The sequence below is a fragment of the Gorilla gorilla genome, chromosome 22 (genome assembly GCF_029281585.2).
Source record: "Gorilla gorilla gorilla isolate KB3781 chromosome 22, NHGRI_mGorGor1-v2.1_pri, whole genome shotgun sequence".
Classification (NCBI taxonomy): domain Eukaryota; kingdom Metazoa; phylum Chordata; class Mammalia; order Primates; family Hominidae; genus Gorilla; species Gorilla gorilla.
In genome coordinates this window covers 27,424,169-28,577,601 of record NC_073246.2, presented here as the reverse complement: position 1 = coordinate 28,577,601, position 1,153,433 = coordinate 27,424,169, and the positions used below count along the sequence as shown (strand labels likewise).

Here is a 1,153,433-nt window from a genome sequence, read left to right as displayed (position 1 = left end):
ATGGGGCACTGGCTCCTTAAAACAAAACCTATCTACTACCTTCCTATCCTAAAGTGGCATTGGAAGCTTTGGGGTAAGAATTTATAGATGGGAGCATATTTTAGATAATGGCACCTGCTGGCATCTGTACATTTCTTAGTCTTGAAATTTCAAATTCTATAAAAAGGAGAAGACAACACCAAATATTAAGAAAACTCTAAATATAAAAATTTACATTAAAATAAGCATTTGTATCTTAAAGATGGATTGCTTCTATTATAGAAGAACAACCAAACTTTCCTTAAAAAATAATCTTTGGGAATAATTTGATACTTTTAAGGTTTTTCCTATCATTTCTGTTGGATATCATCCCTGACCTATGACCAACCTCCTCCTACCTGGGGTGACTTAAAATGGAATTCACCTCCACCCTTCGTGTCATAACTTCAACCAGACAATTCAGACTAATGTCCTAGAGTTTCACAACAAGGCAATCTCATTACTCATCTGGTAACTCCATCCTCTGACTTAAAATGGAACTCACCTCCACCCTTGGTGCCATAACTTCAACAAGACAATTCAGACTAATGTCCTAGAGTTCCACAACAAGGCAATCTCATTACTCATCTGGAAACTCCATCCTCTGACTTAAGATGGAACTCACCTCCACCCTTGGTGCCATAACTTCAACAAGACAATTCAGACTAATGTCCTAGAGTTCCACAACAAGGCAATCTCATTACTCATCTGGTAACTCCATGCTCTGCTTAAGAAAACTGCTTAGCCAGGTGTGGTGGTTCATGACTATTATCCCAGCACTTTGGGAGGCCAAGGCAGGAGGATTGCTTGGACCTAGGAGTTTGAGACCAGCCTGAGCAACATAAGGAGACCCTGTCTCTACAGAAAATTTAAAAATGTAGCTGGGCATGATGGCGCATGCCTATAGTCCCAGCTACTTGGGAGGCTGAGGTGAGAGCCCAAGATGTCAAGGCTATAGTGAACCATGAACGTGCCACTGCACTCCAAGCAAGGTGACAGAGTGAGATCCAGTCTCAAAAATAAATTAATACGATAAAATTAAACTAAATTTAAAAATAAGGCCAGGTGTAGTCATGCACTCCTGTAGTCCCAGCATACTGGGAGGCCAAGGTGGGCAGATCACTTGAGTTCAGGAGTTTGAGGCCAGCCTGGCCAACTTAGTGACACCCTGTTTCTGTAAATAATAATGATAATAATTAATTAAAAATAAAATAAAACTTTAAATAAAGTAACAAACCTTATTTGCAATAAGAAAGTAGCAGTAATTTTTACGTGGCAGTGATTATTAATGGCATGCTTCTGCATAGAAACTCTCTACAAGCTTTCACTGGTGAAATTTTTCATCCCCAAATGTTATTAAAGTTGGAATGGATTTCAAATGTCATTCAATCACTCCCGCATTGACAAATATGAACATTGAAGCCAAGAGAAATATAATGACTTTTCCAAAATTTCGAGACCAATTAAGAGGGGAATAGGAATCAAGCATCAGTTCTGCTGTTACGTACAGAAGGGAGATGGGAATGGCCTTTCAAAGAACTGCACCACAGTTCTTTTTAGTTGTGCTGTTCAATATAGACTAGATTCTAAATTACCTAATTATGATCCATCTATTCAACTACCTATTTTTTATCTGTATCATTTATTTATACCCCAGTCTGCTTCAAAAAGGATTTCAGCTGCCTTACAAAAATAGACACAACACAAAGAGATTATAAACATTTAATACATAAAGTGAAAGAAAAAATAAATTTGGGGGAGAAAAGTGAAGCCATGGTTGAGGTTAATGGACAGAACACTTGGTATGGGACTTTTCCACTGATTAAAGATGAGACTTTCATTAAGATCTGAGATTTCTACTCAAGAAAGTAAGAAACGTGGTCATATCAGTGTGGATCAAGTAACTTGGTCATTAGTTATATGGATCACAGTAACAATAAAATAAAGATAAGCCAATTGCTCACAAAAGCAATCAATACTTTCTGACAAAATTAATAAACTGTTTTCTTAAAGAAATGGCACCTCTCCAAAGACATTAATTATAAATAAAATCAGCTGGATGCCATTGCTCTTTTCTGAACATATGTCTGTCAGAACCTAAAAGAAACTAATTAAGTAGATTTTTTTATTGTTTTGCAAAATTATAAATAGGTCGTTTGTAATGTTATAACTTAAAACACAAATATAAATAAATTTCTGTTTTACTATAATTATACCAGTACATTTCAGATAAAGTCACAGCAGGTAGTAAAATTGCTGTCCCACAATATCATTTTTCTGCTGAAACTTGAAATCTCATTATTTTAAGGGGAGAAGTCTGAGGTATATGGGAGTGTCTGAAGTTGTAAAGGACATCAACAGTCTGAAAAGTTAGTGAATAAGTCTGGTGGCAGATAATGATCATCTAAAAAATATAGCACTTTAGAAATAAGCCCAATTTACTCCTTTAAACTCTGTTTCTTTAGTTATTTTTGAATATAATCTATTGTGCCTTCAAAAAATGACTAAGCAATTTATAGAAAGGGAGATACAGCTTTAATTAGATCCTTACCATTTGAGGTCAAACTCACTAATGTGACATAGATGGAGAGAAGGTTGTCCAGTTATTGATTGTGAAAACATCACAGGTTAATGAACACAAAAAGCCTTTAGCTTTGATCTCTGAGAAGCTTAACATTATCATTCCACTAAGAGATTGATTCAAATCAGCAGCAGTGTTACTTTATTTATTTTAAGAGATGAGGTCTCTATGTTGCCCAGGCTGGAGTGCAGTGGCTATTTACAGACATGATCATAGTGTATTGCAGACTCGAATTCCTGGACTCAAGCAATCCTCCTACTGAATCTGGTTCAATTGTTCCATAAAACTGACGTTTACAGTTTATTTGAATAAACATGGAAATTGACCTTTCTAGTCTTAAAACTTGAGAAACTTACATTTGCTTTACCTGAGTTTCTCTCTCAGGAAATTAACCATCAGAACTCCTAGGTAGTATCAAAAAACTAAAACTTACCAGATCACCGCATCTGAGTAAAACACCAGACCCCTCACCTGTCATGACTGCCTAACTGACCACCTGATTCCTGTTGACCAACTCCTTTTCTTTATCCCTCCGTAATTCCTGCTGTTCCATACACAATTACATTTCTTCATTGCTGTATAAACCCCTGTTTTTAATCAGTCAGGAAGATGGATTTGAGACTAATCTCACATCTCCTCAGCTGCAGCACCCCATTAAAGCCTTCTTCCCTGGCAATACTCATTGTCTCAGTGATTGGCTTTCTGTGCAATGAGCAGTATAACCTAGACAAAACCTCTGGTGTTTTGGTAACGGATTTTGGCTCCCTGACCAGGAACGTGTTGCTCCTGGCTCAGCTGAAATGGACTGGGAGTTTCAAAAGCCCTCCTAAGCAGCTGCCTGCTCCATTTTTTGGCCAGAGGTGGGTTTTGATCTCTCTCTGGTCCTGCCGCTCCCGGCCCCAACTGTGTTCCTGATTGCTTAGGAAAAACAGCCTTTGAAATTTGTCGTCTGTGTACAGATGGGTGAGTATCTTCTGTGGGCACCAGACAATGGTATCTTCTCTTCTCAATTTGGGGAATTCTGAAACAATTTCCATTTGCAGGTTGAACAAGCCTAACTAATGAAGGGAGCAAAGCACCCTGACTGTTTCTGCTTGGACACCCTTGGGATTTGTTTGCGGCTGCAGCAGTGGGATTGTGTTTTGGTGATTGTTCAGGTATGTGTTTTAGTATAGTCATGGAAAACCGAATTTGATAAACTGGTATTCTTTTGAAATACTGTTTGGCCTCATTATTTTTGGAATCTGGAGAAGTTTGGCCTCTCCATAGGTCTCATTTTGCTGTTGAATGAGAAAGTGGGACGGAATGTCATGTATCCAGTCTTTTATGTAAACAGGAGTAGGCCTGGCCAATACATGATGTTCTTCTGTGGTGCTGTTTGGCCCTGCTGTCCTTTGGAATCTGAAGAGGTTTTGCCTTTAAAAATCAAACTTTCATGGAGAATACTTTACCCAAAATTTTGGTTCATGCCCTTCACTGGATGACCTACTTGGGCAAACAAAGTTTAGCCATGTGAACATGTTTGTAGACTGGTGAGTTTGTATTGCTATCTTATAGCTAGAGTTCCAAGGTAAAAGCCAGTGGATCTTTGTGTGTGCATATATGTTTAAATGTGTTTATGTGTATGTGTATTTATTATGTTATATGATGTGTCTCACAAATTAAGTAAATAAGTCCAAAGTATTCTTCAAGTTCACATGACTTAAGTAAATCTTTAATAATCAAGCTGGCTTTAAAATTATTGGTGAGATAAAAATAGAAATGTTGGGGCAGGGCCAAGATGGCCACCTAGAAGCGGCGGCATTCAGAGGCTCCCATGGAAGAAAACCATAATAAGTGTGTGAATCCTTCACTGGCAACCAAGGTATCCAGGTTCTCTCATCAAAATTGACTAGAAGGCTGGCTTGAACCGTGGAGAGAAGGGAGAATAGTGTGGTGCAGTGGCCCACCTGAGAGCCACATGGGGCAGGGGAACCCCCTTACCCCAGCCAAGGGAAGTGGTGAGTGAGCATGCTACCCAGCCAAGAAATCTGTGCTTTTTCCAGGGAAGTGTGCAACCCATGGATTGGAAGCCCTAGCGTCTGAACCCCGGAATGTGCAGATTTTTACAGCCTCTCAGCTGGACTCTGCTTAAGCCTACCGAACTCCTGGGGGAGAGCTGACCAGCACTGGCTGTGGCTGCCTGCTGTCTAAGGCATTTGAGCTCCTTAGGGAAGGGGCAGCAGCCAGCACTGGGACTCACAACTGCCTAACATGCTAAGCTCCCTGGGTGGGGTAAGGGTGGCACCCATCTCTATAGCTTCAGGCTGCACTTTTCTCCTGCTGGAGCCAGGGAGGCTGGATGGCTTGGTCCCAAGACTTGTCCCCACACCCCAACACACCAGCTGTGGTAGTCTGTGGCCAGAGTCCCTCTCCAGGCCTGGATCCTGACCCATCCTTCCTCATTGAGTGGGGCTTCCCTGCAGGAACTCCTATAATTCCAGCCAGAGGCTCAGGGACAGAACCTGGATATCCCTGGGCCTGAGCCCCTAGTGGGAGGGGTAGCAGCAGTGTCTGTGGACCAGCAGGCTTAGCCTCTCCTCCTGGTAGCCTCTCCTCCTGGGAAGCCCAGACAAATGAGTTTCACCCAATGAAGCACACCTCCTCCACCAAGGGACAAAGTGCTTCGTAAATGGGTCCTGCTCCGTGTGCCACCCAAACTGAGTGAGACCCTCCAACAGGAGTTGTCAGACACCCTATACAGGAGCGATCCTACTGGCATCAGGTTGGTGCCCCTTGAGGTCAGAGGTCCCAGAAGAAGGAGCAGGAACATCTTTGCTGTTCTCCAGCCTCCTTAAGTGACATCTCCAGGCATGGGAGTGAATCAGATGAATAGTGCCTGAAGTGAACCCCTAGCAAACTACAACAGCCCTACAGAAGAGGGACCTGATCATTGAAAGAAAACCAAACAAACAGTAACAACAATAGCATCAACAGCAAAAAAGAAGTCCCCACAAAATGTCTATCAAAGGGTAAGCGGCCTCAAAGATCCAAACTAGACAAACTCATAAAGATGAGAAAGAATCAATGAAAAGACACTGAAAACCCAAAATGCCAGAATGCCTCTTCTCCTCCAAATTATCGAATGCCTCTCCAGCAATGGCGCAGAAGTGTAGGGAAAATTAGATGGATGAATTGACAGAAGAAGGCTTCAGAAGATGGGTAATTAAAAAAAACTCCACTGAACTAAAAAACATGTTCCAACCAAATGCAAAGAAGCTAAGAACCTTGATAAAAGGTTAGAGGAGCTGCTAACTAGAGAAACCAGTTTAGAGAGTAACATAAATGACCTGATGGAGCTGAAAAACACAGCATAAGAACTTCATGAAACATACACAAGCATACCCAAGTATGAATAGCCAAATCAACCAAGTGGAAGAAAGAATATCAGAGTTGGAAGACCACCTTGTTGAAATAAGGCATGCAGACAAGATTAGAGAAAAAATAATAAAAAGGAATGAACAAAGCCTCCAAGAAACATGGGACTACATAAAAAGATCAAACGACTATTGATTGGAGTACCTGAAGGAGATGGGGAGTAGGGAAACAAGCTGGAAAACACACTTCAGGATATTATCCAGAATTTCCCCAACCTAGCAAGACAGGCCAACATGAAAATTCAGGAAATTCAGAGAACACCATTAAGATACTCCATGAGAAGATCAACCCCAAGACATATAATCATCAGATCCTACAAGATCGAAACGAAGGAAAAACTGTCAAGGGCAGCCAGAGAGAAACGCTGGGTCACCTATAAAAGGAATCCAACAGACTAACAGTGGACCTGTCAGCAGAAACCTGAAACCAGAAGAGATTGGGAGCCAATATTCAACATTCTTCAAGAAAAGAATTTTCAACCCTCAATTTCATATCCAGCCAAACTAAGCTTTATAAGCAAAGGAGAAATGAAATCCTTTCCAGACAAGCAGATGCTGAGGGATTTCATTACCACCAGGCCTGCCCTGCAAGAGCTCCTAAAAGAAGCACTAAAAATGGAAAGGAAAAACTCGTACCAGTCACTGCAAAAACACACCAAAATATAAAGAACAATGACACCATGAAGAAACTGCATCAACTAGTGTGCAAAATAACCAAATAGCATCATGATGACAGGATCGAATTCATACATAACAATACTAACTTTAAATGTAAACTGGCTAAATACCCCAATGAAAAGACAGAGACTGGCAAATTGGATAAGAAGTCAAGACCCATCAGTGTGCTGTATTCAGGAGACCCATCTTACATGCAAAGACACACATAGGCTCAAAATAAAGGAATGGAGCAACATTTACTGAGGAAATGAAAAGAAAACAAACAAACAAAAAAGCAGAGGTTGCAATTCTAGTCTCTGACAAAACAGACTTTAAACCAACAAAGATCAAAAAAGACAAAGAAAGGTATTATGTAATGGTAAAGAGAACAATTCAACAAGAAGAGCTAACTATTCTAAATACATATGCACCCAATACAGGGGCACCAAGATTCATAAAAGAAGTGCTTAGAGACCTATAAAGAGACTTAGACTCCCACACAATAATAGTGGGAGTCTTTAAGACCCCACTGTCAGTATTTGACAGATCAATGAGAAAGAAAATTAACAAGGATATTCAGGACTTGAACTCAGCTGTGGATGAAGTGGACCTAGTAGACATCCACAGTACTCTCTGCCCCAAGTCAACAGAATATACATTCTTCTCAGTGCTACATGGCCCTTATTTTAAAATTGACCACATAATTGGAAGTAAAACACTCCTCAGCAAATGCAAAAGAACTGAAATTATAACAAACAGTCTTTCAGACCACAGTGCAATCAAATTAGAATTCGGTATTAAGAAACTCACTCAAAACCACACAATTACATGGAAATTGAACAACCTGCTCCTGAATGGCTCCTGGGGAAACAATAAAATTAAGGCAGAAATCAAGAAGTTCTTTGAAACAAATGAGAACAAAGAGACAATGTACCAGAATCTCTGGGACACAGCTAAAGCAGTGTAAAGAGGGAAATTTGTAGCACTAAATGCCCACATCAGAAAGCTAGAAAGATCTCAAATTGACACTGTAACATAAATAAAAAAGCTTGAGAAGCAGGTGCAAACTAATCCAAAAGCTAGCAGACAATAAGAAATAACTAAGATCAGACAAGAATTGAGGGAGATAGAGACATGAAAAACCCTCCAAAATAATCAGTGAATTCAGGGGCTGCTTTTTAAAAAAAAAAAAATTTTCAGAAAATAGATAGGCCACTAGCTAGACTAATAAAGAAGAAGAGAGAGAAGAATCAAATAGACACAATAAAAATGATAAAGGGGATATCACTACTGACACCACAGAAATACAAACTACCATCAGATAATACTATAAACACCTGTACCCAAATAAACTAGAAAATCTAGAAGAAACGAATAAATTCCTGGACACATACACCCTCCCAAGACTAAAGCAGGAAGAAGTCGAATCCCTGAATAGACCAATAACAAGCTCTGAAATTGCACTAATTAATAGCCTACCAAGCAAAAAAAGCCCAGGACCAGACAGATCCACAGCCGAAGTCTACCAGAAATATGAAAAGGAGCTGTTACCGTTCCTTCTTAAACTATATCAAACAATTGGAAAGGAGGGACTCCTCCCTAACTCATTAAGAAGCCAGCATCATCCTGATACCGAAACCAGGAAGAGACACAATAAATAAAATCTTCAGGCCAATATCCCTGATGAACATCAATGTGAAAATTCTTAATAAAATACAGGAAAACTGAATCCAGCAGGAGATCAAAAACTTATCCACCACAATCAAGTCAGCTTCATCCCTGAGATGCAAAGCTGTTTCAACATATGCAAATAAATAACTGTAATCCATCACATAAACAGAACCAATGACAAAAACCATATACAGAAAAGGCCTTTGACAAAATTCAGCAGCCCTTCATGCTAAAAACTCTCAATAAACTTGGTATCGATGGAACATATCTCAAAATAATAAGAGCTATTTATGACAAACCCACAGCCAATATCATATTAAATGAGCAAAAGCTGGAAGCATTCCCTCTGAAAACCAGTACAAGACAAGGATGCCCTCTCTCACCACTCCTATTCAACATAGTATCGGAAGTTCAGGCCAGGGTAATCAGGCAAAAGAAAGAAAGAAAGGTACTCAAATAGGAAGAGAGAAAGTCAAATTGTCTCTGTTTGCAGAAGATATGATTTTATATTTAGAAAACCGCATCATCTCAGCCCAAAAATTCCTTGAACTGATAAGCAACTTCAGCAAAGTCTCAGGATATGAAATCAATGTGCAAAAATCACAAGCATTCCTTTACACTAACCAAAGGCAAGCAGAGAGCCAAATCACGGATGAACTCCCATTCACAATCTCTTCAAAGAGAATAAAATACCTAGGAACACAGCCAACAAGGGATGTGAAGGACCTCTTCAAGGGGAACTACAAACCACTGCTCAAAGAAATAACAGAGGACACAAACAAATGGAAAAACATTCCATGCCCATGGATAGGAAAAATCAATAACGTGGAAATGGTCATACTACCCAAAGTAATTTGTAGATTCAATGCTATTCCCATTAAGCTACCATTGACTTTCTTTGCAGAATTAGAAAAAACTACTTTAAACTTCATATGAAACCAAAAAATGGCCCATATGGCCAAGACAATGCTAAGCCAAAAGAACAAAGCTGGAGGCATCACGCTCCTGACTTCAAACTATATGACAAGGCTACAGTAACCAAAACAGCATGGTACTGGTACCAAAATAGATATATGGACCAATGGAACAGAACAGAGAACTCAAAAATAACACCACACATCTACAAAATGGGATGAATGTTGCAGGTAAACTTTTTATATAATTTAAAATCTTAAAATCATTTTGGTGCTTATTGGATGTCTGAGTCATTTTCAATTAAGAAATTGTTATGATATGGGGAAATATGCTTCTAAAAGTTGTGGAATATTCTCATCTATAAAATGCAAATACTTGATAATTCAGGATTTCTTGCTTTGTAGGTTTTCACTAAAATTTAAGATTAGTAAGAATAAGAACATTAGTTAATAAGTAATTCTCTATATAAAATGTGCCAAAGAAGATGTGTTCTTTATGAGAAAAAGAATAATTTTGTATAATTCACAAGTTATCTAAAGTTTAATTTAAATTATGGACTTGAAAAGGTTATTCATGAAACAAGGGAGAAAGGAACCAGTAAGTTGGGGAATGAGATGTGAAGAAAGTTATGGATGTGAAGATATATTTTTGGTAAAACAGGTTATAAAGAAAAGGATAATTTTATAAGAGAAAGCATCTTATATAGTGAACTTTTGTCCTAAAATAAAAAGAAAATTTAGAACAACCAGAAAGGCCAAGCACATCATCAATGGCCTGTGTAAGTCATGTTGTTTTTTCTGGTTTCTCTATATGTCTCTCTTCCTGCACATACAGAGAGAACAGAAAGCTGAAAAAGTTTGGATAGTAAAATATTCTTTAAAACATGACAAATTTGGAAAAATTGGACTCATTAACATTGCTCATAGTTAAAACTCTAAGTCTTGATAAAGGAAAATTAAGAAACATTGTAAAGAAATACACTGGCAGTTTGGCAATCGTTCTCAATATAGTTAAGCATGAAGCCAGATTTAACATGGAGCCAAATTTTACATAAATGCTTGCATTGCTTTGTTTCACATTGTAATTACTATTCTGCATAGCTAGTAGTAGCACTAAAGTACTTACTGGTCACATGCTTTAAGTGAATTTCTTAACTGCATAAAATGTATATAGTGGTGAGGTGTACTTAAATGCATTAATTTGCATTATCATTCCTGTCATTTTTTTAAGGGCCTGGGTAACACTGTAGCCTCCAAGGTAAACTGAGTAGGAAAAAGACTGGGGGTTGATTTCCTGTTTATTTGTTTTTACATTTAATTTTCATTTATTTGCTGTTTGTTATCCTTTGAGTTTTACTTACATATACATATACACAAACCATGGTTGTTTTGTAGTTTGTAATGGAGGGCTTATATTTGGTTCTGTGCATAGTCATTTTGTTTCCTGTGCATTTCCTACAGTTCATTATTTGCTCTATTTACCTAAAGTTTCTGAGCTACCTTTGTCAAGCCTGCAAACATTGAGAGAGTACACCAGTCATTTAAAATTAAATTGTTTTTGCTTATCTTCGATGACCTAGAGAGCTACAAGAGCTCTAAGCTTCCTGGAAAAATAACAAAACACTTACATTTATAAGTTCTGAGCAGAAACAGTACATTATTTATTGTGTTATTTGGAAAAGAACAGAAATGTTTAAATGGTGCTTATATCCAAGGTAATTCAATTAATAAATCAATAATTTGAGTCAGTTTCAGATCTTTTCTTTTGGGTAATAAGGAAAAATGATGATATGGGTACAAAGTTTTAAGGTTCAGGAAAGACTAGCCTTCTCCTTATGATAATTATATTGACTTTGATTTCTCTCAAATTACTTTAGTTGTGTTTACCATTATTATAATTAAGTGACATTCGCTTGGATTAAGTAGTAATAAAAGGAGTGAAATTTTCTAGTTATTTTTGATCCCAAGCTATTTATCACTGCTTCATGTGTGTAGTTGAAAACAAAATATGTACAAGTGTTGCACTGGTTTGAAGATTCCAGTGGCGAAACTTACCAATCAGTTATCAGTACTGCATCTAAAAACCAGTCTTGGAAATGTGTAATAATACTCTTTTAAAATAGCTGAAAAGAAATTATTGTGTGCTTCTTCTTACTTTGTCCTTGCTTTGTTTTATAATATTTAGGTGAAAGGAGATTATTTGCCCTCATACTGAATTTCCAAAACTGATATTTGCATTTACTATTTTTTAAATGATAGAAAGTTAATTTTTTTATGAAGGCAAATTAACAAACATTGTAAAGAAATACACTGGCAGTTTGATATGATAAGTTTAATGTAGAAACTATCACATTTTTGATGCCTTTGATCACAGTTCTGTCAATAGAATGCTAGTAATTAGATACACGCAAGGAGTCACTTAACCACTTTAATACAATGGTTTGGAACTTGTGTTAAATTGAGAAATTAAAACTTCAATTTCTATAGGCCCAGAGATTATTGCAGAAGAGATGGGCATGTGAGATGGTAAGGAACAATTAGTTAAGGGATAAGATTAGTTTCGAGTTTTTCTAGAACTTAAAAATTAATACCAAAAGCACACTGATGCAAAGCCAGCCTCTGGGCCCCTGTGTCAGAATAATAGGATTCTCTTCCAGCAATGACCTAATCTTTAATTTAAAAAAACTGTAAAAGCTTATAAAAGGTTCGTAAAAACCTTACTTTATGGTCAAACTAATTTCAAATGTGAGATAGTGTTTAACTTTATTTGGGTTATGTTTATATAGCTGTGTTGTAAATATGTGTTCCAGGATTGTATAAGATTCTTAAAATTCTGATATGTCAATATATGCTGCCAGAAATAATCATTATTATTATGATTTTTTCGTTTTTGAGACAGGGTCTCACTCAGTCAACCGGGCTGGAGTGCTGTGGTGAAATTTTGGCTCACTGCAACCTCCACCTCCCAGGCTCAGGCAGTCCTCCCACCTCCGCTTCCTGAGTGTCTGGGACTACAGGTGTGTGCCCACCACTCTCTGCTAATTTATCATTATTTTTTATAGAGACTGAGTTTTACCATATTGCCCAGGCTGGTTTTGAATGAGCTCAAGCGATCTGCCTTCCTTGGTCTCCTGAAGTGCTAGGATTACAGGTATGAGCACTGCACTTGGTCGATTATATTAAATTTTGGTATGCCACAAAAATAACCATTTTCTTGATAAGTGTGTCTGTCCTTAGACTTGTCACCCACAATTGTTTTTGCTTTTTTTTTTTTCCCAAAAAGTAGCTTATAATCAGCTACAATCTAGGGCTTGCTCTTTGGGGGGAGTTCATGAAAAGGACTCTTAATTGTAGGTTTCTGATAACTTTGGAGATGGTACCATTGAACTAGAGAAAAACCTCCATGACTCTAATAAAAAGGCTGATGTGTTCATGAAAATTACTAACCCAATATGAAGCAAAGTAGGTATTAATTGCATGAACAAGTGATGGAGGACTGGAATAATTTATGGGCTTTTTGTTTGAACATTTGTGATTCTTTTTGTTTTGTTTTTCAGGAATCCAGAGAACTTTTTTTTATCTTTGAGCTACTTATATCCTTTAACAATTGAATAAAGTATACAGAATTTGAGAAATATTTCACTCTCTCTGCTTAATTTCTCTGGAATTCACAAACTGAATATTCTTTATTCAGAGCAATGTGGTTGTTTGCATAAATTCAATAAGAATCTGTTTTCTTTTATAACAGAGCACAGTTGGATAAACTCCTTATTTTCCCAGAGCTTTGACTGAAATAGTTTTGTTAGAGGTTCCAACAAAGCCAATATGGAGAGCCGATATGGACAATGATTCTTGCTGCAGTTTGTGTGAGCAATCTGGCCAAGTATCGTGGGACTGAAGCTTACTCTGCAGGTAGATTGGTCTTGCTGTGATTTGTCTTTGATCAAAGTGGGGAACTGGAGAGAAAATGATTGTGTTTCAAGAAAAAAAAATAAAATTAGGTTAACCTTTGATTCCTGGGTGGCCACATGGTCACCCATGGTATGGAGCTGCCTGCAACACCACTCCTCAGCATGCAGCAACCAGAAAGACAGACAACCAGATTCACAATGACTGAGGAACTGATAAATATTGATTTATTAGAAAGGGTTGGGGGTTACTGAAACTGGGTCAGTTGTCTCATAGAACTGATGTTTACGGTTTCTTTTGAATAAACATAGAAATTGACTCTCCCAATCTTGAAACTTGAGAAAGTTACATTTGTCTTATCTGAGTTCTTATCTCAGGAAATCAACCGTTAAGCCTCAAGTTCCCTGATAGTATCAAAGAACTGAAATTTACCAAATAACTGAATCTGAACAATGAGACACCAGACCCCTCACCCATCATGACTGCCTTACTGACCACCTGCTTCCTGTTGACCAACTCTTCTTTCTTACCCCTACTTCATATTTACGTGCATGTAGTTACATTTCTTCCCTGCTGCATAACTCCCTAATATTTGTGGGTCAAGGAGATGGATTTGAGGCTGATTTCCCAGTTCTTCAGCCATAGCCTCCAAATAAAGCTTTCTTCCCTGGCAATACTCATTGTCTCAGTGATTGGCTTTCTGTGCACTAAACAGCAGGACCTAGACCAAATCACTTATGTTTCAGTAACACGACCTCAGCTTCCTGAGTATCTGGGATGACAGGCATACAACACCATAGCCAAATCATACAGTTGTTTTTTATGTCTTAGCTGTTGCTTTTGAAAGGCTCTATATTCATGTTTGGGTGTATTTTTGTTTATTTTTTATGACATTTATTTTCTGTCATATTTTATTTCAAAAGTTCTTTTGATCAGGGAAGTACATTTCCTATGAAAAACATTCTTCCCAGAACCCATGAGAGGGGCCACCCCATGCAAAAGACACTCAGGTTAGAATCATCAATCATAGACCAGAAAATCAAATTACATTCCTTATGTAAACCTGATAGAATTTCTTTTTTTCCATGAGAGATCAAATAAAGTTTAAAGATTCTAATGCAGAATTTTTTACTCCTTAGCTCAGCTAGGTCCAAGTTCTTGTCTCACGACCAGGAAGATTTAGGCATGCAGACAGTTGAAGAGTGAGTGGAGTATAATTTATTAAGCAAAAGGAAAGTTATCAGCAAAGAGAGGGGTTCTGCAAGCAGGTCGTCAGTTGCCCCCTCCCAGTTGAATACAAAGCCTCTTGATATGGTTTGGCTCCACGTTCCCACCCAAATCTCATCTTGAATTGTAGCTCCCATAATTCCCACACGTTATGAGAAGAATCCAGTGGGAGATAATTGAATCATGGGGCTGTTCCCTCCTTACTGTTCTCGTGGTAGTGAATAAGTCTCACAAGATCTGATGGTTTTATAAGGACTTTCCACTTTCACTTCACTGTCATTCTCTCTTGCTGCTGCCATGTAAAAAGTGTCTTTCACCTTCTGCCATGATTGTGAGGCCTCCCCAGCCACGTGGAACTGTGAGTCCATTAAACCTATTTTGCTTCCCAGTCTTGGGTATGTCTTTATCAGCAGCATGAATATATATCCTAATGGGGCTAGATTCCCTATTTGTATAAGGTGTGAATTTCTTGAGGCTCCACCCCATTCCCCTAGTGCACATGTGAGCCCTTAGTCAGCTGTGGGCATGTTTAGGCAAGCCCTCTGTGCAAGTTTCCTTATCTGCATAAAACGTCTGGTGTAAGCATTTGTGGGGCGGGTCAGAGGTTCTCCAGGGACCCTTCCCTTGCTGTCTGCCTAAAGCAAGCTGGCTAACTCCTTTCAATTCCTTGTGGCCCGAGTCTTCAGTTGTTTGCACAAGATTTCAGTTTCCTTAATATTTCACATTATTCTCATCATAGTACTTGCTTCCACATCAATAAGTAGACGTGGAGATTGTCATGAGTTTGTCAGATCTCGAAAGTTTCTTGTGATATATCAGATACTTACAGTGAGAATATGGGTCATCTATTAAGAATGTTTAGCCCATTTTCCACCATTCTTCAGAAAATCATCAATAACTATAGTCCTTTCTTTCTTGAGAGATCAGAATTAGCCTTTTCCCACCTATCAAATTGCCCTTATTTTCCATGTATCACGTAGTACTACTGCTTAACCAGTTATGGAATCACCCCTTCTTAAAAAAAAAAAGTTTTACCTGTTGCCTTACTTACAGTAGTATAGAACTTACCATTTTTCTTTTGAGCATCATATTTTTCCACTTACTGACATCTTGATAACGCTCTTGGTAGTACTTTGCTTTCTTGAAAACATTCTTTTTAACGTGTTTTGTGAATTTTGTATTTTTTCTTTTTGTCTAACAAGTTACCATGTTTGCTAATGAGTTAGGAAGAAGTAAGCCTTACACCTTTTCACTTTGTGCTCAGATGATCTAATCTGTTCTCATAGCATCAGGAACTGAAAAATATTTTGGTCAAGATGTCAAACACAAGCAAAGCATGTATCTGCATGTTACTATAATTGTTTATGTTTTCATACCAATAACTGGCTTTTAAACTATAACCTTGTCTTCCATGCCTACACACACACACACACACACACACACACACACACACACATGCACCCTTCTCATCTTCCATCTTTAAAACTTGTAAAATTGTTACATATTTATGTGGTAAATCATCTTTTTAAACACTTATTCTACTATGATTGCATAACTCCAGGAAGCAGTTGCAGAAATGGAACCACAAAGTAAGCCTATCATCCCAATCTTTTTGAGATATATCTCTGCTAATTAGGGAAAATGTGAACAATATCAGCTCAGCTCCTTTCTGCAATAATCAAGTGTTCAAAGATCCATGAAGTATCTCCACATCAAACAGTCACATTTCCACATATTTAAAAATCATGGAATCCTTGTATTTATACTAATACAATACACAACTACTTGTAAGTATGTGCTTTACAGACACATATCCAAAACATAGGTTTAGTTTGTATATCAGCCAGGGTCCTGGCAGGAAAAGATGACATGCACAAACTGAATAATTTGAAGAAAGTGTAATAAAAGGGTAACTTACAAAGGTGTAGACAGGGTTTAGGTAAACTAACAAGGATGTTGTTGAAACTGGGACTAGCAACTGCAGTGAGTTGTTACCCCTAAGCCGGGTAAGGAAAAGTAGGAAGCCAGTGACTGGAACTTGAAAAAGGTATCTGTCTGAAGAGAGCTTTTTGAGAGAAACTGGCCTCATGTAAAGGAAGGCAGCCAACACTCAGGGAGAGAGCCTGAGCAATATGTACACTTGACCCTTGAACAACACAAAAGTTGGAAGGCTGACCCTCTGTGTAGTCAAAAATCCAGTTATAACTTTTGACTCCCCAAAAATGTAACTACTCACAGGCTACTGTTGAGCAGAAGCCACACCAATAGCATAAACAGTCCATAACACATACTTTGTATGTTGTGTGTATTATATACCGCATTCTTACAATAAAGCAAGCTAGAGAAAAGAAAATGTTATTAAGAAAATCATAACATTTCCCAATTATTAAGTGGCAGTGATCATCATAAAGGTCTTCATCTTCATAGTCTTCACACTAAGGAGGCTGAGGAGAAAGAAGAGAAGGTGTTGATCTTGCTGTCTCAAGAGTAGCAGAGGTGGAGGAGGTAGAAGGGAAGGCAGGAGAGGCAGGCACAGTCAGCGTGACTTTACGGAAGTATGTTGTGATTTCTCTCTGACGTTTTGAGTTTTCATTTCTTTAAAAATGATTCTACACAGTTCCAATCCTTCTATCATTTGCTTTAGCTCCAATGCCTGTAGCATAGAAGGGTTCATGCTATTGAAGAAGTCAGAAGTAGTCTTAAATAATCAGAATCCAATTGCCATCTTTTCTAATGTCAATTTGTTTTCTGGCATTGCATCTTCTATGTCTTCTTCCTCGTCATCTGGCACTGATTTGGAAACACTTATCTCCATCAAATCATCTTCTGTTAATTCCTCTGGTGTGGTGTCTATTAGCTCTTGAATATCTTCAATATCTATATCTGAAAACCTTTCACTCTCACCTTATTTGCCATATCTACAATATCTGTCATAATTTCTTTGACTGGCTCCTGTGAATTCACATACAACATCTGGACACAGTTTTCTTCAGAAGGAATGTATTGTTTTAAGCTTCATGGCTTTCACAGCTTTTTCTATAACAACAGCGACATCTTCAATGGTGTGGTTCCTCCAGACTTCCATGATGTTCTATCAGAGTTCTCTTTGATAGTATTGATGATTGTTTCCATACAGTACCATGTGTGATGAGCCTTCACAGGTTCTTATGACCCCCTGATATAGAAGCTGAGTTGGAATGTTGTGTTTGGGGGCAAGCAGACTGCTTCAAAGCCTTCAGCATTGAACTCACTGGGTTTGGGCCATTGTCCAGGGCATTGTCCCATATCAAAAGAACTTTAAAAGGCAGTCTCTTACTGGCAAAGGTAGTTCCTGACTTCAGGGACAAAGCAACAATGGGACAAATCCAGAAAAAAGTGTTCTTGTTGTCCAAACCTTCTTGTTGTACAACCAAAAGAACTGACATCTGCTGTTTATCTTTTCTCTTTAAGCCTCAGGGGTTAGAAGCTTTATAGAAAGAGGGGCCCTCAGTATAAAACTGACTGTATTTGTGCAAAACAGTAGAGTTAGCCCATCACTTCCTACCTTAAAACCTGGTGCTCACTTCTCTTCCTTACTAATAAATGTCTTTTGTGTCATTTTATTTTTGGAATAGGGCACTTTCATCTGCAATAGAAATCTGTTCAGAAAAATAGCCTTTCTCTTCAATGATTTTCTTAATGTCATCTAGGAACTTGTTTGCTGCCCCTTGGTCAGCAAAAGATACTTTTCCTGTTTTCTGGAAATTTGAAAACCCAAGCCTTTTTCTGATTTTATCAAGCCATCTTTTGCTGGCATTAAACTCTTAAGCTTTAGACTCTCCACCTTCCATTTGCTTTAAGATGTCATATAATATTTTTTGCTTTTTCTTGAATCATGTTAGGATCTATAGATATGCCTTTCTTATAGCAATCCTGCTCCCATGTGAAAGCTGCATTCTCAATATGAGATAAAAAGGTATTTCCCCAAAAATGTAAGGTTTTCTTGCTGCTGGCATAGCTGCAGCAACAGCTTCACAAATTTCTTTTTCTTTTTCTTTTTACAATGGTCCTTACATTGAACTGATTTATCTTGAAAGGGTGGCAACCACAGATGCAGACCTCAATCTGTGGTACCTATCAAGAAATTCAACTTTTTCTTGTAATGTCATGACTTTTGTCTGCTTCTTGAGAGCACTTTTGGCATCACTCGTGGCACTTCATATGGATCCCATGGTGTTATTCATGATGAAAAATACGTGAGAATTGCAAGTCACTTTACTGTGATACACAATTTACTGGAGAGATGAACTGCTCACGCAGAGATGATTAGCGTCACATGGCATTTTAAGCAATTACTTTCAACACATGAGCTCACTGCAATAACAACAGGAGGTGGCTACAAAATTATTACAATAGTACAGTATGTACTACAGTTAATGTTATGCAGTTTTAATACTGCATTTTTAGAATTGTTTGTATTTCTTTCCACTGCAAATGGCATCATGTATGGTCTGTGTTTGTGAGCATATGTTTTAATAAATTTCAACTTTTTATAATAGATTTGTGTATATTTTATTGTAGTAAATAAATAAAACAGACTAATATCTAAAATATTTTATGTCATTTTATGTAGCTATGACAAAATTATCTTATTTTTTTCCATATTTGCAGGCCATGCAGTTCATCTGTTTTTTCAAATTGTCATAAATCTCCAAAAAATTTCCAATGTATTTATTGAAAAATATCCACATGTCTTCTTTTGAGAAGTGTCTGTTCATATCCTTCACCCACCTGTTGATGGGGTTGTTTGTTTTTTTCTTGTAAATTTGTTTGAAACAGATACTTCTCAAAAGAAGACATTTATGCAGCCAACAGACACATGAAAAAATGCTCATCATCACTAGCCATCAGAGAAATGCAAATCAAAACCACAATGAGATACCATCTCACACCAGTTAGAGTGGCGATCATTAAAATGTCAGGAAACAACAGGTGCTGGAGAGGATGTAGAGAAATAGGAACACTTTTACACTGTTGGTGGGACTGTAAACTAGTTCAATCAATGTGGAAGACAGTGTGGCGATTCCTCAGGGATCTAGAACTAGAAATACCATTTGACCCAGCAATCCCATTACTGGGTATGTACCCAAAGGATTATAAATCATGCTGCTATAAAGACACATGCACACGTATGTTTATTGCGGCACTATTCACAATAGCAAAGACTTGGAACCAACCCAATGTCCAACAACGATAGACTGGATTAAGAAAATGTGGCACATATACACCATGGAATACTATGCAGCCATAAAAAATGAGTTCATGTCCTTTGTAGGGATATGGATGAAGCTGGAAACCATCATTCTCAGCAAACTATCACAAGGACAAAAAACCAAACACTGCACGTTCTCACTCATAGGTGAGAATTGAACAATGAGAACACTTGGTCACAGGAAGGGGAACATCACACACCGGGGCCTGTTGTGGGGTGGGGGGAGGGGGGAGGGATAGCATTAGGAGATATACCTAATATAAATGACGAGTTAATGGGTGCAGCAAACCAACATGGCACATGTATACATATGTAACAAAACTGCACGTTGTGCACGTGTACCCTAAAACTTAAGGTATAATAAAAAATATATACAAAAAGAAAAATATCCACATATAAGTGGACAGAGACCTGCACCATTCAAATCTGTGTTGTTCAAGGGTCAACTGTCAATCCTAATCTCACTCTTCCATCTTCTGCTCCAGAATCCAGAGGATAAGGAATCCATGATGTAGCAGCATGCTGGCACATAAAGCAGGATGGAAATGGGTAAAAAGTGGGTCTAGAAGGATTAAATAGAAAATAATCCACACAATCACTACACCTGAAAATCGTAACCATGTGAAACAACAGGGCAGGCACACCAGGACAGATCTTTCAGTCCAATTTGAGCTCTAGAATATGGCATTCCAAAAGTGGGATGCTACAAATAGTCTCATTGAGAGTCAACTTGCACAATGTATCATCATACCCTTACATCAATTTCTGAAACAACTTCTCTTTGTGCTTCCCCTATAGTTACATGCGTAATAAATTCTGACAACTCTTATGAAGTCATGGAATAACTTTCTTCTTATGTTTCCTATCATTGTCATTAGCCCTTTATCTTGTTTGAGTTTCCATCAGCAATGTTTTCAAGTCCCAAGATCATTCATGTATCCACAAGCAATGATACGCCAGATTTGGACAAATAATACTGAATACTATCTTATTTTCACTGCCATGATCAAGGCAGTGTGGATTGCTGCCAAGTCCAAGAGAAGTGAGGTCAGCAGCTGCAAGCCACCTCCGTCATTTAGAAAAGCTTCATGATGTAGTGTGTCGTTTTGATGTGACACTGTCTTACAGAGTTAAAAAGATGTGAAAGGAACTGCTCAATGGAAATTTAGAAACTTCTCTTTTTCTCAATTTTAGTGTAAGGAAAATGTCTGCTCAGTTAAAAAAAAAAAAAAAGTAGTAGTGCCACCCAGTTTCAGGCAGAAATAGCTGCAGTAACACCCTTTTCTGACCAGAAAGATGAATTGCCTGTAACAATTACCACTTGAAAATTTTGGCCTAAATTTTCAGCTTTAATGTAGTATTTTTAAAAGCAGGAAAATCTTGTTCTACTGGAAATGTTCGTGCTTCTTCACTCTTCGGCAGAATATACTGCATCCAAGAAAAGAATTTATTTTTCTCCTTTAAAATTTCAAATCTCAGTGATTATGGGGAAAGAAATCTGTGTTGGGTGGTGCAATAAAGGCTGCACATAAGTATGCAGCTGTAATATGTTTTAGGCACAGAAGCAAACTCTTCATGTTCTAGCAGCTAATTAAGATAAAGATTTGCTTGGCATGCAATTTTGCTTCCCTAACATCTTTTATATTGAAGTCACTCTGACTTAGACAGCATCCTACATTTTAGTCACTGACCCATAAAGTACAAATGAAAGCTGGTAAAAGGATAACAACCAGCATTATGAATAACTCACTGGGAAATGCCTCAAACTTGAAGGATGTTTTAATAATAATTCACCAATCAATTCCATTAGTCTTAAAGATGAGACAAGTACAAAGAGAAAATTTGAATTACACAGCTCCTCTTGCTACAATTTAAAGCTATTTTGAGCTAAGTTTAAACCTTTTGAAATGTAGTATCTTGCTGTCTTTGAGCCAGAAAAATGCAAGATACTAATAGTAAAACCCAATTAATAATAAACTATATTTCTGTGCTTCACATTTTTGCTCAAGTGATGCCCTTTATATCTCAATGCCATATTTTAACAGCTCTCTTTATTCAAAAAACCATGCCAAGCAAAGGTAATTTAAACTGCTTTTATCATGCAACCTTAACACCTAGTTTTTAAAAATAAGGATTTTTTAAAAAGTTTTTCATCCACTGTAGCCTTTTTTTAGTCACTATCTCTCTTAACATACATATTTGTTCCACTCGTGCTTTACCTAATCCTACTATGCTCTGCTAATGAATTTGTTTGTTTCTGATCACTTTTTCAAATGACAGTTTTGTTTTTTTGTTTGGGGGATTTTGTTTGGGGTTTTTTGCATATATATTAATTTCCTGAGGCTGCCATATTAAACTGTCATATCAAACATATTCTATACCACAAACTTGGAGGCTTAAACAACGGAAATTTATGGCCTAACAGCTCTGGAGGTCAGAAGTCCAAGATGAAGGGTCAGCCAGGTTGGTTCTTCTGAGGACTGTGAGGGGAAATCTGTTCCTTGCCTCTGCCTTAGCTTTTGGTGGTTTGCGGGCAACCTGACATTCCTTGGTTTGTAGCTGTATCATCTCCATCTCTGCCTTCATCTTCCCATGGCATTCTTCCTGTGTGTATGTCTTTGTCCAAATTTCTCCTTTTTGTAAAGGCAACAGTCATCTTGGATTAGGGGCCCACCCTACTCCAGTATGACTTTATCTTAACTAACTACATCTGCAATGAACCTATTTCCAAATAAGGTTACATTCTGAGGTCCTAGAGGTTACTCCAACATATGAATTTCAGAGTGAAGGAGGAACATGATTCAACGCATAACAGCTTGTAACATTGTGTACAGAAGGTGCAACTTTTAAATGCTATGTTTGAATGGTTTCCTACTTCTTGACAGACCAATCATGTATACGAATTAAGGTTTAGGATCTTGTAACCAAGCCTTCTTGAGATTCTACTTGCCATTACATTCAACAGAGATATCTCCTTAGGAACTTAATTGTGTTTTGTGAAACACTGTGTACTTAACAAAGAGTAGAATCACACTAACGTGGGGCCCCCTAAAGCAAAAGCATATCAAGCAAACTTTCTCATTGTTATTTTTCATTTTGTGGTAGCTCTTTGATCATGATTGTCTTTTTAAAGACTAAAATGAAAACCTGTAACGGCACACTCACCTTCTCATCAAGGATTCAAGTTAGAATTAAAGTTATTCTAATAGGTAAGAAAAAAAACTGTGGGTCCATTCCTACTTTCATCTAACCGATGGCCTATATTCTGATTGCAGAAATGGCTGTTTACCATAAAAGATTCTGATTTAATCAACGTGATCCCAGTTTGCCTGTGATAACATAAACGACTGTTTTTCTCCTGGAAATTTACTAAGAAAAAATATTAACAAAAGCCATGTGAAAGAAATGGTAAATCAAGTAGTCAAAGAAATGCAAATTAAACCAGGATAGTATTATTCGTTAGTAAATTGGTACAGGGTTTTATATATGACATATGATATTGTGATATAAGCTCTTGATTTAATTTTCATTGTAGCCTTTTTCTTTTCTTTTTGGGCCTACATTTCTATAGTTTCAATTACTATACTTTCAAGTTAATTGATAAACTTCTTCAATGTCTATTCTGCTTTTAAGCTTATCCAATGAGTTGTTCTTTCTTCTTTATCTTTTATTCCCATTTTCATTATGTTCATTTTCCCTTAATACTGGAACATATTGAGCATGTTTATGTAAGCTCTTTTAAGGTCCTCGTCCGCTAATTTCATTATTTTTGTCATGTATGTGTCTTTTCCCTTTTTTTTTTTGTTTATTTTTTGCTTGTATTGACCCTGTCAGGAGAAGCATGTCTTTCTCCATTGCCTAATTTTTCTCCTGTTAATGAGTTACATTTTTCTTCATTGTATATTTTGCATGTTCAGTAATTCTGGACACGGTGGATTTGTGTTGAGTGCCTGGTTTTGTAGTCTTCCTTTTGAGAGAGTTACACTTTGTTCTGTCATGTATTTAAGTTAATTGCAGAGCAGCTTAAAGTTTTCATAGCTTGCTTTAAAGCTTTCTTAGCGTAAGTCTGGAGTCGCCTTCGGTTTTTAGCCACCTTACTGAAGGACAGCCTCTCCGTTGTCCTCACTGGATGCCCCAGGTGTTCCATGAGGACACTTCCTCTTTCTGAAACATAAAATGCCCTGCAGCCCTTTGTGAGGTCTGGGACCTGGTCAGAATATATCTACCTGGATGCTCTTTTCCCAACCTCATGACATTTTACCTTACACATATGTAACATGATATTCAGCAACAGAATTGAAGTTATCCCTATGTGGGTTTGTTTTTTTGTTTGTTTGTTTGTTTTAAGACAGAATCTCACTCTGTTGCCCAGGCTGGAGTGCAGTGGCACAATCTTGGCTCACTGCAACCTCTGCCACCCGGGTTCAAGCAATTCTCCTGCCTCAGTGTACTGAGTAGCTGGGATTACAGGCGCCCGCCACCAGGCCTAGCTAATTTTTGTATTTTTAGTAGAGATGGAGTTTCAACTTGTTGGCCAGGCTGGTCTTGAACTCCTGACCTCAGGTGATCCACCCGCCTCAGCCTCCCAAAGTGCTGGGATTACAGGCGTGAGCCACCACGCCCAGCCCCCTATGTGGGTTTCTAGAGCTCTTTCTCTGCAATTCTCTCCTCCCCAGTACTCTTCCTTGAATATTGTAACTGCCTCATTTTTCCAAAACGAGAGTCAGTCTCCTCAAGTCAGGAGGACAACCATGTTCTCCTTGTGATTCCATTCCCTGCCATAGTCCAGAAAGGGGTTTTCCTACTGATAGCCAAGGTATTCTTTCACCTCTCCTCTTTTGTTTCTCTTGTTTCGTGAATCAAAGTTCTATGTGATCTGCATTCTAAAATCTGAAAACCATTGTGACTTTGTCCAGTATTCTAACTGGAGGAAACCTCTTTAGTTATTCTACCATAATTATAACAGAAGACTTGATATGTATTTTGAAAAACAATTTCTTTTGTGGTTAGTGCTTTTTGTCTTATTTACATCAAAATCATGACGATAATCACATTTTCCTCTAATATCTTTATTATTTTACTTTTAACAATTAGATTGCAAATGAAATGGAAACTGTTTGTGTGTGTGTGTGGCAGGGGGGTGTGAGGAGTTAGGGATCAAGATAATTTTTTTCCATGTGAATATCCAAATGGCCTAGGACTATTTATTAACAACACCCTTTTTCTATTATTGAATTGCTATGTTTCCTATTACAAATAATGTGGCAATATATATGCTGGTTTATTTTGGTACACTATATTCTATTTCATTAATCTATTTGTTTATTTTTGTACCAATATCACACTGTCTTGATTACTCTAGCTCTATAATAATCTGTGAAGAGAGTAAATGTCTTTCAGATTTTTTTCTTTTCAAGATTGTCTTGCCTATCCTTGGACCTTTGCATTTCCTAATGGACTTTAAATTCAGCTTGGTGACTTTTGAAATAAATAAATGCCTAAATCCTAACGGTATTTTTATTGCAATCTCATTGGATCTCGGATTAGTGTGAAACGTCAGACACAGCGGCTCACACCTGTAATCCCAGCACTTTGGGAGGCTGAGGCAGGTGGATCACTTGAGGTCAGGAGTTTGAGACCAGCCTGGCCAATATGGTGAAACCCCATCTCTACTTAAAATACAAAAATTAGCTGGGTGTGGTGGCAGGTGCCTGTAGTCGCAGCTACTCTGGAGCCTGAGGCAGGAGAATCACTTGAATCCAGGAGGCAAGGTCACAGTGAGCTGAGATCGCGCCACCGTACTTCAGTCTGTGCAACAGAGCTAAACTCCATCTCAAAAAAAAAAAATTAGTGTGACAATAAATAAAATCTTTACAATAATGAGGCTTCCAAAACCTCATGAAATATCTTTTCATTTATATAGCTCTTTAATTTTGATAAAGAGATTTTGTACATTATTATTTAGATTTATTCCCAGGTATCTGATTTTTTTATATTATAAATGATATTTTTGCAACTTTTAAAAATTCATTGTGCCTTATATGTTTTGTTTATGACCTTTATAGTGATATTGTCAATTCACTATTAATTTACATGTGTGGATTATTTTGGAATTTCTACATACATGATCATCTTGTTCTACAAATAGTGACACCTTTATTTCTCTTTTAACTGTTGTTAGACTTTTTCTTATCTTAGTTTATTGGTTAGGTACTGAATTAAAATATTGTATTAAACAGCTGGACAAAATCATTCTGTTCTTAATGTTGGGTGGATAGTTTTAATATTTCACTATAGTGTATGATTTTTCCTGTAGGTTATTTACTGATATTTTTTTGTCAGAGTAAGGAACTTGCTGTTTCTAATTTGCAAAAAACTTTTTGTTTGTTTTAATCATAAATTAACACAAATTTATGAAATTCTTTTTTGTATCAATCAACATGATTTTATGACCATTATTTTTTATTTGATAATGTAGTGAATAATGTTAATTGTTTATTTAACTACACTTATCTACCTGGAATAAACCCCACTTAGTCTTGTAGATAGAACTTTCTAATGTCTGGTAAAGCAACTTCACAGACACATTGATTATGAACACATCGAAGTGTTTCTTAAAATTTGTCACAAAGGAAGGAGCTTATGAACATGACAATTCAAACAATTCCTCTGGAAGACACATTTCATGGAGGGAAATAGCTGTAAAATAATTGTTAGATTGGATAAACTATAATGCAATAGCTGGTTAAAAATTACACACTCTTCATGAGGTTTGTTAAATGGCATTAGATTTTTCCTAAGATTGAACACTGTTAGGATTTTAAAAGTTTAGGTTTTTCAGTTCATTAATGTCTATCAGAAAATTGCTGGAGAATTTTATCAGGAATAGTAATTATTTCCAAAAGGAGCACCTAGCAAACCATGTTAGACCGTGAAATTCTTCCAGATTTTGGACAATTCATAAAATACTAAATAAATTATCCATTTATTATTTAGGAGTGTCATGGAAAACCATGAAACCTGCCTGAATTTTTTTTTTTTTTTTTGCTGTAGGAACAAAAGAACTATAGTTCAAAACAAAAATTTAAAAGAATAAAGATGCTTTCTGCTGGTATTTTATTGAATTCAGCTGATCTCTATACCATGGCACATACCCTTTGATTCATCACTTACATTTCTAGCTATCTAACATAAGGAGACAGTTATGTATGCTTACATATGTAGCTATTAAGATTTTTATGTTAACATGGCTTATACCAAAAAGAAGCAAGAAAAGAAAGAATGAAAGAGAGTAAGAGGGAAAGGAAGGAAGGAAGGAAGGAAGGAAGGAAGGAAGGAAGGAAGGAAGGAAGGAAGGAAGGAAGGAGGGAGGGAGGGAGGGAGGGAGGGAGAGAGGGAGGGAAGGAAGGAAGGAAAAGACTTCAATGTCTATCACCAAGTGATATGGTTTGATCGTGGCCCCACCCAAATCTAATTTTGAATTGCAGCTCCCACAATTCCCACGTGTTGTGGGAGAGGCCTGGTGGGAGGTAATTAAATCATAGGGGCGGGCCTTTCCAATGCTGTTGCCGTGATAGTGATAAATCTCACGAGATCTGATGGCTTTATGAATGGGACTTCCCTTGCACAAGCTCTTTCAGCTTGCTGCCATATAAGAGGACCCTCTGTTCTTCATTTGTCTTCCGCCATGATTTTAAGGCCTCCCCAGCCATGTGAAGCGGTAATTCCATCAAACCTCTTTCCTTTATAAATTACCCAGCCTCGCGTATGTCTTTATTAGCAGCATGAGAACAGACTAATACGCCAAGGGAATAATTATATAATTAGGATACATCAGTAAAATTAATTAATTCTCAGCAAACATTCAAATGACTAGTATAGGATACTTTTATTAACATGGGAAAATATTCGCCATACATTGTTAAATGAACAACCAAAAAAAAAAACAGAGTCCAATACAGTATATTCTTATTTTAAAATAATCTATATACAAAAATGTATATAAAAATTACATATATAATAACGTGGAAAAATTATGTTAAATTATTTCTGGAATGGTAAGCTATTTTTATTTTCTTTTTTGTTTTTATATCTTTCTTAAATATGTTTTTCTTATATAATAAGGGAAAAATAAACCTCGTAATACATTTTGTTGTAGTTAGACACAAATACAGTGTCCCCATATTGTCTTATAAATACCTCCAAAATCCTCTTAAAAGGAAGCTTCCTCTACATGAAGCAATTCTTTACATGCGTTACTGAATATATGTTAAAAGGCCAAGAGGCTAGGTACGGTGGCTTATGCCTGTAATCCCAGCACTTTTGGAGGCCAAGGCAGGTGGATCACTTGAGGTCAGGAGTTCGAGACCAGGCTGACCAACATGGTGAAACCCTGTCTCTACTAACAATACTAAATTCAGCTGGGCATGGTGGCCAGTGCTGGTAATCCCAGCTACTCGGGAGGCTGAGGCAGGAGAATCACTTGAACCTGGGAGGAGGAGGTTGCAGTGAGCTGAGATCATACCACTCCATTCCAGCCTGAGTGACAAAGCTAGATTCCATCTCAAAAAATGAAAAAGGCTAAGAGAGTTATTCCATTTACCTTCTGTCTTATTTCCTACTCTGCCTTATTGAGAATACAGCATTAGTGTGTTTTTATTCTAAGCATACTTGCCACAAGTAGAACACATTATTTCACCATAGCCCGTGGCATCCCATGTGCAAATCGGCTGTCAAGTAACCCACCAAATGCAATTTATGCAGTCCTCCTTACAACTGCTGCAGGTTCTGGAACTAAAGAGTAACTGACCAGTTACTGCATTTTCTCCACAGCAGTACTCTGTTACTCCATCAAGCATTACAATTTACCTGCACAAGAGTCTGGTATGAGAGTGCAGTGGGCTTAAATGTCATCTAATCAACGGCAGCAACAACTCTAAAAACAGAGTAATAATAAGTAGGCAAGGGTTTTCCTGAACCAACCAGATTCCCATTATACGTTTAAAGAATGAGGTACCAAATCACAGTACCCAGCTGCCCTTTTGCAAGCCACAGTTCCTACAGAAGCCAAGCATGAGTACAGGGTGCCGGATACTGTCAAATTCTTTCATTTTGGCAGAACTCTGATTGAAAAAATTATTGCTGATGTGTTCCAAATCTGCTTGTTCTTACTATCACTGCACATATCTCAAAAATAATGGACAGCTGAGAAAAATGAGGTATTTTTCCCATATGCAATGTAGAAATCAGTTTTCAAGTATCTGTGTATATCTCTTGATCACAAATAACACGGAATTTGGTGGTAGTACATATCTTGACTGTTGGCAATTACTATTTGCAGTAAAATAAGGTAATATGTATTTTTTCAGATACTTCATAAAACCTCAACACAAATGCTCTTCATCAAATAACAAAATATCAAACGCATGAATAAAATCCCATCTATCCAGTTATCCAGGGAAGTGCATTATTTTAGATAACTAAATTATCCAAATGATTGGAATATCACTTCTTTTTAACTTTTATTTTACATTCGGGGGTACATGTACAGGTTTTTTATATAAGTAAGCTTGTGTCACAGGGGTTTGCTGTGCAGATTATTTAATCACCTAAGTACTAAGCTTAGTATCCAATAATTATTTTTTCTGATCCCCTCTCTCCTTCTGCCCTGCACCATCAGGTAGGCCCTAGGGTCTGTTGTTCCCCTCTATTAATCCATGTGTTCTCATCATTTAGCTCCTACTTATAAGTGAGAACAGCTGGTATCTGATTTTCTCTTCCTGCGTTAGTTTTCTAAGGATAATAGCCTCCAGCTCCATTCGTGTTCCTGCAAAGGACATGATCTTGTAATTTTTATGGCTGCATAGTATTCCTTGGTGTATATGTACCACATTTTCTTTATTCAGTCGACCACTGATGGGCACTGAGGCTGATTCCATGTCTTTGCTATTGTGAATAGTACTGCAATGAATATACATGTGCATGTGTCTTTATAATAGAATGATTTATATTTCTTTGGGTATATACCCAGTAATCCCATTACTGAATGGTAGTTCTGTTTTTAGCTTTTTGAGGACTTTCCACACTGCTTTCCATGATTATTAAACTAATATACACTCCCAACAACAGTGTATAAGCATTCCCCTTTCTCCACAACCTCTCCAGCATCTGTTAGTTTTGACTTTTTAATAATAAGCATTCTGACTGGTGTAAGATGATATCTCATTGTGGTTTTGATTTGCATTCCTCTAATGATCAGTGATATTGATCTTCTTTCCATGTGCCTGTAGGCTGCATGTATGTCTTCTTTTTAAACATGACTGTTCATGTTCTTTGCCTAATGTTTAATGAGGTTGTTTGTTTGTTCATTGCATATTTGTTTAAGTTCCTTATAGATGCTGGGTATTAGACCCTCATCAGATGCATAGTTTGCAAGTCCTTTCTCCCATTCTGTAGGTTTTCTATTTACTATGGATCTGAAAGAAGAGAAGGTGTAGCAAAGAAGTCACTTAAGAAATGGCCAGTGGACCAATATCCTTGAGGAACACAGATACAAAAATCCTCAACAAAATACTAGCAAACTGAATCCCACAACACATCAAGAACCTAATCCACCATGATCAAGTAGCCTTTATCCCTGGGATGCAAGGTTGATTCCACATATGCAAATCAATAAATGTGATTCATCACATAAACAGAGCTAAACACAAAAAACACGATTATCTCAATAGATGCAGAAAAGGCCTTTGATAAAACACAACATCCCTTTATGTTAAAAACGCTCATTAATGACATTGAAGGTATTGAAGGAACATACTTCAAAATAATAAGTGCCATCTGTGACAAATCCACAACCAACATCATACTAAATAGGCAAAAGCTGGAAGCACTACCCTTGAAAACTGGCACAAGACAAGGATGCCTTCTCTCACCACTCCTATTCAACATAGTGTTAGAAGTTCTGGCTAGGGCAATCAGGCAAGAGGAAGAAATTAAGAGCATTCAGATAGGAAGAGAGTAAGTCAAACTTTCCCTGTTTGCAGACAACATGATTCTATGTTTAGAAAACCTCACAGTCCCAGCCCAAATCATTCAGCTGATAACAACTTCTGCGAAGTCTCAGGATACAAAATTAAAGTGCAAAAATCACTAGCATTCCTATACACAAATATCCAAGCTGAGAGCCAATTCAGAAATGCAGTCCCATTCACAACTGCCACACACACACACACATACACACACACACACACACACAAATAGGAATACAGCTAATCAAGGAGTTGAAAGATGTCTACATGGAGATCTACAAAACATGGCTCAAAAAATGACACAAACAAATGGAAAAACACTCCATGCTCATGAATAGAAAGACTCAATGTCATTAAACTGACTATACTGCCCAAAGCAATTTACAGATTCAGGAATTTGCTCTATCAGACTACCAATGACATTATTCACAGAACTAGAAAAAAAGTATTTTAGAATTCATATGAAACCCAAAGGGAGCCTGAATAGCCAATTGAATCCTAAGCAAAAGGAACAAAGCTGGAGGCATCACATTACCCACCTTCAAACTGTATCACAGGAATACAGTAACCAAAATAGTATGATACTGATACAAAAACAGACAGACACATAGACCAACAGAACAGAATAGAGAATTCGGAAATAATGCTATACACCTACAATCATCTGATCTTCAACAAAATTGACAAAAACAATCAATGGGAAAAGGACTCCCTATTTAATAAATGATGTTGGGATGACTGGTTAGCTATATACAGATGTTGGAAACTGGTTAACCCTTTTTTCAACTTAATTTTTGTTTGATAACTTTTAAAAGTGATTGTGTATTTTCCCTTATGAAATATAATGTAAATATTACTGATATGTAGCCTCAATTTTTATGATGTTCTATAGATATAGAAGTTCAAGTCAATGAACAGAATGCATGTTGACCTTAGACACCTGCTTCCTTAGGGAAAATGTTATGATTTTATTGTTTCGTTTTATTATTTGCAATTTTCTTTTAAGTGCACAGAACTACATCTGGATAATCTCCATAGCACAGTTTTCTGCACATATACACACAAAGTTAGAAAATTATCAACCTGACATTACCATTAATAATATTTGTAGTACCATAGTCTTCATAATATTACTTACAAAACAATGTGTTGTAGCCTCTTCCTTATTAGTCTGATCTCATCTGCTTTCTCATCATACCGCATTGTGCATAGTATAGATGAAGGAGACTTAATTGTTAATATTTGTGGAATGTTATTTGCTGCCTTGCATGTATTTTTCACCTGAGACATAGCATATTGCTACTCATTTTTGCCAATTCAATACTATTAATGTTTAATTTTTAAAAAGCGTCTAGGTGCTAGCAAGGATCTTGAATGTAACAACAGAATAAAAATTTCATGTTTTCTTCAATCAACAGTAGACTTGCTTGTTTCAGGTCAATACTTCCACTGAGAACAATGAGAAAAACTGAAGATGATTTAGATAGAAATATATACTTGAAGACATTAGAGAGCAACCAAACCACCAAAGACTTGTGGAGCTGGGAGAATATGCAGAGGGGTGAGCCTGATATTTAGTGCTCCTTTGCTCCACAGGCATTTACCTTTTTGAAAATAGCAGTTGAGGGAATAAGCAGGTGAGCAGGGAGTATTGCAGCATCACAGGAATGAGGGGTGCTAAAGTTAGAATCCTAGACTTGTTAAGGAAAAGAGACCCAAGTGAATACCCAAAGCTTTTAGTTTGAATACCAAAAGGCTACATACAGCCTGAGAGTAAGTATATGCCAGAAATCGACCACCACTTGAAGGCCTTCAGGTTACAGATTCCAACTTGCTCAATCTCTAATTAGATTAAGTAGATTACAGTAATCAACCAATAGCTCAACAGCCTGGCAGTAACAAATTTAAATCCTCTAGAGAGGGAAATAAAAATTCAGAAACTCAAATTATGTTGACTTTTTTATGCACAAAATTTATCATCAATCTAAAACAACTAGGACTGTAAAATATTTCAAAGAACCAGGAAAAAATAGAATTAGAATTATAAGAGATTCTGATGTTGCAGTTACCAGGTATGGATTTTTAAGTAAGTATTATCATATATTATTTAAAATAACTTCATATAAAACCAAAATTCTATATGCAACAAAATTATTACTAAATTAAAAGACACAATGTAGACTTTCAGAAAACTGTAAATTAATAAAAAAAGGAAATCATAGAAATGAAAGATAAAGTGACTAAAATTAGGAATTCAATAGAAAAATTTAATATCTGTACTGAAGCACAAAGAGAAAAGGAATGGAAAACACACACACAAAGAGCATAAATTATTTATGAAACACAAAGAAAAAGTCAACTGTATGTGAAGGTTAGAGTCTTAGTAAAAAGGAAAGGAGATAATAATAGGAAGAAGAGGTAATGGCCAAGAACATTTCAAAACTCACAAAATACATCAAGTCACAGATTCAACAAGTTTTAGGAACCTCAAATACATCTAAACAAAATGAAACCTAGGTACCTTATCATAATAGTGCAGAAAATGAAAGTAATTAATTTTAAAAGCAGCCAGACAAAAAACTAGGCATCTTGATATCAAAAGAGCAAAGAAGAATGACAGATGACTTCTTAAAATTAACAATGGAAACTAGAAAAAAAGGAATGACATCTTCAAATTGCACAAAATGATTTCAAACCAAAATCGTATAGCCAAACAAAAAAAATTGCCAAAAATGAAAGCAAGGGACTTTTGCTGGCACTGTAAATATTGCATATGTAGAAAATTCAATATAATCTACAGATAAACTATTTGAGTTGTTATAATAAAGGGATTTATAAGAACACTGTCTACAAGGTCAATATAGATAAAATATTTACATTTTTGTATAAGTGCAACAAACAAGTTAAAAAAGTCAAAATATACTATTAAGGATAGCATCCAAACCACAAAATGCTAGAAATAAATACTTTTAAAGTGTGTAAGAACTCTGTAAAAAACAAACAAACAAACAAAACTATGAAACATTACTGACAAAATTAAAAGTTACCTAAACAAACAGAGGGACATACTCTGTTCATGGAATTGAAGGACTAAATATTTTAAAATACAATTAGCAATTATCTGCCAAATGGTGATAAAGTAATTTCACTCAGTAAAATTCCAATCAAAATCCCAGCAGATAATTTTTGGAAAATAGAAACCTGTTTCTAAAATTTATATAGAACTGTAAAAATAACCAAGAAGGTCTTGAAGGAAAAAAAGAACAGAGCTGGGTGACTTGCATTCTCAATTACCAAACTTTTTGAGTTTGTAGTAGTTAAGACATGAGTATAGACACAATAACATAGAAATAAACAAGTAACACAGAAAAGATAATCTAGAAACAGACACACACACACACACATATATATACACACACACACACACACACACACACACATATACACACACACACTGGAATATGAGAAAAACAACATTAAAGAGCATGGGGAAAAATACTGTCTTTTCAACAAATTGTGTTGGATCAATTGAATATCTACACAGAAAGAAATAATCCCTGCCCTTTACCACATTGCATACAAAAATATCAATACCAGGTAGATGGTAAATCTAAGTATAAAAGAGAAAACAACAAAGTTTCCGATTAAAATTCTTTTTGGCCTTTGGGATGACAGAGATTTCTTCCCAAGGTAGCATGAACCATTAAAGTTTAATAAAAATGGAGTACAATAAAATGAGAAATGCATGTTACCCAAAAGACAGCATTAATAGAGTGAAAATACAAATCACCAAATGGCAAAAAGACATTTCTAATATCTACAACCACAGATATAACCAGGGCTTATATCTGGAATATTTTTCAACTTTAAAAATAAAAATAGACACATAGACCAATGGGACAGAATAAAGAACCCAGAAATAAAGCCAAATACTTACAGCCAACTGATCTTCAACAAAGCAAACGAAAACATAAAGTGGGGAAAAGACACCCTATTCAACAAATGGTGCTGGGATAATTGGCAAGCCACATGTAGAAGAATAAAACTGGATCCTCATCTCTCACCTTATATGAAAATCAACTCAAAATGGATCAAAGACTTAAATCTAAGACCTGAAACCATAAAGATTCTAGAAGATAACATTGAAAAAACCCTTCTAGACATTGGCTTAGACCAAGACTTCGTGACCAAGAATCCAAAAGCAAATGCAACAAAAACAAAGATTAAATACATGGGACCTAAATATGATAAAAAGCTTCTGCACTGCAGAAGAAATAATCAGTAGAGTTAATAGACAATCCACAGAGTGGGAGAAAATCTTCACAATCTGTCCATCTGACAAAAGACTAATATCCAGAATCTACGAAGAACTCAAACAAATCAGCAAGAAAAAAACAAATAATCCCATCAAAAAGTGAGCTCAGGATATGAATAGACAATTCTCAAAAGAAGATATACAAATGGCCAACAAACATATGGAAAAATGCTCAACATTACTAATTATCAGGGAAATGCAAATCAAAAGCACAATGCAATACCACCTCACTCCTGCAAGCATGGCCATAATCAAAAAATCAAAAAATAATAGATGTTGGCATAGATGCGGTGAAAAGGGAACATTTTTACACTGTTGATAGGAAAGTAAACTAGTATAACCATTATGAAAAAGTGTGGAGATTTCTTAAATAACTAAAAGTAGATCTACCGTTTGATCCAACAATCCCACTACTAGGTATCTACTCAGAGGAAAAGAAGTCATTATACAAAAAGCATACTTGCAGATATATATATATACACACACACACACATATATATACACACACACACATATATATATATACACACACACATATATATGCAAATTGGAGATGCATGTTTATAGCAGTACAATTTGCAAATCAAAAATATGGAACCAGGCTAAATGCCCATCAATCAATGAGTGGATAAAGAAAATGTGATATATATACATATATATATATATATAAATACCATGGGCTACTACTCAGCCGTAAAAAGGAACAAAATAATGGCACTCACAGCAACCTGGATGGAATTGGAGACTATTATTCTAAGTGAAGTAACTCAGGAATGGAAAAACCAAACATCGTATGTTCTCACTCATTTGTGCAAGCTAAGCTAAGAGGACTCAAAGGCATAAGAATGATGTATTGGACTTTGGAGCCTCAGGGGAAAGGGTGTGGGGTGGCTTGGAATAAAAGACTACACATCAGGTACAGTGTCCACTGCTCGGGTGATGGGTGCACCAAAATCTCAGAAATCACCGCTAAAGAACTTATTTATGTAACCAACACCACCTGTTCCCCAAAGACTTATTGAAATAAAAAAAAATAAATAAAAATGAAAGTTGAGAATAAAATAAAAAATAAATGAGCAAAAGACTTGAACAGAGACTTCCGAAATGACCAATAAACATACAAAGAGTTTCTTGGCCTCAAAATACCAAGGAAATGCACATGAAGTACACATTATGCTCACCAAAAGTAAACAAACTAGCAATACCAAGTGTTGGCTAGGATAGGATGTGGAGCAACAGAAATCATCATATCCTGTTGATGGAGATGTAACTTGGTATAAACACTTTGGAAAACTGGCAGTAGCTACTAAAGCTCAACAAATGCAGGCTTTGTGACCCAGCAATTAAGCAACTCATTATATAACCAACAGAATTCTGTACTTATGCACACCTAAAGACCTGTAAAGGAATGTTTACCACAACACCGTTGAAGTGTCTATTCTCATCCTTAAATATTCATTGCAGTCCTATTTGCAAGAATCCAAACTGAAAATAGTGCAAATATTCATCAATGCAAATAGCTATGGATTATGGAATATTCACAGAATGAAGTACCATTAAGCAATGAAAAACAAATGAATAACTGCACATTCACCAAGAATGAATCTCACAAACATAATATTGAGGAAAAAAGCCAAACACAAAAGATAACATAGAGTGTGATTCCACTTTTGTGGTATTCAAAAAAGTCAACATTGAATTATGGTGTAAGAAGTAACTATAGCAGTTTTCCTCAGGTTGGGGGAAAAGTTGCTGGAATGAGGCATAAGAATACCTCTAGGATGCCATTTCCATAGATTTGGTCACTTTGTGAAAGTTCACAATTCGTGCCCCTTCTGGACGTGTATCTTAAGTCAATAAATGTTTATTTAAAACATTTTTAAATGTGCAAAATTCATTATGGTGTTATAAATTAGAATAGCAGTTACCTTTGAAGAGTGTCCTGGGCAGTGCTGGGGAGCAAGTCTGAAGGGGGCATTAATGATGCTGGTAATGTTGTTACAGGGCCTGAATCATGTTTGCATTAGTTCTTTCACTATGATTTGTGAGATTTTTTTACATATATTTCAATAGACATATTTATTAATAATTGTTTTAAAATATATGAATTTTTGAATACATATTAATTTTTTGAATTGTATTGTGTGTGGGTGTGTTATATTTCACTTTTTTAAAGTATTTTAAAAATATCATCTTAGTTCAGTTTTTTGAACTGATAGGCAAAAACCTGTCAACTATATAAACTATATTAAAAACTTTATTCTAGGCTAGCTCTAAATGTGTGTAGGACAGAGTATATCATAAAATATACGTGCCTTTATGCAAATAATATTGCAGATGTGATCTTATCTAGCAATCCCTGGCAGCGAGAATAAGAGCTGAAGTTCAGGCCCAAGAAACAAAACTATTTAAATTTCAATGGCTTGAAAACAAGATTTGAAGTCAGCAACTCTGGAAAAAGAAAGAGAATTTTAATTTTAAAAGCAATATGCTTGGAGTGGGATGGGGTTATTAACAGCTTGACTCTAAATTGTGGCTACTACCTGCATTTAAATATATGTTGGTCTTCCTGGAATAATGGTTGAGTGAGGCCATTACAGAGCCAGAGGATCTTCCTAAGAATCACAGTCTAACTAAAGAGACCATTAACGCAAAAGTCTCACACAATTACATTTTCTTCTGGCTCTGTGTACCCCACTCCTAAGATGGCTGGACAAGCCCCAAGAAAAATGGGACAAAAGCAAAAACTGAATAAACGCTCAAACACAAACACACAATGTAATGAAGGTACAAAGTTGCCCTGTTTCTGGAGCAACATGACTCCATGATGTCAGTGGGGAGAAATTTCTCCTGCTTTAAAACAGAGGCAGTGGCATGCTGTAAACATGTGAAATAAGGAAAGAAGGAAAGAGCATCACCATAAGCATAGCTGGTGGCCTATTATTAGCACTCCCCAGAACACCAGCCAATGCTAGACATTGCTGCAGTTTGACATCTCTTGACCTTGGAGGGTGACCACAGCTTCAGCTGCCATAGGAAATTTCAGCCACTGGAAGTGACTCAATAATGGACCCTTGGGCCATAGGTAAAGTCCTTGATGCATTTTGACAGACCATAAGAGACACAGTTTTTGTAAAGGCTGTGAGGACTTGAGTTTCTCATAAGTAGGTGGAAGATATAGGAGAGACAGAGAGGATTTTGGTGTTTTTTTTGTGGAAATTTCAAAGCAGGTAAAAATTATTAATGTTAATTTACCTTTTGAACTGCAAAATTATTAGAAAACACAGATTACATTACTAATGAGAATGAGCAACTTGATTGTATAGATGTTTTCTCTTATCTAAATCTTGCCTATTTTCTAATTATCTAACTGTAAGTTGTGATTCTTCATTTTCTGATACATTACTTCTAGCAAAGTAGAATTCTTAAGCTGAAGCTTTTTAAAATCTTTCCTTGACAAAATTCTTGTGAACTTTCTAAAGCCTAACAGCATAATACAACATCAAATGTCGCATGCAAAGCATGTCATTTGAAAGGAAGGGACTCTATGTAATCCCTTCTAAAATGTATTTCTCAGATTCAACTACAGTCAGGAATCCATAACAGAGCAACATTTCAGAACAAGACCGCTACCCAGAATTTGAAATCACACAAAATCTATCTAGTCTCTTTTGCCTTCATTCTTTGTTAACTTGAAAATATTGATGCCTAAATTCTAAACTTCCAAAGAAATATTAAAGATAAAAACTCTGAGTAAAGAACACATCTGAGTATAACCATGACTAGAATACTGACATTCAACTGCTTCCTTCTAGAACCTAAATTATAAGGCTTAAAACAAAGAGAAAAAACTACATCAGCATCAGAGATGGCAGAAGTGTACCAATGATATGCTATGAAATTAGTGGAATTTCTAGCAAAAATAATCCAGTTGAAGCTAGAATAAATAATTTGCCCAAGAGCCAACTCATAACCCTCTTTCCCAAGACAACAAGGTAGTAAGAAAATACCTACAGGAAATTATAGCAGAACTACAGCAACTTCCTAAAACATTGAGGAGAAAAGGCTGGCGATTAGGGTAGCTGACAGTTTAGTGGAAGAGAACGCCTGTGGGGTCTCCTTCCCACTGGGAATCAAAGCAGTAGGAAAGAGAAGCCCTGAGAGGGCATGTGTTGCCATGGCAATGAGAGTCAGTGGCAGCAGGGCTCTTCCCTGATGTAGCAAGACCTCAGCTGAGAAAGCAAGTGTCACCATTTTTATACATGTATCTAGTTATTCATTTATATTTATTTAACAGCTTTATTGAGGTATAATGTATACCATTTGATGAGTTTGTACACATGCAAATACCCATGATAGTATCAACATAATCAAGGTAATTAACATATCCAACACCTCCCAATATTTTCATCATTCTTCTGTTTTTTGCCATCTTTGCTCCAAGAAGGGAGAAGACAGATCCTCCAGGGTAGCTTGAATGGAAGATAATGATGTTCCCTGATGTAGTGCTAGATGCTCAAACTGCTCACATTTCCAGTTCCTCTCCACTTTCCTCGGGTTATAGACGCATAGGACTGGTCATATAAACTTATATTAATATATGTCCATAAAAAAGCTTATGCCAGTCCCAAGCAGGGAATAACCTAAAATGTCCATCAAAACAGAATGGATAAATAAATGGTGTAATAGTTATCCAATAAAATTATACCCACTGATTTAAAAACATTAATGATGATACCTGCAACAATGTAAATGAGTGTCAAAAAATTTACTTTCAAAAACATATACAATCAAAGAATACATTTTTGTGAGAATGCCCATCTTTATACAATTTAAAAGAGGCACAACCAACCTATGGTTATGGAAATCAGAACAGTGGCTATCTATGGGGAATTATCTAAATGGAGGCATAAGATAATTGCTAGGGTAATAATAATGTTTTATGTCCTAATGTTTGTATCCATTTATCAAAATCCATTGAATTTAATCCCTAATATCTACGCATTTCAAAATATGTGATTTTTATTTCAATTTTACAAAAACAGCGTGACATCTGCAAGATGGTGGAATAGAACTTTTCTGCACTTGTCTTCTCTCAGGAAACTTAATTAGAACTATCCATGCACAAAATTATACAAGAGCTAAGGAGTCCAGGTAAGAGATTATAATATCTCAGTGTAGCATAGAAATAAAGAAAGACACATTGAAGAGAGCAAGAAAGACAGTCTTACATTACTGGCATCATCCCTCCCCCAAGCCTGCATAGCACAGCAAAGAGAGAGACACCTTCTGCCTGAGAAAAAGAATAAGTACTTGACTTTGCTATAGACCTTAGCACCAGGCCTGCCCCAGTAAAATCCAGTATCAGGCTATTCCTCATGGCTCAGGCTTCAGGCTAGCCTCTATGACCCAAGGCATCAGGCCCATCCTGGTGCCAGGATGATTCCCATCACCACAGGGTCCAGGCCTGCCTTAGTAGGCCCCAGTGCCAGGCTGGAACCCATGGACCAAGGCTCTAGGACCACTCTGGTGGATGCAGGCTCCAGGACTGCCTCAGCACCAGACTGGTGCCTGCAGTCCCAGGTTTCACTGAACCCAGGGTCCAGGCTGCCCCAGAAAATCTAGGGATCCAGCTTACCTGGGTAAACTCCAGTCCTAGGCTGGCCTCCATGGGCAGACTCAAGGCATATCCCTGAATAGCCAGTTGACAAGCCTACCTTAGTGGGCCCTGACACCCAGATGGCCCATGTGAACTCAGGCTGCAGGCCTGCCCCCAGCAAACCCAAAGTCCAGGCCATCCCACGTGGAGCCAATTCCAGGCCTACTCACTTGTTGACCTAGGTATCAGGTTACTCTGCCCAAGGACTCCAGCAGCAAGCCTGCACATGGAATCTAAGTCAGGCTGCCTAGAATTTCTAGACAGGCTAATTTATGAAGAGCTCTTCCTGCCAAAGCCATTCTGTAAAGACCGGAAAGATGCTTACTTCCTAAAATGTATAGATATCAGCACAAGGACACAAAAATCATGAATAATTAGAGAAACATGACACCACCAAAGGAGCAAAATAAGACACCAGTAACCAACCCTAAAGAAATGAAGATCTACGAACTGCTTGACAAAGAATTCAAAATAACCATCTTAAGCTCATTGAGGCTGGGCACAGTGGCTCACACCTGTTATCCCAGCACTTTAGGAGGCCAAGGCAGGTTGATCACTTGAGGTCAGGAGTTTGAGACCAGCCTGGCCTAATAGTGAAACCTCATCCCTACTAAAAATAGAAAAATCAGCCAGGCATGGTGATGGGCACCTGTAATCCCAGCTAATTGGCAGGCTGAGGCAGCAGAATCACTTGAACCCAGGAGGCAGAGGTTGCAGTGAGCCGAGATCATGCCATTGCACTTCATCCTGGACAATAGAGTGAGACTCTGTCTCAAAAAAAAAAAAAGCAGCTCATTGAGCTATAAGAAATAACTAAATTATATTAGATATTAAGACAACTAAATTTATTAGAAAAACAATAAATGAACAAAGTGAGAAGTTCAAAGAAGAGATAGAAACCACAAAAAAAGAACCAAACAGAAATTCTGGAGCTAAAGAACACAATGAGTCTACTGAAAAATTTCATAGAGAGCTGTTCAACAGCAGACCCAATCAAGCATAAGAAAGAATCTGTGAGCTTGAAGCCAGATCACTTTAATTATTCAGTCAGAGGAACAAAAGGAAAAAGAATTTTAACAAGTTAAGGAATATTATAGGATTTATGGGACATCATAAAGTAAACCAATATACACATTTCAGGGTACCAGAAGGAGGAGAAAAAGAGAAAGGGACAGACTGCTTACTTTAAGTAAAAAAATGACAGAAGACTTCTCAAATCTAGAATGGGAAATGCACCCCTAGATCAATGAAGCCCAAAGATACTCAAATATATTAAATACCAGATCTTCACCAAGATCCATTATTACCAAATTCTCAAAAGTCATTGACAAACAGAATTTTGTAAGCAACAAGAAAAAATCAGTTCTTCACATTCAAGGAACCCCCATAAGACTGTTAGTGTATTTCTCAGCAGAAATTTTGTAGGCCAGGAGAAAATTGGATAATGTATTCAAAATAGTAAACGAAAACAACTTCTAATCAAAAATATTATACCCAACAAGGCTGTCCTTCAAAAATAATTGTTAAAAAAAGATAAATTTTTTCAAACAAACAAAAGCTGAGGGAGTTCATCACACTAGATTTACCTTACAAGAAATGTAAAATAAAGTTTTTCAGGTTGAAACAAACATATGCTAACAACATGAGGACATACAAAAATGTAAAACTCACTGTAAAGTTTTGATACTCTACTGTCAAGTTTAGATACTCTACTAAACTGTAATACAACCAGAATACTGTCATCATGGTTTATAAATCACTTTTAACTCATATAAGTTAAAATACAAAGTATAAAAGTAACTATAGCTATAAAAATTTGTTAATTTGATACAAAATATATTAAAAAATGTAAATTGTTATATCAGTAACATAAAATGTAAGGAAGTGAAAAGTTAAACGGAGTTTTTGTATTCAATAGAAGTTATCAGCTTAAAATAGACTGCTATAACAATTAGATGTTTATGTAAGCCCCATGGCAACCACAAGGAAAAAAACCTGTAAATGATACACAAAATATAAGAAAAAAACGATGAAATCATGCCACTACAAAAATTATCAAATCATGAAGAAAGACAGCAAGAGGGAGAATGGAATAGAGGAACTACAAAAGAGTTAGAAAACATTTTTAAAACAGCAGTGGTAAATCCTTACCTATCAACAATTACCTTAAATGTAAGTGGATTAAATTCTCCAATAAAAAAATACAGCTCAGGAAAAGCAAGGAAAAAAGAAAATAATGTTACAAACAATAAGACAAAAAAAATTTAAAATAAAAATATATATATTATATATACACATACACACACATTGGCTGAGTTGATTTTTTAAAAACAGAAATTCAACTAAATACTGCCTACAAGAAACTGATTTTAGTTGATGCTATGATTTAAGTGTTTGTGTGTTCTTCAAAATTCATTTTGAAACTTGATCCCCAGTGCAACAGTATGAAGAGGTGAGGCTTTAAGAGTGATTTGACTATGAGGGCAAAGCTCTCCTAGAAGGGACTAGTGCCTTATGAAAGGGCTTGAGGGAGTGAGATTGCCCCTTCCATCCCTTTTTCCCTTCCACGTTTCACCATGTGAGAACACAGCCACAAGGTGCCATCATGGAAGAAGAGGGAAAGCCTTCGTCAGAAGCCAAATCTACTAAGGCTTTGATCTTTAGACTTCTAGTCTCTACAACTGTTAGAAATAAATTTACATTATTTATAAATTACCGACTCTGTGGTATTTTTGCTACAGCAGCAGAAACAGACAGATGAACAAAGGTATGCCATGAAAACAGTAACCAAAAGAGAGCTGGAGTGGCTATATATACTTATATCAGAAAAAAATGATTTTAAGTCAAAAACTGTAAAGAAAGATAAAAACAATCATTGAATTATGATAAAGGGGTCAATTCATCTAGAAGATATGACAATTATAAATATATATGCACTCAAATTGGAGCTCCTAAATATATAAATATTAACACAACTGAAGAGAAAAATAGAAATACACTAATAATAGTGGACTCCAATATTCCTTTTTCAGGAAAAGTATTATGTTTGGTGGAAAACAATTTAGATATTCCTCAAAAAATTAAAAATAGAACTGTCATGTGACCCAACAGTCCCTCTTATGTATATACCCAAAAGAATGGAAATCAGTACCATATAACAAAAATACAGCTGCACTCCCATGTTCATTGCAGCGTTATTGACAATAGCCAAGATATGGAATGAACCTAATGATGATCCATTTATCCGTGGATGAATGGACAAAGAAAATATGGCATATATACATATATATTATAATGAATTATTTTTATATACAATACCTATATATAATGCAATACTATTTAACCTTAAGAAAAAGAGGTAACACTGTCATTTGTGACAACATTGATGACACTGGAAACCATTATGCAAATGAAATAAGCCAAGTACAGAAAAACAAATAACTCATGATCTCACTTATATGTGTAATCTAAAAATAAAGTTGAACTCATGCAAGCAGAGAGTAGAATGATGGTTATGGGGAGGGGCAGGAGATGGGGACATGTTGACTAAAGGGTACAAAAATTCAAGTATATAGGAAGAGTAATTTCTGGAGATCTATTAGCATGGTGACTATAGTTGATAATATTATATATTTGAATATTGCTAAAAGAGTGGATCTTAAATGTTCTCAGCACAAATAATAACTATGAGAGTTGATGCCTATGTTAGCTAGCTTAATCAATTTTTAATTTATACAAGTATTACAACATTATGGTATACACCATAAATATATATATTATGATGTTTGTGAAAATACCTTAATAAAGCTGGCAAAAAAAAAAGGCAAAAAAAAATTCTGCACGCTCTCAGTTGTATGTCCCCCTTTGCTTTACAAATCTATGGCATCCCTCTAATATGTAAAATAAGTATGTGTAGCAAGCATTTTCTTATGTTCTTATGTTAAACATGACTCAATTTCCATATTTATGATTTTATTGATTACTTGTTATTAATTTTATTCTGAGGGGGCTGTATGTGTTTGTGTGTGTGTGTGTGTGTGTGTGTGTGTGTGTGTAGAATGAAAGGGATGATTCAGTATCTATTGTATAATGGGAGACTTTCTTTTCCCTTTGTTTTTCCAAAAGGCAACTCTTTTTATCCCTCAACCTCAGATAAAACACACTGCAGGGAAATTACCAAACACAAAAGTCTAGCTTTTCTGTTGACTGCACCCATGCAAAATAAAGCTGCTTCCTTTGGGCTAGACTAAAATCACAAGATAAGAATTGTTAATTTAACTGGTCCAGTAACTTTCTATGAACTGAATGCTTAATAAACTTAGATGGAAAAAGAACCATTTTATCTTGTTATTATCTTATACTTGTTCTAAGAAACCCATTTATATGGCGGCTTTTTGTACCAAAGAAAAGTAATCATTTCAACCCTCTCAACTTCAAGATAAATGGAAAAAAATCTTATCCCCTGTTCACATTTTATGATATTAAATGTACTTATCCCGATATTGCTCTGGTAACAAGCCCTGTAGAATATACATCTCCTGAAAGTAGTTGTCAAAAAAAAAAAAAGGCTCATGAAAAGAAGAAATATATGTCATCCTTACTGAGTTATTATGTTTAAGGAAAAATATGCAAATGAAAACTTCTTAAAATAGAAGTAGACAGCAAAATAAATTCCATGAAAGTTATCCTTCCTTCGTTCAGCTCTGGGAAGTCCTCCTTCGAGAGACTGTGTATGGCATAAGTTTCATTCAATCCATGGTTATTTCTTGTAATCATTCTTTCAAACACCTTCCAATATACATTTTCTGTCTATTTCCAGCGTTTTCACCTAGCTCAGGTAACTTTTCATTTCCTCTGGATGATACTAAAGACCTCCTAGATCTAATGCTCCCAGGACTGCAGCATTAATCTTGCTAAACAATACCACCACAAAACTGAGCACACTCTTTTCTTGCTCAAAAACCTCTAGACACTCCCCTAGTGTTCAACAAACTAGCCTAGCCTTCTAAAACTAATGCATGACTAGCCCAGACTTACCCAATCACCTTTGTCTCCCCCAAATCCTCCACACGTCTATACTTTGAAAATTGTCATTAGAAGGAATTTGCTCTAGCCATAGAAAATCAAACTGTAGAGTTGCATTAAAAAGTGTGATAAAGTTACTGTTTTCCCAAGTCCCTCATCCAGTTTTTAACTAATAACTACTGTTCATATGCCGATGTGTATTCTTCCTACCACAAAGAAAAGACACTTGCATATTGTATATGTAAAGAGAGATAAAAGTAGATTTACAATTTGAGGCTTGACTTTTTCCTGTTTAATTTTTTGACAGAACTATTTTTCCAAGTCACTTGTAATTTATCTCATTCTGTATTATCATTGCCTTTATTCTATTAATATGCTATACCATAATGTATTTAATTGGTACCTATTAAGGGATAGTTGGTTTCCTTTTTTTTTTACACTTTTATATAATGCTTATCTTTGTATCCATATCTTAGATGCACATTTGCAAAAGAATCTATAGGGTAATTTTATAAACATGAAATAATTTAATCGAATATCATGGTCATATTTATTTTGAAAAATATTGCCAAATTGTGTTACAAGAAGCCTGACCCTATTTATGTCTATTCCCTGCTCTCTCATGTGACAACGCTAGGTAATATAAATTACTTTAATCTCTCCACTCTAATAGGTAAAGAATCGTGGCCGGGCACGTTGGCTCTAGCCTGTAATCCCAGCACTTCAGGAGGCTGTGGCGGGCGGATCACGAGGTCAGGAGATGGAGACCATCCTGTCTAACATGGTGAAACCCTGTCTCTACTAAGAATACAAAAATTAGGCGGGCATGGTGGTGGGCGCCTGTAGTCCCAGCTACTCGGGAGGCTGAGGCAGGAGGACGGCGTGAACCTGGGAGGCGGAGCTTGCAGTGAGCCGAGATCATGCCACTGCACTCCAGCCTGGGTGACACAGCGGGACTCCGTCTCAAAAAAAAAAAAAAAAGAAAAAAAAAGAATGGCATGCCAGTTTTACATTTCCATTTTTAAAATCATGAGTTGGAATGTTTTTTGCTAATGTGAATGGATCACAATAAATCTCTTTCTTGGACTGCTTGTTTATACTCTGCTAGAATTTCTATCTTCCTATTGCTAGAAACTTCCCACTTAATACTATTATAACTTTACTGCACCCTGTAAGTTTCGGTAAGTTGTGTTTTCATAATTGTTTGTTGAGATATTCTTTAAATTCCCTTTTGATTTTTTCTTTGACTCAGTGATTGTTCAAGAGTGTGTTAGTTTCCACATATTTCTAATTTTTTCATTTTCTTATTGTTATTTAAGTTTTATTCCATATTGGTTGTGATGGCGTCAGGGGCCCATCTGGAGTGGCTACTGCAAAGATGCTGGCTGCAGCAGGGGAGGTGCGGTCGGGGCTGCACACTCCTCGGAGACTGTGGGAGACAGGAACAGGCAGGAGCCTTGTCCCCTTCTGAGTTGCTGGGGTGGGAGGCCCACACTCCCGGGTGCAGCTGCAATTGCCCAGCCGTGGCTGCGGACCCAGGCGTCCCTGTGCTCTCCGGGCCCAGGAAGCCCCCTCCACCCACAGTCTCGGAAGCGCCTACTCCTGCTGCCTGGCCTCTCCCTGCCCCTGGCAGCCACTCCGATTTTGGAGCAAAGCTGTGGCAGAGCGCAGGTGCTGTCATGACCTGGCTGGGTGTGCACACGCTTGGGATGATGCTGACACGCCAGCCTCCTGCCACCTCAGCCCCCTCTAGACTTTGGGTGCCAAAGAGCATGGGAGGGAGGCCAAGGGGGAGCTAAGAGCAGCTTGGCATGGGCCTGCAGGTAGGTGCCCCTCGGTACAAATAGCCTAAGTGCCAAGAATGACATATAGATGGTGGCAGGAGGCAGACAGGCTCCTGGGTGGAAAGGGACAGGTCCCCAGTGAAGCATGACTTTCAAGCCAGGGATGGTCTGAAGCCTGGGGGCCGGGCTGTCAGTTCTGCAGACTGGAATGAGAATTTATGGTGCTTCTTCTGCCCGCCCATGGCTGCCCATGGACCAAGGACCAATCAGCACGCACTTAATCCCCTCTGAGGACCATTAAAACCCCACACTCAGCCAGACTCGAGCAAATGACAGGACAACTTGCCTGTGGATAGGAGATGCCCATTCCAGGTCTTCTCTCCACTGAGGGCTGCACAGACATTGGGACAGCCTGCCTGTGGATAGAAGCTACCCACTCTGGGTCCACTCTCTGCTAAGAGCTGCCCACTCATTGGAACTACCTGCCTGTGGACAGGAGCTACCCACTCTAGGTCTCCTTAGAGCTGTACTGTCACTCAATAAAGCACTCTTCACCTTGCTCACCCTCCAGTTGGCCGTATACCTCATTCTTCCTGGACAGGGGACAAGAACTCAGACCCACCAAGTGGTGGGAGTAAAAGAGCTGTAACACAACCAGGGCTGAAATGTGCCTCCTACTCACTGAATTGCAGGTGATGAGAAGAAAAGAAGAGAGAGGAGAGAAGAGCTGCAGCCCTTCGGGGAGCCCAGACCTAGGAGCTCCTGGAGCAAGGGCGGTGACATGCTCTTTGGAGCTCTGCAGTTCTTGGTATCTGCAAGCTTCCAGCTGCTACCATGTTCCTGTTGCCTTCAGTAGAAGCTGCTTGTGGTATGCCTGGTCTAGCCACAGCCTCACAGGGAACCAGTGTCTGTGACGGCACCTGGAGCTGCCCACCCCTCAGCAGCTAACATGCCTGGCTGTGCTCAGTGGCTGGACCTGGTGCTCACTTGCTCACGCACCCCTCACCACTCTGCGCCTGGCTAACCCTTGGCAGGCGTGGGGTCTGAGCTGGTAGCATGAACCTAGCACAGCCTGCCAGGCCAAGTGGAAATGAGCCCAGTGGGCCTGAGCAAAACTCAAGCAAAGGCTCCACTGGCCACAGAGGCTTCCAGCTAGAAAAGCAACACCCCAAACATCCTGTGACCACTGGAAAAGATACTTGGTATGAGTTTGATCTTCTTAAGTTGGTTAAGATTTGTTTTGTGACCTAAAATGTGATCTATAGTGGAGAGTGTTCTGTATGTGGTCAAAAAAACCAAAATGTATTTTGCTGCTGTTGGATAGAATGTTTTATATATGTCTGTTTGGTTCATTTGGTCTGTAGTGTTATTCAAGTCCACTGTTTTCTTATTAACTTTGTCTGGAAGTTCTGTCTATTATTGAAAGTGGGATATTGAAGTCTCCTGCTATTATTGTATTATTATAAATTTCTTCTTTCAGGTTCATTTTATACACTTGGGTGCCCTAGTGTTAGATACAGATATATTAAGTATTTTTTTATTAAGGAGTTTAGTTTATTTCAATTTTAAGTAGTTATCAGTAAGGAAGGATTAACTATTGTCATTTTTTGTTTATCTTCTAGTCCTTTTGTCCTTCATTTTTCCCTTTGCTGTCTTCTTTTGCATTTCTTTTTTGTATCAACAGTTTTTTTATTTCTATTTTTCTTTTGTGTAACTTCCATAGGTATTTTCTTTGAGGTCACCAAGGGGTAAAGCAGGTCTAGTGGTGATAAATTTCTTCAGCTTTTGTTTGTCTGAGAATGTCTTTATCTCCCTTTCATTTTTGCAGGACGGGTTTGCTGGGTATACTACTCTTGTTGGCAAGCATTTCTCTTTCAGCACCTTGAATATATCATCTCTTTCCCTTCTGACATCACAGGTTTCTGCTGAAAATCCCCTGGTAGTGGGATTACCTTCTTGGTCAGCTCTTAGATGCAAGCTAGTTAAAAGCCTGACCCATGGGTGGTAACTGGGAAAGTTGAGATATTACATATCAGTCAAACCCCTTCCATTGAGAAACTGGGAGCTGAATGTTTTAGCCTACTTATAAAACCACTTATTTGTTCTTGTGGTCCTGGGGAACTCACAAATGCCATGCCCTGCCAGCTCATAGGGGTAGGGGATTTAGTAGCTAGTCTTTTGGTTGGGATTTAAAAGTTGAGGTGCTATATGGGTGGTTCAACTCTTCACTCCTCAGAGAAAAGTGTGGAATTGAGGGTTTCCTTTCAATTGTAAGGTTCTGTGCCTGGAGTGAGGTTTGTAGTATAGGTGTATCTCAGCTTTCCTACCCATTTCAGTGTGGATATTTTCTGAGTTGCATGGTGTGTATGAGATTGTCAACCAGTTCTCTCAAAGGGAATCGGTCTAGAAAAACCCACCATCCTGCTGACATCCTCTATTCCATACATTTGAAAACTTAAATGAATTGCAATATTCTAAAAAAAAAAAAACCTGCTAAATCTGACTGAATACAGAATATTTTACTGTTTACAAATAATAATTCTACCATTGTCAGCTTCTGCACTAAAACAAGATGAAATAAATATTAGACATGAAGAAATCAATTGCACAAATGATATGACTAGGTACATTGAAAATTGAAGAAAAATAGAAAAGTATTAGAAGTAATAAGAATCAGTCAGTTTGCTAAAAATACAATTCTAACAAAATTACTTATTTCTCAATTAATAATCAATAGAAAACTTTGTTTTAAAAAGATAATTTTAAATAATTGCAGCAAATAGTATAAGGTTTCTAGGAATAAGTATTCCCAAATATCTAGTAAAACTGCATGGAAAATGCTGTAAAACTTTATTAGAAACATTTTTGAAACATTACAAATTAAATGTAAAAATACAGTCCTGGATAAACTATAAAATCATAAAGATGTTAATTTATTGAATATAATTAAAATAAAATTTCTAATAGTTTTTCAGATGAGGGTAACAAACTGATTTTAAAAAATATTTCAGAGCAAAGGATCAAATATATCCAAGACTATTTGGAAGACATACTAATTTTGATTGGTGCAGGAGGTGTTTTCCTACTGCCTACCAAGGGTCATGATGAAACTATGGCAAAAAGAGACAGCATAGTGTTGACACAGGAATAAACAGAGATCAACTGCACAAAACGGAGATTCCAGGAAAAAAAAGTATCACATAAATACTGTAACTTCATATAAACCAGAGGCAGTGTCAAGATTACAAATAAGAAAGAAATGATGGGACCATTCGACTATGGTACAGGAAAAATTATTCAAATGGTATAAAGTAAATTTCCGTAATACTTTACAGAAATGAGAGTGTTCACATGTGTGCATGCAAACATGTGCACATGCACACACACACACACATACAAATACACCCCTCCAGATGGGTTAAGATGTAAATTGGAAAAGCAGGCCATAAAAAATGTTAAAAGAAAATATAAAAATGTATATTTGAAATCAAGGTCTGGATGCATTTTTGTTATGAAAGATGATAAGTTATGAACCATGACAGGGAGAATTAGACTACATCAAAGCTAAAAACTTTGATATATGAAAAGATGTCATTTAAAAAGTCAAATTGCAAGCCAGTGGCTGGAGATGATATTTGCAGGGCATATAATTGATAAAGGCATTTGAATATAGAATATGTCAAAAAATTAGGTAGATAAGAAATGTACAAACAACCCAATAGAAAAATAGACCCATGTGAAAAAGCAATTTCAAATTGTGTAATCACAAAACATGCATATAAAAATATACTCAGTCTTACAAAATTGAGAAATTCATATTTGAACAAGAAGATAATATTTAACCTGTTCAGATAAGCAAAATTTAAAAGACAAATAATCTGACCATCAGAGTTGTTGGCAAGACTGTAGAGAAACTAGAATGCGTATACACTGTTGATGATAGTGCAAATAGCCTCAACCAACTTGGAATATAACTTGGCAATATCTTGTAATATTGAACGTGCAAATAGGCTGCCCTATTATCCAGCAATTCCACTTCAATATTACCTGAGGGACTGTGACACCTATGCATAAGGAAACACACATACCATATTACAAGATTGCTCATTGCATTATTGTTTTTAGCAGGCAAAAAAAGAAAGCCCAAAATATTTCACTGGCAAGTGAGTAAATAAATTGTGTTGTGCTTACACAATAAAATAATGTAAAACAACTGTTAAAAACACATGTACTAGTTGTGTACTAACTAGATGTACACATATCGTGGATAATTGTCAAAATGTAACCACACTTTCCTAAAATTAACAATGATCATTGCAATGTTAGTATTTTGTAAGATAAAGCATCTTGATTCTATTTTACTCCTTCAGAACAGCATGACCAAATGGGCAGCCACTAACCAAATTTATTGGGTGGCAACTTACCTCTAAGACTGAGGAAGAGAGAAAATTTGTACATGCATACGTTTTACTTTTCCACTTTATTTTGAAGTCTTGAAAATCAAAGTTCCCAAACCTAAGAGCATGACCAAAATTTGGTATTCAATTGAGTGTCTACCACTCACATTTTAACAAGAGCTGACCTGAATTACTTCCATGTCATTAGCATTCTGTTTGCTTCCATAATGATCTCTGTGTGATTTTATATTCAGAAGCACAATTGCATAGATTATAAACACAAAATTGATTAGAAAAATGCACTACAGAAAAAGTCTATTATCTTCAATAGATAAGACTATGATTACTTTTCAAAATGCTTTTTAAAAGCATAGCATATAAACTAATGATATTCTTTTTCAGTATACATTTTCCTACATATATAATAAAAAATTAAAATGTTTATATAAGGTGGAAAGAGCAGGATAATTTGCACAGTGTCTTCTTTCCTGAGGTTTTTAAGCTCCAAAACTGCCAGACACATCTTTAGCTTGGGGCTTTAACAAGCATAAAAGGTCATTTATCCAAGGTCATTATAGCCAACTTCCACGGGAGGATAAGCAGTCATGTAGAAATTATTTAAATGACCACAGAAGCACATGCCAATTTAGCTTGCTATTTTGCATGATCCCAATTGACCACTTTCCTACATATTATAGCAATACTTCAGAAAGCTGATCTTTGGAGAAAAGGTGATATATTTTTATTTTCAAACTCTGTTAGGTAAACAAAGAAATAAGCACTATTATCACCACAAGCATATGTGTACATGCATGTGCACACACACACACACGCGTGCACACACACCTCCTGGAAGATGCTCAGCTTAGTTTAAAGCTTGAACGCAAGATTCTCTGATCCTATTTAAGGCAATATTGGAAAAATTATCTCTGTATGTAGTTCAAAGCTTTACTTTATTAGGTGTGTGACATTAGACAATTTTTTTCTCTTAATTCAGAAATGAGAGCAAAAGTCACTACCTCTTCTAGGCTTCTGGTGAGGATAAAAATTTAACATTCTATGTATTTCATCTAGCACAGAGGCGAGCAGTATTACATGCTTGAAAAGATGAGAGCATTTTTGATAGGGCTTGCACAAAACACTAACTTGCAATCATAAATATTAACCAAACATTTCTTCTGTCTCTTAATCCCAGTTTAGTTTAATAACATTACTTAACTCTGACTATATATTAGGCATTATGATAAGTGAATAAGAAATAGTTTGTGGCAAAAATTAGCCAGGTTTGTTGGTGCATGCCTGTAGTCCCAGGAGTTCAAGACCAGCCTGGGCAACATGGCAAAACCCCATCTCTACAAAATTATGCAAAAATTAGCCACATTTGTTGGTGCATGCCTGTAGTCTGGGAGGTCAAGGCTGCAGTGAGCTGAGATCGAGCCACTACACTCCAGCCTGGGAAACAGTGAAAGCCTATGAAAGGAAGGAAGGAACGAAGGAAGGAAGGAAGGAAGGGAGGGAGGGAGGGAGGGTAGGAAGGGAGGGAGGAAGGAGGGAAGGGAGGGAGGAAGGGAGGGAGGAAGGGAGGGAGGAAGGGAGGGAGGGAGGGAGGAAGGGAGGGAGGAAGGAAGGAAGAAAGGAAGGAAGGAAGGAAGTAGAAAAATAGTTTGAGCCATCAAGAAATACAACGTCTAATAGGCAGGAAACAAATAGACATAATTGTAATATAATATGATTAATGATAAGATATAGGAATTTCCAAGCGCAGAGAAACTTAATCCAACAAAATGATAGATGGAAAATTTTAAAAAGAAGATTAACACTCAACAAGTTGAGTATCAAAGGATGAATAAGAATGAGTCAATTTTTTTTTTTAACTGAGAAGGACCTACCAGGCAGAGAGAACAAGCTTACACTTATGTTTGAGAAACATAAATTCTTTAATTGAGTAACAAGTGCAAGGTGTAAAATGTCAGGCACAGATTGTGGAGATGAAACTCTTGAGATGGGCAAGGGCCAGGACATAGGGACGTCATATGATATGGCCAGAAAACGAGCAGTGTTAGATGGATTTTTCTAGGTCAGATTTATTTTGGAAAGTTTTTTCTGGTTGGTGAATGGATTTCAAAATGATCAAGCCTGGAAAATGAGATACCAGTTAGGGAGCTATTATATTATACAACTTCCAGTGAGAAACAATGAGAGTCTCAAGGAGGAGGGATGGTGAGTAACACTGAGATATCAAGAATATTTAGTAAGTTAAATTGTAAGGACTAGGATGTGTAGGTTAAGGGAGAAGGCTAAGGCGACTGAGGTTTCATGTCGGGTGGCTGGGCAGATGAAGATCACCTAAGCACAGACCTGGATTGCAGATGAAAGAGGGAGGCAGAGATAGAGAAAGATTTGGGCAAAGAAGATGGTGAGTTAATTTTAGGAGCGCTGGGAAAATCAGGGTGGCAGATTTTGAGGTCATCAGCACGTGCTCAGCTTTAAAAAAAAAACAAAGAAAAATGGATGTTGTACTTAGAGAATTCAGAGTAAGAAGGAGTTCAAAGGGAAAATGGTTTGAGCAGAACTCTGGAGAAAGTATGCGCTGTGAAAAAAATAGCACATAAAAGTGGGTCAAGAAAAAACAGAGAAGAGAAGCAGAGTCCTCTTATAAATCCTAGAAAAGGGAAATTTTAAGCAATCAACAGTCATATTTAATGACGCTTCACTCTAAAACAATATACAGTCTCTCCACTTTTTCATAGATTTTCTAATGTCATTTTAATTTATCTGAAGATGAACAGTATTTATCTATCTTTTCATGCCTATCTCCAAGAGCATGAATAGCACCATACTGAGAATATAAAGGACACTTTCTTTATCCCCAAAATATTTTTTAAACTTTTTTTTTTTTTTTTTTGAGACTAGTCTCACTCTGTCGCCCAGGCTGGAGTGCAGTGGAACGATCTCGGCTCACTGCAACCTCTGCCTCCTGGGTTCAAGCGATTCTCCTGCCTCAGCCTCCTGAGTAGCTGGGACTACAGATGCCCACCACCACGCCCGGCTAATTTTTTGTATTTTTAGTAGAGACGGGGTTTCACCGTATTAGCCAAGATGGCCTCGATCTCCTGAGCTCGGGTGATCCTCCCGCCTCGGCCTCCCAAAGTGCTGGGATTACAGGCGTGAGCCACCGAGCCTGGCTATACTACTTTTAACTTTCTTATAGAAGTAAAACTTCAGTGAAATGTTCTCCTAATACCTATCCAATCTCTGAAATCTTGTAGAAAATGATATATGTAGTCTCACATGGAATGTAAATTCATTCTGTGCATAAGGAAAGAATCTTAAAGTATACATTCAACTGAAGACCAGAAATGAACATTTTTAAAGGACTCTTTATAAAAGGAATGGGAAGAATTTACCAAATCTTTAGCAGGTCATGATGTCTGCTGAATAGAGACTGAGTGCCTTCCTTTTGCCAGGGACTATGCTGATGTCTGCTGGGAGCAGAGGATGGGGACAACACAGGTTCAGCATTCCAATGTCTCCCAGACTGGGGAGGCCATAGAGAAGGAAGCAAATTGTTACCACTCACAGAAGCATGTACAAAGTGCTATGGGTGCTCAGGGGAAAAAATGCCGAAGTCATATTTTGATATTAATCCAATTACCAGCTTTAAACAGGACAATGTATCAGCAATTTATGCTTCATAAATTAAAGTAACACACCATACAAAAATTACTAATCAATAAAATATATTTTACTCATTCTCAGCTTGGTCATTAGTGTCTTTCCATTTAATAAACAGGTTTTCATTTTGGTTTGGTTTGAGTAGATTTGAGCAGGTTTGAGCTTGGCTCTCATCTTCCTAAATAGTGCAACCAGGATTGTAGTAACATTTAGAAAGAGAAGTTCGTGTTTGTTTATGAAAGGAAATAACAGAACATCAGTAATTGTTGTAAAATTGAAAAGGAAAAATGTTGCTGAGAAAATGTAATTCAGTGTATGCTTTATCTCTTATAAATCAATGGAGATGAAATTAACACATTTAAAAAATATGGAGTATTCCTACATGAAAAGTTGTAAAAACACACAGAAAAATTACTTTCAAACTTCTTACGCATTTTCTCCTTTGCTCCATGTACAGAGCAAGTACAAAAAGCTATTTTTATGAATATTCTCCATACTGTGAGTAAATGCTTCTTTTTCTTGAAATGTCAGTATCTTATCTCCATATTTTCTACTTTGTTATGAAAAAAGATGACTGTCCTACAGATTTTCATGTCTTGCTCTGCTGCCCTAGAAGTGCATATTCAACAAAGAATAAAAAGGTTTGGAGAACAAGAAGCAGTCTTAACTCATAGGCAGTCAAAATCAGAAGAATGTTGCTAACATCAATTTCATTGGGATTCATAAAGGCAGTCTCCATAGCAACATCATTTTCACAAGGCACAGAAATGCTGCATTTTATTTTTTTTAATGGAAAAGCTGAGGGTCAGATTATCACTTTTTCTCCATGTACCATTTATCCTCTGTCCTCACACAGGTCTGATTGCATTCAAAAGGAGCTTTATGGACATAAAAGATGGCTCAGTATTTAAGTGGAATAATACTCTTAACTGAATTTCTTAAAGAAATATACAACATTAGAGGATTTGGGATAAATCTGAGAGAAACTGCTCCTGAAATTAAAAACATATTACTTGACCCTCACTCTGAGAACTTGGAAGCTAGCTATTTAAACATGACTGTGTAAATCCAACAAAGGCACTCCTTTAAGAGTCAACTAAAATCCAGTTTGTATGATTAAACAGCTTAGGGAAACATTTGGCCTCTTTCTTCTTTCCCACTTGCTTTAAGGATGAAGTTTAGAAAGAGAGTGGTTATAGTTTTAATAATTTTTTAATGTATTTATATTATCCCTCCAGATACTGTTGCTTCGAAAACACTTTTTTTCTTCATGAAAGAGAATGGTGGAAGAAGAAATGGATGAGATGATTGGAAACAATTTTTTACTTACAAGATTATTTAAAGGATTATTCCTAGAACAAGTAAAATGTTCATTATTTTTACATTGTCTCTTCTCAGTATTCAGATATTGACTATCTAATATCTATGTGGTTTTCACATTAAACTGCATTTTCAAGATTATAGTTTTATTGTAATTATGTAAGTGCATTTTGGTGGGAGGAAATTCTAAAATAACTTTTTACTCAAGAGACTGATAAAACTCTATTATGAATAAATAACTACTCAATAAACTAGAATGAGTCTCTTTAAAGCTTTCATGGTCCATTGACTAAATGCATAATTAGGTGAGACATTTTCTGAAGTTGTTTTTAAACCAATCACATCATGCATCAGGCAAACCAGAGTGAAGCTAATGAAAAAATTTTATGGTATCAGTTAAACAAATAATTCTTTTGTAATTTTCCATTCTATATAAAAAGATTTCTAAAATTAATTTGTATCAATTACAATTACAGAAATGCAGAAGAAGCTATGAAACTCAAGTATATAGGTAGCATAGATCTTAATAAACCCTCCAATACAACATGTTTTTCCTTCTGTTATTTGCTTGATAATAATGGAACTAAAGCCGTTAAAAAGAAACTATGCAATAGCTATAGAAATGAACTTTTATACATTTTAAGATGTATAATATCAACTGTATAGCTTCTGAACATAAAATACAGCTTTGTAGGTTAAAGTTTACACTTTCTAAGAAGAGTTGAATATACTTGTCCACAAAGAACTTTGGTTGCTGGGGAAGAATTTGGGATGGAGGAATAGCCAACTTGAATGAAATACAGGAAAACTGGCAAATGACTAAAAATTCTAAATGGATCCAAATGCATTTGTGTAAATTGAGTCCCTAAAGATAAACCAGTCTTAAAGATTATGAAATATGTTAAACAAACATATAAATATCTAATTTTGACATTATCCTCATTTGAATATAAATTATTTTTCCATTATATTAAAGGATCAAAAGTAATCAAATATTATTTATCTTAATATATACATTAAATGAATATAGTCTGTCTATTGCACATATCATTGTAGTATAATTTTATGGTTACCATATATGGTTCAAGAATACTCTTAATAATTCTTATTTTTCTTTTACTTTATGTTTGCTATTTAAAACCCTTTAAGCATTTCCTTCCTTCTTTCCTTCATTCCTTCCTTCTTTCCTTCATTCCTTCCTTCCTTCCTTCCTTCTTTCCTTCTTCCTCCTTTCTCCCTTCCTTTCTTTCTTTTTGAGACAGGGTCTTACTCTATTGCCCAGGCTGGAGTGCAGTGCTGCAATTTTGGCTCAGTGCAACCTCGACCTTCCAGGCTCAGGTGATCCTCCCACCTCAGCCTCCCAAGTAGCTGAGACTACAGGCACACACCACCACTAGTTTTTGTATCTTTTGTAGAGGGGGTGTGTCACCATGTTACCTAGGTGGTCTTGAACTCCTGAGCTCAAGCAATCTGCCCGCCTCAACCTCCCAAATTGTTGAGATTACAGGCATGAACCACTGCAACTGGCCTCTAAGCACTTTCTTAACTTTTATATCATTGAAAAGGTAGAAACTTTAATTGTATCACACAGAAACTAGATTATTGGATTTATTCTCTATACTGATATTTTCCATTTTACTCATTTTTTTCAATATCTAACATTTTTCTAATGCACAAATCACAAGTACCAGCTTAACTCCTTATGAATCTCCTGCACTCCTTTCTCACTCTTCCACCTACCATGTTAGTGTGCCTCTGAACCCTGTATCACAGGAAACAGCTTTCTTCATCCTGTTCCCAGGCTTCAGCTCTCTCTTCTTTCACACCACAGTACAAATCTTAAATCTGCCAATAAACTTTTTGCATATGACCTCACTCTTTCTTTAACCTACCAGCAGATTAGCTCTCTATGGATTTCTATAATGATTGAACTTCTACGTTTCTTTAGACTTCATGCAAGCATTTACTTTTCCTTCATATCATTAATTGTAGAGGACTGGGATAATAAATATATCTTATATATGATATGATTTCTGACAAATGTAATGTCTGTGAGTCACTGTGAAACCTTAGATTTATAAAGTATTTTCAAATTTTCCAAAAAATGGCTGAAGACTGAAATGAATATACTATGTAATTTAATAAATGGATTTACAAATGAAGTTACGGCCAATGAACAATGAGATTACACAGAAATGATCACTGGTAAAAGTTCACATCTTACCAGGTTCTGTTTGACTGCCACATGAATTATGGACCAAAATCTTTGTTGAATATACAATCTGTAGATCAACTTTCTCTTTCACTGTTAGAAGAGAAAGAAAAAAATACTCTTCCTTAGATAGACTCGAGATGATGAAATAAGGAGGAAAGAAGAGGGAACTTGAGAACCCTGCTGATGACATATGTAACTGAGAAAGGAACTTCAGGAAGAGAAAAATCTTAGGAGAATCCAAAAAAGTAAGGATTTTGATGAAACAGTGTATATAAGTGGGTAAGAAACATACCCATAAAATAAATGTAAAAATGTATCTTTTTTTTATTATACTTTAAGTTCTAGGGAACATGTGCACAAAGTGCACGTTTGTTATATATGTATACATGTGCCATGTTGGTGTGCTGCACCCATTAACTTGTCATTTACATTAGGTACATCTCCTAATGCTATCCCTCCCCCTCCCCCCACCCCACAACTTAAAAATGTAATATTTGTTATACTGGTACCCTTCTTATGAAGAACTGTCTATAGATACCTGTCAAAATCTTCAGAATTTATGTAGCGTCCCTTAAACAAGGGATTTGTGTATAAAATTCAGAGATATTTGAACTTGAATGGAAAAAATATAATTGTTTTTTCATTAACCACTAACTTTATAGATTAGCATTTTTTCCAGTTAAAAATATAGGTAACAAGCCAGAGAAGTGTTAGCAATATCTGTGCTTTCAAGAAATTACTGCCAATTTCATATCATATTACAGTTGTTACAGACTATCATTAATGTTCAAAACTAGCTTGAAATTAAAGCAGATTTCAGCCCACTGCTAGAGCTTATTATTTTGTATATTCCTTAAAAAGCACGTATATTACTATTTTTAAAAACATGATTATTTTGATAATTGTATTTCAATATTATCGATGCTCTTTGTGATTCTATGTATTTTTATTTTGTAAATTTAGGAATAATATACTGAGCAGGACTCCACAGGCTTCAGCCGACAACCAAAGCAGTTCATGGTTTAGTAAAGGATGGGAACTCCTGAACTAAAGCTAACATGCAGAAATCTTATATTCAATGACATTAGCATGAAATAGTTCTCACAGTATCATACACTCAGGAGAATTCGCTTTCACATATTCTTTCAGAAGTCCACTCAATCTAGTTCATGTGAAATATTTTCATGTAGAAGTGTATCCCTCTCAGATCTCGTTGTCCAGGAGACATCAGTAGTTATATAGTTGTAAGAGGACACATGTGAGGTGCCTGGTCATTATAATACAACTTGTAACAATGGAGTAGGTGATGTTGAGAGGCATACTTAGAAATTGTACCTGGAACCTGGATGCTAGAGCCACATGAAGTGATACAGTAAATGCAAGTTTGCTTCCACATGAAGTAATTATTTAAATGTGACTTGGCAGAGGGATGAACCACTAGGTAAGCCCCAACCAGGGCTTCTTGCAACTTGGTAGAACCTTCCTGTGGTCAGACAGAACTCTATGACAGGATCTTCTCCAATGAAGACCTAAACAGATTAAAGGGGCCACAATCACTGAACATCCCCCAGCTTAATATCTTATGCTTTGCTGCAAATTTGTCCTTTGAACTTATCAACCAAAATGTAACTTCAATAAAATGTATCAGAGTGATTGTTTTTCTCCAAACCGAACCATCTGCAGAATCGCTGGGGTGCTGCAGTCTTTCTCTAGTTCTGTCGCTGTTCAATTTTGGCATTCCTCAATGTATAGTTTAACTTGCATTTTAACCACAAAGATGGGGGAGGTTGTGCATAAAATATATAGAAATATACATTATACCACAAGTAAAGCAATATTGATGAATATTGCAATCTTATTTCTCATTTCTCTTTAATAGGAATATTCTTCTCACTCTCTCTTCTTTTTTCTCCTTTGGTGAATTTTTATCTAGCAGCTGAAAAGCCCGTGATGGCCAGTATAAATTTTGTCTGCTTATTCCTTGGTCCCTAAAATTTCTAAGCCCAAACATCCCAGAGTTGGGAGACTGAACCCACATTTCACGTAATATGAGAATTGCCACACACATTGACTTCTGGTTCATACTACACCCTGCAAAAATAGTCTCCTAGATGAGTTATAACTAGGTGATGATAAGGTTTTTCTTTATTCTGGAAGACGAGAAGCTTCTAACTTGCAGGGGACATGATAATACTAATGAATCCTGTGAGTGTCAGCTCCCACAATGTTGCACATGCTGAAAGCTTTTAGACATGCAATAAATTCAAGGATGAAGGTACGTATGGCATGGTAGGAAGCAACAGAAAATACAAATCCGGGATGAGATAAGTTAGGGAAGATCAATTACTTCCTTTTGTGATGGAAGGAGTCCAGAGGAATCAACCTAGAGCCTTGGAAAATTGCTGGTAGTCCCCCACACCCCAGGCATACTGCCATATTGGAGGGACTATTAGTAAGAAAGCTTTTACCTCCAAGTGATGATAGAATATCCAATACGGTTGGCTTCCTAATGGCCCCCAAAGATATCCAGGTTCTAATCTGTAGAAGCTGTGAGTGCTAATTTATATGATTTTGCAGATGTGATTAAGTTTAGGATTTTAACATGGGGTATTATTTGAATTATTCGGGTTATCCCATACTATAATTTTCAAAGGGGATAAAGTTACAGACACAGAAGGCAATGTGATGAAGGAGAGAAAATATTGAAAGTGCCACACATCTGGCTTTGAAGATGGGGGAAAAGGGCCACAAGCCAAGGAATGCAAGAAATGCAGCTCTAGAAGCTGGAAAAGACAAGGAAACAGATTTTTCCCTAGAGTATCTGGAGGAAGCACAGCGTTGCTGACACCTTGATTTCAGCCCAGTGAAACTGATTTTGGAATTTCGATCTCCAGAATAGTAAGAGAATAAATGTGTGCTATTTTAAGCCGCCAAGTTTGCAGTAATTTGTTACAGCAGCCACATAAAGCTAATACACCAAATAAGACGTGGTTTAAACAATTAAGGTTTATCTTCTCACATCACAATAATTTTAGATTGGTAAGTTCAGGACCTCTGAGAAGTCTGGAACTCTAAGCCAATTTTTTTAAGACTCTCTTGGATCTTCTCTCTAGGTGGCAAAATGACTGCCCAGCCCCGAGCTTCATGCTGTGGTGTAACAACATCCAAAGGCAGCAAGAAAGGGCAGGTCTTCATTTCCATGTATATCTCTCTTCTCTTAGGGTACACCTACTGAGTGGGACAATCAACACAATCTCCTACAGAGTCTCAGGTTTGGTTTCTGCTGATGGCATATAGGGCCTCCAATGTTCAGATAAGCCTTGGTAAAAAGAAGTGCTAAACTCATGTGTTTTTACTGCCTTTGCCACTTTAACCACTGCACAAGTGCTGGATTTTGGAAGATGTGGCTGACTGATAGTCACAGAGATGGTCATCTTGTCCACCTGATTATTAATTAAAAGCTGTCTCTTCAGAAGTAAGTTTCACGAGAAACACAAATAACCCCATACTCTAGCCTCACCCACATACCTCTTCCCCAAACATTGTCACTACTCCTCAAATCCCAGACCAACGAACCAACCAAGGAAATCATGTTAACATTTATTTAGATTATCTCTTTCTCCAGGAAAGTGGGCAACCCAGTGGTAAACTCTGTCCACTGTCCTTCAGAATTACCCTGATGGAGACGTAACACTGCACACCTACTCACAGCTGATTTTAGAACTCTGAAAGGAAGGATTTGTTCCTGGAATCCATTCATTTTTCCCCTCAGTCAACACATCAGATGGAACTCCACATGTGACTCTAGTTGTGGGTCATGGGGCAGGTGACACTTTATGCATCAGGATGTATACTGGCAGTGAGAACAACTTATTTCTATTATTTGTATGTTCTGGGCTGGTTATTGTCTAATACCATATATGCCATTTTCGTGTGATGATTAAGTGATGCTGGTCAGGCCCTACTTTATTGATTAGGAGGTCAGATAACACCCAGATCATGAAGAGCAATATGGTCTTCTAGTGTCAGACCCAGTCTCCATCTTCCAGATCCAAGTACTAGGGAAAGAGCTGTTCCTTCAAAGGAAACAAGTTATTTGATCAGGCAGGCATGACTTTGCTCATATATCTTAGAGAAGCAGTTTTTGAAATTTATGGCCTGAGGACCCTGTAAGAAATGTATTTTAATTTCTAAGCCAGTACAAGACACTTAGAAGATCTTGAACAAAATAAACAAGTTTCAATAAACGTTGCCCTCACTACAGGCTATGGAAGCTGATATTTTCCTTCCTATTCTATCCTCTTTCACATTTTTTTAAAACACTGCTCCAGACCTGTTAAATGGATTTCACAATCAGTAATGGGTCACAACACACAGTTTGAAACATGCTGCCCTAGAGGGCTCACAGTAATTCTCATACTGAGATTTGCTAGAGGAACCACAGAGCAATGCAGTCAGCTACAGAAAGTTCAAGCAAAATTGATTCTGCTGCTTCAAAAGGTCCAAATGCTTGCCCTGCAGGACCTGCTGAGGAAGTTTCTCTAGGTCACACTTAGGCCTAGCAGCCCACAGAGTCACCTGGCAAGTGGGTCTGAGCAGTAACCCCTAATATCCTCCCCATTCCCATCAGATTTAAAGGGGCCCGCCAAGCACATTTCCTTCTCCATCACACAAGATGCAGCCAGGCAGATTTCACTTTTGAGATTACATGCTTTAGGAGTGGGAAAGTTGTGATTTCAATAACTCAAGGCACCTTGATTTTGAGAATCAACATGCCTCCAGGTGGCTAACACGGTGAAACCCCGTCTCTACTAAAAATACTAAAAAATTAGCCGGGCGTGGTGGTGGGCGCCTGTAGTCCCAGCTACTCGGGAGGCTGAGGCAGGAGAATGGCGTGAACCCAGGAGGCGGAGCTTGCAGTGAGCCGAGATCGCGCCACTGCACTCCAGCCTGGGCGACAGAGCGAGACTCCGTCTCAAAAAAAAAAAAAAAAAAAAAAAAAAAAAAAAAAAAAAAAAAAAAAACATGCCTCCAGGAAAGATGAAAGTTGCATCCCACTTTGGAAAGTTGGAGGATGGAGTTGACACAGGAGAAGTCCCTCAGATGGAAAGAGGAGTGAGAGAGACCTCACTCACTTCTCCGAGCGGCGAGGGGGCTGGGAGGAGACTATACAGGAGATGTTCATATGTTTGTGTTCAGGTTTATGCAATGGGTATTTAAAAAAAAAACAGAAAGATAAGTTGGAACTCCAAAGCAATGGGATTTTGTCCCCAGAAGATCCCAGGTAGAAGTAGCCATCAAGATTCCACTGGATCCCAAACGCCAAGAAGCTGTGGAAGAGATGCCTAGCTAGTGCCTGAAGACCATCAATTATGCCTCACAAGGAAACAGCAGCCAGAAGTTATCGCTCCATGGACAAGAACAGAGTCTGTACCTATAAAGTAGAACCCACAGAAAAGATTCACCAGCCCCAGACTTCAGCAGGGGAGAAAACATAAACCACAACATATCCAGAGGAGCCAGTTGTACCACAGTAGGCACTGGTGCCCGTAGCCAGCGAGAAGAGAGATGGTAGGAGTCCTGATGACACACAGTTCACACATAGGTCTGGATCCCTCGCCTTGTGAGCTGTCCTTCCATTTGGGACTTAGGATGGGAAACAAAGAAACAGGCCTGAAAGGGAATTTGAATTTTCCTTTCTTTCAGTGGCAATGGAAGGTTCCTAGGAGTTTTTGAACAATTATGAAAAATAATTAAACTATTAGATTTTATAGCATATGAGTTTAGAGGTATATGTAAGTGATCCTACTACAGTTTTGAACTAGATTTAAATTTATGAAACCAAGTGCAAGTGTAATATTTAATGTGAAATTTAGTTGCATACTAAATTACCTATGTTGAGCGACAGTGCATAAAGAAAGAAAAATGTCTCTGAAAAAAAACTATTGTGAACAATTAGAAAATGTAAGATGTAGTCAACAGTCAAAGAATGCAGGATCCCACAGAGTCTTAGCCCAGCTTCAATTTCACAGAAAAATATCATTACAAAGCACACAATGCAAAACGGAACTTTACAAATAATAACTGAGACTAGAGATATAAAACTGCTTGGTCAAGGTTCTACACAAAGTTCACAGCAGAGCACGGAGTGGAATACAGATCTAGCTAGAACTGGAATATAGGTCTAGTACACTATTTATTCCCCAAATTAACAAACTTCTTTAAACTCTCTTTCATGTATATGCAACCTAAATTTACAATTAGGGCTTAAAAGTGGAAGAGAACATCTGTATATTAAATTTCTCCTCAGTACACATCAGATGAAAAGGTGATACAGGAGATAAGTGAAATACTTCAATAACCTACTTCTGTAGTATTCATGTATTATGTATGAGCACGAAGGATATGTAATTGTCATTATGACCTCCAAGAGGAGAGCAGAGGGGAAAGAAAATTTTTCATTAAGAACCTGCAATACACAAGTAAAACATACATAAGGAAGATAGATAATGATAACAACAATAGGAAATTTTTAACAGGCTTAAATGCAGAAAGTTGCACTGAAGTAATAGATTTTATGTAAAATGGCATTTGTTTCAAAAATAATAATAAATTATATTGCTGACATATATTGGACCATATTCAGGTTCAATATTGGATCATATTCAAGGTTCATAGACAATCATATTTTAGATTAACATCACAACATTAAATAAGGACTTGAGTATAAAATCTCATTTGAGCAAACTTCTTTTCAGTCTCATAAATAATAGTCCTAGGTTCTAACCCACACTTTTCCTTCTTCCTAAAGGTAACATTATTACCTACCTCCAATTCATTCATCTCCTTCGTTCTTATCACACTTTGCATCTTTCTTCAACCTCTAAATAGTGTGCCTCCCCTCTATAGTAGATGCTCTGGTTTAGCCCAGGGATTCTCCTTCTAGACTGAGGAGTTTCTTCCTCAATGCTGAATGCTCCCTCTTACTCCCAGTTTTCCCATTCACACCTCCCTCCCTGTGATAACCCTCCACTGAAGAGAGCCATCTTGATCCTTGATGGAAGTCATCTCCCTTCCCAGGGCCTGCTGGCATCCAGAGAAAGGTGGATGTAAGGCCGTGAGGGCCTGGACACCTTCGCTGTATTTGGCCTACCTCCGAAGATCCATCCAGCTCCAACTACAGATTGCTAGAGGCTGGTTGTGGCCACAGTAGAGCCCGGCTCCAAAGCTTTGACCACATTTTCACTGTGAGCCATCACAGGAGGGCAGGTGTGGAATTTTCCACTTGCGTCATCTTTTCAGTGCTCAAAATGTTTCAGAATTTGAAGCATTTTGAATTTTGGATTTTCACATTAGGGATGTTCAACCTGTATACCCATACTGGACCCTTCATTAAAAGCAGGTAGCATAAGGAACAATGATTTCGGACTGCAGGTAATGAGAAGCACACAAAAACCTGAAATTTCGTTTCAGAGTAATTGTTATTATATCCAGCTGATCAAAACTCATAACTAGCATTTAAATGATACTTCAACTTTGAAGATCAGTGTGAAAAAGACAAAATACAGCAATGGAATACCTCTAATTTAACATTTGCCTCTTTGAAAATGATTGCCTAAACTCCTGAAGCTAATTTACAAAGCATAATTGAAATAACAACTTTATATGCCTATTTGTCTAATCTAGAAACAAAACATGAAATCATGAAAAAATACAAATTGCAACATTTTCCATACCAGATAATGAAAGTTACTTTTGCATGTTTTATTACAACACATTACTTAATATTCCAAAATAAAATATTTCATTGTTACTGATTTATTTATTTTTAAATCACTTTTCTTGTATAATTCATTTAAAATAAATTCACCAAAGACTGTCACTTATTAAAATAAATTAACCAAAGGATGTCACACATTAGACAAAATGCTAAAATTTGTCTGATGTGTCTTAAGAGTGATAATAAAAATATATTAGGATTGAACATATGATGCTAGTGTGCCTCAGGAAACACTGTTTCCTGGTCTACCTCAGCAAAGAGAATACATTTAAGTGAAACACTGGTGCAATGTCCAAGAGAAATTGGGAGGCAATTTAAATCTTTACTGCTGCTTCTGGAAAGCATTAAAGAGGAACTGTATTTTTAACAATGAGCAAAATGTGTTAAAATCTCTTTATCCGAGACTCTCTTTTAATCTTACACAGTGTAGCAAGATAGTGGCTATCAATGTTCCTTCTCTCTCTGTCCAGCTCCCTCAACTTCTTTCTCTCTATATTGTTGCAGTTGCTTCCATTGTGGTGGGAAACACATAATTTAAAAATAATAATAGAAGACAAAGAAAGTCATTATATAATGTTAAAGGGGCTAATTCAGCAAGAGGCTATAACAATTTGAAATATATATGCACCCAACACTGGAGCACCCAGATATATAAAGCAAATATTATTAGAGTTAAGAGAGAGATAGACCTCAATACAATAATAACTGGAGACTTCAGCACCTCACTTTCAGCATTGGACAGACCTTCCAAACAGAAAATAAATAAAGGAACATTGGACTTAATCTACGCTATAGACCAAATAGACCTCATAGTTATTTACTGAACATTTTATGCAATAGCCACAGAATATGCATTCTTCTCAGCACATGGATCATTCTCAAGAATAAACCATATGTTAGGCCACAAAATAAATGTTAAAAAAAATTCAAAAATGTTGAAATCATATCAAATATCCTCTTTGACCGCAATGGAATAAAACTAGAAGTCAAAAAAAAAAAAGAGGATTTTTGGAGACTATACAAACACATGGAAATTTAAATAATATGCTCCTGAAAGACCAGTGGGTCAATGAAGAAATTAAGAAGTAATTTTAAAAATTTGTAAACAAATGACGATGGGAACACAGCATACCAAAAGCTATGGGATACAGTGAAAGCAGTACTAAGAGGGTTTATAGCAATAAGCACCTACATCAAAAAAGTAGAAAAACTTCAAACAGCTTAACAATGCATCTTAAAGAACTAGAAAAGCAAGAGCAAATCAAACCCAAAATTAGTAGGAGAAAAGAAAAATAAAGATCAGAGCAGAAGTTAATGAAATTGAAATAAAGAAAGCAATACAAAAGATTAATCAAATGAAAAGTTAGTTCTTTGAAAAGATAAAGAAAATTGACAGACCTTTAGTCAGACTAAGAAAAAGAGAGAAAACTCAAATAAATAAAATCAAATATGAAAAAGGAGACATTACAGCCAATGTCACAGACATTCAAAGGATATTAGAGGCTACTACAAGCAACTATATTCCAATAAATTGGAAAAATCTATAAGAGATGGATTTTCTTATACAACTTACCAAGATTGAACCATTAAATCCCAAACCTGAACAGACCAATAACAAGTGACTAGATTGAAGACGTAATAAAAATTTTCTGAGCAAAGAAAAGCCCAGGACTTAATGACTTCAACGCTGAATTTTACCAATTTAAAGAAGAACTAATACCACTCCTACTTATACTATTCCAAAAAGTAAAGGAGGCAGGAATACTTCCAAACATATTCTATGAGTCCAGTGTTATCCTGATACCAAAACTAGACAGTGACATATCAAAAAGAGAAAACTACAGGTCAATATCCCTAATAAATATTGATACAAAATCGTCAACAAAATACTAGCAAATCAAATTCAACAACACTTTTAAGAGATCATTCATCATGGCCAAGTGGTATTTATCCCAGGGACACAAGGATAATTCAACATATGTAAATCAATTAATATGATAGATCATATCAATAGAATGAAAGATAAAAACCATATGATCATTTCAATTGATGCTGAAAAAGCATTGGACAAAATTCAACACCCCTTCATGACAAAAAAAAACCCTCAAAAAACTGGGTATAGAAGAAACATACCCCAACACATTAAAATCCATAAATGACAGACCTGTTGCTAGTATCATACTGAATGGGGAAAAATTCAAAGCCTTTCCTCTAAGATCTAGAAAAAGACTAAGATGCCTACTTTCACCACTATGATTCAACATAGTTCTAGCTAGAGCAATCAGACAAATGAAAGAAATAAAGGGCTTCCAAACTGGAAAGGAAGAGGTCAAATTATTGTCTGTAGGACTCCACCAAAAAACAAATAGAATTGATAAATAAATTCAGTAAAAATGAGGAATAGAAAATCAACATACAAAAATCCGTAGCTCAGGTAATGGCTTCACTAAACTCTCAGACTTCACCACTACACAATTTATTCATGTAACCAAAAAGTACTTGTACCTTAAAAGTGTTGAAATAAAAAGTAATTTTTAAAATCAATAGCATTTCTATATGCCAACAATAAACAATTTGAAAAATAATCAAGAAAGTAATCTTACTTATAATAGCTACACATAAAATTAAATACTTAAGAATTAACCTAACCAAAGAAGTAAAAGATATCTGCAATGAAAACTTTAAAATACTGATCAAAGAAATAAAAAAGACAACAAAATATGAAAAAATTGATATTCATGGATTGGAAGAATCAATATTGTTAAAATGTTCACACTACCCAAAACATTCAACGGATTCAATGCAATTCCTATCAAAATACCAATGGCATTCTTCACAGAAATAGAAAAAAATTCTGAAATTTATATGAGACTGCAAAATACTCAGAATATCCAAAGCTATCCTGAGCAAAAAGACCAAAACTGGAGAAACCACGTTGCCTGACTTCAAATTATACTACAGAGCTATAGTAACCAAAACAGCATGGTACTGGCATAAAAGCAGACACATAGACCAAAGAAACAGAATAGAGAACCCAGAGACAAATCCATACATCTAAAGTGAACTCATTTTCAACAAAGTTGCCAGGAACATACGTTGAGCAAGGGACAGTCTCTTCAATAAATGGGGCTGGGAAAACTGAATACCTATATACAGAAGAAAGAAAATAGATCTCTATCTCTCACCATATACAAAAATCAAATCAGAATGGATTAAAGACTTAAATTTAAGATCTTAAACTATGAAACTACTAAAATAAAACATTGGAGACACTCCAGGACACTGGTCTGGGCAAAGGTTTCTTGAATGACACCCCAGAAGCACAGACAACCAAAGCAAAAATTGACAAATGGGATCATATCAAGTTAAAAAGCTTCTGTACAGCAAAGAAAACAATCAACAAAATGAAGAGACAACCCACAGAATGGGAGAAAATACTTGCACACTGTCCATCTGACAAGGGATTAATAACCAGAATATATACGAAGTTAAAAATCTAATAAACCAATTTAAAAAGTGGCGAAGGATCTGAGTAGACATTTCTCAAAAGAAGACATAGAACTGGCAAACAAATATATGAAAAAAGTTTTCAACATCACTGATCATCAGAGAAATGTAAATCAAAACTTACTATAAGATATCATCTCACCCCAGTTAAAACGGTTTTTATCCAAAAGACAGGCAATAACAAATGCTGGCAAAGATGTGGGGAAAAAGGAACCCTCATACACTGTTGATGGGAAAGTAAATTAGTACAATCACTATGGAGGACAATTTGGAGGTTCCTCAGAAGACTAAAAATAGAGCTACTATAAGATCCAGCAATCACACTGCTGGTATATACCCAAAATAAATGAGTATATTGAAGAGATATCTGCATTCCATGTTTATTGCAGCATTATTTACAATAGCCAAGGTTTGGGAGCAAGTGTCCCTCAACAGATAAATGGATCAAGAAAATGTGGTACATATATGCAATGGAGTACTATTCAGCCATATAAAAAATGAGATCCAATCATTTGCAACGATATAGATGGAACTGGAAGTCATTATGTTAAGTGAAATAAGCCAGGCACAGAAAGAGAAACTTCACATATTCTCACTTATTTGTGGGAGCTAAAAATTAAAACAACTGAATTCATGGAGATAGAGAGTAGAATGATGGTTACCATAGGCTGGGAAGGGTAGTTAGAGAGGGAACGGATGGTGGAAGTGAGGATCGTTAATGAATACAAAAACATAGATAGAATGAACAAAATCTAGTATTTGATAGCACAACAGGATGACTACAGTTAACAATAATTTATTGTAATTCTTAAAATAGCAAAAAATACTGTAATTGAATTGTTTGTATAACAAATAAAGAATAAATGCTTGGGCTGATGGATATTCCATTTACCCTGATGTGATTATTATGCATTGCATGCCTGTATCAAAATATCTCATGTACCCCATAAATATACACACCTACTATATACCTACAAAAATTACAAATTAAAAATGTATTTATTAAAAATTAACAAATAGGCTGGGCGTGGTGGCTCACGCCTGTAATCCCAGCACTTTGGAAGGCCGAGGCGGGTGGATCAGAAAGTCAGGAGTTCAAGACCAGCCTGGCCAAGATGGTGAAACCCCATCTTTACTAAAAACACAAAAAAATTAGCCAAGTGTGGTGGCGGGCACCTGTAATCCCAGCTACTCAGGAGGCTGAGGCATAGAATCACTTGAACCTGGGAGGCGGAGGTTGCAGTGAGCCGAGATCGCGCCACTGCACTTCAGCCTGAGTGACAGAGCAAGACTCCGTCTCAAAAAAAAAAAAAAAAAAAGAAAAAAGAAAAAAAGAAAAAATAATAACAAATAGAAAAAAGTCCTGAAAGCTATTAAACAGTAAAGGAGTTTTTCTTTTAATGTGGGAGTGGGAAGAAAAATTGTGGATGTTCATATTCAATGCTTTTTCTTTGATCTCACAATTTCACTTTCTTCCTGTACTCTTTTGTTAAAAAATTGATGTGTAATTTACATTCTGTAAAATGTACATACCTTCAAATGTACTGTTTAATGAATTTTGACAAACACATACACCTGTTAACAATCCCCAACTTTCAAGCTACACAGAACATTTACATTAACCCAGAAATTTCATTTGCACCCTTGTCAGGCAGTTCCCCACAATAATAGAGCTGATCAGTATAATGATTTCTATCACCATTTTATGATTTATCCACATTTCTCATGTATCAGTATTTCATTCATTTTATTGCCCAGTGATATTCTATTGTATGCATACATTATTGCCTGTTTATACATTCTATTGTTGAAGTACATTTGAGTTTTTCCATTTTTTATTCTCCTACTACTTTGTGTTTAATAATATATTAAGTGTTTTTACTTAAAACCACTTTGTTAATTTCACATCCATCATACCAGCTCAAATTTAAGTCTAACAGTACTACATTTTAGGAATATTATAAAGCAACTATAACTCTTATATTCTACTAGATGTAAGGTAAATTATTATCACTTTAGAGAACATGTGGCAATATCTAAGAAAGCTAGAGAGGCACTCTTCACTCTCTAGTAATTCTACCCCTAATTATATGTTTTAAGAAACTCTCAGATACATGCATAACAACACATATACAAAAATGTTCATAAGTAGCATGTTTATGAAATAGTCAAAATAGCATAAATGACTTGTAAACAGAAGAATTAATACATTGTGATATAACCTTAAAATGAACACGATATGGCACTGGAATAGCTAAACATGGGCTCCTTGTATCTACTTGGATAATTCTCACAAATATTGAGCAAAGGAAAAAAGCAAATTTAAAAGAATGTTATACTATTTATTCAAACACTTAAAGTAATAAAAATAACAGCACAGATGTAGAAAATGTATCAAGAACGATATAAGAATGAAAATATCAAATAGAGGATAATAGTTACCTCTGCACAAATGGAAGTGGGCTAAGAGATGGGAATTTTCCATTAATTTTCTTTAAATTGGGCTGTGAATACATGAGAGGTATTGTAACAGCCTTTGTGTCTTGTATTATGACTGAAATATTTTACAATAATAACAAATTTTCTTTTATAGTACTAACTAACCCACTCAGAAGTGAACACATGATTCAACAAATTCCTAAGAGGACCCTTTAGAAAGTATAGTAAGTAAGAAGAGTTTAAGCTAGAATGCTTGGGAGACACAGAAGTAGCTTGTATTAATCAATTCTCATTCTGCTATAAAGAACTCTCCGAGACTGGATAATTTATAAAAGAAAGAGGTTTAACTGACTCACAGTTCAGCATGGCTGGGGAAGCCTCAGGAAACTCACAATCGTGGTGGAAGGCGAAGGGGAAGCAAGGCATCTTCCTCACAAGGTAGCAGGAAGGAGAAGTGCTGAGTGAAGGGGGGAAAGGCCTTTATAAAACCATCAAATCTTGTGAGAACACCCTCACTATCACGAGAACAGCATGGGGGAACCGCTCTCGTGATTCAATTACCTCCACCTGGTCTCTCCCTTGACAGGTGGGGATTATGGAGATTATGGGGTTTACAATTCAAGATGAGATCTGGGTGGGGACACAAAGCCTAACCATATCATAGCTGAACTTCCAGGCCCTTCATTATGTGAATCAACATTACCAACAGCTAAATACAATGTGTAAGGGACTGGATAACTATTTACTATTTATATTGGGTAACTATTTTTATGTAGTGGGTATACTAAGAGCATGTGGTATTTTTTTAAGACTGGTGCAGTTGCTTTGAAAAGATGTTTTGATTTTTTATTATCATTTATGCTATAACATAACACATTTAAATATATCAGAATGTATATTAATGTGTAGATAATTGGGAACAGTGGTATGCTGGTAAATGTTTAACAACCTGCTTAGCGGAGACGAGGACGATAAAAGCCCTGATTGGTAGCGACGGAAAATTCCAATGGTGTAATTACTCCCACCATGCTTGATCTATGTTACCAACTTCTCTTTGACAAATGCAAAGTTGGGAGGAGATAAACACAGTCAGCTGGCATGAGCCAGCACTTCACTGCAGCGAGCTGAGGTGTCACAGAAGACCTCCCCAAGACAGTAGAGCTGTCTGGCACTGTGGAAGTCACCCACTGCCCAAGATGATACTGGGATATTCCCAAAGCTCAAACGAATGCAAAATGACTCAAAAAAATACAATGAAGAAAGTATAAAAGGGCAGAATCTTAACAGAGAAGTTTACTACTTCCCGTGTTAACCTAACAGTACAGGTTTGTAACTTTTCTTGGATTTTGTACGCTAAGCCTTTACGTTTTTGGAAAGCAGATCTATTCCCAGTGAGATGTTCCAAATGCCGTGAAAACTCTAAATTGGTGGTGGTGGTGGTGGTGTATTGTTAGCACAATAAAATGGTAATGTTCTTGATGGAAAGAGGTCAACAAACACAGTTAAAATAGCTCAGCTGACAGCAAAAAATATAGGAATGTATGGATTTAGTCACATAAGGAGAAGATTACACAGAGGTACAGTTTTTCAGTTCCCAGAAATATCATGGAAAGAGCTAGGGAAACACAGCTGTTCATGCTTCCATCTGTGAAGAGAGAGAATACAACCAGATGCGAGAAGTTTCCCATGCATTTATTTAGAGGTTTTAGGTCACACACACACACACTCACACACACACCACCCCTTCTTCCCATCACTGAATTTTTGGAAAAATTCAGACTTTTGGAAAGAGTCTACAAGCCCAACTAGTGCATAAATCAAGTGTAAAGCAACCACATAATGTTTCTAATGTTTCCTGACAGGCAGGGGTCAATATTCTGGGCTCTTTCCTAAACCCATCCAAGTTTAAGGCCTGCTTGAGTTTTACTCCTGAAGACAGATTCACGCTTTGTGGTAAGATTAAAATTTTAAATAACATGGAAAATACTGTGATTAAACCAGAGTTTTTGTCTTGTGTCTCATTACCTTTAACTCAGCACACCAGCAACCTATAGTCATTAAATGATGGTGTTTAATACGCAAACTTTTTCTTTAACCTCAGCTGAGACCTAGAAAGAGGATCCCAACTTTCTTTTTTTTTTAAAGTAAAACAGGATGAAAGCCTGTACCATGTGGTTTTACAAGATCCTTTTCCAACCCAATGCCCCAGCACTGAGGACATCCTTGGGAAGAGGAGCGAATGTTGGACTGAGAACTTCAGGGACCATATTCTTACCAAGAACATTACTATGTCTGCTTCTTTGTTAAAGAATTAATATCAGATAAGTTTCTAAAATTTTCATTGGGAGTGTTCTGTAGCTGGCTAATGGTAAATATTGTTACATGTATGGCTTTTTGAAAAACTTCCATTATTGCCACAGTGCCATAAAAATAAATTTTGCTGTTCTCACTGTTTAATAATAGATTTTTAATTACTGCTTACTTTTTCCTTGGGATTTGGGGTTTGTTTCATTTTCTGCCTACTTTATGAAGAAATAATATACTTGTGAATTATTTTTTCAAGGATTTATAAACACATTCAAGAATTTATTTCTTAAGTTGGTTCTAGGATCTCCCCAGCTATCAAGGCTATAAGGCATGTTTAATGCAAATAGTAATGCAAAAGAGAGCTGTTTTAGTATTTTTTCTCATTTTTATGCCCTCAACTAAAATGCCTTTTAAAATGTATTGTTTCAAAAATCTAAACTCTAATTCAAAATACTGTCTTAGGGACATCTGTTTAAGAACGGCAGATTGCACAGATATATTTTGCCATGCTGCCTTCAGAAATCTAACCACAATGACATCAAAGAAATTTTTAAAAAAGTAAAAGTCAGAATCTCACACAGATAAAGAGAGCAGTAAAGAGACAAGTGCAGACAGGTCAACACAATTTTAGAAGCTGGAGAACAGACAGATGGGTAATAATGGATTTAGCTGGCCAAAGAAAGATGAAAGCTACCTGACTGCCCAGAAAGCAAACCTGCTGGCCCTGCTGAACTGCTAAAAAAGTTAAGGAATTGAACGTGATGGGCAGATTGAGCTCCAAACGTGAAGGATGCTTGAGATTCCCTATAAGAAGCAATTTAATAATCAATCTCTCCCCAACCCAATGCCCCAGTATTGAGCACATCCTTGAGAAGATGAATGAATGTTGGGTTGGGAATAGTGAGAACCATATTCTTACCATACTCTCTCCCAAACCCAGACAAGAAGGAGGGAGGGGGTGGAGGGAGAAAAATTTTACTTCCTTTTATACCACCCCATGGTGTAATAATGAAGCACTGAGGTCAGTACTTGGATTTAAACAGGCATCTCTCTTGGGAGGCTGTGGCACATAACTCAAATGAGCATATAATTAAAAAATCATTTTCTATTTAGCTTTGAACTGCATTATGAGAATTTCAGCTTTTTAATTTTTTACACATTTTCTTAATTATGTTTTGCCTTGCATAATATTAAAATTAGTTTTAATTTCCTGTTCACTTTCTGATGGAGAGAATGAGGAGACGCAGTCTAAAAGTGGAATGGGTGCTTAAAAACATATCTACAAGGATGGACGTTGGCAAACACATACTTGCCTACAATGTCAATTAACTTAAATTTATACATGGCCACTAAAATGAGCTAATAAAATCTCAGCCATCTTAAGAACCAATAACAGTCAGTTATGATTCTTGGAATCAAGATGACCATTAAGGGTAATGTTTATTCTAAGTGCATTTACTGAACAAAAGACACATAACTTGAATCCAGAGCAAAACAGTCACAGAAAAACATAAAGGCAAGGAATGACTCATCTAAGCCAGCTTTGTTTCCTAGAATGGTGGCAGAAAGCACGAATGTAGTCAGCAATGTATGCAAAATGTGTTATCCCCCGTCCTATTATTTAACAGATTAAAATATGCATATCCCTACACATTAATTTTGCACCATTGGTTTGATGTGAATATTTCTTATTAAAAAAAAAATGCAGGTCACAGACTTTTACTGAATTTGCAGTAACAATCACATGCCCCAGGTGGATCTGCAGCACACTTTTGTGAATCGCCAGAGTGATTGGCAGTCTGAATTTTCCATAAGCTATTCTCATATTCTGTTTGCTGATTTATAAAACGTACCCTTTCACAAAATGCTTTATCCCAAACCAGCTTATGCCCAGAGAAAAACCACCTCTCTCTTTCTCCCTGCCTCACTTTATTTTATTATTTATTTATTTATTTATTTATTTATTTATTTATTTATTTATTTATTTATTTATTTATTTGAGGGAGTGGTGGGTTACTTCCGTTGGTGAGATGTCAACTACCATGAAAATAATTAAAACTACCACGGAAATAGATTGAGTTCCCCATCACACAGGGTTGCAGTGATATTTGACTTCTGTCGAATATCTTCCTTTCAAACCTAATTCTTCATGTTTAATGTAAATTAATGGAGGAATAGAGTGTTTATAGAGAAAAATGTTATAAAGTTTATTCAGATAAAGTAAATATGTTTTTCTTGACATTTTGATGATCAACCTATCAATGATTTAGAGATCATCTTTCTTGTTATACTCATAGGTGTTAAGACTTTCAGTTAGGGTTGCTATTTACTTATTTGATGACTGTATTTATGTCAGAAACTCTAATGAAGGTATTACCGATAAACTAGGCCAGGTCATTTCATAAATCTCAAACTTGAATCTTACCACTGACCACATAGAAGAAAAAGAGACCCAAAAGACAACAGTGCCAGGGTTCCAGAGGGATGGCCAGTCCAGTCTCAGTGGAGAACAAACACGACTAATTTTACCAAAAGATCTCAAGGAGAAAAGAAAATCAGTTGAGCTGGGTGAAGGAGCTCCTCCTGTAGGCATGAATCGATCGTAGTGCATCTCTTTTCGCCACTGCGGATAAGTGACAGAAGACAGAGCCATGACCATCTGTGCACCCATCTGTGCACAAGGTCACCTGCCCACTTGCAGAAGTGCTCCCAAGTAAGGTCTCATATTAATAGTCCATCTTCCTTGAGTGAGGAAGAAGCTTCCTCTCCATCCCCACCACTCTCAACTCAAAAAAAACCTCTTAACCTCACTCAGGGCTGACACCCAGCAGAGAACAGTTTATGCTTTTGAGATGAACAGAAATTTGGTCTTTACTAAAAAACTTCTTCCTTTTGCCATTGAGGATACTGACTGTCAAAGAGACTAAGCAACATCCCCAAAGGTACGGCTCTTTTCTACCAGTATAATCTCGTATTAACACACAGGTAGTCATTTCTATGGTACTTTATATCACAACCTAAATATTCCTAAATTGTCCTCTCTTTATGTGGGTTCAAATAAAATCTTGGACTTTGATTATAATAAATGAATCAATGTTTTTAATATTTCATATTTTAATGTCATGAATTACTCCTTTATAAGAGAGAATCAATCACAGCCAACATGTTCACACCTGGATTGAAGCTAAGTATTTTTTACGAATCAATAATTTTCTTTAATTATACCACACCCAGAAAGAAAATGAATGAATGGGCTAATTATTCTTTTAGTTGCCATTAGCTGGCATTAGGTTTTAGATTTGTCACTATACATTATTAATGTACTTTAGGTTTTACTAATTTGTTCAGCCTTAGAACATTGTCTTATGATGTTGTTGTGGACCAAATCGTGTCCCCTCCAAAATTTATGTGTTGAAGGCCTAAACCCTCAATGTGATTGTATTTGGAGATAGGGCCTTTAAAGAGCAGTTAAAATTAAATCAGGTCATAGCATGGGATCTTAAATCAATATGACTTGTGTCCTTCTAAGAAGAGAAAAAGATGCTGGAGATGTGCACATGGTGGAAAGGCCATGAGAGGACATAGTGAGAGGGCAGTCATCTGAAAGCCAAGGAGAGAGGCCTCAGGAGAGCCCAACCCTGCCAACATCTAAATCGTGGACTTCCAGCATCCAGAACTGTGAAAGTAAACACATTTGTGTTATTTAAGCTACCCAGTCTATGGCATTTGTTACAGCAGCCCTAGCAGGCTAATACAGATGGCTATTTTCATATACTTGCTACTACCTTCCAAAAAAAATTCTTTGCTCTGAAATTTTACCTTTTGGCAGACAGATGATTCCGTATACACTTTATTATAGTGTGGCTAAGAAAATCCAATAAAGGAATATGGATCTGCAGCAATTGATGAACTGAAAATGCTTCTTTCTATAGATGACAATGCTTATTATTATTTTGTCTAAATTCCCCAGGATAATAATATTGATTGCATAAAGTTTTAACTCTGGATTATAAAAACCAAATGTACAATTGAAAATATTTTTATTCTAGTGTCTCAATATAATACGGAAAATGGCACATTAATTACTATTAATAGTTTTAAATATTTCTATATATGTCTAGCTTTCACAGAGTCAGGGAATCATGATTTAAAGGGATGTAAGAGGCCATTGACTAGTAGAAATAATAACATAGGTGTGTATATCTTTTGCATATATCATTTAGTTATTCTTACTATGATACCAGCAGAGAAGATAGAAGTGTTCTCCTTGCACTATCAAAGAAATGAAAACTCAGAATGGTAAAATAATATAAGAATCCACTGTTAGTAAGCATTAATCAGGACTATAATCCTAACTTTCTGATGTCTACTGTACTGTTTCCCATTATTGTAACCTGACTCACTATTTTTTCCACTTTCATTCTAACTAAAACTTACCTAAAAATTGCTTTCTCAAATGTGGTCAAAAATCAACATCCAACTTACCACTTATAATTCCTGGGTTTATTTTTAATTGATCACTCTTTCCCTGCCATTCCTCTGGCAATTTCATTATCCCTCAGAGGTTACAAAGAGTACAATAATTATTTTTTCACTGCATATTTTCAGGGTTAGAGGCCAGAGGTATTTTTTATTGTGAGGCAGGAGGGGAAATGAAGGGCTATTGAAGATACTGTTGTGTTCTCTAATCTAAAAGGTAACGTGCCTGTGAATGCCATGACTCTGAGTCCGTTGAATAATCTTCCAATTATATCTCTAAGTTTCCCAGGAGCCTTTTTCACATGTGCTGGCCTTCTCATGGAGTTGGTCACTGATGCTCTGGCATAAGATTTACACTCTGCCAGGCCCAGCCTACCTGGACTGGTGCCCATCACTGCTATCATCATCCTAGGCACATCTGCCTATATTTTCAGTCATAGAGCCAAGAAAAGACTGAATATTTTAGGCCTTACTGGAGATTCAATGAAATTACAACACAGAGATTAACTATCAACTTCTGCTGTATATAGATGATCTCACAGTCCCCAGGTTCAGGCCCATTCTCAGGGTCATACTAGCCATATGGGATACACGGACTTATAGCCTCTTGATCATAAAATCCATGTCTCATATCATATATGTAAAGACTAGCCTATTTCAATAAGAAACATGACAATACCAGGTCATACCTCTACAGAGTGCTAGCTCATACCTCTACAGAGTGCCCTGACTATATCATACCCTTGAGTTTAATCTTCACTGCCCCAAGACCTTAAATGGGAAAAAAAGTCTTCCTTTCACTATACCATAAGCTTTGACTTCTTGTTACAGGATGTTCATTTTTCCTAGTTGATTAGCTGAAGAACTATCTTCTCCCTTAAGGACAGACCTCACCTTCACAGAGACGTGGCTCTTCCTCTGGCCCCACCAGGACAATCATATCTGAACACAACAGTTCTCAACAAAGTCATTTTCCAGCATCTAGGTCATTTCGTCTTAGACAATGCCACTGGTAAGAAATCAAGAATTCCCTAAAATGTTCATACATACATAAAAATGTCCTTTCTTTTATGAGTTCTTTTCAGTATCAATTTAAAACTGTACCTATATCTCTTTATTAAAGCCCTCTTCATTTGAGATCCTCATTCCAGAAAACAGCTGCTCAAGCAAGAATACATGCAATCTCAAAGAATAAATTACAGTATACAAGCAGACTACATTATAAGTATATTCATAAAACAGAAACATATCTCTCAAAGAAGCAATGAAATCTGTGGAGATATAGCTTTGCCAAAAACTTATGCACAACAGTTAAAATTACCAAAGATACTACATAGCTTCTCAGTTTATAACATCTGCAATCATGTTTACATACTGAAGAGAAGAGCCAAAGAAGAAAAAAAAGTCTAAAATATGGAATAAGAGATACCTAAAGGGAAAAATATCTTAAGGGGATAATAATTAAGAGATAGAAGGAGGTAGAAGTCAAAACACAAGTGTATGGACCAACCTTGGATCAGAAGAAAAGCTGATCTTGGCTTGGGAGTAGAAACCTGGGAGAAGATTCTACACTAAAATTGAAATATCTAGTAAGATGTGGGAAATAGGCAGGATAATACATTATTTTTTTTTAAGACAGAGTTTTGCTCTTGTTGCCCAGGCTGGAGTGCAATGGCATGATCTCGGCTCACTGCAACCTCTGCCTCCTGGCTTCAAGCTGTTCTCCTGCCTCAGCTTCCCGTGTAGCTGGGATTACAGGCACATGCCACTATGCTCAGATAATTTTTTTTTATTTTTAGTAGAGATGGGGTTTCACCACATTGGCCAGGCTGGCCTCGAACTCCTGAACCCCTGTGATCCACCCTCCCCGGCCTCCCAAAGTGCTGGGATTATAGGTGTGAGCCACCTCACCAGGCCTAATATATTAAATTTATTTCAGTTTCACAGTTAACTTCTAAGTGGTTAGTAAACAAGCCACTTTACATCTGTAGGTTTGAATTTACTTTATAAGAGAGAAGTATTGCATCCCTGCTTACTTCTCACTTTAGGATACAGAAATATAAAATGTGTGATCATAGATAAATAGAAAATGGCAAATTCACATTAAGTTACATAATATCTTGTTCATAATCAAGATGAAATATATAAGAGAAGATTTATATGTTTACTTGATAACTATGGAGCAGAGGCATTAATATCAGTAGATAAGAGGTGAGTTCTTCCTTATCAGCTTGAACATCTTGTATTGAAGGTAGGTTGATCATTAGTCCTATGATACAAAACATCGATTGTATCAAATGTTATGAATGAGAGGCTATTCATCCACTAAAGCAGAATATCGCACATCTGGAACGTTCATTTATAAAGGCTGCCATATCTCAGAATTGGCACGATGGGTTGCAGTGGAAAGAGAGTAAGTTTTGAAGTCCTCCAATCTTGCTTAACATTCTGGCTCTACTGTTTATTAGCTATGAGTAGACAAGTCTATAATCCCATTTAGTAAGATAGTAATACAAGCAGTGCCTCACAAGTCTGCTGTCCTTTCTATCTCTTCTCTTAGTAAGGCAGCAATGGTATGAGTCATTGTAAAGGACATAAGCACAAGGACAATACCAGGTGTGTTAGACCATTTGTGCATTGCTAGAAAGGAATACCTGAGACTGGGTAAGTTATAAAGAAAATAGGTTTAGTTCACTCACGGTTTTGCAGGCTGTACAAACATGGCACCAACATCTGCTCAGCTTCTGGGGTGGCCTCAGGGAGCTTTTACTTATGGCCGAAGGTAAAGGGGAAACCAGGGTCCTGGTGAGGATGGAAGCAATAGAGAGAGTGGAGGTTGCGGGGAGGTGCCACACACTTTTAAGCAACCAGATCTTATGAGAATTCACTGACTATGGCAACGACGGCACCAATGCAATAGTGCTAAACCATTCATTATTTATGATCATGAAATTCTTCTTGAAGCTCTTTGTATCTTCCTGCCATATTTGGAATGAATTTTTAGCTTCTCATCATGGTCTACCAGGACTAACAAGGCTTTAGTGCGATACCACCATCTCATACCACAACTGCCCCTGCTTACATTAGTGCAGTCATGCTTCCAGTCACTGATTCCAGAAAGTCTCTTGTTCAAATTATCCAGAGTCTGAACATGAGGTACTCGTGGTGGTCAGGGAGAATTAGGAGTGGAGAAGGAGGGAGAGGAAAAGGGAAGCAATGCAAGTGGCATTTCATGGCAGAGGAGATCTGGAATCTACCCACTTTTATATACCCATTTTAAATCAGTCCTTCTCTTCTCAGCCCCAATTCTTATTGCTGCCTTCCATTTTACCTGGTACCTTCAAGCTCTGAGCATTGCAATGGAAATACCTTTCACAAGTACTCAGGTTAAATTGTCCATTCTTTTTTCTAGGTCAGGTACTATACCTTGACCGACTTTCTAGCTTCCAAAATTCACAGCAATCTCTTGTCAATAGTTTTCTTTTTCTCTCCTATTTCTTTGACCTTATGAACTGATACATTTTTAATTCTTCATTCTTCTTCAGTGAAGTTCGGGAGAGTAGATATATGTATATGGTCAATCAGCCCACTTAATAGGAAGTATCCTGTCTTAGATCATTCATGCTGTGATAACAAAATACCTAAGACTATGTAATTTATAAAGAGAAGACATTTATTTTTCGCAGTTCTCAAGGCTGAGAAATCTGACATCAATTTGCCAGGAGGTTCTGTTGTCTGGCCAGGGCACTCTGTCCCTTCTTCTAAGATGGCATTTTATTGCTGTATCCCCTGGATAAGACAAACATTGTGTCTTCACATGGTGGAAGGAATGAAAGAGCAAATAAGCCCAGCTAGCTCCCTCTAACTCTTTTTTTTTTTTTTTCGACAGGGTCTCACTGTGTCACCCAGACTAGAGTACAGTGGCAGGATCATGGCTCACTGCAATCTCAAACTCCCGGTCTCAAGTGATCCTCACCTCTCAGCCTCCCAGGTAGTTAGGATTACAGGTGCATGCCATCACTAATTTTTTAGCTCAGCTATTTTTTTATTTTTTTATTTTTTGCAGAGACAAGGTCTCACTATGTTGCCCATGTTGACCTAGAATTCCTGGCCTCAAGCAATCATCCTGCCTTAGCCTCCCAAAGTGCTGGGATTACAGGTGGAAACCACCATGCTTGGCCTGCCCTAGCTCTTTTAAAAGGCACTAATCCCAACCCTGAGAGCAGAGCCCTCATGTCCTAATCAACTTCTGAAGACCCTACCTCTTAATACTGTTGCCCTTGGGATGCAGCTTTAACATGAATTTTAGAAGGGACCCAAACATTCAACCCATAGCACATCCCTAGGATTAACTTGATTTCTCCCAACTCTTCTATTATAAGTTACAGAAAACCCTGGGACTTGAGGGCAAATCCTATATGAAATCCTATATCTGATACTATATCATCTGCTTAAGAACAATGATAGTTTAGTCAGTTTAGACAGCATGCCACTTTAAAACAGGGTTTCTCAACCTCAGCGCTATTGATGTTTGGGACTGCAAAACTCTTTATTGTGGGGAGCTTTGCTGTGCATTGTAGAATACTCAGCAGCATCCTTGGTCCCTATCTCCTCTTCCCTGCCCAAGTTGTAATAACCAAAACATCCCCAGACATAGTCAAACGTGTCCTGGGGAGAAAGTGCCCCTGGTTGAGAACCAATGATTTAGAGTTTGAGAGTATCGTTACCAGAGTGAGGAGGGGGGCAGGTGGCAAATGCAAGAACCATCTCTATTTTGTCTGATCAACAGAAATATAACTTGCAAAACCTTGCGGCAAGACATAGCCTAACACTTTTGACCCTGAATTACTACATAATCCCAGGAAGAAGATATCATACTCCCAGGACAAGTGGAAAATGGAGTGAGCCAAGGTAGTGCTAAGGAACTCAGTAGTAGAATTCTGTGATCCTCACACAATCTTCATTTCCATTTCCATAACTGTTTACAGGCTCACCGGCTTTGCAGCTCTTGGTATTTTTTTTTTTCAGTCTACCAATTTTGTTTCCTATGTCATCTGCAAATTTATATTTATTACATATTCTTTTAACAGATATTTCCCACTGAAAGAACATCAGGTACCACTGGAGACACTGCACATAGAGTACTGTATGTGAGATATACTCTCCTAATTTCATGCTGTTTATATTCATGTGGGAGCAATTGACAGTAAATCGTAAACCAATCAATACAAAAGTTAACTCAGATAGTGATAAGTGTTATATGGACAATAAGAATATATTGTGTTAGAAATGAAGGATGGGGCCAGGTGCAGTGACTGATGCCTATAATCCCAGCACTTTGGGAGGCCAAGGTGTGTGGGAGTTCGAGACCAGCCTGGTCAACATGGTGAAACCCCGCCTCTACTAAAAGTACAAAAATTAGCTACACATGGTTGCGGGCATCTGTAGTCCCAGCTACTCGGGGAGGCTAAGGTAGGAGAATTGCTTGAACCCGGGAGGCGGGGGTTGCAGTGAGCTGAGATCACACCACTGCACTCCAGCCAAAGAAATAAAGGTTGGAGGGGAAGAGGCAGAGAAGGCAAGATTAGACTAGGAAGTTAGAGAAGACTCACTAAAAAGGAGACATCTGACTCAAAGCCAAAAACACAAGTAGAAGACGTAATTAAAAGTTTCCCATATGAAAATTTAGAAATACAACTCCAGGAAAAGGGAACATTCAGTGCTGTGTGTGTGTATACACATATGTGTGCGCATGTGTATGGATACATATGTACATTTAAATTGACATTTTTCTCTACTTCCTTGTTTCTGTTTACCCATCGCCGCTCCTCCCTCATAATTTAGGCCAAAAATGGCTCGGTACAGCTGCATGCTCTCCCCTCTCTCACACGCTGCATTTTCAGCTCCCACTGTCACCTGCCTCATTATTTTGTTGTTTCCTAATTTTAATTCTCAACTATTCTAATCTGATGGGCCAAGCTTATCGTTTTATTCCAAGTAATGCTGTAAACTGCTTGCTAGTCTAAGGATTGACTACTCTGGGATCAGATGCCCTTTCCTAACCTAATCAACAAGGCTACAAGAGAAAAAGGTCATTTGGTACCAAAACATCTGCCTGAAGTTTCCCTTCGGTATGACTGCAGTCAAGTCAATTTTCCTTTAAAGAGCGAGGGTAAGCAAGCTTCCTGATTGACATATCTTGTGAAATCACCAGCTGAATCATCCTTTGCTATGTACTCAAGGTCATCCTGCCCTTCAGCTCCGCTGTGATTCATGTTTCATTTTTAATTTATCGTCCAGAGAAATCCCTGGAAGATATCAGAAAAATAGTCTTGGCAGTAGCAGAGGTTAAAAGCAAATAGATAAGTATATGTCTTCTCCACAACAGTGTAAGATTGAAACTAATTTTCCCCAGACACTGAAACGAACATATGTTTTATATTACTTAGTTCACTTTCCCTGGTGTAAATCATACATTCATTTATTAAAGCAAAAATCATTGCACACTCATAGAAGCCAAACCATGTTTAAAGCTCTCGATAAAACAGCCATGAACAGAATGGATCCAGTCCCTGCCTTTGAAGGCTTACAAAATAATAGGCACATACAGTGGATATAGGAAATATGTCTTTGAGCACCCAGCACTTTTTGAGTTTTTTTTTCCCGTGTCTTGCAAATTTTCCAGGTAAGGAGGACTGCCACCCCCGTGAAGATTCCAGAAGCTCCACATCTCAGAGTTCCAACTAGAGCTCAGGCATGATTTTGGCTCTTCCTATCCAATGCATTGTTACAATATTAAGTGCAAATGAAACGGCATGGAGATGAAAGCATAAAGAGTCTACTTTTTGTAAGTGTGGACTAGCATGGCAAAGTCATCCAGGCCCAAGAGGGAGCAGCAATAGCTATTCCCATGATGATCTTTGGTACCTAAGATGTGGAGTCCTCACTTGAGCAGCCTCATGGCATAATCTTAGTATTACCTAGATTTGTACTGTCCAATATGGTCACTACTAGCCACATGCATCTTAAAATATGGCTTAAATCATGGCTACTGAAAATATGAATAGCGCAACTAATAAACTAAATTTTTCATTTTATTTCTTTTTAATTAATTTAAATTTTAATTTAAAAATACTTCAGTTACTGGAAAACTGAAGTAGAATTGAAGCAATTTTGATATGTGAATCTACTTTTTCAAATGTACATTTTTTGAAATGTAAATATAGGTCAGGTATCTTTGATAAACATTTAGTGCCCAAGTTGAGATGGGTCGTAAGCGTAAAAAGCACACAGGAGGGCCGGGAGTGGTGGTTCATGCCTGTAATCCCAGCACTTTGGGAGGCCGAGGTGGGCAGATCATGAGGTCAGGAGATTGAGGCCATCCTGGCTAACATGGTGAAATTCCATCTCTACTAAAAATACAAAAAATTAGCCGGGCATGGGGGTGGGCACCTGTAGTCCCAGCTACTAGGGAGGCTGAGGCAGGAGAATGGTGTGAACCTGAGAGGCGGAGCTTGCAGTGAGCCAAGATTGCCCCACTGCACTCCAGCCTGGGCGGCAGAGCAAGACTCCGTCTCAAAAAAAAAAAACCAAACAAACAAAAAACAAACAACCCCACAGGATTTTGACTACCTTGTGTTAAAAACCATGTAATATATTTCATCAATAATTATTTATATTAACTACATGTTGAAACTTGTTCCTCTTTGGATCAGTAAAAAAAGAAAGAAAAAAATTAATTACATGTTGAAATATTTCAGATTAATCAAGGTAAATACAAGACATTGTTAAATTAACTTCACTTCTTTTATTTTACCCTTTTAACGTGGCTATGAAAAATTTTAAATTACCTATGCAGCCCACATATTTTTCTTAGACAGCAATTTTCTAGACTAGTGGTTCTCAAATTCTCATCAGAATTACCTAGAAGGCACGTTAAACCAATATAATGTTTTGATTGAGAATGAGAGAGTGTGAGCCAGGAAGTGATCTCTGACAAAAAGTGATAATTAAGGTGAAATCTAAAGGTGAAGATTTGTGGGGAGGATTGCTACAGAGAAATGAAACAGCATGTGGCAAGGAAACGATCAGTACTTCTGAAAGGCTCTTGTGGTCAGATTTAGGGGGAAAAGAACTCAAAAAGGCAGAAGGGAACCAAATCATGTGTGACTCTTTAGGCCTTGGTAAAAAGTTTGAATTTTATTCAAAGTCTAATGAGAATGTCTGAAAAAGTTTCAGTCAGTGGAGGATTGGAATACATTTTCATTTTTAAGAGATTACACAAGTAATGTCTGGAAAACTATTTGGATATGAGCGAGAATGGAAATTGAGAGATAAGTAAGAAGGCTATTCCAACAGTGAAGGGAGAGCTGAGTAAAATAGCTAAAACAACCTGGTGGAATACTAAGCAGCTATGGAAAATAGCAACTATGGAGGCTTCACAGATATGGGAAATGCTTAGGATACAATATTAGCTTTAAAAAGAAGATAAAATTATACAAACATTATGTAAGCTTCAATTACGTGAAGTTATGTATGCATATAAAGTCTAAATAAGAAAGTAACCCACCTCCCTCAAAAAAGAAAAGAAAAATAGTGGTAAGATGGATGATACTTTTCCTTTTGCAAAATTCAAATTAACATAGTGTTATTTTACAAACATATAGAGTGGGAGACTTGCTTTAATTAAACAAAGAATGTTTCCCATTTTTTTCTCTTTGTATGGTGAAATATTTGTATGATCCAAAAAGACAAAATTGTCATAATATGAATGACATTTATATTTGTTTATTACTACAGAATAAATTTCCATGTTTTAAGCAAACAGGCATTCCGTTAGTTTTTCCATATCATTCTCTGTACTGCAAGCATAAATAAGATATCATCCACTAGAAGAATTTCCAGTTGTATTAAAATCAATGCATCAGACCTTCAATTGGAAAACAATGATAGTCATCAGATTTCAAATCTCCACACAGAACCTCTCACCAACAAAAGAAACATATCTTTACCTAGTTATAATTCATCTATTTAAACGGTATTTGTTGTTACGTGCTAATGTATATCCTGCTACCCTACTGACTTATGCATCTAACAACACAGAAATCGAAATGTATAATATGAAACTGCGTAAGTATTATTATTGAGGGTAAGTTCCTCTACAATCTGAGAGTAGAAAAAGACTTTCTGCCCAAAACTTCACAACCCAGACACCACAAAAAGAAAATTATTACATTTGACCTCTTTAAAATTAAATCCTTTGTATGGCATGAACACCATAGGCGAAAGAAATTGCAACATATACCACTTTAAAAAATCTAATCTAAAATCCCTAATATACAAAGAAATTTTTAAAATTGAGGGAAAAACACCAAAATCCTAAAGAAAAGTGGGCAAAAATTTGAATAAGTAACTTACAAAAAGATTATAACTAACAGTCCTCTGATGTTCAGTTTCACTCATAAGAGAAATGCAAGAAAAATCAACTTTTCCATCAAATTGGCAATAAAGAAAAAAACCAAAAGCTCAGCAATATATTATGTAGGCAAAGTTGTAAGGAATACATTACTGCTGGGAATGCAAAATGTCACAGTCCCTCTAGAGCAGGATTTGGCAATATTTAGCAAAATGCGTTACCACTTCTGCAAATTTACCCTGAGATATAGCTCCAACAACAAGAAAATACATATTTTCAAGGTTTTTAAGGTTATTCATTGCAGCATTATTTGCTATTGCAAATACCGATAAGTAAATATTCAAACATATGAGAAAACAATGGTACACATTTCGTGTAATACTATGGAGCAATAATAGATGAATGAGGACAGTCTCTAGGAACTGATATGGAATGATCTCCTGGATATATCATTCAGTACAAACAAAAAACAAAAATAGTGCAAAAGAACATATACAGTATGCTATCTTCCGTGTAAGAAGGAAAGGGAAATAATGAAATCTATACCAATAACTCTAATTTCAATCCATCATCACGAGGTTCTTCCTTGCTGTTACCCATTCCACAATCCTATAATACATCTAAAATAATTTCAGAATTGCTTTGCATATATCACCACAAAAAGCTACTAAAAATCTGCTTATCTTTATTAAAAAAGAAACACATTAGAGAGAAACTAGAAAATCATGACCACTGGTTATGTTAGAGGAACAGGGAGACTGGAATGGAGGCATACAGGAAGGATTAACACTTCCCTGAATATAGCCTTTGGTATTTTTTTTTTTTTTTTACTTTTAGAAGCTCTCTAATGTTCTACATATTCAAAAAACAAATCAACAATGATGGGAGAGAAAACAAAGCAAACAATAGCAGCACCAATAGCAGCAACCTAAGAAAAACCGAAAGCAAATGGAAATAAATGAACCCAAATGCATTTCAAGTGAATTAAAGTTGGCAGGGGTAGAGGAGCACTAACTCAAGTAAGTGATGAACACAGTAATTGACTATATACCCTCAGTCTTGGGTGGAGTTGGGGGGAGAATTAATTGAAAGCACAACCTAAATTCTTTTTAGTGTTTTTTTTTTTGTATTGTTATTTTATGTTGTGGTATGGACAGAGCAATTCAATTCTGAAACTGTTTTAGATGTATTACAGGAGTGAGTGAAGAAATAGCAAGTGTAAAAAGAGTTACAAAAATGGAGTGAGAGAAGTCAAGGAACAGCCCTATGGTGATGATATATATATATACACATTATATATATATACACAGCTACATATATACATATATATCCACATATATACATATATATATCTGAGTGCCCTTGTGTGTGTGTGTGTGTGTAAAACATGCATATATTTCCTAGCTCCTATACTGAAAGAGACAAGATACAAAGGCACTCCAGCAGTAACATGCACTTTGATTTCTTTCTTTTCCCCATTCTTTTTTTTATTATTATTATACTTTAAGTTCCAGGGTACTTTGATTTCTAAGACCATTATCCACTAAAAGGAGCCAGAACTCCTCAGAGAAATGACTGATTTCAGGGCTGGAGCAGAGAAGATTCAAAATGAACCTGGCATATCTTTTATGTCAAAAAGTTAAGAAATTCCCAAAACACTTGTGGGGTTGTGTCACAAGGACACAATAGCTAGCCTGAACATGCTCCACTGGCCCAAAATGGGACATTTTAAGATTAATGAATTATAAACTCTTGAAAAAGTAGGAATTCTTAAGTCCATACTCATAATCAATCAATCAATGAGGGAGAGGCATTCTTATTTTGAATGACGAGCAACAACTGGTGAATAGACAGAGGGAATGCTGGAGTTCAAAACATGATAATTTGCATCCATAACAGTAAAGATTGCTTCAAGCAAAAATTACTAATGTGTGTTAAACCTAAAGGAGGAAAATTTGCTGAAGAGTAGGATATTTGCGTGGCTTAATGTCTCCCTGTAGATTGCATATTGGTAGGAAAGGAAAAATTAGCAAATATAGGTTGGAAGTTTCCAACAGATTAACACACATACTGAAATATTTAGGGGGAAAGAGCTACAATGTGTGCAACTTACTCTTGAATGATTCAGAAAAACAGTAATATGTGCACAGATAGAGAAAAAGAACAAATGGCAAAAGAGATAGAACGCTAATAGGTGAAACGGAGTAAAAAATATGTGAGTGCTTTATACCACTCTTTCAAATTTTGTATTTGAGATTTCCAAATAAAAAGTAACAAACAAAATTTAAAAACAGGCTTATACAAATGCCATTGTTTCATTGTCCTCGGAGTGAATGCAAATGTCACAATTAATAGGATACATAGAAAAATATTCTAACAGTGAAGCTTCCATCTTGTCCTTTTTCTTTGAATTAGGGACAGATTTTGGAGTGTTTTTCCAGAAGCAAACAAACAAACAAAAAATGATGAAGCAGCTGATTAAAATAATTAAATAAAATAGGACACATCACGTACTTAGTAGTAATTGTAGTATATTTCCTGAAAAAATATGAAGTTCTTAAGCTAAAATCTTTAAGAGCATTTATGCCACCAAGATTGATAATGAAAACAAAATTATTTCCCTATAGATAGACTTTTTCAACAAAATTAATATATCAAAGCACATGGTTTGAATATAAACTGTCTCCCAAATTTCCTTTGAAAAGCTAATACGGCCATATTTAAAAGAAAAAATAGCCACAAACTCAAAGCCAACTTTTGATTTTAAGATCATCAACATAAATCCTTGTTAGGCTGAGGACATTGAGAGGATAATTTTAAGAACAATTTTGAGGCCTTAAGAACAAAACCTTGGTGAAAAGGCAAAGGTGAGAAACAGTGGTATGCTAAAGTGGACATGAGATCTAAATAAATAAATAAATAAATAAGTAAAACCTGGATTTAAAAGTTGCTTTTTCCTCTTAGCAGTAGCTAGAGACAAGGGATAATATTCCTAAAGTCAGAATTTTCTAAATCAGTGGTTCTCATTACGGTACTTGGCCAGCAGCATCTGCATCAACTGATAACTTATTAGAAATGCAAATTATTTGGTGCCAACTGAATCAGGGACAGGGTCTGGTGATCTCTATTTTAACACACCCTGCAGGTGATTCTGATGCACACTAAACTTTCAGACTGATACTTCCAACCATAGTGTAACAACGATGGTAATATAGCACATTTTAGGATTGTTAGAATGATTAAGTATATTACACATGTGAAGATGATTTTTCTAAACTGTATTTAAAAAATCATTGTTAATGGTTGATTATTGTTGTGTGACACAGAGTTGTGGGAGAAAAAATGCTAAATCAATAGTTACTTTGTGATTTCATCAAAACCATCTTCAAAGAAACTTTAAAGAAGTTTATTTCAAATGAAAAAAGAGACACTACATACCAAAATCTCCTGGATGCAGCAAAAGCAGCATTAAGAGGAACATTTATAGCACCAAATACCTACCTCAAAAAGTTAGAGCGATCTCAAATTAACAATCTAACATCACACCTAGAGGAACTAGAAAAACAAGAACAAACCAACCCAAAGCTAGCAGAAGAAAAAGAAATAACTAAAATTAGATCAGGACTAAATGAAATTGAGACCAAAAAATCCATACAAAGAATCAATGAAACCAAAAGTTGGTTTTTTGAAAGGATAAATAAGATCAATAGACCACTAGCTAAGTTAAAGAAAAAGAGAAGATCCAAATAAGCACAATCAGAAATGACAAAGGTAACATTACAACTGATCTCACAGAAATACAAAAGATTCTCGGAGACTATTATGAACAAAAATGGATAAACTTCTGGAAACACACAACCATCCAAGATTGAATTAGGAAGAAATCAAAACCCTGAGCACACCTATATCAAGTTCTGAAGTTGAATCAGTAATAAAAAATTTGCCAAACAAACAAAAAACCCCTGGTGTATTAGTCTATTCTCACGCTGCTAATAAAGACATACCCAAGACTCGGTAACTTATAAAAGAAAGAGGTTTAATGGACTCACAGTTCCACATGGCTGGCGGGTGGGGTCTCACAATCATGGTGGAAGGCAAAGGAGAAGCAAAAGCATGTCTTATGTGGTAGCTGGCAAGAGAGCTTGTGCACGGGAACTCCCATTTCTAAAACCATCAGATCTCACGAGACTTATTCACTACCATGAGAATGGTATGAGGAAAACTGGCCCCGTGATTCAATTATCTCCATTAGGCCCCACCCGCCCTTGACACATCAGGATTATTACAACTCAAAGTGAGATTTGAGTGGGGAAACAGCCAAACCATATCACCTGGACCAGATGAATTCACAGCCAAATTCTACCAGATGTGCAAAGAAGAGCTGGTACCAATCGTATTGAAACAATTCAAAAAAATCCAGGAGGAGAGACTCCTCCCTAACTCATTCTATGAAGCCAACATCACCCTGATACTAAAACCAGGCAAAGACACAATGAAAAAAGAAAACTATAGATCACACTATCTCTGATGAACATAGACACAAGAATCCACAACAAAATACTAGCAAACCACATGGAGCAGCATATCAAAAAGTTAATTCACCACAATCAAGTAGGCTTCATTCCTGGGAAGCAAGGATGGGTCTATGTATGCAAATCAATAAATATGATTCACTGCATAAACAGAATTAAAAACAAAAACCAAATGATCAGCTCAACAGGGGTGGAAAAAGCCTTCATTGAAATCCAACATCCCTTTGTGATAAAAACCCTCAACAAACTAGGGATCAAGGGACTATATCTCAAAATAAGAGCCATCTATAACAAATCCATGGCCAATATCACTGAATTGGCAAAAGTTGGAAGCATACCCCTTGAGAACTGGAACAAGGCAAGGATGCCCATTCTCACCAATCTTATCCAACATAGTACTGGAAGTCCTTGCCAGAGCAATCAAGCAAGAGAAAGAAATAAAAGGCATCCAAAGAGAAGAAGAAGTCAAATTATCTCTTTTCACTGATGATATGATTCTATACTTTAAAAAGCCTAAATACTCCATCAAAAGGTTCCTAGAACTAACTGACAAATGACTTCAGTAAAGTTTCAGGATACAAAATCAAGGTACGAAAATCAGTAGCATTTCTGTACACCAATTAAGTTCGAGCTGAGAGCCAAATCAAGAACATAATCCAAATTACCATAGTGACAAAAGGAATAAAATACCTAGGAATACATCTAACCAAGGAGGTGAAGAATCTCTACAAGGAGAACTACAAAACATTGCTGAAAGAAATCATAGATGACATGAGCAAATGGGAACACATTCTGTGTTCATGGATTGGAAGACTCAATACCGTTAAAATGACCATTCTGCCGAAAACAATCTGCAGATTCAATCCTATTTCTATCAAACTACCAATGTCATTTTTCGCAAAATTAGAAAGAAACTATTGTCAAATTCATTTGGAACCAAAAAAGAACCCAAACAGCCAAAATAATTCTAAGCAAAAAGAACAAAGCCAGAGGCCTCACATTACTGAACTTCAAACTATACTATAAGGCTACCAGTAGCCAAAACAGCATGGTACTGGTACAAAGACAGACACATAGACTAATGAAACAGAATAGAGAACCCAGAAATAAAGCTGCATAGCTACAGCCATCTGATCGTTGACAAAGTCAACACAAATAGGCAATGGGGAAATGACTCCCTATTCAATACATGGGGCTGGGATAACTGGCTAGCCATATGCAGAAGACATGAACAGACACTTCTCAAAAGATGACATACAAGCAGCAAACAAGCATATAAAAAATGCTCAACGTCACTAACCATCACAGGAACGCAAGTCAACACCATAATGAGATATCATCTTACACCAGTCAGAAGGGCTATTACTGAAAAATCAAAAAACAACAGATGCTGATGAGACTGCAGAGAAAAAGGAACACTTATACACTGTTGATGGTAATGAAATTAGTTCAGTCCCTGTGGAAAGCAATTTGGAGATTTCTCAAAGGAATTAAAAAATAAGCCAGGCACGGTGGCTCACGCCTGTAATCCCAGCACTTTGGGAGGCCGAGGTGGGCAGATCACCTGAGGTCAGCCTGGCCAACATGGTGAAACCTTGTCTCTACTAAAAATACAAAAATTAGCCAGGTGTGGTGATGGGCATCTGTAGTCCCAGCTACTCTGGAGGCTGAGGCAGGAGAATCGCATGAACCTGGGAGGCAGAGGTTGCAGTGAGCCGAGATTGTGCCACCGTACTCCAGCCTGGGCAACAAGAGCAAGACTCCATCTCAAAAGAAAAAAAAAAAAGACTTAAAACATAACTACCATTAACCCAGCAATCCCATTACTGGGAATATATCCAAGCCAGAAGAAAATAAACCATTTTACCAAAAGACACATGCATTCGTATGTTCATTGCAGCATTATTCACCATAGCACAGACATGAAATAAACGTAGGTGCCCTTCAATGGAGGATTGGAAAAAGAAAATGTGGAACTTATACACCACGGAATACTGCACAGCCATAAAAAATTAAAAAACAACAAAATCATGTCCTTTGCAGCAACATGGATGTCTCTGGAGGCCATAACTTAAAGTGAATTAATGCAGGAATAGAAAACCAAATAGCACATAGTCTCACTTATAAGTGGGAGCTAAATATTGGGTACTCATGAACATAAAGACGGCAACAATGGACTCTGGGGACTTATAGAAGGTGGAGGCAAGGGATGAAAAATATGGGTACTATGTTCACTACAATCTGGGTGATGGGATCTCCCATATCCCAAACCTCAGCACCATACAATATACCCATTTAACAAACCTGCAGATGTACCCACTGAATCTAAAATAAAAGTTGAAATCATTTTTTAAAAAGAAAGTTATTTCTTCAAACCATCCCACACTTGATGCTAGGTCTTGCACAGAGGAGGTGCCTCAGTAAAGCATTTTTGATGCTAATAAAAACATTGCTGTTGAGAAAGGTCATAGGAACGTACTATCTTCTGTTTTTTACACAGTCAAAACCAAGTAAAGCTATTTTGAAAAACGGTTTACATTTGATGGGTGCGGGCAGAAGCTCTGCTCTGGAGACACACTCTCATGGCACTTAGATGTGTGACCTTGGGCAGAGTTGCTTAACCACTCTCAGTCTCAATACCTGTATTCATTCAAATAGAGGTGATAATAATAGTATCTACCTCACTGAGATTTTGAGAGTATTCATGAATAAACTTAAAGAACTTAGAAATGGACTTGGTACATAATAAACATTTGATATGCCTTCCACACCTTAAATGCGACACTTAAATCATCTCCCCTTTTCTTCATGGTTTTTCTTCTTGTTTTCTTCTGGGGTTTTTGCACGTTTCTGTATAAGTACTTTTTTTTCCTTGGCATTCACACGTCGTCAAATGAAGATGAAGAACAGATACAAGTAGAGCCCTTGCGTGTACATAAAATGTTTTTGTTGTATTTATTAAAAGGTAATTAATTGTAAGACATTATACTAATCCGTTTGATTCTATGGTGAAATAAATTATTGGAAGAGAGAAATGTGGGTCAGGGAACTCAAAAGGGGATTATCATCAAACTTGAACACACTCTATCACATCGTGGCAAAATCTGCTATGTGGCCTCTTGCCATGGGATCTAGCCTGCCTCTAACTGACTTGGTAATTTGGCCTTAGTCTTCTTACGTAAGAAACTGGGAAACTGACCTAGACAATCTGTGGAGTCCTGTCCTATTCTAACTTTTTGGTCCTAAATAAAACTATAAGTTAAACTACTTACTTGTCATATTTCACCTATAGCTTTTTAATCATCTTCAAGCATTTAAAATTTCAGCATATACCTCATTCAGAGGTACTTTTTTTTTTTTTTAAAAAAAAGAGATACCCAGGAAGAAAGTGGGGAAAAAGAAAGTTCAATAAAAGATGAAAACATTAGCTGCATTTTTCCACTGTTGAGATCATTTTGTATTCCATTTCTTATTTAACTATATATCTTAAAGATCTTTTCAACAATTTTAAACATTAGATATGAGTTCATAATGTGCATATACCCTAATTTACTTAACTGTTTTACCTCTGTTGTACATGTAAACTATTTTTTAAAATTGTAATAAACATTGTTCTAGATGTCATAGTGGATCAGAAATATTAATAAAATCTGATTTAGAAGAGGATTCTTGGATTGCATTCTTTATCTTTCAGTGGGTTAAAAATAGTTTCACCCTCTTCAATTCCAGGGTTGCAAATGAGAAATCTGATGCCTGTCAGATTCTCTTTTTCAAGGAAACATAAAAATTATATATGAAAATGTATATGATTTTAAATTTATACTTGTTGAAACTGGTCTCTAAGATATGTACATAGTTGTGCTTCTTTTCAAAAAAAATTTCTCGGAACTAACTCACCATTTTAAATATGAAAATTCAAATTTTATTACAGCTCAGAATTTTAAAACATTATTTCTTTGATGTTTGCTTTTTCACTTTGTGTTTCTCTGGAAACTATTAGCCTGCACATTATTCCCATTCTTTGGGTTTTTATATTTTTATTCGTGGTTTCTATTTCTTTGTGTTTTTTTTTTCTCTGTTATATGAAAAATACTCCTTATTTGATCTAACAATTGTTTTTTCTTTTTTTGAGACAGAGTCTCACTCTGGAGTGCAGTGGCATGATCTTACCTCACTGTAACCTCTACCTCCTGATTCTCCTGCCTCAGCTACCCGAATAGCTGAGAGCTGAGACTACTGGTGCACACCACCACGCCCAGTTAATTTTTTGTATTTTTAGTACAGATGAAGTTTCACCATGTTGGCTAGGCTGCTCTTGAACTCTTAGCCTCAAGTGATACCCACCTCAGTCTTCCAAAGTGCTGGGATTACAGGCGTGATCCACCACACCTGGCCTGATCTAACAATCTAAGTTTTTTTTTTTATGTGACTATTTTATAATTTTTTTCTGTAAATTTTAAAACCTCAAATCACATTTATTTTAATTTCCAGAAACTCTTTTAATTCCACTGATGTTGTATTCTTAAGGTTTCTCATTCCTTACATATTTGTATATACATCTTTTTTTCCTTCAAATCCTTTCTTTTAACTACCACAATTTCTTAAATGGCTTGCCATCTTTCTTTGCCTTTCCATGTCAATTGAGTTTGGTTTCCTGAGCAACAGCATACTTCAAGGTAGCAGCTCTGGAAGGTACACTTGCAGGCAAGCTTGCTCGACCAATCTGTTGAACTGTATGAGAAGTCTTTCTGTTCTCAAAAGTAAGCTGAAAGAGACTATCCTGACCAACACTGCAACTTCCTATGGGCCTCAATGGCAACAGCCAGCCTCTTCCTGATCTGTGTCAACAAGTGGGCGGGAGAAGCCCCTTCTTCTATCACAGCTACCAGCCCATCAAGGATCTGTATTCAGTCTCATCTGCAAAGACAATCATTTTTCTATTCCAAGCAGGCTGGATACCATTCTTCAGCTCTGCAAACACTGACTTCCATCTGTATCTTTTTCCTTCAAGACTCAAAGGGCTTGTATGCCTGAGATTTTCTCTAGGTTCCAACCATTGTCCCAGTTATTTAGAAATTGTGCTTCCCAGTGGAATGTTTTGATCAGGCTACAAGAATGACAGGACCTAGTGAACAAGTTCTTGAACACCCTGGATTAAATGTTTGAATTTTAACCTAAGGGCAACAGGATGCTACTGAGTGAGTGAACATGATTAAATCTGTAGTTTAAGAAGAAATATTCCAGCTTCAGTCTGGCAAACATCTCTGAAGGCAGGGAGGCTGAATATAATCAAGACTATAAAAGTCTAGATTAGGACAGAAATAGATGATAATTTAAAATGCGTTTGGGTGGTGTTCAGGTGGACAGATTAGGTGAACTTGGTGATAGATTGGCCAGCGAGGATGAGAAAAAAGGTGGAACTGATCAGCCTTCTTTAGAACATGGTGGATGGTTGGGCCTTCACCAACGTGTAAAACACAGTAAAGAGCTTAGCTTATGTTTATTTGGGGGGTGATGTTTCCTCCCACTCTCTTATGCCCTTGCAGCACTGCATTTACAGGAAAAAATTCCTGGAAGAGAACTGACTAAATTAAGTACATGTGTATTTGAATTTTCGTACATATAACCACACTGTTTCCCTTAAGAGTTCATTTGGTTTTGTATTTGGTTGGTTTGATACATGAAAAGTGATGTCTCACTGTCAATTTGATTTCTATATTTATATTTATATTTATTTGTTTTGTATGAAGTGTCTATTAATATCCTTCCTCAGTTATCTCTTGGTTGTTTTTCCTATTGATTTTTTTAAGCTCAGTATAATAATGAGATTAGGACTTTGCATTGCAAATATTTTTGCCAGTTAAATGTTTGCCAACTGGAAGTATTAATTCTTATTTAGTCAAGTTGGTCAATATTTTCTTTTATGGTTTCTGAGTTTTTTATAATGCTTAGAAAAGGCTTCCCTATTCCACAATTATTTGAATGTTATCCTCTTATTCTTTAATCTAATATTTTCATAGTTGTATCTTAAATATGTAATTCATGTAGAACTGATTTTGATGTAAAAAGATAAGGCTCCACAGATGGCTATTTACGGCCTCAACACTTTTCACTGAGTAACTCATCATTTCCCCTACTACTTTACATTGATATTTCTTTAAACCATAAATTAAATTACTGTACATACTCATGTCTACTTCTGGGTTACCTTTTCTCTTTCACTGAGCCTATCTATTCCAATGTTAATCTAAACTGTTTTCATTATTGTGATATTATATGTAATATCCCATTCATTATTCCCATTCATTACTCTTGTTTTAAATAGATATTCTTACATATTTATTTTCCACATAAACTTTAGAATCAGATTGGTTTGAAAAAAATCATGTTATTTTAAAAATTGGGATCAATTTTATTTCCAAATGTATATAATAATTTGGGGAGTCTTGTTGTCTTTATCCTACTAAATTTTCTTAGTGAAAAAAAGTATCTCTTTACTTATTCGTATCTTTTTTTTTCCTTCATGCATAACATTGAGAACTTTCTGATTTTTGTTTGCAGGAAAGAAAACTATTGGTTTGCTAAACAAGAGCTTTATAGTTGATTAACTTTGATTTTCCATGTATACACGTGTTTCATTTGCTAATGACAATTTAGCTTTCATTTTTTATAAATCTTTTTCTTTCTCTTGTTCAATTGCATAGGCCAGTAACTCCAAAACGTCAAAATCATAACGACAGTGTGCACTGTTGTTTTTTTGAATTTACAGGAAAAAATAATAAACATTTTATCAGCTTTCAGCAGAGATGCCATACACTTTCTGTACTTCGCAATCCTGAGTTTTCTTCACTGTCACTCTTTGTCCAATACCTTCAACCCTGAAAATTCCTTCCTTTTGTTTAAAGATAAAAAGCAAAGTTGTTCATCCATTGCTTAGAAAGGAAAAATTGTAGTGGAGGCAAGGCTAAAAAGGAGCAGGCTGAACTCCATAGCAATCGCCAAAGCAAGGGGTTAGGAAAAGTTTCTTGGTCCCCTAGTCACTCTTTAGAAGGAAGAACCCGGGCTTGGGGAGGAGTCGGGCCCACCCCCGCCCCCTGCCCGCAGTCGTTGCCACCCGCGGAGATGAAATGTGAGCCTGGGTGGCCAAGGACGCCGGAGTGGCCGCCTTCCCCGCGCCTGAGCGCAGTGGGGCGAGACAAAGAGACCTGGGCCCCCAGCGCAGCCCGTCTTGGGCCACGGGCGCCCCAGCTCCGCGGAGTCCCGCAGTCGCTGGCCCGGGACGCGCCCGGCCCGGGCTCCCTTGGAAGGCTCCCTAGGCAATGGCCGGGTCTCTGCTCCACCCGGCTCTCAGGAGCGCTGCTCTCTCCATCTGATCGCCCTCCATCCTCCCCATTCCCTCCGGTTCCGGGCTCTCCCTTCGCTCCAAGCCTCAGGCCACCGGCTTGGATGGACGCTCCGAGGCTACCCGTGCGTCCAGGGGTCTTGCTTCCGAAGTTGGTCCTGCTCTTTGTCTACGCAGGTCAGTGACGGAGGGCGGCGGAGAGGGTCAGAGGTTCGGGGCTGCTCTTGGGTCACGGTCCGGGCTAACGTGGGTTGAGCTGGACGGACCGGGACCTTTGCAGAAGGACCTTTGCAGACGCTTCTGCCTTTTCCGCGAGGCGACGGCAGAAACCCGCGCACTTCCACCCGCACGCGGTTTGGTTTTGTTCCTTTTCCTTTAACTTTTACTTTTTGCATTTCTTTTGTTTCCCTTTCCACCTTGGAAATAGCAGTCTCGTGTTTAGGGGATTTGACTCTCTGGATAGAGTAAACTATATCCAAATAAACTTATCTGGATAGGCTAGGCAGTGGCCTCTCCATCTTCTGCTTTCTGAATAGTCCTGGTTTTCCCTCTTATGAATAAAAAAAAAAAACTTAGAGCTTTGTTTTCGTTCTTTGGGAGATTCACAAGTGTGGTAGACTGAGCTATTGGACTGAAGTCAAACACAAGGTTTTTGAGAAGCATGAATTCACCCAGGGTCTAATTTGTACAGGTTCATTGATTTAGATAGACACTTGTTTATAAGAGAAGGGCATCTCGTTTCCCTTCTAATTATTCGTAGTAAGAACTGCTAATAATTAACGAAGCAAAGTGGGTTTTCTTGTTCTGTGGTTAATATGGAGCCCCAAATGGCCTTTCATTGGTTATTCAGGTATAAAGTGTCTTACATATGTGGTCTTTGCATCAGTTCATATTCACAAAACAATGCAAGCTAAAAGCAAAGTTCTTTGTAAAATGTTTTTGTGTCTCTAACGTCCTATGACAAAAATCGCAGGCTCACCCATGAGCCTCCAATACTAAATGTATATATAGCACTGAAATTTACCTTTGATACTCAAAAAGATATTGCAACTCAAATGATGTTCTTCAGTGTTGCACCTGAGTATTAAAAGAATTGAATTTCTCATTCAACCTTGCTAGAAAAGAGTCACCATAACTTCTGTAGACATTTTTAGCCTGTTTATTGAAATGCAAATTAGTGGCTGTCTAGGAGTTACCATTTTAAAGATGTTTTATGGCAGGAAAAATGCTGACTTCCTAATATGAAAATTCATAAAAGTAGGATAAGTTCTTCGTATTTAATGAAGAGAATTACATTTAATCTGTTTACAACATTTATTTCTTTTATTAAATTTGTATAAGGTTTTCAGAATTTGAGGGATTAACAGAGTCAACTGCATTAATATTCATTTTCTATTGAAAAAATCTCTATTAGTTCTTTCGAAGTAATTGTGCTTTTCACTTCCTCTGCTCGACAATATTTAATACTTTCACTCACACTTATTCAACCACTCCATTGAACCACAATTTTGTTTGTTTGTTTGTTTATTATATTCCCTGTGGTAAACTGAAAGCTTCTGCTTTACACATCTGCCCCCTCCTCCTGTTTCCCCAGTGCTAGGTGCCCAGCTCCTCAGGGCTCAGGAAATCAGCGAAGCTGGCCAGCAACAAGGGTGGTTAGTTTAGAAAGTTTTCAGTCCATTCATTTCTCTTCTTTGGAATCCCTCTATCATAAGCTACAAAGTAGTTGTAAGCCAGTGCTAAGTTGACTTACTATCTTTGCTAAGAAGTGTTTAGCTAATAAGCTCTTTGGTGTCAATTCCTGGACTTGTTATTCAGAGGCCTTTTTATGCTTTTCATATTCATTCAACTATTACTTACTGAGTGAGATATGTTGAGCCGTAAGAGGTCATGTTCTTATCAGTCTTCTCTGGGAACTACGGTATGATCATAAGTTACTTTAAGGTATAAAAGGTTGTGTCATAGGAGAGGTAAAATCATGCGCTATAGATGTTCAAAGAAGAAAGTCTTACTGCTGGCTTAAAAGAGTAAGCTTCATGAGGACAATGTCTATTTTGTTCAGCAAAAAGATCAATCAGTATTTGCTCAGGAAAACTGAATTGAAGAAGACTTGAAGGAACTAGACCTTTGAAAAATATAGACGCCCTGAACCCAACGAGACGGAGTGGGATATAGTAGGATATCGTGTGATCAAAGGCAAAAATCAAGATCTGTACATGCAACAAAGGATATTTCAGTTTGGTTGGAACTAAGAGGTATGGCTAGAAGTAAGGGTTGAGGTTAGATGCTGGAACACCACAGAAGTCAAAATTGTTCATACTTTTAAATGAATTGCGAGCTTTGTGGGACAAAAATCTAAGTAGATGCACTGCTCATAATCTAAATTATTTTCCCCAAAGCAAATGCATTAGATTCACATTTCATTTGGCTAAACAAATAAGAGCAAGGTTTCTATATCTGAAGCATCATGTTGTACTATAGAGTTACTTTTGGAAGGAGACCCAGTGAAGTGTTGATATTATTGTCTGACTCCCACTGCAGGCTACAAAGACAGGATTCGGTCAAGGTTTTACCTTCCGGGCCTCAGCCAGTAACTTCTGTCCCCTCCCTTTCCTTCCTCTCTTATCTTAGCTATAGCTTGCAAGGGCCGTTTCTAAGCAAGTGCTTCAAGCCAGATACTGCTTTTCCTGTTCTGCACATTCCTTAAGGTGGGAGGCAGGGTGAGTTGGGAGTCAGGGTTGAGTTGGGGAACCTTCTTCCAGACCACACCTTTCAGCAAAAAGTCATTGAAGAAAGTTTAAGTTGGCTGATTTTCAGGGATACTAACTTGGACATTAGAAGTAATATTATTTATCTTCTGCAGACAAATTGGAATGATCTGTTCTTTCTCCAGTGAGAAAAAGCTCCTGTATGGCGCAAACACTGATCTTTGTCAAATTATTCTCAAATATCCCAGAGAAAGCAACCCACATAAAAAAGGCTTTGAAGTGTGGTTGAAATTTCATTTTGGAGAGGTTGTGATTGTAAATGTATTTGCCATTCTGTTAAATCTCCCCTTTTGGGTAGTTTAATTCTGGGAAGTAGACAAGAGCACTGGAAAAATGCCATAAAAACAATGACCAATGTGTAACATGATCCAGATGTTTGCTGCAGGTATAATCCAGCTTCTTGGCTACAAGATTTTGGGCTTGGTTTCCTGTAACGTTGGCTCAAAATATTTTGATAACACCGTGTCTTTATAAGAGTAGTCACCGGAATGCAATGGTAGCAATTGAATCTTTGATATTGATGGAGAGTTTAATAAGATATCACTGTCCTGGACATGGTTCAAAAGGCACCCATGAAGTTACTTACACATTGGTTGTCCTACTCTGACAGAATAGTGGGGACATTAGCTCTCTCACAATCAGAATGGCTTTTATTTATTTATTTTTTTAATAATTTCAACTTCTTTAATTTTAGACTCAGGGAGTACATGTGCAGATTTGTTACCTGGGTATATTTTGTGATGCTGAGGTTTGAGGTACAATGGATCCCGTCACCCAGGTATTGAATATAGTACCCAATAGTTAGTTTTTCAACCCCTCCCCACTCCCTTTCCTCCCTGCTCTAGAAGTCCCCAGTGTCTGTTGTTGCCATCTTTATGTCCGTGAGCACCCAGTGTTTAGCTCCCACTTGTAAGTGAGAACATGCGGTATTTGGTTTTCTGTTCCTGAATTAATTTGCATAGGATGATGGCCTCCAGTTTCATCCATGTTGCTGCAAAGGACATGATTTTATTCTTTTTTCCTGGCTGCATAGTATTCCATGGTGTATATGTACCACATTTTCTTTACTGAGTCCACTATTAATGAACACTTAGGATGAATCAGTCTCTTTACTATTTTGAATAGTGCTGTGACGAATGTACAACTGCATTTGTCTTTTTGATAGAATGATTTATTTCCCTTTAGATAGATACCCCAGCAATGGGATCACTGAGTCAAATGGTAGTTTTGATTTAAGTTCTTTGAGAAATCTCCAACTGCTTTCCACAGTGGTTGAACTAATTTACATTTCCAATAGCAGTGTATAAGTATTCCCTTTTCTCCACAGGCTCACCAGCATCTGTTGCTTTTTTGACTTTTCAATAATAGCCCTCTGTTTTGATTTGCATTTCTCTGATGATTGGTGACTTGTTGAACATTTTTTTTATTGTTTGTTGGCTGCTTGTATGTCTTCTTTTGAGAAGTGTCTGGCTGATGTCCTTTGCCCATTTTTTAATGAGATTATTTGGTTTTTATTTGTTCAATTATTTAAGCTCCTTATAGATTCTGGATATTAGGCTTTTGTCAAATGCATAGCTTACACATATTTTCTCCCATTCTGTAGATTGTTTACTCTGTTGATAGTTTATTTTGCTGTGCAGAAGCTCTTTAGTTTAATTAAATCCCGCTTGTCAATTGCTTTTGTTGCAATTGCTATTGAGGACTTAGTTATAAATTCCTTCCCAAGGCTGATGTCAGGAATGGTGCTTCCTAGCTTTTCTTCTAGGAATCTTATAGTTTGAGGTCTTTCATTTAAATCTTTAATCCATTTTTAGTTAATTTTTGTATGTGGTAAAAGATAGGAGTCCAGTTTCATTCTTCTGTGTATGGCCAACTGGTTATCCAACACCATTTATTGAGTAGGGAGTCCTTTCCCCATTGCTTATTTTTGCTGACTTTGTCAAAGATCAGATGGCTGTAGGTGTACATTGAACGGCTTTTAAGAACATGAAGCAAAACATCCCCACTAAGCCCTTCGGATAACTGACCAGTCTAAATATTTGAATAAATTAAACAGCACTAAAAATGAGAGCTATGGAAATTCACCAAGAAAACTGTAAAATAAATAGCCTTTAAAAGTCTGTTGTACTCTGCAAAAAGCATCTATTATCAATATATTGGCTTCTCCCTTGTGTCTAAATCATTAGATTTTGTTTCTGTTTTCAAATTTTAAAAGTGGACTTAAGTACTTACTGAATCTCACAAAGGTAATTATTTTTTGCTTTCATTCCTTTGTACCACAATCCAGAGGTAAGCCTCAAGGGTCATGTTTGACAATCTGTAATGTAAAAATAAAATTGAGGAGAAGAAAATACGAACTTTTCCATTTGTTCCACAAAAGCCACGCATAATTGTTAATGGTGACTGAACTTTGCTGCCTTTTAATCACATCTCTTTGTAAAGTATCATCTTAGCAGGGAAGTGATTTAAAAGCAATGGAAAATTTCCTTTCTGGATAAATCAGTTACATGGACGTGCAGACATAAATATAATATTTTGTATTTTTAATGTTATAGCTTTGATAGGGAAACAAAAGTTTTAGATAATTTATATAATAATTAATATTACCTTCAGGAATTGAGCTGGAAATGGATTATTTTGTGACTCTTAAATGTACAACATAAATTATCAGACTGTACTTAATGTTTTCCTAATCATGTATCTGAAACTTATATATCCATCATAACTTATACGACTAAGTCAGTGACAACCTTTGCTTGTTAAACATAAATCATTTAGGTGGAATAAAGAATACTTAAAAGCTAGAGTAATTTTTATCCAACATTTTTAGTATAATTTTTCTTGCAGCAAAATATATGGAAAAAATAGTAATTTCTGATCCTTTATTCAGAAAATAACTCATCCCTCTTCACATAGTACTGTTTTATATCTTACTGATTCCTCAATCTGACATTAAGTAAACTCTTCATTATTTACAAAATAATTGTCTATGGGGATTTCTTCCTATAACCAATCATCTTTTCATCCAGATGAATTTACAGGATGCAGACTCATTGTGTTACCACACATATGCAAACCGTAATTATACAGGTAAAAAAAGTCACAAAATGAAAAGCATACAATGTACTATCATGGAAAATATACATCATTTTGAAATTATTCCTTTTTGGTATTATCCATGCCACTAAACCTTCTATTGATTGAGCTCAGTTGGGAATACAAGACCCTAAAGTAAGAAGACTCTTTTTTTTTTTTTTTTGAGACAGAGCCTCACTGTGTCGCCCAGGCTGGAGTGCAGTGGCATGATCTCGGCTCATTGCAACCTCCATCTCCTGGGTTCAAGTAATTCTCCTGCCTCAGCCTCCTGAGTAGCTGAGATTACAGGTGTGCACCACCACACCCAGCTACTTTTTGTATTTTTAGTAGACACGGGATTTTATCATGTTGGCCAGGCTGGTCTCGGACTCCTGACCTCAAGTGATCACCCGCCTCAGCCTCCTAAAGTGCTGGGATTACATGCGTGAGCCATTTTGCCTGGCCAAGAAGGCTTTATCATTTAAAAATTATTATAAAAACTCTATGGACAAATCCAGTGACTGAGTAGTTTAATTGTTCTTTCATTCCTTCCTTATCTCATTCCACTAACCCTGACTAGTAATTATGGTGCTTGGTGTAGAAGATTCAAGAATTGTCTTTGTCTTTACAGCTTAGAGTCTAATGGGGAAGAGAGGCTAATTTAGATCCTTACAAATGTTTTTGAATTCTGAGGACGAAAATGAAGATTTAAAACCACTAAAGGGTGGTCATTGGCTGATTAAGATGTGAAATAGAATAATTTTTCCTGAAACTGTGATTTTACAACTATAACTGCTCACAAGTGGTTTTTGTTTTGTAGATGATTGCCTTGCTCAGTGTGGCAAAGATTGCAAATCTTACTGCTGTGATGGAACCACGCCCTACTGTTGCTCCTACTACGCTTATATTGGGAATATCCTCTCGTGAGTATTAGTCAAATTTGGCAATACTGATGCTCTTCCTCTTGTCCAGTTGTCCAGTTATGTCTTTTAAAAGTACTAAGTGATAGTTGTGGGCAAGAGATTTCAAGATTGGTTATTGACATGAAATCTTTACTGGAGATATTAACACATCGCTATCAATGGATTATATTGTTTGACAAAATATGTAAAATAATATACAAAATAAATTGCCTTCATTATAAAGGAACTAAAAAGAGTTATTCTTTTATTGTTTTACTCTGTGTACTATAATAATGTTTTAAGTAGATGTCATTTTATTGATAATTTTATAACATCATCAGTGATATGGTTTCGTCTGTTTTGTGCAAGTTAAGATTTGTTATTTAACTATAGCCAGTTTATTTTGTCATCATGTATTAATTTAATACATCCAGTAGATGTCAGGAAAAAGAGAGGTTATGAATAAAAAACAGTTGAGACATGAAATGTCAGTTCTCATATAATACACATACAGCAACTTCAGGAAACAAGTTTAGAGCCTAAGACAAGCTAGGTATGAGTAATGCAAAGTGATAAACAACAAGGCACAAAAACACAAATGAAATATGTACATGTAGACTCTGTGAAGCATTTCTTTGTAACAAATTAGAAATTTATTTTAGAGCCAATTCTGGACAAAGGGAAATATAGAAGCTGGACCTGCCTCCAGGGCTGTCTGGCTGGAAAAGTGTGTACTTGTCAGTTCCTCAAGAGAGGAACCCACAACTGAGAAACAAGGTTGAGAATTGGGAACATAAGAATTTCTTGAGTCAAAATCCACATGGCTTTCAGAGAGCAGCAACGGTTGTGCCTCTGTCTTCTGTTCTTTTTCAAGTCAGTATCATGATGATTTGGGAAATGTTCTGTTTAACTCATGCCCTACAAAGACTCAAGCGGAACCGGGAAACATTAGGCGCTAAGTCATATGTGCCTGGCTGTTTTAGGGAAGTGTCCATTGAGACGGCTTGTTACACATCCTCCATTTCCCAAGAATAGAAAACCTGGCACCACATAAACTTTCTAGAATCAGTGTTGAGGCTCCTATTAGAGATCATGACTCTGAGAATACAAAATAAAAAATCATACTTTGGGATATTCTTGAACACTATAATAGATGTGAAAGAAATGTCAAGCTATAATAAAAAAACCATGTATGGAATTTAAGCCTTCTTTGAAATGCAAATAAGCTCCAATAAAATGTTTGAATTTTTCTTCATGGATGGTTTGGTAGAAAAGAAATTAAGCCCACTTTTTACATTAGAAAACTGTCAGGATGATTTTTTACAGTAACTTATCAGCTCAAATTTAAATATATAATGATGTTTACAGTGGCATATTACTTCGCAGTATTTAAAGTAACAAAATATATTATTAATAAATTTAAAATTTTTTTTTCTCAAACGGTCTCCACATGCCAGATGCTGCTGTCCCAGGTAGAGGTGCGAGTGTAACTTGGAGAATGTGAAGTCAAACTGATTCTGTGATTCTTTGGTCATCCGGCTCCTAGCTTAGTTCTTGATTCACTAACTATATCATGGAGTGTGCTGTGCCCTCTTTCTCACTCCGTAGCTACCTCCACCCTGGTAAATACGTATAACTCATAACTACTTATTAATCAGAATATTTTTAAATATTTGAATTTATAGATGTACTTGATATGATTTACATTTGCAGTGAAGTTCACATTTTTATGGTACATGTTCTATATCTTTAATTTCACCGCTGGTTAAGTGAAGAATTGGTTGAGCTGATACATGTATCTAGGTTATTAGGACCAGGTACTTGCTATGTTTGGGGGAAAAAATCGTGTTTCAGAAGGGAAAATAAACACAGATGGCATCATATTTCAGGCAGTTATAACTGAACTTTCTGTTCAAAATAGAAACCACTGAGTAAATATCATGCAAACAATTCTTAGCAAAAAGAAAGGTAGCAGTGGTGGGGGGGATACTTTAAAGCGTTTTCCCACTTGATAAAAGAGAATACATTTTCAGGATTTCCAGTTATTGTTTAACATTTGAAAAGAATTCTTAACTCCACCCAAAGCGTTTTTTTTTTTTTTTTTTAATTGGTGGTCGGGGATGCAGGAGGTAGGAAAAAAAATAATTCCAGAATGCTTACAAGGGTTCCTTCATACACAGGTTGTCAAATATTTCTGTTTTGAAATTCATAAATGATGTTTCTTCTTTTTCAAGCATCCAGGCACATTCTTAGTGAAATCATTTTACTTGTTGTAACAGAAAGGTAAACCCTTGTGGTTATTAGAAAAGTAATAAGGAACAAAGCAGTAACACCATGAAATATTAGGTAACTTAAATGAATATTTTTATAATTTGGTTTATATTTTTGTTTGTTTTTAAAATAAAAATGTTTGCTCAGTTTAAAATGAGCTAAAAAGAGAGCAAAATATAATTTGGGCATTTTAGAGTGTTTGTAAATTGGTTGGTTTAGGGCCACTTGACTGTCCTTGCTGAGGTCTTCCCCTAGTCACCTGCTGAAATAATCAGTTGCTGTTTAGCCCTTAATTCTGCTAACTTCAATTGCCTTTGCTGTTTTGCAAACTAGCCATTAAGATTTGTTTATAAAGCAGTCACAGGAGCTAATTTAGTTGAAAAGTCTTATTTTATTCAGTTTGCTCTCCTTTTTTATTTATTGTATTTATTTATTTATTTTTGAGACAGAGTCTCATTCTGTCACCCAGGCTGGAGTGCTGTGGCACAATCTCAGCCCACTGCGGCCTCCGCTTCCTGAGTTCAAGCAATTCTCATGTCTCAACCTCCCAAGTAGCTGGGATTACAGGCAGGCACCACCATGCTTGGCTAATTTTTGTATTTTTAGTAGAGAGTGGTTTTCACCATGTTGTCCAGGCTGGTGTTGGACTCCTGGCCTCAAGTGATCTGCCCACCTCGGCTTCCCAAAGTGCTGACAGGCAAGAGCCACTGTGCTCTGCCCTCTCATTTTTTTTTTTTTAGATTCTTTCTATTCTAAATATGAGTTAATTTTGGCAAATAAATTCAGGTGCCCTTTTTCTTTCTTGCTTCTGCTAGGAATTTTAAGATTTACTTCTGTCTTATGAAACACTTTAAAATTGAACTTAAAAGATAGCCTATCTACTTCTGGTCATTATAGTCACAGATACTGGCTTTAGTATAGGAGAATCAGTATTATCCAGAATTTAATAATAATTTTTACAGTATTCAGCAAGTTTAATTCAATCGATTATTTATAAATGCACACTGAGTGCCTGCTACCATGGCAGTGGTGGCCTAGGTCCTGGGATCCAAAGATGAAAAAATGATGGACTCTGACTTCCAAGACCTCAAAATCTGATAAGAAAAGAGAGCATAGACAAATAATTCTAATTCAAAGAGCTAATCTATGAAGTATTATTGGAGGACTGGAAAGCTAAGTCTGTCCGTGTGTGTGTGTGTGTGTGTGTGTGTGTGTGTTTGTGTATGTCTCTGTGTGTGTGTGTTTGTGTATGTCTCTGTGTGTGTGTGTGTGTTTAGGAGGAGATGTTTAGGGAACACATCATCAACATGGAATCTGATCAGAGTTTTGAAGGAAAAGTAGATATTTACATAAATAGTGAAGAAAGGGACATGGTTTTTAGACAGACTCTTGCATACAAAGTCAAAGATACAAGAAAGGAAATGATCCAGTTGAGAAAGTCCTTACTGTTCAGTGTGGCTAGGGGGGAACGAGTAACCTTTGAATATATGTAGGAATATGTAGGTCAGACAAAATATAGATCCTTTAATGATGTGCTTTTGTTGGTCATGCCTAGCAAAACTGAAACAAAATAATTCAGTACTTTTCTGGAAATCAGATATCTGATTTTATATAGAACCGACACATTCTTAGGCATCATTAAGACAATAGACAAAGATAAGAAGGCTCCAAATGAAGTTTCTTTTTATTTATTCCATAAATGAAATATTTGGAATGCAAACTTTGAGATGTTACACTATTTGAAACCATTTATGACAAACTATGTGACCTTATAATTATTTCTCCATTTAAGAGATTTTTGACCATGAGGGCAACTACCCGAAGATAGAAGCCTCAGAATATTTAAAAATGAGAATTGGGCCAATTCATGAAATAAACAATTTCCCACCAGATTGATTCTCAAACATTTGATTCAGCAACTCTGCTTCAAGGAAGATAGATCTGTGATGAATATGGAAAGGGATGTTTAACTTTTCGCTGCTAATGAAATTTAATTGGCATTCCCCAGAAAGTAGATCCAGTGTGAAAAATGTGGTTTATAGAGTCCTCTTCGGAGTTGGTAGAATTTAAGGGAATAGAGGGTGCAATTGAGTGGCTAATTACTGTTATCCAGTAGAACAAGCTAAACGCGGAACTGACGTAAAGTTGAGGAAAATGCAGGTATTCTCTTTTGTAGGAGAATAATTGTACAATACTGAATATGAACAAAATATTGACTAGTTTGGACATGGTGAGCTAGATGACAATATATCGCATTTAATTTCCTAACTCAAAAATAGATTTTGCTTTTCCACTTTGCCATTGTAAAGCACTCATCGGTCTGTGGATTCTTCAGAGCCCCATCTGGCCAACATAAAATCCCCACAGGAAAAAAAACCAAGAGGGAGAACTAATAATGGAGATCCTGGTGAGATTAAATTTCTTTTCTTCTCAATGAAATGTGAAAGATGTATTACCCGCAGTTTGGCAAAGACAGCTAATAAATATCACAACTGTGATTTGAGAGCCATGCTATGCATGAAAGCAAAACTGAGTTAAAAGATAAAGGTTTCATATTTTCGAATGGCATTTGAGGTCCTATGATCATTAAGTATCTTAGTGTTCTGGATTAATCAGGTAAGGCTATTCAAACACTGACAAACGTAACACATTTAAAAAGGCCTTTGGCATTAGTAAAAAAAAAAAACCATTTAAATTAATTAAGTTAAAATAATCTTAGTAATTAGATATGAAAAGACCTCTAGGAGGTACATACTGAACAAATCAAAGGTTGTGGGAGTCTTATTTTTGTTTTAATAATGACACAGATAAGTAACTAATATGATGTTAAAATAAATATGAACTTGATTTAGAATGTAGCAACAACTTATGTTTGCTATAAGAAGGAAGTCAGTGATTTTCAAATGTATACTTGCATTCTATGAGTTATTGTATTAAAAGAAAATATAAATGTGTAGATAACTAAAACTTTTCTCAGTCCAATTTCTATGCTGTTATAATTGTCTTTGTAAATTAAGCCTAATTGTCAGAAACAGAATTGGTTTTGAGGAAGGAAAAATAAAGTTTCTAGAACATGTTTTCCACAATTTATCTTACAGCTATGTACAGTTTTTAGTGATCTACATCAGGTGCCGGAGGATATAGTCATGAATCAAACATCACGTTCCTGCCCTTGAGTTGCTTAGAAGCTACTGAGGAGCATAGACACATCAGCAGATGAACTTGCCACTGGAAGCACAAAATGCAGTGGAATCAGAGACGAGGAGCTTTTATTCCAACTTTAGATTGCTGGAAAGGCCTCTTAAAGCAGGGTAATTCTAAGATCAGTTTTAAAAGGAAAAGCAATTAAAGTCATCACTCAGAGTTAAAATGCTTAGCAAACTAGGGATATAGTAGAAAAATGTTTAACCTAATAAATATATATTTCAAAAACCACCACCCTATCTCAGGCACCATAATCAATGGTATGTTGTTATAACCCTTGCCTTTAAAGGCAAAAATATGACAAACTAGTGCCTTCTACCACTTCTAGCCAGCATTGTACTGGAAGTCCTGGCCAGTGCAATCAGCAAGACACATTTTTACAAAGGTAATAAAGATTGGAAAGGAAGAAAGTAAATTGCTCTCATTTACAAATGAGATGATTGTCAGTATTTCTCAGACTATGAAAAATAACGGAATTCACCAAAATTGCAGGATATAAGATCAGTATCCAAAGTGGTTTATTCCTACATACCATCAACAATCAATAAGAAAATGTAATAGATATGTGCATAAATAAATCTAAAATACAATATTTAAAACTATAATGTATCCAGTAAGGAATCCAGTAATAATATATGCATTTAGTGAGTATTATAACCATGTAAAAATTACAAGGGATAAAGAGAGACCTAATGAAATTAAGAGACATACCAAATTGTGGATGCAAGTATTGTAAAGATGTCAATATTTGAATATGGCAGTTCTTCCTGAACTATCTGTACATTCAGTGCAATTCCAATCAAAATCCACAAGAACATTTTATGTTGAATTTGAAAGAATGGGCCTAAAATTTATGTGGGACAGTAAAGATCGTGGGAAGAGAAGAGAGTTATGAAAAAGAATAAGGTCAGAAGATATGCCTTACAGACATCAAGATTTATTATAAAGTTATAAAAAAGAAATTGTGTGATATTGGTTAATGGATAAACCAAAAGAATATGGAGCTTAGAAACTGACTGATGTATATATATGGAAACTTGATGGATAACAGAAATGGCATTACAAACTAGTGGAGGTGGATAGATTATGTAACAAATGTTGCTAAAATAACTAGCTATCCATATGCATAAACATTAAATGAGATCAATTCATCACTCCACAATAAAAAATCCACTCTTATCAGACTAAATATGTAAAAACAAAAAGCAAACAATTACATTTTTTAATGGGAGGAGAATAGCATTTATGGTATCAGGATAGAAAAAATGTCTAAAATAAAAGATTAAAAAACACACAAAAAAAGATTACTAAAAAACACCGAACTGTACACTTTAAAATGGTGAGTTTTGTGGGACGTGAATTATATCTTGATTTTAAAAATTTTTAATATAGAGAGCAACAGAATTCCTAGATAAAAATGTAAGTCAAACCCTCACTTGGAGAAGATATTTGCAATTCATATGATTCACAGGAGATTAGTATCCACAATGCCTGAATAGGATAATGGGCAATGTGTGTGCACAAAAAAAGGCATAGAGCAGAAAACTGGATGGTCCATAAACAAGTGAAAGATGATCCACCTGGCTAACTAAAGCAGGACAAACCAACTTAAAACATTGAAATACCGTCTCATACCCATTGGGCTCAAATACTCTGTAAGTCTGATAGTGCCAAGCAATGTGGGCAAAGATAAAAGGGCTCTCACATTGTTGATGGGAGAACAAGAACTGTTCCACATAGAGAGCAATCAGACCCCATATAGTAAAGCTGAAGATAGACATACTTTAGGATTTAGCAGTAACACCTCTTCAAGATATATTCCCTAGGAAATTTCCAAATATGCCCAAGGAGACATTTATACTGTTGGTTGACGTATTATTTAAAAAATAACAAAACATTGGAAGCAACCCACACCTCCATCAGAAGACCAAGTGGATAGAGTATATTCGTGCAAAGGATACAGCAATTAAAATAACTCAGTTCATGTTAACATAACATTAGAGTAAATCTCAAAACGAATAATGGTGTATGAAGAGCTAACTGAAGAGCAATGTGTACTACATGATGCTATTTGCATAAACACATAAAATAATTCTGTGTATTATTTATGAAAACAAACACATGTCATGAATGTGTAAATATCTGAGGGAAAGAAGAGTACCAATGAATTTCAGGATTGCCCAGGACTGAGAAGTTTCCAGGGATTCAATACTTTGAGTGCAGCAATCTGGATGGTCCCGGGCAAACTGAGACACATTGGTCACCCTAGGGAGGAGTGTTGGGAAGTAGCCTTCAACTCTGACATTTCATTGCTTAATCATGGTGGAGTGCATCTGCATTCACAGCTACGCAGGAGGCTGAGGTGGGAGGATTGCCTGAGCCAAGGAATTTGAGACCAGCCTGGACAACATAGCAAGACCCTGTCTCAAAAAATTGTTTTAAATTAAGTATCTCAAGAAAGTATAATTATTAACATGTAATAAATCCAGGTAGTGGCATATGGGTGTTTTATATTATCTATGATTCTTATATGTTTGAAAATTCTTGTAATTAAAAAAAGGCAATGGAAAAGTTTGATCATAGTTGTAATGGTGTCGCCCAGACACCTTTTTAACATGCCAATTCAGATTTGGTAGGTCTGGATGGGGCCTGAAATTCTGCGCTTGTAACCAACTCCCAGGCATTACTGCCACTACCTATCTGCCCAGTACACCTGGAAAGCAAAGGTTGGTGCTATTTGACAGTGTCTTGTGCTACAGGATGAAAGGACAGAAGAGATTAGTACTTGAGGACTGATGGGATGTGGACCTAAGGATTGGGGCTAAATGAGAGGAACATGTCTGAATTAATTCTGAAGTTTCTGCTTTGGATAAGAGGCTGGATGGTGTGCTAGGAACTAATGGGGAATATTCAGGAAGGTTCAGAAACGGGAATGAATTCTACTTTTAGTACATTAAACAAGGAAAAGCCTGTAGGGTATGAACCAAACTCAGTGAGCTTCAGATGGTGGAATGTTCCATTCTGAAGCCCAGTGGAGAGCATGAAGCATCACATATACGTCTGGGAGTAAAAAGCCTGGAGATGCTGGGGTTGAAAGGTGTGTGGGAATGAATGAGATATTCTGAAGAGAGGTATAAGAAATAGAACAGCAAGCCAACAATGGAGCCTTAGGGAAATTCAGGAATACACTGAGATTTCTCCCCTCTTTACATTCGGATGCTATTTTAGCCCTCTTTACCTCTATCAAAACTGATCTGTCCTTCACTAATCAACCTGAATACACTCCTTGTGGTGGTGGGGACAATCAATGCCTTTATTTTCTTCTATTTGCTTGTTGCGTTTTATGTTACATAAAATGTAGGATTTGTGATATTTCAGTTCATTCTGAATTGAATATGTTACCATAACAAAGCAGTCTATGTGAGCGCCCATTTTTATTGACTTGGATTGTTTCCAAATCAGATTACCTCATATCTGTTCATATAATCTAGGTTTAGGAGCTGCCTTAATTAGATAGACATCGCAGTTGGATATTATAAAAGAAAGTGTGTTTGGTGGCAGCAGGAATTGTTGGAAGAAAGAGAACTACCATTTATTTAATGCGTTCTCTGTCACCGATGTTTAAAACATATAAGTTAATTAACCTTCAGAATAGTCCTTGTGACCTATGTATTATTCCTGTCTGTTCAGATGAGGAGGACGAGGCTCAGAATAAGTCATTTCTTATAGCTGCTATGTAAAGGGCTGGCATTTAAAATGAGACATACTTGGCCTGTTTCTGCTACTCCTCACTGGCTCTTGAAGATCTGAAGAAGGTTTCAAGATGCCATGAGTGAAAATGATTCATTGCTATCCTTATGAAGACCTAAACACTATATTTTGGAGGGAACCTTTTCTTACCCACTATATCTGGATTTGATTCCCTGCTGTTTGCTGCTGTAGCATTATCCCTTCTCTATTTGATAGGTTTGGATTTGTGTCTCTACCCAAATTTCATGTCGAATTGCAATCCTCAGTGTTGTGGGAGGGGCCTGGTGGAAGGTGAATGGATCATGGGCGTGGATTTCTCCCTTGCTGTTCTTGTGATAGTGAGTGAGTCCTCATGAGATCTGGTTGTTTAAAAGTGTGTAGCCCTTCCCCTTTCACTGTCTTTCCTGCTCTGGCCATGTGAGGACGTGCCTGATTCCCCTTCACCGTCTGCCATGATTGAAAGTTTTCTGACGTCTCCTGAGTCATGCTATCTGTACAGCCTATGGAACCATGAGTCAATTAAGCCTCTTTTCTTTATAAATTACCCAGTCTCAGGTATTTCTTCCTAGCAGTGTGAAGACAGACTAATACACTATCCTGTTACTATTTATCAGTTTATTTATGTTCCTTAATTATCTGTCTGCCCTTCCACATTCCAGACCTAAGAGGACGAGAAGCTAGTCTGCCAACTCACTATCAAAGCCACAGGGCCTAATAGATTGAAGGATCCAGAATAGATTATTTAAACACAGATCAATTCTTCATTTAAACATGAAAAATCTGACATTTTGTGGGTTCTAAACTAATGCTCATCATCTGGAAAAATATTTGCTTAGCAAAATCAAACCATCATTTGAATGTGTTATTGGTTTCAAATAATATCTTTTCATGGAATACAGATTAGGTGTCATTACAGAGTAAAAGGAATGATAGAATCAATTGTCACTTTCTAATCACACTGTTTGTGATAAATTATAATCAGATGATAGACACTAGAATTGAAAAGCCAATTTGATTATAATAATTTAACCTCCTGTCATGTTTCTGGGTTGAATGTGCTCCATCAATGAGGCAATATGATCTGCCAGCCTATGACTGTTAAGACAACAGGCTCCTGTGCAACTCACCTTCATGATTTTTGGAGATAAAATGTTTTGTTGATAAAATTGAGGAGGGAAGAATTACACACACCCAGTGATTTTTATTCCATTATGTTGGAAGAATTCTGATGGGCAGCTGCAACCCAGAACACAGTGTCTCCCAGCTGTCTCCCGACTGCAAAATGTTAGGATGTACACACCCATAACTAATGAAAATTTCAGAGGGTGATGATAACCTCATAAGGTATAATAGGATTCCATCTGAAAGTGCTATGGGTGAAAGCCTCAGCTATTTAGCCGATGGTAACTCTGTGACTCAGAAACAAAGAGAATTTTTAATTTCAATATTCATGGTTACAGAAAGGAGAGGAAGAAAAAGACCCTACAGTAATAAAAAACAATTTATGCCTTTGCACAAATCTGGCAAAAATAGAGAAAAACATGACAAATTACTTTAAACATATTTCTGTATAAATTCACACTGTCAAAAACATAAGCAAAACTATATCTCTCTATGCTGCATTTTGCAAAAAATAAGAGCTACCTGTGGTTGCAAATAGCCAACTCTACCGTGTGGATACAACATTTTTTTTTTTAACAAACATCAGGCATAATGTAGGATCAGCCTCTGAAGTATTACACATAGAAATATATTAGAATTTAAGTTTATCAAATGAATGCTGAAAACTCTACTTTGAGGTTGCAGTCTCAAGTAATATTCATCCTTATATTAAGTAAATAGACCCTCTTGGCCTTTGCCAAGTAGAATTAAACAGGAAACAATGCTTTGTAATTCTATTCTTGATTAACAGTAGTTTTGTGATAGGAAGTTGTAGGAGAAAGACCACAGAAAAATCGGGCTTGGGTTCCTGATGCTGTGTGAACTTAGATCTCCTAATATCACCGAGCCTCAGTTTGTTCATGTGTAAACAGGGAATAGTAACTTGCCCCCCTGACATATATATTTATACAAAGAAGCACTTAGAAGGGATTTACAAATTTTTCCTGTCATTAATGAAAACATTGGGCTTTGAAAACATCTGGGTTTTAAGCTGGGCATGGAAATGCATGCCTGTCATCCCAGCTACTTGGAAGGTTGAGGCGGGAAGGGTGCTTGAGTCCAGGAGTTCGAGTCCAGCCTGAGCAACAGAGTGATCAAAAAGACTCATCATAATAATTTTAAAAATAAAATAAATAAAACATGATGGGGAGAAAAATGACTTCTGCAAGGTCATTTGGAAAGTCTGTGACTGAGCTGCAGAGTGTCACTTCTGGTGACAGGCTGTCTCTCTGGCTCTCTGGACTTCATCAACAGGAGAGTACCACCTGCCTCTCCCCGGGAGAGCTCTCTCAGCCTTGAGTGAAATAAATGGTGCCCTTAATCAAATGTGATTGCAGTCTGATAACTGCAAAAACAGCTAATTAAGTACGGTGTCCTGCTGCCCAGTGGTTGCTGAAGGCATAATACTGCCTGAAAAGTCAGGTACATTAGATACACAAGTCTGCCATGTTACCCTAGGCTGGCTTGTGAATTAGAGGGAGAAACCCACTCAGAAACTAGGAAAGCAAATCTAAATAAAAATATATAAACCTGATTTATAGAAAAAAAATACATATATAATATCAAAAATCAGTGGGTAATGATTTGCTTTAAAAATGATTCATTAAAGAATTCCAATGGCTCATCTCCATTGACAATATGTCAATAAATAATGCACACAGTGGTGTTCTAACTGCCGGCTCTTTTGGCAGAGTGATCCTAGTGCTGTATAGATTGAGTGTTCCTTTGTATGTAACAGTTGAGAATTTCCCTGATTAAGCTCTTTAAAAAATTGTGTTAATCAGCAGTTCTCTCCATTTAAGTCAAGACTTGTAAGACTTAAAAGAACAAGAAGCGCAACAACTTGCCTCCGATGATATTGTGCATAACCTACATTTGGAACAATCTCCAGAAAGAATGTATTTTCAGTGGAAGCAAATAAATGCCAGATGGCATGCCAAATAAAAAGTCATTGATCATAGTGAGGATCAGCTGAGGTCTATCAATTCTAAAATGAGTTTCTTTTTATTCAGCCTGTTGGCTTTACACCACCAGCTTAATATACATGTTATATATTTTGTTTAGTGTTTGTGGTAAAATAGCTTTTGTCTCATTATATTTAGTTGGGAGGGTTGGTTCCAGTTCTGAGTAAGATGAAGAAAACAAGCTCCATGCTCTGCCTCCCACTGAGCATAACTATGGAGTGTGGACAGAATGCATGAAGCAGCTACTTCAGGACTGTGGAAAGTAAATACTAGCAGGTGGATTGGGGAACCAGACAAAATTTGAAATACTGCCCAACTAGCCATAAATTTACCACTTGCTTCCCTCTGTTACTCGACTCTGGACTAAACGCAGCCCAAAACATAGAAATAGCCTTCAGAACATGGACAGAGAGCTGCAGGAGAAGCCCTCTAGTTCTGTCTAAGTAAGCAAGCATAATGTGGACAGCGTTTAGCATCTGTGCCATCAGAATCCCAGAAGAAAGGAGAAAGAGTACGGGGCTAAAAAATCCCAAGTTTGGTGAAAGAAATAAATTACAGATCTAAGAAGCTGAGAAAATTCCAAACTGGATAAACCCAATTAAATTCACACCCAGATACATCATAATCAAATTGGTTAAAAGCTAAAGAAAAAAAGTTTGGAAGCAGCCAGAGAAAAACAAAACATTACCTATAGGGGAGCTGTGATTTGAATGACTTCATTTTCGCATCAGAAACCTTAGAGGCCAGGAAAGTGGCATATTTTTTAAGTGCCAAAAGAATAGAATTGTCAACCTCTATATCAAGTAAAAAATATTCTCCAAGAATAGACATAAAATAAAGACATTCTTAAATTAAGAAAAAGTAAGAAAATATTAATCCAGCAGACCTGATGTAAAAGTTCTTCAGAAAGAAAGCAAATGATACCAGAGAAAACGTGGAATATCATAAAGGAAAAAGAAGAGTAAAAAATCAAAGTCCTGCCCCACTAGCAGTACTAGTTAGTAAATATGGTAGGCTGTTTTTCTCCTCTTGAGTTTGTTAAAATGCAATCGACTATTTAATGTGAAAACATATGATATGTATGATAGCACATTCAATGGTTTAGATGTAATATTTAACATGACTAGCATAGGAGGGGAAAGGTTAATGGATCAATAAGATGATAAGGTTTCTATATTCCAACTAAAATGATACAAAATTGATTCTAGGTGATGATGAAGAGTTAAGTATATATCCTGTAATCCCTAGAGCACCCACTAAAAAGAACAATAAATAACTACAGAGTAATATAGTCAAAATCATAGTAGATAAATTAAAATTGATACTAATAAATATTCTTATAACTGAAAAGAAGGCAGAAAAGGGGAGTCAAAGGAATGAAAAACAGAGGGAACAAACAGAAAGCAAATCACAAAATGATATATCTAAATTCAAACATATCAATAATTACATTAATGATCTAAACATACCAGTAAAAACAGCAAATGGATTTTGTTCTGAACCTACTCAAATATATGTTATTCATTTCAACTCTACTGAAATAGGTAACTTAAGTAAAAGGATGGAAAAAGATATACCATGCAAATATTAACCAAAAGAAAGCTGGAGTGGCTGAAAAAGTATAATTATACCTTGCAGACATTGCAGGTTCCATTCTGGACTACCAAAATAAGGCACATATGGCAACAAAGTGAGTCACATGAATTTTTTGGTTTCTTGGTACATATAAAGTTGTTTACACTATAGTCTATTAAGGGTGCAGTAGCATTACACCCAAAAAACAATGTACATACCTTAATTTTAAAATAGTTTGTTGCTAAAAATCATCCGAGCCTTCAGCAAGTTGTTGTAATTTTTTTTGCTGGAAGAGGGTCTTGCTTTGATGCCGATGGCTGCTGACTGATCAAGGTGGTGGTTGCTGAAAATTGGGGTGGCTGTGGACATTTTTAAAAATAAGACAACAGTGAAGTCTGCTACATCAGTTGACTCCTCCTTTCATGAAAGATTTCTCTACAGCGTGCAACGCTCTTTGGTAGCATTTGACCCACCGTAGAACTTCTTTCAAAATTGGAGTCAATCCTTCTAAACCCTACTGCTGCTTTATCAACTAAGTTTATGTAATATTCTAAATCCTTTGTTGTCATTTACACAGTGTTCACAGCATTTTCACCAGGAATAGATTCCATCTCACAAAACCACTTTTTTGCTAATCCGTAAGAATTAACTGCTGTTATGTTCAAGTTTTATCATGAGACTGAAACAATTCAGTCACATCTTCAGGCTCCACTTTTAGTTCTAATTTCCTTGATATTATCACTATACCTGCAGTTACTTCCTCTACCAAAGTCTTGAACCCATCAAAGTCATCCATGAGGGCTGGAATAAATTTCTTTCAAACTTCTATTAATGTTGATAATTTAACCTCCTCCCATGAATCACAAATGTTCTTAGTGACATCTAGAATGGTGACTCTTTTCTAGGTTTTCAATTTACTTTGCCCAGATCCATCACAGGAATAACTATGTGTGGCAGCTATAGCCTTTCAAAATTTATTTCTCAAATAATAAGACTTGAAAGTCAAAATTACTCTATGATCCATGGAGTACAGAACGGGTGTTGTGTTAGCAGGCATGAACACAGCGTTCATCTCCTTGCACACCTCCATCAGAGCTCTTGGGTGACCAGGTCCATTGTCAAAGAGCAGTACTATTTTGAAAAGTATCTTTTTTCCTGAGCAGTAGTTCTCAGTGGTAGGCTTCAAATATTCAGTAAATGATATTATAAACAGACGTGCTGCCATAAGGGCTTTGTTGCACATAGGCAGAGTAGATTTAGCACAGTTCTTAAGGATCCTTAAGTTTTCAGAGTGTGCAGTGAGCACTGGCTTCAACTTCAAGTCAGCAGCTCTATTAGTGTCTGACAAGAGAGTCACCCTGTTCTTTGAAGCTTTGAAGCCAGACATTGACTTTTCCCTGTAGCTATGAAAGTCCTAGATGGTGTCTTCTTCCAATAGGACTCCATTTCATCCACACTGGAAATATGTTGTTCAATGTAGCCACGTTTATCAATGATCTGAGCTAGCTCTTCTGGAAAACTTGCCACAGCTTCTACATCAGCATTTGCTGCTTCGCGTTGTATGTTTATTTGTGGATATGGCTTTTTCCTGAAACCTCCTGAACCGACTCTTCTAGCGTTTAACTTTCCTTCTACACTTTCCTTACCTCTCTCAGTCTTCACAAACTTGAAGAGAGTTAAAGCCTTGCTCTGGATTAGGCTTTGGCTTAAGGGCGTGTTGTGGCTGGTTTGATCTTCTACCCAGATCACTTTTGCTTTCTTATCATTCATGTGTTCACTGGAGCAGCACTTTTTATTTCCTTCAAGAACTTTTCCTTTGCTTGCACAACTTGGCTCCCTGGTGCGGGAGTCAGCTTTTGGCTGTCTCAGCTTTCAACTTGCCTTCCTCACGAAGCTTAATCATTTCTAGCTTTTGATTTCAAGTGAGAAACCATTTTACACTTCCTTTCATTTTAACTCTTAGAGGCCATTGTAGAGTTATTAATTGGCCTAATTTCAATATTTTTGTGTTTCAGGGAAGAGGGAGGCCTGAGGGGAGAGAGAAAGATTGGGAACAGCTGGTCAATGGAGCAGTGAGAACACACACAACATTTATCAATTAAGTTCACCATCTTATACAGGTGCAGTTTGTGGTGGCCGAAAATAATTACAATAGTAACATCATCAAAGATCACTGATCACAATTACCAACCGTAACAGATGTAATGAAAAAGATATAGTGAAAAACAGATATAATGAAAAAGTTTGACATATTGTGAAAATTACCAAAATGTGACACAGAAACACAAAGTGAGCATATGCTGTTGGAAAAATTGTGCCAATAGACTTGCTCAATGAAGGGTTGCCGCAGATCTTCAATTTATAAATAACATAATATCTGTGAGACTCAATAAAGAAAATACAATAAAATGAGGTATGCCTGTAGTTTCTTGAAACTCACCTGACAAGGGAAAATTAACAATCTGTTTATACTGACTTACACAGAGGGTAAAATGAAGTTATTTGCATTTTTTCTTATTCTTTTTAAATTTTGTTTATGGGGCGTGTCAGTGGATTACAAATAATACCGTGGAAGCTTAGATTTACTTTACCGTAATTCTAAATCATTTAAAAGCTTGACAGTCCCTGGCATTTCGTACATGTATAAACACCTCAATTCGGATTTGAGATCTTTGAGGATCTGGCCCACACTCTACACTTTTCTGTAGTGCATCAAATACCCATTGCAGCCATGGTAGAAATATTAATTTAACGTGCAGCATACAGAATGAGCCCTGTAAGTGACATGACATGAAAACAAAGACACAGAAATAGAAAATTAAGAAGGTTGATCATTAAATTTTGTGATGAAAATGACTAAAATAATTCATTTTAAATTAGGTTTATTAAGAGAAATGTACAGTCCGATGAGGTGTGGGAAAGAATTTGGGAAGGGAAAAGAGTGCAATATTAAAATGAACACTCTTTAATCACTGGCAGGCTTCCCAACCATGTTCATACATTTTTAAAAATTCATTAAACTTTTTAAAAGAATGATCCTGGCTCTTTTCTTGTAGTCTAAATATTTATGAGATGGGAGTGCTCACATAGAACTGTAGAACCCCAAAATTTATTGTTTTCTGGGTACACGAAAAAAGTAGCACATGAGAGAAAAGAGCTTATCCTGGAACGATGTATCCTAAGCCAGTAAAACCTGCTCTATTTTTCAGATCATGCCTCTAGGAAGACTAACCCCTATGTGTTTCAATTAGTCAACGGTCTGATTTAAAGGTCTGTAAAACTTGTAGTTTCTTTTTTTTTCTTTTACTGCATCATTTGTTTCAAACAACACTTTTAAGCCTATATTTGCACACAAGGAACAAAAACATATTTATCATGTATTCCTGTCTTAAATCACATTCAAGCTTATAAATGTCTTGCAGTTGTAAACGCTAGACCTTAATTATGTCTATTCAGTGAAAAGTAGAGATTTCACAGAATTTAAATTTGTTTAAATTAGAGATTCTCAGACTTTATTATGCACTAAAATCACCTAGGAGTACTTTCTAAAAATAACACTTTCCCAGAATCTAATCTAGAAATTCAGATCCAGTGGGTAGAAAATTAGGGTAGAAAATCTATATTATTATTAATTATCCCTCACTAGGAGATTCTGGTGAGAATGGCCCTTAGACCACACTGGTCTAAATAACCCATACTGGCTGGGCTTGGTGGCTCATGCCTGTAATCCCAGCACTTTGGGATGCTGAGGTGGGAGGATAGTTTGATGCTAGAAGTTTTTAAGACCAACCTGGACAACATAGCAAGACTTCATCTCTATAAAAAATGAGAAAATTAGCCAGATGTGATGACACACGCCTGTAATCTCAACTACTCAGGAGGCTGAGACAGGAGAATTGCTTGAGCCCAGGAGTTCGAGGCTGTAATGAGCCATACTCATGGCACTGCACTGCATCCTGGGCACAGAGCACAACCCTGTCTCTTAAAAATAATAATCATTAGACAAATAAACCTTACCAAAAAACATTTCATTGTCTACTCCTATTATCCTATGTAATTATCAATTAAGGGATGTAATCAAACCATCATTTCATAAACTAATTTCTTCACACTTATATAGACTTACATAAAGGGTTACTTTAAATTACCATGGTAAATATATTCAGAAGTATTGAAAATAAAATGCTATAAAATTCATTTGTGTTTGATCAAAGTGATTGAATAGCTAACAGAGACCCATGGGTTCTCAGTAAGACCCCAAACAAATTTACAAAGCTTTGCCTGTGCCAAAAATAAGTGATAAAATAGTGTAATGTAATAGATGTAAAATAGTGATAACAGTAGAATCTGCCCCATAGGTTGCTACAAGGTTTAAATGAATTAATACTTATGAACCACTTAGAACATCAGCTGGTACTCAGTAATGTTTAGCTACTTTCTATTCTCTAATGTATGCTTCCATTATTCATACATGATGGGTAAACCAGGGAATGGTATTAGTATAACAGGAAAGTTGTATTGGTTGAAATCGAGTTTTCCTTGGCAATGGGAGCCAAAAAAATAAAAAAAAAAAGTAGAAATAGAATTACAACTTTCAGCAGGAAGGAACAAAACCCGTAACCTGAATGCTGCTCTAGGTGCCAAGGAAAAGCTTTTCCTTTGCCCTCTGAAGGTTCGTTGAAAATTATCTGACAAAAGTCACATTACTAGATGGCATATAAAATTATTAATGCGAATGGAAGAGAATCATAGAGTGGTTGCCCCACCACACATTGAGGTACAGGTGGTAATATACCCTTATCTTCAGAGGAAAGGGAGATGGGGAAGTGTGGATGATCTTAGGGGGATAGCAAATTGTTTTTAGGCAAATTAAATGGGCTTGAAGAACATACAGTGGCCTGGGACAAAGTCTCTTGGGCCCACAAAACAGACAATGGTTCGTGACAAGTCTGTCCAGGTGTGTTGACAGACTTCAGTCTTTGTTCCTCCCATATGACTTCAGTTAGTGAAAAATCAGGGAGGGGATCATAGGTAATTGTTTTTTTCTTTGGCGAGTCTGGACTTTAGCCAGATGAGGGAACTTCAGGGAACAACTTCATCCTGTGCTTGAAGAGAGACAGGGAATTGAGAGACATGAGTGGGGAGAAGGTCAAAGTGACCTTGAAGATCCTTCAGTTGAGTATGTCAAAACACCGTAATTTCAGGCGATCAGTTTCTGAGCCTGAACATTGCACAACCTGGACCCCTCTGTGCTTGATTTTAAGAAAAATAAAAATGAGTCCTTGCACCCTGGGTCCCTAACCAGAAAAATGCACCTTCAACCTTGCTCAGCTCTTGACTCCTGGCAAGTTGCACTTCCTCCTGTGCTCAGGGGCCACTTCCGCCTTCATTGTCTAGATGCTGGGAAGCTGGCATTTCCACTGGGTTGTTTTTGTGCCTTTTAAATGTCCTCTGAAGCAGCGTCGAGCCACAATGAACTTCCTCCCTGAGCTGGGCAAGTTATTTCTTGACGTATCCACTATTGTTGCTGTAGGGCTGTAAGCAGAGTAGAATCTATCCCGACGTTAATAAAGCTTTCTCTCTCGGGTTGCTGTATTGCATGGGCTTCTTCCTTACACCTAAGACGGTGCATTCCCATGGTCATGCATTTTGCAGCAGTCGCAAAAGTAAGATATTTAAATGATCTTTTTCAAGACTATGATCTCTTTCTACTTCAATTTCCTCTCCCTAGAGGCTTTAAAATGACTTCACCATTTGGGGGTTCCAGTTGGGGGAAGTGGAATTGTGAGTAAATTTAGTCTGCATTTAGTACATAGGTCATAATGACTTCCATGTATAGTTAAATTATTGCTAGCCATTCCGATATAGGAATAGCTCCCAAGCATGATCAACAGCCCACCACACCAACTCATTCAGTATTCTGATGCCTAGGGGCAAAGCAAGATCAGATGCCAACATGAATGTGTGATCAAAGTGACTCCTACAACTAAGCAAAATGGAAGTGATTGGGTGGTGATGAAGAAACAAAGTTTCAAAATAGGAGTCAGAAGAGAATCTGTGGCACAATTCTTCCAAATACAATATTACTACTTGTATTTGAAAGAAATCTAACAGAAGTTTTCTCAAATTTGCTAACAATTCTAAATATTTACACATTACCACTAACATGCTGTGAGACTAAAATAGTTTTTTAAACCAAGAATAGCCAAAAGCCAATTACAATCCATCATGTTAGAGGACATACTATGTTATCTTTCTCTTCTCTGTTTGGAAAAAAGATACCACAAAGTTGTAGTCACATGAAAAGGAGCTCAAAAAATAAAGTTATTTTATTCTTCATTTATTTTGCTTCAGAAATCTCTGATATTCAACCTGGACAGCCAGGTCCATGTCTCACCTAAGAAAACACCAGATTTACGTGCTTAATTATCTGTTTAATCTCTCAATTATTGAGAAGTGGGTAATGTAAACTATCTTATTTAATTAAGAATAAACTGTAATCTCAGCACTTTGGGAAGCCGAGGCGGGCGGATCACGAGGTCAGGAGATCGAGACCATCCTGGCTAACACGATGAAACCCCATCTCTACTAAAAAAATACAAAAAAATTAGCCGGGCATGGTGGCAGGCGCCTGTAGTCCCAGCTACTGGGGAGGCTGAGGTGGGCTTTCTTACAGGAGACTGGCGTGAACCCGGCAGGCGGAGCTTGCAGTGAGCCGAGATCGCACCACTGAACTCCAGCCTGGGCGAGACTCCGTCTCAAAAAAAAAAAAAAAAAAAAAAAGAATAAGCATCTTATTAACCAGAAGGTAGAAACCATTACACAGTGCAACCGTAAGCCTGTACTATCACTCATTAACCTTGCCACCTTGGAATTAAACTTTCAGGTTGCTTATTATTATCTTTCTATGAGAAAAGAAGACGAAGAAGACTGAAGGATAGGGTGATGTGGATGCTGCTTCCCACTGGATGGTCAGGGATGAACACAGAAGAGGCCCTGAGGAGGTGACATCTGAGTACAGAACAGAACAAAATGACTACGTCAGCCACGTGAATATTTAGAACAATTCCATTCTACCAAGTGGGAGGCAAACCCAGAGACTCTAAACAGGCCATGATACATGAGAAAATTGAACCTTAAAAATAAGACAGTTCAAATTAACACAAATACTTTTTATTTGTAATAAAATATATTATATAATTTTAATAAAAAAGTAATATGTTTGTCAAATTAGGAATTAAAAAGGGACTGGTATATCTAGTAGAGAAATTTTGTCATTTAATGTGTTCTGAAACATTTAATCTACTCTGAAATGATTTGGGAGTTGAGGTAAATTATCCTTTACATGTCATTTTATACTCAAATCATAATTTATCTTTTTCTTTTTTGTTTTTGTTTTTGTTTTTGTTGAGATAGGGTCTCACTCTGTTGCCCAGGCTGGAGGGCAGTGGGGTAATCACAGTTTCTTTGCCCAGGCTGCTCTGGAACTCCTAGGATCCACCTCAACCTCCCAAAGTGCTGGGATTACAGGCATGAGCCACCTCTCTCGGCCTTTCTTATTATTTAAATATTTAAACCCATGTATTCACAATCCAAAAATATAGAGATAGATGTTGTTTTTACTTACAAGATCATCCTTTAGAATTTATTTAAATAATGTTTAATAATTTTAATACAATTCTCTTTCCTCTGACATTATCATTGATCCATGTTTCTTCAGGGTCACCAGGATGTATACCCTTCAAAAGCATCATTAGAGATGGGCCCTGACTGTAGAGTTTGTGAAATTTAGTTCTGTAAGTCAAAAGAGATTTATAAACACGGCATTCTTATGGTAGACATTTAGCTAATAAATCCTAAATCAGTTTTGATTTATAAATCCTTTTATTGCCCTTGGGATTCAGGTGACTGATTTATGAGTCAGTATGCTAAAATCTGTAATTTGACCAGGCATAAATCTTATTCTACGATTTCTGTTTTAACATATGATTCATAAATCCTGGTCAGGTTCTGTGTTTGGTTTTCTAAGTGCTTTGCATTTAACAGTGAGTCTCGTAAGTTCATATTTTAGGATTTTGACGACTAAAAGTGATTATTCGTACAGAATTCAAGTAAATAAAAACAGCAGCTGAACAGTTTTCCTGTATTCTGGTTGGTGGATTAGTAGAAGTGAGCTTTAAATTCATGAATGATCTCAAAATGTTTTAGCCTTCAGAACAGTAAAATATCGCCATTAAAATTCTTCTTCACTGTATCTGTCAGACAGTTAGAAATGGTATGTTAGTGACAACAAGTTGTCTTCTAATGTCCAATCTTCCTTATCTAATATTGATATAAATTTAATAGAGCACAATAGCTTTCCAGGGTACGCACTACAATCCCAGCCCTCCTTGAAGCTATGTGTGACCATTTATTTTATTTTATTTATTTATTATTATTATTATTTTTTGAGATGGAGTCTCACTCTGTAGCCCAGGCTGGAGTGCAGTGCCGTGATTTCGGTTCACTGCAAACTCCGCCTCCCGGGTTCAAGCAATTCTTCTGCCTCAGCCTCCTGAGTAGCTGGGATTACAGACGTCCACAACCACATGCCCTAAGTTTTGTATTTTTTAATAGAGACGGGGTTTTACCTTGTTGGTCAGGCTGGTCTCGAACTCCGGACCTCAGGTGATCCACCCGCCTCGGCCTCCCAAAGTGCTGGGATTACAGGCGTGAGCCACCACGCCCAGCTATATGTGACCATTTAACTAACTTCAGCCAATGGTGCGTGAGCAGAGATGATTGTGTGCAACTTCAGTACATGCTTTGCTGGGGTGCCAAAGTAGCACAGGTCCCAGTGCGGAAGGAAAGGAGCACAGGCCCCTGACATGTGGGTGCCATTCTTTGAGCCCTGCTGCACTTAAACCTGGACAGAGAGATGAAGGAAAAAACAACCTATAATTTTTTTTTAAAAAAAGATTATTTTACTGTCTCTTTCTACATTGAATTGAATATCATAACTTTTTAAAATTTTATTTTTATTTTCAGTTCTGCGGTACATGTGCAGGTTTGTTACACAGGTAAACATGTGCCATGGTGGTTTGCTGCGCCTGTCAACCCACCACTTAGGTATTAAGCCCAGCGTGCATTAGCTGTTTTTCCTACTGCTCTTCCTCCCCGCATCCGCCACGCAACAGACTCCAGTGTGTGCCGTTCCCCTCCCTGTGTCCCTGTGTTCTCCTTGTTCAGCTCCTACTTCTAAGTGAGAACATGCAGACATGCAGTGTTTGGTTTTCTGTTCCTGTGTTAGTTTGCTAAGGAGTTTTTAAAGACTTTAACTTGAATCTTTTTATAGCAGACAAACATTCTTTAGCTTTTCAAAACATTGTGTTGAATATATCATTTAGGCATTGTGCTAAACATTGTGAAAATGAAGGTAAATGTGAGTCAGTCCTTGCCTTTGTTAAATTTCCTAAATAGTAATTTGCTTCTTAACACCCTAATACATGGAATTGTTATTAATTTTGTTTTCTAGTTGTTTGTTGCTGCAGAGTATGAAAATACAATTGGTGTTAGTGTATTGATCATATATATAACAACATTGCTAAATTCACTTTGTACTTCTAGTAATTACTTTATACATTGATTAGGATTTTCTATGTAAAAAAAACTTATCTGCAAATAGAGTTTTACTTCTTTCTGATCTGTATGCCTTTTAATTCTTTTTGGTTTTTACTTTATGTCCCTGGAAGTATTGACTAGAAGTTGTTGGAGTAGGTATCTTTGCCTTGTTCTGGAACATAGGAAAAAAACAATTAAGCATGATGCTAATTGTAATGTTTTTCATTGATTCTTTTTATCAGATTGAGGAAATTTCTTTCTGTTCCTAATTCGCTGAGAGTTCTGTAATGAATGGAGGTTGAATTTCATCAAACACTTTTTGCATCTGTTGAAATGATCGCATGTTTAGGTCTCTTGTAAGGTGAAATATATTGATAAATTTTCAAAATTTAAATGATGTTTGCATTCCTGGGAAAATATGTCTCTGTCACACACACACACACACACACACACACACACACACACACACACACACACACACACACACATATTCTCTCTCTCTTTCTCTCTCCCGCCCCGCCCCTGTCCCCCACCTTCTTATGCTGTTTATGTTGCATGGTATAATAGAATATCTTTCCAGCCCTTAAGGGAGTTTCTGTATTCAGAGGGCATCTACTTGATTTTTTTTGTATTCAAAGTACCTTTCATGTAGACAACAAATAGTTCATGCTTTTTAAGTAATTCTGACAATCTCTGCCTTTTAAAATACTTCATTTCCTATTGATGTGGTGGGATTTAGTCTTTCGGTTTACTGTTATCTTTTCTGTCTGTCCCACTTGCTTTGTGTTTCCTTCATGCTCCTCTCCTGCTACTTTGAGTTAATTGAAATTGCTTTTAGAATTCCATTTTAATTTATCTTGGCTTTTTAGCTTACCTCTTTATTTTATTATTTCAGTGGTGCTCTAAAGATTGCAATATGCACCCTTAATTTTTCTATTGAAAGTTAAGCACCCCTTCTCATAAAATGTAATAACTTTGCAATCCTATAGGTCTTTTACCTCCTATAATTCATTCTGTATTTTCATGTTTATTACATAAGATGCTATGCAAACTGTTATTTTTATTTTAAACAATCATCAGTAATTTAAGGAAATTAAAATCTGAATTTTTATCTGATCTCATTTCACTTTTGCTTGAAGAACTTCTGTTAGCTTTTCTTGTAGGGCAAGTCTACTTGAGAAGAGTTACCACTGTTTCTGTTCATCTGAAATGCCTTTATGTCATCTTTATTTCTGAAAGCTATTTTTGCTTCACATTGAATTTTAGGTTTTCAGTGTGTTGCTTTCATTTGGCACTTTTAAAGATGTCGTTACACTGTATTCCAGCCTCATTGTTTCTGCTGAGATGTCAGTGGTGATTTGTATTTTTGTTCTTATACATGTAATCTGTCTTTTTTCTATGGATGCTTTCAAGATTCTCTTTATCTTTTGTTTTTATCTATCGAATTGTGATATTTTCAAGGTGTCTTTTCTCTATTTATACTACATAGGATACGTGAGGTTTTTGAGTCTGTAAAATGGGGGAAATTTTTAAACATTCTTTCTTCAGATGTTGGGTTTTACCTGTTCCTGCCTCTTATCTCCTTCTAAAACTCCACATGTATTAGATTTTGATATAGTCCCACAATCACTGAGATTCTAATTTTTTAAATATTTTTTCTCTCTGCACTCTAGATTATATAGTTTTGATTGAGATACCTTCATGTCACTGACTCTTCTTTCATCCTTAACATCTTGTTAAGCCCATACAATTAATTTCCTTTTGTTTCAGATATTTTATTCCTCATTTCTAGAATTTCCATTTGGTTCTTTTTTAAAGTTGCAATCTCTCTGCTGAGATTTTCTGTATATCCATTCATCACAAACATACTTTACCTTCTACCCTTGAGCATAGTTATAGTATCTATGTTAAAATCCTTGCTAGCCTGTTCTAACATCTGGTTCATTTCAGGATCAGTTTATTTAATTGCCTTTCCTCTTGACTATGTATGGAATAATTTGGAATTATACCCTGGATATTTTTTTTAAAAGAATACACTGTAGAGACTGGATTCTGCTATTTCTCTGAATGTTGATTTTTATTTGTCTGTTTTATTTGTAGTTAATTTAGAATAACTCAAATCCATTTTTTGTCACTCCTGCAGTGGGTAACTTCTAAAATCTTTGTTCGGTTCTTTTTAGCCTTAGATGGGCTGCTGGGAGTATGCCCCATGCGTGCATAGTGTAGAGGTCATCCTAAGATTTTCCGCAGAGTTTATGTGCCAAATGTGATGCTCTACCCTATATAGTTTCTCCTTTGCATGATTTCCCCTTTCACTTTTCGTCTGTTTTCATAGTTCTAAACTCTGTCCTCTGGTTTTTAAAAGCAGTACACCCCAAGGATTTCGGTTCAGGATTTAGCTAACTAGCTTATTCTGATTGGGGCGTGCCATTAGCCAAAAAGCCTTATCAATGGAACACTACTCAGTTCCATTTTCTTCTTCCCAGTTTTGATTCACTTCCAATTTATGGTGGCTTTGGGTTTCTCTCCAGGGATTTCAGGGAGTCTTTATACTTTCTTAAGAGCTTGCAGTTGTGATCTGTGGTAGGGTTATACCAATAAGAGCTATTCCACTTCTACCACTCTACCAAAAAAGAAACTACATACATCGTTTTGAAGAACTCATAGTCTAATGTCTTAAACGAAAATGCTGAAAGCATCTAGAGAGAGTCTGAGAAAAGTTCTTTTAAGAAATGGTTTCCTTAAAACACAAAGAGGCCTTCCTTAAAGTGACATTGCACGTCAACCTTGTTTCTCCTCTTACTTTTATATTAAATCAGAGAAAAGGAGATATGCTGTTATGAGAGGGAAAAAGATGTGAACCCAAACATATTAAAATGCTACTTATGAATGCATCAAAGCTTCTGGTTAAATAACATAGGTTGAATGCAAATGTCTATCTGTACTTCCTCCTGAGTCTTCACAAAGCAATGACAGTAAAGGAACTTGGTGGGGGGGGGGGGGAACCTCAAAAAGAAGATACCAGACAAAAGAAGCAACATTTTGAAATCTGGGAAATAGTTTAACCACTGGGAACTGTTTTAGACTAGAGAACATAGAGATCTAAGTATGTTGAGGCAGAATATCAAAAAGCTAATCATTTCAACACAAAGCTACAGAAATCCTCAGGTATTGGAGACAATTGCTGCTTTAAAGGCAGGTGTGCAAAAATGGGAATGAAAACTACAGTATGCATTAAATATCTTTAAAATAGGAGTTAGACTTCTCATATTCTCTCTCCAACCCTGATGCATCAAGAGAAAACCTAGGGTGTATTTTTGGATTGGTTTTATCAGACAGTATTTGAATTTGGAAGACAGCAAATAAATACATTTTTGGTTGGAGTGTGAGTTACTGTGTTGAAATCAGAGGGATTATAGGAAAAGTCTCCCCACTGAAGAGAGATTTGTCCCCTGCTTGGCTCGTGAAAGGCTCACAGCCACACTTACTTGCTTAAGGTTGGAGATGGGTGAACTGATTTCTAGAAAAATCCATTCACCCAGAAGTAAAGACCTACAGCAGGAATTTTTAACCAGCGGGTCTGTGAACTTGAATGAGAACAATAATTCATTTTTATTTTAAACTAACTTCTGAAAGTTAGCATTTCTGGCATCTTTGAATATAGGCAACAAACCATCGTAGTATAATTGGTACCTGTGACTTTGTGACCAATAAAAATCACAATTGTTTTCGTATCACATTATTCATTGCCTGTATCTCCAAATTGCATTTTCACTCATCATTGTTTCAAAATTATAGTAGTTATTAGAAACAACTCTAAAGCCTATTAGGTGGTGCATTAATTAAAAGCACATATGACTATATCACAAATTTAATGGTTTAATAGTTTGAGAACCAGATTGTGATATAATTGGTTTCATGCATAGGACATAATTCTAAAACAGGATCCTAGACTTTACCAGGCTGCCATGACACCAAAAAGTTTAAGAACTTCTGAACTAGACACAGGTATTTGGATATTTCCCCAATTAAAAATATGATATCACAGTAGCAAACCTACAGTGAGATTCACAAATTAATAAGCCACACTCTTGCTCCCAAATGGGGTTTTTCTGAGTCTCACTTTTATATATGACAGCTAAAGACCTGATATTTGATGAAAGCCTCTATTATGGAAGATAGAGATAGAGGGCAAAACAAAATAGAATCAAATAAAGAAAAAAGAGTGGCAAAAACAAAGTGGTGGAAAAATAAGCACATGAAAGAAACACCATAATTAAAATATTGAGAGAAATAAAAGACTATATTGCATTCATAAAACAAAACCAGTACACTACATACAGAAGAACAAAGAATAAGGAGCTCTTGGAAATTAAATTAAGATAAATTCAATGAAAAAATCAACAGATAATTGGAAAATATTATTAAGGGCCCATTACCCTTTTCCTTCTTCCAGAAAGTAGACAAAAAACTCAAAGATTGGAAGTGGAATTTTATCCACTATACCACCTCTTAGTAAATACTTTCCAACTTCCACTTCTGCACACTATGACTTCACTGCAATGTCATCACCCACACACATTTACCTGTGCGGTGACAAGTTGTTGGAATTAAGAGAAGGTTAGAAACAAGTTAGTTGCAATCAGAGCGCCAGTAATGTGCTCTTGCCATAGACTGCAATACCTGATGAAGGCTCATCTCCGTGGTGATCGCTACTCTTGCTCACTGTCTTAGTCCATTCAGGCTGCTATCATAACACAACATAGACTGATTGCTTACGAATGATAGAAATTTTCTTCTTGCAGTTCCCTAAGCTGAGAAGTCCAAGATCAAGGCATGGGCATATTTGCTATCTGGGGAGATTCCTTTTTCTTATAGATGGTGTCTTCTCCTCACATGGTGGAAGAGGGATAAGGCAGTTTTTTGATAAGGGTGCTAATCCCATTCTAATCATCTCCCAACAGACCCCACCTCCTGATACCATCAAATGGGTGATTAGGGGTCAACATATGAATTTTAAGGGGACCCAAATATTCGGACCATAGCACTCACCAAATATTTCTAGCTTTCTACTTACCAGCCTGAAACATCAGGCTGGCTCCACCCTGCTGTAGTTGGAGGTTAAGCATTGCCCTCGATTTGCTTTGCCCAGTGAAAGGTGCAACACTTCTAGAGAGAAGTTCTCAGAGCTGGTTAATTATTTGGCATGTGCTCTTCTCTGTAACAGTAAAGCCTCTGCCAGCCAGAATCACTGAGTACCAATAAAGAATGAAAGCTCCCTTTCTGCCTAGCCAAGGTGGACATAAAACTTGAGCAATAGGTAAACCTTGATTGGCCCAAGCACTGAGAGCTTTTTAGTATTGCAATAAAAGCCAGACTCTCCACCATCTACCTCCCTCCATCATCCCTTTATGTGTTCTGAGTTGTGAAGCAAAAAAAGGATTGTTACATGAAAGAACAGGATAGGTAAAGCAGACTTGGATCCCTTAAGGTCTGAGCTTTTACCTTATGCATGAGTTCACTGGAGTACAGTGGTTTAAGTCAAATCCATACCTGATTTCAGCACCACATAGTCTCTGAGTCCCTGCATATGCCATGCTTTCTATCTAACCCCTTTCCTATACCTACTCCCATGCTCCTCAGTTAATTAACCTAGGCTCATCAATCACAACTCTCCTCCAACATCATAACCTAGGAAAACTCTGAACCCGCACACCAGATAAGATTCCTTACCTTATGCCCCTGCACTTAATGCTTTTCCATCACAGAACATACCAGTATTTACAATTGCACATTCTTGGCCCTTTTGTTTGACTGGAATTTCCATGAGTGCAGGATCTCTATCTGGGCCTGGCACACAGTAGGTGCTCAGTAAATGTTTATTGAATCAGTGAACAGGCAAATTTAGCATCCAGAAAGCTGAGAATAAGTCTAAAGAGTATAGAAATGATGTCGCTTGGTGGGGGAGAATGCAGAAGATCAAGGAACAGATGAAAACAGACCCGGTTAAAGGACTGTGATGCAGTGGTGCCCAGGTAACATCAAGAGGCATAGATATTTCCAATCCGGTGTCTCAGGGCTGCTAGTGTTATAAAAATAGTGAATAAAAATCAAAGGGAAAAAGTTATCATTTTCTTTCTACCTAAGTATGGAATTTTAAAAGCAAAGCTTCGGGCCCTTTATAATCACATTAGAATGACTCTTGTTATGCTTTCCTGAAACGAAAACCTCTGAAGAATGGAGGAAATGGTGTTTAAAATGTACTCAGGTAACTTTCTTAGACCTTCCAAAAAAAGTCTGAAGTTCCTGCCTTACCTGATTTTGAAATGTTATAATTTGACATCACCTCCCTTTGGTATACCATTTCTTAAATCACACAGACTATAAACATACCCATTTATTAAAAGCATAATAAAGCATCTCGTGGAAAAGCAGGGCTTAATGCCTGTGTAGCTTTCAACAGTAAGTTATGTCTACTCTCTTGATATGATTTTGCTCTGTGTCTCCACCAAATATCATGTCAAACTGTAATCCGCATGTGTCAGGGAAGGGGCCTGGTGGGAGATGATTGAATCACGGGGGTGGACTTTGCCCTTGCTTTTCTCATGATAGAGTTCTCATGAGATCCGGTTGTTTGCAAGTGCGTAGCAACTCCCCCATCACTCTCTCTCTCCTGCCGCCATGTGAAGACATGCTTGCTTCCCCTTCACCTTTCACCATGGTTGTAAGCGTCTCGAAGCCTCCCAGCCATGCTTCTTGTACAGCCTGCCGAACTGTGAGTCAATTAAACTTCTTTTCTTTATAAACTACCCAGTCTTAGGTTGTTCTGTATATCAACTTGAAAACAGACTAATACACCTCTTTCTCATGCTTCTCTGGCAACTTAGAGCATAAGTGGCAAAGGGAACATACAAACTCACTGAGTTTCACTGCATAAGTAAGTTAACAAACATCTTCCCATGGAGGTGGCTCAGAATTCACTCCACTCTTGAGCCTGATAGAAAAACTGGAGTAGATCTTAGAGGATGGAGATCTGAGAGTGGCCACCGACTCACTGTGGCAGCACAGGTGTGGAAAAGAGCTCTCAGAATGCAGAGATTGCATACGAAACAAGTAAAATTGGAGAGAGCCCCTAGTTTTTAGAGGGTGCTGTAATAATATCTGGTTTAGAATTCATTGACTTAACCCCATAGCTATTAGGCTAGGTATTAATAAAAATATCACAAGCCTTCCTTGCTCTATTCAAATGAATAGAAGGAGCAAAACTTTATTAGTACTGTTGTTTATAATAGCAAAATTATTCTGAGCTGAGCCTCTTCCATTCATTCCTTCTTTTATAACTTTCCCTCTCCCCCTTTTTGCCCACATTCAACAATGAGCCCTCTTAAAGCGGCCTACTCTTTTATCCAGTGGAGACACTTCCTTTGTACCAGGTTGTCTCTGTACCACCCTGCTCTAGCAGTTGTATCAAGAGATAAATTTCCTCTTATTTAATTTTTTAAAATAATTTCAACTTTCATTTTAGATTCAGGGGTACAAATGCAGGTTTGTTACATGGGTATGTTGTATGATGCTGATGTTTGGGATACAATTGATCCTACCACCTGGGTGGTGAGCATAGTACCTAATAGTTAGTTTTTCAACATTTGCTCCCTTCCCCCAAACACCCCCACAGTAGTCCCCAGTGTATATTCTTGCCAAGAGATGAATTTCCAATGAACTGTGGCAAATAAAAATGAATGAATAAGTTAAGTAAATAAATAAATAATAAAATAAGAATTCCGGTAGAATACATTTGTATCATAGGTATTCTGTAAAATGGGAATAGTTATATTTACTTTGCAAACTCAAGGAGTAAAATTAATTACATAAGATCGTACATACAACTATTACAGTACCTGTCTATATCTGTCAGTCCCAGCAGGAAACAAATAGCATACTCAGACAGGAAATTGAAGAGAGTTTAACAAATGCATCTTTTATAACAGTGCAGGCAGGATTAAGGAAATCAAGAAAATACGGTGCAATATTCTGGGTTATTAACAACAGAGATCCCTTGCCATTTCTAAGCCTGAAAGGGAGGGAACAGTTACCAAAATGCAGAGACAGTAGGTATATGAAAAGGATGTCCATGAGAGTCATGGCAGTCTATAGTGCAAGGTGGTTAAGTGGCAACGATACTGAGAGGGAGCCAAAGGATCAAAGGTTTTATTCTCCCTTTCCTCTCAATCTCCAGTCTCCTGCACCAGGCTTTCATTGGGCAAATCCAAACAGAAGACAAAGGAGAAGTTGGTCTCTTGATAGAGTCACCATGCATCAGCCTCCCTGATGACTGAGCGAGATGGAGCAAGGTAGAGAGTAGATCAGGAGGGGCAAGAAAAGATTCAGCACATTAACACATAATAGAGATGCAATAGAGAGGCCACTGCCTCTGAAGCTGAGTCTGGAGAAGTTGAGAAAGCAGTAATTGATTCATTAACTTACTCATTTAACAGTAATCCTTTATTAAGCCCTTATTATGCAAATAAAATGCAAGTTTCTGAAGATATAACAAAATAAGACATCATTTCTGTCCTCAAAGTGTTGTAATTGAGAAACTGGACAGGTAAACAAACAAATGCAAATATATCATAGCAGTATTAGTGAAATATTGACAAATATTTTTGCGAGGCCATTATGAGATTCTGGTTGACAAATGGCTTAAAATGATTTGAATTAACTGCTAACATAGTACCAGAAATAATGGTGAGTGGCATGCTATGTGTGCTTGGTGCTCTGTTTCTGTGGCGCAGTTACACTGGAATCCTGAATTTTATGTCATTTGAATTAATCTTAGGTACACCTGTGTCCTCAATTCCTAACAAAAGCTTCTAGGTCTTCTGCCATGATAGAATAAGTGACTTTGGTGGGTTTTTATGTAAATTTGTGTTTGCTAACATTCACTTTTATAATCTTTTCACTCTAAGACAAACATCAAGCATTGCACAGAAAATACATACACACGCACACCAACAACAGCAGCAATAACAACAGCAATAGCAACAACCTAATTGTGATGGTGAATTTTATGTGTCAACTTGACTGGGCTAAGGGATACTCACATAGCTGGTAAACATTATTTCTGGGTGTGACTGTGATGGTGTTTCTGGAAGAGATTAGCATTTGAATTCGTGGACTGGGGGAAGAAGATCACCCTCACCAATGTGAGTGGACATCATCCAATCAACTGACAGCACAGCTAGAACAAAAAGGCAGAGGAGGGGTGAATTTGCTCTATCTGAGCTGGGACATTCATCTTCTTCTGCCCTTGGACTTCAGTGTTCTTTGTTCTCAGATCTTTGAGCTCCAGAACTTATACCACAGACCCCTGGTTCTCAGGCCTTCAGACTTAGACCATATTAAGTCACCAGCTTTCCTGGTTCTGCAGCTTGCAATGACATATTGTGAGCCCTCATAATTATCAGTCCTCATAATTCTGTAAGCCAATTCCTATAATAGTAAATATATATAAATATTTATAAGTATTTATAAATATACTATGAATATCATATATATGTATAAACTAGTAAACAGTAAAAATATGTATTTACTATAGTAAATAGTAAATAATATTTACTACAATAAATAGTTCTTATAATAAATAAATATATTTGCCATTATGGGAACTGGCTCATGAGATTCCAGGTTGAGTATCCCTTATCCAAAATGCATGGGACCAGAAGTATTTCAGACTTAAGAATTTTTTGGATTTTGGAATATTTGCATATACATAATAAGATACCTTGGGTATAGAACCCAAGTCTAAACACAAAATTTGTTTATGTTTTATACATACCTTATACACATAACATAAAGATAATTTTATACGACATTTTTTAATAATTTTGTGCATGAAACAGTTTGTGTACATTGAACCATCAGAAAGCAAAGGTGTCACTATCTTAGCCACCCATATGGAAAATCTGTGGTTGTTTGGCATCACCATCATTTCTGACTCTGAATTTATGTGCCACCAATAAACAAGCATTTTCTTATACTTATTCGTACATAAGTACTTAGTTGAAAATATGGAAAACCATTAATACAGTGAAAAATTAACATGTTCAGAGTAGCTAAACAGCACAGTAATAGAATACCTGTATCAGCTGTTAAACAACAGCAGGAACAAACAACGGCAGCCTTTCCATTTCCACCTACTATGCTGTGTTTTAATTAAAAGGTTTCTATACACTGTATTTTATTTTTTTAGGTGAGAAGAAATGTCAGAAGCAGTGGAGGGACCAGGAAATGGGTCCTCTAGGGATGAGAGCATTCTGCTGGATGGCTTTTTAATATGTTTCCTCCAGAGTCATCTGCCTCCTTAACAATAGCTTTTGTCTTAGAAGCCTCTCACTGACTTTATAAACTGACATGATTTCCTGTCCTGTTACAAATGCATGCTGCTTTAGTCCTTCAGTAAGCCCATCACACATTTTCACCATGTTGTCTATAGGCACCTTTTCTGCAGTGTTGACATCATCTTCATTGTTACTATTTTCATGATCACCTTGATTCAGGACCATTTCAGCTATTTCATCATCAGTGAATGAACTAGAGCCTCATTATTGATATTAAAAATGTCTTCGATATTCGCTTCTTTCAGCTTACTAATGAACTCTGAAGATATATTTTTTGCGTATGTAAAGAAATCAGACATTCTTCTTTTCTCGCTTTACATAATCCTTCAAATTACAGAATCCTTCAAAGTCACCACCTTGTTCATCATCATCACTGAACTTAGTTGCAGGCCAGAGGTTGTGTCAGGCACGCACAACTGTGTCTTTAATCACTATGTTTCAAGCATTGGCAACAGTATGTATGGCATTCTTCATGCTAAACTTTTTTCAAACCTTAAAGGTTTGAAAACTTTCCACATTCACACCTCTGTTCACTGCTGGCTAGCATGCTGTTCAAGAAAATGTTTTTATATTTACTCTTTATCGATCTAAGGATACCCTGGTCACATGACTGAGTAAATAAAGTCATTGTCATAGCCCGTTCTCACACTGCTATAAAGAACTACCTGAGACTGGGTAATTTATGAAGAAAAGAGGTTTCATTGACTCAAGAGTTCCACAGGCTGTACAGGAAGAGTTAGTTCCACAGCTGGGGAGGCCTCAGGAAACTTCCAGTCATAGTGGAAAGTGAAGGAGAAGCAAGCATGACTCCCCATGTTGGAGCAGGAGAGAGAAAGTGAAGGGAAAAATGCTGCACACTTTTAAACAACCAGATCTCGTGAGAACTCTATCATGATAACAGCAAGGAGGAAGTCCAGTGATTCAATCCCCTCCCACCAGGATTCTCCTTCAACACGTGGGGATTATAGTTTGAGATGAGATTTGGGTGGGGACACAGAGCCAAACCATATAAGTCATATTTAGGCGAAAGTACATGACATAGACATTATTTTTATGGGAATTTCAGCCGCAGGATGAGAAGAACGGTTGTCAAGGAATAACACAATCTTGCAATAGTCATCCAATCCAGCTTCCCTGTGGTGAGCATGAGCCACTGATGCAAAATATTTGTGAAACCAATCAGACGAGGTGTCCCTGGTGATCCATGTCTTTTTATTAGCGTAATAATGGACTGGTTAAAAAAATTACTCATTGAAAACAAGGAGGATGCAAGCTTTTGACTATTACAGCAAGTTTACACTTATGCATGCCTGCTGCATTAGCACCTCTCAGCACAGTTATTCTCTCTTTGGCATTCTTAATTCCTGTAGGAGCTGTCTGATTGGCTGTAGTCAGTGTCTTTCTGGGCCACTAACACTAAAACAGTCACGTTGCATCATCATTATAGACTTGTCCTAGTGTCACATTTTTATCAGTGATGACCTTGGCAAACTTGTCAATGAATTTCTCTGATAGACTGGATAAAGAAAATGTGGCACATATACACCATGGAATACTATGTGGCCATAAAAAAGGATGAGTTCATGTCCTTTGCAGGCACATGGATGAAGCTGGAAGCCATCATTCTCAGCAAAATAACACAAGAACAGAAAACCAAACACTGCCTGTTCTCACTCATAAGTGGGAGTTGAACAATGAGAACACATGGGCACAGGGAGGGGAACATCACACACCAGGGCCTGTCGAGGGGTTGGGGGATAGGGGAGGGATAGCATTAAGAGAAATACCTAATTTAGATGACAGGTTGATGGGTGCAGCAAACCACCATGGCACGTGTATACATATGTAACAAACCTGCACGTTCTGCACATGTATCCCAGAACTTAAAGTATAATTTTAAAAAAAATTAATATTAAAAAATGCCCAATAAACTCACATTTTAAGGCTAAATTTAAAACAAAATCCTAACAATTAAAAGAAAAACTATAACTGGAGGCAACATTTGCAGAAAATGCTGCAGACAAAAATGATTTTTATAGTTATTTATATTATACTTACAACTTTAAGTTTAGGATTACTTCAAAATTAAAAAGTATATATTTGTGAATAAAAAATAATTTTATTATGGGCAAAACAATCATTCAGGCTGCTGGAGCAGATTGAATTCTGTAAGTAGTTTCTCAACTCAGTTGGTTTTCAGAACATACAAATACAAGCAAAATTGGCTGGCAAAACTAAGCTTCACAGTAATATCCAAAGTCGTATAGCTTAGGTTTGCCCTAGTCTCTGATAGAAGAATGGTTTATTTATTTACTATAGTTGTAGAGTTGTTTACCAACACTTATGTATGTCAACATATGTCAGTATTTCCGTTGATATATATTAATGTTTCAACACATTTCATCATTGTCGCTAGAAAAGATGGGATGGGTAGCCATAACATAAAGTTTTCAAGAAAGGAGCTTTTGAGGATAAACTATTCAATGTTACCAAGGGTCTAAGGGCTAACTCTGTAACCTCTCTGAATACACAGCTCTGCCCCTCCATCATTACAGCAAACAGCTAAATGCTTAATAAGATAAAATCCAATAGCATTGAACCACAGTGACCTGTGTCAAAAATAGCACTTTGTACAGCTGATAATTTTTAATTAAATGAAATAGAGACTGATGATATCATTCTTGGCTGTTGCAAACCGCGCTCACCTATGTTTTCAGGATCTGCATTTATATGCACTATGCTACTGGTTCAGCTAGCCTGCAAGTCTGCAGGAGGGCACCTATTCCCAAACCATGCTAATGAGTGCTGCTGGATCCAGCAAAAGCCCACTTTGTACAGATTTAATCCATTTTAGGCAAAGCTAAGAGTTATCATTTGTAGTTGAAATTTATATAAAATTGTGGTTACCTGTTTTCTTCATGAATTACTTTATAAATGCATTGCATGGCATTTGTTGAATGAGTGAGTGCTTCCAATATATATTAATATGTGACTCTGTTTATAAAAGGTAATTTATAGCCAGTTTATCAGAAATACAATTATTTCATAAAACTCTGTATATCATTCTAAAAAAGATGCAAAAGAAACATATGTAAGATTATGTAATGTGATAAACATAGAATGGACTTTGAGCTAGACATGCTTCTATTCAAATTGCCACCTCTAAATGCCACTTACTGAGTGACCTTAGGCAAGTTACTAACCTCCTCTGACCGTCACTTTCATTATATGTTAGGAAACAGTGGTAATACACATCTACTGAATGCTTGTGACTAATAAGTACTATATATAAAGTATCAGTGTAAGAGTCATCACAAGGAAAAACTGAGTAATTATTTTAATCTCACCTGTGGCCCTTTGTTTGCTTCTAATAATGGACTGTGTTTGCATGAAACATACTAAACCAACAAAATTTTGTAGTGTTAGCCCACCTGTTCCAGAGAAATCTCTGTTGAAAAGGCTTATAAGAGATCTTTTTGAATGTTCCTCCATCTCTTACATGTTTTCTTCTCTGATGGCCACATATAGTCTGTAATTAAGCTCCCGTAACCGTAGGTCAAATTGATTTCTGATCAAGAAGTTGCTCCTCTTTAAATATATAAATAATTGTACCATCCAATAGATTGAACTGAGTCTCAGACTTTCCCTTTTCCCCTCATTTTAAGTGCTTTACAAAGTTGCTGTGTTAGTTCATTCCTTCATTTCTGTAAAGACTTGAGGAAGGGTAATTTATGAAGGAAAGAAATTTATTTTGGCTCATGGTTCTACAGGCTGTACAGGAAGCATAGCACTGGCACCCGGTTCTGACGAGGGCCTCAGGAAGCTTCCACTCATGGCAAAAGGCAATTGAGGAGCAGGCACATCATACGGTGAGAGAAGGGGCAAAAGAGGGAGAGCAGGAAGGAGCCAGTCTCCTTTAAACAACCAGCTCTTGCTTGAACTACCAGAGCAAGAACTCCCTCCTTACCCTGAGAGTGGCACCAAGCCATTCCTGAGGGACCTGCTCCATGACCTAAACACCTCTCACTAGGCCCACTTTCAACACTAAGGATCACATTTCAACACGAGATTTGGAGGGGACACATATCCAAATCATATCAGTTGCATTAACAAATTTCTGGAAAATAGTATTTAATAGGAATTTCTAAAAGAAATCAAAGCTTTAAAAGGTAAACCTTTTGAACTAAAAAAAGATATTTAGCTATTAACAAAAATGATGTTATTTTTTGGAATACAACGAATATTTTTATTTCTATTCTGTCAAAATCATTTTTCTGTAGTGATATTTGCTTCTTTTTGATTGACTGTGGACTAAGATTTCTACCAGGATGTCTCTGGATTTTTACTCGTTTTAAGTGTTGCTGAATTTTTTTCCTTTACTCTTTATTTATAGAATTTCTGTAGTTTATTTTTGAAATTTCTATATGACACTTTTATGAAACAGTTCATTCCTTTGTCATTTTTAAAAAGGTAATGATGGCTTAGCCTTCATTATCCCTGACTTTGCAGAATATTATATTTCTAGAAAATCAACAGGTGCACACACCCTTAAATCACTGGACTATTATTTGAACAAAATATTCTCCCGGGACCTATAAAAGATTCTGATACCTCAAACCTGAATTTAGCTTTGAATTTGGCAGCAGTACTCTTTATACAATAGCAATGTTCTGGAGGAGCTGAGCTTTCTTTATATATGATTCATCTGGCCATATTCAGGCGAAATAAAAGAAATGTACAAAAGTAGCAATGAAATGGAGTATATTCATGCCAACATAAGCCATTTTTACTGGATGATAAAAACACATATTTTCAATAATAATTGTCCATATAATGAAAAATTTCTAAATTCAGGAAAAATATAAAAAGCTGCCTATTCTGCATTTTTTTGTTGGCTTTCTAACCTTTGAGGTTTGTACAGCATTCAATAAGTAAAATTAAAAGTGATTTGACTTTATTTGGTTATGTAAGTTGGGTTATATTTTACATAATTAAAAGGTATCAATTTTACCCAACTTCAAGCCTTTAAAAAAGAGGCCATAATACTTGAGAAGTTATGCCTGGTTAATTCCAAATTCCAAACCCTAGTTTATTGATGAGACTACTTATTTTGGTAATATTTTGGCCTGGGGAGAAAGCAAGAGGGAAACTGGCAGTGTTTCTGGCCTTTACTGTAGCTCTAATTTGTTCCAAATGTCCAAATGCCTTTATATGTGTTTCTCGTGCAGAATAGAGTTACATGGGATAGCCCAGCATCCCCTGACTTCTGATCACTCATGTTGTGAACACACTTGCATATTGGGAAGAAAAAAAGGCCCAGATCCTTTTCACCTTTGGGGTCAACTTTATTTTCTAATTCATTATAAGTGCTTAACATGGCTTGTGCCTGCTGTGAGTCAGGTGTTGAGAATTAACAAGACCATAGTGTTTGGAGAACACATCACGTGCTCCCAAGTAGGGTTCTCAAATGTTTAAATGCTTTCACCTTCCTTATTTCCTTTGACACCTAAAACCCTGAAGTAACAGCAGAAATTATTATACAACTTAAAAAAGCTTTTACCCAAAAGTTAAAGAGGTAAAGAGGCTTACACAGTGTTCACAAAGTCACTTAGCTAATACCTGGTTGACCTAAGATTGGAACTTGAATTTTCTGAATATTATAGCAGGATACCAAGGTGGAAGAAAGATGTGTTCCTGAAATCCTTATTCGGCATTAGAATTCATTCATTATTTCTTTTGAAACAGTTAATTATTTTAAATACTTTTGAAATTATCATATTTATAAAATAATTCAAATGGTTGTCATAATCTTAACATGGAATAGCTTCTATTTTACAAGTAAGAGGTTTAAAATGGAACTTTTGTAAAATGGTTAATTTTTTTTAACTTTTTTGTTGTTGTTGTTGGGGGGTGGGGCCAGAATTTTGCTCTGTCGCCCAGGCTGGAGTGCAGTGGCACAATCTCAGCTCACTGCAAACTCCACCTCCCAGTTTCAAGTGAATCTCCTGCCTCAGCCTCCCGAGTAGCTGGGATTATAGGCTCCCATCACCACGCCCAGCTATTTTTTGTATTTTTAGTAGAGACGGGATTTCACCATGTTGGCCAGGCTGGTTTCGAACTCCTGACCTTAAGTGGTCCACCCACCTTTGCCTCCCAAAGTGCTGGGATTACAGGCGTGAGCCACCGCTCCAGCTTAACTTTTAAGCTCAGGGGTACATGTTTAGGTTTGTTACATAAGTAAACTTATGTCGTGGGGGTTTGTTGTACAGATTATTTCCTCATCCGTGTATTAAGCCTAGTACCCATTAGTTATTTTTCCTGATCTCTCCCACACCCTCCACCCTCCAAAAGGCGCCAGTGTCCATTGTTCCTGTCTGTGTCCATGTGTTCTCATCATTTAGCTTCCATTTATAACTGAGAACATGCGGTATTTGGTTTATTGTTCCTTGCTACTTTGCTAAGGATAATGGCTTCTGGTTCCATCCATGTCAGTAAATTAGGAACTGCCTGTAACTAACTTTCAGCAAGCTAAAAAATAATAATAATAAATAGCAATAATTCTTCATTCAATGGGAACCATCCATAATGTTAGCACAGTAAAATGATTCACATGTAGGCAATGACTATAGGGATTTGGGGGATCAGATAGCCCACTTTATTTAATAAGTGGATCCTTTCAGAAAACAGATAAACTTCCATTTAACATAGTGCTATAAATTTACTTATTAAATATCCTGAACACACATAAGAATAACATCTTTTTAGTTATAAAGTTACAGGGATCAAAAATAAGATAAATGTCTTCATGGGCCAAAAATAGGAATAGAAATCTAAAGGTGATAGTGCTGAAGCCTCTGGGGAAGGAAGGTGGCAGGGGCAGCAGGAACTAAATTCCAAAGTCCTCAGCTCAAGGGGGGAGGCCCTCATGGTTGAGGGCTGGAACCACGCTCACTGCTTGGACCTTTGAGCTATTATGGGGCTGAGGTCAGCTCGCCCATGTACCCAAGAGGATGAAATGACTGCAATAAAATAATACAATGGAGCCATTGAAAATTAGTTCAAAATAATATTTTTTAATATTCTTAAAGACATAAAGGTAGAAACTCCTTGAAAAAAATTTGAAAGAGCAATGAAGAAAAATAGGCAGCAATGAAAAAAAGTGTAGGATAAAAGGGAAGAGAAGAAAGAGGAGGAGGAAAAGGAAGTAGAAAGACTGAAAGTAAAAATAATGTGGCACTGAAATCTTTTTAATTGCATAGAACTAGATCTATGGAGAGATTTAATGAATTGGAAGATGGTACTGAGGATTTCATGTAGGGCATCAGAAAGGGGATGATGGAGGGAATGTTCTACAACTCCCATTCCAGTAATCAATTTATTGCCTCTTAGCTCCAAATTCACCCTTCAATACATGCTCTGTGAGAACAGATGGATTCCTTTCAGCATTTCTCTTATAAAGTGAGCATGACATTGACATTTCTCAGTCAAGGGCACTGGAAATAAGGCTGTAGGGGGGAATATTACAAACATCATCTTTACCTGTAGTCATTTATTTTCTTAAAAAACAAAATATGTGGAGCAAAGTGACAAAATGCTCATGGCAGTTTATTCTTGATAATGAGTACATGGTTATTTGCAAAGTGATCTTTTATATGTGTACACAAAAAGGTTAGATTAACAAAATTTTTTAAAAAGCCAATTACAGAGAGAGAGAAGGGCAAGACATTACTAAGTGGTTGGCTTCCAGGTTGATGACCAAGCATGTTCAGCTTCCGGCCATCTGAATCCAACAAAACTGCCTAAAGCAAGGCTAAGACTTTATTTCTCTACCACAAGGTAATTTGTCTTTAAATGTCTTGTACAGTTTGTTGCTGAGGAAAGAGAATTAGGATTTCAGACGTACAGGCCAAATATATTTTCCTGCTTTCCACAACATCAACTTTGATTGGAGTGGCCAAAACTTTCAATGTAAGCAATTTAACCCAACAAAGTTTGAAATTGTTAGATTAAATTCAAGAGTAGCAAATTTGGATAGCCTAGTTGATTTAAGATGAGAGTAAGCACTTTTTAATGATATAGAATTGCATTTCATGTCAGAGCAAACATATATTTTGAGAAATAAAATAAGGAATAAGAAGTACAAATATCTAATACGTATACCTACATGGTTCGAGCTCTAATACCAACATGCAAAACAACCCCCAGCATATGAAATGTTTAAATGTAGCAAGTATAGGCCAACCTTAACCTACAAATGAAATATATACACATATGAATATATTTGTCTTAATGGTAAACCTGGACCTTAGAACATATTTTTCTGATGGAAATTATGTAATCTCTGGTGGCCAGGATGCTAACTGTCTCACAAAAGCTCATTCATTGAGCCACATATTTATCAAAACTCTGAATTTTTACTTTGTTCTTATGGGGAAATAGTCCCAGTTCCAGTTGGTGGAATTGGGCCACATGCCCATCTACTCTAATCTTCCCTACTTTTGATCATTACTCCAGAGGGGAGTAATGCCTATTGTCTGTGGCTCAGAAAATGTGCTGAAGGCAAGATGGTGTGATGAGTTTGGGCAGCCTACATTAGGTTGAGTGGTCACAAAGGCTTCTCTGAGAAGGTGACATTTGATCTAGAGCCTGAAAAGGTCCCAGAAATGAAGGAGAAGAGTATTTCTGGCCAAAGATTTAGGACAGGAAAGAATTTGAGGTGGTCCAATAACAGGAAGAACACTGGAGTGGCTGAAGCATCATAACTGAGTGAATGAGTGGTAGAAAATGAGATAGTAGGCAGAAAGAAGTTGGCATAGGTCAGATGACACAGAGTCCGGCAGACCACAATGCAGAGGTTGGATGTGACTCCTAAGCATAGCAGAAAGCCATGGGCGTTTTAAATAAGGGAATGGAATGATCTGATTGGTATTTTATTTTAAAAGGTCACTTGCTGCCATGTGGTGAATAGATTGTGAGGGGTAAGAAAAGAAGCAGAGACACAACTTTGGAATTATCTCAGGGGAGCAAGAGAGAGAGAAAGGGGGCATTTCCTCAGATAACAGCACAGGCATAAAGACAAATGAGTAGATTCAGAATATGTTTTAGAGGTAGCATCAATAGTAATTGCTGACAGATTAGAAGGACAAAGTTAGACAAAGAAAAGTAGGATAACTTCTAGAAGAGAGGCCAGAACTATATTATGTTATTAATTCAAAAAATTGCCTTTTTTTGGCAGCTTCCTATTATACCTTCAATCTGTCCTCATCTCGTTCACCACAGTTAAACTTCGAAAATAATTCAGATTATATCTTTCCTCTATCTTACCATTTTCAAAATTTCCTCATCACCTAACATGCACAAGATCCTTTGCCTCCTGACGAAGTCCAGACTTCCCTTCAGCCAAGCCTTCCTCAAAGCCTGGGCTCCCACCAAGCTGAACATTCACGCTTTCATGCCTATTGTTTGTTGTGCTCAGAACACTCTTGATTTCTTCCTGTGTCTGGAAAAACGTATTCACCTTTCCAGTCATAATAACCTCTGGCAGAATTCAATTATCCTGAGAACAAAACTGCCCTTGAATTCATTTCCTTTGTTGGGTTTTTTCACTGTATATGATCATCAGCTGTGTCTCCATCTCTCCTGATAGACTGTAGATTTTCAAGGGCAGGAACTTGGTGTTTTATCTTTGTGGCATCATCATATCCTCCAGTGTAGAGTGAGTGCTCATAAATGTGGTTGAAATAAATTAAGGTTTATCCTACTATGGAACATTCTAATTGGTAAAATAAAATATTTTCTCTGGAAATGTAAGATGTGAAAGCAAAAAGTCCATTTTAATCAAAACAGAACTAAATTTTGCAAGCAAACTGTCCATAATTTGGGAGAGCATTCTCCCTAAATATAAATAACCCTTAAAAATACCATCTTTGCATATTTCTATGTCAGTGTTTTTTTAAAAAATTTTTGAGGGGAAGTGCCATTACAGATGCCTTTGAAGTTCTGATAAAAGCTACTGGATCATATAACAGATTCACAACTTTGCGAATAATTTTAGGGACTTTCAAGTCCACTTAAACCCATTTATGGAGTAGATCAAGACTAGGTCAAGGTACCTTCTGTAAGCTTCTAAAAAATATATGGTAAATCTTCTCTACGGTGGGAATATTGTCCATATTGCCAATTTTCATTAACCTCCTAGTGGAAGTGTCTGATACTGTGGTTGGTTGAAATGTGCTTAAAAATAAAGGTGAAATCTTTGTTCAAGAAGGCACATAGTTTTGACAGAATACTACATGGAACAACACAACATCAATGTAAAACTGTTGGTGACTTTTCACTTCAGATAGAATTCATTTGTAAGGTGATGACAGAGTCAACTTTTGAATCCATACCACCACAGGCCCTTTCTTGAAGGACAGAACAGCTACAAAGGAGACAGTACGGCTCCAAAACAAAGAGAAAAACATTGAAAATACTACCTTTGACTGATAAAGAAGTGCATTGAATTTTCTTTATAAAACATCAGCAAATATCTTATCTGTCTTTCCATATTTTCTTCTTTGATATATAATTGTCCTGCCTCTATCTAGAGGCCCTGTCATGAGTAACCTATGGGTGGGTGGACTGGAATATACAGCATGTATCCATGACCCAAATGAAACAATGTTTTGCTCACCATTCTCTTTGGAATGAGATATACTCAAGAGTTCAATAGAGGTAGCAGTGCATCATGAATTCTTTCCTTAGTCAAGATCAGTACAAGATAAAGTAGGTCATTATTTGCTATTGCTGATTGATGTTAATTTGAATGTTCCTTTTGGATAAATTATTCCTGATGTTTCTTATGGGAATTTGTTATTGAATTTGATGTCCATTCAGCGTACCACCTATTTACAAAATGAAAGAACTAAGAAAATACCTGAGCATATCTCTAGGTGAAAATTGATTGGCAGTGCTATTTAATTTAACCAGATGTCTTTCGTATACATGTAAAGCAATATCAGTCTGGGCTGGTTAGCATGATGGGTTATTTGATGGGGAAACCAAGGATGCTGATTTAATCTCTTAAAACTGTTTCACCTGGATTAGTGCGTCTTAATTCATCTCCCTACTTTATTCTCTTTTAAAAGTTTTTAATTTTATTTTATTTTAAGTTCCAAGATACATGTGCAGGATGTGCAGGTTTGTTACATAGGTAAACAGGTAAACATGTGCCATGGTGGTTTGCTGAACCTATCAACCCATCACCTAGGTAGTAAGCCCCGCATGCATTAGCTATTTATCCTGATGCTCTCCCTCCCTCCGCACCCCCTGACGGGACCCAGTATGTGTTGTTCCCCTCCTTGTGTTCATGTGTTCCCATTGTTCAGGTCCCACTTAGAAGTGAGAACGCGCAGTGTTTGGTTTTCTGTTCCTGCATCGGTTTGCTGAGGATAATGGCTTCCAGGTCAATCCATGTCCCTGCAAAAGACATGATCTCATATGTTTGTTGGTTGCATAAAGCTCAACATCACTGATCATCAGAGAAACACAAATCAAAACCACAAGGAGATACCATCTCATGCCAGTCAGAATGGCGATTATTAAAAAATCAGGAAACAATAGATGCTGGCGAGGCTGTGGAGAAATAGGAAAGCTTTTACACTGTTGGTGGGAATGTAAATTAGTTCAACCATTGTGGAAGATAGTATGGTGATTCCTCAAGGATCTAGAACCAGAAATACCATTTCACCCAGTAATCCCATTACTGGGTATATACCCAAAGGAACATAAATCATTCTACTGTAAAGACACATGCACACATATGTTTATTGAAGCACTATTTACAATAGCAAAGACATGGAACCAACCCAAATGCCCATCAATGATAGGCTGGATAAAGAAAATGTGGTACATATACACCATGGAATACTATGCAGCCATAAAAAGGAATGAGATCATGTCCTTTGCAGGGACATGGATGAAGCTGGAAGCCATCATCATCAGGAAACTAACACAGGAACAGAAAACCAAACAACACATGTTCTCATTTATAAGTAGGAGTTGAACATTGAAAACTCATGGACACAGAGAGGGGAACAACACATACCAGGGCCTGTTGGGGGGTGGGGGTTGAGGGGAGGGAACTTAGAGAATGGGTCAATAGGTGCAGCAAACCACCATGGCACACGGATACCTGTGTAATAAACCTGCACTTTCTGCATATATATATATATTTATATCTTGGGTTTTTTTTAGAAGAAGAAATAAAGAAAAAGAAGGCATGATTTCATTCCTTTTTATGGCTTCATAGTATTCCATGGTGTATATATACCACATTTTCTTTTTCCAATCCGTCATTGATGGACATTTGGGTTGATTCCATGTCTTTGCTATTGTGAATAGTGCTGCAATGAACATACAAGAGCATGTATCTTTATAACAGAATGATTTATATTACTTTGGGTATATACCTAGTAATGGGATTGCTGGGTGAAATGATCCTTGGTTCTAGATCCTTGAGGAATCACCATGCTATCTTCCACAATGGTTGAACTAATTTACATCCCCACCAACAGTGTAAAAGCATTCTTATTTCTCTACAGCCTCACCAGCATCTGTTGTTTCTTTTTAATATCTCTACTTTATTCTCAATTTAGATAGTCTGTTCTCAGCCCAGCAACCAGGGTTATTTCTTTCAAAAACCTGAGATAGGATTATGCCACTGCTCTGCTCAAAACGCTTCAGTACTTTCCCTTTTTCACACAGAGTAAGAGCCAAAGTCTTAAATGGCCTACAAGTTACTCCATGACCTGGCCCCTTAACCTCTGACCTCATGTCCTGCCATTTTTCCCATATGCACTTTCCTTCAGCCACATTGACTTCACTGCTTGAGTGTGTCAGATTCCCTTCAGGTCCCTCTCCTAGCTATGCCATCTGTCTGGAATGCTGTTACCCAGATGTCTCTTTGGCCAACTCCTTCACCACTTTCAAGTCTTTGTTTCCCAATTCTTCTACATCTCTTCCCCTGATCCTGGCTGACTCATTCTTTTATACCTTGTACAATTTTATAGCTTCTGACAATATTTATACTTATTTATTATGTGCATTGCCTGTTCCCCCGCCCCTCCAGGACGTAATCTCTTGTAGGACAGTTATCTTACTTAATGATATATTCCAAACATCTGAAATAGTATTTGGCACATAGTAAGCTCTCAATAAATATTTGTTGAATCAAATGAATGAATAGATTGGCTATACAGCCTAAGATTTTCTTATTAATTCATTCTAGGGATACAAAAATGTATCAGACTTGGAACTATCTTCCAAAAACCACCTCTAACCTTAGGAACTATATTAAATTGTTTGCAGTGGATCACAAACAGGCCTGAGTGAAGGAGCAAGGATGGTTTACCCAAAGCTATTCTACTTCAGGAAAAAAGTTGTAAGGATTCCAGTGATACTCCAAAAATGTAAATTACTGCCTAATTTCAGAATTCATTGTGATACTCTGATCCTGAGCCCCATCCTTTTCTTGAGGTAGTCAATTGTTAAAGAACTGGGATCAAAATTTATTGAAGCATTTGTTAAGTGTCAGAAGGCTGAGTTTTAGGATGATATTGGTCAGGCAGCATCATAAATGATGGAGCTGCCATCAATAAAAGTAGCATGATTTCTGCATTTCACAGATGAGGAGATTAAAGCAGCAGTGTCTTAGTCTGTCTGCTGCAGCTATGACAGAATACAACAGACTGGGTAATTTATAAAGAAAAGAGGTTTATTTGGCTCATGATTCTGGAAGCTGGGAAGTCCAAGAGCATGGTTTCAACATCTGGCAAGGGTCATCCCAAGGCAGAAGGCAGGAGGCAGAAGTGAGCGCAGGAGGCAGAAGTGAGCACAGGAGACAGAGAGAGAAATTGGGTCAAACTCATCCTTTTATCAAGAGCTCACCGCTGCCATAACTAATCCACACCTGGGATAATAACTTTAATTCATTCATCAGGGCAGGACATTCATGACCTCCTCATCTCTTAAAGCCCCAACCTCCCAATACCATTACATTGCCAATTAAATTTCAACATGAGTTGTGGAACAGACGTTCAAACCAGAACACATAGGGCAAAGATGTTAGTGTCTTAGACAACCAATGTCAGTGGTCTAAGTTTGGAATTTCTGGTGGTCACATACACATAGTGGCTGATTTCTACTTTCATAACCAAGACACTGTCTCTGCATTGCCTTCCCAAATCCTCAGGGAGTGATCACACCCAAGTTTGAAATTACTCCTTTCTTAACAATCCAACCTGTTCAACATGGCTGTGTTCAGTCAATCAGTGTGAGTGCTGAGAAACAAAGGTTCGTTGTTATTGTGGGCCAAGACCTCAGGGTCAGGTGAGAGGAATACTGATAAGCCTTCAAGTCACAGACAAGCGCTGAGGTCCCCCAAGAAATACCTGTATGTTCTTGTGTGGAAATCTTCTGGCATCTCTTACAGGTTTAATAAAGAATTGTCTGGGGCTGGGCACGGTGACTCACGTCTGTAATCCTAGCACTTTGGGAAGCTGAGGTGGGGGGATAGCCTGAACTCATGAGTTCGAGACCAGCCTGGGCAGCATGGTGAAACCCTGTCTCTACTAAAAATACAAAAATTAGCCAGGCATGGTGGTGTGTGCCTGTAATCCCAGCTACTTGGGAGGCTGAGGCAAGAAAATCACTTGAATCCGGGAGATGGAGGTTGCAGTGAGCCGAGACCGCACCACTGCACTCCAGCCTGGACAACAAAGCAAGACTCTGTCTCCAAAAAAGAACTGTCTGGGCTCTCTTGCATTTTGGAATTCTCCTCTCCATTCCAGGAAGTTTTAATATACCCCATTCCCCATCTGAGTCTTCTTTTAGATAGAAGAAAAAGGAGGAATTTTTTTTTCAAACTAAATATAGCTAGATAGACAAATAAGTTTTTCTGCTACATTTTTCTTTCAGTTGCAAGCCACTTCTCAGAAATAATTAGATTTATCTGACAAGATACTTGAAAGATTAGAGGTAATACCATATTAAAACTGTCTAATAATATGAAGTAAACAATGGGTTGTAGAAGGACAGGCTTGACTAATCCTACTATAGAGCTGCCCTATTTCTTTCACAATAACTCACTTTATTGATAGGTACCTTATTTTTAACCTCGATTATAGTCAAAATTATAATTTGATAGATTATCCCAATGAATTCTTAAATCCTGGCTAAACATTGCTTTTATTATTCCCTAGAATCCTTTCATTACTTGCTAGCTTATACTTGAATGTTAATATTCAGTTAAGCAAAGGATTTTGAAGCAAATCAATTATCACACATTCCTTAAAATATATCAAACATTCTAGAGGCCAATACAAGTGAATCTGAGTTTGACCATTATCATACATAATATGTACAGATACTATGGCCTATTTAAACAGACAATTAAAAATTGATGATATTTTGGGAGATCTCTATAAACTTATCAAAACTAGAGAACTTGTCATGTAACAGAATCGTTCAGCTTGATATTCTGCAATCAATATTTTTAGAGTGCAACTTTCAGAAGAATGTATTTCAGATTTTTAACTTCAATAGCAATGGATTTGCTTGTAGTCACTGAAATCTCAAACTTTTTTCATAATTTAGCAGCCATTGGTCATCTATTAATAAATGCATTAATATTTATCAAATGACAAGTCTTTTTTAATGTGCTTTTAAAATGTGCTAAATACATTTTGCCCTACAGTTCAAGTTGGCTTTCAAAGGGCCCTTATAAACTATCAAACTGTCACAATGCAAATTACATTGTAAGAGAAATTACAGAGTGATTTAAATAGAACTTCTTGGAAGGATGCGTGATCCTAGGATGCAATCAGTATTTTTCATTAAATACTGGTAATCAGATTATACACCAAAAAACCTAGTCTGTACGTATGATTGGCAGTGAAAAGTATTTTTAGACTCAGATACTCACATTGGCTTTGCAAGTGGTATAAAGCAAAGAGCCATAGTCTACCTTAAATGTGCCAACTTCTTACATTTCATACAACTGCTTCATTCTATAGAATTTCAGGGACCAGAAAGAATTGCATTGACTGGAAAGAATCAAGTCAAAAAAGGTGGGGAGGGCTAGTGTGGAAACAAACTTCTGAGGGAAAAATTGCCCATATGAAAGAGCCTAAGAAAGTGAAATTTCACTTATGCCTTTTTTTTAGTACTTAAAACATATTTTAAGCATGTCTTTTGTGTGAATGACAGTATAAGCATTGTGGGAGAAAAAGGATAAGTGCAAACTCTTTTGGAGATTTATAGTATAGTTATTGGAGTTTTTAGTATTACTTCAGATCAAGCATAGAACCATATAAATGCTCCATGAGTTGGGGAGAAAGAGAGCAGTTCTGAATAAAGACATCAGGGAGGCTGACATGGGTGGGTCACTTGAACTCAGGAGTTCAGGACCAGCCTGGGCAACATGACGAAACCCCATCTCTACAAAAAGTACAAAAAATTAGCCGGGCATGATGGTGTGTGACTATAGTTTCCAGCTACCCGGGGAGCTGAGGCAGGAGGATCACTTGAACGCCAGTGGTTGAGGCTGCAGTGAGCCAAGATTGTGCAACTGCACTCCAGCCTTGGGTGACAAAGTGAGACTCTCTCCCAAAAAAAAAGAAAAGAAAAGAAAAAGAAAAAGAGATCAGGGTGGATTTTACTGAAAAAGTAGCATTTAATATGGAGGAGACAAGGTGTACAGGAGTTGATTGGAAAACAGTAAGTGGCCTAAGAGGGCTTAACAAAATAAAATAAGCCTGGAAAGGAAGTTTGGACTAGTTTGTGGAAGGCATTGAAGGCCAGAGATCCAAAGCAATTCCCTAGGGCAACTAGTATGTTCTTAGATTACTTAACATGCCTGTTGGCACATAGGACACAGAGTATGCATGAGCTATTAATTCACCGAACCAGTGATAAAAGAGACAAAAGCTCTTTAACTTACAAGAGAAAACATGGGGAAAAGAGATTAGTACTATCATGCATACCACATTGAATTGTGAAAAGCATGTCCAGTTATAATTTTTCTATCTTCATTATTCACTTAACAAATATTTATTGAAGAAGTGTGATATAGTGGTGGGAAACATGTGAAGGAATTGGTTTGGGTTCACTTAGGCCTGCCTTCAGATCTCATGTCCATCAATTGCTTAGTCTAAGCCTCAATTTGCTCATCTGTTAAATGGGCATAATGCTGCTTCCTTGCAGAGTTACTGTGCACATTAAGTGAGATACTGTGATTAAAGCCTTATTACATGGCCTGACATATGATTAGTGCTCAAAATAAGTTAGTTCCCTCTGACTCTGGCCCTTTTTATACACTCTTTCTCTTCCTGTAGTCTACTGTCTCCCTGCACTAGGAAACTAGGGCCACTTTTGTGTTGCTCTAAAGGAATAGCTGAGGCTGAGTAATTTATGAAGAAAATAGGTTTATTTGGCTCATGGTTCTGCAGGCAATAAAAGAAGCATGACAGCAGCATCTGCTTCTGATGAGGGCCTCTGACTGCCTCCATTTACAGTGGAAGGCAGAAGGGAGCTGGTATGTACAGAGATCACATGGTGATAGAGGAAGCAAGAGCAGGGGAGGTGTGAGGCTCTTTTTGACAACCAGGTCTTGGGAGAACTAACAGAGTAAAAACTCATTACCGCGAGTACCAAGGCATTCATGCACCATCTTCCCCCACAACCAAAACACCTCCCATTAGGCTCCACCTCCAACACTGGGGATCAAATTTCAACATGAGATTTGGAGGGGGGTCAAACCAAATTAGAGCAATAACTTTCTCTATTCTGCAGACCCTAGGATTACATCTAAACATAAGCAAGAGTAATTTCTGGAGCCCCCACCCAACGTCTGGGACTCAGCTCAGGTCATCCTCTCTATAGTAGTTTCTTTCTTACCTTGGGCATGGTTTTTTGTTTTTTTTTTTATTGTACTTTAAGTTTTAGGGTACATGTGCACAATGTGCAGATTTGTTACATATGTATACATGTGCCATGTTGGTGTGCTGCACCCATTAACTCGTCATTTACATTAGGTGTATCTCCTAATGGTATCCCTCCCCCCTCCCCTCACCCCACAACAGTCCCCGGTGTGTGATATTCCCCTTCCTGTGTCCATGTGTTCTCATTGTTCAATTCCCACCTATGAGTGAGAACATGCGGTGTTTGGTTTTTTGTCCTTGCAATAGTTTGCTGAGCATGCATGGTTTTTTCCTCTTTGGACTTTTGCCCCAGTTGCCCTTTTAGAGCCCTGGTCTTTCTAAGACCAAGCCTCTGTCCTCTCCTTGCTAAACTCCACAACTCCCACTTTATCCCCTTTTCTTACTGGCTGTGCTGCCCTGGAACTTGGTCTGGTCAATAGGTTTTTGCTACTAATGAACTTCACCGATAGTTAGGTTTTGACTAGTCTCCACAGTATTGCCTACTTCTGGATTGGGTCCTGGGTTTGTGTCTTTCAAAACCCTTGCTTTTTATGGAACTAAGCCACCTCTCCCCACAGCAGCTTTATGGGAGCACTAACTTGGATCTTTTGCCACACCACTGGAATTTCCCCTGGACCCTGCAACTAAGGAAGTGACTGTGTGTGTATTGAGGGTTGGCATGGCTCCTAGTCCTAGTCTCAGCCTCCAGGGATCTGTGCCAGGCCTGTCCATGTCTGCAGCATTCCTAGAGGTACAAAGATGACCAAGCCCAGTTCTTAGACTTAAAGATCATATAAGATAGTAGGCAATATGAAATGAGTGCAAGACTAAGGATCGTGCAAGGCAGAATATGGTAATTGTGTTAGGGAAGTACAAAGCACCCTGTGAATTCACAGAAGCAAGATTTCAATCACATTGTTGAACTGCCATGGTGAAAGCAACATTTGAGCTAGGCTTTCTATGATAGATATCAACAGACAGATAAATGAAAAGACATGGCTAGGACAGGGAAGCAACATGAACAAAGACACAGAGGTAGGTAAATGATACCAAGGGAAGAATATGTAGTAGGTGGGCAAGCTGGAGAGAATCTGGTCTGCATCCAGATTGTGAAAAATGTTAAACGCCTGGCTAGGAGAAAAGCACTTACTTGGATGACTATTTGAGACCAGGGCTATAGTATATAGCCACACAGGTTATGCACAGCCAACTCCAGGGGTCCCATTCATATGCATTAGGGGTTGGTCAACCTTTTCTGTTTTATCTAGCCTGATAGTAAATATTTTAGGCTTTGCAGGCCACGTGGTCTATGTTGTAACTACTCAACTCTGCCTTTGGAGCTCAGAAAAAGTTATAGACAATGCGTAAACACATGAATTTGGATGTGTCCCAATAAAATTTTATTTATAGACACTGAAATTTGAATTTCACAAAATGTTACTCTTTTCACTTTTTAAGCCACTTCAGAATGTAAAAACAGAATGTTCTTAGCTAACAGGTCATACAGAAACAGGCAGCAGACCAGATCTGGCCCCTAGAATGTAGTGTGCTGACACCTGATAAAGACTCTGTGGGCCGGGCGTGGTGGCTCACGCTGTAATCCCAGCACTTTGGGGGCCAAGGCAGGTGGATCACTTGAGATCAGGGGTTCAAGATCAGCCAGGCCAACATAGTGGAACCCCGTTTCTACTAAAAATACAAAAAAAAATTAGCCAGGCATGGTGGCATGCGCCTGTAATCCCAGCTACTTGGGAGGCCGAGGCAGGAGAATCGCTTGGACCCTGGAGACAGAGGTTGCAGTGAGCCAAGATCGCACCATTGCACTCCAGCCTGAGTGACAGAGTGAGACTCTGTCTCAAAAAAATAAATAAATAAATAAATAAAGAGGGACTGAATGTGAATGATACTCCTAAGTTGTAAGACACATGGACCATGGTGGAAATCCGTTGATGGTGTTTATTAAAGACCAGCATGATGCAGTTTTGTCTGTATAAGAAATAGACGAGAGGAAAAAGAGATGTAAAAAGGGAATCCCATTCTGATGGTACTGCTGTACTTCAAGCAGAGTGTGTGTGTGTGTGTGTGTGTGTGTGTATGTGTGTGTGTGTGTGTGTGATATGGTTGACGTATTTCTGAACTGCCATGTAGAAAGTGACATTTGAACTAGGCCTTCTATTTGAATACACCTATTTTTCTATACTTTTTCCTCCAAATTGTCTACACAATGTATCATCAACTTGGCACCATGACCAGCTCTCTGGATGTCTTTTATAAAAGTGAATGGCAGAAGTGTCTTAAAAGAATAAAAGGAGAAAAGCAATCATTCTCAAGGTTACAATCTTTGGGGTTAAAGGGGAAGAAACTCAAACCCTTGAGTGGAGGCAGTAGTATAAATTTTCAGGAAATAAAACGAAGCCTTCACTTGGCAATCACTTGCTCCTCTTTTATCACAACATCATATAAAACATCTTATAAAATTCATTGTGCTTTCTGTTACCCTCCATTTAAAAAGCCAGCACTTGGGAATGTTTCAGAATATCGATTCAGTGAACTTCTGTTATACAAAGCTTTATCTCATTGTTGATATGCTGTCTGCATTCCAGCATATGACTATGGGCATCTATTTGTGTCTGATCTTATTGGATCCATCTTCTTTTGTTCATCACAGTAGAACTATGTGAGCCAATGACTAGGCAGGAAAATTCCATGACAAGATTCGATTAGAAAATTATCATCTAGGTTTTTATGTGTTTGTTACCCAAGTACTAACTGGTTTATCATCTTTAATAGTTTAGTCTCTGAATCTACTATTTTTAAATGAACTGTAAAGATGTTACTAATATTGAGTATGTGTGTATAACACAGATACCAGTGGCAAGAAACATCTTCCAATCTAAAATAATAGGTGAAGTGTCTACTGAGGCAAATATCTTTTTACTATGTGAAATACTTCTCTATCACATATGGATACACACAAAGGGTAAACTTTCTCACAGATAATAAATGGCATGCTACAATAACGTCAGTTAGCAAGAAATTCCCCATAGGGATAACGTGTTCATTTGGCAAGGAATTGAAACAGATAATTTGGATTCCTTCTACCCTAATGTTGTAAAAGTCTGCTGAGGAATTCTAGAAGACCCAAATCACTAGTAAAATAATAGAGAAATCCACATATTTGACTATTTTGTATTAAATGTATTTAAAAGTTTAGATTTGTTATTTATAATACTTCTTTGAATAGGTAACACTGACAAATAGGATATCATTATTAATGCTAATATTGTACCATCCTCAACAAACTTGAAGTGACTAACAAAATTATTATATATAAATTCAATATCTTTTTGAAGTCTGACAACAAATGTACTCAGTACTCAAATCTATAAAATCTAATATTATCAAAAGATTTTAATATATCCTTAAATACATTCTAATGACACTTTTCAAATAGCTGATATTTTGTCAGTATCATACCTTGTGCTAAATACACATGAATCCTTGCAACAATAGACTACATTGCACAATAGCCAATGTCCTCCAGCAACAGAACAGAAGATACCACACCAGCTGTCAGTATTGGATTCATTCACTGTTGAATGAATTTTGCTTTCGGTAATCTTAAGTGTTTGTTATATATCTGAATTTCCTTGGCATTTTCTTCATGCTCCATACATACAAAATAAACCAGTGCTGATACATAAACAGCTCCCTACTTCACTGGCTAGGTATCACAGCTGTTAAGCCAGCAGGTCTGGAAATGATACCATTCTCTATGGCTCTAACAATGAGATAACTTTATAAATATTGATGTAAAATAGGAATGTAATTCATTTTATCTTATCTGGGCAGGTTTCCTATGCTCCATACTGCATTATTCATGTACTGGCATTTGAACATTTGCCTACATTTGGAAATTCTGTTTACAAACTTTTATATTTGGGACTTACAAACCTTTCTGATATAAGCAGGATAAGTATTTTCACCCATCTCATGAGTTTGAAAATAGAGTTCCAGAGCGGATACCTAAATTGAAGCCATGTGAATAGTGATTAGTTCAATGAGGTCTTACATCCAGCCCTGCTGAATCCTGTTCTGTGCTCCCTACATTGCATCACACTGCATCTTAAGAAGATCATTCCAGAGTTGGTTGCTGTGTAAACCTGAGGAGTGCTCACCAATAGCCAACTCTCCTCTCCTTCCAGAGCACTTAGAAGATCATACTTCCCAGTCAGCCTTAACGCCCAGTTGGGTGAGATCATGGTACTAGCTCTGACCAATAGGCTATGAGCAGGAATGAGGCGTGTCACTTCTGGAACGAGTTGGATAAAAGCCTTCGTGAGATCCTCGGTAGCAAACATGGAAGCCATAGATTGAGATGGTGGAGCTATAGGATGAAAAATCCTGGATCACTGAGTCACTGCATAGAGGAGAGCTACCCTGGAGAGTCATCTGACTTAAGTAGGCTTTGACTGAGGAAGAAATAAACTTTTTCAGTAAAGCCACTGAGATCTGAGGGCCAGTTGTCACTGCAGCATAAGCTCAGCTTATTCTAACAAAACTAATCCACATCCTTTCTACAGCTGCTATCAGCATTATACCATTATTATCTCCTAATATATCACCTCCAGTTAAGATGTTAAAGGAAGTACAACGAAGTTATTAAGGTTTAGGTGCCACAATTTTAAATCAGTGGTCAAGAAAGAACTCACATAAAATGTAACATTTGACCAATGACTTAACAGCATACAGATATCTGCAAGAAATACATTCTAGGAAAAAGGGAATTGTCGAGCATTTGATGTTTTAGGAGCAGCAAAGAGGTCAGTATAGCTGAATACAGTGACTGAGAGGGAGGAGTGTAAAGAGCAATGAGGTTAGAGAGACAAGGAGAACAAGGCATATCATGGAAGGGTTTGTAGGCTATTGTAAGGACTTTGCCTTTTACTCTGAGTGAAATGAGAAGCCTTTGAGTGTGATGCAGTGTAGCAATATGGTTTGATTTCTATTTTTAGAGGACTGTTTTCTAAAAGCAGATTTATGGCATTGAACAGTTATTTACAATGGAGAGTGTTGCAATATAATGTGTATTCGATCATGTGTTATTTTGATGCATGAGCTAATCCTCACTAAACCAATGCTGGTGGTCTTAGTTCACAGTGCACATTATAGTGATGATAATCAAGCTTCTATCTAAGTTTCTTAATACCTTAAGCTGCAATCCTCTGATTTGAAACACTTGCCATAAGTTATCAAATAGATCCTTGCAAGGATCTTTATTCTCCAGAATCTCCATAGTAAATCATCAAAAACAGTTGGATATAATTTCATAGCATATGAAACCATCACTTGGAGTGTCCTAAGTGATGATAGAATGAATGCATTGATCTTACAAACTATTTACTTTGTCATTTCCACCTCAGTACCCAAACGACAGCATCTCCAAAAAGTAAAATCATTCTTCATTCCTAACTACCTATCCCAGAATTTGTGCCCACTGTATTCCTTTACTCCATTCAGAAAGCCCCCATTACCACAATAGCTTAAGTCAGAAACCCCAAAGATTGGTAACCATTTCTAAAAGTTTTTTCTTTTACCTACCCCCTCAAATTCAGCTTTCCCACAATCCAACCCAACCTCAAATCTAGTCCTTATTCCCTTTCATGTGAATTGCTAGAACAAACCCCACAGGTCTCTCTGGCCTTCTGGTTGTGTCACTCTCCTTTCTGCAAGAATGTGCTAAACTCTTTGGGCCTAAAGACCCCTCATGATCCAGTTCCTGCCTGCATTTTTAGGAACAACTCTTGCTGCTTATGGATTGCAACATTTGCTGCAGCCACACAAAGCTGCTTGTTGTTTTCCAAGCATCCTAAGCTATGTCACACATCTGTGACTGCAAATGCCATGCCCTCTCATGGGATATTTTCTTGCCTTCTCTAACTGGCAACTTTCTCTTGCTTTCAGTCTCTGTTTATACATTGTGTCATTTATAGTCTTCCTTGACCTCACCTTCAGGATCCCTCATAGGTAACTTTATTTCAAAGGTGACTATGAGCTTACATCTGTCATCTCCACAAGACAACTCTCTGTATGTCACATCCCCAAAACAAAGGCACATACATAATAGGTGTTCATATGTGTTGAATGAATTAATAACTCTAAATACCACTCTGGCTCCAATGCCCAGTATTACCATAATTGGGAGGATGTCATATCTGTATCTCAACACCCATCCTGTGATGCCCAATGGGTAGAAAATGGCATTTATTGTCATTTCCTTCATGAGAGAAAATGTAATTTCTTTCAGCAGTTTGTTGGGTAACTTGAAAATAAAACAGTATTTTAATATTGAACTTGTTCTTACTTGAGGTGGCTGCCTGTCTTTTGGCATTTTATCACCCCAGATTGATTTATCTTTGTAATTCTTCTTTGGCTCACAGCCATTGCTATTAAATAATTGCCTTGCTTCTTAATGCTCACCTCATCAGATGCTATGAGTATAAAGGAGAAATCCATTGAGAAAAATCAGCCCCTGGTTTGTTTGTTCTTCTGGAAATCTGAATTTTTAAATTTGTGTAAAGATAGATTGCATTAAAGAGAGCATATTCTAAAATTAATAATAGAATAATGAGAAATGTAAAGACATCTAATGTTTTAAAGGGATTACATTTCAGCAATGCAACATTGTTTAGTGTTTATATTTGGCTCTTTTCTCCTTACTATAGTATAGCATATGTTCTGAGATGGGACATTGCTGTTTTTGCCTCATCAACTTGAAACCTCTCTCTAGTCAGCATAAGGCATGTTTTGTTGAATACTGCAATAATATGCTGTTGTAACTGGTGGCTGAGTCATCTGTTTTTACAGGATTGGTACTGTAAGGAGCTGAGACATATGTCTCGTGTCAAAATTGAGTGTGAATTTTAAAGTCGAAAATAAAATGAACCCTTGAGCATACTCAAGTGCAAATCACAGCAACCTGTGGGCTGAGGGCTTTCACAGCTACTATTTGATTTTTTCGAAGTTGCATTATTACACTATTGGTATTTTCATGCAGTGAGTGGAAAAATACAAACTCAAAGCTTATAAGTACTGCTGTGAAAAGGATGATATTATGGATTTTTCTACTTTCTCTGTGATCAGCTTTTTTAACCCAGGATCCTGTGTTTCTGGTCACTAAGGGCTTCTTTGCTTGTAGAGTTACCAGTGGTCAAGTGACCAAATGAGGGGTCAGGGTCATTTTAGCAAGTGGGCACCCACCTAGATTGGCTAGGAACCTTAGCTGTGAGAGGTCCATGCATCTTTTGTACCTGTTTCTCTTTCCTACAATGAAAGAATTCACAGAATGGGCACCTGGGTCAGGTATCCAGGGTAAGATTAAGAGCACAGGAGATGCTGATGATGGAAACACATGGAGATCTTCATACCAAAAACACTGAGTTCACTCTGCTATTGCATCATGATTTGACACTGAAACTAGAACCAGAAAACCTTCTTCAGGAAAGTTGAGTTTGAGAGTGTAGCTGCCCCTAGAGTTCACCTCCATGTCTCCTTAAATCTCCTCTGTCTCCTTACTTAGCCTTGGCCCAGGATGCCTTGTAAAACACAATACAATGACAGTCAAAAATAATAGTATTTATGGGATTCGTGAATCCAAAAGTGCAGTGAAACCTCATTAACATAATAGCTAAGAGAAAGCCCCCTCAATGTCAGAAGAATGTCACAATGCAGATAAATTAAGCAGGGGCATTTCGATGGGAGCATGACTGTAGGCTAGAGGCATGATGACCTAGAATTAAAGTAAAATTAATGGGTGAGAATTAAAGTCTAGCTAGGGAAAAGAAAGAGGACTTCAAATTTCTCAAGGTCCCCTTTTCTAGATTAAGAGGGAAATCTGAACCTTCCTATCATCTGAACCTTTGGGAAATGGGTGGTCGATTGACTGTAATGGGCACAAGGGGCCTGTTGAGATGACGGATGCATGCTATATGTTGGTGTGGTCATGGTTCCATGGGCATATACATACAATCATAAAATTCATCATGCAGCATATTTAATATGTATATATTTTACTGGTTTGAATTATATCTCAATAAAGGATTAACAAAGCAGAGAAAGGGTAAAAGTGGGGCAGTACTTTGATTTTATGTATCTCCCAAGACTAAATAGTTCCTTAATGCAACGTTATCTCAATTTCTTCTCTCACGCTTACGAAAAGCATTAAAAACCTTTTTTTAAAAAATATGTATTAACCTAGTTTCTCCAAAATGTCCTCTTTGTATGGTGCTATGTAAAGAATAACTTCCTTTCATTTTGGTAAACAGCAGCTCATGATTAGCTAGGTGGCTTTGCCACTGCCCTCATAAACTCAGCTTCCAACTTTATGATTATATTGGCTTAATTTAACTTGATAATAATGATAAGGGTAATAGCTAATGTGCATTAAGCATTTAATGTTCCAGGCACTCTGGTTATGTACACACACTCATTTAATTCTCTTAACAACCTTTAGGTACAATAAATACATATATTTTTCTTACACAAAAATACTAAAGCTTAGCAAGGTTGAGCAGCCAATGCACGGTCACATTGTGAAATGTGGCAGAAATTTGGGTCTGTCTATTATCAAAGCTCAATCTTAAGCTCTCTGGAATGCACCACCTTCCAGCAGCCTCCAAATGCTCTTATAGAAGCACATCTTTCTTTGCAACTTGGGCTTTTATTGCTTTTTACTTATTACATGCTTGGGGATAACAATTTTTGGAGGGAATATTAATTCAAAATAATTTACCTTAGTTTGGTCACCATGAGGCATCATATGAAAAACCAAGTGTAATTAACAGCATCAAAACTATGAAGTTTAGCAAAGAGGGGCCATGTTTTCTTTCAGATTTCATCTCTGAGCTATGTTTTAATTCATGTAAATTTTCTAGTTCACAGAACTTTTTCCTTTCAGCATAAACATTTTTAAAATATTTTAACCATCTTTCAAAAATGCAAAATATAGCCTGAATATGTTCCTAACTTCTTAAACAGAGCACAGCTTCTACCATGTATCAATTTGTATTCGGGGACATGGATGGAACTGGAGATCATTATGTTCCGTGAAATAAGCCAGGCGCAGAAAGACAAACATTGCATGTTCTCACTTTTTGTGGGATCTAAAAATCAAATCAATTCAACTCACGGACATAGGGAGTAGAAGGGTGGTTACCAGAGGCTGGGAAGGGTAGTCAGGGAATCGGATGGAGGTGAGGATGGTCAAAGGGTACAAAACAATAGAAAGAATGAATAAGACCTACTATTCGATAGCACAACATGGTGACTATAGTCAATAATAACTTAATTGTACATTTTAAAATAAAGAATGTAATTGGATTATTTGTAACTGAAAGGATAAATGCTTGAGGGGATGGATACTTCATTCTTCATGATGTACTTATTTCACATTGCATGCGTGTATCAAAACCCCTCATGTACTCCATAAATATATACACCTACTATGTACTCACAAAAAATGTTTAAATAATTTTTTAAAATAATAACAATTTCAGCCTAGCCAATATGGTTAAACCCCATCTCTACTAAAGATACAAAAAATTAGCCAGGCGGGGTGGTACGCGCCTGTAATCCCAGCTACTCAGGAGGCTGAGGCAGGAGAATCGCTTGAACCCGGGAGGCAGAGGTTGCAGTGAGCCAAGATGGCACCACTGCACTCCAGCCTGGGTGACAGGGCGAGACTCTGTCTCAAAAATAAATAAATGTGACAGGGCAAGACTCTGATTCAAAAATAAATAAATAAATAAATCACAAAGAGTAAAATAAAATAATAATAATTTGTACTTGGTGTCTGTTACTGGTGACAAATTCTGCCATCATATTGTGAGATACTTGGACACTGTTAAGATATGCTGGATCCTTGAACCCTCTCCAGAATGCCTCAAGTTGAGATGGAATTCTTTTGGCTGCATCATGTCTCCTCTCATCCACTATTCCAGTATCCTTATGCCATTTATTGAATTTCTGCTTCAAAATTCCTTTGGGCCACAGAGAACGATAATACATAATAGAGTTCAAAATATACGTAAAGCGTTTTTGAATAGTTTTTAAAATCTGAATAAATAATTAATAGGAGGACCCGACAGCGTCTTCCATGAAGAAAATGCAGATTTTATTTTTTGTCCCATCTCTCTTTTGTATGGATTTGTACAATTCAAATTTTTCAAAGGTATTTTTCCCCTTTGCATCCTATACTTGAGCTGTTATGATTATCTGAATAAATAATATCCAGGTAAGTGTTTGATTGTGACTTAAAAATATTACTTACTGAGGAGCAAATTGATGATTTCTGTCAGCTCTTCATTAGATGTCTTAAATCTTTAAGAGGCCACAGCAGTGGATGTTCTTCAAGAGTGGTCTCCAGGCAACAGGGTTTCCAGGCAGATACTCTGTGGACACAAAAGTGAACAGAAATGAGATGGTAAATTTGGAATAGGGAAGAATTTCACATACATACGAATATTATAGTGTGTTGAAGAGAGGATTTCAAAGGAAAATTTTCACTCTATAATTAATTTATTAAATATGGGATTTTTAGTTATTTATTCAAGATTTGTTTCACAATACTTTAATTTTTTACCAAGAAAATATAATACTCAGTAATATACTGTTTAAATAGAGTTTTTATTTAATTTTGATCATATACCTCAAATTACTATTTTCTTTTTTTAAAGAGTGAAACAAGTGACTCAAGAAGGCAGCATTTAAATATTTGCAAGTATGTCCCGCACTCAGGAACAGGTTCCAAATTATCTCACTAATGTCCTACATAAATGAAGTCTCTCCAAGTACTTTTAGTGGTGTTAAAATTATTCTACCAAAATTAGAATTATTGTCATAGAGACTGATTGTTTTGTGGACTACAGCACAGCTCTAAAATTGAGCCCTGTTTAAAAAAGAAATGATAACATTAAGGCCACCATGAGTTCCACCTACTTGCATTTTCCTTGTCCCACCTAACTCCAAAATCAAGTATAAAACAGAGACTTTTGACTACAGCAAATACACTCAGACCACATCTATAGGGCAGAATGTAAACACTTTGGCAAAAATAAATTAGCTTATGTAAATAAGAAATAAAAAGAAAAAATTCATCACAGAAATATTCATCTATGAGAGCAGACTACCACCTGTTTCACATATGGTATGAAAGATAAGAGATTTTTTAAAAAGTCTCTTCTCCAACATTACCTATAGCTCACTGGCATATTGCAACATAAAAACAAACAATAGAAAACAGAAAATATATGTGGAGGTAAACATAGCATATAATGAGACTTATGAGGACATCTGCTTATATATACAACAAATCGGAGTCCTCTAGAAGAAATAGACACTGTCATATCTTGCCCTTGTGTGCATCAAGACCAAGATAAATTGTAAAAGCCAAAATAATTTATTATTTACTTGCTGGAGAGTTCATAGCCTGAAATAATTTGTGTACAGGAAGGAAACAACTACCTTAATTTTCTTTAAATTTATTTAACTTCATAAGTGACTTATTCTTCTCTTATTGTTTTGTAAATGTAACTAACCAAAGTAATTACTAGTTACTCTTCCTGTCAAATTTGCTGTGCATTTTTGCCCGCTCCCAGAGTGTCCTCCTAAGCAAGCAACATTCACATATCCACTTCATCTCCTTTGCAAGATCAAAAAAAAAAAAGGCAGTTCTCAATTCTATACATAGCAAATAAATTCTGCCCGTGCTGCCTTTTGCATTGGGGAGCAGGGTATCTTTGATCTGTTTGGCTTGACTCAATTTCTGAACATCTTTGTCTTTAGTACTTTGCCTTCCTACATAGACTGTTCTAAATTTCCAAGACATACTGCTTGATTTCATTAGATTTGGGGTGCATTAATCAGTGCTTTATTTTTAAAATTTAGAATGAAATATTTTAGGATGTAAAAATGATTTCACTACTAATGTCCTGGATGGAGAGATTTTTTTTACTGCTTTTATTTTTCTACTCAGATATTATACATATTTCTTTTTACCCTAAGGCATTGAGGCACTAGGGCAAGCAAGCCAAGATCCTTTGGTGTATGTGTTTATCCACATTCATTAAGATATACTTATCCTTTGACACTTTTAATAATACTCATCACCTCTCTTTCTCTCGTGGTGTGTTCTTCATCGTCAGTACACTTTGCAGGCTGTCATTAATTCTTACAGCACTTCAGAGAGGTAGATAAGTGGGTATTACTGGTCAGGTTTTCATTCAGTCTAACTGTGGGAATCCTTCCATCGAGATAACATAAAATGAAATTGGGACCCATTATCTCCACTGTACAGATGACGAAAATGAGACCAAAAGATTAAGTGGTGAACCAAGGGGGAAAAGAAGGTCCTTGTGAACAGAATAGAAAAGTCTTTTCAATTCCAGTTTTCAATTCTGAGTCTTTTGTGTTTACCATGTTACAGACCTCTCTTGGCTAGGGAAAACAAATGGAATGTGAATGTGATGCTTTAGAAATTTCTGTATAAAACCTGTAAGAATTAGAAGTGATAACATTAACCAAATACATTGCACAACATGATTTGTCTATCTTAAATTTAGCACTAGAGAACTAGGGAAGCATCTATTCAGAACAGGCCTTTGCCATCTTACTGATTTTATTTGTTTATTTATTTAGACGAAGTCTCACTCTGTCACCAGGCTGGAGTGCAGTGGTGCAATCTCGGCTCACCGCAACCTCCAACTCCCTGGTTCAAGCGATTCTCCTGCTTCAGCCTCCCGAGTAGCTAGGATTGCAGGCATGTGCCACCACGCCCAGCTAATTTTTGTATTTTTAGTAGAGATGGGGTTTCACCATGTTGGCCAGGATGGTCTCGATCTCCTGACTTCATGATCTGCCTGCCTTGGCCTCCCAAAGTGCTGGGATTACAGGCGTAAGTCACTGCGCCTGGCCTTACTGATTTTATTCTAAGGAAATAAGTCACTCACTAGGATTTCCTGGATGAAATGTCCATCCTTTTCTTTGAAAATCTAAATGGTACATAGTCCAAGTATGATGCTTAATAGATAAGCAAAACACAACTCTGTCCCACTACTGTTTTATAGGAAACTTTCTACTCTGATGGCTGAGTCCTCAAGTCTTCTATGTCTCAAAACACTCTAATTCAGAAATTTTAAATGTCTAATCTAAGATGTCAGTAAACATCTTAGACTTCATGCAAGGCTTATCCCCATCTTCCAGCTGAGGCCAGCAGTCAGTGGGTCACCTGCCCTTGGGGAGAGGAGTGTGGCCAATTGCTCTGTCTTCCCACTCATTTCCCACCCAGAAGTCCTCCCCACCCCCAGTGCAGGCCCGCCAGTGTGAGAGCTGTGTTTGGGGAGAGAGAAAAAGAGGAAAGTTCTTGTTCAGCTCCTGGTAAGTACTGTCCTAAGCTACTGGGCCTCTCTAATAGCAGCCTCCAGTACTTAGACACAGCCTCTCCCCTGCTGGCCTGGAAGCCTTGCTGGCATCTGCTACAAGTGTCTGCTTTCCCTTCCTCCTTGCACCACTTCCTGGCCTTCCATCATCCGCTCCACAAAGACTCAGACTCTCCTATTGTAGCCCATTGCCCTTCCAGGTGGTACTCTCAGGACCTAGAAGAGCTCCAGGCTGACCCTGTTTCCTATGTGGCCCACATCTGATGCATGGATAGTTTAATTTCTTGCCTGTTATGGACTGAATGTTTGTGCCACCGTAAAATTTATATATTGCAGCCCTAATCCCCAACATGATGGCATTAGGATGCTGGGGCCTTTAACAGAGAATTAGGTTTAGATGAGGTTAGGAGGGTGGATCCCCCACCATGATGGGATTAGAATCCTTATAAAAAGAGGAAGAACCACCAAAGCTGCTTCTCTCTGCAATGTGAAGACACAGCAAGATGGTGGCCAGAAAGTAGGTCCTCACCAAGAACCAAATTTGCCAGCACCTTGATCTTGGACTTCCCAGCCTCCAGAACTATGAGAAATAAATTTCTATTGTTTGAATCACCTAGCCTGTGGTATTTGTCATAGCAGCCCAAGGTAACTAAGACATTGCCCTATTTTGCGTAGGGTATAAATTTCCCCAATCAAGCCCTTTCCAGTTCTCTCCCTGCACTACCATAGACCCCTTCTCTGAAAAAAAAAAAAAAAAAAAAAAAAATGTGTTCTGTTCATTGCTCCTCCCTTTCCCTTTCCAGTTTTCCTTTCCACTGCTCAAAAATGTAATCCTCTTCCAGCCAGTGTGATCCACTCACTGATCTTCTGGCATTTCATGTGCAATCAGACCCAGCAGCCTTTCACAAACATAACCTCCTGCTTATCTGTCCAGCCTCATTTCCAGCTTCTCACTCACAGATATTGTTAGGTCCTGCACTACTGGACTTGTACAGTGACCCAAATGCACCAGGTTTTCTCCTTTTCATCTGCCTGTGTTTTGCTTTTGCCTTGCTATGTTAGTTACCTGTGGCTGCCATAACAAATTACCAAAAAATTTTAACTAAAAACAACACAAATTTGTTCTCTTGACGTTCTGGGGACCAGAAGTCTGAAAACAGTGTGTCAGCAGAGCCATACTCCCTCTGGAATCCCTAGAGAAAAAACCTTCCTTACCTCTCCCAGTTTCTGGTGCTGTCAACATTCCTCAGCTCATGCTGAAATCTCTGCCTCTACAGTCACATGGCCTTCTCTTTTTCTGTCTGTCACATCTCCCCTGTGTGTCTCTTATAAAAATACTCATCATTGTATTTAGGGCTGACCCAGGTAATCCAGTATGAACCCTACACCTCAAGATCCTCAATGTAATTACACCTGCAAAGAACCTTTCCAAATATGGTTCTGGGAATTAGAACATGGACATATCTTTTTGGGGACTATTCCTTTCCTCACATCAGTTACCATAGCAGCCTCCCAATTAGTGTCCCTGTTTCCATTCTTGACTTCTATTATCTATTTTTCATTCTATGAATATCATTTTGAAACACAGCTGATATGGTTTGGCTGTGTCCTCAACCAAATCTCATCTTGAATTGTAGTTTCCATAATCCCCATGTGTTGTGGGAGGGACCCAGTGGGAGGTAATTAAATTTTGGGGGCAGTTACTCGCATGCTGTTCTCGTGGTAATGAGTGAATTCTCATGAGATCTGAGGGTTTTATAAGGGGCTTTTCCCCCTTTGCTCAGCACTTCTGTCTCCTGCCGCCATGTGAAGAAGAACGTGTTTGCTTCCCCTTCCCCATGATTGTAAGTTTCCTGAGGCCTCCCCAGTCATGCAGAAGTGTGAGTCAATTAAACCCCTTTGCTTTATAAATTACCCAGTCTTGGGTATGTCTGTATAGCAACATGAGAATAGACTAATACAACAGCTCTACTCTTGCCACTGTTATTCTTATGTTCCAGTTTTCATGTTAGCATGGCTCATAAGGCCCTTCACAAGCTAGACTTAATTCTCCAAGCACATTCACAACCATTAGTCAAACACCCTCCTACCATCAAAACTGAATACAGACTTGCTGTATTGAACTTTTCTCCCTTAAAACAGGCCTGTGCTCTTTTGCCTTCCTACTAGTTGTTTCCTCTCCTTGAATACTCTTTCTCTTCTTCCTTGACTAACTGATCTTTCAAATCTCATTTAATTACTTCTTCCTTAACATCTTTACAATTTGGACGTGATTCTATAAGAAAGACAAGGTCATTTTTAAAAAGCAAATCAGCTAGCAAGAATGCTATGAGAAGCATGCCAACAAAGAAAAATGGCTATAGGGCCTTCAAATAAGATGTTATTTTTGTTGTCTGTCTTTCTCCCTGAGAGAGGCCAAATATGACACCTTCTAGATCATTGTTGTATCCACAGCTCCTAGAAAAATACTGACTAGGTACTTCATCTGTAGTAAATGAATATATGAAGAGATGTGTTCCTCACTCTTTTTCAAGAACTTAGCAAATGTAAAAGGTAGAAATCTTGGAAAGCTGACATCAAATTTAGCTTCTTGAAATTTCAAACCAAATAAAAACATATGACACAAATGAAATATGTCACCTGAATAAGACATACAGTTCAAACTTTAATTCAATAGAGGGCATAAGATCAATATTTACACATATTGATCTTACAATAAGAGTCTGCTGAAGGGAAGTGGTCACCTGTCTTTCAATGTAGAAAAGAATGTGCATTCTGTAGGTATTTTGCAACATAACAGAGGGGCTTTGATTCTAAATTGATTGGTTCCCCAAAAATTAATTATTAGTTTTACATTATTAGGATATCATTGTACGAGGCAGTGTGTATGACTCCTTCTAAGGTGGGTCATATGGATATGAGTCATACTTCACTAGTCCATGGTAGTTTAATAACTTGAATTTCAAATAGTAAAAGAGCAAATTATATTTCTTAGCCCCATGTGCTACTGGAACTTCCCTTAGGGAACCATATAAGAAGCAAACTATCTCCTAGAAGCAGAAGGGAAAAATATAAGTCAAGATTTATGGAATAGGGCTGAAGGCTGTATAACCATTTTTCTTTGTAGGCATTCTTCTCATAGCACTCTTGCTAGCTGATTTGCTTTTTAAAAATGACCTTGTCTTTCTTATAGAATGAAATCCAAATTCTTGTTAAAGGGCTTATTTTATGTTCTATGACATGAATGATACAAGATTGATGAAACAATCTTTGAAATCATGGACTGGTGAATTGATTGGCATAATCCAAAACTGTTTCTATAAAATAAGTTATTGATGTTGTTCCCTGGAATTTTTAGGATCTGGATTTCCTGCTGAGCGTACATTAGTAGGAAAGGGCCCCTTATCGAATTAAATCTGACCAAATATGAGGATGTTTTAAGGACCAAAGTTACTAAGAAAGTTGACTCTGATTCCAAGTAAAGAAAATTTTAAAACTTTGGCACAAGTGCAACTTGGTGTAGCAAAGTTGTGTGTTGTTTGGTAACCTTTTTAAATTGTTAAAACTAAATAATAAGTTACTGTTCAATAAATATCTTTCATTACCAGAAGATATTTTCAAGTTTGTCATCCTACTAGATGTTAATGGTCCAAAAACAAAGAAAATTTTTGAATAAAAGTTATAAATGACTAAATGAAATTAATGTATACCTTTCCATTAAGATTCACTCACATCTGGTGGGAAACTGATCTTCCTTGCTGAACGTGGGTTAGATCAGCAATAGGGTATTGCATAAATATTCTATAAGTATTGGATAAATATCAATAAATATTCTATTTATCTGGGTCTACACAAATTTGGAAATTTCTAGCTTGCTAGAGTATTCTCCCCATTTGGGATGCACTGACCTGTCTATTTTCATATAATCAAACATATCCTTCAATGGCTATATATAAACAAAAAAGATTGGCAGCAATTGTTCAGTGTCTCTATTTCTGTAACATCTTGTTAATGTTTACTAGTTTTGTATATTTACCAGAAAAAAAATGATTCTGTTAAATATTCATTTTGTACATCCATGATTTCTTCCTATATTTTAAATGCATTTTGTAGACTGAGAAGAAAATAATAGTAATATTCATTAACAGCATTTCTTTCATATAATCGCTGTTGATGGAAGTACTTTAAGTCATTACCTCTTTTTTTCTTGAGAGATTGATGCTAAAATATTCTTCTTTTCCAGTTCCACATATCTGAATCTAGCTGATATTTCTTTCCTTTGGACTCTGTCCTAGGCTTCCTAACCCAATTTCTATTGAGACAAAGCTCTTAAGCAGCTTCAGACCCCTTTGTGAAAATATTTACCTCTAGTTACATCAACTCAGGGATTCCCAATCTAGCTACGTATTAGCACTACTAGGGTAACTTTAAAAATATAACAATATCTTGATCTCATCTCCAGAGATTCTGATTTAATCGATTTGACTTAAGGCCCAAACATCAGCATTTTTGTGATTTAATCGAAACCTAACTTGAAGCCAGTGTTGAGGATCACAGCCTTCACTCCAAGACAAAATGGGCTTGGCCCTCAAATTCTTTACCAAATCCGGTGCCCTGCTCTGCACATTCAGCTAAATAACTGGGGAAGCCTAACAGCCACGCCCAAGTCCTTGGAAGTTTCATCTGCCTTCTAACGTGGTATTTCCAGGGATTCACCACAGTAGTGCTTCCATTTTGTTTCCTGAGTTTAAACCCCTTTGATATCCCATTTTGATAAGATTCTGGAATCCATATCCTCTTCTTTTAATCGTGAAGTTGATTATGCTGCTAAAACAAATAAACCCTGAAATCTCTGTGGCTTAGCCCAATACACTTTCATTTCTTGATCACGTCAACAGTTCACCCGTGTGGCTCTCTCTCAAGTCACGGCTGTGTGACTCCGCCTCCTTCCATATTGTGGGCTGGCCCTCCCAGGATCCTTTGCTCCCAGTCACGCAGATCTGCTCCAGGAGCACAAGGGGTGAAGTGGAAACAGGGCTTTGTGCAGTTGGAGTCTAATTGGATCACATAATGCCCAATTAGACAACGCTCCAATGCAGTTGGAGGTGACAGGAAGTAAACGTGACTTTACTGAAGTGACAGGAAGTAAACATCACTTTCTTTAAGTTTGTTGGGAAAAGTTAGTCACATGGCCCTTCTGAGACGCGTGGGAAGCTGGGAAATGTAGAGCCTAGGGCAGATATTTGGCAAGCCCTAACTGTTGCAAGCTTGCTGCTAGCACTCACTTGATTTAGATGGATCTGTGGACCCAAAGATTATTACCCCTTTAATTCCTGTTGCTGTTAGATCTACCGCTCTCTGCCCAATCTGCATTAATGTGATCAGAAGAATCTCTATCTGAAGTGATAACCCAGACTGTAATTCTCCTTATTCTGCATGTCCACATAGGCAATATAAGTTATGTGAATAACTGCAGGTTGCCTAATTCTCCCAGTCTACACAGCTTATACTGACTAACTTTCTGCTCCTCTGGTAGAAAAACAGTCATTTCTCAGGCTGTTCCTCTTTCCTTTTGCCTGTCCTGGTACATGAAACAGAATTCAGTTTCTCTGACTTCTGGGACATAGAAAAGAAACAAAGTTGTGGTGTAAGAACCATCACTCCGATGGCTCAACCCTGGCATAAATCTCCTCTCTGGTAAGTTCCCTGTAACACGTTACTCTTACAAGAGTAAGTAGCACCCTGGTCTATGGGAATTTCAAAGAATACAGTTAAACATTCAAACACATTATAGTAACTGCTTCTAAAAATACATCTGATTTTTAAATCTTTTTTTCTCCTTTTAAAATTGACAAATAGTAATTACATATATTTATGGGGCACAATGTGATGTCCCAGTTCGTGTATACAAGCATAGAATATTCTGAAACTGTTACTCTTTTAAGGGGAAAAAAAAATCACAGAAGATATCTTCCACACCAACTACTGCGTCTTGGTGTAGCCATCTTTTGCCAAGGTTTTTGAGACAAAAGTATATCTTTCCAAATTAGAAATAAGTAATTAAAATTTAGCTAGATAATATGAATGAGTACATGCAGTTATAATTACTTATATATTTAATATTACCTTGATAATTATTACATCTCCACAGACTTGAGATTGTTGCTTATCTTGACAATACATAAGAATTCTTGAAAGAAGATATTCTCTTTCTCCCCCCTCAGAAATGCAGGTGATGTTGGGGGAGATAACTGTGTGAATAAATATAGGTTAATTACAGCTAGTCAATATTCATAGAATTTTGTTCTTGTTGGACTGTAATTAATTATCACACCGAAATTTAACTCACTTCTAATCTTTTTTCAATGTTCATTAAGCTGAGATTTCCATTTCTGCTTTGCTTTTCTTTCTTGACCTGCAGCAACTGTATTATTAAAGTAGAATTTCTGCTAATTAGTTGTGGTACTAGGGAGCTGGAGGGAACCTCGGGCATTGTCTGATCCAATTAGATTCCAACTGCACAAAGACCTGGATGGAAAGATCAGACTGCAGGAAGCAATCTAAGAATAACTAAAAGATTATTGTTTTTAATTTATGTTTAACAGAAGTTTAAGAACATTAGTTTCAGAGAAGGACAGTTAAGAGTCCATTGATAATACAAGTAAAGCAAACTTCCTATCTATGCATGCTCATTATGCTGAAAGTTTATGTAATGCAGTATTAAAGAGTAGATATGCATTTTACAAACATGTTCATCTTTGGAAAACAAAGGTGGTTAAAGTCAGACCAGTAAGCAACAACAGTAAGCAAAGTTTATCTCCTGTACTCTTTGTGATACCTTTCTGGGCCTGATCCATCCCTTCTTTCCTACAAGGTGTCAGAAACTTCCCTTTCTAGAGGTCACTCCTCTGGGAACAGTAAGAGATCTAGTAGACCAAATTTACCTTAAAATTTCACACACATTCAGGGTGCTATTCCACAGTGGAATAAACTTCCTCCAGACTTAGTTACTTTTAAATATTAGGAGTGTCCAATAGCTTTGGGTGACTTGGAATAGGATAGAGTTGTAATAGTCCTTTAGGAGTTTGAACTTGGTAACTTTAAGACACAACTAACTTTACCTTCAATGTTTTTCCTGAATTCTTTTCTCCCCACCTTCTTTCCTGTCCCACTGCCATTGCCAAGTTAAGTCTTTTACCATCTTTTGTCCAGATATTTACAACAGTCTTTTAATTAGAATGCCTGGGTACAGTCTGGTACCCATCAAATCCACTCTCCATGTTACCCTTAAACATATCCATGTTTAGACCATTTCATTTGTTTCCCATGAACTCCAATAAAAAGTTCAAGTTCTTTACAGTATTATTAAAGACGTTCCTTATCTAGAAGACCCCACCCAAACCTCTGCTTATTCTCCAGCCTTACCTCTCTGTTTTTTATTCCAGCAACTGTTGACTTTTCATGGTCCCTGAAGCACATCATGATATATTACATTCCTATGGCATTTCTGTGTTCTTTTGATCTGAAATGTGCTTCTGCTCTAATCCCATCAACCCTTTAGGATTCAGAAAGGGTTAACTCCCTAAGTTACCCTTTCACACACACACATATACACACAACCTCTCTCTCACACAACCAATCTCTACTCACACACACTCTCACACATGCTAACATATATGATAGATGCCGTCCTCTCTGATCTCATAGAACCTAGTTTGCACTTCCCCATTTGCGTTTAATCCTATGCATTGTAATTATATGCATATGCGTGTGTCTTTCCCAGTCTTAGTCTTCCTTAAATTTCCAACATCATATGTAGGCTAGAGATATTTAAAATTGTTTCATGCTGCATAATTTATTATTCTCTTCGACCTTGAGATTTTTTTTTTTTTGAAATATGATCTGCCAGAACAGATGGCCACTAGAACTCTTCATAGCCTCACTCCTGCAAACGTGCCCAAAGGTACGTTTCTGACTTTGTGGTACCACTTATATGTTTAGATGAAAGATAAATGGAACTGAGATTTGGGGGCATCTGTCTCTGTCATTCATTCTTTATAATTCTAGCTCACATCTGTAGGTTCAAACTTGAACCTAGAATTCAAATAATGCCAACCATACAAAGTTGCAGTGTGTGTGAATGTCTGTGTCATTGTTTGCCAATTCCCCTGCCTCTGCTACTAAACTGAGCACCTCTATTTCCCTCATGTCTTTCTCAGTGGTTACAAATGGCAGGTCTAAGGACAGGTATCTAATTAAAGCTAGGCCAATTACAGTATCTCTGGCCTTGGCCATGTGAATTGATACAAAGGTAGGTTCCCAACTCTAGCTAGGCCAATCACGTTCCTTCTCTGGGATTGTATATACTGGAATAAGATGAGATTGAGATCTAATGGATAGACATAAAACTCAGAAACTATTTAGAGCTGTGTATTAGCAGCATCTATAGTGAAAGAGAATGATATTGATGCTATGATGAAAATAGGTTGCTTGTGAATTTTAATGAGCATGAAGCTAGACCCTAAGAGGAAGCCAAAGTATGACAGCTCCAATCAATCACATCAGGCTGACACAGGTAAGGTTGTGAGCAAGACATTTGAGGAGGTGTGACTGGGCAGGAGCTGTTGAGTCTGGGCAGCCTCAGGCTTGTGAGAGTTGTGTGCAGATAATAAATGTCAGAACTAGGCAAATCACTGACAGCCCTAGAACAGGAGATCTCCCCAGCAGACAGCGATCAGTCACAGGCTTGTCTCAACAGAGAATGGGAACTTGCGAGGGCCCAGGCAAAGGATCACAGTGGCCTGGGTGGGCAGGCCAGCTTGTAATGTGTAGACAAAGGCAATCAGTAAAGCCACAGGAGAAGACACTGGGTTAGGCACGTGGACTCATTGTCTGGAGTCTACTTGCCATCAGAGTTTATTACCTCCTTCAGCAGTTACTTTGGAAAGGTTTACAATCTCCAATATCAACATGAGTTTTATTAGAATCTTTAAATATTTAATCCTTATTAAATCTTTAAATATCCAGCTGCCCCCAAAAAGCAGATGCTGTTCTGCCAGGTCATTGACTGTGTGAGCCTCCATATTTATTTGAAATTCTCCATCTTCGAGTCAATGGAAAGGAAAGAGTATTAGCTCTGAATTTTCATATCGCATTCAATCTTTTAAGTCTTATATGCTCTCAGGACTTAAATCTCAAAAAATGGACTTTCAATAGAAATCCTTATAGTCACTATTAAAAAACCAGTTTGTGACTTTTTATTTCCACTCAGAGCATGACAAAAATGTACAGAAAGAAAAAGAAGAAAGTCCTGTCTAAAGTAATCACCATAAGCAAGTTAAGATAATTAGCTCAGTGGGAAGTTTCAGCAAAGGTTACTTCAAAAGGGTGAACCATGCCAATGCATTATAAATGAGAGTATTGTATCTGGAAGTAATTGAAGATTTTTTAGGTTTGGAATGAGAAAAGCAGGAAAGCCTGTGTGCAGTAGCTGTATCAATTTGACTCTAGTTTATAATTCCATGTTTCATATTTTTCTTTTCAACACATTTTGATAGACTGTATTGTGTGGCAGAATGCAATCACCCATAGGGAAAGCATTCTACACTCTTGCCTTTCACTCACTCCCCCGTTGGATCAGTCATCAGGTCTTAGAGCTTAAATTTCACAGACATTCCAGGAATTATTTTCTCCTCTCTTTCTCTACTTCCCAAGTAGAATTTTTTCATCTTTACATGCCTCGTGCTTAGTAGAGTGTCTGGCACAAGGAAGATACGCCATAGCATTTGTTAAGTGGATGAGAAAATGAGAGCAAGGCAGGCCATTGCAATCTACTCAGCTCCGTGGTGGAAATTAGGACTGCCAAGCTCCAGTTTGAACTCTACCACAAAACTAGCTGGAAGAACTTTGGCAACTATTTTATTTTAGGTCCTCACATATTTGGTTTTCTTACCTTCAAAACATGTGAGTTGTGGTCAATGTCCCAAAAGTACTCTCTGATTCAAAAATCTGTTACATGTAACCAAGAAATAGCATTAAGAAATTATTACTATTCTCTCTAGTGTATTATATTTATACTTTTAAAAGAAAAACAATTCTCTTTTGCTGAGTATGATCAAATTATTTCATCGTTGTCTTGTCATAGTCTTCTATGCCTGGAGATAGTTGACCTTCAAAATCTCTTTGTTTACTATCTAGTACCTGGCTCTAAAATCTTTAAAGTCAAGTATTATGTATCATCCAACTTTGTATCGTAGTACCCAGAATAGTGCTAGCACGTAGTGATGCTCAATATATATATTTTTTTATTTTTATTTTTTGAGACAGAGTCTCACTCTGTCACCCAGGTTGGAGTGCAGTGAGGCTATCTTGGCTCACTGCAACCTCTGCCCCCCAGGTTTAAGCGATTCTCATGCCTCATCCTACCAAGTAGATGAGACTACAGGTGTGTGTCACACACCGGCTAATTTTTGTATTTTTTGTACAGGCAGGGTTTCACCATGTGGCCAGGCTTGTGTTGAACTCCTGGCTCAAGGGATCAGCACTCCTCAGCCTCCTAAAGTGCTGGGATTACAGGCGTGAGCCACTGCCCCCAGCCGCTCAATATATATTTAATGAGTGAAGTCGTGAATGTCGCTATCTAGTGGTAGTCAGTTAGAATTGTAGGCAAAATGACTGAGGGATAAATCAAACATCTAAGGTGTTTTGTTTTTCAAAAACGAGTTTGTTTCTCCCTTATGTAAAGGGAACAGGAGTTGATATAGCATCTCCATGTTGTTACTGGGGATACAATTGTACCTGTTTCAGTACTACTGAGTCAATACTGCTTTTCCAAATATTGGTGTTAAACAGTTAAATGAATCACTTTCATGTACATAGCATTAAAATGTTCTAGAAACTTCTGTAACTATGATTTACTGCATTTAGATTTTGACCTATAGTATGCTGTGTTGTGCAGTCTCAAAGCTGTACTGACAACTAACCAAATGATGACATTTGGTATCCACACAGTTAAATATATATCTTATATATATTATACATACATAAAACAATATGTATGTGCATGTGTATAAAACCTTACAGAAAACTGAAAAATCGTGTTTGATTTTTTTAATATGACCATTTTTGAATCATATGTATTTGACTCTCATTAAATCTATATTGGCACAAAATCAGGTAGGAATTTGGCGCTTGTTCAGATAATTCAGTCAGTGCAAATAAATGCTAACCAGGCAGTTCTTAAAGGGTACTTTTTGTTCATCAATCAAAGCATTTACCATTGAACTCTAGTGATAAAGTGTTATTCTGTAGATCACCCTACAATCTACAACATATTCAAGAGCACTTTTATTCTGATTTTGTATACTACTTTGACATCGAAGTAATGTATAGATTTCTTAAAGATCTCTCACTGAGCCGTAAAATTTAATTCTACATAAGATATGAGGAACAATCCCAATTAATGAAATTGAATGCAGTCTTTTGCTTTCCTGGTTCTGATATTCTTTTTTAGAACTTTTCTACAGGATCCCAGAGTACCTGTATGTTCCTTAAAACTGCCATTTCCACATTAAATATTTGTTTTTGTTTAAACTGTATAGCAATTTTGGCAAAGGAATTGTATTAGGTAAGATTAGGTTGGGTAGCATATCACACACACATACATTCACACTCAAACTAGAATAACAGAGACTTTAATAATTTTTTTAAACTAGTTTGTTTCTCGTGCAAAGGAAATGGGAGTTGATACAGCATCTCCATGTTGTTATTAAGGATACAAACTCCATCAAACTCATACCTCTTCCATCCCTAGGATATGGCTCTTGTCTTCATGGTCCACCTTGGAGACTAGAGCTCAGCCATTACACTCCTATTTCAGAAAGCTGAAAGGAAGGTAAGACAGAAAATGGGAGAAAAATCCCATTCCAGCCATTTTTTAAGGAGGTTTCCTGAGAACTGACACAAAATATTTTATTACAACTTATTTTCCAAAACTCAACATGTAAAAAAAAAAAAAAAAAAAAAAACACTAGCTTTAAGGCTACCTGGAAGATGTAGTACTGGCCAGGCATGGTGGCTCATGCCTGTAATCCCAGCACTTTGGGAGGCTGAGGCAGGCAGATTGCTTTACCTCAGGAGTTGGAGACCAGCCTGGCAACATAGCGAAATACTGTCTCTACAAAAATTACAAAATTAGCTGGTAATGGTGACGTGTGCCCATAGTGCCAGCTACTAGGGAGGCTGAGGTGGGAGAATCACTTGAGCCCAGAGGTTGAGACTCCAGTGAGCCACTGCACTCCAGCCTGGGTGACACAGTTAGACCTTGTCTGGAAGGAAGGAAGGAAGGAAGGAAGGAAGGAAGGAAGGAAGGAAGGAAGTAGGGGAAGATGTAGTCTTTATTTTAGTCAACCCTCAGACTTCTTTTATCAAGGAAAATGTAGAAAATGAGTATTGGGTTACACAGTTGTCTCTGTCATGGGGCTTGAGTCAATAAATCACGTAAATTTATTCATTCAAAGAGATATTAGTTTCTAGTTTTATTATCATGAGGCTAACAGAAAGAAGTTATCTATAAAGCCCCAAGAAAGAGGATATGTTGAGTGAAGTTATTAAGGGGAGTCATCAGAATGAAAGAAAAAAAAAGCAAAATAAACATTTTTAGCATATTTGGATTTTACATATATTTTTTTTTTTTTGCAAGTAATGTAGACTTACTGGAAAAATTACATGGATTGGTCTTCCTACCCTCCTAAGCATTTTACACTTGGAGTAGTAACAATATTTAATAACAATTTAACTATTCAATATTATGGTTTTCTTATCTGATACACGTATACATAGATGTACATGTAACCAGACTCATAGAGATAAAAATAGAAATAGAGATAGTTCTGAGATCCTATGATTAATATAAGTAAATACTGTTAATATTGAAAATGATACTCCATTGAGTTTGTTTTTCTATTATTTTCTGTATTTATTTAAGCAACAGAGAAGAAAATGCATTATTTTTAAGTTAAGCAAGTCAAAGTGTTACTAAAATTGCCAATGATTTATAATAAAACATTGTATTCAAGGGTATTACAATATTTTAATGAATTGGCCAAAAGAATGAATTATTGAGGAAGTAGGATGATCTGATATAGAATTTTGCCAAGATTTATTCTCATGTATGTAGTCGACTTTCAGCGCTGTAGTCGGAATAGGATTTTTATCATTGCTTAATCCATCTCATGTGTATCATCACAAATAAATAAGTCTACTAAATATTACCTCCTTTAACAAAAGATAAAAATGCTTTAGCTTCCTTATAATTTTTTTATTTTAATAAGAAATAAACCTACTCTAAGTTTATTTTTTTGAAGCTATGGTTACTTTTTCCAGAGAACTCTCTCTTCTGATACTTTTACCTTTGACTTATTTCAAAGGTAAAGGTATTTTATTTCAAACTCTTATTTCCATATGGAAGTTTATCCTAACAAAAATATTCTAGAAGTTTCCCACTTTTTGTATAGGTGTAAAATATCTGTGTGGTATCAAATATAGATATCAAATATCTGCATGGCCTTTTTAATTTTTCTACTTTATTGGGACTGCTGTTACTAAATTATTACATAGAATATTCATAAGCCCTTTGATTTATAGTTTTATAAAATGCATTTGTAAATTGGGTCGTATCCAAGAAGAAGATAAATATTACCCTGACGTACTTTTCATATCTGCTATTTTCCTTAAATATTATTTAATATTAATAGTAAAACCACATCAAGATAACTAGTAAGCTGCTATATAGCAGTGCTAAGCCTTAAAGTGTTACTGTAACATGGCAACATTATCAGAATCTTTTTTTACTCATGAAAAGCAATTTATGGAATAAAATATATTATCTCTGAGCTTTGTTATAAAAGACAGTTTCATATTATTATTTCAGCCACCATAGATACATTTAATATCTTGCTTATAAAATCTCATTTTGCAAAAAAAGAAAAAAAAATTAGCTAAATTAGAACCTAGAAACAGTCCTGCACAGGCCAACTGATTTTTGACAAAGGTGCAAAAGCAATGCGATGGGGGAATGAGGAATGCTTTTAATAAATGGTACTGAAGTAGTTGGCTATCCACAGGCAAAATAATCTATTAATAATGAACCTCAACATAAATCTAATACCTCGTACAGAAATTAAACAAAAATAGATCATAGGTTTAAATATCAAATGTAAAACAATCAGTCTTTTAGAAAGAAACATAGGACAAAGTCTTCAGGACCTGAGGCCTGGTGAAAAGTTCCCACATATGACCCCAAAGCACAATCCATAAAAGAAAAAAAATGATAGATTGGACTTTATTTAAAAACTTCTGTTCTGTGAACGACCCTGTTGGGAGGATGAAAAGATGTGCTACAGACCAGTAAAAATATTCGCAAACTACATATTTTGTAAAGGACTCAAATAATTCTCAAAAACTCAACAGTAAAATAACCAAGCAATCCAATTAGAATATGGGCAAAAGACTTGAGTAGACATTTCATTGAAGAAGATGAATGGCAAATAAGCTTTTGAAAAGATGTTCAACCTTGCTAGCCATTACGGGAATGCAAATTAAGGCCATGATGAAATACCACTACACTTAATGCTTTATCTGTTTAAACAGCTAAAAAATAAATTATAAAACTAGATACTGGCAAGGACGCAGAGAGGATCTCTCACACCTTGCTGGTAGGAATGTAAATAACTTGGAAGTTTCTTTAAAACTCAAACATACACTTATCGTACATCCCAGTAATTGCACTTCTGGGCATTTATTGCAGAGAAATGAATACTTATGTCCACACAAAAATCTGTACATGATTGTTTATAGCAACTTTATTTGTCAAACCAAAATGCCCTACAATAAATAATGGTTAAACAAACTGTGTTATAGCCATATCACGGACTACTTACTCATCTAGGAATGAACTACTGATACATGCAGAAACTGGAATGGATTCCAAAGGCATTATGCTGAGGGAAAAAAGACTACCTCCAAAACTCACATGCTGTATGATTCCATTTGTATAATCTTCTTGAAATGATTAAATTACAGAAATGGAGAACAGATTGCTGATGCCCGGGGTTACTGATGGCAGACAGAAGGCATGTTGGAGATGACCATAAAGCAAAGTAATAGCAAAAGGGAAATATTTTGTGATGATGGAATAGTTTTGTATCTTGCTTGCTGTAGTGGTTATATGACTCTGTGCATGTGCTCAAATGACATGGAACTATACATACACCTTATAGTAATGTCAATTTCCTGCTTTTCATGTTGTGCCATTGTTACTTAAGATGTAACCATCTGGGGAAACTGGGTGAAGGGTACATGAGCTCTCTCTGTACTCTTTTTACACTTCCCGTGAATTTATAATTATTTTAAAATAAAAGTTTAAAAGGAGAGAGGAAAATGTGCAAACCTTGCAAAGCGTTGTTTTAAAAAAAATACATTCCCTGAAATTTTTTCAAGGTTTTAATGATGCCAGATTTTTCAAATTAATAGCTTCTCACTTTCCAACAGTTGACTGAGCCAATTATTTATATGCAGGAAAGTTACTATTTGTTTATTGTTTCTTTTTATTAATTACAAAGTAAATAATGCTGTAAATTTTATACTTGCCATGTCTTAAATAACTAATTTACGATTGCTAATGGGTATCAAAGGATCAAGGGCACCAACTTCATGATTTAATCAAAAAAACTAATTTAATACATTAGTTGCAACCTCATTATTGACCTCAAGAGCAGGCACTTTTGCTGGAGCTGCCAACAAGGAAACAAAATGTGACTAATTTTCTACTTTCCTCTATTTAAGAAAAGAATTAATGAATATAAATATGTCCCAATTCGATATCTTAACAGCTTCCATAACACATAGTTTGGAAACTCTATGCCTGAATAACTGGGCCATTGATTATTTCTGGAACATAAATTAAGTCCTCCAGTTTAATCTTATTTGGACCTGAAACTTAACAATAAAGGAAGTTTCCAGATTACTTTTAATTTTCTCGCTTCAAATTATCTCCTTTCATAGATTTTTTTTCTTGAAAAGATTTATTTATTAAACTACTGGACTCTGCTATTATTTAATTACTAATAGCAACACATCCAAATATGTCTCACATTCTGCCTTCTTAATAACAAAGTAAAAATGCCTATAGAAGTATTTTAAAGGAGTTTATTGATATTCTTAATGGCATTCTATTTTTGTATGTAGGTGGGGAAAAGTGTTAGAGAGAAAATATCCTCTGGAAAGTATAAATACAGCTTCACAATCCCTTATGTGCACTTTCAGTTTTCAGAGTTTTCTGCGGATTTCAGAATTGCAGATAAAGGTCAGTTGGTGGCCAGACTTGACCTGAACCAACCTTGGGCTTTTGTGTAGTCCCCATATAATCTAACAGCGTTAATATTCCCACCTTCGCTGTAGGAATATAAATGTTCTCAACATGCTGCCCTAGCTGCCCCTGGGAATATTTCACAATGCGTAGTGTATGTATTTTCTTTACAAAATCTGAAAATTTCTGATTATGAGACAGATCTGGCCCCAGTGGTTTGGGGTAAGAAATTATGGCCAGTCTCAGAAAAGTATAGGATAGGTGTTCAGGTACCACTGAGAATAAGGACCTATTTACCCAACAGATAAGTCCAGGAGCACAAGACTCATGACAAGAAATTTGGGAGGAGAGTCAAATGAGCACCAAACTGACCTTCCCTTTATAAATGAGGAAAGTGAGGCACAGAGAGATTGAGCAACATGCCCAAGGTTCCCCAGCTATAGTTGGTACCTAGGTGATCTGCCTTCAGAGATCATGCTTTTACACCACAGAGAATGGTTTGTGAAGACTTAAACCCGTAAGCCTCCAGAGTGAAACCCAAAAGACAGCCGGCAAAGCGAAGCCAGAGACTGGGTCTCTGAGATGAAAGCGTAAGGATTTCATGAAAGTTCATATCCTTATGAGTACAATTCCAAGCTCCGGGATATTGGCAGTGAGGCTGATGCTCCCCAAGTATGAAATTGGAGAATGCTTTCATGGAGAAAAATGAATAGCCCCAAGGAAAAGATCTATGGTCTGATCTCAGTTTGTCCTGTTCTTTGGAGTTCACCTGTCAAATTCTGGCTTGCAAACTAAACTTCCAAGTAGCTACTTCAAGCTTTTTTTTTTTTTTTTGATAGGAGAGAATTCAAGGATCACCAGACATTTGAAGAAAACATCAAATATGAATGAGATCAAAATGAACAATCAATAAAAAAGAACCCAGACAGGACGAGGAAATACAAACAGTAGAGAAAGTATCAAAGAATATATCATTGGTGCTTTCAAAGATTAAGAGACTGCATCAATGGAAGAAACACAGACACTGGAAACAGGGAGGGGAGTGCAATAGAGGATGAGATAAAGCACCAGAAAATTAAAAATAAGATAACTGTAATTTAAAGTTTAGTACAACTTTGGAAGATAAAGTCAATGAAATTCTCCAGACAGTAGTTTTTTAAAAAGGATTTTAAAAAAGAGTTAGAGAATCGATCCAGAAAGTTCAAAAGCTTATTTCAGAATGAGTTTCCAGAAAGAAGAATACAGAAAATAGTGAAGAAAAAATTAACATTGTATGGAAAAGTTTCAACAACTGAAGGACATGAGTCTCCGAACATAAAGAATCAAAAGGACCTGGAAAATATATGTATTTTAAACCCAGGCACATTATGAAATTTTAGAATACCAAGAGTAAAAAGAAAATGCTAAGAACTTCCAGAAAGAAAGAAAAGAAAAAACGGTATCACACAAAGGAAAGTAATTATAATGCCATGGGAATTCTTTACAGCAGCTCCAAATTCTAGAAGACAATGAGCAATGCCCTCATATTTCTAAGAAATAATGTCTTGCAGTTTAGAATTTCATGCATAGATGAATTATCAATCACGTAAGAGTGAAGCATTAAGTCATTTTCAGGCATTCAAAGACTTGAAAAATCTACTTTCCTTTGAGTCAATTTTTAAGAAGCCATTCAGGAACGTGCTTCAACAAACAATGCAGTTCACCAAGAATTAGCAAGAATTGGGTCCAGAAACTAAATGCGAGGACCACCAAACAGGGCTCAAGGGGAACAGTTCCAGGTTCGGAACAACCAGTAGTCTTAGTTGTTGTAAGAAGGAAGTATCAGGGGAGCAGAACAGAACTGATAAGCTATTTTACTATGTTTGATTATGAAAAAGCTACTGATAATGTGGGAAAGATTTCTAGAAATTTTTGCAAGGAGCAGATATCAATATGTATATGGAAAAATAAAAATTCATGGAAATTGTTTAAAAATAATAAGTTGTAAAATAAATGCGATAATAATTTGTAAAAGTTAACTATGGTACATTGCTTGGCTCAGCAGATAGCAAAGTTATGGCAATGTAAATACTGAAGACTGATTTAACCAAGGATAAAGCTTGTCTGAGAGATCTGCATTCCCAAATACTATAAGAGGAGCCAATAAATAATGTGTAAAAACAAAAAATATAAAATAATGTAATAATAATATTGAGAAATAGGAGAAATGGCATTAGAAAAAATAACTGAAAGGGTTGAAGTGGTTGCTTTTGTGGAATATGCAAATGAGAAAGTGAATATTTTTATTTTTCACATTTACAAGATCATCACTGTAGATAATAAAAAACTTGATACATAGAAATGCAGTTTTACCTCATGGCAATTATTCTGTTATTACTGGTAGTATCCTGTTAATACTTGCTTTTCCATTCAATACTAATTACTATCAATACTAATTACTAGTATTCAATACTAGTAAGTATTGAAAATACTAATTAATTCAATTAGGATTCAATTAATGCTAATTCATTCCCAGAGGAAAATAAAGCATTCTACTATAAAGACACATGCATGCAAATGTTCTTTGCAGCACTGTTCACAATAGAAAAGACATGGAATCAACCTAAATGCCCATCAGTGACAGACTGGATAAAGAAAATGTAGTACATATACACCATGGAATATTATGCAGCCATAAAAAAGAACAAGATCATGTCTTTTGCAGGCACATGGATGGTGCTGGAAGCTAACACTAATTAATTGAATGAATACGAATTACTATCAATAGTAATAGTATTACTATTAAGTTAACCATGTATCATAAACATTTCACTTCAATCCATGTGGATCTCTTGACCCTTTTTAATCAATATGGAAGATTCCTTTTCTGACAAATTTTTTTCTGTCAGTCCTCTTTTTACGGACATTAGGATGTTTCTCCTATTTTGCTATTAGCCACAACACTGTGATGAACATCCTTGTTATAGTATTTATGCTCATGTGCTACATTTCCTTAGGGAGCATTGCTAAAAATGATGCTTCTTGGTCAAAATTTATATTTTGATAAAGATTTCCCCATTGCTTTTCAAAATAACAGAAAAATGTAGTTACCTACAAATTATATTCCACACAAACAATCATAATGTTGACTCTTTTCTGCTATTCGGCTTTTTTTTCTATTTATGGTTTTGTTGCATGAGCTAAAACTTTCTGGGGGAAAGAAACCATTAACATTAGTAGAAATCGAAGTTTTATTTACGTACTTCCTGAATTAATGGGATACTTATTTGTCATAACTGTTCTCTGGGTAGTTTAAAAATATGAAGTTTGGTTTGGTTTTCTTTTATTAAGAAACAAATATTCTTGTTCTATGAAGAGTGTTAATCAGGAATGAGTGTTAAATTTCACTTAATATTCTGACATCTACCAAGTTGTTTTCATTAAACACATACATGCTATGCCCAACAGATAAATTCTTTGCTGTTTAGATAGACAGCAGAATGGTTTTTTAAATTATTACTTTGGAGAGCATATCTAGAGAATTGTGCTTTGTATCAAAACATGAATTTTAAGAACCGGAATCTGAATGATGAATTGGTCAACGGTGCTAGAAGAGGATTTTTATAACTTTTTCATATCTATTGAAATACAGAATATTTGCTTTATCAATTCAGGGAACTTATGGGTTTTTTTAAAAAAAAGAAAAAAAGAGAAAAACACACACACATTATCCTTAAGAACATTTGTAAGAAAACACTTGTCCTATAATCATGGAGCTCTACTAGAAATTCTAAAGAATGCTTACAAGTCTTTTGAGTAAACTTACTTGTTTTTCCTTTTAGGGGCACTGCAATTGCGGGCATTGTTTTTGGAATAGTATTTATCATGGGGGTCATTGCTGGGATTGCCATATGCATCTGCATGTGCATGAAGAACCACAGGGCGACCCGCGTGGGCATCCTCAGGACGACTCACATCAACACCGTCTCCTCCTATCCTGGTGAGCAAAACTGTTGACTCTCGAAGGCTCAGATTTGCTAGTTATCCTCTGCTCCTCACAGAGAGAAGGAAACATTCTAGATGGTCAATGAAACCACCTCCAATTTCATAGAGTATAGAATTCTAGGTACATGTAGATTGAAGTTCTAGCTGAATCAAGATTGCTTAGATCCAAGTAATACAATCCAATTCTTTTTTTTGAAGGTATTCATATTTTTAATGTCTGTTTCATTGACTACAATTGCCAGTCAGCCAGAATTAAGACAAATAAGCAATTCACACCCACTGTGTCTACCTGCCAGTGAGTACTGACAAGTAATTATAAAGTATAATGTATGTCTCAATAAACTGGCATCTGATCCAATAGATATATATGTCTTGAGAAAAAGCATTCAAGAAAATTTTCATATATCTTCATTAGGTCGAGAGAACAGCTTTAAACACAATATTAAAATTCTTAACTGGCCAGGCACAGTGGCTCACGCCTGTAATCCCAACATTTTGGTAGGCCAAGGTGGGTGGATCACTTGAGGGCAAGGGTTCATGACTAGCCTGGCCAACTTGGAGAAACTCAGTCTCTACTAAAAATACAGAAGAAAAAAAAATTTTCCACAAAGAGCAAGGGCAATATATTAATAATCTGACAAATATTTATTGAGAATATGCTAGAAGTTCCACATATAAAAATATATTGAGTACATGTGACTTCATAAACAAAATACTGCATTTTGCATTAGAGGATTTCAATAATTCTTTCTAAGTCAATCTGTGCATGTACAATTTGACATATAAAAAGCAGGCAAGTTCTACATTTAACACACCCTTAGGAAGTTAATTTCCCATCCACACTCATGTCTTTCTTTCTCTGTCTCTACAGGAAAAGAACAGGGTACCTTCTACATGCAACTGTGCTTTGTATTTGTATTAATTCCCTGTTCTGTCCTTCCTCTGTCAACCTTTTTTTTTTTTCCTCTATCATCTTCAACTTGAGGGAGCAAATTTCAGATCAATAAGGGTATGATAATTCCTCTTGTTCCTCTTTGGTCAGTTCTTCTTCTATAATATTTTCATACTGGAGTACCTGAAGGCTCAGTCTTGTCTCTTCTTCCATATTGTATCTACACTTACTTCTTTGCTTGTATTAAGAGTATTCAAACCTCAGGGTGGTAAGTGCCATTTATATGCTAATGCCTCCCATGTATCTCCAGTCCAAACCAATTCATTTTATCCCAGTGCCTATTGAACATCTCCACTTGAGTGTCTCATAAATATCCCAATTTGACATGTCTAAACTTGGATTTCTGATCCAAGTGTTGGATTTCCCCCAAAACCCTTGTCCACTCACAGCCTTTACCATTTCTCTTGATGGCATCTCTATCCCAGTTGCTCAGGCCAGAAACCATGCACTCTACCAGGAAAACTTCTTGGCTCTACCTTCAAAATATATACAGTATTTTGACTACTTCTCACAGTGAGAAGTAGATATTGTTACTCCCCTAGTGGGAGAACTTCATCAGCTCTCACTTCCTTTACTCTAATAACATCCTGGCTGGTCTCCCAGCATCCACCCTTTGCTCCCTGGCGTGTATTCTCAACCCAGTAGCCAGAGTGAACCTTTTAAAGTAGATGTCAGATCGTATTACTCCTGTGCTCAAAATCTTCCAGCGGTTCCCCATTTCCCGCAGAGGAGGCACTAAAGCATGTGGTTCTTCATTTTATCCAAAGTAAAAGACAGATTCTTTACTGAGGCCTTCAAGGTACTGCATGAATTTGCTGCTCTTTTTATTTCCCAGGCCTCCTTTTTTTCTACTCTCTCCCTGGCCACTCTGTCTCCAGTCACATTTTTTTCCCTTGCTGTTCCATGAACTCACAAGGCCACACTTCCACCATAGGGCTTTGCCTAGAATACTGACTCCCTCACTTCATTTAAGTCTTTAATCAAAGGTCACCTCCTGAATGAAGTCTGCCCTGATTTAATACACCCTATTTAAGATTGTAATGTGTCCCTTCTGACAGCATCCCAATTCTCTTTGTGCTGCTCTGCTTTTTATCCAGAGTGCTTTTAATCTTCTAAGATATCGTATAGTTTAGCTAATCATTATGTCGATTGTTTATTGTTCATTTCCTCTTCCTAGGATATGAACTCTAGTTTAGCTAATCATTATGTCGACTGTTTATTGTTCATTTCCTCTTCCTAGAATATGAACTCCATGAGGCAGAGAACTTGGTCTATTTTGTTCAACACTCTATTCCAAGCATGTAAGACCAGGCCTGGTACATAATGGGCACTCAGCTGAATGAATGATGAACACAACTCATGAAAAGACCTGAATTAATCATATATCAATACCCTAGGGAATTGACTTTAAGTTTCACCCTGGAATGTACTCACTACAAAAGTAACATGCAATTTCAAATAGTCCCAACTTGCAAGAATATTGGTAGGGTTACTGTAAAGATGTTGGAATATAAGGAAAAAAACAGATGGAATTATTTTTATTATTATTTATACCTCTGAATTTTTTCCCTTGGTCAAACCATAACCCAAGAGAAAAACAGAAGAAAGTCAAGCAAAGACATTAATTGTAGAGAAGGCATGAAGAATTGCTTTGCAGATAACGTTCTAGATACTCATTAGCTTGATCAAAAAAAGTTTAATTGAAAGTAATGTTTAAATATTTTTATAAAATGTTCAATATTTTATTTTACCCTTCTGTAAGTTCAAACTTTGAATAAAGTTAGAAAATACTAAATGTCACGATAGTAATGTAAGGTCACATGTTTTCTTGGGTTTGAAATTTCAATTAGCAGATGGAAACATGTTTTTAAAACTTTATAGTAGCATCATTTATACTTTCAGGTCACAGGAGTGTGTTGCATTTTTATTAAATGCATTGTTCTCAGAACTGAATAATGGAAGAAACATAATGAATCTCATGCTGAAAACATTTTTACTGCAAAAAAGACTAGGTCTTCGAAAACATAATGTGCATGATTACTTCTCATTTCCCTCTCAAAGTCACTAATTAAGATTTTACTTAAAGGTTTAGGAAGCAACACATAATAGTATTGAATACTTTTCAAAATCTTTCATCTATGGAAACACAAAATGCTTTTACCCTCACTAATTAATTAACCCTATGATAATTGAGATAACAACCCAACTTATTGTATAGTCCTACAGCCCACAGATCAGATAAATGCAGAGAGCATAATTTAGCAAAGGTGAAAGTGTACAGTGGGGAGCCCTAGAGTGAACATTATTACTCTACACGAGGTGAAAACAGTGTCATTCAGCTGTCATACCTGACCCTATGTTGGACAGTGACCTTCCAAAAGTTTTTCATTCTTGCCATATTGGGTAGAATGAACAGACGTCCTCTTTAATTGCAATTTTTTTTAAATTGTCCATATGAAGGCAAGAATTTTCAAGTTTTACATTTCCACTACTTTTCAGAACTTCAGTGCTAACAAAGGAAAGTGATCATATTAACCCTTTTTTTTAAAAGCAGGTTTGGGATATACACATCTGAAAGAAAATAATATAGTAAAACTGTAACAAAAGGCTTGCCAAAGATATAAAACTCAAATACTAACAAAAGGAAAGCAAGAGATTTCAGTGCCATCAAGAAAAATGAGATTTGACGTATATTATTGAGTCCTGCGAAATGATTTATAGATAGATAGATAGATAGATAATAGAAGATAGATAGATAGATAGATAGATAGATAGATAGATAGATAGATAGATAGATAGATAGATGATAGATAGGATAGACAAACAATTGGAGAGGGGAATGGGGCTCTTCCTAACAGAAGAATGTCAAAGAATAAATGTAGAAGGGAGTTATAGAATTGAAAAGAATTATTTTAAGACCATCATAAAGAAAGAGTTAGCCAAAAATCATCAACAGATGCTAAATCTAGAGGAGAATGTGCTGAGAAGGATATTTGCAGGTCTTAAAGTGTCCACCAGATTTCTTGTCAGTTATCAGGTGAAAAATAGTAACTTTACGGTTGCTAAAGGACAGATAAAGATCATGGATCTTTGAGTGTGTTACTCTGAGGACAACACAATTTCATGTATGTAGGTCCCACCTGGAAGATCACAGCCTAAATCTTAGCATGAGAAAATATCTGACAAACCCAAGTTGAGGAACATTCAATAAAACAACTGGCCTGTAGTCTTTCAAGTCTCTTGGAAATACTTCATTAAGAAATAAATACCCCATTTGCATCACTGAATTCACACATGACAGAAACCTTGTTAGTATATGCACTGACATGAGAAGACTTCTGAGTACTCATCAAACCTTTTTAGAGATCACAAGCTCATGTTCACACTAAGGAAAACTTCTGTGTTTGTACTGAATATTAAAAACAATCTTCATCAGATGTGTAACTTCTTTACACATCAAAAATTCATACTGGAAAGATTCTCTATAATAATATTGTGACTATGAAAATGCCTTCACCTTGAAGACACTGGAAGGAAACAAAATGGATACATTAATGTCGTCAAGTCTTCGCCCAGGCAGACGTTTTTAGTACAAATCAGAGAATTCAAACATGAACTGAGAAAACCTTCTTTGATGTCATATTAACTGCGGTTACAGCATTAATGCTACAGACAGAATTTATGGGTATGATGAAGTAGAGCTAGCAAGTACAAAATTTTGCTATACAATGGGTAGAGAAAACTGAGATGGACATAAAGTCAAGAGGTTTTGTTGTTGTTGTTGTTGTTGTTGTTGTTGTTGTTTTTCTTATTGAGAAATCCAGATGGTAGTGCCTTGTATTTTGCTAGTACACTGATGGTAAACATAAAGGGGGAAACTGATGAATACAGAAGATAGAAGGGATTGTTGGAAATCAATGTCCTTAAGTCTGAGGAAGAAAGGAATTCGGTACACAAGTATAGGGGCTAGCCTTTGATGGGATCAGAGACAATTCATTATGTACAGCACGATCAGAGACAATTTATTTATGTACAGCATATGTAAGGCAATAAGTACATAAACACAGTTTCAATGAGTTGTAGACTTGCTGGTCAAAGGATGTTCTTTTTTGCTCGTGCCAATTTTCTCAGTGAAATAAGAAGCAAGTCTTCTGCTGAGAGTGAAAAAAACTGAGGAGGTATTTGAGGTTAAGAAGAAAAAAAAGCATGAAACAGGAATCTCAGAAAATGAAGAGTGTGAAATGTCTAAAGAAATGTATGGCTTCTGAGCAAGGCCAAAGGCCACAACACTTATGAAAATGGTCATTTACTCAAAGTGAAATCATTCAGCGTCATTGTGCATTTTTCTTTAGTCACATTAAGCTCCTAGATATTGATCCAGGATAACCAAAGTGTTGGGTTTAATAAGGGTTGGGGTTCTGCCAGGCAATGGAGAAGGAGATAAGAACATTGACAATAGGTGCAAAAGAGTAATTTTAGTGATGGCCCATAAATCAGTGCTGAATAACAAAGGACACCATGACAGGAAAGAGGTGACATCAGTTTGAATTCCTTTAAAATGGCCATTAGTAAATTGGAAATCCAGGTGAGGTCCAAGATGCGGTGGAATGAGTATTCTAGAAAGATACTAAAGGGTGGTGGTCAGATTTATAATTAAGATTTACAAAATAGCACTATTATTGCCAACAACAAGGGTGAAGAGACTTTTGAAGGAAAAATAGTCAAGGGACTTGAGAGGCAGGGTTAGGTGGATGTTGAAATCACAAGAATGATAAGAGAAGTTGTGGAGGAAAGAGAGACCATGTGCCAGATGTTAAGTCTTCAGTGAATGAAAGTTTGGGGTAGGACAGACCACAGATATTGATAACAAGAAGGAGTAGAAAGTAGTACAAGATCACCCCAGCTACTACTGAGGCTAAGGCAGGAAGATCTCAAGTTTGATCCTGGCTTGGGCAAAATAGCAAGGCACCTACTCTGTTAAAAAAAAAAAAAAAAAAAAAAAAAGGCACGGTATATGCTTCTTTTTTCATGGCATATGTGCTAGAAAAGAACACATGGTAGGCTGGGCATGGTGGCTCACACCTGTAATCCCAGCACTTTGGGAGGCCGAGGTGGGAGGATCATGAGGTCAGAAGTTCGAGACCAGCCTGACCAACATGGTGAAACCCCGTCTCTACTAAAAATACAAAAATTAGCCGGGTATGGTGGTGGGCACCTGTAGTCCTGTAGTCCCAGCTACTCAGGAGGCTGAGGCAGGAGAATCACTTGCACCCAGGAGGTGGAGGTTGCAGTGAGGCAAGATCACGCCATTGCACTCCAGCCTGGGCAACAGAGCAAGACTCCATCTCAAAACAAAAACAAAAACAAAAACAAAAAAACAAACAAAAAAAAAACCCAACATGGCATATATGCTACAAAAGGTTTTAAAGAGTAACAATAGATAATAGCTTGAAAAGTGGCTATGAAGATTATGAACAGCCTGAGCACCTCCTGGCCCTATAGGTGATAGGATGTGGAAGAAAAAGAATAGCTGTGCTTTGGTAGTGCTGCTGAGGAAGCCATCCTCTCCTGGAAAATCAGATTTTAATTAGAGTAAAAAGGTGATGTGAATGTTCCTTTCCACTTCCTGAGTTAACCATCTCATGCATTCTTCTTTCATCTCAAAACTCAAAAATCCCCTCAGCCTTCTCACTCTCAGCAGGTGATTTCTCAACAGATCTCATTCTCGAGAAAACAGACAGGGTCAGAAGAGAACTTTCATTCTGAAAGCAGGAGTTGCATGGTGGAGGCAGGGAAAGAGGGTGAGGTGACAGACTGTGTTCCACTGAGCACAGTGAAGGGGGTGGGGAACTTCTGGAAAATTAATAAATCGATGTGCAAAGCCTTCCAGAATTAAAGGTCTACAATAAGGAAACCTGTCTTTCTCATGGTGACAGAGGGACGTGAGGCTTGATGGAATTTGTCTTGATGCTATCTGAGTGGAAGGGGAACAATAGGTTATACTATATCTTTGCATGTTAGGCCATTGTAGAGGATGAATGGGCAGTATTGAGTTTATGTGGCTGGGGATGGGGGTAATGGAGGTCTTGCCAGGAGCTGTGTGGGCCTTTATTTAAACCCTCTGTTCTGGGTGAGGTTAAGGAAAATTGTGAGTAGTGGGGTTTGGGGGAGAGTAGATGAGAAGGTTTGCAATAAGCAATTGTCTTTAAATATAAGGCATGAGATTCATCAGTTCTACCAGGTATCAAAACTATTTAAAATCAGTAATAATTAAATTGAGGTGTGTCTGGTACAAAAAGATACACCTTGGTCATTGGAATAGAACAGGTATATTAGAATTTTATATACTGTAAAGGAGACATAGCAAAAGGATATAAAAATTGAGGATTATTTAATAAGCCACATTTAGATAATTTGGCCTAACCAATATTTAAAACTTAGAAAAAATAAACTTTGATGCAAAAATATACCAAATAAAATAACACATGTAGAGAAGCATTAAATATATAAATTTAAATGGGTAAACTCAGAAATAGGATAGTTATGTATCAACTATCTGAAAAAGAAGACTAATTTTTAAACTTGGAAATAACACAGAAGGGATTTTTTAAATGAATAACTATATATTTTGTTATGGTTTTAAACTTCAGAATGTCAGTAAGGTAAAAATTATATAATAAACCATTTTGACAAAGAGTTTTTATTAAAAGATATATAATTTTGTGTACTTTTTTATATCTTACTTATATCTTCATTGAAATTAAGATCCTCATTTAGAAACTATCACCAGTCCAGAGCAACAACAAAAAATTCACTCAATATGAATAACAAACAGTGGACAAGATGTAAAACAGTGTCAAAACTAGCTGTTATCAAAAGAAATGATCAAGTAAAATAAAGACCTAAATTTTTACTTAATTTACTAAAATATTAAATGATAATGTACTTGTATACCCTTACAAGATGAAATAATTCTTTTTGAAAGTAGTTTTATAATGTATTCTAAGCAATAAAATGTATGTGTTATTTAAGCCAGCTAATTAATTCCTGGAATTTTATTCTAAAAAAAAAACAAAATAATTAAAAAGTCTATGTGTAAGAAGATATTCATCATTACATTAATTATAATAAAAAATTAACCTCAAAATAGTGAATAGTGGATGGAATAACCACTAAGGCAGCCATTAATAAAGCTTATGAAGAATATGCGGCAGAATGAAAAGACTTGCATTGTAATACAAAGTGAAAAAGTATAGGCCATACTCTGTGACTGCAAGGATGCAACTACACACAAATGACTAAGAGACAGTATATAAAGATATTATTTGTTAAATTGGGGTGACAAAAGTATGGATGATTTTCTTCTGTTTCCAAATTTTCTGAAATAATTGTGAATAGTTTGGGTAACACCACGCATCTTCCCACCACATTAGCTTTAGAAATATTGGCCTGAGTGGGTAGAAAACATTACATTTCTTCTCCGAATTTCATGGTATTGCTAAATGTTTTAATACTGTAGACAGCTATATCAGATGTTGAGGATAAATGGCCTATTTACCCTACTTAAATAGGAGATTAGAATATTGGTTATGAAAGGATTTCAAAGGCACGTATCTCCAGCTGCATACATACAACTTTTAAGTATGATTTGACCAGTAAAAAAAGAACAAAACCGCTTAGGATTAATCAGGAATTCTAAAATTGATACTTGAAAAGTTTACTTCCAGTGAAACTTTATTATGTGCAAGAAAGATAATACAGCCCACAATTATACAAATATTATTTCAAATGTCTTCCAGTGGCTAATACTATAAAAGATGTGCCATGTTTATGTCTTGATGGGTAGTCCTCAAAATACCACTCTTTAACATTACATCAGAACTTTACCAAAATTCAAAGGTTGTATGAATGAAAGACCACTGTCATATCTTAGATTTTCATGTTCAACATGCAGCTGCATAAACCATAGGGATTCTTGCTGAAATGTCCTTCAGCAGTTTTTATGCAGATGGCAGAATATAAATGCTTTGTTACAGACGCATAAACACATGCCATGGCTTCATGACAGAGAATGATGTAGAGTCAATCTGCAGAATCAGCTGGTGTATGCTCCTCAAGTGGGAGGCAGGGAAAAGCTTTGGCAGAAAAACAGCATAGAACCACATGCTTATGGGAAACAGTTCAATGGGTTTCCTGCTGCATGGAGGCTGCAGTGTTTCATTCTTGGCTTGGATGAAGTTTATTATAAATCTCTTTGTCTCAGTGCTCCTAGATATAATGAAGTCGAGGAGTGGGTATAATGCAGAGGGAATGTGTATTTAGACTCCACAGGACTTACTCCATTTTTTTGCAGGAAACAGAGCTTGGAGTAGCCCAGCCTCCAAGGGTCTGAGGGAGCACTGGGAAAACTGTATATATGCATCCTCGCTGATGTATTTACAGAGCTGTGTTCTCAGCTGAACGCCCTCAGCCTGCCCAGCGCATTAGAGACTTGCAAGACTTTTGCTCCACCAAGGAGTGCTCAGGGGACATCCCACTCAGTTCTGTGGCTCCTTCTTCCTCTTCTCTTTAGTGACTCAATTCTGCTTCCTCACATCCTCCAAGTACAGGGCAATCAGTCAGTGGTTCAAATCATCAAGCTCTTGGTAAAGATAGGCAAACTAAAAAGATCCAGAAGAAAATTGTATTAGTCCATTCTCACACTGCTGTAAAGACATACCTGAGTCTGGGTAATTTATGGAGAAAAGAGGTTTAACTGACTCACAGTACCACTGGATGTACAGGAAGCATGGCTGGCGAGTCCTCAGGAAATTCACAATCATGGCGGAAGGGGAAGGGGAAGCAAGCACATCTTCACGTGGCCAGCACAAGACAGAAAGAAGAGGGAAGTGCTAAACACTTTGAAACAACCAGATCTTGTAAAAACTTCATCAGAACAGCAAGGGGGAAATCCACCCCCATGATCCAATCACCTCCCACCAAGTCCCTCCCCCAACATTGGGAATTACAAAATGGCATGACATTTGGGTGGGGACACAGAGCCAAACCATATCAAAAACAGTTTTTGTCTGCATATCGGTGGAAGCCCTATGTATGTCTATGTCTGTTTATCAGAACACTGTCAAATTCTTATTGGAAAGAGTACAAATTAAGGTTCGTTTGCAAAAGCAATTGCAGTTTTTGCAATTACTTTAATGGCAAAAACTGCAATTACTTTTGCATCAACCTAATAGAAGACATTTAGAAAAGTTTGTTGAAATGTTGTCTGTTCCTTTCTGCCATTCTAGTATTAAGAGCATGCCCACTTATTTGCATTATTATGACACTGGTCTTGTGATTTGGGTTACATTCACAGTAGGCAATTAAGGCATGTCAGTTTCCAAGCAGCATCAGGATCCTGATGATGATTCAGCTACTGGCAATTCATCAGATTGGTTGCTGAGGGAGTTGCTCAGATGTTGCAAAATGATTCAGTTCTTGGAAACGTGGATAAATTTCAGCTCAAGGAGTACTTCTTTTTCAACACTAGAGAAAGGAACTGAGACCACTACAAAATAGACTTTTATGTATAGTCATCATAAAGTATATTAAAAGGTAGAACAGAGGATACTAGAGGCTGGGAAGGGTAGGAAAAAAGGATGGATAGGGAGAAGTTTATTAAAGGATATAAAATTACAGCTAGATAGGAGGAATAAGTTCCAGTGCTCTATACCACTGGATGACTATAGTCAACAATAATATATAGTTTCAAATGGGTAGAAGGAGGATACTAAATGTTCCCAGCATAAAGAAACGATAGATGTTTGAGATGATGGGTATGCCAGTTACCCTGATTTGATTATTATACATTAGGCATACAAAACATCACTCTGTACCCCATGAATATGTACAATTATTATTTGTCAATTCAAAAAAATAAAATAATTTAAAATTTAAAAACTTTCTTAAAACACTGACATATGGTACAGTAACAAAATTAAGAAAATGTTTCATATAAGATTCAGAAAATTAAATTTTTCATCTTCATTTCCTAACCTACTTGTCCTCCTTTTTTGTCTTCTTCATATTTCTGTAATGGTTCCACCCCCCTCCAATTATAGGAGTCCTGTACTTGGTACCCAATACCTCAACCCCTTCTTTCACTTTCTCCTCTCTTTCTCCACACACCCAGTCATCACCTAAAGACTTGGCTGCTCAAGGACTGTTAGGATGTTTTTCCCTCACTGTCATGAGTCGCTTATCACATATGCCATTACACATATGCCATTACATTGTTGCAGCTTTTCTTTTATCTACCTCTGCCTCTGTTGACTGCTGAGAGTGGTTTTCTCAAAGCATATTCACTACCATGTTCAAAGAATCTCTGATAGCTACATGTTATACATTCTACACTGCATTCAGAGCCCACCATGGTGATATAACCGGACTCCTCATTGTCTTTTCCCATTCTCCCTTTCATGTACTTTTTGCTTGAGATGAAGGGCTCTCCCGCTTCAGTGCTTTTGATCAACCTGAATTGTCCCTCAGCTTCTCTTTCTGCCACTTCAGCATCATATTTTCAAGAAACTTTCTCTAAACAACCAGTTCTTAACACTTTGACCCACGATACCACATTTTAGAGCACTTACCCTTTCATACATATGTGGTCTTGACCTAATAAAACTAAGATTTTTGCAGCCACAATTTATGTCCCCTCCCAAAGTATCTAGCCCAGTGGCTTCAACACAGTAGAAATGCAAATATTTGCTAACTCCTTGATGTTCTCTTCCCCTTCTTTTTCAGCAGGACCACCACCCTATGGTTACGACCACGAGATGGAATACTGTGCAGACTTGCCTCCTCCATACTCCCCCACCCCACAGGGTTCAGCACAGCGTTCTCCACCCCCTCCTTATCCTGGAAACGCAAGGAAATAATCTATCTTCCAGAACAGAACATGTGCCAATGGGTGATCTTGCCTGGAATAAAATGCCTCTACTCAGAAACAGGCAGGAAAGAATTGCTCCAAGGAATACTTTTTGGGGTCAGATAATGTGTCAGGTGGAATATCCCTGCTAGGAGACATAGGGTTTCTACTCTGCTCAAAGCTGACCCCATCTGGAGTATTAATGTTTGGTTCTATGGAACCACATTTTAAGAGATCTGCTGATCCACCTAAGCACATTCAGGGAAGAGTAATGTAATTGACAAAATATCTGATAATCATGTAGTTTAAGGGCTAGGTGAAGAAAGTTTCAGTATTGATCCTGGAAAAAAAGAAGATCTAAGTAGGATGGGAGAATGATTTGGCCCACACAAGGAAGCAACTTTATTCTATATAGCTTTAAAAGTCAGAACTAGAATTGTTCATTCTTTCATTCATCAATAAATGTATTTTGAGTGCCTAAGAGTTTACTATGTGCCTAGCACTGTTTGAGGTCCTGATGGAAGTTACAGGACGGGTACTCTGGTTTTAGTACAAGAAAGAACAATGACTAGATTGCTTTGTGAAGCTCTTGGTAGAGACACGCTCCAGAAGGGATAACAAAATGAAATAGTAGATGGGTCCATTGGGCCTCAGAAGTTCTGCTCGTATTTTAGGTGGGTGTGAAGTGAATTTCTATATGTCCAGGAGTGAATACAACGGAAAGAGTTGGATCTTATTTATTTAATTAGGGAGTTAAAACAAGACCAAAAAGACCCAACAGCCGCTTGAAGCCAAGAACTCTTCAATGCCAGCTACTGCCACCTAAAAATCATCTGGCTTTATAGTGGATCAGAATAAAGGTTATTCCAACTGTGGGGAGAAAAAAAAATTGTATCAAGTTCTACAGGTAGCAGACACTTCACTTCCAAGTAAAAGATGAGAAATCAAGTATTCCCGCAGGATTTTAGGTCAGGGAGCAAAAATCTCAGAACTTGACCATGAAGATACACAACAGACTTTCAAAAATAAAGTGGGAAATGAAGTTCAGATTCCCTTCTGTGGAATTCCTTAAAACTATTATTTTTTTCTCCTTCGTAAAATTTTGATAATCTATTCTCTTAAAAAAGTTAAGGACACAATTAAGATACTGACATCAAATTGTTGCCTTTTACCAAAATGCAAATTTTGTGAAGTGCCTACCTTTATATGTATAAAGCATTTAATAAATAATTCTAATGTGCCATATTTTGCTGTGAGTGACCTTAACATTTATATTTTTATATGAATTGTTTCATGTATTTATAAAAATTGTATATTGAACATTGGAAATAGATGATTAGATTTTTGTGTCATTTTACAATTAAATCTAAAATGCTTAATCCAATATCATCATCAAAATTCAGTGAAATCCCAAAACAGTGCCAAGAATTTTGCTGAATGAAACAATCAAATGAAGCATTTTAAGGTGTAAGTTATAGTACCTGTACTTGCAGATAAGAAGCTTACTATATCATTGTTATAAGTAGCATATATTACTTTCAAATACCTATATTAGAAAGATATTGATCTGACTGAAATATAACCTACCTGCCAGTAAGGTCCAAAGGCTGAATTTGTTTTGAATGACTTCCTTGATTTTTAAGCACTGATGATTTTCTTATATATGAGGATGCAAAGCATTCAAGAGTTTCAGCCTGTTCTGGTGAGGGGCTCCCTGACTTACATAAAGTTTTCAGCACAATTTTAATAGTACATATGCTTTAATTTATTTTTCTTCTGCGTGTGGTCAGACCCAATTACACTGCGGCTAAGACTCTCAAAGTGCCAGGGTTTCTGTGATGATTCTGAGAATGCTGAATACAAATATATCTTATATTCTTTAAGGAAAATGGAAAGGAAAGATCAGCAGAAATAGGGTTTTCTCATCTTCACCATCAATAAACATTTATTGCATACCTCCTATATTCTGCAAATTTTCCCCAAATAGAAGCCAGTTCAGTCCACACCATCTCTTCTTTGAGTTGTTTATGGCCTCCCTTAAGGCATTTTACAAACCCATAAGCCTACAATAGATGAGTATTTTTACTATTTGTATTAAGTGTCATAATAGCATAAATGTGCACATTACCAGTACAGACTGTTGGAGTTCACTGATTGTTTTCATAGATGATGCTTCTTGGGGAAAAATAGTATAGGATGTGAAAGCTTTGAATTATGGTTATTTAAAAACTAACATTTGCTATGGCCAAAGTGTTTACAATAAGCAATAAAGTGAAAGAACCTATTATAACACAGATTATATTTTCATTGTCTTGTGTCCATTTTTTTCACCCTCTATTTCTGCTGACTTTGCCTCATTCTTCTGTACAGGAAACACAGGGCTGGAGCCAGACAGACTTTATTTTGAATCCTGTCTCCTGCCTGTGTGATTTGAAGCAGGCTACTTCATCTCTGAGATTCAACTTTCTGCTCTGGAAAATGTAAATAATATTACCAGTCTCATCGCGTTCTGCAAAAACTGGATGAATATATACAAAACTCTAAGTATAGTGCCTGGCACATAAAAAATGTCCAATAAATATTAGCCCAAAATAAATTAACAAAACAACAATATAATGAGAACAACCTCTAGAACTATATTATCCAACACAGCAATCATCAGCTACATATGGTCATTTAAGTTTAAATTAATTGAAATGAAATTAGATGAAAAATTTACTTCATCTGTCTCACTAACCCCATTGCAAATGCCGCATAGCCTCATGTGGCTAGGGGCTACCTACGTTATTGGGTAGTGCCACTCTAGAGAAATCTATGCAAAAACGCATTGAGATAGCAGGAAGTCATTGAAAAAGAGACCACTCCAATCACCTCCTCCAGGAGAAACTATGGACTTTGTCAGCTAATTGTGATGTCTTTCACTTATTTGTGTGGAGAGTCCATTCCCATGGAAGCAAGGCAATAACTTGCATGAGAACCATGAGCAGCGAGAGGCTAATCTGGCCCTCTCCAGAGCCGTGGGCAGGAAAGCTGTTGCAAGAGCTGAAGGGCTGATGATAGGAGAGAGACCTTAGACCTGATGTTAGAGCTGGTGAAACAGAGCCACAGCCTGTTCTCAGAGTCTAATCAATTCTGCAGCTGCCTACCCAGCTTCAGAAGCCACTACAGGAGCATGCGGGGCTACCTAATCTTCCTAAGGTGCAGGGCTGTAGGCTACCCGTCTGTTTTTTCATAATCTTGTTCCCACCACCAAATGACGGCAGCACTCATCATACATCCACTCTACTTCCAACTTGTCCTTGTTTAACCAAACTCATTTTGCCAACTTTTGGTTGTAGGTAAAGTAGGGACTGTGACACATAAGATTGTGTATTAAGCTCATTGAATAGTGGAGCTCTGGGTACTATTGTTTTAATTTTTCACTTAATTAAAACAACCTAACACCAGAATGCCAAAGTCACATGGTCACCTTGTTAATCACCACAGAGGCATCCAAGGACTACTATATTCTCAATCAAAACCTATCTGAAATGCATAGTTTTTATTCTCTGATTTGGGGCCAAGCTGCATGGGATATGGCTGAACTTGTGCAAGAGCAAAACTCTTTGGTGCAACTGTACTGTGTAGTGTGGTTCAGTATAAACATCGTCAGGACCTCCAGAAAAGGAAAGTGACATGATTAACTATAAAGCAACCCACAGGTGATTCTGATTTCCAGCCTACTTAACCCCACTCAGGCCTCTAACATCCCTCTAATGCAGGGGACAGAACCAAGGCTTCAGAGTAAGGGAGACTTTGTTTCCCCTCTCATCTCTGTCATCTTCTAACTACATGTACGGAGCCAAATAACAACATTTCCATAACCTCAGTTTCATTCAAAATATATGAATAACACCATCCTTGCCACGTGGTTGCAATGATTATAAACAATATATGTAGAACATCTGTTACAAAGATCCTACCTGGGTTGATGACTCTGATAGATGCAACTGAATATACATATTCTCTTTCCTTTATGCCCCACTCCAAAGCCTTACCACTTCTATAAACAGGTGCATTCGTTATCCATTGCTGTGTAACAAATTAACTCAAAACTTAGTGGCTTGAAACATGTATTATCTCAGTTTCTATGGATCAGGAATCTGGGGTGGCTTAGCCGGGTCTTCTGGCTCAGGGACTGTCACAGGCTGCTGTCATCTCAGTGTACAACTAAGTATCTGATTCCAAGCTCACTCCCATGCATGGTCATTGACGAGATTCAGTCCGTCCGAAGCTTTTGTGCCAGCTTCATTTTCTCACTAGCTATTGGCCAGAAACCACCCTCAATTCCTTGGCATATGGGCCTCTCTGTAGGACAACTTTAAATGTGTCAGCTTGCTCCCCCAGAGCAAGCAAGAAGAGCCATGGAGTGGAAGAGAGTGCTAGGAAGACAGAAGTCACAGACTTATGAAATCCAATATTTGAAGTGATATCCCATCACATTTGCCATAACCTGTTCTTTAGAATCAAGACACTAAGTTCATCTCACATAAAAGAGGAGGGAATTACACAAGGACACAGAAACCAAGAGGCAGAGAGCTTTGGGGGCCATCTTAGTAGTTGGTGTACCATAGCAAAGATATTTTATCTTACTCTCCTTAAGTTGATTATTTAGAGTTTAGGCAATGTAGAAAATAATACCTTCCCTCTAATAAGAATGTACCAACTCAACAGCTGAAAGAATCCCAAGCCATGCTTGGCTGTGATCAAATTGCTTTTATTGAACCAACAGGAGCAGAATGGAGCTGGCAACAGTCAAGGACCACATTAACTAGATAAGTGCTACATTCCTAAGAAATATTGAAAAGATACACACAAGGCTTGTGTTTCTCATGAACTTCATTTATGAGCTGCACTAAAGCCCATCGTATTAGGCAGGGAATGAAGTACAGCACATACACCACATACCTTAATGGACGAGTCTTAAAATAGTCCCAGTTCTAACCTTTGTTTCAACTCTGTTCCAAGATATTTAATCTTCATCAAGAAAATAATTCCAAGACAAGTTCCCAGATGAGTGTTCAGTGGATCAAGTTGCTACCTAAGCTAATCCTGAATGCCTTCCCTAAAAATAAACATCCAATCCAAGGAAATGGTTGGAACTGGGGGAACATGTGTTAGGAATATTTGCCTTCTCTGGAAGCATGAAGGAGAAATTCTTTTTTAAAAAATTTAGACTTTGATTTCTATTTCTGCTCTGCTCTCCCTTTTTTTTTTTTTTAATGGAGTTTTGCTCTTGTTGGCCAGGCTGGAGTGCAATGCCACAATCTCAGCTCACTGCAACCTCCACCTCTGGGGTTCAAGCAATTCTCCTGCCCCAGGCTCCCAAGTAGCTGAGATTACAGGCGCGAGCCACCACACCCAGCTAATTTTTGTATTTTTAGTAGAGATGGGGTTTCACCATCTTGGCCAGACTGGTCTCAAACTCCTGACCCTCAGGTGATCCAACTGCTTCGGCCTCCCAGAGGCTGGGATTACAGACGTGAGTCACCGTCCCCAGTGTCTGTTCTCCTTTTTCTAACCCAGTCATGAATAGCTTTTGAGTGTGTATCACCTGCCATTTCTTTTTTAATTGTTGTTTGTTCTTTCTTCAGAGACAGGGTTTCATTCTGCCACCTAGGCTAGAGTGCAGGGAAATGATCATGACTCACTGCAGCCTCAACTCCTGGGCTCAAATGATCCTCCCACCTCAGTCTCCCCAGTAGCTGGGAATACAGGTGCGTGCCATGAAACCTGGCGAATTTGTTTATTTTTTTGTAAAGATGGGGTCTTGCTATGTTGCTCAGGCTGATCTCGAACTCCTGGCCTCAAGCAATCCTCTTGCCTTGGCCTCCCAAAGTGCTGAAATTACAGGTGTAAGCCACCATGCCTGAACCATACCTGCCATTTCTAAATGTGAGGAAGAAGCAAGGGAATCATTTTCTGAATCTCGTTTGGTCATGGCTAATAAATGAATAAGATATCTTGCATTGTTTCCATGATCTGCAAGATGAATAATTTTCTCTGACTAAAATCCGAAGAGATCCAAGCGATCAGATTCCCCATTTTTGTACCTTATCAGTTAATGTCTTGATTATCACACATTTTGCATATCATCTTCCCTATTGACTAGAAAGGAACTTGAAAGCCATCCAAAGGGATAAAGCATTCAGAGTTCAACTCCTGCTTTACCTGTGAAAATGCATTTGGAGACCACCCTCCTCATCCCTTGCCACCACCTGAACACACAGTGCTAATTCCCTTACCTCCTTGCCTGAGGATAGATCAACCCTCACTTAAGCTGCAGAAACCCTCCTCATCTTTCCAGATCTAGGTAAAGAGCTGATACCCGGAGAAGGGGACCCTGGCAAATTTTCCAATCAGAATTAATCGTTTCCCACCTCCAGCCATTTTGGTACCTAATCCAATACCCCTCTTGTAGCCTTGTAATAGATTTGTGTAAATGTCTGTCTCCTCCATTAGATTCTAAGCTCTTTGAGAGCCGAGACTGTCCCTTGGATATTTGTAGTCCTCAGGGAGTACCTACATGATATTTGGGACATGGTAAAAATGATTGAATATATTAAGTAAGCAACTAATATTTGACATGAAGGAATATTAAAAGAACTTTAAGAATTAGAGGAAGTGAGTTTATAGTGAGTAACATATTCTAAGTGTAGTCCATAATCTAAAGTATGAGTCAGACAACTGAACAAAGGCTGCAGCTTCGTAGTTTTTAATTGATGTACATGTCAATCCAGATAGAGTTAAATCGTGCCTTTAAGTGCAGTATTAACACGTGCCCCTTCATAAAAGGAATGTGCTCATCTTGAATGACTCACTTAGTGGGAACAGGATAACATGTCAGTTTGGGAGAGGCACTTTTATAATTCTTAAAATTAAGCTTCTCGTTTCTTACATAAAAAGAATACCAACTGAATATCAGAAAATAATTGCTTCATGAACTGTATATCCATAGAATAGATTCTAATGTAGTTTAGACTTCAGAAGCAATGTCCAAAGGATACACTAGGGTATTTTACTAAAATAAGATGCCATAGTTTTCACATTACCATTTCTCCAGGGTATGTTGAAAAACTACTGAATATTCTGAAAAGAAACAAAAACACTAAAATTGGCTGAAAATGGGTTATAAAATTGCAACCAGCTTTTGTGCTATTATTATTTAATATGTATGGAGAGAAATAATGCATTTATCCACGTTCTGAGAAGCAGTAATACCACTGTAAAAACATTGATTCTCAATGGAATCATCCCTAGAAATGTGTTACCTTAAATAATAATAACAGTAAGTGTGTGTGTGTATGTGTGCACCAAGCACTGTTCTAAGCAATTTACATTTAACTTACATTTAATCCTCTCAAACCCATGGCATAGGTATTATTATTATCCCCATTTTACAGTTTTGGATACTGTAAATGTTTCAATTCATAATCTTTAGGCAAATTCTAGTGATAGGTATTGTGCTTTTATTATATTAAAACAATTATAGTCTCCTCTGAAAACCGGGACATTTTTATGGGAACATAATTCTAACTCTTTCTTCCCCTAGGATGAATCTTACCTAAGAGACTTCTTAGTCTCTCATGCAAAGAAAATCTTGGTAGAGCCGCTCCCCGAGCTCAGTCCTTTAAATGCTGAGAGTGAGCAGTTAAGCTCAACCTGGGCTCCTGCCTTCTGTATTACATGCAGAATACAATGATTTCAATGACTAATCCTTTTCTCCTAGTACAGCATAAGTAGCCTTAAAATAGTACTTACCTAAAACTATTGTTTTGCCAAACTCAAATGAATTAATACAATAATTATATTGAACAATTTAGATGAACTCATTATTTAATTTTTATGTGAATTGACCATGATATTGGCACAAGTTCTTTACAATATGTCAGCAGAAATAAAAATGAGGACCACACGTCACTTCATTATATAATGATTTTTTGAGCAAATATCTGGCATGACATAAGATATCTAAAAGTGTTGGATGAACAAAATGTCTAATAGAAATAAAAGGTAAGATGACCATTGACATTAAACCTTTTTTGTACTGTGTACACATCCCCCTTCCCTTTACAAATCCACTCTCCACACCCTCCCCTCTGTTTCTGCCCAGGAGTCTACACTGCTTCGACTGCACCAAGGACTTCCCTTGACAGTTGTGCTTCTGGTTGAATTTGGCCAATGGGGAGGCCATTCAGGAGAGCAGAAAGAAAAAGGAGAGTGAGGATGGAATACTTACTTGAAGTATTTATCTGGATGGTGCCTCTCAAACAAAAGTCCAATTCCCATGGGATGCCTTCTCCAAACAGCTATATTTCTAGCTTCTGTCCTTCCCCTTTTAGACCTAGGGCTGCCAAAGCTTCCCTATTGCTGCTAGTCATGGAGTACTGCACTACCGCCTGTAGTTTCCCTTCACTCTATCCACGCATTTCATGAACTCTCTCCAAATTTCTCAATATGGGTAGCCATCTACTTCTTACCAAGGCCCGGATTGAGACACTTTCATTCTTTTAAAAATATCCGAGTCAACTAATATATTAAAATAGACCAGCATCTCTTCTCAACTGTTCTGTGTTTGTATTATGTATTTATTTGAGAAAACAAGCAGGAGACCTGGGTTCTAGTCTCAACTCTACCGCTAACCAGCTTTCAGATGATGAAGACTTCTGCAAGGCCACTGTCTTCTTAAGAACAAAATGGCTTGGTGCAGTAGCTCACACCTGTAATCCCAACACTTTGGGAAGCTGAGGCAAGAGGGTTGCTTGAGGCCATGAGTTCAAGACTAGTCTGGGCAACACAGTGGGATCCCATCTCCACACACACAAGAAGTTTTTAATTAGTCAGGCATGGTGGTGTGAATCTGTAGCCCTAGCTACTCTGGAGACTGAGGCAGGATTATTTAAGCTCAGGAGTTGGAGGCTGTAGTGAGTTATGATTGCACCCAGCCTGAGTGACAGAGAAAGACTCTGTCTTTTTTAAAAAAATAAAAAAAGAGACATTTATGTGGCCAACAAACATACGAAAAAAAGCTCATCATCACTGGTCATTGAAGAAATGCAAATAAAAACCACAATGAGATACCATCTCACGCCAGTTAGAATGGCGATCATTAAAAAGTCAGGAAACAACAGATGCTCCTACTGTTGGTGGGAGTATAAATTAGTTCAACTATTGTGGAAGACAGTGTGGCAATTCCTCAAGGATGTACAACCGGAAATACCATTTGACCCAGCAAGCCCATTACTGGGTATAAGCCCAAAGGATTATAAATCATTCTACTATAAAGACACATGCACGCATATGTTTATTGCAGCACTATTCACAATAGCAAAGACTTGGAACCAACCCAAGTGCCCATCAATGATAGACTGGATAGAGAAAATGTGGCACACCATGGAATACTATGCATCCATAAAAAAGGATGAGTTCATGTCCTTTGCAGGGACATGGATGAAGCTGGAAACCGTCATTCTCAACAAACTAACACAGGAACAGAAAACCAAACACTGCATGTTCTCACTCATAAGTGGGAGTTGCACAATGAGAATGAGAACACATGGACACAGGGAGGGGAACATCACACACTGGGGCCTGTTGGGGGGTGGGGGGCTGGGGAGGGATAGCATTAGGAGAAATACCTAATGTAGATGATGGGTTGATGGGTGCAGCAAACCACCATGGCACATATATACCTATGTAATAAACCTGCATGTTCTGCACATGTATCCCAGAACTTAAAGTATAATAAAAAATTTAAATTAAAAAAAGAATAAAATGCACATCGCAGCAGTCAAGAATGAACAAACCAATAAAAAAAGAATCACATAGACTCTTAGAGACAGCATAGGAATATTTTTGTGTAACACTTACAAGTAAGAAAACAGACACAGAAGAGATGAGAGATTTGTTCAAAGTTACTGCTGATGGGACAGCTTTTTGGTAGCAATCCTTGGATACAGACTCCAGTTGCCTGACACTTCTTTCCACTCTCCTACTTATTATTTTTTAATTTAACAAACACATAGCACTTAATGTGTATCAAGCACTATTTTAAGCTCTTCACAAATGTTACCTCATACAATTATAATGTTATCTGCATTTAACAGGTGAAAAAACTGATTTTTAGAGAGGTTAAGTACCTTCTGCAAGGTCACACATCTAACCATGGCACGTGAAGTTGAGCAGAGAGACCACAGCATCCTTGCTGTTATCCACTGTGCTGTGCCAGTTCTCTACACAATTGTTGGTTCGGGTTATTGTTGACATGCTCTTTCCAAACTCAGGGCCTTTGCACATTCTGATTCCTATCTGGAACATAGCTGACTCTTTTTCATTCCTCCGGTCTTACTTTTTTTTTATTTTTCTTTTTAGAGACACAGTCTCACTCTGTTGCCCAAGCTGGAGTGCAGTGATGCAATAATGACTTACTGCAGCTTCCAACTCTTCGGCTCAAGCAATCCTTTTGCCTCAGCCTCTGGAGTAGCTAGGACAATATGTGCTCACCACCATGGCTGGCTAATTTTTAATTTATTTTTTGTAGAGATGGGAGCTCACAGTGTTTCCCAGGCTGGTCTCCAACTCCAGGCCCCAAGCGATACTCCTGCCCAGGCCTTCCATAGTGCTAGGATTACAGACAAAAGCCACTATGTAGGCCAGGTCACATGTTAAATACCAAACCATAAAATAAGCCTTCTCTGACAACCTGATCTGAGCAGGTCTCCAACAACACCTTATTCATTTTTCTGCATCAACACTCCCTATACGCTGCCTTCATAGCACTTACTCCAAGATATAGTTAAATAAATGTGTGTTTGCTTCTTTCTGTTCTGTGCCCTTCCTCTACTAGACTGTAAACTCCCTGAGAACAGGGGTAAGTCTGCTCAATGCATGACTCTATACCTAGCACCCAGAGTAGGCACTGAATAAGAAGTATATGTTGAATCGATTATCAAATGTGTTTTATAGAGCTATAATCTACAGTGTAGAATGTAGTTGCACAAATACTCTAATAAGGGCAAAGTTGGATATAGTCCAAAGTTCTTAAATTCAAAGTGATTATAAGAAGCAGCTCTCCTCCTCCCCTTCTATCCCTTTTCTATGCTGGCTTTTTAAATGGGTACGATTCACAATGACTAATGGTACCATCGCTGTCACCCCAGGCCAAGGGGTTTTTGAAACAGTGTAGTAGGACCCCAGGTGATGCAATGTCAACGGAGATGCCACTGGTATTTAGTGCACCACAATAGACAATTGCATTAAAAAAGAATTGTCCTGCCCTAAATTTTTCTCAAGATTTCACTTCCTCAGTTACCTCACTCTCAACCCCAAAGAAAAAATAACCTATAAGTACAGAAGTATCATTATTTCTAAAATATTTTGAGTATTTAATGACGCTAACATGCCATTAGCAATGAATCGCTTAGTTGACTGTGCTGATCTGAAGAGCAGTTGGGTTTAAGAAATGTTCTACTTCCATTCTCTTCTTCAAACTTTAGAGACTGGTGTTTCAATAGCAAGAATATCTCAAGTCGTACTTTGGCCTCTTTTGCCACAGTTCTGTTTTGACAGTTCTGTTTCACCCAAGTAATGGCCTTGTGTCCATGCCTCCCAGGGATGGATGCAAATATCCATTGTTCAAGTCACGATATATTTTTACCTGACAGTAACCTGCATTCTGTTCAGAGAAAAGATGCATTTTATTGTTGGTAAAGAGGTTGAGCTATAACTTGTGGATGCACAAGTTGTTGGAGTATGAATAACTGATACTAGACATAAGTCCTTTTTATGGTCTCCATTCATTAGGGGGAAAATCCAATCAGGCAGCACTGTGTTCATGTCACTGCGTTTGAAATATGTCTTTGGAAATTAAGACATTGGCTTTTTATGTGCGCTGAGCATGGATTTAAGTGAGTTAGACCCCTGTACCTGTAAGATAGCATTAACATTAAAATATTAAAGGCAAGATTTCTACTTAAGAAGAATGAAACAGAAAATTACTAAAATGAGTCAATTGATATCATGACATCTCAAAGCCCAAGTTTAAAAATAAAATAAGATTGGTAGTAGATTTCATAGGAAGAAGATGATAACTTCTTCCTGCAAGTTATCAAAAAGTAAGCTTGGTATATTTGTGAACACCCTTTTTAGAATCACTTTCATTCATTTATTTCATTCATTCAGGCATTTATTCAAATCAACACATTTTTTATTGGGAACTTATTGTGTCAGACACTAAATGCTGGGGGTATAGCAATGAAGAAAATTGGCCTGATCCTTTAACTCACAGAGAATGCAGTAATCTCTATGTACTGTACATGAAAAAGTCACTACAAAATTAATTCATCAAATTCAATTGTAGGAAGTGCTGTGAAGACACATTAGTACAAGATGCAACCTTAGAGGTCATTAAGCAAGACCCTGTGATCTCAAAGGTGAGAATACTGAAACTGTGGGAAGTGAAAAGTCTTAGCTGAATGTACACAGAGAATACAGCAGGCCCATGGGTCACACTAGTCAACATAGATGAAGTAGATAGGATCTGCCATAGACATCAAGCTGACGAAACCATTAAAAGGCAAAATTCATTTGCACATTTGCTTTGGCTAAAGTCAGGCTCATAGATAATGTCATCTAAAGATTTTTCCTTAAGAACATGTATCTTCAAAGTCTGAGAATCTGAGAGGCTTTCATTTCCTGTTTTAATGTGACCAATAATGATTGTTTTCATTTCGTTTTGTTTATTAAAACTATTAGTTATACATCTATCCTTTACTCACTTGTCTATTGGTTAGTTGGTTGGATGTAGCAAGGCTCAACTATTTCACAGTCGTAAAAGCCCTTTATAAAGACATAGATCATCAATTCAGTAAACAAGGAGATGAGTTGTGCTATCTAGGCCTAACTTTGTTAATATTCCTTCATTAATTCAACAAATACTGACTGAACACGTTACTATGTGTCAGCCGTGGTCCTAGAAGCTGGAGATTTTTCAGGGAACAAAAAAACTCCCTGGAGTTTCATTCTAATGGAGAAGAAGAAAACATAAACAAATAAATAGTGCATCAATTGTGAAAAAGCTCTGAGAGAAAAAAGCAAGCTCAAAGGAAAGAGAGTAACAGGATTGGGAAACAAAAAGGCTGGGTTTTTGGTAGGATGATCAAGGAACTCTCGATATAGTGCCATTTAAGCAGAGAACTGAAAGAAGTAAGGGAATGAGACTTGCCAGTATCTAGGGCAAAGGTATACCAGGAAGAGGAAACAGCAAAAGCTAATCCTCTGAGGTAGGGGAATACTCAGCCTATTTGAGGAAGAGCAAGGAGGCCAATGTGGCTGAAGCATCATGAGTGAAAGGGAGAGAAGATGAAGATAAGGTCACGTAAGTATCAGAACACAGGTCATGTAAAGCCTTGTAAGCCATGGTAAGGATTTTGGATTTTATTCTGAATGAATTGGGAAGTCAGTGGAAGATACTGAGGCAAAGAGTGATATATACATATACATATATAGTACATACTTATAGGTGCTCATCAACTTATGATACTATCTACATCCAGATAAACCCACTGTAAGTTGAAAATATTGTTAAGTTGAAATGCAGAGCTTAAAACCTAGATGACGGGTTGATGGGTGCAGCAGACCACCATGGCACACGTATACCTGTGTAACAAACCTGCATGTGCATCCCAGAACTTAAAGTAAAATAAAAGTTAAAAACAAGAAAACGCATTTAATACACCTAACCTACCAAATCTCATAGCTTAGCCTAGCCTACCTTAAACATATTATATATTATATTATATTATATTATATATGTGTGTGTACATATATATATGCAGAGAGTTACTATAATGTGTGTTTGTTTCAAATGACAAAATTGCGTAAGATAAATTCCTTTGCTGCAATATATAATACTTGTATTAATATAATGCTCTTAAGATTCCAAAATGCTCTGATTTCTGTAACTGCATTTTTATGCTTCTGTTACGGATGCTTGATGGTGGCACCTGAGAGAGAGAGGCGTGAAACAAAGATATAGTATTAAGGCAAATTTGCAAATACACAGCCTGATACCATTTCAAATTAGGTCATGGTTATCCGTCCCATCACAATATACATTAACATCCCAGCAGAGTGCTTCCTCTAGCACATCTCTAATACATATGTGTAGATGATAAACACAAAAGAAAATCTTGGAAATCGGGTCACTGCCATGGATCTTGAAGGAGTTGGAGGTGTAGCTGGGTTGTTGAGTAGCAGCTGGGGATGGCTGCCAGAGAGGTGGTACTGGAATAAAATTGGGAGTAATTCAAAATAGGGTGTTATGGTTCCCTGGAGATATTTTTTTACCTCAAAATGTCTCCTTGTGCTTGGAGAATGCTGGCAAAACCCTAACCAGCCCTTCTTAGCCTATTCACCAAAATTACACCCAGAAATAAAACTTCCCAGCACAAGATTAAGTCTCAAAAATTTATTTTCATTTTAAAAAGTCCTTGGGTCTTCCCTTTGGAATTTTCTACTAGCCTGTTTGCCATTTCCTGGACTGGAGAATTGGGTTATTTGTATGGTTCTGTCTACGCTTCTGGATGGTTATGACCCATATGATACTACACAAAGATTCACTGCTGATTTCATTCATTTTATAGAGAGTGGATTGGGACAAGAAGGGTTGTGTCAGATAACATAAAAGTGAGGGCTGAGAAGGCCGTGGTTTTTACAACTGTTCTTATGGAATATTTTGTTAGTTTTCTTCCAGAACTGTCCCATAGCACATGAGGCCTTCCACCTCCTAACGCTATTTCAATTTGTGGGATATTTAATATCTTTTGAAAGTAACTTTGAGCAAAGCTAAAGGAAAAATGGTAAATATTATTTTTCTTTGTGAAGCAGACTCACTGTACACAGCTTACCATTTTCTCTGAGTCCAGTGAGACGGAACACACTCATACAGAACAAGTCACATGAAGCAGATTTATTACTTACAGACAGGCAGCAAAGGAGAGCAAAAGCCTAGGATTCATTATAAGCCAGTTCCCCGAGTCTCAGGAAAGCTGCTTGGGACAAATTGAGTCTTGACCGTGTTGTGTGACTCTCCACTTGCACGGCAGCTGAGGGACCCTGAACAGCAGGCTGCCCTGAGTTTATACCCGAGGGTCAGATGAATTACTGGGCTTAAGCTTTGGAAGACATGCTGCTTCTAGTGGAGGACTGGAATAGAATCAAGGCCATTTCAGCCAGTCCCTCCCTATCTCAGGATTTTACGGTCCCAGCACATTTTACAGTTATTATTAAGAACAACTTTAATGCAAGTCTGTTTGAGTGTCAAAAAAAAATTTTAATAGAAAAAAAGGAACTACCAGTGAGAAGGTGGGGAGAACTGGGTCAGTCCAAGGCCACCTGGACAACTGTCCTGCATGTGGTTCTTCCCCTTTCAAATGAATTTAAGGGGTGTGTATGCGTCTAAAGTTAGAAATGTTTAGTCTATCACCATGAATATTCAATTATCTCCACATTTCCCATGACCAGTAATTAGCTCTGTGTCTGATACTTATTTAAGCATTCATAATAGGAGATGGATGTGGATATGGTATCAAAATATGGAGAATCCATTTTATATTTAAGAATGTAAAATCATTGCTCGTTCCCAAATTAGTCAATTACAAAATTAAACTTACAAATCAATCAAATGTCCATGTCAGTTACTAGATTTTAATCTCTTATCCTCATATAACAATCAATGAGAGCCTCAAATCTAAAAATAGCAATACTTTCATTATAAGATTAGTGTTTTCCTTGAGTCAATAGTTCACGACATTTTTTAGCTTTCTCTAAAAGCTACTCCTGTAAGATGAGTCAAAGTAAAACAAGATAAACGTGGACATTTTTCAGAAAACTGCTATCTTTATAATCAAGCTTCTTTTTCTGAAATAACAATGTTGCTTTCTAACTCTGAGCCAAAATAGAATGAGTTAGGGGTTCAATGATTATATTCTAAGGAAGTAATGCTGTTTTGATCCTGCCTAAAATTTCCCATTTTATATTGCGGAGTGACATAAAAAAATACACAAGGTCTTCAATACATACAGAATGAAAATTAATTGAACCCAATATTGAAATTACTAAACCATCCTATTTCCTAAGATACAGCCAATGAAAAACAAAACATTCTAATTTCCCTAAAAAAGGAGAAGGGAAGGAAAATGGAGCTTATAAAGCTCTAACATGCTTGAGAAGGATGTGGACTACTGCTTCCAAATATACATTTGGAGTAGCTAAACAAACTGACATGGTTAATAATTTTTCTCTTAAGCTCTCTGCATGTGATTCAGTCTCAACTACTGATCCCTAAACAATTTTTATTTGTCTAAAAACAGTGGAATTTTTTTAAAAGATATAGCTCAAACAAAATTTTGAGGTTTTGGTTTATCTGTGACAGCTGCCTTTTTTCTGACTTAATTTCCCCCAACCCTGTGGTGCATAACCGCTTTCAATACCAATGATAATGAAAGATGGTCTTGGTTATCTTTCTTCTTCTATGACATAAATTTTTCCAGGGATTTGTCTAGAAAGGATATGAGATGTTAGTGTGTGTGTGTGTGTGTGTGTGTGTGTGTGTGCGTGCGTGCAGTGGCCACATGTGGACTTTGAAGTTAGTCAGAATTGGATTTGAATCTCAGCTCAACCACTTACAAGACCTTGTTGAAGTTACTTAATTTCTTTGAGCCCAATTTCCTCACTTGCAAATTGTAAGCCACTTAGTATGATCTGGTGCTTTGATTGTGCTTTCAAGAGCTATCTGTGATGGCTGACTCCACGTGTCAACTCGGCAAGACTATGGTGCCCAGTTGTTTGGTCAAACACTAGCCTTGATGTTGCTGTGAAGGTACTTGTGGATATGATTAACATTTACAATCAGTTGACTTTAAATAAAGATTATGCTCCATAGTGTTGGTGGGCCTCATCCAATCAGTTGAAGGTCTAAAGAAGAAAGAATGAGGATTCCTGAGGAAGAAGCAATTCTGCTTCAAGACTCCAGCATAGAAACTCTGCCTGAGTTTTCAGACTACTGGCCTGCCTTACAGAATAGAATAGGGACTTGCCAACCCACAAGTTCACATAAGCTAATTCTTTAAAAATGAGTCTCTCTCTCTATACGCACAAACACACACACACACACACACACATATATATACCCTATTGGATATATTTTCTGAAGAACTCTGACTAATACACTCATACTGTTGTTTTGATGATGAAAGGAAAAGTTCTGTATAGTGCTAGATAGTAAGTATGCAGGACATGTTGGTTTCTTACTCCTTTACCACCTCCTCCCAAAATGTTACAGGCAGTTCACTCATAAGGCTAGCTCTAAAAGCAAATTGGCCTTATTCTTTGATCTCAGGAGAGTCAGGGAAGGGAGTAGAAGGAGAGAGAATCACAAGGGGTCGATGCTTCCAAAGGAAATAGTTATAGGTGTTGATATGTCTTTTGCTACAATTTACTCAGAAAAAGCTTCCTTGGACAGAAAAACGTTAAAGTCTAGTGTGTCATTTAGCCTAGGCTGGATCTCACTCCACCAGAGGAGAAGGCCAGATGCCAGCTGGAGTCACTATATTTTAAATGAAAGCTATCAGCCTAGTTTTTGGATGCCATCTCACATCAAACTCAGGACCAAACTGTGCTTCACTTGGGCTGTGGCATCTAAAAAGTACATGGAGAAAAAGGATTCAAAAATAACTCCATCAGAAGAAACATGGCAAAGCGAGGCTAAGGTTCTTCTTTGTTGCTGAATGTGATAAAAAATAATGCAATACATTAAACACCATCCCCACTCTTTATTCAAATTTCTATGGGAGAAACTTATACCAAAGTCAGTTCAGTTAAAGTGCTGATGCTGTTCTCATAAGACAAATTGATACCGTCTTATTTGTCAATAACTAGGCAAATAATTCACTCTCACATCTTTATCCAGACTCTCTGACAACTTTCTATAATGGGTTAAACCAATTTCTACTGGAAAAACATTTAATTTTATGATCATTGCTTCAGAAAACACAATCACAAACGTCTACAATCAAACTAAATCAATTCAAGACCTCAAAACTTTCGACAGCCTTCTTAATATACTGAAAATCTATTTTAAAATATATGTGTCTAGTGAAGACATGAGGATCAGATGCACTCAGGCCATAGCAGAATGTAAATTGGGCAGCTCTTCCTGGAGAGCAGGTTGGTAACATACACCAAATTGCAAGATGTGCATAATCTTTTAACTCCATGCTCCCACTTTGAGAAAATTGTCTACAAGAAATAATGGTACAAATATGCAAAGATGTGTGCATGAGAATCATAATGGCTATGTCAAATATGACATAAGACAAAATCAACATAATCATGCATCGATAAGGATCAACTCATAATGATCATGCATTCAGTGAAATACGATACGGCTGCCACAAGTGAATCACGCAAAACTACTTTATGTCCACATTATATTAAGTAGAAAAAAAGAGGATTTATAGTGTGCTCCCATTTTGCGTTTAACAGCAATTCCATCTATATATAAAATCCAGAATACTTTTATCTCTGGGTTGTTGGATGAAAGGGTACTATTATGTGTGTTTTGAAATTTTTATTGCTTTCTGAATAAACAGTCCATTAAATTTTATAATCAGAAATCAATAGTTATTTAAAAGACATTAATTTACTCTAGGTAAATTAATATAAAATATTTATTTTCACATATTTTAAGGGGAAATCTTGACTGGGGGAGTTTCAGAAAATTGGTAATTCTTAATGACAGGCATAAGCAGAGGAGGATTTTTTTCAGATTGAAACAAAACAGAATTCTGTGAAATCCACGGAACCCACAAGAAAATATTTAAATGCTCATAACCCCACAAATAAGGATTTAGGCTGTGATCTATGGTACTGTGCAGTAAATTCCTCAGTATCTCTAAATCTGTGAAGGAGCATGAGCAGCCTGCCAATGAACGACTGAAGTATCAGGAGGACCAGTTCCAAGCACTGTCTGCCTATCATTGACTCTATTATGTGCAATTTGACAAAGCTTTTGTTATCATCTCCGCTGGAGCTATTTTTACATTGTAAGTTTGTGTAGCAATTTCTCTCTGGGTATTTTTCCATTGATTCTCACAACAAACCCTTCTAAAAAGGAAACTCAAGCCAGATATGTTTCAACATGTGTTCAGTGGTAAGGAATGCTCAGTCATTTTAGAAGAGGGATGATGTGTGGAACAGGGAAACACCTCTCATTTGTCTATTAAGACAACAAACTAAAAGGGAGTAATCTGACTTTCTGCTCAAGGACTCCACTGTGAATAGAGAGGCACAATAAATACAGGTTCTTCTAGCTTGTCTGAAAAGATGATAGTAAAATGAGTTAACATAAATAATAAAATTAATACAGAATAAGATGATAAAATGTAATAGAAAATTTAGCAGACCCTGGAGGCCCCTCGCCACGTCAGACTTAGTCCTGGAGTTTCTGCATAGTTGGGAGGTGGAAAATGGTCCCTGAGGAGGAGCCAGGGTAGAGTAGGAGAAGAATCTGGAGGACTGAGTATAGCACCTAACTGGTAAATGGTATGAAATTATTCTCATATTTCAACAGTGGTACAGCCCCTCATTCCCAGGGAACATCATTGATTTTTGCAGCTGATACTGAGACTGGAAAGCATGCCTTAAGTCAATGTTTCTCAATGTATATTCCTTTAAGCTAGTGATTCTAAAATGTGTGTGTTTTGCTTTCCAAAGGATGTTTGGCGATGTCCAGAGGGCATTTTTTGGTTGTCTCGACTTGGGGAGAAAATATCAGCTTCTAGCCGATAGACATGAGAATCCTGCTAAAGATCCTACAGCTCCCACAATAAAAAATAATCTGGCCCAAAATGTCAATAGGGTCAAGTTGACAAACACTGCCTTAAGCATTATATATACAGTTACAATAAATTCTTCTAATTATTTTTCTTGACTGAATTTATTGATATTTCAATGACCAGAATAAATATTCTAATCCAAGAGGACACAACACAAAAATAACTTGGACACTGCTAATATCTATGCTTGTCATAATGTGAACTATATTTTTTTTGCTCTTGATAAAACACAGGAAACCTCAGGCTAACATCCTCAGATTAGTTCAGACATGCCATTGAAGAATTATGTTCTATTTGCAAAGTCAAAAATGCCATGCATGGATTCTTTCAGAAAGTCTTCATGTTCACAAAACATAGTAGTAAGTTATTTCCTGCAGAGATCTTAGAAGATTAGACTGCTAACATGAACGTGTGAGATGAGTAAATTTTTTCACATGTAAAATTCCTGAGACAAGATGCTTAAAATTCCTGAGACAAGATGCTTTAGAAACCTTGACCTAAAGGCCATTGGTTCTTTGAATCCACTTCAGCGATTTGAATGTGTGTGTGTGTGTGTGTGTGTGTGTGTGTGTGTGTACCAACAATCACAGATGTGACATTGCTGAAACATAAGTTTGCAAATGTGCAATGTGGCACCATTAGAGAGAAGCTTCCATCTATACTAAAAAGAGGAAGGCTCAAATGCTTCTTGAGAGGAAATGTTTTACGGTCCTAGAATTCAGTATTCTAGTATTTAGTATTCATTAGAAATAGCTATTGGAAACTAGGTATTTTTTCAGGGTGTATTTTAAGGAATAGTGAATTTTAAAAAGAAAAACGGTGTCTGCATGAGCAGACACCTGAGTAAAAGGTCCAAAGATATATTTTTTTCTAAGGATTATGTCAAAAGACCCATCCTATTTTTATTAATTGTCATCAATTTGTCAGCTTGCTAATGAACAATCTGAAGTTGGAGTGTACTTTGTGACGAGCTTATCCAAGGCTAACTCCATTGTGGATCAACCCAACATTCTTCGTGCTTAGGAGAAAGACTTTTGCACAATTTGGTTTTGTCCAAGTTGTTCACAATACCAACAATGCATGTCCAGATACTTCACAAATTGGCACGTCTCAAAATAATGAGTTTAAAAAATGGCCATTTTAAATTATGTTTGCTCCTGGAATTTTTTAGCCATTTCCACAGGTGTAGAATTCCAGATGTAATAATCATCATTAGTTTTCATGACAAGGCATCAGCAGAAGGCAAGTTTACAAAAAGAAATCAGTCATACATTTTTTGATATATCAGGACATAAGTAAAAAAAAAAAAAAAGTATAAACCAGCAATTTTCAACAGGACCAAAATTTGAAAATTTCTACCACACTTTTCTCCAACCAAAGCCCGTTAATTTGCACAACAATGTGAATGGACTTAATGCTACTGAATTCACACACTTAAAAACGATTAAAATGGTACATTTTTTGTTATGCATATTTTACCACAATAAAAAAAAAATCCTACTAGCAACTACTAAGAAATATCAGTCCATGGAGTAAACATTTTCAAAATGAGTCGCTTTCTAGAATCAGAAATGTATGAAAATTTGAATCTGTGCTAGAATTTCAGCATCAGTAACAGTTTCCTACCCCCTCTTTAACGCTCATGGTGCTATGCATACTCACACCAAAATGGTCCACGTGTTGAATGTCTCTTGTGCCTTTTCTCGTGTTCTTTTGGCTTAAAGTTTTTTAATGCAACCGTCACTCAACAACGACCTCATTATCACAGGTGTAGCCTCACAGCACCTTTCCTCAGATGCACCACTCAGCTATCAATCCTGCTCTAGGGCTTCCCCGCTGCTACTGCCTGGTAGACCTGTGGAAACTGCCCAGCCATTCTGATACGTGTGCAGCACTGGAGGCATGAGGGAGTTAACACCACATGGCAAAACAGGCAACTCTAAGACACATTCTACAAAGCTTATCAGTGGGGCCCCTTCAGATCACACATGGTTGAAATCAAGATGTTGACCATGCTTGACTCTTATTTGGAGGCTTTGAAGGAGAATCTGTTTGCTCCAGTGGTTGAAGGAATCCAGTTCTATGGCGGCCACAATGTGGAAGTCTCATTTCCTTGCTGGCTGTGAGCCAGTGATCACTCTCAGCAATTAAGAGTTGCTCTCTGGTCCCTGCATGTGGCCCCCTCCGTCTTCAAAGACAGCACATTGAATCCTTCTTACACTTCACATCCCTCTTACATTTCCTTCTGCCATCAGCCAGAGTATATCTATCTATATAGACATGTAGATTTCTGTATAAGTAGCATAGACTAAGGCTGGAAGGACACCTAAGGAATAAGTGGCACTGTGCTTTCCAGAAAATGAGCCTCGGTGGCTGGAAGATAAGGTTGAAGAGAGAATTTTCCATGAATAATCTTTTATGACTTTTAAATTTTAAACCATGTGAATATATTGCCTATTTGAAAATTAAAGTAAAAATTAAAAAGAAATGCAATTATCTTTCATTGATGTTATAACATCTTAATGATAAGAACTAAATATTGAAGCTGATTCCAGTCATACAATTTGATTTTTAAAAAACAGATATAGCAGGGTTGTCATTTTGAGAAATTACCTAAAAAATGTAAGCTTGTCATAGATTATCTGCCCATAAAAGATGCCTTTTATAGAGGAAATAGTATTTCAGAAAGCAATCATCATGTTGTCTGGTTACATTTTAGACAGTATATGACAAAAATGTTGGAATATAAGACTGTTGGTTAGAAGCTATTTCTGGTGCCATCAAATTGATAATAGCTCAAAAGTGGTGGAAAAGTGTGTGCCATACATCAGACTATGAAACTAACAGACAAAGGCATTTTGCTTTTCTGTGAAATGTTACGCAGAAGGCTTGGTCTAGAAGAACATTCCAGGAAGATTTCTGTGGTCACTTCAGAGGAAGAATTCCTTGATTTTGGTAGGCCTCTTTTTAAAATAGCCGCATGTGCTTCTAGTGCCACACTGAATTTTGGCTACAAAACTCACAATTAGTCAGCTATTGGCAAGATTTGTATTGCCTGGAATTATTTTTTATTTTGAGCTTATCTCTTTTTCCCTTTTGTGGAATTTCAGCAATTTACAGACAGGAAATTCATAAGAGCAGGTGTTACAATCCCCTACAAGCAAAGAGATAGCTGAAGAGCATATGTCAGTCTCTAAAGATGACTGAATAGGAAAATTTGAAGGACTGGGCCACCAAAACTTGCTAGATTTTTCATTCTTCCACGTGTATATTCCATGAACAGGAAACAAAGTCAGTCCTGCTGAGCTGTTATTGAAGCAATGACACAAAACTTTCAGAAGCCTCTATTCAGTCCAGACTGGAAATTCCAATAATTGATTTTTTTTTCTAGGAGACATAAAGCTGAAATATGATGACTTTCTAAAATTTTCTTAAAGTCCTAGTTTTCTGTCAAGTCGTTTGTTCAACACAGTATTGCCCATTTAAAGAACTGGATCTACTCCCATTGTATTAGTTTTTATGTTGTGTAACAAATTATCACAAATTTAACAGCTTAGCACTATAATCCACTTATTAGCTCACAGAACAATAGATCAGAAGTCCAGGTGGGCTCAGTTAGGTTCTCTGCTTCAGATATCACAAGGTTGAAATCAAGATGTTGACCATGCTTGACTCTTATTTGGAGGCTCTGAAGGAGTATCCACCTGTTCCGGTGGTTGAAGGAATCCAGTTCTATGGCAGCCACAGGGTGGAGGTCTCATTTCCTTGCTGGCTGTCAGCCAGTGATCACTCTCAGCTCTTAGAGGTTGCTCTCTGGTCTCTGCATCTGGCCCCCTCCATCTTCAAAGACAGTATATTGAATCCTTCTTACACTTCACATCCCTCTTATATTTCCTTTTGCAACTGGCCAGAGAAATCTCTGGTTTTCAATGACCCATGATTAGATTAGGCCAACCCTGATAATCTCCATTTTTCCACACAAAGTACCACAATCATGGGAGTGATGCCAGCGGCAAAGGTCATCAGGACCTTTTTAAATTCGGCCCACCACACCTGCTAATGTCCTCTTCTGCATTCACCATAGAGTGAGCATACACATTGTGATTTAAGTAAACATGGTCTTTAGGACTTCCCATTTATGTCTAATTACCAAATTCACAACAATAATTCTGCCTATCAACAAGTTTGAATCAAATCAACTCTTTGTAAGTATATGAGATACCAATGCCATATTCTGTTCATTCATAGGAGTTAGCGTATAGTTTTAGGTACAACAGTCAATAACAAACAAGGGTCGATTCCCATTCCCCTCAGTCATGTATATATGCCACAGTGGGGGTTTTGTTTTGCTTTTGTTTTGGGTTAGCATGTTCATTTAATCACAGTCTAAAATTTTTCCTGAAAACATGGTGATAAAAGCGCACCAGGATTATGAATACTACAATATTCTAGAATTCTACAGGGCATAACATGATGTATTCTGGTAAGCTCTCTGTGAGTCTGGATAGTTGAGCTATCTGTGGTAAAAGACAAAACACACCTCTGCCAAGACTAGATCACCAATCAAAATGATTAACTCCAAGTGCAGAGCTTGGAGTTGACTAAGAACTGGAAACTTACTAACTTAAGGGGAAAGTCTCTTCTCAATCTCCAGCCTCATGTTTAATTGGAGAACTGTGTTCATTCAAGATGCAGAACAACTTGAAGGGAAAAATGTGGAAACTGTATCCTCACATTAATTCTATTCTAAATACAATAGCTTCCTTTTCTGATGGTCTCTGCTATGTTTTAAGCAAGCATGAGATATGAAAGTCTTTTTTATAGGAAGATTAATCAATGAAATTTCAAATAATGAGTTCACTTAGTGAATTTAATTTTCTACTCACATAATCTAGACTTACAATGAAAACTTTCAAGAATCTTTTTGTACTTAAAACATGGCTGTAATATTTTATATTACATTACAGAATTTTATTGCTTTTTTTGCAGCATCCTTCTAAAAGTAGTATTAACTGCATTTTTTCCATTTTACACATGGAAAAACAGAGACTAGAAGGTGGATTTGATCTGCCTGACTCACATGGTGTGACAGTACAAGAAAATATATAAAGATTTTCAACTTCCATTGTGCCCACAAAAAGAAGGTGGTTTATTTGCACAAGACCAAACTACAGGATATGCTTTTTTTTTTTTTTACTTTCTATGTTTTACTGATTAGATAGGAATTTAGTCTGATAAAATTACAAAATCTAATATGAGTTGGATTAAATTGAAGAAAATGACAAAACTAGGTGTTTTTAAGCCTAACAGAAAAGCAAAGAACCACTATGCAATGCACCTACCCTAAAAATTGCACTGTTGGTTCCTCTCACAAGCGTTTGCCCACAATATTTCGCAGGATATATCATCACATGCTAGAAGAAAGCATAATTAAGATTGCCTGCTGGCATTACCCTATGTAATATAATCAGTTTATGCAGAAGCCCTACTTTGTCTTCCGAAGGTTGATTCAGGAGCTTCTTAATCTGACAAGATATGTTTTATTATGTTTTCATTCATAATGGATATTGGAATAGTTAGTGTAGGAGCTGATTCTTTATTGAAAACAATATATCATAGAGAAAAACTCTTAACTCCATCTGAAAAAGCAATCTCCCAGTACCCAATAATGGATTTATTAACCATCTCAATTTGAGTTTTTCATGAAGCTAATTTTTAATTGTGTTCAACAAGTATGTGAAAGGTCTTTTATACCAGAAAAAAAAAATGGTGACTATTTTAGGCTAAGCAATTATTAAGTAGCAAAAGCAATGAACTTCACTTAGTTTGCATTTAATAAACCCTATATTTATTGAAGCTTGAAAGTCTTGGTTATTACCACTTATATAACATTGATTTGGTGCTTATATAAGAGCATGATCCAGGTGACATTATCCAAATTAAAAAAGAGAAAATTCCTCATAGGGATTATCTACTGCTCATAAAGGGACATTTTAGCACTACCTGAAGATCTGCCATACTAAAGTGAGCTTCAGGGGTGGTTGACAAAAATATTCCCTGGAATCCTAGAAATAAACCATTGAATTTTGAAATGTTAATTTACCTTCCTATGACCTGATTCTAGCAGGTGAGAATATAATTTTAGTCTCAGATATGTAGTTTCTGGCCCCTGGTAACAACTCTCACCCATCTTCACCATTCCAAAAATCCATTGCTCTCCTGGGAACAATAGGAGTTTTTTCCAAAAAATTATATTTATTCAATTCCAAAATAGTCAAGGCCTTGTGTTGGGCAAAAAAATCGGCCCATTCCCAAAATCATTGCTGATAACATTTAATTATGTAAGCTGCCACTTGGTAATTGTATAAGTTCAAGAGCCAAAATATGAATTTATATTTTCAATTTGTAGTCCGGATCAAGATTATTCTCAAACCAATCTTGAAGGGGCCAGATGACATACCAAAGAGCTATTTCAGGGATGGTCTTTAGCATTAATTTGAAAGAGTGAAGAATCTGGATTGGTTTTTTTTTTTTCTAGTACTCTCCAGAAGCACCTTCAAAGCATGAATACATCTTATTCATGGACTTGTTCAAAACATCCTTCTTCTATTTGTGACTCTCAGCAGCAGACAATCCCCAAGGAGCTACTCTGGGTATGCTAGACATCATGGACCTGACAATACACAGAATAAGAAATGACAAGCTAGCCCTCCACTTGAAATTGATCTATTCCTTTAAACTTTGAAGCTTAAAGACTTATTTGGCATTTTTACTCACTCTGTAGATATGGAATTCTCTTGTAACAGTTTTTGGGGTTGAAGTTTGGTCACTATGCAGTATTTTACTTCTTTTCCTACTTCAGGGATGCATGGTCTGAGTATGATTTATAGCCCAGCCAGTAATCAAAATGACAACATGTAGGAAAGAGTAAATTCACTGACTCCAGAGCTAAGTATCCATCTCAAAGATTTACAGTAGAAATGATGAAGAGAGATCCAATAGCCAAGAAGTACTGCTAGACTCCTTGAATTCATGGTGTTCTTTATTTCAACCCGCCTCAGAAATGGGGTTGAAACAAACATTTTCTGATATTCCCCTCATACTACAGTAATGGTGGTAATGGCAGTGATGCTGAGAGAGGAGAAAGGAGAAAAATGATCAGGCAGGCAGTTAGGGTGGGTCCTCGGTTGAACTCTTTAAAACAAAATAACAGCCTTCTGGCACAGATAAGGGAATTTGCACAGGGGGCCTTGCCTAAGACATGCCCACAGCTGCACAGATAAGAAAAGCTACCCAGGTGGCTTGCCCAGACATGCCTGCAATGGAAAATTCTGCCTCTTAACACATGTGCTGTAAGGAAAACAAAGCAATATGGAGTAACCCAAGCTAAGGACACACACATGCACTAGGAGGATGGGGTGGAGCTACCAGAAATTTGCACCTTATGCAAATAAGTTGCTCAGCCCTCATTGGTTTCTTATAAAAGCCTTTGTATTCAACTGTAAAAATGGCAACCCTCTTCTGGCTCCCCTCTCCATAGCAGAGAGCTTTCTTTTTACAATTATTAAACTTTTGGCTGGGCACAGTGCTCATGCCTGGAATCCCAGCACTTTTGGAGGCCGAGGCAGGCAGATCACAAGGTCAGGAGATCAAGACTATCCTGGCTAACATGGTGAAAACTCATCTCTACTAAAAATACAAAAAAAAAAAAAATTAGCCCAGCATGGTGACACATGCCTTTAGTCCCATAGTCCCAGCTACTTGGGAGGCTGAGGCAGGAGAATCACTTGAACCCAGAAGGCAGAGGTTGCAGTGAGCTGAGATCACACCACTGCGCTCCAGCCTGGGTGACAGAGTGCTACTCTGTCTCAAAAAATAAAAATAAAAAACATTCACCTCAGCCTCACCCTTTGTGTCCACGCTCCTTAATTCTCTTGGTTTTGAGACAAAGAACTCCAAGTGATACCTCACAACGAGAGACTGCTACATTATGGTACATTGGCAAGATTTTGACAATGTTATTACTGGTAATAGTAACAATAATAGTTGTAGAAACATTACAATTTGCTATCCTTATAGTTCTATTGTAGATTTTACTAATCTTTGAAGAAGGCTTACTGACTCTGAGAAAAGAACTAATAATATATAAATAGGAACACTTTTACACTGTTGGTGGGAGTGTAAACTAGTTCAACCATTGTGGAAGACACTGTGGTGATTCCTCAAGGATCTAGAACTAGAAATACCATTTGACCCAGTGATCCCATTACTGGGTATATATCCACAGATTATAAATTATGCTACTATAAAGACACATCCACATGTATGTTTATTGAGGCACTATTCACAATAGCAAAGACTTGGAACCAACCCAATTGTCCATGAATGATAGATCGGATTAAGAAAATGTGGCACATATACACCATGGAATACTATGAAGCCATAAAAAAGGATGAGTTAATATCCTTTGTAGGGACATGGATGAAGCTGGAAACCATCATTCTGAGCAAACTATCGCAAGGTCAGAAAACCAAACACCAGATGTTCCCACTTATAGGTTGGAATTGAACAATGAGAACACTTGGACACAGGGCAGGGAATATCACACACCAGGGCCTGTCATGAGGCTGGGGGAGGGATAGCATTAAGAGAAATACCTAATGTAAATGACCAGTTAACGGGTGCAGCACACCAACATGGCACATGTATACATATGTAACAAACCTGCACGTTGTGCACATGTACCCTAGAACTGAAAGTATTAAAAAAAAAAAAAAAAAGAACTAGCCTATGCGTGGTAAGAGGAATGAGGAAGAATCTTCAGGTGATACACAAAAAAATCCATGAGGGCAAGCAAAGAATTTGGAGTCAGAAAATGTATGCCTGTAATTAGCTAATCCAACGTCAGTATTTATTGAATCTCCCTGACTCTCAACCTTATCATTCACACAATGAGAGATTAAATAATATCCAACTTTCTTCTCAATTCAGAAATTTTCAGATTCTATAATTGAATATGTATCTGTACAGTAGGAAGTGAATATTCATTTCCCACTCAGATTACTACCAACTCTACATTTCACATTTTTACCAACATGAACAGTTTTTGTTTGTTTTTCTTCTTTAACCTTAAGCAACACTTGCCCAGCCATTTGACCAAGACTATCAAATACCTTTCCTCACAGGCTGACCATCATATTGTGGTTTGCCCAGGACTGTCCCAGTTTTAAAATTCTAAGTCCTTTGTCCCAGGAACCCCCTCAGTCCACTCAAACCAAGGGAGCTGATCACCCTTCTCACCACAATATTAACCAGTCACTCTTTTCCTATCTCCTTCTCCTGCAGCTATTAGTTCCTTCAATGAAAAAATTCAGTTCCACCCAGTTACTGATTCAATTTCAACCAAGATAGACTTTCTATAAGGAACTGTAACAGCTGCTTCCTAATGGGCCTGGAGAGCCTTGGCCAGCTGCTTCCTCACTGAGAATTTATTCCTATACTGGGCCTGAAATCCTGCTATAACCCTCTGACCTCTTAACAATGGCCTTGACAACTTGACAAACATTTCCCCTATTCTCAGATGGGGATTGTAACCTATGTTTGTATTCCTTGATGAGGGTCAAAATTCCCTTTGAACCGGTTGAGCTTCCCACCTGATAGTGAGTTCTACTACTCTCTCAACTTCTGTGAAACATCCCTCAGGCTGGGCTCTCTCTCCCTGTTGCAAACCCTCCACCCACTCCTGACGGGGAATCTAGGCCAGCCTAGATCATGCTGAGATGGCCAAATACCTCTGAGCACCATAATTTGTGCTAACAGCCACCCTTGCCACCATCCCTGGTTCCTCTCAATCTTGGCTTCCCAATTCTCCCACTAGCTTGTTATTGGAGGTTCCGGCATGAAGTATGAAGTTCCAGCCCAAACTATGGCCATGCTCACTAACATTGGGATATGACCCTATCATCCTAAACATGGCATTTCTCATCTTCGATTCCCTTAGCTTTGATTTATTATTGAAACCTGTTGTGGAACAAGTGGTGCTAATGCAGTAGCTCGGCGTCTCTCCTCACATTGGTATCAGCTGTGCCACAGTGTGGCTAGAGAAAGGATTAAGTCAGAAAGAGAATGAGATTGCTAACACTCCTTTTTTTTTTTTTTTTTTTTTTTTTTTTTTTTGAGACGGAGTCTCGCTCTGTCGCCCAGGCTGGAGTGCAGTGGCACGATCTCGGCTCACTGCAAGCTCCGCCTCCTGGGTTCACGCCATTCTCCTGCCTCAGCCTCCCGAGTAGCTGGGACTACAGGCGCCCGCCACCACGCCCGGCTAATTTTTAGTATTTTTATGAGAGACGGGGTTTCACCGTGTTAGCCAGGATGGTCTCGATCTCCTGACCTCATGATCCACCCACCTCGGCCTCCCAAAGTGCTGGGATTACAGGCGTGAGCCACCGCGCCCGGCCTGCTAACACTTCTGACTCTCTTCAAATACTTAATGACCAAACTAGAATTTCATGCAATCTTTTTTAACATACATGGATTATATAATTTTACCACGAAAAGAGCATTCACAGAATAAACCAGGATCTTCAGCCTCACATGATGTCTTCAGAGGCTATGGGGTAAGAATTGGATCTCCTGACAGCTGTCAGTCAATAGATAAACCAAGAATATTGTTTGAATTGAATTCACACTTTCTATTGGAGCTCTGCAATCCTTAGTGCCAAGCACCGGGAATAATAAACACAAGCTCTATGAGGAGCTAAGATCCTCCCTTCCTGGCAGAAGGTTAAAAGTAGCCATGCTGCAGCTTTTAGGAAAGTAAGATCCTCATTCAAAGCCAAGACATGGACATGGACCTCACAAAAGGGATAGTCAAATGTGGGGAGGAGAGGAAAAGTCCGGTAGCAAGTATTGTCCAGTGGCTGTTTCCCCAAGAGCAGTATCAGAGGATAGGATTCACGTGTTTCAAAAACTGGGCAACTCTTAAATTAAAAAGAGCGTAAAGACCCATGCTCACCACATGCTGGATAGCGAATGTCACGCAGATTGGGAAGTTTGGAGTAGAACAGAGGACAGGAAGAGAGGCAAATTAAGTAGCGGCAACAAAGAGGAGAGCAGTCATGGGGCAAAAAGCCAAGAGCTGCTGGAGCTAGAAACTGCTGAAGAGGCAGGATTGGCACCTCCTGTGGAACAGGACAGCAGAGCAGAAGGGAGAGACAAAGGGAACCATCCATGTCAGGGTGGCAGTCTGCTGAGTCAGGGCAAACACTGAGCTCTGTCTGGACAAGACACAGTCACACTGGGACCCAAAGAGGTGTCATGAAGTTGATGCACCAGTGCTGAGGCAGGAAACCATGGAAAGGGGAACTAGTGGGTTTGCTTTTCCATTATGACCTCATTCTTAAAAATTCTGACAAAAGGCACACATTGCTAAGTTCTTGTTCCAGCATTTCACTGCCAAGTGCCAGAAGAATGAGGTATGTGAAATTACCCAAGAGACCAACCAGACATTTAAGTAGTAAACTCATACACATCCAAGACTTGTCCAATAAGGAACAATGGATGAACCTACTAAAAATTTCTGCAGGGTCTGAGGGTTATCAAATTTGGCTAAACTCACTTTTAATAATAATGCTCACTGCTGCCATTAAATTCCAGATGTGTAAGATGGAGTACAGGAGAGGCAACTGGCTTAGCAAAGGATGGTATTTCTATAAATCCTCCAATGATCCCCACCACCTCGCCCTCCCTGAAACACAAACACACACACACACACACACACACACACACACACACACACACACTGGAATAAGATTGAACAAAGAGTTAAAAAACCAAAAGTCAAGATACAGATAAGCCACTCATAAATTATAAAATCTTAGACATTATGTAAATGTTCAGGCTTAATTTTTTTATCTGCAAATGAGGGTAATAATGTTGCCTTTCAGTCTTATCACAAATATAAAATAAAAAAGTAAAATGTGAAGAGTATAAAGTGCTAGAAATGTATACTACCATTATGACTACATAAGGATAATAGGAGAAAGCTTTTTTATTTAATTTCATTTTTTCCTTATTTCTCTACCTAAACCTACAGAAATATGCTACTTCCAGATTGAACATCTTTTTCAATCCTAGTAAAATATGACAAAGTACAGAGAAGCCAAAAAAATTTTGGAACATCAAGCTCATCAGAAATGCTGCTTATTGGCTGGGTGCGGTGGCTCACGCCTGTAATCCCAGCATTTGGGAGGCCAAGGTGAGTGGATCACTAACTAGGTCAGGAGATCGAGACAAACCTGGCCAACATGGTGAAACCCCATCTCTACTAAAAATACAAAAATTAGCCAGACGTGGTTGAGCATGCCTGTAATCCCAGCTACTCAGGAGGCTGAGGCAGGAGAATTGCTTGAACCCGGGAGGCAGAGGTTGCAGTGAGCTGAGATCACTCCATAGCACTCCAGCCTGGGCAGCAGAGCGAGACTCCATCTCACAAAAAATACATAAATAATAAAAATTTAAAAAGAAAGAAATGCTGCTTATTAAGAGCAATTGTTAAATATTGTCTGCATACTAATCATTAGCAGAAGATTAGCATAACTGGCTCAATCCACTAAGACATTACAACAGCCTTTTCCCTTTGTTCCTCTTCATATCCCTCTCACGTTGTACATTTTACTTTGTCCTTCCTCCAAAATTGTGATATTTACCTGATTTTCCACCAGTAAGTCTACTTGACCTTGTGTATAGAATTTAAACTCACTTGATTCTACACTGAAACATTATAAATATACCTTATTTTAAATGTCTGCATAATACATTTACAGTGTCTATTATTTGTCGAAGTCTCCTTCTAATGGAGACAAATCCTGAAGTCACTGTTCTGGCCTTATGGCTTTCTTTACACTTACGAAAAGGAAAGGGGACAGAGGAAAGTGAGATGGAGAAGATCTGGGAATACTAGCAAGATTATGATTTGAAATTCTAAATTGTCTTGGAATCCTCTCTCCCCCATCCCCTACAACCAACTGCTCACTAAACTTATCTTTAGATATATTTTCATTCTGGCCTCTCTCTCTTTTATTCTCAATTCCCTCTTCTAGATAAAAATACGCAAAACTCTTACAATATTCTTTTAACTGGTTCCTTCTTTCAGTCCTTCATTCATCCAGTCCAGCTTCCAACTCCAATCAGCTGTCTCTGTTTAAAGCCCTCTAATTGTTCTCTGTTGTTTACAGACTAACACCACATCTACAGACACTGACCCTAGATCACACCTCCAGGAGACAGGAGACGACATCTTAACACTTTTCACCATGCATCCTCCTCTTGAATCAGAGTGGACTATTTGTAACTTTCACCAGGTGAGATTTTCTTAAATGGAAGCCCATTAAAAAAACATTGGCCGGGTGCGGTGGCTCATGCCTGTAATCCCAACACTTCGGGAGACTGAGGCAGGCGGATCACTTGAGGTCAGGAGTTCGAGACCAGCCTGGCTGACTTGGTGGAACTCTGTCTCTACTAAAAATACAAAAATTAGCTGGGAGTGATGGCGCATGGCTGTAATCCCAGCTACTCAGGAGGCTGAGGCAGTAGAATTACTTGAACCTGGGAGGCAGAGGTGAGCCAAGATTACGCCACTGCACTCCAGCCTGGGTGACAGAGCAAGACTCCATCTCAAAAAAAAAAAAAAAAAATTAGAATGATCCTATCTTTTGCATCCTAAAGATTAGCTTTTCATGTAAAAGGTCTTTCTGCTGTAGATAATAAAACCATTGTTCTTGTAGAACTTAGAGTTAGGAAGAAAAACATTACCAAATCTAAGTTATAGCACACTGCTGTGGTTGCTGATTTCTTTTACTCGTTCAACAAACATTCAGAGTGGGCCCATTATGTGTTCTTTACAGTGCTTGGTGCAGTAGACCAAGTGAATAGTCACTGTCAACTGGGACTGTCATGAATTCTTTATAGAAGAAATGTAAATCCATGTAAGGCCCTCTAGACAACAGGGCAAAGAACATCCCAAATGATTTGAAAGAGCACAGAAAAAGTCACACGTGTACACATATATACAGGGAATAAGTTTTAGAATTACATGATTATAATGAGCATAGTATGTTAGAGAACATAAAATTAATGATTTAAGTAATGCCAAGGTCTGGTGCCACCTGTTAAAAAAATTTTACAGCAACTTTTGGGTATAAGAGTCATTATCAGCCGGGTGCGGTGGCTCATGCCTGTAATCCCAGCACTTTGGGAGGCTGAGGCGGGTGGATCATGAGGTCAGGAGATCGAGACCATCCTGGCTAACACAGTGAAACCCCATCTCTACTAAAAAAGTACAAAAAATTAGCCAGGCATGGTGGTGGGCGCCTGTAGTCCCAGCTACTTGGGAGGCTGAGGCAGGAGAATGGCGTGAACCCGGGAGGCGGAGCTTGCAATGAGCCAAGATCGCGCCACTGCACTCCAGCCTAGGCAACAGTGCAAGACTGCGTCTCAAAAAAAAAAAAAAAAAAAAGAGTCATTATCTGCATGGAAGTGGGAGGAAAGCTAAGGATAAGCTCCACATTGTATAATAAATACCTAATGTGTCACTTTCAGCACCCGGGCATGAGGGATTTTGGTAAAGCACAGGAATGAGAGAAGATAAAACAAAACGAAGGAGCTTCACAGAACTGGAGCATATGTCAACATTTTCAAATATTTAGATCTCATTAAATAGGCAAAACGATACCTTCAAATGGCCTCCTTGATGTGCTGACATTAATTTGTTGTGATTTACTGACTTGCTGGGTCAAACCATCTCTTTTAGGATTGGAGTTCAGTTTCAGTTATAATTTATTTGGATAGCATATTATTTATTTATTCTCATGTTATTTTTAGAATAACAGAATAAAATAGTGTTTCAAAATAGTTGGGGAACAGCATAGACAATCCAGAAATAGACCCACCCACTTAGAATCAATTGAGCTGCAACAACTTGGGGAAAGTAGAGAATACTATTTTGACAATAAAAATGAATGAACTATCGACACACTCATCAACATGGATAAATTTCAAAACCTAGTATGCTGAATGAAGGAAACCAGGCACAAAAGAGAACACACTGCAAGATCCTATCCCTATAAAATTTTACGACAGTCAGAACTAATCTATAGTGATAGAAATCAGATCAGTAATTGCCTGGAGTAGGGGGTGGAGATGGGCTTTCTGGGTGATGGAAATATTTTATATCTTATTTAGAGAGTGGTAGTTACATGGTATGTCCATTTCCTAGTGCTGCCATAGCAAAGTACCACAAACCAAGTGGCTTAAACAGCAGGAATGTATTGTGTCATAGTTCTAGAGGCCAAAGCCTGAGACTGAGGTGTTGGCAGAGCCATGCTCCCTCTGACGGTGCTAAAAAAGAATCCGATCCAGGCCTTTCTCCTAGCTTCCAGTAGTTACTTGGCTTACGGAAGCATAAGTCCAGTCTTTACATGGTGTTATCCCTGAGTGCAAGTTTCCATCTCCAAATTTCCCCTTTTCAGAAAGACATCAGTCATATGGGATCAGGGCCCACCCTAATGGCCTCATTTTAACTCGATTATCTCAGTAAAGAACTTATCTTCAAGTAAGGTTACATTCTGAGGTACTGGGGGTTAGGAATTCAATACATCATTTTTTTGGAGGGGACACAATTCAACGCATAACATATGGTTACGCATTTGTCACAACTCATAGAACTGTACACTTCAAATGTGTGCATTATATTTTACATAAATTATACTTCAATAAAATTGATTTTGAATAAAAATTTTATCATGTAAATGCATATTATTATCAAATAGAGCTTAAAATGCTCTCTCTCTACAATAGCATGCTATAAGAATAAAACCTGTTTTGTCCTACACTCTTCTTAACTATATTAAGTCCAGCATATTAAATTCAGACAAAAGACATCATTTCTTCCATTCATCTTCATTTATTAAATTAACCAACTCTTGTTGAATGCTACTTATATCTTACATAAATTGAGTGATTTCCTGATAAGAACTAATTTTTTTAATGCAAGGATAGGAATACAGTTAAGTAATATAATGAGGTAATGAAAAGAGAAGTCAAGTCTAGGATTCTACATGATTTTAAATCACTTTACTTTGATTTGATCGGTGCAATGTTGAAGAGGAACTCCCACCCTCAAATGAACGGAGGAGACCTCCATAAATCCAGGGACTTGCACAGCAAAAGGCATCTCAAAGACCAACTGTTGATACCCTCTTGTTAGAGACATACAGAGGTTAGGTGCTTGTCTCGAGGTCACATGGCTAAGATGTCAAAATGGGAACTAAAAACCACATTTTCTGACAACTTGACATATGCTCTTTCCAAGCCCTTTCTCTGACCACACTCCTGTATGCTCTGTGAAATGCAGAGAGGGAGAAGAACTTAACATAATCACCACAGAAAAGGAGGATAGAGTTTCATGTCCAAAAATGTCAAACCCTAATTTCTTGGTAGGATGAAAATATGAGAATGAAAAAATGCAATACTGTAAAATTGAATAAATTGTATTGCTTATATTTGGAGCAATCTTTATTATGGATAAGTAATTTTTCAAAAAATTCCTGTCATGTGGTGGTGTGTGAAAGTTTGAAAAATGCAGATGATTTTTGTCTTAAATGGTTCTCAAATTACATTTTAGTATATTTGTAAGAGTTTATGTCTTTGGTTAATTAAAGTGCACTTGTTTTTTTTCTTTCAGTTATGAAAAGTTTCTTGCTTTTAAACAGAGTGAAGCCATGGAGATAGAATGTTATGTCTCTGTAACAGTCAAATAATGCAAAGTGAAATGTATTTTATTTGCCTCATAAAACAGGACTTCTGACACTATGGCATAGTCCCTGCAAAAAAAGAAATTGTCTGAAGATATAATAATTTGTGATGTGATCTCAGTGTATATCATATATAATATATATGTGCATACTTGTATTCATTCTTTTAATTCATTTATTAAATAAAATGTGTTGAGCATTTGTTACAAGCCTGACTCACCACCATAAGATTGAAAACATGAAAATATAAGAATACTCAAATTTTCCTTTCCATTTCCTTGTCAGAAATATTCATTTAGTCTGTAACAATTCTTAGAACAAAATAACAACTTCAGGCCAGCTGCCAAATACTTACCACTACCACTATCAAAACTCTTTCTGGAAGTAGATGCAACTTTGACTCACCTCACTGACAATAACTTAATTTGTCGTGGGTTCTAGGTGGTCTAGGTGTCCCAGACACAGCAGAGAAATAAAATAAAGACCCTGATACCAGGAAGCTTACATTCCACTGGGAGAAACAAAAATAAACAGATGAATAGAAAGTATAATGCAAGCCAGGGAAGAAGAACGAGAAAGCATGGTAGAAAGGTAGCAAGTAATGAAGGATGGGGATTTTCTATCTAAATAAGATGGTCCAGGAAGTCCTAAGTAGACGACATGTGCACAGACACCTGAATAGAATTATGAAGGAAGCCTGTGTATATGTTGGGAGAAAGCATTACAGCCAAAGGGCATAGCAAGGGCAAAGACCCAGGTAAAAACATATTCAGTATGTTCAAGGAACAGGGAGGAGACCAGTGTGGCTGGGGTGCATGGAAAAGTGGTAACATTATAGAAAACAAGATGGAAATGTAAGTTCTTGTCTTTGTATTTTATAGTTAATGGGATGGAAAGTCTTCTGTAGTGTTCTAAGATAAAAAGAGACATAATCTGATTGACATATCTAAAAGGTCACTTTGTTTTCTGTATGTAAATTAGATCTAGGGGAACAAGAGTAGAAGATAAGTCATAAGGCTTTTGGTGGCAGTCAAGGTGATGGTTTTGGCAAGGGTGATAATGTTGAGGCACTGCTTAAAAGTGGTTGGAGTTTGGGTGTATTTCAGAAGCAGAGCCAAAGGATTTATGAATGTGTCTTGGGTATAAAAGAAAAATACCATCAAGGTTGAGCCTGAGCACTCTGATAAGTGGTGGTTTCATTTATTAAAATATGGAAAATTGAAGAGAAGAAGAAACCAGCGTTTAGTTTAGAAACATAGTAAGTTTGAGATGCCCACTAGGCATCTCAACGGAGATGTCAAATAGTTAAATATGTGAGTCTAGAGTTCAGGGAGAGCTTGAGACTGGAAATAAAAATTTGGGAAACAACACCGTAATAATTTGTAGAGCCACAGGACTGGATGAGAGCACTCAAAGGATGAGTGTGGATTAGAAGACAGGAGGACCAAAGACTGAGGGCTGGGTCTTTAACAACATTTTTATGGATCTGAAAGAGGAGAAGTAGCAGCAAAATGGTCCAATAACAAATGGCAGTGGAGAAGCAGGAAAACCTGGGGAATGTGGGGTGCAAGAATGCAACAGGAGAAAATATTTCAACATGGTAAAAGTTATCAACAGACTCAAACATAGTGACAGGACAAGATGAGGACTAAACAGTGTTCATGTGGAGATTGAGATAGAAACTAAAAATGGACAACCTAGGGCACTAGTGATCTCCATGTAGAGTATAGCTTGGGACAGTACCCACATAGAGTAGGTGCAACAGAAAGTAGCAGATCATGGTAATGTAGGTAGTAAGTATAAAACCATTTTTCCAGGAGAGTTATGTGGCAGTAGATGGAAAATAAAGATGTTTATATATTCTATATTTTCTAGTTACAACTACAAAATTAGTTCTGCCCTATAACCAATGTAATGTGCATAGGTGGGGCTTTCCAAATGTACAGGCTTTTTCTTAAATTATAAATTTTAATTTTAATAATGGCCATAAAAAATTTGACCTCAGGATGTACTTTTGATACTCCCTGGAAATGTTCATCAGGAAAAAATATTAAGAAATGCAAAGCAAAATTTAGTTTCATTTAAGCTACTAAGCATCTTAGAGTTCTTCTTCCTCTCCCAGAGGACATAACCAATTACTGCCCACACCAGAAACAATAAATATTAGTTGGATTCAATTTTATGCTACCAAATCCAGAGAAATTAAGGCTTATAGAAATAAATAAAATAATATTTAAATAAAATATCTGAGGTTATCTACAGATCAAGGTTCTGCCAAGAAATCTCAATGGTCATGTTCACAAAGTGTAGTGCAATTTGGACAAGAAACACCTTTAAAAGACATTCTGTAAAAGCCAGAAGAATGAAACTGAATTAACTAATTAAGAGATAGGTAGACAATGATAATTCCCCTACATTTGTATTTCATCTTCTTTATTTTTTATGTATCAGAAATAAAGAGCAAGCCTTCTCCAAGATACCGTATCCATTCTCCATGTAATTGAGTTTCTCTTCTCTGAGACTGGCAACACTTACAAGATTATTTCCTCTAATTAAAATAATTTATGCTATGCACTCCAGATTAAACATCCCTTCTCCATATATCCAAGATTCTATCTTCAGGAGACTTGAGAGAATCTCATATCTTCAGCATAAGATCACCCTTTCCTAGCCTCTACATCTCACTCAGACGTACTGAGGGGGTGTCCCAAGCCCCCCTCCTCATTACCTCTCTACATTCAGACTCAGCATCACTCTTTTGTGAGGCCACCAGGATTCATCAAATTATGGTTCTTCCCACTACTTAAATCAGTTGTTCCAAGAAATTCCAACTCCCAGGTGACCAGTTATCTACTCTAATCCCCACAACTCTGTATCCCTGTGTCTGCCCCAGTCCCTGGGTCATCCTCCACTCCCGAAATTTATATTGTGCCCTCTGGAATTCAGGTCAGACATCTCTAGCACACCCAACCACCTAAACGTGTCCTTAGGGGCTTTATTGGCCTTCTTCCTCTAAGTGAAACCTGGGTCTCCCTAGGCGTGTGATGCCCCTGAAACCCTCTCAAGCAGTGGTTGTTTTCTCCCACAATCCCCAGACCCTGGCTGGGAGATTCGGAAGTTCCCTCTGTGCTTCTCATTGCCACTTCCAGACCATTCTTCTTCCATCTTTCCTGAAAACTCCAGCTTTGAAGCCTTTGTTTCTCAAAAACCTTAGCATCCAGCTTACTGCCACTCTCCACAAACTGCTTCTAATCTTAAATCTTAGTAACGTCAATACCCATATAAATGATTTTTTCAAAGTCCCTGGACTCTCGGCTCATTAAACTCCTCTGGTCCATAATCTTGATCTCAACCCTTCCTCAACCACAAACTCCCATGGTCACAAACTGGACCTTGCCATGATAAATAAAAGCAACTTCTCCTAAATTTCAGTTTCAAGGATTCAATTATGTAACATACAGCAATATTTTGGCTCTAAGAAAACTTCATTCTATTAGCTTTACCCCATTTACTGTCCCTCACTGTTCTAAACTCTTCCTTTTGGTCTTCATCAAAACTTAAATTCCATTTCAGTCATTATAAATCCTCCCTGGTAAACACTCTCAATCCCTTGCTTGTCTCACTTCATAGCATTTGAACCCTGGTCAAATTCATCTCTCCACCGTCACTACACTTCCATCTCTGCAACTAAATACTGCTAGAGGAAAATGCACAAAAGTGCTGGTTGCTCTTACTGTCAATTCATGACTTCCAGCTTCCAATGGGCCCAAAAATTATGTTACATTTTCTTAGTCCACTCACATTCTCATTTACTACATGATTATAAGATACCTCTCTTCTCTTCTCAAATCTTCAACCTTCCCACCCTCTCTCTCTCCCAATTAACTACCTTTAAAAAAAAAAAAAAAAAACTTTACTGAGAATATTTAAACAATCAGAAGGAAACTTTCTCAAGTTCCCACCACCACTACATTCTCTCACTTACCAGCATGGCTCCATACACTATTATTTTCCTTCTATTACCGTATTTCCATGATCCATAAAGTGTGGTCTCCAGGCCATCAGCAACGGCATCACTTGGAATGTTGGAAATGCAAATTCTCAGATCCACCCAGACCTATTGAATCAAAAACTCTGGAGGTGAGTCCCAGCACTTTGTGTTTTATTAGTTTTTGAGACAGGGTCTCACTCTGCCATCTAGGTTGGAGTGTGGTGGTGTGACCTCAGCTCACTGCAACCTCCGCCTCCTGGGTTCATGTGATTCTCCTACCTTGACATCTCGAGTAGCTGTGACTACAGGCATGCACCACCACACCTGGCTAATTTTTGCACTTTTTGTAGAGACAAGATTCCACCATGTTGCCCAGGCTGGTCTAGAACTCCTGAGCTGAAGTGATCCACCAGCCTTGGCCTCCCAAAGTGATAGGATTACACGTGTGAGCCACCACACCCACTTTGCATTTTAATAAGTCCTCTGAGTGAGTCTGATGCATGCTAAAGAAATTTTAAACCTCTCTAGATGATTTCAATGTGAAAGTTTAAAGTCCACTGCTATGAATGAATGGACCTACTTCTATCTAAGGCCAGCCCCTTGATTTGAACACTAGGATCCATCTCCCTTTGGCCTCCTCAAAGACATTACTGCAGCAATTCTTTTTTCTCTCTCTTGAATCCTCAGTCTTTTTTCTCTACTAGATCATTTCCAGTTTCCTAAAACATGTTCTAGCTCCTGTTAAAAAAGAAAATAGAAAATCCCTTGACTCCACTTCTCTCTCCAGTTACTGCCCTATTTCTCTGCTCACTTTTCTAGCAAAATGCTCTTAAAAGAAATCTACACTAATTATTTCCAATGCATATCTTTCCATTACCATTCTCATTAAACCTGCTTTAATCAGGTTTGCCCCCATTAATCTATGAAGTTTGGATGTGTCAAGGACACTGATGACCTCATGCTGCCAAATCCAATGGATAAGCCTCAGTCCTTATTGTACTTGGCCGATCAGCAGCAGTTGTCACTGTTGATCACTCTCTTCTCCTAGAAATACTTTTGCCACGTCGTTTCCAGGAAGCCACCTTCTCTTCTCTTTAATGTTTCCTCCCTCCTATACGGGCAGCTCCTTCTTAGTGGTTCTTTCTTGATTCCTCCTTAGAGTTGGAGTCTCCAGGCTTTAGTCCTTGACCCTCTTCTATTTCCTTTCCAAACTCTCTCGCTCATCTCATCCAAAGATTATAAATGATAAATATCATCTATACACTGACACGTACAAAATTTGTATCTCCCAGGAAGACGTTGTTGTGATTTCCTCTGATTTGCTCTTGAGGTCTCTCTCTCTCTCTCTCTGGAGTGTGTCTATAAATTCTAGCCCTGCCCTCACAGGGCTCCAGGGAAGGGGGTCGTGGATGTTTACAATGTGTCTTTCACGTGATACTTCCTTTGTTGTTGTTGTTGTTGTTGTTTCATTTGTTTTGTTTTGTTTTTCGGGACGGGGTCTTAGTTGCCTGGGCTGGAGTGCAATGGTGTGATGTCAGCTCACTGCAACCTCCACCTCCCAAGTTCAAGCCATTCTCCTGCCTCAGCCTCCTGAGTAGCTGGGACTACAGGCACCCGCCACCACACCCAGCTCATTTTTGTATTTTTGGTAGAGATGGGGCTTTGCCATGTTGGCCAGGCTGGTGTCGAACTCCTGACATCAGGTGATCCACTCGTTTTGGCCTCCAAAAGTGCTGGGATTGCAGGCATGAGCCACCACACCCGTGATACTTCTTTATCCCAGTGGATGACCTAATGCCTGAGTGTCTGACTTGCTACCAGGTGTCTCTTTCACAGGAAACCTGTTTATACTGCAAGACGCCCTTGTGGCTTTTGTCTGACCTATATCAGTTTATTCCTACTAAGATCACTGCTCTCTAAGAGACCCCTGACTAGGAAAGAAGTTAGATTCAAGTGTGTTAGTTAGATGAGACACAGAGGACGAAACACAACAAAACTCATGAAATGCAGAAACAGTTTACTAATTACAGATCCCAGAATGAAGAGGGCAGCATGCCTCTCAGGACCAATGGGAAGGGGGTAGTCATCCAGGACATACACACTCAGCCAGTGAGTGGGTGGCAAGAGAGAGAGAGAAAAGGACCTGTAAGCCAATGCCTTTACCGAAGTCCAGGGCATTCCCCAAGCAGGTTTACCAAGGGGATTTCTAATTGATAGGTTTGAGCAAGCAGGCATGAGTTCCATGGAGGTACACTGTGACTGAGAGGTGATCACTGTGGCATAGCCACACTGTCTATGCTGGGCTTGGGGGTTAAACCAAGCATGACTTGTATCGCCAGAGAAAGGTTAGGCCACAGAGGGTTTTGAAAGAGTGTATGTTTGAGAAGACAGAGGAAAAAGAGATCCACCCAGTTTCATAAATAGGAAAATAGTGTGGTGAGTCAAGGAGGTTGTATCTAGCTGTCCATAGAGAGGTGGTTACCAGGAGGTGGCTGTATTGATAACAGTGAGAGAATAGGAGAAGGCAGAGAACTGTAAACTGTGTCACAGGTGACAAAGCCCTGTTGCTGGCATGTGAAGATCCAACTTACACTCAAAATTAATGCTGAGGCATCATAAAATTATAAGAATTCACTATAATCTCTCTCTTAAAGTCAAGACTCATAAAGCCAACTGCCTATTCCTCACATCCCAAGAGACATCTCAAGCTCAACATGTCCAAAACCAACGTTTGAGTTTTCCTCAATAACTGCACTCCTTCTGCAGTGTTCTCAAATCAATCCATGGCAACTCCATGCTTCCAATTTGGAGTCATCCTCGATTCCTTGACTCCTCTCTTTCCCTCACACACCTCCTTCCAATTCAACCTATCAGCAAATCTGATTGGCTCTACTTTTAAAATGTATTCAGAAACCTCTCCATTCTTACAACCTCCACTGCATCCACCTGTTCAAACCACTCTCTCTCGCCCAAATTAGGCAAAAGCATCCTCCTTGGTCTCATGATTCCACCCTTGCCCCACGTCAGTCTGTTCTTAACTCAGCAGCCAGGGAGATACTTTTAAGTGATGTCTGCTCACATCATCGCCTCACACAGAACTCTTCCACAGCTCTCTATTTGACTCACAGTGATAGCTAAGGACTTCTCAATGCCTGACAATGCCCATGAAACTCTACTCTGCAATTTGTCTGAACTCATCTCCTGATATTCCCCTCCTCAATCCCTCCTCTATAATCACAGTGACATCCTTGCTACTCCTCTTCACATCAGCCATGATCTCAGCTTAGAGCTGTGCCAGATGCCTTTTGTTTGCCCTTCCAGGCACAGACACTCTCCACCCTTCTCAAGCCTGTTTTATGCCCTGGAAGGATAAACTCTATGACCCATCTCAATTCTCTCCCTGGACCTCTGCTTCCAGGTCGATTTCGTCCAATGGGGAGCTCAGATGAAGATGTAAGGAAGGGACAAGAGTGGGGTCAGTGGGTCTTTACTCCAGTGCTTCTTCCCTGCAGTGTTTATGCAGATGCCACATCCTCGGCCTAAGGGTCACAGCTCCTGGTGGGCAGACTCTCAACACAGCTGTCTCTTACTCTAAATTCTAATAGCTACTTTCCTGCCACTCAGGCAGGCTTAGTGATGATGATAGCACCCCACTGTCTTCGTCTCCTAAATACTATACTGCCCCTTGTCATTTCCCTATAACCTGCTCACAGGTTTATAATTAACACTTTTAAAAACTCTCTTCACAATATCCAATTTGATTGTGTCATCGATCTCCTGCTCTGAGTGATGCAGGGCCTTTGCATTTGCTGTTTCCTCTGCCTGCAGCAATCATTTCCAAGATACTCACACCGCACGCTCCTGCCTCTTTCAAGTCTTTGTTCAAATGTCCCCTTCACATCAAGGCCTTCCCTCTTCTACTGACTTCAAATTTCCCTTCTCCTCTCTCCCTTTTCCCTATACATCTTTCGTAGCATGATTTTTATCCATGGTACCTAATCGCACTCTAAATATCAACTGATTCAAATTCACTTATTCATTGTATTTATTGCTTATCTACCACCAGCACACCCAGCGCTAGAAGCTAAACTCCCCAATTTTGGTTCAATTCACTTCTCTAACAGCTGCAGGTGGTAGCATGCAAAACAAAAACAAGATGAGAACAAACAAAAACAAAAATACCTCCTAAATCCCCAGCAAGGTTAAGAGAGCTTGATGATTCTGCATGTTTTGCTAAATGAATCTGTGATCGGTTCAGCCTTGTCCTAACCCAGTTGAATCATTACCTAGAGATTTTGCTGAGTCTCACCACTGGTGACTCAAGATTCATACTTGCACAGGTTAAACCTAGAAAAGACAGAGTTGCCCTTCAAATTCCACTTTTAAAGTACATGTTATAGTCCAAAAATCATTTCAGTTGCTTAATTAGACATACAGCAGAGTCTCAGAAGTATACAGCAGCAACAGCTCTTCAGTTTGATACACGTGATTACTCAGTGTTTTCTATCTCCTGGCAGTTTATTGATCCTCTATTTTGTGGGTTTGTAGTAGAAAATAATTTTTCTACTCAAGTAATTTTGCATGGATGAATTCCCAACATCTCAGTGCAGTTATTCCAGACTGATGTAGGAAACCCAGCAGCCCTACATTTCTCTCAGCCTTTGGGTCTGTAAAATTCTCTGTATAATTTTCTTGCTCCCTCAGTTCATCTTTCCATCAGTAAAATTAGGAAATTTTTATTCTTTTCTGGATGAAGCTCTCTTGACACCAGCCTGCCCAGGATCCAAGTACATAACCCATAAATAATTTAAAGTTTGAAAAGCCGTCACTCTGATGATTCTACTTGCATCTTGTTCTTAGAAGGTCCCTTTCATGTGAGGATCTGACAAGTTTTTTTACCGGCATTATTGGAGGATGATAGTCGACTCTCTTCCTTTTTCCACCATGACCCCCTTTGGAAGTCTCTACTGCTTTAAGCCTGCTATGAAAACTCCATTCTTCCAAAAGATGATAAAATAATGCTTTCCAAGGTTTATACACTGTGACTAATATTGTTGGAAGGATCCAGTCTTTTACACTCTGGTAGAGATACAGGATAAAATTAACATTGGCAATATCTGAAATTGATGTCCACTGCCTATGTATATTTCAAAATGACAAATATCAACTGATGCTGCAGAAGAATAATTTTCTTTCAATTGCACGGGAGGATTAATAACGCCTCGATTTATTGGGATGGAATGTGTTTACTTGGAAGGGGTCTGCACATAACTTTCTGAAACAGACATTTAATAAGTAACTAACTGTTCAATAGTTAAGATTGTTGGTTGCTATATATTATAATAATAATTTTTATTTCATTTGTGGTTAAAAAGCCACTCATTCATTATTGGGAATGTGGAATACACAGAAATACAAACTGAAGGAAAATAAAACTCACCCTATTCCCATGTGGCAGATATGGAGGTGTGTCAGACAGACCCCTTCAAGGAAGAATGTGCTGCCCAGCTTTGAGGAATGTCACTGTCAGATAGCCTCCACCTGTTCTCTCCTTCAGCAGCTGCCTCAGTGTTCAAGCTGAGGTCCTGCTCATTTCAGAACAGCCCCAGCCAATAAGCATGCAAGGCCAAAGTCAAGGAAGTGATGCAAAGGCCTAGCCATGTCCGTCTGCTGTGGTCCCCTCTAGCAGACAACCTTTGCTCCTGAGTTCCCACTGGCCTAGTAGAGACTGTCAAGCCTGCATCACAGTCTGATAATTCCTCTTTCTTCCCCTTTCCTTTCATGGGTATAACTCCCCAATAATCTTTCTTTTTTAAATTGAGGTAAAAATACACCTCATATAAAACTTGCCATCTTAATCATTTTTAAGTGTACAGTTTGGTAGTGTTAAGTCTATTCATTGTTGTGCCACAAATCTCCAGAACTTTTTCATTTCACACAACTGAAACTCTATATTCATTAAACAATTCTCCATTTCCCATCCTGCCAGCCTCTGTTAACCACTATTCTACTTTCTGTCTCTATGAATTTGACTACTCTATGTACATCATGTAAGTGGAATCAAACAGCATTTGTCTTTTTGTGACTAACTTGTTTCACTTAGCATAACCTCCTCAAGGTTCATTCATGTTGTAGCATGTGTTAGAATTTCCTTTCTTTTTAAGGCTGAATAATGTTCCGCCGTGTGTCTACACCATATTTTTTAAATCTATTCATCTGTCCATGAGCACTTTTGTTGCTTTCCCCTTTTGGTTATTATAAAGAATGCTGGTGTAAGAATGGGTGTGCAAATCTCTTCAAGACCCTGATTTTAATTCTTTTGAACATACTCAGAAATTGAATTGTTGGATCATATAGTAATTTTTGATTGTTTGAGAAATTGCCATACTCTTTATGATAGTAGCTAGTAGCTACACCATTTTACATTCCCACCAACAGTGCATGAGGGTTTTGATTTCTCTACATCCTTGTCAACACTTGTTATTTTCTTTTTGTTTCATAGCAATCATCTTAATGGGGGTAAGGTGGTATTTCTTTATAGTTTTGATTTTTATTTCTCTAATGATTAGTGATGTAGAGTATCTTTTCATATGCTTTTTGGCCATTTGTATAACATCTTTGGAAAAATGTCTATTCCATTTATTTGCCTATTTATTATTCAAGGGTTTCATTGTTGTTGTTGTTAATTTGTAGGAGTTCAGAATATTTTAATATTCTCAATATTATCTCTTACCAGATATATGATGATATGGTTTGGCTGTGTTCCCACTCAAATCTCATCTTGAGTTTTGGTTCCCATAATCCCCCCGTGTCATGGGAGGGACCTAGTAGGAAGTCATTGAATCATGGAGTTGGTTACCTCCATGCTGTTCTCATGATAGTGAGTGAGTTCTCATGTGATCTGATGGTTTTATAACGGGCTTTTTCCCTTTTGCTTGGCACTACTACTTGCTGCTGCTTGTGAAGAAGGAAGTTTTTGCTTCCCCTTCCACCATGATTGTAAGTTTTCTGAGGCCTCCTCAGCCCTGTGGAACTGTGAGTCAGTTAAACCTCTTTCCTTTATAAATTACCCAGTCTCGATTGTGTATTTATTAGCAGTGTGAGAAGAGACTAATACAGTAGACTGGTACTGGTAGAATTGGGTGCTGCTGTAAAGATACCCGAAAATGTGGAAGTGACTTGGGAACTGGGTAACAGGCAGAGGCTAAAACAGTTTGGAGGGCTCAGGAGAGGATAGGAAAATGTGGGAAAGTTTGGAACTTCTGAGAGGCTTGTTGAATGACTTTGACCAAAATGCTGATAGTAATATGGACAACAACGTCCAGGCTGAGGTAGTCTCAGATCAAGATGAGAAACTTGTTGGGAACTGCAGTAAAGGTCACTCTTGCTATGCAAAGAGACTGGAGGTGTTTTTCCCCCTGCCCTAGAGATCTGTGGAACTTTGAATTTGAGAGAGATGATTTAGTATATCTGGAAGAGGAAGCTTCTAAGTGTCACAGTATTCAAGAGAAAGCAGAGCATAAAAGTTTGAAAAATTTACAGGCTGATGATGCAGTAGAAAAGAAAAACCCATTTTCTAAGGAAAAATTCAAACTGGCTGCAGAAATTTGCATAAGTAATGAGGAGCCAAATGCTAACCACCAAGACAATGGGGAAAATGTCTACAGGGCATGTCAGAGAGCTTTGCGGCAGCCCCTCTTATCACAGACCAGAGGTCTAGGAGGGAAAAATGGTCTCCTGGGCCAGGTCCAGGGCCCCCCTGCTGTGTGCACCCTCCAGACTTGGTGCCCTGCAACCCAGCTGCTCCAACTGTGGCTAAAAGGGGCCAAGGTACAGCTCAGGCTATGGCTTCAAAGGGTGCAAGCCTCAAGACTTGGCAGCTTTGTGGTGTTGAGCCTGTAGGTGCACAGAAGTCAAGAATTGAGGGTTTGGACCCACACCTAGATTTCAGAGGATGTATGAAAAGGCCCAGATGCCCATGCAGAAGTTTGCTTCAGAGGCAGAGCCCTTATGGAGACCCTCAGCTAGGGCAATGTGGAAGGGAAATGTGGGGTTGGAGCCCTCACACAGAGTCCCCACTGGGGCACTCCCTAGTGGAGCTGTGAGAAAAGGGCCATCATTCTCCAGACCCCAGAATGGTAGATCCAACAACAGCTTGCACTGTGCACCTGGAAAAGCCACAGACACTCAAAGCTAGCCCAGGAAAGCAGCTGGGAGGGGGCTGTACCCTGCAAAGCCACAGGAATGGAGCTCAAGGCCCTGGAAACCCACCTCTTGTATCAGGATGCCCTGGATGTGAGACATGGAGTCAAAGGAGATCATTTTTCAACTTTAAGGTTTAATGACTACCCATTGGATTTTGGACTCGCACGAGGCCTGTAGCTCCTTCGTTTTGGCCACTTCCTCCCATTTGGAACAGAAGCATGTACCCTCATTGTATCTAGGAAGTAACTAACTTGCTTTTAATTTTACAGGCCCACAGGCAGAAGGGACTTGCCTTGTCTCAGATGAAACTTTGGACTTGGACTTCTGAGTTAATGCTGGAATGAGCTAAGACTTTGGGGGACTGTTGAAAAAGCATGATTGTGTTTCGAAATGTGAAGATACGAGATTTGGGAGAGGCCAGGGTGGAATGATATGATTTGGCTATGTCCCCACTCAAATCTCATCTTGAATTGTAGTTCTCATAATCCCCATATGTTGTGGGAGGGACCCAGTGGGAGGTAATTGAATCATGGGGATGGTTACCTCCATGCTGTTCTCATGATAGTGAGTAAGTTCTCACAAGATCTGATGGTTTTATAAGGGGTTTTCTCCTTTTGCTTGGCACTTCTTCTTGCTGCCGCCATTCGAAGAACATGTTTACTTCTCCTTCCACCATGATTGTAAGGTTTTCTGTGGCCTCCCCAGCCCTGAAGAACTGTGAGTCAATTAAACCTCTTTCCTTTATAAATTACCCAGTCTTGGGTATGTCTTTATTAGCAGTGTGAGAACAGACTAATACATATGATTTGCAAATATTTTTCCCATTCCATATGCTGCCTTTTTACTCTGTGGATTGTATACTTTCATGCACAAAAGTTTTTAATTTTGATGTAGTCCAATTTATTTATATTTATTTTGTTGCCTGTGCTTTCTAACCAAGAAATTGGTGTCAAAACCAGTGTCATCAAGTTTTTCCCTTATGTTTTTTCTTATAAGAGTTTTATAGTTTTAGGTCTTTCATTTAGGTCTTTGATCCATTTTGAGTTAATTTTTGTATATAATGTAAGATAAACATTTAACTTCATTATTTTACATGTGGATACTCAATTTGCCCAACACCATTTGTTGAGTCCCCAATAATCCTATCGCACTCCTCAATTTATCACACTGTCTGCCTCTCAGAAAATCCAACCAGCATATCTCTGAACCAGAGGTAGCTACTACTAAGATTTTGTATTTATCTGTGTCATTCACACACACACACACACACACACACACACACACAGTGCTGTATATGCTGCTTTTTAACATAAAAATTAATTGTATATGTGTTTCTGTTTCATTAGATATTTTCAGCACTATCAAGTTTTAAAACTCTGCAGTGAAGCCAGGCATGGTGCCTCACACCTGTAGCCCCAGCAGTTTAGGAGGTTTAGCTGAGCGGATTTCAAGACCAGCCTGGGCAGCGTGGCAAAATCCTGTCTCTAGAAAAAAAAAATACAGAAATTAGCCAGGTGTGGTGGTACATGCCTGTGATCCCAGCCAGGCATGGTGGTGCATGCCTGTGGTCTAAGCTACTTGATGGCTTGAGCCTAGGAGGTGGAGGTTGCAGCGATCCGAGATCGTGCCACTGCACTCCAGCCTAAGCAGCAGAGCCAGGCCTTATCTCGAAAGACAAGATAAAACACAACAAACAAACAAACAAAAAACCTCTGTATTGATTCATAATGTGGAAGTATCAATATTTACTTAACCAATGCTTTTTTAATGGCCATATTGTAGATTCTTATGAAGGTGCTTTCTTAGGTGAATAGTTCAATTTGATGTCCTCCAGGGGGATGATCGCTGGAGGGTTCTATCTGGCTATCTTGCTCTGCCTCCTCCTAAATGGTCATATATTAAAATATTATTTTATTTTAAAAATTCTATTTCTTTTAGAAGATTGACTTACGAAAGAAATTCTATGCTTGAATTATAGGAAAAAATTTGTAACAAACTGATTATTCTTTCAATTGTTCTTGTTTTCATCTTCTTTTACCTGCTTATGTAAAATATGCAAAAATAAATATTTTAAGTTTCCATGCCCCGCATAAAATACAATTTGCCAGGTGAGACCTAAGAACACACTTTATCCAAGCCTAATTAGGGCTGAAGGGTTTTGTAATTCCTTGAGGCACAAGATTCCCCAGAATGGCAAAGCTATTTGTTGCTACTGTTACTGCATTTGATCTCAACAATGACCAATACTAAGAAGCCCATTCTCCATCAAGCTCCAAGATCTCTTTGTTCTGGAACTCCTAACCCCAGAAACCTACTGATTTCACTGGCTCACAAAACTCTGAAAGATTCCTGGCTCCAGGTTAAGAACAACTACAGGCAGAGCAAAGCATAGAAGACAGGACACCAAGTTTCCCCTTGGCCTATTACTGGTTCTGTGATTTTAGTTACAGCACTGGAGCATCCTGAGGCTTGTTTTCTCTCATCTCTAAATTTGCAAGAGTAATTCTATTCTCCTTAACATTGCTTTGAGTTTCAAATAAGATAACATGGAAAAATAACTTATGAACAGAAGGAATAATACAAATTTCAGTTGTTACTTTTAATAAGTAGTGAAACGGTGCAAATGTGCAAATAACCAGTGACTTCATTGTCCTGGGCTTCTGGGGAAAACAGGAGAGTAGTCAAACCTCAATCCTAATGTGTAACAAAAAACTCACCACAGCTATTCACATATTTGTTAAGTTTAGCTAAGTAAGGCTCCAAAATACTACTCATTGATTGACTGGCTGCAGGCTTCCACCCTGTCAGTAGCAACTTTTTAACTATCATTGAGTATTCACAGCAGACAGTGTAAGAGATTCTAGAGTTCTTACACATTCGCTGGTGACCAACTGGTCTAAGTTATGCTTACCATAATGAGCATAGATTCCAGGCAGTGCTGGCATAATACCTTGGCAGAATAAGCAAATGCCACTGGTTGCAGGCCATTTGATACTACCTATGAGTGAAGTCACTGCCACTCAGATGTGAAGAAATTGCAGATTGCCTTGCTTATTGTTGGGAAAAGCTAAAGCCTACATACAAATTCCAAAGGGCAGAACCAACTTCGGATCCTACGTCTTCCAGCATCCTCTGCCCCTGAAGTATAAAGAAACAACTCTATCTGAAGCTTCCTGACCATCTTACCTTCATTGTCTTCACTTGCTACTCCTCCTTCCTCCACTGCAATAAAATGCATCTGAAATGAATAAGCTGCCACTTATTTAAAGCCTCACTTTTGAACACAAATGGAATATTCACCATGGTCCCTCTATGTGATTATAAATGCCTGTGTCCCTGTTCTAGTTAAGAAAGGGAGACTCTGTTTTGTGATTCCTGTACTGAAATACTCAAAATATTATATTGCTTAGTCTTTCAATCAAGTGTAACTAAAGTCAGTATAAAGGATCTATCCTGTTTCTAAAGGAAGGATCAAGGCTACAGAAATAGAAAGTCAACTTGACATGTTGATAACTCTGAATACAGTGCAGTGTCAAATGAGCATCCTAACCCTGCTCAAAATCTTCTCCTGGCAGCATTGTCATGGGGACTGTTAATACTAATGTGCTGAAAGAAGAAATCGACTTCAGTGAAGAAAAACAAATTTGTTGGTGGGGAATTAAGATCAGAGCTTCTATTCTCCAAGCTCCTGTGCTTTAGTAGGTAGAAAGAAAGGGAGATAAACAGGGAATAAATGAAAAGGAAAGAAAACCTATTTTACATGTAAAGATGTAGCAGTATTTGTCCAGGTTTCAAGCCTAAATAAGCTGAAAAAGATATAGATAGCATCTCTTCTCCCTCACCTCACACACCAATTTGAAACAAGTCAGTAATCTATCTCTGAGGTCTCTCAACATAATTGTTATCCAAGAATAATCTTTCCATTATTTCCTTAGAGTCCATCCTCTCTCACATCACCTCCACAGTCCCCTCCCAATAATCGTCCCCTGACCCCTGTCCTGCTCCGGTGACCTTGACATACCTTCATACACCTTGGCTGTGCCAATCCCTTACTTTCTATCTACTCCTTCATCTGCCAGATAGATCCAGCTTCCTTAGCCCTGGGTACATTTCTTTTGATAAGTTGAACAATGACCCTGATATCATGAAATAAAGAAAACATATTTCTGTTTTTATCTTGTTTGTCCTCATCGTGGTATTTACCATTATTGGACACGTCCTTGATTCAGAATCCTTCCTCCTTAGCGTCTAGGATATCAGTCTCTTCTACCTTTGTTCCCACTTCTCCTTCTGTTCCCTTTCAGACTCCTTTTATAGGTTTTCTTCCTGTCAATGTTTAGGTTTCCAAGGCTCTATCTTAAGCCCTTGGCTCTACTCAGTCCACTAACCATCCCTAAGCCAGCTTATCTGTGTATGTGCAGATGGTTGTCCTATAACTCATGATCCCCTACTGGGCTTCAACCCGGTATATCCAACTGCTCATGTCCTACAGGACCCTCACACTCAATGCATCTGAGCCCCTCCCAAGCCTGATCTGCCTATATCTCTGTGAATGGCCCTGCTTGCCACTCAGTGGCCATGGCCATACACCTCACAGCCACTCTAAACACTCTCCTCTCACTTGCCCTTCCTCATCCAGTAGTCACCATCCTATAAATTCTATCTCCTTTATTTGTATCAAAGTCATTTTTTCCTTAATTCTTCACTGCCGTTATTTGTACTCATCATTTTCCTCCAGGTTTAGTGAAATAGCATACTAATTCATTTCTCCGCATCTACTGTGCTGCTCTCCCATTTCAGTCTCTATTCTAGCCACAAGTAGAATAGTGATTAAGAATTTTGAGATTTTAAACTAGGGGTCTGTGAATTCTGAGCACATGCTGGCCATAGTTTTTATGGGAAAGTTCTCTAAACTTCAATTTCCTTAACTCTAGAATGAACCTAATAATATTTTTCTTAAAGGTTTGTTAGAAGAATTAAATGAGATGCTATATAAGTAACTCCTAAAACATTGCCATTTGTTTTTAAAATAAATAAATCTTCAATAAATAAAGAAACCCTTCCTCTATTAATGTTACCTTACTACAACACAATCATATTAGTTATTTTACTTTGTTGATTATAATCCTAAAATTACTTTTTAGAGCACCCAAAATATGTTCAGATTCCTCATTGTAGCTTCCATGAACTTCATAAACTGGCTTCTGCCTACCTTTGGTTTCATCTACTTAACCACCCTCACATGCCTTCTCTTCACCAGACACATGAGACAATTGTGGTTCGCTGAACAACCTGTTGTATCCTCAGCATATCCACATTGCATGCATGTCAGGCATCTGAAGAGGTGAAGACACAGATGAAGTTCTTGTACCTATGGAGTTTATGGCACTAGATTGTAGGGCAAGGGGATACAGTGAAGCCAAAAAACACTAATAGAACAATCTGAGAAAGCTTCGATGTAGCACTATGTGGATGGGGGTACACCGAAGGTATTATTCCCATCCACGTGGAAGAGCCTCTGAATGAGACTGCGGCGAAAGTGATCATTATCTAGGAGCTTTTGAGGTTTGATCTGAGTTTTAAAGAATGAATAGGAATCTTCTAAAAAGGAGAAAGACATTCTAGATAGAGGTGACAACAATGCGGGTACGCTGAGGATACAACAGGGCATTTAGGAAACCACAGTTTTCCCACGTGTCTGGTGAAGAGATGGCACGTGAGGGTGGTTAAGTAGATGAAACCAGAGGTAGCCAGAAGCCAGATTATGAAGTTCATGGAAGCTGCAGTGAGGAGTCTAAACTTATTTTGGGTGCTCTGAAAAGTAATTTTAGGATTATAATCAACAAAGTAAAATAACTGTACTAGTCCATTCTCACGCTGTTATAAAGAACTGCCTGAGACTGGATAATTTATAAAGAAAAGAGGTTTAATTGATTCACAGTTCCACAGGGCTGAGGAGGCCTCAGGAAACTTACAATCATGGTGGAAGGGGAAGTAAATACCTTCTTCGTCACATGGCAGCAGCAAGGAGAAGTGCCAAGCAAAAGGGGAAAAGTTCATTATACAACCATCAGATCTTATGAGAACTCACTATCATGAGAACAGCACGGAAGTAATCACCCCCACGAGTTAATTACCTCCCACCAGGTCCCTCCCACCACGTGTGGGGATTATGGGAACTACAGTTCAAGATGAGATTTGGGTGGGAACACAGCCAACCCATATCAATAACTAATCAGATATGTGTTGTAGTAAAGGAACATTAATAGAGGCAAGTTTCCTTTATTGACCGAGGATTTACTTTTTAAATAAATATTTAAACTTATTTTAAAACAGGCAATGTTTTAAGAGTTGTTTATATATCATCTTATTTTCTTGTTCGAATAAAGCTCTGAGAAAGGTATTTTTAGGTTCATTCTAGAGTTAAGGAAACTGAACTTTAAAGAACTTTCCCATAAAAAAAATGGCCAGTATGTGGTCAGAATTCATAGACCTCTAGTTCAAAACCTTGAAATTCTTAATTTCAGTACAAGTATGACAAAGGAAAGGAAAAAAAGAAGGAATGAAGTAAGTGGGAAGGTAAGAATAAATGAAAGAAGAAAAAACAAAGCTATTACTTACTATGGTAAAGTTCCAGGATCTTTTTTCTTCAGCTTCTAAGAACTCACAGATTCCCATTTTCCTCCATCAAGAGCTGCTATAACCTCCCATGGAGAGAGCTCCTGCCATCATTTCCCTGCATGCAGTCTCCCAGGCAGCTCTGCTTCTGTGTTTCTATTCAATGGAACCCCTGCCTCCAGCTCTGTTTAATCCACCTTGATCTGCAGCTCGTCACCCTTACAAATAAGCCTTTATTAGTTCAAGAAAGATTTATTCCTTTGAGTTTTTATGGTGCCCTTACAATGAGGAGAACAAAAAACAACATGTGAAAGGAAGTAGAAGGAGGAATTTGTGCTTGTATTATTCCTCTGTAGTAACTCAGGGATTGATTGAACAAAGACATTTTGAGCACCTGCTCCTTGCTTGACAGAGCATTATGGTCAAGAAATACAATAACTGATAAACCAAGAAGCTGGGTTGGCAATAAACTTACAGATTAGTGGGTTCTTTCATTTAACTTTTGTGTGTGTGTGTGTGTGTGTGTGTGTGTGTGTGTGTGTGTGTGAGTACCTACTGCATGCCAGGCACTTTTCTAGGTGCTGGGAAGATAACAGGGGCCAAAACAGAAAAAGTTCCTGCTCTCGAGGAGGTGAGACTTTAGTAAAGAAAGCTGGGTTGCTCTAAGTATAAAAGAATGGAAAGGAGCAAGTGTGGCCACTGGGAGATTAATTATCTGCTTGAAACTGTTCAATCAAGAGGAGATTGGACATTTCTTGGAGCGGGGCGGTAATGGTGGTGAAAATTATTGACTTCTGTAGAGAACTGGATCTGCTAACAGATTAGACATGAGATATTAAAAAGAACAATGGCTGACTTTTTTTTTTACTTTTTCTATATTTGTTTAAGGGATGAAGTATCACTTTGTTACACAGGCGTCTGGAACTCCTGGCCTCCAGTTATCCTCCCACCTCAGCTTCCTGAGTAGCTGGAATTACAGGCAACTAGCCACCATGCCCCACAAAAATGGGCCAATTCTGACACCAGTGATTTTGCTGTGTATACCTAGAGAAAGGGAGTTCATTGTTTTTGTGTGAGTTGAGAAAGTCAGTAGGAAAAGTGGGCTTTTTTTCAATGAAATAAGAAGCAAGATCAAAATCTGAGAGTAAAGAATGGAGAGGAAACGCTAGAGGTTGAGGGAAGAAAATGAAATGTCTGGAAGAGCATTTCATTAGTTATTTTCTTTGTGGTCTGAAGGTGAGAGAAAGATGAGAGATAATTGTTTGATTTTAGATTTTATATGTTCAAGATTCCTAGAAATAATGACAGCAAACATTTATGTAGTAATTCCCACATGCCAGGACCCATTCTAAGTGACTCGTATACATTATTTTATTTAATCCACACAAAAATGTTTTGAGGTAGGGTCTATTGTTAACTCCATTTTTTTTGTTGTTGTTTGTTTGTTTGAGATGGAGTCTCACTCTGTCGCCCAGGCTGCAGTGCAGTGGCACGATCTCGGCTCACTGCAAGCTCCACCTCCCAGGTTAACGCCATTCTCCTGCCTCAGCCTCCCGAGTAGCTGGGACTACAGGCGCTCGCCACCACGCCCGGCTAGTTTTTTGTATTTTTAGTGGAGACGGGGTTTCACCGTGTTAGCCGAGATGGTCTCAATCTCCTGACCTCGTGATCCGCCTGCCTCGGCCTCCTAAAGTGCTAGGATTATAGGCGTGAGCCACCACGCCTGGCCCTGTTAACTCCATTTTACAGATGAGAAATACGAAGCACATCGAAGGCAAGTAATCTGTAGTGGTCACATAAGTTGGCTGATGAAGACAGGACTTGAACCCAGGCATCATGATTACAGGGTCTGTGTTCTTTCCTACCCCCCTGTTCTATACGTTAAGTATGCAGATGAATGAGTACGGACTTCAAGTGTGCAGAAAAACCCAAAGATATCACCACGGGGAACATCAGCATTTAAATGATATTTAAAGCCATACGACTAGATAAAATTATGTAGAGAGTGAATATAGGTGGAGGAGAGATTCAGGTGTTAAGTTCCCAGTGTTTAGAGACAGTAACATGGGGAAGATTCAGCAAAGGAGCTAAGAAGGATGGTGGTGGGGGGGAGGACACAAAGAGAACCAAGAGAATGTGGTGTCTCAGAGTTCGTGTGTGAAATTATCTCCCCCAAAACCTCAACCTTCCAGATAAGTCTAAGGGTGAGAAATTCACACAAGATGAACAAGAACCAATTTCTTCCAGGGCGATGTTGAACCTGGAAATGAAAGCCAATCTCTCTTGGAAGGCCTGGTTTGTAGAAATGTCAATCTTTGTTTCAAGCTGTGGGAGAATGAGAAGCAAGACTTTAGGGAAAGAGGGATAAAACAGATGTGCAGAAATAACAGAGTGAGAAAGTCTTCAGGGTGTCGCTAGCCCTAATTGCAGGCATCCCTGAATCCTAGACTGGATTGCAAGAGACTCCTTAATATCTTCCCATGCCCACTTTCGCTTCACATAGTTTGAATGTGGCTTCTATTATATACAGATACAAGATTCAAATCCAACCTCTACGATGACTGGTCTTGTGAATAAGCAGAAGAGGCACTAACAATATGACGTGAGGGATTCAGGGAAGAGCACTTTCTTGAGCACATATCTTCCCTGGTCTGCCAGCTGTAGTTTATGAAATTCCACAATGAGGATGAAAAGGAATCACCATTTACAGAGTACTTTCCAGATGTCTAACCCTAAGCTAGGTACCTTCAAAATATTATCTAGTTTAGATAATCAACCCTTTGGACTAGAGAAAAAGCTTCTTCTTCTAGAGTCCATGGAAGAAATGTCTCTTCTATACAAGTAGGTTCAAAATATTATTGTATATGTCTTTGCTCCACTGTTATACTGGAGCAATATTAATTATAAATAGGCTGGGCATGGTGGTTTATGCCTGTAATCCCAGTGCTTTGGGAGGGCCAAAGCAGGAGGATCACTTGGGACCAGGAGTTCAAGATGAGCTTGGGCAGTGTAGCAAGACCGCATCTCTACCAAAAAAAATACAAATACAATATTTAGAAATGTCAAAATTATAATTGAATGAGAAGAAATCAGTGAGACAAGGAAATGTGAATTATCGAACTGGAGACTAAGACATTGGAAATAAGGTTAGGGACAGAGGACAGAGGGCTAGGAGTAAAGTGAAAGCCACAAAGAAGACAATAGCAGGCAGAAGTAAATCAGGTATGAAAAGAAAAGGCATGAAAGCTGTAGGCAGCTGTTGAAAAAAACATGACCAGACTAATAGAAACCGTCTGGAAAACAGAAAGCCTTGCTCATGGAAATGCCTATTAAGGGAATTAATTATTGCTCAATATGTCAGACAGGCGTTCTCAACTGGATTATAAGGTTTGAAGAGATTATACAGAAAGGAACAAATTTCCTTAGTTATCACAAGTTCAAAAAAGAGGATCTGCCTGGATTCAGATTAGAAGCAAGAGCAGAAGAAGAATGTGACATGAAAAATAAATGTCTGTGAAAGCCAATTCTCTATTCCATGGAAAGCGTTCTGTTTCTAGCCGGTATAAATAACAGGATGTTATACTTGTAATTTAGCTACCAAAACACAGAGGTATCTAATGCATATAATGTGTGTTTGTGTGTGTGTGTGTGTATATATGTATATATATCTGATTTGGTAACTAAAGTACATACGTTACATATATAATATGTTCTACCAAGCATATTATTAAGAAAGGATTATGGGAAGGATTTAAGGTCAAGGTGACAAGGCTGCCATTTGGTGCTAAGAAATTCTTAGCAGAGTTCATTGCAGTGGGAAGAATCAATGTACAACCTTTACAATCATACCACTTTTAGAAACAGGAAATGTACCCAATACTTTGTTTTAGTCTTCGTTCTACCATTTTTCCTTTCCCAGCAGAGTTCTATCTGCTTACTATCTGTGATATCTGCTAACAACCTATGAAATGTTCATTCAATTTTTTGAAGCTCAAATCTCCCCTCCCACTTGTACTTTCCCATCTGAGTCTCATTTGAGAGTTGTCCCTCAAGCAATTCTCTAATCAGCGTGTGTGTATGGAAAGACTATTTCTGAATGAAAGAGATTGCAATGCTTTTAAAAATGGCAGGTTCAAATGTGACTTGAACACTTTAAAATGTTGACCCTTATCACACATACAAAAAGAATACTAAACCTGGAAGGAATCTGGGCATCATCTGGTACAAAATGTTCATTTTGTTCACAAATAAACTAACACCCAGATAGACCAGAGACTGGACCAAGGCCACACTGAACAGATCACACAGCTAGAAAGAGATCAAAGGTGTTCCACTCCCAGCCCCCACTTCCTTTTAAAATATACCTTCTTGGACTTTTTAAAAACTTATATAAATTCCTGACAGCATTTGAATCTAGACATGAATAGCTAAAATAAAGGGGACTACTAAAAAGGCAGTGAATTAAGTCAAGAATCTCAACCACACATACCATTTTTTCTCACAGAAACTATTAGCAATTCAATGAATGTTGGAAGGGGAGGGAAAATTGTAAATAGTAAAAGAATACTCCATAATTAAAGTTTTATGTTCTAGTTATCTATGTACCACATGGATGATTACCATAAAGTTATCAAAACATTCCATTCATTATACATTCACCAAAAATAACTCTGGAAAAAAAAATAGTAGAATCCTGGAGGGATTGGTTACAGGCAGAGGGTAAGCAATTGAGGGTGTCCTGGTCCTTTTTCAGTGTAAGTACTGGCAGCAGAACACAAACATGTCTTCATCCAAAAACAAACAAAAAACCCATAAGGTTGGTTGGACAGGTAGGGCAGAATGGTGAATGTTCTATATTAAATTCAAAAACTGTTCTAAGCCGAAAAGGAGGTTTCTTACAGTATGAGAATGGAAGCACTGATTACATAGTGAAATGAAATAGAATTTTTTTTTCTTTTTTTCTGAAACAAGATCTCACTCTGTCACCTAGGATAGAGTGCAGTGGCACCATCTTGGCTCACTGCAACTTCCGCCTCCTGCGTTCCAGTGATTCTCCTGCCTCAGCCTCCTGAATAGCTGGGACTACAGGCACCCACAACCACGCCCAGCTAATTTTTGTTTTTGTTTTTGTTTTTGAGAAGGAGTCTTGTTCTTGTCCCCCAGGCTGGAATGCAGTGGCACGATCTCAGCTCACAGCAACCCCTGCCTCCCGTGTTCGAGTGACTCTCCTGCCTCAGCCTCCTGAGTAGCTAGGATTACAGGTCTCCACCACCATGCCCGGCTAATTTTTGTACTTTTAGTAGAGACGGATTTTTGCCCTGTTGGCCAGGCTGGTCTCAAACTCCTGACCTCAAGTGATCTGCCTGCCTTGGCCTCCCAAAGTGCTGGGGTTACCGGCATGAGCAACCATGTCTGGCCAAAATAGATTTCATTTAAGTCTCCCAAGGTTCAGGAAGGGGCTTGCCCTCTCCAGATCTAGCACCTCCTTCCTGTAAATGATGCAGTACTAGGGGAGAGAAGACATCTACTGATTGCTATGAGGTCCAGAAATTCAGGTGAAGTCTCTTTCATGGCAGGGAAGGGAAGGTGGAAAGACAAGCTACTCAGTGTAGGAAGAAGGATAAGATATGAAGCCTACAGGCCTGTGGGAGAAGGGAGAATCCAGCAGAAACCCAGCTGAGTCAGGTGCCAACAGATACTGAGGACCGGGCCATTCCAGGACACAAATCAGATAAGTAGGCCAGTGGTAATTAGCATCCCTGCCCAGGGAGAAGAGAAGCCAGTAAGGCTTGGATAAGCAGCTTGATTCTGTCTTAAAGAACCATTTGTTTGTTTTTTTGTCCTTGGGATAGTTTGCTGAGAATGATGATTTCCAGCTTCATCCATGTCCCTACAAAGGACATGAACTCATCCTTTCTTATGGCTGCATAGTATTTCATGGTGTATATGTGCCACATTTTCTTAATCCAGTCTATCATTGTTGGACATTTGGGTTGGTTCCAAGTCTTTGCTATTGTGAATAGTGCCGCAATAAACATACGTGTGCATGTATAAGTATGTAACAAACCTGCACGTTGTGCACATGTACCCTAAAACTTAAAGTATAATAATAATAAAATTTAAAAAAAAGAACCCTTTGATGAGATAACCTAAGGCCTTCACTTAACCTGGACCACCAGTGAATATGAGTCATTTGTTTCAACCCTAAGCCATTTTAATATAGAGACAGATGAAACTATAGAAAATGTGCTGCCTGCCCAGAGAAGCAGAAACAATAGGCTTGCTCGCTTTTCAGGGTATTAACCTTGAGGAGAGAAAACTGGCTCTGAGGACAGAGGAAGGAAGCAAGAGCTTCCCAGGCATTAAAAAGATTAAGGGAAATAGTACTGGACTGGAGCAGAGAGGAAATTAGTTGCCTGTCTCAGAGAGGACATTTCTGTTGTTATTGCCCCTATAAACTATCTTCACCCTCAGCCCTAAACCGGGTAGGGCTGATAGGATTTGTGGAGGTAATATATCAAATTAGTCTTGCTAAGAAAACTCCAGGGGAAGGCCTGGGGCCAAGGATTGCCCTGAAATTTATCTAAGTGACAGGTCACTCAAAGCAGCAAATGGAGTGCTTGCTTGCCCCTGTGGACATCACAGCCAAAACTATGCTAATTAGAGGAAGGTCTCTACCTTAGTTCCAGGGAAGAATAAAGGATCCCCAGGGTTAACCAATGACCACCTAAAATCCTTATAAACCAGACTTGAACTTAGGTGAAAATGAAAGAAAAATGTCTTGTCATGAACACAATCAGAAGTTCAGAAATTTCCAGCAATGTTAGGAGAAAATATGAGAGCTGTAAGGTTGCACACCTGCCCTATTCATCGTATTGCAAATGATCAAGATTACACAAATATTACAAAAGCAAGGAAGCTGTCTACTTAGTTGTAAGGGGAGAAGGCGTGGAAAGACATTCAGCCGTTGGGCAAATGCTGAGAATGTCTGAGGGTCCTTCAGGAGCCCTTCTCCAGCCTGTGCAGCCACCCATTTATCACCCTAAGGGCGCAGAGGCATGAATAACGCCGAGCAAAGCCACAGACCCACCCACCCACTCTCTGTGTAACACAGTCAGCTTTAACACACCACAGCCAAACACATTCTACTTGCTTATACAACAGCTCTTCGGGGTTCATAGTATGCTCATCATCTTCACATGAAACAAAAACAGCCCTTTGTGCTCCCAACTGCCCACCAATTATTTCAGTCTCTGGTTGTGTTCCCCAGGGAACAGACTCTAAAGCAGAGTGTGGCATGCAGACACTCTGCTGAGAAGAGCCCTTGGGTTCAACACCTAAGGGAGGGAGAAAAAGGGAGCAGGATGTAGCAGGAAAATGCTGAGTCATGATGCTGACTCAACGACAGCTTCAACCAACTCCAGGACTAGCTCTGAAGTCCTGCCCCTTCAGTGTTGTCCTGAGTTGGGCCAGGATGGCCAGGATTTTATATCTTCACTGAGCAGTCCCTGGATCTGGACCACTCCAGAAATGGGTGCACCCTTGGGCAAGGCAGCTCACTGTAGCTCAGGCAGTCCCTGAGAAGCTGATGGCTGAAGGCTGGTGCCAACAGCACTCACAACAGCTGGGACAAGAAGTCTTTCCTTAAAGGGGGATATGGACCACACAGCACAGTGTCTGCCACATGTTCTACACGCATTTTCTAAATATTCATGAAACTTCAGAAAAACGTACGTGGAATTGAAGTTTGAACTTCCCAACCTTTTTCAATGCAGAAACCATAACAGGAAGATAAACATTTCTAAGTGTGAAAAATGCTTTGATACTGAGCACCCTGAAGAATTAAAGTAACAACAGCCTCTAGTATTGCAATGCTGGAACAAAGATAGAAAAGTTCCTCTGTTTTAAAACAGCCTCTCCCCTCTGTCTCCGTGTGAGAAAAGTTTATGAGTTTCAATCAGTCAGTGACTCCTTGCTGAGGGCCTGCTATGTGCTCAGTGTTCCACTAGATCCAGCTAGGCAGGATGCCAGAGAAATACATAACGTGGTCTCTAACTGAGGATGGTATTGTCTAGATGGGAAGGAAAATAAAACACCCGAGAGCATAGGAGAGCATCTTTTTGCTCAGTTGCATGCTCCCAGGAGGTTTAGGTATCGTGGTCTAGCAAAAAGAGCAAGGAAACTCAGTTCAGACCCTGATTTCTTTACTTAATTACTGTATGAAGTTGGTCACTTTATTGATGTGAGGTTGTTCTAGACACCTATGTCTCTGAGGATCAGTTTCCTCATCTTTAAACTGGATCTACTATACCTAGCTTACAGATATGAAAATTAAACGAGGCAAGGGTTGTAAACATGCATTGTACATCTTAAGGAACAATGCACATGTTTGCTGCTTTCTTCATACCCAACTCTCAGTGTGTCGGAGAAGAGAGAGAAAAACTGATGAGAGTTGGAGAAGTCAGAGATTTTAGAATAGGGGTCTTTCGGCAAGGCCTTGAGGTCTTGAGCCTTTCAGCAAGGCCTGCAAGCTGGTAATGTTCTGCCTACCCAACATGCTCATAGTCCCTGTGGCCTGTCCTGCACAATGTTAAATTTGTGTTTACTTTGAATTCCTTCAGGAGGGGCACATCATCCCTACTGTCTGTCTGCACAGCCCAGTGAGCAGAGAGCAGCAGGAACAGAGCTTGGGGTGAAAGAGTTTATGTTCTTGAACCTGCTGCAGCCCAGGAGAAACACACAGCAGAGGAAATACAGGTCCTCTCAAGGAAGTCGGGAGGAGCTTCCTACAAGGATATGCATCTGTGTAGGAGGGTTTAAGAAAGCTGGAAACAGGCCTGGATTGGAGGCTGTCAAAAGGCGGGGTTTCTTTTTGTGACTGATTAGCTTACTAATTTTTATCTAGGAGGGAGGCAGGAAGGTGAAATTGAGGTTTGAGTTGTCATGGGCAAAGGAGCAAACAGAAGGAGGGATCTTTAGCCTTTTTTCCATTAGCAGTGTGGCCTTATCTCTGTCTTGTCCCAAGCCTGGTCACCATGTAGCCCTGTCTCAACAGGGTGTCTACTCTGTGAGCATGTTTATGATCCATTGGGAAGATCATGGATCATTTTTGATGTCTGATGTCTCACCAAATGCATACATCTGCAAACTTCCTGGCTGCATTAGCTGTCTGAGTTTGCTAGCCTGCCTTCATCGAGGTAGGATAATTTGTGAGTTAAGAGGTATAGGTTGAGAGAGGCCTAATTCTGACAGGGAAAGATGATACAGAGGGGAGTCTTAATGGACGAGTAAGAATGTAGCAAGCATTCACTACAGCAGAGATCATCAAAGTATGGCCGCAGACAAGCATCATCTGCATCACCTGTGGACTTCTTAGAAATGCAGATTCTTGGTCTTCATCCCTCACCTACTAAGTCAGAAACCCTGGGGATGATGCCCAGCCGTCTGTGGTTTACAAGCCTTCCCAGTGTTGCTGATCAGGCTAGAGTGAGAACTCCAGCCATGAAGTAGGTGAGAAGGCTCACAAGTGCAGCTGTGAGCAGCTCAGTGCAGCTAATAAATACTAGTGTGATTAGGAAAGGCTTTAAGGGGGAAATGGGTGTTGAATTGGGCCTTTCAAGAGGTGGAAAAGTAGGTAGGTGTGAGGAGGAGGAGGAGAGGCTGCCATAGATTCAAAAATAACATGAGCAGACGCTCCTGCCTCTGGCTTAATTCTTAGCTTGGGACTTGAAGTCCAAAGATTGCAGTGCACTGAGGTCAGAATGACAAAAATATGTAAGATAAGACCAAGGGTGCATTATTCTGGATTTTCAACTAAAACAAAGACTTAATGAGGAACTTTCCCAACATTATTCTGAAGTAGGGAAAAATGCTTCAAGCAGTCCATCCGGAAGTTAGAAGTTATCAGAGAATTATAGTAATTGAAAGAGATATTTTAGAGCCAAATTAAAGAGGATGTAAGAGTTACATTAATTGTCTAGAAGACAGCCTTTGTATTGAATATGAGAACGCAACCTCAGCTATAAGCTTTTAGTGAAATTAAATCTCATCACCGCTAGCCAAACTTGTGACTTTCCCATATGAAGGAGTGGAGCCCACCTTCCGGAAAAAAAGTGCTGCAACACTCACTTGCCAAGGTCTTACAAGAGGGGTACGTGACATGGAGACTAAAAGGAACAAAACCATGATCCTAGTGACGAAAAGACAATCTCCTTGATTTGGGACTTAATGAAATTACATGTTAACCAATTGAGTCATTTCAAATCCAAGATGAGAACGTTTCAACTAGTCTTTTCATTTATCCTGGGTTGGTTTTGTTTTGTTTTTCAGAATTGATTGAGTTGCTTTTGCCTTTCCTTGCCACAGGAGTGCACCTGACCAATTATTCATCTTTTCTACTCCTTTGACGTGGATGAGTTTGTATTCTGTAAACATCTTCCCAAATTGTTTTTTGGACCTTGGAATTCTGTTGAGAGTGCGTGACTGATTTGCATGCTTCTGTCTCCTCCCTGGCTCCATACCTCATGCAGATGTTGCCATTTATGCTTTAGCTTTTTCAGCTCCCTTTATGGCATGAAGTAGTTTCTTCATGTTCCTCTAATTGCACCCTGAGAAATTATCTATCCACATACTCACTGGCAAAAAGCAATAGCAGATGGCTTTAAAACAGAAATAGGAGTTCTTCTGGAACCTTAAAGGGAAAGATGGTGTGCAGAGAGTGGATTAATGTGCATTTCACAGTTTTAGTTCCCATTAAGAAAACTCGACTCCATCAAATCAGATATCGACTTGACAAAACTATTCATTCTGTGATGGTTGACTTGCCCTTCTTCAACTGTGACATAAATGTCTGACTTCAGGGAAATAGAGCATTTTCTTTCCTCACTGATGAGAAAACTATTCAAATGCACTGCTATAATATTTATTTAATTAGATTGCTGAAATCTTTCTATGAAGAAATAAATGCAACCCCTCCATCTTTTCTCTTTAGACCTATAAAAGAAAGCTGACTTGTAGTAGTAAAATATTTTAATGTGATTTGAGCCTTCCAAAAATTGAAATTTGCAAAACACAAATTTAAGAGAAGCCTCCTATAAACTATACTGTTATTTTAATCAGCTCTTCTATTCACTTTTCTTTTTTTATTTGCCGGCTTTCCTTTTGATTGTATCATAATAACTGTCTAGACTGTTCTCAACTGTGATGGATTTTAGGAGACTTTGCACAAATGATGCTAGAAAAAAATAAAGTAGCAGTACTGTCCATTAAATTACTGTGCATTAAAGTTATGATCAGAAAAAGCATTGATTACTTACATACCAGCTAAGATTGCCTACTGTCCATTTTCTTCAAGGTTACAGCTTGTTAGAAAGCTTATATCTACCTTTCTATCAAAATGCAAGTATATAAACTAAAGAGCTTCTGCACAGCCAATGAAACTATCATCAGAGTCAACAGACAACCTACAGAATGGGAGAAAACATTTGCAATCTATCCATCTGACAAAGGCCTAATATCCAGAGTCTACAAGGAACTTAAACAAATTTACAAAAAAAAAAAAAAAACAACCGCATTAAAAAGTGGGCAAAGGACATGAACACACTTCTCAAAAGAAGACATTCATACAGCCAACAAACATATTTAAAAAAGCTCAACATTACTGATCATTAGAGAAGTGTAAATCAAAACCACAATGAGATACCATCTCATGCCAGTCAGAATGGCAATTATTAAAATGTCAAAAAAAAAACTGATGCTGCTGATGTTGTGGAGAAAAAGAAATGCCTTTACATTGTTGATGGCAATATAAATGAGTTCAACCATTGTGGAAGACAGTATAGCAATTCCTCAAAGACCTAGAGGCAAAAATACCATTTGACCCAGCAATCCCTTTCCCAGGTATATACCCAAAGGAATATAAGTCATTCTGTTATAAAGATACATGCACTCATATGTTCACTGCAGCACTATTCACAATAGCAAAGATATGGAATCAACCCAAATGCCCTTCAATGATAGACTGGATAAAGAAAATATGGTATGCATACACCATGGAATACTACGCAGCCATGAAAAAGAATGAGATCATGTCCTTTGCAGAGACATGGATGGAGTTGGAAGCCATTACCCTCAGCTAACTAACACAGGAAAAGAAAACCAAACACTGCATATTCTCACTTACAAGTGAGAGCTGAACAATGAGAACACATGAACACATAGAGGGAAACAAAACACACTGGAGCCTGTGAGGGGGAACAGGGGAAGGGAGAGCATCAGGAAGAATAGCTAATTGATGCTGGGCTTAATACCTAGGTGATGGGTTGATCTGTACAGCAAATCACCATGGCACACATTCGTCTATGTAACAAACCTGCACATCCTGCACATGTACCCTGGAACTTAAAGGTTGAAGAAAAAACACAATTTTAAAAAATAATGACCTCCAACAATAAGTATGTTTCTATGTTCCTATTTAACTTACTGTTTTAAACTAGATGCAAAAGCTTCATGATAATCTTGATTTAGTGTTAAGTTACAGCTATGATTATAATTGTATCTGGGACTGGTCTTATGAGTTTCTGACTTCTGTGATTCCAGGAACTGCCAAGATTCAAAGTCACAGTTATTTAGGATTTACTTAAAGCAACAACAATAATAACAATAAAAACATATTATATCACAAGCAACTCTTCTGGGCTGATATTAAGTCAGTAGGTACTGGTATAGCCATAATGAAATACTTTCCAGCAGGTTAATCAGCTTATGCCCTGAGCCTCCCCAAACCCAGTGCCCTTCCACTCTACCTGGGCTGTCTCAGTACCTCCTCCAGTGACTCTATCTCTTAATGACTTGGCAATGAAAGAACGGTTAATACGTGGCTCAGTAAGGAAGCTCTAACCATAGAATGGTCTGATTGGCTACTACTGATTGGTTAGTATATATGTCGTAAACATTTTAACATCCTCCTGATTAAATCTTATCAGTTACCATCTCAGCTAACATCTTAGTATCAATGTATTGGTTCCTTCTCGCATTGCTGTAAAGAACTACCCCAGACCGGGTAATTTATGAACAAAAGAAGTTTAACTGGCTCACAGTTCTGCAGGTTATATAGAAAATATGGCTGGGAAGTCCTTAAGAAACTTTCAATCATGGTGGAAGGTGAAGAGGAAGGAGTCACATCTTACATGGCTGGAGCAGGAGGAAGCGGGGGCGGGGGGAGGTGCTACACACTTTTAAACAACCAGATCTCATGATAACTCACTCACTATCATGACAGCAGCAAGGGAGAACTCCACTCCCATGATCCAATCACCTCTCACTGGGCCCCTCCTCCCACACTGGGGATTACAATTCAGCATGAGATTTGGGCAGGGACACAAATCCAAACCATATCAATCAGTACCCTTGTGATAGTAAAGCCAGGTAGGACTGGGTCTCAAAACAACCTCTGGATGAGTGGAAAGGCATAAAAAGGAGGTAGAGTAAGCCATGAGGAGGGGGAAAAATATGATAGATGGTAGGGGGCTTTTAATGGGAGGCTTCAAAAGACTGTCCTATTGCAAGACTTCTACTTCACAATTTCCTTTCAGGTCAACCTTATCAATGCCAATTACCTAATTGCTGTATAGGATTTTCTCTGAGACAAGGTGATTTACTGTGTTCTGCAATATGATCAGACACATTCAGCCTCTGAAGTTAAAACCTGGTGATATTCATGGGTGAGAAGGATTCTGCCTACAAACTTATATATATCTAGTAGATATTGTGCCCCGCCCAGATCTCCTTTAGTGCATCTGTGCACCCATCTCCAAGCTGTCGTAAGTGTGGGTTTTCAGTGGCTCATGGATACACTGTCTTCTGCATAATTGGCCTTGGCCAAGGAAAGCCCCTTTTCCTGGACATAGCTGAGACCCAAGCTTCCACCATCATTGGAATAGCTGCAGCTAAGGACTGATTATGTGGCCAGCCTCCTTGCAGGATAATTTTTTGCACCATTCACACTCCAGAGTTCCCTATGGCATCAGGCTGAGGCCACAGGTCAGCTGTAACCACACCTTTCCTTAGTTTCTTCCCCTGTGTCATCCTGCTTGCCTCATGTCCTTAGAGATGTACTTAAAAATCTATGTATCAGGCTGCACTTTTAGGGAACCTAATGCATTTTTTCAAAACAGAAATTGAAGACATTTTTCTTTCTAAATATACGTGGCAAAAAATTGTATTAATATAGTTTGGATATATGTCCCCTCTAAATCTCATGCCGATTTGTAATCCCTAATGTTGGAGGTGGGGCCTAGTGGGAGGTGATGGGATCATGGAGGCAGATTTCTCATGAATGGCTTAGCACCATCCCCTTGTTGCTGTCCTTGCCATAGTGAAGAAGTTCTCATGAGATCTGCTCATTTAAAAGTCTGTGGCACCTCCCTCCACCACACTCTTTCTTGCTGCTGCTTTTGCTATGTGCTGTGCAAGCTCCCATTTTGCCTTCCACCATGACTAAAAGTTCCCTGAGGCCTCCCCAGAAGCCAAGCAGATGCTGGCATCATGCCTCCTATACAACCTGCAGAACGCTATGACAATTAAATCTCCTTTCTTTATAAATTACCCAGACTCAGGTATTTTAAAGAAATTGCAAGCAAACCTCTACTCCACAATTCCCTTTTAGGTCAACCATATCAATGCCAATTACCTAATTATAGGATTTTCTCTGAGACAAGATGATTTATTGTGTTCTGCAATGCGATCAGACATATTCAGCCTCTGAAGTTAAAACTAGGGATATCCATGTGTGGGATATTCATAAGTGCTGTTCTAGCAATGCAAGAGCAGCCTAATACACATATGGACAATTTTTAGACCTCTTGTCAAACAAATTTGAGAGACATCACTACTGTCTAGCTTTGATTTTCTACAAATTATGCTAACTAGGAATCTAAAATAAATTGAGTGCTGTGGCTCCAGTGGCACAATTGGTTAGCACGTGGTACTTACAAAGTGAATTGAAGTTCTACATTTCTTTTCTGTCACAATACATTTTGTGAGGGAGGGGGCATGGAATTTCATGGTTGAAATGTATGCTTTCCATCATGTTTTCCCCACCTCTGAAAGAGGTATTATCCTGCACAAATAAAGAGTGGAAGGAAATTGTCAATACTTTGAAGACCACCAATTAACCACCTCAGCTAATAAATGAGAAGGCACCTGGATATTTGGGGTTTGCCCCACCCCCCACGCCAGATTCGCTTTCCAACCTTCACTATCCTCCTTTGAAATCCAAGACTTCAACTTCTAGGGACTGCACCAACAAGCTTCCTTGCCCTCCAGCTTTCAGTTTGGCCAACGGAAGACACTTGCCAGGAAATTAAAAGTTTAGTGCAGAATGATGTAAGCACTTTTATTCCAACAGCAACCTTCCTGGCAAGTCATCACAAGCTGGCTCTGGCCTTCCACCCAAGGACACTCTTCTTATTGGATGGCCCTCTTAATGCAGCCACTCTATGTTCCAGTCACTAACTGCTTCCTCCCCCTGCCCCTCAGCACTCCAGCTTTTGCTGACTCCAAAGTACTGCACTATTCTTTGATGTAATACTGCACTTAACCCCACCCACATGATTGTGAACAATCCCTTTGTTGAACTCTCTTCTCTGATCCTTTTTGAGCATTTTGTTTTCTGCTTGGTCACTGGGGAAAATAATAAGACACCCTAAGTTGGCTAACATCAGAATTGAAAACATTTCTTACTTGAAAAAAACGTAATGTGGTAAAAAATATTTAAGTAATTCTTATGGTATCGGATTACTTAGTGATATGGTTTGGCTCTGTATCCTATGGACAGCTTCCAACTTACCTTTGAACAATAATTGTAGGCAAATGAAGATGCTGAATAATGGAGGGAAAACATTCTGACCTCTGACAGGGACTGAAGTGAGAAAACCCATGAATTATAAGGAAATGAAAAGTGACTTAAAAGACTAGTTTTCTTACAATAAGCAACTGAAGTCCCACTCTGGAGAGGGCTCAGTGAAGAGGGTGATCAGTCCTTTGTACAGAAATGTCTATACCCTAGAAGATGCCTGGTAGCTAAGTAGATATTCTTGAATCTGTGCTAAAAATTGGAGTGAAAGAGTCCCAAAAGCTTTGAAAACAATTTTCCAGGCTGTCCTAGCTAAGGGGCATGTCATTCAACAGTGACTAGTCAATTTAGTGAAAGTCAGTCACACACAGTTTGATATTCTCAAGACTAAAAAAACCAACTGCGTGACTGAATTTTTTATTTTTCAAGGTAGTCGTTATTGAAGGAACCTGAATTTTTCATACGATTGTTTTTAGAATAACACTGATGTTGAAATTTTGCATTATTCTTTCTGCTGCAGACATCTTGAAACAGAAAAATGAACACTGCAGAGTAGAAAAGTCTTCAGGGCAAAAGTCTGGCTTAGGGTACCTCCTAAAAAATATCTGTAAGTGGCCAGATGCAGTGGCTCACGCCTGTAATCCCAGCAGTTTGGGAGACCAAGGCAGGTGGATCACAAGGTCAAGAGACTGAGACCATCCTGGCCAATATGGTGAAATCCCATTTCCAGGAAAAATACAAAAATTAGCTGGCTGTGATGGCACGCACTTCTAATCCCAACTATTCAGGAGGCTGAGGCAGGGGAATCGCTTGAACCCAGGAGGTGGAGTTTGCAGTGAGCCTAGATAGATAGACAGATAGATAGATAGATAGATAGATAGATAGATAGATAGATAGATAGATAAAGCTTATATATATACAAGCTTTATCTCACTATATTGCTATATTTCTGAATCATAACTAAATGCTTTTTAAAAAAAATGTATTCTTTAAATGAAAGGAGTTGAAAAAATGTTGATATATTCAAGAAAAGCTGTTGAATTTAAGATAAGCAGAGAGGGTGGCCTTCATCCTTAATCCCCACCACCTGATCCAGTTCCTGGTAGTTTCATAAAGTTTGTTGAATGACTTTTTTAAAAAAGCAGAAGTTATTTGTAGATGGCAATAATCCCATCTAAGAGACTGAAGAGACATTTGACAAAGCCATGGAGCAGTATAGCAAATACTTAGGAAATGGTAGGTCCACATAATGTAAATTTACTTAAAGTCATATTAGGTGGAGATCTGTAAGCTTATTTTGAAATATAAAGATTTGATTATATTTTTGTGAAATACAGTCTTATTTCTATCATATGCTCATCTTCATCATACCTGCCATTTGCATTTTGACATCATGATGGGGAACAGGAAGCAGTTATCGGCCCCAGGCACAAATTTATCTCCAGGTGAAGTGAGAGGGATGACCATTTCCTCGGCTCACTTGGTTACACTTAGGGAATAGGGATTTGGGAGAGTTTGGGAACCACAGAGCCATTCTTTCTGAGGACTCTTCCCTGGTGCTGCCAGATTTCAGGGTTTGAGGTTCACAACACAAGACGCTTGTGATCTTCTCTCTCCTTCCCATTCTGACGTTCCAGTATGGGGCACTGTTTGTTGGCTGGTCTCTGTTAAATACAAGGATTCCTCCACAGGATAAGAAATTTGAGGGTGAAGTAGATTCCCTGTCCCAGGCTTCTGAGTACCTTGGGAGCTGGACTGTATGCCATTTAGCATCATATTCCAAAGCCAAGGTCAGTGCTTGGTTGATGGAAGACACGTAAACACTGGCAAACACATGTAAACACTGGCTGTAAACATCTGTGGAGTGAATCAGTGCATTTTGAGATTCGGCAGAGTAACATCCACTGCACCTTTCCAAGGGGAAAGGTTTCAAAACCATAAACAACTTCATTCGGCAAGTTAGGAAACAGATCTAATTTGTGCACAATTTGACATGAGGTAACTTTTTGGAAGGTATACATGATAAGCATAATGTATTCAACTTTCTAGAAAAATCAATGGCTTCCATTTATATTCAAACCAAGAAATTTGGTTCTTTATGTATAATCGTTAATGGTCAACTATGGCCGAGATCAATTTAGTCCATATACTTTGATATGGAAAGACTATTATGTCTTTATTTCTTTAAATCAACTTAGTTCAACTTTGTGACTCACTCCATTGGAATTCCTACTCATGCTTGGCCCCATCCTCTAAATCCCACCACCATGCACGCACACACATAAGGTGCATACACCCACACATATAGACACACGCTCCCAGATAAGGCACTGAGAAGGCAAAGAAAAGAATAAAACAGCAGAAGGATCCATCTAAGATCCTTGAATTTTTTGCTCTACTACTGAATACATCTATTATGGTCTCTTTATGTCTAGCGACACAGCCTCTGTGTCTCACTTAGGGTTGGGGATTTGGGTAAGGCTGGGAACCACGAACTATTCCTTTCTAAGGCCTGGTCACTCTCCCTGGAACTGCCAGACTGCGGGGCTTGAGGTCCTTCCTCCCTTTCCCATTCTGACTCAACTCTTTCCCTGCATTCAGAACCACTCCCCTTCTCACCAACTTTGGAACTCCATTTCTTCTAAAGGGCTGAGATTTTTATATAAAGCCAAAAAAAGCTTTGGATTTAAGATTGCTTATGTTTTCTGCCAGACTAACATCCATGTGGCAAGGAATTTCAAATCGTGAATTCTGCCTTGAAATAGAGCAGGGAAAAAACAGGTAGAAGAGATAAAATTTATTTCCTTAGATTGTCTGCCACAGTACAAAATCAAAGTGCTTTTGGTGAAATGCAAGAGGGATATAAGCGGATATCTGTAATACCAAAGTAGGCAAAAATACAGGCCCATAAAAGATGAATTTTAAAATTCTATTTTAGGAATTATTAATTATTATGATCTTGAAAGAATCACTTTAATTCTACATTTTTACTCATCCCACCTGAAATCCTAGTAGACTACACGGTGGTGGGATGACAGCCAGTGTGATTTGTGAGGGTGTATCTGTGTGTGTTTCCTTCTGAACTCTTACCTCACAGTATCATTTCTCTCTCAGGAGCTTGGCTTCTTTGAGAAATAAATTTAGAACTCAGGTGGGATGTCTGTGAAATAGAAGCACAAAAAGCCTAGAAAACAGTTTTTTCTGATATTGGAATCTACCTCTGATAGGCATGATTTACCATCAGATTACTTTGAGGCTAACCCAACCTCTTCATACACATTTTTCATATGTGGCATAGTTTGTTAAATATTTTGCTTTAAATACAAAGAAAATGTATTTGTGAAAAATTATGAATTTTTTTCCAACTGACATTGTTGTTCTAAAGCAATTTTTAAAACTTTTGTATAGAATTCTTTATTCTTTTACAAGTTGATTAAGTATTTTGCTTAAAAAAGAAAAAATATTTATAAGTATATGGATAGATGCATTTTTCATGAGGAAAGAAAAATTAATATTCAAGATTCATAGGCATATCACTGAGCTATGCTACATGAGTTTCTGTGAAGTATATTCTCCTAAAATTTTGACCACCTACTGTTTCTTGAGAAATGAGGCCCATGTTATGTTGTCACTAAATAGTCAATTAGATGCCTGCTTTCAGGGACAATTACACATTTGGTATGTTTGCACATGTCTACCAAATGTTTTCAAAATGCTTTGAAACCCAAACACATCCTAGAAGAATTGGCACTATTCTCAAACCCGTCAAGGGTCCTAAAGTTCCAAGTAACAATCTGGCTCACAGGCCATTACTGCTCCCACAGCTGGGCTCAACATCTGTTCTGAATATAATATGGTTTGGCTCTGTGTCCCCACCCAAATCTCACCTTGAATTGTAAATCCCATAATCCCCATGTGCCAAGGGCGGGACCAGGTGGAGGTAATCGGATCATGGGGGCAGTTTCCCCCATGCTGTTCTTGAGATAATGAGTGAGTTTCACGAGATCTGATGGTTTTATAAGTGTCTGGTAGTTCCCTTGCTTGTACTACCTCCACTTTGCTGCCCTGTGCAGAAGATGTCTGTTTCTCGTTTTCCTTCTGCCATGACTGTAAGTTTCCTGAGACCTCCCCAGCCATGTGGAACTGTGAGTCAATCAAACCTCTTTCCTTTATAAATTACCCAGTCTCAGGTATTTCTTTATAGTAGTATGAAAATGGACTAACACAAAATATGTATTTACTGGTGAACAACAAGAATTCAGAGGCTGATCTGAAAGGATCAAATCAACTGGACCTATGTTAAATGTGGCCTGTATTTAAACCCTTTGCTGAATCTTTATACTTTTTCCTTGAAGCTACTGTCTTCCATTAATGAGAAAAGATGTAGGAGGTTTCTTATTTTATACTTTGTTTCATTTGGTTGACAGATGTAGGTTGATAATGAGTAAGGAGCCTTTAACAAGTGAGAAGGGTCCCAGATATGGCTCTTTCCTTGGCTCTAAAAACTTTATTAAATATTTCTATTATAAGACATGACTTATAAGAAATGTTGGTTATCTTCAGGGCTTGTATTTAGCTGGTGTGACTGTGTATTAAAATACTGAAATGCTTTGGTACCCTTAGAATTATCCCAAATCCCCTCCCATACAACTGCTGGGTCCTCCTGACCTCCCCATGATCTAGCAAAGAATCTAGCTCTACGTCTCTTCTGATTGGTTTGGTGTCCGTTTCATCTAGTCGTTAACTGTTTTTCACATTGTCTCAGTTCTCTTAATTATCTTGCTTTTCTGTGCTTGGAGATAAGCCAGATTGATGGTAGGGTTTACAGAACATTTTTTATAAGTAAGTCATTTTCCATTATGAAAAGAATCTTTTATTTCAAGCATTGTGTTCCTTTGGAGACACTACTAATGTAATCAACAAAACAGGAAGGAACTAGAAATTATAACACATCATATACCCAGTGCTTCTCCACCCCTAGCTTCTCATGACAATCCCTGCATTACCCTCTCTGCTGTCTTGTGCCATGCGTGAGTCTTCTTGCCATCCCACCCCACCATACACCTGACACCCAAATTGGTTTTCCTCATTCAGCTTGCCTTACATGGGACATGCCACGTTTACACTTCCACAAATTCCTCCCATCCTTTTTATATACCCCATCCATCCATATGACTCCCCTGCATTCTTATCCTTAGGACCCTGCTTTTGGCATTCAAAGGAATCAATTAGCTCCACATTTCACTGCTGTACGGATCATTGATATTACAATGAGAAGGCAGGATTTGTATCTAGTAAGCTGTGTTTTAACTGTGACATTTTGGAGGCAGAGTTCTCAACTGTGCTTTGTTAGCCAATCCAAATGACACTCTCAGTCATGAGTGCTACAGGCCTGGATAGTGATGTTGACTCAAGAAGCTGACTGAACCTGGCAGGGCCTGCACTGCTCATGCCTACTTCCCATCTGTGTGAAAGTCCTTTCCAGGAGAATAAGCATTTTCTAAAATTGTACAGATATCTCCGAAATGAAGCAGAGCTGTTTATACCATTATCTAGTGAGTTTAAGAGACTGTTCAGAGTGCCTGCCTGCATGGAGCAAGCAAGGAAATAATAAATCAGTCTGCTTTTAATTTTTCAGGATGACTGGATTGGGTCCCAGGTCATCACATTGTTACGGTGTCTTAGATTTGCTTTGGCTCTAGAGTTACTACTAAGTAATAATCTCTAATCCAGTTGCCCTTACCCTTCTCTCAAGTCACCTTGTGTTCAATAAGGATAAACATTATTCACTGGTATATTGTTTTAAGAGGCTTTCAAACATCATGAATATCAGACTCTACTTCTTATAGCACAATCCATTAGCCATACCTTACTGCCTGATATTTCAGACCACAAATATTTAAAATCTGCTCACTTTTTGCTCATTCTAATTCATCAAAGAATCTGATTAAAAATAGAATTTATTTCAGCTTTTGGGTTTTCTGCGAAACAGCCCTCATATTCTGCCTTGGTCTATATTTTAGGAGACTTTTGTCTTACACTGTTCCCCGTTCTGATATTTAAGAAAAAATATTGGAACATACAGGTTTGCTAAAAATGACCCAAACTACTTGAAGGAGAAACAGTAGCCAAGAGTGTGGGGGTGGCCATGGCAAAGATGTTGCCAGTTTTCAGAAATATCAAGACCATCTGCTATGTCAACAACATTTCTGCCACAGTCAAAACCAGCTGATGAGAGGAAAGTCTCTCGGGGTGTCAGGTTCTAACATGAGTGAAGACGGCCCTCTCTAAAGGGGAAGTGTGTTTTAGAAGAGGCTTGACAGCTGGGGAGAGAGCCTGTGGGGAGTTGCAGGCCACAACAAGGTCCGGGTTTGCAAACAAAGCATAGATCAGACTGCTGATGAGGGTGTGATCATCAGAGGCAGCCATCAAGACTTAATTCTACTTGTCCTGGACATGTCTCAAGAATGCATTAGTCACACATAAGGCATTTATAGATGTGAGACACCACATTACTCACTGGAGCTTCATGTTCACACCTTGACTGGAGATCTTATGGGACATCATTAGATTCTGTTATCTCCTTTTCTTCCTGTAGCTGTCCTGGAAGAGCATGATGAGGTGGGGTGGGGTGGGAGGCTGTCTTCAGAATATTCTGGGCAGCGATGCAGTACGGGAAGAACTACTTAGTCAGAGGACACACCAGGGGAGGTGGAGAATGGAGAGCGCTCTCCCAGGAAAACATTTCCCTAGGCTATGTTTATTCAGAAAGCAAGTCATTCTTGCCACTATTCATTTCCTCCTGCAAAGCTCATGATTCTAGTTAATCAAATGGCTTCATAAAGAATGCCATTATTATTTCAAGACAGGCAGAATGTAATCTGATGTACAACAAAGACCTGCATTATATCAGGTGTATCATGAAGGTCAATTGTATTTTGTTTTCAACCCTATAGAATATTGGGGTCAGTACGACCTTGTCATTTATAAGTCTAATCTTCTATATTTAGATGTAACATTTGACCTCTTTCAAACCACTATAATAATTAGGAATATTATAAAAGTAATGTAAGTAAGTTGTGGAGTCTTTTTGTGTGTGTGTGTGCTTCTATAAACATTCCTTCTGGTTTGGAATCTATTGGCCACTACTCTTCTGTTGTATTGTACTATGTTAATGGTTTTTCAAGAAAATAAGCAAGTGATAATCTCCATTTTAGTACATCTTAGATAGTGTCCTAGAAACTCAAATGATTTTTTCTATGTAAAAACAGAACGGCCCACCTTCCCAATTTGACTTTATTTATATAGGTAATTCTCAGAATTACCATAGAGCCAGTTCCCAAGACGATTCTCTTGAATAACTCATAAGATTGCCTTCATTGCACTGTTGTCTAAATGTGAACCTTGCAGAGATTCTTTTTCATGACAGTTCATAAATATTCTATTTCCTTTTAAGCTAGACTTGTCACTAACCAAACATTTATAGTCAACATTTGTGAGGTGGCTATCAAGACTTAATTCTGCCTCTCCATACTAGAGATATTTATGTACTTACAAAAACAGCTACCTGGATTCATTAATGACAGCTTTAAATCTTTCTCCTAAAACAGTGATTCTGCTATCTTCAAGGCTGGCAGGGAGCAGTGTGCTAACTATGTGACATGTGACTTTAGCCTGCAGGTACATTGCTACTGAGACATCATGGTCTGGTGGATAGAGCATGACAATAATCTACTCTCTCATTCTGCCCTGAGGTCCCAGGTGACCTTGAGCGAGTCATTTGGCCTTGTCTTTGCATTTCAAGTTCCTTTCCACAACAGTGGAAAAATCTTTGCATCTGTTCTTTGCAGGGATGCTTCTAATATTGCCTTCTTTCTTCCTGTTATACACATTCTTTTTATTATTGTTTTTCTGTTTAATATTCCCTATGATGTGACCATCCAGCATTCCTGGGTGACTGTGTAATTATGTCAGAGAGCCACAGGAAATTTTTTTTCAAGCAGGAAGTTGAGTTAGAAAGATTAGGCAACTGTAAATGCCTATGATTCCCTTTGTTTCTCATTTTTCATTGAAAGTGTGTCTACCATGGGCCGGGCACGGTGGCTCACACCTTTAATCCCAGCACTTTGGGAGGCCGAGGCGGGTGGATCACAAGGTCAGGAGATGGAGACCATCCTGGCTAACACAGTGAAACCCTGTCTCTACTGAAAATATAAAAAACTAGCCGGGCATGGTGGCAGGTGCCTGTAGTCCCAGCTACTTGGGAGGCTGAGGCAGGAGAATGGCATGAACCTGGGAGGCAGAGGTTGCAGTGAGCCAAGATGGTGCCACTGCACTCCAGTCTGAGTGACAGAGCGAGACTCCGTCTCAAATAAAAAAAAAGAAAGAAAGTTTGTCTACCATGAACTCCGTTTTCTAAAATTGCCTTCTTTCTTTCACATCTGCCCCATGCCTCCTCCTTATTCCTTTTTCATATATTTCACATTTGTTTTTAATATTCCAAGCTTCCTAAACAAAAGAAAAGGCTACATATTACTAAATGCTGGTATTTTGGAGACAATGTATTCATTCAGCAAACATGTAATCAATAAAAAGTCTAAAGGGCTGTCATGCAGAAACAGAACAAAGTTAGAAGAGAGGTTTAAAGAGACAAATTTGACTCAGTGTAAGTGTTTCAGGCCAGGCACAGTGGCTCATGCCTGTAATCCCAGCACTTTGGGAGGCCAAGTTGGGCACATCACCTGAAGTCAGGAGTTCGAGACCAACCCGGCCAACATGGTCAAACCTCGTCTCTACTAAAATACAAAAATTAGCCAGGTATGGTGGTGCACACCTGTAATCCCAGCTACTCAGGAGGCTGAGGCAGGAGAATCACTTGAACCTGGGAGGCAGAGGTTGCAGTGAGCCGAAACTGCACCATTGCACTACAGCCTGGGTGACAAGAGTGAAACTCTGTCCCAAAAAATAAAATAAAATAAGTGTTTCTTCTCACATAAACTCACCTGGATGTGAGTCCTGTAGGATGGAGAGCATTGCACAGCTAGCAGAAGGTGGTGATGTGCTGAAAAAAAGAGGAATTCTGGTCACCATAACTAGCTTCATGCAACTACCAGAGTTGCACAGTCTGGGCCAGCAGAATCATTGGCTTGTTCAGTAAGGTTGTCAGAACAAGTTTAATGGAAGCAAGAGTTGGTAACAGTGGGCCCCATTCAGTTATTGGGAAGGAAGCTTGGCAAGATAGAACCAAAGTGGCAGGCTGCAGTGTGAGGTCAGCTTTTAGGCTTTCAGAACTTTATCCCATCCTCTGCAGTGGCTACAGAACCACCATCACCATGGCAGGTAAATTCCTAGGCAGAAAGGGATGGGTCCCCAGTGAAACTCAACCTTCAAGCCAAGGACAATCTAAAGCCTGAAAACCAAAGTGTAAATCCACGAACCAGATTGAGAGCTCCCATTTCCATTTGGCATGCTCTCTCCAAATTGGTCCTTTTCCTTCACCTATTTCATGTATACATATCCTTCCCCAAAAGGTCGTCTACACTATTGTGCCTATTTCTGAATGGCACTTTTTCAAACATACTCATAGACCAACCAGCATGCACTTCCTCATTTCAAGCCCATAAAAATCCCTAGACTTAGCCTCATGGCTAGCAACACACCTTTGGGTCCCCTCTCACTGTCAAGAGCATTTCTGTTGCTCAATAAATTCTATTCTGCCTTACTCACTTTCTGATGTCTGTGTACCTCATTCTTCTCAGTTGTGGGACAAGAACTCAGAACTTGTCTAACCATGGGAGTAAAAGAGCTGTAACACTAGTTTTAGAAAGAAACTGGGATTTTGGGCAGTATAACCATGCAGGGCTGGGGACAGTGGTTCAGGCATGTAATCCCAACATTTTGGGAAGCCAAAGTGGGCAGATCACTTGAGCCCAGGGGTTTGAAACTAGCCCTGGGCAACATGGCAAAACCCCATCTCTACGAAAACTACAAAAAAATTAGCTGGGTATGGTGGTGCATACCTGTAATCCCAGCGACTCAAGAAGCTGAGGTGGCAGAATCACCTGAACCCAAGAAGTCAAGGCTGCAGTGAACTGTGATCGCACCACTGCACTCCAGCCTGGATGACAGTGAAATCTTGTCAAAAAAAACAAAAACATGCACACTACTGAGAAGTAGTAGGGGAAAGGCAGCCCTGGCCCCCAGAAGCTGGTGTAGCACACACAGTTATGTCAAGTTATTCTCCTGTTAAACAATCTCACAGAATACCAACGTCAAACGAGGTTACTCTGAGACCATGATAAAGTGAGGTAAAACAAGTCCACTTCATAATTTTATCCAAGGAAAGATAAAACCAAGGTCACTATGCTACCCACAAAATGCAGATATTTCCTCTCTTAGCCAAAATGTGTGACTGCTACTTTATAATTAATCTACCATCTCTATAAATAAGATATATTAAGATACCCAATTATAGAATTGCCCCCACTTTCTGACAGCGTTCAATCTAGAGTGAACACCTGCGTTGTGGACCCTCTCTGACATCACTCAACCAAAGCCCAAATCCTGTAAGAAGGTCTATCTAACACCCTCTCTCTGAGACACCCCATAGTTTCCTACGGTATATGTTCTCCTTCTGCAACAAATTATAAACTCAATTTGTTTGATTATAGGTGTGTTCCTGGTGGTATTTGCCTAGAGGGTATTGACAATACAAAGTTAGATTCAAAATAGAAGCTCAGTTCCAAGAAATGGGCATACATTTAGACAATGAGCACTTATGAAAGCTGCAAAGTTAAGAGTTACTCAAACAGCCAAGACTCGCCCGAGGGTTCTGAAATTAGTTCTCACCATGATTTAATTCCAAACCACACCAGAAAAAAAAGAGTTGATGTCACAATTCTGGCCGCAGATGAGATTTGGGGGGTTACAAAATATACTGGGCCTGCAGTGCAGAGTTAGGAAAAGAAGCTGCAAAGAGGGAAGGAAGCTGCAATTAGTAAGCTAAGCTGTTTTTATAATGCTCTATACATTCTGGACTCTTAGAGACCAGAATCCTTATGATCAGAATTGCCCAATCTGTCAATCACTGGGAGACACATTAAAGAAAACCAAATGATAATAATACAATTACTAGGATCTAGGAAAACCTTAAGAAAATCTATCTTTGAGTCCTTTTATACTATATCCCTTTATTTAGTTAATTTAATTTACACACTCTTTCTCTCTCTGTCTCTTGCTCTCTGTCTCACACACACACATGTTATCAATATATCCTTTTTTTTCTATTTTCAAGCCACTTATACATACTTTCTTTTTTTTAAAGTCTATATTTTATTTTATTTTATTTTTTATTATTATACTTTAAGTTTCAGGGTACATGTGCACAATGTGCAGGTTAGTTACATATGTATACATGTGCCATGCTGGTGCGCTGCACCCACTAACTCGTCATCTAGCATTAGGTATATCTCCCAGTGCTATCCCTCCCCCCACCTCACAACAGTCCCCAGAGTGTGATGTTCCCCTTCCTGTGTCCATTTATACATACTTTCAAGGCTAGATGTTCTAACTTGCTTTATTCTCTGCTTAAAGCAGTGGGTCTCGACTTTGGCTGCACATAAAAATGGATGGGAAGTGTTTTTTTTTTAAAAAAAGAACAACTCAGTGCCCAGGCCACACTCCAGTCCAATTAAATTGGAATCTCTGGAATAACATCCTGGTATTGGGGTTTTTTTCCTTATTATTCATTCCAATGGGCAGCCAAGATTGAGACCCACTGGCTTAGAGTTGCTCCTTCCCCAGACAAAGGTCTCATTATGTAACTGGTGAGTCTCTTTCCAAATAACAGGCCATACCCTTCAGCTATGTTCCTCTAACACAACTATTCTTAACCAGCCTGCAGACCCCACCTGGAGTGTTATAATTTGAGAGTTCTTGGGTGAACTCAGTCAGCTGTTTTGATCCTAAAGAGTAACAGAAGCTTGAGAACCACTGCTCTTCCAGCAGGTACAAAGGGGTAATAATATTTAAAATAATTAAGAACAGGTTGGTACCAACCAATCAGAATTGTGCTGGGGTTGGAGTAGTGTACTAGATGTCAAATCTTAATTACTGGACCAAAATGAAGCACAGGGAATCCTAAGGAAGTGTATTAGTCCATTCCCATGCTGCTAATAAAGACATACCTGAGACTATGTAATTTACAAAGGAAAGAGGTTTACTTGACTCACAGTTCCAGACAGCTGGGGAGGCCTCAGAAAACTTACAATCATGGCAGAAGGGGAAGCAAACACATCCTTCTTCCTATGGTGACAGCAAGGAGAAGTGCCAAGGAAAGGAGGTAAAGCTCCTTATAACACCATCAGATCTCATGAGAACTCACTGCCATGAGAACAGGATGAAGGAAGCCACCCCCATAATTTAATTATTTCTACCTGGTCCCTCCTACAACATGTGGGGATTATGGAAACTACAATTCAAAATGAGATTTGTGTGGGGACATACCCAAATCATATCATTCCACCCCTGGCCCCTCATAAATCTCATGTCCTCACATTTCAAAACACAACCATACCTTCTCAACAGTCCCCTAAAGTCTTAACTCATTGAAGCATTAACCCAAAATGCTTTTTTGGGTTTTCTCTTTTATAACATAGTCAGCTTCTTAGTGTCTTGATAATTGCAAAGACTGTAAAGAGTTTCATTGTTACATTTTTTTCGATATTGCATATACTGCAAGTCTACCATGTTGTTAGGTGTTATAAGGAATAACGGAAAGTATAAGATGAGATTTCTGAGTTCCCGGTATTTGGAAATACCTGTGCCTCCAAGTTAAACCTTGGTGCTATTTCATTTCATGGTGTTACGAAGACCTGTGAAATCAGCACTCAGGGGAAGCATCTACAACAGCAGCATCTCAGATCCCATGGTTGGCTACTGCAGAAGGATGTTTGGGGACATGAAGACTCCTTTTACCCTATTCCTTATAAATAACTTCCTATTCATAGGTACAAGAGATAACATTTCCTGTCAATATCAAGTCACATGTTGCTTGATACATGTCATTTTAAAAGACTCCTCTTAGTCTAATTACCTAACATTATAGTGGAAGTCAAGGTCAAAACAGGCAACTGTCGTAACTCCAATATGTCAGTGGTTCACTTATTTTTTATGTCTCCCTCTTGAAGAAAGCTGAACAAACCACCAACAGGAATAAAGCAGAAAGAACTGCATTTCATTCCACAGACAGGACCCACAGTGAGTGATGAGCATCTGCTTCAGTATTTTACAATTCTTAAAGTGGTTTATTAATTATAAAAATTTTCCAATTTGAAAGAATCTAGGCAAATAAATTTGATTAACATTTTTAAATGTATGACTAATATATTTTATTTGGTTTAAATATTTGATATTCATACAATGATTCAATATGATACTTGCATTGTAATCAGTCTTGAGAATTAATAATTATTACACTTATTATAGTGAAATATTCACCCAAAGGTGCTCTTATATGTATATAATGTCAGAAACAAAAGAAACGTGGTTGCCCCTTGGCTAAGACCCTAACTTTCAGGACTACCTTCCTGGACTTTTTTCAAATGATGCATCCACAGAATGAATGAATATCTTGACTTTGGGCACATGATACTATCTGTATCCCACTACTTTAACTCCAATTTGGCTATGGGATTTTCCCTCTCTTTACCTTGGAATGCTTCTTTGCTACAGTAGCACTAATAATTTTTATAATTAGAGAATATTTAACATCAACTCATGAAGATAAACACTGACCTACTCCATCAATGACTGAAATAAATTGTTCAGTTTTCTATGAAACAGGAAAAGCCCATTTTCATGTTGGTGAGGGGAAACAGATTGAATGAGTGACCATAATTTAACTTAATAAGAGCATGTAGCTCTTATTATTCAGGGACTTAATTTGATTATTGGTATTCTTATGATAAATGTCTGCATAACATTGAATTTTACTCCAGTTATTTAAATACCTAAACAAAGCTTAACATCCCATTAAGGTAAACCTTCTGAAAATAAGCTGTAAGTTTATATTCTTTTAATGTATTCTATCTTTGACATCTCTCTGCATTTGATTTTTATGAACACCTGTTTCTATAGGAGACGGCTGGGTGAATTTGTGACTGGAATAACTCATAAGCAGGAAAACATGCTGGGAACTCTTTTGAAGAGATGAAGCCTGGATGAAGGGCCTAGATCGCACCAAAGTAAGTGAAGTTGAGAGATACTCACAGAAGGATAACTGGCTCCCTGAGGATGAAAAAAAACATCAAATCCAAAGTATGGAGAATAAACTTAAGTCCAGTCCTACCCAGTTCCATTGTTAACAAAGTCTAAATTAATCAGGATGGACTGAGTCACTGGGAGTTGTCCACAATACCCGCTGTCAACTAGTCATGAAAGACAAGGTCATTATCCAAATTTTCAATTGGAGGCAAGGCAAAGAAGGCCAAAAGCAAATACAGGTATACCTTGTTTTGTTGCATTTTGCTTTATTGCATGTCATAGCCTCTGCATTTTTTACAAATTGAAGGTTTGTGGCAACCCTGCATTGAGCAAGTCTATCAGCACCATTTTTCTCACTGTGTGTCTCTGTGTCACATTTTGGAATTCTCACAATATTTCAAACTCTTTCATTATTATTCTCTCTTTTATGGTGATCTATGCTCAGTGATCTTTGAGTTATTATTGTAATTGTTTGGGGGCACCACAAATGACACTCAGTAAAACAGTGAACTTAATTGGTAAATGTTGTGTGTGTTCTGACTCCTTCACCAACCAGTCATTCCTCAATCTCTCATCCTCTCCTCAGGCCTCCCTCTTCTCTGACACAGAGCAATACTGAAATTAGGCCAGTTAATAACCCTACAATGGCCTCTATGTGTTCAAGTGAAAGAAAGAGTCACTTGTCTCTCACTTAAAATCAAAAGTTAGACATGATTAAGCTTAGTGAGAAAGTCATGTGGAAAACAGAGATGGGCTAAAAGCTTGGCCTCTTGCATCAAACAGCCAAGTTGTGAATGCAAAGGAAAAGCTCTTGAAGGAAATTAAAAGTGCTACTCTGGTGAACACATGAATGATTAAAAAAAGTAAAGTAGCCTATTATTGATATGTAGAAAGTCTGAGTGGTATGGATAGAAGCTCAAACCACCACAACAGTCCCATAAATCAAAGCCTAATCCAGTTGAAAGCTCTCAGCAGCAAGATTCGACCCTCTTTGAGCAAAAAAAAATTCCAACTCACTGAAGGCCCAGATAATTGTTAGCACTGTTTACCAATAAAGTATTTTTTAATTGAGGTATGCTTTTTTTTTTTTTTTTTTTTTGAGACAGAGTCTCACTCTGTCACCCAGGCTGGAGTGCAGTAGTACAATCTTGGCTTACTGCAACCTTTACTCCCAGGTTCAAGAGATTCTCCTGCTTCAGCCTTCCAAGTACCTGGGGTAAATTACAGGTGCACACCACCATGCTCAGCTAATTTTTTTTTGCATTTTTAGTAGAGATGGGGTTTCGCCATGTTGGCGAGGCTAGTCCCAAACTCCTGACCTTAGGTGATCCAACCACCTCGGCCTCCCAAAGTGCTGGGATTACAGGCATAAGCCACCATGCCCAGCTGGGTATGCATATTTTTTAGACATAATGCTATTGCACACTTAATAGACAATAGCATAGTGTAAACACAACTTTTATTTGCATTGGGAGACCAAAAAATTTCCACGACTTGCCTCATTGCAACACCCGCTTTATTGTGGTGGGCTGGAAATGAATTTGCAGTATCTCTGAGTTAGGCTTGTATGGAAAAACCAGGGGCATGAATTAGAATGAAGTGGCAATGGTAGGCTCCCCAACCCACCAAGGAGATATCAGAGTTAGCGCTGCAGCCCACATCCTACCTAAACCCCCGTTGGGTCACATAGGAAGGGCAATTACTGATAGGGTTACAAAAGGAGGTTCTTGTCAAGCACATCAGTGTCCATTTGCCTCTGGGTCCTGGAACATCAAGAATGGCAACCCGAAGAATATTTCCAGATCCCCTGGCCTACTGACTGGCAGACAACCAAAAGATACTTACGATAAGTTAGTTAGAAAGCAGAATGAATGCCATGGATGAAACAGAAATAATACAAGGTCTCAGGACTTACTGATTTTTGTGTATTATGAGTAAATCAGGTCAATCTTAGAGTATGCTTCACTCTAGCAAGACCAAGTGTTCAAATGCAAATTGGCTTTCAATAAAACTAAAACAGGCTCAAAATAGATCAGATTAAAAAACATTTTTTCACTAAAAAATTGGATGATAAAACCAAAGGCCATGCCAGTGCTGCTCACTGCTTTCCAATGAATGAACCATCAATTTATTCATCTGATAAATATTTGTTGAAAAAATAACATGTGATAAGCACTGTTCAAGGCACTGATGAACCAGACACAAGAGCTATCCTAATGGGGCGAGGGTCACGGAACGTGAGCAAGAAAAATGCAAAATAATTCCAGAGAACGACTGTCACAGGGAGATAATAAAGTGGGTTCCTGTGATAGAGAATGACTGTGGAGAGGAAGTGGGGTACTTCTTCCAGCAAAGTGGTCAGGAAAGGTCTTTTGGAGAAGGAGTAGTGTTTCACTGAGACCTGAGTGGTGGAAAGAGGGTAGCAGGGGAACAGAGACCAAGCAGAGGAGCAAGCTGGATCTGCTATTAGGGATCAAGCACTATATATGCTTGATGAACTGGTTTTAGGCCCAAGATATCTCAGTCTTTATGATTTAATTTGCCCTAAAGGCTTCATGTTCACCTAAGAGACAGAGATAATGACCTGGAGAAAAAGAGAACCACTGAGGAGGACTATATCATGTCTGTTATCCAGCCCGGGTGCAGAGACCTCTCCTGCAAGAAATGAATGGAGCTGCAACAGGCCAAAGATGGAGGAAGGCACTGTTTTCACAAGGGGCCCCTGAGACCAAGGTCCAGGGGACAAAGCACATTTCCAAGTAAAGGAGGGGCCTACCCCCATTTCTTTAAGAAGCCCAGTGTGATTCAGGCTCATTGTGCACAAAAGGAGGAAACAACACTATTTTTACACCTTGAAAGCTTCAGAAAGTGCAGATATCAGCATATTTATAGAGAACTGCACCACTGAGATGGTGCAAAGTGTAACTCTCAGGGGCCCTGGGAAGGAAGAGACTCCCTGAATGAGCCAGGGTGGAGGAGCAGAAGAAGACTTTTCACAAGCACATATAAGACATCCCATTTCCTAGGTGTATTTTGTGTCTACATGCAACATGGATGAGTCAGAAAAGTGTGAGATGTGTCACCGTATCCCCAGCCATAAAATCCCCTAGAATGTCACCCTCTTCTCCTAATCTTCCCTTCACCTTTTTGTTCCCCCGAGGATATGGTTTTCTTTGCTTCCCTCTTTAGCGATGGCTATTTTCCCTCCTAGGTCTGGAGGTGGAGTAGGTGGCCTCGTTGCTCTTTATTGCCCCTTTCAGAGAATTCTCCCTCCCTCTTCCCTATACCCTCCCCAACCTTAAGGCTCATATCATTGCTGTTATAAACTGAATCATGTCCCCCACCCTCAAATTCATATGTTGAAGTCCTAACTCCCAGTACCATAGAATGTGATTTGGATATGAGATATTTAAAGAGGTGGTTAAGGTTAAATGAGATGATTAGAGTGGGCCTTACTCCAATATTACTCATGTCCTTATAAGAAGAGGAAATTAGGACACAAACATACACAGAGGAAAGACCCTGGGAAGACAAGGGGAGAAGACAGCCATCTACAAGTCAAGGAGAAAGGTCCCAGAAGGAACCAACCCTGCCAACACCTAGATCTTAGACTTCTAGACTCCAGAACTGTGAGAAAATAAATGTCTGTTGTTTAAGCCACCTAGCCTGTGGTATTTGTTAGGGCGGCCCCAGCAGACTAATACAATCAGACAGCAATCCTTCCTTGTTGCTGTTATCTGCAGCCCTCTTTGAAGATCTTATTTTTTGATTGAGTCCTGTTGCTGTCTCCTACACGACCTCTGTCATTAATCCTTGGTGATTGATTTCTATGTGTGTAAGCTTTCCAACACCTTGGCCTCTCAGTTCCTGGTTCATCATTCTGGCCCAGCCATCCATTCCCATGGTCATAGCACCAAGCAAACTCTCCATGAGGTGTTGAGCTCTTTGGCCCCTCATAGATGCTGAGCAGGATGGGAGCACCTAAAGCCCCCAGCCAGATATGCTATATAAATATTTTCACTTTCTATATGCACCACAATAGAAAAAAAAATACTAGAAGGCACTGCCCTAGGTCTTGTGATTGCCAATAACAACACTCCACTCACAACCTCACTTCAACAATCACTTTTCTTCCAATCACCATCTCCCATCATTACCAACCCCCTTCTCTAGTTATTTACATCCAGAAATGTTTGACTCCATTGAGACCTACATGCCATTGAACCTTCCAAAATGAATGTTTGTTGAATAAATGAATGAATGGATGAATTTTCTTATCACAGTCTCACCTCCCCCTTTAACTTTTCTTTCCCAAACTTATAGGATTAGGGCAGGGCTATTTGTGTACTGAGGAAAATGTGACTTTCCTGGTACGCAAAAACCAAAGAAATTAATCTTTAATTTAAAATCATAGTTTGTGGGACATAGCATGAGAACTAGGAAGCCCTTATAGCAGCCATTCACGCCACCTTTTCTCATGCTCCTCATCATGGATGTCAAGAAACACAGAGACTGTGTTTTGGGGGTTCTGTATTTTTCTTAGCTATTATTCATCACAGCTAGCAACAAAGACTAGTATTCATGCAGTTGTCTTCAAGGACAAGGTGAAGCAATGGTTGATATTCTGCAAAGGATTGTCCATATCTTATTTATGGATTACATGTGATAACATATTTTGACCCTGTCCTCTAAAAATCCACTAAATGTAGACAGTGAAAAATTCAATAGTCCACAGAAAATGTTACAATCTGCTCAGATGTCCTAATGTTACTTATCTACTATCTTCAAAAATATATAACTCCCTCTCTTCTAAAGCTTTATATATGTATCTTCAAACTCTCCTGCCCAACTAATCCTACTGAGCCATGAAATCGTAGCTTTTGGCAAGACCATCAGACATCACGATGACTGTACCTTCCCTGCCAAGATCAATAGTCTCTATCTTTCATTTGCCTTTGTCTAGGTTTCTACCCATATGGCTACCTAAAACACTGTCTCTTTAGTTACCCTCATCTTACCTCCACCTATTGCAAAATTACAGAGACTTCTCTGTTCTTTTTCTCATTGTTCTATTTTTATAACTATTTTATTTTGAATTCTGTTGAGTGTAGACAATTAATATGTGCCTTGTGGAGGGCATGTGTTCCAAAAAAAATGTTAAGCATCATTGTATAACATTGTTCAGCCTCCTGGGATTTTTTTTTGAAAGAATTTAATGTGTCTTCATGTCTCAGAGCTATATCTATATATAGCTAAAACTACATATGGCTTTACGGCTGTTACTCTTAATGACTAGCACTTTGTTCATACTTTACAACACTTATTATTGCATATTATGGTCAACCATTTAAGTGTCTGTTTCCTCTGCTAAACAATGAGTTCTTTAAGGGCAAGCAGCAGGTCTTATTTGTATTTATATTCCCAGAATCTTGCCAAGGGCCAAGGGCCTAGCATAAGTTCAGTAACTATTTCTTGAGTGAAAAAAAAAGTGTCATAAAGTTATCTAACTGTGTGTGCATGTTTATGCAGGGAAAAAAAACTAGCCATTGAGTTCTACCTTCAATGAGGTAAATAAATCAGTAGGGTAAAATTCTATTTTAGGAATTTCTTAAAACAACAACCCGAAATGTTCCATTGCAGAGGCAGAGAAGCAGTCACACATAGATATCAGTCACTCTTAAAGCTGCTTTGGAACCTCAGATTTGACATCATTAGTAAAACTGACATCATCATCACCAAGAATATAACAAGAGATCTGAGGTTGACAAAAGAAGCATGTGTGATCTACCACCATCTGATCTTTGACAAACCTGACACACACAGGCAATGGGGAAAAGATTCCCTATTTAATAAATGGTGTTGGGAAAACTGGCTAGCCATATGCAGAAAACTGAAACTGGACCCCTTCCTTACACCTTATACAAAAATCAACTCAAGTTGGATCAAAGACTTAAACCTAAGACCTAGGACCATAAAAATCCTAGAAGAAAACCTGGGCAATATCATTCAGGACACAGGCGTGGGCAAAGACTTCATGACTAAAACACCAAAAGCAATGGCAACAAAAGCCAAAATTGACAAATGGGATCTAATTAAACTAAAGAGCTTCCACACAGCAAAAGAAACTATCATCAGAGTGAACAGAAAACCTACAGAATGGGAGAAAAATTTTGCAATCTATCCATCTGACAAAGGGCTAATATCCAGAATCTACAACGAATTTAAACAAATTTACAAGAAAAAAGCAAAAACCCCATCAAAAAATGGGCAAAGGATACGAACAGACGCTTCTCAAAAGAAGACATTTATGCAGCCAACAGACACATGAAAAAATGCTCATCACCACTGGTCATTAAAGAAATGCAAATCAAAACCAAAATGAGATACCATCTCACGCCAGTTAGACTGGTGATCATTAAAAAGTCAGGAAACAACAGATGCTGGAGAGGCTGTGGAAAAACAGGAACACTTTTACACTGTTGGTGGGAATATAAATTAGTTCAACCATTGTGGAAGACAGTGTGGCAATTCTTCAAGGATCTAGAACTAGAAATACCATTTGCCCCAGCAATTCCATTACTGGGTATATACCCAAAGGATTATATATCATTCTACAATAAAGACACATGCACACATATGTTTATTGCAGCACTATTCACAATAGCAAAGACTTGGAACCAACCCAAATGTTCATCAATGATAGACTGGATTAAGAAAATGTGGCACATATACACCATGGAATACTATGCAGCCATGAAAAAGGATGAGTTCACATCCTTTGCAGGGACATGGATGAAGCTGGAAACCATCATTCTCAGCAAACTATCACAAGATCAGAAAACCAAACCCCACATGTTCTCACTTATAAGTGGGAGTTGAACAATGAGAACACATGGACACATGAAGGGGAACTTCACACACCAGGGCCTGCAGGGGCTGGGGAGCTAGGGGAGGGATAGCATTAGGAGAAATACCTAATGTAGATAACGGGTTGATGGGTGCAGCAAACCACCATGGCACGTGTATACCTATGTAACAAAACTGCACGTTCTGAACATGTACCCCAGAACTTAAAGTATAATTTAAAAAAAAATACTGGCATATGCGGTGAATTGCATACTCAGTTAATGCATAAATAATTAAAAATTAAAAAGAAGCATGCATGATTCAAATATTATCACTATTCTTGGGGTCAAAACTTTCTCTTCTAGTTTAATATAGATTCCCCTAATTCCAAGTCTAGCTTTTATGCCAGTCACAAAAATTATACCCAAATATCCCAAGTCACTTTGGGAAGAAAAATAATTGATTCTATTAGTCAAATAACATTCTATGTTAAAAGCCAACTGAATCTAGTCAATTTCTTAAAAACCAGTTATTGTTTAGATGTATTCAGTCATTATAATTTTATTTTGTGTAGGTTATCTGGGAAGAGTTTGATTCAGCCCCGCAAAATCATAACTTATTCTTTCCTGTGGAGTATTGTTTATTCACCAGCCACTGTCCGAGAGAACTGAGGACTCATAAGAAAATATATAAACTTTATAGTGACTTATAGAAAAGATATTTACTAAAGACACAATCTTTTACATGTAAAAAACAATAATAATTGAAGTGAGGTTGGTTCTCTTCAATTTTTATAGTCTAAGCATTCCTGTTAACCTATACGGAGCATTTATTAGTTGTTAACAAACCCTGAGACATCTCGATGCTAAAGTACAAAAATCTACTATGAAGCTGCTCCAAATATCATATTATAAGTAAAGAATGTTTAGGTTCTTTCCTTTGAGCAAGAACATGCATACTCTGTGATATGGTTTGGCTGTGTCCCCACCCAAATATCATCTTGAACTGTAGCTCCAATAATTCCCACATGTTGTGGGAGACACCCAGTTAGAGATAACTGAATCATGGGTGTGGTGTCCCCCATACAGTTCTCATGAATAAGTCTCACAAGATCTGATGGTTTTATAAGGGGTTTCCCATTTCACTTGGCTCTCATTCTCTCTTGCCTGCCATGGAAGAGGTGCCTTTCACCATGATTGTGAGGCCTTCTCAGTCACATGGAACTGTGGGTCCATTAAACCTCTTTTTCTTTATAAATTATCCAGTCATGGATAATCTATGAAGCATGATAAATTATTATCCGGTCATGGATAATTTATGAAGCATGGATAAATTATGAAGCAGCATGAAAACAGACTAATACACTCTTGTATGAGGTCCACATGAAAAAGCAAATATTTACAGTGGTCCAAACCAGGGAAGAGATCAGCTGTAAGAATGGAATTTGGAAGAAGAAATTAAGTAAAATAGGCCAGACGCAGTGGCTCACACCTGTAATCCCAGCACTTTGGGAGGCCGAGGCGGGTGGATCACGAGGTCAGGAGATCGAGACCATCCTGGCTAACACGGTGAAACCCCGTCTCTACTAAAAATACAAAAAATTAGCCGGGCATGGTGGCGGGCACCTGTAGTCCCAGCTACTCGAGAGGCTGAGACAGGAGAATGGCGTAAACCCGGGAGGCGGAGCTTGCAGTGAGCAGAGACTGGGCCACTGCACTCCAGCCTGGGCGACAGAGCAAGACTCTGTCTTAAAAAAAAAAAAAAAAGAAATTAAGTAAAATATATTGATATTTTAAAATTATGTCCTTTCATAATATATTGTTCAGACAGTTTTTTTCATTGTTTCTGAAATGCAATTTAAATGTAAATATATTAGAGTTTGAAATGAATGGAGCTTAATTTCATTAAAAATCACTTATTCAATTGACATATAGTGATTTAATCTTTTAATAGACATGTTTTTAAAATGTAACCTATGAAAAATATATAATATTTTATTTTTAAATAAGATAAACTATAGGAACTATCTGAAAGGATGGTCCAGTTAAATATATTCTCCTATAAAGCCCTGCTAGATTTTCAGGCAGAGGTCATGAGGCTTTGGAATACACATTCTAAAAGAGGAAATTGTATTCTTCTCCAGACTTAACAGTGTTGTAAGTCAGGTCACATGCTGGCTTTCCCTGTCCTCCAGGAAGCACTTGTATCTATATGATTTTGGGGTCAACATGTAAGACTTCTATCTTGAATATACTTCTTTTTTATAGCCTGTGTATTAGTCAGCATTCTCCAGAAAAACAAAATCAATAAGATATATAGATTTATAAGAGATTTATGATGAGAACTGACTCACATAGTTAGGGAGGCTGAGAGGTCCCATAATCTGCTGTCCATAAGCTGGAGAACCAAGAAAGGCCAGTTCGAAGGCCTAAGTGCCAGGGGAGTTGATGTAATTCGCAGTCGAAGGCCTCTGTTTGGCTGGGACCTCAGTAGATTGGATGATGTCTGCCCACACTGGTGAGGCCAGCTCTTCTTTATTCAGTCTACTAATTTAAACGCTTATATCTTTCAGAAGCACCCTCATAGGCACAATCAGAAATAATGTTTTACCAGCTATGAGGGTATCCCTTAACCCAGTCAAGTTGACACATAAAATTAACCATCACAGTCTACTTAGAGAAACTTCGGCTGCGGGGAGTGCCAACTCCAGACTTGTTTTTTCTTCCCCACATACCTTGCTAGAATGAATCATTGAAGCAGTGAAAAATTAGCAAGAAAGTTTTCTCTTTTGATGTTTTGGCTTCTTATATGACTATGGCTGGTTTCATTGCCTTTGAACTGGTATCCTTGCTTCTCTATTTCCTAATACAGGTGAATATGTTCAATGCATTCATTTTGTGAGAGACCATCTCTCCCCCAGAACATTTTTCTCTCGTGGTAATTCCTGAAAGCTGGAGACTTCACAAGAGGTAGATTTTCTTAGTAGACTAATCATAGCCTGGAAAGGAATAGGCTAATGCTTTCACCATGCTTTGTCTGCGCCGCACACTAATTCCAGCAAGAAATTCACCTCCGAAATGGAGCTGGAAGTAGGGTGGGGGAAACAAGTATGTTTTCCCTTCAATCTTTAATGTCCTCACTGACATAACCCTCCAAATGGAAAGTATAGGAAAACATTAAAATCTATGCTTATGCATAGCAAATAAATAACCCTAATTTGAAGCAATGTTGGCATTCATACTCTGGAATTTTTAGTAACAATTAATAATATTATATTTTGCATTTATATAGTACATTATTCCAATCTATTTCCTTTTTTGAGTTTCACAACAACCTACTAGGGAGACTAAGTCAGATATTTTTATTTCTATTTAGAAATCATAAGATTAGGCTGGGCACGATGGCTCACGCCTGTAATTCCAGCACTTTGGGAGGCCGACGCAGGCAGATCATGAGGTCAGGAGTTTGAGACCAGCCTGGCCAACATGGTGAAACCCTGTCTCTATTAAAGATACAAAAAATTAGCCAGGTGTGGTGGTGTATGCCTGTAATCCCAGCTACTCGGGAGGCTGAGGCAGGAGAATCGCTTGAACCCGGGAGGCAGAGGTTGCAGTGAGCTGAGATCACACCATTGCACTCCAGCCTGGGCAATAGGGTGAAACTTTGTCTCAAAAAAAATCACAAGCTTAAACAACTTCTCAAGTTCATAATAGAATAAAACTAGAAACTGGAGCCTTGGTCCTTGAAATGTTTATTGTACACCACCAAGATTCACTACTATTTGGACAAATAGTCAACAAATATCAACTTATTATCTCCAGAGAAAACAATAGGCAATGCTATACACACAAAGTATGTGTGAACACAAAGTATTTTGAAAATATGTTTGTATATTTATTCATATTTATTCTGTGAAACCTTTAACTAAGTCTTGGAGATTCATCTTTCCCACATGACAGAAAATCAACCATGAAGCCATACAGATGGCAAGCATACTCTTTTAGAGGATTATATAAGGCTTTAGGAAAATATCATACATAATTATAGACATCTTTTTAAATACATAACATATTCAAGAGAAAAATTCAGAGGAATTTATTACATTAAGTTCTAGTTGTAGTCTAACAGTAGAATTTAAAGCGGAAGGAGGTAAGGAAGAAAGGGGGGAGGGACAGGAAGGAGTATGGGAGGATATCCAACCCACTGGGCTTTTTCCAACACCCTAAACTTAAAGAGAGTGCACTTTAAATTCAACAAAGTCTGGAGTGAATGTAATTAAAGAGTATATCAGTTAAATGTATTCATTCAGCTACAAGTAACAGAAGACTCAATATATAGTTGCTTAAAGAATTTATTTTTGTAATGTAGAAAAATCAAGAAGGAGATGGTCTGGGCTGGTGTATTTTTTTGATAATATTATCAAAGAACCAGGGTCCTTCTATTTGCCAGCTCTGCCATCTTTAGTGTGGGACTATTGTCCTCGGAGTCATAAAGAGGCTCTTTGTCCTACCTAGCATTATTTGTCATTGCAAGCAGGAAGAAAGAGAGGAAAAAGAAGGCAAATCGCTGCTTTTTGCAGTAATTTCCCCTATAATTCATTAATCTACACTCTGCCACATGGCCACTTCTATCTACAAGGGAAGCTGATGACGCAGATACTTCTCTTAGAGGCTTCTATAGTACAGAAAGGCATGGAAGAGGGTACTCTTGAATGAATCTACTCATCATATCTCCCCTACATAATGTTGGACTGCAAGGTATGTCTTAATAGGGAGAGCTTTGAAACTAATCCTGAAAAATAAGTCTAGAATACAGTGAGAGAAAGAAAATCAAGACAGAAAGAAGCACACAGTGAAAATTCTGCAAGGTGCATTTTGTTTTTCTCTTTGCCAATGTGAAATGTAAGTTAAAGTGGACCTATGTAATATTCAAATTTGGGAAAACTAACAAACCCATCTGAGTGCATATTAGGTATCTGATAAATATTTGTTGAGTAACTGAATGGATGAATTGTAGTCCTGCTTCTTCTTTTGCGAAAGTAAATTGCGTCTTTAAGTTAAGGCTGTGTTATGTAAAGAGGTGTTCAGGTTTGAAAATGAATTCACTTCAGCTCACTAGAGTGAAAGGTAAAAGCTTGAGAGTATGCTTCCAATCCTGATCACTAGAATTAAATCTCAGACCTATTCTTATTCAGGTGATTAGTTTTAGCATTTGAAGGCTCAAGAGAGACACATTATTTGCTTGTTCTACTCTTTGATAAAACATGTCTAGAAAATACCTGACCACAGAACTACCATCACTCTTAACTTTACTTTTTATCTTTTTTAAAAATAAATGAAACTGTAATTTCACAAAGTCTCAAGTAGAAAAGGAAGATTGAGCTTTTGCAGTGAACTGGACAAAATAGTTGTTTTGTGGGAGAGACCTCACCCAACCAATCTCACTTGAGCTGTACAAAATGAAGGTAGACAATATCATGTACTAGAAGATTGGCTCTTTTTCACAGGAAAGGAAAATTATAGGTTTTGACTCAAGTAATAACCTGAACATAATGGAAGCTTTTCTTTCTAAAAAAATGAAGAGGAATTGTGAGTACATAATATAATTTAGTCTCAAGATGAAATAAAGCAACAGTGACTACACAGTGTTTTTCATTTTAGGAAACTATTATCCTAGTAGATAGATTTTTTTTTTTTTTTTTTTGAGATGGAGTCTCACTCTGTCACCCAGGCTGGAGTACAATGGCACAATCTTGGCTCACTGCAACCTCTGCTTCCCAGGCTCAGGTGATTCTCCTGCCTCAGCCTCCTGAGTAGCTGGGATTACAGGTGCCATGCCCAGCTAATCTTTGTATTTTTAGTAGAGACGGGGTTTTGCCATGTTGACCAGGCTGGTCTCGAACTCCTGACCTCAGGTGATTTGCCCACCTCAGCCTCCCAAAGTGCTGAGATTACAGGTATGAGACACTGCACCCAGCCTAGAAGATAGATTGTCAATGCTGAACAGAAATATGTAATGATTCGATTCAATGAAATCTGCACCTGTTGGATCTCCACTTTGGGGCTACAAATAGGGCCAGGGGAAACAGACATGAAACTGCATAGCCTCTGCCTTCCAATTATTCTTAATTTTGTGAAAAAGGCAGATGTAAACAGCAAGCACACAAATAAACTCCAGAACACTACAAGTGCTTTCACGGAGGCACCAAAAAGATAAATATAAACAAATCTGCCTCGGGTAATGAGAGAAGATCTCAGAAAAGTTGTTGGACCCCAGCAATCTGGCTTCCTGGCTTTCAAGCCTCTGTAGAGTCCCCTCCCACAGTGAGTCAGGGCTTGCCTGGATGACGAGTGGAATACTGAGGAAATGACAGTGTGTGGAATCCAAGAGTAGGCCATAAAAGAGATTTCTACTTCTACTTGCTCTCCCCTTGCTCTAAGAAAAGCCAGCCTCCATGTTGTAAGAATACTCAACAGCCCTAAGAAGCAGTCTACTCATTGAGAAACTGAGACCTCCTGACAACAGCCAACCAGCTTGCCAGCCATGTGAGAGAGCAATCCTCAAAGCAGAACTTCACCTTCTCAAAGCAGAACCCCAAAGCCAGCACCAAACCTTCAAATTAACTACAACTGCACAAGACACCCTCAGCCAGAACCACCAAGCCAAGCCAATTTTGAATTCCTGGACAATTGCATAAGATAAATATTTACCATTGTTTTACATCACTAATTTTGGGGCTAACTTGTTATGCAGCAATAGATAACTAATGCAGGTCTTAATGGATCAACTGAAATGAGCTAGACAAAGGAGTACTAGAAGTCATTCTAAGAAGAAGGAACAGAAGACGCAAAGGCACAGAGATATGAAACGGTCTTTTAAGAAAGGAGAGACTCAAAATGCAGTGGCATGGGGTATATGGAGTGGCAGTAAAGAAGATGAGGGTAGGAAAGAAAAAGCATGAATGCCAAGATGAGGAGTTCAAGTCTTATCACTATAGGCAATTGAGAGGCAGTTGAAGCTCCTAAGTAGTAGCAATAATCAGCCTCATTATTATAATCACCTATGCAAGGCTAACTATGTACCAGATATTGTTTCAAGCATTTTCTATAAATTCATTAAACCCTCACCCTCCTACCCCACGAAATAGGCACTTCTATTATCCCCATTTTACAGATGAGGAAGCCGAAGTACAGGTAAAGAGGCGTGGAGGTTGAGGACTGTTTGCAAGGGAATGATTAACAAGATGGATCAGGAAAACAATGGAATTGGAGACAGACCGGAGGTACTGATGAGTACTCAGGGAAGTGTCATCAATCCGTGGAGGTCACAGTGGGCTGAGTTAGAAGTACTTGAGCAGGTGAGTTAAAATGTAGAAAGCTGTGATCTTAGAAGGGAGTCCAGAGGAAAGATGTTATCATTGCTAAGAAGAGGGTAAATGATAATGGAGTTAGCTTCAGGGGCAGGTGATTGGTTAATCCAAGATTAATTCAAGACACAATAAAAAGAAAAAAAAATCTCATATTGGTTGTGTATCCCTTATCTGAAATGCTTGGGATCAGAAGTCTTTTGAATTTCAGATTTTTCTCAGATTTTCAAATATTTGCATATACAGTCACGTGTCATATAACATTTTGTTTAAGAACAGAATGCGTTTATACAACAGTGGTCCCAGAACACTATATTATATTTTTACTGTACCTTTTCTATTTTTGTCATGTTTAGACACAAAAATGCTTAACATTGGGCTATAATAATCCACGGTATTCAATACAGTAACAAGCTATACAGGTTTGTGGCCTAGGAGCAATAGGCTATACCAGGTAGCCTAGGTGTGTAGTAGGCTAAGATATCTAGGTTCATGTAAATACACTCTGTGATGTTTGCACAGCTACAAAATCGCCCAACAATTGCACTCCAGCCTGGGCGACAGAGTGAGACGCTGTCTCAAAAAAAAAAGAAGGAAAGTTTAAAGAGTACAAGGCTGGGGTCTCAGTATTGTCTACATGGAAAATTTAAGGCTGCCCATTGAGAGTGAAGGGATTTAGTATAAGAATACTAACTAGAGTACCAAAGATTGTAATGGCCATCACAGGAAGTGAGAAAGGAGCTGGCAGGTACTAAAAACCAACACCAGGCCACCATAAGATCTCCTTGGGTTTGTATGTCAAAGGAATTCTTTTTAGAGAGTGATTTAACTGGCTAGAAAATAATCTATAAAAGCCTAAAAGGTAAACTCAAAAAAAAATCACTTCTCAGAATGTATAACCGCCATTAAGTGACATGTGACTGTACATAATGAGATATCTTTGGATTGGGACCCAAGTATAAAGATGAAATTCATTTTACTTTTCATATACACCTTATGCACATAGCCTGAAGGTAATTATATACACTATTTTTAATAATTTTGTGCATAGAAGAAAGTTTTGTCTGCGACCCATCACCTGAATTCAGGTATAAAATTTTCCACTGTGGCGTCATGTCAGGGCTAAAACCGTTTTGGATTGGGACCATTTCAGATCTCAGATTTCTGAATCAGGGATGCTAAATTCGTAAGTGGGAAGAACAAAAGAAAGCTATCTAAAGGAGGAAAGAAGGAAAGTTTAAAGAGCACAAGGCTGGGATCTCAGTATTGTCTACATGGAAAAATTTAAGGCTGCCTGTTGAGAGTGAAGGGATTTAGTATGAGACAGAATACTAACTAGAGTACAAAAGATTGTAATGGCCATCACAGGAAGTGAGAAGGGAACTGGCAGGTACTAAAAACCATCACCAGGCCACCATAAGATCTCCTCGGGTTTGTATGTCAAAGGAATTCTTTTTAGAGAGTGATTTAACTGGCTGGAAATTAATCTCTAAAGCCTAAAAGGTAAACTCAAAAAGGACATAGACCAGAGCCATTGGTGTGATAAGTAATTGTAAGTGGTCTCATAAGAGGAAAAAGAATGTAGTTTTTGTTTGTTTGTTTTTTACTGGTTCAACATTTTGTTCCAAAAGAGTTTGCTTTATTCAAAAAGTACTATGTTCTTGGGCTGGGCGCAGTGACCCTCACCTGTAATCCCAGCACTTTTGGAGGCCAAGGTGGGTCAGGAGTTTGAGACCAGCCTGGCCAAGATGGTAAAACCCCGTCTCTACTAAAAATACAAAAAAATTAGCCAGGCATGGTGGCGTGCGCTTGTAGTCCCAGCTACTTCGGAGGCTGAGGTATGAGAATCACTTGAACACAGGAGGCGGAGGTTGCAAGGAGCCAAGATTGCACCACTGCACTCCAGCCTGGGCAACAGAGTGAGACTCCGTCTCAAAAAAAAAAAAAAAAAAAAGGACTGTATTCTTAAGACCAATCTGTGTATTAGGAGAGTCCCCTTCTCACATTGACCTTACAGTCAGCTTGGTAGGGTAAAATCAATTCAAAAAACAGTGAAATCAAGTATTAAATACAGAATAACTCCAAGTAAGAGGGTTAAACTTTGAAGTATGTACAATTAAGATTCAATCTGGAAGTTTGTCATTTAACCAAGTACTGAATGACACTGATAATAGCAAATATTAATATTGCTATTAATATTAAACCTTCAATATTAATATGGAAGGTTTGCTGTTGTTATAATCAGTAATAAATGTGTCCATTACCAACAGTCACTGTGTACAAAATTTGGTTTCTCATAAGAAGGCTCTTCCGTCAAGGATATTTTTAGGGTAGCTATAAAATCATCATATCACCTCACTTTTCTTTTCTGGGAAGACTCATCTATAAATGGAGGCTATGATTTTTTGCCACCTTCCCCTGGGAGTTCTCAGTATCCTTGTTTGTATTTTGCAAGATGTTTTAAACGCCATGGGGGAAAGGTGCTGTGAAATTACTATTATTATCCAGCTCCTGTTTTCATCTGTATTTACTTCTCTATAAGCCCTTTTCCTAGTTTCTGTAAAAGCTAAACACAGAATGTTACCTTGGGATGTTAATGAACAACTAAAAATCACCCAGAATTGCTTCTGAAGTGAAAGTCAAGTGCAACAAAAAGAAAAGACCATCTAGAAAGAAAATCAGAATGAATATATTTATTATTTAGAGATAAGCATTTCTTTAACTGGCTCCCAAGATTTTTTTTTTAATTAACTAATGACCTAATTTAGCTCCTTGAGACTCAGATTTCATCGAAAACCACACCATCCTGGTCATACCATTTTGTGGAATAAGTATGAATAGAGCCAGCACCGGCCCCCTGAGGTAGCCTGGATGTCAATACCAGGTTTACTATCGGTTGAAGTTCTTCACTCCCTCCTCCGCTCGCCCACTCACTCTTTGTGTTCCTTATAATTGCACTTTTAATTTTGCATTGTGATTATGTTCTTTTCTGTTTTATTTACTCTTCCTTAAATCTACCCTGGGAACTAACTACATCTAACTCATTTTAAATCACCACAGTGCCTAGCAAAGTTCACAGTAAAAGAGAAGTGAATGTTCTTATCCTAAATTACTCGTTTGATCAATTCTACCCAAAGATCAGTACAATTGCCTAACACTCGTCAGTTCTAAATTCCATTTAAAACCACCCTTCTAAAATATAAAAGGCAAAAGCCAAAATTAAGGTGAAAGGAATGCTAAACAGAAAACAGGCTGAGTGAGTAGTCCTTGAATATGCTAAAACAAGCCTAAAACCCACTGATGGATCAAAAGCTCCTTCACGTCACTACCACCACGTTAGCATGTTCCAAATTATATCAAACTTGTTAATTACATATGTACTAGATTGAAAGTTTTGTGTTCCTTATTCATCTTTGTACCCCCAATTGACTTATTAACATAGAAAGTCCCAAGACTTAGTTTTGTAAGAATAATGAAGCTCTTATCACTAAAATGGATGAAGTGTATATGTTTTGATTTCTTTCTAAAGAAATAATGCTTCTTCTCTGCTCCTCCTCTCTTGAGCACAATAAACACATTAAAGCTTCTGCTCATTCCTCATCTCCCCTATGAACCACTCTTTTTAAAAAGTAGCTCCCTTTTGGTCCTCTCTATCCTTCTCACCTATTTCTATTTTCTCCACTGAACCTAGCGTTATATGAATTCACCTTACTCATCTGTCTATGGCCCTTCATTTTCACACCAGAACATAAATTTCTTGTGAGCAAGACCACCATCTGTATGTTTCACCACTGTATCCAGCACACAGAACAATAATGTTTGAACCTGGCTATATACTGAAAACACAAGAGAGCTTCTAAAGTGACAGATGCCCAGACTCAAGTCAGAACAATTAAATCAGGATCCCTGGAACTAGGTACTCAAACCTTACTGTTTCATCCTCTTTTAAGACAAACAAGTAATTATAATTTCAGCCAAGTTTGAGAACCACTGACCTAGAACATAACCGATAAATCAGTAAATGAGTGGATGAATAAATCAAAGAACAATTGACTAGAACTCACCACGCATTACTCAGTATCTGACTTTTGCATAAAAAATGCCCCTTTGCTTGGTGCAAAGCTACAGCTTTAACCCTAAATAACTGTCTTGGAAATTATGGATTTTAATTTAAGCATCTTTCTTTACCACCACTGGAAAAGCTACTCATGGTGGGTCAGTAGCAGATTATTTGTTTATTAAGGACAGTGCATTATGGAGCCTGAGTGAGTAAAGAGAATCCTTGGAAAATCCGAAGATGGGTAAACCTGTACATGACAAATGGATGGGTGTGAAAAGAGAATTGATTAGCACAAACCAACCCATACACAGCTTTTGAAAAATGGGAGATGTCAGCTATCCAGACAAAGCAGATATACAATACTCGAAATCATCATCACATGAAATCTTTTGAAAATATTTGTTTTACTCTTCCTTCTCTCAATCAATAAAATCCTTATGCAGTTATTAGAGGAGGGAATATTCACGCCGATTATATCTTGCTCTTCAGTGATTTCCTTGGGCTGGATGGATTTATTCCTGTATTTTATATGTTATTCCATCACCCACTCATGCTCTGCTTCAACCAGTAATAGAGAAAAACATTAAAAATCCTATCAAGTTCTGACACTGTAAAAGTCAGCCATGACTTTCACTTTGGGTAAGGCACATATTTCTTCAGTCTTTCCCATCAGCCATGGGACAGTGAAAACAATAAATGGTTGAAAACATTCACTTAACTTATTGGAGGGGAACCGTTTCTTTTCTTTGCAAAACTCTATTCCCTCCATCCTGGCCACAAGTGCCAGGTGCCAGGTAATATAGATTTTGACAAAAATTACTTTATCCAATTTCCAAGTCATGAAGGTGCTACAAGTAATTACTAGGAACAGTCATTAGTTAGTAGAGTGGATACAAACATGGAATTAACTTAAGGTTAAATTTTTTTATTTTATTTTTTACTTTAACTTTTATTTTAAGTTCAGGAGTACATGAGCAGATTTGTTACATAGGTAAATGTGTGCCATGGAGTTTTTATTGTACCGACTGTTTCATCCTCCAGGTATTAAGCCTAGTACCCATTAGTTATTTTTCCTGATCCTCTCACTCCTCCCACCCTCCACACTCCAAAAGGCTCCAGTGTGTGTTGTTTCCCTCTATGTGTCCATGTGTTCTCATCATTTAGCTCCCACTTACAAGTGAGAACATGTGGTATTTGGTTTTCTGTTCCTGTGTTAATTTGCTAAGGATAATGACCTCCAGCTCCATCCATGTTCCTGTAAAGGACATGATCTCATTCTTTTATATAGCTGCATAGTATCCCATGGTGCTGATGTACCACATTTTCTTTATCCAGACTATCACTGATGGGCATTTAAGTTGATTCCGTGACTTTGCTATTGTGAATAGTGCTGCAGCAAACATACGTGTGCATGCGTCTTTATAACAGAATGATTTATATTCCTCTGGGTATATACCCAATAATGGGATCGCTTGGTCAAATGGTATTTCTGTCTTGAGGTCTTTGAGGAATCACCACACTGTCTTCCACAACGGCTGAACTAATTTACACTCCCATCAACGGTATATAAGCTTTCCTTTTTCTCCACAACCTCACTAGCATCTGTTATTTTTTGACTTTTTAATAATAGCCATTCTGACTGGTGTTATATGGTATCTCGTTGTGGTTTTGATTTGCACTTCTTTTATTGGCTAAACTATGTCTTTGTAAAGTAAGAATGATTTATTTGACTCTAGGTAATATTCACATGCTTTGGAAGGTTGTTTTATCTTGTGTTTGCCAAAAGTAAAACCCACGGGGGAAGATACTCCCTTTTCTGTCCCTCAGAGCATCACCTGAGACATGTACTCTGGAGAGAAAATCTGTGGCCTTGACCACACCTTTTCTTCATATGGGTTATTGTCAATCATGGTAGATCCACTTTCTACCATTGTTTATTTTTTTAATTTATTTATTTATTTATTTATTTACTATTATTTTTTTTTTATTATTATACTTTAAGTTTTAGGGTACATGTGCACAATGTGCAGGTTAGTTACATATGTATACATGTGCCATGCTGGTGCACTGCACCCACTAACTCGTCATGTAGCATTAGGTATATCTCCCAGTGCTATCCCTCCCCCCTCCCCCCACCCCACAACAGGCCCCAGAGTGTGATGTTCCCCTTCCTGTGTCCATGTGTTCTCTTTGTTCAATTCCCACCTATGAGTGAGAATATGCGGTGTTTGGTTTTTTGTTCTTGTGATAGTTTACTGAGAATGATGATTTCCAATCTCATCCATGTGCCTACAAAGGACGTGAACTCATCATTTTTTATGGCTGCATAGTATTCCATGGTGTATATGTGCCACAAAGCTGGAGGCATCACACTACCTGACTTCAAACTATACTACAAGGCTACAGTAACCAAAACAGCATGGTACTGGTACCAAAACAGAGATATAGATCAATGGAACAGAACAGAGCCCTCAGAAATAACACCGCATATCTACAACTATCTCATCTTTGACAAACCTGAGAAAAACAAGCAATGGGGAAAGGATTCCCTATTTAATAAACGGTGCTGGGAAAACTGGCTAGCCATATGTAGAAAGCTGAAACTGGATCCCTTCCTTACACCTTATACAAAAATCAATTCAAGATGGATTAAAGACTTAAACGTTAGACCTAAAACCATAAAAACCCTAGAAGAAAACCTAGGCTTTACCATTCAGGACATAGGCATGGGCAAGGACTTCATGGCTAAAACACCAAAAGCAATGGCAACAAAAGCCAAAATTGACAAATGGGATCTAATTAAACTAAAGAGCTTCTGCACAGCAAAAGAAACTACCATCAGAGTGAACAGGCAACCTACAAAATGGGAGAAAATTTTCGCAACCTACTCATCTGACAAAGGGCTAATATCCAGAATCTACAATGAACTCAAACAAATTTACAAGAAAAAAAAAACAACCCCATCAAAAAGTGGGCAAAGGACATGAACAGACACTTCTCAAAAGAAGACATTTATGCAGTCAAAAAACACATGAAAAAATGCTCACCATCACTGGCCATCAGAGAAATACAAATCTACCATTGTTTAAACCTGAAGAATTGCTATTTCCCACTGGATAGCTGCCAGGAGTGGTTAACCCCCTGCCTGTACAGAATACCCCTCATCTGCCTTTCCCCAACCATGTGCCAACCACATAAGAGGTTTTAATTTCAAGGATTCGTTCCAAAACTGTTAAGGGGAGGGTGGCTATATGATATCATACCCATGTGCCAAAACATTAGTAAGTCTTCAAGTGTAGGCCCTAATAGGATACCTTTGAAGAGCACTCTGTCCCCTGACTGTCCTCCCACTCACTCCTTGCAGTCCTCTCTCTTAAACCTCTTTACATCCTGTCCCTTTCCCTGAAAAACTTCACCATTCTCTGATAAATAGTGAAATCCAGTTGCCTGGGTCCCTTGTTCATATCGTGCAGATTCTGCAGCCTTGGACTTGTGCAGAAGGTCCATGGCTATCCCTGCCCATCGTCGGCTGGTTCTGCAGATGGGAAAGGAGAACTCTCGTTTCAGGTGGGGATGCAATGAGAGCGTGCAGTGTGGTGAAGCAAGAGAGGAGTGGGCATCAGGTCCTGTGGCTGGGATGTGGGGGCCTTCTACTCAGGCTATAGCTAATGATGTTTCTAAATTATGTGAGATCAAACATACTACATTAGCCTTCTAGTAGAGAATCCTTGGAATTAGGGCTGCCATAACAAATTTATGATGTTTAAGCCATCATAAACTGGATGCTATAAAACAGAAATTTATTCTCTCACACTTCTAGAGGTTAGACATCCAAAGTCAAGGTGTCAGAAGGGCTGACCCCTTCTGAAGAATCTATTCTCTTCCTCTCTCCTAGCCCTCAGTGGCCACTGGCAGTCCTTGTTTTTCCTTGGCTAGATGGCTGCATCACTTCAATCTCTGCCTCCATCATCACATGGCCATCTTCCCTGTGTGTGTCTCTGTGTTCTGACCTCTCCTTATAAGGACACCAGTCATTGGAATTATGGCCAATCTGATATGACCTCATCTTAATTGTTACATCAACAAAGATGCTATTCCTAAATAAGTTCACATTCTGAGGTTATAGGTAGACATGAATTTTGGAGACTATACTATACAACTATTCAACCTGCTACATGTACTTTACCAAGGAAGGAGATTAATTCTTTCTGAATGTCCTTCCCCATCCCCTGCACACAACTAGCAGACATGATCAGTTTTTATTCCTCTTATTACCATCAACTCCACTCTATTTTTTACAAAATAAGGCAAACAGAATTTCTAAGAAAGTAAATACACATTTCAAATTGCCATAATTTAATAGTCAATAAACTTTGATATACATACATTCCACTATCATGTCGTTGACTGAAGAATAGACTTCAGTTTAGAACAATCTATCCAGAGCTCTATCCAAGGACATTTATTACTAAAGTAACAAGGTAACTTACTATGTCAGTATCTTGCATGGACCACAGGCAGGGTAAGGGTCTAAACTATGCCATTTAAATGCTATATTGTCATATGTAAATAAATTACCCTTTCCCATTCATTCATTCAGTGACTATTCTTCATGGTCTACTATGTCCCAGAGAGTGTTCTAGGTACCAGGGAGGCAACAATGAATTATGTGGTCTTGTCCTGAGAGAATTTACAGACTATGTGATAAAAGATATTACACAAATAATCAAATACATAATTGAAAGCATGACCAATTCTATAAAGTAAAAAGAACAGCAAGGCCATAAATCAAGGCCATCCAGGCTCCTCTTGGGCCTGTTGATGGGCACCAGGGTGTTCATAGAAGACTTCCCCGAGTCCTGCTCCTAATAGGACTGGGGAGTTGTTGCAGGGTTTGAAGTAGATATGATGTAATCAGCTTTTAATTTTTGTTAACATCTGTTGTATATGCCAATAGAACATAGAGGGTAGATACACGATCTTACTTGGAGTCAGACAGCAATTCACTCACTGTCACCTTCAGTGTCCACATATTTAAAGCAGGAAAATAATGGTTCCTCCTCTGAGGATTGTATTAAGGATTAAGTGAGGTAATCTGTAACAAGTGTTCTTAAAACTACTACCCATTTTAAAACAAGAGAAAGAAAATGGGAACTTAGACCAGTCTGGGAAATTCCAAGTGTTTGATTTGATGATTTAAAAAAAAAATATGACAATTTCTTTCCATTAACTGTGCCATTAAAAAGAAATAAATAATTAACTTTGGAAAAAATCTATAAAACTAGAACCATTTTTTCGAACTAAAAGAGTAAATTTTCAAACTGATGATTAATATAGAATATTCCCATGTTCAAAGATGAATAACACTAAAGAATACATTTTATGTTTATATTCTATACTCATTGCACATTTATAAGAATATCAATTCATCTAAAGTGCATTAATAATATGAGTATTCAACCACATAAGGGTACTCAAGATAAGAATATTTAAATTGGCATCATTTTTCTCACTTCTTAGGCTCTGCTCATATCCAAAGTCATGAAGGTGATAGCTTGGCTAAGTTAGGAATTAGTCTGCATTTTATGACTCCTACTTAAATAGTTTATCTTGTATTATTCAAACAACACCAGATTTTTTTAAATCCCCAGAATTCTCACTTATCCTAATCTCATCACCATTGTAAAAAAACAAAACAAAACAAAACAAAAAAACATAAGCTTACTGCTCCACTAATTTTAGCTGCTGCAAAATTCATGACAAGTTATAGAAGTACTATTCCTTTGTTTCTCAAAAATATTTGACAATTGTTAAAATTGCTCTTCTAAGAACTTTGCTGTGTGTAAAATTCTGTTTTCTTATTTTTGTTTTGTATAATAAGCTTCAGTGTCAGTCTAGTCACACATATCTAAACATGAAGATCAAAAAGTAACTGGTCACTAATAACTGCCACCCTTTTCTAGCAAAGCAGCACACCCACAGCAGAGGCTACTTAGAGAAAAGAGTGCTGCCCAGGAAGTTCAGTTGGCTTCCAGGTTTCTGATTTTTGCAATTGATCATTGTGCAACTTCTGTAAACCCTTTACTAATGACGAGGCTCTTGTCCTATCATCTGCAAAATAAAGGAGGTTGACTAGATTAGAGATTACAAATTGGGCATCTATGGACTGATTTTCATTGCAAGCCAATTCCATTGTTTTTAATCAACCTGCAAAATGTTAAACAGTCAGGGCATTCATTTTCGAGGATCTCTTAGGTCTTACCCCTCCCTTTAATTGGTTTTAATTAATAGATGACATTTGAATAGTTTTAAAGAAAAAATTATCAAATAGGACAGAGTTCCCATATATCCCCTGCACGCAGCTTCCCCTATGGTTATCATCTTATAGTGGTGATATGGTTTGGCTCTGTGTCCCCATCCAAACCCCATCTTGAATTGTCCTCCCATAAATCCCACAGGTTGTAGGAGTAACTAAGTGGAAGATAATTAAATTGTGGGGGCAGTTACCCCCATACTGTTCTCATGGTAGTAAATAAGTCTTACAAGATCTGATGGTTTTATCAGGGGTTTCAGCTTTTGCATCTTCCCCATTGTCTCTTTGCCTGCTGCCATCCATGTAAGATGTGACTTGCTCCTCCTTGCCTTCCACCATGATTGTGAGGCTTCCTTAGCCATGTGGAACTTTAATTCAATTAAACCTCTTTCTTTTGTAAATTGCCCGGTCTCTGGTAAGTCTTTATCAGCAGCATGAAAACAGACTAATACAAGTAGCTTTGTACATTGGTTACAAGTAATAACCTAGTATTGATACATTATTATTAACTAAAGTTTATAGTTTATTTGGATTTCCCCATTTGTTACCTAATATCCTTTTTCTGTTCCAGGATCTTATCCATGATACCCCATTACATTTAGTCATCAGGTCTCCTTCAGCTCCTCAGAGCTGTGCCAGTTTCCCAGACTTTTCCTTGTTTTTTAATGACCTTGACAGTTTTGAGCAGTATTGGCAAAGTATTTTGTAGGATGCTCATGTATTGGAATTTATCTGATGTTTTTCCCATAAGTAGACTAGAGTTGAGGGGTATGCAGAGGAAGTAACAGTTTCATCACATCATATCAAGGGTACATGCTATCCACACGATTTATGACTTTTGATGCTGACCTTGATCTTCTGGCTAATGTAGCAGGATTTTCCACTGTAAAGTTACTTTCTCCCTCATCTTTCCACACCATACACATTAGAAAGAAATAACTCTGTGCAGCTCACACATAAGATGTGGGGAGTTATATTTGAAATTCTTCTGCATGGGAGAGTTGTCTCTTCTCCCCTATTTATTAATTTATAAAATCACTTATTTATATCAGTATAGACTCATGGATATCTATTTTATCCATGGGTTATAATCCAATACTTCTTTATTTTAGTGCTCAAATTATTGTAGTGCTATTTGCAGCAATTTCTGTTGGCTCTTGTTCTCCTTTGACATACCCTATCAATGTAGATTGGTTTGTTTGTTAAGGACTTTTTTACTTCCAGCACCTTAAGATGCTCCAGACTGATATTTATTTCATATGTTCTGCCCCAGTCCTAGAATCAGGCATTTCTCCAAGAGCCCTTGTTCCTTTTATTGGAAAATAGGACTGGAAATCAAGATCTGGGTAGCAGGCATGTTTACTGCTGCCAGAATATTGTTTATTTTAGGCCCTCTCAGTTGACAGAGTCTCTCTTTAACTTCACCATATCACATATTTGGTCACTAGTCTGGCCATTGAAGACATTTTGACTTTTCCTTGCCCAAGATCTAGATTACCTCTAAGATTCCTTCTAATTCTAATAGTGTTCTTAGGATTCATTCAATTAAAGAAAGCATGGCCAATTATGGACTGAAATTTAAATGCAAAAAAAGATGATGATGGAAAAATTTCAGGACAAGCCTTTTATGGCTCTACCCAATCAGGCACACACCCCCATGGGTTCATTTCTGGTATCTATATCCTTTTTAATTTTCATTTTACCCTAGTCCAGAGCTTCCTGATCTCAACAGAACTCCCTAATGCAGGATTTCTCAACCTGGATACTACTATTGACATTTTTGGGACAGACCATTCTTTGTTATGAGGGGCCATCCTGTATAATGTAGGATGTGCATCTATAAGACTACCCACTAGATACCAATCGCATTCTCCCTTCTTATTCTAAAAACCCAAAATATCTCCAGACATTACCAAATGTGCTCTAGGAAGTCAATTATTATAACTTGAGATTCTTTCTATCTCTGACATACCTACAAATGGCTACAATATATAATTGTTGGTTCACTGATCTTTTTCCAACTCTCTACATTAAAAAATCTCAATATATCAGAAGAGTTTTTGAAAAAAAATCAATAGTAATTGGAAGCAAGAGTAAAGCAACTTAAAGTTCTCTTCTTTGCCAAGTTAACAATATTACTACTTTAATGCAGTAACAAGCTGTTACTGTTCTGGATCCCTATTCATAGGTTTACAAGGAACACGTGGGAAACCATTTTTCCCCATAATTGATTTTTGAGTTCTGCAACTTTTACCCTTTGATTATGACAAAACTTTTTGTATAACTATGGAAATAGGAAAGCACAAACTTAAAGAAAGATGAAAAAACTCACCTTTTTATATTGTCTGTTTATATCTTGTCCTACTGCATTTTGGTGAAGTCACCCCTTAACACAGCTTCTGGACTTCCCAGTACCTTTTTTTTTTTAATTACCTATGGTATTGTATTATAGTAAGACAAATGAACTAAGGAGGTAAGATTAAATAAGGTCATAAGGACAAGGCCCTAATCAAATAGGATAGGTGTTCTTATAAGAAAAAGAGGAAGCAGAGTTCTCTCTCACCACAACGTGAGGACACAGTGAGAAGGCACTCATCTGCAAGCCAGGAAGAAGACCTTCAGCAGGGAACTGAATCTGCAAGATCTTGATTGATATTGAACTTTTCAGCCTCTAGAAAGTTCTGCATGCTGGGGAGGCCTCAGGAAACTTACAGTCATGGCAGAAGTAGAAGGAGAAGCAAGAACCTTCTTCATAAGCAGCAGGTTATGCTGCTTGCCCTCCTTTAGGGAGATATTCTCCTTTAGGGAAATATTTCTCATCCAGACTATGGACCAGATGACTATGGACCAGATGAAATCTCATTGCTCTACTTTATCGACCCTACTTTTAGACACATGGGAATGGCCAGTCAGTCATGTTACTGTAAAGCAAAGAGAAGTCATTTCATTTTAGTTTAATTTTTTTTATTTATTTATTTTGCTAATTGGGGAAGTATAAATCTAGGACTGCTGTTGACTTCCTCTTCATAGCTGGAAAGAATGTGGCTAAAACAAAGAGAAGCAGAGATGACTGCAATTGTGCCCAGTTCTAGTTCTGTCCCTATCTTCAGTGAGCCATCTCAACATCTGTAATGAATGATATTATTGTTCACAATGATCTCTTGTCCTCTCTGTAAGAGGACCTATATCCCTCCTATGGTCATGTCACTGGCAGCACCTCCCTGTGGAAGGAGATACTTCTCTCACCCTTTGACAGACAGCATGCGTGGCCATACGGTTTGCTTTAATTGATAGAATATGGGCAGAAGGAATGTATGATATGCCCAAGTAGAGACCATAAGATCCATCAACTTGTTCTATGATTATTTTTTTCCTCTTCCACAAGTCTGAGACAGGGGCTGCTCCTTCAAACTGTGCCCCAGAATGAGAAGATATGTGGAGGAGAGCTATAGCCAAAATGTAACATGAACAATAAACAAAGCTTTGTTATTGTAAAACAAAAACTCTTTCTGAAAAATTCCTTTCTCTCTGTCTTTCTCTCACTCTCTCTCTCTCTCTGTGTGTGTGTCTGCCAGAAGATGGTTCCACTAGGTTTCTAGCCTTATAACTGAAAGCATTCTGACTAATTATACTGTGACTAATATATATTCTTTAGTCCATGACTAATAAATACAACTTGACAACACATTTACAAGGCATATTACCAAGGTCAACATGTGTAAACAAGTATGCACTGAACTAGGCTATCCCAGAACAGGTTGTTTTAATGGCTAATAACAAATTATATTCAATATTAAACATATGTTCAGAGATGCTAAACAAGTTTTCATAGTCACACTAGTTTGTTCCTTCTAATGCTCATATTTATATTATTTGCTAATGTTTTTCCTAAGCCTCCTATAGTCAAATACAATAATTATTATTTCAACTTCTTGAAATGTTTCCTTTAATGTATTTTTACTACAAATGCTTCTTTCTACAATTTAATAAAATTTAGTTCATTGCTCAGAGTTGTTAAATTTACTTTGGACATGCAGTATTATTTGTTTTGTTTTATGTTAAAATTGAAACACAGTAACATTTTTCATATGTTTAGATACATAGTGAAATGATGAAAAGTCTGTATTTCCGTTAGCTAATATGTTGCAGTCTACCAGTGCATATCCATGTCTGATTTTCCTCACCTTCCTGTGAACACAAGAAGATCACTCTTCCCAACAACCTTGCAGTTAGAGCTAAATGACTACCTCTGGTTCAGCGGTTTTCAACCAAAAGCAATTTTTCCATTCACTGCTGCCCTCACCCCAACCTCTAGAGATATCTTTGGTTATCACAGCCAGAGGGGACACCTCTGGTATCTGGTGTATAGACACCAGGGATGCTGGCATGCATCCTGCAGTGCAAGCAAGGGGAGTCCCCCAAAACAAATTATTCACCCCAGCCATAGTTGAGAAACCTGGTTCTAGGCAGTGGAAACTAAGTAGAAGAAATTCAGGTCAGCTCCAGGCTGAGACATTCAAGAACCTATCTTCTCTATAACAGGCAACTGTAGAAACCATGTGTTGAAATGGAAATACCACAAGAAGCAAGTGACCTCACCTCTCATCATGGAGAAAGAGGTCATCACACAGAGAGAGGAGCTACTCTGAAAAGCTCCCTGAGCCTTAACAGAATTTATATGATCATTACATAAATCTGTTTTTGTCTTTAACCTTCATTGTATGTCTTAAACCAGATTTCAGGGCTAATTTTTCCTAGAAGCCTAACCTATTCTATCCTTACTAATATAGTTAGTTTTATAAATTTTCACTTACATGCAATAAATATAGTACTTTTTTTAAATGCCAGATGTATTACTCCATTTTCACACTGCTGATAAAGACATACCTAAGACTGGGCAATTTACAAAAGAAAGAGGATTATTGGACTTACAGTTCCACATGGCTGGGAAGGCTTCACAATCAAGGCGGAAGGCAAGGAGGAGCAAGTCACATCTTACGTGGATGGCAGTTGGCAAAAAAAGAGCTTGTGCAGGGCAACTCCACTATTAAAACCAGCAGATCTCATAAGACCCATTCACTATCATGAGAACAGCATGGGAAAGATCTGCCCCCATAATTCAATCATCTCCCACCAGGTTCCTCCCACAACAGGTGGGAATTATGGGAGCTACAAGATGAGATTTTGGTGGGGACACAGAGCCAAACAATATCACCAGGTAATATCATATATATAGCATCAAACAGCTTTTAAACATAACTTACTTCTCAGGCAAATTTCTTTTAATATTCCAGTTATTAATATATGCTGAAGATAGAGATGACATTATTCAAGCAAAAGCAGGATTTGAAGAATGTATTTTAAAGACCAGTTGGCAATACACTCAATAAATCCTCAGAATGTGGAACATAATTATATGTGTGTCAGAAGAAGGGATCACCCGGGTCTGAAAATGACACTGAGAAACTATAACTTCCAAGGGGGGTAGAATGTTTTTCCCCAAAAGTTATAAGAATGTGAAATAAGAGGTTTAAAAATGATTTTTTTTTCCTGAACAGAGTGAAAACAGAGTTGATCCTATGCTTCATTTCACAGCTGCCTAGCTACAGTGAGTGATACATGTTTCTAACACAATGGATGGTGGCTTAGGAAGAGGATCCAATAAAATCTATGTTGGAGCCAAGAATAAAATCCAAGGAAAATGCCTCTAGTTAATCATTCTAATCAATTCCCCCTGTGCGCCAGAGAAGGGCTCACATTTAAACCCAGTATTATTATAGGTATTTAGATTAGTCAAGAGCAGTGCTATAAGGACGAGAATCCCAAAATTTTAATTTAAAGCCATGGGCTTCCTAATTTAAAAATATTTTCCACTTTTTTTTTCTTCTCAAAGTCATAACAATAATTTGTAAAGCTTTCAAGTCATGCTTCAAAATTTTCAACGACCACCTTTTTATGAGACGAAAAGTTGTGTGAAAAGGTACCGAAACGCAAATAAGAGATGTGAGTTCAACTGTGATCACTTCAGTGTGCACAATATTGTCAAGTTCCAAAATGATGATACCTGCAGTAATTATGTATTTAACTTTATATTTTCCCAGTAGAGACGTTTAATTGCCAAGGAAGCAATTAAAACCAGAACTCACATTTCCCATATTTTTAAAATCTGAAGTTAATTCTATATGAGCATATCTCATGGCTAGAGACCAATTAGATGTAAGCAAAGGAAAAGAATTCCTTGCCAAATGATTTTGACCTTGCAATTTTGCTCATTTCCTTAATGCAGTCCTGTGGCAGTGAGACTGCATGATATCGTGGGAGATCCACTCAACTGGTAGTTCCAGGGTTCTAATTCTGTTCTAAAAAGCTCTAAAATACTGTGGACTTTTACGCAAATATTATTGAGTCTCAGACAGGTTACAACACAGAACACGAAGGCCTCACTATCACCCAGAGAAGGGAGGAGAATTCCACATTAAAGAGTACTGGATACTCAACCCTTTTGTAGGAGTAGCCAAAAAATTAACGTATTTTTTTTTCGAAGTCCGATAGGGGAGTCAGCCTGGTTCACATAGGTCCAACTACTCAAGAAGGTCCAGTCCAAAAGATGAGATGCTCTGGGAGGCCAAGGCAGGCTGATCAAGTTCAAGAACAGCATGGGTAACATGATGAAACCCCAGCTCTACAAAAAAATACAAAAATTAGCCAGGTGTGGTGGCACACACCTGTAGTCCCAGCTACTCGGGAGGCTGAGGTGGAAGGATCCTTTGAACCTAGGATGTGAAGGTTGCAGAGAGCCATGATCATACCACTGCACTCCAGCTTGGGCAACAGAGTAAGACTCTGTCTCGAAAAAGAAAAAGAAAAAGAGATTGGATGGGCCAAAGAGGAGGATACATGACAAGTCAGGTTCCTGATGATGCTCAGAGAGGGGTAACAGGTTGCCGGTCATATGGGAAGGATGATATGCACCATTAGGAAAATATCAGGGTCTTGGTCCCACAGATTGGAATTCAGGATTGGGTTTCTGGCACTACAGGACACTGGAGTGCCAAAGACAGAGTGGCACAAAGCCACATGGGGGTGGCACAAAACCAACCCCATGATCTGGGCTACTTCAACACAGGTATGCACAGGTTTCTCAAGTACAAAGATTGCCAGGACAGTACCTGTTATAATTACATTCTGCTTCCTAGAGAAACTATTTAAAAAACTTCCAATTTCCTCCCCATCCTAGTCAGAACTAGTATCAAGACCAGGAGTAAAGGATGTTTGTTGCTATTCACTTCAGAGCCAGTGAAAGACAATGACTGTAAAAACATAAGAAATGATTAAATTTATCTCCTAAATTTTTTTATCTTACATTTTTAAAAATGTTTCTATGCTTTCCTTGGAATCAAGACAATTACCAATGTAATTGTCAAATCCAAACACTATTCAATATATAAGCATTCCAGCGCGGGGGATAAGTGGAGTCAGTATTATGAATTTCACATTGACAGTACATAAGACATTAGAAATTTCAGTGTTAAGAGAAAATACTCAGTTGTTTGAAATTGTTACATAGTTAGAAACTAAAATAAATATTGAAATGAGTTTGTTCAAAGTATAAAATCATTTATTAATGTATGAAATATGCTATATTACATGACCTTTATTTTCTGACTGCATTTAAATTGTATCCACCATCACCTTCACTAGACTGCGAAGGTGGAGAATGCATATTATACATCTTTATAACTCTTCCTGTTACCTGACTCTCAGTAGGTGCTCTTTCAATGAATGTTTTCAAAAGGGATATTTTAAAACCAAGTTTATGATGTTGCTGGAAGGCTTTAGGATCTTGACTTTGACAATAGGTTAAGTGTGCTAAAAATTATGCCTATTCTACCCACACGGTTGATCACTAAAGCAATAACATTATTAACAACAAGTACAAAGCCCCCTGGAATTCCCTGAATTCAGTTTTAATTTTGTCTACAGGGAAAAAATTTGCAAGGAATTCATGGTGAGGTAGCTCTGAAATACAATTATCAAACTGCAGGAAGGCTGAGTTTAACAACTCAAGTTCCATTGAGTTGTATTGTTATTATTGGCATCCAAATTTAAGTAGTTTATTTTTAAATGTGTTGTAATACATTGTTCCTAGTAAAGGAAATTCTCTGACACTGAAATAAAATTTGAAAACCAAAGAGTAAAAGAAGGAAAGAGATATTACTAAGCATCAGTTTATCAATTTTATAGCTAAAAATTAATGTGAAATAGAAATAGTGAAAGATAACAGACAAACATATAATTTCAGGTAATTCATTTATAGCACCTCATTGTAAATGGAATAAGGATTTGGTTATATAAAAACTATCTTTAAAAAAGTATCAGTGGAAAGACATGATGTCCATGAACTGTGTTGAATGGCCAGGGTGAAAATACTGCAGCACACAACAGCCCAGGATTGACGACAGCAGCCACTGTGATTGTCAACTTGTGTTTTGTAGGTGGACCACAGGAACTTCCATAAATGGGTGTACTGTCTAACCATTTCCTTTGTATTATCATAACATCCAATGTGTACCCATGGTTTTAACAGTAGACTGTTTAGAACCTAAACACAAGGAAATTCTTGGAAATTGATTGAAAATCATACATTGGAATTGAGCAATAGTTGCTCCTTTAACCAAGCATGAGCTCTCTGGCATCTCAAATTCACAATCACTTCTTAACATGGAGAGGCCTGGTGTTATTTGCCATTGATCACTAAAGTTAAGTTGCTAAACTCAGCCTGCCCAATCTCCATGTCCTTGACCAAAGATTCTGCCTTATCTTGCAAATATTTTCTCATATCTCTTGATATCTCTTGCAAAGCTTTGGGAAGAACAGGTGGAGGAATGATGAAGGCAGGAGATACTCACAAGGCCATCCAGACCAACTGTCCTAACTCATGCTATCAGTGGGGCACTATTACACTTAAGATGATCCTTTTCACTTTTCATATGCAAATATTCATAAGGTCAACGTTACTTTTAAATGTCTAGAGTGATTTCCACTAAGTGTGTATTTTTTAAATGCCAAATATGTCAAGAACCAGTTATTGTATTGTTTCATGTTGCAACATCTTTTAAAGGCAAGAATTAAAGAAATTAGTATCATCATGTACCATCATTATTTATCAGAACTTCACAGGCTACACATCTAGTTGCCCAACAAAACTTGAAGATGAGGTCTTTGTGAAATAAAGAACAATAATATGCTACTGAGTATGTACTACTTTGCTGAAGATCCGTAGCCAAACAGTAGGTTCATTTTTCTAAATGCCCACTTTTCTCCTTCAGTGGCTTTGATTAAAATTCTGAGAATAGATGCAACTATTTTGTAATATAGCAGACAAAATGTAAAGCAGACCATATTAATCTGTCAGCAAGCTTTAAATATTCTTTCTCTTGTCTTGTGCAAAACAATCTTCATCTACCATGCATTTTCATCCCTCTGGCTTCCTTCCGGTTATTGATCTTTGTGTTATTTCTGCAAGCACATGGAAAGATTTTATTAAGTGTATGAATTAAGCCTATGATACATAGAGTCTGCTTTATTCAGCTGAATGTGTCTTTAATACTCTTCAAAGTGAATCTGTAAAAAAAAATTTTTTAAAAAGTCTCCATTAAGAGCTGTTGCCCATTATAACTTCTAAAGTTACTTCATAGCCTTACACAGTTTTACAACATGCACTAAATATAAATGAAGAGCAAATAAGATAAATATTATACACCAGGGGGGCTCATAAAACCACCGTGTATTTGTCCTGTCCTCCAGCCAAGCCCAAAAAAGTAGCACATAAAGTCCTATTTTTAATGTTTTGTATTTTTTGTCAAAACCTTGGGACTGCTCCTAAGATAAGGCCATACGCTTAAATCAGTATTAGGCAATTTCTCTCTTTCTCCCCATTAAAACAACCAAAAAACACCAAAAATAAAGCTAGAAGGGGAAAAATCTGAGTTCTGGCTTTTTAGTATCAACTTTTTTAATTAGGAAGATAAAGCTTTTTAATATTAAAAGCAAATTATTTATTCCTCAGGAATTTATTTTTCTATAATACATAATACTGAATGTTCACAATACATTATTTTAAATAGGAGATGAGTCTCTTGGCCCCAGGATATAAATACATACCATGCTATTCTAACAACCAAGAAACAGTTTATTCTCTTAATTACTTACGATTGCTTTATTCTCTAATAACATATATGATGTGTTAAGGAAATAAATAAACAACAACTTAAAAGTAGAAAAAAATATGGAAGAGTCCCTATGGAGTTTACAAAATCCCACTGGATGAAGAATGGAAATTCTGAGCAGCTGGAGCAGGGTAGGGCAGCTGTCTAACATTAATTTTGGGTGTCCAACTTTAACAATAAAAGATATAAATCTTTTATTATCTCATCAATTACTATTATTAACAATACCATCACTATAATATTAGTTATTATATTACCATAAATTAATATTTAATTAATCAATCTGCAGAAATGTATAACTTATATACTCATCCAAAGATTATGCATTCTGATATCTGACAATGTAATAATAGCTTTGTATTCAGAAAGTATATTTTAACAGAAAAAAGTCAAATGACAATTTTAATAGATTTTAAAACAGTGTACAAGTAAAATACACTGGTTTTGTGCTTCAAAAATTGGAGGAAGATATCCAGTCATTAAACAGTCTACAAAAAACACATGCTAGTAGATTACATAAAAAAACTATGCACAATATAAAAAGAGCTGAAAACAATCTTCATTGTAAAAATAATTTAAAACAAACTTTTCAATGTAAAATATTATCTATAGCACAAACACATTATGCAAATGGAAAACTAAATATACTGCATTCTTTAGTGTAGCCAAATAAATTCAGATTGAGACATCTTTTAGGTAGGGAAATGGCCATTCAATACGATGTTTTTCTCTGGCAGCACTGGTCCTAGCTGGGTATTTTATGCATAAAGAACAGCTATATTTCAAACCCTTTTTACTGTAATCAATACTAAAGCAGTATCAGAATACTTTATTAATTTAGGAGTAATGTTCAAAAATGGTCTGAAAAATAAATGCTTAATGTGCAATTTCATAAAGTATGAACTTCTTGAAAGTCTAGAAGCTTTTGCAGCTAAGAAAGTTGATCTCTAGTTTTAAGCATTTTGGTGACTAAAATGAAATGGAAAAACTAAAGAACCAGAGTGAAAATCCATGATGTATAAAAAGGTGAGCACAATTAAGCAAGATTTAAAGCTCTCTGGGAATAGACCAATGCACAGAAAAATTAAATTCTACCCATGAAAGACTGACTATTTATGTCCTTGATTCACTAAAGTAGAGAGGAATTTTCAATAATATAAAGGACAAAAAAAATTGTTTCATGGGCAAAAGGCTCGAACAGGAATTTGATAAAAGACGTTATTAAAATAGCCCAAGCATAAGGGAAGATGCGCAACATAATTATTCAATAAGGAAGTGCAAATTAAAACACAAAATAAGATACCACTAAACACCCACCAGTGGCTAAAATTTAAATGGCAAACAATTGTAAGTGTCAGCAAGAATGTGGAGCAACTGGAACTCTCATACAATGTTGATGGAAGTGTGAATTGATACAATAATTTTGGAACAGTTCTTAATAGTACTATAAAAACTAAATATATGCCTACCCTATGGCCAAATAATTTCACTCTTACATATATACCCAAGAAAAATAAACACATATGTCCACTAAGATATAAGACCAGAATATTCTTAGCAATTTTTTTACAATTGCTTAAAACTAGAAACAACCCAACTGTTTGTTAAGAGTAGAGTAAATATTTTGTGGAATATTCACCTCCCTAATTAAACAGAAAAAGACCTATTGATTAATACAATTAACATGGATGATTTTTACAGACATGAGCATATACAGACAAATAACACATTACGGACAAATAATGACACAAAGAAATACAAACTGTATGATCCCATTTCTGCTAATAATAGAATGAGTTTTTGTTTTGTTTTGTTTTGTTTTTGAGACAGGTGACCCTGTCACAAATACTGTGTCACCTAGGCTGGAGTGCACTGATGTGATCACAGCTCACTGTAGCCTCTACCTCCTGGGCTCAAGCAATCCTCCCACCTCAGTCTCCCAAGTAGCTGGGACTAGGGGCATGCATCATTACTCCTGGCTAATTTTTGTATTGAAATCGAAGTATTTGTTTTCGAAGAGTATTGTGGATAGGTAGGTTTTGACAGGATATGGACTCTAGGGAACTTTCTTTTATGCTGGAAATGTTCTGTGTCCATCTGAGTGGTGGTTACTGTTACACAATTGTATGTGTGTGTAGAAACTTGAACATATTAATACATAAATATATATGTAAAAAGTATCACCTGAGATTTTGGTACTTTATATGATAGATGTTATATCTCAATAAAAAATTAACAATTAAAGATTTTATATCTTGATAGTAGAGACTGGTAGAGACTTATTTCCTTTTAGAGGAGAGCACTGGAGATGAACATACTGGATAGCTTGTTTTCTTCCTCCCTACTCAGCATGAAGAGCCAACAAATCATTTGCTTTCTTTGGCATACTGGTCCTCCACCTATTTGATATATGTATTAGTTTCTGAAGGCTGCTGCAACTTATTACCCAAAACTTAGTACCTGAAACCAACAGAAATTTATTCTGTCACAATTTTAGAGACCAGAAGTCCAAAATCAAGGTGCTACTAGGGCAATATGCCCAGGGCTGCACTCCCTCTAGAAAAGAGCTCTTCCTTGCCTCTTCCAGTTTCAGGTGGCTCCGAGTGGTCTTTGGTTTGTGGCTGCATGACTCCAAGCTCTGCCTCTGTCATCACATAGCTTTCTCTTCTGGGTCTCTGGGTCTCCGTTTCTGCTATAAGGAACTCGTCATTGGACTGAGGAGCCACCCAGAAAATCCAGGATGTTCTCAGTTAGAGGCTCAATTATTTCTGTAAAGACCCTTTTTTCAAATAAGTTCACATTCATAGATCCTTGGTGTTATGATATGGACACATCTTTTCGGGGGGACCACCACTGAACCCACTAAAATGTTCATAAATTAAAATGAATGCAACTCTCCATTTATTTATTACAATAAATTTAAGATAATATAATATCTAATCTCTAGCTAGTTAAGAACAATAACAATATACATGTACTTTGTGTCTTACAGATGTAAAAGACATTTTTACTTTTAAAAATCTGATTTGACTTTGATAATTAGATAATTTTTTTAAAGATTTGCCATGGCAACCACCCTATATTTATTCATCACCCATTCATTTATTTAACCAAAAGATAGGATAGAGTGTTGAAAGTTTTAATCTTAATTCATGACAGAGAACTGGTTTGGATCAATTTTAAAGAAAGAGAGTATGACATTCAACTTTTGACTCAGTAAAGAGTTGAAAATTCCTTCAACAGAAATACTTTATGGAATATGATAGCACAGTATGGAGGACAAAACTGTTCAACCAAAACTTCCTAAGAAAGACATTGAACCCTACATAGGATTGTTTGAATAAAAGTATAAAATTGTCCTTAACTAAAGTTAACAAGCTGTTTTCTATTTTCTCCTTTTATGGTTGCTAGCCTTTGCCCACTTCGAGTCATAATGATATATTATTAGTTCATGTAATTCAATACCTTTATTTTTCAAATATCAAATATTTATATTTACAATTTTAGAAATTTAAAATTTTTAGAAACATTATTTTTTAAGTATTATTTTTCTCCCAAAGTTATATAAGATATATATGTGTACTTTATATGTATATTGTATGTGTTTCTTTTTTAAATTTTGGGGGGTATATAGTAGATGTGAATATTGATGAGGTACATGAGATATTTTGATACAGGCACACAATGCATAATAGTCCCATCAGGGAAAATCGTGTATCCACCACCTCAAGCACTTACCCTTTCTTTGTGTTGCAAAGAATCCAATTATTCTTATACTCTTACGTATTTTTAAATGTACAATAAATTATTATTGACCGTAGTCAAACAACCCTATTTAAAAATGGGCAAAAGACACAAACAGACACTTCTCAAAAGAAGTCATACACTCAGCCAACGAGCATGTGAAAAAATGCTTGGCATCACTAATCATTAGACAAATGCAATTCAAAACAACAATGAGATACTATCTCACACCACTCAGAATGGCTATTCCTAAAAAGTCAAAAAATAACAGATGCTGGCAAGGTTGAAATGAAAAGGGAATGCTTATACACTGGTGGTGGGAATGTAAATTAGTTTAGCCACTGTGAAAAGCATTTTGGAGATTTCTCAAATAACTTAAAACAGAACTACTATTCAACTCAGCAGTCCCATTACTGGGTACATACCCAAAGAAATATAAATTTTTCTATCATAAGGATAAATGCACATGTATGTTCATGGTAGGACTATTTGCAATAGCAAAGACATGGAATCAACCTAAATGCCCGTCAACAGTGGATTGGATAAAGAAAATGTGGTACCTATACCTTAAGGAATACCACCTAGCCATAAAAAGAAATGAAATCATGTCTTTTGCAGCAACACTGACAGAGCCGAAAACCATTATCCTTAGTCAATTAACCCAGGAATGGAAAACTAAATATGGCATATTCTCACTTCTAAGTGGAAGCTAAACAATGAGTACACATGAACACAAAGAAGGGAACAATAGACACCAGGGCCTACTTGAGCAGGGAGGGTGGGAGGAGGCTGAGGATTGAAAAATTGCCTATTGACTTCTATAGTTATCACCTGAGTGACAAAAAAATCTGGACAACAAACCCCTACAACACAAAATATACCCCTGTACTAAATGTGCCCCTGTACCCACTGAATCTAAAATGAAAGTTGGAAATAAATTAAAAAAAACAACAACATAGGAATGCAGAGATCTCTTTCCTTTCTTCTGGGCATATACCTAACAGTGTGATTGCTAGATCTTGTGGTAGCTCTATTTTCAGTTTTTTAAGGAAACTCCAAGCTGTTTTTCATAGTGACTGTACTAATTTACATTCCCACAAACAGTGTACAAAGATCCCCTTTCTCCACATCCTCACCAGGATTTGTTATTGTTTGTGTTTTAGATAAAAAAACATTTTAACTGGGCTGATATCTCATGAAATTTTGATTTGCATTTCTTTGATAATCAGTGATGTTGAGCATCTTTTCATATGCTTGTTTGCCATTTTGTATGTCTTCTTTTGAGAAATGTCTATTCTGATCTTTTGCCCATTTTTTGATTGATTTATTATATTTTTTCCTATAGAGTTGTTTGAGCTCCTTATATATACTGGTTATTAATCCCTTGTCAGATAAATAGCTTGCACATATTTTCTCCCATTCTGTGCACTGTCTTTTCACTTTGATGAGTGTTTCCTTTGCTGTGCAGAAGCTTTTTAACTTGATGTGATCCCATTTGTCCATTTTTGCTTTGGTTGCCTGGGCTTGTGTGGTATTACTCAAGAAATCCTTGCCAGATCCAAAGTCCTGGAGAGTTTCCTCAGTGTTTTCTTGCAGTAGTTTTATAATTAGAGGACTTAGATTTAACTCTTTAATCCATTTTGATTTAATTTTTCTATATGGCAAGACATAGGAGTCTAGTTTTATTCTTCTGCATATGGATATTCAGTTTTCCCAGCACCATTTTTTAAAGAGACTGTCCTTTCCCCAGTGTAGGTTCTTGGCACCTTCGTTGAAAACAAATTCACTGTAAATGTGTGGATTTGTTCCTGGAATCTCTGTTCTGTTCCATTGGTCTAAATGTCTGTTTTTATGCCAGTATCATGCCATTTTTGTTACGATACCTGTAGTAATTTGAAGTCAAGTAATGTGATTCCTCTAGTTTTGTTCTTTTTGTTCAGGATAACTGTGGCTATTCTGGGTCTTTTGTGGTTCCATATAAACTTTAGATTATTTTTTCTATTTCTGTGAAGAGTGTCATAGGTATTTTGTAGGGATTGCATTGAATATATAGATTGCTTTGGGTAGTATGTACCTTTTAGCAATACTGATTCTTCCAATCCATGAACATGGAATATCTTTCCAATATTTTGTGCCTCTTCAATTTCTTTCATCAGCGTTTTATATTTTCATTGCAGAGATCTTTCACTTTTTTGGTTAACTTAGTTCCTAAGTATTTAATTTTATTTGCAGCTATTTTAAATAGGATTACTGTCTCAATTTCTTTTCAAATTGTTCACTGTTGGCATATAGAAATCCTACTGATGTTTGTATGTTGATTTTGTATCCTGCAACTTTACTGAATGTGTCTATCAGTTCTAATAGTTATTTGGTGTTGTCTTTAGATTTTTCCAAATATAAGAAAATATCATCTGCAAACAAGGATAATTTGACTTCTTCTTTTCCAGTTTGGATGCCCTTTATTTCTTTCTCTTTTTTGATTGCTCTAGCTAGGACTTCCAGAACTATGTTGAATAACAGTGATGAAAGTGGGCATTCTTGTCATGTTCCAGATCTTAGAGGAAAGACTTTCAGATTTTCCCCATTCAGTATGATACTAGCTGTGGGTCTGTCATATATGACTATTATTGTGTGGAGGTATGTTCTTTCTATACCCAGTTCTTTTAGGATTTTTTCATGAAAGGATGCTGAATTTTATCTAATGCTTTATCAGCATCAATTGAAATGATCATATGGTTTTTGTCTTTCATTCTGTTGATATGGTATATTACATTGATTAATTTATGTATGTTGAAACACCCCTGCATTCCTGGAATGTATACCAATTGGTCATGATGAATGGTCTTTTTAATGTGTTGTTGAATTTTGTTTGCTAGTGTTTGATTTTTGTATCAATGTTCATTAGGGATATTGGCCTGTAGTTTTCTTTTTTTGATGTGTCTTTGTCTGGTTTTGGTATCAGGGAATACCAGCCTCATAGAATGAGTTTGGAAGTAATACCTCCACCTCTGTTTTTTGGAATAGTTTGAGTAGCATGGGTATTAGTTCTTTAAATGTTGGATAAAATTCAATAATAAAGCCACTGGGTTCCGGTCTTTTCTTTGCTGACAAATTTTTTCATTATAGATTCAATCTCATTACATATTGGTCTGCTCAGGTTTTGAATGTCTTCACAGATCAATTGTAATAAGTTGTAATGTCTGGGAATTCATCTATTTCTTCTAGGTTTTCCAATTTATTGGCATATGCTTGCTCATAGTAACCTCTAATAATCCTTTGAATTTCTGTGATGTTGGTTGTAATGTCTCTTTCATCATCTCTGATTTTATTTATTTTGGTCTTCTCTCTTTTTTTCTTTGTCTGGTTAAAGGTTTGTCAATTTTATCTTTTCAAAAAACCATTTTCTGTTTTGTTGATCTTTTGTATTGTTTTCTTCATTTCAGTTTCATTTATTTCTACTCTGATCTTTATTTTTTTTCTTCTATTAACTTTGGTTTTGATTTGCTTTCACTTTTCTAGTTCTTTAAGACGCATTGTTAGATTGCTTATTTAAAGTGTTTCTACTTTTTTAATATAGGCACTTATAGCTATAAACCTTCCACATCATACTGCTTTCACTGTATCCCATAGATTGTGATATGTTGTGTTTTCATTATCATTTGTTTCAATACATTTTTAAATTTCTGTCTTAATCTTTTCAATGATCCACTCGTCCTCCTTGGTGCTCTACCCCACTGTGGCTGAGCTGGTACTTAAGCTGCAAAACAAAGTCCCCTTTACTCTTCCTTCTCCTTTTCTCAAGCAGGAGTCTCTCCCCATAGCCACCACAGCTGGGAATGTGCTGCGTCACACCTGAAGCCAACACATCTCTGAGTTTCACCCAAGGCGCATGCAAGTACTGCCTGCCTACCACTGCTGACTACTCAGGGCCCAAGAACTCTTTAGTCAGCAGATGATGAATCCTGCCAGGACTAGATCCTTCCCTCTGGCTCGGGGTGTGTCTAGAAGTGTCATCCAGGAGCTAGAGCCTATAACAGAAGCCTCAATACTCTGCCTGGTACCCTATCCTACTGTGGCTGAGCTGGTATACATGTTGCAAGTCAAAGTCCTCTTTACTCTTTTCCTCTTTTCAAGTGGAAGAAAGGAGTCTCTCCTAGAGGTGTGAGCTGTGCTGTCTAGGGTTGGGGGAAGGGTGGTACAAGGAGTCCCTAGGCTGACCTGGCATTTCACATGCTTTCCCAAGTCCACTGGCTCCGAGTCCAGCACAGCACTAAGACTTGCCCAGGAATTGCAGTCCTTGTGGTCCAGGCTGACTTTCAAGTTTATTTAGAACCCCAGAGCACTTTAGCTCACAGTGGCAAGGCTTGCCAGAAGCCCGAACTCAGGTTCTGACCATTGGGAAGGGTGATTACCCTCTGGCTAGGGTTGATCTAAATGCTCCCTCCATCAGCACTGACTGAGTTCTGCCCAGGGTTGCTTTCCACTGTGATAGGTCAGCACTGAGTTCCAATTAAATGTCCCAGAATCACTACACTCTCTCTCCCTTCGAGTGCACAGATGCTCTCTCAGCGCCACACAGCCACTGCCAGAAGGATGGAGAAGGCATGGCATCAACAAGTCAAGACTATCTTTTCCATCCTCTTCAGTGCCTCTTCCAGTGATATGAAGTTAAAACCAGGTGCTGTGATTGCTCACTTGACTCTTGGTTCTCATGAAGGTGCTTTTTTGTGTGGATGGTTATTCAATTTGGTGTTCTTACAGGGAAGACTATCAGTGGAGGCTTCTATTCAGCCATCATGCTCTGCCTCCTTTTAAAAAAATTTATTACCATAGTTAAATAGCTGAAGTTATATAGTGAATACTGAGCAATTATTTTTACAAAAAAAAATTTTGCTACAAAAATTATAAGTAATTTATGAGTATTGTGTTTTTAAAATGTAATTTCATTTACGAAAATTTGATTTCCATACAACTATTTATCTATGCATAGAGTGAAACCCATCTGTGTTATTTAAAATGCAGTCATTATTGCATTATAAGAAACAACTTTGGCTTTCACCAACAGTGTAAGCAATTATCTCAAGCCAAATATCTTTATTCTTCTGTCCTCTCAAACTTAAAAAGGCAATTTTCATTTACTCAATATCTGCATTGAAATGGAGAATTGCCTTTTATTGTGCAAAAGACAAGATTCTATAAAAACTGCTAAGAAGTATTTCCCTGCATTAACATATTATGAGGTGTAGATTTTTAAAAGCTTTTCTATTATCAATACTGTAATTGGACAGATGTCTGCTACATCCTCCATTTCTGCACTAAGAGCCAGATTTTCCTAAGAGCTGACTATTGAAAGCATTTTAAATTATAATATAAAATACTCATTGAGTATTTTGGAAATGAAAATTTTAGTCCTCCTGAAAATTTTGTAGGTGTTTTAGAAGATAGTCTTTAAAATGCAAAGCATAGGCAGTAGGACAAAATGTAGCAAGCCAGACACAAGAACACAAAAGAACAGCAGAAGCTGAGGGCTAGACTTTTTACAGGAGTCAGTAGCTGTGTCATATCATGGAGGCATTTTCCTCAAGACATGCTGATTCCAAATGGTCTGGCAAGGTGGGGCTGGATGTCAGAAATTAGCCTAGCTAGGTTAGGACTAACCACTTGGCTATAGACACAAGCTAGAGGAAAACAGCTAGCAGTATAGCAAGGTGGTGAAGGATGTGCTTAAATTTTAGGCACATCCAAATTCAAACACTATGTGAACTATTTACTAGTTATGTGACTTAAATAATCTACTTAGACATTGCTATGGTCTGAATATTTCCTTCCTCCAAAAATTCACATGTTGAAAACTAATCCTCAGCACAATAGTACTAAGAGGTGGGACTTTTAGGAGGTGATTGGATCATGAGGGCAAACCCTTCATGAATTGGATTAGTGCCCTTAGAGAAGAACCCTGAGAAAACTTGTTTGCCCCTTCTGCCACGTGAGGACACAGCAAGAAGGTGCCATCTATGATGCAGAGCAAAATTCCTCACCAGACACTGAATCTGCTGGTGACTTGATCTTGAATTTCCTAGACTACAGAACTGTGAGCAATATATTTCTTTTATTTATAAATTACCCCACTTATGGTATTTTGTTACAGCAGCCTGAACAGACTAAGACAGACATCCTAAGACTTATTTTTCTTATCTGAAAAAGCAGGGATTAAAAATAATATCTACCGGCCAGGCATGGTGGCTCACGCCTGTAATCCCAGCACTTTGGGAGGCCAAGGCTGGTGGATCACCTGAGGTCAGGGTTTCAAGACCAGCCTGGCCCACATGGTGAAACCCCATCTTTACTAAAAATAAAAATTTAGCCAGGTGTGGTGGTACGTGCCTGTACTCCCAGCTACTGAGGAGGCTGAAGCAAGAGAATTGCTTGAACCCAGGAGGCAGAGGTTGCAGTGAGCCGAGATTGCACCACTGCACTCCAGCCTGGTGACAGAGTGAGACTCTGTCTCAAAAATATAATATAAAATAATAATAATATCTACCTTGTAGAGTTATGATTGGCATGTAGTTAACAGTCATTATTATTTAATTGCATAGGGAGGTGGTGAAGCTAGTCTCAACTTTAATTGTTGTTAATATTTAATTGCCATCTAAGTGGTGACTCCAGCAGCAACTTCTTGAAGGTGGTGCTGCTCATTAACACATAACTGACAATGCTAGTCACTCTTTTTGGTGTAAGATATCAGGCAACATTTGGTAGTAGGGGAGGCATTGGTCTTTAATTAGAATTTGTGTCAGAATCTCATTTGTAAAGTTGTTTGTTTGTTTACTTGGTTGAATAAAAGTACATCTTTTCTTTGTCTTTTTTTCTGAAGCACCTCTATAATGATTCTGATGTTTAACCCTAGATGAAAGCGTCTACCCAAGGAGAGAGAGGTTTTTTAACAGCTAAGCAGACTACCTAGTCACCACCCAGATAGACTACAATATATGGAAGCTGGAACATGCGTTCAGAAACCGATGAGAAGGAACAGATGTCAAGATTTAGAAAATTCAAAAGGGCTTGGAGAAGATCCCATCTCTGTGGATATATGGGTCTTGGAGTCTCAACCCAGACTGACTTACTTAGGCCACTCCCTCCTGCTAAAGAGGTCATGAACCTTATTTTATCACTATGTTTAGAATTGGCTCCTGAGGGCAAACAGACTCTGATGAAGACAGGTTGTTATGGGCTGAATTGTGAGCCCCCCCAAAATTCATATGTTGAAGTCTTAATCCCTAGTACCTGAGAATGTAACCATATTGGAGACAGGGTCTTTAAAGAAGTACGTAAGCCAAAATGAGTCCATTAGGTGGGACCTAATCCAATACAACTCATGTTCTTACAAGAAGGGGAAATTTGAACACAGAAATATACAGAAGAAAGACGATATGAGGACACACAGGGAAAAGGGCATTTACAAGTCAACGAGAGAGGCCAGGGACAGATCCTTCCTCTATGGCCCTCAACCTACAGACACCTTGATCTCAGATTTCCAGCCTCCAGAACTGTGAGAAAATAAATTTCTGTTGTGCTCCTCAATGTGGAAATTCAAGGAGGAAATGTGGAACAGAACAACAGCCTCGGGTTATCCAAGGTGCTAACTGTCCAGCCTTTCTGTGAGAAATCTTTGGGTCACTACCCAGCATTGAATATTATTTGGGTACTGTTGATCAGAAAACTTTAGATCAAAATTAAGACTAAGAAAAAATATTATCTAAATTGCTTCTTGAAACTTCTCACTCTTGAATAAGAGACACCATGGCTTAAAACAAATTAGCTTTAAACAATGACAAGGTGCTTTTGACTGTTCTTTTTTGTTCCTTGAGAAAAAAAAAAAAAAATGAGTCCAGGACATAGGCATGGGCAAGGACTTCATGACTAAAACACCAAAAGCAATGGCAGCAAAAGCCAAAATTGACAAATGGGATCTAATTAAACTAAAGAGCTTCTGCACAGCAAAAGAAACTACCATCAGAGTGAACAGGAGACCTACAGAATGGGAGAAAATTTTTGCAATCTACCCATCTGACAAAGGGCTGCTATCCAGAATCTACAAAGAACTTAAACAAATTTACAAGAAAAAAATCAGACAACCCCTTCAAAAAGTGGACAAAGGATATGAACAGACACTTTTCAAAAGAAGACATTTATACAGCCAACAGACACACGAAAAAATGCTCATCATCACTGGTCATCAGAGAAATGAAAATCAAAACCACAATGAGATACCATCTCACACCAGCTAGAATGGCAATCATTAAAAAGTCAGGAAACAGCAGGTGCTAGAGAGGATGTGGAGAAATAGGAACGCTTTTACACTGTTGGTGGGACTGTAAACTAGTTCAACCATTATGGAAGACAGTGTGACAATTCCTCAAGGATCTAGAACTAGAAATACCATTTGACCCAGTGATCCCATTACTGGGTATATACCCAAAGGATTATAAATCATGCTACTATAAAGACACATGCACACATATGATTACTGTGGCACTATTCACAATAGTAAAGACTTGGAACCAACCCAAATGTCCATCAATGATAGACTGGATTAAGAAAATGTGGCACATATACACCATGGAATACTATGCAGCCATAAAAAAGGATGAGTTCATGTCCTTTGTAGGGACATGGATGAAGCTGGAAACCATCATTCTCAGCAAACTATCCCAAGGACAGAAAACCAAACACCACATGTTCTCACTCATAGGTGGAAATTAAACAATGAGAACACTTGGACACAGGGTGGGGAACATCACACACCAGGGCCTGTCATGGGGTGGGGGGATGGGGGAGGGATAGCATTAGGAGAAATACCTAATGTAAATGACAAGTTAATGGGTGCAGCGAACCAACATGGCACATACATACGTATGTAACAAAACTGCACGTTGTGCACATGTACCCTAGAATTTAAAGTATATAAAGAAAAAAAAGAAAAAAGAATGAGTGGATTTTCTAATGTTTTCTTATTGTAACCTTTTCATCTGTTTTCACATAATCTTAACCACACCCACACAAACACATGCAAACACTACCTCACTGCCTGCACACAAACACATTCTCTTAAGTCTGCCCATATAATCAATACAATCAACGGAACAGTACTTTATTGAATAGATTGTGAGTTACAGATTTTCCTTCCTTTACTTTTTAAGACAGAGTCTTCCTCTGTCACCCAGGCTGGAGATTGAAAGTATTTTTAAACGGAGCCTCTAGCAGACATGCAAGAGTCTATTTTTAGCAGGAAAAAAACTGTGTTGTTACTTTTATAACCATTGAGTTTTTTAAAAAGGTGAATTGGGTAATTAACACATATGGTTCCTAAGTGTAATATTTCAATGACGGTGCGTCTTCATTCATATAATAAACAGGCACTGTGCTGGACTCTAGGAGTGTCACTATCAACAGGACTAGTGTGCTCCCCGCTGCAAGAAGCTTATGTTCAGGTGAAGGAGAAAGCAAAATAAATAAATAATTAATTAATTAAATAGCTACAAATGGTGGTAACTTTGTGAAAGAAATTAACAGGAGAGTAAGACAGAGAATGATAGAGGAGGGTACCTCTTTTAGATGGGTGATGTGGAAAGACCTCTCTGGTGATGTAGTATTTCTTTCATCCTTGACAATTGAACCACAACTGTGGCAAATTTTGTTTCATGATCAAAATCAGAACATTTTAGCCATAGGGCACAATGCAAAAATAACAAACATCTTCAACCAAATACAGTCATGTATTTGTGTCAAGTTACATGCCTCATGTCTCTGAAATCATGATGATGCCTCATACCCTAAAAATTTTATGCAAAAATAAGAAAATAAAGGAGCTACATCACCAGAGTGGTCTTTCCACATCACCCATCTAAAAGAGGTACCCTCCCCTATCATTCTCTGTCTTACTCTCTTGTTAATTTATTTCACAAAGTTATCGCCATTTGTAGCTATCTAATTATTTATTTATTTATTTATTTTGCTTTCTCCTTCACCTGAATGTAAGCTTTTTGCAACAGGGAACACACCAGTCCTGAGCATTTTGGTGCACAGTCTTAGAGCTGTGCAACATTCCAAACTCACTGTATTCAGCTTACAGAAATAGACAAGTCATTGAGTTTGGTTTCTGTCAGGACAGCATGCAACACTTAATCCCAGCAAGAATGCTGCTAGTACATTCAAGTCTATAAGAGCAATATACATTTCAGCATTCATTTATCAGCTCTAGCCACAGGGAATAGAAAAAGGAAAAGGGGTACTTAACCAAGTTTGAGAATAACCCAAGTATTCACCAAGTCAGCTGCTTTGGTAAATTTCAATAGATTACTAAGTACTTTAGCCAATGTGATAGCCAAGTGTGTATACTATGCAGTTTTTCCTAAGTTTTTGATTATTTCAATCTGCTCTTGTCTGGAAGCTTTTCTTTATGAACCAAGCTACAGGTATTTGTTGTAGAAAGATCATAAAACACAAATACAGAAGAAAAAGAAATAAGAAAAGTTACCCTGTGATAGATCAAAGGTAATAATGGTCCCAGTTTGTCAGTCTTCCTTGTCTCTATACCACGTGCGTATAGCTCAATGGTGCTCTCTCATTCTGCACTCAGCCATAGGACTTGCTTTCGGAGAAGCAAAATTGGGCAGAGGGAATAGGTGAGCTCTGTTGCAGGTCCAGTGAGTCTTGGCTAACTGGTTGGGAGCTCTGGAGCTAGAATGACCTAAGTTGCCCCAAGGAGACAACTGACAAGTGTGGCACAAGCAGAGACCTGAGACATTTGCATGGTGGAGCTTGCTTGCTCTTACCCTCTGCTACTGCCATAAGAACTTGACCAAGCTGCCCCTCTCTTCCCAGGAGAAAGATGAGAGATTCAAGGATCAGAACTGAGTTGCCCCAGTCATCTCCACCAAGGCCACCTTAGATGCCACCTAGATTTATGAGAGGGCCCACCCAAGGACAGCAGAGTCACCTACTGAACCTACAGCTGACAGTAAACACATGAGAAGAGTCAAACCCAGGCCTGATCAGCTGAATCCTGTCGACTCATAAGCTAAATAGATGCTTATTGTTATCAACCACTGAGGTTTGTTGTTTATTAAGGAGAATTATTGTGATAATCAACTTCTGATATACACACCATTCTAAAACAGAATAATTTAACACTGCTCTCATTTTGCTAAGGCATTTTGTTCAACTTATGGCCTTTTGATAGCTATCTGTATCAGCAGAGAGCAGGATATATGAATTTGGTTTCCTGGTTCCCTAACACACCGGGCTGGAATAGGTATTAGGAGAGAAAAATCCAACTGTAGTTCTAACAGTGGAAGTTCACTGTAGTACATTTGAGCAATTTTCTTTTTTTGAGACAGGGTCTCACTCTGTCACCCAGGCTGAGTGCAGTGGAGCGATCACAGCTCATTGCAGCCTCAACTTCTGGGCTCAAGAGATCCTGCTACCTCAGCCTCCCAAGTAGCTGAGACTGCAGGCAAATGCCACCATGCCTAATTTTTTTTTTTTTTGTAGTGACAGGGTCTTGCTCTGTTGCCCAGGTTGGTCTCAAACTTCTGGATGCCAGCAATCATCCTGCTTTGACCTCCCAAAATGCTGGGATTACTGGCCTGAGCCACTGCACCTGCACAAATTAGAGCTATTTTTTACTTGCCATCCAGTCAATCAGTAAAGAAAAGACTCCAGGAAAAAGATAAAGTAGACAACCCCATCTGTATTAGAGTTTTCCAGAAGGACAGAACAAACAGAATATTTGTATATATAAAAGGGAGTTTACTAGGAAGAATTGGCTTATATGACTACATGGCAAAGTCCCATGATGGGCTGTCCATGAGCTGGGGAAAGAAAAAAGCTAGTAGTGGCTCAGTCCAAGTCTGAAGGCCTCAAAACCAGGGAAGCTGACAGTGCAGCCTTCAGTCTGCAGCCAAAGGCTGAAGAACCAGGAGTCTGATGTTTAAGGGCAGGAGTGGAAGCAAGTGTCTGGTATGGGAAGAAAAATAGAAGACTCAGCAAGGGAGCTTGTTCCCCCTTCTTCCACCTGCTTTATTCTAGCTGCACTGACATTAAGGTGCCCACTCACATTAAGGGTGGATCTTCCTCTCCCAGTTCGCCAACTCAGATGTCAATCTCTCTGGCAACACCCTCACAGACACACCCAGAAACAATACTTTACCAGCCATCTAGGCATCTCTCAATCCAGTCAAGTGGACAACCTAATATTAACCATCACACTATCAAGTCCATAAAGTAAAATAGATGGGACACAGGGAGTGAAACTGAAATGAAATTGGGTTGTGTGAGGCGTTCCAAATGGAAGGAACAGTGTGTCACTTAGGTCTCTTTCCTTATAAGCAACTCTGGCCAACTTAGGTAAACAAAAGACTTTGTTGGAAAGATTCTGTTTAGCTCACAGAATCAAAAAGAAAGCTAACTTGGCAGGCTTAAGCAAGGTTAAGGAGAAAGAGTCCCTCTAGAGAGCTCAGGACAGTAACATGTCTCTGTTGGATGTTTCCTGTAGAGAGAGTTCATTTTAACCATCTTAAGTCTCTGTATTTCTCTGTTAAGAGTATAAGGCTTAGCAAAGATTATCCAAGGTTCTGGAGATTAGGGCATGGACATTTTCAGAAGACCACTATTCTACCCGCCACACCATCTTAGAGTGGGAAGTCCAAGTTTTACCTAATTTTGTGGAGCTTACTCCATGTTCCTGCATGTCAGTGAATTCACCAATCTTGCCCCTCTCCATTAATAAGGCTGAAATTAAAGACTACAACATGAAGTTCTTAGGCAATTGGTTTTTAAAAACTCCTTGAAAGAGCTGCCTTTATTTCTTGCTTCTGGCTTTTCTTTATTTAATCCTGAATCCACTCCAGCTAGACGCTCACCCCCAGCACTCTACCACTCACTAATCTTATCAAGGTAACTGTGACCTCCACATTTCTAAATTCAATATTCAATCCTTAGTCTTTATCTTACTTGACATAGCAGCAACCTCTGACACAATTGTTTCCTTTTTCTTTTTCAAAGTACTTTCTTTATTTCATATATCTCCTATTTTTTCTCTAAACCTCTCTGTCCTCTCCATCTCAGTCTTATTTGATTATTTTTTCTTATCTCCCCTCCATCCTAATTTCAGAATGTCCAAGATATCCACGTGTTATAGACTGAATTGTGTTCCCCCTAAAAATGTGTATGTTGACACCCTATCCCCCAGTATGTTAGAATATGACCGTATTGGGAATAGAGCCTCTAAAGGGGTAATATGAAGGTTAAATGAGGGAATAAGGGAGAGGCCCTAATCCAATATGACTGGTGTCCTTATAGGATGATGAAGACACCAGGGATATGCACACACAGAGGAAAGAGCATGTGAAAACACACTGAGAAAGCAGCCATCTGCAAGCCAAGGAGAGAGGCCTCCAAATAAATCACCCCTGCTGGCACCTCGACTTGGACTTTCAGCCATCAGAACTGCAAGAAAATTAATTTTTGTTGTTTCAGCCATCCAGTCTGTGGTATTTTGTTATGACAGCTCTAGAAAATTAATATATCAACCTTGAGTTTCTTCTTTTCTCTATTATACATACTCCCTTGCAAATCTCATCCAGTTCCAAGGTTTCAAAATATCATCTACATACTAGTGACCCCCTAATTTACATCTAGCCCTGACCTTGTTTCTTAAATCCAGATTCATATATGCAATCACCTATTTTCCTTGACATTCCTCCTGGAAAGTAATAAGTAGGGAATATGTTTAATATGTGGAAAATTGAGCTCCCATACACCCCTCCAATCTTCTCTTCTTGCTTGCTTCCTCAACTTAGTAAATGGCAAACATAATTATTTTAGTTTCTCAGCCCAAACACATTGGAATTGTCTATGCCTCCTTACCTCTCTCACTCCCTCCACCCCATCCATCAGCAAATTCTGTCAACTCCAGCTTCAGAATATATAGAACTCAATGCTTCTCACCACCTCCACTGCTAAGACTCAGGTTCAAATCACCATAATCTCTCTCCTGGATTATTGCGATAATTCATAACTGGCTTCTCCTTCCACCCTTGTTCTCCTGAAGACTATTATAGCAGCCAGAATAATCCTTTTGACATTGAGATTATTCTGTTCAATATTCTTCAGTAATTCTCCATCAAACTTAAAATATATAGTTAGGTAGAAGGAATAATTTACAGTATTTGATAGCACAATAGGGAAATTATAGCTAACAATAATTTATTGTATATTTCAAAATAGCTAGAAGAAAAGAATGGTAATGTTCCCAATAAAAGATAAATGTTTGAAGTGATGGACATCCAATTACCCTGATTTGATCATTACACAGGTATCAAAACATCACATGTACCCCAAAAATATGTACAACTTTTTTTTTTTTAGACGGAGTCTCGCTCTGTTGCTAGACTGAAGTGCAGTGGCACAATCTCGGCTCCCTGCAACCTCCGCCACCTAGGTTCAAGCGATTCTCCTGCCTCAGCCGCCCGAGTAGCTGGTACTACAGGCGTGTGCCACCATGCCCAGCTAATTTTTGTATTTTTAGTAGAGACGGGGTTTCACCATGTTGGCCAGGATGGTCTCGATCTCTTGACCTGGGGATCCACCTGCCTTGGCCTCCCAAAGTGCGGAATTACAGACGTGAGCCACTGCTCCAGGCCTGTACAACTATTATATATCAATTTTAAGACCCCAATAGATAAAGTCATTGCTTCCCTATCACTTTTGATTTGCATAAAGTATAAATAAATAAATTTTAAAACTTAAGGTAAATACCAAAGACCTTAAGGTTCCTATGTGATCTGTCTAGCACCTTGCTTCCTCTCTGGCAATAGCACCTCATTCTCCTTCACCTACCTTCATCCACACTGGTCTTCTCAATATTCCTAAGTGTTCCAGAAGTACTCCTACCTTAGGGCTCAGGCATTTGCCATTTCCTCAGATGGAATATTTTTCCGACATATCTTGATGTGGCTCACCTTCTTCAGATATATACACAAAAGAGACCTTCTCAATAAAGCCTCTCCTGGCCATCCTATCTAAAATTGCAATGCACCTCTTTCCCCAGTCATTTCCTACCTTTCTTCCTTTCTTCCCCTTAGCACTTCTGAAGTCTAACATCTTGCTTACTTATTGTGCTCACTTTCTGCCTGCCCCACTAGAATATAGCTCCAAGATGGCCAGAATCTGAGTCTGTCTTCACATCCTCCACAAAGCAGTGCCTGGCATAGGATTGACCCTCAATATGCAATGGCTGAGTTAATTAACTGAATGTTCTCCAAGGGAAGGGGAAAGAACTCTGCATTGTTGGAGAAAAAGGGAAAGGGACGATATCGTAGTTAGGGTTTCCCTCGGAGAAAAGCCTAGAACAAAGACTTGGTTGCAGTTAGTTTATTTCCAAACTGCTCCTAGGAAACAGAAATAAGGGAGGAGAGTCAGACACAAAGAGAGAAAAGACATTATATGGTGTTTTACTGAGGTTTCTGCTGTAAGCAACAAGAGTGGAACTCTGCCAGAAGCTCTGAGAAGCATACATGGAATGCCTCCCAGAATTGTCTACCAGAAATATAGGAAATTGGAATATTTTTTCACTACCTCCCATCTCCCATTGGTTGAAGGATGTCCTCTAGGCATTAATCCTTCCCCATCCCTGCACCTTTAGACAGCAAAATTCAAGCCAGCTGCGAGATCTCTGTTGAAAAAGACCCTGGGGAAGAATGTAAGAGACAGCTGCAAGAGCTTCCAGCAACATCCTGGCAGGAAGAGAAGAATATGAGCTTTCACGAACTGTCTACCACACTGTGGTTAAAATCAGAAGAGAGCTGAATAAAGGCAACGTGGGCACCAGGAGCATCTGTCTAAGATTAGGATATCAAAGCATAGGGTATGTTCTTTGCAACTGATTATCATTTCTGAAGATTTTTCATTATCACCATAATGGCTTAAAAACAATAATTCCTAATAGGTACTTAGCATTTTATGCACATTTGTGTTTCCCAATTTTTTTATGAGGCAAGTATTGTGATTATTTTTTAAGACTAAAAAGGGGAAGGAAAAAGAATATTTCTTATGGAGGTAATAATGTAGCAATCGAAGATAAAAAGATAAAAATAATTTTAAAAACCATGACAGCTTTGCCCAGAAAACTGGCCAAGTTGTTCATAGCATCATATTACCCGGTATCCATGAGAATACAATGAAATGATGCTATGAAGAGAGAAACACTGTGAAGAGAGAAACTGATAGACTCCTTCCAGAGGTACATTTAAAATATGCATCAAATGTATTTTTTAAATAGTCATTCATGCCCTTTGACCCATTAATTATTTCAAAAGGAAATAGAAATTTTATATTCAAAAATATTCATTATAATATTATAGTAAATAACAAACAATGGGAAACAACTAGAATGCCCAACAGCATGGGGAGGTAAAATAAAATATGGGGCCTCCATATGTTCTTATTCTCTGGGTGCTTTAAATTCATGTTTGTGAGAAATACCCAATGACAATTGTTAGGTGACAAAGCATCATTTAAAACTATTTATTCAGAATATTACAAATTTGTTTTAGGTATAAATAGATACACCTTTTAAGTATGTTAGTGTGTATATTTATATACGCACTAATATACCTGAATAGAAAAAAGACAAGAAGAAAGTAGACCAATACATTAATAGTGGATCATTCTGGGTAGTGATAGAAGGATTCAAGGCACTTTTTATTTTGTTTTTATACAATTCAGTATGCTTTAACATTTTAAACATAAATTCAGAAATGATTTGAATATATATATATATAAGAAATCAATACCAGCTTTTCCAAAATTTGTAAACTAAGGTGGAAATCAAGATAAAATCATAATTTTAAAAATCCTAAAAGTCAGTCATAAATGTATATATAAATTATTACATCCCAATGTCAATGACCCACAAGTTTCCTATTTTTTGTTGTTGTTGTTGTTGTTTTGTTTGTTTGTGTGTTTTTTGAGATGGAGTCTGACTCTGTCGCCCAGGCTGGAGTGCAGTGGCGGGATCTCGGCTCACTGCAAGCTCCGCCCCCCGGGTTCACGCCATTCTCTTGCCTCAGCCTCCCAAGTAGCTGGGACTACAGGCGCCCACCACCACGCCTGGCTAATTTTTTGTATTTTTAGTAGAAACGGGGTTTCACCATGTTAGCCAGGATGGTCTCGATCTCCTGACCTCGTGATCCACCCGTCTCAGCCTCCCAAAGTGCTGGGATTACAGGCGTGAGCCACCGCGCCCGGCCCATAAGTTCCCTATTTAAAGAAAAAGGATTGCTAAATGTTCCGAAGATAAATAAGATACCGATTAATCTGTATTCCTTTTACTTGGACTCCTTACATGTTTAATTTGGCATGTTACCTGTCTGTGGAAAGACTAAAGAGAAACCTCTCTCTGCTAAAACTGGAATTTTAAATAAATCAGTATTAAGGAGGTAATCTACTGAGTCCTTCTGGGGGAAAAATATAGATTATATTGAATATAAAAATTCTTAAGGGCAAATAAAAAACAAGGCAGCAAACCTTTATATTTAGTACAGATTCTTGCCTCTAGCTAAAATATAGAACTATCCAAGCTACTTTGCTTTGGTGAGCTCATGAGGTAGTCCGTCTGCAAAATTCCTCTAAGGTCAGGCAGGGTCACTGAGTCAGTCTGGGTTATAGGATCAGAGGCAGCCATACACAAAGCTTGAAGCCAGTATCTTTTCTCCTCTGCACGGTATGTACCGCACGCATGCACAAACCTATCTTTGGAGTTCCTGCTTCCATTCTATACCTACAAAGCCACCTTGTCCTATATCTAAACATACTCCCACTCTTACCCTAGCCCTCAGGGTTGACCCATCGTGGATCATGCTGCTTTCCTGGTAGAAGCTTGGGCTATTTTTCCATTCCCCCCCCCCCCCTTCTTTGTCTCTACTCTCCAACCAACCTGAAGAATTACTTTTCCCTTAAAAAAAATAAATTGTAATGGCTGATGGGGCATGAAAACTGGTTATGAGGTTTTCTTCTTCTGGGCAGCAGACTCAGGGCTCTTCTGGAGGTCATGAGTAAGACAGAAGAAGGGCTGTAATAGTAAGAACTCAGATGCTATTGTCTGACCACTGATGGAAATACTCTGGGGCAGGCTAGGCTTTCAAGTCACACCAAGCCAACAGCCACCATCATTCCAACCGGCAATGCTGAGCCCTCAAAGAAGGAGTAAATGTTGGCAACTTTGAAGGCTGCTAAGCACGGTTTTGTTGGAGTTGCTGGGAGCAGTTAAAGGGGAAGATCACTAAAACTTATACCTCCTGTCTAACTGAAACTATTGCACAGCATGGTGGCCATTGTTAATAATAATATACTGTATATTTCAAAATTGTTGAGTAGCTTTTAAATGTTTTCACCAAACACACAAAATACTAAGTAGGTGGTGATGGATATGTTAATTAGCTTGATTTAATTATTCAACGATGTGTGTATATATATCTCAAAGCATCACATTGTACCCCATAAATATATACAATTATTATTCATCAACTAAAACTTCTTTAATTTTTTAAAAGGAAGAAGAAAAGAGATGGGAAAGAAACCTAGAATCTGAGTTGACAGAAATGCTCAAGGGACTCCATAGAAGCAGAATGTGAAATATTCAGCTCAACAGTTCATCTGCTATAAAGCTGAGCTGTAACCTCCCTTTCTATTACCCTATGTCTTCGGTAATATTGACAACTTACACAAATGCCTTGTGTCCTTGGCAGTTCTCACTGGGAGCAACTAGGTGAGGAAAAAGATAAGAATTCTCAAAATGGCTAAATATGTCATTTCCTGCATTTTGTTGGCAAAATTAAAGACTCCAAGCCAGAAAAGATTAGAAAAAATGCAAGCCACACTTTTATCTGTGTTTCCTGCCTGTGCTGCTCCCCCTCCCAATCTTTTACCCCCAGTGGGAAGAGGTTCTAGCTAATATCACCTGATTCTTAAAAATCAAGCTGCCTCAAAGGACACGTGAGCTACAAAAGTGAAGTTGAAATATAGGTGCCATCCTATTCACAATAGCAAAGACTTGGAACCAACCCAAATGTCCATCAGTGATAGACTGGATTAAGAAAATGTGGCATGAGGGCTGGGCGTGGTGGCTCATGCCTGTAATCCCAGCACTTTGGGAGGCCAAGGCGGGTGGATCACGAGGTCAGGAGATTGAGACCATCCTGGCTAACATGGTGAAACCCCTTCTGTACTAAAAATACAAAAAATTAGCTGGGCATGGTGGCGGGCACCTGTAGTCCCAGCTACTCAGGAGGCTGAGGCAGGCAAATGGCGTGAATCCGGGAGGCAGAGCTTGCAGTGAGCCAAGATCATGCCACTGCACAGCAGCCTGGGCGAAAGGGCGAGACTCCTTCTCAAAAAAAAAAAAAAAAAAAAGAAAGAAAATGTGGCACATATACACCACAGAATACTATGCAGCCACAAAAAAGGATGGAAACCATCATTCTAAGCAAACTATCACAACGACAGAAAACCAAACACCTCATGTTCCCACTCATAGGTGGGAATTGAACAATGAGAACACTTGGACACAGGGTGGGGAACATCACACACTGGGGCCTGTTGTGGGGTGGGGGGAGGGGAAAGCGATAGCATTAAGAGAAATACCTAATGTAAATGACAAGTTAATGGGTGCAGCACACCAACATGGTACATGTATACATATGTAACAAACCTGCACATTGTGCACATGTACCCTAGAACTTAAAGTATAATAAAAAATAAAAATAAAATAGAAATATAGGTGCCATCAATGCCACTCCATAGTCTCAAGATATGGCCAAGATAGATACTGAACAAAAGCTATCGGATCATGAATTTCTTCGCTCCTTGTCATTACACTTAGGTTTTGCATAACAGCATTTGCTGAACAAATGAAAGCTCCTTTTCTCTTCAAGAGTTTTGCCCTTCCTCTGGAATTCTTTTTTCATGGCTTTTTGGATGTCGAGCACATTCACGTCCTTAAATCTTAACCTCAACTGTATCGTTTCATTTACTCTTCCTATTACTTTCTCTATAAGGCCCTGCCCTGGTTACTCTCTTAGGTATCAACTTGCTGATTTTCTTCATAGCAATGATCACAATCTGTAATGATCTTATTTCCCTCTTTACTATTTCATTAATGTCTGTCTTATACACCATCTTACAGCAGGAGCCTTGCCCAAGCTGTCTACAACTTCCTCCTCACTAGAACGTAGAAGGAACTCAAATGTTTGTTGAAAAGATGATGCCCAAATCTGGATTGCCAGTGGAGTTCTGTATGGGAGATTTCTGTCCAGGTTGCAAACTAAGAAATATCAGATCCCCAGCTAGCCTTTTTTCAGTGTGAATGTTTTTCTTACTTCCTAGGTTTGTACTTACTTGTTAGGCCTGTGAGGTATGACATTGATACAACAGCATGAATCTTATGGCTATCAGGGCAGGTGTCTGTACATCATGCATCGCAGCAAGCCCGTCGGCAGAGGTCCAAGTTCATATTAGAGCCCTCCACCAGCCAAGCAGTACACAGCTGCAAAAGAATGCTGAAGATTTTCCTTTACATACATGTCATTCTTTGTGGCCATTAGCTTTATTTTGAAAGAGAATTTAGTTGTTTAATCAAAACCATTTATAGGTCTTAAATAAAAATTGGTTCAATCTTATTTCAAACTTCCATAAAAACAGTGATGTTTTAGGAATGAACTGATATTCATGTTAGGATTATTTACCATTTAAGTGCTTGAATGAATTTGTTCTAAACCTCCGTGTGCATAAAAGCCTTCGAGCATCTATAGAAGGGTATGAATTTCTTTTTTGAAACTACAATTTATCTTGTTCTAAATGCCTTGATATTTCCTAATCATAGCAAATCTTCTTTAATTATGTAATTAAATTCTGGATAACATCATCATGGAAAAACTGCATTTCTTCTAATTCTCTGTAGGACAAAGTTATGGCTTTAGAACATATATTTATTTCCCTTAAAAGCATAAAATGTCTTGATAAGGAGAAATTTTTTGCATGAAATTATCTTGCTGCTTCGATTTTGTATATAATGGTTGAATAATCTGTTTCAATTTTTTCTCAAAACCTAGTATGGAAAAAATATTTTCTTACGCCCAGTTGTCTTTTGTTTTATTTGTATGTGTGCGTATGGGCAAATGTCACAGAATCAGTCAGAAAAGCAAATTTGTAGAGTTTTTTTTTTTTTTTAGTAAATCACTATTTGGAAGTAACATATTGGGAGGAGATGGGAGGTGAAAACCCATGAAGTCCAATGTAAAATAAGATTTGATATAAGCTGGCTGGGCACGGTGGCTCACACCTGTAATCCCAGCACTTTGGGAGGCTGAGGTGGGTGGATCACCTGAGGTCGGGAGATCCACACAAGCCTGACCAACATGGAGAAACCCCATCTGTACTAAAAATACAAAATTAGCCGGGTGTGGTGGTGCATGCCTGTAATCCCAGCTACTCAGGAGGCTGAGGCAGGAGAATCGCTTGAACCCGGGAGGCGGAGGTTGCGGTGAGCAGAGATCATGCCATTGCACTCCAGCCTGAGCGACAAGAGCAAAACTCTGTCTCAAAAGAATAAAAGATTTGATATAAACTATATTCCATATCAAACATATTTTTGAACAATAAATTTTTGTCTATCAAATTCAGCATTTTGATCAAAACTAACTCATATCTATTCACCAATGAGAGACAGACCATTAGTGATAAAGTCTCTCATCCACCCCGCTTTCTACGTCTCATCCTTTTCAAAAAAGCGAAAACTCACCAGCGTGGCCTCCAGGGTCGTCTTCACAGCGCATCGCCTAGGCCCCTCCTACTGCTCTATCCGACACTCTATTTTCTAGGCACACTGGATTCTTCTCTACTTCTAGGTCATTGGCACAAGAATTCAGACTTTTGTGCTTTTCTCCACGATGTTTCCTCTTTTTCCTTCCCAGCTATTCAGTCAGGATTAAATTAATTGCTCTGTCTTCCCATAGAACCTGACATATCTATAGTTGTCAAATTAATTGTTCATCTATCTGTCTCTCCGTCTCCCCGTCTTCATCTCCTCCCAGATGGCAATCATCTCTTATCCACTATTCTCAACGGAAAGCATCACTCTAACATATTCTGGGCTATGCAAGCATGCAAAGGTTGTCTAAACTATGTGTTAATTATTTCAATCTGCCTGTATGTGCTTCTCCTGTGGTCTGAAATTTTCCAACTCTTAAAAGAAAAAATTTACATCTAATAAAAATACTGTCAGCTAATTTTTGAATAATTTAAATAACGGTCAAAGGAAATGATAAAATTTACACTCCTATGTATTTTTTTCAATCCTTATTGACTAACTGCTTTGCCATAGTATTTGTGTGCAATGTTGGATTTAATATCCACATCTTCCATCTTCTCTTCCAAACAGAGGTGGGAAAGTGTGCACTATTCTGAGAACAAGAGGAAAATATTGAGATTGCTTCCTCCTTCATAATTCTTGCTGATTTGAATAATTCATATTGTGTGATTAAGTCTATGAACCAGAAGTACACTGGAAAATCATGTGAAGAAGGGTATGTTTGCTGAAAGTTCTGATGACACCAGAAAGAGGAAAAATTTACACGAAAAAAATGATGTGACTATTATTAGCAATCAAGGCTTTTATCAAAACAAGATCAGAGATCAGATTAGCTATCTCTGTCAGAGATTACCTCTCCACCTTTTTTTGTTTTTTGAGACGGAGTCTCTCACTGTTGCCTGGGTTAGAGGGCAATGGTGCAATCTCGGCTCACTGCAACCTCTGCCTCCCGGGTTCAAGCGATTCTCCTGCCTCAGCCTCCCAAGTAGCTGGGATTACAGGCACCCGCCACCATGCCCAGCTATTTTATTTGTATTTTTAGTACAGACAGGATTTCACCATCTTGGCATGGCTGGTCTCGAACTCCTGGCCTCATGATTCACCCACCTTGGCCTCCCAAAATGCTGGGATTACAGGCATGAGCCACCATGCCTGGCCACCTCTCCACCTTTGTTCAAAATGAAATTTTTATCTCACTTGTACAAAAAACCTAGCTCTTTTTGCTAAAGTCAGATAAATTAATGTATATAGGAGTAGTTTTTTTTCTTTTAAAACATGTTTAATTATTATGGGAATATAATTATGTATATTTATAAGGTACATGAGATATTTCGATATAGGCGTATAGTGTGTAATGATCACATCAGGATAATTGGGGTATCCATCACCTCGAGCATTTATCATTTCTTTGTGTTAGGGCTGTTTCAATTTCACTGTTTTATTTTTAAATATACAATAAATTATTGTTAACTATAGTCACCCCATTGTGTTACCGAATACTGGATTTTATTCATTCTATTTAACTGTAATTTGTACCCATTAATCATCCCCACTTTATACCCCCTCTCTGCTACCCTTCCTAGCTTCTGGTAACCATCATTCTACTTCCTTCTCCATGAGTTCAATTTTTTAATTTATTTTCTTATTTTTTTTATTTTTTTTTAGCTTCCACATATAAGTGAGAACATGTGATATTTGTCTTTCAGAAGAGTTTTTAGAGAAAAACTTTGGTGATGAGTTCCAGGTCCTAGCTGGTGAAAGGGTCCCTATTTTAGCCATCAGGAGCCTCTGATCACACAGCTTCCAAGCTGGAAGGCACCTTAAGAGTCATGGCACCCCATCCCCTTATTTTCTGGATTGTGAAAATGAAGCTTAGAGAGGTTCAAGATAAATTGGTCCAAGTGTTAAGACTTAGGCAGCCAAGAAAGAAGTGGAACCTGGTTTTTTGACTCAGCCTGGGACTCTTCAGAGAGATAATTCCAGTAATTGTTCTAATACACTGTATTACTTTTCCCCAAATATTCTTTCTTCCAACTCCTTTTAGTGCCTCGCGCCTGCAGTTCATGATCATTTCTTCCTTTTGCCTCAACAGCCTGAGTGAATACTATGTGGAACAGAGCTGATAGATATGCAGTGCCAACGAGAAATACTCTTTTCCGTTGTGAGCCACTAAAGTTATGGAGTTGCTTGTTGCTGCAGGCTAACTTAGCCTATCCCAAATATTGCATTTTTCTTCTGCATTATAAGCAGGCTGTCTTGCAAGTAAAGGAATGTATTATCCATTGGTCTACCTGGAAACTACACTTCTGTTGTAGCTATTAATTTGGACTGTTGCTACAAATTCATTTCCTTTTTTATTTTTTAGTTTTCCATAGGTTATTGTGGTATAGGTGGTGTTTGGTTACATGAGTAAATTCTTTGGTGGTGATTTGTGAGATTTTGGTGCACTCATCACCCGAGCAGTATACACTGCACCCTATTTGTAGTTTTTTATATCTCGCCCCACTCCCATCCTTCCTCCCAAGTCCTCAAGGTCTGTTGTATCATTCTTATGCTTTTGTGTCCTCATAGCTAAGCTCCCACATAGCAGTGAAAACATACAATGTTTGATTTTCCATTCCTGAGTTACTTCACTTAGCATAATAGTCTCCAATCTCATCCAGGTCACTGCAAATGCTGTTAATTCACTCCTTTCTATGGCTGAGTAGTATTCCATCTCATATATATATACACACACACACACACACACACACACACAAACTGTGATATATAAATGTATATATATATGTATATACATATATGTATATATATGCACATATGTGTATATATGTATGCACATATGTGTGTATATATGTATGCACGTATGTGTGTATATGTATGCACATGTGTATATATGTGTGCACACACGTGTGTGTATATGTGTGCACATACATGTGTGTATATATGTATGCACATATATATATACATGTGTATATATATGGTTTTTTGACTCAGCCTGGGACTCTTCAGAGATAATTCCATTAATTGTTGCAAAAGAATAGTTTCTTTATCCACTCATTGATTGATGGGCATTTTGGTTGGTTCCACGATTTTGCAATTGTGAATTTTGCTGCTATAAACCTGTGTGTACAAGTATCTTTTCTGTATAATGACTTCTTTCCTCTGGGTAGATACCCAGTAGTGGGATTGCTGGATCAAATGGTAGTTCTACTTTTAGTTCTTTAAGGAATCTCCACACTGTTTTCCATAGTAGTTGTACTAGTTTACATTACTACCAGCAGTGTACAAGTGTTCCTTGATCACCACATCCATGCCAACATCTACCATTTTTTTATTTTTTGATTATGGCTATTCTTGCAGGAGTAAGGTGGTATAGCATTGTGATATTGATTTGCATTTCCCTGATAATTAGTGATGTTGAGCATTTTTTCACGTTTGTTTGCCATTTGCATATCTTCTTTTGAGAATGACCTATTCATGTCCTTAGCCCACTTTTTGATGGGATTGTTTGAGTTTGTTGTAGGTTCTGGATATTACTCCTTTGTCAGATGCATAGATTGTGAAGATTTTCTACCACTCTGTGGGTTGTCTATTTACTCTGCTGACTGTTCCTTTTGCCATGCAAAAGCTCTTTAGTTTAATTAAGTCCCAGCTATTTATCTTTGTTTTTATTGCATTTGCTTTACGGTTCTTGGTCATGAAATCCTTGCCTAAGCCAATGTCTAGAAGGGCTTTTCCAATGTTGTAGTCTAGAATTTTTATAGTTTCAGGCTTTAGATTTAACTCCTTAATCCATCTTGAATTGATTTTTTGTATAAGATGAGAGATGAGGATCCAGTTTCATTCTCTTACATGTTGCTTACCAATTATCCCAACAGCATTTGTTGAAAAGGGTGTCCTTCCCCCAACTTTATGTCTTTGTTTGCTTTGTTGAAGATAAGTTGGCTTCAAGTATTTGAGCTTATTTCTGGGTTCTCTACTGTGTTCCATTGGTCTACATGCCCATTTTTATACAAGTACCATGCTGTTTTGGTGACTATGGCCTTATAATGTAGTTTGAAATCAGGTAATGTGATGCCTCCAGATTTGTTCTTTTTGCTTAGTCTTGCTTTGGTTGTGTGCGCTCTTTTTTGGTTTTGTATGAATTATAGAATTGTTTTTTCTAACTATATGAAGAATGATGGTGGTATTTTGATGGGAATTGTGTTTAATTTGTAGATTGCTTTTGGCAGTATGGTCATTTTCACAATATTGATTCTACCTATCTATGAGAGTGGGATGTGTTTCCATTTGTTTCTGTCATCTATGATATCTTTCAGCAGTGTTTTCTAGTTTTCCTTGTAGAGGTCATTCACCTCCTTAGTTAGGTATATTCCTAAGTGTGTGTGTGTTTGTTTGTTTGTTTTTTGCAGCTATTATAAAAGGGGTTGAGTTCTTGATTTGATTCTCCGCTTGGTCACTCTTGGCTTATAGAAGAGCTACTGATTTGTGTACATTAATTTTGTATCCAGAAACTTTGCTGAATTCTTTTATCAGTTCTAGGGGCTTTCTGGAGGAGTCTTTAGGGTTTTTGAGGTAAATGATCATATCATCAGCAAAAAGTGACAGTTTGACTTCCTTTTTACCAATTTGAATGCCCTTTTTTTTCTCTCTCTCTCGTCTGATTGCTCTGGCTAGGACTTCCAGTACTATATTGAAGAGGAGTGATGAGAGTGGCATCCTTGTCTTGTTCCAGTTCTCCGAGGGAATACTTTCAACTTTTCCCCATTTATTATTATGTTGGCTGTGGGTTTGTCATAGATGGATTTTATTATATTGAAGTATGTCCCTTCTATGCCGATTTTTCTGAAAGCTTTAATCATAAAGAGATGCTGGATTTTGTTGAATGCTTTTTCTGCATCTATTGAGATGATCAAGTGATTTTTGTTTTTAATTCTGTTTATGTGGTGTATCACATTTATTGACTTATTAAACCATCCCTGCATCCCTGGTATGAAACCCACTTGATCACAGTGAATTATCTTTTTGATTATGTTGTTGAATTCTGTTAGCTAGTATTTTGTTAAGGATTTTAGTGTCTATGTTCATCAAGGATATATGTCTGTAGATTTCTTTTTTGGTTATGTCCCTTCCTGGTTTGGGTATTAGGGTGATGCTGGCTTCACAGAATGAATTAGGGAGAGTTTCCTCTTTCTCTAGCTTGTGGAATAGTGTCCATAGGATTAGTACCAATTCTTCTTAGAATGTCAGGTAGAATTCTGCTGTGAATCTGTCTGGTCCTGGACTTTTTTTTGTTGGTAATTTTTAAGTTACCATTTCAATCTCACTGCTTGTTATTGATCTGTTCAGGGTATCTAATTCTTCCTGATTTAAGCTAGGAGCATTGTGTCATTTCAGAAATGTATCCATCTCTTCTAGGTTTTCTAGTTTATGCGTGTAAAGGTGTTTATATTAGCCTTGAATAATCTTTTGTATTTCTGTGGTGTCAGTTGTAATATCTCCTGTTTCATTTCTTATTGAGGTTATTTGGATTTTCTCTTTTCTTTTCTTGGCTAATCTTGCTAATGGTCTATCAATTTTATTAACCTTTTCGAAGGACCAGCTTTTTTATTCATTTATCTTTTGTATTTTTTTTGTTTCAATTTCATTTAGTTCTGCTCTGATCTTGGTTATTTCCTTTCTTCTACTGGTTTGGAGTTTGGTTTGTTCTTGTTTCTCTAGTTTCTTGAGATGTGACCTTATATTTTCACTTTGTGCTCTTAAAGTCTTTTTGATATAGGCATTTGAGGCTTTCCTCTTAGCACCACCTTTGCTGTAACCCAGAGGTTTTGATAGGTTTTGTCACTATTGTCATTCAATTCAAAAAATATTTTAAATTTCCATCTTGATTTTTTGACCCAATAATCATTCAGGAGTAGGTTATTTAATTTCCATGTATTTCCAGGGTTTTGAAGGTTCCTTTTGAAGTTGATTTCCAGTTTTATTCCACTGTGGTCTGAGACAGTGCTTGATATAATTTCAATTTTCTTAAATTTATTGAGGCTCTTTCTGTGGCCTATCATATGTTTTATCTTGGAGAAAGGTCCATGGGCTGTTGAATAGAATGTGTATTCTGCTATTGTTGGATGGAATATTCTGTATATATCTGTTAAATCTATTTGTTCCAAGGTATAGTTTAAATCCATTGTTTATTTGTTGACTTTCTGTCATGAAGACCTGTCTAGTGCTGTCAGTGGAGTATTGAAGTCCCCCACTATTACTGTGTTGCTCGGGTCTATTAGTAATTTCTTAGGTCTATTAGTAATTGTTTTATAATTTTGGGAGCTCCAATGTTAGGTACATATATGTTTAGGATTGTGATATTTTCCTGTTGGACAAGGCCTTTTACCATTATATAATGTCCTTCTTTGTTTTTTTAACTGCTGTTTCTTTAAAGTTTGTTTTTTCTGATATAGGAATAACTACCCTGGCTCGCTTTTGGTATCCTTTTGCATGATGCCTCTTCCACCCCTTTACTTTCAGTTTATGTGAGTCATTATGTGTTAGGTGAGTCTCTTGAAGGCAACAAATTGTTCGTTGGTGAATTCTTAGCATTCTGCATTCTGTATCTTTAAAGTGAAGCATTTAGGCCATTTACATTCAATGTTAGTATTGATATGTGAGGTACCACTCCATTCATCATGCTATCTGTTGCCCGTGTACCTTGGTTTTCTGCTTTTTGTTTTTGTTTTTTAAATTGCATTTTTGTTTTATAGGTCCTGTGAGATGTATGCATTAAAGAGGTTCTGTTTTGATGTATTTCCAGGATTTGTTTCAAGATTTAGAGCTTCTTTTAGCAGTTCATGTAGTAGTAGCTTGGTAGTGGCAAATTCTATCAACATTTGTTTGTTTGAAAAAGACTGTATCTTTCCTTCATACATTATGCTCAGTTTCACTGGATACAAAATTCTTGGCTGATAATTATTTTGTTTGAAGAGGCTGAAGATTGGGTCCCAATGTCCTGTAGCTTGTAGGGTTTCTGCTGAGAAATCTGCTGTTAATGTGATAGGTTTTCCTTTATGGGTTACCTGGTGCTTTTGTCTCACATCTCTTAAGATTCTCTCTTTCATCTTAACTTTAGATAACCTGACAACAATGTGCCTACGTGATGATCTTTTTGCAATGAATTTCCCAGGTGTTCTCTGTGCTTCTTGTATTTGGATGTCTAGGTCTCTAGCAAAGCTGGAGAAGTTTTCCTTGATTATTCCAACAAATATGTTTTCCAGACTTTTAGATTTCTCTTCTTCCTCAGGAATGTCGACTATTCTTAGGTTTGGTTGTTTAACATAATCACAGGCTTATTGGAGGCTTTGTTCATATTTTCTTATTCTTTTTTCTTTGTCTTTGTTGGATTGGGTTAAAGACCTTGTCTTTGGTCTCTGAATTTCTTCATTCTACTTGTTCAATTCTATTGCTGAGACTTCGCAGAGCATTTTGCATTTCTATAAGTGTGTCTAATATTTCCTGAAGTTTTGATTATTTTTTATTTATATTATTTCATTGAATATTTCTCCCTTCACTTTTTGTATTATTTTTTGGATTTCCTTGCACTGCACTTTGCCTTTCTCTGGTGCCTCTCTGATTAGCTTACTAACTAACATCCTGAATTCTTTTTCAGGTAAATCAGGGATTTCCTTTTGGTTTGGATCCATTGCTGGTGAACTAGTGTGATTGTTGGGGGTGTTGAAGAGCCTTGTTTTGTCATGTTACCAGAGTTGGTTTTCTGGTGCCTTCTCATTTGGACAGGCTCTGTCACAGAGAAGGTCTAGGGCTGAAGCCTGTTGTTCAGATTCTTTTGTCCCATAGTGCATTCCCTTGATGTAGTACTCACTTTGGGTGGATCTTGCTGTGGCTGCTGTGGGGGATGGGGGTGACATTCAATGGAGGTCAATGGAGTTATGGACCTAGGGGAATTATGGCTGCCTCTGCTAAGTCATGCAGGTTGTCAGGGAAGTAGGGGAAACCGTCAGTCACAGGCCTCACCCAGCTGCCACGCAATCTGAAGGGCTGCTCTCTTTCCCACCGTGCCCCCACTAACAGCACTGAGTCTATTTCTAGGCAGTGGGTAAGCAGGGCTGAGAACTTGCCTCAGGCTACCTGCCTCCCAGCTGTGAAAGAAAGGAGGGTTTTAGTTGTTCTTCCTCCTGTGGAGTCTGTATGCCAGATTCACACCCTCACACGAGTTCTGGCCAGGAGGCTTCTCAATCAGTTCAAACAGTTACAAAGTTCAGCTGGAGATTTCCTTCTCCCTGTGGCATTTTCCCTGCACCTCTGGCCACCCTCCTGAAGAATCCCGGTAATGCCAGGCAAGAATGGCCTTGGGGACCCACCAAGCTTACAGGGCTTTCCCATGGCTTTCTGTACCCCTGCATCTTGCCTGGCTCTCTAAATTGACTCAGCTCCAGGTAAGGTCAGGATCTTCTCCTGTAAAGTAGACCTTCAATTTCCCCAGTGGGGGGTGTGTTTAGGGGCAGAGGATCTCCCTTTCCCACTTCCACAGTTGGGGCAATCACAGTATCTGGGGTGTCTCCTGGGTCCTGCAGAAGCAATCCACTTTCTTCAGAGGGTCTGTGGGTCCTCTCAGGTTTCCTGATTTATTCCTGCAGTCATTCTGGAGCTAAAATTCACAATGCTAGCCACCACATGCTTCTCTGTCCATCTGAGTCGGAGCTGCAATCTAGTCCTGCCTCCTGTCTGCCATGATGGAAGGTCAAAAGTGATTTTTCATTGGCACACCTTCACCTTTGATCTCATTGGATTATAAATGACACTGATGAAAACCTAGGGCTCAGGATTTAGCAATGGTGTAGCAAGGGAGGCTCTTTGATGCCATGTAAACAAACTGTCTTTGTGGCCAGTGTAATTATAATGGAAAGTTTGTCTAACTGGGACTACCATTGCTATGTATTTTCCAGGATCATATTTATCAAACACATAAAATATTAGAACTATTTAGTGTACATATGAATGTATACTAAGATTTCTTTTTCTAAATGCCTATTAAAAGAATATGTTGCATGATTCTGCCCAATCTGTGAAAACTCTCCTACCATGAAATTATGTACATTTTTATATTAAAGCCAATCTTTAAAAGTCTAACATATACTAAAATGAAATAATTGAAAAGAGAGTTAGCTGATGAACAGGCAGGAAATAAAAACTGAAGTTTAGATAGTGGAAAAAATGTGTCTCAGAAATTTTCATAGATGATTATTATTAAAGACAAAAATCAGTATCAAAGCATTGTAAATAATGCAAAGGAATCACCTGTCATTTTCCATTTTGTCAACATCTAGAAAGGGACAGGGATTAGGTAAGTGATGAATGAAAGAAATCTAATATCTGTAGTCACATTTTCTCACAAAAGATTTATCCATCCTAAGTTCAATTTCTTATTAAGACATTTCATATCATGTATTAGAATAGTAGAATTTTCAAATTATTTGAAGAATGTAGTGCCTAATATATTCCTATTTTTTTTACTGGAGAATAAGAAAACCATATTTCTATAATGGGAATGTCCTTTTACATATTTTATACCAGCAAAGCTGGTTCCAATTCTCAGACATTGCAACCTTCAACAATTTGATTTGCTGAACCTTTCCTTTCAGACCAGTATTTACAGAAAGCAACATCTGAAAAAGAATGGGAAATAAATAAAGTAGAAAAGAATAAAGTAGCCATTTAACTGCTGGTGTATAGTGTTCTTAAATTAAGCTTTCAAAAAAATGAAGAATGGCATGAGAAAAGATCCACTTTAGAGAGCAATTATCATCACATGCATAATGTTACCAATTTGGGTTCTGCTCATTAAAGTTTTAAGACTGTAATCTTGTGGCCATTCTTAGATGTGGCATTCAAGACATGGTTGTCCCATGCTATTTGTACACATATCAATATGTAAAGAGATCAAAGGGAAGCCTGAAAGTAAACATCAAAGCATTAGAATACACTAATGCCTGATAGAATCGTTTTCTCATTATGGAAGCAACACAAAATCCTTAACCAAATTAGAAACTTATTGTGATAAAAAATTATATAGAAATATACATACATAACACACACACTGGCACTCACACAAAGACACACATACAACATATTGCCCTTCTTTTTAAAAATAACTTTAAAGATTCTTAAGTTGAGAATACCAAAATACTACTGCCCTCTCCTCTAAGGATCAGATAATATGGTGCTTCACGGTGTGAGTTCTGAAGCCATACTACTCAATTTTCATCCTGCCTCTTTTATTCAAGGTGTATGATCTTGGGAAATTACTTAACTTCTCCATTTGTCAGTTTTCTCATATTAAGAAGGAATTAATTTTATATAGTTGTTTAGAAGTAGCAATTAAAATATGAAAATAAGCAACACATACATGCTAATTGATATTGTTGTAATAAAAGCCATACTTTTAGTTCCTGTTCTAAAATATTATTAGAAATTAAAGGGTAGACAACATTTTTATTAACTATGTCAAAAAGTCACAATTCGGTTATTTTCTTTTTCCAGAAACTAGTTATAAGAAGTATCACAAATGAAAGTTTTTCTGTGAATACATTTTGATGTACAGAAAACTCATTTTCTATGTTAAGTGTATGCTAATTCACTCACTTATTCAGTTATTTGGAGGGGGGAAATCCCTGTAAATCAAATTCTATCTTCATAAATGCATTCAATATTAATAAGCCTCTGCTCTATACACATCAAATTATTTTAACAAATAGCTTATTTCTAAAGTAGTGATATTATAATAGATTTGTTTAGAGTAAAATAGTATTTTTCTTTAACTTACCAATATCTATATGTTGGGTAATATACTTCTAAGACACAAGAAAATTTATGAGGATGGGTCTGCATTACATGGTTAATCAAAGATCCAGTTTTTTTAAAAGCAATCATTTTAGACCTATGTGGTGTTGTCTGAACCCCCTCTGAAGTAGGAAAAAAATGGTTCTAAGTAGACTGCAAAAACTTAAGCATGCATATTATAATTTCTACAGCAATCATAAAATAAACTATGTAAAAAATAGTAAAAATACATTGGATGAACTAAACTGAATTTTTAAATGTTCAGATAAGACACAATAAAGCAGGAAAAGCGAAGCAAGAATACAAAGACTAGAAATAGAATAAAACAAATAATAAATGGTAAACCTAAACCCAAATACATCAATAAATTACACTAAATATAAGTGATCCAAGTATGTCACTTAAAATATGGAAGTTGTCAGAACAGATTTTTTAATGATCCAATAATATGCTGTCTCCAAGAAACTCATTGTAATGAACTATGTCATTTAAAAGTGAAACAACAGAGAAAGATAAATCATGAAACTACTAATCAAAATAAAGCTGGAGTAGTAGACTTAACATTAGAAAAAATAGACTCAGAGATTTAAAAAATCAGTGATAGAAAGGCAAATTAAATAATGATAAAAGAGTTCATTCACCAAAAAGACAATATAATCCTAAACATGTATGCAACTAAGAACAGAGCTTCAAAATACAAGCAGAAACTGACAGAACTGAAAGAATAAATAGGTAAGTCCACAATTATAACTGGAGTCTTCAAAACCCCTCTTTTGGCAAGCAATAGACATAGTAGACAGAAAGTCATCAAGGATATAAAAGAACTGACCAACACCATCTAACAACTGTAATTAAGTGATATTTATAAAACATTCTACCAAACAACAGCAGAATAGATTTTCTTTCTATGCACATGGAACAGATAAAAAAAAATACACTATATCCAGGGTTATAAAATACACCTTAACAAATTCAAAGAACTTAAATCATATGAAGAATGTTCTCTGAAATAATGGAATTAAATTAGAAATAACAGAAATATAATAGGAAAAATTCTACACCTTTAGAAATTAAAAGACAAACTTCCAAGTAAACCATGGGTCAAAAAAAATCTCAAGGAAAATTATAAAATAATTTGAAGTGAACAACAATGAAAATATAGCATATCAAAATTTGTAAGTGTAGCTGATATTCTTGAATTCCCATGTGTTGTGGGAGGGACCTGGTGGGAGGTAATTGAATCATGGGGCAGGTCTTTCCTGTGTTGTTCTCATGATAGTGAATAAGTCTCACAAGATCTGATGATTACATAAGGGGGAGTTTCCCTGCATAAGCTGTCTTCTTTTGTCTGCTGCCATGTGAGACATGCCTTTCACCTTCCACTATGATTGTGAGGCCACTCCAGGCACATAGAACTGTAAGTCCATTAAACCTCTTTCTTTTGTAAATTGCTCAGTCTCGAGTATGTCTTTATCAGCAGTGTGAAAGCAGACTAATACAGTAAATCGGTGCCAGTAGAGAGGGATGCTACTGAAAAGATCCCAAAAAATGTGGAGGCAACTTTGGAACTGGGTAACAGGCAGAGGTTGCAACAGTTTGGAGGGCTCAGAAGACAGCAAAATGTGGGAAAGTTTGGAACTCCCTAGAGAACTTGTACTTTATGGAATTATTAACAACATGTATACTATAGTAACTGAAATTTGAACAGTATTGTTGAGAGACTGATACATTTAATTAAACAGTGGTAGCTGAAAGTCATGTATATTGGAGCTGTTCAAAGTCTTTGTGTGAACAGTGTTCAAAGTCAGCTGTTCTTGGTCTGTGGGTGTGAGCATTTATTGCCATAAATTTCCCTCCGAACGCTGCATTAGCTACTGTATTTGTCTGTTTTCACACTGCTGATAAAGACATACGTGAGACTGGGAAATTTACAAAAGAAAGAGGTTTAATGGACTTACAGTTCCATGTGGCTAGGGAGGCCTCACAATTATGGCAGAAGGTGAAAGTCATGTCTCACATGGTGGCAGAGAAAAGAAGAGAGCTTGTGCAGAGAAACTCCCCCTTATATAGTTATCGGATCTCATGAGACTTATTCACTATCAGGAGAACAGCACAGGAAAGACCTCCCCCCATGATTCAATTACCTCTCACTGGGTCCCTCTCACAATACGTGGGAATTTCAGAAGAGATTGGGTGGGGACAGAGCCAAATCATATCATTCTGTTCAAATTTCAGTTACTATGGTATACATGTGAATAATTTCATAAAGTACAAGTTTTGCTTCCAGCATTTTAGTCCACAAATCACTACATAATAACAGATATGCATTATGATACATGACTAATCAATAACTTATTTTAATATCTATCAGTGATTATCACTGTACATTATGCAATTCATGCACAGATAGCAGATCATGTAGTCATGTTGTCTCCTGGTCCCGTTAGTGATAAACCCATGTGACTTTTTTTAATGGATAATGAAAAGAGAAAATTGTCCAACAAAGATGAAAGCACAGAAAGAAGTTAAATCTGAATGCAACACAGATGGAGTTATAGAGGAAATAGCTGATGATAGAATGTTGATACTGCTTTATATGGTTTCACTCTGTGTCCCCACCCAAATCTCATATCAAATTGTAATCCCCATGTATTGGAGGAGGGACCTGGTGGGAGGTGATTGAATCATGGAGGCAGACTTCCCCCTTGCTGTTCTCGTGATAGTGAATGAGTTCTCACGAGATCTGGTTGTTTGAAAGTGTGTAGCACTTCCCCCTTTGCTCTCTTTCTCCTGCTGCCATGTGAAGAAGGTGATTCCTTCCCCTTCACCTTCTGCCATGACTGTAAGTTTCCTGAAGCCCTCAATCATGCTTCCTGTTAAGCCAGCAGAACTGTGAGTCAATTAAATCTCTTTTCTTTATAAATTACCCAGTCTCAGGTAGTTCTTTATAGCAGTGTGAGAACAGATTAATACACTGTTGCTTTCAAGGAACTCCAGATATGAAGCCAGAAGAACTGATAGAAGGTAAACCTATTGACATAAATAAGGAATGTAGTAGTGACAAAAAGGATGAAGATGACTTAGAAGAAGTGATACAAAACTTCACATTAAAGGAACAATTGAAAGTAACCCGCAACACCAAGAACACTACTATAGACATCCTACTATAAAGCTATATTATGAAATAGGCTGACTAACTATAAAGCTGTCTTATGCTATTGGTGGAGGGATAAAAACATAAAACAGGCTGGGCATGGTGGCTCACACCTGTAATCCCAGCATTTTGAGAGACCGAGGCGGCGTATTACCTGAGGTCAGGAGTTCAACACCAGCCTAGCCAACATGGTGAGACCCCATCTTTACTAAAAATACAAAAAAAAATTAGCCAGGTATGGTGGCAGGTGCCTGTAATCCCAGCTACTCAAGAGGCTGAGGCAAGAGAATTGCTTAAACCCAGGAGGCAGAGGTTGCAGTGAGCAGAGATCATGCCATTGCACTGCAGCCTGGGTGACAGAGTGGGACTCCATCAAAAAAAAAAACAAAAACCATAAAGCAATGAAACAGAATAGAATCCAGAAATAGACTCCCACATATATGGACAATTGGTTTTTTTTCTAAAAATTCTCTGTGCTCTGTTTGTTCATCTATCTCTACACCCACAAGCCCCTGGCATCACTGATATTTTTATTGTCTCCATAGTTTTTCCTTTTCTAGAATGTCATATAGTTGGACCCTCTGCAACAAGTAACAATTTAATATGGGCTTCTTTAACTTTGTAATATGCATTTAAGTTTCCTCCATATCTTTTCATGTCTTGATAGCTCATTTCTTTTCAATGCTGAATGAATTTCCATTTCCTGAATATACCACAGTTTATTTATCTACTCACTATTAAAAAACACTTGGGGCTGGGGCATGGTGGCTCACGCTTGTAATCTCAGCACTTTGTGAGGCTGAGGCGGGTGGATCACCTGAGGTCAAGAGTTTGAGACCAGGCTGGCCAACATGGTGAAATCCCGTCTCCACTAAAAATACAAAAATTAGCAGGCATGGCGGCGTGCTCCTGTAATCCAAGCTACTCGGGAGGCTGAGGCAGAATTGCTCGAACCTGGGAGACGGAAATTGCAGTGAGCTGAGATCGCACCACTGCACTCTATCCTGGGTGACAGAGCGAGACTCTGTCAAAAAAAAAAAATTATTTGCTACCAAGTTTTGGTAATTATGAAGAAACTTGCTAAAAACATCTGTGTACATGCTTTTGTGTGGATATAAGTTTTCAATTCATTTCTATAAATACCAAGAGCATAACTGCTAGGTTGTATGATAAAAGTACATTTAGGTTTGTGAAAAACTACTAAACTTTCTTGAAAAGTGACTGTACCACTTTGCATTCTGACCAGAAATGAATGAATGAGCATTCCTGTTACACCACATCCTCATCAGCATTTGCGTTCAGTGTTTTGAATCTCAGCTGTTCTAATAGGTGTCTATAGTGACAGGGAACAGATGTAGAGCCGTATCTCATGGTTTTAATTTGCAATTCCCAAACGACACATGATACGAAACATCTTTTCCTCTGTTCATTTTCCATCAATATATTCTTTATTGACTTTATTTTTTCTTATCATTGAATTTTAAGTTATTTGTATATTATGGGAAACAGTCCTTTATCAGGTATATTTTTGCAAATATTTTCTCCTAATTTGTGGTTTGTCTTTTCATTCCCTTGAGCCAACTGATTTCTTTTACAAAAGTGCAAAGGCACTCAGATCGTGAAAAGATCATCATTTCCACAAATGATTGGACAAATTGTACATACATGCATAAAAAATGAACCTCAACTTAAACCTTATACCTCACAGCAAATTGAACTTAAAAAAATCATGGACCTAAATCAAAGTGTAAAACTATAGAACATTTCAAAAAATAGGAGAAAATCTTTATCACCTCAATTAGCCGAAGTGTCCTTTGGCATTATATCAAAAGCATTAGTCCAACAAGAAACAAACTCATAAACCATATTTCATCAAAATTAAACACTTTCACTCTGTGAAAAACACCACTAAGAGGCTAAAAAGATAAGCTACAGACTAAGAGAAAATATTGAAAATCATATCCAACAAGTACTTGTATCCAGAACATATAAAGAACCTTGTAAACTCACCAATATGAAAATAATCCAATTTTAAAACTCAAAGACTTGAACAGAAACTTCACCAAAGAAGGTATACAGATGATTCAAAAGAACATGAAAAGATATTTAACACTGATCATTAGTTGTTAGGGATATGCAAATTAAAATCACTAGCAGATATCACCACACATCTATTAGAATGTCTAAAAATAAACAATTTTATTTGACAAGGAGACAGACCATCTGTAACTCTTGTATATTGCTGGCAGGAATGCAAAATGGTAAAGTCACTCTTGAAAACAACTTAACTTTTTTTATAAAATTACACATATTTACCATATGATTAAGCAATTCCATTCCTGGGAATGTAAACCAGAGAAATCAAAACTTGTGTTCACAATAAAATCTGCACATGAATCTTACAGCAGTTCTAGTGATAATCACCAAAAACTGGGAAAAAAAGCAAATGCACTTCAATAAATCAATGAATAAACAAATTGTGATACATCCATAGAATGGAATACCACTCAGCAATAAAAAAGAATGAACTACTTTTATATGCAACAACTTGAATGAATGTCAAAAACATGCCTAGTGAAAAAAGTCAAGTCTCAAAAGTGTACACACTTTATAATTCTGTTTATATGACATTCTTTAAAACTCAAAACTAGAGTGACAGAAAATAGGTCAGTATCTGCCAAGAGTTGAGAGGATGGAGGAGAGGTAAAGGGGTGACTACAAAGGAAGAGCAAAAGGGAAATGTCTAGGGTAGTAAAACTTCTCATCCAGATTATAATATGGTAATTCAAATCTATTTATGTGTTAAAATTGTTTGAACTGTACACCTAAAATAGTTAATTTTACTATGTGTTACTTTAAAAATTAAATTTTTAAAAAATCAAATTATTTTAAAATGCAATATAACCTAGGTGAACTCATTCTTTTTTAAAAAATTTCAACTTTTATTTTAGATTCAGGGAGTACATGTGCAGGTTTTTACATGGGCATATTGTGTGATGCTGAAGTTTTGGGTACAAATGCTCCCACCACCCAGGTAGTGACCATAGTATACAACAGGTAATTTTTCAGCCCTTGCCCCACTCCTCTCTCCCTCCTTTAGTAGTCTCCGGTGCCTATTATTTCCACCTTTATGTCCATGTGTACTCAGTGCTTAGCTCCCACTTATAAGTTAGAACACGTGGTATTTAGTTTTCTGTTCTTGCATTAGTTTGCTTAGGAGAATGGATTCCAACTGCATCTATGTTGCTGCAAAGGACATGATTTTGTTTTTGTGTATGTGTGATTGCTTAGTATTCCATAGTGTATATGTACCATATTTTCTTTATCCAGACCACCACTGATGGGTATCTAGGTTGATTCTATGTCTTTGTTATCGTGAGTAGTGCTGCAATGAATATACAAGTACATGTGTCATTTTGGTAGAATGATTTATAAGTCTCCAAAAGCAATATCAAGAAAAAATGGAACCTAATTAAAGAGTTCTGCACAGCAAAAGAAACTATCAACAGAGTAAACAGACAAATTACAGAATGAGAGAAAATATTTCCAAACTATACATTAACAGAGGTCTAATATCAAGAGTCTATAAGGAACGTAAGCCAATTAACAAGCAAAGAACAAACAACCCCACTTAAAAATGGGAAATAGACATGAACAGACACTTCTCAGAAGTGGACACACACATGGTAAATAAGTATACAAAAAAATACTCAACATCACTAATCATTAGAGAAATGCAAATCAAAACCATGAGATACTATCTCACACCAGTCAAAATGACAACTATTAGAAACTCAAAAAATAAGATGTTAAGAAGGTTACTGAGAAAGTATAATGCTTATACACTTCTGGTGTGAATGTAAATTAGTTCAGCCACTGTGAAAAGCCGTTTGGAAAATTCTCAAAGAACCTAAAACAACTAACATTTGACCCAGCAATCCCATTGGTGGGTATGTATACTGAAAGGAATATAAAATACAATGATATTTTTAAAACTCAGTGAGATAGACTGGGTGTGGTAACTCAGGCCTGTAATTCCAGCACTTTGGGAGGCCAAGGTGGGCAGATCACCTGAGGTCAGGAGTTCGAGAACAGCCCGGCCAACATGGTGAAACCCCATCTCTACTAAAAATACACAAATTAGCTGGGTGTGATGGTAGGCACCCATAGTCCCAGCTACTCAGGAGGCTAAGGCAGGAGAATCACTTGAACCTGGGAGGCATAGGTTGCAGTGAGCCAAGATCATGCCACTACACTCCAGCTTGGGCAACAGAATGAGACTCTGTCTGGAAAAATAAAAATTAAAAAAAATTTACTGAAATAGAAGAGAACACAGATAAACAGTGCAAAGAAATCAGAAAAACAATTCAGCACATGAATTTAAAAATTGCCAAATAATGGATGTCAATAAAAATAACAGAAATCCTGGAATTGAAGAATTCACTAAGTAAAATAAAAAATACGCTTGAACACTTCAACAATAGATCAGATCAGGCAGAAGAAAAAAAAAATCTCAGAACTTGAAGCAGGCCTTTTGAAATAACTCAGTTAGATAAAAATAAAGAAAAAAGAATTAAAAAGAATGAGTGAACCCTACTTAATATTAGGGAACCATAAAGTGATGAACTATTCAGTTTTGGTGTCCTAGAAGGCAAAGAGAAAACCACATGTACCCTGAAAATATGTACAATTATTATGTATCAAAAAAAAGAAATTAAAAAATAAAAATAAATTACAGATGTGCTTAGTAATATGTCCAAAAAAAGCTACAACTATTTGCAATGTATTAATCTAAATATTTGAATAATACTCTGATCCTCTAAATAGATATATGTATCTTTGCATGAAGGCATGTGTGTACTAACATATATACATATGTATGGCATATATATACACACACATATATACATATATATAGCATATATATGCTAACCTACTAAAATGAACGTGCCAGCTATAAGAATGAATGAATTATTAGTGTTTATTTCAAAACTTCTCTCAAAACAAAAATCATTCTACTAAAAAATAAACATTGGGCCAGGCACAGTGGCTCATGCCTGTAATCCCAGCACTTTGGGAGGCAGAGGTGAGCAAATTACCTGAGGTCAGGAGTTCACAACCAGCCTAGCCAACATGGTGAAACCCTGCCTCTATTAAAAATACAAAAATTAGCCCAGCGTGGTGGCACACTCCTGTAATCCCAGCTACTCAGGAGGCTGAGGCAGGAGAATCACTTGAGCCTGGAAGGTGGAGGTTGCAGTGATCCAAGATCATGCCACTGCACTCCAGCCTGGCCGACAGAGGAGAGACTCTGTCTCAAAAATAAAATAAAATAACATAAAATAAAATAAAATAAACATTGCTCAGTATTACACCAATGTCAGTTTTCTTGCTTTGATATTGAACTGTGATTATATATTATTCACCATTGAGGGTAATGAAGGGAAGGATTTGAGGCACTCTAGGTGCTATTTTTGCAGTTTCTTATAGATCTATAATTATTTCAAAATAAAGAGTTAAATAAATTATACTACATCCAAATATTTGAAGGTTTATTCAAAGCTAAGGTATGGAGAGCTTTCTTTACCTTCACACCTCTCTGTACCTCAAACTCAACTTAGAAGCAGCTAGAAGAGAAAAGAATCTCATATTAGTGATTTTGTGTAGGGAAGTGAAGGTGAAGGACCAATAATAGGTCCTAGCCATGGTGCTGTTGAGTCGTTGAAACTCTTAGGATGATTTCATTTGTACATACTAGAGGGCCCAACACAAAACTGACTAATAAATATAGTAAATATTTATAACATAATGTAATAAGTTATATAAATATAATAAACATTTATAACAGTATAAGTTTATTATATTTATATATGATATATATAGATAAAATAAATGAACTGAATAATAAATGGAATGCATCAGCTCATGAAGTTTAAAAGACCTTTAGGCTTCTGGCATGGTTTGATCAGGGCTCCCGTCTATTTCTCTGTAATTCACTGATCTCTGCACACCCTGATGTGTCAGCTTTATCCTGACACTAGATAGCAAAGTATCTACAGCAATTCCAGGCCTCACATCAACACACCACACCACACAAAAGGAGAGACAACTTTGAATAAATATCATGGTCTTTACTCTGATTAGAACAGTTCATGTCATGTGACACTCCTGAACCAATTACTGGAACCAAGGAGACGGGATTGCATTTTGGGCTGAGCCAATTAGAGTCCGCTTCTGAAGCTGGAGATCGTGTCAATTATCCAGGTCAGCAGCTGCTCTATCACAGGGGAGTAATGGAATTAATGCTGGAGAAGCAACAATGATGTCTACAGTTGACAAAATTACATTTAAATAACAGAAATTGTGCCTGCATGATAATGATTTGGATAGTACGACCAGAAAGGTTTGTTCCTTCATTCAAATAACAGACCACTTTAATCACATGCAGGATAAAAGACATTTTTACATAATTAGTCCATCACTCATTTTTTTCAGTGGTTGGAGAATTCAGTCATTATTTCAATACCTTCACAAGATGCCTTGGTAGTGTGTCCAAATATTGGTTAAATATTATGTGAGTATGTACTCAGGCTCTATTTACATAGGTCTAATGTTTTTCAAGGATTTCACTGCCAATTTTTAAAAAATCAACTAATTAAAGAAATCAAATAATTTAATCTTTATAAGATGATTAATCAATAACTAATCACTAATGCAATCACGTTTTGTCTAAACAATATGAATTCAACCAGTTTAAAGGAGTTGGGGGGATGGGGAAGTAAGCAAGTATTTTCTTTGCTCCGCAAGTTGACAGATAACTGATTTATTACTCCCTTCTCTTCAACTCCAAAATTTACTTGTAACTTTATCAAATCAACTGGGTATTTTGGCATTGTAAACCCACAATATATATTCGAGCCGTTTGCCAGTAAATTAAATACAATATTATGGAAGAATTTTTCATATGCAAATGTGCACTATGAAGCTCACTGAACCACACTGAAAACCAACAACAGTTTCCTTTAAAATTTGAAAAATCAACTCTTAAAATTTATCTTCTTTAACCATCTGGTCATAATTCTAAGTGACTTCGTTTAAAAAAAAAGTGTCACTTTTCACTGGCTCAAAAGAGGATACATTTTTAAAAAATATTTTGCATTAATCTTATATTCAAAGGAACCAGGAGAAGGGCACTGATATTAGTATATTTACTATATAAAAACTTATCAGCTGTGTAAACATACTATTTTTTATATTTTAGAAATTTTTCTACATATCTTTTTCACTGTTACTCTCTCTAGCCACATAATTCTTTTTCAAAAATGGTTTGATATATACCAAAAAGTCTTTTCATGTCTTTATTCTTTTGATTTACTGTGACTGATTCGTGGTCATTCCCCGCTTTTATTTTAATTATACTGTATCATCCTCCATCTGAACCTCTTTAGCTTATTAAGTGCAAAGGACCATGCATATCCACTGAGTCTTTTTTTATTTTTTAAACACAGTGTAAACATCATTTCCTCCATGATTTCCAGATCAGTCTATTTTTAAATAATTTAATACTCTTTTTCACAATTTTCCCCCCAAAAATTTGCTTTTCTTTTTCTGTCAAGATTTACCCCTTGGGAATAGCTTTGAGACTTCCTAGAATAGAGAGAAGATCGCAAGTCATTTTATTTATAGAAAAAGAAAATATGTTAACTGAGCAACTGCAGAGGAACTATCCAAATGCAAAATTTTAGAAATTTCAAAACCACATATGCATCTTTTTTTCTCTGATTTAAATGTAGTTCTATTCCATATTATAGTTTTTAAAAATGCAAGCCGACACACTAAATCAACATAAAGTTCTGAAGAAGAAAAGATAGAGACAAGCCTTCAAGTGGAGTAATTTTCACCACAAAAGTTCTTTAGTCCAGCTATCTCCTCTTTCTCCAAATATCCAGAGAGAACTACAATACAAGGTGACTTGGAACAAAAATATATTGATTCCCAGGGGTCTCTGGCAAAAATGTTAACACCTTTTCTTGCTTAGACAACTTAATCTTTAACGGTGTATGGGGTGGGGGCACCAAAAACACTGTTTCACAAGAATGGCTTTGCATTACATTTTTAAAGAGACATATGCCCAATAATTTAGTAATTATATAGCTAAATGAGTTTTCATTCTTTTTATTCTATTGAAATAACTAGCTAACTACCCCCCTAAAAAAAAAAGATGATTTCAGAGAAAGTAAAGTTAATGGTTCTGCTGTCACCCCAAGAGAAACACCTTTGCAGCTGGTCATCATGTGACAAGTACTCCAGCTCATCTGCATTCTGTACACATCTTGTCAGACTGTGATTACATGACAGGGGTCTATCTCTGCAGCATTGCAGTAATGTCACACTGACTTACTTTCTTTCACAGCCAAAACTCTGCTCTGGTTTCTACTCATAACCTCTTGTTGTCTTCGTTTTTTTTTTGTTTGTTTTTTTGTTGGGGGGGGGGGGTTCTGTCTTTAGAAAGGAGAAGATTACAGTGCCAACCTCATAGGACAGTTCTGATGATTAATTGAGACAATACATCAAAGATGTGAGACACAGGTTCTTCACAAAAGTAAACTCCCAATCTCACCCTCTTTCAGCAAAGATCTAGACTAAGGTTTTTTTTGTTTGTTTTACATCTTTTCCTGATCCATATGGACAGGGCTAAGGAAAATCTTCAAATGTCAACTCCAAGATTATTCAAAAATACTTACTTTTCTTTCAATCAACATTATTCGTTTTATTTTTTTCCTTACAGCAAAAGGTGCACCTCCAGCAAATTGACAAATGGTACCGTAATTTAATACAGAAAAAGCTGGCTCATTCTTATTTAAAAAAAAAAAAACACAGAGCAGTATAATAGCAAACACCTGCAAATCACTTCCTCTGTCATGGACATTTATCATTTAATCTTTAAAATGCAATGAGTGAGGTACTATTATTATAACAATATTATTATACCCATTTTTAGAGATGAGAAAACTGAGAAACACAGAGCTTGATTTTCCCAAGGACACTAAGAAAAAAAAATGACAGAACTGTGCTCTGAATTGAGCAGTCTATGCTTTTAACCACTATATACTATCTCCTTATGGATGAGAATCTATAATCAGATCATTCTGATGGTGTTAAAGCCAAAATGTGAACCAGTTCTTTCTTAGGAGACATCTGTGATGGCTCTCTTGAGATGGCAAGTCGAAATTTTTCCATACAGTGATAAAACAGTACATTTACAACACAGCCTTTTAGCTTTAACCCCAGGCTACCAATTTGGCCTTCAGCAGCAGGACAAAGGGCCTTAAAAACAAACATCCTTGATGCTTTAAACTGTCTTTATGATTATTAACAAATTCATCCCGAATGCATACATCTCTATCTTGGAGATGCATTCATCCCACAATAAGTATGACAACTGTTGTGAATCTGCAGAAGCTGAAGCATCTTACACAAGAACTTCTGGAAATGGCACAAATCTAACATTTCATTGCCATGGAATTAACCAGTATCACCTGATGATATTATGAGTATGAGAGATCTTGGGCTTGATGCTGATGGGTTTTGAATGAAACTGTATTCCTTCAAAATAAGGCTTTCATCATAATCTACGTTTGAGAACCTAGGTTTATATTAATTGTGCTGTATTCCTCAGTAGTTCAAATAAGCTTTTGCAGTAGATGCTAAGGAATGACCTCTTCAGAACTGAGACAATTATTCCCCTACCTGCTGCAAACATTGATTGCTGAGAATTCTCAGCAGAGCCTCATTCCAAGAACTGCCGGTGTCTAAAGAGAGTCATTTTACCCAAAGTTCTGACCCTTCTTCTGCGTCAGCCCACATCCAGTGATGGTCAACATCAATGTATAAGGTACTGACCCCTTAACCTCTATTTGGTTCATTCTAGGGCTACCCCAACTCCACTGTGCCCCATGGAATAAGCTGAGGCCTTTGTTGCATCTATATCAAAGTTCAACTTCTCCCTCTGCCCAATTCTACTTTCTTTATTCTTCCAGAGTATTGATCCCAAGAGCACTCCTCCAATAAACCTGCATACAAATCTCTATTTCAGAGTCTGTTTCCTGGGGAACCTAATCTGCAAAAGCTTCTAACAAAAAGAGTCTGCAGATCTTCCCACCTTCTGTAGCCAACACTGGTACAGTCCTCCCTTTACATGATGAACAATACCTGTATTTCTGTGATATATGGGCACAGTGTCTCTTGCAAGGATATTTTTTCAGGTCAACGTAATTATGAAAATTACTTCAGTCAAGGGCTGCCCTTGAAGGAATTTATTATAATGTCGATGTGCAAGATAATCCCATAACGTCATTTAAGAAATCTCTAAAAGTTCAATGCTGAGACCGATAGTACAGTCTGCAAAATAAGCACCAATGAGTTTACCAGACTCAATCTGTGAAATTCAAATCTAACAGTAGCCAATAGTTCTATTGAAAATCATAATTTCAGGCTGGGCGTGGTGGCTTATGCCTGGAATCCCAGCACTTTGGGAGGCTGAGGCGATCTGATCACTTGAGTCCAGTTCAACACCAGCCTGGACAACATGGTGAAACCCCATCTCTACAAAAAAAAAAAGAAAAAAATTAAAAATTAGCTTGGCATGGTGACGCATGCCTGTAGTCCCAGCTACTCAGGAGGCTGAGGCAGGAGTGTCGTTTGAGCCCAGGAGATTAAGGCTGCGATGAGCCGTGATTGCACCACTGCCCTCTAGCCAGGGCAACAGAGCCAGACCCTGTCTCAGAAAAAACAAAAAAAAAAAAGAAAAAGAAAAAAAATTATGATTTCAATGATTACAAGATTTCATAGGATACTTATCTCAGGTGAAATAGAAAGAACATTTTTCTGCTAATGTTGCTTTCTCCCTAATTTTTCAAGTGTATGTGCTACATGCTTCTTTTCAGCATTCTTCATTTTGTTTGCTAAAGATTCATACACTGAGAAGTTTTCATTCCAATAAATGGAGACAAATGACATCAAAGGAAGGTGTGCTCCACAGCAAGAAGCTTTGTCTGATTACCAACCAGTACCACACAGTGTCTTGTCCAGTTTTTTATACTGATCATATCCAGTTTTTTCTCAACCAGGAAAAAAAATATGTTCTATTGGACAGCAGCTTAAAAACAGGCCAAGGAAAATAGCATCTCTCTAGCAACACAGCCTATTTTGCAAAACTGCTCTGGACTTACAGCATCAATGCAGCTATAGATAGATAGATAGATAGATAGATAGATAGATAGATAGATAGATAGATAGATAGATAGATACATAGATAGATAGATACATAGATACATAGATACATAGATAGATACATAGATACATAGACCTATATATTTGGGGGCCTAAACAATTTTCCAAAGAACCAAAAATTTGAAGCTAACGTTAAAATTAATAAATTATTATTGTATTCACCAGCCATGTTTCCTAGAACCTGTAACTTTTAACTCACTGATCATTTTGTATTGATTTAACATCATCCTTCCATGTATCTCTATATTTCTTTACAGTTTTATCTTTGGTTCAAAAAAAGAGAAGTGATTCAAGCCTAAATTTATATTGATTGATTCTTGTTTTACTTACAGTAGATTGTAATTTCCAAAGGTGGCCACAACAATATCTCCCAACATGCTTGTTTTTCTTACAATGCAATCTTGATATCCCTCCCATGAACTTGCAGTATCTATGTCCTCTTCGTTTAAATGTAGTTGGACTCTTGTGACTTCTTTGTCCAACAGACTGTGGCAGAAGTGAATCAATGTGACTTCCAAGGTTAGTTATAAAAATGCCAAGTTTGGGGCTTTGTTCATAAAATCTGGTTGCCATGCTGTAAGCAAGCCCAAGCAACCTGAGCAAATGCATCCCTTCATTGGGCAAAACTCCCCCCAACCACTTACACTCCTTCAAGCTGTGATAACCAAAAATATCTCTGGGCATTTCCAGATGTCCCCTGGCAAGCAAAATTTCCACTAGTTGAGAACCACTAGTCATAGAGACAATACAGAAAGGTTGCCAGGCAGCCATCAATTCTTTGCCTAAAGGGCACAGCACAATTTATGCTGACACCAAGAGTGTCAGTGGCCACACAATGTGACTGGCATCCTTTCCAACTTTCCCTCATAGCTAGGTCCAGGTGGGTCTGGCTGTACTCTGCAATAAAACCTTTAAAGTAGTGCTGTCGTGAGTTACATACCTTAGAAAAGTTTTAGAAAACAACTCTTTTATATTTAATTTTTGTCTTGTAGTCCCTCTTCACAGGGCCCAGGATGAGGACCTATGGCCACCCAGGGAAAAGTAATAGACACATGCTACACTCAGGACCCCTGCTACCATCTCAAAAGACTCCTTCAGGACTCAAGACGCACCCAAATGTGTAGGAACCCAAGGATGAGCGTAGCTTAGACTCAGCCTGAAGACTTCACCATAATCATGTGTGAAATAAGTAATGCTCATAGCAGGACAGAACAATAAGTAATTATGCTGAGCTTCTGTTCACATTTCTATTCCCAAATCTTGCTGGAAAACGTTAGCTAAAAACCATTAGTTGGCCAGGCGCGGTGGCTCACGCCTGTAATCCCAGCACTTTGGGAGACCAAGGCGGGTGGATCACGAGGTCAGGAGATCGAGACCATCCTGGTTAACATGGTGAAACCTCGTCTCTACTAAAAATACAAAAAATTAGCCAGGCATGGTGGTGGGCGCCTGTAGTCCCAGCTACTCTGGAGGCTGAGGCAGGAGAATGGCGTGAACCCGGGAGGCGGAGCTTGCAGTGAGCTGAGATCACGCCACTGCACTCTGGCCTGGGCGAAAGAGCGAGACTCCGTCTCAAAAAAAAAAAAAAACCATTAGTTAACATTTGCTTTATTCACTCATGGAAATATGTGAAGTTCAGTCTTATAAAATGAACATCTCTCCACTTTCCTTAAAGTAGCCCAGATTTTTCCAGTGGTCTTATTCCAAATAAGGGATTCCCTCAAAGAGATCCAATCCAAATGGGATTCCCTCAAAGATACTTCTGCATTTCAATGCATTAAAATTGATGTTGTCTCCCCAAGTCCCAGGCAGTAGAGATGCAATAACTAACACGGCTTTCTCCTTTCCTGCTGGTGTGTTTATAGAGGAGGCAGCTTGCTTACAAATTATTGAAATAGAAAAGCCAGATAATGACATGTTTAAACAGCTTCTGAAATATTGCTTATGCTCAATCCTTCTCATGTTTCAGGGCTGTCTATATTCTCTGGCTCTGAGAGTTCTGGTTAAATGGGATTATGCAACTGTGGCCTAGCCCCTATATATCTCTCTATAAAAAGTAGGCACCCCTGGCCGGGCGCAGTGGCTCACGCCTGTGATCCCAGCACTTTGGGAGGCCAAGGTGGGTGGATCACGAGGTCAGAAGATGGAGACCATCCTGGCTAATACGGTGAAACCCCGCCTCTACTAAAAAAAAAAAAAAAAAAAAAAAAAAAAAAAAAAAAAAATTAGCTGGGCATGGTGGCGGGCGCCTGTTGTCCCAGCTACTCGGGAGGCTGAGGCAGGAGAATGGTGTGAATCCGGGAGGCGGAGCTTGCAGTGAGCTGAGATCATGCCACTGCACTCCAGCCTGGGCGACAGAAGGAGACTCTGTCTCAAAAAAAAAAAAAAATAAGTAGGCACCCCTGTGCAGAGAGAATATGGACATTCCCAGGAAACATGTGGTGGCCACTGTCAGCAATTTTAAGGCTTCTGACTACAAATATTCTCACTTAGGACGAAAATGTTAGAATGAGGAGAATTTTTCTTCTTTCTCAATCTTGCTAAATGCTCTGGAGATGAATTTAAGAGTGTCTGTTAAGACTGATTGACTCAACCCTCATGCTGTAGTTGCTGTGTGAAATGTTTGAGAATTATTTATGTTGTTTATAAATTCAGATAATTATCTACCTATTATAGAGTAATCCAACATTGAAAATTGTGGGTGGAGGGGTGGGAGGGTACTACAATATTGAGAGTGAGATTTGAGGGCTTTTCTCACTATAGCAAAATAGGTATATGCAATGTTCTTAGTATTGTATTCATGAATAGGAAGGTTCCAGTGTCACCAATAGTCTAGGACATGAATATTCAGGTTATTTATGATGAAACAGAACTCATCACTCACATAGATGCCAATGACAGTGATCTACCTGTGCTGGGTGATAGAGAACCTGTCAGTGAAGCATTTGGAATGCAGATCACATGTTTCAGAGGGTGGCATAGCTGAGCAGAGCAAAGCCCCAGGCAGGAAGAGCATCTTGTTCCTTCCAAAAAAGAACAAGTGAATGGGGAACCACAGGTCATAGGTCAACAGTATTTACCAATGGCCTGTATCACAAACAGTATCAGGCTCCTCGGCTTTGAGCAGCAAGAGGAGGTTCTTTCATTTTAAGCAATTATTTCTGTCAACCAATTAACATCCTAATCTAATGGGAAAACTACTTCAGGCAATAATGTTCTTTGATTGATAACAAGAAAAAGAAATAGAACATTAAAAATAAAACTTCATGATGGACCATGACCTTTGCATAATTTTGAAGGAAAGAAAAACTAATAAAATATCACCAAAACTGCACAGCCAGTCAGCAGAACAAGTCCAAGTTAGTTCAACTCAAACTTTCAGTTGGGGTAAAGCTTAACAGCTTCTCTGTCCTATCTTTTAGACTTTTCATTTGCTTGACAGTGGATGTTAGTGTTTGCTTCAAGACTCTCTAGGGCAAGAATAGCTGATATTTTCCACCCAGACCTTTTCCTAAGAACCAAAAGCAGGTAAGCCTCATTAGGAATATAAGGGAGACAAAATGTAATACGGAAGTAATGGTATTTGAAGTCACTAATGCATGCTTGGGGAACATTTGGGGTAGACTTTTTTTTTTTTTTTGAGAAGGAGTCTCGCTGTCACCCAGGCTGGAGCGCAGTGGCACCATCTCGGCTCACTGCAAGCTCCACCTCCCAGGTTCACGCCATTCTCCTGCCTCAGCCTCCCGCGTAGCTGGGACTACAGGTGCCCGCCACCTCGCCCGGCTAATTTTTTGTATTTTTAGTAGAGACGGGGTTTCACCGTGTTAGCCAGGATGGTCTCGATCTCCTGACCTCGTGATCCACCCGCCTCGGCCTCCCAAAGTGCTGTGATCACAGGCGTGAGCCACCACGCCCGGCCCATTTGGGGTAGACTTCTGAGCTCCTCCACTTCTGTTTTTATTGTCAGTTAACTGCAGAAAAGTAAATGTGGTGGAAAAAATAAAGTAAAAATGGCAAAGAAAGAAAATTAAATAAGCATATTCTGAAATACTCTCAAGAACAACAGGAGCTATGCCAAATAATGAGCATAAACACAATATTTAACTAAATGCAGCTAAAACTGTCAAAACTTTCCATTTTTATTTGTGTCCAATTTTACTATTGCTGTGACCACTGTTGAAATGTCTTTGTTGCTACACTGGAAATATCTAGGCTACGAACTGAAAATTGACAAGCAAAAGAAGAAAATGTGTTTAAAAGACATTCTTGTTCATCTTTTGCATTCTCAGTGGGGCTGAGAGTTGGACTGCAATGTGGCTGTAGTGCTGTTGTACTCTGTCCAGATTCTCTTTTGAGGGTGGATGCACCCAGTTCCCAATTGCTGAGGGTTCACAGCTGCATCCCACACTGAGAATTGGCTCTGCCACAGAGAACTCCTGCCCAAGGTTACACTTCCTTCTGCAGAGAATGGTCCCACAGCTAATGGCTAGCTGCTGTAGGGATATAAATGTCTATCCGCCTTGCTTCCATTTGAGAGAACTTAAAGGACCATCTCAGCTCTAGAGGGCTCCTTGGGATCAGCTGAAGCCTCACTTGCAATTGAATTGGATGGAGGTCAGCTTCTTGGTCTTCCCAATCTTGCCACCCTGACTTTCTTACCAGTGTATCTCCCAAGAACACTTTTCCAATAAACTTTCTTTTTTTTTTTTTTTTTTTGAGACGGAGTCTCGGTCTGTCACCCAGACTGGAGTGCAGTGGCGCAATCTCGGCTCACTGCAAGCTCCGCCTCCTGGGTTCACGCCATTCTCCTGCCTCAGCCTCCCGAGTAGCTGGGACTACAGGCGCCCGCCACCACATCCAGCTAATTTTTTGTATTTTTAGTAGAGACGGGGTTTCACTGTGTTAGCCAGGATGGTCTCCATCTCCTGACCTTGTGATCCACCCGCCTCGGCCTCCCAAAGGGCTGGGATTACAGGCGTGAGCCACCGCGCCCGGCCTCCAATAAACTTTCTACTTCTACCTGTAGCTCCTCATCTCAGAATCTCTTTCCAAAGAACCCAATCTAAGTGAGTTGATACCGGGAGCTATCCCAGGAAGAAGACTCTAAATTTGGATTTTGGAGCTGCATCACCTGCCAGCTGGCTGACAAAGAGGCCCCACCACTAGTGGCAGGTAGAGTATAGATAGCACCGGGCATGCTTCAGTGGTGCAATTATTAAGCCTTTCACTGGTTGTACACTGGGATGTGATGCCAGTGGAAGGAGGAGCACTAACTGGTACAGTATGTCTGGCTTTTGAGATATATGAGGGGAAAGGCAAATATAAGGATGGAATTGGGTGGCTGTTGAGTGCCATTGATTCATTAAAAGAGATAATGACTGGCTAAGAGTGATTAAGGACCAATTCGAGGGAAAAGTGAAAGCACCAAAGGTGCTACAGACTCTGGTTGATGGAGACTAGCTGGTACTTGGAGATTATGACTCCAAAAATGAATCCTGAGAGAGTGCTAGACAAAGGGGAGAGGAGGGAATTGTAAAGTTGGATGAGGGAGAGTTTATTAGCACAGAAGCGCTCTCTCAGAATACAGATTTGACACTCTGGCAAAGACCCTGGGAAACAATGCTCATACACTGCTAGGATGGCCCTTGGAAGCTTAGGCAAAGCAACAGGTCACACTAAGTGAAGTAGAAATGCCAGAGCCAACATAACAGAGGGCAGAGGATAGAATAAGGACGTGGTCGGTAGAAGACAGAGTTCCTAGAGGCAAAATAAGTGGGCAGCAAATGAGACTAGTGCTTAACTGTTATAATCAGGGTGATCAGAAAGGTAAAGCAGCCACCCCAGTATGAACTGGGTATCCCCTGCCCAGTTTCCAAATATAAGCCTCGTCTCACATCCAGAACCCACTGAGTAAAGGAGAGGGAAGTTCCTTTGAAGAAAAACTTTGAAACATCACAGTAAATATATTCTGATGGTATGATCAGAGACTAGAAATGATGAGAAGCCTGTGAGGTAGGGTTAGATTTGAAATATGAAGGCAAGACCATCAGCAAAAGTTGCCTGTAGTTTTGAAGGGATCCAGCCATGGTGTCATGTATGGCCCAAAGAGGGCCTAGAAAAGATATCTCACCTCTCTCCTCACCCTCCAATCTCCCCTGGTACCACTTTTTAGCAAATATTGGAAGCCAATTAACTGGCAAGGGAACTCTAGTGATGTGGTCTACAAGGATGAATCATTGCAGAGAAGATGAAACATGGATGAAGGAGTGAGGAGAAATGGAGAAAACATCAAACACTATAAAAGAGGTATTATTTCTTCTATTTAAACAGATGAGAAAACAGAGGCTATCCCCGTAACACAAGCAAAATTGCAGAGACCGAATTCCAACCTAGGACAAATTATTCCAGAGTCATTGCTTTTAATCAGTACTGTATTTGCCTCTAGGCATCCTGACTTCTGGAAAATTTGAATCTTCATAAATTGCATAAATTATATTTTATGTTCCCAGAAGCACCTACAAGTTAGATTCTCAGTAAATATTAGCTGATAAAGTGGCAATACCCTAACGACAGACCTGGGAATTCAATCATAGAAAGTTGCTTGATGGCCAATTCATTTCAAAGGGGAGTATGCATCATGTGTGGGGGCTGCCAGCCCTAACAAAAGACAGTCCTTGCCATTCTGGCCTTATTGAAATGCTTGGCATGAAATGACAGTGGAGAGTATCCTACCCCCTACCAATTCTTTGTGCTTCCGGGCTGTGTACTCCTTGGCAGGGGTACATGAAAACTCCCCAGGGGACACATATCATGGTGATTTTAAGCAGATTCATTTCCAGATTCTCAACTTCCATAGGCATCGTTTCTAAAATAAATTTGCCTAATAACGTATCTACAGGCTGCTAGTTCTCCTTTTCCCACCTCCCATCTCATAATGACCCTTCTCCCACTTTCCAAAAGAAAAGCATATCTCTCATTCAATCTGAAACTGACACAGTGATTTGTTCCATTGTTTACAAACCTCAGAGCCACTAAACAAAGGGACAATTGGAGACTACATTGCTCTTAAGGACCAGTACTTTAAGGACACGTTAAGAAACATTAAAGGGCTGGCCAACTCATGGCAAGGATCCCTGCTTTAGCTAGCTGGCTTACTAGTTTTCGAAGTATCTAATTAGTTATTCATCCTAGAATTGGAGTTCCAAAATGAGATGATTGTCAGCAGGGTGCATGTTGATGTATTTATTTAAATTACAAAATAAAGTCAGACATTTTCTGACAGAAAACAAGTCTTATTTGGCTGAATGATCTGACAATAAGAACTGGCTTTGTTAATTAGGTGATGTGGTGACACGTATCATAAGCGGAATGAGCTAAATTCACAGTTTTGAAAAACATGTATTTAAAACCCTTATGCAATAGACAATATGCTGGAAACTACATCTTTTGTAACTAATTAAATTTATGGCATGTCATCTTTAAAATGTGGGGGTACACACCCTTTTAAAAAATTCTTTTAGCAAGTACATGAGCAAAACAGTTGGAGGATGCTATTCTAGACCCTGTAGTAGAACAAATTTTAGCTCTGGAAGGGATGTGTTATTTGGTACAATTTCTTTATAGATAAGCAAACAAACAGACAGAAATTAAATGACCTGCAACCAATGTGTGAGAGACCTAGGATCAGAACCCCAGCAGCCTGGTCCCTGAGGAATGTTCCCATTTGATGCGCTCCTCTTCTGGATTTCTGCCCTCTTTTCCACCCCCTCAACCTCACTGAAAAGCTCCTAATGCCAAAAGTAGATACTGGCTAAATAAATGAACAGCTCTCTTCAGAATAGAAGTGCAAAAGTAGGCAGAAGCTGCTCGGTTGCTTATCCTTCATGGACTCTAGCTGTGACACCAATGCAAAGAAGTGGGATGAAATCTCAGGAGTCTGAAGGATTAACATTAGTCACAAGGATATCCTGATTGGCCACAGGTTACCTCACGTCCCGGTCCAGCCATTGAACTGGAAGATAAATTTCACCCAAGCCTCATACAGTGATCACATCTGTCTCCTGAAATGTATGTTCTTTGAGCTTAGCCAGCTCCCTTTACTGCCAGACTTCAGCCTGACATCTGGTGGCTTCCCAACGTGCTTCCCTTTCCTACTTAATTAGCACAATGCTCTGGGGGATTCCACAGGCCCCTCACAGACGTCCAGTACCCCATGTCTCCGAAAACCATTAGATCACGATTTTGCTCATAGGCAATGAAATTATATCCCCTACGGATCCAGTTATAACTTCCCATGACATTTTTATGCTTTAGTTTCCTTGGACGGTTTGTTTGTTTTTTGTTCTTGGGGGTTTTTTTTGCAGGGGGTAGGGTGGAAGGTTGTTTGTTTGTTTGGGGGTTTTTTGTGGATTTTTTTTTTTTTTTTTTTTACTATTCTGGAGAGCTTCTATTATTCTCTTCAGTTTAATTGGAAATGTTTACCTGCTTTGGGCTCAGAGGAATGAGGGATACATAAATTATCTCTGAGAGTAGGTGAGGGAAGTTGTTCGAGTTTGTTACATTGCACGGACTTTCATGTGCAATGACTAATAGTGCTAACTGGATGAAAATCGAAAACCATATGTTAATAGCAAAAGAATCACCCATGTTAAATAGGCATACGATTATACCGGAACATTTAATAAGCAAAGTACAAGGGCTGAGCTGACTCACAATAAAAATCATTGAAAGACATTAAGTGACCATCGATTCTGAATGGATGGCATTAATTTATGAGCAATCAATACTCTTTTAATTGGAATTTTGCTGTCTCTGGGTACCTACACAGCACAGTATATGAAGGCAAATGATAAATTCTCTTTGTTTTAGAGCTGAAAGCAGAGAATTGGAAAACAGTTCTTAGATTGGTGCCTTTATTCCACTCACTACTATCATTTAACTTTGAAATAAAATTAAAAGAGCAGCTCTACTTATCACGGAGACCACAAATCTAAAGAGGCATTCTCTCCCTCTGGATATTTAAATTCTTCCTTCGCAGAGGTCCACCCCCCACATCCTTATTACCCATTATTTAAAGAAAGCAAGGCCAGATACTTTAGAAATGGAATTTTACCCTCTTGGGAGATTAGATACTAGAAAAATCTATAGACCAGGCTCAGAGCTCCAGATTTCATTACAATGCCAACTCTTTTTTTTTTTTCTTTTGAGATTGAGTCTCGCTCTGTCTCCAGGCTAGGCTAGAGTGCAGTGGCGCAATCTTGGCTCACTGCAACCCCCGCCTCCCGGGTTCAAGTGATTCTCCTGCCTCAGCCTCCCAAGTAGCTGGGACTACAGGCACATGCCACCATGCCCAGGTAATTTTTGTACTTTTAGTAGAGACGGGGTTTCAACATGTTGGCCAGGATGGTCTTGATGTCTTGACCTCATGATCCGCCTGCCTCTGCCTCCCAAAGTGCTGGTATCACAGGCGTGAGACACTGCGCCCGGCCCCAGTGCCAACTCTTACCATCCATGTGACTTCTCTGTGCTTCAACTGCAATATTAATAGAATGAGGATAATAAGATTTACTTCCTTAACATTGTGGTGAGGTTCAATGGGCAGAAACACTATACCTGTGTGACACAAGTTAGTATAACATTTGCCAATGAACACTTCTGGATGAATACTTCATATTCTAGCCTTAACTACTCACCTATTATTCCAAACTGAAACGTCCCCCAAGATTTTAAGAGACAAGACAGCTCCCACAAACAGTACACCATGATCACATCTGTATTACGTTTCCTTGCTCTCCCTGCACCTCCAAAATTCACATCCTTCCCCATGTCATTTCCAGAAAAAGCCCACTGCCCTCTGAACTAGTCTGATCATGGCTTGTTGAACATCAGTCCCCCAGACCCCCTCCAATTCCAGGATGGGTGGATGGTGCCCTGAAAACAAGGGCAGTGAGGGCAGATGCTGGAGGGGCCCGTTGTCATGATTGGCCTGATTCTACAGCAAATCAGTCCTAAGCAGACAATTTCAACATAATCTCTCACCTCTCTGGACCAACAGTCAATGGAGAAATGGGAGAAGAAGAGCCCCTTAAAAGGATAAGTTGCAGCAAAACTGTGAAAGCCTTGAAATTGAGAAGAGAAACTGCCAGAAGAACAAACTGGAGTGTAGTATGCCCAAACGCATCATCTGTTCTGACAGGCAAATTTCACAAGGAGCCAAACCCTGATAATTCTCCTCCCCTGTGTTTTAGAAACTGCTTCCCTGGAAACCCCTTACTAAGCTGTGGCAGTCACATTACATTGCAGGTGCGCTCTTTGCTGTCATCTTCCTCTCAGTGAGGCTAATTTATTCAGATGAATGGTGCAGGTGGAGAGTAAGAGTATGGGCAAGGAGATGGGAGCTACTGCAGAGACCTGGTGCCTCCCAGGATGAGTCTCCAGGTTTGGGGTAAGATAAAGCATCTTCCCTTGATGTTCAGCTCTTATTATTGATAAATTTTTCCATCTCTGTAATGCAGTGAGGGTTAATGAGTTAGATTATTTACTTGGGGGCATTTGCTTTTTTTCGTTGATAGTAAGTGGGAGAGCAAAACAATGCCAATTCACTATAGGGAGTTGACATATTTTATAAACATCATAGAAGAGCTAGCAACATAATGGCCATATCTCACACAGTGACAGTTTTGTGTATTTAAATGGTGGTAGTGGAAGGCAGTAGAGAGGAAGGTTAAAAATAAACAAAAACTATATCACAAGATTTCCAATATGCCCGGATAAGATGTGAAGTGCACACACACATGTGTGCACATACACATTTAGCAAATATTAAAGCACCATAGAGAAGGGACCATATCCTTAAAATCTACCAGTTTAGCAGATGAAGAATAGAGCTCTGTGATTTTTAATAAATATTTTCTTAATACGGCCATCTGTGGTCAAAAGAGGTTAAGGCAACAGAAAGACTGTCTTTAAGCATGGTTGAAATACTACAGGCATGTGCTAATTCCATTTTCTATACATTTGCAGCAATAATCGATCATATATTTTTTCACTGAGCTATGAGTTTCTATTTTAAGCTCTAAAACACCTCCAATGTCTTGACCCAGAGGTGATTTGGAAGTCAAACCAGAATATCCCACAGAAATGTGTCAGTCCTTGAACCTCTAAAAATCTTGCTCCATATCTCACTTGTGAACTCATTTTTTTAAAGAACAAATGCTAGATTGGTATGTTTTCCAATATATTCAAATAAGTTATGTCCTTTGCTCCAAATTCCATTCCTCTCCCCAGTACGACTCAGACAATAAACATTTATTTGCCAATTTTCTGCTGTGTGCAAGATATTGAAAAAAATAAATAATTTTAAACCTGGAACTTGCCCTCATAGAAATTTCCACTCAATAAGGAGGTTTAGACAGTGAATGAATCATAATTCAAGATAATACTGAAAGAAATAATATTTTCTTGATAAGAAAATAACACTCAAAACAAAAATTAATAAAGTACCCTAATGATTCAGAGGGAAAAGAGATTATTTTTCTGGGCTTAACAGGGAAAATTTTGTGAAAGAAATGACATTTATACTGAATTTTGAGAAAAGGTAAAATTTGAAAAATTAAATCATGGAGGAGCAAAAAGTACTCCAGAAAAGGCAAAAACTTGACTAAAGCAGAGAACAATAGAGAATTGTGTCAAATATGATTAAAACAAGTGTTCTCTCTGGCTAGAATATAGATATGATCAAAGAGATAGAGAGGAATAAAAATGGAAGACTATGGAGGGCCCTAAATGCCAAGATTAAATTTTTAAAAACTGACAAATAATCATCATCTATATTTATAGAATATGCTCTTTTGTTTTGATGTATACATTCAAGTTTCAACCAAGCTAAGTAACATATTCATCAACTCACTAATTTTTTGTGGTGAGAATGTTAAAGATCTATTATTTTAACAAACTTGAAATATACAGTACTTTTTTTTTAGTGTGGTCACCATAAAGCACAACAGAACACTAAAATTTATTTCTCCAGTCTAACTGAAACCGTGGACACTTTGATTGACATCTTTCCTTTCCCCATCCCTCCAGGTTCTGGTAACCACCTTTCTACTCTCTAGTTCTGTAAGGTCGACTTTTTTAGCTTCCACATATAAAAGAAATCAGGCAGCATTTGTCTTTCTGTGCCTGGATAATTTCATTCACTGTCCTCTGGCTGTATCCATATTGCTGCAAATGGCAGAATTTCCTTCTTATTTAAGGCTAAATAGTATTCTATCGTGTATATTTACCACATTTTTAAACCATTCATTTGTTCTATATCTTGGCTTTTGTGAGTTTTGCATGTCTTGACTATAGTGAATTATGCTGCAATGAACAGGGGAGTGCAAATATTTCTTTGACATATCAATTTCAGTTCTGTGGATGTATACTTAGAAGTGGGATTGCTGGATCATATGGCAGTCCTATTTTTCGTTTTTTGAGGAACTCCCATACTCTTTTCCAAAATAGCTATACTAATTTACATACCAATAAACAGTTCCCTTTTCTCCACCTCCTCATCAAAACTTTATCATTCCTATTTTTTAATAATAGCCATTCTAACAGCTGTGAGGTCATATCTCATTGTGGTTTTAATTTGCATTTCGCTGGTAATTAGATATTATGAACTTTTTTTCACATATCTGTTGGCCATTTATATCTCTTTTGAGGAATGTCTATTCAGATCTTTTGCTCAGTTTTTAATCAGGTTGATTTTTTACTATTGAGTGGTTTGAGTTCCTCATATATTTTGGATATTAGGCCCTCATCAGATGTCTAAGTTTTTGCAAATATTTTCTGCCAATTCATGGGTGTGTCTTTACTCTGTTAATTGTTTCCTTTTCTGTGCTTTTTAATTTAATGCAATCCCAATTGTCTATTTTTGCTTTTGTTGCCTGTGGTTTTTGGAGTTCTGTCCAAGAAATCATTGCCCAGATCAACAACATGGAGCTTTTCCCATTTTCTCCAAGCAACTTCACAGTTTCAGGTCTTAACATTTAAATCTTTTACTCATTTTGAGTTTATTTTGTATATGGTGTGAGAAAATGATCCAATTTCCTTCTTCTGCATGTAGATATCCCGTTTTTACCAATGTTTATTTGAAATCTTTTTCCTTTTTTGATGTAGGCCTGTATTGTCATAAAATTCCCTCACAGGACTGCTTTTGCTGCGTTCCATAAATTTTGGTATGTTGTGTTACCATTTTCATTTGTCTTAAGATATTTTTTAATTTCTCTTTTAATTTCCCCTTTGACCCATCAGTTATTCAGAAACAGGCTGTTTAATTCTCATATATTTGGGAATTTTTCAAGGTTCCTCTTGTTATGGATTTCTAGTTTTATGCCATTGTGGTCAGAAAAAATACTCAATATTATTTCAATCATTTTAAATGTGTTAAGACTTGTTTTCAGCCTATCATATGATATATCCTAGAGAATGTTCCAGATGCACTTGAGAAGAATTTATATTCTTTTGCTGTTGAATGGAATGTTCTATAAATGTCTGTTAGATTTATTTGATCTGAAGCATAGTTCAGGGCAGGTGCAGTGCCTCACATTTGTAATCCCAGCACTTTGGAAGGCCAAGCCAGGTGAATTGCTGAAGCCCAAGAGTTTGAGGCCAGACTGAAAAACATGGCAAAACCCTGTCTCCACAAAAAAATACAAAAATTAGCTGGGAATGGTGGTGCATGCCTGTAGTTCCAGCCACTCAAGAAGCTGAGGTGGGGGTATCACTTGAGCCAGGGGAGGTAGAGGTTGCAGTAAGCCATGGTCTTGCCACTACATTCCAGCTTGGGCAAAAGAGTGAGACCCTGTCTCAAAATAAATAAATAAATAAATAAAGCATACTTCAAGTCCAATATTTTCTGTCTAGATGATCTGTCCAATGTTAAAAGTGTAGTATTTAGTTATCCCACTATTATTATATTACAGTCTATCTCATTCCTTGGATCTATTAATATCTGCTTTACCAATTTAGGTGTTCCAACTTTGGATGGATGCATATCTACAACTGTCATATCTTCTTGATGAATTGACCACTTTATCGTCATATAATGACCTTCTTCACCTCTTTTTATAGTTTTTGACTTAAGGTCTATTTTGTGTGGTATAAGTATAGCTATCCCTGCTCTATTTGGATTTCTATTTCCATGGAATAACTTTTTCCATCCCTTCATTTTTGGTCTATGTATGTCCTTAGAGGTGAAATGAGTCTCTTGTTGGCAGCATATCATTGAGTCTTTTTTTTGGTTAATCCATTTAGCCACTTGATGTATTTTGATTGAATAACTTAGTTCATTTAAAGTAATTATTGATAGATAAAGACTTACTATTTCCATTTTGTTAATTGTTTTCTGGTTAATTTGTAGATTCTTTGTTCCTCTCTTCCTCTCTTACGGTTGTCTTTTGTGGCTTGATGATTTCCTATCGCAGTATGCTTTGAATCCTTTCTTTTTATCTTTTGTGTATCCACTAAGGAGTTTTTTTTTTTTTTGGCCACTATGAGGCTTATATAAAACATCATATGCTAAGAACATCCCTTGTTATCCCTTGTTAAGCTGATAATGATTTAACTTTGATCACTTGTACAAACTCTATACTTTTATTCCTCCCCATTTGTTTTTTTGACATGTTTTGTAATTTTTAGTTTGTGTCCCTTAACAAGTTAGTGTAACTACAGTTGTTTTTATAGTTTTGTCTTTTAATTTTCATGCTAGAAACAAAATTTATTTTCACACCACTGTTCCAATCTAAGAGTGTTCTGAGTTTAACTACATACTTACTTTTACCAGTAAGTTTTATGTTTTAATATACTTTGATGTTGCTACTTAACAATTTTTCCTTAAGCTTGAGGGATTATTGTTAGCATTCTTGTAAGGTAGGTCTAATGGTGATAAATTCCCTCACCTTTTGTTTGTCTGAGAAAGTTTTTATCTCTTCTTCACCTTTAAGGGACAGGATTGCTGGGTATAGTATTCTTGGTTGGCAGGGTTCTTTTTTTTATTTCAGTTTTGAATATATCATCCCTTTCCCTTCTACCCTTCAGGATTTCTGTGGAAAATCCATTGACAGTCTTCTAGAGGTCCCATGTATGTAACAAGTCACTCTTCCCTTACTGCTTTCAATATTCTCTTTGTCTTTAACTTTTGACAATTTGATTGTAATGTGTTTTGGTGTGTTTCCCATTGAATTTATCCTATAACAGACCATTGAGCTTCATGGATATGGATTTCTATTTTCTTTTCCAGACTTAGGAAATTTTCTGCCATTATTTCCTTGAATGTTTTCTGTCCCTTTCTGTTTCTTTTCTCCTTCTGGTACACTGATAATGTATATATTATTCCACTTAATGGTGTCCCACAAGTCCCCTACACTGTCTTCACCCTTTTTCATTCTTTTTTCTTTTGACTTCTTAGATTGGATGACTTCTAATGACTTGTCATCAAGTTTGCTAATTCTTTCTTCTGCTTTATATAGATTGGTATTGAAACCCTCTATTAAATTTTTGAGCCCCATTATTGTATTCTTCAGCTCAATTATTTTTGTTTGCTGCTATTTTCATATTTTCTATCTTTTTTTAAAGTTCTCAGTTTGTTCTTGCATTGCTCTCCTTGTCTCAGTAAGTATCTTTATGACTGTCCTTTTGAATTCCCTGTCATGTAAATCACATATCTCCACTTCATTGGGGTTGGCTTCCAGAGATGTATCTTATATTTAGAACACATTTCCACGTTTCTTCATTTTTCCTTGGCTCTCATGTTTGTTTCCACGCATTAGATAAAAGAACCTTCTCTCTCAATTTTGTTAGACTGGTCCCATGTAAAAGATGTTTCTCCCCAATCAGGCCAGCCAGAGATTCCTGGTGCTTCTAAACTCCTTGTACTCATCTAACCTGATGTCTTTGTTCTTAGTGTCCCCAAAGAAATTAGAGAGTGTCAAGCCATGCTATTGCCTTGAGAGAAGTGGGATAGAAGTCAGTTCCTTAGAATGCAGCTGAAGAGGTTGAGGTATAAGATATGTTCCAGTTCCTTCTTTCTTTGCAGAGAAGTTGACAGCCAGAGTTTATCTTACACTTGTTCTGCTGTACACAAGGTGTGGCTGAGAGAGATACTTGTATTCTTGATCAGACTTCTCACTTTGGACCTGTGGAAATATTTGCTGAAAATTTGCATGTTTAAAAGTCATCTTTATGTTCTCTGTAACTAAGGAAACTCGGGAATGTAGAGCTCCATTAACTCCAAGATCTAGGTAATTTAGAAGCCAGTACCTTGTTGGAAACTGTAAAAGGTGGAGTCCTTGATGCTTGCAGAAACTACTTCCAGGACCTGCAGATCTGTATTTACTGATGGAGCAAGCCAGAGAAGATATTTCAGAGAACGCCCACTTTCCTGTTTATGCAAGCAAAAGTCTCTCACTCTTCTAGTAGGGACAGGCTTCTGGTCTGGAGTTATTGCTGAAACAAGCCAGAGCAGAAGGGTCAGGGACTTCTCACTTTCCTTTTCAGTCATGGAGAGGTCCCTCTATCTCCTTCCAATGAGATATTTCAGGAGTTTATCTCCTGAACAAACTGAGAAAAAGAGCATGAGGAGTGCCGTCCCTTTCATTCTTGCTGGTGGAGGCATCAAACTTCTTTCCATGGAGATATTGTAGGGCTGAAATCATCACTGGAACAAGCCAAAGAAGAAAGTGCAAGTGATGCCCACTCTCCTATTCAAGCAAGCAGAAGTTTCACACCCTCCTTGTAGGGGGAGCCTTGTGTGATCTTATTGTGAAAGCAAGACAGGGTAGAGGAATAGAGTACCCCCTTTTCCTTTCAGACATGGAGAGGTACACCCTTCTCTTTCTAATGAGAGATTGCAGGAATTTATATCAGGAGACAGCAAGGGGAGAAGGCACAGGGAGTGCCTTCTTTCTGATTTAGACTCAAAGAAGTTTAATCCTTATAGGCTCCTTATTAGACTCCCAGATACCAGCTTGTTAGAAGCCAGAGCCACAGGGAGTTCCTTGAAAAGTCTGAGGCTGAACCCTCTTTAGGAGGAAGTTAGAAGTTGGGCTGATCCCTGGGGGCTAGAGTAGCTGGGAGTCCTCACATGGTTCAAAAGCCCCTTTGTCCATTGTGCTTGAGAGAAATCCTCCAATGCACTGTCCCTACTGTTCTTCAAGCATGGTTACTTAAGATCAAAGCCCTCCCACAGGAACTGTAAAAGTTGGGCACTATACATGTGGTACAAGACTCCCAACTTTCTGGAAGAAGCTGGGAGTTGGAGTTTCCTTCCTAATTATAAGGCATTGTGCTCATGGTAGGATTAGTGCAAGTGTGTCTCTGCTTTTCCTACCTGTTTGGATGTGGGTATTTTCTCAGTCTTCCAGTGTGTGGGAGACTTTCAACTGGATTCTAGCATCCTCTTGGAGAGAACTAACTCATGTGTAGGTGTTTACTTGTATGTCTGTGAGAGATGGAATAGTCAGGAGTCTCCTGTTCTGCCATGTTGCTGACATCCCCAGGAGAAGGATTTTGAGTGGAGACTAAAGTATTTTGAGTAACAATATTTAAGCACAAATTCTCTGGAGTGATTAATCTAGCAATCATGGGTCAGACAGATTTGCGTAGGGAGAAAGTGTAGGTATAAGCTATAGAAATTTTTTAAGTAAGAGGTCATAAAGGGCTAAAATAAGGCAATGAGAATGAAAATGGAAAGACAGAGTAGGAAGAGCTGTGAGCCAGGAAAACAGAATGAACAAGAGTTGGAATAAATTGGAGCAAAAGAGACATTAATTGGGACTCATGAGTTTTAGAGCCTGTGTGACTAGAAATACCACAGTCTTTGAAAGAAGACAGAGAAGAGCTACTGAGACATGATTTCATGAGGAAGACACTGTCATAAATAAATAATGCCAATGAAGGTTGCTTGTGGGAGAAATGTTACACCACCACTGAATGCATGAACAGTGATGGTTTACACATACACACACACACACACACACAACCATGATTGAGTGGAAGTAGATATTAACAGATAGAGTCATAACTTGCTTTCGACAAGAAACTGTGCAGCTTATCTGCTGGGGGCTAGTCAAAAAATTTTAGGGGGATCACAGAAAAAAAGATTGACACTCTCCACTTACTGGTGGGAATGTAAATTGATACGAACTTCTGGAAGCAATTTTAGTAAAGTCCACTAAAAGGTTTGTAAAATAAAGCCAAGTTATTTCACTTTTAGAATCACAGTCCAAGTACATGAATATGAAAAACCTTCTTATAGGTGTTCATCATTAGACATTATTAAAATGAGTTGGCCAGGTATGGTGGCTCATGACTGTAATCCCAGGGCTTTGGGAGGCTGAGGCAGGAGGACCACTTGAGGCCAGCCTGGGCAATATAGTGAGACCCTGTCTCCACAAAAAATGAAAAAAAATTAGCCAGGCATGGTGGTGTATCCCTGTAGTCCCAGCTACTCAGGAGGCTGAAGCAGGAGGATCCCTCGAGCCCAGGAGTTTAAAACTGCAGTGAGCTATTATTGTGCCAGTACACTTCAGCCTGGGCGACAGAGTGAGGCCCTGTCTCAAAAATTAAATTAAATTAAATTAAAAAGTGAGTCAGGTAAATATGCTGTATCCGATTGGGGTCATGATTACTTAAATGTAAGCATTATCAAAACATCAAATTAAACACTTACATTTCACTGTAGATTTTATTTCAAAAAATTTAATAATAAATGCATAAAAATAGAATTTCCTTCTTAAAAGAACTAAATACCAAATTAACCCAAATGGCCCAAGACAAGTAAGTATCACCCTTGGAGGATCCATTTTACTCTATCTTATAATATTATTAAAGTAAGGATTTAATCATGAGTGTTCCTAATGATACAGGAAATGTGTTAAAATGTTAACTGGAAAAAATAAATACAAAATGCTGCACAGAATATAATCACAAGAATGTTAAATATGCATCAGGAGAGGACTGATAGTCCTTTAATATATCTAATATATATATCTAATATGATATCACTGCTAACATATCTAAATATTAGCAGTGATTGTCATGACTGAATTATGAATGATCATTTTCTTCCTCTTGTTTTTCTGTATTTTTTACCTGTTATATAATAAGCTTTATTATGGAAAAAAACCTTTATTTTGTTAAATAGTGAGTAATGTATCATCCTCCATCCACCCCTTTCCACTCAGTTCTTGAGCAAATTAACAGGTCCAGATGGCATTATCCCTAATTAAGGATAACAATCAACCAAAAGGATCTAACATAAAGTCTGTGCATAAATACAATAGATACAAAGGAAATAAATTAGCAAATTCATAACAGCATTGAAAACAAGCTTTGCCAGTAGTCCAGGACAATGAGGAGTTTCTAGAAGTGACACAGCAATAGCAAATAGATTGACAACATAGTCCAAAATAGCCGAAGAACCCTCTCAGTAGACAAGTAAAATGTTCCAAAATAGTGTGTTTTCCCAACAGAACTCCAGAATAAATCTATATCCAAAGGCAGTGGAGGCAGGAAAAAGGGGAATAAGAAAATGTTTTAGGTAATTTAACTAAACAGTGGCACCAATAAAACGGCAACTCCCCTTTCCTCCATCTCCTACATTTATCCCTAGATTTGGGCTATGAATACCCCTCTTAAAAACTCTGACGTTTAAGACTACCAGAGCGGGTGCTGAACTAAAGAAAGGGAGAGTGTCTGGCAGCCAACAAGCACCAAGAGCTTCATATCTAGAAATCAAGCCACCTTCACACCTTACTAGTCACACTTCTGTTTTCAGCTCCTGCAAAGTTACCAGAGGTAATTAGTTTGTATCAACTGCTAGACAAACTGGCAGTCCCTCAACTGGACTGAGAAAATACACTTCAAAAGCAATAAACTGTTTAATCTAAGTCCTCAGCAACAAATAAGAGCAAGCAAGAAACACTAAGTTTTTAAGAAATTAACACCACAATGGAGATCTTCCAAATTCAATAAATAATCATTACAGGAAACTGAAAAAAAAAAAACCTTTAAATGTTAGGAGAAAAAAATTGGTGTAAATATTGGAAAGAAAAAGACAAACTATTATTGTTATCAGACGCTATGAGTAGCCACCTAGAACACCTAAGAGGCACTACTAGTAAGCATTTAGAACAAACACAGGATTTAGTTGGGATACAAGATCAACATAGAAAAATTAAGAGTAGCTTTTTAAACCTGTCATAACCAATTAGAATGTATTTAAAAGATCCCATGATAATAACAAAGTATAACCTGTTCATAATTAAATTCAATAAGAAACATATAATATAAAGAATGCTGTAAAATTTTACAGAAGAAAATAAAAGGAGCTCTAAATTAACAGAAGGCCAAATTATGTTTCTGAATGTGAAGACTCAATAGTAAAAGATATCAGTGATACAGGAGGGAGATAGGGAAATGCTGGATAGAGAAGGGCAGGGTCCCTGGTGAGGGCTTCACTCTCAGGCCTGTGCCCAGGGACCTAAGTAAGGACAGGCACTCCTGTTTCTGCGCCCAAATGTTGCATTTTCCAAGACCACTCTGGCCCATCACATCCTCCATTCTGTGCCCATAAAATCTCCGAGACCCTAGCGGGCGCACACACAAGTGTCTGGATGTTGAGAGGAACACACTGGCAGAAGAACACACCAGCAGATGCCAGCAGGCCATCAACAGCAGAATGACGCAGACAATATGGGAAATTCAGTCGGAGGGAAGTCCAGCCATTGGGTGCCCCAATTCCAGGGGAAGACAACCTTCCCACTCCATCCCCCTTTTGCCCTCCCCATCCACCTCACTGAGAGCTACCTCCACTCAATAAAACCTTGCACCCATCCTCCAAGCCCACATGTGATCCGATTTTTCCAGTACTCTAGGGCAAGAACCCCGGGATACAGAAAGCCCTCTGTCCTTGCAATAAGGCAGAGGCTATAATTGAGCTGATTAATACAAGCCACCTGTGGATGGCAAAACTGAAAGAGTGCACTGTAACACATGCCCACTGGGGCTTTGAGAGCTGTAAACACTCAACCCTAGACGCCCCCCGACCTGACTGTCTGCATGCCCTCTAGGGCTTTGGGCAGCTGGGCACTGAAGAAACCAGTCATGCCCCTGTCACACACCCTGTGAGGAGAATAACGGAACTTTCCCATTTCATCAGTTCTCTTCGAATTTATGTATAAATTTGATACCATTTCCAATCAAAACTCTAAACAGATGGCTTGAAACGATATAGCCAGCACAATTTTGAAGAGAGGAATAATGAGGAAGAACTTGCCTGACCATTCTAAATACCAACAACAGTGTGGCACTGGTCCCAGAGTAGATACATAAATCAATATGGAAAGATAAAGCAGGTGATATTTCAAATTAGAGGAAAAAGAACCAACAATTCAATAAGCAGTGTCAAAATAAGAGGCTAATTATTTACAGACAGATTAAAAACTAAGCTCAATAAAACATTAAAAGCACTAATAACTACATACATATTAGAAAAAAATATATAAGCAAACTTCATCTTAACCTTAGAGAACATTCTTATAAGCAAAGATATAAAAGCCATAAAGTTAAAATATTTGGCTATATAAAGGTTCAAATAGTTTGAATAATGGAAAGATTATAAATAAAATTCAAAAATGAGAGACTGAGAAAATATTTCCAACATCTTCAACAGAGAAGCAATTAATAACCAATATAAAGGACCTCTAGAAACCAAAAAGAACTGAAAAAAGCTACTAAAAATAGACAGAAATTTACAAAAGAAATGGGTCAAAGAGTATTTTTAAAATATGCTGAAATTCCTCTGCAGTTGGTAGTATGCAAATTTTATAAGTAATGAGTCACAATTCTTAATTTATCTAATGGGCAAAAATAAAAAAATCAGAATTATATTCTTTTGATAAAGATGTGGGAAAATAAACTCATTAATGAGACAGTAAATTGGAACAGGCTTTTTGAAGTATTATTTCTCAGCACTTATCAAAATTTTATTTGTCCATATTCTTATACCCACAAAATCCACTTCTAGGATTATATGCTACAGAAACTCTCATAATATCCACATAGAGGACTGTTCACTGCTGCATTTTAGGGTAAATGTGTGACCAAGAACAGCAGATAGTTAAATAAATAATAGGTATATAATACTACACAATATATAGTATACAATATATAGTACAATATATAGTATACAATAATAGTATATAATACTATACAAATGATTTTTGTAGTAGAAAAATATTTACTGGCATAGAAAGATTGAAAAGATATATTAGTAAAGACAGAAAATTCTTATGTATAAGCATACGCAGGAAAAGGTCAAGATGTAGACACAGCACAGCTAATTGTTAAATAGTAGTTACTTCTTAGGAAGGAGGTGAAGGACTGGGAGGAAGTTGAGATCAGCTTTCACTTTTGGTATGTATATTTTTTATTGCTTGATTTTTTTTAATGGGACTATATGGAGACCAGCAGAAATGATAGAGGCAGAAAAAGTTTTCACGGTGGTAAAAACTATTTGCTTAACTAACATCAAATAAATAATTTGGCCATTCAAAACTATACTTGATAGCAGTGTGCACAGTTTCCTAGAGCTTTCTGTGCATGGATGAGCTTATTCCAGTAAGGTAGGGTAGAGGGTCTTGCTACTCAGATCAGCCTTGTTCTTCTCTTTACACTCAGGCTCTTTTTCCTACCAACTCAGAGTGTCACATCCCAGCCCCAATCTCTGCCTTACACAATGAAGTAACCACCCTGTGTCTCCCCATCATCTAGATCCAATTTTCCTGCTACTGATGTCAGATTTCTAATTCTCCCACCTCCAGATGTGCTTTCCATATTACATAAAGACTTTCCAAGGAGCAGACCTGGCTATAGTGCTATGGCATGTATAATTTACCACTTGTACAATTGTTATAAATATAGGAGAAAAACACTTAAAAAGAATATGTATCAGAAGAATTACCACAAGAAATGAAAAAAAAGTAAACAAATAATACTCTATATGCTCAAGAAACTAAAGAGAGAAAAAAACGATCTGAAAAGGAGACTTTCTGAGAAGGGATGTGAAATTAAAGAGGAAATAAAGATAGTGAAACCAAGCTACCAGAGTTCACAAAAGAAACAAAAGTTAATAATACCAATACCATAGAAATAAACGCAATATACAGACACAAAAACAATGTAATACAATTTATAAAAGAATCCGGAGCATAGAAGAAAGGCTGATAAAAATCTGAAAACTGCCAGGCGTGATGGCTCACGCCTGTAATCCCAGCACTTTGGGAGGTCGAGGCGGGCAGATCATGAGGTCAGGAGATCCAGACCATCCTGGCTGACACGGTGAAACCCCGTCTCTACTAACAATACAAAAACAAAATTAGCCGGGCGTGGTGGTGGGCGCCTGTAGTCCCAGCTGCTCGGGAGGCTGAGGCAGGAGAATGGCGTGAACCCGGGAGGCAGAGCTTGCGGTGAGCTGAGATCGCGCCACTGCACTCCAGCCTGAGCGACAGAGCGAGACTCCGTCTCAGAAAAGAAGAAAAAAAAATCTGAAAACTTAAATGCAAAAAACAAAGAAGCAAAAGTAATTTAAAAGATAGATATGTAAGAGAGACCAAATAAAGTTGGCATAAACTTGACTAACCCTGGGAGTCAAGCAAATCAATCAGAAAATAATATTTAAAAATTAAATAGAAGAAAATGTTTCTGAAATAAAGGAACATCTGGGTCTGAGGATGAAAAGGATTCATCACGTTCCAGGAAAAAGTAATTCATTCCAGTAATCAACTTGATATATTCTGTTGATGCTGTTTACCTTTAAGAATAAAAATAAAAGCTGTATGAGCATTCAGTCAGAAAAAGCAATTCATTTGCATGGCAGGAAAATCAGAGTGACCTCAGATTTCTTCATACCAACATTTAGTATCCAAAATTGTGAGTCAAAAGATTATAGACAGCCCTTCTTAAGGGATATAAAACCTCTCCATAATAAATTCTCACCAAACAAGTGCTGTCATCAAAAGAACTTGAGAAAGGAAGAATTCATGACATAAAAGTATTGTTTGCACTGAATTGATTAAAACATAGAAGTAAGGCTTGACAATTGTGCAAATTTATAAACATTGAAGTGTATAAATAAGAGTATAGCTAAGAAAAAATGGACACTGGCAGAAAAAAAAAGATATCAGAAAGGAGGATGTATGTGCCAATTTCCTAACCATTCATATCAGAGTTAAAAGATATTATTTATTCCTAATGTTCCAAGTTTCCTTCTGATATTATTTTTTCTTCTGTCTGAAAAACCTACTTTAGCAATTCTTTCAGAGCAGGTCTACTGGCAATGAATTATTTTCTAGTTTTTCTTCATCTGTGGTCTCTATTTTACCTTCATTTCTGAAGGATATTTTCACTGTATATAGAGTTCTAGGTTGACACTTTTTTCTCTCAGCAAGTTAAAAATATTGCTTCACTTTCTTCTGACCTTCATGGTTTCTATGAGAGATGTGTAGTCATTAGAATCATAGTTCAGTTATAAGTAATGAGTTGTGCTTCTCTAGCTGCCTGCAAGCTTTTTTTTCTTTGTCTTTGATTTTTAACAGTTTGCTTTTGATATGCCTAAACATGTTTCTTTAGGATTATCTTGTCTGGGTTTCCCTGCGTTCCATGAATCTATAGGAGCTACATAGAAATTCTGTCAAATTTGAGGACTTATAAACATTTTTCTTCAAATATTTTTTCTATACAACAATATTTCTCCTCCTTCTGCGACTCTGATGACAGAAGTATTAGACATTGTGGTAGAGTTCCATAGATTCCTAAGTCTCTGTTTGTTTTCTTTTTCACCTTTTTTCTCTCAGTTGTATAATTTCTATTTTTCTTAGAATTCACCCTTTCCACTGCCATCTCCATTCTGCTATTGAAACCATCTGGAGAGGTTTTTATTTTGATTGTTATGTTTTTCAGTTTAAAATTTCTATTTGGATGTTCTTTAAGTCTTCTATTTATTTGCTAAAATTATCTTTCATTCAACTCATTTCAAATGTATTCACCCTTTCTTCTTTTAAAGACCTTGTCAGAAAATTTTAACCTGTGTGTCATCTCAGCGTTGGCTTCTGTTGACTATCTTTTCCCGTAAGAGTTGAGATTCTTCTTATTCTTAAGATGCCAAGTTACTTTAGATCATATCACAGACATTTGAATAATATAAGACTCTGGGTCTTATTTAAATCCCATGGAGAATGCTGATATTTTTGTTTTGTTTCAGCAGCTGACCCAGTTAGATTCAGGCCACAAATTCCAACTGACTTTTCCTGGGTTGTAGTTTCAATATCGGTTTGGGTTTGTTTTCTTCCCTCAAAGCATTTGTAGTGCTATTCTGATCTGTCTCCTGTTTATGTCACCCGGTGGCCAATATGGAAATTAAGTGATGATCTATTCCTTAGCTCAGACCTCAAAGTCGTTGATATGTTGTTTAGAATCAGATCTGTAAGTGGGTAGCTAAGGAGCAAGCCTGAGAGTTCATAAGCTACTTTCAGGGAGTCATTTCCCTGAGGTCCTTTCTCACCACATCTTGCTGATACTCTTCAGTTTCCTGGGGCTACCCTTTCAGTCCTCTGGACAAAGAGCTGGGGCTTCAATTATCCTGCTCTACCATGCTCTTCCAACAACTGTCCTACATATGAGGCCACTTGGTGGGAGGATAAAAAGAGGGAAAAAAAATCAATGAGTGTTCATATCACTCTACTGAGATCAGTCTTCTCCAAATGAAGAGGAAGGGACCCCCCCAGCTCAGACTTTTAGCCCCTTGCAGGTCCCAGTAGGCCACTGCTGTCATTGCCACAGCGTTGCCTGGGGACTATGGTACAAGGAAACATACAGAAAAAGAAAATAAAAATGATGGATTGCCCTCACTGTCTCTGGAGATTAAGTGACGCCTCCCACCCCCAGCCCCGCTTCATACTGCTTAAGTCAAAACTACAGGGCCTCTTCTGGAGCTCTGTCTGTACTTTGTTCCTTATCCATGCCATGTCTATGTACAGGTTTTGAGTTTCAGGCTACCTTGAATCCATGCCAAGGGATAGTGGTGCAAAAAAAAAAAAAGATAAACTAACTGGCATTTCATAAAACTTTAAATTCTGGTCTTCTTCCCAATCTTCTTGCTACTATTTACTTTCCAGTGTCCTTATATCACTGTTATACGCATTATACCCAGGTTTTAAAGCTATATTTAATGAGTTAGCTGTATTCAGTGTGTACTAAGAGATGGAGGAGTGTGCACTCAGAGATGGAGGAGTGTGCTTACTCCATCCTACCTAAAATTAAAACTCCAGAATATATTATTTAAAGTTGATATATATAGAAATAGAGTTTAAAGTGTATGTTTATTTAAAGTCTTAAATGTAATGAGTGGAAAAACTAAAATACGACTGAAATGTTTTTAACTTATCCAAAGGTAATGAAATTATAAGAAAGAAAACTAAAGACTAATATCCCTTATAAACATAGATATAAAAATGTTAACAATACTTCAGTATGACTGAATATATTCTTTTAATATATTAAAAGAATAATACATCATAATCCAGTGTGGTTTATCCTAGTAATGTGAAGTTAGTTTAACCTTAGAAAAACAATGAGTCATCATATCAATTGTCTAAAATGGAACTTACCATATGATCATCTCAATGGACGCAGAAAAAAGTTTTCACAAAATTCAACACCCATTTGTAATAAAAAAAAAAAAACAAATTTGCAGCAAACTAGGAATAAAATAAAAGCTCTTCAATCCAATAAAAGGCATCTATAGGGGCCGGGCACAGTGGCTCATGCCTGTAATCCCAGCACTTTGGGAGGCCGAGATGGGCAGATCACAAGGTCAGGTGTTCAAGACCAGCCTGGCCAAGATGGCAAAACCTCATCTCTAATAAAAAATACAAAAATTAGCCTGGCATAGTGGCGGGCACCTGTAGTCCCAGCTACTCGGGAGGCTGAGGCAGGGGAATCGCTTGAACTGGGGAGGCAGAGGTTGCAGTGAGTGGAGATCATGCCACTACACTCCAGCCTGGGTGACAGAGCGAGACTCCATTTCAAAAAAAAAAAGTATGAGTAAACTAAAAACAGTATCCTGCTTAATGGCAAAACACTGAATGCTTTTACTCTAAGGTCAGGAACAAGGCAAGGATGGTCTCTCTCATCAGTCCTATTCAACATTGTATGAACGTTCTTATCAATACAATATAAGGCAGGAAAAATTTTTAAAAAACTAAAAAGGTATAAGACTGGAAAGAAAAAAAAACTGTTCAAATCCACAAGGCCTCCAAAAAAATTTAAAAATAAATAAATAAATAAATAAAACTATCTTTATTCACAGACATTATTGTCTATGTAGAAAATTCTAAGAAATCTTCAAAACATTTACTAGAACTAATTGCAAGGTCACAAGATTCAAAGTCAACATATCAGTAGCATTTTCATATATAAGCAGTGAACAGTTGGAAATTTTAAACAAATATCATAAAAATATAGTAAAAATGTGAAAAACAGAGGAATAAATTTAACAAAATATTTGTAAAACACATAGACAGAAAATTACTAAACATTACTGAAAGAAATTAAAGACATCTGGATAATGAAAATATATATTGTGGTCATAAATCAAAAGATTCAAAATTATTAAAATATCAATTCTCCCCAAACTGATCTATAGATTCAACAGAATTCCAAAATCCCAGCAGTGTTTGCCACAGAAATTACAAGAAAATTCTAAAACTTACATAGAAATGAAAACCAACTAGCATAGCCAAAATAAAAGAAAAAGTAAAGTTGAAAGTCTTTTGAAAAAGAAAAATAAAGTCAGAAGTCTTACACTCAGGCTTAATATAAAACTTATACCTAGACTTATTATAAAGCTCAAGTAATCAAGACAGTCTGGTATTGACGTGTAAATCAATGGAACAGAATAGTGAGTCTAGAAGTAGACCTACACTTACATGGCTCATTGATTCCCAACAAAGGTGCCAGTGTATTTCACTCTGGAAAGGATACCATTTTCAACAAATAGTGCTGGGAAATTGGATATTTATATACCAAAAGAAGAGAGAGAACTTTAATCCTCATCTTCACACTATATTCAAAATTTAACTCAGAAAGGAACACAGACCTAACTGTAAAGGTTAAAACTAAAATTTCTGGAATAAAACACAGGAGAAATTTTTGTTACCTTGGGTTACACTCAATTTCTTTAAAAAGCATAAACTATAAAAGCAACAAATTTATGAATTGGATTTCAAAATATTTAAAAGCTTGCTTTTCAAAAGGTATCATTTAAAAAATAAAAAGGCAAGTCACAGAGACTGGGAGAAAACATTTGCAAAACATATAGCTGATAAAGGATCTGCTTCAAGAATACATAAAGAATTTTTACAACTCAGTAAGACAAACCAATAAAATTAGACAAAAAAATTCAAGCAAACACTTCATCAAATAATATCTATAAATGATAAGTAAGTACATGCAAAGATGCTCAGCAACATCGGTCATTAAGGAAATGCAAATTAAAAACACACTGAGATACTACAAAACACTCACTAGAATTTTTTTTAAAAGACAATACCCATCTTGGTTTTGTGATGCTATAATAAAAATACCTGAAACGGTGATGTATGAATAACAGAAATTTATTTTCTCACAGTTCTGGGGACTGGAAAGTTCAAGACTAAGGTGCTGGCAGGTTCCTTGTCTAGTAAGAGTCTGGTCTTTGCTTTCAAGGTGGTACCTTGAATGCTGCATCCTCCAGAGAGAAGGAACACTGTGTCCTCACATGGTAGAAGAATGAAGGAGAATGAACCCACTTCTGTAAGCTCTGTTTATAAGAGACCTAATCCATTCTTGAAAGAAGAGTCCTCATGACTCAGTCACCTCTCAAAGACCATACCTCCCAATACTATTGCACTGGGCATTCAGTTTCCAACACGTGACTTTTGGGGACACATTCAGCAGATAGCAATACAAAATGCTGGTGAAAATGTGAAGCAACTGGAATACTCATATAATGCTGATGGCAATACAAAATGGTAGAGTCATATGAAGTGTCTGTCAGTTTCTTATTAAGTTAAATATACTCTTTTTTTTTTTTTTTTTTTTTTTTTGAGATGGAGTCTTGCTCTGTCACCAGGCTGGAGTGCAGTGGCACAATGGAGCTCACAGCAACCTCCGCCTCCCAGGTTCAAGCTATTCTCCTGCCTCAGCCTCCTGAGTAGCTGGGACTACAGGCGCACACCACCACGCCCAGCTAATTTTTGTGTTTTTAGTAGAGATGGGGTTTTACCATGTTGGCCAGGATGGTCTCAATCTCTTGACCTCGTGATCCACCTGCCTCGGCCTCCCAAAGTGCTGGAATTACAGGCGTGAGCCACCACACCCTGCCCAAGTTAAATATACTCTTACCATACAACTCAGCAGGCTCACTCTTAAGTATTTACCCAAGAGAAATAATAACATACACCCAGACAAGACATGTACTTGAATGTACATGAATAGCCTCTTTATTCATTAATAGCCAAAAAGTTGTAAACAACCCAAATGTTCATCAACTAGTGAATATAAACAAATTATTGTATAGCCATATCATGATATATTATGTGAAAAAAGTGAGACACAAAAGACTGCACACCATATGAGTCTATTTATATAAAATTCTAGATAGCGTAAAACTACAATGACCAAAAGCTATTTAGTGGTACCAGGAACAAGAGATAGGGAGAAGCAATTGACAGGAAAGGAGTAGGAGAGAATTTTCTGGCAGGATTGATATGTTTTATATGATGATTGTGGTAATTACACAGCTGTACTACATGCTTATTAAAACAGAATTACAAATGTAAAATTGGTCAATTTTGTTGTATGGAATTTACTTCATTAAAGATGATATGGTTTTATTTTTTTTTTGAGACGGAGTCTCACTCTGTCACCCAGGCTGGGGTGCGGTGGCGCAATCTCGGCTCACTGCAAGCTTCACGCCGTTCTCCTGCCTCAGCCTCCAGAGTAGGTGGGACTACAGGTGCCCACCACCATGCCCAGCTAATTTTTTTGTATTTTAATAGAGACAGGGTTTCACCGTGTTAGCCAGGATGGTCTCGGTCTCTTGACCTTGTGATCCACCCACCTAGGCCTCCCAAAGTGCCAGGATTACAGGCATGAGCCACCACCCAGCCCAAGATGATGTTTTTAAGAACAGAAAAATTTTAGAAAGGTCATATTCCACCATAATATTCACTCCATAACAGAAGTCTAATTTCAAAAACAGGCTGCTTTATATTATTCATAGATAATTATTACAACCTTGTGTATTAGTCTCTTCTCCCATTGCTATAAAGAAATGCCTGAGACTGGGTAATTTATGAAGAAAAGAGGTTGAATTAGCTTACACTTCTGCAGGCTTTAAAGGAAGCATAGCTGGAGAGACCTCAGAGAGCTTTTACTCATGGCAAAAGGCAAAGCTGAAGCAGTTATGCTCATACGGCTGAAGCAGGAGGAAGAGAGAGAGAGGGGAGGCATTATACACTTTTAAACAACCAGATCTCATGAGCACTCACTCATGATCAAGCAGCATCAAGGAGGAAATCAGCCCCCGCGATGCAATATCACCTCCCACCAGGCCCACCTCCAGCACTGGGGATTACAAGCAATGAACAGTTGGAAATTACAATTAAACATGAGATTTGGGTGGGGACACAGATCCAAACCACATCACCTTGGAAAACTCCTAAGAATCCTCTAAAAACTATTCTAATAAAAATAATATGAGAATTCAGTAAGGTGATTATGAAATCAATACACACAAAAAATTGAGCTTTATTATATGCAAATAATTAGTAGAAAGGTTACTTATAATAAGAAACACCACATTCCAAAAGTTTATAAAATACATATGTAATAACTATATAAAGAACCTTTAAATCACTCCCAAAGGAAAAAAAAAATGAAAAAATAAGTAACTGTAAAGGTATACTCTGTTCTTGGTTAGGAAAACTCTGGGTTAAAACTCTTTTTTTATTGAGCTATAAGTTAATTATAATCTCAATCAATGATATTCCATTGGAAATGTAAGTTAATGTGTATACTTCAGTTGTTAAGTCACAATAAATTCCATTCACATCAAAGATGTATATGCTAAAAATAAAGCCATAAAGTTTAGGAAAAAATATGTTTTTTTAATTATCCTAGGGTTGGGAAGATCTATCTAAGCATACATAAAATTCAAAATTCAGACACATAAAAACTTATCAATTTGACTACATAAAAATCTTAACTCTCTGTGATGCAAAAATGTATTGTAACTAAATTTAAATGATAGATGACAAAGTAGGTAAAAACGAATTTGCAACACAAATGATGAAAGGCTAATTTCCTTAGAATTAAAACAGCTGTTACAATTTAATTCTTTTTTAAAAAGACAACCAACCAATAGAAAATATGACAAATATAGAAAGTAATAAATAAGAGGAAAACGTGCAAAATGGCCCATAAAAATAAGAAGATGCTCAACTTCACCTATAATTAAAGAAATTCATGTTAAATAGAAATGAGGGGCCATTTTTCAGATAGACAAGAAGCCAAGTATTTGTTAATGTTTGGCATGTCCACGTACACCTAATACAATAAGAAACAGAACACAGAGCTTTATAACTATGGGACAACAAGAGTTGCCTTATATGAAAGTAAGTAATACACTGAATCCCAGTGGGTCCCCTGCTCCACCCCAGTGGGGTGAGATGCAGGGAGTACAAAGCCCTGGGTACCTTCAACCTAAAGCAGAGAACTCCAGGTTCACCTCCGAGAGGCATAAGGAAAGCACTGGGAAACTGCATTCTCACTTTTATCAAGCTGTACTGCAGTAATTCTCCAACTTGGGCCACCATCAAAATCAGCTCGAGATCTTGTTAAACCCAGATTCCTGGGCCCTGTCACCAAAGTTTCTGATTCAGATTTAAGATGGGACTTGAGAACTTGCATTTCTAGTAAGTTTCAGGTGGTGCTACTGCTGCTGCTCCAGGTGTTGAGACCCACTGGTCCAGCGAGTACCCTTTCCCTTTCTTGCTAGCTGTTTTAGTAGTAAATTGAAGTCAAAGCAACATTGATCAGTCTCATTTTTTTTTTTTTTTGAGACCGAGTCTCACTCTGTTGCCCAGGCTGGAGTGCAGTGGCATGACCTCAGCTCACTACAACCTCTGCCTCCAGGGTTCAAGCGATTTTCCTGCCTCAGCCTCCTGAGTAGCTGGGACTACAGGTGCACATTACCACGCCCAGCTAACTTTTGTATTTTTCGTAGAGATGGGATCTCACCATGTTGGCCAGGCTGCTCTCGAACTCCTGGCCTCAAGTGATCTGCCCACCTTGGGCTCCCAAAGTGCTGGGATTACAAGCATGGGCCACCGCGCCCAGCCCAGAGTCTCATTCTTCTCTGTCAATCTTCAAAAATAGACCAGCCCTCTGTCATCTGTCTTCTGGCTTAGCTGACCAATGGTAGTAAAGACATGGATAAAAAAGATTTTCCGGGCCAGGCACAGTGGCTCACGCCTGTAATCCCAGCACCTTGGAAGGCCGAGGCAGGTGGATCACTTGAGGTCAGGAGTTCAAGACCAGCCTCGCCAACGTGGTGAAACCCCATCTCTACTAAAAATACAAAAATTAGCAGGGTAGTAGTGGCGCACCTGTAATCCCAGCTACTCCAGAGGCTGAGGCAGGAGAATCGCTTGAGCCTAGGAGGCGAAGGTTGCAGTAAGCCGACATGGCACTACTGCACTCCAGTCTGGGCGACAGAGTGAAACTCTGTCTCAAAAACAAAAGGCTTTCCCACAGTGCTAGTGGGAGAATAAATATATGCAGTCCTTTTTAATTTGGCAATATTTCTGAAAATTCATATGCCCAGAAATTCCATTTCTAAGAATTTCTCCTGCAATATACACACTCTCCCCAAATGCAAAAACGTTATATGTACAATAATGTTTATGGTCGTATTATGATAATTATTGCTTCTATGAAAATAGAAGCAACTTAAAGCCAGTCAATTGTGAATCATTTAAAAAAATAAATTAGGATATCTCTCAGGACAATACTTTGTAGCCATTATCATAAATACAATAGATTTATCACACTGAAGCAGAAATATGATGACTATGTATAAAAAAGCACAAAAGGTAGATTACAGAATAGTACCTGGAAAGTGATCCTTTTCTGTCAAATTAAAAAGATATATCTTATGTATATAAGGTTTGACATGCGATATGTATAATGTGATTGCTATGGTCTGAATGTTTATGTCCTCCCAAATTCATACGTTGAAACCTAACCCCCAAAATCATATTAAGAGGTGGAGCTTTGGGAGGTGTTTAAGTGATGAGGGCAAAGCACGTGGGATAACACCCTGATAAAATAGACCTCAGAGAGCCTTTTTGCCCTTCCTGCCACCATGTGTGGACACAGCAAGAGAACAGCTATCTATGAAGGAAGCAGGCCCTCAGCAGACACCAAATCTGCCAGCACCTTGATCTTGGACTCCTCAGCCTCCAGAACTGTGAGAAATCCATTTCTATTGTTTAAGCTACAATCTGTGGCATTTTGTTATAGCAGCCTGACTGAAATAAAGCAGTGATATAAATAAAGACATGATTGATACATATGTACATAACATATAAATAAAGACATGATTGATACATATGTACATAACATACACTTGTGTGTGTGTATACAGAGAAAAGATTTCTGAAAGGCTCCCAACAGAGCTAGCCTAGGAAAAGGGGGCTGGAGTTTCAAAAGCAGTGAAACTGCATGGCTAGGGGAAGAACAGCTATGACATCAGATGACATCTACTTTGCAATTTTGCTGTTTGAATTATTTTACAACAAGCCCATATACCATATTTATTTTTTTAAAAAAATTAAAAAGCAAAGCAACCAACTTAATTCCACCAGGGCTTCAACACTGATTAGAGATGCTTGGCAGGATCTCTAACTGGGAACATTTTTTTGCCTATGGTGTATAACTGAAATTAATAAAACTATGCCTCATAGAATAGATAAAAATAAAATAGAAAATAGATAATACTCATTGTAAATGGAGAGGGACCCAGTTGGCCCTTTCTCCTGTCATGCCCTGTTCTTTGCCCCCACATTAATTCTCCAATGTCTTAAAGAAAATTTAGCATCATTATATAATCTAAAATGTAAGTGTTTATTTTACATGTCTGTGATTTCACTTACAGACTGACTCAGGAGTTCCTTCAACAATTCCTTCAATAACTATAAACTGAGTTGCTGTGACTGATGATGCCTAGTTCATGTTGTCTCCATCTCTATAAATTCTGGGGAAAGCCTGTACCAGCAACAACATTATATAATACCAGTAGAGATGACAGTATACATGCCAGTGTATGACAATAACACTGGAGACCTAGAACCTCCCTCACGGCAAGGGTGTACCTGAAATTAACATTACTTAAGAGAAAATAAGAAATTACCAACTTGTAAAGGAAAATTAATAAATTCTGTTGTGGGATTAATATTCAGGACTTTCTGGCAGCTAGGTCAAGCTGGCATTTTGATTTGCAAACCTACTGCTGTAAAGTATAAAGCCAGATCTCAGGGGGAGAGAGAGCAAGGCTAGAGATACATTCCAATCTTAAACTTCTCTTTACAGTCATGAAAATTTAAGCCATGAGATAAATACTTATATGCTTTGGATTTTTTTAAGTAAAAAATGTCATAAAGCCACAGTGGAGCAATATCTTACACTATTCCTCAACCTGAATGAATAAAATAAGATTAGGAATTCCAAGCGATGACACATTTTCTCAATCCTCCAAAAGTATATGGTGGAGATATTATTGCAGTTTTTCAGTTGCTCCATAAAGAGGTGCTAATATTGTCCTCCATAAAGGTTCCGTCATTCGAAGGAAATTGTAAAACTGGACCAACATCAAAACGTATTCAAAATGTAATGTATCAAGCAATGTAAACTATGAAGCTTCTTTAAACCTGGAGCCAGTTATTATTTTTCCTTAGGAAGGCAAAAATGTCATGGTCAAGTGCCAATGAACATAACAACATTTTGGTTAGGTTCCTAATTGATTTCAGTCACTGGCTGATAATCTTTCTCCACTGCACCCACTCTAAGTGTTTTCCTTAGTCTTCTTCAGACAAGCTGAAAATCTTCTCACTTTTCTAGTTTTTCTACATCTACCCGACTAGTTAATCTGATGATAGCCCCATCATTTGGGATATATAATTGGTTATCATTACACCCTTGCAATTGTGTACAGGAACAGGGATGGAACTGGGAAAGCCACAGAAAAGCAGGTGAACTACAAATGAAAAACAGAGATTCAACCACCGCAAAAAGACTTTCTAACTAATAATCCCAGTTAAAATCTTGTGTCCCTGGCTTTCTCTATGGGACTCAAAGTGCTTTACAGGATTATCAAATGAATCACCCAAACATCCTTGCATGAGAGTAAGGAGAAAGTACTATAATAGACACTTAACGGATTGGAAAAACTGTACCGCAGAAAGGTTAAGTGATTTACCAAATACTGCAAAGCAAGTCAGGGTTGAACAGAAACCAGACTTCAATGACCCTGATCTGGCCACCATTCCTAGCTGAATAAAGACCTTTGTTTGTCTGTTTTAACTTTCTCCATGTAATAGGTATTACCAAAGGATTTAACATTCTCCCTATTGACTGCTATTTGTTGTTTCTCTTTTGTTCCTTCTTATGTTCAATCCAGAGTAATGGAAATGATGCTAGTAATATTTGAATAGCATTATATCTCACAAAGTGCTTTTATGCTCATGATCTAAGTAAGAAAACACTATTTCTGCATTCCGTATTACCTAATCCCTGACTCCAGCTAACCTGATTTTTTTTTTTTTTTTTTTTTTTTTTTTTTGAGACGGAGTCTTGCTCTGTCGCCAGGCTGGAATGCACTGGCGTGATCTCAGCTCACTGCCTCCTCCACCTCCCGGGTTCAAGCAATTCTCCTGCCTCAGCCTCCTGAGTAGCTGGGACTACAGGCAACCGCCACCACGCCTGGCTAATTTTTGTATTTTTAGTAGAGACGGGGTTTCACCATGTTGGCCAGGATGGCCTTCACCTCTTGATCTCATGATCCACCCACCTTGGCCTGCCAAAGTGCTGGGATTACAGGTGTAAAGGATTTCTTTATAGCCATTATTTTCTTTAAAGACACCAGGACAACTATGCCATCATTTGTTCTTTTATTTAGCAAACATATATTGGGCACCACTGTCTGTAAGATAGTGCTAACTGCTAAAGATATGAACATAATTAAGATATAGTTCTTAACTGAAGGAGCTAAGGTCTAAACATGGAAATAATTTACAAATATAGTATCACAGGTGCCTCAGTTGAGGTACCAATAAAATGATATTTCTCTTGGAATATCAATGAGGGAAAAACGTGTTCTTGTTGGGAGAGTCAGAAAAAGTAACTGTGCTGAACGGCGTCCACATGTCGTTTTCCCCACCATGGCATCTCTCCACCTAGTCTGTACCCTAAGAAGCTAACTGTTGTAGATAGATGGTATCACCCATGCTCTTTTGCTTGCCCTCTAACTTTTGGTTGTTTTTGGCAGTGGGTGGCCCCAGCAGGAGATCAGAGGACATGCAAAAATAGGATGGGGTATTTGTTTCCCATTAAGCTTCCATCCTTATTCCAGAGCGCTTCACCATCTTTTGTATTACGTTAACCTCTTGTGAATATTTTCTCCATTAAGATTCTTAAGAACAATGACCTAATGGATTTAGAGTGATGAGTTATTAAGAAAGGAAGATCCAGTAAGCAGGGAGCCTCATTAGTGTTGGGATTAAATTCATGAGCTAGAACATGAGCAGTGGTAGCTCAGGATGGAAAGGAGATAACTGAATTGAGAGGGATTTTTGGAAGTTGAATTGCCAGGCCAAATAACCAACTGGATATTGAGGAGGGTGAGAGAATGAGTGAAGCTGAAGTTCACTGCCAGACTACTTGAAAAAGATATAGTCCCTTAAAAAATTAAAGATAATTTGGCATAAATGCTGCCAACTGTTCATTAAGTCTCTTGCCCTTGCATTTGGCAGCAAATCAATAGTCACCTTCAAGGGAGCTTGTACAGCAAACTTGGATGGCAGAATACACACCTGAGCACACGTATTCTTTTCAGGTGCACTTACTGCACATGTATGCAGCCGCCAGAGCCCCCTGTGGGCTGTGCAGCACCATCCAGGAGAGCAAGGAAAACCACGGTGCCTCTGGAGTCCAATCTTTTCCCACATACCTTTTGACAATTGGCAATTGGCAAGTCAATACCTTTTGACAGTTGGCACAATAAAACTACCCCTCAGTCTAAATACACTGGAAGGATCTCTATGTCAGGGATAATAAAAGCATTCCACATTCTAACATTTATCTGAACGGTGATAAACCTGGTGCTATTGTTGCTTTCTCTCAAGGGCTCGGCTGCCCACCTGTGCCTCAAATTTCTCTTACCTTTAAAAGGTACAAAGTGCAAACAGAGGCTTTTAAAATTTTATTGCCAGAGTACTTTCACATGTTTGGAATTCTTAGAGAAATGCTTGTAAAATATACTTAGAAGTGGGTACAGAGCTACATGAAGGTGAAATCTCAGTGATAACAAAAAATACATCCTTATTTCTGAATTATTAATAATCAGATATCATAATCATGTTGTAAATGCATTCCAATTCTATCAAAGATGAAAGTGAACCTTAAGAAATATAGATATTCAAATAAAAAGAGGCTCAAATGACCCTGTCATTTCTTCCATTTGTTATATTTGCTATGTTTTAAAAAAAATTAAGTAAAATTACACTAAGTCTGAGGAAGAAGCAACTTTTCTGGAGGTATGCTGGCAAAACACAATATGTAAAATGTGCATGGGGAAAAAATGAAGAATATGCAAAAATATGTGATTTGGGATATTGATGGCATTATTCATAATAGTTTAAAACCACACACATTCGTGTTCAACAACAGAGAATCTGGAAGGGAATTGACATATATGTGAAGTGTTTAGGCAGGTAGTGCCGCAGGAAAAATTGCAGAGGGAATTGAAACTTCTGGCTTAAGTGTGGTCACGTTTTTCCATAACCCACAATGATCAGGGAGACCAGGTCTCTGTGCTGAAGAAACATGACCCTATGGACAACTGAACTGTGCAGCTCATCTTGCTCAGTTCTCCCAGACAACAAATACTTAGGCTAATGAATGGCCATCAAGAGATGCTTCAAGGTACTCATGACCTAGCAACAGCCTATCCATGGATGGTCCCTTAAATTTTATGATTCTTCTGCACCTGCTACCCCTCAGAGAATTTCTGTAACAACACTCTTCAAACTGTGAGCCCTGAAGCCTTCTTACCATCATTGCTCTTTGGAATCCAGTCCCATCATGGACTTTGATCATGCTTATGTAAGGCAGTCATGGTCGAATCCACCTTAAAGAGAACACATCTGAATCTTCTTTTCATATTTTGAATCACTGCCAGGTTATTAAACATAAAATAATTTGAAGAAAACAAAACAAAAACAATAGATTTGGCATGATACATCTCCTTTGGTAACAAGGAGATGGTTCTTTTGTTCAATCTTATGTAGCCATACTTTGATCCAGCAGGTACAACTAGGTTACCAGTACAGTCTACTTCCTTCTAATAGTGAATTTTTCTCTGCAGTTTTTCGTGTTCTTTCTCGTCAGAAGCAAAGGTTTCCTTAACATTGAATTTTCTCTGTTTTTTTTTTTTTTTTTTTTTGAGATAGAGTGTTGCTCTGTCGCTCAGGTTGAAGTACAGCGGCACCATCTCGGATCACTGCAACCTCCATCTCCCGGGTTCAAGCAATGCTCCTGCCTCAGCCTCCCAAGTAGCTGGGATTACAAGCATGTGCCACCAAATTTTGAAAAGAAAGATTCGTGTCTTCCAGAAGGCACTAAGGCTTCTTATGCAAATTATCCCCACCATTACCACCTGATTCTACATATGAAGAGAAAGAGCGGACTTTATAAGCAACAAAGACATTTAAAAGTGGCTCGGATTGAAAATGTGTGTTTACATCTGCTCTCTCTCAAAACACTGCTAAAATAGTGACTTTTAAACAATCACCTGCAAAAACAAGGAGATGAGACAAGACAACAGCAATCAAGCTTGATTGCCAGAAAGTAGATGGCAAAGCTGCAACTGAGAGAAAATACAGATCGTATCCACAGGTCGGGAATCAAAGGGCATCTGTTTTCTTAACAGAAGCAGTGGACATCAGAAGACAATGAAGCAATGCCTTCAAACCCTCAAGGAAACCTGGGATGCGGAGGTTGCAGTGAGCCGAGATCACTCCACTGCACTCCAGCCTGAGCAACAGTATGAGACTTTGTCTCAAAAAAAACAAAAACAAAAACAAACCCTCAAGGAAAATAATTTCCACCTGGGAATTCTATACTGAACCACACTATTATTAGAACATAAGGGTAAGATATCATCCTCAGCAAACTAACACAGGAACAGAAAGCCAAACACTACATGTTCTCACTCATAGGTGGGAGTTGAACAATGAGAACACATGGACACAGGGAGGGGAACATCACACACGGGGGCCTGTCAGGGGGTAGGGACAGGGGAGGGAGAGCATTAGGACAAATACTTAATGCATATGGGGCTTAAAACCTGGAAGATGGGTTGATGGGTGCAGCAAACCACCATGGCACATGTATACCTATGTAACAAACCTGCACGTTCAGCACATGTATCCCAGAACTTAAAGTAAAAAAAAAAAAAAAAGAATATGAGGGTAAGATAAAGATTTTTTTTCAGACATGCAAAATTTCAAAAACTCTTATCTCTTATACAGCTTTACTAAGGAAGCTGCTAGAGTAGGTGCTCCCCCAAAAAGAGAGAGTTGCCAAAAAAAACCAAAAGACAGAAACCTGGAAGTCCAATAAGGAGCAACTATATAATTTGTGGGACCCAGTGCAAAATGAAAACACAGGGCCCCTTGTTCAGAACTTATTAAGAATTTCTTTTTTTTTTTTTTTTTTTGAGACAAAGTCTTGCTCTGTCTCCCAGGCCTAGAGTGCAGTGGCACAATCTCGGCTCACCGCAACCTCTGCCTCCTGGATTCAAGAGATTCTCGTGCCTCAGTCTCTGGAGTAGCTGGGATTACAGGTGCATGCCACCACACCTGGCTAATTTTTGTTTTGTTAGTAGAGATGGCGTTTCACCATGTTGGCCAGGATGGTTTCAAACTCCTGGCCTCAAGTGATCCGCCAGCCTTGGCCTCCCAAAGTGCTGGGATTACAGGTGTGAGCCACCGTGCCCAGCTATTAAGAATTTCAAAATGGCAACAGCAGAGTGCTGAGCCAAATGCAGAGCCCTGGTAAGTGCGATTACAATGGTCACAGACCCCTGTGAGACCAACTCTTTATCCAATCTAGAAGAGGGGAAAGGGAATTCCCAGGAAGATGTGAAAGAAGTCCCCGTGACAATCTCTGCGCAGCAAGTCTAGAGACTCACCAACCTACAATGCAGCCAGAAAATAGCGTGCTCCAAGAAGGATGTCTTCAAGGAAAGAATGAAATGTAGAGATTACCCAGTGTGTTTTAAGGTATTGAGAGGCCATTTCCACTTCCTGGGGAAAATAAGTGGAAGAATTAATGATGAACACAGTTGAAGGAACTTTCTAAGCAAATTGGTTACTGGTTAATGTCAATATTTTATGTCAAACTTGCTGCAAGAGCAAAGGCTTCTGATAAAGGCAGTCAAGATTTCTCTGGTAGAGATATTTAAAGAGAAAGAAAGCTGGCTAGGTAACTTCGTTAGACTAGGTATAATAAAGTCTGGCTAAAGTTTATGAAGCTCATCATAAGGCTGACAGTTAGCTGGGCAGATAAATCCAATCTCTAAAGTGGGCTCTTCATCTTGTTAAATTCTACCAGAAAATTGCTCAAGCAATTTACTAGGAATTGTAGGTCATTTTCAAAAATATTCTCCCCTAAACCAGGTATTGGCACTGGTAAAATTCGAGTAAATTTTTTTCTCAGTATCTAAATAAACATACTTACAAACAAACTAAAAAATAACACAATTATAAACTCCAGGAAAAACAAAATGTTCTACAAGAAAAATTAAATGACACATAGCTTAACTGTAAATAAAATGAGAAGATTATTGAAACAATGTCTTCAACAGTCTACTCTGAACAAAAATGATGATGAACAGTATTTGGAGCACAGGGAAGGAACATGGGTTGGAAGAGTGGGGAGGGGGCATGTAAGAGAATGAAATCTTCATCTTCCGTGGTAAGAATAGATAACTACTAAAAATGAAAAATCCAGAATAGCAATATAGGCATGTCCTTTAAAAATAAGGAGATACATATGAAAAAAAGTGCAAATGGTTGAATGTCCTTAGCTTTGGTGAACAGGATTAGAAGTGAAGAGAGAGGGTGCATGAGGCAGCTGCTTTCTGTTACGTCTTTCCAAAATCTATAACCCTTCATTCATGTTTACTCTTGATTTAAAAAAAAAAAAATTCTATTAGTAAAAAGGGAGTAAAAGCCACACAAAAACACAAAGATCTGTTAATACTTCTTTTTCCCAAGTATAAGAGTTTCTAGCTAGCCTTAAATTTACAAAAGACAAAACGTACAGTCTGTTCAACTGATATTCCCAAGAATAAAGAACATCTCCTTTAATTTTTTTATTTTTTGTCTTATCAGCCACTTAAATATATGCATATATATGTAAATATATATGCCTATATAGAAAAGACAGCAAAACTCTAACTGTTCTTCTGTAGATAATGGGATATCAAGTGATGTTTCTTCTTTGTACTTTTTTCTATAGTCTAGTGTACATTGAATATACATTTTTCAGTGAGAAAAAATTACGAGATTTTTTTTCATTTAAACAAAGAACTAAGGTCATGTGAAATACGTGGTGACATTTTCTTTTCTGTTGTTTGTGTATTTGTGTATGTATATGTGTGTATGTTGGGCGTGGTGGAGGTATGTGTGTGTTGAATTTGTGGATCATACTGAAAGCTACAAGACTGGGCAGGTACGAGTAAGGAGAGGGCATCAAGAAAGCAGCCACACTACCTCTAAGGCAACATAGGACCCTACTCCTGTGACTGACTCTGATTTCCGTTTCTTGTTTTCTGAGATGGAGTTTCGCTCTTGTTGCCCAGGCTGGAGTGCAATGGCACGATCTTGGCTCACTGCAACCTCTGCCTCCAAGGTTCAAGAGATTCTCCTGCCTCAGCCTCCCTAGTAGCTGGGATTACAGGTACCTACCACCACACGCAGCTAATTTTTTGTATTTTTAGTAGAGATGGGGTTTCACTATGTTGGCCAGGCTGGTCTTGAATTCCTGACCTCAGGCCATCCACCTGCCTCGGCCTCCCAAAGTGCTGGGATTACAGGTGTGAGCCACCGCACCTGGCCTGATTTCCCTTTCTTTAGCATTCCCTTTTAGCATGTAAAAGGCTTATAAAGCCTTTTACAATCTGACCACTGCCTGCATGCACACATGCATGCATTTACTCAACAAACATTTATTGAGTGCTGCCAATATTCCAGGCACAGTGCTCACAGTATTCCAGGCACGGAGCTCTGGAGATGTGAAGATAGATAAGCAAGAAACAGATCTCCAGGCAGTTTTCACACAGTATTGGGAGCATAGATGTGAATCAAAGCAAAGCCGGTCTTGGTAGAACAATGGGATTTGTCTAGGAATTCAAGGTGGAGAGGGTCTTTCTAGCCAAATGTGGAACATCCTGGGTATATTAGTTTGTTTTCACACTGCTATAAAAATTTATGAAGAAAAGAGGTTTGACTCGTAGTTCTGCAGGTTTAATGGGAAGCATGACTGGGAGGCCTCAGGAAACTTAAAATCATGATGGAAGGCGAAGGGGAAGCAAGCACCTTCTTCATGTGGTGGCAGTGTTACTGGAAAGGGGTCTAGATCCAGACCCCAAGAGAGGGCTCTTGGATTTGGGCAAGAAAATATTCAAGGTGAATCCATAGAGTAAAGTGAGAGCAAGTTCACTAAGAAAGTCAGGTAATAAAAGAATGGTTACTCCAGGGCTGCTGGTTGCCCATTTTTATGACTATTTCTTGATTATATGCTAAACAACGGGTGAATTATTCATGAGTTTTCTGGGAAAGGGATGGGCAATTCCTAGAACTGAGTACTCGTCCCCTTTTTAGACCATATAAGGTAGCTTCCTGACATTGCCATGGCATTTGTAAACTCTCATGGTGCTGTTGGGAATGTTTCTTAGCTTGCTAATGCATTATAATTAGCATATAATGAGTAGTGAGAATGATCAGAGGTCACTCATGTGGCCTTCTTTGTTATGGTGGGTTTTGGCCAGCTTCTTTACTGCAATCTGTTTTATCAGCAAGGACTTTATGACTTGTATCTTGTGCCAACCGCCTATCTCATCCTGTAACTTAGAAAGCTTAACCAGCTGTCTGAGAATGCAGCCCAGTAGGTCTCAGCCTTACTTTACCCAGCCCCTACTCAAAATGGAGTTGTTCTGGTTCAATCACCTCTGACAGCAAGAGAGAGAGAGAGAGCAAGGGGAGGAGTGCCACATACTTTCAAACAACCAGATCTCATGAGAACTCACTCTCACAAGAACAGCAAGGGGGAAGTCCACCCCCACGATTCAATCACCTCCCACGAGGCCCCATCCCCTGACACATGGGAATTGCAATTGGAGATGAGATTTAGGTGGGGACACGGAGCCAACCACATCAATGAGCACAGGCATGACAGAGCATGAACAATTCTGAACAAGACTGGATGAACTGAACCTTCTGGGCTGATGATAAACGCCAAAATGGGAAATGTTTAGATTTCTCTCATCATCTCCCACAAATTTCCATTCCAAGATAGATGTGCTAGAAATAAATGCTAGAAAATGGTTCCTGCTTGGAATCCTATTAGGACCTGTAAAACAAGCACATTTTGTTTTTTGCATATTGATTCCAGTGTATCAATTCTAATTTATTTGTTTTAATTAAACTTGTGCAATTATTGCAAGGAAATTCAATGAAAACAAGCTCCTGTGTTTTTCTTACACCAGCTCTCCATGTTACTATAGTTTATTGGGATTCTCTTGTGGTTTGAAAGTAGGAATTCAGGGTCAAAATGGTGTGGTCCTCAATAGTAAGGGGAGATAGTGGTAGGCACAGTTCAGAACAAAATTATTCTTCCTTTGAAAATAGCTTTATTATTGTTGTTATGATATAGGCTGAATTATTTAGTCTAACAGCAGAGAAAATCTCAAAGGAGAAACAAAATGCTATCCCAAATTGCAGCACCTAGAGGTAAACACTGTTCACTTTTACCAGTCATCTGCTGGACATCTCCTTATGTACACAAATACAAAGAGAAGAAGGCGAACGTTTTCACGAAAGTGGTAAAAGACAAAAGGTAAAATGGCATGCTACTCTGTGACACACTGTTTATTCAGCAGAACAGGCTGAGCATCCTTAAACTGAAAATCTGAAATCCAAAATGCTCCAAAATTCAAAACGTTTTGAGCAACTACATGATGTCACAAGTGGGCAATTCCACATCTGACCTGACGTAACAGGTCACAAGTGGGAACTGAAAGCCTGTCGTTGTTCATTGCTGCTATTGTTTAACAGCTGATACAGATATTCTGGTGATGCTACTGTTCTGCTTAGCTATGCTGAACACAGTATTTTTTCACTGTATTGATGGTATGTCATTTTCTTTACTGTTAGAGACTCATGTATAAATAAGTGTAAGAAAATAATTGTTCATTGGTGGCATATAAATTCAGTCAGGAATGATGGTGATGCCAAACAACCACAGGTTGTCCACGTGGGTGGCTGAGATAGTGACACCTTTGCTTTTTGAAGGCTAAATGTGCATAAACTTTGTTTCATTCACAAAGTTATTTAAAATATTGTATAGGCCAGGCGCCATGGCTCACGCCTGTAATCCCAGCACTTTGGGAGGCCAAGGTGGGTGGATCACTTGAGGTCAGGAGTTCAAGACCAGCATGGCCAACATGGTGAAACTCCATGTCTACTAAAAATACAAAAATTAGCTGGGCCTGGTGGCGTGCACCTGCAATCCCAGCTACTCAGGAATCTGAGGCAGGAGAGTCTTGAACCTGGGAAGCGGAGGTTGCAGTGAGCTTAATGCACCACTGCACGCCAGCCTGGGTGACAGAGCAAGACTCCGTTTCAAAAAAAAAAAAAAAGAAAAAGTTGTATAAGATTAACTTCAGGCTATGGATTTAAGGTATATATGATACATAAACAAATTTCATGCTTGAACTTGGGTACCATCCCTAAGAAGTCTCATTATGTATATGCAAATATTCCAAAATCTTAAAAAATTCCAAATCCAAAACACTTCTGATCCCATGCATTTTGGATAAGGAATCCTTGACTTGTATATTATGGGTATTTTATGTGTGAAGTACTTATTTCCATACCGTCATTTTAATGGCTGCATAGTACATCATTTTGTGTATATCAAAAAATTACTATTTTTTAAAACTTCTACTGCAGAGTATGTTTCCAATTTTTTATTGTAAAAGAAGGCTGCAATAACTTGAGCACACATCATTTCATAGTTCTGTAATTATCTTCTTAAGGTAAATTCCCACAAATGGGTTTGTTGGCTCAAAATGAATGAAATTGCCAAACTGTCCTCCAAAGTGAGTGGCTTTTTAAAGTTAATTTGCACTTCCACTAACAGTTTAAGAATATACAAATGGCCAATAAACACATGAAAAGATATTCAACATCATTAGCCATCAGGGAAATGCAAATCAGACCACAATGAGATACTACTTAACACTCACTACGATGGCTTTAATCAAAAAGACAGATTTTATATTTAACTCTTTAATTATTCTGAGTCAATTTTTGTATACAGTGTGAAATAAAGATCCAATTTCATTCTTCTGCCTGTGGTTAACCAGTTTTCCCAATAATATTTATTGAAGAAACTGCCCTTTCCCAATGGTATGTTTTGACACTGTTGTTGAAAATCAATTGTGAGTATGTGGGTTTACTTCTGGGTTTTCTATCCTATTTCACTGGTGTCTGTTTTTATGCCAGTACTATCTATTGATTAAAATCACTTTAACATATTTTGAAATCAGGAAGTGTGATGCCTCCAGCTTTGCTCTTTTTGCTCAAGATTGCTTTGGCTATTTGGAGTCTTCTGTGGTTCCATACAAATTTAAAGATTGTTTTTTCTATTTCTGCAAAAAATGAAAGAATTTTAATGGGATTGCATTGAAGCCGTAGATCTTGCAGAATGGGAGAAAATATTTGCAAGCCATACCTCTGATAAGGAGTTAATACCTAAAATATATAGGGAACTCAAACACCTCAATGAAAGGAAAACAACCTGATTTAAAAATGGACAAAGGACTTGAACAGACACTTCTAAAAAAAAAAAAAAGACATACAAATGACCAATAGATACATGAAAAAATGCTAAGCATCACTGATCATTAAGGAAATGCTAGTTAAAATCACAATGAAATATCAACTTACATCTGTTAGAATGGCTTTTATCAAAAAGATGAAAGATGAGTGTTGGCAAGGATACAAAGTGAAGGGAACCCTTATACACTGTTGGTGGTAATATAAATTAGTACAGCCACTATAAAAAATAATATGAAGGTTCTTCAAAAAACTAAAAATAGAACTACAATATGATCCATCAATCCCACTTCTGGGTATATATCCAGAGGAAATTGAAATCAATATGGTGAAGGTATATCTGCACTCCCATGTTCATTGCAGCATTATTTACAGTAGCCAAAAGGTAGGAACAACCCAAATGTTCATCAACAGATGAATAAACAAAATATGGTATATTTATTCATAAGAAATGAAGTTCTGATACATGCTACAACATGGTCGAAACTTGAACATTATGCTAAGTGAAATAAAACAGATACAAAAGGATAAATATTGTATGATTCCACTTATATGAAATATCTAAGACAGGCAAATACATAGAGAGAGAAAGGACATTAGAGGTTATCAACCCCTGGGAAGAAGGAGGAATGAAAAGTTATTGCTTAATGGTTGTAGTTTCTGTTTGGGGTGATGAAAACGTTTTGGAAATAGCCATGAAGGTTGCATGACATTATGAGCATAATTAATGCCACTGAACTGCATATTTTAAAGTGGTTAAAGTAGCAAATTTTATGTTAGATATATCTTATATGAATTTAAAAAATAAAAAAACAAATTCCAAATTTTTCAAAAAGGCATAAAGTGAATGTGCTAGAATATGGATAAACTTTGGAAACAATTTGCTAAGCAAAACTAGCTAATCACAAAAGACAACATATTGTATGATTCTGTGTATATGAAATGTCCAGAACAGGCAAATCTATAGAGACAGAAAGTAGATGGTGGTTACCTAAGGCTGGAAGCTAAGGGGAAGGAAAGGATTAAGGGATAAAAAGGGAATGACCACAGCCGGGCGCGGTGGCTCAGGCCTGTAATCCCAGCACTTTGGGAGGCCAAGGTGGGTGGATCACGAGGTCAGGAGATCAAGACCAACCTGGCTAACACGGTGAAACCCCGTCTCTACTAAAAATAAAAAAAAACAACAAAATTAGCCGGGCGTGGTGGCGGGCGCCTGTAGTCCCAGCTACTAGGGAGGCTGAGGCAGGAGAAGGGGCGTGAACCCGGGAGGCGGAGCTTGCAGTGAGCCGAGATGGCGCCACTCCAGCCTGGACGACAGAGCGAGACTCTGCCTCAAAAAAAAAAAAAAAAATGGGAATGACCACTAATGAGTATGAGTTTTTATGGGGGTAATAAAAATGTTTTAAAATTAATGATGATGGTTGCACAACTCTGTGAATATACTAAAAACCATTGAAGTATATACACTTTAAATAGGCGAATCATATGGTATGTAAATTATCTCAAAGCTGTTATTTTTTTAAATTGTGGATCTCTGAGGATAAAGTTGGACCAGTTTTTCATATATTGATTAGCCATTTGTGTTTATTCTGTTGTAAATGGCTTGTTCTTGTTCCTTGCTCTGATTGTCAGTTTTTGTTTTTAATGCTATAAAAATTCGTTCAGAGTCCACACTGACAAGTATTTTGTAAGTACATTATGTTCTTGAAGTTGGTGCAAAATACTGCAGATGGCATGCCTCAAGCCAAAAGGGAAGGCCAGTTATGAAGGCGCTGACAGTCTAACAGGTTGAATTCATTTTATTCATTACAGGATAAACATAGCATGGAAGGGCAGTGCAAAGACAACACTCCTTGAATCTGCCATACCACATCAGGTGATTTACAAATATGGTCTCATGTTATCCATTGTGCCCACTTACAAAGGAGAGAGGTCAAATTTCCCAAGGTTACACAGCCCGCTGTTGCAATTGGGATTTGAACCTCTGCCTACAAAGTGCTAATCCATCTCCAGTCCCCTCTGAAGAGTATTGGTCATATATTCATGGAGCTGTGATGATGTCTTTGCACTTTCTGGCGTTCCAGACACCTATGACTGAAATCATGCTGAGCAAACACAGGCAGTAAGAAGTTGGAGCTGTCAGAAAATACACTTCTTTCATTGCTCCCAAGGAGGCCATGAAGAGAAATTTACCAACACAAACATAAATTCTTCAAGGTCCCTTGAATGTTCCTGTATGGAATTATGAGCCTCTCTGGGTCATAAGGAATGCACTTGGACATCCCTGCTTAGCCAAAGCCCTGGTTCAGGATATAGCAGTAGTAGCTCAGCTGCCACACAGACCAGGAAAGGTCAAAGTCATGTTAACAAATGGCATGCAACCATCAGAAGAGATCATAAATATCACACTTGGGAAATTAATGTGTAGTTCCATAGGGTTAGATTATACATGTATGTAATTATGGAGAGTGCCATACAAAGATAAAATTTTTTATTTGAAAGAGACCTTATAGTATATCCGTTCAAATCTTTTACTTTACAGATGCGGAAATTGAGATCCTAGGATTTTAATTAAGTATTTATTTAGAAAAATCTTAGTGAAGGGGAAATATAGCAAGATCCCAAACTTCTAGATTGTGTTGTTCTTCCTGCCTACCCTAAAAATCTCCATAGTCAGCTTTCAATGGCAAAGCCTTAGTCTGGGAATTTAATATTTTCTAGCTTTCTGTGCTGTTCTGGGAATTGTTCAACTCTAACTCCCTTTAGCTATGAAAACTGGAAGAGAATATAATTCTCGGCACTGCTCATGTTTTCAAGTCACATGTCCTCAGGTTGCTAAAAATTTCTAGTCTGTGAAATGCAAAATAATATCTCAGGATACTATTTTTGATTGACACAGAAAGTAAGGAAGCAGATTTCTGTCCATTGGCAAAATCTTATGCAGATAGTGAGAAATTGGCTAGTGATAAGCTATGTTATCACATAGCATTGGGAAAAGTTCTACTTTTCCTATTGATTTAGATAAGAGTACTTCTCTGTAGCCTCTACTTTCTAATATCCCGAAACTTGATATTTAGCTTTATTTTCAAATGAATTGTAAATGTAATTTATCATAAGTGTGATTCAGCAACTAACAGAGAAAAGAACAGCAAATGGAGTGCAGCAAACACTTGCTTTTTAAATCACCTTCCACTTTATCTATGTTTTTCTTCACTTGGAATTTAATTGTTTAAATATATTTTAATCTTTAAAAATAGTGCCATGGCTCACACCTGTAACCTCAGCACTTTGGGAGATAAGGGCAGGTGAATCACTTGAGGCCAGGAGTTTGAGACCAACCTGGGCAACATAGTGAGAGCCTATCTCTCAAAAAGTAAACAAATAAAGAGTAAACAAAATTAAAATAAAACCACATATTTGATAATACAATGCAATTGTAATCAATTAAGTCATTTTCTAAGGGAAGGGACCACCTTTAGACTTTAGAGGTTTTATGTCAGTTTTTTCCAAGTTGATTTTGTTTTGCTCTTCAAGTTCATGCCATCGTTTGCTGATATAGTGAAATGTGATTTACAGCACAATAACCAGCCAACTGGAGAACATATTATCTGGAAGCTGGGAATGCTAGCAGTAGAGAATGTCAGGATTCACTAAAAATAGAAGGTTTCATACTTTCAGTTTAGTCATCTTTGTTTGGTATAAAAATCTCTTACTTCAGCTCATCATGAAGTTTTTTGTTTTTTAAACACAGTAGAAGGAACAATTCAATATGGATGGTTTTCTTTTTAACTGGGTTTTTTAGCCCATCAAATTTCAGTATATAGTTAATAACCACTTCAAATTGCCACTCCAGAAGAAACTACTCTAACCTAATTGCCTGCCAAGGCTCATAAAGCTCTTCTGCATCATTGGCAATTCATTGGTCTATTGATATCATAACTCACATTGATATTTTCTGGCTCTCATATTTCACTTGCTCTGATGTTCATTTCCTTTGCTTTTTAACACCTAGTAGTTCCAAAATTAAGAGACGTGCCTTGGCTATATAATTTTTAGTAGGCTCTACACAACTCTTCCTACGCAACAAGATTTTTTTTTCTTTATACCGCACACATGTATGCTGCACATACTCACATATGCACACGTGCCTGCACACACAAAGGCAGGCACAAGAACACACACTTTTACTGGCTCCTCCAAGAGGAATATTCTTATTAGATGGATACATTTCATTTTCATATTGATCTACTGTGTCTCTTAAAGCTACTCCAAAACCTCTTTACATGACATAGTGGTGATCAAATTGCTTTATCTCAGAATGCCAGAATTTTTGCAAGATCACAGCTAATGAGTTAGTTTCCAGCATGGTGTCACAAAACTCACTTCCCAGAACCAAATCATATCCGTCAGTTCTTTTCACAGTAGCACTCCACTTCTCTGCTGGTAGAGAGTGTCATGCAGTGGCCAGCACCGTGCTATGAGAAACAGTCTCACATCAGGACAGCACCATCATTTTCCCCAGTTGACTCTACTTGATGTGAAGAAAGGACGTTCACACCTGCCAATTTGGCCAAATTTCATCCTTTCATGCCTCACTCCAATTAGTTTAACATTCTCTCGAGGAAAGCGAGAGTGTGAAAAGCTGTCTTCTGGCAGTGACCTGATTGTCCTCCACTACCCTAGAGGAAGGCAGCATTCATCCTCACTAGTGAGATGGAGAGAAGTTTGAGACATGACAGGAGATTATTCCTGTAGGGAGAAAAGCATCCTTGGATGCGTCAATTCACTGATAGCTCAGCAAACATGTCTACCCATCTCCAGGTGGGTCGAGCTCCTCATTCCTCTTCATGCCTCTTCCTGAGACATTCAATGATCCAAGCAAAGGGTGGAAACATCATCACTGAAGATTGTGTAACTCTAGGCTAAGCAGTTTAGCTGCCACAAAGAAATCCATCATTGCACAGAAATCAGTGAACTTCAGCTACAAACAGCCACGTTGAGCACAGCTCATAATTCTGATTGAAACATGTACCATTTTATCATTTTCCATTAAGTGGCTAATACTTCACACCAATTACCTTTGCCTTAAAAGTCCAATCTTTTAAAAGCCTGTACTGCTTACAGGTATAAGCTATTGAATATAAAATCTTGTTTGTACCTATCTCACAGATCTTAAAGGAACTCAAGAGAGCCATCTGTATGATTAAATAATAATCAAGGAACTGTTGGCAAAATCATTTTCTCCATGAAACGTTCCTCACGAACCTTCTCAGCCCAACCAGTTGCTCCCTGGGTTTCTCAGCGAGGACTGCTACTGCCTCTGCTATATTTTCTCTGACAGTCATGTGAACTTTTAATTCTTTCTAGTTGTTGCTTCTTGAAGAGTCATATTCTTGAAAATTTCAAAAGAAATGTTATTGCCATCAAGTGAGCACCCAGCATTAATGTAAGTGATGTGCCTTGAGTGGAGAAGAACCTGGGATCTAAATGCAGTGAGCTTTTCCCAGGGGTATATGAGTAGTGAGGGAGAGGATGGACAGGAGTGTGGTGGGTGGGCGTGGGCGGGGGTGAAAACAAAAATGAGCATAAATACAATCTGGGATGAAGGGCCAATCTTTCCCCCAGTTTGACAGTAAAAAAAAATGAAAATGAAACCTAAAGTGTCCAAGATATGCAAAATATAAGTGTACTGACTCCCACACTTGGATATAGCAATGTCATATTGCTATTAAAGACTATCAAATTGCTATCTCAAGGCTTACTCGCAATTACTTGTCTAGGACATAGAAAGCAATTCGCAGGCCAAGTACCTCGTCTCTCCAGTGAAACCTGCAGTCATTTCATGGTGGCCTGCTGGTATGATAGGTCTGGTTGAATTTTAGGATCTGGATTTTCAGTCTTCACCAGCTGTGACCCCCCAGTGAGCACCCTCTTTGCTCTGGGCTGCTGCATTTCAGTCATGCAGCTGTTCTCATCCTCGGGAAAGTCCCGGAACTCTGATTCACAGATGAGAAAAGCCTTTCTCAATCTTTGTTTGAGGATCCTGCCCAATTTTTGCCAAGCTTTCTTTTACTCATCTAGAGATTTCAATGGTCATAGAGCCCAGGGACCTGTTCTCCCCTCCTGGGTAGGACAGCTTCATAAAAACATGCTTTCTCTAACTGCAAACAACTGGCTTAACTTCTTGGGAAGCTCAATTTCCTTATCTATGCTTTTGGACGTGCTGAAACACCCATTTTATGTGGAATAAAATGATGAATGATGAGCTCTATGGTCTAAATTCCTTGCTCTCCCCTTAAGCTTTTAATGTATTCCGGAGTTGTTCCAGGGCCCACTTCAATCCCTCCCCATCATGGCAGGTTTTCAGTCTGGAAAATACAAGTTATTCTCAGTACTTTTGCAGAGCTTGGGTGATTTACATACCCCACACATATCAGTGCTGTCCTTGACCAGTCCAAATCTCTAATTTTGCTTCTAACTGCAGGATGCTAACTCTTGCCACCCGCAATCTTAGTACAAATATTTGACATCAATCTTTTACTTTTTTTTTAAGCACAAAATTTTGTTTTTTTCTCCCCTCCCCACAGATCCCATCTCAAATCATTCTGTTAATCACCATTCCAACAGGTCGAGGAGAGCTTAAACACCTTCTTCCTCTGCCTTGTTTCTATTTTTTTATTTTTTTGCATCAGTATTAATGTTTTTGCATACTCTCCATCTTTATTCAAAAATGTAAACTTCCTTTGTCAGTCTATGGACATGCCCATATATGAAAGAGATGGGTGGGTCAAAAAGGAATATCAAATGAAGTGATAGGGGTCACAATGGGGAAATTGAAGTGGTACATAACACTGCCAAAATAATGTGCCACTAGAAATGGTGTAAAGGCTATCTTTTTTTTTTTTTAAGAAAAGTTATTACCATATATTTTGTGAGGCAGGTTTACAACACTACAAGTCTTGACTAAGAAGGAAAAAAGAAAAAACACCAATACCCATATTAAAAAAAAAAATGATCATAGTCTTAGGAGTTCATTTAAACCATAGGAACTTTTTCACTTATCTCATGTTAGCTGTACCAGTCAGTGATTAAGTAGAACTACAAGTTGTATAGGCTTTATTGTTTATTGCTGGTTTATGACCTTAATAAAGTGTAAGTATGTATTACCAGCAGGGTGTTTTTAACTGTGACTATTGTATAAAAACAAATCTTGATATCCAGAAGCACATGAAGTTTGCAACTTCCCACCCTGCCCATTTTTGTAAAACTGCAGTCATCTTGGACCTTTTAAACACAAATTTTAAACTCAACCAAGCTGTGATAAGCGGAATGGTTACTGTTTATACTGTGGTATGTTTTTGATTACAGCAGATAATGCTTTCTTTTCCAGTCATCTTTGAGAATAAAGGAAAAAACAATCTTCAGATGCAATGGTTTTGTGTAGCATCTTGTCTATCATGTTTTGTAAATGCTGGAGAAGCATCGACCAATTTGACTTAGAGATGGAATGTAACTTTGCTTACAAAAATTGCTATTAAACTCCTACTTAAGGTGTTCCAATTTTCTGTGAGCACACTAAAAACAAAAATATATGTGAATAAAATATACAAATTTGTTGCGTTTCTTTATGTTCTAATAATACTGAGACTTCTAGGTCTTAGGTTAATTTTTAGGAAGATCTTGTATGCCATCGAGAGTAAATTTTCTTGTGGTTCTTAATCTGAAGTTTTCAAGCTCTGAAATTCATAATCTGCCATGGCAGATTACGTAGAGGAAGATCTTAGAACATTCCATGTCAAATCTGTTACCATTTATTGGCATTTAGTTTTCATTTAAGAAATGAACATAATTATTTGTATTGTAGTTATATGGCATGTCAGATTAAGTCATTTACAACAAAAGGGGTGTGAACCTAAGACTACTTAAATGTCTTATGAGAAAATTTCATAAAGCCATTCTCTTGTCATTCAGGTCCAAAAACAAATTTTAAACTGAGTGAGAGTCTATAGAATCCATACTGCAGATGGGTTGTGAAATGTGGCCAAATGTGTTTCAAAAATTGATGGTGTATTACCTGCTATTATAATTGCTTAGTGCTTGGCTAATTTCCAAATTATTGCCTAATATGTTACACCTTAAGAAAACCGTTTTATGTAACAAAGTAATGGTGTTGAATGGATGATGTCAATTCATGGGCCTTTAGCATAGTTTTAAGCAGTTTTTTCTTGAAAGCGTGTTAGCCTCTTGTTACTCAAAGGATAAGACAGACAATAACACTTCACTGCATATTAATAATCTTTACTAGTTTACCTCCTCTGCTCTTTACTACCCGATAACTGGATATCTTTTTCTTCACTGGACCCTAAACTGAATTGAATTTGAAGATATGTATCAAAAACCATTATTTCATTTAATGCTCATCTGTGTTGCTGTTTTTGAGCAGTGTGCAGTTTAGGGTTCATGATAAATCACTGAACCACATGTGTAAAAACTGAATGCCAAATCTTAAACACATTAGAAAAATAACAAATTAGCTTTTGACGCATGCTTTTAATTGGAATAATGGATCAAAAATAGAGGTTCAAGACCTTACCAAACACCCTTGCTACTAATAAAATCAAATAACACTTAGAAGGGTGTGTATTTTTAGTTAGGGTTTCTTGATCTTGGGGATGTCTGAAAGTTAAAAATTGCATTTGTTAATCAAAGGATTGATTTATGGGTTTTTCCTATCTTAACCAACTTTTTCTTAGTTACCTAGATGGCCAAGTACAGTGCCTGATATGTAGCAAGACTCAGTAAAAAAAAGTGGATTTTCAAAAATAACTCCCAAAGTGAATAGTCAAAAATCCTGTGTAGAAAACTGTTATATATTGCTAAGTTTGTTCTTTTAACAGCTGGGATTTATTAAGATGCATTATTTTGATTTTATTCATTGCATAAAACACTTTGGGTGGTGTCAGGCCTCTGAGCCTAAGCTAAGCCATCATATCCCCTGTGACTTGCACATACACATCCAGGTAGCTGGTTCCTGCCTTAACTGATGACATTCCACCACAAAAGAAAGGAAAATGGCCTGTTCCTGCCTTAACTGATGACATTGTCTTGTGAAATTCCTTCTTCTGGCTCATCCTGGCTCAAAAGCTCCCCTACTGAGCACCCTGTGACCCCCACTCCTGCCCACCAGAGAACAACCCCCCTTTTTCCTTTACCTACCCAACTCCTATAAAACGGCCCCACTCCTATCTCCCTTCGCTGACTCTCTTTTCGGACTCAGCCCGCCTGCACCCAGGTGAAATAAACAGCTTTACTGCTCACACAAAGCCTGTTTGGTCGTCTCTTCACATGGACACGAGTGAAATTTGGTGTTGGTGCCATGACTCGGAGTGGGGGACCTCCCTTGGGAGATCAATCCCCTGTCCTCCTGCTCTTTGCTCCGTGAAAAAGATCCACCTACAACCTCAGGTCCTCAGACCCACCAGCCCAAGGAACATCTCACCAATTTCAAATCCAGTAAGCAGCCTCTTTTTACTCTCTTCTCCAACCTCCCTCACTATCCCTCAACCTCTTTCTCCTTTCAATCTTGGCACCACACTTCAATCTCTCCCTTCTCTTAATTTCAATTCCTTTCACTTTCTGGTAGAGACAAAGCAGACACATTTTATCCACGGACCCAAAACTCCAGTGCCAGTCACGGACTCGGGAAGGCAGCCTTCCCTTGGTGTTTAATCATTGCGAGGATGCCTCTCTGATTATTCACCCACGTTCCATTGGTGTCTGATCTCTGCAGGGACACCTGCCTTGGACATTCACCCACGTTCCCTTGGTGGCAAGTCAATTGCGGGGATGCCTGCTTTGGCTGCTCATCCATGTTGCAGCCCAGGGCTGCTCCCCATCCCCTACTCCACGTCTCTACCCTTCTCTTTAAACTTGCCTCCTTCACTATAGGCAACATTCCATCCTCCATTCCTCCTTCTTCTCCCTTAGTCTGTGTTCTTAAGAACTTAAAACCTCTTCAACTCTCACCTGACCTAAAATCTAAGCGTCTTATTTTCTTCTGCAATGCTGCTTGACCCCAGTACAAATTCGACGGTAGTTCCAAATAGCCAGAAAACGTCACTTTCAATTTTTCCATCCTACAAGATCTAAATAATTCTTGTCGTAAAATAGGCAAATGGTCTGAGGTGCCTGACGTCCAGTCATTCTTTTACACATCAGTCCCTCCTTAGTCTCTGTTCCCAATGCAACTAGTCCCAAGTCTTCCTTCTTTCTCTCCTGCCTGTCCCCTCAGTCCCAACCCCAGGCATCACTGAGTCTTTCTAATCTTCCTTTTCTACAGTCTCATCTGACCTCTCCCCTCCTCACCAGGCTGAGCTAAGTCCCAATTCTTCCTCAGCCTCCGCTCCTCCACCCTATAATCCTTTTATCACCTCCCCTCCTCACACCTGGTCTGGCTTACAGTTTCGTTCTGTGACTAGCCCTCCCCAACCTGCCCAGCAATTTCCTCTTAAAAAGGTGGCTAGAGCTAAAGGCATAGTCAAGGTTAATGCTCCTTTTTCTTTATCCCAAATCAGATAGAGTTTAGGCTCTTTCTCATCAAATATAAAAACCCAGCCCAGTTCATGGCTGATTTGGCAGCAACCGTGAGATACTTTACAGCCCTAGACCCTAAAAGGTCAAAAGGCCGTCTTATTCTCAATGTACATTTTATTACCCAATCTCCTCCCGACATTAAATAAAATGCCAAAAATTAAATTCCAGCCCTCAAACTCCACAACAGGACTTAATTAACCTCGCCTTCAAGGTGTACAATAATAGAGTAGAGGCAGCCAAGTAGCAACATATTTCTCAGTTGCAATTCCTTGCCTCCACTGTGAGACAAACCCCAGCCACATCTCCAGCACACAAGAACTTCTAAATGCCTAAACCTCAGTGGCCAGGCATTCCTCCAGGCCTGCCTCCCCCAGGAGCTTGCTACAAGCGCTGGAAATCTGGCCACTGGGCCAAGGAATGCCCACAGCCCAAGATTCCTCCTAAGCTGTGTCCCATCTGTGCAGGACCCCACTGAAAATCGGACTGTTCAACTCACCTGGCAGCCACTTCCAGAGCCACTGGAACTCTGGCCCAAGGCTCTCTGACTCCTTCCCAGATCTTCTCGGCTTAGCAGCTGAAGACTGATACTGCCGGATTGCCTCAGAAGCCTACAAGACCATCACAGACACTCTAGGTAACTCTCACATTGGAAGGTAAGTCCATCCCCTTCTTAATCAATACGGAGGCTGCCCACTCCACAATTACCTTCTTTTCAAAGGCCTGTTTCCCTTGCCTCCATAACTGTTGTATTGACAGCCAGGCTTCTAAACCTCTTAAAACTCCCCAACTCTGGTGCCAACTTAGACAATACTCTTTTAAGCACTCCTTTTAGTTATCCCCACCTGCCCAGTTCCCTTATTAGGCCGAGATATTTTAACTAAATTATCTGCTTCCCTGACTATTCGTGGGCTACAGCCACACCTCATTGCCACCTTTTCCCCCAGTTCAAAGCCTCCTTCACGTCCTCCCCTTATATCTCCCCACCTTAACCCACAAGTATAAGATACCTCTACTCCCTCCTTAGCGACCTATAACCCACCCCTTACCATCTCATTAAAACCTAATCACCCTTACCCTGCTCAATGCCAATATCCCATCCCACAGCACACTTTAAAAGGATTAAAGCCTGTTATCACTAACCTGTTACAGCATGGCCTTTTAAAGCCTATAAACTCTCCTTACAATTCCCCCATTTTACCTCTCCTAGAACCAGACAAGCCTTACAGTTTAGTTCAGGATCTGCACCTTATCAACCAAATTATTTTGCCTATCCACCCTGTGGTGCCAAACCCATACACTCTCCTATCCTCAATACCTCCCTCCACAACCCATTATTCTGTTCCAGATCTCAAACATGCTTTCTTTACTATCCCTTTGCACCCATCATCCCAGCCTCTCTTCGCTTTCACTTGTACTGACCCTGACACCCATCAGGCTCAGCAAATTACCTGGGCTGTACTGCTGCAAGCTTCACAGACAGCCCCCATTACTTCAGTCAAGCCCAAATTTCTTCCTCAGCTGTTACCTATCTCGGCGTAATTCTCATAAAAACACACGTGCTCTCCCTGCTGATCGTGTTCAGCTGATCTCTCAAACCCCAACAGCTATAAAACAACAACTCCTTTCCTTCCTGGGCATGGTTAGATACTTTCGACTTTAGATACCTGGTTTTGCTATCCTAACAAAACCATTATATAAACTCACAAAAAGAAACCTAGCTGACCCCATAGATCCTAAATCCTTTCCCCACTCCTCTTTCCGTTCCTTGAAGACAGCTTTAGAGACTGCCCCCACCCTAGCTCTCCCTGACAAATCCCAACCCTTTTCATTACCCACAGCCAAAGTGCAGGCCTGTGCAGTTAGAATTCTTACACAAGAACCAGGACTACACCCTGTAGCCTTTTTATGCAAACAACTTGACCTTATTGTTTTGCCTAGCCCTCAAGTCTGTGTGCAGTGGCCACCACTGCCCTAATACTTTTAGAGGCCCTTAAAAATCACAAACTATGCTCAACTCACTCTCAACAGTTCTCATAACTTCCTCACATCTGACGCATATACTTTCTGCTCCCCAGCTATCTTCTTCCTCACACCTGATGCATATACTTTCTGCTCCCCAGCTCCTTCAGCTGTACTCACTCTTTGTTGAGTCTCCCACAATTACCATTGTTCCTGGTCGGGACTTCAATCCAGCCTCCCACATTATTCCTGATACCACACCTGACCCCTATGACTGTATCTCTCTGATGCACCTGACATTCCACCCCATTTCCTCATATTTCCTTCTTTCCTATTCCTCACCCTGATCACACTTAGTTTATTGATGGCAGTTCCACCAGGCCTAATCACCACACCAGCAAAGGCAGGCTATGCTATAGTACAGGCCACTAGCCCGCCTCTTAGAACCTCTCATTTCCTTTCCATCGTAGAAATCTATCCTCAAGGAAATAACTTCTCAGTGTTCCATCTGCTATTCTACTACTTGTCAGGGATTATTCAGGCCCCCTCCCTTCCCTACACATCAAGCTCAAGGATTTGCCCCCACCCAGGACTGGCAAATTAGCTTTACTCAACATGCCCCGAGTCAGGAAACTAAAATACCTCTTAGTCTAGGTAGACACTTTCACTGGATAGGTAGAGGCCTTTCCCACAGGGTCTAAGAAGGTCACCATGGTCATTTCTTCCCTTCTGTCACACATAATTCCTCACTTTGGCCTTCCCACCTCTATACAGTCCAATAGCAGACCGGCTTTTCAGGCTCTTGGTATTCAGTGAAACCTTTATACCCCTTACAGTCCTCAGTCTTCAGAAAAGGTAGAACGGACTAATAGTCTTTTAAAAACACACCTCACCAAGCTCAGCCACCAACTTAAAAAGAACTGGACAGTACTTTTACCACTTTCCCTTCTCAGAATTCAGGCCTGTCCTTGGAATCCTGCAAGGTACAGCACATTTAAGCTCCTGTATGGACGCTCCTTTTTATTAGGCCCCAGTCTTATTCCAGACACCAGACCAACTTAAGACTGTGCCCCAAAAAAACTTGTCATCCCTACTATCTTCTGTCTAGTCATACTCCTATTCACTGTTCTCAACTACTCACACGTGCCCTGTTCTTGTTTACACTGCCAGTTTACACTGTTTCTCCAAGCTATCACAGCTGATATCTCCTGGTGCTATCCCCAAACTGCCACTCTTAACTCTTAAATAAATAACCTTTGCTGGCAGGACTATGCTAAATCTCCTTAAGCACTCTCTAATTACATGTCCTAGGTCCTCCCCATTCTTAGAACTTTAATACCTGATTTTCTCCTTCTCTTATTCCATTTAGTTTTTCAATTCATATAAAACCGTATCCAGGCCATCACCAATAATTCTACATGACAAATGTTTCTTCCAACAACCCCACAAAATCACCCCTTACCACAAAATCTTCCTTCAGCTTAATCTGTCCCACTCCAGGTTCCCACGCCACCCCTAATCCTGAGAAATATCGCCCATTCTCTCTCTCCATACCACCCCCTGCCAAAAATGTTTCGCCGCCCCAACACTTCGACACTATTTTGTTTTATTTTTCTTATTAATGTAAGAAGACAGGAATGTCAGGCCTCTGAGCCCAAGCTAAGCCATCATATCCCCTGTGACTTGCACATACACATCCAGATGGCCGGTTCCTGCCTTAACTGATGACATTCCACCACAAAAGAAGTGAAAATGGCCTGTTCCTGCCTTAACTGATGACATTGTCTTGTGAAATTCCTTCTCCTGGCTCATCTTGGCTCAAAAGCTCCCCCACTGAGTACCTTGTGACCCCCACTCCTGCCCACCAGAGAACAACCCCCCTTTTTCCTTTACCTACCCAACTCCTATAAAACGGCCCCACTCCTATCTCCCTTCGCTGACTCTTTTTGGACTCAGCCCGCCTGCATCCAGGTGAAATAAACGCTTTATTGCTCACACAAAGCCTGTTTGGTGGTCTCTTCACACAGACGCGAGTGAAAGGTAGTATTGACAGAGTTGGTGGATTTTCCTCCAAGTGATTAAACGAAATTTGACTTATCTTTTCATCCAAAGTTTTGTACATCATGTTTTCTAACGGGAAAAAAAATGTTAATATGGCTTTTCTGTGTTACTAAAAATAGCTTCGAGATTAAGGAAAAATAAATAACTCTTGTACAGTTCAGTATTGTCTATTAAACCTGTATTGGCAGTATGTATAATGGCATTTGCTGTGGTTCCAAAATACTTCCTCTGGATTATAATAATCATTTGATCCAATTCCTATTGCTTGTAAAATAAAGTTTTACCAGTTGATATAAAAAAATTGACATCAAAAACCCTACCCACACATTCAGGAATGCTCTCATACGTAGTGACAGGAGAACTGTCCTCGTACATGCTTTCAGGAAGAAAGATGGAAGATTTATGGACTTTCAGCGGAATTTTTCCTGACTCTTGGAGTCTGGCTAGACAGACACAGGGAAGATTTATTTTCTGACTGTCCCTTTTACGTGCAAGCTCAGTCATCTGCAACTCAGCTAATCAGAAAGGTCAGTGGTACCTCTGAGCAAAGCAGAGAAATAGACCCTAGCCAAAGTGGAAATGTACATATTACTGATGACCGTGCCACACTGAAGCAGTGGCAGGACTAAGCGTAATGCTTATGCCTAGTGGAGAGCTTTTGTGAGAAATTTTTTAAGGCAAAAGAGTGAATGCTACTGCTGGAGAGGTCACTGTCAGCAAGCTTTGCAAAATTAATAATATAGCATGGTTGGTCCCACATTTCACTGTTTCCATGGGTGGGAAAGGGATGACTGCATTATGAATAAAGGAAAATTATACGACTAAGAAAGAAAAGATGAAGTCTAAAATATTCCCAGCTCAAAAACAAACTGTATCTGAGCATACGGAGCTACAAAATGCCACCTAACTCTTCTCCAGTGCAATGAAGGGCACTAAATTTCGTGAGCATTTGATATGTTCCAAGTACTATATTAAACTGATTTTCTTCATTTCTCTCTTTCCTTTTTCTTTGTTTCTTTTCTTTTTTCTTTTTTCTTTCTTTCCTTTGTTTCTTTCTTTTTTCTTTCTTTTTTCTTTTTTATTTCTTTTCTTTTTTCTTTCTTTTCTCTCTTTCTTCCTTTCTTTCTCTCTCTCTTTCTCTCTTTCTTTTGTTCTCTTTGAGACGGAGTCTCACTGTGTCACCCAGACTGCAGCGCAGTGGCACAATCACAGCTCACTGCAACCTCCGACTCCTGGGCTCAAGCAAGCCTCCTGCCATAGGCTCCCAAAATGTTGGTATTACAGGTGTGAGCTACCATATATATCAGCCTTAAAGTGATTCTTTTTTTTTTTTTTTTTTTTTTGAGATAGAGTCTCGCTGTGGTACCCAGCTCACTGCAAGCTCTGCCTCCTGAGTTCATGCCATTCTCCTGTCTCAGCCTCCCGAGTAGCTGGGACTACAGACACCCGCCACCACCACACCTGGCTAATTTTGTTTGTATTTTTAGTAGAGATGGGGTTTCACCATGTTAGCCAGGATGGTCTCCATCTCCTGACTTTGTGATCCGCCCGCCTCGGCCTCCCAAAGTGCTGGGATTACAGGCGTGAGCCACCGCGCCCGGCCATGATTTTCTATATCATAGAAGTAATGTACTATTGTCCTCTTTTTGTAGTTAAAAAAACACAGATTCAGAGAAGCTAAATAATATGCCAAGGTCACACAATGAGCAAATGGAAAAGGTGAGACCAACATTTATGTGAATCTAAAAAGCCCATTCTCTATATACCAATTGCCACTCCAAAGCAGATGGATAAATGCCTTTAATATCAAATCTCTACTTCAATTCTACTTCTTTGTCAAAATTAAGTAGTATAAATTAATATTAGATTATTATTAAAGCTATCATATTTGCTAATAATACAACACATAAATAATATACATATTATTTATGTATACATATTGCTAATAATACAACTATCATACCATATTTGCTGATAATACTATCATATTTGCTAATACTATCATATTTGCTAATAATACAACACATAAATAATATACATAGACACAAATCTATTTGCCCTACTATGCTATTCAAACAGATGTCATCCAAATAGCTGCATGGAATTTTATTTTATTAGATTACATTCCAGTGCAAGAACTAAAAGTACACTCAGTGCCTCAGCACATTTATCTATCAGAGAGAACTTTTAAAAACAAAATTTCTCTAAAATAAATCAGGAGTTGACAACAAAAGAAAGTTATGTCACCTGTGGAGGTCAAAATATTTTATGAAGCCTTTTGCTACTCATGTGACTATTGTTTTGTCCATAAGAAGAAGCTCTACCCAAAATATCTCAGCCCATTTGTGCTGCAGGTTCAAAGTTTTACCTTCATTCCCACTTGGCTGGTTTGACATATCCCCAAGGATAAGTGTCTGCTGTAAATATGAATAAGAACCTTCTAGCATATCTGTGAATATGCATATTCTTAGACCCCACTTCATAGAAATTTTGCTCCAGTTAGCCTGAGGTAGGGCCCAGGAATCTGCATTTTAACATACATACATTTCTGACAGAGATGATATAATGCTTATTCATTGAGAATCACTAGACTAGAGAATCCTTCACTCCAGTTGGTAATTATTCACTGAGTGAATCATTCCCTCATTGATTCTTTCTGTCTGGGTCTAAGGGGTTTGAGAGGTTTTCCTGGCTTCTCAAATTGCTAGAGCATCCTCTAAACTGAACCCAGTCTGTATATGTTAAATCCCAAGGACGTGCCTGCATGAGACTGGCTATCACAAGCCATACCGTTGAAGTTCTACTCAGATAAGCATTTGCTCCTTTTTACTTGCTCAGAACCTTTCTCGAAACAAAGCTGTGAACTGGAAAAATTATTTCTTGTATTCTACTTCCTATATCTTCAATATCCAGGTACCTATATTCTAACCATACGTGAGAAACTAAAGCTTCTTGGATACCCTGTATCATCAACTGAGATGTCCAACCCAGCGTAGCCTGGCCCTTTTCCTTATGCTCCAGATTTCTCTCTATGTCCTCCATAGAATGTGCTCCATCCATTTCCCTCCGGTGAGGATCCTAGCATCAGCCCAGTGACAGCACTTTAATACAACATGTGAAAATGAATGAACAAAGTAATATTTTATTTTGGAGCCAAACTGGAGCTAATGGCAGATTTTTGTTTTGAGTCTCACACACTGTAAAATAAAGTTAATGAATAAAGTTAAAATGATGGTGTCAGGTAATGTGGAAATGCAAGTACATTCCTTATTCCATTTTCCTGCTAGAGAAAATATATACTTAATGAATCAGTAATCCACTGTCTCTGTTGACAATTCAACAAGGCCATAAAAAAGCTCAGCTGAGTAATAGGACTTAGAATTCAAAGAGACAAAACCTGAGCTCTAAATATGTTTTATTTTTTAAAGAAAAATTCAAGGTAATTTTTTTTTTTTTTTTTTGAGTCAGGGTCTCACTCTGTTGCCCAGGCTGCAGTGCAGTAACATGCTTTTGGCTCACTGTAGCCTCGATCTCCCCAGGCTCAGGTGATCCTCCCACCTGAGTAGCTAGGACTACAGGCATGTGCCATCATGCCCTGCTAATTTTTGTATTTTTTGTAGAGATGGGGTTTCTGCAACTGGTCTCAAACTCCTGGGCTCAAGTGATCCACCTCCCTTGGCCTCCCAACGTACTGGGATTACAGGCATGAGGCACTACGCCCAGCCCAGGATAATTTATTAAAATACAAAATATAATCACTATCAAAGACAAGAATTGTATGCAAAAAATGCTTCATAAATGCTACTGTCCATGACAGTGTACAAAAACACAGCTCAGTCTGAGACCAACTACTGTAGCATTTAGGACAGACACAACAGATAAGCAAAATTCTCAAGGGAAAACATAGAAGACAACCAGTTTTCCCATAAAGCTCTGAAAAGAAAGTAAAGGCTCTATATTGTAGACTACCCTTGACAACCTCACAGTAATCGGCATGACTAACAAATATATTTTGAAATAGTAGCAGTTTAAGATAAAGATGAAGGGTGGAATGAGAAGATTCCATAATTTCTTGATATTTTTGCATTATTAGAATCGTTTGAACTTTTGACTCTATCCTTGGAGTCAAACAAATCTAGAAGCCTTTGGCTTCTGAATAATAAATCATTTAGCCATAACTTTCAAACTTCATGATTATAATTAACACTTAAGCCTTAATGGATGTTAATGGGTTACTTTTCTTAGGTAGCATGCTATTTTAACAGGGGCTTTTTATATTCAAGGCCTTACAGATTCCAAGGAATGATTCTTATAGTGTAAAGTGCAGCACTATAATAAGGTATAAGAAGGATATTGAGGAAGGAAGGTAAATGGTCTTGTACCCTTAAAATAAATAATTCTACATTGTCACCTACTGTGTCCAATGTATGTGATAAACCTACACTTGCTTTAATGCAGGGGTTACCACATGGTTCCATTTCAGCAGCAATTGCCTTCATCATCTGCTAAGATGGAGAGTAGGAACATGATTTATTTTGAAAAAGGCCCGTCAGGAGACAAAGCATAATCCCAGTCCGTATGGGCAGAATTCTTAATATCATTTATACTTTTAGGAAAATTCATTTACCTTGGAAGTTTCTCCTTTGGGCTGAGCTGAAGATTTCTGAAGAGATCTTGGTTGGCTTTGGAGAGCAGCAGAAAAAACACCGGGAGTCCTCCATAGAACCTCATTTCCAGCATTAAGTAAGATCCTGGGATATAAGTGTGCAAGGAAAGGCCGGGCTCATGCCTGTAATCCCAGCACTTTGGGAGGCCGAGGCAGGTGGATCACCTGAGGTCAGGAGTTCAAGACCAGCCTGGCCAATGTGGTGAAACGCCATCTCTACTAAAAATACAAAAATTAGTCAGGCATGGTGGCACGTTCCTGGAATCCCAGCTACATGGGAGGCTGACGCAGAAGAATCACTTGAACCTGGGAGGTAGAGGTTGCGGTGATCTGAGATTGCACCACTGCACTCCAGCCTGGGCGACAGAGCAAGACTCCATCTCAAAAAAAAAAAAGAAAGAAAGAAAAGAAAAGGAAAATATCTTGGACCCCCAAAATCACCAAGCTAAAGGGAAAAGTCAAGCTGGGAACTGCTAAAGGCAAACCTGCCTCCCATTCTGTTCAAAGTCACCCCTCTGCTCACTGAGATAAACGCATATCTGATGGCCTCCTTTGGAGAAGCTAATCACAAACTCGAAATGCAACCATTTGTCTCTTATCTACCTATGACCTGGAAGCCCACTCCCTGCTTCGAGTTGTCCCTCCTTTCCAGACTAAACCAATGTTCATTTTACATATGATGATTGATGTCTCATGTCTCCCTAAAATGTATAAAACCAAGCTGTGCTCTGATCACCTCGGGCACATGTCTTCAGGACCTCCTGAGGCTGCATCATGGGCGTGCATCCTCAACCTTGGCAAATAAACTTTCTAAACTAACTGAGACCTGCCTCAGATTTTTGGGGTTCACATAAGTATGTCCAGGTTGTATATCTTCCAAAAGAGAATGCATAACTGGGGCCCATAACTGACACAATGGTAGTATTAAAGTGGTCCTAGCTAGGGACATTGACTGTTCCCTGACAGCCAACCACTGCAATCAATTCCTCACTGTGTCAATGCAGTGAACCTCTATATTTCTCTCAGCTTTTACTTCTGCATCTGTACAATTGGCATAATAATAATGCATTTCCACAAGTCTACAGTGAAGATGAAATGAGGCTACAAACACTTCACAAAAGCTCAAGCATTACACAGTGCTTAAGTAGTGGCAATGCAGAATCAGATCCTTTTCTTTTCTGCGTATATCTTTCAGTAAATGAATAATTGGCCCTAACTCAAAGACAGAACAGCCTTTTAAGAATCATTCACTAACAACTAAAATTCTAACACTTTTTAAGAAAAGGCTATTAACAATCTTATTGTTTAAGCTCTTGATAAATATAATTGGCAGAATTACTAAACATGTTTTGGAGATTTGGGAGAAATTTCAGTGCAGTTGAGTAAGAGGATAGCTAGACACGCAGTGACCCTGGCTGTTTATCTGCTGAAGGACAGATATGAAGTGGTTAATTTGCAGCCTCATCTCTCTCTCCTTGTGTTCCAAGCCATATGGACCTTGTGTGCCTGGGTGGCAGACATCTTTCCCTCATGTCACATAAATAATATCTCAGTTCAAAGTCATTATCTCAGGGAAAAGTGAATCATTGACCCCATTTCAAACAAAGCCAGATCCCTTTTTTAACACTCTCTCATAGCATTTTGTATTTTCTTTCTTAGCACTTAGCATAGTTGATGAATAAGATTTATTTCTGTAATTGTTTACTTAATGCCTGCCTCTTCTCCAGTGTAAGCTTGTAAAGGGTAGAAAGCATGACTATTAAGCTCACTGTTGTATCAATCCAGAGCCTGGTCCAAGGTCTGGCACATGGGAGGAGTTAAATAAATATTTGGTGCTTCAATGAAGAGAGAGGACTTGATGCCAAATCCTCTGAGACCAAAGCCAGTATTCCTTTTTACTACCAAAGAAATGGTTCTGTATAAGTAAGTACCACATGAGAAGCCCATTAAAAATGCAGTCCTGGGTCTTTCTCCAGTGCTCCAGAGTCAGAAACTCCCAGGGATGAAGGAATCTGTATTTTCATGTTGCAGCTAGTTCACGGATTAGCTGTAGGAGCCACTGCACTAAACTCAACCTGGATGAGCTATAACCACAAATAATGTGCTTATAAAGAGAGAATCCAGAATCCTCAAGTTTTTCTTTCTACCCTCTGGTCAGTGCTGGAACAGAAAGCCCTCTAATCAGTCTCATATTGAATCAAGGAAGTAAAAATATCAAAAGCAACTCCCATGTCTTCACATAAAATATGCTTTATGTAATCCTTTCCATTAACTACAAATCACATGCATTTTTTTAAATGAAACTTTAAGTCATATCGCTAAGTGAAAGACAGCAGACTAAAAAAGATACGTGCTATATGATTCCAGCCATATGACATTTTGGAAAAGGCAAAACTATAGAGACAGTAAAGACAGTGGCTGCCAGAGATTTTAAGGGAGGGAGAGAAAGATGAATAGGTACACAGGGTATGTTTAGGGTGGTTAAATTGTTCTGTATGAAACTATAATGAATACGTAGGGGAGGAAAAACTTCCTCTACCCTCTTAGTTTCTGTGGCTGGAATTTAAGAGTTAAACTGAAAACAGATAGATTAATCAGAGAAGAGGCAGACAAAGTTTATTTTTAATTTTATGTGCACAGGGGCTTCATAGAAGAGAACTGAAAACTCAAAGAGGTACTTAGACCCTGGGGCTTATATACTATTTGATGTGGTTTGGCTCTGTCCCCACCCAAATCTCATCTTGAATTGTAGCTCCTATAATTCCCACATGTTGTGGGAGGGACCCAGTGGGAGATAACTGAATCATGGGTTTAACCCATATTGTTCTCATGGTACTAAATAAGTCTCTTGAGATCTGATGGTTTTATAAGGGGAAACCCTTTTGCTTGGTTCTCACTCTCTTTTTGCCTGCCACCATATAAGACATATCTTTCACCTTCTGCCATGATTGTGAGGCCTCCTCAACCACATGGAACTATGAGTCCATTAAATTTCTTTTTCTTTATAAATTACCCAGTCTAGCATATGTCTTTATCAGCAGCATGAAAAGGGACTAATACACCATTTTAGCAAAGGATGATAACTTGGGGAGACATGACTAGACAAAACAAAGGGGGAGCTTGGGTTCCTAGGGGTGGTAAATTGGGAGAAGGTGACTGGGAAATACATGGTAGATAAGGGTTGTTTACTGAGATTTGCTACACAAACTCAAGTTCTCTCTGGTTGTAAGAATGGAGAATCATTCTCCTCTCCTCAGTATGGGAAAAGGGAAATTTATCCCCTGCTTTTAGGCAGAAAAGAGAGGTCAGAGAGCTCTTCCTGAGTCTGCTGCTTCTAAATTGCCTTCAGCTCAAAATAATTCTTATGCCAAAGTAGAATATTTTGGGGTAGCATATTCTGATCCCTTTCAGTGGATATGTGTTATAATACTCTTGTCAAAACCATAGAAGTACACAACACAAAGAGTGAGCCCTCATGTAAACTATGGACTATAGTTAACAATAATGTATCAATATTGGTTCATTAATTTTAACAAATGTACCACACCAATGCAAGTTGTTAATAATAGGGGAAATTGTGGAGGGAAATTGAGAGGTAGGGATGGGGTGGGTGTATAGAACTCTATGTAATATCTGTTCAATTGTTCTATAAATCTAAAACTGTATTTTTTAAGTCTAAAAAATCAAAACACATACAGAAAAATTACTGTGGGAATGGAACACAACAGTGAGCATTACAGCTCACAATTACTGAATGCTCACAGTGTGGGCAGCACCAAGCTAAAAATTTTCAAACATTGCCTCTTTTCACACTAACACTCTAAGGTAGTGTGTTAGTTAATTTTCATGCTGCTGATAAAGACATACCCAAGAGTGGGCAATTTACAAAAGAAAGAAGTTTATTGTACTTACAGTTTCACATGGCTGGGGAGACCACACAATCATGGCAGAAGGCAAGGAAGAGGAAGTCACATCTTACGTGGATGGCAGAAGGCAAGGAAGAGAAAGTCACATCTTACGTGGATGGCAGCAGGCAAAGAGAGAGCTTGTGCAGGGATACTCCCGTTTTTAAAACCATCAGATCTTGTGAGACCCATTCACTATCATGAGAACAGCAAGAGAAAGACCCAGCCCCATGATGTAATCATCTCCCACTGGGTCCCTCCCACAACAAGTGGGAGTTATGGGAGCTACAAGATGAGATTTGGGTGGGGACACAGAGCCAAACCATATCACTCCACACCTTGCCCCTCCCAAATCTCATGTCTTCACATTTCACAACCAATCATGTGCTCCGAACAGTCCCCCAAAGTGTTAACTCATGTCAGCATTAACTCAAAAGTCCACAGTCCAACATCTCATTTGAGACAAGGCAAGTCACTTCTACCTATGAGCCTATAAAATCAAAAGCAAGTTAGCTACTTCCTAGATACAATGGGGGTACAGGTATTGTGTAAACACAGCTGTTCCAAATGGGAGAAATTGACCAAAACAAAGGGGCTACAGGCCCCATGCAAGTCTGAAATCTAGAGGGGCAGTCAAATCTTAAAGCTCCAAAATGATCTCCTTTAACTCCAAATCTCACATCCAGGTCATGCTGATGCAAGAGGTGGGTTCCCATGATCTTGGGCAGCTCCGCCCCTGTGGCTTTGCAGGGTACAGCCTCCTGCCTGGCTGCTTTCATGGGCTGGTGTTGAGTGTCTGCGGTTTTTCCAGGTGCATGGAGCAAGCTGTCAGTGGATCTATCATTCTGGGGTCTGGAGGATGGTGGCCCTCTTCTCACAGCTCCACTAGGCGGTGCCCCAGTAGGGATTCTGTGTTGGGGCTCCGATCCCACATTTCCCTTCCGTACTGCCCTAGCAGAGATTCTCCATGAGGGCCCCTCCCCTACAGCAGACTTCTTCCAGGGCATACAGGCATTTCCATACATCTTCTGAAATCTAGGCAGAGGTTCCCAAACCCCAATTTTTGACTTCTGTGCACTGGCAGGCTCAACACCACATGGAAGCTGCCAAGGCTTACAGCTTGCACCCTCTGAAGCCACAATCTGAGCTCTGTGTTGGCCCCTTTCAGCCATGGCTGGAGCAGCTGGGACACAAGGCACCAAGTCCCCAGGCTGCACACAGCATGGGGACCCTGGGCCTGGCCCAAGAAATCACTTTTTCCTCCTAGGCCTGCAGGCCTGTGATGGGAGGGGCTGCTGTGAAGACTTCTGGCATGCCCTGGAGACATTTTCCCCATTGTCTTGGGGATTAACATTTAACTCCTTGTTACATATGCAAATTTCTGCAGCCAGCTTGAATTTCTCCTCAGAATATGGGATTTTCTTTTCTATTGCATTGTCAGGCTGCAAATTTTCCAAACTTTCATGCCCTGCTTCCCTTATAAAACTAAATGCCTTTAACAGCACCCAAGTTACCTCTTGAATGCTTTGCTGCTTAGAAATTTCTTCTGCCAGATACCCTAAATGATCTCTCTCAAGCTCAAGGTTCCACAAATCTCTAGGTCAGGGGCAAAATCCCACCAGTCTCTTTGCTAACACATAACAAGACATAACCTTTGCTCTACTTCCCAACAAGTTCCTCATCCCCATCTGAGACCACCTCAGCCTGGATTTCATTGTCCATATCATTATCACCATTTTGGTCAAAGTCATTCAACAACTGTCTAGGGAGTTTCAAACTTTCTCACATTTTCCTGTCTTCTGAGCCCTCCAAACTGTTCCAACCTCTGCCTGTTACCCAGTTCCAAAATCACTTCCACATTTTCAGGTATCTTTAGAGTAGCACCCCACTACCTGGTACCAAATTACTGTATTGACCTGTTCTCTTGCTGCTGATAAAGATATACCTGAGACTGGGCAATTTACAAAAGAAAGAAGTTTGTTGAACTTAGAGTTCCTTGTGGCTGGGGAGGATACACAATCACAGCAGAAGGAAAGGAGGAGGAAGTTACATCTTATGTGGATGGCAGCAGGCAAAGAGAGAACTTGTGCAGGAGGACTCCCGTTTTTAAAACCATCAGATCTCATGAGACACATTCACTATCACAAGAACAGCACAGGAAAGACCCACCCCCATGATTCAGTCACCTCCCACCGGGTCCCTCTCACAACACGTGGGAATTATGGGAGCTACAAGATGAGAGTTGGGTGGGGACACAGAGCCAAACCATATCAGGTAGTGAATATAATCGCATGCACCTGAGGGTTCAGGGAACTAAGAATGACAGCAGTTAATCCCTGGCCCAAGGGGGCACAGCCAGCAAGTTTCATCAGGTTTCAAACCCAGGTCCACACATTTACCCACTGTGGGAGACTTCTTCTGTTTATTCATAGTTGCTTTTGCCTACACACAAAATGAGTGGGTTACTGCTAAGTTTGATCAGTAACTACATTAGAAAATAGTAAGGCAGATTAAGAGAAAAAGATTCTCAATCAATGCTTCCTGATGATCCAGGGACACACACAGGTAAAACTGATGGTGGAAAAGCAGGTCAGGTGGGCAATGGCATGACTGCCTTGGCATAAAACTTTGTTGTAAATAAACAAATAATGATAACATTGATATATAAACTTAAATGACAATACTTCACTTTAAAACAAGACCATTAATAACAAAGAAATTGCCAAAAAAAAAAAAGGGAGGAGAGAAAGAGATGTAAATGGTCACACATTAAAAGAGAGATATATGAGTCATCAGCCTAATCCAGTATGTGAACGTCATATGGGTCTTGATGTTACAGAATCTCCAAATTTAGGTCTGTTCACCTGATGCATGGTAAGCCAAACACTGACACATCAGCACTCAGGAACAGAGAAAGGTTTATTCAATTTGACCAAAGCAAGAGGGCAGGAGAGACAGTCTCTCAAATCTGCCCTGCCTTTGAATTTAACTGGGGACTTGTACGAGTAAGGTGGGTATATGGGAGATGAAACTCCCCCAGTGATCAAAGCTGTTGGCATCCCTCTACCCAAATTTCTGGACACCATCAAGGAGGTCTGCATAACCTAAGGATCATGGTTCTTTATAAGAAAAACAAGTTCATCAATCTGCCAGGCACCCCTGTAGGTTAGGATATGAAGTTAATCAATTATTAGTGACTACCCTCTACTGAAATAATGACATGCAAGCAAGCACACATAGAGCAAGAAAAGGACAAGGGGAAAGGGAAAGTAGGTAAAACAAACATCGTATGATCTTTATAATAGAGGCTCAGTTACAGTGATTCAAACAAACCAACTCTGGGGTCAGTTACGAACGAATCAGTAAAATTTGTTCGTAGATTGGATAGTAGACAATACCAACACATTAGTACATTTTAGGTACAATTATTTTATCAAAATTACATTAAAAAATAACTTATCAAAAGCTATTAAAGGTAAGTCTAGGCTAAACACAGTGGCTCACACCTGTAATCCCAGCACTTTGGGAGGTCAAGGTAGAAAGATTGCTTGAGGCCAGGAGTTCAAGTCTGCAGTGAATAACGCATGATCATGCCACTGTTCTCCAGCCTGGGCAACAGAGTGAGACCCTGTATCTAAAAAGAAAAGAAAAGATTAAAGGTAAATGTAAATATGTCCGGTATTTGCCTCGAAATAATTTGAGGAGGGACAGAGAGAGATATAGATCAAATAAAATTGGCTGTGAACTGATATTGAATAATTGTTGGAGCTAGATTAGATGCATACCCAGGTTCGTTATACTATTCTCACTCCCTTTAAATAGTTTTGACGTTTTCCACCAAGAAAGGGTGTTTTTTTTTTTTTTTTTTTGAGATGGAGTCTCGCTCTGTCACCCAGGCTGGAGTGAGGTGGCTCGATCTCGGCTCACTGCAAGCTCCGTCTCCCCGGTTCACACCATTCTCCTGCCTCAGCCTCCCGAGTAGCTGGGACTACAGGCACCCGCCACCATGCCCGGCTAATTTTTTGTATTTTTAGTAGAGATGGGGTTTCACTGTGTTAGCCAGGATGGTCTCGATCTCCTGACCTTGTGATCTGCCCGCCTCGGCCTCCCAAAGTGCTGGGATTACAGGCATGAGCCACCGCGCCCAGCCGGCTAGGGTTTTTTAGAGTTTATTATAGAGCATTAGTTCTAGCACTTATCTAACCCATCGCATTGTTTTCATTCAATAAATAAGGGATGTGAACATTAATTATAAAAATAATATTTGAAATTAAAACATAAGATTAGGCCAGGCACTGTGGCTCACACCTGTAATCCCAGCACTTTGGGAGGCCGAGGCGGGTGGATCACCTGAGGTCAGGAGATCCAGACAAGCCTGACCAACATGGTGAAACCCTGTCTCTACTAAAAAAAAATAATAATAAAAAAATAAAAAAAAATTAGCCAGAAGTGGTGGGACGCACCTGTAATCCCAGCTACTCAGGAGGCTGAGGTGGGAGAATCACATGAATTCGGAGGTGAAGTTTGCAGTGAGCCAAGATCATGCCACTGCATTCCAGCCTGGGTGACAGAGGGAGAGCCTGTCTCAAAAATAAAACAAAATAAAATAAAAAATAAGATTAGCATATACAAGCATTTTCACCCAGATTATTTCAATAAATCATGCCCTGTAGTTTCTGTTAACCTTTCCAGGAAAGAGCTGACATCAATCTCTACTCCTTCCCCAGCGCCTATGTCCTGGGTCTCTCATTCATTTCCTTCAAGTGCCCATGGCCAGAAAAGGGCGTCCACAGAAGAAGGAGCAAGTCTAAGGGGTGCTGTTACCTATTGATAGTTTTCCTTCAAGTGAAGGACAGAATGAACTCTCAGGGTTCTGAATATAGTAACAGTTCTCCTTCACCCTTGGGCATCACCTACTACCACAAATACCAATCCTTGGACCTAGGAAATCCAGAGGACCTCAAGAAAGTCTATCATCCCCACAGAGTTTAGATTGGTTCATTTGTGATTCCTGGGAAATATGATTTCAAGGACTTTGAGTGCCTCATAGGGAATGTAGAAAGGAAAATGAGGTTCTATCTCCCTCCCAAACAGACTAGGAAATGCTCTTAGCTAACCATTGGGAGACACTGGCTTATGGCTGGTTCCAAGCTGGAGGTAAAAATGAAAATTCCATGTCCCTAGCAACAAAAGTATAAACCAAAGTCGCAAAGCACTTATATTAAATCCAATTTCAGTGGCTGGTGTTTTATTCTGCTTCAGAAATTTCTTTTTCTTTCTTTCTTTCTTTCTTTCATTTTTTGTTTGTTTGCTTGTTTGTTTGTTAAGATAGTATTTCGTTGTGTCACCCAGGCTGGAGTGCAGTGGTGCAATCTTGGCTCACCACAACCTCCACCTCCTGGGTCCAAGCGTTTCCCCTGCCTCAGCCTCCCTAGTAGCTGCGATTATAGGAGGTTGTCACCATGCCAGGCTAATTTTTGTATTTTTAGTAGAGACAGGGTTTCACCATGTTGGCCAAGCTGGTCTCGAACTCTGGACCTCAGGTGATCTGCCTGCCTCGGCCTCCCAAAGTGCTGGGATTACAGGCGTGAGCCACCAAGCCCAGCCCATGTTTCAGAAATGTCTTTGATAGTGAAGCTCTGGACTTGCCCTGACATAGGATGGTCACAGCAGTCTGGACCCCACACCATGTGTCTCCTTGGATTCAAAAGTTTACTTGTGGTTGGGTGCAGTGGTTCACACCTGTAATCCCAGCACTTTGGGAGGCCAAGGCCAGAGGATTGCTTGAGGCCAGTAATTCAAGGCCAGCCTGGCCAACGTAATGGGACCCTATCTCTATAAAAAATTTTAAAATTAGCCAGGCGTGGTAGTGTGCACCTATGGTCCCAGCCACTCGGAAGGCTGAGGTGGGAGGATCCCTTGAGCCCAGGAGGTGGGCTGTGAGCCATGAGCTGTGATTACACCAGTGCATTCCAGCCTGGGCAACAAAGAGAGACATTGTCTCAAAAAAAAAAAAAAAGTCTAGTTGTGTGTTATATATCATACATATGAATACATACGCAGCATTTTATTTCTAGAAGTGGCAAACAGTGAATACGCTTACCTGTTATCCTCTTTCCCTCAAGGGACTCCCTCACTTCTAGGAAGAAAAATTTCATAGACAAGTAAAAAGAGTGTTTCAACTTTGGCTGATTTATTCAGCCAGCTGTTCAGACATTCTTTTTAAATGATGCTTGTCATTTACCTGTACTGGTTTTGGCTTTTGGTATTCAGAACACTCCAAATGCTTGCATTCATATGCCTTTCTATGAGTTTTTAAATGTGTTTGGGGGATTTCACTAAGCCCAGTGATTTAAAATTCTAAAGGTCAGGAAGTATATCACTGTGTACTTAAACAATGATCCTGCATGGTACAAAAATAAAATATTGATTATGCAAATTGACAAATGCATATTATCTATGATGCCACTGCAGAGTATTGAACTGAATTCCAGTCTGAAGAGTTCCAGCCTGTCTGTTCACAAACTATTTGATGTTAGGTAAATTATTAATGTCTATTAGCCTTTTTATAAAATAAGTGATGCAGATTAGGTGACTGTTGATGATTATTCAAAATCTCAGATGCAATTACCCTAATAACGCTTCAAATCACAACTCTGATTTTCTCTGGGGTAAGAATTTGATACATGATAATAAGCCTCCAAGAGGCTGCCTCAGCCCTGCACTCAAATATGCTATTGATAGAGACAGAAGCCAGCCATGGGTCCACGGCGAAAGGGTCCCCACCTCCAAGCATAAAACAGCCTGAAGGCTGAAAAACCAAACTGCTAGTCCCAGATGAAACCCGCCCTTACCCGACTGATTCTGAATAATGTCCACCTGTGCACCGGGAGGACGAGGGTGGAGTCTTGGGAAGTCTGCACCTTTTGCAGCGGGGAGGAGCCTGGCCTCTTCAGTTCCTGGGTGGTGACCTGGGATTCAATCTGTGAGGCAAGAGACCTGCTGGCAGGACTCTCTCTCGCTTTGCTGAGAGTTCCTCTTTCCCATTTTCTTTTCACTTAATAAACCCTGCCCTACTCACCCTACAATGCATCTGCATGTCTAAATTTTCCTGGTCGCATGACAAGAACCCAATTTTTTTCTACAACACTATTCCATATCTTGGGAGCTTTATCTGAAAAATAGCCCTTTGCACAGGACATTCACTTCCTGAGGGTAGGTCCATCTGGGATACCAAATTGCAGATCAGTGGTTACTTAATGAACTTAGGAGGAACATATGACACTGTGTTTCTGAAAACCTGCTTTCTTCAAATCAGGATAGCTAATTAGACTCCAGCCATTATAGAAAGACATCCATTTCGATACTCAACATTAATCATGAAAAATCACAGCATTCTCCTTCTTCTGTGTAATACAAGAAAATGCCTTTAACTCTCATTTTAAACTGTAGGGGAGGAAAAATAATTTTCTTTCTAACTTTCAGAGTTCTTAGTTGAGATGGACCCCTGTAACAGAAGACACATTAACAAGAGAAAAGCAAACGGAAGTTTATTTATTTATTTACTTTTATTATTATACTTTAAGTTCTAAGGTACATGTGCACAACGTGCAGGTTTCTTACATATGTATACATGTGTCATGTTGGTTTGCTGCACCCGTTAATTTGTCATTTACATTAGGTATTTCTCCTAATGCTACCCCTCCTCCTCCCCCGATTCCACGACAGGCCCCAGTGTGTTATGTTCCCCGCCCTGTGTCCAAGTGTTATTGTTCATTTCCCACCTATGAGTGGGAACATGCGGCGTTTGATTTTCTGTCCTTGCGATAGTTTGCTCAGAATGATGCTTTCCAGCTTCATCCATGTCCCTACAAAGGACATGAACTCATCCTTTCTTACGGCTGCATAGTAGAGCAAACGGAAGTTTAATAACATATATACCTCATGTATACTGGGAGATACCCAAAGAAATGAGCAAATCTCCAAGAGGTGACTTAGAATTCAGGCTTAAGCACCATCTTCTGCTGAAACGAAGAAAGAAGGGTGTTGGGAAGGCCAGTAATGGGGATGTGACTGGAAACAGCACAGTAAATAAGAGTAAGGCTTGTTATGCAGATTTAGGTGGGTGGGTCTCTAGTAATTTAATCATCTTTCCCTTCTTCGTACAGAGAGGGAGACACACTTACAAATGGACATTTTTCTTTATAGGTGTAAGTTTCCCTTACAAAAGGGAAATGTTTGTGTTTTCAAAACTTCTCTTGTGTCTAGTGTCTAAAAATGATCAGCTCAAAGTAATCTTAACGCCAAAGAGGCATATTTTGGGGTAGCACATTCTCATCTCATACACCACTCTGTACAGACCATGACCCTACAGCAATGACACTCCCTCAACTCTATTAGAAATAATTGGATAATAACTTCTCTTATACTATTTGCTTTCTCTTATCTGTAGCAGCAGATACTTGTGGTGCCTCAACCACTTCCCTTGGCCACTAGATTTCAGCACCGCTGTGAAGGACAAGTCTGTGCAAGCAACCAGCATCCCACCTCAAGCTGTGCTATGGCATCTCACAATTTGGACTTTCTCTGCAGTCACTGAAAGCAACTCAGCCTGCCTCTCCCCTAAACAGGCACACTTGGAAGTGCATTGTGCCAAAGTGCCTCTAGCAAAACCCACAATCAATGGGAGACTGAATTAATAGATGGGTGTCCCAGTCTCCCTGTCCTTCCCTAAAACATCTCTGAGGGATTCCACAAAGTTTCTTAGAAGCTCTTCAACAGAATGGAGCCCCAGTTTTCCACAGGGGTAGCTAGCTCAATAACTCCATGTTTTCCCACGCCTCTACTCTCTCACTTCTGCTTCCTGGGATTCATTCCCAAAGAAACTACCTGAGCCCACATACTTGTCTCAGGCCCTCTGCTTTCAGGGAAACTCAAATGAGGACATTCTTCTCGAAGACAACTGGAAGATATTTCAGTCTCATGGACAAGACCCTCTAAGTTGATGTTCCCCTTAAGAGTGAGAAATAAAAATAAAATCCTGAGCCCCCCAACCAGCTGAACAGAACTCTCTCTTGGCAAAGGGTACCGCAGAGAAACCTTGAAAACTGTGCTCCTGGCCATGATGACATGGAAGATTGAACATGCCTCATTCACCTCCCCTGCAACCTTGCTAACAGCCATGAGGCTTTCTTTCTTAAGGATTAAACAGAAATCAGCCATTGGGAAAGACTGGCTCTGCCAGTGATTTCCACCAACCTTGTGACTATCCTTCATTTTGCAGTTTTGACAAAACGACCACTCAGCTTTCCTTCCTGACAAAAGAACACTGAACATGAAGTGGCTCTGGCCGGTTTATAGAGAATGCATAGTGAGGGTTTTTGTGTTGCCTGCTTCACCTTTTGAGTCAGAGGTCTGAAAACTCCATCCTCGGATTATACTAATGCCACCATATTTTGAACATGACACCCATGGACAGGCATGAAGCTCAACTATATGCACGTTTCTCTTTTCGTGTATTTGTGCCTTTTCCTATAGCTGATTAAATATGTGTATTCAGGTGGGGCATGGTGGCTCATGCCTGTAATCCCAGCATTTTGGGAGTCTGAGACGGGAGGCTCACTTGAGGCCAGAAGTTCAAGACCAGCCTGACCAACATGGCAAAACCCCGTCTCTACTAAAAATACAAAAATTGGCCAGGCTTGGTGACACATGCCTGTAACCCCAGCTACTTGGGAGGCTGAGGCATGAGAATCACTTGAACCTGGGAGGCAGAGGTTGCAGTGAGCCAAGATGGGGCCACTGAACTCCAGCCTGGGCAACAGTGAGACTCTGCCTCAAAAACAAACAACTGGAAGGCCGAGGCAGATGGATCACTTGAGGTCAGGAGTTTGAGACCAGCCTAGCCAACATGGTGAAACCCCATCTCTATTAAAAAATGCAAAAATAAGCCAGGCGTGGTGGTGGGTGCCTGTAATCCCAGCTACTCGGGAGACTGTGACAGGAGTATCACTTGAACCTGGGAGGCAGAGGTTGCAGTGAGCTGAGATTGTGCCACTGCACTCCAGCCTGGGTGACAGAGCAAGACTCTGTCTAAACAAACAAACAAACAAACAAACAAAAATGTGTATTCAACCACCACATTCAGCATAAATTCCTGTCTTATTCTTCCCTCCCTCAAAGTGCCTGTTTCTGGCTTCTGGCAGGAGGCTACACTTCTAACCCTGTCAGAATGGCCACCCGAGGGCTGCAATTCTTTATAAAAAACAAAGCTCACCTTTCTAAATTTATGAACCTCATCATTCTTCAGTTGACAAGAGAAACATTTTATTAGTCTTTCCTCAAATTTTGGAATTAGCCTCTAACGTAGTATATACATCCCCATTATGCAACCCCAAGTATTTCAGGCCTTTTAAGTGGCATCTCATTATCTGACTACCTACAGCACTACATGATTTCAATAAAATGGTCAGTGGTGAAATTACTGAAACCTAAAACTAGAATACAAGGCAATCTTCCCATGTACCTAAGAAGAAATCTGTGGTCATATTTTCAACATGAATGCCAAAATTCTACACATGCTTTTGTTTGTACAGACTACTACAGTATATAATACAGAGCTGGATGCAGTGGCTCACACCTGTAATCCCAGCATTTTGGGAGGCTGAGGCAGGTGGATCACTTGAGGTCAGGAGTTCAAGACCAACCTGGCCTACATGGTGAAACCCCGTCTCTACTAAAAATAGAAAAATTAGCCAGGCATGGTGGTGCACACCTATAATCCCAGCTACTTGGGAGGCTGAGGCAGAAGAATCACTTGAACCTGGGAAGTGGAGGTTGCAGTGAGCCAAGATCATGCCACGGCACTCCAGCTTGGGTGACAGAGCAAGACCCTGTTTCAAAAAAATTAAAAAATAAAATTTATATATTTTTAATTATTTATTTGTATATAAAATATGTATAATAAAATATGTTATGAAAAGTACAAAGACTGCTAAGATTTCAAGCTGTTTCAATAGGATTTTTTGTATTGAAAAATCAGTACTAATTTTCAAATGTAAGACACAAGAATTTAAATATCATAATGAGCAACTCTTTCAAGGAAAATTGAAAAGAGATAACACAGAACCTGGTGACATTTTTACAACAAATATATTTTTAAGATTTTGAACTTTAAATTACAACCAATTAAGTAAAACCAGTTCTATTTTAATACAAAATCATTATAAAATATGTATTTGTTGAATTGTTTGATTATTTTTAGAATAATGCCAGTTAAATGCTTCTTCCTCTGGTCTAACATAGAAGGTTTGTTAATGAGAGAAGAAAACTTCTTATGTCTGCTGGAGTCAACACAGTTTTTCCAAGATGGAGAATTTGACACATTCAGAAGTTAATATTGGCTAAAAGAGTTACGATAATTGGCCTTTTTCGGATCATATTAGATTGAGTCTTCTGGAGTCGCTAAATCATTGTTCTTAATTTTCATTGTCTTAGAATATAAACTAGCTGACTTGGAATCAGGGGTTCAATTCATTTTGAATAAGACTTAACACCCCGCCTTACATTAATAGGCTCTTAAGGCTGTTACTGCTTAGGAATGGTTTGGGTAATGAATAGGTGTATTGTCCCTGAAATTAAACTTGCTTTTAAAGCAAGGCAAAGACTTTTTGCAATTAAAATGTTTGAATCTTTTTGAAACATAAAATAACTACTTAAAGGAGTAAATATATGTATATTCATTAAATTCAAAAACAAATTTCCATCTACAAAACCAGAATTCTCTCATCAGTTCTTAAGGTAATTTTATTTATTACTTTGCTTTCATTTGAATTTTTTCTTCATGAATTGTCTTCCCTTTAAAGAAATGGCTTTTTACAAAATACTAATAGTGCCTCACATTTGCTTGGCACTTTCAAGAACCGAAATGACTTTAACTTAACATTTTTTTAACTGAGGCCCAAAAAACTTTGTCAGACAATGATAATATCCTATTTTACTGAAGAAACTGAGGTCACACTGCTAGTAACTGGCAATATCCGCATTCAAATCCAGGTCTTCCAGCTCCAAGTTTAACAATAAGCCATTTGTTCCACAAGTATTAACATTTCCAAAAAGAATTCTGTAAAAATCACTTCAAGCATTCCACAAAGTGAAATAGGAGCACAATTCTCAGCAGTGGTATTCAAAGTCAAAAAGGGAGGTGTCTCCCTCATGGAATGAACTTGAGCAGCTAGTTAAGCAGAGAACACCGGCTCATCTAGAAGAGTCGATGGTCACCTCCCAGGTTTTTGGACTCTAGGAAACATGGTTTCATTGAGCCTGCAAGACAACTGCAGCAAACTGATAAAATATGATAGCTTTAAAGGATTCATTTTGATCTATCCAATCATTGATCCATAAAGTAAAAAATCTCTCTTAAGTACAGCTTGACACAATAGACTGTAAAAATTCTGTGGGACCTGTTGGGGTTTATCACATTAATGGCATTCTGCATTCATTTGATAGATAAGAGCAAATCTTAGAGACATGCTAATGCTCAGGAAAGAAGTGACCGTTGATCAATGACATGACATGGTAGGGCATTAATCATGCAATCCCAACCAAATGTTCCCTGTGGTTCCACCTGAATAATCCATGACCTGCTTCTGTGTGTTAATCTTAACTTTACTATGTGTATTAGAGTTATCCAAAGAGATAGAACCAATAGGCGGGAGACAGATAGATGGTAGAAAGATGTTACTGGAAAAAGGGTCTTGTCCCAGACCCCAAGAGTGGGTTCTTGGATCTCAGACAGGAAAGACTTCAGTGTGAGTAGCAGAGTAGAGTGAAATTAAGATAGTTTACTAGAGACTACTCTTATTACAGAGTAGGGCGTCCTCAGAAAGCGAGAGAAGGAACGCCCCTACGTCAAACATAATGCTTGCGTATATACAATGTTAGAACTAAGAATAATGTGCTTTATTATTATACAAAGGCTTGTGATTAGCTTGTAACAGTCTATTAGTATTGTTCTTCTTTTGTTTACCTATTGATATCAGCAAGAATTTATGGATGTACTATAATCTTTAAAGTGAAACCTATTCCTAAACTAAGAATGCTTTTTATTCTGTTGCATAGGCTGGGGTGCAGTGGCACAATCATGGCTCACTGCAGCCTGGATGTCCCCATACTCAGGTAATCCTCCCACCTCAACCTCTTGAGTAGCTGGGGTCACAGGTGTGTGCCATCACTCTTGGCTAATGTTTGTATTTTTTGGAGAGATGGAGTTGCACTATATTGCCCAGTCTGGTCAAGTGATCCACCTGCCTCAGCCTCCAAAAGTGCTGGGATTATAGGTGTGCACCACCTTGCCTGGTCTGTTCTTAAGACATCTGGATATCAGGACATTTCCTTAAGTTCTGGGTCTTAGTTAGCATAATTAACTTGTTCCTTCAACCATAAACATCTTGTGACCAAGAGTACCTAAATTCCTGGGAATGTAACCTAGAAGGTCTCACTTCATTCAGCCTTTATTGAAGAGGGAATCACTTTGGTTTGGATGCCAGTGGCAGATAGTTACACAGATAACAGGAAATTTATTAGGGGAATTGGCTCACGTGATCATGGAAGCTAAGAAGTCCCACCATAGGGAGTCTGCAAGCTGGAGAATCAGGAGAGGTGGCAGCACGGGTCAGCCCAAGTCAGAAAGCCTCAGAACAAAAGAAGCTGACGATGTAACTCTCAGTCTGAGGCTTACAGCCTGATTACACAGGGGGCTGCTTCTTTTATGAGTCCTGGAGCCCAAATGCTGGAAAACCTGGGATTCTGATGTCCGAGGGCAGCAGAAGAGGGTGTTCCAGCTCCAGAAGAGAGAGAAATCAAATTCACCTTTTCTCTGCCTTTTTGTTCTATGTGGGCCCCCAGCCGATTGGATGGTGCTCACCTGTGTTGAGGGTGGATCTTCCTGGTTTAGTCCATCTAAGAGATTGGTGTGACACACCCAGACAGAATGTCTTACAAGTTATGTAGGTATCCATTAATCCAGTCAAGTTGACACCTGAAATAAACCATCACACTATGCTTCTGTCTTACTAGCAGTTATAATTTGAGGAAATGGATCCCTATCCTTCATATAAAATGTATGGTACTCTGTGACTTAGTAAAGTAATAAATGACTTAAAATGACTTAACGCCTGTGGAAAATATTTAAAAGCATTAACATTGATGTTACAGTAAGGTAGCATCACAAAGTCCAGGACTATTTCTCAGGAGCAAAGAAATAAAAAGGCACCATAACAAGGCTAGGTGCAGTGGCTCACGCCTGTAATCCCAGCACTTTGGGAGGCCAAGGCAGGTGGATCACAAAGTCAGGAGATCGAGATCATCCTGGCTAACATGATGAAATGCCATCTCTACTGAAAATACAAAAAAAAAAAAAAAATTGGCCGGGCGCGGAGGCTCACGCCTGTAATCCCAGCACTTTGGGAGGCCGAGGCGGGTGGATCACGAGGTCAGGAGATCGAGACCATCTTGGCTAACACGGTGAAACCCCGTCTCTACTAAAAATACAAAAAATTAGCCGGGCGTGGTGGCGGGCGCCTGTAGTCCCAGCTACTTGGGAGGCTGAGGCAGGAGAATGGCGTGAACCCAGGAGGCGGAGCTTGCAGTGAGCCGAGATCGCGCCACTGCACTCCACCCTGGGCGACAGAGCGAGACTCTGTCTCAAAAAAAAAAAAAAAAAAAAAAAATTAGCCGGGCGTGGTGGTGGGCGCCTGTAGTCCGTCCCAGTTACTCGGGAGGCTGAGGCAGGAGAATGGCGTGAATCTGGGAGGCAGAGCTTGCAGTGAGCCGAGATCCTGCCACTGCACTCCAGCCTGGGCGACAGAGCAGGACTCCGTCTCAAAAAAAGAAAAAAAGACGGCATCTTCATGGAGGGATGGCCTGGCCGAGACCAGCAGAGCCTAAGCAGAATGCAACAGCACCCGTGGATGGTGGAGAGTAGAATGGCAATGGAAGCTTAGCCACATATAGTGGACTGTTGGAGGGAAACAGGTGTGATGAAATAAATAAATATATTCAGTATAATTGGCGAACCAGGTTTCTCAACTGTCAGAGAAGAAAGCTACAAATATTGAAATGAAAGAAAAATAGAATGAACTCAATGGTATTGAATTGAAATGGAAGGAATTGGTATGAATTTATAAATTTATATAAATGTAGACATATAAGTAACATATATATGGGTGCATGTCTGCATATTATTATATATTCCTTAGTTTTTGTCCTCTGAAACAGTCTGGAGGCAGTGGCACCCCAAGAGTAATGAGTACATTTAGCAACCAAATCTTGGCTTCTAAATACTATTCTCATTACAAAGAAACAGGACCCTTTAGCAAAATGACTAATTCCTGGATGGGAAAGAAAAAGTACAAAATGAGCCTAGAATCTTTTGCTGTACCAGAAAGTCAGGAAATACTTAAAGAATAATAGAGAAATATCAAAAGATTATAAAAGCAATCAAAGTGGCTCCCACAGCAACAATTTGAACATTAAAATAAATAATCATAGTAGTGGATTTTAGTCCATTAAATAAGCAGACCACAAATCTATAAAGGTATAAAGAAAGAGGCCAGGTGTGGTGGCTCATGCCTGTAATCCCAGCACTTTGGGAGGCCCAGGCAGGTGGATCACCTGAGGTCAGGAGTTCATGACCAGCCTGGCCAACATGGTGAAATCCTGTCTCTACTAAAAGTACAAAAATTAGCTGGGTATGGTGGTGGGTGCCTGTAATCCCAGCTACTTAGGAGGCTGAGACAGGAGAATCACTTTAACTCAGGAGGCAGAGGTTGCAGTGAGCCTTGATCATGCCATTGCACTCCAGCCTGGGTGACAAGAGTGAAACTCTGTCTCAAAAAAAAAAAAAAAAAAAAAAAAAGAAAGAAAGAAAGAAAAGAAAAAGAAAAGATATAACGAAATGAATAACATGAAAGTTTGAAGATGAATGAGATGTTTGCAGAGTTTTAAAGTACTTCACCATGAAATACTTATTATTTCTTAAAGAGGAAAGAGTAAACGACTGTGAAGAAACCTGGCAATCACCACTTTAACCCAGTTATCACAGAGGCATCATCAGTAACTGAACAAGTCACAGTCATGTACCACAGACAGCATGCAACAAGGGAGCAACATTATTTCTGTGATATCCCTGCCAAAGATGTATGGATTTAATCATGAGATAAAATCAGCCAAATCCATATTGACAGACAGTCCACAAAATATCTAGGCCATGAGTTTCAAAATTGTCAAATTTATGAAACTCAGGAAAAAATTTAAACTTTCCAAAGCCTACAGATGCTTAAGAGACAGGGCAGTAAAATGCAGCCCATGATTCTAAACTGGATCCTCTTTCTACATAACTGGCAAGCTTGATGTTAATAATATCAAGGTTAATTTCCTGATTTCAATGGTTGTATTTTGTTGTATGATAGTGTCTTCATTTGCAATCTACCGAGGCATTCTGGGGTCATAAGGCATCGTATTGGCAATTTGCTTTCAAATGGATGAGGAGAGGGAGCAAAAATTCTTTGTATTTTCTTCCAACTTTCTTGAAATTTTATTCTTGTTTCAAAAAATGTCAAGCTTGATGAATTGTTATAAATATTTGGTATATATTATTAAATGTATAAGTATATGACATTAAATTTTCGTAAAATAAAATGAATATATATAACCTGTAAGAGTTGCACTCCATACTTTAAATGATGTTCTTATTGTAAACCCTATACAGAGTATAGATTAAAACAAACTGATTAATTTATCGTATGATATAAATAAATCAAATGGAGAGTAATTGAACAAATTAAATTGGACTCAGCTACTATCCATCCCCCAATCTACATTCAAGCAGAAGTAGAAGTAAGAGAAACCATTCAATAAACTACAGTTCTATTTAGCTTCACAGAATAGCAAAATGACATCTGTTAAGCTCCTTGTTTGCCCTCTCTGGGCATTTCCGTACAAATTTGACTATGAAAAAAGCTGGTCTAACATCAAATTAAAAGCAAGAAGGAAATTATTTTATGCCTGAAAATGATACAACCCCTTTTCTTTCCTTTGTGCAATGTGATTTAAACATGTGTATAAATTTTTTTAAATATTTGATTTAATAATTAAATTTTACGGTTAGCATTTGTTTCATTATACCAGTAAGTGATAACTGGTAAAAATAAAGTTGCAAATTGTCATTCCGGCTTGCCAAGGTTGAAATACATGTTCTAGAATGGTGTTTCCTCCCCCAGATATTCCTGATTATATCAATGTTATTTCAGCCCATATGTAATTACAATTCACCATTTTTTCAATTGCTTTTTCTTAAGCAATTATAATTAACTGGCACCATGTCCTGTTTATAAGAGGCAATGTCAGGCAGTGAAAAGAAGACTCGACAAGAGACAGGAGCCAGCTCTGCCACAATCTAATGGTGACTTTGGATGAAAACTTAACCTCAGTATGTCTCCGCTTCTGCTTATATAAACTACAGTACCAAGCAAGACAATTTCTAATGTTCCATTGAATTTGTCTTATGTCTTCATTTGCATTCAAACTATTGTCTTAATTAAATTGCAATGACCAACTTTAATTTCCTTTTACTTTTTCGTAGTGCCTAGTTTTTTGTTGTTTGTGTGTTTGCTTTTCATATGGCCTCATAACTTGTCAACAAGCTCGGTAACTTGTCTTAAATTTGTAGAGGTTTTCTATAAAATAGTACAAAATTTATCCACTGTAAGCAAACATGTTATTCCTGTGTTGTTTCAATTCATGTTTCCAATTTTGAACCTGCTAAAAAAAATGCATTTTTAGGGGGATAAAAGTCTGCTATATGTCAATGTCAACCATCTCTGTGTTTGTCTTCTGATATGTGCACCTGAGGACCATTATACTTGAGTATAATTTATACTCTAGTAGTATAAATTATATTAAAAATCCAGGCTATTTATAGGATACCAGTGAATCCATAAATATAAAAATGTATGTACTGTAGAAGCAGTGATAGAATCTATAAAATGTAGAATTTCTATAAAACATACATTTGCTAATTCAAGATACTCCTAGGTTATTTTGCTTATTAAGGCTTTTCTTAAAAATTAACAATAAAGATGTAAATATCAATTTAGAACAAATGAGCAATGAATTTGGTTATAATTGTTTAAAAGTTTAATGTTTCTTGGTATATATAATTTAATTATGTATATGTTAATTAAATGTATAACTTAATTTATGCCTATTGTTTCATTATGTGAATTATTTGCAGAATATAGGCTTTTAACAATGTGGTAAGATGGATGGAGGTTGCTAGGTAATATAATTAATTCCTCATAAGTTAACTTACTCAGGGATGGAATGTTGAAATGAAGAACTCTTTGGTAACATCAGATAAAATATTATTTTAATTAGGTATTTACTCTTTTATAAAAAGTCCACTTAATACAAATGAATTTTTAAAAATTCAACATCCCATAAATTCCAAGAGTCTCTGTAGGCTTTAAATTGACACCAGCACAAACACATTGATAAAATTTCTTTTTCTTTTTTTTTTTTTTTGAGGCAGGGTCTCACTCTGTCACCCAGGCTGGAAGGCAGTGGTGCCATCTCAGCTCACTGCAGCCTCACCTTCCCAGGCTCAAGCAATCCTATCTCAGCCTCCTGAATAGCTGGGACCACAGAAGTGCACCACCACCCCTGACTAATTTTTTTATTTTTTGCAGAGACAGGATTTCACCATGTTGCCCAGGCTGCTCTTGAACACCTGGGCTCAAGTAGTCCACCTGCCTCAGCTTCCCAAAGTGCTAGGATTACAAGCATGTGCCACCTCGCCTGGCCTAAATTTTCAATGATAAAGATAATTCATATAGATAGTCAGGAACAGCAGTGGGCATCTGTAGTCCCAGCTACTTGGGAGGCTGAGGCGGGAGGGTCACATGAGCCTAGAAGTTTGAGGCCATCCTGGGAAACATTATGAGGCCCCATCTCTAATATGAATAAATAAATAAATAAATTGTTTCCACAAGTTAAGACACAGAAGTAAAAGAGTTCTTCTCAGACAGTGTGGTCTTATAAAAAGGAAAACACTACAAAAGAACCACCATAAATAATTTTTAAGTACTTCAAAAATTTATTCCTATCAATTCAACTCAGATCATAGTCAAAATATTCATCAGAATGTAATAAGCCATATTAACAAGTAATAAACTCCTATTCTCTAGGAGATAACATTCAAGCTACTTATCCAGAAATCCAATTGTTCTATGCAGCAAAATTACATGTACAAATAATATATTTAATTTACTAAAACAAAATCCTCAAAGTTACAAGAAACCCGATATAATAAAAAGATGTTCACAATTACTAGTAGCTATGGTTATTGGATGGATTAGAGATCAACAAGAAGAAATAAATCAAGATAGTAAACTCTATAACGTATAAGAGAAGGTAGTTTAATCTCTCCATGGGGGAGTTCTTGTTCCCAGAATCTCAAAGAATTTTATACCTTGGATACTAATACTCAGCAAAATGCTCCCAGTGGTATAAGTAACACTTTCATTTTTCAGGGAAAAAAAATTAAGATACAGAATAGTTAATGAAGAATATTCACCCATTAATTTACCATAACTATAAGCTTGTGGGGTTTTTTTTCCTGGGGGAAAGAAGAGATCCATTTTTCCCTGTGCCAATTCCGGAACACGAATTAAGTGAAGAGTTTAAGGCAATGGGAAGGGGTTTGGATATTATTTAATATTTGAAATCTCTAGGAAACCACACAAATGTAGACACAGTCTATAAACCCCCAGACATGATTAGCAAAAAGCATGGAACGAGAAATGACACAACCCTGCATACTTGGCTTGGGAGCTCATTCCTGCCTCTTCATGTCTGTAACTGCAGCAACAACCGCAGGACCCAGCACGTAAGAGGTGCTCTCTAAATATTGGTTGAATCAATAAATTAATGAAACTTAATCTCAACTGTACAGTCTTTTCATTTGAAAAATCAGAAAAGAACTTCCTGTCCAGTGTCTGACTCAGCGCTTGGTGTTTTCCTTTATGCTCATACTCAAGCTTTGTGCTTCTTTGGATTTTCCAAAACTCCTCTGGCCCTACTGCCACATCAGCACAACGTGACTGAGATGTACATTCCACCTTTTGATCATTTAGGGTGGAATCTGACTGTTTAATTTTCCTTGCCCTTTGGGAACCCAATTTAAAACATTTGTAATCTTTGTCCTCTCCAAACAACATATTTTAGTTCACACTTAATAAAATGTGCTAAAGATTCTATTTATGCATGATTCATAATGCTAATGAATTCATCAATCCCATTATCACGCATCATTCTGTAAATGTCAAACAGGCTGTAGCTGACAAGTTCATTGCCATTAAATATAAGTGCATAGATGTGTACACATTTGCCCTTGATGAGGGTCATCCATGGCCAACCTTTGACTTTCTATGTTTCTGCTATTTGAATGTCAATAATTGTATATAATTTTCACATTATTCTGTGACTACATGTCAAAATTTCCAAACATCTATGCACATTTTTATATAATTAAATGTGTGTCCTTTACTACTTTGTAAATGAGTGCCGTCTTTTGGAAAGTGGTTAAATCCTTTTATTTTAACATTTTTAATCTTTATTGCCATTTGGGACAAGTGGATGCTTTCATAGAGTCTTAGTTGAGGTTTCCTAGAGGCTGAACCTGAGATAGAGATCCTTATGCAAGTGGTTTATTGAATTTACTAGTTTTGGAAGAAACTAGTAAGAAGGTGAGGGAAGCAGAAAAGGGCAGGAAGAGAAGCAAATGCAAGTTGTGGTTATAGCGGAAGTCTGGCCTCAGCCTGATGTCATAAGAAGTTTAGGAATAAGAATGACACCAGGAAAATTGTACCAACTTAAGGCAAAAAAGCAGGATTTTCACACCAATCAATTAACTGGGTGTGTGCTGTCCATGGTTGGGGTGGATACATACCACCCAAGGCAACTTACACTGAGGTGGCCCGAGTCTACTGAGGACAATTCTCCATTGAATGGGGTAGTTGTGGGCTTTTCGCAGCCAACACTCAGAACACTGGAAGGTGGGTGCAGAAGCCTACTAGTAGGGTTGTTTTCTGATGTTTTATTTTACCAAGAGAAAAATAGAACTCTCTATGGATTGATGGTCTAGTTTTATTGTCTTAGTAATATATGTATTCATCATTTTTTAAATATGTAAATGTATTACTTAAAACAATAAAACTGTAGTAATTTGGTAACCCATGACTGGACAAGTAAAGAATTATAAAGCAGATGAAAACAGAATACAGTTGGCCCTTGAACAGCATGGGTTTGAACTGCACAGGTCACTTATAGGGGATTTTTTTCAAGAAAAGTTACACCAAGCGTGCCTGCCTCTCCTGACTTCCCTTCTACCTCCTCCATTTCTTCTGTCTCTGCCACCCCTAAGACAGCAAGACAAACCTCTCCTTCTCCTCCTCTTCCTCAGCCTATACAACCTGCAGATGATGAGGATGAAGACTTTTATGATCCATTTCCATTTAATGAACAGTAAATATATTTTCTTTCTTATGATTTTCTTAATAACATTTTCTTTTCATTAGCATATTTTATTGCAAGAATACAGTATAAAATACATACAGCATGCAAAATATGTGTTAATTCTTCATGTTATTGGTAAGGCTTCCAGTTAACGGTCAGCTATTAGTAGTTAAGATTTGGGGGAATAAAAAGTTATATGCGAAGTCTCAGTGCCTCTAACCCCCTCATTGTTCAAGGGTCAACTGTACTTAACCAATGCTCGTAATAAAAACTTAAATTCCAAACACAGCCTTATCCTATGAATTCAATTTGGGAAATTGCCTTCTATCAATGAGAGCCACTGTGCAAATTTTAGTAGATATTGCAACTTACAAATTTTTATGTCACAAATAGTGATAATTTAGGCAACTTCTGTACCACATAAGTCAACAGTAGATTTACCAGCACAGGCGAAAGTTTCACTCCCCTTCATTAACAGCTATGGACTGGTGTTAGCATAAGCCCTTCTCAGGGAGCATTGCAATGGAGAATCCACTGCTGTATGATCTTAGAGCAACTTTGGAACATAGACTTTCAGTTACTTAATTTAAACCTGTGCTTTGATATCATAGTGAGCCTCTGTCTCTACTTTCTGTGCCCCTTACATTTAAGGTCTTACAGATCCCCCCATGCCTTCTTCCCTGATCATTTCCATGTTCTTGTTGCTCTTTCATGGGGATGACTGTTAAAGAACCAAGACAACCTCGCAGGTGAATCAAATGGATGCAAGAATCAGAAATGCCCTCTTTTCTCCCTGTGCTTACATACGTTTATGACTGAGTCCACTATTTAGGAATAGTTGTGTATAGGAATCAAGGCAACATCTTGGTCTTCCTTATTGCTCTATGTGAAATTCTAAATGAGAGCAAAGGCTCTGGAGGCTTGCTTATGTTGGCTGGCATTTGCCCAACTTAAAGGGTTGTTGTGGTACTGGGAGTATTGTGCTCCTTCAATTTGCTTGTGTATGGCTGCCATGAGGTAGAGGCAGTAAACACAGATCAAAGATAAAGATGTACAGCCTTCAAATAGAAAGAGAGGAACTCGTGACTACTGTTGGTGTACATCTCAGAATAAAACGTGATGTGGCTCCTGATGGAGCATCCTCTAAGATCTTAAAGACCTGGAAATAGCCAAATTTTACAGAAGTTCATAGCAACCACATTATCTGTGAAGAAATTGGTACTATTGGATGGCTGAATGGGCTCAGAACATTCTGAACAATCCACAATCCTCAGAGACACACCAAATGTTCCAAAACAACTATTACAGGAGGATTTACGGTTAGATAGAAGGTGTGCCCTTTCCATGAGTCATAGGGTGTTGTTGGGGAAGGATAAGTGCAGACTTGAGCTTGGGGTTTGGGAATATTTTTCTCTAGGCCATGGCATGAGTGGGATAGCATCCTTGAGGCATCAGTTGCCAGCAAGTTTGAAAGTCCTTCCTTTCTTTAAGGGTTTTTTTTTTTAACTTTAATCTGTTTAACCTAGAATCTAATCTATGACACATCTCCTCTATATCATTTTATCTGCACAAGACTTGGCTACATATAGGACAATATTAGAAAGTTCTTAACCTGGGCGCAGTGGCTCACGCCTGTAATCCCAGCACTTTGGGAGACCGAGGCAGACGGATCACGAGGTCAGGAGATCAAGACCATCCTGGCTAACACGGTGAAACCCCGTCTCCACTAAAAATACAAAAAATTAGCCTAGCGTGATGGCGGGCGCCTATAGTCATAGCTACTCAGGAGGCCGAGGCGGAGAATCACTTGAACCCTGGAGGAGGAGCTTGCAGTGAGCCGAGATCGCACCACTGCACTCTAGCCTGGGCAACAGAGTGAGACTCCATCTCAAAAAAAAAAAAAAGAAAGAAAGTTCTTTAGAACTTAATTTTTCTTTTTTTTTCTTTTTTTAGCAATTCATGTGTCACTTTAGAAAGGAGATAATTCATGACGTTTTATTCCCACGCAGCATTTGATGACAAATGAGGCACAGAGATGTTAATGGCTTGTCTGATGCCACACAGCTATCTAGGGGACAGTTATAAATCATTGCATAATCCCATTGGTGAGCTGTATGTTATGCAATTATATCTCTCCTTCTTTGAAGATTCTTTATCCCAGAAGCCCTTATGATCCAGCAACACTAGATTACTTGTACTATGCTTGTTTCTCACATAAGCTGTGTCTTAGTTTACACTTTTCTCCATGCCTGGAAAGCCTTCTTGCCCCACTCCAGCCCCTGTACACCTCCACTTCCTACTCATATCTACCTTTCAGGTAGCATCATTCAGTTACTCCAAGATGAGTTGGGAGCATCTCATCAATATCATATTGTATTAACCAAGTTGTTATAACACTACAACCAGATTGTTCACATTTTATTCTTAGATGTATGCCAGTAGTGTCCACGAGTTCCTCTCTTCATTTTTGAAAGCTGTACGGCTGCACCAGGTGTGGAGGCTCATGCCTGCAATCCCAGCACTTTGGGAGGTCAAAGTGGAAGATCGCTTGAGGCCAGGAGTTTATGACCAGCCTGAGCAACACAGCAAGGCCCTATCTCTAAAAAATAAATAAATAAATAAATTCGCAAGCCATGATGGTGTGCACCTGTAGTCCCAGGTGTCTGGGAGGCTGAGGCAAGATGATCACTTCAGCCCAGGAGTTCAAGGCTGCGGTGAGCTAGGATCACACCACAGCACTCTAGCCTGGACTAGAGAGTGAAATCCTGTCTCAAAACAACAACAACAAAGAAAGTCATACATCTCTATTATGTATGTATGTATGTATGTATGTATGTATGTATGTATGTATTTATTTTGAGACACAGTCTTGCTCTGTCGCCCAGGCTGGAGTGCAGTGGTGCAATCTCGGCTCATTACAACCTCCGCCTCCCAGGTTCAAGCAATTCTCCTGTCTTAGCCGCCCAAGTAGCTGGGATTACAGGCATGCGCCACCACGCCTGGCTAATTTTTGTATTTTTAGTAGAGACAGGGTTTCACCACATTGGCCAGGCTAGTCTTGAACTCCTGACCTCAAGTGATCTGCCTGCCTCGGCCTCCCAAAGCGCTGGGATTACAGGTGTGAGTCACCATGCCCGGCCCCACATCTTTATTTTTGATCCACATTTACTGCCTCTAGCTAAAGGCAGACATACACAAGTAAATAGAAAAAGCATGATACTCAAAGTGTCACAGCAACCCTGTAAGTTGGGCATACCAGATGTTCCCATAAGGTAGCCTACAATTATGACTGCTGTGAATAAAAGTTGTCACTAGTGTCAGGCTCCATCTTGACCCGGGAGAGACTAGAATCCGATATGCCTACTGAAGCTGCCCAGTGCCTACAATAGTACTTGGTATGCAGTAGGTGCTCAGTCATTATTAACTTAAGATTCTTACAGGAAAGTCTTTTAGGGGGATAATGGTACAGTCCTTAACTCTTGATCTTCCCTGTAACAGGAAAACCAAGAGAAGGCTGAAACCTAGCAATTCCACTCCTAGGCATATACTCAAAGGAAATTTTTTATTTTTAATGCCCACACAAAGACTTATGCACATATGTTTACAGCAACAGTATTCATAATGGCCAAAAGGTGGAGACAACCCAAATGCCCATCAATTGACAAACAGACAAATGAAATAAGGTATACCATCCAGTGGAAGAGTATTTGGTCATAAGAAGAAATGAAGTACTGACACGTGATACAACATGGATGAACTTTGAAGACATTATGTTAAGTGAAAGAAGCCAGTCACAAAAGACCACATAATGTATGATTCCATTTATATAAAATACCCAGAACAAGGAAATCTACAGAGAAAGAATGTAGATTAGTGGTTGCGTAGGGCTGGGGGAGAGAGAAGCGTAGGGCTGGGGGAGAGAGAAGCAGAGGGGTTTGTTTTTGAAGTGATGAAAATGCCCTCAAATTGACTGTGGCAATGGTGGCACACCTCTGTGAATATACTAAAAACTATTAAATTGTACAGTTTAAATGAGTGAATTGTACGGTATGTGAATTATAGCTCAATAAGGTGATGAGAAAGAGTGAAGGCTGAAATATGTCAGACTAAAGGCCACCCATCAGAATCCTCCCAATACTTTCACAAGAATCATGTCAAACTTTTGTTGAAGATGTCCCAGCCTGGCTCTCATTTTTCCTTTGTCTATTTTTAAGGCCCTGAGCAGAATTTACTTAAGACTCAGACTGCTTTAGCCAACTATCACATTGTGATCTCTTCTTTTTTGTCGTATATAATAACCAGCTAAACCAGATGAAAAATCTTTGTCTAAATTGAGTCCACAGTCTCAATACCCAACTAGCATTTATTGAATGCCCATTGGTGCCAAGCCCTTTGCAGATGTCATCCCTAAGCCTCATAATAGCCCCAGGAGCCTCATAATAGCCCCAGGGAGTATGTTGCATTATCCTCATTTTGTAGAGGAGGATAGAGACTAAGCTTAGCTAATAGGAATGATGTCACCATGTGGAAAATGATGGACCCAGGTTTAACATGGATGTGTCTGATTCACAAGATCCGTGCTTTATTGACAAATTATGTACTCAGTCTAGCACAGAAATGCATAAAACCAGAACAAGAGGGGGAATAGAGTGTAGACTGTCTGATAAAGATAATCTGATTCAGTGTTCCAACGTAGAGCAGTGATGTGAGAATCCTGTTTTAAAATCCTGCCCTAATGGCATGGACAATGACAAAGAGTTCGCCTGGGTCTGGGGCTACTCAAGCTGTCTGTTTGAAGAGGGAGCTTTTAAATGTTTTTCCAGCTGGGCGAGCAAAAGAGCATACTCCCAGGTCAGTTTCTTTTGAAAAAGAACTATACTCTCATTCCTTAACTCTAGTTATCAGTTTTATTCTACCAACACTTGGTGTCATCTATGAAGCCATATCTACTTCCCTGCGTCAAAATACCAGATTGCTTCTTTCCCACTCTGAGCATCAGTACGTAGACAGAGAAGCATCCACACAAACTTATTTTTCCCCAGGTGACTTCCTGATTTTTTTCTGCGAACATGTGTAAGGGCACTCTTCTCTGCTGCTTCTCTCTCCATAACATCCTTTCCTTCATATTTCTTGGTGCCCTTTTATCTAGACATTGTCCTCCAACCACCCCCTCTTTGGCAACTTAGTTTCAAGTTATTTCCATGGTAGATTGGTCAGTCCTTTGTCACGTGATCCTCCACAAGCAATGCAAGCCGTTTCTTGCTTATAATAATCTGGAATCCTAGCATCAGGTCTAATAAATCAAATCCAGCTTTGCTACCACTTACATGGCAAGTGGTTCCTCATTTTCCCATCGTCCTTTCTCCCCCAGAGTGAGTAACTTCAACTGTCAGAAAATAAGAAAAGATCAACTCCACACAAATGAAAGCAAGCAGGCAGACTGGATTGTTAAAAGACTGGCATGAGAATACACAGAAAAAAGAAACAGACACCTCTGGAAGCTGATGCTCACACGGATTTACCAGGAAATTCATGCCAGACCAATTTCTATTAGATAAGTGTGGCCCACATGGAATTTTTGGACATTAGCAGAGCATATGACTAAAACTCTCATGATAACTTTTCTGGAAAAGCTATATTGGGTTAAATAAGAACATAATTCTATATAATCATATACAGCTGCCTTAAGATTGAGTATATTATAGTATGTTTGTATTCTGAAAGGAATGTTCTGTAGAAATCATCCAACGTTTGCAACCTCATCACCACCACCTAGACCTGCATGGTCCACTGCACATGTGGTTACCGAGCGCTTGAAATGTGTCTGCTCTGAACTGGGATGTGCTTGAAGTGTAAAATGCACACAAACTTGGAAGACTAACTATAAAAAAACAAGGATGACAAATATCTCAGTAATGTTTATACTGATTGCATGTTGAAATGATATTTGGGGCTGGGTGTGGTGGCTCATTTGTGTAGTCCCAACACTTTGGGAGGCTGAGGTGGTAGGACTGCTTGAGGCCAGGAGTTTGAGACCAGCCTGGTCGACAAAGCAACATGCTGTCTCTATTTTTTTTTTTTAAGAAATTCGCAAAAACAGCAAAAAAAGAAATAATATTTTGCATACATTGGATAACAAAATATACTATTAAACTAAGTTTACTTGTTTCTTTTCTAGTAAGGTCAATAAAAGATTTAAAATTATCTGTACTACATTTATGTTGATTGTGCTGATTTAGACCAGCATGGCAAATCTCCATGTGCCCTTTACCCAATTTGTATTTGCCACCCAAGAAGCCCTAGATTCCCAGCCCATCTCTCACTGCTCATCAGCCTTGAACACTTCTCAATCTCATCCCGTCCCCCATCCCTGCACAAATCCTGAGTGCCTTTCTTTGCACCTGGGGAACCCATGGTCCATCAGTAACACAGTTCCCCATCCTTCATCTCTACTCTGCACATTTCCTCCACATTCTTACTCTAACTCAGTGGTTCTTAAACACATATCTGGCCTGTAATCCCAGCACTTTGGGAGGTCGAGGCGGGTGGATCATTTGAGGTCAGGAGGTCAAGACCGGCCAGGCCAACACAGTGAAACCCCATCTCTACTAAAAATACAAAAAAAAAAAAAAAAAAAACAGAACAAAAAAAATTAGCCAGGTGGTAGTGGCATGTGTCTGTAATCCCAGCTACTCATGAGACTGAGGCAGGAGAATCGCTTGAGCCTGGGAGGCGGAGGTTGTGGTAAGCCAAGATGGCACCACTGCACTCCAGTCTGAGCAACAGAGTGAGACCCTGTCTCAAAAAAAAACAAAAAAAACAAAAAAAAAGCATGTCTGTGTTAGAATCACCTTGGGAGCTTTAAATAGATTGTTCATTGCTCAGGCCCCATTTTCAGAATGTTCAATCAGATCCTTTGGCTACAAGGATGAGGCTTCTGATTTTTTTTTTTTTTTAAATAACTCACCCAGGTGATTCTAACATGCACCCAGGATAGAGAACCACTCATTGGACTAGCCCCAGCTTTCTATCTACTGTAACAGTGCATTCATGCCAGTGAACATAAGTTGGAAAAAACTACACAGCATGCTGATTGGTCTCCCTAAATTAGAGATCACTAACCTAAAGTGGATATTTTAAAAATTATTTTTAGGGACGGGCTGGCTCTGGAGTGCGGTGGCCCACCATAGCTCACTGCAACCTCAAATTCCTGGGTTCCAGGGCTCCTCTGGCCTCAGCCCCCCAAGTAGGTAGCACTACAGATGAGCACCACCGATATGGTTTGGCTCTGTGTCCCCACCCAAATCTCATCTTGCAGCTTCCATAATTCACACGTTGTGGAAAGGACCCAGTGGGAAATGATTGAATTATGGGGGTGAATCTTTCCTGTGCCGCTCTCATGATAATGAATAAGTCTCATGAGATCTGATGGCTTAAAAAAAAAATGGGAGTTTGTCTGCACAAGCTCTCTCTTTGCCTGCTGCCATCCACATAAGATGTGACTTGCTCTTCTTTGCCTTCTGCCAGGATTGTGAGGCCTCCCCAGGCACGTGGAACTGTTAAGTTGATTAAACCTCTTTCTTTCGTTAATTGCCCATTCTCGGGTACGTCTTTTAACAACAGCATGTAAACGGACTAATACAACCACCATACCTGACTTTTTTTTTTTTTTGAGACAGAGTCTTGCTCTGTCACCCAGGCTGGAGTGCAGTGGCGCGATCTTGGCTTACTGCAAGCTCCGCCTCCCGGGTTCACGCCATTCTCCTGCCTCAGCCTCCTGAGTAGCTGGGACTACAGGTGCCCGCCACCATGCCCGGCTAATTTTTTATATTTTTGGTAGAGATGGGGTTTCACCATGTTAGCCAGGATGGTCTCGATCTCCTGACCTTGTGATCCACCCACCTCAGCCTCCCAGAGTGCTGGGATTACAGGCATGAGCCACCACACCCGGCCACACCTGACTAACTTTTAAAATTCTTTTTTGTTGGGATGGGGTCTCACTACATTGTCCAGGATGATCTTGAACTGGCCTCAAGTGATTCTCGCAACTCGGTCTCCCAAAGTGTTGGGATTACAGGTGCAGCCAGGTGCGGTGGCTTATGCCCAGCACTTTGGGAGGCCGAGGCAGGCAGATTGCTTAAGTCTAGGAGTTTGAGACCAGTCTGGGCAACATAGTGAAACCCTGTCTCTACAAAATATACAAAAATTAGTCGGGTGTAGTGGAGGCTGATGTGGGAGGATCACTTGAGTCAAGGAGGTTGAGGCTGCAGTGAGCTGAGATCGCTCCACCACACTCCAGTCTAGGTTATAGCACAAGACCCTGTCTCAAAGTTTTTAAAAAAGGGATGACAGGTGTGAGCCACTGTGCTGGCCTGAAGTGGATCTTAAAAGTTGTCCTGCAATTCTGCCATTTTCCCCGTGTCCCCTCACTCTCTCTATCTCCTAAAGATATAGTCTGCACCTTTTCCTCAAAGCTCCAGGTCCTTCTCCTAAGTAGCCTTTAGTGAGAAACAGAAGAAATCAGGAAGGACTTTCCACAAGCTCCCCCCAACCACATCTACTCACCTCTCTGCATAGGTGCTCATACATATGTCTGCCTTCCCTCATTTCTCAGCTCAGGCCTGCTCAGCAGATCTTTCTGTAATGACCAAAATATTCTTTGTTAGTCCTGTCTAGTACTGTAGTCGCCAACCATATGCAACTACTGAACACTTGAAATATGGCTAGCACAACTGATTTTTTTTTCTTTTTTTTTTTTTGAGATGGAGTCCTGCTCTGTCCTCCAGACTGGAGTGCAGTGGCACGATCTCAGCTCACTGCAACCTCCGCCTCCTGGGTTCAAGCGATTCTCCTGCCTCAGCCTCCCGAGTTAGCTGGGATTACAGGGGCATGCCACCACACCCAGCTAATTTTTGTATTTTTAGTACAGATGGGGTTTTGCCTTGTTGGCCAGGCTGGTCTCGACCTCGTGACATCATGTGATCTGCCCACCTCGACCTTCCAAAGTGCTGGGATTACAGGCATAAGACACCTAGCCCGGCCAGAAAAAATTTTAATTGTCTTCATTTTAAATTAATTTACATTTAAATAGCTATATGTGGCTGTCTATAAGGTAATATAGCTAGAGATGTCAGTCCCATCTAAGACCAACTCCTATGCTTGTATTCTCTGTGCCATTCTCTCTTATACTCTAGGACATTGTTCCAACAATTGTTCCCTCTCCTGCTTTGTTCATTTTCCTTTGTTACAGAATCATTCTCCTCTGCATACAAATATATTGTCACATATTCAATTAAAAAAAGCCTCTTTGCCAGGTGCGGCAGCTCATACCTGTAATCCAAGCACTTTGGGAGGCCGAGGCAGGAGGATCGCTTGAGCCCAGGGGTTCAAGACCAGCTGGGCGATACTCCACTCCCAAGCTGGAGTGCAGTGGTGCAATCACGGCTCACTGCAGCCTCGACCTTCTGGGCTCAGGTGATTCTCCCACCTCAGCCTCCCAAGTAGCTGGGACCACAGGCACACACCACCACACCTGGCTAATTTTTGTATTTTTTTTCCTATGTGCTTCTACAAATATATGAAATGTTTTACGAATTTGTGTGTCATTCTTGCACAGGGGCTGTGCTAAACTTCTCCGCATCATTCCAATTTTAGTATAGGTGCTGCTGAAGCAAGCACTAATTTTTGTATTGTTTTGTGCAGATGGGGCTTCACTATGTTGCCCAGACTGGTATTGAACTCCTAGACTCAAGCTCATAAAAAAATTAGCTGGGTGTGGTGCATGTGCCTGTAGTTCCAGCTACTCGGAAGGCTGAAGTGGAAGGATCGCTGGAGTGAAGGAGGTTGAGGCTGCAGTGAGCTGTGATCCCACCACTGCACTCCAGACTGGGTGACAGAGTGAGCTCCCTCTCAAAAAAATAATAATAAAATTACCTTCTCTTGGTATTTCCCTTTAGCTACCTTCAGCTTTTTGCTCCCTTCACAGCAAAAGTCTTCCCAAAGAATATTTTAATCACTGCTGGACTCAAATTTCTTTCCCCTACTCTCTCTTGAGCCCACTCAAATCATACTTCTGTCCCCACCATTCTGAACTGGCTCTTGTCAGTGTCAGCAATGACCTCTCTATCACTAAATACAATGCAGTCCTTACCTTATTTGACACACAGTATCTGCAGCATCAACCCAGTAATCATTCTGTCCTCACGAAACACATTCTTGACTTGGCTCCTTGGAAACCACCCTCTTTCTCTTCCTACTCCACTCGCTGCCCCTCCTCTGCTTGCTTCTCTTTTTCCTGCTCATCTTAACAACCTCAACATTTCCAAGTACACTAGGGCTTAATCCCAAATCCTTTACTTTGGGGGGGGTGCGGCTCAGGGGGACCGGGTCTCACTCTGTGGCCCAGACAGGAGTGCAGTAGTGCCATCTCAGCTCACTGCAACCTCTTCCTCCCAGGTTCAAGCCATTCTCATGCCTCAACCTCCTGAGTAGCTGGGATTACAATGCCTGCCACCACACCTGGCTAATTTTTGTATTTTTGGTAGAGACAGGGTTTTGCCATGTTGGCCAGGCTGGTCTTGAACTCCTGGCCTCAAGTGATCCACTCACCTCGGCTTCTCAAAGTGCTGAGACTACAGGCATAAGCCACAATCCCCAGCCTCCAAATCCTTCTTTTTGTCCTCATTTCACCCTAAGTGATCTCACTCAGTACCATCTGTATCCTTACCCTGACCACTCCTCTGAATTCTAAATTCATGCATCCAACAGCCTAGCTGGCATTTCAAACTCAAAGATGAGTAGGCATCTTAATCTTAATGTGTCCATACTGAACTCTTGGTCCTCCTCCTTAAAACCCACTGCTCCATCAGGAAGAATAGCTAATGGACGCAGGGCTTAATACCTATGTGATGGGTTGATCTGTGCAGCAAATCACCATGGCACACGTTTACCTATGTAACAAATCTGCACATCCTCCACATGTACCCCTGAACTTAAAAGTTGAAGAAGGAGAAAAAAGCCCGCGGCTCCTACAGTTCTTTCCATCTCAATGAATGTTAACTCCGTTCTCCAAGTTGCTGTGGACAAAAGCCTTGGGTCATCTTTGACTCCTTTCTTTCTCTCACATCACAATTTCAGTTCATCAGAAAATCCTTTTGGCTCTAACTCCAGAATATATTCCAAAACTTCCCTCTCCTCACCACCTTCCACCCTCATGTACATTTCTGCAATAGCCTCCTCCTGGTTTTCTTCCTTCTGTCCTTGCCTCTCCATAGACTGCTTTCAGTACAGAAGCTAGTGATGCTTTTAAAATATGAGCCCAGTCATCACCTTCATCTGCTCAGAAACCCTCACTGGCTCCCCTTCTGCTCAAAGAACTTAAAATGGTTTTCAAGGTCTTATACTATCTGGCCCTTTTCCCCTCTGTGTTAGCTTTCTAGGGCAGCCATAATAAAGTACCAGAGACTGGATGCCTTAAACAGAAATTTATTTTCTCACAATTCTGGAGGCTGGAAGCTGAGATGAAGGTGTCAGCAGGATTGGCTTCTCTGGGGGCTTCTCTGCTTGGCTTATAGATGGCTCTCTTCTCCCTGTGTCATCACATGGTCTTCCCCCTATGCCCATCTGTGTCCTAATTTCCTCTTCTTGTGAGGAAACCAGTCATATTGGATTATGGCCCACCCTAGTGACCTCATTTTAGGTCTTTAAAGACATTATCTCGAAATACAGTCATGTGCTGAGGTTCTGGGGCTTATGGTTTCAACATGTGAATTCCGGGGAGACACCATTCAGCCCATAACGACCTCCCTGACCTCACTTCCTCCCCCTCTCCCACTCACGCCCTCCACTGGAGCCTCAAGGGCCACCTTGCTGTTCTCCAAACACATCAGACTTATTTCTGCTTCAGGAGCTATTCTCTATGCCCAAATCCTCTCTCCCCAAACAGTTGCACGTCTTCCTCCCTCATTTCCTTTACTTGTTTGCTCAGAGCTCACTACATCAGTGAGGCCTTTCCTGATCACTGTATTAATAGAATAGCAAGGCCCCAAGCTCCTAACCATACACAAATTTTCCATCTCCCCATGCTCTGCTTAATTTTTCTCCACAGCCTGTATTGTTATATATCACTTTGTATATTTTCTTATTCACATGCTTGTATTTTTTAAATCTCCTGCAACTTAGTAGGTGCTTATTAAATATCTGTCGAATTGGTGGATAAATAGGATACAGTCATTTTGCCAAAAGGAATACATCCAAAGTTCAGCATCACAAGGGATCCAGCAACTGTAACCTATAAGGCACAGTTTAGAAAAATCAGATATTTAGCTTTGAGAAAAAAAGAGAAGCTTGAGGAAATACTGGATAAGTATTTTAACACTTCTAGAGGAGTGTCCTGTGGTTGAAAGCACAGTCTGTCTTTGCATTTGGTGTTACTGCATGGGGCAGTGTTGGGATGTAAGGACAGAAGTGAAGAGAAGGTAAATTTTAGCTAAATGTAGCAACACAAAAATTCTAGTGAAATGTTTTATTTCCTGAAGCTGGCTCCGGATAATAGAAAATAAGGAGGCAGAAGCCAGATGATTGTCTCAAGAATATTGCAAGAGAGACACCTGCCTTCATGGGAGGATCAAACAGGTGATTTCTGAGTTGAGTTCCAACTCTAAGATTCTAGAAAGACAACCCAACTTTAAATGAGGAAACTGTCACCACTTCCTATAGTATGGCTGGTCTTAGCGCCCCATTGCTTTTATGACTCAGGTCTAGCAAGGTGGCCAGATCCTGGAAGCACCACAAGATGAAACGAGATCTGGAAGTCAGGAGGACAAAGGCCAAGCTTTGCCAATAAATATTCATATGACCATATGCAAGGGACTTCATTTATCTGGCTCTCCAGTAAGTCCTCATCAAATTAAAGACTTGGCCTAAATGACTACTTCATCCCTTTCAGTTATAAACACTGTAATTCCAAATTTTTTTCCTCAACTAACAGGAACTGTAAGAGAGTTTTGAAAGAGAGACTTCAGACAGTCACGGAGGCGAGACACAGTGGCTCACTCCTGCAATCCCTGAACTTTGGGAGGCTTGAGCCCAGGAGTTTGAGATCAGCCTGGGCAACATAGTGAGACCCGTCTCTATGAAAAATTTGAAGAAATTAGCTGGGCATGGTGGTACCCAACTGTAGTCCCAGCTACTCAGGAGACTGAGGTGAGAGGACTGCTTGAGCCCTGGAGGTTGAGGCTGCAGTGAACCATGATTATGCCACTGCACTCTAGCCTGGGCAACAGAGTGAGACTCTGTCTCAAAAAACAAACAACAACAACAACAACAACAACAACAAAACCGACACAGAGTATATATGGAGTGGGACGGGAAAGAAGGTACACTGGCACGTTCAGATTGAAGGAGAGTCATGTTAAGTCACATCGTTCCTACTTTACCAGAAGATTACAGAAATGAGAGGAAAACATCCTCTGGGCCAGTTGTCCAACATCTTGTCTTCAAGCATGTGAAAGGGTAGAGAGCTCTGAGCTTGAAAAATCAGGATGAAACTGCTACTTAATCACAGACACATTACAGAACTGCTTCTCACTCCCAAGGGTCCAGTAAAGCTTCAAGTTGTGCTGTGCTTCAGTTTATGGAGACGAAATCTCACACTGAATGAATATCACTGAAGACTAATTTCAAAAACAAGTCTATCTATGAGTGAGCACACATCACTGTGCTTGCCCGAGCTTCTTTGTTTTGATTGATAAAATGTCTTCTGTGGATGTTTCCTAGGTGCTGAATTACTGAGACTAGTAAGACAGCATTAAAGACTTGAGTTACTCAAGCTTAGTTTCTAATATCTTTGTCTGCCTTTTTCTAGCTTAGTCTGTTTATGGCTTTTGGAGTTGTTTAGAGATTTTGGTAGAAAAGCACCAAACAGGGCCAGGCGCGGTGGCTCACCCCTGTAATCACACCACTCTGGGAGGCTGAGGTGGGTGGATCACGAGGTCAGGAGATCGAGACCATCCTGGCTAACACAGTGAAACCCCGTCTCTACTAAAAATACAAAAAATTAGCCAGGCGTGGTGGCGGATGCCTGTAGTCCCAGCTACTCGGGAGGCTGAAGCACTCAGGAGAATGGCGTGAACCCGGGAGGTGGGGCTTGCAGCAAGCGGAGATCGCGTCACTGCACTCCAGCCTGGGCGACAGAGCAAGACTCCGTCTCAAAAAAAAAAAAAAAAAAAGAAAAGAAAAAAGAAAAACACCAAACAATCTTGATACAACCTGATTTTAAAAATAGAAAATTCCCAGTAGCTCCCAAGTAGTTAAGGCAGAAATGGTACAATCGACTAAGCAAATCTTTGACCTGTTTTCTTATGTCAGTCAAAAACGCATAAATTTGATATTTTTCAGGATTTAAGCCAGGGTAGCTGCTAGTGCTCTAGAATGACCTGAAAACCAGGTGTAGAGTTTGGATATTTGCCCATGTCTAAATCTCATGTTGAGGTATAATCGCAGTGTTAGAGGTGGGGCCTGGTGGGAGGTGTTTCAATCATGGAGGTGGATCCCTCATGAATGGCTTGGGCCACTCCCTTGGTGATAAGTGAGATCTCCCTCTGAGTTCACATGAGATCTGGTCTCATTAAAAGTGTGTGGCAACACCCCCAACCGCTCTCTCTCTCTTGTTCATCACATGCTTGCACCAGGTGATGTGTGTGCTTCCCCTTTGCATTCCACCATGATTGAAAGCTCCCTGAAGCTTCACCAGAAGTCAAGCAGATGCCAGCACTGTGCTTCATGTAAAGCCTGCAGAAGTGTAGGGAAATAGTCCTCTTTTCCTTACAAATTACCCATCTCAGGTATTTCTTTACAGCAATGCAAGAATGACGTAACACAGAAAATTAGTGCTGAGTAATGGGGGCATTGATATAAAGATATCTGAAAACATGGAAGTAACTTTGGAACTGGGCAGAGGTTGGAAGAGTTGGGAGAGCTCAGAAGACAGGAAGATGAGGGAAAGTTTGGAATATCTTAGAGACTGGTTAAATGGTTGTCACCAAAATGCTGACAGAAATATGAATAGTGAAGTCCAGGCCTGCCAAGGTCTCAAATGGAAATGAGGAACTTATTGGGAATTGGAGCAAAGATCACATGTGCTATGCATTAGCAAAGAACTTAGCTGCATTCTCTTCATGCCCCAGGGATGTGTGGAAGTTTGAACTTGTGAGTGATGACCTAGGGTATCTGGCAGAAGAAATTTCTAAGCAGCAAAGCATTTAGGAATTAAGCTGGCTGCTTCTAGCAGCCCAACTCAGATATAGGAGCAAAGAAGTGACTTAAAGCTGGAACTCATATTTAAAAGGGAAGGACAGCGTATAAGTTTGGAAAATTTGCAGCCTGGCCATGTGGTCAAAAAGCTAAGCCCATTTTCATGGGAAGAATCCAAGCATGTTGCAGAGCAAACCACTTGCTAGAGATATTTGCATAACTAAAAAGAATCCAGATGGTAATGTCCAAGAAAATTAGGAAAAGGCCTTGAAGGTATTTAAGAGACCTTTGCAGCAGCCCCTTCCATCACAGACCCAGAGACCTAGGAAGAAAGAATGGTTTTGTGGGCTAGGCCCAAGGCCCCACTGCCCTGCACAGCCTTGGAACACTGCTGTCCATATCCCAGCCACTCCAGCTCCAGCTGTGGTTCAAAGGGACCCAGGTACAGTTTGGGCTGCCACTTTGGAGAATGCAAGCCATAAGACTTGGAGGCTTACACACAGTGCTATGTATGTAGGTGCACAGAATATAAGATTGAAGAATGCTTGGCAGCCTCAACCTAGATTTCAGAGGCTGTACAAGAAAGCCTGGGTGCCCAGGCAGAAACTTGTTGCAGGTGCAGAGCCTCCAAAGATAACCTCTACTAGGGCAGTGACAAGGGGAAGTGTGAGGTTGGAGACCCCACACAGAGTCCCCAATGGGGCATGAACTAGCAGAGCTGTAAGAAGGGGTCCCCTGCCTTCTAGGCCTGAGAATGGCAGATCTGCCAGCAGCTTACACCTTGTGCCTAGAAAAGCCATGGCACTCAACAACCTGTGAGAGCAGCCATGAGGGCTGTACCCAGCTGCAAAGCCACAGAGGCAGAGCTGCCCATAGCCTTGGGAGCCCACCCATTGCTCCAGTGTGCCCTGGATGTGGGACATGGAGTCAAAGGAAATTATTTTGGAACTTTAAGGTTTAATGACTGCCCTGCTGGGTTTTGAAATTGCATGAAGACTATAGCCCCTTTCTTTTGGCTGATTTCTCCCTTTTGGAATGGGAATGTTTACCCAGTGCTGGTACTCCCATTATATCTTGGAAGTAAATAACTTGTTTTGATTTTACAGGCTCATAGATGGAAAGAGATGAGTCTCAGATGAGACTTTGGACTTGGAATTTGGACTTTGGACTTTTGAGTTAATGCTGGAACAAGTCAAGACCTTGGGGGACTGTTGGGAAGGCATGATTGTATTTTGAAATGAGAGAGGGACATGAGATTTGAGAGAGGCTGGGGCAGAATGATATAGTTTGTGTACTTATCCCCACCCAAATCTCATGTGGAATTGTAATCCCTAGTATTGGAGGCGGGACCTGGCAGGAGGTGATTGGATCATGGGGGTGGATTACTCATGAATGGTTTCGCACTATCTGTTTGTTGCTGTCCTTGTGATGAGTGACTTCTCATGAGATCTGGCTGTTTAAAAGTGTGTGGCACCATGCTCTCTCTTGTTCCCGCTCTGGTCACGTGACATCCCTACTCCCCCTTCACCTTCCATCATGATTGTAAGTTTCCTGAGGCCTCACCAGAAGCCAAGCAGATGCCAGCATCAGGCTTCCTGAAAAGCCTGAAGAATCATAAGCTGATTAAATCTCTCTCTCTTTTTTTTGAGATGGAGTCTCATCCTGTGGCCCAGGCTGGAGGGAAGTGGCACTATCTCTGCTCCCAGGCTCAAGTGATTCTCCTGCCTCAGCCTCCTAAGTAGCTAGGATTACAGGTGCGTGCCACCACACCCAGCTAATTTTTGTATTTTTAGTAGAGATGAGGTTTCACCACGTTGGCCAGGCTGGTCTCGAACTCCTGACCTAAGGTTATCTGTCCACCTCAGCTTCCCAAAGTGCTGGGATTACAGGCATGAGCCATTGCACCCGGCCTCTTTTCTTTATAAATTACCTAGTCTCAGATATTTCTTTTTGGCAATGCAAGAATGGCCTAATACACCAAGATTTGTGTTTTCACCTTTTTTTTTTCTGTTTATAACCATGTTATTTTACTGTTTATCTGAGAAAAGAACCTGGCCTATTAGTATTTTTTTTTTTTTTTTTTTTTGAGACGGAGTCTGGCTCTGTCGCCCAGGCTGGAGTGCAGTGGCGCAATCTCAGCTCACTGCAAGCTCCGCCTCCCAGGTTCACGCCATTCTCCTGCCTCAGCCTCCCAAGTAGCTGGGACTACAGGCGCCCGCCACCACGCCCAGCTAATTTTTTGTATTTTTAGTAGAGACGGGGTTTTAGTATTTTTTATCGACTGACAAACTCACCAGAATAAAGTGGGTATTAGGACCTTGGTTCTGCAAGATTTAGGTAACAGAATCTGTTTTCACTGATTGTTGGGAAACAGAAATGATATTCCTTTTAGACCTAGCTCCCTAAACCTTTTCCTCGTTTTGCTTTTTGGTACAATAATGAGGGCTGGCAGGGCTACTTGACACCATTAGCAGTAGACGAATTTTTCAATAAGGACTAACAGAGAAAAACTATGGAAATTCTGATTTATTGTTTGGCTGAGAGAGTTCTCTGTCTCCTTGTGCCCTTGCTCTCCATGTATACTTTATGAGACATTTCAGCAAAGGCATCTCTCAAAATTAATCCCATAGCTGTCTCCTTCAATTCTCCTCCTTGAAACTCTTCACCAATCTTCATAGGGCCTTGGCCACTTCTGGAGGGCCCTCCCACCAGATGATTAAAGGCAATACAGTGAACGAAAGTCTTATTCCGAGACTTGTCTTTGTAAACTTAGTGATCCTTCTTCCTTTTCACTTACAAAAATTTAAAGAGAAGCAGTCTCAAATGTGAATTGAATGCCGTCCCATTACTCCCCCAAATTGGGAAGAAGCTGGTCATATACTTGCACATTTATATAATAAATATTCAAAGACTCTAATCTGGTATCTTCCATATAACACACACTTTAACTCCTATTTTAAACTTTCAAAAGGCTTTTTATGGCATCTTATGCCCTACTTTAAAATGTCTGTCAGCCTAATATTTCTACTTTTTTTAAAATTAATTTATTTTCAAGGTCATGTGTGAAAACAACTTTCAGTGAAAAGAACCCATTTGCTTTGACAAAAATGTACACTATAAACCTTCACTTCTACAAGGGTCTAAAAAAATTCAAGGGTTTGATTCGAATGCTTCCAAACCACATTCCCTAACGCATGCTTTGTGCAACACTAGGAGTTGGTGCAGCAAACAAAAACAAGGAATGGGGAGAGGTGCCAGGCAGGCGCGGTGGCTCATGCCTGTAATCCCAGCACTTTGGGTGACCCAGGCAGGTGGATCACTTGAGGTCAGGAGTTCGAGATCAGTCAACATGGTGAAACCCCGTCTCTTCTAAAATACAAAAATTAGCTAGGTGTGTGCGCACGTAATCCCAGCACTTTGTGAGGCTGAGGTGGGTGGATCACTTGAGGTCAGGAGTTCAAGACCAGCCTGGCCAACATAGTGAAAGCCCATCTCTACTAAAAATACAAAAAAAAAAAAATTAGCCAGGTATGGTGGCACACACCTGTAATCCCAGCCACTCAGGAGGCTGAGGCATGAGAATTGCTTGATCCCTGGAGGCAGAGGTTGCAGTGAGCAGAGATCATGCCTGGGGAACAGAGAGACACTATGTTTCAAAAAAAAAGAAAAAGAAAAAAGAAATAGGGAGAGGGAGTGATGCTACATACTGAAGCTACCTACCCTCTTTAAAATTCAAAATGCAGATTATCATCTTAAAGAATTGTATGCATTTTAAAGTGAAGATATTTGTTTAATTTTGTTTAACCTCTTATTTCTCAAAGTTACTTGATTACAGAATTCTTTTCGGGTATGCATGCAATACCGAGCAACATATGACCGAGCTAGGGTTCCATGGTACACAGTTTGGAACTTGTGCTAGAAAATGTTACTCATTATTTTATAAGAAGTATTATTCCAAGGCATCTATGCATTGGAAAATAATCTTGATATGAAATATGACTCGATCCCTTCTCATACCATATTTACAGGGTATGGTGGTTAACTTTATGTGTCCACTTGTCTCTTAGCCCATCCTGGGTTAAGGGATGCCCAGACAGCTGGTAAAATATTATTTCTGGGAGAGTCTGTGAGAGTATTTCTGGAAGAGATTAGCATTTGAATCAATAGACTGGGTATCAAAAACCCATCCTCACTAATGTGAGTGGGCATCATTCAATTAACTGAGCATAGGAATCATAAAAGAGGTGGAGGAAGGCAAATTTGCTCTCTCTTCTGAAGCTGGGACATCCATCATCTGCTCCTGCCCTTGACTTCAGAGCTCCAGGTTCTTGAGCCTTCAATACCAGCAGCCACTCTTCAGCCCTTCAGCCTCACATGCAAGAATTACTCTGGATTTCCTGGTTCTTCGGCTTGCAGGGGGCACATATCGGAACTTCTTGGCCTTTATAATCTCCTGAGCCAATTCCTATAAGAAGTGTCTTTATATATCTATATATATCCCATTGGTTCTGTTTGTTTGGAAAACCCTGATACACAGGGCTATCTATAGCTCACCCCCCAAGTACTAAGTCTCCAGATAACTATTAGGTTCTTATAAACACAAAATATATATGCTTATTTTGTAATATCAGGTTGTTAACTTCATCTGAGTAGTTTTCAGCACATATGATGGGGATAAGTCATCAGTTACGACAGACAACTTCCAGAGTTACATCACCAATGTTCATCTATCACTCACCTTTGCTTCAAACTTTATGCATCATATTCAAGTTAATTCCTATTGCATGTACTTCTGATTTCCACATACAAAATGAACATTAAATTTATTATTTCCCTCATTTAAAAAAAAGATTTCAGGCCAGGTGCAGTGGCTCATGCCTGCAATCACAGCACTTTGGGAGGCTGAGGCGGGTGGATCACTTGAGGCCAGGAGTTCAAGACCAGCCTAGGCAACATGATGAAACTCCTATCTCTACTAAAAATACAAAATACAAAAAAAAAAAAAAAAAAAATTAGCCAGGCGTATGTGTGCCTGCAATCCCACCCCTACTCAGGAGGCTGAGGCAGGAGGATAGCTTGAGTTCTGGAGGTGAGGTTGCAGTGAGCCAAGATCATGCCACTGTACTCCAGCCTGGGCAAGACAGCAAGACTGAGACTCTGTCTCAAAAAAAAAAAAAAAAAAAGTTTTCAAATCACTTTTTCTCCTTTGCAGTTCAGCATTGTCACTAAAGGTGTCCAGGTTAGACAGAACTGGGTACAAACCCTCCTTTCTCTTCCCCTTACCCTTTCACCTCTTCATTTGTGACATGCAATGTTAACCCAATACAACTCATGAGTATTCAGAGATCCCGTCTGTATACGTCCTCAGCTTGACACACTGTAATCCTTAGGCATCCTTATTAGTAATAAGGTGTCCTTGTGTGATTTTTTCACAAACTTTTCACAGACCCTATCTATGGTCATTCCTGGAACCTCTGGCACATTCTTCTTCCTTCTCTTTCCAATCTCAACTTTTTCATCCTCTGAATCTCCCTATACTTTCCCCGTGGACAAGCCTCTAGAAATGTTAAAATGTCAGATCATGATTGGGAAATCTGTAGTGACTAGTTGCCCACTGCTGCCTATTCCACCTGACCTAAATTCCTCAGGTCTTCTAACATTAAGACCTCTTCCTGGCCGGGTGTGCTGGCTCATGCCTGTAATTCCAACACTTTAGGCGGCTGAGGCAGGCAGATCACTTGAGGTCAAGAGTTCAAGACCAGCCTGGCCAACATGGTGAAGCCCTGTCTCTACTAAAAAATACAAAAATTAGCCGGACGTAGTGGTGCGTGCCTGTAATCCCAGCTACTCGGGAGGCTGAGGCAGGAGAATCACTTGAACCCGGGGCAGCGGGGGAGGTTACAGTGAGTGGAGATCAAACCACCGCACTCCAGCCCAGGTGACAGAGCGAGAGTCAGTCTCAAAAAAAAAAAAAAAAAAAAAAAACACCTCTTCCTATAGCTAATTCCCACTTACCACCCCCATCATGAACACTCTTGATGTATTTACATGCTTTCTCCTTCGAACATCCTCCTTTTCTTCTTTCTTAATGGTTGTTATCAAATACCCTGATAAAAAACAAAAACAAAAAACCTCCTCTGAAGGTCCCTTATTCACCCTTCCAACGCTACAGGTCTGTAACTCTCATTTTCTTCTTAAAAAATTTTTATTTTTTTAATTTATTTTTTTTTTTTTTTCAGATGGAGTCTTGCTCTGTCGCCAGGCTGGAGTGCAGTGACACGATCTCGGCTCACTGCAACCTCCACTTCCCAGGTTCAAGCAATTCTCCTGCCTCAGCCTCCTGAGTTGCTGGGATTACAGGTGCCTACCACCACGCCTGACCTCAAGTAACCCACCCACCTCGACCTCCCAAAGTGCTGAGAATACAGGTGTGAGCCATCATGCCTGGCCAAAATTTTTAAATTTTAAAAAATATATTTTATTTTTTGTAGAGACAGGGTCTCATTTTGTGCCCAAACTGGTCTTGAACTCCTAGGCTCAAGTGATCCTCCTGCCTTGGCCTCCCAAAATGCTGGGATTATAGGCACAAGCCACCAGGCCTGATCCTTACTTTTCTTCTGATGAATTCACATATATGTGCACAAATACTTTACACACTAAATTGTATTTACTGATGTACTTTTTTTCACTGTGCCTTTTCTTTTTCTTGCCCAGCTATTTTTCTCATATAAACATTAGCTCCTTAATGGGAGCAAATGAACCAGTTTTTTTTAATTCCCACCCAAAGTGAGAATATGAAAATTTTTTATTGATCCACCAATACTGAACACTTTCATTTCTAATAGTTATATTTAACTGAATAAATTACACATGGGATAAAAATATTATTTAAGGGATAAAGTTGTATTTTGAATGATTATGGTGCTTTTGTGAATTTATCATCCAAAAGACCATCGTGATGGCTAAATAATAGAAAGGAGAGCTTTATTGGCAATATCAGTTTGCAAACCCGGAAGACATAGTCTTCGGTGTATGCTGAATGTGGTCTCTCCTCAAAAGAGGGGAAGGACAGTTGGGTTTCATGCCTCACAGGGTCTGTTTCACACAGTGGAGTCATACATATTCAGCAGGTTTGGAGGAAAAGATATACATATTTATGAGGGGAACTGAGTGCATGTGCAATGGGTAAATATGTATGTGACATCCCATGTACACTTTGGGGCAGGGTTTTAGTGTTAAAATGAGGTAAAATTTGGCTCTTTACATCAAAAGGTGAACTACAGGACCCAAAGACAGTTTGTGCACAGCCTCTAATAAACTGGCTGAAACTGGCTTAAGGTCTGCAATTGCTTATCAGAAAAGAATGTTGGTAAGGCTGGTCCTCATTCCGATTAGAGTTGTCGTGGTCTGGGTTGTAAATCACAGGATGGGTCTGACAGTTCCTATTATTAGGGAGTTTAGAGCCATAGAAATTGAGAAATTGGTCATGCCAGCCAGTCCCCGAACCCTGACCCTGTAGGTAACTTTGTTTCCTTAACCTTACAGTCCATCTTAGGTGATAAAGGGGTGTCTGTTTTGGTATCTCAGATCACTAATTGTTGGTTGGTGTGTGTGTTCTTTTCATCATTCAGGATGTTGTTTCTTTAGGGAATGTGAACCTGAATTCTCAAGGCTTGTCAGACTGTAATGTTCCCATTCATTTTAGGTTTAGCTCACGCTTCTCTAGCCACAGCCTTCACTTGGATTTTAAAAGTCGAATTACTCATCAAAGTCTCTAGGACACGAAAGACAATCCTTAGGTATGATTTGACCAGTAAAAAAGAGATCCAGCTGCCTTGAAGCATAAGCTCCCCTCAGCTCCAATGTCTATCACTAATATTCAGTGTGGCAAGGATCCCAGGCCACAGAGCTGTGGCTTCCTGCAGCTGCTCTGGGGAGTGACCCTCTTGGAGCATGTGATGTGGTCTTCCATTGTGCAGGACCAGCCCAGTGGCATCCTTTCAACACCTCTGGCAAGCAGCCTTTCCAAGCACGGTGCGGTCTGAAAACAGGAGGCATATCTTTCACATCCTAGGCACACGCCCTAGGGAGTAGTCAGGGTTTTGTCTAGTTCTCAGCAAACTAGCTACAGCTCCATCCCTTACTCCCACACTCAAGAGAGATACTAGAATACAACTGAGAGTAGCCTGATATGATGCTAACCTTGAGTTGCTTTTATTTAAATTAAAATAAGAGTAAATCAACCAGGCACAGTGGCTCATGCCTATAATCCCCGCATTTTAGGAGATCAAGGAGGGTGGATCACGAGCTCAGGAGTTTAAGACCAACCTGGATAACATGGCAAGACCCCATCTCTACAAAAAGTACACAAATTAGCTGGACATGGTAGTGCGCACCTGTAGCCCCAGCTACTCTGGAGGCCGAGGTGACGGATCACTTGAGCCCAGGAGGTAGAGGTTGCAGTGAGCTGAGATTGTGCCACTGTTATTAATTAAATAATTAATTAAATTAATAAATCGTGCCACTTTATTTATTAAATAAATAAAACAAGAGTAAATCACTCACAAATTTGGAGCTTTTATTAGCAAAACATTACTTAGGAAATCTAAATAAATAACACGGGGTTGACAGCCATTGTTCTAACTGGCAGCCCCTGGCAAGCTCAAAGCCAGGATTATGCTGGTCACTTAAGTGACAGCTATTGCGAATTGTTGTTCTCTCAAGAAAAAAGAACCGATTTCTATGGTAAACCAGGCACTGTGCTGGGTGCCTTTACAATTCATCACCACACCACCTAATGAAAGGAGCATTCTTCAGAAACTGTAGCGCTCAGGCTTTCTCAAGGCCTGAGTTCTTTTCCACCAGAGCATATTGTTGCCCTATTATCCAAAGTTCTCTAAGGAAGAGAACTGACGTAAGACCCACATGGCTCCATTAAATCTTCTGGCTACTTGATTGATTTTCATACTCCCTACCTCTGGGGTTGGTATGTACTATCTATTTCTTTCTCCTCTCATTCTTCCTTTTTATTCCATAAAATACAGGAATATTCTTGTACATTAGTCCTTGCGGCAACCTTGGAATTACTACATTCCTCAAACAAGTTATGGAAGCCAGCTGCCAATATTGGTCCCTGGTGAAACAGTGAATTCTGTTGTTCCATAGAGTTACTACTGAAATACCTAAGCCATTTTGTAAAATATAATTTAGTTGATCTGAAGGCTGTCTCTAAAGCAGTTTTATGTAGTGAGTACAGAGAAGAACTAATTTCAAGAGTATTTTATTGTTTAAAAAAATGTAAACATTTTATGGATGCACTAGTGAAGTAAAGACCAATAAATGAAGCAGTAACTTTAATAAAAGGGTAAGTAAAATGTCACATCCTCTGCCTATATTCAGGTCTGTTAGGTATGTGTAGTTAAATGTAGGTAAGTTAGTTGATAATTATTTATTTAAGCATTTCTTTATGTCTACTCATTAAAAAGAAAAAAAAGATGAAAAGAATGTTACTATGTGAAAAACTGCCCATCACTGGGGAAAAGAATTTTATTATGCAAAGCTTCAATGCTATTTACAGTTTAGACTTTTGTAGATATTGAAGGCTGACATTGAGATAAAGAAGTTAATCATGTCCTTCTGTCTTGGAGAAGGTAGAAAGAGATGAGAATGAATACAATTCAGGATCTACTTCTGGTCTTTGATGAGGAGTTAGCACACGGTTCTGGGAGGAAATATAGGTTAAGAGGCATGTGAAACTCTCAAATACGTCACTGCGTCTGCCAACGTACATGATACCCAGCAAGCTCACATCTTCATGGAAAGCATGGTAATTCCCAACACTACCGGAAGTCTAGAGTGGCTAAGTAATCCATATATTCAACCAGGAAGCAGCTAAAGAAATATTCTAATTACCTAGGAAGGTTTCTGATTTCAAAAGGACATGAATAAAAAGTAGAAGGAATCCACTCCCAAGGACGGACATCAGAGTAGCTTAAAATGTGAGAATATTTTAGGGGAATTTTAGAGGTTTGGTTATAGACTTACGTTCCCCCAAAATTCATATGTTGAAGCCCTAACCCCCAGTACCTTAGAACATGACTGTATTTGGGTAGGGCCTTTGAAGAGCTAATTAAATTAAGGCCACTGGGGTGGGCCCTAATATAATCTGACTGGTATTCTTGTAAGAGGAGGAGATTAGGACACACAGAAATACCAGAGGTACCTGTGCAGAGGAAAGAACGTGTGAGGACTTAGCAAGGGTGCAGCCATCTGCAAGCCAAGGAGACCTCTGAGGATTCCAATCCTATCTGCATCTTGATCTTAGACTTTTCTGGAACTGTGAGAAAATAAATTTCTTGGTTTAAGCCACCCAGTCTGTGATATTTTGTTATGGCAGCTCTAGTAAACTAATACAGATTTTAAATGTCATTAAATGTCAATGTTTAAGCTTTGACAAAATTTTCTAAAGGAAAGTATAAAAGGTCATTTTCTTTCTTTTCAGAGCCTGATGATTGCGGGAGGGGTAAGCCAGATGCACGGGGATCATGATGCAATGCTGATGCAGGACGGACAGAAAGTAGATCTCTTCCATTTCTATTTTTTTTTTTTTTCTGTTGAGTTGAATGATCTTCAAACTGAAAATGAAAGAAAGGTCACTGGAAATAAAGGCCAAAGATGAGTGACACGATTATAGAATAAGTCTTAGCTGTTCTAAAGAAGGACGTATTATGTACCCCCACTCCCAAATTCATATGTTGAAGTCCTAACCCGACAGTGTCTCAAAATGTGACCATATTTGCAGATAGGGTCAAAGATGTAATTAAGGTTAAATGAGGTCATTAGCATGGATCCTAACCCAATATCTGGTGTCCTTATAACAAGAGGAGATTAGGGCACAGTAAGACACAGAGGGAAGACCATGTGAGAATACAGGGAGAAGGTGGCCATCTGCAAGCCAAGGAGAGAGGCCTCAGAAGTAACCAACTCAGCCAACACCTCGATTTCAGACTTCCAGCCTCCTGAAATGTGAGGAAATACATTTCTGGTGTTTGATCCATCCAGTCTATGGTAAGTTATGGCAGCCCTGCAGGGTTCATCTGGCTCAGACTTAACGATTGCTTTTGGTGATATTTATGGGGCACAAATAACAGCCTAAACACAAGACGACAGAAACGCAGCCCAGCAGACTATGCATAAAATAGAAATGGGGTATCTGGACCAATTGGAGTCTGCAGTGGGATGCGGTTACTAAAACAGTCAAATGCAACATGAGGCTCCAGGCAGAGTGGTGGGCAACACCTCCCATGTTGCAGCAGTCAGAGCACACTTCGAGTACTGTAAAAAGACACAGACAAGCCAGAACCACATTTAGAGAATGGCCAAGGCGTGGAAGGAACCAGAAACCATGCCATTATGCAACTGTTGAAGGAAGTGCCTGTTTTACCTTGTGAAGAGAAGACTCTAGAGGAAGAAGTAGCATGAAAACCGCTGGCAAATTTGTAAAGATCTGAAGTGTGGAAAAGAATTATTCTGCTTGGTCACTGGGGATACAAGGATATCTGAGTGGGAGTTTAAAGGCGGGGGATGTGAGCTTTAAATGGGATAAGAACATTCTAGTAACCAGAAATGCCCAAAGATAGAATGCACAGTCTGGAGAGCCAGTGAATATCTCACAAATGGAGACACTTGAAACTAGGATGGGGATGCTGTTGTAGGAATTCCAGCAGACAAGTGGTTGTTGGTTCCTTCCCCAACTTTGTAGGGTTATAACTAGGGATGTTCCTGCATTTTCTGCTTGGAGGATCTGCAAGATACCTCAGGGCAGGAAATAGCATTAAATGCAGAACAGAGCTACTGGCTGAAAAGCAAAAAGCCATCAGGATCTCTGAGTAGTGAAGGAACCAGAGAACATGCAGGCAATGTCCATCATTCTGACGCAATCAGCAGCATAATCATCTTCCCCCAGGAACATCTTGACCAGGGAATGTGTCAGTGTGGTGAATTTCAACAGTGGAAAGAGAAAATGCTAAATCTAAGAACTTTAATTTTTATAGATTATGATCTCATCTCTACAATTTTGAATTTCATGCTCAATAAAAGTCCCTTATTCTTTTTTTTTTTTTTTTTTTTTGAGACGGAGTCTCGCTCTGTCGCCCAGGCTGGAGTGCAGTGGTGCGATCTCGGCTCACTGCAAGCTCAGCCTCCCGGGTTCACGCCATTCTCCTGCCTCAGCCTCCCCAGTAGCTGGGACTACAGGCGCCCGCCACGACGCCCGGCTAATTTTTTGTATTTGTAGTAGAGACAGGGTTTCACCGTGTTAGCCAGGATGGTGTTGATCTCCTGACCTCGTGATCCGCCCGCCTCAGCCTCCCAAAGAAAAGTCCCTCACTCTTAAAGTTGCCTCCTCCTTCCCAGGGCTGGCTTCATGGGCATGCAACCCTGGAGAGTCTCACAGGCCCTGCGGTGGGAGGAGCCCCATGCTTGGTTTAACGCTCTGCCATTGCCATCTTAAAATTCGTAATTTAATTTTTTTTCTTTTTTTTTGAGGTGGAGTCTCGCTCTGTCGCCCAGGCTGGAGTGCAATGGCACAATCTTGGCTCACTGCAACCTCCGCCTCCCAGGTTCAAGCGATTCTCCTGCCTCAGCCTCTGGAGTAGCTGGGATTACAGGCATGAGTAACCACGCTCGGCTAATTTTTGCATTTTTAGTAGAGATGGGGGTTTCACCATGTTGGCCAGGCTGGTCTAGAACTCCTGACCTCAGGTGATCTGCCCACCTGGGCCTCCTAAAGTGCTGGGATTACATGCATGAGCCACCAGGCCCGGCCTTAAAATTCTTAATAATGTAACAAAGGGTCTCACGTTTGCATTTTGCAGTGGACTCTGCAAGATTCGTAGCTCTGGACCACGTTTCTCTTTGCATTCAGATACCTTCTTTTTTGCCTTATTTGCTCATGCAGACCCGGAACAAATACGGAATTGCGGTGGGTAAATGTGGTGCAGAAAGTGAACAACTGGGTTTGTCCTGTCACTTTAGGCTTTTCCCTGCTGTCCCAACTTCATGTCACTTACTTGCTGTTAGATTTGGGAGTTCATTAGCTTCATTTTCCTGATGTATAAATAGGAATAGTAGTAACAGCCTCTTTGGCTTTTGTAGGAAGTAAATGACATGAAGCGTATAAACAAATACTGCATGACAATAAATATTTGTCCTTATTTGTTGAGGACATCCAAAGGACATTCAGGGGCAAAAGTAATCCAAGAGTCAAGACTGAATGCCTAGTGCGGGAAAAGACACACAAGACAACATTTAGGGGAGCTGGTACAGAAATGACTTCCCAGGAAGGAAGTCTGTACCCCGCTGGCTGAGCCATCCTTCCCGGGCCTAGGCACCCTTGTCAACGCAATGAGCAGGGGAGAGAAGGCAGGCTGCAGTGCAGCCCTCAGAAGGGCCAGAGCTCTCCCTGGCTTCAGTCCTTCGCTCCAAGCCCTGTGTGGAGTGGGCTGTGGCTTGGTAACTAAATGCTACTTCAGGTCAAGAGCAGGGGATACATCTGGGCAGTTCTAGAGCATTCTAAACTATCTGGACACTAACTGGACAGTGGACGGTTTGTGTTTAATCCAGGAGAAAGTGGCATGGCAGAAGGTTCATTTCTATAATTCAGGACAGACACAATGAAGAACAAGGGCAGCGTTTGAGGTCAGAAGTCCTCATTTACGGGGGTCGAATACGAATGATCTCTCCTAATTTTTCCTTCTTCCCCAACTCAGACGGATGTAACATCCCTGCTTAACAACAAAAAAAGACCCCCCGCCCCGCAAAATCCACACTGACCACCCCCTTTAACAAAACAAAACCAAAAACAAACAAAAATATAAGAAAGAAAGAAAACCCAAGCCCAGAACCCTGCTTTCAAGAAGAAGTAAATGGGTTGCCCGCTTCTTTGCCAGGTCCTGCGCCTTGCTCCTTTGGTTCGTTCTAAAGATAGAAATTCCAGGTTGCTCGTGGCTGCTTTTGACGTTGGGGGTTAAAAAATGAGGTTTTGCTGTCTCAACAAGCAAAGAAAATCCTATTTCCTATAAGCTTCACTCGTTCTCATTCTCTTCCAGAAACGCCTGCCCCACCTCTCCAAACCGAGAGAAAAAACGAAATGCGGATAAAAACGCACCCTAGCAGCAGTCCTTTATACGACACCCCCGGGAGGCCTGCGGGGTCAGATGATTCAAGCTCACGGGGACGAGCAGGAGCGCTCTCGACTTTTCTAGAGCCTCAGCGTCCTAGGACTCACCTTTCCCTGATCCTGCACCGTCCCTCTCCTGGCCCCAGACTCTCCCTCCCACTGTTCACGAAGCCCAGGTGGGCCGTCGGCCGGGGAGCAGAGGCGGCGCGTGGGGTGCAGGCGGCGCCAAGGGCGCTGCACCTGTGGGCGCGGGGCGCGAGGGCCCCTCCCGGCGCGAGCGGGCGCAGTTCCCCGGCGGCGCCGCTAGGGGTCTCTCTCGGGTGCCGAGCGGGGTGGGCCGGATCAGCTGACTCGCCTGGCTCTGAGCCCCGCCGCCGCGCTCCAGCTCCGTCAGTTTCCTCGGCAGCGGTAGGCGAGAGCACCCGGAGCAGCGTGCGCGGGGGCCCCGGGAGACGGCGGCGGTGGCGGCGCGGGCAGAGCAAGGGCGCGGCGGATCCCACTCGCACAGCAGCGCACTCGGTGCCCCGCGCAGGGTCGCGATGCTGCCCGGTTTGTCACTGCTCCTGCTGGCCGCCTGGACGGCTCGGGCGCTGGAGGTGGGTGCCGCGCCTCGGAAGGCGGGGGGAGGCTGCACGGTGGGGACGCGATACCCCCCAAGACCTTAACCCAAGTCTTTAATGCAGAGAAGCCGGGGGTCCGTCAAGGGGACCCCTCTCCTCTCCGCCCCCGCTTGCGGACGTCCAGCGCATCCCCGCTTTCGGCCCAGCCCTGCCCCAGGGAGTCGCGCTCCGGCCCGCGGAGAGGGAGTGGGCGAGGCGCTGGTCTCCCTGGTTCCGCGCCAGCCCGGGGCGAGAAGGGTAGGGGGCGACCCTGAGCCCAGACCCCGACTTAGTCCCTGCCTTGGAAGCGGGGGTCGGGGGAGGCGAGAGACATTCAGACAGGGGGGAAGGGGGAAGGGGGAAGGAGCACGTGGGGAAAACCGAAAACGCAGCGTCCCTGAAGCCAGTCCTCCGCTCTTGAATCGTTGCCCTTTCCTTTCTCTTGGGCCCTGGGGAGGAGGAGGAGGAGTCGGGACAGCCCAGGAAGCTAGGAGCCCCTCGCTTTTCCCTGCGTTCTCCGCCTCGTTTCACCTTCCTCTCACCCCCATCCCCCTTCCTTGCTCCAACCTCCTTTCGCGGCTGCTGGCGGCGGCTGCCTGGGTGCGACCCTAGCCCGAGCCGGCGTCGGGGTCGCGCACCGCCTTCCACAGGCAAACTTTGTGCATTTCCGCGTCTCCCTTTTGTGTAACTTGCGAGAAATGGGAGGGGTCGGAGACCCATAGCCACCCCGCGCCTTCCCCAAGCCTGGACGTCCCGGGAGTTCGCTCGCACCCTAAGCTTCTGTCTGAGAGGCAGAAGGTCCGCGGGAACAAAAGCCGCGACACCCCGCCCTCGCCGTGGGCCGAGCCGCGTTAGTCTCAGTGCGCCACCGAGGCTCCCGCCCGGCTCCCTTCCCGGCGCTGCGCGTCCGCCTGGGAGGGGGCAGAGACGCTGCCGGGGCCTCTGGCGGAGCCTCGGGGCCCCTCTGCTTCCCACCCTCGGATCACCTCCGAGGCTTAATTCTGTGCTGGGCTGTAAAGTCCTTGGCGGGGAGGAAATAAGGCGGAGAGTGGGATGTGCGTCTGGAAAGGGCAGTGGCGGATGGTGGGGAGGCACGGGCTCTGTCCTGTGCATCCAAGGAGGCGTTTGTCTGATTAAGGCGCGGCCTCTTCCCTGGCAGCTCTGGGGACTCTGGTTTAGTTCCTCTGGGGGCACAGGATGCTGGGGAGGGTCCGAAGGGTCTTTTTTTTAGGGTGCAAATAAAAGGATCGAATTGAGTGAAGATTAAGACGGAGAAGATGGCGCCTCTGCAGTGCAGCAAAGAAAAGCTGTGTGGAGGCTGCAGCCTAGTGAAATCCACCCACCACTAGGTGTATAACAAGTCTTCCCCATTCATCCAACTCTCGAACATTCAGCTAAAGCCCGTGCACAATGACTGTTTTTCTTTACATCTGAAGATGCTTAGAAGTTGCTTGCATGACAGTTGGGCCAGAGGAGGCTGTATTTCACTTCTGTTGGGTTCCTGTTTGGCATCTTAACATTTGCAACCTTCCTTCCCCGTTTTTCCCCTCTTTTCCCCCAGCCTCCTAGTAATTTTCCAAAAGAAAAAAAGCAATTTCCGGACAGATGTTTTCCTGTAATTCCACTGAGGCTGTACAGACTATCACACCATTAGTTTTTTAGTTTCTAATTTGCAAGGTCATTGAACTTTTTTCTCTTCTGATTTTTACCCACAAGTGGCTCAGGAATCACCTTAGGGCTAGTTAAGACAGGTTGTTTTAAGAGTTAAAGAATTTCGTTTTCCATGTTTTAAAAAAATGCACTTAACTAAGAGAATTCTGATTTCTCTCATGACTTACTTACATTTATTTGTAGAATTATTCCAGTTTTCCCGAATGGTCTTACTACAGGTTAAAAACCATACATTTAAGGAATTAAAAGCATATGATAACCGTATTTTTGAAGCTTTTGTCAAAACTTAAATATGTAACTTTGTTGAGCAATATTTCCTTCTGTATAAAAAGAGGACGCATGTAGGCAGATTCGAATTTAGTTTTTGGTCTGTTTAATTGCATTAATTTGCTCTTTCTGCCATCTTTTGGGACCTTTTCAGTAGCTATTGTTAACTCCTTTAAAGGGTGGAGGTGAGATTCACATTATGCCATTTTGCGAAGTGTTGGTAGAAGGGTAGGTAATTCAGTCTACTGAGGTTTGAGGGTGGTTTATCTGGTTCTCTCTGTGTCCACTGAAAAGATGTAATTACGAGTTGACTGTCTTTTATAGAGCTTAGAAAATAGGTCTGCAGGTGGCTGTGGAAAAGAAATGAATAAGGGCAATGATAATGGGGCCTTGGCTATGGGGGAAACATGGTTATTATCTGGGTTGATGATTTTGGCTGGTATGTTGATAGAGGTGTGAGTTTAACAAACCCTAATCTATATGATGTTTCACTACCCTAATATTTATTTATTTATTTATTTTTAAATCTAGTTTCCTCTTAAGTTTTATTTCCCTCTGTTGAGGGTTTAACCTAGTCACAATCATCTTACCTTTGTGGTAGTGCTAATTTATAGTTTATGGAAACCTGCTGCTACTGACTAGTAGTACCTCCCTAAAGGTAGAAGCCGACACACAGAATAGTAAAGCTCAGGTTTGATGGTGATCTGTAAGGAGTCATGGTTCTTGCTAGTCGATGAGAAACCATGATAACTGGCAGACTGCAGAAGCTTTTCTCTTGTCACCGTAACCAGCAGAGGCTCCTGAACGACATTTGCAAGGCTATTAGTACTGCGGAGAAGTTACTAGATGGAATAATACTGGTCCTGACTGAGGAAATGAAAAGGAACATGCAAGTTCACGAGGTTAAATGAGGAATGGCTGATTAAAAAAGATTAAAAAGAAATAACATGATCAACAATATTGGTTTGAAGGAATGGGAGAGGTTATCTTTATGTTAAGTCTTGTTGCTAGAGGATCTCTATTTTATGTTACTGTTTTTTGCATACTAGAGTCTTCTACAGATATTTGTATGAATGTTGTCAGTCATTCTGGAAATAAGCATAGCTATTACTTGCATTTCACGTGGCCACTAAACTATCAGTGAGAAGTGCATTAAATTCAGTAGAAATGTACATTGTTTCTGCAAATTGTATTACCTTGAGAATCTTACAAAGCATCTTTCATTAATACATTTCTTTTAAAATCTCTTATCAATTACAAATGTAAAGATAAACCTGTACAGATGCATTTTAAATTTAAAGCTTCCAGAATGTAAGGTTTAGTTTGACTGCATACCTCATTACCTCCCCTTCCCTCCTCCCTCCCGTTACTCCCAGGAAGTTTGCAGGGTAAATAAAACATGCCCATGATAATAAAACAAAGTGGAATGTACTAAAATACCAAAAGGAAAATACAGATTAGGTATACTGAGTAAATATGTTACAGAGAAAACTTCCTGTATTTAAAAGTAAGGAACAATGGAATGAGATAATAGATAATCCTGGAGCATTTCCTGGTAGTAAATTTCCAGCCAGGTTTATATCCCAGGTCTGGGGATTGGAGGTTAAGTTTCTGCATATACAATATTTGTTTACATTCCTCTCTGCCTCTACCAGACAGACAGACAGACACACACACACACACACACACACACACACCTCTGTCTCTTTCTCTCTCTCTCTCTTTCTCTCTCTCTCACTTGAGTGACAGATGCTGGTGCAGGGTATTCTCAACAGGAGCAGGGAATTCGAAATAAGGAGTTGAGAGGTCAAAGGTAAGGGGCTGAATGCAGGACCAGAGAGCTTCAGTAGCATCTTGATGGGCAGAGTATGAGATGAACAGAGTGATTCTCTGAGTGGCAACGAGGAGGATAGGGAAAAATCACATTTTCTGTTGGTGTTTTGTTTTTGTCTGGTGGTTTTCAACCTCTCTCTGTTTCACTTGACTATGCTAGATTATGAAATCTTTTTTTTTTTCTTTTTTTAATTTAAAGATCTCAACTGGCTTTGTTGTGATTCTACATTCAGGCAACACTATTCTGTAAAACAGTATAAATGTTCCGATGAGTTGAACAGAGGAGATTGGCTTTGTAGACAGAAAAGGGCTGAAGAAAACAAACAAAAAAATCTTTTCCTTTTCATAGTGAGAGCTCAGATGCAAATGTATGGAGTGGGGATGGATGGGAAATGCCATCTTTTGCAAACCCTTGGAAACGCTGTCACCCTGTGGGTCTCACAGCCAGTGCACAGATACACCCTCATCTGTACACAGAAGACAGAAGGTGGCAGGGGAAGGAATGAGCACACCCCAGAATGAGTAGCAAGTTTAATCAATAAAATATGTATTTCTTTTTCTATTGTTGTATAAGAAGAAAAGCAGACAGAACTCAAACCCTGAAGCTGATTTTGCAAGTGAAAAGCTTAGTAAAGGGGGAAATGTTATGTAACTATTTCTTCAGTTTAGTGTGGATGGCTTAAGAAATAATCATTACTGTGAGGACACTAGTATTTTTCTTGGAAAAAAAGTTTGGCAAATTTTCCTCTTTAGATTAATCTTGGTTATAGATTATTATTATGCTTGAGTGGTACCTCTTCAGAAGTAGAAATCTAGCAAAAACTGGAGTACAATGATTGCTCTAGGAATAAATTCACATATTTAAATTTAAAAGCCTGGATATGTTCATCAGTTAATAGCTTTATGAAACAGGGATGCTTAGTAGATTAGCTAGCTGAGTATTCAAAGAGGGCCACAGAAGTCTCAGGTTCACATGTATTAAATCTGCTGAAATAGAAACCTAAGAGATCATTTTATTTAGGTTTATTTTGTGTGGCTACATGTTGAAGAAACATGCAATAGAGATTTAGCTTGAACCTTGCGAGACTCACAGTATCTTACGAAAGAAGATAGTTAAAATGGGGAAGATGAGAGGTTTTTAAAAATGTCACCTCTGTAGAAAGAACCAGAGTTGTTCTCAATTTATAATGTTGAATTTGATGCCAGGCATGATGTTAGGCCAATAACACTGAGTCATTGAGTGTTTCTCAGGTATGCAGAGAAGGCAGCATTGCACACTAATCAGGAGAGTTTAGACCAGGGCAGGAATGCATGGGCATAAATTCTGTCTGTCTCTTTTGAGCTAGTGACCATGGGCAAGTTTCTGTGCCTCAGTTTTTTCCTTTGTAAAATGGGATGAGTACTTCTAGTTATTGAGGATCGAATTAATATCTATGTTAAATGCTTGAAACAGTGTGTGAGTTAATATATATGTAACCTGATGGCATAGCATAAGCACTGTGTGTTAGTTGCTGCTATGTATGGTGATGATGTTGATGTACAATGGGTATATGTAAGTTTCCTGCATAGTTGAAAGTTAAAAATCTATATGAAGTTTCACTTATTGACAAATTACTTATTGGCCAATTAAGACTATTGCAGGAAATTGGCAGATTGTTGTCTATGAGTTTGATCTAAATTTAAAAAGCACATGGTATCTCAGATACAATTTTTAGAATACATGTTATAAAATTTCATTTATTAAATATGTATTGTGTATTTCAGTTGGTTTTTTGAAAAATGAAAATAATTCATGCTCATTGAAAAATTTAAAACAGTACAGAAATGTGCAAAAAGCATGAGCATTTTTTACACAAATGGGAAATACCTAGTTTTTTTTTTTCTTTTTTTCCACATAACATGGATGTAGACCTTTTTTTTTTGAGACAGAATCTCCCTCTGTCACCCAGGCTGGAGTGCAGTGGCGCGATCTCGGCTCACTGCAACCTCCGCCTCCTGGGTTCAAGCGATTCTCCTGCCTCAGCCTCCTGAGTAGCTGGGACTATAGGCACTCGCCAACATGCCCAGCTAATTTTTGTATTTTTTAAGTAGAGATGGGGTTTCACCATGTTGGCCAGGCTGGTCTCAAACTCCTGACCTCAAGTGATCTGCCCACCTCGGCCTCCCAGAGACCTATTTTTTAATGTTGTACACACTGGCAGCTTGCCACAGATGTCTAATATTGAGCAAGTTTATACACTGGCTTGATTATTAACTATTAGTTGGCTATCAGCTATGTGCAAGAAACTGTGAACAAACTTGGTTTAGTTTTCAGTAGAATCTTTGCTAGCAAAACGAATAAACAGGCTTTGCCAATCTGGGTAGAAATGGAAGATTTCAAATGCCAGCAAAAGAATTTTGGTCCTAATATGGAAGCTTGAAGTTATGTTCACCCAAGGACAGGGAAACCAAAAAGCAGATTGCTTGAGAATGCAGCATTTCTCTAGGAAATCAGTTTCAAAATAAAATGAATTTTTTGTTTTGTTTTGTTTTTGAGACGGAGTCTCGCCCTGTCGCCCAAGCTGGAATGCAGTGGTGCGATCTCAGCTCACTGCAATCTCCGCCTCTCAGGTTCAAGCGATTCTCCTGCCTCAGCCTCCCGAGTAGCTGGGATTACAGGCGTGTGCCACTACGCCCAGCTAATTTTTGTATTTTTAGTAGAGACGGGGTTTCACTATGTTGGTCAGGCTGGTCTCGAACTCTTGACCTCGTGATCCGCCTGCCTCGGCCTCCCAAAGTGCTGCGATTACAGGCGTGAGCCACCGCGCCCAGCTGCAGTAAAGTGAATTTGTGTAACCAGCCATGTTATGGCTGTTACATCTTTAAAACTTTATAGTGATCTGCTGTTTAATTGAAATTATATATTTTTTTAAAAAATCAGCATATGTTGCTCAAAAATAAAAGGTTTTTAGCTTCAAAAGCAGGCCAAGGATATTTGAAAGCCTTGAGTGTATGAAACTGGTGATACTGTGGTTAAATGATGATGAACACAGGGAAAAATCAAGAAGCAGAGTCCCAAAGAATTCACATGGGTTTTTGTTAACCAGCTCATGTAATTATAATTGTCCTGTCCAACTAAAGACAAGAAGACAAGAAGTGGGTTCACATATGAGGATGTGTAATGACAGAAGCCATATTTATGATAAACATCCTGATTACAGTAGATACAGTGAGGAGTGATTAAGATGGTTCCAGAAGCAGGAGTGGAAGGTTCATGAGCAGGGATGAGGAATAAATAGGACAAACATTTTGGAAAAGGGAAAAGATGAATAAGCCTGTTTTGTAAATTAATGGATCCTGATGAATGAAGTGCAGTGATTCCTTAAGGTCTTATTAATGATGGACCCAAAACAGTGTTTGAATCTCTTAATTTCCAGATGGTTCCTCTCTTTTTTTCTTCACAAAGTCAGAAGGTTTTCTTATGAGAAATTTGATTCAACAAGAATAATTGTCACTTCTTTTGTTTTTTGGTGATTTTTTTTTTTTTTTTTTTTTTTTGAGACTGAGTTTCACTGTGTCACCCAGGCTGGAGTGCAGTGGCGTGTCTTGGCTTACTGCAACCTCTGCCTCCCGGGTTCAAGCAATTCTCATGCCTCAGCCTCCTGAATAGCTGGGTTTACAGGCATGTGCCACCACGCCTGGCTAATTTTTTTTTTTTTTCTTTTTAGTAGAGACAGGGTTTCACTACATTGGCCAGGGTGGTCTCGAACTCCTGACTTCAAGTGATCCACCCACCTAGGCCTCCCAAAGTGCTGGGATAACAGGTGTGAGCCACTGCACCTGGCCAATTTTTTGGTGATTTTGATAGGAATTTTTTTTTGCCTGATTCTTTTTTTGAGAGAATCTAATAATTTGACTCTTATTTAATAATTTGGGTTTCATTAGCTTCCAGAAAGCCACATACTGTCTTCATTGAAAAATGTAAGGCATCCTAGATGATACAGACTGATAAATTACTTTTCAGCCATAAAGGATACTTATGAGAATAAGAGATCTGTTGCATAAAGAAAAGTCATTTGTATTAAGTGAAGAAATGCATTATTACTCTTGCTGCTTTGCTAAATTTCAAACCTTGAATAACTAATATATTTTGACCCCCTGGAGATATTTTACAGGAAGAAAAATGAGAGGTTTAATCCTACTGTTGAGGTAGACTTAACGTGTTTTAGACCTGCCCCTCATCCCAAGTTAGTACAGACTCATTTGTTTAGTTTTTCCTTGTCTGTGTGTGCTTGTTATTTCACAGTAAAATTAGTAAGGCAACATAAATTTTATTTTTAAGAGAAAGTAAAGAAAATGGCTTTATCCATTAAAGGTTTATTCATCTTAAAAAAGGACTTGTTATATCTACTCCTACTATTGGATGAATTTTCAAAAGCATATTGATACTGTGTTTGGTTTTGTTTGTTTTCGGGACAAGTCCTCACTCTGTCACCCAGGCTGAAGTGCAGTGGTGTGATCTGTAGCCGTGGCCTCCTGGGCTGAAGCCATCTTCCTGCCCCAGCCTCCAGAGTAGCTGGGACTACAGGCATGTGCCACCACATATGACTAATTTCTTAAATGTTTTGTAGAGATGGGGTCCCCACTGTGTTGCCCAGGCTGATCTTGAACTCCTGGGCTCAAGCGATCCTCCTGCCTCGATCTTCCAAAGTGCTAGATTACAGGTGTGAGCTATTGTGCCTGGCCAACGTTGTTTTTATAAATATCATTACTCAGTTATTTTGTTTATAATTGAATTGATAGGCTCATAGAATAAAGATGGATAAGCACTGTTTCTTAACCGTATTTATTGATTTTTTCATCTTTCAAAAAAATCCTCATCTACTTCAAAGATTAAGCCTTTAAAACTGATGCAAAGTTTTTGAAGTCTTAGCTTAAGTCTTCAGAGACTAACATTAAAACCCATCATATGAAAAGTCATATGTAGTAGCAAATATTCTCCATCCTGATGCTCTCAATTGCTTATTATGGTTTAACACAAATATAATTTTGTCATTACAGTAAATTAGTTTGAGGATATAACTGAAGAGTACCTAAGAAACTCCCATAGAAATGTGAAAATATGCAGACTAATTATTCTAAGAATAATTAATCATAGATACTTACATATTAAATTGATTAGCAATTTAAAATTAAAGCCAAATTTCTGTGGAAATTAGCTTATTTTCATACACAAAGAAACCTAGATTCTTAGGGTTACAACCAAGAAAGGGCCACTCCTTCATTTCACAAATATTTTCGAGGTCCTTGCCCCCAAGAGGGTAGACAGAATAAAAAGGAGGAAGGAAGTGACTTGGAAAAAATTAAGTTGGGTAAGGAATATAAGAGAATGCTACATAGAAGGATGTGTGTTGTGAATGCGATAGTTTCTGTAGTATTGTCAGAGTTCTCTGATCATTTCAGTATGTGAAGGTAAACTTAGATAACTGGGGGAAGGAACTATATATTTACTACAATGTGAAAGAATAATTGGAGACAGAAGATCTACTTTTGGTGATTAAATGTTGAAAACAAGTGGTGGGAGAGAGAAGTTAGTGTTGATTGTGATCACACACTTTTCTATACAGTAATTTGTTTGATCACTCATGATAATGCCTTACATTTTGTATGTACTAAATAAATGAGTACTCTAGAAATTCTGTGTTGTGGTGAGAAAGAATTACGTTCAGATTGAAGATTCGAACAGCTGTGCAACCTTCTCTTAACATGTAAGAAACTGTGAACAAGCATAGAAAGAAGATTAATGCCTTTTAAATAAGATTCTTTTTTTTTCAGCCTCTTTTTGGAACATTTTATTGTGAAAAAGTTTCATAAATACTGTCAATACGTCACATTCAGTCATTTGCAACTGTATTTCAAAAATTTAGTTGGCCTGCAAAAAGAAAAAATGCCTCATTTTTGAAATATTTCATCCATGCCCTGATTGATCGGGACACTTTCAATAGAGGGTGCCTAGACATAATTTTGTGTGAAGAAGATAGTAGAGTTTGGAAAGAAAATGTGTATTGGAATTAAATTTAGTGGCATCAAAATGAAAATTTCCCTGTCATTGTCTTTTTTTTTGGCTCCTTTTTTGGCCATTTTACAGCTAGTGTTTAGTGTGACAAGGATCAAAATTGGCCCTTTAAAAAAATATATTGAATTCTTAATAGAATTCAATATATTAACAGAGGTAATCTCTGTTATCTAAAAGAATTATATTTTTCAATTTGAAGGGCTTGAAGCCAATACTACTATATACCATTAACTTGACAGGAATTGAAAATCTAATTGAGGTCATTATGGTTAGCCTTGTGTCTTGCTAGTACTTTCTCAATCTTATTTTGAATGTTTTGTGTCAAGTGTTAAATCCTCTTATACCACAGAATCCAGAAAATTTAAATGCAACAGAAGTAAACCGAATATAAAAATTCTATGGTTGTTGTGGAGGGGCGTTCTTGGCTAACCCATAGGGTGTTTGAATGTAAAGGCAGCTTACAGAACTGCTGCTAGTTGAATTGTGGAGGGTTTCACTTTTAAGAGTATATTTGAGACAAAATTGCAATTTTGGAATCACTTGTTCCTGCTTGTTCAGTGAAATAGGAGAGGGGGGAATTCCTGAGGGAAGCTGGGAGATTTCCAGGTGATGATAGAGTAGCCATGTGAGTATTTGGCTGAAACAGAGTAGAAGCAAAGTCTGTTGGACAGAGGTGGCCTTAACACTGAGTATCAATCAGCATGGCCATTAGAGCTGTCCAGGACAAACATAATGAATGTTGTGGTGGCAGAGAGGGTATACTTAAATGAACAAAATTGGAGGCTGACTTTCCTTGTTTCTTGGTAGTTCCTTTCTTCGTATTTGCTATTTGGATATTTCACTTCACTTTTGTGAGCTAGACTCAAAGGTTAAATTTATATAATTGTGAATTTTCTGGGTCATATTGTAGGGACACAGATGGGAAGCATCCCTTCAGTTTATTGAGAGTATTTCTTATGCGCATGTGTTTTTAATTGTATTTATTGATTTAATAGCCGACGAGATGAGAAAAAAATATTAGTGTCTTTTTGTTGCAGAGAAAAAGACATTGGATGCATTCTTAGAATTTATTATCACATGCGAAGTTATTTAGATTTACAAAGCAATCTGACATGTTGACTTCATTGCTCGTTTGCTCATTTCTATCAGAAGTTGAACACAAAGCCAAGCCTAAGCCCGTGATTCTTCTGTGTGCAGATGAGGGGGAAGGTTTAATGCAGAATGTTTAGCTGAATATTTGGATTGTGCATTCCCCTGTTGTGTCTCTACTGCAAGTTTTCTCAGGGCATTTGTGATTGACTTCTGTGATGTTGACATTTATTTGGAGTTAGATGTTTAAAAAATTATTAATTTAAGGCCTGGTGCAGTGGCTTACGCCTGTAATCCCAGCACTTTGGGAGGCCAAGGTGGGCGGATCACGAGGTCAGGAGATCCAGTCCATCCTGGCTAACATGGTGAAACCCTGTCTCCACTAAAAATACAACAAATTAACCGGGCATGGTGACAGGCGCCTGTAGTCCTAGCTACTCGGGAGGCTGAGGCAGGAGAATGGTGTGAACCTGGGAGGCAGAACTTGCAGTGAGCCATCGCGCCACTGCACTCCAGCCTAGGCAACAGAGCGAGACTCCGTCTCAAAAAAAAAAATAATTTACTATCTTATTGTTTCTCTCATTTTGAATTTTTGAAATTATTATTCATTTTATGGACATATACTGCATGGATTCTGTGTTTCAGTTATGACAGGAGATCTAGAATCTGGGTGGGGCTGTGAGTAAATAGAAAGGTAGCTCAGTCTGTGCCTTGAGGAATTCCACAGTCCAGTGGAGGAAGAAAGAGACGGAGAAATAATTAGGTACAGTGTGCCAAAGGCTATAATAGAGGAGGTACAAACTCTTTCCAGAGAAGGCAGGCAGCATTTGAACTAGGTTTCAAGGATGTGTGAAGGTGAACTGGGGTGGGGAGGTCTTCCCAGACAGAAAAAACAGCGAGGATGTAGAGTTTCAAAGGGGGAAGCCCAGGGGTATGTAAGTGAGAGAGAGAGTGTGAAATTATAAATTTTGGATGCCCTTAATGAGTTTGAACTTCATTTTCTTAGAAATGGAGTACTTCTAAATGTTCCTAAAATGGGGACGAGGCATTGATATTCATGGTTCAGTTAGGTTTAGGAGCTTTTGTAGAAGTCCTTTTCAAGGTCTGCTTAATCTCATGGGCCAGATAGTGACACCTTGAGGCAAGGGAGCATGTAAATGTGCTCTATTAGCTGGGAGCATTGCTATCAGAAATTACATTTCCGGCTCTCTTGTTAAGGATAAAGGAGAGGTAGGATATTGAGTGGCAACTGGCATTCTGGGATGTAGAAGAAATACAGTACCATAAAGGGATAGAGGAAAATGGGTAGACTTAACGTTCTGAACCAAAGCAAAGATTCTCCGTGAGCGATTAGAGTAGGCTTTTGGGATTTGCTTACCTTCTCTTATCTGCTAGCCAGCCACACAGGAAGCACATCTTTGTGGAGTGACAGAGGAGGAGGTAGGAAATGCTTTCTCATTTTTATGGTAGAAACATCCAAGAGCTGAGCCTTCATTCTGGCTGAGAGAACTCTAGATGGTTCAGACTTGCATTCCTGGGAAGGCCTTCCAACTAGAGTGATGGAACAAAGCAATGATTTCTGTGGCCCTGTGTGGACAGCAGTGGCAGTCAGTTTACTCTCCCTGTTGTTTAACTGTCTTTCGTTTGATCTAGAGACTTCCTCAAAGCAATTTTGTTGTGCTTGTTCTTTGAAAGCAACAGCAGACAAAACAAGCTTTGAGATTTTTAGAAAAGAGCTTGATACTGAGCACCTCTTTTGAGCTAGATCTGTCTGTCATGCTGAACCTGTTTTCTGTGGCTGCGTAGCTTTTCAAATCTGTTTATGCTTGCTGGTTTTATTGAAACAGAATGGGAAGATCTATGCAAAAAGGAACATTGATCTTAATAAATTTATGTCAGTAAGAATGGGACTGCCATTTTAAAATTTATTTTAATTCCTTACCTATTTTCTTGTTCATTTCAATTATTCTAAAAGTGATTAAATGAAGATATGTCACAGAAAGTATGCTTTGAAATCAAGATGTGGGGAAAACCTGTAGTTGTGAGTAGGCCTGATAGAATCATCATTGTTAGAGAGTATTTGGAGGTTTTGTAGTAGGGATTTTGTCTTCACTTAAATATTTAGTTGAAATATGTTCCAATAGTTTGACACATTACAGAATCTGTCTTAAAGAAATGTCTAAAATATGATTCCTCAGAAGCTGCTCTTGGTTTTACTTTCTGCTGTTGGTTTTACTTTCTAACATTTCATTTTGATCCCGCAGTTTTAAGAGTAATCAAAAAGGCCGGGCACGGTGGCTCACACCTGTAATCCCAGCACTTCGGGAGACTGAGGTGGGTGGATCACTTGAGGTCAGGAGTTCAAGGCCAGCCTGGCCAACATGGTGAAACCCCGTCTCTACAAAAAATACAAAAATCAGCCGAGCGTGGTGGTGCATGCCTGTAGTCTCAGTTACTCGGGAGGCTGAGACAGGAGAATCCCTTGAACCCAGGAGGCGGAGGTTGCAGTGAGCCGAGATCATACCACTGCATTCCAGCCTGGGCAACAGAGCCAGACTCTGTCTCAAAAAAAAAGAGTAATCAAAAAGCTAGATTATTTAAATCTTGGCATGTCTTCTTTAAAAAATGTTAAACTGTCAGGAAAATTATCACTTCTGGATACCACCTTCAGAAAAACACATGAAAATTTGTGCATGTCTCAAATAGTTGTTAATTTATGAAAAATTAGAAAGAGTAGTAATCACATGTGTTTGAATGTATATTTCTGTCGTATTACATTGCTCATATTTTTAAATTATACTTTTTTTCACCCGTGAAGCCCATATAGGTAAGTTTGAAAATTTTAATTATATTAGAATTTGAAAATTAAATAAATCTCCTTTAATTCATGCATAATTTTCTAATAGTCATATAGTTTGTATTATATAATTTGAGAAACTTGGTTCTAAAAAAATTGTCTGCCAAAGAATGTATATTTCTGAATTCTGTTCTGCTTTCATACATCTGAAAATATTTGAGCTATCATAACTGGCTATGCTTCAAACCCAGTCTGAAATGGGTGACCTTTGCTGGCTTTGGATTGCAGAGCTGGGGGCTGTTGTTTGCTTTATCTGATTTAAAATAGTCAGTAGTTTATTTTGCAGGCAGTTAAATGTATACCTTTGCATAAAATCACTGAACTGAAAAAGTTGGCACTCCAAGAATATGTTGTGAGAAAAGATAACTTGAGTACTCACTCTCGACTCACCTGAATCTTATTAATATTTTATTGATTAATATCTGTTGTATTTTTAAGTAAATAAGCTCTCTAGAAACTATCTCTGCTTCTTTGTTCATTTAAAATATATTAAACAAATTGATACAGATTGCAAAAATTAGTTGCAACGTTCCTAGTTAGATATCAATGAAATAAAAATGGTCTATTCATACGAGTTCATTTTAGTTATTCCTACTAATATCAAATGTGTTTTAAAAAATGGGAGATTATAATCTTTTTATGAAGTAAGATAAATTATTACTTTATATATTTAATACAAAGAAAACAAAAAGGCTACAAGTGCCTGCATAAAGGCACATCCACTTAGGATTATTGTTAAGGCCTACAGTTGATAATTAGGATTCAGTCATAGCATAAATGAAGTGGTATCTTTTTTTTTTTTTTTTTTTTTGAGACGAAGTCTCGCTCTGTTGTCCAGGCTGGAGTGCAGTGGCACGGTCTTGGCTCACTGCAAGCTCTGCCTCCCTCCCGGGTTCACGCCATTCTCCTCCCTCAGCCTCCCGAGTAGCTGGGACTACAGGCTTCCGCCACCACTCCCAGCTACGTTTTTTTGTAGTTTTGGTAGAGACGGGGTTTCACCATGTTAGCCAGGATGGTCTTCATCTCCTGACCTCATGGTCAGGTCTCAGCCTCCCAAAGTGCTGGGATTACAGGCGTGAGCCACCACGCCCGGCCAGATATCAATTATTTTTAGACCCAATGATATTTGCTGTTGATTTATTCTTGGTGCACAAAATAAGAAAACAAAAGCATGGTTTTGAAACAGCCCTTTACACATTTAATATGGAAATGGTAACCTACAGGTCTGTATTCCATACAGATTCCTGGGCTCATTTTATCTGCGAATTCCTCTGGGCTTCATGCATGCCCAGGACTGACTTTAAAGCAGAATTATCCAGTAGAGGTATAATAGGACCATTAGATCTAATTTAAAGTTTTCAAGTAGCCACATAAAAAAATAAGCAGGCGAAATTAATTTTAGTCTGTCACTAAATTCAAAATGTTATTTCAACAGGTGGTCAATATAAAAGCTATTTGTGAAATATATTATTTTTTCATATTATGTCTTCAAAATGTTCACATTTCACGTATTTATTTTTTATTTTATTATTACTATTTTTTTGAGACGGAGTCTCACTCAGTCAGTTGCCCAGGCTAGAGTGCAGTGGCATCATCTTGGCTCATTGCAACCTCCACCTCCTGGGTTCCAGCAGTTTTCCTGCCTCAGCCTCCTGAGTAGCTGGGATTACAGGCGTGTGCCATCACACCCAGCTAATTTTTTTATTTTTGGTAGGGATGAGATTTCACCATGTTGGCCAGGCTGGTCTTGAACTCCTGACCTCAAGTGACTTGCCGCTTTGGCCTCCCAAAGTGCCAGGATTACAGTCGTGAGCCACCGCGCCTGGTTACATATTTCACATATTTTAATTCAGACCAGCTGCATGTCAAGTACTTAGTAGCCACAGATGGCTAGTGGCTACTGTATTGGACAGTGCAGCTCTAGGAGAGTCTCTTCAACCTGCAGCTGTCTAGGAGGAGAATCATAGTTTCTGGAACAGGTAGAATCTATAAGACCTCCTTTTTAAGCTTCTCCACTTTACAGATGAAGAAAGTAATACCTGGAGATGTTGAGTTGTTCAAAATCACCCACATTTTAAGGATCAAGAGCCCAATCCCTGTTCTCTAACTTCTAATCTCTTTCTTCATCACTTTTTCTGCTTCATGTTGCTGCATCCCCTTTAGTTACTAAGGTACTAACGTTAGGTTGTTGCTATCAGTTAAATATTAAGCCAGGAGCTTTAAGACAATCTGGCCCACTTGAAGGCATGGCCTGATTTGGACAAAACTTGTGGGGTAGGATGAATAGAGTTACCAGGCATATCTTCAACCTCTCTGTGGACTAGTATTATACATATATGAGATGATGTAGGGTCCAGTGATCAGTTCATCTTTTTCTGTTGTGAGCACTGTTGGAATAGGAATGGGGGGGACCTTTTGGGACCCAGGATATGTGATTCTGAACCCTGAAATGTTAGATGCCCACTAAAAGGAAGGGGAGAGATGGACCTGTCATTACCTTACACATTTTATTGTCTGTATGGGTATGTAAACATGTACATATTATAAGGAATTGCACTTCATTTCTGGGCTTCTGGAAACACAGGTATTAAGATTTCATTTACCTCCCCTTGTTTTGGAAGGCTTATTGTGTGTGTGCCCATACTTCCTACCCAGTTACACATACAAAAGTATGATACTTTTTGACAGCTTAAGCCTATTGCATTCCTGGCATGTAAAATAGTTATTTTCAGAATGTAAGCAAATGTGGAAAGCTTACTGCCTGACATGGAGGGTTGGAGAAGTGGGATTGGTGTTCTTTTGTTGTAAACTCATTTTTGTGAAATATTTGTTTTACAACGTGAAGCATGCATGATGGATGAACTTTTAGAATTGAAAGTTATTTTTCATTTCATTCCTGAAATATTTACCAGCATGGATGTTGACTGAGTGCTTTGAAGAGTTTGCTTAGTCATATAACTTAGGTTTTATGATTTTAGATTTAATTAAACTTAAAGTTTTCCTGTTTGATCCTCAGGACTTCTCATCTGTGGCAAGGCTTTACTCACAAAGGAAATATCAACCTTGAAGTTAAGCATGCCCTGTGTTTCTTTATATTCTGATGAAAATGATTGAAGTTTGCCAGTGCTGTGTCTGGGACAATGCTTAGAGGATTCATGGCTTGTAGGAATGAGTTAAAAGTACAAGGATATTGGCTGGCATGGTGACTGTCGCCTGTAGTCCCAAAACTTTGAGAGTCTGAGGTCAGAGGATTGCTTGAGGTCAGGAGTTTGAGACAAGCCTGGGCAGCATAAGGAGATCCCATCTCTATGTTTTTTAAAAAAGTAAAAAAAAACAACAACAACAAGGTACAGGGGTATCTGCGTTTCCTTAGGCAGCTGTCTTATATACCTTTAACCTTAAAAAAATCCACCATTTTTAAAACAGTGTTTTCTGTTGTTTTTCTTAGTAAATATAAACAATAGGAACTGAAATTTAGGGCTTAAAATTTTTGAGAGAATAATTTTCATTTCAGTAGCTTTTGGGGTACAAGTGGTTTTTTGTTACTTAGTTGAATTACATAGTGGTGAATTCTGAGATTTTAGTGCACTTAAGTAGGGTACCTTGTACCTAATGTATAGTTTTTTTTTTTTAATCCCTAGTCCCCCATTACCCTCCTCCTTGTGAGTCTCTAAAGTCCAATATATCCCTCTGTGTGCCTTTGCTTATTCCTAACTTAGTTCCCACTTATAAGTGAGAACATACGGTTTTTGGTTTTCCAATTCCTGAATTACTTTACTTAGGATAATGGCCTCCAGCTCTATCCAAGTAGTTGCAAAAGACATTATTTTGTTCCTTGTAATGGCTGAGTAGTATTCCCTGATATATATATGCCACATCTTCTTTATCTTCTCATTAGTCAGTGGCCACTTAGGTTGGTTCTGCATCTTTGCATTTGTGAATTGTGGTCCTGTAAACATATGCGTACAAGTGTCTTTTTCATACAATGACTTCTTTTCCTCCGGGTAGATACCCAGTATTAAGATTGCTGGATCAAATGGTAGATCTACTTTTAACTCTTTAGGAAATCTCCATAATGTTTTCCATAGAGGTGGTACTAGTTTACATTCTGAGAGAATAATTTTTGTAAAACTATGTTTAAGCTAGATTTTGAATTGGGAAAGAATTACATTCTTTATAGGAAGCTTTTGAAAAATATATTTAAAAATATATAAAAATATGCATAATCCTACCACCCAGAAATGTCTGTATTATGATGTCATTTCTAAACCATTTTTGAGATTATGCTATAGATTATGTTTTATATCCTACATTTTATTTCTTAACATTAAATCTCATACTATTTTAAGTTCTTTGTACATGTAATGTTTACTGAATGGGTAAATCTGTTTAGGGAAACTGGAGCTATGTAGTTGTGGACTTGTGCTTTTGTTTTGTTTTGTTTTGTTTGTTTGTTTGTACATTTGCTTTTTAGAAATGTCTATTCAGATCCTTGGCCCATTCTCTTTTTTTTTTTTTTTTTTTTTGAGATGGAGTCTTGCTCTGTCGCCCAGGCTGGAGTGCAGTGGCGCGATCTCGGCTCACTGCAAGCTCCGCCTCCCGGGTTCACGCCATTCTCCCGCCTCAGCCTCCCGAGTAGCTGCGACTATAGGCGCCTGCCACCACGCCCGGCTAATTTTGTTTTTGTTTTGTATTTTTAGTAGAGATAGGGTTTCACCATGTTGGCCAGGATAGTCTTGATCTCCTGACCTCGTGATCCACCCGCCTCGGCCTCCCAAAATGCTGGGATTACAGGCGTGAGCCACCGTGCCCAGACAGACGTGTGCTTTTTTATTTGGCATTTCTAGCCTGAACATAGGCTGGAAGTAGTGACTTAGAGAGGGATTGTTTGCCAAATATCAGGTAATATTTTAATTATTTATTATTTATTGTAATGCTCTAAATCAGGAGTCCCCAACCCCTGGGCCATGGACTGGTACCGGTCTGTGGCGTGTTAGGAGCTTTGCTGCACAGCAGTAGGTGAGCAATGGGTGAGTGAGTGTTGCTGCCTGAGCCGTGCCTCTTGTCACATCAGCAGGGCATTAGATGCTCATAGGAGCGCAAACCTATTGTGAACTGCATGTAAGAAAGTGAGAGCTGGGTTGCACACTCCTTATTAGAATCTAATGCCTGATGATCTGAGGTGGAGCAGTTTCATCCCGAAACCAAACCACAAAATTGTCTTTCATCAAACCATTCCCTGGTGCCAGAAAGGCTGGGGACCACTGCTATAAATTGCTGCCGTCAAGTAGTGTTACGCATGGTAGTCTTTAACATAAAAAAAAAAAGTAAGTAATGAACGTACACCACACAGATTAGCAAAAATAAGGAAAGGCTGATCTAGTAGTTCAAACAAGCAATCCTCTTATTTAATGGTTCTGTGATTGCTCGTGTAGGCAGAAGCTTAACTGTAAGTTGTTGCATTTGACAGGCAAATGTAGCTGGAGCTGGAATGTAGATATTAGTGAAATTGTGATTTCAGTTTACTGGAGCCATTCAGTGGGAGCATGAAGTGGGTTACGTGATTACACGGATATAAATAAAGTGTCCTCCTTGCCACTTCACTGCTGTTAAAGTCTCTCCTGATGTTATGTGGTGAAAAACAAGTCAAAAACATTAATTCTGTCAAGTTTCCAAAGATATAAGAATCTTTGACCAGAAAAGAGACAGTATTTATCTTCAAATTTAACAAATTGTGATGAAATGCTGCTGTTTTAGAACCTTGTGTAAGGTCGTGGAGTCCATTCAGCCAGACACATGTAATTTTGATTATTAACTGCTGTTTCTGTGGTCAGTCAGCCAGTTTTATATTATTATATTTCACATTATAGGTATTTGGAGCAAAGACAGTGTTGTTTATTGTTTACTTTTAAAAAATACAATATTGTAACTACATAATGAGTAAATGTTGATACTGTTGAAAACTAATAAAAACAAATTCTTACACTATCAACATCACAGAAATTCTAATTGTAAGAAAATATTGATATAATATGGAAATCCATTCATTTATTCAGTGCATTAATTGAACACCAACACTATGCCAAGCATTGGGATACAACCATGAAAGAGGCCAGCTTCCTGATCTCACAGAGCTTGTACTTTGTTGGTTGGGGCAGAGAGCAAATCAGTCAATCTGTCTGTCTATCTATCTATCTATCTATCTATCTATCTATCTATCTATCTATCTAGATGTCAATCAGTATACTCTGTGCCACTTGGTGGTCAGTGCTATGAGGAAAAATTAAGCCAGTGAGGAGCTGGATAGAGACACAGTCTGGAAGGGTATGAAGGGGATCAGAATATGCTACCCCCAAATATGCCATTTCGGCAAAGTACTAATTTGAGCTGAAGACAATCGAGAAATAGCAGACCCAGGACAAGCTTTACCCCCTTTTTATAAAAATTTTGCTGTGTGAAGGTATCCTCCTTCCCCTCTCCATCCCTGGAGAGACCACTAGAGGTGGCACCATCGCCTGCAGAAACAAACCTTATTGAAATAACCCTTACCTTCTATTAGTTTCCCTCATATATTTACCTTCCCACACTTCCCCTGGAAGCCCTAACCCCCCCTCCTTTGTCTTGTGACTTTTCCACAGTTTATTGCTCTTTGTTAAAATGGTATGTATGCTCTCAGGCCTAACTGCTTCTTTTGGGTTTTTGCTTTTCTGTGGAGCTCCCTCCTCTCCCCTCCCTCATGTAAAAATAATAACATTAAATAAAATTTATGTGTTTTTTCCCCTGCGAATCTGTCTCGTCAGTTTAATTGGCAAGGCCTCAGGTGCTGAACCTAACAGGGTAGAGAAAAAAGGTTTTTTTCCCCTTTTCTACAAGTATTAAACCTGGAGAGAACAATACAGTGTAAAGGCTGTGAGGTGGGAGCATGCTGGGGTGTTGGAAGAAGCACATGAGCTTACAAACATTCCATCAATTTGCATTCATTCCAAAAATTGTATGCAGTTTTTCAGTGACGATTCCCATTGATCAATCATTTATAAAAACTAATGGTGAGGGTCTTCCATACTCAGTTTACTCCCTTCTTGGAAAAGAATGTACATTTTAATCAAGATGATTTCATGAAAGACATTCTGTACTCCAAACGTTTAAAAGAGCGTTTAGAGTATACAGCAATTCATCTTTTCTTCTGTATTTTAAAATTTAAGACAGGGAGAATTACTGTATTATACTTAGTTCAGATTTGGTGGTGGTTTTGTTTTTTGGTTCCAGTGAAAAGAAATTGTTGCATCAGTAACCTGGCGGTCAGCCGTGCCATATTGTTTGTGATTTGTCTGGAATAAATAACTGTATTTCTGGCATATGTAAAAATAGTTTGCTGAGAGGCCTCCTTGGTTGTGGCAATAGTAATACTAATTACCAGGTACTGTATGTAGCTCATTCTATGAACCAGGCCTTGTTGAAAAGTGCTTTCACTTAATTTTTTCTTTTTAGCAGCCTGTGAGGTACCTACTGTTATCCCCAGCTGGCCAGTGGACTGGGTTTAAACTATGTTTTCATTGTCTGTACTCTTAACCACTTACCTTCTCTGCCTCCAGCAAAATAAGTCAATGAGTTCAGCCAGTGTTTCTTCTTGGACTAAGCAGTCAGCCTCCTAAGTAAGCAAGCCTTGGAATGCAATTGATTGGTAAGATACTAATCAGTTAGGCCCTCAGTTCCTGGCTGCCAGCTTCTTTCACCCTCTCCTGCAGGAAGTTCTGAATGCTGATATCTCTACTTGGTGTCTTCTCTTCCACCTCCCAATTCCATTATTTCCCTTTTTCTCAATCCCAAGTGAAGGAAGTTCTGAGTGTGGATGGTGGAGTCATTCAGACCTTGGATCTGAGTCACAACTCTTTCAATTTACTAGAAATATGACTGCAAGAAAATGATGTAAGCTTCCCTAAACCAATTTCCACATCTACAAAGTACCTGTAAATAGATTGCTTAGGAGAAAAATTGAATTAAATTGAATAAGGTACAAAGCACAGAACATGGCCAGGAGTAGGCCCTGGATGAATGAGGGAAAAATGGTTCTGATTTTTATTTTTGAGCCTCTTTTTAACATTTGTTGGCCCCTTCAGAACAATCCTTAGAGTTCATATCAGCCACCCTTCATCCCCCCTGGGGTGGGCCAGGGAGAGGCCCAGTTGCCTGTGACACTGCTTAGTTTCACATTTCACTGCTTTAGCATCTCAACATTTCATTGATAACATTTTTGATGCCTGAAAACAGAATAACTTATTTGTAATTCTGCATACATTTTGTTTGTGATCAGGTTGTTAGAGTTGGAAATGAGCCTCATTTCCTTGGGTTTTGTCCCTCCTCATCTGACCTTCCTCTTCTCAGTGAACCCTGAAGAAAAAACACTAGCAAAGGAATCTCAAGAATGTTGGTTCGGGACACAGCTCTCTCCATCTACTCTCCTGCCCTAGTCCTGCCCCTCCTTGTGTTTTCAGCGGTGACCAGGCACTGGTGACAGCCTTGGCTGCTTGGACCAGCTGGAGGTAGCTGCAAAATGCCTGCCTGCTAGCTTTGAAAAATCTCTGCCAACCTCATTGAAATAATTGTTTACCACATATCAGAGGGGACTGGGAAGTGGGTAATTGAGAGATCTTTTTGAAGGGGTTTGTGGCTTCTCCACTTGCAGAGGCTTCCTGAAATGGTGGGTAATGCTCATGCCTCAGGGAGAATCAATATCCTTCTCCTAAAACCTGCTCACACGTAGCTCTAAGTATTAGACATGCATTTTTGTTAACATTTTATCAGTGCGTTTTTCTACCTGTGTCATTTGGACATTAGATTCGGGAGAAAATCACTGTGTATCTTTGGTGGTTTCAGGTGGCTCTTAAATTTCATTAATTCACAAAATCTGAATTGAATGGAATAGTCTGTTTTGGGAGGTTTTTTTGGGGGGGAGGTGGGGAGGGATTGGATTTTTCAGTCCTTCCAAGAGACTTCAGGGTTTTTTTTTTTTTTTTTTGATGTTTTGATTAGCCCGGCGTGTGTAAGGCCCTATCAGGTGTTCGCCTGTGTGATCCTATCACGCCCACATCCTGTAGCTGCGTCCAAGTGCTTTGAGGCCGACTTAATGGGGATTAACTTAACAGTTGCTCTGTGGAAACAGATGCTCTTTGCTGCTTATTTCTAATAAATTGATTGAGCCATTTAAAATATTTTTTTCTTTTAAGTTACATCTTCCTAAGAAACTGTAGACCAATAAAGCAAAACTAAAATACTTGGGTCTAAAATTAGTGTATTATATTTAAAACACTGGGCTTCAGACTGATTATATCATGCTCTTACTGACTTTCTAGTCAGATGCTTATTTATAAAAATAAAGCTTATATAAAGGGCAGCATTCAAATGTTACACCAGTCGGTTTTAGCAGTTTGACCTTCCACAGTAGCTAAATATTTTTTACACTGAGAGAAGAATTCTTTAACATTATATGCTATCAGCATGTCAAGTGAATTCTGAGCTTGCCTGCAACAGATGAGACCCTAGGTGGAAACATAAAAACATACCAGTGTGAAAGAGAAAAGCAGGCTCTCTGTCTTTGGGAAGGAGTTCTGCAGGGAGGGGTATTTATAAGTGTAGTAGATACTTAGGAAAATTAATACAATTATTATAAAAGTCATCTGGGAAGAACCATTAGGTAAGAATAGCCAATAAAAAACCAGAAGCAAAATGCAAAGATATAGAAATTAAAACTGCACATCGCATGCATAGATAGGTCAATGGGGCAAACTGGAAGTCTAGAAATAAAGTTGTGCATATATTGGAAATTAGTGCAAGATAAAAGTATCTTTTTACATCAGAAAGGGGAAAGATGGATTATTTAGTTAATGGTGTTGGGATATCTGACTGTACATAGAAGGAAGGTGGGTAATTATTTACCCAGTACCAATACTGGATTACCTAGTATTATGTACTCAGTACAGTTTGTCAGTAACAAAAGGCAAACTTTTTTATTCCATGAAGTGTTCTTACAAATCAGTAAGAAATACTAAATATGAACATCTTCAGAGAAAAATGAACATTTTTGAAAACTTACTATGAAAAGAATTAAACATACACAAGAGAGAATAGTGCGCTGAATCCTCAGCAATGATCAGCTCTCACCCAATCTTGTTTTATCTGTATTCCCCTTTCTCAACCTGCTCAATTCTCTTTTCTCTCACTGGGTTATTTTGAAATAATTTCAGTTCTATAATTTTATGTATAAATATTTCAGTGTGGATGTCTAACAGAATCTCTATTAGACATGGACAAAAAAGGCAAAGAATTTTATAGTACACAGGAAAAAATACACAGCCAATAAACCTATGAAGATATGCTCAATCTCATAGTCGTCAGGGAAATGCAAAGTAAAACAGTGATATAACATTGTTTTTTAAAACCCTGATGGGCAAAGACTAAAAAGGCTTGCCAGATTGGCATTTTCGTCTACTGTCAATTGATAACATACTTCTTTGCTTGGAGTACAGTGGCATAGTCTGGACTCACTGCAACCTCTGCCTCCCAGGTTCAAGTGATTCTCCTGCCTCAGCCTCCCGAGTACCTGGGATTACAGGTGTGCGCCACCACGCCTGGCTCATTTTTTGTATTTTTAGTAGAAGCAGGGTTTCACCATGTTGGCCAGGCTGATCTCGAATTCCTGACCTCAAGTGATCTGCCCACTACAGGCGTGAGCCACTGCATGCAGCTGATACAGAAATTTTTTAGATCGGTCATTTAGAATTTTATGTACATATCCCTTGATCTAGGAATTCTAGAAACTAATTAGTTCATAGTATATTGTATAAATGCGCACAGATGAGGATATTATGAGAGCATTATTTGTATCAACTAAGCAAGCCTTTAAAAAACTCTTATACAGTAGACTATTATGCTGATACATTAAAAGTGGGCATAACCATACTGATGTATAGAAATATCTAAAATCATACCGATATAAGTGAAAACAAATTTTCAGAATGCAGGCATAATCACATATTAAACAGTAATTTATATAAAAAACAGAAAATTTATATGTGTATTATGTCAGTAACAGATTCAAGTGAATCTGACAAAATCTGACTCTGGGTAATGAGAACATTGGAATGGAGGAGAAGGTAGTACATATTTACTTTGTATATTATCACCTTTTGTACTATTCGAGTCTTTTTAACTGTACGCAGATACTTTAGAGCAGGGGTCCCCAACACCCAGCCGTGGACAGGTACTGGTCCATGGCCTGCTAGGAACCGGGCCACACAGCAGGAGGTGAGTGGCAGGCAGGTGAGCCAGTGAGCATTACTGCCTGAGTGCTGCTTCCTGGCAGTAGATTCTCACAGGAGCACAAACCCTATTGTGAACTAAACATGGGAGGGATCCAGGTTGCCTGGTCCAGTCCTTGTGAGAATCTAACTAATGTCTGATGATCTGAGGTGGAAGAGTTTCATCCCAAAACCATCCCATCCCATCCAGTCTCATGCCGTCCCACCCCCAACACCCCATGGATAAATGGTCTTCCACAAAACCAGTCCCTGGTGCCAAAAAGGTTAGAGATCACTGCCATAGAGGCTGCTCCCTCCTGGCACATCTTGAATGTAGGACTCCTTGGTTCTGCCATTCCTGGTAGGTAGTCAGCCAGCTTTTGATAGTTCTCCCCAGAGACTTCATCCCACAGGCAAGCCATCCCATTCCACGTAAAACATCTCTAATGTTAGGAAGGCACGTATTTTGATGTGATATCTAGAATCCTCCCAGCTGTTCTTCAGAGGAACATTACTTTTATAAAGTTGAAAAGAACGTTTTATTGTATTATAAAACTAGGTCATTTCAGTGAATTTCATCTATTTTCATGGGTAACTGATTCTTATATCAAAACTTGCTTTTGAAAGTACTGGAAGCATAAATTATTACTTCAGGCCCATTTGCTTTACTTTGTTCAGCACATTGAACATCAAGGAGCAACTCCCTCGATCTAAAATTTCTAGCATTGGTTCTTGTAATATCATTTTTCAAGTTGACATTAATGCTATCTGTGGAATTCTCATGGTAAGTCAGAAGAAAGCAGTTTAGTGGAACTGTTCTTTCTCTCACTGAATTGTATACTGAGATCTGTTATATTTTCTGCATTTTAACCCAGAAAGTTGTTCAAGAGAATTGACCATGATAAGACATCTGTAGCTTATTTTGTATTTTTTTAATGGAAATTGTAACTGACTTTTAAATTTAAGATTGAGTGTAGCCTTTCCTAAACCAATAGCTAATGTTTTTGTAACTATTTAGTGTAGGAGATTATAATAAAATCCACATTGCTTAAGATATAAAATGTTTGTGCAGTAATAGGCTGTATGAAAACAGTAAATTGAGATTGTATCGGGAATAATGTATTATAAACCATATATGAAACCAGGTACTAACTTGGTATTCTGCATAGCTTTATCAGAAAGGCAGAGCAAATACTATCTCAAAATGAAGTATAAACAAAATGAGGTTCAGTGAGTGATGTGGTTTGGTTCCGTCCCCACCTGGATCTCATCTTGAATTGTAGTCCCCATAATCCCCATGTGTCGTGGGAGGGACCAGGTGGAGATAACTGAATCTTAGAGGCGGTTTCCCCCATCCTGTTCTGGTAATAGTGAGTTAGTTCTCACAAGAACTGATGATTTTATAAGGGACTTTTCCCCCCTTTTGCTTGGCACTTCTTCTTCCTGCCACCATGTGAAGAAGGACGTGTTTGCCTCCCCGTCTACCCTAATTGTAAGGTTCCTGAGGCCTCCCCAGCCATGCTGAACTGTGAGTCAGTTCAACCTGTTTCTTTTATAAATTACTGAGTCTTGGATATGTCTTCATTAGCAGCGTGAGATCAGATTAATACAGGGAGGCTACATAATTTGACCCAAGTAGCAATAAACAGTAGGGGTGAGGTTGAAATCCAGGCCCCTGGTACTTATGGCCTTAAGCTAAGTGAAATAAGCCAGACACAGAAAAACAAATACTGCATGATTTCGTTTATATGTGGAACCTAAAACACTCAAACTCATGGAAACAAGAGTAGAAGGGTGGTGTTACCAGGGTTTGTTTGTGGGGGAAGTGAGGCGATGTTGGTCAAAGGGTACAAACTTGCAGTTATGAGATTAATACCTAATGTACAGCCTAGTGACTAATTAATAATGGTGAATTGTATACTTGAAAACGTCTGCGAGAGTAAATGTTAAATATTCTTACCACACACAACAAAAAAAGTGACTCTGAGGTGATGGATATGTTAATTAGCTTGATTGTGACAATCATTTCACAGTGTATACATACATCAAAACATCATGTTGTATACATTGAATATACATAATTTTTGTCAATTATACTTCAGTAAAGCTAGGGAAAAATAAAAGAAGTGACCTAACCAGGACACCTATCTGTAGCTCTATGGTAAAGCCAAAAGGGATAATAACTTTTGATTATCAAAACTTCATCATCATTATTATTTTTTAAGACTGGGTCTTGCTATGTTACCTAGGCTGGTCTCAAACTCCTAGGCTAAGTGATCCTCCTGCCTTGGCCTCCCGACATATTAGGATTATAGGCATGAGCCATCACACCCAGCCAGTTTTGAAGGTATCTTTATTACATTTTTTTGTTTAAATATTTAATAGTAAATGTTTAACTTGAAGCATTTTTTTCTGCCTTAAAATTGATTTTCCCACTCATTTTATGGATCAAAACTATTATCAGATTTTAATTCCCACTCCACCACATTGTTTATAAAAGTTGACAATTATGGAAAGTAAAGTAATACTGAATTTTTCTAATGCCTATCTTTGACATGGAATAAAGATTATAAAATTTCTTATAACTTGAATGAGTTTTTAAAAATTTGACATCTCTTTATAAAAATCTAGCATTGACCATTTCAACATAAGTTTTACTTATCTCTGAAATACAGGTAGGACCTATTTTTATTAATTTTCTTAAGTGATGCCGAGTGACACTATTTTTGTTTTTTTTCACTTTTTCTTTACTTTTTTTTTGAGACAGGATCTCAGTCTGCTGCCAAGGCTAGAGTGCAGTGGTGTGGTCTTAGCTCACTGCAGCCTCGGCTTCCTGGGCTCAAGTGATGCTGCCACCTCAGCCTCCTGAGTAGCTGGGACTACAGGTTTGCACCACCAGGCCCAGCAGTTTTAAAGATTTTTTGTAGAGATGGGGTCTTGCTGTGTTGCCCAGACTGGTCTTGAACTCCTGGCCTCAGGCGAGCCTCCGACCTCTATCTCCCAAAGTGCTGGAATTATAGACATCAACCACCGTGCCTGGCCCCAGTGACACTGTCTTAATTTTGAATAGGGAAGTATCTAATGGTATTAAAATGGTCTGGCAGAGAAGGGAATATGAGGCTTGGTGAAAATAAGCACAGGATGCACCATCTTTGAGTAAGTGTTAGTTTCTGCAGTGAGCCAGCAGCAACATTCTTAGCAGAGCCTAGAAAGATCGAGTGAGGGCTGTGTGGTGGTGCAGCCTCTTAAGTCTCTCTGGTTCCACAACATGCTCAGATTGGTGGCTTTGATATTTTCTCCATCCAGGATGCATTGTGCTAAGCTTAGGGAAGGTCCAGTGGGTATTTACCAAGTCTCTTGTACTGCCTAGCATGTTGCCATGAGACAGCAGCGTTATCACCTTAAATGGTGCAAGTACTCCTTGTGCATACCCTACCCCTGAGATCTAACATCTGGATTCTGGATACTGTTTCTTATTCTTCCATCTTGCTGCATGGTTCCCAGGTTATGTATATAGTGTGGCTAGGCACCACACATGTCCCTGGCTCCTTGCAGCCATACAGAGGTGACCTAACTGGATGTAATTGGGTATCTACCGGGTGTTGGCTACCTGTGCAGGTTGAGGGCCTTCCACAGGTCTAGCAAAGCAATTCATTGCCTTTCTGAATTTTTGAATGCTTCATTTGTGAAACCCTTGATGTAATAACTGTTGATATTATTTCTTTTTGAAAACTCCCCTTACTCTTCCCAGTTTCTTCATTTGTAAACTGGAACCGATAGAAAAGTACCAAACTTAGGGTTGTTGTGAGGCGTAAAAGAAATAATACAGCCCAGAGAACATAGTATATACTCAGCAAATATTTATTAATATGACTACTAAGCCAGCATTGGTGATTGATTGGCTCATAGTGTCTTCTATTTGCCAGATGTTTTCAGAGGCTCTGTTCATGTTCATACCCATGTTTGTAAATGACAGAATGTAAATTACTTAATCCTCTGTCTTCTCCTTCAGCATTAGCTCTTGTCCCCAAAGTAAAAGAACTCTGTCATCCAGAACCCAGTTTTGTAGATCTATTTTTCAAAATTGGGCAGTTAATAGAAAATTAAAAGCAGTCTAGGGAAAAGCCTTTCCTTTGGGTTTGTTGCTTTCTTTTCTGTCATAATAAGACTGTGCCCAAACTGTAGGGAAAAATCAAGAAATTGTAAAATACATCATCAGGGTGTTTATAGTAAATGTAAAACGTTAAGTAACATTTGAGTTAATCTGTGCTTGTACAAACCTCAGAAGCTTAAATAATGAACCAATGACATATAATTTAGAAAGTTTTCATTAGACTCTTTGCGTTGGTATTTGCAATATCAGATTTGCATGTCATCATTATTAGCCTTCCTCTATTTTGAGTGTTGACTAGGTACCAGGCATCATGTTGAGAAATTTATGTGCTTATTTAATTCTCACACTGAGATTTTATAGATGAGGACCCCAAATCATAACCTTTTGGCCAGAATTACAGTTAGTGTTAGAATTTAAACCTATGCAGTCTCATTCCAAATCCTCTGTCTTTACTCCTCCAGAATGCTCCATTAAACGAATTGTTTCTTATAATCCGGTTGTTTTAACGTTGGAAAAGAACTTGAGAACATTTAGCCCAACCACCCTATGAAGTTTGGCAGTACTTCTTGCCATTCTTTCAGTAGATAATTTATTTGAGTTTAAGGGAGAGTCTATGAATTAACACTAGTACCAAAACTCCCATGAGAAAATAATGTAGACGCCTTTTGTTAAAAAAGCAGAATTTTTAAAGGTGTTCATTCAGTTATCTTCTTGCCCAACAAGTTCCTGTGTTGTGATAGACTTGGAATTTGTTAAATATGAATTGGCCTCCTGATTCTAGCTGTTTTGCCAGAGGCCTGATTTAGAGAAGGGATTAAACCACTGGTCAACCTTGGATGGAATTTGGGCCAGCAGTTCTTTCTCCACAACCCCTGACACTTGGCTTTGTGCCAAGAAAATCCTACAAAAGGAAATTGATTTACTCTACCCAAGACAGAGTTCCGGAGGCTTTGGTTGTCCATTGTTAGCTTAGAAGTTGGCGCAGTGTGCGTGTGATCCACGCCTAAATAGCACAGCCTTGCTGTGCGTGGTAGAAGTTGGGTTAGTTTTGACATGCTGTTGACTCACCCTCCCAAGGATGGAAGCTCTGGCCTGGATCAAGTTGTGGTCACTGCAGTTAACAGTTTGTTGATCTCAGGGAGTATTCCACAGTTGCTGATGTAATTGACAATGATTGGAGCCAGCTCTTCCCCAGATTCAAATGGACCAATTAGAGGACTTGTTGGTTCTGTTTATCAACTATGTAAGTGAGTACTGTGAAGTTGGCATTGTTTTTAGTCTGTATTTGGGTAAGATGAAACTCTGTTCTCAGACAGTAATATCTTTCAAAAGTACAATGTTACTTATTGTGACCAAAGTAGGGATGAAGTTTGCAAATTATTTGGTGTAACGATTTAATTTGGCCATCCATGCAGTGCAGTTCTCTACCAGTGTGATTGTTCTCTTTGTAAAATACTCTTACTTTGCCAGAAAATTGTTTGTTTGTTTGTTTGTTTGTTTTGAGACAGAGTCTCGCTCTGTTGCCAGGCTGGAGTGCAGTGGCTGGATATTGGCTCACTGCATCCTTCAAGCAATTCTCCTCCCTCAGCCTCCTGAGTAGCTGGGCCTACAGGTGTGTGCCACCACGTCCAGCTAATTTCTGTATTTTTAATAGAGACGAGGTTTCATCATGTTGGCCAGGATGGTCTTGATCTCTCGACCTCGTGATCTGCCTGCCTTGGCCTCCTAAAGTGCTGGGATTACAGGCGTGAGCCACTGAGCCCTGTTGAAAATTCTTATTAATAAGATGTTTCTCATAGAATGTTTCAAAAAATTGTGACTGGTTTCGAAATCAGATGATTTGCAAGAATTAGCCATAGTATAAACACATAGTTCTCAAACCGTTTTCTGGGAGTGGGCCCAGAGATCTATTTAACAAAACCTTGAGTAGAATCTGGTGCAAGTTAAAATTGGAGAACCACTAATGTAACCTTACCTTATCTGTGGACCACATTTTGAGCTTTGGAAGAAATAACCCTTTCTATCCTTCACAAGGTAACAGATGATTTTTTTGCACAATTATTTGATAATGAGCTTATATTTGAGATTAAGGTATGCACACGATAATGTACATTCTCACTCTAGGTCTGTGGACCTTGACTCTGACTCTTCTGTCCTTTTCTCTCCAGTTACTTGGTTTTGTGCATTAACAAACTTTTCAATTTACTTATTTTTTTTTACTTATTTACTATTTCTTTTCCCTTACGTAACGTTGCATCATTGTTTTTTGTAGCCTCTGCAGTTCAAGATACTAATCAGCCCCTTCTACCACATTAAAATACACAGACTCTACCTAAAATCATGTATGAGAGTAACTTGATATATACGAAAGTGTAACCATGTCACAATTCCCCGCCCCGCCCCGCCAGTCTACATAAAACTGCAAACACTTTATTGCTTGCCAAGAAAGTAGACAATAATATCAAAGAAAGCCCTCCTTTTCCTCTTCTTTGAGCAACAAGGGAGCAGTTCCTGACAAATGTCAGTTTGCTTTTTGAGTTCCTTAGGTTTCTGTGTTGTGTTTGCAATGGATAAATATTGAGTAACAGGTACTGACTGTATTGTATACATTGAAAACTATCCACCAACAGAATATTTGCAGGAGGATTTTGTTTTGTTTTGTTTTGTTTTGTTTTCTGAGACAGGCTATCTCTCTGTCACCCAGGATGGAGTGCCGTGGAGTCATCATGGCTTACTGTAGCCTTAACCTCCTTGTCTCAAGCGATCCTCCCACCTCAGCCTCCTAAGTAGCTAGGACTACAGGAGAGGAACACCATGCCTGGCTAATTTTTTTTTTTTTTTTGTAGAGACAGAGTTTTGCTGTGTTGGCCAGGCTAGTGTTGAACTCCTGGGCTCAAGAAATCTCCCAAAGTGCTGGGATTATAGGCATCAGCCACTGTGCCTGGCTTGAGAATGACATTCTATAAGTAGTTTCAGTCCCTTAGTTTAATCCCATATTTTGATCCTATAACATGTACAATATTTGTGTATAGTATATGATCTGCCAACTCTCTAAGAAGATTTTAAAACTTATTATGTTAAATTTCAGACATATACATCATCCAGCTTCAAAAATTGACCACATTTTGCTGTTCTTGTTTCAGCACCTCCCCCTGCCCCATTTTCTTTTCTGAAGCATTTTAAAATAATTCTCAGGTATCATATCATTTTACTTGTAACTACTTCTGTTCATAGGTTTCTGAAAGGATTTGATGCAGAATGTTATAATTAAACCAGTATACAGAGAGAAAGGCCACTGGATATTAGTACATGTTTTGGTTTTAGACAGTCGTTTTAAGAGTATATTAAATCACATAAGGATTTTCTGAGTACCCATTAGAACCACAAAAAATACCTATGAGACCCTTCTTACTGCAGTAGAAGATGAGTTTCCTAGGGTAGCCCTTTGTTGATGGAACAAACATGTATTTTGTTTCATCAGGAAAATCATTGGAACAGCCATGACTCAGATCCACTAAATGAAGGAACAAAAATAGGACCTGCCTCACCTCCTGATTTTTTTTTAAATCTCTAGGATGAGTAACCAGAATATTTTTATGTTGTGCTAAGTAGGTTTGTTTGTTTGTTTGTTTTTTACTCTGACTTATATTATTTGAATTGTAGAAATATATTGTTTTTACTTTTTTCTTTAAAATTCTATCTGGAGTTTCTAAATGAGAGATTGTAGCTCCTAAAACCTTTCTTAGTTTTGGTGTCTTACTTTCTGTTCTTAGTGTCTGTGGTCATTTCTAACTCCCAGTGAGGAAAGAGCTCTCTGGTCTTCTTTCTTTGTTAAATGAAGGAGCAAACCTCCGTCTCGTTTGCTCCCAACCACTCCCAACCCACTTGTTTTGTAACAATGAAAGTTATCTCATACTTAAAAGACAACTTGAAATTATAACACACCTGTAACAAAGTAAAGGGTATGGATTTTTACTTAGGTTTAAAAAACGGGCAGTAACCCTTTTCATAAAAAAGCAAAATTTAGATGGGATAGAACCCCCATCTATAAAAAAGATTTTAAAATCTCATTTGCTCTCATTGAAATCTTAACCTCCTCTCAAATACTGGCGCACCTCTGAGGAACTTCAAATACGGTTTGAAAACTAATGGTTTAAGGAGGGCCAGGCGCAGTGGCTCATGCCTGTAACCCCAGCACTTTGGGAGGCCAAGGTGGGCGGATCACTTGATGTTAGCCTGGGCAACATGGCAAAATGCTGTCTCTACTGAAAATAGGAAAAATTAGCCGGGTGTGGTGGCGCATGCCTGTAGTCCCAGCTACTCAGGAGGCGGAGGCGGAGGTGGAGGCGGGAGGATCTCTTGAACCCAGGAGGCGTAGGTGCAGTGAGCAGAGATGGATCTCTTGAACCCAGGAGGCGTAGGTGCAGTGAGCAGAGATCGCGCCACTGCACTCCAGCCTGGGTGACATTGAGACTCTGTCTCAAAAAGGAAGACGAATGGTCTAAGGAAACTAGTTGTGGTCTCTCAGCGGAGAATGCCATTCTAGTTTCTACAGATCTGGCAACAGAAGACAGGCACATAAACTGGCTTGCTTTGGAGTCAGGGCCAAGACTTAAATCCAGATTTAAAACCAGCTTTTTTTTTTCTTCTTCTAAAACAGCCAACCTGTGTTTTAGGTCCAGTGTCTGCCTTGTAAGTTGCTCAAAGCTCAGATACAAGGAAGTAATCAGCACACATTTTTGTGATAACATTCCTGAAAAGAAAAAGATGAGGTGGACTAAGGTAAATACACTGCTCCTTAAAAATCCATATTTTTAGATTATTTATAAATCAAATGGGCATGGTTACCAAAGATGAATTATAGAGGTGTAAAACTCCAGTCTTATACCTCAAATTTCAGTTTTCCTTAGGGAGCAAAACACTTCCATGATCTTACTGAGGACCTAAAAAAGCCTGTACATATTTTAAAAATAGCACTCCCTAGATAAAGCCTGATGGATCCAAGGTACAGTAGAATCATGAAATTGCCTGTTTCTTTTTAAAAGATGTATATGATTGCTCGGTGGCTGTATATTGTCCATCGTGTGCGTGCGTGTGTGGTATGTTGGTTCTTTCAGAGAGGCAGTGGCGTGCAGAGTGAGAGGATCACAGATGTGTATGTGACAAAACTATTTCTTTTTTTTCTTTTCTTTCTTTCTTTCCTTTTCTTTTTTTTTTTTTTTTTTTTTTGAGATAGTGTCTCACTCTGTTGCCCAGGCTGGAGTGCAATGGTGTGATCTTGGCTTACTGCAACCTCTGCCTCCTGGGTTCAAGCGATTCTCCTGCCTCAGCCTCCTCAGTAGCTGGATTACAGGTGTGCACCACCATGCCTGGCTAATTTTTGTATTTTCAGTAGAGGCAGGGTTTCACCATGTTGTTCAGGCTGGTCTGGAACTTCTGACCTCGTGATCCGCCTGCCTCGGCCACCCAGCGTGCTGGGATTACAGGTGTGAGCCACCGTGCCCGGCTGACAAAACTATTTCTAAAACACAAGTCCAGATGTTCCTACCAAGGGCTCTCGGGCTTGTTTTGATTTATATGCAAAACACTCCTAATGTGGTGACATTGGGGAGATGAAGATCTGGGATGATGAGAGAGAAAGGCAGGTAGGACACATGCCCTTCCAGTAACTTTCCAGCTAGGGCTTGCATTTTACCTCTGATGGAAGCCTCACCATCCAGGCAGATGTACTTGCTTAGGAATGAGTTTGAGATAATAAGGCTAAATGTGCTGCCTTCTGTACGTAATTTGCATTTGTCCTAATGTACGACTAAGGAAATGAAAAATCAAAGTTTGAGTGACTAAAATAAAAGAGGTCTGTGGAGTAATTGGATTGAATTTGCACCAAGTCAAGGAGAAAACTTCTGTATTTTGTATGTTTTGTCATGGTTCTATGATTACTTGTTAGAAAGTGATATAAAATTCAATGACTTAGTTTGATATGAACTTGGCTATCTTTAAGTTATAGAAGTCATGCATATAATGTGGCTGTTTTCAACCCCCATACCCTTTCTGAGTGGTTGGAAATGTCTTGAATTCTAAGTGAGAAGGTCTGGTGCTGTTACATAGGTAATCATGTTAGCCAGCTTTACCTTCTGATAAGCTCTCAATTTAAGAAAGTACTTCTAATCCTGGCTTTATCTTTGGCTTGCTATCTTATTATGCACAGAGCATAATTGTAAGAAGGGAATAATATCTCTTGCTGTCTATTCAATAGGAATAGTGTGAGTACAGGGCTCTTAAAAACATGAAGAGATGGCCACTATTGTATAGATATAGAGATTTGATGAAATGTTAAAATGTTGGATGATTTTAAATGACAAGTGGAGTGGTGAAAAGTTTATTTTTAACCTTATGTGGATACCTTGGATATTTAGAAACATCGAAGTTTTAAGGAAGAACAAATAATCTTGACTCCAAGAAAATGGTCATGTGATACTGTGGCATCTATTTGGTCTTCCTGATGTATATGTTTCCTGACATTTAGCTCCTGAAATCCTTGGAATCTCCAGTGCTAAGAAGGTCTTATATGCTAATGAGATGACTGGTGGCTGGGTAACCTACCATGTGATTAGAGGGTTAGGACTTTCAGTCACCCTCCCCAACCTCCAAGAGCTGAAGTTTGAGTTGATAAACTAATGATCAATGATACCTACATAATGAAGCTTTCTTAACAACCCTGAAGGACTGCGTTCTGGGAACTTCCAGATAGCTGAACACATGGAGGTTCCTGGAGGGTTGGATGTCAGGAAAGGGCATGGAATCTCCTTTTCTCTTCAGCCACACCTCACCCCGTGCATCTCTTCCATCTGGCTGTTCATCTGTGTGTCCTTTGTAATATCCTTTAAAATAAATGGGCGAATGTAAGCAAGTATTTCTCTTAGTTCTCTGAAGGTGCTCCAGCAATGAATCAAAACGAAGTAAGGGGTCTGGGGAATGGTAGCCAGTTGGTCAGAAGCACAGGCTACAACCTGGGGCTTGTGATTGACATCTGAAGTTGGGGGAGTTTTGTGGTACTGAGCCCTCAGCCTGTGGGATGTGTAATCTCCAAGTACAGTGTCAGAATCCAGTTGAATTAGAGGACACTCAGCTGGCATCCATTATTGGCATGCAGTATTCCTTGTCATGAGCCTGGGCAACATAGGGAGACCTCATCTCTACAAATATAGCTGGGAGTGGTGGTGTGCACCTGTGGTTCCAGCTACTCAGGAGGCTGAGTGGGAAGATCGCTTGAGTCCGGGAGGCAAACATTGCTTTTCCTCCAAATGCTATACTTTAACATGTTTGGAAACTCCTGCAAAGGAATTTCAACATAAGAGAAGTCAGTGGGTTATAAAGGACTGAATGCCATTTTGTAAATATCAGAAATCAAAGTCACAACCAAGTTAAGTTCCAGATTAGGGCCAGGAAGAGAAATGTATTATGTGGTCAACCATATCAAATCTCTATTTTGGTGGAAGAACATTTTCTTATATTGGTTCTGATTGGTTTGATACAGACAGGGAACTGTTTTCTTTATTCTAGTTTTTTGTTTTGTTTTGTTTTTGAGAGACAGAAAGAGTCTCGCTCTGTCGCCCAGGCTGGAGTGCAGTGGCGCGATCTCGGCTCACTGCAACCTCTGCCCCTCAGGTTCAAGCGATTCTCCTGCCTCAGCCTCCCGAGTAGCTGGGATTACAAGCGTGCTGTAGTTTTTGTATTTTTAGTAGAGATGAGTTTTCACCATCTTGGCCAGGCTGGTCTTCAACTCCTGACCTCGTGATCCCACCCGCCTCGGCCTCCCAAAGTGCTGGGATTACAGGCATGAGCCACCGTGCCCGGCCTATTCTAGTTGTTAATCAGTTAACATAGCCAAAAGATATAGAATAAGATTGTAGACTGAATCCATAGTCTAATGATTTGTCTTCCTAGTAATTGTGAATAATTCAGACATTCAAAATTAGTCTGGCATCATACAAACATTAGACTAGTCCTAAAATGAGGATATTGGCAAGTGTGTTAATAAAAATTGCATATGCAATATTAATAGGTTCCTTACGTAGGCTGCCGATTACTCAGGAACTGTCAGATGTTTTGTTTTGTTTTGTCTTTGAGAGATGGGGCAGGGTCTTACTCTGCTGGAGTGCAGTGGCACGATCTTGTCTGACTGCAGCCTTGACCTGCTGGGCTCAAGCGATCCTCCCTCCACAGCCTCCTAAGTAGCTGGGACTACAGGCATGCGCCACCATGCCCAGCTAATTTTTGTATCTTTTTTTAGAGACGGGGTTTTGCCATGTTGCCCAGGCTGGTCTCCAACTCCTGAGCTCAGGGATCTACCCACCCATGCCTCCCAAAGTGCTGTGATTACAGGCATGAGCCACTGTGCCCAGCCCCCAGATTTTTAATCTTCTCTTTGACATTGAGTTTCAGAAATGAAGTATAAATGGTGAATTTTTAGTGTAGAATATGATGCACTAGGAAGATCACTTACCCGTTTATTCACTTTCTTAGACCATGTCAACCCGATTCTTAATTTAGGGTTCTGTTGTGATGGTGTTCTTTAAAAGTGATTTTAACACTCAAAATACTATAGTCTGTAACATAATTTACTGATTTTTTAATTTTTGCAAACTAAGTTGAAGTAATCAAGTATTTATGAGTTCTTTGGGTGAGACCATCTGTCAAAGAATTCTGGGCTTAATGGAGATACATATATGTTGTGAATACTAAACAGATATCCAAGTAATAAAGCAGAAATCATATGCTGTGTAACAGAAATGTAAAGTTCTGAATTAGTTCACGAGTAGGAGAGAAACTTCTTTTAAAGGTAGAGGAGAACTAAAATTAATTTCTTAAAAGAGTGCCTATTTTACATCTTGAATATTAAAAGTCTAATTCAGTGCCTTGGGACCTTGTTCTTTTTGTAGATTTTGATTTGAATGAACTTCAGTTTGCTGAAATGTCTAATGGGTGCAAAGTACAGATTTAATTATAAGGTTGAGCTAAAATCAGAATTTAAGCATATGGCATATATAATACCAATTTAATCTTTCCCCCTTAAATTTAGTTATTTTTAGTGAGTCCCAAACACCATATTTGAGACATCACTTTTTTCTTTTTTAAAGAGATAGGGTCTCCCTATGTGAGGCTGGAGTGCAGTGGCTGTTCACAGGCTCGATCATAGCAAACTACAGCCTTGAACTCCTGGCCCCAGTGAATGTAACGTCTCACCATGCCAAAGTACTTTTATCTTAAATTGCTTATTTTTTTGTTTATTTTTTTAACTGACTCTGTTTACAAAATTAACCCTTTATCTAGTGACAGCTAGATTGTATCACATTTGTCATCTATGGACACCTTATTTTTAGTTGTTTAATATGGTAAGTTTATTATTGTTTTTCCTTATTTAAGAAAACAGGATCTGAGTGAAAAAAAAAATCTTAATTCAACTATCACAATTCCAGTAGGAAGTAGACAGACATTCATCTGTATACATTAGGTGTCAAAGTAGAGTTTTGTGGTTTATCATTCTGAAGATTTGAGATTCAAGACTTGACTATCTTTCAGTCATATTGTGCAATAGATAACATATAATGTTTCTCACTGATGAGAACAGTTGGTTAGATCTCTCAGATGACTTGAATTAGGTATTAGTTCAAGTCAGTTGTCAGTAAGTTTGGCTTTATCGTTCAGAGGAGCTTGTTATGACTGGACATTTCTCAAGTATTGCCGTATTGGTCATTTGGCTATCAATGCTTAAATTATACTTAGTATGGTATAAATTTTCTTATTTCCCTTATTTAAGCATGCCTCCATTACACTGTTGTTGTCTCTAATAAGAGTTTAATAATCTTTGTTTTGGCTTAGTAAAAAGCCAACAAATATATGAGTGACTGACTGAGTGTATTGCTCTATGCTCAATTGTCTTAAAGGAAAAACGTTTATAGAATCACTGTGAACAATAAGATGGTTGTATTTCGCTGGAAAACCTTGGTGCTCCTTTGGTAAATAATGAAGTGTTTTGTTTTATGGGCCTTTTCACTACTTCATTGACAACAGACCTTTTTTTTAAAATAATTAATTAATTAATTAATTTTTTGAGGTGGCGTTTCGCTCTTGTTACCTAGGCCGGAGTGCAGTGGCATGATCTTGGCTCACCGCAACCTCCGCCTCCTGGGTTCAAGCGATTCTCCTGCCTCAGCCTCCTGAGTAGCTGGGATTACAGGCGAGTGCCAGCACGCCCAGCTAATTTTATATTTTTAGTAGAGAAGGGGTTTCTCCATGTTGGTCAGGCTGGTCTCGAACTCCCGACCTCAGGTGATCCACCTGCCTCGGCCTCCCAAAGTGCTGGGATTACAGGCGGGAGCCACTGCATCTGGCCAACAACATACATTTATATTACCCAGTAATAGGCATAGTCTAAGGAAGATAATAGAATTTATTCTTAGTAGTGAACTCTGGCTTTTGAAGCAGAATTTTTTTTTCTTTGTTCTTTTCTGTGATAGTGAGGAAGGAAGGAAGGGAAGGCTACTACTAAAAATATAAATTGCTAAATAGAAGTCAAGTCTCTGTTTGGGTGTTGAAGCTCACGTATTGGTGCTGTCTAGACCTGACACATCTAGAAACAGGAATTTGCCCTTAGCGCAAGCTTAGCCAAATGGTTGAGTCATTTCTAAGTATTTTAACATTATAGAATGCCTTAGGAAATGTCATGAATATCTAAAACAGGTCTTCTTGAGGATTTTATTAGTTTCTTAAAACATGGAAAGGAACTTGATTCTCAGTGCTGGTACCTAAAATTCAAAGACATTAGTTGTGAGTTGCTGTGCTCCTCAGCTCTAAGCCACAGTTGTCATGGCCAAGCCTGTCTCCTTATGGAGAGTGGCCTTGCTGTTTCCTGCAGAGCTTCTCTTGTGCCTGGCTTGTGCCTGGAAGTCAGCGTGTCACCACTTCAGAGAGACACTGTAGAAGCTTGGTGATCTTCAAACAAGAACTTAAAACAAGGAAGTTTTCTTTCACAGATATCTTAAAACTTGTAGCTAAATAAAACGTGAATAACTGTGAGAGCCTAATTACAGCAATTTTTTTAAAAGCAGTACATGTTTTGTTGTATCTTAAACATCACAGAATGGTATTGTATGTCCAGTTTTGTTTGTAAAATGTAACCTTCGGGTGAATGACCATCTATTCCTTTCTTTTTGGAAGGTTAGTTAGTCAGCTGTTGTGTGATGCTCAACATTTAATTAATGACATTTGGCACAACGTTTCAATATAACATCTCAGGAAAACATTTAAGAAATAGTGAAGTTCTCTGGGTATTACATTAATCATATTAATTTCCTGTTGCTTTTAATTTATCACCATATCACCCTAATATCACAAGGCATGTGTAATACTATTTTGTAAAGATTTTCTAAAGACCTTCCCTCTATAGAAAGGAAAATTTAATTCAGAAATTGGGCTGAACTCTCTTTCACTTGTGTGAAAATGGGAAAATAAGAAGTAATTTGTATTTTTTATTGTGAAATCAGTGTAGGAACCTGTGCTCGTATCATGGAAACAACAGCACTAATGTTTTTCTCCCCTCGGGTGTGGGCTTTGCTGCAGATATCCATGTCTTCTACTTTTTCTGTTCTTAGTTCTTATTCACTTATTGTCTATACTTCGTGTCACTTTATTGAATTTCACAAATGCAATTTAGGAATCCAGGGATGTGATAAAATTTGTGCATCTGCTTGTCATTAGCCATCTCACGTTTATATCGCTAAATGAAAATTTAACTTAGTTTGGAACAAACCACCATGATTTAGTTCACCTGTATAGTTTAAAAGACCTAAGACCTGAAATTTTTTTTTTTTTTTAAGCGGAGTCTCACTCTGTCACCCAGGCTGGAATACATGGTGTGATCTCAGCTCACTGCAACCTCTGCCTCCCGGGTTCAAGCAATTCTCTGCTTCAACCTCCTGAGTAGCTGGGATTACAGGCAGCTGCCACCACGCATAGCTAATTTTTGTATTTTTAGTAGAGACGGGGTTTCACCATCTTGGCCAGGCTGGTCTTGAACTCCTAACCTCATGATCCACCTGCCTCAGCTTCCCAAAGTGCTGGGATTACAGGCATGAGCCACGGTGCCTGTCCAAGACCTGGAATTTTACACTGCATTGGGACCTCATAAAATTCTTGACTTGTACTCTTTTGGCATGTTCTGAATGCTCATGATTTGCTTCTGAAATATTTTAGGCCTTTGGAAACACTCCTTCATTCTAATCCTCTCTTTTCTTGCTCTGAATTCTTCATGTCATGTAATTATTTTGCCTAGAGCCAAATCTGATGTGTTATTATAATCATCATTTCTGCAGGAGCTTGGTAACACTCCTGCTTTTGTTCCCTTTAAGGTTTCTTTTGGTTTTGTTTGTTTCACTCAGAATGATCTGGTTAAGTTTTGCTTGATCATCCATTTCAAATCTCTTAGTACGTTTTTCAAATTCAGTTCCAAGTATGTTAAATGTGTCACAATGGAAGTGTCCCACGGTCAAATACATTTTGGGAAACCTTGGTTTTAAAAAAGTTAAACTGACTTCATTATTACGGTTTTTTTTTTCAAAAGCCTCCAGTATCCATCTTGAATGATCCATTTCCCATATGTGTTTTATGACAGAATTCTCCCCACTCCCAGGTAATAACTGTTGACATTTTCTGAAAACTGTTTTTGAGAACACTGAATTAGATATGAAATGAGGCATTTATTCATACTTCGAAACGAATGTCTTAAACCTCACTGGGCCATTTTGAGTATACATTACTAGTGATATATTTAATAACTTAGTGGTATAAGCTTGCAATAAAAAATTTCTTACACAAGAGAAGTTCTGTGTAGAAACAAATTTAATACTGTGGCTAAAGAAATGAACCAAAAAAATTTAATATCTTGAAATTTGCTTCTTAGCTCTGTTTAGAATCATTGTGATTCCCAGATAGTAAATTGTCAGAGTGGACTTCATGAACCTTATATCAGACATTCTGAAAAGAGCTAAAATTGCCATTAAACTGCATGAGTTAAAATATCTTAGATAGTTTAAAAATACTATGTAGACTTGGTGAGTCAGATCTGCCACACTGAGCGTGTAGCTGGGGTTGACGACACACGTGTTGCAGTGTCGTTACCAGTTTGTCTCTTTTAGAGACAACTTGGCAGGCAGACGCCTTGCAGATAAACAAGGAAAGATTGTCTATTTCAAGTGGCATAAGACATTCTTTAAACCAGTGTGTCATATGTGGTTATATAGTCAGCATTTTCTTTAGTGCAGAAAATCCTCTCTCAGGGTTCCTGAATAAATAGCAGATATCTTTGTAGGGATAGCTCGCAGGAGATTTCAAATGCTGTGTATTCATCAGTTCAGGCTCCCCAGATGTCTTACGAACGTGCTCATTTTAGTTTTCTTTTCTTTTCCCTCTTCCTGCTAGATACAAGTTGAGACAATATGATTAGCTCTTAAAAGTGCTTACTCTCCATTTTATGTATATTACTACGTTTTAATCCTCATAATATCCTGTGAGGTGGGATGTTACTATGTCCATTTGAGAGATAAAGGAAATCAAGAGGTAAAGTTACTGGCTTTCTCCAAACAGCTGGTAATTACTAAATACAGAATTGACTTTTGCCTTTTGATTCCAAAGATCATATTTGTACTTTCATGTGTGGGTCCCTTCAACCAGTTCCTACAGTGACCCTGACCCAGCTGTAAGTTCCCTGAGGTCTCTAGAGATATAGACAGTGATGGATTAGACCCTGTTCATAGTTGCAGATACAAGGCATAGAGAGGTTTCTAGCAATAATTTTTTTAGTTATATATTTTCATAGAGCTTTTGATTTATGTAACCTATTAGTATATATTTGTTATTCCAGTAGAGTTAATACATTATTCAAAGAGATTCCAGTTTTTAAGCCTTTTCTCCATTTGCCTAAGTTGTTCATTATGAAATGATTGGCTAGAATTAGAAAATCTTTACCTACAGAGAGATTCTGACTGGCTTGCTTGGTCTTGGAACCCTAGTTATGAGTGCATTGTCTTGCTTCCTGGTGAACTTTGCCCAGAAATAGTTACCACCTCATTTTTTTTTTAAATGAAAGCTGGATAATTAACCCTCAAGATTTCTTAATTAAAAGATTACTATTATAGATTGACCCACAGGGAGTTAATACAATAAAATTATTTTTGATCATTTTATATGAAATAATTATAGGGCAATCTTCTGTAATCTTGAGTTGAAGGGGTTATCTTGCTTAATGTTAATAACTGATACACCAACTATCTTTTAAAAATTAACTTTTTTTTTTTTTTGCTTCTGGGGAAGGCAGGCTGTATTTTGTAGGATTTACAGTTTACATAGTTACTGTTTTATATGATGTCAGTTGGATTAATTATGTTTTGAGTGGGAACTCTGTTTGGTTCAACCAATATTTGAATGCTAATTTTGTTCCGTGAACAAATAGAAATACAGAGATCAGTAAAACATGACTCTTTCCCCCTAAGTAAAGGCTTAGGTTGGAGTTTTCAACCTGGGAATTACTGACATTTTGAGCCAAATAATTCTTTATGTTGGGTGGGGGAGGGCCTACAGCGGAGGCTGCCTGTACATTGTAGGATGTTTAGTAACATCCCTAGCTTCTACCTACTAGATAGATGCCAGTAGCACCACCCAAGTCGTGACAATCATCTTTGCCAAGAACTTTGAGCCTCTACCTAGAAACAGTTCATAGGGCTCAAAAAGCAAAGTGGCCTAGGACCCATGTAGTTAACAAGCTTGCCCTGTTGGAGAACCACTGCATAGCTGAACAACGTGGGTGAGACTAGTGTCAGGGTAAAGGAGCTCTTGACTGAAGATTGGCCGTACACAGAAAACAAAGTGAGTGTGTATGGATATTTGGGGATTTACCTTCATTAGGGCACAGTTGGTTAGCGTTAGGTGTACACCAACATTATTCCCTCTTTAGAAACAGCCATGCACGTAACATTTTAGCACATCTGAAGAGGCACTTCTGTTCTAATTACCTAAAATTCTTATGATCTAGAATTACATGCTATGAACAACAGCAGTAAAGTCAGAAGCCAGAATCTATGTGATGTTATCTGTTTTGCGATCACAGTTGTGTTCTTCTCTTAGTTTATTTGAAGAAGTTTGCGAAAAAAATTTGTGTGCTTATGTAAATACTCTTTGCTTAGATTTTTTAGTAGAATGTAAATCTTTCCCACACAATGCAATACCTCTCCTGCCCAAGGGCGAGATATAGATTGTACAGCTTGTTATTTCTGTGTTTTAGGGCTTATTCCTCTGTAGACGTGTCAAAAAGACATCCGTCGGGGGTAAGGAATTCATTAGCAATTCAAGCTGATAATCTGCATGGTGAGAGTCCAGATAATTTTTTCCCCAGGTCACGTAGGCAGCTCTGCACAAGTCTGTTAAACATATGCTAGTTTTGAAAATTAAAATAAGTTCCCATCACTCAAGGCAATGAAACGTAGATGAATTGCTCTGCCAGATTGACTCTTAGAACTCCTGATGTGATGTGGGGCTAGACAGAATGGGATGTTTGCTAATAAATCAGGGAAGTAGTGATTGTTTTCCTTCTTTTTCTCTCCCACCCCCCGTCAGGACAAACACATTCTGTAGCCTGGTGCACTCTAATAATGCCTGTTGACCTTGGCCATGAAAGCACTCCAGACTCACCCCCTAAACACCGCACCGAATGTGCTCATCCTTGAAATTTACAAGCCTTAGAATCTTCCCTACCTCCACTTCTGTTTACTGCCTCCTGTTACTCCTGGTGCTTCCAGTCAGACCGTAGTCTTGGCTGTGCAGTACCTTTAGGAGCCCTCAAAAATGTTTAATTTCTTTTAAAATCAGAAGGAAAAATAAAGAACATGATAATAATCATGAATATACAATAATGAATCCAGCCTGACTTAGAGTTGTCTTTATACCAATCAACAGAGCCCTAAAATATAGCTTTTAATGTTTTTTTAAGAGAGAAAGAGGCCCACAAAAGTTGTCCTGGGGCCCCCGCATCCTCCTCATACACTGGTGGGATGCTGCTCTTGCTTGCTTTGGAATGTGGCAGCAGCTCCCAGTGACTTCACACGTTTATTACAAATTCAAGGTCATTTGGACGCTAGCCCTGTGCTACCTTTCATGCTTCCTGTCCCCACACTCAGCCTGGGCATGTTTTCTGCTCTGATCTTCGGTCTGCCTTCCTTCTCCTTCTCCAAGTCAAACCAGTCACTCTTTCCTGAGAGCTCTTCGGTGCACCCTTGCCAGACCTCTGCATTAACACTCCAGCACCTTTGGTTAGCCAGTTTGGCCTTATTTGTGTCTCCACCATTGGATTATCTGTCCATCAAGGTCAGGAATGTTTTTGGGTTACCCCACTGTCCCCAACTTTGAATATGTTCACTGCCTGGAAAATGTTTATCTGAATATAAGGCCAGAACTTGCCCAAAACTTAACCCAGGACTCAAACAGCTTTGAAATCTTATCTGTGTAGAGTGGGAACAGCATGTGTTTGATAACCATCAGCATTTGCTGTTTTGCTTAGCCATCAACAATCCGTTTCTATCTCTTCCTCATAGTATTTTCAGCTGTATTTTTGTACACCAGTCATTCACTTTAGGTGTTAGGTTACACTGAAATCTCTGACAACCAGTTCTGTGCTACTGAAGGCTTTTAGCGGCAGGATTAAAAAAAATAGTTGATTGCGCATTCGAAGTCTCACTGCTCACACTGTTTATGTAATTCTTGGAGTCTAGTTAGATCATCTGATTTTTAAAATGTTGCCTGAATTACAAAGGAGTTCAGGAATGTATTATCAAAGAATTAGGAAATTAACATTGAAATTTATTGAGCAACATAGCTAATAGGTTGTCTTGCTTTTTAAGCCTTCTTGTTTTCTAGGAGGAGCCTGAGGTCCATGGACAAGTTGAACTGTAACTGGTATTTAGAAATTGGTAAAGACAGAGGTGTGGATGCTATGTTTTCTTTTCTCTGTTAGGAAATTACTCTCCTGGTGCCACAATAAAAAATTTCACAGGTATCTAAATTGGAATTTATTTTGTATTGTTCCACACCTTTGTCAATAATTACATTTTCTACCTTCTAGTTTATTACTGTTATTATTTTTCATGCCAGGTGTTTCTTAATTGTTGGCATAAGTATTTATTGAATGCTTATATGTGGGAGTGAGAGAGTCAGGCCAGTGCTAAAGAGTAGGGAATAACCCCTAGACAGTGAAGTGACTTTTGTCTTGTTTGCACATTAAAAAAAAAAAAGATTAGGAATCCTTGCTCTATATACTAGAAATGTTTGATGTTCTCTTTTCTTCTCTTCAAACAGAGAAAACTTAGATGAATACTTATAGGCTCTACTGTCAACTAACTGCACCCTCCTAATATTGGCGTCTGCATATTTTTACCATTGTCAATATCAGATTGCCTCCCATGTTGTGTCACTGAAACTGATATTAACATTACATCCAAGAGTAAGACTGCAGTGTGATTTTTGGCTCTTGGTCTTCTGTTCTTTCGGCAACAATTTTTTATAAATATAGTCAAGAAAATAGAAATAGAGTCTTCACTGCTACCTTCCCTTCAGAATTATTTTCTCCTAGTATTGTGGTTCCTGACAGCCTTTATTCCTATAGAAATGGCAATTCGAAAAATTCCTTCTGTGAATCTGAGGGCTCTACAAAGGGAAAGCTTCTTTGATAGTGCTTTGGTGTAAGTTATTTAAGAAGGACAATCTACCCAGGCTTATCAAGCAAATAGCCTGGAATTTAAACCTGGAGTATTCTTTAGTGTTCCAAGCCTGCAGGAAAAGAAATAATCTTGGCTTAAACTAAATAAGTTAACAGAATACAATTTGAACAATGAACAAGAATGCTGTTTGAAAATTATCTTGGGTTTTTTATGTCAAGTTAATATTCTCACTGAATTTCTATTATGTTTGTAAAGCAGTTTTCTCCTAGACCAAAAATCCTAGTAATAAAACCACAACAGTATGAGAGTTATAAGCACACACTAAAGGCTGATGAGTAAATGTTATGACACTTTGAAAGGAAATAAACCAGACGATATAATGTAAATATCCTTTGTGCTTATCAAAAATAAGTGACTTCATGTTCTGTTCCTGCAATATTTCTGTAAATCTGCTAAAAATAGAAAGGTAAAGGTCTAAGATCATAAATCTTTGATGCCCTTTCCTTAAAAGTAAGGAATTCTTGTCTTGGATTCTTATATAATATACTTATTTATAATCTCACTTGTTCTGATTGCAGGTGGCCTCTTACTATCTTTACATCCATGTGAATGTGTGTGCTTTGATGTGTACATATGAGAGACAAGAACAAAAGTAAATGTCAAATATCCGAATTCCTGTTTCAGTGAGCTTTCATGGAGTAAATTCTTTTTGTCTGCTTGCCTGTGATCTCTTCTAATATGACTTGCGTTAATGACCTTTAAGAAATCTTTTAATAAAATAAAAAATTTTATTAAAATCTTTTAATAAAAAAATTTTATTAAAATCTTCTTCATACGTGTTACTTGAATTTACTCATGGCAAGGACCAGTTAGTACCATTTTATGCAATCACAAGCTCATGGGCTTGTGATAAAACATATAAGTGCTTTAAATTTGGCATTGGTCACTGCAGGCCGACTCACTTGAAAAATGCTCTGAACTGCTCTGCCTTATGCTGGTGGGAAGTCAGATGGAAATGACTTTCTAGAGAGTTATCTGGCCTCCAAGCTTAGTGGGTGCTCACTCTCCTTATCCCCCGATAGCTGCTCTGAGATTTTAATGCACATTGAAGACAATATGATAACTTAACCTGGAAAATTAGCATTTTGGTTAGGGTCTTTAACTTCATTAGTATTTTCATACCACTTTGGTATTAGAAATTGTAAAGATATTAAAGGGTATGGACAATGTGGAGTGTATGTACCAGACTCAGCAGTGTATACTGACTCCCTCACTATAGCCCAGAACTGGAAATCCCGCTAACTACCTCTCCCCATCCTAGCTGGAATTGCCCTCTCCACCTATGTTGGTTTTACAATGGCCTGACGCCTGAAAGCTGGTAGAAACTGTATAGGAAAATAGGGTTGGGATAAATTTCTGGGCTGACAAAGGATAGAGGAATATGCTTCTTTTTCCCCTTGTCCAAGTATATCAGCAACTCTAAGATGCAGATGTATCAGTATGGCTCTACTGGGCATGTTCTAGTTAAATGGTAGACCCACTACCTCTTCTGGAAGCTTGTTTTCCATTATATTCCCACCTGCAGCTTTGCAAAGACTTATTCTCTTCTCTAATGGTCTCTTGGTGCTCTATTTTGCCCGTGCTCTACGTTCCGAGTGGGTCAACATTGCAGTGGGTCAATGAGAAGAAATAGAGGGGAAAAATAAAAGAACCAGAAAGAAACCTGTTAAGTTTGCACTTACTTGTGCATTAAGCATATTGGCATAAGCCTTAAACTCTAGAAAACTCACTGTAGTGCTGTAAAGTACCACTGATAAAGTAAAAGTTCGTTTTTGCGCTGTGTCCTTATTTAGTGATGAATATGATATTGCATAAAAGATGAGGATCTGTAAGGCCAGGCGTGGTGGCTCACGAGGTCAGGAGTTCGAGATCAGCCTGACCAACATGATGAAACCCCATCTCTACTAAAAATACAAAAATTAGCCGGGCATGGTGACGCACGCCTGTAATCCCAGCTACTCAGGAGGCTGAGGCAGGAGAATCGCTTGAACCAGGGAGGTGGAGGTTGCAGTGAGCTGAGATCACGCTACTGCACTCCAGCCTGGGCGACAGAGTGAGACTCCGTCTCCAAAAAAAAAAAAAAAAAAAAAAAAGATGAGGATCTGTGTATAACTGCCAGGTGATGTGTGAGGTACCATGAATAACCTAGCAATATCCTAACTGTGCAGGTATGAGGAGTGACCCCCAGGAATATAATTGCAATTAAACTTGCAAATTATGTGGGGATACTCTATTTCAGGGCAATAAAATAAATTATATCTAGAGCTCATAACTCTTACACATACTTGGCTAGGTCTATGCAGCAAAACCCAGGGGATACTGAGGCTTTAACTTTGGGATTTGTTTGGTGCTGACTCTGCCACATGGTGAAATTTGGTATGATCTCAGTGCGAGTGTCACATGATCAGTCTGCTTGACCCAACATGCCAGAATTCCATTTCTCAGCCCACTCTCTTCTCTGCATACATACCTACCTCCCGGAGAGGGCTGGGCGGGAGCTACGTGTGGCAAGAGCCCTCACTGCTTTTGTTACACAGATTTCAACACATATGGCTTGATGGAGTGTGATTGCAGTAGCATGAATGTTTGGTGATGAAATTTGCATGTCCTTTGCTGGGAGAAGTATAATTACAAGATTTTTGTATTCACATAGCCACATGTGAGGTGTGAGCAGGAACGGGGTCTATTTAATAGCATTAGATTGCTTTCAGATTTGAAATATTTCCTTTTAGAAATATATTAAGTGTAAACAAAATATGTTTAATTTTTTAAAAAAACTATGCCTTTGTACAAATTGTTTATCATTTACAGAGGTCTAAAAAAAGTAGGAGAAAAGTTAAGAAGCTCACAAAATCAATCAGATCTAAAGATTGCAAAGATTGATTTCCATCTCCTTAAAAGCTTCAGTGCATGTGTTTACAGTATCATTCTATTTGCCTCTGCTCAGATTCTTTCCAATTCTAGGACAACCCAAAGTGTATAGATCATAAGCCATAACTGATCCTACCTTACATAATACATTAAATATAAAATATTTATGGCCAGGCATGGCGACCAGTTCTGTAATCCCAGCACTTTAGGAGACCAAGGCAGGAGGAACACTTGAGGCCAGGAAGTTGAGACCAGCCTGGGCAACATACTGAGACCTTGTCTCTACAGAAAAATTAGCCAGGTATGGTGGTATGGGCCTGTACTCCCAGCTGCCTAAAAAAAGGCAACTTGAGAAAGTTTCTGCCTTCTGAAACAATCTATGCCTTGATTCTATCACTTAGTATTTTAGTTATTCCTATCAAATACATGACTGTGTTAATTTCTTTTGCCACAAAAATGCTGCAAAGCCACAAACTCACTCCAAAATTTAGTGGCTTAGAACAATAACCATTTATTATAGCCCACAAGCTCAAGGGTCAGCTGATCTCGGCTTAGCTTGGCTACATTTGATATAAAACAGTAGAAATTTAGAAATTGAATATATGTAGAATATCTCTTGTACCAAAAATGAAGAGGAATAATAGATTTTGATTTTTCTTTGTTGTATTCTGTGCTGGGTGCTAATCTGTCCTAGCTGTCAGAACAAGTAGAAGCCATACTGGAAAATCATTTATTTGTTACTATCAAATTTATTTCAGTGAATGCCATTCAAACCACTCTCTCTGAGGAGCCCAGTTACCAAGTCCTCCACCTTGTTAGCAGCATGGACTTAATGCACTAATTCTAGAATGAGATCTTAGCAAAGTACCAGCATTTGAGATTTGTGCAAATTGAGCTCTTAAACTGTGTGTATGTGTCTGTGTGTGTGTGTTCATTCTGGCACTACCACTACATACCATACAAGTAGCTGTATAGCAGGTATATATACATGTGTATATGGACGTAAGTATAGGTATATGTCAACTGTTGAAAAACTAGAAAATACACATTAAATAAAGTAAGGGTTGATAAACATTAATAGTTGGAACATTGGGAGATTTGAACTCCTACTTTGCAGATTCAGTTGGCTGCATTAGATTTAAGGAAAGAACTAACTTTGGAGAAATTTGTGTTTGCATTTCAGGAGAGATTTCTTAAAGAGGAAACTACCAGAGGTTAGTAGATATTAACATCTAGTGATTTAAATTTGAGAAATGCAAATTAGACATTTAAGCTGTGGGTTTGCTTCCCGTTTTACTTACTCTAAAAGTAATTTTTTTAAAAGCCAGTAACAAAGACATGCAAAATAGTACTGCCATGGGGGAAAAATTACTTGAAAATAATATTCAAGATTGAAGAATTAAAAAAGCTTGACATCTAGTACCAGGAATGCCAGCTGGCTTGTTCTGTCAAAAAGCAAGCATGTGCTTTGGAATAACACTCTTGAGTAGACTCTAGGCAGGTTTTGAGCCCTTCTGATTATCTAAATAGATGTGGAAGTGACTTATCTTGGTTTTTCTGAGTCAAATGAGATAATGAGCAAAGGCCTTAGTAGATCTTTGATTTTTGCCTCTAACCCTTTTTCTATCTGCATGTTCACAAGGTCAAGGCTGATGAGATATGGCAATATTGAGAGAGTCAGAATAGGATAAAGATCTCAAATACTATATATTTTTTTTATTTTTTTTTCCCTTTGGTGACTGTATGAGACATGTCAGTAAAACTTTAAAGACAGGCCAGGCGTTGTGGCTCATGCGTATAATCCCAGCACTTTGGGAGGCCGAGGCGGGCAGATCACTGGAGGTCAGGAGTGGCAACATGGCAAAAACTCATCTCTACTAAAAAATACAAAAATTAGCCAGGCGTAGTGGTGCACGCCTGCAGTCCCAGCTACTCGGGAGGTTAAAGCACAAGAATCGCTTGAACCCAGGAGGCAGAGGTTGCAGTGAGCCGAGATCACCCCGCTGCACTCCAGCCTGGGCGACTGAGCAAGACTCTGTCTCAGAAAACAAAACAAAACAAAAGACACACAGGAAAAACTGTAAAGACAGAATGAAAGAGATGAACTTTTTACATCTCGCTCATTTCATCACATACTATATAGTATGTGTATGGTTTCATATATGTTAGTGTGTGTGTATGTATATATATGAAGTTAAAAGAAAACATTCACCTTTTAGGACTAAATGGACATTGACTAGATTGTAAACTGTTTTTGAGGCTAAGAGTTTGTTTGCCTTGCATAAGGCTCTATTTTTTGTAATTCCACTTTTATATTCATTTATATCAGTCCTAGCAGTAGATGCCACTCTTACTGGGTCCTGCCTAAATGCATGCTTCAAATGTTGGTTATTAATTTCACGAGTAGTGAATAACAAAGGCTCCTATTGAGGGACCTCTTGATTTCCTACTGGGCACCAGCAGCAAGCATGACTTACTGGCCTTCTTATGAGCAGGTAGGAGTTTTGGGTCAACTTGAGAACATATATCCTTTGAGTAGTAAAAAAGCTTGCTATTAGGTTGGCACAAAAGTAATTGCGATTTTTGCACCAATCTAATATCAACAGAGGCCGTGAAAAACATCAAGGGAGGATAGCTTGTAATTAGAAGCCAGATCAACAGTGACCCAAAAAGAATTTCAGGTTTCCAGGAGTGAAATACGTAGATTACTCCTCTGAAAGGAATTGTTTTTCTCCCATTCGCTTTTATGGCAAATCATTTTTTAAGCCGAAACTCAAGCTCTGAAATAATTGTGCAGCAAATAGTGGCTGTGAATAGATGTGGCAACTCTCCACAAGGGTAAATAGAAACCACTTGCAGTTTCAGTCATCACATTTTATTTTTCTTTTTTAATAGCTTCTCTATTTTTGCTCACCACAAATACACGCGCACACACACACAGGGGCAAAGCCTTGGAAAATTGCAATTTTCCATTTTAATTTGAGAGACAGCCCGGTCACATTAACAGAACCCTTGATGGAATAGGTTGAATTCCCTTCTCTGTCCCTGTAACCCCATGGCCTTGGACATATCCTTACCTGGTGCCCTTTCCTCCCTCTTAGGGTCCACTTATGTGATTCTGATTTTAATTTCAGTTCTCTGTTAGTGATGAAATGAGCAACTGCAGATGTTCCGCTTACACTGGAAATACTTTTTTGGCATTTAAAAGAAAACCCTACAGATGAATTAGTCCCCTGAAAGGGGTTCACTCAGATTTTCTAGATTATGATTCTAGAAAATAGTTCTTTACATTTGACAATGGAGAATTTAAATGTTTTAATATGAAAATGTAAAGCACTCTTGTGGGGTATAGTTGAATTATGCCCAGGTTAAGGGAATCCAGTATTTATGTCAGGAAACCATGGATGTGATAGAAATAGTATCGCTACAAAGCTGGGCACAGTGGCTCATGCCTGTAATCCCAACATTTTGGGAGGCCGAGGCAGGAGGATCACTTGAGGCCAGGAGTTCGAGACCAGCCTGGCCAACATGGCGAAACCCTGTCTCTACTAAAAATACAAAAATTATCTGGGCGTGGTGACACAGGCCTGTAATCCCAGCTACTCGGGAGGCTGAGGCAGGAGAATAGCTTGAACCTAGGAGGCGGAGAGGTTGCAGTGAGCGGAGATCATGCCACTGCACTCTAGTCTGGGTGATGGAGTGTGACAGTGTATCAAAAAAAAAAAAATACTGAGATTATGCAAGAATCTGACTCGAAGAAGTTTGAACTGATTAAAAAGTACCAAATACTTCATTATATGAGGCCAGCTATTTAGACTAGTCAGCGGGTGGTTCAAATGCAGAAAACAGATGGCTTTCATTAGCCAGAAACCTTAAAATTACATAAATCCACGGATGCAACTAAGCTATGGATCTGTGCCCTCTCCTTGCCAAACAGGACCTTTCAGCTAGCAAAACAGAGAGCTCCTTGTTCACTTTTCCCTCCTAGTTGGGACCCTGTTGGGGAGGAATGCTGCCAAGCCTGCTCTATAAGGAATTTTGATCTCCTAGATGATAACAGAGAGAAACTTTTTGGAGAAAGGGAACACCCTGTTTGAAAGGACAACAAGAGAACTTGTTCAAGAAGGTGGCTTTGCATTTAATTGAAAATTGTAGCAACTGTAGGCGTAGGGTTTCCAGATTCATGTCTGCAGACTGGTCCAGATTAGGTATATATGTTTATATTCGTTTATGTTATACCCTTAAGGCTCTTTTAAAGCCATTTCTAAAAATTGCTTTGGAAAGTCCATTTCACTTCAGTATTCTTTATATTGTGGCTCAAAAATATTTTTTTTCTGGTAACAAAAATTTTTTTTTCTGTTTTTAAGACTTATAGCATTTTTAAGTTTGATATGTACGTCTCTGTAGTTCAGAGCACTCGGTAAACAGCCTCTTGCTTTTGAGGCAATTTGTGAATGCTTCATTGTTTTTAGCTGGTTATTTTGTTCATTATCAGGAACACTGTTTTCCCATGGGAAAGCATCTCCAGTTTTATGATGTCAGTGGCAAGTCATTCAGTTTACAAGAATTACCTTCATATTCAGTCTTAGAAATGCATAGACCACGAATGAGAAATGCATAGACCACGAAAGGCCAGTTATATCACAGTTCTCATCTTTTAAATGTTGTCTTAGATTTTTGCAAAGTAATCTTAACTCACCTTAGAATAGTGTTAAGACATAAATAGAACTAAAATGTAGTAAAGTGGTTATATTTCCCATCTACTAAGGTATTTATATTTCTTTTCTTTTAGAAAATAAAAATGTTTTAAAAATTAGGAATAATTATCTTTAGGATGACTTTGTAAGACTGTGCTTTTTTACTGGCAGCAAATACCTGCCAGATTTCAGGTATTTGGCAGGTAAATTGAATCTTAAAAGATTTCAATTTTAAGAGTGTCCATATTAACAGATCCTGAATAGGACCCTGTGTATCATTTATTAAGTCATTTCTTGGAGGCTTCACTCAGGAAAAGGGAGTTAACCCTTGGATGGCAATGTTTAATGTGGCCACATTTCCTTCTGGCTGAATGCCAGGGAGTGGCTGCGCTTAGCAACCAGGCTTTGTTTCATAAATGGGTTATTTGATTCAGGTGAGGATGCCGTGGGTTGTGTGTCTTGTTTTAATTAAGGGAGACAGGTGTATGTAGTGAAAGCATGGAATTGTTTGCAGATGGGCTTCAGTAAGAATAGGAAGGTTTCTGGTTCAATTTGTATCTCCAAGCTAATTGCTCTGATTTCCATATACACACCTGGTGTTGGTTCGGGGAAAAAATTTTACTTGAGAAACATGGCTTTTGTGAGTTGATATTTATTTGTGAAGGGCCTCTTGTAATGTCAAATGTAAGATCTATACATACAACCAATTTTACAATTTCTAATTCAACAGCTTACCCTAATTATTGAGGATTCGCAGTTTAAATTATTAAACGATCTCCACTTGAAGAAAATAGAGCATGTTAATCATCACGATTCTCCAAACATTTATTTTTAAAGTTAATATTAAATTTCATCTGGTGGAAAACCTGACAGGAACTGAAGTGTATATTTTCTAGTCTAAACTCTCATTGTTAAAATGAAGACAACATGAGACAGTTAGAGGGCCGTAATCAAGTTATTTGAAAAAAATGTTTTAAAAATTACCACTTTTTGGTAGTCAACATACACACATATGCCAACAGATGGCATTAAAAAATGGCAAGAACATGAGACAATTATAGGGTCATAATAAATTTATTTGAAAAAAATGTTCAAAAAATTACCACTTTTTGATAGTCAGCATACATATGCCAACAAGATGACATTAAAATAGCTGTAAAGTCAAGAAGCAGGGAGGATGACAAAGTGAAAAATATAAGAAATCAAAGGAAGTTAAGTCAAAAGAAGAAAAAAAAAATGAAGAAGCATTTACTTGGTTTGTCAGGTAGGGTGATCCAGTGTATTTTGCCAAAAACTTTCCTGGTTTTAGCACCAAATGTCTCAGAACATGGCAGCTGATGACCTTCCTCACAGTGAGTGATCCCAGAGAGCAATGAAGAATTGCGATGCCCTTCATGACCTTGTTTTGGATGTTACACATCATCATGCCCTTCAGTGACCTTTCTGGTAGCAAAGGGTTTGTTTTTAAAAGAGTTGCAGCATCTTTAAGTCTAATATATACATGCTCGGAAGTTACACCATTATCACTTCTGCTGTACTCCATTTGTTGCACAGACAGACCCTGATACATTGTGGAGTTTCCCAGGGTCCATGAATAGCAGGAGGCAGGGACTATTGGGGGCCTTCTTGGAGGCTGGCTACCCTGGGGAGAGAAATTGTCAATTTCCTCTCCTTGCGGGGAGGAAATGGAATCAAGTGCATTTGTATTGACAAGAAGGTAGAACGCTTTCCTTAGACATTGTAATGAACAGATTGTGGATAAACAAAAGTACAGAGAGAGTTTGAGGCAGAGGAGGAGATTGATGCAACAGAATATTTACCAGCTATGGTAAAGGCTCATTAGTGTCTCCGTACAGTTACCAACATGCTGCCAAGACTGGAAATCTTTGGGACAGGAATGAATTCGGAAGGTGAACAGAATAAAGTACTGTGGGAACAATGGCAATTCCATTAGTGGATTGTACATTCCTTATGGTCAGGGCCCTCCATAGCATCTGATGTAGGGCCTTATCCACAGGTATCTGATTATTATTTGACTTTCTTTAATGTTTTTGCAGTGTTATTATCTATACTACTTATTTCAGTAAGATTGACAACATTTGCATTTCGATTTCTAAGATCAAGACAATGAATTTCCTCTTAATCCCTCAGGAAAGCTGTGAAATTTAAATTTATAGAGCATTCTACTTAGCCTGATGCTTTGCATCTGTCAGAGAATGAGACCCCCCAGTTTCATGGAAGTCACAGGAAGTGGCAGGGGGCTCAGATGGAGTTGAGGGGTTCTAGCTATTTCTGCAGATGATCTGGATATTTTGGCATCGGCTGCTTTGACTTAACCATCTGGCAATGTAAAGGCAGAATTTCGTTAAATATTGGAAAAGTTACTTGAAAACATGGCTCTAGAGATTTTGCCAGCAGCTTTTGCACTCATGACTTGGTTCAATCTAAGACCTGTTATGTTTTTTTGTTTTAAGGACCTAAGTCCTCTGTTGGGTTTTGACGAAGTATGTGTAAAAATGACTAAAATGGCCAGAGGTATCCTATTTTACATTTATGTGGGAAGAAATGTTTGGAAACTGTTTCATTTCTTTAACTGAAAATTTCTCAGTGCGATTTTAGTTGGTGTTTTTCCTCCTGTGGACAGTTTTTAGGAATGATATAAGTTATCGTGGAATCACCCAGTTCTTGAGTGTGTGAACGAATGGCTTCTGCTGGAAGTTAATTCTTCTTGGCATGGGTGTCTCACATTTCCCCAGCAGCTGGATTTGACAAGGGAGGGCCTATCATGATTAATAGGCCTTCTAATTGATTGGTTTAATAACACCTTTACTCCTGTGGATATATTTTTCATTTCTTGCTGAATTTTTTTTTCTTTTTGAGATACCAGAACCTGTTAAGTGACATAGTACAGATATTTCAGGACTTCCATTTTCTCTTTTAAAAATATTTTTGTAAAGGTAATGCCTGTACACAGAAGAGTTTGAAAATACAGAAGGCACCCTTTTTCATGAAGTTATTTTGTGAAGTGGTCTATTGCCTGCAATGGTAATAGCTAGGACCCCTTACTTACTACCCAGCAGGCACTGTGTAGAGCTCCAAATGAGAAAATGTTGGCTCCTTGCAGATGGTTGGGAGAGGAGACACCAGCACTTTCAACAGACTTTTTAAGAGTTGAGAGTGATAACCAGAGAATATTCTGGGGGAAACCAGGAGGGATCGCCAACATACTCAGTTATATTTGTGGATGGTGAATTCTACAGTGAATTTTTCTGTTCAAAATCATAATACAGTCACTTGCTAACTACCAACGCCATGCTTGCTCTCAGTGCTGAGAGGTGGCACAAATATTATTTTCAGGCTTGGTCATCAGGCAGGGCCTGGCAGGCATCATGCTCTGTGTGAGTCAGTGGAGTTTATTATGAGAATGCGGTAGCCTCCACAGTGATTATATTTAGTATAGGAAAACATGTTATTTTGTTGTCAGAACCTTTCAGCAGGTACCACAAAATCTCATATGGGAAAATGTATAAATTTTTCATGAATAAATTTCTTTTGGTATTGGTAATTTCCTTCTCTGTTTTAGTATAAAAGAAAGCATTGCCTTATAGGTGGCTAAGAACATCTGTAGCATACATAACACTTAATCTAAAGGAGTGTTGAAGACCGGGCTGATTCCTAATTGAGAATGAGCAAGAATAGAACTCTTTTTGATAGTTATCCCTGTTCTTCCTCCAAGCCTCTGCCTTGGAGCTATGGATACTATAACTAACTGAAGCTTCTTCTTTCAGGTACCCACTGATGGCAATGCTGGCCTGCTGGCTGAACCCCAGATTGCCATGTTCTGTGGCAGACTGAACATGCACATGAATGTCCAGAATGGGAAGTGGGATTCAGATCCATCAGGGACCAAAACTTGCATTGATACCAAGGAAGGCATCCTGCAGTATTGCCAAGAAGTAAGTCCTGTCCGGTGGCTAGCAATGTCACATTGGATCACATGCATTTGTTTTCAAAAAATTTAACTTCTTATATTTTGCATCAGCATTTTAACCCTACAGTAAAAATCTTGGTTCCTAATGATTCACCATACCATTAATATATTTATTTGCATTACCCTATGATATACATATAAATGTTTTTAAAATTATGATGTCGTATTATCACCATCACTAAACAGTAGTTTAAGATGTCACAGCACTTTTTTTTTCCTCACTCTGTCACCCAGGTTGGAGTGCAGTGACAAGATTATGGCTTACTGTAGCCTTGACCTACTGGGCTCAAGCAATCCTCCCACCTCAGCCTCCCGAGTAGCTGGACTATAGGCACATGCCACCAGGCCTGACTGATTTTTTTTAATTTTTAGTAGAGATGGGGTCTCCTTGTGTTGGCCAGGCTGTCTGAAACTCCTGGGCTCAAGCGATCCTCTGGCTGGACCTCCCAAAGTGCTGAGATTACGGGTATGAGCCACCATGCTCAGCCCTCCACACTCCTTTCATCTTCAGTATATATCTCACCACGGCTCTACAGTCAAGGTCTTTTGGTTAAAAGTGCTAGAATTAATTTTTTTCTGTTACCAGCTTGATATATATTTTAGTTCATTTATATATGTTTGTATTCTATTACAGTTTAGTTTTTTCCTCCCTTATTAATTTTACTTTTTGACTGTCGTGTTAGTTCTATGAAATATACTCGGAAAGCTCACTTTTCACTCATTCTCTATTGATAAACATTTTCATTGTTCCTGATTTATTTTTTTGGCAAAAGAAAATACATATTTTTCCTTCTTGTACAAAAAAAGTACAAAGTTCACTGTTCTGCACTTTGCTTTTTTTTTTTTTTTTTTTTAACTTAACTTTATATCGTGGAAATCATCCTTTCTCATTTCGTGGAGATCTTCATTTTTGTTTAATTCTTTGTAGTCTTTTTGCTGTTACTGTACAGGGTGCTCCTTTCTTATTCAATTTAAAATAGCTGGAGTTCCAGGCATTTTATCTCACACTTCTTAGATAGTTATCTCCACATGTGACTGCATCTTAAGAACATTGGAAGTAATTAGTCTTATGCTTGTTGGCAAAGCAGAATTCTTGACACTCATTATAAACAGCAGATAGCCTGGCAACATTTTCTTTTGTTGTAATCCTTTTTGTACTAGAAATTTTTCTTTAGCCTACTTGGATAATGAATGTTTGTTGTTTAATTAATATTACTATTCTATTGAGATCCTTTTATTTTAAATTGTAAATACTAAAATTATTATTATTAAAAGGTTTAATTTGTTTTGATAGCACTCTGTTTAAGAAAGGACAAGCTCTGATTACTAATTGGTGTTTTGAGAAGCAAAAAGCATCTACATTATCACAATATATTACATATTAAGTAATTTTTATCTTGAAAGGAGTATGAACCGTGATGTGAAATGATGAATAGTGGAAATCACTAATACTTAAGTTCATTATATGTATTTTTTTTTTTTTTTTGAGATGACGTCTTGCTCTGTCGCCCAGGATGGAGTGCAGTGGTGCAATCTCAGCTTACTGCAACCTCCACCTCCCGGGTATAAATGATTCTCCTGCCTCAGCCTCCTGAGTAGATGGGAATATAGGTACCCGCCACCACGCCCAGCTAAATTTTTTTGTATTTTTAGTAGAGACAGGGTTTCACCATATTGGCCAGGCTGGTCTTGAACTACTGACATTGTGATCCACCCACCTCGGCCTCCCAAAGTGCTGGGATTATAGCCATGAGCTACCGCGTATGGTCCATTATATGTATTTTTACAAGAACATTCTGTGTGCTGATTTACTAAGTATGGATTGATAATAAATCAGCTTTTGCCTGGGTGTGACTTTTATAAAGTATCAATGTTAGAAATAATATTCATATTCTGCTGAAGAGTTCTTGTAGTACAATTGTGTAGATAAGTTATAAATTTTATAAATCAGAACTCTGTGCATACTTATATGTTTTTGATACCTTTTTTTGATATATGCATACAGACTATGTATTCTGAGTGTCAAACAAACATTTTTTTAAAGGCTAGAATTAAAATTTAGTTTATGACATTGACCAAATTGTCCTTTTCTGGTGAATCGACTATTTTGATACATGTGTCATAGTTTGCATCTAAGTTTTTCTTCCCTTAGTTTCACGTATGAATAACCAGATGTTTTCACATTTGTATGGTGGCCATACAAAAATTACTCTTCTTGGCCCCAGGAACACCCCTCTTTTCCCGTTTCACTTAGAGATCCTACTAATGCCTGGGTAGCTTTACTTTCTGTCTTAGCCTGTTGTTTGTCCCAGGGTGTATTAGTCTGTTCTCACATTGCTGTAATAAACTACCTGAGACTGGGTAATTTATAAAGAAAAGAGGTTTAATTGGTTCACGGTTCCAAAGGCTGTATGGGAAGCATGGCTGGGGAGGCCTCAGGAAACTTAGAATTATGGCAGGAGGTGAAGGGGAAGAAGACACATGTTCACACGGCCAGAGCAAGAAAGAGAAAGAGTGTGAAGGGAGAGGTGCTACACACTTTCAAACACCCGGATCTCATGAGAACACTGTCACGGGACAGCACTCGAGGGATGGTGCTTAAACATTGAAACCACCCCCATGATCCAATCCCTTCCCACCAGACCCCACCTCCAACACTGGGAATTACAGTTCGACATGAGATTTGGGTAGGGACACAGAGCCAAACTGTATCAAAGGGTTAAGCACAGAGTGGTTCTTCCCAGTTCTGGACTTTACCAGATTGTTGGTGGCCACCATGAGTGGGGAGAATTAGCCCTTTGCTGTCACCTTCCTCTTAAAATTCTGGTATTATCTGTCCTCTGCCTACCACCCACCTATGGAAGTCTTGTCGGATGATATACACCAGCCAGATTCTTCAACATTAGGCGCCATAAGTCAGAAAGGGCCAAAACATCATACCTTGTGAGCCATTTTAATGGATTTGGGCTTTATTTTGTAGCAACAGGAAGTCACTAGACTTTATTTTTTATCTATTTATTTTTTTCTTTTTTTTTTATTTTGTTTTTGAGACAGAGTCTTGCTCTTGTTGCCCAGGCTGCAGTGCAGTGGCACAATCTCGGCTCACTGCAACCTCTGCCTCCTGGGTTCAAAATTCTCCTGCCTCAGCCTCCCGAGTAGCTGGGATTATAGGCGCCTGCCACCACGCCGGGATTTTTTTTATTTTTAGTAGAGACAGGGTTTCACCATGTTGGCCAGGCTGGTCTCGAACTCCTGACCTTGCGATCTACCCTCTTCAGCCTCCCAGAGTGCTGGGATTACAGGCGTGAGCCACCGCACCCGGCCTAGACTTTATTTTTTTAGAGAAGAAGAGTGATTGTAGATTTGCATTTAAACAAATCACCTTCTTGCTTTATCGCTATGTCCCCTACCATATATCTTCGTTCTCCCAGAGACTGCCATGCTGCAGCCTCTAGCCGTGTGCTGTCCAGTACTGTAGCCACTGGCCCCGTGTGGTTGTTTGGCACTTGAAATGTGGCTAGTGGAAACTGATGTGTGCTATAAGTGTAAGATAGATACCATATCTCAAAGATATAATGTGAGAAAACCTGTAAAATGATCACATTCATTTTTATATAGATTTAACATTGAAATAGTTATGTTTTGAATATGTAGTTAAATACATCATGTTACTGAGTTGTAACTATGTGATTAAAATTGATTTCACTTGTTTCTTTTGACGTTTCACGTGGCAGCGAGGAAATTGAGGTTCCATAGGCAGTTGCATTCTGTTTCTGTGGAACAGTGCTGTTCTCTGTGCTATCCCGAGCCACCAGTGACTCTGAGCTGTAAGGGTCTTCGATGCCATGATCTGGCAAGTGGGAGAGGGAGGTAGAAATGAGTCCCCCCATACCTTCAACCAGAACTTCACTGCATGTTGCAAGTCAGGGAACAAGGCTTGTTTGGGGTCCTTTTAAATACATCTTTCATTAAATACATTTGGATGTAAGATGATTATATGCCTTTCTAGAACCCTGTGGTGCTCTCTTCCTCCTCAGACATAATGTCTTTGGATACTAAGGGTGCACTGATGAACAGAACACAGGGCCTATTCTTTAAAGGGGGAGAAAAGCTTGTAAAATCATAATTTTAGCAATCTAAAAACTACATGGTGACAGTGACACTAATACCATCAGTATTGAGCATTCACAAAGGGTCACAAAGGGTCAGCTACTATGCTAAGTACTTGCATTCATTTTACCCACTCAGTGACACCTGTGGAGAAGAACCGAAGGAAAGCACCTTGGGGAATTGCAGCATTGAAGGCAAACAAAGAGAGACGATTCCCCATGAGGGAGATGAGCAGTGGCCAGAGAGATAGGATAGGAAGTAGGAGGTGTCACATGCTGGAAGTCAAGCCATGTAAATTTCTAAATGAGGGGAAAGATAAGAGTGCAAGCATGATGCAAACGGAAAGCAGTTGAAGTGTAGTTTTTGACATGGTAAAATCATGTCTGTCATGCAGACTGAACACATGTCAAATATTCAATTCATTAATGAGATGAACTGAATAAAATTCAGTTTTCACATCTGTGAAAAATGGTTCATTTTGACTTGGAGAGATTTAAAATTCCTTCCCCAGCACACTTGAGTTGCATGGCTATGAACAGGAATCATCTGGAATTATCTGGAATATCATCAAATTATTTCCATGGTACAGGAACACTTGCATTGCTATAAGGTGTCTGCAGTATCCATCTTTACAAAGCTCTAAGGGTGCGGAATAGCTTGTAAGGATGTAAGTAATAAGGGTGTAAGAATTTTAAGGGTGTAAGTCATAAAATAGCTTATTTAGTAGCAAGTCAACTGGAGGAACATGCTGTAGAATCAGATAATCCTTTCCCCACCACCCTCGGGGTCTGCAAGACAACACCTGCATTTCAATGCTAGGACACCCAGCAATCTCTTTTGCTCATATCTTGTTTTTGGACATTTGTATGTGTGTGTGACAAAACGTTGTTAGGATCTGGCAAATAGAAGGTCATTGTTGACCCTGTGGAATAGCATGGGGAGAAGTTACGTTGCAGTCCATTGCAGGAAAAACAACGTGGGTCAATGGTGAGTCAGCTGTGGACTCCTGGAGGAAAGACCTAGAGGCAAAAAGCTTTGAGGTCATTGAAGACAAAAGGAAAGGCTTTGTGATTTTGCTTTCTGAATGGAAGGAATTTGGGCCGAAGGAAGCTTAAACTAAACTGTGGGAAGGACTGATACCCATCCTAAGCACTAGTCGCAGGTATCTCTAAGAACTAGGTTTTGGCCGAGCTCCATGGCTCAGACCTGTAGTCCCAGCGCTTTGAGTGAGAGGATCGCTTGAGCCCAAGAGTACAAGGTTACAGTAAGCTATAACTATAGTATTCAGTTCTGTAAGAACTAGGCAGAAAGGAGATCCAGTGGATATGTGATTGGCTGGGTCTTGGAAAGGGGAGGGAACATCTCCTTTTCTGAGGAAGAATGGGGAGATAGGGTGGGTTAATTAGGCAGTTTCTTTTGCCAGGTGATAAAAACCCCCTAAACAATTTGTATTTTATATATGGAGAATATTTTCTCCCACTGATGGGAAGGATCTTAGTGTGGGGGATGCTTACCCAATTTCTTAAAAATGTACACAGAAATGAGATCCCTAGGTGCTGGAACCGAGAGTCAGTACTGCCTAGAATTTCCCCATTAGGGTCTCTTTTGTTTCTGCTTACCTTCCTGCTGTGTGTTTACTCCTTTTCTCCTGCTAACATGGGTGTCCTCAAGGAGACCAGGGATGTTGGTAGCCAAGACCTCTGGTAGTGTTAGTCCTAGTTTGGCATCCCAACTTTGTTCTGCCCATGGGCATTATCAGGGAGTGCTTCTGGTTGGCACTGCTTTGAGTTACACATCTGCCCTTGGAGCCACCACCATATCTGCAGGGACTCAGTATCAGGACTAGCCCATCTTGGCCTTGTGGGTGTGGCCGTGTGATGTGGGGAGAGGAGCTGCTGCCAGAAGAGGGATGAAGAATGGCATGGGCAAAATAGAAGAATGACCCCAGTGCTGCAACACAGTGGGTATGGATTAGAAAAGGCTTGTAGGCTGGACAGGGCGAGGTGAGGGAGTGCATCGTGCATTAGGATTTTAAGTGGCTTTTTGGGTAGTATTGAGCAGGTGGCAGGGAGAGAAGTTCACTCAGAAGTTTTAGACAGTGTTGACATTTTCTTTCAAATTGTGCATCTTGAATTCTCTAGAACATTCTTTATAGATATTTCAGGATCTTCCTGCCACTTTCCACATTGTAGCTATTCTGGTGTTTTTCTTTTATAATTAGAAATAATGAATAGTTCTCATTTGTAGGCTTGGATTTTCGTGCGTGTGTTGGAAAGTGTTCGTTTTGCCTTTCTTTTTTTAACTTCATGTTTTTATTTTTTAAACCGTATTGATGGATTCATTGCTAGGAACGGCAAGGAAAAGAATACTCTCACAATGTTACCACGTTTCCTTCTCACAGGTTTTATAAGTTGTATTATTTTTATATTTTCAAAGTTATAATCTTACCATCTCCTCTGTTGCCATAATTCTCATTCATAGGGTCTGTCTTTAACTGGACTCATTGTTTACAGCTAGTCTTTTCATCAGATCATCTCAAACCCTGTATTACATTAATATTTTGATTCCGTTTTGTTAGATGACTTTCATCTTAATTCTTATTGTTGAACAATGCTTTTCTTATTATTGAACAATTGCTTCATTAGGTATAGAATTCCTGGTTGATGGGTGTTTGATTCAGCACCATGAAAATTCACGGTATTCTGGTATCTGTCATTGGGCAAATTATTCTTCTTCTTTTTTTTTTTTTTTGAAAAAAATGCATGGAAACCATTAGTTACCATTGACAGAGCTACTCATTTAATGATTTTTTTTTTCTCCCAATAGTGGTGGATGAATTTTTTACTTTGCGTTCTCACTTGGTGTCTCTCATGACCAAAATATTTTAGAGATAGCTAGCTGGCTAAGTCTGAGGTGGCTGTTAACAGTCTGGTCCTAGGATAGAACAAAACCAACAGAACTCATCACTGTCACGTCATTTTGACTTTTTGCTCACCAGTTTAACTCATTGTTTAATTTGTTTTTCCAAAGGATTGCTTTGCATTATACATGTTGGTGCATAGCTTAACATGATGATAAATACATAACTTTGACTGTGAATTATCTACTCTGCTCCTTTCATAGTCTCATGCTTCTCTGAATTTGTATTTTGTGTTACTGGGTTGTTTTGTTGTTATCATTCATAGTGTTTTTTTTTTTGCCCTTGATTCTTTGATCCAGGTTTTGGTCAAGAGCAAGGTGCAAGAGAAAAAGTAAAAACACAGTCTTTTATTTTTGCTCTTGGTTATAAACCCTTGTAAAGTTTGATTGAGAAGATAACTTGGATCTTATGGTTTAAATTGAGTCTTTGTTTAATCCCAAGTCTTCCAGATTCTTTGTGCTTATGTATTCTTTCCTCTTTCCCAATCATAATAGTTTTGCTTCTGCCTAGTCATTGGTCAAATACCTGCCTTTCAATGCATTTAAAAAATATTTTGTATTAGCACCATTTGAGATTTTTTTCCCCTTTTTTTTCAAGTATGTATTGAGGACTGTTATGGGATGAATGTTTGTGTTCCCCCAAAATTTAGATATTGAAACCCTAACCCCAGGCATGATGGTATTCGGAGATGATACCTTTGGGAGGTGATAATTGTTAGATGAGGTCATGAGTATGTGCCCCCGTGATGGAACTAGTGCCCTTATAAGAAAAGATACCGAAGAGCTTGCCTTTTTCTCTCTGCTCTAACGAAGAAGTCACATGAGGACACAGCGAGGAGGTGGCTGTCTGCAAGCAAGGAAGAGCGGCCTCACCAGAACTCGGTCATGCTGGCACCTTGGTTTTGGACTTCCAGCTTCCAGAGCTGTGACAAAAGACATTTTTGTTGTTTAAGCCATTCACAGTAAGGCAGCATTTTGAGCTAAGACAAAGACCTACTGTGGCTTCTGTAGGCAAAAGCCCTACAGACCCAAAGTGTTGTGAGAATTAACATTTCTAGGGATCATGCCTTACAGTGGATTTTATCCAACACTTAGCTCTGACCTAGAGCACGCTAGTTGTCATTAGGTAAATGCTTGTGGATGGCAGTTTCTGGCACAGAGATTGGAGCGGTATGGGCAGGAGTTCTGTATCCAGCTTATGCTGAGAGAGCTTCCCATAAAATGGAGCCTATACTTTCCTTTTGCAGAGACCATTTCTATCCATTGATAGAATTCTTTTTTTTCTTTTTCTTTTTTTTGACAGGATCTCACTCCGTTGCCCAGGCTGGAGTGCAGTGGCATGATGTCAGCCCACTGCAACCTCTGCCTCCTGGGTTCAAGTGATTCTCATGCCTCAGCCTCCTGAGTAGCTGGGATTACAGGTGCACGCCACCACATGTGGCTAATTTTTGTATTTTGGTAGAGATGGGGTTTCACCATGTTGGCTAGGCTGGTCTTGAACTCTAGTGATTTACCTGCCTCGGCCTCCCAAAGTGCTGGGATTACAGGCATGAGCCACCACGCCCAGCCTTCCATCGACAGAATTCTAAAGACATGTTTAGGCAATAGTTGGCGGAATGTTGGCGCATAGTCCAGATTTGCCTTCAGTTTGTTTTTATCCGCTTCAAATGCAAAGGCCATGATAACTCAATAGTAAAGTCATAAATCCATAGTATGACTTAAAATATTTGGTTGTAATATGACAAAGTATGCTTCCGAACACATTAAGCATGCAAAATCCTTATATTGTTCTTTTTGTTTAGTGTTTAGGGTAGTTTGTGTGAATCATAGATGACCACAGTAGACTGTTGAGTTGTTATTTTCTTTTGGCATTCTTTGATAGAAAACAGTGCTTTTCCTCTGTTATTTATACTAGAAGCAAAAAGTATCTCTCATAGCATTGTGGAAACAACTCGAATACAACTACGTCAATTATTCATCTTTTTTTTTTTTTTTATTTTTTTGAGACAGAGTCCCACTCCATCAACCAGGCTGGAGTGCAGTGGTGCAGTCTTGGCTCACTGCAATCTTTGCATCCTGGGCTCAAGTGATTCTTGTGCCTCAGCCTCCCAAGTAGCTGAGATTACAGGTGCCCACACCATTCTCAGATAATTTTTGTATTTTTACTAGAGATGGGGTTTCACCATGTTGGCCAGGCTGGTCTCGAACTCCTGACCTCAGGTGATCCACCTGTCTTGGCCTCCCAAAGTGCTGGAATTACAGGTGCGAACCACTGTGCTTGACAGTTATTCATCATTTAACAGCATAAAGTGGCCACTTGCTTTAATAAACTATTATAGTACCAAAATTTTGGCCTGAGGAATTTATAAATATAAATAGAACAAAACAAATATAATATTCCCCTTGAAACATATTCTAAAACCAGGGGCTAAAAGTTAGAATTGTTAGATTTTATTGTCCTGTTTCTTTGGGATGAAATGAAATTTTTTAAAAAACATAGTTTTGGCTGGGTGCGGTAGCTCACGCCTGTCATCCCAGCACTTTGGGAGGCCGAGGCGGGCAGATCACGAGGTCAGGAGATCGAGACCATCCTGGCTAACACGGTGAAACCCTGTCTCTACTAAAAATACAAAAATATTTGCCGGGCGTGGTGGCGGGCACCTGTAGTCCCAGCTACTTGGGAGGCTGAGGCAGGAGAATGGCGTGAACCCAGGAGGTGGAGCTTGCAGTGAGCCGAGATCGCGCCACTGCACTCCAGTCTGGGCGACAGAGCGAGACTCCGTCTCAAAAAAAAAAAAACCACATAGTTTTATTTAAACCAAAGGCTTTGGGATTCCAGAAGAATAAAGGAAGTGTGCTTCAATTCTACATCTCAAGAATTTATTTCTTCCCAAATTTAATACAGGCAAATTTAGTCTATATTTATTGGGCACTGTTAGGTTTTTGTGTCAGGTGTTGCTGAGTGGCGGGATACCATTCTTGGCCCATAAGGACCTTATAAATCTATTAATACAATTAAATTGTGAAGAAAATTTAGAAAATTGCAAAGGTAGAATGAGGTTGCAAATTGGAGGGTCTTATTCTGGAGATAGGTGGAAGCTATGGCAGATTTTTAGCATGAATGCTTTCTGGTCAAGACACTTTTAGAAAAATTAGATTGTTTCCAAGAGTAGATTAGATTGGGGAGAGAAGGAATTCAAATTACAAAATAATAGTGTGAAAAGCGTTGTGGGAGATCATCCTGTCCATCCCCATCATTCATGATATCCTGAGGTGCTGTATTAAGGGCATCATTGCTCTTTGTCACCCGAGCAGTCCAGGAAGGCTGCCTGTTCAGTCTTAGACTGTGTCCTCACAGTCTTAAACCATATCCTCACTTTATGATAGAAACACACAGGCAAGTGTTGTAAAAGTTACATATTGTCAGTTAAACCAGAAATTGGATGAGTCCCCATACTATTCTTCCTCTTTTAAAGAGAGAACTTGGGCTGGGTGCCATGGCTCACACCTGTAATCCCAGCACATTGGGAGGCCGAGTCGGGCTGGTGACGAGATCAAGAGATCAAGACCATCCTAGCCAACATGGTGAAACCCCGTCTCTACTAAAAATACAAAAATTAGATGGGCATGGTGGCGCACGCCTGTAGTCCCAGCTACTCGGGAGACTGAGGCAGGAGACTGAACTCGGAGGCCGAGGTTGCAGTGGGCTGAGATCACGCCACTGCACTCCAGCCTGGCGACAGAGTGAGACTCCATCCCCCCCGCCAAAAAAAAAAAAAGGAAAAAAAGAGAGAGATAACTTGAAACAGGCTCTTCCAGCCTCTCTATTCCTTTAATAACATGCAGTGCACTTCTTGGAGCTAGGGGCTAGGGTCTAGGGGCTTCTTGAAGGTGTTAATGTCTCTGGTAACTTACACTGCGGGGTAGGTCTCTGGAGGGAACTTTGAACAGGTTAAGCCTCAAATGCAGGCAGAGATTTCCAATTGGGAAAGTTAGGTGAACGTGGCTTTATCATCTCTTTTATTGGTTTATGGGTATTTTCTCTTTTTCCTGTTTTCTTTTCCACCATTTAACATTATCTGTTCTCTGCCTCTTTAACCTTCTGGCTTTAAATGAACAGTTGCTTAATCTATAGATTAACAGGATCAGCAAACAAAGCACAGCAGTGCCTGCACAAAGCAGAAACTGCCTGTTAGATGAGTTGAGCAAAACCATTTCCTTTGCCCAACTTTCTCCTCTAAAATACATAACTGAACATGGGATTCCCAGACAAGAATTGTTGCTCAACCTTTCTTTTTCCATTCTACAGTTGTATGAAATTAAAATTAAATAAAAAGCAAACAACAGAGGTAGTCTTTTTAATCTTACCGAGTTGGAAGGTATACTATATACATTATCCTATGGTAGAAGGTCTGGTACATTCTTGACCATTATTACTTTGCTCTGGGCACCCTTCACCCTTGTAGGCTGAAAATTGACAAATCATAGGCACGTATACGTTGTGGTTTTGGAATTTGAAAGATCTCAAATTCATATTGAGTGAGACAGTTTTTGAATAGAGGGATCAGGCTGTCTATATGTGGATATATTTTATGCATTTCTGGTCTGTATAAATGTAAGGATTGCTTTACTGACCGTAGGATTTCTTCTAGGGCTAAAAAGTTGAAGCCAGTTTGGTTATTTTAAAATAAGAAAATTAGCCCTACATCGAAAGAGAGAATAGGAAAATCTAGGCTATGTGTACACATCTGCTCGTGTTTTCACAATTGTGTCCTGTCCTATTTATTTTTATTTCTCTCCCATCTCTTCCCTCCCACCCACAATTTGTTTTTCATTCAACACTTTGAAATTAGAATAGCTTATCTATCAAACAAGGTTCTTTGACAGGATTTTCCAACTCTGAGTATGAAAGTGTGGATATAACAATATATTTATATAGAATGTCAGAAGCAGAGTTTGGCCAGATTATTGGGAAATATTCTAACGCCCTGCAGCATTTTACCGCCTTTGCTTTTACATGAGGCCATCATTTGGAAACATAGCACGCTGATACCTCCCATTATTGCAGTAGCGTTTCATCAGCTGCATGCTGCCTCTCAGCGCCTCATTAAGTTGCAAGCAGAGAACGTTTTCGTTTTCCAGCTCTCTTTCTCAATTAAGTTAGAGATTGTATTTTCAGTATTCCTCATTATTAAAAGAATTTTTCTTGAGAATAGTTTAAGATGTGATATTTCTTTGTATTCTAGGAAAATTTAAAGAATGTCATTGAAATCCAGAAACAGAAGTATATATTGTCTAGGACATGCTTTGTCTTGGTTTATATGCCTAAGTCCGAGTAGTTTAAAATTTATAATTAATATACTCTTTGAATGCTTAGAAATGGCATCGATTTTAGTTGTTCTAGTTTCATCTTAAATAAATTGGAGTAATTACTAACTCAGGATTATGATGTGCTACACATAAAACATTTGCAGTGATGTCTGGTACTTAGGAAACCCTCAGTTATCACATTTTTCTTACTTTCTTCTTGGATATGTTCTTTGAAAAAGGGACTGGTATGGAAAAGCTTTGAGAAGATGAAAATATACAAGACAGGCTATCTCTGAAACAATTTGGTATAGAGCATTTGATTCTCTTTTTCATGTATGTATTCATATATGCTAGCTGCAGTCATGCAGACACAATTTGGATCTGGGTTTTTTTTTTCGTTTTTCACATGCAGTTATAAATTTAGAAACCTGGCTGTTTCCTCTGGACTAAATGTATTTATTTAAATTTTCAGTGCTTTAAATGCAAAATTACAAGCATATGTACAAGTAGAAAGAATAGTAAAATGAACCCTCCCATCTATCTGTCACTGAATTGCAGTAATGATCAAATCTAGTCAGTCTTGTTCCTGAGTCAGTCTGGAATGCAGGTTTTTTTTCTTAAGTATTCAGGTTCTCCAGCAATCCTGGCAAAACACATGCGAGTTTCAGCTCATCTCTTTCAGTGACCTGTAAATTAAGATGTGCTAAAGCATCACATATTACTCATTGATGTTTTGTTAATATATTTAAAACATTTTATTAGTACCACATAATTTTTAGCGTTTTCAAAAAGAAATAAGAATTTGGCTAAAGGTGAATTTTAAAAATTGAATGACTAAGTAGAAAAGTAGGCAAACTGTTTTCGGAATTAGTAGCAATTTCCAATTCCATTTACTCTGTTCATTAACTTTGTTTTCAGCCTTTTGTTAGCCATGTTTGATTTTGTGTTTTTGAAATACCTTTGGTCATTTTAGGACTTTTGGCATTAATCACCTGTCTTAGGTGGCCTGTTTGCAAAAGGGACTTTTAGGTTTTCCATTTGCCCTTAATGTTGGGAATAGAGACAAAGTTTCTGTAGGACTCTGACAACATATGGCTTTACAAAGTTTTTTTTAAATATATACATTTCTCTTCTTGGCTTTCTTAAATATCATCAATGTCTTTTCTTGCTTTACGTATTTAGCAACTTAAATGTCATCTTGTCTGAGATCAATATATTTCCAACTTGGAGAGATAGAAGAGAGACTTCAGATTTTTAAAATGTGGTACAAAACATTCTGATGGTGACCAGGTTTTAAGGTATTTCTTCAGTAGACAAAACTACTTAGGCTACCGATGATAAGCTTTTAATATTAATAATAATTATTATAATATATATAAAAATATTAATATAATACGATCTAAGATTGTTTCTATTCTCCCTCTTTCGTGGTTGTTAGGATTTGGAATTTCTTATGCACTCTTTTTTTTTTTTTTTTTTTTTTTTTTGAGACAGAGTCTGGCTCTGTCGCCCAGGCTGGAGTGCAGTGGCGCGATCTCGGCTCACTGCAAGCTCCGCCTCGCAGGTTCACGCCATTCTCCTGCCTCAGCCTCCCAAGTAGCTGAGACTACAGGCGCCTGCCACCATGCCCGGCTAATTTTTTGTATTTTTTAGTAGAGACGGGGTTTCACCGTGTTAGCCAGGATGGTCTCGATCCACTGATCTTGTGATCCACCCGTCTCGGCCTCCCAAAGTGCTGGGATTACAGGCCTGAGCCACCGCGCCCGGCCTATGCGCTCTTAAAATTATTTCATGTACTGATACATTCACTTTCAATGATAAAACATGGCTGTATGACCAGGTAGGTAAGCTGCTTTTCAGATTCCTGTACTAACTGAATGGGCCCCATTAGCCCAAGTGAGAGCTTAACTTGTCACTCTTCCTAAATGTCTTCCTCAGCTGAGTGCTTATTTACAGTAATCTACTGCTTATAGCAGATGCTATGATTTGTATAAGCTGTCATATCTACTTGGAAGAACAATATTGAAAGGCATTGAGATACTTACTTTCCTCAAAAGCCCATAATCCAACAACTATTTAGAATATCTTATTTAAGAGATAGGTTTATAATACCCAAAGGGAACTTTTAATGTATGCTGAAAGTCCCTGATTGAATGGATTCTGACCTTAACCAGAAATATTAATTACATGCTTATCAGACACTTACTGTGCTATCCCAGGGTTTGCCACTGTTGAGGGAACACCAGATGAATCATATTGTCCCTGCCTTCAAGGATTATATATTCTAATAGGACAGACAGCCCATCAGCAGAATAGGAGGTAGAAAGTGGTCAGGGATCAGATAAAGTGATCAAGGAAAGTGGAGGATGCAGTGGTAGGATAGAATGGTCTGCGCACAGAGATTGAGGGGATCATGCGGTGGGAATTAGTGAACTAGCATGCAAGCCGGGCCTTTTTCTTGGCTTTGGTTCAATTGGAAGGAGCATAAAGCTACTAAAGTAACTTATGTTTAGAAATAGGGCTTATTGAAAGGGACAAGGCATCTCCTAGAATCCAAATGCACATCCCAAGACTTACAAGAGTTAGAGGGCACAGGCAGGCCCTGTCAGATCCGGTCTCTGCCAGATCCAGTCTTGTCTGTTTCTCATTGTCCCTTGTCTCTCTGAGTATTCCCTGTTTTCCTTTCCTGGACTAACTGCTTCTTCCAGATGCCTAGTTTGAGTCCACCCATGGTTTTTTGGGGGCTTTTCTTTGTTTTTTTGTTACGTTCTGTTTTTGTTTTTTTTTTGAGGCGGGGTCTCACTCTGTTGCCCAGACTGGAGTGCAGTGACGTGATCACCGTTCACTGCAGCCTCGACCTCCTCGCTTAAGCTGTCCTCCCACCTCAGCCTCCCGAGTAGCTGGGACTATAGGCGCAAGCCACCATGCACCCATGGGTGTTGACACGCCACCTGTGGCTCAGACTTATGCTCACCTCCAGTCAAGTTTCTTCCTTATCTAGCGACAGCCTTTGTGTGTTCGTGAAAGCCCTCGAGGGAGAGAATGCTACGTACAGTTTGGTTTTCTTGGGCTCTAATAAGCTATAGGGATGGCGCTGCAGAGTTGAAATACAGTCACTAATGAGTCCTCCTTCAGAGAGCTGAGAGGTGGGAGCACCACATAAAAGGAGTTGGGGGTCAGCAGCCTCCTGATAGTCTGAAAGCCAAAGATGATGGATGTGGGGCTCCACGGGGAGGCTATAACATGCCACGTTATGTTTTCTGCCCTTGAGGAAAGCTTCTTTTCACCAGGCAGGCAGTACAGATACGAACTTAATGGCGATGTGAGGCACACTGATGATAAATACCAGAAAACATTCCGTAAGAGGGGTCAGCATTATTTCACTGTGTGCAGAGGAGGTTTGTCCATGTGGGGGGACCCTAATGGGCGTAGGCATTTGAAGTGTAGTCTAAGGGATCTTAGGTAAGAGTGTGTTTGGAACACAGTGTATGTATTTATACAGCAAATGCTCTGTGTGGCTATAATTTAGGAAAATTTGTAGGAATTGAGGACAGCTTATTTTTCTACTAGCTGACAGAGGCTTGGGTTTGCTTCTGCTTTAAGTATAAGTATCTCGAGTCCTTTTTTAAAAAGGAAAATCAAGGAAATAGTTGGAATTGGGTTTCACATAAGAAACATTTTAGAAAAGAAGGGGAGTATGAGAGTTAGGATTTGCTAATGTTTGCTGTATTAGCAAATTATTTGCAACGCTTGTCATATTAGCAATACATGTATGTTTTGGAAAACACATGCAAATTAAGCAGCTTAAGAAACTTTTATCTTTATTTCCTATGCAAGATTTGAGATGCTGCAAAGAAAATATTAAAACATTGAACCGATACTTACAGTAGTCCTCCTGTATCTGCAGAGAGGATACCTTCCAAGACCCCCAGTGAATGCCTGAAACTTTAGATAGTACCAAACCCAATATATACTGTTTTTTTCCTATAGGTACATACCTGTGATAAAGTTGAATTTACAAATTAGGCACAGTAAGTAATTCACAACAACTAATAATAAAATAGAGCAATTATGACAGTACGCCACCATCACTACTCTTGCACTTTGGGGCCGTTATTAAGTCAAATAAGAGTTACTTGAACACAAGCGCTATGATGAAGTGATTAATGGCAGGTAGCATGTACAGCATGGAGACACTGGACAAAGGGATGATTCACTTTCTGGACTGCGTGGGTTTGAGATTTCATCACACTGCTCAGAATGGTGCACAATTTAAAACTTATTGTTGGCTGGGCGTGGTGGCTCATACCTGTAATCCTGGTACTTTGGGAGGCCAAGACAGGAGGATCTCTTGAGGCCAGGAGTTTGAGACCAGCCTGGGCAACATAGGATGACCCTATCTCTTTCTTAAAATTAAATATAGGCCAGGCACGGTGGCTCACGCCTGTAATCCCAACACTTTGGGAGGCCAAGGCGGGTGGATCACAAGGTCAGGGATCAAGAGCATCCTGGCCAACATGGTGAAACCCCGTCTTTACTAAAAATACAAAAATTAGCCGGGCGTGGTAGTGGGCGCCTGTAGTCCCAGCTACTCAGGAGGCTGAGGCAGGAGAATCGCTTGAACCTGGGAGATGGAGGTTACAGTGAGCCGAGATTGCACCACTGCACTCCAACCTGGGCGACAGAGTGAGAGTCCATCTCAAAAAAAAAATAAATTAATTAAATAAATAGAACAATAAAACTCATTTATTTATAGAGCTTTCCATTGAATATTTTTGGACTGAAACTATGGAAAGCAAAACCACAGATAAGGGAGGACTACTATAATTATGATAAAAATCAGGAACTTAATCTAGCCACGAGAACATTTGTATTTCTGATTATTTAAATTTTATTCTTGTCTAAAATGTTGAACTATATTTATATTTATATCTTTAAATATAAATGAACTATATTTATAAAGGAGCTATATATTTATATTTTATATAAATATAAATATTTTTATATCTATGTAAACATAAAAAGGCTTTTTTTCCTCTCTGGATGTTTACTGGGGTTATTTAATATAAACCTAGGGATGATATGGGGAATTTTTGTTGGAATTTTAAATTTTAACATGTTTGTTTCTTTTTTTGTTTTGTTTCGTTGTTTGCTTTCTGAGCTGGGAGTTGGTTGTGCATGTGGCAGTTGCTTTATCAAAAGGGTCTTGCTCTGCTTCAGAAGAAGTTTTGTTACCTTGATTGCTAATGTTCTCCCCCTTAAATAAACCTCCTGATGTTGGAACAGCAAAATTGCATTATGTTTGGAAAATCTAAATTAATAATCCCTTATCTCTGAATAAAAGTAACTGAATCAGGTTGAATTTACTGCTTTCATTTTAATAGGACAGTAGGAAAACCATGCATGGGCTTTATGTGGTTCAATTTGTTTTTTTTTTTTTGAGACCGAGTCTCGGTCTGTCACCAGGCAGGAGTGCAGTGGTGTGATCTCAGCTCACTGCAACATCCGCCTCCTGGGTTCCTGCGATTCTCCTGCCTCAGCCTCCCGAGTAGCTGGGACTTAACAGGCGTGTGCCATGACGCCCAGCTAATTTTTGTATTTTTAGTAGAGACAGGGTTTCACCATGTTGGCCAGGATGGTCTTGATCTCTTGACCTCGTGAGCTGCCCGCCTCGGCCTTCCAAAGTGCTGGGATGACAGGTGTGTGCCACTGTGTCCGGCCTGGTTCAAATTTTATAATCTCCACATGCATCTGCATATTAACAATTGTCATTGTTGGTGTTATAGAGAGAGAAGCTGAAGCACAGGAAATAACACGCATGTTCTAGATTTCCTAGTGGGAACTGGAAGTAAATTCTGTGTTTGGCTGATCACTGTATAAAGTTCTAGTACTAGTCTTTAGGGAAAAGCCTCATCTTCATGGATTTTAATTTGTCAATTTGCAATTCTACCTACTTGGAAATAGTCAACCTAATCAGTTACTGCCCTGTTGCACCAACTATTACCATAGGAATCTGAAGATGGTATGCAACCAACATGAAAAAGAGATCCTTTTCTCCTGTTAATCAGTTTGTACCCTACAAACAATTCGTTGGTTTTAAGTTGTATAGAGGGAACCATGATGTGAATATGCCTGCTACTGGGTTTATAGAAAACCGACGACTCCTGAGGAAATTCTCAGCAGGGTTGTCTTTCAGTGAAGTGGCAGCTAGAACCCTTTAGAAAGATGCAGTAACTCACACTTTACTGCACATAAAGTCATGTCCCTCAGGGTGGACTCTCATGTGTCATACAGTTTATGACTCATGAGTGCTGCAGCTTTGTGATCTAATAAACAAGTAAAGACGGTGGGAGAATTATATTCCTGTACAAAAAGCCACTTCACCTTTCATTATATGGGAAAAAAGCCATGGGAATATTAAATTTTTAGTGGCATTTTTAGAGCATTTTCTGTGATCTAAAGTGCCTGCATTGAGATATTAAGATACTTAAGAACAAAGTAAAGTAAAGAGAAGTATTAATAGCGGGATCCCTTTGGAGCTAGGTTACTGTGGCAGTGGTTTCAAGAATAACTCTCTCAGCACCCACCCCAGGATTCTGATTTAGAGGTTTTTTTGTGTGTTCTCTTAGCATATACCTCTACCACCGAATTTATCCCCTGCTGCTACACTGATTGATACCTTATTTTTAAATTTTTGTTTTTAAAATAGACGGTTTTTTTAGAGCAGTTTTAGATTCACGGAAAAGTTGAGAGGAAGGTACAGAGGTTTCCCATATACTTGCTACCTGCACACATGCTTAGCGTCTCCTATTATAAACATCCCCCCACAGAATGGTACATTTGTTACAATCGATGAACCGACATTGATACATCATTAGCACCCAAAGTCCATAGTTTCCCTGAGGGTTCACTCTTGGCGGTATACATTTTTTGGGTTTGGACAAATGTATAATGACATATGTCCATCATTGTAGTACCATACAGAGTAGTTTCACTGCCCTAAAAATCCTCTGTGCTCTATCTGTTCATCCTCCCCCTGCCCCCAACCACCCAAACCCGTGGCAACCACTGATCTTTTTAGTCTCCATAGTTTTGCCTTTTCCAGAATGTTATATGGTGGGAAGAATGTCATATAGTATGGAGCCTATTCAGATGGGCTTCTTTCACTTAGCAATATTAGTTAAGTTCCTCCATGTCTTTTCATGGGTTCATAGCCCATTTCCTTTTAGTGTTGAATGACATTCCATTGTCTAGGTGTGTACCCCACAGTGTTATTTATTCATTCACAGTACCTTATTTTTTAACTGATTTTTTTGGGGTCTGGGACTAAGGTGAGGTAAACAAGGCAGTCAGGAATTGAGATTAAGAATTTTTAATGTAATATTTTTAAAAATCAAAATTACTGTGAAAAAACTCCATGATGAACAAAATATCAACTTTTTAGACAAAGATTGAGTCACTCTCAATTGACATCAAGCCCATGCATAGTTTTCCTACTGCCTTATTAAAATGGAAGCAGTAAATTCAGCCTGATTCAGTTACTTTTATTCAGAGATAAGGGATTATTAATTTAGATTTGCCAAGCCCTCTGTGTCATGGACAATCATGAGCGAAATTCCGTGTATCATCTAACTTCCCATGGATGTTATCTTGCTCAGAAACCTTGTTCTCCCTCCAAGGAAGGCACTACTTCTCCTGTAGCCTTCTCAGGTCGAAGTTCTTTTCTCAAAATCCTCACAGCATTGCCCCTAGAAGTGGGAATGTCCTCTTTTCCTCTTCATTTCCTCTTTTCCTCTTCATTTCTGTTTCCAAACCACTCTTCCTTTCTCTTCCCTAAAAGCCCCCCCCCCCCCCCCCCACCTCAGCTTGAAGTGCATGCTTTCAGACAAATCACTTTGCTCCTCCACCTGTTGGTCATCTCCAGACGTCTTTCTCCCTCGTCGATGTTCACCATTCAGACTTTGAAGATTTTAGCTCCTGCCTTGCTGTCATCCGGTGTAGCTGCTCATTTGCTGATTCTTAAGTGATCCTAATGTTGCAATGATCCTTCCAGTATTCCAGTTTGTCAGTTCATGATTCTCATCCCTCCAGTGACCTTGTTTTCATCATTCTCCATCACCCATTGCTTACAATGGTCATATTATACTTCTTGCAATGACCAATCACTGCAACTCCTCCAAAATTTTAATTTCAATTATTTGACTCTCCAAGTACTACTTATTACCACCTCACTTTCTCCAGTCCTGTACGCCATACATTCGTTAGCCCCTGGAGTGTGATCAGTGGACTCAAACTCCACTGGTCCTACCACCTTTTACCTGTGTCTAATTCCCCTCATGTTCTCACTTTTGCCACTTGAGATTGCATGGCCCAGCATTCTAATCATTCCCTTGCTTATACCGTCACTTCTCTATTCATTGTTATTTATCTGGCAAAACAACCACCCTGTTGCAGTGCAAGGTTTATGCAAGGGAATGCACATTTTCAAAATAGATTTTTATGTTTATGTTTTTCTTTCAAATCTCTACTCATTAATAAATAGAAGTGGTTTGATATTTCACAAATTGATTTAATTGATCGAGTTTCACATTTCATTCTAAGTGCTCAGTTAAACACCATGATGTATTCACAACAGTAATCAAAGCAAGGGGCTGTAGTTAGTTATAGGAGCAAAGAGAATTTATGAGTTTATTTTTATCCAAATGACACCCTTGATAACTTTTCGATAAGTTATTTTCATGTAAATTACTTGGAATAAGAGCAGGATTTTTATATAGAAAGCTTTCTATGTGTCATATCCTGTAAAATGTTTGTCCGATTAGTGAGAGATAGGGGGAGGTTGAATTTTACTAAACATAATATCCCCAGGCATATCTACTGTAACATTTGTTTAGGACATTACAGACTATTATCCTACACCAATTTATTTCACATCAAAAATCACCCCATGCTTGTAAGAATCTTCCTTTCCCCCTCTTGTTTCTATTTTAGCTCCCCTGGAAAAATAATATTTTAAGTCTAAATGAGTACAATAAATTAAAAGTTGCATTGATTAATATTTTGAATGGAATGGCTAGATGCTTGTCATTTGCGTCTTTTTCTTTCTACTGAATTTCTTTAGCTTGGTCAGAGGTAGAGCAGGCTTGACTCTTAGGGGATAGCGGTACAGGTTGAGTATCCCAAATTTAAAAATCCAGAGTCCGAAATGCTCAAAAACCCAAAACTATTTGCATGTCAACATGATGCTCAAAGGAAATGCTCATTGGAGTATTTTGGATTTTGGACTTTCCGGATTTCAGATGCTCAACCAGTAAGTATATAATGCAGATGTTCTAAAATCGGAAAAAGTCAGAGACCTTGAAAGCACTTCTGGTCCCAAGCATTTTGGATAAGGGACACTCCACCTTACAGTGGAGGCTTGTTAGATGCTTGTAAATGCCAGCCCCTGCGTCAAGTAACAATTGATTCTTTTTGTGCGCTCTCCCAGGTCTACCCTGAACTGCAGATCACCAATGTGGTAGAAGCCAACCAACCAGTGACCATCCAGAACTGGTGCAAGCGGGGCCGCAAGCAGTGCAAGACCCATCCCCACTTTGTGATTCCCTACCGCTGCTTAGGTGAGCCGGCCGGCCGTGGGGCTGGTGTTGATTGGGGGCCTGGTCTTGAGGGAGGAAAAAGAGGATGCTCCTGTTAGGTCACATACACAGACTTGTTCTTCAGCACATTGCCATTCTGTGTTGTACTGTGTTTTGGACTCTTGCAGTTACATTCTGTGCACTGACACTAGAGGAGCAGTATTTTTGAGTTCCCTGCCTCAGAATGAATTTACCCAGGGTATATATTGAAATTACAAATTCCTGGGCCAGTTCCAGGACTCCTGAATGAAAAATGCGTATAGTAGCGGATCCGGGAATTCTTATTTTACCGTATCGCATAGATGATTCTCATGAACAGCGGCTTTGTGTGTTTCTTCACATAGACTTTCTAGAAGAAAGAATCTAATGTGAAGCTGCAGCATTTTGTTAATTTCTTAAAAAAAAAAAGGCTTTTCTACAATAACTACTCCTCTTATTTGGTGATAGTAGAGGAATTGGAATTGGGAAGGCTTTTTTTCTGCTTACATCAAACTGGAGGAAACAGTCGGATTACTAATGTTTAGTGTTTGTTTTGTCACAAACCTCAAATTTACCTCAACCTTTTATTTAAAAAAATTGAGTAGTTTTATGTGGTATCGTGCTCTGTTCCTCTGGAAACTGCCATACTCCATATTTAATCTAACTTGGTTATTAGTGTGTTCCTAGTTGTTGTTTTTATGTGACCAGTCATTGCAGAAGTCAAGTTCTTTGCTCTTGTATCTTACATCTAGATGTTTTCCGCAACTGTATTCATCAGTAGGCGGGTTGTAAATAAGGATATAGAGATTGTCTGTGGAGATTGTGGACAAATATTGATGTATATTCTGATGACTTCTTATAAAGGTTAAAAGGAATATTTCAAAGAAAATCCAACAGCAAACTTACAAAGTAAGGATAATTACTGAAGATTCTGGAGATCTATGTAATATATGGTCAAAAATGAATGTCCTAAGAGCATACTGATTGCTGTTCATTCATGTGTGTAATTTGAGACATAAAATGAAAACACTGGGCATTAGAAAGAAGATTTCACCTGGTGAATTTACTTACAATGTAATTTACTCACAAGGTAATTGACGAAGAGAGTGTAGAAAACTAGATTCTTAAACATCTGATAATTCAAGAGTTTCCTTTTTCCTCCTTATTCCTTGTTCCTATATGCTTTATAAGGCCTCAACTCTTTTCTGGTTGATCAAAAAGTGCAGTTTAATTAGATGAAAATAAGCAGCACTTAAATACTAGATACAGAACTCCTACTCAAAAAAATATAGAAGTCATCTGTCCCCAGGAACTGTGTATTTTATACTCACTTAGTTATTACACCAAGAAATAACACACAGAGATTGAACAATTCAGTGCAAGTTAGGAAGTAGATCATGAGTCTGTTAATTTGATGGGCCAGGCTTTGTTAATGATTTGTTTCTTTTGGTTCTTACTTACCTGTTCTATGAAGTATTCCAAATATATTTTCGTTAGAATGTAAGCTCACTGAGAACAGATAGGGCTTTGGATGGGCATTATTGCTCCTGGTATGACACTCAAAACTGCAGTCATGTTTCAGAAGTGAACTTAACATTTTACACAGATTTTTCTGCTTCATATTCTATTCAGAATGATTTGTATTGAAGTTGATGGAAAGATGAAATCCACATTAAGATTGTTATTTACTACCTAGTGCCAATTGTTGTAGCAAATATCCTTTGAACCCCAGGTCTATTTTATCCTATCTGTTGATCACTTCCTTTGCCCCTGCTCTTCAAGCCTCCTCATCTCTGAAAAGCTCTCCTTCCACTGGGCGTGGTGGCTCAAGCCTATAATCCCAGCACTGTAGGAGGCCGAGGTGGGAAGACTGCTTGAGCCCAGCAGTTAGAGACCAGCCTGGGCAACATAATGAGACCCCGTCTCTTAAAAAAACAAAAACAAACAAAAAAACCTCCAAGTGAAAGAACAGTACAACAAATAATAAAGGATAAAAAAGATGTTCTCAGATCTCAATATCAAGTCAGAAGATTTTATGATAATATTATAATTACACGGAGACTGTCCAAATATTTGTATTTGTTGTGCTACACTGCATTATGCACCATTTAGGGAAACAACAGCCTAAGTAATGTGGTTTTAAATAATTAATCTCATCTATCAAACACCTGTTTGATAGTAAAGTTAATGACCTGTCCTCACATTATGTTTTTAACCATTATGGAAAGAGAACCACTTGAAAATATACCATTCCACTGACAGATAATTACCCAGCTGTGAAGCACAGGCTGGAGACTGGCAAGGAGAAATGGAGAGAAGCCTATAAAATAATTCTTTCTCAGGGAAGGAGTTTATTCCTGCCAAGGCTTTGCCATCAATCATTATCAGATTTCTCTTTCATCCTCTGAACAGATTCTGGGCTCCTTTGATGTGGAGGTACATAATTCAAAAAGATGGGTCACTTGCGACATGTTAAGCTAATTTCTCAGTTCTGGTTTAGTGTCTGATGTGAAATGAGCATGTTGACACTAACTGTTCTTGACTACTATGGGACTGGATAATCATTCGCTATTTCCTGTAGGTACTTGGCCTGTTGAATCATTTTACCATATTTTCTCATTTTATGAATCACTGGTCGTTTTCCATTGGACCTGAAATTAGACCCTAATATGACAAGTAGAGCATATGTTGTCTCTTACTTTGTTATTAACCTTAGATTAGAATTAAGGAATATAGGTGCTGCTTTTTTCTTAGGTAGTGGCAAATTTTCCAAAGGTCTCAAGCCCAGAGTATAATACAGAGTTGATAAAATAACCTGGTAGAGTATGCAGAGCATGCCTTGTCTTTCAGGAAAAGGAATTGAAAAATATAGGTTTTTCAATAGGTGTAATATAGGTAACATAGGGACATAGGTGTAACTCATGTACATTTTACTTGCACTTAATAGACAGGCAGTGTTAGTTCTTCGTCTCTCTTCACAGGCTATACAACTACCAAGATCCAGAGAGGTTGAATCTCTTGCTGTAACTCACAGCAAATAAATGGGAGAGTCAGCACTACAGTCCAAGCTCTCTTGATTATTGGTCCAGTGTTTTTTACAGTATACACAAAAATTTGTTTTAAAACAAATATTCACTATGAATTAGAGACAAAGCACTAAAAAAAAAACTCACAGCTATCGTTGTGTTGACAAAGGAGACAACCATGACCTAGTATAGGATGATAAATCTCCATGTGATATGTTTTCTACTTTATAGTAGTAGTAGGTAACATTCTTACATATTATTCCTGCTTAACAAAGAATTACTGTTCAGCATTAACATAAGTATGCTCTAAAATCTCTTGGCTGTATCCAAATATATGTTTTAGACAAGAGTTTTTTTTTTTTTTTTTTTACTGACCTAGCAAACAAAATAAAATTATCTTAAACATTAAGCGTGTTAAAATTCAAAACAAAGCTTGAAGAGAGAAAAATGCTTGTTATGTGTGGCATACAACCTTCCTAACCTCTTTATCAGATGAAGGTTCCAGTGTGGCACTGGATTATTTTTCTGTAATATTTTGCCTTGGACATACGTGCTATACATTTCTTGTCTGCATGGGGAAAGTATGTCAGGTTGCTTTTGCCACTTTCTTCCCATGGAGTGGATAATTTCCCTTGAGAATAAGTTGGCTTTCTCATCTCACCCTTTGCTTTTGGTAGTAGCTCTGGAACCAGAGGGTAAGATTCATCTTAATCATGTGAACATTTTATTAGTTATCTCATGTGTGATTCAAGCACATCATTACTGTTGCTCAAGGAGAATATTTTCTTTGCAAAGCTTTCAACCCTTTCCATTTGAATGACTGCTCTTCATGGTGTAATAGATCCACTGTTGAAATTGGCACTTTTCTGTACTTGTCTCTGACCAGCAAAGGCAAGGAACATTGCGTAAAATAAATTACTGTTGAATTATTGGGGCAAAGTCAGGTTAATAGCTTAATCCAAAAAAGGAATTACAAGTTAAAGAATTTTACCTTAAATGTCATTCTGTTTCATTTTGTAATTAAGACTTTCCAAATGTGTAAGTAGTAATGACCAGAAATCTTATCAGATATGGTCAAATGAGAAAGGTATTCAATTCATATTAATTCTGAATTTTATTGTTTTAATACAATTTTAGGAAAAGCATGCCTTGTTTTCTGGGTTTCTTGGCTGCCTTTGTATCAATTATCTACAGCTATCTTCTTTAGCATGGAAAGGATGTATTTGAATACTATGACATATTATACCAGGGTAATTCTTTGAATTTATGTAAACAACAACTCTCTTGAGACACATCAGTACAACACAATAGTCAGAAATGTCACATGAGAGTTCACCAAACTTTAAAGATGGCGATGAGGATGGAAAAACATTTTTATTGTAGACTTTAAGGATCTTGTAAATCCCCGTATGTAATCCAGTGTGCTAGAGACTTGGTGCCCATGGCGCCTCCTCTCCCCACCGACCTGCACTGTGGAAATCCTACTAATTTTGAAGTCATGGGAGATGCATGTGTGGGACCTATACATGCACTGTGATGAGAACGATGACTTCATCATTCTCATTATTTAATGAGCCCGGCTGCTGCACACAAGAAGGATGCAAATTCTTGAATGTTCTTGATTGTTTACATCATGGTCTCATAAGGAATGACCGGAATTGCTGGGCATTTCTTCATCAGGAAAGGCTAATCAGCCATCCTTGGAGACACACCAGACTCCTTTATATGTGGCCTTCCCATGGGACCTTTGAATGGTCCACGTTAATCATGCTTCAGAACCAGTATACCAAGTAAAAGAAAACATGTCCGGAAAAGAAATCTTATCAGTGTTTATCTCCAAACAGTGGGATTACAGGTGATTTTGATTTTATTTAAGCAATTTTCTATGACTTTGTATAATAAATGAGTAGCTTTTATAATCAGCAAAAGATAGATATGAAATCAGTACATATAATTTTGGATTTGTATGTAGTACCATTGAAGGAGAATAGAAAAAAGTCCAAAGACTTGAAAGTCGACACAGAATGATCATTAATTTGTTTTATCTCTTGGTAGTTGTACTTTATGAGCTTTATACATACAGTATGGGAAAATACGCTTTAGTTTTAAAAACACCATGCTGCCAAAATAAAAGAAAATAACGTTCATTCATACGATCTTCAGCGAAATTTAAGCAGCATTAATCATCACTGATTCTTCAGGAAGATTCTTGATCTTCCTTAATTTTTTTTCCCTCCAGAATTGCATATGGCAGCCACATTTGTTTCAGGCCAGAAGGAAGAATGGGAAGAGCTTACATTTATCTCACAGTTTCCTTCTGGGTGAGGAAGACTTAGAAAGTGAAGCCCTCTTCCATTTGATTAAGCAAGAACACCTATAAAAATGGTGTCCTTCGGCCGGGCGCGGTGGCTCATGCCTGTAATCCCAGCACTTCGGGAGGCCAAGATGGGCAGATCGCAAGGTCAGGAGATTGAGACTATCTTGGCTAACACGGTGAAACCCCGTCTCTACTAAAAATACAAAAAAATTAGCCGGGTGTGGTGGCGGGCGCCTGTAATCCCAGCTACTCAGGAGGCCGAGGCAGGAGAATGGCTTGAACCCGGGAGGCGGAGCTTGCCGTGAGCCGAGATCGCGCCACTGCACTCCAGCCTGGGGGACAGAGCGAGACTCAGTCTCAAAAAAAAAAAAAAAAAAAAAAAAATGGAGTTCTTCTAGGTAGGTCATCCTCCATGGCTCACTGCAGCACTTCCTTGACCCTGTCCCAAGTTCCATAATTGCCTCAATTGCGTTGGCTTCTGCTTGATTTGCTTTCTAAAACTCAGGACAGAGGATGAGTTGAGGAGACTGACTTTTTTAACAATCGCATTTTGAAAAGAAGGAAGCGTAGTGGTGTTTCTTGGCTCCGTTTCCAGTTTTGTTTCTTTTCATTTTAATTATTGTACCTGGTATTGTGTCCTCTTTCTGGGACTTTTAACAACTAGTGTTTTGATTGATAAGAGCTCTAATAGCATGGATGATTTATACTTCATTACATCTTCAGTTTTGTCTTCTTTACTGGAGTTGTATTCAGGTGTCATTAAGTAACGAGGCATTAAAAAGAAACGATAACTTTTGAAAAACTGCTTTTATGGCTTATGAGTGGGCTTTGCTGATATTTTCTTGAAGCACAGAATTTAGGTCCTAGAATCATCTAGGACCTCTGTAGGTCCTAGGTGATAGGTGAGAAAAAGAAACCCGGCTTATTTGGCATGATATTGTCCCAAGGCTTGTTAGTAATTGCTTTGAAAAATGAATAGCAAGGCTAATGGACATCTGATTTGTAGTACATGCTAAGAATTGCAAATATGTGCTCAAAAGAAATTTCTCTGATTACAAAAGTAACATATATTCAACGTACAAAGTTGAGAAAATACAACCACTAGCTAAAAATAATCAAAACCATTTGGCTTCCTTGCAGTCTACATTTTTTTCATGTATGTTTTGCTTTTGTTTTTAGTGTTATATAATCGTTTCCTGTTTTGTGACTTGCTTTTTACACCTAACATTTTTAGAATACTCTATCTGTGAAATTAAATATTCTTGGAGAGCATAATTTTTAATGTAGCATCACACCAGACACTGTAATGTGTTTACTCTTTTTTATGGTCATTTAGGTGGTTTTCTTTATTTTGTGGTGGTGTAATAGTTGTTACAAATGATGCCGTGATAAACATCCTGGTAGATAAATTTGTGTTTAGTTGATTTTTATATAACAGTTATATAAAACTGTTATATAAGATTTGCGGAATGCCTTGCAAATCTTATAGTTGGTGTAATAAAATATATGTGCCACATAATTGTTTATGAAAATATGGAGGAAAATTTTAATACTGATTTATGATCCTGAGTTTAACATAAGCATGGATACCCCTACATTTAGCTATGATTTTTTTATTGATAGAGTAAAAGCGCCTGTAATTTCTACTTAAAGCCATTTAAAATAATTACTATTTAAATCTATTTAAACAATTTTAAATATTGCTTTTCCAAATTTCCACCTTAGGAAGCAGTTAATTGAATATTCTCAGAGAAATAAGTCCTACAAAATTGACCAATAAGAGGTCAAAGTTACGTATTCATTGTGTACGTTTTATTGATCACCCACAGTGTGTGAGCCCCTGGAGGTGGGTGAAATGTGGGCCTCCCTCTTACAGAGTTGATAGTGGGCCTGAAGGGGGATGGGATTTCAGCTCAGGAATTTAAGGAAGACTTGACAGGAAGTAGCATTGTGAGCCAAGATTTCAAGGGAAGAAAGGAGATGTATTTTAGGTATTCAGACAGAGGGTCAACAAAGTCTTTAAGGTAGGAACTGAAAGGATATGGGTAGAAGAACATGGTTCACTTTTCAGAAAGAAGAGGTAATTGGTCATGATAAGACTAGTAGTTTTAAAAAATCATTACTGTTTTCATTCATTTATAATGAATACTATTATGTTATAATTTTAAAGTTTATATCCAAATAATTGTTTTCAAGATGGTAATGAATGTATATTGCTTTTATGTATACACATAGTACTTTTTGCTTTTTTGGTAACTAAGTTTATAATTTTTGAGGGCAGGAAATATTTTTGTTTTTCACTTACAAAGAAACTATATTTTAATAAGAGTTTTTTGACAGCAGTGCTTTATGCCAAAGGAAAATAAAGCAACATTTAAGATATCAAAGAAAGCCAATGCAAAACAAGGATTGTTTATTTATTTATTTATTTTATTCATTTTTGAGATGGAGTTTCACTCTTGTTGCCCCGGCTGGAGTGCAATGGCGTGATCTCAGCTCACTGCAACCTCCACTTCCTGGGATCAAGCGATTCTCCTGCCTCGGCCTCCTGAGTAGCTGGGATTACTGGCACCCGCCACCACGCCCAGCTAATTTTTTGTCTTTTTAGTAGAGATGGGGTTTCATCATGTTGGCCAGGTTGGTCTCGAACTCCTGACCTCAGGTGATCCACCCACCTTGGCCTCCCAAAGTCCTGGGATTACAGACATGAGCCATCATGCCCAGCCAAAACAAGGATTTTATATTCAGTCAAACTGACATCCAGATATGATCACATGAAATAAATATCAACGTACAATAACTCAGGGCATATTTTCACATTATTTTCCTGTAGAATCTGCTAGAGAACAAGTTTCAGATACCCAAAATACCTAGAGAAAAACTGATATAAGGATGGGTAATGAGCATTAAGGAGAAACATAAAAACTAAGACTCAACGATGGTAAAAAGTGTGATAATATAGTATTCCACAGCTACATGCTTTGACAATAAAGAGATTCTGTAACTGTCAGGCCTCTGAGCCCAAGCTAAACCATCCCCTGTGACCTGCACGTATTCGCCCAGATGGCCCGAAGCAAGTGAAGAATCACAAAAGAAGTGAAAATGGCGTGTTCCTGCCTTAACTGATGACATTCCGCCACAAAAGAAGTGAAAATGGCCGGTCCTTGCCTTAAGTGATGACATTATCTTGTGAAATTCCTTCTTCTGGCTCATCCTGGCTCAAAAAGCTCCCCCACTGAGCACCCTGTGACCCCCACCCCTGCCCCCCAGAGAACAACCACCTTTGACTGTAATTTTCCTTTACCTACCCGAATCTTACAAAATGGCCCCACCCCATCTCCCTTTCCTGACTCTTTTTCGGACTCAGCCTGCCTGCACCCAGGTGAAATAAACAGACTCGTTGTGACAGTAACTTTAATGGGGAAGAATGAGAAGAAGATGTGGGTAAAGAAACAACTGTTTTTCTATTAATGGTGGTAGTATTAGTGTGTAATTCTGAGCCTGGTGCATAAGTAATATGGTGTAACATAAGTGAATAGTTGTGTGATATTTTAATTCAATCATCCCATGTATTTGAGAATCAGAATTTTTGATGTGGTAGAAGATTCACATGTAACATATAATCTATTAAAAAGATACCCTGTAGTCATGAGTTTGACTTTTAGGTATCATTTCTCAGTATAACATTGTAGATTTCAGATAACATTTTTTCCCCATAAATACTGTCCACTGCAGGCCTAAAAATAATGAAAAGGCCTGAAAGACCAACTCAGTAGCGGTAAACACCAGTACTGCACCTAGATTATGGTCTTTAGGAACCATTTTCCAGTAAAAGATATCAGTAATCTTTGGAAAGCAGGAATTTTTTTTTCTTTTCTTTTTTTTTTTGAGATAGAGTCTTGCTTTGTCGCCCAGGCTGGAGTGCAGTGGTGCGATCTTGGCTCACTGCAACCTCTGCCTCCTGAGTTCAAGCCATTCTCTGCCTCAGCCTACTGAGTAGCTGGGATTACAGGTGCCTGTCATCACTACTGGCTAGTTTTTTTTTGTATTTTTAGTAGAGACGGAATTTCACCACCTTGGCCAGTCTGGTCTTGAACTCCTGACATCATGATCCACCCGCCTCGGCCTCCCAAAGTACTGGGATTACAGGCATGAGCCACCACAACCCGGCGGAAAGCAGGAAATTTTTTAAAAGCTATTTAAATTCAGTCATGTAAAAAAAATGAGCAGAAAGAAACAAAAAACTTTAAAAAAAAAACTTAAAAAATGAGCAGAATCTTACGAATCACCTGCGACTTTGGTTATTCATGCTTAGCCATTTCTATGGGAAATTCCAGCACTATTTGAGTTAGACCACTAATTATATGTGTGTTGTAGCTTTCTCCAAGAGATAATGGAATTCACAAAACTTTGAGATTATTAAGTGTTACAAGTGAATTATAACCCCAGTCATTTGCTTTCAAATGAACAGCTAAACATATTTTGTGTTAATTTCTTATGGATGCTGCTTTGTTTGTTTGTTTATTGAGACGGAATTTCACTCCTGTCACCTAGGCTGAAGTGCAATGGCGAGATCTCGGCTCACTGCAACCTCTGCCTCCCGGGTTCAAGTGATTCTCCTGCCTCAGCCTCCTGAGTAGCTGGGATTACAGGCGTGCACCACCACACCTAGCAGATTTTTGTATTTTTAATAGAGACAGGGTTTCACCATGTTGGCCAGGCTGGTTTCGAACTGCTAACCTCAGGTGATCCACCCGCCTTGGTCTCCCAAAGTGCTGGGATTACAGGCGTGAGCCACCATTCCCGGCCTAGATAGGCTTTTAGTTGGTTTCCATATACAGTGTATATAGGGAGAAACAGACTAAGACAGACACTGGCATCCACAGAAGTAAAAAAAAAGTGAGGTATAATTTAAATTTCACACGGTCATGGTGACATTTTTCAGCTTTTTGCACCTATGTTACATAAAAAAGACAAAAATGCCTTTAGAGGCTCAAGTTTTCAGGACTTCCTGAAGCTGTGTCATAGTTTAAAAATGCCATAAAAAATGCCGTCAGATTTAATAACATATCAGCTGAACACTGTGGATTTCTGTTATGTTGAGTCTTCAAAAATTTCTCCCTGTATGAGGAATTAATACTGTTATGTCTGATCTGGTGGTCTGAAATGTGAACTTTTCTGGGCCAACCAGTAAACAGCTGCTGTTGCTTTATAGCTGCGTAATTCAGTCTTGGAAATTATTAGATAATTCCCACACCATTTCAGCTTGCTGTTTTACCATAAATTTAATGTGAACAGTATTTCTAGCTAACCTCAAGCTGTGTTTATTGTCGTGGAATTTTCTCTTTTATTCTGAGGTAAATGATTACAAATGGTTATGATGAGGAATCAAAGAAGAAAGTGGACTTTCTTCAAAGTTCTTTTTCTACTCTAGCCGCTTCTGAGCATCTAGTATATTCTCAAGCACTGTGTTTCCATCAGTCTCTACCCCAAGCAGAGAAAGGAAACAGTTTCCCCCTTTGTCTTTAGAACCCCCTTCTCATCGTGTCATTTCCCAAAGCAAATAAAAATCTTGAGATACTGTCTTGAGTTTGATTTTTTTTTTTTTTTTTTTTTTTTGAGATGGAGTTTCACTCTTTGTTGCCCAGGCTGGAGTGCAATGGCACAATCTCAGCTCACCCCAACCTCCGCCTCCTGGGTTCAAGTGATTCTCCTGCCTAAGCCTGCTGGGATTACAGGCATGTGCCACCACGCCCAGCTAATTTTGTATTTTTAGTAGAGACGGGGTTTCTCCGTGTTGGTCAGGCTGGTCTCGAGCTCCCGACCTCAGGTGATCCGCGCCTCGGCCTCCCAAAGTGCTGGGATTACAGGCATGAGCCACCACGCCCTGCCGAGTTTGATGTTTTTTTTTAACCATTCAAGCCAGTAAATAATTTTCCAGACAGCTGTAGTAGAAAACAGAATTTGTGTGTGACAAAACTTAAGATTTTGGGATTGAGAGCTCTATGGTTTATGCCATGTGGATAATTGTAGCCAGATGAAGAATATGAAATTTAAGGAAGTGTTGAGAGTGGTACAGACAGCTATTATTACGATTCTTGGGGTAGAAGAGTAGCTTACATACAACATAAAAAAAAATGGCATTAACTGAATTAACTTCAGCCTTTGCCATGAAACCCAAGCTTTCATTATGTTTTAAATAATGAACTACATTAAAAATAGTATATAAATATGTAAAATATATTAGACATAGACTTCTCATAATAAATTATGGGAACTTTTGATGTATTTCTTCCCTAGGAAAAGAACTAAACAAATGCTTTTTTGAGAACTTAAATTTTTTCAGTTTACTATTGTGAGTTAGGTACAGCTTATCTTTATGATTCCAGATAATACCCATAAAAGCAGAACTGTTTATTTACTTATTATGAAGGGAATACTGAAATGAAATTAAGGACAATTTTTTTCTCACGTATTGTATTTTTAAAAAGTTATTTGATGTTTGTGATTAAATAAAGAATGAATTTTTAAAGCCAGTTCTCAATTAGCACTGAGGAAAAGAATATGCTTTTTTTCAGGTACACAAATAAGCATCATGGATATAAGAAATGACATAAAGATGAATCTACAGTCTGGATTAAGACGTATTTTAATTTCAGTGTCAAAGGCTGTTACGAAATATTCAGATTTTAGTACTTGACAACGAAGGTTCTCAGTATTTGTTTCAGTGTTCAGTCAAAGGATAAATTCTGTCGTCTTTCTCTTTTATCATATTAGTCACTGAGTGGCTTCATTAAACATTCCCTCTTCCATATCCCTTGATAAATTTCAACTTGTTGGTGATGCATCCCAGGAGTGTCTGTCTTTTTTTTTTTTTTTTTTTTTTCCTTCTCCTGTCAGTGAGTCTTAGGCTTTGGCTTTGAAACCCTATAGTGAAGGGAAATCTCAGGCAACAGCTGTGCAACCGTCTGGAGAGCAGCTAGTCCAGATTGGAGGAGACGAACGAGGCTGGTCCCAGGAGAGAGGCCTCCAGGAAAAAATGGCATTGATGCATTTCCTGCGTTAAAGATTTTCCTGTACTTAGCATGCTTTTTAGGGTTCTACTGGAGCGTTTGGGAAAGATACAGTATTGATGGATGCATAGAAAATGAGGCAGTTTTTTTAAATGGGGCAAATACTAACTGTAGACAAAGAAAAGCCAAAAGTACAAAATAACAGCGTTGTGAGATACGAAGATAAAAATACGCCTAAGTATGAGCGTTCTGGCAGACTTACAATACAGATGCCATATATGGGGTAAAACCATACCAGTAGGATGGTGGGAAGGGAAAGGGGTGGGCTCATGTTCCATAGTGGGAAGACCTACAGCGGAAAAATCAGGAGAATAGCTAAGCACAGAGTTTAGGGAGTAAGTTGCAGAAGAGACAACTAAATGAGATGGCCGTGAATGATTTTTATGACCTCCTCTTGTTATGGAGAAATCGATCAAGGAGGCCTATATTTGATGGCAGGAAGAAGTTGAGTTTAAGGTTTCTAGACATTTGTTTTAATCTGGAACATTTCTCTTTTTCTTTTTTTCTTTTTTTTTTGAGACAGAGTCTCACTCTGTCGCCCAGGCTGGAGCGCAGTGGCGCAGTCTTGGCTCATTGCAGCCTCCGCCTCCTGGGTTCACGCCATTCTTCTGCCTCAGCCTCCTGAGTAGCTGGGACTACAGGCACCCACAACCACTCCCGGCTAATTTTTTGTATTTTTAGTGGAGACTGGGTTTCATCGTGTTAGCCAGGATGGTCTCCATCTCCTGATCTCGTGATCCGCCCACCTCGGCCTCCCAAAGTGCCGGGATTACAGGCGTGAGCCACTGCGCCCAGCCTAAAATTTCTTTTAAGCTTAGAAGTTGCAAGTCAAGTTACTGTTAAAGGCATCCTAACTTTGAATTAGATAAAGCTAAACTGTGGTTTAATTGAGCTGAGTTTGTTGTATGCTATATCTCAGCTTCACAAGATGTTTGCTTTTTCTTGGCTATAATTTAAGATTATACATATATAAAATTACCTTTATGCCCATTTGATAGACTTTAGGGCTGAATTTCCCTGTGTAAGATGTTGTAGAGGTTTGTACTTGTGATTGTTTTTACTCTAGAAGCATGTTTATCTTCACTCCTTTAGTGACACGTGTTTGTTCAGGAACTTCAAACTCAATGTGATCAAAACTAGACTCATGTTCCCTGAATAGTCTCTCCTGACTACAAATCTGTTGGAAACTTCCAATCCTAATTAATAATTGTAAACTTTTTAATGTAAGTCATATGAGGGGTTGTTGTGAGCATAGGAGGTAGGGAGATGGTAGTGTGAGCTGGAGCATATGGTAAAGGTTGTTTGAAAGAAAGTAGAGCCATGATGTGGATCCTGAGGGATACGTAAAGAAAATGAAGAGGTGTAGATTTAAAAATGTTTATGGGGCCTGGGCGTGGTAGCTCACACCTGTAATCCCAGCACTTTGGGAGGCCGAGGTGGGCAGATCACCTGAGGTTAGGAGTTGGAGACCAGCCTGGCCAACATAATGAAACCCCGTCTCTACTAAAAGTACAAAAATTAGCCAGGCATGGTGATGGGCGCCTGTAATCCCAGCTACTCAGGAGGCTGAGGCAGGAGAATCACTTGAACCCAGGAAGCGGAGATTGCAGTGAGCCGAGATTGCACCACTGCACTCCAGCCTGGATGACAAGAGCGAAACTCCGTCTCAAAAAAAAATTAAACAATAAATAAATAAATATATTCATGGGGATGTTCCAGGGAAAGTAGTTTGTGTTGGTAGCCTTGAGAAATAATAATAGAAAATTAGAATAGAACTAAGTTGGTTCATTAAAGTTGGAACACTTGTAGAGATTTTTGATTTGGAAAGACATTAATTCATTTGATTATTTCTCTTATTCGATGTCCAGAAAAATATCTGTACATTCAATGTGGTTTTATTTGTACTGCACATGTCATTAATAGGCTAAAGTTACCTCTAAGATACCTGCTTTCTTAGTCCTTGTTACGCTGTAAATTCTGGGCATCAGGATATAGCTTTTTATTATGTTAGCTCTTTTAATAGATGATACAGTTGGATTGGGGAAAAAACTGATTATACTCTGAAGTAATACTTTCATAGCCTGTAGTATCCTGCAAATAGCTCCTGGTCATCTTCGAATTTTACTAGCAAACTTGTAGGGTAATAGGTTGGGAGAAAGTATTATAATCAGTGGCTTTGAGGGCCTGATGAGAGGAAACAATAATTGTACAGCTATATTGTGAATAAGTAGTGGATGATGCTGATGGTTAACCCTTTCCTGCAGTGCTCAAACATTGGGAAATAATTGCTTTTTGTTCAAAATGTAAGCTCTTCGATAATTGAGACTTTTGTTAATTCACTGAAATATTCCCAGAGCTTGAACATGTCTGGTACATAGTACATATTTAATAAATATATAGATTTAATGAATGAATTGAGGATGTAGCCAAACATTGGAAAAGGAAAGGGAAGAGAAAGAATAGCCCAAACATTAGAAAGACAGAGGATGTGGAGCAGCAATTTCACATGCCTAAAAGAATTTCTGAGATTATGGCAAAATCATTTACTTTACTTACTCCTTATTGATCAACAAAGGAAGAGCAGGTTTTATGTAACAACCAAGAAGTAACATAGGGATCTCAGAAGAGAAGAAACTAAGTGTCTTTGGATCTTAATAAAGAGAACATTCAACTTCAGAAATAGGGTTAAACCTATCCTACACATGTCTAGTAAAAAGTCAGTGTATCGGAGGCATCTGTGTTTAGAGATAAAACATACCATTAGATTCATTTATAATAGTTTCATTGTCCTTAGTTTTTAAGGCTAATGATAAAGTTTTTTTTTTTTTTTTTTTTTTGTGAGACACAATCTCTCTGTCACCCGGGCTGGAGTGCAGTGACGCAATCTCTGCTCACTGCAACCTCCGCCTCCCGGGTTCAAGTGATTCTCTTGCCTCAGCCACCCAAGTAGCTAGGACTACAGGCACACGCCATCATGCTTGGCTAATTTTTGTATTTTTAGTAGAGAGGGGGTTTCACCATGTTGCCCACGATGGTCTCGATCTCCTGACCTCAACAGATCTGCCCGCCTCGGCCTAGTGCTGGAATTACAGGCGTGAGCCACCATGCCTGGCCTTAAGAATTAATTTTCACAGAAATCTGCTTCTAAATATTATTCAGTGATAATAGATTTTAGAAATTTCAGATTCTTATGTTGTACCTTAAAGGTTAGGATACTATTTATAAATGCTAAACATGAACTCCTGTCATCCTATTTTAATGACTTTATTAAGTGATTACATGAATGTGGCGTTTCAGTAGGTGTTTGGTGTATTAATAGATGTAGGTACTCCCCTCCTAAACCTTTAAGTATTTTCCTGCCATGAAAAATTTGGGGGGCATTCTCTTTATTTATTGATTAGGTACCTGTATTTTTAAGAATATTACTCAGCTTCAGTTCCCCCAAATCTTTTCTTTTAGTGTTAACTACCTTCCGAGAATATGGTATAACATTTTAAAATATATTTTTTGAAGTTTTGGATGTCACTGAAGATCCCCTTATTTATTGGATGGTATCTTTATCAGCTGGGAAGATAATTAGTTTCCCACTGTTGCTATATTTTTATGAATAGGTCCTGTAGCTCTTGCTTTCTTGAAAGCTTAGAATTGATTGTAAGCCATGGACTAATGATATTCTCCAAGCATATTTAACATGAATAGGCTCATGTTCAGTATGTCAAGAAGTTACCCTGTTGTACTATTTAAATAATTTGAGCTTAGTTTTCTTTTTCTACCTTTGTTCTAAATTCTTAGGTGAGTCTGAATTCCTGGGCATCCGTGCACACAGCTTCTTCAGTAGGTCCTTTAACCTCATTGTATCTGATCTTTGACTTCATAAAGACCGTTGGCCTACTAACCCTGTATATAATTTCACATCTCAATAGTATTTAGCCTTCTCATATTTTTCCTCTTCTTTAGAGCTCCCTGATCCCTCACTCCAGTCATTCAACTCTGTGTGTTCCTTTAACTTCCACCCTCGCTCTGTCTCTTCACAGATATGCTTCTTTATATGGTAGTCAGAAGTTCCTGTGCGATCTTCATAACCTCCAGTTCCCTCCACAGTCACCTGTCATCAGGCATCTGTTCCTTGAGCTCCAGGGAATGAGCTCTTTGCTATCATTCTGGTTGTCGGACTCACTGGGCACTGTTGTGTCCTCCACAGTCTCTCAGTGGCATCGGTTGATGGGTGCATTCTCCCCACACTGATGTCATTCTGCTGCTTCTGATTTTCTTTCTGCTGTCCTCCATTTTCCTTTCAGGCTCCCTTCCCCCTCCTCCCTGCACCCAACTTTTGCAATATTTAGGATTCAGAAATTCCAAATATTGCAAAATATTTAGAATCAGAATTCAGAAATTCTAAATATCAGTGTTTAATAGGAGTACCCTGGGGTTGTCCATTTTCTCACACAACACATACTTGCTAGGAGATCTCATAAGTGCAGTGGTTTTTCAGAGGCCTGCATTGATGATTCCTGAGTCATTATGTCCAGGCCAGGCCTCATACATACTATTTACTGGTCCTCTTTCTGCGGGTGCTCCACCAAGAATTCAGACTCAATGGAATATTTCATCTAAGATGTACACCAGTTCCTTATCAAAAAATGGCAAATTCAGGCTTCTTAGGTTAAACCGAGAACTCGTGAACATGGCATATGTCTGTTATTCCATTTTTCTCTGTTGGCTTATTGCTGAGTACCATTTGGGATAAAAATCTGTTTCAGGCAAAGGATAGGATTGTTTTCAGCTTTTATTAAATTCTCCTAGACCCTTGATTTTATGCAGAGAACTAATTAAATTTGAATGAATTTAATGTAGAAACCCTGCTATTGATGCAGAAATCAACCTGATTCTGGACTAGCACCAGAATCAACTATTTTTGTTGTTTTTGCTTTCTTTTTTTTTGCTTTTGCTTTCTCTGCCGGTAAATAACAACTAGTATGTAAGAATCAAATGAATCAAGCATAAATCCCTAGGAAATATTTATGCATTCATTTTTAACAATTTAAAGATGTGAAGATATATAATTAAGCATAATCCTCTCAAAGTTTGACGTTGAAAAGTATTTCAGATACTTCAACTTAAATATATTTCTTGCAAAATATCTTTTTTAAAAAAACAGATGTGGTCTCAGCAATGTAATTATCATCTTACAGTGTGAGGAGAGCTTACAGTTGTACCAAAATTTCTAACTAGGAAGAAGAGAATGTGAAATAATCCGGAAACCTAGAAAACTGTCCTATACAGGAATACCAATTAAACAGCTACTAAAAATGAGTGTAAAATGACAATATGGCTTTATCAAGTGCTTGGGGTCTGGAAAAATGCACATATTGCCTGTTATTTATTGTTATACGTAATGAATGTTCTTTTGCACGTGAGAACTGTTATAAAAGATGTCTTTTGTACATACTTGGTACACCAGTTGGCTTTTTAACCCATTAGCTGTTTTCCCCCAAAGGTGGCCTACTCTAGATGACGTTAAAAATACACATTTTCCAGGGACTTATATAGTCAACTGCCCTATTATGGAAACTTAAAAGCGAAGGCCCTGAAATATCCAGACAGTTTGAACATAAACCAAAAATGAAGTGAAATCTCTAGAATTGCCGTGTAATAGCGTGAGTGGGGAGGGGGTCCCTCAAGAGAGGGAACTGACCTTTTTCTTCCTTGTGGGTGACCTTGAGTACACACTTTATTTAGTCATTAAATGGGTCACCTGAAGCTTAGAGAATGAAGATCCTACAGCCTGTTAATTTTATCGTTGTTAGAAACTCTCTGCCTTTGGCCTGAAAATGGTAAATCACCTTTCTTAGAAGATTCTCATATCCAGATATTCTTACCAAATCAGAATCTTTTCCAGCATTTTCTTCAAAAAACCACAGTTCTGGGTTAAAACACAGCAGATCCTAACTATAATTTTCCTTTCATGTACATTTTAGTCATCTTTATAATTTTAAATGAAAGACAGGAACTACATTATTTGAAATAAGGGTTAACCCCCTCTAATTATAAGCATTAATCACACACAGTTTTCTCATTTCTAAATGTTAAATATAAAATGGGAGCTATCTCTTCTTCAGACACTTTTCTGTTGCCTTCTGTGTGCGGCAGGACCTTACTTTGAAAGACTATTTAAAGCTTAGTTTGATTTAAAGGCTGAGTTTCTGCTTGCTTGGAATGCTTGCTCTTCAAAATATTTGCTCCCTGGAGAGGGAAACTGAAGATGGAGCTTTCACGTGACTTTGGATTGCTGACCTGGAAGACGTTTGGGGTAATAGGATGGGCTAGGGCATGGTTCCACTGCTTTCTGTTTGAGTGGGGTCAGGAAAGGAAGGCGGGGCTCGCTGTGTGCAAACAGGAAAACATAGTCTGAAGATGTTTGAAGCCTGAGTGCACTTTCATTTGATGCCTTGCTTTATTGCTTAAGAGAATTTTAAACTGCCGAATCCGCAAATGTGCTGCAGCCTATAATGACACATATTTAAATGATTTTTGCATCTAAACAAATGCATTCACTCTTTGCCTGGTGTGTACAATTTGAATGACACTCGTGCTCTGCCTGGAAGGAACAGACGTTTTTCATTATAAAATTCAGTCAAGCAGAAAAGTAGCAAAGGAAGCAGAAATTTCCATTTACATCTATGATTGAAGTTGTAGTGATAAAAGAGGATGACTAAGTTGAAGAGTAGCCTTGTTCTCATTCTGCTATCTGACATGGGATCTTGTCACTTTGGTAATAGTTTTTAAACTTACATTATTGAGGAAGGCTCTGATCAGAAGTCTCAAATTATACATGTTCTTCAACCTTAGATTTTTCTGGGTGTTTTGTTTCAAAAGTCTCAAATTATATATGTTCTTCAACCTTAGATTTTTCTGGGTGTTTTGTTTGGTTTTTTGGTTATCTATAGATAGGTTTGAGTATCTCTTTTTTTCTTAAAATCCGTTACTTACTAGTAATAAAGACTTAAGTGGTAGCTTTACGCTCCATTATCACAGAGATTCACAGTACTTTTTAGTTTTTACTTGTGAGCCTCAGCAGGTGTAGACAGATACCTTAGTTGCCACTGATAACATCCAGTTGCCACTAGATCAAGAAATGGTTCAAAATTCTCCAGGGGCATTTTCTGCTAAAGAAGAGTTGGTGATCTTCCTTTTGGAAGCCTTAATGTAGTTAAACCCTCTTCCTTAGTAGTCCAGAAATTCAATTATTTCAGCTCTCTGTGGAGTGATAAGTCCTGCCAAATTGATTTACAATAATGAAACTAAGCCTTGTTTACAAATCTAAGTGGCAATTTCTAAGTCCACAGAGGAGTGGTAACAGAGAGAGAGATTCTAATTTATCTGGGGGTCTATCCGTGTTTGAACAGATTGTGTGATTTTTGAAACATGATTCAAAAGGGATGTTGATAAATTCTAAAATACATTTTTATTGAAGAGCTTGATGAATCATGTATACTTACTTTATTTGTTATTCTATTAGATATTGTCTTCCTCATCCCTAGGTGGTGTTGCTAGTACAGTGACAGAATTCAAATCCTTCTTTTTCCTCTGCTGTAACAGAGCTTTGTGAACTCATAGCAATATTGTAATGCCTGGTAAAAGGTGGTGCCAGTTTCAAGTACTATATCCTAATTACTTCATGGCTAACTCTTGTTATTGTTAACAATATTGTTAACTCTTTTGTTAAATTCAGTGACATCTTTTTTCTTTCTCATTCTCTGTGTACTTTTTGCCCTAAATAGTTCTGCATCTTTTAAGATACAAGTTTGTTTTTTCTTGGAGGTTTTTAGTTGGAAAATGCCTGAAATATATAGACCAACATTTGTTCCTCCAATGGTTAAATTACATTGTCTCCCAAAGTGAGGCATTTTAAGTCTGGACTATACCCAGGAGAATCTAAAAGAGGCAGTTAATAAGCTCTTGAAGAGCACAGTGGGGTGGTTGTGTATTTATTGAGTCTCACACTTAGGAGAGAAATAGGCTGGACCAAATGAGCCTGGGCATCAAAAGCATGTGGGTGGTCGTTGGTGATATGTGCAGTGATGAGTGTGTGTGCTGAGGGTCCTAGACCAGGCTGGCAGGGAAATGAAACGAAGGCAGTGAAGCCTCCCCTGATAACCGCAGAGAGTGCTGCAGTATCCAGGACCTCAGGATCATGATGAACAAGCTGTAGTGGATGGAAGGGAGAGGAAGTATGGGAAGGATGAGTTTCTGGCCAGAAAGTGGTTTACTGGAGTGCTGTGTCTGAGTATTACATGATCTGAGGTACATGAGGTCCAGCTTTGGGAGTATGGAGAGTTTGAGTGGAGTAGAGGTATAGTCCCCACGGTCTTCTGATTCACAGACATTCATCAGCGATAAGTATCTATTGAGAAAGTGGAAGCATGATTTTTATGACCTCCTCTTGTTATGGGGAAATCGATCAACGGGGCCTATATTGGTTGGGTTCTACAACCAAATAGAATGTGTTCAGCAGGAGTCATGTTTTGGGCTCCTCACGATGTTCAGTGTTAGTTCTGTTCCTTTCTCTTGCTTCCACATAGGAAAGACTTTGACCCAATGAGGAATTAGTCATTGTCCTTTGGGTACACTTCCGGAATTTGATAATCAGTTGGGCACTTGATTCTAGTACATTTGCTAAAAGAAATTAATACCCTGCAATTGGAAGCATGCAGCAAGTGACTGGGAATGCTAAGTGAAAGGTCAGAATTGAAAGAGTGGAGGAGGCTGTTGACCCTTTGGCATGGATGATATGTCTGAGTGAGAAAGCAAGAAGAGTAGAAGACAGAGTCTTACTTTATAATCAGAATTATGAAAAGAGGAGCCAATGAGAGGGAAAGAATGATTAGCTTGAGATAGATTGGTGGAAACTGGAGAAGATTGAATTTAAAGAAGAAAAGTGGGCCAAGTTCAGTGGCCCATGCCTAGAATCCCAGCAAATTGGGAGGCTGAAGCTAGGAGAGTTGCTTGAGGCCAGGAGTTTGAGATCAGCTTGGGCAACGTGGCGAGACCCCTGTCTCTACAAAAAATAATTAAAAAAAAAAATTAGCCAGGCATGTTGGCGTGTGCCGGTAGTCCCGGCTACTTGGAAGGCTGAGACAGGAAGGTTGTCTGAGCCCAGGAGGCTGCAGTGAGCTATGATCACAGCACTGCACTCCAGCCTGGGTGACAGAGGGTATCCCTGTCTCTTTAAAAAAAAAAAAGAAAGAAAGAATGTGGCAGAGTAGTCAGAGAACTGGAGGGCTGAGAAGAGACTGATGGCATTTGTTGTTCTTGACCTTGAAAGAAGAGTTGCAGATTGTTGGAGCAAGGCCAGATGGTAACAGGTTGGAAAGAACAAGTGAGGGGCGTGAGAGTGACAGTCTACAACCCCGTTAAGAAGTTATCTGTGAAAATGCCTCTTCCTGTCTTGATTATAGCCTCCCTCACACATGGCTTTCTGAGTATGGTGTGTGAAAACAGCATGCTGTATATTTTTACCTTCCCATATGATTTAAGGTTTTGGTAATGACTTGTGGTTCTTTTGCCTCACGGAACACCAACCTGGTTGGTATTTTGTCGGCAATTATGTGGTTTTTAAAAAGCCCCGTATATAACCTTAATTAATTGCATCTCTAAAATCTACCAGGCTTTGAGTTTTGTTTTTTTGTTTTTTTGTTTTTAAATAAGGCAGAAAGAAAGGAAAGTGTTAGGAGAAAGCAACCAGTGAGAATACCTGTATTATGAAGAAACAAAGTAGGGAATTTAGAATTATCTCTACTGTATCTGCTTTTTCAGCTCATCTCTCGGGATACAGAGGACTGAACTAAGCTAAAGTAGGTTCAAGTCTAAAGGAAACCTTAAATTAATTTCTGTATTAGAATTAATCACACACCTATAAATACAATTTATGAGAACTGCAACAAGAGAAATGGGGGGAGATGAGCAGTTTGCTGATCAATAGGGTTAATGATGGTAACATAGAATCCTAGTGATATGCCTCCCATTGACTACAATGTATGCGTTAAGATAGCATAGCGCATAAAACGGTGTACTGCAGTCTCAGTGTATTCAAGCTTATTATGGTTTCTCTGCCTAGGTTTGTGTCTTTGGCTTTAGATTTTCTCCCATAACCCCGACCTGTCCACATTCAAGTCACTACTCCTTGAAATATATTATTGATCTCCAAAATCTGATGCTAAGTCTGTCTTGCCCAACGGTGGCCACTAGCCACCCATGGCCATTGAATATTTGAAACCTGGCTAGTCCAAACTATGCTGTGAGTATAAAAAACCCACCAGATATTAAAAAGTTAGTCTGGGAGAAAAAAACGAATGTAGAATGTCTTGATGATAATTATTTACATTGATTGCATGTTGAAATGATGAAATTTAGGATGTACTGGGTTAAAGTATATTAATAAAATTAATTTTACCTGTTTCTTTTTACCTTTTTATGTTAATGTGGCTACAGGATATTTTAAATTAGATATGTGGCCTCTATTATATTTCTGTGAGACAAAGCTGCTCCAAGCTGTTTTGGTCCAGAACTATATGTCGGTTCTTTTGTATCCTACATGGACCTGCATAGAATGGTATTTAGTAATAGCAGTAGCAGAGATGATCTCTTAAGATTATCAAATTATGTTAAGTTTTAATTTTTATTCTTGTCTCTCATCCTATGTGCACCTCTCTGGCCAGGAGGCATTTATCATATCACCTTTTAATATTTGGAAATCACTTGATCTGCTTGAGTCATTGTGTTGTTTTCAAATCTAGAACTCTTTCTACCATATTTTGTAACTTCTATAATTAAACAAAAGGCAAACCAGGAGCAGCTTGGCTCTTAGGGATGTGTGAAAAGGCGCTCAGTCCTTAAGCTGCTGCCAAAAGTGACAAATCTATGGGATGAGATGCAGGTTTATGGAAGAGAAGCATGAAAATTTTTATTTTTTAAAAGGACACAGCAAGCTAGTCACCAAAAGACAAATACTTGATTCTACTTATATGCAGTACCTTTTTGAATTTGAAGAGTCAGATTCAAAAAGATGGAAAACAGAATGGTGGTTTCCAGGTTCTGGAGGTGGGGGAATGGGGAGTGGAGGTGGGGGAATGGGGAGTTGTTTAATGGTGTGCAGGGTTTTAGTTTAGCAAGATGAAAACAGTTCTGGAGATGGAAGGTAGTGATGGTTGTACAACGATATGAATCTACTTAACACTAAACTGTATAATTAAAAGTGGGTAAGCAAAGAGTGTCTTACAAAGCAATAACTTGTAACTTAAAATTTTTAAAAACCTTAATGAGATTAGTTGTAATGGGTTATCTTAAGTAGACCCTTACTGCCGGAAGGAACAGCTGAATCACATCACTTGGGAGCTTGTTAGAAAAGCAGACTCAGTCCCACCCTAGACTTGTCCAATCAAAACCTGCATTTTAACAAGGCCCCCAGGTGATTCATAGGCACTGTAAAGCTTGAGAAGCCCTGCTCCAAATATCATTTCTCAAAGTGTGATCCATGAGCCACCTGAAGCAGAGCCACCCTGGGAAGGTCTGTTTTCAAGCGGGTCCCAGAACACGTAAATCAGATCTAGGCTGTGGAGCTAGGGAGAAGATGAATCTGCAGACTGATCAGGATCCCAGGTGATTTTGAAGCATGGTTTGAGTTTGAAAACCCCTAATCTGGAAAGCTTTAACAACTATTACTCTTACAATTCCGTCTTTTAACGAATGTTGGAATTATTAAATACTTGTAACAAGAAGTCCTGTTATTGATAAAATCAAGATATGACTAATAATGCAGTCAAAAAGAGGCAACAAAAAAGCACCTATAACTTATCTTGGGTTGGTTAATGAGGAAGCTGTCATTCAAAATTAGTAAGACTATTGTAACATTTCTTGGGGTCCTGAACATTGGAATGAGAGTCGGTTTTTAGAGTTGAGCCCGCCTCTGTCATTAGCTTTGTGCAAACCTCATCAGGCTCAAGATTCCTCATTTGTAAAGGGGAATGAATTCTCTGACCAGTTAGTTTACATTCCTAAGACAAGGTTAAATTTGGAAAGCAAAGAATTTTCGGTATATATGTGATAATTTTGAAATTCTTGAATTTTTAAAAAATTTAAATGCCACATTACTTATATTTTTTTCTAAAAAAAAGTCAAACCAAGCCCTGTCTAGTTATTAATAGATACCACAGATGAGATGCCTGAGTTGGTAAGCTCTTTTTAATTCTAGTTCTTTTCAACTACAATAATTTTATAGACTTTTTTTGAAGGCTAGAATGTTGATGTGGAATCAAATAGGTATGCCTGTATGTATGGTAGATGCACCTGACAGGGATCACTTGACTTGAACATGCCCTGACAATGATCCTGTGTGGCAGGTGCACCTGATTCCGAGTTCTGAGTTAAGAAATCCGGGAGTGGGCCGGGCGGAGTGGCTGGTGCCTGTAATCCCAGCACTTTGGGAGGCCGAGGCAGGCGGATCATTTGAGGTCGGAAGTCCAAGACCAGCCTGGCCAATGTGGCAAAACCCCGTCTCTACTAAAAATACAAAAATTAGCTGGGCGTGGTGGCGCAGGCCTGTAGTCCCAGCTACTTTGGAGGCTGAGGCAGGAGAATTGCTTGAACCCGGGAGGTGGAGGTTGCAGTAAGCCAAGATCACGCCAGTGCACTCCAGCCTGGGCGACAGAATGAGACTCTGTTTCAAACAACAACAACAACAAAACCCAAAACAAAAAAACAACAACAAAGAAATCCAGGAGTGGCTAACCCAGAGAGCCATTCCTTATCTGTAAGGAACATCTGAGCCCTCATCTCCTTCTGTGGAACATGGGCCACGCCGGGAATTGAGACCCTTTGTTATGAGTTAAGTGGAAGTGGCCAGGCGGAGATTGTTAGGGGGAGGGTGTTAAATGAGAATGCTGTAGAGACCACATGCCTTTTGCAAGTGGCTGCGGTTCCTCTGTCCAACCCACCACCACTGGACTCTCTACCCTGTATGCAAGCCCCCAGTAAAACCCTATGAGACATACGGTTCACTAGCTCTGGGCCTCTTCTGGCTCTTGAACCTGGTGCCATCCACATTGGAGTCAGTAGGAGTTTGGCATGACACCTTATTATGTGAAATTTTATATCAAGCCATTAGATTTTTTAAAAATAGACTTTATATTTTACAACAGTTTTAAATTTACAGGAAAATTGAGAGGATAGTCCAGAGAGTTCCCATAGGCTTTGCATCCAGTTTTCCCTATTGTTAACATCTTATATTAATATGGTACATTTGTTGCAGTCAGTAAACCAATTTTGATATATTGTTATTAACTAAAGTCTATACTTTATTCAGATGTCCTTAGTTTTTGTCTAATGTCCTTTCTGTGTTCCAGGATGCCATCCAAGAAGGCACATTATATTTAATTGTCAGGTCTCCATAGCCTCCTTTCCTCTTGGCTATGACAGTTTCTTTATACTTTTCTAGTTTTTTAATAACCTTAAAGGTTTTGTATTGGTCAGATAATTTGTAGGATTCCCCTCTGTGGGAATTTTCTCATGCTTTGCCTGGGGTTATTGGTTTTAAGAAGGAAGACCACAGAGGTAAAATGCCTATTTCATCACATCGTATCAAGAGTACATATTTATCAACATGATACGGCCCTGTTGGCATTGACCTTGATCACCTGGCTCAGGTGGTGGTTGTTGAGTTTCTCCACTTGAAAGTTATTCTTCTTCCCACTTCATGTGCTCTACTCTTTGGAAGGAAGTCAGTTTGCACGGCCCACAATTAAGGAGCAGAGAATTATGCTTCATTTTCTTGAGGGCAGAGTATCTACATAAATTATTTGGAATTCTTCTGCACAGGAGATTTGTCTCTTTTTTCCTATTTATGTATTCATTCATTCAGTCATTTAGACTCATGGATATTTACATTGTACTTTGATTTCTAATCCAGTACTACTTCATAATTTTTATTGCTCAAATTATTCCAGCTTTAGCTATTAGAAGCCCTTTCACTTGGTTCCTATGCTCATTTGACATAGCCTCTTTTTTTTTTTTTCTTACAAGATGCTGCAGTCTCATCTTGCATATTTTCAGCCCTAATCCTAGAATCAGCTGTTCCTCCAAGGAGCCCTTGTTCCTTTTATTGGAGAGTAATGTTATTGGAGAATAGTATTAAAATCTGGATGTTAAGGATGCTCATTGCCACTGGAGTTTCTTTGCTTTTAAGACTTCTCAGTTGATAGAGCAAGGCAGTGTATTTGTCCGTATTCACCCTTATGTTATGCAGATCTATAAATATTTCTATAGCTAACTAGTTGTATTTATATTAAGCTATAATATCTAGTCTATATTAAGCTAAATACAAGTTCATCCGGATGTTTCCTACTCTAACGTATTACCACATGGACACTATATCTCTCCTCCTTGGTTATGTATAAATTCTCACTCCATCCACCATCTATGTACTTAATTGTTCAGTTTCAGTATATGTGCATAGCCGTATCAGAATTGTTAACCCGGGCTGGGTACAGTGGCTCATGCCTGTAATCCCAATACTTTGGGAGGCTGAGGCAGGTGGATTGCTTGAGCCCAGGAATTTGAGACCAGCCTGGGCAACATGGCATAACCCCATGTCTACTAAAAATACAAAAAAATTGCTGGCCATGGTAGCATGTGCCTGTAGTCCCAGCTACCCGAGAGGCTGAGGTGGGAGGATCACCTGAGCCCAGGAAGTCAAGGCTGCAGTGAGCTGTGATCGTGCCATTGCACTCCAGCCTGGGAGACAGAGTAAGACTCTTTCTTAAAAAAATAAAAAATAAAAAATATAAAAAAATTTGTTAACCCACACCTATATGGATCTTTTTAAAAGCTGCAAGACTGCTAACAAATATTTATTTATTTATTCATTTATTTATTTATCTGAGACAGAGTCTCCCTCTGTCACCCAGGCTGGAGTGCAATGACACAATCTCAGCCCACTGCAACCTCTGCTTCCCCGGCTCAGGCGATTCTCCTGCCCCAGCCTCCCGAGTAGCTAAGATTACAGGCACCTGCCACCATGCCCAGCTAATTTTGTATTTTTAGTAGAGACAGGGTTTCACCATGTTAGCCAGGCTGGTCTCGAACACCTGACCTCAGGTGATCCACTTGCCTCGGCCTCCCAAAGTGCTGGGATTATAGGTGTGAGCCACCATGCCTGGCCATAAATACTTATTTTGTTCCCGTGTTTTTTTTTTCTTTTCTCTTTTTTAAAGTAAATCCTTTGCACTATTTTTATTATTTTAAGACCAGTGTTATTCAGAGCCTGGGTTAAACACTATTCTGTGTGTGTGTGTGTGTGTGTGTGTGTGTGTGTGTTTGTTTGTTTGTTTGTTGAGACAGAGTCTCGCTCTGTCACCCAGGCTGGAGTGCAGTGGTGTGATCTTGGCTCACTGCAACCTCCGCCTCCCTGGTTCAGGAGATTCTTCTGCCTCAGCCTCCCCAGTAGCTGGGACTATAGGTACGCGCCAACACGCTCAGCTAATTTTTGTATTTTTAGTAGAGACGGGATGTCACCATATTGGCCAGGCTGGTTTCAAACTCCTGACCCTTGTGATCCACCTCGGCCTCCCAAAGTGCTGGGATTACAGGCATGAGCCACCACTCCCGGCCAGCACTGTTCTGTCTTATACTCACTCTGCCATCTATGTGTGTATATGGTACGTATGTGAGGCTGGATCTGTGTACTTGGAAAAGTTGGAGAGATAATTTAGGTAAAACTTTTAGTTTTCACTTCTTTTGCCTTTTTGCTTATCTTGATCCATTTAGTTCCTACCATCTGGCAAATAGTTCTCATCTGAAGAATCCCATCTGTCAGTTCTCACTATTATCCGGTAATAGTTACAGTGAAATGCTGGTGACGGCAACAGCCACTTTTTAAAAGGATGTGTAATTCACCCTCATGTCCTCTTTGAGAACCCAGTAATTGCCCACACTCTGAAGCTAAAACCATAACAGTTTTATCACATGGAAAGTTTGTTGAGAAATGTTTGGCTGTTTCTGTGAAGTAATCGTCCCGTCTCTTGAGTATAGATGCCTCCCAGGAAAATTTTCCCAGCCTATTTGTTAATGTGAAAGTTACAAAAGATAGCATATAATGAGCACATTCAAGACAAAAAAATTTGTGGAGTAAGAGTCTGAAATGGTAAAATAAAAAATCACCTAAGAAAACACTTATCTGTAGCTGTCATTTTCATATACACATATCTAGTGTATACAAGTTAGTAAGTACATAATTCTCGAAAGTTCTACCTGTCTGCACATCTACACAGAAAAAGTAGGAAAGTCTTGTCCAGACTTTTCCATCATCTTCAGTATAAAGCATCTTCTAGCTGTTGGAATAGAAACAAGCTAGATTCTTGACTCCTTTCTATTTGATTATTTAGATCTGACCTTCAGACGACATCCAGAATCTGAGAACACGCACCACCTCTACTGCTCTCATCCTGGTCCAAGTCATTGTCATCTCCCACCTGGATTAATGCCAGAGCCCCCTTCCTGGTCTTCTCACTTCTAGTCTTGACCCCCTAGGGCAAGAATAATTAGCTTAGAAAACCACCCCAGAGCCTTCCAGCATTACTCCGAGTACTGGCCAGAGTTGGACAATGTTTAAGTCCCCGTGCAGTCAGCTGTCCCTGTCCTGTCCTGGCTGTCACTCACTCGCTTGCCCACTGATCTCTTCCACATCATTCCTCCACGACAGCACTGATCTCCTTGCTCTTCTGTGAGTTCACCAGGCATGCATCTGCCTCAAGACTTTGTGTAATACTTGTTGCTTCCTCTGGCTAGAATATTCTTCCCTTTGATTCTGAATACTTTGTTCCCTCACTTCCTCAAGTCTTCACTGAAATGTCATATTTTCAAGTAGGCATTCCCTGACCACCCTATTTAAAATTTCACCCCTCAGAAAAAACAAACAAACCACCCCTTTCTCTGCTTTATCTATGTAACATTTATTACCATCCAACAGACACTGTCTTTTTATCTGTATTTTTTTATCGCTTCCCCGCTAGGATCATATATCGTTTTATCTGTTTTGTTCACTGCTGTATTCTTAGCTCTGAGACATAATTGTAAGTATGCAGTGAAGAGTTAGTGGATAAAGGACTGTGGCTGCAAGAGGGGATTCAGGAAGCACCCCCTCACAGCCAGGACCAGCACTCGGTGCAAGAGTTGAAAGAGTTGATCACTCGGATTCTCTGCTTCTCCAGTCGTAGGGACTCCACCCCACTGTGTTGATTGCTGTCATGTATTCACCCCATCATAAGCAGTACTCACATGTAAAACAGTACCATGTCATCTCTGTGGGGCTACAGGTAGGTAGTGATGGTGTAATGAACATAAAACCCCAGGGTCTTCAGTAGGTGCAAAATAGGTGATTAGTAAATGATGAAGAGTAGCTGTTGCTGTTTTGATTACTATGATTATTATTATGAGAAACTACGGTGGTTGATGAGATAGATACTGGGGAGAAGGATACTATTAATATAATTTATTGAGCAACTTTGTTCTGGGCACTAGTTGAGTACTTTAGGGATATTAATTCATTTAATTCTCCCAGTTCTGCCATTTACTCTCTATGTGACCTGGACTGTTACATAGTCTCTCAGTCTCACCTTCTCTTTTTTTTTTTTTTTTTGAGACGGAGTCTCGTTCTTTCGCTCAGGCTGGACTGCAGTGGCGCTATCTTGGCTCACTGCAACCTCCACCTCCCGGGTTCAAGCGATTCTCCTGCCTCAGCCTCCTGAGTAGCTGGGATTACAGGCATGCGCCACCACGCCTGGCTAATTTTTTTGTATTTTTAGTAGAGACGGGGTTTCACCATATTGGCCAGACTGGTCTCGAACTCCTGACCTTGTGATCCACCCGTCTCGGCCTCCCAAAGTGCTGGGATTACAGACTTGAGCCACCGTGCCCGGCCCTCGCCTTCTCTTATAAAGTGAAATCATTGTAGCTGCCTTGGTGTGGTTCTGAGGACGGTGAGAGAAGATGCACGTGAAGTATTGAGGGTGGTGGCAGGCACGCAGTTCAGAGTTACTGACAATACTGGTGTTTTATCTTCACGAGGCAGATCTGGGCCCATAGCACAAGGAAACCGAGGCTTTGGCATTTTACAGTAATTCCATTGCCAGAACATTTCCCCCACTTTCTTGAATCATCTTTACCTCTTGAGAGATGAGGAAGAGAGGGCACACCTCGGGCAGAAGTCCAAAGACCTCAGGCATTTTTGGCCCTTCATTCCCATGATTCTGGCCAACATCATTTTAGTCCCCAGCAGTTCATAGAAATATTGTCTTTTAATCTGATATTCAAATAATCTGTGCCTTGAAGAACCTGTGTATGGCTCTAGAATCTTTTACATTAGTCTACTCAACCCCACTCTGATGCTCAAAACTTCAGCAGTCTGTTTTTTTTTTATTTTTATTTTAATGTCTTTATTTTGAACATTTATTTTTAGAGGTAGGGTCTCTCTAAGTTATTCAGGCCGGCCTCAAATTCCTGGGCTCAAGTGATCCTCCCACCACAGCCTCCCAAGTAGCTGGGATGACACCCCCAGGTGCCGCCATCCTGGCAGCAGAGTCAGTTTTGAGACATCTTTCCCTTCTCATTCTTCCCAGTGTCATGGATTGGGAAGTTACTGTGGTGGTAGTTGCAGTACTTTTTACTCTGAATTCTGTTTGCTTCCTGGAATTCTGTCTGTCTTTTGAAAAGACAACATAAAGAAATAGAAAAATATACTTTAAATTCCATAGTGTGGGAGCCTCTGCTACTCACCTGTTTGATATTCATTCCCATTTTTTCCTTTCTAAAAGAATTCCAGATATTTTTTGTTCAGGGTGACAATGTGCTCTGCTGAAAATACTTTCACAGATTCCCTTGCAGGTGCATGTGACCAGATCACAGTAATGGCACATATGGCCTCAGTGGGATTTGCTGAGGAGTATGTCCCTCCCAAGTAACAGCAAAGCTTTATTAGAGGAAAAAACAACAACAGAAAACCTTTCACCTTTGTCTTGTTTCTCCTGCCTTCTGTCTGGAACTTGGACACAGAGTCTTGAATTTCTGTGACCATCTTGTGACCACAAAACACGAGGATAAAACCAACGTGCTAAGGATGGCAGTACAGAAAGATAGGAATACCCTGGTCCCTGATGGCATCATGGAATATCTGCAGTGGCCCTAGCTTCAGTGTCACTTCTTGGGTGAGATACATAATCCTACCGTGTGTTTAAGCCACGGTTTGACATGTGGTCTATTCTCTGCCGCTGACTGCATTCCCAGCTGTTCTATATGGCTTGCTAGCTAATTTAAGTCTAGTTTTATTGTCAAATTGACCACATTGTAGATTATAATATTAAAGTACTTCACAGTCTAAAAGTGAACTACTTTTATAAAAGCCAAAGGAAATGGGCCAAATGAACCATTTTGAACAGAGTTTAAATGAGTGAGTTGAGTTACCACTCTTGGATGGGGAACTGGAGACCTGGATTTTCAGTCTAGTTCTACTGCCAGTTGGCTCTGTGGGCAAGTCACTTGACCTGAGCTCTTTTCCTCCCATCTGCAAAATGAGGTAATTTGAGCTAGACAGTCCTCCCAAAGACCACCAAAGAGCTAGCAGATTGAGGCCTGCAGACTCCTATTGAATTTGCCATCCTTGTTCACCTTGCCAAGACTTCATAGCCAAGAAGCCAGACCCAGATTTTGTTCATTAGCTTTGAAAACACCGTTTCATTTGGGGGTGTGTGTGTGTGTGTGTGTGTGTGTGTGTGCGTGGTGTGTGACATGCGTTTTGAATATAAATTGTGAATTGTTTTAGCAAGAAACCAGGTTGTATGTTTCTCAATAAACATGCATACTGTATATTGATGAATTTATCCACTTGAAATAAATGGTGCCAAATTGCCTAAAGTTTGCTGTAAACAGGAACATGATTTCTCATTATGATGTTTAATTTGTTTTAGTCTTTGATCTCTTACATCAGAATTCTGTTAAGAACTTTTTTTACCTGAAAGATCAAAGCAAATAAGCAGAAGCATTTATAAAAATAAGGTATACGTGGCTGTGGAGAGAAACTCCAGGTATATACGATCATAGGCTTTTTAAAATTAATAAACTTTGTTTTTAAAAACAAAGCAGTGTAAGTTTACAGCAAGTTTGAGTAGAAAGTACAGTTTCCATATAACTGCTGTCCTAGCAAAGATTTTTAAGTACAATATTTTTTAATTAAAAAGAGAAAATATAAACCATGCTAAGCCAGTTGGTGAAAAAGACTTCATTATACTTTTAGCACTCTTAACACTTATTAAAAGTTTTTAAAAACAGATTTTTGTGGTTGAATCGCTTACAATTTCTGATGTGTAACCTTCTAACATGTTTCATCAAATTTTAAAAGTAATGTAAGCAGTGCTGTCCACTGCTAAGTTTTATTTTAATGTTAGAATACAATGAGGTTTCTATTTTGCCATTAGTCCTGAGAGCTTATTAAGTAACCAGTTTTAATCCTTTAAAAAACCATTCTCATTTTGAGGGACACATATTTCTTAGCTTTGTGCAATATAAGAAGCTAAGACCATCTTGGCAGTATCAAATGAAATGTTTTGCAAGTTAGAAAGTTCAGTAGCCACTTATAAACATAATGAACAATTGTTATAGTCAGACTAATGCAGAAATACAGGCGTTGGGGGCTGGGGGGTGGTGGGTGGGCAGACTTGGTCCAGAAGTGGTAGTTTGCCAACCTCTGTTCTAAACACAAGTTCAAGAATATGGTTCTCTTGGATAGATTTTCTGCCAGATGAAAGTAAGAGTAACATCCTTAGCTAATGAACTCCTAATATCCAAGGCAACTTTTAATTAATTCAGGCTTTTAAGAAAAGCTTGTTTACCAACTCCTCATTAAAAATGTTCAGACTGGCTGGTCGTGGTGGCTCATGTCTGTAATCCCAGCACTTTGGGAGGCTGAGGCAGGCAGATCGCTTGAGCCTAGGAATTCGAGACCAGCCTGGGCAACATATCTAGACCCTGTCTCTGCAAAAAGTGAAATAATTAGCTGGGCATGATAGTACACAGCTGTAGTCCCAGCTACTCAGGAGGCTGAGGTGGGAGGATTGCATGACCCCCGGAGGTCGAGGCTGCAGTGAGCCATTGATCCAACCACTACATTCCAGCCAGGGTGACAGAGTGAGACCTTGTCTGAAAACAAACAAACAAAAAGATTAATGCAGTACATGTCCTTTTGGTGAATAAGTAAATATGTTTTGGTAACTTTAGCTTTGCATTATAATCTAGTCGTCAGCAGATTGACTAAGGGCAGATAAAACAAGATGATTTGGTTTTGTGGTTTGGCACTTACTGTCTGATTTATGCCCCCAAGAACTCTTGCAGGCCAAGGTCGAGTGTATCTGATCCCTGCTCTGGCTCTTCTCACGAACTGATTTAGTAGCTTTGGGCCAGCATTAGATTTTTTAAACTCTTTGACCTATTTGTACATGACAGGCATTTAATCTTTCCAGTAATTACTTGTCAAATAGAAAAGCATCACTTCTTAGTTTGGACATTTGCAAATATGGCTGAGCAGAGCTGATAGATGAGGTGGGCATCTTCAGGCCATAGGTCACTTCTGGCCTCCTGTAACCTAGAAAATTGGGATGCCTCAGATATCAGGTATTCTTCCAAGCAGCTAGGGTTAGTCCCTGACCTCAGAAACCCTGAGAGCCCTCAGAAACCCTGAGAAATCCACCTGGGAATGGTGTATTTGTTTTGGATGAGATTACCTTTACTTTCCATTCTCCAGGTCTTCTTGTGTTTTTTGTTTTTGTTTTGTTTTGTTTTATATCATTCTATGTAAAAGAGAAATGTGATATCATTTGCATTATCATGTTATTTCTTACCTTATAATTTATATCTTAATGCTTATCTCTGGGGCTAGGTTATAATCTCCTGAGTTGGGTAGCCTTAGGTTTCTTGGCAGAGATTCCTCCCCTGGGAAGTGAGGTTTATAAAAGAACCCGTGATGTGGCCCTGTGGAGCTGCATGGGGTGTGTGCTCAGTACTCACTGGTTTCTTCCCTGCAAAGTGACACCTGCAGCCTTTGGGGTACCATGTCTCATAATTTTTGCATTCCCTGCAACACACACTATACTGCTATGCGCATCATTGATCATTTTAAAGATTTAAGGAATGACAAGATACAGTGCTTATTCTCCCCTATGATTTGCTTAGATTTTTATCTAAATAGTACTTATTGAAATAAGTACTTCAATATCATGCTACATCTTACATGTTTGAGCTAGAAACAGACTAAAGTTTAAACACTTTTATGAGAAAGAAAAGTTACTTCCTTCCCCTTCTTAGGGCTTTTAATCCCTCTTTATGTTGCATTTCAGAAAATGCCCTGTAGCGTACTATGAAAGAAAGACATTCATTCCTGTCTTTGCTGCTGAGTGGACGATCTGTATTCCTTGCTCCGTGGGAGTTGTGGGTTTATGTCTATTCTTGCATGTTTTGCCTGAAGGACCACAGCGACCTACTTGGTGGTCTCCCTGCTTTCATGGTTTCACTGTGCTGATCTATCCTTCACTTAATTATAGAGTCTATCTTAAAAAAAAAAAAAAAAAAAAAAACTTTTGGCCTATGTTGCTTCTTCCAAAATGGCATCCAAAACCTAAGCCTCTTTAAAATTGGAGTCCAGCATGCTTCCCCAGTGCTACTTCCTTCTGGACTCCCTTTGCCACTTAACCTTCTGCTTCCACCCATATCCAGATGGGCTGCAAATATGCCTTGCTGGTTCTTTACTCTGTCTTTGCACAGGAGGCTCCCTCATTTGAAGGGTCTTTTGCTACCCATCCATCCATCCATTTGGATTCTATAATAGAGTTCTTGATGTTTGACAGAACTAGGCCAGAAATTGTGGGGGTATAATGGCAAGCAAGACAGACTCTATCCTTACATTATGGAAGTTCAATTCATTTCCCGTGTGGCATACTACTTCTCACCATTCAGATTCATCTCGAATGTTGTTTCTTCTTTGAGGTTTTTCCCACTGCATCCAAGATACTGGCCTGACACTTTCCTTATCTCTATTACAGAATTTAACTTGTTCATTCATTAACAGATATTTATTGCCTACTATGTGCAAGAATCTGTGCTAAAAGCTGGGAATATTGCAGTAAACAAAAATTAAGTTTACAGCTTACATATAATGTGGTAATTATCCATCTTTTACCTTCATTAGACTGAGTTCATGTAGGACTTTATGTAATATCTTTATATCTTCAATACCAGAAATGCCTAGAAATAATTTGCATGATATACATTTTCTTTAAAGATTTAACAAAAGTCTGAGGGACAGTTTTCAGAACTAAACTGAATTAAACTCTCTCTCTCTTATGTGTGTTATGTAAACATATATATAAAATACACTTTTGGATTTTTTGCTTAGGAAGTAGAAAAATGCTAAAATTTCTGTTACTTACAAGCAGATTAAAATGTCCAAGAAAGAAAAGTAGGGATTTATATTGATTCTGCTCAAATGCTTACCTAGACAATGTCAATATTTATATTTTACTCCCCTGTTGTAGTAGAATGGTAATTGGTTCTCTAGTTAAGCAGCTTTTTTAGGATTAATTTTGAAGCAAGAAATTCAGATTAATTAAGGGACAATTTCACTTGCAGCATTTAGGCATTATTTTAACCATCAAACTTGAAGTGGCAAGAAACGGAGTTGCTTAAGGAGGACAGACGTAACATTCTAAAGGTAGTAGGGTGTTGATTGGGTTGCTTAGGCATTGAAAGGCTGTTTAACTTGTCTTGAAGTCTATCTTTCCTTGATGCCTTCTCTGCGGTAAGAACACTGTGATACAGATGGAATGACGGGAAGTGGTTTTCCTTTCTTTCAGTTGGTGAGTTTGTAAGTGATGCCCTTCTCGTTCCTGACAAGTGCAAATTCTTACACCAGGAGAGGATGGATGTTTGCGAAACTCATCTTCACTGGCACACCGTCGCCAAAGAGGTACCAGCCCATAAATTCTTTCTTATTGCAAAGTGAAGATTTCCTGAGGACATACTTAATGGCATTTTAGGGGTATTTTGAGGCAACAGCTATGTTGATAAGTTATTTAAGAAAAAAACCCAGTGCTACTATCCATAACCCAGATTTTAGTTTTTAGAGTGATTTTAGGTTCACAGCAAAATCGAACAGAAAATAGAGTTCCCGTGTACCCCCTGTCCCCACACATGCACAGCCTCCCCATCCATGAATATTTTTAAAAAGTCAAAAATAGAGCCAGTTGAACTAGATTCATTATGTGCCTGTGCCGTGTTTCGCAACTTAAAAATGAGTTGTCTGTGCCATGCCTTATAACTTAAAAATATAATCTCTAATAGTTATAACTTTAAAGTTTACCCTTCAGATTATTTTTATGCACCTGTTGTTTTCTTTTGTCATATACAATTTTTTAATAATTTAGCCTTTTCCCCTGTTATCTATTAGTGAATACAGTGGTAGAACAGTGAAGTAGCTTTTTTGTACCAGCCTGAAAGCTCCAGTTAGAATTCAGTTTCTCAGTTATACCATCCAATTTTATATTCAGCAGACCATGCCTACCATCTTGATTTTTCCACACGATGAGTCTGACCGAGCACTTGGTTAACCTCTGCTTTTGGCTAAGCCAATAAAAGATGTAAGATACTTAGCATGAAAAGGTCACTGTGTGGTAAGACCACCTTCACGGCTGCTGTGTCCCTTTGATGGTTTTTCTAATAAATTTATATAGTTTATTTGTGGTAAGACCAGTCTTAGGCTAACTAGAATTAGGCTCCTTTATCTAGCTCATAGTGCTTCACTTGGGTCAATTTTAATCCCCTGTCCCTCACCGGAACATGTCTGGAGACATTTTTTGTTATTACAACTTGAGGGAGTGGTGTTACTGGCATCGGATAGTGCCCAGAGGCCAAAGATTCTGCTAAACATCCTACAGTCAACAGGATAACCACCGGCCACCCCCAAGAATTAGCCAGTCCAAAACATCAATAGTGCTGGGGTTGAGAAATCTGATCTAGCTTAGCTTAACCATTGTATCATAGCTTTATAGCTGTTAGACAGAAAATACCACTGAAGATTTAGTATTATTTTATGCCTCTTATAAAATAGTATATTTGGATCCACTGTAGAATAAAATGTTTTTTATGTAAAAATGTGTTTTGGAGGTTTAAGAGCTTGCTGAGTTTAAGAAAACAAACCAAATAATTTGAAGTCCAGCTACCTATTTGATAACCTCATTTTTTATTCCTTCTGTGTTTTCAAAAGAAAAATCCTTTGTCTCTAAGAAACAGAAATGACTCCCATAAGGTCAAAATACAGTCTGTAATATTTTCATTGTTTACCTTTATGTATTGAATTATTCATCCTTCATTTATCACTAGTGGATGCTCTCAGAGCTTTATGCTAATCTAGATTTGTGCAAATTTAGCAAATCCCAGAAAAGCAAAAAGACATTGAAGGAGAAATCTCTAATGACTGTAAGTTCTGATTCTTAGTGGCTGCAGGGGATAATTTCTTCTCTTCCCAGGATTGTTACTTTGAAAGTGAACCAAGAGAGTCAGAATTTCTAGGATAAGGCAGGTCCATGTGAGATAAACTTCCATCTGTAAGGGAGGTAGGAGTGAGCTGGGGATCTACCTGGAATGCGCACAATTTCTGGATACACGAATTAAGCCAGAAGGCATTAATTCTCTGGTATCTGTTCACCAGTGGAGACTGCTACATCTTATTTCCCAATTAGTTTCCATTCCAGTTGTTCGTATAAACCTCTATTATATAACATCGTGGTCTTATTAAATAAATAATAAACTTAAGAATAAAAAGAGTACCAAAGTGGAACCCATGCTAAAAAAAATCCTGTTGTAAATTCACTCAAAAAGCAAATAATCTTTTCCTTTGTGAAATTGGTTCCTAATATATTGGGTCTGCATGTTGATTATTTTATGTGGAGTTTTCTTACAATGAAACACATTGACTCTACCACTCACTGTTTTCTCCTTACACTTTGTAGACATGCAGTGAGAAGAGTACCAACTTGCATGACTACGGCATGTTGCTGCCCTGCGGAATTGACAAGTTCCGAGGGGTAGAGTTTGTGTGTTGCCCACTGGCTGAAGAAAGTGACAATGTGGATTCTGCTGATGCGGAGGAGGATGACTCGGATGTCTGGTGGGGCGGAGCAGACACAGACTATGCAGATGGGAGGTAAGGTGGCCTTTGTGTTCAGCCTCAGAGATGCTGAAACATCTTGCATGGAGTATTTGTATCCTGTAAATTAATCTTTCTGTTTATCACTGAAAAAGTCTCTGCCCACTCCCATCAGAGTCTGCTGTTATGCAAAAAATCTGAACTATGAATTTTTATGGCATCCTGTTGAATTAATAATATCAATCACCCATCACAGAGTTAATTTTAACTATTTAATATTAAACTTGGGATCAAAATCCCACTGATAACTATCATAGGTTACTGGTAGTTCTAACAGGGAGTTGAAATAATAATGGCATTCTGTTTTGGTCATTAATTTAAAAATATTTTTAAATGCTATCTGGGATTGTCAGTCATTAAGGTGAATTTTTGTTAAGAAAGGTTTGGTTTTAGATTTTGGGGGTTCTGTGTGTGGATGTGTAAGGGGTTTTTTTGGCCTTTTATCATTTCTTTTCCTTCATAGTGGAAGCCAAAGGCATTAATAAATGCTTGTTAATTTTTTTTAACTACCTTTGATTTGTTGATTGTAAAGAAACCTATTTTCGCCTCTTTTGCTTAGGGAGCTTAGTCCCGTTACTTCTTACCTGATTCTCATTCTTAACTGAAGGCAAACATCTATATTCAAATCATAAAATTATAAAATGAGAATCTTTGGGTTGGAAATGCCATCTGGTTCAGGCATTGATTTTATGCTGTCTCATCCCCCGAAGGGTGATGATTGTATCACTTATCTTATTCCTTCAGTATTCTCTTAGATGTTCCCTAGAGCTACAGATTTCCAAACAGCACATTCAATAGGAGTTGTAAGTTTATAATCGGCAAACTACAGGATGCTTGTTTTTTTTTCTTTTAATTTCTGGTGTAATCTGCTACTAGGGCCCCCATAGAGTTTATTATCTATATCAGCTAGAACACTGGGACCACAGTCATAAACTGAAGGATCCAGGCAAACTGGGTCGTATGGTTACCCCACCAATTACAGTCTTCAGTGATGATGTCACTATCCAGGTTGATATTCGTTTGAAATGCTAGCCAGCTCCTTCCTAGTTACCTTCATTTACATTCCCATTTCAGTACCTGAACACAGTCATGCTTTAGACTCTGAAATTCCTTAGAAATAGTACCATAAGGTTTCTAGCTTTGATATTCCTCTCTGATCATGATCTTCCCTCATAATCACCTCCCCAGTTCAGGCTTCTAGTCCATTATCCTCTTTTTCCCTGCCTGCCTTTCTAATCAGGATGGAATCAATGGATAACCATTCTTACCTATTCCATTGAACATCCTTGACTTGGCTGAAACCCTTCACATTTTCTAAACATATTTTTGTCAATTCTCCGTAGCTAGGAAAAATTAATTTCTTTCTTTAGTTGCTTCTGGGATTTCTAAAGTATCAAGTCGTGTAACCTTACCACTTAATTCCATTTCTTATTCATGCTGTAACATCAGCTGGGATCTTAATGTTACTAGATGCACCTAATTATCTCTGTCTTGATGACCTATCATCTTCCCCATAGCAGTTGATCCAGCCCAACTTCATTCTCCTTGGTTCCCAGCGTAACTCTCTCTCATGCTCTACAGATGACCCCTCCACCGTCATCCATTGTGAATTTCTGCAACATGGTACCTGACATTTGGTAGGTGCCCAGTACATGTTTGTTGAATAAACCATTGAATTTTCTCCTGTACTTCAGCAACTCTTGTACCTTCTTCTATCCCTTTGTTTCCTGTCTTCCCTTTTATGATTATGTTCTGCTGGACTCTGAATCATCTCCTCTCCCTTTCTTGCATTTTCAGTCTCCCTCTCCCCCACACCCCCAGGCTTCATCCACCCTCCTCCCAGATAATTCTTTCCAATGCGTTACTATCTTTCTACTATGTGTTTTTAATCCTGTTGACAGTTGGTAGGAAATATCTGATGGTTTATTCTACCTGTAGAAAAGTCCAAATTCTCTTGCAGGGCATTCAGAAGTCTCTTACGTGGCTTCAGCCTGCATTTTCAGCCTTATACATGTATGTGACTCTCCTGGCATCCTAAAACCACTGACCTTTTCTTTCTGTAGGCTTTCGTTCCCACTGTTCTGCCCCATCTGAAATATTTTTCCTTTTTTGTCAAATGGGGTTAATGTATGATAAAGATATTTGTCAACTCTAAAGTGCCACTTCTTATGACCCGTCAAAATCCTATATATTTATAAATGTTCACCTGAAAAGATGCAGCCTTTACAAGTCTTTACAGGTGCCTTGCTCTGCTATACTACCCTTGCTTTACCTTTTTCTTATAAGACCATAACTTATCTTCCAATTAATTGTAGTCATATCTCTTTTTATCTGTTAGAATCCAAACTATAGTTTATGTGTCTGGTATGTCTTGCACATACATCCTCAATAAATATTAGACAAAGTAAATTGTATATTTTAAATTTTTTTTCATAGCTTTTGGTAAGGACTTCATGGTCCACAATTGGATATTGTAGAAAGCTTATCCAACCCACTGCCCAGGACGACTTTGAATGCGGACCAACACAAATTCATAAACTTTCTTAAAACATTATGAAATTTTTTTGCCTTTTTTTTTTCTATAGGCCCTGTTATAGAGCCTCCCATCTTTTAGCAAAGAACTGTCTAATACAAATGTAATGTGAGCCACATACTTTTTCGTTTTCTTTTTTTAAGATGGAGTCTCGCTCTGTCGCCCAGGCTGGAGTGCAGTGGCGTGATCTCGGCTCACTGCAACCTCCACCTCCCGGGTTCAAGCGATTCTCCTGCCTCAGCCTCCTAAGTAGCTGGGATTACAGGCATGTGCCAGCATGCCCAGCTAATTTTTTTTTTTTTTTGTACTTTTAGTAGAGATGGGGTTTCACCATGTTGGCCAGGCTGATCTCGAACTCCTGACCTCGTCATCCACCCACCTCAGCCTCCCAAAGTGCTGGGATTACAGGCTTGAGCCACTGCGCCTGGCCTTACTTTTTCATTTTCTAATAGACAGTTTAAAAATAGTAAAAAGAAACAGGTGAATTTAATTTTAACAACATTTTATTTAATCCAATATATCTGAAATATCATGTGACCAATATGAAAAATTTAATAAGATAGTTCACATTCTTTTTTTATATTTGTCTTTCATAAGAAGTCTTAACACTTCTTTTAACATTTAACAGCACATCTCAATTCATACTAGCCACACACTGTGTTTGATAGTTACATGTGGCTGGTGACTACTATATTTGGACAGTGTAGTTCCTGGATGACTTGAAATTTCTTATCACTCTTTATTTTTCCATTAAGACAGACGGTTTGTATAACCTAGTAATGTTTTCTAAGGCTGAGCCACTGAATTTTTATTATTATTTTTAACTATTCTTGTTTTTAAAATTTCAAAAAATTGGTTTGGATTCAGTATAATTAGGATATCAGGTCACTTGCACCATTTTATTTTTTAACTTCTTTTCCTGTAGCCCTGCAGGCAGGCAGAGCTTCTTTCATGTGGACAAAACCAGAAAGGTGTTGCATCACTGATCCACACACAAACTGGGCTCCTGCCAACTGGCAGCCTCCTTGTTCCAGGAACCAGCCCTCCTTTTGACACTTGAAATGTAAAATCAGAATAGAAGTTTAACGTACCTGACTTAAAACATCTTCAGGGGATGCTACGTGACAATTCTTGAAGAAGGAGAAACGAGCTACCATTTTCCTGGAAACAATATTTGATTCACAGTATTTTGTTGTTTGGTAGTTAATGAGGCTTGTTTTGATAGAAGATGAGTGTTTGTCTATTGCTAATGGGGCATTTAGAGAAACATTCCTCGTGGGATGAGCTCTGTTTTATGACCTCATTGAAAAAGAGGTATGAAAAAGAGGTAAATCTTTAACATAGGCAAAACAGGTAGTGTTTCAGAAATTTATGTGTAAATTACCGAGTATATATTTCTCCAGTGTTGTAATGGTCATATTCTCAGATCACCTCAAAATACCTATTTATGCAGTCTGTAATGTAGCATAATCCAGACTGTTACTAACATTATGTAGCATAATATTAATAGTAATAATTACGTACATAATGTTAATAATACACAGACTCCAGCCATCATGGGTAAGATTTTTTTCCATGGGAAAATTCATTTGGAAAGCTAACTTGTAAGACTAGCCAGGTAGGCAGCCTAGCCCTGGAGGCAGAGCTGCTCCTCACCTGGAACTGCAGAATCTGATTGAACCCAGTGGTCCATGGGGGTTGCTGAATTCCTAAAGCAAATGAAATGTTGGAAGACCCTCTAATTGTTGTAGAGTCACACTTTTCCTCTTGCAGAGGAGGTACTCACATTTTTTTTAAGAAACAGAATCTTTAATTATCAGTGTATTCTTTTAGGTTTAGGTTTGCAGCGTGTGCTGAGAGGTAACTTGATATATCTTTCTGGATAATTAGATGATTTTTTTTTGCTATTTCCTTTAAACATTTTTTTTTTTAAAGAGGTGCTTAAGATCTGGAGGAGTGATTCCTTTTGACTGCGTCTTATCTTCATTAAGACAGTATAACTCGGAAGAGTTTTCTTTTTTTCCTTTTTCTTTTTTTTTTTTTTTTTTTAAGATGAAGTTTTTGCTCTTGTTGCCCAGGCTGGAGTACAGTGGTGTGATCTTGGCTCACTGCAACCTCTGCCTCCTGGGTTCAAGCGATTCTCCTGACTCAGCTTCCCGAGTAATTGGGATTACAGGTGTTCACCACCACACCCAGCTAATTTTTGTATTTTTAGTAGAGACAGGGTTTCACCATGTTGGCCAGGTTAGTTAATGTTACTCTCTGGTTTGGGGGGCAGTGATATGTTTTGGCTTTTTTCCCACCCAGATCTCTTCTTGAATTCCCATGTGTTGTGGAAGGGACTCGGTGGGAGGTAATTGAATCATGGGGGCAAGTCTTTCCCATGCTGTTCCTGTGAAGTGAATAAGTCTCATGAGATCTGATGGTTTGAAAAAGAGGGGTTCCCCTGCACAAGTTCTCTCTCTTTGCTTGCTGCCATCCATGTAAGACATGACTTGCTCCTCCTTGCCTTCCACCGTGATTGTGAGGCTTCCCCAGCCATGTGGAACTGTAAGTCCAGTTAAACCTCTTTCTTTTGTAAATTACCCAGTCTCAGGTATGCCTTTATCAGCAACATGCAAATGAACTAATATGGCTCAGGGTGGCTTTTGTGGGTGCGTATGGCCGTGTATGCAGGTGTGCATGCATTGGAATATACAATTCCATATTGAACCCAGTTTAAACTTCATCAGTTCTGGTGATTGCTGGAGTGTCTCATATGGCAAGATGTCACCTTGCCCCCTAACTACACCAGAAAACCAGGCCAGCACCATTGACTATCTAGATACAGTGGGCCCTTTATATTATTATTGTTTTATATTTTTAGATTATTTGGTAAACAATTTACAAAACTAAGAATAAAGGAATAGTGAGAAATAACTATTAGAAATTTTAATAAGAGTTAACATAGTAAATATTTTAATTTTACAAAGAATTTAAATATGGTAAACCCACATGTTTATTCTGTATTTTCCCAGTTTTGAAGGTATGGATTTCTGAAATGAGCATTATCCTTTGGAATGCAGCTAGCTGCTAATCACCTGCCATGCATGAACCTGAAATATATCCATCTTACAAATACTGGTTCTACATTTCAAATACATCTCTATTAGGTTCATCATATTTCTTGGTCTTTTTTTTTTTATACTTGCAATTTCATTTAATTATTGTAAAAATTTAAGATATTTAAAACGTTGACAGCTCATAATTTTATTGAAGAGAGAATATAGCCATCTTCCCTCAGGAATAAAATGTTTTCAAGTTTGGATTTGTAAACAGCTATTAAAATGATCAAGCCAGTCTTTTTTTCCCCGCTTTTTTTCTGCATTATCTCTTCTAATCACCTTAGAGAGATTCCTGCCTTGGGCATTTGTCCACTTCCTAATGGTATCAAATAAATGTGTTGCAGAGACATAAAATTTGTTGCATAAGCATCGTAAAAAGGCAAGGAATACTGTCACATCATTTTAGCAATGATGGTTAATGTTTTTGTCACATAATATTGAGTGATGATATCCTTCCTGTTGAATGACTAAGTGGATGAGAATACCATATTTTCTTTTTATTCTTAGAAATACATTGCTCAGCCGGGCGCAGTAGCTCACACCTGTAATCCCAGCACTTTGGGAGGCCGAGGTGGGCAGATCACCTGAGGTCGGGAGTTCGAGACCAGCCTGACCAACATGGAGAAAGCCCATCCCTACTAAAAGTACAAAATTAGCTAGGCGTGGTGGCGCATGCCTGTAATCCCAGCTACTCGGGAGGCTGAGGCAGGAGAATCACTTGAACTGGGGAGGCAGAGGTTGCAGTGAGCCAAGATCGCACCATCACACTCCAGCCTGGGCAATAAGAGCGAAACTCCACCTCAAAAAAAAAAAAAAAGAAAGAAAGAAAGAAAGAAATTGCTCACTTGTCAATTCTTGAGCTTGAGAAAATTCATCTAGGATATCATGTGAAGGCTCATAGCCTAAGGTTTTACTTACATGATCAATTTCATTCTTCTTCTGGTTTATCTAATTGGTAAAATGCCTCCTTCTGTCAGTTGTTCCTATTTGCCAATTTGTGGAAGATGATTTTTGACTATATTCAGTGAGTCTCCAGACTTCTTTTTATCGTGCTTTTTAAAGAGATGGGACCTCACTCTGTTGCCCAGACTTGAGCGCAGTGGCTATTCACTGGTGTGAGTATGGTGCATTACAGCTGCAAACTCCTGGGCTCAAGTGATCCTCAAGTGATCCTCATGCCTCAGCATCCCAAGTAGCTGGGACTATTCAGACTTTTTTTAAACCATCTTGAAAGATGATGCAATACTTTGGGAACACAGCAATAAAAATGTGATAATTTCCCTATTGCATCACCTTTCTAGGCAATTATATCATTCTTTCATACTCATATTATTTCATCTTCTTTAGCACAGTTTTTAAATAGTTGATGGCTAATGATGAAATAATTCTTCGGATGATAAATATTTTGTAACATAGGAACAAAATATAGGAAAAAGATCAAGATTCATAACATATCTCAGACTCATGGTTAAGTACAAGCTAGAATGAGTTTTAGTCAATTAAAATTTTCTTTTTCTCTATGAATGGATAAAAGTGAGAAATATCAAGCCCCACAAGTAGTTAGAAGTGCTCAGAAACTCAAAAGGTAAAATTGTGTCCAAAGACCCTGATGGTATTCTAAAGGTTAACAGCCTATCCTACTTACCAAGAATTTACATTTATTATGAGGCCTGTACAACCTGATACAGGAAAATACTTGGCATAATTTTCTATAAGTTAGGTAGTTAGGTGCTCAACAAGTATTTGAGTTGAATCACATTGGCATTCACATCAAACACATACACCTACGTCGTCATGTTAACTTAAGGTTAATAGTGTCACCAAAACTAACTGGTCTTTAAAAAAGAAAAACTAGGCCAGGCATGGTGGCTCATGCCTGTAACCCCAGCACTTTGGGAGGCTGAGGCTGGCAGATCTCTTGATGTCAGGAGTTCAAGACCAGCCTGGCCAACATGGAAAAACCCCCTCTCTACTAAAAATACAAAATAGCCAGGCATGGTGGCATGCACCTGTAATCCCAGCTGCTGGGGAGACTGCCAGAGAATCACTTGAACCCAGGAGGTGGAGGTTGCAGTGAGCTGAGATCGCACCACTGCACTCCAGCCTGGGCAACAGAGCAAGACTCTGTCTCAAAAAAAAGAAAAAAGAAAAGAAAAGAAAAACTAAGGAATATCATTCTAGATGTGCAGTAATTAAGTAAAATTGCATCAGGAGTCTAATAACATAGCATGATGGGTCCCATGTTTCATTATTTCCATGGGCAGAAGAGGGATGGCTACATTATAAATAAAGGAAAATTGTAAGAATAAGAAAAGATGAAGTATGAAATATTTCCAACTGAAAAACAAACTGTATCTGAGCATACAGAGGTACAAAATGTCACCTTTTTCCTCCAGTGTAATGAAGGGCACTAAACCTCTTGAGCATTTGATATGTTCCAGATACTATATTAAAGTGATTTTTTTTTAAGAGACAGGTTCTTGCTGTCACACATGCTGGAGTGCAGTATTGCGACCATAGATCAGTGTAACCTTGAACTCCTGGGCTCAAGTGATCCTCCTGCCTCAGCCTCCCAAATGGCTAAGACTACAAGCACATGCCACCATGCCTGCCTAATTTATTTTGATTTATTTATTTTTTTTGTAGAGACAGGGGTCTCACTATGTTGCCCAGACTGTTTTCAAACTCCTGGCCTCAAGTGATCCTCCTGCCTGGGCCTCCCAAAGTGTTGAGATTACAGTCATGAGCCACCACGCCAGACCAAGGGGTGAAATCTTGATAACAATAATCAATGCAGTCATCATAAAACACTTGCACAGGCTCAATTTGTAGGTGGCACAGTGCTACATCTAGTCAAAAGCCAATTTAATTATGGTCGTTGTGCTCTGAGAACTTTTCTCAGAAAATAATAACCAGATGGTATTATAGATGGTGCATTTCACAAATACATGATTTGTAGTTAGTGAAAACTTGTCATTCAATCATGTAATAAATTATGCACATACCGTCTTCCACTTAGCTAGTGATGTTGAAACATTCATAGCCTTACCTGATGAGCTCAGGCTGTCATGAGAATTTATGTCTATTCATAGGTCAGTACTTTGTCTTTAAAATTAGGTGAGAGAGAAAGAGAGGCTGTATTTGACTATATATCTTTTTATTTGTATCTCTGGAGTTACAAATTTTTGAATATATAATCTTTCAGCTTCCTTTCTGCATTGCATTTTGAGAAATGATATTAAATGCTCAAGGAAAAAAACCTAACAACTTTAGAGGGCCGCAAAGTGAATCATACAAAAGATAAATTAAAGCTTTAAATCTTTGCCAGTGGATGAGTCAAGTAAGAGTGGATTTAATGAAATGGCTCATGGCTTTGAGAAGCAGCTGTCATAATGCTGGGTTGGCAGCTTCCAGGACTGTGTGAGGCTTTCTGACTGTTATACTGAAATAGGAGAACTCATTTGAAAATGACGAATAGGAGAATAGCAGAAGCTTGCATTTTCTCTTGAGGGAACTGGCTGCCAGTTTTGAGGTCTTATTAGAAATGCTCGATTCCTGTATTGAATAAACTTGGACTACATGTATGTCAAAAAGAAAAGCAAAACACTTTTATAGCCTTAAGCAGATTACAGATGTGTGGCCAAACCAGTGGAGTTTGTTTTTGTTTCCAAGCAGGTGATGGCTGGAAGAGGAGATGCCTCTGTAGTGCAGGGCTTGAGTTGCTGCTGTCTGAGCTACATCTGGCAATGAGACTGTGCTGCTTACTGAGACCTAATGGCACAGGTTGCCCCAGTAACAGGATATTGCTGAATGAGAAATACTGTAGGATTCATTTGTAAGAGTTATTTGGAGGGTTGGATTATTCAGTGCTAAGGATCCTAAGCTACTGATGCATGGACTCTTTTCTTCCCTCCAGTATCTTTTAATTAAACTGTACAAATTCCCTGGCTTAAAAATAGTAGGAAAAGAGGAAGAAAATACAGATTGTTATGATTTTAACTGGTTTCTGGCAATAGTACACCGAAACATTAATTTCTTGTTGAAAACATCTGGATATTTGTATCTTCAGTGTAAAACCCCTAATTTAGATAGGACTCTCCATTGTGACATGGAAAAGTAACCCTTTAATTAGTTAATCAAGCCAAAAACTGTTGGCTTTACTTGGGAGCCATGTGGCTTAAACTAGTACCAATAACTTACCACAAGGAACTCAGCAAAATTATAAGTCCATGTTTGTTTTGGAAGGAAGGCAATTATTAAGAAAATAATTTAGAGATGTTCAAACTATTTCCTTTGAGTAGAGGTAGAGAGTGAACAAAATCTGTCCCAAGTGGGAGCTAACTAGCTTCCTTTTTTGCCCTCCTTGTTTACAAAGTAACACTTTTAGTTTACTAGGTAACATTTGCAGTATCCCCAGTGTTTCAATGTAAAATTGTAGGTGGTAGACTAATGCCACTTAGCCAAAGCCATGATCACCTGAATTTTTAATGTATATTTTTGTATGGAGTGAGATACTGGGAGAACAGTCTTCATTAGCTTAAACTCTAGAATGTACTGTTTGTTTGTTTGTTTGTTTGTTTGTTTGTTTGTTTGTTTTGAGATAGAGTCTCGCTCTGTCACCCAGGCTGGAGTGCAATGGTGCAGTCTCAGCTCACTGCAACCTCCCCTCCCAAGTTCAAGTGGTACTCCTGCCTCAGTCTCCCGAGGATTACAGGTGCCTACCTCCACACTCAGCTATTTTTTTTTTTTTTTAATGGAGACGGAGTCTCACTCTGTTGCCCAGGCTGGAGTGCAGTGGTGTGATTTGGGCTCACTGCAACCTCTGCCTCCCAGGTTCAAGCGATTCTCCTGCCTTAGCCTCCCGAGTCGCTGGGATTACAGGTGCCAACCACCATGCCTGGCTAATTTTTGTATTTTTAGTAGAGACGAGGTTTCACCATGTTGGTCAGGCTGGTCTCGAATTCCTGACCTCAAGTGATCCACTGGGCTCGGCCTCCCAAAGTGCTGGGATTACAGGCATAAGCTACCACGCCCAGCCAAGAATGTACAATATTTTTAAAGAAATGCGGTTTATTACCATAAAATACAGGTTGAGCATCCCTAATCCAAAATCTGAAATGCCCTAAAATCCAAAATGTTTTGAGCACTGACATGACAGCAAACGTAAAAAATTATGTGACTTTATGTGTTCAGTGTATACAAACTTCCTTTCTGAAACAAAAATTATTTAAAATGTTGTATAAAATTGCCTTCAGGCTGTGTGTATAAGGTATTTTTGAAACATAAATGAATTTTATGTTTATACTTGGGTCCCATCTCCAACATATCTTATATGTATGGAAATATCCCAAAATTTGAAAAAAATCTGAAATCTGAAACACTTCTGGTCCCAGGCAGTTTGGATAAGGATTACTCAATCTGTAAATACAGTAGCTCAAATTGATTTTGTAAAGCAGTCAAGTTATTATTTATAGTATTTTAATTTGTATTATTTTAATATAGCAATTCGTTTTATATATTTATACAAATAAATTTTTTGCAATTGAGCAAATTAAAAAAATTAAGAGATTCCTTCAGATCTACATTTTATTTTCTATTTGTTATCAATTTAATAAGTAAAGGACACACAGATCATCTGATTGTGTTGTCAGACATTTGAAGGTGCAACTGATGAATGTTCACTGTTGTACTTTGTTTTGTCATGTAAATTGTTTTAAAGAGAAGTGAATGTTGAGCATATAGTAGGCCACACGTACCTGTGGATTGGCTCATTGTTTTAGGAATGTGTAATTCTGGAAAAGATTTGCCAAGTGTATTCAAAAGTATAGTTTGGTATTAGAAATTATTTGAAAATAATCTTTATAGCATAGCACCATTTTATTTAGATCAATAGTAATTCAAGCAGTATACATAATTTGCTGTTGTAAGCGTAGCATATAACCTAAGTTTTCTTTTACATTTGAGACCACTGTTTGCTGTTGGTCGAATTTGGTCTTCCAAGATTTTTTGCTTAGCGACCTAATTGCCAGTCTTTGTGAAGAGCTGTTACTTATTGTCAAACCAGGCAGTAAGGGTTTGCTTTTATCTTTTTATCAGTTCTTTCAATGCTAGTAGTCATGAGATTAATGTAGTTGGATACTAAAATGTTAATACGTGTTAGATAACAAACTGAAAAAGAGATGAATGACATCATGAAGGAAAGGGCAGTATTGCACTTAAACAGTGATTTCATGATGATAGAACTAACCTGCCTAAAAAGACATTGGGAGGAAACAGAAATCAGGTGTAATAGATGCATCCAAGTAGTCAAGGAAAGAAAAGACTTGTAAGTAAATAAGATAATCTTTGCTTCAAAAATATCTTAAAAGGTTTAAAATGTGCTTTACCCTCATATATAATCTTTTTGAGCCTATTTCTTTACCTCCAACATGGGGAAAATTGCAATAATCTGTATCACGGTATTTGCTTCCAAAACGACTAATCGATGTAAATGCATATCAAGCCAGTAAAGTTTACAGTGGACTTGTTTAAAATGCGTAGATTGGAATTGTTGGGGGAGCAGGCCAGCAGCATGGGATGTTTTGTTTGTTTGTTTGTTTGTTTGTTTGTTTGTTTAAGACTCTGTTGCCCAGACTGGAGTGCAGTGGCACAATCTCGGCTCACTGCAACCTCCGTCTCCTGGGTTCAAGCAATTCTCCTACCTCAGCCTCCCAAGTAGCTGGGATTACAGGTGCCTGCCACCACGCCCAGCTAGTTTTTACATTTTTAGTAGAGACAGGGTATCACCACGTTGGCCAGACTGGTCTCGAACTCCTGACCTCAGGTGATCCGCCTGCATCGGGCTCCCAAAGTGCTGGGATTACAGGCGTGAGACACCGCGCCAGCTGGGGTGATTTTTTTCTTAGTCAAATCACTTTCTACCCATCATCTCACACTGTCGAATACAAAGACTCTCCTTGGGGCTCAGTGACTAATCTCCCACCTCTGGTTTGATAATCATGGCTATTATAACATGTTCCCTTTTTAATTAGTTATTTTAAAATTATTGTAGGTCTTGTAATCATAATCAATAATAATACATAATGGCTTCTTAAGCACTTCTAGATAAGGTTGAGAACATTATTAAAATTAGTTTTGGTAGTAATCAAGTAATGATAATTCTTATTTATGAATTTAAATATGTAGGAGTTTTTTTTATTTTAGGGAAGCAAAAAGGACTAGAAAGTATGATGTCTCATGATTAGAAAACTGCTATAAAAATGAAGGTAGAATTGATTTGGGCTGTTTTGGACATTTTAAATAGAAATTTAAATAGGTATTCAAATAGCAAAGTCATTCTACTTTAAAACTTCTATACTTTTTTAGGACCTTCAATTTTATATTTAAATTATATTTTTGAAATGGTTTTAGAAGAAATATTGTATCTTAAACTCTAACTACTAATAAGTAAGAGAAGATATATCAAAGGTTTGATCTTTTATCTCCTAGAATATACTATTCATTCGTTTCCCATTGTATGTCATTTGAATGTTAATGGTTAGCCTCAAATGGTTTTCAACATAATTGTATAGCTACTATTATTGGAAAATTGGAGCCAAGGACTCATACACATATCAGAAGTGGTAATGAAGCACTTTGGTTTTATGAAAATATGTTTACAAGGTAGTCACAGGATAGCAATATTGCATTTACTGTAATATAATGATGGTGGAACTAAGTGCAGTGGAACAGGATGCTGAGACCACAGTTACAGCATCTCTAAGTGCCTCGTCTAGTTATGGTCCAACCTCAGATATAACTCATTGGTGTTGAAACACGCCTAGCAACATTTTAAGCATAGACCGTTCATTAAAAGGTACCTTTTTAAAAATTTTTATTTTTAAAAATTGACATGTAATAATTGTACACATTTACAGGGTACACAGTGATCAGATCAGACTGATCAGCATATTCATCTCAGGCATGTATCATTTCTTTGTGTTGGGAAAATTCAATATCCTGCTTCTAGCTGTTTGAGATTATGTCGTATATTACTGTTAACTGTAGTCATCCTACAGTGCTGTAGAGCACTAGAACTTATTCCTCTTATCTAGCTGTAATTTGGTATCCTTTAACAAATCTTTCTCTATCCTGTTTCCACCTACCCTTCCCAGCCTCCGTCATCCTCTGTTCTACTTTTTACGTCTATGAAATCAACATTTTCTAGCTTCCGCATATGAGAGCATGTGGTGTTTAACTTTCTGTTTTTGGCTTATTTCACTTAACATATGTCCTCCAGTTCCATCCATGTTGCTTCAAATGACAGGATTTTATTCTTTTGTATGGCTTAATAGTATTTCATTATACGTGCGTGCATGCACGGACACACACAGAGACACACACACACACATATCACATTTTCTTCATCCATTAGTCTCTTTGGACATCTAGGTTATTCCATATCTTGGCTGTTGTGAATAGTGCTGCAGTAAATATGGGAGTGCAGATACCTCTTTTAATATACTGATTTCTCTTCCTTTAGATAAATGCCCAGTAGTGGGATTGCTGGATCGTATGGTAGCTCTATTTTTAGTTTTTTGAGGAATCTCCATACTATCCTCAAATGGTTGTACTAGAACAGAGCTTTTTCACCTTCCTTCCATTTGGGAATCTTCTTACCCAATATGTATATTAGTAACTTGGCTATGTATGTTCCATCTCTCTGTCTCAAATACTGTGTCTAGGACATCTGCAATCTTTGGCTATGACCACGACTGTAAAGTGCATGACGCTTTTGCTCTGTCATCAGTATTAGTTGACAGGCAAGTAAGATAGTACTTCTCTTCATAACCCCTTTACCTGCCCAGCAGAATACCAGTACAGACAGACCCAGAATATCTCTGGGCTCAAGAATCCACACATTTTAGGATTCTTGGATTTTAGGATTTAGGTCCCATTTATAGGATGGGACTTTTATCTATAAATCACCTTAAGATTAGTAAGTTCTTAGAATTGGTTACCTTTGCCATTTCTCAGAAGCCCTTTGTCTAATGTAACCTGTGTGTCACTGTCATTTCCAGCCTGTCTTTCCTACACATTGTTTATGCAGGCTTTAGGAGTTCTCACCCCCCAGTTCTACCCCCCACCCCCACCCTGGCCTTTGTTGTTTTAATTATCCTGTCTTGGCTGATTTTGTTTTGATTTGACATTTCATCCATTAAATTACTGACCCTGGCTATCTCTTTACAATTATTATACTATTTTTCTTTCTGGCTCGCTCTTGCTGATTGCTGTAATCCATGCCCTTGACTTTAAATACCGTTTGTAAGTAGACTAGGCCAAGGTTTATTTCTCTAGGCCAGACTCTACCTAGTTATTTCATAGGCATATGAATCCTAACATGTCCAAATGAGAGTTCTTAATTCCCCTGCTACCCAGTCCTCAATGTGGCTCTCTCAAAGCTATTCTATCTCAGTAATGGTCCTACGCCCTCTCCTAGGGATTATTGCTGAGAACCTAGAACTCATCATTGTCTCTTCTGCACATCCTATGAATTCTGGATTTATCCACTTCTCTCCATCTTTTGCAGCACTAGTCTAAACTCCCATTGTTTCTTGCTGGAGTTATTTCCGTATCCTGCTAATCTCTGCTCTCGTTCTCTCTCCCTGACACATGCGCTGCTTTCTTCTCCCACACCAAGCCATTCTCTGTACAGCAGCCAGGATGTAGAGTGTTTATTTACATAAAGCAGATCCTGGAACCCCCAAATTTAAGTTGCGTTCGTGGCTTACCAATACGCTTAAAAAGCAAGTGCACAGAGAGAAAACAACGAAGGCTTATTTGGATACGCTGAGGATAATTGATAACGGGTAACAACTAACAAACACGTAGTTGGTGTCAGGTTTGACCGCCTACATTCCTTACAGGTATTAGTGTATTTGACCCAGCTCCTCCCTACCTCTGCAGTATCACCCCATGCCTCTCTTTCCCCCGACTCTCCCCTGCTCAGTGTCACACAAGTCAATATCTCCAGCTTGCTAATCCCCGGGCTGACAGATCTCATTGTCTATAATGGATGTTCCAAGGTCCCACCTTCAGCCTCATTGTTGCCATCTTTCCATAATGAATTCCCTTGATCATGCTGTTTTTTGGAAACAAGGTCCTGCTCTGTCACCTAGGCTGGAGTGCAGTGGCATGATCATGGCTCACTGTAGCCTCGACCTCCCTGGCTCTAGAGATCCTCCTGAGTAGCTGGGACTACAGGTTGCACCTGGCTAATTTTTTTTAATTTTTAGTGGAGACGAGGTCTCACTTTGTTGCCCAGGCTTGTCTCAAACTTCTGAACTCAAGCAGTCCTCCCACCTCCATCTCCCAGAGTGCTGGAATTACAGGCATGAGCCACCATGCCTGGCCCTGATCATTCTTTTCTGAAGAAAGCACCCCTTCTTCATTATTCTCAATCTTAGCAGCCTATTTACTTCCATTCTGAAATGAATCACATTTTAGTATTTTATTGGTTCGTTGTCATTCTCTCCCCCCATAGAACGTAATCTCTCTGAGTACAGGGAGCTTATCTTTTTCCCTTTTGGAGCCTCGGATCCAGCAGAATGCCAGACACTTGGCAGCCACTAGCATTTGATGAGTGAATGGCTTTTCATACACAATTTTAAACATTGTTCCTGATTGGTCTCTCTAGTCAATAATAGATTTATCAAATCTAATCGATAATAGATTTCTTTTTCTTTTTTTTTTCTTTCTTTCTTTTTTTTTTGAGAAGAAGTCTTGCTTTGTCGCCCAGGCTGGAGTGCAGTGGCATGATCTCGGCTCACTGCAGGCTCTGCCTCCCAGGTTCACGCCATTCTCCTGCCTCAGCCTCCCAAGTAGCTGGGACTATAGGCGCCCGCCACCACACCCAGCTATTTTTTGTATTTTTAGTAGAGATGGGGTTTCACCGTGTTAGACAGGATGGTCTCGATCTCCTGACCTCGTGATCCGCCCACCTCGGCCTCCCAAAGTGCTGGGATTACAGGCCTGAGCCACCGCGCCTGGCCGATAATAGATTTCTTTTATTGATTAGAAAGACTAATCAGCAACAATGTTTTAAAATTCTCACATAGATCTCTGAATTGGAAAGCAGTCTTGAATTATGCTTGCAGGGAGAGAGAGGGGAAGGAAGGAGGAGGAATGGTATAATTAGACTTCATAAGGCTAGATTTTGTTTCTGCTTAAATAATGGTATCACAGTGGGACATATTATCCATGCAGAAAGTGAGTGGGCATCTGGTCTATTATCTGTGGTCTTTCAGGAATGGCAGCTCTTTAGTTTAAAAAACAACAAAGTGCAGCGCTATTTATTTAATGGAAATAGAAAAGCAGTGCCTGTGTATTAGTGGCTCAGATTTTTTGTTCTTTGTTTTCAGCTGTCTGCTGTATGCCTCTCCAGCAGGGTCTTACAGAATCTCAAATCTACCATGATCAAAGCTGAACCCATTAGCTCCATTTCTTAATTCCTCCTGTATCCTCTGTTACCATTAGTAACTATTCTCCAACTCAAAGCATCAGATTCCTCCTCTTACTCACTCCCTTCATCCCCAGTCACCAGTTCTGTGCTGTTATTTTATCCAAGTTCTCAGTAGGCTTCACAAGCACCGCCTTCACATCCCAACTGTCACTCCTCCACCTGTCTGTCCTCCATGCTTCTGCTAGCTCATGTTTGTTGCAATACAACTAACCTTGCCACTCTTCTGCTTCAGGCTTTTCTACTAGGCTCTGCATTGCTAGTAGATGATGGTCCAGACTCCTCAGTCTGTGAAACAAAGCCCTTCATAAAAGAGCAGAGCTACAGCTAGTCAGTTCCCTTCCTGCAGTCCACCCCCTCCTCCACCATATTGAGAATTAGCAATTCCTGTAGCACTCTTTGTATGAGTCCATTTTCACACTGCTGTAAAGAAATAACCAAGACTGGGTAGTTTATAAAGGAAAGAGGTTTAATTGACTCACAGTTCAGCATGGCTGAGGAGGCCTCAGGAAACTTACAATCATGGCAGAAGGGGAAGCAAACACATCCTTCTTCACAAGGCGGCAGGAAAGAGAAGAGCGAGGAGCAGAGTGGGAAGAGCCCCTTATAAAACCATCAGATCTCCTGAGAACTCCCTCACTGTCACGAGAACAGCATGGGGAAACCACTCCCATGATCCAATTCCGTCCCACCAGGTCTCTCTCTAGACACATGGGGATTATGAGGATTACAATTCAAGATGAGATTTGAGTGGGGACACAGCCAAACCATATCACTCTTCATCTGTTACGGGTGCCATTCCCTGTTTCTACAATGTCCTGTTTGCTACCTTCTTTGTAGATTTCTATTCATTCATCATGTCCCAGTTTACCTGTTACCTCTTCAACAGATTATTCTTCAGTCTGTCCCTCCCAAACTCCACCAATGAACATTCTTTGTTCAGCCCATTATTGTTAATATGCACTTCACTGAAAACACTGTTTTGTGCTTGTTTACATCCCATCTCTGCGGGGCTCTGAGCCTATGGTCAGCAGTTGGGAACTTACTAGGCATAGCGCCCAGTAAAGGATAGCTCTTAATATATATATATATATATTTTTTTTTCTAAAATAATAAACCCCAAGAAAAACATTACCTGTGAAAAAACAAAGATATTTTTATGCCATTTTCAAAACCTAATAGCAATAAAAAGAAAAAAAAGTCATAAGTATACATTTAAGCTGTAGTTAAAAACAGTAAATAGGCATGGTATTTAACTCTTATCATGTGCTATTCCAAGTGTGTTATTTACATCATTGGCTGTTCACACCATCCCCTGAAGTGGTTAATATTTCCATCCCATGTTAAAGATGAGGAAACCAAGTCACAGCAGGCTAAGTGACGTGTTTATAGTCACATTGGAGCTGGCAGGTGGCAGCACTGAGAATGAAACCCACGTGGCTGAGCTCTGGAAAGTCACCATTAATCACCACACTAGACCTTCTCTCTAGGATCTACATAACTAGAACATACAATTAACTGGAGTATATGTAAGTGTAGTCGTTCCTTGAGAAAGGAAAATAATTCACAAATTTCATAGCCTCATCTCTTGTGCATTTGTGGCATTGTGCTAGGAGTGTCTATTTGATATTTGACCCTACAGATTTCTCAGATGCCAACCAACCACAGATACTTTAAAAAAAGATACTTAATACTTACCAACGCAAGAAAGTGGGCTTGTTGGAAGAGGAAAAATGTTAGCTCACTAATGGAAAATCAACTAAAAGTCTTACCTCTCCAGAACATGCTTTTCCTAAATGTTGTGGCTAACCCAAGAAGCTACATCATCTTTACCTTTATGATACAATTTAAAGTACTTTTCTACTTACTTCAAGCCCTCAGAGCACAGAGGCAAGGGAGGCCTTGGGCTGTAAACCCTGTAGCCTGAGCCACATGGCTTCTTCTCCTGGACAGATACCTGGCATATTCTGCCACTGAGGATCAGTGGTGCAGATGTATCTGTTTTCTCCTAGGAATGGGGCTCCACTTACGAATCTGGGGCAGGACAAGGTATTGCTGCATTTTGGGGAGCGTGCTGGAAGGAGGAGCAGAGTTTGTTGTTTTTGCTTCCTGATATGGACTGGCTGTGTCTCCATTCAAATATCAACTTCAGTTGTGTCTCCCAGAATTCCCACATGTTGTGGGAGGGACCCAGGGGGAGGTAATTGATTCATGGGGGCTGATCTTCTCTGTACTATTCTTGTGATAATGAATAAGTCTCACAAGTTCTCATGGGTTTATCAGGGGTTTCTGCTTTTGCTTCTTCCTCATTTTTCTCTTGCCGCCACCGTGTAAGAAATGCCTTTCACCTCCCGCCATGATTCTGAGGCCTCCCCAGCCATGTGGAACTGTAAGTCCGATTAAACCTCTTTTTCTCCCCAATCTTGGGTATGTCTTTATCAGCAGCATGAAAACAGACTGATACACTTCCTTAACAGAACCACTTATTTTTTCACAAAAAAGAGGGGGAGAATCCCAGAAGCATGCAGCTTCTCTCTTCTTTCTAAGGAATAGGTCTTCACAAAGTGCTCCCAAAAGAAAAGGACCAGGCTTTTCTCTTGCTTTGTGACTTTCCTAGGTTGCTTTGTAGCCATTCTGGACACAGACCACCTATAGCTGAATAGTAGTTCTCATGTGTATGGACACAGTGGAAGGAGATGCCAGGCACATAGTTCTTGCTGCATTGACACCTTTTCAGGGCATCTTCTCTTACCATCTTCTGTAGAAACTGCAACAGCCCGGCCAACTACCAGCCCCAGCCCACCCCTAGCTTTGCTGCTTTCATTTTCTCCGTAACACTTGTCACCTTGTAATGTGCTAGTGTAACATCGTTGTTTTAGTTTTCTTATATCTTTCCTTCCCTGTAGAATGTAAATGCCAGGAAGACAGGGAATTTTGTCTGCTTTATTCTCTGCAGCATCCCTAGAGTCCAGAGCAGACCCTGGAACTCAAATATTTGTTAGACAGCCAAAGGTCATATACTTCCAACTCTCCACCCAAAATATATATGGATCACCCATCCTTTGTAGCAGCTAAACCTTTGGACATGAGGAATTTGCTCATTCACAGTTTTCTGGCCTAGCATCTGATTAACCAAACTTTTTCACATATCAAGAATTTAAAATGACTCCGAAACTTTTTATGACTTTAGGTGCTTCTCCTTAATTCTAGTTGGTTCATAAAGCTGTCAGAACAATAATCTGCTTTTGATAATATATGACTTTTCTTGCCTCCAAGGTAGCCTTTAAAAAAGCAATTTAGCCTTTTACTATAATTATATTCCAAATTTAAGTCTTGCCAGAATATCACTTTCCCCCTTTAAACATACTTTTTATGATGCCGAGATATTTTAAAGAAAAGTTCAGATAGGAAGCATATTTAAGATGTCAGTATATGTCTCTAAAATCTAAGAACATTTTTCTACAGAGTCCAGATGATACCATCTCACCCACAAAATTAACATAATTTTTTAGTACCATTGGATACCATGTCCATATTCAGATTCTCCCTGAGTTCCAGAAAGGTCCTTCACAGGTTATGCATTTCACATCCTATCCGGCACCAGGGCCAGCATCTTACCTCCTTAATTCTTAGGATTCAGAATAGCACTTTTTATATCCTGACACTGACTTGCTGAAGAAGCTGTACCAGTTTTCCTATAAACTATCCACTCCTTGGATTTGTCTTATATCATGTCCCAGGGGTATTGTTTAGATTGTTGCTCTATTGCTAGGATATTCATGTTACCCTAAGTGTGTACTGAGATAGCGGAGTAAAGAGAGATTGTCTTTTAAAGGTTCTGCCCAGGAACTGCTGGTTTACACAAAAGCTGGGCTTTAGTGCTTCTCGGATCTCTTTGCTTGTTTCAGTAATTTTTTTTTAGAAATTCACTAATTGACTAATATAAGTGGGGCAGGGTTTACAGGAGCATGTGTTGAGAGAAGTTGGTTTGACTTTAAACGGTCATTTTTACAATCCGTATTTAGGCCTTACAGGTCGCATACAATCTCTGTCACATATTGCTGTCATTTTTACCCCCTTTCTTTTCTTTTTATAATCCTTTAAAAAATGCAAAGCCCACCCTTAGCTCACAGGACGTACAAGAACAAGTTGCGGGTTGCAGTTTGCCAAGACCTGCTCTGTGCCACTGCTGACTTGCCATTCTTGGAGCCCACTTTCTGTTCTTGTCAGCCATTTCCCTTTCAGGTGCTCAGGTTTCCCTGCCTCCTGTCACCGGGCCTTTGCACATGCTCTACCCACCCTGCCTAGTGGAGAGCTATCTTTGGCCCCTGGACTTCATTCACTTCGGACCTTCTTTGGGTCACATTTCAGTCATGCCTCACTGGACACCTGGAATCTGGTTAGCACTCATTCTTTTGGGTCTTCTGGCTGTATGTAATTGTTATCAGGGCAGTAATTTTGCATTTATACAGGTGCTGAGGTCAGTATCTGGCCTTTGGCTACTTGCCTTGTGAGCTACCTTTGCTTTCCAGTGTATCCCTAGCTCCTGGCCCAGTATCCAGCCTCCCAGCTTCCATTTATGTTTTCCCTAGAGACCATTCTGTGCCTAGCAGCCAGAGACATCATTGCAACTTAAATCTCATTGAGTCGTTCCAGTTGCTGTAAGAAATGTAACCTTACTGGGTAACACTATGCCTGTCTGTCTCCACCACCAGATCTTATACTTCCTCCCTCATCTGCTACTCCCTAAGCTCACTGGCCCTTTGTTGTTTTTGCTGAATGTGCTAATCTCTTCCTCACATCTGGGCCTTTGCACTTGCTCTTACCTCTGCCTCAACCATCCATGCACTCTCTTGGTTTTGCCGTGCCCGACTTCAGCATTTTCAGTTCACATGGCTCTTCCGTGGGGCCCTTCCCTGACCACCCTGTTTGAAATGCTACCCATCTCTGGCACACATCTATCATAGTCATTGATTAGCAATTAGCCCCATCTCCTTTCCCTATAGTACTTTTCCATAATTTTTTTTCTTGCTCATATTACACCTCCCCAACTAATAGATAGATTCCAAGAAATTGAGTGCTTTATCTTCACTACCTGGAATAGTACTGGCACTTGGTAAAGCACAGTGAATATTGTTGATTGAATTATTAGGGGTTGGCTTAGAGAGGTACTTAATGGAATGATTCAATGGATGAATGAATGAATGCATTGCCACTTTTTTGCTCATTATCATCAATCTGTACATATGCCTTTCAACTCAAATATTTATCCATTGGCTAAAGAAAAAAAATACCTGAATCCCCGTGTCTCTGCAGTTTACCCTTCCTCACTGTTAAAACTCAGTGCCTGTGTAAAATTTCATTATATTTTATTTACTTCTTATTCCACTTGTGCATTATGTGGATATTCCTGCCTCATCCCCACAGCCACCTGTCACTTCCGGCCAACTCAGATGCCTCTGGCTCGCAACAATCACTTCTCTGTTGAATTTCTGAAGCGTTTAATCTGCAGTATGTCTGTTACTCATACAGCAGTTAGTGTGGATTGTCTCACTCAGAATAAGTATTCATTAAATGTATAAGAATGATGATATAGCCTAATTTCAGATCAAGATTGTGATTTATAGCTCATTCTTAATCAGCTGAGTCATGACTGTATTTATTTATTCTTTTTTTTTTTTTTTTTTGAAGACAGAGTCTCACTCTGTCACCCAGGCTGGAGTGCAGTGCAGCTTCTGCCTCCTGAGTTCAAGTGATTCTCATGCCTCAGCCTCCCAAGTAGCTGGGATTACAGGCGTGCACCCCCACGCCCAGCTAATTCTTTGTATTTTTAGTAAAGACGGAATTTCACTATGTTGGCCAGGCTGGTCTCGAACTCCTGGCCCCAAGTGATCTGCCTGCCTCGGCCCCGCAACGTGCTGGGATTACAGGCACGAGCCACCTCCTCAGGCCTGAGTCATGAATTTTTGGTAGTCCAGTTATGTGGTTATCTTCCTAAAGCTGGAGGCCTTAAACCTAGGGCCCCAGGTGGGCTTAGGAACCCTCTGCCAAGAAATGCCCTTAGCTGCAAGTAACAAGAAACCCTTTTCAACCTTTTTACTGATTTATTTAGAGAGAAGTACACATAAGAGGTAATACAAGTATGCAAAGTTTTAAGACCACACAACTTGATAGGCAGCATCCGGACCAGAACACAGAGCCTTGCTGGCCCCTAGAATCCTCTCTCCTGGCCCCTGCCAGTTACTGGCCTTTCCCCTGAGTTCTATTTGCCTGCAGTTTGCTTGTTTTCATATTTAATTCAAATAGAATTAGGTGATGTGTCCTCTTGTGTTTCGCTTCTAACAGTGCCTTTATGTGGGAGAAGGACTGGCTTTTACTTACTTTGCCGTCCCTCCCCGCAAACATTTTCCTTATTTAATAGCAGTAATTTCAAAAACTGCTTTCCTTTCGGACAAACTGACTTATCCAGCCATTATCCCTTCCAGTTTAGACTCTGGCAGTTTGGAGAGTTGAGACAGAAGGAGAACCGTCTATTTATCTTCTTGAAAAAAACTGCTGTATTTTCTCTCTCTTCTGACTCTGGGAGCCTCTAGACTCTTTTTTCCCATTTTCATATCCACAGAGGAAGAGTCTGAATCTCTTCCTGCTGAGCCTTCCCCTCGTTGGTTGCATTTCAGGAACTGACATTGGTTGTCTTCCCTCTTCCCTCATCAGTGCAAGTAGGTTGGATCTCATGATAGTCCATATTCACATAACCGTGAAAATCAGAGCTCTCTCTCTGTCATTTCCTCCCTGTTTATCTGTAGCAAGAAGAAAAAAGTCCGTCTTAACAGAGACTGTGAAAGAATAAATATAGACTTTATTGTTTTAGAGCAGTTTTAGGTTCACAGCAAAATTAGGCAGAAGGTGCTGAGATTCTCCCATATACTCCCTGTTCATACACTTGCACAGCCTCTCCCATTATCAGCGTCCCCCTTAGAGCGATTTGTTACAATCAGTGAACCTACATTGACACCATCATTATCACCCAAAGTCCATAGTTTACATTAGCATTCTCTCAGCATTGTTTATTCTGTGAGTTTGGAAAACTGTCTAATGACACGTACCCGCCATTGTAGTGTCATACTGCGTACTTTTACTACCCCCCAAATCCACCGTGTTCCTCCTGTTCGACCCTCTCTTCCCTTTAACCTTTCCTAGCCACTGATCTGTTACTGTCTATAATTTTGCCATTTCTAGAATGTCATATGGCTTTCTTAGAAAATACAGATGGTGACTTTTTTGGCATGACTTTAATAAACAAATGAAAATTGGTGTGTGAATGAAAATCTTTCACTCTGTAAAGGGACTATCAGGCGGCACCTGCATGTGGAATTATATCAAGGTCAGCTTTTATTTAGAAACAGAAGGAGAGTCACCTTTGTGATGTCATGTCTCCTTCATCCAAGTAAAATCTCGCATGCTGACACATAAAATTTTATCATCAGTGATTTATTTCCTCGTAGGAATGTCCCTTTGACCTTATTAAATTCAGATACTCTGGGGATGGTCAGCATTTTCAGATGGTTCCCTCGTTCTGTAAAAATGTTTGTTATTGGTGTTTAAAAGCTGTAAAAGCCACCCACTATAAATTGATAGCCATTAAAGTCTGCGAATGTGGTATGAATATTCCACTATGTTCCCAAGCGTTTATTTTATTGTGAGTTGTTATTTGATTGTTTGTAAGGAAATTGTTTTATGATGCTCAGCTTTATATTTCCATAAACTATTCCTCCCTTGCAACTTCTTAAACTGTGATGAGCTTTTCAAAACAAGTCCACAGGACAACAGTCTGTCCAGCATTTGAAGAAGTGGTGGAAAAGTCATTTTTTTCCTTTCAGTGTTTCTAGCTGTTCATGAAAACTGCAGTTAAAAGTTGTAATGTTGTTGTGTTTGGCATTCTTTGGGAAGATGCAGCATTATTCAAACAAAACCATGTGCTCTTGTTTTAAATAGTGTCCAAATGAGTAATTGAATTCATGGACATCTAAATTTAATTCCAGAAATCAAAGCTATGGTAATAAGAACTTGGACCTGAGTTCTCTTAGGCCAAGTAATTTAATTCCTTAGCCGGTTGAACTATTTATTACGTGTCTCCGTTCCTGGTTATTATGCCAGTAAATTGCTCAGGCAGATGCAGGGATGGATGATGGGCATATAATTCACTCTTTTTCACGGCTAGACACATACCAGAATGCAGATCACACTAAACAGCTGTTTTTACAAACATGGTTTCTATTCAGAGCTTTAAGAGCCACATCCAAGTAATAACAAAGAAGCCTGGAGAAGGAACCTGGGGATACCCAGGGTCATGTTTTCACCATCCCCCCTGGAAACACGGTGCTGTCCTAACCCTGGATCGTACACTTGGACATCGTCATTCCAGTCATGGTTCAAGATCACGTGTGTACATCATGATTTAAAGAGAATACTGGTTTGATTTTTCTTCCTGACTTTCCCTGAATTTTCCACTTAAATTGGAAAACAGCGCTAGTTAGTGCCCATGATTTGATTGAATAAGTAAGAGATCTCAAACACGATAAATTAACTGATGACATGCATGAGGTCATCTTTCTTTGATTCACTAGTAATACAACAGTGAGATCCTACAGAAAAATGCAAAGGCAGAAGCTCAGGGCAGCTGAGCAACTGTTAAGGATTCTTTTGAAATGTTGCCCCCACGTAGTAAACTTTCATGCAATAATTTGGGCAGTCAAAAAAAAAAAGTCAGTTATTTCACCTCATTTATTTCTACGAGGAGATAAAGGCTTCCAACATCTGATTTTCAGTGCCAGTGTTTTCTGTTTCTCTTTTCACCTATTTCGTCCTAGTCTTGTGGAAATGTTACAATAACTGATTAGGATTTTCTCTGTATTGACACTTCATTTATTAACATATGAGTAAGTTGCTATTAATAAATTATTCTGCTTAATCAGTTTCTTTTTATTCTTTAGCCACATTCTAAACTTCTTCGGATGTCTTCACTTAATATCCTTACATCATATTTAATCAGAGTTAGGCGTTCCATTTGGGGGTCATACACATTTTTCTGAAACTTTTATAAACGCCCTTTATACTATTCTTGTATCCTATGTAATCACAGTCAGGTGTTCCATGGGGATCATACACATCTTTATACAGCTTGTATAACACATGCTTTAAATGCTGAGGTAATCAGAGAATTCCTGCCATTGATGGATTAATCTCTTTACATATCTTTCCCTTTCACTCTCAGCAAAACTACTTATGGCGGTCCTGTTAGACTTTGAAAGCCTTTCAGGTTTATGGAGGAGTCTTCCTTTCTATTGTCGTAGATCATGGAATCATAGTGTTCACTTGTCTCATGTGTTTGGAATCTGATTTCCGACATAATGCTGTGCTCTCACTATGAGTCCAAGGCTTCCTTTGGCTACAAATCCCGGGTTCCTATCACTTTTCCCAATGATGAGCTTCTCCTTGTTGGCCAGAATCAGCTCTGTGGTAATAATTCCCTTCTGCTTTCTCCCTCTCTTTTTTTTTTTTCTTCTGGGTACATTATAATGTCAGCATAGCAGCTTTTAATTCTATTACTATGGTACTTCTCAAATAGACCTGTGGTAGTTGCCCCAGAAAGGTTGAAACCCCCTGCCACATCTAGGTCTTTCTCCTGTATTGGTTTTGTGATCTGATCAAGGACATCTATTCCTCTAGTCCCGCTAGGTGGTATACGATAGGCTTTTACTATTTGATATTTCGTGTTCTTATCTTCATTTATCTTCTTTCAAATGCTGTCAACCATGCCTGCCTTGACAGGTACATGATTTCCACAAGGATTTCCTAATAGGCCTTTTTAATTTTGTTCTAGACATGCCCTTCTTTTGCCATCCAAATTTGCGTATTTTTTACAAACTATGGTGCATCAGCATGTAAATGTTTAATACCATAAATATTTCTGATCCTCTTCCCAATTTCACTGAATTACTGGTTATCTCTTGCCATTATTCTCAGCATATTGCAGTGGATCTCAGAATATTTTCCCCTGACCACCAGCATCAGTATTACCTGGGAATTTGAAATGCACATTCTCAGGCCCCACCAAGGCCTCATGATTCAGAAACTCTGGAGCTGCATTAGAAACTGCCACTGGCACCTGGTGATCTGTGTTGGTTTTTGTTTGTTTTTAAGGAGACAGTGTCTTTGTCTCCCTGGCTGGAATGCAATGATGCAGTTGTAGCTCACAGCAGCCTCAAACTCCTGGGCTCAAGCAATCCTCCCGCCCCAGCCTTCTGAGTAGCTGGAACTACAGGTGCACACCACCATGCCTGGCTTTTTTTTTTTTTTTTTAATTTTTTGGAGACAGGGTCTCACTGTGTGGCCCAGGCTGGTCTCAAATTCCTGGCCTCTAGGTTTTTTCCCACGTCAGCCTTCCACAGTGCTGGGATTACAGGCATGAGCCACCACATTTAGCAGGTGATCTGTGTTTCAGTAAGCCTTCCAGGTGATTCTGATGCTCACTGAAATTTGAGAACCACTGAAATATTTGGTATTCTACAAAACATAAGCAATTAGTAACCATAGGGTGCGCAACTAAACAGTTTCAGCAGGCATCCCTGACCACAGGGCATTGCAGATTTACTTAAGTCAGTTTCATCTTCCACCTGTGTGTCCAGTTTAAGCTCTCAATTGCAGTTTTTAAACCAATTTCCACCAGCGTATACTGAGTATCTGCTACCGTGCAATGCGTTGCGGCTCTTGTATGTGCACTATGAGAAGTAATTCCCATAATACAGCAAACTCAGTTTTGATATCCACCACACCGCTTTTTATAATGGACTGCATTTTTCAGAGCAGTTTTAGGTTTACAAAGAATTCAAGCAGAAACTACAAAAAGTTCCCTCTACCTCTCACTTCCCCACTCCCCAACAATTTCCCCTGGATTAACATTTTGCCTTAGTATGGTACATTTGAACCAATATTGATACACTATTATTAACCAGTATTCCTGTTTTAACATGAGAGGCGACTTTTTGTGTAGTATAGTCTCTTGGTTTTGACAAATGCTTAATGCTGTGTATCTATTATTACTTATGATAGTATCGTGCAGAGTAGTTTCTAAAAATCCTCTCTACTCCACCTATTCATCCCTTCCCTGCTCCCCCTGAACCACTGGCAACCACTGATCTTTTTATTGTCTCCGTAATTTTGCCTTTTCCAGAATGTCCTGTGGTTAGACTCATGGCATCCCCTTTTAGCAACTGCAGAAACTAAGAACTGTCCCCAAGGACAAAAATTTTTGCAGACCCACTGAGCTGGGATTTATACTTAGACCTGCTGACTTGAAGTTTTGGATGTGTTTCTTCTCAAATTGCCAAAATTCCATATGGACGATTTTTCTTTTCCTTCCCTGAAATGTGTTTAATTGACTTTTTCTGTTATTTTGTTTGCCCTCACAGTGAAGACAAAGTAGTAGAAGTAGCAGAGGAGGAAGAAGTGGCTGAGGTGGAAGAAGAAGAAGCCGATGATGACGAGGACGATGAGGATGGTGATGAGGTAGAGGAAGAGGCTGAGGAACCCTACGAAGAAGCCACAGAGAGAACCACCAGCATTGCCACCACCACCACCACCACCACAGAGTCTGTGGAAGAGGTGGTTCGAGGTAATCCACCATTTGCTTGGTTTCCCCCCACCCCCAAGGAAAAGAAAGCGTAATACCAGAGTTGGAAATATCCACCCTAGCACCACTGTCTTCCCCAATCAAAAACATGTTTTTTTTTTCAAAAGGCTTCTTATGCTTGTGAAATTTTTTTGGTTTAACAAGCAAACAATTTCAGATAATGTGAAATCTTTATTATACAGTTTGTTTTGTACCTTGTATATGCTGCTTGGCAAATCCCAAGTTAATTCTACAAGACTCCGCCCAACCAGGTAGTCATCTAATTTGACAAACACTGAGTTAGGTGACTCCTTGGTATTCCTTTGGCAGTGAGTGTTTGTTATATAATATTGTCTGTTACCACCTAGACGATGAGCTCCTTGAGGGTAAGGACTTGATTTTATTCAGTATTGCACAGAGTGCCTGGCTTGTAGTTTTGATAAATCTTAGTTGAGTGAGTAGTTGTGATTAGATTTCATTAAAGAAGGAGATTTGGGCCAGGCACAGTGCCTCACACCTGTAATCCCAGCACTTTGGGAGGCCGAGGCAGGCGGATCACCTGAGGCCAGGAGTTCGAGACCAGTCTGGCCAACATGGTGAAAACCCATCTCTACTAAAAATACAAAAATGAGCCAGGCGTGGTGGCACGCACCTGTAATCCCAGCTATTTGGGAGGCTGAGACAGGAGAATTGCTTGAACCCAGGAGGCGGAGGTTGCAGTGAGCTGAGATCACACCATTGCACTCCAGCCTGGGTGACAGAGCAAGATTGCCCCCCCCCCCCAAAAAAAAAAGAGATTTGGTGAGTATCGCATTATTTTATGCTGTGAATTTTAACTGAGGTGATTTATGTTGAGTTTACATTGTTTTATTGGGAAGTATGGCAGTGCTTTCTTCAAGAAGTAAATATAGTATTAATGTCTTAGACTTTCTCTATTGAATTAATGTTTGTGTTGCAAATATTGTGAACTAAAAGAACTAAAGGTCGTACTTGTCTCCATGAAATAAAAACAAACATTCAGTTGATATTAAATGACCAAATGTTACAGAAACGAGTAAACTGTTGGATTGAGTTCCTTAAAGAGTATGCATTTGTTCCTTAAAGAGTTCTGCATTTCGTATCTGCCATCTGCTTGGCAGATAGTAAAAGATGCTTCTAGAGCTAGATTGAATGAATATGTACTTACTGAATTTTAGTGTACTGCAAATTCTTATAAAGGTCAACCACAAATGTTACAGCATTTACAAAAAGTGGCTTTCTCTCACTTTTTGCTAAAGTTTAATGATTTCAGATGTATTGTTCTATTAGAGCTTAACATGGGGCTATTTTGTCTGCCTCAACTATATTCATAGTTGTCACTATAGTATTTTCTTCCCTTTGTTGCATTTTTTACCTTATTAAGGTGTAATTTACATATAAGTTTCATTTGCTTCTAAGTATATAATTCAGTGGCTTTAAGAAATTGGCCAAGCTGTGCAGCTATCACCATAATCTAATCTTAGAACATTTTCATCACTCCAGTAAGATCACACATACTCACTCCCAGTTAAGCCCTCTACTCACCTCTAGCCCCAAGCAACAACTAATCTACTTTCTGTCTCTATAGATTTGCCCTTTTTTGGACTGTTATTATAAGTGGGATCATAAATACATGGTTTTTTGTGTCCGACTTCTTTCACTTAACACAGTATTTTTGAGGTTCTACATTTCTTTAACTTGAGCTTTTAAAATTGAGATTATTCTGAATTAAACACTCAGCGTTAGCTTATAATTTATTGAAAGTTTTACATGTTCTTTAAAAAAAAAGAACAGAGTGCATGATGGATTAACTTTATCATTCCCTACTTAATGACAGTTTCTTACTCACTTTAGCACATAAGTAAATGTGCTAGTAAATGCGCATTTTGTTTAAACCACCATTTTTCAAATACTCAAACATCCTTTCTCAGGGTGTTTTTCATATACCTTTTAGGACCAACTATGGCAGATCTGGTCAAATGAACTTGTTAGCCTGATGCCTATAGCAGGGAAGGACAGCTTTTGAGGGCTTCTCTTCTCGAAACCTAAATGAAGTGTGAATACAAATTACAACAGCTAGCAGCCTGCAATGGAACTGAAGTCCTTGTGATCTCCATCAAGCTGGCTGTTTATATAACAGTTAGTGTCCATTTACTGAACATTAGATTTTGAGCACCTGCTTGGTACAAGCCATTTTGCTAGGCCATGTGGAATGGATGATGAGCACACACAGGCCAGCTAACCCTAGTGGATGTTAAAATCTCTTAGGAAATAGAAGTCAAAGAAGTACAAAGCCATCTGTGTTGTAAGAAATGTGAACACAGAACCTACCTCCGAGAGTAAGAGGGAACTTCTGGATTGATCAGAAAAGGTTCCATGGAGAGCATGACATTTGAACTAGAGCCAAAAGTGTGGGTGGGTGGTGTGTCTACCAATGGAGTTTGCTGTAGAGTCATCAGGACTAGCAAAACAAATGTGGTGCCATGGAAAGCCATATTTAGGAGACAGGATTGGTCCAATTTAAGCTAGAGCAGATGTCTTTTAGGTTGAGACCAAAATATAGAGACCTTCAATGCCAGGCTGGCAAAGATGGGCATTAACTGCAGGTGATTAATTAACAAATATTAATTCAGAAGCTACTGTGCACTGCAGATTTTTCCAGGAGACAACAAAGAGATTTTGTTTTGATGCTAGTACTGTTGAGGTAACAGGTGAACAAGGAGTGACATCAGTTATGCAGTACAATGAGAGGATGCCACATAAACTTAGGCCCATATTCTAGAACAAGACAATTTGCTTGAGATAAAGTGGTCTCATTATCGTCTGCATTAGTCCAGTTCTTTTTGCTTGAGTTTTGCAGGTAGCATTATTTGATATTAAGACGGAACACAGAGATGTTGTATTATTTTATTTCCTGTAGAAAGACGAAGGCAGTTAAAAGAATTTCATAAACAAAACACTCCAGGCTAAAGGCAAAAAAGAAATGAACCTTAAAAAATAACAAGTTAATAATTTTGTTGGCAAGAAGAGCAACAAAAGCAACCTTCTGAAAGCAAAGATACCTGGTCATTGAGAGATACCAACTTTTAATGCCCCAGAAATAGAGGAATCTTTAATGCAAGTCCATTCATTCCACCTCAAACTCCTGAACAACAGCTCTAATTGAGGCAAGTCTTCCTGGGAAAGGGGGCCTAACAGACACATGTTATGGTCAGTTGTGCCCATGCGAGATAATTTTTTGTGCTTGTAGCTAATTCCAGTAAATAAGTAGATGTTTTAGAGGGTAACGTTAAAGGGGTCAGCTGCAAAGAGTCCTTTTCCTCCTCCTCACTGTTACAAAAGGTGACTTGTGGTTCTTCCCTAATTGAGAGCAATGGCAACGCCATAGGTGATTACTCATTTTGTAAAACTCTAATTACAAGTAGGTTGCTTCTGTGTTCAACATAAAAATTAGAAGTGACTTGCAAAGATGAGATACTGCAGGGAGGCTTACAATCTTGTTTTCAATGTTAGTGTTTCAGTACCCGGAACAAAATGTGATTTACAGCCATCCTTTCTAAGAAAATTGTCATCATTACCAACATATTGCTACTGATACCAGTCCTTAATGTGCTTCATAAAAAACTCAATAATTTCATAACCCATTAAAACCGGAAAGAAATGGAGGGAAGAAAAATAAGACATTTTTAGCATAGTCATAATCTTCTCTGCCATATTGTGTTAGAATCGATGATACCCAAATGAGAAGATGTCTGTTCTCTGTTACTGATTCCAGTAGAATAAAAGTATTGTTTAAAAGTAAGCACATCCGCTGCACTCCAGCCTGGGCAACAGAGTGGGACCCTGTCTCAAAAAAATAAAAATAAAATAAAAGTGAGCACACGATTGCAAGATCTATCTGGTTTTGGGGGCTTATTGTCGTCTTTGGTTGTTAAAAAAAAACTTGGATATTATTGGTTATTGGTCTAGTGGAATAAGCCATTACCGATTTGAGTACAACAGTGGTGTATTTAGACACTTGCTCCTAATTTTCTGTTCTTCGAGAAGGGATTGTACTTCAGAAACCAGAGATATCAGGGTAGTTTTGATTGAGCCATAACTTCTAAATTCTGATTGAACATGGGTATTGTAATAAATGGCATAATCTTTTATTTAATCTAGCCAATTGTGCCTGTCCAGAGGAACTGGACATTTCTTCCTTATGTTCATTTATTCAGCAACTATTCGTTGTACCCCTGCTGATGGCTAGGCTCTTTGCTACTGTGGAAGGCATCATGGGGGCAGAGCAGACAGCATTTTACCTCCTGGGAGACTGGCAGATTTTTGAAGCCTTTGTTGCAGATATAGATTTTCACGGTCACCACTCTTGCCCTTTAATGTAATTTAATTTTTTTTTTTTTTTTTTTTTTTGACACGGGATTTTGCTGTGTTTCCTAGGCTGGATTCAAACTCCTGAGTTCAAACCTCAGCCTCCCAAGTAGCCGGGACAACAGGCCTCTTGTGCTTTAAAGCAGTGATTCTCTGTCTTTAAACCTTGTAACTATGCTGTGTGGTGGAAATTTTACTTCCCCATTTAAAGCCAAGATCTCTAAGGCCAAGAATTTTTTTTTTTTTTTTTTTTTTTGAGATAGAGTCTCGCTCTGTCACCCAGGCTGGAGTGTAGTGGTGCGATCTCAGCTCACTGCAAGCTCCGCCTCCCGGGTTCACGTCATTCTCCCGCTTCAGCCTCCCGAGTAGCTGGGACTACAGGTGCCTGCCACGATGCCCGGCTAATTTTTTTGTATTTTTAGTAGAGTCGGGGTTTCACCATGTTAGCCTGACCTCATGATCTGCCCACCTTGGCCCCCCCCCAACAAAGTGCTGGGATTACAGGCCACCGTGCCTGGCCAAAAAAAATTTTTTTAATTGGCCTGGGCTGGGCACAATGGCTCACGCCTATAATCCCAGCACCTTGGGAAGCCGAGGCAGGCGGATAACGAGGTCAGGAGATTGAGGCCATCCTGGCTAACACTGTGAAACCCCATCTGTACTAAAGATACAAAAATTAGCCAGGTGTGGTGGCACGCACCTGTAATCCTAGCTACACAGGAGGCTGAGGCAGGAGAATCACTTGAACCTAGGAGGCGGAGGTTGCAGTGAGCTGAGATTGTGCCACTACACTCCAGCCTGGGCAACAGAGCGAGACTTCATCTCAAAAAAAGAATAAAATAAATTGTCCTGGGTCACATAACTGGTTAAGTGATGAAATCAGAATTTGGACCTGGATAGGCCAGGATATTTCTGCTACACTCATGTCAAAATTACACTTTTTATTTTCTTTATAAATACACACAAATTCATTTCAACCTGTGTTCCCTTGTAAATGCATATACCTTTGATATAGGCATATATTCATCCATTATTTTACACTGTGCATTTCTGAATTTTTAGAATTTTTACTTAAAAGGAAGTGATCAGGCTGGCGCTTTGGCTCACGCCTGTAATCCCAGCACTTTGGGAGGCTGAGGTGGGCAGATCACCTGAGGTCAGGAGTTAGAGACCAGCCTGGCCAACATGGTGAAACCCCGTCTTCACTAAAAATACAAAAAAATTAGCTAGGCATGGTGGCGCGTGCCCATAATCCCAGCTACTCAGGTGGCCGAGGCAGGGGAATCGCTTGGACCTGGGACGCGGAGGTTGTGGTGAGCTGAGATCGCGCCACTGCACTCCAGCCTGGCGACAAGAGCGAGACTCCGTCTCAAAAAAAAAAAAAAAAAAAAAGAAAAGAAAAAATAGAAAAATGATCGGGGGTCCACAAATAAGAGTAATGATCAAGGGCCAGCAAATTGGGGCCAAAAATAGCCTGTTTTCCTGTTTTCTACACAAAAGTTTTATTAGGACACAGCCAATCCCATTTGTTTACAAATTGTCTATGGATGTTTTCATGTTTTGGAAGTAGAGTTGAGGATTGCAAAAGAGATTGTGTTGCCTGCAAAACTGAAAACATTTACTATCTGGCCTTTTCAGCAAACATTTGCTAACCCCTGATTCTCACTATAAGACGGTGACTGTGAAGTTCTTTCTATTTCACATACTGCCATATCAAGTTGATTTCTTTTGAGGTAGGGTTTTTTTTATTTGTTTTTTTTTGGTTAGAGACAGACTAGTATAGTGTTTGAGAGAATTTTTATGACCGTGGGCCAGTTAAGTAACCTGTTTTTTATGTGTGTAGTGTAGATGGTAATGTTATCTTGCATGTAAGAATGACTTTAGGTAACTTATGTTACCTAAGTCATGCCCAGTAAGTGTTCAATTTACAAACTCAAGCTGTCCAGATTCAAAGCTTTGCCTTACAAGCTACTAACTGTGTAAATTTGTATAAATCAAATAACCTTGAATCCTCATTGCTTCTCTTTGTAAAATAGGATTAATAAGACCTATCCAATATTTAACTATTTTGTGAGGATTAAATTAATTAATTTATAGGAAACACTTTGCATAATTCCTGGTATACAGTAACTGCTCAATTAACCTTAGTTGCTCTCTTAGTTATGGTTATAATCATCATTCTGATCCTCCATTGCATTTGAAACATTAGCAAACTAATGTTTACTACTAATGAGGAATGTTAAAGGTAAACCAACAGGTTGACTTTTAATTATAAAAGGCATAAATGTGACCTATCCATATCTATTGGTATAAGAAAGCTGATATTTAGAGAGAACATTATGTTATGATTAAAAGAAACATTTCTTGCTTAAATTTTTTTTTGTGAATATACACTGTATATTGAAATATCTGCACTTAAATTTTAAATCCAGCTGAAAATTGGATAAGATAGTATTAGATGCCACTGCGTTTCAAGATGGAGTTTTATTTCTTGCAGGTATTTTAAACCTTTTGGGAGTTCCTCTGTTAAGTGAACAGATAGAGACACTGATACAGATGGCTCTTTCACCGTCTCATGTGATGATAAAAGCTAAAAGGTTTGATCCGAATATTGCTTATATTGGGCTAAGTGATTGACCTTGGCAGAATTAAATTATTTTTCTTCTTCTGGTGACAATTAATCTGGGAGAAGTACCATTTGATTTATTGCTATACATTTCACCAATATCCACAAGGCACTTGTAGGTACCAGACATGGCATTGGTTGCTGGGGGCACAGAGATAGGAACAAAGTGGCTTGCTCAGGTTGCTTCTAGCCATATCTGCATCGTCCTTGAGAGGGATGAGTCTCTCAGGCCTGCCTAGGAAGGAATTTTGGCAGCATGGAGGAGAGAAAGTGCTCAGCCCGGAACAAAAGTTTTCACCTACTATGTTGCAGAGAAGTTGGCATATCAGTAATTATAAAGGAAGAATAGGGATTTACTGGGTGATAGAGCACCAAATAGAATGAATGCAATACATACTTGAAGTAAATCAGAGTAGCTTGTATTGATCTCAAGGGGAGAAGAAACAAAGCTTAGCTTAATTCTCATGCCTCTGTTGTTACTTGTTTGTAATAGACATGACACTTACAAGGTATCCTATAATTCACTAATGGGATTTTTACTTATGATTAATATTTAACTCTCCACAAAGCTTGGGGTAGACTGTGAACTTAACTTGCTGTGAACCCGAACATGAACTCACATACTTCAGTTGGAGGCCTCAGTAGTAGCATGCTGTACAAAAATGAAACTGAAGCTCCAGGGTGTATTTGGGAACAGGGCAAAAGGGTAATGGCTCCTCCTTATAGAGCAAGCCTCAGGCCTTTACCTTTGTGTTTTGAAGATGGAGAGGATGCACTTCTACTCTTCCCCCAGGTTGTAGCATGCTTGCTAATGATGTCGAGAGAACTAGTGTCAGCACTGACCATAGATGTGACAGGTAACAGCCTGTTATTTTGTGCCCCATGTCATGGCAGCCATTGATTCCGAGGTGTTTGATACACACTTTGATAGAGGCGGAGTGAAGCAGGACATTGACAAGCATCTTTCCATGTAGTTTAATGGTCTCAATCTAGAAAGCCCACCCAGATAATTAGGTTGCTTAAAATGTGATGAGACTAGGGAATAGAGCCATATAGAAGTGTGTGTGAGAGAGAATTCAGTGGTTTAGTATATTCACAAAGATACACATTTGACACCAGCCTGGGCAACATAGTGAGAACCTGGCTTTACCAATTAAAAAAAAAAATAGAATAACAGAAGTAATCAGTGAAAGGCATTTTAATACAATTATATCTAGATTTATTAAAAATAAAATTTTAGTCCAATTTAATTAAAGGCCAGAAACTAGATTTTTAAAGAATATTAGTCTTTCTCATATTTTTCCCCAAATCAGTTGCTTTAAAAAAAAAAAAATAGTGTGCAGATGCCTCAGGCACAATAACTGTACTCAACTCAAGAATTTGCAATTAAGAAAAAAAAAAATCAAACCTAAAAGAAGAAATCCAGCAACTCAGAGGTTCAGATTCATTTAAACATGCATACATTTACACGGGCACACTTTTTTTGTTTTGTTTTGTTTTTAAGATGGAGTTTTTGTTTGTCGCCCATGCTGGAGTGCAATGGCGCGATCTCGGCTCACTGCAACCTCTGCCTCCCGGGTTCAAGTGAGTCTTCTCTCTCAGCCTCCTGAGTAGCTGGGATTACAGGCGCACACAACCGCGCCTGGCTAACTGTTGTATTTTTAGTAGAGACAGGTTTTCACCATGTTGGCCAGGCTGGTCTTGAACTCCTGACCTCAGGTGATCCACCTGCCTTGGCCTCCTAAAGTGCTGACATTACAGGTGTGAGCCACTGCACCAGCTGGGTGCACCTTTTTGTTTGTTTGTTTTGTTTTGTTTTATTGACATGGAGTCTCAGTCACCCAGGCTGGGATTCAGTGGCACGATCTTGGCTCACTGCAACCTCCGTCTCCCAGGTTCAAGCAATTCTCAATTCTCCTGCCTCAGCTTCCCAAGTAGCTGGGACTACAGGTGTGTGCAACCACACCCGGCTAATTTTTGTATTTTTGGTAGAGATGGGTTTCACCACGTTGGCCAGACTGGTCTCGAACTCCTGACCTCAGGTGATTCACCCACCTTGGCCTCCCAAAGTGCTGGGATTACTGGTTTGAGCCACCGCACCCAACCGGGCACACGTTTCTAGCCAAGCCATAGGTCTGATTAAGTACAGTCAGATTCCTTGAGCAGGTTACAAAGCTGTGGATTTGAATGGAGAGCTTTAGTTCCCTTGCAGAACAATGAGTTTCCAAAAGCAGAGTGGGTTACAGCCTAACCAGCTGCTTCTCTCAGCCTTTAACCATTTTGCCCTCCTGAAGATTCATCTTTGGTTTCCAACCACCTCTTCCAATATGCCTGACTTTTTGTGATTCTGTTAGTAGAAGAGTAAAAAGTCAAGGGGAGGCAAGAATGAATGAATCTCATATAAAAATGATGCTCAAGATAATCCCTTAATTTTCAAGACAGCAGCCCAAACTGTAAACATTGAGACTTTTACAGTGTTTAAAAAAAAGTGTTTAAAGGCCAGGCATGGTATCTCACACCTGTTATCCCAGCACTTTGGGAAGCTGAGGCAGGATGATCGCTTGAGCCCAGGAGTTTGCAAGCAGCCTGGGCCCCATAGGGAGACCAAAAAAAAAAAAATTGTTGTGCTGGCTGTAGTGTCACAGGCTTATAGTCCCAGCTACTCAGGAGGCTGAGGTGGGAGGGTCGCTGGAGCCCAGGTGAGGTCAAGCCTGCGGTGAGCCGTGATCACACCACCACACTCCAGCCTTGGTGACAGTGAGACCCTGTCCAAAAAAAAAAAAGATTAAGGCAGAGGAAATGTTAAAAGTTACGCTATATTTAGTTGATAATAATGGTAAGACTGTTCAGGTGTTTTAACTATGCGAGTAGGGTTGCCTCTTTCTTAAATTTATATATGTTCTTATTGGGTATAATTTCTAGACAGAATATGCAAGTATCACAGAATATGGATGGCAATTTTATGTTGCTTGCACGTGACTTTAGGTTCTTGATGTTTCATGATAGGAGCAAAGAAAGGTCTTGCTTGCCAATTCTTATGATTGCATCTGTTCTGGAAATTTACTAGCATTTGTTACCCAGGATTTCTGAAGTGCTGGTGACTGCTGCCCAGTAGTCTTGGTGGGCAAAGTTACTAAAATGCATCACGAATCCTTCTGGTGTTTGCTTGGGCTATGGCAGGGTTTCTGGACCTTAGTACTATTGATGTTTTGGGCCAGATAATTGTTGCGGATGATTGTCCTGTGCATTGTAGGATGTTTAGCTGCATCACTAGCTCTACTCGATGCCAGTAGCACCCCCAAGTTATGACAATCAAAAATGTCCCCTGGGAGGAGTAGGGGATAGACTCTCTCTGGTTGCAAAACACTGGGCTATGGTGTTGAGATCTGCAGTGATGAGCAGCTTTAAATATATGAACAGAAGCCCAGGCGTGGTGGCTCACACTTGTAACCCCAGCACTTTGGGAGGCTGAGGTGGGCGGATCACTTGAGATCAGGAGTTTGAGGCCAACCTGGCCAACATGGTGAAACCCCGTCTCTACTAAAAATATAAAAATTAGCCGGGCATGATGATGGGTGCCTATAATCCCAGCTACTCGGGAGGCTGAGGCAAAGAAATCACTTGAACCTGGGAGGTTGAGGTTGCAGTGAGCTGAGATTGTGCCATTGCACTCCAGTCTCGGCAGACAGACTGAGACGCCGTCTCAAAAATAAATAAAAATAAAAAAGTGAACAGAGAAATACCCGTGCAATACTGTGTCTCATCCCCCAAAGACGGAGTCTTACTCTGTCACCCAGGCTGGAGTGCAGTGACACGATCTCAGTTCACTGCAGTCTCTGCTTCCAGGATTCAAGCGATTCACCTGCCTCTGTCTCCGAGTACCTGGGATTACAGGTGTGCCTCACCAAGACCAGCTAAGTTTTGTGTGTTTTTTTTGTTTTGTTGTTTTTTGCTTTTTTTTTTTTCTGAGATGGAGTCTCACTCTGTCACCCAGGCTGGAGGGCAGTGGCACAGTCTTGGCTCTGCCAAGTCTTGCACAGTCTTGCAACCTCTGCCGCCCAGGTTCAAGCAATTCTCCTGCCTCAGCCTCCCAAGTAGCTGGGATTACAGGCACCTGCCACTGCGCCCGGCTAATATATATATATATATATATTTTTTTTTTTTTTGTAGTTTTAGTAGAGACAGGGTTTCACCATGTTAGCCAGGCTGATCTTGAACTGCTGACCTCAAGTGATCCGTCCATCTCGGCCTCCCAAAGTGCTGGGTTTACAGGCATGAGCCACCAAGCCCGGCTGGTCTCATTTTAATGTCAGCTCTAACTTCTGTATCACTGCTTTGCACATTGTAGATAACCAGTGAACATTTTTTTTATTGTATAAGAAAAAGTAAAATAAACAAAAATATGCCAAAGCAAATATGGTAAATACACATTTAGTAAGGTAAAAACAAGTATTTGATAAAATGTGTAATGTAGTCTAGTAGCTTTATTTAGAAACAGAAAACAACATAAAATGTTGACTTGAAACATTGCGTATGCATATTTGCCATGTAGACAGTGAGATATGGAGGTAAACTGCTTTCCTAGTTTTGTTTTTTTTTTGTTGGTGTTCAAAAGGAATTCACTCTCCTCTTGTCCACTGTTATAAAATAGCAAATGGTGATTAGCATCTGTGCTGTAACCAGGGACACTGCTGTTCCCAGCTGGAATCTGTAGGTTCTTTGCCTGCTAGAGATTGTGACAAGAAGCCAGTTAACATGGAGAGGGGGACATGCTCAGTCTTCCCCAGAAAAGGACATGAAACAGTAGGACCATCCTTCCAACCCATGACCTACATCTAGAGGCATTCTTTTTTTCTTTTTTTTTTTTAAACCGGAACAGAAATATCATCTAGTTCTTTCTTTACAGAGAAGTGGTATAAGGAAGTACATTCTGGCCAGGCACGATGGCTCATGCTGTAATCCCAGCACTTTGGGAGGCCAAGGTGGGTGCATCACCTGAGATCAGGAGTTTGAGACCAGCCTGGCCAATGTGGTGAAACCCCTCGCTACTAAAAATACAAAAATTAGCCGGGCGTGGTGGCACACGCCTGTGGTCCCAGCTACTTGGGAGGCTGAAGCAGGAGAATCGCTTGAACCCGGGAGGCGGAGGTTGCAGTAAGCCAAGTTCACTCCATTGCACTCCAGCCTGGGTGACAGAGCGAGATTCGTCTCAAAAAAAAAAGAAAAAAAAAAGGAAGTATATTCTAAGCCCTTGAATTGATCTTGGCTTTCTTCATTATTTTTACAAGTAAAAATAAAAACTTTGATATTTCTGATGTTCTGGGATATTATAGGAATGATACCACTTGAATTCAGCTTTCTGAGAAGTCTGGTATTTTCATAGTCTTAATATGAGTAAGAGAATTATGATCTTGGTACTGGATCTGAGGCAGAGGTATCGAAGCTGTTTTAATGTTGCTTGAGATAGGACAGAACTTCAGAGTAAAATAAATGTATATAGACAATCTGTTCAATCTGTTCAAATTAAGTTGTTGAGATGTATATTTGAATCTGAAGACTACTAATTTTGTTGTATCTGTCTTTTCCCAAATATATGTGTACTTCTTTTAATAAGCCAAAACCTATGCAACTTTTACTAATTCTTCCCTACTGGTTCTTTTGGAAAATGATTAAATCTTGTGTCTCACATTTTGACATATCTATTGCATTTAAAAGATAAGGTTGATCATGCTGCTTCTCAAACTGAGATATCCATTTGAGTTATCCAAGGCCCTTGGAAAACAATCGTTGTTGAGTCTGTATGGGGGGCCTGAGTCCCAGGTGGTGTTGACTCTGCTGGTCCATGGATCTATTTTGAGTAGTAGACTCTAGTAGCGTCTCCTGCCTTCCATATGGTGCAGATTTGCAGCATTGAGACAGGAAGTAAGAAACTGAAAAGGAAAACCATTCTTACCTTTGGTGTTATTGTTCTTGGTATATTACAGATACCAACAAGTATGAGGCAATCCTGAGACATCTACCTACTGAGCTTTTCTTTCCTTAAATTCACACCTCAAGACCAAGGAAACTGAAAAACTCTTACAGTCTCCCTACATGTATTCACTTGTGCCCCTATTTCCTGTCATTAGCATGGTAGTGTAGCCAACTCCTGCTAGCCTGTAAAAGCTAATTATTACAGTATAGAGGAATTTTGTAAGCCATAGCCATTAGTAGCTTGAAATACCAATGGTGGGAGTATTTATACCATGGCAGTTGGCATACACTGTAACTCAAGAGTGTTCTATTTGTTTGTTTTTCTAGACAGTGCCAGTTTCCCAGCATACTCCTGTCTCTCATTCAGTAAGAGAAAGCACTTCCCCTTATTTTCCAATACAGGACATGGTATCCCGAGTTTTGAGCTTCTTGTTAATAGCCTGTTGCACGCTAACCACGCAGCTCAGCGAAGAGCAAGTTTATTCCCATAACAAACAGGAAACAAAGGTTGAGGAAAAACCATAGTGGTACCCTTTTGTGAATGTTCCCTAACACCGTCACGGGAGTCCTGATTAGTCTAAATACTTTACAAGTAAATCTCCTTCAGGTGGCATTTTATAAACAATCTTTCATCTTGGAGAGATGAGAATTGGGTCAGGTATAATTAGAATGACAGATGTATTGGCTAGCCTGAGAGAATTAACGCAATTCAGTAAAAAGGCTAGCCAACTGCGGATATCTTCTAGAGACTTCTGTGACAAATTAGCACCCATCCTCTTGTACTGAAGCAGTGCTTTCATTAGCATGCACAGCTGTTTGCATCATCTTTGTTTGTATTTCAATCCATATTTGGAGCTTAAGTGAGATTTGTCATAAGGCTTCAGTTCAAGCTTGCTTGCCTAATTTTACATGCTTCTATTTAGTAAAATATGATTACTAGGTCATAAATATTTGATAATTTATTGCCTTATTAGAGTAATTTTCTAAAGATGTTTTTTGATGACTGCTTGCTACTACGTACAAGCACTTGATAAATGTTCTTTCCTATTAAAAGTACATGGTTCCAGAATTGGGAAAATCACGTTCTTAAAAAAATAACCAGTTTTCTATTGTGTTGACTTTTAAAATTTTTTCATCAGTAGAATCAAATGCAAATATTGTCTACTTATTTTTCAACAGAATACAAGTTTGATTTTAATAACTTAGGCTCATGAAATGTCACCACGTAGTAATACTTAGAATTACAGCAATAACTTAGGCTAAAAAAGTAAAGTTGTTATAAACTACCTTGAGCTCAGACAGATATATGTATTAATTATGTAAACATTTGTATAAAATGTATATAAATTGTATATTGTATTATATAATTATATATTGTAATATATAGTATATAATATATAATTTATAAATATAATATATAAATTATATTTATAAATTATAACATTTATTTGAAATATTGAAGTTTTGTATACTTAGTGGATTTTAATACTTACGTCGTTTTCATTTTATTCCACTGTTACATTAAGGAAGTACCTTATTACAAAAATAAATTATATTTGTCTTACATTTGCCCTTTTTACTCTACTTAAAATTGGAGAAAAAGAGTTCAAGATAGGGAATTTCTGTCAGAAAGGAGAAATAGTTGTATTATGTGAAGTTTAAGTAGATATTCTTGTAGAATATGGAGAAAATAATGCTATAAAATGTTGCCTTTTTAAAAAAAGTTCAGAAAATATAGTTCCTAGCTCTCTCTAAATGACTAGTTTGATTGTGACTGCTTTCCCAAAATTTGTAAATTTAAAATTTATACATTACATGGAATATAGTTTTATTTCACATACATTCCAGTAGGCTGAGAATACTTGAAATTTAATGATTAAAAATGAAATAATAATAACCAGCTTTGCTTTATTCTAAAACCAGCTTTATTCTTTATTTACCACTTTATTTACAGCGAATTATTTGCTAATCTGTTAACTTTGCTTCATAAGAAGGCATTATAATTATCGTACATTTGAAAGCGGAGATTTTCTCCCCATTCTGGTTGCCAGTTTCGCAACTGTGTTCATTATAAATTTATTAAAACATGTAAAATTAGCTTTCTAACCTTGGTTGTCCACAAAGAATTTCACTCCAATTTGAAATATCTATTCAGAACTAATTTTTTGTGGTTGAGCATTATTTTTTGAACAATGAATTGCATAATCATTTTGTATAATCCAGGGAGCTCTGGCTTAGATCTTGTATTCTTTTGTGTTATATTGATTTTTAGAAAATGGAATGTAGCGTTGACACGAGCACAAATCTCAGCAAGGGCCTACCTTACAAAGATAAAATGCATGGAGTTTGATTAGAAGCACATAATTTTGCTTTGTGTTTCATATACACCAGCATTTCAGTGTAGTAAATGGCATTTTGTCTTGAAGAGTGAGCAGAGTTGTTACAAAAGAAGGCATAATGCTTCCTTGCCAGCAGAATTCAGCTAAGTGAATATCAGAAAAGCTATTTGTGATCTTGAAAGTGTAAGAAATTCAGCATCAATAAAGGATTGTGGTTCCTTAGATAGCCATGTAAGTCTTTGCCTATGTTTCTAACATTTCTATTTAAGAAATATTCTTGCTTTTATTTTTCTGAACAAATTTTCTCCATTATTATCTCTGATATTTACTTTGAACAGAAAGGTGGATTGGAAATCAAAAAATAAGTTTGATTTCAAAAATGATTTCAAAATGTTAGTTTTTTCAGTATTTTACATTTTGAGAAGAGAACAAAGAAGGCAGATGAAGAGTTTTTTGTTTTTCTTAAGTTTGTTTTCTTTTCAACTTTATTTTTAATTGACATAATAATTATATATAGTATACATTTTGAAGATACAGTTTTAATTTTCACAGGAATCTTATTTGGGTTTAGTTATATAAGGTCTAATTTTGCATCCTCTACATTTAGTGGCTGATTTATAAATTTCCACTGAGTGATAATAGTAATTAATGTGAAACAGGTTTTTTGCTGATGTTTTTGGAAGTTTCAGTAGATTAGGAAGGAAGAAATTATGCTACTGGGAAAAATAGAAAATGTAAACATAAGCATTTGAACTCTCTCTTGAGATATTTTTATCTTCCATGAAACTAGATGCGGCTTATTGAAGATGTGTTTCAGGTCTCAGTGCTCTAAAACTCTTCTACTTGGTGAGCATCTTGATTGGTTAGATCTCTTACTAATATCCCATTGCTAGAGAGGGACGTAAAGGAAATTTTCTCAAACTGAGATTTCCAAATCTTCCAATCTCTGAGTCAAGGAAAGAGACAAGGTTAGAACTCTTAGGCAAACTGAAAAATCCATATTCCTATATTATTATTATTTTTTTCTTTTTTTGACACCACGTCTCACTCTGTCGCCCAGGCTGGAGTGCAGTGGCACTATTTTGGCTCACTGCAGTGTACGCTTCCCAGGTTCAAGTGATTCCAGTGCTTCGGCCTCGCGAGTAGGTGAGATTATATGTGCACGCCACCATGCCCGGCTAATTTTTGTATTTTTAGTAGAGACAGGGTTTCACCATGTTGACTGTGTTGGTCTTGAACTCCTGACCTCAGGTGATCTGCCCACCTCGGCCTCCCAAAGTGCTGGGATTACAGGCTTGAGCCACCATGCCTGGCTTCCTATATTCATTTTTTTATGTGGGCTTTTAAAAATCTTTTCAATAGCAAAGACTTGACACCAACCCAAATGTCCATCAATGATAGACTGGATTAAGAAAATGTGGCACATATACACCATGAAATACTGTGCAGCCATAAAAAAGGATGAGTTCACGTCCTTTGTAGGGACATGGATGAAGCTGGAAACCATCATTCTCAGCAAACTATCACAAGGGCAGAAAACCAAACTCTGCATGTTCTCACTCATAGGTGGAAATTGAACAATGAGAACACTTGGACACAGGGCGGGGAACATCACACAACAGGGCCTGTTGGGGGGTGGGGGGCTGGGGGAGGGAAAGCATCAGGAGAAATACCTAATGTAAATGACGAGTTTATGGGTGCAGCAAACAACATGGCACATGTATACCTATGTAACAAACCTGCACGTTGTGCACATGTACCCTAGAACTTAAAGTATAATAAAAAAGAAAAAAAATTTAAAATCTTTTCTTTGAGACAATTGTAGATTTACATGCAGTTGAAATAATTAATACAGGCCAGGCGCGGTGGCTCACGCCTGTAATCCCAGCACTTTGGGAGGCCAAGGCAGGCGGATCATGAGGTCAGGAGATCGAGACCATCCTGGCTAACACAGAGAAATCCCGTGTCTACTAAAAAATACAAAAAAATTAGCCGGTGTGGTGGCGGGTGCCTGTAATCCCAGCTACTCAGGAGGCTGAGGCAGAAGAATGGCGTGAACCTGGGAGGCGGAGCTTGGCAAAGCCTGCAGTGAGCGGAGATAGTGCCACTGCATTCCAGCCTGGGCAACAGGGCGAGACTCTGTCTCAAAAAAAAAAAAAAAAAAAGAATTAATACAAAGAGACCCTGCATAGTCTTCACTCAGTACAGTATCACAACTATTAAATTGACATTAATCCCTTAACACTGCTTTAACCCAAGTCTATGCTGTTGCTTCTCCTTGTTCACTTCTGAGAGGCACTGGCCATTTCTTGTGTGCTTAGTCATACTTTGTGTAAAAGCATTAGCATCATACATCCCTGGTGCTGACCCTACCCTCAGTCCCAGCTTCTCCCAGAGTAGGCTAAGATTCTCTTTTCTACTACATGGAAAATTGTTGTCGAATAATAAAGGGTTAGCAAAAAAGTCAGAGAAAACAAACAGTTGCATTCCCTTTCCCTGTAGTAGAGTAGGAATATAATTATGAGTGATAGAGGATACGTTCCATTCCTTTCCCAGTCCTCTCCGAAATCAGCTTCACTGCTGTAGGAAGTTGCTATTCTCATTATTTCCCTGAGGGAAAGTGTTGGGAAGTGAGAGGTGAGGTGATGGGGAATCAGGGTTGCTGACAGTTGGGGGAATTATAACGAGAAGCTCTTTTTCACCAGGAGAGGGGTTGCATGTTAAGAGAAGGCCTGTCTGCTCATCCTCCATGTCAGCAGATGAGAAACAGTTGGACAAGGTAGCTGTCTCTTAGAGATTCAGAAGTAACAAAAGCACACTGTCAGTCCTGTTCTTCCAGCCTCACATACATCTTCTCTATACATTATGTATTTGACATTAAATTAACATACACTGTTACACCCATTCCTGACCGCATTATCTCAGGTAGCCTTTTGTATTTGAATATTGTGGGATCTGTTGCTATTGCCCATGATGCCCACTTGGACTCCACCAAGGCAGTGAAACTCTTGGGGGCCATTCAAAGTCAAGAGTGCCAACTGCCCCTAACAGGATTGGGAGAACCAACCAACACTCCCCGAATAGGGACTAACTCACTCTTTTCTTGGCCTTTATGAAAGGAAGGAGTTAAGGCTCTTACAGCTGGAGACTCCAGCAAGAGTTGTAGGCTCAACGTGTAGCTTATACTATTTACTTAATTAACATGTAAATGGATTTTGAGTTCTGAATGCTTGTTCTAGTTGATTAGGGCTCATTTAGCCTGGCTTCTACGAATTAGCTATAACAAATGGTTTCATAGCTGTTATAGAATGAGGCAGAAGAAAATAAAATGAATGTAGCATTATGTTTAACTAGTGGTATAGGAAAATGTTAATATAATGCCATTTAGGTTCTGGACTGGGGAGATTGTGCCTTTATCATAAGTAAGAAATTGTTGCTAGGTCGCACATAAGGGCACATATTTATCATGAATCATCTCCTTCGATCATCATTCTTTTATCCCATTACTTGACTTGCACCCATCCAAAATTCTACCACTTTTATTTAATATATAGACTCATAAAGACAAGGTTTGTGCATCTGCAGAGCTGTGATGTTCACTGCGAGGCCTGTGGCACACATCTATAAGAAGATACATATTTGGTACTCTAAGATGATACTTTTTTTTAATGCCAAAATGTGAGGGTCAGCATAAATTGCCAAGGCATGGTGAATTTTGTTGCCAATGCTCCCGTGACTATGGGGTGAAGGGATTCTGTGCCTCCCTTGGTAGCAGTGACCACAGTGCTTGCAATCCCAGTGCCAGTTCCCGGCACAGTGCAGGCTCTGGAGGCACTGCTGCCTTATTGGAATTAACACTGCCTGAGTAAGACATTAATAATGGGTATTGTTGTGTCTTAGAAACATTAAAGAGCATGTGACATGAATATGTACACATTGGTGAAGGAGATACAGAGAAGGAAAGCAAAGTGAAGCTGTAGATGTTTGTTACAACTGAAGGTAAGCTCTGGGAGCAGAGACCACTGCTGGCTATAGTTGATGGGATCCTCACATCTAGGCATGGCTTTGAGCTTCACAGGCCAGAAGCTGCTCTGTCAGTAACTCAGAGGGGATATGGCCCCTAGAACCAATTCACTTTTAATAAATCAGGGTGCCAGTCCTTTAATTTTGGAAGATAAATAAAATGCGAAGTAGATGGGATACTTACGTCAACAAGTTGGTTGGGTTTCATCCTATAAGAATATTGTGTACAGAAATCCAATTTGCTTTGGGAGCATGGACTTTGAAAGCAGCAGTACTGAGTGAGATGGCCTTAATGATGGATGATAATGAGGTTGATGCTTTCGTAGCCACGTTTCCATCTGAAAACCACGTGAAGAGTGTCAGATCATCTTCATGTCCGTTGCATGGCGCATTTCTCCTGCGGAGTGTTTGACACCTTCTGGGCTTAGTGCTGACTGTCCCTCCTGTTGACATCATCGTGATGGTAGCAACCTCTGGTTTTACCAGTACTTTATTGCATCTACTGAAAGAGCAACGTGTGTAGGGAAGTAAAACAATAGTTAATCCACATTTGTACTGACATTGTGGATCCTTGTCTTTGATTGGCTAATTAGAATCAATCTGTTGAAGGACCAGTGGCAGTGGCTCACGCCTGTAATCCCAGCACTTAGAGAGGCTGAGGCAGGTGCATCACTTGAGGCCAGGAGTTCAAGACCAGCCTGGCCAACCTGGTGAAACCCCATCTCTACTAAAAATACCAAAAAATCAGCCAGGTGTGCTGGTACAAGGGTAATCCCAGCTACTTGGGAGGCTGAGGCACAAGAATCACTTGAACTCAGGAGGTAGAGGTTGCAGTGAGCCAAGATTGTGCCACTGGGCGACAGTGCAAGACCCTGTCTCATAAAAAGAAAAAAAGAATCTGTTGAATATTCCTAACTTGGAAGTAATGGGTGATGCATGGCTTTCATCTTTTAGAAAGGTGTTTTTTCCTCTGTCAGTAAAACTAAGAAGACATCTGTGTGTGCTAAGGCGTCAGTCTAGCAAGGGCAGGGCACAAACCCAGAGAGAGAATTGGGCTTTTGTTTCACTCCCAATAAAAATGGGATATACATGGGAGGTAGAGTTATAATTCTACTCAGGATTGACTTTATATATGCAATTGGATGGGTCACTGATTGACTTTGAGGCAATCAGGGATGAGTGAAACTGATCTTGGGGAGGGTGGCAAGACATGTTGACAGGTAAGATGTGTTTTAATGTATAACAGTGCGTGGTGTGTATTAATCAGTTAGAGTTGATTGACTGCTTTTTATTGTTTGGAACATTCCTGCCCAAGGGTCAGGTAAATATACAAAATATACAAATAATACAGATTTTTAATACATAAATATCAATTAAGTAGCATAATTAAATAATACATTGTTATAGTTGTACTTAATGTGTATGTAAATATATATAAATAATACAGATTTTTAATATATAAATATCAATTAAATAGCAGAATTAATAATACATTGTTATAGATGTACTTCATGCATATGTAATTAAATTATTAATGTATAATATATAAATACATATTTTAATATACAAATAAAATGGTCTTAAATCGGAGTTAATTTAAGACCATTTATATTAGTACATATTTTAATATACAAATGAATGGTCTTAAGTTAATGTCATTGAGTATAAGTCACATTTACAGATATGACATGTGTTTCCAGATAAAGTCAATGGACAGACAGCCTCCAACACTGGAAAACATTCAAAATATATGCAATTAATTTTATATTTGGGTTAAGGCAATCATTTATTAAGGAAAGCAATCAGATGTTTGTGAGGGCTTAAACTTTCGCTTCATAACCAAAGCAGTTTCCTTACATGAAAGTTGACTTCTTAAACAGAGAAGTTTCTTTTTTATAATGGAGAATTGTTTTGATGTGCAGACACCTTCCGTCATTTCATACTCATCTAAAAGCAGCCAAATGATCTTTTCACCTTTGGCCGGAATCCTTTTATTACTACCGAGTCCTGCACTCATTAAACCAGATGAGAGTGCATGCTCTGAGAGGTGTAAATCTCTAGTCCTGGTGGCCAGTTAAATTCCTCAGTAAATGTTTGGTAGATGCTGCCTAATAAACCAGTCCAGGTTGCCACTGGGAGGATTAAAAGAAGTAAACGTGTATACATGAACAGAGAGACAGTGCCTTTTCATGCTAAATGTGGTTCCCCACATCTCCTCTGATTAGAGGTGTGCTCTGAACAAGCCGAGACGGGGCCATGCCGAGCAATGATCTCCCGCTGGTACTTTGATGTGACTGAAGGGAAGTGTGCCCCATTCTTTTACGGCGGATGTGGCGGCAACCGGAACAACTTTGACACAGAAGAGTACTGCATGGCCGTGTGTGGCAGCGTCAGTAAGTGGACCCTTCTTCGAGCCTGGCCACCTTTCGTCTCTCTCGCCACTGACTCTGCTTTTTGTAACAGATTGATTTTCCTGGTTCTTGGGAATGGGCCTGTTGCTACCACTAACCACATTTCTGTCCACTTCTCTAATTGCTCAGAGTCTCCGCAGTATGTTCAATCATGAGCACACCTCTCCGTCTTTCCCTGATAAAGCATGGCCATGGATGTGTTCTCTTCCTAGCTGTAGCACATATGTCTTGCAATCCAGAGGGACTTTTGAGTGCTTCTCTTTTAAACAAAGCTGGAGTGGCTGTTTTGTCTTCTGCAGCCAGCCGTTTCTGCAAATGCATACTTATGTGTTTGTCTGTGTACATATGTGTTCATGTTTATGCATGTGCACTACCTGTGCAGATACTGTCTACCACTGGAAGCCTGGCTGATGCAGCTTGAGTTGCATTGATAAGGTGTATGGCTGTGATGAATACCTTTAAGTTGGTTCATAACATGTCTTTTATTGTGCTGATGAGGGAATGTGATTGAATTGAGCTCATGCATCTCAAATGCCAGAGGGTAGAAGTGCCCATCTTGCCCCCTCCGAGCTCAGCACACAGACATTTGCCAGGTCAAACTTCTGCTTCTTCTCTTGAATGTAGAAGAAAACTTTTGACTTAATGTGAGAAACTTTCAATGACATAAGGCTCGAGGAACATAATTTTCTTTTTTTTTTTTTTTTAAAGACAGGGTCTCATTCTGTCTCACAGGCTGGAGTGCAATGGCGCGATCTTGGCTCACTGCAACTTCCGCCTCCCGGGTTCAAGTGATTCTCCTGCCTCAGCCTCCCCAGCAGCTAGGATCACAGGCACATGCCACTGCGCCCGGCTAATTTTTTTTGTATTTTTGGTAGAGACAAGCCTTCACCATGTTGACCGGGCTGGTCTCGAACGCCTGACCTCCAGTGATCCACCTGCCTTGGCCATCCAAAGTGCTGGGATTACAGGTGTGAGCCACTGCGCCCGGCCAGAACATAATTTTCAAAGTCTTTCTCTTGAACATTAAGCTTTTCATAATTCCGGGGGATAAAAATATGAAGTCATGATGACTTAAGTGCATGATGAAATTTTCCCCAAAGAGGTAATTCTCAGGAGGTCCAGTACCAGATGTGAGACTTCCATGTCGTTAACAGACTTCCAAGTGAAATTCCCAATTGTGCTTATTTATTTATTTATTTGTTGTTGTTGTTCATGAGTAGGAAGTATGAACTCAAGAAGTGATTATTCAGCTCAGCTTGATAACTAAAAATGAAACTCAATAACTGTGCATTACTTTTTTGAGAGACTCCTGCCTATTCGCTGTGTTGCAAGGGTGGCAGCCACATTTCCTGCCTGAGATTCCTAGGGATTATATAAATTGTTTTGCAGCAAGATCATAGGATTAAGCAAAACAACAGAAGGACCTGCACCATTAATACCCCCACTGTAAAGGAGCCCAGGATCTAAGAGGAATGTAATGGAAAAGCTCCTGTTGGTCTCCTGCCATCGCCAGTGAATGAGATGACTGCTTCAGTCCCGTGTGTGAACAGGTGTAGGAACTGGTAACCTCAAGGGCTTTTTTTTTTTTTTTTTTTTTTTTTTTTTCTGGCTCTGATTGGATGATTGCAGTTTCTGGCTCAAATGACTCCCTTCTTCAGTTTCAAACAAAGCAGTCAATTAGGTCAGGTATTGCGAACACAATGGAGAATTCTCTTGCCTGCAGCCTTTGGAACAAAGGCCTTTTGTTCCAGTGATTCTCACTGGTTTAGCCGGTGGGAGAGGATTCCTGGCAGATTTGCAACCTTTTTCTCCCTTTCCCTGGGTGGATTCATTTTCTGAAATATCATGTATATTTTTTGGTAATAAGAGATGTATTTGGTTTTAATTATTAGCAGTGATGAATTTGCTTCAAGAGATTAAAATTCTCTCCACCTCACCCCAGTACTGCCATCCCTTCCCCTAACACTCTCTCCCTTTGATCAGTTTGGGCTGGGAGTGACCAGTGGGCACCTGTCCAAGTGTCCTGGGTGGCACACAGTTTGCTGAGGGTTTTGCAAAAGGTCGATGCTCCCAACAGAGATGTATTAGATAAGGCTAGCTATGCCTGATTTTAGAGGGGAAAGGTGACAGAATAACGTATGAAGAAGGCAAAGGCTGAAGATCAGTTAGATGGGTGGACAAGAATAAGTAGAGAGTATAAGCCTCAGCAAACAGCCAGAGCCGAGAGCCACATGCTGTCCTATGAATGAGTGAAATAAATGGAGTTTTTGTGAAAAAATGCATCGAAGGGAATTGGGGATATTTGGCACAAAAGGAGCAAGAAGTCCTCTTCTGTTAAGAAACCTGTTGTTACTCGGATATACTATCAGAGACAAAATATCCAGCATTCTCAAATGTTAACTTCTTACAAAAATAGATCTTATGTTAATATGTTCATTTTGGTTTTGTTGGAGGGACCAAACCTAAGTGAGTGATTTTGTTTGTTAGGTTGTTTTTTTGTCAGTGGACTCATGTGCATTTCAGCCATCATTCCCATGTTTCTCTTTTTGTTTTTAGTTACGTTCTCTTATTTTTTCCATAGTGTCCCAAAGTTTACTCAAGACTACCCAGGAACCTCTTGCCCGAGATCCTGTTAAACGTACGTTGTCATTCACCTGAGGGAAGGGAAGAGGGGAGGAGGATGCTGCTTGGTTCACATAACTCCAGCATCATCACCTTCTTTGCATGGTTTTGTGTTTCTTGAACACCTGTCTTAGTAAAATGTTTCTTCCCATTACCTTGCTTGTAATTACATCTGATTTTGCCAGACAGCTTGAGATGTTGGGCTAAGAACATCATTGACTAAGTTTCTATTATTTCTGACCAATTTCCTTTTTATTTAGTCTGGTTTTATTGAATATTATATGGACAACGTCATTGTATTGTATTTGCCATTACTATTTTATTTCCTAAAAGCTATCAGTGTAACTGAGAGCAGGCTTAGCCTCTCACTGCTTTTGCAGAACTGAAGAACAAGGGCTAGGTGCAGTGGAAGGAAAGTGACTTTACTTAGCAAAGCTAGCAATGGGGAAATGGTCCAGGCTCCTGCCTTAAAGCAACCATCTCAAATTTTGGATTAAAAAACAAAGGCTTAAAAAGGGGAGCTTGGAATGCAGGGCATGAAGGAGGGGTGAGGAGGTGCTGCTATACAGGGCTTGTTCCAAAGACTTGAGTTATTATCCAGTTCGGTAAGTGGGCTGGCGCATCCCACACAATCGGGTTGTAAATTAACTGCAGCCTTGAGGTGATCTCCTGATGAGGGAGAATTCTGAAGGTGCCTAAGTCAGTCAGTGGAACTTCTAAGCAAGCATTAATAATTTTAATAATAATTATAAGCGTAATTAGATAACGGAAGCGCTGTGCAGGGAGTGCCTGGTGGGAAGAAAGAGAGCAAAGGTTACCATTTCATTACTAAAACTGGAAGGAAAAGAAAGGAAGAAAGAAAGATCTTTAAAGTAGAGTACTCGGTTACATCAAGATGCCATGATTTAACAAGAGACTATAATACATAAGTAACTTGTTTCCTCAGAAAAAGTACTTAATATTCATGTATTGTAGTACATGGACTAATTCGTACACGCAGATTTCAATTCTGTGTGTTACAAGACCCGGTTGCAACTTTAGACATGAATGGTCACTTTTAGACATTAGGAACCCCTCTTTCTCCTCTCCCAGAAGGCATAATGGTAGGTTAGAGGTGCTCACCTTCTGACTAGGAAGTAGAGAAAGAGCCTCCTATAAAGAAATGCATTGTCCAGCCACTGCACGCCTTACAGTGTCTTATGTTTTGTTTTTATTTCAGTTGTAATATCAGACGAGCTTAGTTTTAAAATGTGGTTTTAGTACTCATATTTGAATTTGGATTCCATCCAGAAATAGATTTATCCAGTGTTAGGTTAGGGATGATGTATGCCATTTATGCTTATGATTGCTGGAAGAAGAGGCACAATTTCAGTTGTAACTTAGATATTTTATAATTAGCATTTGTGTACATTATCCTGAAAAAAAAAAACCCTCATCTCAAAACTGATGAAGCCAGTTATCTTTTTTAAAGATGATAAATTATAGATGAAGGATTAGGTATTTTAAAAAAGACTGCATCCTAAACTATAAAGTTTTTTAATGGCCTCCATAAAATATTCAGAATAATTCACATTATGTATAACTTTTGAAGGATGTGGTTTGTATTGCTGCAACATAAACGTTTCTTTTGCTATTGTGAAAAAAGCATTTTTCTCTAAAAACAGTGTAAGTACAGCAAGTGGGTTGACACAGACTAGGAAAAAGCTCTAGCTATTCCACTATAGTGTTGATAATACATAGGTACGCATGTTAAGTTGCATTGTACCGAGCATTTTCACAGATCATTTATTTTTCTTCAGAACACTTTGTGGGCATTTTCCTCATTCCTTTTGTACATACGAGAAAAAATGAGGCTTCAAGAGCTTAGTGACTTGTCCCAAGCCATCGAACATGGCAGGACCAGGCTTTGAAACCCAAATGACATTTTGGCCGCACTCCACACCAAATGGCTAAGCATTTGGTTCTGACATTGTTTTGCCGGTTAGTGAAATCACATTTGCGATTCAGAAGCACATTTTAAGAATACAGAAAACAGTGAAAAGAGGATGAAGAATGTTAACATTTTTTCCTAAATGCCATGAATAGAGCACGCATCAGTAAATTAAATCTTTCCCATTCTTTTATAAAACAGTGATTATTTTTCTCTTGTTTCATTTTAGCATGTATAAGAATTCTGTTTTTCCATTTTTAGTAACTGATGGAAACAAGCATCATTGTTTGATAAATTTATTTTCATGCTGTACACGTAACTACCACTTTCATCATCCACTGTTCCAAACAGATACTGAAAGTCTCTTTTGTAGTTTTCTCCTTCCCAGTAATTTTCTCCATCTACTTGCAGTGTATTTGGGATCCTGACACCTTTCCATTCTAGGAGGATGAAGTGACTTGGGCAGCTATATTTTCTTGTCTACCTACAGAGACTATTCAGTCACAGCAAGTGAAGGGTTTTGCAGTGCTAGTACAAACAGACAAGGAAAAAAACATATCATTTCTAGTTATTTATAGCCTGTGCAGCTATGTGGTCTTATTTATAGCAAACTGCACATTTGATTTGAAAAAGTCATGGTCATCTGGAGGTCAAATTCAGATGGCAGACTCAATTCAGAGAAAAGGAGCTGAACTAGAAGGTAAGCAAGCCTGTTAGACTGGGCAACTTGGACTTGACTTTGCTCCTTCATCAATCTAGAGCCAATTGGATGATATTTCTGCACAAAGGTGGTTGGTTTTACAGGTTGCTCAGTCTAAGCTGCTTCTAGTCAAATAACAAATGTGAAAGGAGATAGAAAAAGCTCTTCAGTTGAACTGATAAAAGATTACACTTAGGGAGAAAATGTATGATGGTTTGCATTATAAAAACAATAATTTGCCATAAATCAGGCATTTCTAGGTTTCAAACTTTTGTCATAAAAACCAATTTTGAGCATTGCAATTTTAGGGACATATTTTATTGTTATTTTAAATAAAAATCTAAACCACAAATATAAGGCTGAGAGCTTTCATTTTATTCATGAACATAGGAATTCAAATCATTAAAAAAAAAAACCCTTTCTCATTTGGGATAAAGAATCTTATGAGAGCTGAGTTAATTTCTGACATTAGTTTTGCACCTGCCCATTTGGGTTTAGGACAGTGCAAAAAGTTTCACATTTAATCTTCAAAATGTAGTATTTGTAGACAATAAAATTATATAAATATTTGTTGATTCATTTATATTTTAAATATGAGAGTGTGACCATTTTTTCTAGTGCTGTCTCCATCAGACTGCATCCCAAAAGGCAAACAGACCAACTCCTTAATGGCATTTAATCTCTCAAAGAGCATCATGCCAGTTTTTAGTCAGCAGATTGCACCATGTGATCTGGCCAAAGTGTGACCCATCTCAGGCTCCTTCATTTGTGCTGACATGTGGTACAAACAACTAAACCAAGGTTTCTCAACCTCAGCACTATTGACATTTTGATTCAAATAATTAATTTTTAGGAGTCTGTCCTATGCATATAGGGTGTTTGGCAGCACCCCTGACCCCTACCCACTAAATGCCATTAACACAACTCCAGCTGTGATAACTAAAAATGTCTCTAGACATTGCTAAATGTGCCCAGGGGGTCACATTCTGGTTGAGAATCCTGTTCTAGAGTAGTAGTTTCCCCACATCTGACTCAGAGATAGAACTCTCCTGGTGTAAACACGTGTACTTTCCACAAATTTGGGGGCATGTTGAAATGTTAGAATGTCAGTATCCTCCAATTCTCGACAGATGTTTGAAATTGAATTTGTTAGACTATTGTCCAAGCTCTCAATATTTGCAAGGTAAAGTGGAAGTTGCTGTTGCTGTCCTGACTATAGTATTGAAGGTCTCGTAGTTTTCCTGCTCTGATGTAAGCTACTGTGGCAGCAGAAGAGAAACCAGCAAATCCCTTAGTTAGAAGTCCATGGTTCACCTATGCACCACCCCTTTCTCCTCTCTGTTTCATCTTAGTTTCCTAGAATCCCAGGATATGCTGGAGGACAACCATCTGTAGAGATGTCCTATAGTCTTGCTACACAGGTTATTTGTACTTTAGGATTATGTTTATGGCCTTAGAGTTTGTGCAGAGGTGTAGGCCTGACCCCATGCAGGATTGAGGGAGGGAAAAAGATTGATTTCTAGGCACATCAGAATGGTCCAGATGACATGAAACAGATTGGTACACTTACAGAGAATATGAAAAGAATTGGAACTTAACAAGTCAGGCCCCAAGTTCCATCCCCAAGTTCCAAGTTTGTTGCCGCAGAAGCTCGTAATTTTCAAATCGTAGATAACTCACCACGCAGCCTTTCAATGGAATATGCCACCTTAACCCCAGGGTCGTTGTAAAGACAGGAGCCATAAGACAGAAGTCTGAATGCCTAGGCCATTTAATCTTTGGCCAAATTTGAACTATTGTTCTTAATCACACTATTCTTGTTCTTTTCACTGTGCAGTAGCAAATGTTAGTTCCCATTAGCACATTCTGCAATACTATTGGAACTAAAACTGCCAAATTAGATTAGGCAACCTGGGATTACACTTTGCTCCCCAACCAACCTAGGGAGGGAGAACAATTTTAAAGCATTAAAAGATGTGATGGTGAGTTAAACTACATGTCACATCAGCGCCAGTATATTCTATCAGATTAACAAGTGTGAAAAGCTAAATCTTTGGTATCTGGAAATGCTTAGATAGGAAGAATGGCTTTTTCTTCAAAGCCATAATAATTAGAGATGACCCTAAAATTGAAAGGAACTGGATTGCTTAGCAACTCAGCATTTTTTAAAAAGAAGGGCCATCTACTTTGAATACAGGTTAAATATCTCTTCTCTAAAATGGGACCAGAAGTGCTTCAGATTTTGGATTTTGGAATACTGATGTATTCATGATGAAATAACATGAAATTCATTTATGTTTCATGTACACCTTATACAAAAGTCTGAAGATAATTTTATACAATTTTTTTTTTTTTTTTTTTTTTGAGATTGAGTCTCGCTCTGTCGCCCAGGCTGGAGTGCAGTGGCGTGATCTTGGCTCACTGCAACTTCTGCCTCCTGGATTCAAGAGATTCCCCTGCCTCAGCCTCCCAAGTAGCTGGAATGAATGACAGGTTCCTGCCACCACACACAGCTAATTTTTGTGTTTTTTAGTAGAGATAGGGTTTCACCATGTTGGCCAGGCTGGTCTTGAACTCCTGACCTGAAGTGATCCACCAGCTTCGGCCTCCCGAAGTACTTCGATTACACGTGTGAGCCACCACGCTTGGCCTATACAGTATTTTTGATAATTTTGTTCATGAAACAAAGTTTGTGTACATTGCACTGTGAGAGAACAAAGGTGTTGCTATCCCAGCCACCATGACGTCATGTCAGTGCTCAAAAATTATCAGATTTTGGAGCATTTCAGATTCTCAGATTAGAGATGTTCTACCTGTGGTAAAAGACTGTTCATTATGTCTCTCCTCTGTTGTTTAGCTATTTGCCAAAAGAGGGTAAGTGGATTGTTTAATAAAGTGGTCAGCAAATATTTTTCATACAAGGCCAGATTATAGATATTTTAGGCTTTGTAGATCATGCGGTTTGTCATAACTACTTAACTATGCAGTGGTAGCATGAAAGCAACAATAGACAATAAGTAAACAAATACACAAGGCTGTGTTCCGATAATACTACTTTCATAAAAGTAGCCAGCAGCCGGGTGCAGTGGCTCACGCCTGTAATCCCAGCACTTTGGGAGGCCGAGGCGGGCAGATCACCTGAGGTCAGGAGTTCGAGACCAGCCTGGCCAACATGGCGAAACCCCATCTCTACTAAAAATACAAAAATTAGCTGGGCATGGTGGCACGCACCTGTAATCCCAGCTACTCGGGAGGCTGAGGCAGGAGAATCACTTGAACCCGGGAGGCGGAGGTTGCAGTGAGCTGAGATCACACCATCACACTCCAGCCTGGGGGACAAGAGCGAGACTTCATCTCAAGGGAAAAAAAAAAAAGGGTAGCCAGCAAGCCGATCCTTGGTTTAATACAGCAGGTTTTTTTATTTTTATTTTTATTTTTTTCCCAATAGCTTTGGGGATACAAGTGGTTTTTAGTTACGGGGATGAAGTGTATAGTGGTGACGTCTGAGAGTTTAGTGTCCCCATTAACTGAGTAGTGTACATTGTACCCAATACGTAGTTTTTTATCCCTCTCCTCCTTCCCACTCTTCCTCATTCTGAGTCTCCAGTGTCCATTATGCTACTCTATGCCTTTGCATAATCATAGCTTAGCTCCCAATTTATAAGGGAGTACATATTGTATTTCCATTCCTGATTACTTCACTTAGAATAATGGCCTCCAGCTCCATCCAAGTTGCTGCAAAAGACTTTTATTTTGTGATTTTTGTGGCCTACTAGTATTCCGTGGTGTATATACACCACATTTTCTTTATCCCTCATTGGTTGATGGGCACTTAGGTTGGTTCCGTATCTTTGCAGTTGTGAACTGTGCAGCAGTTATTTTTGAGCCCAGGATGTGCTAGGCCAGGTATTTTGAGGGACACCAGCAAAGGAATCTGAGTACTGGCTTTCAATAACTTGATAATTTTATTAATGAGATGAGACCCAGATATGTCATAGAGTTAAATAACAATATAAAGTAAAATATAGAAGTGTAGGAGAAGATTGCTCTGGAAGGCTGGGGTAAAATGAAATCAGCTTTATCCTTAAGACCTCCATAGAGGTTAACAGTTCCATCTCCTTTTACTGCTACAGTTTATATGAAAGTGGACAATATTGAAGATTTTGACTTTTCGAACTCATCTATTGAGTGCTGAGCAGCTATGACAGGTTATTTCTTTATGTGCCTCCATTAATGAAGTCAAGAATAGCTTCTGACAAATTGACAAAAAACAATAACCTAAGGTTAACCCATTCTGAACGCCAGTTATTATTGCTATTGCTTCACATATATTTTTTAGATTCAAACTTGAGGTTGCTTTTAAGTTTTAGTGTGTTGTGCTGAATAGAGAATAGATGTTAATAAAAAATAATGCCAGCATTCATTCCTTCACATTCAGTTCATATATTTGAAAAAATTCCCATGTCAGTATGTGTCCATGGACATAAAAAAGAAATGTAGATTGACTAGAGTAAACACATCATAGATTATATTTTTATTACCTTATGTCCATACGATGCATTGATAGTGTTCTCCACCAACTATGATTGCACTGACTATAAAATTGTAATACAAGGGCATATTAGGGGGAGAATGCCTTTGTTTTTTCTTCTTGTTGTTATTTTGTTTTTAAGAGAGTCTGGTATTACACTGGAGGATCACAAACTGTATTTTCTTGTTATAAATGGCTCCTCTATCTTGGACTTAATGGGTAGCATAAATACTTGAATTTAGAATGCGTTAGGAGTTTTAACTATTTTCAAATTAGGAAAATGGAGAGACACTTTTTTTTTTTAAGAGACACTTTTTTTAAGTTATAATAAGCATGGCACTCGGAAAGCTCTGCCATGTTTCAAGATTAAAGTTTCACATGAACGCTAACAAGTTTATATTTCACTCATCTATAAGTGATCCTCCTTGTCTCCTTTCCTAAATTATAGCCATCTCAAATGACAACATTGCTAGGTCTGTATCAAATAGCATTTTCAATGATAAGGCAGTGATTTATATAGGTCTTAATTTGTTTTAATCTTCTGTTATCAAGGCTATAGAGATAAATTGCTTTTCTGCTGATGAAAGGAGACTAACCCAATTTTCTTGTTAGAATCTAATATTAATATATCGACTGAATGCCATTCATAAGCCTTTGTTTAGGGAAACATTCAGCCTTCTGGCCTGTTGGAGATGGCCACGGTCATTGCTGTTTGAAGGTGGGTTATTTCTTCTTTTGTGTCCTGAGTCCATTGTGACTGTAAAATTATGTGTCACCCCAGAGCCTAAGGAAACAAATGAATATCAAAATGATAGGGGCAATCTTTCACAGTGTCTTTAATTCTGACCCCACATTCTTATATGAATGTGAAGTACCACATTAGTATGAATATGAAATGGAGTACTCCGCAGTGATTACAAAATCAGAACTAAAATGAGGGAAATCAGTGCATGTACAGTTCAACTTAATGGATTATCCTCTAAGGAGTCTTCAGACAGGCTAGGAGAGTGATGTCTGCCTCATCCTGAAGATATTAGCAGGTTTTCCCCTGTTTTAAAGTAACTTCCCTTCAAATGATAACAGTTTTCTCAGAGGAAACACAGGTATGGAAAATGTTTCATTGGTGTCTTGGCCCCAGTGATGGAGAAGCATTTTGTGATAGGAACGTTGGGTGCAGCATCAGCATTTATGAATAAACTGAAAGCTAACCTGCCATTTTACTTCATCCCAGGAAACAGAGCTCTGGCAGGTAGTGAGAATAGATTACAGTGTGAAGTGGCAGTATTGTGACAAGCATGCGTGTATCAGTATTAAAATTGAAATGAGCCCTCACGCACATGTGAAAGCAGTTTCTCCGGTTTTCATATTCAGTTCCCTGAGGTAATAGCATTTTGGTGTGAGAGAAAGAAGGGAATCTGACCCTTCTCGTGTGGGAAGGGGGCTGAGGGCAACAACCTCCTGTGACAGCCACCCTGGTCCAAGCCACCTTCATCTTTGTCTTCTCCTTTTTTTTTTTTGAGACAGAGTTTCGCTGTTATCACCCAGGCTGGGGTGCAATGGCACAGTCTTGGCTCACCACAACCTCCGCCTCCCGGGTTCAAGTAATTCTCCGGCCTCAGCCTCCCGAGTAGCTGGGATTACAGGCGCCTGCCACTACGCCCAGCTAATTTTAGTATTTTTAGTAGAGACGGAGTTTCTCCATGTTGGTCAGGCAGGTCTCAAACTCCCGACCTCAGGTGATCTGCCCGCCTCAGACTTCCAAAGTGCTGGGATTACAGGTGTGAGCCACTGCGCCCAGGCTGTCTTCTCCTCTTAAAAGATCTTCCTTCTACTTTTGTCCCATAGCAGCCAGAGTGATCCTTCAACAAAACGCCCCATCACATATACTCCCCCTCAAACAGCCCACGCTGGTCCCTCAGAATCCTTACTGTGGTTTCAAGGCTGTACATGATGTCCCCCATTTCTTCCCTGCCTCTCCCACTACTTCCTCTCTTGCTTCTTCAGCTCTGGCCAGGCGGGTCTCGTGGAATTTGCCAGCCAGCCTCAACTCTTAGGGCTTCCGTGCTAGTTTTGTCATCTGCCTGCCATGTCCTTCCAGCAGCCAGCTGGGAAGATCTGAATGTCACCTCCTCACTTAAGACTCTGCCTGGTCGCTCACTTACTGCGGTCTACCTTTCCCCTCTCCCCTCAGCTCTCCCGATCCTTCTGAACTCTGCTCTATTTTTCTTTTTCCTCTTTTTCTCCATAATACAAATCACATATTAACAATATGACTTACTGGCTTTTAAAAAATTCTTGTGGTAATTGTTTCTTTCCCTAGAATATAATTCCACCAGGATCAGGGCCTTCATGTTTTTCTCATTGGTTTCTCCCATGTGCCTCACATATAATAAGGGCTGCAATGTTGGCGGGCTGGAGGAATAAAAGAATGAACAGGCGCACTAAAGGCAGGATAGTTTGTCCATGTCAGAGCTGCTGTCTCAGCTGCTTTGATACCTCTGACTTCCCAGGGTGGCAAAGAATAAGGATGTGGCTTATGTAGAAGGCGTTAGTCATCCAAAATGCCACTGTATATTTGGAAGCAAATATTCACCTTGAAGCAGTGATGTACTAGGAATTAGAACTGCTTTTCTGTTATATTTTTTCATTTGTTATGAGTGTTTAGATACACATGATCACTATGAAAAGGAAGGGAGGTAATAGCCTATATATACTGCCATGCCCCTCAAGGCTCTGTTAGGAGACTAAAATAAATACAAAGGTCATTTAAAAAGTTAAAAGCTTATGCATGTGATGTTGGTATTGCTGCTAATGACTAGGCATCTAGAGGTCAAAACCTAGAGCTAAGGATATTGAACCCTGTGTTTTGTCTCGTTTTAAGTCTAGTTTTCTGTGGAAGGGGGAACATACCTAGCCAGCTTGCTTGCAGAAGGCATGAGTGAGCAGGCTGGAGGAGGGACCCAAGGCCAGAACGTCCTCCATATTCCAGCTCCATGGGCTCTTTCACTTGATCCCTGCTTTATGACCCAACTTCTGTTGAAGGATTTGCCAGATAGTGTTCGGGGCAGGAACAGCTGTTTCATAGAAAACAAGCCAACGGACATCATAACAAAGCATGTGGTTGTTTTGCCAAGTTGTGCTGCTCATTAACAAAACAAAACAACAAAAACCCTTTCCAGTGCCCCAGCATGTGGATGGATTAGCCCTTTACTACTCTAAAAATTAGCTTTACAGCCTTTTTATGGCTTACCCAATCTTAAGAGACTTTATTTGTGTGTGTTTAGGGATGCGAATGGGTATGTTAAATGATAGTGTTTTGCCTCTATGCAATAAAATAGGGTAATTTTTTCTTCCCATGTATTAAACGAGGACACATAGAACATGCCTAGCATGGTGGGCTCTGATGAAAAGAGGCTGTTATCATTTGGCCAACATGGAAATCCTAGCCTTTATTTATTTATTTATTTGAGACGGAGTGCCAACATGGAAATCCTAGCCTTTATTTATTTGTTTGTTTGTTTGTTTGAGACGGAGTTTCGCTCTTGTAGCCCAGACTGGGGTGCATTGGCATGATCTCGGCTCACCGCAACCTCCGCCTCCCAGGTTCAAGCGATTCTCCTGCCTCAGCCTCCCAAGTAGCTGGGATTACAGGCATGCGCCACCACACCCTGCTAATTTTTTTATTTTATTTTATTTTAGTAGAGACGGGGTTTCTCCATGTTGTTCAGGCTGGTCTCAAACTTCCGCCCACCTCAGCCTCCCAAAGTGCTGGGATTACAGGTGTGAGCCACCCCATCCGGCTGAAATCCTAGCCTTTATCAGAGGTTCCGTGGAATCTCAGAGGTCTGTGAGCAGGATAAACTGCTTTATGGTAGTTTAAAATGCAAAACCAGAAATAAAGCCTCCTAAAGCCAGTTTGTTTCCACTTTCTAAGTGGTTACAGTGACCTGTGTTTTAAGTACCTTAAATATATCAGTGACCTGCTGATATACAGCTTCCTGTTTCCTCTGTGTCCTGTGACATATCCTGACATTCCTTGAGCCCCACTCCCTTCCCAAAAGGAAGTACCTTGATGGGTGAGGACATAGGGCACACGTGTCTCTGGCCTTCTGTGGATGTAATCACAAAATGGTAGTCAGTCCTATGAATTTAATCTCTTTAGGATATAAGGATATTCACGAAATAGAAGTTGAGCTCTCTGGACATACTCCACCTTAAAATTGCTCTTTCCTTCCGGGATCCTCGCCAGCTGCAGAGCAGTAGCAATGAACTATTAAATTCATTTAACAATATCAGCGTATGCTGTCCTTCTCTGCTTGACTAGACAGTAATCTGGCTTGCTAGTTGGTATGAATATAGGATAATTTCACTCACACTAATTGAGATGGGGAGTTTGTATGAATGGCTGAAAAATTTGAGTTAAAGATTAAAAGAGATACAGCTTCCTCAACTATGGGAAATAACTGGGACTGTTAACAAAGATTTACTTGAAGAGAAATTGTATTGCTCAGGGTTCTCCAGAGAAACAGGACCAATAGGATATATATGTATAGGAAGAGATTGATTCTGCAGAATTGACTCACACAACAATTATGGAGGCTAAGTCCCACAATCTGTTGTCTGCAAGTTGGAGACCCAGGAGAGCTGGTGGTATGATTTAGTCCAAATCTAAAGGCCTGAGAACCAGGGAAGACAATGGTGTAAATTTCAGTCCAGGGAGAAGAGAAGACCAATATCCTGGCTCAGGCAGCCAGGAAATAAAAAGGGTGAACTGCTCCATCCTCTGCCCTTTTGTTTTCAGACCCTCAGCAGATTGGGTGATGCCTGCCCATGTTGAGGAGGGTGATTTACTTTACTGAGTGCACCAATTCCGATGCTAATCTCATCCAGAAGCACCCTCACAAAGACACTCAGAAACAATGTTTAATCTGGGCACCTTGCAGCCCAATCAAGTTGGCACAGAAAATTAATTACCACAGAAATATTTCTGGATTCAATGGATTAAATTGGTAATATAGTATTCATATTCATTTCCACGTGCCTAAAAAGAAGGTTTTTATCCTTTTTAATATCCTCAGTCCTATTAAACGTACCTCACATTCATGTTCCATGGTTATTCTCTTATTATGTTGCTAAGTGCATTTCTACTTAGGCCAATCTGATTATAGTGATTCAGATTATAGTGTTTATCTTCTTTCCTTTATACAGTAGACAGTGTTCGCAAACCATAGGAGCTGAAAAAACTTCCTTCTTATATAGTAAGTTTTATGATTCCAGTTTTCCAAAGGGGTGCTTATGTTATGGTTATAACAGTTACAGCCAGATGACTATCTTCATCAGCAAATATAACCCCAAATATTTATACATTTTCATTTGTTTCAAACATAAAATATGGTTTGCCTAAACATGTCATTCTGCCAGATTGGACTATGCAAAAGAATGTTATTGTTTTATTTTCTGCTTTTACTTTAACTTGTTCTCATTTGAGCTCTACCAGCTAAGATGAGAAGATGACTAAAGCTAGGGAAGCACATTTTAAATGCTAAATACCACGTTGGTTTCAAGTTGGGAACTTGAAATGCAAGTATTTTTAACTTAATCATTAAGTTAAAGTCAGTAAGAACGTGGTATTTAGCATTTAATCATTTTAACTTAATGATTAAGTTAAATGATTAGCATTTAATCATTTTAACTTAATGATTAAGTTAAATGATTAGCATTTAATCATTTTAACTTAATGATTAAGTTAAAAATACTTGCATATTGGTTTGCTTGAAGCTATGGAGAAAAACATTTACCTTTTTTCCAAAAAGGTCTTAATATTCAAAATTATTGTTTCAATCTTAGAAATTAACAATTTACTTATTTTTGATACTTTCGGCCTTTTTTATGTGGGCTACACCTAACATTTTTTGAAAAAATACATACTGCTTTTCCTGTAGGTTGCACTTTGTGATCCTGTGTGTAATTCATTTTCAGTGGTTCTATTTTATTTATTTTTTGTTAATGTTTGTATTTTCTTTTGTTTCTTTTTCTCAATTTTTAAAATTTTAAAATTTGTCCTTTTCTTTTTTTTCTTTATTATTGCACTCTTCTACCAAAACATTTTCAGTGGCTTTGAATAAAAGTAGCAGAACTTTCCCGTGGTTAGCATTAGCTCTGAGATTTGAACAGGATGTATTAAGCAGAGGAGGAGGGAAAGCCACTAACATGTATGAGCTCCGCCGTGTGTCACCCTCTCTGCCGGATGACTTACATGTGGTATGGTATCTCATTTTCCCAGCTCTCCTATCATGTCCTGCGGCTTGTTATCACCACTTGATAAAAAAAATTGGAACATGGAGTGCTTAAGTTTCCTCCCCAGGTCACAGCTGATCTGAAAAAGAAATGGGATTCAAATCCAAATGTGCTTAATTGCAAATCCCCACATGACTCTTTCCTTCCTTCCTTCCTTCCCCCGTTGCTGCCAATGTAAGAAGGAACACCACTCCCTTATTTGCTACAGAGAAGACAGGGGCAGCTGTGTAAAGGCACCAGGAATATGCCCTGCCTCCTTCCTTCGACTTGAAAGCAACATCTGGATAGACACTCAACTGCTTTTATTTTTTGAAAAATGATTATTAATCAGGATTGAAGTGGAGGGAAAAAATCAAAACGAATGTTTCTCTTTAAAATGAAAGATACTGTTTAATTATTTAACAGCCTTCCGGTTTTAGTTAATATCTTTGAAGACTTTGGATTAAGATTCCAGACATTTTCTTGAAGGATGTAGAAAACGTATTTAACTTCAAGTTTAGTTTCAAAATCATTTAGCTATCAATTCTTCTCATTGAAGTCCTCTTTGAGATATTATATCCCAAATGTAATACACAGATATTAATAATTCAATAGGAATACTTGGAACATTGGTGATATTTGAATAACCTTTTGAATGAAACAATTGATTTGACCTCAAAAGATAGTGAAAACATCTCATTTTGTTTTTTATGTTAAATATGCTTCCTCTTAAGTCAAAATTCTTTTTTTGCTTTTAAGCTCATAGATACTCTGCATTCTCACTAATCTTTTGGAAAATTGCTTGTATAGATATTATAATTCTCTTGGCTCATGAGTTAAGACATTTTTGTTTTATAGTGTACTCTTGAATTTTATGAGTATTTATGTTTTCACATAATATAGCAGTATATGTTGCAATTCAAATATTGCTTAGCAGTATTAGTTGAATTCAAAATAGAAATCACTTTCTTTTTGACAACTAGCATAATGAATTCATTGACTATTGTCAAATTTATGAAGGCAGAAAAGTCCTTTTGTGATTCAAAAATGTGTTTATTGATGTTTATATATTTTTTGTAGTGTTTCCTGTACTGTCTCATGAAGGTTGTCTTCGTAATTCAGTTATCTAAAATACATCATACAATTTACCTTTTCCCTGGGGTGCCGTTATTCTACAGCAGGCTAATTACAGATATCTGTGGTTTCTGCAGGAGTCTTAGTGTATGATATTGATGATATCATCATTTACTTTCAAAATTGCAAAATAGTAATTTAGGAAAGCATGGGGATTTGGAAAAACATGTCTATTCAGCACCGTTTTTGCTCTTTGCATGCTTGTTTCGTAAAGAACTCTAATGCTATAATTGCAAAATGGACCATTTTAAAGATTTTTCCTTCATTCTGTACTTGGGAGTGGTGAAACACATCCTTACTGTGCTGCACAGTGTCTCATGGTGTTCTCTTAAACAGCATTAACGTCTTGTATGCGCTGCTTTACTAAATTCTCTGTTCTGAGAAATAACTGAAAATACGGCTTTCTATTAAACGAGTGGATATTCTGTTGTTGTTGGGTTTTTTTTCTCAAACCTCCTTCTCTTCTACTTTATAGTTCCTACAACAGCAGCCAGTACCCCTGATGCCGTTGACAAGTATCTCGAGACACCTGGGGATGAGAATGAACATGCCCATTTCCAGAAAGCCAAAGAGAGGCTTGAGGCCAAGCACCGAGAGAGAATGTCCCAGGTAAGTCTGGCTCTTCCATCATTCAGCCCTACAATATTGGGAAACCTGAGCTTGCCTCTGCCTCAGTCTCCCCACAGGCCTGCTGGCTTTATCAAGATCTTTAAAGATGTAAAGTTCTAATTTTAAATGTTTACTGTGTGGGCACAGTTTGTGGGTTTTTTGCATCCTCCGTGAACATGCTGCCTAGGAAGGATCCAGGTATAGCTGGATTTTGTAAGCACAAATTAAATGATGTCTGTAACATTCTCTCTGGTGAAGAAAGGTACTTGGCATTATTATTCTGTGTATATGTAGTACCTGTAATCAACATGTTGTAAATTAAAATCCATCAAAATGCTCTTTAGTAAAGATGAGGTTTTGTATTAAATCCCAGACTGTTATAATTGTGAACCTACGATTGTTTACAGTCTGTAAAATCATAGAGACTTAAAACTGAGCTGAACCATAGTGATTATTTCATTAAGTCTCCTAAGTGATACATAATGGAATAGAGGTTCAAGAGAGTGGCTTCCCATTTTAGCACAAAGCAAAATCAGTGAGCCAGAGACAACATGTAGAATCCAGGCCTTTCTTGCTCCTAGTACAGTACTCCTTTCATTATACTTTGCTGAAAAAAAAAAACCAAAAAACAAAAAAAAAACCTGTTTTCGTTTGGTTTGTTTTTTTTAGCAGGTCCTTAATTAAGCAAATTTAAAAATAACTTGTGTCTAAAACATGGCTAATCCATATATACTATCAACTACAGTTGAAGCTATGTCTGCTACCAGGCACTGGATGTTGTACTGGAGTTTGATAATATGGAAGATTTTAGCCCTTGCTCAGATTCGTCATTCATTCATTCGTTCAATCAACAAATATGGACATATTATTTTCCAGTCACTTTTCTGATTTGTAGTCTACAAACCTAGGAGTGAATGTGGGGGAAAAAAAATTAGGACATATAAGTGAATGAATAAAGATCTCAGGTTAAAGTAAGCCATTCATTTTTAGTGTTAATATTCTGTGGCAAACATCAGAAGATAGGAGAAATTTTTGTCTTAGCACAGATGCTTAATCTCTTGAAAGACATTAAATGCAATTTATGAATTAGACTGCTGCATATTTTCTAAGATCACAGTCAGTCTTTAGTAGACAATTAATCTTTCCTGTAATTTCTGATCTGGGTCCCTGCTGACCCCAGGAAGATTCCTCCCTCCCAGGGCCAAATGAATGGCCCCTGAGCATGTCTTTCCCATGCAAACCAGTCAGTCAAAAGCTCCTAAACTCCCAACCACCTTCTTATACTCTGGGCCACTATTCACCTGCTCTAATCACCCCAGGACCAGGTACCAGACCACTAGGGACAACCTCATGCCCCATCACCATTATTTGAACTAATCAGTCCTAAACCCGCCTACCCTGCTTCGCTCATTCTTTCCATGAAAACCACAATAAAAGGCTCTTGCTCATGTTTTCCCCTCCTGACCAACCCTGGTGCTTCCCATATGACCCTGCATGTAGTGGCATGTACCGGCTTCTTGGGAGCTGTGAGTAACAAACTGTCTTTTCCATGATAATCATCTCCTGACCTCTTGGCCTCACCTGAATAATAAGAAAATCTACCCTTGAAAACATAAAACTAATAGTGTATCTAGAAAGGTACAACACAGGTACTATTTTTTGTTTGTTTGTTTTGTTTTTTGTTTGTTTGTTTTGCCTTAAGATGAATAACAATACTTGGATCTACTTTGGTATAATAACATAAAGAGGAAAAAAGCCTTATAATCACAGTACTTTTGGCTCTGGAATATAATGTGCAGTTCTAGTGGCTGCCCACGATGAAAACCTAACAGCTAATTGAACTAGAAAGCTAGCCACAGGGAATTATTAAGTTTTCACCTGATGCCAAGAAAATCAGATCTTTCCTTAGGAAAGACACAGGCACTGTTTGGAAAGCATTGGAGGACTATGAATCATACTTATTGCCACTGAAATGTCCTCATTTGAATTTACATCCTATCTCCCTTCTTTATGAAGCTTTCAGAGGCTTCCTGTACCCTCACAAATCCACTTCTGGGCACATGAAGTCGTAAAAAAAGAACAATGACAAAAATAAACACCGAATGCTCAGCTTGTCATTTTCAGCGCCTACCGCTGTACCCTGACTCTGGTCTTCCTACCACCTCTTCCTTCTCAACTGCTACCCTTGCTTTCTGTACAGCGTTAAACTGCTGTTCTGATCAGGCCACTCTGCTCATCATCTGTTCATCTCATCTTGGGCTTCCCTTTGCCCTTGGCATTGAGTTCTTCTGGAAATGCCCTCCCACTCTTCTTCACGCTGACACATCTCACCCATTCCTTACACCCCACTTCATACTCAGAATGAGACAGGCAGTCATTGCTCTTACCTTTCATGTAATTCTAAATATTTGCTCCCCGGTTTTGTTAGTGATTTCTGGACACACCTGCATTATCTTTCCAGCTGGATAGTAAAATCCTTGTAGTACCTCTAAGTTCACATAAGTCTTGCTAACCTTGCATTTCATTCTTGGACACACTTAGTCATTTTTTTTTTAATTTTGTGTTTTTTTTAATCCTGGATTTTTTCTCCTAGTATATCTTGTTCATTTTTGATCTTATTAAGAAAACTTATTTCAAATTCTCTGTTAGTTTTAGATGTGACAGGTCTTCTTTAAAATAATAATTTAACTTTTCTTTTAGCACATCTGTTTAACTTGTGACTTAGTTCATGATTTTGTAGATTTTGTTCATCTTTTAGTCATCAGATATATCTGATATAACCTAAGAGATGTTGTCCCAGAGCAGAGAATGTTGTCTACTAGATTCCAGTGGTCATAGGAATGTGAGACACCTGAAATCAATATGTATCTTCATAGTCTGTGGTGCTGAAATCTAGGGACTTTTCAACTTTAAACTTGCCTGCCTCTTAAATCTCTACTTAGTAGTAGTCATTTTCTCTGCATGAAACAGCCAAGTCTTTGAAGATTGATAAATCCAAATGAAATTGATACCTTTGTGCCTGCAGTGGAAAATTGCTTTATAAGAATCCGTAGAGCCACTGCAAGGGCCAGGTCCTGAGAATTTTTAATTTTAAAAATTGTGCGGTTTTTTAAATTAAGTTTTATTGTAGTTTTTGTTATATGTTTTCTTATAAATACAGAGGATTTTGGAATTTTTTCATATTTTGGTTTGTTGTTGCCATTGTGGAGTATAACTCTAAACCTGTAGATTTTTGTTGCTGTATGTCGTGACTAGCATCTAGTCAATAGAAATCAACAGCTGAACCATGTGTGAGCACTTTTATTACTTATAAACTTACTACTTTTAGTATATGCTTAAAATGAAGTCTTTCAAATTGAAAGCTGACCCAACTCATAGGTTTTTATTTTTCTTTTTTTTTGGAGATGGAGTCTTGCTATGTCACCCAGCTGGAGTGCAGTGGCGCAATCTAGACTCACTGCAACCTCCGACTCCCTGGTTCAAGCGATTCTCCTGCCTCAGCCTCCCCAGTAACTGGGATTACAGGCACGTGCCACCACGCCCAGCTAATTTTTGTATTTTTAGTAGAGACAGGGTTTCACCGTGTTGGCCAGGATGGTCTCGATCTCCTGACCTTGTGATCCACCCGCCTCGGTCTCCCAAAGTGCTGGGATTATAGGCATGAGCCACTGTGCCTGGCCTAGGTTTTTATTTTTAAGATAAGCAGCAACATTTTAAGAGCGCCCCTTTCTTCTGTCACTAAATATAAGTAAACTTAGCTCACCTAATGAATTTGTTATTTTATAATAAAAAATTGGGTACCATAGGGTACAAAAACATGATGTTTAGAGCCACAGAGATCTTGGTTTATATTCTTCCCTCTCCCTTTTTTACCTGCATAGCCTCGAGCTGGTACCTTAACCCGGTTCGTAAAATGGGATGGCCCTGGCTAATCTCACAAGCTGTTGTGAGGAATCAATTAAATTAGATAGATTTTGTAAAGCTCTTAATACAGGGTCAGCAGTAATGCTACTTGTTATCAGTCCCACAGTGAAATTCTCTGTTCACAGGGAGATGGTCAGCCTACATATAGTGTGTATTCATTTGCAGTAGAGTCTTAGTGGGATGGTGCAGGTGATTTATTTATTTGTGGGGGTATAGGATATTGTTAAATTGTTCTGAAAATCAAAATGTGAGTTAATTTCTATAGTAATGCTTATTTGCAACTCATTAGCTAAATAAATCTCTTTAATTATTTCATGGATTCCCCCAGCTTAAAGCTTAAAGTCCAGTTTCTTAAAGTGTATGAGGTAAAATGGAAAAAATGTAAATGTAATATGGGAAATCAGTTTTCACATTGTAGTAGAACATTGAACTTCTATCTCAAACTAATTTTGAGATTCCTTGCTCGAAGAATTGTTGGTAGAGTACCACCACTGTGAACATTCCCAAAGCAGGAAATTGAAATATTTATATTGCAAGGCTTATCTCATCTATAAAGCAAAGATGGTCTTCCATTTCCCCCTTGCCCACAGGTTCCCTTTATTAACTTGGTAGAAGCACCAAAGCAGATGGGACAATATGTTTCTTTTCTTCCATGTTCTATTCTTGTTCATTGCAGCAGGGCATTTGTCCCAATTTTGCTGTGAACCTTGAGATTATTTTTGATATGCTTTTCAAGTGTAATGGAATATTTATTCCATCTTGTTTCCTCCATGGTTTTACAAAAACAACAAGAAGAAGCTAATTGCCTATCATATACAAAGAATGAATGCCAATGGACAATAAAATCTGTAATTAGGAACCCACATGGTGATTTGATATAGTATTGTCTCATAGAAGTCTTCTATCTATAGTTATTTATTCTAAGCCTCTTTTTCTTTCCCATCTTGAAGTATGTTAGAAGAGTCTATTCCTTAAGGCTAAGTACCTACAAAAAACAGGCTCTTATAATACAGTAATCAAGTTTTCTCATGCTTTGGGAGTACACAGAGTATGCAAGTACACATCTGGCACCAAACCAATATTTTGTTTCCTTGATCTTTCTTCATTTTACCTAGTTCAGTTATGAGTTGCACTTCAAACAAATTCTACTTGTCATACACTTGAAAAGGCAGCTGTAGGTGGTAGGAAGTTAATATTTTCTTTCAACAACATACAGAGGTGCAGACTTTTACTTTTTGTATCAGGTTAATGAGTGAACTTCTCTCAGGGAAATCCAGGTGAACATCAAAGTTGAGAGCAGGAAGCATTGATTTCCTACAAAACACATTCACCTGATATCTTAGTCAGTTTGTGTTGCTATAATAGAATACCCCAGCCTGGATAATCTGTAAAGAAAAAGAAGTTTAAAATTCGGCTCTCAGTTTTGCAGGTGGGGAAGTCCAAGAGCATGGTGCTGGCATCTGTTGAGGACTTTCATGCTGTATCATATATGGTGGAAGGAAGAAGGGCAAGAGGAGGGTAAAACTGAGTTTTATAACAACACACTTCTCACAATAACAAACCCACTCCCCCCATAATGATACTAATTTACTCATGAGGACAGAGACTGAATCACCTCTTACAGGACTTACCCCTCAACATTTGTTGCATTGGGGATTAAGTTTCCAACACATGCTTTTTAGGGGTTACATTCAAACCATAGCAGTTGGTTACTAAATTAGTGCTACTTGTAAAAAAATACATGTTTGCTGCATTCAGAATATTACATGTTTTCTTGGAGTTTTTGGAAGGACTTAGAGTAATCCTTGCTGTTCATGATTTAGGTTGGCAAGCTCAAAGGGCCTTAATTCCCCATCAGTTCTTTAAAGGGGGATAGGTCTTAGGATATTAGACAGCAGAAGTCTTCTTTTTCTTCCCCCATTATGTACTGCTTTTTGGCATTGTATTCATGACACACACACACATAAAATGTCATATTTTCTTTAAAGTCAAAATATACAGTTTAAAATGATTTCAATTGCTTTCATAAGAGAGTAAAACTTAGGTGTTCAGTTTAATATTGGAAGACCTTGTTCAGTTAGTGTGTGCCTTCCATGAATAGTTGGTATTTGTTCACATCAAATCAAATGACTGTCACTCAGTTCTCAGGGGGTAAAAAAAGACCAACCTTGACTCAAAAAGCTATATTCCTGCAATAAATGTGAACATTTATGTTTAATATACTGCTGTGATTAATTGTTTATATCCTAGTGGGAGGTCAAATATTCTTCAGATAGGAAGGGGTATGTAATACATTTTTTAAATATCTAAAATGACAAAAATAGAGGAAAAACATAATCATCCATCCTATTAAGTCTGTATTCAAAGCATGAACTGATGATTTTAAATTCAAATGTTTTCTTAATTTATAGGTCATGAGAGAATGGGAAGAGGCAGAACGTCAAGCAAAGAACTTGCCTAAAGCTGATAAGAAGGCAGTTATCCAGGTAAAACCTGAACCCATTTCCTACCAAACATCACATGCCAGCAGTCTGTTTAATGAGTGTCTGCAGGTTTACCTGTATCTGCCAGCACCTCACGTGTGATTGTTCATAGTCCTATGAACTTCAGCTGTTCTTAATCACTGTCTAGTAATTGAGTTGTTAAATCCTGCCTTATATTTGCTCTGAATTATTTCAAGTTATAATTCATTGCCATAAAACTCACATTGTAACTTGCAATCTACTTTTTATTAATAATACATCTTTTCAGTCACCACAATCTTCTGCTGCTTCTCCCTCCAGCAAAAATTATGAGAATTTGAATTTTTGATGGAAACCAGTCTCAAAATTACCTTAAGTAAACCAACAGTTTATTATGGTCAATTACTTGAGGTACTTTTAGTAAGAGAGGGATTTTTTTTTTAATATGTAATATAAGAGTTTCAAGAGTGCATATATTTATCCAAAGTTATTATTAGTCAAATCAGTCTTCAGAGAGCCTATGAAATACTGATTTTCAGTGAGAAAGTAGGTTTGATGAGGGTTGGAGAGTGCAAGAAAGTGAAGTAAGCTATAAAACGTAGAATTAGTCAAAATGTTGGAATGACTATGCAGTCTTCAGGATACTTTTTAGTACTAGAAGAAAATGGAATAGGATGTCTTTTTTAGAAGACTTGAAATTGCTGCTTCATCCTACTTATTCAGTCCCCATGGACATATGTGTTTATGATGGCAGCATTTCCAGGAGAAAGTGGAATCTTTGGAACAGGAAGCAGCCAACGAGAGACAGCAGCTGGTGGAGACACACATGGCCAGAGTGGAAGCCATGCTCAATGACCGCCGCCGCCTGGCCCTGGAGAACTACATCACCGCTCTGCAGGCTGTTCCTCCTCGGGTACGTCTCGCTGCAGCCGAGTTCACACTTCAGGTCACAGCACAGACAGTAAGGGTGGGGCACTGGGAACTGGAAGCCATACAAAAAGAATGAGGAGAAATGCCTTGAGCACTGTTATTCAGAGGTTCAACCCCTGTCCATTCCATCTTGAAGGTCAAAGGGTCACAGGGCAGCTACCTCCACAAGGTCATCTCTACACAGCAGGTACTCACACTTCCCCACAGAGCAGCCAGACAGGACTCCCAGGGACTCACATTGCAAGCCCTAACTTGATTTAATATTCCTGAGGTGGTGACAATTGATGGCATAGTTCAAGTTCGAACACAAAAGCTGGAAGGATGTCTTCCAGTCCCTTCAGGCTGCTGTAACAGAATACCATAGACTGGGTACCTTATCAGCAACAGAAGTTTATTTCTCACAGTTGCAGAGGCTGAGAAGTCCAAGATCAAGACATCAGCAGACTTGGTTGTCTGGTGAAAGTTTGCTTCCTGGTTCATAGAACTTAAATTTTTTTTATCTTTTATTTATTTTATTTTTGTTTTTGTTTTTGTTTGTATTTTGATGTATCCTTATATGGTGGAATGGGCAAGAGAGTTCTCTGGGGCCTCTTTTATAAGGGTACTAATGTCAATCTTGAAGGCTCTGCCCTCATGCCTAATTGTCTCCCAAAGCTTTCACCCTCAAATAGCATCACATTGTGGCTTAGGTTTCAACATATGAATTGGGGGTGGGAGAGACACAAACATTCAGACCATAGCAAAGGATTTTAGAAGTAACCTTGCCCAGCCCCCTCATCATGTAAGTATAATAATATAACTAAGGTCAAGGAAAGTTGAGATTTGGCTGAGTTGTAAGAATTTTTAGTGGACCAGAAGGAATTAGAACTCAAATTTCCGTCTCAGAGCAGTGGCCATATTCTCTGTGGGGAAGCATTTGTCAGTCATGACATTAGCAATGATGAGACTTATTCATGGTTTTCAGTGATCATTGCCCCAAAAAGGCATGTTGAGTGGTACAGGCATAGATGTGTTCACCGGCATTCTGTGGGAGAGCTTACTTGGAATGGAAGGAACTTTCTGAGCATGAGTGTGTAATTTATGTCCACTTGTTCTTTTTTTTTTTTTTTTTTTTTTAATGAGATGGAGTCTCACTCTGTCACCCAGGCTGGAGTGCAGTGGTGCAATCTCGGCTCACTGCAACTTCTGTCTCCTGAGTTTAAGCAATTCTCATGCCTCAGCCTCCCAAGTACCTAGGATTACAGGTGAGCCACCACACCCAGCTAATTTTTGTATTTTAGTAGAGACAGGGTTTCAACATGTTGGCCAGGCTGATCTGGAACTCCTGACCTCAGGTGATCCATCCACCTCGGCCTCCCAAAGTGCTGGGATTACAGGCGTGAACCACCATGCCCAGCCATTTGTTCTTTCTGTTTGTCATTGAGCAAGGGATATTGAAAGCTCTGCCTGTGATTGTGGACCGGGCCATTTTTCTAAACAGTGCTATCAGTTTTTATTTTGTATAGTTTGAGGCTGTGTTTTTAGGTGTGTAAATGTTCCAGGCTGTTAGGCCCTCCTTGAGCCTCTTCTTATGACATGATCTTTTTATCCTTTGTAATGTTTTGCTCCGAAATCTACTTTAATATTAATAAAGCTATTCCAGCTTTCTTTTGATTAATATTAATGTGGTGCATTTTTCCGTCCTTATACTCTTATTGACCTTGTTTGTCTTTATATTTGAAGTGTATTTTTTGTAGACAGCATATAATTGGGTCTTATGTTTTCCTTTGGATTGGGAAGACCATGTACACTGAATGAGGTTATGGATATGGTTGTCACTGAATCTGTCATCTTGGTATTTGTTTGCTATTTGTCCAGTCTGTTCCTTGTTCTTCTTTTTTCCTCTTTTTTTTTTTTTTTGATTAATTAGAAGTTTTTTATGATTCTATTTTATCTCTTGTTGGTTTGTAAGTTACAACTAGTTTGTTATTTTACTGGTTTATCTCCTTTGTGGGTTTATAAGTTATAACTAGTTTGTTATTTTACTGGTTGCTTTAGGCTTATAGAAAACATTCTAAACTTGTCACGATGATATTATGTCAGTTCAAGTGATATTATACCACTCCACAGATAGTACTTTACAAAAGTACTTCCATTTTTCGTCTCTCTCTCTCTCTGTAAGCGGTTGTTGTCATACTGTTTCCTTACTACATTGTTGATGTTTTTCTTTAAACAGTTATTTTTTAATGAGTTGTAAATTTAAAAAAAAACAACATATGTTTACCCATGAAGTCATCATTTTGGGTGCTGTAAACTCTTTGCGCAGATCCAGCTGGTATCATTTTCCTTCTGCCTGAGAGATTTCCTTTAAAATGTCTTAGAGCCTGGGCTTGGTGGCTTGTACCTGCAATCCCAGCAACTCAGGAGGTTGAGATAAGAAGATCACTTGAACCCAGGGGTTCGAGACTGCAGTGAGCTGTGATTGCATGACTGTACTCCCATCTGGGTGACAAAGGGCATCCCTGTTTTTTTAAAAAAAAAAGTTTGAGTGCATATAAGTTGGTGATGAAATCTTTTGTTTGGCTTTGACTGAAAATGTCTTTTTTATACCTTTGGTTTTGAAAAATATTTTTGCTGGGTATAAAATACTAGATTGAGGTTTTTCTTTCATTGCTTGAAAGATGATACTCTGCTGTCTTATTTGTGTCGATATCTTTATTTCTCTAAAAATAACATGTCTTTTTTTTTCTGTTTTTACAGTTTTCTCTATATCACTGGTTTTTAACAATTTAATTTTGATATGCCATGGTATCATTCGGTCTGCCCTTAATTCCATCTGGCCGTTTTTCATCTTATCACCTCACATACTGTAGTTGTCGTATATAGAAATTTAACCTGGGCTACCCCCAACACCCATAATATCGTCTGTATCTTAACTTTTGAACCTATGGAATACAGTTATTATATGAAAACTGTTTAAATATCCATGTTTGCTAATTCTAACATCTCTGTCAACTTTGAATCAATTTTGATTGCTTATTATTACATGTGGCATTTCCCTGTATCATTTTATGCTTCATAATTTTTTATTAAATGTCGGACGCTGAATTTAAACTTGTTGAATGCTAGGTGTTTTTGTAATATTCTTGAGCTTTTTTCTGTCACGTAGTTGAGTTACTTGGAAACAGTTTGATCCTTTTGAGCTTTGCATTTTTAGATTTGTTAGGTGGGATAGAAGCAGTTATCAGCCTAGGACTAGTTATTCCTTACTAGTGAGGCAAGACCCTTCTCAGTCATCTACCATGAATGTTAAGTTTTCTCACTCGTGGGAAGAGACATTATTCCTGTCCCTGTGTGAACACCAAGCACTGTTAATGCTAATTCTTTTTAGTGATTTTCCCCCTGGCCTCAGTTTCTTTCACATGCATGTACCCATCATTACTCAGCTATATTTTCAAGGATCACTCTGCACATCTCTGGATTCTCTTTTGGAGCAACTCTCTCCTCACCAATACCCTGTCCTGTGAATTACAACTACCTTGATCTCTCCACACACTTCATGTCCTCCACTCCACGAGTCCTCTAGGCTCTGTGTGGGTTTCCCCACCTGAAACCATGACCTGGAAATTCAGGGCCATGAGTTTGGCAGCTGTAAGTCCTCATTTGTTTCCCCTTTTCAGGAATCAGTGTCCTTCACCTGATGTCTAATATCTTGCAGAAATGTTGTTTATGCCGGGTGTGGTGGCTCACACCTGTAATCCCAGCACTTTGGGAGGCTGAGGCGGGCGGATCACGAGGTCAAGAGATCAAGACCATCCTGGCCAACATGGTGAAACCCCGTCTCTACTAAAAATACAAAAAATTAGCCAGGTGTGATGGCACACACCTGTAGTCCCAGCTACTCAGGAGGCTGAGGCAGGAGAATCACCTGAACCTGGGAGGCAGAGGTTGCAGTGAGCCGAGATTGTGCCACTGCACTCCAGTGTGGTGACAGAGCAAGATTCCATCTCAAAAAAAAAAAAAAAAAAAAGAAACGCTGTTTGTATATGAATATATTGTCCAGTTATTGGTGGTTCAGGCAGGGGGGTAAATCCAGTTCTTCTCACTCAATCTTGGCTGGAATTGTTTGTGCATTTTATGCAACTTAACCAGAAAGTCACCCATTTGCACCGACTTTCCTCACCATTTTGATTTTTCTTTCTATGGATAAAGTTACAGTGCACAGAAAGCCATGAGGAGCCATTAAAGAGCTCGTGGCATTCTTCCAAGACGTAAGATACTATTGACCCTGTTCTACCGATGATATCACTGCAACCTCGGGAGATGGAGTGGCTGGTTCAGGGTGACACTGCTGGGAAGGGACAGGGTAGAGCCGCAAGTCACTGCAGTGCCTTCTAACTAGAACAAGCTTCCTCTCTAAACAAAGAGCTTTTGAAAAAGAATATTCATATTAGCGTTTTCATTTTCTATTTGCCAAAATTCTCTATCTTAGCAAGGCACTTGTCAGGCAATATTTTTTTATATCTCTGCGGAACAAAAGTTCCTTGGTTCCTCTCTTTTTTGGAGAACACACTTTCAGGAGAGGAGCCGTGTGATCATTTGCCAGAGAAGGATAGGCTGGTGGGTGCTGAGACCAGAATCTTTATAGCAGACACTTGTGAAGCGTTCCAGCTGAAAGTCCAACCTCTGAAGTAAGATCTTTGCTAAATGGACATTGATGGGACTAAAAATAAGCTGAGGACTGAATGGAGGCTTTAACAAATGTACATTTAAACTCTCAGTTTAGTCTCATCAGCCATCACAGGAAAGGCAGTGGCAAGAATGTTTGCCAAAGTGTCATCTTTTATCAAAGGGGATAATTTTAGAGTGGTTGTAATCGTGCTTATTGTGGGCCTCCGCATTGCTTCATATGGAATTAGGCAACATGTTCATTTGAAAAAAAATTAAAAACTGGATTAGGAAGAAATATTTTACTGTCAAAAATCAGATCACTGTTGTTGATTGATCTAAGGATTCCTGTTAAATTCTTAACTCGGATTTATTTATCTATTTATTTATTTTCTCTCTCTCTCTTTCTCTATTTCTCTTTCTCTCCTTCCTTCCTTCCTTCCCTCCCTCCTTCCTTCTTCCCTTCCTTTCCTTTCCTTTCCTTTTCTCCTCCCCTCCCCTCCCCTGCCCTCCCCTCCCCTCCCCTGCCCTCCCCTCCCCTCCCCTCTTCTCTTCTCTAATCTTCTCTTTTCTTTTCAGGGTCTTGCTCTTTCACCCAGGCTGGCATGCAGTGGTCCAGTCGTAGCTCACTGCAGCCCCAACCTCCTGGGCTCAAGCAATCCTTTTGCCTCGGCCTCATGAGAGTTGGGTCTACAGAAGCTCCACCATGTGTGGCTAATTTTTAAAAAATTTTTGTAAAGACAGGGTCTTGCTGTGTTACCCAGGCTAGTCTTGAACTTCTGGCATCAAGCGATCCTTTCACCTCGGCTTTTTAAAGTGCTGATATTACAGGCATGAGCCACCATGACTCACCTTTAAATCTTTCCTTTGTAATAAAATGTGGCTGGGTGGTCACAGGCCTGGAGTCTAGGGGGCATTACTTGCCATTTTTGTTAAGTTACCATCTTTAGGTGTTCATTTAAGTTTTAATGTTGTATGGCTTGACCTGGCACTTAGGTCTGCACTTTGGCAGGCACAAGAAAATTGTAAATACCTTCTTTTTTTTTTTTTTTTTTTGAGATAGAGTCTTGCTTTGTCGCCCAGGCTGGAGTGCAGTGGCGCGATCTTGGCTCACTGCAAGCTCCGCCTTCTGGGTTCACACCATTCTCCAGCCTCAGCCTCTCAAGTAGCTGGGACTACAGGCACCCACCACCACGCCTGGCTAATTTTTTTAAATTTATTTTTTATTTTTTTTTTTTTGTATTTTTAGTAGAGACGGGCTTTCACCGTGTTAGCCAGGTTGGTCTCGATCTCCTGACCTCATGATCCACCCGCCTCGGCCTCCCAAAGTGCTGAGATTACAGGCGTAATTAAATGCCTTCTTGAGGACTTTTATACCTTCCTCTTGAAGACATAAATCCAGAGCTTACTGGTGGTTGTCTGAAAAAGATCACATCTTATAATAGGAGTCATACATAAATATTTCTGAGATCTCCCTCATACTTAACCACCGTGCCTGGAAAATGCAGACAACTGTATTCAGTAAATGGTATTTGAATATAAGTAAATCAAAAGTGTCGTTTCCATAGATTCTGTAGATGTTACCACTTAGAATAATTACCTGTCTAACCCTTAACAAATTCTACCGTATATTCTCAGACTTTGCAAACATGGGATTCCAAAACAATGTGGATTGTTTTCAGTTTCTTTGAAGCTCAGATTTAAATCATACTTTTACTCAGCTTTTAAATCTAAACGTGAAAGTGTTATGAGATGTTGTTTTTTGTGCAGCTAGAATTCCTTGTTCTACTAATGAATTTCATTTCCTGAGTCCCTGTGTCTGAGTATACTGTATGTTTCAAATTTCTGATTTAGTTATGTACCTATAGGCAAATACACTGAATGGTCAACCTAAAAATGCATTGTTTGACTCATATTTAGAGTCATACATATATATGCACATGTATTTAAAATAAATACTTCAGGCTAGATGTGGTGGCTCACAGCTCCAATCCCAGCATTTTGGGAGGCTGAGGTGGGAGGATCCCTTGAGCCCAGGAATTTGAGACCACCCTAGGCAACATAGAAAGGTCCTATCTCTACAAAAAAAAAAAAAAAAGATTTTTTTAATTAGCCAGGCATGATGGTGCGCGCCTGTAGTCGCAGCTACTCTGGAGGCTGAGGTGGGAGTGTGAGCCAAGAAGTCAAGGCTGCAGTGAGCTGTGATGGTGCCACTGCACTCCAGCCTGGATGACAAAGCAAGACTCTGTTCCAAAATTAAAAGTTAAAAAATGAGATAAATACTTGAAATATTACAATTATTAAAATAGTTGTTTTCCCCATGGGAAAAAAAAGTTGAGCAGAGCTGTGTCTTTGCACTCAGAAAAAACTCTTACTCTGTTGAAGGCTAGTGACTCTTCTAAGCACCAACCCCTTAACCTTTTTTACTTTCCTAAGACTTTCTTTGGAAAATCAAGGAGTTAGCACTTTTTCCCTCTGGAAGAATTAAATGCCTCTCCAGAATTGCAGCACACGTGGTTAACTTCTACCACCTTTGGAGGCCTGCAAGCTACCAGATTAAATACTTAAAGCTAAGCATTCATCATTTCTTAACCTGCCCTCTACAGTCATGTACTTCCTGCTTTTTACTTTGTCAGGGCTCGTACTCAAACTATTCATAGCTTCATGAAACAGGAACTAAATGCTGTCTGAGCCTTTCCTCTTGTAACTCTCAGGGTTCTACTTATCCTTCATAGACAGAAGACGATGATATGTCCTGACTGTTGAAGAGAAATTAGACTTAATGTGATCCTGTACAGTTAAACCAAAGGCTAGATAGGGATTTTTTATTTAAATGAACTTTCTATTGTAGGCCTAGGTTTGGAAAACCTTAGCACCCCCTAATTTGTAAGACTTGAACTGTTTTAAAGATAAGGGATACACAGCCAAACCTTTCTTTGTAATTCTGAGATTTTTGGTGTTTTTACAGATACTTAGTCTAAATCTTTCATCAGACAGTTATCATGATTATTATTCTGACTTCAACAACTTCTGCATTTTCTAAAGGGAAGTGAGAATTAGGAAACATTTTCCTGTACATCTGTTTATCTATCCCAGTTGTGTTGTTTGGATTTTCTCAGTGTCTTAACGATTGAAACCATCTTATCCATACTAAAATTCATTTCATGCTTCTATCTGCTGCTTCACATTCAGGCTATCAGTTTAATTGAGCAAAAAAAAAAAATGTTGGCAGTTTCTATAGCATCAGCATCCTTCTTTGGTTTCTCATTTTTGAATGGTTCAGCCACATGTTAAATTCTGCTGAGATCTCTGGGAACTTCTTCACATAATTCTTTGATAGAACATGAATTCTGTGAGACTCTTCATTAAAGAGCACGGTTTCATCACTAAGTTGAGATTTTGCTCAAGGCTATTTGGTAAATTCCAGCAGAAGAGCAATAAATGTTCAACAAGAAACGGCAGTCATTGGAGATAACAAGGGTAGAAATTAATGGGAGGTTTGTCACAGGTAAACAGGTGATGGCATGAGAAGGTTTAAACCACCTCATAAATAAATTTTTCGCCATTATATGATGTGGATTACAACTAAACCAAACTTTAACCAATGTGGGTGTTGGTGTACCTTTCTTTTCTAAAGCAAAAAAGAAATTGTGGTGCTAAACTTGAGCTTTTATATGGTACCGCTAATTGCTCTTCACCCAACAAACCAATTATTTCTACCCATCACTTTTCTTTGCAAAAGAAATTATCTTATAAAATATATGTATATAGCATATATCTCCAAAGCAAATATGGGACATCTGTACCTCAATGTAACTGATAGTAAGTTAAAAATTATTTGCTGAGTTCTTGGTATGTGGACAGATGAATATTATAATGTTTAAGGCATTCCACCAGCAGGTTTTGAATTTAACCAAAATTTTATGAAGCTAATCAGAATGGAATTAAAAGTTGAAAGACTGCCAGGCCAAAAAGATCATCTTTCAGAAAAGTAAATAATTGCTCTATACTTACGTATTTATTATTTATTTGTTCACCATCCATTTATTTTTAGTTGAGTTCTGTATACATTGGTGAGCAAAGGGGGACTCATTAGCTTTAGCACTCCTAAGGGCAAACCCAATAACAGATAGTGAATGGGAAGGAAAATGGGAGAATTAGCATTTAGTGAACAAAATCTTATAAACTATGCTGAATGGTATACATGCTCTTTCAGTAAAGCCACTCAGTACTATTACTTCCCTACCTTCTGAATGTTTACCAAGTTCGATAAAATCTTGCTACATACAAATGGGAAGTATGTAACAAGAGATACTAGTGGTTTCTGGTTTTAATTAAGTTACATAGAACATTAAGAAGTATGTTGGGAAGGCATTAGCTTAAAAGCTGTCTTTTGCCACTGAGGCCATATTCAATCACCCAGATTCCCTCTACAGTGGAGTGCTGCTCAGTCACTGCCTTCAGAATGCTAATAGGTCTTCATAGGATGCTATTAAAACCCATAGCACCATATGGTTTTATGCTCTGCTTTCTTCCAGCAAACCTACGTATTTTAATGTTAATATATATGTTCATTTTATCTTTGAGAATGAAAATGTATTATGAAAATATAAATATTTAGTTTTTGTAGACAAATAGCACATTATTTAAAGATCCAGTAGTTATTCACCTGCCTGGTATGATTGATAGAGAACAGATGGGTAACAAAGAATCCTCACCCTGGAAACATGTACGCATACACACGCAAACACAATCTTGCATAAGCTTTAAGGGGTTCATTCATTTTGTGAAGGTTGACCATGGATACCAGTTTAAAGATGCTAGGTGATGTTTGGATTTTAAGTATCATCACCTTGAGTTTCCTTATATAAATGTTTTAAAATCAACAAAATCTCAGAATTTCTAATAGGTCATAACACTGCCTAGGTATGGGAAGAGGAGAGGGTAAAATTAAAAGAAATGCAAATGTACTTTTCTTTGAATAGGCTAACCAGTTAGAGGATGTATGAAGCAGGACCGCCATAGTCCAAGTATGAATATGCAAAATTAAAGCAGATTGCTGTAAATCTCTCTTAAAAAGTCAAGAATATGTCACAGTTGGCATTTTTCGGATGATCAGACCATTTGACAAATCTTTGCAAGGGTCCGAGTTAGTTGAACATATCTTTTGCTTATGATTTCAGCAACACTGTGCGCTTTGCCTTGTGGGTTGTATTACTAATTCTGTTCATCATTAAGGGCTTATACATGTTTCACTGTTTGACTAAACAAAGCTCGAAGACATACAAGTCCAAACATTTTCTGTCCTTTCTGTATTCCCAGGTCAGAAGATCTTAGCTCTTTATCCATTCTGTGCTAGAGTTTGTCTGAAAGCATGAATCATGGGGTTGTTTTGGGTGCTAAATTTCAGTTCTGTATGCTGCCTTCACTAATTTATGACTGTGGTCTGAAGAACCAAAATAAATTATTTCTGAGAACTAGCAAAATACCCTGGAAAAAATTTATGAAACCTACCAGATTTGTAAAAAGGTCAGCCATGCGCGGTGGCTCATGCCTGTAATCCCAGCACTTTGGGAGGCCAAGGCGGGTGGATCACCTGAGGTCGGGAGTTCAAGACCAGCCTGACCAACATGGAGAAACCCTGTCTCTACTAAAAATACAAAATTAGCTGGGCATGGTGGCGCATGCCTGTAATCCCAGCTACTCGGGAGGCTGAGGCAGGAGAATCGCTTGAACCCAGGTTGCAGTGAGAGGAGATCACCCCATTGTACTCCAGCCTGTATAACAAGAGTGAAACTCCGTCTCAGAAAAAAAAGAAAAAAGAAAAAAGGTCACTAACTGATGAGAGAATTAAAACCACTCCTATTTTCTACCTTTTATACTATAAACTCCTGTCTTTACTTCCCAGGTTTGCCATCTTTATAACCTGTAACTAGGAGCAAGTGATTTAATAAAGGGATTCCTCCTATTCCGTCTGCAAATTGGAGTTAATTTTTCTCCTCTCTGCAATTTCTGTTGTTCTAGCTTTTGTTAGCCATAATTAGAAAATCAAAAGGATTCATTGAAAGTTGAGACAAAATTGTGAAGTAGGAAGATGTCTTCCTCCGTAAGAGGAGAAAGATTGTTAGGGGAAGTACATGGAGGCTTTGGTGACACGTCCCTATGAGGAAGTGATCTGCTTCCACGGGAAGGAGAGAACAGATGATAGATGACTCCTAGATGCTCCTGCGTCATGTTCAGTACAAAATCAGAGCCGCATCAGCAAACCGGATACCCTGGGAAGGAACATTGGGATAACTCCTTGGCCATAAACAAAAGTTTTGCTCTGGCCTTATGAACTAAGTGGATTAATAGAGATTAGTTGTTCAATATCCTTCCATCTAATGCATCCATATTGTTAAAACTTAAGAAACACCAAAGGGGGAGAGTGTGAGAATCTACTGCCATTTTCTCCATTGCTTCATTCAAGACTCCTGTGTCCACCTTGGCATGGGATTATCATTTGCCCTTTTATACTCACCTTAAACTACAAAGATCATTTGTTTGCCTTTCTGAAGGAAGGAAGGTAGATAAATTTTGCAGTAGACTTTAAAAATTTAGCTCAACTCCTGGCATTAAAGACAATAAAGGTTGTGATTCAGAGGTTCCCGTGGCAGTTTCCCCAAATGTTACGTTTAACTAAGATCATCTCAAGCACAGAGAGACTTAACTCTCTAAAGTGTGATTTTTAAACCTGCACACGGAAATTTTCTACATTTTATATGCTCAAGATTTCTTGAAATCCAGGGTGTAAAACTGTGAAAATAATAGTTCTGAACCTATTTATGAAAGCAGGAGAGAATTGCTTTGTTCAGTTTTGGAAACCACCAGGGTGCAATTTAATGCTCCAGGAGAGGGTTTTCTGTGACCTGGAAAGGTTGGGGTGATTCCCGTACAGTGAGTCATTTACTTCTTTCTTGGCAGGATTATGCCCAGGGCTTTTAAACGCTCTTGTCACTTCACTGCCTTCCATAAGAAACGGGTTTAAGGCACAAGTGTCTATTATGATAAGATGCCAGATTTCTAGATCAAGCATAAAGCTATGGAGTGGGACAATAGGACTTAATAATTTTAGTACACTTCCCACGTGAACTGTCAAGTAATAAGCTACATATTCAGACGTGACTGGCATTGAGTCATCCTGCCATTAGTCAAATGTATGAGACTTTTCCCAAGTCCCAGCAACACCAAATTTGAGAAATCGTATAAAAGAAAAATGAAAAAGTAAATACATCTAAGAAATGGGGAAATTAATAAAAAATGTACTAGCACCAGGGGCGGTGGCTCACATCTGTAATCCCAACACTTTGAGAGGCCGAGGCAGGTGGATCACCTGAGGTCAGGAGTTTGAGACCAGCCTATCCAACATAGTGAAACCCATCTCTACTAAAAATACAAAAATTAGGTCGGTGTGAGGGTGCACGCCTGTAATCCCAGCTGAACTCAGGAGGCTGGGGCAAGAGAATTGCTTGAACCCAGGAGGTGGAGGTTGCAGTGAGCTGAGGTGGAGGTGCACCACTGCACTCCAGCCTGGGCAACAGAGTGAGACTCCATCTCCAAAAACGTGTTAGCTTTTATCAGGAAAGGCCATTAAATTTTCTTCAATATTACCTACATCAATTTGACACCAAACTATAAGAACACAATATGTGAGATCTTTTGAAATTAATGAAACGAATCTTCTCTTTGAGACGAGTTTGTGCACGCTATGAAGTCCATTAAATATTTTCTGGGAAGAGTTCCCAGTTAAAACTACTTTCTAAAGTACCCAAGCACACTATATAGATACCTCAAGTAGGTTTATTAATATCAGTATTTCGGAGAAAATTGGGAAGGCCACTATTCTGAGTAGAGAGGTGTTTGTTTTCTACTTGAAGACTATGAAGGATATTCTGCACTACTGGGCCTATTTCTGAAATTGTATCTACCTGCAAGTTACTCATTAATTTAATTAACAAACATTTATTAGCAACCAAATTGTGGCAGGAACTGTGCCTAGAGGTAGAAATACATTACGCTCTTGTTTCCAGAGAGGAAAATGAGTAATGTTCTAAAATGTAAATCTTATGTTTCTCTTTCTTCTTGCTGTAAATGATGTCTAAGCCATTTCGGTGGTGCCTGTTCTTAATCCTTTAATAAATTATTTTGAATTATTTTTTAAAAGGCAGTGTGATTGTGAGGTGAGTTTAGTACAAATTAAAAAGTGTCACATCAGTTGCAAACAGACAGCACGTAATTATGAGCTAAACACTGTTTCAGAAACAGTAGTGACAATAAATAGGATTCGGTATAATTAGTCCTCCTGGGACAGATCTCTTCCTCTGTTCTTTGCCATATATTTTAATAATGAGATTAGCCATCTAATGCCAATATAACCAGACTGTAGTATTAATACACAGGAAAATTATTGCTAGTAACAGAAGATTTAAAGACGTGAGGGTGATCCGGATTATATGCCTGCAGGTTAAAAAAAAAATGTTTCTTAAACTCTCTTTATCAATATCCTTTTCGTGAGCCACTGAATTCTTTTGTTTTTCTGATCATATGGATAACCCATCTTAAGTATGAATATTGTGACAATAGTAATAGTAATAGCAATTACTTTAAGAGAATATGTTTCTATAGAGATAACAGAGGGGTTTTTCCCTACCATTCCTGTATGAAGGTTTCTGTGTTTTTAATTAAAATTTTAAGAAATTCATCTTTGTCTTAGCATAATAAAATAAACCTCACTAGACAATCAGGAGACCTTGTTATTCTTAGATACATTATTATAACCCAAGAAATAACAAACGTTAAGCCTGGAGGATTTGTATTTTGGCCAAAAGTTGTGAGGGCAATTATTTATTTATTTGAATGAAATATGCATGAATCATATATCAAAAGGAGGGAGGTCTTTTTTTTAACCTAAACAAAAATATACAAGTATAAGGAACTGTTACCTATGTGAACCCAGCAAATCTAAGACAGGTCTCAGTTAATTTAGAAAGTTTATTTTGCCCAGGTTGAGGATGCACCTGTGACACGGCCTCAGGAAGTCCTGATGACATGTGCCCAAGGTGGTTGGGGCACAGCTTAGTATTATGCATTTTAGGGAGACATGAGGCATCAATCAATACATATAAGAAGTACATTGGTTTGGTCTGGAAAGGCGAGACAGCTTGAAACAAAAAGCAGGAAGACTCGAAGTGGGGAGGGGCCTTCTAGGTCAGAGATAGGTGAGATGAACAGTTGCATTCTTTTGAGTTTCTGATTAGCCTCTCCAGGGTAGACAATCAGGGTGATTGGCTCTAAGCAGTTCCCAGCTAGACTTTTCCCTTTAGCTTAGTGATTTGGGGGCCCCAAGAATTATTTTCTTTTTACACCTGTGTTTTTTCTTTCTTAACTAGAAATAGTATTTGTTTCTGAGGGATAGAGATAACTACCATTTTATTTGGTATGATTTATTTGCCTACTGTCCAACAAAGAAGGTAATCTGATTTTGTTTTCATTTCCAAGCATGATTCCTAGAGATGTGTTTAGGTGGCCAAATCAATGAAGCAGAACCCTGTAATTCATTTATTGGGAGATATCCTAAGGTCTTCCTGAGTTATCTGATGTTCCCAGGCTTTGCTTATCCAATAGGCATTAGGAAGAAAAGGCTTGTGTTTATGTAGATGCACACACAATGCGCATCTCAGCTCACATAAACAGTGAAGGGGTTTCCCAGGTCTCATTATCCCTGGAGGAGCTGAGGCCTGGGGAGTCCTCAGAGCCTCCTTTGCTACTCTGTTATTGTGGCAGGCCAAATCTCACTAATGCAGGCCTCTGTAACAGCTGTTTCGGTACTTGACTGAGTGGTTCAGTTAAATACTAAAAGCCAAAAAAAGCCAGCGCCCTTATACAAAGGCTGGAATGTAACAAAAGCCCACCAAGAGTTTTGCCTAGGCCTTTCCTGGCAAAACCAAAGAATTCTTAACAGGACCCATTTAGGATTAACAAGTTTTACTGGGAGTCTGAAGAAACTCTCCAGGCCTCCACGAACAAGTTTACTGGAGGTCTGAAGGAACTCCCCAAACCTCCCTGATTTAGCAGGAGACAAGATAAGAGTAATCACCCCAGCACCTAGACCCATTTAGATTAAGTAAATTTACTGAGACTCCAGAGGAAGGTCTTCAGGACTCAGACCTTAGTTATGGATTAAAAGAAGTTAATCACTTATGTCATGAGATGAATGCACACTTACACGTAGACATATAGCTTAGAAGGCATATAAGTTCTGGAAAACTTTGTAATTTTGAGTTGGTCTGGCACTAATTTCCAGGCCATCTCCCTGTAAAAGGTTACAGAAATAAAAACTCTCTTCCTCCCAGTTCATCTGCATCTCGTTATTGGGCCATGAGATATAGTAGCCCAACCCTCAGTTCAGTCCGGGAACATTATTATCAAACTGGGGATTTTCAGGATAAGTTAGGAATATATTTTGAAGGAGAATGGCAGTATTAAATGAGATCAGCAATTGAAAACATGCGAATACATTCACCATTTAATTACCCATCTCAATAGAAGATAAGGATGAATTTAGCACTAGAAACCATGAATGTCACAAAAGCCTAACTTTAATACCTTGAATCACTTTCCAGTAATCCTGATCCTTTATCCACATTGATAGAGGACATTCATATCTTGCTCTTTCTTCTCCCCACACATTAGCTTAATAATTAGCTAAATAATTTTATGCATTAGCTAAAGAATAATGGAACTCCAGAAACCAGGACAGTAATTGAGAGACTGAACAAGCTAAATCTGAACCTTCTGCACAATTAAAGGAGCTGATGTTAGCATGGCCCACAGAATATTACCTGCACTTGTAAGAACTAGAAAGTCAGGCAAGTACTCCTGGAACAGACTGTCTTTTCTAACCATGCACTTATTTCTTTGATTTTAACTTTGTTTTTGTTTGTTTGTTTTTGAGACGGAGTCTCGTCCTGTCGCCCAGGCTGTAGTGCAGTGGTGGAATTTCAGGTCACTGCAAGCTCCGCCTCCCAGGTTCAAACAATTCTCCTGCCTCAGCCTCCCCAGTAGCTGGGACTACAGGCGCCCACCACCATGCCTTGCTAATTTTTGTATTTTTAGTAGAGATGGGGTTTCACCATGTTGGCCAGGTTGGTCTGGAACTCCTGACCTCGTGACCTGCCCGCCTCGGCCTCCCAAAGTGCTGGGATTACAGGCGTGAGCCACGGAGCCTGGCCTGTTTTTAACTTCGTAAGTTGCTTTGTAGAACTATCTTAAACTTGGTCCATTTTAGATTCTCCTTGAAGGGCCAGATCACAAAGTGATTAGGAGAAGAGGCTCTGGAGCCAGACAGTGAGACTAACCCATTCTCAATCTAACACTAACTAGCTGTGTAACCATGGGCCAGGGATGTAGCCTATGTAACCACAATCTCCTTTGTGCTTCATGCCTCACCAGTAAGGTGCGGAGAGCTGCTATGACTCTGTCATAGGGCTGAGACGAAGATTTGATGAGTTACCAGCAAAAAGCATTTAATATACTGTCTCATTCAGAAGCAGTCAATACACATTGAACTCCTATTACTTAGAGGAAAGAAAGGGGTTGATGATTTACAGATAAGGCCTGAGTGAAAGAAATAAATGTGTATTGAGTATCAGCAATGGACTACGCATCATTCTGGGTAACTATCACTGAACACATTTAATCTGCAAATACTATCTGAAAGATACTGCCATCTGAATTGCATAGGTGGGAAAAGTCAAGGCTTTTGTGCTTATTTTTAAATGTATGTTAACATGAATAATTAATTGGCCAAGCGTAGTGGCTCACGCCTGTAATCCTAGCACTTTGGGAGGCCAAGGCGGGCAGATCACGAGGTCAGGAGATGGAGACCATCCTGGCTAACATGGTGAAACCCCGGTCTCTACTAAAAATACAAAGAAATTAGCTGAGCATGGTGGCACGTGCCTGTAGTCCCAGCTACTCAGGAGACTGAGGCAGGAGAATCACTTGAACCCAGGAGGCGGAGGTTGCAGTGAGCCAAGATCGCGCCACTGCACTCCAGCCTGGGAGACAGGGCGAGATTCTGTCTCAAAGAATAATAATAATAATAATTAGTGGGAATATATGCTGTTTGTTGTGATAGGAGAAGAAAAAGGGAGATCCAGATATTGGTCATCAGAAATGACCTGCACCTTCTCTAAATTGAAATTTAGCTTGAAGTAGTAATGCCAAGGCCAGCCTGGGGCCATAGCATCCTGGTGTACCTGCTTGTTGGTGACAGTCCTTTTAGGACAAAATATCTTACAAAAACATTCATAGGTGACTAACTGGAAAAAAAGAAGTTATGATGAAAAGCAATTCTTACTGTTTTTTGTTTGTTTGTTTGTTTTAAAAGACAGGCTGTTATTCTCTTTCCCAGGCTTGAGTACAGTCGTGCAATCAGGGCTCACTACAGCCTCAACCTTCTGGGTTCAAACAGTCCTCCTGACTAAGCTTCCCAAGTAGCTGGAACTGCAGGCATGTGTCACTGCACCTAGCTAATTTTTAAAATTTTCTTGTAGAGACAGGTTCTTGTAATGTTGTCCAGGCTGGTCTCAAACTCTTGGCTGCAAGTGATCCTCCTGCCTCAGACTCCCAAAGCAGTCCTTACTTTTTTAGTTGAAGTGCTTTTTTTTTTTTCTTATTTAAACTCTTTAAAGAAAAATTCATCCCATTTTCTTCAAAACAATAAATCCTTTACAAGGGAGAAAAATGAAATAGAGCAACTAAGAAAGCATCCATGAAGGCCAGGAAGGAACATCATGATTAAATGCGATTAGTCACAGCCCCTTCTGTCTCCAGTCTTGGATGAATAATGGTAACAGAACTAGAGAGATTTCTAAGACCTTGGTGCTTAATAACAAGCAAGCATCGAGGGTGGTTGTGCAAGATCCTGATCACACAACTCTGCATATCAAATATCCTTCACAATCAACAAGAGTCAGCCTTTAATCTCTGATGTTTTCAAATGTTCTTTTTTTTAATTCACATGTATAACCTATCCTCTTTTCAATATATAGAGATACAGCTTATCAGTCATTACCTCTTTTACTACTTTTCTTCTGAGATTTAAAAGGTCATCCTCTGATTTGTAAATTCAACCAGATTTCACAGTTCAGATGAGAGTTGTAATGATAAGTTGCCAAGAACTGTTGCAAGCTGTGATGTCTGTCTTTCTGGGGATTATGGAGAAGCACATTTCTTTTGGGAAAAAAGAAAGAAGGCAGATGAGCCCAAGTTGTTTTATTTTTATTGTGTATATGTATTTGTTTTCTCAAGTACAGTAGCATGGCCTCTGTGGCAGGCATTCACCAAGCAAATACAGAGCACCCTCTGGGTCAAGCACTATGTTATTGGGGTTCCAAATAAAGAAAAAAGACCAAATCCAGCCCTATGGATCTCACATTAAAGAGGGGAGTAAGAATCATAGATAATTTAATGAGTTAGGTACATTAAAGGGGATTTGCACAGTATTTCATAGGAGCACAGAAAAAGGGTACCTCGTTCCACCTGAGATGGCAGGGAGATGGCTCCTAAGTTAACTAAGCAAAAGGGGAAGGAGAGGCACATCCCATAGGATATGGATAACACAACAAAAGCCCCATTACCACCTGCCCCACCACCACACACACCATCTCTGGAATAAATTTTGTACCTTCCAACTGGTTTTCAGGGTACTCATGACACATGGGTTAATAATAGCTAGGTTTGCCCAAATGACCAAAATTCTATTCCCGACATGAATTTTCACAACTGGTTTTTTTGTTTGTTTGTTTTAATGAAGAAGAAATGTGTGTTTTTGGAAATCATCTTACAAGATCATGTAGTGGAATGCATATAGTGATGAAATTGTTGAAGACCAGGGAATCTTTGTCCTTAGTTTTTATTAGGATGGATGTTTTCAGGTAAAACTAAAATAAAAATGAAATGGAACCAATTAGAAAGAAAATAGGAGCACTTAAGACGAAATGTAATTGTTGCTGAAAGAATTAGACTCTGATAGCTTAGAAAGAACTTAATTAAATTTCAGAGTAAAATAAATACAGTTTAGCAATGGCCTTTCTCCTAGAAAAATATAATGTCTCTTACAGTTCAGTTACTCCTTGGCTTACAAAATAGTGGTTAAATTTCCTGTTTTTCTCATTTTGATTTCGTATATTACATGTTACTGGTGATGGGATTATCTGTGTGACATTACCTCTGGTCTTCAGAATGTACACGTAGCAATGTAGTCTCACATATGCCCCTTGGGTGGGAAAAGAGAAGGACCTAACTTAACCTGACAGACCTCAAATCTGTTCTCTTTCTATAGCAGAGTACTCCTAGTTAAAAAGAAAATGTTGAGTAAGGAGGACAGTCATCATATATGTCGAGAATGTTAAATGCTCTTGTGGAAGTGAAAAGCAGCCGATCTAAGTAATTACCTATTAAGAAAGGAGTAGGAGAAATGTTTAGAAGGGAGACCTGAAAAAAGATGATTCACAGTGCGTTCATATGACCGGATGCATTAGTGGAACCTCTAACCCAACGCCAATGGAAGAAGCAGTGTTTTGCACAAACTTGAAAAAGTTTTTCATTTTCCTCCCACAGCCTCGTCACGTGTTCAATATGCTAAAGAAGTATGTCCGCGCAGAACAGAAGGACAGACAGCACACCCTAAAGCATTTCGAGCATGTGCGCATGGTGGATCCCAAGAAAGCTGCTCAGATCCGGTCCCAGGTAAGCGTGGGGTATAATCATCTTCTGCAGCTTTGACAATCCAGGATTCTTGCTTCTTGGGTTGGTGACAGGATCCCAGGCATTCTCCGAGCACCTATAGGTGTTTTCCCTATGGCAAGAGCTCTTTAACTTCTGGTAAATTCTAAAAGCTTGTCTTAGAGCAATATGTGGTTTGGCATTTTCTGAGTTATGAAAATAACAAATGTAAAAATCTTAGTAGTCTACTGCTAACTGGTTGCTAAGGAACTGATTAAAACCAATGACTAAAATGAGAAAAACAAAAGTTGTATAAACTAAAATCTTGAAAACTGGTTCAACTGAAGTATGGCAGGCAATCATAAACCTACTGCAATGTTGAGATTTAATGTGAGCCTAAATGAAGCCCAGTAATAATGTATTTTATACTCCCCGGTTCCCAAAGGCTGAAAACTGGGATCTACCTTAGGAAATGTGAAATTTTACATTTTCTTGAATGAAAGAGTTAAATATATATAGCATGAAATAGCCAATCAAATTGAAATACGTTGTTTTCTAGGGGGAAATTTGCAAAGAAATGTATTTAGGGCATCAGGGTCTGTTTAGAGAGCCTCAGTATTAGGAATCAGAGCTGGCAGAGGTAGCCTTTTTAATTGGCTGTTATAAGCATACAAGATAATGGTAAGTTTAAAGATAAGTCTTAAACCTGAGCTCAAAAGTTAGAGAACAGAAATAGGAGAACAAGAAAAATAAAGTTGCCCTTTTAGTTAAACCTTTTAACAGTAGCAGTGTTTGTCAGTTTTATTTTGGAAGTTTGTATCTACCTGCAGTGCTTGGTAAGAAAAATAACCTGGGTGACAGAACGAGACTCCGTCTCAAAAAAAAAGAAAAAGAACCATTCCTACCCCAGACATTGTTGACCTGGAGTTGTCATCCTTTGATGCAGGTTATGACACACCTCCGTGTGATTTACGAGCGCATGAATCAGTCTCTCTCCCTGCTCTACAACGTGCCTGCAGTGGCCGAGGAGATTCAGGATGAAGTTGGTAAGTAAGCTGTTCTTTTGATGCTGCACATGGACATGTATTTTCCCCCAGAGGAAAATTGAGGAAGTGAGTTATCTGTTTGAGGAATATGGAAGTTAATAGAACAGGTTGCCTTTTACGATGAAACTGTCAGGATGGAACTAGCTTTCTAGCCTTAGCAATTGAATCAGTTCTTACCTCTCCATACTTGTAAGACTGGAGGAATGTCGCCTGACTTAGGGTATAGTTTTGTAATAATTGGACACTTGTTATTGAATTATACATGGCAGCATTTTTTCTAATTTGCCCAATCTTGTTATGGCTCTCAAATTATGATGCTTTGGTACTTTACAATTAATGGGGAAAAAAACTCATTCTTCATCTTTTGAGTGTCACGATTGTTCCATCTTACAAATGAAAAAGCTCAAACTTAAAATTTGAGTAACTTACTGGCCTGTGTCACATGCATTATAAGTAGCACAGCCAAAACACGTAACTGTGACTTCTGACTTTGAGGTTATTGTTATATTCAGTAAGTCACAATTCTCTTTGATGGCTGAGCAGGGAAGCCATGAGTGTTCTCTGAACCACATCATTGTTTAAACTTAAAAGATAGTGGGCTATTAAACTTATATTCTGAAATAATTATTCTCTCACAAGAACTTGGAAAAATAGTACAGAGAGGTCCCATGCATCCATCACCCACATGCCTCACCAGTGACATCTTACATAACTATAGTCCATTATCAAAACCAGGAAACTGACCTTGTGTGCCCACTGTCTTTTATGTCCCTAGTTTTCCTAATAACTTTCCTAATGACTAATGATTTCATTTAAGGTCTCATTTCTGTTTTTCTTGGAAAGGGAATAAAATATCACATGAATCTCTGTCAGCTGCCAAAATGCCCATAACTGTTTAACTTACTTCACAAAGGTACATAGATGACGATTATGTTAGTGCATCTTTCAATATAAGCGTATGTACCTATACTGGAGATTTAGTGTGTAGTCTACCAACATATAAGCAGTATGTGTCTGGCATATCCTTCCCCATAAAGAATCCTACCCTTTGTTAATTGGGTTGGAAATAGATACAGGTTATCATCTGGAATCAGAGCACCCAGGATGTTGTAGACGGATGTACCCATTACAGTATGTCTGACTTTGAAGTGCCTGAAACATCGCTCAAGGGAACAGCTGGCCCTCACTTTTTCCATTTTATGCCAGTGTTATTCTGCTCCTTCTTTCCTGATTTATGTGGCCTTGTAAATATTGTTTGTATTGCTGTGAAATATTTGGCATGTGTCAGGTGATGATGTTCTGTTCAGTACTGCACATTAATGGACGGAATCTGAAATTATACTTTGAGCTACATAACTTGCAGAAGAAACTTCATATGTCAGGGAGGTGCAGTGTCCCAGCACTTTGGGAGGCCAAGGTGAGCAGATCACCTGAGGCCAGGAGTTCGAAACCAGCCTGGCCAACATGGTGAAACCCCCTCTCTATTTAAAAAAGAAAAGAAAAAAAGCAGCTTCATAGTGTGCCAAGCTTTTGTTCAGAAGGAGCAACTCAGTGTTGAGCAAGAATTTATGAAGATAGTGGAGGTGGAGTTTTTAGTCTACACCATGAATTGAGAACAGAGATTTCCAATTAATTTTTCACTGTATCAAGTTTCTTTAGCAAACAAATATACTTTTCAGGTATACTTGGAGAATAGACATCAGTAAGGAACCTTTAAAATACTGTGTATTAAATAAGTGTAAAGAAGTTCTCCAAAAAGTTGTAGAAGGTACAAAATGAAATAATTTATCAGTCTTAATGAACTGAAGCTAAAATCTTCTAGAAAACATGGTTTTTTTGTTTGTTTGTTTGTTTTTTACAGCTATCTTAAGCCTATTTTCACATGTGACTTCAGTTGAAGTGGCATAGGTAATAACTATAGGGAAATAAGCCATTGCAAAGGACTAAAAAGTTGATGACCAATATTCCACCCTCACCCAGCAATTATTGTTGACTCTTTATAATTAAATTATTAGAACTTTTTATTTGGCACTATACTACTGAAAACATTAGCCACTAATTAGTCACACTTCCACAGAACAGATGGTGGTTCAGATATCTTGAATATTACGAAATGCCCAAGAATAGGGCAGCACAATAAACTTCAAATCTCAGTACCAGGGAGGATATTTAGATAATTAGTATCATGGAATCTTTTTCTGTAAAAAGAAAAAAAAAAACAGCCATTAGGTTGGATTAAGAACATATTAGGGGGTGCAGCACACCAACATGGCACATGTATACATATGTAACAGACCTGCACGTTGTGCACATGTACCCTCAAAGTATAATAAAAATAAAGAACATATTACGTATATGCTCTTAATGTGTGTGTGTGCATATGTGTGTGTGTGTGTGTGTGTGTAATATGCTCTCAATCCACCCATTAGTTGGGTTTTTTTAAGTAATGACATATATATCATTCTAAATATACCAGATGCCACATTCTGAAAGATAATCTTTTTTAAAAACCTTTCATTTGGAATCCGGGGTGCTTCCATTTTTAAATGACTGTTCTCTATAGAAAGAGAAGTTTGCAATAATGAACCCTGTACACTATCTGAGCTGCTAGTGTCAAAGCTACAGAAGTGGTTTGCTGGGGAGAATAGCTTTTCTGGGTTGAACCTAGTTGTCATCTATAGTCCTTTTTCATTTGAAGGAACATTTAAAACAATACGTCCCTTTTTAGTAGGAATATAGTTGAAACTTCAAGATTGGCCAGGGGTGCTAATTGCTTAAGCCAAATGTTATTAGAGGTTCCTCATGTTATTCTTTTTACTTTTGTATGTGTTTGAAATTTCTCATAATAAAAAGTGTTGCTTTTAGCTTACTTTCTAAATAGGTTCTTCATAGATTTTTTTTTCCAGGTTATGTCTTGTAGTCATTCTAATATTCTCTGATTAAATGCTTTGTCATTAGTCTGAGTTGCATTTATTTGCTATTTCTGTATATAATCAAATTTTAGATTTGGAGTCAGTTCAATACAAATAGCATACTAAAATTCAGAGACACTGGCAAAAGGAGAAAATTTTAAAGTCCCTAAAAATGCATGCCTTTTGTATAGAAGTTTGTGCTTATAAATACAAGCAATTAGGATGTGCTTAATGCAGTCAAACATCTGTAGAGAGATACAATGGTTTAATTAAATAATGGTAACAGGTGCTTTACGGATAAGAGGTTTTCACCAGTCTGGGGAACTGCCAGTATCTTTAGTGAGAGAGGTATATCTGCTTCAGTAAATTATGCTTCCAATTAGAATTCTCTTTTATGGGTGAAAATGAGGAAGAATGGAGTCATGCTGAGAAGAAGGAATGCTATCGGTGAAGGGGAAAATTGACATTAAATTTGTGAGCAGTAAATTGTGACCAGAGCATAGGGTTCATCATGCTTGTGAGTAGTTCTGGCCCTGGCCCTTGTATCTTCCATTGTGCTTCCCTGAGGCATCCTGTCTGTTCATGCTACTTTCCCTCTAACTTCAGTGAATCCCAAATTCATGGGTCTAGCCACAGCCAGCGTACTGAATCCCAGTGCCATATTCCAGACCCCAAATATCCCATGTGCCTCTGAACCTGCAATCAATGTGTATAAGACTCATGTCCTTCTGGAAATTTACTTGTTTTACACACTCTATTCTGAGTTCTCTTGGTTGGCCTAAACTATCCATGATGCCTTCCTCTCCCTCACCCATTATTTCTTATTAGTTGCAAGTCCTGTATATTCGGCCTTCTGTGTTCATGTGAAATCTCTGCACATCCACTACTTACCTGAGATCCTGTCCTCTCATCAGTGTCATTAGACTCCCAGCCAGTCACCCTACCTCTTATCTCACATTGACCCCTCCCACTTCAGTTCCTCCTTTTCGGAACTATGCAAGTTCCCTTAAAAACAAAAGACAAAACAAAAGAAACAGCTGCAGGCCTGCGGCGGCGGGGGTGGATCACCTGAGGTCAGGAATTCAAGACCAGCGTGGCCAACATGGTGAAACACCATCTCTACTAAAAATAGAAAGATTAGCCAGGCATGGTGGCAGGCATCTGTAATCCCAGTTACTCAGGAGGCTGAGGCAGGAGAATCACTTGAACTCGGGAGGCAGAGGTTGCAGTGAGCCAAGATTGCACTATTGCACTCCAGCCTGGGCGTCAAGAGTGAAACTCTGTCTCCAAAAAAAAAAAAAGGAAAAAAAAAAAAGCTGCTTGTGGTTTTTCCTTGCTTGAAAAGTTGCACCTTTGAAGATTCAAGTAAAATGCCCAAGTCCTATAAACCCTTTCTAATTTGCATAGAGAACGGAGAAAAGAGCTGGCATTTGAGTGACAACCATGTAACCAACTAATGAGTGCCTCTTTGTGATAATGCTGATGGTCACGTTCTTTCTTTATGAATGTTCCCAGTTGAGGTACAGGACCGCCATATAGAGACGTGGCAGTGGCTGGTGGTTTAGGGTAAGAGTGGAGACTGATAATTTATTCTACATCCCACTCAAGGAGCCAAGCCCTCTGGCATTGTGCATACCCACTGGAAGTGGGGCTTTCTTGCATTTCACACAAAGGCAGCATATGGGCTAGTGAAGATACTGGGAAATTCAGTGATAGCATCCCCAGTTTACAGTTGAAGAAATTGAACCTTGAACCTAAGAGAGTTTACCAACTGGCCCAGCCCAGATAGTAAAGTGATGAAAGTGGGGTGGAAGCCAAGACCTGCCAGAAGTCCAAAATCTGTGTTCTTTCTGCTGCCTATTTTCCTCTCTGAAGTGGAATTTTCCCCTACTTAACCTCAATGTGAAAGCACTGGGTATCCACCTCCAATACCATATTCTAACTTGGAGTAAATTATTTGTTTATATCTCTACTAACCCTCCATCCTGTGAACTCTTCCAGATATATGTTGGTCATCCTTGCCTCCTCAAGATCCAGCAAGGACCCTGGTACTTTTTAGATATTAGTAATTATAAATATAAGGTTGAAGCCAGTCCCCAGGATAAAAAGGCAGATGCTCCTTAACTTGGACTGATGAAGTGGGCTCCTCCGTAACCCTAAAGACCTGACCAAAACTCCTTCCTTGACATCTAGCATAAGCACCACACAAAAGAAATTTCTTTCCTAGGCCACAGCATCCTCTAAAGCTGTGATTGATCAAGCTAACTAAATGGATGTGGTTGGCCAAGATAACAAAGCATAAATCAGGGTTCTGAAGACCGTTATTAATAAAATTTTACAACATGGTCCTTCTTTGTACCATGACCCTCCGCTATTTGGTCATCTACTTGATTTAATTATGCTGTCCTGTTTGACCGCCAACCACAGTCTGAAGCTATCCACGTGACAAATAAGTGTGAATTTTCAAGTGTCCTGTTGTGTTATAAAAGGCCCGTGTTTTATTTTATAATTTCATATTTTTTTCATTCAATTTTAATTATTATGTGCAAGTTCCCAGGCTCAGTCATTTATTAATGTTTTTATTTTTAAAAAAGTTATTTTCAGGCAGATTATGAAGATTTCTTGCAAAGAATGGCCTCAGGCATTGTTTGTATAGAGATAAAATCTCCTCTCTTTTAAATCACTATGTAGGTCTTCATTAATATTTTTTCATTCAACAAACGATGGAATCATTATTTCAGTGAAACTATGGCTCCTCTTCAATGTTCATATTCTGCTTTAATTATTTATTAATCCTTCAAAAGGGCAGAATCCCTTCATCCTTTCAACCTTTGCTTTGTCAAATTGTTATTTAAAAATGATTGGTGTTTTTTTGTCCTTTGTAATCTTCCTTAAATCTCTGCTAAAAGGATTCTATTCTACTCTTTGTATTAGCACTGAGGTTATTTATCAAAGTGTGCTTCTCTTTGCAGCTACCTCAAGGCTAAAAATGTAGCTCTTCAGAGATGGCTGTTTTACGGAATGCTATAATAACCAATTTATGAGAAAGGCAGTAGGAAATAAAGAGGGAACAAAGGCATAATTGTTTCATACCCATTTTTTTCTTCTAGCATTCAAAATTAATAAAAACATGAATTATTATAAACCAGATGCGGGAAAGATCTCTGGCTGAATAAATCCATAGTGAATGGGGCAGGATTGAAAGATGTGGCGGGGAATCAAGAAATTCGCAATAATGAAAGGATGCTTATTTTTTATTACAATTTTACTGTGGCCTCTTGATAAAATGTTCCACTCTTCAGGAAAAATGCAGCATGGTTATTTCAAAGACAGTGTTTCCATATTCTGTTTCTAATAAGCCTGTTGATTTGGGGGTTTAGTGAGTCCAAAGTAGACTAGGTTTAAAATAGAATATTTATAGCACTTCCCAGTCCAACAAAATAGAAATTTAATGCTATTGAGAATTTCAAGTATCCTTATGTGTAATTGTTAGTCAAGGATGAATATCAAAAAAAAATCATAAAAGCAAATACAGAGCTGTCACTTTGTTCTTATAAGAACATAGGTGTGACTTTGTTTTTCATAAGAAATGACTTAAATGTATATAGATTTAATGGTTTACAGCTGACTTAAGTATTTGGACATAAGAACTTTTTTTTTTTTTTTTGAGATGGAGTCTTGCTCAGTCACCCAGGCTGGAGTGCAGTGGCGCGATCTCGGCTCACTGCAACCTCCGCCTCCCGGGTTCAAGTGATTCTCCTGCCTCAGCCTCCCAAGTAGCTGAGACTACAGACATGTGCCACCACACCTGGCTAATTTTTTTTGTATTTTTAGTAGATACAGGGTTTCACCATGTTGGCCAAGCTGGTCTCGAACTCCTGATCTCAGGTGGTCTGCCCATCTTGGCCCCCCAAAGTGCTGGGAATACAGGCGTGAGCCCCCACATCTGGCCAAGAACATTTATACATGTTATCAACAACCAAAGTCTTGTTCCCCCATTGGTTTCATAATAGTCTCAGAGCCCCTTATTCATATTTTCCCTAGTGTTATTAACTAACAGACATGAGGCCTGTAAGTTTAGCTGCCTGTGTCTAAATGTATATCTTTGACCCAAGACAATTTCTCTTTCAAAATAGAACCACTCATTTATAAATGAAAATGCTTTGTCAAATGAATGGCAAAGTACAGTATACTATTAAGACAGCCTCCTAGTTTTCTGACATTTGGACTGCCATGTTGAAATGTCTCCACACAGCAAGATACAAATGTGTGAATGCCAGTACACTTCATACCTTAGGTCCCCAACTGGTCTGACTGCAGACTTGAGGTTACAGACCTCAGGTGTCGAACTCACCCATAGTGGTGGTTAGTAGAGTGCTTTGTATACATTTAGCTCTCTATGCCTTTTTTGGTTGCGATATTAGGTAAGCTGTCTTTTTCTTGCTTTGGAGTTTAATTATGGAATCTGTAAATATAATGCATATGTCATCCAGATGATCTGTGGAAGTCATTGATAATGACCTTTAAAAATTTAAAAATTCACATGTAATACAGCATCCGTTTTCCTGATTGATTTTTATAGTTTTACCATTGGCAAACAGATACTTTCTTTTATGTATTTCTACTCCATAATTTTAGGAAAAAGTAAATCCTTTTAGCTACATTAAGAAGAATACACTTTCTAGGAATAATGAATGTAAAAAAATGTTTCCTTTTTTAAAAAAAAAATTGCGTTCTCTACCATTCTGGCAGACAAATTGTTGACCTTAATATGTATAATTCAGTGCAGTATATTGATCTTGTTTATTGTGCTCCAAATGGATGTTGGCAGAAATTTGATGAATTAAATATCAACCACAGTGTTTTCTTCATGCGATTGCAATTGTTTGTTATGGATTATTTTGTTCAGTTCAAATAAATGATGTACGTTCAGATTCTTTGCCCATTTTTTTAATTGGGTTGTTTACCTTTCTTACTTTCTTAATTTTATTTTTATTTTTATTTTTGGAGACAGAGTCCCGCTCTGTCACCGGGGCTGAAGTGAAGCAGCATGATCTCAGTTCACTGCAACCTCCGCCTTATGGATTCAAGCGATTCTCGTGCCTCAGCCTCCCCAGTAGTTGGGATTACAGGCACACGCCACCACACCCAGCTAATTTTTGTATTTTTAGTAGAGACAGGGTTTTACCATGTTTCCCAGGCTGGTCTCAAACTCCTGAGCTCAGGCAACCTGCCCACCTCGGCCTTCCAAAGTGCTAGGATTACAGGCGTGAGCCACTGCACTCGGCCTGCCGTTATTATTGAGTTGTAAGAATTTTTATATATTCTGGATACTATTAAATTCTTATCAAATACATTATTTGGAAATATTTTACCCATTCTGTAGGTTGTATTTTCACTTCCTTAATAGGATCCTTTTGACACACAAAAATTTTCAATTTAGAAGTCCATTTTATTAGTTTTTTCTTTTGTGGCAGTTACTATGGTATGGTATCTAGGAAACCACTGTCCGAAACAAGGTTACAATGATTTATACCTGTTACCTTCTAAGAGTTTTGTAGTTTTAGCTCTTACAGTTAAATCTTTGATGCATTTTAATTTTCATGTATGGTGTGAGGTAGGGGTTTGACTTTATTCTTTTGCATATAAATATCCAGTGTCCCAGCACCATTTGTTGAAAAAGACTATTCTTGCCAGGTGCAGTGGCTCATACCTGTAATTCCAGCATTTTGGGAGGCCAAGGTGGGCAGATGACTTGAGCCCAGAAGTTTAAGACCAGAATGGGAAACATGGCAAGACCACATTTCTACAAAAAAATTATCCACGCATGATAGCATCTATTTGTAGTCCCAGCTACTCAGGAGGCTGAGGTGGGAGGATCTCCTGAGCCTGGGGTGGCTGAGGCTGCAGTGAGCCTTGATCACGCCACCTGGGCAATAGAGCAAGACCCTGTCTCAAAAAAAAAAAAAAAAAGGAAGAAAAAGACTATTATTTCCCCCATTGAATGGTCTTGGCACTATTACACAAAATCAATTGTCCATAGATAATATGGGTTTATTTCTTAATTCTTAGTTCTTTTCTTTGATCTGTGTGCTTGTGCTTACTGTAGTACCACACTGTTTTGATTATTGTAGCTTTGTAGTAAATTTAGAAATCAGCAAGTGTGAGTCCATTATCTTTGTTCTTCTTTTTCAATATTGCTTTGAGTATCTGGAGTCTCTTGCATTACAACATGAATTTTAAGATCTTCCTCACCCCCTGCCCCCACTACCATTTCTGCAAAAAAAAAAAAACAAAGTGCAGATTGCATTGGATCTGTAGATCATTTTGGGGAATATTTATATACAATGTTAATGAGGTTTTAAACAACACTTCTATCTACTAGAACTGATATTTGCTTCGAAATGATTCCACCTTGAGCCCCATTCAGGAACGTTAGTATTTTAGAAGTAGCAAGAGAACTGATTTAGCATGCTATCATCTTTTACTCCAAATTTTGGTGAGATTCCAGAGAAATTATTTGTGAGCTTTTCCTTAAGCCATGATGACTGACATGTCAGTAGTTTTTGTCTGTTTTTATGCCATTCTTTTATTTTTGTGCATGTGTGGGCACCTCAACCAAATGGATGGAGCCTGAGGCATGGTCTCCCACGCCAAAGTCTGCTGTTTCTTTTGATGATCCAATGCAGTTCCAAAGCTATTTTCTCTACTCACCAGCTCATTTGTATGGCCCTGTAATTTGAAACAAAATCTAAAAAGAAATCCGAATTAAAATGATTGGGAAGTGAAGTCAGACCACAGTGGTGGCTGTGGGACTACTTCCTGGCATGGAACACTAGAGCAGATGTGTCCTGCTTTTTTTGTAGAGTCTTGGGAACAACCAATGATTTTAGACTGGAACAAGGGCTGGTTATTCTGTTTTTCACAAGCATCTGCCTTCAAGGTTCATTTTTTTAAAAGAGGAGGGGAAAAAATCAGTGATGTTTGCCACCCTGAGTATGGAGATGAATCCAAATTGAGATTAATTTTGAAATATGTTTCCCGAATTTTGAGATTAATTTTGAAATATGTTTCCACAAACACTAACTGGGAATGACATGAGTTTGTTTCATGTGAGACAGAGTTTGGAAGGCATGTTAATTTGCTTCTTGGTGTTCAACTCAGAAACAAATTTTGCATGTATTTTCTGAGTAAGCACCATTATTAGTTAACAGTTTTCCTGCCGTATGCACTATGGGCTGCTTTAGAAAGTAAATCATAGAAGGTTAGTTATAATATCTCATCAAAAATAGTGGATCCATCTATTAACCGGTTCCAAGTTATGAGACGTGTCCAAAGGAATGTTGACTTGGTGTGCACCTAAACACTATTTGTGAAGAGGCTTTGGACTTCGAGCATGAAACGGGGTCAGAGGGTCAAGGCCAGGGCGTTACTTAATTTCAGCTCCTGTTGATGGATTCATTGACTTCAGATAGTGCGTTTAAAAAAGCCTGTTTAATGTGTTTGTCTTTTGATAATTATTATGTATTTACATATGCTCCTAAAAGCATGAGTTAAATCTTATTTCTTTGAAACAGTGCTTGGCAACAACTTGTATTGTCTTGTACATGCCCTTTGTGTCTTTGCTTTTGGTTTGGGGGGGCATTGAAATTTGTCTGCCCATCCCCTGAGGGCAGATATTGAGGTGTGGACCTATGTCTTCAGCTTCCTGTATAGCATTGAAGTTGCTATAGCTGCATGTTCTCTAAAATTTTTTTTTTTTTTTTTTTTGAGACGGAGTCTCGCTTTGTCACCCAGGCTGGAGTGCAGTGGCTCGACCTCGGCTCACTGAAAGCTCCGCCTCCCGGGTTCACGCCATTCTCCTGCCTCAGCCTCCCGAGTAGCTGGGACTACAGGCACCCGCCACCACGCCCGGCTAATTTTTTTGTATTTTTTAGTAGAGACGGGGTTTCACCGTGGTCTCGAACTCCTGACCTCGTGATCCGCCCGCCTCGGCCTCCCAAAGTGCTGGGATTACAAGCGTGAGCCACTGCGCCCGGCCCTCTAAAATTTTTATACATGCGATTTAATTGTTAAAGCTTATGATTTTTAAGTATGGTATTCTGATAGCAAATAGATTTTGTCAAATAAAAACTAACTTTATCATCACCACTGAGATATCACTAAGTATATGGCTTAGTTCTCAGTCACCACTTTCATTTGTAAGGAAGTCTTAGAAGTTTTCACAAGTGTATATATGATAGACTGGGCACAGTGGGTCACGCCTGTAATCCCAGCACTTTGGGAGGCCGAGTCAGGCAGGAGTTCGAGACCAACCTGGCCAACATGGCGAAACCCCGTCTCTACTAAAAATAAAAAAATTAGCCAGGCATGGTGGCACATGCCTGTAATCCCAGCTACTCGGGAGGCTGAGGTTGGAGAATTGAACCTAGGAGGCAGAGGCTGTAGTGAGCTGAGATCGTGCCACTTCACCATAGCCAGGGCAACAGAACAAGACTCCATCTCAAAAGAGAAAAAAAAAAAAGCTGGGCGCGGTGGCTCACGCCTGTAATCCCAGCACTTTGGGAGGCCGAGGTGGGCAGATCACCTGAGGTCAGGAGTTCGAGACCAGCCTCAACATGGAGAAACCCCGTCTCTACTAAAAATACAAAATTAGCCAGGCGTGGTGGTGCATGCCTGTAATCCCAGCTACTTAGGAGGCTGAGGCAGGAGAATTGCTTGAACCTGGGAGGCAGAGGTTGCGGTGAGCTGAGATCGCGCCATTGCACTCCGGCCTGGGCAACAAGAGCGAAACTCCATCTCAAAAAAAAGAAGTATATATATGATGCTTGCTTTAGCAGCACATATACTAAAATTAGAATGATTAAAGAGATTAACCTGGCCCCTGCGCAAGGATGACATGCAAATTTTCTAAAGTGTTTTATATGGAACTTTACTTACATGAGGTACCTAGGGTAGTAAATTCATAGATACAGAAAGTAGAATGCTGATTGCCAGGGGCTGAGAGGATAAGGGACTGTGGAGTTAGTGTTTAAAGGGCACAGAGGTTCAATTTGGCAATATTGAAAATAGTTCAGTGGGGAAGATGGATGGCCGTGATGCATCGTCCATCACATTGCACAGCATCGTGAACATACTTAATACCCTGAGCCTTACACTTAAAATGGTTAAAACAGTAAGATTTATGTTATATATATTTACCATGATAAATATATATATATATGTATATTCATATCATTTGCCGTTGTGAATAGCAAGGAGATTGAAGAAATAAGGACACAGGATCTTCAATAAATATGTATTAAATGCTTCCCATGTTCCACATTCTTTGTCATTGCCAGACACGTCACAGGTATAAGGGCCCAATCTTTGTTACTCAAATAATTTAGAATAATTTAGAATTTGCTTGGGGAGACTTTGGATAAACAGTTAAGAAGCTGTATCCATTAGGTGAAGGGACGTTGGTTGCTGCGTCTCGTAGCATTTGGTAGTCTCGTTAGACAACCGTTCCTACTCCTATCATTTGCTGAAATTTATTAGCGAAGGAAAGAATCTTAGTTTTCAGCTCGTTCAGCTGCATGATTTCATAGGCTCAGGAAAACCATGTAATATGCCCAAGGTCAGACGTGATGAATAAGACTAAAGACTGAATCCATTCCAGTGCCTCTGTGTCCAGTGATACTTAACTTACTGCTGTTGCCAAGTTAAACAAAACTGGGTTTGCAGAGCTGTTTACTCACCTTCAGCATCTTTTCATTGAAAATGCGGTAGATAGAAGAAATGTCCCTGTTTTAGCATTTGTACCTCAGTAATAAGATGCTTCCCAAGCTCAAAGACTCCACACCCTTAAATATGTAAGTCAGTGTTAAGATATTTAAAGAGAACATGAATATCAGCTACATTGTGCATGTTGCAGGATTTTTATATTATTTTGTATCTTCTGCTTAGAAGTCATAAGCCAGCCCATGAACCATGCCAACAAACATACCTTCTTCCATGTGATTATTGCAGCCTGATTTTTCAGTGCAGGACAAGCAAAGTTTTCTCTGAAAGCATGGGATAATAATTCTCAGCCAGGTCTTCGCCATTTGCAAGGGATCAGACATAAGAGTTTTTAGCTCTGTGGATGTTACAGGGGCTAACAGAGCCCCTGTTAGCAGATGGCATGTTAGTGGCCTGTTGCTGCTGGCTATTAAATCGTACACATTGGCCAGGCGCGGTCGGTCACACCAGTAATCCCAGCACTTTGGGAGGCCGAGGCGGACAGATCACAAGGTCAGGAGTTTGAGAGCAGCCTGACCAACATGGTGAAACCCCATCTCTACTAAAAATAAAAAACTAGGCAGGCATGGCGGCACGCGCCTATAATCCCAGCTACTCAGGAGGCTGAAGCAGGAGAATCACTTGAGCCCGGGAGGCGAAGGTTGCAGTGAGCCGAGATCACGCCACTGCACTCCAGCCTGGGCGACAGAGTGAGACTCCGTCTCAAAAATAAATAAATAAAAATATTAAAAGTAAATGATACACATCATGAGGTCATCTCCCAAGGCAGCAGAGAATTTTGCGTATTTTTTTCTTAGTTTATATTGTTGCAACAGAGTAATTCTTCTTGATCACAGACTTTGCTTTTTTGTTGTTGTTGTTTCTAAGTTTCACTTGATCCTCAAAATAACCTGAGACAGACAAAACAGATAGGTTTTCCCATTAATCTCCTTCATGAGTCTGACTTTGCCAGCCAGGCTGATCTTATATCCATAGCCCTGGATGCATTTATTTATGTTATTCCATCTGCCTATAATGCCCATCCCCAATCTTGGCCTATTACATGTGTCTAACATTACTTTGATGTGTACATGTCAGTGAATTACCACTTAACTGATTGTTAGCTTTTTGAGAGTATGTATCAAATCTCATGTGCATTTGTGTGTCCTGAAACAAATTATTAGGTATAAAGTATGTATTGCAAATACCATGCCCAGGGAATATTTCAGAGCTGTGGTTCTCCAAGTGTGGTCCTTAGTCTAGCAGCATCAGCATCGCCTGGCATCACCTGGGAACTTGTTGGAAAAGCACATTCCGTGATCCCACCCCTGACCTCCTGAATCAGCAAAGCTAGGGGTGGGGCTGAGCAATCTGTAGTTTATCAAGCTGTCCAGGTGACATTGATATATGCTAAACTTTGTGAATTACTGATTTAGAGACTAATCAGCTCATTAAAAAGTTAATGAATAGGTGAGGATCCATTGTAGCACCCCAGTAAGCCAGTTAGACTTACCTATGCTATTATCTTCTAAATTCACATTATACAAATTGTATGCCACAAAAACGTTTAAGGTGAAAACCCAAAAGGAATTGATGCATTGGATTAATTCACAAAAATACAACAGCTGCAATTCATAGAAAAAAATGCATGCATATCTGATAATTAGTTGTAGATTAAAAGGTGAACAACTTCTCATGATTAATACCAATGAAAATGTAATTTTTTAAAAATTATGGCCAATTGGTGGTTTTTTAAAAATCTGTTATGCCTTGTCATGATAAGGATAGGTGAAAAGGAACTTTCATAAACTATTGCTAAGTATATGGGTGAAACCTTTTAGACTATTTGGGTCTACCTAATAAATTAAAATGTTCGGTCTTTTCTAATTTTAGCACCATATTTCTACAGATACACTGGCATATCTGTGGAGAGGGGCACTTCTGCTTGTCACCTGATGTCCCTTACTACTACTCATATTTTTATAAGCATTATTACCTTTACAATCATGTTAAAGGGTAAATGATGTACAACAGACTCAGTTTCCCCTTCTCTGACTCCCATTTAGTTTACATCTCTTTTCTCTCTCTCATTTGGGGGCTCAATACCCTTAAGATTATAGAGAAATTGCAATGGGTAATGTTGACTGGAAATGCTAAATTTTAAGAAACTTGGGTGGAAATGGTTCAAGCCATCAGCTTAAACGATCAGTGAAAATGTCAGACATTCTCCGCTTTCTTCTTCCAAGATACTGTACTCTACTGTGGCCTTAGAGTTCTTAATTCCTATATAATTCAGATTAAAAAGGAAGGAGATGCTCCTAATATACCTTGCTGTTGTCCCCTCCTGTTCATTAGGGTAGCTGATGTCAGTCAAAATAAAGTCTAGAAATTCTTGAGTACTTTTTTTTGTAATATACTGAGAATGCTTCAAGGAAACTAACCAAATTTAAGTGTTTTAAGGATATTAACAGTAACAGGAGAGCCCCTCGATTTTCTGCTAAGAATCAACCTGAACAGTTTCCAGACTGCTGGTTGGCAATGTCAGTGTCATGAGAAAAACTGAAAAAATAAGAAACTTTAGAGAAAAAGAGGAATCAGTGCAGGCTAGGGGAATGAACTTGGTAATCCAGTAGTCTTTCCCTGCCAGCATTTTGATTTGATAAGCTAAGTGTCTGCTTTTTCTCATCCCTTTTTTTTTTGGCAGGAAACCAGTATTTTGACACTTGAATGCCTTCTTTCTATCTTAAGGGAGAAGCCTTCTTAAACTTGAAGTGTGAAGTAGTTCCTTCAGGTATAGGATGAAAAATTAAGTAGGACTATCTGTGAATTACTAAATCGCAACCATTAAAGAAACTAATGCCCTAATTAGCCTGTCTTTTGATAAATGTGGCATCCATATGTAAGTCTAATATTGTATGCAAATGTGAGACAGGTTTTACTTTCTAGATCTCTTTGATGTGAAAGGAAGAGCTGGCTTCCTGGCTTCCTTCCCATGTTCTGTATGGACCTGCCTTCATCCTGCTGCCAACAGCTCCTCAAGGGAACATGAAAGTGGAATTAAACCCTCCTGGTTTTCAGATTCAGAATCCTGGGTGATTAAGTGGCTTGATCAAAATCAGAAACGGTGAAAGTGCTAAAAATGGTCAAGGCCCAAGGAGTTCCTCATGTGTGGTCAAAAGCCTTTCAGAAATCAAAGTGCGTCTTTAAATACCTGGGGTGCAAAAATCAGATGTTTTTTATTTAAAGAAAAATAGATATATTAGAGCAGAATTGGGGGCCCTCTGTAGGAGCCTGAGTCTGGGTGTTTACTGTCGTCTAAGGCCTTGTTAATGTGGGCTTGAGGCTTCAGAATCCATGAACAGGGGAAGCTAGCGTCTCTCGCTGACTCCAGTCCTAGCTCGAGCTTTCCATACTGCCCTACGTGACTTCTGCACTTTTGTGCCATCAGCCAGTAGACAGAGAAAAGTATCTGGTATTTGTCGGTGTCTTCGGTTTAGCTGCTTTAAGTCTTTGGATGGAAAAGGCTGATTGTCATCCTGAAATCATTGTTTCCTAATGTGTAATTGGGGCCAAGTGAAGCACAGTAATTTAGAGGAATTCTAGTTAAAAATACAGATTCTTGGGCTCTACCTCAGACCTACAGAGATCTGCATTTTTCTTATCCCCCCAGGTGATCCTTTAAACATTCAGAGGTTTTTAAAACTCATGCTTATATGCAATAACAAAAATATAAGGATTCTTAGAAACTTGTTATATTTATATTTGTCTTGAACATAGGATGACAGACATTGTCATTTTCATTGAAAAAAAAAAATGAAGCAGAGACTTAGAATGTATTTAGAGACAACTCTAAATACATTCTGGCAGAGCCTAACTACTGGATTGCAGAGATCCTCCCTGCTTCCACCAGTCCCCATCTATAAACTGGCCATGTGAATTTCTAGTGGTGTTCACTTCCAAAGTGGTGATTTTATAAAATATTACAATGAAGCATTATTAACCTCAAGAAGTTCAGATGCATAGAGAGTTTGTTTGGGTGTGGCAGCATTAGTGGCTAGGTTTTATTTATCCAAGATAAGACTTCTTATTAGCTATGAAAAGGGATTGGCATAAACTGCTTATTAATGTCCATTAACTGTATCTAAAGGGAATAAACACTATAAAAGGCCAGGCATGGTGGCTCACACCTGTAATCCTAGCCCTATGAGAGGCTGAGGCAGGAGGATCATTTGAGCCCAGGAGTTTAAGACCAGCCTGGGCAACATGGGGAGACCCTGTTTCTACAAAAAGTCAAAAAAATAATAAGCTGGGTTTAGGGGTACACACCTGTAATCCCAGCTAGTCAGGAGGCTGTGGTTGGAGGATCGCTTGAGCCCAGGAGTTGGAGGTTGCAGTGAGGCCTGGCGGCACCGCTACACTCCAGGCTGGGTGACAGAGGGACGACCTTATCTCAAAACAAAAACAAAAAACTGTATAAGCATAGGACGGGCTTGAGTCACAAAATTCTGCCTTTCATAACTTTCCCCCATTTGCTGTTTGATTTGCTGTTTCAGAAATTGTGAACCTACTTCTCTACTTATAGAACATTTACCTCCCTCTTAGATTCTTCCCTTTCTATCATTGATACTGACATTCTGCTTAAAGAATTATCCATTTAGGCTCTCTTCAAATCCAAAGTGATATTATTTTAATAAGAGATGAAAGGGAAAATTGACAAAATGTGCCTGGAGTTGTCAGCATTGTAAATGATGGACTGTAAAAGCTTCGTCTTGGAAGATTGTCAGAGAGCCTAGTGCCAGCTCAAAAAGTGTGGTCTTTTTAGAGAATTGACAAAAATGTTACAAAGAAAACACGTGCTGAATACCAACTCCAGGTGCGAATCCTGAGAAGCAACTCACTCTATTCTGCAGTAGGAGATGAATTTTGCAGGTTATACAGCAGAGCAATTTAAACTCCCTTGTTTCTTAAAGTATCTCCTATAGTGACTTGGGATGGAAGTCACATACTGTCCCCTTTTTTGTTCCTTCAAAGTAAATACACCACAGAGCTGGAGATGTCCCAGACACAGGGGGAAGCTGTTTGGATTTTTCCCACTGCCTGTAATGAAGCAAGATAGGGAGGAAGAACTTGGGAACTTGCGTGGCAAATGGTCAAGTAAAGAAAAAGAAAAGCTTTTTCTTTACTTGACCATTTGTCAGAGGTGCTTTCAAATCCTGAACTGAGTCACATCTGAAATAAATCACTTCCTTGTCATTTCCATGAAAGGGGCAGTACAAGAAATTCCTTGCACATCCCTGGTGAGCCCCTTGTTATTCTCAGATTCAGCTATTGCCTTCAGGAAAAAAAGAAAAAGAAGCCGAAGAAAGAAAGAAAACAGAATCCTCTAGAAAAAGCTATTCTGACCTTTGCTCTTTCTTTTGTCTGGGTGTGACTAGATAAATGCATTAGTCTGCTAGGGCTGCCATAACAAAATACCAAAATACCACAGACTGAATCCTTCAACAACAGAAATTATTTCTCTCATGCTTCTGGAGGCTGGAAGTCCAAGATCAAGGTACCAGCAGGTCGGTTTCTGAGGAGGCCTCTCTTCCTTGATTTACAAATGGCCACCTACACATCATGTCCTCACATGGTCTTTCTCAGAGAGAAAGAGAGGTGTCTCTTCCTCTTCTTCTTTTGTTTTGTTGAGACAGAGTTTCGCTCTTGTTGCCCAGGCTGGAGTGCAATGGTACGACCTTGGCTCACTGCAACCTCCACCTCCTGGGTTCAAGCGATTCTCGTGCCTCAGCCTCCCGAGTAGCTGAGATTACAGGCATGCCTGGCTAATTTTGTATTTTTAGTAGAGACAGGGTTTCTCCATGTTGGTCAGGCTGGTCTCGAACTCTCGACCTCAGGTGATCCACCCGCCTTGCCCTCCCAAAGTGCTGGGATTACAGGCGTGAGCCACCGCACCCGGCCTCTTCCTTTTCTTATAAGGACTCCTGTCCTATTGGATCAGAGTCACACCCCCATGACCTCATTTAACCTTAATTATCTCTTTAAAGGTCTGATCTCCAAAGGTCCCTTGAGGGTTAGGGCTTTGATACATGAATTTTCAGGGGGACACAGTTCAGTCCATAGCAGTTGGCTTATTCATACTTTGGGTAGATCCTCTTCATCGTTCCTCAGCTACTATCTATTTAGTGCACAGCTTCTTTATCCTAAAGCTAGTCAGGGGAGGCATGGAAGGTATTATTTCTCCTGTTTCTGCACCTAAGGCATTAAAACGAGGTTGTGGTCTGGCAGCCTACACTCGGCCTTGATGAACTTCAAATCCTAGACCTCCTTGGTATGTGAAGTGCATACACTTGTATGGAGGGATTTGACAGGTTTTTTTTTTTGTTTTTTTGTTTTTTTGAGACAGAGTCTCACTCTGTTGCCCAGGCTGGAATGCAGTGGCACGATCTCGGCTCACTGCAGCCTCCGCCTCCTGGTTTCAAATGATTCTCCTGCCTCAGCCTCCTGAGTAGCTGGGATTATAGGCGCGTGCCACCACACCCAGCTAATTTTTGTATTTTTAGTAGAGACGGGGTTTCAGTATGTTGATCAGGCTGGTCTCGAATTCCTGACCTTGTGATCCACTCGCCTCGGCCTCGCAAAGTGTTGGGATTGGTGTGAGCCACCGCACCCAGCCCAGATTTTTTTAAATTAGTTTTTAGTGTATCCACACTGTTAAAGCAGGTGGATACTGCTGGATAGTATAACAAAGTATAGTGTGACAAACCCATAACCAAGCATTGTTAGCTATATTTTCTCATGTCTTGAGCCAAAAGGTCACAGTTAACCTAATGTTGCTACTAAACACTCATACCACAAAACATTCTATTCCAGTCTTCCAGATTTTACACAAGAATAAAATAAAAACTTTTAGACTACTGGAGATTTTTTTTTTAAAATACACAATTTGTTGAATGTGAACACTAAATTGAAATTGACATGCTAAGTTTTATAGATTACTTCAGCTGCCCTGACTTCAGTAAATTTAGTTGTGACACAGGTACAACAGCTGACTTCTTTCTGGCATTAGAGGTGGTGATGTTTCGTCACTCTGGAGTTAGTAAAACCTGAAACCCGCCAGGCATTTGACACAGAGTTTGCTGCCAGGGACAGCTCAGCTTCTGGCTTGTTGGAGAGGAAATGACCTAACCTCTGTGTTTACAAAGTGTTTGAAACTGAGGCCCTTCCACTTGCTGAGTGTAAGGGTTGACCTGGCATCCAAAATCCCCATGATCTTCTCAGGATAAGGCATGCAGCCATTGGTGGTCAAGAAAGGATTTGTTCCCTGTGGAAGGGCATTGGAAGAGGAACAGAGCTGAAACACACGGGTGTTCAGAGGGAAAACATCTCTGCACTTAAGAGGGCTAGATTAGACTATTAGACTATTATCATAGAGCTCGTGATTCATCTCCTTTGTTTAATTCCAGCCTTGAGTAAAGGACTCACTAAGAAACCACATTCGGCCGGGTGTTGTGGCTCACGCCTGTAATCCCAACACTTTGGGAGACCGAGGCAGATGGATCACAAGGTCAGGAGTTCAAGACCAGCCTGGCCAATATGGTGAATCCCCGTCTCAACTAAAAATACAAAAATTAGTCGGGGATGGTGGCGGGCGCCTGTAGTCTCAGCTACTCGGGAGGCTGAGGCAGGAGAATTGCTTGTGGGGAGGCGGAGGTTACAGTGAGCCGAGATCGCGCCACTGCATTCCAGCCTGGCGACAGAGCGAGACTCCATCTCAAAAAAAAAAGAAACCACATTCTATTCCAGTATATTTATTATAACCAGAAATTCTTGTCTTATCAGCAAATAGCTAATATTCACTTACATGGGCAGTGTATTAGATTCCTAGGGCTGCTGGAACCAGTTACCACAAACCGCATGGCCGAAACCAACAGAAATATACTCTCTCATTATCTAATTATTCTAGAGGTTAGAAGTCCTAAAGCAAGGTGTTGCCAGGGCCACACTGCCTCTTACAGCTCTAGGGGAGAATCTGTTTCATGCCTTTCGCTTGCTCTAGTGCTGCTGCCAGCCCTGGATATTCCTTTGGTTGGTACATGCACCCCTCCAATCTGCACCTCTGTCTTCACATGGTGTTACTCCCCATGTCTCTGTTTCTGTGTCTTCTCTAATATGATTAAGGGCTCACCCTTCTCCAGTGTGACCTCATCTTAACTTAATTATATCTGCAAAGACCCTGTTTCCAAGTAAGGCTGTATTCTCAGGTGTAGGCATTAGGACTTCAACATATATTTTGGGGGAAAATTCAACCCATAATGCGGTTATGTTTTTATTTTCCTTGACTTTTAAGAATGTGAACTATTGTCAAATTTTTTCAACCACTATCAAATTTAAATCTAAGAGCTACATGTCTTAAATTTATGACCTCTTCATTAAAAAAAATAATAACAACATTTAATTGGTACCAAAACGTGAAAGAGTTTAATGCTTTGCATTTGCTTGAGGCTGATTAATGAGTAAATGTGTAAACTGTGGCTGTTTTAATTAGCCAGGGTTAATTAATGTTTACCACACTTGGAAGATGAAAAGGCATGTATAAATGCTCTATAATGTGAATCATTTTTTAATTTGTTGTTGAAGCTTATAGTGTAGCCAAATAAGGATTGCTTACGTCATACTTACAAAGGGAGGTTCATTAATGGATACAAATACACAGTTTGATAGAAGTAAGACCTAGTATTTAATTATCAGCAAGGTGACTAATTTACAGTAATCTACTGTATATTTAAAAATAGCTAGGAGAACTTAATTTGAATGTTTCTAGCGTAAAGAAGACAGGCTGGGCACGATGGCTTACACCTATAGTCCCAGCACTTGGGAAGGCCCAGGTGGGAAAATCACTTGACCCCAGCAATTCAAGACTAGCCAGGGCATCATAGTGAGACCCCATCTCTACAAAACAAATATTTAAAAATTAGCCAGGTGTGATGGTGCATGCCTGTAGACCCAGCTGCTCTGGAGGCTGAGGTGAGAAGATCACTTGAGCCCAGCAGTTCAAGGTTCAAGTAAGCTATGATCACACCACTGCACTCCAGCCTGAGTGACAGAGAGAGACCCTTCCTCAAGCAAAAAGAAAAGAAAAACATTTAAGTGATGGATATCTCATTATACTGATTTGATCTTTCCAAATTATATGAATATATTAAGTTTTCTCATATAATCTGAAAATATGCACATCTGTTATGTATCAATAAAAAACAAAATTTTAAAAATGTAAAAAACGATGTTGGAGCACTATGGTAATTAACGTAGAGGCTCTGACTATTGAGGTACATTAATTATCTGTTACTGAAGTTGAATATGCTTTAATATTGTATGTTTAGAAAAGGTAGTTACATTTTTAAATCTGATTATGTAAGAAGAAAAGAGTAGAAATGTTTGGGGCCAAGTCAATAATTATTTAGTATATCATAATTTGAGATGAAATGTGTTTTTTTTTTCTTTTTTAGTTTCAAGTTGAAACATTTTAAGAACAGATAAGGAAAGGCCAACTGTGCTGAGATGAAAATAACATTTTTAAAGTAACTTCCTTAAAGAAAATACATTTCTAGAATTTTGTGTAAATTTTCAACAAAGCCTCAGAAGCCTGGATGAGGTCTTGTGCAAGACTGGAAAGTGTGGGGATTAGAAAAAGTTTGGAGAGATTGTTGTGAGATCCTCTCGTATGAGGCCTGAAGCTGTACATCCATGGAAAGCAGTTACCCCAGGCGGGAAAACAGGTTATCCATTCTCGAGTGAGTGGCCGGGTGGGAAATATTCCATCATGTCAAATGGATCGTACTTTCCAGCACCAAGATTTGTGGTTCTCTAGGTGAATAAAGATGACACCCCTTCACTTCACTTCACTTCACCATTGTCTGCATGGAGTACGTATCTAAAATCAAATTAGCAAAAAGGTTGGGTCTACTTTACTTTTCATCTCCTACATTATTTTATTCTTTGTTCTCGGCAGGAAAAGATGAAGTTGCATTTTATTATTATCTCATAGATTCTTATTCCAAAATGATTTGATTTAAGGCCCATTGCACTTTATTTGGATAAAAAATGCTTCACTCTCTAGTTCTTAACAATAACACCAGCCTGATTTTATTACATTAAGCACTGCAATTAGACAATACAAAGAATTTTCAGCAAGAACATGTTATTTTATCATGGGTGGAACTGTTCATTGTCTAGCAGAATTTATTACCAGATAAATCCCTTTTGGGGAATCTAATGTGGATGTTTTTTTCAAAGCACCTGTGGAGTTCTGCTAGTATTGGGAACGTTTCCATTTTCATTCTGATGCTTCCCTGTGGGCTGTTTCAGCATAGAAGTGAGCTCTCTGGGTCCATTGTTCCTTTGGCTCCACCCAATATCCTGAAAGATTGCAACTCAACATGTGTAAATAGAACCTTTCTCCCCCATATTTGCTCTTTTCATAGATTAAACTCAGGTCAAGAATTAGAAGTTTATCCTCCACCCCGATAGCATCTCGCCCTATCCCAAATACCGCCACCAAAATGCCCACTGTTTTTCCTTGGGCCACTTCCTGAAATATCTTTCTGGCTGTATCACTCTTGTGTGCATCCTTATCGGCTATGCTTTTGGCCATTTTTTACTGCTGACTTGTCTGGTTAGTCTTTTATAATCTCCGGGCTTCTCCTCCATCCTTTTTTTACAGTTTACCTGTTCGTGAAGCGCAGGTCACTTGACCCGTAGAATTCCCATAGGCTGGGATTTTGCTAATTGCATACTCATGGTATAGGTCAGTGTATTCCTCTGCCCTCTGTATCCCACAAACTGAAAGCCTCTTGGCTAAGCTGCTTCCCTTTTCACTTCCCTTGTACCCCAGCAGCCAGAAGAGTCACAGATCCTGGGCAGCTTGTCCTCTGTGCCTCGGTACATGCACTTGTATCTGCTAGGACAATGATCTCTTTCCCTTGGCCCCCACTGTAATATCACTAGTCACATCCCTAAAGCCCAGGCTTGTTTCTTTGTCATTCTGTCGGTATCCCTACCATAACACTTGTAATGGTAATTATTTTTATGCCCATCTTTTCTTCTGAACCATGAGCCCTTCAAGTGAAAAGAAATTGATGAAGTTATTTCTAGCACTCCCCTGGAAAAAGGAAGGAAGGCAGGGAGGGAGGGGCTCACTAGTTTATGATAAAGTGGTTTGATTTTCTTGGTTGCAGATTATTTCTTTTAAAATGACTCTTTTCAGCTTCTCTCACTCCTGTGCATCGTGAATGCTCTCCTGAAGACAGACGCTTTCCATTCATTTCCAAGCCCCCCATGTGAAGTGCTTTCTGTTGCCAGGCTTGGTTTCCCCACACGTTGTTAAAGAAGTTAAAGAAGCATGTGAATAAGCTAAAGCAGAGGAGAAAGAACCATTGCTATATCTAGAATTGTTCACCAGAAAGCAAGTTTTGTGTTAAAACACGAGTAGGCCACTGTGCAGAAGTGCTTACAGGGTTTGTGTGCTTTTTAAAATCTGCATAAATAAACATTTCAAATGAGCTATCATATATACAAGGATGATGTGCTGTCTGTGGGAAAAGGACCCAATCCTGTGATGTGATTTTACATATATATATATAATTTGTGCTAATCTTACACACTTGCCTGATCCCCTTATAATTATCTGCATAAGTCTTTTTAGGCTCTTTGAATGAAATTCACTATGTATGGATGTTGAAGATCATCCTTTCTACCATGAGCTCATCAGACTTGCTAACCAATTCTTTGCATCCTTTGAAGTATAAAATTCCATCAATTCAGCATGTATCAACATGAATCAGTTAGAATGCACTTTCTTCACAGCATGGCGGAGTTTTTGCGGGCTGCTGGGAGGGGCACTGTTTCCCATTTCATTCATTTGCTTTGGCCCGCCCCAGGATCTCTCTTATCCCGGTCAGATAGACTTCTCTCATGAGCTTGAGAGAGGGGGCTGGTCACACAGGACACAGCTTTAGGGACACGACTCACTGAAACTACAAAATGAGTGCTGCTTTTAGAGTTGTACCCACAGCCTGCACAGCTGTTATGGCAGTGCTGTGGGCAAGTCTTGCTAAGGCCCATTCTCCTCCCTTCCTTGTCGTGTTGGAAGGTTCAGGTTGGAGCTGAAATTCAGTCCAGCACGCAGCTGGACAAGCCATGTCTCCTGTACGTGACTCGCTCCCCAGAGAAAGCATCATGTGGACTAGTAAGGGCTTGGCTTTATCAGAAGCAAAGGAGAGGTTTACATCTCTTCTTGCTCTCTCTTAATGGGTTCAGAGCTCCAGTAGAGAAAATGGGACACTGTGGATTGATCTCCAGAAAACCCCAAAACCAGCACTGAAGGCTCCAGGAGATTATGCCTTTACATTGTATACAGGCATCAGAATGACTTTTGCCTTTATAAAAATGCGCGCAAGAGCATGAAAACTAATATTTGAGGAATTTTTTTTTTCTCACTGTACTTTCTGGTCCTCACTGAAAGCATTGGCAGTTTTAAAAAATGAAATGTGATACTCTTATAGACGTAGCAAACCTCACGTTTCATTTTTTTCCAGTTCATTCTATATCTAAGAACTTACTTAGAAGGAGAAACAAACTGTACCCAGAAAAAGGAATGAAACTGGAGAATTCTTCCTCATGATTCCTCTGTGTCCTCAAGCCTAATTATCCTCATTCCAAGGACTCTCCATTGCCTCAATAACTTCGAAAAATTTACTCTCCTTAAGCATAGTCATAAAAATTACATAGTAAAGTGATAAGGAAGAGACGAAATAATGCTGTAAGAATAAAACCATTTAAAAAAAAACACTACTCTTGATTATTTCTGCTGTTAGAATTGTAAATGAATTCTTATTCCTTTTTTCTACATTTTTGGCACGAAATTTATGTTACTCTTATAATTAGTAAAAACTGATATTTTATTAATAAAAGAAGACTCACAGTGAAGTCATAACATATGCTGCAGAGGTTAGACTCTTCACGTCAGATTTGAAGAGAGAATTTCACGTAACAATCACCTTGAAATGTCTTCAGGTCAGCCATCAAAGCACATATCTCTCAACCAGCCAGGCAACCAGTTTTTCCTCCAGCATAAGAGTGAAGAGATAGCTGTTTCTTGGCTTAAAGACCATATGAAATAATTGACTTATGTTTAAAAGATATGAGGGATCAGGCCAGGCGCGGTGGCTCATGCCTGTAATCCCAGCACTTTGGGAGGCCGAGGCGGGTGGATCACAAGGTCAAAAGATCAAGACCATCCTGGCCAACATGGTGAAACCCTGTCTCTACTAAAAATACAAAAATTAGCTGGGCGTAGTGATGCTTGCCTGTAATCCCAGCTACTCAGGAGGCTGAGGCAGGAGAATTGCTTGAACCCAGGAGGCCGAGGTTGCCATGAGCCGAGATTACGCCTCTGCAGTCCAACCTGGCAACAGAGCAAGACTCTGTCTCCAGTTAAAAAAAAAAAAAAAAAAGGCATCAAAATTACATTCACTTCTATTTTTATTTTTGTTTGTAGAAGACATGCAGTTTGTATCACATTAATGGGCATGTGATGTAATTTCACTATAAATCGAACCAGAGGAAAACATCCAAATATGTATAAATTAAAGCTGACAATGCCTACAGTACTAAACTTTTTGTTTTAGTATAATTGGAGACTTACAGAAAAGTTCTAAAAATATATTTAAAAATTTTTAAAGGAAGTTGCAGACATAATGGTCCTTTACACCTAAATACTTCACTGTACGCTTCCTCAAAACAAGAAGATATGTGTGTGTGTGTTTGTGTGTGTGTGTTGTAATCTTAATACAGCATCTTTCAGAGATTATTTCTATAGTATATAAACTTGGTTTTTTGTTTGTTTGTCTGTTTGTTTGTTTGTTTGTTTTGAGATGGAGTCTCGCTGTCGCCCAGGCTGGAGTGCAGTGGCACAATCTCAGCTCGCTGCAAGCTCCGCCTCCCAGGTTCACACCATTCTCCTGCCTCAGCCTCCTGAGTAGCTGGGACTACAGGCGCCTGCCACCATGCCTGGCTAATTTTTGTATTTTTAGTAGAGACGGGATTTCACCTCGTTAGCCAGGATGGTGTCGATCTCCTGACCTTGTGATCCGCCCACCTCAGCCTCCCAAAATGCTGGGATTACAGGCGTGAGCCACCGCGCCTGGCCATAAACTTGTTTTTTAGTCTCTACTTTAAGTTCCTGACAACCCAGGCAGGACCAAGACTCCCTAATGTAGTTGGAAATCAGATCAGCACATTGGCACAAGTTCTACAGGTAAATGGGAAAAAGGAGCCCTACAATCTGCTTTTAGATGCCAGGGAGCCTGGCTGGTCTTTATCTTGATTACTGACTGATGCCACTGGTAGGTCTAAGTTCTTTGATCTATGATGTTTGAAAGCCAAAAGGAAATGTGTTTTAAATGAAAAGGGACTTCTTCTGTACCCTCAGTCTAAGCCAGACAAGTGATATTTCAGGAAAATGTCCCTAGCAATAAGGAATATTTTCACAAATGATGTGAAGCTTTGTTTGTGTCCCTTCCAGGGACAGTTTGTTACCATAAGGGGACAAAGCATGCTTCATTTAAACATGTGTGGCCAGGAAACTGTTATTTTTAAACAAAAATAAACCCCGATTTAGACATGTAGTCTGAGTTTTAACTCTGGGAGATTTTCAAGATTGATAGTGTAGCTAAAAATAACTGACCTAATTTTCTGGAGGTCAAGATAAAAACTGGATTTGTGGTACAGCATTTACTTTGTGATAATATGTGTATAAATTCTTCCCCAAGTTGGAAAATGTGGCCGCATCATACAGGGCTGTATCTCTCTTGACCATTGAAGTGCCTAGGTCGCTACACTACATTGTGAATGCAAATAGATATTTGGGTTGATTGAGTCAGCAGAATAAATATACTGTTCAAACCTTTAAATAGCTCAACATCAAAAGGAGGCTAAATTATTTTAAATTTGACTTAGAGTTGGTGAAACCTTCTGGCCATTCATGTAGCCATCGTATTCATCCTGAGAAAGGGAAACCTAAAGACTTGGGAGAGTGTTCTGGGAGGAAAGTGCTATTGAGAATGGGCTGTCCAAGCAAAGTGACAGGCAGCCCTCACTTGGCTAGAAGAGGGAGCTTTTCAGCCCTGCTCCACCATCAGGAATCTCCATGACCTTGGACTACTGCTTTAATCTCTTTATCTTGGCTTCTAAAAGATACCATCTAATTCATTCTTTTTCAAACCTATCAAAAATTTGAAATGTATGAAAAAGAGGGTGCTTGTGATGATAGATGGGTTTACGCTTCCTTTTTTTTTGAGACGGAGTCTCACTCTGTTGCCCAGACTGGAGTGCAGTGGCGCGATCTCGGCTCACTGCAAGCTCCGCCTCCCGGGTTCACACCATTCTCCTGCCTCAGCCTCCCGAGTAGCTGGGACTACAGGTGCCTCCACCACATCTGGCTAATTTTTTTTGTATTTTCAGTAAAGATGGGTTTTTTTTTTGTATTTTCAGTAAAGATGGGGTTTCACCATGTTAGCCAGGATGGTCTCGATCTCCTGACCTCGTGATCCCAAAGTGCTGGGATTACAGGCGTGATATGCTTCTTTAATATTAGTTTCTAATCCAAGTTATATAGCCATGTCCTCTATAAAATGGAACTTTTCATGGAACAGTGAGAAGGTTGCATTAGGAATTGGGATACTTGGGTTCAGATTTCAGTTCTGCCACTTGCTAGTTTTAAGTATACTTCTCAGGATGGATGTCAGTTTGTTCAACTGTCAATGGGAGTAGTGATCCCACTAAGGAAGATTATTGTGGTTATCAAATCAGCAGATGGGTATGAAAAGGCCATGAGTGCAGTTCTCATGGTTATGAAGGTGTCATAACTGGCACAGTCCCATCACAGTATGGCTTTGGCATCGCAGATGGCTGTAGCATATATGCTAATCAAAACATCCCTACCGTCCTTAAAGATCTCATGGGTTCTCTCCCAAATCAGCTGCTCCACCGACCTACAAGTAAGTCCATGCTTCCTTAGTATATTTACTCACTAGTGAAGGCCCGTCTGCTAAAAGTGTCTTCAGTAGGGGAGAGCTGCTCTTTTCTGGGAAACCCAGCAATGAAGTTTGTCCTGTGATGCCCTCTACACTTACTGACCTGTTTCCTGAGAACTTCCCGTAACAAATGGTCCAGGGAAGAAGGAAGTCTGTGACCAGTCTTTCCTTTCCTGTGGCTTTCTGGTTGAGAAATGTGACCCTGATGATAAGAAACTTCAAGGCATGACTCTGGTGTGTTGGCAATATTCCCCTGGCAGTATTGTTTCTTGGCCCACACTCTTCTCATGCCTTGCTTTGTTTGCTTTGTTTTTGAGAATTGTTTTTTTGTTTGTTTGGTTTTGGTTTTGGTTTGTGAGACAGAGCCTTGCTCTGTTGCCCAGGATGGTGTGCAGTTGGCACAATCTCGGCTCACTGCAGCCTCCACCTCCTGGGTTCAAGCAATTCTCCTGCCTCAGCCTCCTGAATAATGGGGATTACACGCACACACCACCGTGCCTGGCTAATTTTTGTATTTTTTTAGTAGAGACGGGGTTTCACCATGTTGGCCAGGCTGGTCTTGAACTCCTGACCTCAAGTGACCCACCCACCTCGGCCTCCCAAAGTGCTGGGATTACAGGCGTGAGCCACCACGCCCAGCCATTATGCTTATTTTTCTTTCATGAAGGGATAACCGAGGCTGTTGTGGTGTCTTGGTACAGCTCGTGGCTGTGGTCAGTGTGGTGGAGGGTAGGTCTTCTCAGATGGTAACATGCATGAGAGTCACCTGGGGATCACATTAACATGCAGATTCTGATTCCCTGGATCTGGGTGGGACCTGACGTTCTGCATGTCTAACAAACTCCCAGAGAACACCCATGTAGCAAGAGTATAGACAAAAGGATTCAAAGCGAAGGGACTGCAAGAACCATGGAACCAGCCTCCCACGATTTTGCGGATGACGAACCCGAGCCTTGGGGAGTTTCAGAGGCCATGGAGAGATGAAGTATAATAAACAACATAGCAGTTGTATGTTGAGCCAAGAATCAGACATGCACAGAACTGCTGATTGGAAAATTAAATCTGATCTCATAGCCCTGGTGTGGGCAAAATGCCTAGCTAGAGTGGGTGACCACTGATTTACAGTGGGGCTTCTTGGTAGGGAAAATTAGTCCATCCCATTTACAGATACTTCCAATGCAGCTGTGTCAGGGGAAAGAGAAGAAAGGACATGGAAGAGAGCGTAGAGGTATGATCTTCAGTCCTTTCAGGCAGGCACATAAGTAAATTTTTATTTAAAAGATAAGAATTGATCATATGCGAATCTCCTGTTAGATAAGATTAAAAACAAATTTCCATTTTGTGGAGAAGTTACAGATAAATATTTTTCCATGGGATCCAAAAGAATCAAAAAGGAAGAAAAATAGTAATAGCAGTGGAGGTTCGATCCTAGACAGAAGAAAATCCAGCAAGCCGAGGGACTTCATATTCTCACTGGTGTCCAAATCAGAGCTTTTTTTTTTTTCTTTTTTTCTTTGTTTACTTTAAGTTCTGGGATACATGTGCTGAGCATGCAGGTTTGTTACATAGGTATACATGTGTCTGGGTGGTTTGCTGCACCCATCAACCCGTCATCTAGGTTTTAAGCTCCACATGCATTAGGTATTTGTCCTAATGCTCTCCCTCCCCTTTCACCCCACCCCTGGACAGGCCCTGGTGTATGATGTTCCCCTCCCTGTGTCCATGTGTTCTCATTGTTCAGCTCCCACTTATGAGTGAGAACATGAGTGTTTGGTTTTCTGTTCCTATGTTAGTTTGCTGAGGGTGATGTTTCCAGCGTCATCCATGTCCCTGCAAAGGACATGAACTCATCCTTTTTATGGCTGCATAGTATTCCATGGTGTATATGTGCCACATTTTCTTTATCCAGTCTATCGTTGATGGACATTTTGGTTGGTTCCAAGTCTTTGCTATTGTAAATAGTGCTACAGTAAACATATGTGTGCATGTGTCTTTACAGTAAAATGGTTTATAATCCTTTGGGTATATTCCCAGTAATGGGATTGCTGGGTCAAATGGTATTTCTAGTTCTATATCCTTGCAGAATCTCCTCACTGTCTTCCACAATGGTTGAACTAACACTCCCACCAACAGTGTAAAAGCGTGCCTATTTCTCCGCATCCTTGCCAGCATCTGTTATTGCCAGACTTTTTAATGATCACCATCCCACCTGGTGTGAGATGGTATCTCATTGTGGTTTTGATTTGCATTTCTCTAATGACCAGTGATGATGAGCTTTTTTTTTTTTCATATGTTTGTTGGCCACATACATGTCTTGTTTTGAGAAGTTTCTGTTCATATCCTTTGCCCACTTTTTGATGGGGTTGTTTTTCTTTTTTTTCTGGTAAATTTGTTTAAGTTCCTTGTAGATTCTGGATATTAGACCTTTGTCAGATGGATAGATTCAAATAAGAGCTTTAACAGCCGAACTTTACAGGGAAAAGGCTGAGTGGCACCTCCTTTATATGAAGAAAATGTTCTTCTCCAACCCACATGTGTTCAGTGTATGGAAGAAGCTGTTCAGTAATTATAACTGACACTTGTAAAAGATAACTGATTGATTTAATGCCTGTAAATTTTATTTTCTTTAAACCTAAGATGTGACCATTAAATTTTTAGAAGACATTTGGCTAGTGGATTAATAATTAAAAGAATATTGGATGAATTCATCTGCTTCCTATTCAGCAGTTCTTTTATTTATAAGGCTATTTTTCTCAAAATGAATGATCATGAATATCTAAAAAAACAAAATATTTAGCTATTTGAAGATGAAATTATTATCTTTTGATGTTGTTTTCTTTAAAGTATTTACAATGATAATTAAGTGGTAGGGCTTCTTCCCTCTGTTACTCTAAGTATGCCTCGTATACATCCTCAAAGCATTTTTTTTTTTTTTTTTTTGGAGACAGAGTCTTACTCGGTTGCCTAGGCTGGAGTGCAGTGGCATGATCTCAGCTCACTGCAAACTCTGTCTCCCAGGTTTAAGCAATTCTCCTGCCTTAGCCTCCCAAGTAGCTGGGATTACAGGCGTCTGCCACCATGCACGGCTAATTTTTGTATTTTTAGTAGAGACGGGGTTTCACCAACTTAGCCAGGCTGCTCTTGAACTCCTGACCTCGTGATCCACCCACCTCAGCCTCCCAAAGTGCTAGATTACAGACGTGAGCCACCACGCCTGGCCACCTCAAAGCATTTTTAAAAGAGCAAGGTGATGGGGTTCATTAGGTGTTTGGTATTTGAAATTACCTCTGTTATTGATGAAGCCATATTTTAAATATTATCATCACTAAACTCAGTTAAATATTTCCACTGTTAACTGCAAGGCTCAAATGCTTGGATATTATAGAAGATATTTGACTTCAAAGATAACTGCTACAATTTTGGGTCATAACAAATAGCTTTTAGAGGGGGAAAAAATAAGTCTTGGGAGGAAAATAAGCAAAGTCTCTTAGTTTAATATAGCGGTTGGCAAATATAGATGCTTAAAAGCTCTGAAAATCCCCATTGCAGGCCATCAGAGTGTTGTAATTAAGTATTAAGTTAATTCAGATAAAAGGATAATCCATCAGGGCCACTAATGTAGTGGAAGTGTGGTTTCGGTGTGATTAGTCTCACCATGGAAGTCAAAGAAAGTCCCACTCAGAATGAACAATGAAAGAATCATATTTGTCTCTGGGTATTTTGTCATAGGCTCAATTGCCCAGTGCCAGTGTGTAAGCCGCTGGTAAAATCCTGAGCCCTTAGTCATGTCTACATGTAGCTGGCTGCCTTAGACATTTTATGATGACAAAATTGAATTCTACTTCTGATAATGGTAATCCATCATGTCTACCTCTTTTTTTCTCTTAAAACTACATTGACGGCCAGGCACAGTGGCTCCCGCCTCATCCCAGCACTTTGGGAGGCCAAGGCAGGCAGATCGCCTGAGGTCAGGAGTTTGAGACCAGCCTGGCCAACATGGAGAAACTCTGTCTCTACTAAAAACATAAAAACTATCCGGTCATGGTAGTGTGTGCCTGTAATCACAGCTACTCGGGGGACTGAGGCAGGAGAATCGCTTGAACCCAGGAGGCAGAGGTTCGTTTTTCTAAATGACATAGCCAGGGGTGGTTATTTCTAAATTTTCTGTGTTGAATTAAGATAGGAATGTGGATTTCTTCCTATTTTGAACAACAACCACAAAAAAAAAACGAAGTCTAAGTGTGTGTTTCACTCTGCTAAAAATGTAACTTTTCTTGAATCTGTCACTCTTTCACTTACATTTTCTGAAAATGAACATAATAAACCGGGAAAATTAACCACCATGGGGCTCAGCATGTTGGTGGCCATTTGGAGGAACTTTTCTACCAACAGTGTAACAGAGAAAAGAGAAAAGGGTACTACAGTGTACCTCAACCTCAAATGCCCTGGCTGTTCGGTGAAGTACAAGTGTAAGATTTCTCACTGTGATCTTTTGCTCCTCTGCCTTTTTACTGCCAAGGGCTAAGATGGGCACAGGGCCCTTTCCAGCTGCCCCTGCCTGAGAAATGCTTATTTGATGACCAAAAGCAATAACCATTCCATAGGACTAACAGTGATTAAGTCAGCTTACAAATCCACAAGAGTGGAAGAGACTGCTAAAGATATTGGAACAGACATGCTTAATAATGCCTAACTTCTACAGCTACTTTTGTGATAATACGAGAGGCTGAAATAGATAGGGGCTGAACATGGGAAGGCTGGTGTTATGAAGCCCAGGACTTGGATTTCAGCACTGGTGCTTACTGGCCATTGGGTCTTGAAGAGATTGGTTCCTTTCTCCCAGCCTCAGTCTCCTTGTCCCATCAGATTAATAATGCCTGCCTTGGGAGAGGAGAGTCATACAGGAGAGGGCATTTGAGCTGGGCTCTAAAGAGTTCAAATAACGTAGATGAGCAGAGATGGGCTTCCAAGATAGCAGGAATAGAGAACAAAAGTGTCAGAATGGGTATACATGGTCTTTTGTGGGAATACCCCAAACTATTTAGCCTGAGAGAGGTGTGGTGTAGACAGCTGGAGCTGTGAGTTCCATGGCTAGAAATATGGGGTGGGCCCAGACCACAGAGGGCCTTCAGCATCTGGCAAAGGAGTTGGAATTAATTCGGTAGAAAATGAAGACCCACTGAAACAAAGAGGGAGCCATTCTTGTGTGTCAGGAAAAGATTTCGGGAACCAAACATAAAATAAAAACCAGCAGGGAGACCATTGTCTTAGTCGGTTTGTGCTGTTGTCATGATACCAGAGACTGGGTAATTTATAAACAATAGAAATACTACAATTCTGGAGGCTGAGAAGCCCAGGATCAAGCCGGGTGCAGTGGCTCACGCCTATAATCCCAGCACTTTGGGAAGCTGAGGCGGGCGGATCACGAAGTCAGGAGATGGAGACCATCCTGGCTAACACGGTGAAACCCCGTCTCTACTAAAAATACAAAAAATTAGCCGGGCGTGGTGGCGGGTGCCTGTAATCCCAGCTACTCGGGAGGCTGAGGCAGGAGAATGGCATGAACCCGGGAGGCGGAGCTTAAAGTGAGCCGAGATTGTGCCACTGCACTTCAGCCTGTGCGACAGAGCGAGACTCCGTCTCAAAAAAAAAAAAAAAAAAAAAAAGCGCCTTGTGGCTGCATCCTCCAGAGGCAGCAAAAACTGTGTTCTCACATGGCAGATGCACATAAAGGGGCCTGTGCTGGTTTCCTCTAGCCCTTTTAGAAGGCAGTAGTCCATTCGGGGGCACGGGGTGGAACTCTCATGACTTGCTTTCCAGAAGACCCCATCTCTCACTACTACCACAGTGGAGATTTAAGTTTCAACACATGACTTTGGGGGACATTCAGACCATAGCAAGCAGTGAGGAGACTATCGTAATTATCCAGGCGAAAAGTAATCATATTCCTAGGGGCGGTAAGGGTGGTGTGGAAAAGCAAGCAGGAAATGGCTGAGAGAATTCAGAAATAGAATGCAAAAGGATTTGTCGGTAGTGTGAGTACTGGACACGAAGAAATACAGGGAGTCCTGGATGGCTCTGAAGGATTCAAGCCTGTGACTGGGAGGGAGAATGGTTCTGCCATGATTAGAAAACAGGAAAGGTGGAAGGGAAAGCCAGGGACCTTGAGTACAGTTGTGTACCTACCAAGTGCATGGATCAGGAGGGAGCCCTAAGTTGGTATCTCCAGCAAACTGTTGGAAATATACAAATTTGAGTGGGAGGGAGAAGTCAAAGCTGGGGAAATACATTTCAGATTCACCCAAAGGTAGGAGATCTTTAGAGTTTCAAGAGTCGATGGGATTTCTAAAAGGGAGAATTGTAGAAAGAGATGGAAAGAGATACAAGAAGAAAATGACAGGGATGAAGAGAGGAGAAAAAAAGAGTAAAAAGAGTTACTCAGAGATGTCACAGGGAAGAAGATAAGTACAGTGTATGCGAAACAGTGAGAACATTTCCAAATAAAGGACAGGGTAAGTGATAGTAAATACCACAGACCCAAGAACAGCGTAGCCCCTGGGGGGTTCAAGAGCTTTCTCGCTGGCAAAGGTTATTTCCTGTCAAGATGAATGTGTATGCACCAATAATTATTAGTATTCCAGAATATCCTCTCTTTAGCATAGTGAGTGCTTAACAGCCACAAGCAAAAGATTTATATAAAAGAAATGCTCATTTAATTTATTTAATCGGACATTGGCTAAGTTATTAGCCGCTACCTATGGCTTTGTAAGACATGAAAAAGTTGGAGGAAATCTAATGAGGGTCTTTTATCTGTAAGGGAAAGGTCATCATGGGCATCAAGTATTGAATTTTAGAAACGGTGCCACAGTGAATAGGGATATATTATAACTCAGATTAGACTTCAAAAGGACTGATTTGCTTGGGACTTCCATCATTTAAAATCACTTGCAATAAAACTGACTACATGAAAAGATATTAATCACAAGCTTTAATGCTGTTCCATCAAATTATTTTAATGGGTATATTTGAACAGAATTTTAATTTTTCAGATACATTTTTTGTCAATAGAAAAGAGAATTTGAAAGATGATTGTAAAATGTTACCAATCAAATTTAAATCCTGATCTTATTTTCATTTTCTCTAGCAATAAAACTAACCAGTGATGTGTCTGAAATATATACTACAGCAAACTCTTGACACAGCTATGACTGGAAAATGAGACATTTTGGTTAATCAAATATTATTGTTAATAGTGCAGTGCTGTCTGTCAGTCTCTAATTTGTAAAAATCAGAGAAAAACATGGTGAATCTTTGGTAGCATAAGAGAAGACTCACAAATCTTGATATCCTGGGGTCAGTTTTTAAAGCAGTAATTACACGATACAAGATTATATTCTAAGCTCTTTTTTTCCAGTAAAAAAAGATAAGTCAATGATGTTCCATAAAGTTGATTCTTGTTTAATCAATTTTTAAAGTGGGGGGGGTTAGGCGGCACTGACAGCATTCTTTGGAAAGGGAAGCAACAGAGGAGAAAGGCAGGATATTTGGTGTCTGCTCACATTGGGAAATACGGGGAGCCAGGGGTGGTTAAGTCCAGAGAAGGCTGGATGTCTGTCTGCAGGGCTACATCTGGAAGGGCAAGGGAACGGTTTCCTTGTTGCCTCAGAGCATAGGTCATGCAGCATAAGAGGAGCATTTAGGAAATGCAGATTTTTTTTCAAGGTAAAACAGTGAAAACTATTCAAGAAGGTAGCAAACTACTGGCCCTTTAATGCTTTTCTTATCCTTGCAAGTGTGCAAGGCAAGACAGGAGATTCTCTGTTGTCTTTCAGCTTGAATGAGATTGTGCCTCGCTTACTGCCGCCACACCAAAGCCTGGCGTTTATTCCTGTGTGATCATTGTATACTAGGGACGTCTAACTGTGTCAGGAGGAAATGGCAGCTGAGCTCCTGTGGCCTTTCACCTCTAGCGGTGCCACGCTGCAGCACACTGGCCGGCCGCCATGCTCCTGCCTGCAGTCCTGCCAGCAGCTCTTGTGAGCTGCGACTTTGCATAAGTAGCTTGAATGCCATGTGCCTCAGTTTTCACATCTGTAAAAGGGAGATGATAATGGTACCTATGTCGTGGCTCTAAACGCGATCATGCACGTGAAAGCAGTTGAAGTCTTGCCTGGCAGAAGTAAATGGTGGCTGCTGCTGCTGCTGTTGTGATTGTTGTTACTCACCAAAGAGATGGTTTTGTTTGGTTTAGATGAGCTGCTTCAGAAAGAGCAAAACTATTCAGATGACGTCTTGGCCAACATGATTAGTGAACCAAGGATCAGTTACGGAAACGATGCTCTCATGCCATCTTTGACCGAAACGAAAACCACCGTGGAGCTTCTTCCCGTGAATGGAGAGTTCAGCCTGGACGATCTCCAGCCGTGGCATTCTTTTGGGGCTGACTCTGTGCCAGCCAACACAGAAAACGAAGGTAAGAGTCCCCTGAGCCAGCAAGGGCGTTCTGGGATGTATATATACACATACATAACGTGTGTGCGAGAGAGAGAGTTATCTTTTGTATGTTCTTGAGTGGTGAATTTTTTTTGATGTAGTCATAAATATTTTCATTTCAATTTTACTTTAAAAAGTAAATACTAGGAGTTACTATGTCATTAAAATAATATATCTGTGTAAATTATTTATATTTTTTATGCTGCAAAGCAAGTAAACTGCCAATTGTTGGAAAAGACAACAACTCCATTGTATAGGTGGCAAAACAAAATGGTAATGATTTACATAACATTTGCAGGTAAAGGGCCTCTTGTTTCCCACATGTCCAGGTTTGCATTCTAGGGAATATTATCCTTCGAGTGAACACTCCCGGACGAAGGGGAGCCACAGTATATTATTGAAGAGGCAGTTCTTCACAAGGAAAATGTGTGGCAATAACATTCTTCTAATTTTTATTTTCCCGTTCCTCTTCTTAATATAAAATGGTACATTATATAACAATAAAAGTGGATACATAAAGAGCATGTACTGTATATCATATATTATGTTTATGACTTTTTCAAATGAGGAAATGGAGGCACCAGGAGACTAAGTTCTTAAGTGATGACTTTTGGTAGGAATTTTTTAGAAATGTTTTTTAACTGTGAGGTATATTGTTCCCTCTGGAATGGAAGCACAAAATTCAACTTGTGTTTATGATGTAATGACCTAGAATGCCACCTTCCAAAAAAGCAGATAGATAGTGAAATAAGGAAAAATTACAGTTTACCAACAGAGAGGAGTTTTGAGGGCCTGCAGAGATGCAGATTTGACAGGCACCAAAGTAGTCTTCACTGGCTACTTATTCTTACATGAAATTTCAGATTGAATTAAATGTTAAAGGCAAAGATAGAGAACTACATATAAATAAAATTTAATTTTGCTTAAGACTTAATTTGTGTTTAGAAAATTAAATTTAAGGCAGCTGCCAAAATTAAGGAGCACATTGCTCTAAATGTTTTTTCCTTTGGTATCTCAGAGAAGTAAGATTCTTCTCTATCAACAAATTCGAGCAGTAGATGGCATCCTTTTTCACAGGGATCTCTTAGCAGAAACACCTGTTCAGGCAAGAATATCTTTCAGCTTCTTTTATCTTTTTTCTACATGTTCAGAAGTATACAATTACACACAAACACCTTGATTTCTAGATACAAATAACATGTTTTTTAAGAACACAACAGCACTTTACCTGATTTTCTTTATCAAAGCAGCAAATGTTGATGGAGATTTCATATTTATAATATACCTTATAGGCCAGGCATCGTGGGTCACGCCTGTAATCGCAGGACTTAGGGAGGCTGAGGTGGGCAGATCACAAGGTCAGGAGATCGAGACCATCCTGGCTAACATGGTGAAACCCCGTCTCTACTAAAAATACAAAAAAAAGTTAGCCGGGCGTGGTGGCGGGCACCTGTAGTCCCAGCTACTCGGGGGGCTGAGGCAGGAGAATGGCATGAACCCGGGAGGCGGAGCTGGCAGCGAGCTGAGATCACACCACTGCACTCCAGCCTGGGTGGCAGAGCGAGACTTTAAATTTAAAAAATAAATAAAGTAAAAAATATATATAATATACCTTATAACATGCAGTTAGTACACTCCTCAGACTAAATCTAAATATAATATTAGACCTTAAGTGTACTGGACCAGTTTTTTCTAAAGAACCATTGCAGAAAATATATAGACTGTTTTCACAATGTGAATCATCACCCCAAATTTGTTTCCTTAATTTGAAAAAGGACACGTTACAGTAATAGCAAACAGCATGTTACTGACAATGTAAAAATAATTAAAACTTTACCATTTATGAAAATAATTCTTAATCACATAGAAGAAAACAATTTTAGGGACAGTTCATTATCAAAGACCGGGACAACTGCCCTATTAAATGTATTGAGTGCGGATTGTTTTGTTTCTTTACAGGTAGATACATTTTGGTCATTGAAGGTCCTCTTCATTCAGTCTCTAATGAGAATTTTTAGTGAAAAATGTCCAATCTCATTTTGTAAATTGAATGCACACTAAATTTGCTCTTTTACTAACAGCGTACCTTGTTGCATCAGCCTTAGGAGAAAATCTGCGTGCACACGTGTGAATGTACACACACACACATACACTGTGAAACCCTTGGGTATTGCCAAGATGTCCATTTGAGCAAAGACCTTGATTAAGTACTTCTGGATACTTGACAAACATGCAGCTATTACATTGCCTAGGTCTCATGAAAAGAGCTGATATTCTTGTTGGATGATTCCGTTTGAACAGTAGAATCTGGTATAACAATATTGGGAGGCAATAGAACTTGCAGTGTCAAAGTCTTGAGTTGCAGTACTCTTCATTATCAGTCCCAACATTGATATATATATTGATTATAGCAAACAATTTAAAAAGCCACTTAAGCAATTATTTTTTTTTTTTTTTTTTGAGACGGAGTCTCGCTCTGTCGCCCAGGCTGGCTGGAGTGCAGTGGCGCGATCTCGGCTCACTGCAAACTCTGCCTCCCAGGTTCATGCCATTTTCCTGCTTCAGCCTCCCGAGTAGCTGGGACTACAGGTGCCTGCCACCATGCCCGGCTAATTTTTTGTATTTTTACTAGAGATAGGGTTTCACCGTGTTAGCCAGGATGGTCTCGATCTCCTGACCTCGTGATCTGCCCGCCTCAGCCTCCCAAAGTGCTGGGATTACAGGCATGAGCCACGGCGCCCGGCCCCAATTGGTTTTTAAATAAAATAGACGGCCATCATCTCATAGGATATTAAATACTACCCCATACCCCTGAACTCCTGAATGATACAGACCCGAGTTTAAATTCCAGCTCTGCTATGCGCTTCTGAGCAAGTTACTTAGCCTCTCTGGCTGCTTCCTCGTCTGTAAAATAAGGTTGACAGTAATTCCTAACTCAGAGGTATAGTATGAGCATTAAATAAGAAGGCATAAAAAAGCTCTTAGCAAAATTCCTGGAACGTAGTAAATGTCAGTGGTAGCTTTTTTTTTTTTTTTTAATGGAGCCAGGATCTTATTAGAGAGACTTTATCAGCCTGTCTCAAGATGAATCACCTTATGGCCTGAACAATGTATCCTTAAAATAATGAATATAATAAGCCATATAATGAGATACAGTCCTAAAGCCGTCTCTCTTCTCACACCGTCTCCCACCTCTCCCCAGAAACTTGTTAGTCTTTCTTTGTACAGACATGTGCACACACACACATACACACAACTACTGAAAATATCTAAAATTCTCAAAGGATTTCCTTTTGTTCTTCATGCAGTCCTCATTATCATAGTTTCAAATGCTTACCAAAAATTTGTTGTTTTTCTTAAGAACAATCAGTGAAATCCAGAGGAGGGTCTGACGCCCATTTTTTAAATTTACATTGAAGAAAATAAGCATATCAGAGTTTTCCAATGTGCTGTGATTTGCCTTAACAATTTTTTATTCTTTGGTTTTCACATCCACAAAACCTAAATGAATGGCTAGGCTGAAATGAAGCTGTTGTTACAGAATTGTGCTCACAGATCGTGAAATGATCTGGCTGGAAGCATTAGCGTTGATGACATTTGTGTTTGTTCTACTTTTTCCTGACTGCCTGAGAAGGGCAGCCACAAAGAGCAGCATAGCATGCAGTGACTGCCAGCAAGTCTTTGTGGCCAACAGTCTGCCTCTTTGTAGATAATACCTAGATATAATATGTAGATAAAATAATATTTTTAAAGAGACAAAGCAGGTCTTATAAGACTGTATGGATGTATTTGCAAAATGTGAAGCTGCCTTCTAGTATATTTTTAACTAGCTTTATAGAGGCAATGAGGAAGCCAATTTAAATGTTGAAATTTAGATTAAATAAATATTTTATTAAACTTACAAACCAGTTCTTCTCAGCCTCTTATCTATATGTAAAACTGGTGTACCGCTGATTTCCTCATTACCTTTGGCCTGGTAGAGAGTTTGTACAAGGCAGCATGGTTAATAGTTGAGGTTTATTACAAAGAACACCAGAAGTAACAAACTCAAAAATCCCAGAGGTCTGACCATTCTGTTTCTCTCCTTTTACAGCAAAGGATTTGATTCAAAGCTACTGAGAGCAAGAGAATAACTCATTTCTGCTTATATTTTATTTTAACTCTATTAAAAGTTAAAGATAAGATAATGTATTTCTTGTTTTTAAATTACTAAACAGCCAATGTAAGATGTGTTTTAGCACTTCATTGATGAAGTTACTGTCTGGTTAAGTAAAGGTCCATTGGAAAAATTGGAAAGTATTTGCAATGGATTGGGAAATAACACACTACTTTGTTTTGTTGGTGTGTATTCTTTTTTTTCGGCAATGATATCATAATTGCCTTTTAAAAAACTTTTAATATCTGCTCCCTGAGCTACTTATTTTTTGAGCATTAATTTATACTAAATCAGCTTCAATCTTTTAAAGCAGATTAGGGTTTATGTCACTGAAACTAGTTTTGTTTAATCTTCCTAAAAAATAGGGTTAGGGTTTTATTATTGTTTTTAAATAATACATGCCTATTTAAAAAAATAGAAGAAGAAGAAGAGCGGGGAGAGGCAGAGAAACTTATAGGACTATATCATTTGTAAGTTTCTTTCACATAAGTATACGCATTTGAACCCTGGAAAAACCATTTACTTTGTGACACAACTGAAGTTCAGATAGAATGTGATTGGCCCCAGATCACAGAGAAAGTAACTGGTGACATTAGCAGTGGCCCGTGGGACTACCAGCTCCTCAGCCTGCATTTAAACCACAGTACACTTAACTTACTGCCCCGAGTTGCATATACATTTTCTAATAATGTAACTATTGATGTATGTGCTCACCACCACTTCAAAGTATGCGTTTGCCCTCGTGCATGTGGTCTGTTGTGTTCTTAACTGCAGCTGAGGCACTATTGGGTCCCTCGTCATCAGGAAATTGTCACAAAGTACAATGACCTTTCAACTAACTGCATTTTACAAGGAGTAATACAGTTACTCATTACAGGTTGTTGCAAATAGGAGAAAAAATGAAGTACAGAAAAACCAAACTTCATTGTCGAAATGTATTTGGGAGTTGCAGAAGGAAGTGAACTATGTCTTCCTCTAATGCACTAGTGAAATACTAGAGAATAGTCACTCTTGCATCAGTAGTTGTTACTATGGAATATTTAATCATAGGATATTTAATCAGTGCAGTTCTGTAGTATCTGGTAGTGTCTCAAACAGGCTTTAAAGGTTACTTATTTGTTCCTCACCATAATTAGAAGATGCAGATGTTAACATTTCTGTTTCCATATGGAGAAACAGCCACAGAAGTGGGCGCTTGCCCAAGGCCATAGACATTGTAAATGGTGGGCCCAGGCCTGGGATTAGATGCCTCACCCTCCTTTTGACTCCACCATGCTGCCAGTCTCTACATGAGAAAGGACCAAATTTTTATTTCATCCAAATGTCCTAGTGCTCCCGGAAATATTTTCTTATATTTTGGAGACTTGGCTTACTGCCACTTTTTTTCTCCCTGTTTCTATTAACATGTGGCATCCAAAATCGATTTGGACGGAGAATCCCACCTTTGAATGCCTGGCCCGTGTGCATCAGTAAGCTGGATGGTTTTGCTGAAATTGTTAGAAGCCATTTCATCGAGCACACCGTGTCTCCTTCAGCACCTGTGCTCACTTTGTCTTACCTTTTTCCCTTTACACTTGCCACCTTACCAAAGCAGCTTCCCCCTGTACCTCCACTCCATGGCTTCATTTACCTTATGACCATTTATTAATCCTAAAAACTTCACTTTTGTCCCCATTCCTTGTTTCTTCAAACGCCAGCGTAAAACAAGGAAGTATTTTCTGAGCATCAGAAGTGCTTTGGAAAGGTCAGATGATGGTGAGGAATATCATGCTGTCCACACTGCTTTCTTTGGGTCGGACCCAGAACACATAAAAAGGGAAAATTGTGAACAATGGCAAATATAAAATGAAATATCCTCATTTCACACGTTTCAGCTGTATGTCATCTGTCAAATGGAAACCAGCCTTTTTGAAAAAGTGAGAAAAAGACTGCGGTTTCCCTCTTCTGCCCTCATACTAAGGACAAATTTGATTCACTCACTAAATGGCAGATTATGTGTTAAAACTTCGCTCTCCTGATAAATTCATATTTGCACGTCCCCTGGAAATTTAACAGAGTCCTCTTGTAGTTAATTAACTGTAAAATAAGATAAGATTGGGCAGTTGTAAAAGGAAGTATCTTTAAGGTTTTCTGCCAGGCTGGGAATATTTTATTTCTAATCAAAAGCCAAGAAACTATCTCTAAACTAGCTCAGAGGGAAATCCACCCTCCCCACCCCTCTTCTTTGATGTTGCTGCGTATCCTGGTGAGGGCTTTTATTAGAAAACTAAGGAGCAGGACTGGCACATCAATAGCGATAAGCCATTTAAAGTGGTGCCCCTCCTGGTCCTCGATGCTCGGGATTAACTCACTGTGGTTCTTTTCTGGCTGCTCCTTTTTTGTAACTTGTTTATTGCATATGCTTTTTTCCCTGCTTGACTATGTTTGGGAGCCACGGCTTACCATCTTGATTTGTCTTGTTTGCTTTCTGTGTCCCTTGCTTCCTGTGCCCAGTTGAGCCTGTTGATGCCCGCCCTGCTGCTGACCGAGGACTGACCACTCGACCAGGTATCAGAACCGCTTGACTTCTGCCTCTCCGCATCTTGGGCCTAAGCTCGAGCAGACATTGTCTCCTTTCTGCATTTTAAGCCTCTCTCAATTGTACTTATTGCAGAGTAGAATCTGAAGTGACCTTAGAAACCAAACTTTTAAAAATTCCCCTTGACTATTCCTTACTCTTCATTTCCCAACTTCCGAGTGAAATGATTTTTTTGTTTCTGAGCTTTCCTTTTGAAACCTAAAAGAGAGCCCTTCCAAATTTGGGGGTTTTTTTTCTTTTTTCTTTAAAACAAAACAAAACAAAAACAGAGACGATTATATAGAGCCTGTCCTTAAAAACAGAAGCCCAGACAGATGTAGACTCTCAGGTGATGACTTGGATACCAGTGTGAACATCTCTCCTTTCTTGTTTGGTGTCCAGATGGGTCATTTTCTAACTGAACTGGGCTCAAACTTCAATCAGTTACTGAAGTAGACATGATTTCCTGAAAATACCAGAATTGGTTTCTCTCCAGAGCCCAAAATACATCTTCTGTTTTGTGGGTTGTATGTACTTATTCTCAATGAGTGGCTAAAGTAACACAACAGATGTGGATGCATAATTTTGCACATAAGCCCTTTTTTTATGTATTACTTAAAAATCCCATTAACACTGAAATAGACACTTCTTTTTTTACAGTTTCACAAACATTAAGAAGAAACACATTTTTATTTTATGAATAATGTCATAGCACAGCAGAAGCATATATGTGCCTGGTGTCTACTCTATGAACAACCTCACCCAACTGATAGTAGCCAATGCTTTCAGTGAATCAAAAAGAGGAAGAAAGTTATTGAATTGACAAATTTGTGTATTCCAGGGAGATTTTAATCCCAAATAACACATACTTTTCCATATTTATTTTCTTCTTTATCCTTATAATGTCCCCAGGCGATAGTCAAAGAACAGGGAATTAACTTTCTTTGAAGATATTAATACACAGAGGTCAACCTTTGCTGCCTGGTTCAGATACAGTCAGCAGCAGAGCCAGGAGACCCACCCTGTCCCTCACACTTCCACCACAGGCTCGAGCCATGACTGCCTCCAAGCACGGTCACTGATGAAGACTGAGAGTCTGCCTGTGGCATCTTCATGCCTTTATGCTATGATTAACAGTGGCAGCAGAGACAGTAGTGTGACACGTCTTGACAGCTGGTCTCGTTGATTTATGAATTTCTGTCTTTAGGCTTTTAAGGGGAACTTAAATTATAGTGAGTCAGAGACAGTTTCAGTTCTTCTAATGTCCTCCTTATTGTCTATGTCATGTAAGGGAATCTCAGGGAGCCAGGAGTTGACATTCCTGTTCTGCTCAGCCAACTTGTAAGGCCTCGGGCTGAGGGTCAGTTCAGTTCTAATTGCAACCACAGCCAGCTCAGGTTGGTCATTTGCCTTGGGACTTTTTTCATGGTGCTTCTCTTTAAAAGACATGCTTTTCATCTACAAGCATAAAATGTAACTTAGAAAGCGCTCATTCGACTCATTCAATTTTATCAAATTTCTACATTGGGCCAGGAGAGCCTATATGTTACTACTGAAACATCCAGGAACAGGTGACACTACCAGTCGATGTTTTTTTCTTTTTTAAAAAAATTGTTTTTTGATTTTTGTTTTTTTGAGATGGAGTCTCGCTGTGTCCCCCAGGCTGGAGTGGAGTGGCGCGATCTCAACTCACTGCAACCTCTGCCTCGGGAGTTCAAGCAATTCTTGTGCCCCAGCCTCACAAGTAGCTGGGACTACAGACGCGCACCACCATGCCCAGCTAATTTTTTTGTATTTTCAGTAGAGACGGGATTTCACCACATTGGCCAGGCTGGTCTCGAACTACTGACCTCAGGTGATCCACCCACCTCGGCATCCCAAAGTGCTGGGATTACAGGCATGAGCCACCATGCCCAGCCTATTCTTTAAAAAAAAAATTTTTTTTAATCTAACATAAAAAGGACACCTCCAAACGTTGTCAAACAAAAACAATGTGTTTTAAAGGAAGAGCTAGAGAATAGTTAATGGTATTATACTGGTGCGAGAAAACCATCCAAAACCTTTCTCATAACAGTAAGAATATGATGTCACTTGGGGATTTCACAAAGATCAATGCACTAAATTCTTTCTAGGTTTGAAAGAAATTAAACGGTAGGGTCCCTGCTCTCAGGAGCTTGAGGTATAATAGAAGGAATTTTGCATATTTGGAAACACGAGATGGAATTTGGAAGACAAAGGAATACAAAGCAACGTTAAGTGCTAACAAGAATGTTCTGTGATGTGAGGAGATGGAGTACTAACCCAGGGGTGTGTTAAGTAGAGAACTTACTGGAAATGGGCTTCCAGAGAGGTTAGGAAAGATTTGAGGCACCTGGATTGGCAAAGAAGAAGGGAACAATTCTATTCAGAAGAGAGGGTGGCGTAAGCCAAGCTTCCTTTCATACACAGTGTAGGCTTGGGTTGCCCAGTAAGATGGTTAAAGTTGAGAAAGAATGCTCAGATATGAAGTGAGGAAGATTCTAGTTAAGGTTTGTCTATGAATAGCAGTATTTGCTGCATATGTATTAAGGCATGCGTGTGTTCTGTTTTTGTGCTTGTAGTAAGTTTATCAAACATTTGGGCTAATTTCCCCGTGTTTTGTAGCATAGTTTTGTTCTTCTTCACATTTTAGAGACCACACACTTGACTCTAGTGTGCCGAGTTATATCTTTAGCCTTTCCAAACGTAGAAAGCCTTCCCAAGATTGTCATGCCGTTCAAGTGATGGCATTGTTCTTGAATAATCACTATTGTCCTCAGAAACAAGTTAAAAAAAGGTTTTTGTTTTCCCCCCACCCAGTGCTTTATAATCATGACTGAGGAAAATGGCTTCTCCTTAACTCTCATATCTAAAAAAACAGAATATGGTAGCTTCCAGCATGCAGTGTCAAGTAGGGACCATCGTAATAACAGTGGTGATTTGGGGGCATAGTGGCCATTATAGCTCCTCCTCCTGGCTTACTTCCAAAGAAAAAATAGACTCTGAAGGACTAATTATACAGTTTGACCAGAATAAAAAAGAAAAACATTAGCGAGCTCTTCACATAGGGTAGAAAGCTACCCTTTCTGTTACAATTCATCACCACCCTTCTCCAGTCCAAATAAAGGGAAACCAGGTCCTTGACCCCGAGCCATGCAAGAGGTGTCATGAAGGACATAACCTCCCTTAGCCCCCACATGAACAACAGGCTCTGTCCACTCATCATGACTTACAGGAAGAGAGAGCTGGAGTCACCAGGGCTTAGGGTGAAATCAGCACAACTCAAGAAAGACCTCTAAGTAAGCCTGTAAAACAAGGTCCCTGCCATTTATTTAAAACTACTCATCACATTTTATTACATGCATTATCACCTTATTATGAATATTTCTCTATGTGCCAGCTTACTGATTTTTTCTCTTTTAGTAAGATTTGCTTAATGTAAAAAGTCTTCACTAAATAACTATTCATGCTATACAAAAATGAACTATTATAGCAAGAGCTCTTCTGCCAAGAGCTTCTCAAACTATTGAGCTGTAAACATGAATTTATCTGTCATGCTGACTTGATAATATGAATTTTTTTTTTGGACCACCAAAAGTATTCACAGTATCATTTCAAAAATAGTGTGGGCTTGTAACGTTTTTAGTGGAGAGCTCTTGGTTTTTTTTTTTTTTTTTTGAAACAGGATTTGTCTCTGTTTCCAGGCTGGAGTACAGTGGCATGATCTCAGCTCACCACAACCCCCACTTCCTGGGCTCAAGCCATCCTCCCACCTCAGCTTCCCATGCAGCTGGGATTACAGGGATGTGCCACCACACCTGGCTCATTTTTGTATTTTTAGTAGAGACAGAGTTTTGCCATATTGACCAGGCTGGTCTCGAACTCCTGAGTTCAAACTGTTTGCCCGCCTCAGCCTCCCAAAGGGCTGGGATTACAGGCATGAGTCACTGCACCTGGCCGAGAGCTCATTCTTTTTTTTCTTTTTCTTTTCTTTTTTTTTGAGATGGAGTCTCACTCTGTCACCCAGGCTGGAGTGCAGTGGCACGATCTCGGCTCACTGCAAGCTCTGCCTCCTGGGTTCACACCATTCTCCTGCCTCAGCCTCTAGTAGCTGGGACTACAGGTGCCTGCCACCACGCCCGGCTAATTTTTTGTATTTTTAGTAGAGACGGGGTTTCACCGTGGTCTTGATCTCCTGACCTCGTGATCCTCCCGCCTCAGCCTCCCAAAGTGCTGGGATTACAGGTGTGAGCCACTGCGCCCGGCCAGATATCATTCTTTACTTTTATTTTTCAGTATAAATATTTGACTCCAAAATCTAAAAGGGAAGACTCTTCAAACTGTTCAAGAACGTTTTCTTAAAAATCTCAGAAATATAGTTCTAACCTATTGTGTTGCTAGATCTTTTATTTATTTATTTATTTATTTTTGGAGACAAGAGTCTTATTCTGTCACCCAGGCTGGAGTGCAGTGGCACAATCTCAGCTCACTGCAACCTCCACCTGCCGGGTTCAAGCGATTCTTATGCCTCAGCCTTCTGGAGTAGCTGGGATTACAGGCACCCGCCACCACACCCGGCTAATTTTTTTTTTTTTTTGTATTTTTAGTAGAGACAGGGTTTCACCATGTTGGCCAGGCTGGTCTCAAACTCCTGACCTCAAGTGATCCACCCAGCTTGGCCTCCCAAAGTGCTGGGATTACTGGCGTGAGCCACCGTGCTTGGCACGTTGCCAGATCTTAATAAGAGAAAAGGAGTGAGCTCTAAAGAAATCACTGGTTATATAAGGATCTCAGATTTAAAAGGGCTATAGAAAGATTAAAATATATAGCCAGTGAGAATTAAAAGAGTTTTAGCATCACTACCCTATAAAAATGTGTCAGAAAGGTTCATTTCAGCAGAATGAGTTGAAACTTAACCAAAAAATACTTACCAATACTAAAGTAAGAAAATAAATAATAGAGAACTCTGTGGGTCTCGTAGCAAGAAGTTGGGGGTTGAGGGTTAGGTCATTGAGAGGACCAGAGTTAAAGAATGAGAAAGGGTTAGAAAGGTCCCACTTTCACTGTGCCTTTTACGTCTATATTAGAGAATGAACTTCTGATGAAAGGAAATTAAAGCCCGAGATAGATCAACGTGAGAAAAGAAAGCCCTAGCCCATTAGTTACCTATTGCTACGTAGCAAATAACCCGAGAATTTAGCAGCTTAACACAACAAGCATTAGTTTCTTACAGTTTTTATAGGTCAGGATTTGGGATGTGGTTTAGCTGCATGGTTCTGGCACAGTGTCTGTCATGTGGTTGCAGTTAAGACACTGCCTGAGCTAAAGTCATCTGAAGGTTTGATTGGACCTGGTGGGTCTGTTTCCAACGTGGCTCACTCACGTCACTGTTACTAAGAGACCTCAGTATCTTATCATGTGAACTCTGTAATGCTGCTTGAGCATCCCTACAACATGGCATCTCGCACCCCTGCACCAGGAGGTCCAGGAAAGAGATTAAGAAGGAAGTTCTAGTGCCTTTTTTGGCCCAGTCTCAGAAGTCATACACCATCACTTCTATCATGCTTTGTTCACTAGAGCAAGTCACTACATCCCGACCACATTCGAAGGAAGGGAATTAAGTTCTCCCTCTTGAAGGAAGGAGTATCAGCAAATTTGTGGATATATTTTAAACTATGACATCTTGCTGCCCAAGTCCAAGTTCTTATGACCCAGACCAACTGCAGGCTAAGAGAACTTGAAGGTGAAGTAGCACCATTGCCTGTGGTCTTTGTGGAAAGCTGGGAAGGTGGGGATAGGAAAATGAAGTTCTGAGTAGCAAAAAGGAGAGAAGATAGCTTCACAATCTGTAAGCCAGGTATAGAGTGACATTGATTGTGGGTCTCTTTTCAGATAGGTTATCAAGTGGAAGCTTTCTGAACAACTGGATGAGGAAATGGTGCTAGGTCACAACCAGTGTGGATTTCCTAGGTTTTGTCAGATTATCCTTACCTTCTCCTTGTATAGGCTGTGCTCTTAGACTGGCACATCATATGCTGTGGACATTGTGCTTTTCAGTGTCAGCAAGATGTGTCACAACTTTCCCAGAATGTCGTAGACAAGATTGAAAGAGTGATTAGGCCAAGAGCAGGAAGTGAATTCCCCTGGGAGCCAAAGGAATTGGGAATGTGTAGCCCAAGTAAGACAAGAACCAGCAGGAACATGCCTCTCCTTAGGGTCGTGATACCTGTTCAAGGTTTTAATGTGGAAGGGAGGATTAGGCTTGCTCTGTGTTGAATCAGGCTCAAAGGATGGAAGTTACAGGGAAGCTGATTCTGGCTTCATGTAAAAAAAGGACAGTTTGGGCAGGCAAATCAATCAAAAAATGGAGGGAAATTGATGATACATTCCTCTGTGTTCAAACAGGAACTGACAATCTGCCCCTGGGTGGGAACACGGCAGAGGAGATGACTTCAAAAGCCCTTTTCATCCTAAAATTCTGATGTTTGATAATTAAATGTTATAGCATGGACACTGACATTTACATTTTTTACTTATGTTTTTGGTTTTTAAATGACTCTGCATTTTGTTTTAAGCTTCAAATTATTATTTGAATAATGAAATTCATCAGAACAATTAGTGTTAAGAATCATATAGCAATTTATAGAGAAGGAAGAGTTCATAGGTTATAAATTCTGTTAGTTGCTAAGAAGCATTTTAAAAATTATGTACTATAGCTCTTTATTCAGCAGACGAACCAATTACAATCTGTGTCTGTAACTAGAACACTTGACTAAAATTATATAATTTTTACAACGCTTCACTGCATAGATACATGAACATAATTTGTAATTGGAACAAAGCCCCAAAGTAGCAGTTTTGTTCTACCAGGTAATAAATGCTCATTTTTAAAGCCTTTTATTATTATTTCTGAAGTAATGAGTGCACATGGAAAAAGACACATAATAGGCTAAACAGTAAGCCCCTAAGCCAAGCCAACATCTTCCAGGAACAAATCCTTGCCAACCTCTCAACCAGGATTTAACTTCTGCTTTTCCCCCATTTTCAAAAATTATAGCATGTATTTAGGTTTCCCTTACCCTTTCATTTCTTTTTGTTTAAAATAGGTAGTAATTAAAGTTTTAAATATAGGGTATCATTTTTCTTTAAGAGTCATTTATCAATTTTCTTCTAACTAGAAAGAAGTTTTGGGTAGGCTTTGTCTTACAGTGTTATTATTTTTGAGTAAAACTAATTGGTTGTCCTGCATACTTTAATTATGATGTAATACAGGTTCTGGGTTGACAAATATCAAGACGGAGGAGATCTCTGAAGTGAAGATGGATGCAGAATTCCGACATGACTCAGGATATGAAGTTCATCATCAAAAATTGGTACGTAAAGTAATTTACCTCTTTCCACTACTGTTTGTCTTGCCAAATGACCTATTAACTCTGGTTCATCCTGTGCTAGAAATCAAAGTAAGGAAAAGATAAAAATACAATGCTTGCCTATAGGATTACCTTGAAAACATGAAGAAAATAAATAGGCTAGGCTGAGCACAGTGGCTCACGCCTGTAATCCCAGCACTTTGGGAGGCCAAGGCGGATGGATCACGAGGTCAGAAATTCGAGACCAGCCTGGCCAATATGGTGAAACCCCATCTCTACTAAAAATACAAAAAAAATTATCTGGGTGTGGTGGCACACACCTGTAGTCCCAGCTGCTTGGGAGGCTGACGCAGGAGAATTGCTTGAACCTGGGAGGTGGAGGATGCAGTGAGCTGAGATCGTGCCTAGGCGACAGAGCAAGACTCCATCCCCCCAAAAAAAAAAAGAAAAGAAAGAGGCTGTATGTATAGTTCTTTCAGACTACAAGGCAGCTAAGTTCGTGCATCACTCAGGACTTAAAGTGGAATTCATTTCAATATAGCAGTCACTTTGACTTCCACTGTGTTTTCTGGGAAAATAGGTTTACAGTAGGTTTATTTGAAGGATCAGAGTCAAACACATGCATACGCTGCTTGGTTTTACAGAACACTTTATGTGGCTTAAATTCACATCCGGAACTGTCTTCCTTTACTCATTCATTTCTCCCCCAGCTCTTTCTTTTCATTCCCTCCCCTACCTCCCATGATTTAACTTCTCTTGCAAGAGTAAGATCATGGAGTGAGCAGGACCCCATGATGTTCCTGATAGTGTCATTCATCAAAAGGTTTGTGCAAAGAAGACAGCAGCTTCCTTTTCAGATGAAATCACTTTTCCCCCCTAATGTTAGAATTGGAGTAAATCAAAAAGCCACATCTCCTTTGTGGTCAGCTCTAGTAGTTATATAAAATCCTTTACCAAAAGCTTAGAAATTCAGATAAATCAAATCGTGGATTATGTTAGGGTTCCATCTTATCAGTAGGTGCAGTAAGAGGGTTAAATTAATGAAGACGACAATTTTATCACATTCAGTGGTGGACAGAAAAATGGTAAGAAAATTTCCATAGCAATAATACTTGAAGTTCTCTCAGGCACTTCTTTTGTTTTGTGTGTGTGTTGTGTGTGTGTGTGTGTGTTTCAAGCAGAAAATGTCTTTTCAGTATTCATAAAGTTGATAAATCCTCATATTAATCTCTAAAAGAAACACCTTCAAATTATTATTTATGCCTCACTTGACTCTAAATAATTGTAGCAAAGAAAAAACCGACTTGGGCTTTGGATTTGCATTCTTAACTCCCATAGTTCTTTTTTTGTACAAAGACATTTAGCTTTTTGAAGCATGGTTTTCATTGGCAAGATAATCTAGTATCAGTTGTTATAAAATCAGGGTTTCTCTTGATGAGGCTGTTGCTGAAGAGGTTAATAAAAACTGGGGAACCACTGAAGAGTTGAGAGTTGGTAGGGTAGAAAGCTGACGATTAATGTACAGATTTGCATTTGCTGGGGCCTGGGGCCTGTGTCATATAAGCCCATCCCCACAATTACACTAACGCCTGTAATGGGACAGTGACTAATGGCAGCGGCAGCAATTAGGAGAATCAGCTCCCTCTACTGAACTAGTTGATAAGATAATGTATTATAATTAGTGCAATGAATATTACAAAATTACAGTATTTTCTTAAAGGCACAGGAATATGTCCAGACTTGTATTTATTCCTGATTACCTCACACTAGTATATTAGCTAATTAATGATTTGCTTTTCATAAAAATGTTGAGCTAGCATATTTGTTTAGTAAAGGGAATAATTATGAACAATTTCTCATTTTGTTATAAACCACGAGTAAAACACTCTTAGAAGTTGCTTCATTTGCTATATTTTATATTGCCTTTCCAGATTGCTAGTATGTTAGTTTCAGCTTAGAAAAATCAGTCATTTGACTACCTTGAGGCTAAATTGAAAGAATTTTTTAGGGAGGTACAGGCATACCTTGGAAATTTCAGAACACCACAATAAAACAAATTTTGCAACAGAATGTCACACAAATTTTTTGGCTTCCCAGTACATATAAAAGTTATGTTGGCCAGGCACGGTGGCTCATGCCTGTAATCCCAGCACTTTGGGAGGCCAAGGCAGGTGGATCACAAGGTCAGGAGGTCAAGAGCATCCTGGCCAACATGGTGAAATGCCATCTCTACTAAAAATACAAAAATTAGCTGCATGTGGTGGCATGTGCCTGTAGTCCCAGCTACTGGGGAGGCTGAGGCAAGAGAATCTCTTGATCCCAGGAGGCAGAGGTTGCAGTGAGCCGAGATCGCACTCCAGCCTGGGCAACAAGAGCAAGACTCTGTCTCAAAAAAAAAAAAAAAAAAAAAAAAGTTTGTATTTACACTATACTATAGTCTGTTACATGTGCAATAGCATTATGTCTAAAAAAAAAAAGCCATGTACATACTTTAATTACTTTTATTACTAAAATATTTTATTACTAAAAATGCTAATGATCATCTGAGTCTTCAGCAAGTCCTAATCTTTTTGCTCTTGGAGAATCTTGCCTTGATGGTCACTGCTGCAGGCTAATCCAGGTGGTGGTTGCTGAGGTTCGTGGTGGCTGTGGCAATTTCCTAAAATAAGACAATAATGAAGTTTGCTGCATCGATTGACTCTTCCTTTCACAAAAAGATGTCTCTGTAGCATGTGATGCTGTTTGATAGCATTTTGCTCACAGTAGAACAGCTTTCAAAATTGGAGTCAGTCTTCGCAAATCTAGCCACTGCTTCATCGAGCTTATGTGATGTCCTAAATCCTTTGTTGTCATTTCAACAGTGTTCATAGCATCTTCACCAAGAGTAGATTCCATTGCAAGAAACCACTTTCTTTGCTCATCCATAAGAGGTAACTCCTCATCCATTCAAGTTTGATCATGAGATGGTAGCAGTTCAGTCATGTCTTTAGGCTCCACTTCTAATTCTAGTTCTCTTGTTATTTCCACCACATCTGCAGTGACATCCTTTACTGAAGTCTTGAACTCCTCAAAGTCACCCGTGAGAGTTGGAATCATCGTCTTCCAAACTCCTGTTATTGCTGATGTTTTGATCTCCTCCCATGAATCACAGATGTTCTTAATGGCATCTGGAATGGTGAATCCTTTTTAGAAGGTTTGCAGTTTACTTTGCCCAGATCCATTAGAGGAATCACTATCTATGGCAGTGAATAGCCCTACAAAATATATTTGAAATATATTTTGAAATAATAAGAGGCTGAAATAATAAGACTTGAAAGTTGATCCACAGGCTGCAGAATGGATGTTTTGTTAGCAGGCATGAAAACAACAGTAATCTCCTTGTACCTGTCCTTCAGAGCTCTTGGGTGACTAGGTGCTTTGTCAGTGAGCAGTAATATTTTGAAATGAGTCTTTTCTGAGCAGCAGGTCTCAACAGTAGGTTTAAAATATTCAGTAAACCATGCTGTTAAGAGATGTGCTGTCATCCCAGTTTTGTTGTTCCATTTATAGAGCATGGGCACAGATTTAGAATAATTCTTAAGCGCCCTAGGACTTTTACAATGGTCAGTCTTGGCTTCAAAAGCAAAGTCGCCAGCTGCATTAGCCCCTAACAAGAGAGTCAGCTTGTTCTTTGAAGCTTTGAAGGCAGGACTTCTCTCTCGTGATGAAAGTCCTAGATGGCATTTTCTTCCAAATAAGTCTGTTTCATCTCCACTGAAAATCTGTTATTTAGTGTAGCCACCTTCATCAGGAGTCTTATCTAGATCTTCTGGATAACTTATTGCAGCTTCTACATCAGCACTTGCAGCTTCACCTTGCACTTCTGTGTTATGGAGATGGCTTCTTCCCTTAAACTTCATGAAATCAACCTCTCCCAACTTTTTTTTTTTCTGCAGCTTCTTCACCTCTCTCATCCTTCACAGAATTGAAGACAGTTGGGGGCCTTGTTCTTGATTAGGCTTTGGCCTAAGAGAATGTTGTGGTTGGTTCGATCTTCCATCCAGACAACTAAAAGTTTTCTCAGTTATCAGCAATAAGGCTGTTCTGCTTTTATCATTTGTGTGCTCACTGGAGTAGCACTTTTAATCTCCTTCAAGAGCTTTTCTTTGCATTCACAACTTGGCTAACTGGCACAAGAATCTTGGCTTTCAATATGCCTTGCTCACTAAGCTTAATTATTTCTAGCTTTTGCTTTAACGTGAGAGACTTGTGACTCTTCCTTTCACTTGAATACTTAAGAGGCCACTGTAGGGTTATTTACTGGCCCAGTTTCAATATTGTTGTCTCTCAAGGGATAGGGAGCCTGGGAGTTGAGGGGGTGGAGTGGCCAGTTTGGGGGGCAGACAGAACACACGCAACATTTCTTGATTTAGTTTGCTGTCTTTATGGGCATGTTTCATGACACTCCAAAACAATTAAAATAGTAACATCAAAGGCCACTGATCACAGATCACCAAACAGATATAATAATTTTTAATGTTTGAATATTTAAATAATTACCAAAATGTGACACAGACATGAAGTGAACCTGTGTTCACTGTTGGAAAAATGGCACCAATAGACTTGTTCGATGCAGGGTTACCACAAACCTTTGTTGTTGTTTTTTATTTATTTTTTTAAATACTATCTGTAAGCACTACTGTACAATAAAGCTAGGTATGCCTGTATTTTCATTAAGTTGCAGAGCAAACGTGGTAATGTTTAGCTTTAGTTTTACTTCATCTGGCATAAGATCAACTCCTTATATAACAAGATGATAAAAGTTGTGGTGTGCTTCTATAATTTCATTCAAGTAGATAAAGTTGAAAAATAATGACTTGCTTTTAAAAACAGTATGAAGCAGTGTAGTGCAATAAATGAAATTTTATTCCTTCTTTACAATGTTCTCAAAATTCTTTTTATGTTTAATCCAAATAAAGAGCAAGAATAAAGCAACATTTCAGATTTTGGTTTCTGGAGACAACAGTAAGAAAGCATGAGTTATGAGTGACTTAAAATTCTTGTTGCCTGTACTTCACTTTGAAATAACATTATGCTTTAAAAAGCATTACACTGCTAAAGGTTAATTAGAATTCTGCAGAATTACTATAGCTAAAAGTAGGTAACAAGATATCTTTTTTTCTATTGTTTTGTTTAACTCCTTTGTTTCAGAATGCCTATTCCTGGGCATTAAAAGTGTCCCTCCAAGGAAATTAGGACATCTGCAGAGTTGAAAAACACCTAAGTCTCAGTCACTTAGAGTCAGACATCAGGGCTCAGAGTGCTGTGACTAGGAAAATGCTGACCTCCTTTCATTAGTATGATCGTGCCTTTCCAGCTTTTGATAGATCCAAGCACTATCTTCCCACCACTCACCAAATGTTCCACCTGTCAAAGGGTTTCAGGTCCCTGCAGACTTCGGTTTTGACCTGTGAGGGGAAAGTAGACTTCCTCGAACTGGGGAAGCCACATGTTGTACATCCTTCTATAAACTATGATTATCATTCTTAGTAGGAAAATATGCGATTTTTTTTTTTTAAAGTAAGCATCAAATATTTGACCAACCAGTTGGGCAGAGAATATACTGAAACTTTTTATATAACCTCATCCAAATGTCCCCTGCATTTAAGAAATGAAATTCTTCTAATTGCGTTTATAAGTTGTAAATTATATTGCATTTAGAAATTAAAATTCTTTTAATTTGTTTTCAAGGTGTTCTTTGCAGAAGATGTGGGTTCAAACAAAGGTGCAATCATTGGACTCATGGTGGGCGGTGTTGTCATAGCGACAGTGATCGTCATCACCTTGGTGATGCTGAAGAAGAAACAGTACACATCCATTCATCATGGTGTGGTGGAGGTAGGTAAACTTGACTGCATGTTTCCAAGTGTGAATTAAGACTATGAGAGAATTAGGCTTAGCTTTTTGCTAAGAACTAGCTAAGTATCTCTTTTAAAAAACGAATCAGTGTGCTTCCATGATGCTTGGGTTACAGCTGTTCTTTCTTGTTTTGGTTTTCATTCATTGCAACTTACCGTGAATATTCTGCTGAAGGTATTGAGAGTGTGTGTTGTTATCTCAACTTACAATTTGTGTTGAAGTTATCAAAATAATACAAATGATAATGCATGACTTTAGAAAAGCATGATTACTCTTAGACTTTTTTTTTTCAAACACAAGCAACAAAAACCAGTACAAGAAGTTAAAAATAAAAACAGAAGTAGGAAGTTGCTTTTTCCAAAAAAACTAAACATGTTTATTCTTGGATTTGTTTTGTCTTAAATAGTCTGGCCTCTGAATACAACCAGGTAATAGTAAATAATGTGACTTTTCAGTGCAGACTCTTACCTTTAAAGTTTCTCAGGAAATCACACTATACCAAATGGCCCACCAAAACATACATGATTGTTATTTGAGAGTTCTGCAACCTGTTACCCTGCACTTCCACCTGAAATATCTTAGTTTCAAGGTGCTATACTAAAACAAGAAAGAGAGAAAGAAAATTTACGAATAAGTTATTTTTATGCATTTGAAATGCCATTTGGATGGGGGAAAAAGTGTTAAAATCTCACAGTATATGCAACTTTTTAGGAAACTGTCTTGCAGAGAGTATACTGTAAACATAACTTTTATATGCACAGGGAAACTGAAAAATTTGTGTGACATTTAATTGCGATATTTTAAGAGTTATGGAATTTTTAGAGCTGAAAGATTTATTGATGACGACCAATCAAATTGATCTTCTCATCTTTTAGATGAGGGAACTGAGGCCGAGACAGAAAGCTTGACCCTGCATAATTTGAACCCCAGAGTCCAGATTTCCCCTCATATTCCCCATTGCTTTTTTTTTTTTTTTGAGACAGAGTCTCGTGCTGTTGCCCAGGCTGGATCTTGGCTCACTGCAACCTCTGCCTCCTGGGTTCAAGCAATTCTCTTGTCTCAGCTTCCTGAGTAGCTGGGACTATGGGCACACGCCACCATGCCCAGCAAATTATGTTTTTAGTAGAGACAGGGTTTCACCATATTGGTCAGGCTGGTCTCGAACTCCTGACCTCAGGTGATCCACCCGCCTTGGCTTCCCAAAGTGCTGGGATTACAGGCGTGAGCCACCTTGCGTCCGGCCCCCATTGCTTTTTCCATCAGAGAACAGTCCAGGTGTTTCTAGGGATTTGAAGATTCCACTATCCCCAAGGAAATGGGCTCTAAACCATTCTTGATTAGAAGAGGACAGGCAGAGTTTAAATAAATGAAATTTGTGGTGAAGCCAGAAATTTCATTTTGCTCAGCACTTAAAACCTCTGCAGACTACAACAGAAGCCGCTGATGGAAATTGGGGTTGAGCCTCATTTCCCCATTCATACTGACGTGGATGAGCAGTGTGAGGAAGGAAACCAAGAGAATAGCAGGCAGCAGGGTGGAAAGGAACGGACTGACTCATAGATCAGAGTGTGAGCACATAAAAGCAATGACCCCACTATCATGTTTGGCCATTGCACCTTTTGTGATAGTATCTAAGCTTATGTCCCTCAAAACAGTGTAAGATAGGTTTTCATTAGTATCAGCTTATTTCATTTCTGCTCAATTTTTTAAAAAATTTTAGTTCCATGTTTGAGCAAATAAAGATGTCTTCATACTTGAGTAATTCAAGACCCCTTTTTTGCTGCTGTTGTTTTGGTTTTTTTCATGGTTTTGTTGTTGTTTTCTTTTGTTGTTGTTGTTTCTTTGTTTTTTGAGATGGAGTCTTGCTCTTTCACCCAGGCTGGAGTGCAGTGGCATGATCTCCGCTCACTGCAACCTCCACCTCCCAGGTTCAAGCGATTCTCCTACCTCACTCAGCCTCCTGAGTAACTGGGATTACAGGAGCATACCACCACGCCGGGCTAATTTTTGTATTTTTAGTAGAGACAGGGTTTTGCCATGTTGGCCAGGCTGGTCTTGAATTCCTGGCCTCAAGTGATCCGCCCTCCTCAACCTCCCAAGGTGCTGGGATTACAGGCATGAGCCACCATGCCTGGCCTTCAAGAGCACTTTTTAGTTTATTTAATATAATTCTCTTTGCTGCCGGTCTGTCCGTTGAAGTTGCCTGTGTTTGCTGCCAGAGGCCAAAGACTTGGCTTCCTCGGGCTTCCATAACAAAGTAACACAGATGGGTGGATTAAGCAACAGAAATTTACCTTCTCACATTTCTGGAGTGTAAGATCAAGGTATCAGCCAGGTTGGTTCCTCCCCAGGCCTCTCTCCTTGGTTTGCAGATGCCTGTCTTCTCCCTGTATCTTCACATGACCTTCACTCTGTTTTTCTGCTGTGTCCTAACCTCTTCCTACAAGGACACCAGTCATAGTGGATTAGGATCAACCCTGATGACCTTGTTTAACTTTAATGACCTCTTTGACCCTATCTGCAAATACACTCACAGGTGGAGGTACTGGCAGCTTAGGACTTCAACATATGAATTTTAGGGGGACACGTTTTAGCCCGTAACAGACCCCAGTGATGCTGAGCATAAAAGCAAGGCCTCCACCTGGAGGCTCCTTCCCCTGGCTGTGCGTGAGACCAGGTCCTACCTCAGACCTAAGGAAAAAGAATTCCCAAATAGGAGGCTGCGAATCTGAGTGTTGAAAATTTCCCCAAATGAATGAGATGTGCAGTCAGATTTGAGAATCACTCACACATCATTTTAACACTCCTTCCTTTTAGTTCTCCACGCAAGCCTTAGGGAGTGGAAAATGGTATCTCTTGCCTCCCAGGTAACCGGTTGCCTTTTAAGTGCTCTTCCAGCTGCCTGAATTAAAACGCTCTTTTTTAGTCAGTTACCAAGCAGTGTCTCATTGGACTTAAAATGTCAGAGGAGAAGTTGACACTTTGACCCAGATTCTGAAATTAATTTTTAAGCCAGGAGGTATCCTTGCAGGAGCAAAATCGGGAAGGATGGCTGTTCAGCTCTTCTCTAGATACTCATTTTGCTGTCTACTTGAGAGCAACTGGAAACCTTTCTAGTTTAGGGGCTCCACCTCGTTCGTGTTTTGTTTTATTTCCTCTCATCTCCTTCTTCCTCTCAAGACCTTTGTGACTGTCCTTCCCGAAAGCAGCCCTCTGTGCAGCCCCATAGTGTGTCTGTATAAAATGTTGAAATAGACCACATTCCGCTTTTCTGACCTCAAAAAAGGTGTAGTTTAGCTGGGATGGTAGAACCTGAACACAGGGAGTTGCAACCCAGCCTAGCCATGGTCCCAGGTGAGAGAGCACTGTGGGCTTTCAGAGCACCATTTTTCTTAGCATTCCAGCGTCTGCACCGAACAGAAGTGATGCTTCTGCAACATCCTCTTCCTACCTTAACAGGCCCTCTCACACTCAGGTACATGGAAATACCTTTATTTCCGGCTCTGGCTAACCTTCATTAATCAGTAACCCTACTTCAGTAAGAACAAAAATGAGTACATGAGTATTTCCAGTTGGACTCACCTCAGTCACTCAGGACGGAATACCACTGTACTTACATACCATCAGTGCCTGAAGAAGTCATGATGAAAGCATTGGTTTCCAGGAAATTTTTTGTTTTTAGAGTGAAAAATGCCTGCAGAAGGTCACAGAGATAGGAACCCTAGGAAAAAAAACCTGAGAACAAATGTATAAATGAAACAAGCCTAGAACAGTCACATACCACTTCACACTGGAGAGAACGTTCTGAGAAATGTGGCATGGGGCCGTTTCATCGCTGTGCAAACATCATAAAGTACATGTACATAAATCTAGATGGTATAGCCTGCTACACACCTGGGCTACACACCTACAACTATTGCTCCTAGGCTCCACACCTGTGCAGCATATTGCTGCACTGAATACTATAGACAGTTGTAACACACTGGCAGGTATTTGTGTATCTAAACATAGAAAAGGTACAGTAAAAAATACGATATTATGGGACCACCATCATATGTTTGGTCTGTCTTGAACTAAAATGTCATTATGTGGCCCATAACTGTATTTTTATCGGTAGAGTTGTTAGCATTTGGAAATGAGCACTTGCTAGTTTTTTTTTTTTTGTTTTTTTTTTTAAATAAGCAGGAAATACTGACTTACTGGATTTACTTAGCCTTAAGGCCAGAGAGTCACTCTGTGAGCCGTTGGCCACGCTTTCCCAATGAGGTAACTGTGCCTTATTGGTGCTTCAAGCAATGAAGCAATAGCCCTTTATTGTTACCACTCCCCAAATGTGCCCTCCATGTCAGAATACCCCTCTGGTGGCTGGAAATCTCAGCACTAGCTGAATTAACCACCTTGCTCCCGTTTTAGGACGTTCCTGCAAAGCCCACTGATCCCGGGATCTGTTTAATAGCAAGCGGTACTTCTCTACATTCACATACATAGAACTGGATATTTAAAAATACGTATTGTAGCTCTTTCTGCTACTCTCCCCAGACATGTCACCTTTAATAAGAAGTTGGGGGCACAGCTTCTCTTTATTATAGGATGTGAAAAAGTTTTCCTCTCACAGATCTGATCACTTGAACACCAGAAGTCTCCCCGCCCCCACCTCCTGGTTATCTCATTAATGACCTAAATAAGAAGAGAGTTCCTTTTATTTGGCTTTTATGGAGGTATGGCATATGACTTTTTCTAAGTAATGTGCTGTCACACTGGTGACTTTATAAAAAGATGTCCTTAGAGGTCCTTTCTTCCCGGCCAGAAGCTGACTCACCAGGATACAGACGCACTGACGTTGGCATTGTAGAGTAGTTGGAGAGAGTGGTCAGGTTGAATGGAAAGCCACGATAAGGAAAAGTGAGGGTGGGTGCAGAACCTAGGAGTGGCTTACAGTGAGCAGCAGGAAGAGAAATTGGAAGATCAAAGGAAAGCATCAAAAATGATCACAGGCCAGGCGTGGTGGCTCACACCTGTAATCCCAGCATTTGGGGAGGCCAAGGCAGGTGGATCACTTGAGGCTAGAAGTTCGAGACCAGCCTGGCCAACATAGTGAGACCCTGTCTCTAATAAAAATACAAAAAATTAGCCAGGTGTGGTGGCATGCACCTGTAGTCGCAGCTACTCAGGAGGCTGAGGCAGGAGAATCGCTTGAACCTGGGAGACGGAGGCTGCAGTGAGCCAAGATCACGCCACTGCACTCCAGCCTGGGTGACAGAGCAAGACTGTCTTTAAAAAAAAAAAAATTATGAAGGGATAGCAAAGGAGTTCCTGAACCTGCGTGAAGAATTGCTTGATGTAGGCCATAAACATAGTCAACTGCCCTCTAGTTATATATAACTATAGAGAGATGGCATCAAAATTAGGAAAACAAGCATCTACACAACTAGGTAGCAGGCAGTTACTGGGAGGTTACTAGGAGGAATAAGTCACTAGCTTGAAAACTTCCTGGCTATTTGCTTTGCTTTTATTTTTTTTTTCCGCATACTTGTGGCTCCTTTGATGTGTCACACTATTGTTGTATTGTTCGCCTTAGTTCCCTTACCCTCCTTTACTTGTCTGGTCCATCTCAACGACAGGATTCTGTCGTTTGGCCTGACTCAGTCCCTTGTATAAAAGGACATCTATTAATCCACATCCTGCTGGTTACTGTACATAATAAAATGTAAACATGGTGTTTCCTGCCTCTCCTCCAAGCTCACACACCCGCATGTAAATACTCTAGGGGCAATAGGAGGAGACCTAGAAACTAAGGACACCCAAATAGAATCTTGTCCCTGCAGGCGGATAGCTGAGCTCTAAATTACTCTGGATACAGTGAAGGACTAAATGGTTCCAATGAATCAAGTTCAGGGAGAAAAGGATCAGGGGATATGGAGGTTAGCCAAAGAGTGTCAAACGTTCCCCTCAAAGCTATTTTAGAACAAGGTGGGTCAGGCTATTTGGGCTCAGCTCTTTTCAGCGTGTGTCATAGGCAGCAGCCAGTTGAAGCCGTGCCACCATGCAGTGCAGGAGTCCAGGTCTCAGGAAGGTGCAGTGTACCGAGAGTCACATGAAGACCTCAGATCATTTCCTGCTGCTGTGTAATCCAGGCAGTCTGGGAAGAGAATGAATATTCAGTGGTTGTATGTATGTGTGTCTTCTTCCCAGCAAGTGACAGATGTTCCTGCCTGGTTGGAAAATGGAAATTCTGACTTGTCTTATCATTCCTTCCAGAACAAGCACCATGGGCTCAAACCCTCCCTGGCTCTGCTTTAAGGGAAATAATATTGTGTCTGTGCAGAGGCCCTGTCTGCACAGGGTCATGGTAGGGCTGGCCTTCACATGGTGGCCCATGCCACTGCTGTAGCTTAGCCATGAGGAAGAGATTGGTGAGCCTGCTGGAGAGGAAGGCTACCCTTACTTGGTACTCTTCCTTTAGCGGTAGCTTTATCCATAGACATGAGTACTCAGATTTTCACATCTAGCTTTCAAGGGGCTGGAGATTAAAGATCCAATCCATACTCCTTGGATGCCCTTTTGTCAAGATAATCCCTTCTTCTGTAGCTCCTGAGCCCTCTGAGGTCTGAGGGCCAAGCTGCCCCATGGCAGGAATGGCAAAATGTAACTCCTCTCAGTGGCAAAAGGTAATAGGATTATCAAGTAGCAAAACAGAAGCCAAGAAAAGACAGGAGAGTTAGAGGTCTGGATTGTGCACCAGCCTTGGAGCCTCGCATCTCTAGCAGGGCACACTTAAGCGTTAGGCTTTGGAGTTTGAAGAGGAGATAAACCTATCAAATTGCCAGGTGTTCCCCTGCCCTTGATGCATGCAAATGATTGTTGACAGCCAGTGTGATGGTAGATGTGCCTCCTGGAAGAGATAAAGGTATAATATTCCAACAATCAAGCAGCATTGTGGCTTTTTTCTACAATCAGAAACATAGCAGCTTTGTGCTTGATCTCCTAAGCAAGATAATTTTTTTTAACCTGGGCATTCTTTGAGATCTGTTACGAGGTGATGGGGAGCAAAAATGATGCCCAAGTTCAAATGGCGTACTGCTGCAGATAGGCTGTCTCCTGGCACACAGATTTACAGAGTGAATGAAATCTCTCATTATTGGTGCTAATCTTTAACCACGGTTTTTAACTTACAAGTTGGAGGCTAATTACACAGTTACCAGTTAAAGCCAGGTGACCTCATTTGTTGACAACAGTGCACAGCAAAGGAAAGAGGAGAGGATAAGGAAAACATCTGTGATTTGCTCCCAGAAGGACAGTGAAGCTGAGCGTCCATTTGAGCAGAGTCCTCTGAGTACTGGCCTTGGTTAGAGCTTGTTGGTGGGAGTGTGCTAAGGGGAGATGCCTAGGTCTGTAATTGGAGTAAGCTGAGGGTTTGGATGCAGGGGAACTCAGGCAGCTCTGAGCCACAGGGTGGTAGATGGGAGGGATTCACAGTGGCACACAGTCTCTTCCATAAATGGAAACGTAAGAATCAGGGCACATGGCCATGGCGGCTCATGCCTGTAATCCTAGTGCTACTTTAGGAGGCCGAGGTAGGCGGATCACCTGAGGTCAGTTTGAGACCAGCATGGCCAACATGGTGAAACCCCATCTCTACTAAAAATACAAAAATTAGCCAGGCGTAGTGGCGGGTGCCTGTAATCCCAGCTACTCGGGAGGCTGAGGCAGGAGAGTCACTTGAACCTGGGAGGCAGAGGTTGCAGTGAGCCGAGATTGCCTGGGCAACAAGAGCAAGACTCCAACTCAAAAAAAATGGGCACATAATGGATGGAACATTCTGTCCCAAGGGATGAGGGAGCTGTATATCTACCTATTCCAGCTGCCTTGGGATTAGCCACTGGTAGTCATTCCACCTCATTCCCAGACTGAAAAGAGTCAATCGCTTCATGAAGTGGGGCTGTACGAAGGGACCACGGGGGACCTGATTATACTGACATATTTTTATTTATTTACTTTTTTTGAGACAGAGTCTCCCTCTGTTGCCCAGGCCGGAGTGCAGTGGCACGATCTTGGCTCACTGCAGCCTCAGCCTCCAGAGTAGCTGGGACTACAGGCACGTGCTACTGTGCCTGGCTAAAGTTTTTTGTATTTTTGTTACAGATGGGGTTTCACTATGTTGGCCAGGCGTGTCTCGAACTTCTGACCTCGTGATCCACCCGCCTTGGCCTCCCAAAAGTGCTGGGATTTTGAGCCACCGCACCCGGCCTTTTTTTTCTTGGAGATAGAGTCTCACTCTGTCTCCCAGGCTGGAGTGCAGTGGCACAATCTTGGCTCGCTGCAAACTCCACCCCCCAAGTTCAAGCCATTCTCCTGCCTCCGCCTGTGGAGCAGCTGGGATTACAGGCGTGCACCACCACGCCTGGCTAATTTTTGTATTTTTAGTAGAGACAAGGTTTCACCATGTTGGCCAGGCTGGTCTCAAACTCCTGACCTCAAGTGACGCGCCCACCTCAGGCTCCCAAAGTGCTGGGATTACAGGCGTGAGCCACTGCACCCGGCCATATTGACAGATCTTTTAGTCTGAATCATTATCAGCCAGTGTGGTCTAGTCATGACATATCTAGCTCCATCTCGAGACCTCATGTCTTACCGCTGACACCACGTCTTCGCTGGTACTTTTTCTTCCTTGGCTTCAGGGGCATTGCTGTGTAGGCTCAGATCCATGCCAGATGGGGTGTGTAGGGGGAAAAGCTGCATAAGGGAGGAATGTCACTTGGCAACACTCAGCAAGGGGGAACGGGCCTGCAGTATTCTCCCAGAGATGAATGAGCAGCCCATTCTAGGAAATATCCCTTTGAAGGAATATCTTCTGTATGGTACATCCAAACTTTTCTCTGGAAAACATGCCTCTTCATTCTGATGACTTTCTATTTATTCTGTTCATCTTACCATGGTTTTACAAAAGAGGAATTTTAACATACTCATTGAGCAGAGTTAAGGACCTCCTCTCTTCTGCGAACGGGGAGAGGTATAACAAATATAGTGAAACAAGAACAGCCACTGCCCACATTGTAGGGGTAAGTACCCTGCCCAACCTGCAGACAGTAAATGCCACACACAGCTCTAACAGTGACAGGGAGAAAAACGTCTTCAGTTACTGGCCTGAACTTAGAGGTAAAGCAACATATTAACAGAGAGGGTCTGATTTTAAACTCTGAGCTGAACATACTTCTATAGTATCTTAATTCTCAGTTTTTAAAAAATTACGTAATCTAGAATGGCGTCGTCCTTGCTCTTCCTTTTTTCTTGTGCCAAATAATAGCCCCCTTTGGTATATGTTATTGTTTTAATTGATTCTCAAACCTCTCCTTAACATTTTAACAAACATAAAATTTGATAGAAACGGGCTAGACTAAATTCAGCAGTCCAGGAAATCGAGTATTTTTCTACACAGATTTGAGTGTCACCCAAGATACAGTATACTTTGCTGAATCTCCCTCCATGATACTCTTGTGGTTTTATCTATCTTACCAAAACACTTCCAAGTAAAACAGGCTTCCATTGACTCTGTTTGTGCTTTATTGAGCCAACAGGGGAGGAAAAAATACCATTGCACTGGGTTTATCCACTTACTGTGGAGTTGGGGAACCAGAAACAACCACTGGACACTTTGCAAGCGCGTCAAGGTTTCCACCGCCACCTGGTGGCTAGATGGAGCACAGCATCTGTGTAACTGGTGGGCAAAGAAAGGCGTTCTGCTCCAAGATGTCAAAGTGGGGGAGAAAATTATGGGTGTTCTGCAGTCTTGGCAAAAGAAGAGTACTGTACTCCCTATCTTTTTACTGCTTCTCCATGTTCACCTTAAAGGATTGATTTTTATTTTTTACTCAGCTCTCCTCTTGTTTTTCAGGTTGACGCCGCTGTCACCCCAGAGGAGCGCCACCTGTCCAAGATGCAGCAGAACGGCTATGAAAATCCAACCTACAAGTTCTTTGAGCAGATGCAGAACTAGACCCCCGCCACAGCAGCCTCGGAAGTTGGACAGCAAAACCATTGCTTCACTACCCATCGGTGTCCATTTATAGAATAATGTGGGAAGAAACAAACCCGTTTTATGATTTACTCATTATCGCCTTTTGACAGCTGTGCTGTAACACAAGTAGATGCCTGAACTTGAATTAATCCACAAATCAGTAATGTATTCTATCTCTCTTTACATTTTGGTCTCTACACTACATTATTAATGGGTTTTGTGTACTGTAAAGAATTTAGCTGTATCAAACTAGTGCATGAATAGATTCTCTCCTGATTATTTATCACATAGCCCCTTAGCCAGTTGTATATTATTCTTGTGGTTTGTGACCCAATTAAGTCCTACTTTACATATGCTTTAAGAATCGATGGGGGATGCTTCATGTGAACGTGGGAGTTCAGCTGCTTCTCTTGCCTAAGTATTCCTTTCCTGACACTATGCATTTTAAAGTTAAACATTTTTAAGTATTTCAGATGCTTTAGAGAGATTTTTTTTCCATGACTGCATTTTACTGTACAGATTGCTGCTTCTGCTATATTTGTGATATAGGAATTAAGAGGATACACGTTTGTTTCTTCGTGCCTGTTTTATGTGCACACATTAGGCATTGAGACTTCAAGTTTTTCTTTTTTTGTCCACGTATCTTTGGGTCTTTGATAAAGAAAAGAATCCCTGTTCATTGTAAGCACTTTTACGGGGCGGGTGGGGAGGGGTGCTCTGCTGGTCTTCAATTACCAAGAATTCTCCAAAACAATTTTCTGCAGGATGATTGTACAGAATCATTGCTTATGACATGATCGCTTTCTACACTGTATTACATAAATAAATTAAATAAAATAACCCCGGGCAAGACTTTTCTTTGAAGGATGACTACAGACATTAAATAGTCGAAGTAATTTTGGGTGGGGAGAAGAGGCAGATTCAATTTTCCTTAACCAGTCTGAAGTTTCATTTATGATACAAAAGAAGATGAAAATGGAAGTGGCAATATAAGGGGATGAGGAAGGCATGCCTGGACAAACCCTTCTTTAAGATGTGTCTTCAATTTGTATAAAATGGTGTTTTCATGTAAATAAATACATTCTTGGAGGAGCACCATTGTGCTGGTGTGAATGATTCCATAGTAACAATCTTGACCATTTACTGACGTACAGACCAGTGAGAAATCTTCGCATGTTGGGTACCCACACCTGTTGTGTCTTAATTGCAAGTCTGAGTAGGAAGTTGGGGCCAACATGTGTCTCCCAGTGCTGGGAAAATATTTCATAGACCTAATTTACAGTCTTTACTTGATCTACAACATTTTGCTGCCATATTTTGGCCCTCAAGTTTGTCCCAAATGAGAGACAAAGGGAAAAGTTCCAGGGAAATAAAAATTAAAGACAGCTGATTATCTGTAAAGCAGGGTTTCTCATCCTGAACGCTACTAACATTTTGCAGGGAATAATTCCTTGTTGAAGGGAGTTGTCCTGAGCAGTGTAGGATATTTATTTATTTTATTTATGTTTTTTGAGACAGAGTCTCGCTCTGTCACCCGGGCTGGAGTGCAGTGGCACAATCTCGGCTCACTGCAAGCTCCGCCTCCCGGGTTCACGCCATTCTCCTGCCTCAGCCTCCTGAATAGCTGGGACTCCAGGTGCCCGCCGCCACGCCCGGCTAATTTTTTGTATTTTTAGTAGAGACGGGGTTTCACCGTGTTAGCCAGGACAGTCTCAATCTCCTGACCTCGTGATCTGCCCGCCTCGGCCTCCCAACGTGCTGAGATTACAGGCGTGAGCCACCGCGCCTGGCCAGGCCCTCCTTTTAAAAGTGCCCATTGGCTGGGCGCCGTGGCTCATGCCTGTAATCCCAGCACTTTGGGAGGCTGAGGCGGGTGGATCACGAGGGTCAGAAGATCAAGAATATCCTGGCCAATATGGTGAAACCCCATCTCTACTAAAAATACAAAAAAAAAAAAAAAAAAAAGGCCGGGCATGGTGGCGGGCGCCTGTAGTCCCAGCTACTCAGGAGGCTGAGGCAGGAGAATGGTGTGAACCCGGGAGGCGGAGGTTGCAGTGAGCTGAGGTCGAGCCAGTGCACTCCAGCCTGGGAGACAGAGCGAGACTCCATCTCAAAAAATAAATAAATAAATAAATAAATAAAAGGAGGGCCTGGCACGAATGACATGCAGGGAAGGCAGTGAGCAGGTGCAGGTCCCTGTACTCGTTGTGGTGCCTTATCTACCAGGCGGTTGAGTTGACGTCTTTGTGGACAGAATTCGATTACAAAGGTGTCGGAAAGTCTCCAGGTGGGGGAGAGTTTTGTAGCGGGCATAATTTGGGTTGTAAATTGACTGTTGTCTCCTGAGCAGTATCCTGGTGAGGGAGAGTTTCACTGGAGCTTTGAAACACATATTAGACAGCCTTGCCCTGTAGGGAGTGTCTGGTGAAGGAGAGGTAAACAATTATAATTGCATTTCTAAAGGGCTAAGTAGGACATCGGAAACTGGAAAATGGAGAAAAGAAGAGAAAAAAATAGTAACTCATTCTCTTTTTCTTAGAAAAATGAGGATACTTGGTCACATCCTCACATGGTGAAGAGCAAGATGGTCTCTTCATTTCCCTTCAACACTAGTCCCATCGTGAGGCTCTGCCCTGATGACCTAATCTAATCCTAACTGCCTCCCAAAGGTCCCACCTCCACATCCCATTATTGGGGATTAGGGTTTCAACATAGGGATTTGGGGGAAACACAAACACTCAGTTCACAGTGATATCTGACTGCGATTCCAAAGGTCTGAGGACACACTGGCCCTGTTGTTTCTGCTGTGTTGTCCTTGGCCTCAGGTGAACATTTTAGCTTTAGATTGCAACATTTTAAACTAAAAACACTAAGCTAGAAAATTAAACTTATCTTGTCACGTTCTGCATGGTGAACAAACTCAAAACTCACCTGAGTGTATCTTGTTTTCATGAGAAAAAAATGGTCATCTCCCTTGCCCTGTTAGGGACAGTTAGACATGACTGCTGTATGAAGATATGTACATGTTAACAATTCATATGTACAAGCTACTGTTCCATTTTGCCTGGCCCAAGGGGAGGTAGCTAGCTAGTTGGGGTAGCAGGGCGAATTAACCCTAATATAATAGTACATTTCTAATGCCACCAATGAAATGAAAACCAGCTCTCAAACATGGCACTATATGGGATGGCACTCCAAGGCCAACTCAGTTACAGTAACTACAGCTTTAACTTTGATCATTTTGTTACCAGAAAGGGGTCCCAATCCAGACCCCAAGACAGGGTTCTTGGATCTCATGCAAGAAAGAATTCAAGGCGGGTCCATAGAGGAAAGGGAAATGAAGTTTTAAGAAAGTAGGAAAATAAAGAGTGTTTGCTCCACAGGCAGAGTGAACCTAAGGGCTGCTGGTTGCCCATTTTATTGTTATTTCTTAATTATTTACTAAACAAGGGCTGAATTATTCATGCCTCCCCTTTTTAGACCATATAGGGTAATTTCCTGATGTTGCCATGGCATTTGTAAACCGTCATGGCTCTAGTGGGAGTGAAGCAGTGAGGACAACCAGAGGTCACTCTCATTGCTATCTTGGTTTTGGTGGGTTTTGACCGGCTTCTTTACTGCAACTCGTTTTATGAGCAAGGTCTTTATGACCTGTATCTTATGCAGACCTACAATCTCATCCTGTGACTTAGAATGGCTTAACCCTCTGGGAATGCAGCCCAGTACGTCTCAGCCTTATTTTACCCAGCCCCTATTCAAAATGGAGTTGCTCTGGTTCAGACACCTCTGACAATTTCAAAGCTAAAGAAAAAAATGTCTAGCCAAATGTATATATATATACATATATAATTATGAAAAGATAATGCCTTATAATCTTGATTCTTAAACTGAGGTATATTGATAGGATTCTCCCAATGGTCTGGGGATTAATCAATAGGTAATTTATACAAAACTGAAGTGCTGCCAAATAGAATTATAGGAGTAGTTGCTGCGCCAAAAAGATTAATGAGATTTGGGGAGACTTTGCTGTGGCTAATCTGATGGTTCAGGAAGAGTACAATCTCAGTACAATTTTAAGTTGTATTTATCTTATGAATAATTGGGCTATTCTTTCATATGCCCAAGGGCCATTTTATAGCTCTAAATTTCTTTCTTTTGTGTTTTGTTTGGGGCTTGAAGTCTCTACCTTCTGTATCGGGATTGCAATGCCTGCTGTCTTACTGTTTCCATTTGTCTGGTAAATTTTCGTTCATTCCTTTATGTTTAGCTATTTCAATTGCTGCATTTTCGGTGTGTATCTTGTGTGCAGCACACAGTTGAGTTTTTGCTATACGAGCCAATCCGAAAATAATCTTTTTTAATAGGCAAATTAAGCCGATCTAGTTTTATTGATATAACTACCATGTTTGGTGTCAATTCTGTCATATTTTACATTGTAATTGCTGAATGTATTATATTTACTGTGTCTATCCTCTTGCGTTTTCTTTTGGGCTTATGAATTTTGTGTCTTTTATTTATTTATTTATTTATTTAGAGACGGGGTCTCACTCTGTCGCCCAGGCTGCAGTGCACTGGTGTGATCTCAGCTCACTGCAACCTCCACCTCCCGGATTCAAGCAATTCTCCCGAGTAGCTAGGACTACAGGCACGTGCCACCACACCCAGCTAATTTTTTATTTTTAGTAGAGACGGGGTTTCACCATGTTGGCCAGGCTGGTCTCAAACTCCTGACCTCAGGTGATCCGCCTGCCTCAGCCTCCCAAAGTGCTGGAATTACAGGTGTGAGCCACCGCGCTGGGTCTTGTATCTTTATTCTAATGGTTGCTTTTATATTAATCTTCTGTAGTGCTCTTACTCCTTTTTTTTTTTTTTTTTTTTTTTGAGATGGAGTCTGGCTCTGTCGCCCAGGCTGGAGTGCAGTGGCGCAATCTCGGCTCACTGTAAGCTCTGCCTCCCAGGTTCACACCATTTTCCTGCCTCAGCCTCCCGAGTAACTGGGACTACAGGCACCCGCCAGCACGCCCGGCTAATTTTTTTGTATTTTTAGTAGAGACGGGGTTTCACCATGTTAGCCAGGATGGTCTCGATCTCCCGACCTCATGATCCAGCTGCCGTGGCCTCCCAAAGTGCTGGGATTACAGGCATGAGCCACTGCGCCCGGCCCCTTTTTTCTTTCTTAACCTGTTACTATCTGTCTTTTCTAGATGATACTGATTCCCACCTATTACCTATATGTCAGTCAATGGTGTTACTCTACTTTTCCCCTTTTCTCTCCCTTTTCCCACCTTTTTAGTTGTATTTGTTCTACTTTATCAGTATATAATGTTTACATATCCATGTTTTTCATTAACCCGTGAACGAACTCTTACATTATTCTCAGCTCTACTACAGTCAAATATGTGAAATGATCTCTGTTGGTCTTTTTGTTCCCAGAAATCTTCTGGTTGGGTGAAACTCACCCTCCAGTAAATTGCTCAGCAAGAGCACGTGTACTGTATTCCTGGAATTCTGGTGAGTTTGAAACTGATTTTCTGTGACCTTGAAACTTGAAGAGCAGCTTGTTTTTCCTTAGGTTTCTTGAAAATGGTGTTCCAGTGTTTTCTTGGTTTGCATGTTATTTTTGAGAAATCTGAGGCCAATCTTTAATTCTCTTTGTAAATAATTTTTGGGCCTGGAAGCCTTGAGGATTTTTTTTGTAAGTCTAATAATTTTCTGAGCTATCTCAGAATTATTTGTGGTCAGTTTTCCTATATACCACACTGGGCCCTTTCAGTGTAGAGTTGACTCAGTTCTTTTATTTCTGTAACTTTTTCTTGGATTAGAGTTTTAAATATTCTGTTATATTATTTTTCTTTTCTTCAGGAACACCAATAATACAAATATGCAACCTCCTTTGTCTGGCTTCCATTTCAACCATCTTCTCTGATCCTTTTTATTTTCTTTATCTCCTTTTCATTCTCTTGGCTATCCTTCTTTTATTCAATACCCTTTATTATTAAGTTTTTTTTTTGAACCCATTCTCTTCAGGGCACGTTGTAATCTGTTCTTTATTACTGATAAAGTTTTGTGATTTTCTTCTATTTTTTTTTCCTGAATTTAATCAGCTCTGGCTTCATTTTCTCCTATTTTTTGTTGATTTCTCTACCTAGTTTTTATATTTCTGATTCAACATATTAATATTTTCCATGTTCCCAGATGCAGGTTGGAGAATATTTCATAAATATTGAGTGTTTTCTTAGAATTTTCATCAAGTTCATGGTTATATCGAGGAGACATCACCAGCAGAGAAACTTTGATTTGCAACTTCTGCCTTTGGCAGTTGTTCTCTATAGAAGTTGGTCCACTCCTTCCTCTTCCTGTTCATTCTGTGGGCAGGAGACCTAGTTAGGAGCAGATTCTTCTCTCAGTTCAACAATGTTCTGTGCAGTTGCTTTTGTGGCTGACGTTGATAGGAAAGGTAGAAGAGTTGTTGTGTCTCCTATTTTCTGCAGGATCCTTAATTTTGTTCTGTCTCCTCTTCTGCTCTGCCTGTCTCCCAGAAGCACCACACTCCTCTCCCTGTGTCTGGTTCTCCCCAACAAGCATGGATTCTCCATGTCTGGTCTGCACACTGTCAGGCCCCACTCCGGAGCCTGGGCTCTGAACTGCCAAGTGCCCATCACTGTTCGTTTTTTTTTTTTTTTTTTTTTTTTTTTTCTGAGACGGAGTTTCACTCTTGTTGCCCAGGCTGGAGTGCAATGGTGCAATCTTGGCTCACTGAAACCTCTACCTCCTGGGTTCAAGCAATTCTCCTGTCTCAGCCTCCTGAGTAGCTGGGATTACAGACGCACGTGGGCCACCATACCCGGCTAATGTTTGTAGTATTAGTAGAGACGAGGTTTCACCATGTTGGCCAGGAGGTCTTGAACTCCTGACTTCAGATGATCCACCCACCTCGGCCTCCCAAAGTGCTGGGATTACAGGCGTGAGCCACCATGCCCGGCCTTGTTCATTCTCTTTGTAAATATTGTTTCACTTTATCTTTTGGGAGTGGCTTTGTCTGTTTCTTCTCTAAGTTCTCTGCTTCCCTCCACCCTTTTCCCCAATCTCTTGAGACTCCTCTCCCCTGATTTCTGCACCCACAGGTTTGTGGTGGCTGCTTGCTGCAGGCCCGCAGTGGGCACTCTGTTGGATTTTTTCTTCTATGCACAGATAATTGGAAAATTGCAGCTTCTCTTATCTCTTAGTCATGCTGAAAGAGGGACATTTACCACCATTATGAGGAAATCTGCACACTGGTATATTTTTAAAGCGCCCCAGATGATTCTAATACACAGCCGTGGTGGAGAACACCTTGTTATATCATCACCATGTGCTTTTAGTAGGTTTTACATACATTTTCCCAAAAGTCCCTTGGCTTCCCAGCCATGACTGTCTCATTTTTCTCCTACCTGAGTCCTGTAGGTAAGAGAAGCACTGTTCTTCACATCTCTGTTTCTCAAAGAATTCACCTACATCAGAATCACCTATGAGCCTGGCCAAACATTGCAGTTTTCCAGATCCCATTCTGGGCCTACTGAGATCATCTCTGGAGACCCAGGACTCTGCATTTTCAACAAGCACACACACACACCCATGATTAAGCTGTGAAGGATCATAAAAATCACTGCTTTGGATGCTGGTGGACCCTGAGTTTCTGCTCTTGCTTCTCTTCCATACACTGTTTAACATCAGCCACATGAAAACTATTTATTATAATTCATATATGCAAAGCAATAACTTAAACCTTTTCCTGAGTTAAGAGACCCAGATTCCTGTCTTTGCTTTAAAATATGCACTATGATTATAAATGCAATGCATGTTTTAGAAAATACAGGATGTAGGCAAGGTACAGTGGCTCACACCTGTAATCCCAGCACTTTGAGAGGCTGAGGCGGGTGAATCTTTTGAGGTCAAGAGTTCGAGACCAACCTGCGCAAAATGGTTAAACCCTGTCTCTACTAAAAATACAGAAATTTAGCTGGACGTGGTGGTACGCACCTGTGATTCCCAGCTACTCGGCAGGCTGAGGCAGGAGAATCACTTGAACCCGGGAGGTCGAGGCTGCAGTGAGACGAAATTGTGCCACTGCACTCCAGCCTAGGTGACAAAGCCAGACCCTGTCTCAAAAAAAAAGAAGAGACTAATTTTGGCCTAACCATACACACCATTTTCTGATTTAGGCTAGTCAATCAGGAATGACTGTCTTGTAGAGGATCCTTGAATGGCCCTGTGTCTATTAATACGCTTCTGTTCCCTGTCCCCTACATACAAACATGTTAAGGCTCTACACTGGTATGACTTTGGGCATACAGGAAAAATTGGAGTGCAAATTATTTATATAATTTTCTTGCTTTCATCATGCAGTCACTTTGTTGAATACATTTGCAGATCGAATCAGAATATGAAGATCCTTTATGGCTATTAAACCGAGAAAATCTATCCTCTGCTAACTAACCAGCTCTGAGGCAACTAGCAGGGGCAGCATCTCATTTCTAACATTGCTCTATTTCAAAAGGTTTTAGAATAATTTCCAAAGTAAATGACTTTTATTGTCCATAAGATTTCTTGGACAACCTGTTTTACACATTCAGAGCATACAATTTTTAACTACCCTGGCCGGGTGCGGTGGCTCATGCCTGTAACCCCAGCACTTTAGGAGGCCAAGGCGAGTGGATCACTTGAGGTTAGTTCAAGATCAGCCTGGCCAACATGGGGAAACCCCGTGTCCACTAAAAATACAAAAAATACTCGGGCGTGGTGGCATGTGCCTGTAAGTCCAGCTACTCTGGAGCCTGAGGCATGAGAATCGCTTGAATCCAGGAGGCGGAGGTTGCAGTGAACCGAGATCATGCCACTGCACTCCAGCCTGGGCAACAGAGCAAGACTCTGTCTTAAAAAAAAAAAAAAAAAAAAAAAAAAAAAAAAAAAATTACCCTGAACAGCGTTCTTCCTGAGCTGAACTCTATTCCTCCAAACTAGGAGCCTTTCTCAGTGTTTTCAACCTTCCCCCCTTCCATTTGTAAGATGGTCACAGATGTTTCATCTTGGTTCATTCATTTAAAACAGCTACTGCGTGCCTACTGCATATACTCAGACAATGCCAGGCACTAGCAATACAATGGCTAAAAAAAACTTTTTTAAAGATGATCCTGGCCGGGCGCGGTGGCTCACGCCTGCAATCTCAGCACTTTGGGAGGCCGAGGCAGGCAGATCACGAGGTCAGGAGATCGAGACCATCCTGGCTAACACGGTGAAACCCCGTCTCTACTAAAAATAATTTAAAAAATAGCCTGGCATGGTGGTGGGCGCCTGTAGTCCCAGCTACTCGGGAAGCTGAGACAGAAAAATGGCGTGAACCCGGGAGGCGGAGCTTGCAGTGAGCCGAGATCGCGCCACTGCACTCCAGCCTAGACGACAGAGCAAGACTCCTTTCTCAAAAAAAAAAAAAAAGATGGTCCTAATTTCAACACCTTGTATGTTAGGTCTCTGGATAAGCATTACCACCTTTAACAGCGGTTTATACAGTAAAAATTGTATTTTGCCACAGATCTGCAATTTGAGTAGGGCTCAGTGAGGAACGCTCCTGTCTCCACACAGCACTCACAGAGGCAGCTGAACTGAAGGATGAGGAATGTGTTTCCAAGATGGCGCCGTCATGTGGCTGGTGAGTTGATGTTGGCTGTCAGCTTGGGAGTTCGGCTGGGGTCCTCATTTCCACTCCACAAGCAATGTGCACCTCTATGTGGCCCTGGCTTTCTCAGAGCATGGTGGCTGGGTTTCAAGGATGAACATCCCAAAGAGAGAGGCAGAAACTGTATTGCCTTTTATGCCTCACCCTGAAAAGTTCCATAACATTACTTGTGTCATACCCAGTTGGTTCCAGGGCAACCACAAATGCCTGCCTAGGTCAAGGAAAGGGGACATAGATTCCATCTCTTGATGGGAAGAATGTCAAAGAACTTGTTTTAAAACTACCACATTTGGATAAATATACACATTCTATTAGGGATAAGTATGGGTAATGGCCATTTCCTGTCTTGGTCAGCTCAGCATAATTAACTAGTAATGAAAGACAAGGATGTTAATTCCCTTGGTAGGGCAATTTCTTTTTATAATTTCCATTCTGAACTCCAGATTCCCAGTTGCCTGCTGAATATTTAGCAGACATCTCACGCTTCATGTGTCCAACATCTGACTCCAGATGTCTTGCTCCTCCTTTAGCCTTTCACTTCTCAATAAATGATAACTCCATTCCTCCATTCCTGCACATAGAGGTGCACACTGCACATGGAGAGGAACTGAGGCCCCCAGCCAAACTCCCAAGCTGACAGCCAACACCAACTCACCAGCCACATGAGGGCGCCATCTTGGAAACATACCCCCATCCTTCAGCTCAGCTGCCTCTGTTGAGTGCTGTGTGGAGACAGGAGCATTCCTCACTGAGCCCTACCCAAATTGCCGATTTGTGGCAAAATACAATTTTTACTTATAAACCACTGTTAAAGGTGGTAATGCTTATCCAGAGACTTAACATACAAGGTGTTGAAATTAGGACCATCTTTTTTTTTTTTTTTTTTTTTTTTTTGAGAAGGAGTCTCGCTCTGTCGCCCAGGCTGGAGTGCAGTGGCGCGATCTCGGCTCACTGCAAGCTCCGCCTCCCGGGTTCACGCCATTTTCCTCCCTCAGCCTCCCGAGTAGCTGGGACTACAGGCACCTGCCACCACGCCTCTGTGGATGCTGTGTGGAGCAGACAGGAGCATTCACCACTGAGCCCTACCCAACAATCGCAAAGCACTGGTTATCTGTTCACCTTATTCCCTTGTCTTCTTAGGTCTTTGATCAAATGTCATCATTTTGATGATGCTTTTCCTGACCATGGTTGCCAAAAGTTAACTCTCTCCCCTGCCCTAACAGCATATGAACAAGCATTTCATATATCCTTCTCTTCATCACTTTTCTCCTGGGCACCATCTGACTCATATGTTTTACTCTTTTATTTGCTTATTGCCTTCTTCTCACAAGAATGTAAACTTCGCAAAGACAAGACTTTTTTTTGTCTGTCTTCTTCACGGATGAATCCTTAGTGTTTAGTGCCTTGTGCATGATGATGCTCAAAGAGTAGTTGTTGAATAAATGAGTGAATTGAAACTGGCACACTTTGGCAAGTAGCACAGAGAAAGGATCAAAAAGGTAGGAAAATGGGAGGAAGGAGAAGGACTTACTAAAATATTAGACACTAGAAAGTGAAACTGCTTTTGCAAAAATTATAACTGAGGAAATTATGACAGTGAAAGAGATCAAACCTAACTGACTCCATCTTGCTTCTAACCTTCAAGCTGTTCTTGTTCATTCCTCGGCATAGGCTGAACTAACCTTGGGAATAAATTTAGTTTATAGTTTGACTCTGAAACAAAATTGATAATAATAACCCTTTCCCAAGACTAACATATTAACTACAAGATTAGAAACTACAGTTTAGGGGCCATGCGACCTCCAGCTCCAAGAGTCTGAACCTCCCCAAATTGCTCCTGGGACTAACATCACTACTGTAAAACCTAAGATCAGTGCTTGAGATATTTTGCAGACCCTGCACTCGACGCACCAGCTGACACCACCCAGACCAGTAATCTGGCTCAACCAATTCTGCAATCCCACCCAGGAACAGAAGACAGCAAGAACTCACTTTGACCTCCTATGATTTCATCTTTAACCCAACCAATCAGCACTCCCCACTTCCGAGTCCCTACACACCAAATTATCCTCCGAAACACCAATCCCTGAATGCTCAGGGAGACTGATGTGAGTAACAATAAAACTCTTGTCTCCCACACAGCTGGCACTGCGTGAACTATTCTTTCTCCATTGTAATTCCCGTCTTGATACATTGGCTCTGTTTAGGCAAGCAAAGTAACCCATTGGGTGTTTACAAAATAACCAACATAGCAATATATTTTTTCTTTCTCAAGATCCATTCATAAATGGAATAGATTTGAATATTCTTAATGGTAGATTGGCTGGACCAAAGTGAAATGTCTACGTTTATGTCAGTTTCCTATGAGAGTTTCCTCTCCATGGGCCTGGGGGAAATGGGCTGGAGGACCTGGCAGAAAAAAACAGGCTTCTGATAAATTGCCTCCACTGTTCCCATTCATCCTTCAGAACCAGAGGGTTTTATCTATGAGACAGCTCCCCTTTCACGTTTAGCAGTAGAGCCCTAACAATAAAAAAAGGAAAGCAATCATTTGATGAAAATTATACCTATTACTGAAGAATTTTACTTGTCTTCTTAGGTCTTTGATCAAAATTGTTTAGAAATTATTATAAAAGCTTTGGTGAATTGCACAAAACCCTGGAATACAGATACTTAATAGAGGGAGAAAAATGGCAAACTCAGAGAAATAGAAACAACTCAGGAGAATTCAACCAAAGGCACATATAGCCTAGAATCTTATTAAAGATTCAAGAATTCCAGAAAGGGCCAGGCGCAGTGGTTCATGCCTGTAATCCCAGCACTTTGGGAGACTGAGGCGGGTGGATCACGAGGTCAGGAGATCGAGACCATCTGGCTAACATGGTGAAACCCCGTCTCTACTAAAAAAACCAAAAATTAGCCGGGCGTGATGGCGGCACCAGCTACTCGGGAGGCTGAGGCAGGAGAATGGTGTGAACCCGGGAGGCGGAGCTTGCAGCGAGCCAAGAACGCACCACTGCACTCCAGCGTGGGCGACTGAGTGAGACTCCATCTCAAAAAAAAAAAAAAAAAAAAAAGAATTCCAGAAAGGTTGGGCACGGTGGCTCACGCCTGTAACCTCAGTACTTTGGGAGGCTGAGGTGGGCAGATCACTTGAACCCAGGAGTTCAAGACCAGCCTGGGCAACATGGTGAAACCCTGTCTCTACTGAAAATACAAAAAATTAGCCCAGCATAGTGGTGCCCACCTGCAGTCCCAGCTACTCAGGAGGCTGAGGTGGGAGGATCACTTGAACCTGGCAAGTCAATGTTGCAGTGAGCCAATGTTGCACCTCTGCACTCCAGCCTGGGCAAGGAGACTCTGTCTCAAAAAAAAAAAAAAAAAAAGTTTGGGAAAGCAAATCCCTCTTCAAGAAAAAAGACCTAAGAGAGACGAGTTCCTGTAGACCAGGAATCTCTGGAACCAGGGCCACACAGAGGGAAGCGAGCAGCAGGCCAGCAGGTGAAGCTTCATCTGTAGTTACAGTCGCTCCCCATCACTCACATTACCGCCTGAGCGTGGCCTCCTGTCAGATCAGCCGCAGCATTAGATTTTCATAGGAGCACGAACCCTATTGTGAACTGCGTATGGGAGGGATCTAATTCGTTCTCTCTTTACAAGACTCTAATGCCTTCTGATCTCTCACTGTCTCCCATCACCCCCAGATGGGACCATCTAGTTGCAGGAAAACAAGCTCAGGGCTCCCACCGATTCTACATTTTGGTGAGTTGTATAATTATTTCATTATATATTACAATATAATAATAATAGAAATAATGTGTCCAATAAATGTAATGTGCTCGAATCTTTCCGAAACCATCCTCCCCTCTCCACTCCTGTCTGTGGAAAAATGATCTTCCACAAAACCGGTCCCTCGTGTGCCAAAATGGTTGGGGACCATTGCTGTAGACTCCACCTTGGCAATTTCAATGTATTTTTATAATCACATGTCTGGTCCCTCCTGGCTCATTTTAAACATGGTCTACTCAAAAGAGCCCTGAATGAGTGAATGTAAGGCAGACTCTTCTTGAAACAGAAAGATAATTCAAAAAACATCTGACTCCCAGGAGAGGTTCTCAGCACTGTACCCCCAGAGCTTTCCCCAACAGAGGTCAACTTGCGTGCAGTCCCTGGCCTACAGATTCTGCTTCTATTGACTCCACAGTAGGGTTTCTAATCTCTTCCCTTTCAATAGGCCACACAGACAGGGGACTAAGAACATTATTCTTCTGCATTCTCTTCATGCTATGAAGTACCCTGAGCCTCATCTCCAATAGACTTCACCCCATAATATAATTTTGTTGAGGCAACAGAATGAGTTTATGCTCCCAATTTTCACTGTGTTGTATAGGAGAGCACGGGATTGTCGGAGCCAAGGAGGCTTGTTTGGAACTGACAGTTGCTAAATTACTAGGAATAATAATAATAATTCTTCCAATTCTAATGATTTTATTGTCTGAAAAGCAAAAACTCAGGAACAAAGAGGTAAGGAAAGGAAAATACATACATCATGGTAGTACTCTCTCCCTCCTCCTTCCAAAAGGGGATTAAAGGGAGAATTTTGTTGTCTCAGTTAAAAGAATGCAGGTGCACCACAGGTCTCAGCTGCAGTGGGCAGAAGAACACATTAGTTGTCCTTGCCCTGCTGAAAGGTGCTTACCTTCTTTGTTTTGCCTTTTGGATATCAAAACTAAAGGGGGCCTTTCTCAGCAGTTATCTAGAAGGGTGGAAGCAAAAAAGTTCAGCAGTATACATCCTGTCACCTCTGCTCTCCGATGACCATTTTCATGGAAGTTTGTGCTTTTATAGTGGAGAAGCAATTAGAATTCTCTCATTCTCTCAAAGGAGAGCTAGTGGAAAATTCTTCTTTTTCCTTTTTAAACAGTAGACAAAGTTCTAAATTCTAACATCAGAAAACTTTGGGGGAAAGCAAAAAAAAAAAAAAAAAGTAACAGGAAACAGATGTTTTCTTTTTTTAAAAAAAAGGACAATAGTCATCTAGAAAAGAACCCAGAATTGAAGTCCAAGACAGTTCAGTCTACTATGATGCAAACTGCTCTGAAACCGACATCCTCATTACATCTGCATTTTACTCAAGTAATTTCAGTGCTATCACTGTGTAGTCTGACCACTCATTTTTTTACTGTTTATGCTAATGGATTTTGTGGGTGGTGGATTAGTTGCATTTTAATGCCCAGAGGCAAAAAGATTAAAATATTCAGATGGCAGTAATGCATGAAAAAGCACCCTGCTGCTGGCAGTTTCAGATACAGAATTACATGACTCTTTTGTAAAATGTGTGTCGCTTCTGCTGGTTTAACTGTTAGGTTGGTGCAAAAGTAATGGCGGTTTTTACCATTCAAAGTAATGGCAAAAAATGCCATTACTTTTGTACCAAACTAATATTTTTGGCAATAACAGCCCCCAGTTCTACAGTGGCTTTTCCTAACAATTCAATGTCTCCTGCATAATATTTTTCTCTAAACCATCCTCTAAATCTTCCCTAAAATTTCCTAAAGTTGGCCGGGCACGGTGGCTCAAGCCTGTAATCCCAGCACTTTGGGAGCCCAAGGCAGGCGGATCACTTGAGGTCGGGAGTTTGAGACCAGCCTGACCAACATGGAGAAACTCTGTCTCTACTAAAAATAAATAATTAATTAAATAAATAAAATAAAATACATTAGCCAGGCGTGGTGGCTCATGCCTGTAATCCCAGGTACTTGGGAGGCTGAGGCAGGAGAATCTCTTGAACTCGGGAGGCGGAGGTTGCAGTGAGCCCAGATCGTGCCATTGCACTCCAGCCTGGGCAACAAGAGCAAAACACCGTCTCAAAAAAAAAAAAAAAAAAAATTGCTAAAGTTACAGATAAATCTGACAAATGTGTATGATTCCCTACACATAAATCTTTTTACTTTTCATATATGAGTGGATTTATTTAAGGGAAAGAAGAGAACATGACATTATTAAAAATAATTCTTGGATAGAGGTGGCAAAAGGTTTGAGAGTAAGGGTGAAGATTCTGGGCTTACACGCCAGCCAAGACTTGGGGAATATTCACTCTGGGCTGTTCAGTGGGTGAGTCTCTCTGTCTCAGCATTATAAAATATTGGATCTTACCCACTACCAATGTATGTTTCCTGGATTGGAAAGAAAGGAAAATTTGGCAGGCATGAATGGCCTCGTTAGATCTCGTCTTTTCTCTCCCTGTAGCAGAGCACAGTCCAGAAAGCAACACAAATGCCTCAGACTTTCCAAAAGTTAATGAAGTAATTGTCTGTTCTCAACTACCAGTGTGGAGCCATTTGAGATTAAAGTCAGATGAGCCAGGAGCTCACCCTGCCCTTTTGATACACAACCCAGTGATTTCAAATCATTTCCAGGGCATTAGGGCCCTAAGGGATGTGTAATCAACCCCAACCACAGACTGCAATGGGTTTCTCTCATTTTTTTGGATTAGGGAGGGAGTAGTTGGGTGAGGTAGCAAGATCTTGTAGATGCCACAGTGCTTCTTGTAAATAACTATTTTCCAATCTGAATAGCAAATTGATCTTGGAATTTTTCACAACGTTTTTTTTTTTTCCTTTTTTTCTTTATGTCTTCCATCAAGAAAACCAAGACACTTCCTGCCAACAAACCTCTGTAAAGCAAGAAAGGTCAACATGAAACTTTTAATGGCTTTTTCTTGTACTTCCCAAAGAACATCCCAGGAGGGATTTTTCTATTGTTGTGGAGAACATGAAGCTACTCTTGTATTTACTGTTGATCGGGATGACAGTGGAGATGGCATTGACCTCAAACCAACAGCTCCTGATAAGATGCTATACACATTCCCAAAACCACACACACACACACACACACACACACACAGAGAGAGAGAGAGAGAGAGAGAGAGAGAGAGAGAACAAGAAGGCTGGAGGAGTATGCTGACAACACAGCACGAGCCAGAAATGTGACCTTTCACAGGAAACTTCTTGTTTTTTTTCATTTTAATTAAAGAAAAGCATTTTTATTTTTATAAAGAAACATTCATATTCTTCCTTGGTTTTAGTTTGAAATGGTCATCATGTCTAAGCATTATGAAAATCACTAAACCAGACCAGAGATAGGATTTAGAACCATCCTGAAATAAATATTTAAGCTGAACATAATTAGCTTCATGATATATGTATTTCATTTTTTGTGTAAAGGGATGGCATTAACAGAAAAGGGGCAAAAGTTCTTATTAAGTAGACAGCATGTTCTACCGTGAGATGGAGATTAGGGTTATTAATATGAACCCTTGTCAAGAAGAGTCTGACAGTTCTTTATACAGGAACAATAAGCCAATATTCTGAGCCCCAGGCTAAAACTTTGGCTTTTGGCAACATAGAGAACTGAAGCTTAACGTTGTTGAGAAAGGAGAATCCAGTTTCAAGAGCACAGGGCAAAAAAACGAGTTCATTGCCCAGGTCTGCCTCTTATGAGTGGACCTCTCTAGAATTCAATTTTACTCTTTCTGAAGAAGAGAAGCAACAAAGACTTAAAGAGATGAGAAAGAAAAGTATAGCAAGAACACCATCAGCTAGGGCACATTATTTTAAAATTGAAACAGTACTGTATTCCTGGTTTTGATGCCTGTGCTATAGTTATGTAAAATGTTGTGCTATAGTTATACAGGGGAAGCTGGATGAAGAGTATACGGAGTACTCTATTCTACTTTTGCACCTTTTTTAAAGTCTAAAATTACTTCAAAATGCCAGCCACAGTGGCTCATGCTTGTAATCCCAGCACTTTGGGAGGCCAAGGCGGGTGAATCACATGAGGTCAGGAATTCAAGACCAGCCTGGCCAACATGGCAAAACCCCATCTCTACTGAAAATACAAAAATTAGCCAGGCATCATGGCAGGTGCCTATAATCCCAGCTACTCAGGAGGCTGAGGCAGGAGAATCACTTGAACCCAGGAGGTGGAGGTTACAGTCAGCTGGTATCTTGCCACTGCACTCTAGCCTGGGTGACAGCGCGCAACTCTGTCTCAAGAAAAAAAAAAAAAAACACTTCAAACTAAAAGATTTAAAAAACATTATTATATGGTATAATACCTTAAAAAGCAGTTGGCAGAGACGCATGGAAGTCCAGGCACAGTCTGTGTGAAATTGTCTCACGGTCTCTTTTCAAGGTAATCTTTGTGGCCACTGTCATTATTTGTAAATAGTTGAACACAGCAGTCCCCCTTATCTGCAGTTTCACCTTCCAGGGTTTCAATTACCTGTGGTCAACCACGGTCTGAAAACATTAAATGAAAAATTTCAGAAATAAAATAACTCATTAGTTTTTAATTGCACGTGGTTCTGAGGAGAAATCTCAGATGAAATCTCATGTTGTCCTGCTTTGTCCTGCCCTGGACAGGAATCATCCTTTTGTCCAGCAGATTCACACTGTAGACACAGCCCACCCATCAGTCATTGACATTGTCTGTTTCTGACTCCCAACCTTCATCATCCTTGTGGCTTAATGATCCAGAATCACCCGAAGCAGATGATCCTCCTTCTGACAATTGGTCAGAAGGTCAATAGCAGCCTAATGCTAAGTCACAATGCCTACGTCATTCACATCACTTCATCTCAGCGCGTAAGCATTTTGCCATCTCACATCTCACATCATCACAAGAAGGGTGAGTACATTACAATAAGATATTTTGAGAAAAAGACCATGTTCACATAAGTTTTATTACAGCATATTGTTACAATTGTTCTATTTTATTATGTTATTGTTGTCAATCTCTTACTACGCCTAATTTACAAATTAACTCTCATAGGTATGCATGTATAGGAAATGTCCACTGTGGGTCTTAGAAGGTATGTCCCTCAGATAAGGGGGGACTACTGTACTCTCATAGGGGCTCAATAGTCATTGCCAATGAAGAAAATCTCAGGGTGTCCCTTTGAACCAATTTAGATTGAAATGACACAAAACATAAACTAAGGAAGAAGCAATTCATCAAGAACAATGGTATACCAGATAACTTAGAGACTGAGAAAGAAAAGTTAAACTCACTATGTGAATGTATTTTATTAACAGTCTTTTAGGGGAAAATCAATTTGGTTTCAAACAGAAGGAATTTGGTATCTTCAGGCCCTATTCTCATTTTTGCATGGTCTTTGTAATCAGATTTCTGGCCAGTCTGCTGTTTACTTTCAACCATCGACCATGTCCTCTTCTATGCACTGATTTTGAAATTTCATTAATGTTTGCCAGCTCTCTCACATGGCAATTATGTAAAGTCTTTCATAGAAGACTTTAACATATCATTTTCATTTTCTGAACTATTAGCCTTTTATCAACTCCCAAAATTACTTGATTTAAGAAAACACATTTTATTCTAAATATTCTTATACTGATATACTATGTAATAGTTCCTTGGCATTCTCAGTTTTCTAATTATTAAAAGTTTATACCCAACATTAAATGCATGTTCTGTTGCCCCAAATTGTGGTAGAAGTCACCTGGGAACAGAAATACAGGTCAGTGCAGAGGCTACAGAAAAAAACAAAAATGTTCTTTCATAACATTCTCCAAACCTTTGGACAGCAGAGGGATCATTACATTATTGTTGAAACACTTGTAGGCAATAACTAAATAAATAGATGAAAGAAGCAAATTTCAAAAGCCTTGCTGGGATTACAATGCCTGCTTTTTGCCACTAGGAGGTGCTCTGAGGGCAATAGGAAGAGGAAGGGCTGATTGAGTTGCTTGGTCTCCACCAGGCTTGCAGAAAATTGACAAATGGGCAGATAAAGCAAAAAACAGCAAAAGCCACAAGACTCCTTAGGCAGCATGAGCCAATGAATGGCATTAAAAGTGGAGAAACTGCCAATCAGCCAATAGTTGCAAAATTAGTTGCAAGAGACTGAATTTTGTGTTCCTCTTAAAAATTCATATATTAAAATCCTGGCACCCATGATGATTGTATTAGGAGGTGGCGCCTTTGGGAGGTGAGGCCTTTTGAGAGTGACTGCCCTCATGGATGGAATTAGTGACCTCATAATAAAGACCAGAGAGAGACAATGGGGAGGAGAGTTCCTTTGTCTCTTGGGCCATGTGAGGACACGGTGAGAAAGCCATCTGTGAACCAGGAAGCATGACCTCACCAGACACTGAGTTTGCTGGTGCCTTGATCTTGGCCGTCCCAGCCCTCCAGATCTGTAAGAAGTAAATTTTTATTGTTATATGCCACCCAGTTTATGGTAGTTTGTTACAGCACCCTGAATGGCCTAAGGCACTAGTCATTTGAATATTCTGCTTAACAGCTATAATCTAAGTTCTAGGGTACATGTGCACAACGTGTTCTAGGGTACACATTGTGCACATGTACCCTAGAACTTAAAGTATAATAATAAAAATTTTTAAAACATTAAAAAATTTTAAAAAGAGAGAAAGCAGGAACATTTAATCTGTATTGAATAACATTTGGTCTTTCTTTAGCTATTGAGTAGAATACTATGCTCTTACAATGCATTTGTGTGATTTCTTCCTTCATTTAACGAACATTTATTGAGTCCCTACTATGTCCCAGGTACTGGGGATAGAAAAGTGAACAAAAATAGACAAAACACCTGCCCTTATGGTGTTTACATTCTAGTATCATTATGATAAATATTATTTATCATGCAGATTTTTACAGGCAGTTTTTAATTTCTTATAGTTTATGGATCACTTGAGAATATATTGAAAACTGTGGGTCTTATTCCTTTTGGAAAAATAAATAAATGAATACTAAATAGAAAAATGCATGAGCATATGTATATACAGTTTGTTATTTCTCAATATTAACTGTAACTATTTTTGCCATGCCTTCTGATAGTTCAGTTTTTGCCCTGTTTTGGAAGCCCTGAACCTATAATTTATACATTTATTGGAACAAGATGCAGGCAGATAAATTTAGACAACATCCCCTAATTCCAGATTATTTCAAAGAACCACTGAGCCGTCTTCCGGAACGCTGATGTTCATGTAAGTTATATGATGAGAGTCGGGGTCAGAGTTTTCCCCACTCTTTTTCTCTTTCTGGCCTCTTTTTCCAGATCACTAATTCCATCCATGAGGGCAGGACCTCCCAAAAGGCCCCACCCCGAAAGGCACCACCTCCCAATAATATCATCTTGGGTGTCGGGATTTTAACACATGAATTTTTAGAGGGGACACAAAATTCTGCCTATTGCAACTAATTTTGCAAATATTTGGTTGATTGGCAGTTTCTTTTTTTCTTCGAGTCTTATCATTCAATCGTTGGTTATGTTCCATTGATTGTTCATGCCTTAGCATAATAAATTGGGTTAAATTCTATTCTAATATACACAGTCATGCTTTTTAACAGAAAGCAATCATGAATTGTACCAACAAAACACTGGCTTCAGCCGAAAATGCACCATTAAGTTATTGAGCTTTTAAAAGAGACATGTTTAGATGGCATATCTTTGGGTTACTATTATGTCATTTGTAGCATTAAGAAATTAAGACAAGCAGCATTCAGATGAAAGTATAATTAAGAAATACAGTGGGTTGCTGAGTTTTTCTGTCATGAAATTAGAAACTCATATTTCCACAACCCAGGGAGAAGAAATTTATTTACCACTAAATCAAATGTATTCACAACTAAGAAATCATTTACGTAGTAAAGTGATATAAAGAAAGCGGTGGCTCAGACTTGTAACCTCAGCACCTTGGGAGGCCCACACAGGCGGATCACTTGAGCTAGCCTGGGCAAAATGGAGAAACACCATCTCTACCAAAAAAAAAAAAAAAAAAAAAAAAAACTAGCATGGTACGGTGGTATGTGCCTGCAGTCTCAGCTACTTTGGAGGCTGAGAAGAGAGGATCACCTGAGCCCAGGAAGTCAAGGCTCATGATCTTTCCATAGACTATGTACTCTAATTCTGAGTCATGTTCCTCAGATAAGAGTACAAGTCTTAACCTCAGAAATAGCAAGGATAGGTGGAGGTGGAGGGGTGGATGAAGATCACACATTACTAAGCTATTGAATTTTAAGTATTCTGAAAGTCACCTTTTACTGTGGTGATGGGCATAACTGTTAATTTGAAACAAATATTTTGTCATGCACAACACAAAATGTCCCTGCGCCATGGTGAACCACCTTGTTCTCCATTTCTCAGTGGGACCACTAATAAAAATCTACCTGCTCTCCAGGTCAAGTTTCGAACATTGTAAATAAGGCCTTAAGAAATGTTGTTTACTCTAAGTACATCTTTACACCAAATATTGTCTGATATGTGTTGATCATAATAATAAATAAAAAAATCAGAAGAAAGGAAAATAAGTAATGAGAACAGGTGGGAGGGCGGTACATTGGAAAGGAGGGAATATGCTTTTTTTCCTATGTATAACTGTGAATTATTGCTTTTTGCCTCCTAAGGAAAGAAAGTGAATGGCCTGACTTAGTGCGTAAAAATCTCCTAAGCTGGCAGTTCCACTAGTTTTATAAAAATCTGTCACTTTATCATCTCCATAACCAAACCCTTTCATATCATTTTTTAGAAACTTTCTCCCAGTCGGTCTACTACATTCCTCATGAGACTTCTTGACCCTTGCTGTTGCAGACCAGTTTCTTTGCCTTGAGTGGATGATGTGACTCAGGATATTCCTAACAGATGCAACACCAAAATTTTGTTTAATCAAATTATGATGAGTTAATGTCTACAAAAATGTATTCTGATGCAAGCCTTCCTGGATACATGGAATTTTTAAACAAATGATAGTTTCATACTCCAAGAAGAATAACAACAGCAGAACTCTGAAATATTAGATTTCCTTCCTTGTCATCCTAGCTGAAAACTCCCTTAATTCTCCATGAGATTTTAAAGGAAATAAGCAAGTATAAATCACCTGCCTGACTAAACTTAACCTTTACACATTTAGCAGAGTACAGATGATAGTCTTTTCTGATTTATAGTGTACATTTCCCCTGAAGGGACCAGTGAATAATGAGCCAAGGCAGAGGCAGAAAGCCCGTGCAAAGCCCTGCTAGGTGACCTTGATTAAGCCTTCTCCTTTTGCTTTCGGGTTTTCTATCTCTAAAGAAAGAATACTAAATTCCCAGGACCTTTCTGAGAAAGATCCAAGAGGTGACGGGGGCAGATGCATACAATGTCTGCTGAGGCCATTAGAGGCAAGAAGTTGAAGATCAAAAGAGGTTTTCTGCTCATAAGCTAGAGTCAGGCAGAACTACTGGGAATCAAAAATACTAGTTCTTTCCCAACATCTAATGTGATAACAAGTGAAAGACAGGGAAGAAAACCCAACTGTATAGTCAAGATAAATGTAAATACCAATTACAGCTTACTGTTAATGTGAAATGTAAGTTATAAACTCGGCAAGTATAGCATTGTTTTTCAAAATAGTTGTCTTTCTTGATTAAAAGTAGAAAAAAAGTTACAGTTGTATTGGTGGAAAACAGAGTTTCTCAAACTCAACACTACTGATATTTGAGGCCAGATTATTCTTTTTGGGGTACTGTCCTGTGCATTGTAGGCTGTTTAACAGTATCTCTGGCCTCTACCTATTAGATACTAATAACACCCTCTCCCCAGTTATGACTATTAAAAATGTCTCCATCAAATATCCCTGGGATGCAAAATTGCCCCTGGTTGAAACCACTTGGTGGGGGGCGGGCAGAGTGAATAATAGCCGCTTATGATATTTTAAAAGCACCTTTAGTTTTTGCATAAAATTCCCATGCCCAAATATCTGAGGCTTTGACTTAGTTCCCTGAGTACATCCAAAGTTTCTCAGTTGAGGGGCTATCGCTGTTAAAGCCTTTCAAAGATCCGGAGGGAGCTACCTTAATTACACTAGGCTTGAGTATTTGAAGAGGCTGTTCCTTGGGGGCAGTGATTATGTATTTCCTATTTATGCTGCATACCAGCTCCTAGCATGGTGCAGGCACAGAGTATGCTCTCAGTGAATGAATACATGAGAAGGTAAAACAAGAAACAGATGGACCTAGGGAAATATATTTTCTCCTTTGGTTACCTCTAGGTGTATACCATGTCTCCCTTTACCTACAGAAGGTTACCACAAAGAGCATCTTAATGATCAAAAAGAGTTAGTGTGGCTGACTCTAAAAGAAAACCCCACCAAGCTTTTGAAAAGATACTGAAAGGACCAGGAATCCAGTGTGATACTTTGGGGTTTTCATCCTCTATTCTATAGTAAATAATGCCATGAGGTTGAGCATGAAATCAACCATGGCCCTAGTTTGGAAATGCAATGCCCACCAGTGGGTGCATAAATACACCAAGGTACAAGAGTCTCTAGTAGGACCTGCATTATCTTGTTTTTTTCTCTCTGTGGTTTGGGGACAAAGACCTTAAAGTGGGTCAGCAGTCAGTATTATAAAGATGCAAGCTTCTCAGGGAAAGCTCTCAACTCAAGACTGCACTCAAGATTCAGGGTTTCCTGAGGTCTACAAACGCAAATGCCTTTTCCAGAGCAGTAATTTCATATGCCATATTCTATTGTGGTTGGCGAAGTTTGCCCAAATTATCCCTTCTATGAAGCTGAAACTTGACCTCGTAGCTTTTTGGAAAATTCTTTTTGTAGTCTGAAATCAGTTGGCTTCCACTTTGAAAATAATCGTCTTTAAACTATATAAATAAACAAACTTCTGACAAAGTTACCCCCCAGTCTCAGTGGGCTTTGACTTTTCTAAAAGAACAAAGTTGGGGCCAGTGGGAGGCTGAGGATGGGCTGTTCCTAATGTTTTGATTTTGTAGGAGGTGTTTTGATTGCTATAGAAGTAAGCAGAATATCCCCACTGATCTCAATTACCATGGTCCCTTCATTAAAGGGTCCTGCCAGCATCACATCACTTCTGTGAAGAGAAGGGCTTGGCTCACAAAGCCATTCACACAGGGCTGTTTGACTCCCACTGGCAAACATCCCAAGAGAACTTCTGCTTCCTGGAAATCACTCTCTTCCTAATTCAGGGGAGAGAGCGCTCTCAACTGTTTTAAATGCCACCCTGTGCTCAGCAGGCTAAGGAAAGAAGAAAAGCTAATCGTTCCTTTCAGGACCAAAACTGAGCATCAAGGCAGAAATGGCAAAAAAGGAAGCAAGCTTTGAGATCACTGGGAATGTAAAGAAAACTAACTTCAACACCTACTGGTGTTGCTTCCCACCAATGTGCAGAAGCCCGGTGTTTCATGACCCAGCTGTTTCTCCAGTTCTCTCTGTGACTAGTGCTCCAAAGCTCCTGACCTCACCAAACAGGAAATGTTCAAAGATGAGAAAGACCAGAAGATTAGTCCCTGATCTTCAAAGAGTTACAACTCAGATGGGAGGAGGGGGCGGAATAGGATATATGCACAAATAACAACAAAATAAGGCACAGTAAGATGGTATGGATGCCAGTACAGCTCTCTGGTCCCATGAAATAAGGAAACATTTCATTTGGTGCAGGGTAAAGAATGATTTCATGACATATGAGATGGATCTTGAAGAATGGATTGAATTTGCACAGGAACAAATGAATGCCTGTGCAGGGCAGGGAGGACTGTATTTCTTGGAATACAGAAAATTAGCAAAGTATAAATGTGGGGAAGTGCCCAAGAGAGGGAAAGAGAACAGGAAGAAATCCACTCTGCAATTTGAGGTTGTCAGAATCTATTCAGGAGGTAGAAATCACAGAGAGAACTTAATATTGTTACGTGTGTCTGTATAATAGACCACCTGAGCAGGCTTAGTGTGAGCAACAAGGCTGTTTATTCACTTTGGTGCAAGTGGGCCGAGTCCGAGAAAGGAGTCAGAGAAGGGTGGGATTATCATTGGTTCTTACAGGTTTGGGATGGGCGGCGGAGTCAGGAGCAATTTTTGCGGGCAGGGGATGGATGTTACAAAGTACATTCTCAAGGGCAGGGAGGATGTTACAAAGTACCTTCACAAGGGCGGGGAGGATGTATTGTCAAAATAGCAGGGAGGAATGTTACAAAGTAAATTCACAAGGAGGGGGAATATCACAAAGTACATTATCAGTGGGGGAGGGCGGGCCGGGGGGAGGGGGAGTGGGGAATGCCTTGGCTTTACCATGGTGTGGCCAGCTCAGAGGACCTTACGTTCCTTTTTATGTTAATAATGAAGAAATAAAACGAGAAAGAGTAATGAAAACTTGGGGTAAAAATTTTGGGGGCAGTATGGAGGGGTGATGGGCAACGTTTCTCAGGGCAGCTTCGAGCAGGATTAGGGGTGGTACAGGAACCTGAAGTGGGAGAGATTAGACTGAAGTATGATTTTGGGGTAAGTTTGTGATATATCTGTAATGCTAGCAGAGGAGTCATTAGAGAAGCTGCAGACTGTTGTGACAGAGGTTGAGATGCCTGCTATTCCAGTTCCAAGTGCAATAGTGGAGGCAGAAAGTCCTAGACCCACAAGTAAAGGGATTAGTGGGATGACTCTTTTTTGTCGTGTTGGTGTCATGAGGGGGACTGGCAGTTGTTCCTTCCACCTGCAAGCTGGATTTTGGGGATAAGGAAGACTAGAGTACATGTGCCTGTTTAGTTGGCAGGTAGGCACATGTAGGTGGAAGAGCCACATAAAAAGAAGAGACCTGTTATTGCTCAATCTCGGGTGGCTGAACGCCACTTGTCCCTCTAAGAAGTTGGGGGATGCCGACCACTCAGGGTCGTGTAACTTATAAGGGCATCAAAGAATAGTTACCTACATATAAACTTGAGAACTACATAAGTGAAAAGGCAGTGCTGTGGTGAACCATAGGGAACTGAGGCAAAGAAAGATACATAATTGTGTGTGTGTGTGTGTGTATATATATATATATATTTTTTTTTTTTTTTTCTGAGACAGAGTCTCACTCTGTTGCCCATGCTGGAAGTGCAGTGGCACAATCTTTGCTCACTGCAACCTCCGCCTCCAAGGTTCACGCCATTTTTCTGCCTCAGCCTCCTGAGTAGCCGGGACTACAGGCGCGCGCCACCATGCCTGGCTAATTTTTGTATTTATAGTAGAGACGGGGTTTCACCATGTTAGCCATAATGGTCTCGATCTCCTGACCTCGTGATCCGCCCGCCTCAGCCTCCCAAAGTGTTGGGATTACAGGCGTGAGCCAACACACCTGGCTGGGAATTTTGTATATTTTTTAAGATAACTTTTTTCCAGAACATTAAAGTAATTGAAAAATACTGGCCGGGCACAGTGGCTCACACCTGTAATCCCAGCACTTTGGGAGGCCAAGGCAGGCAGATCGCTTGAGGTCAGGAGTTCGAGACCAGCCTGGCCAGTGTGGTAAAACACAGTGTGGTCTCCACTAAAAATACAAAAAATGAGCCAGGTGTGGTGGCATGCACTGGTAGTCTCAGCTACTCAGGAGGCTGAGGTGGAAGAATTGCTTGAACCCAGGAGGAAGAGGTTACAAAGCTGAGATCATGCCACTGCACTCCAACCTGGGCAACGAAGGGAGGCTCCATCTCAGAAAAAAAGAAAAAGAAAAAAGAAAAATATTGAAAGTCTGAAAAGTTTGTGTATTAAACTTCACAATGTTATTTTTATTTTTCATTTTTCTGAGATGAAGTCTGGCTCTGTTGCCCAGGCTGGAGTGCTGTGACACAATTTCAGCTCACAACCACCTCTGCCTCCTGAGCTCAAGCAATTCTCCCACCTCAGCATCCTGAGTCATTGGGACTACAGACATGTGCCACCACACCCAGCTAATTTGGTATTTTTTTGTAGAGACAAGGTTTGGCTATGTTGCCCAGCCTGGCCTCAACCCCTGGGCTCAAGTGATCTACCTGCCTCAGCCTCCCAAAGAGTTAGGATTACAGGCATAAACCACTACTCCCACTACTCCCAGCCCACAGTGTTATTTTAATATTTTACTTATGCCAAAAGCTAGTTTGTTATCACTTTGTATCAGCTTAAGCTAAGTAAAAACTATTACAGATCATCTCTTGGACCGGAGAAATTGTCAAACATAGTAATTCTCTCAACTGAAAAATGACATTAGCAACAAAGTAGATTTTGAATATATTATTGATGAGTTTGTTTTTATTAAAACCAGTGGCCCCAGGCTCTAATGTGGCTCAGTGGGCACTGGTCTCTACTAAAATTTTGATATTTTGTTCATTATGGGTTTTTTTTCATTTAATTTTGATTTTTTAAAATATTATATTTGAATATACAGTAATTTATCCTGATTCCTTAGTATTAGTGTTCCCTTAAATTTTGTGCCTGAGGCAGATGCTTCATTGACCTCACCCTAATCTCTGTCTTTTGAGAAGATAAAACAAGAACTAACAGCCTAGTAGGAACAGGCAGCAGGCAGGAGGCACACAGGACACAAACAGGAGGTGCAAGTCCCTTCTTCCTCCCTCAGCCCTGCTGCTTCTGTCTTCCTTCCCAAGTAGAGGGAGCCTAACACGGAGCCTGCAGGCAAAGTAGAAATGCAGGTTGCAGAATCCTGGCCCCAGCATCAAAATGCCAACTATGGAAGGATAGATTTGGTGCCAAAAGGTAATAGCCTCATAACTGGCACAGAGATGATTTCCCCTGAGCTGAATCCTGAAGGGTACATAGGATAATAATAATAACTTCTTGAGCACTCTTTGCAATGTTGCACAGTTAATCCATGGAAGTGTCTGAATCCAAACCTGTTTTAATCTCACCCAAAGCCCATGCTGTCAACCACTGTTCCATAGTGAAGCAGAGCAAGAACATTTTACACAAAGGAAAACAAAAGACAGCAAGACAAATAATAGAAAAACAACATGGCACATGATGAAAACAAGCAGTTTAATGTTAATATAACTGACATTGTAGAATATCTGTTGTGTGCCTGACACTTCACCAAATGTTATTCTATGGTCTGAATGTGTTCCCCAAAGTTCATGTGTTGAAAACGTAATCTCCAATGCAGCAGTGTTGGGAGGCAGAACCTAATGAGAGGTGTTTAGGTCATGAGGGTTCCATCCTCATGAATGGATTAATGTTGTCATTGCAGGAGTGGGTTCATTATCAAGGGAGTGGTGTCTTTATAAAAGGTGAGTTCAGCACCCTTCACTTTTTCTTATTCTTGCATTCTCTCACCATGTGATGCCTTCTACCATGTTATGATGCAGCAAGAAGGTTCTCACCAGATGCAGACCCTCAGTCTTGGCCTTCCCAGCCTCCAGAACCGTGAGCCAAATAAACTTAAATTGTTTATAAATTATTCAGTCTGTAGTATTCTATGATAGCAGCACAAAATGGACCAATGTGTGTTTTTATACAAATTATTTTTTAAATTCTTCCAACAACCCTATGAGTAGCTGCTCTTTGTATTCCCACTTGACATATGAGGAAACTAAGCCATGGAATACGATTTAAATCTTCCTGGGGTCACTCAGCTCATAGATGAAAAAACCATAATATAAACAGATGCTTTGACTCCAGAGCCCTTGCTCTTGGTCACTAGCCATACGTATCCCACAGATCATAAAATAAACATGAGGCCAAAGAGATATAGATGGGCCAGTTCATGGAGGCCATCCTGAAATGCACGGACTTTATTCTGTGTAGAAAGGGGGGCTGCTAGCACACTTTAAACAGCATCAGTTTTGTATTTTGGATGTATCACACTAGTCTGAGCCCAGTTGGGAGGATGGATTTTAAATATACAAATAGGAATTAAACAAGCCAGTTAGAGAGCTAATGCAATGATTCAAACAAGTAAAAAGTAGAGAGTTCTGATACTAAGCGTGGAAAATAGGGGACATATTTAAAAGACTAGAGTTGTTTTATTAACACATAATAAATGTAAATATCTTCAGGGTACATGTGATAATTTGATACATTCATATAATCAAATCAAGGTAATTGACATATCCATCACTTTAAATATTTATCATTTTTTAACGCTAGGAACATTTGAATTACTCTCTTCTTGCTAATTTGAAATGTACAATTGATTAACGTTAACCGTAGTCACCCCACTGATCTATCAAATAACAGGTGTTATTTCTTCTATCTAATTGTATATTTGTACCCATGAATCAATCAATCTTCATCTCCCCCTTCCCCCTACCCTTCCTGGCTTCTGGTAACTACCAATATACTCTCTATTTTATACAGTGCACTTTTTAGTCTCTGCACATGCAATATTTGAAAACAGAGATCTTTAAGACACTAATGATTGGATGTGGATTAATGAAAAACAGGGAAGAATAATGGGCTTTCAGGTTTTATTTTGGATGGCTGCTAGATTACAGTACCATCCACTGAGAGAAATACCAGAAAAAAAAAAACAGTCTAGTGAAATAGATCAGTTACTTCCAACATTTGAGTTTTCCGGAGCTTTGGGCATATGTAGAAAGGTAAGGTAAGCCAAATCCATGCTATCTTTGTTATGCCAGCTAAGAAATTTTAACTTAATTTTATTGAAAATGAAGATTGAACATAAGTTTTGATTAATAAAATGCAATGGTCATCATTGCATTTTCAGTTCTTTCAACCCAAAAGTTGATCCTCTCTTGGTAGAAACTCATGTAGAATTTCAGGTCTCTAAAATTTCTAAAATGTTCCTTAAAAGAAATGTATCTTAAGACCAATTTTAAATATGTTCCAACACATATATTTACTGAACTAGTGAGCATTAAGCTACTAAGAACTTGACTAGAACTATGAAGGGTCTGATATTTTACCATACTTTCAAGACAATAAGTTGTCTGGCCACAATTTCACAGATGCAGGTAGAAGACACGAGACTCCTGAGTCAGAGGCAAAAGCCTTTATTACTCACAGCTTTAGCAATAGAGTATTAGCATTTGCACCAGTTCTCCAAGCCCCAATTCCCATGGTGAAATATAAAGAGAGACCTAAGAAATTTAAGTGTACTAAAGGAGAGGGACTCAAGTGCAGGGAACCTACATATTTTATAATGAACCATGAGCTAACTTCCTTCTTTGCTCCAGAAGGAGATACTATCATTATCTTTCCAGGCTAAGCAAATCTTCCCTTTGCTCTGGAGGGAGACAGTATCTCTATCTTCCAAGACTGTTGGCTATGCAAGCATCCTTGAAAAGATATCCCAGAACAAAGGCAGCTCTGTTCACAAGACATGCAGAAATGTTTGAGACCTATAGAGATTTATCTCCCAACAACTAAATGTTTTTATAATTCTCAAGTGACTTTATTGAACTCCTGATTTTGGCTTGGCAGATGCATGACACAAAAGTTTTGAAGACGTAAAACATAAGGAGAAATAGTTAAGGAAGCTCAACAAATAGAAAGTGCATAATACCTAAAATAAAGTAGGTAAATCAAACTCACTTGGAAATAGCAGCAATCACCAATACATATTCTTAAGAATCAGCCTTGCAGTGCTTGGGGAATGAGAGATAGGGGACCAAAAGAACAGACCACAAAACAGGCCACTTATCTCCAGAAGAAAAAACAAAATAATTTAGGAGCTGGTTAATTTGCTTGTCGGGGCCAACATTTGCAGTTCTGCTCGCATCAGAATATACCAAAAATTGGCGACCAGTGATTCATATTCTGACTGCAAAGATACTGCGCTAAAGAATCGGGGACTACAATGGGCTTTAATGAGAGGTGATAATCCCATCTTTTATTCACACTTAACTATCTGAAAGAGTTTTTCCACGCATCATCTTATATGCTTTCAATCAGCCAGAGGCCAACATAGTGGAAAAAAATACAAGAGACTCACAGGGAGCTGAGAAAGACAGGAAGGTTACCCCCTTCCCTTGCTTAGAAAGGCACAAACTTGTGCTGGAAATGATGTTGCTAGGCAACCACTAACATTCTATAGGCTTTGGGACTAGATGTTCTTGCTCTCTAGTAGAGAGAAATATCAGATTGAAGGCACAGGACAAAAAAGACTGATTTCTTGTTGATGATGGTGAACTTGCCTATACCATGATGGGTCATTGACCATTGGTTTAGTTCCATCGAAAGTCATGATCCCAAGACAGGCCTCACACATATCACATTTTGGAGAATTTTTTTAAAGTTTACCTAGACAGCTGTAAAATTTATTTTGCCTTTCAGGAATAATCAGCCAATCAAGTGTAATTACAGGACAGCCTCTGGAGAAACTTGTGTGGTAATGCTGACATGATACAACATGACAAAAGAATTCAGCTGCCTCTCAGGTTGCCTGAGATTTTAAAAAATTACAGTAGGAAAGAACAAGTAGAGAAAATAAAAGGTTAGGGTACTTCAGGTCATGAATTATTTAAGAAAAGAAGAAGAGAGAATATTAAGGCAACTCAAAACTTCATTTACAAATACTAAATTTAGCACATTAGAAAATTACACTGGGAAAAATTGGAAATGATTCAACTACAAGATAATAGGCATTTTACACAAATGTAAACATAGGCTTGTTTAATTACTATGTATGTCCATCTGCCTCTAGAACAAGCCTTTCTACATATGGCCATGAAATCAACAACAAATTCTCCTAGAGCATGCCATTCCATCTAAAATTAGGGTGCAAAATTCATTCATTAATTCAACAATAATTGAAGGCCAATGAGTGCTGGCACTCTGCTAGTTGCTCAAGGGTATTATAGTGAACCATTAGACATTGTCAGCTTTTGATAAGCTTAGAGTTTAGCAGGGATATATTAGTTCATTTTCACCCTGCTGTAATGAACTGCGTGAGACTGGGTAATTTATAAAGGGAAGAGGCTTAATTGACTCACAGTGCTGCATGGCTGGGGAGGCCTCAGAAAACTTAAAATCATGGCAGAAGGTGAAGGGGAAGCAAGGCATGTCTTACATGGTGGCAGGAGAGAGAGACGGTGCAGGGGAAACTGCCACTTTTAAAACCATCAGATCTCAACTCACTATGATGAGAACAGCATGGGGGAACCACCTCCATGATCCAATCATCTCCTACCAGGTCCTTCCCTTGACAGTTGGGAATTACAATTAGAGATGAGATTTGGGTGGGGATACAGAGCCAAACTTTATTATTCCGCCTCTGGCCCTTCCCAAATCTCATGTTCTTTTCACATTTCAAAATGAATCGTGCCTTCCCAACAGTCCTCCAAAGTCTTAACTCACTCCAGCATTAACTCAATTGTCTAGGTCCAAACTCTCATCTGAGACAAGGCAAGTCCTTTCTACCCATAAGCCTATAAAATCAAAAACAAGTTAGTTACTTCCAAGACACAGTGGGGGTACAGGCATTGTGCAGATGTTCCCATTCCAAATGGGAGAAACTGCCAAAATCAAAGGGGCCACAGGCCCCATGCAAGTCCAAAACCTGACAGGGCACTCATTAAATCTTAAAGTTCCAAAGTAATATTCTTTGACTCCATGTTGCACATTCAGGGCATGCTGATGCAAGAAGTGGGCTCCCATGGCCTTGGGCAGCTCCACCCCTGTGGCTTTGCAGGGTTCCGCCCCCACAGCTGCTTTCACAGGCTGGCATTGAGTGCCTGTGGCTTTTCCAGGGGCACAGTGCAAGCTGTCAGTGGATTTACCATTCTGGGGTCTGGAGAATGGTGGTCCTCTTCTCACAGCTCCACTAGGCAGTGCCCCAGTGGGGACTCTATGTTGGGGCTCCAACCCCACATTTTCCCTCTGCATTGCCCTAGTAGAAGTTCTCCATGAGGACTCTTCCCCTGCAACAGAGTTCTGCCTAAATATCCAGGCATTTCCATATATCCTCTGAAATCTAAGTGGAGGTTTCCAAAGCTCAACTCTTGTCTTCTGTGCACCTGCAGGCCCAGCACCACGTGGCAGTTGCCAAGGCTTGAAGCTTGCATCCTCTTAAGCCACTGCCTGAGCTGTACCTTGGCCCTTTTTAGCTATAGCTGGAACTGGAGCAGCTAGGATGCAGGGCACCTAGTCCCAAGGCTGCACAGAGCAGCGGGACCCTGCACCTGGCCCATTAAACCATTTTTCCCTCCTAGGCCTCTGGGCCTGTAATAGGAGGGGCTGCTCTGAAGATCTCTGAAATTCCTCAGAGATATTTTCCCCATTATCTTGGTGACTGGCAAATTTCTGCAGCCGGCTTGGACTTGAATCCTTCCCCAGAAAATGGGTTTTTCTTTTCCACCTCATGGTCAGGCTGCAAATTTTCCAAACCTTTATGCTCTGCTTCCCTTTTAAACCTAACTTCCAATTTCAAACCATCTATTTGTGAATGCATACGACTGACTGTATGCTTTTAGGAAAAGCCAGATCGCCTCTTGAATGCTTTGCTGCTTAGAAATTTCTTCCACCAGGTATGCTAAATCATCTCTCTCAAGTTCAAAGTTCCACAGATCTCTAGGGCAGGGACAAAACACCACCAGTCTCTTTGCTAAAGCATAGCAAGAGTCACCTTTACTCCAGTTCCCAGTAAGTTCTTCATCTCCATCTAGGACCACTTCAGCCTGGACTTCATCATCCATATATCACTATCTGCATTGTAGTCAAAGCCATTTAACAAGTCTCCAGGAAATTTAAAACTTTCCCACATTTTCCTGTCTTCTTCCAAGCCCACCAAACTGTTTCAACTTCTGCCTGTTACCCAGTTGTGAAGTCACTTTCACACTTCCAGGTTATCTTTATAGCAGTACTCCACTATCCTGGTATCAATTTTCTGTATTAGTCCATTTCCACACTGCTATAATAAACTACCCAAGACTGGGTAATTTATAAGGAAAAGAGGTTTAATTGACTCACAGTTCTGCATGGCTGGGGAAGCCTCAGGAAACTTACAATCATGGTGGAAGATGAAAGGGAAGCAAGGCATGTTACATGGCAGCAGGAGAAAGAGAGAGAGGGAAGGGGGAAGTGCCACTTTTAAGCCATCAGATCTTATGAGAATTCACTGACTATCAGGAGAACAGCATGGGGGAAACCACTCCTATGATCCAATCACCTCTTACCAAGTCCCTCCCTGGACATGTGGGGATTACAATTTGAGATGAGATTTGGATGGGGACACAGAGCCAAACTGTATCAAGGGGCAAAGAAATTAACAGGCAAAGGAACAGGAAAATAATTACAACATGTGAAGTTCTGTGAAGGAAACAGAGCATCAGAAAAACTAGAGGACAGTTAACATAGACTTGGTGGAATTAATCTTCAGAGTCTCAGGCACGATGGTGAGAAATTGAGCACAGTATGAGATCTTAAAGGTGTAAAGCAAATGGGTTGGTGCTGAAGGAGATTTAGATGGTTTAGCCCATGGGGGATGCAGTCAGCTGTCAGGAAAGTGGCCTCTGTTGAGTGCTTTTAGTAAACCTTCCCCATCTAAGAAGCAGATACTAACTGGCTATGAAGGTCCTGGTCAGCTACAGGAAAAACCAGCCCCAAAGGTGGGGTAAGCAAAGGCTCCTCTGCTGTTTGAAAAGGTGACAAGCCAGAGTGCAGGCAAGGTAATGTTGCATGGCACATATGGCTGGTCCAAAGATTTCAGAGCAGTGGGGCTAGGGTGTGTGGCTGTAAGGTCATGAGGACTATACTGCATGGTGAAGATGTGAGGCCTATAGCCCAGTGGAATATAGATAGGCCCAAAGGAGGAAGAGGTTTCTCTTCTGTGCTTTAGTGATGGGGTCTGTGACCCACTTGAGAACAAAGCATAGAATTTGACTTCAGGACAAAAGCACCAACTACTCTTGTAGAAGCTTGATGTGCAAAATACAGGCTTGAACAATTAAAGGATAAAGTGTGTCACATAAATGAGATTTTTATCTGGAGGAAGACTGACAAGGGGCATGAGGCCTCTGTCCCAGGTTTCAGTCTGTAAGAGACACTAATACATGATTAGAAAAAAAAAACCTTCACTAGACATGGACTAGATGGAGAAAGGAGTACTTTGTGCACATCTCAGAAGATACTCCATGTGATGGGGAAGAATACTTTGAGAAGCTGCTGCTAGGGTGAGAGATGAGACAAGGCCCAAGAAGATGTGGTAACCTGCTCAGTTTGTTTAGCTATGTGGGTTACAAAAGTTGGGGCCAAAGCTGAGTTTCTTGGAGCAATAGCAAAGAAACTGAGCACAACCCCCATGTCCTCCTTCCTTTTCCTTCTCCAACACAGCTGTTAGCCTCTCCTCATTACCTATGCTGGAAAATATTTAAAGAACTTTTGTTTGGAAAGGTGCCAAACTTAATATTCTGCCTGTAGTCCCACACCTCCATCTGGCTCTGACTTGGGGTGGCTGGTTATTACAGGCAAATGGCATCCTTTGAGCCCACTAAGGGCAACTCCAAACACTAAGCCAGTTAAACTCTTGAGTGTTTACTTCTTTCTAAGCCCTCTTTATAGTCTGAAGCAGAGATCATCAATGCATCACATTCACAGGAGTTAGAAAATGACTCTCGAGAAAGCAATGCATAACAGATTGAGGGAGCAAACATCACAGAGACACAGGCCACTGTTAACTTTCCATATGACATCTGTCTCATTCGAGAACAGATTCTGACAGTAAACAGTTGAGTGTTCTCCAAAATTGAGTCATGCAAGAAGCAAGTAAAAGTAATCCCTGATCCACTTACGTAGGGACATTCGGATGGTTGATGTAAATTACAGTTCTGTTATGACAAATCACATCAGAAAGGTCCTGGACTGATCTGAAGAAAGAAGACAGAACAGAGATGAAAATTCATTCTTCAGGAGAACTGAAACCAATTAGCTAATTCGTTTCAGGCAGGTTTCATTGCCTATCATTCTCTGTATCTAAATCAAGATGCTTACATTCCAGAGCAAGAACTTTGAGATAATAGTATTAGAAGCACATTACTAAATATCATAGCTCATGGTAAGCAAATGCAGATACATAAATGCAAACAAAGACCTGTTTAGAAATACCAAGTTGACCACCACCTTCACCAACCACAGAGACCCACAAGTTATAGCCACCAATCTACAGCATCTACAGAGCAGGTGGTAAAACATATTGAAAGATTCAGCTGTACTTTCCCCCTAGTGTAGACATTTGTGTAAATACGCATATAGTATATCTACAGATCTTTTATTGGTCTTTTTCTTCATCATCAGCTTTAAAAAATGGAGTGCTACATGTGCTAGATTCTGGGGATACAAAGGGAATAAATAAAAGACGGTCCTTGCCTTCAAGAAACACAGAGAACAGTAAGGAGGGAGATACATAAACAACGAATTGGGATATTGAAGGCTTACCGCTATGACAGACGTAAGTCTGTACTAGAATCAGGGGAGACCTAAAGGACTTAGGACAGTTTCCCAGAAGAGAAGACATTTAAAATTGGATTGGATGCATGGACTGAATTGGGAAGCATGAACAAGCACAGAATCTCCAAGCAAGTTTTTTTCAAAGAGATGATATGGGACCTTAAATCACAAGTATTGATAAATGTGGCATTTGTGACATGATTATGAACTCCAGGAGAAAAGAATCTTCTTAGAACTCAGAGGGTAAATATGGAGTGATTCCTTGAGCAAAGCCAGATCTTGATTATCAGGTAAAAACATCAAGATTAAAACCTGAGGGTCATCTCAGAGATTTCCTTCTGTTTGAACCACCATCCAAGTAATACAACTGTTTTATAGTCTGTTTACTCCATTAAAATGCAATATCTGGCCAGGCACGGTGACTCATGCCTGTAATCCTAACATGTTGGGAGGCCGATGCAGGCGGATCACCTGAGGTCAGGAGTTCGAGACCAGCCTGGCCAACATGGTGAAACCCCTTCTCTACTAAAAATATAAATATTAGCCAGGCGTTTGCTGGTGGGGGTCTGTAATCCCTTCTACTCGGGAGGCTGAGGCAGGAGAATTGTTTGAACCCAGGAGGCGCAGGTTGCAGTGAGCCGAGATCACGCCACTGCATTCCAGCCTGGCTGAATCTCAAAAAAAAAAAAAAAAAAAAAAAGCAACATCTAATTTATGAGGACAGAGATCTCTGTAGTGTCCCCCAAGACTAGACCAGTGCCTAGCATTTAAGAGCTGCTCAGTAAATATTTGTTGTATGAATGAATAAATACATGAATAAGATATTAAGCCTGTATTTTAATGACCTGATCTGTAAGATTTCTCATGAAGAGGCTTAGAGAAGACACTGAGATGACTGATGCAAGACTCCCAGTTCTGTCTAGTGCTGTGACTACTACATGGAAAGCACTCAATGGTGGTAGCTATTATTCTTGTGAGGAATGTCTTTATCAATATTCTCTTTGACAATAAGCCAGACACTGGATTAAGTACTTTGCACTCAATCGTATGCCTGATCCTGTCAACAAATCTGGAAAAAGTTAAGTAGGTCACATTATTTTCATTTTACAAGTCAGAAACAGATTCAAAGAAGTTCAAGTTGTTCAAGTTGATTTGCTCAGAAAGAGTTGAAGAATCAGGATTCTGACCAGATCTCCAATGCCCACTGTCCTATCTACCATACTGTCTGACACTCAGGGTCTACCTTACTGCTCTTAAAGCAATTAGGACATTGTTTGACTATGAGTTGCATGTTGATCACATAACATTTTCCCCGTTCAGCTGTAAGCTCCCAAAATCCATGTAGTCTGTTCATTTTTGTGGTAACTTGTAGAGTGGGTTTCCATCTGAACTCTGCCAGCCCAAGATGTTCTGTGGATGAACCTGACGGACCCCTGCAAGGAACAAGAGCAGTGGTGAGCTCTGAGCCCCTTTCTCTCACCTCGGTTATTTGCTTTCCCTGTCGGGTTTTCATACCATTTCCATAAAAGAAAGGATTCAGCTATATGAAAAAAAAAAAAAAGAAAGACAGGTAAAGCTCTAGAATCTATCAGTGCCTAAGCATGCAATGTTGTTAAATAAAAACTAGTTAGAAGCACAGGAATAGCCAATAGATGTGAGAAGTATGGAAGGAGCCAGTGTTCATCACATATTAGTTATTTCCGTATTGTTCACATGAATCTAAAAATTGAATGTTTTCTTTCCGCATGAAGAGCAGCAGAATGCATGCAATATAATGCAAGAGAGATATTAGGTTTATGGTCTTCAACCTCAACCACTGACGTGAGGCCACCTGTTATACTGGGTGGTAAAAGGGGAACATAAACACTGTTAAAAATAAAACAAAAAAAAGCACACTGAGGCTTATATAATTGAGATACAATAGACCTAAAAAGGGGGTGCAAATGCAGTGTCACCCACAGATTTCAGACTGGGAACATGCTCAAATATAATAGGGCAATGAGAAAACACACTTTCTCCATAGCAACGACCCAAAAACTCGGCTCTGTTCTCATTACCAGGGAACATTTGACAGGAAAACCTTGAGAGGTAGTTTTTCCCCAGAGATTCATCAGGCAGCAGAAAGGGAATGTGGGGGAGAAACTGAAGGAGAACGAGTGTCAGCAGACAGAGTTACCAAGGTGTAGGTGGTGCTAAACAGAAGAGGACCGGAGAGGAATCCACAAGACTTATTTCAAAAATTCAAAAACATTGATGCCATGCAGAATAGCTGATTAACCAAGTGCTGAATCACTCACCCCCAAACCCAAGCCCTTCTGTACCGAAGGAAAACTAAACAGCAAATGATCCACTCTTGACAAGGAGACAACAGCCTGTCCCTCAAAGGGATAGTGATGTCAGACTGATTTGTCTACTGGATAAGCCAAACATTGACTCCTACAGATGGGCTCTTGCCTAAGAGGATCCAACCCACAAATCACTTCAGGCACTGTGCTGAGACCCATTAACTTTCAAGAGAGAACCTCCAGCACAGGAAGAAATCCCCCTGGAAAAAGGACACCAAAACATCCACACGGCCACCTTTTTTATGACATTCTGAGCAACTCGATCAAAGCTGGGGCTACAACTCATTCATTCACTCACTTCCTTTAAGAAGCGTTGAGGCTAGACATGGTGGCTCACACCTGTCATTCCAGCTACTTGGGAGGCTGACGGGGGAGGATAGCTTGAACCCGAGAAATCAAGACTGCAGTGAGTTATGTGGTGTCACTGCACTCCAGCCTGAGCAACAGAGTGAGGCGCTGTGTCAGAAAGTAAGAAGAACTGAGCTAGATATTATAGATACAAAGATGACACATGGTGCAGGGACTTGAGGACCCCATCTGGGAAGGCATTTGGTGAGTACTATAATGGAAGGTTGAACAGTGGGTGGGCAACAGATCACTGCAGTCGGGGAGACCTAGGTTTGAATTCTGTGTCTGCCACTTCTCCACCTGCCTCAGTGGAGAGAGTAATCATTCCTCCTATCCAAGACCATTTTCAGGAACTTTTTGTGCTAGTGTTTGGAAATCTCTCAGCACTGACCTGGACATCTTGTAATTGCTTAAAAAGAGAGATAGTGTGAAACTGTATTCTTTACTTTTACATACAGTGAGGGCATTGAGAACACAGAAAAATGGTCACATAACTTGCTTCTCCATCTACCCTCAGAGATTCTGTTCTTATATCTGTAGTTAGCAGCTGCCAAGTGTACACAGTAAAAAGGCATTGAACTATCTCCATGGATTTGGACAGCAAATACACAGCGGCCATCACTAGCAATAGCGCCACAGCATAAAATAACATGCCACCCCAGGTGACACCGGAATAATTGGCCAACGCTTGCCGCATGCATTCTTTCTAACAAATCTCCGGTATGTGTTATGTCTTTTGCCACATTGTCCAATTGTATCCTAACTCTAGGGCTTAAGGAGCCTACAGTTGAATTCAGCTTAAATTAAGACCGTGTGTTTCCTTTGTTACATCAAAGTGGAAAGGAAACTTCCTGGAGGAAACGTTACAAAAATACTCTCACTGCAAATCACTCCAGTGGAAGGCAGGAGGAGGTCTCAATAAGCAACTGTAATGAACAGCGGCCTCTGGACATACTGTCAAAAATGTTATCTTCTGATGACACCTACCCTGGTTTATCCTCAGTTCATTATTTCTCAGTCTCCAACGGAGACAGAATTGAATTTCAAGGAACCTCAGAACCAGTCATGTGGGCAGAGAATAAGTAATGAGATCGTAATGCACTGGCTTTCTCAGGAGGTGTTAACTCCCCTCCAAAGACAATGAAGAGACCATTGGACTGAAAGTCAAAGAAGTAGGCTCTGTTTGAGCCGTCCATACTATACTGCCTTTCTTGAGCAGGTTACTACTTGGCTTTCTGCCTCAGTGGTGCCACTTACAAAATGGAACCACTTCCAACTGCCCCTCCCCTCCTCATAAGGGATATTGCGTCGCTGGGTATTTGGTTCCAACACGTTAGTTTAAGCTAACGGGGGCACATTGTTGGTAATACTCATGGGTAGCAAATTTCGGCGTCACAAGAAAATAAAACCTGCAACAAAAAAGTAGAAAGCAAGGCCCTCAAATGATTTCTCTCCCTTTCTCTGGGTCTCTCGGCTTTTCCTCTCTCTCTGTGTTTATGGCATTCTGTCCTCCCTCAGAACCCCTACTTTCTCTGCTCCAGCACGCACAAGCCAAGACAGATGTCATAAAGTTAATGAAACTTAAGGGTCAGGATCCCTCACTTGCAAAGCCTCTTCCAAATAAGTATTTTCTTTCCTACTTCATTTTGTATTTCTTCTTTTCCTGCAGAGGACCCCGTGTTTTATATGCCTCAGAAATTGCAGTCTGCTCCTGCCCACAAGGACATGTTGTCAGAGCTTACACAGTTCATGCTTTACATAATTTTCCTTTATGCTACACAGTCCCAAATGTAAATGGCCCCCACATCTGGACCCTAAAAGAAACTGGCTAGACAGCATTTTTGTTTATTAAATAGAGTTTATATTTTAGAGCTGTGTTAGGTTTATAGAGATATTGAGCTGAAAATACAGCAAGTTCCTATATCCCCTGTCCTTCTGCATGCATTTCCCCTGCTATTAACATCTTGCATTGATGTGGTGCATATCTACTATACTGTGAATGTTCGTGTCTCCTACAAATTCATATGTTGAAATTCTAACCACTAAGGTGACGGTATTACAAGGTGGGAAGTTATTTGGGAAGTGATTAGGTCACAGGGGTGGAGCACTCAGGAATGGGATTAGTGCCCTTATAAAAGGGGCCTGAGAGAGACCCCTTGCCCTTCTACCATGTGAGCACACAACAAGAAGGCATCATCTATAAACAAGGAAGCAGACACTTTTCCTTGATGGAAGAGTGGGAAGGGCATCTGCTTGATGCCCTTCTTAAGATCTTTAGATGTGCCATTTAAAATCAAGATCTTTAGCTTTTCCCAGCTACTGGAAAAGATGACAATTTCATGCTCAGGTTTAGGGGGTAATGGAGGAAATAATGAAACTGGCCTAATATCCTTGTAGAACTGATGTTTGTGATCTTTTTGAATAAACATAGAAATTGACCCTCCTGGTCTTAAAACTTGAAATTTACATTTGTCTAATTTGAGTATCTTTCCCAGGAAACTGACCACCAGACCTCCCAGATAGTATCAAGAAACTGAAACTCACCAGATCACTGCATTTAGACAACTCCGCTTCCTTACATCCCCCTAATTCCTGATTTCCTGTATGTTATGGTTTGGCTCTGTGTCCCCACCCAAATCTCATGTTGAATTGTAATTCCCAATGTTGGGGGAGGGAGCTGGTGGGAGATGATTGCATCATGGGGGTGGACTTCCCCCTTGCTCTTCTCATGATAGTGAGAGTTCTCATGAGATCTGGTTATTTCAAAGTGTGTAGGAGCTCCCCCTTTGCCCTTTCTCTCCTGATGCCATGTGAAGACGTGCTTACTTCCCCTTGACCCTTCTGCCATGATTGTAAGTTTCCTGCGGCTTTCCCAACATGCTTCCTGTACAGCCTGTGGAACTGTCAGCCAATTGAGTCTCTTTTCTTTATAAATTACCCAGTCTCAGGTAGTTCTTATTTTATGTATTTATTTATTTATTTTTGAGACAGAGTCTCAAGTCTGTTGCCCAGCCAGGAGTGCAGTGGCACGATCTGGGCTGACTGCAACCTCCATCTCCTGGGTTCATGCAATTCTTCTGTCTCAGTTGCCTAAGTAGTTGGGACTGACTACAGGTGCCCACTACCACACCAGGTTAATTTGTGTATTTTTAATAGAGATGGAGTTTCACCATGTTGGCCAGGCTAACTCAAACTCCTGACCTCAAATGATCCACCTGCCTTGACCTCCCAAAGTGCTGGGATTACAGGTGTGAGCCACCATGTCTGGCTGGGTAGTTCTTTACAGCAATGTGAAAATAAACTAACACAATATATGTAGCTACATTACTTCCCTGCTATATGAACCCCCAATTTGAGACTTGTATCCCATCTCCTTGGCAGCAGTACCCAATTAAAGCCTTCTTCCCTGATAATACTCATTGTCTCAGTGATTAGCTTTCTGTGTGGTGAGCAGCAGGCCCCTGGCATTTTGGTAACAGTAATGAGGCAGAAATTGGATACGGTTTGAGATTTGCATTGTCTCTCACTGCACCCAGTGCCAGAATGACTCAGTAAAATATACTTACAGAGCAGCACAGTTCAGAACAAAGCCTCCTACCTTTCTGATCAGAAGAGGACACGTGACTGACCTCTGGGATATATTTACTCTCTTCTGTGGTAGATAGAAGAACCACCTCCCAAGATGTCCACATCGTAATCCCCAGAACCTGTGACTATGTTAGGCTATGTAGCAAGTGAGAATTAAGATTACAGATGGAATTAAAACTGCCAATTGGCTGGATCCATCATCCTGGATTACTTGGGTGGCCCATATAATCACAAGGGTCCTTAAATGTGGAAGAGGGAGGCGTAAGTCAGTGTCAGAGTGACGCAACATGAGAAAGACTTGGCCAACCATTGCTGGTTTTAAAGTTGAGAGGGGTCCATGAGTCAAGTAATGTAACACCTCTGGAAGCTGTAAGAGTAAAGCAAACATATAGTCCTATAGAGCACTCCAGAATGAATCCAGTCATACCAATACCTTAATTTGTAGCCAAGATCACATCAGATTTCTCACCCCCAGAACTATAAGATAATAATTTTGTGTTGTTACAGCAGCAAAAAGAAACTAATACAGTCTCCAGCATTTTGTTGTTACTAGTACCATTGGTTTCTTCTTGAAGGGTGAGGCAATAAGATTCCTGAGGGCAGGGACCCATAGTCTCAGTACATTGCTCTGCAAGCATCAAGCTTTCAAGACTTAGGGACTGAGTTCTAACCTCCACCTAAATGCAGATCAACACAAAATGGGCATGTGGAAAGCACTCTAATTCCCTTACTACTAATTTTGTCTGCTTCCCCAAATGTTTTCATTGGAATTTCTGAACACTGATATAAGAGAGAAGAGACTGATATTTAAAATTCTCTTTTCAAGGGATTGCTCACCCATTCTGCCAGTGTATTGGAATTTAGCAGACTGAATTATTTGTGACAGCTGGTATGAAGAAAATGTTTAGTCCTAGCCAGCTTCAAAACGTGCAGGTCCCCAGTAATAGAGATTCAGTTCAAAAAAGAGTTCTGTTTGATGTGACATCTTTAAACTCAAGGAAAATAATGGCACAGATAGACAATAATACACTATAATTTTTTTAAATTATAAAATGAAATGAACCCAGAGGAAACATAATGTAATGCCTAACTCAGAGAGACAAACCACAGGTATTCTAATCATAAGGAAAGAAGAAATATTTGGTTCATTTTGATAGACTTTCATACACAATATACTATTCATCACGTAAGTTACACAAATTTAAAAGGCTAAGGTCTGGCAAATTTCCCAGAATAAGCTATGCAGATTCTGAGGAGTTCCCAGTACCATGGAATCCATCAAGAAAATGCCTTTGTAGCCTCAATGTCTATAAAAGGATAGTCTGAGAGTTGGATATTATGATTAAGGAGATGCTCTTCTTATAGGGTATGGTATATTAAAAATGACTATAATTCTGACTACTTCTAAGTGGTTTATGGCTTTCAACCGAGATTTCTAGTTTCCAGGCCAGACTTATCCAATTTAAAAAGAGGGAAAGTGCTATATGTGCTAGACAGAGTGGGCTAATCCGCTTTCCACTACCAAAAATTTCAGGCTCTATCAAAGTGGGATTTTTTTTCTTAATTTCCCCAGAGGGATTCCAGCTTTTACCAAAGCTTGAATACATAAAAGTTGTAATTCACTACTCAGCATTCCATGTTCCTTCCTTGTATGCTAAATGTGGATTCTTACTGAGCTCTTCTAAATACCTATTTCTCAATAGCCTCCTGTTCTTGATTGAGTTGTGTCCCCGCAGAAAGATATGTTGAAGCCCTAACCCCCAGTTCAAGTAGATGTGAATGTATTTGAAAACAGGGTCTTTGCAGATGTAACCAAGTTAAGATGAGGTCGTACTGGATTGGAATGCACACTAGTTCCAATGACTGGTGTCACGTAAAGGCCCTGTGAAGACAGGGACACAGAGACATCCAGACAGAATGCCACATGATGGAGATTGAGATTTGGAGTCAGGCATCATCAAGCCAAGGAGCACCAAGAATTGCTGGCAGCCACCAGGAGCTGGGAGAGAGGCATGGAACACATTCTCCCTCAGAGCCTCCAGAATGAACCAACCTTGTCAACACCTTGATTTTGGACTTCTGGCCTCTATAACTGGGAAAGAATACATTTCCATTGTGTGAAGCCACACAGTTTGTGGTCTTTGTTTTTTACAGCAGCCCTAGGAAACGAATACACTTTCTGCTAGGTATTGCTTCCAAATTAGATCACTGCTTTTTGCTTAAAGGGTTTTCATTTCCAGAAAAGTCCTCAGAAGAAATTATTATTGTTACTCTCAGTGAAAGTGGAGCTGTCTTATGTAATTGCTGACAAGCCAGTAAGGTGATGGATCCATACTGTTCTTATGCCAATGCACACAGGGTGCAGTTGCTAGAGGCCAAAGAAAAAAAATGTGGGCCAACCACAGAGACTGATTTTTACCACATCGACAAGTCTTCCAGCTTCAGATTACCAGTACACAACACATTATAAAGAGACATTTTTCACCACCATAGATTTGTGAAAGGATCATGTACCCGTGGCATACTATGGATCAAGGCATATCGTCAATATTCACAAAAAAAAGGGTTAAGACAGTCACCAAGGCTCAAATTTCTCATTAAATTATGATATTTTAAAACAAAAGCAAGTTTGCTCCTTTCAAATTTTTTATTTACCCTAACCTGGTGCTGTTAGGACTTGGCTTGTGTGTTTACCTTGGGAAGTTCTGGGCTATACCAATCCCTCTATTCCAAGGATCTTCTTTCAATATGTGACCTGCAGCTTGCAGGAAACACATAAAAAGAGGAACGTGTAAGGTTTTGCAAATTCTTTTTTTTTTTTTTTTTTTGAGATGGAGTCTCGCTCTGTCACCCAGGCTGAAGTGCAGTGGCACTATCTCGGCTCACTGCAAGCTCCGCCTCCCGGGTTCATGCCATTCTCCTGCCTCAGCCTCCCGAGTAGCTTGGACTACAGGCACCTGCCACCACACCTGGCTAATTTTTTGTATTTTTAGTAGAGATGGGGTTTCACCGTGTTGGCCAGGATGGTCTCGATTTCCTGACCTCATGATCCACCTCACTCAGCCTCCCAAAGTGCTGGGATTACAGGTGTGAGCCACTGCGCCTGGCCTGCAAATTCTTTAGATAGCAAATCTGCAAAATTGGAGAGAGGACTGGGTTCCACCCAGCAACGTAGGGAGTCAGGGGCTAGGCCTGCTTCAGAGCAGAGCGGGAGGGTCCATTGTTTCTATGGTGCTTTCAATGCATGTCTCAAAAGAGGACTTACTGAAAAGACAGTGCCAGAGACTCAGCAAGGCACCTCTATGAACCCAGATTTGCGCAACAGCGAGTCTGGAAATGGTGCCCACATAGAGTACAGAGGCCTTCCAAGTCGGCCTTGGCCTGTGTCCTCAGCAACAGTCACTCATTTCCAGTGCCGTGTGGAACATCCAACTGTCTTTCCTCTTAAAAAAACAAACCAAAAAAAGGCAATTTGCTTTTGACCTAATCTGTCTTGTAGTTAGGAAATGTCTTTCCTCCTTTCAGACACTCTTTACAAAGATAAACCCACACTCTCCCATCTCGTTTACTCTTCAATCCATGGTAATCTGGCTTTCCACAAAACTCTCAATTCATCATTACACAGTGGCCCTCATCAGAATTGACAAAGCTTCCTGTCGAGGAAAAGAGTCAAACTCTGTTAAAATATTTGAAGAGATTTATTCTGAGCCAAACATGAGTGACCACGGCCCCAGGCACAGACTCCAGAAGTCCTAAGAATACGTGCCCAAGGTAGTCAGTCTGCAGCTTGGCTTCATACATTTTAGGGAGACATAAGACATCAGTCAATACATGTAAGGTGTATGTTGCAGGGGTAGAGGGGTGAAGAGGGAGGCTTCCGGTCATAGGTGAATTCAAAGATTTTTGATTGACAATTGGTTGAAAGAGTAAAGGTGGTATGTAAAGACCTGGAATCAGAAGGGAGTGTCCGGGTTAAGACAAGGGGATGTGGAGGCCAAGGTTCTTATTATGCAGGTGAAGCTTCCAGGTAGCAGGTTTCAGAGAATAGACTGTAAATGTTTCTTATCACACTTAAAAAGGTGCCAGACTCTTAGTTAATTATCTCCTGGATGAGGGAAAAGACCTGGAAAAGGAAAGTGATTCTCTACAGAATGTAGATTTTCCCCTAAGATATAGTTTTGCTGGGCCATTTCAAAATATGTCAAAGAAATATGTTTTCAGGTAAAATACTTTGATTTCTTTCATGGCCTGCTATCTGTCATGTTGGTATCTTATTGCTACAAGGAGTTTATTTTGTCAGTCCTAAGATTGCTGTTTTAATGTTAGTGCTGGTTAGTCATACCTGAATTCCAAAGGGAGGAGGGTATAATGAGGCGTGTCAGACCCTTCCTTCCCATCACGGCCTGTACTAGTTTTTCATAATTCTTTGGAATGCCCTTGGCAGAGATGTGGGGCCGGGAGGGGTCCATCACTCAGCTGGAAGGGCTTAGAATTTTATTTTTGGCTTACATTCCCTTGTTACCAAACCAAAAGGGCAGGTTTAGTCCTGATCTCACCTGTCTTCTCTGTGGCATTGAATCACCTTCCCCTGGACAATTTCTCCTCTCGGGACTTCTGCAGCACCACTTCTCTCTGATCTGATGGTCATTCGTAACATTGCTGCATAGCCCCCCTAGTGTTGAAGCAAGATATTTTCTTGACTCCTTTGTGGAATTCAAGACAGGGCTGCGTTGTTTACTCAGCCCACCCCTTTCTACCTCTCACAGGAGGCAAAATATGACTGAACAAGTGCAGGAACCAGAGGGAGCACTTTTGAGTGCTGGCAGAAATAAACTCCATTTACTCAGCTTGCCACACTCAACCCCTTGCGGGAGGAAGCAAGTAGGCAAGCAAATACGGGATCTGGCCAGCTGCTTTTGGGTGCCAGCAGGAGCAAACTCTATGCAGGCCCCATGGCAGCATCCAAGCGGGGCTACCTAAGACCTCTGAAGCCCGAGAGGGCATGTTACAGTGCTATTTCAGCTCTGCCATCCACGTACGGCTTAAGTGTTAACAGTTCAGTGGGCCCTTTGCCTCATTACATGAGGCGGCTGCCCTCCACCACCAATGGCAAAGGGCCAGTGTGACAGCCCTTTTTTGGTTGTCTGCACTCATAGCTCTCAAGCTCTTGTCTGGCTTCCAGGAAAAATGAGGTTGTGTGAACGAGTTGAAGGATGGTGAATGTGGAGGATTTTATTGAACAGTGAAAATGGCTCTCAGGGGAAGGGGAGCTGGAAAGGGGATGGGATGGGCAAGTAATCTTCCCCTTAAGTCCAGCCATCTCTGGCCAGTCTTCTCTGAAGTCAAGCCATCAAGCCATCCCTCTGAAGTCAAGTCACTTCTCTCTGACATCCAGCCACTTCTCCCCTTCTCTCTGACTGAGTCTGGGGTCTTTATAGGCACAGGATGGGGGGTGGGGTGGGTCATGGGTAGTTTAGGAAAAGGCAACATTTAAGCAGGAAAATGGATAGAAGTTCTCACTTTGGGCCATGGGTTTCAGGCTTTTCGGCTTGAAGGTGGAGTTTTGCCAGGGACCCGTCCCTGTCTGCTTGGAATTTCTCTGCCTCCTACCTCTATCATTGTATCAATATCTCTCTTTGATATTATGTCTTGTGCAATTTTATCATGACTCTCCACTCTTTCTATGAACCATTCCTGGATGTTCTCATCTAAAAAACCTATAGCTTTAATCAAATCTAATTCAACTAACTATATATCTTCCATTAACTCCAGACTCAGTGTCTCTGGCTGTCAACTGGGTTATGTCCACAGGAATATTCAAGGGGCAACTCGAAAATCATCATACTTGAAACTGATACCATCTCTTTCCATTTCCTACTGATCCTTTTCCCATGAGTCCTGTCTCAGAAACTGTTCCAGGCAATAGGGATAAGGCAATGAATGCAACAGTCAAAGCTCCTACCCTTTTGGAGTTTTATTCTAGTTGGGAGAGATGAATAATATATGGGTAAACACGCATGTAAAACTGTAACTGACCAGTGGGTTCACCTTGCCCACTGCCTAGACAGAGCCAATTTATCAAGGCAGGGGAATTGCAATAGAGAAAGAGTCATTCATGCAGAGCTGGCTGTGTGGGAGTTTTATTATTACTCAAATCAGTCTCCCCAAAAATTCGTTGGGGATTGGAGTTTTTAAGGATAATTTGGTAGGTAGGAGCCAGTGAGTTGAGAGTGCTGATTGCTTGGGTCAGAGATGAAATAATAGGGAGTTGAAGCTGTCCTCTTGCGCTGAGTCAGTTCCTAGGTGGGGCCACAAGACCAGATGAGCCAGTATATTGATCCATCAAGTGCAGGGTTTGCAAAGTATCTCAAGCACTGATCTTAGGTTTTATAATAGTGAGGTTATCCCCAGGAGCAATTTGGGGAGGGTCAGAATCTTGTAACCTGCAACTGCATGACTCCTAAACCATAATTTCTCATCACTTGGCCAATTTTGTTAGTCCTGCAAAAGTAGTCTAGTCCCCAGGAAGGAAAGGGGATTGTTTTGGGAAAGGGCTGTTATCATCTTTGTTTCAAAGTTAAACTATAAACTAAGTTCCTCCCAAAGTTAATTTGGCCTAAAGGACAGCTAGGTGTTTAGAAGCAAGACAAAGTTGGTTAGGTCAGCTCTCTTTCACTGTAATAATTTTCTTGGTTATAATTTTGCAATGGCAGTTTCAAAACATCATGTGGGGAAACTACTAGGGAAAAACAAGGAGCAGGTGAGTGGATTGAGAGGGATAGAGAACTGGATTTTATATGGGTGGTGAGGGAAGCCCTTGCTGATGAGGTGATACTTGAGCAGAGGGCTGAACCAATGGAGGGTTGGAGCAAAGTGAGGATCCATCCGGGAGGACTATTACAGGCAGAGTCCCTAGGGTGACAGTATGTTGGGTTGGTTTGATTTGGAAGAGCAAGGAACTCTGGGTGATTGTGTTACCAGAAAGGGGTCCCAATTCAGACCCCAAGAGAGGGTTCTTGGATCTTGTGCAAGAAAATTAATGGCGAGTCCACAGAGAAAAGTGAAAGAGAGTTTATTAGAGAAGTGAAGAAATAGAAGAATGGCTGCTGTATATGCAGAGCAGCCCCAAGGAATGTTGGTTGGCTATTTTTATGGTTATTTTTTAATCATATGCTAAACAGTGAATGGATTATTCATGAGATTTCCAGGAAAGGGGTGAGGAGTTCCCAAAACTGAGGGTTCCTTTCCTTTTTAGACCATATAGGGTAACTTCTGGACCTTTCCATGACATTTGTAAACTGTACTGGTAAAACTGGTACTGGTGGGAGTGTCTTTTAGCATTTTAATGCACTACAATTAGTGTATAATGAGCAGTGAGGATGCCCAGAGGTCTCTGTCATCACCATGTTGGTTTTGGTGGGTTTTGGCCCACTTCTTTACCACATTCTGTTTTATCGGGGGGGTTTGTGACCTATACCTTGTACCGACCTACTATCTCATCCTGTGACTAAGACAGCCTAGCTTCCTGGAAATATAGGCCAGCAGTCCTCATCCTTATTTTACCCAGCCCCTGTTCCGGATGGAGTCACTCTAGTTCAAATGCCTCTGACAGTTGTGTCAGAGCAGAGGTAGGAGAAAGGGTCAAAGAAATAACATCTCCTTGGCTGTAGCAGAAACTTTGGGTTTCATTTTTATTGATATCAGAAGCCACTGTAGATATGAACTGAATTATGCTTTAAAACTATCTTTTGTTTTCTTTTTTTTTTCTTTGAGATGGAGTCTCACTCTGTCATCCAGGCTGGAGTGCAGTGATGCAGTCTCGTCTCACTGCAACCTCTGCCTCCTGGGCTTAAGCAGTTCTGCCTCAGCCTCCTAAGTAGCTAGGACTACAGGCACATGCCACCACACTCGGCTAATTTTTGTATTTTTAGTAAAAACGGGGTTTCACCTGTTGGCTAGGCTGGTCTTGAACACCTGACCTCAGGTGATCCACCTGCCTCGGCCTCCCAACGTGTTGGGATTACAGGCATAAGCCACTGTGCCTAGCCTAAAACTATCTTTCTAAATTCCATGTAGAGAAGAGGCTACAGGGGATGTATCAGTCAGAGTCCAGTAAGGAACTAGAAATCCCCCTAGGTATTTCAGGACAACCCTGATTGGAGCAAAAAAGGAAAATGGGAGTCTTTTCTCCTTCCTCCTACTTTCCTGTCTCCCTGTAGTGCCCCATTGTCAGAGCTAGCAAGAAGCCAGAGGGCAAAGGAGGAGTGTAGTCTGTTCAGAGCAGGCTCCAGAAAATTTTGCATCACTTAGAGATGAAATAAAATACAAGTCAAAGAGAAATCCATGAACAATGGCTTAAATAATTAAGGTTTTTGTGGTGTTTTCTTTGTTATTAATTATTATTATTTTTATTTCTATTTTCGAGATGAGTCTGGCTCTGTCACCCAGGCTGGAGTGTAGTGGCACCATCTCAGCTCACTGCAGCCTCCGTCTCCTGGGTTCAAGTGATTCTCATGTCTCTGCCTCCTGAGTAGCTGGGACTGCAGATGCACGCCACCACACCGGCTAATTTTTGTGTTTTTAGTAGAGACAGGGTTTCACCATGTTTGCCAGGCTGGTCTAGAACTCCTGACCTCAAGTGATCTGCCTGCCTCAGCATCCCAAAGTGCTGGGATTACAGGTGTGAGCCACCGTGCCCAGCGTATTATTAAAGTTAAGGTCTTGCTCTGTCACCCAGGCTGGAGTACAGTGGCACTATCACAGTCTTGAAATCCTGGGCTCAGGTGATCCTCCCAAGTAGCCTACTCTATAGGCTCACACCACCATACCCAGCTAGCTTTATTTATTTATTTATTTTATTTATTTATTTATTTATTTATTTATTTATTTATTTTAGCAACAGGGTCTCAATTTGTTGCCCAAGCTCATCATGAACTCCTGGCTTGCCTCCCCTAAGTGCTGGGATTACAGGTGTGGGCCACTGTGCCCAGTGATTTTTGTAGAAAGAAATGTGGAGGTTGGTGAATGTTAGCGTTGGTTCAATTATTTCATGGTGTCAGCCCATGAGTCTTTGAGATTATTCGGGATTCTACAGTTCCAGGCCTCACATTCAGAACACCCAGAAGGAGGAAGGGGAGGCACCAGCTACCAGAAACCCTTGATCATGATTTTGCTGACCACTCATTGACCACAGTCGTGTCACATGGCCACCCCTAGCTGCAAAGAAGAATGGGGAGGTGAGTGCTACTTTTTATTGCTTCTCTAGTGCATATTGCCAAGAGAAAAGGAAGTAGTACATTGGTGTTGAGGCAGACAGTTGTGGCCACTATCTCATCTAAGGGGCGTCAAGCTTTAGAACTGATGTGGATAAGAGTAGAGAATGCTGTGAAGGACTCAATAAGCAAGGTTATCTAAAGATGTCCCTTAAGTACAATAAGCTTCTACTAGGCTCTAACCAATGTAGTAGATGCTAGCAGCCACTTGTGGCTGTAGCACATGTGAAATGTGGCTAGACTGAATTGAGGTGTGCTGTACATATGAAGTATGCACCAGATCCTAAATCATAGTGTATAGAAAAAGAACTTAAAAAGTGTCTTAACAATAATTTGTTATGTTGATCACATGTTGAAATGATGATACTTTGGATATACTATAAACATTTATTTCATCTGCTTTTTAAACTGTGTTTAATGTGGCTTTTAGATAAATTATGTATGTGGCTTACTTTGTACTTCTATTAGATTGTGCTGCACTAGATTATTTAATAACCCTTTCTTTCTCTAAAGAGAGTCTCTGTTACCTGCCTCTAAGCCAAATTTTCCTCTTCTAAGGGTGCTAATTGTCATGGTTTTCTAAGTCTGGGCAGGTCTTACCAGAACAGCCTTCCCCATGACCTGATAGCTCCAAAAGGTACCTTCTAGTGATGGGTTGAAAAAACAAGCCAAATTCTTTTACCAAGAAACCTGCCATGACCATCATGTATATTTCAACCTGAGGTAGATAAGAACAAGTATAATAATGAAGTCAAGGAAAAGATTCCAGACAAGGATCAAATTATTCAGTATCAGTAGCACCCTGAGGCTATCAAATGAGACAATTTGAATAATTGCTTGGAGTAGGGAGCCCAATTTAAATTAGTCCTTTACTTAATCCTTAACTTTTTTTTTTACTGGAAGCAAGGAATCATGCAATTCCAATTTTGCCCCATCCTTTTTCATGACTTATATTAAAAATTTCCTCAGTGGCTCTGGTGAAAAAAATGAATGAATTAGAACATGAAATCTATAGTCAATCTGTGGTGCGTATGTCCTAATCCCAATAACCTATTAATATGTTACCTTAAAATTGCTAAGGGGCTGGGCGCGGTGACTCACGCCTGTAATCCCAGCACTTTGGGAGGCTGAGGCGGGCAGATCACGAAGTCAGGAGATCGAGACCATCCTGGCTAACACAGTGAAACCCCCATCTCTACTAAAAATACAAAAAATTAGCCGGGCGGGGCGGCAGGCGCCTGTAGTCCCAGCTACTCGGGAGGGTTAGGCAGGAGAATGGTGTGAACCCGGGAGGCGGAGGTTGCAGTAAGTCGAGATAGCGCCACTGCACTCCAGCCTGGGCGACAGAGCGAGACTCCGTCTCAAAAAAAAAAAAAAAAAAAAAAAAAAAAAAAAAAAAAAAAAAAAAAGAAAAGAAATGACTCCTTAGCATTTCCCAGAGGATTAAAAAACAAATTTCCCTCTTCTATTGGTCACCCTTTTCATATAATTTATAGCACAAAGGCTACAGGAAAATGTATCTTTTTAATTTTCATGTTTATATCCCAGTTTTACTAGCTTATATAGATTGGGCTCTTTTGCCTTGAATTTTTTCTTAGTTTCTTATATTGCAGCAGTCATTCCATCCATCCTCCTCAGCTGTGCTGTGCAAAAACCATCATGCCTTGCTCAACATCTTTTGTCTGTGTAAAGAAATATGTTCATGCAGGAGAATTTTGCTGTCAGCAATAGAAAAACACAACTTCTATCTACTTTGTGTTTAGACTAGATGAAGTTGAACAAAGTCATAAATAATGAAATACTGCCAGCTTCATAAACAAGAGTCTATTTGAAAATTCAGCACTGTGCTGACAATAAGAATCACAGACAACTAGAACAACATAATCAGAGGAAAAATGGTAGGAGAGACATCCATTTGTTACAGAAGTTTCTATCAATATTCATCTTTCAGATCTGCAGGAAGACAAAAGAATCTTTAGGGTATTTCTTGTTCATATAACCCAGAGTCCTTAAGTCTGTCTGCCATTATGAGTCCAGATCAAATAACTCAAAGTGCCATGCATATGAATAAGGATATCCAGCACACTCACCTATAATTCTGAGGAGTCCCAGACCCGACTCCTACTCCAATCCTCTCTTTCATCATTTTGGGCCATGTGACTCTGCCTCCTTATACTGCTTTAGGTCTGTCCAATCTGCCTTGTTTTTGTGCTTTAAAACATGACCCACTAACACAAGGCTATTGTATACAAAGGACTAGGATAAAAGGCAATAATCTGCAACAGACAGAATCTGGCAACACTGATCCTAAATCTCATCCACCATTCTCTGCCCCAAGGAATCTCTCTCTGATTGTCTCTTCTATAGCATCTCACTCTTTCATCACGTTGTTTCAGCCCATTTCTGCACTGGCTTCTCTAAGTTCCAGGGATTGGAAACCTATTCCTTCTGGAGCCTGGTCAAAGAAAGCTCACATAGCCCTTTCCAGCTTAGATCATTCTCTCCATCCTCAGGGAGGACTCCATTTAAGTTCATCATGAAGATCAGTTTAGCTCCCTTTCTTCTTCTGTAATCTAGATGGGTCCGGGCCTTTTTGTTTTATAACCAAAGGGCTCCGTAAGTAGTTTTTCTAAAGGAAAACATAAAAATTTCCATGATGTGAATTCTGCTATCCCTACAGGATAAAAATGTGGCTAGTCAGTTGAGGTTTTTCTTTAATAATAATATTTTCCTTCCCGGGATATATTTCTCCATCTATTCTTGTTGTGTAAGCCCACAAATAGTTGTGTTAACATGAGATGTTGGTTTTAACAAAATGCTATTGCAGCACATTGGAAAGTGGCCCTGCCCATCCAAGAGGGACAGGAAAGTGCTTTTAAAAAGAGAAATGATTGAGTTAGATACTAATTGTATGTTATGCTCTGGGGTGATTCCAAAAAAAACAACTTACAGTGAAATTTTCCTTTAGCATCACAGAAATGGATATGGCAACTTCTAAGTGGTACTAAGGATTTCTTAATTTCCCTTTATAGTTTAGGTCTATTTTCTCAAAATATATGTAGTCTAGAGACTATTGTATTAGCATCACCTGTGTTTGTTTTAAAAAAAAAAAAGGTAGGTTCTTGCCCAGCGACTCCCTTGCCCAAATAAATCAGGATCTTCAGTGGGGGAACCTAGCAACATGCATTTTTAAAGCTCCAATGTGATTTTTATGGTTAGGAAGGCTTAAGAACCATATTCAGAGTAGAGTAGCTTCAATACATAGAGGAAACCATTGAGTATTACAATAAACATATGGTAGCCCTTGCAGTCATGGCTCCCTAGAATTAAAAAAAAAAAAAAAAAAAAAAAGGTAGTAAAATAAAGAGTAACTTTAGGCCAGGTACAGTGGCTCATGTCTGCAATCCCAGCATTTTGGGAAGTCAAGGTGGGAACATCACTTGAGGCCAGGAGTTGGAGATCAGCCTGGACAACATAGTGAGACTCTGTCTCCACAAAAGTATCAAAAAATCAGTTGGACATGGTGGCATGTACCTGTAGTCCCAGCTACTCAGAAAGTTGAGGTGGGAGGATCACTTGAGTCTGGGGGGTTGAGCCTGCACAGTGAGCTGTGATGGCACCACTGCACTGCAGCCTGGGCAACAGAGGTGAGACTCTGTCAAAGAAGGAAGGGAGGAAGGGAGGGAGGGGGGAAAGGAAGGAGGGAAGGAAGGAAGGAAAGGAAGGAAGGAAGGAAATGAAAGAGGAAGGAAGGAAGAAAGAAAGAGAAAGAAAAGAGAAAGTATTGACTTCAGTTAATAATATTAACATGGGTTCATTAATTATGGCAAATGTACCATATTAATATAAGATGCTAATAACAGAGGAAGCTGCGTGTGGAGTATATGGAAACTCCGTACTATCTTCACAGCTATTCTGAAAATCTACACCTATTCTAAAATTAAAAGTTTATTTTAAAAGTTTTTTTTTTAATTGGGAGTTAAGACAGAGCAAGACACTGGTGTTCTTGGCATTCTCTCTGAAAGCCACTACCCTAGTCCATCAATCAAAAATCCATCTCACAGGGTAATATCATTAAAGTAAGAAAATGAATCAAATGATTGACATCAAGATGTATATTACCAGTAAGCTTAATTCTTCTACACTTTTTACACACAAGATTCCCATATTGTGTAATTCCAGAGGGTTCTAGTCTCACAAAATGAGACTGAGGGGAAATCATTCCTATAGAACACATTGTGAATATTTCTGGAAAGTGTGCTAACCACTGGCTTTTTTATACATTAGAAGTAGAAATTATCCCAATTAAACCTCTACTGAGCAAAATATACAGAAGACATATTTAAGCACAAGCCACTGGTGCTCCACGTTTATTCCTCAAGTGAGTCTACCAGGAATAAAATAAAAGGCCATCATCCCCTAACATATCTGGTCTGTATACCATGAATCTTCTTTACTTATAAATGAATTCTGCCTTCACCTTCTCGACGATCAAGGACATACATGCTCTACTATCAGTAGTTATCCCTGCTCTCTTTCCTCCTCACTGAGTTTCTAGATAATTCGCTCTCTTCCAACTGAGGTCCAGCACATCACCACACCTGACTTGATCAATGTATCTACAGATCTCTAACCCTGCTGCCCTTCTCTGTTCCTGTAAAGACCTGTGAGATTGGTTTTCCTCTTAAATGTAGAAGATGGGGTTTTTTTGGTCCTTAAAGACCTACCTGTATTGTCTTGGTCAAGATTTTTTGATCTCCAGCAATTGAGTCCTAGTCATGGTAACTCAAATAAAGAGGTAAGAGTTGGAATAGACTGAAAAGATTTGGCCGGGCGCGGTGGCTCACGCCTGTAATCCCAGCACTTTGGGAGGCTGAGGTGGGTGGATCATGAGGTCAGGAGATCAAGACCATCCTGGATAATGCGGTGAAACCCCATCTCTACTAAAAATACAAAAAATTAGCCGGGTGTGGTGGCGGATGCCTGTAGTCCCAGCTGCTTGGGAAGCTGAGGCAGGAGAATGGTGTGAACCCTGGAGGCAGAGCTTGCAGTGAGCTGAGATCAGGCCACTGCACTCCAGCCTGGGTGACAGAGCGAGACTCCATCTCAAAAAAAAAAAAAAGATGCAGAAGCATCTCAGGTAAACCAAGGCAGGATAGGACACAGTCTATTGTTAGGGTACATTGGAAATCCAGCCGATCTCTACCACTCAGAAATCCCTGACTGGCTGGCATAGAGTACAATTACCACGGACGGGGAATCACTTAGTGGGGATACCCTCTCCTTACAGGGACCAAGGTTCACACAGGCTAGCACACTGACACATGGCCAACACACCTATCAGATACATGGCCTGTTGTCTTTCTCTACAGGGTCTGGGTAGAAATAGATGCCCTATTTTTATTTCACTTTTTTGGAATGAAATTCACAAGATATATCAAGAAAGCTGAGTTCTTCCTTGAGCGACAGGAGATGTAGTGAAGAACCTATCAAGTTATATAATTCTCCTGAACAGGTTAGGAAAGGTTAGAAACTGGAGGGATTTCATTTCAACAATTAGGTAGCCCCTACTATGTGGCAGGCGTTGTGATTAAACAGTGATGATAAAGGGTATATCAGGGATCAATCTGCTAGGAACTCATCATTCAATAAGAAGATCATGCTGTAATTGGAAATAAAGAATTGTAACAGCAGAGTTCATACTGTGCCATAAATCAAGCCCTGGGAACTTCAAAAAAGGCAGACTAAGCTCAGAGTTTACCCAGCAGATGGTTCTTGTTTTCCAGGGCTTCCTGCTTCCCCCTGACTCTTCATTCTCATCCTTTGCCCAGAGGAGTCATCTCCTACTTAGGGGAAGACTAGAAGCATCATCACTTTCTTTCTTTGTTTTGTTGTTGTTTTTGTTTTTTTGAGATGGAGTTTCACTCTGTTGCCCAGCCTAGAGTGCAGTGGCGCCATCTCGGCTCACTGCAACCTGTGCCTCCCAGGTTCAAGCGATTCTCCTGCCTCAGCCTCCCGAGTAGTTGGGATTACAGGCATACACCACTACATCTAGCTATTTTTTTTTGTATTTCCCATAGAGATGGGGTTTCACCATGTTGGCCAGGCTGGTCTCAAACTCCTGACCTCAGGTGATACACCCGCCTCGGCCTCCCAAAGTGCTGGGATTACAGGCGTGAGCCACGACGCCTGGCCAGAATTATCACTTCACCTTCAAAGACAGCAAATGGAGGGTGGAGAGAAGTGTGGTCCCTAACTTCACTTTTAAGAAACATGTATTTCTAGCTCACTAAATTGACAGCCTAAAAACAGCCCCTACAATGATCGTCATAAATGGTGGCTGGATTCTCTAGTGCTATTTACATCCAGTTACCCTTCATGGATAGTAAGATTAATTGAATTCCTTGGTCTGGTTATGAAACCTAAGGCCTAACGTTGTCTCTCTGGGAAACTATACCTCAAGTTAAACCACCAGATTGCAGCAGAGCTTTTTATAACCCAGTTGGCAGAAGTAGAACTGTTGAGGAAGACGCAAGCCCAACCACAGACCTTCCTGTCCACACCTGACAAATACACCAGCAATTCAAGAGGATCAGGAAGTTAACTCTGAGAAGGAGATCATAAGTTACTGTAGCAAATTAACTGAATTACCAACTGGAGAATTCCCAAAAGCAAAGGACTTCCTATGCACATATAGATATATTTCTGTAATTTTCATTCTTCACTTGTAGGAGTAAAGAAAATTTTGCAGAACACAGCTGTGAAAATTATGGATTTACAGTCAGTCTTTTCAGTATCTAACACTCCAAAAATAATGTTCTACCCAGTTTTCATCGATGAAAACAGTTAACGTGGAAATAAACTTTCAGCGTTCACCGTCTAAGCTGTGAAAGACATTGCTGCGCTCCCTGTTAGGCCCGCTGAGCTCTTTTTGTGTTTTGAGTTATGAACATAAGCAACCAGCTGCTCCTAATCCCTAAATTATAAAGTTTAAGGGAATCAAAAACATAAACAGGTCAAGAAGGCAAGGCAAAGTCGATCCCTCTGTGTTCCTTCAATTGCTATGAAGTCGCTTGCAAATCTTCATTGAGCACTATTTGCTTGGCACTATAGTTTGGCACTGGAAATAGACTGGTACACAGAAAAGATATGTTCCTTGTCCAAAGCCTAAAGAAGAAGTAACAGCTAACATTTATATATGGCTACTAGTTTAAAGGCTGTTTTAAGCATGTTCTTTTTTAATTTTTAATTTTTGAGAGTACATGGAGGGTGTATATCACATTTATGAGGTACATGAGATATTCTGATACAGGCATGCAATGCATAATAATCACATCATGGCCAGGCGCGGTGGCCCATGCCTATAATCCCAGCACTTGCGGAGGCCAAGGCGGGCAGGTCACGAGGTCAGGAGATCGAGACCATCCTGACTAACATGGTGAAACCGCATCTATACTGAAAATACACAAAATTAGCCAGGAATGCTGGCGGACGCCTGCAATCCCAGCTACTCAGGAGGCTGAGGCAGGAGAATGGCATGAACCCAGGAGGCAGAGGGTGCAGTGAGCTGAGATCGCGCCACTGCACTCCAGCCTGGGCGACAGAGCAAGACTCTGTCTCAAAAAAAAAAAAAAAACAACAACAACAACAAAAATCACATCATGGAGAATGCGGTCTCCATCCCCCCCAGCATTTATCCTTTGTGTTACAAACAATCCAATTATACTTTTAATTATTTTAAAATGCACAATTAACTTACTATTGACTATAGTCACCCTGTTGTGCTATCAAATAGTAGGTGTTATTTATTCTTTCTATTTGTTTGTACCAATTACTAAGCATATTATGTTAAACTCATGTATTAATTATCTCTATCAAGTAGTTGTCCTTATGATCCCCATTTTAGAAAGGAGAAAACTGAGGCATAAAGAGTTTAAAATGAACTGGGTGCAGTGGCTCTCGCCTGTAATCCCAGCACTTTCAAAGGCTGAGGTGGGTGGATCACTTGAGGTCAGGAGTTCAAGACCAGCCTGGCCAACATGGCAAAACCCCATCTCTACTAAAAATACAAAAATTAGCTGGGTGTGGTGGCCTACACTTGTAATGTCAGATACTTGAGAGGCTGAGGCAGGATAATTGCTTGAACCCGGGAGGCAGAGGTTGCAGTGAACTGAAATTGTGCCACCGCACTCCAGCCTAGGCAACAGAGTGAGACTCCATCTCAAATTAAAAAAAAGAACTTAAAATAACAATCACAATCTCTTTAGTGACTATATAATTTCAAACCAATTTAAGGTCTCTTAAAGTAACACCAGAAACTCCTTTCAAACGGTGAACCCTGGGATCATAGATGAGTTTCCTAACAACACTTCTGTGGTGAAGGCAGATCTAAAAGATGTTTATTATGCTGGGGGCTTTAGTCCTAGAAAAAAAAAAGCTGCCAGTTAAAGCTAGAAGGATTATGCCACTAGACATATAGTGTTAAAACTGCATTCTGTAGCTCATTCTGCCGTTGGTCCGTGATGAAATGTCATGTGAAGTCTTGGTCTTCCATCTCCCTGCCTTTTGTACAAACATTTCCTATGAGATTAATGTCTGAATGAAGCTTTAGCTATTTTCACATATTAGTATAAATAATGTTCTTTGTCAAAACATAAAGTTGGTATCATCAGAGAAACCAATATAAATGTTTGAGTTTTATCCTTTAACAATAATGGATGGGTACATCGCTCCCTGGTTGCCCAGTGGCATGCACCTGTTAAGTTAATCAAACGTTCTAGCCGGGCCATGGAGGACACAGCTTTTCTCTCTTTAGGGCTAATTGGTATCTTAGTCTCATCAGCACTGTGCTCCCATCAGCCAAGCACACTGGACCAGCCCAAATGCTAATAGTTTTAATGCCAGAGTCTACCTTTGCAAAGAAATGTACATATTGTTAGTTTACAATTAATGTACACTTTGCTATATTTTTTATGATTTCAAGAAAAAAATGAAAGCAACAGAGGTGTCCGAAATAGGGAAATAGCTAATTAAATCAAGACACAAGTGTCTTGGAAAGTTTGTTAGATAATTGAAATATTTAAAAAGGTAATCAAATACCTCAGCTTCAGTTTTGTTTAAAGAAATTTAAGTTTGTAAATAAAGCCAAGGATCAAACCCCCTTATATTAGTTTCTAGGGCTGCTGTAACAAATTACCTCAAACTAGGTGGCTTAAAACAACAGAAATTTGGCCAGGTGCGGTGGCTCACGCCTGTAATCCCAGCACTTTGGGAGGCCAAGGCGGGTGGGTCACCTGAGGTCAGGAGTTTGAGGCCAGCCTGGCCAATATGGTGTAACCCCATTTCTATTAAAAATACAAAAATTCACTGGGCGTGGTAGCAGGCGCCTGTAATCCCAGCTACTCAGGAGGCTGAGGCAGGAGAATCGCTTGAACCCGGGAGATGGAGGTTGCAGGCAGCCAACATTGCGCCACTGCACTCCAGCCTGGGTGACAGAGCAAGATTCCATCTCAGGAAAAAACAAAACAAAACAACCCAAAATTTATTTTATTTTCAATATCCAGAGCCAGAAGACTGGAATAAAGGTGTCAGCATGGCCATGCTCTCAAAGACAATTCTGACAATTCTTTAGAAAAATTCTTTCTTGGCTGGGCGCTGTGGCTCATGCTTGTAATCCCAGCACTTTGGGAGGCTGACGCGGGCAGATTGCCTGAGCTCAGAAGTTCCAGACCAGCCTGGGCAACATGGTGAAACCACATCTCTACTAAAATACAAAAGAAATTAGCTGGGTGTGGTGGTGGGTACCTGTTAATCCCAGCTACTCAGGAGGCTGAGGCAGGAGAATTGCTTGAACCCAGGAGGTGGAGGTTGCAGTGAGCTGAGATCGCGCCACCGCACTCTAGCCTGGATTACAGAGCGAGACTCCGTCTCCAAAAAAGAAAAAGAAAAATCCTTTCTTGACTTTTCAAGTCTCTAGTGGCTCGGGGAATTCCTTGGCTTGTGGCAGCATTAACTCTAGTGTTTGTCTCCATCTTCACATGGCATTCTTCTCTCTCTCTGTGTGTGTGTGTGTGTGTGTGTGTGTGTGTGTTTCCTGCATCTAAGAAGGGCACTCTCATTAGAGTTAGGGCTCACCCAAATCCAGTATGATCTCATCTTGATCCTTATCGAAATGACATCTGCAATGAACCTACTTCCAAATAAGGTCCTATTCTGAGGTTCTGGCTAGACATGAATTTTGGGGGGATACTATTCAACCCACTATATTCCCTTGTGTCTGTTAAAATTTGCTAGACTTGGATGGGCATGGTGGCTCACATCTGTAATCCCAGCACTTTGGGAGGCCAATGAGGGTGGATCACCTGAGGTCAAGAGTTGGAGACCAGCCTGGCCAACATATTGAAAACCCGTCTTTATTAAAAATACAAAAATTAGCCAGGTGTGGTGGCATGCACCTGAAGTCCCAGCTACTTGGAAGCCTGAGGCAGGAGAATTGGTTGAACCCGGGAGGCAGAGAGGCTGCAGTGAGCCAAGATTGCACCACTGCACTCCAGCCTGGGCAACAGAGTGAGACACTGTCTCAAAAAAAAAAGAAAAAAAAAATTGCTAGACGCATAAGATTTGAAATCTAAGAAGTAGGGCTTTGAAAGCATTCCTTTAACAACCTGCTTATTAATTTGAAAACCAAGGTAACCTCTGAATAATTTATTTTGCCTGCAAGTCATTCTCAAGGTCATGAAACAACCTATAAACACAAAAGAATCCCTTTATTAAAAAGGCTCTGGAAAGGTGGTTTTCCTTTTTCTTATTCTGCTCTAATGTTTCTTTTTGAAGAGAGAAGAGTTTCTGCCTGACATTCACCTAAACTAAGAAGTCTCGGGCAAAATGAACACCTGTCATGGCAAGGCAGCTTAAGATTAAGATTCTGTATCAAAGGCCAGGATAATACCCCAAACACTGAGGGGAAACAGCCCTGAAGAATGCAGCTGCAAAGACACAGCCTCATGTGGAGCCAAAAATATTCGTTAGCAGATTAAAGGAAAGTAAACCACAACAAAAACACAATTTGTCAGTTTTTGCTATTCTTAGAGCCTCCAGGGAACAGAGTTATAAGACAGAAATAATTTTCAGATAAACATATCTTGGCTAACTCCAGAATATCTTCCAAAAGTCAAATCATCCTGCCTAGAGGTGAACTCCTCCAGATTTCTTCACTAATGGCTTTTACTACATTGCTGCCCTGCTGAGGGTTCATGGCAGGGGGCAGTGGGTCTGAAGCCCGCCCACTGAGAACATTCCAGATTTTCATTACTTCCCAGAGACAACCTGCAGCAAGACCCTGGAGGAAATGGTGTGCAATATGTCTGCCTCCAGGCGCTGGTTTGCAACAGGGCCAGGTAGGTAATGAGAAAGCTTCTGTCAAAGAGGGCGATTAAACAGACAACACACAGGAGCTCCACTCAATTTAGCTTGACAAACGGCCAGAGAAGCAAAGGCAACAGCAGCTCTCGGAGGTTCATTTCCTGAGGGAAGTGTACAGAAGACAGTGTTCAATCTCAAGAAGGAGGCTTCTTTTTTAACATTTGTTATATGTGGCTTTTCAAATGTCCATCTTTTTCAGCCAATTATGGTACCTCTCTAGTAATAGCCTCACTCTTTGAGGAGACTGGAGGGCAAATTCCTTGATTTACAAGTACAGTATGGAGTTATCTCTTTAGAAACATTATTATTATTTACTAAACAGCCCCAAAATTGAATAATGAGCACTCGAGATGGGCACTGTCCTCCAAAGAGCTCAAGGCACTTTCTATCAGTTGCCAGACTGGGGATGGGAGGAAGGAGAAAATACAGAAAATGGAAACTGTAAGTGATACAATAATGGGAAGAATCTTCTAGAGTCATAGAAAAAAAAAATGTAAGACGCTATAAACAAATATAAAGGCCAATAACAGACCAAAAAGCTATTTTCAAATAATAAAACAGGATAACAGAAAGTTAATAGCCTTAGCTCATAAACAGCTTGAAAATCAGTGAAGAAATATTTGTGGGCCATTACAAATTGGCAAAGTTCTGTAGGCCAGGGTTGAAAAAGAAACAAAAACAAAAACAAATTGGCAAAGGACTTGAAAAGGCATTTCCCACAAGAAAACAAATGACCAAAAACATGTGAATAAATGTTCAACATTATTACTTATAGAAGAAATCCACAACAGAGCTATTTTCAGCTACCAACACGCACAGATTTAGTGTGTGTATAGCACTTACTAAGCACTATTATATAGCACTATGCCAAGTGTTTTCCATCCACCAGCCATTTACTCTTTGCAACAACTCATCACTACTAGGTCTTATTATTTATCCCTGTTTTACAGATGAGGAAACTAAAGCACAGAAGTCAAACTAATTTAGTCAAGGTCATGTGGCTAGTACTTGGTGGAGCTCTTTCACCCACTATGCTTTATTGCCTCTCTAAGGATTGTTGAGTGCAGTGAAAATCCCTCTTACACATTGTTTGTGGGCAGGTACATTGATATAATTAGTACAATTGGCACAAATGGTAAATGAGGCAGTGACTTGTACAAAAAGTTCTGGAATATTTTTGTATGGAATAAAATTGTTTAAAACTGGCAAGTGAAAGCCTTGATGGCAATGAATAGCTTATATGCGGAATGAACCCCCACCAGCCACTATAGCACCAAGAATGAACAGAGAGAAGAAGAGCACCTACCTAGGCTTAAGTTGCTGGCAAAGCTGGAAGTGCAGAAGCAAAAATAACATGAAGAATAACATGTGTAACTGAGGGAGTCACATGTGATGGCCTTATCTTCTCAGTAACACTGGAAGCAGAGTCACTGGCAGAAAGACAAATTGTGGGAAGAAGAAGAGAGAGGATGCCTGGTGCAACCACCACATGGATCATGGTGGGGAATCAGGAGAGATGAATCAAATGCTTTTGAGATACAGAAAGGTGGACTGTAAGCCAAGCAATGGGGATTTTTCAATGGACTTCAATTTGGTGGGTGAACTATGTCAGTCTTCATGTCACTCTGGACTCAGAAATTGTATTGGAAGGAAACAGCGATCTGAGGTTTGGAGCTGATGAGAAGTCAAGGGAAAAAAAGGAAAAAAAAAATGACCTGAAAATTACTGAGAATATCAACATGCTGAAAGAGTACAGCAAAGTCGGGGTAAATGTTGGCAAGTAACACCCACGACCGTACATAAAACTCTGCAGCTTCACATTTGTGAATAGCTTTGGTGGGAGTTCTTCAAGTACCTCACTGTAAATGTCAGGGAACAAATCAATATTCTAGCAGAGAGTCTCTTGCTCCTTTTATCAGAATCCAGGAAACGCTTTCATTTGCTTGACCAAGAAAGAGCATTGCTTGCTTGCTCCAAAACTGCGTGCAGACATGGCCCACAACACACTTAAAATACAGAACATTTCTATCACCCCAGTCTCATGCCCTTTGGGTCAATTTTGTTTTCTCCCTTTGACACGATCTGCTTTCCACCTTTACAGATTAGTCTGGCCTGTTCTAGAATTTTGTATAAATGGAATAATATAGTAAGTACTTTTTCGTTTTGGCTTCTTTCACTCAGCATATTTTAAAAATTCACCCATGTTGTATGTGTCAATAGCTCATTCCTTTGTATTGCTAAAAAGTATTTCATTGTATAAATATCACAATTTGCTTATCCATTTACTTATTGATGGCCCTTTCCAATTTGGGGCTATTAATTAAGCTGCTGTGAACATTTGCGTACAAGTCATTTTGAGGACATGTTTTTATTTATCTTGGGTAAAAGTGTAGCAATGGAGTTTCTGGATATTATGGAAAGTGTACATTTAATTTTATAGAAAAGAGGCCGGCCGCCGTGGCTCAGGCCTATAATTCCCAGCACTTTGGGAGGCAGAGGCGGCAGATCACTTGAGGTCAGGAGCTCGAGACCAGCCTGGCCAACATGGTGAAACTTCATCTCTACTAAAAACAGAAAAATTAGCTGTGTGTGGTGGTGCAGGCCTGTAGTCCCAGCTACTCAGGAGGCAGAGGTTGCAGTGAGCTGAGATCATGCCACTGCACTCCAGCCTGGGCAACAGAGCGAGATTCTGTCTCAAAAAAAAAAAAAAAAAGTTTATAGAAAAGTGCCAATGTGTTTTCCAAAGGGGTTGTACCATACTATTCAAAATTAATTTTTAAAAATTAATTAACATAAAAGTAACCATCTGAACCATTTTTAAGTACAGTAGGCCTTCTGTAACTGCAGGCTCCACATCCATAGATTCAACCAAATGCAGAGCGGTCAAAATATTTTTTAAAATGCAACATTAAGAAGTTAATACAAATAACACAGTCTGACAACTATTTACATAGCATTTACATTGTATTGGGTATTATAAGCAATCTAAAAATGATTTAAAGTATATAGGAGGATGTGCAGAGGTTATATGCAAATACTACCATTCCATATAAGGGATTTGAGTATCCACAGATTTTGGCAATGAGCAGGATCTTGGAACCAATCTTGCACAAATATTGAGGGACAACTGTATACGGTTCGATAGCACTAAGTACATTCACACTGCTGTGCAACCAATCTCCAAAGGTCTTTTCACTTTGCAAAACTGAAACTCTGTACCCATTAAACAACTTCCCATTCTCTCTATTCCCCAGCTCCTGGCAACCATCATGCTATTTTCTGTCTCTATGAATTTGACTATTTGAGGTACCTCATGTAAGTGGAATCATACAGTATTTATCTTTTTCTGACTGGCTTATTTCCCTTAGTATAATGTCCTGAATCAAGGTTCATCCATGTTGTAGCATGTGTCAGAATGTCCTTCTTTGGCTGGGCACAGTGGCTCACGCCTGTAATCCCAGCACTTTCAGAGGCCAGGGCGGGTGGATCACCTGAGGTCAGGAGTTTGAGACCAGCCTGAGCAATATGGTGAAACCCCATCTCTACTAAAAATACAAAAATTAGCCAGGCATGGTGTCATGCAACTGTAGTCCCAGCTACTCAGGAGGCTGAGACAGGAGAATTGCTTGAACCCAGGAGGTGGAGGTTGCAGTGAGCTGAGATCAAGCCACTGCACTCCAGCCTGGGCGACAGAGTGAGACTCTGTCTCAAAAAAAAAAAAGAAGAAGAAAGAACGTCCTTCCTTTTCTGAGGCTGAATAATATTCTATTGTATGTACATACCACATTTTGTTTATTTATCCACCAGTGGACGCTTGGGTTAGCTTCTACTTTTTGGCTATTTTGAATGATGCTGCTGTGAACATGGGTGGATAAATATCTCATTGAGACTCTGACTGCAATTCTTTTCGATGTATAACCAGAAGGGGAGTGGTTTGATCATATGTTAATTTTATATTCAATCTTTGTTTTGAAAACAATATAGTTTTCCACAGCATCTGCACCATTTTACAATCCCACCAACAGTGAATTTCTCCAGTTCCTCCACATCCTTAGCAACACTTGCTATTTTCAGGTTTTTTAATAGTAGTATCTCTTTGTGGTTTTCATTTGTATCTCCCTAATGATTAGTAATATTGAACATCTTTTTTGTGCTTGTTGCTCATTTGTACATCTTCTTTAGAGAAATGTCCATTCAAATTATTTGCCCTAAGGCTAGGTGTGGTGACTCATACCTGTAATCCCCGCACTTTGGGAGGCTGAGATGGGCAGATCATTTGAGGTCAGGAGTTCAAGACCTGCCTGGCTAACCGGTGAAACCCGGTCTCTACTAAAAATACAAAAATTACCTTGGTGTGATGGTGGTCCCCTGTAATCCCAGCTACTCAGGAGGCTGAGGCAGAAGAATCGCTTGAACCCAGGAGGCTGAGGTTGCAGTGAGCCGAGATTGCGCCATCGCACTGCAGCCTGGGTGACAAGAGTGAAACTCCATCTCAAAAAAAAAAAAAAATTCTTTGCCCGTTTTTAAAATTGGATTGTTTGGTTTTCTTTGTTGAGTTGTAGGAGTTCTTTATACTGTATATTATGGATATTAACCCCTTATTAGAAATGTGATTTGTAAGTATGTTCATTGTGTAAGTTGCTTTTTCCTCATTTGATTTTGTCTATTCATACGCATATACAGAAGTTTTAAATTTTAATTTAGTCCAATTTATCTATTTTTACTTTTATTGCCTGTACTTTTGTTGTCATATCCGAGAAATAATTATCAAACCTAACATCATGAAAATTTTCTGCTATAATTTCTTCTAAGAGTTTTATAGTTTTAGCTCTTATGTTTAGGTCTTTGATTCACTTTGAGTTAACTTTTGTGTACGTTGTAAAGTAAGGGACCAATTTCATTCTTATGCATGTGGACATCCAGTTTTTCCAGTACCATTTGTTTAAAAGATTGCCCTTTTCCCATTGAATGATCTTAGCAACCTTGCCAAAAATTATTTGACCATATGTGACAGGGCTTATTTCTGTTTTTTCTATTCCATTCCACTAGTCTCTATGGTCTGTCTCCATGCCAGTTTTGTTTTGATTATTGCAGCTTTGCGTACCATACTATTTTCACTCCCACCAATAATACCTGAAAGTCCCAGTTACTCCACATTCTCACCAAAATTGGCACTGTCAGTCTTTTTAATTTTGGCCATTCTCGCAGACGTGGGATGTGTAGTGGTATCTTAATAGGGCTTTAATCTCCATTTTCTGATGCCTAATAAATATGAGCATCTTCTTATGGTAATATTAGCCTTATTCATTTATTCAGAGACGGAGTCTCGCTCTGTCGCCCAGGCTGGAGTGCAGTGGCGCGATCTTGGCTCACTGCAAGCTCCACCTCCCAGGTTCAAGCGATTCTCCTGCCTTGGCCTCCTGAGTAGCTGGGATTACAGGCATGTGCCACCACGCCCATCTAATTTTTGTATTTTTAATAGAGACAGGGTTTCACCATGTTGGTCAGGCTGGTCTCGAACCCCTGGATCTTGTTATCCGCCCGCCTTGGCCTCCCAAAGTGCTGGGATTACAGACGTTAGCCACCGTGCCCAACCAGTATTGTTTTTAATTAAGAAGACATCTGCGGCCAACTCTTAGTATAGCCCTCATTCTCTGGGTATAAAACACTAGGCTAATAATTATGGCCTTTAGGATATTTAAGATACTATTTCACTCTCTCTATGCATCTATCTTTGCTGATAATAACTCTTCAGTTATTAATATGTGGTAATCTTTCTCCCCAGTAACTGTTAAATTTTCCTAGAGAGTTTTACTATAATGTGTCTTATTTTGGTTTATTTTTCTTCATTATTCTTGGTACTTGAACTACCCTTCTAGTAAATTTATTTTATGTTTTAACTTCTACTTTTTTTTGAGACAAAAATCTCACTCTGTTGCCCATGCTGGAGTGTAGTGTTGCAGTAACGTGATTATGGCTCCCTGCAGCCTCGAACTCCTGGGCTCAAGCAATCCTCCTGCCTCAGCCTCCCAAAGTGCTAGGATTACAGGTGTGAGCCACTGTGCCCAGCCCTCTTCTAATTTAAAAACTTGTGTTTGAACTTGATTCTGAGAAAGCCTTAGCTAGTCACTGGTTTAAATATAATTTCTCTACTCTTCCCTCCATTTTCTTTTCTGGACCTTCTTTTGGATACACGGGGAAAGCCTTCCATCTATCCACTATTTCCGCATGAATGGTTTCATCAACTAATTTTCTCCTTCAATTATGTCCAATATAGTTTATCCAATTTCTTAAGGTATATTTCTGATTTTTATTTCTCATATTTCTAATCAGTTATTTTTCATGTTTACCCATAGTTGATGTATGCCTATTTTGTCTTACATTTTTTTCTCTACCTTTTTTTTTTGAGAATATTTCTCTTAATTTTCCCTTGAAGTACCTTAAATATTTATGTGAAAGTCTTCTTTCAGATTGTCCTATTATTTTTATCTGACCCACATTTACTTGATGATGATCTTGCAGTTTTCTTTCTTGGCATTGCATTTCTTCATGCATTCTCAATATTTGGTTTGCAGGCTCCTTGGTTGTTTTTGCGTTTTGCTTTCACTCCCTTCGGGTACTCATCCTACTTGCCCACAGCTTGGACATTGCTTCCACTCACCTCTAGGGGCGCAACGCAGAACCAAATCATTGCACAGGGCGCTGCTGGAGACACTGCAGTTCAGTTATCGGCCTCTGGGGGGCTCATCGCATGCAGTTCCCGCTTGTGAGTCCGCGTCCTCCCTCTTCTTCAGGTCCACAGAAACCCAACTGTCGCAGAAACCTGAGTGTCAAGTGTCAGCAGCAGGAGTTCTGAATAACATTTCAGGGGCAGAAAAACCGCACTGGCCTTTGTTTCAATGGTGAGCTAACTCTAGCCCCTGTCTTCTGCGGAGCGATTTATCCCGACAGAGCCCAACTCCGACCCACAACCACAGTCCTGGATCTTCAGCTCACTCATCTGTCTCTGTCCAAGTGCTGCTTGCCAGTCTACAGACCCTAATTTGGGTTTTGAGCATCACTATGCCTTTTTATATCTTCATTTTATATTTTCACCACCACTGCTGTATGTTTAGAAAAGTAGAAATGTCCCAAAGAGGCTGGGCTCGGTAGCTCACGCCTGTAATCGCAGCACTTTGGGAGGCCGAAGCAGTGGGATGGCTTGAGGTCAGGAGTTCGAGACCAGCCTGGCCAACATGGCAAAACCCCGTCCCTACTAAAAATACCAAAATTAGCTGGATGTGGTGGCGGGGTCCTGTAATACCAGCTACTCGGGAGGCTGAGGCAGGAGAATTGCTTGAACCTGGGAGGCAGAGGTTGCAGTAAGCAGAGATTCCACCACTGCATTCCAGCCTGGGCAACAGAGCAGGACTCTGTCCAAAAAAAAAAAGAAAAGAGAAAAAGTTCCACACAATGGAGTTAGCATCCACTTGAATAAGATTCTGTATTGATTCAGGATCAAAAGATTTGAGAGGAAAAAAAGGTTTTTTTGTTTGTTTGTTTGAGACGAAGTCTCACTTGGTCACCCAGGCTGGAGTGCAGGGGTGTGATCTCAGCTCACTGCAACCTCTGCCTCCTGGGTTCAAGCGATTCTCGTGCCTCAGCCTCCTGAGTAGCTGGGACTACAGGCACGTGCCACCACGCCGGGCTAATTTTGTACTTTTAGTAGAGATGGGGTTTCGCCATGTTGGCCAGGCTGGTCTTGAACTCTCGATCTCAGGTGATCCACCTGCCTTGGCCTCCCAAAGTGCTGGGATTACAGGCATGAGCCACCGGGCCCGGCCAAAAAAATGTAGTTTTAATGGTTGCAAGTTTTTGAAACTGTTGTTATATGGAGAGCATAGCAACTATGTCCTCTGATAAATAAAAGTTTGTAACAGCCCTGTGTTCAATGGCTAATAGGTGGTATTTTAAAAGACTTGTAGCTCGTGAAACATTGTAAGTGCCTTGTGATTTGTGTTTGTGTGAAAACTGGAGCTTACTCCAAATTTATGTTGAACTTATTATCTTTTCACTTTCTCAAGAATGACAACAACTGGGAAAAGTTAAAAACTCAAAGGCCAAATATGATGTCAAACCAGTAATGGAGGTACAGAAAACATCAGAAAAATAGAATATCAGAAGTCAAAGAGGGATTTTTCTTTCCTAGTTCTATTCTCTACTGGATGGATAATCTTACTCCCTGGGGGTTGCTGGAAGAAGAGAGGTGAGTCTTACTTTTTTATAGCAAGTTGTTACGGGGGAAAAAATCTGTACCGAAGAAACCAACTTTTTTTCTGTAATAAAAACGTATTTTTGGGCTAGGCACGGTGGCTCACACCTGTAATCCCAGAACTTTGGGAGGCCAAGGCAGGTGAATCACTTGAGGTCGGAGTTTGAGACCAGCCTGGCCAACATGGTGAAACTCCTGTCTCTACTAAAATAAAAAAATTAGCCAAGCATGGTGATGCGCACCTGTAATCCCAGCTACTCAGGAGGCTGAGGCAAGAGAATCACTTGAACCCGGGAGGCAGAGGTTGCAGTGAGTCGAAATCATGCCATTACACTCCAGCCTGGGCAATGAGCAAAACCTCCATCTCAAAAAAATGTATAAAACCAAATTTTTGGTTTTAGCTTCATTCTGTTTTTAAATCTCTCTAGGTATGATGATGTCCCTGACATTTTTCTTCCCAAAAAAAATCCAAAGTGGAAGTTTTTTCTTAAAGAATACATTTCTTATGTTAAACTTAATAAAATGTTAAAATCTAAATTTTAAGACAATACAATAAAAATACCTTGGGCATAATGCAAAGACATATTTAAGGAATTTCAGGCTACAGTTCATTATATTGATTTCTAGTTTATTAGCATTATCAACAATAGTAATGGTGTGTAAGTTTAGTCTATCAGACAAGACACTATTCAGATAACAGGAGACCTGGAATGGTGACTAAAATAGGTATTGGTCCCAATTTGCAGAAGACTGCTCTCATCTTAAACTCTCACTTTCCTGTCGTTCAGTTTAAGAGTTTGATTTATTTTGTAAACAATAAGCTGTACGACTCTGTATGTTGCCAATTAGAAATAACTTTGTTATTTTTTTTCAAAGGGGGTTTTCTGGGTATGGTGTGCATACATGTGAATTTAAATATAGGGCCAGGCATGGTGGCTCACGCCTGTAATCTCAGCTCTCTAGGTGCCACTTTAAATTTGAAGCTTATTTTTAGAGCTCCTAAAAGGATGCCTCGCTGAAGTTATTAAAGGGCTCCTAACACTAACAATTTGTTGACATACTGTCTGTTTCTTAATCTTCTGTCTAAAGAACGTTAAGATAAATGCCTCTCCCCTGCTACCAAGTCAGAGAGCATATGAATAAAGAATTAATAATCTGTAGGTGTTTTAGCAGGTTACATCTGGGGGGTCTTGAGAAGTGAGACAGTGGAAGAGTTTCATTGTTCATTGAGTCAAAATGTCATGGCTAGTATCCACCAGCTGAAGCTAAGGTCCATAACACAGAACCACTTACTTTAGGCAGGAAGATAACAGCCCTGTCTTCAGAGATCTAGTTTACATTACATGCAACTTGCTTTGAAACATTTTCCTGTCCTCATATTTCTCATAATTTATCCCTGTCCTAGTTTCTGGGCGTGTCACTGGTTTAAGAGCGTTAACACAATACAGATCTCCAGGGAACATCTTCACCTTACAGGTGGGGAAATGCAGGAAGAAAGAAATTTGCAGGCCAGGTGCCGTGGCCCGTGCCTGTAATCCTAGCACTTTGGGAGGTCAAGGCAGGTAGATCACTTGAGCCCAGGAGTGGAGTTTAAGACCAGCCTGGGAAACATGGTGAAACCCTGTCTCCACACAAAAAATACAAAACTTAGCGGAGCGTGGTGGCACCCAACTATAGTCCCTGCTACCCAGGAGTCTAAGGTGGGAGGATCACGTTAGCCCGGGAGGTTGAGTCTGCAGCAACCCATGATCATGTCACTGCATTTCAGCCTGGGGTGACAGAGTGAGACCCTGTCTCCAAAAAAAAACTAAAAAGAAAACGAAGTTTGCAAAGTCTCCAAGTTTAAGCTATGAGTGAGTGGCTCTGACAGGGTCCAGTCTAAATCTACCTGGCTGCAAAGCCAGTGCTCTCTCCCATACCACATACATACTTCCTTCACAAAGTATTCCCACATTTTGGTTTTCAGTATGCTGATGCATTTCAGGCTTATGGATTTCACTGTTCCTTTTTATGCCAAGCGAGCAGCTCTATAGCATTTGTTGCACAATTAGCAATTCTATAGCTAAAAACAGGGATGTTAAAAAAAATCTATAAAGCTGTCCTGTGTGAATGAGGCTTAGGATGTTCATTTACAGAGCTTTCTCTGTCAGTGTTTGGGTTGTGCATACATGTGTTTGTGATTTTTTTTTTTTTTTTGAGACAGAGTCTTGCTCTGTCACCCAGGCTGGGCAGTGGTGCTATCTTGGCTCACCGCAAACTCTGCCTCCGAAGTTCAAGCGATTCCCCTGCCTCAGCCTCCTGAGTAGCTGGGATTACAGGCGCCTGCCACCATGCCCGGCTAACTTTTGTATCTTTAGTAGAGACGGGGTTTCACCATGTTAGCCAGACTGGTCTCAAACTCCTAATCTCAGGTGATCCGCCCTCCTCGGCCTCCCAAAGTGCTGGGATCACAGGCGTGAGCCACTGCACCCGGCCACAGTCTAACAGTTATGATGATGATGACCATCACCATGATGTGCTGTTGTCATCCATCTTACAGATGGGGAAACCAAGCCCTGGTCAATTGGCTCCAAATTCAATATGAGAATGAGACAAGCTTTCTATTTTGTGAAACCACCCTTGTTATTTGGGGTGTTCCTGTTCTAAAAGTCAAAATTAGGTGACATAGCAATATTAATATCCCATCTTTTCTAAAGCAGACCTTATGTGGGACATGTACCTCTGGATCTTTCCTTCAAAATTCCTTTTTCAAAAAATAGCTCTTGCCAACCTAAGCAGTTTTTGCAAGTCTTGTTAATGCAGAACTTTCACTTTTTAAAATCCTATTTCTAGAAGCACCTTCTGCCTTTTCTCCATGTCCTTGTTTTTGTAGCCCTTTTACACATGATCTTTCAAAAGCAATAAACTTATTTATATCCTGTCCCATTTGGAAATGGATGGAAGGTGACTGCTTGAAGATCTTAGAGAATTTCATACTCAAATTTCACACTTCAAAAGGAACCCAAAATATGCCTGAGTCTTGGCCATGTCGGATCTGAGCCATCTCTAAAATGTGGGTCTTAGTGTCATTCTCAAAGCTTTTTTAAAAGCAGATACTGCCAACTTGCATAGTAATGAATTCACCCTCTCAAACCAGATATTTAATATTTTTTAAAAAACATTGTTTTTGTGACAGCTATGTATTTACAGAAGATTTGCAGAGATAATACAAAGAGTTCAGAGACTCACATGTCTCACAGCCAGCTTCTTCAATTATTAACATCTTCCATTAGTATGGTACATTTGTCACAATTATTGAACCAGTAGTGACATAATGTTATTAACTGAAGTCCAGCTTTGATTTCGTTCATTTTCTTTGGTTTCTTATTTTCAATTTCAGTGATTTCTGCTCTAATTTTTATTTTTTTCTCTCTTTGCATCACTCATTCTTTTCTGTATTTTCCTTTCCTAGTTTCACATAGCTTATTGATTTTAGATATTTTTCATCTAATATATACATTTAATGCTATAAATTTCCCTCTAAGCACTGCTTTCACTGCATCCCACAAATTTTCATAAGTTGTATTTTAAAAATTTTTTATTATTTAATTATTTTTTATAGAGACAAGAGTCTCTCACTATGTTGCCCAGGCTACTCTCAAACTCCTGGCCTCAAGTGATCCTCCCGCTTCAGCCTCCCAAAATGTGATATAAAACCATATTTTTACATTTCTTGTTTCATTTCCTGTGAACTTGGAAACTTAAAACTCCTTGTCTTACTGTAAAACAGATCATGACGTTTTATAGTTGAAATAATCAGTGCTGATAATAAGGCGCAAAATTTGCAGAGGCACAGAAAAACTCAGTGATTGTGATAAATATTTTAATGCAATACTTTAAGTTAATGTAAAACATTTATAATAAAATAAGAATTTAATAACATCAGGACCAATATATTATCTTATCTAAAGGGCAGAAGTCCCTCCCACATGGGCCAAACGTGGAACCTACTCTTTTATTGCTCAGCCCAACTAAGACAGGTTGCAGCTTTTAGTAAGACTTAACTCAAAGTTCAGTACTTAACTCGAATGACAGAAAGTCATTTCAATGCAATGCACAGTTTTATTTCAGCTGCCAATGGATACTGCAGCTTTCAGAGCTCTTTGTCCAGGAGCCATCTTTACCGGATGCCTTGGCCCAGTGTGCATGAGGATAGAGGGTATGTAATCCTCTACCCAGACAGAGTACCTTTGAGCTAGTCTCCTGACATTGGTGTCCCGTGCTACCAGCAAAGATCTATACAACAGAAACAGGTGCCATACAGTTTCTCCTTGCCAAGCCAATCTAAGGACTGAGTTGTCAGTCCTAATTTCCTCATTTAGAATGCACCTCTTTCTGAAATAACTGATGAGAATATCCTTTTGGATCAACAAAAACTTTGCCTATAGGGCTTGGAATTTGTCATAGGGCATCGGTAAGAAATCCCACCAGAATACATTAGTATAATATCAGAACCCTTCTCCAAATATGTATGATTCTGTTTTAATAGCTTCACATGCAGGAGATCAAAAGTATAGTCCAGGCTCAATTCTACTTTGTCACTTGAGTTCCCTCTTTGTGTGAGATGAAGATCTGCCCTCACGTATTTTCTATCAATGGCTAAGTCTCAGCCCCAGATCACTCATGAATAATTTCTGTAACAAAAGCAACAACAAGAACAAGACACACACTCTCACACCCACACACACACACCCCTACCTCCATAAGAAAGAGTAGCAGATCACAGGTGTAGTGTAGCTTAAATTTAAAAAGGGAAATAAACTCTTTATAAAAATGCCACCCGGCACCGCGCGATGCTCACGCCTGTTATCCCAGCACTTTGGGAGGCCGAGGCGGGTGTATTACAAGGTCAGGAGACTGAGATCATCCTGGCCAACATGGTGAAACCCCGTCTCTACTAAAAATACAAAAATTAGCTGGGCTTGCTGGTGCGTGCCTGTAATCCCAGCTACTCGGGAGGCTGAGGCAGGAGAATCGCCTGAACAAGGGAGTCGGAGGTTGCAGTGAGCCGAGATTGCACTAGCCTGGCGACAGAGCAAGACTCCATCTCAAAAAAAAAAAAAAACAAAAAACAAAAAAAGTGCTGCTCTACCTCCTCAACTCCTTTATGTCACTCTTGCTCTCTCCTTCTCTCATGTCACAGAACATTCTACCTCCTTAGAAATTACTCTTTTGGTTAAACTATCAGCTTAATATGGATATAATCAAATAATCCTTTCTGGTGGTTTTCCCAGAAGCAAGGCCTCAGGATATATTTAGGCCTCACCTCCTGCAAGGTTTCTACCAGCATATTTAAGGTTTTGAAAATATTGGAACCAAATTTTACCTAGGGCGGCATGTTACAATTACTGTAATGTATTTCAGCACATCCTCACCAGTTACTAATGAAAACTTCAAAATTTCACTGGTCCAAAAAATAAGGACAAATATATGAGATGCTTAAAAAGTTAAATGTATTTAAAGAATACTGCTTTATTCTTTGATTACACATCCTTAGTACATCCTTTTTCTGTTAATAAATTTCTTTTATTAAATTATAATAATGTCATAGGTTTCGTTTTGTTGTTTGTTGCTTGTTTGGTTTTGAGAAAGGGTCTTGCTGTGTCACCCAGGCTGGAGTGCAGTGACCATCATGGCTCACTGCAGCCTCTACCTCCTGGGCTCAAATGGTCCTCCCACCTCAGCCTCCTGAATGGCTGGGACCACAAGGCATGCATGACCATGCCTGGCTAATTTTTAAATTTTTTGTAGAGATGGGTTGTCTCACTGTGTTTCCCAGGCTGGTCTTGAACTCCTAATCTCAAGCAGTTTTCCTGCCTTAGCCTTCCACAGTGTCGGGATTACAGGCATGAGCCACTGCACCCAGCCATGTTTTTTAATTCTGATTTTACAAAATACAGATTTTGAAAGCATGTGTCACCCACCTCAGGTTGTTGGCTTGTGGGTTTGTTGTTGTAGCTTACTATGGGCTGAATTATGTTCCCCCTGTCCCCAAGCCCCTAATTCATATATTGAGGTCCACACCCCAGAAACTTAGAATGTGACTGTATTTGAAGATAGAGTCTTTAAAGAGGTAAATTAATTAAAATGAGGTTATTAGGGTGGGCCTAATAACCCACCTTTTGACTGGTATCCTTAATAAGGGGAGGAACTTCGGATACAGACAAGCAACAGAAGGAAGATGACATGGCCAAGTGTGGCAGCTCATGCATATAATCCCAGCACTTTGGGAGGCCGAGGCAGGCGGATCACCTAAGTTCAGGAGTTCGAGACAAGCCTGGCCAACATGGTGAAACCCCATCTCTACCAAAACATACAAAAATTAGCCAGGCGTGGTGGTATGTGCCTGTAATCACAGCTACTCAGGAGCTGAGGTGGGAGAATCGCTTGAACCTAGGAGGCAGAGGTCGCAGTGAGCCAAGATAGTGCCATTGCACTCCAGCCTGGGTGACAAAGTGAGAGAGACTGTCAAAAAAAAAAAAAAAAAGGAAAGAAAGAAGGAAGGAGAGAGAGAGAGGAAGGGAGGGAGGGAAAGAAAAAGAAAGATGATGATGTGAAGACACATGGAAAAGAAATCCGTCAAAAGTCAAGGAGAGAGAAGTGTGTAACAGGTCCTTCCCTCAAGACCTCAGAAGAAACCAACCCTGATTTTGGATTGCTAACTTCCAGAATTGTGAGGAAATAAATTCCTGTTGTTAAAGCCACCTAGTCCGTAGGACTTTGTTATGGCAGCCTTAGAAAACTAAAACATTGTATTGTTTTGTAATTTTACCCTTCCGTGAAGTCCCCAAATCTTGGGAATCTCATCTCAATTCATTAGGGGCCAGTTTTGTCTTGCACATGGGGAAGCAGGGGTCACATAAGCTTCTTTTGTATCTCTTCACACAAAGTGGGCAACACATCAAAATTTGCTGAAAGCTTGGGATACAGAAAAATATCCCCAGAAAGATCACCGGGGAAATTCTAGATGAAGAAAGTGCTTCACCATGGTCCCAGCAGACAAACTGAAAACTATCTTACTCTCAATATTAAAATCAAATTTGACAAACAAGATTCATGTTGACAGAATTTACTTTACGAGGATGATTTTCCTTTATGGTGTTTATTCTGTCAACAGATATCAACCTTTCCTTCCTCTCTTTTTTTTTTTCATTTTCTGTTTCACCCTTGTCATGACTATTATCCCCCGGACTCAGGGTATTTTCTGTCTCTCCTCTGTGGCTTGAAGTTACCACAGCAGATACCAGGAGTCTTCCTAGCCACATAATCAAGGAATTTCATTCAAGGTCCATTTTCCATCGTGTCCTGGTCGAGTCCACAGAAACCTGGGTTCTCCTTGTGACTTTCAACTCATTTCAGGCTGGCTGTGGTGGCTCACGTCTATAATCCCAGCATGTTGGGAGGCCAAAGTGGGAGGATCACGTGAGCCCAGGAGTTCAAGACCAGCCTGGGCATCATAGGAAGACCCCATCTTTACAAATAATTTAAAAATAGCCAGATGTGGTGGTGCACACCCGTAGCCCCAGCTACTCAGGAGTCTGAGGCAGGAGGATCACCTGAGTCTGGGAGGTCGAGGCTGCAGTGAGCCTGTTCACCCTACTGTAACTCCAGCATGGGCAACAGAGCCAGACCCTGTCTCAAATAAATAAATAAATAAATATCTTTTAATTAATGCAAATCAAAACCACAGTGGGATACCATCTCTCACCAGTCGGAATGGCTATTATAAAAAAGTAAAAAAATAACAGATGCTGGTGAGGTTGCAGAGATAAGGGAATGCTCATACATTGCTGGTGCTCATGTAAATTAGTTCAGCCACTGCAGAAAGCAGTTTGGTGATTTCTTAGAGAACTTAGAATTACCATTCGACCTTAGCAATCCCATTATTGGGTATATAATTAAAGGAATATAAATTATTCCACCATAAAGACTACACGCACGTGCATGTTCATTGCAGCACTATTCACAGTACCAAAGATGAGGAATCAATCTGAATGCTCATCAATGGTAGACTGGATAAAGAAAATGTGGTACAATACAGCATGGAATACTATGCAGCCATAAAAGAAGAATGAGATCATGTTCTTTGCAGAAACATGGACAGAGCTGGAGACCATTATCCTAAGTGAACAAAGGCAGGAACAGAAAACCAAATACTGCATGTTCTCACTTATAAGTGGAAGCCAAGCACTGAGAACACATGGACACAAAGAAGGGAAACACAGACACCAGGGCTTAGTTGAGGGTGGAGGGTGGGCGGAGGGTGAGGATCAAAAAACGACCTATCAGATACTATGCTTATTACCTAGGTGACAAAATAATCTGTACATCAAACCCCCTTGAAACATAATTTACCTGTATAACAAGCTTGCACATGTATCTCTGAACCTAAGTTAAAAAAAAATTTCATTGCCTCAGTGGCTGTTTTGAGAGCATTAAGAGGCTATGAGAGCATTGAGAGGCTCATTTTCCCCCTCTTCCTACCCATCTCAGACCCATCTCATTTCCCCATGAAACTCTGCCTCATACATCTGTCTGAACACTCTGAGCCCCACCAGCATGGTCCTTTGGCATCCAGAGCTGTTGGTGGCGCTGAAGGACTGAACACTCCTGCTTTTTCTCAGGCAGAATTCCAATGAAATGTCCCCACACTGATCACTGTTATTGGTTCATAGGCATAAAACAGAAACAAGGATTCTTAGTTGGTGTGTATTGTACCAATGACATCTCACAATCTTGCCTTGAATTTCTTTCAGCTTGGCAAAAACCTTTTCTTCACTGGGCATCCAATATCTTACTACAAAAAATTGATTTTTATAGATCCTGAGGCAAAACTTGGGTTAAAAAAAATGAATTTAAACAGGTAACATTATCTACCTTTAGACAGAAAAAAAAAAAGAATAATCACTTTCTAAAACAAGGTTAAAATGCAAATTATCTTAATTAGAAAAATCACCCATTACATAAAGTATAACAACAAAAAACAGCCCTAAATGAGATCCTCCTTGAAAATCATGGTCTTATGGAAGGAAGTTTCATAACAGAAAACATTTGTGTAACCTCAGCTCCAGCATTTTCCATTTGCGAATATCACAATATGCTCTGTGGGGAGTGTTAATGAATACATCTGTTTGCCTCCTTGCACAGTTGAATAATATCTGAAAACAGATCTGTTTTCACATTTCAGAAAGATATCCATTAAGTTTGTGTTGATGAACAGTGTTAGGTTACATAAGTTCCTTTACCTTGCCATTTAAACTAACACTAAGATACAGGAGTCCCTAAACAGCTGCTAAAACTCAGGGACATATTATTTACTTTGGAGCCATAAAGTACCCAGGCAGACATTTTTATCCCAACATCTGTTAATTTTCACTCTGAACCATTACCACTCCTTTTCATAAACAGCGTTGTCCTTGCTTTGGACTTCCTCTGTTGTCTGTCGTGACTTCCTGTAGGGAGAAAGATGGTGCAGGAGCCCAAAGCTAGAAATTTAGCCCCAAGAGGTTCACTTACTACTTTCTACAGAGCAGAGAAGCCATATGAAAGTCTGTAATTACTGCTACCTCAATGTATTGCTGCAGTTCAGAGCATAGGAAGATCTGTCATTGCAAAGACCAGCAGTTTCACAGCTTCCAAACTCACGATGGCTTTGTGTGTTTGTTTTGCTGACTCATAGAAGATCAGGTAAATGCATTCACTCAGTCCCTCTGATTCCAGAAATGGAATCCTGATGTTCTGCCATGCTCCCATTCCCATTTTAGCCTTGTCCCCAAATACGTTTCCTCTTGATTTGGCCACATTATTAGATTTGTATCCTCCTTCCCCTGCTGCTGTATGCCACATGTGTGGGATACCTTTGCCATAGTGACATCAACTGGAACAAGTTGGAACTGAAATCTCTAAGCATCACAGAACCTCCCAGATTCACATTTTTTTTCTACATGACTTAGAAATACCGCTGTAATAATCTCTGCCATAAAAATAATCCCAGTTGGATTTGAAAATAGACTTTGCAAATTCCAACATAAATAAAAATAATTTTACAAGTGTACACTAATGGCCATGAGAACTGGCTAGTCCATATATTTAGGCTCATACTTTGGAAAACATGCTGGCAATAATGATATGAGAATGATTCTTAAGTTAACTCTCAAATTTTTAAGAAGACTTTTACATAAATTCATATGAATTAATAGCCAGTTAATACTTATATTTTTTGATTAAACTTTACTGAAATATTCATTTACTGGGCAAATAAATATTTTGAAATCAGATTTATGTAAGGCACTAATAATGCAAGATGGTTAACATATTTACACAAAGTTGTATGAATCTTGGGTGTTCCCTATCCCCTGGGAATTTACAGCACAACCATTAGGTTAGTGCGAAAGTAATTGTGGTTTTTGCCATTAAAAGTAATTGCAAAAATCGCGATTATTTTTGCACCAACCTAATAGATAAAACCCATTTACAATACAATTGGATAAAATCTCTAAAATATAGACTGTGTTAATTGCCATAAAAGAATGCTACAAAAATTCAGATGAAGGAATCAGCATTTTAGTTGGAATTTGAAGACTGGGTACAACTTTTAAAAAATTGACATATAATAGTTGTATATATTTTGGGGGTATATGTGATATTTTGATACACGCATATAATATGTAATGGATCAGATTTTTTTAAAGTAATGGAAATTAGCAATAATCTATTACTTTTTATTCCCAAAAGTCATTTTAAATTTTATTCTGGGACTAGGCTTTGCTGGTTTTTTGTTTTTTTTTTCTTTGAGACTGACTCTTGCTCTGTCACCCAGGCTGGAGTGCAGTGGTGCGATCTTTGCTCACTGTAACCTCTGCCTCCTGGGTTCAAGCACCTGCCTCAGCCTCCCCAGTAGCTGGGACTACAGGTGTATGCCACCACACCTGGCTAATTTTTTATTTTTAGTAGAGACGGGGTTTCACACCTTGTTGGCCAGGCTGGTCTCGAACTTCTGACCTGAGGTGATCCGCCTGCCTTGGCCTCCCAAAGTGCTGGGATTACAGGCATGAGCCACCACACCCGGCTGGGACTAGGCTTTCTTTTTAAACTTTGTCAGGTAGGATCAGGGCAGCCTTTAGTCTCTAGCATTCTGAGTACTCTATGCCTTATAAGGTTTTCCTCTCTGGCTGGTGGAAGCACAACCATTACTTCTCCTGTGTATGCTCTGAGGATTGTTCCCTGTGCTCCTGTCATATGGCTCCTTCCCCAGCCTTGGGTAGGATCCTCCCGTATATATACTGACCAGGTCTCACTGGACAGCCCCAGGGGAACCCTTTGCAGATCTCCCAAGCTTGATCTCTGTGCGATTTTTTTCTCTCTGCTCTGTGAACTCTAGCTGTCTTGGCTTCCCAGTGGTTTCTACTCTCTCTGCATGCTGCAACCCTGGAATCTCAGTTTAAGCTGATAAATAAATGAGACTTACCTCATTCTGGTTATACCATCTTAACCATAAGTGGGAGTATGACTACAGTGATCTATTTTTATAGTAGAAATTTGAAAAAGCAAATGTGTTAAAAATCCTTTTTCTAGAGATAACAAATGTGTATTAGTGAATTGTCCTCCAATTCTTTAACACTTATATGCAGATATACTCAAATAAATACACACACAAACACAACTAGATGTCTGCAGGAAGGCTTTCCATTCCTTAAGATTTAGTTACATTACCTAAATTTAAAACTGGGTAGATTTTTGGTTATTTGCCTCCAAACTCACCTTTTCAATGCATTTTTATGAGAGGCACATGTGCAGGTGCCGATAATGGACATGGAAGGATATGACTGCTATAGTCTGAGCGTTTGCGTCTCCCTAAAACTCACATGTTGAAACCTAGTCACCAAGGTTAGGAGGTGGGGCCTTTGGGAGGTGATTAGGTCACGGAGGCAGAGCGTCCATGAATAGGTTTAATGCTCTTAAAAAATTGGTCCCAGACAGCCGGGCGTGGTGGCTCACGCCTGTAATCCCAACACTTTGGGAAGCTGAGGTGGGTGGATCACCTAAGGTCGGGAGTACAAGACTAGCCTGACCAACATGGAGAAACCCCGTCTCTACTAAAAATACAAAATCAGCGGGGTGGTGGCACATGCCTGTAATCCCAGCTACTTGGGAGGCTGAGGCAGGAGAATCGCTTGAACCTGGGAGGCGGACGTTGTGGTGAGCCAAGATCGTGCCATTGCACTCCAGCCTGGGCAACAAGAGCAAAACTCCATCTCAAAATAAATAAATAAATAAAATTGGTCCCAGAGCGCTGTCTTGCCCCTTTAACCATATGAAGACCCAGTGGTGAGAAGGCGTCATCTACGAACCCGGAAGTGGGTCCTCACCAGACACCAAATCTGCCAGCACCTTGATATCAGACTTCCAGCCTCCAGAACTGTGAGAAATAAATTTCTGTTGTTTATAAGCCACTGGTTAATGATACTTTGTTATAACACTCTTTGACATATAGTAATGTCAACATCTTAAAATTCCACATTTGACATTAATCTTGCTGAAAGATTCTGCAATGCAGGCTTCATAGGCATAGTGCTTAGCTCTCCTCCCTCATTTTATGGGTAAACAATAATGACAAAACAACAAAATCTTATTTTACTATACAGAATGACTCAAAGTCTCCTCAAACCCCGTCTTTAAATTCAGCTCTAGGATTTCCTTCAAATATCCAAGTTATGAAGTTTCTGAAGAGAGTAAAAAGGTCTCTTAGGGAACAACATTCACATTTTTTAAGTTACCTGTGGTGTAAAGATCACATATACATAAATACATGTGATTTACATATATAGATACTGATATATGTATTGTTCAAACCGAAATTTATTTTTAGACAGCTTTTCTCTCTTGTTGCCCAGGCTGGAGTGTAATGGCATGATCTCGGCTCATTGCATCCTCCGCCTCCCAGGTTCAAACAATTCTCCTGCCATAGCCTCCTGAGTAGCTGGGATTACAGGCACCTGCCACCATGCCCAGCTAATTTTTTGTATTTTTAGTAGAGATGGGGTTTCACTATGTTGGCCAGGCTGGTCTCGAACTCCTGACCTCAGACAATCCACCTGCCTTGGTGTCCCACAGTGCTGGGATTACAAGCGTGAGCCACCACACCCAGCCCAAAATGAAATATTTTAATACTATATCATAACCTTTTTTGCTTTTAATAAAATGTTGTTTAAAATTGGATTTTACAAAGAAGTAAAAAAAAAAAAAAGGAAATAAAATGTTATGTTATTTCATATGCCACATCATTTTTAATGGGCTAAACTTTTATGAGCAAACAATACCCACTCATAAGAAATTTGGAATCTTCGTAACTTCTCACAATGACAAAAGCCACTGTGATAGATATTGAAATTAAATAATATATTTTGAAATAATCCAAGTGTGCAAAATAGAAAATGACAAAGGAACTTAGTATATATTTAAACTGAATTATAATAAAAGTACGACATCCTAAAATGTATTTGATGGAGCTGAAGCTGTGTTTAGGAGAAATGCACAGCTTTCAATGTATATAGTAAAAAAAAATTTTTTTTAATGTATTGTTTAATTTCCAAATCATTGGGTATTCTCTACATATCTTTCTGCTATTGATTTCTAATTAAATCCCTTATAGTCAGAGAACATACTTTGAGTGGTTTTAATCCTTTTAAATTTATCAAGACTTGTCTATGGACTCAAATAAGATTTATCTTCATAAATGGTCTGTGGATTCTCAAAAAATAAATAAGTAAATGTGTTAAACCAGTGACATAAATTTTCACGTTAAGCCAGAAAGATATGATTACATTAAACCCAAACAAGAAAGAAAGCAATAAAGGTAAAAGCATAAATCTATAGAGAAGACAACAAATAACAGAAAATTAACAAAGCCAAAAATTAATTCCTTAAAAACATCAATGAAATTGATTCATCCCTAGCAAGACCATTTTTTTAAAAAAAAGAGACAAACCCAAATTTTGATGTCAAGAATGAAAGCAAGATATACTATAGATTCTACAGACAATGGATAATAGCAATTTTATGCCAACAAATATGACAAGTTGGATGAAGTGGACAAATTTCTTGGAAAGAGTCAACTTATCCAAGCTGACTTAAGATGAAATTGAAACTCTTAATTTTCCTGTATCTACTTAAGAAGTGTAATCCACTAATAAAAAAGTCTCCTCACAAAGAAAACTCCAGGGCTCGATGGTTTCACTGGTGAAGTCTATCCAATATTTAAAGAAGAAATAATAACTATTATCCAAAAATGTTCAGAAATTAGAGACAAAAGAAACACTTCCAACTTAGTTATGGGGTCAGCAAAAACCCACAGGAAAGCCTAACAAGAAAAGAAAATTACGGACCAGTATTCTCTTATGTTTGCAGACAAGAAAAAACCTTCAACAAAATACTTGTACACCGAATCCAGCAACATACCAAAACAATAATACATCAGAGCCAAGCCAGGTTCATTACAGGAAAACAAAATCAGTTTGTGATTCAAAAATCAATCAACATAATTAAACACATTTAAAGAGTCATCTCCAAAAATCCATCTGAGTACCTTTGGCTTGGACAATTAGGTTAGTAGCAGTGGGGATGAAGAAGAGGATATGCATTTGTGATAGGTGTTTATAATATAATATTTACTGATAGGGCAGGGTGCTGTGGCTCATGCCTGTAATCCCAACCCTTTGGGAAGCTGAGGTGGTGGATTACCTGAGATCAAGAGTTTGAGACCAGCGTGGCAAACATGGTGAAACCCTCTTTACTAAAAATACAAAAATTAGTGACCGTGGTGGCGCTGCGCCTGTAGTCCCAGTTACTCAGGAGGCTGAAGCATGAGAACGGCTTGAACCTAGGATGTGGAGGTTGCAATGAGCCGAGATGGCACCACTGCACTCCAGCCTGGGTGACAGAGGAAGACTCGGTCTAAAAAAAATAAAAAGTATTCTTTTTGCCATTTTTTAATTAAAATGTCTTACTATACATCCTTGTAAGCAGATAGAGATATTAATGGATTCTGGGAGAGGTCAAAGCTGGATATTAAGATTGATGACTTACATAGATGATTTGTAATGTTACAGTCACCTAATGTGAGGTTGGAAGAAAAAAATGAGTCTAGTATTGAACCCAAAAGTAGGGGTCAGTGAGGTGGAAAATCAGGTGAGTGTAGCTTCAAAGGAAGTGTGTTCAAGGACAGTCTGGTCAAATCTGGACAATAAAGGATAATGGGAATTTTGACAGGCAGAGAGAAAGAAGGAAAAGGAAGGATAAAAAGAGGAAGCATTTCAATCAGAGGGAACAGAATGAAAAAACAGGCCAGGTGCAGTGGCTCACGCCTGTAATCCCAGCACTTTGGGAGGCTGAGGTGGGCAGATCACCTGAGGTCAGGAGTTCGAGACCAGCCTGACCAACATGGAGAAAACCCCATCTCTACTAAAAAAAATACAAAAATTAGCCAATGTGGTGGTGCATGCCTGTAATCCCAGCTATTTGGGAGGTTGAGGCATGAGAATCACTTGAACCTGGGAGGCGGAGGTTGTGTGAGCTGAGGTCTGGCCACTGTACTCCAGCCTGGGCAACAAGAATGAAACGCCATCTCAAAAAAAAAAAAAAAAAAAACCACACACCACAGTCTCTACTCATGCTCCTCCCCAAAGAGATACTACATTGATCTTCTAGTTATCAACTTTTAGGAAATAGTAAAAATATAGAAAGATTTATTTGAGGAAACATTATTTCTCATCCTTAACTCTTTCAGATTTCTAGGATACTAGTTAGTGAACTGAGATTGACTTTCAGATAGAGCATATGCCGTTTCCACAGTCTAATTTACTCCCTATAGATCCCACAGGGTCATACAAGTTCAACTATTTCTCTTCTGAGAGACAATTCTGATATTGCCAATGACTTGACAAACAACCAAAAAAAATTCTGACATCCTCACAGATGAAGTGAGGACATAGAACATAATCTTATGTTGATTTATCTTTTCAAAGATATGGGGCATTATTTATTTCTCAACAGGGATGAGATGGGTTAATTTTTAACATAAGAAATAGATGAGAAAAACTTTAGAAGCCTAAATATGAGGGAGAAATGTTTTCAGTGGCATGAAAGTTTATCAAACACATATCATGGAATAATTTCAGCCCTAAATCCACCCAGGTGAATGATTTCATTTCTGAAAGGTTTCTGACATCCTGTTTGCTAAATTCTTCTGAAGCTTGCTGCTCTCAAATATGTCATTGATTTTTTCAGTGTGAGAATTTGACAAGAACCTGCCATAAGAACCCTGCGTGGCAGCTTTTTTCAGCTTAGGAAGCAAGAAAGGTTAGTATGAATTTTGAGCCTCCGAATAATATTTTAGCTGGGGGGTAATTCTGCCATTTCTCAAACTGTGCACCAAAAATCTTGTCAAAAACAAAGGAAAAAAAAAAACAAATGGTCTGATTCCCTCCACTTTTTCAAATCAAAGTGAGATTTTCAGATTTCATAATGAGACTTGGGACAGATCAATGAAACAAGCTGGCCAATTAAGAAATATAAAGTTCTATTTAGAGGAACAAACGAGCACAAAATAGTTTCTACAAAGTCATATACAAATCAAACATATTATGGCAAATAAGCATTAAAGTAAAGGCGATTTTTCCTTTTGTTACTCGTTATCCAAATACGAATCACTGTGAAGATACTCTACAGTACCAAAGCATGCTTCTCAAAAAAAGTCACAATAATTGTCAGAAAGATAAAATATCTTAATATAAATGTATTTTTAAATCGACAAAGGGACATGATTTATCTATCATGGATAAACATATGTGATTAATAAGATTTCCTTTTATCATTTCCCAATGCTATATTGATGCTGCCAACGATTGTTTTAGCAGATCCAAGTTTCCATGGAATTATATCTAAGAAACTGTAGGGAAAAAATGCAGTTCTCTAGTATAATAATTTTTCTTTGTCTATAAAATAAGTGATGTAAGATGCTAACACCATGAATTTTGAGGACTAATGGCCCAACTACAGTGCTGTATCCATTATAACAGCTAAGGATTTTTATTTTGAGGGGGAGGCGGATGGAGTCTCACTCTGTCTCTCAGACTGGAGGGCAGTGGCACAATCTTGGCTCACTGCAACCTCCACCTCCAGGGTTCAAGCGATCCTCCTGCCTCAGCATTCTGAGTAGCTGGGATTACAGGCATGCACCACCACACCTGGCTAACATTTGTATTTTTAGTGGAGACAGAGTTTTGCCTTGTTGGCCAGACTGGTCTCAAACTCCTGACCTTATGATCCACCCACCTCGGCCTCTCAAAGTCCTGAGATTACAGATGTGAGCCACCGGGCCCGGCCACAACTAAGGTTTGAGGATGCAGTGGTAAACAAAGACAATATCAGGTCCTGAATGTAATGGCTGCTAATCCAGTGGAGGAGAGAGCGCGAAGTGACTATTTCTAATGCACAAATCTGACCTAGGCTAATTATGGTTGATAAATAATGCTTCCAGGAGGAAGGAGCATGGAAACTGGAAGCTAGGTAAAGATAAAAACTGGCTCCATGCTTTCACACCGTGCTAAGGAAATTGAACTTTTTTTTCCAGAGGGCAGTAAGAAACTATGAAGAAGTTTTAGAAATAGGTTTGATGGAATCTCATTTCCATGTCAGTAAGCTGTGTTACCTTGTGGTAATTTGTGCCTAATGTTTCTTGTGAAGTGATTGCAAGTCTTGGGTTTCTACATATATGCATTACAGTTGCAGCTTCCACTTACTAAACGTTTTTCAGGAATACCACTCCTCTGTAATTTAGAGCTTAATTATAAACCTCTTTTCTTCCTTGATATTCAAGAACTATGGGCTAGGCACATTAGCTCATGCCTTAATACTAGCACTTTGGGAGGCCAAGGCGGGATGATCCCTTGAGCCCAGGAGTGTGAGACCAGGCTGGGCAACATAGGGAGAACCTGCATCTACCAAAAATTTAAAAAGAATTAGCCAAGAGTTGTAGCATACTCCTGTGGTCCCCGCGAAAGGCTGAGGTGGGAGGATCGCTTGAGCCTGGGAGGTTGAGGCTGCAGTGAGCTGTGAATGTGCCACTGTACGTAGCCTGAGTGAGAGCAAGACCTTGTCTCAAAAAAAAAAAAAAAAATTATAAATGCACTTTTTTGGGGGGGCAAACAGTATATATAATACTGCTAACAATTATGCTTATAATATTTTATTTAGGTACAACTTTTCAGAAACACATTTGTTACATAAAGTGCCCATTTCATGAAAACAAATATGTATTCTTTACCTAGTGATGCAGTTTTAAAAACCTGCTATGATTTTATAGGTGACATTGTCCCATCTGTGCTAATTCCTTTGGGTAAGCTTCTTTATGATAGTGTTTTTTAAAAATGCACTATTTTATGGAAAATTTCACACATACTCAACAGAGAGCACAGTATAATAAACCCTCATGTATCTACATGTAGCTACCACCCAGTCTGCTTTCAGCACATAGCCTTTGTGTGTGTGTGTGTGTGTGTGTGTGTTTTAATCTACAGTCCACCCACTGAAATATTCTGAAGCAAATGCTAGACATCACACTATTTCATCTCTAAGTGCTTCAGTATGCATTTTTTTTTTTTTTTTTTTGAGACGGAGTCTTGCTTTGTCGCCCAGGCTGGAGTGCAGTGGCGCGATCTCGGCTCACTGCAAGCTCCACCTCCCGGGTTCACGCCATTCTCCTGCCTCAGCCTCCCGAGTAGCTGGGACTACAGGCGCCCACTACCACGCCCGGCTAATTTTTTGTATTTTTAGTAGAGACGGGGTTTCACCGTGTTAGCCAGGATGGTCTCGATCTCCTGACCTCGTGATCCGCCCGCCTCGGCCTCCCAAAGTGCTGGGATTACAGGCGTGAGCCACCGCGCCCGGCCCAGTATGCATTTTTGAAAGATTAAAATCCCTTTCCTCCATTTCTCTCTCTCCTCCTTATAACCACAACACTATTATCACACCAAAAAAAAGAACAGCCATTCCTTAATATTTAAAAAAATACAGCGTTCAAATTTCCTTGATTGCCTCAATTTCTTTTATAGTTTATTTATTGTAATCAGGATACAAACAAAACCACAGAATGCATTTGGTTGAGTGAAAGACTCTTAAGTCTCCTTTAATCTACACATTTCCCTTCTTTTCTTGTAATTTTTTTAAGCTGTTATTTTCTTTTATATTTTTGTTGGTTGTATCCATGTAAATGACAGTCTCTCTGTCTCCTATATTTCCTATGAACTGGTACTTATATCTGATGAATTTATCAGATTTAGGTTCAGTTTATGTTTTGGCAAGAGTTGTCCCAATGCGTCATATTAGGAGGCATATGATTATCTGGTTGGCCTTTTTTTTTTTTTTTTTTTTTTTTTTGAGATGGAGTCTCGCTCTGTCGCCCAGGCTGGAGGGCAGTAACTCTGTCTTGGATCACTGCAAGCTCCGCCTCCCGGGTTCACGCCATTCTCCTGCCTCAGCCTCCCCAGTAGCTGGGACTACAGGCGCCCGCCACCACTCCTGGGTAATTTTTTGTGTTTTTAATAGAGTCAGGGTTTCACCGTGTTAGCCAGGATGGTCTCGATCTCCTGACCTTGTGATCCGCCCGCCTCGGCCTCCCAAGTGCTGGAATTACAGAGCCACTGCGCCCGGCACTGGCTGTCTCTCTTTTGGTGATACTAAGATTGATAGATGTATTCAGGGATTGTGAGACAAATCCATCCTTTACAAAGTGTCTAACTTCACCTAGTGGTTTTAGCAGCTGTTAGTGATGATTGCCTAGAGCCATTATTTTACTAAGGGTTGGTTGTATGATAATGTTTAATAAAACTCCGTTGACTTATTAGAGATGAATACTACTTAAAGTAAAATTTGGTATAAGCTTCTCACTTTGGGTAAGACAAGTACAAGCCAGGAGAAATGAGAAAAATACTCAATGTTTGCAATTCTCATTTTTTAGACGTGTTAAACACACCTCCCTTTCATTGACTGTAGGTATTAACAGCAATATTCTGTTGAGACAGACTTAACCCTAATGAAAAGCCCCAGGCAGGGCTTCAAGCCTGGGTTGGCCCTTATGCAAGTGACTTCAGCCAAGTTGACTAATCCCTCTATGCCTCGATTTCTCCATTTACAAAATGGACAGCTATCTACTTCAAGGAGTTGTGACAAATAAGTGAGAAGGCACATAAACGACTTTACATATCGTAAGAGATCAGAATTAGCTCTTATTCCTTACTCATTCAGTCATTCAACATGTTTTTTACGCTATTTTGTGATTTTCACCATTACGCGAGATGAGCACCAATTTCAACCTAGAACACTGGATTCTTTGGAGGGAGGCTTTTCTTTCCTAGACCTTTACACTTATTTAGGAGCCTGCAAGATGAATTACATACATGAGTTCATTTAACTCTTCCAATGGCCCTGCACTGCAGGCAAATGTGTCAACGACCCCAGCACAGGAGAGAGAAAATGGAGGTGAACAAAGGTGAAACAACTAGCTCTAAGTTTCGTATCTGGTTAGTGGGAAAACAAGGACCATAATCTGTTTCTTCTAGTTCTTTCCTTTGGCACACCACTTTACATATCCTCCACAATAGAAGGTTGTTTATACCTTTATTCTAGGTATTGTTTGTTTAATCAATTAGCTAATAAATTTTATGCCAACAGGGCAGATTCTCACGCTTAATTCTATTTAAAATATCCTCTACTTTTAAGGCCCGGTGCGGTTGCTCACGGCTGTAATCCCAGCACTTCGGGAGGCCAAGGTGGCCATATCACTCGCCGGTCGCTTTTAACTGGCTGACAGGTGCCCGGTATTTAGCCCCCGAATTCTAAGGAAAAATAGGACAGAATAGCAAGCAAAAGGGGTCCAATGGTACTCACCGCTTGGCGATAGGCGATGGTCTCACCGCTCAGCCACAAGCAAAAGTCCCTTCGTGGTCGCCAAAATGTGTCCGGAATTGGTGAGTTCTTGGTCTCACCGACTTCAAGAATGAAGCCGTGGACCCTCGCGGTGTTACAGTTCTTAAAGGCAGCGTGTCCGTAGTTTGTTCCTTCTGATGTTCGGATGTGTTCCGAGTTTCTTCCTTCTGGTGTGTTCGTGGTCTACGCTGGCTCAGGAGTGAAGCTGCAAACCTTCAGTGAGTGTTACAGCTCTTAAGGTGGCACAGCTGGAGTTGTTCCTTCCTCCTGGTGGGTTCGTGGTCTCACTGGCTTCAAGAGTGAATCTGCGGACCTTGGCGGTGAGTGTCACAGCTCATAAACGCAGCTGGACCCAGAGTGAGCAACAGCAACATTTATTGCAAAGACGGAAAGAATACACTTCCCACTCCGTGAAAGCGGACCACACGGAGTTACTACTGCTCACTCGGGCAGCCTGCTTTTATTCTCTTATCTGGCCCCACCCACATCCTGCTAATTGGTCTGTTTTACAGAGAGCTGATTGGTCCATTTTGACAGGGTGCTGATTGGTGCGTTTAGGAACCCTGAGCTAGACACAAAAGTTCCCCAAGTCGCTACTAGATTAGCTAGATACAGTGTGTGGATTGGTATATTTACAAATCCTGAGCTAGACACAGAGTGCTGATTGGTGCATTTACAAACCTTGAGCTAGATACAGAGTGCTGATTGGTGTATTTACAATCCCTTAGCTAGACATAAAGATTATCCAAGTCCCCACCAGACTCAGGAGGTCAGCTGGTTTCACCCAGTGGATCCCACACCGGCTGCAGGTGGAGCTGCCTGCCAGTCCCACGCCCTGCGCACGCACTCCTCAGCCCTCGTGCGGTCCATGGGACTGGGCGTCGAGGAGCAGGGGGCGGCGCTCGTCAGGGAGGCTCGGGCCGCGCAGGAGCCCACAGAGAGAGGGGGGAGGCTCAGGCACGGCAGGCTGCAGGTCCCGAGCCCTGCCCCGGGGGAGGCAGCTAAGGCCCGCACGAGAAATCTAGCACAGCAGCTGCTGGCCCAGGTGCTAAGCCCCTCACTGCCCGGGGCCGGCGGGCCGCTCTGAGTGTGGAGCCCACGCCCACCCGGAACTCGCGCTGGCCCGCAAGCGCCGCGCGCAGCCCGGGTTCCCGCCCGCGCCTCTCCCTCCACGCTTCCCCGCAAGCTGAGGGAGCCGGCTCCGGCCTTGGCCAGCCCAGAAAGGGACTCCCACAGTGCAGCGGCGGGCTGAAGGGCTCCTCAAGCGCGGCCAGAGTGGGCGCCAAGGCCGAGGAGGCTCCGAGAGCGAGTGAGGGCTGCGAGGGCTGCTAGCAGGCTGTTACCTCTCGCCAGCACTTTGGGAGGCCAAGGTGGCCAGATCACTTGAGGTCAGGAGTTCGAGACCAGCCTGGCCAACATGGTGAAACCTCATCTCTATAAAATACAAAAATTAGCCAGATGTAGTAGCTCACACCTGTAATCCCAGCTACATGGAAGACTGAGGCAGGAGAATTGCTTGAACCTGGAAGGTGAAGGTTGCAGTGAGCCGAGATCGTGCCACTGCACTGCAGCCTGGGCAACAGAGTGACTCTGTCTCAAAAACAAACAAACAAAAATCCTCTATTTTTATGATTTGAGAGCTGGAGACAAGAATCCTAGTATGGAGTTCTTAATGCATAGCTTTTTCCTTTAACCATTAAGTCAAATGAACATTCTAGTTCAACTATTCAGTGATGTTTATCAGTGTATTAATATGCAATATGCCGTCTCATTCACAATGTAAAACCAACATTAGAGATAGGAAGCTTATTTTCTCTATTCGTACAGTATTAGAGCAAACCTTTTTGCATAGTTTTCTAAGGAAGTGAATTAAAGAGTTGCTCATAGATATGATAACTTTTTCTTCAGTGTTCTATTTCATTCATGTCTAGTTACTGTGGTGTTACCTATAAAAATAGCATAGGTGCTAACTGGGTGTTACTAGTATCATGGAAATAAGATTCCCAAATCAACTATCTTGTTAGCAGACATGAGAAAATGCCTGTCTCAGATTACAGCCGGGCACGGTGGCTCATGCCTGTAATCCCAGCACTTTGGGAGGCTGAGGCAGGCAGATCGCTTGAGCTCAGGAGTTCAAGACCAGCCTGGCCAACATGGTGAAACCCTGTCTCTACTAAAAATACAAAAATTAGCTGGGCGTGGTGATGCAGGCCTATAATCTCAGGTACTGGGGAGGCTGAGGCGGGAGAATCGCTTAAACTCAGGAAGTGGAGGTTGCAGTGAGCCAAGATCAAGCCACTGCGCTCCAGCCTGGGTAACAGAGTGAGACTCTCAGTCTCAAAAAAAAAAAAAAAAAAAAAAAAAAAAGGTTTACAGAGAAATTTTCAAATACCATTAACATTGCCATAATCGTTCAGTTAAAACTGATGCTCATCAGTTGATGAAATGTTGTAGATCAGTGTGGTCAGTCCGTGAACTGTTTGTCATCAGTCCACAGGGAGATAAGTGCAAGCATAAAACAATTTTGGTAATTTGATAGAGCAATCTTATGCTTGTGGAACCTAATAATTTTTAAAGTGGTTATGTATTTTTGTCTTTTAAATTTCATTTCTCTAGTAATTCAGTTTTTAAGCTTATTGAGGTGAAATTTACATAACCCCACGCACCTATTTTAAGTATACATTTAGATGAGTTTTGGCAAATCTGTTCATCCATGTAATCGTCAACAAAGCATAATACAGGCTATGCTTATCATCCTCCCAAATTTCTTTATGCCTAATCCAGGAAATCAACCATTATCCCTAGCCCTAGGCAACCAATGATCTGCTTTCTATCCTTACAATGAGATTTGCCTTTTCCAGAGTTGTTGATGAGGCAGTTGTTCACTCCCTTTTATTGCTGAGTCGTACTTCTGTTCTATGGGTATTCATAATTTGTTTATTCAGTCACCTGCTGATGGATATTTGTATTAACCGTTTGGGGACATTATGAATAAAGCTGTTATAAACATTTGTGTACAAGTCTTTCAGTGAACATACTTTATTTCTCTTAAATAGATGTCTAGGATTGGGCCGGCCACGGTGGCTCATACCTGTAATGCCAGCACTTTGGGAGGCCTAGGCAGGCAGATCACCTGAGGTCAGGAGTTCGAGACTAGCCCGGCCAACATGGCAAAACTCCGTCTCCACTAAAAATACAAAAATTACCCGGACTTGATGGCTGGTGCCTGTAATCCCAGGTACTTGGGAGGCTGAGGCAGGAGAATCACTTGAACCTGGGAGGTGGAGGTTGCAGTGAGCCGAGATCGCACCATTGCACTCTAGCCTGGGTGACAAGAGTGAAGCTCTGTCTCAAAAAAATAAATACATAAAATAAATGCCTAGGATTAGAATTGCTGTGTCGTGACAAAAGTGTTTAACTTTTCCAAAGTAGTGTGCCATTTTACATTTCCACTAGCAATGCGTGTGACTTCATTTGGTCCATGTCATTGAGAACAGTTGGTATTGTGAGTCTTTTAACTTTTAGCAGTTGTAATGTGTTTTTAGTGGTACTGGATTGTGACTTGGTGTTTCCTGATAACTAATAATGCCAAATAGCTTTTCATATGCTTGCTGGCCATATGTATATCTTTTTTTATGAAGTGTCTGTACAAATCCTTTGACCATAAATTATTTGATTATCTTAGTGAGTTAAAAGAATTTATCATATATTTTGATATTAAATATCTTACCTTTGTAAGATATTAATATTGCCATAATCATTCAGTTACAACTGATGCTCATCGCTTAATGACAAACTATTATAAATCCGTGTGGTCAATACACTTATCTTACCTTTGTAACCTAGGTAAGACAAGTGTATTGCAAATATTTTCTTCCAATCTGTACCTTGTCGTTTATTTAATTTTCTTTTCTTTTTTTTTGAGACAGGGTCTTGCTCTCTCACCCAGGCTAGAGTGCACTGGTATGATCATAGCTCATTATAACCTCAAACTCCTGGACTCAAACAGTGTTCCTGCCTCAGGCTTCTGAGTAGCCAGAACTAGAGGTGCATGCTACCATGGTTGGCTAATTAAATTTTTTTTTTTCATAGAGAGGGGGTCTCACGATGTTGCCCAGGCTGGTCTCAAACTCCTGGGTTCAAGCAGTCCTCGCCAGTCAACCTCCCAAAGCAATGAAATTACAGGCATGTGTCACTACACCCAGCCTTGCCTTTTATTTTAATAGTATCTTTCAAATAACAGGTGTTTTAAAAATTTTTGATGAAGTCCAATTTACTGTCTTTTTTTTTTTATTAGAGACAGCGTCTCACTCTGTCACCCCCAGACTGGAGTGCTATAGCGGCAGAATCATACCTCACTGTAACCTCAAACTCAACCTGCACTTGAACCTCGAATTTGAACCTGGGCTCAAGCAATCCTCCCTCCTCAGCCTTCTGAGTAGCTGGAACTACAGCCGTACACAACCATGCCCAGCTAATTTTATTTTAATTTTTATATTTTTGTAGAGATAGGGTCTTGCTATGTTGCCCAGGCTGGTCTCAAAACTCATGGCCTCAAGTAATCTTCCTGCCTCAGCTTTCCAAAGCACTGTATTTACAGGTATGAGCCACGACATCCAGCCTAGTTTTGCTTCTTTAATATCTAGGAAATCTTTGTCTACCCCAAGGTTATGAAAATTCTTTAGTAAGTTTTAGATTTTATATTTAGGTCTATAATCCATTGTTTTTATGTGTGGTATGAGGCAAGGGTTTTTCTCCATGAATATATGCAGTTGTTCTAACATTTGTTGAAATAACTACCCTTTCCCTATTGAATTACCTTGGCACCTTTGATTTTGGCACCAAAAATCAATGAGCCATATATGTAGGTCCATTTCTGGATTCTGTTCTGTTCATTGACCTATATATATTTATCCTTACCTAAATACCACCTCTTGATTGCTGTAGCTGTATATAGCAAAGCTTTATATAGCACAGTGCAAGTTCTCTTTTTCCAAAATATTTTGGCTATTCTGTGTCATTTGTATTTACATATAAATTTTATAACTAGCTTGTCTACAAAAAAAGACTGGCAGAATTTTTGTTGTAATTGAATTTATAGGTCAATTTAGGAAGAACTAACATTTACAAGATTTACATTTACACAATTGGGTCTTAGGCCAGGCGCGGTGGCTCACGCCTGTAATCCCAGCACTTCGGGAGGCCGAGCCAGGCAGATCACTTGAGGTCAGGAGTTCGAGACCAGCCTGGCCAACATAGCGAAGCCCCCATCTCTACTAAAAATACAAAAAATCAGCCAGGTGTCGTGGGACACGCCTGTAATCCCAGCTATTTGGGAGGCTGAAGCGTGAGAATCACTTGAACCCAGGAGGCGGAGGTTGTAGTGGGCTGAGATCGCGCTACTGTACTCCAGCTTGGGTGACACAGTGAGTGAGACTGTCTCAAAAAAAACACAAGAAAACCCAAAATTGAGTCTTCCAATCCAGAATTATGGTGTTATATCTCCACCTACTTAGACATTCTTTCATTTCTTTGCAAGTTCTATAGTTTTCATTGATAGGTCTTGCACAAATTTTGCTCTATTTGTCCCTATTTCACGTTAATATTATTGTAAATGGTGGTTTTTAAATGTTAATTTCCACTTATTAGTTTCTAGCACACAGAAATAAAATTGAACTTCGCATATTGACCTTGTACCTTACCTTGCTACTTATTTCTCATAACTTTTTGATTCTTGAGGGCGTTTTAACATGTCTGATGCCTTCTACAGTTTTATTTTTTGCAGTATGTATGCTTATTTTTCTTACCTTATTTCACAGACTAGGATACAATTCTGAATAAAAATTATAAAAGCAGGTACCTCTTTGCGTTTCCCAAATCTTGTGGGGAGGGGGGCGGAGTGGTGAGGGGCAACAAACGTGATGTTAGTTGTAGGTTTTTCCACAGATACCTTTTTATCAGGTTAAAGAAGTTCTCTTCTAGTTTGCTGAGAGTTTTAATCATGAATGGATGTCAAATTGTACATTTTTCTGCATCTATTGAGTTGAATGTGTTCCTCCCCCATTGTATTGTTAATTTGGTAAATACTGAATTTTTAAAATTCTTATAGTAATTCATTCTTTAAAAAAAAACTCAACTGTGGTAAAATATACATAACATGAAATTTACCATCTTAACCATCTTTAATACGGTTTGGTATTGTTAAGCATATTTATAGTTGTGTAACCATCTCGTTTTTCATCTTGCAAAACTGAAACTCTATGCCCATTGAACAGTAACTTCCCATTTCCCCCTCCCTGTACTAATTCAGTTTTTATTTTACAAATGTTTGTCTGTGACAAATTGGAAATAAGAAAGTGGTCCTTCACTACAGAAATTTTTAAAAGCAGTGTTCTAAAGTTGTCAGTTTATTAGTAAAAAGCATTTTAAACACATACTTGGCTTGTAAATTAAACTCTGAAGCTGTACACACAAAAAACTGAAGTCCTGGGAGAACAAACATACCTCACTAGCGTCCTGGCTGATGGTTTTTGATCGCTTCGAACTAGATACAATTACACTGGGTATTTTTAAAGCCATTTATTTCTAACCATAACTTCCTATTTAAGCATGTCAATCAAACTTTCATCATTGCTTCACCATAAAGGCAGGCATGAATCACTTTTTCCTAACCCCTTCCATTCTTCTATATTCTGATTCTGGCTGAAGCAACCTGCTGATAGCCAACATGAACAGGTGATTTTTTGTTTGTTAAAAAAAAAGGCTTTACGAAAGGTTTACAATTTAGCAATCATCAGCTTGCCTTCTGACAGCTTCATCTGTTACTATTCTAAAACAACTTGGCTTTGTAGATGGAATTTCATTAATTTCCTCAAAGAGATGAACCTACTAATTTTAGTTCAGTGAAATATGTTCTTCCCAAATTGACAGCTTTTAAGTTTAAAAATGCATCGGAATCCTATGTACAACGTATCATAAGTGGACTGTCAGATTATTATCCAACAAAATATCCTGGGGATTTAAGATTTTGTTTTCAGGAAAAAAAACTTTAAAGCAACACAGAAACATACTGTATAATAGTTTTATTTTTCTCATTTTACTATTTTTACATTTTATGCACAAATATTTTTTATCTGCGTAAAAATAGAAAATAACTGTTTTATGTAAAATTACAAAAAAAATTAAAACCACAAAGAAATACATAATTGTTATTATGACAGTATAAGTGTCGTCGTTATTTAAAGAGTAAAAATGTATGCAAAAGTCCTCCTCCCATTTACAAAAGATTGAGAATTTTGTTTTTCCTGGCAGCAAGTGAAATATTGAAGTATCAATATTTTTACACCCTTTAGATGTGAAGACATTAACTTAGTCACAGATTTGTTTTGCAATTATGAATTTTAAAACATTTTTGTGCTATTTCAAGGATACACTAGTTCTTTCTTAAAGGCAGTAGCATAAAATGAATATGGAAAACAGCAGACCTCACAAAAATATTTGGTGGTACAATTCTTTTTGTATCATACTTGAATATCACCATTAATCGGGAGAAAACAACTAAACAATTTTTCCTAATAACATAGACTGATACAAAAATAAATGTGATCAGTCAATTTATCTGAAGATCAACCACACATAGCAATTCTGCCTAATTTGTTTTTCTGATGCCAACACAAATATTTAGACTTTAGGCTAGCGAGATATGTATGAAAGTTGGCTCAATAAAAACTTCACATGGAAAACAAATTTTAAAACAAAAATGAACATTTCTTTTACTTAAATTCTTGTACTTCTAAGGTACAAATGATGACCAATAATTTTATCTTTCTTCCTTTGAATATACTGTAAATTCTATGAAAAATTCATTTATAAAAACAAAGAATGAATAGCATAAATTTTATTTTCTTTCACAATGTTATATTTTAATAGAAGAAAAAAACTACCTTTCTGATAACTGTAACCTAAGTAAAACAAATATTTTACATATAATTTGAGGCAAAGTAATGAGTTTCTTGAATCAACTGGAGAAATTAGTCATATTACTTTACCTATGTCATGCATAAATGATGGTAAGAAGAAAAAAAAAGCATCTGATCATGTATGAGAACTGTCTCTGTTCAAATTATGAGAAATAAAATGAAAATGGCTAAAGGGAGAAAATGAATAAAATATGATTTAAAAAAAACCATACGGGAATTGCATAGATGAGAAAAAAATTTTCATTCTAGGGATCTAAAAGTAATGTTTTTAGCTTTAAAAACATACACACACATATATAATTGAGACATGTCTATCATCTTGGCTAAAATTTTAATATATGTCTCCCCAAAAGCATTTTAAATATGAAAGCCAAGATTCTTAAGCTCTTGATGATATACCAGAAGGGTATACTTTATTATTTTTTTAAAACTACAAGCAACTTGTCAACTCTCTAGGCCGTAAGAGGATGGTGCAAAACCTTTCTTGCTGTCTATTTGTTACCTGACGTTAGAGCTTCTGTTTATTATTTCATATTGTTATTTTACTCAGATATTCTTACAACCACAGTGCCCAAATTGTACTAATAATCTATCCATATATTCTCTTTCAAAAAAGTAAAAATGGAAATACAAATCTTACTCTGCTCAGATATCAACTGCAGGAAGAGCTTAATAATATAAATGAATTGAGAACATGTTTTAGTAAAATTATGCGCTAAGATTACCAGAGAAAGAGATCAAAGATCCCTCCTCTCTCTCTTCTCTTCCTTGTCCTTAAGATCCCTGCCTCTTAGGATTCATTCCAAACCACTACCAGAATTGCTAACAATGCCATCTTGCCTGTATTATCATGCCTTTTTCTCCTAGTTAAGTCAAAAGCATTAACTGAGCTCTTAAGAAGCTTTTTAAGAGGACAGATTTAAAGAAAACAATGAAGGAGAAGGTGCATAAATATTTGAGAATCAACTTTCTCAAATCTGTAAGAGGATTAATAGCTATCTGCCAGTCTCATGTAATAATTTGTGCTTAATACCTTAAACAACAAAGAGAGAAAAGAAAGAAAGACATTTCTAGCCATTTTTGTTTAGTGTTCGCTTATGTAAGGAATGTCATATATGCAGGAATTACTTAATTTGAATCTTAAAATGAGCTGTTTAATAATTTTTCTTCTGTATATCTTTATGCCTTCATATATGTTTATAAAATGATCAACTGAATATGTATACAGCTATATGAATACACATATATAATATGGAAAAGGAAAATAAGTGGAAAAGTATTGTCTTAAAGAGAAGACTGCCTATAACAGAGGTCGTATTTTCCTTTTAAAACTATTTGCAAGTAATTTACTAATGCCTTGAAAGGTAAAGTACTGCTGACTGATTTAAAGTCTTCATTTTATCAGAAACAACGGAATATAAGCGGCTTTGCATAATAAACTGGCACTACAGGGTAATTTTTTAAAAAAGGAAGCCATAACAAACCAAACCAAACCTTTATTTCTGGGTTGAGGTATACCTTTTCAGTTTTTTAAATCTCTGACAGGAAAAACAGAGATCATTTTATAATTTTTGTAACAGCTGGTTTATTAGAATTAAATGCCTCTCTCAAAATAATTTAAATTCTTGGTCTGACATGAGTAATCTATACAGAAAATCCTTAAAATTGGCTTGAGTTAATAAGCCAGATTTAAACCTGGATCTCCTCCTTCAGCACTGCTCTTTTGCCAGTCAACTTCTTACTGTCCTTTGCTTGCAAATATATAAATAACCTGATACTCTTAGTTTAGTAATTTATTAATATAAATTTATTCGGTATGAACATTTTAGCTCTGCTTGATTAGATGAAACAGGCACACATGCTTTAGCTGAGAAATTCCATTTTCTGGTTCTATGTAAAGCAACATCTAAAGCAGCAGAGAGGGGAAACAGTTATATTTTCAAAAATAGTTAAGCCAGACTGTTTCCTAGAGATACTTCATTTATTTTTCATTTTCAGATACTACTGGCTATTTTTGGTAGGGCTACACATTAATACTGACCAGTTTAGCTTTCCTGACTGTTAAACTATTCCACAATGAACCTGCCTTCACACTGCAGACATTGTGGAGATCCTTTAACATACACATATTCTAAAATATATGCTCAAAGTAAAAAGATCCAAATTCACAAGAGTATGAAATATTTATAAAAAAATCATGCATCAGACTGTACAGCCTAGAAATAAAAGAAGATTCAAATTCAGTAATAAAGGTAAGAGCTATACTTGCTCTAAACATTTTAAGAAAGACTTTGGAGTCTCAGAATGTCCTGGGGCTCAATTATCCTTTTCCGTTTGCAGAGAAGCAGTAGCCAGAGCTACTGCTGTGACTGGCTGGGCAATTCCATGGAGCTGCATCTTTGCAAGTTTCTTCTGTTCACATTCTGTGACCAAACGGTTCAACTCCGCTGCACTGTATCCAATAAGAGTCTTCAAGTCACAGACAAACTTGTACACAAATCTCTTGCCTTGAACTTTACAAATCATGTCCCCATCGTAATAATATCTTCAAAAAGAGAGAAAAAAATTAGAGACTTCAGAAAAAATAAATGAGACTTCTTACAATAATTTACAGACTATTCCATAAGCAGAAGCCTAGTAGAGTCCTGCATCTGCCACAATAGCAATTAATATTGAAGCTATGTAGAATATTTAATGCTACTATCAAATGAAACATCCCAACATGCTTTACTAAAATTTCAATGCTCACTACTCCAAAACTCTATACATTAAACTTTCAAAACATATTTTCAACAATTAGAATAAAACATTGATTTAAAAATAATTATTAAACAAAACAAAAAACCTTGAGAGCAGTAGAAGAGCCTAAGAACAAGAGCTTTGGAGTCAGAAAGCCAAGATTCAAAACCTAACATTTTTGAGACCACAGGAGTCATATTTTCTCAAAGCTTTTATTCCTCATCTATAAAGTGAGGTTAACAGTGCTTATACCCTCATATCATTGTTGAGGATTAAAGGGATAATCTTTGTAAAGTGCTTAGTATACAATGACTGGCACACAGCCCTCTACAATATATAAGCTATATTAATAAAAACCGATAATGTGAAAAAATTAATACATATATTCCACTTCTTTTCTGTCTTGTAAAGAATCCTATATGATGAAGTCATGTCTTCATCTTTATTATTTCACTATGTAAACGCTTTCCAAATTTCAGATAAATTATCCAAGCCCAATAGGGAGCTTTAAGTCTAAGGAAAAGGTCTAAAAGAAACAGAGGATACAGAAAAACAGGTAAAGGACATTGCAAAGAGACAATGTTTCTAAACGTACACAAGCAGAGTTCCGGCAATCATTCTAGAAATCTAGTTTACTGCTGCATTCTATACAGATGCAAACGGAGCTGGACTTATGTTTCCTTTGGAAAACACACTTTATTTAAACACACACTATGTATTGCTAATTCCAACAACAGGAAAAAGAGGCAAGTCAAGCTCTTTCCACGACTGGCAGATTGCAAAGCCCTTATTTTAAAATTGCACTGCCCACTGACAAAGGGCTATTACAAAAGAAACAACTATTTGCAAAAGTACCAGATATAAACTATCACATTTAGCAGGATAAAAGTCACTTGGCTTAATCAAGAGTCTATTAATGAAAGGACTGACCTATATACAGGAAATTGTCATCTTTCCCTAATTCCAGAATAGCAAAAGAAAAATAGTTATGTTTGATTTCCCAGTAAGAGATATAACACATTGGGCAGTCTTGTAGTTTCCATTTATGTCAATTACATTAGTACAGAATTTGGATTTCAGCTCATAAACCAACAATTCCTTGCCATCCAGGTAAAAATGCTATAGGCATTTCAATTGCTTTAAAAAATTTCTACATTAATATGTAAGACTATACGTGGGGAAAAAAAGGAAAGAGGTTTTATAATTCTAGGAGGAAAATGGAGTTGGCATAATCATATTTCTTGGTAAGAGGTGATAAAAAAGAATATACACACATAAATTTGAATTTTACTGAATACTTCTTTTGATCTAGTAGATGCATCACACAACTGTATATAGTAGCATTTATTCCACTTGTTGCCTCCCTAAAATGAAAGATACACAATACCTGTATTTCATGGATATGATTTCTTTTCTTCCCTTTTTTTAAACTTGTATTTTTTTAAACTTTTTAATTGCAAATATATCACACAAACAAAAGGACACAGAAGTGAACAGTTCAGTGATTTATTACAAAGTGAACATTCATTCACCTGTTAAGTATCACTCAGGTCAAGAAACAGAACACTGCCAGCATCTAGAATCCCCTTTATGTCCCCTCCCAATCACTCCCCAAATCCTGGCTCTAAAAGGTAAACACAAGCCTGTATGATGATAGTAATTTGACTGCTTTTTCTTTATATTTTTATCACCCAAACATGCATCCCTAAATACTGAAATTTAATTTTCCTGTTTTTTGAACTTTACTAAATAAATGTAATCATACAGAATTTGGTCTTTTGGGTCTGGATTCTGTCACTGAACATTATGTTTGTGAGGTTCACTGGTCATTGTTTGTAGCAGGAGCTTAGTTTTCAAGAATGCAAGGTATTCTTGTATGAATATACCATAAATGATTCATTCACTCTACTGTTGATAGATATCTGGTTGTTTCTGGGGTTTGGATGTTATAAATAATCTGCTATGAACATGTGTATGGGCATAGAAGTACATCTCTGTTTGATGTGTATGAAACAGTTGCTTAGGGGAGCAACTGTTACAATTTACATTCCTATCAAAAGGGTAGAAGCATTCCCATTGCTCCATATCCTCAACAGAGCTTAGTTCTGGCAATCTTTTAAATTGTAGCCACTCTAGGGGGTGAGTTGTACCGTTTAATTATGGTTTTCAATTGCATTACTCTGAATACTAATGAGGCCGTACGCCTTTGCATATATTCATTGGCCATTTGGATAATCTCTAGCCTGAGGTGTCTATTCAAGTCTCTTGCCCATAAAAAAATTGATTTGTAAGAATTGGTTAGATATTCTAGATACTTCTGTCCGACATGTGTGGCTCTCTTAATAAGGCTTTCAACGAACAGAAATTCCTAATTTAAATATAGTCCAATTTATTGATCTTTCCCTTTAGAATTAGTCCTTTTGATTCTGTTTAACTGTCTCCCTACCACCAGAAGTTATGAAAGTATTTCTAGATCCTTTTCTATTTTACTTTTTACATGTAGAGCTACAAGCTACATGGAATTGATTTTTGGTAAGGCATAAGCAAGAGGTCAACTTTTACTTTTCCCCTGAGATGGAGAGTAAATTATCCCAGCACTGATTATTGAAAAGCAGGTCGTTTCCTCATATGTTTTCTCCCCACTGCCATTTCTTTAAATCAAATGCTTACATATTCCTGGTTCTATTTTGGCTCCCTATTCTACTGTATGGCCTATTTGTCTTGAGCAAATAGCATAACTGTCTTATTACTGTAACTTCAGAGTCAGTCTCAATATCCTGTGGGACAAGTCTTTCCACTTTGCTAATCTTCAGGTGTCCTGACTACCATGGTACTTTATAGTCCCATGTAAATTTTACAATTATCTTTTCAAGTTCTATGAAAAACTTAGTTTGATTTTTCAAATTAAACTAAGTTGCTGCACTGAAACTTAGATCAATCTGGGGGGGAACTGACATTTTAATTATTAACTCTAACAATTTACCTGTAATTTTGAGGGGACTTGTATGTATACAATCTGTATCAACTCTCAAAAATGGCAGCTTTAATTATGATTATACACGAAGAATCTTTAGACAGTTGGCAATGTGTTTGAGACTGAATGGTAAAGGATAAGCATATTGAAAACTAAACATTTTAGTTACTCATGAACTCTGAGAAACAACAGGTCATTCAGGAAAAGAAAAATAATCACAGCCAACTATGTAATAATAGTTACATGGCCGTAATACTGTAACAATGAATACTCGCTGAACCAAAATTTCCATATAATTATATTGGGATACTGAGATGAGGGGATGGAAAGGGGAAGGGAGAGTGTGTGTGTGTGAGCTAAATTATTATCTTTCAGTGTGAAAATGGCCAAGTGAAACATGAAGAAGCAGTAAAAGCATGCTATTTAGAAAAACTCGTGAATTGCAGAACTATTTTACTATATTCAATCTCCCAAAAAATCAGACATAATTCCGTGATATTCTTATATATCCTTCTTCTCAGATACTTAAATGTACCTGTTGAATTTCCATCACTGTAGTAGGCATAATTTCTGATAGTAATTTCTGTCAAAAAACCTTATACTACTTATGGAGAGTTTGTATCAATGTAAAGATTGGATACCCAGATTTAGGCAGATTGTGTAGAAAATGGGTCAATATTCTGCTTGTAACTGTAAAAACAGAGGACAGTTTCTGCTTACTCATTAAAAACTAACACTCAATTCATCTATGCAAATAATAAAAACCTCAAAAATTAAACATTTTTTTTTTGGACAGAGTATTATAGCTTTCAAATCAGATAAAAACAATCTTAGAGTAATTTTGTAAAAAAAACTGTACCTCAAAATTAAGATCTTTTTAAAAAGGTTTTTTAATATGTAAAGAAAAAACATAAACAAGTTTTTAATATCATTACATAACAATGCTTACATCTAGAATAAGAAACTATTTTTTAGAAAGTTTCTATTTTTGATAACAGAAAAAAAAGTAATAAAGGCTTACCTTAATGCACGACTGAGTTTCTCATAGTTCATCGTAGGCTTATTTTTACGCTGTCCCCATTTCTGTGCAACCAGTTCAGGCTGATTTAGCTTAAATTCACCTTCATCACCAACCCAAGAAATGCAATCTCGAGCGTCCTTATCAGTAAGAAGTTCTAGCAAAAACTGCCATAGTTGGATTTGGCCATTGTTTCCTAAATTGGTAAGAGGAACAAAGCATTAGCTATAGTGTTTACAGATTAGCCCAAGGCAAAGACAACAAACTGGTCCCGTGGTTTAAATCTCAGCCATGGCAAAAACAATTTTTGTTTCTCTAGAAATACTGTCTAAAAACTGCCAGAGGGATAGTCCAAATTCACATTTTTCATACAGCAAAATACAACAAAATATACCTAATTAGATAGATGTATTTTATAAATACAAGAAAATACAAAAATACCTGTTCTGTTCCCAGGTGAGCTTCTATCTTCTCCTGAAATCCTCGGCGCTCTTTGTACTTTGGCTGCCTTTGCACTACTATTTATAACTTTAATGGTAGTAGGTGTAGCAGATTGCACTGATGCTGGAATAATTTGCACAGCTGCAAAGACAGACAAGGAGAAATTTTTTTTCTTCCAATACAAGCAGGAAAAAGAAAAAAATTACTGAAAGACATTATCACTTTAACTAATGCCCTATGAATTACCCCAAGAAAGTACTTCACTACAGAAAGCCTCAATCCACAATTTCAAACAAAATAACAAAAAAGTTCAGATGGTAAAGTATAATGCTTGCATTATAGTTTGTGCATCTTAGTAAGAGCTAGTATTCTTGTTTGGAAATAACTTAGTGATGCATACACATTAGACAAAGAGTATTTAAACATGTTTGTTTTTAAAACATTTGTTCATAAAAATGGTTTGTCAAATATATTGCACTAAATGTGGACAAATGAGAATTCACACCACCACTTTGAGAATCTGGCAATATCTGGAGTAAGGCTGAAAGGATAGAAACCCTATGACACAAACATCTCACACATGTTCTTACAAATATTCATTCAATGATGTTTTCACAGCATTTAAAAAATACAGCAGTGAAAATGAATGAAACAGCTGCAAGTATCAACATGAGTAATTCTCAAATGATAAAAAAGTTATAAAATAGTATGTACAATGTATTATTTTACAAAAAATGTTTAAACATGTGGAAAACAATGCTATACAGTGTTTACGATTACATAGTTGGTAAAAATATAAAATATGCAGACCGTAATAAACATAAAATTCAAGATAGTTCTCTGGTAGGAGAGACGAAAATGAAACCTACAACAGGTATACTTGGTGTAAAAAATTTTATTTCTTATGATGTACACAGGTGTTAGTTATACTTTCTTTGTGTATATCAAATTCCTCATTAAAAATTTTAGCCGGTTGGGATGATCTTGTGACGTGTGTGTTCGTACCTCAGGTAAAACATAGCTAAAAGCTTATGGCATAAGCGGAAAAGAAAGATGCATGCTGAAAGGGGGGAAAAAATGCCCCAAAAGAGCTCAGCAGGCTTAAAAGTATTCTCAAACTAGACGGTAATGTTTTAATGAAAGATGTTTAAGAGATAGCAACTGTGGTGGTACCCAAACCCAAACATGCCAAGAGAAAATGCAACATGAGGTAAAAGATGGAAAAGATGACATGAAAATGAAGATGGATATTAAGAGAAACAAAAAGACTCTTCTAGACTGTACTTCTAGCAAGTACAGTACCCAATATAGATGAATCAAAGGTAAAGAATAAAGCTGAAGGCAAAGCGAGAGAAAAGAAATGGGAAAAGCCAAGCAAAAGTAGTGGAGGCGGCGAAGCATCTGGCCTGGTAGACTCTTCAAGCCTTGGAAAATGCCCCATGGGACAGATGATCCATTAGAATGTATACAACTGTATACTTTGATTGCAACTCCCACCAAATGAAAACTATTTGTTTTCCTATTTTAACTTGGCCTTTTTTCTTCATTTCAAACCCAGTGTAACTCCTCAAGTTTGTTTTGGACACTTGAATATTTTCTCTGCTGTATCCAAGCTATACTGATATTTCAATTGGATGCTACCTAATATCCAGTTATTATCAGGCATGAAAGTTCTGTCAGGTATGAATGTGGTTAGAATTGTTCTTACAACTTGGTAATTAACAGTCAGTAAAGATGAAACAAATGATGTCCTAACAAATTTTGGTGAACTGAGATACAAAGCAAGCTGTTATGTTAATCGTATCATTTAAAAAGACATGAGTGGATCTTACAAAGTACTTGTGTCGAGCTTTCATTCCACAGAACAAAAGATATTTGTGTGTAGAAAAAAAAATTTTTTAAATAATTTTCCTTTTTATTACCTTGCAGTATCAAATAAACATTTCTTATTAATAAAAGGGCAAATATAGGTACAAATACTCACGTTGATCAATTGTAACTATTTCATTCATCTGCTGTTCTTGACTTGCCAATACATCTGAAAAAAACAAAAATTTTCTGTTTTTATTTAAAACCAAAAATATAAAAACCCCAATCCAATAAAACTCAACTTAATAAACATGGTTCTTTTAAAAAGAACTCCACAATTAAAACCAAAACACTGAACTGAAACTTACTGGCATGAAAACCTTAAAAATATTTGATAGTCACTTTAAAAGGAAAAGATACCCTTAAGAGAAATAACACAGGGAAAAGCTCCAATGTCTTTTAGGGTTCAGTAAAGTTCTGCAGAGAACTATGGTTTTCTAAATGTAAATATTTGTATTGAAATCCACATAAAGCCATGTAAAAATATGGAAATCTTCAAGATCAGATCAAAGATAAAATACACACCAAAATTAAATTATTTAGGTACGTATCTCCACCAAAAAGGCCTCCTTCCCATTATCTGTTATAACATCCACTTTTGACTAAAGCTGCTTAAGCTTTATAATGCTTCTACTTAAAGACAGCAAATTTTCAATACAATTGTAGCAGTCCTAAATGTCTCAATTAAACTAAATAATTTCACATTTAAAAATATAGTTCCCAAAATAAAAATACTATAAAGGTCCTGAGATAAGGCTTTACAGAACCATTCATTACTTATCTGTTGCTATTCCCTACTTAGATGTTATTCTTTACCTCTCACAAGAACTGCACATCCCAGTCTCTATTACTTCAGCCTACTTTTTGCCCATCACAAATTGCATGCCTCTCTCTTGAAATTGAAACTATACCCTCCAGCAATCATTCTGGGTACTGAGGCCTGGGCTCCCAAGAAGACTCTGCTAAGGGTGCCTTGCCAGGATCCAGTTCCAGACACGCAGAGCTGGAAAAGGTTGGGGAAGTAAAAAGAGGTCAGAATCCTATCAGATGGGAGCTTTGAGGGTCTGAAGACTGAGGACTTAACAATTATATGGGACTGGCTTCAGACAGATCTGGATTCAGTTCTTAGCTCTTACTGACTATATGACTTTGGTAAAATTACCAATCTCTTTCAACATTAACTTCTTCAAGTTTAAATTAGACACCTATACTTACTGCCTCATGAGGTTATTGTGAGGATTAAAGAAACATGTTTTTAAAAAGCACAGTGCACAAAACAGTTACTTTTTCAGTCAACTGACAACCTCACTGTTTTATCCAGACTCCTAGTTCTGAGCATTCTCCTCCAGAACTGTGGTCTCTCTTGATAAAAAAAATATGTACCTTATGTTTGTAGTAAATTTTCCTCAGAATTTTATAAAAGTTCCTCAAAGAGGAACTATTTGAGACTAAAGGAACCTAGCCTCAAAAGAGGCAAACGAAAGCATCACCATCACACAGCGCAGGCATAATCAACTTGTAAAATCACCTTCTAAGTCCTAATTCTCAGATTGGAGTTTGGTCTGTTTCCTGGAAACTCTCAAGACAGAAGGCAGACCACAGAGGGAAAAAAAAAGTTTTTGAAAGACTGGTCCAAGACCAATCTCTTCAAAGTACAGGCACTCTGAATATCACATTCCTCCCTGAAACCCCCAAATCCTTGCTACACACAAAGTAAGCAGTCTTGAGAGGCAAAACCCTGGGGGATATGGAGCCATTTTATGAAGAAACATTAGACACTACAGGAATAAAACAATTATTTTTCCTAAAGAAAACCCTTAGCAAACTGAGAACTTCCTTTGCCTTTGGTGACAGAAGACAGAGATTCACACCGAGAAGGACATCATGGAACTGGTAGTACTGGAACATTTCCTAATTATCCTCCCATGTATAGTAGGACTTGGATGAAGTTTCAACATAGGGGGGACTGCAGGCAGGTGGTGGCTCAGGTGAATAATCTCATACAAATATCTGAAGAAGGAGCCCTACCTCTTCAGTACTGCTGCTTCTTGAGAGATCACTGAGGATGGATAATAGAGGCTGGGTTATTAACAGTTCTGTCCCAGAATCAGTGCCTTTCGCAGATAGGCTGCAGACTTCTCTCTACAGAAGGGACCAGAGTACTACACTGAGCTCAAAAAACCCTGTTCTGAGAAGTAAGACTTGTGAATTCTAGAAAGTCTGTTAGAAATACCCTTACACATCATCCTGCCCATCTCCCAATTCTGAACTGAGCACTAGATTTCCAAGGCAGATGGGATTTCCCTACCCCAGCAGAGTGAAGAACCATGGCTGGATCACCAAGAAATTCCGTGAGACACTCATCTAGGCTGTGGGACTTTGTTGCTTTAAAAGACAAAGCAATGGTTCCAGAGCAGAGCTTTTCTGAGGAAGACTCATTCAACCGCATGGAAATGGAAAGATACACAAGACACCTTTGACTTCTGTTCTGGGAAAAGCCTATGAATAAGCTTTAAAGTTTGAGAAGCAATAAGAGAACCAGAAAGAGACAGCCACAACAAACAGCTGACCTGGGAAAGACTGGAAAAAACGTGGATTTGGGAAAAATGAAACTATCATCTATGCACTATCTTTGTTGTGTTCTTGAGATTTCTTATAAGAAAGTGTTTCAATAAACATGACTCACATGTTTCACAATTCAGAATCTACCTTATTCATTTCAAAACCTCTGCAGGGAAGGAAATCTGTGAAACCAAGGACAAAGCTTCAACCAGGATATTCAACTTACTTATCTAGTAAGAATGGAAACTGGAAATAAATGCTGCAAATACAATGAATGTACTAAGTCTTTTAGTATCATAGATGCTTAAAAAAAACATCTGGGAGAATCCTTACAAGAATAAAATTATAAACAATTAAGAAATGCCTCTCTCCAGAGCTCATTTCTTATTCACCAGCAGAGAAAGCACTTTCAACTCCTGATCTCAAGTGATCTGCCCACTCCTGACTCCCAAAGTGCTGGGGTTACAGGAGTGAGCCACTGCACCTGGCCAGAGAAAGCACCTTGAATGAAAACTGCAAGCACTGAATTACGGTGGAAAATCCCTCCACCAGAGCTCTCTCCTTATTGGGTATATAATAAAACAAAATGCTATAATTAACATTTTCATCCATAACTGATACAAAAGCAAAGTCAGAGTATGTTGTAGTCATGTGTTCTGAAAAATATGTGGGTCTGGCTAGCATTTCTGATATGCAAAACTGTCAAGGAATGGGTTGCTTTCGGTGTCTTAACAGTGACTGAAATATAAGATGGATTAAAATTCAAGCAAAAATAATTTACATTTGTGCCTTGTTTTCTTGGACAGCCAAGTAGTTTCCAAACTTCTCTCTTTTTTTTCCAATTGAAACTCTTGCTCTGTCACCATGCTGGAGTGTAGTGGCGCAGTCTCAGCTCACTGCAACCTCTGCCTTTCAGGTTCAGGCTATCCTCTCGCCTCAACCTCCCAAGTTGGTAGGACTACAGGCATGCACCACCTTGTCCACCTATTTTTTGTATTTTTAGTGGAGATGGGGTTTCACCACGTTGGCCAGGCTGGTCTCGAACTTCTAACCTCAAGTGATCTGCCTGCCTCATCCAATTTCTTTATATGGTCACTTAATCATAATAATGTCTGAAGCCTTACAAGTTATAAGTGGAAAAACTTATAACCAATGGCTTCCAATTCCAAAAGGTGGCTGCATATACTTCCTTCCCTCTTAAGACTCTATTCAATTAATAGTAAAGACTTCAAAAAAGATTTAATCTCATCAATAATGAAGAGAATGGGAAGGAAGCCACCTGTAAACAAATGATCTCTTCCGTTTCTAGATGAGCAGTAAATGTAAGAGCTGATCAAACAGAAGGCAACAAATGGAATATATGAAGAGGGCTAAGTGTAGGGCACAGCATCTGATTTAAGAACTTGGATTCTAATGTTAGCCTGGGCTTGAATCCTGGCTCTGCCACTTCCTAGCTGTGACTTTATGGGGCTCTCAAAGCCTCACTTTCCTATCTAAAAAATAAGCAAAGTAATGACTTGTGGTGTTACTATAGGAATTAAAGAACACATAGAGCTTTCAGCATAGCATTATACAGTAAATAAATGTTAATTATTATTGCTTATTACTTATCATTATCAATAAACAATTAAGATGAAAACAAAGTTACAAGGAAATAAAATTAAGCTTAAATTACAATGTAAAGAAATAACTGTAATTTCATACATTTTCGGAGAAGTTCCAGATGACTCCAGAGAATTTCTCCCCGAGGAACCCGCTGAAAAAAATCTTCTTGGTTGAGACTACATAATTCTCTCCCCGAAATGTTGAGTGTGGTGAGGTCTATATCGGTCATGCTGAATTCCTTCATTACCCAAACCACCCAATGCAGGACTTGGTCTGTGGACCACTGTATGGGATCTAGAAAGAAAAATATTCACTTTAGCCTAGTTCCATTTTAGATACTGTGTAAATTTACAGTTAACTTGTCAATACACACACATACACACAGATGTTTTCTTTCCCCAAGTATATGACGTAAACTTACTATATGAAGCAAAAAAAAGAAAATTATGCTGTAATTTTTTCCTCAGCTCCTTTCCAATTTCTTAATCTAAATTTCTGATGCAGTCACTTGGTTCAACCTCAGTTCGAACTGTATCAAGAAAAACAAAATGCAAAACTTCTCTCCAGTGGGCCAAATGAAAGAATAAAATATGAGATTATTCTGGAGAGAATAAAGTAAATTATCCAAGTTTAAAAAAATTTGCAGTTGCATTGAAAAAAAATCAAAAGGGGATTCTAAGAAGCTAGCTTTATTCTCCAAACTATGAACCATATCCTTTTTCCTCCCTTTTCCTTCCTGTAAAAAGCTGGCTGCTCCTGCATTTACCCTTATGATGCATTTCCAATAAATAAATAAACACGGTAATTGCCTCTTTTACTCAGCTGTCCCCTCACAACACACTAAGAAATACAAGAAATGTGTCTTGTAAACCATTCTATCTTTAGAACCTAACAGTGCCTTGCTCATACAATTGTTTAATCTTAAAGAGTATATCCAAATAATTTTCCTTTTCCCTATCATTTACTACCTAATTGAATTCATAAATAAAAAAATATGGCCAATATCTATAAATATTACATTGCTGTATCACCTGCACCTAATAGAGCATTCTATCTAAGTTTAATACATATTAGCTAAATTAGTTTTGGTTCTGGTACTCCCGCTTTAAGAAGATGATCTATTCAAATAATATTGGTTATACACCCAATAAATAAATCCTATTCAATAAGAAAAGTAGAAAAAAAATAACATTTAGGTATCGAGGGCAAATTATAGTGAAAATAAATCAAACATAAGAATTTTATAAAAGTTCTTCAAAGAGGCAAAGTGCTATTGAAACTGAAACTATTCCATTTGAGACTAAAGGAACAGAGGTGCCCTAGCCTCAAAAGGCAAAAGCAAGCATTCTAAGAATACAGGATTAGTAGCCACAGAATATATATTTTTAAATTTTTCCACAAAGTTGTTAAGTGAGGATTCTAGGAAGATGGTGGCAAAGTTTTTTAATTTTTCTGAATTGTACACATAAACATAAAAAAGTGACGGGAGAACAAAACCAAAAACCCACGAACATTTACTTAAAACCAGGTGACAAGATATCTTTCATGGACCTCAAGATAGAAGAGGGTAAAGACAAAGCAATAACAGCTATAAGACCTCCATGGTCTTAGCTTGTGTGCAGGAGAAAGCAAAGGGAAGCAAGGGAAGTGTGACCCACTCTGATCATAGGAAAACCTGAGCGCAGCCAAGAAGCATGCATTCAAAGTACAACAGGACAAGATGAAAGCAACGCTAAAAAGCAGTTTTGCCCAATCCAATAGCCGCAGTGTGTGTTAAGATTTAAAGGGCTGAAGCAATGTAGCACCTGGGTGTTTTTCAAACTGAGCCAAGAACCACTTTCAGGAGAATGGCCCACAGTAAGGAGAAACTGGCAGAGTGGAACTAGAAGTGAGCAGCAGAGGGACGCCAAGGAAAAGGAAAGAGGAGAAGGCCCAGGTAAAAGTCGACAAGAACTGAAAAAGAAAGTTGCCTTATCTGTGAGTACTATACTACTTGAAAACAACAGAAGCAGAGTTAAATAGAAAAGCTATCCTGAATCACACCTCTTTTAAAAGAAAAAGAAAGTTAATTTTACATAAAAATTTAAAAATAAAAAAAACTCAGGGAAAAATATAATTTGTCTGATTTGTTTTCTCAAATATCAGGACTTCTGGTTTAACATAACTAATTGTCCACCCATGTCCTGCCTCCTTTCTCTAAGACTCTAGTAAAACAACAGTAAAGGAATTTTTAAAAGATGCAAAATCATAGGAACATGAGTACAAAGTGACAGGCATGGATGAAAGATTTAATCTAATGTTTTGAAGACAATAAGCAGAGTGGTAATCGATTTGGCAGAGGAGGGGAAAACTATGACCTAAAATGTTTGCCAAGGAGGATGCCAGTAAGAAGTGAGAGAATTCCTGCCTGCAGAACCCCCTTCACTGGTTCAAGTCATGGTGGTTCTGAGTAGCAACAGAGGCTTAAAGCTGAAAATAAGGAGACTGATTTAAAGTAGATGGTGTGGTTAGAACCTCCAGGGTCTCTCTTTCATTTGGGGGACCAGTTAAATGAGTGCACCCCACACATGTGGACACCGGGAAAACATTTGTTAATAGATGGGGAGAGACAACGAAATGAACAGACACCGAGAGAACAATTCCCAGTAATAAAAGCCTATAAACTGAAGAGTGAGACCATCTCCACCTTCTCTACCTCCTCCCTGCTCTACTTCCTTTTCCAGTTCCACAACACAGTATTCACATACACACCTACCCCAAATGCTCACCCCTATCTTCTACTGCTGACAGGTATCTGCAAAAAGATCTATAAATATTGACACGTTTGAAACTCTTTTCTTTGCCCTTTTTTTTTTTTTTTTTAGACAGTCTTGCTTTGCCACCCAGGCTGGAGTATAGTGGTGCCATCAAAGCTCTCTATAGCCTCAAACTCCAGAGCTCAAGCAATTTTCCCAGCTTGGCCTCCTAGGATATTGGTGTATGCCACTATGCCCAGCTCTTTTTTTTTTCTTTCTTTTTTTTTTTTTGGAGACAGTCTGGCTATATAGCCCAGGCTGGTCTCAAACTCCTGGCCTCAAGAAACCCTCTCACCTCAGCCTCCCAACGTGCTGGGATTATAGGCATAAGCCAACACACCTGGCCTGAAATTCTTTTAATGAAATAGTCAATGCCTCGTTTTATCAGCATACAGTTATCAAATCCTTCAGAACTTTGCATTAATTAGCTTTAAAATTATTTACTCTTATTTTTTTTCTTTTGAGGTGGAGTCTCACTGTGTTGCCCAGGCTGGAGTGCACTGGTGCAATTTCGGCTCACTGCAACGTCCGCCTCCCAGGTTCAAGAGATTCTTGTGCCTCAGCCTCCCAAGTAGCTGGGATTACAGGCATGTACCACCACGCCCAGCTAATTTTTGTGTTTTTAGTAGAAACAGGTTTTACCATGTTGGCCAGGCTGGTCTCAAACTCCTGGCCTCAAGTGACCCACCTGCCTCAGCCTCCCAAAGTGCTGGGATTACAGGCATGAGCCACTGCGCCTGGCCTAAAGTGATTAATTCTTAAATATGAAAAGATGGGCAAAAATAATTAGATATTTGGGAGAGGTTAAAAACAACACAAACAAAAACCACAAGAAAAACAGAATCCACAAGAAACAGAAATACCACGGTAAAGCTTTTTAAAAGTTAAAAAAAAAAAACTATAATCAATATGCTCAGAGAAGTAGGAGAAAACACGATATGGGCAATATAAGATCAGAATGCTACAGAAAGGAACAAACAAAAATGAAGAGTCCTTGTAAATTAAAAATCAGATAGGTTATATTATAAACACAAGAAAATCTGGCAGAAAGTAGTGCAGATAGGTAAGATGAAAAATAAACAAGAAAAAAGATGCAGCAGATCAACTCAAGAGATTCAACAGGAGTTCCAGCAAAAAGAACACAGGTATTTATCAAAATAATGCAGTAAGAACATCCAGAACTGAAGGCTACAATTATCAAGATCAGGGCTGTCCAACAGAAATACAATGCAGACCATTATGTAATTTTAAATTTTCTAATAGTTACATTTAAAAAGTTGGTCAAATACATCTTAATAATGAATTTATTTTAACTTAATGTTCCAAATGTTATTTCAACCGGTAATTAATATAAAAAATTAGAAAAGATTTTATACTTTTTCTTTTAATGGGTATTTTACATTTACAACCCATCTTAATTTTGACCAGAGACACTTCAAGTGCTCACGTGTGATTAGTGGCTACAGTACTGGGCAGCGGAGGGACAGACTGAAATTCTACATTAGCTGTCTGGTTCCATAGCTCTCTTTCAGTTCCATGGGTAAGCTCTCTCATTTACTGTGTATCTTTTAGGTTTGGTTTAAAGAAAGAAAAAAATGTCCTAGGGAAAACAGTGGTTCTACGATACAGCCTTTCTGTCATCAGCCCCACTCCCCAGGTACGACCTTGTCTCTAAAAATAAAAAATAAAAAAAGGACAAAAACCCGACAATACTGTTTCATTTACAAATACACTCAGGTCCCCACCAACTCTTGGAAGATCAGTATTATTTATTTGTTACCCCAGCATTCTTCCTCATCTGCCCCCATTTCTAAGATATCTATTTCTTATAATTCTGTTTTGTCTCGCCAACTCTAGTTACTTCTGTCTAAATTTAAGAATGATCCTCTGATCATCAAATTTAATAGATATCAGTCAGCATTCTTTGACTTTCTCGGCAGCATCTGAGAGTCTTGACCATCCAAACTCTCCCCTCAATTTCAGTGACACTATACATATAAGTTCTTTCTTTCTTTCTGTCTCTTCAGTTATTTCTTGTCTCTCTTTTCTCCAACCCTAAATGTTTACAGGGTCTAGGGTATATGCCTTTAGTTGTGTGTTCTTTTCCATTTCTCGCTTTTCATCAGGGACTACGTAGACTTTTATAGCTTCAAATATAAATTCAGTGGGAATGAGTCTCATATAACATCTTTGTCTCCAGCCCAAATCTTATATAACTGAAACCATTTTCTGGCTAACCTCCAGCTGAATATAAACTTCCACATCAAAATCAAGTGCTATCCACCTTCTCTTGAAAAAAACATTTCCTATACCAGACTTCTCTACTTCCCCAACTGGGCTTTTGAAAGCATGCTCTTCATAGTGCACCATCTTAATTAAGCCCAGCATTTAACATGGTGCCTGGCGTACGGTAGTGTTCACTAAATACGTAATGATGATGGAACCAATTTTTATCAAGATTATTACTGTTTTAGTCACCAAGATGAAGCTTGAGAAGTTAGATCAATACTTGTATCTTCCCTCTCTACCCTCATAAAATCTGTCAATCTGCTCAGTCCTATCAGTGTTTTCATCCACTTTTTCCTTGCTACTCCCAAGAAATCATCTGGAGTCTGGGCTAATGTAGACATTATCATCCAGTCACAACTATAATAATATGCTCCTGTTTTCCCTTCACTTAGTCTCTACCTGTTCCAACTTATGCCATATACTGCCACCATATTCATTTTTCAATTATCATTTTCATCAATCAAAAACAGTTCTGTAATGCTACAGAGTAACTCCTTAACCACTCCATTTTCTCACTACTCATGCATACCCCCAGGTCTAAGCTTTTCACATAACATTTCCTGTCTTAAATGTCTTTCTCTGCCCAATGGTATCTTATTTACAATAAACTCTTTTTAGCTTTCCCTCAGGGCAACTATGATCTCTTTGAGATTCCAATAGCATACTTCTTCTACAAGAGTTACTGACAGTTTAAAAACATGTTACCTTTTATGGCAATTATCTCTTTTCATCTATCTTCTCTCTCTTCAACTACACTCTCAACACCCTAAGAGCAGAAATTTTTTAGACTTCTTTGTATTTCCTGCACGCAGGACAGAATTTGTCCACCGCATGAGCTTAAATGTGCGTTACAATTAAAAGAGAGATACAGAAAATCAACATTCATCCTAATAACTCTACATGTAAAATAGATTATAACTTACCCTAGTGTCTTCTATGTCAAGCTTAATTCCTATTATTCTACCCAATATAGAATTATGCATTTCATTACCATAGGGTATCCCAAGGCGTTCTTGTTCTTTCCTATAGCCTTCCAGTGCAGCAGCCCATCTTGTCACTTGTTCTGAAGTTTCATCTGAAATGGTTGTGATGTGTTTTGTGCCATCAAGAGTTATCACTTGAGCTTCTTCAACAAGATGTGCTTCTGATTCAGCATGGTGGGCATCTGGATCAATAACAACCTCAACAGTGTCCGCAGGTTTAACAATTTCAAGGATGTTTAACTTTGGTTCAATTCCTGAACAGTGGATAAAAAAAAATTGTAAATCTAAATGAAAACGCAGAAGTCACCAAAAAATAATTTAGTTTATATGTTCCCAAATGGTAGAGAAAAACTACATCGAATAAAGCAAATGTAGTAAAAGTTAACATTTGGGGAATCTGGGTGAAGGATATTCAAGAATTCTTTTACTAGTCTTGCAACTTTTCTACAAGTTTAAAATAATTTTATAAAAAATAAGACACACACACAAACCCTACCTATAAACATCATTAGAAAAAAAGAAGTACCAGTTCTTACCACAATAAAATAAATAAATAAATAAAAATTAAAATTACCAATATGAAACAATAAAAATTAGACTAGGCAGAGTATAAATGAGCAGCTACCTATCCTTGGAATTTTAAAAAATCCTTCTAAGCAAATTAAAATTATTATTTACTGACTCAGTTTTTCTTTTTAAAGGACAAAGTAGATGTGTTAAAAATTATGCCAAATTTACTAAATTAACCATTAAATTCTAAATTTTATTTTAAATGAGATGAAGAAAAACCCAAATCCTGAATATTTTAAGCTCCTAGTATAAAGGTGTTAAGAACTGTAATTCCTATGGAAAAAATAAAAATAAAAATAAATAATTTATTAATACAAAGGCTCCTCAACTATCCAGAATTAAATCAAAATTCTGATTTCGATTTAATTCTGGATAGTTTAAAACACATTTAAACCTATTAAATTATAATTTGATTATACCTAATTAAATTATAATTAAGCCAAGAAATTATGCCATAAAAGCAGTTATTTCATTATGTGTGCAGTACTCTCTATAAGATATACTTTTATTTATCTATTCAAAATGGAATTAGCCCTTTATGAAATAACCTCAGACTAAAATGACAGCTCTAAGACACTGTCATATTACATAACTGCTTCTGTTTCTTACTGAATCTATTACAATCTATATCAAAATTCAATCAAAGTACAGCTTAAAGAAAAAGCACAACTCAACTTCGATCTTCTGTGAAAACCAGTATTGCAAGAAACTACTACTATCATTCTCAGGTAGTTTAAAGAGAATCACTCTTCAAATATACATGATAAAAACAATCAGAATCAAAAACATTTTTTCTTAAAATCTATTTCCTAATCCTTCATCTAAATTTCATACTTTAATGGCTTTAAGCAAACTCTTCTTAAACACACTTGCATCAAGAGGTCACTAGGCTTTTAAAGATAAAAACTACTAATTTATTTCCTATTCCCAATAATCAGTCCTGAGGGAATTAAGGATCAGAAGTACGTAACTACCATTATCAGAGTCTGAAGAAAAATGTGGTTTGTGAAACATAATTGTGAACAATATATGTTTAGAGATGAAATTATTCTAAATTTTAAAAAGCTAAAATTCAACCTACCAAAAACAGTTTCCTAATTTTCTTTTCTAACTTGGGTACTTATACAAGTTTAGTAAAATACTGTAATGAATAAGGTTGACTCGACGACTCTATGTCTATTACAAATTCTTCTCTCTGTGCTAAACTGTACTGGCTGGATTTCTTTGCAGCTAGGGTTCCAGGCGTGACTAATGCTTTAGAATCACTGGTATAAGCCTTCTATTTGGAAATGGGTTAATAGGGGACAAGCAGGCAGATCAGAGGTCCCCAAACCCCAGGCCACAGACCACACAACAGGAGGTTACTGGCAGGCTAGTGGATAAAGTTTCATCTGTATTTACAGTTGCTCCCTTTCACTCACATTACCGCCTGAGCTTCACTTCCTGTCAGATCAGTGGTAGCATTAAATTCTCATAGGAGCACAAACCCTATTGTGAGCTGCACATGTGAAGTATCTAGGTTGCGTGCTCCTTATGAGAATTTAATGCCTAATACTCTGTCACTGTCTCCCATCACCTCCAGATGAAACTGTCTAGTTGCAGGGAAACAAACTCAAGGCTTCCACTGATTCTACATTATGGTGAGTTGTATAATTATTTCATTATACACTACAATGTAGTAATAATAGATACAAAGCACACCATAATGTAATGTGCTTGAATTCCCCTGCCCCAATCCACGGAAAAACTGTCTTCTGTGAAACTGGTCCCTGGTGCCAAAAAAGGTTGGGGACCATTGAGGCAGATAACATCTATTTTTTTATTGATTGACTGACTGATTGAGACAGAGTTTTCCTCTTGTTGCCCAAGATGCAGTGTAGTGACACAATCTCTGCTCACTGCAACCTCCACTTCCTGGGTTCAAGTGATTTTCCTGTCTTAGCCTCCCAAGTAGCTGGGATTACAGGCATGTGCCACCACACCCAGCTTATTCTGTATTTTTAGTAGAGATGGGGTTGCACCATGTTGGCCAGGCTGTTCTCAAACTCTTGACTTCAAATGATCTGCCCACCTCAGCCTCCCAAAGTGGTAGGATTACAGGCGTGAGCCCCCGCAGCCAGCAGACATCTATTTTTTTGATTAGTGTAGATCACTGTTAAGGCAACATGGTTAAAGTGACAGCTACCATGGTAGCTTCCAGGTGTTGTATTTTCCAGATCATGGCAGGGCAGCAGCTTCCTTAGCAGTCCAGTTCTGCAGTGTGGCTGAGGTACTCTTAGGAAGTCAGCTGCAACCTGCTGACTTCCAGCACTCTCTCTGATTCTGCTATTTACTACCATATAATATATCCTTTTATGATTGAACTAAGTAGAATGTGTTGTACTATCTGTTTCACCCTGTCAAATAAAACTACTAAACCCAAAGCATGAATATTTGGCTATTATATCATATCAAGTAATGTAGACAACCATTGAAAACACCTAAAAACTTATAAATTGTATCAGAAAAATATGAACTAAAATTTTAAATAACTATCATGAAAAGTAACTTACCTTGGTAAGAAATTACCTGTACACTAAGCTGTACAGTTCCATCTGTTTTTACTCCTTGGTCAAATAAACTTCGTTCTGGATCCAGCTAACCATGGATAAAATGAGTAAGATTAATTCAGTGCAATCATTAGAGTAAGTCCCTTGCCTTTGGTTTAGAATAAATGGATGTACCAAACAGAACTTAATTACCAAACATACTAATTAAATTATAAGAACACATTATTTAGCTTGTCATATTTAATTCTTTGCCAAAATCTAAAATATTTTCACCACTGAGGAAGTAATTGAGGACAGCATACCACCAAATTTGTCATGTCAGTTTTCTCTACCTCTGGAGTTTAGTTTGGGATTTTAAATAATTCCAAAAGGCAATTATTCATTCTGAAACGTATTTAAAGTAGAAGGTAATGCTATATCTGTCATGAATAAGTAAAAGTGTTTAATTAGTCGTGATAATTTATCTAAATATATTAACAAATTCTTGTCATATCTGCCTTGTAATCAATGCTACATATTGAAGATAAGGGTTTACTCTAAATCTCTCATCATAAAGTTAATAAAATTAAAGCACTTATGACCTTACTACCTAACCTAGCTATGAGTATCTTGAATCCTAATTCTATATCATTTCAGTATTAGTGTTTTTTCCTTCATATATCCTTATAGAATGCATTTCACACTATGGCAAATTGATGATAAAACATTAATTCTGACTTCCAGACACTTTCTGTCATCAGCTTAAAGACAGGCTTCCATTATAATCATCTTGCATAATTTATAACTGTGTCTGCATGTCATAAAGCTGCATGTCCTACTCTCATTCCCAAGAATTCAACTGATGGTGCCATCATGGCACAAACACATGACAAATGACTATGAATCTAACTTGAACAGGGGAGAAGACAAACTGTGTAGGGCTGGGCATGGTGGCTCACACTTGTAATCCCAGCACTTTGGGAGTCCAAGGCAGGTGGATCACCTGAGGTCTGAAGTTCGAGACCAGCCGGGGCAACATGGAGAAACCCTGTCTATACACAAATACAAAAATTAGCCAGGAGTGGTGGCGCATGCCTGTAATCCCAGCTACTTGGGAGGCTGAGGCATGAAAATTGCTTAGACCCGGTAGGCGGAGGTTGCAGTGAGCGCCACTGCACTCAGTCTGGGCAATACAGCAAGACTCCGTCTCCAAAAAACAAACAAACAAACAAACAAACTGTGTAACCTTGTAGACAGATAGATTAAATATGACAGTTTCATCCATTAATATACATTTCATTAAAAATTGTCTTAATGTCAAGTTTTTTTCTCCTTGTCTGGTGGACACTGGTATTATCCACTAGAAGCTATGGCAAATGTAACTCTGAAAGTATAAGCTCTCAGGTACTGAACATATTAGCAAGTTCACTAAAAGCCAGAACAAGGACAAAACTCAAGCCTGGTATTTGATCTTGTGTTAACACTCTTCAAAAAAGTGCAACTTAGCCGTTGTTCCCTCAGCTTTCAAGTCAGCCCACAGCATTACCATAAGCAGCAAGACTTCTGATTGAAATGTACGTTTGCATTGACATGAAGAACATGTCAGTGTGGTCCTCATATCCTTTTTAAGGAGGAAAGGGGGACAAGGAGTAATGCAAAATGCCCTTAGATCCAAAGCTAGCCCTGAATTCTATGACAATATGAATTATAAATATTACCATTTATCCAACTAATATTTACTGAGAACTTGGAAGAGCCTGGGTAATCTGCAGGCCATACTTTCATTTTGGATAGGTCAAGTGTTATAAAGAAAGCAATAAATGTTACAGCTGAAAGACAACTAAGAGATCAAGTCCAGATTCTCCTTTATTTTACATATGAGCAAAACCAGGCAAAGTCCAGTGACACTGAGTTATATTCACTATAAACCTTCAAAAAAGTTTTTTGTTTTCTCGCCTCAAACAAGTGAAGAGAGTTCTGGAGCCACAGAGGTCTGGGTTCAAATTCCAGTATACCCCTTTGTAGCCACACACTGGGCAAATTATTTAACCTCTTTAAATCTGTTTCTACGTCTGCAGAATGTGACTAAAAATATGCTGATTTCAAAGACTGATGTGAAGATTACGTGAGAGAATTAGAGTGTTTTGCAAGTATTTTTTTCACTCAACGTACCTTGCCCATATAGCTCAAGTTCACCAGTTTTTAATGGCTACCTCGAATTCTATTCTATGGAACTAATTTATCAAATCTCATTTTTGGAACATTTGAGGTGTTTTCAGTTTTTGCAAAGCCATGAACATCTTCATGCATATATCTTTACCTACCCAAGTGAGCATTTCTGTAGGAATAATTTGCTGACGTGGAACTGTTAGGAATTTCACATTTAACATTGACAGATACTAAATGGGAGGTGGTCTTCCAAAAAGACTAAGCTAACTCATCCTCTCATTGTTAAGAGAAAAAAACTTTAAATCCTAAAATTGTAACACTACTAGACCTTCCCACATGCCCTAGTTTTAGAGGTACTCTATCTTCCCTACCCACCACCAATTACTAGATTTATATTGAAATGAAAAGATTAAAGTATGGCTAAAAAGGCAAATAAAATGCACAAATTTTGTTAAAACACTTCAACTTATTGTACAACAATGTCTTATTAAAAATAGTAGCAGCATATGATGATTTGAATTTTTAAAAAACTAATAAAAAAGTTCTGTAATATAAGGAATACCCATATCACAAGGCAGGCAGGGGAAGGAGTAAAGAATAAAATAAATCAAACGATCCAGAAGATGACACAATATACATTAATCTAAGTTAATATAAAAATAGTATAAAACTCAGCCAGGCACGCTGGCTCACACCTGTAATCCTAGCACTTTGGGAGGCCGAGGCAGGCGGATCACTTGAGATCAGGAGTTCAAGACCAGCCTGGCCAACACAGCAAAACCCCGTGTCTACTAAAAATACAAAAATTAGCCAGGTGTGGAAGCATCGGCCTGTAGTAGTCCCAGCTACTCAGGAGGCTGAGGCAGGAGGATCGTTTGAACCTGGGAGGTGGAGGTTGCAGTGACCCGAAACTACACGACTGCACTAAAGCCTGGGTGACAGAACGAGACTCCATTTCAAAAAAAAGAAAAAAAAAGTATAAAACTCTAGTATTTAATCATATGTTTAAGGAAGGTCATGGAAAACTGTATGGGCAATCCTATTTAGGCTGCTACCTTTTATACATAAAAGTACTACCTATCTTTAAAACATACTGTAAAATATGACTTGGGATATGTTTCAGACATAACATATTATAATACTACCATGGGTAAAATCCTTTTACAATAAATTCCAGGACCTATCAGTTGATATTTAAATTCTTATCCAAAACTTACTGTTAGAGAAAATAAAGGTAAAACAGAAATGTAGAAATCATTTAGTTAAATGATACGTTTGAGAAGTTAAAAGCTGGCTAGAAATACACTTCAGCTTCAAAAGTCAATGGGCTTCCTACTGTTACTACTTATATTTAAGCTTTGATTCTAATTTATTTAAACTTCTCGTTTTATATTTGTGAAAGTAAAAAACAAATGTTTCATTTGTTTTAGTACTAAATATTTAAAATACAATTTTAAATGGAGAAAACTTTGCTTAAAAACCTTTTTATTTCTAAACACTTAAATTTTACAGTAATACAGGTCAAATCTTCTTACAGAGATAAAGTCTATAGCTATAAAGAAAAGGCTAACAAAAAATATTCCTATGCAGACTAAAATGTTGCAATAGAAATTTACAAAAATAAAAATTACCTGGATATCTTGCAGACAAATTTCATGAGCATCCAAAGAACACTGTAGTCTTGGTTCTAGCAGTTTCTTTAAATTGCCTATTGGTTCATTGATGTCTATGGCCTGGCTTACACATTCAGCTGGCGCGTAGGTTTGTTCTACAATGCTAAATGTTAAAGATGTAAGTGCTAACAGTTACATTTTTTACCCTGGATTTCAAAGCAACAATATGCTAAAAACACAATCCCAAACCAAAACACATTTCTGGTCTTTGAAAAGTCATTTCTACATAGATACTGTGGCAGGCTCATCACCAACTAGTGTTGCCAAAATGAACACTGAATTTCATAGGAAATGCTAAGCTTGAAATTTAAAGCATCCTTGTAAATATGCCTCATTATGTATGTACATACATATGTGTGTATGTGTACACATACAAACATTGCACATACATTATGTTTGCATTTGCATTACATTTTCAAGTTATTTTGAAGAATTTTAGACCCAGAAAGGAAGACACATTGTCTCCTCAAAATCTGTATGCCATCTCTACTAGTCAATTTCCCTTCCCCACATTAAAAAAAAATATAAAGATAAAAAATAGAATAAGTTAAATAAAAGACTTTCCCTTTAATTTAATATGAACACAACTGGTTATAATCAGGACAGCTCCACGTTTAAAAAAAAATGTATATTCTTCCTAAAAACTGTCTTAGTGCTCTTTCATATTATTTCACACTTTGAATTCAAAAGGGTTAAAATCTTTGGTAAGTAATCCTACATATCTCTTACAAATCCTTATATAGGGCCAAATAGACAAATACTAAGTAATATTTGCTGAATTGGTGAATGTGGAATTCAATTAAGTATTCCAACATGTTTAATTTAAATATGATTTAAATCTTATTTGTGATTGTCAAAAACAGTATGCATTAAAAATCTGTCAAGTTTTCACATAAATTACAAGTAAAATGAGATACATACATGATATTCAATGAATGTATATAGCTTAAACTTTTTCTAAAATATTTATTTATATTTTAATTTTAGAGAGAGTCTCCCTATGTTCACACCAGGCCGGCCTCAAACTCCTGAGCTCAACCGATCTTCCCACCTCAGCCTCCCAAGTAGCTGGGACTACAGGTGTGTGCCATTGCACTTGACTTAAAACATTTAAAATTTATAAAATAGAACCCTCATGATTAAAAACAAGCTTATTTAAAAATACTAGTCTACTATTGTTATTTGTTAAGGTAAAAAAAAACCTTAAGTAAGCCTTTTTACCAAACTCTTCAGCTATAGCCATGGTAGGTTTTTTTTTTTTTTTTGAGACAGAGTCTCGCTCTGTCGCTAGGCTGGGGTGCAGTGGCACGATCTTGGCTCACTACAACCTCCGCCTCCCGAGTTCAAGCGATTCTCCTGCCTCAGCCTCCCGAGTATCTGGGACTACAGGCATGCGCCACCATGCCTAGCTAATTTTTGTATTTTTTGTAGAGACTGGCATGTTGGCCAGGATGGTCTCCATCTCTTGACCTCATGATTCACCTGCCTTGGCCTCCCAAAGTGCTGGGATTACAAGCATGAGCCACTGTGTCAGGCCAGTTTTTTCTTTTTTTGTAACAACTACTCTTAAGATTCAAATGTCACTTTTAAAACAAATTTTTAAAGAACTACTTTATACTAGCTGAACATTAAACATTTTTAAAAAGTTTTTATTGCTATCATTTAAACCTTGGAAGACCTCAAATATCTAAAGTACCAATTTCTCTTAAAAAAAAAATAAAAAAGATGATCTCATACTACTAGACCTAAATTCCTGCACAGCAAAAATCTACGTTAGGTGAACGACAATTACTGCCTCCTTCACATAGGTCATACATATTAATTACCAATCTGTCGCCTAACCTAGACTATCCACAAAAGGTCGGATAGTACATACTTTAGACTTTGTGGACCATCTGTGTGCATGCATGTATAAACATAAATATACGCATGCTAGGTTCCAAGAGGGCTGCTAATGATTCTTAAATTCATGCCCTTTTAAAGTTCCCTCCAGCACTGTACCAGGGTTGGACTGTGTGACCAGAAGACTAAGACAAAGTGATATGTCACTTCTTAGATTACTTAAAAAAGACACTGGGGCTTTCTACTTTGCCATTCTGTCTCTCAGACCATTTGCTTTAAGGGAAGCCAGCTGCCATCCCATGAGCAGCCCTAGAGAGAGTCATGTGATGAGGAACTGAGGCATCTTGCTGAGAGTCTCAAGCATGACTTTGGACGCAGACACCCTAGCCCTAGTCAAGTCTTTACAAGACTGCAGCCTGGGCTGACAGCTTCATTGCAAACTCATGAAATACCCGAGACAGATCCACCCAGGTAAGTTACTCCCAGGTTTCTCTGAGAAACAATGTGCAATAAAAAATGTTGGGCTTTTTTTTTTTTTTTTTTTGAGACAGCACCTTGTCCTGTCACTAAAGCTGGAATGCGATGGCACAACGATGGCACAATCATGGCTCACTGCAGCCTTGAACTCCTGGGCTCAAGCAATCCTCTCATCTCAGCCTCCAGAGTAGCTGGGACTTAAGCACATGTCACCAGGCCAGGCTATTTTTTTTTTTTTGTATGTTTTGTAGAGACAGGGTTTTGCCATGCTGCCCAGGCTGGTCTTGAACTCCTGGGCTCAAGATCTGCCCACCTCAGCCTCCCAAAGTGTTGGGACTACAGGCATGAGCCACTGCATCTGGCTGAATGTTAGGCATTTTTAGTTTCTGAATTTTGGGGTAATTTGTTACACAAATATCTATATACAAAATTCCACAGAAGCATGCATTTCCTCTTTCTTATGCTGGAAAAACTGGGATAAACAAGTTGAAAAGCTCTATTAAAAATGTAAGATTTTAAATCTCAACTGTACTCTCAATACTCAGTATCCTCCTTAACCTTAATTACCTTGTCCAGTTCCACTGCAGAAACTTCTAAACCTTTGTTACTCCACGGAGATTCTCTACTACTTTTCAGTCCCTTTTACTTTCAGCTTATTATCTCACCTCCTACTTCACGGAGTAAAATAGGGACCATTAACTACTACTTTCCTCAGTCTTCTTGTTGACTCCCAAATGTCTATTTCTACCCGTGTTCTCTCCTTGGATTCTGAACTCATTACTACTGTCCTCCTTTCAAATAAGTATGATTCCACTATTATTCCAAGAATTAACACTTTTCACTACACTTTATGCTTAGTACTGGTCCCGTAAGTACTCATATACCTGTATGTCTCCTCAAATACAACATGGCCTTTATAAGGGTAGATTAATATCTTATTTATTCACATATTCTTGTCAATTAGTTGTTTACAACAGTTACTCATAAATATTTGTTAAATGAGTTCAGGTTGAATTAAACTATTTCTGAAATTAAAGCAACCAGTGCTGAGGAAAAGAATAAAGAATCAAATGCCCCAAAGGAGAAAACTATTGAAAGCAATTGCTTTTGATTTCATTTACCCTTTTACTACCATTAGTTTAAAACTGTCTTTCCCTCTCAGCTACAACCACATTAAGTCAGAGGAAATAAAACAATACATTATTCCCTAAAATGCTGAGAACAGTTAAAAAAAGACAGTCCAAAAGAACTATGACTTGTTTCCTGGTTTTAATTAGGTATATTGATATTTTGAAAAAAAAAATGATAAATTCAGAAACACCAACCTTTCTTCTGTGCACTCTGCTTTCTCTGTTCCATCAATCTCAATTTCTATCAGCTCCTCTGCTTCTCTTTTAGTCATGGCTGGAGTATTTCAAAGGATCAGTCCTGCAAGAGTGACTTTTTAAGATATTTTAAAACTATCCACATAAACGAAATGACACACAAGAAGTAGAGACCCAATCCAAATAAAAAGCAAACGGCAAGCAGAAGAGGGGGAAGTAGTCTTTACATATAGAAGAAAATCAGCTGGGTGTGGTGGCTCGTGTCTCTAATCCCAGGACTTTGGGAGGCCAAGGCAGGCAGATCGCTTGAGCCCAGGAGTTTGAAATCAGCCTGGGTAACTTGGCGAAATCCTGTCTCTACTGAAAATACAAAAATTAGCAGGGCATGGTGGCACGCACCTGTAGTCCCAGCTATTAATACTTCGGAGGCTGAGATGGGAGGATCACCTGAGCCCAGGAGGCTGAGGCTGCAGTGAGCCATGATCGCACCACTGCACTCCAGCATGGGCGACAAGAGACCCTGTTTGAAAAATAAAATAAAGAAAATCCACAAATGATATTTATAAACTAATTTTTTTAAAAACTGGCGTTTATTAACCTGACATGACAACTTCATTAATCTACTGGATTTACTGGGATGTTTTCGGGACCAATCGCAATCAACAAGTTACCTCAAAATTAAGTTAAGGGTCTGTTAACTATATTAAAGCAACTCAGTCTCAATAACAGATTCAAACCTGAAGCTTAACATGGAGATGAACTATGTTTATTCAGCTAAAAGTTGTACCTTAGTAGCAGAATTTACTGCAAAGTATCACACTGATACAATGATATGCAAATTAATCAGCTAGGATTTGGTACAAATGATGTCTCTTATAAATGCAAGAATATTATAAAACAGCAAAACAAAGTAACAAATTACAGATATGCACATTATTTCCCTGATTACACACAGTAGAAAATTTTTAATGATTTTTTCAGAGGTGGTTTTATTTTAAACAGACCACTACTTCAGTTTTTAATTATCCCATGTAAAATTTTTATCTACTGCTTAAAACCACTGATACAAAAACATTAGAATTTTAAAAATGCTAAGGAATACACAAATAGCTAATATACATAGATATTTCTTTGTGGACATTTCTAACTACCTCGCAGTAGGTCAATGAATTTGTCTTTGAATTGCATACGCACTTTCAGTCCACAGCACCTTCTGAGTAGTTATTCTAAGCGTACTACCACATCTAAAAAGAGGCGTACCTTTAAAATGAACGCTCCACTAAATTTGGTATTTCGATATTTACAAAAGAGTTGTGCTCCCACTTACAAGATTTGACTAAATGAAGAATTTAAATGTTCATTTGTATTAATAACCATTACTCGCTGAGCATCAGGCACTGCATTCAAATGCTTTGCATAGAGCAATCTTATTTTGAGCTCCATCTCATACGAACGCTATTCAGAGGTGAGGCTAAACCACCTGTGGCTCCATGTCACAGTGTTGGTGTATCAACCTAAGTAGGTATCATTCCAGATGGGGATGAACCATGGTTGTCCAAATATAGGCTCTGTATTGCGTATATCAGTACAACAGCCACCACCACCCCTTACCTGGAGTACTGCAACAATCTCCTAAAGAGGGTCCCAGTGTCCACTCTTGTCCCCCCACAGCCTATTCTCAGTCAATACAACGGCCAGAGTGTGATCGTTTTTAAAACGCAGCTAGGGCCAGATACGGTGCCTCATGCCTGTAATCCTAATACTCTGGGAGATCGAGGAGAGAGGACTGTTTGAACCCATGAGTTCAAGACCAGCCTAGGCAACATAAAAAGAACCTGTCTCCTATAAAAACATTTTTAAAATTAGCCAGGCATGGTGGTGTGCAACTGTTGTCCTAGCTACTTGGGAGGCTGAAGTGAGAAGATCGCTTGAGACCAGGAGTCAAGGCTGCAGTGAATGATGATCGTGCCACTGCACTCCCTCCTGGGCAACAGCGAGACCCTATCTCTTCAAATAAATAAATAAAAGTAGAAGGTCCTTAAAAGTAGAAGAGGAAATTGGAAGAGAGAGCCGGAGTGATTCAATGTGAATATCTGCCGGTTAGCTGTGACTGGCTTTGAAGATATCTGGAGGAAAGGAGCTATGAGCCAAGGAATGCAGGTAGCTTCTGAAAGCTAGACAAGGAACGGATTCTCCCTCGAAGGCTCTAGAAAAACAGCACTGGCAACACCTCATTTTAGCCCAGAGACCTACTTCATATTTCTGACTCCAAAACTGTAATAAACCGGTGGTGTTTTTAAGCCACTAAATTTGCATAATTTGTTACACTAGCATTAAGAAACTGAGTCTCCCTTCCCACTTTAGAAAGGGCTATAACTCTCCTAAGCTCTCAATATCTCCAACTATGGGGTAGCTGGTTTTCTGACAAATAGCTGGCACCCAAATCTAGACTGCCTGATAAAAAATGATCTAATTTTTCCCACATAATTAAGGTTGCTCTCAGGCTTGCCCTTTAAGGACGAACAATAAAAGGGTAAGGTTCTCCACTGGGATGGACGCATGCATATGGAGCAGACTGCGCAGGCTCCGTTCACAAGCACATCTAGCCGACTGCGCAGATTCTGTTCACATGCATATCTAGCAGAATGCGCAGGCTCCAGCAGGCTTCTTTGGGGATGATGAAAAAATGAAGACCCTCTGTTTTTGGTTTTTTTTTTTTCTTGCTGATGCTGGTCTAATAAGCCTTCCTTTTCTCCAATAAAGCCTATTCCTTAACTGGTGCTATGTGTAAAATTGTGGAATTCATCCTGAGGGCTGAAGAAAACAGGTGGAAACCGAGTAGGTATCTACCTTGAAGGACAACATAAGCTTCACAGGGCAAGAATATGTGTTCACAAATATATACAAAGTACTCTGAAGAGTACTACCTTCAGCAGGCACTCCACCAATATGTGTTGAATAAATGAATAAGAACGATTTCACACCATATAAAATGAACTACACATGCCTTAAAGGATTAAACATACAAGGCAAAACTATAAAACAGAAGAAAATGGTGGGGACATTTTTATGGTCTCAGGATAGAAAAAGATTTCTTAAATAAAATTCCAAGAACATAACCGTAAGAAGAAAAATCTGATTACATAAAAATCAAGATTTATGTTCAACAGACAGGCTACAGAATGGAAAGATATTTCCAATACCCAAAAGTGACGATGGAATAGACAATGACCTGGAATTTGATAACCAAAAAAAGGGACAAATTAGAAAAGTAGTTAAAGCATAGGAAAAGGATATTCACATAAAGGGAAACCAAAATAACTCAGGATATAAAGAAATGCCCAAATTCAAATCATTCAAAAGTTCAATTTAAAACAAGAAACTACCACTTTATACCGTGTGTGTTGGGGGCAGGGGGCGGGGGCGGGGGCGGGGGCGGCGGCGGCGGCAAATGTCAGAAAATTAAATAACGAGAGCAGTTAGCAGGGCCATAAGATTCCCCTCTCTCTGTAGATGTGGTGTACACACAGGTATAGACATTCTGGAGAAAAGTATATCAAGCATACTCATACCTATAACCCAGCCATTTCATCCCTAACTAAGCATTCCAGAAAAATTCTCAAATTGGTTAACAGGATTGATTGACAATGTTCAGGGCAGCTTTATTGGTGACAGCTGGTGCCAATCCAAGTGTCTATTTTAAGAAAGTATTAATCAAAGAAAATGTGGAGAAAGTATACACTATGGAATTTCAGTATTGGTTAAAAGGAAATAATGTCCACACAAAATAGATATATTATAAAAAACTGTTGTCTATAGAAAAAAGTGAGAATCAGGTTTATAGCAGAATAGCACTTAAAAAAAATCACTTATTTTCAGGGCTTATAAAGAGGTCCACTCCCATCTCCACAACCAATTTTTTTAAAATTAGAAAACATAAATTTTCTGGAAACTTTGGCAAGATAGAAAAAAAAGCATTATGATGTAGCCAGAGGCTGAGAAGTGGCCCTAATGGCGTATCAGCAGGGACACCTGGGGCTCCCCTAACATAAACACTAAAATAGGAAGTTGCTACAAAGAAATTTATCCTATGATCTTTCAAAAATTTACAGACCAATACCTAGAAAGTGCCAAATAGAGAAAAAACAAAACAAAACAAAAACCCATGCCCTTTTGGAGAAAAAAAAAATTACTCAGTTTCTTAAATGATCTGTCAAAAAATATTACTCAGTCTCTTAAATCTTTCTTTCTCTCCTGGTTCTCTATGCTTAGTCCAGAGAAGCAAAACAGAGATTTGAGAAATAGTCCAAATCTTTCATATCAGCTTTTGAGTGAGTCTTATCTCTTTTTTGAAACCAATCCCTCAGGCTTCTATGTCAATACTTACGAAAACGGAGAGAAAATTACTTGCAGTTTCTCGGTCTAAGGGCTGCCCCCGCCAGAACTGCACAGAACAATTTCGTATACTTTGACACTCTGGTTCTGCTGGATTAAATCCAACCTGGGGCTCGGAATGTTTCACAAGATGGGATACAAACTAAACTTGAATTTAACGAAAAATTCTGGGAACGGCTAGTGTCTTTTAAAATACAGATAGGTGTAACATTCCCTTTTGAAACTACAGATAAATTTGAGAATTGTCCTTCATTGGAGAGCATTATTACAGAGCTTAGAACATTTTGTTCCCAATATATTATAAGTGGAGTGTGGGGGTACCTGCGAGATTAACTGCACATTTTCCTAAGTTATCAAATGCTTTTCTGTGTCTGAGGAAATTAAAAGACATTTTTATTTTCAAAAATAAAGGTAGCAGTTAAGAAAAAGCAAAGCATACATATCTATGTAATATAAAGAGACAAAGCACATACAGTGAAAGATTAACAGTTGGGACCCTCAGGTGAAGGGTATCTGCGTGTTCACTGCATGATTTTTTCCCCAATTCTTCTGTAGGTTTGGAGTTTTATATATAAAGAGTTGAGGGAAGGCTAAAGTCAACAGTTTTAATTTAGTACTCGGTCTGATGACTTGCTTCAACCTAACATCTAGCTCATGATTTAATTACTTCATTACTATACATGCCTCATGACAGATGCTCTTGTATACACAATTCAGGTAAAATTGACTTGAAGTCCACTCAGCGTCACTGTATGTCTAAAAATAAAGCAGCTTCGAAAGCCTGGATGGAACCCTGAGAGACAGGCTAGTCCCTCAAGCAGTTGCTAAAGAGTTGAGCGGTTTCTTCTGAAGTTCAAGATAACACTGCCGAAGAATGTTATCACCGCCTCGTTCTACAATTCGCTCAAGTGAATCCTACTAAATCTTTGCTCTTCTCACGAGTCAGACCTACTGCTATTAGTGGAAACTACTTATGAAATGAATTTTATTTCTAAATTTCTAATCATCTTGCAATGCAATATTAGGCACTGTCCTCTCGGTCCGCTAACCTGATCAAACTGGGGTCCCTAAATCCAAACACGCACATACAGCGTGTCTTCTAGTACACAAAAAAATTTCCAAGTAGACAACCCATTGTTATCTCCTTGGTTTACTTCCTTGCTTAAAAACAAAAAAAAAAAAACAAACCCAGATGGCTACCATATACGCTGATAAATGATTCTGGTGTGTGTTGTTCTATAAAGAGAGCGGATTTGAAATGAGTGAATCGCTGAGTCCCGCGATGAGACACGGTCTGCATTTTGCTCTTAAAATCTTGGGGGCGTCAGGACCACATCCCAGCTGAGCAGGCTGAGACTGCTGAGGAGTGCGGACGGGCGAGGAGGGGACGCGGAATGGAGGGAGCGGCGACAGGCGACCCGTCCGGCACGGGTCCCGGCGGTGCCCGGTCCCCCCGGGCTCCAGGCCGCTCGCCCCCCGCCCCTCCCCTTCGCTCCCCGCACAGCCTCTCCCGCCCCTCCCCACCCGGCTCCCTCAAGTCTCCACGAACGGAAATGGGAGTCACAGCGCCGGGGACCAGCGGAAACAAAACACAGAGGCGGCCGCGGGGGGGCCCTTGTGGGGGAAAAGGCCCCGGAACGAGGCCGGCCCGCGAGGGCCCGCGCTCCCCTCCTCCCCGGCGGCCGCACTCACCCGCTCCGGAATCGGCCCTGTCGCCCCCGCCCGCACTCCAGAGCCGGCTGAGAACGGCAGCGGCGAGGGCTCCACGTGCAGCGTCTCTCCGGTTAAGACCTGCAGCTCCCGCGACTAGAAGTGTGAGGCCCCAGGGCCCTTCCCGCGGAATCGGCGCTGAGAAGCCCCAAACCCCCTCCCGCCTCCCAGGCACCTTCGGGTCCAGGACTACAACTCCCGGCAGGGTGCGCAAAACGACCGCCCAAGGCAACGGAGGCTCACGAGGCACAAGGAAGCACAACGCCCCAATCCGCTTTGTTTTACACAGTCTCACTTTCCCTGCACCATTATACACTTCGATAACCCTAACGAACAGGACGCTGACTCGGAGGGGAGCTTGAACTAGGGGAAAGGCCAGTCAAAGAGCGCATGCGTACAGAGCAAGGTTTCAAGGAGGGGAAAAAGAACGGGTCAAATTAGGCGAAGAAAAGATGGCGGAGGCTGTGCCAGGGGACCCGGAAGCACTTACCCTCCACTTCCTCCTCCTGTTTGGCTTCTGTCTCACCTAGACCCGTCCGGTCGCAGACTGTCTCCGAGACGCTTCCTGTCCGGTGAGCGTCGACCGACTGAAACGGCGGCCCATAATGCATTGCGATGGCGGGTAGGCGTGTGGGGGCGGAGCCAGAGCCGGAAGTAGAGCGGAGGTGGTTGCGGCGGAGGCTTTGGCAGCTCGGGACTGAGTGCAAGGTGACTGGGAGGGTAGCTAGATCAGCGTGGCCTCTTGGGACTCCAGTTCTGGGTTTCTTCACGAGGCCTGGGCTGCCTCTCACCTTTACTAGGAGGAGAGAGCAGCTCTGTGTCCTGGGGACCTTCACGGCCTGGCCCGGGGTCACAGCTGACCTCTACGTTTGTAGACCTTGGAGTTTGCCGTAGACCCAGAAATAAGATCGATACCCTCTCTGAGGGCAAATCGGGGCGGCGCGGGGGGCAGGGAGGCCCGGGGGTCTCGGGCCCGCAGCCTGGCTGGGGCAACCCAAGGTCAGGCGCGCGGGAGAGATCTTCGGTCAGGCCTACCCGCCCCGGGCGCACGGGAGCGTCTAGGCTACTTAGGCAGAACGTGTACCATTAAAAGGGAAAAAATTAGTCATAATCTTGAAAGTTTGCATACCACCTAAAAACGATGGTGCTAACACTTCATTAGGCGACTTTATGGATTGTTCATAGGAATATGCACTGAAGAGGCAGCGAACCTACTAACCTTTGGCCGGTCAGTCATCACTGTAAATAGGAGAACCATGCTCCCACCCAGAACAAGGCCTCTGCTCAGACTAGTGTTTTCTTACTGTTGCCTTCCCCAGTCTTTCTGATCATGTCAGACGCTATCATATGCTCTCGTGGCACCCGATGGTACTGGAATAGAGAATTTATGTCAGGTGGTATTTCACAGCTATTTGTGTAATGACTATCTTCTGCGTTTCAGTGGACAATATGCATTCACTAATCAGTGAAAAAAAATGAAAGGGATTAAAGGAGAAGGAACAAGTTTTGATATGGGATTATGTGTTCGTTTTTTGGTGAGTTCGCAGGACTTATAAGGGAGATGAGAACTGTTGAATGCTGTGGTTAGATTTGGGGCTCAGGATGAATACTAAAATTAGAAATGCGATTGGGGAATCATAGGCACTTACATGGTGGATAATTGAAACAATGAAAGTGGATTTTACCCGTGTTGCAGAAGGAATAACATCTATGCATTCAGACTTAGAGCAAATTAACTGTGTGAATATGTGCAGCTTAATCTTTCTTAGATACAGTTTTATCATCTGTAAAGCAGGGATAAGAACACTTTCCTTTAACTCTTTGAGAGTATTGCTGTAAGGATACAAGGAAAGGATATATATGGAAGTACTTTGCACAGTATCTAGGGCTAAGCAAATGTCGGGTGAACTTATTGCTGAATGTTAAGTATGTCCTTAGTTTGCCAGAAGGGAAAGTGGCATTGAATTGCACAATTTTTTTTTTTTTTTGCATATATGTGTTAAGTTAGATTTTGCTGTGTAACTTTGACCAGATACTTTTTTTTTTTGAGACAGAGTCTCGCTCTGTCGCCCAGGCTGGATTGCAGTGGCACGATCTCCGCTCACTCCAAGCTCCACTTTCCAGGTTCACGCCCTTCTCCTGCCTCAGCCTCCGGAGTAGCTGGGACTACAGGTGCCCGCCACCACGCCTGGCTAATTTTTTGTATTTTTCAGCAGAGACGGGGTTTCACCATGTTAGCCAGGATGGTCTCGATCTCCTGACCTCGTGATCTGCCCGCCTCGGCCTCCCAAAGTGCTGGGATTACAAGCGTGAGCCACCGCGCCCGACCGCTTTGACCAGATCCTTCTAATCCTCAGTTTCTGTGTGTTTAAACATAGGAATGATAATAAGTGGCACATGACCTTGTGAGGTCATTTGTTGTTTGCTTGTAGCCTTTTCTCAAGTATTTTTCCCTGATGGGGTATAAAAGTGATATGTTATGAATTCTTTAATTTCTTCAAATAGTTTGCTTTCATTCTGTCAGGTGAAGCATATTTTGTTGATTGCATTGATAGTAGGATTTCTTTTTTTTTTTTTTTTTTTTTTGAGACAGAGTTTCACTCTTGTTGCCCAGGCTGGAGGAGTGCAGTGGCGCGATCTCGGCTCACCACAACCTCCGCCTCCTGGGTTCAAGGAATCTCCTGCCTCAGCCTCCTGAGTAGCTGGGATTACAGGCATGTGCCACCACTCCCGGCTAATTTTGTATTTTTGGTAGAGACGGGGTTTCTCCATGTTGGTCAGGCTGATCTTGAATCCCTACCTCAGGTGATCCACCCACCTTGGCCTCCCAAAGTGCTGGGATTACAACAAAGTTCTGGGATTACAGGCGTGAGCCATCACGCCCGGCCTGACTGTAGGATTTCTTTCTTTCTTTCTTTCTTTCTTTTTTTTTTTTTTTTTGAGACAGGATTTCACTCTGTAACACAGGCTGGAATGCAGTGGTGCAATCACAGCTCACTGCAGCTTCTACCTCCCAAGCTCAAGTGATCCTCCGGCCTCAGCCTCCCAAGTACCTGGGACTACAGGCACCCACCACCACACTTGGCTATTTTTTTTTTTTTTTTCTGTAGAGATGGGGTCATACTGTGTTGCCCAGGCTGGTCTTGAATTCCTGGGCTTAAGTGATCCTCCTGCCTTGTTCTTCCAAATTGCTGGGATTACAGGCATGATCCGCTGCACCTGGCTCATTGTAGATTTCTTTTGATAATTTTTACATGCCATTCCAGAGTTTGTCAACCTTGGCATTATTGACATTTTGACCAGATAATTCTTAGGGGTGGGAGGGCTGTTATTGTCGTTATAGTGTTTGGCAGCATTCCTGGCTTTGTACTCATTATAAGCCAGTAGCACTCAGCTTGGTGAGAACAACCAAAAATGTCTAAAGACATTGCCAGATGTCTCCTTGGAGAGAAAAAAACTCACTTCTTCCCCCACCCCCAACCCTATTTTGAGAACTATTGTGCGACTCTACAGTTTTCTAGCTAGTGCTGCTCAAACTCTGAGTGGTAAAGGGCCATTCTCACACCCACTCTTGTGGACGCTTTTGAATACAGTGAAAATGAATTACAAAAGAAATGAAATTTAAAAAACAAAACAATGAAGTCACTTAAAATACAAGCTCTAATTTTTTAGAGACAGGTTCTCTCCATGTTTCCCAGGCTGGTCTTGAACTCCTGAGTTCAAACAATCCTCCCTCCTCGGCCTCCCAAAGTGCTGGGATTACAGGCATGAGCCACCTCGCCTGGCCTCTAAATACTTATATCTAATTTCTGTATGACTTTAGACCAGTAACATAGTTTGTATACTTCCACTAGTCCTATTATAACTTAGTAGAAGTCCGGTGTCAACGTGATGATGACAGTATTGCTATTAGGAAATTTGGGGAGGGCATGGGAAACATGTTAGCATATCAGGTTTTCACTTGAAGATTCAGAAATTTTACCAGCCAGGGCAATATGGCAAGACCTTGTCTCTACAAGAAAAAAAAAAGTAAAAATTAGCCTGGTGTGATGGCACACAACTGTGCTCCCATCTACTTGGGAGGCTAAGGTGGGAGGATTGCATGAGTCCAGGAGGCTGAGGCTGTAGTGAGCTGTGTTCATTCTGGGCAACAGAGTGAGACCCTGTCTGAAAAAAAAAAGATTCAGAAATTTTACCAGGCTGTGGTGCATTGTGAGCCTTTTGTCGCCATTCCAATATGGGGTTTGGCAAGCCCTGTCAGTTTATAGACTCGGCCTTAATCTGAGAAAAATGTATTCTACTAATTATTTATGGTCTCTTTTAATCCTTTTCTTTTTTTTCTTTTTGAGACAGAGTCTTGCCCTGTCATCCAGGCTGGAGTGCAGTGGTGTGATCTGGGCTCACTGCAGCCTCCGCCTCCTGAGTTCAAGTGATTCTCCTGCCTCAGCCTCCCAAATAACTGGGATTACAGGCACGCGCTAGCACACCTGACTTATTTTTGTATCTTTAGTGGAGACAGGGTTTCGCCATTTTGGGCAGGCTGGTCTCGAACCTCTGACCTCAAGTGATCCACCTGCCTCGGCCTCCGGAAGTGCTGGTATTACACACATGAGCCACCATGCCTGGCCCTCTTTATTCCTTTTCTTCTAGAATTCCTGTTTGTACCTATTTGTTGTAATTTGGATTATTTTTTGCATTTGATCTTTAAATCACTAAAGTAAATCTCAACAGGAATTGTCCTCTACTGAAATGTTTTAGTTAGAAAGTAATATATTTTAGCTTAAGGAAGTCTAGGGATTTGAAAGTCTTTAAGTCCTTTTTTTTTTTTTTTTTTTTGTGAGACGGAGTCTTGCTCTTGTTGCCCAGGCTGGAGTGCAATGGCACAATCTTGGCTCACTGCATCCTCTGCCTCCTGGGTTCAAGCGATTCTCCTGCCTCAGCCTCCTGAGTAGCTGGGATTACAGGCATGCGCCACCACGCCCAGCTAATTTTTGTATTTTTAATAGAGACAGGGTTTCTCTTTGTTGGTCAGGCTGGTCTCAAATTCCCAACCTCAGGTGATCCGCCAGCCTCGGCCTCCCAAAGTGCTGGGATTACAGGCGTGAGCCACTGCACCCGGCCATAAGTCCTTATTTTTAAAATTCAGACTTCCATCTCCTTCACCAATTTATTTCACTGATGAAGTTGGACTGCCGGATCCTCCCCACTGTCATGCACAGCTCATTTGGACTGGCTGCTGTTTTTCTTTGCTGGTTCTTCTGGACTTTGATTTAGTTGTTACAGTATTCTTAAATGGCTGGAATCCAGTTGTAACAGGCAGAGCAGTTTCTCCCTCTGTGGGCCTGTGAAGTACACATTTTCAGGTTGTCATGCCCGGCTGAGGTATGGGAAACCTTGTACATTAGTTTGGGGGCCAGTGTGCTTTTCCTGTTAGGAGCGGACAGTGTTGCAACAGTCTACCTCTACTGTTTTCTCTGATCCATGACTAAGTTCAAGGGAGAAGAAATACCTCACCTCACATTTTGTGCTCTAACCCTGATGAAGCTTCAGGCCTGAGTTTCTAACTGTTCCATTATCCCAGAGCCTTTTGGTTAAGACCTAAAAAACTTGCATTGGGGAATAAGGAGGAGAAGGGAACTGTGGTCAGGTATAGAGTGAGATCTGATATGATGTAATTCTGTAGCAATTAGTAGAATTCGATTTTCATGATATATTTAGAGGTGATTTATAATAAGTATATTAACGTTTCTGATGCTTGTTTTCTGTAACAGAATCAGCATGATTCTTCAGAGGCTCTTCAGGTTCTCCTCTGTCATTCGGTCAGCCGTCTCAGTCCATTTGCGGAGGAACATTGGTGTTACAGCAGTGGCATTTAATAAGGAACTTGATCCTATACAGAAACTCTTTGTGGACAAGATTAGAGAATACAAATCTAAGCGACAGTAAGTGAATAAATAACTACAGTGTAAATATAAATATTCAAAGTATGTAAGTTCCAAGGTGGTAATAAAAAATGACTTGGTATTTGAAAGTATTAGACCTTCACTGAGCTCATCTCTGACATACAGGTTCATTAGGTGCCCTCAAAAAAGAAGATAAGGATCTTGATTTTTTTAAGTCATAAACTCTATATGAGTTACAAGGGAAAATCCTACTAAATTTATTGCTGTTTAAAATACATTCTTACTGTCATGTCATGTATTATAAACCACGTCAATTTATAGAAATACATAGGGTCTTGGAAATCATTTAGCAGCTAAGTTTGAAAAAAGTAACTCCCTTAGACATTTGATTAGCCGAAGATCATAAAACTAATTGGGGAAAAATGTATTATCAAAGTATATTTTAGCCTCAATTTAGTGGCCTTTCTGTGACATCGTAATTTGGGGGAAATGTATAAACACAGCTCTTTTTTTTAAAAGGCTATTTGCGTAGTTATAGATCTCTGAGAATGTATATTAAAGGACAAAAGACTCTGAAATGACATAATGTAAGTCCAAGAAAAACAATTGTAGAACCATAGTTTTGGAAAGGAATGACCACCTTAGCCGTCATCAGGTCCAAAGCCCAAATCTTAGGAACAGTGAGGTGCATCAATTCACAGTTCCATTTTCTTTCATATAGTTGTCTACTGTGTGTAAAGCACTTGGCTATTAACCGTCATGAGCCACAGGGCATTTTTACAATATTCTTAAAGTCCAATAGGAGTAGAAAGCTTGTAAGCAAATAAATACAATATAAGGTAAAATGAGTTAGGTGCTAAGGTAGGGAAACGCTGGGTGCTTGGGGAGTTTATAGGAAAGAATACTCCTTTCCAGCGAGAGGCATTTTAGAGGCTTCTTGGAAGGTAGTGTTTGGGTATTCATCCCTCTTGAGAATCTCATGGACAACTGTGGATCATCTTCCCAGTTTAAAGAAAAAAACGTGAAGAATTTACTCACATCATTTTCCTTATAGCATGAAACAGTTCTCAAACCCACAGGAGGCCTTCAGTAGACCTGTACACCCAGGGGTTTACTCTAGGTTTTAAAGATCAGTGTATGAAGGTTGGACAGATAAATGAGGGTAAGAGGAGAGTATCTTTTAGGAGGAAAGAATGGTGTGAACTAAGGCATGAAAATGCCTTAGTTTGTGCTAGAAAGCACAAAATATATTTGGTGAATGGTATAATTCTGTTTCCCTGGAGTATAGGGTATATGAAGAGTATAAGGATGGTATGGGGTTAGAATGAGGGATTATGGAAGGCCTTGACTGTAGACTGAGCAAGTAAGATATGTGGTAGGCATTTGTGAGAAATTACAGCTTTTTGAACATGACTGTGGGGATGGAAGAAGATTACTCTGAATTAGGAGGATAATTTTAACCAGGGTATTGGAAGGATTGAAATGAGAAGAGAGCAAAGACAGACAGGTTAGCAAAATGTAACCTAAGCATTAGTTGATGAGAACCTTGACTTTATAGCAGTGGTAATGTAAAAGTGACAGAGTCAAGACATTGAAACACTGATGCCTGGTTTTGGTGAGCTGCTGGAGAGGAAGAAGACGGAACAATAAAAGAAAATTGACTTTTGAGGCGAGGTAACTAACAAAGGTGTTACCATTGCCAAAACTGAGGAGGAGAAATAGTGAAGGGATTAAAATGTACTAAGTTACTCTGTGCTTTGTAGACATGGTAATGAAACTCTGACAACAACCCTATAGATGTTACCCCAATTTTATATATGAGAAAACCAAGGCTGAAAGTTAGAATTTGCCAAAAATCATACTGTTAAGTAACCAGATGTGCAGGACTCGTCAGGGAATTTTGAGTGTCTTCTGTCCAAATGTGGTGTTATATTATAGTATTGATGCTGTTTGCATCATTTTAACTGTCTTTAAAAGGCTATCTAGTAAGAAGTGAATTCTTAGGTGTACCCTATATCTAAGGAGTCTTGTTTGTGGGTCATTCATTCGTTTGTGCAAACAAACACATGGAGAGTTCTGAGGGTAGACCCTGGGCTGGCATCCAGCACTGCCACTAATTAGCTCTATGACCTTGGGCAGGTTTAACTTCTGTAGGACAGTTTTCTCATATGTAAAATGAGGATGATGATAGTACTTACCCATTTCATAGGATATTATAAAAATTAAATTATTCAATACATTAGCATGCCTAGTATTTGCTAGTGAAATGAACAAGTATCTTCTGAGTGACTGCTTTGTCCTAGGCATCATGTGAGAGCCTAGGAATATAGTAATAAACAAGATAAGCAGCAAGACTTACATTCAGTTGAGGAGGTAGATGATTTCTGGCCTCTTTTTATCACAAGAGTGCATATTAAAGTTAAAATAGCCATCATCCATCTGTAACCAGTATTAGAGTATCTAGTTGAAGGATCTATTTAGAACCGCAGTGTCCATTTTGGTTGCCGTTATCCATAAGACTATTCAAATTCTAATTACAATTAAGTGTATATATAAATTCAGTTTCTCATTTTCTCATTCATGTTAGCTATATTTGTAGTGCTCAATAGCCAGATATGGCTAGTGGCTACCACATTGGACAGCACAGACAGAGAGCGTTTCTAACATCACAAAAAGGTCTATTGGACAGTGCTAATCTAAAAGAAAATTGGGTCTCTAACAAGAAATATTGATAACAAGCTCTTAAATTGGAGCCACCTATGTATTTTTTGTGCATGTTCTTTAACTTAAATAAGACTGTATACTTTGATCATAGGCATGTGTAAAAATGTTATTACCCTTGAATTTTCACGTGTACATTTTTTTACATTTAGAATATTGTTCATTGCTAGGTAGGCAGTAGTATTTATGACAAAAACAGAAGAATTTCTTCAAAGAATTAATTAGACCCAATTGGCCCTGCTGCTGGTCCATAATGCTATATTTATTTTCCCAAAATGCACAAGTCTAATTTTGTCATTTTATTGCTTGGCAAATAAAATACAAACTCCCAGGCTTAACATTCCGGGCCTCCCATGATCTGGGGTCTGCTGGTTTTTCCATCTAGACTCCTTAGCATTCCCCACATATAGCCAATCCCTTACCACCTCTATGTCTTTGCTTTTTCCATCTTAGAAGGTCTCAAAATAAACCCTGGCCCCAGATGCCTGATGTTTCTCAAATGCCACCTTTTTAAAATGAAATTTTCCCTGATTAGCTTAGCAAAAGTAATCTCTTCCTCAACTTGAATAGCTTTTTGTTAAAACATGTCTTTGAAGCTCATCACATCACTCCTTTACAGCATAAATGTTTGTAAACATGTAATTTTTTTCTTCCAAATTGCAAAATCTCTGAGGGTAGGAAATAATTTGCTTCTTTAATAGGACCCCTATGGTAGAAACTTAAAAGTCTAAGGTCTTTAAAAGCCATTTAGTGATGGCTGACTTAAAGCAGATGATAATAGTAGGTAATAATTGAGTACTCACTGTGTGCCAGGCACTGTGCTTAGAGGTACGTGTGCATTTACACCCTCGTTTGGTAGAACCTTCATATTTAGTTGTGGAAACTAAAATTTAGAGTGCTCTGTGCCTTACTCAGGTTTACGCAGTTGCTGAATAGTTGAACTTACACTCAAACAGGACCAGTCTTTGACTCCAGAGCCTGTAGACTTAACGATACACCTTTTGCAACTTAGACCCTGAGAAATTCTGACTTAGTGAGTGTCTGTGATTCTGAGAAACCTTGAATGTTAGAGATTGATTTGAGGATACCTCATTTATGTGAAACCTCATTGTAATAAAATAGTTTGAATTGAAATTGAAGTGGAAATACTTATTTTTTTTCTGAAGTCTTTTCTTTGACTACATGAATGCTTTAAAAAGGTCTATTGGCCGGGTGTGGTGGCTCACGCCTGTAATCCCAGCACTTATGGGAGGCCGAGGCGGGCGGATCACGAGGTCAGGAGATCGAGACCATCCTGGTCAACATGGTGAAACCCCCTCTCTACTAAAAATACAAAAATTAGCTGGGCGTGGTGGCGTGTGCCTGTAATCCCAGTTACTTGGGAGGCTGAGACAGGAGAATCGCTTGAACCAGGGAGTCAGAGGTTGCAGAGAGCCAAGATCATGCCACTGCACTCCAGCCTGGCGACCGAGCAAGACTCCGTCTCAAAAAAGAAAAAAAAAAAAAGATCTGTTGGAATGTGGTGGTGAAAAGTAATTTTGTTTTTGTAAGCTAGTACACAAAATTAATTTTTGTTTGCTCATTTACTTAACAGGACATCTGGAGGACCTGTTGATGCTGGTTCAGAGTATCAGCAAGAGCTGGAGAGGGAGCTTTTTAAGCTCAAGCAAATGTTTGGTAATGCAGACATGAATACATTTCCCACCTTCAAATTTGAAGGTACATCTTATAAATCACAGATTCATTCTTGTGGGGGATAAGTGAAGAATATTTACACTTACCTGGATTTTTAGAGAATTGAATGACAGTGTTGACATGTGAATTTATTAGGACCATGACGTGTGCCTGAGAAGCTGCCGGCTAAATGTTTGCTGTTAGAATAAGAGCAGTATAGGAGATCACATAACATAGTGATTAAATGGTGGGGATCTGAAATCAAACTGCCTAATCTTGAATCCTTATAATCACTTTCAGCTGTGTAATCTTGAGTAATTAACTGGTGCATGTCTCCTCATCTGACATTTGGGGAGAATTATAGTATCTTCTGCATATGTAGTTAAATGACATAATATATGCAAAGTCAATTAATGGAATGCGTGGTTCATAGAAAGTGTTGCATAAATGTTTAGCTATATTTCTATGTAAATGTTTACAAACAGTGTTTACTAAAAAAATCAGAAGATTGATGAGTTAAATCTTGAGCATTCTACATAATCCATTTTATTGCAATTTGGCTAAGCTTGACCCTTTTTTCCCCCTCTTCTTAGATCCCAAATTTGAAGTCATCGAAAAACCCCAGGCCTGAAGAAATAAAGTAAAATTAATCTGGTAATTTGTCACGGGTTAGTTGTACAACTAGTTAGAAGTTTCAGAATAAACATGCATTTCATAACTGTCAAATGTTCTTTTAATTCTGAGTCCAAATAAATTATTTGGTGATGTTGAGTGTGTTCTTGATGAATTGAGTTCTGTGTGTTAGAGTTGTTTTTAGATCTTTTCATTTGGTTATAATAAAGCAGATGGAGACCTTGGATGAACTGGACACAACTTGCACATAACCCTGCTTGTTGTGGAGGGATGTTACCCTTCCTTTAGAACGTGAAGAAATGGTTTATAAATTCTTGGTCATAGCTTTCTCAGAAATCTGAGTGTAATTTTTTATATGTCTTGGAACATCTATTGTGTTTAACTTTGATCTCCTCAAATGTTAAATAATTTTCTCCCAGTAACGCAGGTCCCTCATCTTTGCTTGCAGATCACAGAGTCTGTTACAGTTCTGTTCCAGATCGATGAGGGAAAGGTAGGGATGAAGGGGGTTCTATAAAGGAGCTCACTTTAAAAGTAAACTTTATGGTGTTGCTGTGTCCTAATAAGAAGAGTTCCAGCAGATACATTCAGACATGAATGTATGTCTGTGGCATATCAGACATGGTCAAAATTTTAGGGACTATAACTGGCTCTCAAGGAAGTTATTTAAAAAAATATTTTAATGGTCAAAATCAGGCTTACAAAAAAGTAAATTTTAAAGGAAAAGCAGCCATGTCTTTTTATTATTTGACAATATCTCTGATATGTGTTAATAAATATAGGTCTTTAATAGATTTTTAAGATTTTCTTTAAAAGTGTAAAAGTGTGACGCCAACAGTGTTCTTTTTTTTTTTTTTTTTTTTTTGGAGATGGAGTCTCGCTCTGTTGCCCAGGTTCAAGCAATTCTCCTGCCTCAGCCTCCTGGGTAGCTGGGATTACAGGTGTGCGCCACCATGCCCGGCTAATTTTTGTATTTTTAGTAGAGACAGGGTTTCACCATGTTGGCCAGGCTAGTCTCAAACTTCTGACCTCAGGTGATCTGCCCGCCTCGGCCTCCCAAAGTGGTGGGATTACAGGCTTGAGCCACTGTGCCTGGGCCAAAGGGAATAGATTTTTATTATGGCATACTGTAGCTGAAGGCAAAACCTGCTAGGGAATACCTTTTTGAAAGATCTACAAATATTTCCTAATGACATAGATATGATTAATACGATGTGTAGAGACGGAATTGGGGAGGGCAGTACAGTAGGAAGAAACAGCCCACTTTTCTTCAAATGTGGCTAAACAGTGACAGAACAGTTGAACTACTTTTATTTAAGTAATTGCAGGCTTTGGAACAGAGAATCGGGTGTCTAATTATGGCACTATCTAAAGGTAATCGAGGAAGTCTAGTTGTCCCAGGGTCTTCCTCTAACCTCCCCTGAAACAGCTCTCCTCCACCTACCTGTGGCTGCAAAGCCGTCTTGTGTCAGCTGGAACTGCCAGTCAGTAGAGAACAAACTGACCTTTTCTGCATATGCTTCCTCTCCCTGTCTCTTTACCTCCTTCTTCATTCAAAGTTTAGTTGAATTTTACCTTTTATCAGCTAACACAGTTATCTCATAACACATTTTTTACTTGTCTCACAACTGTGGAATTGCTTGCATGTCCCAGTCTCTTTGTTCATTATTGAAACAGGGTTCTGTTTGACTGTAAGAAGCATCCTATTCTCGTGCCCTATATTACAGGGCTGTGCATTTACATTTAAATTTTGGTCAGGCAAGCACTCCCTGTTTTCCAGCTGAACCTCTCGTGGTGCTGTGAGTTACAGATCTTAACCAAGGCTTCGTCTTCCTCAGAGCCCCTTCCTCTTTTTGGCTAGGCTGCTCCAACCCTGCAAACGCTGGCCTTTGTGCAGCACTTCAGCCTGCCAGGTCACTCCTTGTCCTGCACTTAACCATTCAGAACCACCTTATGTGATTATGACAAATGATCTCAGCCTTGTGGTTATTTTAAATGGCTATTTTACCCCTTGCCTGGTGTTAGGAAGAATTGTGTTTCCCCAAAATTCATACTTTGATTGAATTGAAGCCCAACCTCCAATACCTCATAATGTGACTTTGGAGATAGGGACTTTAAGTTAAAATCAGACCTTTAGGGTAGGTCTTAATCCTATCTGACTGGTGTCCTTATATGAAGAGGAAATTTGAGTTGAGGAGAGGTAAGGGGAACTAGAAAGGGACATGTGTCTGTTACTTACATAGCACTACCTTTAATAGTAACCCAGGAAGGCTAGGCAGTTTTTACTTATTTAACATTTAGTGTAGGCTTTTTTGTTTGTTTTTTTACTGTTTCTCTGATTGTTGCTGCTCCTGGTGTAGCAGCCTTCCAAATGCTAGCTCTCTAGTAAGGTGCATGTATGAGTTCTTGCGGGGCCCTGTGGCTGAGGAGGTCTTCCCAGTTGTACAGATTCCATTCCCTTAAATGGCAGGTTCATGCCAGCTCCCTTCCAAACACCCCTTAGATCCCACTGGAATGGTAAGTAAACACTGTTTCCAATGTTTGCTCTGGTGAGACACTGGCAAGAAGGCTGAACGCCAACTACTTCCGATGATGCCTACTGGACCCATGGGACACTCATGTCCTTGACCTAAGAAATCTTGGGAAAACAGTTATATTTCACCATCTTCCCCTACTTTGCTCTTTTTTTTTTTTTTTTTTTTTTGAGATGGAGTCTTGCTCTGTCACCCAGGCTGGAGTGCTGTGGCACCATCTCAGCTCACTGCAAGCTCCGCCTCCCGGGTTCACGCCATTCTCCTGCCTCAGCCTCCCAAGTAGCTGGGACTACAGGCACCCGCCACCATGCCTGGCAAATTTTTTTCACTCTCCTTTTTTTTTAAGAGATGGGCTTTTGTTCTGTTGCCCAGGCAGTGGCTTGATCATAGCTCACTGCAGCCTTGAGCTCCTGGGCTTAAAGCAATCCCCCCAGTTCAGCCTCCAGAGTAGCTACAGGCTACAGGCATGCACTACCATGCCTGGCCCTCCCCCTCTTCTTGATATTTTTTTCCAACTCCCTTTCCACTGGCTCAAATAGCTCCTATTTCCTTGGCAGGTGCCTTCAGTTTTTGCAAGTGATCTCTTAAATATTCTCTTTACTTCCTTTGGGGGTGACCTGGGGGAATAGTACTCCTTATGACTTTGGCAAACTCATTCTCTGTCTCTTTCCATCCCCTCGTTCCTTCCCATCCCAAATCCATCCATACACACTTCAGCTTATATGGACTGTGTGATGAGGTGAAGGGTAAAGAGTAGTGGTGGACTGGAGTAATTATTTCAGGGTGGCTGTCTCTTCATCAACAGTGAAGGGGTATTTATACCCAATGTATTTTTTCTTTTTTTCTTTTCTTGAAACAAGGTGTCACTCTTTTGCCCAGGCTAGAGTTGCAGTGGCGTGATCACAGCTCACTGCAGCCTCAACCTTCTGGGCTCAAGTGATCCTCCTGTCTCAGCCTCCCGAGTAGCTGGGACTACAGGTGCATGTCACCACACCCAGCTAGTTTTTCAGTTTTTTCAGACAGTCTCACTATGTCGCCCATGCTGTTCTCGAACTTCTAGATTCAAATGATCCTCCCACCTCAGCCTCCCAAAGTGCTGGGATTACAGGTGTGAGCCACTGCGTCCAGCCTTCATTTTCCCTAGAAAGTGAGATACTTGTTTCTAGTCTTTGGGCAACAGAGAAAGTCCCAATTAACATCCTGTTACATGAATATAGCATCTTTGTAAAACTTTTATTAATTCTCTTTGGTATACGTTATCCTAAAATTTAGAAAGAAAATGTTTCTTAACCTACAGTAACTTCAATTCAGCAGTAGTTAAATTCCATAGTAAATATTTGGAAAGAAAGTTTGAGAATGAAAAATTAAGAAGTTGGCTGGGCGCAGTGGCTCACACCTGTAATCCCAGCACTTTGGGAGGCCGAGGTAGGCAGATCACTGAGGTCAGGAGTTCAAGATCAGCCTGGCCAACATGGTGAAACCCTGTCTCTACTAAAAATACAAAAATTAGCCAGGCATGTTGGCTGGTGCCGGTAATCCTAGCTACTCAGGAGGCTGAGGCACGAGACTTAACGTGAACCCAGGAGGCTGCAGTGAACCAAGTTTGCGCCACTGCACTCCAGCCTGGGTGACAGAGCGAGACCGCATTTCAAAAAAAAAACAAAAAAAAACCATAAGCAACTTTAGGACTCCAACTATAGCACTTGGTAAATCTCTATTTTTATACCATCTTTAAGAAACTTTATAAATAGCACACTTGAAGTTGAAAATAAAGGATCATGAAATGGAGCTTTGAAACAGCCTGCTTTCAATCTCAAAGAAGGTAAACAGGTCCTTTGTTGACACACACTTCACTTGTTTTGAGAGCATTTTCTTGGTGGAAAGTAAAAAGACACTTTACACTCCAGTTTGTCTTAATTAGTACATTTTTTCAAACCTGGTCAAGTAAAAACTTAGCATATATTGAAAAGTAAACAAATATTGAAAGTATCACAAATGAAAACTTTTAGTTTACCTTGAATTTCTTAACCAATTGTTAACACTAAAAGTGTTCCAAAAAGAGAAAACAAAAGATGAAAAATTAAATTTTAAAATTTGAAAGTTGGAAAAATATTTGAAGAGCTTCTTAAGAATTGTGTGGAAATTCATGTCTAATTGCTAAAAGACTGGTATGAGAAAAATAGTTTCCATCTAGCCTTCATTCATGGAACAACTTTGTAACTTCACATATTAGATAACTATTATAATTACATATTTCAGAATACAATCATTTATTAATATTTGAACTGAATTTATGGGGAAATTTTATAGTTAAATACTAAATTTGCTCTTTGACAAGTGTTCCTTTGATTTTTAAAAATTCATTTATCACTTATTAAATACCAACCACGTTAGATGCTGTTAAATTCTTTGGGTCTTATAAAGTTGTGTAAAACATGGTTCTTTTCTCAAAATGCTTCCAGATTGGTAGGGGTGTCAAACATGTTCATTCCTATTATGGGGTAGAAACCAGTAAGTGAATCAAGGGTTACGGAAATTCAGAGAAGAAAGAATTTCCAGCAGGGGAAATGAGAGAAGGCTGTCCTAGAGGGGGTGGAATTTGACCTGTCTCTTAATGAGTAGACAGAATATACAAGTCTTGTGGTTAGGAGAATTAACATTCCAGGTGGATAGGGTATTATAAGTAAATGTATAGAGGAGGGGGAAAAATGGGTTAAGATAAAATGACCATAGCTCAGTTTAATGGGTACATAAGGCAACCGAAGAAGTTAGTAGAACATATAGCTGAATACGTAGGCTGTGGCAATATGATGGGATATGTCTGTGATGGGTGGGAAACCTTGAATTCCAGGCTGAGGAGTTTAGATTTTGTGATAGACTAGGTAAAGGAAGAGTGAAAGGGTTTAGCCAGGGGAAGGGAGAAGGGAGTTGACATGGTTCGAGAGAAATGGGGCAAATTGATGGATGGGGTGGGGGGAAGAAGAGATTAGAGGGAAAAGGAGCCTTTGGAACTGGAGAGATTGACGTTGTGACTGAGAGGGTACTGGAGGGTGGAAGTTCCCGGAGATCAAAGTTGAGATAGTATTGAAAGCCTGAGATAAAAGGATGAAAGTAGTGACTGAAGAATCAAATAAGACAATGAATGATGTAGTCAATGAATAAATGGGAGGCTAAAGATGGAGAGATTCAGAGATAGGAAGGGGCAGTGGTGGTGATAGGATTTAAATGCATTCATCCTGGTTAGCCTCAATATTTTTCAAAATAATATTAGAGATTTGGGCATCTTCGGAGAATGAGAGGAGAGTGGAAGAGAATGAAATGGCCCACTGTGATATTTAGACTGGGTTAGGGGGAAGGCATGACAAAAAGGTATTTTGTCTGGCAGTGAGACCAGGAAGGCCATGGAGGGGCCAGAGATAACTGGGGGTGAAAGGAAAGTGTGACAGAGAAGAGCACAAGAATTTAAAAGGACTGGGCTCGGCTGGGCACAGTGGCTCACGCCTGTAATCCCAGCACTTTGGGAGGCCGAGGTGGGCAGATCACGAGGTCAAGAGATCAAGACCATCCTAGCCAACATGGTGAAACCCCATCTCTACTAAAACCACAAAAATTAGCTAAGCGTGGTGGAGTGCGCCTATAGTCCCAGCTACTCGGGAGGCTGAGGCAGGAGAATTGCTTGAACCCTTGAGGTTGCAATGAGCTGAGATCGCGCCACTGCACTCCAGCCCGAAGACAGAGCGAGACTCTGTCTCAAAAAATAAATAAATAAATAAAATTTAAAAATAAATAGATAAATAAAAGGACCGGGCTTAGGCCTATAATAATGCCAGCAGTTCTGGAGGCCGAAGAGGGAGGAGCGCTTGAGTCAAGGAGTTTGAGACCAGCCTGGCGACATGGCAAGACCCCCCTTCTACAAAAATATAATAAATAATTACCTGGGCATGGCACACACCTGTGGTGTCACCTGTTTGGGAGGCTGAGCTGGGGGAATCACTTGAGCCTGGGAAGTCGAAGCTGCAGTAAGCCATGATCGCGGCACTGAACTCCAGCCTGGGTGACAGAGCAAAACCCCATCTCAACAATAACAACAAAGAATTTAAAAGGAAGTCATGCTGGGGGTAGAGAAAAACATGGTGTGTGAAACATCCTGGATCAGACTGATCTGGGTCCCCACAGACCCTGATTCCTCACTCCTCAGCTCCATGAACTTGACAAGTCAGTAACTCTTGTTTCCTCATCTGCAAAATGACATTACCCACTTTATAGTATCGCTGAGATGAATGAGATTTTATACATCCTCACCCCCATCCATCCCCACCTCTGACATATATAAAGTGTTCAATAAATAGTTGTTGCTTTTTATTTTCAGAGCATTTTTCTCAGCATTTGAGAAGTTGGCAGCCATCCAAACAGAGATGATGACATTCTAATCTTAAGCAGCTAACCAGCAGCTAGCCTTGTAGCTACAGAAGGTAAGAGGGTGTAGTTTCCTGGGTTTTATGAATAACAATAGGTGGATGACTCTTTCCCTGCACTGTATATGGGGCTAAAAAGTTTAACAAGTTCAGCTATTTTTATTAGTGTAGACTTCAATCAAACAAAGCCACCTGTGGAAAAAGGAAGTTCTTTGCAAAGTTGTATTGAAAAGCAATCAATTGGTCCAGACTTAGGTCAAACCTCCAACTAAAAATAAATTAAATCTAGTTACAACAGCAACAATAATTAAAACAAAACAAAGCTTGCTAATAAGATTGTAAAGCCCTAATCTTTACACAACACAATTCACTGCAGGAAAATAAAGTCAAAATGCTGTAAGAATTACAGTGGGATTTTACCAGTTGTTAGTGTTCAAGTTCCTCAAGTAAACACAAATGGAAATACAAGTCTGGACACCAGTGACCCACAGATACATATATATACTTTTAATAGGAAATTAGTGCTCAATACTGTGCCCTTTGTGTGGGGGAAAGCATTCTTTTATACAAGGATTTTTACCTAGCTATTACAATAGTTTAAGGTAATGTACAATATATATTTGACACAGAGAGTGTTATTAGATGTTCGCACTGCATAAAATGAATCCTCTAGCCTTTGATGTCTTAAAAAGAAGTTTTACAACTATTAGTGAAGCTAAGGCACTACATATTTTCCCTCCACAATATGGATTTGTGTCATTTAAACTGAAGAAGTTGATCTTGTGTGATGACAGGTATGTCTGAAGAGGCGTCTTTCAGAGTCATCTATCCTCTTGGCATGCCAATGCAAGAGGAAAGCATTCCTCAAACCAAAGAAATCTTCCAACCAAAACATAGGTAACATTTAGCCTGATTTCTTACGAAAGCTTGTAGACAGGTGTTTTTTTCTGTCCTTCACCACCATGAGTTGGGAATCTATGCCTGTGGGCCAAATCTTGTCTGTGCCTGCTGTTTTTGTAAATAAAGTCTTATTGGAACACAGACATGACCACTTGCTTGTTTTGTCTGTGGCTGCCTTTGTGCTACAATGGCAGAGTCAAGTAGTTGTTAACAGGGACCTTATGACTTAAAATATCTACTTTCTGGCTCTTTACAGAAAATGTTTGCCCATCCCTGACTCATGTGGTGAAAATTTTATTTTGGGGGCAGAGCCATGTTACAGAAGCCCGACCTCCAGGAAGGGATCTGGTGAGAGACATAGAATGTCATAGACAAGTCAAAGGGGGAGCATCTTCCTGGTGGCCTGGTGTCCACGCACATGCTAGGCACTCAGTGGGTGCTTAATCCATTTGTTCGGTGAATCCTGGGGATTTGCTTCGCCAATTGGGTAGAAAGAGCAGACTCTTTTGAAAGAAGATTAACCTGCCCAGTGCGGTGGCTCACGCCTATAATCCCAGCACTTTGGGAGGCTGATGGGGGTGGATCATTTGAGGTCAGAAGTTTGAGACCAGCCTGGCCAACATGGTGAAACCCTTCTCTACTAAAATACAAAAATTAGCCAGGCGTGGTGGTACATGCCTATAATCTCAGCTACTTGGGAGGCTGAGGCAGGAGAATTGCTTGAATCTGGGAGGCGGAGGGGAGGCAGAGGTTGCAGTGAGCCAAGATTGTGCCACTGTACTCCAGCCTGGGCGACAGAGTGAGACTCCGTCTCAAAAAAAAAAGAAAGAAAGAAGATTAACCATGTTCATAGTTGTCAAAGGTAGCAAGTGACCTTTTCATCCACATTTGCCCAGAAGAACAGGACATGCCCTAGCCATATTTTGTTTTTAATATCAATTCAGTAATTAAAAGAAGTTACAAATGATATGAATTTTTAACATAGTCTAATTGCTCTGGTAAATGGATCATTGGAATTTTCACATTGTAATAGTAGCTGGAGGCTTTTGTGGTTCATCGGTTGAGAAACCCACATTAGATCCACTTTTCGTTTGAGCCATTGCTCATGTGCCCACTGTGTATCAAGAGGGGTACCAGATGCAGGGAGTCATACTGAGCTTTTTCATCTCATTTTCCTGGTAGACTATTACTTCTTCCCTCCACATCCCTCCTTGTCCAAAAGCAGAATTGTCAACCCCTGACCAAGGGACTTGGCCCGGAATGTCACTGCACAATTTTTAGAGACAGAAAGATGTGAAGTCACCACTCCTGCAGGGAAAGGTATCTGCAAACTTATGTAGGCTCCAGTGGTGAGTTCTGATGTCAAGGTCACTGATCCTCTTCAAAGAAATCTTACAAGAAGGAAGCAGTGGCAAGCAGCAGTAGGGGTGAAATAAGCCACTTGGGTTTGTGTTTGACCATCAAAATTACGTTTAATGAAGAAATCAGTGACACACACCAGGCAAATCCTGTGGTGCACACCTGTGGGCGCCAGCCATTAGGCATTTCTTTTGATGTTGCCTTTAGTTCCCAGGAATGGAAGTAAACACAAAGTGCAAATCGTTGGGCATAACACCCATCCCGCTTCCTCCTTTCTGTGGGTGTGTTAGTGATGAATGAGCATCGGAATAAGGATGATATTAGGGGAGAAAAGAGGATTCTGGCAGAAATGAGACCAGAGGTTCCTTTTGCACCTGTCAGAGTATTTGTTGGACCCCCTAAATCAGACTCTCGTGCAGAGTCTGATTTATATTTTCATGACCTGTGGATTGAGTTCACAATCAGTATGTTACATTTTAGTAACGTTCTCTAGAAGTTAGGACGTGGTTAACATTTCCCAAAGCCCAGAACATTACAAAGTATTTTGATTCTTTTAACTTAGTCCAGACACAAGAAGCCAGATTATATTTTAGGTGTCGACAGAACTATTTGTTTAAAATAGCAAGTTCAGGTGAGTTAGTAGTCATGAAAATTAAAATGAAATACCAATTCCATTTCCTCGTGTACCTCTTTGCAAATGTCAGACAAAGCAGAGTTTTATAATAGTTTAATAACTTGTGTAACAACGGTGGCTTTGGTGTATCTCAAAAGTGGAGTCTTTAAATTATAAAGGATTTTGTGTGCTTGAAATCCTAGGAAAAGAAAGAAAAAACAGGTTTAAATATATTCATATTTAAAGAAACATAAATCTTATGAATATCAAGCTATATTTATTGTAAGAATTTTACAGGTAAAAACCAGTATTTATTTATTTATTTATTTTATTTTTTGAGATGGAGTCTTGCTCTGTTACCCAGGCTGGACTGCAGTGGCGTGATCTCAGCTCACTGCAACCTCCGCCTCCCGGGTTCAAGTGATTCTCCTGTCTCCCAAGCAGCTGGAACTGCAGGCACACGCCACCACGCCCAGCTAATTTTTGTATTTTAGTAGAGATGGGGTTTCACCATATCGGCCAGACTGGTCTAGAACTCCTGACCTCGTGATCCGCCCGCCACGGCCTTCCAAAGTGCTGGGATTACAGGCGTGAGCCACTGCACCTGGCCAAAACCAGTATATATTTAATTAAACTTGTTTTATGGGGAATTAACTAACTCCTAGCAGACAAGGTACTCTGAAGCTTTGCCTAGAGAGTAAAGAGGTAGGACTGGAAGGCAGAGGCAGATAAATCCTGTTAGGAGGATGCCCCGGCATCTGGTGTCGGAGGCCAGGCCTGTGGCTACGCATCCTATGATGTACAGGACAGCACCTTACACCAAAGAATGATGTGGCCCAAAATATCAGTAGTGCTGAGGTTGAGAAACCCTGTGGTAGGGCACAAGAGAACTGAAGGGGACTCTAGCTCTTAGTTGATAAGGGCAACTGAGAGGAAGGCAAAGAAAAAATAAATGGCTTTTGTTCATTCAGTTTAGCCACAGTGTGCTTCATACTGTTTGGAGGGATGGGAGTATTCGATTCCACACTCCAAGAGTACTTTGTGTAAATTGCAGAAACAAAGACTTTCCATAAATTTTAGGCACAAAAATGGTGGGAACAAAGTTTCTTGTCCCGTAATTAAACATCAGTAAGCTTTCAGTGTAGTAAACCACAAAATAAGGTGAATTCTGTAATAGTTTCTGGAACAGTTTTTGAAAATGAAATTTTTACAGAGAAGTGGGTAAGCATTTAAAATACTGATGTCCAGGCTCCCCCACCCCACCCCACCCCCCAGACTCTACTGAGAAGAAATCTGACAGAATTCCTGCCATAGATGAGTAAAGCATTTCTGAGAACCCATGCTTTGTTTCTCAAGAAACGACTTAGGCCTCTAAAACCATAGGAACTCCCCCTGCCCCAACCCACTATATTCCTGAGAAAATCATCCAGAAGGCTGAATATCCATCCAAAGAGCTACAAAATCTGAGTAACAATGGTATTTGCTGCATCAATGTAGTGTTTACAAAGGGTCCAAATGTCTAAATTATGTTCCTCAAACCCTCTGAGTTAGGTAATTATTGTGTCTTTTCAAACATTTCTGAAATGTTCCTTTCAATTATAACAGGATATTCTGTGCTCTGGTCTGAATGTTTGTGTCACCCAAAATTCATATGTGGAAACCTAATCCCTAATGCAATACTATTAAGAGGTGGGGCCTTTAGGAGGTGATTAGGTGATGAAGGCAGGACCTTCATGAATGGAGCCAGTGCCCTTACCAAAGAGGCCAGAGGGTGCTTGTTTTGCCCCTGCTACTATGTGAGGACACAGCAGGAAGGCTCCATCTATGAGGAACAGGCTCTCACTAGACATTGAATCTACTGGTGCCTTGATTGTGGACTTCCTGGCCTCCAAAACTGAAAATAAATTTGTTGTTTGTAAATTACCCAGTGTATGGTATTTTTGTTATAGCAGCCCAAATGACTAAGACATTGCATAGCCCTAAAATGTTCCAAGTGCTTCACATAACCAAAGGTGAGTCCTAGAACCACAGCTCTGCTGGAACCACTCTGCTTGGTCAAGCTACAGGGAAGAAAAGAGCCTGGGTCCCAGCTCCACCACTGTTACCCTGTAAGAACTGTGTTTTAATTTACTCATCTGTCAAAGAGAGCTGATAATGCCAGACCTAGTGATACTAAGAAGGCAGACTAATTATAGAAAATACCATGAAACAAATAATGATATGATTAAAGATCACTTCTGCTATTGGAAATGCCAGGTATCTTTATCATGCCATCCTAGACAGGGTACAGAAGCTAACATCTTCTTAGCTCCTTTTAAACACCAGTGATAGACACTGGTGCAAAGTGTATTAAAAGTGAAAATTCACAAAGTCCATATAATTACTTCATTTCCCTGCCCTATTCCCCAAACATATTCTTTCTATAAATATGCTTTAAAGATACTCACATTTTCACTCATTGTCGTGGCTTTAGATGAAGAATTACTCTTCCTGTTTGTGGAATATAAAAGACAATATTTACTACATTATCACTTCCAATCTGGAACACATATGCTCTTTTAGTTAATTTTACTTCCATACATTTTCTCAGCAAGAACATGAACATATATCTTAGGTAGAAAAAAAGACAATTCTTACTGAATTTCTTATATTTACAGACAATATTCACAGAGAAAGTCATGCAACAAAACATCAGTGTGAAGCCTTGTGCACGTAAATGTAGCTTGTGGCTAGTATACTAAAGATTTTTGTGGAATACACAAACCAGAGACTTACTAACTTTTAATTTAATATATTAACATTTAATATTTTGAAAGCTTGACTATTATAATCTCAAAATTTATTTATTTTTCCATGGAAAAAGTTTTACATGGTGACTAGTGTTCCAGTCATCCATTTCATTATTCAACATATTTTGAAGGCCCCAGATTTAATGAATGTGAGGGCATATGTCTAGGAATGAAGTTATTCCCCACCAGATTACTACTTGATTTGCTAGAGATACTGATAGAAGAATAACCTCCCTCACTGCAGCTATGTCACCCTTCCCACTTACGTAAGATGATGTCTCCCCTCTGCTCAAAACCTTCCAATTTTTGTGTCACTCAATAAAAGCAGAAGTCCTCACAATCACCTGGAGGTTAGGGATGGGAAGTAGCAACACTTTCCAGCTACCCTGCCCTTCTGAACTCACTGGCTTTATTACTGCTAATTCTTGATAATCTGAACTTCAACCTAGACTTGTATTAGGATCTTACGAGACTGAGAGACCAGGATTGAGCCAGAAATCTGGGAACAGGAAGTCAATGGCAGCTGATTCTTCAAAGGAATTAGGAGATGACAAACTGTCTGAAGCCATGGCTTCAGTATATCTTCTCCACTCCCAGCTGCCATAGCCTCAGATAGTTTGTCATCCATCTTCTCTCTACGCCCATAGAGCCAAAGTTGGGTCTGCCAGATCTGTACATACAAGAACGACAGTCATAAAACAAGTACACACAAACTACAGGGCTTTGGGGAGCTCATCCATATTTCATGTACCAATGACTCCTACAATTCTATTTCCAGTTATTTCCCCAAACTCTAGATTTTGAATATTCAGTTACTGATTACCTCTACTTGGAATCAAATAAGCATATCAAATATTAAAATTCCAGACACTCCAACCTCTCCACTTATTCCCATCACCACTCCCAAACTCTCCTCTTAAAATCTTCCACACTTCCGTAAATGGTAATTCCATCCTTCTCATAACCTTGAAGCCACCTTCGATTTCTCTGTTTCTCTCACAGCCCACATTCAACAGATCAGCAAGTTATTAAAACATTATATCCAAAACACTGTCACTTCTCAGCATCTCCAACACTGCTTTGGTACCAGCCACCATTTTCTCTTGCCTCACTTAGTGTGGTAGTTTGCTAACTGATCTCCCTGCTTCCACGTTTTGTCATCTCATAGTTTATTCTTAACAGAGAAGCCAGTGTGAGTTTTGAAAAATTAAGATGACACCACTCCTCTGCTTAAAGCCCTCCAGTGACTTTCTATCTTACTCAGACCAAAGCCAGAGTCCTCACAACTGCCTAAAAGGGACTCCATACAATCTGCCCCCACCGCTACTTTTGTATGCTCATCTCCTCTGTTTCTCTCACTCTGTTCCAGCCACCCTGGTCCCGCTGACATCCCTCAGATATTCTAGGCTTGCCTGGCCTCAGGATCTTTCAATTTGCTCTCTCCCCTCTGCCCGAACGCTCTTCTCATGGTTATTTGCACAACTTGCTTCCTCACCCTCTTCAGGCCTTTCTCAAAAATCACTTAGTGAGATCCTTTCTGACCACCCTATTTGAAATTAGAATCTCTACTCCTACCCTTTGTATTGTATATTCTCTTATTTGTTTTATTTTTCTCCATAATAGCCCTATCTGATATACTATATAGTATTACCTGTTTATTTTCTGCCTTTCTCTACTAGAATGTAAGCTCCATAAGGCAGAGTTTTGTGGGGTTTTTGGCCTGTTTTGTTCACTGCTGTATCCCCATTCCTTAGAACAGTGTTAGGCACAAAATTGGTATTCAATTAATATAAAAAATGACTGTTAACTAAAATTTTATTTGAAAATTTTCAATTTAGCAAAATACAGTAAATTTTTTTTAAGTTAGTTTATACAAATGCCTATGAAATCAAATTAGTGACCATATTTCTTGTCTGGGTAATCATCATTCTCTCTGTACTATCATTTACAAGTAGGTATGAAGTGTGAAGTGGGATGTTGATAGAGTCTGGATATTTGCCTTGCCCAAATCTTATGTTGAATTGTAATCCCCAATGTTGGAGGTGGGGTTTGCTGGAGCTGATTAGATCATGGGGGCGGATTTCTCATGAATGGTTTAGTACCGCCCCCTTGATGCTGTCCTCAGAATAGTGACTGAGTTTTCTTGAGATCTGGTTGTTTAAAAGTATGTGGCACCTCCCCAACCTTGCTCCTGCTTTTGCCATGTGACGTGCCTGCTCCCGCTTTGCCTTCAGCCATGAGTAAAAAGCTTCCTGAGGCCTCCCCAAAAGCCAAGCAGTGTTGGTGCCAGGATTGTACAGCCTGCAGAACCGTGAGCCAATTAAACCTCTTTTTAAAATAAACTACCCAGTCTTGGGTATTTTCTTATAGCAATGCAAGAACAGCCTAATACAGATGTATTTCTTGATAAACTTAAGTAACTTCTTGTGAGAGTAAACCTACACAAATAACCCAACTTCTCTCTTTTGACTTTAAACAGATGATTAATAGAAAATTAGTTGACATAGGAGAAAGACATGCATTGTAGGAAAGTATACTTACTGGAAGGAAGTTTCTTCTACAAAAGAATAAGTATATATCATTAATGCAAGGGTTATTATGGTATGATACAGATTCATATAAAAATGAGTTTGGGTTTAATTTATTCTTATTAATTTTAATCTTCACTTGCTGACGTTTATACCTTCTAAATTAAGAGTTGGCAAGCTTTTTTGGTAAAGAGCCATACAGCAACCATTTTAGGCTTTGGGGCCAAGAGGATACTATATAGGTACTTAAGTAACAAGAGAGCAAACAAATTTCCAAACATTTTTATGGATAAAATAAAAATATAATAATAATAACAATAATAAAAGTCTTGAAAAACAGGCCTACTAGTTAGAGAAATTGAATGCTTTTGGGGAAGATAACATTTCTCTTAACTGGGGTTCAAAGTCAGCGGGCCCTATCATCAAATAGATTGTAAATGTTCATCTGTAAAGCCATTTTTGTTCATAGGCCACAGAAAAATAGGCGGGGAGGGCAGATTTGGTCCACAGATAGTAGTCTACCAACCTCTGCCCTAAACATATATTAAGAATATGCTTCTCTTGGATAGATTTTTCTGCTAGATGAAAATCAGAGTAACATTCTTAGGTAACGAACTCCTAATATTCAAGTCAACTTTTAATTAAGTCAGTATTTTAGGAAATTTTTTTTACTAACTCCTCATTAAAAAAAACTCAGACCGGTATTATTTTAGGCTATAGATAAAGATGACAAGAGTTTTGAAAGAGTAATCTTATTTGTCTGTACTTTCACTGATGACCAGCAGGGGGCCACAGCTGGATTCAATTCATAAAGTTACATTAAAGTGGGCTAAATTGAAGCACTGAACAAGTATTAATTGACAGAGCCGCTCTTTTTGTTTGTTTGGTCAGTGTCTTGCTCTGTTATCCAGCTTGGAGTGCAGTGGTGAGATTACAACTCACTGCAGCCTCGACTTTCTGTGCTCAAGCAATCCTCCTACTTTAGCCTCCTGAGTAGCTGGAACTAAAGGCCTGTGCAACGATGCCTGGCTTATTTTTTATTTTTTGTAAAGAAAGGGTCTCCCTGTGTTTCCCAGGCTGGTCGTGAAGTCCTGGACTCAAGTGATCCTCCCGCCTCGGCCTCCCAAAGTGTTGGGAATGCAAGTGTGAGCCACCACACCCAGCCCAGTTATTCTTAATTATAGGGCATCTCTTTGAATCCATGTCCACGGAAACATTTTATGAGACATAATACCTAGTTGTAGGTATTATTAGGAACACATTTTATATTTAAGTTTTGTTTTGGCATAAAATATATTTTTAAAGGCCAAGAGTGGTGGCTCACACCTGTAATCCTAGCATTTTGGGAGGTTGGGATGGGAAGATTGCTTGATCCCAGGAGTTCAATACCAGCCTGAACAACAGAGCAAGAACCTGTCTCCACAAAAAATAAAAGAAAATTAGCCAGGCGTGGTGGTATGTGCCTGTAGTCCCAGCTACTTGAGAAGGCTGAGGTGGGAGGACTGCTTGAGCCCGGAAAGTCAAGGCTGCAGTGAGCCTTGATCACACCACTGCACCAGGCATGGGTGACAGAGTGAGACCCTGTCTCAAAAAAAAAAAAAAAAATTGTTTTAAAAATCTAAATTCCGAAATTAATGTTCGCTGTAAAACAATGGGTCTAGAACTTGTATATGCTATAAATTTATAATTCAATTAAGAATTTTATTTTATACACTATTGCCAGTGGCCCTGATAGAATGCTGCAGCTTCTGAGCTCTCCAATAATATTAAAGAGGGAGTGAAGAAATGCATTAAGAGAATAAAACATTTTTAAATCTCACCCATTTACATCAAACCTATTGCATCATCAAATGGAGGTGTGAAGTTACAAGAGGTCTAAATTTGAAGAATTCAAAACTGTGTACAGAAGTAGCTCTCATAAATACGATAGGTTTCTATTTTTGACTGAACAATTCTCTTTTTTTGTTGTTTTTTTGAGATGGAGTCTTGCTCTGTCACCCAGGCTGGAGTGGAGTGGCACGATCTTGGCTCACTGCAACCTCCACCTCCCAGGTTCAAGTGATTCTTCTGCTTCAGCCTCCTCAGTAGCTGGGACTACAGGTGCACGTCACCACTCCTGGCTAATTTTTGTATTTTTAGTAGAGACGGGGTTTCACCATGTTGGCCAGGCTGGTCTCGAACTCCTGACCTCAAGTAATCCTCCCGCCTCAGACTCCCAAAGTGGTAGGATTACAGGCATGAGCCACCACACCCAACTGAACAATTCTCTTCTAAATACAGTTGTCCTAAATTTAACATTCAACATTTCACTGTTCTACAATGATGAAATATTTCACTTATTTATTTCAATGAAATTTCTTAAAGAATTTGAAATCAACTTATATCTTGAGATATACAATTCCTAACTTAAAATAAAAATATCTTGGCTGGGCGCAGTGGCTCACACCTGTTATCCCAGCACTTTAGGAGGCCAAGGTGGGTGGATCAGGAGGTCAGGAGATTAAGACCATCCTGGCTAACACGATGAAACCCCGTCTCTACTAAAAATACAAAAATTAGCCAGGTGTGGTGGCAGGTGCCTGTAGTCCCAGCTACTCGGGAGGCTGAGGCAGGAGAATGGTGTGAACCTGGGAGGTGGAGCTTGCAGTGAGCCGAAATTGCGCTACTGCACTCCAGCCTGGGCGACACAGCGAGACTCCGTCTCAAAAAAAAAAAAAAAAAAAATCTTAAAAACATGCAAAGATACTATAAATATCCGTTCACATTGAATATCTCTGTCTCGCTGCGCTGCACCACTCCAAGGATGCCTCTTGCATATTCTGTGGTGCTCCCTGGAATGTGCAACTAGGCAGTTCTGCCTTTTCTCCCTAGGTTTGCCAAGGTGTTTCATAAGCCACCTGCATGTCATCCTGAACATTTTCTATAGCAGAAAATAAATGAACAATATTCTCCAGAGTTTGTTAAAACTTGCTAGGAGAGGGCCGGGCACAATAGCTCACACCCGTAATCCCAGCACTTTGGAAGGCCAAGGCGGGCAGATCACTTGAGGCCAGGAGTTCGAGACCAGCCTGGCCAACATAGCGAAACCCCATCTGTACTAAAAACACAAAGATGAGCTGGGTGTGTTGGTGCACACTTGTAATCCCAGCTATTTGGGAGGCTGAGACATGAGAATCACTTGAACCTGGGAGGTGGAGGTTGTATTGAGTGGAGATTTTGCCACCACTGCACTCCAGCCTGGGCAACAGAGCAAGACTCTGTCTGAAAAACAAACAAACAAACAAAAAAACAAAAAAACAACTTCCTAGGAGAAACAGTATCTCATAAATAAACTCCATAGCCATAGAAAGTTATCTGCCAAAGAAGGGTGAAATTCACTTACTTGAAAAGTAGCCTTTCCTCTGAGCATAGCATACACCAAGGCCACAAACGGAAATCACTAAGGCCACAACTACTACAGCTGCTATGATGCCACTTATGTTGAGATCATCTGGAATGTAAAATAAATTACACATAAATATATGTGGATTACACGGACAGATGCAGTCATTAAATTGGAAAGGTTCAAAAAAAGATCCCCTTTGCAGCTGTATCATAAAGCATACTTTAACGATTGTGAAGCCTGTTCAACTAACTCACTTCTAAGACATGGTTCAAAATTGATTAAAAATATTAACAGAACTTAAGCTTGGGAAAAATACTAAATTTTAAAAACTTCTCAGATTAAAAAATAAAATGTATTCTTTTGCATTCATTTGGAGATGTGTAATAATTCACAGGATTAAAAGACTGGAAGCAATCTTTGAAGTTCAATGAGTTCAAGTATTCTACTGCCACTCCCTACCCCACATCTTACTTAAAATTCTCCTACATCATCAACTGTGTCAATTTCACAAATAATGAAAAACTCAACATCAAAGAAAACACATGGTGCCGGGCATGTTAGCTCATGCCTGTAATCCCAACTACTCAGGAGGCTGAGGTGGGAGGACTGCTTGAGGCTAGGAATTTGAGACCAGCCTAGGCAACATAGCAAGAATCCATCTCTAAAAAATAAAAAAATAAAAATAATTATCCGGGTATGGTGGTGCATTCCTGGAGTCCCAGCTACTCAGGAGGCTGAGGTTGGAGGATCACTTGAGCCTAGGAGTTTGAGATTATAGTGAACTATGATTGCACTACTTCTCTCCAGTCTGGGTGACAGAGCGAGACTGTCTCTTAAAAAAAAGCACATGTCATTGTTATTCTATAAAACTAAGTGTAAGAAATACGTTCCTTCTTGAATTATATGGGTGTAAATATACAATTATATGTATATGGGTGTATACACACATACACAGTCATATACATATATGCAACTAAACTGTCATCCCATTTATGAAAAATGAATTAAATTCTCTGAGGCTTTTCCTATGACTGTTAAGGCATCCGTCCTCTAATGTAATGCAACTGGATTTTTTGAACCCAAGTTTGGAAATAACTACTGTGAAGTTTTTTTCTTCTTCTCAGATTGATTCTGTTGCCTAATAATTACATTATTAACTTTCCAAGCTTAACATTTCTGCAAATTGAGAATTTTATTAAAAATACTCTCATTCAAGTCATTAATAACATGATGAACATGGATTTGTTTAGGAAACAACTATGTAACAGGCTAGCAGACACCTCCTGTCATACAACACAATTTATTAACATTCTCTGAGCATGGGATTCAACTGCGTGTGGATCCACCAAAGTATTGTTTGGACCATATTTCTCCATCTTGTCCATGAGGATTTTATGAGCCACACTCTTCTGCCATTTAGATACTTCCCATGTATTTATTAAAGGAGCAATTCTTCAAAGAGTTCCCATTTTACAAAGCAAGTTTTCATTAGCCTATGATTAAATAACCTAGAGAAAATATTACATAGCATTTTCTCAAAAATAATTTAAATATTTTAAAGCAATGTACATTTTGGAAATGATCTTTTTAGAGATACTGTTTAAGTGAATCTGCTTATCATAAAAACTTCTGGTCTCGAAATTCTTTCCTGATGCCAAGTGTGTTATTAATTTTCTTAAATACCTCCAAAATATTAATTGATTTTTTTAAAAAAGAAAACTTGATAAGTCTTTTGAAAGGTTAAGTAATTTGACCAGAGTAGAAAACATTAATTATTGCTTGGTATAAACTCAGTTTGCTTGGGTATTGAGAGGTCAATAAGATTCAGCTTTTTATTTACTTGGATTAAAAAGAGCAGAGAGAGAAAAAAATCTACAGTAATCATAATCTTAGGCAAAGTCAAATCAGTAAGTGAAATTCCTGAGAACCAAAGTGTGCCTTCTATTTACTTTGTAGTAGGCATTAAATCTGACATCTATGAAGCATTCAAAGTAAGGGCTATTATCTGACAAAAAAAAAAACAAAACTGTCATGTAGTTTGTCAATGAATTTGACATCTATGAAGGAAGGATTCACCCTAAAAGAAACTACTGACAAAAAATTGTCTTGTTCTGTAAGTGCTAAGTCGTAGTATGAATTTTATGTTATTTTTCTTCAGTGAAATGGGAGACAGAAGACTAATAGATAAGGAGTAAGTTAACTTCTTACATCCTGTTCACCATTTTCTGTGATGTTGAGCAAGTCATACAGCCATATTATGCCTCAGTGAAGAGAAAATGTAACATTAAGTATGAAAATATTTTGTGGGTTTTTTTTTGAAAAAAAGAGTCTTTATAAAAGGAAGGTACCATTATTTTGACTGAAAGAAAAGGAACTAAACTGCTGAAAGGCTCAGTGTGGGTGGAGTCCGCTGGAGTTTTATAGTGAGGCAGCCATAAACAACCAACAAATCCATGCCTTACTTTCTGCACTTTGAAAAAGTTTCTTTAGGACAGTTAACATATTCTAATTTTGGTTACATGTGAATATAGTTATAATTCACAAAGAAAACCAAAAAAATGAATTTATGAATTTGTATGTATTTCAAAAGATGTAAGTCCCAACCAAGGACACAAAACACCTCGGATCAATGGATGCCCATTAAACAAACTAATTTTAACTTTTAAGCTAACTCGTACTTAGAAAGAGTAGATATGTGAGAATCATGTTCAAATTAAAGTGGTCCTAGTGGAGAAACAAACATTTAAATTTTATTCGTTATGTATTTATTGTGTGCTAAGAAAAAGTAACTAACACACCAAAACCATGACTTCCCGGATATGATTCCTTAAGAGAAGGCAAAGGTAGATGTTTAAATTAAACAGGACCATTTAAATGGAAGGAAAAATAAACAGAAATAGTGCTGGTAGGACAAGGTAATGGTAAAAACCATGATGACAGGCCGGGTACGGTGGCTCACACCTGTAATCCCAGCACTTTGGGAGGCCGAGGTGGGCGGATCACCTGAGGTCAGGAGTTCGAGACCAGCCTGACCAACACGGTGAAACCCTGTCTCTACTAAAAATACCAAAATTAGCTGGGTGCGGTGGGCATGCCTGTAATCCCAGCTACTTGGGAGGCTGAGGCAGGAGAATTGCATGAACCTGGGAGGCAGAGGTTGCAGTGAGCCGAGAGCACGACACTGCACTCCAGCTTGGGCAACAGACAAAGACCCTGTCTCAAAAAAGCAAAAACAAAAACAAAACAACAACAAAAAAAACCCATGGGGACGTATGTGAATAAAGGAAACAAAGAAAACAATGCCTTAATTTTTAAACATGTTGTGATGAATTTTTTTAAATGATAATGTCAAAGCAGCATTGAAAGGGATACTTTCTGATTACTTAAATAACTGCTACGTTGACTATAAATGTCAACACCTGAATTAATTTGGTGAATAATATCAATGATATACATTCCTGAATTTTAAAAATATCAGAAATTCAAACTTCTGGACCTTCAACAATTTAGACTACAAGATACTTAGCTTTTATTTGAGAGAAAGACTACTTAGAAGAATGTATTTTAAAAACGATTATTTAAAAAACTAAAAAAAGTTGTTAAATACAATACTAAGTATTTTTGGCTTATTTGGGAGATGGCTTAAAAACAGCATCTTTGCTTCTTTGCAACACATCATATCAAGTTAATTTTAATCATTCTCTCCTGTTTATTCTTCAAGTCACTCAGACATTTCCTGCTCCTTGCTCCTTGTACCCCCAACTGCTGTACTTCACAGTCTAATTGCAAACCATTTGTTCCTCCCAATATTTCATGCTTACCTACTTGCATTCGTTTCCCAGGACACCTGCGATATCCAACAGAATTGCGGGCTTCACAGGAATATTCTCCAGTGTCCAGTTTGGAAACAGTATTAAATTGCTATTTGTGGATGCAAAAATATATTTTTTAAGCCATAGATCTATAAGTAGACTTTTTAAATAACCCTGTCCCTCAAATTTTAGCATTAAGTTTGTCTTTCCTTTTTAAAAATTTGGGACTTTTTGTCTTTACTATGAATTTAAAAATCTGCCATGACTTCAAGGAGTTTAAGCTAGACTTTTGCTTAATTTGACGAGAAGAACAAAGATAAAATACATAGAGACGTTCCTTTTTTTTTTTTAACCATGAAAGCAGTACAGTTAGGAAGGCAGTGAGCATTTTTTAAAGTTCATAACACATGGTAGTATTAAGTAGTCTAGGTATTTCTAATTCCTAGGAAACATCACTTATAAATGAAGGGCAGGCCTCCCTGGTAAAAGGGTTAATGCACTTTCCTAAGTCACAAGCGAGTTCACTGCAGCAGCCAACAATAAACACTTCTTTTAAAGAGCCAGTTACTACCAGGAAGTAGCTTAGGGCCTAGGAAAATCTTAATTGGTATGGGTTTATAGGATTGTCAATTCTATCAATTCTAGAATTTTTTTAAATTTGAAAAGAAAAGCCAGCCCTTGCTCCTTCCCATCCCTGTCAAAGCAACCAAAAGCTAAGATTGATATAATAGACTTCGTTATTTTTATCAGTAGTTTTTATCCCCTTGGAGGATATTTGGAAGGAATGAAGGCAGACAAAAAGGAAGAAGAGGAGACAAGAAAGAAGAGAGGGAGGGAGGGAGAGAGGGAGGGAGGGAGAAAGGAAGGAAGAGAGGGAGGGAGAGAGGGAGAAAGGAAGGAAAGAAAGAAGAAAGGGCTGGAGGGAGGGAAGAAAGGGAGTGTAATCCTGGTCACCTTGAGGGTCATTGTCTTAGATCCTCCTAGATGGAGGGAGAGAAAGTTTTCCTGTTTTTCTTTTTTTCCACTCTATGGAATCATCTGTCACTCTCCTCAAAGCCAGAATGCTTTTAGAATATTCACCATGAACTCAGGGCCAAGGTTACATATAAATAATACGTTAGCCTAAACCCAAAATGATCTTCCAGCATATTATAGCTGGTAATTAAAAGGAAGTCATTGGCTTCCATACACTGGAGTCTTTGTTGTTCATTTCTCACATAAGAACCCACCCTAGTTCAACCCAGGTGCATTCCTTTGACATCACAAGCTATTTCAAGGGTTGAGGTTAGCTGAGGAAAGTGAATCTGTATCCTCTCAGACTTGCCTTGGGGCTTTTACCAACTGCCCTGAGAAAAAATAAATTTGAAAAGTAAATATAGCAAAGTGTGACAGCAGGTTTTTCTGCCCAGTTGCTCAGTGTAAAATCACTCAGACCTGCTGACTGCGCCTGCTGACTGCTGAGAGGCCAGAGCTTAAGTAACTGCATCCAATAGGCTTTATTATTCAGCCACTTTAGCAATTTGCTTTCTTGTTTATCAGAAGATCTGTTTGTAAATGTTATTGTGCACTTGTAGATGAAAGGAATGAAGCATTATATCCTCCTTTCAAAATTCATTAAAATTGGCTGGGTACAGTGGCTCACAGCTGTAATCCCAGCACTTTTGGAGGCCCAGGCGAGCGGATCACTTGAGGTCAGGAGTTCAAAACCAGCCTGGCCAAAATGAAGAAACCCCGTCTCTACTAAAAATACAAAAATTTGCCAGGCATGGCGGCAGGTGCCTGTAGTCCCAGCTACTCTGGAGGCTGAGGCAGGAGAATTACTTGAACCTAGGAGGCAGAGGTTGCAGTGAGCCGAGACTGCGTCAATGCACTCCAGCCGGGGCAATAGAGCGAGACTCTGTCTCAAAAACATTTTAAAAATTATTAAAATTGTTATCAGCACGCCTTTAAGTTTTTTTTTGATAATCGCTGTCATAGTGATTCTGCGTTGCTGGAAGGCAGACAATTTTAAACTGACATAGAATATTACATTGACTGAATTTTTTTAAAAAAGCTTCAAGCTTAATGACCCTTTTTTAAACTTCCACTTCTATTCCTATAATCAAAGATGAAAAAGTAAAATACTTTTTATTTTTAAATGTAATTAGCTTCACAGAGCTTGCTTATAGATTGTCATCAGTATTCCTAGAAAGTCTTTCAATAAGAATATTTTACTGGAGGAAACAGAATATCTGGACTCAATCTAAAGTAATAGATACTAAAGTCACAGAGTCAACTGTTGTTGATCTACAGTCATGGAAATATATAATGATATAGGAATCCTACCATGATTGACTACAGCTACTATTTTCACATGGTCAGGGTATCCCCAAGCAAGTTTTCATGCATTTTCCTGATGTTGTAAATTGAGGCTGCACTTAGTAATTTTCCAGGCCAGAAGACAGCTGTAGATAACTGCCTGATTCATCATCATGAATCAGGCTTAGTGGGCTTTGGGGCACTGTTACTTAAGAAGGCAGCATGCATTTTTTTTTTTTTTTTTTTGAGACGGAGTCTGGCTCTGTCACCCAGGCTGGAGTGCAGTGGCGCGATCTCTACTCATTGCAAGCTCCGCCTCCCGGGTTCACGCCATTCTCCTGGCTCAGCCTCCCGAGTAGCTGGGACTGCAGGCGCCTGCCACCATGCCCGGCTAAGTCTTTTGTATTTTTAGTAGAGACAGGGTTTCACCGTGTTAGCCAGGATGGTCTTGATTTCCTGACCTCGTGATCCGCCCACCTCGGCCTCCCAAAGTGCTGGGATTACAGGCGTGAGCCACTGCGCCCGGCCGCGCAATTTTTAAAGTTTATAGCACATGGTAGTACTCAGTAGTCTAGGTATTTCTAATTCCTAGGAAATACCACCTATATAAATGAAGGCCTCCCTGGTAAAAGGGTTAATGCACTTTCCTAAGTCACAAGCGAGTTCACTGCAGCAGCAAATAATAAACATTTCCTTTAAAGAGCCAGAGTTACTACCAGGAAGTAGCTTAGGGTCTAGGAAAATCTTAATTGGTATCATTTATAGGATTATCAACTCTAGAATCTTTTTAAATTCTGAAAAGATAAACACACAGCCTTTGCTCCTTTGTTTCAGGAGCCTTTGCCCCTTTGCTCTTTTACTGGTCCTTGCACACTCAGCTCCCTCAGTCTCTGTTTTCTCTTCCCATGTCCTGTAGTAGCTCTTTCCATCACTTCGTGGTTCAAGTGCTGCCATCTTTCCTGCTGCCCCTGCCTCTCTCCACTTAGCAAGCAATGGTATCAGTTCTCTATTAAACATCATCTTAAGTTCTAATAATTTTTTTATCCAAATGCAAGACAGTTACCAAGTCAATTCTTGAAATGACCTTACCAGAGTTCCAGTTTTTGTATTCATTGTGTATGAGCTGTTGGTGCTTTGGGAGCCAAGTCTGGGATTTTCTAGCAAACGGATGCCATCCTTAAACCATGTGTATTCAGGAGCTGGATTCCCTTCTTTGTCTTGACAGCGTAGCTCTACCACAGTTCCACTCAGAGCAGAAGAGGGTACTTCACATGATGGAACTGCTGGAGCCACTGAACAATGGAAGTCAAATGATATTGGTTATTTATAAGCTAATCAAGGTTGTTTATTTTCTTCAAAGCTGTTGACTTTGTCTCTACAATCAATGGTTTTAATAGCCAGGTAAAGAGGTGTGATTACTGGACCCTGTGATAGAGACTGCTTACTTGTCCAACAAACCCATCTTCTTTCTTCATGGGCACACAGTCGACCACGTTTCCCAGCACTCTTGTTGCCAGATGGGGTCATATACATGAGTTCTGGCCAATGGAATGTGGGAAAAGGTGATATATCCCATTTCTGGGCCAGACTAATTAAAAACCTCCCACATGTTCATTCATATCCTCCACCCCCTGCCACTACCAAGTAGGTGTCAACAACAATGGTGACCTTGGAAAGTCATGTATTGAAGATGTCAGAAGATTAGGTTGAGTCTCTAATGATTTCATGAAATAAAGTAATATGGCTCCTCCACCACTGTCCCAACTATTTAGGCTTTACTTAAGTGAGAAAGGAACTTACTATTAAGCAACTCACTGAGAGTTAAGGGCTTATCTGTTATAATACTAAGCATTACTTTAGCTTATACAACAGCTATTCTTTATTAGATAAACAATCTCTACTGTTTTCTTCAATTGGTTTATTACCACTTATATTTAAAAGAAACCTAATGAGAGAGAGAGAGAGAATGTGTGTGTGTGAGAGAGACAGAGCGAGAGAGAGAGTGTGTGTGTGTGTGTGTGTGCAGATAGATTTTTTTTTTTTTTTTGAGACAGAATCTCACTCTATAACCCAGGCTGGAGTACAGTGGCGTGATCATGGTTTACTGTAGCCTCAACCTCCCGAGCTCAACCGATTGATCCTTCCACCTCAACCTCCCCAGTAGCTGGAATATAGGCTCGAGCCACCACGACCAGCTAATTTTTAAAAATGTTTTTGTATAGACAGGGTCTCACTATGTTGCCCAGGCTAGTCTTGAACTCCTAGGCTTAAGCAATCCTCCTGCTTTGGCCTCCCACAGTGCTGGGATTATAGGCATGAGCTACCATGCCCGGCCAAACCTGAGTATTTTTTTCAGGCCCAGTACTCAACTGTAAATCTCATTCTGTCTAGAACTGGCCAAGTTAGAAAATACCTGGTCCAGGTATTAGGGCTATTCTGGTCTCAGGGATTGGAAAGTAAACCAAACTTCATTAGGTGACCTATTTATTATCCAGCAAAACCCAGAACTGGCCATATTCTAAGGTAGTCTCCCAAGATTGCAGTATTTCTACTGCAGAATTCTAAGGTGGTCTCCCAAGATTGCAGTCCTTGGTATAAATACACTTTTTTTCCAGTTATTCAATCAAACACTAATCTAGGTACTGTAGTAGAAAGACTTTGGAAATGTAACTAAGGTCCCAAAACCATTGTCTCTAATATAGGATGATTTCATGAATGGGTTTGACCTAATCACATGAACCTTTAAAAGCAGAGAGTTTTCTCTGGCTGATTACAGAAGGGAAAGTCAGATATTCAAGGCACAAGGAGAAGGCTAGGTGTAGTGGCTCATGCCTGTAATCCCAGCATTTTTGGAGGCCAAGGCAGGAGGATCTCTTGAGGCCGGGAGTTTGAGACCAGCCTGGGAAACATAGTGAGATCATGTCTCTACAAAAACAAACAAACAAACAAACAAAAAATGGGTGTGTGCCTGTTGTCTCAGCTGAGATGGGAGGCTGAGATGGGAGAATCACTTAAGCCAAGGAGGTTGCAGTTGTAGTAAGCCGTGATCTGGAAGACAGAGCAAAATTTTGTCTCAAAACAACAACAAAAATGAAGTACAAGAATTTGATATGCTTTTCTTTCATTGAAGATGGAAGGGACCATGTAACAGGGAATGTGGTGGCCTCTAGGAGTTGAGTGTGGCCCACGAACTGATAGCCAGCATGGAACAGGGTCCTACAACCACAAGGAACTGAAATCTGACAACACCAAGAATGAGCCTGGAAACAGATTTTCCTCGTAGCCTGTAGATGACAACTCAGCCTTGTCAACACCTTTGTTTCAGCCTTGTGATACTTTGGGCAGATACCCAGTCTTCTTGTTGGACTTCTGCTCTACAGAACTATTTAGTTGTTATGTAACACTAGAAAATGAATAAACTGGCCAGATCTGCTGCAAGGTTTTCTGATTTAAATTTCTCCTATACTAGTGCATCACTAGTATTTCAGAAAGAGCATGAACAACATGAAAAAGGAAGGGGGCTCCCTCTCCCTCTCCCCCCCCCTCCCCCCCCGTCTCCATCTCCCCATGGTCTCCCTCTCCCTCTCTCTCCACGGTCTCCCTCTGATGCTGAGCGGAAGCTGGACTGTACTGCCGCCATCTCGGCTCACTGCAACCTCCCTGCCTGATTCTCCTGCTTCAGCCTGCCGAGTGCCTGCGGTTGCAGGCGCCCGCCGCCACGCCTGACTGGTTTTCGTATTTTTTTGGTGGAGAGGCGGTTTTGCTGTGTTGGCCGGGCTGGTCTCCAGCTCCTAACCATGAGTGATCTGCCAGCCTCGGCCTCCTGAGGTGCCGGGATTGCAGACGGAGTCTCGTTCACTCAGTGCTCAATGTTGCCCAGGCTGGAGTGCAGTGGCATGATCTCGGCTGGCTACAACCTCCACCTCCCAGCCGCCTGCCTTGGCCTCCCAAAGTGCGAGATTGCAGCCTCTGCCCGGCCGCCACCCCGTCTGGGAAGTGAGGAGCGTCTCTTCCTGGCCGCCCATCGTCTGGGATGTGAGGAGCCCGTCTGCCCGGCTGCCCAGTCTGGGAAGTGAGGAGCGCCTCTTCCCGGCCGCTCATCGTCTGAGAAGTGAGGAGCCCCTCCGCCTGGCAGCCGCCCTGTCTGGGAAGTGAGGAGCGTCTCCACCCGGCAGCCGCCGCCTGGCCAGACACCCCGTCCGGGAGGTGGGGGGCGCCTCTGCCCGGCCGTCCCTTCTGGGAAGTGAGGAGCCCCTCTGCCCGGCTGCCACCCCATCTGGGAGGTGTACCCAACAGCTCATTGAGAACGGGCCATGATGACGATGGCGGTTTTGTCCAATAGAAAAGGGGGAAATGTGGGGAAAAGATAGAGAAATCAGATTGTTGCTGTGTCTGTGTAGAAAGAAGTAGACATAGGAGACTCCATTTTGTTCTGTACTAAGAAAAATTCTTCTGCCTTGGGATGCTGTTAATCTATAACCTTACCCCCAACCCCGTGCTCTCTGAAACATGTGTTGTGTCCGCTCAGGGTTGAATGGATTAAGGGCGGTGCAAGATGTGCTTTGTTAAACAGATGCTTGAAGGCAGCATGCTCGTTAAGAGTCATCACCACTCCCTAATCTCAAGTACCCAGGGACACAAACACCGCGGAAGGCCGCAGGGTCCTCTGCCTAGGAAAACCAAAGACCCTTGTTCACTTGTTTATCTGCTGACCTTCCCTCCACTATTGTCCTATGACCCTGCCAAATCCCCCTCTGCGAGAAACACCCAAAAATGATCAATAAATACTAAAAAAAAAAAAAAAAAGAAAAAGGAAAGGGAGCTGTTTTAGTCTTGTAACTTAGGAGATTATACACCACCAATGAAAGAGAAGAGATCGTGTTCTTCCACAAACTACCATCTTAAGCTGTTACTATCTATCAGTGATTCTTTTTATTTTTATTTTTTGAGAAAGTCCTGCTGTCTCCCAGGTTAAAATACAGTGGCACAATCATAGCTCATTGCAGCCTTGAACTCCTGGGCTCAAGTAATCCTCCAGCCTCAGCCTCCCAAGTAGCTGAGACTACAGGTGCATAACAACACAAATGGCTTTTTTTTTTTTTTTTTTTTTAGAGAGAGCGATATAGGGGACTCACTATGCTGCCCAGGCTGGTCTCAATCTCCCTGACCTCAAGGGATCCTCTCACTTCAACCTCCCAAAGTGGTGGGATTAGAGGCATGAGCCCCTGTGCCTAATCTATCCATGATTCTTATAGAAACTAAACATACTGGTTTTGGAGTTAACCCCATCTGGATTCAAATCTTAGTCCAGACACTTTCTAGCTGTATGGCCTTGTTAAATCATTTAACTTCCATTTGGTCATCTATAAAAATCATATTAATGAAGATGAAGTAAAATTACTTATGTGAAAAGGGCTAACATATCAGGTATATAATCAATGTCAATTTCCTTTATTTACCAAATGACTTCTAATCCTACCTTCAGTCTACTTTTTTGTGTGTTATTGCTTCTCCACCATCTCATGTGATACTGCTTTAAATGGTTGGAGAAACTGTGTATATGCTGAAAACTATTGAAAAATAAACTCTCAGGAAAGATACTCCTATGTATATTGTAGGATCATTAGGAATTGCCTCCATCTTTAACAAAGAGATACTTTGTGATAATGCATTACTAAAATTTCAGCAGCCAATGAGGAGAGGGGGAGAAATGGCCAAGAGATTGCCAGGAAGGTGATGCTTATGGTTTCTGTAACTTGACTGGTTGAGGCTCCCAGTTGATGCTGGCATGTTTATGGACCAGTGCTTGCTTGCCCCCAGGGCTGGGTGGTGGAGAAGGAGTGGGAGACGTAGTCACACATATACATGCACATCACCTAATACTTCCAGAGTGACTGTATCCTCTTCCAGGTTTTGGCCTTGCTCAGATGGGGCACTAACTTCACAACGATATTTCCCCGCATCACTTCTTGTCACATTTTTGATCCGGATATTGAAATCTATCATCTCAGCTCGATTTTTAAAATCACCTTTTAGAAAAAGAAGACATTGATGTTAGTAATAATCCAAGTAGCTTTCTGAGTAATACCTTCCTCTAGTCAGTTCATTTAGTAACCAAAGCATTTATTTCCCTTTTAATAAACTCAAGTTTAAAGCCTAAAAGTTGTATATAGATGCTGTTATTTAAAATTTTTCTTTTGGAAAGGACAGTTTTTAAAATGTTCAAAAGACCAGGCGTGATGGCTCACGCCTGTAATCCCAGCACTTTGCGAGGCCGAGGCCGGTGGATCACTAAGTCAGGAGTTCAAGACCAGCCTGGCCAACATGGTGAAACCCTGTCTCTACTAAAAATACAAAAAATTAGCTGGGTGTGGTGGCGGGCACCTGTAATCCCAGCTACTGGGAAGGCTGAGGCAGGAGAATTGCTTGAACCCAGGAGGCGGAGGCTGCAGTGAGCCGAGATTGTGTCACTGCACTCCAACCTGGGTGACAGAGCGAAACTCAGTCTCAAAAAAAAAAAAATTTCATAAAAGCATAGTTTTATATTCTCATATTTTATTTCATTTTGATATCTAATTTTAGTTTCCTGGCTAACTTTTTTGGCAGTGTTGTAATGCCTATGTTCAACCTTATACTTCTCACTGAATCAAAATTTTGAAATCTTTATGTGTAAGGTTAATAACTGTCAGTTAAGCAGTTCACTGAGCAATTAATGTTTTTGTCCATATGCAGTCAGATCTAATTGCTGCTGTAAGATAGTCATAATTTCTCCAGTTTCAGTCTAACATATACCTTATAGTAACAAGATGCAGGTGTGTACATATTTTCTAATTAGTTGGATGGCCCTTAACAAGCCATTTTAAGTCTTTGCCTTCACTCACATAAAACAGGGATAATAATATCTTTTTAAAAAAATTTACTTTCTAGGTAAGCAGACATAAGGCCATGTGAAAACATTTTGCTAAAAGTTGCTACACAAACATAAGGCAAAATTTGTAAGGTATTGTCATATTAATTATTTTCTAATATTTAACTGACCTTTTTCTAATTTAACAAACATAAAAATTGCATATTTTCAGAACTACAAAATTCAGTAGTTATACAAGGTGAATTAAAACAGTAAAGTTGGTCATAATAATAAGTTCATTCATGTATGTTTTTATGTAATTATATTAAGAAATAATTATAAAATAGGTAAAATTTAGTGAAAGCATTGCTATTTATTCTGCTTAGGTGGTCTTGCCCATATCAGTGGATTGTCTGGCACTGGCCACTCCATCAGGTACTCAGACAGTCATATGGCCCATAGATTTTGTCAAACAGATTTGGCAATACAACTCTGACCTGTCTGTCAGTCCATATGCCAGATCAAGCATGTCAATCTCCTTGTCAGTGATTGTGTCTAACTTCTGAAATATGTGCTTTTCAAAAATAAGGTGACAGAGCAAGCCAAGGTTCCCTGCCATGCAACAAACCCATCAATATCTACATTATTTTCAACCACAACATCTAGCAAAGAGTCATCAACTTTTCCTTTGTTTGTTAATGTTTCACCGTTGGTTTATAAAGTGGACTGTTATTTTATCTTCTGAGCTGCTCTGGGCCTTCACTGACGTGTTTGATCTCTGGCTGACCCCAGTGCTCCCACCCCATCTCCAAGTGCCCAGCTCCCTGGCAGGCTGTCAGCTCCAGCATGGGCCCTGTGAGGAGCAGCTGCCAGCAGGCCTGGCCACTGAGGCCCTTCCACATTATGTATATAAATTTTTTTTTTTTGAGACAGTCTTGCTCTGTTGCCCAGGCTGGAGTGCAGTGGCGTGATCTTGGCTCACTGCAAGCCATTCTCATGCCTCAGCCTCCCAAGCATCTAGGATTACAGATATGCACCACCACACTGGCTAATTTTCATATTTTTAGTAGAGATGGGATTTCACCATGTTGGCCAGGCTAGTCTCGAACTCCTGGCCTGAAGTGATCCTCATGCCTTGGCTTCCCAAAGTGCTGGGATTACAGACATGAGCCACTGTGCCCAGCCCCATGTTATATTTTAAAGAATTGAGCTCAAATGCTTGCCTCATTCCCTTTCTAGTTCCCTTGTAAAAATATTCATGTCTTCAGAAAACCAGGTAATCTGGTTTATTTGACTGGAACAGTAACTTTATGTGTGGTGGCTCATGTAACACTGCGGCACAAGAAAAGATGGTTAAAAACATTATTTTATTTTTTGATAGTAACATATTCAGAATTAAAATAGTGTTTTGCACCCGGTGTGGTGGCTTGCACCTGTAGTCCCAGCCAATTGGAAGGCTGAGGTGGGAAGATTGCTTGAGGACAGAAGATTGAGGCCAGCCTTGGAACATGGCCAGATCTCATCTCTTTAAAAAAATGTAAAAATTAGGCAGGTACAATGGCTCAAATAAATAGTGTTGCATAAAATAATAGTTTTGCATTTCTCTATATGCCAGAAATGGCAACTACAGAAAATTCAAGTGAAGACAGCTGTGCTATTAAAACCTTACAGCTAGTAGTCTTATCTTGACAGATAAGAACTTGAGGGGATATTTTCAATTTTCTATAAACTTCAAACATTTTCACTTAATTCTTTAACATTAAAGAAATACATAGTATTTTAAAATCATAACATGTTTATTACACTTGTAAAATTGTATTTTCAGCTTTAGAAATATTTATAATGGAAAGATTCAAGCATACACAACATTAGAAAGTAGAGTGAATTGTACCTCAATGCATCATTGACCAGCTATAATAGTAATCAATGCATGGTTTATCTTGTTTCATCTGTATCATTAACCACTGGTTTATTTTGAAGCAAATGGACATTATAACGGTTCATCCATCATTATCAATATTTTAAATTATAAGTTCATCACATATTCAATGGCAAGAGTACGTAGTAGAAGGAAATGTATAACAAAAGAGAAAAAAGAAAAGAAAGCACTTGATAATGGTTGCTGTCATAACCTACCCATAAGTCTTAACTCCCTGAGCTTCTCAGTGATGGCCTACCTTTCAAATGGAGTTAAGGAAATAGGGTGACAGCATTATGACTGAGAAGCAACCTTCCATTTCCAAATCACACCATTTTTTAATTCCTTTCTCTCAGGAGTTTATCTATAGCCAGGCAAGTGGCTCACACCTGTAATTCCAGTACTTTTGGAGACTGAGGCAGGAGGATGGGTTGAGCCCAGGAGTTCAAGACCAGCCTGGGCAACATAGGGAGACCTCACCTCATCTCTACCAAAAAATAAATAAATAAATAAAATTAAATTAGCTGAGCATACTGGTGTGCACCTGTAGTCCCCACCTACTTGGGGACTGAGATGGGAGGATAACTTGAGCCCTGGAGGTGGAGGCTGCAGTGAGCCATGATCATACCACTGTGCTCCAGACTGGGCAAGAGAACAAGACCTTGAAAAAAGTAAGAAAGGAAAGAAAGGGAAGGAAGGAAGGAAGGAAGAGAAAGAAAGAAATAAAGAAAGAGAAAGAAAGAAAGAAGAGAAAGGAAGGAACGGAGTTTAATCTACTGAGCCAATAAGAGCAATTGCATTTTGCATACTTTATGCCTGAGTTGAGAGAGAGAGTCCAGGGATTCAGTGGGCTTCATCTCCCTCTGTTCTCTGCTTTTGTGGCTATTGTGTTTTATGTCTCAGACATGGTTGCTTTCATCTCACACTTACAAAAACACATTTTCAGTAATCAGTCATGTCCTGATCTCATTTGCCAATTAAAGGATCCTGGTTGTACTTGGCATTCTCTTGCTCACACCTCTTCAAGCCTACAGCTGCTTACCTTGAAGAGTCTGTTGATAGTAGACAAAGGAGACACTCCGACCCAGTTTCTTCCACTCTAATCTGGAGGAAACAGTCTTCTTTGGGGTTTTGCAGGCTAAAATAGCCTCTAGGAACAACAATAAAAATACTTGTTTTCTAATTGTCCCCATGAATTTATATTTTACTTAACTAGGTAACAAAATTTTAAACATCTTTAAATTACTCCTTTATAGTTTTATTCATTCATTCATAAATTACATCAACAGGTCCCATGAATTGGAAGCATTCTAGCTCTTCCACATAGTAACTGTATGACACGATGCTTATTTCCCTGGTTATCAAGTTTGAGTTTTCATCTGGAAATGGGCTAGTATTTCACAGAGTTGTTGTGAGTCTTCAAATGCAATAAGATATGCAAAGCACACAGGCTTGGACATAGTAAGGACTTAACAAATGGCAGCTATGATTAACTATGTATCTTATTATTCCCAGTGTCAGTCTTGAAGGAGTCTACCATCTGGTAGAAGAGGCAACTAAGATAATGGCATTTCAGCCCAGTGTTGCTGAATACCAGCTATGCAGATGGTGATTCATGCTTAGTACCCAAGAAAGGCACTTAATCCAGCCAGGGACATGCTGGGAAACTCAGAAAAGTTTCCACAACATGCTATATTCTCACTCAGATCCCTTCTTTGTCAACCTTCTCTACAAATACATTAATACATATCCAATATGGTCTCCTAATAAATCATTGATTTTTACCCCCAAACAACTGCCTATATAACCTTGCCTCAGTCCAGATAATTATTAAAGTATTAAATCTTAGCATCAAGTGTAACTGCCTCAATGTAGCTAAGTTCTTTTATTACAAGAAATTTACTGCAATTGTGTCATTAATACTTGGAGCCTCCAAAGGAACCCCCTTCTTTTCACTGTCCAAACGAGATGTCTGAGAGAAAAAAAAAAAAAAAACACCCAGTGCCAGTCTGGGAACTGCTTCAAGTTGCCAAATGGAAACCTCCAGTTTTAAATATTTTTGAAAGTATTTTTTTAACCAGGCTCTCTAGAATGTCAATTCCATGTTTCTGAAATACTTTTTTCCCACAAGGCATATGGTTTAACCTAAAAAAGCACAGTATCTTTGACCAGAAATTATTTTAAAATCCTTTTCATACCTTTTATTTTAATGTTAAGCAAATGAATGTTAAAAAAGAATGCAGAATATTTAGTTTCTAATTTTTTTCATTCCACACATACTGCTGGACATACAAAAATGGAATAAAAGGTAATGGAAAATAGAAAGTAGGGCAGAGAAAAGAAAGGCAAGGAAGAAAAGAACCAAAAGTTGTTTTCAAGGATGTCTAAAGTTTTTAAAGCAGGTTTTACATTACAAAGAGACATCATTTTACAGACATGTTTACAATTATGCTACAAAGACAAATGTGTGCTAAGGGACCTGTCTGAGGAAACACAGTTCTGTTCTGTTGATTAAGGAGAATGGGTGGTGACCTTCCGGAGTCTTGAGTTGTAGATAGGTTTCCTTCCGGTATTTTGTGAGTTTCCAACAATTAAACACACACCCACACTCATTTTTAGCCTATTCCTCATGTCTTCTGTGTCTTAAGAATAATTTTACACTTAAATAATTGCATTGTTTTACATATTTAGATACGCATGTGCGTGTGCGTGCGTGTGGGCGCGTGCACACACACATACACACACACACACCCCCCTCCTGGTGAATTCTTCCTAATTTCTGTCCTTATTGCGCTGTGGAAAAACCTCTATGAAACTTATACTAGAAAATATAGCAATAATTTTCCTAATTCCAGTGACTTCACTCCAGCCTCTCTCTCGCTGGCCATGTAAAATGTCGAGAAATGGTTTATCCAATTCATCCAAAATAGGTTGAGTACTTACTGTCTGCCATGCATTGTTCTTGAGCTGTATCAGTGAACGAAACAAAGATCCTTGCCCTTTGGGATCTTACAATTTAACAGGGGAAGTCAGATAAACAAGAAACATAATAAAGTGAATTACTTAGTACGTTAGCAGATGATGAGGGTTATGAAGACAAAAGAGAGCAGAGCAGAGTACAGGAGGTTTGAAAGTGCTAGGGACAGGGCTACAATTTTTGAAAAACGGTAGCCAGAGTTCACCTCATTTAGAAGGTGATATTTGACCAAAGGTTTAAAAGAGGGAGAGAATTCATTATATGGTTCTTTGAGAAAGAAGATCCCAAGCAAGGAAAGAGCCAGTGCCTAGGCCCTTGGGTACTAATGCCTTGATTTTGAACTTCTAGCCTCCAGAACCATGAGACAATAAATTTCTATTGTTTTAAGTCACCTGGTTTGTAGTATTTTTAATGGCAGCCATAAGAAACAAATGCAGAGAATAAAAATACTGGAATCATGGGGTCAATATCTGAGGATAAGGAAGTAAATGAACTTACAACCTAACTCTCATGAATTCTCTTCTCTCTCTTCAGCCAAAATTCAGTACTTATGCCAGCATAATTTTCTGTATCAGGCTTTAGGGTTATCGCGCTATAACATGGTAGCTTATAGCAGAGGCTTCGGAGTTAGACCTCTACCATATACTCCGTATGTGATATTGGGAGAATTACTTTTTTTGAACATTATATCCACATCTGTAAAATGATAAAAAGAACAGTACTCATCTTACAAAGTTGTCACTAAGATTAAATGAGACACTATATTTACATGTGTGATGCACATGGCACCACCTTACATATAGTATGTGCTCTGTAAATGGTCATTATTGTTTTCACCCTTGAGGAATTTCTCTTAGTTATAGTTGCAAGCTTGCCTTGACGTAGAAATATATACTTTATACCATCACAAATTTACCTATAAATCACTCCAATTTGAAATAAAATGTTATCTCTGTAGGAGATAGCAAAAAATATAGATATAAATTATATTTTCTCGACCTAAGGCATATTAAAAACAGGAAAATATGCCAAGTCTTTTCTATTAAGGGGACTATTTCATTGCCAAAATATCTATTTCATTTAGATCAAGAAAAGAGAATTCTTTGTTTATAAAAAGCATTAGCAACAACATGTGGCAAAATAATCACATTTAGGAATCGCATAGATAGAATCATTATGAATTTTAATTTTCCTGGATTCTGTACTGCTAATTATCCTTTGATTTCATTCTCAGGGCTCAAGTTAAAAATCATCAAAATCTTACATAACACAAAAAGAGAATTGATACTACCAAAGTAGCTCTGACTTAGCAGAAATTACTTCTGTGAAGAAATGCTTGCCATTAAACTCTAATTTATAGCTTTCAGGTTCAGACTCCCTTTGCAGAGGGCTGCTCATGTAATTTACAAGCCTGGCAGAGCTGCCCTGATTTCAGTCTCCTTCTGCTCTTGGCACTATCATGGGAAGTGATACAGCACAGCAGCTCTGGAAAGAAGGAATTAATTCATAATTTCTTGACCTCAGAGAAACAAGGCATAACAAATGAACAAATAGGGTGAAACACACATACACATATAGGCAAATCATAAAATATTATAGACTTATGGCAAAATTAAGTTACTGCATCTAGTCCTAAGACTAAAATGTAGAAGAAACAGAAATGTATTTATGCCTTATGAAGAGCCAAAACTGGAATGATGGGGACACATATACAATAGAATTAAAATGAAATTCTTAATTAAAAAGAGGTGAGATGAAACAAGAAAATAGAAAACACTTATTTTGGAGTGAGATTAACATTTGCTTGCAATACATTATGGAAGGATTTTCTATATTAAAAATAAAACATGCATTAAAAAGTAATGCAGATGGGTACAGGGTTTTGTTTTGGAGTGATGAAAATATTTTGGAACTAGGTAGAAGTGGTGGTTGCACAAAACTGTGAATGTATCAAATGCCACTGAATTGTTCACTTAAAAACTACAAATCTCAGGTTATGTGAAATTCACCTTGATACATTTTTAAAAAAATAATGTAAAGTTAAAGAATATAATTTTGATGTCCTAACTCAGATATGATGGGAGAGGATATACATCCACTGTACCCAGTTGGACCCAGCATTAAGAACCTCCGAGGAAGTGAGAAGTGGAACTGAACTTCACTTCCTTTGTCCCTCAGGGACATCCTGGTCCATTTACCCCTCTCGCAGTCTGTGCTCACCCTTGTGGCCTTTCCAGCTTTCGTTCTGGCATCTCACCCAGCCCTGTTTATCCATCCTGGAGGTGCTCCATAGTCCCAAATTCCCTCAATCATTAATTTCCTCTTCCCACCTCTCTCCATTTAAAACTAATTCATACCAGAGTGTTCTATAGCTTAAGCATATAAAATGTTAGAACTTAAGAGAACTTAGTTAACCTAATAATTTTTAAGTAATTTGTTATTAAATTACTCATTTTTTTAAATGATGAACTTTTTTTTTTTTTTTTTTTTTTTTTTGAGACGGAGTCTCAGTCTGTCGCCCAGGCCTGGAGTGCAGTAGTGTAAACTTGGCTCACCGCAACCTCCGCCTCCCAGGTTCAAGCTATCTCCTGCCTCAGCCTCCCAAGTAACTGGGATTACAGGTGCCCGCCACTAGGCCTGGCTAATTTTTTTAGTAGAGACAGGGTTTCACCATGTTGGCCAGGCTGGTCTCGAACTCTTGACCTCAGGTAATACACCTGCCTCAGCCTCCCAAAGCTTTGGGATTACAGGTGCGAGCCACCGTGCCTGGCCATTTTTTTTTTTTTTTTTTTGAGACATTCTCTCACTTTGTTGCCCAGGCTGGAGTGCACTGGCATGGTCATGGCTCACTGCAGCCTCAAACTCCTGCACTCAAGTGATCCATCCACCTGCCTCAGCCTCCTGAGTAGCTGGGACAACAGGTGTGCACCACGTGTCTGTCTAATTTGTTTGGTTTTTTGTAGAAACAGGGTCTTCATGTTTTCCAGGCTTATCTCAAACTCCTGGCCTCAGGAGTTTGAGATTACAGGCATGAGCCACCACTCCCAGCCAGGACTGATTCTTACTACAGCATATTTTTACTTAACAAGCACATATAATTCATATTATGTGTTAGGCACTATTGAAAGCACTATGTAAATATTAACTCATTTAATTCCCCCTACTCCAGGCCTTTACTTCAATCTTTGTCTCTTTCCTTCAAACCTATCTTTCTCCAGCTCCAGGAACCTAAGACATACCTGATGATGAGAGATCAGACATTTAGGATCTGTTTCTTAAATGTTCATAAGCTCTGGCCTAAACAAGTATTAAATTTAAGAAATAGTAATTATTCTGATTGTCCAATATTATTAATTGTATAAAAGATAAAGGATCCTTTGGAAAAGTAGTAGGTGATCAATATTTGAAATAAACTTATAGGGCAGGTGTGGTGGTTCATGCTTGTAATCCCAGTAGTTTGGGAGGCCAAGGTGGGCAGACTGCTTGAGCCCAGAAGTACAAGACCAGCTTGGGCAATGTGGCGAAACCCTGTTTCTACAAAAAAATACAAAAAATTAGCCAGACATGGTGGCCTGTGCCTGTAATCTTGGGTGGCTGAGGTGGGAGGATCACTTGACCCCAGAGGTAGAGGTTGCGGTGAGCCGAGATCATGCCACACTGCACTCCAGTGTGGGTGACAGATGGAGATCCTGTCTCAAACAAAATAAAGCAAAACAAAACAACAACAACAACAATGAAAGCTTATTAAAAAGCCCATATATAGGTTACTAGTTTCTTTTGACAATTTTTTAACTGTGGCAAAATAAACATAAAATTCAGCATCTTGACCATTTTTAACTGTATAGTTCAGTAGTACTAAGTATATTGTTGTGCGTATAACAATCTCCAGAACTATTTTATCTTGCAAAACAGAAACTTTATGCTCTTAAATTAACTCCTCCTTATAAACATTTTTAAGAAGCTAAAATAGATAAGAACATGGTACCCCAAAGTAAGCTATATTAACATCACCTTAAATACACAGAGTGGAGTTTGAAGTGTTCATTTCTATGTATCATATCTAGCTGGCTAGAAACTTTCCAAGCTCTCCATCTCCCAGTTTCACAAATTAGATTTGCTTTGTTGCAGATAATTTAAGTTATAGGAGACCTTCTTTGCACATCTGGTCTTTTATTGAATATCGAAAATTTCCACTGAGGAGGTGGAGTAAATGTTCTTGAGGTGGAGTCAGCATGAAGCAGCATTTCAGGCAGAGGAATTAGTAGAAGGTAAGGCAGAGAATCCCAACAAATAGAAAATAACATCACACGAGTCACTCTCGTGAGTTATTTAAACAATACAGCCTGTGAAAATCAGTAAGATACTGTACCTTGGTACTCTACTGCTGTGACTACTTGTTGGTCTTTTGGGGCAGAAAACCCATAGGCCTTATGATCTGAAAGATTAAAACAGATAGGATAATTAAAATTATACAAAACTTCATTTTCAAATGTCTGAATGGGATGCAATAGTCAAGAAAACTGTCCTAAAGTTTGGTGACAAGTTTACCCAATTCATAACACATAGTTTTAAAGTATCAAAATAGGAAAAAGCAAACGAAACTATACATGTTTATTTTCTAGACTGTAGCTTTGGCCTTTAAGCATTTTCCAAAGTAGAATCCATGCATCTATTTGGACCCCACCCCAGACAACACACTCTTGCCAGCCCGATCATTGAAAAATAACTTACATCCTTAATTCAGCTTAATATGCAATCTAGTGTCACACGGTATTGCCCCACAAATAAAAGCTAATTCTCTTTAGTGCTTATTTAAAAGTATAAAGAGCTTTATGAATTTATCCTTGACAATACCTATGTCATATAGAAATGAGTCATTTTACATACTTTTGATGAAATTTGTATATATATAATAAATGTATATAAGCTGTATATGAAATTATGATGAAAAATTCAAGCAGAACATCTTTATTTTTTTCTCCAAAACATTTCAATGATTTTTGAGAGCCGGTCTATAGACTGAAGTAACTGACTATGGTGGCTACCGCTACTGTGATCTAATAGTTACATGACGCTACTGTTGCTTATTATCACTCCCTTAAACGAACACAAAAATTTTCATTTAAAAAGGCACCTTTGATACAGATAGGAGACAGGGAAGTACTGGGTAGAAGAAGGCAGTTCCCTGGCAAAGGCCCCACCCTCAGGCCTGGAGACCCGTGACCCTAAAAGGGGACAGGCATTCCTGTTTTCATGCCCCAAAAGTTGCCTTTTGTCCCACCATGCCCCTGTCCTGTACCTATAGAAACCCCAAATCCCAGGTTCTAGAAGCAGATGAGCAGGCGAGGAGAAGAGGAGACAAGCAGACAAATGGCGGAACAACAGGGCAAAGAAAGATAGATGAGGAGAGACGTCTGAACACCGAGAGGAGTTCGACTGGGGGTGGTCAGAGAAGTGTTCGGCCTCTGGATGGCCAAACTCCAGGAAAAGACCATCTTCCCACTCCATCCCTTCTTCCAGCTCCCCATCCATCCTGCTGAAAGCTACCTCCACCACTCAATAAAACCCTGCATTCATCCTTCAACCCCGTGTGTGACCCGATTTTTCTGGGATGCTGGGAAAGAGCTCAGGATACAGAAAGCTGTCACACTGGCCCTCGGCCCATGCGAAAAGGCAGAGGGTCCGTTTAGCTGGTTAACACTCAGGCCATCTGTGGATGGCAAGGCTAAAAGGGCACATTGTAACACACACCCACATGGGCTCCTGCAGCTGTCTGTCTGCATGCTGCCCCTCCCCTCAGGGATTCAAGCAGCGGTGGCTACAGAACAGGTGAGCCACACCCCTGTCGCACGTCCTGCGAGGGGGATCAGGGAACTCTCCCATTTCACTTTCACATACTTGCTTTTATGCTGTAAAATTCAATATTCAAAATAACCTGGTGTGGTAGGCATTATTAGTACTAAAGAAGAAAGTATCAGAAAGTATCAATATAACTTTCTAATTCCGTCTTTGATCTATATCACTTTCTTTATGGATGTCATTCTATACTCCAGTGTAATGACCACGTTTAAAAATAATTTAAATACTTTCCTATAAGTATACATATCTAAAATATAAATGCTACAAGTGCAAGTCTGTTGCCTGTTATAGTCTCTGAAATTAACACAAACACTCAGAACAGTGCCTGGCATAAAGCAAGACACAATAAATGTTTGTTGAATAAATGAGCCCATTCCTTATTGTATACTAATGAGAAAAGTCCAGTAAATGAGGTTGGATCAAACTGATACTAAGGAAGAGTTCCTGAAGGCAAGCAATTCTTTTTTTGTTTGTTTTGAGACGGAGTCTCGCTCTGTCGCCCAGGCTGGAGTGCAGTGGCGCAATCTCAGGTCACTACAAGCTCCGCCTCCCGGGTTCACGCCATTCTCCTGCCTCAGCCTTCGGAGTAGCTGGGACTACAGGCGCCCGCCACCACGCCCGCCCGGCTAATTTTTTGTATTTTTAGTAGAGACAGGGTTTCACCATGTTGGCCAGGATGGTCTGGATCTCCTGACCTCCTGATCCACCCACCTCAGCCTCCCAAAGTGCTGGGATTACAGGCGTGAGCCACTGTGCCCGGCCAGGCAAGCAATTCTTTGGGGAAAGTATTGTAAGTATACAATATTGGATTGGTATTAATTGTTTCAAACTCAGAATAATGCAAAGCATTATTGTTGGTTGATATGGTTTGGCTGTGTCCCCACTCAAATCTCATCTTGAACTGTAGTTTCCATAATCCCCATGTGTTGTGGGAGGAACCTGGTGGGAGGTAATTGAACCATGCTGTTCTTGTGACAGTGAGTGAGTTCTCGCGAGATCTGATGGTTTTATAAGGGGCTTTTCCCCACCTTCACTCTGCACTTCTCCTTGCTGCTGCCATGTGAAAAAGGATGTATTTGCTTCCCCTTCTGCCACGATTGTAAGTTTCCTGAGGCCTCCCCAGCCATGCTGAACTGTGAGTCAATTAAACCTCTTTCCTTTATGAAGTACCCAGTCTCGGGTATGTCTTTATTAGCAGAGTGAGAACAAATACATTGGTCATCTCAAGTAGACAATTTAGGCAAAACAATCCAACTGCTGTCCTTCGTTATTCACCCAAAAAATTATACATGATATAAGGTAAGAATGAATTAAGCCTATCATGAAAATCTAAAGAAGGTTATTTCTCGACTATATATTTCTATAATTTACTTAAAATGCTATTTCTCCACTCATGCTACCATCTGTTCTCTGTCTTCCTGTGGTCTACTGACCCTGTTTTTACCAAGACGAAAATGACCTATCTGTTGGCATATCTAACGGACACTTTTCAGTCTGTATCTTACCTGACCTCTCTATGACATGTGACTCTGTTGACTGTCTTGTATTCTGTAACTTGATTCTCTCCTAGTCTTCATCCTTCTGTTCTGATCCTGGTGCTTCATTCTGTCTGCTTTGTGAGTTCTTCTTCCTCCTTGTTCTGCCCATCCATCCATCCATCGATCGTCATCCACCCATCCATCCAGAAACTGCTTTTCTGACTAAACTACCTCCTTTTTATGGAGTATTTTGTACTCTCATTGACCCAACTAGCATTTATTTGCTAAAAAGTCATAACTCCACATCTCCAGCTCCAATCTGTCTCTTGAAATTAAATTTGTAAGCCCAGCTTTCTGCTGGACATCTGTATTTCCATTTCCCACAATTACCACAAACTCATAGGCAAAACTCATCAGCTTGCCCCCAAACTTTGTCTTATTTTTACAAATCCCATCTCTGTGTAAAGCATCACATTCCATGTGGCCACTCACACCAGAAACTTAGGTGCTGCCCATGATGCATCCATCCTCTCATCCCTTCATTCATCAGCTTCCATCTACAGACTAAGAATTGTGAGTCATCCATGAAAGTGTTCTGAAGTATTTTTCCTTCCATCTCTTTCCCATCTCTCACCTTTATGCCACAAAGTGCTCAGGGAAGGGATATGGACAGCCAAACCTGAGAGAGAAAAATAGGGTATGTTCTGCCTTTCCACATCAAAAGTCCTAGCCATTAGATTAATGGAAAACATTCACAATTTAGGCAAACATTTAAGAGAAACCATCATGAGTAAATTACACCTGCTTTCCAGACTTGGAGTACAGAGAAGGAAGTAACTTAGAGGACAAGGACCTTGATGGACTCTTGAGAAAGGATAATAATAGCTAACATTTATTAAGCACTTGGCGCTTTACAAGTATTAACTCATTTGACCCTTACAGTTCTCTGTGGCAGGGTACCATTTGTACTCACATTTTTGAGGGTGGGAAGACTGAGGCACAAAGAGAGTAAGAAACATGGCCATGATCATAGAAGAAGTAAGTGGTGGCGTTTGGCTTTGGACTCAGTCAGTACCTGAAGCCCACATAGTTAATTACTGTGCTATACTAGGCCCACACCGTGTTCCCCCCAAGCTGAACACTAACAAGGATTGCAGATTAACAAAGATTCCAGGTGGAAAGGTTCATGGTCTAATGAAGACAGGAGAGTTTGAGAAATTGGTGGTTAGAATGAAGGCAAAAGACTGACTCTGAAGCACAACAGGAAGGTGGAAGCTAAGAGGCTGATCTAGGAAAGTAGGACACCAACGTAATCCCAGAGGGGAGGTCTAGGTGAGGGCTTCTTCATCTTGACACTATTGATATCTGGCACTCAATCATTCTTTGTTGTAGGGGGCTGTCGTGTGCACTGTAGGATGTTTTGCAGTATCCCTGGCTTCTATCCACTAGATGCCAGTATCACCATGCCCCCAAGTGATGACAACTAAAAATGTCCCTAAATATTAGCAAATGTCCCCTGAGAGATGGGTGTAAAGAAATCACTCCTGGTTGAGAACCATTGCTCTAGACTTAGACCAGTTTGAACAACCAGGAACAGGAATAAACCAATAGACTATAAAGAATGGCAAAGAACCATGAATTCTAGGATTTTGAAAAGTTTGTATAAAATCAGAATTGTATAACTATGAAAGAGAATTGATTATACTCCTGGAAAGGAGAGAGAAATCTTTCATATGACATGACAACCCTTCTTTGATTTATTCATCTCTATATATCAACATGTAAATTAGTCTTCCATTGTGCTAGATTTTATCACTCCTAAGGAGCACACGCTATTCTGGAGAATTTTTTTTTCCCTTAAAAGCCTGGACAGCAAATCTAATTGTGAAGTTAAAATTTGCAAAACTACTTTGAGAGGCCAAGGAAGGAGGATCACTTGAGGCCAGGAGTTTAAGACCAGCCTGGGCAACATAGTAACATCCCCCATCTCTACAAAAAATTTTTAAAAATTATCTGGGTGTGGTAGCACCTGCCTGTAGTCCCAGCTACTTGGGAGGCTGAGGCAGGAGGATCACTTGAGCGCAGGAGTTTGAAGCTGCAGTGAGCTATGATCGCACCACTGCACTCCAGCCTGGGCAACACAGTGACTCAAAATATATATTTTTTTAATTTGCAAAAGTCTGTGGGACACAAATTACTAGATTTCTAGTATAACAGGAAAACCAGTGATATGCAGGTTCAATAGCTCTAAATGGCAAACATATTCAACAGGGAAACTGGCAAACGTGGTGTCTATGTGAAGAGTACAGGACTGAACTGATCCTTTCTATTGACAGCTGTAAATATGTCTGTAGAAAGAAGTGACCCATGTGGCTCAATCTTAGAGAGGTGTCAAGTCCACCAGGGAGTCATTTCAAAAGAACTCTTTTGCTTGTATATTTCAAGAACCATGAAAGGGGTCCATGCAATCTTTTTAAATATCCTTTTCCATACACTTTGATCACATAGCAGCTGTTCTTTCTTTTCTCTTTCCCCATATCCCTTTCTTCTCCTGCATTCCTTTATTTCCTAGCTTCTCTTCTGCTTCCCACATGTTATAGACTCCAAAGATAGAGTCTGAATCTTCAGAGAGCAGAGGAAGGAATGAGACAGGAGACCAAGCCAGAATCCTCTTCAGTGAGGTAGGGAAGACGGGACCTACCTTGTTGCTTTACTCCTACTTTTATTTATTTTTTATTTTTTTTAATTTTTGAGACTGAGTCTCGCTCTATTGCCCAGGCTGGAGTGCAATGGTGCAATCTCGGCTCACTGCAACCTCCACCTCCTGAGTTCAAATGATTCTCATGCCTCAGCCTCCTGAGTAGCTGGGATTACAGGCATGCGTCACCACACCCGGCTAATTTTTGTATTTTTAGTAGAGACAGGGTTTCACCATGGCTGTTCTCAAACTCCTGACCTCAAGTGATCCGCCTGCCTCGGCCTGCCAAAGTGCCACCGCGCCTGGCCTACTCCTACTTTTGATGACAAAATCTCTGAACATTTTTGCCAGTGATTCCAATGCCAAACCATTGTTCTGCGAAACTTTCAAAGTATACTTTGAAAAAGTCTCTTTGTCTCCTTTAGCACTGTGTGAATTAATGCCCTCGGAGAAACTCTACTTATGACTGACAATTCTTGTGATTTCTGAAGTATTTTAGTACACTTTTTAGAGAAAACAATGAAGACTCAAATTCCCTGAAAACCAGTCAAGGAAAACCTCGGGGCAAAATAGGAAAAGATAATCTTTGTTCCCTCTGTATCATCATACCTTTGAACTTTTCAAACATCACACTGCCTACTGAGAATGTTTATTTTCTTCAGTAGGTTCTGGCCTTCCTTCATTTCAGGCAAACTTTAGTACACTCGGAGATTATAAGATTTAGGAACTGGGTTTCAGGAATCATTGAGAAAGAAAATCATTTTCTCTTTCTCAATTCCAGTTTTCTACTTGTTAAAATTTCCTTTAAGAAACATTTCTTAAATTGTCAAAAATTACTATAAAATTTCTGTGAAAAATAACAGCTGTTAGCTTCAAGAATTTTGTTAATTCCCTTGTACATTTTTTATGTGTATATTAATATTTGAACAGAAAAACGATGTATCACAGATGTTAAAAAAGAGGATTAGCTGAATTGGCAAAATTATGTAGGCAAAAAATTATAAAGGGAATTAGCTTTAATAAATTAATTATCGGTAGTATTTCTTAGTAGCTGAATATTTATTTCCATTTTTTTTTCTTTTGTGTGTATAAATTTAAGGGGCACAAGTGCAATTTTGTTACATGGGTATATTGTGTAGTGGTGAAGTCTGGGCTTTTAGTGTAGCCGTCATCCAAACATACATTGTACCTATTTTTGTGATTTTAAGTATCTTCTCCTTCTAGCTATCTTTCTTCCTCTAATTCTATTTACTTCAGGGTTTACCAACAAATTAAGTAAAAATATTTAAAATGTATGGTCACTTATGTGGAACTTATTTGAACAGAAAGCTCCGAATCTTTAAATTAAAAAAATTTATAAGATTTCTACCTTGTTTTAGCCTTTCTAGTCTTAGAGTTCCTTTTTACAAAACTTGTACCTAATAACTCTTTTTACAAAAACAAAATGTTGGATTTTATATCAGCATATCACTAGCAGATGTTAGGTATAGCCCCTGTTGGCTGCATTCTTGAAGTGATTTTTATTTTTTCTTCACTTTTCCAGAATAAATTAAATAGGAAAATAAACAAAAGAAAATGGTCATGTAGGCCTGCTGGTTGAGGTCAACAATTGTCTTAAAGTTAGCCTCAGAACATCTTTAATAGTTATGAACATGTTCCAAAAGCACTGGCAGAAGTTCATAAAATAAGGTGAAGAGATGATTATTTTCATAACTGCTAACAACTCCAAGTCAAATAATTCCCAGTCAAATGAAACCTTTTGTGTTTCTTTTCCTCCCAACTTTAAAAACAAAAGTTTTTGTATTCTCTATTACTTATCTAAGATAGTCTGGTTTGACTAAGAATATTTACTTTATATTACAACAATTTTAAAATTACTATAAATGTGTTATTTAAATTAACACTTTTAATTGAAAACATGACTAGGAAAAACTGGAGAAGTGTTACATAAGTTGGTTTTTTTTTTCTTTTTCTTTTTTTTTTTTTTTGAGACAAGTCTCTCTGTGTCACCCAGGCTGGAGTGCAGTGGCGTGATCTTGGCTTACTGCAACCTCTACCTCCTGGGTTCAAGTGATTCTCCTGCCTCAGCCTCCCAAGTAGCTGGGATTACAGGCGTGTGCCACCACACCTGGCTAATTTTTGTATTTTTAGTAGAGACGGGGTTTCACCATGTTGGCCAGGCTGGTCTCAAACTCCTGACCTCAAGTGATCTGCCCACCTTGGCCTCTCAAAGTGGTAGGATTACAGACATGAGCCACTGCGCCCGGCCGGAAGTTTTTTGTTTGTTTTAAATGTATAGTATCACAGTATCATGTATAAAAGCAAGTTATAAAAAGTATGGATATCAATTATATCATAAGTTTCATAAAAATAAAAATTTATGGCCATGTGGTTTTGATAGTTACTGAAAGACAATTATTATACTGATATGGTTTAGATCTGTGTCCCACCCAAATCTCATGTTCAGTTGTAATTCCTAATGCTGGAAGTCAGGCTGGTGGGGGGTGATGGGATCATGGGAGCAGTTTCTCATGAATGGCTTAACACAATCCCCTTGGAACTGTTGTCATGATAGTGAGCGAGCTCTCCTGAGATCTGGTTGTTTAAAAGTGTGTAGCCCTTCCTCCCTTCCTCCCTTCTTTCCCTCCTTCCCTCCTTCCCTCCCTCCTTCCTTCCTTCTTTCCTTCCTTCCTTCCTTCCTTCCTTCCCTCCTTCCTTCCTTCCCCTCCTTCCTCTCTCTCTCTCTTTCTCTCTCTCTCCTCTCTCTCTTTCTTTTTCTGAGACAGAGTTTCCCTCTGTCACCAAGGCTAGAGTGCAATGGCGCCATCTTGGCTCACTGCAACCTCTGCTTCCCGGGCTCAACTGGTTTTCGTGCCTCGGCCTCCCGAGTAGCTGGGACTACAAGCATGAGCCACCATGTCCTGTGAATTTTTGTACTAATAGTGGAGATGGGGTTTCACCATGTTGGCCAGGGTGGTCTCAAACTGCTGGTCTCAAGTGATCTGCCCACCTCAGTTTCTCAAAGTGCTAGGATTACAGGTGTAAGCCACTGCGCCTGGCCAAAAAGTGTGTAGCACCTCCCCCCTTTCTCTCTTGCTCTAGCTCACACCATGTGAGATGCCTGTCACACCATGTGAGACGCCTGTGCCCCCTTCACCTTCCTCCATGATTGGAAGCTTCCTGAGGCCTCCCCAGAAGCAGAAGCCACTATGCTTCCTGTACAGCCTGCAGAACCGTGAGCCAGTTCAACCTCTTGTCTTTATAAATTACACAGTTTCAGGTATTTATTTATTTATAGCAGTGGGAGAACAGATTAGCACATATACTAACAAATATAAAAAGTTGCACAGGGTTGGCATTGACAAATAAAATAATGCCACCCAGTATTTATTATGGATAAATATGTATATTAATAGAAAGTAACCCAATGAGGTAGGAACTAATTTGGAGCTAGATATTATGGTCATCTATCTCATTATCGTCTAACCATACTAGATTTAGAGAGTAGGGGAGAAAGAAAAAGAGGCAGACACATGTCTTTATGGTCCCTCGAACTAGACAATCTGGCCCTTCCTCTTAATGAGACATCGGTATCCTATTTTCATAGAAAGGGAAGCCACACCAAAATGCAAGGAGAAAGAAAAGACACACTTGACTTTAGAGTTACTGGTGGCTGATGTCCTGGTCAGTTTATGATCATCTTAGGAATTTAAGGATAATTTTCACTATGAATAAATTCTCCCCTTAAGAACCTAACTTCTAAGTAAGATATGACTCCACTGCACTAAAATCCTCATTTGACAGATATATTAGTGTGTTCTCACACTGCTGAGACTGGGAAATTTATTTATTTTTTATTTTTTATTTTATTTTATTTTTTGAGGCAGAGTCTCGCTCTGTCACCGAGGGTAGAGTGTAGTAGCACGATCTCAGCTCACTGCAACCTCCACCTCCCAGGTTCAAGTGATTCTCATGCCCCAGCCTCCTGAGTAGCTGGGATCACAGGCACATGCCACCACACCTGGCTAATGTTTGTATTTTTTAGTAGAAATGGGGTTTAATGATGTTGGCCAGGCTGGTCTTGAACTCCTGACTTCAGGTGATCCACCTCCTAGGCCTCCCAAAGTGCTCGGATTATAGGCGTGAGCCACTGCGCCTGGCCAAGACTGGGTAACTTATAAAGGAAAGAGGTTTAATGGACTCACGGTTCCATGTGGCTGGGGAGGCCTCACAATTATAGAGGAAGGCAAAAGGCACATCTTACATGGCAGCAGTCAAGAGAGAATGAGAGCCAAGCAAAAGGGGAAACCCCTTATAAAACCATCAGATCACGTGAGACTTATTCACTACAATGAAAACAGTATGGGGGAAACTGCCCTCATGATTCATTTATCTCCCACCAGGTCCCTCCCACAGCACGTGGGAATTATAGGAGCTACAATTCAAGATGAGATTTGGGTGGGGACACAGCCAAACCATATCAACAGATATGACAATTGAGAGTAGTTAAATAAGTTGCTGGAGGTCACAGTGTTTTAGAAAGCAGGGAAGCCAAGATGTCCATCTGCTTAGTCTGCTCCACAGTCCCCTTTCCTCTCTCCCTGCCCTCAAATCAGTACAAGGCATTATGAGAAAGTAGCTCCAGACATAAGACCACCAGACACACTGTAATGGCTTCATAGCTATTTTCAACCTTTAGGGTTGTAAAGATATTATTCAGAGAGTATACTACAAATTTCCATCTTAACAGAGACAGTGTTAATGAGTAAACGTTTATGGTGGATGAACTAATTTGAATAAACCATGTATATTTATGCACAAAAGTTTTATGCCCTCTCCCTTTTCTGGTTCTTCAACAACTTAAGTATAAGAGGGACTACTGATGATTCAGAATTGAGGATAAAGTTATTTTCATATAAGTTACGTGCATTACTAAGTTCAGGAAAACTTCCAGGGCATTCCATTGCACAAACAACTAGATTAAAATTTTTCAGTGATATTAGAAAGAGATGAAGTAATTAAATTAACTTCTCGAAGTAAAATAAATTCTCAAAAATTTCAAAAAAAATTGTCCTGCACATGTTCAATTGTGTAATGGTAGCCAGTGGTACAGGAAAACCATCAGTGGCTGAATGTCTCACCAGGCACTCCTCATCAGACATGAAGAAGCCATTTTAGGATTCTGTAGTCTTTGATTTTCCCCAAGTGACAATCTCAGCCAAACACAATTCATTTACCTGTGACATTAACTATAGATTTTAGATAGATGGCAACAGTCAATTCAAATCTAGTAGACTATCAAGACAAAATAAAGAAATACCCCTTCCAAAATGGATGCTAATAAGAGCCACATACTCAGTGGAAGCCATGGTTATTGGCCATTCTGTGTTCTAATTGCTTCTCCTTAAGAGTAAGTTACCAGAAAACAAAACGATGGCCCTAACACTTCATTAGTGGATAGTAGAAGAATATGAAAGATGTCAGACATCAAAACAGACACTTGGCGTAATGGCAAAGAGAGAAAGAACAACAAGCCTGGGTGCCCTCCTTACTAATGAGACATGGTCTGCATTGTGTATAGGCGCACCTCTACAGCAGAGATGGTGCATCAGACTTTGAGAGCTATATAAATTAGGATTATTCATTGCTCCTTAATCTGAAATTGTAGTTACCTAACTCCTAGACCTAGATACAGCTTTTAAAGATTAAAAGTACAGAACCACTGCCAGCATTTGGCAGTTCTATTTCTCACTAGAAATATACTTACTAATTTAATTGTCAAATAAATCATTTTTAAGATTAGGTATTGTAAATCATTTCTCCAGAGTTTGATCAGCTCTGGGCAAGTGGTTAAAAGTGAGTCTCTGAACCTGGATTTGAACTCTGGTTCTGAAATTCTGTGAGAATCTGTGCATCTCTGCACAAAACACCCTAACAGCTGATACACACCCAGATTTCTCAGGGGCTGTTTGGGTCAGGGGATAGAGAAATAATTATTCCACAGGTATTTGTTACTTACTAAACCACCTGGATGTGGTGGCATGCACCTGTAATCCCAGTTACTTGGGAGGCTGATTTGGGAGTATTGCTTGAGCCCAGGAGTTTGAGACAAGCTTGGGCAACACAGCAAGACCCCACCTCAACAAAAAAAAAAATTAAGAAAGAAAAAGAAAAATAGCTGCTTAAACAATGTATGTGACAAGATACATCACTCTACCATCTACTAAACTCTCTCCACCTCTCACGCTACGTAGATGTTTGGTATTGTTTCAAACTTCCTTTAAATCTTTGTAGTTTTACTTCTCTGCCTTACTGAGTGAATTTCCAGAATCACTAACAGTTTAATGTGTTTGGCAGAGATTAGCATAAAAAGAGATCAAAAGGATTCTCTAATATCACCAATCTGTTAAATGTATAATCTGCAAATGAGGTTATCTTAGCATTTCTCAAACAAAGATAATCCTTTTCTGCTGGGCGCAGTGGCTCATGCCTGTAATCCCAGCACTTTGAGAGGCCAAGGCCAGCAGATTGCTTGAGGTCAGGAGTTCGAGACCAGCCTGGCCAACATGGTGAAACCCCATCTCTACTAAAAAAATACAAAAAATTAGCCAGGTGTGGTGGTGCACGCCTGTAGCCCTAGCAACTCAGGAGGCTGAGGCAGGAGAATCACTTGAACCTGGGAGGTGGAGGTTGCAGTGGGCTGAGATTGTGCCACTGCACTCCAGCCTGAGTGACAGAGCAAGACTCTGTCTCAAAGAAAAAAATAAATAAATAAAAAGATAATCTTTTTCTAAAATAGGTTATATATAATAAATAGGCACATAAAGGGATATAGGTTGACCATGAGTTTAATAAGGCTTAAGTTTTGGGACCAACCTTTACAAGAGTACTTACCAAGGCCCAAGTGAGGGTGGGTGGGGAAGGCTTAGCAATGCATGCACATTTTGTAAAATTTGCAAGAATAAGCGTTTTTTTTTTTGTATTATTTTTCTTACACAGGGAACTAATAACCCACTCCACATAATTTTAGGCTTCTCTTTATTAATGAGTTTACTAAGCTTTCTCGATTTTACCACCCACAAAGCTGGGAGAAAGAAATGGTCTCCACAGACCATGATCTGATATTCAGCCTTTAAAATACTAAAGATTTTATATGGCCAATGATTTAGCATGCACACTCTCTATCAAACTTCATTTCTTAAAATATGAGAGCTGTGTGAATTTTATTTTTCAACTTTCCTGCTGGAAGATGACTCATAAAATCTTGGCCCTTACATTACATACAAGTGTTATTAATTAAATTCTATTACCACAAGTGCTTACAGAAGAAATTTGAAAACCAAGGGAAACTTCCCAGCCATTGTTGCTTCATGCTTCCTTTGATTAGTCCTCAGGAAGCCAAAAGAACAAGAACCATTTATTTTGAAGTGCAGAACATGGAAACAATGGTTTGGCATCGCTTAACTGTCATATTCACAATTGTCAGGCAAGATTCCTAAGAATTAGCTACCCTGATTTCTTGGGTCCTGTAAATCCAGGGACCATAATTTCCCTTTTCTTTTGGTAAAAACAGTTCTCTGACTTTTTTATTTCAAAACTAGTCCTACACATCCAACTGTGAGCTAACATCAACACGCACTTTTTTAGGGTCAGTGAACTAGACCAATAAAATAAATAATTTAGTGAATATCTGCACACATTAAAATCAGTGGGACCTTTGGAGCTGCTTCCTAGAATGGTCAGGAAATGAGTTTTTGTGCTATTGGATAAAGGTCAATTTTTTTTTTTTTAATTTTGACACAGGGTCTTGCTCTGCCACCCAGGCTGGAGTGCAGTGGCGTGATCATAGTTCACTGCAGCCTTGATCTCCCGGGGCTCCAGCGATCACTGCACCTCAGCAGTCCTGAGTAGCTGGGACTGTGGGCACATACCACCATGCCTGGCTAATTTTTGTGTTTTTTGTAGAGACAGGGTCTCTTTACGTTGCCCAGGCTGGTCTCGAAACTCTGGGCTCAAGTGATCCACCTACCTCAGCCTCCCAAAGTGCTGGGATTATAAGCACGAGCCACCATGCGCAGCCAAGGTCAAATTTTTGAAACTCTTTCAAATTGAGTATTGGAAAGAAGAACAAAGGTATTTGTGTCCAGATATGGTAGGCAAAAGTCTAATTGTCGTAATATAACTCAAGTGAAATGGCTGTTTGATGTTTGTCATAGCATGAAGAGAACTGGATTTATGACAGAATCTACCAAAAGTTTTGAAATTATTTAGAGTCAGCCTTAGCACATAATCTTAGCACTTAGTCTTAATAAGGTGGTATCAGAACTGACTTTACCCCCATTGGGATAAAGAACTAAATTGTATTCTACCACTATTATTTTCAACAGCTTGGCTTTTTGAGTAAGTATCATCTAAAATTAAATAAAAGACAACATTAGAATCGAGCAAGGTAAGAAAAGAGTAGCGTATTAGAGAAATGCAACTTAAGTCTTAGTCTTCATTATAGATGGAAACAGAATCATTCTGTCTTTAGGAAGTCATAACCCAGTATTTGAAACCCAGTGCTGTGAATTACTAGCCACGTCACCTTGGATAAGCTACAGCCTCAGTTTCATTTAAGTAAAATGAAGCTAGTAATGCCTTCCCTAGCTGGTTGTAAAGATGAAATAAAATCATGTACATAATTGCTTAGCCTACCTCTTGGCACACAGTAGATTCTCTATAAATACTTGCTTCTCATCCCTCTTCCCTCACTTCACATTGCTTTTTATCCAATGTGGTGACGCAGATAGAGCATTTCATAAATGATTCTACAATAATCGTGTATGAGGATGTTCTATGAAAAATGAATTGTTAGGGTTATACTTTTCCCCCATCTTCTTTTTTTTTCTTTCTTTCTTTTTTTTTTTTTTTTTTGAGACAGGGTTTCACTCTGTTGCCCAGGCTGGAGTGCAGGCGTGCAATCATGGGTCACTGCAGCCTCAACCTCCCCGGGCTCAGGTGATCCCCCACCTCAGCCTTCCGAGTAGCTGGACCACAGCTGTTAGCCAACATGTCTGGCTAATTTTTCTATTTTTTGTAGCAATGGGGTTTCGCCGTGTTGCCCAAGCTGGTCTCAAACTTGTGGGCTCAAGTGATCTGCTTGCTTCAGCCTCCCAAAATGCTGGGATTATAGGTGTAAGCCACCACACCTGGCCTCCCCTACCTTTTTAAATGTAATGACTATTTCATTACAGTGGAAAAGCCCTGGGTTTAAATTCTTCCTCCTTTTTTGTCCTTGCAATGATATGTTTTGGATAGTTAAAACCTCTTTGGCTGTGTCTCGTCCTCTGTAAAACATAATTTATGATGATGCCTTCCATAACTACCTCAATTGACACAATCCATCACACCCTTCTTCTTAACACGCTTTCTACACTTAACGTCCAGGACAACACACTTTCCTAGTTTTTCTTCTCATGGCTCCCATCCTTGGTCAAATCTACTTCTCTATCTGTATTTCCTTCTTTAATGATGTGATCCAGATTCCTGGCATTAAACACTCTGACATGCTAAACACTCCCAAATACATATTTCCATTCTGGACATCTTTGCTGAACTTCAGATCCCAATGCCTATCATCTGAAAGTTTATGAGACATTTCAAACTCTACATCCAAATATCATCTTTCTTTCTAAACCTGTTCCACCTTCTCCACCCCAGATGATGGCAACTCAATTATTCCATTTCTCTGGTTGAGAAAAATCTGGCATTTATCTTTAGTGATCCCACGTATCACAGCCCATCTCCTATTCATTAGCAAAACCTACTGACTTTACCTTCAAAATGCATTCAGAATCTGACCACTTCTCACTCCTCCCATAGCTACTACTGTGGTCTGAGCACTAACATCTCTTTCTTGGATTGCTGCAATAGCCTCCTGACTGTCCTGCTTCCGTCCTGCCTTTCTGGAATCTAATCTCAACACATCCACTAGAGTGACCCTTTAAAATGCTAAGTCAGATCATGGCACTCTTCTGCTCAAAACCTTGGACTGGTTCTTCATTTCCCCAGAGTAGAAGGAGAAGTTCTTTCACTGGCATAGAAGGTCCTATGCAAAGTGGCCCATTGCTTTCGAACCTCCTTTTCTTGACTCTTCCCTCCCTCTGCTCCAGGGACACTGGCTTCCTTGTTCATCCTCAATCAGGCCAGACTCTGGCTGTTTCCTCCATCTGAAAGACTCTTCCTTTAGATGTCTATTAACTCCCTCACTTCTTCAAGTCTTTGCTCAAAGGACACCTCCTTAATAAAATCTCCTCTGATCTCTCTATTAAATATTTCAGCTCACCTTCAGCTCACCTTTCCCCTTCCACATTCCTGATTCCTTTGATCCTGCTTTTCTTTTTCTTTTTTCATATTTTCAAATGATATACAATTGAAAATAGCATTATTATCTTCTAATGCATTATATATGTGTTTATGTACTGAAGGTGGGGCCCTTTATTTTGGTTACTAATTTTTGTTAATAATCCCAAGGGCGAAGAACAATGCTTGCCATATGGTACTCAGTAAATATTTGCTGAATGAATGGAAGTGAAGTTAATTATGGAGAAGATGGAATGGAACACACTAGTCCCCCCTAATTCATGAGAGATACGTTCCAAGACCCCCAGTGGATGTCTGAAGCCATGGATAGTACCAAACCCTATATACACTCTGTTTTTCCCTATACAAACATACTTATGATAAAGTTTAATTTATAAGTTAGGCACAGTACAAGATTAATAACAAGAATAATAGAACAATTATAACAATATGCTGTAATAAAAATTATGTGAATGACGTCTCTCTCAAAATATCTTATTCTACTGTATTCACCCTTCTTGTAATAACGTAAGAGATAAAATGCTGATGTGATGAGATAAAATGAGGTGGGTAACAGGCATCGTGAGGTAGCATTAGGCTACTATTGACCTTCTGACAATACATCAGAAGGAGAATCATCTGCTTCAAGTGATCCCGAATCATTCAGCCACAACGATGTCACTGGTTGGATGACAGGAACAGGCAATATCAGTGACTAACAGGTGGGTAGCTTCTACAGCATGAATACACCAGACAATGGGATGATTCCCATCCCAGGTGAATTGTTTATTTCTTGAACTTTTCATTTAGTATTTTTCAACTGTGGTTGGCCACGGGTAAAATTGCAAAAAGCAAAACTGTGGATAAGGGGAGACTATGATATAATGAATATACCACTTTAATTTTTTTAATTAAGAGATAACTGCCCGGGATTAAAGAACAAAAGATTTTGAAGTAGCCAATTCTGACACAAAAGACATTACTGTGCAGAAACAATTTTCACATTATGCTGCAACAAAAAATTAAATGAATATATTTGATGCTTAAAATGATAGAGTCAATTCCTAAAATATTTTTCTAGATAGTAACTTAAAAGGAGATTTTAAAAGCCACAACTACCAGGTGTGATGGCTCATGCCTGTAATCCCAGCATTTTGAGAGATGGAGGATGGAGGTGGGAGGATCACTTGAGGAGTTTGAGACCAGTCTGGGCAACACAGTGAGATCCTATCTTTACAAAAGATAAACAAGTTAGCTGGGCATGGTATGTGCTCCTGTTGTCCCAGCTCCTCAGGAGGATGAGGTGGGAGGATCACTTGAGCCCAAGAGGTCAAGGCTGCAGTGAGCTGTGATCTCGCCACTGCATTCCAGCCTGGGAGACAGAGCAAGACCTTGTCTCAAAAAAATAAAAAAATAGCCTGGCCAACGTGGCGAAACCCTGTCTCTACTAAAAATACAAAACTTAGCCGGGTGTGGTGGCGGGTGCCTGTAATCCCAGCGACTCAGGAGGCTGAGGCAGGAGAATAGCTTGAACCCGGGAGGCAGAGGTTGCAGTGAGCAGAGATCGCGCCATTGCACTCCAGCATGAGTGACTGAGCAAGACTCCTTCTCAAAAAAAAAAAAAAAAAAAATAATAATAATAAAAGCCATAACAATGTAATTTTTAAAAATCTCTATTACTATAAAATCAAAATAAGCTTAATAAAGCATTCTAGATTTAATAACACAAGGTGAGCAATTTTTAAAAATTATTTGCTTTTTTAAAATGTTGATATACAATTGAAAATAGCATTGTGATAGTTAATTTTACCTGTCAACTTGGCTAGGCAATGATGCTCAGATATGTGGTCAAACATTCTGGATGTTTCTGTGAGGGTGTTGTTGGATGAGATTAACATTTTATTATTATTATTTTTGAGATGGTGTCTCACTCTGTCACCCGGGCTGGAGTGCAATGGCGCAATCTCAGCAAACTGCAACCTCAACCTCCTGGGTTCAAGCGATTCTCCTGCCTCAGCCTCCCGAGTAGCTGGAACCGCAGTCATGCACCACCATGCCTGGCTCATTTTTGCATTTTAGTAGAGATGGGATTTTGCCATGTTTGCCAAGCTGCTCTCGAACTCCTGACCTCAAGTAATCCACCCGCCTCAGCCTCCCAAAGTGCTGGGATTACAGACGTGAGCCACTGTGTGTGGCGTGAGATTAACATTTAAATCGGTAAAGCATGTTGCCCTCCGTAACGTTGGTGGGTCTCATCCAGTCAACTGAAGGCCTAAATTGAACAAAAGACTGACTTCTCTCAAGCAGGAGGGAATTCTGCCAGCAGATAGCCTTTGGACTTGAACTGCAGCCTTGGCAATTCCTGGGTCTGTAGCTTGCTTGCCTCCATAATCACATGAACCAATTCCTTAAAACAAGTCTCTTTATATACATATATGTACATACATGCACACACATACACACATATCTTGTTGGTTCTACTTGTCTGGACAACCCTAATACAAGCATCATAATGAATTATAGTAGTAAATTAATTTGAGTGCCTACTTAAAACTAGTGAGCATTGTACCTTAGGAGTTCCTTTGGAGGTCTGGCAATACAGTCATTTAAAAAGTGTTCCATAGTCTATTTTGTTCTGAAAATGCTGATCTAAAACAACCTTACATAATCAAGCACTTGCCTTTAAACCTTAATACCATCTTCAGAGGCATGTCAAGGACAAAGGAGAGGTTCATGTAGCCTTTCTTATCCCTTGTACAGCCCTCACTCAGAGAGGAGGTACAGGCATGGGTGGGAGTGCTGTCTCCTCTCTATTACAATTTTCTCCAACCCTCAAGACCCCTCTTAAGTCTCACCACCTCTAGGAAGTTTTCCTGTTAAAGCCCTAGGCAACACTCTAGACAACCCATAGAACTTTTCTCTTCAATCTATGTTGATGAAATTAAGTAGCATTTTATGATTTGTCACATTTTGTGGCTATTGTGACACTATTCTCTTTTTTCACGTTCCTTTCCTGCATCTTCTCCCTCAGACTGGCCATTGACATTTAGCGTTTTACAAAGGGATACGGATTCCATGGTGATAAAGAAACACTGGGTTGAGAAACACTGGGTTAACAAGTTAAACAAAGTTCTCTATTATATGAAAGGACTTACTGGAGCCTCTAACATGCTAAGGAGCATTGTGACTCTCTAGGGAGGAATATAATTTAGAGCAGGAAACACTGGAGTAGAATAAGAGAGAAAAAGTCCAAGGGGAAACCATGTAAGAGATTGAGAAAAGGCAATTGGAGAAATAAGAGAAACTAGGACAGAATGATGTCATGGAAATCACGGAATGGCAGACTTTCAAAGAGGGAGTGTCAACAATGTTCAATGTTCTAGAAAGGTCAAGTAAGGTTTTGACTTAAAAAGCAAGCCATGGGCTGGGCGCAGTGGCTGACGCCTGTAATCCCAGCACTTTGGGAGGCCGAGGTGGGCGGATCACAAGGCCAGGAGTTCGAGACCAGCCTGGCCAACACAGTGAAACCCTATCTCTACAAAAAATACAAAAATTAGCTGGGCATGATGGCGTGCGCCTATAGCCCCAGCTACTCAGGAGGCTGAGGCAGGGCAATCACTCGAACTCAGGAAGTGGAGGTTGTGGTGAGCCGAGATCACGCCACTGCACTCCCGCCTGGGAAACAGAGAAAGACTCTGTCTCAAAAGAAAATAAATAAGTAAAATAAAAAATAAATAAATAAAGCAAGCCATGGACTTAGGAACTAGTAAATTATTGGCGAGACAATGATAGCAATTTCAATGGCATGGGAAACAGGCAATGTGCAGTGAGCTGAATGGTCAGTAAGAAAATTGACATAATAAATATATGTCACTGTTTCAAGAAGTTTCCTTGGAGAATCATAGTGGGGTTCTTTCCTACATTAAGTTGTAGAGATTTGAGCATATTTATATCCTGTGGTAAGAGAACTAGTAATGAAGATAAGTTGAAGATATATGACAGAGAGAGGAGATTAATTGCTGCAACAAAGAATACAAGAGACTGGAAAAATAGGATCATGCACACAGGTGTGAAATTAGCTTTGGGTAGGAGACACCCCTTATCTTCATCTGTTTTCTGTTGCTTATAATGGAATACCTGAAATGGGGTAATTTATAAAGAAAAGGAATTTATTTCTTACAGTTATGAAGGCTGAGAAGTCCAAGGTAGAGGGGTCACATCTGATGAGGGTCTTCTTGCTGGTGGGGACTCTCTGAAGAGTCCCAAGGTGGTACAGGGCATCACAGGGTGAGCGGGCTCAATGTGCGAGAGTGCTAGCTCAGTTCTCTCTTCCTTTCCTTATAAAGCCACCAGTCCCGCTCCTATGATAACTCATTAATTCCTTAAATTGTTAATCTATGAATGGGTTAATCCATTCATGAAGGCAGAGTCCTCATGAATCAATCACTTCTTAAAGGCCCTACCTCTCAATACTGCTACATTAGGGATTATGTTTCAACATGAGTCTTGAGGGGAACAAATATTCAAACCATAGCAACCCTCTTCCTTTGATTCAGGAGGGAAATTGACAAGGATGAATATAGATGTGGACAAGTTTGCAGTTCATCCTCCTTACTCTTACATGAGTTAGAGCCTTAAAATACTATCTGATATTTAGCTTCCTTCAGAGGCCTCCTGTTACCTTCAGGATGAATTCCAGGTTCCTTCAAATGGCCTTTCGGAACAGGCTCCCATCTTTCCAGCCTTCCTTTGACTACTGCCCCCTACAAACCCTATGTTCAAGGCACCCATGGTGGAGTTCCCAGACACTCTGGCTCTCTGCATTCTCCAAGCCCTCTGCCTGGAATCCCCTCTCTCCAACACTCCCCTGCCGAATGATGAACTTCTATGTTATTTAACACCTGACTTAACTGTCAAGAAAAGTAAAGCTTTCGCTGGCCCCTTCTGTCCTCCCATACAGAGTCAACCCTTCTCTGACATAGTACTTTTTATAAAACTTTTAAAAAATTAGGATGTTTTACATGTCTGATCCTCCCATTGGATAGTGTTAGGAACATGATGTTGGAACTATTTGATACAAGATTGTGTCTACATCATACTTAACCCACAATAGGAAGTAATTAAATGTCTGTTATAAACAAAAGTGGACATATTTTGTCTTCAAATCAAATGTATAAACTTCTTGTACTGTATTTTAAGAATAGTATAAGCTATATTTACATATAATATAAAACATACTTAAATATAGTATTAACTGTCTATTGTTTAATGTATTGCAATACTTAGGCCGGGAGACCAACAGACAATACCAGTTAAATTAAAAACTAAGTATAGCCAGGTGCGGTGGCTCACACCTCCTATCCCAGATACTCAAGAGGCTGAGACAGGAGGATCACTTAAGCTCAGGAGGTTGAGGCTACAGTGAGCTATGATCACGTCACTGCACTCTAGCCTGGGTGACAGAGTGGGACCCTGTCTCAAAAAAATAAAATATAAAAATAAGGCCAGTCACAGTGGCTCACGCCTGTAATCCTAGCACTCTGGGAGGCTGAGGCTGGAGGACTGTTTGAGCCCAGGGCTTCAAGAGTGGCTTGGGCAACATAGCAAGACCCTGTCTCTACACAACAAAAACAAAAACTAGCCAGGCATGGTGGCATGAGCCTATAGTCTCAGCTACTCGGGAGGCTGAGGTGGGAGGGATGGCTTGAGCCAAGGAGGTTGAGGCTGCAGTGAATTTTATTGTATCACTGCACTCCAGCTGGGGTGACAGGAGTGAGACCTCTTCTCAAAATATATAAATAAAACAAAAAAAGAGTATTAAGTTTTATCTATATGTTGACATTTTTGATAATGTTACAGGTTTATAGCCTGTTTGCACAAAAATCCAAAAGTAATTTTGACACTGAATAATTCAAAAACTATCCTTACCTTAACTACATATAAAAGAAAAAAATACTTAAATAGATTTTAATGAAACACACCCACATCTACACATATCCACGGTTATTCTGCAGCATGTTCTGCAATTACTTTTTAACATTTTTCTCCCATTTAATTTTTTTGCTCATGTTAGCTAAAAATGAATCTTGGAAAGGGAAAAACTGTTTCCCTAAAAATAGAGTATATAATTTTGTTTTCAACCACCACAAACCTAAGAATTTAGTGCAGTGATGAAATACATGTAATTTGCATTCATTTATTTTAATTTATTGGTTCTTAACACTATCAGACCCTCATTTTATAATAAATTTTGATGCCTCCTTTATTATCCTGAAATGAAATTTATAGATAATATAACATTACATATACAAACATATAACTTATATACATAAAATTTATATATATGTAAAATTTGGGAAATAATGTAATGTCCCTTTAATGTTAAAGAGAAATAAAAAAACAAAATAATACATATTTTAATTCATAAATGCTTATACGTGAGTACACTAGAAGACAAAATGAAGTCTACACTTATTTTTATTTATTTTTCTTTTTTTAGAGATAATGTCTTGCTCTGTCACCCAGGCTGGTGTGCGGTGGCATGATTATAGCTCACTGTAACACTGAACCTCTGGGCTCAAGGGATCCTCCTGCTTCAGCCTTCCAAGTAGCTAGGACTACAGGCATGCACCACCATGCCTAGCAAATTTTCTTAAATGTTTACTGTCATAGAGATGGAATCCTGCCATGTTGCCCAATCCAGCTAGTCTCAAACTCTTGGCCTCAAGAGATCCTCTGCCTCCACCTCCCAAAGTGCTAGTATTACAGGCATTAGCCACCATGCCTGGTGTACACTTACAATGTTAAATGGGATTTAAGTAAGATCAGAAACCATTCCAAATAGTACAGGAATATAAGAATAGGGTTATTGGCCAGACGCAGTGGCTCACGCCTGTAATCCCAGCATTCTGGGAGGCCGAGGTGGGCGGTCACCTAAGGTCAGGGGTTCCAGGCTGGCCAACATGGTGAAACTCCTGTCTCTACTAAAAGTACAAAAATTAGCTGGGCGTGGTGGCAAGTTTCTATAATCCCAGCTACTCAGGAGGCTGAGGCAGGAGAATCACTTGAACCCAGGAGGTGGAGGTTGCAGTGAGCTGAGATTGTGCCATCACACTCCAGCCTGGGCAACAGAGTGAGACTCTGTCTCAAAAAAAAAAAAAAAAAAAAAAAAAATATATATATATATATATATATATATGGTTATTGTGAGCATTAGAATACAAATTTGTATATTTAGTTATGTGAGAAGACTGTCCAAAAGAATATTTGTGTTTATAGGTGAAACAGTGTAAGTTACAGTATAAGCTCAGATAATTATGAAGTTTTCACTTATACGAACATGCAGCAGGACTTTGGAGAGTTATGAAAAATGAGGGACTCGGGAAAATTCTTTATTTTGCAGGACTGTCTGGCACACAGCAAGCTATTTAACAGGCCGGGTCCCTGCTCAGCAAATATATAGCAACCACTCATCATTGTGACAATGGAATAGGTCCCATAAAATTTCACAGTACCCCCTGGGGGCAGTAATCCCCTTCATGTTGATAGTTCCTGATTTAATTCCTTGAGCACACTCTCTGTTAATAGAAAGTTGAATGCTTTGTTTTATAAACTGAGGATGTTTTTGTCTTATACAGCTAACGTAATGCGACCATAACGGTAATTTTTTAAAAGTAAAATCTATCATCTACATTATTTTCCATTGACCATACTTGTTCTCACAATAAAACTATAAGAGGGGCTGGGTGCAGTAGCTCAGGCCTGTAATCCCAGCCTTTGGGAGGCTGAGGTGGGCGGATCACTTGAGGTCAGGAGTTTGAGACCAGCCTGGCCAACATAGTGAAACCCCGTCTCTACTAAAAATACAAAAAAATTAGCTGAGCATGGTGGGGGGTGGCCTGTAGTCCCAGCTACTCAGAAGGCTGAGGCAGGAGAGTTGCTTGAACCCAGGAGGCAGAGGTTGCAGTGAGCCGAGATCCGCACCACTGCACTCTGGGTGATGGAGCGAGATTCCATCTCAGAAAAACAACAACAAACCATAAAAGAGGTATAGGAGAAGACACTAGGTTTATGTTATATTTCAAAGAATCAATTTTCAGCTAAGGATAATTCAACTAATTTTGATGCATTTAACTGGGATAATTATTGTTTTAAGTCTTCTTATCTGTCAAGAATAGTATGCATAATATATTTAATTTTTTCAGGCATGTATTAACACATTTGTAAATGATCTTAAAGCTCTTTGATCCAAATCTCTAATAAAAATCTCTGAAAAGGCAAACATATTATGAAATCATAACCCAGTTTTTTCCACCTTCAAAAATAAAACACAGAAAAAGTCTCATATTAATTAAACTATAAGTGCCTGAACCCTAATTGGAAATCTTGGACTCAACATTTTGAAAGAATCCCAAATGCTTTCCGATTGATCCTGTTCCTATGGAAACTAAAGTTGGGAAGTAGTGAAAGACAAAAGAAATTACAAAATGGCACCAAAGAAATCAGCTAAAAGAGTTTTTTTTTATTTTAAAAGGAAGGAAAAACACAGCCTTGTGTCCTATCATCAGACACACATAGCAATTTTTAAAATAACACATAATTGAAATTTAGGAAATGCATGATGTATAATAATATTTATCTTTGCTTAAGACAATATTAATGTTATTCTTTTAATATGAAATTACAGCAAAAAAAAAAAGGCTAGAAAATTATGAGGATGTTTTCTATTTTCATTTTAAGTGATCTGCTGTGATGTTGTTAGGATGACTAAATTGGATAATAAACCCCTTCCAATATGGAATGTGTTCGTTTTTGGATATTTCTCCCATTTAGTTAAATAATATTTTCAGAACATGAAATATTTATTACAGGCTTATGGCTTACCCTTCAGGTTAATATTGCTTTGAATTTGATTTGAGTTGTGAATACGGAAGGCATTTATATGTGGTGAGAGACAGGGACACTGCAAATATACTATTGGTTGGTACTTTCCAGCATATTCTTTTTATCCTTGTCTTCCAGATAGCAAAGAATGTGGGATTTTGAGTCAGTAACTCTAAGTCCTGCCTTGGAATAAGTCCTAAAAGTACTCTAAGCTCCCGTGTTTCTCATTTATGACACTGTGATAAAAAATAGTCCTATGCATCTCACAGTAATGTTACCATGAGAATTAAGTAAAATAATTCCTCTGAAAGTGTTTTGTCAATTGTAAAGTTCCATTCAAATGTTAATTTTGTTTTTTCTTTACTTTTTAATCCCCTCAGGTTACCCAACAATTCACCCTGATCTTTTCCCTCCATTCTTCCTGACCTCTAGATAACAACTGACATTGCAAAATTCCTCCCCAGCTTCCATGACACTGGTTCTGTTGGTTGTCCATTATTACTCTGGGCACTTGTTTTGTCATTGTCTCTGCTCTTTTATATTCTTTAACCAAGTATGTTTTCCAGAGTTCAGTGTTTTGCCTCCTACTAATCTTCTCCATGTTTTTCCCAGAGTGGTTTTACATTTCTGTTTCCATTTTACCACTTAAATATAGGGGATAGGTACAGATCATGATCATCCACTCTCCAGTGGTCTTTAGAGATACATTTAGTTGGCTATTTTATTGCTTCCTGAAATATATATATATAAATAATTCCTTCTCAATTAAACACCATGATTTCTCTGGTTCTACAAGGTTACAACCTTGGAGTTACTGTTTTGATTCCTTTGATGTCCCCTATATTTAATCAATCACTGCATTTTATCAATTTCTATTTTCAATGTCTTCTGGATTCTACTTTTCCTAAACAATTTTGACAGCCTCCAGTTTAATCCTGGATCTCATTACCTAAGGCCTGCCTTACAGTTACCCTTTCTTCCCAAGTCTAGTCTATATGTAAGGGGCAAAATTATTGTTTATCTCCAATATTATTTTTTGATATATTATTCCACTCTTCAAAACCTTCAACAACTTCCTGTTGCCTACTGCATCAAACAAAAAGTTTATAGCATGCTATACAGTGAACTTTATGAATATCCAGCATTTTTGGAGCCTATTTTCTTGCTTCCTTCTAAAACAGGCTCTGTTCTAACCAATGAGAATTCTAAAGGAGGCAGTTTAGAATTTTAAAACATGTTCTCAGCTACATATAACATAATTTTATTATAACAGGCTAAAATATGGTACATTTTCCCATTTAAAAACATAAAATGTTCAATTATAAACAATACAAATAATCATTAAATCAAACCCTTTCATTTAACAAATGAGGGAAAAAAGACTCATACAATAAAGTAGCTTTTCTAAAACCATATGATTACTAAGGGCAGAACTGACTCAATCTAGCCCATTGGAACTCTAGTTCCATTTTATTTATATTATACTTTTTGCTTCTTTGTGAACAAAATTTGACGTTTGTGGTTAGATATAAGGAGGTCCTTTGAACATCTAGTAGAGACATTTCACATGGATATTTAACTTATGAATTCAATAATGTACCACTGGCAAATACATATTACAAATATAATTCATAAAATTAATCAGTTTAAAAAGTGAAGGTGATTCTGTCCACCAACCCTGTCCTTTTGAACCTGCCACGAGTCACCTTGTAAGAGAAGATGTGACTAATACTCTTTTAGGTAAAGATGAAAGTCAGGTTGGTTGCAGTGGCTTACGCCTGTAATCCCAGCACTTTGGGAGTTGGAGGCAGAAGCATCACTTGAGCCCAGGAGTTCAAGACCAACCTGGGCAACATAGTGAGACCTCATCTCTACAAAAAAATAAATAAATTAGCACAGGCTATTATTGCACCACTGCACGCTAGCCTGGGTGACAGAGAGAGATCCCATCTCAAAAAAGAAAAAAAAAATAGATCTAAGTCCATTGTTCTCTGAAAAGAAACATTTGTATTCAATATTCATATAAGTGGGATAACTGCTCTATAAAAGAAGTGTTGCAATAGCCCGCTCCCAAAATGTTTTGTCCTTTCATTTTCTAATAATTAGAAATAAATCTCCTTAAACATTCTAGCCCACATAAAGAAAAAGGCTGGTCTTGATTGGTCTCATCATTACTCAGCAAATTTTGGTAACTTGTGGCCAAATATAAACAGTTGAACATATATATAATTGTACAAGCAAATAATATGTGATTGTTCAAATTATTAGGACTCTGAATATATATCCCATGGAGGGCTGTGATGCAATCTTGCTTCCACTCTAAAATTAAGACGCAAAGGAGTGGGAGGTGAAGTGAAACTTCTTCCTCCATTAACATCTACATTCCCTTGCTCATAAATTCATAGTGTATTTGGAGAAAGTGTTATCCAGCACAGAAATAGCTTCTGACACAAATGGCTACAATGACAGTGTGCATATGCTGCTGACACAGGCTCCAGGCTATTCTATTGTGGCTGCTAAATGCCTCTACTTCTTCCATTCTTTTCCCATAACCGGCATCTTCTCTAGAGAATCCTTATAGATTTGGGATCTTCAGGGCTAAAGGAACTACGAGAAATTAAATCATATGAAGAACTCACAGGAAGCTTGATACTAAGTTATTAATGACAAGAACTTTAACATTAAATGAATATTTTAGAAACTATGGCCAATTTTGAAATGTGCTTGAGTTGATGTGTCGAATGTAAGATATCTGCAGGTATTCTCTTTACTTGTTTAGAAGAAGCCTGGGGGTGGACAAGAGGACCTTGATGGAACCAGTCTCCACTAAACAAATGCAAGACAAACATTTTAAATTTTTAGGAACTTAATCAACTCTTTTTTTATATTCACTTTTTCTTGCCATCAGTCTATGAATGTGGCATGCATTCATCTGATGAGTGTTTTAACATTTTAGGGAATAAAATATTAAAGTCCCTTTCAAAAGAAATGCACTGAAAGGTCCACGCTACATCATTAAAAAAAAAAAAATGTAGCTCCTATGCAGTGGATTTACTAACAGACTCTGCTGTATAACCCAGGATCTTGGAGTTCTAGCTGATGACAGGGTGGAATTGGTTTTCTTTTCTCTTTTTTTAAAAGGCATTAAAAAAAAAAGCTATTAGTGGGAAATAGACTAAATAAATAGCTTTTTAAAAGGGACTATTCAAACATAATTTGCATTTCTTATACTGACTACCCTGGTTAAGGCACAGGATTTAAGAGAGCTGGTGTTTCGACTGGGCACAGTGGCTCACACCTGTAATCCCAGCAATTTGGGAGGCTGAGGCAGGCAGATCACCTGAGGTCAAGAGTTCGAGACCAGCCTGGCCAACAGGGTGAAACCCCGTCTCCACTAAAAAAAAAAAAAAAAAAAAAAAAAAAAAAATAGCCGGGCGTAGTGGCAGACGCCTAGAATCCCAGTTACTCGGGAGGCTGAGGCAGGAGAATCGCTTGAGCCCAGGAAGCAGAGATTGCACTGAGCTGAGATGGCGCCACTGCACTCCAGCCTGCGTGACAGAGTGAGACTCTGTCTCAAAAAAAAAAAAAAGAGCTGATGTTTCAAATATTTCAAGTAAATTCACTTTGTTCTATTTATTTTCTCTTTAAACCTATAGAGTGAAAAGTGGAACATACAAAAAAGACCAGAGGGCTTCAAGGACAAAAAAAAAAAAAAAATAGAATTTCAGTATATTTATCATGTTACTATCTTTTTTTCTATTTTATGGATTTAAATAGTTTTTTATTAAGAAAATTTTCAAATATATACAAAAATAGAGACAATAAACAATAAACACCATATAGTCATCATCCAGATTAAAGTTATAAAGATTTTATCATATTTACTACATTTACTTTATTGAAGAATATTAAAGCAAATCATATATATCAAATAATTGTCTTTATTACTTTAGCAAGCACCACTAAAGATTAAAGACATATAACTATAACACCATTTGAACAACTAACAAAAATAATTCCTTGTTATAATTTAATATCTAGCCACATTTCCCTGATGTCTTATTTGAATCTGGAGACACACTACATGTCAGCATCACATTTGCTTCTTAGGCCTTTAGATGCATGTGTTTCATCTAGCACCGACCTGCTCTTTCCTCTCTCCCCCTTTGTTTTTACGTTTCATGCCATTGACTTGCTGCAGAAACCTGGTCAGTTATTCTGCAGAAAAACCCACTTTCTGAGTTCATGCACGTGCTACCTTGTGGTGTCATTTAATTTGTGCATCTATCCTTCTGTAATGAAAGTTCGCTTGCTGAGAGGCTTCATTCAAGTGAAGGTCATTTTCTTTTTTTGGAAGGATGGGCAAGAATATTACACAGGGAGTGCTATGTGCTTCCAATTTTTTTTTTTTTTTTTGAGAGAAAGTCTCACTCTGTTGCCCAGGCTAGAGTGCAGCGGTACAGTCTTGGCTCACTGCAACCTCTGCCTCCCAGGTTCAAGCGATTCTTGTGTCTCAGCCTCCCAAGTAGTTGAGATTACAGGCACGAGCCACCACACCTGGCGAATTTTTGTATTTTTAGTAGAGAGGGGGTTTCACCATGTTGGCCAGGCTGGTCTCAACTCCTGACCTCAAGTAATCCACCCATCTCAGCCTCCCAAAGTGCTGGGATTACAGGTGTGAGCCACAGCACCTGCCCTGGTTGTCCTACTTTCAATGATGCTAAGATTAATCAGTGTTTCAGGTGATAACAGACTGATCCTTCCATTGTAAAGCTCCAATCAACATTTTGTCTAATGATTTTACCCATTAATAATCATACCCTAAGTCAATTACATGCTGCAAATGATGATTAGATTCTATTATTTTTTCATTATCTATTTTCTTTGACATTCATTAGCTTGAATTCTATAAAGAAGAACTTTTCCTTCTAAGTTAAGTCTATGTGGTTACACATACATGCCTAAAAGAAAGCAGAATAAAGATAATTATTTACTTTGATTGCCAAATATCAGGGTAAGGAGTAACTGACCTAGTTAATTCTAATGGTGACCAAAGAGTGATGACTTTTAAACATTTTATTGATTTTCTTTTTTGTATCTTTATAATTAATGCATTTTAAAATAAATTCAACATATTTAAATCAATTGCATTCAGTATATGTTTTCTCTTTTGACTCTCATCTTGCCTCCAGTTTGGCTAAAGAAAGACTTTTTAGGTTAATTCCTTTGTCCTTTGGGCACAATCTCATTAGTCTTTGATAGCTACCTTGCTTTCTAAGTGATATGGTTAGGCTTTGTGTCCCTACCCAAATCTCATCTTGAATTGTAATCCCCATAATCCCCATCATCCCCACGTGTAAAGGGAGAGACGAGATAGAGGTAACAATCATGGTGGCAGTTTCTCTCATGCTGTTCTCATGATAGTGAGTTCTCACAAGATCTGATGGTTTTATAAAGAGCTCTTCCCCCTTCACTTGGCATTGTCCTTCTTGCCACCACTTTGTGAAGAAGGTGCCTTGCTTCCCCTTTGCCTTCCACCATGATTTTAAGTTTCCTGAGGCCTCCCCAGCCACACTGAACTGTGAGTCAATTAAACCTCTTTCCTTCATAAATTACCCAGTTCCTGGCAGTTCCTTATAGCAGTGTGAAAACAGACTAATACACAAGGGCAACAAACCATCCCAGGCTCATCTTAAATTGCCTAACCTTAAAACTGGAGTCAGGTGTCCCTCCAAAGTTTCCTAGTCATTGTTAGTGTGGAATGGTATTTAGGGATTATAGTCTATATGCTAAGTATGCTCATTTTCAAGGGGTTGTAGAATAGTTTATATTATTATCCTCAACTCCTAACTCCCTTCTCATTTATTATTGTATGATTTCTAGGGCCTCCCAGCAGGCAGAACACAATTCTCCATCCCAGTTCCACGTTTGGCCACGTGATGTGCTTTGACCAATGGGCACATATCATGTTAAGTAGAAGCTTTTAGAGCCTTTAAGGACAGAGCTAAGCTTTGTCCTTTGCTTTTCCCTAGGCCACAAGGACAGTCTGTTCCAAACAGGGTCAATTCCTTCAGCTTGAGTCCTGGAAAAAGAAGATTGTAGAGAAAAGACTCAGCAGCTGATCTGGAGCCACCAAAATGGAATACAAGCCAAATATATAATGCATATGGTGGCAAACTACTGAGGTTTTTAAGGTTATCTGTTACTTCTTCAAAGCTGATTGATACAGGCTGTGATGTCTTCTGGGCCTTTTTAGTAGACAGATAGGAAAAGCAGCTTTGAAAAGAGGAAAACATCACGAGTTCAAACTCAATTCAAATAGAACATTTCCAAATCAGATAGAACATTATAGGACCTGTACTTAATTTTTAAAAACTTTATACATCTATCTCTTTTTTCCTACACTAAAAATCTTAATTTCTATTTACATTAGTATAATTACTGATTTGTATTCCCTATAATATAACGTAGTGTCAAAATAACAAAATCATTATTTTAAAGTACTAAAGTTTAAAACATATTTGTAGCTATTTTTGTCCTTAAGATATATTCTACTGTTTGGTGGAATATTATGTTTTTAGGTTCAGATTGAAATAATTATTTCCTTTATGTGGTTATATCACTAATTTGATATACAGTAGGTTCATTTCCTTATTTCTTTTTTTTTCTTTTAGAGACAGCATCTTTCTCTGTCACCCACGCTAGAGTGCAGTAGCACAATCACAGCTCACCACAGCCTCGATCTCCCAGGACTAAGCAAACCTCCCACCGCAGCCTCGTGAGTAGCTGAGACTACAGGCATGCCACCATGCCCAGCTAATTTTTATTTATTTTTCTTTTTTGTAGAGGTATGGCCTTCCTATATGGCCTAGGCTGGTCTTGAACTCCTGGTCTTAAGCAATCTTCCTGCTTGGGCCTCCCAAAGTATGGGGATTACAAGTGTAAACCACCATGCCCAGCTCAGTAAGTTCATTTATTTCCATTTGTTTTCCATTTTTAGGGAAGGCTATTTTAGTGAATTTTATCTTTTGAAATAAAACATTTAAAATTTCAAAATGAAATCTATGTAATAAGCTATATATAGTAAAAGAAGTCTGTTCCATTCCTGTTCTACCTATTGTTAATAGTTTCATTAGTTAACAGTTTAACCTGCCAGTGTTTCTGTCATACACAAAATGTAGCATGTTGCACTAGATTGTTCTGCATCTTACTTTTTTCACTTACTATATTTTGGAGATGACAGTACAGAGAGATCACCATCATTCCTTTATATCGCTACAGTGCCTACCATTGTGTTATTTATTTAGCCAATCCCCTATAAATGGGCATTTGTTTTCAATCATTTTTATAATAGTTGTGAAATAAATAATACAATGCATAAAAAAGAAATAACACCATGCATAAAGCATGTCCTGTTTTTGCAACTACAGCTTTAAAATAGGTTCCCAGTAATGGGGTTGATGAGTCAAAGGGCAAATATAGAATTTTTCTACATATTGCTGAATATGATGGGTCAAAGGGTAGATGTAGAATTTTTCTACATATTGCTGCTCCATAGCAGTTGCATCATCTCACAACTCCATCAGCTGTATGTAGAATGCCTATTTCCATACAACTTCAATAACAGAGTATGTGGATGAGTTTATGTGATTTTGCTAAGGGAAGAAGTGCTATCTTTGGGACAAACTAATTTGCATTTTAAGTTATACTGAGAAAAGCTTCATATTTGAAGAACCATTTAAATTTTTCTTCTGGGAACTCTGGGTTTTTTGTGTGCCATTTATAAAATTTTGATATTTGTTTTTTAATTTTTAGGGGTTCCTTTTATATCAGTGATAATACTCTGTCAGAGATGTAACTTACAAATATCCTTTCCCAATTAGTCATTTATCTTTGGATTTGTTTAGGGTGTTTTATTTTTTCCATGCAGACACTCATTTGATATATAGTCCAGTTTACAGAAAAACAGATCCATACTTTGTTTTTTTTTTTTTTTTTTTTTTGGCGGGGGGAGGTCTGGTTTTATTTATTTATTTACCTATTTACATTTAGATCTCTGATCCATTTGAAATTAATTCTTATGGAGAATATCAGGTTCTGATCCATTTTTCCCTCAAATGGTTCCCAGTTGTAACAATATTGATTAAGCATTCTCCATGGTTTCAAATGCTACCATTTTACACACACATACACACATACATGTGATTTCTAAATGAAGTTGGCATAATTTCTGTACTTTATATACTCTTCCATTGGCTTGTCTGTCTATTCATGTACGAATCTCACATTATTTTACTTATAGAGGCTTTATAGAACACTATAATATAGGGCTATAACCACTTCATTTCTGCCCTGTTAGTGTATTATTAATTCTCCATTGTCTCATTCATTCGATATTTATTCTATGTATTATATGTTTTATGATTAATATGTTGATACAGAAATACATATTACAATTTATTAAAAAACATGTCAGGACATATCCTCTTTTAAAAAATGAAGTAGGATATGTAATATAAAAAAGCTTGAAGATCACTGATTCAGTGTTTTTTGAACATGCCAGCATCTTCAGATAGCTGTCCTGGGTGGCAGTAGCACAATGGAGCTGAGATTCTTACATGTATCTGATTTTGGCATTTGCCTAATGCTGAATGAGATTCTTGGCAGAGACAATGACTCACCTGGATCCAGGGGTAATTTTTTAAGTGCTAATGAGCAAGTGTCAAGATCCCACAAAATCATTAAAAGTAACGGCTAAAACTGCAGTTACTTTTGCACCAACCTATATAAATACTGGACAAGAACACCTAGGAAAATCATCTTTGATTTAGAAATGAAGATCACTTTATCAGGCTCTACAATGGTTTAAATGTGCTCCTCAGAATTCATGTATAGGAAATTGAGTTCCCAGTATAATGGTGTTGAGAGGTGGTAGGACCTTTAAGAGGTGTTTGGGTCATGAAGACTCCGCCACCCTCACGAAGATATTAGTCCCGTTCTCACAGGACTGGGTTAATTCTCACAGAAGTGAATGAGTCCTTGTTCTCATGGGACTAGATTAGTAACTGCAAGAGCAGGTTGTTAAAAAATGAGGCCATCCCTTGTGTTTTGTCTCTTTTGCACATACTTGCTTGCTGCTCCTGCAGATGTTTCCACATGTGATGCCATTCACTATGCTTTAATGTAGCATGAGGGCCTTGCCAGAGGTAGCTGCCCAATGTTGAACTTCCCAGGCTCCAGAACTGTGAGCCAACTAAACCTCTTTTGTTTATAAATTACCCAGTCTCAGGTGTTCTGTTACAGCAACAGAAATAGACTAAAACAGTCTCTATTGTCTCATCTCTCTTAATAAACTTTTGCTCATTATGGGATATAGATCGCTATTATATCAATTGAGTAACAAAGAGATTAGGCCATGAGGGGAAAGTCTGGAGATCCCCTGCTCCAGAGAGTAGAACTTTTACAACTAACATGCTGATATGGTTTGGTTGTGTCCCCACCCAAATCTCATCTTGAATTGTAGTTCCCATAATCCCCACATGTTGTGGGAGAGACCTGGTGGGAGGTAATCGAATCATGGAGGTGGTTACCTCCATGCTTTTCTCATGATAGGAATGAGCTCTTATGAGATCTGATGATTTTATAAAGGGCTTTCCCCCCTGTTGCTCAGCACTTCTGCTTCTGGCCATCATGTGAAGAAGGATGTGTTTGCTTCCCCTTCTGCCATGATTGTTAAGTTTCCTGAGGCCTCCCCAGCCATGTGGAACTGTGAGTCAATTAAACCTCTTTCCTTTATAAATTACCCAGTCTCGGGCAGTCCTTTATAGCAGCATGAGAACACACTAATACACGTGCTTTGTTCTAGTCTAGATTAAGCAACTTTTGAGGTGTGTATTGTTTGACTCATCTGAGTTTTTAATCAATGCTTACTAACTCAAGAGGAACTTATGTGCTTTTAGGATATAAGGAGGCATCAGGAAATCTGGAAAATTTATTAAAATCCTATAAAGCAGACCAGTCTTTATATTTCCTTATATCTTAGGGAGGCCACTGTTAAAAAGAGGAGGAGGGAGTTTTAGGAGCAGTAATATTATGCATTCATTTGAGACTATTAATTTTACATATGTCTTGAGGTTTTTATTACTAAAAAGTTATATAACTTTATGAAGCTACAAAACAAATAAACATTAAATTCCAGCTTATGTAATTCTACTTAATCAAGTATTAAATGTGCCAGGCAGTACTCTAGGTACGAATGACCTAAAGATGTGTTGTCTCTGCCTCCAACAAGCTCACAATACAGAGAGATATACATGGAAAAATTATAACAGTATAGCTCAGTAAGTGCCATAAGAGAATAAAGAATATACCAAAAGCACCAGAGTATAATATACAGTAGACATCAGCTTTGAGGAATTGATGAGTTGGAAAGAATTAAGAGAAGGCACAAGGAATTTTGGAGTTAGACCTTCAGGGAGAAATTGCATTTGGCCACGTGAGGAACAATAGCAACAACAACAGAGATGAATGGAGGTTGGGAAGAAGTACTGTATCTAGATAAAATGGCATAGATGTTCACTCGTTTACACACACACACACACACACACACACACACAAACACACGGCACAAAAGAATCTGACTTGTTCTGGATCCAAAAGCACTATATGGACAGTACAATAATCTCATGTCTCCAATATGCTTAGGTACAATTTTAATGTTTTATGACATAGATGGCTGCATGTTTCAGTTATTGGACAAATGCATACTTGAGTTATTGCTTATTCCATTGTGTCAGTTCTGCTTCTGATCAAAATCCATTCCTATTTGAAAATGCATCTAGTGAATTTTTTTTTTTGAGACAGAATCTTGCTGTGTTGCCCAGGCTGGAGTGCAATGGCACAATCTCGGCTCATTGCAACCTCCGCCTCCCACGTTCAAGTGATTCTCATGCCTCGGCCTCCTGAGTAGCTGGGACTACAGGTGCACGCCACCATGCCCAGCTACTTTTTGTACTTTTAGTAGATACAGGGTTTCACCATGTTGGCTAGGCTGGTTTCAAACTCCTGACCTCAGGTGATCCACCCACCTCGGCCTCCCAAAGTGCTGGGATTACAGGCGTGAGTCACGGCGCCCAGCCCTCTAGTGCATTTTTAAAAAAACATAAACACCATTCTCTCTTTTCAAATTTAGCACTTGCCCAGAAGTTTGACATGTTCCCTTTTTATTTGTGGTCATTATTTCCTCTTTGGTCTCCTTTAAAAATAGCACCCCTTTGCACTTGTCTGTGAATCTTAGCTGGTGCTAGTGTCTCTGTCCTCTCTGGGTGCACACACGTTCTCCTTTGGACTTTTTAACTGGATCTTGCTTGGAATTTTTCCCTTTCCATATTTGGTTACTGGTTCGGAAGTTTATTTCCCTTTGTTTTACTAATCACTTTGTTCCATTATTTTTGGTGGTTCTAGTTAGAAAATAGCTCCCACTGCATTTTGGTTCAACTATTTTAAAGGCCTCTATAAGATGTTATCTTCTGTCCTGCTTGTAGACTGAGCTTTAGGTTGTACCTTAATTACTAACACAAATAACTTTTTGGAGCAAGGTGCACAACACTATATATAATATGATTTGATTTTCTGGAAGGTATATAGCAGTAAGCATAATAAATTGTGATCTTTATTTCTAAAGAAATTATAAGAGTATGCTTATATATACTGGAACTATTTCTTTTCTAATTTCCTGAAACCATTTGCAGGAAACTTAAGGATGGTCTATCTGAGAAGCAAAGGAGTCAGGAAGGCTGGAAAGGAGACTTATTTCTTGTTTTGTAAACTTGCTGCTCTGTTTGAATTTACCCTAAGCATATATTATTTTTAGTTAGACATATAAGAAAATGTGTTTAACAATTCATTCAGTTTTATCTTTGGTTTTGTCCATAGTATGTATTTAGCAAGTTTCACAATGTGAAGAAAGCGAAGAATAAAAACAGCAGGTGACTGCATTGACAAAATGAAAGCAAGTAAATTGGACAAACCTAGCATAAAGAAGACAGACCAGGTTATGCATTTTTACTCCTTACAAATATAAAGACAAGCCCGTCCTAAATTATCCCAGTAGAAAATTTCGACAACTACAACAAAACAGAAAACCCAACAAAACAAATAAAAATTTGATGCTGATGACATGCGATAAAGAAAAGCAGAGCTCTCCAGTAAAAACCAAAATTCCTGTCTGTTAAGTTTACAAGGATTCTTCCTTAGGACTTTCTGAGCCAAGACAATGGACAGCTAAGAGGGCAGCTCTTGAAATACTTTCACAGGATTTGCTTCTCTGCTCATAAAATGTAGGAACAATTCAAACTGGAGAGCATTTCCTACCCATTCACTGGCCTGAAGATTCATAGAGTAGGGTTTTGTGTTGCTGTCAGCAGGCATTTATCTGAGCACACATCCATCCATCCTCTCTCTCTCTCTCTCTTTCTCTCTCTCCTTCTCTCTCTCTCTCTCTCTTTCCCCCCACACCCGATGCATGCATACACTCACACACTTTGGAACTTAGAAGGCCACTCTTCTGAACATCAAATCAAGTAAAATGACTATTCTAAGGGTGACAACTCAGGGAAACTCTGGAAACACTGGAAACAAATACTGAAAATAAACTTACGTGTGGGAGAGAGAATAACATTGAAAGAAGGTATACATAGTCACCAAAAGAGCTACTGTTTCATGTCTATAGGTTGGGAACTGAACAGAAAGTTGAAAACACAGCATACATGATTAAAAAAAATTTTCCTTAAAAACCAAAGAGCCATTTTTCTTAAATTCCTGATCAGATTTAATTAACTACATTTCAAATGCAGTCATGCACTGCATAATGACATTTTGGTCAACAATGAACCATATCAGTGGTCCCACAGATTATAATGGAGCTGAAAAATTCTTATCATCTAGTGATGCTATAACGCCTGTACTGCTGTAAGACAAGAACTTTATTGTTTTATAAATTTAGTGTAGCCTAAGTGTACAGTGTTGATAAAGTCTACAGTAGTATACAGTAATGTCCCAGGCCTTCACATTCACTCACCACTCACTCACTGACTCACTCAGAGCAACTTCCGGTCCTGCAAGCTCCATTCATGATATGTTTCTACACAGGTGTACCATTTATCTTTTGTGCTGTTTTTACTGTACCTTTTCCATGTTTAGATATGTTTAGGTACACAAATACTTACAACTGTTTACCGTTGCCTACAGTATCCAGTACAGTAACATGCTGTATAGGTTTGTAGCCTAGGAGCAATAGGCTACACCATATAGCCTTGGTGTGCAGCAGGCTCTACCATCTAGGTTTCTGTAAGTACACTCTATGATCACACAATAACAAAATCACCTAACGACACATTTCTCAGAACACATCGCATCATTAGGTGACAACTGTAAGAAGCAATTGTCAGTGGTTATATGTGTATGTGTAATTATGTGAGTATATTTATCAATAAACTATATAAAATAAGTACTTACACAAGCAATTGCCTGGACTACTCCAATAACTTCTAACTGGTCTCCCCAGTTTGACTCCCCCCACCCCAATCCTTCCATTCACCATACTCCATCCAATGCATTCTCTTTAAAATGCAAATCAAACTGATATTCAATGTCAAAAGGCTTCAATGGCTTCTTCAGTTTATTAAGTGTGTTATACATGTAATTCTCCCTAAACCTCTATGAGGTAAGCACTCTTATTGGGATTATCACCAACACTGATGAGTAAACTGACATATATACAGGTGTTAACCTGTATAAGATCACACAGCTGGTGAGAGCACAGAGTGCTGCATTGGAGTGCATGTTCTTTACCACCATACTATGCAATTTGAAATACAACTAATAAAAAATATAGCTTTAGGCCAGGTGCGGTGGCTCACGCCTGTAATCCCAGCACTTTGGGAGGCCAAGGCAGGCAGATCATCTGAGGTCAGGAGATCAAGACCAGCCTGGCCAACATGACGAAACCCAGTCTCTACTAAAAATACAAAAGTTAGGTGGGCGTGGTGGTGGGAGCCTATAATCCCAGCTACTCAGGAGGCTGAGGCAGGAGAATTGCTTGAAACCAGGAGGTGGAGATTGTGGTGAGCCGAGATTGCGCCACTGCGTTCCAGCTTGGGTGACAGAGCAAGATTCCATCTCAAATAAAACAAACAAACAAAACCAAAAAACCAACCAGCTTTATATCACTATGAGTTATACTTTAAAGGTAAAAGTTATGGTGGCTTCATGGAATCTAGAATATTCTTGGCTACAGCACTGAAAACACTGTCGCTGTGCATAACCTCATTTTGGCTGCTGTGAGAAACAGAATAATAGCCCCACAAAGATGTCCACATCCTACTCCCCAGAACCTATAAATATCTTACTTTACATGGTAAATAGGAATTGCAGTTGTAGATGGATGAAAGTTGCTAACCAGCTGACTTTGAAATGGATAAATTATCCAGAGTTACTCAGGTAAGCCCAAGGTAATGACAAGGGTCCTGATGAGTGGAAGAAGGAAGCAGAAGAGAGAGAACTAGAGAGGTGGCAGCCTGGTGTCGCAGGGCCGTGAGTGGGGACAGGTGGCAGCCTGGCAGGACAGGGCCATGAGTGGGGCGCCTCCAGAAGCTGGAAAAGCCATGCAAACAGATTCTGCCCTAGAACCTCCAGAAGGAATGCTTCATGCTGATACCTTGATTTTAGCCCAGTGAGACCTGTTTCAGACTTCTGACCTCTAGAAGTTTAAGACAATCAATTTGTATTGTTTTGTTTTTGGTCATGTGTTTCACAGAAATAGAAAAGTAATACAGTTGGGTTATTTTTTCTGAGTTCTAGCCTTGTTAACAGTAACACCGTCCAAGAAAACAATCCCTGGTTTTAAGTTTTATTTTGTTGCTTTTGCCAAAGGAAGCACCTGACCCAGGTTCTGATTCCCCTTTTCCATCTTCACCATCATCTTCCTCAAAACATCAATCTAGCAAGAGGGGTATACTGGAGTATTGACTCAGCAGTGTTACTACTATATTGCTATGGGATGAAAAAATATTATTTTAAGAATGGCCTTTATAGCTTCCTGGTGGTCTGACTTCAATAAAGCTAGCAGCTCTTACCTCTATATTCCAATATATCTTCTCTATGAAGAAGGCCCACAGGAGGAAACCAATGCAATGGAAATCATGGGTGGTGAACATCCGTAAGCTCCTGTGGGCTCCTCTCATTAAACTGCTCATGTGGGAGGATAAATGAGTGTTTTCAGTCATAGGGAACTCACTGTGCTCAGGCTGAAGTTTTTGTTTTTGACTTCATTCTTTCTAATATAATTTCTTTCATAGTCTTGAAATGGTTGTTAAATCCACCTACAAGCCCAGTTTAACGTTTCTGTTCATCAGATAATTGAGACTATGCCAGCATGGAACCACTTCTCTCCAGCAAATTGATTATGATAGTTGCTTCTTAACAATAGATAGAGAGGGCAGAATTTTCCTAGTACCGGTTCCCTGGAGTGCTGCTTTGGGTCAGTTCTGGCAAAAAGGCAGAACCTTGTGATTTTACAAAAGATTCAGACCTCTCTCCCCTACCACAATCTTTATCAGTTGATGAGAGATTAGACTCAGGCTAAGCGCCTGGATCAGGTTCCAGTCCAGATCTGAGGACCAGCTGCTACTGGCTAGGTGGAACCAGGAACTGATTCGCGATCAGCTCCTTGGCTCTGAGAGACCCCAAAAGGCATGACAACACCCCACCAAACACGGAATACTCATTCCTATTATTTTTTGACATATCAGCTTAAATGATGCCTCAGAGAAATCTAACACTCCACCTACTTAACATGAAGTTAGAGCTTCATTATTTATATTGCAATCAGTTCAATCCATACACTTCTTTTACCTACCCTACCTCATCCCCATTCCATCTGCTGTGGTTTATGTCCCCCCACACTCATATGTTGAAATCTAATCACCAATGTGATGGTATTAGGAGTTGAAGGCTTTGGACCTTGATCTGGTCATGACAACAGTGCGCTTACAAAGAGACCTCAGAGCTGCCTTGCCTCTTCCGCCATGGGAGGTCACCCTGAGAAGGCTCCATCTATGAACCAGGTAGTGGGCCCTTGCCTGACACTGAATTTGCTGGTATCTTGATTGTGAACTTCTCAGCCTCCAGAGCTGTGAGAAATAAACATTGTTTTTAAGCTACTCAGTTTATGGTATTTTGTTACAGCAGCCTGAATGGACTAAGGCACCATAGAATCAACAGGCATATATTTATACCTACTATTAACCAGGAAGTTTGCTCAGCACTGGTCATATAGTGGTGAGCAAACATCAAGAAATTCCTTTCCTAATGGAGTGGGAAAGAAAAATGTAATTCAACTAAACACACACAAAAATGTCCATATATCAACAGGGATACTGACATCATTGTTTAAATAACAAGAACAACAACAAAAAAGCAATCCTGCAGACTACTAAGAAAGATATAAAGGATGTTGATAAACAGCAGGAAAAAAAGGAAAGAAGGGAGTAAGCATGATATTGTAAATGATAGGAGTAGCCAAAAGAATGGCACAGTTACATCTGGGAAGAATATTAAAAAGATGAATATGTAATAACAGCATAAGAAATCCACTGTCTTTAATAAATAAAATAGTATTGGATTATAACCCAAAGTATAAAACAAATATTTATGAGCCCATACTAATAGAAAAATAAATGATTAAATAAATAAATGAAGGGAAGGGAGAGACACATCTCCCATGCAGAAGAGCTCCAAATAATTTATGAAGATACTCCGCCTTCAAGGAGATGGAGCATAACTCTCCTTCCTGAAGAAGTGTGGGTTGCATGTAGTGACTTCCTTCCAAAAAAATCTAGTATGGAAATGAAGAAAAAAGGGTAGGTAATCTGTGGAGAAAACTGGTATGCACTACATTAGGAGTATGATTACAGGTGATCTAGGTTCACATCAACAGCAATAAGTCATGTGTACAGTATGTTCCCTGGAGATAATGTGATGAAAATGTCACTTTACCTAGGCCCCTTACCACTTTCTGATCTTCCTCCAAAAAACCTATAACCCCAGTCTAGTTATGAGAAAAATATCAGAGAAACAGCAATTCGCAGTCATTCTACCAGATACTTGACCAGAACTCCTCAAACCCACTATAGTAAGAGAAAGCAAGGGAAGCCTAAGAAACTGTTACAACCAAGAAGAACCTAAGGAATCAGGACAACTAAATGTAATATGGTAGCCTGGATGGCATCCTGGAATAGAAAAGGCGTTAGGTAAGAATGAAGGAAATTTGAATAAAGTGTACCATACTAATGTAAGATATTAACAATATGGGAAACTGGGTGTGGAGTATATAAGAACTCTCTATACTAGCTTTGGAATTTTTATTTAAATCCAAACTGTTCTAAAATTGTTTTAAACATAAAAAAAAACACCCACATACAAAGAAAACACTCTTGCAATGCCAGATCTTTTAGTATCCCAGGAACAATATAGAAAAGTCCCCACAACACTTCCAAATACATCCCCTATAGGAATCAAGTTTATCAGAGACAATGTGTTATATTTACCTAAAGCTTGAAGAGGTCACTCAGCCCCATTCATTTATGCTTTTGTTTGCCTCTTGGTTGTTTCTCCACTACAATTTCAGACTTGGGGTGTATTGTTTCTATGTTGGTGATTCAATAGGAATAGCACAGCAGAACGATTTTCTGTTTTTAATTAGTGACAATTCTACACTAAAAGGCACACTCTTTTCTATTTGAAATTTAGAATTTCAGCAGAATACATAACTTTCTCAGTTGTTCTGTTACAATTTCTCCAGCCTACCTCTCTGTTGCCTTTTAGCATGAGTGCATTTTTTTCTTCTGTGTGTTCCATATGATACCAATTGATATTTCAGAATTGCACAAGGGTTTCATTGTGAAACTTTGGCTTTCTGGTTTGACTTTATATAATATTGGTCAGTACACGTCCCTTCCCTGAGACAATGTGCACCTTCCTCCTCCACAAAGGGACGTGGCTCACATCACTTGAGCTGTGCGATGATCACTTGGGCAGCGAGGGCGTGAGAAAATATCATTGTATTGTGGTATTAGACACTCGTCCCGCAGGTTAAGTATTATAAGTGTTACTTTACCAGAACGTGAATAGCAACAATAACTCATTTTACAAAAGAAAGAAAGAGAGACAGAAAGAGAGATAGAAAGAGAGAGAGAGAGAAAGAAAGAAGAAAGAAAAAGGAAGGGAGGAAGGAAGGAAGGGAAAAAAGCAAAACAAAAAAGGTGAGAGAAAAAAGAAAAAGCAAAAGTAGAACTGCATTGCTTAGTCTATTGTAATTTCCTCCATTTTCCTAAAAAGTTAACGCGAAGAAAACAAAATAACGGCAACGTTCCCAGGATTTCAAATCTCATGAGTCCAGAATCCGTGAAAATCCTGTTTAAAATCATCCAGTGAAATTGGCTTTGGGACGTCTCCCCAGCTACTGGATCATGTGGCTTCTGAATCTTTCTAACAATCGTCCCGTTGGATGTCCCCTGAGGACACAGCAGCTGGCTAGAGTCCCCAGACCAGACTTCTCTAAGTGAATGTAGATGTGCAGGTGGAGAGGATAAAAGTAATTCTGGCTCAGCAGCCACGAATTCCCTCCACCTCCGCCCCACAAGTGCGCTGCATATCGCCGGCTCAGCTGGGACGCTACAGAGCCCAGACCACGCGGACGCTGCCCCCTCCCCGGGGACTCAAAGTGTGGCCGGCGCCCGCCTCCCAGTGATGCCATCTTTCTTGGGGTCTTAGCATCTTAACAGTGGGTAGTGAGTTTTGCATTCGAATCACGTCCCTCTGTCTGAAAACTTACCCCAACTTTGCAAACAGATGAGAACCTGCTAGTGGGAACCCTTAGTTTTCTGTATCTAGAACTGACAAAATCAGACGCAATTCACAAGAAACCCACGACCTCGCGCTCCCTTGCTCCCAGCGTCCGCCCGCGGGCACCCTGGGTTTCCCGCTCGCCTGGGCGCAAGGTCAGACGCCCCGCGGCGACCTCGGCCCAGAGCCGCCCAGACACTGTCCGCCAGCGCCCCGTGGGGGGCTGGAGGGTGGGGGCAGCCTGGTCCAGGCAGGAAGGGTAGAGGAACCCGAGCAACTTACAGCCCAGGGCGACCACCAGGTAGCACAGCAGCAGCAGGAGGAGGCGGTGGCGGCTCCTCCTCGCCATCTTCCCGGGGCGGTAGCCGGCTGCTCTGAGGAGGTCGAGGGTCCCGGCGGCAGGAGCGCAGGAGGCCGGGGGCCCTTGAACTTCTGGGGCGGGAAAGGAGCAGAGACTCGGGAGGGGAGGAAGAGGAGGGACGGCTCTAGATGGGATGTCAGTTTCCCCCTCCCCGGGGCGCCTTCTCAGCTGGCTGCCAAGAGGCGGGTCCTCCAGCCCAGGGATGGGGGTCTGTTCTTTTTTGGGGGTGTGGGGGTGGGGGCTAGAGGGCGTGAAAGCCAGGCGAGGCGTCCGCCGGGTCCTAGCGAGGGGGCAGCAGGAGGAGAGCAGCGCCCGGGAAAGCCCCGGCGGGTCGTCCCTCCGCCCCCACGCCTCCGGGATTGATCGGCTTTGTGTCTGGTCCGCGCGGGGCTGCCAGCTGTCCCCAGGGCGAGGAGCTGGGGGCGGGAGGCGCGGGCAGGCTGGGGGTGGGGGGATTGGGTGTCTCGGGGACGGGGATGTATGCGGGTAGGGAAACGCCTCCTGTTTTGCCCCAACTCCTTTCTTCCCCTCGTTGGCTCAAAACTTCTTTCTGGCTTTTCAGCCTAGGGGTGGAGATATTTGGAAAATTTCTGCCCAAAGGGCGAAGCTGAGGGGGTGGCGCTCTGAGGAGATGGGGTTCGCGGGCTCCGCCTCAAACTCGAGAAAAAAAAAAGCAATCAAGACTCGTGCTGGAAGTCAGGTCTCAGATTTTAGTACAGCCTTGGTCCCTTCTCAGTTTAAGCTTTTTGCTCCTTGGAGATTTGAGGTGCATTTGTCTCGCGTTCTTGTTCTTTGCTTTTTTTTCAGTGTCAGAGTTGGAAGTTCATCTAATGGTGTGAAATATTTATCATGTTTCTTTCAAGTTACATAACTGCTGCTTGTGGAGTTTTCCACGTGTTAAAACTCTACAGCTGCCCTTTGTCAGGTTTATTTTTGGTCTACTGTGCTTTTAAAAGGGAAACCCATTATGAATGCTCTGTTGCGTGCTTTAAAATTGCACCACACTTATATTGGACGCACGTACACTGGCAATTTTTATATTTGTTCCTAGGGACCAAAAATGTATGGTGGATTCAAAAGCATTGGCAGGTCTGGAAAAAGGCTATTCCCAGGAGAAGAAATTAGTATACGTCAGTTTTTTTGTTTTGTTTTTTTGTTTGTTTGGTTTTGTTTTTTTAAAGGTTGAATAATGGATGAAGTTCTGTACAGAAGATAGTTGATTTAGTGGTGTATTTATAAAGAATTCAGCTAGCTCAGTGGACAAAGGCGACCAGAGTTTAGCTGTGCGGAACTGTGAGGAATGAGGCATCCTTGCTGTTGCCGTGGTGACAGTGATGAAAACTTAGTACCCAGGGAGGGGGTGGGAGGAGAGGACCCAGGGGGCCCAGGAAGGAAAGTCAAAATGGCAAAATGTTAAAACTTGTACTCCAGTCAACCGAGGAGAAGGGGCACAGATTTAACAACAGCTTATGTCAGTTTTTCTGGGCAGTAATGCGAAGGATTTGATGCTTAAAAAGAAAAGTTGTTGGCATCTTCTTTTTTCTAATTCTTGCTACAACTATATGTCTTTTACTCCTCCCTAAAAATATACACAAAAATGTCATACTTAAAAAAATTCTATGCAATCCTATGTGAGTAACTGACTAAGTTATTTATTTGCCGCCCAGCCAAGGCATTTGTCAAATGGCAACAATGTGCTGGATGCTGAAGGACAACCATGAACAAGATAGAGGCTTTCTTGCTAACAAGCTCACAGTCTTGAGGGGAGACAGACTCTTATCAGGAAAGATGCCTGATACCACATGGTAAATGTTACAGGAGGACAGAAAATAATAACAGCTATTTTTATTGCATGCTTTCTCAGTGATGGAGTCTGAATAATGCAATATCTAATCCCCCAACAACTCCATAAAAAAGGAAATGTTATCATTCCCACTTTGCAGATGAGAAAACTGGGCTGAGAGACACTAAATGGCTTGTCCAAGGTCCATAAGGGGATGTTCCTTTTGTTGGGAGTGGGGCCAGGGCTTTCTTTATTAAACCTTGAAAAATGGGTCAAATTCTGAAAGGAAGGACATAAAGGAGAGGCATTCTACATAGAGGAAACAGCAGGATCCAGAGCTAGGAGATTGAAAAATTATGGTTTATTTAGAAAAAGCAAGGTTCTACAGTACTAAAGTGTATGTGGGATCGGGACAGTGAGGTAGGTGGTGGTGGTGGTAGAAACTGAAGGGGAGGTTAGAGTACGAAGAGCATTCACGCTACTGTCTAGACCTCATCCTACAGCTAATGAGCTTTTTGAAAGCAATGAGATAAGAAAAGACTCATATTTTAGAACTGTGGTGTCCAATATGGTAGCCTGTAGATCTAAGTGGCTATATACATTTTTTTTGTTTTGTTTTTAATTTGAGACAGAGTCTCACTTTGTCACACAGGCTGGAGTACAGTGGTGCAATCTTGGCTCACTGCAACCTCCGCCTCCCAGGTTCAAGTGATTGTCCTGCCTCAGCCTCCTCAGTCCACTAGATGGGACTACAGGCATGTGCCACCATGCAGGCTAATTTTTGTATTTTTTGTAGAGATGGGGTTTCGCCATGTTGGCCAGGCTGGTCTCGAACTTCTGACCTCAGATGATCCACCCGCCTTGGCCTCCCAAAGTGCTGGGATTACAGGTGTGAGCCACCATGCCTGGCTGGCTATATAAATTTGAATTCAATTATATTTAAAATGCAGTTCTCCACTGACACTGATCACATATGAATTTCTCAATAGTCACATAAGGGTAGGGGCTACCATATTGGAAAATGTATTTCCATCATTGCAGGAAGTTCTACAAGAGAGTGCTGCCCTAGAATGATGATTCATATTGAAATGTGCAGGATGGATTACAGAAAAGAGAATCAGGGTGTTAGTCAAGTCTAAACTATTACAATATCCTGAGAAAGAGACCAAGTTGTGAAGTAAATGGTCACCGTGTGATAAATGAAAAACCGGGTGGATTCAGATGATATTTCACAAACATGGTCAACAGGATTATGTTATCAGCTAGATGTAGGGGTGAGAAAGGAGAGAACATGTAGGTATCAGATTTCTAGCATGGGTGGCTGTATGTGGAGGTTATAACTAGTGTCATTAAAGGAATAAGAAACATAGAGGGCATACATAATTCCTGCAGGTTTGGGATGAGTTGAGAGAGAGAAATATAGCTGGGGTGACCAGTAAACTGTTAGAATGAGTGCTCTAGAGCTCAGGAAACCCTCAGGATTGACTAAAGAAATAAATATAAATATTAGCAGCATCTTCTAGAACAGTGATCACTGGACTATCTTCTCCCCAGAATCCTTTGGAGCTCCTTCATTATGATTCTTTCCTTAAAATTATGTTAAAATTCTGAGTTTCAGAAGTTTTAATCTCAGCAGCCCCAGGAAGCTGTATTATTAACAAGTACCTTGATTAATTCTGATGCAACGAATCTATGGATTATTGTTTGAGGAACTTTCTAGAAGGCAGGAGCAGTGAATGAGATCAATCAGACAAAGAAGTGAATGTTTATGGATAAATCTAAGGAAATAACTGCAGTAAGAGGTAGGAAGAGAAAGAACCCAGAGAAAGAACACAAGAAAGAGCAGTCAAAAAGTACAAAAGGAACTGGGAGAGAATCAGGAGCTAAAGGTGGAGGTGTTTGTACAGTCCAATGCTAAAAAGAGGGTTGAGAATTGTCTCTTGTATTTAGTGTCTATGAGGGTATTGCCCACATGGATAATAGAGAAAGCAAGCCTCCAAAAAACGTGTAGAAAAAATTTGCAGACTTGAGTTTTATACTTAGTAAAGCAACTAATGCATAAGATATATTAAAAATATTTTTTAAAATTTTTAATTATTATGGGTACATAATAGTTTTATATATTTATGGGGTACAGGTGATGATTTGATACAAGCATACAGTGTAGCAAGCAGGGTAATTGGAATATCCACGTCCTCAAGCATTTATCATTTCTTTGTGTTAGGAATATAACCACCCAATGGGTTCACCTTGCCCGATGCCCAGATAGAGCTGATTTATCAAGACAGGGCAATCGTAATGGTGAAAGAGTCATTCAAGCAGAGCTGGCTGTGTGGAAGATGGAGTTTTATTATTACTCATATCAGTCTCTCCACATTCAGGGATCAGAGTGTTTAAGGATAATTCTTGGTAGGTGAGGGAAAGACCAGTGAGTCGAGAGTGCTGATTGGTTGGGTTGGAGATGAAATCATAGGCAGTTGAAACCGTCCTCTGTGCTGAGTCAGTTCCTGGGTGGAGGCCACAAGATCAGATGAGCCATTTTCTCTGTCTGGGTGGCACCAGCTGATCCATCAAGTGCAGGGTCTGCGAAATATCTCAAACACTGATTTTAGGAGCAGTTTATGGAGGGTCAGAATCTTACAGCCTCCGCCTGAATGACTCTTAAACCATAATTTCTAATCTCGTGGCTAATTTGTTAGTCCTACAAAGGCAGTCTAGTCCCCAGGCAAGAAGGGGGTTTGTTTTGGGAAAACGTTGTCATCATCTTTGTGTCAAACTATAAACAATAAACTAAGTTCCTCCCAAAGTTAGTTCAGCCTACGCCCAGGAATAAACAAGATCAGCTTGGAGGTTAGAAGATGGAGTTGGTTAGGTCAGGTCTCTTTCACTGTCTCAGTTATAATTTTGCAATGGTGGTTTCAGGGACATTCCAAGAAAAAAACTATTCATGACGCTTGTTAAAGATGGTAAGGCAGACTTTATTCAAAGGGGAGGTCATGGAGATAGGTATGGGAACTACTGCAGCAGTGGGGGAGAAAAATTGGACACAACTTTTCAGTGGGGGAGCAGTGGGGTCTTGCAGTGGGGGAGAAAAATTGGACTCAATTCCAACAACAAGGACAAGTGGACTTCTAACTCAGTAGCAGGGTTTGGGGGGGTGTCAGTGGACAAAAAAGTACTAAGAAGAAACATCAAGGATAAGGGGTTTCTCGCTAAACTGACTTGATAGGGTTCTTGCTGAAGGCATGCCAGGGTGACAAGATATCGAAGGTCAGATACCGGGTGGGGGGAATTTTCAATAAACTGACTTAGCAGGATTCTTGCTCAAACTGGATTCTACAAAGACAGAGAGGGAAGCCTAAGGTTGGATCTAGTCAAGAAAAGGATTCAGAGGGCCCTGACTAAAGTTTTGGTCAAAGGACAGTGTGTTTTTTTACACAAAAACAAATAATAAATTCCTAACTTAAAAAACATCAGCAGAAGGATGGTGAAAGAAATGGCGGCAGTTAATACTGCTTCATTAACAAGGGTGTGGGAACTGGTTTCGTTGTGGTTCTGCCTGTAGGAATCACTGCACTAGGGAGCATGGGGCAACTTGGGAGGAAGGGGGAGGAAATACTGTCAGAGTTCCTCTAAGTTCTGTTCTCTTCTCCTTGAGCATACTACCTGCCTCCACCTGTCACAATCACTTTCACTCTGACTCTATAAGCAGTTTTGTCAGGTAAATATAAATGAGGACTTGGTGTTTTGGGACAGCTTACCATTTTTAATTCTTTCCACCCATTCTAATTCTGAATTCAAAGTAACACTAGGGTGTCGAGGCACATTTCCTAAAACAAGCAATGAAGGAAAGTGCTGGGTTTAAATGGAGTGACTTCTCACATCTCAGATTTGGTATTTCTGTGTTGGATGGTTTATTTTTCCCCATGGGTGTGGAGAAGGTGCTGGAAAGTGTGCCCACACTCTGAAATTTAGAGAAAAATATACTCCTATTTCCAGAACCACATACATTCCCAAGTGTCTCTCATGTAAGTTTAAGCTCTTATGGATAGAACGTAAGGTTTTTAACGGGTTCCCAATTACCTAACTTCTTTTATTCCTCACCGTTATCTCCTCAGATCACTTTTTTTTTTTTTTTTTGAGACAGGGTCCCCCTCTGTCACCCAGGCTGAAGTGCAGTGGCACGATCTCAGCTCACTGCAACCTTCGCCTCCCAGGTTCAAGTGATTCTCCTGCCTCAGCCTCCTGAGTAGCTGAGATTACAGGTGCCCCCACAGCGCCCAGCTAATTTTTGTATTTTTAGTAGAGACAGGGTTTCACCATGTTGGCCAGGCTGGTCTGGAACTCCTGACCTCAAGTGATCCACCTACCTTGGCCTCCCAAAGTGCTGAGATTACAGGTGTGAGCCACCGTGCCCGGCCCAGATCACTTTTTGAAATAAGCCTGACTTCAACATTGTGTCCTGATGAGCCCACAAGCACACTCATGCTGTGCCCCTCCCACCCTCTTTTCTAGCCAAATAAACCTATTCAGGGAAGCCCACGGTGTCTCGAGCATGTAGCTTACCTTACTCTCCCAAAGTGACACCTTCCTTCAGGTATTTTATAACAATACAGTACTCAAAACGTACCTTCAAGAAACATTAACAACTCACTAGCCTCACCTGGTTTTAATTACTACAAGCAGGAACATTCTCTTTCACATTGTCTGCTTCTAAATTACATCATTAGATTAGTTTTGCCTGCCAATTAAAATCAGTAAAAAGCACTTATTAGTGGTTCTTTCTTTTATAGTGCTTTTTTTTTTTTTTTCGAGATAGAGTCTCGCTCTGCTGCCCAGGCTGGAGTGCAGTGGCACGATCTCGGCTCACTGCAACCTCCGCCTCCCGGGTTCAAGCGATTCTCCTGTCTCAGCCTCTGGAGTAGCTGGGATTATAGGCGTGCACCACCATGCTTGGCTAATTTTTGTATTTTTAGTAGAGATGGGGTTTCTCCATGTTGGCCAGGCTGGTCTCGAACTCCTGACCTCAAGTGATTCGCCCACCTAGGCCTCCCAAAGTGCTGGGATTACAGGTGCTTCTTTCTTTTATAAAACATATTTATTATCAACTCAGTAGTTGGTGCTTTACTGAATGTTAATTAGCAATTTCATAAGAAATTAGGTGATATGAAAATGATTTTTAATGGAATTTTCTTGGGGGAGAAAATAACATTTAACAAACACTTGCCAGGATCAAACAAAGGATGGACAGGCATAGGACAAGCATGAAATCCTAACAATGAAAACCTTTGGGGAGAATGTACAGATACTTTCCAACTTCACTCCCCACCATTTCTCCCTTATTCATTTCACAGTTAAGGAAAATGAGGCCCATAATGGTGAAATGGCTTATTCAAGATCATTCTCCAAGATAAGAAAAGAGCCATGCCTGGAATAAACACATTAGGTCTTTCCTGTGCAGTCTCCAAAGCATGGGCAGGGAAAAGATTTGTCTTTCTACATATAACATGACCTAAGTTATACCTTATTTCCTGTGAGAGTCCTTGCTTAGGACAGCTATGCTTAATATATGTCCTTAATTAAACAGCAAGTGGGGAGGGTAGGAACTCTCCATTCTGTTGCAGGGAGTTATGCAGTCTAATGCAACATCTTGTACCTTGGATAATATAATCCAGATGAGAGGATGCTGAAAGGAATTGAGATAGATTCAGTAATTCTTTCCTTTGGTCCCTGCTCTCCAGAGCACTCTTAAAGACAATGATGATAGCCAGGCACAGTGGCTCACACATGTAATCCTAGCACTTTGGGAGGCTGAGGCAGGTGGATCACTTGAGGTCAGGAGTTTGAGACCAGCTTGGCCAATATGGTGAAACCCCATCTCTACTAAACATACAAAAGTTAGCTGAGCGTGGTGGTGTGTGCCTGTAATCCCAGCTACTCAGGAGGCTGAGGCAGGAGAATTGCTTGAACCCGCAAAGCAGAGGTTGCAGTGAGCCAAGATTGTGCCACTGCACTCCAGTCTGGGTAATACAGCAAGACCCAGTCTTAAAAATAAATAAATAAAAAGAGGATGATGATATTAATTGTTAACATTTATTAAGGCCTATTTGGATGGCATTGTGCAAAGCACTTTATAGGCAACATCAAGCAGTTTCGTGAGGAGGTACTATTATTATTTCCATCTTACAGATGCGGAAACAAAGGCTTAGAAAATTCCCTAACTCAGGACCAGGCAACTAGGAATAATTGAGCCAGATTTAAACCAGATGTGTCTGAGTTCAAGACCAATGCTCCTAACCACTGCTATGGTGTGAATGACTGTGTCCCCTCAAAATTCATATGTTGAACCCTAACCCCTGAGGTAAGGATATTAAGAGGTAGGACCTTTGGGAGATGATTAGGTCATGAAGGTGAAGTCCTCATGTGTAGGATTAATGCTCTTATAAAAGAGGCTTGGCCAGGCGCCGTGGCTCACACCTGTAATCCCGGCACTTTGTGAGGCCAAAGCGGGCGGGTCACCTGAGGCCAGGAGTTCGCGACCAGCCTGGCCAACATGGCAAAAACCCTGTCTGTACTAAAAATAGAAAAATTATCTAGGCGTGGTGGTGTATGCCTGTAGTCCCAGCTACTTGGGAGGCTGAGGCATAAGAATTGCTTGAATTTGGGAGGTGGAGGTTGCAGTGAGCCAAGATCGCGCCACCGCACTCCAGCCTGGGTGACAGAGTTAGACTCTGTCTCAAAAAAAAAAAAAAAAAAAAAAAGAGAAAAAGAGGCTTGATGGACCTTCTTTGCCCTTCAGCTATGTGAGCACACAGCCATAAGGTGCCATTTTTGAAGCAGAGAGTGAGCCCTCAGCAGATATTGATTCAGTCACTGCCTTGATCTTGGAATTCCTCGCTTCCAGATGTGTGAACAATAAGTTTTTGCTATACATTACCCAGTCGAAGGTATTTTCTTAAAACAGATTGAGTGGTAAAAATTAAAACAAAAACAAAAACAAAAACAAAAAACCTTGAATAGACTGAGGCAACCACAAAAGTGTCTAAAAAGATGGACTCTAATGCAATGTATTTCTCCCTTCTAGAAAGAAAAAAACCATCCTTAATATTGTCACTTGATCTCTGTAATGACAATGTCATCTTCACATGTTTGACACTTGATATTTGGAAAGTATTTTCATGTGCATTTTCTCTTTAGATCTCTGCAACACCTTAGAGGGAGCTGGGGGAAAGGTATGATTATGCGTATTTCAACAACCCTATCTATAACTGATGGATATCAGTAAGTACCTAATAAACTTCAGAAGCCAAACCATTAGGAGTGTCTCATTTATGTATCATCAATATTCAGGGTGCTCCAAGTGACCAGCCTGGGGATATGGGAAGCATGCTATCGGGGGTCTGTGTGGCTGGGATCAAGTTCTGTCTCTGTGTGGCTCTTAAAGAGGATTCAGTGACTTCGTAACTTGTCCATATTGATAGTTAGTGACCCCAAGCCTTTTATCCAAAGACTCTGCTCTTCTTCATTCACTTGCTTAAGTGAGTTCCCATGTTCTAAGGACTCCTTAGTCTACCTCTCTTGACCTCCACATCTGTTTTCAGAAACGGCTACCTAGATGTACCACTCAAAATCAATGTCTGAAATTGAGCTGGCCTCAACGCCTCCCCACCCCACCTTATTTTCCTCTACTTTTCCTCCTCCCTCTTTCTTTTCTATTCTTTCCATCTTCCATTATCCAGTGGGAAATAAGAGCCTACAATAGGCCAGTCACTATGCTAGTGGCTGGGACACAACTGCATGCAATAACAGACAGTGTCTCATCTTGTGAAGATGTAGGTGGGAGAGAGAGACACAAATCAGGCAAAGCGATCACTGAGGGTGCTATTAAAAAAGAACTTGCTATCAGGGAGGTCAGGGAAGACTTCACAGGGGAATCTGAAGGCTGGAGTCTGAAGGAGGTAGGAGAAGGCAGGTAGAAAGAAGAGTCTGTGAAAAGGGGACATCACGGGCAAAGGCCTTGTCACAAGTACTACAGAAAGAGAGTCAGAAGGTGTGGCTGTAGCAGAAAGGTTGAGAGGAAGAGGATGGAGCCCACAGAGTGCCCCTGCTTAAATCCTCAATGGTTTCCAGCAGTGTTTAGAATAAAAGCAGAACAAACAACAGGGCTTCATCTTTTTTTCTCATTGAGCTCCCACAGAGCCTTGGCATATGCTGCTTCTGCTATGCAGTTGATTTGGTTCTTCATTCTTTTATTTCTTTAGTATTATCTAACATTTACTAAACAGTTGCTATGCATTAGGCACTAGGCTAAGCTTTTTTCATAGTGTCTTTTAAGAATTTAATCCTCATAATCATATTGAATAAGGAAAACTATTATTTCCATTTTACAGGTGAGGTCATTGGGACAGAGAAGTTGAGCAACAGGCCCAGAGTTGTGACAGCTTGTGGGTAGTTGTTATGTGTCCCCCCAAAATTGATGTGTTGAAATCCTAACCCCCAAAGTGATGGTAGCAGGATGTGGGGCCTTTGGAAGGTGATTAGGTCATGATGGTGGAGCACTTATCAATGGGATTAGTGCCCTTATGAGAAGAGACACAGAGTTTGCTTCCTCTCTCTGCTTATATGCCACGCATAGTGGCTCACGCCTGTAACACCAATATTTTGGGAGGCCAAGGAAGGCAGAGTGCTTGAGCCCAGGAGTTGGAAACCAGCTTGGGCAACATGGTGACATGCCCTCTCCACAAGAAATTAGTCAGGCATGGTGGTGCATGCCTGTAGTTACAGCTATTAGGGAGGCTGGGGTGGGAGGATGTCTTGAGCCTGGAAGGTTGAGGCTGCAGTGAGCTGTGAGCATGCCACTGCATTCCAGCCTGGCCAACAGAGCGAGACTTGTCTCAAGGAAAAAAAAAAAAAAAGGATACAATGAGAAGATGGCCATCTATCAACCAGAGAACAGATCCTCAGAGGCACCAAATTTGCCAATACATTAATTTTGGACTTCCCAGCCCCCACACCTATGAGAAATAAATGTTTGTTGTTTAAGCCACTCAATCTATGGTATTCTGTTATAGCAGCCTGAACTAAGACAGTGCTGGAGCAAACTTTGGAAGCACACCTGGCTGACTCTAGACTCAATGTGCCTAACTGTTATGTGCACTGCTCCTCATTTATATCCATCTCATCTAGTCAAAGCCTACTCATCCTTCTGCCTCTGCTCAACTGCCATTTCTTTAGGAAACTTCCCTGCCCTTCCCAACTGAATCCAACCCCACTCTTGCAAGCTCTCATTATCCCCTTCCTCTCTTGCATTATAGCTGGGGTTTCACACTTAATTGATCACAATCAGTCATGAGCAGGACTCTTTGAAGGCAAAGTCTGTGTCATTTTTGGCTTATTGTTATTATATAGTCTTTTTGCCTAACAAAGTGCTTGTCTGTTAATAAATGCTCAATAAATATTTGGCTACTGGATGAATATATAAATCCATATGTCATTTGACAGGAGTATGATTATATAACGTACATAAGTTTTTAAAACAACAGTATATTTGTTAAGCCGATGGTACTTTTAAGCTTCAGTATCTCAATATGCCAGTCTCAGTGCCAGGTGTTCTATTTTCATTATCAACTTTGATTCTTCACATGAAAGAAATGAAGGTCAGAGTGAGATAAATTTCCAGATCATCCAGTTGGCCAACAGCAGAACAAGGACATGATTCCAGGTCTATCTGTATCTGAAGGCTTTACTTTACAGTTCTGCCACGTTACCTTCATTCTTACAACCATCTTTCCAAGTTAACCAATCTACTGCAACATCAGCCCTGACGGCACCATTGTGTTGACCGTAGGGATATAATAACTTGTTGAACAAACTGTATTTTATTTACTTTTAGGTCATTTTGATTTTTTTAAACATTTTAAAGCTGTGATGCACATTCTTATACATTTATACCCTTGTCTAATTATTTCTTCAGGGTACTTAGTAAAAAAGTCAGGCAGTTTTTAAAGTGTTTCATTCATGGGGCCAAATTGGCAACAGTAATACTTGAGTTATTAGTAGCTGATTCTATTACTTTGCCTATTCTCCAAGAGAATATTTCTCCCACTGTGCCAACAAGGAAAAACACAACTTCAAAATAATCCTTTGCATTTTTGTGAATTTGTCCTGGGGTACAGAAAAAGAAAGATTAAATCCATTGTTGCCCTTTTTTGGGATCTAGACCTTAGGACATTCTTTTGAAGTACAGAATTTATTAGGTACTCCAACTTAAGACAGATAAATAAGAGTGTATGTAGCAACAACAGGCTGCTTATGATTTATTTGGTGTTTACTATGTATCCTGAACACATTTTTTCTCTAATGAATAGCTGTAAACATTTATATATATTTTTGTTAATCAAATTCTTAATGATGACGGAATTCTATACCTAAAATAACAGCATCAGCTGCATTCTTTCGTCTTTAGAAATCTTTGAGAAGATGTCAGAGACCATGGATAAACTTGATCTCCCTTGCTACAATGAAAATTGGATGTACAAGAAACAGAATGATGCATTTTCACTTCCAAAGATTTAGAAATTCCGCTGTGTTCTTGGATCTGCCCCCTTTAAGCCAGGTGGATGATTTTAGTCTTTCTGGAATGCTCTTTTAGGCTCTACTGAAAAGTAGCTTACTGGAACAGCAGCAGATTAATGTTTAGTTTCATAACTGATATTCTGTTAAGTGACAACATTTTGTCTACCCCACTAGCCAAGATTTCTGTTTCTCAGGAGAAGTCGAAGAAGGAGATATTTTCTTGTATCACAGCCTTTAAAATGATTCCTTGTTTCACAGAATGATAAGGCTGGCCATGCACCTTATAGATGGGAGTGCTCCTGGGAATGGGACCAGTTTTGCAAGATATTTTCTTCCTTGAAGCTTAGCATTATAAAGAAGGCCAGGCTGTTGATTCCCTGAAGCTAGACGTCATCACAGAGACAGAAGTTCAAATGCTTGTCTATTGGCTTGGAGCCAGGGCACACAATGGCAAGGAACAGCAGAGGCTTTGAAAATGCCCCTTGGGGTGGATGATGTTTAACAAGCAGGATGCAGGGTGAGGGCCTGTGGCGGAAGTGACCATCCTTGTCATTCCTTCCTAGGATAGGGACTCAACATCCTGGAGCACTAAAAATCAAAGGTAGAGATATACTGGCCATTCCAGAAGCAAAGACCTTTTCCCTTAGACCCAGTCTCTGAGAAGCCACCTAACACCTCTGGAACTTTGGTTCCTTGTATACAGAAAATGGGACTGAGATATGTGATCTTAAAGGCATTTTCAAATAGAAAACTACACTGCTCTTATGTTTGAGTCTGCAAATTCAGAAACAAAGATTAAGCAATTAAAAAAATTTTTTTGGGGGGACAGAATCTCATTCTGTCTCCCAGGCTGGAGTGCAGTGGCAGGATCTTAGCTCACTGCAACCTCCACCTCCCAGGTTCAAGCCATTCTCATGCCTCAGCCTCCTGAGTAGCTGGGATTACAGGCGTGCACCACCATGCCTGACAAATTTTTGTACTTTTAGTAGAGACAGGGTTTCACTATGTTGGCCAGACTAGTCTCAAATTCCTGGACTTAAGTGATCTGCCCGCCTTGGCCTCCCAAAGTGCTGCTATTACAGACATGAGTCACTGCACCTGCACCCGGCCGGATTAAGCAATTCTTTTTTTTTTTTTTTTGAGATGGAGTCTCCCTCTGTCTCCCAGGCTGCAGTGCAGTGGCACAGTCTTGGCTCACTGCAACCTCCACCTCCTGATTCAAGTGATTCTTCTGCCTCAGCCTCCTGAGTAGCTGGGATTACAGACATGTGCCACCACACCCGGCTAATTTTTGTATTTTTAGTAAAGACGGGGTTTCACCATGTTGGCCAGACTAGTCTCGAATTCCTGGCCTTAAGTGATCTGCCCACCTTGGCCTCCCAAAGTGCTGGGGTTACAGGCGTGAGTCACCACACCCAGCCAGATTAAGCAATTCTCCTAATAGCAAAACCATATACTAGGGCTGGAAAGATGTCAAAATGATAAGTGACCTGGACTCAGCTACTACAGATATTTTTTTCTTTACTGCCCCCGGCCACTGAACTGGAACACATTTTCTCTCTGTCTCTGTTTAAAGTATAATAATAATTATTATTATTTTGAGACAGAGTCTTGCTCTGTGGCCTAGGCTGGAGTGCAGTGGCGTGATCTTGGCTCACTGCAGCCTCCGCCTCCCACGTTCAAGCGATTCTCGTGCCTCAGCCTCTTGAGTAGCTGGGATTACAGGCGTGCACCACCATGTCTGGCTAATTTTTTTGTATTTTTAGTAGAGATGGGGTTTCACCATGTTGCCCAGGCTGGTCTCAAACTCCTGACCTCAAGTGATCCACCCACCTCGGCCTCCCAAAGTGTTGGGATTACAGGTGTAAGCCACCATGCCCGGCCTAAAGTATACTTAATTTTATTTTAGTGGGTCAATAATGTTAGAATAGAAAGGGATATAGGGAGATAGAAGAAAGAGATGTCTTAATTGGGGGATATAAATTGGGGATTCATAAGATCATCTGTTTCTTTTCTCTTCTCTCTTCTGATTCTCCTTTTATCACTTTTTTCTACCCTCCCTTCCCTCTTTCTGCATTTAAAAGCACCAAAATATTAACTGAGATTCTTAGTTAAGAAAGATCTACAGTTATTTAGCGAAATCTTTCCACAGCATTTTTTTCAGTGAGGAAGGATTTGGCTTTTGGCCCAACTTGACCACAGTTTATCAATGGTTTATGATGAAAGAGAATTTAGCTTTCTACTGTTAAGGCTTTTTTGGAAACACCAAAGAATAAAGCCTCAGCTGGTACTTGGAACAATTCTAGCAGGTTCAAGTTCTTTTCTTGACCTTTGCTATTAGAAGAAAAAGCAATAGGAAGAATAATGGAAGCTTTTTGCTACTGGAAATCCCTGTAGTTTTAAACTCAACAGTTTTAGTTAATTAAAACTCATCTTTTATAAAAAAAGTTACTTAAAAAAAACATACGCACTGTAGAATTAGAAGTGAAATGTCATACTATCCATAATTTATATTAAAATCCTTCAGAAAAATAAAGCAGCAGCAAAATGTGGCAAATTGCTAACCTATGTGCTGTAGTTTGTTCAGGTTGCTATAAGGAAATACCATAAACTGGGTGGCTTATAAACAACAGGAATGTATTTCTCACAGTTCTAGAGGTTGGGAAGTCCAACATCAAAGGGTTGCCAGCAGATGAAGTGTCTGGCTAGAGCCCATTTTCTGATTCACGGATAATGCCTCTCACCGAGTCCTTACACCGTGGAAGGGGAGAGGGTGCCCTCTGACTCTTTTATACGAGCTCTAATCCCATTCATGAGGGATCTACCCTCATGACCTAATCACCTCCCTGAGGTCCCATCTCCTGGTACCAGCACATTGGGGATTAGGTTCCAACATCTGAATTTTGGGGAAACACAAATATTCAGACCATAGTACTAGGTGTGAGTATCTAGAATTTGTTACACTATTTTTTCTGCTTTTTCTGTATGGTTGAAATGTTTCACACATATTTCAAAATTTCACATACATAAAAAAATTAATAAGTTAACCTCATCTTCATAAATAAGGGGCCCAAGTATATTGAGATAATTCTATACCCTCTTCCCTGCACTAACTTGCTGGCTCTTCAAAATAGCAAAAATAGAGAAAATCTCTTTATTGTGTTCCTGGGTCCACTTATTCACTTGATCCAAGAGAAATGATCACTATTAAAATAAGTTTAACTTTAAAGAGGTCTTGACTGAGAGTTGAAAGTCCAATTTATTGGGGAGAAAAACAGAAATTTGTGTTCTTTCTTGTTTTTATCTTGCTCTGTCCAACTGAATCTAAGGTCCCTGCTTTTTAGAATAGAAGAGCACAAGGAAAGAAGCAGAGGAGCTAGCAGGGTGAAACTCCACGGGCCCTTTCCCTTGCTTGCTTAGAAGTAAATAAAATTAACCTTTCTCACACACACAAACAAAATACACTCAGGTCTAAGTTGGAAAAGTAATACTGATGACTTTTAAGAAAGAAACTTGGGGTATTAGTGAGGACTTGAGAGAAAGGGATGGGGAGACTTAAACATTGGTTTTAGGGCCTATGCCTATTTTTTTCTATTCACACTAAGTTACACTTAATGTTTCCCAACTGAGTAGGGGACTGAACTCTCAACCAGTGCTTCTCAGGCTTCAACGTGCATCGGAATCAACAGAGAGTCTTGTTAAAATGCAGATTTGGATTCAGCAGGACAAGGTGAGGCTGGGATCCTGCATTTCTAGCAATCTCCCAGGTGCTGGTGATCGTGGACCACATGGAACAGCAAGGCAATATTCAAATGTAATAAAATAGCTACCTCCTTTTCTGCTACTGAAAATAACAAGCTGCAAAGAAGAGCCGCGTTTGAGGAAGATTGTTCATCCTACATTTTCTTACTGCATCAAATCTGGATACCTATTTTGGGCCATGCATTCTCAAGCAGGGGCAATATTTTCCCAAGGGAAAGAAAATTATTCTGTTGAGGGTTGAAGAAAAAGCTTACTCTTTTAATCTTTAAAACACAGATACATATACAGTACATAAACAGATATATCATTGATCAACTGCATTAAAATGTCACGGGGGAGATTAGGAAAAGGTCTAAAAACGTTACTTGGGTGGGGGATATAATGAAAAAAGCTTGAGAACCACTGCTCTAAACTATTACGGAGTGTCATGAAACTGGGGCAAGTAAAAATTAGCCAGCCAGCCAGCCTGTTTGTAAATTAAATAATCAGTTATCAACATTTGGGCCATGTGTTATATATCACCACCTAGATTCTCAAATTCTCATTGACAGAATGATGGAAATTTTTTATTCATGCAAGAGCACACTGGGTTGATTTTCATGCAACTTACTTGTACCTTCAGGGCCTTCTGGTGTCAAAATATTTTAGATTGCAGAGGAAAGGGATGAGAATAAAATCCATGGTTATCAGAGATGATTTCTACCAACAGGGAAATTCACCCAAATTGCACAAACAGCAATCAGATTGTAAGTAAGTGAAAAGTTGAAAACTGGAATTGCAAACACACTCCCTGCTTTTTTTTTTCAATGTTTATAATGTTCACTGCCCTCTAAATGCATTTCTTTATATCCCCTTCTGAGGGCATTAAATCTACACTTCCAGAGAAAACTAGAATGCCCCCCCCCCCCCACCGTCCCCACTGAGGCTGTTGCCAGGTAAGACAATGCTGATTCTCCTCAGGACCCACCCCCACCACCCCAAAAAGCTGCTGGTTCTGAGTGGGGCCTAGAATGAGAAAAGGCTCTGCAGCAGGTCCAGGCTCCATGCAAGCTTCTCTGCCATGTAGACCCTATGATCCAGCAGATTCAATGGTACTTGAAGTGTCAGAGGCAGATAGAGATGCTCTTTGGAGCCTTTTCAGACCCTTAAAGGTGAATCAAAGGGAAGGCCCTTAGGATTTTAAGCAAAGCTCTGTCATCCTTCGCAGATAACTAATTTCCTTTTGAGAAACAGCTTTTGGCCTGCTATTGGCCCTTAGTAGAGACTGAATGCTTAACCATGGGCCATTGTTACCCTGTGACCTGAGCTGCCCATTATAAGCTGAGTGTTATCTGACGCACAAAGCAATAATGTTGGGTGTGCAGAGCAGCACTCAGTTGTTAAATGGAAGTGGTATACACATGATCAGTCCTATGCGGGATTTGAAGGTACAAGTAAGTTATGTGAAGAAGTGGTCCAAATGTGCGTGGTCCCCACTCCTGGTACATTGCCTTCTCTCTCCCAGCCTGCACCTGTGGTCTCATTGAGAGTTCCCCCATGATCAGTTGACAAAGGAAGAGAAAACTCAGGCCTGGTTTACAAAGGATTCTGCATGATATGCAAGCACCACCTAAAAATGGCAGGGGCCCAGCACTTTGGGAGGCCAAGATGTGAGGATTGCTTGAGCCCAGAAGTTGGAGACCAGCCTGGGCAACATAGCAAGACCCCATCTCTACAAAAATAAAAAATTAGCTAGGCATGATGGCACACACCTGTAGTCCCAGCTACTCGGGAGGCTGAGGTGGGAGGATTGCTTGAACTCAGAAGGTCGAGGATGCAGTGAGGTAGGATTGCTCCACTGCACTCCACCCTGTGTGCTAAAGCAAGACACTGTCTCAAAAAAAAAAAAAAAAAAAAAAAGAGTGCTCCAGCACCACAGCCCCTCTCCCTCTCTGGGCCATCCCTGAAGGACAATGGTGAAAAGAAATCATCCCAGTAACCCCAGTAGGCATAGCTTTGAACAGTGCACTGGTTGTTCACTTTACTTGGAAAGAGAAATGGCCAGACATGGGATTATGTACTGATTCATGGTCTGTGGCCAATGGTTTGGCTGGATGGTTATGGACTTGGAAGCAATGTGATTAGAAAATTGGTGACCAGGTCATTTGAAAAAGAGGCACATGGACAGACCTCTCTGAATGGGCAAAAATTGTGAAGATATGTGTGTTTCATGTGAACGCTCACCAGAGGGTGACTTCAGAAGAAGAGGATTTTAATAACCAAGGGGATAGAATGACCTATTCTGTGGATATCAGGTTGGCCTCTTTTCCCTGCCACCCATGTTATCACTCAAGAGGCTATGAATAAAGTGGCCATGGTGGCAGGGATGGAAGTCATGCAGGGGCTCAAAAACATAGATTTCCAGTCACCAAGGCCAACCTGGCTACGGCCACCACTGACTGCTTAATCTGCCTGCAGCTGAGATCAACACTGAGTCTACCACTCCCTAGGGTGATCAGCCAGCTACCTGGTGCAGATTGATTACACTGGACTGCTTCTATCGTGGAAGAAGGACCATTTTTTCTTACCGGAATACTTAGTCTAGACACAGACTTGCCTTCAATGCTTGTAATGCTTCTGCCAAAACTACTATCCATAGATTTATAGAATGCCTTATGCACCATCATGGTATTCCATACAGCATTGCTTCTGATTAAGGAACTCACTTCATAGCAAGAGACATGCGGCAATGGGCCCAGGTATATGGACCTTGCTGGTCTTACCACGTTCCCTACTATCCTGAAGTAGCTGGCTAAATAGAACAGTGCCTTTTGAAGACTCAGTTACAGCATCAGTGACAATAGGTAATAATACCTTGCAGGGCTTGGGCAAGGCTTCCTAGAAGGCTGTATATCCTCTGAATTGGTGTCCAATATATTGTGCTGCTTCTCCCATAGTTAAGATTCATGAGTTCAAGAATCAAGGGGTGGAAATAGAATTGGCACCTCTCACTATTATCCTTAGTGACCCAGTAGCAAAATGTTTGCTTCCTGTTCCTGCAACCACGTGGCCTACTGGCCTAAAGGTCTTAGTTCCAGAGGGAGGAATGCTTCCACCAGGAGACACAACAATTCCATTGAATTGGAAGTTAAGATTGCCACTTGGCCACTTTGGGCTCCCATACTCTGAACCAACGGGCAAAGAAGAGAACTACCGTGCTGGCCAGGGTGACTGGTTCTGACTACAAGGGGAAATTGAACTACTACTCTACAATGAAGGTAAGAAAGAGCATCTCTGGAATAAAGGAGATCCCTCAGAGTGTCTCTTAGTGTTACCATGCCTTTTGATTACAGCCAATGGAAAACTGCAACAACAGGCCAGGAGCAGTGACTCATGTCTGTAATCCCAGCACTTTAGGAGGCCAAGGTGGGAGGATCACTGGAGGCCAGGAGTTCAAGACCAGCCTGGGCCACATAGCTAGACCCCATCTCTACAAAAAAATAAAAATTATAAAAAAAGAAAACTATAATAATCCAACCCATGCAGGACAACTACTGGCCTAGTCCCTTTAGGAATGAAGTTTTGAGTCACTCTACAAGGTAAAGAACCAGCTGAGGTGATTGCTGAAGGCAAGAAAATATAGATGGGGTAGTGGAGGAAGGTAGTTATAAATACCAACTATGGCTATGTGACCATTACAGAAATGAGGACCATGGTTATCATGAGTATTTCCTCCTTATTTTATTGTAAATATTTTGTTGTATATATACACATATATATCCATATATCCATATGTGTATGTGTACATGTACATATCAAATATCATTGCTTGCTTTCCTCTCATTCCCTTATCATGTAATATAAGAATAATGACTTGACTTCCTAGTACTTAAGTACTGTTACTTCTACATCTTAGGATTTAATTTTTGGGATATCAAGAAGAATAAGCACCACTCAAGGACGTCATCTCTTCTGTGGAAGGAGTTAGTGCATTTTCAATTGTACACAAAACAGTTGAATCATGTTAGGTGGAATTATAATCTTGTTAATGTTTTTATTTGAAGATTAAGTATGGGTTAAGGAGAAGTGTATGGATGCCAAGTTGACAAGGGGTAGACCTGTGATAGTTAACTTTATGTGTCAATTTGACTGGGTCACGGGTGCCCAGATATCTGATTAGACATTATTTCTGGGTGTGTCTGTGAGGCTGTTTCTGGAAGAGATGAATATTTGAATCAGTTGACTGAGTAAAACAGCTTGCTTTCCCCAGTGTGGGTGGGCACCATCCAATCCATTGAGGTCATGACTAGAACAAAATTAGAGGAAGGGACAAGTCACTCTGTCTGCCTGACTGCTTGAGCACAGACACTGGTTTTCTTCCCTCAGACTGGGACTTACACCATCAGCCCCCTGGCTGTCAGTCTTCAGATTGAGACTGGAGCTATACCAACTCCTTTGCCGTGTCTCCAGCTTGCCAAATGCAGATTATAGGACTTCTCAGACTCTATACTTGCATGAGCCAATTCCTTATAATAAATCTCTCTATTACAGATTTATTACATTTGTATCATCTAAATCCATATGATCTATTGGTTTGTTTCTCTGGTAAACCATAATACAGTTGTTTTTCTAAGAATGAGGTAATAACAGTCCCTTTGATACACACTTGATTCAGAAAATTGTAAAATTAAAAAACACATATAATTGCATTTAACTGTGGTTATGTGCTAATTTGCTTCCCATGCCCAAATGGCTGTGCTGCCAATTCATGGCAAAGCAAAGAAGTCTAGTGCCTGTTGCTGCATTAGGGAGTCTAGTGAAGGTGACTTCTGCCATTCCCATGTGAAGTAGAGTAAAAAGTCACCCAAAAATCTGGGCTAGAATCAGCCTCCAGGGTATGAAGAGGCTAGTTGCAGTAGCAATAACCTGCTTTATTGAACAACCTGATAGTGTGCTAAATGCCATCTATGCATTAAGTGCTTTAGTCATCCCCAAATGCTATGAAGCAGGTATTATTATTAATGCAGTTTTTCATATGATTAATTGGAAGCATGAAGTGGAAATGAACTCGCCTAAAGTTACAAGGCCAAGAAGTGGAGAGCAGGGATTTGCACGTAGGCAGCTTGGCTCTGCAGCCTATGTTATATTAGACACTCAGAGGCAGTTCATGATGGTTGCATTCAGCTAGTTTTTGGTGGTCAGAACCCAGCTGTGTCTTCTCCCCAGGCATGTCAAGATTGATGGGAAGAGGCAAGCGTCATGATTAACGGACTAGGAATTAGGCATCCTCTCCGAAGGCCAGCCAGACAGGTCAGAAATTTTCTTAACAGCTTTACTGAGATATAATTCACATACCATACAATTCACTCATTTAAAGTGTAAATTCGATATTGTTTAATATATTTACAGGGATGTGAAACCATCACTGCATCTAGTTTTAGAACATTTTAGTCCCTCCTAGAAGAAACCTAGTTCCCCTTAGCAGTCACTCCCCATTTCCCATCCTACTTCTCCAGTCCCAATCAATTACATATCTACTTTCTGTCTCTGTAGCTTTCCCTATTCTGTACATTTAATGGAAATGAAATTATAAAACGCATGATTCTTTGTGATAGACTTCTTTCATTTAACATAATATTTTCTAGATTCATCCATGTTGTAGCATATATCGTACTTCATTCCTTTTTGTAATATTCCATTGTATGGATATACCACATTTTGTTTCCCATCCATCGGTTGATGGACAGTTGGTTGGTTTCCACTTTTTGGCTACTGTGAATAATACTGCTATGAATATGCATGTACCATTTTTAGTATGGACATACATTTTCATTTCTCTTGGTTTCTTTTTTTCTTTTTTAAGAGATGGAGTCTCACCATGTTGCCCAGGCTGGTCTCAAACTTCTGGGCTCAAGTGATCCTCCTGCCTCAGCCTCCCAAAGTGCTGGAACTACAGGTGTGAGCCACTCTACCTGTACTCTCTTGGTATTTATGTAGAAATTGAATTGCTAGGTTACATGATAACTCCATGTTCAACATTTTGAGGAAATGCCAGCCTGTTTTCTAAATCAGCTGTACTACTTTACATTCCCACAGGCAGTGTGTGAGGCCTCCAGTATATCTACCTCCTCACTAATACTTGTGAATATTGGCCTCTTTAATTATAGCCATTCTAGTGGGTATAAAGTAGTATCTCATTTTACTTTTATGTACATTTCCCTGAGGTTAATGAGGTTGGGCATCTTACTGCTTTTCATGCCTCTTCCTAGTTTGTTGAATATTTATTAGGTTGAGCAATTTCCCTTCTATTCATAATTTATTGAGCTTTTTTTAATCATGAAAGAGTGTTGGATGTTGTAAAATACCTTTTTTGTATCTATTTAGATGATCATGTAGTTTTTGTTCCTTATTCTGTTATATGGTATATTATACATTGATTATATTGATATGTTAAAACATTTTTATATGTTGCTGGGTTAAGTTTGCTAGAATTTTGTTGAGGAATTTTTGCTTCTATATTCCTAAGGGCTACTGGTCTGTAGTTTTACTTTGTTCTGTTTTCTTGTGATTTCTTTGGTTTTGGCATCAGGGTAATTCTAATTCTGGCATCATAAAGTGAGTTAGAAAGTGTTCCCCCTTCTTCTGCCTTTTGAAAGAGTTTGTAAAGAATTGGTATTAATTCTCCTTTGAATGTTTTGCAGATCTCATCAGTAAAGCCATCTGGACCCGTCTTTTACTGATGGAACATTTTGAAATGACTAATTTGAGCTCTTTATTTCGTGTAGGCCTATTCAGATTTTCTATTTCTCCCACTACATTTTTGGTAATTGCATCTTTCTAGGAATTTGCCCATTTCATCTAAGCTATCTAATTTGTTGGCATATAGTTGTTCATAGTTTTCCTTATAATCCTTTTATTTCTGTAAGATTGGTAGTGATGTGGCCTCTTTCATTCCTGATTTTTAATAATTTATATTTTCTCTTTTGTCAATAGCTAAAGGGTTGTCAATTTTGTTAAACTTCTCAAAAAAATCAACTTTTTGTTTGGATTTTCTGTGTTGTTTCTCTAGTCTCTATTTCATTGGTTTGTGCTTGAATCTATATAACTTCCTTTCTTCCACTAGCTTTGGGTTTAGTTTGCTCTTCTTATTCTATCTCCTTAAAGTGTAATGCTGAAGTCTTTTAAAAGGTGGGCGTTTGTAGCTATAAATGTAAGAAGAAGTGGGGACTATTTTTGTCTGAAGAAGATTTAATAGTCTGATAGAAATCTCCTGGTAAGACTAAATTACATATAGTGTTACCTGGATGCTTTGCTTATCCTCACTCTATGGCACAGAAGCGTTCAAAATGCGCAAGTGAAATCCATAAACTCCAGTAAAACATTTGTTTTAGAAGTGACGATTACTCAAAGAGTTCATATAATTTCTAATTTTGAAGGATGAATTATTTGACGATGATTGTGAAACAGTCTCAAACCTGACACGTGTAGCAATTCTGCAGTCTGAGAAATTGCTACTGGCATTTGCAAGCATGGCAGAAATTTAATAAACTGTCGCCAAACCATTTGCTTGTTTGAATGCCAAGGTTTCCTTCCCCACATCACATGCAGTGTCCTGTTGCCAACAGTTATCAAAATACTCCCACAGTTGTCACAGAGAGAATTGTTCAGGGAGTTATTTTTTCTTTATTCTTCTTGTCCTTATATTTCATTGCCTTACCACTTCTATTTGGGGATTTATTTGAGCAATCCAAATACCATCAGTATGGAACAGTTAGATATTAAATAATGGATTACAAAATAATATTTGAGATATAGCTATAGACATATAGATAGTACAAAAAGATTAAGAAGGAAGACTTTCATGCTTTACTCCCTAAATATTCTTAGTTTGAATTTTGATAGGGAGACTACATTGTTTGTGGAATGTAAAACAACAAAAAAAATGTAAAAACAATTAGGAGACAGGGAATCAAGAGGAAAGTACTAAGAAAGGTCCAGCTAGATAAACTCATTCTAATTAAAGATATGCAATTGTGTGGTGGAAAAGGTAATAACAGGATTTAGAGATAAAATCCAGCCCTTTGGATGAGAGATTGACAAGAAGTTGAAATTATGGGCTCTGGGTTTGCATTTTCTGTGATGACCCCAATAGATAAGTGCCAGGCTAGGTTTGACAAGGTCTTGAATATGAAACAAAAAAGGTGGAAGATTAGAGGGTGTGACTCTGGACTTTAATCACAAACGCAAAGATGCATGAAGGTGTCGCCTTTTATCACCAGGATAATATTCACAAGTGCTATCTAAAAGAAACATATTTCTGCTGTGTCTTGTGTGGTAATGGCTTTGATGGACACTTGGCAGTCTCTATCAAAGTGTCATATGCATGTAACCTTGACCAAGCAGTTCCATTGCTAGCAACCTCTTCTGAAGAAATACTTACACCAGTGCACAGATACTACATAGACAGATGCTCACTGCAGCAAAATACTTTAAATATCCTAAGTGTACATCAGAGAGAGAGAGAGAGAGAGAAAGAGTATGGACAAAGGGGAGAGCTGGGATCAAACCTAGGCTTTTCCCCCTCACTATACCACATTTCAGGAGTTAGTCAGTGGGTGCAGGTGGCTTTTGGGTGATCAGGACCCATCTGTGTCTTCTTCCCAGGATAGGTCAAGATTGGATGGTGGGGAGGGGAGGGAAGGCAGGCAAGTGTCAAAGCTAAGAGACAAGGAATAAGGCAGACCAGGCTGGGAATTTCAAACAACAATGAAGGAATAGGAAAAAAATTACATATAATTAAGGGGAAGGGGTTCTGAAGGAAAGCATCTTGTTTGACCAAAAGAGGATACCTTAATCAACTCTAACTCTACTCCCAAGGAACCATGAGCACCCCCACCTCTAAAAGACTCTGAATGAGCTTGCTGTTAGTCTAATAGGCTTTCTTGCTCTGAAACAGGATGAGGGACCAAGGAGAAGTTTACTTTTGAAGAATGTATTTGTTCCTTTTCATCAAAGAAAATCCATATTAACATGTGTTTGAGGGATTAGCACATCTTTGACTTTCTAAGAATAGGAGCCGAATTCTTGCAGTGTTCACAAAGCTATGAAATGAAGGATTTGGTGTGACTGCTGCAGGGTGGGATGATTCAGAGTGTTCTTTTTTCTTTTTCTTTTCTTTTTTCTTTTTTTCTTTGTTTTTTTTTGTTTGTTTGTTTTTTGTTTTTTGTTTTTTTGAGACAGAGTCTCACTCTGTCGCCCAGGCTGGAGTGCAGTGGCACGATCTCGGCTCACTGCAAGCTCTGCCTCCCGGGTTCACACCGTTCTCCTGCCTCAGCCTCCCGGAGTAACTGGGACTACAGGCGCCCGCCACCATGCCCGGCTAATTTTTTTTTTTTTTATTTATTTTTAGTAGAGACGGGATTTCACCGTGTTAGCCAGGATGGTCTCGATCTCCTGACCTCATGATCCGCCCGTCTCGGCCTCCCAAAGTGCTGGGATTACAGGCGTAAGCCACCGCTCCCGGCCGATTCAGAGCATTTTAAGGACCACATGCCAATTTCAGGAGTCCTGGCATTTTCTGCATTCTCTGGCGTTTCCAGTGACCCCAGATGCTATACTAGCATTTATATGACCTTGAGACAAATACTAGCCTTTCTGTGATTCATCTTCTCTACCTATTAAAAGAAGGGAGTGAAATTATGATCTGTACTATCTCTTCGAGTTGTGATATTTATAATTTTCAACACTTACTGTATCATCAACATTTTAAATAAACATTATTTAGTACTTATTAATGAGAGTTGGAAACATAAAAATTAACACAATTCATATATATACATATATGTACATACATTATATTTTCTGTGAATGAAACAAAAATATTTTGTACAAGAAAGTCTATCTGTGATCTGTATCCTTGGTTCTCCCCTTACTATTAGGAAATTTCTGATAAGAAAGAGATGGTTTGAGGAGAAATGATAAATGATAGCTGAAGGAGTAGATTATGTATATATCTTTGTATTCATCTGCCTTTCATTTTTCCAGAACCCTCTCACCCCCTCCACCCCTATGTGCGCTCGCGCACACACACACACACACACACACACACACACTCTATTGCCCCCTCAGCTCACAACAGAGTTGATAAGGAATAATGTTGAAATAAAAGTACCACTACCAAAACAGATATGTAGACCAATGGAACAGAATGGAGGCCTCGGAATAACACCACACATCTACAACCATCTCATCTTTGACAAACCTGACAAAAACAAGCAAGGGGGAAATGATTCCCTATTTAATAAACGGTGCTGGGAAAACTGGATGTAGAAAGCTGAAACTGGATTCCTTCCTTACACCTTATACAAAAATTAACTCAAGATGGATTAACGACTTAAATGTAAGACCTAAAACCATAAAAACCCTAGAAGAAAACCTAGGCAATACCATTCAGGACATAGGCATGGGCAAGGACTTCATGACTAAAACACCAAAAGCAATGGCAACAAAAGCCAAAATTGACAAATGGGATCTAATTAAACTAAAGAGCTTCTGCACAGCAAAAGAAACTATCATCAGAGTGAACAGGCAACCTACAGAACGGCGGAAATTTTCACAATCTACCCATCTGACAAAAGGCTAAGATCCAGAATCTACAAAGAACTTAAACAAATTTACAAGAACAAACCCCATCAAAAAGTGGGCAAAGGATATGAACAGATACTTCTCAAAAGAAGACATTTATGCAGCCAACAGACATATGAAAAAATGCTCATCATCACTGGTCATCAGAGAAATGCAAATCAAAACCACTATGAGATACTATCTCAAGCCAATTAGAATGGCGATCATTAAAAAGTCAGGAAACAACAGATGCTGGAGAGGATGTGGAGAAATAGGAACACTTTTATACTGTTGATGGGAGTGTAAATTAGTTCAGCCATTGTGGAAGACAGTGTGGCGATTCCTCAAGGATCTACAACTTTAAATACCATTTGACCCAGCAATGCCATTACTGGGTATATACCCAAAGGATTATAAATCATGCTACTATAAAGACACATGCACATGTATGTTTATTGCAGGACTATTCGCTATAGCAAAGACTTGGAACCAACCCAAATGTCCATCAATAATAGACTGGATAAAGAAAATGTGGCACATATACACCATGGAATACTAAGCAGCCATAAAAAAGGATGAGTTCATGTCCTTTGCAGGGACATGGATGAAGCTGGAAACCATCATTCTCAACAAAATATCACAAGGACAGAAAGCTAAACACTGTGTTCTCACTCATAAGTGGGAGTTGAACAATGAGAACACATGGACACAGGGAGGGGAACATCACACACTGGGGCCTGTTAGGGTGTAGGGGGCTGGGGGAGGGATAGCGTTAGGAGAAATACCTAATGTAAATGACAAGTTGATGGGCACAGCAAACCAATATGGCACATGTGTACCGATGTAACAAACCTGCACATTGTGCACATGTACCCTAGAACTTAAAGTATATATACGTATATATATACGTATATATATATATAAAGAAATAAAGGTACCATTTAGCCTCATGACATCACATACCAAGAGAAAAAAAAATCCATGTGTTACACCTGCCTATTCATCTCTTGTTATTTCACAGCAATTTGTCCTCAGGTGGAAGTAGAGGGTGTTGACCCCTGATGTGTGATAATTGATACAAATGTGTTTTTATTATGTAGACACGTAAAATGCATGTCAAATGCTTCTGCAATTATTTGATTCCCAAAATACAGCTTATTTGTATGCTTCCTAGACCTTCAATTACAGGCAGTGTAACTGACCCAGGGCCCCAGCTGCTGAACTCTGAAATAACATGTTTGCTTTGAGGCAAACATGCTTCCTGCTTCCCAGGGGCTGCTCCCAGCCAAAGACTGAGCACAGTGGGGACACTGAGGCATGCCCACTTTGGCTTTGGGGATTCACCTAATGATCTTGCTGAAACTTTATTATGCACTGGTGGTCAAGAATGCGTTCATTCAATTTTCCTTCCTTCTCTTCTTCACATGGAGTCAGCCTTACCTGGCCACCTTCCCCTTTTCCCTTACAAACATTTCTCCTAACAAATTCCTTGCATATTTACCTCTGTCTTGGTATCTGTTCTTCAGAGTATCTGGACTAACACAAACTGATTAAAATTTTGTACAGCTTTGTGAGGCACAGAACCATATGTTTGGTATCTTGCATGTTGGGTCAGTAGGAGGAACATAAGATAGAGGTTATGTTCCTCTATCTTATGGGGATACTGATAGAGGCATAATAATGGGGTAGCTGATAGAGGCATCAAGAACTCTCAACAGTGGTATCCTGTGTGGGGTTTTGGTAAGAACTTGTGAATCAAGAAAAGAACTGAGAGTGAAACTTTTCCTTAGGCACCTTTACATTAAAAGACAAAATTTCCCAACAAGTAAATGTATAATGATTTGAAAATGTAAAATCAAATATTTGGATTTAAAAAGCATATGAATTTGAGAACAAAGAAAGTATAGGGTTTGGAGACAGCCAGATCTGAGTTTAAGCCCCAGATAATCTTTGCGATCTTGGGAAAATTACTGTGTTACTGGATTTCTTTTTTCTTTTGGAACAGGATCTCACTCTGTCATTTAGGCCAGAGTGCAGTGGTGCAATCACAGCTCACTACAGCCTCGACTTCCTGGGCTCAGGTGATTCTCCCACCTCAGCCTCCCAAGTACCACCACACCCAGCTGATTTTTTGTATTTGTTTTGTAGAGACAGGGTTTTGCCATGTTATCCAGACTGGTCTCCATCTCCTGAGCTCAAAGGATCCGCTCACTTCAGCCACTCTACAGTGCTGGGATTACAAGAGCGAGCCATGAAACCTGGCGTTGTTATTGAATCTTGATTCCAGTGATTTGCATTCCTCCTTGAATGTGAAGTATATAACCTCATTTACTGGCTCCCTGCAGGAGGCATCCTACTTGATTGACATTGGTCTTGACCAGGGGACTTGCTGGGGCCAGGGGACTGTGTGGCTGAGACACAGGTGAGTCTGAACAGAAGCTCTTAAGAGCCAGTGCACAAGGTGGTTAACTGCATTCTTTTCCCTCTGCCACAAGAAGCACAAGACCAAGTAGGGGCTGCTTCTATGGCCTGGATTCTGGAATAAAGTTGCAGAGCCGCAGTTGGCTGGTAGCTGCCATCACTGACAGCCAACATAAGCAAAATAAACTTTCATGGTTGAAAACCACTGAAGTTATTCTCCAAAGTTTTGATGTTGAAACATTTCAGAATAAAGTTGAAGGAGTAGTTCAACTAAAATCCTCACTTAGATTCTCTAATTGTTAACATTTTGCCACATTTGCTAAATTTGTCTTGTTCCCTCCCTCAATATAGAGCTCCCTGTTTTTGCTGAAACATTTGAGAGTTTGTTATAGGCATAGTGATATTTGGTTCCTAAATATTTTAATATATATATATCTTAAGAATAAGGATTATTTCCTATATGACCATGACACTATTATTGTATCCAAGAAGTATAACATTGACATAATATTATTTAGTATACAGTTCAAGTTTCTCTGTCACAATAACATTCTTTGTAAATTTTTTTTCCTGATCCAAAACCTAGCGAGGATCATGCATTGATAATAACTGTATATTTCTTTAGTCTCCTTTAATTTAGGACAGTTTATTAACTATTTGGGGGTTCATCTTTCATAAAACTTACATTTTTGAAGAGTTTAGGTCAGTTGTTTTGTAGAATATATCACTTTTTGGATATACCTGATTTCCTCATAATTCTTTAGATTCAGGTTAAATATTTATGTTAGGAATACTCCATAGGTAATATTGTTTATATCACAACCAAGAAGCACAAATAATGTCAGATTGTCTCATTTTGGGTGATGATAAGTTTGACCACTTGATGATGATATCCACCAGATTTCTCCATTGAAAAGTTTCACTTATCCATTTGTATTTTGTCAGTAATTTGTGAGGTGATACTTAGAGACTATGTGAATATATTGATCCTCAACAAACTTTCTCTATTGATTTTAGCATCTATTGACGATCCCTTCCTGTACCAATGGTTACACTGGTAGATGCAGAATGGTGATTTTCCCTATTCTATTATTCCTGTGACTTTTATTATCTGGCATTCTTTTGTACAGAAAACTCTCTTCACTCTTTCTACACTGATTTATTCTTGAGTGTCATTACGGATTCATGAATTTTTAATATACATGTCATAATATTTCAGCATTATTCTTTTTGTTATGCAAACTCTCCCAAATTTGGACAGCGGGAGGACCTTCGAGCTTGGTCCGCCGTCCTTTTTAACATGTTTCTGTTTGTATTTTATAGTTAGTTGTAGGCTTTCTGGCACAGTAATGATCCAGGCTTATCTTAGATATTTACTGTTACAGACTTGATACTTTTTATTTGGCAGAGACATTGACAGAGTGAGACTAAGATTTGGGGAGCTGGTTGATAAAGAAGGCAAGATAAAGAAGATTCAGAGTAAGAAAATATTTGGGGGGAATTCTTGGCCAAAGATTTACCTCGGGTATGTCTCTCAAGCTCTTAAAACCTGAATTTCTTTCCCTGGAATATGAAGATTATTATGCCAATTGCTCAGGTAGGTTGTGAAAATTAATAAACCAAGCCCTATGATTGGCACATAGTATTTTTTGGCCATTATCACTAGTGACAACCTTTCAACTAGGTTAATTTCTCATACCGGTGAACTCCAATTACCTGCCTCCAATGGGTTTGTGATCAAACTTGCTTAAGTTCATGTTCAGAGGCTTTGCTTAAATGTGGCTCTAAGATGTTCTAAGGGCACTAGAGTGTTTCTAGGTAAGGTTAAATGGGCACAGGCTCTAAAAGGCCGATGAAACAGACAGCTTTCATGGGAACTGTATGCAAATTTGAGGAAGCAAAAGATACACCCGCCCTCCAACACTATATGTATATATGTACATTTTGTGGTTTGAATTAGGATCTTAAATGAAATGTAGCCTGGTAAAATGTAGACTGGATGTAAATCCAAGCTCCGTCACTTACATTTCCCATTTTAAAAAGTGAAGATACTTACACTTTCCTGGCGCAGTGGTTGTGAATGTAACATTTGGGCCAAGGAGACGGTCGATCTAGCGTGGCGCAGGGTCAATTTTGTACCTTAGGCGGCACTTCCACCTGGTGGCGGCGCATTCCAATTGCAAGGCAAAGGACAGAGTGGGGGAAAGGCTGAATTCGACACCCTTAAGTAAAGCCACAGAATTAAACTACTGTAAATGAAAATATTTCCATCCTGTACCTACAGAGTGCTTACTTCAAATAACACTCACGTCCTGGTAGGACAGAAAAATTAGACAATGAGCTGAAGTTTGCCTGCAAGGGCATTCATTCATTCATTCATTCATTCAAGAAACATCTGCTGAGCGCTGACTGCGCTGTGCTCTGTTCTGGGCGCTTGGGATACATCAGTGAACTAGAGACAAAAATTCTGCCCCGGGATGCCTTCTCCTGTACATCCTATACTATATAAACTAAACTAGAAAATTTGTAAAGAGCTCTTAGGAATTACAACGTCCTCTCCAAAGTCAAGGGGACGTGTTCCGAGGCCTCTATTACCACAGCTAAGGGGAGAACCGGGGTGCAGACCCACTCCAGCCGAACTAAGAACCTACCCGGCACAATTGAAAGTTAAGCCACGCGCTAGAAGATGTCATCGCTGACAAAATAGAAGACGCCTTCCCCATTCCCCCCCACCCCCCGCCCCCGCCAAGAAAACCATATATTCTTTTAGGGAAGCAAGCGCTTCACCTGGGTGGCCGGGATCGAACCCGCAGAGGGCTGAAGGCGGAGGGCAACGACGCCTGTGGAACTCTGTTTCCCTGCAGAGCCTACGTGGTGGGCGGCAGGCCGACCGCCCTGGGGGCCCTGCACCTCTGGGTAGGTGACCGCGCCCAGGTATCGAGCACAGGTAACGCGCCCCGGCTCCGAGTCTCGGGGTCTCAGCCACTGAATCCCCAGCGAGGCCTGACGCCCCCCGGTGGAGGCGAGCAGTCTGAGTGCTGGGTCCGGAACAGACCTGTCCTGCGGAACTCCGAGTGCGCGTTCGGTTTCCGGGGGAGGAGGGCGGAGAAGGACTTGCGCGCGACGGTTCTCACCGCTGCTATGGAGGCGCTGGCCATGGGTTCCCGGGCCCTGCGGCTGTGGCGGGTCGCACCCGGTGGCGGGATCAGCTGGAGTGAGTTTCAGAGGCCGTAGGGACAGGGAGCGAGGCCTAGATAGTGGTGTCTGTCTAGATTGGGCCTGAGGCGGGTCCGGGGAGGTTCCGCGGGGCAGAGGAAGGAGAAGGGTTTCTCAGTCCCTCCGCGGCGGTCGCTCTTGCACAGCTTGGGAGGACTAATTTATGGGAACGAGGGTCTGGCGGAGGGCAGGGGCAAGGGCAGGGGTCGGAGCCAGGCCGCGGGAGGAGCTTGGGCCCGCCTCTGGGAAGCAGCGCACGTTCCGTGCACATCTGTCCATGTCTTCCCAAGGAATACTCGTACTTGCCTTGGCAGGTTCCCTGATTTGGCCTTTGGGATATAAACTCAGCATTTCTCATTCTGGATATTGATAGTTTGGTGTGGGACCTTTGGTTTCCTGAAATTTTCTTGTTTTTCTTCAGACCCTGTCAAACCGACCACTTTGTTCACCTTCCCAATGACTCTAGTCCAGTTTTGACTCCGTTTCCTGGTTACTTTTTGCCCCTTATTGTAAAGCACTGATTGGAAACACGACACAGGAAATTGGTGGGAAATAGCGATCTGATGTGAAAGAGCCAAATTTAAAAGTAGAGGCACGTATCTGGGCCAGCTCTGTTTCTTCCGCTGGTGTTTGTTAATATTACAAATTGGTTTAATTTTACCTCTGAGCGCACTTTTGGCAGTACGTTAATCATTTTTTCAGTCTTCATATTTATTGTAACTTCTCCACAGGATTTATAGCAACATCGCCAGCTTCTCAGCTGTCACCGACAGAATTGACAGAAATGCGGAATGATCTCTTTAATAAAGAGAAAGCCAGGCAGTTATCATTAACTCCCCGAACTGAGAAGATAGAAGTTAAGCATGTTGGGAAAACTGACCCCGCTACTGTCTTCGTGATGAATAAAAACATTTCAACTCCCTACAGTTGTGCCATGCGTAAGTAGCAGAATCAGGTTACAGTTTTGACCCTTTTACTTAAGCTGTGTGGAAGCACTGGTGCAGGAGACAGGATGCTGTAATTACTTCTGGTCATCTGCGGCCATGGCAATCCCTTTATACCAAAATCCTTTCTTGAGACCTGCATGGTGACTGCTCCCACCACATCACAGACCTAGCTAAAAAGAGCAAGCAAATCCCAGCTACTTGGGAGGCTGAAGCAGGAGGATAGTTTGAGGCCATAAGTTCAAGACCAGCCTGGGCCCCATAGCCACCCTGTCTCTCAAAAAATAAAAATAGAAATAAATTAGCCAGATGTGGTGGGCGCAGAAGTCCCTGGACTTCCCAGAGGTTCTTTATCTGGCACCTTATTGTCTATTCACTGTCCCTGTAGTTCTGGAGGGTACTCTGAGTATTGCAAGGTTGGCACTGTAGTGCACAGATTGTCCTGCCTGGCACTTGTTTGAATCTGGCTTTGTTTATGGTACTAGATAATTTTCTGGCAGAAGGTGGCCAGACCTGAGTGCATTGTTACTAGTGTGCTTTCTCTTTTAATTTAATTAATTTTAGAGATGGGGGTCTGGCTCTGCTCCCAGGCTGGAGTGTAGTGGTACTATCATAGCTCACTGAAACTCCTAGCCTCAGCCTACCAAGTAGCTGGGACTACAGGTGCCCACCATCACACCTGGCTAAATTATTTTTATTTTTGAGAGAGAGGGTGACTGTGGTGCCCAGGCTGGTCTTGAACTTCTGACCTCAAGCTCTCCTCCTGCTTCAGCCTCCCAAGTAGCTGGGATTTGCTTGCTCCTTTTAGCTAGGGCTGTGATGTGGTGGGAGGAGTCACCGTGCAGGTCTCAGGAAAGGATTTTGGTGTAAAGGGATTGCCATGGCCTCAGATGATCAGCTTTTTTTTGCCGCCTTTTTCTTTCTCCCCTCCTCATTGTATAGCCTAACTTACATCTATCATCTGCTTTCCACTTGGCTCTCTCTGTGTTGTATTTTTGTTGACATTTAGATGTACATGTGGTAAATGTGTGAGTGGGAATGTGCATGGGGTGAATGTGATTGGGGTAAAAGTATTTATTTATATCTTAAAGGAGACAACTGTGCCCCATGTGTGATTTTGTGTGGAAACGAAGGGAATAAGAACTTCTATATTTTATTTTTGATCAAAATGTTTTGATAGTACGTTTGATAGAACTGGTAATATTTAAATTAAAGAAGCCCCAAAACAGATACAGGCAGGACTAGCTGCATTGCTTAAACTTTTGGAAAACTCAGTAACGATTCCATTTAAGTAATTAACAACTTTAGTTATCAGCTTAAACTGGCCTAGAGAGTGTACACTCACTCTTAATCTTTCTTCACTCTGGCATTTGAATTAGTACTTATAAATATTTACTCATTTGGTTTTCAAGTATTTCTGGAACCTCTGCGATATGATAGGCATTAGGACTACAGAGGAGAATAAGACAAAACCCAGGCCCTTAAGGAGCTTTATACACATCACATGTAGTGATGAAGCTTCTGAAGCATCCTCAGCATGACCCCTGCCATGAGACGTTCTTGTCATTCATGCTTGCAGTCATTCAGTAAACTCTTATTGAACACCTGCTATATTCCAGGCCTGGTGCTAGACTCTGGATATACTGATGAGTGAGCAAAAGTGGATGTGATCCCTGACTTTACGGGGTTTATGTAGTGGTTGATAATTTAGACCCTGTAGTTTGACTACTTTTGTGAGTAGCTGTGTAATTGCAGAACATCTAATTGGCATTAACAGTTGGCATTGCATTCTGGGATGATGAAACAGACGAGAGCTGATTGGCTTATCTGGGAGTTAATATTAATTATTAAAAAATGGTAACTACTGTATTTAACTTGAAGCATCTATGTCATGGAAATAAGAGATGGTTTGGGAGCAAGACCCAAAACCAATCTAGAACTGATTTTTGTAGGTGTGTATTAATATATTTCCCTTTTATTTTGAGTTGTGTGTGTATCTATCCAAATGTATCCATGATGCTGCTCTCTGAATATTCAAGTGTAACTTTTTTCATTAATAATTAGCAAATTAATTTCAAACTAGATGTAGCCTGAACAAATTTTGTAAATGGTTTGGGTAATTTTGTTAATAACCAATAAGACCTTGAGTATATTGGGTATTATTTTATTTATTTATTTATTTTTGAGACAGAGTCTCGCTCTGTCACCCAGGCTCGAATGCAGTGGCGTGATCTCGGCTCACTGCAACCTCTGCCATCTTGGTTCAAGCAATTCTCTTGTTTCAGCCTCCCAAATAACTGGGATTACAGGCACGTGCCCCCACACCTGGCTAATTTTTGTAGGGTTTTTTTTTTTTTAATTGATTATAGACGTAATATACTTTTTTTCTCTAAAAAGGACAGTCTGCAGAATCTTGCCTTTCCATTGTTATATTTCTAAAAATAGCACTTAAACATGTAACTTTTCACTCTGGATTTTGTTAGATAATCAGTCTGTTTTAAATTTCTAGATTTAAGCGAGTGGTATTGCAGGAAGTCCATTCTGGCTCTGGTGGATGGACAGCCTTGGGACATGTATAAGCCTTTAACAGAGTCCTGTGAAATTAAATTTCTTACTTTCAAAGATCGTGATCCAGGAGAAGTGAATAAGGTATTTCTATCTCTACATTCTTTTTCTATTTCCCCAGTATCTTCACCTTTTTATTAAGACCTGTTTTCTGTGGGGTGTAATGTAAAAATATGGCCAAGTTCAAATGTTGTATTGTACTCTTTAGTCAATGTTTTACCTGTTAGATTAGGCACTTTTGTAGTTCAGAACTTATCAGTGGCATCCATTTGTGGGTATTTTTGTATGCTATGTCTTTTATATTCATATCTTTGTTCAACTTACATTCATTAATCACTCTCTATATTGTGGGTGATTCCATTTCCACTGCTACTGCTTGAATTCAGCCTTTGACCATCTTATCTAGATGATTTCAATAACTTTTTAACTCTTTCTGCTTACCCATCCCCCCACTTTTTTTTTTTCATTACTTAAAAGTTGTTCTTTTACAGGCATATAACAGCTTTATTAAGTGACTTGTCCAAGGATCATGTCACTTAAACCTAAAGAACTTGCCTACCTGTTAACATTCACATAGCTTTCCAGGCCCTGTATAATCTGTTCCCAGCCTGCCTTTCCAGCTTGGCCTCCCCCTGCTTCTTTCCACTTCCTCCTTGCTCTGGCCTCTTTAGAGTACTTGGTCACTGTATTAGTCCGTTTTCACACGGCTATAAAGAACTCCCTGAGACTGGGTAATTTATAAAGAAAAGAAGTTTAATTGACTCAATTTTTCATGGCTGGTGAGGCTTCAGGAAACTTAACAATCATAGTAGAAGGGGAAGCAGGAACATCTTACATGGAGGCAAGAGAGAGAGTGAGGGAAGAACTGCTAAACACCTTTAAACCATTAGATCTCATGAGAACTCAACTCACTATCAAGAGAACAGCCTGGGGGAAACCGCCCCATTATCCAGTCACCTTCTACCAGGTCTCTCCTTCGTTCGAGATGAGATTTGGGTGGGAACACAGGGCTAAACCATATCAGTCACTAATGGTTTATGCTGTGTTATCCACCTTGCTTTTGTTGATGCTTTCGCCAAATGTGAGCATTTTCTTTTCTCTCTATTAAAATCCTATTTATTTTTTACAATTCAATTAAAAGGCCATCTGCTTTGTGGAACCTTCTAAGTTTCTCCTTGTCAAAATTAATCCTCTTTTCTCTAAGGTCTCACACAACTTGGCTAGTCTCTAGATATGATATTTTAATTTTGTCTTGTAACATAAATGGTCGAATGTGAAGATAGGGACCATTTCCCTTATTGGACCTAGTTCTTGATATACATACAGTAGGTGTTTAATAAATATTTGTTGAAATAGTTGAACAAGAAAATGATAGAAATGACAGTAATAGCCAACAATGAGTGTGTATGTATTATGTATCAGGCACTGTTCTAGGTGATTTACAGATATTAACTCATTTAACCTTCATACAAACTCTGTGAGTTCGTGCTATTCTCCCCATTTTCCCGATGAATAAACTGAGACAAAGAGAAGTTCAGCAGCTCGACCAAGGTTACTGATTTAGGAAATAGTGGAGCCCAGATTTGAACCTAGGCATTCTGACTGGAGTTCAACAGACATTTAAAGACATTTAGGTAGGATAGATGAAGAAGTACATGTTGCTACTTGCCTTCAAGGCCTGGGTCTGTACTTATTTTTAGTGTAATATGGTTGCATTGAATTTATAATGGAGAAGTGATCCCACTTTTGTAGTCCTCAAATGTTAAGAAGAGCCTCTGAAAAGTGCACAGAGTAGTGTCAGCAGGAGGGGAACACAATGTACAGATATGGTGCAGGTTTCTCCTTGTGACTGATCAGGTCATTGCTCTGATACCATCTCAGGCATGTCCATGAATCAAAATGTGCTGGTAAGATGAAAGCCCAGTTCCTGCTGCTCTGCTATAAATATGAGTAATCTGAACGATGTGTTAGGGTGTTAGGTATAGGATAAGAGTCACTAATAATTCATAAAAGTTGAGTTTTTCTCCATATTTATAAATGATATAAAGTTACATAATTAATATATTTATTTTACTTTAGCACAAGTTTGTTAACAAGTTAACTTTATCGTGGGTTAAAAATAAATACTTTCAGATAATAAAACTATCTGTCGGGGTTGATAACCATTATGGTGTTTGAAATCTTGCACAGAAACATTGCTAAGAACCTGAGGTTCATGCTTCATTCTTTTTTGATTTTTGCTTGGTCGAGGTAACGTCATGGCCTGATGGTAACTGTTGCTACATTGTGTGAACAGAGATATATGAGAAATATTTTCTAAGTCAGAAGTTCACTTAAAATTTAATATTGTCAAAACTTTAGTGAATCTCAGTGTGTTTATATATATTTTATATATGTATATTTTTTTTCTAGGCATATTGGCGTTCCTGTGCTATGATGATGGGCTGTGTGATAGAGAGGGCATTCAAAGATGAATATATGGTCAATTTGGTCAGAGCTCCAGAAGTTCCTGGTAGTGTATACATATAAGTATATGTCTTTTTGTGATCCTTAAATATTTTGGTACCTATTTTTGATGACGTATAGAGTTTAGTACTAATATAAATTACCATTATACATATGTTTCATTTATCATGGGTAACAAAATCTTTCTTACTATGATGAAACATGAAGTAGTCTTTGCAGGTTAATAATTAACATCATAGAATTACTGGAAAGTGTTTGTCTTGAATATGAATTTCATGGAATTCCACTATCTCAGTGTTTATTTATTTATTTGAGAGGGAGTTTCACTCTGTCACCCAGGCTGGAGTGCAGTGGCGTGATCTTGGCTCACTGCAAGCTCCGCCTCTGGGGTTCACACCATTCTCCCGCCTCACCCTCCCGAGTAGCTGGGTCTACAGGTGCGCGCCACCACGCCTGGCTAATTTTTCTGTACTTTTAGTAGAGACGGGGTTTCACCATGTTAGCTAGGATGGTCTCGATCTCCTGACCTCGTGATCTGCCTGCCTTGGCCTCCCAAAGTGCTGGGATTACAGGCGTGAGCCACTGTGCCCGGCCCTTAGCGTTTATTTTTTACTTTAAGCATATATTTCCAAATTGGATGTATAGAGGAGGAGGAAATCTGAGTATAAGTAGACTACTGTAAAGAGCTGTGCTTAGGTGGTAATATTTCACCAGACAGGACCATTACTTTGGAAAGTGACAGCACTTTGGTGAAATGACAGGGTGTGGACTGTAATTTTGCTAAAACTAGGATTTTGGAATAGTAAGTATGGTAGGATCACGTGTCTAATTTTTTTTTTTTTAAAGAAGTAGATATACCTAAAATATTTGAAAGAAGCTCAAGAAATGATTCTAAGAACAAAACCCCAAAAAGAAGATATTTAGGGGATATAAAAGAAATGTAACATTTTGTATCCATTAAGTTATTTATCTACTTACTAAATATCTTGTTCTTTTGGATTTTTTTTTTTTTTTTTTAAGACGGAGTCTCGCTGTGTCGCCAAGGCTGGAGTGCAGTGGCGCGATCTCGGCTCACTGCAACCTGCACCTCCCAGATTCAAGCGATTCTCCTGCCTCAGACTCCCAAGTAGCTGGGATTACAGGTGCCTGCCACCAAGCCCAGCTAATTTTTATATTTCTGGTAGAGATGGGGTTTTACTATGTTGGCCAGGCTGGTCTCAAATTCTTGACCTCAGGTGATCCACCTGCCTTGGCTCCCCAGAATTTTTACATCTGGTAACTGTATGAAATCTGTATGGTAATAGCATTTTTGAAGAAAACTTGAATGTTTAAAAAATATTTGTGATTTGGGGTTGACAATCTTTTGGCTAAGGGAAATTTGATAGAGCTCTGGCAAGCAGCTGGAAGAATGGCAACCATCTTATAATTTGTAGAGTTGGGAGAGAGTGCTAATCCTTTTCATGGTCTAAATATTCAGTTGTTGCAAATTAGTAACTTTCTGTTGGGGCAGGTTTGACTTTGCTTTTTATTTTGGTTGGATTTACAGTAATTTCTGGTGCCTTCTGTTATGACGTAGTTTTGGATAGCAAACTTGATGAGTGGATGCCAACAAAAGTAAGTGTATTCTTCTGGAGTATTAATTTTAGAGTGTCTGCCTTTCTTTGTTAGAATGATTCCTATGTTAGTATTGTTGAATGGTACTGCATGTTGAGAACATTTAAAAGAATCTATGTATCTATCTGTGTATCTGTGTATCTGTCTGTCTGTCTATCTATCTATTGGTGTTGTTGCTTTTTCAGCCTATTTAAGACAGAGGTATGTGAATGAGAGTATTTACATCAACATGGTCAGTTGTCTTGAAACTTTATGTTCTGCTTGACCTTTTCTTGATGTTCCTTCTAAGTGGTTTTAAGGTAGTGGTTTTCAAGAGGCCCAGAATATAAAATATAAAAACTTAACTATCTTGACCCATGTAGTAGTAGGGGGCCTAGAGCCATACTTGTTTGGGTCGCTGGAGCACAATTTGAAAACCACTCCCCTAAACCATTTTAACTTGTTGTATACAGTGAGGTCCCTGTATATACAAGGGTCACATTGAGAGCTGGGTGAATTAAAGAATCAGACTTTGACAAAGCTAACTCAAGCATCAACAAATGAAATATTAACAAACTAAACTCTTTGTGAATGGTTTGCCTTTGTAATGAGGATGGTCCTTGTTGGTCTGGGACTTGGGTAGCAACAGAGCCTAACAAGGACAGTCTAGATCAGGTGCTCAGTAGGTAAGGGGTGCTGATGGTTATCAAAGATCAAGCCTGGAGATGTAGTTCTGATTGGGGAGAATAGGCAAATACCTAATTCTTAACTAAACAAAACTATATGTCCTATGTATTGGGAGTCTGGAGATCTGAAAAGGGCAAGCAGTGTAGCACATCATTTTATCATTTCCACTGTGTACATTCTTTTTATATTTAATATCTCTGAAAATATATAAGCCTTATATTAGATGGTATCTTGCAATTAGAATTTGTAGTGTTTTTTTGTTTTTTTTTTTTTCCCTTAGTAATACATCTTAGATTTAGTAAAATACTGTAGTGGTTCTTAAAAGCAAGGATTTTGGAGTAAGGGCAGATCAAGCTTTAAATTTGGCCTTGGAAATTACTTTTTGTATAATCCTGCGCATATTACATAATATTGAGAGGGAGAGAAGAGGGAATCAAGAAAGAATGAGAAAAAGGGAGAGGGAAGAGAGAGAGAAGAGGATGGAAAAAGGGGAGGGAAGGGATTGGAACTGTTTCTTCATGACCTCTGGGCTCCTGTCAGTGTAGCTTCTTCCTTTTCAAGTATGTCTCCAAATTTAAGATTTTCTTTACTGGGGCAAGTTAGGTAAAAACTGAGGTCAGGATTTAATTTTCATTATCTGTGAAACATAACTGCTTTTTTCTTTCTTTCTCTCTTTTTTTTTTTTTTTTAAAGAGATGGGGGTCTCACTATGTTGCCCAGGCTGGCCTTGAACTTCTGGGCCCAAGCAATCTTCCTGCCTCAGCCTTTCTAGTAGCTGGGACTGCAGGTGTATGCCACTGTGCTTGGCTTTTGCATTTTTCTTTTTTAAAAGATAAAACCTTACAAAAGAAATATGTGAGCTGATTGCAGACTCCATGGAGTTGAGTTGAGTAGACAGCTTAAAGAAAGTAGGGTAGAGTTACATTGAAGGAATAGTTGTATTAAACCATGAATGTTGATTTTTTTATATAGTAAATTATTCTTTATAGAGAAGTCATTTCATGCAAAAAAGTCTAATAGGATTTTTATGGAAATAATTTCATTATAAAAACTACTTGTGTAATAGTGCTTGGTTTTTTCTGTATTATTAGTAATTATTTACAGTATGAAAGCTCAATTAGAATTTTTATTAAAAATCTTAAACACATTGTTAATGTGTATTCTTCATCATTTTAATTGTGTAAAATTGACATTTTTATTAAGCAGAAACTTTTAATATTGGACATGCTATACTTTGTACAGGGTGGGTGATGATGCTACATTTCTAGTGAAACTTTCTTAATTAAGAAAACAATAATTTTTTCCCCATATATTTAATAAACTTAGTTTTATTCATACTGTAAACACATTTTTATGTCTTGCTATTTATTTATTGGCATTTTTACTTGCTGCATCATAGTTTTAATAAACATTTTAAGGTTGTATAATTTGGATGAAATTATATAATTTGGATAAAATTTATTTATAGTTTTATCTTTAATAATTAGTATTAATGAAGGCTGACACCTTAATTACAGGTAAATAAGAAGTTTTATAGTTTATGGTCCAAAACTTCAGTTGTTGCAAATTAATAACTTTCTGTTCTAACAAATTTGATTTTATCTTTTATTTTAGTTGGATTTGCAGTACTAAGCATAGAGTTTTGTTTCAACTGGCTTATGGAGAAATGCTTTTCAGTGAATTGTTACTAAAGGTTATTACTTCATTTTTAAGGAGAACTTACGTTCCTTCACAAAGGATGCTCATGCTTTAATTTATAAAGATCTTCCATTTGAAACTCTGGAAGTTGAAGCAAAAGTGGCATTGGAAATATTTCAACACAGCAAGTAAGTGTTGGCTTTCTTTAAATCAAGGCTAACTCTCCCAGTATTATATGTAATAAAGAAAATTCAGGTCTTAACAATTTTTATATTTGATATACATATGACAGTGTATTATTTTCCACTCTGAGACCTCTGTGATCTCATTTATTTCGATGAGGAAAATGTTCCCCATGTCCCTTGATAATTTTCTCACTTTGTTTTACTTCTCTGTTCTTGGACCAGCCTTTCTCATTATATCAACATAGTGGCATGTTTCCCTTTTTTCTTTCTAGTGTGAAGTGATAATGTACGTTAAGCGACTATATAATTGTGTGTATTTGGCAGTGTTTCTCTCCTACCCCTCCACACTTAAAATGACACTGATAAGATTGAAAATGCAAGCAGTTTGGGAGGGGGCTGACAGCTGAAGTAAAATGTTTACACAGCCAGGTCTTAATCTTCTGCATGTGAATTATTCATTTGATGGATTTTCTTTAACATTTTAATTCCTGCCTGGCTTCTCAGTTCTCAGAAAACTTTCAGTTCACCTTCTACTACCAGTTGTAAGAACATGAGCTAAATTTTAACATTAATCTAATACAATATTAGAACTAACTAGAAAGAGAAACCTGTGCTGTAAAAAAAAAAAAATAACAGAGTCTGAAGCCAAAATATGCACCTAAGAATTGTGAAAGGTTACTGATTAGAATTTCTTTAGGTATATAGAAGTTGAATTACAAATTCTCATAGGGATAGGTTATCATAAATATATTGGGTTAGTTATGAGTGTGTTTTTGACACATACTTTATAGCTTGGCATTTCTCAAAGTAGTCTGTCTTACAGTATTCTTCTATAGGATGTTAATTGACATGTGAAACCATGTACTGTGTTAAGCTGAGTTTGAAGAACAGTGGCTTAAAAAATTTTACTCAGCTGGGCGCGGTGGCTCACACCTGTAATCCCAGCACTTTGGGAGGCCGAGGCGGGCAGATCACGAGGTCAGGAGATCGAGACCATCTTGGCTAACACGGTGAAACCTCGTCTCTTTTAAAAATACAAAAAATTAGCTGGGCGTGGTGGCGGGCGCCTGTAGTCCCAGCTACTCAGGAGGCTGAGGCAGGAGAATGGCGTGAACCCGGGAGGCGGAGCTTGCAGTGAGCCTAGGTGGCGCCACTGCAGTCCGGCCTGGGCGAAAGAGCGAGACTCCGTCTCAAAAAAAAAAAAAAAAAAAAAAAAAAAATTTTACTCATCGCACTCAATGGTCTCCGAAAGGGGACATTGAAAATTTCCCAAATATATTTGCCCATGAAACACTTTTTCTTGAAACATTTTTAGCGTGTCCTGGAACCAGTGGATTTAGAAACCAGTTGTAATGTACTGTTTTAACTAGAGTACAGATAGTATTGTAGAACCAAACCACCATTTATAGCATTGATTCGACAAGAAAATTCTTTGGACTATCTGAACACGTGAAGTCACTCTCTGTGACAAAAGTCTAGGCACATGCTGCCCAAAAGAAATATAATATGAGACATCTGTATAATTTGAAATTTTCTGTAGTTGCATTGAAAAAAAGTCAAAACAAAAGTTGAAGTTAATTTTAATGATTTTATTTAAATGATACATCTAAAATGTTACTCAGTGTAATCAATATTAAAATATTGATGTTATTTTATATTCTTTTTCACTAAATCTTCAGAACCTGGTATGTGTTTTACACTTAAGGCACATTTTAACTAGTACTAATCACATTTAAGTGCACCATGGTACTTTACTGGACAGTGTACTTTTGACTTCCATTCAGTATACGTTGAGATTTCCCATTCCTCTAACTGTCAAGGACTGGTAGTGGCTTCTGGTACTTTTGTAACTTAGTTGAGTGTGTGGTAGGAGGAAGGGGATAATTCTGGAGGAAGCTTGATAGGACAAAAGAGTTGGTTCATTGAAGGTGGGTCAGTGATTGAGTCCTTCTGCTGCAGGAGTTAAGGGTGGGACCTTTTTGTGGCTTTGACTCTCAGGGGACAGGAGCATCTCTTGGAGGTGGGTCAGGAGGGATAAGTATTCAAGGGAATTGGTACCCTTATTAGTGCCTGGGGGACTGTAGCAGTCAGTGGGTGTTTTTGCATAAACCAGTGTTCCCTAACTTTGCCACATAATTGTGCATACACCTGTGGTGCACCTACACATATTACTTGTTTAGCACCCTGAGGTAAGCAGACAAAGCTCTCAGTAGTAAATGGTAAAGTCATGGTTTGAACCTGGGCTGTGCAGTTTCATCTGTGCCTTTAGCTATACTGACAGAATTGGGTAGATTTGAGAGATACTGGGCAGTCAAATTGACAACTTGATAATGAATTGAATAAAGGAGATATGGTAGGAGAAAGGAATCAAGGAAATCTCCCAGGTTTTTCACATGGACACCTGGGTGGTTGGTGGTATCGTACTAAGACAGGAAATTCAGGAGGAAGAACAAGTTTGGGCGGGGAAAGAGGTGGTAATTTGTGCAGTTTGCAAATTTCAGGGTAAGGTGCTTGTGGAACATCCTAGAGGATGTCCAAATGGGTCTTGGATATACAGTTTGGTGGTCAGAAGAGGTAGGTAGATTAGAAGCAGAGATATAGGAGATACAACTACATAAGTTGTAGCTCAAGGGGCTGACCTAGGGAGGATGCTTAGCGTGAAAAGAGGGTGTAGGATAGAATTCTCAAAGGGTAGAGAAAGACAAGAGTGGCCAGAGATGTAAAATAACAAGCAGTAAGGAATGCCACTGATACCCATGGAAAGAGCACTTTGAGGCTGGATGTGGTGGTTCATCGCTATAATCCCAGCATTTTGGAAGACTGAGGCAGGAGGATTGCTTGACACCAGGAGTTTGAGACCAGCCTGAGCAACATGGCAAGACCCTATCTTTACCAAAAAAAGTTAGCCCGGCATGGTGGCTCACACCTGTAGTCCCAGCTACTTGGGTGGCTGAGGCAGGAGGGTCGCTTGAGCCCGAAGTTTGAGACTGCAGTGAGCTATAATTATGCCACTGCATTCCAGGGTCGGTGATAGAGTAAGACCCTGTCTCAAAAAAAAAAAAAAAAAAGAAAAAAAGAAATAAAAATGGAAAGAAAGAACACATTGAGAAGTGGAGGTGAGCGTTGGTATTAAGAAAATGAGGACCAAAAAATGTCCACTGGGTTGACACCAAGCAGGTCTGTGACTTTGTTGAGAACAGTTTGGCAGAGTCATAGGGCTGTGGCCAGATTAAAGGGAGGTTCCAAGTGTAACCTACTCTCAGAAAGTATGGCTGAAGAGGAAGAGAAAGGGAGGTATCTTTAAACACCTTTTTACATATTTTGAGTTAAAAAAAATGTTTTTTTCTTTGCTGCTTTTCAGGTACAAAATAGATTTCATAGAAGAGAAGGCATCTCAGAACTCTGAGAGAATAGTCAAGCTACACAGGTAAGTAAAAGTCTAAAAACTAGCTGCTATGTTAGAGTAAGGCTTAGCTTTATTGTTATCTGAATGAAGCATATGACCAAAAAAGATGAATTTGTGTCTTATTTTGTTCTTATTACCTTATTTTTGGTTGCTTCGTTCATTGTTTTGATATGGTGGTAAATGGAAGCTTTAAATTATCTTCAGGAACACTTGTGGTTTCTATAATCCTCATTTTATTGTTTGCTATTTTTATTTAATTTTGACTTGACAACCACTGTTTAAGAATGTAATTTTTAGGTGTTTTGAAACTGGGCAAGATAGTCGTGATGAATTGAACATCGTAATTCAGATGAATACCGACTAACTAGTAATTACTTATGATACATGTAAGTTAAGCCAGAATGTGCTTTCTCACGCATGGATGAGAAAGGTCCACTGCTTATGAAGACGTTCTCCCATGGGGAGCAAGTTCCAAGACAATGCATTCTGCAGAAATGACTTCATGACCTGGATCCATTTTCTCAACCTCCTGTTTTTATGAATTGGACTTCACTTTTTTCCTCTAGAAACTGCCCTTGTTTCTGAACACAATCTGTCCTACACACTGAATTCTCAGCTTCGTTACATGGGTTATTGTAAGGTCGTAGATGATCGGTTTTAGACAATTGGATCAGCTTGATAGCATGATGTGTTGTGTGACTCTTAAAGACCTTAAAACCTATATCAATGCTAATTAAGAAAATGGTTCATTTGATTTAATTTTCAAAGTTTTAGCCTCTTTACTTGAGATCATTATGTCAGGGGTCATTAGAAACTGAATTGAACCATATATAATGTTCTTGATTAGGGATGTTAGCAGCAAAGAGAAGGAAGAGATTTCTTTCTTAAGCTCTTACAAATTATTTGATATTGCAGTTTTGTTTATTTATTTTTAAATCAATCAGAATAGGTGACTTCATTGATGTGAGTGAGGGCCCTCTTATTCCAAGAACAAGTATTTGTTTCCAGTATGAAGTGTCAGCAGTTCACAATCTTCAACCCACCCAGCCAAGTCTCATACGAAGATTCCAGGGTGTGTCTTTACCTGTTCATTTAAGAGTAAGTAAAGCTTAAAGTTGTAGGTCTTCCAATTTGGGTATAGATATAATTCTGGACTTGATTTTATACCAGTTTGAAGAATATAAACTTTTAATTTTTCTTAAGTTATATGACACTAATATTTTATAAACTCAGGTTTATGATTAAAAACAAAGTTGCCCAGGGTGTAAATATACAATTACAAAAGAAACATAAGTTGAAAAAATTAAATTGATATAGCATTTAAAAATTTCAAGTTAGCATAGGTGAGGGTACATTGACAGAGGGGATATTAGAGTGCGTATTGGTAAGACTTTCTGGAATGCCTTTTAAGCTTAAATTTGGCATGCTCTTCCCTCTAATTTTAATGATCCATCATGACCCGAAGCCTGACATTTTCCACATTGCTCCCACCCCTTGCTAATCTTTTTATTTAAATTTTTGATTTTGAGATAATTGGGTTATAAGACATAGAGAGATCCCATGTACCTTTACTTGGTTTCCTCAATGGTAGCATCTTGCAGTACTAAAATACAGTATCACCACCAGGGTATGGACAGCGATACAATGAAGATACAGGACAGTTCCTTCACTACGGGGATCCCTCATGTTGGCCTTTTATAGACGCATTTACAGCCACTTCCCTCTGTTGCCCCCATTACCCTGCCTGCTTACCCCTGCCAACTACTTATCTGTTTTCCTTTTCTATAATTTTGTCACTTCAAGAATATTATATGAATGGGATCAAACGGTATGTAATTTTTTGGGATTGGCACTTTTCACTCAGTATAATTCTCTGGAGATTTCATCCGAGTACATTGAGTATATCAGTAGTTCATTCATTCTTATTGCTAAGTAGTATTACTTGGTCTGGATGTATCATGGTTTGTTTAACCATTCATCCATCAAAGGACATCTGAGTTATTTTCAGTCTTTGGCTATTACAAATAAAGCTGCTGTGACATTGTGTGCAGGTTTTTGTGCATATTTCTCTGGGATAAATACCCAGGAGTGCAATTGCTGGGTCATATGATAAGTGTATGTTTAGTTTTTTAAGAAACAACCAAAGTGTTCCAGAGTGACGGTACCATTTTACATTCCCACTGGCAGTGTGTGAGTGATCAGTTTTTCCACATCCTCACTAGCATTTGATACTGTCACTACTTTTTTTTTTGTTTTAGTCATTCTGATATGTTTGTAGTGATTTCTCATTGTAGTTTTAATTTGAATTTCTCTGTTGACCAATGGTATTGATCATTTTTTCATGTACTTATTTGCTGTCTATATATCTTCATTGGTGCAATGTCTGTTTATGTCTTTTGCTAGTGTTCTAATTAGATTGTTTTACTTTTTAACAGTTGAGTTTTGAGAGTTCTTTATATGTTTTAGATACTAGTTTTTTGTTAGATATGTAGTTTTCAGATTTCTCTCTTTGTCTGTACCTTGTGTTTGTATATGTGGCTTGTTTTCTCATTCTCTGAGCAGCCTTTTGCAGAGAAGTTTTTAATTTTGATGAAACTAGTTTATTAAAATTTGATAACATTTTTGTTTTTATAGATTATGTTTTTGGGGTTAATTCTAAGAACTCTTTGACCAGTCCTACATCCCAAAGATTTTCTCCTTTTTTTTTCCTTCCTAAAAGTTTTAGAGTTTTACATTTGTTTAAATCGGTGGTCCATTTTGAGTTAATTTTTCTATGAGTGTGAGATTTAGGTTTAGGTTTTTTTTTTTTTGTGGTCTATAGATGTCAGATAGCTCCAACACCATTCGTTGAAAAGGCCACTCTTCCTCCACTGAGTTACTTTTGCATCTTTGTTAAAAATTAGCTGAGCATATTTATGTAGGTCTATTTTTGGGTTCTCTATTCTGTTCCATTGATCACATATGTTTAGCTCTCTACCAGTACCACACAGTCTTGATTACTGTAGCTCTAAATAGGCTGTGAAATCAGGTAGAGTAATTCCTCCCTTGTTACTGTTTTTTAATCATAATTGTTTTAACTCTTCTAGTTTCTTTGAGTTTCCATTTAATGTTAGGATAATATTTTCAATGTCAACAGAGTCTTCCTGAGATTCTGATAAGTCCATTAGACCTGTATAGCAGTTTGGTGAGAATTGACATCTTTAATATGTTGAGGTTTCCAGTCTATGAACTTACTGTATCTTCTTATTTATTTGTATCTTCTTTCATCTCTCTCATTTTGTAAAATTTAGCACACCTCTCCTATACATTTGACTTTGACTTTTCTCCACATACCTGCTTCCTTTCCTAGCCTTCCGAATTTCAGAAAATGGGATCATCCTTTAACTCAAGCTTGTCCAACTCACAGCCCATGGGCTGCATGCAGTCCAGGACGGCTTTGAATGAGATACAAATTTGTAAACTTTCTTAAAACATTATGAGGTTTTTTTGCGATTTTTTTTTTTTTTTTTTTTTTTTAGCTCATTAGCTGTCATTAGCGTTAGTATATTTAATGTGTGGTCCAGGACAATTCTTCTTCCAGTGTGGCCCAGGGAAACCAAAAGATTGGATACCCCTGGTTTCCTTAGTTGTTTAAGGTAATCCTTGATTCTCTTTTCCCCTCATAGCCATGCCCCAGCCCATCCATCCGCAAGTCCTTTCAACTTTTAACTCTGAAACATATTCTGAATCTATGCACCTTATAGCATCTCATCTACTACTACTTCCCTTATCCAAGTTCCTCTTTGTTTTCACTCACCTTCCTTGCTTTCACTCTTGCCATCTACAGTGCATTTTCCACTTAGTAGCCAAAGTGATCTTTTTAATACACAATCTGTTATGTACTTCCTCTGCCCCAAACTTTCCAATGGCTCCCTTGAACAAATCCCAACTCTTTACCCTGTCTCACAAAGCCCTGCATTATCTGGTCCCTGCCTGCTTCTCTGACTTTATCTAACACCACTCCTTTCCTCACTCACTATATTCCAGCCACAGCTTAAGGTCTCTGCACCAGCAGTTCATTCCGCCTGAGTCAGGCATGGTTTTCCCTTTAAACATACCAGTCAGCTCTTTCCCTGGAAGGGTTTGTATGTCGATATTTATTAATTTTACCTTTTATTATAGATTTTATGAGCTCATTCAGTGTGGAGTAGTCACTGGCCTGCCCATATGTCTTGTTACCACTTTCAGTTGACCTAATGAAATTGATGTGGTCATGATACACTTTGCACAGTTTTCTTTAATGCATTCTGATAATCCCCTGCTACAGGAGGTTGTTATGGACTAAGGAAATTGAGTTTAAATTTTACTATTGTCTTGGGAGGCTGAGGCAGGAGAATTGCTTGAACCTGGGAGGCGGAGGTTGCAGTGAGCTGAGATCGCACCACTGCACTCCAGCCTGGGCGACAGAGTGAAACTCCATTTCAAAAAAAAAAAAAAAAAATTTACTATTGTCTTTGTTAGGTTTTACTTATTCTTTAGGGTAACTTGATGAATCCTCTGCTTCTGCCATTTCAGTGTGAAGGTGTCACAGTTGGTTTTTAATGACTGTCTTCTTGTGATTGCTTATGATTTGACGAATGACTTCTAGAATGTTGAAACTGGCTGTTTAAGGATTGAACCACAGTCTATGGGAAAGTAGGGCAGATTTTTGCTTCCTATTAGAAGAAATGCTTTCTATGATGGAAATGATTAAGATGGGCAAAAGTGAAAGAAGGGCACGTTTGATCCTTAAGCATTTTTTTCTTAAATGCTCACTGCAACCTCTGCCTCCCGGGTTCAAGCGATTGAAGAAAGCAAAAAACAAAGCAGCTATCCCCATGTAGCACCTTTTTTTGCTACTATGATCCACTTTTATAACCACTTATCTATATTAGTACTGCCTAGCTTTTTATTTATTTTGTTCTAAAAGCTATGTAAAGACTCTGTCCCTTTTACTTTGACATTACTGCTTCATTTAGTTCATCGCAAATCTTTTCTTTTCAAGGCACATTTTACAATATGGGATAAGCTATTGGAAAGATCTCGGAAAATGGTAAGTGTTTTTGACAGCTAATGAGTACTCTTCTATAAAGAAATTCATCAAAATTAACCAATAACAACCAAACGGGGGAAAAATGAAAGAAACAGAGAGAGGAAAAAAGTAAGTTGTCTCAATAGTCAAAGCAGTGTTGTGATTGTTCACTAGTGTGTTGGTAAGGGTAAAATTGTAACTTGGCAGTTCTCTTTTGATTTTATTTGTTAATATAATGAAAATGATATTGTAGAACTTGAAGAGAAATAAGAATATTACTATGTAATAGTAATAGTTCTTAATAGTTGTAATGGTATCAGTTAGGTCTTAGGATTTATTTTGTAAACTTAATGAATATTTAGAGGATTGAGATTTGTCAGTTGTATTTTAAAGCCGCCTTTAGCCATTAACAGTGAATGTGCAAATATCCTAATGTCCTGAAAAACCAGATTTGAATGTTTGTGTTTTTGTAGTTTATTCTTTGTCATTAGCATTTAGACTTAATGAGTAGGAATGATAGTATTTCTTTTCTGTTTTTGTTGAGACAGAGTCTTGTTCTGTCTCCCAGGCTGGAGTGCAGTGGCGCGATCTCAGCTCACTGCAACCTCCGCCTCCCAGGCTCAAGCGATTCTCATGCCTCAGCCTCCCAAGTAGCTGGGACTACAGGTGCCCACCACTATGTCCAACTAATTTTTTTGTATTTTTAGTAGAGACAGGGTTTTACCGTGTTAGCCAGGATGGTCTCGATCTCCTGACCTCGTGATCCACCCCCCTCAGCCTCCCAAGGTGCTGGGATTACAGGCGTGAGCCACTGCGCCCGGCCCGGGTGATTGTATTTCTTGACCACAACTATTCCTGTTTCCTATTTCATAGGCTAAGTGTGCCTCTTTTACTTAGGTTATCTGATAGCTGTCCTGTGTAATCTGGCCTCATTAGGACTTCCTCCTTATCCTAATTTCCCACAATGCTACAAACACTGGTTAAGCTTGCAAGCACATTAAGCATCACACATTAAACTTATTTTCAAGTTTGCTTATTTCTTCATGATAGTTTTTCTTTCTAGACTCCATTTCCCATTCTCTTTCTATTTACCACGCAGTCATTCTTCACTACCTCGCCTGAGTCGTACCTCCTCCATGGAACAGTCTCAGAGTAATCTCTAACAAATAATTACTCATTCATATAAGTTTGTGCTTGATTGTATATGTCCACATACTATTTTTTGATTGTTTTCTTTGCCAGTACATTTATTTTCTGTCTGTTAAGCCTTTCAGGATTTGTTATATTTGTGTAAGCCCAAATTTTGAACACAACATTAGCACATGAAGGGGTTACCCAAGAAATATTTATTGACAATTTTTCATAATGATATATAAACCTAGTCTTTATTAATGACTATGTAGATAGGAATTATTGTTTAGGGACTTCACCATAATGTTCTTGAGTAAGGGTTATATAATTTTTTTTCTCATGAGAAGAAATTACCTTTGAATGGATGGAGTAATTTTCTCTTTTTAGTTGGTTACAGTGATCATTTTAGATGAAGAAACTAAAGAAAAAATGTTCAGCATGTTTACTTGGAGTTAAGTAAAATTAAAAAAAATTTAAAAAGCTAAAGAATATTAAAGAAATAGTTTGGAAAATTAAAGAAGCAGTAGTAACTGAACACTTTAAAGGAATGAAAAATGTAGAAAAACGGCAGAGACAGTGTCTTACCTAGAATATCTGGTGATGTTAGTCAATACATATTTTTTCAAACATTTATTCTGGTTTAGTTGCTTTTTTCTACTGTCCATTTTGCTTTTCTGAAGGGATTAGATTAAACGTGGTTCATTGATGCAACACAGACTTACTGATTGTTTATTGTGTGCCAGGTACTGTTATGGTCTGGAGGTACAAAAAAATGAACAAAATTTACTTGCTGCCTCAGGGAAGTAATGTTGATTGGATAATTAGACTTATAAACAGACAGTTCAGGTGTGCATGTGGGGCTCTGGCATAAAGAAGAGGACTCAGACCAAGCTGGGGAGTTGCTTAAGGAAGGCTTCCAGGAATTGGAGTCTCTTAAGCTGATTTTAAAGGGTGAATAAAAGTGGACCATGCAGATAATCTGTTGGAAAATGGGTTGGAGGTTATCTCGGAGGAAGTCACTTGCCTACATAGAGAACATGATGAATGTAAGATGAATTTGAACGTACAGGTCACATGTAGGGTAGGTGAAGAGTCAGTCCAAAAACAGAATATGAGGGGCTTGTGTTCCGTGTTGTGGAACTTGCATTCCTGACTTTCCTCCTCCACCCCACTGAGATGCTAGAGAGTAACTGGAGAATTTTGAGTAGGGAAGTGACCTGTTGATCAGCTATTCTTGTTTAAAAGCTCATTCTAGGGGTAGCATGGGATATAGCTGTGACTTAAGCCAAGAGTTCTGTTAAGGGGATAGAAGTGAATGAGGTCCTCAAGTTCAGCCACGATAGGGAGAATGACCGTGAGAGTTAACTTAGGCTGAATTAGTAGGACTGTTGATGGAATATGCAGGTAGGAAGAAGAGAGTGAATTCTTGAATGCTGTCCTTAGGTATCTGGGTGGAGCCCTTTACCAAGATAGATGATGCAGGCAGGACAGGTTTTGGGGTGTTGAATTCAGATTTAGCCATGTCTGTTTGATGAGTCTGAGTGACATAGAATAGAAATAGGGACATAGAGATATCTATTTAGACTAAATCTGTAATATGTTCTATTCTAAATGGAATTATACTCCAAAAGAAAATAAACTGATTTAAAATAGCTTGTTACAGCACTTCAGGTGTTTTTTCTTACACTAATGATTTTGTTTTACGGCTGAAAAGTAAAATGGCCAACTTGAGAAGCCTAGGTATAATATGCCTTAGATTATATTTTTGAATGGAATTATTGTTCTTTACCTGATAATTTATATTGGTTACTTGGCCTTTAAATCTTTCTTCTTACCTAACTTTCTATTCTACTATTTAAGGGGAAAGATAAAGGGTCATTATAAGAGGGCTGTGGAATGATTTAAAATGGTGGGTGAAGGGTAAAACTGAAAGTGTTTATTAGGAAAGTAAAGCTATTCATGTTTTTACAGGTAACTGAAGATCAAAGTAAAGCAACAGAGGAATGTACATCTACCTAATAATGTTCTAAAATTTAAATATGTATAATAAAATAAATGTTTTAAATATAATGTTTGTGTGTGCTTATACAGATTAACCCTTTCTCCCCAAGATTGATAGTGATCTTTACTTTTTCTTTTCTCTAAAGTATGAAACACTTCATGTTGCTTAAGTAAAAACTGTACAAAAACAGGTCACTCCCTTCCTGCTCCATGGATGCAACACTTTAGCATGTTTTCTCTATTTTTTCCTACAGATCTAGGCAGATACATACAAATATAAATGTAATTTCTAAAAAACATAAATAGGACCATACTATACTTGCTTGCGTTTTTTGCCGAACAGTGGCACAGTAAACATCCTTGTGCAAAAATGGCAAATGTTTGTAGATAAGTAATATTAACTGAGTATTTATCATGTGCTGGGTCTTGTGCGAAGCCCATCACGTGTGGAGCCTTTTGTATAATCCTCATAGTGACCTGTTGAGAAGATGTTTCTATTTTTTAAATGAGGAAACAGCATAGAGCTTGAAAGTGGTAAAGTGGGAATGTGAACGGAGGTAGTTTCACTCACATGCTCTTATGTTCTACTCTACGTTGCCTCACGTATAAATAATTTTGTAGAAATAGATTTTTGGCAGTGGAATTATTGACAGGTGCTACCAGATGCTGGCTTCCCAAAGGTTTTGCCAAATGTTACTCCCAATAACAGTGTCTAAGAGTGCTTGTTTCCCCACACCTTGAGTAAGCCTTGGTTATCAGTCTTACAAAAATATTTTGCCAAAAAGTTTCTGCTTCTTTGTCAGCAAGTTTTCTGCATCTTGTGCACAGGCTTCCTCTGAAGGCCGTATTTTTTTTTTTTTTTTCTGGGTGAGGTCAACTTTTTCTTAGAGTCCATATCTTCCTGTTTCTTGATTAACTTTCTCATTTTGTTAGCATTTGTCTCTAAGCTCCTTTCTAGGAAAAAATGTCTAAGAGGTGAGCCATTGCATGTCTAAAGTGGGTTATGCGCTTACATTTGATGAACTATTCAGCTAGATACAGAATTCTAGATTGAAAAGTAGTTTTCTCTTAGAACTTTGAAAGCAGCTCAGTTATTTTCTGGCATCTGATTTTGCTAATGAAAGGTCTGATGCCAGTCTGATTCTTGTTCCTTTTTTATATAACCTGTTCTCTGCATCCCCTTCTCTCAACACACTCTGGACACTTAGGATCTTATTATTCTTGGTGTTGTAAAATTCGACAATCCTGTACCTGTATCTAGGTCTTCAGTCAGTTATTCTGCTTGGTACGTAGGCGATCCTTTCAATTTTTGACATCTCTCTTTTATGTTTTTTTACTTTATTTGTTCTTTCTTTTATCTGGAGGTTCTTTGTTTCTCTAATACCTTTCAGCTGTATTTGCATCTTCTGTATTGGTCCTCTGTATTTTTTTCCCTTTCTCTATTATTTTTCCTGCATTTATATTTTACTCACATTATGTCAAGCATATTTTAATTTCTGAAAGCTCTCTTTTGCTTCTGTTTCATAGAATCCTTTTCATGTTTTCTGGATGTGATGTATTTTCATGAAGCTCTCTGAAGATATCAATATAATTGTTATTCATTTCTTCATTCACTTTCTAGTCCCTGAATCATCTCTTTTCTCCGGTGACATATTTTTTTCTTAGTCTTTCATTTACATGTTTCAGGCTTTTTTCAAATGTCTTATGTTTGTTGGCTGTAAGTTTGTAGTTGAAGATGTGGATGTAGGGAGGTTGAGTGGCAGCTCTGTGGTTTGAGGAAGGTTTGGCTTCTCGTAAGCATCACTAAGGATGAGTAGGTAAATCTGGCTGGTTGGATGAGGGTTTTTAAAATGCTAGAATGAAGAGGTCTGGTCTTGGCTACCGATTTCTAAATTGACTATCCTAGTTTTACCCAGACTGTTCTTTCACTTACTTTATAATAAAGATCCCTTCAATATTTTGCATGGGGCACTTCCTGGATTTAGGCCCTTCTATATTTGAAGATGGGGTAGTGTTCAACCAGTTTGTTTACAGACCTTTAATTAATTCCTTTCTTTTTAATTAGTTTAGATTTAACTAATCCCTCTACTGTCTTCTATCATCTATGAACTTTTGCCACCTCTGAGCTAAGGCCCAGCTGGGCCGGTTGGCTGCCTCTGATGGAACTTCCTCCACATGTTTTCTAGGTAGTGACATTCTCTAGTGTTTTATTAGTCACTTAGCTTTTTGTCTTTTAGAATTTGGTTGACGTCTCTTGTTTATTGATTTTTTTTTCCATTCCCTTTGTTGTTTGTGAATTTACATACTTCAACATTTTTTCTTTTAAAAAACTGTGAAATATTTGAGCATACAGAAAAGTAGAGAGAATATTTTCACCAACTCTTGTTTGAGTGGGCATTTTTCATGCTTTTTGGGCAGCTAGCACTGTTTGAACACCTGCTTTTTGGCAACTTCCCACTCTGTGGATCTTGCCTTACCCAGTAGAAGAATGAAATTTAATCTCCTGCCCTTCCTTGCAGCTGTGGCTCAGACAGGTAGCATGGGCTCACCAATTAGACATACCTGTGTGAAATCTGGAAGCAAGTACTTTGCAGACAAGAGTAGTATGAGATACATTTTGTTGAGCGGAGCAGTGATGTGGTTTTCAAGGCAGCAGTGGCAGAGGTCCCATGTAATGGCGCAAGGTGTGGAGGCTTTGCTTAGCAGTTTTTCCCCCGCAGCTGCTCCAAGGTATAAAAATGGGCATTTTTGGGGGCTCCGTAGTCCTGACCTCCACGCCTGTGACTTGTGAGCCATTTTATTCTGTTTTTTAAAACTAGCTAGTGTAGATCCTGTTGTTTGTAACCAAGAGTGTTGACATACAGCCACTATTTAATTGTAACCACTGTCAACCTTTTTCCTTATTTACTTCAGATCCTTTTGTGTTTAAATAAAGGAAAAGCTGCACATCCATTGAAGGTCTTGTTATGTCATTTCCTTCCTCTCAAGAAGAACCACTATCCTGTTTGTACCTGTCCTTACTCTTCATGATTTTATATTTTTTTTACTACAATCCGTAGTATTCTCTGTGTTTTAAAACTAAACATAATTGGTTTCATAATATATATCCTTTTGCAATTTGCTTTTATTGCTCATCATTGTTTTTTATGTACAGCATGTTGATACATGTAAAGAGTACATTCATTTCAACTGCTATATAGTATTTCATTATATGATTAATCCCATCATCAATTCATTTTCTTACTGATGACCACTGAGGATGTCATTGGCTTTTGAGTATTACAGTATCGCAGAAAATATCCTTGTGCATGTTTCTTTGTGTACACATTTGATAATATCTCCAGGGCCTGTACCACAGTGGACCATGCATCTTCAGCTTTACTAAATATTAATTGGCTGCCACAATAGTTGTACCAGTTTACTCTCTATCAGCAGTATGAGCATTCCCATTTTCTCCACTCCCTCATTAACATATATTATTTTCAGACATTCAGATATTTTGTTGGTTGAATATGCACGATCCTATCTCATTTAATTTGCTTAATACTGAGCATATAGTCCCAATAAGCATCTCTTCATTTGTTTTTATGAATTACCAGTTTACAACCTTTGCCTCTTTTTTACAATTGGATTTTTGGGCATCTCATATTAATAGTGTATATATATATATATATATATATAATAGTGTATATATATTATATATATATATAAAAAAAATTTTTTTTTTTTTGAGACCAAGTCTCACTCTGTTGCCCAAGCTGTAGTGCAGTGGCATGATCTTGGCTCACTGCAGCCTCTGCCTACTGGATTCAAGCGATTCCCCCGCCTCGGCCTCCTGAGTAGCCAAGTAGCTGGGATTATAGGCAAGTGCCACCACACCCAACTAATTTTTATATTTTTAAAGTAGAGATGGGGTTTCACCATGTTGGCCAGGCTGGTCTCCAGCTTCTGGCCTCTAGCGATCCACTCTCCTTGCCCTCCCAAACTGCTAGGATTACAAGTGTGAGCCATTGCACATGGCCAGTTCTTTATATTTTTAGAAAGTTAAACCCTTGTGGGCCAGGTGCAGTGGCTCACTCCTGTAATCCCAGCACTTTGGGAGGCCGAGGCGGATGGATCACCTGAGGTCAGGAATTCGAGACCAGCCTGGCCAACATGGTGGAACCCCGTCTCTGCTAAAAATACAAAAAATTAGCTGGGTGTGGTGGCACGTACCTGTCATCCCAGCTACTCGGGAGGCTGAGGCACAAGAATCGCTTGAACCTGGGAGGCGGAGGTTGCAGTGAGCTGAGATTGCACCAGTGCACTCCAGCCTGGGTGACAGAGTGAGATTCCGTCTCAAAAAAAAAAAAAAAAAAAAAAAGTTAAACCCTGTCACTACAAATATTTCTTTTGTCTGGCTTACCTTTTAATTTTGTTTATATTGTCTTTAATTTTAAGGTAGACAGTTCATCTTTTCCTCTATGATTTATGTTTATGAAATTTAAGAAAGCCTTCCCTAACTTGATATTATAAAGCAGCCTACTGCGTTGTTTATTTTAAAGTCTTGATTTTCACATTTAATTGTATAATTTATTTGAAGTTTGTTTTTTGCATATAGAGTGAGGAAAGGGACCTAATTTTGAATCACCCTCTCCTCCACAAGGATAGGCAGTTATTCTGGACCATTTATTTCCTGTCTACTCTTTTTCTTTTTTTTTTTGTGATGGAGTTTCACTCTTGTTGCCTAGGCTGGAGTGCAATGGCGTGATCTCGGCTCACTGCAGGCTCCGCTAGCCGGGTTCAAGCGATTCTCCTGCCTCAGCCTCCTGAGTAGCTGGGATTACAGGTGCCTGCCACCACGACCAGCTAATTTTTGTATTTTTAGTAGAGACGGGGTTTCACCATGTTGGCCAGGCTGGTCTCGAACTCCTGACCTCAGGTGATCTGCCCGCCTCGGCCTCCCAAAGTACTGGGATTACAGGCATGAGCCACCGTGCCTGGCCTATTTCCTCTCTATTCTTACTGATTGTGCCATGCTGTCATATAAAAGGTTCCTTTCAGTGCCTGGGTCTGCTTCATTGGTCCATTTATCTGTCCATGTACCACTGTAACACCGTTTTAACAACTATAGCTTTATAACAAGTTTCGATTTCTCTTATGGTGAGTTCTCCTTTCCTATTCTTTTTCAAAATTTTCATGCTTATTGTAGGGTCAGCTTGTTAACTTCTTAGTTGTCTTAAAATCTGTTTTGTCTGGCTGGGCGCGGTGGCTCACGCCTGTAATCCCAGCACTTTGGGAGGCTGAGGTGGGCAGATCACGAGGTCAGGAGATTGAGACCATCCTGGCTAACACGATGAAACCCCGTCTCTACTAAAAATACAAATACTAGCCTGGTGTGGTGGTGGGCGCCTGTAGTCCCAGCTACTTGGGAGGCTGAGGCAAGAGAATGGCATGAACCTGGGAGGCGGAGCTAGCTGTGAGCAGAGATTGTGCCACTGCACTCCAGCCTGGGCCACAGAGTGAGACTCCATCTCAAAAAAAAAAAATCTGTTTTGTCTGATAATGGCATTCATACGTCGGGTTTCCTTTTAATGGTACATATTTTTCCATTCCTTTCAACTTTTTCATGTCATTATTTTTTAGATTTTCTCTTAAGAGCATACAGAAATCTTTTTTTTTTTTTTCCTTTCTTAAACCCATTCTCCTAAAATGATTGTGGATTTGGCGGTTTCTCCTATGGCTAAATCAGCATTTGCTTATTTTATTTTAAGATGATTTTGTTAGCACTGTGTATTCTGGTTTGGGATTTTTAAACGTGCTGATAAATTGCTTCTTTTTATCATTTAAGTAATGATCCTCTCTATCTCAGTAATAATGATTTTCTCCTTTAATCTAGTTTTCTTAATCTATTTTTTAGAAAATCAGGTTCTATTGTTAATACTAGTTTTTTTTTTTTTTTTTTTTTTTTTTAGTGTTTACCTGGTATATTACTTTCAGCGTTTTTATGTTTTTAGGTTTTAAGTCTGTCTTTTGTAAATAGCATAAAACTTATTTTCCTTTTAAATCTAGTCTTTGAATTACTGTCTTTTGGTAGATAAATTTTAATTTGTATTCACTTTACTGTGATTATCATTTCTTTGCATTATTTTTTCTCCTTTCCTGTCATATGTTGGATTAATCCAGTTTTCCTTATTTTCCCTTTCTTTTTACTTTCTGTTTTAGAAGTTAGTATTTCATTCATAGGTCTACCATTATTTATTCCCTATTTATGGTTGATTTTTAATTTTTGTTACTATACTAATACTTCAGTTAGTAGCCTTGTACATATATAATTCCACACGTGTGCTGGTAGCTCTGTAAAATACATTGTTGTACTTGATTCCAGGTCAAAGAGTATATGTATTTTAACTTTTAATAAATATAGATAGTCTTTTAAAGATAAATTTATCCAATAAGCAGATTTTATATGTTATATGTGATTACATATATTGAAGGAAAGGGGAAATATTTTGTTTTAGGAGTGGCTACTACTGCAGTGTTATTTTTGAAGCATCTCAAAATTGGTTATTATGTCAGGATTGCCTGTTGAGAAAAAAATTCTGCAGACAGAATTTCATATATTTATAATATATGAATTTTTATATTTATAATATTTCATATATTTATAGTAATGAAATTTCTTAAAGCAAACATGGATTCTGCCTTCCTGATCTGCAGGATTTAGGGAAAACCAAACTGATGCTTGAGCGTCTGTAAGGAATCCATACAAGTCAACTTGAAAAACAATTTCTCAAATTGGGACACACATATGCCGGGTATAGGCAGTCCTCAATATTAGAACAAGTTGAATTTCCAACATCAGTGGGTACTTGGATACATTTTCTCATTCAATTTAAGCAACTGAGCAAGGTCCTGAGCTGGGTGTAATACCAAAAAATTAAAAAGGATTCTCCTTTCCTACAGAAGCTCAATCTAGAAGAGACGATAATGTATACACAAGTAACAAGCCAAACGTGGGGCACAATGCGAAGCACGTTTATGGAGGAGCTATAATCTGCTTTGGGAGTATGGAGGAGAAAGATCACTTCTGGCTGTAACCCTTTTTGGAGTTCTTTTACTATGTGCTTGGCCTGGGTTAAGGGAGCACATTGCTGAGCTGCCAGCATTTGAGAAAGGACAGAATTTTCCTAAGTGGAGACTGGGTATGATTGTTGAAGCCTTGCAGCACAGGTGAGAGGGTGAGATGGGATGGCAGTGACATTTGTGGCTGTCTCCTTAGTCAACCCACTCCTTGCAAAGCAAGAACTGGCACCCAATTCCTTCTCATTGACTTTCCCTCTCTGTTGCACTAGGCAGCAGCTGATAGATTGGGGTTAGTATCAGGTCATTGGTTGGTTGCAGCTTGTGGTAGAACATAGGGCAGCTGGTTTTGGGGTGGTGGGTCAGGGGAGCAGGGGAAGTCAGGTGTATTTTATTGAGGTGGTTAGGATGGTTTTGGTGATGAGAGATGATGAAACTTCATTGGAATTTCATTGCTGCTTATCTCCAGAGAGGTCAACCACAAGACATCTCTTATCACTTAGCCTATGTTGCAGACTCTCATTACACGGTGAATAGTGTGTAAACAGATCCATATGTTGCAGGATTTCTGCTGAGCACCATTCCTAGTAGCCACATCAACAGTAGCATCGTATATAAAACCACTACTTCCTCAGAGTTGGTTTAGGAACCACCTGAATCTGAACTACCTGGTCAGCCTGTTAAAAATGTAGTGTCCTCAGCTCCATTGCAGTATTAGAATCTCTGGGAGTGGGAGCCTGGGAGCTTGGGAACATGCATTTTGACAAGCTTCCCAGGTGAGAATCCTTTGATCTTCAGTTATATGTAGAACTTTTCACTGTGATGAACTTTTATTTACCAAAAATCATTTCTTTCAGCTTAGTGGTATAGTGAAAATGAAATGTTCACTGTATTTAAACTCATTTCTGTTTTTAGACTTGGACTTAGAAAACTAATGGTGTGATTAAGTCAGTAAACATTTGAAAGGGATATGAATATGCAAGATGGTGTTTCATCCTTCAAGGATATCACTTCTTCTCTTGCAGTCATTTATACCCCAAAGTAAATAAGGATATACTATGTTAAGTGCTAGTGAACTGGGAAATCCCTGAGATTACAGAGAAGGGCGGAAGAGTGACTGAATATAGAGAAGACAGCATTGTGATGACATTTGAGGAACCCACCTAAAAAATTCCAGTACTTGTATGTCTTAGATGAATGAAGACTAATACTAGTACACTTAGATTTGTTAAAACACTACAGTAACAGGCCGGGTGTGGTGGCTGACACCTGCAATCCCAGCACTTTGGGAGGCTGAGATGGATGGATCACCTGAGGTCAGGAGTTCGAGACCAGCCTGGCCAACATGGTGAAACCCCGTCTCTACTTAAAATACAAAAAATTAGCTGGGCGTGGTGGTATGCACCTGTAATCCCAGCCACTCAGGAGGCTGAGGCAGGAGAATCACTTGAACCCGGGAGGCGGAGGTTGCAGTGAGCCAAGATCATGCCATTGCACTCCAGACTGGGGGACAAGAGCGAGACTTTGTCTCAAAAAAAAAAACCGGCCAGGCGCGGTGGCTCACGCCTGTAATCCCAGCACTTTGGGAGGCCGAGGCGGGCGGATCACGAGGTCAGGAGATCGAGACCATCCTGGCTAACACGGTGAAACCCCGTCTCTACTAAAAATACAAAAAATTAGCCGGGCGTGGTAGTGGGCGCCTGTAGTCCCAGCTACTCGGGAGGCTGAGGCAGGAGAATGGCGTGAACCCGGGAGGTGGAGCTTGCAGTGAGCCGAGATCGCGCCACTGCACTCCAGCCTGGGCGACAAAGCAAGATTCCGTCTCAAAAAAAAAAAAAAAAAAAAACCAAAACCAAACCATAACAAAACACTACAGTAATAGAAAAAAAAATCCTTATGTGAACATTATTTCACTTACTCTTATTGCTATGGGAGAATTTGAAACCCAAAGTGGAAAGTTAAACTCTTATGTGCAAGTTTTTCCTGCTAGTTTCACTGTTTTCCAGTTATTATTAGTAGAGAACCACATGCTCAGTCAGCTTTTTGTGCTTGTGTCCCATGTATGGACTCTATTATTTTTCTTTAAGCTCCCTTTTCACGTTTCCTCACTTTCTTGAGGTATTTGCTATCATCTATTTTCAGAAAATTTCTAATATTCTATGTTCTGTATAGATTCTTCAGTCCTCTGACTTGACTTTTTTCCTCATATTCCTCTTTTTTTTTCTCCTTAATTTTTTAGCTACTGGGTCCATCTAACTGATGACAGTGAATACGAAAGGCTTGGTCTTGAATTCCGTAAATTTCTGGGGAAGTGGGTCAGATCCTAGATAAATCTCTTAACATTTTGCAATTTTTAAAAACCATCCTTAGTTTGTAACTTAAACACACGCGCACACACACACACACATACATATATATACCTTGTTACTTACCCCTTCCTCCAATCCAAACACAGACTCAGTCTTGCTCATGCTCCAAGAATTTTTGTAATGACTGGTCAGGAGGAATCCCTCTAAGATGAGGAGATAGGCAGTCAGAAGCCTAGGTGGGCTGGGCGTGAGAGAAAACCCAGGAACCCTGGTTCTTTGGGTCGTCACCATGGGATTATAGTTAGTTTGGAGCTAGAGTGTCTGGGGAGATCTGCTATGGTAGATCATTTGATTTAAATGACTGAAATGTAAAAGTTTGAAAGTTTGTGTTTAACACTTAATGCATAATAGACATTGTGCTTTTCACATGCATGATTTCATTTAAGCCTACATCTTATGAAACATGAAATATATTCATCATTTTATTGATGAAGAAATTGAGGCTTAGAGGAAGATTAAGTAACTTTCCTAAGCTTCATGTGAGTGTACTCAAATGCTCTTCAAATAAGGCATTTCCCAGCACAGCTTTTCTTTAAGTGCCTTTGTAATGTTTATAGCTTTTTATTGTAACAGCAGGAAGGTTATACTACAATAGTTTATTCCAGTCCTAATGTTCTATGACTTTGTGTCTTTAGGCAGCAAGCAGGATTTTGAAGAACTGGGACTCAAAGCAAGGAGTCCTCTTGTAGATATACAGTGGCAGATAAAATGAATTGAAAAGACACTTTTTTTTTTTTTTTTTGAGATGGAGTCTCACTCTGTCACCCAGGCTGGAGGGCAGTGGCACGATCTTCGTTCACTGTGAACTCCACCTCCTGGGTTCAAGTGATTCTTCTGCCCCAGCCTCCTGAGTATCTGGGATTACAGGCACGCACAATCATGCCTAGCTAATTTTTGTATTTTTAGTAGAGACGAGGTTTCACTATGTTGGCCAGGGTGGTGTAGAACTCCTGACCTCAAGTGATCCACCCGCCTTGGCCTCTCAAAGTGTTGGAATTATAGGCGTGAGCCACTGTGCCTGGCCTGAAGAAACACTCTTGAATGTGTTGTTCTACCTACATGGGAGCTCCGTGGAGCCACAAGCTCATTCCAGGGGTTAGGAGAAGAAATTTGTGTTGGCAGCACATACAACTTGAACAGAAAGTGAGGAGAAGAAATTTGTCTTGGCAGCACATACAACTTGAACAGAAAGTGGGGCAAAGCCAAATGGGCATTCTTACATGAGAATACTGTGTCCTAGGAGTCAGGAATGTTCCCTTTAGTGTCCTCCTAATTTTCTTCCATTGTCTTTTTTTGGCAGATAGCTTCTGAAATTATAATTTGTACTTTGCAAAAGAAAATGGGCCATAAAAATTACTTTAAATCAACTAAAGACTCAGATTTATTTGGTTACAGTGAATAACCTGGACAAAATGTTGAGAAGAGTTGTTTAAACAAGTTTACATTAAATATACTAACAATTATGTTTGGTTACATATTTGTAAGTGATGGTTATTTAGAAAAACTGCATAGAAATCCAAACCTTAAAAATTCTGCAAATCAAATCATTAGCTTTTCTCTTCTCTAATAAAGTAGGGTGACTAGTTCTTGGATTAATCTAACTATAACATTAATGTAGCACTTGATTATCTTATGGAATAATTCTCTATCTCATCTAAGCCTCACAACAACCTTGTAAAGTATTATCCCCATTTTATGGAAGAAGAAACAGGCTTAGAAGTGGAAAGGTAGATTCTCTGCTCGCACAATCATATTATGTGGCTAAGCTATTGAACTTGAACCTAGATTTGGGACTTCATTTCAAATATGAAATTTTTTGATTAAATCTTTTTATCTTGTATGGAAAAAATATCTCATTAGCTGTCAGATGTTATTTACCCTGCTAATTGTTAAAAATATTTCATTTAAAAAATTCAGCTTCATAGCCTTTCAGTTTCCCTTTAAGAGTCAAATAAAAGTATTAATTTTAAACTGAAGTTGCCTGAACAGAAAATCGTTACCTGGGGGAAAGTACCAGTTTCTAAATCTTTTAAAAAATGTTGCCAGACAATCCATGATATAACTGGAGGTTAGTAGTCCTTCTAATTTTTAACTACAAAAATATTATAGAAATTTGTGTTTAGCCCACATTTCTAACAGTTGAATCAAAGGTGTTTATGAACATTATAATGAACAAGCCAAAACCTGCAATTAAGAATGACATGAATATATTTTCTGTTAATGATAAAAACAAACATGGGCTTGACATTTAAATGAAAATGTTTGCATTTAGGATACTACTGATAAATCTTTTAAATAACCTTACTTTCAAAACTTAGTTTAAGGTTGAACATCCCAGTGACCAGATTATGATTAACAGATTGAAAAATGATAAAGCCTGAAGTCTAAGTTTATCCAGCAGGGTGACTCATGCTTCTTTGTCATCCTCCCACGGCAGCAATTTGTTCCATGTGAATGCTAGTAACAGGCATCATACCCTGTTAATGCTAATATGTAGGAGTCAGTTGGAGGCAAAAACCCCTATCACGATTAGCATTAACAGCATACAGCCTACAGCAAGCCTTCAGCACTCAGAGGATGAGGCATAAAGAATTTAAACCACAGATTTCCCCTTCCTGGTTTGTGCCACCTGCAAGAGAGAAAGAAATGTTTGTGTATGCACATGCGGTTATAAAGCTGGAGTGACAGCATATAGTAAATCTGAAAGGAAAATAGTCCATTTTCTGTTGAAAGGAAGGAGCTCATTAAATCTTTGGAAGTAATTTTTTGAAAGTGGTAGAGAAATTGGCAATTACAAGATGACATTGTTACCTTTAGGCATATTTGAAGACTTTGAAAATTATGTTTTAAATTCTATTCTCTAGTTTTGAATCGGGTACACATATGTATCATCTTCTTTAAATAAAAAACAAAAACCGCTCTTCGGAGTTTTCAAATGCCAAAATGCAAGGAGGAAAGCTTGCATTCTGACACAGTACAGTTTTTTTTTTTTCTGATTTGTACTTCATCTAGGAGCTAGACAATTAAAGGCCCAAATGTTCAAAATAGTCCTTTATGATTTATGAAAATTAAAACGCAATTAACCTGTTTTATAAGGGTAGGGTTCAGGCTGAATTTTTCTTTCTGTAATACATAGTTGAAGTTTTACCTTTATTCTTTCAGGAAATGTGATACAAGCAGTGGAGGTTTGCCTACAAACGAATCTATCTGAAAATGTCCCCGTCTACTATTTAGAGATTCCTTTGGGGAAAGCACTACCCAGTGGCTTTGGTTTTGACTACATGAAGGAAGTATGACTTAAAGAGTCCTCTGTGTTTCAAACTACTTGTCTTAGGCAGAGGGTTGATTAAAAAAAAGAACAAGATGAATTTGCTACTTCCTTTTAGAGTCTGATTTTACTCTCTCAGATAAAGTGACATTTCTCCCACAGGTTTCTGATTTCAGTGTTACTATAACAGAACCTAGAAGTTAGAGTATCATTCAAGTATGTGGTCTCCTGCAGTACAAGAGGGGAATCACCTTTTCTTTTATTTAATAATGAAACCAGCTAGATATAAAAATGTGACTAAGTTCAAAAGAAACGTATGAAGTAAAAAATTCCCCAGTGAATATATTTTGACGGGGCAGAATATCGTGGTTTGGAAATTTCCAAACCAAGGAAATATATCATTCTTACTGATAGTATTTTTTTTTAAACTTTACTGTTTTCTGAGATGAATTAGTTGATGATGAAAAAATTTGGGTTAAATGATGTCACTTCAGGAATTCAATTCATTTTACAGAATTTCAGTCAATAAAGATTGTAAAAACAAGGACTTTTTTTCCCCCTTACAGGGTCCTGGACACAGTAAATGCTCAATAAATACATATTAATAATGTAGTGTTAGTGCCACCCCAGCCCGTATAACTCACCCTTTTCTTAAAAGATGTGTTTAATTTGTATTGAAGGTAAATTGCTGGCATACTATTCTACCCATAAATTTTATTCTTGTTCTTTAAAGATAACATATGAGCACAGGTATTAAAATAAATATATTTAGTATACTAATTAGCTTTTTCCCTCTTTTTAAATATACATATGAATTGCCAGATTAGAGCACTCAGAAAAGTGACAGTGTTTTTGATAATGTGTTATATATATTAAAAATTCTAATAGCTTTTTTTATTTGTTCAAACTCTAAATGTATATTGAAATAAAACATGTCACACAGGTCCCCTTTTGTTCTCAAACACAACCTTGTCATACAGGCATGATGAATTCCTAACACTGCAGAGAAATGAGAAGTTTGTCTAAATATACTATAGAACCTTAGGTCATATTTAAAACACAATGATAGATGAAAAACATTAATGAACAGAATAAAGGAGAAATATCCCAGAATATATATATATATATATTCTACAATTTAAAAATAGTAGACTTTTAAGGACATTAGAATGACTAGAAGGTCATTCATTCATCAGTGTGGAGTCTGTGTCCACTTCCAGTGTTTTTGACTGGGCTAAGCAACCAACAACAGAATTGCTATATGCCTGAGTGGGAATTAGTGGTTGTAGACAACAAAGGCCAGTCTATTAGCCAAGGCACTGGGCAGAGGGTGCTTTCATGAGGTAATAAGAAATGAAGTAGTTCTTTCTGGAATCGGTGTGGCCACCAGCTGGTAAAGTGGCAGGGGAAGAATTATACACAATTATAGGCCTGACAATCAATAGTGACAGTGCTAAGCAAGTAAGAATGTGACAAGCATAATGTTTAATGTATAGCAATGCAAGAGGAATTTATATGAATTATACATTAGAAATTAGATTGGGGTCTTTGACTAGGTAGTTCTGCAGATATACTTCCAGTCCCCTCACTCCACAATACTTCTTAGGCCTACCACATGAAATATCCATTGTCAGTATAAGTTTTACTGTGTAGCATAGGTTCCAAGTTAAATGTTCTTAACAAATTACTACACACTGTCTGAGTATCAAAATCATTCCTTCTCACAGTAGGTAAAAATCTACCAAGAGGAAGCACTATGTATACTAGATTAATGATAACACCAAGTATCTTTCATTATATGACAGGCAATTCTTCCTCTGGTAGTAATTATGAAGCTGAAGGTGGCACTTTGGGAAATTTTTCCTTAAATTATGCTTTCCTGAAGGACAATTTTTTTGGGGGGGTGAAGTGTGAGCATAAGATTTAAGAATATCTGGCTGGGTGCGGTGTCTCATGCCTGTAATCCTAGCATTTTGGGAGGCCGAGGTGGGCGGATCATGAGGTCAGGAGTTCGAGACCAGCCTGACCAACATGGTAAAACCCCGTCTCTACTAAAAATACAAAAAAATTAGCTAGGCGAGGTGGCGCACACCTATAATCCCAGCTACTCAGGAGGCTGAGGCAGGAGAATCACTTGAACCTGGGAGGCAGAAGGTTGTAGTGAGCCGAGATTGTGCCACTGCACTCCAGCCTGGGCAACAGAGCAAGACTCTGTCTCCAAAGAAAAAAAAAGATTTCAGAATATCCTTTTATTCTTACCTTGTTGATTTGCCGGAAAGACGTTATCAAAACTATATATTCAGAGCATAATATGTCCTAAGTTTGTCATTAAAGTTCTGGTTTTCCTTCAAAAATTTTTTATTGTGGTGAAATATGTAATGTAAACAGAATGTAAGTTTAATATCTTCACCATTTTTAAGTGTACAGGTCAGCTATATTAAACACTTAGTCATAATGTTCTACGACTATCATTATCATCCATCTCCATAACTCTTTATCTTGTAAGGATCTAATTTTATGTCTAAATCATAGGTTATATTCTTCTACAATTATATATATTTCTATATTGCTGCTTATTCTCAGCACCAACCATTTAATATTTGCATACCAAAGGAACTGCACACCATAAAGTTTTCTTTAAAAAAAGTTACAGTGGTCGAATTTCATAACCAAAGCAATTGTGGGATAGCTCTAATTTTATTTACCCTGAAATATACAAATAATTTAAAACTATTAATTTGTTGTTACAAATCAACTGTACATCTATTTTTACTGAAAGTTATCTTATATTGATGTAGCAATACAAATTCTAGGTCCAAAGCCATTTTAGTAGGTGAAATGGAATGTAATTATGTTGTTGAAAATTAAAGTGATTTAGTTTAGGTAACTTTCTCTGCATATTTTCCCACTTTAACATTTATGTGTACCAATCAAAAACATAATCATTAAGATGGAATAATGTTGATTCCTATTTGGATCAGTTTGCTAAAAGCAATTAGCATATACTTGTATATGTGGAAACAGTATCTGGCTTTTCTATCAGAATTTATTCTGATTCTCTATATTCTGCCGCTGCAGTTTTGGTTTACATCATGGAAGTAAGCAGTGATTAATGCAAGTGTATAAAAATCAGGATTCTGTGAAACTTTGGACTTGTCATAATCTTTAGAATAACAACGATTTCTTGGTTACCTTTTGAGGTAGAATCAAAAGTTGAAAGTGGCTGCCAACTTGGTGCCCCCATGACCTGCCTCTATAAAAACTGCATCTGTCAGCGTGTTTCCCTTCCCTTTTACTTAAGATAGAATTCCTTACCATTAGAGCCATCTCCATTGGGTGGGAGAGCCAAGGTGACAGCTAAGGTCTCTGGTAGGTTGTTCTTGAAATGCAGACAAGTTATCTGGGGAAAAAGGGTTGGGGTTGAAGTTGACACATCACCTTAGATGTGTTTATTAGGTTAGTTAGTCATCTTTGAAAGCAGAGGTGAAGGGCTGAGGAGAGAGGACCCGGGATAGGTGGATTTTAATGGGAATAAAGAGTAATTTAGAGGAAAGATAAGGATGTACCCCAAATAGTTTGATAGCTCAATAGTTTTTTATTTATAATTTAAGCTCACACTTTTCATGTCCAGCATAAAGCAGCAACAAATTAAGTATTTAGACTATCATCTGAGTTTTAGTTCTCTGAGTTTCAACCTCTCTACATGCTGTAAAATGTCATATAAAGTGTTTAATTTCTCAGAAATTCTTCTTGAAGACTTGCAATGTTCTCTGACAAAAAGAAAATCCAAATGACTGCCTTTCTAAAGTGTATTCATTTGTGTAAAGTTTATCACATATTTTCTGTAGAATATGATTCTGTGTTACATCTCAATAACTGACATTAAAGATGAGTCAACTTCTCTGCTACCAGGGAATGAGGTAAAGAGTATTATGTTTCCTCTTGACTTCACATGAGTTCCATCATTAACAAGGGATTGATGGTGTGACTTACTACTGATCGAGATGGTGGCCAACTGGCGTCACGTCTTCTGAAGTACACAAACTCATCTTTAAAGGTAAAAATGGATTGTTCTGTAGGAATAACTTATATCCTGAAATCTTGGTGAATGATAAGATTACCACTTTTCAGATCATTAACTTTAGATATAAGAAAAATTCCCTGAGTAAGCCATTGCTGGGGGAAAAATTATAAACTTTTCATGTCATGATATTTTATTTATTTCCATAAAAACTTAACATCACTTCTTGATATTTCTAATTGACAGCTCTTTATTGAAAAATAGCAACTTTCTAAATTAAGAGCTCCTTATTGAAAACAGCAGTTTGTGCACACAATAGCATAACATTCTTTTCTGTATTTTGAGAATTAAGAAAATAAATGTTTTTAAACATATATGCCAATTGTGATATTTAACACATAAAGGTGTGATGTATTTTTGAAGTGTCTTAGAAGAAAGCCAATGTGGATATTGCAGGGTCACTGTGGAAATGTGTATCAGTGACCGTTTAGTTGTAAATGCACAAAAGAGAAAGAATGTCAGCCTTAGAGGATTATCCTGCTTTTCCCAATTTTAGAACCAGGAAGCTTTTACTGAAATGGCTTTGTGGAACTTACTTACAAGCTAAGTAACCTTCCCAGTAGTTTTATTATGGACAGCAATTAGTGTTTTCACTTTTCTGATGAAGATGTGTAAAAAAAAAAACAGGTTAGGAATTTCCTCTCCCCCACCAGACTCATTCTGTGGAATAAGCAGAAGCAGGACGACAGCCAGCTGGAGTCTGACTGCAGGGACTCGCTTCCTCAACATCCTGACCTCACACTAGCTCAGCGGAAGGTCTGAACTGTGCTGAAATGTTATAGAACAAATGTGAATAAAGCTGTGGGTAGGGAGGGGAGAGCTAGTGGGAGAGATACATTCTGTTGCTTTAAGTGATGGCCATTCTTTCTTATTTCTTGTTTCCACAAAACGTTTTCCATTTGCCTAACAAACTTCTTAATATATTTCCATAAGAGAATTTTAATACTTTTTTAAATTTATAATTTGATTTTGATGTCTTTTCTCCCTACTCCCAGGGAACAGAAAATAGGGTAGCTGTTATTGCTCTGGAGTGTTTTGTCACCCTTCCATGAGGCCTCCTCTGTGCATTTGAGTTCACTGTTTATGCTCAACACTAAATTTCAACAAAATGCCTCATTTGGAACTTATTATGTGTTACCTGTTTGTTTTTTGTATCCATATGCCTCTATCACAGGAAAAAATTGCTTTTCTATTTCTGTAAGCTACAGTTTATCTTTTTCTACTTCCACACACCATAATGGCCCCAAGCAAGGAAGAATTTGTGTACTAAGAACTATTTAAGGCAAATGATGTAAACAAAAGGTTTGGTTTTGCCTTTTTAAAAATTCATTGTCTTACACGGATGGGATACCCTGTGTTATAAGGCAAAGACCATTTACCTGTTACATTCCCGTGGCATTTGACCCAATGCTTTAACAAACCAAATGAGGGTCATGTTCGCTGCTCCACAAGATGTCACCATACACACTCTTAGGCACTAGATACACCTACTTCAAGTTGTTCAAGTGTGGACCCGTCCTCTTTGCCTTCCTTCTCTTGCCCTCTCAGATAGCGCGCTCCTGGAGGCTGGTTTCTCCTCATCTCCTGGTGGGACCCTGCTTCTCTGTCTTCCCCAAGGTGACTAGTCCTCTCTCCATCCTCTGTCAGAGCACTTATCACACTGGATGGTAATTATTTCATGTGTCTTTTCTTAGTGCTGAGGTATATGTGATGGCAGAGACTGAGTCTTCCCTCAGTGCTGGATATACAGCTGACAGATACTCACTAAATACCTTTGAATAAATGTTTGAGAGTCACCAAAAGCATTTCTATCTGCACAGTGGGCTTTTATTTGGCACTGGAGCATTTCAGGACTTAACTGATATGCAGGTTCTTGGAGAATTTAGTAGAAGCTTACAAATGTGGAGGTATATTAATAAGATTTGTTGGCATTCCAGATTGGCAGTGGACCCTTTTTAGAAGATTCCAGGCTTGGAGCTCAGTCTGTCAAGTATAAGAAACAGAGTAAAGCTGGAGAATACTGGTAGAAATCATCATCTGGACTTGTGGGTAAAAATTAAGTTTCATCCTTGATTTTTAAAATCACTCTTGGATGTCATAATCATGTGTTTTCCTTGCATAGAACCATGTACTTGTTCTTAGGAGATCCGTGCTCAAGCATTTAGAAGTTAGATGCCAGGTTTGCATATAGATATAGACAGAGAGAGAGAGAGATGGGTAGGGATACAGAGAGATAAGCCAATGTGGCAAATATTAACAATTAGCAAATCGAATTGAAAAGTAGGAGTGTTCATTGTTGTGTCGTTTTTCAGCTTGCCTGGGTTCCATTCCAGACCCCACCAGTGTTACTAGCTGTGTGGTATTTGGCAAGTTAATAAACCTCTTTAGGGCTTAGTTGCTTCTCTGAAAATGGAGATAAAGAATAGCCTATTCAAAAAGTCTTTGTGAAGATGAAGTGACAATGCAAAACATTTAGTTGGGTGCCAACCTCATAATCAGGGCTCAGTGAATGTTAGCCGTGATACTAATGACATCAGTCATCAATGCTTGGTGAGTACTTTGTAAGTACCCTACATCTATCACATGTTACACTTGCTATTTTAAAAGAACAAGCCCAGATACATTTACCACTGTATAATTGAACCATTATATAAATTAGAGGTTATCTACAAGCAGGTAAAAGCCAAGTTAAAATAATTATTTTGTTTATCCTAATCTTTAAGTCATAAAGTAACTGCTAAAAGGTACACCAAAATGTTTGCTTGGAAATAATTTTCAGAAGTATTTTAGTAGTTTTTCTTTTGGTTAAGGAGAAGGATATGCATTCTGAAACAAAAATTCTAAAAACCAAATAACTTTTTACTGTGTCAGTGTGGTCTCTGAAAATTCATGACACAGTAAAATGTCTTTAAAACGTCTTTACTTTCTCAGACTGCATTTGTATCTCACCTTCCAAATTGATTTCTTATAATACACAAGATCATCTACTGAAACAAAATAATAGCAAACACTTACACAGGCTCCCTCTGTGCCAAGCGCCTAAGTGTTTGACGTATACTAACTCAGTTATTCCTCCTCACAACCTTAGGGATGAGTATTCACACCCTCCCCATTGAAACACAGGGGCCTTGAGGCACAGGCAGGTGAAGTAACTTGCACAAGGTTAATCAGTGGCTAAGGAGCATGCTGCTGGGATGCCTACCTGGGCAATCTGGCACCTGTTTCCCATGCTTGGAACCATTATTTGTGTGAGCATATAAAGGACCATAGCATTTTGTTAAGACAGCCAGGAACTTATAATTTGTGTAGAACACTCTTGTTTATGGAGAACAGGCATAAATGTCATTGTAGGGCACTGTTTCACCTTATCCAAACATCGGCCTCACAATTTCATTAAATCAGCTATTTGATATTCTTCACTAATCTTTCCTTCTGCCAGTGCCTTAACCCTGTCTACCCACACAAGGTAGCAATATCTGTGCTAATCTGTCCTAACAATTAGCACAGATATTAGTGATCTGTGCTAATTGATTAATATGTCTGCTAATTGTGTCTCAGAATTAGCACAGATATTCACAATCTGTTTTAAACTACAGCCACTTAAGCTATGTTAAGCCTCACTTTCTGGTGAGTGTGTCACTGTGTGTAAGGGTGGTAATTTTAGGAATCACATCTTCTTCCACATTGCTGAGAGCCTTGGACTTGTGAGTGAGGATGCTGAACTGCTCAGACATATGATGTGCTTATTTGAGGATAGATGTGCTTTTGCACTGGTTTTGCTTGAGGCTCTGAATATTGTAAACCCAAATACATTGATTGATGGACAGAACAAGTGTTTCAGGGCAGATGAGAATTACACAGCAGTGATCATATTAAAAGCATTGCATTTCCTTAAGAGTCTGAGATAAGAAAAATTTTTTCATATATATATATGAAACTCGTATATGAAAGTTGTAGCTACTGAGAGGTGGGATAAAAAGAGGCTTTTAAAATTGTAATATTTTTCCTTGAAAAGTAGTGTTTCACAATTTTTTAATTCTATCTAATTTAAGGAAACATGTAACAGTTTTGAGTCCAGTAAGATCAGTGAAAGACAAAAATACATTCTATAGTGAATTATAGTGGTACTTACTTTGACTTACTTTGGACATAGAGGATATAAATTCACTAAGACCAGCTGTGTCTCAGGAGGTATATGAAAGTGAGCTTGGTAGTTACACTGGAATCACAGAATTTCATCAGTGTAAGGGATTTTAGAAATGGTTCAGTCCCTGCCGCCCATCAACCACCCATCTTAGAGATGAGCAAAATGAGGCACAGAAATCTGCAGAGTTGGTCCTAGAAACAAACCATGGTTCTCAGGCTGGTGCTCCTTCCCCAGTATTAGACTTCTGCAGAGTGGCAGCCTGATATCAAAACAATAGGGCTGTTAAAATCAATAGCTTCAGCTAAGCAATAGCCAATGACTAACAAAAATGGAGACACCAGCTAGTTAAGGGCACTAGCTTGTGCCCAGTCCAAGTGATAGAGGTGCCCAGTCCAAGTGAAGGGCAAGAGTCTACATACCACTTTCCTCTATTCAAGCTATTTATGCCTACTAGGTTAGAATACTGATTATGAAAGTGGACCCCCGAAGAGGGTCATGGCTGAGATTCAAGGAAGTCTCTAGCCTGCTGACATCGAATGCAAATTGGTGTGTGAGGATGCACATTAACAAAAATTTTCTGGGAAGAGCATATAAAATTTCCATTAGATTCTCAAGGAGGTAGGAATAAAGAATTTTAATAACTATTACTCTAAAATGAAAGAATTCCTTTTAATTGAATGGCAGATCTTAGTCATGACCTAAAAAGCTGATAAAAAAAAACTTTTCAAAAGTTAAAACCTAGGGCTTTTTGGGGTAGATTTTTTGATTTATAGAGGACTGGTAAGATGAGGTATTTAAAGATGAGGGTTACAAATTTTCCATGTTGGCACATGGAAAGTAAAGAATGGCAAAATTTGTAGCACATTCTAATTAGTTCAAGTATCTATGTTACCAAAATTGAAATGATATCAAATTGCACAGCAACGTCCTGATGGCCTTTCCTCTAACTTTCTGGGTTTGTAAGGGTAGGGTTGTGCCTATCCTGCTCACCTTTGTCTCTCCAGTGTCTAGCATAGCGTCCAGCACAGGCAGACTATGATGCCTGTTTTGTTTTTTTTTTTTGGTAAAGACCAGTAAATTACACTTTTTACACATGACTAGGTTAAAACAAAAGTAGACATTTGTGCAAACACCACTGTTCTCCCTTGAAGTGGTTGTAGGTCTCAGACAGTGCTAATTTTTCTCTTTCTTAATGTGTGTGGTTAGGAAGCTGGGTCCTGTGGCTGGCGTGAGCTGACCCATTATGTGAGGAAACTTACTTATCACAGCCTAATAAGGAGTAGTCCTTGCAGCAGAAGTAATTACTAAATGTGCTTTGGTCATTTGACAGAAATCAGGGAGGCAGCAAGGAGTCATGGAAATGAGCCCAAACTGAGAGTCAAAACCCTGTGGTCTGCCAACACCCCCATCCCACATCCGTACCTAAAAGCAGGCTGTGCACTAGGGACCTAGTGACCTTACTAGAAAAAACTCAAATTCTCTGAGCCACAAGTCCTCATGGGCAAAATGCAGATACCACCACCTAACCCTGCCAATTTCCTATCATTGTGACTATCAAATTAAACCACAGGCAGGAAGTTGCCTTGAAAACTTTTTATAGTGTATATTACTGTTCACATAGATAAGCAATTAACTTTACATATACCCGTTTTTAAAAGATCAGTCCTGTGATTAAAAGTCCGGCTGCCCTAATTCACTTCGATTATACATTAGGTTAAAGCCATATAAAAGAGGCACTACTTCTTCGGAGAGATGAATGGATATTACAAGCAGTAATTTTGGCTTTGGAATATACACATAATGTCCACTTGACCTTATCTATTTGACACAAAATGTAAACTAAATTATGAGCATCATTAGATACCTTGGCCTTTTCAAATCACACAGGGTCCTGGATCTGCTGTGTGATGCTGGAAAAGTAACTTCACTTCTGTGGGCCTCAGCTCCTTAATTTTTAACATACTTTGGATTCTTATATCTTTGTCAGCTGTCAACTTCAGTATTTTCAGGTTAAATTCTATCCATAGTCATCCCAATATACCTGCTTTAGATGATAGAAACTTCAAAAGATCCGGCTCTCCCTCGTAAAACGTGGAGGACAGACATCAAGGGGGTTTTGTGAGTAAAGAAAGGCAACCGCTCGGCAAAAACGCACCCTGGCACAACAGGAGCGAATAAATACAGACGCTGATTGAGCGTTTGCTCCATCTTCACTTCTGTTAAATGAAGACATTGATATCTAAAATGCTATGAGTCTAACTTTGTAAAATTAAAATAGATTTGTAGTTATTTTTCAAAATGAAATAGAAAAGATACAAGTTTTGAAGGCAGTCTCTTTTTCCACCCTGCCCCTCTAGTGTGTTTTACACACTTCTCTGGCCACTCCAACAGGGAAGCTGGTCCAGGGCCATTATACAGGTACGTCCCCAACCATCCAAGGAAACTTTGCAAAGAAGCTCAAGTATTAGGTTTCGAACACCCCTCCTTCCCCCTGCCTCTGCCCGCGGGAATCCATCCAGCGCAATCTCTGGTCCCGGGCGAGGCGACACCACTGAGTCCCCAGGGGGCACCCGCAGGCGCGCGCGGGACCGGGCCGGGCTCCACGGCCACGTGCGCGCTGCCCCCGCCTTGCCTCGCCAGTTAACCCGGCGGTGACCCTCGCACCGAGGTCCCCCGGCGTCCCTGCCACGTTCAAGAGAGGAAAGGCGGGCGGGAGCGCGAGACTGAAGTCGGCGTACCTGCAGTGCCAGGAGCGTCTCCTTGGTTCCCCGCGCTTGCTCTGCGGGCGGCTCGGGGCTCCGCGATCCGCTCCCTTCCCGAGGCTGCAGGCGGCGCTGGGCCCGGGCTCGGCCGCGCACAGGAAGCCCGCGCCTGCGAACGTGCGACCCTTTTATAAGTCACTTGTGACTCATAACCGACCAGGCGCCTTTTCTGCAACCCCCCCCCTTCTCCCCCCTCCTGCCTGTTCTTGGAACCTACAGCTTGAAAAACTTTTTTCTTTTTAAAGGAAAAGTCGAAAAAGCCCAGCGCCCGGGTAGTTGGTGTTTTCCCCTTTCCCTTTCTCGTGGGTCATTGCGTGTGTGTGTTTTTTTCTCTCAACACACGCCGTGTACTTTCCTGCACCGCGCCGCAAGGCTTGGGCTCCAACCTTTGTTCTTAAAGAAAAGGAAACGGCTTCAAATGACCGCCCAGACGTCGCCCGAACTTTCAGTCGGCTGGAGGGGGAAGTGGCGACTTCTTGCAACTGGGTGGCAGGAGTGTCTCTACTCTCTCCTTGCAGGAAGCCCGAGAGGAGCAAGTGGGAGGTTTTTCCTCCTGGACCGAATCAGCTGGAGACCAGCAGGTCCCTAAGAGAGGAAGAAATGGTCTTCAGGCGATCCTGGATTTCATCCCTACCTCATCACCCTTCAAGAGCCCGCGTTTGGTTTGGAATACGTAACTGGGCTTTGAGAACGTTTGTACTGTGTCTGGTACCCGCATTTATACTCGGGATGTCAAGATATAGGACTTAAAACTTCAAGAATTTTGACCTGAACAACATTCTCCCCCTGCCCTCCACTCCCATCTCCAGGACATATTCCTGGAGCATATGGGACTTCGGTCGTTTTAATTTTTGGTTTTGTCGCCTCTCTCTTTTCTCCCGGACCCTGCCACAAGGGGAACATTTTCCTGGAGCAGCCATTTGATTTTGGGGGATGGAAAGGAACAAATAGATCTAAAGCCTGGCAAGTTTATCCTACAAGCCTAGTCGAGTAACTCATTCATGGGTCTCAGTTCAATAAACGTTTAGACTTGAAGAAGAAGAAGGAAATATGAGGAAGAGAAGGAGGACAGGAATAGATCTAGCCTCATCAACATGTGACTGGGGCCTTTTTGTAAGAAAGACGGGGCCACTGCTGGATTGCATTGCAAGTATCCAGTACTTGGACCTCCCTGTCAAGGGCACAAGACATTTTAGAATAGTTTGTATTAAACTGATGCCAGTTACATGTCAGAATACATATCAGAGCTGGAAATCCCATAGTACTTAATTTACAGATGGCTCAGGTTGGTTAAGGAACTTGGGAGCATTTTAAAAGCCTCTATTCTTAAGATACATACTTTTTCTCTTATAATTCAAACAAGAATAATCATGATGATAACAACTAACACTTATAAAGCATTTACCATGTGCCAGATCCTGTCCTAACACTCCTTATATGCATTAACTCTTTCAGTCCTCACTATGATCATATGAGGGAGGAGCATTATAGTCTGTATTTCCAGATGAGGAAACTGAGCACAGAGAGATTAAACATGTTACCTTAGATCCCAGTAAGTAGTCAAGCTGAGATTCAAACTCAGTTCCAACCCTGGAGGGCTGGCTCCGTAGTCCAGTCTCCCTGCTTTCCAGATCCATGTGACATCGAGGAGCTGGGGAAGTTGTGCAGTGGGGCATGTGGCAAGGATGCATGGTCCCCACCCAGGTGGGGCACGTCCCTCCGCTGGTTACAGATGCTTACAATGCCTTTCTGAATTTCCCATTTCTCATTCTAGGTTGAACTATAAGAAATTGCCCATAGGCAATTCTAGGGTGACCTTTCATCCCCAGAATGACAAGTTTGTATAATTCACTTTAATAGAAACAGGAAATTGCTCAATCCTCCCTTCTCCCAGTGGTGGAAGTAATTTCAGGTCATGTGCAAACCTCCACATTTTAGGTCCCAGTTTGAGACACCCAGAATAGTGGATGGAGAAATGGGTTTTAGGAGTCAAATACACCTGCATTTTACACTAATTCTAGCTGTGGAATCTGAAGGTTAAACTTTTTATGTCTCAGCTTCCTATAAATGACAATAATGATGTCTCCCATCAGGGATTACTATAGACTGAATCATGTTCTCTTCAACTTTATATGTTGAAGCCCTGATCCCCAATGTTATCCCCATTTGGAGATAGGGCCTGTGAGGAGGTGATAAAGGTTAAATGAGGTCAAAAGGGTGGATCCCTAATCCCATAGAGCTAGTGCCCTTATGAGAAGAGGAAGAGACACCAGAATTCCCTTTCAGAGATCAGTCAAAGCAGAGGTCATGTGAGCACACAATGGGATGGTGGTTTCCTGTAAGCCAGGAAGACAGTCCTCACCAGAAACCGAACCCTGCAGGACCTTGATCTGGAACTTTCTAGCCTCCAGAATGTGAGAAAATAAATTGTTGTTGTATCAGCCACCCAGTCTATGGTATTTTCTTATGGCAACCCTAGCAGACTAAGAGGGATATGATGATTAAATAAGGTGATGGATAAAAAGTACCTGCTCCAGGCCAGGCGCGGTGGCTCATGCCTGTAATCCCAGCACTTTGGGAGGCTGAGGTGACTGGATCATGAGGTCAGGAGATCGAGACCATCCTGGCTAGAATGGTGAAACCCTGAATCTACTAAAAATACAAAAAAGAAAAAAAAATTAGCCGGGCATGATGGCGGGCACCTGTAGTCCCAGCTACTCTGGAGGCTGAGGCAGGAGAATGGCATGAATGCGGGAGGCGGAGTTTGCGGTGAGCCAAGATCATGCCACTGCATTCCAGCCTGGAATGTGAGCGAGACTGTCTCAAAAAAAAAAAAAAAAAGGACCTGCTCCAAATGGATAGCTTGAGAAAGTAAGAGCTGGCCACCTGCCGGGACAAGTACCCCATGGATGTTGTTGTGGGCTGAATTGTGTCCCCCTCCCCCCACCTCCCAAATTCATATATTGATGTCCTAACACCCAGTACTTCAGATGAGATCGGGTGTGTGTGGGGTGGTATGGCTGTAGACCAACCAGTACTTCAGAATATAACCTTATGTGGAAACAAGGCCTTTGTGGATGTAATTAGTCAAGATGAGGTCTTATTAAAATAGGGTTGGCTCCTAATCCAATATGACTGGTGTCCTTAGAAAAAGAACATGATGTGTAGAGAAAGAAACACATATAGAAGGAAGACAGTGTGAAGAAACATTGGGAAAAGATGGCCATCTACCAGCCAAGGAGAGGGGCTTGAAACAGATCCTTCCCTCACAGCTCTCAGGAGGAACCAATCCTGCTGACATCTTGATCTTGGACTTCAGCTCACAGAACTGAAAAACAATAAATTTCTGTTGTTTAAACCACCCAGTTTGCGGGACTCTTGTCACAGCAGCCCTCGCAAAGTAATATGGATGTGTCTGCAGGGCTGATGGGGCTGGTGTTCTCATCCCTCATCTTACCCTCCAGAGACCGAGCAGCTCACATCAATGACCTTCCAGGTAAGAGTGGTACTTCTTGATATTACTTATTATCAATAATGATGAATAGATTGTGACAACTGGCACAGCTACAGATCAATGACAAAGTCTTGCTAAAAACATCATAGTTTCATGAAATTCTACAGAAACCTACAATAATCACAGGGAATGATTAGGAACCAGCCTCCAATCTCTCTCCTTAAGAAAAAAAAAGTGGTAGAAAAAAATAAAAATAGTTTCTGGAGGTTTAGTACTCAATGATCTTGAAGCTCAGCCCTTTGGAAGAATGTAAGAAAGAGATGGTGAGTGAAGAAATAGACCCACATTTCAGGCTTGACCAGCTTATTTATTGTGGTACAGGGTTTCAGTTCACTGTTTACCCTGTTGTACAATAACCTGGAGATAATTAATTATTTTGTAAACTTGTGGTTGCTCTCCATCCCTGAGGATGAAGTGGGTTGAATTGGCTTCCTTTGGACTCCATCAGTGGCGCAACCGTAATTAATGCCTGAGGCTAAAAAAATGTAGCCTTCATAAGATGTTCAGATTTCATAAAGTGTTTGTTTTTATTTTTCACAAACAAAGCATCAGAGAATTTTTTCCTATCATAATTTAATTTTTATTCCTTTCACTGTTTATAACATTTGGAAGCCCAATTCTGGCCTATGTTGTTTTCACTCACGTTTCCTCTGTAAATGGGTTGCTGCTTTGGAGTGTTATGTGATACTCTTAAATGCTGGGATGCCTTTCCTTTCAGAGGGCAAAGGAGTGGCTTTTTTTTCTCTCTCTTTCTATCAAATAGATGAAATTTACAAATTAGAGAGAATGAACCTTTCAACCTTATCTTTCCCATTCACCCCTTCATAAGGAACACTGGAATAAAGTCAAACCTCTGCAAAGGAGACTAATGTTTTCTGCAGTGAGTTACAGACTCTTTTTAGCTATGCTCTAATTGTTTAGTCATTTATACTCATCAAATGCCTCTTAAGAATTCTTTTGTCTATACATACACTGCCTTCCATAGATAACTTTTTTCATAAAATTTAAAGTTTTTGGTAGTGCAGAGATTTTGCTCTTGGCTCATTTTCTTCATTTGAACATTTTGGGAAGGTAGGTTTTCACAGTCTTTTGGAAATTTTCATATAATGGAGGAAAAGTTAGGTTCTGGGAAAGGACCAAGATTCTCAAAGTATTTTGGTTCATGAACAACCTTGGAAGGGGACCATTCTGCTTCCATATAGATGTCATCATCATCACATCACATATAGAGAAAATTCCTCCACCTGCCCCCCCATAGCACTCACTTCTCTCAGTATCTGACCTCAACCATATTCTTATCTCAGCTGGCCTGGCTCAGTGTCTTAAGCTTCAGTTTGTGAATTGATGAGTCACCTGTAGTAAATTACTCTACACTGTCTTTCCCGCCCCCTTCCTCTCTGAAATAACTGGGGAGACTTCTCTGAGCACCAACAGTGTCTATTTTTTTCAACTTTTATATTCAGGGAGTACATGTGCAGATTTGTTATAAGGGTATATTGTGTGATGCTGAGGTTTGGGGTACAATTAAACCCATCACCCAGGTAGTGAGCATAATACCTACTAAGCAATTTTTCATCCCATGCTGCGCTCCCTCCCTCCCCTATCTTGTAGTCTCCAGTGTATATTATTCCCATTTTTATGTCCATGTGTACCCCCCGCTTTTTTTTGAGACAAAGTCTTGCTCTGTCGCCTGGACTGGAGTGCTCACTGCAACCTCTGCCTCCCAGGCTGAAGCAATTCTCATGCCTCAGCCTCCCGAGTAGCTGGGACTACAGGTGTGCACCACCACGCCAGGCTAATTTTTGTATTTTTAAGTAGAGGCAGGGTTTCTCCATGTTGGCCAGGCTGGTCTTGAACTCCTGGCCTCAACTAACCCACCCGCCTCGGCCTCTCTAAGTGCTAGGATTACAGGCATAAGCCACCATGCCCGGCCCTGTGTATTTAATGTTTATTTCCCACTTACAAGTGAGAACATGTAGTAGGTGATTTTCTGTTTCTGCATTAATTTGCTTAAGATAATGGCCTCCAGCTGCATCCATGTTGTGCAAAGGATACGATTTTGGTTTTTTAAACAGCTGCATAGTATTCCATGGTGTGTATATATCATATTTTCTTTATCCAATCCACCATTGATGGACATCTAGGTAGATTTCATGTTTTTGTTATTGTGAATAGTGCTGGAGTGAACATACAAGTGCATGTGCCTTTTTGGTAGAACAATTTATTTCCCTTTGGGTATATACTCAGAATGGGATTGCTGGGTTGAATGGTAGTTCTATTTTTAGTTCTTTAAGAGATATCCAAACTGCTTTCTACAGTGGCTGAACTAATTTACATCCCCATAAACAGTGTATAGTCATTCCCTTGTTTTCTGCAGCCTCACAAACATCTATTATTTTGGGGCTTTATAATAATAGCCATTCTGACTGGTGTGATATGGTATCTCATTGTGGCTTTGAGTTGCATTCTGTGATGATTAGTGGTGATGAACATTTTTTCATATGTTTGTTGTCTGCTTGTATGACTTCTTTTGAGAAGTGTCTGTTCATGTCCTTTACCCACTTTTTAATGGGGTTGTTTTTGCTCGTTGACTTGTTTAAGTTCCTTTTAGATTATGGATATTAGACCTTTGTCAGAAGCATAGTTTGCAGATATTTTCTCCCATTCTATCATCTGTTTACTCTGTTGATAGTTTCTTTTGCTGTGCAGAAGCTCTTTAATTTAGTTATATCCCACTTGTCAATTTTTGCTTTTGTTGCAACTGCTTTTGAGGACTTTGCCACAAATTCTTTGCCAATTTGATATCTACGTTTACTTCTAAAATTTTTACAGTTTGAGACAGCAATGTCTATTCTTGTGTTCTTTTTCTGCCTGAAGACCAACATGTATAAGTCAGGCACCTGGAACCAAGCTGAGAACTCAGTGATACTCTCATATTGCTCATTGAATTAGTCCTAGGACTGTCACAAAATACTATGACTTAAATAATAGAAATTTATTGCTCACAGTTCTGGAGGCAGGAAGCCTAAGATCAAGGTGCTGATTCAGTTCTAGGTGAGCACTTTCTTTCTGCAGACAACCACCTTCTTGCTATGTTCTCATATGACCTTTCCTTGGTGGGTGCATGTGGAGAGATATACCTACCTCTCTCCCTATCTTTATAATGCCACTACTCCTGTTTAGATTAGGGCCCTAGCCTCATAACCTCATTGATTACCTCCTAAAAGCCCCATCTCCAAATTTCTATTGGTGATTAGGGCTTTATTGGTGATTGCTTAAGATAATGGCCTCAAGCTGCATTCATGTTGTGCAACGGATATGATTTTTCCTTTTTATAGCTGCATAATATTCCATGGTGTATATATATCATATTTTCTTTATCCAATCCACCGTTGATGGTAGGAACACCAACGTTGTGGGGGAACACAATTTAGATCATAGCATATTGCCCATGGCCCCCCAAATTTACTTCCTTCTCACATGCAAAAAATATATATTTTAACTCAATAGCCCACAAAAGTCCAACATAAAGTCCAAAGTCTCATCTAAATGTCCTACAAATCAAATGTGGATAAGACTCCAGCTGTGATTCATCACGAGGCAAAATTCCTTTCCAGATGTGAACCTGGGCAAGTCAGATAAGTTATGTGCTTCCAGAATTCAATGGTTAGACAGGAATAGGGTAAACATTTCCATTTCAAAAAAGAGAAATAGAAAAGAAGGAAGAGGTGATAGGTCCCAAGCAAGTCCAAAAATCTAGTGAGTCAAACTCCATTAGGTCTAAAGGCTCAAGAACAGTCCTCTTTGGTTTGATGCTCTGTCCTTCAGACCCAGTGGGATGGCAGCATCACCCCAATGGCTCTAGTTGGAGGTCTCGCCTCCAAGACTTCAGGTGGAGACCATCTGACCTTTAGAAACCAAGGTGGCGGCCCTGATGACCTCTGGATTCCCTGCAGGGTCATTTTCCCCTCTTCTTTAAGAATAGCATATGTGTGCAGCCAAATAGCTCTATTGTCTTGTCAAATCCAAGAAGTTCAATAGCTTTCCTTCATTTTGTTCCATCTCTGTTCCCTTCAGTTAAAAATGAAAATGTTTTTACTCATATAATCTCATTAGCTCTTTATGAGGTGATAATCCAGCTACACTTTGATGTTCTCTTCAGAGCATGCTTTCTCATTTTTTGCGATATGGGTAGGCTGAGAATTTTCCTAATATTCAAGTCCTGGTTCTTTTTTTCTCAACAATCCTTTCTTCAATTAATCTCTCTCCTTTCACATATTCCTAAAACCAGCCAGGGGGAGCAAAGCCACTTCTTCAACACTCTGCTTAGAAATATTCTCTGTTAACTATCCAGTTTCATTGCTTTCAAGTTCTGTCTTCCACAAAACACTAGAACATGAGCACAATTCAGCCAAGTTCCTTGCCACTATGTAACAAGGGTAACTTTTTCTTCAGTTTCCAATAAAATGTTTCCCATTTTCATTTGAGACCTCACCAGAATATCTATTAACATCTATATTTCTGCCAACATTCTCTTTATGTGTATTTACCTTTTCACTGAGAAGATCGAAGCTTTCTTTCCAACTCTCTATTTCCGTATGAAACCTCACCAGAAATTGCTTTTAATGTCTGTATTTCTAGCATGGACCTTAACACTCTTCTAGCCCCTACACTCAATTCCAAAGCTGCTTCAACATTTTTAGGTATTTGTTATAGCAGCATTCCATTTCTTGGCATCAAAACCTGTATTAACCTGTTAGGGTTTCCGTAACAAAATATGATAGACTGAGTGGTTAAAAGACAGAAATTTACTTCTCATAGTTCTAGAGTATGGGAAGTCTAAGACCAAAGTGCCAGCTGGTTAGATGCCTAGGAAATGCTTTCTTCCTGGCTTGCAGATGGCCACCTTCTCATTATGGGCTCATGTGGAATTTCCTCAGTGTGTGCATTTAGAGAGAGAGATCTCTCTCTTCCTCCTCCTATGAGGGCACCAGTCCTATTGGATTAGAACACCATCCTTCTGACCTCATTTTAACCTTAATTCTAAAAGCCCTATCTCCAAATACAATTATATTGGGGGTCAGGGCTTCAACATATGAATTAGGTGAGGGGAGGCACAATTCAGTCCACAACACTCTCTGACTACGAAAGTGGTTTTTGGCTTTCTTTTTGTATTCTTCTTTTTCATTTTTTTTCAGGTTTTTAAAAGTATTTATAGGGGAAACATACAGGGGTGAGGACCATCTTTGGAGACCTCAGAATGGTATCCTCTATACCTCTGGGCAATTGCAACCCTCATGGGTCCTTGCTCAGAAGCATCTCACCAGTCTCTGTAGGGGCCTCATCTATGATTTCTACAGGCGTGTATGCTTTTTGTAATAAATAAAATAATTTCAGTTTTCTTTTTACCAAGCTTTATTTTTAAATTATTCAGCTATCCTAATGGCCTTTTAAATCCTTTTTTGCATCTCCAGGTCTGTTTTAAGAACAGCATTCTAATGTTCATTCTGTTGAATAAAATTTTAAACTTATCCCGGTGCTAGGTTTAGGGTGTGGGACAAAGTGAATCCAAGGGAGTAGCATGGATAGGGGCGGTAAACTGTGGAAATGAGCTAACCTTGAGCTTCAAGATTATCATTCGTGTAAACAAATGCATTATGAAACTAATACAAACATACCCAAGAGGTCACTTGACGTTATTCTATTTTACAGAAAACGTATGCATCTAAATAAGTTCCAGGCTCAGTTATCTCTGAAATAACAAAATGCTTTCAGGTAGATAAACACAAAAGGAATATCTCAGTTTCCCACATTTTCTTCAAGCCTCAAAGGAATGTGTAGTTAAAATTCTTTTTTTTTTTTTTGTAGAAGTGACCAATATCTTTGATATCATCAGAGAACAAAACTTTAGTCATGCTGATTTCTATCCTGTATTTTGAACACAGCTCTTTGTTGGAGTTCTATATATTTATTCTTCTAAAAAAATCTTCCCTGACTTATCCAGCTTTCATAGTCTAAACTTTTTGTCCAAACTCTTATGGCACTGATGGTCAGATTTCTCTATTATTATTTTAGAGACAGGGTCTCTCTCTGTCACCCAGGATGAGTGCAGTGGCACAATCATAGCTCACTGAAACATCACATTCTTAGCCTTAAGTGATCCTCCCACCTCAGCCTCACATGTAGCTAGGACTACAAGCATGTGCCACCATGCCCAACCAATTTTTTTTAAAATTTTTATTCTTTGTAGAGACAGGGTTTTATTATCCTGCCCAGGCTGGTCTTGAACTCGTGGCCTCAAGTGAGCCTCCTACCTCAGCCACCTAAAGTGCTGGAATTACAGGCATAAATCACTGCATCTGGCCCAGATTTCTCTATTATTAACTGTTGCATTTCATACTATATCATTTGATTTTCTTATTGAGCTGCATTATCAGTGTTTGTTTTTATCTTGCTAACATAAATGTAACATGTTCAAGAACTGGATTCATGTTTTATTTACTAAATTACTATTCCTCATAATACTTAGCATAGTATTTAGTGTTAGGTGCAAGGTAGTTAATCAATAAATTCTGAATTAAATTAACTTTGCTAGGAAACAGGAGGCCAACAGAAGAATAGCAAGTGTATGTATTCAAAGATGACCTAAACAGGGGTGCAATTTTGACTCAACAAATTAAGGGTCTATGAATGTTAATAAATACAGTGTTTGCTATATTTGGTATATCTTTATATAGTTTGGATATATGTCGCTACCCAAATCTCATATTGAAATATAATCCCCTTGGAGGTGGGGCCTGGTGGGAGGTGATTGGATCATGGGGTAGAGTTCTCATGAATGGTTTAGCACCATCCCCCTTGGTTCTGTCCTCATGACAGTGAGTACATTCTTTTGAAATCTGGTCATTTAAAAAAGTATGTAGCACCTCCCACCTCACTCTCTTGCTTCTGCTTTCACCTGTGATGTGCCTGCTCTGCCTTCCCCTTCCATTATGATTGGAAGTTCCTGAGGCCTCCCCAGAAGCAGATTCACCATGCTTTCTGGACAACCTGCAGAACCATGAGCCAATTAAACCTCTTTTCTTTGTAAATTACCCAGTCTCAGGTATTTCTTTAATAGCAGTGTGAGAATGGACTAATACAATGTTGATTAATAAAATTATATTGACTTATGAATGCCCCTACTTGAAGAATAACAGAAATTGATTTTCAGGGTCGCAGTTGGTAGAACTCTTGATTTATATGGTCAAATTTATTTCTCCCTGATCTTGATCATCTCAGTAATTGCTGCCACCTTCTACTTTATCGTTCGGGCACCTGTTATTTTTTACTTTCTGTCACTCCACATATCCAGTTCATTAAGAATTGTATAGACTCTACCTCTAAACCATGGCCTGATTCCACCTACATCTGTCCATCTCTACTGCTACTACCCTAGTCCAAACCACCATCCTCTTTTGCTTAGACAATTGTCGTGCTTCCTTCCCTTTTCCTCCCATAATGCATACATAGCCAGGGTGGTCTTTTAAAAACCTAACTCTGATGCCACATTCTTACCTGAAATTCTGCCATAGCTTGCCATAGCACTGAGGATAAATGTAAACTCCAACCTGATCTGCAGTTTTACAGCATCTGGGTCCCACTTTACCCTTCAGACTTCATTTGTGCATTTTTCATTTTTACTAAATTTCAACCGCAGTAGCTTTAGTTGTGTTCCTGGAAATTAATGAGCCTGGCTCTGTCTTAAGAATTTACATGGTAATAACCACTGTGTTCCTTCTGATTTTATATTCTGTAGGCCGTAAGAGGGCAGTTTCTGAGAAAATCAGCAAACAGAACTGTGGGAGGAATACTTTTGCTAACTCTAATTTTCTAGGGTAGTAAACTTCCCTGTTGCCAGTAAAATGGAACTGCCCATAGTGGTTAAACCAGGTGAGAAACGAACCATACGTGACTTAAAAGTAACATAAGCTCTTTAATGTCTCTTTACAAATAATTTCACCTCTTGTTGAGGACCTGATGATCCAAAGGACACCAAGGATAAGTAATGAGAGAGATCTTAGGAATATAGCTTGATATAAATCAGAATCTTGTTCTACCACAGATACCTTCTTCCTCAAAGCAGAGCAAGCAAATATCCACGGTGCCGGATCATCAGGCCCCAGGGCTCAGGTCACCGCTGTTGCCAGTATGGGTCCTCCACTCTAGGAATTAGCATATATTACACAGCGGGAATATAACTGGAACCCCAAAGAGCCCTTTGATGTTCGGAGATGTAAATTATCTTTCTGTTGGGATAACCCCATTTACATGAAGTGATCATTTCCTCAAAGTTTGGTGCCCAAGTGTTCAGTTTTCTGAGTACCATCTCTTGGTTAGTGACAAGATAATAGATGTATTACTAGCTTTCTCTCAATGCCAATGTAAGGGATTTGGGTACAAACCCCAGATGTTTCTTCTCATCTTCTAATTTAAATGCAGGTTCCCAACGTGATAATGGGAGAGCCTCCTAGGTTTGTGATATAGTTTGGATATTTTTCCCTGCCCAAATCTTATGTTGAATTGTAATCCCTATTGTTGGAGGTGGGGCCTATTTGGAGGTGCTTGGATCATGGGGGTGGATCCCTCATGAATGGGATGGGACATCCCCTTGGTGATAAGTGAGCTCCCGCTCTGAGTTCACATGAGATCTGGTCGTTTAAAAATGTGTGGCACCTCCCCTGACAGCTCTGTCTCTCTCTCGCGCTCTACCATGGGATGTGCCTGCTCCCCATTTGCCTTCTGTCATGATTGGAAGCTTCCTGAGGCCTCCCCAGAAGCACGTGCTGGTGCTATGCTTTCTGTACAGTCTGCAGAACCATAAGCCAATTAAACCTCTCTTTTTTTTTCTAAATTACTCAGTCCCAGGTATTTCTTTAGAGCAATACAAAAATGGTGAATACACTGTGTGCTCACATGGAGGGTTACAAATTATTCTGGTAGGAAAGGTCTTTGGTGTTTCCCACACCATACACCAACACCACACTGCTAGAATGTCTTTAGAAGGCAATGTCACACACACAAAAGTTCTAATTGAGGTACATCCTCAGCAGGGTGGCTAACTGGATAGGCACTGCCTCACACAAGCTGCTCATCCCTGGAATGTCATACTAGGCTGTGGTGATGCCACATTGTGTTGGCAGTTTTATAACAGGATGCTTATTTTATATCTATCTATCTATCTGGATATATAAAAGGCCATATCTGGATAGGTCATCTATCTGGATATATATTAAAGGCCATTTGTACACAAATGTTCAGGTAAATAACATTAAGCTTGGAAAAATATATCTCAGATCCCAATTAAAAGATAAAGATGGTCTAGACAGGCTCCCACTTTATTTTCTCTGAAAAATAGGCCTAGATATGAAGGCCTGGCCTTGGCTCTCTATCGCTTGGATGCTTTGTCCTATCCCTGGGGTGTCTTTAGCAAGCTGCAAGGACCAAAACGTGAGGTTTACAGTTAAAAACAAATCCCAAGGTCCTGTAGCCATGCTCAGGAGCCAGGAGTTTTTTCTTGGAGGAAAGGAATGGTCAGAGCCTTCGTCTGGGAGAGTGGGAAGCAGGGTCATTAGGACAAGCCCAGGCTGTCAAGTGCTACCCTGCTCCTAGTCCCTTGCTCTAATGTATAGTTGCTTTTAATTTTATAATTTATTTTATTTTATTTTGAGACAGGATCTTTCTCTGTCACCCAGGCTTAAGTGCAGTGGTACAAACACAGCTCACTGTAGCCTCAACCTACTGGGCTCAAGTGATTGTCCTGCCTTAGCCTCCCTAGTAGCTGAGACTATAAGCATGTGCCACTATGTCTGGCTAACGTTTTGATTTTTTGTAGAGATAGGACCTTCACTTTGTTGCCTAGGCTGATTTCAAACTATAGGGTTAAGTGATTCTCCCACGTTGGCCTCCCAAAGTGCTGGGATTATAGGTGTGAGCCATAGCACCTGGCCAACATATTTTAAACTAAAGTTTATTGCATGAAAAGTTCTCATGTAATATAGTACTGTATACACACACAGACACACACACAAAACACTGCTTTATTGATAATAAACAAAATAGCTTAACTATAATAGAAAAGAATCATAACTAAAAATGATCTAAGCCTGAGCTCCACACGAAGAACAAAGAATTATTCTTTATCTTTTATATATCCTACTCAGATAGCAGTTTCATTTTGCGTCACCTTATGAATCTTTGATTCTTCAACACCTGTTAACTTAGTGGGTTTATGCTGCCTCTTATGATCCTGGCTTGTTTTAAGTTAAATAACAAGAACTATGTCAGGAAGGACTAAAATTTCTAATGATTATAATTTACTGCCTTGTTTGTTCATTTAAAAATATTGCATTGCCACTGTGATGGTTAATTTGATGTGTCAGTTTGACAGTGCCACAGGGGCCCAGATATTTTATGAAACATTATTTCTAGGTATGCTTGTAATGATGTTCCTGGGTAAAATTCACATTGGAATTGGTTGATTGAGTAAAGTAATTTGGCCTTCTCCATGTAGATGGGCATCATCCAGTCTTTTCAAAGCCTAAATAGAACAAAAAGTGGAGGAAGGAAGAATTTGTTCTCTGACTGACGGTTTGAGCTGGGACATACATCTACTGTCCCTAGATTGAGACTTACACCATTAACTCTCTTGGTTCTCTGTAATCTGAATCTGACCAGCTTAAATCCTGAAGGCCATTGTTCTTTCTTCTTGTATCTCTAACCACTAAATGAACCACTCTTACTAAATGTGCATGCCACTTTACCATCATACTTGAAAACTGAATCCACAAATTATTCTAATTGAGAAATGACATGAAAGAATTCAAGACGTTCTATCCCCATTGGGTCAATTTGTGGAAAATAGAAGATTCAACCTCATATGGAGAAAAGATACATATGAGTTAGTCTGTAAGCAACTTCGGCCTCCTATGAAGAATAAAATGTGTGCAAATACAAACATAATCTTGCAGGGAGTTAAATATCCTGAGACCATGTAAGTGCCCAAAGATGAGCAAGCAAATCCAGGATAGACTGCATATTATTAAAGAATCTGTTATACAGCATGCAAACATGGTTCTAGAAGCAGCTACCTGTGTAACTAATTCTGGGGTATAGGAAGCCCAGGTACCACAAGGGTAGTAAGATAATTTTTTGTTTCATCCCAATGAAAGCAGCTGGATGTAACCCATTTTTGCTGCAGCCGATTGCAAAATCAGCCTTATTGCTCCTGTCTCTCTGGGTTCTGTGAATATGGGTTCTGGATGTAGTGTGTGTGTGTGTGTGTGTGTGTGTTTTCTTTTTTTCTGTTGTTGCTGTTGTTGTTCTCTTTGCCATCACAGCATTACTGTCTTTTGTAACAAAACTTTTAATTTAATTTTTCAGAGCATTAAGCACCTTCTTACCCTCACCAAAATTATTTAATAGAGCAGGGTCTAAGCATTGTGTTTGACCATGATTGATTGCTTTAAGCACTAAGCTGTAGTTGGTTTTCATGGAGCAAATAATAGCACCACACTTGCTGGATTAACATTTATTGGAGAAAATTGATGTGCTCAAGGACAGCAGCAGGAACGAAGTCTTGCTGTTGCCATTCACATTCTGAGGCAGGTCGCAGCAACCTGATAGGGTGAGGTGTTAGATTTTGGGATAGTGACTTCACCTCTGGACTTTGAGGCTTTTAAGGATCATGATTAGGGAAGTATTTGCTGTTCTCCTGAAGTGATCAGGGACAGGTTCCCAGCTTTATGGTTGCAGCCATATGACATGACAAACTAGTGACAGAATCCCCCACATTAGCCTTCACAGTTGGGGAAGAACACACCTCTTTCCTGGCATGTTCTGGGTGGGTAGTTTGGTAGACAGAGCAGCGTACTCTTCAAAGATGTCTAACTCCTACTTCCTGGAACCTGGGAATAGGTCATGTTACATGGCAAGTGAGAATTAAGGTGCTAGATAAAATTATGTTTGCTAATCAGCTGACCTTAACATTAAGAGCTTATCTTGGATTATTTGGGTGACCCAGTGTGATCACAAGGGTCATTAAATGTGGAAGAGGAAAGCAAGAGTTTATGTCAGAGTAATGTGATGTGAGAAAGACTTGCCTGGTTATTGCTTTAAGGATGGAAGGGGGCCACAAGCCAAGGAAGGCGGGCAGCCTCTAGAAGCTGGAAAAGGCAAGAGACAGATTCTCCACTAGAGCCTCCAGAAGGAGCACAGCCCTGTTGACCCATTTTAGAATTCTGACTTTCAGACTGTAAGAAAATAAATTTGTCTTGTTCTAAGCCATAAAATTTGTGGTAATTTGTTTTACAGTAGCAATAGGATACTGAGTCCAAATCTTGACAGTATTGGACAGTATTGATTGCCTCAAGTGACTGAGTTGTAATCTGTTTTCGTAGAGCCTTGCAGATGCCAGCTTCTTCCTCCTGCAGGTAGCCATTCTTGGACAAGTTGATATAGTTTAGATGCTTGTCCCCTCCAAATCTCATGTTGGAATGTAATCCCCAATGTTAGAAGTGTATGTATCATGGGGGCAGATCCCTCATGAATTGCTTAGTACCATCCCCTTGGTGACGAGTGAGTTCTTACTCTGGTAGTTTATGTGAGATCTGGTTGTTTGAAAGAGTGTTGCACCTCCCCGCCCCCACCTCTTGCTCACTGTCTTGCCATGTGACATTGCTCTCCCTACACTTTCTGCCATGATTATAAGCTCCCTGAGGCCCTCACCAGGAGCAGATGCTGGAGCCACGCTTGTACAGCCTGCAGAACCTTGAATCAATTAAACATTTTTTATAAAAATAAATTACTCAGCTTCAGGTATTTCTTTATAGCAACACAAAAATTTTTGATAAAATTGGTACCAAAGAGTGCGGCATTGCTCTAAAGATACCTGAAGATGTGGAAGCACCTTTGGAACTGGATAACAGGCAGAAGATTGAGGAAGACAGATTCAGGCAGATTCAGAAGATAGAAAGATGAGGGAAAGTTTGGAACTTCTTAGAGACTGATTAAATGGTTGTGACCAAAATGCTGATGGATATATGGACAGTGAAGTCTAGGCAGACAAAGTCTCAGATGGAAATGAGGACGTTATTGGGAACTGGAGTAAAGGTTACCCATGTTATGCCCTGGCAAAGAGCTCAGTCACATTTTGTCCATGTCCTAGGGATCTGTGGAAGGTTGAACTTAACAGTGATTACTTAGGGTATCTGATGGAAGAAATTTCTAAGCAGCAAAGCATTCAGGAATAAAGTGGTGCCAGGCATGGTGGTTCATGCCTGTAATCCCAGCATTTGGGAGGCTAAGGTGGGCAGATCCCTTGAGGTCAGGAGTTTGAGATCAGTCTGGCCAACATGGAAAAACCCCCATCTCTACTAAAAATACAAAAATTAGCTGGGTGTGGTGGTGCATGCCTTTAGTCCAGCTACTTGGGAGGCTGAGGCAGGTGAATCGCTTGAACCTAGGAGGCAGAGGTTGTAATGAGTCGAGATCGTGCCACTGCACTCCAGCCTGGGTAACAAAGGAAGACTCCATCCTAAAAAACAAAACAAAAACAATCAAACAAAAAAACAATGGAGTGGCTGCTTCTAACAGCAATTAGATAAGGAAAAAAATAAATGACTTAAAGTTAAAATTTATATTTAAAAGGGAAGCAGAGCATAAAAATTTAGAAAGTTTGCAGCCTAGCCATGTGGCAGAGGAGGAAAAAAGTGTTTTCAGGGGAGGGATCCTGTAGAGCAACCACTTGCTAGAAAGACTTGCATGACTAAAGCCAAGTGCCAATATCCAAAACAATTGGAAAAGGCTTTGAAGCCATTTCAGAAGTCTTCAGGACAGCCCCTCCCATCGCAGACCCAGAGTTTTAGGAGGAAAGAATGGTTTCAGGGGCCAGGCCCAAGGTATAGGTGCCCTGCTCAGCCTCAGGATGCTGCTCTCTGCCTTCAGGCAACTCTGGCTCCAGGCTCAGCTCAAAGGGCCACAGGTACAGCTCAGAATGCTGCTTTGGAGAGTGCAGGCCATAAGCCTTGATGGCTTCAATGTGGTGTTAAATATACAGGTTCACAGAATGCAAGAGTGAAGGAGGCTTGGCAACTTTCACCTAGATTTCAGAGGATGTATGGGAAAGGCTAGGTGCCCAGGCAGAAGCCTGCTACAGGGGTGAAGCCCCCACAGGGAACCTCTACTAGGTCAGTGCCAAAGGAAATGTGAGATTGGAGCCTGCACATGGAGTCCCCATTGGGGCACTGCCTGGTGGATCTGTGGGAACAGGGCTGCAACCCTCCAGACCTGAGGTTGGTAGAGCCACCAGCAGCTTGTATCTTGAGCCTGAAGAAGCTGCAGGCACTCAGCTCCAACCCATGAGAGTAGCCATGGGTGCTAGACCCTACAAACCCACAGGGTTGGAGCTGTCCAAGACCTTGGGAGTTTACCCCTTGCACCAAATATGCCCTGGCTGTGTAACATGAAGTCAAAGGAGATTATTTTGGAGATTTAAGATTTAATGACTTCCTTGCTGGGTTTAGGACTTGTGTGGGGCCTGTTGTCCTTTTCTTTTGGCCTATTTCTTCATTTTGAAATGGGAATATTTACTCAATGCCTGTACCATCATTGTATCTTGGAAGTAAATAACTTGTATTTGACTTCACAGGCTCGTAGGTGGAAGGAACTCATCTCTAGATGAGAATTTGGACTTGGGATTTTTGACTGAGTTGATGCTGGAATGAGTTAAGACTTTGGGGGAACTATTGAGAAAGGATGATTATGTTTTGCAATGTGAGAAGGACGTGACATTTGGGGGCTCAGGGGTACAATGATACAGTTTGGATGTTTGTCCTTTCCAAATCTCATGTTGAAATGTAATCCCCAATGTTGGAGGTGGGGCCTAATAAGAGGTGTTTGGATCATGGGGGCAGATCCCTCATGAATGGCTTAGTATCATCCCCTTGGTGATGAGTGAGTTCTTGCTCTGGCAGTTCATGAGAGACCTGGTTGTTTAAAAGAGTGTGGTACCTCCCCCACACCCCACTCCCTGTCTTGCCATGTGACATTGCCTGCTCTCCCTTCACCTTCTGCCATGATTGAGAGCTTCCTGAGGCCCTCACCAGAAGCAAATGCTGAAGAGTTGCCTGTATAGTCTGCAACACCATGATCCAATTAAACTTCTTTTTAAAAATAAATGATGTCACCTCAGGTATTTCTTTATAGTGATGCAAAAATGGACTGATGCATTAATCCTTATTAACTCACCTCTCATGAATATTTCTAACTCAGATTTAGAACCACATGATATTAGCTTTATTTTTCTTTTTAAAATCAATTTCTTTTTTATTTAAAAATATTTAATTGACAAAGATTGTATATATTCAAGGTGTACCATGTAATGATTTGTGTGTATATTGTGAAATGATATCACAATAAAATTAATTAACACACCCATCACCACCCATGCTGTACTTTAGATCCCCAGAACTTGTTTATTTTATAACTGAATATTTGCACCCTTTGAACAACATCTCCTCATTTTTCCTACCCCCACCAGATGCTGGCAACTATTATTCTGCTCTCCATTTCTATGAGTTTAACTTTTTTAGATTCCACCTATAAATGAGATCATATAGTATTTGATACTAAACCAGCACGTCTTCTCTCTGATGCCAAATATCCTGGCCCTCAACAGCATCAATATAACTAATTGTTTGCTTCATTCAAACCACACACACATGCACACACACACCAGAATGTATAGCACCAATGTTATTGCTGTACTATTATTACTGAAAACAGCTTAATACTTTATAATTGTTTTTAGTTCTCTTTGTCCTTAGAGTATAGTTCACAGGGATGTGCAGTCCAATTACTTTGTCTTAAAGTACTTGAAATTATTTCTTCCTGTTTGCTGCTACTTTGATGCAAAATTAAGTTTACTTGTTTAATTTACTTTTGATTTTTAGGTTTTTTTTATTTGAGTTATTTCTGTTTTATATTTTTGTAATTCATTTGTCTGATTTCAAAGTCAAATTTATTAAATAAGGTATTTTTACCTTCTTTTCCTGTCTTCTCCTTTTTCTTCTTTGTTTTCCTTAAAATATTTTTATACTATATCCCTCAATTAAAAAAATGTGCATATATGTGTGTATGTGTGCATATAAATATGTATATATCTATGTCTCTATATATCTGCTTCTTTCTCTTAGATAAATGGCAGTGTGCTGTCCACACTTTTCTCCATCTTTGTTTCTTACTTTACAGTATATCTTGGATATCATCCCCTAGCAGAAGATAGAGATAGTCATAATTTCTCAATAAAGTTGCATACTCTTCCATCATAGACCCCAAATTGATGGACATTTGTGTGGTTTTAAAATTTTTTATAATTACAAGTAGTGCTATAATGACTACTTTTGTTTATTAGGTTGGCACAAAAGTAACTGTGGTTTTTCCCATTACTTTCAATGTGCCAACTTTTTGTGCCAACCTAATACGTCTTTTGTATTTTTACCAATTGTATCAGTCAGGGTTGCTCCCAAGAAAGAGAAGCAGCAGGCTATTTATTGTAAGGAATGGGTTTGTGTGATTGTTAGGGATGGCTAGACAGGTCTGAAACATGTAGGGCTGGCCGTGGGAAAGGGTAGGCTAGAACTCCCAGGCACGAGCTGAAGCTGCAGTCTACAGGTAGAATTTCTTCTTCTTCAGAGAAACTTCAGTTCTGCTTTTAGGGCCTTTGAACTGAATAAATCAGACCCACCCAGATTATCTAGGATTATCTTTATTACTAAAAGTAAGCTGATGATAGACTTATCAACACTACAAAGTACATTCACAGCAACACCAAGATTAGCATTTGATTGAATAACTGGGAACTATAGCCTAGCCAAGTTGATACATAAAACTGACTATCACACTGATATATTTTTTGGATAGATATTTAGATGTGGAATTGCTGGGTCAAAGGATAAATGCACATATAACTTTTCATGGGATTACCAAATTCCTTTCCAGAAGGATTGTATCAGTTTGCATTCCAACTATCAATGTATGAGAATGGCTGTTTCCCCACAACCTCAAAAAGAAAATATATTTATAATTTTTTTCAACTGGATGAGTAAGATGTTACCTCAATGTGGTCTTATTTTGCATATCTTTAATTATGTGTAAAGCTGGATTTTGTTGCTGGTTGGATTATTTTCAATCTAACACTACTTCTTTCTGCCATGACTGTGCAGTGCCCTAGAGTGGGTATAGCATATTTTCCTGCCCCAGTGTCTTCCTTTGCATAATGGAATGTTAATGGATGAAGGCATTTAAAGTACAAGTCATGTGCTTGCATGATTTGACTTGGCCTCTTTTGCTTCTGTGGTCGGCCATGAGAAGAGCATGCAATGAGTAGTCTCTGATCCAAAGTGAACATGGAGCTACATGAACTAGAGCTGAACCTAACCTTTAGCGTGTAGCCTGGGGCTTAGAGCCCAAAACCCAGAGTCAGGGAACTCCGAGGTGTTGAACTTAATTTGGTCATGGGGTGGCCAAACATATTACAGTTTATTTGTAGCCAACCTGCAGACCTACAAGTATGAAACATATGGTTATTATTTTAAAGAACTGGGGTTATTTGTTACACAGAACTATTGCAGCCATGACTGATTAGTATGCTTTTATTTGTTTAAGTCTGCTTTTGAGTCTCTGAGGAGTGTATTACTTTATAAGATTTATAGTATCATATACAATATTTAAAGAATTCTCTTACATATTTGTTTTCATAGCCTTAAAATTTTTAAAAATGTGTGTTCATTCATTCTTTCATTTAACAAATATTTATAGAGTACTCATATGTGCCAGACAATTTTCTTGGTGCTAGGAATACATTGGCAAACAAAGCAAAATCTCTGCACTGATAGAGCTTAAATTCTAGTGATATTTTCATTCACTGGACTTGCTTGAAGTTTGTGTGTTTCACTGGTCTTTTCTAAATAAATAGTTCTTGGATTTATTTACTAAGATTCATTCTCTCTTCCATATTTCATTACTTCCCTTTTTTAGCTTTATGCTTTGCTTCCTTCTACTTTATTTTAGTTTATTTTATTGTCCTTTTTCTAATTTCTTGAGTTTCTAATTTCTTTCTCTATTTCTTATAAATAAACTTAAAGCTAAAATACTTCTTTGAGTACTATTTTGTCTCAATTTCATTAGTTTTTATGTGTGTTGTCCTGGTTTTATTAATTCTAATTCGCTCATAATTAAAGCTTACATTTCTTCTTATTCAAGCACTTAAAAAATAACTTCTAATACTTCTAAGTGGCTTTTTGTGCATGGTTTGTTTTATAACAGTCTGTTCTTGCGTTTTTAGGTATAATTTTTTTCTCAAATCTCTCTGGGATAAAGAACTTCCAGTTATGGAGCTGTGAAGAGTTTGGGCACCGGAAATCAACTAAAGGCAAACAACAAATTGAGAAACACTTATTCTTAAAAAAACTGCTAGAACTTCAAAGAGAACAGTAGGAGTGTGTTTTTTTTAAATTTTATTATTATTATTATTATTATTATTTTGAGTGATACCATGCCTACTCCCTCTTCCCCAAGTTAGTTGGCAAGAATAAGAGTTTTACCAGCATTAGAATGATGTTGAAAACAAACAGCTTGCTGCCAGAGGGAGTGAATTTAATTTGGTCATAAGGTGAAAGTGATACAGGATTTTCTGGCTGGTGACACCTCTGCCCAGGCCTTTCCTGGGCCTGGGTTTGCCTCAGGAGACACCCCGTCTACTCAGACCACTGGACCACACCTGGCTTGCACTCTGGCGCAGATCCCATGGCTGCCATAACTGTACCCTCAGCCCCTGGTGGGAGGGTGTGTGTGAGTGAGTCAGTGTGGGATCCAGCTGGCCATTCCAAGTACCAGCACAGGAGCAGACTCTGTGTGGGGCTTGTGGCTGGACCAGGTATGTCACAAGTGACTCCTATGGTGGACTCTGTTGTCCAGATGAGGGGAATGCAGTGGCACCCTGGCAGGGGTACTCATGACCCCAAATCCCCAGAGGAGGTGTTACAGCATGCTAACTAGCTCTTTTAGTCCTGCTGTCCGTAGCCTGTTGGATGGCTGCAGCATGTTAACAGCTCTGTCAGGCTGTTACCCTGCTCTGGCCGAGGGTTCCAGGGCTGGCTTGGCCCCACCACTGCTTCCCATCATGCCCCATCACTGCTTGTGGAGGGCAGAGGGCCATAGCATTACAGCCTTCTTTGTACCTGCATCCAATAAGAGGGATCCCAAGTTCTTTTTCCTGCATCCGATAAGAATGAAGTTACACTGACAATCAAAGGGTGAGGAGGGCAGAGAAGAATTTTGTTGAGTGATGAAACAGCTCTCAGTGGAGAGGGGATATGAGGGTGGTCCCCCATCCAAAGTAGGGTGGTCTATCTCTGTATGGCTGGGTCTAGGGCTTTTATGGGCTTAGAATTGGGAGTGCATGCTGAGTGGTTTGTGAGTATGCAAAAAAAGTTAAACAAAGGCACCACTCAAAGGTGGGCAAGACAGTGTAAAAAACCAATTAGGGAAGGGTAGTTATATGCAAACAGGTGAAGGGTAGGGATCAATCAGAAGAAAGCATGCCAAACAGGAAGACAAGTTCTCAATCCAGTCCATGGATTTATCCAGAACTTGTAGCTAGAATTTAAACTGTCTTCGGTTTGAAGGCTGGGTTTCACTGGGGACCTGCCCCTGTCTTCCTAGGGCTTTGTCTGCCTCCTGCCTCTGTCAAAAATGCTTTGCTTTGTTTAAAAGGGGTAGACATGGTTTGTACCAAATGGGGAAAAGCTATATCTTTGTAAGCCTGACAGTGATGGTGGCGGGGGGTGAATTGTGGACCAGCCAGAAATTTAATGGGGAGATCCTGGAAATGAAAAATCCGTAGAAAAGCTGAGATAATCTCTTCATACAGTCTCAGTTGACTAGAAATCTATACATACTTGGAAGAGGCCTGAGAGAGCCTGGTGAAATGTGAAAGCCAAGAGAGACTTGAGAATATTGAATACATTTTGCAACAACATAAAAATCAATGGACAGAGGTGAGAGCCTTATAGAAATGAGGTATTTGAGTTCAACCTCTGCCCACAGCATTGGCTTACCACTAAGTTATGTACATAGGGAGGAAACCTTTGGGAAAATAGCCTAAAAAACAAAAATAATTAAAAAACAGCAGGGACATTAGTGATTTCACAGTTTGTTTAGGTAAGTAATTAAAAAGAGTTATTAAAAATACAATCCTAAGAAAAATAAAACAGAATCCAGAGTTGCTACAATATAATGTTTAAAAATGTTTACCTTTTAAAACAAAATTTTCAAGGTATGCAAAGAAACAGGAAAATATATTCTATACTCAGTTACTTAAAAAGCAAGCAGTCAACAATAGAAACTGCTCTGAGTGAACCCAGATGATTTGGGTTATAGACAAAGACTTCCAAGCAAGTTATATACAAAACTTGGAAGTTTTGTATATATGTCCAAAGACTTAAAAGGAAATTATGTTCAAATAATGAAAGGAAAATATGATGATGATGAATTAACATATAGGAAATATAGAAAGGGAACCAGAACATATAAAAAAAAGTAAATTCCAGAGTTGAAAAATAAAATAACTGAAATAAAAATTTCCTTGACAGCTTCAACAGCCAATTTAAGATAGCAGAGGAAAAATTAAGAGAACTTGAAGAAAGAGCAGCAGAAATAATTCAATCTGAAAGATGTGGAAAAAAAAGATTAAAGAAAAAGGAAACCTTAGGGCAACATAAAATGTACCAATAATGGGAGTTCCAGAAGGAGAGAGGGGAGAAAGAACAGAAAAAAGTTTGAAAAAATAATGGCCCTCAAATGTCCCAAATTTGATGAAAAGCATTTTCTAAGAATCTCAATAAATCCTAAGTAGTATAAACATAAAGAGCATCACAGATAAGTGGGCATGGTGGCTCACACCTGTAATCCCAGCACTTTGGGAAGCTGAGGCAGGTGGATCACTTGAGGCCAGGAGTTTAAGACCAGCCTGGCCAACGTGTCAAAACCCCATCTCTACTAAAAATATAAAAAAATTAGCGGGGGATTGTGCCACTGCACTCCAGCTTGGGTGACAGAGTAAGACTCCATCTCAAAAAGAAAAAAAAAAAAGCACCACAGATAAACATATCATAACCATAAAAAAGAAATAAATCTTGAAAGCAGCAAAAGAAAAGCATCTCATCACATACAGAGGATTAGCCATATATGGTAGACAGCTGATTTCTCATCAGAAGCAATGGAGGCTGAAATACAGTGAAATGTGGTGGGTGAGGCAGGGAGCTTACCTGCCCACTGAATTCTACAGCCAACCAAACTATTCCTCAAAAGTGAAGGTAAAATAGAGACATTCCAAGATAAACAAAAGCTGAGCTAATTCATTGCTAGCTGCCTTTCACTACAAGAAGTGTTAAAGGAAGACCTTCAGAAAGAGAGAAAGTGACATCAGGTGGTAACTCAGATTCACAGGAAAGATGAAGACCATGGGAAATGTTAACTATATAGGTACATATAAAAGACTGTGTATGTATTTTTTCCTCTCAAGTTACATAAAAAACAGTCATTTAAAACACATTAAACTTTTTTCCAGGTCATTTCAATCATATTTATAAATAACATGTTTATGTCACTGTCATGTTATCAGATTTAGACTTTTTAGCTCACTTGTACCCCACACTTCCTCTTTTCCCTCTGCTCAGTATGGTTCTATCATCACTTTTGATTTCTGTATTGGTTACCATTGTATCTCTTTATTACTTTTGACCTCAAAATCATACGCACTTTGTGAGATGAATATATTACAAAGAAAAAAGAACTTTCCTTTAGGTCTCCTCCCCTCTTCACCTTTTGATTTCTTTTATCTGCATGTTTACTTTTACACTATAATGATTGATCACATTTACTTTCTGTTTTTCAACTATATTAAATCTTTCATGTTTGCTTATAGGATGAGTTGAAACTCAATAGTAAGTATTTACATTATTAATGTAAATTATTAGGGATAATAGAGTTCCGTCTTTGAACAGTATTGCCTTTACCATAGCCGTGTTTCTTCCCTGCCCCTAGCTCTTCATCAAAATGTCTATTCTGTCAAGTTTTATGTTTAATGGAAACCTCTCCTCTATCTTTCCAATCTGTTAAGGACCAGTTGCCCCTGTCTGGTTGCCACCCGGTCACTTTTCTCACTTTTTAAGGTTAGAGCCATTGTTTGGTGGATTGCATGTCCTTTCCTTTTCAGTTTTATGCCTTCACTTTGTGTATTCCATTCTCTAATAACTTTCTAAGAGTACATGATAGGTTAATTTATTAGTTCTTAAAAACTTGTAAATATATCTTACCCTCAAGTTTGCAGGATGATTTGAAAGGTTGGGAATAATTTTCCTTCAGGGAAGGGATCAGGAGACTTCTATAGAGAGCCAGATAGTAAATGTTACAGGCTTTGCCTGTCATATGATCTCTGCCACAACTACTCAACTGTGTAGCCTTTGTAGCATAAAAGAAGCTACAAACAATAGGTAAATGAATGAGTGTGGCTGTATTATAGTAAATCTTCATTTTCAAAAGAGGCAACAGGCTGGATTTGGTCCATGGGCTATAATTTGCCAATTCCTCCTTTAGAACTTTGAAGACATGATTTATTGTAGTCTCGTGTCTAGTGTTGCCAATGAAAAGTCTGATGCTAAACTGATCCTTGTTCCATTGCATGTGACCTTGTATTTTTTTTTTCTAACTGGGAATATTTAGAATTTTCTTTTTAACTTTTTCATTCTAAAATCATGCAATACAGCTGTAGGTCTTTACTCATCAATCTATTTGGCTCATAGAGGGATATTTTAGTCTGAAAATTTGAGTCCTTCTGCTCAGGGAAAGCCTCCTCTTTTAATTTGTAATTATTTCCATTTAATTTATAACTATTTCCACTCTGTTGTCTCTGACCCTTTTCTCCTGGAACCTTGATTGGTCTGACAATGGCTACTTGAATTAATTCTGTTTCTATCTAATTTTCTCTCTCTCATTTTTGGCGTTTGTATCTAATCTCTCTCATTTTTGGGGGACAGATATCTTCATCTTCGAATTTTTGAGATGTTTCCCGAATTTTATCTTTTAAAACTTTTATTAATAGATGGTTTTTGGCAGTTACATTTTTAAAGATCTCATTCTTGTTTTCTAAATCCTTTCTTTTTTTTTTTTTTTTGGCATAGTAGATTTACCATGAGGCAGGTGGCCCCATACTCTAGTACCAAAAGTTGCTGGAAATTGTAGAACTTCTAAGTAGAAAGGTAAATAATAGCTTAAAATCAAGAAGCATTTCTATGAAAGCTTTTCTAGCTAAATAAATCTCAGAAAAAAGGGACTGGAATCTCTAAGATTCCAGTAAATTAAATTGTGACTTTTTTATATATTATTTTTGCACCTAATTGTATATTTCTAATTTTATATTTTTCAAAGGGCCCCAGTACTGACTAAGCCTTGAACCATACAAAATGTAAATTGTCATTTTATTTTAATTTCTCTGACAGGACTAATTAGCATTTTTCTAAGTTCTTTTTTGTTTTTTTTGTGTTTTATCTGTTTCCTTGAGGTTTTTTGTTTTGGATTAGCATATCATTTTTGCCCCACAAATATCTGGTGATCCTTGGTATTCCATTCATATTTAAAAGTGAGAAAATAGAAAAGCTGGCTATGAGGTCTGTGAACATGGGTGGTATATTAGTCAAAGTTAGTCAAAAAAACAGAACCAATAAGATCATATATATATGTGTGTGTGTGTATGTGTGTGTGTGTGTGTGTGTGTGTGTGTATTCATTCATTCATTCGTTCATTCATACATTAGAAGAATTGGCTCAGGTGATTATGAAGCCACAGAAATCCCACTGTCTGCTGTCTGCAAGCAGGAGAGGCAGAAATGTCAGTACTATAATTTAGTTTGGGTCTGAAGGCCTAAGAAACTGGGGGGTTTCTGGTGAAATCCCAGAGTCTAAAAGCCTGAGACCCTGGAGCTCCGATTTCTGAGGGCAGGAGAAAATGAATGTCCCAGCTCTAGAAGAGAAAGAGCAAACTTGCCTTTTCTCTGGCATTTTTGTTCCATCTGCACTCTTAATGGATTGGATAATGCCTACCCACATTGGTGAAGGTGCATCTTCTTTACTTAGTCTACCAATTCAAACAGTAATCTCTTCTGGAAACACCCCCAAAGGGACACCCAGAAATAGTATTTTGCTGGTTATCTGGTCATCGCTTAGCCCAGTCACCTTGATGCACAAAAGTAACCATCCAGTTGGGACTTGTCAACAGACATGCTTTGATTTAGAGGATCTAGAGAGGGAGTCTGTAAGGTGCTGCTTCAGTTCTCAAAAACTGACAGTTCACTCAATTGTTTTTCATTCACCACTGATCAGAATCACTCAATTTTTTTTTTTAAGAGAAGAACTCCCTCATTCTTTCTTCTTTAGGAAGATAAATCTGGCTTTTGGAAGAAGTTCGACTATTTCTTCTTTAGTGTCTTGTTTTTTGTCCCTGTATTTCACTTCTGCCATCTGTCATACCAAGTCTAATATTTCTAAATTTTACCAGCAGACAAGAGGCTCTTTCCATTGGAACGGCCCCTCTGTGTGTATTTTAGGCTGTTCCTTCCTCTGTTTTGCATCACCAATATCTATTTCTTCTTGTGCTTTGTGTCTTCCAGAGATTCATTGAAATCCCATATTTACTGATAGCTGCCTCCTATTCTCTCAGTTGTGGGTTTACTGGGCTATAACAGAGCCTCAAAAGATAAAAGAAATAAAAGTGTACTCAACTGCATCTTAAACTCAGATCCCTGTGATACTTTAAATTCCTCACCAACAAATTCATAGTTTAATAGATGGCTCCGATTTTGATGTCTATGCTTTTAGGTTGTCCAGGATTTCTTCTGGAAAAACTCACTTTTTTTGCTTATACATTTGTTATTTTGAGGACATTCAGTTCTCAAGTTCAGCATCCATCTTATCCCTTTATATCTTCAAAAAATTCTTCAATGTTTCTGTCCAAGCGTTCCTGGTTTTCCTGCATTGCCACATTCATGTTTTTATAATCTGTCATTTCAAAGGGAGTTTGTTGGGGAGGAAAGGAAATGCATGTGCTTAGTCAATCAATCGTCTTCAACCAGAAGCCAGAATTTTCAAATTCTTTTTTTTTTGAGACGGAGTTTTGCTCTTGTTGCCCAAGCTGGAGTGCAATGGCGCCATCTCGGCTCACTGCAACCTCCGCCGCCTGGGTTCAAGCGATTCTCCTGCCTCAGCCTCCCAAGTAGCTGGGATTACAGGCATGTGCCACAATGCCCAGCTAATTTTTGTATTTTTAGTAGAGATGCGGTTTCTCCATGTTGGTCAGGCTGGTCTCGAACTCCTGACCTCAGGTGATCCACCCACCTCGGCCTCCCAAAGTGCTGGGATTACAGGTGTGAGCCACCATGCCCTGCCTCAAATTCTTTAATGATATAATTTAATGGCTTTTTCTCTTTTAATAAAAACATCATAGCCTGTAAATCAGAAAACGTTCAGAACAAAGAAGCCCAGAAATATAATTATGCACACACATTTATAGAAGCTTTGAATTAACTTCTTTTTTGATATATTTGATCCCGAAGGCATAATCTAAAACTTATCAATTACATCCTATTTTTGACATTTTCTTTTCAGAAGACATTCTTATCTGTCCTTTTATCTTTTTCATTGGATATTTAACTCCTTGATATCTACATGATTCAGAACCTTACCCTTTTTCTTTGACATTTTACTGTACTTTGAATTTGTTTTCATGCAAGCCTCTTCTGCCAAAGACCGTTGATATCTTAGGTGAACCAGGATCCATTGGAAATAAGAAATAGTATGTTTACTCTGTTATTTAAATTGGAAGGAAAATAAGTGTTTTGTTGAGTACACCTCCATGAACTAATCCAACAAGAGATTTTCTGAATACATCCCATGTATTCAGAAAACATATTTTTAGGCAGTACAGATACACTAGTGACCAAGACAGACAAAAGTTCCCTGTCCTCTTCAGGACATAGGCATGGGCAAAGACTTCATCACTAAAACATCAAAAGCAATGGCAATAAGAGCCAAAATTGACAAATGGGATCTAATTAAACTAAAGAGCTTCTGCACAGCAAAAGAAACTATCATCAGAGTTGTGGGCAGAGGATTACCTAAGTGCCAAGACAAGAGACTGAAGGCACAAACTGTTTTAGTATAATAAAAAAAAATAGTTAGAATAAGAATAGTCATAATACAAATTAAATATAGAGATGATCATAGACAATTATTGATCATTATTATAAACATTATTAATCATTAGCTTTTAATATTACGCTTTGTTGCATTACTAATATAACCTAGGAATAACTGACAGGTATATAGGGTCAGGTGCTGAAGGGACATTGTGAGAAGTGACCTAAAAAGCAAGAGGTGAGTCTTCTGTCACGCCCGCATAAGGGCTGCTTGAGGTTTCCTTGGTCAAGCGGTAATGCCAGTGTCTGAAAAAACACCCATTAGTTAGCAGACCATGAAAGGAAGTTTCCTTTCCTTGGAAGAGTCAGGGAACACTCTGCTCCACCAGCTTCTTGTGAAAGACTGGATATTATCCAGGCCTGCCCACAGTCATCCAGAGGCCTAAACCCCTCCCTGTGGTGCTGTGCTTCAATGGTCACACTCCTTGTCCACTTTCATGTTCCTCCCATACTCCTGGTTCCTCTTTGAAGTTCGTAGTAGATAGCGGTAGAAGAAATAGTCAGTCTTAAAGTCTTTGATCTTTCTTATAAGTGCAGAGAAGAAAATGGTGACGTATGCTGCCTTCTCTCTCTCTGCTTTGGCTACTTAAGAGGGAAGGGCCGCCTGTCCTGTGATCACGTGACTTGCTTCACCTTGTCAATCACTTAGGAGATTCACTCTCCTTACCCTACCCCCTTGTCTTGTATGCAGTAAATATCAGCGCGCCCAGCTGTTGGGGCCATTACCAGTCTCCGCGTCTTGATGGTAGTGGTCCCCGGGCCCAACTGTTTTCTCTTTATCTCTTTGTCTTGTGTCTTTATTTATCACAATCTCTATATGGGGAGAACACCCGCTAAGCCCCATAGGGCTGGACCCTACAAGAGTGAACAGGCAACCTACAGAATGGGAGAGAATTTTTGCAATGTATCCATTTGACAAAGGGCTAATAGCCAGAATCTAAAAGGAACTTAAACAAATTTACAAGAAAAAAACAACCCCATCAGAAAGTGGGCAAAGGATATGGACAGATACTTCAAAAGACACCTCAAAAGAAGACATTTATGCAGCCAACAAACATGAAAAAAAGCTCATCATCACTGGTCATTAGAGAAATGCAAATCAAAACTACAATGAGATATCATCTCACACCAGTTAGAATGGCGATAATTAAAAAGTCAGGAAACAGCAGATGCTGGAGAGGATGTGGAGAAATAGGAAACTTTTACACTTTTGGTGGGAGTGTAAATTAGTTCAACCATTGTAGAAGACAGTGTGGTGATTCCTCAAGGATCTAGAACCAGAAGTTCCATTTGACCCAGCAATCCCATTACTGGGTATATACCCAAAGATTATAAATCATTCTACTATAAAGACACATGCCCATGTATGTTTATTGCAGCACTATTCACAATAGCAAAGACTTGGAACCAACCCAAATGCCCATCAATGATAGGCTGGATAAAGAAAATGTGGCACATATACACCATGGAATACTATGCAGCCATAAAAAAGGATGAGTTCATGTCCTTTGCAGGGACATGGATGAAGCTGGAAACCATTATTCTCAGCAAACTAACACAGGAACAGAAAACCAAACATGGCATGTTCTCACTCATAAGTGGGAGTTGAACAATGAGAACACATGGACACAGGGTGGGGAACATCACACACCAGGGCCTGTTGCAGGGTCGAGGGGGTAGGGGAGGGATAGCATTAGGAGAAATGCCTAATCTAGATGACGGGTTGATAGGTGCAGCAAACCACCATGGCACATATATACCTATGTAACAAACCTACTCGTTCTGCACATGTATCCCAGAACTTAAAGTATAATTAAAAAAAAAAAAGTTCCCAGTCTTCACGAAGTTTACATTCTAGTGGGATACAGACAACAAATAAGATAAATAGATAAAAGATACATGTGTTAGGATTCTCTAGAGAAACAAAACCAACAGGATGTTCATATATAAGATTTATTATAAGAAATTGGCTCATGTAATTATGGAGGCTAACAACTCCTAAGATCTGCAGGGTGAGTGGGCATGTTAAAGACCCAGGAGAGCTCATGGTTTAGTTCCAGTGTGAGTCCAAAGGCCTGAGAACCAGAACAGCCAAAGATGTAGTTCCAGTCTAAAGGCTGACAGGCTTTAGACCCAGAAAGAGCCTATGTTTCAGTTTGAGTCCAAAAATGCAGTAACAAGCTGAGGTCCCAGTTTGAAGGTCACTGGGCAGGAAGAATTCTCTGTTACTCAGGAGAGGGTCAGCCTTTTGTGCTAATCGGCCCTTCCACTGATTGGATGGTGCCCACTTGCATTAGGGAGGGGCAATCTGCTTTACTCAGTCTACTGATTTAAATGTCAGTTTCACTCCCAACCCCCATCACAAACACACCAGAAAAATGTTTGGTTAAATGTCTGGGCACCTTGTAGCTCAGTCAAGTTGGCATAAAATTAACCATTACAATATGGTAAATTAGATGGAGTGTCATGTTAAGGGAACACCAAGGAGGTTGGTGGGGCAGAAGTGGAGTGAACATGGGGGCAGAAGGAGGTGATGATGCCAGAGAGGTAACTGGGGCCACATATGCTCAAACTTGGTAAACCATTTGGCTGTTAATTGCAGTGGGTGCTAATAGGAGGTTTTGAACAGAGAAGCAACTTGATCTAAGCTTTAAAAGGTTTCCTCTAGCTATAGTATTGAGAATTGACTGAAAGAGGCAACTTGCGGTGGAAATAGGGAAATCAGTTAGGATACCCACAGTGGGTTGAATGATGGCCCCCACATGATATGTCCACATTTCTAGAACCTTATGAATTTTACTTTATTTGGAAAAAGAGCCTTCATAGATACAATTAAGGTAAGGATTTTCAGATGAGGAGATCGTCCTGGATTATCTGGGTAGGTCCAAAATTCAATGAAAAGTGTCCTTGTAAGAGAGAGACAGAGGGAGATTTGAGACAGAAGAGAAGGAAGGAATGTAACCAGCGAGGCAGAGACTGGAGTGGTGCTGCCATAAGTAAGGGAATGCCTACGGTCTCCAGAAGCTGAAAGAGGCAAGGAAGAGTTCTCCCATAGACCCTCTGGAAGGCGAATGGCCCTGACAACATCTTGATTTCAGATTCCTCCGGAACACTGAGGGAATAAGTTTGGGTTGTTCTAAGCCATCTAGTTTGTGTTGATTTGCCACAACAACCACAGGAAACTAATACAAGACCATTGTAGTAATCCTGGTGTGAGAAGTCTCTAGGCCAGCTCTTCTCCATGAACTCTGGATCCTGACTCTGTGACGAATGTCACCTGCATTACCTACAGACCACTCAGTCTCAGCTGGTTCAAATGGAAAATAGTATCCCTTCTGTCCTCAAAATCTGCTCCACTTCCTGAATTTCCTATTTCAGTTGACTATACCTCACAGTTTTTGGAGATGATTCCACTAAGAGTACATTTATGTACTACTAATTCCCAAGCAGAGTTAAGCGCTAATTTTTGTTTTTCCACGGGATGTTGCCTACAGATTTTAAATAAAATTTATTACATTCTTTTACATGTTCATATATTTATTTCTTCCACTACACCTTTATATTTTGGAGGGCAGAGACTGTGTTTTATTTGTTTATCTCGTGGTCTTGGCATCTGGCATATTTCCTGTTCAGAGCATAGGCTTAATGTGGTTTAATGATTTACAAATGAATAATTCATCTTCCTAGTCACTCAGGGAGAAGTCTTGGAGATGACTTTGGTTTTCAATGCCTCATTAACAAATATCAAATTGGCCATTTAGTTCTATCCACTCTCAAAGTATCTTTTATATTTTCCTCCTACTCTTTATCCTCACAGTCATTGTCTTGGCTTTCATAATTGTTTATTCATCCCATTTCAAAACCTCTTGGTTTCTCCAGTTTTATCTTTCCATGTTCTATTCACCATGAAGATGAGCTTTAAATGTGTTCATTTAATTATATCATTTCCTATTAAAATCTTCTGATGACTTTCAAAATCCTGATCTGACATACAAGGCTTTTGATGATTTGGCCATTTCCTTGTATGTCCTTATAATGCATCTATATTCTTAATACGTCTGTGTTGAACTACTTGCTCTTCGTTCATTTAAACTATGTATCTCTCTCTTGATCACAAGGCATTGGTGATAGGCCCTCAGAAAGAAAGATTTATAAGACATGATTTCTGTCCTCATTGAATTCCTAGTTGAATATCAGAGACAGTAATTTTAAAATTATATTTGTTATAATTGATTATAAGAAGAATACAAAAAATTGGAAAAAAATCTAACCCAAATTGGAAGCTGGAATTGTAAGACACAACCTCTGGTAGAGAGAATACGTGATAGTATATGAGATATCTGAAAGGATAAATAGGAATTTTTCAGGTAACCAAGGAAAGGTAATAGTTTTTGTCAGTTGGAGAGAAACATATATGCAAAGGGACTGAATGCCTTGTTAGGGAAAAATGGTTGAGTGTGGCCGAGGTACTGTGTATGAGTTGGACAGTAATAAGACTACAATTAATGGGAGAGGCTGGATTAAAAACTGGTGTATGAGGTTAAGAGGTTTGAATTTTATGTTCAAGGCAGTGGAGAGTTATTGAAAGATATAGCATATGAGTGGCATAATCACATTTGTATTTTAGGAAAATAATTCTATTAGAAATCTAATTAATGTATTGAGTGGAGCAAGAATGGAGACAGTGAAGACTGACAATGATCCAATTGGTCAGTTACAAGAACCTGAATAAAGGTAGTGTCGGAGAGTTACAACAGGTATAAATTTAGAAGGTAGAAACTGTAGTAATTGACAGCTGACAGTATGGGTCAGGGAGAAGGATGAAATAAGAATGATTCTTAGGTTTCTGGTTTGGGAGAAGGCAAAAATACAATCTATGAAGGAAGTATTGGGAGGAAATTATGCAGTTAGTTTTGATCACATTCATTTAGTTTTGAATCTAAGATGCTTATCACATATCCAAGTGGAGATATAAGACCCTAGTTGGCTTAAACGATCTAGAGCTCAGAGCATTTATTTTAGTTTTTGGTATATATTTTGGAGCTCACTGGCATATAGGCATTACTTGATGCCATGGAGATTATGTAATATCTGCTAGGATAAGTATTAATGTGAGAAGAGAGGCTTGTTCAAAAGTCTGAGAACCCCAAACCTTTTTTTTTTCTTTTTTTGAGACTTGTTCTGTCACCCTGGCTGGAGTGCAGTGGCATGATCTTGGCTCAGTGCAGCTTCCACCTTCTGGGTTTAAGCAATTCTCCTGCCTCAGCCTCCTCTGTGGCTGGGATTACAGGTGTGTGCCACCAGCTAATCTGTGTACTTTTAGTAGAGATAGAGTTCCCTGTGTCAGGCTGGTCTCAAACTTCTGGGCTCAAGTGATCCACCTGCCTTGGCCTCCCAAAGTGCTGGATTGCAGGTGTGAGCCACCAAGCCTGGCGGAGAACCCCAGTACTTAAGAGACAACTGAAGAGGAAAAAGTGGAAGAGCAAGAAAGTTAGGAGGAAAATCGCAAGGGAGTCAAATCTTTTTTTTTTCTTTAATTGTATGCCAAGCATTTCACATTTTATTCTTGCAATACTCATGTGGATACTGGAGACAGGCTAGGAGTAGTAGGTGTGGAATAATGAGACAGTGCAACTTTTCTGGAAAACAATTTGGCAATATGGGTTAAGAGCCCTCAAAATGTTCATATTCTTTGGCCAAGGAGTTGTACTTCAAGGTGACTATCCCATGGAAAGGGTCACAAATGCAGTTGGTGCTTTTGTTCATATCTTTAATGGTTGTGTTATATACTTTAGTATATAATGTAGCAACATTTATGTAATCACCCTTCACTTATTGGGAGTCAAGCCTTAAAAGCCAACTGAGGAGGAAATTTTGTGATGCCAGGAGATGTTCTGCAAAGTCAAGTGCAGCAGGGAAGTTAAGTAACATAAACATTTTAAAATTTTCTTTGAATCCGGCAACAAAATGGTCTTTGGCCAGGCGTGGTGGCTCATGCCTGTAATCCTAGCATTTTGGGAGGCCAAGGTGGGCAGATCACCTGAAGTCAGGAGTTCAAGACCAGTTTGGCCAACATGGTGAAACCCCATCTCCACTAAAAATACAAAAAATTAGCTGGACGTGGTGACACATGCCTGTAGTCCCAGCTACTTGGGAGGTTGAGAAACGAGAATCGCTTGAACCCAGGAGAGAGAGGTTGCAATGAGCTGAGGTCATGCCGCTGCACTCCAGCCTGGGCAACAGAGTGAGAATCCATCTCAAAAACAAAAAAAAAAACAAAAAGAAAACAAAAAAAACTTTGATGACCTTGACAAAAGTAATGTTGAGAGTCGAGAAAGATGGAAGTAGAATTGTTTTACAGCAGTGGTTTGAAGTGGTTAGAAATTGGAGACTTAAGAGTGTAGACCACTTTTGCAAGTAGGAAGTAGTTTGACATTAAAGAGAATGATGTAGGATAGTAGCTACGAGAAACAAGAAGGTCAAAAGAGAAGGAATTTAAAAAGAAAAACTGGTAAGAATATTGGTATGTTGGAGGAAAAAACCTGGAAAAAGAGAAAAAGGTAGAGATACAGTCAAGAAAGATAATTTAGCAATATCTCTAATGATGTGGGAGGAGAATTCGATTCACATTTCAGAAAAAAAGATTTAATTAACATTTTTTCAGGCAAAAACTAACTAATGAATAAGAAGGCCTGTTGATGGACACTTAGGTTGTTTCCAAATCTTGGCTATTGTGAATAGTGCTGCAATAAATGTGGGAATGCAGGTTATCTCTTCGATATACTGATTTATTTTCTTTTGGGCATACACCTAGTAGTGGTTTTGCTGGATCATATGGTAGCTCAATTTTTAGTTTTTTCAGGAAACTCCAAACTGTTCTCCATAGTGCTTGTACTAATTTATATTGTCACCAATCATGTATGAGGCTTCCCTTTTCTCCGCATCCTTGCCAGCATTTGTTATTGCCTGTCTTTGGATAAACCCATTTTAACTGGGGTGAGATGATATCTCACTGTAGTTTTGATTTGCATTTCTCTGGTGATCAATGATGTTGAGCATCTTTTTATATACCTGGTTGCAAATTGTATGTCTTCTTTCAAAAATGTGTATTCAAATCTTTTGCCCATTTTAAAATTGGATTATTAGATTTTTCCTACAGAGTTGTGTGAGCCCTTTATATATACTGGTTATTAATCCCTGTCAGATGGATAGTTTGAAAATATTTTCTCCTATTCTGTGGGTTGCCTCTTTACTTTGTTAAATTTGTTACTTGCTGTGCAGAAGCTTTCTAACTTAATGTGATCATATGTGTCCATTTTTGCTTTGCTTTCCTGTGCTTGTGGGGTATTACCCAATAAATTTTTGCCCAGACCAGTGTCCTGGAGAGTTTTCCCAATGTTTTCTTTTAGTAGTTTCATATTTTGAGGTCTTAGATTTAAGTCTTTAATCGATTTTGATTTGATTTTTGTATATCGTGAGAGATAGGGGTCTAATTTCATTCTTCTGCATATGGATATTCAGTTTTCCCAGAACCGTTTGTTGAAGAGATGGTCCTTTCTCCAGTGGTATGTTCTTGTGTCTGTTTTCATGCCAGTACCTGTTTTCTGCTGTTTTGGTTACTATAGCTCTGTAGTACAATTTGAAGTGAGGTAATGTGATTCCTCCTCCTTTTTTTTTTTCTCAGGATAGCTTTGGCTATTCTGGGTCTTTTGTGGCTCCATATAAATTTTGATAGGGATTGCACTGAATCTGTAGATTGCTTTGAGTAGTAGCATGAACATTTTAACAATATTGATTCCTCCAATACATGAACATGGGATATTTTTCCTTTTATTTTTGGTATTCTCTCTAATTTCTTGCATCAGTGTTTTATGGTTTTCATTGTTGAGATTTTTCACTTCTTTGGTTAATTTCTAGGTATTGAATTTTATTCATAGCTATGGTAAATGGTATTACTTTCTTGATTTTTTTTTTCAGAATGTTTTTCGGATGGCTGTTGGCATATAGAAATGCTGCTGATTTACGTATGCTGATTTTGTATTCTTCAACTTTACTGAATTTATCAGTTTTCATTGTTTTCTTGTGGAGTCTTTAAGTTTTTCCAAATATAAGATCACATCATCAGTAAACCACGATAATTTGGCTTCTTCCTTTCCAATTTGGATACCTTTATTTCTTTCTCTTGTCTGATTACTCCAGCTAGGACTTCCAGTACTATGTTGAATAATGGTGGTGAAAGTGGGCATCTTTGTTATGTTCTAAATCTGAGAGGAAAGACTTGTAATTTTTCCCCATTTAGTATGATACTAACTGTGAGTCTGTTGTATCTGGCTTTTATTATGTTGAGGTACATTCCTTCTTTACCAAGATTTTTTGTTGTTGTTGTTTTGTTTTTTTGACAGAGTCTTGCTCTTTTGCCCAGGCTGGAGTGCAGTGGTGTGATCTCGGCTCACTGCAACCTCCACCTCCCAGGTTCAAGCAATTCTCTGCCTCAGCCTCCCGAGTAGCTGGGATTACAGGCGTCTGCCACCATGCCTGGCTAATTTTTATATTTTTAGTAGAGACGGAGTTTCACCATCTTGGCCAGGCTGGTCTTGAACTTCTGACCTCGTGATCCACCCACCTCAGTCTCCCAAAGTGCTGGGACTACAGGAGTGAGCCATCATGCCCAGGGTTTTTTTTTGTTTGTTTGTTTTTTAAATCATGAAGAGATGTTTAATTTTATCAAATGTTTTTTCAGCATCAATTGAAATGGTCATATGGGTTTTGTCCTTTATTCTGTTGATATGATGTATCACGTTATTCGATTTGCATATGTTGAACCATCCTTTTATTCCAGGGATAAATCCCACTTGGTCATGATGAATGACCTTTTTAATGTGTTGTTGAATTTGGTTTGCTGATATTTTGTTGAGGAGTTTTGCATCTATGTTCATCCGCGATATTAGCCTGTAGTTTTCTTTTTCTGATGTGCTTTTGTCTGGCTTTGGTATCAGTGTAATACTGGTCTCATATTAGGTTGGTGCAAAGGCAATTGCGGTTTTTGCCATTGTGGTTTTTGCCATTACTTTCAATGGCAAAAATTGCAATTGCATTTGTACCAGCCTAATAGAATGAGTTTGGAAATACTCTCCCCTCCTCTATTTTTTGGAATAGTTTGAGTAGGATTGGTGTTAGTTTTTCTTTAAAAATTTGATAGAATTCAACAGGGAAGCCACTGGGTCCAGGGCTTTTCTTTGCTGGGAGGCTTTTTATTGTGGCTCAATCTTGTTTCTCATTTTTGGTCTATTCAGGTATTGGATTTCTTCATGGCTCAGTTTTGATTGGTTGTATGTGTCTAGGAATTTATCCATTTCTTCTAGGTTTTCCAATTTATTGACATATAGTTTCTCATAGTAGCCTCTGATGATCCATTGAATTTCTGTGACATCAGTTGTAATGTCTCTTTTTTCATCCTTGATTTTATTTATTTGGGTTTTTTTCTCTTCTCTTTTTAGTCTGGCTAAAGGTTTTTCAATTTTATTTATCTTTTCAAGAAAACAAACTTTTCATTTCATTGATCTTTTATATTGTTTTCTTCATTTCAATTTCATTTATATGTTCTCTGGTCTTCATTATTTTTCTTCTTCTACTAATTTTGGGTATGATTTACTCCTGATTTTTTAAGTTCTTAAAGACACATTTTTGGGTAGTTTTTATACCTTTTTGATGTAGGCACTTATAGCTATAAACTTTCCTCTTATGACTGCTTTTACTGGATCCCATAGGTTTTGGTGTGTTGTATTTCCATTATCATTTATTTCAAGAAATTTTTAAATTGTATTCTTAATTTCTTCATTAGCCCACTGCCATTCAGGAGCATATTGTTTAATTTTCATGTGTTTTTGTAGTTTCCAAAATTCCTTTTGTTATTGATTTCTAGTTTTATTCCATTGTGGTCAGATAAAATATTTTATGTAATTTCTTTTTTAAAAAAATATATTTAAAGACTTGTTTTGTGTCCTAACATAGTCCATACTTGAGAATGATCCATGCCCTGAGGAGAAGAATATGCATTCTGCAGCTGTTGAGTGAAATGTTCTGTAAATATCAATTAGGTCCATTTGGTCTATAGTGCAGATTAAGTCTGATATTTCTTTCTTGATTTTCTGTCTGGATAATCTGTCCAATGCTGAAAGTGAGATGTTGAAGTATCTAGCTATTATTGTATTGGGCTCTATCTCTCTCGAGGTCTAATAATATTTGCTTTATACATTTGGGTGTTCCAGTATTGGGTGCATGTATGCTTAGAATTGTTACTTCCTCTTGCTGATTGACCCCTTTATCATGTTATAAGGACCTTCTTCTTCTCTTTTTATAGCTTTTGTCCTTAAATCTATTTTGTATATTTTAAGTATAGCTACTCTTGCACTGTTTTGGTTTTCATTTGCATGGAATATTTTTTTCCATATCTTTATTTTCAGTCTATGCCTGTCTTTATAGCTGAAGTGTGTTTCTTGAAGGCAACAGATTGTTGGATCTTGTTTTTTCATCCATTCAGCCACTCTGTGTCTTTTGCTTAGAGAGTTTAGTCCATTTAGGCTCAATGTTATTATTGATAAGTAAGGACTTACTTCTACCATTTTGTTATTTGTTTTCTGGTTGTTTGGATGTCTTCCCTTGCTTCTTTTCTTCCTTATAATGAAGGTGATTTTTTTCTGGAGATATGTTTTAATTTATTGCTTTATATTTTTTGCATACCTGTTGTATGTTTTTTGATTCTGAGGTTATCATGAGGCTTGCAAATAAAATTTTATTACCTATTTGACAACTGAACACTGATTCCATAAACAAACTAAAAAACAAGCAAAGAGAAAGCTAATAACAACTGCACACTTTAAATTTGTCTTCCACTTTTTAACTTTTTGTTGTTTTTATATATATCTACATAGTACCATCTATGTTTTGAAAAGTTATAGGTGTTATTTTTGATTGGCTTACTTTTTAGTTTTCCTACTCAAGATATGAGTAGTTTACACATCACAATTACAGTGTTATTATATTTTGCATTTTTTCTGTGTACTTACTATTACCCATGAGATTTGTACCTTTAGATGATTTCTTATTGCTCATTAATGTTCTTTTCCTTTAGCTCAAATATCTCTCTTTAGCATTTCTTGTAGGACAGGTCTGGTGTTGATAAATTCCCTCCACTTTTGTTTGTCTTGAAAAGTCTTCATTTCTCCTTCATGTTTGAAGGCTATTTCCTCCAGATATACTATTCTAGGATAAAAGTTTTTTTCCTTCAGCACTTTCGATATGTCGTACAGCTCTTTCCTGGGCTATACAGCTTCCCCTGAATAGTTTGCTCTCATATGTATTGGAGCTCCATTGTGTGTTGTTTCTTTTCTCCTGCTGTTTTTAAAATTCTTTATCCTTAACCTTTAGTGGTTTGATTATTAAATGTCTTTAGGTGGTCCTATTTGGGTTAAATCTGCTTGGTGTTCTATACTTTCTTATACTTGAATACTGATATTTTCCTCTAGGTTTGTGAAGTTCTCTGTTATCATTTTGAATAAACTTTCTACCCCTATTTCTCCCTCTCTCCTTCCCCTTTAAGGCCAATAACTCTTAGATTTTCCCCTTTGAGGCTATTTTCTAGATCTTTTTGGCATGCTTTCTTCTTTTAAATTCATTTTTCTTTTGTCTCCTCTGTGTATTTTCAAATAGCCTGTCTTCAAGCTCACTAATTCTTTCTTCTGCTTGATCAGTTCTTCTGGTAAGGGACTCTGATGCATTCTTCAGTGGCATTTTTCAACTCCAGAATTTTCATTTGATTCTTTTTAATTGTTTCAGTCTTTTTGTTAAGTTTATTTGATAGGATTATAAATTCCTTCTCTGTGTTATCTTGAATTTTGTTGAGTTTCCTCAAAACAGCTATTTTAAATTCTCTGTCTGAAAGATCGTATATCGTTGTTTCTTCAGAATTGTTCTCTGGTGCCTTATTTAGTTAATTTGGTGAGGTTATATTTCCCTGGATAGTCTTAATGTTTGTGGGTGTTCATCAGTGTCTGGGCATTGAAGAGTTAGGTATTTATTGTAGTCTTCACAGTCTGAGCTTGTTTGTACCCATCTTTCTTAGGAAGGCTTTCCAGGTATTCTAAGGGACTTAGGTGTTGTAATCTGAGTTTTGGTCATGACAGTTGTGTCTGCCTTAGGAGATGACTCAAGCCTAGTAACACTGTGGCTCTTGCAGACTTGTAGAGGTACCACCTTGGTGGTGGTCTTGGATAAGATCTGAAAGAATTCTCTGGATTTTCAGGCAGAGATTCTTGTTCTCTTTCTTTACTTTCTCCCAAATGAATGGAATCTCTCTCCCTGTGCTGAACTGCCTGGAGTTGGGGGAGGGATTATGCAAGCACTCCTGTGGCCACCACCACTGGGACTGTGCTGGGACTGACTTGAAGTCAGCATGGAACTGGGTCTTGCCCAATGCCCATGGTGACCACTGCCTGGCTACTGCCTATATTTGCTCAAAGTCCTAGGGCTCTACAATCAGCAGGTAGCAAAGCAAGCCAGACTTGTGTTCTTCCCTTTAGGGTGGTGAGTTCCCCAAGTGTCAGTGGGTCCAGAGATGCTTCCAGGAGACAGGGCCTGGAAAACCTTAAGAATCTCCCCAGTGCTCTATTCTACTATGGCTGAGCTAGCCTCCAAGCCATAGGATGAAGTCCTTCTCACTATTCCCTTCCCTTTCCACAAGCAGAGGAGTTTTCCTTGTGTCCACCACCACCCAAGGCTCAGGGGGAGTACTGCCTGGCTACTGCCAGTGTTCACTCAAGGCTGAAGGGCTCTTCAGTCAGCTTGAGGTGAGTGCTGCCTGGCCTGAGACTCTCCCTTCATGGCGGTGGGTTTCTCTCTGGCCCAGGGCAGATTCAGAAATGCTGTCCAAGAGCCAAGGCCTGGAATTAGGGACCCTAAGGGCTCGCTTGGTGTTTTACTCCACTGTGGTTGAGCTGGTACCTAAGCTGCAAGACAAAGTCCCTTTTATTCTTCTCTCTCCCTTTCTCAAGAAGAAGGAGACTTTCCCCATATCTCCCACAACTCGGAATGTGCTGGATCATGCGGGAATCCAGCATGTCTCTGAGTCTCACTCAAAGCCTATGGTGAGTGCTATCTGGGTACCACTGCTGACTATTCAGGGCCCAAAGGTTTTTTAGTCAGCTGTGGATAATTCTTGCCAGGACTGGATCCTTCCCTTCAAAAGAGCAGGTTCCCTTCTGCGCCAGAGTGTGCCTAGAAATGTTGTACAGAAGCTAGTTTCTGGAATGGAGGCTTCATGACTCTGCCCAGTGCCCTATCCTACTGTGGTGGAGCTGGTATCCAAGTTGCAAGACAAAGTTCTTTTTACTCTTCCCTCTCCTCTCATTAAGCAGAAAGAAGTCTCTCCTGAAGCTGCAAGCTGCACTGCCGGGGGTTGGGGAGGGGTGATGCAAGCATTCCCTTGACCACCCTGGCTGGTGTCTCACAAGGTTGCATGCCACCAACATCCGCTGGCTTTGAATCCAACACAGCACCAGGACTTGCCCAGGAATTGCAGTCCCTGTTGCCTTTCAAGTTTATTTAGGACTTCAGAGTACTTTAACCCACAATGGTGAGGCTTGCTGGAACTCAGGTTCCAACCACTGGGTTGGGCAATTCCCCTCTGGCTAGGGCTGGTCTAACTTATCCCTCTATGGGTGCTGACTGAGTTCTGCCCACTATTACTTTCTGCTGTGACAGGCAGCACTGAGTTCCAATGTAAAATTCCACAGTCACTGTGCTCCCCCTCCCCCAAGCACACAGATTCTTTCTCCACCACATGGCTGCTGCTGGGGGATGGGGCAGGCGTGGTGTGGGCAATTCAAGACTGTCTTTTCTATCCTCTTCGGCACCTCTTTCAGTGATATGAAGTTAAAACCAGGTACTGTGATCACTCACTTGATTTTTGGTTCTTATGAAGGTGCTTCTTTTGTGTTGATAATTGTTCTATTTGGTGTTCCTGCAGGGAGAATGATTGGTGAAGGCTTCTATTTGGTCAACTTGCTCTGTCTTTATAGCCAATTTATATTGATAAGGGGTAAAATTCATATTTTGCCATCCTTTAAAAACCTATCTATACCACTTTGTGTATGTGTGTGTATTTAGTGAGTTATTGCTGCTATGTTTTGAAGCATATTCCAGACTATTCTTTTACTAATAAACACTTAATAATATCATTATTACTATTAATTATTATATACTATAAACAGAATATGTTCACATAATATTAAAACATGATCACATATTGGAACACAAACTCTGCATGTTACATAAAAAGCACAAGATTTACAGGACAAAAACTCTGAACAGTGTAGGAAAGATAGAAATTAACAATGTAAGTTTGATTTAAAAACCAATCACTCGGAAATTAAAAAATCAATTATACTAAGTAACTTTAACGTGTACACAAAGAACAAAATCGCGATTATGGAATATTTTGAATAGTATGACAACCAGAATAGTAAGATTGTAACTTGTAACTCAAGAGTATAATTTAGAATTTTAAATGTTTTTTATTAAATAAAAAATAAATATGAAACAGGCTGAAAGTTAATATAAGTAGTTAAAAGAAGGCAATATAAGTAATCTAAGAATACCAGTTGGATAGAGCAAATAAAGACAATTCAGAAATTATAGGTTTAAAAACAAATTCTAGTGTATACATCCAAAATACAGCTTATTGAAAAAAAATTGCCAGACAAACCTCAAATAACAACAAAAAGAATAGCAATGAAGAGAGATACAAATTATAAGTGAGAATGGTCATAACCACTAATGCATGAAAATTCATGATTTCAGAGATAATAATTCTTCCCCAAATCACTTATAAATATAATGCATCTCAATTAAAGTTGTAAAATTTTGTTGGGGGGCAGATTTCACAAAAATGATTCTGAAGTCATTTATAAAAGTGATGTTTTATAAAGATAAAAACAAGTAAAATAAACATTTGATTGAACATGCTGGTACGTAAAAAATTATTTTACAAAGGAAGGAAATGATAAACACAAAATTTGAGACAGTGGTTACTTCTAGGTGTGTGTGTGTGAGGAGAGACAGGAGAATAAAAGTGGGGAGGATACGTAAATTTGTGTTGATATTTTCAGTCTTGGGTGGGTGGTATATTAATGGGTATTTGTTCAATATCATTATTTTTAAATTATTTTAAAATAAATACTATAAAGTATATATTTAAGGTGTACACCATATTTTGATATACATATATGTATTAAAATGATTACTATACTCAAACAAATTTACATATCCATCACCTTCCATAGTTACTTTTTAAAAGGTTTTATTTATTCATTAACGCTAAATAAATAAGGTAAAATAGTTCTATTCCAATAATTATTGACTGAGGGTTATGATTAATCCAATTATATGTACCTAAATCCCATTATAAAAATTTAATGAGTGAGAATAGCTAATATAAATTTAAATAGAAGAGGAATGTGTGTGTTTGTGTGTGTGGAATGAAGGGTGTTTAGAAATAAGACTTACGTTTCTTGGTGTTAAAATATATTTCAAAGTAATAGTAATAAAACAATGTATTTCTGATCTAGCAATATGCAGTCAGCCTAAAAAAAACAGAGCAGGAGGTACAGAAATAGATGTGTGTGTGGTTGTGTTTATTAATTATGATAAATGGTATACTGAAGAGAATTTAGCACAGTCAATCTGGCCCATCTGGTTCTCAATAAATATTTTTATTATCTTCACTGTTATTAAGTTGTTATTTTAAATTATCATAAGATAGAATAAATGATTTAAAAATTATCTTGAGACAGTTTCTAAGTATTTTCAAAAAGATTGAGTTCCATCCTTGATTTCCAATTTTTTACCAGATACCATTTGCGGTATTCCTGAGTCAGAAGAGAGGAAAGGTGATACTGCCACCCCCTGTATGTATTTCCTTTTAGATGTGGGATGTGGTAGGCAGCATGTTCCCTCCCCAGACTTCTGTCCAAGAGCTGTCTATGCCCTAATCCCTGCAACCTGTGAATATGTTATGTTAGATGGCAAAGGGGACTTTGCAGATGTAATTAAAGTTACTGACCATACAATGAGGAGATTATTCTGGATTATCCAAGTAGGCCCAATCTAATTACATAAAGCCTTCAAAGCAGAGAGCTTTCTCCAACTGGAGGCAGAAGAGATGCAGCAGCAGCAGCAGCGAGAACAATTCAAAGTACAGGGACTCAACGGGAAGTTTCTGGTTTGATGTTGGAGGGAGCAGCATGATGAGGAATTTGCACAGCCTTAAGAGGCTGAGGGAGGCTCCTGGCTAACAGCTAGCCAGGAAATATGATCCTTAGCCTTGCAGTCATGAAAACTGAATTCTTCCAACAACTTGAATGAGTTATCCCTCAGAGCCTTCAGATAAGAGTCCAGTTTGCCAGCAATTTGATTTCAGTCTGTGAAACCTGGACCAGAGGAACCAGCTGAATTCACCAGACTTCTGACCCACAGAACTATGAGATAATACATTGAAGTTGTTTAAAGGAGCTCAATTTGCGGTAATTTGTTATGGCAACAATAGAAAACTGACACATGGAGGTATTGATATAGTCATGATTTTGATGACTAACTAGTTTGTGATCTGGATATGAAGTGTCACCATGCTACAGTGCCTGAGTCTGCTTCAGATTCTTCTTCTTCTTGGCCATCTTTATTGGGGAAATAAGTATGTGAAATAAGTATAGTCTATGCCCTTTTTGAGTACCACTGGTTAATTAATTTTGTTATTTTCAAGTGTATGTGCTTTAATTCACATGGCATTAAAAGAATCAGTAGTATAGTTTCACTCAGCCAGATGAATCCAGAAATCTCTTGCTCATTGAATCTTCAGAAATGAGAGTGAGAGCATTCCATGAACCTAGAATCAAAACACATTAGTACAAATAAAGATCATTAAAAATAAATATGTATGTGTGTGATGATTATTTTTATGTGTCAACTTGACTAGACCACAGTGTGCCCAGATATTTGGTTAAACATTATTTCTGTGTGTGTCTATGAGGGTGTCTCTAGAAGAGATTAGCATTCGAATAGGTAGACTGAGTAAAGAAGATTGCTTTCTCCAATATGGGTGGACTCATTCAGTCTGTTGAGGGCCTGAATAGATCAAAAAGTGGAGGAAGGGAAGATTCATCCCTTTCCTGCCTGCCTGTTTGTGTTGGGATATCTGTCTTCTCACGCTTGAACTGGGACTTACATCTTTGGTGCTCCTGGTTCCCAGGCTTTTGTACTTGAACTTTAACTTACACTGTTGTCTCTCTGGTTTTCAGACTTTTGAACTTTGATGAAAACTTACACCATTGGTACTCCCTGTTCTCAAGCCTTCAGACTTAGACTGGAACGACACCATTGGTTTTCCTGGGTGTCTATCTGATAGATGGCAAACTGTGGGACTTCTCTGCTTCCATAATCATGTAAACCAATTTGTGATATTTTATCTGTCTCCATCCATCCATCCATCCATCCATCCATCCATCCATCCATCCATCCATTCTATTGGTTCTGTTTCTTTGGAGGACCTTGACTGACATAGTGTGTGTATATATGTATATGCACATGCATATATGACATAATGTATAGTTTACCTATGTTTTAAGCTAAAAACATAGGTCAGAAAATATTTGTAATCTTTTTGCTGGGAAAAAAGTATAAGAGCCAGTATAACTTAACTTTTAAGGAGAATATACATGGTAGCCCAAAACACTCATTTTTGTGATGAAAATGAAAATTGGAATACAAGAATGAATTTTTTGAAAAGACCTAGATTTTATTGTTTTGGCCTTTCAATTTTTTCATGCCACAAAAATTTGTCGGAACACTCATCTTGTGTCAGACAAAGCACTAGAATTGAGAAGTTAATGTTGAGTAAGGTAGACATTATTCCTGCCTTTTGGGTGCATTTGTGACAGCCCAGCAGAGCAGGCTTGGTCCAGTTAAACCAGCAAGAGTGGGTTTGTATTGATATGAATACAAAATGGTCTTGATGCTTCTCTGTACTGTTGGGCTGTACCAGCCTTCCCACTTTAGGGTTTACTGGCAAATCCCAGTTGTGAAACAAATGCCCTAAAGTGGAGTATACAAGCATCGATAGGAATATGCAATAGGGGATTGATATGATTTTGATCTGTGTCACCAGCCAAATCTCATGTGGAATTGTAATCTCCAGTGTTGGAGGTGGGCCTAGTGGGAGGTGATTGGTTCATGGGGGTGGTTTCTAATGGTTTAACACCATCCCCCAGGTGCTGTTTTCGTGATAGTGGGTGAGTTCTCATGAGAGTTGATTGTTTAAAAGTGTATAACACCTCCTCCCTCTGTCTGTTTCTCTTGCTCTGACCATGTGAAGATGCCTGCTCTGGCTTTGCTTTCTGCCATGAGTAAAAGCTCCCTGAGGTCTCCTCAGCCATGCTTCCTGTACAGCCTGTGGAACCAGCAGCCTATTAGATTTCTTTTCTTTATGAATTATCCGGTCTCAGGTATTTCTTTATAGCAGTGTGAGAACGGACTAATACAGGGACTGAACTCAATCAGTAGCCAAATGCAGGTTTCTTTGAGGAAAGCTGTAAAATAAATGATACTTAGGAGCTAACCAGGAGACAAGAGAGGCGGTAGTAGGTTTGAAGACCTAGGAGACATGAAGAGCATGGTGCAGTGGGGTTACTGACGTTTTGTATGGTGGGAGAAACAGAGTGGAATGAGATTGCATTAATTGTTGGATGAAAGGTCAGCAGCTTTAAGGTATAACCATTTTCTCAGTCTTGACTAACTGCCATTATAACTTGGGGGATTGGGAAATAAGCCTGATTTTTATTCATTATTTTAAAATTAATATTTAAATATTACATTTTTTCTTATTAATTATTGCTCATACTTCACTAGACATGGTTTGTTGACATTCATTAGAATGGGATAGTTCAGGGCAGATGGCTGCTAAGATGAGTCTCTAGATCACTTGTCATCATTATGTTGTGTGGCTGATAAAGACTTTATCTTTAAAGCATCCCAAAATGTAGTTGCTGACTTCCCTGTATTTCTTTATTTACTCATTTTTTCATTATTTCCATGTTTATCAGATGCCCTGTTTGTCCCTCTCTGTTTGTTCTCAGTTCCTGAGCACTTATCTATACTTTCTACTGCTGCCAACTCAAATTGCCACACACTTAGTAGCTTAAAACAACACGAATTTATTATTATTTTGCACTTCTGTAGGTCAGAAGGCCGATACAGGTTTCATTGAGCTAAAATCAGGGTGTTGACAGGCTGCATATTTTTCTTGAGGTTCTAGGAGATAAACCACTTCCTTGACTTTTCCAGCTTCTAGAGGCTGTGCACATGCTTTGGCTCATGATCCCCTTCCTCATCTTCAAGGCCAACAACATAGAATCTCCCTGGCCCTGGTCCCTTTTCACTTCTCTTTCTTGGGCTCCCTTCTTCTGTTTCCCTCTTCCACTTTTAAGAACCCTTGTGATGACACTGGGCCCACCCAAATAATTCAGGAAATCTCCCTATAAAAAGGCCAGCTGAATAGCAACCTTAATTCCACCTGCAACCCTAATTCCCTTTGTTACGTAGCATAACATATTGACAGGTTCTCAGGACGTCTTTAGCAGGGGCCTTTATTCTGCCAATCACATGATCTCTATGAATCTGCTTCTTGTTTTTTTTTAATTGGGTGACATTAAATTCTGATTTCTTTCTTTTTTTTTTTTTTCTCTAGGCAGTCATCTCTCAAGAGGACTTGATCTCTTGCCTGTGAACTGCCCCACATGTTTCTTCTGCACATCCTGACTCCCAGGCCTGCACAGGGGACTTCTGCACAGGCCTGACTCCCAGGCCTGATATTTTCTGGTCTGTCTTCGCCGTGGTCTGTTATCAACTGCAGTTTTGAATTCTGGTTTCTCTTACTCTTTGTCTCTAGGCAAGTCAACAGGTTAGCTTCTTCCTCATGTTGAGAATTATGTGGTTAAAATGTAGAGAGTTAATCATAGTGAGTGATTGTACTAAGCCCTTCTATGGTTTCCAGCAGTGAGAAAGAATAGATGTTGCTCTTCTGCTTGGTGTTATGCAGTAATAGCCACTGTTCTTACAATTTCAATGTTAGCTCACTCAGTGCTTTGTTTTTCAATGAACTATACCACAGTTAGAAGAATTTAGAGATGGATAATGAGGAAAGAGTTATAGAGCAGCGAGTGTGAGAAGCTGTGCTCGTTATTACTTTAAATTTTTACAAAGTGTGCAAAGTAACTAGAATCAAGGAGGCCATTTGTGTTTGCAAGTTTACGGTATATATATACATATATATATATATATATATTTTTTTTTTTGAGACAGGGTCTCACTCTTTCACCCAGGCTGGAGTGCAGTGGCATGATCATGTCTCACTGCAGGCTCAAGTGATTCTCCCACCTCATCCTCCCAAGTAGCTGGGACTACAGATGTGCACCACCACGCCTGACTAATTTTTAAATTATCTGTAGGGACAAGGTCTGCGTATGTTGCCCAGGCTGGTCTTGAACTCTTGGGCTCAGCGATCCACCCGCCTTGGTCTCCCAAAGTGCTGGGATTACAGGTTTGAGCCACTGCACCAGCCTAGGGGAAATATCTTTTTTTCTTTTTTTTTTTTTTTTTAAAGAGAAAATGCCTGTCAAATAAGCCATTGATCATATGAAAACAGTGAAGAAACTTTTAGCTTACACTTACATACATTAAAATATTAGGTAAAACGTTTCACAAAAGTTACAAAAAATTATTGAATTAATAGCTAAGGAGTTTCAGTGGCATGGGAATATTTTATTGTGCAATTTAAGTACTTTATTGAATTCTGTTAGCGATCATGAATTTATAATAAATGGAAAAAATGGCCGAAGAACACACTGATGATACAACCTTTCTGAAGTGCTCAAATGAACCATTTGATTCTATTCTATTTTAATGATATAATACCCATTTTTCTTTACTCTTTAATTCAATAGTCAAAGCAATGTTCATTCCTATTAGTTACATTTTTAAACTTTAATTTTTGTTGTAGACAAAAATTAAACATCTAGAAATATGTAAATTCTCTTACTACAACAAACCAGCTTCAAGGTTCTCTAAAATATAACTATCTACCTCTAAGACTCCAAGGCCACATTTCATGGCCAGGAAGTAGAAAGGTATAAAATCTTCAATGGGCTTTCAGTTCATTTTGCCAGTTAAACAGTATTCAGGAAAGAGTTAAACTTTGAAAATGAAAATAATTGTTGGAACATGATCTCTTTGAAACCTACCCACTTGGCCTTGTTCCTTCAATAAACAGATTCTGTTTGGTGGTGGTGAGGTGGCATTTGATATTAGTGAAAATTTGAAATCTTGAGATTTAGGGAGTAGAGAATAGTTGGAACAATCTGCATTATTTTTCTTTTCTCTCCTACAAATCAAAACTGAACTACGGATTTATGAGGAGCTCTCTTAGGCATTCAGGTGAATTTGATTTTCTTGTTCAGTTTCGTGGATAGAACTGCACTGTGGTAATACAACAACAGTTTAAGAATATTTGAATAAATAAGTTCCTTCAGCAATTGAGCTCCTGAAATTCCAGATCAGCCATTTGTAAAGTAATTTGCTTATAACATTGACAGCAAACTTAATTAGTAAATATTTATTTATTTAACAGATCTAATATGCTTCTTTACAAATGCATTATATTAGAAAGAGAAAGACTTTTATTTAGAGTCTTCTCTACCCAATTTAAAATATGCTCAAAAGATGAGTCCAGGTGATACATTCAGTGGCTGCAAATGCTTAGATTAGTTACTGAATGTATTGCTTGGACTCATCTCACGGATTCTAGAATTATCAGAAATCTGGGAGCAGAGAAAAAATAAGACACGATGTGAAATATAAAGAAATATGAATGGAAAAGACAATTCATTATTTCATAAAATATTAACAGGATCTCTATTTAAAGAGTTGTTATTTAAGAGGGAACATGAGCAGTAGAGACAGGGGATTTTTAATTTTTTTTTTTTTTTTTGCTATGTTGCAGTAACCAGAAGAATCTAAATCACTTTCCTGTAATGTTTCAAGATTCAGTGTCATATATTTGACTTTAAAGAAAGCACATGTTGCAAAAAAGAAACCAACATGTATTCTATGCTAAGGAATGGAAGGGTTGGTTGGGGCTTTAAGGTATGCTTCAGAGAACATTGTGGGTGGGGAGTTTTTAAATGAAGTATCCAACTTGCAAGGCATTCAGAAAATTTTTATCACGACAGTCCCTTGATTTTAGTAACACATGGGATTTTACACTTTCTCTGAGCAATTCAAGTTTCCTTCTCAGAATCTTTTAACTGTTCAGCCTAAATTGTATCATGTCATAAACTGACAATTTTATGGGCTGAAATATAAAACACTTCCTAAAATACAGTAGAAATATTATTTTAGGAAGGAAAATTTTTAGTAAGATTTGAAAATTCTTATTTAATATTGTACTTTAGCAAAAGACTTTCTAGGTAGATAAAACAGATTCCAGCGTGGAATGCATCACTTTTTCTTCCGTATTTGGGAGTGTGTATTAAAGCCTTTCTATAGTAGAAGGTAGATAATCAGAGATTGAATTTTGAAATTAAGTAATCAAAATACCTTCTTTTTATGTAATTAAAAATTCAAGTATAGCAAATTGCATTTACTTTAGTAGGTATTTAGAGAAAAACAGGACACAAAAATAATAATTTGTTTAAAAATGAATTTTAAAAATCTATGCAAAAATAAAAATTATAGAATTTAAGGGCTCTATTCTGGGAAACCTATCATAGCTGGCCATATTAAAGAACATGGATTATGTACTTATTCTCTTCTAAGTAAAATTTTAAAACATACTTAGTATAAACCAGAGTTTTGTTAGATAAAAACCCAGGTTAGTTTAAGAACCTTATAGTGTAACTGAGGTAATTGGACATTTTGAATAATTTTGTTTCCACAGACCTTTATCTTCCTAAAATTTTACTGAAATGAAAGTGCTGTCTTCATTTTTTCAATTTTTTCAAATGTAAATGCATTCCTAAATATTAACTTTAGAAAAGACTATTTGAATTTTACTCATAAATGGAGTTTTGAAAGAACGTGATCTTACAACCATTGGGCATGAGTCAATACGGCTTTTTGATAAATAAATCCCATTAAATGAATTGACTTTCTAAAAGCTGAAATAATCATTATCATAAATGCACCCCCTTCCCACTTCAAGAAAATTAAAAAAAAACCCTGTCTAGACAGAGTTGCTTATATAGTTACGGTTTAATTTTATAATTCCTGGAATATAGTACGAACACCTACTATTTGCTGGGCAGCTATTTTATGTCAGACACTTTTTCAGAAACTTTTTATGGTTTCTCATTTATTTTTCAGACAAAGTAATGGGGGCAATTATACTTATATTCCAGATAGCGAAAATGAGATCTCAGAGAGGGTAAGTGACTTGTCCCAGATTGTATTGTGAGTGGCAGAGGCAGAATTGGGATATAAATCTGTCTTTCTGAGGCCTCTGTTCTTTGCCTCAACCCCCAGCTACTTCACCCACAGCCAAGAAAACACTGGCTCTAGGATGACAAACTGTTCCAGTTTTCCCAGGAAAGAGAGGTTCCTGGAATGTGGGACTTCAGTGCTAAGCCTGAGAAAGTCTCCGGCAAACCTAGATGAGGTGGTCATTTTATCTGTAGGCATTTATCTCTGTGGCTACTGCAGAGTCAGCAAGGCCATGCTGCTCTTTCAGAAGCTTCCTATTCGTGTGACATTATCTGCACAGCGAGATAATGCTCAAATCAGTTGGGTCAAACTCAGAGAGCTGCCTCCTGGAATAGCTGAATAGCTGTGCTGGCCAGCACATCACGCAGGGAGAATTGAGCCTGTTATTTATCAATCAATCCCAGTCTTTCATGCAACTTCAGAACTCTCAGATACAATGTTTGAAACATTTTATCACAGCCCAGGATTCCTATTAATTAAAGAGAATATTAATCAAAGGCGTTATTTGCATCCTTTATCTCTAATGCAAACAGAAGTGGGGTATTCTCTGATCACAATGCTTTGCTTATTAATACAGTGTGTCGCTTAGCAGTTCTTTACTTTTCCTTAATCTAATCTATTACCTTGCTAATATTCCCACATCTCTTTCATCTGAAAGGTTTTGTTCAGTGGAATTTTTAAGTTTCTTGATAGTTGAACATATTCCTTTAGGTCAGTATATTATGTAATAACACAGATTCTGAGGACGTACTGCTAATTTCTAGCTGTTGACCCTGAACAGAGTTACTTAACTTCTCTTTACCTGGTTTCCTCATCTATAAAATAGGGACAATAGTAGTTCTTACCATACAGGGTTATTTGTGGGGATTAGGTGAGTCAGTTTATGTAAAGCATTTATAATAATACCTGGCACAAAGAAAGTGCTATATAAGTGCTAGCTACATTAACAATGTATGCTTTTACTGATCTTGGATGATACCATGTTGTTTTTTGCACTGGGGGCACTCAATGTTGCAATTGATGACTTGGCCAGTAGGGAGTATTTGGCATCTAGCATGTGTGCTGAAGGTTTACAGCTACCTTTTCAAAGAAATAGGAACTTATTAGTGCTCTGTTTGCAATGTTCTCATCAATCTTGTGGTGGAACTAAGACTATAGTCAGTAGTCCTACAGTAGGACTATAGTTCCTACTGGAGTTCAGAAAGGTAGTAGTCTTGAATTTGAGGCTAAGAATGGTCTTACCTCTATATAAACTGAGAGAAAGCTCTCTGATAATACCTTTTCTCCTGTACATTAAAAATGATGTATCAATGTTGAAACTAGTTCTATTAAAGAGAAAATACTTCCCTATCCTTTAAAATATACTATGGAGGCTTAACATTTATAAGCACAATTTTAATGTAGTGGACTAGGATCTCTAAAACAGTATGAGATTGCAAAGCAATGAGTCTTGGCAGTGGCCTGAAAAGATTTACCTATTAATACATGAAAGTGCTTTCATTAAAATGTAAATTTCAAGTGAGGAAAACTACATCGCTGTAATTTTGCTATCCAGAGACTGACATGCACTTTAGGATACGTGCCTTTTTAAACTGAAATATGAGGTTTAAATATGTTCAGCAGCTGTCTGCCACGTCCACTACATTGTTCTATGATTCAGAATATTTATTGACATAGTGAATCATTCTACCATTGGTTAATCAAGAGAAGCTGCAATTGATTTAAGGAGGAGCGGCATGGTATATACACGGAAAGCAGCTGGTTTTTAGTAACGATTGAAGTGTGTAGGCATAAAAACAATAAATTGAGGTACAGATTTGAAAGAATATGTATGGATTCCAATAGCATGGCTTCTTTCCTGTTTATAAAGTGAAGTTATCTGGCTTACAATGTTAACAATTGTTTATTAAATTTAATGAGTATTAAGCATTATGTTAAATTGATTCATAATATTATTATTTGAACTCAAAGGTTGTGATTAGGCTTATGAAGTATGACTGAAAATGTAAAATACTGACAGAAATGATCCAAAAGTATTTATTTAGGTTGAATGCTTATTTGATATGTTCTGGTATTCAATAGAACAACCATTCTAAGAAACACTAAGACAACGTGATATAAAGATTTATAATGGGAAGATCAAAATATATTTACTTACAAAATAGAGCATCACCTTTTCTGAAGGGCTTCTGATCCTCTAAACTAATTTCCAAATATCTTTTAGGTCATTATATTAAAAGCAATGCAATGATCTTTGAAAATAGAGGAAGTCTTTTTTCAGTGCTGACCTCAGAATATTTCAGGTCAGTGTCACTGAACTGTCCATCTTAGTATCTAAGTATTGAGGCTGCTCCTAGGAGGGAAATACTGAAGGAAGGCTAAGATGTCTGGGAAGTGTATCACAAGTTAGAGATGATTCAACAGCGAAGGTCTATCTTTCTCCCCTGGTTGTCTTACATTTCTCTCTGAATACTCATTTTGTTGTTGTTGTTGTTGTTCTTCGATAGTCTTTTACTCCTTAAGTGCTAGGAAGCAACTGCCTAGAGAGCTGATTATAGGGTCATTGAATTGCTGTTGGAATTTTGGTGCCAATTAACTCAGATGTCTGCAGACCACACCCTAAGCAGTTAGTAGTATGTAATAATTGGTAATGTATAAATTCGTGTCTCTTCCCGGGAACTGGGGGAGAGCTTCCTCTGTTTAACAAAGCCTATCTGGAACATGGATATGATGCTCAGGGGGGTGAGGCAGCCGTGTGTGACCATATGATGTTAGAAATTTTGAGATAAAAAATTATATAAATGTACATATATTATGTGTTTTTTAATTTCTGTTTAGAATTTTGGTGATGTGTAAGTGCAAATTATATAATGTAACTACAGGTGGTGTCACCAGCTCTAAGACCAGACACTTGATAGTTGTCTGGAGCTGGCGGTTGTCAGCAGCCAAAATTCTGAAACCAGATAAAATGGCATGCAAAGTATTAATGTCTGTGTGTTCCTAGACTTTCATTTCCTTCTACCTGCTAAGAAGATTCTGGTTTCTCTGGTCCATCATGTTCTCTCTGCATCCTTTGAAGGGGGCTGCTGTGACAGAAGAATTTGTGTTTTGGCTTTTGTGATGCAGAATCAGAAGTCAAGGATGATGGCAGAAAGGAAAATAATTTTGCAATTGGGTCAGGGGAAAAGGCTTTTTTCTCCCTTTTAAGAAAACGTGTTAAAAGACATATGAGAGCAGTGTTGGCATAGGAGGAAAATGGATATGAGGTTCAAGAAGAGCAAATGTGGCAGGTGTTGAGGGTGAGCCTTCTGACCCCCTGACTAGCTCCTTCATTCCTTGCCTTTCTCTATCTTAAGACTAGAAAACAAAACGCTCAATATCTCCAGCTCCCTTGCAGGTAGGAGTGCCCATGGGCATGATTTTGGACAGTAAAGTATGGGCTAAAGTATATTGGGGGGAAGGCGGCAGTGGTTAAAATTACATTTTGTTGTTGTTGCTGTTTTTAGAGACAGGGTCTCATTCTGTTGTCCAGGCTGGAGTGCAGTAGTGCTATTATAAGTCACTGCAGCCTCAATCTCCTGGGCTCAAATGATCTTCCTGCTTTAGCCTCCTGAGTACCTGGGACTGCAGGTGCATGCCACCACACCCAGCTGATTTTTTTTTTTTTTTTAGTAGAGAAGGGTCTCACTGTGTTGCCCAGGCTGGTCTTGCACTTCTGAGCTCAAGTGATCCTCCCACCTCAGCCACCCAAGGTGCTGGCATAAAATTACATTTCTGAGTAACACCTTGTAAGAGAAAGCTCTCAGTCCCTTCACATTTTATTCCTCTAGAACATGGAGTATCCTGGAAGTATGTTAATGAAAGTCACTTGCCAAGGATGGCAAAATAGGGAGACAGAAGGAGCAACACTGTGGACTTCTGCATTGAACCTGATTGCCTACCTTTGAACATTGTGAAGACGAAAGAAAAACCTTACGTATCATGTAGTGTTCTGGCAGACACAGGTGAGGACCAAAACACTTCAAAAAATAACTCAATGAAGAGACTATTTATAGAGATAGTAACAAGAATAAGGGAACTATATTTCAGGGTTCTCCAGAGAAATGGAACCAATAGAAGATTTTTAAAAAGAGGTTTATTATAAGGAATTGCTCACACGATTGTGGAAGCTGGCAAGTCCAAAGTTTGCAGAGCCAATGTCCCAGTTCCAGTCCAAAGGCTGGATGGCTACCGTAGAGCCACAAAAGGCTGATGTTTCAGCTTGAAGGCTGTCAGGAAGGAGAATTCTCTGTTCCTTGGGAAGGGTCAGTCTTTTGTTCTGTGCAGGACTTCAAATTATTGGATGAGAGCCACCCACATAATGGAGGATCATCCACTTTACACAGTTTACTGATTTAAACATTAATCTCATCCAGAAACACCTTCACAGAAAACCTGTAATAAAGTTTGACCAAATACCTGGGCATCCCATGGTGCAACCAAATATATGCATAAAATTAACCATTATAGGAACTAATAAGAGATGATACAACACCCAAGGACTAGAAATGCCGGGAAGTGAGGATGATTAAGGAAGGAAACAGTGTTCACTGGAGCCAGCAAGAACTTGAGTCAGAGAAGAGGAGCTGCCTCATAAAACTTGTGGCTATAGAAGAAAGTAATTGCCAGAATTACAGCTGTGCCAATAACGGCAGGAGGCATGGGAGTGGTGGGGAAGACACTATGGGAGATCAATATGTGATCCTTTCTCTTCCCACCTCTATTAGCCCATTCTTACACTGCTATAAAGATACTACATGAGACTGGGTAATTTATAAAGGAAGGAGGTTTAATTGACTCACAGTTCCACATGGCTGGGGAGGCCTCAGGAAACTTACAATTATGGCTGAAGGCAAAGGGAAAGCAAGGACCTTCTTCACAGGGTGGCAGGAGAGAGAACAGTGAGCGAAGGAGGAACTTGCCAAACACTATAGCCATCCACATCTCATGAGAATTCACTGACTATCATGAGAACAGCATGGGGGAAACCACCCCCATAATCCCATCATTTCCCACCAGGTCTCTCCCTGAATACCTGGGGATTACAATTCACGATGAGATTTGGGTAGGGACACAAAGCCTAACCATTTCATCACCTAAGCCAGAGGGCAGAAGATCTTGAGTATGGCTGCCCATGAAGGTCAGCCTCTTGGGAAACAGAGCAGGGCAGAGATTTAGTACAAGTCAGTGGGGAGACTGGGATTAACCACAATACTTTAATAATTTAAACCACTCTGTACATAGTCTCTTTGTAATTTTAAAAAAGCCAGTATAGTATAATTAAGCCACTCAATCAAATGCAATCCTAACTGATACAGCAGGTGACAAACTTGAGTTATTGAAGTTGTTGGACTTAATTCCTTGATTGAAACTCGAATACAAATGATGGCTTTATACATGTTGCCCAATTAAGGCACACTGTAGTGCAGTTTACCAGGAACATGTGGTTTACTTTATTTACATAGCAAATGGTTTCATATATGTTTTAAATAAATTTTCTAATTTAAATAAAACACACTATATATATATGTTTTATATAATTTTTGAGAATGGAAATTTAATATCATCATATTCCTGCTAAGGGAATGTTGAACAAATATTTAAATAAAATTGATTTGAGGAGGAACCAAGTTAGTAGCCTTATTCCGATACCGTGTCTAAGGTTCTAGTTAAAGCCTACATTATGCATTGAGGTGTTTCTACCATTCAAAGAGATAGTTCAGTTTGTGGTTGGATTACATACGATCCAGTTATTGATGGTGCTTTCCTGGAGGTGACTGAGGAAATGATTAGTTCATTTTTGCAGAAATCAGTATATGAGGCAGTGTCTGGATCTTCTAAACTCCAGTTGATTCCTGTGGACCATGAAGTTTGGGTCAGGATCTAGAACCTCTGGAGTTGGAGATGCAGCCATTCTGCTCATGGAGAAGAGAGACTAGGTTTTCTATAATACCACCAAGTAGTTCATCTGATGGGTGGACAAATACATTGATTCAGCCTTAAACCCACAATTTCTGCTTGAAAGAAGATGTGTGATATTGTTTGGCTGTGTCCCCACCCAAATCTCACCTTAAATTGTAATAATTCCCATGTGTCAAGGGGGGGGCCAGGTGGAGACAATTGAATCATGGGGATGTTTCCCATATACTGTTCTCATGGTAGTGAATAATTCTCACTAGATCTGATGGTTTTATAAATGGGAGTTCCCCTGCACAAGCTCCATTGCCTGCTGCCATGTAAGGTGTGGCTTTGCTCACTCATTACCTTCCACCATGATTGTGAGGCCTCCTCAGTGATGTGGAACTGTGAGTCAATTAAACCTCTTTCCTTTATAAGTTACTTAGTCTTACCCAGTCTCTGGTATGTCTTTTCATTTTTTTAGATAAGACATTGGACTGTGGTCTTTTGAGTTAATGCTGAAATGAGTTAAGACTTTGGGGACTATTGGGAAGGCATGATTGGTTTTGAAATGTGAGGACATGAGATTTGGGATGGGCCAGGGGTGGAAGGATGTGGTTTGGCTGTGTTCCAACTGAAACCTCCATGCTGTTCTCATGATAGTGAGTTCTCACAAGATCTGATGGTTTTATAAAGGGCTTCCCCAGCTTCACTCTGCACTTCTCCTTTCTGTTGCCATGTAAAGAAGGACATGTTTCCTTCCCTTTCTGCCATGATGTAAGTTTCCTGAGGACTCTTCAGCCATGAGGAACTGTGAATCAATTAAACCTCTTTCCTTTATAAATTACCCAGTCTTGGGTATGTCTTTATTGGCAGCATGAAAATGAACTAATATAGTGTTCATGAAAATGAACTAATACAGTGGCTAAATGCTTATCTGGCTCTGCTATGACTAAAGTTAAATATCTTTAAACCATGTAGGTGGGATAGTCTAGGATGCAAATATGCCAGAGATCTGAATTGCATATAGAAAGTAACAACTCCACTCAATCCAAACTTGGCAGCATTGCATATTGTTGTTAAAGAGAACGGACTCACAGCAGCTGTGGGTGTTTCCAAGCCAAAATGATTGGTTAGAGAGGAAGGAATCCCACAGTGTACGATGGTCACCTCAACTAGAATGGGATGGCTGTCTGAGTGCTTTAAACCTCTCTCAAATATGTTAACATGTGGTTCTTTGAGAGACTGACATGCTGAGGAGCCCAGGTTTTGTTAACAGATATTTATAGTAGGTCTAGATGCCGAACCTGGGTGTTCTGTTAAGGATAGTATACCATTTGGAGATCCTTAGTTTCTACATGGTTTACAGTTAAAGGGTTGGTGGGTATGGTTTTTGGAGAGAAATATGGAGCTAGCCACGGAATTTTGACAATTTTTAGTTATTTCAAATTTTATGAGTCATTGGAGATTTTTCTCCAAGGTATATTTTCTTTTTAAATTTGCTGTATTTTTAAAAAAATTCTTTTGAATGTTAGCATGAAAATCTAGATTTTACTGCATGTGTATGAAAAGCATGATTTCTGTGCTAATTATTTCAGAACTTCTGGTTGGCATTACACGTATATTCCATAAGAAACCTATGTGTCTTTATCCACTTCATCTCAACGCTAAGCTGATGTGCAGAAATAATTGAAAAGGAAATTAATTTTCTTATAATCTCTTGAGAACACACAATAAAGAGAATATATCCATAATGCCCAGTGAAATGTCTTAAAATCCTCTTTCCCCATCTTTTCATTATCTATTGCTGTGTAGCAAACCACCCTCAAATCAGTGACTGAAAATATCAATCACTGGCTATTATCTAGTGCAATTCTGTGGGTTGATGAGATCAATTGGGTGATTTCAGTTCTTGTGCAGTTGGCTGGGGCTCAGTCTTTTGGAGGCTCATTTGGGCTGGAACACCCAAGATGGCTCATTCCCATGGTTGGCAGTTGGCAGCCAGGAGCACAACTGAGATTGTCCATCAGAATGTCTCAGTTTTCCTTACTATGGCTACTCAACGAGGCTTGGGCTTCTCACAGCATGGGAGCTCAGTTCTAAGAGGGAGTCCTCCAAGTACATGAAAAAGGCACCTTCAGATCTCTTTAGGCCCACTTTCAGAAGTTACATAACATCACTTCCCTCATGTTCTATTGGCCAAAGCAAATATGCAAGCTATCTCAGAGTTAAAGGAGTTGAGGGGTACTCTCTGCTATGGTCTGAATGTGTCCCTCCAAAATTCATGTGGGAATCTGAGACCCAATGTGACAATATTAAGAGGTAGGCTCTTCTGGAAAATGATCGTTATGAAGGTGGCACTTTGTGGGGTTAGTTCTCTTATAAAAGAGGTTGAAGGAAAAGCCATGTTCCCTTTTTTCCACCTTCCCTCATGTAAGGACACAGCATTTGTCCCTTCCTTCCCATGAAGGAAGACACTGTCTATAAGGAATGGGCCTTTGCCAAACATTCAATCTGCCAGCATCTTGATCTTGGACTTTCCAGCTTCTAGAACTGTGAGAAATAAATTTCTGTTGTGTATAAATACTCAGTCTAAAGTACTTTGTTATAGCAGCAGGAATGGACTTACACTCTCCCTCTTGGTAGATGAGTAGCAATGTTTATGGCCATCTTTAATCCACTACGGCATGTCTTTCTCAATAGTTCATACACATGGCAGCTGCTCCCAAATCTCCCTCCTCTCTCACTCCCAACTCTGCCCAGACCCCATCCCCAAATTCTGTCTCTCAAGTTGTTTTTCTCATATTCCCCTGCTTCCTTTCCAATTCATCATTTCATGTCTCTAGCATATC

General features: G+C 39.1%; 6 protein-coding genes, 6 long non-coding RNA genes, 3 other non-coding genes and 1 pseudogene across 40 annotated transcripts; 7 read left to right on the top strand and 9 right to left on the bottom strand.

Moving 5' to 3' along the window:
• The first annotated feature begins 100,490 nt into the window (after positions 1-100,490).
• Positions 100,491-207,429, top strand: CYYR1 (cysteine and tyrosine rich 1). 2 transcript variants are annotated; one of them, XM_004062643.5, is made up of 4 exons: positions 100,491-101,039; positions 107,526-107,628; positions 193,110-193,267; positions 205,010-207,429. In XM_004062643.5, exons 1-4 carry the CDS (start codon positions 100,643-100,645, stop codon positions 205,138-205,140), a joined length of 789 nt encoding a protein of 262 aa, XP_004062691.3. In that variant the 5' UTR covers positions 100,491-100,642; the 3' UTR covers positions 205,141-207,429. The 2 variants fall into 2 exon arrangements, with proteins under 2 accessions (XP_004062691.3, XP_018873463.2); XM_019017918.4 differs by having other exon boundaries at positions 100,548-101,039; positions 205,007-207,429.
• On the bottom strand, positions 152,691-177,243 carry LOC109024502 (uncharacterized). The gene is made up of 3 exons (XR_008674830.1): positions 177,119-177,243; positions 169,817-169,937; positions 152,691-152,989 (listed from the first exon to the last, which is right to left on the bottom strand). It is a non-coding gene; the product is annotated as an uncharacterized lncRNA (long non-coding RNA).
• A 29,061-nt stretch (positions 207,430-236,490) lies between the features above and the next one.
• On the top strand, positions 236,491-289,794 carry LOC109024501 (uncharacterized). Of its 2 annotated transcripts, none has more exons than XR_002004018.1 (4): positions 236,491-236,538; positions 237,159-237,320; positions 238,300-238,425; positions 289,730-289,794. It is a non-coding gene; the product is annotated as an uncharacterized lncRNA (long non-coding RNA). The 2 variants fall into 2 exon arrangements; XR_008674825.1 differs by lacking the exon at positions 289,730-289,794 and adding an exon at positions 241,806-243,702.
• LOC115931845 (uncharacterized) lies at positions 285,543-497,513 on the bottom strand. Of its 4 annotated transcripts, XR_008674826.2 has the most exons (4): positions 497,425-497,513; positions 476,451-476,523; positions 450,776-450,892; positions 448,272-449,946 (listed from the first exon to the last, which is right to left on the bottom strand). It is a non-coding gene; the product is annotated as an uncharacterized lncRNA (long non-coding RNA). The 4 variants fall into 4 exon arrangements; XR_008674828.2 differs by lacking the exons at positions 448,272-449,946; positions 450,776-450,892 and adding an exon at positions 285,543-285,603; XR_008674827.2 differs by lacking the exon at positions 450,776-450,892 and having other exon boundaries at positions 449,164-449,946.
• Positions 477,457-477,563, bottom strand: LOC115931873 (U6 spliceosomal RNA). The gene has a single exon (XR_004068300.2). It is a non-coding gene; the product is annotated as a U6 spliceosomal RNA (small nuclear RNA).
• Positions 492,655-494,122, bottom strand: LOC129529338 (uncharacterized). The gene is made up of 2 exons (XR_008674832.2): positions 493,360-494,122; positions 492,655-492,858 (listed from the first exon to the last, which is right to left on the bottom strand). It is a non-coding gene; the product is annotated as an uncharacterized lncRNA (long non-coding RNA).
• A 101-nt stretch (positions 497,514-497,614) lies between the features above and the next one.
• Positions 497,615-781,654, top strand: APP (amyloid beta precursor protein). 6 transcript variants are annotated; one of them, XM_004062633.5, is made up of 18 exons: positions 497,615-497,912; positions 556,277-556,444; positions 578,306-578,435; positions 614,794-614,906; positions 616,948-617,141; positions 645,750-645,952; positions 667,522-667,689; positions 670,289-670,345; positions 685,376-685,509; positions 691,845-691,919; positions 692,650-692,808; positions 712,137-712,265; positions 713,188-713,287; positions 750,304-750,525; positions 757,195-757,248; positions 764,549-764,649; positions 770,377-770,523; positions 780,437-781,654. In XM_004062633.5, exons 1-18 carry the CDS (start codon positions 497,856-497,858, stop codon positions 780,536-780,538), a joined length of 2,313 nt encoding a protein of 770 aa, XP_004062681.1. In that variant the 5' UTR covers positions 497,615-497,855; the 3' UTR covers positions 780,539-781,654. The 6 variants fall into 6 exon arrangements, with proteins under 6 accessions (XP_004062681.1, XP_004062684.1, XP_004062685.1 ...); XM_004062636.5 differs by lacking the exon at positions 757,195-757,248 and having other exon boundaries at positions 497,628-497,912; XM_004062634.5 differs by lacking the exon at positions 670,289-670,345 and having other exon boundaries at positions 497,640-497,912.
• On the top strand, positions 725,028-725,129 carry LOC129529400 (U6 spliceosomal RNA). Its single transcript, XR_008674890.1, has one exon. It is a non-coding gene; the product is annotated as a U6 spliceosomal RNA (small nuclear RNA).
• Positions 781,655-880,781: 99,127 nt separating the features above from the next.
• On the bottom strand, positions 880,782-918,271 carry GABPA (GA binding protein transcription factor subunit alpha). 7 transcript variants are annotated; one of them, XM_055373953.2, is made up of 11 exons: positions 917,640-918,141; positions 913,164-913,316; positions 911,553-911,655; positions 907,867-908,011; positions 904,091-904,175; positions 900,977-901,222; positions 895,001-895,195; positions 890,850-890,903; positions 888,866-889,006; positions 888,428-888,620; positions 880,782-884,238 (listed from the first exon to the last, which is right to left on the bottom strand). In XM_055373953.2, the coding sequence occupies exons 3-11, from the start codon at positions 911,627-911,629 to the stop codon at positions 884,010-884,012; spliced, it is 1,365 nt and encodes a 454-aa protein (XP_055229928.1). In that variant the 5' UTR covers positions 911,630-911,655; positions 913,164-913,316; positions 917,640-918,141; the 3' UTR covers positions 880,782-884,009. The 7 variants fall into 7 exon arrangements, with proteins under 7 accessions (XP_055229928.1, XP_063558849.1, XP_063558848.1 ...); XM_063702779.1 differs by having other exon boundaries at positions 917,833-918,100; XM_063702778.1 differs by lacking the exon at positions 917,640-918,141 and adding an exon at positions 916,269-916,313.
• Positions 889,610-890,278, top strand: LOC109024434 (protein LLP homolog; annotated as a pseudogene).
• On the top strand, positions 918,090-928,726 carry ATP5PF (ATP synthase peripheral stalk subunit F6). Of its 5 annotated transcripts, XM_055373966.2 has the most exons (5): positions 918,297-918,365; positions 918,843-918,885; positions 923,429-923,599; positions 927,876-928,000; positions 928,549-928,726. In XM_055373966.2, the coding sequence occupies exons 3-5, from the start codon at positions 923,436-923,438 to the stop codon at positions 928,584-928,586; spliced, it is 327 nt and encodes a 108-aa protein (XP_055229941.1). In that variant the 5' UTR covers positions 918,297-918,365; positions 918,843-918,885; positions 923,429-923,435; the 3' UTR covers positions 928,587-928,726. The 5 variants fall into 5 exon arrangements, with proteins under 5 accessions (XP_004062674.1, XP_063558851.1, XP_004062673.1 ...); XM_004062626.3 differs by lacking the exons at positions 918,297-918,365; positions 918,843-918,885 and adding an exon at positions 918,090-918,229; XM_063702781.1 differs by lacking the exons at positions 918,297-918,365; positions 918,843-918,885 and adding an exon at positions 918,146-918,279.
• A 9,780-nt stretch (positions 928,727-938,506) lies between these two features.
• On the bottom strand, positions 938,507-1,014,097 carry JAM2 (junctional adhesion molecule 2). Of its 3 annotated transcripts, none has more exons than XM_004062620.5 (10): positions 1,013,411-1,014,093; positions 969,333-969,398; positions 963,029-963,136; positions 959,098-959,250; positions 954,311-954,513; positions 950,933-951,032; positions 947,109-947,216; positions 943,740-943,755; positions 940,857-940,899; positions 938,507-938,608 (listed from the first exon to the last, which is right to left on the bottom strand). In XM_004062620.5, the coding sequence occupies exons 1-10, from the start codon at positions 1,013,475-1,013,477 to the stop codon at positions 938,576-938,578; spliced, it is 897 nt and encodes a 298-aa protein (XP_004062668.1). In that variant the 5' UTR covers positions 1,013,478-1,014,093; the 3' UTR covers positions 938,507-938,575. The 3 variants fall into 3 exon arrangements, with proteins under 3 accessions (XP_004062668.1, XP_055229935.1, XP_063558850.1); XM_063702780.1 differs by lacking the exon at positions 938,507-938,608 and adding an exon at positions 938,667-939,013 and having other exon boundaries at positions 1,013,411-1,014,097; XM_055373960.2 differs by lacking the exon at positions 943,740-943,755 and having other exon boundaries at positions 1,013,411-1,014,091.
• A 3,511-nt stretch (positions 1,014,098-1,017,608) lies between these two features.
• Positions 1,017,609-1,045,533, bottom strand: LOC129529336 (uncharacterized). The gene is made up of 3 exons (XR_008674823.2): positions 1,045,420-1,045,533; positions 1,044,689-1,044,789; positions 1,017,609-1,017,874 (listed from the first exon to the last, which is right to left on the bottom strand). It is a non-coding gene; the product is annotated as an uncharacterized lncRNA (long non-coding RNA).
• Positions 1,045,530-1,067,583, top strand: MRPL39 (mitochondrial ribosomal protein L39). Of its 4 annotated transcripts, none has more exons than XM_019017735.4 (10): positions 1,045,530-1,045,548; positions 1,046,580-1,046,786; positions 1,049,302-1,049,441; positions 1,051,770-1,051,869; positions 1,053,370-1,053,437; positions 1,055,817-1,055,929; positions 1,059,288-1,059,353; positions 1,060,277-1,060,430; positions 1,064,356-1,064,403; positions 1,067,485-1,067,583. In XM_019017735.4, the coding sequence occupies exons 2-10, from the start codon at positions 1,046,633-1,046,635 to the stop codon at positions 1,067,530-1,067,532; spliced, it is 891 nt and encodes a 296-aa protein (XP_018873280.3). In that variant the 5' UTR covers positions 1,045,530-1,045,548; positions 1,046,580-1,046,632; the 3' UTR covers positions 1,067,533-1,067,583. The 4 variants fall into 4 exon arrangements, with proteins under 4 accessions (XP_018873280.3, XP_004062671.3, XP_055229934.1 ...); XM_004062623.5 differs by lacking the exon at positions 1,045,530-1,045,548 and adding an exon at positions 1,045,695-1,045,846; XM_055373959.2 differs by lacking the exons at positions 1,045,530-1,045,548; positions 1,067,485-1,067,583 and adding exons at positions 1,045,717-1,045,846; positions 1,065,446-1,067,474.
• Positions 1,067,584-1,078,298: 10,715 nt separating this feature from the next.
• LOC129529335 (uncharacterized) lies at positions 1,078,299-1,093,851 on the bottom strand. Its single transcript, XR_010132448.1, has 3 exons — positions 1,091,180-1,093,851; positions 1,083,529-1,083,613; positions 1,078,299-1,079,574 (listed from the first exon to the last, which is right to left on the bottom strand). It is a non-coding gene; the product is annotated as an uncharacterized lncRNA (long non-coding RNA).
• On the bottom strand, positions 1,079,394-1,079,504 carry MIR155 (microRNA mir-155). Its single transcript, NR_106434.1, has one exon. It is a non-coding gene; the product is annotated as a microRNA mir-155 (primary transcript).
• Positions 1,093,852-1,153,433: the final 59,582 nt, after the last annotated feature.

Bases quoted from the DNA above. Each gene is read 5' to 3' on its own strand.
- ATP5PF (XM_063702781.1), top strand. The intron at 923,600-927,875 runs GTAAGTGAATAA...TTTACTTAACAG, and splicing joins GAATACAAATCTAAGCGACA to GACATCTGGAGGACCTGTTG. The intron at 928,001-928,548 runs GTACATCTTATA...CCCTCTTCTTAG, and splicing joins TCCCACCTTCAAATTTGAAG to ATCCCAAATTTGAAGTCATC.
- APP (XM_004062633.5), top strand. From the start codon at position 497,856: ATGCTGCCCGGTTTGTCACTGCTCCTGCTGGCCGCCTGGACGGCTCGG. The intron at 670,346-685,375 runs GTACGTTGTCAT...TCTACTTTATAG, and splicing joins TGCCCGAGATCCTGTTAAAC to TTCCTACAACAGCAGCCAGT. The intron at 691,920-692,649 runs GTAAAACCTGAA...TTATGATGGCAG, and splicing joins ATAAGAAGGCAGTTATCCAG to CATTTCCAGGAGAAAGTGGA.
- JAM2 (XM_063702780.1), bottom strand. From the start codon at position 1,013,477: ATGGCGAGGAGGAGCCGCCACCGCCTCCTCCTGCTGCTGCTGTGCTAC. The intron at 969,399-1,013,410 runs GTAAGTTGCTCG...TTAATCTTTCAG, and splicing joins CCTGGTGGTCGCCCTGGGCT to ATCATAAGGCCTATGGGTTT. The intron at 954,514-959,097 runs GTGATGTGCATG...TCCATTGTTCAG, and splicing joins AGTCACTCTGGAAGTATTAG to TGGCTCCAGCAGTTCCATCA.
- GABPA (XM_019017738.4), bottom strand. From the start codon at position 911,629: ATGACTAAAAGAGAAGCAGAGGAGCTGATAGAAATTGAGATTGATGGA. The intron at 904,176-907,866 runs GTAATTTTTATT...ATCCATGGTTAG, and splicing joins TTTGTCTGCAAGATATCCAG to CTGGATCCAGAACGAAGTTT. The intron at 888,621-888,865 runs GTATTTTTGTAT...TTACCAATTTAG, and splicing joins CTCACCTGGGAACAGAACAG to GAAACAATGGCCAAATCCAA.
- MRPL39 (XM_055373959.2), top strand. From the start codon at position 1,045,774: ATGGAGGCGCTGGCCATGGGTTCCCGGGCCCTGCGGCTGTGGCGGGTC. The intron at 1,049,442-1,051,769 runs GTATTTCTATCT...TTTTTTTTCTAG, and splicing joins ATCCAGGAGAAGTGAATAAG to GCATATTGGCGTTCCTGTGC. The intron at 1,051,870-1,053,369 runs GTAGTGTATACA...TTGGATTTACAG, and splicing joins CAGAGCTCCAGAAGTTCCTG to TAATTTCTGGTGCCTTCTGT.
- CYYR1 (XM_019017918.4), top strand. From the start codon at position 100,643: ATGAAATGTGAGCCTGGGTGGCCAAGGACGCCGGAGTGGCCGCCTTCC. The intron at 101,040-107,525 runs GTCAGTGACGGA...TTTGTTTTGTAG, and splicing joins CCTGCTCTTTGTCTACGCAG to ATGATTGCCTTGCTCAGTGT. The intron at 107,629-193,109 runs GTGAGTATTAGT...TTTTCCTTTTAG, and splicing joins TATATTGGGAATATCCTCTC to GGGCACTGCAATTGCGGGCA.